Source organism: Oryctolagus cuniculus, chromosome 6 (assembly GCF_964237555.1).
Source record: "Oryctolagus cuniculus chromosome 6, mOryCun1.1, whole genome shotgun sequence".
NCBI lineage: Eukaryota > Metazoa > Chordata > Mammalia > Lagomorpha > Leporidae > Oryctolagus > Oryctolagus cuniculus.
In genome coordinates, this window is record NC_091437.1 from 3,485,373 (window position 1) to 4,456,804 (window position 971,432).

Here is a 971,432-nt window from a genome sequence, read left to right on the forward strand (position 1 = left end):
CTCCACCTTGTGGCGCCGGCACACCAGGTTCTAGTCCCGGTCGGGGCACTGGATTCTGTCCCGGTTGCCCCTCTTCCAGGCCAGCTCTCTGCTGTGGCCCGGGAGTGCAGTGGAGGATGGCCCAAGTGCTTGGACCCTGCACCCCATGGGAGACCAGGAGAAGCACCTGGCTCCTGCCATCAGATCAGCGCGGTGCGCCGGCCGCGGTGGCCATTGGAGGGTGAACCAACGGCAAAGGAAGACCTTTCTCTCTGTCTCTCTCTCACTGTCCACTCTGCCTGTCAAAAAAAAATTTTTTTTAAATTAAAAAAAAAGAAACATGCAAATGAGTATCACCATAAGACACCACTACAGACCCAACAGAATGGCGACCATACCGCTATACTGTGAGTAAGGAAGTGGGACAGTTTGAATTCACATATGCTGCTGGTGTGTATGTGACATGGTACAAATGTTAGGGGCTTTTATACCTTCATCTTTATTCCAGGTTGTTGCTCCCACAGAGGTAAATCAAAGTAGGGACATAAATACAATGTGCAAGTGAGAACAGGATTTATTGAAAGAGAGAGACTATACATTCACAGGCCAGCACGGGCCACTCCACAAGGAGAGTTACCTAAGAGGAGGCTGTGGAGGAGGGCAGAAATGGATGCACAGCCTGGTCCAGAAGCCAAAAGAGAAAAATGGGTGCCTCCCAGAGGTATCAGTCTCTTTGATACACTGGGGGTGGTGCCCTAATTAAATATACAAATGAGGTGCAGATTAGTGAGTTTAATGCCTTCTGGGAGTTTCACGGCACTTCCAGGTGAAGCTTAGCTTCCATCTGGCCATCATGATGTCTCCTGCTTCCTACTTGATCTTCCTGCCTACTTATTTCATATCACAACCACTTTGGATAACAACTTGATAGTTTCCTAAAAAGTTGAACACATACAAGGGCACCTCAGTACATTTGCACGGAAATGGACTTACAAGATAAGTCTACTTTGGTGCAATAAATGTGGAAACCCATGCACAGCTTTTTCATAATAGGAATTTTCTGTGAGCTTTTTGAAGACCCTTCATATGCACGAATTTCAAAAATTTGGTGCCAGAATAAGCATATCTTTTAATTCCATTTTTCCACCCACATTTTGAAATATGCTAGTCCCCTCCATAAGGTTTTGGAGGAAGGTTTTCTTTGCTCTCCAGAGAAATAAATTAACAAGATGCTGTTCAAACATGTTTTTTCCAGGAAAATCATGTAATTTTTCAACATGTGCACAGCATAATACCCTCCACTTAAAGCTTTAGTGTCAAAGCCTTTGATCTCTTTTCAGATTTTTTTGTCAAGATGATATTTTGTCATAATAATAGGCTTATGTAAATTAGTCAACTGGCAAACAAATTCAGAATGGACGCAGTTCTGTGGAAATATGTGGACCATCTGCATCGGCTTCCAGACCCTCAGCCTGGAGGAAGAGGAAGCGATTTCGATGTACAAAGAACAGCCCCACCCTCCTTACAGAGAGACGCTTCAAAACGCCAGACACAGAATTCTTTTTAAAGCACCTTGCTCTCCTGAGGAAGATACATTGAAATAATCCGTGTCTTCTGCCATCTTTTTATAATTTTACATCTCCCAAGCTTCAGAAAAGTTAAATGTAATGCAGGAATCAAGCAAGCCCCAGCAGTAGACCAGTAAATCATTAATTTCTTAAATGCCAGAAGGCCAGATCACCTGGGGGATCAGACAGAACAGATCCCCAGCCCCACCCACAAGGTTCTGAGTCCTGGGGTCTGGGCGGGCTCCCAGGGCGGCTGGTGCTGCTGGTGACACTCATGCTTTGCCAACAGCTGCTCTAGAAATTGTCTTGCCAGGAGCTACATTGTGGCAGAGCGGATTAAGCTGAGTGTGGGTTTGAGTCTTTGCTGCTCCACTTCCCATCCAGCCTCCTGCTAATGGCCTGGGAAAGCATGGAAGATGGCCCAAGTTCTTGGGCCCCTCCACCCACATGGGAGACCTGGATGAAGTTCTAAGCTGCTAGCTTTGGCCCAGTCCAGCCCTAGCCATTTGGGAAGTGAAACAGTAGATGGAAGACCTCTCTCTATATATAAGTGTGCCTTTTAAATAAATAAATCTCATTAACTTAGAGGCAGAATTACCAGCAGAGAGAGGGAGAGACAAAGAGAGAAGTCTTCCATCTACTGGTTCACTCCCCAAGTGGCTACAATTGGAGCTGGGCCAATCTGAAGCCAGGAGCCAGGAGCTTCTTCTGGGTCTCCCACTTGGGACATTGTCCATGCTTTCCCAGGCCATTAGCAGGGAACTGGATCAGAAGTGATACAGTTGGACTCAAACCAGTGCCCATATGGGATGCTGCCACCACAGACAGAGGCTTAACCTACTATGCCACAGCGCCAGCCCTGTTAAGTAAATCTTTAAAAAAAAAAAAAAAGAAGAAGAAGAAGAAGAAGAAGAAGAAGAAGAAAAATTGCCTGAAAAAAAAGCAGGGTGCTTTAAAAAGTTGTCCTGAATTTCCCATGGATGGTTTTTCCAGAGAAAATTTCCTTCTTCACCGTGGGTCCCCTGTTATTCTTCATCCATCAAGTTAACATCAAGCAAATGAGATCTGAATCCCCTGCGGAGATTCAAAATCACTGCTAAGTGACCTGGTTCCGTGCCATCCCACTGCTGCCTGTCGCATTTGGGCACCTCACTCTTTACTCCACGCCTGGGCACATCCAGTTTGTAAGGCCATCCAGCCCTCTGACTCCCTCCACAGGCAGGCTGTGGGCCTTCTATCCTCTCTTCTAAGTACGCGGCCCTGGACCCCTGTTGACTGGAGTGCCTGCGGCCACGCACCACACTAATACGAAGCCAGGAGCCAGGTGCTTCTCCTGGTCTCCCATGGGGTGCAGGGCCCAAGCACTGCACTCCTGGGCCACAGCAGAGAGCTGGCCTGGAAGAGGAGCAACCGTGACAGAATCCGGCACTCTGACCGGGACTAGAACCCGGGGTACCGGCGCCGCAGGCGGAGGATTAGCCTGGTGAGCCACAGCGCCGGCTGGTTATGTGTTTTAAACAACAGATGAACATCGTTGAGAGACTCCAGCGACTGGCAAGAGTGGGATGAAGTGGATATCTTGTTGGCAGAACTGCAGATTGCTTCCTGGGGCGCAATTTGTCACTGATACAATCTGATGTGGACACTCTGATCCAGAAATTCAGTAGCTAGAAAGTAATCTTTATCAAACAATAGCACAGATACACTTAAAATAGACAGGCCTGACTTCCTATCATACCACTTGGAATATTGTATCCTCCTACTCTATGCATGTGTGACCTAGTCATTACGTAAACACACATTTTTAAATCTTTTTAAAAGTATTATTTATGGTCTTCTAAATGGGCAGGGCTGAGCCTGTATGTGATAGCTTCAGGAAATTTATGGAAATCCATACCATGAAAAAACTATGCACCAATTTCAAATATTTTTGCATCAAAATACTTTTACCTTTTAATTCCATTTTTCCATGAATTTTGAAGTCACCTTGTGTATACAATATCAACAGCAATTCTCTGTGTGACAGACTGTGAGTCTGGGTTTGTGTCTATGATTTATATTTATTTTTATACATTTCCTACCTTGACTACCACTCCTGAGGCCAGATCATTTTTAAGCATTAATCTTATAACATACAGAAGACAGAATATAAGGGGTGAAATGAGCACATCAAACAAGGGAGGAAGTTGCCAGGAAAACTCTGGCTACCAGGTCACCCGACACAGAAGAGGTGCCAGCGATGGCCCGTTAATCACTGATGCGCGCCGTTCCCCCGTGAGCTGCTTCCTCAGCCTGCACACCTCCTCCTCTGACAGCTCCACCTGCTGCCTGTGCTCAGTGGGGAAGGAGGTCCTGCTCACTGCTCAGCACCCACTTGCTTCTCCCTCCTACTCGCAGGTGTAGGTTGGGTCCCAGGTGTAATCAACAGCAACACTGCCACCCCTTACTGAACCCAAGTCCACAACATCAGGGCCAAGTCTGACTTTTGCTGCAGCTCAAGAATCTGGAACAGCGCTGGATGGGCACAGGCCCTGGACAAACGTGCGTCGAGTGGGCCCTTGAGATGGCCTGTATACGCTCCACCTGACTGCCTCCACCTGGGCTGTGGCTCGATCCCCTTCTAGCCAGCTCTTACCATGCCAGTCTCTGTCTTGTGACGCAGACGTAGCTCTTGCGGATGCGGTAACCAAGAGTTGGAGTCAGCATAAAGCGGCTGTTGTTTTCGGGAACATGCACTTGACCCTGAGGCTGCTGGGGCCCTGTGCATGCCTGACTGTGACTGGTACTTGGAACCCAGAAGCTTGTATTCTCTCGTATTCTGTAAAATTCCCCCCGATGAGCAGCAAGGCAGCAGCAAACACGGCAGACCTTCCTTGTGCAAACGTGGAGGCCTGAGTTCACGCTCAAGGTGTGCTGAACAAATGCTGAAAGCTGGTAGAGTGTGTGCTGGAGCTGGCGCCGAGACAACACCAAGGGACGAGTGGTAACCGTGCACTCTGTTAGCAGCCGTGCTGACGCACGCACGGACGCACGTGCTGACCAGGAGGCCTTCCATAATGTAATCAATTCACATTTAGAGCAGATTTTATTGACATTATAATTATAGTTGTTGGTGGCAGTGATTAGGAAACTGGTAACTCGGTTACATCGGACCCATAGCCTGTGGAATCTGGAAGAACCTAATCCTGACCCTTAATTACACTGCAGAGACAGTTACTGGGACACAAAAAATAAAGTATCCAATTCTTGACAGTGTTGGCTTTGACCAGCGGACCCCCACCCCTAATGCCCTCAAGTGTTTGTCCATTTTTCTAGTTGTTTTTTTTGGTTTTGTTTTGTTTTGTTTTTGTTTTGAGACAGGCAGAGTAGACAGTGAGAGAGAGAAACAGAGAGAAAGGTCTTCCTTTTCCGTTGGTTCACCCCCCAGTGGCCGCTGCTGATCCGAAGCCAGGAGCCAGGTGCTTCTCCTGGTCTCCCATGCAGGTGCAGGGTCCAAGCACTTGTGCCATCCTCCACTGCCTTCCCGGGCCACAGCAGAGAGCTGGACAGGAAGAGGAGCGACCGGGACAGAATCCAGCACCCCGACCAGGACTAGAACCCGGTGTGCCAGTGCCGCAGGTGGAGGATTAGCCTATTGAGCCACGGTGCTGGCCCATTCTTCTCATTTTTAATTCACTGATTTTTGTAAGCCAATCCTACAGGAACTCCAGGGAAGTGTGGAATTAATTTAAAACTTCATTGTATACACATAAGAAAATTCTTAAAAAAGTTTGTGGAAAATGCTTTCTATGAAAAAACTATGCACAGATTTCAAAGCTTTTGGCACTAAAATCAACTTATCTTTTAATTTTTCCATGAATTTTTAAAGTACCCTTATACAACATATTTTGGTAGTGTACACCTGAATATATGTAGTTCAGGTTGTAGGTAAGGTAATGCACTACTTAAAAGAGGGATTGTATCCAATCGTAATCAAATACTGCATGCCATTGACTCCAAGACGCCATGGATTACATAAGTAACTGTCATTTTATCTGCCACTAGGAAATACACTTCTAATTGAAGATACCATCATTATAGCACACACCCCAGTTTCAGAAATGTTAACATGTGAAAAAGGTCATCTTGCAGATGGAAGAAATAGGCTGTTAAAAAGCATCATGTTGGGGCCAGCACTGTGGCACAGCAGGTTAAAGCCTCGGCCTGCAGTGCCAGCATCCCATATAGGCTCCAGTTCGAGTCTTGGCTGCTCCTCTTCTGATCCAGCTCTCTGCTATAGCCTGGGAAAGCAGCAGCAGATGACCCACGTCCTTGGGCCCCTGAACCCACATGGGAGACCCAGAAGAAGCTCCTGGCTCCTGGTTTCATATCAGTTCAGCTCTGGCTGTTGCAGCCAGTTGGGGAGTGAACCAGTGTATGGAAGACCCCTCTCTCTCTCTCTGGCTCGACCTCTCTCTGTAACTCTTTCAAATAAATAAAATAAATCTAAAAAAAAAGTATCATGTTACTCTTTTCTGCTGAAATAACATACTTAATGTTACTAATACCCCCATGTTCATACCACATTCACAGGTAAATGTGAGAGATGTAGGTACATATATTCATGGAGCAGATATATATGAGAAATCATATCATTTATGTATTCAGTAAGTAAGTGATGCCAGGATACTTTTGGAAGCCCAATCAATCCAATCTTTAAAATATCGGGGTTTACTGCCTCCCTGTCTATGAAGTTCACAGCATCGTCTACACTGATTCCAGTTTTCTGTGTTCTTTTACCTCTGCTGCCTCCACGTGTGGCCACACTGGCCCTGACCTCAGCCTCGCCCCCTACAATTTCTCTCTCTCTGTAACTCTGCCTTTCAAATAAATAAACCTTTTTATAAAACAATGCTTCCACAACAACAGGCAAAACTGGCCCCCAAACAAGAGCCACTGAGAAGGAATCAGCAGGCAACTGGAGCACAGAAAGCAGGCAGGCAGCTGGCAGCTGTAACGTCCGCGGTGCAAGCGGCAGCCTAGGCACAGGGCCTTGTTTGACAGCCTGCTGCAGGCTGACGGTCGCCCGAGCCTCGCGTCCTCACCGTCTATTCACAGCCCACCTTCCGTGGGATGGACGCCGCTCAGCTCCCTTTCGCTCGCCCGCTTCGTCGCACTTCACTGCTGGACCAGCCTCCCTTCCGATTCACTGTGCTCCCCGGGGCAGTGAGCAAACCCTCGTGGAGGCTGCAGGCTCACAACACAGTGGCCCTCGGCTCGTATCCATCTAAGTTTGGCTATTTCAGGAAATAAAAGTGCAAACAGGACTGTAAAACACCAATATGTGAACTTTCTTCTTGGCTGAGTTGTTTTCTCACTGTGACACTGCAACTAACAAATGTATTATCTCTCTTCCCTATTAGATTCTGGGTTGCCTGAGGGTGGAGACAGCTCCTGAGACACTACATGGCACTAAATTCTAGGGGACCTGGAAGAGTTCATGGGAAATGTGTATTGTATAAAAAACTATGCATGGATTTCAATTTTTTGGCACCAAAATAGCTTATCTTTTAATTCCATTTTTCAGGAATTCTTGAAGTTCCCTCATAGATATCCACAGCTTTTAATTAGTTAATTAACTTATTCCAAACTCCAAAAAAGCAGTGTGCATGGCCGAGTGGGTCAGCCCGAGAGAGGAAGAGGCTGTGCCCGGATGATCCCCAAAGCTCAGCCTCTGCACTGTGTGGGAGCCTCAGTCTTCTCCAGCCATGCCCGGCCTGCTTCTTCCTGAACTCCCCCCAGAGTGTGTCAGTTAAATGGTCATTGCTCCCAGTTGGCTTTTGCCATTGATGTTTCGATTTGATGCCTTAATAAACACTCGGCATCTTGGCACTTGTCCCAGGCTAACACCACTATTCTGAGGCATTTTGTGTCTTCCCAAAGACCGTCAGAGCCACACTCTCTCAAGGATATGTGTGGCCCTAAGCGGTGTGGCCCTGGCTCTGCCGTTCCCTCCCCTTGGAAATCTGCTACTGTGCGGCAACCTGGACAGGGTGCAGCCCCAGACAAGCATACGTGTCTCTGCATTCACACATGCTGGACCATGTCTGGGCAGCGCTCAGGGGAGCGTGCCTACGCCTGAGAAACCAAGCACAGCCGAGGAGAGCTCACGCTCTTCCAGCTGACTTAAAGGGACCATCGGAAGCTAGGCGTCACTTTCCACCCTATTGTGATCCACATGGCCCTTCCCAGCCCTGGCTCAGGACCCAGGGAGGCCCCTGCCCGCTGGAGGCAGATGCTAGGAGCAGAGCTGCCTGCTCACCCCAGCCGACGCCCAGCAAGCACATGGTGTCAGGGCCAATGTTTACTTTCACTAGGCACACAGCACTTCATCTGTTTATTTAGTTATTCGGCAGGCAATTAGACTTCAGTCCCTTTGTCCTCTGCATGGATGACTGTCACACAAGCACATCCAGCCCCAAGAGCTGTGCGTGCCCACAGTTGCTTCTCCTCTGGAGGAAAACAGAATACACACGTGTGTGAATACTGAGAACCTGCCGTTATTACCGCATATAAGAGGAACACATCATGTGTGTATGTGAGGTACACTAGTAACATATATACTCTCTGGAAACGACTATAAAGCATTCTTTCTAATTTAGGCGCACAATCCATCGTGCCAATGTGACTTTTTTTCAATATCTCTGGTTGGTGTTTGTGAACAGAAAGCTTATTCAGGAGCTTTTATTTTTTAAAAAGTGGTATATTAGATTATAAATGAAAACTCTAGGTGTTTTCCTTTTTCAATCTTCACTTATTTATTTTTGTTTATTTGGGAGGCAGAAAAACAAAGAGATATGGAAGCAAACAGAGAGAGAGTGCTTCCATCCACTACTTCACTCCCCAAATATCCTCAACAGTCAAGGCTGGGTCAGGCCAAAGCCAGGAACCAGGAGCTCCATCTGGGTTTCCCACGTGGGTGGCAGGGACCCAAGTACTTGAGCCACCATCTGCTGCTTCAAGGCAGGGCAGCCCTGGGCTCAAACCAGCACTCCAGTATGAGATAAAAGTGTCGCTAGCAGCAGCTTTAACCTGCAGCACCACAACACCTGCCCCGCCCATCATGCTGACAACAGCCACTCACCTTCAGCCACGACAACCACTGGCTGTCAGTCACGATGACAACTGCCCCCTCCACGGCGTCTGTGAGCCCCATCTGGAGGCTTCCCCTGCAGTTCCCCATCCCCTTCTCCCAGAGCTCTGAATGAAACCATCATTACCCTCATTAAGGCGCAAAGACGTTCAGCATCTTTTCCAGGAAACTGGGTTATGTTGGCTCCTGGTTCTGGAGGTTCATGGTACAGGATCAGATGCACCCCAGTGGTCCAGCCTCTGGTGAGGGCCTTCTTGCTGGCTGAGTCCAAGGCAACACAGGACATCACATGGCAAGAGCCAGGGAGTGTGTGTGTCTGTGTCTACACAGCCTCTCTCTCCCCTGGTAGTCACCAGCATTCAATCATGGAGCCCCCCCCCCCCCCCTGCAACGACCTATCAATCAATTCCCAAAGGCCCTGCCTCTTTAGACTCAACCACAGTTGGGTTTCCTCTCTCAACACCATTAATAAGACTTTGGGGACTGGGGGACAAAGACCCAAACCATTGCTAGGACTTCAACCCAAATGCTTAATCATTTCCCAAAAACTGTTTTCTCCCATCCCCACCTATAACTCTCCTGCTGGTTTTCAGCACTGCAGTCAGAGTTCTTCCCCTAGAAGATGGCCGCACCCTCGGCCCAGCCAACCCAGTGACTCCGCCCAGCTTCTCGTGGCACTTCCTACCTTCCCGTATCACAGCATGCAGCGCCTGTGCGACAAAACCTCACTGGCCATCTTCACCTTCCCCCCACTGAGCAAAGTGCCTGCCAGGCTGCTACATCCATCAGTGGGGAGGAAGGATGCACAGAGCAACCGCCAGTGAGTCAAGACCGGATTCTGAAATGCTCCCCTACACTCCAGCCCAGAGACCTCGAGCAAGCCTGTTAACCTCTCACCTCATCTAGGTCCCCAGGAGCCTGATTTATGCCACTGGGCAAGGTGGCTGCCTGTGCCGTGTGATTGGACAGACCTGGAAGTCGGCTTTCCAAAAGCTCTCCACACCGCCCCACCCCAGAGGTTGCCCTGTCACTAATGCATTCCCGGGTTCACAGCTGGCACCAGCAACGTCCCATGTTGTATATTGTAGTGTGGGCTAGTTTATTATCTTCTTTAATGGCTGGATGAAGCGCAGGGTAAATGAATGCTCCCTGACACACCCAGGCCAGAGAGGCTGGAACAGGATCTAAGACAGGACAATCCCAGCCCTGCCCACAACTTCCTGCTGGAGGGAGGCCGGGGTGCCAAGGCCCTGCGGTCTGGGGTTCTGGGAATCCAGGGGAGCAGGAAGGCCTGAGATGTTTGACCAAAGGGAAGAAGAGCTGAATATGAGCCTCAGCTACCTCACAGCCTAATGCAGGGGACTGCACTCACCTCGACCCACTAAGCCCTGGCATGCGACTGTCCTGAGCATTCGCTGTTGACCTGACCTCCGGAGGGGCGGGGAAGTTCCCTTGGCCTGGGCTGGCTGCCCCTCCTCAGGCCCTCATCCTCTTGTGTGCACTCTACTACTCATGGCCAGCGATCCCCGCCCCGCCTCCAGCACCCTTGTGTCCCCAGTCAGCGTCTTCTGAAACCTCACTTCCGGTCTTCCTCACCTTCGCCTCTGATGCCTCTCTGCCAGAGGAAACCCCGCCTGATTCCCCAAACACAGTCCTCACCCTGTAAACCCCGCGTGCATGTGAGTCAGTCTAAATGTACCCAAGACAGGGCATGTGTGCACTGTTAATAACAACCAGTCTCTGGCACTTTTCCCTCCTCACCAGCTCCTGCTAATTTTCCTAACTCAGGGATGGTGTTGTGGCACATGGGTCAAGCTCCTGCCTGCAATGCCAGCATCCCATATGAGCACCGGTTTGAGTCCCAGCTGCTCCACTTCCCATCCAGGTCCCTGCTAATCTGCCTGGGAAAGCAGCGGAAGATGGCCCAAGTGCTTGGGCCCCTGCCATCCACATGGGAGATCCAGATGGCGTTCCAGGATCCTGGCTTCGGCCTGACTCAGCCCTGGCCATTGCAGTCTTTTGGGGAGTGAGGCAGCAAATGGAAGATTTCCCTGTCTCTGTCTCTTCTTCTCTCTCTCTCGGTAACTCTGCCTAATTTTTTTTTAAATATTTTGCTACCTTGTGTGCAACATTCTCTCTTATTTCAGTGAGCCTCTCCCTTGGTCTTTAGTAAAACTGAGATGTCTTTTGTTTGTTTAAAGATTTACTTATTTGAAAGGCAGAGTTACAGAGAGAGAGAGAGAGAATATCTTTCATCTGCTGACTCACTCCCCAAATGGCTGCAACAGCCAGTGCTGTGCCAGGCCGAAGCCAGGAACTTCATCATGGTCTCCTACATGGGTCCAGGGTCCCAAACATTTGGGCCACCCTCTCCTGCTTCCCCAGGCCATTAGCAGGGAGCTGGATTAGAAGTGGAGCAAATGGGACTCAAACCAGTGCCCATAAGGGATGATGCCACAACACTGGCCCTGAACATATTTTTATGTTAAAAGTTGGAATCTCTCCTCTATAAACTGTTCATAATCCTTGCTAAATTTCCATTATTCTTCTTTTGTTTTCTTTTCTTGTTGATTTGCCGGTGCTCATTGTTTGATTTACAGGAAAACTGAACAGCTAACAAGTACTGGGAGCTGTATTCTCCAGTCACTTGTAGGACTTGTGATGGTGACATTTTAATAAACATAAATTAATACATGCGCTATGGATAATGGATAAATGACTGGATGCCTTATGGATAATGGATAAATGAATGAGGGATAAATGGATGAGTAAAATGTATAAATTTTATCTCCCTCAAGGCCTAGATTCTGGATGGAGTCACGTCATCACCTGATTCACCTGTGGTCCCCTCCCCAGCTTCCTCCAAGCACATCCCGGCCTCTCCACAGCCAGGACACAGACACACCAGACAGTACAGTTACAGGGCAGGAGAGCTCTCCCTTAAAGGTTGGGCTTTAGCAAAAAGCTCAGAAAATGTGCACTTGAGGTGAGAGCAAGAAGCGCTTCTTGCGTTGCACTGAGGGAGCTGTTAGGAGCTCTTCGAGGCCATGTGTGTGGCACTTGGGACACTGAGGCAGCCAGAATGCTGCCAACACTCCTTTAGCCACCACTTCCTTTTGGGGGGCCTCCGACATCCCTTCTGCCTTATCCAAGAAGCTGCCTGTAGAACTCTGGGAGATTTCTTCTTGTTCCAACTACCACAAACAGGAGCAGAATCGCAGTTGGGAAAAAGCAAAATGGCAGAATAATAAAACCAGAATCAGAGAGGCCTCTGCCCAAAAGCATGGGTTTGATGGGGGCAGGCAGGTAGCTAGGGAAAGGGGTTGGGCTGGACAGCCCGAGAGAGCCACACAGTGGCAGGACCCCCAGTGCGACAGCCCAGCCAGGCCCTGGGACAGCTCCATCTGCGTCATCCAAACTCCCTTTCCTTCCTGAGCACCCCTGGAGTCTCTTTCTCCACCCCTCTTCCATGCAGTGAGACCCACAAGTTCTGTGACATTGCAGACACAGAACCAGTACCAGCATGGCTGCAGGATGTGTTATCATAGGTCATTAAAATGTCATTATAACAAAATTACCAAGGGGGGCACTCCCACTCCCCTCATGCACCTGACTCCATAACACTTCAATATTTCCAAGAGAGAAATGGGTGGTACTCAGCCCCGCCACAAAATATCTGCCCCCTTTGAGTATTCAATTAAGCCCCACCCCAGAACCACTTCCTAGACTTCCCGAACCTTGTTGAGGAAGGCTTCTCTTTGGCCTACTTGTTCTCTCCCTCTCTCAAGCTTGCCCACACTTAGTTCTTGAGTGTGTACTTTTTCCCTCAGTAAGTCCCACTTCCCTGCACACCTCCATGCTTCCTTGATTTCTTTCAGGTGTGGAGAGAAGTGCCTGAGTCAGTGCAGCTGGGAGCCTGGTGCTTACTTTTTCGTGTGTGTTTGGAATCCATGCTACCACTTGCCAGCGTAGGTCACAATTCCCTCAAGTCCCCTTTGCTCCTGCCCAGGTCACACAACCACCTCAGCTGCTCCCTCCTTTCTTGCTTTTCTTTCCGGTTCTCCTGTAACAGCTCTTTTCCTAAATGCCTAGTAAATAAAGTCAGTGTATTTGGCATACTTTGTGTGTTGTGTCCAGATAAAACACTTAAGTGTTTCATTTGGAATTAAACACAGTTTCCTGAGGAAATAACTGAAATCACAGACTTGTTGGAAAAGCAGGAAGCAAAATCAGGCCAACAGGAAAAGTCATCTTGTCTTGAACAAAGCGTGTAAAGCAGCTTTTCAAAGAGACACAGACAGAAGGGCCCAGGAAGCGCCTCGCATGGATGGGCCCTGCATACGGGACTGCAGGCAGTGGGAAAACAACTTTTGATAAGAATGCAGCGGACATGGCACAGTAGGTTAATCTTCTGCCTGCGGTGCCAGCATCCCATATGGGCCCCGGTTCTAGTCCTGGCTGCTCCTCTTCCCATCCAGCTCTCTGCTATGGCCTGGGAAAGAAGTAGAAGATGGCCCAAGTGCTTAGACCCCTGCAACCGTGTGGCAGACCTAGAAGAAGCTCCTGTCCCCTGGCTTCGGATAAGCACAGCTCCGGCCATTGCTGCCAATTGGGGAGTGAACCAGTGGAAGGAAGACCTCTCTCTCTGTCTCTCCTCTCATTGTCTGTAACTCTACCTCTCAAATAAATAAATAAAATCTTAAAAAAAATAAGAATGCAGAGCCAAGGGACTGGCATGGTGGCACAGCGGGTTAAGCAACCACCTGCAATGATGACACCCATACGCATGCCATTTTAAGTCCCAGCTGCAGAAAGCAGCAGCAGACGGTCCGAGTCCTTGGGCCACTGCACTCGTGTGGGAAACCTGGATGAAACTCCAGGCTCCAGGCTTCAGCCTGTCCCAGCCCCAATTTGGGGAATGAACCAGTAGGTGGAAGGTCTCTCTCTCTCTCTCTCTCTTTTAAATAATTGGAGGAGGAGGGCTGTGTTCAGCAGTCATCAGGAACAATTGCAGAAGCCACTTCCCTGGAGGAGGATTCTGGACATCTGGCTCAGATGGTTCACCTGTCTCCCAGCCTAAAGCCAAGACCCAGGCCAGTGATCACATCCCAGGTCCACAGCTTATTCTAGAGCCTCAGGCAGGATCCACCCATCCACCCACCCATCTGTTGACTGGCTAGTTCATCCTTTCTTCAGTGAATGCTTATAAAGCACACATTTGCCAACGATGCACTGTCCATGTTGGGGAAATGATGTCCCCATTCCAAATGCAGCAGTCAGATGCCTAAGGAAGCCAGGTAGGAAGAGTCATGGGGCAGGCCAGGTGGAGCTGGGAACTGGGGTAGCCAGAAGAGCAGCGTCTTGGGGGCAGGATTTTAATGCCTGTGTCCCACATTTGAGCTCAACACCCGGCTCCAGCTCCTACTCTGTGGACCCTGGGAGGCAGTGGTGATGACTCACTAAGTGCGTTCCTGCCACCCACGTGGGAGAGCTGGGTTGAGTTTCCAGCTCCCAACCAAGCATGTGGGGAGTGAACCAGTACATGGGAGTGCTTTCTCTTTCTCTCTCTCTCTCTCTCTCCCTCTCTCTCCTCTCTTTGTCTCTCTGCCTTTCAAATTTAAAAAGGAGGCTGCCTCTACTCAGATCTCATTGATTTCCAAAAAGGCACTTGAGATCAACATTGCCATTTTCCAGCTTTTTTTTTTTTTTTTTTTTTGACAGGCAGAGTGGACAGTGAGAGAGAGAGACAGAGAGAAAGGTCTTCCTTTGCCGTTGGTTCACCCTCCAATGGCCACCGCGGCCGGCGCGCTGCTGCCGGCGCACCGCGCTGATCCGAAGGCAGGAGCCAGGTGTTTCTCCTGGTTTCCCATGGGGTGCAGGGCCCAACCACTTGGGCCATCCTCCACTGCACTCCCGGGCCACAGCAGAGGGCTGGCCTGGAAGAGGGGCAACCGGGACAGAATCCGGCGCCCCGACCGGGACTAGAACCCGGTGTGCCGGCGCCACTAGGCGGAGGATTAGCCTAGTGAGCCGCGGCGCCGGCCATTTTCCAGCTTTCAAATAGGAAGCTTCTAACCCCAGTTTTATTGTGAAATGTCATCCTTCTGACAATCTGACAATTGATTACAAAGTGTGCGCTAAGCAAAGCACGACTTCCCAGCCCCACTGGACCTGAGTAGCCAGCGCGCGATCTCCACAGGGAACACCACACACTGTCTATTCCACGGCACTGCCATTTCCTCTGAGTGACGCCACCCCCGCCCCCAGGGCTTTCGCAAGATACAGAGGCTGCCCCCTTTTGGGCTGTGCAACTTGGGCCCTCTCAGTACTGCAAGTCCTCACTTACCTTTACCTTTTCCCAGAGATGCCACATTCTCTCTCTCCATTCCCAGGAAAGCGCCCACCCTCGGTCGTTAGCACCAGCCATGCCAACCCCTCCTATAGACCAATGCCAGCCACACTGCACCTGTGTGCACATTGGGGAAAGGAACGGTAACATCTGCTGGTGGAGCATCAGACTCCTTCAACAACTACAGGCTCCCAACAGCTGTGCTGCACAGGACTCCACAGAGCCAGGGATGGTCCTGCGCCCACCCCTCTGGGGCAATTTCCCTCCTGTGTGTCCTCACATTCCTTCTCTTGTGGCCCCTTGGTTTTGTCTTTCTGGTCTCACAATCAATTCATCAGGCAATAATGAGGAACCCAAAGGCACAGGCCTGGAGCTTCGGGCAGAGCTACCTCTGAACAGCCTGGCCTGGGGCAGGCCAAGTGTACGGTGTGAGGCAGTGCAACAGCCGTCCTGGAGTTCTTTCCTTAGAAAACAGCTGAGAGCCGGAGCCGCACGGCCCGTCAGTGACATCAGTGTGAGTACCCGAGGGGCGCAGTGCACTGCTGCTTTGTTGTGCTTCACTGTGCACACTGTTTCCTGAAGTCTGCATTCCACTGCCTCAGGAACTTCGCCCACTCCTGTCAATTGTCCCTGTATGCTGTGTTCATTTAGGATACAATCTGCTATTAAGACAAAGATCCCAAGTAATTGTGACTTAAATAAAGCAGGGGTGGCCGAGGGGCATGTGAGTGTGACAGAGCTGGGATGACGAGTCCCTGGAGTGAGGGATCCTGGCCCCTTCTCCACGGTTAGGCTACAGACAGCTCCTCACCACCAAACACAGATGGCAGCTGACAGATTTGGGGGGGGGGTTCATTCCCCAGAAGGAATACACCCAGCCTGGCCTCCCCAGCTGCCAGGAGCTGGCTGGCACCACAGGCCCTGAGCAGACTCTGCTCCCATTCCGGAGGCCACCAGCAGCCTCTGCCCACGTCCACCACACACACGGCTCCCCTCGGCTCCCCACAGTTCCTTCCCAACACTGTTTAGTGTCTGTTTTGTTGTATTCGTGGTCTTCTTTATCCCTGCACCACTGCCATTTCTGCATTCAGAAACAGTAAAACTGAGGAACACCATCAGTGCTGACAGACGAATGCTAATTCAGCTTCTCAGAGAACGAACGTGACCAACAAGCTGCTGCTCACTGTACACCGCAGGTTCAATCTAATAACACTGCGCAGGATGAAGGAGAGCAGTGCCACCTTGGCTGTCCCACCAGTGACCTAGCGAGCTTCCACTGTGCAGCCTGGTTGGCTGGCCAGCGGGAACCAAGTGGTGCCCAGACTCCTGGCTTGGCTCAGAAAGTCACTGCATTCTGCAAAATCCGGGTTTTAAAATGTGCAAATTAAGGTCAAGGCAGCCAGTATCTGAGATTGAACAGCTAATCTGTTCTGACAGCTGCTTGCTGGCCATTAAATTACAAGGTGACTGAGTTCATTAAGATTTTTCACACACAACTAGCTCCTCAAATTGTATTCCCCACTTTTCCAAAGCTTTCAAACACAGCCAGTCAGATGAGCTGTGCAGAAAGAGCCGGTCTGTCGCCATTTGTTCCCCAGGAGACAAAGGGGCATTATTTTCAGCTTGACTGAAACGGGTCACTCAAGCCGAATTCCAGAATGAGGTCACGAAGAGCATCGCTGCTGGTTTTACTGCCAAAGGCAACTGGGGAAGGAGCCCAGATCTCTGTGCTGAAAGACATGTGGCCACACACTCGAACACAACAAAATTAAAACTGCCGCCTTTCTGCACTGTACCCTACACACAGTGAACAGAACAAGACAGGTTCCTAAACACAGGCCGGTGCAGGGACACTGTTTAATACTCATGCGTCGCTGGAGAGGAACCAGGGGTCCTTTAACAGTTTTCCTCTTCTTGGACATTGAAACTATATTTGTTTTTACAGAACTACAGTTCCACAGAACCATCTCGCCGATGAATTAGCACTACTGTGCTTTCTTAACTCTGCCCTGACTCTCCTGATAAAATCTCACAACTGAACCCTGTCGTGAACCAGCTATTCTGCCAAGTAAGAATTCTGAATCAGAAATTACCTTCCAAACCAAGTTACTCTCCATGTAGCATGTACAATCCAGAAGGGGAAAATGAACTACCATTAAACAAATTGCGTAATGAAAAGTAATAAAATAATAATTCATGAAGCCTCATGGGATACATTGTTCATGTACGAGCTCTTGATGACAAATAAAGAAGTGATCAGCTTTGGACTAAAATTGCCTTTTTAATCAAGAAAGCCCTGAGCTTCACAGAGCAAAACATTACTTAAGTTCCAATTAGTAAAAATCAATTACACTGGCCAGTGCCTGGCTCACTTGGCTAATCCTCCGCCTGCGGAGCCAGCATCCCATATGGGCGCTGGGTTCTAGCCCCGGTCGGGGCGCCGGATTCTGTCCCAGTTGCCCCTCTTCCAGGCCAGCTCTCTGCTGTGGCCCGGGAGTGCAGTGGAGGATGGCCCAAGTGCTTGGGCCCTGCACCCCATGGGAGACCAGGAGAAGCACCTGGCTCCTGGCTTCGGATCGGCATAGCTCAGGCTGCAGCAGCCATTTGGGAGGTGAACCAACGGAAGGAAGATCTTTCTGTCTCTCTCTCACTGTCTACAACTCTCTCTCCGTCTCTCTCTCTCACTGTCTAACTCTGCCTGGCCAAAAAAAAAAAAAAAAAAAATCCATTACGCTGAGTTATCACAAACTCAGAATGAAACTATCGTGAGACTTTAAAAAGTTCGACTGGTTCTCTGGTTCTTAGAATATAAGTGAAAGGAATAAGCTCTGAAATCCGGGCACTTCATTATTGCTAAGTGAGGTGTTGGGACTCTAGATATTTTTATTGGATATGCTTATAAATTCATTACATACAACGTTCCAAAAATATGAAATTACCTGGAAAATGCTGCAGAAGGCCGAGCTAAAACCACTCCGTGCTCTTCAGAGCGGTGGCTCCCTGAGGTAGAATCGATCTGGTTGCGCTCTGTGGAAACCACGAGGCGGCCCGCCGGGCTGGGGCCTGCCGACAGCGACCCCGACCCGAGAGAGAACGGCCGTGTGGGCGGGAGAGGGAGGCCGCGGGGCGCTCTCGCCGTCCGGCCTCAGGCCGCCTTCGATGGCAGCGGAAGCAAGTCCCAGGGATGCCCCGAACGCTGAGCGGTCCAGGGTGACAAAGCCGCACGCCTGGGGCTCTCCGGGCGCCGCCGCGCCGGCCGCGGACCAGCGTGGGCAGGGCGGGCTGGGCCTGCTGCGGTCCTCGGGGGGCCCGCTCTGCTCCCGCGCGTTCCCGCGCTCACGCCCTGCGCCCCGCGGAGGCCTCAGGGCCGAGGAGGCAGGGCGAGGGCATTGGGCTGCGGGCTGCGTGGCCCCCGCCTCTCCGGGGTCTCCGGGGGACGCTGTGTGTGTCCGACGCCGGCCGCCCCCCGGGGGCTGCTCACGCCTGCCGCCCTCGCAGGCGCCTGAGGGACGCAGAGCGGCCCTGGCCTCCGGCCCTCGGAGGTGCCCGGACGGGAGTCAGGCCGCCAGACGGCACCTGCCCGGGAGTCACGCGTCCAGCACTGCCTGCCCCGCCGCGGCTCCCGCAGGTTTCCGGAGCCCCTTCCTGGGCTGTGGGGGCCGGGGTCGCACCCTCCCGCTTGTCCACCGGCAGGCCAGGGCCACAGCACGGAGCTCGGCGCCCTCCGACTCAGGAGTTCCTCAGTTGAAGCTCACACTGACCCCGGAGCTGGTCACTCTGGGAGGGTGGGGGGTGGTCACCTCTTGGCCTGTCCTAGGAACGTGGTCTGAGTCTCTTTTTAAAACACGAATCACCTGCTATCTGTCCTCAACTTTGGGCCTCAAGTGAAATTAAGAAAAATCTCATTTTTTCTGGGACTTATTTACCCCTGCTCATTAATAAGGGAGGACATATTTGTAGTAAATGGAATTAGAAAGGTAAGTTTATTTTGATGTAGAATTTCTGAAATCCGTGTGTGGGGCCTCCATAACACTCATTTGCTATGAACATCTAACGTCATACCCTCAACGTCAGGGCCCAGTCAGCTTCCTGTCCTTTTGGTTTTCTGCTCCGTCCCGCCACCACCTTGGGGGCACAGACCGCAGTGACTCACGGCTGGGGTGCGGGCAGGACCCGGCTTGTCGGCTGAGCTGGAGGGCGGGCCTGTCTCAGGCAAGGTTGCTTTGCTTCTTGGCTGAAAAAGAAGGGAGGCCGGGTGCCCACCTCCCCAGGAAAAGGGGATGTTGTAAAGAAACAGGGCAGTTTGGGGGTGCCCCTTTAGGCCACCCCACAGACCAGCTGGGTTTGAGTCTCAGCATAGAGCAGCTGCAGGCAGACACCGAAGAAGCTGTTTCCAACAAGGACTCCGTGACACCCAGACACAGGGATGCCACTAGCAGTGCTTCTGCATCAGGCTTGGGGATGGGGCCTCTCCCTGTGGGGAGAGGGCAAGGCTTGGCCTCAGAACTCTGTAAACTCTGAAGGGGTCGATGCAGCCGGCGACGAAGCTGGGGGTGGGGGCGGTCAGGCGGCAGCACCTGTGGCCAGGACATCAGTAGATTCTCCCAAGACTCTTCAGGACAACAGCTGGTTCATGCCAACCCCCAAGGGAAGCTAATTCCAATGCTTCAACCATGTGCTTCAACCAGCTCTACCTCTGGGGGTTCCCTGGGTGACACCCATCCCTTCTCCAAATATAACTCTTCATGTTTAACCCCATCAAACATACCAGCAGGAGAGGAGAGAACAGCTCCCTCACAGCTCCCATTTGGGAAAGAGAAGAGCAGGACAGTCCCAGGACCACAGCGTGTACCCACTGCTGCAGGACAGCGACGGCAAGGCCCCCATGCCTCGGCAGTCCTCCGTCTGCCGGCCACTGCGCCAGCTTCTGCTCCTTGGGGTTCAGGCTTTGCCCGTGATTTCCATGACCTCTGTTTCTGCTTTCTTCCCTTGCGACCTCCCAGAAGCTCAGTGGGGACTGGGGCTGTCTTCTGGGAGCTGCGCCGTTTTTCTCGGAGCACTTTATGTTGGTGTGGATTCTGGAGAGTTAAGGAGGTTGAGCAATCAAGTTGGATGACACACACTTAGGGTTCCATGACCATGTGACTCCTTAGTAAACTTGGGAAGTTCAATTCCAAGGGCTATGAATGAAAGCCGTGGAACCAAGAGTCATAGATCTGGGCATGGAATCTGCCCCTCATCCAACTGAGAGGCCTGGGTGCCTCTGCCAGTACCATGCCACCCTCGACCTCTGCCGCAGGGCAATGGAAGACAACAGGCTGAGAGAGGGCAGCAACCGTTGAGTTGCATCTTCTCTGAAGCCACATCCACGGACCGTCAGGGAAAGGGACTTTCCCTGTTGCACAGCCAGCCCTCCCCAGGCCCCATGGTGGCTTCAACCAGGGCTCTTGCCTCTGCCCTTCTCCTTGTGCCAGCGTTAGATTGGGGAGCAAAACTGTTTTTGCATCAGATGTTGCAGGGCCTGGATCTTTGGCTAAATTATATACTACAGCCAGGACAGACTCTCTTAACAAAGCTGTGTTCTCTTCTTTCTCTCTATTAAAGGGCCCTCTATTGGAGGGCATTATTGCTAATTAGATACACAATTAGTATTTATGATAGCAGGTTAATCCTGGCAGTTCATGTGTTGTGTGTAAATGCACATCGTGTTCACAGCTAACTACATCATTTGCAGCACAATATAAAATGACAATGCAGACTTCTGGTTTAAAAAAAAAAACAGAAAAGACTGATATTGAAGGCACTAAAATATAAAGCTTTTTTCTTCTGTGGTCCCTTTTTCAACTTATTCTGTGTTTTAAAATTTCCATTTAATATCATTCTGAGTAAAAACTGAAACTTTAAATTACCATGAATTTTACCATTCATTTTTACATTCTGTGATGCCAGTTTAACATTTAACTTACGTATAGGGTCACTGAAATTTCACAATCAGTATTTTTGTACCCAGTATAGGCAGATGTATTTTTTTCTTACCACAACAGTGGATAAACAGTGCACAAGACTCCCCGGTGTTGTTTTGCTTCTGGGTACATGTGTATCCTACCAATACTCTCTATCTTCACCTTACTGTGAGGAGGGAGGACCAAAAGGGAAATGAATTACGGGCATCCTTCCTTCCCCATCTTGCCACGTCATAACTGTCCATGTAAGTGATTACCTAATACAGGGAACAACTTTGCTGTCTTTCTGTATTTGAAGCAAGTTTTTGTTCAAACAGAACACCAGGCTCCCTGGGTCTGTCGATACCTCCATTCACTCAGTTGTAGATACAACATGCTTGCTTTGTTCTTGCTCAACTTTCACGCATCGTGGTCGACCACTCTTCTGTGCCCGCGGGGCATCATGGACGCGATCTGCAAGCAAGGCCGCGAGGAGCGGAAGACACAGACGTTGCAGGCAGCTCCCTGCGCAGGTGCACGCTCTGTTGCTCCATTAGAGTTTATTTATGGTCCACAGAGTCAATGATAAAATTATTTAAGACAGTAGCAGCAGAACATTAAACCAGCAGAGCGTTAAGCCAAGTGCAGGACCCTTGTATGCCCTGGGACCTAGGGGACCCAAGAAGATGGCTTTGCCTGTGTTATTATGTGATAGGCACTGTCCTACATACTTCACATATTTTAATGAGTTTAACCTTTCCAACATTGTGCACAATTCATATCTGACCCATAGTCTCTGATTTATAATTCTCTTAAGCGTTTATCCATTTCTTTGCCTGAAACTGTAAAATCAAATGTCACTTCTTAGGGTATGTCTACTTTGTGTGTTTTGGTATGAAAAAGTTATGAATACAACAAAAAGAATTATTGTTCAAGACACAATATAACTTTCAAAGAGCTGTTATGCCATTCAGCTGGATATTACATGGAGAGTAAGTCTGTATCAGTTATGATTACAATGACTGAAAATCTTGTGAAGTTATAATCAAGAAGCCATCTATCTTGCTGCATAATCTTTAGTATGCAGAGTTCATCATCATCAGGAGATGACTGCTCCGACTTTAGGCATTGTATTTACATTATAGAGAAAAATAAGGGCCAGCGCCGTGGCTCAATAGGCTAATCCTCCGCCTGCGGCACCGGCATACCGGGTTCTAGTCCCGGTCGGGGCGCCGGATTCTGTCCTGGTTGTCCCTCTTCCAGGCCAGCTCTCTGCTGTGGCCCGGGAGTGCAGTGGAGGATGGCCCAAGTGCTTGGGCCCTGCACCCCATGGGAGACCAGGAGAAGCACCTGGCTCCTGCCATCGGATCAGCACGGTGCGCCGGCCGCGGCGGCCATTGGAGGGTGAACCAACGGCAAAGGAGGACCTTACTCTCTGTCTCTCTCTCTCTCACTGTCCACTCTGCCTGTCCAAAAAAAAAAAAAAAAAAGAAAGAAAGAAATATAAGGAAAGGGAGCTATCCCTAAAGACCTCGTTCTGTATTGCAGTGTCCATGGCTGTGCTATCTAGAGCTGCAAGGAAGTCTGGGAAGGTGTGTGTTCCAGATTTTCCATCTCTTTAGTAGAGAAAGGCAAGGCAAAGAGGTTTGTGAGAGGCTCTTGGTAGGCCGTCCATCGTGGCTACCTCAGTCCACCCCTTGGACTCTACAAGTTCACATGTTTCCTTACTTTCATATATTCATCTCATATGGAATTCACTTATTCCTTCCCCCCAAGGAATAAACCCTACACCCTCATCTAAGTAGCACATCCAGATCAAACTCAGCATTTCCACATGTGATCTTGTAAACTTATGCTTGCAGATTAAGACATCCATGCTACATACGCGCACTGAACAACGGTCAGAGAAGAAACAGGGTAACTGCAATAAATCTCCCATCTGGAAAGATGGGAGTTACAAACAAACAACCCGGTTGTTGTTTTTTTTCCTTTTTTTATCCTGTCGACAGTAGGAATGAAGCTCATCTGCCCAGCAGTTTCTCTGCCCTCCAGGGAAATCCTCCTCATGAAGTGTGCCTTGCTCCTGGATGCACGTCTTGAAGGAGACGCCCTGTGACCGGGTCTGGCAGTGAGCACTGGGAGGGAGCGCTTCCTGGACGCTTCTCAGCTTGTGCGGCTGTTTTCCTGTGGATTTGAATTCAGTCTCAGAAGTCAGTTACAGACGAGTTGTCAGCAGCTCTTGAATTTGTTTTCATTCCATTGTCATTACAATAGGATTTCTGTACTGGTTTTCTTTCATGGGCCTTGCTCTGAGCCCTGGAAAGCTGACCTGTATGCCTGGCCTCAAAGATTCCCTTGGTCTCTGTCTGTTGGGTTTGGTCAATGTGGGGACCCCAAAGGCAATCACAGGGAGAGAGGAAATTGAGGTCAGGGTGTCCTTTTCCCTAGTTCTCTTGCCATGTTGCCATAACCCTACAAGGGTAACAGGGCCCTAGTGCAGCCCTCTCTGCATTCCGGCGCTGCTCCCTCCTCTTGCCCAATGGCTGCCCACTGCTGCTCACCCTGGGAGCTGCTGCTCAGCCTCCTGTGGCTTCCCTATACCCTCCCAGGAGTGTTTCAATGGTTCCTTTTTTTTTTTTTTTTTTTTTTTTTATTTTTGACAGGCAGAGTGGACAGTGAGAGAGAGAGACAGAGAGAAAGGTCTTCCTTTGCCGTTGGTTCACCCTCCAATGGCCGCCGCGGCTGGCGCGCTGCGGCCGGCGCACCGCGCTGATCCGATGGCAGGAGCCAGGAGCCAGGTGCTTTTCCTGGTCTCCCATGGGGTGCAGGGCCCAAGCACCTGGGCCATCCTCCACTGCACTCCCTGGCCACAGCAGAGGGCTGGCCTGGAAGAGGGACAACCGGGACAGAATCCGGCGCCCCGACCGGGACTAGAACCCGGTGTGCCGGCGCCGCTAGGCGGAGGATTAGCCTAGTGAGCCGCGGCGCCGGCCCTCAATGGTTCCTTTTAAAAGCTTCCTGGAGGCCAGCGCTGCAGCTCACTAGGCTAATCCTCTGCCTGCGGCGCTGGCACACCGGGTTCTAGTGCCGGTTGCCCTTCTTCCAGGCCAGCTCTCTGCTGTAGCCAGGGAGTGCAGTGGAGGATGGCCCAAGTGCTTGGGCCCTGCACCCCATGGGAGACCAGGAAAAGCACCTGGCTCCTGCCTTTGGATCAGCGCGGTGCGCTGGCCGCAGCGGCCATTGTGGGGTGAACCAACAGCAAAGGAAGACCTTTCTCTCTGTCTCCTTCTCTCACTGTCCACTCTGCCTGTCAAAAAAAGAAAAAAGGAAAAATAAAAAAAGCTTCTTGGAGTCACCTGAATTCATTGTGGATTCCAAATGCTACAAAACTCAGTTCTTTTGTTCTTTATCAAACATGCATGTAGCCTTGTGCTCCAGACATTTGCCTGGGGCCTTGAAAAGTTGCATGAACTACTTGAGAAACTTGAAACTCAACCTATAGATGGAGAATCAAATTGTGAATTATAATTATCATACTATAAATTTCATACAAAAGTCAAAAGTCGTACCAATGTTTGAAAGAAATAGAGCATGGATACAATGCAATAAATGCTACACCATTTAGATTCATGGTTGGTTTTAAAAATTAGTGTGTGATGGGTATATTACTGTTTCTTCCATCTTAACAACCAGGGAAAGTGACGTCCGGAGACTTTAGATAACCTGACTATGGTTGAGCAGTTAATAAGTAGCAGAGCTGGGATTTGAACGCAAGATCTGGATAAAAAGACTGGGCTCTTCACGCCACCCGATTCTCTGGGCAGTACCCGGAAATGGCTGGACTTCGGACAGGTTGGTCATGCTAGCAGAAATACTGCAAATCTCACATCCCAAATTTTGAAGCTACATGGTTTCCTATAGTTTCTCATGCGTAAATAAACAACTTTGGAACTGAGAAATAAGCTCAGATCTTTTGAAAAGCAAAGGATTCTAGGACTGTCTGAAACTAGCCAGTACATGGCTAGTGATTCTCCGCCTTTCCTGTGTTCCCACAGCACGTGGACACGCCCACTAAGGCTCCTGCTGCAGCGACGCGTTTGTTTTTATGTGCCTGCAGCTCTGTGAGGTCACCATCGTGCTTTATGTCCTGTTATATGGGTCACTTAATGAAGCACAAATTAATATCTGAGTTATAAATTTCCATCTAATTATATGCCAAGTTAGCCACCCATAGAACTGGTCACCACATCTTTGAACTTTGTAATGGGTTTATTGCCATTGCTCATTACTTATTTTAGGGCCCAATTAGTATTTTTACTTTTATTAGTATTGAGATACTAAGATTTAATGCAGACATATACAAAAACTAAAAGCTAAGCAACAGGAGGTAAAAATAACAAAGAACAGCAAAACACAAACCTGGTTTCCCTAAACTGAGCTTTAGAAACATGAATCAAAGGAAACTGTATTGAGTCCTAAGGACATTCTGGTTCATATCAGCTCAGGAGCCCCGGGGGGGGGGGGGGGGTGCTGATCCCAGACCAGGCACACGGGGTCTGTCATTCTCGCATTTGGAAGCTGCAGAGACAGCTCAGTGAGAGCTGGCACCACAGCTGCTATTCTCTGTTCTAAATTTTGTAAATGGAGCTTCATAAACTCTCTTACTTTGTTAGGTTACGTGAGAAGCCCCTCCACTGCTTCTCCAAGCAGGACAGACAGTATGGAGACATACCCTACCTCATTTCTTCTTCTTGCAACATTCCAGTGGGTGGGGTTTGTCTGGCTGCAGTGGCTGCTGGGTTGCTGTGTCCTTCCCTTGGTAGCAGCGCTATGGCATGGATATTAGGCAGATTCCCTCCATCAGTGAGATCAAGCCTTGCGCTTATTTGTATCTGTCTATCCCAGGAACAAGACAGCATTCATTCAACAGTACAGCCTCAGCAGACGCTGTCTGATGCCAAACAGCACCCAGGAAGCAAGCTCAGAGGGAGGCCCCTGCTCTCGGGTGGTTTCAAGCCTACTAAAGGGACAAGCTGATCTCAATTAGAACAAAAAGTAAATAATATAGAAGACCGTATGACATAATAACTTCTTTTAAAAATTAAACTTTGTTTTAAAATAACTAATTCATAAGCAGTTGCAATAGGTACCTTTTAACCTTTCAGTCTCTCCTGATGGTGACATCTTACCAGATGGTAGTATACAGTGGCACTCCTGGGATACTGACACTGAGACAGTCCAACCACGGAGCATTCCCATCATTCCCGTGAGGGCTGGGATCCCTTAGGTAGCCCTTTTATAAACACACCCATTCCCCTCCCAATGCCACTCTCCTTAGCCCCCGGCAACCACTAACCTATTGTTCTGTCCTGTAAACACATCAGGTCAATGCAATCACAAGGAGACAACATCCTGGGATTGGCTGTTAGCACCCAGCACAATTCTCTGGAGATGTTTCCAGGTTGTTATGTGTCCTGGCACTGCCGCCTTCCACTGCAGAGTGCATTGTATGGCACAGATGTGGCACGGTTTAGCTGGTCACTCACTGAAGGATATCAGCTGATTCCAGTTTGGGGCTGTTGTGCGTGAAACTGGTATGAACGTTCATGTGTCTTGTGATTTGGCTTCTGTGTTGTGAATGCACTCGGCATCTCTCTGTGAGGAGCCTGACTACTTGGTGGTAGCTGTGGGTTTCGTTTTCTAAGAAGCTGATGAACTATTTTCAGAGTACCTGCCCCTTTTCCACTCCCACCAGCTCCATGTGAGTGTCAGTTCTTGCACATCTTCACCACCATTTGTATTGTCATCATTTTTTATGTTGGCCATTCTAAGTGGGGCTTTGTGTTTTTAACAGACTCCATTCCTTTCTTTTTAAGCACTTTTAGGTGCACAGCAAAACTGAACAGGAAGTACAGATTCCCCATATACCCACTGCCCCCCATATACATAACCTCTGCTATCAATGTCCCCCACCAGAGTGACACATGTGTGACAACTGGTGACCCCCTGCTGACACAGCTGAATCACCAGAGCCCATAGTTCACTTTAGGGTTCCCTCTCTGGGCTGGGACAGATTTACAGGTGTCCACCATCACGGTTTCATGCAGCGTAGCCTCACTGTCCTGGAATTTCCGTGTGGGGAATGCTGACGACGGGCAGCTATGCCATGTGTGGGCAGGAGGCGTGTGGAGTATCTACTTCCTCTCAATTTTGCTGTGAAACTAAAATTCCTGTAAAAGCCTCAATAGCAAAGGAAGAGAGATTCTCCAATGAAAATGATTTCACTCAGGGCGGGCACTGCACTGGGAACACACATGCCCGGTACACTCACTCAGGGCGGGCACTGCACTGGGAACACACATGCCCGGTACACTCACTCAGGGTGGGCTCAGCACTGGGAACCCATATGCCCGGTACACTAGTTACATATTCAAGGAGGCAAGGGGAAGTTCTTAAAGGCAAAGTGAGGAGGGTTGCAAAGGCTGTTTTTGAAATGGTCATCTTTGGCTGCAAGGATCAGTAGCAAGGGCAGAGAAGGTCCGAGGCTGGATGGGCAGTTGCTGGGCAGACATCCTGGCAGAAGTGTTGTAGAGCGGCAGGACTCTGTAGCTCCAATCACTTGGCTCTGTGTCTTGTCCCCAAGAAGTGTGACAGATCCGTCCTTTTGCTGGATTCTTTAGGGATGGCACAGCTCCTGTGTTACAGCTTTTTGACCTCTGCTATTTTGACCTGCATTGCAGCTCTGTGTGTTGCAGCCTCTCCTCTCCTGTGGGGTCACAGCTGCTCCTCTGCAGGGTTCCTCAGAGTGTTGCAGCCTTCTGTGTTGCAGCTTCTCCTCTCTGCCTGGCTGTCTCGTGACCACAGAGAATGAGGCACACAGATGAGCAACGTGGACGTTTGTTGGAAGTAGCAGAAAGCCTTGTGGCAGCCAGAAGGGCCTGCCCAGAGAGCTGCCTGCCTGGAGCTGCTGCTCAAGACTGCGGGCTCCCACATTTATGCTTCCAAAGCAGGACGTTCTCCCTGATTGGTTGACGGGGATGCCACTGAGGTAGTCTACGGAATAATCAGGGAACTGGCAGTGTAGGAGCCTGCCTTGCACAGAGGTTTGCAGAGTGCTCAATCTGGTCCCGTGGCAGTTACTACAACATCTGAAAATTACATGTTTCTCCGTTCTCCTCCTCCCTCAGGGCTCCTGCAGGATTACGTCATGTGCGTTACCTCCTTTCCTTTCCAGGGTCCCTGGAGTCCCTCTGAAGAGGTAACCCTAACTGTCCTTAGTAAAAGGGCAGCCATGGCTCCTATTGTTTCATGCCGAAAGGGGTGGTGTTGAGGGGTGGCAGTCGGGACCCTCCCAGAGGCCTATCCAGGGGTCCCTGGTAGAAGGAGTTTCCACGCGAGGTTCCATCTGAATGCATGACCATCTGAAGCCTGACTGACTGAACAAGAGCACATGTGTTGAGTTGGAAGAGTTAAGAGACAAGGAATGAGATTCAGGGCTTCCAAGAGCAAGAGAAGAGGGAACACTGAGGGCCATGACCATCAGAGGGGTGGCCTTTCATTGTATCCCTCGGTACATTATGCTGGACTCCAAGGGGGACTGTACAGACCCCTGCGCCTGCAGTACTAGCCACAAGAAGTTCTGCCTCCAGTAGATGGCTCCTACTGCCTTGTCCTTCCTGGCCCCCTGTATGTGTTGTTGCGTGCTGTTACCAGGTGCTGCAGAGGAAGCACAAAGTGGCCACGTGACTCAGTGTCTCTCCCTCCCATGATCCTCTGTGTGTAGCCACAAAGGAACTTGATTTCACAAACGCTCATCTTGTCCCTTGATCTTCCCCTCCAAGGAATAAGGTGAGCACGAGGCTGCCTCACTTCCCTGGGACCCTGTGGCACATTCCAGCCCCAGGGCCCTGCCTGGTGGGCTTGCCACTCCCGGCACCACCCACACTGTGGCAGACACACACACACACACACACACACACACACACATACACACACACACTATTCTAAGAAAGGAACAAAGGAACCTTGGTCACAGACACTGGTGTGTTACCAACAATCTGCAACCAAGCCATCCATCCTATGCCCACCTCTTCCAGTTCCCAGGTGTCTGCTGCTGGAATGGCTTTGCAGCTGTTTCTTCCGGGAGCACTGAAGACAATCTTTCTCTCAGTGCAGCTGGTCTCTCAAGCAGTAGGTTCCTGCAGACACAAGTCAGAACCATGAACTCCAACCACAGGTGTTCTAGGATTATGTATAGGAGGCGAGCCAGTCAACAACCCTGCACCACAAAACAATATCACTTCAACTTTTCTAAAGCTAAATTTTTTTTTCTTGACAGGCAGAGTGAACAGTGAGAGAGAGAGACAGAGAGAAAGGTCCTCCTTTGCCGTTGGTTCACCCTCCAATGGCCGCTGCGGCTGGCACACTGCGCTGATCCAATGGCAGGTACTTATCCTGGTCTCCCATGGGGTGCAGGGCCCAAGGACTTGGGCCATCCTCCATTGCACTCCCTGGCCACAGCAGAGAGCTGGCCTGGAAGAGGGGCAACCAGGACAGAATCTGGCACCCCGACCGGGACTAGAAACCGGTATGCCAGCGCCGCAAGGCAGAGGATTAGCCTAGTGAGCCGCAGCGCCGGCCATCTAAAGCTAAATTTTCTGTGGAAGCTGCAGTTTCTCTCTTTAGTCCATCATCATTTTCTGTCCACCCAGAAATCTGTCGAAATTTCTCAGTGATGTAAAACATTTACCCATAAGATGACTGAGAATTGAGCCTTGACTTCAGATTAACTTGTGGGAATCAGGAAAATTCCTTAAACCGCACTTACCCTGAAGGTTGAAGAGCGTGTTCCTCGCAGAGTGTCCACTGCATCAGGGGACTATTGGGGCCCTACCCCTCGCAAGGAGTCCTCCCAGATTAAAGGTGTTTCTCTTGCTCCAGGGAGGGGAGCTCCCTGTGCCATGGATTTGGTTGCAAGTTCTGGCCATTGATCTCTCTGCACCATGGATTTGGTTGCAAGGTCTGGCCATTGATCTCTCTGCACCATGGATTTGGTTGCAAGGTCTGGCCATTGATCTCTCTGCACCATGGATTTGGTTGCAAGGTCTGGCCATTGATCTCTCTGCACCATGGATTTGGTTGCAAGGTCTGGCCATTGATCTCTCTGCACCATGGATTTGGTTGCAAGGTCTGGCCATTGATCTCTCTGCACCATGGATTTGGTTGCAAGGTCTGGCCATTGATCTCTCTGCACCATGGATTTGGTTGCAAGGTCTGGCCATTGATCTCTCTGCACCATGGATTTGGTTGCAAGGTCTGGCTATCGGTCTCCCTCAGCTCTCTCATCGGTCCTTTTTCCACATCCTTTCCGCACATAAAGGCCACTCCTGGGAAAGAAACACTGAGATTAGCAATCACATCTCTTGAAGAGCTCTGAGATATCACCTGTTTGCCGTGAGAAAGTGCCTCTCCCTCCAGATGCCGGCCATGCAGGCACGGAGGCCTGGGAAGCACACTTGGGGTCTGTGTAGCGTTGACCCTCTTGCTTCTGCTCAGCTCGAGGGCCCTCGTCAGCTTCGCCGGTTGGGCACTTGGACCCGGGAAAGAGGAGGACTCCCAGAGGTCCTTTCTAGGGCAGCCATTGCACATCCCGCTCTGCAGGTCCCTCGTTCCAGGACTTGCCTCTCCTCCTCACCTCGTCTATCCTCCTTTTACAGAACATTCAGCTTCCACAAACCTCCTACAACATGCTTGCTCTCTCATTTCACCTTTCGATCCAAAGTTCTTTGCATCAAAATCCTCTTTCTGAACCTTCTATCACCAAGAATAAACTCTCATGCTTATAGCTTTCTCCACTTTCTTTCCTACTTACTGGTTCCTGCAAATAAACTCAGACCTAGTTTACAGAGGGCTGGCAGAGCTGAGTCTGGGACGTTGGGACTTTGTAGCCCTTCTCCTTCAGGAAGTTATGAAATCGCCTTGGTGGAGCACAACGGAGAACACTGTTCACAGCCAAGTTTTTATGTCTCCTGTCCAAAATGCCAGTCAATCCATTGATCTTAAAGTTACCAGAAAACCTGTATGCAAGGCATTGTTAGAGGCTGTTTTTTTTTTGTTAACTTTTATTTAGTAAATATAAATTTCAAAAGTACAGTTTATGGATTACAATAGCTTCCCCCCCATAACTTCACTCCCACCCACAACCCTCCCATCTCCCATTCCATTCACATCAAGATTCATTTTCTTTTTCTTTTTCTTTTCTTTCTTTCTTTCTTTTTTTTTTTTTTTTTTTTTTTTTTTTTGACAGGCAGAGTGGACAGTGAGAGAGAGAGACAGAGAGAAAGGTCCTCCTTTGCCGATGGTTCACCCTCCAATGGCCGCTGCGGCCGGCGTGCTGCGGCTGGTGCACTGCGCTGATCTGATGGCAGGAGCCAGGTACTTCTCCTGGTCTCCCATGGGGTGCAGGGCCCAAGCACTTGGGCCATCCTCCACTGCACTCCCTGGCCACAGCAGAGAGCTGGCCTGGAAGAGGGGCAACCGGGACAGAATCCGGCACCCCGACTGGGACTAGAACCCAGTGTGCTGGCGCCGCAAGGCGGAGGATTAGCCTAGTGAGCTGTGGTGCCAGCCAAGACTCATTTTCAATTATCTTTATATACAGATCAATTCAGTATATATTAAGTAAAGATTTCAACAGTTTGCACCCACACAGAAAATAAAGTGTAAAATACTGTTTCAGTACTAGTTATAGCATTAATTCACATTGTACAACATATTAAGGACAGAGATCCTACATGAGGAGTAAGTGCACAGTGACCCTGTTGCTGACTTAATAAATTGACACTCTTGTTTATGGTGTCAGTAATCACCCTAGGCTCTTGTCATGAGTTGCCAAGGCTATGGAAGGAAGCCTTTTGAGTTCACCAACTTTGATCATATTTACACAAGGTCATAGTCAAAGTGGAAGTTCTCTCCTCCCTTCAGAGAAAGGTACCTCCTTCTTTGACGGCCCGTTCTTTCTACTGGGATCTCACTCGCAGAGATCTTTCATTTAGGTGTTGTTTTGTTTTGTTTTTGCCAGAGTGTCTTGGCTTTTCATGCCTAAAATACTCTCATGGGCTCTTCAGCCAGATCCAAATACCTTAAGGGCTGATTCTGAGGCCAGAGTGCTGTTTAGGACATCTGCTATTCTATGAGTCAGCTGTGTATCCCGCTTCCCATGTTGGATTGTTCTTTTCCTTTTTTATTCTATCAGTTAGTATTAGCAGACACTAGTCTTGTTTATGTGATCCTTTTGACTCTTATACCTATCAGTATGATCAATTGTGAACAGAAATTGATCACTTGGACTAGTGAGATGGCATTGGTACGTGCAACCTTGATGGGATTGTATTGGAATCCCCTGTCACATTTCTAACTCCACCATTTGGGGCAGTCAGCTTGAGCATGTCCCAAATTGTACATCTCCTCCCTCTCTTATTTAACAGAGATCACTTTTCAGTTAAATTTAAATACCTAAGAATAATTGTGTTAATTACAGAGTCAACCAATAGTATTAAGTAGAACCAAAAAAAAAAATACTAAAAGGGATAAAGTATTAAATAGAACCTCAATAGTTGGGACAAGGGCTGATCAAGTCACTGTTTCTCATAGTGTCCATTTCACTTCAACAGGTTTCCTTTTTTGTGCTTGGTTAGTTGTCACCGATCAGGGAGAACATATGATATTTGTCCCTTTGGGACTGTCTTAATTCACTCAGCATGATGTTTTCCAGATTTGGAGGCTGTTTTTAAATCTGATTGTCCCTTCAGGGAAGAGTACAACACCATGGATGGTGAGAGATTTTAAACAGCCATAGTCACATTAATGAGCAACAGGATCATCGAACATTATATGGCTTTTATATAATCTTTGGGACAATTATATCAGTAACATTTTTATATTAGCATAACTTAAAGTTTAGCCTCATTTTACATCTTGATACTATCTTTAACATAATCCAGACAGCCTAATTAGTCATTATCTCTATAAGATAAGAGACATAACCTTGGACATTTCCAGGGTGTCAACTGAAAACATCAAAATCTGAAGAATTTAGAATCTTGATTTTCAGAAAGCTCATCAAAGATGCCAAGAGGACATAAAATATCTGGTCAAAATAGGTATCCATCCATTCAGTCAACCAGTTGTAGCCCAGATTTTTTTTTTTTTTTTTTTTTTGACAGGCAGAGTGGACAGTGAGAGAGAGAGACAGAGAGAAAGGTCTTCCTTTGCCGTTGGTTCACCCTCCAATGGCCACCGCGGCCGGCGCGCTGCGGCTGGCGCACCGCGCTGATCCGATGGCAGGAGCCAGGAGCCAGGTGCTTTTCCTGGTCTCCCATGGGGGTGCAGGGCCCAAGCACCTGGGCCATCCTCCACTGCACTCCCTGGCCACAGCAGAGGGCTGGCCTGGAAGAGGGGCAACCGGGACAGAATCCGGTGCCCCGACCGGGACTAGAACCCGGTGTGCCGGCGCCGCTAGGCGGAAGATTAGCCTATTGAGCCGCGGCGCCGGCCTGTAGCCCAGATTTAATTGTAGTTACAGGACCTTTAAAACCTAATCGCTCGGCCAGCGCCACGGCTCAATAGGCTAATCCTCCGCCTGCGGCACCAGCACACAGGGTTCTAGTCCCGGTCGGGGCGCCAGATTCTGTCCCGGTTGCCCCTCTTCCAGGCCAGCTCTCTGCTGTGGCCAGGGAGTGCAGTGGAGGATGGCCCAAGTCCTTGGGCCCTGCACCCGCATGGGAGACCAGGAGAAGCACCTGGCTCCTGGGTTCAGATCAGCGCGGTACACTGGCCGCAGCAGCCATTGAGGGGTGAACCAATGGAAAAGGAAGACCTTTCTGTCTCTCTCTCTCACTGTCCACTCTGCCTGTCAAAAAAAAAAAAAAAGAAAAAGAAAAAAGAAAGAAAAGAAAAAAACAACTAACCTCTCCCACACAGAATTTAAGAGCATATGGAATCATCCAAGTTATGGGATGATTACAAAGTCAGAACCATGAAAGAGGAAGGGGCTGAGTAGAAGTGACAGAGTTACCGACTGAATGGGAAATGTGACAAGTAGAGGCAGTAGCTGCAGTTTTTCCTATTTTTGGCCTCTTGAATCTGCAACAATCTTTTAAAATCTCCACAACAAGAAGAAAAATCTGATATAGCAAAACACTTGCCCCATGCACCATTACCCCGACTCCAGGCACTCAGGTTAAAGGTGCATGAAACCAATGTCCAATCACACAGCAACCTCAAACACTCATGACCGATTTAAACAGGGCAATCAGAGAGAGAGAGAGAGAGAGAGAGAGAGAGAGAGAGAGAGAGAAAGGCTCTTAACCCTAGCAGCAAAGAGAAGGACCTGAGTCTGAGAGAGAAAAACCCAAGAGGCAAGTTTCTCAACCACCCCAAGCAAGAAACCATGTTGCTGGTTTTAGAGGCAGCACAGAAGGGCAGTCCGGAGGACAACGTTCACATTTCCCTTGTGGCACCCAGGGCCAGATGTCCTGTAAGCCACAGTCAGACGGCTTTGTTCCCGAAGCCTTTCAGCAACAGGTGCTCTGGACCGTGAGGCTGCGGAACAAGCAAGTGCATGAGGAGGGCTGCAGCTTTCCCTTCTACTCAATGCTGACACCTGTGTTTGGGACTTAGCCATATCCTAACACCTGTGTTTGGGACTTAGCCGAATCCTAACACCTGTGTTTGGGACTTAGCCGTATCCTAACAAGCAGAGTACATTTGACAAGGAGAGTGGAGGCCGGAGTCTCCGGAAGACCTTTGCCCCAGAGCCTGCAGAAAACTCAGCTCAGAGGCTCTTTTCCTTTTAGAAAGAAATACACATTTTTTGGAACTATGGGAGCTTAAGGTCCTTTCATTTAGAATCCAGTCTAGACAGAACTCAATTTGCTGCCACATCTTTAGAGATGGGAGAGGTTTTAGACCCTAACAGAAGCACAGTATGAGTTGCCTTTCCCAACTGAGAGTCTCCTCCTTGGAGGGCTCCAGGGATCCAAGCGGAAATCCCAAAGTCAAAGACTCAGTTCAGTCGTGTCAGAGGCTTCCATCAGCCAACCAGCACAGCATCGACTCATCTAACACGCGTCCTTTTGATTTACTCAGAGTTTGGAAAGGTATTTGAACATTTTGGAGGGCAACTGCCTTAAGGCCCACGTTTCCTGGTCCCTCCCTCTCTCTGAATTGAACTAGAGATAGAATTCCTTCATCTCTACAGGAAAAGAGGGCCCAGGAAGAGGGAGAGGGAGCCCATGGAAACAGGCTGTCCTCATCAGGCTGGCACTCCGAAGCAGGTCTCCAGTCTGGGAGAGGGGAACTGACCCGGAGACCGTGGACTCTGAACGCAGCCAGCTCTCCAGTGGTTCCCCCTGCAGGAGTGGCCTCCATTGATGGTGGAACTGTGGACACACCTTTCTGAAACTTACCATTTGATCACAATTAAGGCACCCTGGAGGCCTCGGCATCTGTCAGGGGGTGGGGCCGCAGCCTTTCTTCTCCGCTCTCCTCCCTGTTGGGCCCCCTCTGATCTCAGTGTAAGACTGAGGTGGGGGGGGGGGGGGGACAGTGTTTAGAAGACTCTAACGTGCTCTCGGACCTTGTTGGGGCGTGTTCTTGGAGCGTTTGCCTAGCATCTCAGGCTGACCAGGTGAAGAACTCGTCCTGCAGAAGCACCTGTGCCCCCAGAGCCGGGGCAGTGAGGTGCGTCTGGCCAGGGCCCTTTTCAGTCTCTCGAGGAGAGCAGGGGGCTTCTCCTCTGGTCCTTGGTCTCTCACAGGCCGTGTACAGCAAGGGCAGTCAGCGGCTGTGGGGCACGGCGGACAAGAGGAGGCAGCGTGGAGGAGGCCGAGTGGCTTGGGCCGGGCGCGGGTTCCAGACTCCAGACTGCAGCCTGACCCCTGATGGGCGGCTGGAGTCCAGGTCCAGGCGGGGAGGCTTCGGATCCCGGGGAGGAGCTGCCCGGCCTGCCATCTCCAGCCCCTGCAGACAGGTCGCCGTGTCAGCCCAGCGCTCTGAGGGGCTGTTGGCGTCTGGGGTCCTGTCCCGGAGTCTTCAGTAACCCCAGAGTGCTGCCCTGGCCCGAGACCTCCAGCTCTTCCAAGACTTCCCGCCTGTCTGAGCGACAGGCCGAGCCCGCGAAAGGAAGCTGAGTCAGCACAGAGCGGGCTGATCCAGCCTTTCTCGGCGAGCCTGACTGAGTCTTAGACGGGCGCGTTTAACCGGCGGGCGGGCAGGGACCTGGCGTTGTGAGCGGTGGGCACTACAACGGAGAACAAGGTGTCTGGGGAACAGGCAAGAGCACAGGCAGGAGCAGGGGCAGGCAGAGCCTCAATCACTCCGGTCCGCAGTGAGATCTTCCGTCTCGGGTCTGCATCCCGTCCCCGAGAGACGCAGCAGGTTCTCGGTGCTGGATCCTTCAGCTCTGTGTCAGCCCCTCCCCTCTGCTGGGCCACAGCGTCTCCTCTGTGTGTGCCAACTCCCAGGGTCACAGAATCTCCCTGCGGTTCGTGGCGCGCTGCAGCCTCTGGATCCCAACCTCCCTTCTCTGCAGGATCCACTGAGCAGCGCTCCTCCAGGTGGCTGCTGCTCTTCTCTGCCGGGTTCTCTGTCTTGTGACCCTGAAGCGTGAGGCACGCAGACGGGGAAGGATTGAGCACAGGGAAGGACGTTTAATGTACAAAGCGGAGAAAGCTCTGCAGCAGGGGGCTGGGAGGGTGGCGAGGGGCTAGGTGGGTGCCTGTCCTGAAGGGGCTTCCTGCCCTGGACTGCTGTCTGCCCCAGAGGGATGCCTGTCCATGCTGCCTGACTTGGACATTTATGTTTCTCAAGCGTATGTTTATTTTTTTAAAGATTTTATTTATTTATTTGACAGGTAGAGTTACAGTCAGTGAGAGAGAGACAGAGAGAAAGGTCTTCCCTCCGTTGCTTCACTCCCCAAACAAATGCAACGGCCGGAGCTATGGTGATCTGAAGCCAGGAGCCAGGTGCTTCTTCCTGGTCTCCCATGCAGGTGCAGGGGCCTAAGCATTAGGCCATCCTCCACTGCCTTCCCGGGCCACAGCAGAGAGCGGGACTGGAAGAGGAACAACCGGGACTAGAACTGGCACACATATAGGATGGCGGCGCCGCAGGTGGAGGATTAACCTAGTGCGCCACGGCGCTGGCACCAAGCATATGTTTTATGTTTCTCAAGAAGTTCTCCCCAATTGGTCGAGATGTATGCTAATTATGTATTCTACGTGAGCCAATCCGGGAACTGACATTGGAGCAACCCCATTTGCAAGAAGTTCAGAGTGCTCAGTCAGGTCCACTGGCCAGATGCAACAACATCCGAAAATGACATCGTGTATGTAGCCCTTCTCCCCTTCCCTCAGGGCTCCTGGAGGGTTACCTCACGTTTGCTTCTTCCTTCCCTTTCCAGGGGCCTTGGAGGTCACCGTTTCTACAAATTCCAGCAAAAATAAGAAGCTGCCATATTTCTTGGGGGAGCAGACACAGACCTGAGCGGTTGGAGCTGCGGACTCCGGCCAGTACTGCAACAGCAGCAGCAGACGACGGTGGCAGGGCCCATAATTGGGAGGTGCAGCGAGAGACACAGACCCCCAAGTCTGCCAGAAGAGATGCCCCCAGCAGGGGACACCCTGACACCCCTATGAGGTCTCCAGAGCCTGTTTGTTAAGTGGCCAAGAGAGGGCATAAGTGGTCCTTGGAAATACTGGCCATCTCTCAGGGTCTGTTTATGATCTCTGAGGATTCCGACTGGCCTGTCCCTGTCCTATTATTTACTCCTCATCAACCAGTATGAGAGGGTGCTATGCCCAGGACATACCTGCCATGGCTGAGGGGACTCCACATAGGGTACCTGGGGGAGGGGCAAGAAGGAGGTCATAGACTGTAGACTATTAAGCTGAGTCTGTGTCAGTCAAAGTGTCCTTGAATTTCATTCCATTTGTCTGGAGCTTTTGAAAAGCAAATGAGAAATAAAGCAAGGAGTGGGCTTGCAGGCAGGGTGCCAGGCACTCTTCACTCATCACCCTGGCCCCAACAGCCTGGGGCTCTGAGGCTCAGGGAGAGGAAGGCAGGTGCTGGGGGGCAGGGGATGGGTGCTAAGACAGCTCCTGAGCCGGCGCCGCGGCTCAATAGGCTAATCCTCCGCCTACGGCACCGGCACACCGGGTTCTAGTCCCGGTCAGGGAGCTGGATTCTGTCCCGGTTGCCCCTCTTCCAGGCCAGCTCTCTGCTGTGGCCAGGGAGTGCAGTGGAGGATGGCCCAAGTCCTTGGGCCCTGCACCCCATGGGAGACCAGGAGAAGTACCTGGCTCCTGCCATCGGATCAGCGCAGTGCGCTGGCTGCAGCGTGCCGGCCGTGGCGGCCATTGGAGGGTGAACCAACGGCAAAGGAAGACCTTTCTCTCTGTCTCTCTCTCTCACTGTCCACTCTGCCTGTTAAAAAAAAAAAAAAAAAACAGCTCCTGGAGGGGTTGGTCAGGGAAGAAAATCCTCTGAAGGCAGTAAAGAACTGCCTCAAGGCCGGCGCCGCGGCTCACTAGGCTAATCCTCCGCCTAGCGGCGCCGGCACACCGGGTTCTAGTCCCGGTCGGGGCGCCGGATTCTGTCCCGGTTGCCCCTCTTCCAGGCCAGCCCTCTGCTGTGGCCAGGGAGTGCAGTGGAGGATGGCCCAAGTGCTTGGGCCCTGCACCCCATGGGAGACCAGGAAAAGCACCTGGCTCCTGGCTCCTGCCATCGGATCAGCGCGGTGCGCCGGCCGCAGCGCGCTGGCCGCGGTGGCCATTGGAGGGTGAACCAACGGCAAAGGAAGACCTTTCTCTCTGTCTCTCTCTCTCACTGTCCACTCTGTCTGTCAAAAAAAAAAAAAAAAAAAAAAAAAGAACTGCCTCAAAAGCACCCAACATGAGTGGGATTTATGCCAACTAAATGTGCCAGCACTCTCCTCTCTCTCGCTCTGCTTTTTTTGTTTTTGTTTCCTGAGTTTGTTTATTTTTGCAGAGCAAGGTGTGCAAATTAGAAGAAGCTGGAGGCAACAATAAAGAACACTTGTTCAGAAGAATCCTGCGCCAGCTCACTGCCTTCGCCCGAGCTTTTCTGTCTTGATGCTAGCGCCAGTTTGAATCCCGCTCTCCACTTTGAGTTGGAAGACACCGTTTGCGTACCTCCAAACAACTGCTGTACTTACTGAGATGTAGGTATACCAGGAAAAATAAAAACCGTGGTTATTTTTGTTGAACGTTCCCAATAAGTATTTTAACGATCAAATGCAAAAGGTGGAAAGAAATTTGTCTGGTTTAACAAAAATGTTCTCCCTCTTTAAGTAAAAAGCACAATGAGTCATGGTTCAACTTGTCAAGCACCTGAAGGGACCTGGCAACGCTTGAATGCATTTTACTGCCCCAGAGGGCAACTGTCCCATTTGTCAGAGCCAGGATCCCTCACACAACAGGGGCTGACATACAGTCTCAGTTAGCAACAGTGCACGACATCAGGGAATAATAGGGCTGTTCGAGGGGAATTAAAATTGACCAATGAATTTGCATTACCAGGCTTAACTTCCAATAGAGACCTAGAAGGAGACTACTAACATTTGTCAGTTAAGTAGAAGCCTAAAGCATGTTTCATTTTAATATGTAAGTTGTATTTAGGGTGGTTTATAGTCCAGTGCCTTTGTTGGCATCTCCTAACCCATGCAGTCACAGCATTTGTCAGACCTTTTGCAGAAAGTACTGATTCATTTGTTGAGAAGAACGTAAACGCACAATAGCCTAGAGCTGAAGAGGGTAACCAGTTTTACAAATCAAAATAATACCTCGTAAAGCTAAATAGTATGCACCTCCGCATTCGGACTGAATCAGATCCTGGCGCACCAGACAGAGCGTCGCCAGTCTGCCGGCCCGTCCTCTGAGCTGCCAGCGAATCATGCAACCGGCACCTGGGTTCCTGGTGATGAAGAGGGGTCGAGCATACACAGCAAGGAATGCGTGTCTCAGGAAACTGCCTGTGGCGCTGCATCCACTAAATTATCCTGTACTCTCTCTCTGCTCTTTTAAGTAAATGCTCTGGGGACACATCAGCGTGATTTGTGGGTTCTCAGGGTAATTCAGAGAATGCCAGGAAGTGCCCTGAATGCTAACAGATATTTCGCTGCCTCTAAAGTGAAGAAGTTACACTCATCAAACTAAAGCTTGTCTGATGAGTTGAAACAAATAATAAGATAGCTACGGTCATGGCCTTTCTATCCAAGTCCTCTTTCTGGACAGCTTCTATAAGGTTCCACCATTTCTTTTATGTCAATCACTCTTGGCCTGGATCTTCATTCTTTTTCCCTCCAAATGATTTTAGAAATGTTCCCAATCTTTGAAGATCTATATTTAAAAAAAAAAAATACCTTGTTGGGACTGTCCTGGCTCTCTGCATGGATCAAGCTCATGGTGTGGACACCACAGACACTTCTAATAGCCTCATGCTGCTCTCTTTCAGCAAGACACTTGCCAGAGCATTCGAGGTACATTCTCCCATCTGACCCTCACAGCTCCCGGCCTTAGAGAAGCTGTTGTCATTCCCAGTTTTCAAGCAAGAAAAATAAAAGTCGGAAAAGACAAACCATGTGGTGGCAGTGTGCTGGGGCTGTAAGGGCTGCTGGAGCACCTGCGGCCCATCCAGCACCCCGCTGCGGAGTGGGCAGCTGCAGAGTGTGAGCCCGAGAGGAGGTACTTGCTCCTGGGAAGAGAAGCTGGTGAAACTATGGCCTTGGGCCAGCGTTGCGGCACAGCAGGTGCAGCTGCTCCACTTCCAGTCCAGCTCCCTGCTAATGGCCTGGGAAAACAGCAGAGGATGGCCCCTGCCACCGACATGGGAAACCCAGAAGAAACCCCCAGACCCTGGATCCTGGCTTTAGCCTGGCCCAGCGCTGGCTGCTGTGGCCACTTGGGGAGTGAACCAGCAGATGGAAGAGCTCCCTCATTGTCTGTCCCTCTCTGTAATTCTGAGTTTCAAATAAATAAATAAATCTAAAAACAAAAACAACAGCCTTTAGTTAGGTCCCATGGTCCCCTCCCGTGGGCAGGCCTGGGGGGCACAGATCAAGACGCACACAGCTCCATTACATCTGGGCTTGCTCAGAGTGGCAAACCGAACAGGAGGCAAATGTACTTGTCCTGTGTGACTGTTCCGACAGCCATGTCACAATGAAGGCCATCATTCTGCAGAGCCACCCCCACGGAGGAAGTGGCAAGGCTTCTCTCCAGTGGCGATCAGGACTCGACAGGGGCCAGTTCATCAAGAAGATACCAGCTGAAATATACTTGCTTCTGCTGAGATCCAAAACACGCGGCAAAGACGGACATCACTGAAAGGGAGACGAGAAGCCAGAACACGGTGGGAGATGCTCAAACTCCTCCTGGGGTAACTGACAGAACCAGCAGGAACCCAGTAAGGATGTGGAAGCTCTCAACAGAGCCATCAACACACCGGACCTGACGTCTGTGAAGCATGTCATCCGACTGTGGGTCAGAGTCCTTGTGTCATGACCAGAACCAGGCCAGTTACCTCACTTACTAGTCTACAAGAGATAAAATCATTTCCCATAATCATGATGACATGCAGATCGCAATGTTAATCCAGTGCTCCCCAACAAACCCCTCCCAGGTGTTAGAAGATGGTACCATCTTCCCAAGCCCAGCCTGGCCCACTAGAAGTCAGGTGACCAAACGGTCCAATCACAAGCATCGGCTCCCCCCACCCTAACAGGATTTGCTGCTTCCACTTTCTTACCTGCTCTCCCAGCACAGGTTGTGTTCTCTCATGCACGGGGAGGCGGCCTGTCGGGTCCCCCCACCGACAATAAACCTTTTCCCTTACTCCAGTGTTTGGTGTGTTTTGGTGGCCTTTCCTTTCACCACGAATGCAGGACGTGCTGCCTCTGAGCAAGTGTGAATCACCATTTCAAGACCGTTGTCAGAGTTACACTGGATGGTTCCGTGTATTATTTTAAAATCCTTGTTATTTCTGTGAATAAGTATGTTGAGATTAGTGGCTTGTTAAAATCTCTCCGTACTTGTCTTTTTGATGAAATTAGTAGGAACTTCTCATTTAGGGTCAAACTGAACTATCTGAATTATCTTTCAAGTTCAGCATCCATATGCAAAGAAATCCATGTATAAAGAGTCACTAATTAGGGCCAGCGCTGCGGCTCACTAGGCTAATCCTCCGCCTTGCGGCGCCGGCACACCGGGTTCTAGTCCCGGTCGGGGTGCCGGATTCTGTCCCGGTTGCCCCTCTTCCAGGCCAGCTCTCTGCTGTGGCCAGGGAGTGCAGTGGAGGATGGCCCAAGTCCTTGGGCCCTGCACCCCATGGGAGACCAGGAGAAGCACCTGGCTCCTGCCATCGGATCAGTGCGGTGCGCCAGCCGCAGCAGCCATTGGAGGGTGAACCAACGGCAAAAGGAAGACCTTTCTCTCTGTCTCTCTCTCTCTCACTGTCCACTCTGCCTGTCAAAAAAAAAAAAAAAGATTCACTAATTAAGTGGTATCTATTCCTTCTACATGTAAATAAATACAGGAAAACACAAATTCACACACACTTGTTCCCTCACAATCTTTCAGGCTTTCGTCTACTCAAAAAGTGTTTCAGATGACTGATCAGCCTGAAACACAAGCAGTCTATCATACTGGGGCGCTGCGCCTACTCAGCTTTCCCTCGCTCCTCCTCCCTCCCATTTCCCCTCCCTCCCTTGCAACTTTAATGGTTTCAGAGAGGATGGGCCCCTCTTGAAACCAGCCAATCGCCAGAATCTCACTGTCCTTTGCCAACTGGATCGGGGTGTACGGGATGATGAGCAGGATGTGAGGTGCTTCGGGATCAGTGCCTCCCGGAAGAAAAGAGCAGGAGGAACAGCTGTCTGCCTCCTGCTCTGAGAGCAGGGCTGCTGCCTTCCCTGGGGTTGGGATTTTTCAGGTATCTTTTTCTTACTGATTTCTAACTTAATTCTCTTGCAGTCAGAGGACGTACCTTGTACACTGCTAATCCTTTTACACTGACTGGGATTCATTTCATGGTCCAGCATGGCAGCTTCAGCAGAGCAAAACTCACCTCGTGCACATCTGGATGCAAGGATGTCCTCTCTCTCTCTCTCTCTCTCTCTCTCCACTTCCTTCTTTCTCGGATTTATTCTTGAATGCACACTTCCTCATCCCTGATAGAAACAACCGCAGAAGTCATGATCACAGGGAAAACAGGGAGTTTCTCTCCCATTAATTCTGGACTCGGGTGGGCTAGACCTAGATCAGAGCTGCCTCTTGGCCAGTGTGGGTCCTACACAGAAAGCAACTCTGTTGTGAGAAGAAGAGAGAGGCTCCAAATGATTTTGACTGCATGTTCAATTAATTTAAAAATTACATAAGCTCTCATATGTGTTCAAAATAAATATATCTAATAATATTACCCACATAGTTAATATGACTAAAGTTTAATTTTCTTTCTTATTCAAAGGAAAAATAAATCATCATATACATTCCTGGGTGTGCAAACCCCACTGGGCAAACCACTGCTCTGTGCTGGTTTCCTTTCAGTTTGGCCGGCAACTCCCTGACCCAGCCCTCCTCAAATGTTCCAGGCACCTGCGATTCTTCTGCCCTATCCCACCACAGAGACACAGAGACCAGCCCCCAGGTGGAAGGGGCTGTTTTCACTGACAGCCTTCCCTGCCTCTCCACTGCTGTGTGCTGTGGCCCTGAATCCACCTGCCCTTGCCCAAGTTTTGGGCCTACACCACTCCAGCTCTGACGTCACTTACCTGCATGCTTTTCCTCTCTAGGTCACTGCTCTGCAAATACTGGCAGGGCCTGGGCTTGCTTGTGTAGGCCAGTGGGTAGGTGGAATCTGAGCATCCTAGGTTGTCTGAAGCCATCAGACCAGTGTTGTGAGCATGACTGGTTTCCGGAATGTCAGGGCTCCGACCTCTGACCCCGGCTCAAAGCAGGCTTCATTCCTAGAATGAAAGTGTTGAGAGAACCAGGCTGAATGAGCAAGTCCGAGACCTCTGGAACCTCAGAAGCACCAGGGTGCCTGTTGTCCACACCACACAGCTCCCTGTGGGTGTCTTTTTGATACCGTTGAAATTTTTTAGCCATTTTATTGATGCATAATATCCAGTAAATTGTACACACTTAAAACTATGGGATGAAGAATTCACATATATTTACCTGTGAAACCATCACCACAATCGGTATCATCACCTCAAGCACCCTTTGCCCCACACCCTCCCCTAAGCAAGCACCCGCTGACCTGCCTTCTGTCACTATCAATGAGTTTGCAGTTAATGGAATTCTACATTAAAAGGATCATACACTCCTTTTCCCCAGCTAATTATTGTGAGACTCATACACATTGTGGTGTGCACCAGTATTTCAATTATTTGTGTATCTGAATAGTATAGCCCATTTGTTTGTATAATCACCTGTTGATAAACATTTATTTCCAGTTTGACTATGTGCTGCCAATATTCATGTACAGGTCTTTTGAGGTTATTTGTTTTCATGCATTTGGAGTAAAAAACTAGGACTGGGATGGCTGGATCATATAATAGCTGTGTGTCGAGCTTTTTTAAAAAACTGCCACTATTTTCCAAACTGTTTATTCCATGTTGCACACCTACCAGCAGGATGTGAGTGTTCCAGCTCCTCCTCACCCCGGCTCCCACTAGGCATGGGCAGTGTATCAGGTCCCAGGGCTTCTCTCAAATACGGCCGCGTGGTGCCCAAGAGAACAGGAACACATCCTCTCACACTCTGTCGCCTCAAGCCTGGCACTATTCGCCCAGAATTAAGGTATTGGTGGCCACATGTCCTCTGAGAGACCATCTTCGCCTCTTTCAGCCTTCCAAGGCCGTGGCTGCAGCACCCCGGCCCTGCTCCTGGGGTCACACTGCCACCTCTTCCAGTCGGTGACATCAGCCTATGCCTCTCTTTCAAAAGCACTTGTGATCGCAGCTAAGGTCTCCCTGGGCAATCTCCCCACCTTGATTCTTCGCATCATCAAAGACCCAGTGCGCCTCTTATTTTCTCTTCACATAAGGTAACAGTGGCAGGATCCATGGTTCAGGACATGGATGTTTTGGGGAAGAGGCATTTGTCAGCCCTTGGACTGAGGGCCATTCCAACATCTGTCCTGACATCACACTGTGGTTTCCATTTGCATTTCCTCAATGACATCAGTCAAGTTGATCGTCTTTTCATCTGTGTATCTTCTGTGGTGAAGCATGTGTTTATCTTTTGTCATTTTTAAATTGTTTTTTTTCTGATTTTTTAATTTTGAGAGCTCTTCATATAGTAAGCATACAAGGGTCGTACAAGATATGTGATTTATTTCTTCTAGGTTGTGACTTGTCTTTTCATTTCATTACCCGTGTTTTCTTGGACAGCACGACCTGATTTGTGTTGTGACTCATACTTGTTAGACTTTCTACACCGACCCTTTAAGGCATCCCTCAATGTCCTCAGCACCCAGCACAATGCTTCGTACCTAAATGATATGCACTGAATACTCTTCTCCTTTACTACTCTTCCTCTTCACAGGGTCATATTTAAAACCAGAATTTCCCATATTCACATTAAAATAGTTTTAGTATGGTCCAAACAGGCTGTGGCTTATTTTATTTTTTATTGAACTATAATTCACAAATCCTAGAATTCAACCTTTTAAAACATACAATTTGGAGGGTGTTGTGTTCATAAAGTTATGCAACCATCACCACCATCTGACCCCAGAACATTTTAATCACCCCAGAAAGAAATCGTATGTCCATGAGAACCCCAACCCCTGGCCACACTACTAACTAATTCCTGTTTCTGTAGATCTGTCCACCCTGGACATTTCCTGCAGACATAACGACACGATGTATAGCCTTCTGTGTCTAGTTTCATTCAGTTAGTGTAATGTTTTCACGGTTCATCCACAATGTGTCACGCATCAATATTTCATTCCTTTTTACAGCCCAGTAACACTGCATTGTATGGACGGGCCACATTTCGTTTATCCGCTCATCAGCCGATGCACAGCTGGGGTGTTCTACCTTGTGGCTACTGAGTACAACGCTGCCATGAACATTCAGTAAGAAGTTCTAGATTAACACACAGGTTCAGTCCTCCTGAGTATACACCAAGCAGTGGCATTGTTGGAATTGGTTTTTGAAGTACCAATATCTTTATTATAGCATAAAGCAATAAACCTTAGTTTTATTTTTCAGTAAAACCATTTTATGGACAACTGTGGAGAAATCACTGCACAGAGAGCTCCAACTTAAAAATGGGTCATAATTTAAAAGCCCATTGAACTGTTCGATACATAAATTGAAAAATATTTTTGCTGTAGAAAACATTAAAATAACACTGTCCAGTCCAGCGCCACAACCCATTTTAATCAAACAATAGCTGAATTATACATTTAAAACATGCTTTGAGTTCTGGAATCCAGGGAAACATGTTTAGCTAAATTTATCAAAATAGTCATTCTTCTTAAATCAAGTTTCATGAAGAAAATTCCTATTATTCTTCCCTCTTCCTCCTGATGTATGCCCAATTCCTTTTCTTTTGGCTCTCCCATAACCCACGCCAGGTTTTAGCTGTTTATTCCTAAAGGACAGATACTATATCCTTCCGATCTGTTTGATGTAGTACCCCAATCATGAAATATTACAGGGTAACCTTGGGAAGCGTTGAGGAACTTCCAACTATCCTCTGAATCAGCTGCACCATTTTCTTTCCCACCAACGTGTGAGGTTCCACTTTCTCCAGGTCCTCACCAACACGTGTTATTAGCTGTCTGTCTACCGTGTCATCTGAGTAGGTCTGATGTGTAATTCACCGTGATTCTGGTTTGCGTTTTCTTGCCACTGATTACGCTGAGCATCTTTATATGTGTTTATCAGCTGAGATCTGATAAAAAGTATTTCTCTAATAATTTCAACATGGGACCTTCTTCAGGCACAGTTCTTATTAGCTGTTTTTTATTTATTTATTTTTACTTATTCATTCATTCTGAAAAAGGTGGAGGGTGGGACAGAAAGAGAGAAACCTTCCCTCTGCCTGCTCACTCCTCAAAATGCCCACAACAATCAGGGTTGGATCAGGCCAAAACCAGGAGCCCAGAACTCAGGTCTCCTACACGGATGGCAGGGACAAAAGGACTTGAGACATCGCCTACTGCCCCCAGGAAATACACAAGTAGGAAGCTGGAACTAGAAATCAGGTGCTCCAGTGTGGGATATGGGCATCCTAAGAGGCATCCTAAAGGCCGTTCCTAATTGCTCTCCTCATTTAGGGGCATATTTTGTTTCTTAGCATGTCATAATCTTTTTTGTTCAAATCTGCATGTCTAAATAATATATTCTGCAAACTCTGGAAGTCAGATTCTCTTCCCTTGCCAGGTTTGTTGCTCTATTGTTGTTTCTTTAGTGACTTTTCTAAAATACTCTGATAAAGTTTATAGCCTGTGCCATTTGTGGCCACTGAAGTCTGATCAGTGAGCTGAGTAGTCAGATAATAACTGGCTACAGATTTATTTAAGTGCTGGGAGCAATAATTCTCTCAGCCTTTGCCAAGGAATTGGTGTCCACGATGACACCCGCCTTCCACACTCAGCCAGGTAATTAACAACTCTGCCTTAGCCTTCACTTCCTTCCTGCATAGGTCATCCGGAAGTGAGAGCCAGATATTTCCCAGGTCTTTCCTGAGGATGGAGTCCTGGTCATGCACAGCCCTAAGCATGTACGTGACCTCCTAAATCTCTAGTACTAAGAATTTTTCAAAATCTCTAAAGTATCTTATTCCTAATCTTTTCCTTTTAAGTTTTTGATTAGCCTATTGTTTACCCCAACTGTTATTTATCCCCTCTGGGAGCCCTCAGGTTAAAGAATTGTCTCTGTTTTGTGTTTTGTGTTTTTTTTTTTTTTTTTTTTTTTTTTGACAGGCAGAGTGGACAGTGAGAGAGAGAGACAGAGAGAAAGGTCTTCCTTTGCCATTGGTTCACCCTCCAATGGCCGCCAAGGCCAGCGTGCTGCAACCAGCGCACCACGCCGATCCGATGGCAGGAGCCAGGTACTTATCCTGGTCTCCCATGGGGTGCAGGGCCCAAGGACTTGAGCCATCCTCCACTGCACTCCCTGGCCACAGCAGAGAGCTGGCCTGGAAGAGGGGCAACCGGGACAGAATCCAGCTCCCCGACCGGGACTAGAACCCAGTGTGCCGGAATGCTCACAAATGCCTTTCCCACTAGGTGAACTCCATGCTGAGTCATGTCAGACCAAGAAAGTCTTGTTAGTGAGGCCTTCTTGGGAACAACCAGACAGGTCCAGTAACATCAGTTCTTTGGGCATGAGTCTTTGAAGGAGGCCTAACTATGTTATGGCTCTCCTGGGGGCTACCAGGCTGCCAGTTTCACCGTAATAGCAGGCAAGTGCTTTTTTCTTTTTCTTTTCTTTTCTTTTCTTTTCTTTTCTTTTTTTTTTTTTTTAAGACAGGTGCTTTTCAAGGCTGCTGTGCAACTGGAGAGGAAAGCTAGAAATGGAGCAAGTCTGAATGCCACAGACCTCAATGGTTTTACCTAGATTTTGCTGTTTTTCTTGAAGAAACACACTCTAGGATGCTGAAACACTTTTGGTTACTTTCTGAAGTCTGCAAAAGTTGACTCTGAACACTTTTGCTAGTTTGGGAGACGACTCTGCCATTTTCTCTGATCTTGCTCTTCTGTAGCTAGCTGCGGGTCACATATTCTCCCACTCAAATGGCTTTGTCCAGTTACTGTATTTCAGCATGGCCAATTCCCATTTATAACTGACACTAGCTCAGGGGCCCTTTCCTCAGCCATGGAGTACTTCCTACAAGTCAAGTCCAACACAGAAGCTTATTAAGTCAATCACATATTATCCCAGCTGTATTTGCTCAGTGAGGGAATGAGGAGAACTGGATCCATTCTAGGTCATCCAATGCCTCTCCCAGTCCTCTTTACCCCCTCCCCTTGAAGGTGCCCTTGACTCCAGAGTTCTAGACTTTCTCTTAAAACAGACGTTGTTGTCAAGGTTCCCTTGAAGCACCACCTTTGAGCACCTGAGGCTCTTCAGACGCCAGCATGAAACTGGGCAGGGAGGATGCTTCGTGAGGACTTCACAAAGCAGATTGAAGCAGTCAGCAGTCAACCAGGCTGGGTAGCACATAGCCCCATTCTAACCAGAAAGTATGATTTCTCTCATAAAGAGGGCATTCATTCTAACGACTCACCAACAGGGCTGTAATGCTTCCTGGAGAATTACAGAACTCAAATAAATCACCAGTTCAGACCTCCACCCCAAAGGACCGTCGCTGCCTGTTAGAAACGTGAACACAAGGAAACTGCTCTCTGTCTGTGAAGAAGATGTTTGTGGAGGGATGCTGCTGCAAGGCACTGTGAAGACACAGGTGCGCTGACGCCACGGCTGTTTCAGACCACACTCTAGTGTTTCAAATACAGGAAACTGGAGAAAAACAAACCCCAAATTCCCCTACTTTGGGGAGGATAGCACTAAATTTTTTTTAAAAAGTAGTCTGTAATGTTAGCCCTAAGTGGGATTTATAGCATTTTTAATGTACAAAATTAAGAAAGTTGGGCATGAACTGATTATAGGTTGTTATTACACTCACAACATTTATAGATTGGTATGTTATGTGTTATGAAGAAAAAAAAAAGCATGGGCAAAGTAACACAAATAAATAGTTGATTATGGGGGCTGGTACTGTGGCATAGGGAGTAAAACTGCCGCCTGTAGTGCTGGCATCCCAAATGGGCACCGGTTCAAGTTCCAGCTGCTCCACTTCCGATCCAGCTCTCTGCTATGGCCTGGGAAAACAGTAGAAGATGGCCCAAGTCCTTGGGACACTGCACCTGCATGGGAGATCCAGAAGAAGCTCCTGGCTCTTGGCTTCAGATTGGATCAGCACAGCTCCGGCAGTTGTGGCCATCTGGGGAGTGAACCAGCAGATGAAAGGCCTCTCTCTCTCTCTCTCTGTGCGTCTCCTTCTCTCTCTGTGTAACTCTGACTTTCAAATTAATAAATAAATCTTTTTTTAAGAAAGTTGATTATGGTACTACTACAAGCATTTCAAAAAACTTTCTTCAAATATTATTAAGAAAAAAACACCAAAAGTAGATTTATGGGGTTATTATGAAAGATGCTCATGTACACCTTTATTCTAAAGCAAAGAGAAATTAAGACTGATCCACTAACCTGTGATGTTTATCATGGAAGAAATCTGCCCCAGTGTACTCCAGAGAGTCTAGAACACTTTCTCTTAAAACAGACGTTGTTGTCTGAGTAATTCAGAGAACTGCATCAGCAGTGCAATTAGCATTACCCACAGAATCATTTAAGATTTTAAGCTGGAGCACGGGGTGGCATCCACGAGCTCAATGGTGTGGGACACGTGGCAGTCCCAGAGAGTGCAGGGCCATTTTGGCCCTTGTTAGAGAAGTGTGGCCTGCCCAGAGAGTACAGGGCCATTTTGGCCCTTGTTAGAGAAGTGTGGCCTGTACTGAGAGTGCAGGGCCATTTTGCCCTTGTTAGAGAAGTGTGGCCTGTACTGAGAGTACAGGGCCATTTTTGCCCTTGTTAGAGAAGTGTGGCCTGCCCAGAGAGTACAGGGCCATTTTGGCCCTTGTTAGAGAAGTGTGGCCTGTACTGAGAGTGCAGGGCCATTTTGGCCCTTGTTAGAGAAGTGTGGCCTGTACCGAGAGTTTTCCTCCTGAACCATCTGAAGGCCAGTTGCCGACATCCCACCCCACGGTTGCAGCAGGGTCTTCCTCACACTGTGCAAGCTCTGAGACCAGCACTGGGCACCTCTTGCTGTGGTGCAGCTCCTCTGGGCTGCGACCATGACCCGGCTCAGGCCTGGCTTCCTGTGGCAGCCTACAGCCCTCCACAGACACCGTCCTCAGCCTGTTCGGGGTCTGACCTCCCAGATGCACCTCTGAGGTGAGGCCCCCCTCACCCAACGCTGGGCACCTCCTCCCCAGAATGGTCTCAGGCCTGAACAGCTAGAGAAGGGAGGGGCACGGCGCAGGGAAAGATGTGCGGGGCCACCTGGGTACCCCTGCCAGTCAAGCAGCAATGCTCCCGGCTGTGGGGAGCAACTCGGACTAGACTGTTACTGGAATTAAGACTTATTCTATGCATCTGCTCTCCCACAATATGGCGCTGGGAGAGGAGGAAACAGCTTCTACACAGCTGCCTCCAGTTCAACCAATAAACAGCAGGACCTGCTCCTGATTGGAGGAGAGCAGCGTACTCGGCGTGTGGGTAGCAGAGTTGGGATTGGTGGAAGAGGACTATAAAGGAGGAGAGAGACAACATGCACCAGGAACATCTATCTGAAGGAACACCTGTGCAGCCCCCGAGAGAGCCGGCCGGCGGTGTGCCGCTCCCCCGCGGAAGTGGGGAAAGTGGCAGGGGGAACCGCCCTTCCACAGAGGTGGAAGGGACGGTAGCCAACCCGGGAAGAACCAGCAGCAAACCCGGGGAGGGCCGAGCAGACAAAAGAACAGCGCAGGGTCCTGTGTCGTTCCTCCACGAAGACGGGGAGCGACATAATGGTGCCGTGACTCGGATATGAAGCCTAGGCAGGGTTTAGTGTCGTTCCTCCACGAAGACGGGGAGCGACATAATGGTGCCGTGACTCGGATATGAAGCCTAGGCAGGGTTTAGTGTCATTCCTCCACAAAGAGGGGGAGCGACATAATGGTGCCATGACTCGGATAGGAAACCTAGGAGGGAAGAAGTGGGAAGAAGTGGGAAAATGCCGAGAGAGAGACTAGCAAAGAGCCTAGGGAAAAGCCGGACGGAAAAGGTGCCAGAAGAAGCTATCGAAAGCCTAGGCATAGACTCGGATACAGACTACGGGAGGAAGCTAGGAGATTGAAAGCGAAAGTGAAAGCTAGAACAAACAGACTCGGATACAGACTGTGGGGAGAAGCCAGGAGAAAGGAGAGGGGAATATTGTTGGAAGAAAAGTTAGGAAACATACCGGGTAGAGAAAAATGTTAGGATGAAGCCGCGGGGGCAGGCTGAGGGAAGATGTAAGCTAGCTTGGGATTCAAGTCAGCCCGGAGAGCAAAAGGCAAAGAGCTAAAACCAGAGGCGGAGACGAGTAAGCCAGGTTGGAATCTGTCAGATTAGCCCAGGGAGCAAAAGACGGGAAGCCAAACCGAAAGGCGCAGACGTGAGCTAGGTTGCGTTCGCCAGGTTAGCCCGGGGAACTTAGACTGAATACCGGTGGCGGAAACGTGAGCTAGGCTGTGTGATTCGCAGAAGCTGCCGCGCAGAGAGAGCGCGCGGGGCACGAATGGGGAGAGCGCACGGGGCGCTAATAGAGAGAACGTGGGGCTAGCATGAAGGCCGTGGTGCGGGCGCGAAGGGGCACGGAGACCGCGGAGTGCGCGCAAACCCGGGAAGCCGCCTCGAGGTGAGGCGCCGAGAAGCTGCCTCGGGGCGAGCACCGGGAAGCCGCTGGGATAAGAGAAACAGAAGTTTAGAAGTAAAATGAGAGAAATAGGAATGCTGGCAGATAGAAGTAAAATAGGAGAAGTAGGAATGCCCGGAGATAGAGAAATAGAGAAAAATAAGGCCTCCCCACAACACGGCAATGAGAGAACTTGGATTCGGTCTGCCTGATTAGTAAGACGATAAGCACCTGTGGGCAGCTGCAGGTCACCGAAGACAGGTACGTTATCAACACCAATAAGTCTCCCCACAAGACGGCAATGAGGGGGCTTGGATTCGGTTTGCCTGATTGGTAGGGCTTGTAAGCATCTGCAGGCAGTTCTAGCAGAGCAGAGCATGTGCTGCAGGGCACCGAACACAGGCACGCATCAGCGCCTAAAAACCTCCTCACAACATGGCGAAGAGAGGACCCGGATTCGGTTTGCCTGATTGATAGGGCTTGTAAGCACCTGTGGGCAACTCTAGCAAGCAGAGCAGAGTGTGTGCCGCGGGGCACCGAAGACAGGCGCGTATCAACGCCAAAAATAAAAAGAAAGGGGGATCTGTGGGGAGTAACTGGGACTAGACTGTTACTCGAATTAAGACTTATTCTATGCATCTGCTCTCCCACGATATGGCGCTGGGAGAGGAGAAAACAGCTTCTACACAGCTGCCTCCAGTTCAACCAATAAACAGCAGGACCTGCTCCTGATTGGAGGAGAGCAGTGTACTCGGCGTGTGGGTAGCAGAGTTGGGATTGGTGGAAGAGGACTATAAAGGAGGAGAGAGACAACATGCACCAGGAACATCTATCTGAAGGAACACCTGTGCAGCCCCCGAGAGAGCCGGCCGGCGGTGTGCCGCTCCCCCGCGGAAGTGGGGAAAGTGGCAGGGGGAACCGCCCTTCCACGGAGGTGGAAGGGACGGTAGCCAACCCGGGAAGAACCAGCAGCAAACCCGGGGAGGGCCAAGCAGACAAAAGAACAGTGCAGGGTCCTGTGTCGTTCCTCCACAAAGAGGGGGAGCAACACCCAGCTGTTTCCATTCTGCTCTGCCCACCAACTCTGGATCTGAAGGGGTCAGAAATCACAGTTGTAGGGCTGGGGGAGGAAGAACATTGGAGGAAAAAGGAACCAACTGCACCCCTGCTCTGGGCAGGGCTTCCGCCCTGTAGGGGAGCTCTGCATTCCAATCAGGCTTGGAGTTTGCCGGTGTGTGGGATGGGATGCCATCATTCCTGCACTGAGACTGTCTTCAGTGACTGACAGTGACCGTCGGCTGTACTGCTGTTTAAATAGGAGGAAGAAAACCTCAGGGGTGTGCAAGTGCCTATCCAGAAGCAAGGGACGACTCCCTGCTGAGCACACAGGAAAGGAAGGGAAATGCAGACCGTGCGGTGTGTGCTAGCGTGTGGTCCTGCTTGCCCACACTCCATTACAGACACAGATCCACAACAAACGGGTATTTTCAAAAGGGCTCAACTATCTGAAACACTGCGGAGGAAAGAAAAGCCCTTTGGAAATGCTCTATGGGTGTGCCTCTCATCCTCTATTTCCTTAAAGATTGGCAGTTTTTAGCATTCTCTGAGGAGCGTTCAACAGCAACGCCAAATCGCTGTTTCACAGGCAGCTGAGATAGAAGTTTGCAAAGGCAAAATTCTATTTCTCTTTAAATTTTTCATGAACACATGTCTACCTTAGTAGTTCTTTTGTCTCTATTTTATCTTAGCAAAATTGTCATCAAAATCAGGCAAGCATTTGGGCTAATGGTAGTTAAGATGCTGGTTACGACATCCACATCCTGTATCCCGACCCTGTTCCTGACTCCAGGTTCCTGCTAATGCGGCCTCTGGGAGGAGTGATGATGGCTCGAGTGAACGGTTCCTGTCACCCACACTGGCAACCTGGATTGGGTTCCCAGCTCCCAGCTTTGGCATTTAGGGAGTAAATGAGTGGATGGGAGCATGCGCGCGCTCTCTCTCTCTCTCTCTCTCTCTCTCTGCCTCTAAAAAAGGTAAAGCAAAACAAAACAAAACTAAGTGGGAGAGAAGGACCACAGCCAAGTGCCCATGGTGGTTTCCACCTGCCTAAGCACAGCCCGGATGCTGGGGTTCACATCCCATGACTCTGCTCACAGGGAGAGTCTACTTCCTTCCACAAAAACTTAGCACCTTCTTCCCTAGGTTAATGTTGTTCTTGTTTTCAGTTTGTCGCTGTATTTCCCACTTTGCCTAGCACGGGACCTTGAACGAAATAGGAATTCGATAAATAGCTACTGAACGAATGGATTCCTTCCTTAGGAAAGGATGTGAGAAGATGACTAATGAAAACAATCAGCCAGGTAGTTAAAAACATCTTTCTCTAATATCTTCAGACATTTCAGAAAAAGTTTTTGTTAATTTTCCAGATAATTACTTTAATACATCACGTCAGTGTGCACATGCGTGGGACTTAGTTTCTGTAAACACAGACAGCCTTACCAAAAGTAGTAATGTGCTTGGAAAAGGAGTCATATCCACAGATAAAGAGTACAAGAGATACTCTTAACAGTGTTATCTCTGGGGAGAGAGGAAAGGAAATTGTTAGATTAATGACATCATCAGATTTTACTACACACATTCTGTACTATTTTAATTTTCTAGGAGCATCTATTAATTTTCAAGAGTATGAAGCTAAGCCAAGGTACTGTGGTCCTGAAACCTGAGCTCATATCCTCCATGGACTCATATCAGCCCAATACCCTCCAGGTGGCCGCCAGTGGCACAAGGAGACCAACCAGACTGCACACAGACTGTACCAAGCAGAGCTATGTGTGTGCCATGCAATGTGGCATGTGCAGCCCAAGTCTAGCCTGTGGTGGTGATGCAAGGATATGCATTTCATGCTGTCAAATGCCCTGGTTTTCAAAAATACAAAGAAATCTGGAATTTTTTAAGTAAAATATCCTGGTTGTGAAATGGCATCAATTGATTTACAAGTTCTTCTGGTTAAGATGCGGTCCAAAGAGAATGTGTCAGTAGCCCAAATTCAACCTGAAGACAACCAGTTTAAAAACTCTGGCTAAGGTAGTAATCTAGAATGGTTTGCCTTTTTTTTTAATAAAGATATTTCAAGAAAGGCACTTGCTCTTACCTGTTTTCTCCTGCCTAAAACACCAGTGAACACTCCAGGATCCACAGACTGAGCAGCAGGGCCCAGAATGCAGCAGTTGTCCATGAACTTGTCAACACCCCCATCACACAGCAATCAGAGCCAGCTGTAAGGGATGAGGCGCAAGGGGCAGCAGGTCTCCAGAGCAAGCAAGCAGGTCAAGAACTGAGACAAGGTCAACAGAGAAGGATCAAAGTGATGGCAGGGCTGATCTTCAAAGCCTAGAGCTATGTTCACTTGATGGCTAATTCAAGTAACCATGAAGATCCCAGTTTAAAATACACTGAATGTGACTTTTGGTTATGAGCAGGGACCAAGACACAAGGACACTTATTCCTACATTGGGAGGTCAGATATATAGAAAAGGAGGTGGCAGCCCTCCCAAGTTCAGGTTCAAGCTTGAGTTTGAGGGAAGAGTAACCCAGAATAGCCCAATCCAGTCGTATTTTCCACTTGTGCCATTTGTAAACCATCAGCAAAGACTGAGTGCACCAGGCAAACGAATCCTGCAACACCTCTTGCTCATCTGTGCCAAGGCCTTCCCTTCATATAATATCACCATACCACTCTCCGGTGCACACTACTGAAAATAAAGGTACAAAGGAACCTGAACTAACAAAAGCCCTCAACGTGTCCGAGGAGACCTAAGAGAAGATCAGCATAAAATCAAGATTTATTTGCATGCAAAGCAGAAGTACCTGCTCAAAAGAGAGACGCACTCCATGAAAGTCAAGGCCCTTCCTTTATATGAACTGGAGACATAGGGGGAATCGTCTGGAGCCACATTTAATTGAATATTCAAAGCGGGTAGAGTTTGGGTGCGGCTTGAGAGCCACCCATTTCCTTGTCCATTTTTGTAAAACAGAAATGTCATGGTGTCAGGTGCATGATGGCAGTTGGTGTATGAGCTATGGTAATTATATAACAATGACCTTAAAGTCGGGGAAGTAGCTGACAGCCATACTGGTTGTTTTTAGCAGGCATCAGTGTTAAGCAGGGAAACCCAGAAGCTACGGTTTTTCTCTGCATGGAAGTTGGGTAGGGTTTGGCAGTGGCAGCACAGGTGTGGCTGTGATGCGGGGCTGGGGACCTCAGTTCTTCCTGCTCACCACCTCCTCGCCACCCCACACTCACCTCCCAGGGCCAGGCCATAGGACCACAAGGCTGATCACAGCACATGTTGACAACACTTGCCATGTACAACATTAGGAAAGGGGCTCTCTAGTAAAGAGAGGTAAAATAACTGGAGGCAGCAAACAAGCCCACCCCTGCATGTGGAAGGCATTCAGTGACTCCCTTAGTAAACTGAGTGCTGGAAACAACACACAGCTGAAGTTATCAGCCAACTGCTGGCAGGGAGTCAGTGTGAAAAGCTGACAAGGACTTACAATACTGCGGTCTGAAGACACAGCAGTGGGAAGAAGCTCTTGAGAGCATCCCTCTGGCCTGCATGACACAAGCTCCACCATGATCAATAGGGTCAGCTTTAGAACCAGGATGCTGCGGTCAGATGGCTGTGTACTGACTGGGTGATCTTGGGCAAGTGGCTTAACCTTGCTTAGTTTTGGTTTCCTTACCTGAAAAGTCTGCCTTCCGTAAAGGGCTCTGAGAATGCATTGAGTTAATACATATAAAAATCTTAGAATGGCACCAGATACATTGAAAACACTCAATAAAGCTTACTTATGGACAAGGACACTGTGTCGTCATGAAGAGAATTGGACCTTGTTTAGGACAATCTAGTAAATAAGACAGGGAAGTGGATAACAAAGCATGGAAGATCTTTTTCCAGAATTAAACAGAGTTCCAGTTTTGGAGAGAGCTAATTTTCACTCATTGGAGAAGCCACGTGAAGCTTCCTACTGATGAGCAAATCCATGGGCCCAGTGGTGGGCTCTAGAACGCCGGCACCCGATGCAGGGACTGGAGTCCCAGCCCTGCCCATTCCTAGCCATGCAGCCACACACACTCTCTCAAGGCTGCTTCAGTTTTCTCATCCTCAGAACTAAGAGCACCGCGCTCATCACCAGGACAGTGTCATGACTGACATCATCACGGAGTTGTCACCAGGACAGCACCGTGCCTGAGACCACCACAGTCATCACCGGGATGGAACCCTGATTGAGACCACCACCAGGACAACACCAGGACAGCATCCTGATTGACGTCACCACAGACTCATCACCGGGGCAGCACTGGGACTGAGACCACCACAGAGTCAGCACTGGGGCAGTACCTGGACTGAAGTCACCACAGAGTTGACACCAGGATGGCACCGTGACTGACATCACCAGGACGGAGCCATTGCCTTCCTAGGCACTTCCTTCATAAAATGATACTACAGATTGTATTTCATGACCCCTTGGGTGCAAAGTTAAACATATCATGGCTAGATTCCCCACTGTTACATTTGACAGTTTCTTCTGATTTTGAAAAATCAGAAGAAGGAGATACCTTTCTCTGAAGGGAGGAGAGAACTTCCACTTTGACTATGACCTTGTCTAAATAAAATCGGAGTTGGTGAACTCAAAATACTTCCATAGCCTTGGCAACTCATGACTAGAGCCTAGGGAGATTACTGACACCATAAACAAGAGTGTCAATTTGTTAAGTCAACAACAGGAGTCACTGTGCACTTACTCCTCATGTAGGATCTCTGTCCTTAATGTGCTGTACAATGTGAAGTAATGCTATAACTAGTACTCAAACAGTATTTTACACTTTGTGTTTTGGTGTGGGTGCAAACTGTTGAAATCTTTACTTAATATATACTAAATTGATCTTCTGTATATAAAGATAATTGAAAATGAATCTTGATATGAATGGAATGGGAGAGGGAGTGGGAGATGGGAGGGGTGCAGGTGTGAGGGAAGTTATGCAGGGGAAAAAGCCATTGTAATCCATAAGCTGCACTTTAGAAATTTACATTTATCAAATAAAAGTTTAAAAAACAATTGCAAATGCAAAAAAACAATTGTTGTTGACTAAAGAAAGTATAAAAAAAGAAAATAAAGTATTGTATATATGTACCATAGAATATTATTCAGCAGGATAAAAAATGAAATTTTATCTTTTGCAACAAAATGGATGCAATTGGAAAGCATAATCCTTAGTGAAATAGGCCAGTCCCAAAAAGACAGAGACCATATAATTTCCCAGATCTGAACTAATAGGGTACCTCGAATGTAAAATGTAATGTACCATTGGATTAAGATGGTGAAGTAGGGAGGAGCTTACTGCTCTAGTCTAGAAAATAGTTTAAAAAAAGTGGAGAGAGTGTAGTCTCAGGAAGGAGTTAGGGAGAAAATGGCAGAGGAAACTCCATGCAAATTAGAGGGACACAGCAGACCTACATGGAGGGTGTGGACACCCGCAACTCAGGACCCCAGCAGCAGAGCGCCTCCACACCAGCTCTGGAGAGAGGAGAGACCGAACTGCAGCAGCCCAAGCCACTGGAGATGAAGCTGCAGGAAAAGCCTGGAGAGAACCTGGCTTGGAGACATACGGGGGACAGTGTACCTGGGGGGTGGGGATGTTTCTCTCTCCCTGATCACCCTGCAATGGCATCCTGTAACAAGCCAGTAGAGGGCAGGTGTCATGTTGGACATAAGTAACAGCTGTGCCAGCTTGTGTCCATGCCCAGCAACCAGTTGGGCAGAGACTCCTGAGTCTGGTGAGGAGAACTGATTGGGGGCTGGGTGCTCGTGACTGTGAGAGGCTTGCGTAGCAGGACTGTGACAACATTGAGGCTGCGTGGGAAGGCTCAGGGTGCAGGCGAAGGCTCAGGGTGCAGGCGGGACTTGGGGCAGTCACTGTGGGAGGCTCCACATGCTTCCTGGTTCCCTGGTGAAGAACATTGCTGGGAAACTTGCTTATACGAAGGACTGCACAGATCCTTTGTGTGGTCCTTGTGGAAGTGTGGATGAATATTATACTCACTGAGGCTAGCACCCAGGCACTGGTCTCCTTTGAGGAGAGGGGTTCTGCTGAGTCTACATCAACATTACAGAAAAATCTCCCTTCTGATTTAAGAAAAAAAAAAAAAAAAAGGAAATGTACCACACCCATCTTGGGCATCACCTTAACACTCCCTTCACCCTGGAACACTGAACAGAGCTCCCTGGCCACACCCACCACACAGAGCTCCTTGGCCACACCCACCACACGTCTCTAGGTATTCCCTGAAAGCAGACACTCCACCAAACTCCACTAATCCACACAGCATAGTCCAAAGATAAAAGCCACCACAGCAAAAAAAGAACAAACCAGCAAGTATCACCACAAATGCTGAATAATAAATGCACCAATTCAAGAAACAAGAATAAGGAACACAACATGATGCTCCCAAAAGAATACCACACTTCAATACTAGATTGTAAAGATGAAGAGTTTGAAGAAATGCTAGAAATTGAATTTTAAAAATTGATCGTAAGATTATATAGAAGTAATCAGAAGCAAATGCATGAACTAATAAAATCCGGACATGACATGAAAGAAAATTTCTTTCTCAAAACTGAGATTTTAAAGACAAAGAAAATGAAATATTGGAAATGAAGAATTCAATAGAACAAATAAAAAAGGCAATGCAAAGCCTTAACAATAGAATCAGTGAATCAGAAGAAAGACTATCCAACTTAGAAGACAAATCATAGGAAATTATACAGTTACACAAAAAAACAAGACAAGGAAATTAGAAAACTAAAAAACATTGTTGGGAATCTATAGAATACTATCAAATAACCCAACATACGGTTATAGGAGTTCCTGAAGGTGTGGAAAGAGATAATGGATTAGACAGTCTTTTTAGTGAAATAATAAAAGAAAACTTTCCTAATTTGGAGAAGGAAAGGGACATCCAAGTACAGGAAGCACATGGAACTCCTAATAGACACGACCAGAATAGATCTTCACCACAACAAATTGTAATCAAATGCTCCACAGTAAAACATAAAGAAAAGATTCTAGGGGCGGGTGCTGTGCCGCAGCAGGTAAAGCTGCCACCTTCAGTGCCAGCATCCCACATGGGCGCCTATTCGTGTCCCAGCTGCTCCAGTTCCAAACCAGTTCTCTGCTATGGCTTGGCAAAACAGTAGAAGATGGCTCAAGTCCTTGGGCCACAGCACCCACATGGGAAGACCCAGAGGAAGCTCCTGGCTACTAGCTTCGAATCAGCACACTTCAGTGGTTGCAGCCAATTGGGGAGTGAACCAGTGGATGGAAGACCTCTTTCTCTCTCTGCCTTTCCTTCTCTCTCTGAGTAACTCTGACTTCTAAGTAAATAAATAAATCTAAAAAAAAAAAAAAAAAGATTCTGGGCTGGTGCCGTGGCTCACTAGGCTAATCCTCCACCTTGCGGCGCCGGCACACTGGGTTCTAGTCCCAGTCAGGGCGCCGGATTCTGGCCCCTCTTCCAGGCCAGCTCTCTGCTGTGGCCAGGGAGTGCAGTGGAGGATGGCCCAAGTGCTTGGGCCCTGCACCCCATGGGAGACCAGGAGAAGCACCTGGCTCCTGCCATCGGATCAGCGCGGTGCGCCAACCGCAGTGCGCCGGCCGCGGTGGCCATTGGAGGGTGAACCAATGGCAAAAGGAAGACCTTTCTCTCTGTCTCTCTCTCTCTCTGTCCACTCTGCCTGTCAAAAAATAAAAAAAAATAAAAATAATAAAAATAAATAAATAAAAATAAAAAAAGATTCTTAAGTGTGTGCAAGAGAAATGCCAGATTACTTTCAGAGGATCTCCAATTAGACTCATATAGGATTTCTCACCAGAAACCCTACAGGCTAGGGAAGAATGGTGAGATACATTCCAAGTCTTAACAGAAAAAACTGTCAACCCAGAATACTGTACCCTTAAAGCTCTCATTTATGAATTAAAGTGAAAAAAAGACCTTCCACAAAAAACAGAAATTGAAAGAATTTGTCATCACCCATCCAGCCCTACAAAAGATGCTTAAGGATGTGCTGCACAAACACAGAAACATGGTCATCACTATGAAAGAAAGTAAAGGAAGAAAATCTCCCAGTAAAAGTACAAAGGAAATCCAAAGTGAAAAACAGGAATATTTATGGAAAAAATGGCAGGGCAAAATCATTACTTATCAATAGTCACTTTGAATGTAAATGGCCTCAAATCTCCAGTTAAAAACACAGACTGGCTGAATGGATTAAAAAAACAAAACCCATCTACTTGCTGCCTTCAAGAAACACATCTCACCAACAAAGATGCATGCAGACTGAAAGTGAAAGGATGGAAAAAGATATTCCATGCCAACAGAAACCAAAAAGGAGCTGATGCAGCCATCCTAATATCAGACACAATAGACTTTAACACAAAAAAAACTACTAAAAGAGACAAAGAAGGGAATTATGTAATGATTAAGGGATCAATTCAACAGGAAGATGTAACTATTATAAACATACATGCACCTAATAACAGGGCACCTGTCTATTTAAAAGAAATGTTCAGGGATCTAAAGGGAGAGAGACTCCAATATAACAGTAACTGGGGACTTCAATATCCCACTTTCAGCAGTGGACAGATCAACCAGACAGAAAATCAACAAGGAAACAGCAAATTTAATTGATACTATAGACCAAATGGATCTAACAGATATCTACAGAACTTTCCATCCTACAGCCATAGAACACACATTCCTCTCATCAGTGCATGGAACTTTCTCTAGGATTGGACCACATGCTAGGCCATAAAACAAGTCTGAGCAAATTCAAAAAAATCTAAATCATACTACACATCTTCTCAGACCACAATGGATTTCAGCTGGAAATCAGCAACTCAGGAATCTCTAGGACATATGCAAACACATGGAGACTGAACAGGCTCCTGAATGAACAGTGGGTCATTGAGGAAATCAAAAGAGAAATCAAAAAATTTCTGGAAACAAATGAAGATGACATTACAACATATCAAAACTTATGAGATACACCAAAAGCAGTGTTAAGAGGAAAGTTTATAGCAATTGGTGCCTACATCAAGAAATTGGAAAGGCGCCAAATAAATGAAGTAAGACTCCTACTTTACACCCCACACAAAAATACACTCAAAATGGATCAAAGACCTAAATGTATGACCTAACACCATCAAATTATTAGAGAACACTGGGGAAACCCTGCAAGACATTGGCACACAGGAAAAGAGTTCTTGGAAAAGACCCCAGAGGCACAGGCAATCAAAGCCAAAATCAACAAATGGGATTACATCAAATTGAGACGCTTCTGTACTACCAAAGAAATGCTCAGGGAAGTGAAGAGGCAACTGAAGGAATGGAAGAAATTATTTTCAAACTATTCAACTGATAAAGGATTAATAACCAGAATATATAAGAGATCAAGAAACTCAACAACAATACAGTGAAGAAATGCAAAGGACTTAAACAGACATTTCTCAAAAGAAGAAATCCATATTGCCAACAGACACATGAAAACATGCTCAGGATCACTAGCCATCAGGGAAATGCAAATCAAAACCACAGTGAGGTTTCCCCTCACCCCAGTGGCTTTCATACAGAATCAACAAGCAACAAATGTTTGCCAGGATATGGGGAAAAGGTACCCTAATCCACTGTTGGTGGGACTGTAAACTGGTAAAGCCACTATAGAAGACAGTACGGAGATACCTCAGAAATATGAGTATAGACCTACCATACGACCCAGCCATCCCACTCCTCGGAATTTACCAAGGGAAATGAAATCAGCATCTGAAAGAATTATCTGCATCCTCGTGTTTATTGCAGCTCAACTCACAATCACTTAGACATGGAATCAACCAAAATGCCCATCAAATGAAGAGTAGATAAAGAAATTATGGGATATGTACACTATGGAATACAACACAGCAGTTAAAAAAATGAAATCCAGTCATTTACAACAAAATGGATGAATCTGGAAAACATACTTAGTGAAATAATCCAGTCCCAAAGGGATAAATACCGCATGTTCTCCCTGACCTGTGATAACTAATAAAGCACCTAAAAGGCAACCTGTAGAAGTGAAACTGACACTTTGAGAAGCAAGAACTTGAACAGCCCTTGTCTTGACTACTGAGGAACAGTTTATTTTTTTATCCTATTTGTTGAACTCTTTACTTTAATTTAGAGTTTAAATATATGTGTATAAATTCAATTGAAAATAGATCTCGGGGCCAGCGCTGTGGCATAGCAGATAAAGCCACCACCTGCAGTGCTGCCATGCCATATGGGTGCCGATTCGTGTCCCAGCTGCTCCACTTCCAATCCAGCTCTCTGCTGTGGCCTGGGGAGGCAGTAGAAGATGGCCCAAGTCCTTGGGCCCCCGCATTCACATGGGAGACATGGAAAAATCTCCTGGCTCATGGCTTCCGATTGGCACAGTTCCAGCAGTTGTGGCCACCTGGGGAGTGAACCAGTGGATGGACGACCTCTCCCTCCCTCCCTCTCTCTCTCTTTCTCTCTCTCTCTCTCTCTGCCTCTCCTTCTCTGTGTAACTCTTTCAAGTAAATAAATAAATCAAAAAAAAAAAAGAAAGAAAATAGATCTCAATGAAAGTAAGAGGTGGCAATAAGAGAGGGAGGAGGAAGAGGGGTTGGGAGTATGGGTGGGAGGGTGAGCATGATGGAAAGAATCACTATGTTCCTAATTATGTAATTATGAAGTAGATGAAGTTTATAATGTAAAGTTTAAAACTGTATACTTTTATAAACTATAAAACTGAAGTTTATAATGTATACTTCTGCATACATTCCTATGGACTTACTTCTAAGGGTACAGTTTAAAAGCTTGCCACGGGACCCCAAATACCCTTAATTTGGGTGGTAAAAATACCATCTTAAGTGTTAAAGTGATCATATGGATAGTATTAAGGGTCTGGTAATAATAATAGATAGAATTAAAAAGGAGTGAATGCTCCAACATGGGAAACAGTCCACACAGCAGACTCATAGAACGACAATCACTTTAAATGGCACTCTGACCTCAGAATCAGCCCTTAAGGCATTCTGTTCTGGCTTAAAAGCCCACGAGAGCATTTCAGGCATGGAAAGTCAAGACCCTGTGGAAAAAATGCCCTACATGAAGGACCTCAGCAGGTAAGACCCCAGTGGAAAAAAATAATCATCAAAGGAGGTACTTTTCTCTGAAGGGAAGAGAGAACTCCTACTTTGCTTATGGCCTTGTCTAAATACTGACAGAGTTCATGGATTCAAAAGGCTTCCATAGCATAGGCAGCTCATGTCAAGAGTCACCAGTGGCCAGCGCCGTGGCTCACTAGGCTAATCCTCCACCTAGCGGCGCCAGCACACTGGGTTCGAGTCCAGGTTGGGGCGCTGGATTCTGTCCCGGTTGCCCCTCTTCCAGGCCAGCTCTCTGCTATGGCCAGGGAGTGCAGTGGAGGATGGCCCAAGGCCTTGGGCCCTGCACCCCATGGGAGACCAGGATAAGTACCTGGCTTCTGCCCTTGGATCAGCGTGGTGTGCCAGCCGCAGCGCACTGGCCGCAGCAGCCATTGGAGGGTGAACCAACGGTAAAGGAAGACCTTTCTCTCTGTCTCTGATATCATAAGAGCGTTAATTGTTAAATTAATAACAGGAGACACTGTGTACTAATTCCCATGCAGGACCTCTGTCCTTGAAGAGTTGTATTATAATTATGCCTAAGTGCTCCCAAAAGATGTATCATTCTTCAGTGCTTCTTTAAATTAAGTTTCTAAAAAACGAAAGAAGTGAAATTAACTTCAAGATGCAATGACTTTTAAAAGCCCTTGTCTCAACTGCTGAGAAACAGGTTTTTTTGTTTTGTTTGTTTTTTTTTTCCATGCAAATCACTGAACTCTTTACTTAGTATAGATTTGATCTTCTGTGTATAACATTAATCTCAAATGGATCTTAGTGGAAAATGGGACTGAGAATGGGAGAGGGAGGAGGAGGAGAGGTGGGAAAGTGGGTGGGAGGGCTGGTATGGTGGGAAGAATCACTATATTCCTAAAGTTGCACTTATGACATGCATGAAGTCTGTACTCCTTAAATAAAAGATTTCTTTGTGGGAGGGGAATAAATTTTTAAAATTAAAAAAAAATAAAACATACTGGAATGAAATTGACATTTTGAGAACTGTTTACAGCCCTTGTCTCTACTGTTGAGGAACAGTGTTGTTTTTTTTTTTTTTTTTCCATACTATTTGTTGAACTCTTTACTTAGTGTAGGGTTAATCTATGAGTATAAAGTAAACTGAAACTATATCTTTGTAAAAATTAAGAATGGGACTGGGAGAGGGAGGAGGAGGAAGGGTGGGAGTGTGGGCGAGAGGAAGGATAGGGTAGGAAGTATCACTATGTTTCTAAATCTGTATATATCAAATATATACCTTAAATAAAATTTTAAAAGAAAAGAAAAAATCAGTGAGTGTTTGGGAAGCACTCGGAGACACGCCTGTCCCCACAGCGAGCTCCACAGGAGCACCTGGTGAACAGTTACACATGCAGAGCCTCCTGGTGAGCTCTCTCGGCTTTCCTGGCCCCTGAACAGGTGAAGTCTGCTTCACGGTGTGGTAGGAAACCTCCCTACCACCCACCTGCCACTAGCAGCAGCAATTCTGTAGCTCTACATCTTCAGAGGACTAAATTAAGAAAACGAATTATTGTTCCTTAAATTCCATTTTGTTAAAAACAAGCAGAGGCACAAGCACTATCCATACCTCATTCCTGCCTCATCACTGGCATCTCCTCCAGTGGACAATTCATGTTTAGAATCAGTGATCAACACATGGTGCTTGCTCCTGCACAGCCAGGATGCAAGGGTCCAGCAATCAGGGGTCCATGTGAAGATGGCCCCGTCCACTGACACATTGGAGAAGCTTCCTGAAGAACCTCTGCCCCCTGTCCCTGCAGCCCCTCTGGCTATGAGCGCTTACTCTAACAAGAAAAATGCTTCCTTTCAGGGACACAACAATGGTTCCACTGACTGGAAAAAGAGGCTGCCCTGTGGTCATTTTGGGATCTTCATGCTCCTGAACCCACAGGAAAGGTCCTTGTGTTCTGACCGTATCTTTTGGTGCCATCCTAGCTGTGGATCCACAGGCAGCAGAGGCTGATCCTGTAGTGCAGCTGATTGCACTTTGCTTTTTTTTCTCCATCACTCACAGTCCCAGCACCACTCCCCTCCCTCCCTAGAGGTCAGAATCCCACCCCAGCCACCCCATGTCCACTTCAAGCTCCTGAGGCCACTTTACACTTGGGCTGTGCCCCTCTCAGGGGTGAGCCCCTGCTTGATAGGGGCTACTCCAAACTTCATGGCTGCTGCTCTCTTATTAGTGTTTTTGCCTTTTCAACCTGTGGCTAGCAGTTCTCTAAGAATTATCTTTGATTGAATAACTGGTGAGATTTTTGTTCCAACTACACAGTCACCCCCATACCAACCCTATCAGATTATGCCCATTTTCCAGATGAGAAGACAGCAACACAGAACACTTAATAACTGGACCAGAATCAATCAAGTTGCACAACACAGGACTAGGGCATAACTTGAAGTCGTTCTGGCTGCAAAACCCTGGCTCTTATAAACACCACATCGCTCTGCTGGCTGCTCTTGCCCTCTGCTCTCTTCTGGGGAGACGAATATGAAATTAGAAGCCAGGTAGGTCATGGAAATACAAGAGTGAATACACCTGGCAGCTTTAAGAGACTCAATGCCAAGAACCCAAAACATGGGAGGAGCCTGCAGATGTGACCTGAGACACGGCAGTGTTCTCCAGGAAAGGAATCCCGGAGACAGCAACTGCTTCTCTTTAGAAAAGAGAGATGCAGATACTTGATCTCGACATGAATTCCCAGGAAAGTCTACCATGTTCCCCATGCACCTCTAGCACGAGCCACCTGGCTCCCCGCTAGTGCATCGGACACATTCTGCAGAGGCTCTGCTGCCTCCTCCAGCCCCAGGAAGTTAGGTCCTCTCTCGTACAGCTGGAGACAGACTGGAAACCACGGCTGCTACGAGCCTGTCTGTCTTGCTAGCTCTGCCCTTTGGCTCCCATAGTCGCTTGTGATTTGGGCCCTGCAGCCTCATTCTCAGTTCTTCCTTCGGTTTTCTGAGCTCCCCAGTTTCCCTCCAGGACACTCACTTCTTGAAAAATTGAGACAGGCTTTTTGGTTCCTTAGCTCACTTGCTTGCTTGCAGCTCAGGAATGCTCACAAGCCCACATGCTGTGTGGGAAAGGGAGAAGTCCACCGGCTCTCTGAAAACTTCAGAGGCCTCGCATCCAGGAAAAAACAGCCTTGTTCTCTGTTGCCTTCAAAGGCAAATATGATGGGAAAGCTGCAAGGAACAGGCTGCCACCTCTGTACATCCAGGGACTGAATTTTTTTTGTTGAACATTAGTTCCGAAGTACCCAGCACAGTGCCTGGTGTTAAACTGGTGCTGAATGAACAACAGGTGTGTGAGTGAGTGAACCGGAGAAAGAACTTCCCAACAACTTAGTGGAACTGCTGCATCATGAAGTAGTGAGCTCCTTGTCAATGAATAGACTTACAAAGACCCTATCTCTCAGGATGATAAAAATAACGATTCCTGCCTTTAGCAAGTGGTTCCCAAGCCTTCTAACCCTGGCTTTGTAATTCCAATATTTCCTCTTTGCTCTGAAGGTGAAATTGGAATATGATATGCATGAAAATTGTGTGTAGAACAGAGACTAGGAGATCTCGAAAAAAGATGTGGACATTTTTCAAACACAGGTCAGCATTTCTTCGTGTGCCCATAAAAAAAAAGCCAGGAAAAGCTATGGCCTGATATAAAGACCACTGGTTTTATTTGCAATGACCTGACACGGGGCGCTGGCACCACAGGCGGATTAACCGACTGCGCCATGGCGCCAGCCCAGCAGCACACCTGGACACGGGAGAGCGGGCGGCATTAAGAGAACTGCAGAGAACGCGCTACTCGGTGCCTGAGCTAGGCAGCTCTCTTGGTGGCTCCAGGTACCTTCAGCAGCTCACACGGCTGTAACTCGACTTTCGGCAGAAGCCCGTGAGCATGAGAAGGACACAGCGGAGCCTCTCGCGGATTCTGTTGACAGGGGTCCTGCACCCCGCGTACTCGGCTCTCTGTGGATTTATGGGTCTTCTAGGTATCGCTGATGTCACATGTCCACACGTCTAAACACTAGGTGGCAACCTTGCCTTTCCTGTCACCAATCAAAGCCATTTCACAAAACCCTAGTATTTAAGAAAATAAATTGAGCCTTCAAAACTCAGCCTTCTCTTCCTGGGTTTTGCTTTCATATTAGCATCCAGATTTAACAGAAAAAAAAAAAAAAAAGATCATTCTTAAAGGCAGACGCAAGGGCCAGTGCTGTGGCGTAGCAGGTAAACGCCGCCACCTGCAGTGCTGGCATCCCATTTGGGCACCAGTTCCAGTCCTGGCCGCTCCACTTCTGATCCTGCTTTCTGCTATGGCCTGGGAAAGCAGTAGAAGATGGCCCAAGTCCTTGAGCCCCTGCACTCGCGTGGGAGACGTGGGAGAAGCTCCTGGCTCCTGGCTTCAGACCAGCGCAGCTCCGGCCATTGCAGCCACCTGGGGAGTGAACCAGCAAACAGAAGACCTCTCTTCTCTCTCATTCTCTCTCCCTCTCCCTCCCTCCCTTTGTCTCTCTGTAACTCAGCCTTTCAAATAAGGTATTTTTTTAAATGGCAGATGCAAGTGAACATTAAATGTGTACAGACATGATTAGGCCGGCGCCGCGGCTCACTAGGCTAATCCTCCGCCTAGCAGCGCCGGCACACCGGGTTCTAGTCCCGGTCGGGGTACCGGATTCTGTCCCGGTTGCCCCTCTTCCAGGCCAGCTCTCTGCTGTGGCCAGGGAGTGCAGTGGAGGATGGCCCAAGTACTTGTGCCCTGCACCCCATGGGAGACCAGGAGAAGCACCTGGCTTGTCACTCCCCCTCTTCATGGAGGAACGACACAGGACCCTGCGCTGTTCTTTTGTCTGCTCGGCCCTCCCCGGGTTTGCTGCTGGTTCTTCCTGGGGTTGGCTACCGTCCCTTCCACCTCCGTGGAAGGGCGGTTCCCCCTGCCACTTTCCCCACTTCCGCGGGGGAGCAGCACACCGCCGGCCGGCTCTCTCGGGGGCTGCACAGGCGTTCCCACAGATGTTCCCGGTGCATGTTGTCTCTCTCCTCCTTTATAGTCCTCTTCCACCAATCCCAACTCTGCTACCCACACGCCGAGTATGCTGCTCTCCTCCAATCAGGAGCAGGTCCTACAGTTTATTGGTTGAACTGGAGGCAGCTGCGTAGAAGCTGCTTCTCCCTTCTCAGCACCATATTGTGGGAGAGCAGATGCATAGAATAAGTCTTAATTCCAGTAACTTAGTCTAGTCCGAGTTGCTCCCCACACTGGCTCCTGCCATCGGATCAGCGCGGTGCGCCGGCCGCACTGTGCCAGCCGTGGCGGCCATTGGAGGGTGAACCAACGGCAAAGGAAGACCTTTCTCTCTGTCTCTCTCTCTCACTGTCCACTCTGCCTGTCAAAAAATAAAAAAAAAAAAAATTAAAAAAAATGTGTATAGACATGATTTTTTCATGGCATTCCCCAACGGCAATAGCCTCGTGACTGTTAGGATTCCCTCACCCCGGAGCTGGTGTTTACATCGGCAGTTAATGCCTGCGTGCCTCATCGGTGTATCTGGGATTGATTCCAGCTCCAGCTTCTGACTCCAGCTTCCTTCTAACACACACACTGGGAGGCAGCAGGTGATAACTCAAGTACTTGGATCCCTCCCACTCACATGGTAGACCTGGGCTGCATTCCTGGCTGCTGGGCTTGGCCCAGCCCAACCTAACTGTCGTGTGCACTTGAAGAGTGAACCAGTGGGTAGGAGATCTCTCTCCCTGCCCCTTTTCTAAGAAATAAAAAAGAAGTCTGTTGCTTCCTGGGAGTGGACCCTCATGGATGAAACACCTGTTCCAGGGTTGGGGGTGGTGGTCATGGTAAACAAGAGACACGCTCCTTGCTTTTGCGGGGCTTGCATTGAAGGACCCAGTAAATGAAAATAACATCAGATAATAAATCAGGAAATGACACCATAATAGAAGCTGGGCCTGAGGGGGAAGGGAGGGTGGTCGGGAATGGCCTCTGGGCAGAGCAGGCCTGCGCACTGAGGCCCAAGGGAGAAGAAGCCTGCCTGAGTCCGGAAGCAGGCCAGGGCACGCGCCACAGGTTGAAGAACCAGAAGCCAGGGTGACTGGAGCCTGAGGGGAGTGAGAGGACAAAGTGAAGGCAGCAGATGAGCAGGGCTCAGACCAGGACTGGAGGCCAAGGAAGCGCCGCAGGGAAAGGGGGAGGGGCCTGGTCGCCACGCTTCTCACAGTGACGTGGCTGCCGCCCTGGGATCTGCCACCGCAGGACTGAGCACAGAGCCCAGGCCAGCCAATGAGACGCCCTTCAGAGTGTGGATCCCTGCAAGAAAAAGGCCCCAGCAGAGGAAACGTCCACCTCTGGAGACGCTGAACCCTGATGGAAGCGCCCACGTCCCGAGAAACACCTTGCCCCGCAGCCTGTCCAGGAGCAAAGGCGCTGGAATGCTCCCCCGTGACAGGCGCTGAGCCACTGTAGACTTCTCGGCCGTGGAGCCCGCATGGCGCTCTCTGCCTGGGTGCCACAAGGGCACTGAAACACGCGACGAGGGCAGCAGTGCGACAGGGGCGTGCACTCGCTGAGGTTCCAGTCAGGGCGACATTCCTGAGAGCAGGAAGCCCGGCTCGGCCACAAGGCATCCCTCTCGGCGCGGCCACGGCCAGGGCTGGGGTCAGCCTTTGTCACCACAACGAAGACACCGAAGACACCGAGGGCAAGCTTCCTATGGAGGAGGGGGCTGCCTTCGGCTCGCAGCCCGAGGTCAGGCATCCGCCGAGCCTGCAAGATGGCAGCGGCAGGGTCAGAGCCGGAAGCAGAGGCTGGGCCCAAATGACCGCTCCTAACCGACCGTCTCCGAGAGCCCCCTGCGAAGGGCCGCCCGCAGCGACCTCAGGACCTCCCGCCACCTCCAGACACCACACCTGCAGCAGGCTTCCACGCTCCTGCAGCCATTAACCTAGCGACCTGGGGGCTGGCCATCTGCGCGTGTTCAGGAGCCAGGTCCCATTCGACCCTAGCCCCGAGCTGCCTCTGAGCGGCTCCGCCTGCCCAGCCCCACGGAGGCGCCTTGAGCAGGGTGTCAGGCCAGCACAGAGAGGAAGCTTTGTTCGCGACCGCGTGAAACCAAAGCACAGCTGGACGACTATGGACGCCCAGGCGGCTGCACATGCGCACAGAGACGCTCACGCACACGGCTGCACATGCGCACAGAGACGCTCACCCATACTGCTGCACATGCGCACAGAGACGCTCACCCATAATGGTGCACATGCGCACAGAGGAGCTTGCGCCACCTGGTTGCACATGCACGTATGGACACTCAGGGTTAAGCGGCCGTTTTACGCCTGATTCCCGCTTGAGGCTGTTCCGGCTGAATGTCCTGGACTGAGGAGCCCGCCCCTTCACGTGACCTCAGCGAGGCCCGCCATCTTGTGGGGTCTGGTGCCGCCGCGTCATGCGAGAGCGTGGGACGTGCGGCCATCACGCTGCTGATGAGGGGGTCAGTAGCAAATGCCCCAGAATGGCCAAGCGAGTCGTGTCTGTGGGCTCCCGCCCGTGGGCTCCCCGCTTGAGTGGATTTTCCCACATTCATGAAAACGTCGACTGCGCCGGAAAGTTGGAGCAGGCAGTGCTGTGGGTTGCTTACTTTAATCAGATTTTAGCCGAGGGGCAGGACAGAGGGAGGGAAGCGCGTCCCGCAGGGGTGGCCGACTGCGCCCTCCCGGCCTCGCCCGCAGCCGTTTGCATCCGCCCGGTTTGCCATTTGGCTGAGATTTACAACTGGGCCCAGGAAGCAGGGAGGTCAGAGACCCCAGGGCATCGGGCTGTGGGTGCCGAGGCTGTGTGGGCCAGGCAGAGCCCAGCCTCTCCTCCCAGCTCCCTGGACGGGGAGCGTGCCAGGCGCAGACCTCTGTCTCATCGGGAGCCGCTGCTCGAGGCTTGAGCAGAGCCTCGGGGCACGCGCGACGCTCACTAAGCGATTGCTTCCATTAGGGCGCAGGAGCCTTGCTCGCGCACCTGTCACAGGTGGCCCGCGCTGGCCCCCAGGGACTGTGTTTCGAGGCCAGCAGGGACGCTCACGCTGACCTGATCTCGTCCTTCGTGGCCACCAAGGAGCTCCAGAGGGGGGCAGGGGACAGCCCGGCTCCTGCAGCCGGTGTGGAGCAATCATCATGGCAGCCAAGGGCCGTGCTTCGTGCTCCCCGCAAATGGAAAGAACAGCACCCCCTCTTTAGCTCCAAGTGCCCAGGTTTTACATGGCAAGGAGCGGGAACAGATGCCCTTGGCTGACCGCTGGACCAAGTGGTAGGCTCAGGAAGGTGTGAAAGTGGAAGAAGCCTCCCAGAGTGGCCGAGAGCAAACACAGTACCCGCAAGGTCAGCAGGTGAGGCAGCGGAGGTGGCCAGCAGACCTGCGTCCAGTCCAGGGGAGCTCCGAGTGAAAGCCCAGGTGAGTGTCCCCGTTTTGACTAAAGCCAGTTTAAATCAGGTCAAAAAAAAAAAAAAAAAAAAAAAAGCACACACGGGACCTCCCGACTACAGCAGTTGGTTCAATGTCTGCATCTACTCTTTCTCAAGCCCGGAGGGTGTTTGTGCGGGCTACACAGTCCCTGAGTCAGGCCTGGGGTCCAGATTCTTCCCTTGTAGAAAGTGGCGGTGACCGGTGGCCTTGTCCCCACTCCAAGTGCTACATTTTAGCCTTCCGAAGGTTAAACACACTCAAAAGCTGTACAAATGGTTCTCGTTCACTTACTTCATTCATGATCCCAGGAACTGCGTGGTAGCCAGACCACAGCCTGGCTCCTCGGGGAGCCCAGCCCACCTCCTCATGCCTCTCATCTGTGAGCACAGAGGCGGCTCCAGGAGGTCTAGCTGGAACCTGTGCTGTCCTCTGCGTCCATCTTCCCAAGGTCACTGCGGCAGGTGGCTGCCAAGGCTTCCTCTGCCCGCCCCCACGCCCAGTGGTGTGCAGGACTGGGTGGTGGGCCAGAGCATGAGAAGACTCGGGGGCGGGGGGGGGGCAGGTGCGGCCACCGTGTCATGCACAGCTGCCAGTGCCCTCGCGCGATGTCCCCTCCAGCAAGTTCTGGGATCTGTGGGGTGCCCGGTCCATTATCAGATGACCCAGGGGCTAGGCTGTGCCTGCGACCCTCGGCCCCTTTCCGAGGTGCCCGGCAGGATGTGCGTTCAGCTTTTTATTTATTTATTTATTTTTTATTTTTTGACAGGCAGAGTGGACAGTGAGAGAGAGAGACAGAGAGAAAGGTCTTCCTTTGCCGTTGGTTCACCTTCCAATGGCCGGCGCGCTGCGGCTGGCACACCACGCTGATCCGATGGCAGGAGCTAGGTGCTTATCCTGGTCTCCCATGGGGTGCAGGGCCCAAGCACCTGGGCCATCCTCCACTGCACTCCCTGGCCACAGCAGAGAGCTGGCCTGGAAGAGGAGCAACCGGGACAGAATCTGGTGCCCCGACCGGGACTAGAACCCGGTGTGCCAGCACCACAAGGTGGAGGATTAGCCTAGTGAGCCGCGTCGCCGGCCGTGTTCAGCTTTGACACTGGTGCTTCTTCTGCTGTCCTGCCACGTGCTCCAGGTTCACGAGGAGGATGCGCTGTGCTACCTTGTCCATTCTAACGTTGCTTATTTGGTTTTTAACACCACCTTACTTAAGTGATGTCATTGAAAAGCCATGGGCACAGTTTTCTAGAAGTCCACAGTCTAAAAAGGACATGTGGTAGAGAAGGAAATCGGCCTCTGACCCCCCACCCCGCACCCCAGGTCCCTTCCTCCCAGGAAACAGCAGTTTCTACCACGCCTCCCAGACGCACTCAGCCGTGTCCTCCTGGCATCGCCGTGGGGGTGGTTTCCCACCGCAGCTGCAACCTGCGCGCGCCACTCTGCACCTTGCTTTCTGACTTAATATAGACACTCCCCAAGTCATGACAACTCAGCTTGGGATTTTTCAGTTTTACGGTAGTGTGAAAATGCGTGCAGTCAGCAGAAACCACGCTTGGAACTTGGCTCTTTTCCCAGGCTGGTGATGTGCAGTACAATCCTCTCACGCCAAGCTGGGCGGAGGCGGCAGCTCTGTCAGCCCCACCACGGTCACCGAGAACACAGCTGTGGCTGCGCGGTGCCCGGAGCTGCGGAGCTGGGGGGTCAGTGGGGCAGGTGGGGTCAGTGCGTCTCGACTGAGTTCATCAGGACAGAGGCTGTTGGTACACACAGCTCCACTTCCTGTCTGAACCTAAGACATGCCGTCATTCCAGCGTGTGGGTAACAGGCACGTGCAGACAATCCTGTGTGGATTGACAACTGGGTTGTTTCTAGCAGTTTGCAATCTTGGTAATAGAATGAGTTTTATATTTGCATGTAAAGAAGGTCTAATTAATTTCTAAAAGCAAAATTGCTGGATCAAAGGGTTTGGACAATTCTAATTTTGAAAAATGTTGCCAAAACACATCCCACTGAAATTATTCTGATTTATCCTCCTACCTCACCAACACCGCATGCTTTCAAAATCTTTGCTTTTTGATACACGATAGGTAGAAACTGACAATTTTAACTTGTATTTCACTCACAGTGGCTGAAATTGAGTTTATCATGTTTAAAGGGCACTTACACTCCTTTTATGTAAACTGTCTGCTCATACTTTTTGTCCATTTTTCCATCAAGTTGTAGCAATTACTTACACATCCTCTGTTCAGCCTTAGGGAATGCCGTTCTCGACATTGCGTGTGCTTGGGCTGGCATGAGAAAACACGAGAGCCAGGTTTTCCTTTAGAAACACAGGCGGACTGTGTGTGTCTGCTCTGAGTTCCCACTCGTTCCTGTGAGAAGGTAGCAGGGAAGGGTCCAGAAAGTTCACTGCACAGCAGCCCTTCGCAGCTCCCAGACACAGGAAGAGGGCGTCACGGTTTCAATGCAGCTTTCCGCGCTGACGCCCTCACGCGCAGGCGGCCTCTGTGTGACTTTGGGAAGGAAGCAAGCAGCGTATTCCTCTCGTATTTTCTTCTGCTGTATGCTGTCTCACCTCCAACCTTTGACCCATCTGGAATCTGGGCTGGGGTGGGAAGGAACTGAGAATCCAAGCCGTTCTCTGCGCGCTGCGTCACAGCCACCCCAGCGTCCCCCACCCCTGAGTGGCCTCGGCCCTGCGCTGGGTCCCCATCTCCACCCAGCCCGTTCTGGCTCTGTGCTCGGCCCTCCGTCGAGGCAGTGGTGATACCACTGAAGCGTCGTCTTGAACTTATTGGTCATTGCAGAGTCTGCTGAGGCTTTGTTTTCAGATTTTCTTCACCCTTACTTGATTTTTTTCACACAAACCTAAGAGTCAGCCTGTCGCAGCCTCGCCACGCCTTTCCCCAACAAAAGTAAACTGCTGTTGGTTTTATCGGGACAGCATTAAACTCATTGGATTATTAAGGGAATGTGCGCGTCATGAAACTGAGGCTTAGGGCACAATATTTGCTTTTATGTAAGTCTTTACACTCACCAGTGACTTTCATCTGCTCACACTGCTCCTGTGTATTCCTTGTTAGATCATTTCCTGATTGTTGTGATTGTAAATGGTTGTAACTGGAAGCTTTTTTTATATATATAGAAAGCTATTAATTTTCCCATTACATTAATACTACTTTACTAAAATTTTCTCATTTTTCTCTAATGACATCAATTGTTATGGAATTTCTAATGGTAGAAAATCTACAAATTCTACAAATCTTCTGCAGCTAATCATGACTGTGTTCTGTTGGTTTCTATTTTTCCTTGTCTTTGCATAGATTAATACTTATATAGGATGGATGGCATTAAGTACCAGTAGGGAGTCTTATCCTCAGCTTCTTCCCAAATTTAATTCTTCTTGTGTCTTACTGGCTTTTCACGTGTGTGTGTGTGTGTGTGTCGAACATATTAAGAAATTTCCATGCCTAGTTTCTTAAGGACAGCTTTAAAATATTAATACATGTGACATTTTATAACGCTCTGTCTCAGCTCAGCAGAGGTGATGTGGCTTTACCCACGGGAAGCACAGGGGATTCTGTCCCTGCAGTTCCTGGTGTTGGCTGCCGTTAGCTTCCTGCCCCGAAGCCTGATCTTCTAATCTTCACAAACCTTTCGTGATCCGTGCTCTGAGGTTCCCTTGCAGTGTCTTTGCCACGTGTAGTCAGCAGTGCTCTGCTTTGCCCATCTCCCCCACACTCTCAAATGGTTTAGACAGCTTGGATGTCCACGCTCTGGGAAGATTCAATGGACTTAGACTAATTTCCATGGCCCCATCTAGTCCAATTCTTTATTTCCTTTGAATAAAATAGGCACCATCTGCAAAAAGTGACTTGAAAGTTCCACAAAAATAGATAAAAGGAAATCTCCCCATTTATGTGGCGATGCCTGACCTGACAACCACCTGGTTGTGCCTATAGTTGGGGCCGCGTCTCTTCTTCAGCTCACGTTCCCGCCAGCCCAGCCCTGTTGACCAGTGCTCCTGGCCGCTCCCCCATGGGGACTGGGAGGTGACTTGGTGCTCGCAGCAGCCAGCAGTGCAGAAGGCCCACACTGTGCCAGGAGCCTGGCCGGCCTGCTGCAGGGGAGAAGCAGTACTATCTTGCCCCCCCCCCCCCATTGCTAGGTTCAAGGCTGAGCCCCCGCCACTCCATCCCCACAGATGAAAGAGCCAGAGAATCACAAACACACATGACACGACATGGCAGCTTCAGAGAGGAAGACCAAAGGCCCAGAGAGAGGTTTTTTGGACTGCTGGGCAGCAGTGTGACGGTGGAGCTGATGTAACCAACGGCTTGGCCTAAGCACGGCCTGTTTGTGCGGATTCTGGGCCTGCGAGTTTAGGGCAGGTCCCTCTGGGACGATATAGGTCACGGCAGGAAAGGTGGGAAAAGACCAACGACAGTGACTTTCCTGCATTTGCACTTTGCTCATTGCCTTATACTCAGAGTGCCACAGAGCCAGATTTGGGGGGATCATGCTCTGAGCGCTGGCACTGCACTGACCACACACGCATGGTCTTGTCTGACCCTCGCTGTAGCATGAGAGCGGACTCTGACCTTCCCATTCTGCAGACTGGAATATTAAGGCCGTCTCCAAACACAAAGACTAAGTGACGCTCCTGAGTTCACACAGCTGAAGGCAAGGAGGGGGGCAGGCAGAACCCGTGCTGGTAAGAATTCCGTCCTTCCAGAAACCCTGGGGGGAGGGGCGAGCTCCGTAATTCGTTGCCTGTGGAGTTGGAACCTGTTTCAGCAGGCAGCACAGCACCCGTCACATGGCTGATGCTCAGTAAACTTACTCCCTGAGCTCCTGCTTTCCTGGCATCCCAAGCCACCTTAGGAACTGCCTCTGCTGCCCACACCCTGTTCCCAACAACCTGCCTTAGAGCTGGGAGGGGCTCCGGTGAGCACACCTCCAGCCCATCTCCAGGGAAGCCCAGTCCTGCTTGCCCAGGACGTGGTGGAGTGGGATCCGGGCTCCATCCTGGCATCCAGCTGCTTAGCAAACCCGCTTAGAAAGATGGCCCAGCCCAGCAGTGCTGGCAGACTCCCCACGTGGAGAATCGTCGGCTCTGACTGGGTCGCACACTTGATCCTGTGGCTGAGCCAGGAAGTACCACACTGTGCCCAGCCTGAGTCAGCTGGGAGCAGGGTCGTCTCCCTGGGAGCCACTGAAGGCGGGCCCCGTTCAGGGTTCCATCAGGAATGGGTTTCAAAGTGGGCCGTCTGAAGCGAGTTTAACAAACAGCACCGGCACGATCCAGAAACGGCAGGCACAGCTCGCCACGGCAGGCCAGCTGAGGAGCTAAGAGAGCAGGGGAGAGGGGTGGCGGTGGGAGGGAGGGTGAGTGCCGGGAAGGAGCCGTCTGGCCAGAGCCTGGGTCTTCAGCAGGTGGCACAGCCGAGTCCAGATTCCCTGGAGAGATAGAAGCTGAAGTGGCGGCTTCTCCTTCTCCCCTCTCACTTTTCTCCCAGATCCTCGCAGCGCGTTTCATGGGTCAGATCCAACCATGCGCCCAGGTTAACTCCAGGTTTTGGAGAAAGGACACAGGTTTGCCTGCAGGGGCCCAGGGGAGGCATCCAGCCTTGGGTCAGCAGCGGCCGTTCCCCAGGTAGCAGGAGCTAGAACAGTTGAACAGGAGTCAGCAGGACCCTGCACAGGCCAGCGCCCAGGGTCCCTCCTCGTAGACTAGCCCATGACTCAGCCGCACCTGGCCCTCGCTGTGGCTGCACTCCGTGCACCCCCACAGGGGGCAGGTTCTCCAGTGAGCAGTGTCTGCCCATCTCCTGACATGCCCAGTTCTCTTTCCAATTTTCAGACCGCCTCCTGCTCCAAGTCAGTGTTCAGCTCAAGCTCAACTCGTAGCACATCTTGACCTGGGTTTCCAGCCCATTTCTCAGATCCCGTGGCAAGAGCAGCCCCACTGGACATGGCCTGGGCTTCCTCTTAGGACGACCGCGTCTAGCCACACAGGTAGCCACAGAATGCATCCCTGCTTTGTCCTTTCCCCACACTAGCCCCTGCAGAGCAGCAGCTTCCTAGCCAGGCGGGCTCCAGCCTCAGGTTAATGCACAAAGACGCCAGCAGAGGGAGCTTCTTTCACTTCTGGGTCCTTCCCGGCAGCCATGTGGAGGTGCGGGAAGAGGTCCCTCCTGAACTGAACCAGGGGGTGGGAGAAGCAAGTGTCTTATATGCCGTCGTGGTGATCTGTGCCTTTGATTCTGATGGACTTCATTTATTCTCGCTTTAGTTTTAATAATGTCCCTTCCTCCTGTAGAACCTTTACTTCTCTCAGATCAATAATGAACTCTCAGCATTTGCGCTTTCCAATTTGAAATTTGTTTATTAAGGACATTTTACCAAATTCCCATGGCACTGGCCAAGTGTGGTCCCCACTCTTATTTAGTGATCAGTTCTATCTTCTGGTAGAAGAAGCCCTGTCCATCACGCCCCTCACCCCAGAGGTGCTCGCTGCCCTGTCCATCACGCCCCTCACCCCAGAGGTGCTCTCCACCTCCTTCTCCAGGGACAGCCCTTATCTCCCTCAGTGGCCCCAAACCCCACACTGCCCTCGGAGCGCCTCATCATCTCCAAAGACCCTCCCATGATAGCTCAGGCTGGCCGAGCTGCAAACCTAGGCTTAGGTCCATTCAGGCCACATCTTTCTCCCTGCTCAGAGGGGGGACCCTGGCTGGAGCCGGGCTGCATTCACTCCCTGTTCTTAGGCCCTTAGTAGAGCCCCCTGTGTTAAGTGTGGCTCCGTCAGGCCAGCCCGGGCTGCCTCTTCTTCCTCTTTACTTCATCCAGTCTTTGTTCTGTTCGCTTTGTCCCCCCTCCCTCCCTTCTCTCTCTCTCTCTCTCTCTCTCTCTCTCTCTCTCTCTCTCACACACACACACACACACACACACACTTCTCTTTTTGCTAAACACAATGGCAGCACAGTGCATAAATCATATCGCCATCATAGGAAAGACGGCTGGTCTATTTCTGTTCAGCTCATCTCCTGGATTCCCAGCTTGACTTCACACCAACATTTTTATTGCAGTAAAACCAAAACTCCTCCACAAGGTCTGCTCATCCCCCAAATGGAGCATACCGGCAGTGAACCTAAGTCATGTCCGGGCTGTGCCATCCCTCAGGTGGACAAAACTGCTATTGGCATCACCTCCGGTGGGCTCAAGAAGGCTTCTGCCCCAAATAGCCCCTGCCTCCTCATCAAGATGCACTCAGAGTAATTGGCCAGCCTGAGAGGTTTGTTCACTCAGTGGATACTTGTCAGGATATGAGTCAGAGAAGGGAAGTCCAAGGGTCGTCCATGTCCATGTGCATGTCCATGTCAGGTGGGCACATCGGGGCTGTCACTGTGGCATAGCAGGTAGAGCTGCCTCCTGCAGTGCTGGCCTCCCATCTGGGCACCAGTTTGAATCATGGCTGCTCCACTTCGCATCCAGCTCCCTGCCAATGGCCTGGGAAAGCAGTGGAAGATGGCTCAAGTGCTTGGGCCCCTGCACCATGTGGGAGACAAATGGGGCTCCTGGCTCCTGGCTCCTGGTGTGGCCTGGCCTAGCCCTGGCTATTGCCGCCATTTCAGGAGTGAACCAGTGATGGAAGGTCTCTCTCGGTCTCTCCCTCTGTCTCTGTCTCTGTGACTCTGCCTTTTAAATAAATAAAATCTTTTTTAAAAATGGGCAAATTAAAAATCCTGTACCCCAGAGATGAGATCCGGAGTTGTCTTTACCTGGAGATTTTATGGAGGAAGAAAATGCTTGGCCCTGTGAGGGCTGATCCCTTCCAGGTTGGGCAAAACTGTGCCACACACAAGTCCTGGGATCTCGGTGCCCAGGAGTGTGCTCTTTCTGAAGCCAGTATGTGGGGCAATATTGCAAGCAAAGAAAGAACTCTGACAATAGGAGCATGGTTCCCCTCTAATAAACAAGAACAGGTGGTTGAGCAGCAGGTTCTTAAATACTGTGCCTCTATGGGAGAAGGGAGAGAGAAGACGTTTGCACTTACAAAAATACCCTGCTTTAATAACCACCTTACACTATAAATGCAAATGATATGTTAAACTCGCCAGGGGATGGCTTGATGCTGCCAGAGCTGTTTGGAGAGCAGTAGAGCCAGGTTGGAGGAGCCCTGCTGGGCACTTGTGTGGCAGCACGTTTCCAAAGGCTCAGACAAGCAGCCTTTCACTGTGGGGATTTTCACAGGCTCTTCTGGCCCAACAGTGCTTTCCAAGTAAAGCTTTGTCTCCTGCAGCAGGGACCTTGGTTTGCTCCCGCAGCTGACAGCGGTGGATGAAGGTGCTGAAGGAAGTCCCTTGGAGGCTCCTTGGCCATTTGCAGATCAGCCAGTCTTGTCTTGAGACTCTCAACTCTGGTCATAGACAATCAGTATTCATTTCTCCTTCTTGTTCCGCGTTTCCATGTGTTTCCTTTCAGCACACTTCATCCATGAAGACTCAGAGAACACTAAGTCAGATTCTATATTTGCACATTTGTATGTGCACACGCCCTAACCACTCAATAACAACAAAAGTTCCATGGGTCGAACCCAGTTTTATCCATGCCCCCTCCCCACTGGGTGTACTGCTCGCCCTCCACCCAAATAGGCCACAGCAACCTGCCTCCCCCATGACTCGCCACGTGTTTCTGCTGGCTCCAGGCATCTGTGACTTTTTTAAAGATTTATTTATTTGAAAGAGTTACAGAAAGAAAAAGACACACACAAAGAGAGAGAGAGAGAGAGAGAGGGAAAGAGAGAGAGAGAGAGAAATCGTCCATCTGCTTGTTCACTACCCAGAGGGCTGAAATGGCCAGGCCAAAGCCACAAGCCAGGAGCTTCCTCCTGGTCTCCCACATGGCAAGCACTTGGGTCATCCTCTACTGCTTTTCCCAGGCCATTAGCAGGGAGCTGAATCAGAAGTGAGGCTGCCGGGACTCGAGCCAGCGCCCGTGTGGGATGCCACAATGCCAGCCCCACATCTGCTGTTGACAACAATACTTCAAACAGCTTCAGATTATTTTTCATAGTTTATTGTGTCCTACTTTCTCTGGGCCAAACAATTGCAATCATATTTATTGTCTACTTCTACGAAAACTGCTCTAATTAAAAATAAACACTATAGACAAGTTAGAAGAAATAGACTCCCAAATTTTCTTTATGCTAAAAAAAAAAAAAACACATAAAAACCAGTGAGCTTCCCTTCAGCATTGCGGAGACTGAGCTACGTGCAAGGCTCTTGCTAAGTGTAAAGAGACTGAGGAGTGAGACGTGGCTCCATAGCCTGTCTGGGTGAGGGGAAATGTATATGTGGAATACAGTAGTGTTTAAAATAGAGGTATACTATGTATATAGTATAAGGTTCAAGGACAAATTTAAGCTTATTTTGATGAGAAAAAGAATAAAGTTGATAGTCTTTTCTATAAGATGCATTTTCCATGAACTTTTTAACTACTCTCCATATGCATGGATTCCAGAAATTTTGGCACACAAATAAACTTAAACTTACCTTTATTAAAAAATTATTTATTTTATTATTTGAAAGGCAGAGCCACAGAGAGAGTGGGAGAGACAGAGTTCTTCCACCCACTGGTTAACTCCTCAGATGGCTGCAACAGCCAGATTGGTCCAGGCCGAACCCAGGAACCTGGAACTCCATTGGGTCTCCCACGTGGGAGGCAGAGGCCCAAGTGCTTAGGCTGTTTTGTGCTGCTTCCCCAGGTGCACTAGCAGGGAGCTGGATAGAAAGTGGAACAGCCAGGACTTGAACCAGCACCCAAATGGGATGCCGGCACTACAGGCCAGGGTTTTAACCTGCTGTGCCACAGTGCCAGCCCTGACTTATATTTTAATTTTAAGTACCCATGAACTTCTTGAAATATACTGTGTATTTTATGGAGACACAAAGGAGGAAATTCAGATGCTTGGGATCATGGGGTTGTCGGAGCAAGCCAGAGAGCTGAGCCAGCATTTTAACTCAGTAGGAAGGTGAAGGAAGCAGACACCACAGGGACAAGGCGAGGTCGTGGTGTGCGGGAGGGGCCACGAAAGCGAAGGTGGAGGCGTAAGAAGGTGTCAGGCGCCGACTTCGTCCCCAGCACTCCTGGAGCCAAGGGTGCAGGCACCGTGTGAAGCACTTGCTGTGTGCGCGATGCAGGCGTGGAGGAAGGGGTCCGGGAAGACGCCATGTCCTCAAGGCTGGCCGCGTCCTGGGGAGCTGAGCCGGCTGAGGTGTGCAGGGCTGGACCAGCGAGCATCTGCAGGCAGGCAGCAGGTCCTGGAGCTCACCTGCTTTCCTCGCTGGGATGAATCTCTCGACCACGAGAACACGTTCAGCAGGAAAAGTGTCCACAGCTGGAAGAGACGTTAGGAAGGCTGTGGTTGTGTCCTAGACAGTTCACAGGCTCAAGCCACTCCAGGCTCCAGTGCTGTGTGCGCCCACAGGCAGCACCCAGCAGTCTGTCCGAGCCACGCCCCTGTCCCCTGGGAAGGAAGGAGGGCGAGGCAGGGTGGGGAGCCATCTTGATTTTCCCCAGGCTCCTGGTCCCAGTGAGGGAGCCGCTGTTGGCAGCCTGGTGGGCCTGCAGGCCTGCTGGGGGGCGGCGGGGGAGGCTGCTGTGGGCCTTTCTTCCCGCTGCCTCCCCACAACGGTTGTTGGTGTTTCCCACTCAGCCATTCCGGCGCTGGCAGAAGCCCCTGGAGACTAAGGAACTTGGCTCCAGAGCCCTGGGCATTCCATCTCGAAGGCGCCTCCGAGTTCTGAAGGACGCAGCTGGCATGCCGGGCCTCTGTTCCCAGCCTTGGTCTGGACACGAGTAGGATCCGCCTCCTTCGGCCTGGGGCCCTCCCCGCCCCCGGTGTGCTGCATTAGGTGTTCCTTGTGCACCCCTAATGTCAGCACCCTGAGCATCACCTGCAGGCGACCCAGGATGGAGCCCAGGAGCCGGTATCTCCAGCAAGCCGCACGTGCCGCGTCTGCTGTGCGCCAGGACGCACACTTGAGAACTGCTCAACCTGGATTCAGGTTTGCGGCTCTTTTTTCCCCCCCGCAAGCAAGTTTTTCTCTGCCCAACTATACCTCGAGATTGCCAGGCATTCCCGAGTCAGGAATGAAGCTTTGTACTTTTTAACTGCAGACAGTTATAAAACAGGTGTCCTCCCGCACCTCAGAATTGCCTGCTGCCTTCTCCTTGGGAGCAGAACCATCTTACAGATTAATTAGTGCTCCACCCACTTGTCACTAAGATGAGTCTGCCCCTGGCATCAGGAGACAGTCCCACTACAAGTCCTTTCACCTCCCGCCACTGTAATCTAGGCCAGAGCCTTGTGTAGGCCCAGATGCCCACTTCAGAGAAACAGGGAAACGACACAGCCGGGGAGCCCCGGCCGTCTTCTTCCCTGAGAAAAAGGGGCTCCTGCCAAAAGCTCCCCACCCCCGCAAGTTTTGGACACCAAGTGCAGTCACCAGGCACCCACGGCGGGAGAACACACTTTGCACTGGCGCTGTGGAGGCTCTGCCGGGGAGGATAGCCTCTGCCCCGAGAAGGCTAGGAATTGGCCCGTTAGTGATCACGGAGGGGAGGGCAGTTGCCGGAGTGAGTCTCGTGGGGTCTCCTCCTCAGCTCAGTATAGGACTAAAAGGCCAGGAAACAATTTGCAAAGGGGCAGAGACTTTTATCTGATTGGCACGTGACAGAGAAAGTGTCTGGTGAGAGGAGAGCGGGCGGAGTGCCCGAGCGGGACACTGGCTTTGAGGAAGCGTCCCGGGTTTTTACGGCATTACTATCTGTTCACTGGTCATCCTACTGGGGGGTTCCCAGTGGACAGGGGTTACATATGTATGTTGGTTGGCTTGGGGCTCAAGGAGATAGCGGGGGTCTCCTGGAGACCTACTGTCTCCTTAGGGGCTCAGCCCCCTCCTCTGCTAGCTCTGCGGGGAAGATTGCAGCTAACTTGAAGGCATGATTTAAAACCGCAAGGTCCCACAAGATAGCCAAGGTCTCCTGGAGCCAGACGGACTCTCCCCAGGGGCCCAGCCCCTTCCCCTGCCAGCTGTGGGTGAGGGTGCACCCACTTGGAGGTGTGATTTAAAGCCACAAGGTCCCACAAGACAGCCAGGGTCTCCTGGAGCCAGTCCAACTCTCCCCAGGGGCCCAGCCCCTTCCTCTGCCCGCTCTGGGTGAGGGTGCACCCCCTGGAAGTGTGATTTAAAAACGCAAGTTCCCACAAAACAGCCAGGGTCTCCTGGAGCCAGTCCAACTCTCCCCAGGGGCCCAGCCCCTTCCCCTGCCAGCTCTGGGTGAGGGTGCACCCACCTGGAGGTGTGATTTAAAGCCACAAGGTCCCATAAGACAGCCAGGGTCTCCTGGAGCCGGTGCGGCTCTCCCCAGGAGCCAGCCCCTTCCCCTGCCCGCTCTGGGTGAGGGTGCACCCCCTGGAGGTGTGATTTCAGTCTGCAAGGTCACACATGCAGCTCAGGAAGCTATCAGTGGGGAGATGCCAGTGGGTCTGGAGACGGGATTTCCAGCCATGGCTGGCAGCCTGCCTGTGAAGGACATTGCACCTGGGTCTGAGGGCCCGCAGACCCCGGCCCCGCTGGCCGGCCTCATGGCCCAAAGTTGATTAAGGAAGGCAGGTAAGGGAGGCATCTCTTCTGCCCAGTGGTCTCTTCCACACCTGCAGCGAGTTTGCCTCCTACAGAGCTATAGGGCAGGGCCGCCGTGCCTGGGAGGGTGGGGAACCCCCAGCCTCCCACTTCCAGTGCCTCCTGACCCCCTGGAATGTGGCTGCCTCCCTCAGTCTCTGCCTGTCTTCACATGGCCTCTTCCCTCCATATCTCCTGTTCCTTTTAAGGACACTCTTTCTGAATTTAGGCCCCATCCCAATCCCTGTTGTATCAGCAAAGACCCTGGTTCTGAATAAGGGTGCGTTCTGAGGTTCCCAGTGACCTTGAATCTGGGAGTGGGGTGGGGAGGGACTCTCCAGGTGGGGAAACACGGAGACATGGGATATCCTGGTCAGGCCACAGCCTGATCACCACGATGAGGGACTCGGTGTGGGCTGAAGTGTTTGCCCAAACCTCAGGCAGTCCCAGCACCCCCTGATAGGCCTTGCTGGCTGACCACCGTGCCATCTGTCACCAGGTCGCCGGGCTTGTACCAAAGTGACCAAAATAAAGTCGTTAGGAGAAGAAGTGAGAAGTACAACCCACTCTCCAGCCTTGGGGTCTCTAGCTGGTTAGAGGACTCCCTCTTTGACATGTGCCTCCTCGTCTGGGCATAGCGACTCGCACGGACTCCCTGGGCTGCTTTCTTAGAAACGCTGTCTTTGACCTGAGTGGTAGCCCCTGAGAGCAGCAAATCGGTTCACAGTGGGTGTCCTTCAGCCAAATGCACGGGAGCGGAAGTGTTTGGGATCGGGAGTTTTTTGGAATTTCGGTATGTTTGCATGTGTACGTGATGAGATACATTGGGGCTGGGCCCCAAGTGTAAACATGAAATTCATTTGGGCTTCCTACACACCTTGTGTGCATAGTAATTACATGCCTGCATTTTTTTTTTTTTTTTTTGAGTGTGACCTGCCGCATGAGGCCAGGTGTGGAGATTTTCACTTTTGGAGTCAGGTCTGTGCTCAGGAAGTTTCAAATTTGGGGGACATTCTGGATTTTAGGTCTTTACATTAGGGATGTTGAATGAGTAAGTGGAGGGGGCCGTGGAGGCGGAAGAAACGCCCCGGGGAAGGTGGGCGTTAACCTAGTGGTGAGACGCCAGTTAAGACACCTGCGTCCTGTTTCAGTGCCAGCTCCTGTACCTGGCTCTCTCCTGACTCCAGCTTCTCGTTGACACAGACCACGAGAAGCAGTGGTGATGGCTCACGTCGTCGGGTCTTTGCAATTCACATGGGAAACAGGATTGAGTTTCCAGCTCCCGCTGAATATTTGTGGCATTTGTGGAGTCAGTAGATAAGTAGGAGCCTTGTCTATCTGGCTCTCTCCCTCTCTCTGTATCTCTGCCTTTCATATAAATATATATTTTAAAATTTATAAAGAAAAGTTCCTGGACACATGGAACTAAAAGACAGATTTCATGGTCGGCATTTAGTGCAGCAGCTAAGACGCTAGTTGAGACGCCCGCATGCCGTGTGAGTGCCTGGGCCCAAGTCCCAGCTCTGCTGACTCCAGCTTGGTGCTAATGCACACTCTGGGAATCAGCAGGGAACGCCTTCAGTGGTGGGGTCCCTGCCGCCCACACAGGAGACCTGCATTGAGAGCCAGGCTCCTGGTTCAGCCTCCACTGTTGTAGGCATTTGGGGGGAGAACCAGGGAATGGCATCTCTCTGTGTCTCTCAAATAAATAAACTTTTAAAAATAATTTATTTCAGAATCCACACGGTGTTTTCATGACATGCATTTTCCATGAACTTTCTGGAGTGCCTTCAGAGCTAAAACCCCGAGTGTGGTGCAGGATAGGAGTTCAGTATTTATTAGGATTCATAACTATTGACTTGTTTATTCTGCATCTTCAACCCTTCTGCTGCTCTTCTAACCACACTCAAGGGTACTCTGTGGAAATTAAGCCTGTGTTAACTTACATTGTTTACAGTTAGATGTTATGAAACTCAGAAATGCGGCACGTGGCTGTGGATGTCTCTTTTCTGTGTTAAAAGCTGCCCGGGGACAAGTAAGTCATTGCCGCTTGGTACACACGCTCTGACAGCGCATGTCACGTGTGTGTCGCTTGTGCACTGGACTCCCAGGCAGCCTCTGGGCTTTGTGCTGTCCACCCTCCTCACTCCACTGCCAGGATTCTGCTGGGTTGGTTTGTTCACAGTTCTTTAAGCTGCAGGAGGAGAGTGTCACAGGGACACAAAGAAGGATTCAGTGACAAATTAACGCTAGTGCAGTGGCCTGCTGGGGACTGCAAGGGATGGTCAGTCAGCATTTCCACAGACAATCCAGTTACCTCTGGTTTCCCTACCTGTGTGAACGGATGCACGAAATAGAGAACAATTCCCAAATGTATGCATTTGCTCCTATTTAAACGTTAAATACCTCAAAGCTGTTGAGTTGTCTGGTTTTCCTAAGTTCTAAGGAAAGCACTTCACGCAGTATGTTGGATCCTCGCAGCACAGTCACGATTCATCAAGTATTTTATGTGGTAGCATTTATGATCAAGGCAAAATGCCTGATTAAACAAGTAATTAGCCTTGAGGAGAGAAGTGAACGCGGCCACCCAATTAGTGAGCCTTGACTGTTCCTCCCAGCGGTGGAGCTGGTCACCCTCCTCACACAGCTGGGTGTTGCAGTGACCTTGTCATGGGCTTTTACACAGTGCCCTCTGCTCTGCACAGGGGCAGAAGGTAAACAAGCACAGTGGTGAGCTTCAACACACAGGCGTGGGACAAAGGTGAGCCTGGCACTCAAGAAATCCAGGTTTTGGGTGGCGCTGTCACTCAAGCCGTGAGACAGAGGATTAATACCTTGCTGACCTCGGCTCCCTCGGTTAACCAACTATGGGCGCTGGACTGGCTGCTCTCTCAAGTCCCTCCTGGTGCTAGTGGTGTGCGAGCTGAGGGACTGCTTCCTCCCAGGGCTGTTGGGAAGCCCCTGGCCAGCGGGCTCTGTGGGCGTCAGGGCGTTGCTTTGCCCGATCTGCTGGGTCTGTGGGCATCAGGGCGTTGCTTTGCCCGATCTGCTGGGTCTGTGGGCATCAGGGCGTTGCTTTGCCTGATCTTGGGTCTGTGGGCATCAGGGCGTTGCTTTGCCTGATCTTGGGTCTGTGGGCATCAGGGCGTTGCTTTGCCTGATCTGCTGGGTCTGTGGGCATCAGGGTGTTGCTTTGCCTGATCTGCTGGGTCTGTGGGCATCAGGGCGTTGCTTTGCCTGATCTTGGGTCTGTGGGCATCAGGGCGTTGCTTTGCCTGATCTGCTGGGTCTGTGGGCATCAGGGTGTTGCTTTGCCTGATCTGCTGGGTCTGTGGGCGTCAGGGCGTTGCTTTGCCTGATCTTGGGTCTGTGGGCATCAGGGCGTTGCTTTGCCTGATCTTGGGTCTGTGGGCATCAGGGCGTTGCTTTGCCTGATCTGCTGGGTCTGTGGGCATCAGGGCGTTGCTTTGCCTGATCTGCTGGGTCTGTGGGCATCAGGGCGTTGCTTTGCCTGATCTGCTGGGTCTGTGGGCGTCAGGGCGTTGCTTTGCCTGATCTTGGGTCTGTGGGCATCAGGGCATTGCTTTGCCTGATCTGCTGGGTCTGTGGGCATCAGGGCGTTGCTTTGCCCGATCTGCTGTGGTTCCCACTGGCAGCATTCCAGCACATCCGCTCTGCTGTCAGCAGGAAGCAGCCAGGCAGCAACACGGCTCTGGCACAAACCAACCCAGCTGCAGGGTGCCTGCACAGCGCCCCTTTGTGCTTTCCGATGTGGCCTGCTGTTAAAGTGTCACAGCACAATGTAGAGCCACAGTGTGCTGTCTTCTGCCGGTTCCTCGTCCCTGGCTGAGGGGTGGCCGGACAGTGGAAGGGCCGGGAGATGGTCAGAGCAGGAAGCCATCCTGGAGGGCGGGTCATGGACGCCTTTGACTCCCACCAGGCATTCGTTCCTGGTGTTTGCTGCTGCAGGGCTGCAGCCCAGCCTCCTGCCTCACGTGGCGCTGCGGGGGAGGTTGTGTAGCGTCAGTGCCATCCTCCTCTGCACACAGGACAGGTGACCTGGGGGAGGGGAGGCCAGCTGGAGCGCTGCAGGTCCAAGGTGGCATGAGGCAGGGGCACAGGCAGGAGGAGGAAGAGCAGAGTGCATTCAGACAATGGCAACCAGTTCTGGGCAGCTTTCCATTTATTGAAAGAAAAAGCAAGAGGCGGGAGAAGGGCAAGTGGGGTAGGACCGTGTCCTGCTGCCCGGTGCCTTGTAGGATCTCCACGCACAGGCCCAGCTGCAGGGGGCAACCTACACTCCATAACTGGTCCGTGTTGGAGGAGTGGGGCTGCAAGGCCCCCGAGAATGCTCATGAACACACTCTGCATGTGCGAATCTGCTGCTTAGTGTCCAGGAGCCTGACCCCACCCCGTGATGGAGGAGTGGACGTGACCTGACCAGGCGCTGAGCAGCTGGAAGTCTGCCCAGGAGTGAACCCTCAGCAGACCTGCGGTTTTCAATGCTCATTTCGAGGCAGTGTGTGGAAGGGGCATTGCGGTGGGCAAACACGGGGGACTCCTGTGTCGAGAGTGGCCTTGGTGCCAGGGAGCCTCCCAGGGACACAGCAGGAGAGCTGTCCTGAGTCAGAGCTGGGTCACAGGAGAGAGAACACGCAGAGCCAAGTAAAATACTGCAACCCCACAGTTCAGTGCAGCGAGCAGAGAGAAATGGGGCTCACCTCCTGGGCTGGGGTGCAAGCAGCTGAAGGGGCCGTGCTCCTTGCATCCTGTTCCTGTGGTACCTCCTCCCACCCCACCGTCATTTGCCACTGAGGGAACCGTTACGAGGACCAGAGCCGAGGTCTAAGCAAGGGGCTCACTGACAGGCACCAGAGGCCAAAGGTGTACGCCTGCTATGGAGGGGGGGTGTGGGGAAGGAACATGCAGCCGCAGCTGCAGCTCTCCAAATAGCCGTGAACAGCCGGAATTCAGAGCATGTGTGGGGCCGGAAGTGACTCCTGAGCACACTGGGTGTCAGCACCAGGTGGCTGATTTTGGGGTGATTTATCTGTCAGCCTCGTGAGAGTAATCACCCCTTTCTGTGAGTGGCTCTTGCTGGCTCATCCTATTGTCTGTCTATTCTGTGTCCTCAGTGTGCCCTACAGGTTGATGACTTGTCTGTGTTGAGCACATCTCATGATTTCTGCTGCGTCTCACCTGCTACTTATGTAATCATCGTCTGGCCAGCATTTCACAAGCTCTGCACTTACTCACCAGCACTGGGTCCCAGTCTTAGGAGCTGATCCTGCTTGCTTGTTTTGTCTTTCATACCAGAATTAAATATCCTGATTACTTCATCAAATAGAGCAAAAATAGAGACCTCTTTGGGGTTTTTTGTAAAAGTGGACACTATAGATAGTGTGATTTTGTGTTTTTTTTTTTTTAAGATTTATTGACTTTTTTACTTAAAAGGCAGAGTATTAGAGAGAGAGAGAGACTGCCAGAGATTTTCAGCCTGGTAATTCACTCCCCAGATGGCCAAAGCAGCCAGACCTGGGTCAGGCCAGAGCCAGGAGCCGGGAACCCCATCCTGGTCTCTCACATGGGTGGCAGGCTCATTAGCAGGAATCTGGATTGGAAGCAGAGCAGCTGGGACTCAAATGGGCACTCTGCTGTGGTGTGCCGGCATGGCAAGCTTAACCCACTGTGCCATAATGCCAGCCCCAGGTGATGTGGTTTCAGTTAGGGATGTGGCTGTGGAGAGTGCAAAGCTACCCCAGGAGTTGAAATGAGCATGAGTGATGATTGGCAGGACGTGGTCAGCAGATAGGAACGTTGTTGGCTGGCTGACCCAAAGCCCTGCCTACCCCTTCTCCCTGGCTCTGTCCAGTGCAGGGGCCACAAAACCCAAATATCCATGTGCAGCCTCTCCTGGGGCCTGGCGCAGCGTGGCTCACGGTCTTCTGTGAAACTTTTGTTTTTCCTAATAACAAAAGAGACGAACACAGCTGGGACCATCCCTCTTCTTCCTGCCTTGTACAAGAAAGTGATGCTTGGAGCTGTGACAACCATTGTTTACATAGCAGGATGTGAGCAGCTGTTGAGAATGGCGGATTAGCGAGAGAGAGGAAGAGGCTGGGGCTTGATGTCATCTCTGGGCTGCCGCTGCAGCCTGGACTGCCAGCCTCCAGCCTATTGTTTTAGAAGAAGAATGAGTCCCTATTGTTACACTGCTGGGAGCTGAATTCTCTGCCATTTTGAGCCAAATGCACCTTAAATTCTCAGTGAAAAAATTCTCATCTCAATCCAGCTGGCCCTACCTTGCTGCAAACTACAAATTGTAAGGTCTCTTGCCAACCTTCAGACAAGGGGACAACTGTTAGCCTACTCCAGAGCAGATCCACGCCGAGGCTACACCACGACATGGAGCTGGGTTTCCTGTCTCCTCCAGGTCTCGGCATCCCACAGATGCAAACCAGTTCAGCGAGAAGCTAGGAGCCCGAGGCTGAGCGTTTGCGAGAGCCTCGGGTGAGTCTGAGGAGGAGCCGGGCCGAGGGCCGCTGCTTTTACATGAGTGTGGTCACCCTCCTGCTTCTGCATCTTGTAGCCTGCCGAGTTCAGGGCAGGGGGCCAGAGCAGAGCCTGCTGAGGGCACAGGTGCCTATGTCTTCCCCTAGATTCACTGCCACCTGTGACTGGGTGTGGGTGACAGCCATGCCTCGAGGTCATTGAAACTTCATCTGCGTAGCACCGAGGACCAGCTGCCTGGAGCTCCTGCTGTTTACAGATTTTTTCCTACAGAGTCCTCTTTATGTTGAGTGCTTTGTCCAGAGTAGAGCGTTTCTCTTTACGTCTTGGTCAAAGACCTTCTCTCAAGTCTCAGTTCCACCTTTGCTTTGTAATGGCTGTGGTATTTCTAGCTGCAAAACTCAGGTAGGCAAACATGTGAACTCTGTTTCCCATGAGTGATTCATTTACGTCTTACGCCCTCTCTGCTTGGCAGCAGAAGGCAACCTCTGTCCCTGCCAGGCCTCCCCCCACCCCACCCATGCCCTGGGGAGGCAGGCAGGAGAGGCTGCAGGACATCCAGACACCTGAGACGAATCCGTCCCTGCTGGCACCTGCCCCCCCTGGCATCCTCAGCTGTGTCCTTGCTCCAGGGGACACCAGTGGCCAACATCTGTCCCTGCTGGCGTCCACAGAGGCTCCTGCAGGCCCGCACTGGCCTTTGACATAGGACGGTGCCAGCACCTGCTCTTGGGCCACTTCTCACTAGGAAGCATTTCCTCATCAGCCAGACCTCTTCAGGAGACTGCTGCTCCCGTGTGTCCACTCTGAGCTGTGGGAGGCTCAGAGAACTGCCTTAGCCAGCCGTGCTAAGACCTCACACTGGGGCGAAGGACGGGCATCTCAGACTGGCCTCTTCTGCGACCGGGGAGCGACAGACAGACTCTGTCCTTGAGTTTTCTCTTCTCCCTGCCCAGCCCCATCTGCTCATAAAGGAGCTGCCCAGGGTTTTAACTTTCAGCTATAAATCTGGCGTGATGTCATGGCTTCCCACCACTACATGCATTCAAAGAAATAAGGCCGGAGTTAAGAAAGGAAGGAACTGAACCCCCTATGACTTGTATCAAGCCCCCTGGAGACCCATAGCTGCACCATCCCTCATTCTGGACGCAGGATATTTTTAAAAATTTTTATTTGAAAGATCTCCCACCTGCTGATTGACTCCCCAAATGCTTCCAAGAGCTGGGGCCAAGCCACGCCTAAGCCAGGAGCTCAGAGCTCCATCCAGGTCTCCCGCATGAGGGCACAGATCCAGGTGCTTGAGCCAGCACCTGCGCTTGCCTCCTAGCGCGCTCATTACAGGAAGTGGGAATTGGGAGTGGAACCAGGGCTCTGGGCTCTCTAGCAGCTTAATGGCTAAGCCAAATGCCCACCCACCCATAGCATCTGTACCTAGAAAGGAAAGGAGAAAGACACTGGCTGCATGGGTAGGGACAGAGTAGAGAACAAAAAGTGATCCTTTCACATACATTACTAAATGTAAATTAAATTTATTAATACATGAAATCTATTAGAATACATTGAGACTTACAAAATACACCTGTTGACGTGGGAGTCTGCCTCCAAAGTCACACGCTATCGTCCAGACTAGAAAAACTGATGAAAGGCCGGCGCGGCAGCTCACTAGGCTAATCCTCCGCCTTGCGGCACCGGCACAACAGGTTCTAGTCCCGGTCGGGACGCCAGATTCTGTCCCGGTTGCTCCTCTTCCAGTCCAGCTCTCTGCTGTGGCCCGGGAGTACAGTGGAGGATGGCCCAAGTGCTTGGGCCCTGTGCCTGCATGGGAGACCTGGCTCCTGGCTTCGGATCAGCGCGGTGTGCCGGCCGCAGCGCACTGGCCGCAGTGTGCCAGCCGCAGCGGCCATTTGGGGGTGAACCAATGGAAAAAGGAAGACCTTTCTCTCTCTGTCTCTCTCTCACTGTCCACTCTGCCTGTCAAAAAAAAGAAAAAAGAAAGAAAGAAAGAAAGAAAGAAAGAAAGAAAGAAAGAAAGAAAGAAAGAAAGACAGACTGAACAACCAGGAACAACAGACGGATCCTCCCCAGCGGCAGGAGATCCACACTTAGTTTTCCCCTTACGTCACTTTTCCCACATTTCTCAAATTCTACTGTGAACTTTTTGCCTTATGTTTTATAATAAAAACAACTGCAAAATGCCCACTGAATCTCTTAAAAAGAAGGCATAAAAGAAAGAACACTGAATCTGACCATGTGACACAGGCTGAACATCCCTAGTAATCTGAAATACTCCAGGGTCCAAGACTGGTTGAGCACCAACCACACACACACATGTCTGGTGCAGTGGTTAAGACACTGCTTGGCGGGATACACAGCAGACTCATAGAATGGCAAAAGCCCTAAACAGCACTCTGGCCTCAGAATCAGCCCTTAAGGCATCCAGATCTGGCTAAAAAGCCCATGAGAGTTTCTGAGGCATGAAAAGCCAAGACACCATGGCGAAAAATGACCTAAATGTGAGATCCCAGAGTAAAGAATGGGCCATCAAAGAAGGAGGTACCTTTCTCTGAAGGGAGGAAAGAACTTCCACTTTGATTATGGCCTTGTCTAAATAAGGTCAGAGTTTGTGAACTCAAGAGGCTTCCATAGCCTTGGCAAGAGCCTCGGGTGATTACTGACGTCATAAATAAGGGTGTCAATTGTTAAGTCAACAACAGGAGTCACTGTGCACTTACTCCTCATGTAGGATCCTTGTGCTTAATGTGTTGTGCTATGAAAATTAACAGTAAAAATAGTCTTCAGGCCAGCGCCGCAGCTCACTAGGCTAATCCTCCGCCTTGGGGCGCCGGCACCCCCGGTTCTAGTCCCAGTCGGGGCGCCGGATTCTGTCCCGGTTGCTCCTCTTCCAGTCCTCTGCTGTGGCCCGGGAGTGCAGTGGAGGATGGCCCAAGTGCTTGGGCCCTGCACCCCATGGGAGACCAGGAGAAGCACCTGGCTCCTGGCTTCAGATCAGCGCGGTGCACCTGCCACAGCGCACCGGCTGCGGCGCACCGGCCGCGGCAGCCATTGGAGGGTGAACCAATGGCAAGGGAAGACCTTTCTCTGTCTCTCTCTCTCTCACTGTCCACTCTGCCTGTCAAAAAAAAAAAAATAGTCTTCAAACAGTACTTTATACTTTGTGTGTCTGTGTGGGTGCAATCTGTTGAAATCTTTACTTGGTATATACTAAGTTGATCTTCTGTGTGTAAAGATAGTTACAAATGAATCTTAATGAAAAAAAGACACAGCTTGGGATGCCACATCCCTTGTCAGATTGGCTGGTACTGAGTCCCAGCTCCACTCCTGATTCCAGCAACCTGCTAATGTGCACCCTGGGACCAGCGGGTGATGATTCAAGGAATTGGGTCCCTGCCACCCACAAGAAAGACCTAGATTGAGTTCCTGGCTCGTGGTTTTGGCGTGGCCCAGCCCCAGCTGTCACAAACATTTGGGGAGTGAACCAGAAGATGAAAGATCTCTGCTTCTCTCTCTGTGTCTTTCAAATAACATATATACACGTGTGTGTGTGTATATATATATATAGGTATAGTTAAAACTTTGGATTTTTTATTTTTAGGTCAGAGATTTCAAATGATAAGATTTAAGTAAATATTCCAAAATCAAAAAACTCCAAAATCTGAAACATTTTATTCTCAAACATTTTGGATAAAGACACAACCTGTATAAATTTAAATGTCAAAAATATAATAAACAAAATAGAAAAGTGACAGAAAAAATGTTCACAGATGTGAGTATAACAGAAAAAAATGCTCATGGGAAAAAATAGAAATGCAGGCAAACACCTATTAACAAAACAATAGAAGCAAACAGCCAAAACCATAAAAAGAATCTCACCCAAAATTAGATGTGCATATCAAGGCAAAGCTGAGATACCACTTTTAATTGTATTTGCGAAGTGAAAAATGTATTAACCTTACTATTGGTGAGGACACAGAGGTACTATTGTGATGAGCATATGAGTTTAGTAACTTTCCGGAGGAATTTGATAAATTGGTCAAAATTAAAAATGCAGTGGTCAGCATTGTGCCACAGCAGTTTAAGCCACCGCTTGGGAGGCCGCTATCCCATATTGGAGTGCTGGTTCAGTCCCTGTTGCTGTACTTCTGATCCAGCTTCCTGCTCACGTGCCCAGAAAGACAGCAGATAATGGCCCGAGTACTTGGGTCCCAGTCATCCTTGTAGAAAACCAGGATGGAGTCCCTGCATCCTGGCTTTGGCCTGCTCCAGCCCCAGCTGTTGTGGCCATTTGGGGAGTAAGCCAGCAAGTGGAAGATCGACCTCTTTCGCTCTTCTTTTCAACTAAATAATTTTTTTTATTTCTTTGACAGGCAGAGTCAGACAGTGAGAGAGAGAGAGAAAGGTCTTCCTTCCATTGGTTCACCCCCCAAATGGCTGCCATAGCTGGCACTGCGCCAATCCAAAGCCAGGACCCAGGTGCTTACTACTGGTCTCCCATGGGGTGCAGGGCCCAAGGACTTGGGCCATCCTCCACTGCACTCCCTGGCCACAGCAGAGAGCTGGACAGGAAGAGGAGCAACCGGGACAGAATCCGGCGCCCCGACTGGGACTAGAACCCGGGGTGCTGGCGCCGCAGGCGGAGGATTAAACTAGTGAGCCACGGCACCGGCCAGTGATATTTTTTTTTTAAAGCAAAGATACAATTCTGGAACCCCTTGCAAAAGTAAAGCAATGGAGAAAGACATGAACAAGTGCAGTCACTGCAGTGACACCTGTGACACGAGAAGTGGAAACAGCTCCGCTGTCTGCAGGGAAACTGGAGGACCCACCCCAAAACCCAGGAGCCCCTCCCGGAGAGGAGCGGGGGAGCAAGTCTGCAGGCAGCACGTTCTCAGGAGTTCTCGGGGATCCCATCCCCGCATTCTCCATCTGCCACTTCTCAGTTACCTCAACTTCAAAGAAGTGTCCGTGTTTAATGAACACATTCTTGCTTTTGGTCGCTCAGCTAAAAGCATTGCTTCTGATGAACAAGTGGCACATTAAACGGAAACAGTTATAGCTGAGACGGAAAGTGTTTGGAAGGAGAAGGAAAACGGCCTTGAGGAGGTGGACGTGATGACCACTGATTGTTCCGGAAAAGAAAGGACTGACCTTTCCCGCAGGGCGAGGCTGTCAGCCATGGCACCCGTGTCCCACCACCTTGTGCCTGCGCTCCGCGGCTACACGGAGCAAAGCCTCCAATGACCTGAGCTGTGCCAGGGCCCTGGCTCAGCTAACCAGGTGATCCCTGGGTGATCTGCTGAGAAGTCTGTGGGTGAAATGCCTGGCACCACACCTGCCTGTGACAAGTGGGCAATCGCAATTATTATTAATTAGTTACTCATCTTTGAAAATGCTGTTGTTCCTTAAATGTGTGAGCACAACACTGGCTTCACCACCTTTCCCAAGCTGCTATAGCAGAAGAATCGTCCAGGGGTTAAGCACAGCAATTACATGAAGAATGAGTCCCTGTTGGCAACGCTACTGGAGTTGAAGACTTTGTTATTCAAGTGAAGGCTCCTGTCTGGGAAGATGACACTCAGAGCCCCATCAGCTGCACCTGAGACGTGCCGGGTGACAGGAGTGTGTGTGTTTCAGGTGGGCTTGAGTGCATCTTATGGGTTTCAGACCCCTCAGTGTGTGTGACCTGGCCGCTTTGCTCAGTGTCAGGTCATTGTCTCGTTGGGAATGATTTGTCACACAGTGTGTGTGACCTGGCCACTTTGCTCTCCGTGTCAGGTCATTGTCTCGTTGGGAATGATTTGTCACACTCCCTTGGGGGAGAGGGGGCGTCTCAGCACAAGTTCCTTGAACTTGACATAGGAACTGTTGTGTGGGCAATTTATTCAGAGAAGGAGAGCGTGCACTCAGGAAGCGCCTAGAAGGGAATGGAGGAAGCAGAATAGGGGAGGAAGCAGGCAAATATGTGGTTTCAGAAGTCTGGCCTCGGCCTGAGCTCGTGCAACCCTGGAGTGAGTTGAGCTACAGCTTGGGGTCAACCCGCCGGAGTCCAAGGCTCTGAGAACTCCGAGTCTGTGTCCGAAAGCCCAAACCCAAATATATCTGTGTGTGCGAGCCAGCAGGAAATGGATGTCTGGGCTCAAGTAGAGGAAGTGAATTTGCCCTTCCTGCCCCTTCCAGTCCTGTGCAGGGCCACACTGGACGGGATACCTGCTCATGCTAGGCCTCCAGCTGCCTCGCTCAGCTCATCAATGCAAACACAGGTCTCTTCGAGACGCACCTCACCCACATCCAGCAGTAATGTCCCACCAGCTGGCTGGGCATCCATAGGCCAGTCACACTGACACGCAAAACTAACCATCACAGACCCCAGTGACATCTGCCTCGGAGCACAGATGAGGAGTCCAGTTCTGGACCATCGCTCAGGACACGGGGAAGCATCCTTGAACCCTGCCATGCGGTCATGGCTGGCAGCTCTCAGCTGCTCCAGGGCTTCTCCGTGATGAGAACAATGCTGTCAGAACTGCCCAGTTAGCTGTGGGGACACTGGACTTACAAGGAAGCTCTGCCCACGTGCTTACTGTTTTTGTTCCCCTATTTAATAATTACTAATATTTTAAGGCACCCTCAGTAGAAAATAACATATCAAAGGCACAGTTCTTGTCCTGTAAATGCTTGCATTTTGCAACGTGATGCCATCAGGAATCGTCCAATAAGATCACGAGGATGACATCATTAACCATATGAGCCCCACGGGGGGTTTTAGGTGTGAAGCCCACAGGGTGAAGCCTTGATTTCGATGAGTCATGTAGGAAAGGTCACAGGGCAGTTCGCTAGGTGCATGATGTTCCATCGCTACAAGAGAAGTAAGTAAATCCTGGCTGTGTGCTTCAGGAACCCGTTCTCCCAGATTGGCAGGTGACAGAAGAGCAGATGACACAGATCAGCGCTGGCTCCTGCAGCCTGCCGGTCCCAGCGTATCACTTCCACAGCTTCCGGTCCCCCATTCTGCATGCCGCTGGAGGATTTCATGACGTGAATGGGTGACCATGTGCAAAGTGAGGTCTGCTGTCCACTGTGTTCACGTCCAGTAGTACTTACGCTGCGTGGAGCTGCAGAGCCTGGGGTGGGGGTGCTCCTGTCAGGATGTGGGTCACTTGGCACAAAGGCTGGGAGGACCCGAGGCCTGCGGTGACTTCAGGGTAGGGAGGAGGAGTGATTGTGTCCTGTCTTCCACTTGAGAGGGCCCTCCACAGCCAGCAGGGCTCAGGAGGCCCCAGCGGTCAGAAGAGGGCTGAAGTCGTCCCAGGCAGGCGTTGTCTTTGCATCTGTCATTGGGTCCTTCATCTGCACGCGGAGGGACCATGGCTCACAGACTGGAAGGACCTGATCCTTGATCTTGTAGTTCATTTTCCCAGTGTCCTGAATGCCCAGTGTTGATGTCCTGCAGGCTGATTAATTTTAACGTATTCACATCTAGGTCCGCAGTGTGAAAGGCTGGCTTCTTAAGCAGTGTGTGTTTCTAAGCCACCTCAAGAAGTCCCTACCGATTCTCAATTCCCACTCTTTCAAGTCAGCGATTTAGTGAGAAAATCTTGAGTCCTGGCTTCTCTACAGCCCAGATCTCTCAAACCAGCGTTCCGGAGCAGCTCCAAGGGTGCTGCCTGCTGCTCTCTCCTTGCCACTGAAAATGGTGTGGTGACAAATTTCGCCTGAAGCCCAGCGGTGAGCACGAGACTCTCTTGGGGAACCTGATAAAGCACAGGTGTCTAAATACACCCCGGAAATGATGAGTTATTAGGTCCAGGGTGGGGCTCAGAAACTCCCAGCTAACAAGCACCCTGGCAGGTTCTGATACAGGCACAGAGCAGTCGGCTAGTGCCACAAGAACACTGAGTCACTGTCCCCATGCACATCTAAGTGGCAGACAGCAGCGAGCCCCTCCCTGTCGCTCACCCATCTGTGGATACACTGGGATTCGGCTTGTCTGGGCTGCACCTGGATGCCAGCTGCTGGTTGGTCCAGGTCTCCTCCACTTGCTGGTCATCCTTGACCAGCCTCAACCTCAGGCAGGTTCGTCTCACTGAGCAGAGCAGGTGTGTGAGGGGGTGAACCCTACCACCCAAGCATGCACCAAGCCTTCACTCGCATCTTGCCCAGTAACATGCACTGGCCTAAGGCACCGCAGTGGCCAAGGTTAAAGTCAAGGGAGAAGTCCACTTCCTTTCTTGAATTCCAGCAGAAAGAGTCAATATTTGCTGAATAATACTGCAGTGCATTACAAAGTAGCCAAAAACTGTGAGCATTAGAAAGCACTGGGGCGGTGTTCTGACTGCGTTCAGTGCTTGCTATGTCAGCATCCCATAGGGCACCACTTCAAGTCCTGGCTGCTCTGTTTCTGGTCCAGCTCCCTGCTAAAGTGCCTGGGAAAGCAGTGGAGGATAGACAAGAGTTTGAGCCCCTGCCTTCACACAGGAGATGCAGATGGAGTTTCTGGCTCCTAGCTTCAGCCTGGCCATTGCAGCCATCTAGGGGAGTGGACCACAGAGTGGAAGATCTCTTTCTCTGCCTCTCCCCTCTCTGTCACTTTGTCTTTCAAATAAATAAAATAAATCTTTAAAAAATACAGAGTTTCTTGAACTATCCAGAGAAGGGGAATGAAGGTCAATTTTTGACTTGGTTGTTTATGTGAGAAACATGAGTGACTACCAAATGCCAGACAGACAGATAATTAGCTATTGTCTGTCTGTAAGGAGTCCAGTGCAGAGACTGATAAGTAAATAGATAATTACAAGGCCATGTGCAAGGTATCAAATAACAAAAGTGACAGGAGAGTTATTGTTAAAAATGTAAAACAGACCAGGAAAGCCGAAAGTAATGCTCTCTGCGAGCCAGAAATTATGAAGAATTCTTAAAACAGAGGGGACAGACAGGGTGAGACGATGAGATAAAAGCAAGTCCCAGGATCCCAGCGGAGATCGCGGCAAGTGAGCGCAGTGGCTCCTGGGATGTGTCAGATGCAGCATGTGGATATGAGGGCAGTGGGAGGCCGGGGCTACCTTCAGCTGAGCAACCAGCGAGAGCCCCTGCAATGGTGCTTATCAGCCCAGAGTGGGCCCTCATCTGACCCTGGCCCATTTGGATCATCATCCCACTTGTGCAGGGAGGAGTGGGGTGGGAGCCACAGGGACTGCATGGGAGGGGTGCAAGGCACTGGCCAACGACCAGAGGACCCTATGCTGGAGTCCTAGACAGTTGTGCAAACAGACTCACTTAGTGGGCATGGGAAGACCTTCAGGATACATGCTGGATAAAATAAGGACATGCAAAACGGTTTACACAGGACGTTCATGCGAATGAATGATGCATTTCTATATGTACAATTTTACAGATGAAATGCCTGGAATCATTACCGCAGGCCACACCTCAAGCCCCTCACAGGGACCGGCGCCTGCCTTGGAGTGGGGACGAGGACTTGGGGAGCAGGCATTACTGAGAGTGACTTCAGGTTTGTCTCTGTCATTCAAGCCTGACTTTCTCTACTCTCCAGAAATCCCAGCAGAGCAGAGTCTTGAGGTAGGGGAGAGGCAGAGCCTGTGGACCCCTGGGATGTTGGGGGGCAGGCATGTGGCAGGGGGTGGGGGGAGGCAGTGATGTGTATGATGGTGCCCTTCACCAAGAGAGGAGACATGGAAAGAGGAGCTGGTGGACAAAGGTTATGGGATCATCTCGCACCTGCTGGTCGTGAGCACACAGGGAGAGGGGCCCAGCAGCAAGCCCAGGGCCCAGGCCGAGCTCTCCCTGTTCTCTGCCCAGGGAAAGCTTTTGGCCCGTGCGCGGCACATTTAGAAGAAGGAGCAATCCTAGCGCCTGGTGAGCTCCGGAGGAGGGTGGTTTTGTTCTGGGCTTTCTGTAATACATGACATGTAAAATGACACGAGCTGTGCATTTTGCTACAAAGAGACTAGAAACTTACTGCCAGACAGCTAAAACCAGAAAATGCACAGACGGACCCTGGGGATGCAGGCTCACCAGGGCCAGGACTGTGGGCAGGGGCAGAGGAACCCCCTCTTGGCAGCCTATCCCGGCCTGCCTGCACCTCAGCTCTGAGGCCCACACGGCAGTCCCCACCTTCGCCCCCAGGCTCAGGGTTGGCAGAGGGGGTAAGCACTGGAATCAGGGCCCACAGTCCAACACCGGAGTCAGCAGCAGGAACCACACTCGGCACCTGGCCCCGGGGTGCGAAGGAGCAGAAAGAGCCCTTCACCCGGGTGTTCTCACCTGCAAAGGGGAAGCTGAGACAAGGGCCGCTCCCCTGCCGCAGAGAAGCCGAGCAAGGAAACCACCCTGTGCCTCCCCACAGCTTTCTGGGCATCCTTCCCGCCTTTGTCTCTCTGTTTCCTGCCCATTGGAACGGGGCTGTTCAAAGAAGCACCTGGCCTTGTTTGTCAGAGCAGAAACAGAAAGCGTGGACCCTGAGCTCCTGTCGCGTCTCCTGCTGCTAACCGAGCAGAGCTGCGAGACCCATCCTCTTGAAAGAGGCTCGAGCCAGGCTGGGGATAGAATAGCACCCAGTGGGTGTGACGGGCTCCTGGCAGGAACCCCCCCAGCACCTCCCTCTGGAAAGAGCGGGCAGCGAGGCCATCAGCAAGGAGTGAGCGAAAGTGAAGCAGTGTGGAGGCTGCGGGGGACAAAGGCCCCTCCCAGCCAACACTGAGTGACCAGCAAGGCTTCTCTCGTGGTCTCCAGGATTTGGTTATGAGGCTCACCTGATGGACAGGTAGGGTTGGAAGGGGTGGAGGCAGCATTGGGCCTACAGCTGGGGGTACCCTATCCACTATGGGAATGTCTGGGTTCTGGCTCCCCATTCCAGCTTCCTGCTAAAGTGCACCCTGGGAGGCAGCAGTGATGGCTGTGGTACTTGGGCCCCTGCCACATGCATGGAGGCCCCAGTTGAGTCCCTGGCTCCTGGCTTCAGCCTGGCCTAGCTCCAGCTGTTAGCATTTGAGGGAGTGAACCAACAGATGGGAACCCATTCTCTGACTATAAGTCTGTCTCTTTCTCTGCCTCTCAAACAAATAAGTAAAAATTTAAAAACACAGAAAAGGGGCAGAGACTGTGGGATGGACATGTTTTGCAAATTCTAAAGGTAAACAGTTTCTGTTTTCAATATGCAGAAGAGGAGCAAGTTTGGAGATGTGAAGTTCCTGGTTCAAAACACGGAGCTGAAGAACAGCCGTGTCCCTGCAGGTGAGTGACAGGAAACAGCTGGCATATTCAGCCAGAAAGGCCACGTATTGGAAGGGCACTGAATCCAGAGAGGGTGGGTACCTAGAAGCCAAAATGGGAAAACGGGCAGGAGGCAGGAGGGACCCAAGGGAGGCTGGGGTGATTGTGCCGTCCCGCCCAGGGGTCACCCCTTTCCAGTCATACCCAACCCTGCTCATTCCATGGTGGACAAGACTCTGTCTCCAGTGCTTAGTGCCCCCTCAAGTCTGCCTTCAGTGGGCCAGGGTTGGCTGCCATGGGAAAATGAGGTGCTGTGAGAAGTGGCAAAAACAGTCAAACGTCCACACCGAGAGCCAGGGCCAGGCTCACAGACCGCTGACGCCGATGATTGGCTATTTCACTGCAACACGTGGTACAAGCCCCGTTCCCCCGGGGACGCGCAGCAATGTCTGAAGACAGTGTTGGCTGTTACAGCTGGGGGCAGGGATACCGACATCCGGTGGATCTGATCTTACCATGCACAGGGCAGCCCCCACAAGAAAGAATGGTGCAGCCAAACATGCCAGGAGTGACAAGGTACAGGCAGGGCCAGGGGACCAAGACACCACATTGTGGGTTCCAGAAGGTTCTATCACTTAATTTGGTGGAAGTATGGATCACACACCGAAAACCGAAAGAGGGAGAAAGCTTGAGATCAGGTGCTGTGGGGGCTTGGGTGCCTGGCCAAGCAGTCTGGCTTGCATTTACCAGTTTGGGGCACACCTTAGCCCAAAACTGGAGCCTCATGGCCTGGGTCTGGCAGGTCCTGGGTGCTAGAAGCCTGGTGGAGCATGAACGGCGTGACCGATCCCATGGTCAGCAGCGCTGTCTCCCTGTTCTGCTGATGTCACTGCTATAGAAGTTGGAAAAGCTGCGGCTTCCTAGAGTAGAACCTGCTACAGGGACCAGCTCTGTCTTCAACGTTCTCTAGCCCCTGATCATCTTCATTCTTTGCCAAATTTAAAAATTAGTACTTTTCACTGATTCACATTGTTTCACGTCTCTAAAATCAGGATGTTCTTACAATCAATAGTCCACCCTAGTGTAACTGAAAGCACTGTATTCTTTCTTTGGGATACACCAAAGAATGGCCCTTAGATAAGCAGCCCTTCAATGAAATGTGATCCATTTGCTGTTTCCCTCGTTGCCATTGGTTACATTTTATTCTCACTCGTTAACGCGCCGGCTGCTGGCCTGCCTGGTGGGTTTTAGTGCTGAGCTCTGGCAGGAGGCTGAGAACCACCCGGAACATCACGGTGGCACTGGCCTCCGTCGTCTCTGTTTTGTGATTAGGATTGCAGCGCTCACGGTGCACAGAAGAGGTTCTGTAACCGAGCGACCGTCTCCCCACTGTGAAAGTCCAGCGCCTGCCCCCAGCGAAATGCTTCGTTCCCTTTCCAAGGCTTTCAGAGAGTTTGTGAAAGGAACATTCATTCCGCTCGGCCTGCTGTGTACACGCTTTGGGGCTGGCCTTACTTTATACAGACTTCCCTGGTCCAGCACTAGATAATTTTATTTGTATAAAGGAAGTGGAGTAAAATTGCCTTCTCCATCCTGTTTCTCATTGTCAGCCTCTCCCAGGGTTTCCTCCTTTGCTTTTTTACTAATATGCAGTGAGACCCATTGTCCTCCACCCATGGCCCAAGAAGCAGAGGCTAAGGGACACCAAAGGAGGCGATGAATAGCTGGAAGCTTCAGCGAGTGTGAACTTGCAGGAAATATTTATGAGCTGATTTACATACTAATGAGCTGGAAGCACCTCAGCTGGGCCGTAGTGGGGGCAGCCGTGTTTCAGGCTGCTGCACAGATGTTTCCAAGTGCTGTGCCGTGAGAGGGTGACGCGTTCCCACCAATTTTCAGTTTGTATTTTGACCGCAGTGCTCACCAGTCAATTGGAATCCCGAGTTGGAAAATGTGTCCAGAGCCGGAGCATAAAAACCACTGCCCCACGCCTTTTGATGAACGGCTACAGGATTGGGACCGACCCTTCCGGTTTCCTTTCCTGTCCCCTCAGGAGTCCTCCCACAGCCTCCTGGCAGGCTGGTCCTCTGCAGCACAGGCTGTCCAGAGCAGAACGAGAAGTCGTTTATCTGCCAGTGTCCCTTGTGCCAGCATGACTGCAGGAAAATACTGCGGTTGCCTGTGGGCTAGAAAAGATAAAAACACTTGCTATTAGAGTAAAGCAAATTTCATTTCCAAAGTGCTTTTTACACACACTGCCTCAGGCGTGACAATCTGCTGACTTCATCCAACACAAACAACTGGCTCTTGTATTTCAAAATCATTCTCCCAGGTTGCTGAGGGCTTTTAGTCTGGGACTGGGGGGTGGGGGCAGGCATTTTTGCTGCCATTAAGATACTAAGTTCAGCAGGGAGTGAAAAACTAGGAAGACAAGGCAGAGAGTCTCTGGAAACCTGGGCAACTTCAGACTAGGTTAGGGAGCTTGCTTTACCTCCTGGAGGTTAAGTGGCAGAGCCTTGGACCACCTCTGAACCCATGCACTTGCCACATGGCATGCCCATGGATGTGGCCAAGGCACCAGGCTGCCACCCAAAAGGGAGGTGGGGCGATGAGGCAAAGTGTAAGTCAGCACCCCCCCAAAAAAAAAAAAAAAAACAGTAATCTCAATGAGTGCTTATTTCTAAAAATCAAAATGAGCGTAAAACTCCGGTCGTGTGATGCCTCCAGCTTTGTTCTTTCTGCTCAAGGTTGCTTAGGATATTCCGGGCTGGTGGTGGTTTCATTTAAATTTTAGGAGGTTTTTTCTATTTCTGTGAGAAATGTCATTGGAATTTTGATAGAGATTACCTTGAATCTATGCATCACTTTGGGCAGTATGGACATTTTGATTTTGGGAGTTATTTATTTACTTGAAAGAGTTACAGAGAGGGAGGGAAAGACAGAGATCTTCCATCCACTGGTTCACTCCCGAGATGATCACAGGGCCAGTGCTGGGCCAGGCTGAAGCCAGAAGCTTGTTCCAGGTCTCCCAGGAGCGTATCGAGGGCTCAAGCTCTTGGGCCATCCTCCACTGCTGTCCCAGGTCATTAGCAGGGAGCTGGATCGGAAGTGGAGCTGCTGGGACATGAACTGGCACCCATCTGGGATGCTGGCGTCAGGTGACAGCCTTACTCACTACACCATGATGCCAGCCCCAGTGTGGGTATTTTAGCCACTAACTCTTCCACTTCGTACCTATGAGATATTTATTTGTGTCTTTCATCCATGTTTTATGGTTTTCAGTGTAAAGTTCCGTTCCCTCCTTGGTTAAGTTTGTTCCTAAGCATTTTATTATCTTTTTATAGCTATTGTGTGTGCTATTGTTTTCCTGATTTTTTCTTTGATAGTTTATTAGTTTGTAGAAATGCAACTGATTTTTTATGTTGATTTTATATCCTGAAGCCTTTCTGAATTCATTTGTGAGTTCTGACAGGTTTTTTGGTGAAATCTTTGGGGTTTTCTAAATATAAGGTCATGTCATTCGCAAAGAAGGGTAATTTGACTTCTTCCTTTCCAGTTGGGATGCCTTTCACTTGTTTCTCACACCTGAGTGCTCTGTCTAGGACTTCCATACTATGTTGAGTAAAAATAATGACAGTGAGCATCCTTGTTTTGTCCCTGGTCTCAGACAAAAAAAAAAAAAAAAACTTTCAGCTTTTCACTACTGAATATGGTATTCACTGAGTTTTTAATAAATGACCTTTATTGTGTGGGGGTGCTTACCTCTTTCTACACTTGTCTTCAAAACATACTATGTAGCTACAGTAATTACTGGCATAAAAACGTACTCTGTAGCTATAGTAATGACTGGCATAAACACAAACACACCAGTGGAACAGAATAGAGAACCCTGAATTAAACACACATACTTATGGTGAATTGATTTTTTTTAAGATTTATTTATTTATTTGAAGACAGTTACAGAGAGGCAGAGGTAGAAAGAGAGAGAGGTCTTCCATCTGCTGGTTTACTCCCCAAATGGCTGCAGCTGCTAGAGCTGGGCCAATCTGAAGCCAGGAGCCAGGAGCTTCTTCCAGGTCTCCCATGCAGGTGCAGGGGCCCAAAGACTTAAGCCATCTTCCACTGCTTTCCCAGGCCATAGCAGAGAGCTGAGCTGAAAGTAGAGCAGCTGGGTCTTGAACCAGTGCCCAGATGGGATGACGGCACTGCAGGCAGCAGCTTTACCGCTCATTCCACAGCACCCACCCAGTGAACTGACTTTCAACAAATGTGAAGAACACCCTGTGGAGAAAGGACAGTCTATTGAACAATGCAATAATACACTTATCTCATGCTACATACAAAACTCAATTAAAAATGGATTAAAGGTTTAAATGGAAGACAAGAAATTGTGAAATTACTTGAGAAAGTCATAGGGAAGATCTCTGTGACATTGATCTGGGCAGCGGGGGGCGGAGGGAGGGATGGGAACCCAAAATACAAGCAGCAGAGCAAAAATAGAGAATTGGGATTACATCAAACTGAACAGCTTCTGCACAGCCAAAGAAACAGCCAACAGAGTGCAAAAACAACTCACAGAGTAGGAGAACTCTCTGTGAACCATGCATCTGATAAGGACCTAATATCCACAATACATGAGTATAAAGAACTCAAACACTCAATAGTAAGAAAACAAATAACCCAGTTTAAAAATGAGCATAGGATCTAAACAGATGCATCTCAAAAGAAGACATCCAAATGGCCAACAAGTACATGAGGAAAATGATCAACATCATTAGTCATCAGGGAAATGCAAATTAAAATCACAAGGAGATATCACTTCACACTTGTTAGAAAGGCAGTTATCTAAAAAAGCAAGAGACAACCGTTATAGAGAGGTAGAGGAAAGGGAACCCTCACACACTGTTGGTGGGAATGGAAATTAGTACAGGCATGTGGGAAACAGCATGAGTTTTACAAAAAAAATTATAGTGGAACTGCCTCAGGACCCAGCAGCCCCACTACTGGGCACATATCCAGAGGGAGTGAAGTCCGTATGTCAGCAGGACACCTGCACGCCTGTGTTCGTGGCTGCGTTATTTACAGTGGCCAAGACACAGATCGGAGTGTCTGTCAGTGGATGGATGAGCACAGAAACTGTGCTGTGCACACACAACGGAATACCACTCAGCCTCAGAAGAAAAGAAGGAAATCCTGTCACTTGCAGTAACAAATGGATGATCTGGAGAACATCACATGAAATGCAGTAAGGCAAGTCTGGGAGAAAACACTGCATTATCACACATGCATGTGGAATGTAAAACAGTGGAGCTCCTACAGGCAGAGCTAGAACAGGGGTTAGCAGAGGCGGGGGAGACACAGATCAAAGGATACAGAATTGGGGCCAGCGCTGCAGTGTAGCAGGTCAAAGCCCTGGCCTGCAGTGCTGGCATCCCATATGGGCGCCAGTTCTAGTCCCTGCTGCTCTGCTTTTGATCCAGCTTCCTACTGATGGCCCAGGAAAGCAGTGGAACAAGTTCTTGGGCCCCTGCATCCACATGAGAGACCTGGAAGAAGCTCTTGGCTCCTGGCTTCAGATCAGCTCAGCTGCAGCCATTGTGGCTATTTGAGGAGTGAGCCAGTGGAATGAAGACACCTCTCTTGTCTGTCTGTCTCTCTCGCTCTAACTCTGTCTTTCAAATCAATAAAATAAATCTTTAAAAAAATAGAACACAAAGTTTCAGTTGGATAGAAGGAAAAATTCAAGAACTCTGTAAGCATATCTGTCTCTTCAAACGCTCAACTTTTTTTATGATGAAAACATTCAAAATCGTGTTTAGTTTTCTTTAGAGAAGTATACAGAACATCATCTCTCTCTGTAGTCACCTTGCGGTGCAGAGGAAATAATTCTCCTCAGTGACTTATTGCGAGCGTGGGTGGTCTTCTGGGTGCTCCCTTCAAGTCTGTCTGTTGGGTATCGCTCTCACCCAACACAACCCCATGTAAGCTACTGTAGCTGCACAGTAAGCTTCCCATCGCCGAGTCTGGTCCCCCCCTCCTGTGTCTTCCTCCCCTCCCCCAAAACATTCTCAGCTGTTCCATCAATCTCACCTTCCAGATTAGTTCGTGGCCTAACTTGAGGGAAACGATATGTTTCTAACACCCAGTCTTTCCAACTATAGGTCCAGCACTCCAGAGCCTATGGCCAGGTCCTGGAAGGCACTTGCCGCTGGATTGGTTGTTTGCGTCTGCTGACCGGACATAAGTGCACTTCCCCAGTTTCCTGTGCAGAGACACGGGCATTAATTACCTGATACCAGGAGAACTCAGCCCACAGTCAAAGAGCAGTTGCCTCACGCCCTTCAGGAATTTTCTGAATATAAAAATGGATCATTGGCCGGCGCTGTGGCTCACTAGGCTAATCCTCCACCTAGCGGCACCGGCACACCGGGTTCTAGTCCCAGTCGGGGTGCCGGATTCTGTCCCGGTTGCCCCTCTTCCAGTCCAGCTCTCTGCTGTGGCCCGGGAGTGCAGTGGAGGATGGCCCAAGTCTTTGGGCCCTGCACCCCATGGGAGACCAGGAGAAGCACCTGGCTCCTGCCATCGGTGCACCGCGCTGGCCGCGGCGGCCATTGGAGGGTGAACCACCAGCAAAGGAAGACCTTTCTCTCTGTCTCTCTCTCACTGTCCACTCTGCCTGTCAAAAAAAAAAAAAAAAAAAAAAAAAAGGACCATTTACCTCCTGCCCACAGTCTACGTGGGGCTGCAGCTCCCAGCCATGACCTGTAGAGAACCAACACAGGGATAAATTCCACTTAACTCCACCCAGCTCTTCCTGGCGCCTCCAGGGTGGGTCTGCAATGGATGTGTCATTTGATTTGCAAGGAAAAAAAAAATGTGCCCCTCAATTCCTTGGCACAGAGCCAGATTTTCTAGAACATTCCAAGCAGCCTACTGTTGGGGAGAAGCCACAGACCAGATCTAGCCCACAGTGCTCTGCAAGGCCCTGCCACTTGGTGCTGTATTGGAAGTTGACCTTCTGTTTGTGAGACAGAATGCTTTGTATTCAAGACGAGATTGTTATGCCTGTGGAGTGGAGCAGACGTCTTTACATATTTAAGTAAGTGGAACAGTGGAAATGATTAAATAGAAATTTCTCTCTACTTGGTATTTAAGGTGATGGTGATATATGTAAATTAGTGTAATCGAAGAGAATATAATGTTCTTTTTTAAAATTTTATTTAAGGAATATAAACTTCATGCATTTAATATATATCAAATTTGGGAATATGGTAATTCTTCCCCCTCAACCTCCCTCCTGCCCATACTCCCACCTGTCTTCCTCCTCCCTCTCTCTTTCCCATTCTTATTCTTTACAAGGGTCAGTTTTCAGTTAAGTTTATACTCATAAGGCTAACCCTGTACTAAGTAGAGAGTTCACCAAATAGTATGAACAAAAAAGAAAAAAGAACAGAAACATACAAACAAACAAGAAAAGCATTGTTCCTCAACAATCAAGACAAGGGCTGTTCAAAATCATAGCATCTCAAGGTGTCAGTTTCGTTCCTGTAGATTACCTTTTACCACAGATCAGGGAGAACATATGGTATTTGTCCTTTTGGGACTGGCTTATTTCTCTAAGTATAATGGTTTCCCATTGCATCCATTTTGTTGCAGATGACAGGACTTCATTTTTTCTGCTGTGTAGTATTCCATGGTATACATATCCCACAACTTCTTTATCTGGCCTTCAGTTGATGGACATCTGAGTTGACTTGTTCAGATGCTGATTTCATTTCCTTTGTATGAATTTCCAGGGGTGGGATGGCGGGGTCACATGGTAGGTCTATATTCAGGCTATCCTCCACAGTGGCTGCACCTGCTCACATTCCCACCAACCCTTCTCCCCACATCCACACCAGAATTTGTTGTTTGTTGATTTCTATATGAAAGCCATTCTAACGGGAGTGAGGTGAAACCTCATTGTGGTTTTGATGTGCATTTCCTTGATAGCTGGGGATCCTGAGCATTTTTTCATCTGTGTGTTGACCATTTAAATTTCCTCTCGTAAAAATGTCTGTTCGGGTCCTTTGCCCATTTCTTACCTAGGTTGTTTGTTTTGTAGTTGTTGAGTTTCTTGAACTCTTTTTATATTCTGGAAATTAATTAGTTATCAGTTGAATAGTTTGAAATTATTTTCTCCCATTCTATTGGTTGCTGCTTCACTTTCTGTGTATCTCTTTGGCAGACAGAAGTCCTCTTCCTCCTTTCTTTGGTTAGTTGGCCAGTGGTGTGTCAATTTTGTTTATTTTTTCAAAGCACTAGCTCTTCATTTTGCTGATCTTTTGTATTGTTTCTTTGGTTTCAGTTTGTTTATTTCTTCTCAAATGTTAATTATTTCTTTTCTCCTACTAGTTTTGGTTTTGATTTGCTCTTGTTTTTCTAGGTCACTGAGATGCATTGATAGCTCATTTATTTGGTGCCTTTCTAATTTCTTGATGTAGGCACCAATTGCTATAAACTTTCCTCTTAACACTGCTTTTGCTGTATCCCATAAGTTTTGATATGCTGTATTGTCATCTTCATTTGTTTCCAGAAATTTTTTGTTTCTCTATTGATTTCTTCAATGACCTACTGTTTATTCAGGAGCATGTTGTTCAGTCTCCATGTGTTTGCATATGTTCTAGAGATTCCTGAGTTGCTGATTTCCAGCTTAAATCCATGTGGTCCAAGAAAATGCATGGCATGATTTTGATTTTTTTGAATTTGCTGAGACTTGCTTTATGGCCTAGCATGTGGTCAATCCTACAGAAAGTTCCATGCACTGATGAGAAGAATGTGTGTTCTGTGGCTGTGGGAAGGAAAGTTCTGTAGACATCTATTAGATCCATTTGGTCTATAGTGTTGATTAACTCTGTTGTTTCCTTATTGATTTGCTGTCTGGTTGATCTGTCTATTGCTGAAAGTGGGGTATTGAAGTCCACCATTACTAAATTTTTAAAGATTTTATTTATTTATTTGAGAGATAGAGTTATATATAGAGAGAGATAGACAAAGAGAGAGAGACAGAGATAAAGGTCTTCAGTCTGTTGGTTCACTCCCCAGATGGCCGTAATGGCTGGAGCTGAGCCGGTCTGAAGCCAGGAGCTTCTTCCACATCTCCCATATGGGTTCAGGGGCCCAAGAACTTGGGCCATCTTCAACTGCTTGCCCAAGCCATAGTAGAGAGCTGGCTTCGAAGAGAAGCATCTGGTACTTGAACTAGCACGCATATGGGATTCCGGCACCACAGGCGGAGGTTTAGCCCCCTATGCCACAGCACCGGCTCCCCCACTGTTACTGCTGTATTTGAGTCTATGTCTCCCTTTAGATCCCTTAACATTTCTTTTAAATAGACAGGTGCCCTGTAATTAGGTGCATATACATTTATAATAGCCACATCTTCCTGTTGAATTGGCCCCTTAATCATTATTTTGGATTTCCTTTGTGCTTTTACTGGGGGATTTTCTGCCTTCGCCTTCATTTGTAGTGATGACCATGTTTCTGTGTTTCTGTGTGCAGCACATCCTTAAGCATCTTTTGTTTTGTTTTTTTTTTTTTTTTTTTTTTTTTTTTTTTTTTTTTGACAGGCAGAGTGGACAGTGAGAGAGAGAGACAGAGAGAAAGGTCTTCCTTTGCCGTTGGTTCACCCTCCAATGGCCGCCGTGGCCAGTGCGCTGCGGCCGGCGCACCGCGCGGATCCGATGGCAGGAGCCAGGTGCTTCTCCTGGTCTCCCATGGGGTGCAGGGCCCAAGCACTTGGGCCATCCTCCACTGCACTCCCTGGCCACAGCAGAGGGCTGGCCTGGAAGAGGGGCAACCAGGACAGAATCCGGCGCCCCGACCGGGACTAGAACCCGGTGTGCCGGCGCCGCAAGGCGGAGGATTAGCCTAGTGAGCCGCGGCGCCGGCCCTTAAGCATCTTTTGTAAGGCTGGATGGGTGTTGACAAATTCTTTCAATTTCTGTTTGTTATGGAAGGTCTTTATTTCACCTTCATTCATAGATGAAAGCTTTACGGGATACAGTATTCTCGGCTGACAGTTTTTTGTCTTTGGACTTGGACTATATCTTACCATTGTCTTCTAGTCTATAGGGTTTATGATTTCTCTTTGAAATATCAATTTCATGGAAAAAATTTTCATTCATATCATATTTGGTTTTCTTTAGTTCATAGATTTGCTTCTGATTGCTCTTGAGTCATCATGTGATTAATTTTTTAATTCCATTTTTGGCAGTTCTTCAGTCTCTTCATCTTCACATTCTAGTATTGAAATGTTATTGTCTTCTTTTAGGGGGAGAGGTTCATGGTGTCTTCCTTATTCTTGTTTCTTGATTTTCTGCATTTATCTTTAAGCGTTTGTAGAATTAGTTGGTTTATTTTTCCTCTGATGGCTTTTATCTTTGAGCTGTGCCTCTGTGGCTTAGTGGAATGCCTGCACTATCTGTGATTACCCAGCGGTGTGTTGTGGGTGTGGCGAGGGAGCTCTGGTCAGTGCTCCAGGGTGGGATAAGTATGCAGGGTAGCACCCAAGTTGGGCATGGTAGCTTTCCTCTGGTTAACAGGATGGAGAGGAATGGTCACTTCTGTAGGTGTGACCGCCCCCTCACCTCCTGTCTCTCAAGCTGAAGAATGGCCAGGTGTTAGTGCCCAGTGTGTCCAACCCTCATCCGCACTGCCACATGAACCACACATGTGGTCTGCACAGGCATCCCTGTGAGCACGGTCCCCGCTGCTATGAGCTGCTCCACGCAACCAGGGAGCTCTGGGGGTGTGCATCAGCACTCCGTGATCGCCCGGAAACCCAGCTGCGCCCTGCCCCTCTCACGTGGTCACAGTTTTCTCAGTCTCAGCACCAGTGGCTCTCCTGGTCAAGGAGTACGAGAGGGACACCTCACCCCGGTAGCCAGTCCCATCCCGGGGAGCAGGGAGACAGGTGTTCCCAGAACCGCTGCCCGCCTGTGTTATGCTCTGCTGGATGGACCCTGGTCCTCCCAGCCAGAATCAAAGTCAGTGGGGAAATGGATTTTTCTCTGGTAGAATCTCTGGATCACAGGTACTTTCGGTACCCACCGGCAGCAGCCCTGCTGGCTGCACAGCTGTGTTGGGTGCGTAGGAGGGTCCCTTCCGTAGGGATGGCTGCCCCTCCCCACCGATTGCCAGTGGGTGCCGTTGGCGAGCTGGACAGTCCCCGCCCGTTGCTCTTCATCTGCTGTGGTTGCTCCTGCTGACTGGGCGGAGGGTGCCCAATAGTTGCTGGGTGCACACACAGGAGCTGGAGCAGCTGCTACCTGCTTATGTCCAAAAAAGATGGTGGCAGCCCTCCCACAGCTGTTGTGGGGGGGAGGGAGGTAGAAGTGCGCTGCTTCCCCCCACCACCACCACTGCCCCACTGCCCTGAGGGATCTGGGCCAGACTCAAAAACGGTGCAGCTGTACCAACAGTGGCGTGGGCCCGTGCCCTTTGGCCTCACCGGGTTTGCCAGCGCGGGTGCTTTTTGCAGTTCCAAGCTGCCGGGCTCGTTGCTGTTCTCTTGCTCCTTGCTGCGTGTCTGCACCTTCCACGCAGGGCTGGGCCGCTTCTCCTGCTTTCGTGGTCTTCCCCCTGCAGTTCCCTGCAGCTTCCCGAGAGTGCAGCTTCCCCACTGCTTTTCCATAAATCTCACTTAGCCTAGATCAGGCTGCCCGGAGCTACTCTGCCTCCTTGGAACCCCCAAGAATGCAATGTTCTTAACCCGAAAAAATGGACCTCCTCTTGTTTGCTGTAGGCTCTCAAACTGCAGAGTGTTGTACACGAGTGCATCCCGGTGGTGAGAGGAGCGGTCATTGCCCGCTTCATATGACGTGACCCCGGTGTTGCAGAAGAATCAGCCTCCTTCCCTTGGAAGCCAGATCAGTGCAAGGGACCTTGGGGGGGCGGGGGGTGGGTGGTGGTCTGCTGCTGTTGTTTTGCTGCCTCCCAAGTCTGAGGTTGAGGAAGTGTGCGCACCTCCAAGATTACACCCAGGCAGCGGCTGCTGTGGCCAAAGCCACGTAACACAGTGGGACTGAGGGTCGCTGGCATTGATACGTGGCTACTGGGCAGGGGCAGCGCCAAACCAAAGTCGCCTGCATTCTTGTGTCTGTTTGGGCAGAAACTGTGTGGTAGATAGAAAGAAGAAGAAACAATCATTAAGAAGTCACTGGATACAAGGGCGTATTTCACCACCCTGAACCCTCAGCATGATCTGCTCTCAGAACTATCTCACTATTTAAACTCACGAGCATTTTAACTCACTCATCAGACTCTTCGCGTTCCCGTGTGGGAATCCCTGGCTGGCCAGCTCACGTTCTAGGAAGGGAAGCGTTTACTGAGCGCGCTCCATATCTCAGACTTCTATAAGGCTGCTGGGGACCACATGCAGCCTGCGGTGTTACCCTATCCGTGTTTCAGCACCTCATCAATTTTTTTTTTTTATTTGACAGATAGAGTTAGACAGTGAGAGAGAGAGAGAGAAAGAAAGGTCTTCCTTCCGTTAGTTCACCCCCAAAATGGCCACCATGGCTGGCGCTGCACTGATCCAAAGCCAGGAGCCAGGTACTTCTTCCTGGTCTCCGACGCGGGTGCAGGACCCAAGCACTTGGGCCATCCTCCACTGCCTTCCTGGGCCACAGCAGAGAGCTGGCCTGGAAGAAGAGCAACTGGGACAGAACCCGGCACCCATATGGGCTGCCAGTGCCACAGGCGGAGGATTAACCAAGTGAGCCACGGCACCGGCTGAAACCTTTGTATTTCAACACTGTGGAAGACTGATACTGTCCCCCAGCATACAAAGGTGTCACATCTCGAGAGTCTCTGATGTGTTTTCTTGCATGGCAGAAGGGGCTTTGCAGGTCAAGGACACTGAGATAGGGGAGCACCATGACTTGTCCAGGGGGGTTCAGGATCCTGGTGGGAGGGAGGCAGGAAGGCCCAAGGAAGAGGAGACGTGACAGCTGGATCAGAGCTCAGACACTGGTTTCAGAGACAGAGGAGGGGGCCACGAGCCAAGGGATGCCAGAAGCCTCCAAAGTCCAGGAGAACAGAGAAGCGGGTTACCCCCCGGGGTCTCCAAGAGCACAGCCCTGGTGACACAGGCATCATGGTCAGTGCTGGGGGCTCTGGAGACCCTCGTCCTTCTGAGGTTCGCGGTGCTCGTTCTCAAGTGCAGTTCTAGAGGCTTCTCCCACATGCATGTGCTTGTGAAAGCGCCCGGCCTCGACTTCCGCTGCCAGAAGCTGCCCTGGGCCCGGGCTGAGCTCTCGCAGACTGTGACCGGGAGCCCCTGAGAGTGCCCTTCTGGCGATTACAAAGGGAGCCCTCAGCGACGCTGCTTCCTACCATCCCACGCCTGGTTCTCCTGGCAGGGTGGAAAGCAGACACCCTTTTCCTGCCCGCATGTGTCATGCCATGGCCTTTAAAATCAGCTGACTCAGGGCTGACATTGTGGTGCAACGGGTTAAGCCACCGCTCGGGACACCTGCGTCTCATGTCTGAGTGCCTGGGATCGAGTCCCTCCTCTGCTTCTGGTTCAGCTTCCTGCTCCTGGCTTCAGCCTGACACTTACCCAGCTGTTCCGGACATTTGCATGGAAGATCTCTCTTTCCCCATCCCTCCCTCTGTCTCTGTCACTCTGCCTTTCAAATAAATAAATCTTTAAAAATAAAATAAAAAGCTGCACATGACATGCATGACAAATTGTCAAGGTAAAACTCATCGGAATTTTTAAAAATAATAATAACTGAATCCCCCTGTAGCTAGTAATCAGGGGTTGTATTGCTTTACATTTTTCTTGTTGTGCACTAATGCTGCTTGATTATTTCTCTTTAGAATATCATAGGTGGTCTCACTGCTTTTGCAAGTAACATAGTGAAACATTCTCAGGGAGCCTCCAGTAGGAGCTGATCTTCACATTCAGTCACAGGTTGTTTGGCTGAAATCGCACCTTACCGGGTTGTGGTTTGGGAAATTCCTTCTCCGTGGTGGCTCAGAGTCTGAGGTGATCAAAGGGGCCTAAACCTGTTACAGCAGGTGATCTGGAGAAGAAACACTGAATAACCCGCTAGGATGGCTTTGTTCTTGTCCCCTTGTGGGTCACACAGTCAGGGCCTCCTCCACTGCCTCTGCACCTTCCTCCCCTCCACCCGCATCGATCAAACCAGGATGGCGAAGGACCGAGCAAGACGGCGTGGCTTTCCACGGCGCCCAGCCTGCCAGGCAGCTCCTCCCCTCAAAACCGTGATGTGCTGTCCGGGTGAAGCCCAGAGCTGTAACTTCACTGGGCTTTGTTTTTTTTTGTTTGTTTGTTTGTTTGTTTTTAATTTACTTACTTAGTTGAGGTGTACAACCATTGGGGGAGGTAGAGGATTTTCATCCCAAATGGCCACACAACCAGGTCTGGGCCAGGCAGAAGCCAGGAATCAGAAACTCCATCCGGGTCTCCCACATGGGTGCAGGGGCCCAAGCACTTAGGCCATCTTCCACTGCCTTCCCAGGTGCATTAGGAGGGAGCTGAATTGGAAGGGGAGCAGCTGGGACTCAGTCCAGCACTCTGATATGGGTTGCTAGAGTGGCAAGTAGCCACTTAACCTGCTGTACCACAACACTGGCCCCTCACGGGTTTAGGCCCCTTTGATCACCTCAGACTCTGGCCGGAACCTGCATGAATGATCTGCACACAGCTGGCTCCAGTGAAGTTCGGTGCCATCGTCAGCGTGACAGCAGATGTGGTGGTGGAACAGCTGGACCATGAGGGAACGAGGTGTGGGTCCAAGCCTCAGATTCCCAGGGCTCTGAGTTGGGCCCAGGACAATGAATACAGGTTGCAGTGTGAGACTTGGAGACTGGACTTTCCTCCCGGCTAATCCTGGGCCAGGGGCCTGGCCCTGTGGGTGGGGAATGCAGAGTAGAGCTGGCTGCCGGCAGGGCATGGGTTAGACCCACAGCTGGGCGAGGGTGGGGCAGGGGGTGATAAGCAGGGCACGGCCCGGTACCATGTGCCTAACACCAAGGAGGTCAAGGTCCAGCTCCAGCTGCAGCCCTCCACGGAGGGCTCCTGGTCTCAGCTCCACCGCAAACCCTGGCGCCGGCAGGTCCCAGGGACCCACTGGAGGTTATGTTGGTATGGAGCAGAGCCAGAAACTGAGGGGAGGGGTTCTTGTCGTGCCTCCTGGCAGCCACGCGGGCACATCGGGGCTGAGGTAGTGATGTCGTGGAGAGGCCGGAGAGTAGGGGCTTGGTCAGCATCCTGTACGGATTTTCAGTGCAGGCTGTGGGAGGTTGTGGCTACGTTGGTTATCCCTTGAACTCCAGCCCGTCCAGGACAGAGTAGCCACGTGGTTACAGCTCAGTGACTTTTTCTCTCAAAGAAAACATTTTGCTTTGTAATGATGCATTCACTTGCCTTTTATGCACTTGGTAAATCATGACTTCTGCATCCCGACCGAGTGCTGGGGACGTGGCGGCCAGTGAGGCTGCCTTCAGAAAGCCTGCATGCCCCAGGACGCTGCCAGACAGCGAAGGTGTGAGCAGCAGGAACGCCACTCTGCTTCCCCGCCTTTGGATTGGGAATGGTGGGAAGAATGGCTCCTGGACACTGGGTCAGAGCCTGCAGTGAAAATGCTGGGTTCAGAGTCTTGACTCTTTTTTTTTTTTTTTTTTTTTTTTTTTTTGACAGGCAGAGTTAGACAGTGAGAGAGAGAGACAAAGGTCTTCCTTCCGTTGGTTCACCCCCCACCCTAAATGGCCGCCATGGTCAGCGCGCAATGCCGATCCGAAGACAGGAGCCAGGTGCTTCCTCCTGGTCTCCCATGTGGGTGCAGGGCCCAAGCACTTGGGCCATCCTCCACTGCACTCCCGGGCCACAGCAGAGAGCTGGACTGGAAGAGGAGCAACCTGGACAGAATCCGGTGCCCCGACCGGGACTAGAACCCGGGGTGCCAACGCCGCAGGCGGAGGATTAGCCTAGTGAGCCATGACGGTGGCAAGAATCTTGACTCTTAGGGGCACCTCCTGGTCAAAGACCTTACTGAGAAGTTAGAATGTTGCAGAGGAGAACTCTAAGAGCCAGCCCAGGCTCTGGTCCTGGCTGGTCCTGGCTGGTCCTGGGGACCCACCAGAGCCACCTGTCATGGGCTGAGCCAAGGCTATGCTGGCCAGCCAGTCTGTGTTCCACTGTCGACCGAAAGGTCGCAAGCAAGAGACGGCCAAGAGCAGGGGACAGAAGGGGCAATGTGCTTGCCTACCCCAGTCCTCTGGCCCCTCCCTCTCGTGCAGCACTGCCCACAGCTGCAGCCACGTATTTGTGAGGTCCCTTGGCTCCTGCAGGACTGGCGCACAGTGCCACTCCCGGGCGCTGCCTGTGCAGCAGAAGACAGAATGCACAGTGGTTGCTCTGATGTCTCCCCTGTGGGAAATATGTCCTGCTCCCTGAGCGAGAGCCTCTGCTTGACTCTTCTCAGTGTTTCTCCCTGGTGCCAGCTGACTCTCGGGAGGCGACGGCCTGACACGTCAGACCCCACACCATGTCCACATGGAGAACATTCCTGGAAAATGCAGTTGTAGCATAGAAGAGCAAAATAACAATCAATTTCTCGGTGTTCAACTACAGGTAATTCCTAATGGCCATGGCACTGTAAGGTAATCAGCTTAGAAACCAATTTGAAAATTAGCATTACCTTCCACGTAGAAAATCAGCGTGACCTATGACTCTGCCAGGTTAATCAGTGACTGTTACATCATCTTGGGAAACTGAGTGTCCTAATCTTTGCTGTTATGGAGTGAAGGGAGAATAACAGAAAAAGAACCCACTGTAACTTGTCAGCATATTAGAACGACGCCCAAGCAGTCCATGCTGTCGTAGAGAGCAAGTCTGGCAAGCAACAAAGGGGGTGGCCATCTTGCGGTTCAGGTCAGTGTCTAGAGAAAGACAGAAGCTGGAAGGGAACTGAGACTGGCACCCGGGTGTTTCTGCTCAGCTGGAGGAGCCACAGCAGACCTGGGATAAGTGAGCCCTGGTGGACGATGGCCCTGGAAGGACCCATGCCCTAGAGGAAGTGCCAGAGACTCAGGCAGCGCCGTGGGGGAAGGGACTTTGGGCCAGGAGGAAGCAGACGATGGCCTCGTCTGCAGGTGGACTCCCTGGCTGGGGTCAGGGCCAGCCCTGTTTCCTCTGAGCGAGGGCAGCCAACCCATGCCCTCCACGTCTTCTCAGGAGGCGGGCGGGGCCGGCGCCCCCCAGCGCTGGTTCAGCCCTGCAGATATGCTTCCATTGCACTAAGTAGGAGAGATAACTTGGGACCCTCGTAGGTGCGACGCTGTTCAACGAGGATCACTCCCCTCCCACCCCCACACACACACTAAGCTGCAAGTTCCCCGTGAAGTTTTCCTCAGCCACGGGTCCCCGCGTCTGGCACAAGGCCCGCTACCCAGCTTTTTCTGTTTTTCCTCCGTTTTATTTCATTTCACCTCCAGATGGACACTGAAATCCATCGCTGAGAGCAGCTCTTGTCCGCAAGGGCCCTTCTGGCCTCCGGCCCCAGCACAGAGCCTGCGGTGGGCTCCTTCCCTCCGACGAGCCACAGCCTAGCCTGTGAAACAGACGTTAGCAACCCGAGACACGTGGAGAAACATGCTCGCCAGCAGTGCCTGGAAAGTAGCGCAGGCTGAGTGTCCCTTCCCACGGTGCTGGGGGCCAGCAGTGTTTCATGGTCCAGACACTTTCCGGTTTGGGGATATTTGCATGTACATAATGAGCTATCTTAGAGAGAGAACCCACATCAGAACATGAAATTCATTTTTGTCTCCTGTATGCCTTGTACACATAGCCTGAAGGGGCTTTATACGATATTTTAAATAATTTTATGCATGGTATGGAATTTGCTGCTGCCTTCACCACTCTGGGCAGTGGTCCCTGCTGTCCTGGCTGTGGAATCATCGGCCAGGATAGGCTGAGCCGATGGGGCGAGACTCGATGAGGATCAGAGCTCAGTGGGCAGCTGTCATTCCAGGACTGGGATTTCCCTATGCCCACGCTGGCCTTCCGGGCAGCTACCACCCAAGGCAGCCCTGGTGACCCAGGACACCTGTGTCACTGCAGAAACGGATGCTTTCTGACTGTACTTCACATGTCCAGGTCCTCCTGTCCGAGTGGGGAGCAGCAGGAATGGTGGGGCTGGGGCCAAGGAGAGGAGGGGCTGCCCAGAGCAGCCCAGAACCCAGGGTCACTGCACCCACTTGGACAGGGCTTCCAGAGAAATGGATGGGATGGGGGTATGGCCAGCAGTTCTGCATTTTGCTGTCCAGACAACCAAGGAAATGAGAATGACAGGCGGGCCCCTGGGGAGAAGCTGGGGCGGTGGGGAGAAGCTCTTCCCAGCCCAGCGTAGAGGGCTCAGAGGGGGTTGCAGGGAAGGGTGCCATCTTCAGCACACGTGGCTGTTTGTGTAGGAAGTGGGAAGACGGAGCAAAGGCAGAACGCCAGCTCATGTTCAGACATGACGCCTGGAACTGGAACCTGGCTGGACAGACAGGAGCAGCAGTGGAAACAGAGCAGTGCCAGAACCTGCCCGAGGAACGGGGAACGGCCTTGACCAGAACCCCAGGGGTGATTAGAAACCAGACATGCTGGGAGAGGACGAGCTGCCCCGTGGACAGGGGCCGGGGGAGCAGAAGCACGTTTGAGCGTTAGGGGCAGGCAGGACAGTTCCCAGGCAGCATTGGCTCAGCCGGAGGCTCCTCCTCTGTGTCCCTCGTGGAGTCAAAAGTCTGCAAAGTTCAAAAAAACCCTTTTTCTACAGGACTGAGCCATTGGGCAAGGATTCTGTTTCCCTGAAGTCGATACAACCTTTCCCAGTTTGTAGGCAACAAGTGATGGGGCCGTTACTGAGTTGGGCTCGCCATCCCACACACGTGAGCAGATACTACAGCACTGACTCCTGGGGAAAGAAAGGCTTTGGTGCAAGGTCGCAGGCCAGGACGGCACAGGCAACAAGGCTCAAATCTGCCTGTCAGACCCAGGTGGGGGGGGGGCTCTCTACGGCTGCAGCACCAGCTCTCCCTGGACAGCAGACCCTGGTTCCGAAAGGTCCTGGCCTGCAGGTCCTAGGGCTGCTGCAACCTCCCGGGCTCCAGGGGAGGGAACAGGTTCTGAGCGCTGTGCCGTTTGAGGGTGAGGGCCTGCCCCCCACCTGCCCATGCCCGGGGCACACCGCCTGCAGGGACAGACTGCAAGACAGCGCCACATCCTGCAACGGTTGGGTCAGAGCCAGCAGGGCTGATTCTGCAGTGACAGGGTTCAGGTCAGGGGCTTGAGGAGACAGCAGAAGCAGGAAGGGCATCTGGCTTCCTTGGACACCCCTGTGCGAGGCGGCCACCCTCCACCTGGGGGGAGGCGCGTCCTGGTCTTTGAAGAATCCAGACCAACAGGCTTGGCTAATCCCTAGGTCCTTACCGTCAGGCCACATTCTGCACTGCCTGGTGTTTCCCTGTGGCTGTCGCCTAAACATGCTCAGAGGCAACCGTTTCTTTGGGCCCTTGGCTCCTGTGTCACACAAACCCCGTGTTAAGTAGGTGCTGTTTCTAATCCCCGGTCTCAGCCGTGGGCCCGTGATACTCGGGGGCAAGGTGTGTTTCTTCCCCTGGGTGAGGAAGGGACAAGGTTCCTCTCCAGGGGCCTGGATCCAGAACACTTGCACAATCCCCACCTTCCCTGATTGTAATGTTCTCAAAGTTTCCGCCTGGATAAATCTTCCCCGCGGATGGAGTGGCCAAGGAAGGCTATGGCAGATTTAATTTGGGAACATTTTTGTTTTTTAAGATTTATTTTATTTTAAGATTTATTTATTTTAAGATTTATTTTGAAAGAGTTACAGAGAGAGGTCAAGACAGAGAGAAGTCTTCCATCTGTTGGTTCACTCCCCAGATGGCCACAATGGCCAGAACTGAGCTGAAGCCAGGAGCCAGGAGCTTCTTCCAGGTCTCCCAGATGGGTGCAGGGGCCCAAGGACTTGGACCATTTTCCACTGCTTTCCCAGGCCATTAGCAGAGAGCTGGATGAGAAGTGGAGCAGCCAGGACTCAAACATGTCCATATGGGATGCTGGCACTGCAGGCTAGGGCTCTAACCCAGTGCACCACAGTGCTGGTCCTGGGAAATTCTCTTAACAGCTACACCACATAGGGAAGGAAGAATTACTGAAAACACTGGAAATTTTAAGATTGGATTCATTTTAACGATGACGTGAAATAATTCATGCGCTAACTCAAATCATCCTGGGGAGTGACCCTTTGCCTTTTATGAAAAAATAAATCAGTAATAAATAAATAAAGAAGTTTTGCCTTTCACTGGACCCCGGGATTCTACTAGTACTCTTTTATTGCTACTGTTAATGTTACAATACTTCCTACCACCCGCACCCAACGTCAGTGTTAATACTGATGTTAAAGTTGCTACTGGATGCTTTCCAAGTTCTCTAAATCCACGCCTACTCACATGCATTTAGGGTTTGTACATCCTGAGGCAAGCTCTCAGTCCAGTGCATAGCAGGTGTCAGGTTTTTGGAGTGCTTTTAGATCCATTATCTCGCATTTACTCCTCAAATGTCTTCTAGGACTGACAAAGCAAACATTATCACTTCTGTCTCCTGAAAAATACCACCCCTGCCCAGAGGGTAACAAATGCACGTGAGGGCGCACACTGGAAGCCAAGACCCCAGCTTTCCCTCCCGCCCTCACCCGGCCGGTGAAAGCCGCGGTGTCTGTGGGGAAGTCGTCAGGCACACACTCCACAGATCCACCTGAACGTGCACCCTGGAAACGGACTCCCGGAGCAGGCTTTCTGTGCAGCGGCTAAGACGCTGCTCGGGATACCTGTGGCCCATCTCAGAGTGCCTGGCACCCCTGCCAGTTCCAGTTCCAGCTAATGCACACCCGGGGAGGCAGCGGGCGACGGCTCAAGTAGTGGAGTCCCTGCCACACACGTGGGAGACAGGATTGATTTGCTGGCTGGTGGCTTTGGTCTACCCCTGGCTATTTTGGGCATTTGGGGAGTGAACAAGCAAATGGAAGATTCTCTCTCTCTCTCTTTAAGCACAAGCTTTCTAAAAAAAAAAAAAAAAAAAAAAAAAGCCCAAGTGCTTGGGCTACCTTCTGCTGCTTTCCTGGAGAGAATTGGCAGGGAGCTGCATGATAAGCAGAGCATCCAAGGCTCAAACTGGCACTCGTGTGGGATGCCGGTGTCGCAGGCTGTGGCTTAGCCCCCTGGGCCACAATGCTGGCCCTGAAAACCAAACCTGTACACTGGGGAATAGGTTCTTTGCTGGTTTGTGCGTTGCTTTTTTCAACTATCTGGGCGTCTGAGACTTGCTCCACAGGCCCCGCCTTCCCTCATTCTCATTCACATACCCTGGTGGGTACTTGAGCTTCTCCCAGGCCCTGGTCAAGACTGCAGCATCGCGCCACTGTGGGCCATCCTCCCTGGGTCTCCAGGTCACACATCCAGACAGTTCACTCAGACTCTCCCTCGTGACCAACACTTGCTCTCGCTCGCTCTCTCGCTCACTCGCTCGCTCGCTCTCACTCTCACTCTCACTCTCTCAGTCCCATTCTCACTCCCTTTGTTGAGTCCATGTGAGCACCTGGGCACAGTCACGCAGGTTCAGAGTTGCCACACTGTCGGGCGGCCTCTGTGCCAGTAACTCATCAGTGCTGCCCAGGCTGGTGCCAGGGACATTCTAGGGGTACACAGCATGCGGGTCTTTGCTGGCATTGGGAGGGTGTCCCCTGCAAGCCTGCTCGTGCCTGATGCCGCAGGAGGACAGCTTTACAGATGGGGTCCGTCTCCCAGCAACTCTGCCATCCAGATTAGCCAATGACGGCTGATACGCCAAGGTTACATCTGAGTGGTGGGGAAAAACTGATTTATTTCCTGTCTATCCCCTGAGACGATAGGATCAGATCATTAGAGAAGTTGAAAGGGCTTGCATCTTGCAGCCAGATTTTCAGGATGAGCAGACACGCTCCATGTCCTAACAAACCCAGAGCCTGCAGCTGGGCTGAGCTGCCTTGCCTGGCATCATCTGAAGGGAGGCCGGTGCTCTGCCCTCAAGCTTCCAGTGCTCGCTCCTCTGGCAGGTGGCCAGTGTGCGACAAGCTCCTCGCGAGGCAGCCCTCTGTCCTCCTGCCCTGTAGCCTGACCCGGCATCCCGCCCCATGCAACAACCATCTCCCACCACACTGCAGCCTTCACGGTGTTCTCATTTAGAATCCACTGAGCCTTGCACTTGGTCTTGAGTTTGAATCCCACTCTCGGTAATGTGAACTCTCCTTCCAAGTGACAAAGTCCTTTCTGCTCTGCTGCCTGCTGACTGGCCCGGGCCAAGCCCTACTGCCCCTCACCAGATGTATTTTGATAGCTTGTAGCTGGTCTACTGGGGCCTCTCAAAGACTGTCAGGCTGAAGTGTGCCCTGTTCTGCCCCCCACCCTCATGCCGCAGCCCCATTGAACTTTCTGGCTTCATCTGCCACCCTCACTTCTCCTCTACCACCCCATACAGCCTTGAGCCCAGCCACACGGAGCCCCTTGCTCCCTCAGCCTGTCACACTAGTTCCCACCTCTCTGGTGCCATCACCAGAACACGCATCCATGCCTTGCTCACCTAACCAATCCCTGTCCACTTTCTAGACTTAGCTGGAGTGATGCTTCCTCCAGCAAGTCTTCCCGGTTTCGATGGCCCCAGCGTGCCTGACCCTACCACCCCGGTGCACCCAGGCCTCTTTGGAAAGCACAGGTTTGCTCTGTCTCTTCCGTCGTGGAATCCCTGGCTGGTGCATAGTCACAGTGAATTGTGGCTTGTTCAGTGAGTGAATTAGTGAGACCTGGTCTCCTTGGTGCCATGGGAACCCTCCTGTGAGGATAGGTGTCTCACGTCTCTCCCATGCCACAGCCTCCTCGGTTAGGAACTCTTGCTCTTGACAACCAGACCTCCGGTGTGTGCCCGCCCTAGCTCTGCTTGCTCTCTGTAAGTGTCCCCTGTGCTTTCCAAACTGCATAGGGACTCAGGCCAGAGCTCTCTACCCAGGTGACCCGCCTTAGGCCCCCTCTCCAGGCTCTGCTGTCAGCTCCCAGCCATTCTCTAAGCCTAAGCTCAGATCCTCCGTAAAACTATGCCCAGGTTTCCCCTCCGCCTCAGTCATAATTAGTCTCTCCCCTCCTCTACTTTGATAACATTTTGGCATCTAATTATGGAATCCGTTGCTGCTTGCATGATATTAGGGGGAGTATGTGTGTGTGTGTGTGTGTGTTCCCCACTACACCCTGAGTTCTGTGACAGTTGTGGCACACTCAGCACAGTCCACGCTCAGCTCACGTACGACACTGAGCTTTTGCGCCCAGAAGCTCTGGGTCCCTGCTCCAGGCGTGGGCGTGGGTCACCTTGGGCAGGCCCGGGAACTTGCGTCAGCCTCCCTCGCCTCGTCTCTGGAGCAGCGTTCATCACAGCAGGGATGCTGGAAGATCAGTGATTTATCATTTTGAAAGTACCTTGAGGTCTTTCAAGATTGGCATTTCTATTTTTGTGGCATCTTTCTTGCTAGAGCTTGCAGTTTTTGAAAAGGCGCTTGCAAAGGAAACACAAGGTCTATTCAAAGAACAGCTTTCCCGGAGCCCGAGAAGATTGCATCCTGGATCTCAGACAAGGTCATCTTTTACGCCACAGAAGATGGCGGCGTCTTGAAGCAACCTGCTTTTCTGACCAGGACTTAAGTGATTACAGTAGTTACATCGGATTACAAACGATGAGTAAGAATCTCCCATGCGTTTCCCTGAGGGCAGAAATAACGGAAGACAGGGGCTGAAGCACACAGAGATGTGAATGACCTTTAACCTGACCGTGGTCCGCCTACGCACCCTGCTCAGGGTGGGTGTGCAGGCACTCAGTGATCCGGTCGGTGGCGCATCGGGCAGCATGAGCCAGGTCATGGGTGACAGTAGCTCGTGCCACACACCCGGGAACTGACCCAGTCTTCACCTGGGGCAAGTGTGCCCACCCTGTTTTCTGGTTGTGGCCATCGCCATCCAGGGTGGCCACGCAGCCTACCCAAGGCCACTGCAACTCAACTGTGTCCTCTGACTCAAATCCAGGGCTCGTCCCCCTCAGCCCTCTCTCTCTGGGCCCTGGTGCCCTGAGCAAGCCTGTAAAGGGGCCACCATGGCGGTCAGCCAGTCTACGGCTCTGAGAACCTCCCTCAAGGCCCTGAGCCCCACTGCACAGCCTGATGCTCAGGCTGTAGGTGCCAGGCTAGTTTTCCTTATCTGTCTCCCCCTCCACACACACAGCCCAGCCAGGGTGAGAGCTACTGTGTGGCAGGAATGTGATGGCCAGAACCACACGGGGCACACTGCAGGGGGTGGCGTCTGAGGGGCCCCGGTGCATTGGCAGCAGCTCCCCTCAGCACCCAGAGCTGCAGGCAGAGGGCAGGGCCACACCTACCCTGTGGTGTCTTGCAGCTCTCCCCGCCTTGGGCCTTGCCTGGAGCAATCAGTGGATGTGGGGGACCCATCTTGACTCTCTCCTGGATCGTAAGCTTTTCAGAGGGCAGGGCAAGGTTTCCCCTGGGACGACAGGGAAGGGTAGCAGTATTACCGACAGTACTGGAAGGTACAGTGCGGGTGCAAACGGGGAGGCGGGTGTCGCTGTGTTCAGCCCGGTCTTAAGCTGGGAAATGGAGACCGGGGAAATCGTTCGTTCAAGATGCCACATCTAACGGCCATCAAAGTTAGGACTAAAGATGAGGTTGGTGACAACAGAGACAATGGTGGTGACGATGGTGGTGACGGGGGCAGTGATGATAGCAGCTACGGTGTCTGTGGCCGACTCCCGCGCCAAGTGTTCTTGTGCTCGATCTCTCCCTCTTCTCCCTCCCCCCTCTCCTCTTCTGGAAGCGTCTTTATTTTTCCTTCAGTTTACTCACTAAAAACCTGGAATACTTATTTTTGCAGTGTCTCCTCCACTCTAGATTTTATAGATCATGTAATCCTAATATTCGTCATGTGAGCCATCTTGCGACGTAGGTGCTATTATTATCCCCATCTTGCAGGTCAGAAACACACAGCTCAGAATGGTGGAAAAGTTGGATAAGGTGACGCAGGAAGTGGTAAGTGAGGACCCAAACTCAGCTCACACCAGCTCCAAGGCCCGTACCCCCTAACTACCAGGGCAGATAGCCTGGTATTGCCATTCACAGTGGGCACCTGCCAAACAGCCATGGGTCACTCTGCTCTAATTCATTTGACCACCCACCATGGGGACACAAAGTTAAAGTAGAACGACACTTGAGTGTGTCATGTTCATCTGTAAGTTTTATGAGAACCACAGCTAATATTCATTGTTTGGCTAAAGAAGCATAACACACACAGTCCTCTAACATGACAAACTTTGACATATCCCCCTTTTTAAAGATTTATTTTATTTGAAAGGCAAAGTTACAAAGAAGGAAAGAGAGACCTCTTCCATCCACTGGTTCACTCCCCAAAGGGCTGTGAAGACTGGGCCAGGCCAAAGCCAGGAGCCATGAACTCTATCCAGGTCTCTCATGTCAGTGGCAGGGACCAAGTACTTGGGCCAGGTTCTGCTGCTTTCCCAAGCACATGATTGGGGAGCTGGATTGGAAATGGAGCAACTGGGACTTGAACTGGCTCTCATATGGGATGATAGCATCCCAGGAGGCAGCTTGACCCACTGTGCCATAACTCCAGCCTTGACATTTGCCTTTAATAAATCAAAGACATCACCACTTTTATCAAGGGTCATCAAATTACAATGTTCTTGAACTCATAAGCTAACGAGGCCAAGCATACAACTTTAAAAAGCATTTAGATAAAATATACATTCTCAGTGGTTTGTGATTGAAAAGAAGCTAGCGGTGTGTATGATAGATATTTTCTAACTGTAAATAAAAGTAATAAGTATGTATTATTGGAACATGTAGGAAAAATCAAGGCTATGAAGAAAACAAAAGCCGCCTGTGAAAGCCTTCCCCCCAGTCCCTGCTCTCCCGAGGCAGATGTGTGAATGGTGTTCTCCTCCCAATGGACAGCTACTGGGAACAAAGCTCAGACCAGGGCTCAGACGCCCAGAGAGCTTGGCTCAGAGTCCCGCAGGGTCTGGAGTAGGGGGACAGGGGAGATGAGCGGGAATGGGGCGAGGTGGTGACACCTGGGATTTACGGACAGGCAGTCAAACGCAGATACTGATGCCTGTAGGGGAGAAAACGAAGCCGAGGGAGGGGTGAAAGGGTGTGGGTTCTGTTCTCTGCACATTCCACAAGTGTTGACACTGAGCTCACTCGAGGAAATCCCGTGCATTTCCAGACCTGTATTTTGACCCGAGTAGAGTGAGGTCGGGTCCCAGGAGGACATGGACACGACACAGATGGTTTCTAAAAGGAGGAAGGCCCCACGCCAGGGTCAGCAAGGCCACAGTGGGGCCGGACACCCTTCCTGAGCTGGCCGCTGCAGGTGCATCCTGGCCACCCCCCGTGCGGATGTCTCTCTTGGCTCCTAGCCATTGCGGTGTCCCCAGGCTCCTGGACTCAGTCCATGGCCTTCTGCAGGGTCACCTCCACCCAACCACCAGGGTCAAGGCTGTTGAGCTCCACTCACCTCTCCGCTGTCCACAGTAGTACGAGCTTTGGCTGCCAGCGCTGAGATGGGACGTTGCTGGTCAGTGTCCAGCAGGCCTCAGGGCGGGGCAAAGCAGTGTGACCTGGCCCTGCCCCAGCCCTTCCCACACGCGCCTCCTCCCAGAGCCAGCGTGTGTTTAAAACTACCACGAGCACATCGGCCACAGGCCTGCGCTGCTTGTTTGGTTATTTAGCAAATGGGGTGCAGCAGGTCATAAATAGTTTATGGCGAGGCCTCCTAAGCAGGCGGCGTAATTCCCAGCTGAGAGACGCTGTCCCCTCTTGGGTCATCCTCCACTGGGAGGCCCCTAACAGGAGGCTGAGGCAGCCCCCCTCTGCTCAGGAGCTGAGGAGTCTGCGCTCGGCTGTGTCGCCCTGGTTTAAAGCTGGACCCGCAATTGTTACAAGGTGTGTGCTCACCCTTTTTATTGGAACAAAATCTTCAGCCATCATTGATTTGCAGAGAGTAAAGCAGGCTACCGTGAAATGAGTCCGAGCAGGACAGCAAGAGGCACCCGGAACCTTTAACACACCAGGTCTTCTCTCAGAAGCCTCATTTCAACCAAAAGGAAAGACGGCTCCCTCTCCCACTCACTGCTCCCTGGTCCCCCCGCCAGCTTGCTTCTGGCGTCCTGCTTCGTGGCGTGTGTTCACAGAACCCTCCACCCCGCGCCCCGGGCGTACTCAATTGAATGATTTTCTTCCAGAAAGGTTTTGATTTTGCTGGATGTGATGTGAGCACCCTACTTCCCTTGTGTGGTTCTCCTCCCTGGTTCCCACAGACGCTCCCTGCTGCCTCAGCCTCCTGTTAGGGGTCTCCCAGTAGAGGATGACCCAAGAGGGGACAGTGTCCCTGCTGACCGGGGGATGCCCAGGACTCTGCTCCACCTTCTGCACCGTGTCCCCTCCCCCCAAGAGCTTCCTTCAAGTCACCCACCCATGTCTACAGGTGCTGTTCTACAGGGCTCCTGTCTCAAAATGAAGATTTTTATTTTTTTAAAGATTTATTTATTTATTTGAAAGTCAGAGTTACACAGAGAGAGGAGAGGCATAGAGAGAGCGAGAGAGAGAGAAAGAGAGGTCTTCCATCTGATGGTTCACTCCCCAATTGGCCGCAACAGCCAGAGCTGTGCTGATCCGAAGCCAGGAGCCAGGAGCTTCCTCCAGGTCTCCCACGCAGGTGCAGGGGCCCAAGGACTTGGGCCATCTTCTACTGCTTTCCCAGGCCATAGCAGAGAGCTGGATCAGAAGAGGAGCAGCTGGGACTCGAACCGGTGCCCATATGGGATGCCAGCTGATGGCAGCTAAGGCCAGGGCTTTAACCCGCTGCGCCACAGCACCAGCCCAAAGATTTTTATTTTAAAGTGACTCGAGTTTCTACGGACACGGGGCAGAGTGAGCTCCCGAGAGGGGAGGACCCACTCACTCTGCTTCCTCCAGTTTCTGAGCTGGAGGCTGGGCTTCTCCTTTGTGAGACCACTGGCCCTCCCATCAGCAGGTGTGCCCTCTGCTCCCCACCCTTCCTAGAGCTGAAATGCCCAGGTGATGTCCGTGGGAGACATTGTTTCCTAAGAGACATCACACAGATAACAGAGATGGAGACGGTGGGCCCGGCCAGTGTGAGCTGCAGGCAGAGGGCAAGAACAGTGGCGATCTCTTTGCTTTTTTTTCTTTCAAAAAACGCAAGTGGGGGGGGAATGTAGAGATGCTGATCCAAGGACACAGAGTTGAAGTCATAATGTACAGGGGGTCACTCCTTCAAAGTGACCAAGAATAGATCCTCTGTTAGGAGGTGGGTATGCCAGTTAGCTCTGCTGCAGTGAGGGTTTCGTGCTGTCTACATAAATCAACAGGTTGTGTACCTTGAAGACACAATTTTTACTTGTCAAAGGTGTTTCAGTAAAGTGGCAAGAACTGCAGACTAGCAACGGTTACATACACCGAGAGGCAGGCATGCACACCCATTCTAGATGGCGTGCATGCAGACGAGTATGGCTTTCTTTCACAACTTTTTGTGTTTTTAATAAACTATTTTCTCTTCCTCATTCCTGAGACGTCAACATCAATAATACGTGGTGCTGTTGAAAGACAGAAAAATAGGCAGTTTTAGCTGTTACAAGGGGAGGCGGAGGGCACCTGAGATCAGTAACTTGGCAAAACCTTTCAGGAAGGCAGATTAACAACATAAGTCAGAGATGAGATCAGAGTCCTATGGTGGAATAAGGCCATGCCAAGATGGCTGCTGGCAAGCTAGCATCAATTACTCAGGAATGGCTTCAGAAACCACCTGGCAGCAGAGCCTGCCTGGCAACAGATTGTGATTGGTTAGGGCATAAACTGCCCCTTGACCGGATTGGCTGCCTCAGCTATATAAGCTGCTGTACCAACTGAAATAAACGAGTCTGCAGGCTGCTCGCCTCTGGCCTGCTTTCATCTGACTCCCAGGGTCTGTGTGGTGACTCGGCACCTCTTGCCTCCACCACACTCCTCCTCTCAGAACAAATCCACTGCAACAGAGTCCAGTGCTTTTGACCTAGCAATTCTGCTTCTCTGTGTTGAGCCTACAGCACTGTTTCCCAGAACTTGGTTTTAGTGCCAGAAGGACCTCCTTCCCCCATAGATATCAGAATCGATATCTGTGGAGCTAAGATCTGGGCGCTGTGTGTCAACCAGTTCTCCTGGTAATTCTTCAATTCACTGAGGCTTAAGCCCAACTGACCTAGTGAAGGAGAGCTGCCTTCATCAATGTTCCTCCTCTACTCAGACCCAGCTCTGTTCCCAGTACTGGGGACACAGCTGCAAATAACACAGAAAATGTGTTTGTGCTGATAGAGCTCATGTTTTTAACTCAAGAATGTTCTGTGAACATACCAGTTACAATATTATTTATGATAAAAGTAGGAAGTCATGGAAACACTCAACAATCTTTCAAAGAATAGAGCAGAAGATGTCCACTCTGAGAGGCAGGTGTTTGGCCTAGCGGTTAAGCCACCTCTGGGGACACTGCCTCCCACATGAGAGGGCCTGAATTCTGTTCCCACCTCTGACTCCTGACTCCAGCTTTCCTGGGAGACAGTCATACTGTTTAGAGACCATGTCAGTCTCTTTCTTTTTATTCTTTTTTAAACATTTTATTTATTTGAGAAGTACAGTTACAGACAGTGAGAGGGAGACAAAGAGAAAGGTCTTCCATCTGCTGGTTCACTCCCCAAATGGCTGCAGCTTCCAAAGCTGGGCTGATCTGAAGCCAAGAGCTAGGAGCTTTGTTGGGTCTCCCATGTAGGCACAGGGGCCCAAGTGCTTGGACCATCTTCTACTGCTTTCCCAGGCCACAGTAGAGAGCTGGATCAGAAGAGGAGCAGCTGGGACTAGAACTGGCACTCATATGGGATGTTGGCCCGCAGGTAGAGGATTAACATTCTGTGCCACAGTGCCAGCCCCCATGTCAGTCTTTACCTTCTCAAGGTTTCCCATCCCGATTCTTCCTCTTGTCTTTCTGTTGCTTTAAGATCCAGAAGGATGAGCAATCAACATCCCTGAGCGTGGCCGTCTATGTAACTCAGTCTTTGGGGTCCAAGAAGGACTGAGAGAAAGAACTAAGTGAGCCAATCAGCTGGCCTGAGTGTGGGTGTCCTCAAACACCAGCCCGCTTCGCCTCACTCCCAGGGCTGGCTGCGGATGGAACAGGAGAACAGCAGCCGAGTCAGAAGCAGGTGGTGGCCGGCGCCGTGGCTCACTAGGCTAATCCTCCGCCTTGTGGCACCGGCACCCCGGGTTCTAGTGCCGGTCGGGGCGCCGGATTCTGTCCCGGTTGCCCCTCTTCCAGGCCAGCTCTCTGCTGTGGCCAGGGAGTGCAGTGGAGGATGGCCCAAGTGCTTGGGCCCTGCACCCCATGGGAGACCAGGAGAGGCGCCTGGCTCCTGCCTTCGGATCAGCGCGGTGCGCCGGATGCAGCGGCCATTGGAGGGTGAACCAACGGCAAAGGAAGACCTTTCTCTCTGTCTCTCTCTCACTCTGCCTGTCAAAAAAAAAAAAAAAAAAAAAAAAAGCAGGTGGTGCTGGATGCACCGCTGTGGGCAGTACTGATCTGCTTTCCCACCTCTGCCATAATCCTCTCTGTCCCCAATTTCCTGTTTCTGCTTCCTTCTATCAAACAACAAAAAAATATAAGAGGGTTCTGACCCTTTCACGCCTGTCCTGTCCCCAGAGAGCTCAACTGCCAGTGGGTGGTGCAAAGGCAGGCATGCGGAGCTGACCCGTCCAGTAGCAGAGGCCACACCTGGAGGCCCAGCATCCCCCAGGCCTGGGCGGCAGGGGTGACAACACCTCAGAGCTTTGGTAGAATTACTGGCCTTCTAAGCACATCTGAAACATGGCTTCATGTTGAGCAGGCAGTGGGTGGGGTGGTCAATGTTTAGAAACTGTTTCCGCTTGATCTAAAAATCAAGCTAAGGACTGGAATTATCACAGCTCTAGGGGGAGAGAAGCAAAGACTTTTGAGGTCAGCACAAAACTGTCAATCCCCAAGTTGGAGAAGTTGGAAAGCAAGGCTGTTTTTACTTAGCGTCGTCTTGTTCTCCGTAATTGCTTCCTTTCAACCATAAAGCTGTTGGGTGCAGGAGAGCTATTCCAAAGCTTGTCTTTATATTCACGGCTGCAGATCCCATTTTAGCATAATTACAGTCTCGAGTGCAGAGACGGGCTCACTCTCTCTAGCTACACAGCTGGCTGTCTCTGGCAACAACAGGATGCACTCCCGCTTAGTGATGTCCATCCCTTCGTCCGCGGCTTCGAGCTGAGGGGAGGCCTCTGCTGGAATTTTGCCCTTGCTTTCTCTGCATTTCCCCCATGAATTTAGAATTATCAAAGCACAACATTTTTATTCTCTTAGGGCTTTTAAAGGGATGTGTTGGGCTCCAAATTCAGATTTCAAGTCAGATTTCAAATCCCAAATCAGAGATGATTCATCTTTACATCTCAGGTGGATATTACTAAGCAAAAACAACCAAAAAAGGGAAAACAGATTGTACAGTTTGCAATGCTTTTCTCTTGTATTCTCCCCTCCCCCGTTTTTGTTTTTGTTTTTGTTTTGTTTGTTAAGAAGACAGAAGAAAGCCTACATTTCCCTCATTCCTTTACTGACAGCTTGACCACTTGCTATGGAAATTCCTTTTATGATCTGAAATAACAGGAAGCTGTTCGCACTCAGTCCTCATTTCTCCGTAGACTCATACTCATGTCCGCACCGCCTCTGCCTCTGCCTCTGCGGAGCACCCCAGCCCCTCCCTCGTGCGCAGCCCCTGACCTAGTTCTGCCCGTGCTTCCTCCAACCCCGTGCGCGTGTCTGGCCCTCACTTCAGAGCCTTATGTCTTTTCTGAATTAACACGAAAGCTCCTTGCCCCACTCCCCCACCCAGGGCACATCTCAGACGTTTGGAGACCTGTCTGCTTGTCACACTGGGTGTGACCAGGAGTGCTGCCAAGCCCCCTGCAAGGTGCGGAGTGGCCTCACACAACCCAAAGCCGCTGGCACAAGGTGTCAGTGGTGTCAAGGCTGAGAAACCAGACGTGCGCCCAGACAGTTAGCCCGTTCCCTCCTGCCTCCATATAGTCAAGTCCGACCCACACTCCGAGGCTTGCATCAGCCTCACCTCTCCCAGTACGCAATTTCCCGGGGCCACTGCCAGCAGGCGTAGCAAGCACCATGCTCCTTTGGAGCCGCTGCTCTGTGTCCCAAGTGTCTTCTCTGGTCAGGGGGTGGCAGCATGTCCCTGGGCCCTCCCCATGGCATTGTCCACAGCGCTGAACACGCTGCACCACCATGAAGTACTTGTCATTCAAAAGATGACTCCATCAGTACAGAAACTGACCATTAGAGTGGTCACAGGACAATTATTCGACTGCAGTCTGATTCAGAGGTATGGAGAATGAAGGGAGGAGCACCCCAGGACAGACAGCCCAGGAAGAAAGTCAGCATGTGCGTTTGGTGCGGCTCTTCTGCGTGTGTAATGAAGCATGTGTAACACAGAGTTTACATTGCCGCCATCTGTAAGTGCAAGGGTGTGTGGCATTCAGCACACTGACATGGTAAAGCCATCACTCCCGCCCGTCACCAGGACATCTTAATCTTCCCCACAGGAACCCTGTATGCAGGAAACACTGACTCCCCATTTCTCCCTCCCCAGCCTCTGGCCGTCTCCACCCTGCTCCCTGTCTATGAACCTGATCCCTGTAGGAGCCTCACATAGAGGAACCGCACAGTTTGTGTCCTTATGTGACTGATCTTCCTTAGCATACTGTCTTCCAGGTTCATCCGCATCATGGCACATGTCAGAAAGCCCTTCCTTTGGAAGGCTGAGTAATCCACTGTGTGTATGCTCCACGTTTTGCTTATCCGTTCATCTGTTCACGGGCATTTGGGTTGCTTCTAAGTTTTGGCTATTGTGGAAAATGCCACTGTGAATGTGAGTGTATAAATATCTGCTCAAGCCTCTACTTTCACGTTTTTCAAGTATGCATCTAGAAGTAGAATTGCTGAATCATATGGTAATGCTATTTTTTGAGCACTTGCCATACCAGTTTCTGTAGTAGCTGCACCATTTACAAGCCCAGAAAAACACAAGGGTCCCAGTTTTTCCACGTACACACCAGTAGTTGTTATTTTCTTTGCTTTTTTTTTTAAGTGGTGCTTTCTTATGGTTTCAATTTACATTTAGCAATTCATGAAGTTGAGCATCTTCTCATGTGCTTGCGGCAGATCATACTTCTTTGCAGAAATACCTGTTCAAGGCCTTTGCCCAACTTTACTCAGTTGTTTGTTTTATTGTTATTGAGTTACAGACATTCTTGTATCTCCTAAATAACAATCTGTTATCAAATACGTGATTTGCAAATATTTTCTCCCATTCTGTGGGTTGCTTTTTCACCCTGCTGATGGTGTCTTTTGATGTGCAAAACTTCTAATTTTGATGAAGTTTAATGTATCTTTTCTCTCTTTTGTTGCTTGTCCTTGTAATGCCATATTCAAGAAACCATTGCCAAATCCAACATCATGAAGCGTTTCCTTTGTTTCCTTCTAAAGATTTTTTGGTTTTAGCTCTTAGAGTTACCTCTTTGACCCATTTTGGTTTAACTTTTGAATGTGATATAAGGTAAGAGACTAACTTTATCCTTTTGCATGTGGATATACAGTTTTCCCAACACCACTGGTTTGAAAGATTGTTCTTTCCTGTTGAATGAAGTGACACTCTTGTCAAAAATCACTTGCCTGTATATGAGAGGATTTATTCCTGAGTTGTCAATTCTATTCTGTTGGTCTGTCAGTCTTGATGTCAGTCACCCACTTATTTGATTACTGTGGTTTCATAGTAAGTTTTGAAATTAGGAAGTATGAGACCTCCATCTCTGTTTTTCTTTTTATTCGTTTTAAACATTTTTAAAGATTTACTTATTTATTTGAAAGGCAGAGTGACAGAGAGAAGGGGAGAAATAGAGAGAGATCTTCCATCTACTGGTTCACTCCCCAAATGCCTGGAATAACCAGGGCTGAGCCAAGCCAAAGCCAGGAGCCAGGAGCTCCGTGTGGGTCTCCTATGTGGTAGGAACCCAAGTACTCAGGCAATTACATGCTGCCTCTAAGGCACGTGAGCAGAGAGCTGGACGCGAAGCAGAGGCCGGACCGAATCCCAGGCACTCCAGTGTGGAATGCTGGCATCCCAAGCGACAACTCAACTTGCCATACCACACACCTGCTCCTGTTTTTCTGTTTTCAATATTGGCTTAGCTATTCAGGCTCCTTTGATATTTCATATGCATTTTAGGATGGATTTTTTTTCTGATGCTGCAAAAACTGTTGTTGGAGTTTCAATGGCTATTGCATTGCATTTTAGAGCCTTTGGTGGGATTAGCGTCTGAACTCTGTCCACTTACTCTTCCAGCCCCTGATCACGGGAGCTCTTTCCATTTGTTGCATCTTATTTAAGTTCTTTCAGTGGCATTTTGTAGTTTTCAGGGCACAAGTCAATCATATTTTTAAAAAATATATTGCTTTTGGCAAATAGCATTATAACAATAGTATTGAAAATTTTAAAATAAAGAGTAGTATTCATCTCAAATCTTCAAGTCTTAGCTGCATATTTTGCATATGGCTATAAAATATAATTTTCACATGATTGTAACCATCTCATGATCCCATGTGGGACCTGGCTTTCTCTTTGCTCTTCTGTCCCACTGGCCTGGCTGTGCTGTCACTCACAGATGCCGAAGGTGTTGTGCAGTCGTGGGCTCTCGGGGAGTGGGAGGTTGCCTATGGTCTAAGGTTTGAGGTGAAGTAGAGAAGGAAATCCTCATTTGTTTTGCTCCAAGTAGTAAAAATAAACTGTTCCCAAGTGCAGAAACAAGGTACATCAAGATTGCCTTAGGGTACTTGTTTTGGTCTTGGGTGGAAACAGTCACAGCTGGAGAAAACAGCAGCCAACTTCTCCCAGGCCTCCCCTGAGTCTTTTGGGACCCTGACCTGGTCTCCATCCTAAAAGACAAGAGCCCCAGGGCACCTGGACATCTGTCTGCCACACTCTCCCCAGCGGATGACTGACATAAGCATATCCCTCTGTAGCTTTCAGTTACTCAGAGTTTTCAATTGCTGCTCAGAAATTCTATAAAACTAGATTTCCACATGAAGAGCTGGCTTACTGCTGTCTGATTTCATTGCCTGTCTTGGATGGAACTAAGGTGACAGCGTTGGGTGAACTGGGAGGCAGAAATTGGTGAAAGTGGGTTTGGGAGCTTTGCCACTCCGAGGTTGACCAGGAGGGTTCTGAACACACCCCTGCAGCAGAAGCAAACTGCCTCCTGGCGTTTCCTCCCCTCCCTCTGCATTCTCACAGCACCAACAAAACCCCCAGCTTCCTCTGTCCTGTGTGAGGTTCATGCTGTCTCCCAGATGAACCTGCAAACAGATGAGTTGTGAGTGAGGGTCTTGGCGACCCTGCTTCTCTGTTTTCTTATTTCAGAGACCATGTAATACTTATATTCAGATTCACTTAAAATATCATAGACAAAGTATTCCAACAACTCTCTTTCATCATAATCATCATAGGATTTTCTTCCAATTTTAAAGTTTTTATATAAGTCCCATTTTTCTTGAGTGTGACTTATCACTCAATAAGTCATGTATTTTTGTCATCACTTTCTCAAGATTCAGAAATTGAGACATGAGTAAAGCACTTTTAACAAACTGTGCTTCCCCGCTCAGTTTTTTTTTTTTTAAGTATGTATTTATTTGAAAGTAGAGTTACAAAGAGAAAAGGGAAGACAGAGTGAGAGAGATCTTCCATCTGCTGGTTCACTCCCCAAATGGCTACAACTGCTGGGAGCTTCCTGTGGGTCTCCCTGTGAGTGCAGGGGCCCAAGGACTTGGGCCATCCTCTGCTGCTTTCCCGGGTGCAGTAGCAGGGAGCTGGCCTGGAAGTGAAGCAGCTGGGACTCAAAGCGGTGCCTACATGGGATACTGGCACGCAGACAGTGGCCTAACCTGCTGTGCCACAGCCCTGGCTCTTCCCACTCAGTGTTAAAAGGAATATTTTCTAAATTAGAATATATCTGGGCAGGCTTTGATTAAAACTTTTTGCCCTCCCAGAGTCTAGCTGGAGACCCAACTCCACTCTCATAGATCAAAATGACAAACAGCCCACGGAGCAGCCACTGGAGAAGGCAGAGGTTTAACCGTGTGGGCGAGACACACAAGGTGGACTGTCTCCACCTCACCATGGAGTGCAGGGTGCACGCATCTTAGCCAGCCACCCTCTCTCCCTGGCCTTGGGCAAGAAGACAGCCCCATTAGGCAATGCCAGAGAAGACACATGTGCCCAAATCACTCTCCAAAAATGCCCACTGAGCGTCGGAGAGACACACTGTGCCTTCCAAGTGATGAAGCAGTGTTGAGGGAGACTGAGACCTTCCTCTTCCATTGCAGATGATTGACAGAAGCCAGGGACAGCTGTCCTCCTTGATGCCCAGTGGTGATGCCCACGGGAGCTTTCTCTCCTCAGGGTTCAGCCCGCTCAAAGGTGAGAAAGGATGTGTGTCGTTTGGCAGCCCTGCCAGCCGGGATTGGCCTGAAGGTTCCAAGCATAAAAACCCAAGGGCTCCTGGAAGGGGTTCTCGGGCTGCCCTTGTCTCGGGCCCACCCCCTTGTCTGGGTTTCTCTGTAAATGCACCCCACGGTCTACATCACATATGTTGCAAGTGTGCCCTGGGAGGCCTGTGTGCCTCTTGTTGGGCAGGAGGGCGTGAGTCTATGTCCTCCTGTGTTTACAATGTGGCATTTTGCTTGATGGTTGCAGATGGCACGATGAGAAAGTCAGCCATCTCTAAGGGACTGTTTTTGAAGGTGAGCTCTTAGGACAATCTGCCAGGATTATCTGACTTTCAGAATCTGCAGATTTCAGAGTTTCCCTGTGTGCAGGGTCCAGGAGGCTGCTTTTTAGCAAGCACCCCGGGAGATGAATGTCTGTAAGGTACCCCTGGGGCTGGTGTTGGCACAGAAGTCAGGCCAAACCAGTCAAGCCCCAGCTGGGACACCTGCATCCCATACTGGGGAGCTTGGTTCCTGGCTGCTTCTGATCGAGTTTCCTGCTAATGCACATCGTGCCCACAGATGAGGGGTCACTGCCACCCACGTGGGAGCCCTGGGCTGAGTTCTGAGCTCCTGGCTTCAGCACTCGCCAGCTCTGGCTGTCCCAGCATTTGGGGGATGACCCAGTGGACGGAACATCTCTCTGTCTCTCGACCTTTCAAATAATACAAAGATAAATAAGTAATTAAACAAAAGCACCCCCTGGAAGTCTCCTGGGAGAGACTGGTGGGTTCTTTTCTCCCTGTTGGTAGAAAGAAGGAATTGAGCATTTGCACTGATGAGGTATCTTCCCCAGAACTAATCATAAAAATCAATAAGCGCATTTCTTGATTTTTCAGCCTAGCCACCTTCTTGTCTCTTCTGGTTTTTCTTGTGTTTTTCCCTGTGATGCCTGAGCTGGCTCCCCAGCTGTGGTCCTCCCTCGCTCTCTTCTGCATCTGTGTACCTCACTGAAGAACAAGCACTTCCACCGCCCCACGTGCTGCAGGAGTGGTTCCGTTCTCACGTAACTCTTCCCTTCCTAGGAACGGATCCTGAGTTGCTAGAATTCCAGCTGGATGTTTCTTTCTGACCACAAGGCTTCTTGGGATGCTAGGACAAAATTCCACAGCCTGGGTAGTTTAAGCCACAGAAATCCACGTCCTCACAGGCCAGAGGGAAGAGCAAGGTTGAGGCCCCTGCCCATTCAGTTGCTGGTGAGGGTGGACAGCTGCCTTCTCGGGATGCCCAGGTGAACTTCTCCTAGTGCATGTGCCTGGAGAGAAAGTTCCGGAGTCTCTTACTCTTACAAGGGCACCACTCACATCTGGGTCCCACCCTGAGACCCCACTTAACCTCTATTACTGCCTAAAGGCCCTGTGCAAATATGCTCACATTGGGGGTTAGGGTTTCAATGCATTAGTTTTAGGGGGACACAGTTCAATCCACAGCAGACCCTTAGTTGGGGAATGAATGAACAGACTCGACATCCTTTCAGTGAGGCACTACTCAGGAGTGAAAAAGACAAACCACTGAAACACAACAGGGATAAATCTCAAATGTATTATGCGAGGTGAGAAACAAAAAGATTAAAAGGGCTCCCAAGTATATGAGCCCATTTACTGCCTGGGAACGACAAGGTTCATGCCTGCTGGGGATTGGGAGAATGTATGAAAAATTTTGAGAGTATCTGATACAATCCTTGGTGTAATGGAACTGTCCGTATCTTCTTACGATGGGGTCTGTGTGACTACCCCTGGGTCTACACTTGCAAAGCTGCATTCGCTACACCCAAATGCCAGTTTTATAAAAGAAGGAACCTGTTCTGTGTCCCATGCCCTACCCGCTACTCACCGATATAGGCAAAAGGAAACCACCTCTGCTCATGATATAATTGTTCTTTCCTACCCAGCTCTTTAAATATTGTCTTTTATATGTTTTTAAATACTTATTTTTTTATTTGAAAGGCAGAGTTACAGAGAGGCAGACACAGAGAGAGAGAGAGAGAGAGAGAGAGAGGTCTTCCATCTGATGGTTCACTCGCCAGATGGCCGCGACAGCTGGAGCTGTGCCAATCCAAAGCCAGGAGCTTTTTCTGGGTCTCCCATGCAGGTGCAGGGGCCCAAGCACCTGGGCCATCCTCCACTGCCTTCCTGGGCCACAGCAGAGAGCTGGCCTGCAAGAGGAGCAACTGGGACTAGAACTCTGCGCCCATATGGGATGCCGGTGCTGCAGGCAAAGGATTAACCCACTGCGCCACAGGCCCTTCCTTTTAGATTTACCAAGCCCTTCTGGAAATGATGCTGACTTAATAAGGCAGTGAACCTCAATGAAAGTGTAGGGAGAGACCTTTTACTCTGGGTTGGCACACCCTGTGTGTGATCCCACAAACCCAAAGTCACAACTAAGCCACCCAGCCCAGGAGGGGTAATATTGCTGGCAAGGGCAAAATGGGGGCTCTTTAGAAATTGTCTGGGGCTTTCTGCCTGAGTCAGCTTTCCTACAGAATGGACCACGGTGTCGAAGGACATAGAAAACACCAAGCCACACTGCGCAGCCCAGGCAGCACCTGCTCTGGGAGGAGGGCAGGGCTGCGCTCCCAGCTGCTGTCCCCTACGCTGCACTCCCCTCCCCACTCTGCTGCCTTCTGCCGGGGTCCACCCAGCAACCAAGCACCGTTTCTACCACACTCACCCATTGAGCAAAATACAACACGCTGGCAAGCAAAGCCCTTTGAGAGCAGCATGAGAAAGTGTTTAAACCCCAGGACGCAGGAAATAAGAGGTGACGACCACACTCTCCCTGGCGCCTCTCCTGGAGGAAGAAGCAGCCTGGCCATGGCAGGCAGTCAGAGAGGGTGTGGCAGTTTCCAACACACTGTTACCCAGGGCGTTTCTCCCTCTATCTGATAGGCGATGAACTGTGCTTAAATTACTTGTATGGAATTATCAAACTGGAAAGTTCTGTAGAGTTCAGCTTGTCCAGGATGAAAACAAAACACTGTCTCTCCTCCCCTCTTACACAGCTCAGACACACAGGGCAAACAGTGTTGCACACTGCTCCCCACACTCAGCACTACACATTGCTCCTCCATTCTTTTTTTTTTTTTTTAAGATTTATTTATTTATTTATTTGAAAGGCAGAGTTACAGAGAGGCAGAGGCGCAGAGAGAGAGACAGAAAGACAAAAGTCTTTCATCCACTGGTTCCGCAAATAGCCACAACCACCAGAGCTGGGCCAATCCAAAGTCAGGAGCCAGGAGCTTCTTCTGGGTCTCCCATGTGAGTGCAGGGGCCCAAGGACTTGGACCATCTTCCACTGCTTTCCTAGACATAGCAGGGAGCTGGATCTGAAGTGGAGCAACCGGGAATCGAACTGGTGCCCATATGGGATGCTGGCACTGCAGGCAGTGCCTTTACCCACTCTACCACAGTGTGGGCTCCTGCTCCCCCATTCTTTTTTTTCTTTTTTTCTTTTTTTTTTTTTCTTTTTTTTTTTTTTGACAGGAAGAGTGGACAGTGAAAGAGAGAGACAGAGAGAAAGGTCTTCCTTTGCCATTGGTTCACCCTCCAATGGCCGCCGCGGCTGGCGCGTTGCACCGCGCTGATCCGATGGCAGGAGCCAGGTACTTCTCCTGGTCTCCCATGGGGTGCAGGGCCCAAGGACTTGGGTCATCCTCCACTGCACTCCCTGGCCACAGCAGAGAGCTGGCCTGGAAGAGGGGCAACCGGGACAGAATCCGGTGCCCCGACTGGGACTAGAACCCGGTGTGCCAGCGCCGCAAGGCAGAGGATTAGCCTAGTGAGCCGCGACGCCGGCCTCCCCCATTCTTTTCAAAGCTGGGTTATCCATCTGAAAAGTGATGGCAGGGAGGTGACTCTGTGCAAACTGGCACAGCAGCTGGAGGAACGTAGGCCTCTACTCTGCCCCTCAAGAGCTGAGTCTCCACCTTTACTGTGAGTTGGGGGCTATGTATATTGGGGCTGGCAGCCCTGGAAGAAAACTAGGCCATGGTCAAGGACAGCTCTGCGAGACGCCTGGGATTCTAACTCAAGCCCAAGCTCATGGCAGATCTCTGCAGCTGCAGCAAGTAGCTCTGCACTCACTGCCTTGTCTGGTTTTTTGAGGATACCCTGTGAACCCCAAAACCACTCTCCCCACCTCATTAACCAGTCACTCCTTCCCTGCTTTCAGGACTCCTTAGCACCTGAGTAGTATGCTACCCCACAAATAGTATTGTGGGTTCCTGACTCCATTTCTACACTTTCAGCACCCCCCTCAATCCCTCAATGTGTGCTGTGTCACCATCCGCAAGCTCTCAGGGGAGGGGCGGCGCACTACAGCGAACTCCTGGATGCAGTGCCCTGCGCCCTGTTCCCACCTCTCCAGCCTCACTGGAGATGGGCGGAGCTGAGCAAGCTTCTCTTGGCAATGAGCTCTCGTGCAATTAGAAACAAGAAGAGCATGACAGTTTAAAAAATCATTGATCTGCTGTTGGAGCAGCTACAGGACCAGGGAGCTGCCTCTGCTCCGCCCGGCCCCAGCACAGGAGGTGAGGGGAGAACTGATATTTTTGAGGCCCCAGACCTGGGGAGTTCTGCCATTTTCCTGTTACTGTTGTAAGATATTGTAACATAGGGGGGCGGGGTGGAGGGCGCCACGTTTTTCCACTCTGGCTCGTTTTTAACCATTCGTTCTTGGCAGGCCTGCTTCTCACCCGTCATTCCTCTTGCTAACAGCTTGTCCCTATTCTTAGGTTGGTGGGAACGTTTGACTATGTGATAGATTTTGGAAAAACCAACTAGTCATTGAGTGTACAAATGATCAAGCTCACTCCATAGATACACCAGTCAATTTAACAGAATGCTACTCTTACAAAAAACTCTTCTGGTTTCCACAAAAATATCCAAATGTGTCATGTTGATTACAAACATCTTTTTCCATCAAAAAGAGACAGTGTTTTTCTTTTACAGCAAGAAGCTGCTGGCAGCCACTTCTGCCGTGAGCTGCGAGCAGTCGTCACGCATGGGGGCGGGGGCAGCGGCGTGGGGCTGAGGCTCCTGCTGCCCCGTGGCCAGGCCCTGGGTGGGGCAGCCCCCTGGTTAGTGGGTACCCGGCAGCAGCCGCTGGGACCCATCAGGGCCTAAGGCTGGATCTCGAAGGCCCTGTAGGCATCGGATTTCCTCCTAACAAATTCCTTTCCTGCGGAGGCCCTCACGCCTCTCCCTCCCCACCCCAGCGCATTCCTTGGGGCAGGCCCTTCCTCTTCTTGGCAGCTGGGTAAAGCCCTGGCCATCCAGCAGAGCTCAGACTGCTGTGACAAGAGGGGAGCGCAGAGTTTGCATTGGTGTGGGCCGTGATTCCAGACTCTTCCGATGTAGATTAGACCGTATCTTGTCCCAGAGTTAACTTCAGCGAAATAAACAAGACAGAAGGTGAAAGAACCGTATCATGGCATTCTAGGAAGGTTAGATTCACTAACTATCTCAAAGAGCCGTTTTTTTTTTTTTTTTTTTAAGATTTATTTATCGATTTGAAAGAGTTTCAAGAGAGACAGAGAGAGAGATCTCTCCACTGGTTCACTCCCCAAATGGCCGCAACAGACAGGGCTGGGCTGGGCCAGGCCAAAGCCAGGAGCCTGGAGCCTTTTCTGAGCCTCCCACCTGGGTAGCAGGGGCCCAAGTACATGGGCCATCTTCCCACGCACTTTAGCAGGGAACTGGATAGGAAGAGGAGCAGCCAGGACTGGAACCAGAACCCGTGTGAGTGCTGACGCTGCAGTGGAGGCTTCACCCACTAGGCCACAATGCCAGCCACTCAAGAGCTGCTTTTTATCCAGAATAATGCAGGCTTCCTAACAGCCTAGGGGTGCAGGTCACGTCACAGGTGTTACCCCTGAGCTACGGCAGGTGCAGATGCGTACTTCATGCTACACACTTCTGCCACCAATCCATCTTGTACATGTGTCCTGCACTCGGAGTAAATGCTGTGGATAAATGTGTGCCGGTCGCGCCATCTGCTTTAATATACTTTTCCCCAAGCAACTATATTCTGACTCTCGAATATCTATACCTACCAAATGATGTGATTTCTATTATTACTAAGGTGCCCATCAGCCACCTGTGTGTTGTATCAGCCATCTATGTGTTGGAAAAAATTAGTTTTTTGATAGAATCGTTTAAGCCGGCTGGCGCCGCTGTGGCTCACTTGGCTAATCCTCCACCTGCGGCGCTGGCACCCCGGGTTCTAGTCCCAGTTGGGGCACCGGGTACTAGTCCCGGTTGCTCCTCTTCCAGTCCAGCTCTCTGCTGTGGCCCGGGAAGACAGCGGAGGATGGCCCAAGTGCTTAGGTCCCCGCACCCGCATGGGAGACCGGGAGGAAGCACCCGGCTTCTGGCTTCACATCGGCGCAGCGCTGGCCATGACGGCCATTAGGGGAGTGAACCAAAGGAAGGAAAACCTTTCTCTCTCTCTCTCTCTCTCTCTCTCTCTCTTTCACTGTCTATAACTCTGTCAAAAAAAATAGTTTAAGCCATTTGCCTCCATTTTCAGAACCCTGCTGACCCTGATACTTCTAACCAAACGCCTCTCTGGATGACCAGCTCTGTAGGTCCCCATCCCAGTCCTTCTCTGGGGACCCGCAGGACCCAGAGGTCTTTCAGCTGAGGAGCTAGAACATTGAGACTGACCCACTCCAACGCCCTGTCCCTGCTGCTGTCGCCACCCCGCAACAGGTGGTTCGGTCCGGCTGTCTTTGTTTCTGAAAGCCCAGGGAAGGAGAGACACTGTGCTCCTCGGCTGGTGGTCCTGTGACCCCAGCATCGGAATCTGAGGTGTCCACGTGGTGGAGCCTCATAGCCACTTCCTTTGCCCTGGTCCTTCCGGCCTCCTGCCTGCAGGAGCAAACGTGGGCACCAGCACAATGACAGACAGATTAAATTCTGGTGTCCCAGGAGGCCCCTTTGTTCTCCCACTAGAGGCAAACCCAGCTGCTGCTTCGTTTCACGCCTGAGAAAGAGGTCTGTAATCGGGGCGCTGGATCTGGCAGCCACATCCCGGGGGTTCCTGCCGTGAGATTTTGCCAAAGGTTCTACTGCATCCTTCCGTGGAGTCTCTGAGCTAATGTGTGAAATCAGGTTTTGTCTATAAGCACATTTCTTAGAAGTAAATAGGAAACGAGGTAAATATTGCACAAGTCCCTCTAAGATCCCACTCTGTGGTTCTTTCACTATTTCCTTTAATAACTGTTTTTAAAATGCCAGGTTTTAAAGAGAGCTTTGTTTCTCTCAGCTCTTTTTCCCATCTGTTACATTTTCTAACAAAGCCATAGCTGGTGTCGACAATATTAGTTACGGTGACAATTAGCTTAATGTGGTACTATCAATGCTTTAGGGAAACAGCATGGGTCAGTAAAAGAATTTGAAACCTGAATATTAAACTATAGGAAGCATTTTTAAAAAGTAAAACATCTAATAAACAGAGCCAATTTTAGAATTGATACATATTCAACTTTGTATTCACACAACACTTAGCCGCAAAGTGCAAACTAAGGGATTAGGCCCAAGCAAATTCTGTCTGAAAACACCCAGTACTTGGAAACTGAGTTATACACAAGCAAGTAGATCAAATGATTGTATTTTAAAGTCACCTCCATTGCACATCTCAGCAGAAAGTGACTGTGTGAGGATCACTGACCTCTGACTCCACAGAATAGGAGGCAGGTGACACAGGGTTGGGGGAGTGCACCTGTGTGCATATACATGTGTCTACATGTGCATGCATGTGTGTGTGGGTGCGTATGGGTGCATGTGCCCCGTCACAGAAGACTCTTCACATTGAATGATAATTTTCTCCCAGCATTGACCCCTGCTGCTATAGTGGACAGGACGGCTCTGTCCTCATCCTCACCACCTGCCTCTCCATGGTTGTCCACCCTGGGCTGACACCGGCTGTCACACCAGCAGAACCCTGGGCGCCATCACACTCCGTGGTACCCTCACCCCACTGGACTTCCCCACGGGCCAAGAGAGCAGGGACATGGGCCAGTGAGGAGGCTTCTCATGGGCGGTCAAGGGCACTTTAGCTGACGGCAGAGGGGCAAGTCCTAGATCACAGCTGATGTCACTGATGTGGGCCAAGGAGAGGGACAGCCCCCGCTGGGTGACAGCTGTGGCCTCCACTGCTGGGCAAGGCTCCCATTAGGAGGCGCTGTCGGGCCCATACTCCTGCGGCCTCAGTGAGCAACTGCTTTGCACCGTGTTTACTGGCTGGAGCACAGCACATCATCAGCGATCAATAAATGGTACTGTTGTGGTCCCAGAATTAATGAATGCCTCATGCATCCCAGCCTCGAAGAAGCTGTGTCACCACGGGGCTAGCGTGGGGAAGTTGACCATGTCCTCAGCCTTGGAGCCAGGTTCCGAGTGTGGCCTCAGACAGGCGGCACCAGCAGTGCAGAGCTCACACCCCTCCGTGTCACCTGTGTGTTACGACATCCACACAGGTGACTGATTTAGGACTTCAGTGGGAGAGGATCACAGTGTCACGTGTGTAAACTCACCGTCAACGTGAAGAGATGCGTTTCCGTTTACTTCAATGGAATTCGTTCCAACTCTGAACACTTAAGTCTCAGTGACAGGGACACTCAGTCCTGTGTCATGGTGGGTCTTTGCAGTCAACCTTCAGGGGAATTAGACATTTAGACTCAGTCCATTGGGAGCCACTCGCAGGTGGACAGGTTCTCCTGTCCCTGAGGGGTCTGCGTCTCAGGGGCAGGGGAGGAGTGGAAGTGGCAGGTGGGACTGTGCCTGTGCCCGCATCACCACTGAGTGACTCTCAGTGTGTCAGAGTAAAAGACCCAGCACCTCCTCCACCATGCAGCCCTCCTGGCTCCAGTGAACCTTGGGCACCCAACCTCGTCGTAATCTTTGGGCTGCCGACCCTTGGCTGCAACCCCAAGGCGAGGAGTCTGTGGAAAAGCTACATACACTTCGTCCTGGACAGGGGCACTGGAGGAAGAGGAGACTTCTCCTGCAGTGTCCGGTGCACACAGGCTCCTAGTGGGCGTGGCTTCCCAAGCACTGGGCACCTCCCTGGGGGTGATGATCCTCACTGCCTTCTCAGGACGCCTTGCAGGGGAGAACATCAGCCAGCGCCCCCCAGGGCACCCGCAGGACCCCACAAGCGTTCTGCACTGAGGGACAGGCCCTCCTCATGGGTAGCTCCCCCTGTAGCCCAGAGGGTGGCTTTCCAGGAAGTACTGCCAGCACAGGACCCTGGCAGCCTGCTCCTCCATCGGGGGATCCATGCTGCACCTTCTCCAGCGACACGGGGCTGGATCTCTGCCCAGGGGGGAGGGCACCTCCCTGGCAGCTGCGTCCCAGCCCTCAGCCCTCGGCTGTCCCCTATCTGCAATTGCTCCACTCTTCAGGGTCAGCTCCAGCTTGCACTTATCCAGTCACCTGCCACCTTAATAACCCCTTGCTAGCCCTCATGATTCTTGATTTCAACTTTTGCTGTGCAAGGCACCCTGGTATCTGTCTCCTGATTACAGTCTGACGAATCAGGCACTGAAATGCAGACTGACACGCCTGTTCCTTGCCACCTCCTCAAAGCCCATCCCTGCACATTTTGTACAAGACACAGAGAAGAGGGAACAGAGCAGAGAGGCTCGGGGGGCCCATCTCAGGTCAGAGTCACTGCAACAAGAGAAAGTGGAAAGGACCTCCCAAATAGAGAGAGCGACCACGCACAGGCAAGATACAGCGGTCCTGGCCCTCCTTCTTCAGGAGCGCCAGGCGAGGTGCTGGTGCCCGCCGTGACACTCGCTCGCACTCGCAGCTCTGAACTCCGTGAGGATAGCAGGAGGTCTCCAAGTCCATCAGCTCCTGCCGGGCCCGGCCGCTGGCAGGAAGAAGGCCCGGGACCCTAGGGTGTGAGCGGGGGGCCCCAGACTGTCGTCACCCCGCAGCCAGCCAGGCTTCGCCTGGAGCCCACTCTGTCGTCCCGCGGGGGCCTTCCTGGAAGTTGCCTGCACACCATTCGCTGCTGCCTGTCTCTGTGTCTGCCCTTGGCACCTCCCTGCCTTTGGAGTCTTCCGCTTTTAGTGCTTGACCTTCCTCTCCTCCTTTCCCCTTCCCCCCTGATGGGGCTGCTGGACAAAGCACAACACAGTTCCTACATGTGCATAATTGTGAGGCAGAACTCATAAAGGCATACGTTCAGAATGAATAAACACAGCCGCCACTCCTGCAGGTAGGTGCTGTGGCTTGTGATACGATTGCTGAGGACAGAGACTCAGAGAGCGCCGTGTTTCCAGTGATACAAAGCAAAGCTAATGTGCTATGGAAAAGCCAGGTCAGAGGACACAGCAGGGGTTAGAGTGTCAGCCAGGATCCACGCAGGGGCCTGAAGTGAACTAGACCATGGGATGTGAGGGGAAACCCAGCCACATTTCCAACTCTGTGCGCCATTTTCTGTAGTGTGGGACTTTTAATAAATGGTGGCTACTTGTAGCCAAGTTTTTAAAGAAACACTTGGGGGGCCAGCACTGTGGCATAGTGGGTAAAGCCACCACCTGCCGTACCGGCATCCCATATGGGTGCCAGTTTCAGTCCTGACTGATCCACTTCCGATCCAACTCTCTGCCATGGGCTGGGAAAGCAGTGGAAGGTGGCCCAAGTCCTTGGACCCCCTTTGTGGGGGTCTCCCCGTGGGAGACCCAGAGGAAGTTCCTGGCTCCTGGCTTTGGATTGGCACAGCTCTGGCCGGTACAGCCATCTGTGGAGTAAACCAGCAGATAGAAGACTCTCTCTCTGCCTCTCTGTAAATCTTGCTCTCAAATAAATAAATAAATCTTTTAAGAGAGAGAGAGAGAGAGAGAGACTTGGCTGTTTTGCCTATATCCTTAGAAGCGTATATGATATTCCAGTTGGCCTAAAACACTTCTTAAAGTGTCTTTTGGGAGGAAAGGGAAGGTTCTGCGTCCATCAGGAGGGCCTCGTGTTCAGGTGCAGAAGTGTGCAATGGGCAGGGTAGAAGGAGGCTGTTGTCTCCCCCAGCTCAGGCTGCAGCATGTCTGGCCTTGAGCCTCCCACCAGCTTCCTGCCCAGGACTTGCTCATCCCTGGGAACACTGACCCCTGAGATTCGCTTTCCTCTCCCAAAAAGCATAGCTCCTAACCTCCCCCCGACACACACACACACAGAAGCTGTCGTTTAAAAACCGTGCCACAACCATATCTAAACAAAGAGTATTTTAAGAGTACATGGAAAACTGGATTTGAAAATGGTTTGTGCCAAAATAAGCTTATCTTTCCATCCCATTTTTCCATGGAATTAAAAAAAAAAGATTCATTTTATTTGTCTCAAAGGCAGTTGACAGAGAGAGAGAGAGCGTCAGAGGGAGGAAGAGATCTTCCATCCTCTGGTTCACACCCTAAATGTCCACAACAGTAGAGAAAAAGGAGCCAGGAACTCCATTTTGCTATCCCACCTGGTGGCAGGGGCCCAAGTACTTGGGCAGGTGCATTACCAGGGAGCTGGTTAGGAAGTGGAGCAGCTGGGACTCAAACCCACCGTACCACAACACCAGCCGTCTGTGGACTTTTGGAAGTACCCTCATATATCTGGTCAGTTGACAAATGATTTTCAACAGAAGTGAAAAGAGAAGTCAAAAAAGAATGACTAGTCTTGGGGTGCCGGCGCCATGGCTCACTTGGTTAATCATCTGCCTGCGGCGCCGGCATCCCATATGGGCACTGGATTCTGGTCCCGGTTGCTCCTCTTCCAGTCCGGCTCTCTGCTGTGGCCCGGGAGTGCAGTGGAGGATGGCCCAAGTCCTTGGGCCCTGCACCCGCATGGGAGACCAGGAGAAGCACCTGGTTCCTGGCTTCAGATCAGCGCAGCGCTGGCCATGGTGGCCATTTGGAGAGTGAACCGACAGAAGGAAGACCTTTCTCTCTGTCTCTCTCTCACTGTCTAACTCTGTCAAATAAATTAAATTAAAAAAAAAAAAAGAATGACTAGTCTTTTCAGTAAATGACAGTGAAACAATTGGATATCCATGTGCAGAATAAACAACTAAATAAGAACCTTGACTTGTACCATATCCAAAAACTTAGATCAGAGGCCTAATTTTTTACCCAAGAAATAGATCATAGGTCTAATCTGCCAAGGCCATTTGGATGTTTATATCACTCACAGGCCATACAAAATTACCAGCCTAAAAATTAGCCTGCTATAGATTTATTGATTTTTCAAGTTCCACCTCTTGTTGCCTTGCCAGGGCCAAAGCAAATAATTTCTCAGGCCTTATTCAGCCCATGGGCTCGATGCTCTCCACCTCTGACTTAAGTAGACAACCTGTAACCATCAACTTCTAGGAAAAAAAATCACAGGAGAAAATTTTGTCTTCTTGGAGTAGGCAAAGATTTCTTAGATGCAATGCCAAAAACATCCATGAAAGAATCTGATAGCTTGACTTCATAAAAATTTAAAACTTCTGCTCTTCAAAAAACATTACTAAAATAAAAATACAAGCTACAGACTGGAAGAAAATATTTTTGAAATGCATATCTGCTAAAAGACATATCCAGAATACATAAAGAGCACTCAAAACTCAGGAATTAAAAAAATTCTATTTAAGAATGGGAAAACAATTTGAACAGACACTTCAACAAAGAAGACCTGCAGATGGAAAGGAAGCACATCCCAAACACTCAGCATCATTTAATTTGCACCATCGGTGGTCTCTTCTGAAGTTAAATCCTACATGACCCAAAAATTGCATTCCTAGGTACTGCTCAAAGGATATTAAAGTGTGTATCTGTACAAAAGCCCACAGACAGACACTGAGAGCAGACGACTTCGTAGTTGCCTGCAGGGTGCTAACTCAAATGTGTTTCGTCCAGGGGACAGGTAACAAGCGCAGCGCACTCAGGTAACGCAGGAAAAAGCCAAGAGCCCCTGCCTCACGCAGCCATCCGGGGTCTCCATGACATCTAGACCAAGGCTTTCCACGGCGTCCTGGTAAAACTGAAGGAGAGGGCCAGAAACGTCAGTGCTGGCAGCACCGGCAGTGGCAGGAGAGACCCCAGGGCCGTGGGAATGCTCTCCTCCTTGACTGTGGTGCCAGTTCCAGGAGAAACGCGTTTGTCAGCGCTCACAGGGCTGTACTCCGAACCGGTGACTTTCACCATGTGTAACTACTATCTCACATTTTCAAATGTTAAACACAAAGCCCTAAAATCTCTGACCCAGAGGCGGCACGGTCACTGCCCTCCTGTGTTTGTGCCTCCAGGAGTCCTCAGCACTGGGCAGCGGGTACCGCATTCTCCATAGACAGTGCTGGCAGTGGTGAAGGACAGGAGGAGGCAGACACCACCCAGGCCTGGCCAGGACACCTCTCTGTTCCTCCCTTCTGTTCTGCCCTCTTCAGCCTTCCCCCACCCTGGCCCTGTGTCTCCCTCATAACGCCTGGCTGAGAGAGATCACTGGGGCTGGGGCTGGGCCGAGGGCAAGGGCAAGGCCAAGGGCAAGTAAGGCAGAAGGAAGCATTGGCTCCTGACCAGTGCTGTCTTAAGCACCCAGTGCTCTGAAACTCTCTCACACACACATACATACACATAGACATGCATACACACACATACATACATATACACATACATACGCACACATATATACACACACATATCCACATACAGACATACACATACATACACATACACACATATATACACACATACATTAACACATATAGACAAACATATATACACATACATATACACATGCATACACACACATATACATACACACATACATACACAGACATATATACGCATACATATATACATACATACATACACATACACAGACACACATATATATACATACATATCCACATACAGACATACACATACATACACATAGACACACACATAGATCACACACATACATTAGCACATATATATACATACATATACACATGCATACACACCTATACATACATACATACACAGACACACATATACGCATACATATATACATACAGACATACATATACATACACAGACACACATATATACATACATATACATACACAGACACACATATATATACAGACATACATATACACATACAGAATACACACATATATACACATACACATATACATACATGCATGCACAGACACACATATATACATGCATCCATATACACATACAGACATACATACACATATATACACACATATACACATACATACACATATACATACATGCACAGACACACATGTATACATACATACAGACATACATACACACATATACGCACATAGATACAAATACACACACGAGCACACATACACATCACATAGACACACACACAGGGGTTTCCTTTCAATTTTGCTGCATATCTGGCTGAGGTGTTTGGCACAGCGGTTAAGAGGACTGCATCCCATGTTGCAGTGCCTGGTTGGAGTCCTAGCTATGCTCCCATTCCAATTTCCTGCTAATGCACCTGGGAGGTAGCCGGTGATAGCTGGAGTGCTTGAGTGCTTGCCACCCAGAAGGAGACCTGGATAGAATTCCTGGTTCCTGGCCCTTGGCTGGCCCAGCCCTGGCTGTTGTAGGCATCTAAGGAATGAACTGGCAGATGGAAGATCTTTCTGTCACTCTTCTGTCAAATAACTTTTAAAAGCTTAAAATAAGAGTACATAGCACATGGTGTAGAATTACTAGTCAAATGAGCAGTGTTCTTTCATGCGAGTTTCACCGCCGATGGAGTCTCGGGTTTCGGTGACTCTGCTGAACTTCTGTACCTGCGGCCAACCCGTCACTGTGAACAGCAAACACTTTTGACAGAATATTGGCTAATGTTCTTCATGGACGTCCATGAGCAAGATGAACACGAAACGACAAGAGGTGCGTTGGAGCTTCACTCGTCGGCCAGTGATTCGAGTGACCTGAGCGAATACGATGATGATGTGTGTGTCCTCAGTCTCTGTGCTACTCCCCGTGTTAGCAACTGTCGACATGGCACTCAGCTCACTCGACAGTGAACATTTTCTTCATCTCTAGAAAATCAACAACAAAACAATAAACCAAGCCCAGATTTGGAGCATTTGTTGATAAGTGCTCTCATCCTGGCCAATTTCAAACTATCAATGTGACATCACTGAACACAGAGTTATAAAAAGACACGTGTAGCACAACATTATGCAGGATTTCCACCACATGGGTGCAACAGATGGAGTAGCATCAGCACCATAGGGCATAGCAAAATGCAGTAAAATGATTTAAAAATGACAAATTTGGGGAACTTACTACATTTGTTTCAAGTATAATTTATTGAATTGTCATTTTATGTCATACAATTTTAATAATGGTTGTATTTAAGAGCCAGCTCATAAAAATCTCTGAAATTTCACAACCGACTCTCCCTTCTCTGAGCTGGCTCCAGCCCACTGAAGATCCTGGTGCCATTCCACGGACCCCTCCTCCACCCCAAGTCCTGGAGTAGCAGGAAGGGAATGTGGGTGCCAGCATATGGTGTTTCCCTCAAACCTTACTCCTTTTCGCATGCTTCTGGGGCTGCTTTGGTCTGGTAGGTGTTCCTTGAGCTTTTCAGACTGGCAGCTGGGGCTGAGTTACCAGTGTCTCCAGCCAAACTGTAAACTCTAAGAGGAAGTGGAAGTGGATTTCAGTGAAACAGACAGTTGGGTTTTCCTCATTCAATTTAATTCATTAAATACTGGTCTTTGTTTTTAAAAAGATGTTTGTTTATTTATTTATTTATTTATTTATTTATTTGAAAGGGAGAGTTACATGCAGGGAGAAGGAAAAAGAGGGAGAGAAAGATCTTCCAACTGCTGATTCACTTCCAAATATCCACAAGTAAAGCCATGGGTCCAAGCACTTGGAACACCTGCTGCTGCTTTCTCAGGCGCATTATCAAGGAGCAGAAGCAGGAGTGAAGCATCCAGGACTTAAACTGGCACTCATATGGGATGCTGGCATCACAGGCAGTGACTTAACCCACTGTGCCACAATGCCAACCCCAAAATATGGCTTTTTAAAATGAAGATTTGTTGTTGAGGGAAAAAGATGTAATTCTGAAACATCGTTTATTTTTAAAGTAAACCTGTAAAGGAATTCATCAAATGTTAATAATTATCTTAGGTGGTGAGTTCTTCTTTCTTTCTTCTTGTGATTTTTCTGGAGTTTACACATTTTCTACAATAAATATATTACACTTTGGTATTATGAAAAATATGAGACAAATCTTTACTAACTTGATATTCCAACTGCACTGGGATTGTCCCTTCAAAGACTGGAAGTATAAATAGCATTTTTGGTAAAGAATGCCAAGGGAAACAGTCGTTCTATGCTCAGTGTCATTTGAGAGCCAGATATCCAGGAATTGGATGTAGATAACTGTCAATTTCTACACAGATGGAGTGTCTTTCTTTTTTTCCAGTCATCAGATGGAAAAGCACAACCTCTCTGGTTGCTTGCTTTATTACACTCAGTTGCTTTAGTTGAAAAGCTTAAAGAAAAGATGGAGCTTAGCAGGGCTTATTGTATTATAAATGGAAAGCTGATGCAGGTGCAAGAGGAGGAAGAAAAAATAAAAGTGTAATTGGTTCTGTAATGAACGGTGCTCAAGCTGTTCTACGATCATTCCAGGAACGTTGGAAATGGAATTCACACCTTCTCATGTCTGTTCTTACATCCAGCTATTACTGTTTAACAAATTATGCCAAGACTTAGCAGTTTACAACAAATTGGGCATTGTAGAGTGCTGACATAAAATCCGTAAGCAGGACAGAATAGTAAGAAAACAGTATAATGCAGGCATTATCTTATGGCCGGGCACGATCTGTACCTTTGTCTTACTTTGGGGGTGGGGATCTGAATGATTTTTCATTGGCTCTTCATGTGACAGTGATGCTGTTTTGTTGTATTTTCATGTGGGCCCCTAGCCAGATACTCAGATTCCTATAGATCTCAGTGACACGAAGTGCTTGCCAGGTGTGATGGTTTACTTTATGGGTCAACTTGGGGGAATAGGGGTGCCCGGATTGCTGCTAAACATTATTTCTGGGTGCGTCTGGGAGCGTGTCTCAAAAAGGACTAGCATTTGAACCAGCAGACTGAGTGAGACAGGCTGCCCTCGCCAGTGTAGGTGGCATCTTCTCCTGCCCCAGAATGTTGACAGTCCTTTCAGACCCAGCCCCCCGATTCTCATGACTTTGGATTCGGCCTGAGTCCACCACTGGCTTTCCTGGCTCTCCAGTGGACAGAGGGCAGATCTGAGGTCATCTAGCCCCTGCAACTGCAGGAGCCAATCCTAGACTGTATCTCCTCTTATCTGTGCTATATCACATTGCATCTGTTTCTCAGGGCAGTCCTGACAACATGCCAGATGCTCACATGCACTATGTCCAGTAATCTTTCCAGAGGCCTGAGTTAGATACTGTTTCCCACGTCTGAAGATGAGAAGAGAGATTCAGAGAGGCACATCACCCAAGACGTAACAGGAAGCAGACATTGCTAAAGGCCAGGACTTCTAATCCCAGCTTAGTGTTCTGAACATCCTTATTTGCACCTGCATGGTATTTTCCTAATATATTTTAAAATATTTATTTATTTATTTGATAGAGTTACACAGAGGGAGAAGGAGAGGCAGAGAGAGAGAGAGAGAGAGAGGTCTTCTATCCACTGGTTCACTGCCCAACTGGCCACAATGGCCAGAATTGTGCCAATCCAAAGCCAGGAGCCAGGAGCTTCTTCTGGGTCTCCCATGCAGGTGCAGGGGCCCAAGGAACCTGGGCCATCTTCTATTGCTTTCCCAGGCCATAGCAGAGAGCTGTATTGGAAATGAAGCAGCCAGGACTCAAACCAGCATCCATATGGGATGCTGGCACTGCAGGTGGTGGCTTTACCTGCTACACTACAGCGCCGGCCCTGCCTCCTAATATTTTTAAAGCACAACTTGCAGTCCTCCAGTGGCTCCAGTTTCTTCACAATAAAATGTATGGTGGAATGAGAAGGCCATGCCAAGATGGCCACTGGCAATGGAGCCTCCCTGGCAACAGGCTGTGATTGGTTAGGGCACAGACCGCCCCTTGACTGGATTGGCTGCCTTGGCTATAAGCAGCTGTACCAACTGAAATAAACGAGTCTGCAGGCTGCTCGCCTCTGGCTGCTTTCACTCAACTCCTGGGGTCTGTGTGGTGACTCCGCGCCTCTTGCCACCACTGTGCTCCTCCTCTCAGAATGAATCCACAGCAACAAAAATGAATGTTCAAAGCCCTTCGTCCATTTCCCATTGTCTGTCACCCTGCCTTGGTTTTCCTTCAACTTCACCTTCCACTTGCAAGACATCTGACCTTCTTGTGTTTCAGAAATCACCTTTCTCACTGCCAGCACTGAAAGCCTGGCTCCTGTGCTCATTCTTCACCTCCCTGTGCTTTACAGCTATGCCGTCAAGCGAGGCAGCCATGGCCACACAGCATGTACAAGCACTTGCAGCGTGGCTGGAGTGCCACAGGCTGAAGTGATGATGTTTTGCATATATTGGGTTAAATGAAGCATGTTATTAGAATTAATTTCCCCCTTTTTAAACCTTAGTGGGGCTACTAGAAAATTTTAAATTATGCAAATACTTGATTTCTGTTGGGCAGCGTGTGACTAGCATGTCAACGTGACTTGGTTGTGTCCATCATTCGCCTCATTCCACACTTGAGGCTGGAAGGTAGTGTTGTGAAGATGAAGTGACTTCTGTGTTCCGATGAGAGGAGTGGCAGTGGTGATAACTCCATCTAGTTTTCAAGGGCAGCTGTGGCTTCTGCCTGTGTCTGGGTCAAGTGGTGGCGGCTGCTCCAGTCTTGGCATCATTGTCCAGCAGTGGCTATGTGTCAGTGCCTTGGGACCAGTTCTGGGCAGCGTCGAGTGCTGCTCCTGAAGACCCCGTGGGTACTCAGTTTCCTCCTGATAGACCCCTCTTCCGTGAAGGCCCTGCATGGGGCCCCCTCTCCACCCCAGTGCACAGGATCCTCTCGGTGTCAGCTGTAAGACGCGATCCACACACCTGGCCTCTGGTCTGTGCTAGTTACCTTACCCCGGAGCCAGACTCTAAGATTCCCTGTGGCGGGAACCTGCCTTCTACCCATCGCACCTTCCTGGTCACAGCAGTCCTCGGCAGTTATCACTGCAGATCTCTGAGGGAGGCAGGCGGCTGTCATTATCCCTGTCTGTGTGGATGAGGGAACTCTTGCTCAGAGTCCGGCCTGCAGTTTGGCAGCTGCGTTGCTACCAGGTTGGAGCAGTGGCCTGGGCCTCCTCCCTCCCTGCCCCATCTCTTTCCTCTACCAGAGTTGGTGTATCAAGTCCCCAGGACCACAGGAACAGGGTCCCTCAGGGCAGAAGGCTGAAAACAAGACGTTTATGAGCTCGGTTCTGATGGCCTGACATCGGGGCGTTGGCAGGGCCACGGTCCCTCTGAAACCTGCAGGAAAATCCGCTCTCTCCTCAGCCATCTAGTTGAGGAGACATGTGCATAGGCAGTGCCTTATTTTAGGTTAAGTGGGGACCAGCTCTGTGGCACAGTAGGGAAGTCTCCGCCTGTAGCAGCGGTGGTTTCTCTCTCAATTGCTCTTCCGATCCAGCTCCCTGCCTAATGGCCTGGAAAACAGTGGAGGATGGCCCAAGTGCTTGGACTCCTGCACCCACACGGGAGACCTGGAAAAGCTCCAGGCTCCTGGCCTCAGATCAGTCCAGCTCCGGCCATCTGGGGAATGAACCAGCAGATGGAAGACTTCTCTGTCTCTCCCTCTCACTGTAACTCTGCCTCTCAAATAAATAAATCTTAAAAAATATAAATAAACAAACAGGAAGTGAAAACCAACACGGCACCACTCAGGGAAGCTGACAGACTAGACAAACATTTCCTGGGTGACCTCCTGTGCCAGGCGTGTGGCAGGCGTGGGAATCCGCTGGTGACAACCACGGACTTCAGGTGTCTACTTCTGAGACTCTGCTGAGTGCCAGGGAAAGAAAGGATTTGGTGCAGAGACAGAGCGTGGCGGGACGGGGGCAGGGTAGGAGCAAGGTCGGCAATGAGGAGCGCCCACTCCCCACTGTGGCCTCCGGGCTCTGAGCAGGGAGCTGGATCATAAGTGGAGCAGCCGGGATTCGAACTGGCGTCCAAGTGGGGCGCTGGCTTCGCGGGCGGCGTCCTCAGCCCCTAGCGAGCCCACGACGCCGGCCCCTAGGCCGCCATTCTACGTTCCCGGTTGCTGAGTCGGGGGCCTGCACCAGAACCTGGCACAGAACAGAACCCCGCTGCGGCCGGGCCGCTGACCGGCCGTGAACAGGACGAGGGACGCGAGGTGAAGACCCGACACCCAGGGCGGCTCCCGGAAGCGCGAGGTTGTGCATTACAACTGGGGGGAGGGTCCAGGGGGCCCAATGACAAAGCGACTCTGTCATCAACGACTCCGCCACCGGACCGCGGCCTTCTCTGGGGCTGCAGCCGGGTTTCGGTCGTCCTCAGATTGCCCGCCCCGCCACCGGCCTGAAGAACAGACCCCGCACCAGCACCCGCGCCAGCACCCGCGCCCCCGGCTGCAGCACTGCCCAGCAGGGACCCGCACGTCCGCGGGCTTCTCGGCGGCGGCGCGGCGGGCGCGCCTGCGCACTGCGGCCGCCGCCCTCGCGCGTGCGCACGGCCCTCTTCCCGCCTCCGGCAAGATGGCGGAGACCGAGTAGCGAGGGGGGCGGAGTGTGGCCGCCGGAAGCCCGGCCGCCGTCTTGGGGGAGCCGCGGGCGAAGGCCCGGGAGCAGCGGGCCGCGGCCGACGCGATGCTGTTCCCGGGGAGCGCTGGCGGCTCCCGCTGAGGAAGGTGCAGCACGGCGCTGCCTCCTCAGGCCCCCGGCACCGCCTATGTGCGCGTCCCTGGGCCCGGGTCCCGTCGCCGCGTTGCCCGCAGTGGCGCCGCCCTCGCCTCGCGGGTGCTGGCGCTCCGGCGGCCGCCGGGACTGTGTGCCGCGGGAGGGGAAGCGCCCGGGCGGCGCTCGTGCCTCCGGCGGCGGCGCGGGCGTCTGGCAGGTGAGTGGGCTGCGCCCCGCGCCCCGCGCCCCTCGGGCCCCGCCGGCTCTGCCCGCCTCGCGTCGCAGGGCAGCCGCTTCCCCGGCTAGCTGTTTCCTCCGTCCGGGAGGCTCGCCCACGGCCCGGCCAGTGGGGTCTCAGAGAGGCTCGTGGTCCGCGGGGCCGGCCAGCTCTTCCCACCTGGACGGCTGCGGGAGCAGCGCGCGGGGTCTCGGGTCTCGGGTCTCGGGTCTCGGGTCTCGGGGCGGGGGCGGGGGCGTGCGTTCTGCAGATGGAGAAGCGGAGCTGGGAAGTGCTGCTAGCTAGGCTCGTGTGAGGGGACACGGCACGGCACGAGAGAGGATGAGCGCTGCTTTTATTCAGGGTGAAGTTGCCCACGGAAGCTTCCCGATCCGCTCCGCACAAGCCTTTGTTTTATTGAAAAAGGACCAAGATAGAGGACAAGCTGTTTCAGCTCAGGGTTTCTCCGGCGCTTTGTCGATGGTTGGCTGTTGCTTAACGATCCTTGTAATGCGTGCTGTCTTCTGCGAGATCCAGGCTGGTGCCAGTCTCAGTTCTCGCTCCTTTATTAGAGGGGTAAGGGTCGTGAAGAACGTAGTGTCTTGCTTGCGGGGTTTGTTAGAGCGAGCTGCGGGAAGTTGCCAGGGCCGCTCTCCCGCCCACCTCTGCAGTGGGGCGATGTGTCAGGAGCCCCTGACTGTAGGTGGGTGCGGCGCTCAAAGTTGAAATGAGAGATTAAAGTGACACTGAGTTGAGCAACGTTTTGAAGTAGTACTGAGCTCTCCAGTGATTCGGCAGAAGCAAGTCCTGTCCTTTTGGAATTGTGGGGTAGAAAGTCTGTAACACACGGGTTCTAGTTGGCCTCCCTGATTTGTTTACTGTTCATTCTGCCTCCTGACACGTTATCTGTTTTTCCCTTTGTTGTAGACTTTTGACCTCCTAATGAACTTTAAAATCTTGAGGGGTAGAATGAATTGTTCAGTATAAAAGATGGATGAACGTGCTTCAGTTGGATTCTTGCATGGGCTAGTTCATCTGTCACCAACCTTCATTCTTCTACAGCCCTGAGGGCGGCCTGTTTAGAGAGCCTGTTGGCTTTCAGTTGTGTGCTTTGGATTTGAAAGGTCAGTAGGAAGGTTGGGGGTGCCGAGCCCTACTCTGGCTCAGTGATTCCGGGGAAGTGGTTTGAAGCTCTGTGTCAGAAAACATCTACCAGGAGCTCTGAGCTTCGTACTTTTCCACAGAGCCTGTTCCCCTCTCTCTCTTGGTGAGCTTCTCTATTCATGCAGTCCATTTGTCCCCCTTTAGAGCCACTTTCCCGTGGTCATTGGTGTTTACTAAACTCTTACTGATGGCCTTAGGATGCTTCACTTTCTGTGATCAGTTCCCAGGCCTGAATAAGCCTCATCACTCACTAGCTTTGTTGGTTTGACCCCTGAAACCCTGAGGGATGCCAGAGACAGTTATGCAAGGATATTGGTTCTTTTTGTACCGTTTTTGCCTTCTGTTGGGTCTTCAGTGGTATGTTCCCTTCTTGTCTCATTTCCTAAAGGTTTTTGTAGCAAATAATTTGATCTCTTCCTTACTGAAATCTGAGTCACCTGAGGCATGATCTTCTGTGTCCCCTTTTCATCTCATGTCATTTCCTCATTTACTCATATCTCAGAGAAAGAAATATCCTTTCTTCACTTTTTAAAGATTTACTTGTGTATTTTGAAAGAATTACAGTGAGGGAGAGAGAGATCTTTCATCCACTGGCCACCCCCCAGATGGCTGCAATAGCCAGCGCTGGGTCAGGCCGAAGCCAGGAGCCAGGAGCTTCATCCGGATCTCCCATGTGGGCGGCAGGGGCCCAGACACTTGGGCCATCTCCTGCTGCTTTTCCCAAGCCATTAGGGAACTAGATCAGAAGTGAAGCAGCTGGGGCATGAACTGGTGCCATATGGGATGCCTGTGTCACAGGCAGCAACTTCACCAGCTGCATCACAATGCCAGCCCCTTCCTTCAAATACGTCTGTGATCCTGTCTTTCCATCTCTTTATCTGCGAGTGTCTTCCTCCTTCATCCCCTCCTGCCCCCATGTACATGCATGCCCTCCTCCTTCACCCCCTCCCTCCACAGCCTGCATTCATGTCCTCCCTATCCTTTCCCTCCCCCATGTACATGCATGCTTGTATCTTCCCCAGGGCGGCCACATAGGAATTCTGTACATTGCCCAGTGCCAGGAGGCCATTCTGAATCTTAGGACGGCAGTGCCACATTTTATTCTATTCCATAAAGGCTAATTTTCCCAGCCTGTGAGCCTGAGATAGTGGTGAGAGCATTGACATCTGTGCCAAATAGACCTTTTTTTTTTTTTTTTTAAAGATTTTATTTATTTGAGAGGTTGAGTTACAGACAGAGAGAAAGGTCTTCCATCTGTTGGTTCACTCCCCAGTGGCTGCAAAGGCTGGAGCTACACCGATCTAAAGCCAGGAGCCAGGAGCTTCTTCTGGGTCTCCCATGTGGGTGCAGGGACCCAAGGACTTGGGCCATCTTCCACTGCTTTCCCAGGTCATAACAGAGAGCTGGATCGGAAATGGAGCAGCCGGGTCTCGAACCGGCGCCCATATGGGATGCCGGCGCCACAGGCAGAGGATTAACCAACTGAGCCACAGCACCAGCCCCCAGATAGACCTTTTAATCTTGGGTTTGAATCTCATTCAAACCGCTTGGTAGCTATTGAGCCATGGGCATGTGACGAATGAGACGCTTTTCTGTGTCTGAAGTAGGATGCTGTACTTCACAGGGTGGTGTTTGAAGGAGTTAGCACACATTGAATGTCCATCCAAGAGACCTGGACCTTGTGGACTTCTTAATAAATTCCTTCTTTCCTTTGCACTCTGACTTCCTTTAGCATTCTACACTGAAATTGCTGCTTTAAAAGTCAGTTGTAAACTAATCACCAAACCAGTGGCCTTTGTTCCATCATCCTTGGTTTCCTTCTAATTTCTTGGCTTTTCCCCATTTCTTGGTTCCTTTGGATTCCCTACTGCTCTGACAGTTTCTTCACATTTCCTTACCTGTCTAGACTTTGTTTTCTTCCTAGGCATAGTTGTTTCCCTTATCTCATTAAGCCACAAGTGGTATTTAAGAACAAAAGGAATGTATTGGTGCATGTCATTGGCAAGTGTGTAGGTAGAATTGACTTGAAAAGTGCTTTGTTCTGAGGTCCCATTTCCCTGCTGTTTGTTCACTCAACATTGTCCCCCTTTTTGGGCTTTGTGCTCAGACTGTTTTCCTCCTACTAAGAAGATGGCTGCCAACAACGGTCATGGAACAGCATTCTTCATAGACTTTTTGTTTTTTAAAGATTTATTTATTTGAAAGTCAGAGTTACACAGAGAGAGAAGAGAGGCAGAGAGAGAGGTCTTCCATGCACTGGGTCACTCCCTAATTGGCTGCAATGGACGGAGCTGCACCAATCCGAAGCCAGGACCCAGGAGCTTCTTCCAGGTCTTTCACTTGGATGCAGGGGCCCAAGGAACCTGGGCTATCTTCTACTGCTTTCCCAGGCCATAACAGAGAGCTGGATCCAAGTGGAGCAGCCAGGTCTCAAACCGGCGCCCCTATGGGATGCCAGGACTACAAGCAGTGGTTTAACCTGCTGTGCCTCAGCGCTAGCCAGCTTCATTGACTTTCGAAGAGAGAGAGCAGGTTTCTCTTCTTCTAAACTTTTCCCAAAAGTTTTAGGCCCTTTTTTTTCTTAAAGATTTATTTATTTGATAAGAAGGAAACAGAGATGAAGGAAAGAGAGAGACAGAGAGAGCGATCTTCCATCTGCTGGTTCACTCCCCAAAAGGCTACAGTGATCATGGCTGATTCAGTCTGAAGCCAGGAGCCTGGAATTCCATCCGTTTCTCCCATGTAGGTACCAGGGGCCTAAGTTCTTCGGCCATCTTCCACTGCCTTCCCAGGCCAATCAGCCAGAAGTTGAATTGGAAACAGAGCAGCCAGCACCCAAACTGGCCCTCCAATATGGGATGTGAGTATTGCAAGGGGCAACTTAACCTGCTGTGCCACAGTACTGGCTCCTGGGCTCTGTCTTGACTGATGTCAAGCTGGCAACAATATCTCTCTCCAGAGGAAAAGAATTATTCTAAGGGATTTTGGCAGTGGAGTGAATCTATATAAAAATAAGGACAATAGCATAATGTGGATCCTGGGAGGAACCTCAGGGTTCTGTATGCTTTTCACTGTCTTTTCTTGGTGATTGTATCCTTTTTATGATAGAAACATCCACAGGGAAATGACTTATCAGTTCTCTACTTCCTTCTTCCGGCACTTGCTGAGGGTCTTGGAGGTACTGTCAGAAACTTCACTGACATGTACTGGAATCAGTTTGATCTCCATCCACTTTCTGTCACCTAGCATGTGTGTGATGTGTGTATCTGTGTTCCTCTACTTCCGGATTACTTTTCTGACCATCTTTCTCTCAACCATCCCATCTTGAAACCTTGTTGTCATCTTGGTTCTTCTCCCATTGTCAATCAGTTGTCAGATCTCAAGTACATCTTGTATAAGTTTGGCCCAAAGTTACAGAATACCCAGCTGCCAGGGACTTAAACACTATTTCACATCTTTTTTGAAAGATTTATTTATTTATTGAAAGAGTTACACAGAGGAGAGGCAGAGAAAGAGAGAGAGGTCTTCCATCCGCCAGTTCACTCCCCAGATGGCCGCAATGGCATGAGCTGCACTGATCTGAAGCTGGGAGCCAGGAGCTTCTTCTGGGTCTCCCACACGGGTACAGGGGCCCAAGGACTTGGGCCATCTTGTACTGCTTTCCTAGACCATAGCAGAGAGCTGGATCAGAAGTGGAGCAGCCAGGACTCGAACCAGCAACCATATGTGATGCTGGCACTGCAAGTGGTGGCTTTACCCACTATGCCACAGCACTGGCCCCTTTAAAAAGTTCAGAACTGAATGATTGCATGGTTGGCCACCTTAGCTGGGCAGTGATGTCATCAAGCATTCAAGTGCTTTAGATTTTTGTTGGCCCTCCTTAGTGTGCTGAGTGCAACTTAGAAGTGTCCCAACATGGCTGCAGATGGCTCTTTCTGCTTAGGCATCACATTCTCATGCAGCCACCAGAGAGGTGGAAACTCACTCTTGAGAAGGCAAGGAAACCTTTCACAGAAACCTTTGTCAGATGTCCATCCTAGCAAGCTCATGCCCTGGTTGCCAGGAGGCTGGGAAAACCAATAGGCAGCATTTCCATCTAGAAAGCAGTAGGGAGATGGCAGGAGAGAAGGTAGCTGGCAGTGTCAGTGACTCGTCTGGAAAAGTAAGTTTAAATAAGAATTTCCAAATAGTAGTTGCTGAACATTTAAATAGCCATCATGAACAGTGGGCTAACGCTGATTATTACATGAATTAAGAGTGTAGTCGCCAGCGCCGCAGCTCACTAGGCTAATCCTCCACCTAGTGGCGCCGGCACACCGGGTTCTAGTCCCGGTCAGGGCGCCGGATTCTGTCCCGGTTGCCCCTCTTCCAGGCCAGCTCTCTGCTGTGGCCAGGGAGTGCAGTGGAGGATGGCCCAAGTGCTTGGGCCCTGCACCCCATGGGAGACCAGGAGAAGCACCTGGCTCCTGCCTTCGGATCAGCGTGGTGCGCCGGCCGCAGCGCACCAGCCATGGCGGCCATTGGAGGGTGAACCAACGGCAAAAAGGAAGACCTTTCTCTCTGTCTCTCTCTCTCACTATCCACTCTGCCTGTCCAAAAAAAAAAAAAAACCAGTGGTCGGCTGGCACCGCGGCTCACTAGGCTAATCCTCCAGCTGTGGCGCCGGCACCCTGGATTCTAGTCCCAGTTGGGGTGCAGGATTCTGTCCCGGTTGCTCCTCTTCCAGTCCAGCTCTCTGCTGTGGCCCGGGAGTGTAGTGGAGGATGGCCCAAGTCCTTGGGCCCTGCACCCGCATGGGAGACCAGGAGAAGCACCTGGCTCCTGGCTTTGGATCGGCGCAGCTGTAGCGGCCGTTGGGGGGTGAACCAATGGTAAAGGAAGACCTTTCTCTCTGTCTCTCTCTCTCACTGTCCACTCTGCCTGTCAAAAAATAAATAAAAATTAAAAAATTAAAGAGTGAGTGGTATTCAGTACAAGTGAGCACATGTAGTGGAGCCACTGTGAGGAATAGGGTTTATTAAATAGTGCTTATGAGATGGACCCGTGATTCCCCTCGGGAGGGAGACATTTGGGTATATAGGGCACATTTGTGGTTGTCATAGTGACTGTGGAGTCCTACCCGCAGTTGTTGGGTAAAGGCCAAATACACTAAGCATGTTGTGATTTTGGAATGGTTCCATAAAACAAAGAATTGTCCTTCAAAAATGCCTATGCACCTGCACATTGAAAGAAGTCACTGAGATTCTTCTATGTTCTTATATTCCAAGTAACAGAAAACTAACTTCAAACAAAAAAAGGCATGATTAGATCCTACAGTTAAACCTCAGCTAAGACTTTATCCAGCGGCTCACATGCAATCATCAAGGACTTGGTTCAGTTTTCTGTGGTTCATTCTCAGTCATTCCCCTTGTTTTGGTCTCACTCAGACCAGCTTATCTCATGGTAGCAAATTACTGTAGTGCTTTCAGATGAAACACCCTTATTTCACATATAAAATAAAATGAAGTGTATCTTTTGTGTTAGATTTTGCAGGTATTGAGTATCACTACCAGACCCTTCCCTAAACACCTAAATAAGTATGTTAGCTCTTCTGTGGTGTGTCTTTCTGCCTTTCTGCCAGCCTCTATTCTATGTGACTGTCATAGCTTGTGGGTGTTATTTTTCTGTGTCTAATGCATTACCTTGTCTCAATTATCTTTGCATTCTTAACGTCTAAATGTTTTAATTCTCTGGGCTTAGAGGTGTATGGTAACCATTTAAGGAAAGAATTAATGAGTTACTTTATGCCTGCCACAGGAAAGGAAGGCTGTGGGAAGAGGAGGGGGAAGAAAGTCCGTTTCCTTCAACAGTTGTTGAACCTGGATTATATACATTGTACTTCATTACCAAAGCATATGTGATGCTTTTATTGAGTATGATTTCATTGGAAAGCCTTACTGAATTTGAGTATTATTTTGTCATTATTCTTTAGCCAACAAAGCTAAATTATTATCTATTCAGCAAATATTGTTGAGCACCTGCTGGGTGCAGGTAGTGTGGCAACAGTAGTGAACAAAACTGCTTGTGTAGCATACAGTAAGCATAACACATATGCACACAGCTAATATCAGCTAGTAAATAGGTTTTGAAGCAAAGTATTATCAGGGGATAAGGAATAGATGTTATGTCAGATTGAAAAGGGAAGGGCTTTTTGAGAGCTGAGAAACCTACATAAATGAAGTGGTGGAGTAAACTATGAAACTATTCAGGACTGAGATGGCCAATACTGTGCTTACTGGGATGTGACATTGACATTACGGTAGTCTCATGAAATGAGCTGACTCTCATTTTCGGTTCTGGAAGAGTTTATATATAATTGGAATGTTTTCTCCCTTAAATATTTGTTACAACCCAGCAGATAAACCATCTGGGCCTGCAGTTTTCTTTGTGGAAAGGTTCTTAATATTTAGTTTTCAATTTCTTATTTTTAAGCCTATTCAGTAGCTTTCCTGGCTTGTGATTATTTTGATAACTTTTCTCCAGAGAAATTATCTTTTCCATCTAAAATGTTTTAGTTTGCTGGCATACCGTTTTTATAAATATACCATTGTCCTTTTAATGGCTACAATAATGACTTCCCTTTACACGTCTGATATAGGTTGCTCGTACTTTCTCTTCTTTCAGAGATCTTATCAGAGAGAACTAAATCTTGAATTTCATTGCTCTTTTATTGAATATTTATTTTCTTTATTAAAAAGACTTATTTATTTATTTGACAGAGTTACACAGAGAGAGGAGAGGCAGTGAGAGAGAGAGAGATCTTCCATCTGCTGGTTCACTCCCCAGATGACCAAAACAGCTGGAGCTGTGCCAGTACAAATCCAGGAGCCAGGAGCTTCTTCCAGATCTCCCATGGGGGTGCAGGGGCTCAAGGTCTTGGGCCATCTTCTACTGCTTTCCCAGGCCATAGTAGAGAGCTGGATCGGAAGTGGAGCAGCCGGGACTCAACACCCACGCCCATATGGGATGCTGGCACTGTAGGCTGCAGCTTTCTTGCTACGTTGCAGCGCCGGCCCCAAATATTTATTTTCTATTATGTTAATTTCTGCTCTCTATCTGTTTTTTATTATTCTTTGGCTAACTTATAGTTATTTCCTTTCAGCATTTCATTTTTTTTTTTTTTTATGACAGGCAGAGTGGATAGTGAGAGAGAGAGACAAAGAGAAAGGTCTTCCTTTGCCGTTGGTTCACCCTCCAATGGCCGCCGCAGCTGGCGCGCTGCGGCCAGCGCACCGCGCTGATCCGATGGCAGGAGCCAGGAGCCAGGTGCTTTTCCTGGTCTCCCATGGGGTGCAGGGCCCAAGCACCTGGGCCATCCTCCACTGCACTCCCTGGCCACAGCAGAGAGCTGGCCTGGAAGAGGGGCAACCGGGACAGAATCCGGCGCCCTGACCGGGACTAGAACTCGGTGTGCCGGCGCCGCTAGGCGGAGGATTAGCCTAGTGAGCCGCGGCGCCGGCCTTCAGCATTTCGTTCTTTGACATATATTCTTTTTTATAGAAAGCTTTTATTTAATAAATATAAATTTCATAAGTACAGCTTTTGGATTATAGTAGTTATTCCCCTCATACCTGCCCTCCCACCCCCAAACCTCCCACCTCCTTCTCTCTCTCCCATCCCATTCTACATTCATTTTCGATTATCTTCATGTACAGGAGATCAACTCTACTAAGTAAAGATTTTAACAGTTTGCACTGACACAGACACACAGAGTATAAAGTACTGTTTGAAGACTAGTCTTACCATTAATTTTCAGGGGCCTGGCACTGTGGCACAGTGGGTTAAAGCCCTGGCCTGAAGTGCCGGCATCTCGTGTGGGTGCTGGTTCTAGTCTCAGCTGCTCCTCTTCTGATCCAGCTCTCTGCTATGGCCTGGGAAGGTAGTGGAGGATGGCCTGGGTCCTTGTGCTCCTGAACCCGCGGGGCACCCAGAGTTGGCTCCTGGCTCCTGGCTTCAGACTGGCACAGCTCTGGCCGTTGCAGCCATCTGGGGAGTAAACCAGTAGATGGAAGACCTCTCTCTCTGTCTCTACCTCTCTGTAACTCTGTCTTTCAAATAAATAAAAGAAATCTTTAAAAAAATTTTTTTTCATAGTACAACACATTAAGGACAGAGGTCCTACACAGGGAACAAGTGCACAATGACTCCTGTTGTTGATTTAACAATTGACACTCTTATATATGATGTCAGTGATCACCTAAGGCTCTTGTCATGAGCTGCCAAGGCAATGGAAGCCTCTTGAGTCCACAGATTTCAACATTATTTAGACAAGGCCATAATCAAAGTGGAAGTTCTCTCCTCCCTTCGGAGAAAGGTACCTCCTTCTTTGATGGCCCCTTCTTTCCACCGGAATCTCACTCTTTCATTTAGGTCATTTTTTTGCCACAGTGTCTTGGCTTTCCATGCCTGAAATGTTCTTATGGGCTTTTTAGCCAGATCTGGATGCCTTAAGGGCTGATTCTGAGGCCAGAGTGCTGTTTAGGGCATTTGTGATTCTATGAGTCTGCTGTGTATCCCGCTTCCCGTGTTGGATCGTTCTCTCCTTTTTATTTAATTTTTAAAAAATTCTATCTATTATTATTATTAACAGACACTTGGTCTTATTTATGTGATCCCTTTGACACTTAATCCTATCTTTATGATCAGTTATGAACTTAAACTGACCTCTTTAACAATAAGATGGCATTGGTATCTGCCAACTTAATGGGATTTGGAGTCCATGGCAAGGTTTTGTTTTTGTTTTGTTTTGTTTTGTTTATATTTTATTTATTTATTTGAGAGGTAGAGTTACAGACAGTGAGAGGAAGAAACAGAAAAAGGTCTTCCTTCCATTGGTTCACTCCCCAAATGGCCACACGGCTGGAGCTGCACCAAGCCGAAGCCAGGAGCCAGGTGTTTCTTCCTGGTCTCCCACGCAGGTGCAGGGGCGCAAGCACTTGGGCCATCCTCTACTGCTTTCCCAGGCCATAGCAGAGAGTTGGATTGAAAGAAGAGCAGCCGGGACTAGAACCGTGCCCATATGGGATGCCAGCACCACAGGCAGAGGATTAACCTACTGTACCAGGGTGCTGGCCCCCTCATGGCAAGTTTTTAGCTTTACCTTTAGGAGTAAGTCTGAGGGAACATATGCTGAACTGTACATCTCCCTCTCTTACTCCCATTCTTGTTTTTAACAGGGATCAATTTTCAGTTGGATTTAAACACCTAAGATTAATTCTTTGTTAATTAAAGAGTTCAACCAATGGTATTAAGTAGAAAAAGAAAATACTAAAAAGAATAAAATAGTAAACTGTTCCTCGACAGGACAAGTGCTCATCAAATCATTGCTTCTCATGGTGTCAATTTCACTTCTAAAGGTTTCCTTTTAGGTGCTCAGATAATAGTCACAGATCAGGGAGAACATATGATATTTGTCCCTTTGGGACTGGCTTAGTTCACTCAGCATGGTGTTTTCCAGATTCCTCCATTTTGTTGCAAATAACCGGATTTTTTTTTTTTAACCACTGTGTAGTATTTCATTGAATATGTATCCCATAGTTTCTTTATCCAGTCTTCTGTTGATAGGCATTTAGGTTGATTCCATGTCTTAGTTATTGTGAATTGAGCTGCGATAAACATTAACGTGCAGACAGCTCTTTTATTTGCCAATTTAATTTCCCTTGGGTAAATTCTGAGGAGAGGGATGGCTGAGTCATATGGTAATGACATATAGTCAATTAAGGCTCAACATTTCCCTCTAAGCCCTGTAGCTTGCTGTATTACTATTTTAATAAACAGCATTATTTGGTATGGAATATTGTTATAATTCAGTTAAAATGTTTTCTAATTTTCAGTATGGTTTATATTGAGACTTTTGGATTATTTAGAAGTATTCTCAACTTCTCAGCATATAAAGATTGTAAAGGTTTTTTTAATTTGTTATTTGTTTTACTTTGAGAGAGAGAGAGAGAGTGCTTTCTCCTGCTGTGTTAACTCCCGAAGTGCCCACAACAGCTGGAGCTGGACTGGAGCCAAAGCCAGGAACAAGGAGCTCAAACCAGGTTTCCTATGTAGGTGGCAGGAATCCAACCATTTGATTCAGTGCCATTGCCTCTTAGGGTCTGCATTAGCAGGAAGCTGGTGTCAGGAGCAGGAGCCAGTAATTGAATCCAGGTACTTGGAAGTAGGAATAGAAGTCTTTGTGGCTAGGCTAAACACCTATCCCCTGATTATTTTTAACTTCGAGCATCATTACTGTGTAATCCAAGACCACAAGTGATATTTCAGAATCTGTTATTGCAGAAGATGGCCCAAGTCCTTGGGCCCCTGCACCCACATCGGAGACATGAAAAAAGTTCCTGGCTCCTGGCTTCAGATCAGTACAGCTCCAGCCGGTGCAGCCAACTGGAGAGTGAACCAGTGGATGGAAGACCTCTCTCCCGTGTAACTCTTTCAAATAAATAAATCTTTAACAAATTTTGTTATTTTGGGCTTTTAAATTTTAAGATCTCACATTATGGCCCAGTATAATCATCTTTTTTCCTCAGCAGTTATTGAGTGCAGTGTTCTATATATTTTCTTTTTTTTTGTTGTTTTGTTTTTTGACAGGCATAGTTAGACAGTAAGAGAGAGAGAGAAAGGTCTCCTTCCATTGGTTCACCTCCCAAAATGGCCTTTACCGCCCGCGCGCTGCGCCAATCCAAGCCAAGAGCCAGGTGTTTCCTCCTAGTCTCCCATGCGGGTGCAGGGCCCAAGCACTTGGGCCATCCTCCACTGCCTTCCCGGGCCACAGCAGAGAGCTGGACTGGAAGAGGAGCAACCGGGACAGAACCAGCGCCCCAACTGGGACACAAACTCGGGGTGCTGGCACCACAGGCGGAGGATTAGCCTAGTGAGCCGCAGCGCCGGCCATCTATGTATTTTCGTAAGTTCATGTTTGTTAATACTATATTTCACATCATAGGTATCATTAGTGATGTCATGTTTGCTTATATCAACTACTGGAAGGGATATGTTAAGATATTCATAGTAGGCCGGCGCCGCGGCTCACTAGGCTAATCCTCCGCCTAGCGGCGCTGGCACACCGGGTTCTAGTCCCGGTCGGGGCGCCGGATTCCGTCCCGGTTGCCCCTCTTCCAGGCCAGCTCTCTGCTGTGGCCAGGGAGTGCAGTGGAGGATGGCCCAGGTGCTTGGGCCCTGCACCCCATGGGAGACCAGGAAAAGCACCTGGCTCCTGGCTCCTGCCATCGGATCAGCGCGGTGCGCCGGCCGCAGCGGCCATTGGAGGGTGAACCAACAGCAAAAGGAAGACCTTTCTCTCTGTCTCTCTCTCTCACTGTCCACTCTGCCTGTCAAAAAAAAAAAAAAAAAAAAAAGATATTCATAGTAACACAAAAAGAGGGACATACAGAGAGTGAGAGATCTTCCATCCACTGGTTCACTCCCCAGATGGCCACAATGGCCAGGCTAGAGCCGGCACCCAGGAAGCTTCTTTTGTGTTTCCCACATGGTTGGCAGGGGCCCAAATACCTGGGCCTGTTGCTACTGCTTTTCCCAGGCCATTAGCAGGGAGCTGGAAGTGGAGTAGTTGAGACAGGAACCCATGCTGCTTGGGATGTTGGGGTCAGAGGTGAAGGTTTTATATGCTAAGCCACAACACTGGCACCTGATTCATTCTTAGTTTTCTGTCTTCCTCATCATTGTTTTATATTGCCAATATTCATTTTGTGTTAATGCATGTTTGTACCATCTTTTTTTTTTTTTTTTTTTTTTTTTTTTTTTTTTTTTTTTTTTATTTCCTATGATCTTTTTCCACTTAGGATCATTCTGGAAGGATCTGAAACACTCCCTTTAGAATTTCAGTTTCCCTAGGTCTGCCTGAAAATATTTTATTTCACCTCATTCTTAAAGGGTATTTTTGCTAGGTATTGAATTCCAGGTTAGCAATTACTCTATTCCATCATATTCTAGGTTGGTGAATATTTTAGCACATTCTCTTACTGTTGAGACATCAGAATTTTGTGTCTCTTTCTCCTTCTAAGGTCATGTGTCATTTTTCCTTTGCTGTGAAGATTTTTATCCTTGGCTTTCTCTTGTTTTGCTATGCTGTAATTAGGCATTGGATTCTTTGGACTTCATGATTTATAGCAACAGTCCTAGTTATTTCTTAGCTCTTGTTTCTTCGAGTAGTGCCATTGCCTCTCATCCTCTCTGTTGTCCTTTTGTGACTCTTAGTATGTTAGACTTTCATTATCTGTTTCCCTCTTTTCTATTTATTTTCCTTTTTTATTTTCATTCTGTCTAATCTGTTGTTGAATAAGTAAGCAAGTAATTTAAGATTTTTTGTTTGTTTTGTTTTTTTTTTTTGTTTTGTTTTTTGACAGGCAGAGTGGACAGTGAGAGAGAAAGAGAAAGGTCTTCCTTTTTTCCGTTGGTTCACCCCCCAGTGGCTGCCACGGCTGGCGCGCTGCGACCGGTGCACCACGCTGATCCAAAGCCAGGAGCCAGGTGCTTCTCCTGGTCTCCCATGCGAGTGCAGGGCCCAAGGACTTGGGCCATCCTCCACTGACTTCCCGGGCCACAGCAGAGAGCTGGACTGGAAGAGGAGCAACCGGGACAGAATCTGGCACCCCAACCAGGACTAGAACCCAGGGTGCTGGCGCCGCAGGCGGAGGATTAGTCTAGTGAGCTGCGGCGCCGTGATGGCCACTTTTTATAGTGCTCAATTGCACATACACACATTTAAGCATGACTTGATCCCCTTGAATGTAGTAAGCAGTTATTTTCATTCTGTGTCTGTTAGTTCCAGTGTTGCGAAGTCTCTGGATCTGATTCACTTGTCTGTTGTAGAGATAATTTTATGTAAAGAATGTGGAATTAGTGTTTCTCTGAAGAAAATTATCATTTGCCAAGTACCTGGGGGTAATAGACCATTTTAATCATATTCCAAATCTTTAACTTTCCTCAGCCACCTGAGTGACTTGAAACTGGCCTCCATCTGTGATTTCCTTCTTGTTCTTTCTAACTTCTAGGCTATAACCTCATTCAGCCCAGAGCCTGGGGTGTTCTCACTGAAGTACTCAACCCTTGGTGGGTCCACAACTGACTTTGGTTCCCCAAAAGTCAGTACTGAGCTGACTATTCCTTCTTTACTTTGCTGGTAGTCATTTAATGCATTTTAAAGATTGTTTTAAGATCTAGCTTTTAATTTGTCTTCAGAAAGATAGTTGATTATATAGTGAATTACCTGCCATGCTTTTTTTAAAAAAAAAAAGATTTATTTATTTTATTTGAAAATCAGAATTACAGAGAGAAGGCGAGAGACAGAAAGAGAGATCTGGGTCACTTCTCAAATGACAGCAATGATCAGTGCTGAGCCAGGCTGAAACCAGGAGCCAGGAGCTCCTTCCAGCTCTCCCAGGTAGGTGCAGGAGCCCAAGAACTTGGGTTGTCTTCTGCTTTCCCAGGTGCATTAGAAGGGAGCTGGATCAGAAGTAGAGCAGCCAGGGCTCGAACCAGCACCCATATGGAAGGCTGGCACTGTGGGTGGAGGCTTAACCCATTGTGCCACAGTGCCAGCCCTACTATTCTATTTTTAGAAATTGAAGTCCATTATTTCTTTGACTGACTTGTTGAAGATTTTTTTTACATTTCTGCATTAGTCATTCTTTGTGTTTCAGTCCTTTGTATGGTATAAATAAGATACCTGGGAAAGAATAGATACTTGCGTTTGCCTTTTAATGGTTTATATTGTATTTGTCAGATTAGTTCCCATTACTTTGCGGAGACCCAAGTGAAGGAGGCCATGGACAGGTATTCTTTTTTTAACTGAAGAAGTCAGAAATACTTGTAGTACATGGAGAGTGCATTGGAGTAGGAGCTGTCCTTCTGTGAGCAAATAGATCAGACTGAGAACATTGGGGAAGTGGGATTGTGAATGGACCGATGAAGAATGCTGAGCAGTGTCTATATTTGTTTACTTGATCCTTTCTTTCAAGTTGAAAATGGGGCCAGTGCCGTGGTTCACTTGGTTAATCCTCCACCTGCGGCACTGACATCCCATATGGCTGCCAGGTTCTAGTCCCGGTTGCTCTTCTTCCAGTCCAGCTCTCTGCTGTGGCCTGGGAGGGCAATGGAGGATGGCCCGAGTGCTTGGGCTCCTGTACCCGCATGGGAGACCAGGAGAAGCACCTGACTCCTGGCTTCAGATCAGCGCGGTGCCGGTGGTAGCGGCCATTTGGGGAGTGAACCAACAGAAGGAAGACCTTTCTCTCTGTCTCTCTCTTTCGCTGTCTATAACTCTACCTGTCAAATAAAAAAAAAATTAAAAAAAACTTTAAAGTTGAAAATGTATATTAGATTACCTTAATTTCTCTGTTATGTTTGATATAAATTGATCTCTTTTTTAAATTAGAGACTTTTTTCTTTTTTCTTAAGTTTCATTTGTTTATTTGAAAGGTAGACTGACAGAGCTTCCATTTGCTGCTTAACTCCCCGAATGCCTGCAATAGCTGAGGCAGGAGCCAGAAACTCCTTCCAGGTCCCCCACTTGGGTGGCAGGAAGTACACAGCCCATCATCTGCTGCCTGTTAGGTACATTAGCAGACAGCTGGCCTGGAAGTGGAGGCGGGACTTGATCTCGGTTCTGTGATTTAGGAGATGGGCATCCCAGGCAGTGGTATCACCCCCTGTGCCACAGTGCCCACTCCTAGATCCTGCTTTGATTTGCTCACATGCCTTTGAAAAAACTGAAGGATGAAATGAGATGGACAGAGAACTTTAGAACTAGGAGAGACCTGGGTGTCTCATGTGTCCCTCCACCCTACCCATCTTGCTTTAAGCGTATGAAAACAGAGGCGGGGGAAGACTTGCCTGAAGTTATACTGGACAAAAATGCAGATCTTTCCCTCTTCGTAGTTTCTTGAGGTTCTTTTCAGCTATATGATACTATTAGCCATACCAGGCATAGATAAGATGATTTTTTTTTTTTTGACAGGCAGAGTGGACAGTGAGAGAGAGAGACAGAAAGGTCTTCCCTTTTCCATTGGTTCTCCCCCCAATGGCCGCTGCGGCAGGCGCGCTGTGGCCAGCGCACCACGCTGATCCGAAGCCAGGAGCCAGGTGCTTCCTCCTGGTCTCCCATGGGGTGCAGGGCCCAAGCACTTGGGCCAACCTCCACTGCACTCCTGGGCCACAGCAGAGAGCTGGACTAGAAGAGGAGCAACCGGGACAGAATCCGGCACCCTGACCGGGACTAGAGCCTGGTGTGCTGGTGCTGCAGGCAGAGGATTAGCCTAGTGAGCCGTGGTGCTGGCCACTGATGATGATTTATTTTTAAAGATTTATTTATTTGAAAGGCAGAATGACAGAGAAAGAGAGAGATCTTCCATCTGCTGGTTCACTCCCTGAATACCTGCAATAACTAGAGCTAGGCTAGGCTGTAGCCAGGAATCAGGAACTCCATCTAGTCATCCCCATGGGTGGCAGGAACCCAAGTCCTTGGACCATCGCCGGCTGCCTCCCAGGTGAATGCAGTGTGGATGTCCCAAGCAGCAGCTTAATTTGCTGCATCACAGTCCTCCCTCCAAAGTGATGATTTGTCAGTATTTCTGGCATGTTCTACACAGAGGAAGCTGACTGAGGGGAAGGGGTCCAGTCACATGCCACAAGTGCCACAGCCACAGCCCCACTGCTGCAGGCACAGCCCCCCTCGCCCCGGCACCCAGCGAGGCTGCTCAGAGTGGCCCGGAGGGCTGTGCTGTGGCTCAGCGGCTTCCCAGGCACATCCTCAGGGGGCACCCTCAAGGCATTCTGTGAAGCACCACCTTGGTGCCACCACTCTGTCACCACCAGCTGGTTCTGTGACAGGAGCGAGAAACTCCCCTCCTCTTTCCAGTCCTGGCTTTAGGAGCTGAGCACTTGCCTTATGTGCGACCTTGTTGCCACGCAGAGCAGATGGAGAGTGGCTGCCACGGCCTCCCTGGAGGAGAGTGTGGGCTGCAGTGGGCCTGCCCCTCCCTGGGCCTTCTGGGCTTGAGGTTTCTCTGTAACCTTGTCCTCCTCGGGGGGTGTGACCTTCTTGGCTGGCGTTTTCTTCTTAGCATCCAGCTTGGGAGCTTTTATGCCTGCTGTCTTGTCAGATGGGAAGGAGTTTTGGTGAACTTGTTAAAGGCCCTCTGTAATTCTGGCAGTGGAGGCTTCTGAGTGTTAGTTACATCACCCATTGTCTTGTTCACTTTAGTTAGGTATTGTATGTGATTTCCTTCAGACCTGGTATAGAAATGCTCATATGTCTGTCTAGGCCAGGCTGTCTTTAAAGCTATTGAATTCAGGTGTTACCCAGAAATCTGAGTAGTTTAGAGTATCTTTCATTCACAAAATTATGAATTCCAGCTATGATCTGTAGAAATTTAAGATGCTGGGATATTTATGCTAGAATAGTTGGAAGAATACTATTATGTATACTACGATTACATGCCACAATGTAAAATGAGACTGAGAAAAACAAATTAACCATTTGCTAAGATTGAGTTAATCTTTAGAGGAGTAAGAATTTGAAAGACTTAATTCTGATGAGCCAGACACAGAAAGACAAAAACTGCATGTTCCCCCTTATATGTGGGAGCTAAAATTTAAAAAGGAAAAAAAAATTTTAATCTGAAAAGAAATGCTTGTGTGTATCAGTATTGCTGCAAGTATAGTTGTGTGAATCTTGGTTTTATACCTTTGTGAAACTAGTATGTTAAGAATGTTTTGATGGTGTAGTAGATTGAGCCACTGCCTGTGACGCTGGCATCCCTTATGAGTGCAGGTTCATGTTCCAGCTCCCTCCTAATGTGCCTGGAAGAACAGTAGAGGATGGCCCAGCTGCTTGGGCCCCTGCACCCGTGTGGGAGACCTGGAAGAAGTTCCTGGCTTCTGGCTTCCATCTGGCCCAGCACCGGCCATTGTGGCCTTTTGGGGAGTGAACCAGCAGATAGAAGATCTCATGCTTGATCTCTCTCTCTCCCTGTCTCTCTTTGCCTGTCTCTCTCCCTCTTTCTGCAACTCTGCCTTTCAAATAAATAAATAAGTCTTAAACATAATTTCATTAAAAAATGTTAGACTAAAATTTACTATAAATGGGTGAAATGGTCATCTTTCCATTTATTATTGTTTATAGCCCTTGTGTATATTCCTGCTAAACTAAGGTGGTTTTGCTTTTTACTTGTTAAACTTTTTATTTGGTTAAACCCTTGATGTAACATAAATTAAAAATGTTATCTCCAAAACTAAAAAAAGAGAAAAAGAGAGGGTGGGAAGGAACGGGGGAGGGAAGAAGGGAATATCATTTTATTAGAATTTTATCTATGAACTATTTTGAATCTGTTAAAAACTAAAAATTAAATAAATTTTTAAAAAGAAAGAAAAAGATTTAATTCTGTGGAATGTGCAAGGTTGTATAGGGTAGGAAGATCTGTGAATCAAGTGGTTTACATATCTCAGTAGACATCCATGTGACATGTAAGAGAGATAGTTGGGTATTCAGAGATTAAAATGGATATGGAAGTTGGAGATTGAGCATCACATAGATGCTTCTCACAACCATGAGACTAGGTCAGAATACAGTTAGGAGAGAAGGCAGTGCTGAAATGGAGCTCTGAGACTTCTTGTTTTAGAAAACTAGTTGAAGAGGCAGAGCGATTAAATGAATTTAGGGCACAGAGGAGAGCCTGGAGAATGTGTGTAGAAGCCAAGAAATCTATTAAGGAAAAAGAGCGTTATCAGCTTTGTATAATAGTGCTAAGTTTTTGTGCTAAGAGGAGGCCAGTGGAGCTTGGCCATGTGATGCTCAATGGCTGCCTTGACAGTTAAGCTTCAGGAAATTGTTTAGGATTAGGTAGGTTAAAGGGTGAAATAGAGGTGAGAAAGTTGAACCAGGAGATGGAAGCTGCTAGATGAAGAAATGTTACAGAGAAGTTGGGTGATATCTGATGAACAGTGTAAGGTCGAGAGAGGACTTTGTAAAGGTGAGTGGCACTAGAGCACATTTGTGTGCGCATGGGATGATCCTGTAGGGAAGGAGAAAATGGTCAGAAGAGTAAGGAGATAGTGAGGAGTGACTCCTTGAAAAACAAGAGTAGTTGGAATCCATTGCATCAGTAGAGGTATTGGCCTTTCATAGGAGGAGGGGTATTTGGAGAAAAGCAGCTGTTTAGGTTTGGTAGAGAAAAAAGAGGGGATTTCTGTCAAATAGCTTTTATGTTCTCATTGATGTAGGTCTTCAGCTGAGAACGGCATAGATACATACATGTCTGTTAACAGATTTGAGGAGACAGTACAGGTATGAGAACTTGGCGTGTGGGAGAAAAGCTTTCTCGGCAGCATAGGCACTGTTGTGTCTCTTCAGTTATAGTCTGTGGGTGAAGGTGGCAGTGGGGCAGAGCACCAGGGGCGGTACAGGCTGTGCAGCTGACGGGCATATCAGAAGGTCTTGGGTGTTTAAGGAAGAAGGAGAAATGGTTTATAAGTGGCAATTGGAGCAAAGGGCACATTGTTTTCCTCCCTTTGACCTCTTCAGTATCCCACCAATCTTGTCTCCTGAGCAAAAGGACGTGGGATACGACAGGAAAACAGGGAAGACTGTGTGACCAGGTTTCAGATAGGTGAAGAGGATATTCCCTGAAGAGCTTGAAGTTATAGGTAAAGTATACTGTTTAATTTTGTAGGTCACATGAATTTCAATGCTGTTAGAGTAAAAACCATGTCAGACTTGTGAAATTCAAATATTCTTTTGTGGGAGGGACAGAAATGAAAAGCATGCTAGTGGTTCCAAAGTCCAGATGTCTGGTTTGATGTGGATCTGGTATGGCAGGAGAAGTGTTGACCGTAACGATGGCTCAGCCCTGCTCACAGAAGACCAGCATAGACTGCCATAGTGCCCAGGTGTACAATAAGTGATGCTGTTTCTGGAGGGACATTTCATCTCTGCTTGTTGTCCTGGAGTAACATGTTCCTGCCTTAACTTCTGTTGGTTACCACCACTGCCTCGTCTTTGCCAGGCAATTAAAATTGGACTTGCCTGCTTCTAAGCTATTTGGGGGCTCTGGTTTTATGGGGGGCCAAGAACTTAATGGATCAAAATGAGAATAGAATTTAGATGAAAATGACTGCAGAGTTTCAGGAAGTCAGGGGATAAGAAGCCTTTTAGGGAATACTTTGATTTAAAATTTTTTATTTACTTTATTTGAAAAGCAGAGAAACAGAAAACTCCCACCTGCTGGTTGACTCCTCAAGTGCCCACAACAGCCAGGACTTAGCCAGGCCAAACCCTAGGTCTCCCATGTGGGTGGTGGTGACCCAAGTACTCCCAGGGTGCACATTAGCAGGAAGCCGAAATCGAGACTGGAGCTGGAACTTGAACCCAGGTACTCTGATAGGGGACATAGTGCCTCCCTGTCCAAGTGGCATCATTAAGTGCTGTGCCAGAAAGCTGCCTCAGTTTGATCTTTTAATGGCTCCCTATCCCTAATCCTGAAGCAAGCACAAAGTGTTTTTAGTGCATTATGGTCTCTTATTAGTAAAGACTGTGTCTTGGTGCATTTTATCCTACTGTAGCAAGTGGTTTATTTAGCTCACAGTTGGGGGGCAGGGAAGCTCAAGATTGGACATTTGCATTTGGCAAGTGCCTCTTGCTGCTGTATTGCAGTATGGTACTTGGCATCTAATGACAGGAGCACGTTGAGAGGCAAGTGGGCACATCTGGAGTAGAGGAGACAGAAGGGCAACCTGCCCTCCAGAACAGGTTCAGTCTTACAAACCCAGTCTTAGGAGAAAGACATTAATTCCCCTCTTCAGTGCCTCTCCTCCCAACTCCACTACACTGGCAGCAGATTTCAGCTGAGTGGAAACTGTAGCCACACCACAACAGAGGAGGAATAAGCAGCTACCCTATGCTTGTTCTTGATTCACTTGTGTTTTTAAGGTTTACTCGTAATGTACTCATCAAATAATTAATGTCCACTTTATAATTTCTCCTGGGACAGTGCTTATATAGTTGGGAAGATGAAACCAGAGTTAATCTTCAGAAACTCAGTCTGTTGTGGGGATAGATATTAGTTGATAATTTAGGCACTGTGGGAGCTTATAGGGCAAAGCACCTGACTGTTTAGGGTATTTTGAGGCAGCTTCACAGAATTGGGCCTTAAAGTATGAGAGTAGTAGTTCTTTCATATCCCTGCCTTGGTCATTTGAGCACATACCTTGGTCCAGGCAGAGCCCTAGAATACTGCTGAGAGTACGGTGATGGTTATAGGAGTCTTGTCCTTGAGTACCTGAGTGAGAAAGACCAATGCACAGGTAACGCCAAGTGTGCTGTCAGTGAGATAGCTGATAAGCACAGGCATTTCTGGAAACGGGCGGGGACAAAGGAAGAGCTAACTCTGGCAAGGAGAATTAGGGAAGACTTTTGGGAGATGTTATCTAAACGGGGTCATAAAAAAATGAATCCGCATTAGCAAGATGAGCAGAATAGCCCTCTCGCAACTGAAATAGTAAACTGCTGGTGGTGCACGGGAGCCCTGTGATGGACGTGTAGCTGGGTAAGGATGATGGAGAGGTGTGAAAGGCCAGATCATAAGGACCTTCATGAGTTTGCCCTGATTTTGTTACCATTTGAGTGCTGTCACAAGTAGAAAATACTAATTTTGGCAGGCCTTTTTAGCACCAGGCAGTTGCGGACTCTTTTTTAATAGGTATAGCATAGAGCTTTTTTGTTATTGTAAAAGTGGTACAGGCAGCTATTAAAATAAAAAAGCGTGAAGCAGTAAAAGAAAAATGCTACTCAATTCTACTAACCCAGAGGAAACCCCTGTTAAGTTTCTCCATTATTTTAAAAACATCTCTCGCAGGCTGGCGCTGCGGCTCACTAAGCTAATCCTCCGCCTGCGGCGCCGGCACCCTGGGTTCTAGTCCTGGTTGGGGCGCCGGATTCTGTCCCGGTTACTCCTCTTCCAGTCCAGCTCTCTGCTGTGGCCTGGGAGTGTAGTGGAGGATGGCCCAAGTCCTTGGGCCCTGCACCCTCATGGGAGACCAGGAGGAAGCACCTGGGTCCTGGCTTTGGATCAGTGCAGCGCCGGCCGTGGCAGCCATTTGGGGGGTGAATCAATGGAAGGAAGACCTTTCTCTCTTTCTCTCTCACTGTCTGACTCTGCCTGTCAAAGAAATAAGAAAAAATTATTTAGTTGAAAAGAAGAGCGAGAGAGGTCGATCTTCCACTTGCTGGCTTACTCCCCAAATGGCCACAATAGCTGGGGCTGGAGCAGGCCAAAGCCAGGATGCAGGGACTCCATCCTGGTTTTCTACAAGGCATACCGGGTTCTAGTTCCGGTCGGGGCGCCGGATTCTGTCCTGGTTGCCCCTCTTCCAGGCCAGCTCTCTGCTGTGGCCTGGGAGTGCAGTGGAGGATGGCCCAAGTGCTTGGGCCCTGCCCCCCATGGGAGACCAGGGGTGCAGGGCCTGGGTCCTGCCATCAGATCAGCGCAGTGCACCGGCCGCAGTGTGCCAGTTGCAGCGGCCGTCACTGTCCACTCTGCCTGTCAAAAAATAAAATAAAAATAAATTAAAATAAAAATTAAAATTATTAAAAAAAAAAAACTCACACAGGATATTGTCCTCAATACCAGAGCAGTGTTAGAAGAAAATTGTTTCATAAGGAGGAGGAAAAGCCAACTTTCTTTAAAAAAAAAAAAAAAAAAAAAGATTTATTTATTTATTTGAAAGGCAGTTACAGAGAGGCAGAGAAAGAGAGAAAGAAATCTTCCATCCACTGGTTCACTCCCCAAATGACCACAACGGCCAGAGCTGGGCCAATCTGAAGCCAAGAGCCAGGAGCTTCTTCCAGGTCTCCCACGCGAGTACAGGGGCCCAAGCACTTGGGCCATCTTTCACTGCTTTCTCAGGCCATAGCAGGGAGCTCGATCGGAAGAGGAGCAGCCGGGTCTCTAGCTGGCACCCATATGGGATGCTGGCACTGCAGACTGTGGCTTTACCTACTACACCACAGCGCCGGCCTCGAAAAGCCAACTTTCTAACTTCTAGACAAACAAGATTTTATGTAGAGTGTTTCTATGAAAAAGTGATTGATGGACCCTGCCAAATTGTGTGATCACTGCAGAGGAGACTTTTTTTTAAACGAACTTTGTGTTCTTTGTTACGAAATAACACATATCAAGTCCCAAGTCTTTTATTGAGCAAATCTTAACTGCTTACTGCTTGTCTTGGTTAAATAACTGACCTCCTTTGGAGAGAGTTTAGGAAAAAGCCTATATCATATTATGTGAGGTACAGACTGGCTTGGGATCAAGGTGCTTACTGATAGCTGACGTATATTGAAAAAAGTATTTGAATATAAAATATGTGAAATTAAGTTTAGTACAATTTTTAAATCTAACCCTCAGTGAAAGTTATGTGACACATCAAAAAATTCTGTCCGAACCTAGAGTACTTGGCAAAGAGCATTTAACTTATTTTATTTTTTAAAACTTTATATTGAAATAAAAAATTACCTTTATTAAAAATTGTCTTGATTTTCCTATTCTCCCTCTAAAACATTATATTAAATATTCATTAAAAACTTTTATTATTAGGTGACTCATTTTCCTAATCCTTAAAATAAATCTGTATGTTAGGTATTATTAGGAAGCAATCCAAGTGACCCAGAGTTTTCTGATTTGATTAACACAGTCCAGTAATTCTAGGTAGATTTGAAGTTTGAACTAATACTAGCATACATTGATCTTGAGACATCCAGAAGTGAAATAGGAGTGCAGTCTCTGCTCTGCCTTAATGTTTACAATTCAGGGGCAGGCGGTCATGTGGTCTGAATGCTAATTAAGTCACCTGCAACCCAATTGGAGTGCCTGCCTTCAGTTCCCAGCTCCAGTTCCTGACTCCAGCCTCCAGCTCATGTGGACCCTTCAAGGCAGCAGTGGTAGTAGCTCATGTAACTGGTTTCCTAATACCCACATAGGAGTCCTGGGTGGAGTTCCTGGCTACTGGCTTTGGCCTCACCCGTTGTTTAGGTCAGTAAACCAGCAGGTTGGTGTGTTCTCTGTTTCTCAAATAAATGAATTGAAATTAAAAAAATAAAGTTTAGCATAAAGCAAGAGGAAGGGAAAACAGCCAGAAAGAAAATACTATAGTATTAGGCAATGCCTTCTGCAGTTAGTAATAAAGAATGTTGAAAAAGTTGTTTTAGTTTTCCCACTCCTTTAAGTAAGAGTTTGGAGATAGTGCTATTAGAATAGAAGACCCAGTGTTTAGGTTTCAAGCTCTAGTAAATAAACACCATTATTAGGAACTATAGTTATCATTTCATGTGCACTAAATTTTGTTTTAATATCAGTTAAAATTGTTTTCCTGTATCAGTTCTGATATATTCCACAGTCCAATTCATGTGTTATAAACTGGTAATTGATATATTAAGTAATCTAGGCACTTCATGACATTTCATGTTAATGCAGTGTTAATTTTTAATTCTGTTTCCTAGGACAAAGTCTTTAAAAAAAAAAAAACTCATTCTGTGTGCTCTTCTTTCTTGAAATCACTCTGACACCCTAAACATTTGATGCTGTTGTTGTGAGCTTAAGTCCATGAGTTCTTTATTGTTAAAATGATACCTTTATAAATATGTTTTATAAAGTTATATTGTAAAATTATACCTTTGGGAACAATCATGTAACTTTTATATGTTAGGTGAAGATCAAAATTTAAAGGGGCCAGTGCTGTGGTATAGTGTGTTGGGCCTCTGCCTGTGGCACTAGTATCCTATATGGACACAGGTTCAAATCCCAGCTGCTCCGCTTTCTATCCAGCTCCCTGCTAATGGCCTGGGAAAGCAGTGGAGGATGGCCCAAGTGCTTGGGCTCCTGTACCTATGTGGGAGACCCATAGGAAGCTCCTGACTGCTGGCTTCAGATCAGCCCAACTCTGGCTGGTACAGCCATTTGGTGAGTGAACCAGCGGACGGAAGACCCCTTTCTCTCTCTTTAACTCTGCCTCCCAAATAAATAAATAAATCTTTTTAAAAAAAATATTAAAAAGACATACTTTAAAAAATACATAGGCAAGCATAAAATCTTGTTTTAAATATTTACTTTTTTAATGAAATTAGAACTTAAAAAATTGCTTGAGACACAGAGTAGGCTCCCATCTGCTGGTTCACTCCCCAAGTATCCACAGGAGGCCAGGCCAGGACTAGAGCCAGGACCCAGGAACACAGTCCAAGTCTTCCATGTAGGAGGCAGAAACCCAGTTGCTTGAGCCATCACCACTGCTTTCCAGCTTCTACATTCATGGGAAACTGGAGCAGGAATCATAGCTGGAAATCCAGTCCAGGCATGCCAGTATGGGATGTGAGTATCTTAACTGTTAGGCTAAATGAAGTGCCAGAATTTTTCTCTTTCCTAAAGAAAAGATAATTGAAAACATTGTGGGCTGTGAAACTAGAGTTTTGCCAAGTTAGGACATTTTAAGAATTTATTTATTAAAATTTCTTATTTCTATACAAATATTTTAATCTTATTAATTGAATAAAATGGTTGCCAAAGACCATTTTGTTTTTCATCTTATTGATGGCATAAAATTAATAAATAACCGGGGGTAGTCCTTTTGTGCAGAGATCAAGGTGTTTTGCCTGTTAAATCTGTGTACCTGGTTCTAGTCCCAGCTCTACTTCTGATTCTAGCTTCCTGCTAACACACATCCTAGGAGGCTGCAATGATGGCTCAAGTAGTTGGTTTCCCCTGCCAGGCTCAAGTAGTTGGGTTCCTGCCACCCAGGTGGGAGACTAAGTTCCTGGCTCCTTGCTTTGGCCTGGTCCAGCCCTGGCTATTGGAAACATTTGGGAAGTCAACCAAAGGATGGGAAGGCTCTGTCCCTTGCTTTTCAAGTAAACAGCTTAAAATTTTTAAAAGAAAGTAACTGTTATCAAAATTTCCAAAATGACATTAAATAAATAGAATAGATGATTTTTGGAGGCATGTTTTCCAGTTGAAAAGGTTTTTCGGTATTACATTTGGCATGAATGAATAATGGTTTGCATACTATTTCTGATTATTTCTCTTCTGGTCCAGTTAGTGTTTGTGAACTAGTCATATGTGGAACATATACATATTTTCATTGTCTATAGGAGCTGTGTGTTTTTTAACCTAACCTAATGGACAAGGCTGAAATCTCTACCCTGAAAAATTGCTAAATATTCTCCAGGTCTACTTTGTCTCTGAAGCTTTTCTTGATTAGCTAGTCAGAAACTATCTAATTTTTTCCATTCTTCAAGAATGTGTTGCTTTGTCATAAAACTCTTGGGATACCTGTGTTAGTCACCTCCCAAATTATAAATTGATGTCTTATGCATTACATCATCTACATTCATTTATGACCAGAAAGCACTAAACCCTTTATTTGTTTAATCATTTATTAGAGAGACAGAGATAAGAAGACAGAGCTGTGATGACTGGCTCACTCCCCAAATACCCACAGTGGCTGGGGTCAGGCCAGACAGAAGCCAGGAGCCAGGAACCCAATCCATGTTTTCCATGTGGATGGCCGTACCTAACCACCCAAGCCCTCATCTGCTGCCCCCCAAAGTGTACATCAACAGAGAGCTGGAGTCAGGAGCAGAACTGGGACTTGAACCCAGGCACTCTGATATGGGATGTGGGTGTCCCAACCAGCAGCTTAACCACTAGACCAAACGCCCATCCCCAAGCACTGTTGAAGGTGCGAGGGAATGGGGTCAGTGCTGTGGCGCAGCTGGTTAGCACCAGCCTGAAGCACTGACATCATATATGGATTCTAGTTCAAGTTCCACTACTTCACTTCCTGACCAGCTCTCTGCTAATGCACCCGGGGACACAGTGGAGTGTGGCCCACGGGTTTGGGCTCCTACACCCATGTGGGAGACTCAGATGAAGCTCCTGGCTCCTAGCCAGAAAATTTTTGCTTCTACCACTGGCCCAGCCCTGCCTCGCTGTTGTGGCAATTTGGGGAGTGAACCAGTGGATGGGAGATCTCTTTCTCTCTCTCTCTCTCTCTCTCTCTTTCAAATAAATAAATTTTTAAATTTTTTAAAAATATGAGGGAAATAGCATTTGAGGAGAGTCTAGGTTCCTGCGCAATTAATGTTTCAGTTTGGGAAACTATGATGAGAGAAACAAAATTAAATAAATATATAGATAGAACTTTTTAGATCTCCAATGCCAAAATTACAAAACATCACGAGATGGTAGATGGTTTGAGGACCTCACGAGTGTTGGTAAGGTGGTCTTGCAAAGTATCTTGGAACACAGGGCATTCATGTTGAAACCTTTGGGGATGTGGGAGCAGAGTTTTGCCAAGGCATGAGAGAGGAATGGGGACAGGTAGAAGTGTTGAGGGCAGGAGCTGGACTGTGCAGTGTAAGGCAAGGTAACAAATTTTAAAATTTATTCTCATTTCATTGGGAAGCCAGTGAATGACTTGAAGTTTTAAGTTCTCTTGTGATTACATTGGGTCTATCTGAGATAATCTTCCCATTTTGAAGATCAGCTAATTAATTACCTTAATTATATTTGTGAAGTTCCTTTACCACGTAATTATGGTATATTCACTAAAGCAGTACCCGGAACAGGCAAGTTACGGGCTCCTACAGGGTCTAGAGTTTTAACAAAATACTTCATTTAAGCCCTTGCTCTACTATTAGCCTGTCAGAACATCTTCATTGGAAGTCTTTTGTACTTAATTTAAAGTCATTCCTTAAACTCATGTTAATGCCAAAAATACTGGATGTACACCATTAAATATTAGATGAAATCAAATGTGGGCTCCACCCTTGAGATTTTTGTAGTCAGGATCAGTAAAGGAGTAACACATGCCATAACAGAGATAACAGTAGATAACAGAATGCAAATTCTGAAATTGTTAGACTCACCATTGTGGTGTGGTAGGCAGATTAATGGCTTAAAGATGTGCCTTATTCCCCAAAACCTGTGAATATGTTAGATTATGTGACTGAGCGGAATTAAGGTACCAGACATTGGAATGATTATTAAGAGTCTAACATAAGGGTCTTTAAAGTGGCTCCTTAAGAGTGAAAGAAGGTATAAGAAAATAAGGGAGAAGGAGGTACCACAGTAGCAACAAAGTCAGAGTCCTGCAGGGTGAGGGTCCAGCCCACCATTGCCAGCTGAGAAGGTGGAGGGAGGGGGCTGTGAGCACAGAGACAAGGACATAGACTGTCCTGCAGAGCCTCCAGGATGCTCTGTTTGGACTATTGGACTACAGAATGATCAGATTCTAAATCTGTGCCACTTAAAGCCACTAAATTTGTGGTAATTTATTGTGGCAACCACAGCCAAGTTAATACACTTAGGAAGTATTTTAGTGGAGGAACACTGATTAACATGCCCTTTAGGGCACTCTGTGATTAACCTCCAAACCTTCTGGATTCCACTGTCAGCAGTGGGAGGCCATGGAATGTTCTTGAACCGGAGTGTAGGAAACTATTTTGATGTCTGCTGATTAGAGAGGAAAGAGATTGAAGGATAAAAACTAAAATTCTGGGGCCGGCACTCTGGTATGCAGGTGAAGTCACTGCTTGTAGTGCCAGCATCCCATATGGGTGCCAGTTCAAGTTCTAGCTGCTCCACTTCCAATTCAACTCTCTGTTATGGCCTGGGAAAGCAGTGGAAGATGGGAGACCAGGGGTGCAGGGCCCAAGCACTTGGGCCATCCTCCACTGCACTCCCGGGCCACAGCAGAGAGCTGGCCTGGAAGAGGGGCAACCGGGACAGAATCCAGCGCCCCGACCCGGACTAGAACCTGGAGTGCTGGCGCCGCAAGGCGGAGGATTAGCCTAGTGAGCCGCGGTGCCGGCCTAAACTAAAGTCTTAAGTTAGACAAAATAGGTCTTGTGAAAAATGGAATGCTAGATTTTAGACAATAAGGATTCTATTAATCCTATTTTGTCAGTCTTTTTATATTTTTAAAAGCCGAAAGAGATTCAGAAGGCTTTTTAAAAGTGAATTATGTATTCATATTTATGAAATTTTCTTTTAGAGTTGATCATAATGAACACTGATATTTGAAATAGAGGATGTTTGTTAGTACAACCTTAAAACAACCTTAATATAAAATTTACTTCATTGTGATCAGAAAATATCTTTAGTACATAGACATGTATCGTGTAAGTGGCTAGATGTTTGCTTAATTACGGATAACGTGTGCAAACCTGTGAACACAAATTCAGTTAAGACTTCATTGTATTCAAATATGGCCCAGTATATTTTGATTGTATATTTTTTATTTATTTATTTTTTGGACAGGCAGAGTTAGACAGAGAGAGAGACAGAGAGAAAGGTCTTCCTTTTTTCCGTTGGTTCACCCCCCAAATGGCCACTACGGCTGGCGCGCTTCGACCAGCGTGCTGCGCCCATCCAAAGCCAGGAGCCAGGTGCTTCCTCCTGGTCTCCCATGCGGGTGCAGGGCCCAAGCACTTGGGCCATCCTCCACTGTCTTCCCGAGCCACAGCAGAGAGCTGGACTGGAAGAGGAACAACCGGGACAGGATCCGGCGCCCCAACCGGGACTAGAACTTGGGGTGCTGGGGCCTCGGGCAGAGGATTAGCCAAGTGAGCCATGGCGCTGGCGATTGTAACTTTTAACTTTTTTTAACTATAGTTTTTAAAATAGCTGATTTTTTTAAAAAAGATTTATTTATTTATTTATTTGAAAGAGTTACACAGAGAGAGAAGAGGCGGAGAGAGGCAGGTCTTCTATCCCCTGGTTCACTCTCCAGTTGGCTGCAACAGCCAGAGCTGTGCCGATCTGAAGCCAGGAGCTTCTTCCCATGCAGGGGCAGGGGCCCGAGGAACCTGGGCCATCTTCTGCTGTCCCAGGCCATAGCAGAGAGCTGGATCAGAAGTGGAGCAGCCTGAACTTAAACCGGTGTCCATATGGGATGCCGGCATTGCAGACGGCAGCTTGACCCACTGTGCCACAGCGCCGGCCCCTGAATTTATTTTTAAACATAGGATTCAAAGCACACTTCTGTGGAAGTACTAAGAAAACTGGTTTGAACAATCTTAGTAATTCAGTTGACATCATTATAAAATGTCGAGTTTTTAGATTGTCCTGGTTTTGTATTTGAGGCATGATGGTTAATGAACATGTAATGGTCATATAACTCTCTGTAAAACTTTGTTGTTTAAATTACTAACTGATTTCTACAACATAGCTAGTTAAAAATTAGACAAATAGTTTGGCTACAAACTGGCTTACCACATAATAGCTTGAGCCATTGTTTGGGTCAAGAGTGATAGACTTAGTTGTATCTTACAATCTAAGAAGTAATATATTTTGGGGAGTTTTTGAAATATATTCTTTGTTTTGAGAGGAACTTCCTCTTTCTGGAAGTTCTGGCTCTGAGAAATGATCTAGTCTGAGTTTGTCACAAGTAATCAGTGACTGTATAAATAATTAAGTCCTGTGCTGTGAGTCATGCACTTTAAGAAAGGATTCTGAAAGCCTTTGTAAAATGAATTCATTCTCATCAGAGATTGAGGATACAGTCAGGTTGATTTACATATTTGCTTATTTCAAATATGAAGGGAAATTGCTTCTAAATGTATTTAGACTTTAGAATATTGTTTCTTGTTTTTAAAAAAATATTTATTATTTGATTTGAAAGAGCTACCAGAGAGAGAGAAGAATAGGCAGAGGGGGAGAGTGGTCTTCATCCACTGATTCACTCCCCAACTGGCTTCAACAGCCGGAGCCGTGCCCGATCCGCAGCCAGGAGCCAGGAGCCTCCTCTGGGTCTCCCACCCAGGTGCAGGGGCCCAAGCTCTTGGTCCATCTTCTACTGCTTTCCCAGGCCAAAGCAGAGAGCTGGATCGGAAGTGGAGCAGCCTGGACTCAAACCAGCGTCCATATGGGATGCCGGCACTGCAAGGCGGCGGCTTTACCAGCTGTGCCACAGCGTCAGCTCCTAGAATATAGTGTTTCTAGTTACAGTATTATTTGGTCAGTGTTGAAGTCATTCATTTGCTTATTCAACACGTCTTTAAGACATTTGCTACACACGCATGCCAGGCATTATAAGAGACTAATTTAAAAAAATCCAGAAACCCAAAGGAGAAGCAGAAATCACCCTATAATCTTACCTTCCAAGGATTGCCTCTATGAACTGCCTCACATACGCTAATAGCTTCTTTTCATATATGAGAGAAATTTAGAATAGAGAGTAGTAAACGTACCTCATTTAAAACCCTGAAGCCTGGTATCTTTAAATTTAAATAGATACTGTAATCCCCCCCCCCCACACACACACACAACAGGGCTTAACCTCTTGGGGATGTGGATTTCCCTCCTGATTTGTAAATTAGTCCTGTGAGCGCACGTGGTTACATCGGATGGGCTATAGAATTTGCACTGAGGTGTTCCAGGTCAGCCTTAGGTTGGTGACTGACAGATGGACTGTGTGAGGATCTGAAAGCGCTCGCGTGTGAGCGCGCTGTTCCCTTCTGGAAGGGCGCAGACTGTCGCCGAGGTGGAGGGACCCAGGCCGGGTGGCTCCGGGTCCTGACCACGGCCTTTCTGGGAACTGTATTTGTAATTCACGCATCATTCGCGTGACTAACCAGTCAGTGACTTCCAATAGAAAATTACTCATTGTAATTATTTAACAGAATCGTAGGCTGCGGACATGGGCGTCCTGGCACAGGAGATGTCCTTTATCACTGCCACCCCACCCCCATCACGGGGGCGCCCGGGAGGCCTGCGCGGCAGGGCGGGTCCGAGCCGGCCGGGCAGAGCGAGCGAGCGGCCGGGCCGTGGAGTCCGTGGACGCGTCTCCGGGCGCTCCGCTCCGCGGCCGGCTGCCGATTGGCTGCGCGCGGGCACACGTGACCGACATGTGGCTGTATTGGCGCAGCCCGCCCGGGTGCCGCTGGAGACGGAATGGAGGTGCTGCCGAGCTTGGAAATGGGGTAGGTGCTGGAGCCAAGGTGGCCAGGCAGGCTGCGGGGGAGGGGAGCCGCGTCCCCTCGCCTGCCTGAGCGCGAGCGCTGGCCTGGCCGCGGCCACGGCTGCGCCTAGCGGGGAGGGGGGGCAGGGGCGTCGCCCCCACCCCTGCTGCAGGGGGATGGCTTTCCTGCGCCTGCATCCAGGGTTTTGACAGAAGAGGAAGGAGGGGGAGGGGGAGAAGTTCAGGGGAGTCTGCTGGCTTTGCAGCTGGAAGGGGTTTTGTTTTAGGCTGCCTGTTGACCGAGTAGTGTGGAATAGCAGTATCTAAGGAGACGGTGGAGGACGACAAAGAATGGAGCACATTCATGGCGAGGAGCGCAGGCTCCAGCCCTCTGAAAGGCTTCCTTCCTCCCTGGCCCAAGGACGCGTGCAGTGGTAGCCAAGAGGGGACACAAAGCTGCTGCTGATGGCTGACTTCAGTGCAGCCAGTATAGGGGCTGCCGGGCTGGGGAAGGGGAGGACGCAGGCTTGGCGCCTGGAGGTGTTTGGGGTCGGCTGGTGAGGTCTTGTCGCCAGGAGCGTGCTGCCTTTTACGGAACATCCAAGTGGACTGCTCGTGTTGGGAAAGGTGCGGTGCCTTTGTTAGTCAGGGAGTGCAGCGTCGTGGCTGCTTGCGGATGACTGCAGCGTTGCTTTCCCCGTCAGGCTGCGGAGGAAGAGGCAGCCTTGCAGCAGATGCTGGGGTAGAAGGCCGCTGACCAGAGCCGTCCTGTATCACTGCGGCCTGAAGAGGAAAACATCGTGCCTGCTTTTTACAGTAGGCAGGAGGCCAGGTTACGAGTAGGTGACAGGGGAATGTATAGGACGCTTTGATTCTGTGTCACAAAAGAGATGCTCAGATGTTTGACTTAACATAAATCCTGTAGGAAACCTTAATAAATTATGTATGAAATAGTGAATCTTATTTGTTGGTAGTAGCTTTTATGCCATTAATTAGGTCATTCAAGAGCAAATCATTTTATAATGCAAATTTCTTTGTGAAAAATAATGACAAATTTTCATAAGCCTAGTATCTAAAATCTGTATTAAGTAATTTTATATTTCTCTTGGCTACTTTAAATATCACTGAATGACGTACAGGCAAATATTTTAAATAAAATACCATAGCTTTTTTTTAAGGATGTGCTTCTATTTAGTGAATACTTTTGATGTGAAGTGTTTTTCATTGTACTTATTTACCCCTTTATTTAAATGTCTAAAAAAATGTGTGTTTTCAGATTGAGTGTAGTTTTAAATGCCAGTCTTTATGCATATTCATGGTAACCAGCCTGCCATGCCACCCTGCTCCCTGAAGGAGGATGGCAAGGGCTTTGCAAAGCCCTCCACATCAGTGACGGTGCCTCTTACATAGCATTTGTGGAGTAGAAGGTCTGAAGAGAACTTACAGTTTTGTCTCAGTAACTTTTTCAAGATAATAAGGAATTGGACTTGAATAAATAGAACTATAAATTGTTAATTGATAAAATAATTTTACTCTTTTAAAAAAATTTCTGTTTTACTGATTACCTCATGATAGATCTTGGGAATAATAGTACTTAGGGTCTGTTTTAAATCTGAGAGAAACTTGACTGGAATTAAAAGATGGCACCTTGAAACTCCAAATGAAATTTGATAACTAATACTATTCAAGTCCTTGAATCTCAATTAGTATAATTCCTGAGAATCTGCAAAATTCTTATTTTTACATAAATTAATTCATTTTACCATTTAAGCAGCTCAGTGTTGGATTATTTTCATTCTAAATGTTAAAATACTCCTAATCAGATATCTTGTGACTTTATCCAGGGTCATGTATTGTATAAGAATGTGAAGAACTTAGCTTTTCTATTTTATTTTAATCCTATAAAACTATTTTATAATGCTGCTTACTACCTAGAAAAATAATATATAACAGAAATGATTTGAAAAGCAATGGGAAAAATTTAAAAAGAATTTTAAAAAAGCAATGGAAATCAGTGACAAATCACTCATCAAAAAAAAAACGTACTTGGTAGTAGATTTTTAACTACAGAATGTTTTATAAAATACTGGTTAACTAAGCAAATAGGCAGCAGTTTTCATAATATTCCTAAATTTACTTTTAAAAAGTCATCTTATTAATCACATGAGTACTTTTGAATAGAATAACAGTAGACTGAGATATTTTTCCAAATAAGAATTAGGGCAGATAGTGTGGCACAGAGGGTTAACCTACCATGTGGCATCTGGCATCCCATTTGGGCCCGGATCAAGACCCACTTCTGCTTCTGACCAGCTCCCTGCTTATGCATGTGTGAGGCAGCAGAAGATGGCCCAAGTTCTTGGGTTCTAGCCACCACGTGGGAGACCTGAATGGAGTTCCTGGCTCCAGGCTTCAACCTTTTCTAGCCCTGGCTGTTGTGGACATTTGGGGAGTCAACAGTGGATGGATGGTGTGTCTCTGTCTCTTCCTCTCTGTCACTCTGCCCTTGAAATAAATAAATCTTTAAAGAAATTAAGAAGTAAATAACTAAAGACATGTTGATTTTATTCTTTACATATATAAAATAATCTATGCTTGAGCTGTTGGCTTTAGGAGTCTTTGAAATTATCTGTTGTTAATCAACTTTAGCCAGAATTATGTGATTAAGGAATTCAAGTTAAATATTCATAAGTATACTTTATGAATGGAGTCAGAATTATTGATGTTTTTCAGTTGCATTAATTGTTCAGTAGATTTCTTTATTAAAGAAAGAGACAGAAGCTGATAGAGGGAGCTCCCATCCCCTGATTCACTCCCTGAATGCCTACAGGAGTTAGAACTAGCCAGGCTGGAGCCGAAAGCCAGGAATTCAGTCAGTCTCCCATGTCAGTGGCAGGAGCCCCATCACTTGAGCCATTGCTCTGCCTCCCCAGGTCTGCATTAGCAAGAAACCGGAGTCAGGAGCCAGAGCTGGGTGCTCCAGCTACTCCAGGCACTCCATTAAGGGACACGGGCTTCTCAACTAGTAGGCCAAATGTCCACCCCACTCAGTGGGGTTTTGTTTTTACCATTTTCCCCATTTTGTACTGTAACTACTTTCACACAATTTAATCATTTTTATATAAATTTAAATAAATGTCTTCTTCAATTTTGATTTCCATCTTTTTTTGTGTGTTAGAGTGTGAGTAAAACCTGTCTACACAAGCACATAAGATGGGATGCTGCATTATGGTTTAGAAAAGATGAATAACACTTGAAGAAATACATTCACTATATTTTTGAGTACTTATTAAATGGCATGATGCTGAAGAGTCAAAGAAAATGTGGAAACTAACCTCTAAGAAACTTGTGATAGAACTAGTTGAAGTTGTATTGCAAAGCAACGCTGATTGCTTTGATTACTCTTAGGATCTTTAAGTTTATACAACATAAAATATCTTCCAATTCAGAGAAATATGATGGATTGCTTTTTGAAGCACTGTGCCTTTGCATAAAATTTGCCTGGAATCACATATATTTTGAAAAGTTAATTACTTTTGAAGTATGTGCGCTGAGAAGGTTAATTGAAGTGATTTCTACACCCTTTTGCTCTAACAGTCAGTGATACAAGTCTGGGTCTTTGCAGGTTGACTGTTACAAAGGAAAGGTATGCCAGCCCTCGTTTGGTGTAGGGGGCATCTCGTGTTCTCAGAAATCGTTTTGTAAAGCAAGTCATGGCATCGTGAGTCTGCACATGGCAGCCTTCTCCCCTTTGTTCCCTGACCACTTCTGCTTCCCTTATGCGCACACTCAGATGTGTTCTTAAATACGCATGAATTCTTGTGAAGTGCTTAGCATCATTTGTATGTCTGTTTTTGTACAGTTTGTGAAGTTTTCAAAAGGTTTTTAATGATAAAATATAAGAGTCAACATTCCTAACCATTTTTAAAAGTACAATTCTGTGGCATTAAAAATCTTCACAGGGCTGCTTTGTGGCACCGCGGTTAAGCTGCTGCCTGGGATAACCACATCTCGTATCAGAGTGCCAGTTCTTGTCTCAGCTACTCCATTTCCAGTCCAGCTTCCTAATGCATCTGGAGGTAGTAGATGATAGCTCAAATGCTTGGGCCCCTGCCATCCATTTGGGAGACCTGAATGGAGTTCCTAGCTCCATGCTTTGGCCTTGGCCAGCACTGACTGTCGCTCACATTTGTCAAGTATACCAGCAGATGGAAGACCCTCTGTGTGTGTCTCTGTCTCTCTGTTGCTGTGCCTTTCAAGTAGATGAAAATAAATAAACTTTTAAAAAATACATTCACCTTCATCTGAAGCCATCACTACCATCCCATTTCCAGAACGGTTTAATCTTCCCTAGCTGAAATTCTGTATGCATTGGACAGTAACTCCCCATTTCTCCGTCCCCTAATCCCTGGCAGTCACCACAACTCTTTCTCTCCTCTGCATTTTCTTTTAATTTAGTTTTGTTTGAAAGCCAGAGCCAGGTATTGAACCCAGGTATTTCAGTTTGGGATGTGGTCTCTTCACTGGTGTCTGTAGTCTAGGTGCTTACCCCTACATCTTTGTGAATGTGACTACTCTAGCAACCTCATCGTATAAGAAGAATCATACAATATTTATCCATTTGTGACTGGCTTTTTTCATTTAGCATAGTGTCTTAAAGTGCATCCATGTTACAGCATGTGTCAGAATTTCCTTTTGAAGGCTAATGTTCCATTTCATATTTATATCACATTTTGTTTATCCCTTGATCTGTCAAGGACTCTTCTGTTGCTTCCATCTTTTCTGTGGCTTCTGTCTTTTTTCGATTGTGAATAACGCTCCTGTGTATTTGCTATAGGAATACAATCTTGAAGGCCCTGCTTTTGCTGTTCTAAGTGCCCAAGACTGTTTTGTTTTGTTCTGACATGTTTTCTGACATGTTTTCGTCTGTTTGAGAGACAGAGAGAGAGGGAAAGGCAGAGTACTCCTATCTTGGGATTCACTCCCCAAATGCCTGCAGTGGTGTGGCTGAGCCTGGGCCAAAGCCAGGAGGCACAATCCAGGTCCTACCATGTGGGTTGCAAGAGCCCAGTCACTTGAGCCAAAACCTGCTGCCTCACAGAGTGTGCATTGTCAGGAAGGCAGAGTCAGGAGTGTGGAGCCAGATTGAACCTGGGTACTCTGATAAGGGATGGGGGCCTTTCAGTCACTAGGCCAGCTGCCCACTCCTTCTGTGTTTGTGATGCTTAGAATTTCTATGATTTTTGAATGTTTTAAACTTGATACTGTTTTAAAGTTCTGTCTGTGTTATGTCCATCTAGTGTATGATGCTAACTCTGCTGTGTAGTATTCTCTGTTATCTGTCTCTATTCCTTCAGTGAAGATCCTAGTTTTTACCACAAACACTGATGTGGTATGTACATACTCATATGAGACGCCTTATGGATAATGCATTTTACCACAACTTAGTGGCTTAAACAACAGACATTACTGTTTCAGAGTTTCTGTGGGGCAAAAAATTCAGGAGTTGGGTGGCCTGGCTTTGGACCTCTCTTGTAGTTGCAGTCCCAGTGCCAGCCAGGGCTGCCGACATTGGAAGGGCCTGGCTAGACTGTGGGATCCAGTTCTAACACAGCTCACCCACATGATGTCAGTTTCTCACTGGCCACTGGCAGGGGGCCCTGAGTCCCTGACACATGGGCCTCTGCGTGGGGCTGCCTGAGTATCTTCATGGTGGCTGTCTTCTCCCAGCCACCACAGCAAGAAGGGAAGCACCATCCTGTCCACTATATCTGTCCTATTAGAAATGAGTCATCATGTCCTGCCCACACAAGACAGTCAGATTCCACCTGTGGACTGAGTGGAGTCAGAGAATTTGTGGACATATTTTAAGATCTTACGTGTACCAGTGAGATTGCACTGGAATTTATCCCTAAGAAGGATAAATTGTTTCCTGCTGCTGTGTGGTGAGTTCCACAAACACATTGTTTAAAGCAACCCAAATTTATTTTCTTACAGACCTGCTTCAGAAATCTGAAGTGGATTTTCACTGGGTCGAAGTCAGGCCGTCAACAGCTCTGTTTTCCTCCACAACCACTAGGGAAGAACCCATTTCCTTGTTTTGTTGCGGCTTCTCAAAGCCACCTGCATTGCTTGGCTTGTGGTACCTTTCTCCATCATTGGTGCTCCCAGCATGCTGACTGCCTGATCTGACCCTCTGCTTCTGGTGTCGTGTAGCCTGCTTTGGCCTCCTTGTTAACCCTGGTGATTACCTTAGGTTTACCCAGGGATCCAGGAGAGCCTGCCTCATGTTCCTTAATCACATCTGCAAAGTCATTAGCCACACTCCTAAGTTGTGGGATTGGGATGTGGACATCTTTGTAGGGCCATTATTATGTTTACTATAGGCAGACACATAGAGTTCTTTATCTTTTCAAGCTGAAGCTTTTTTTTTTTTTAAGGTATTTATGCTTTTGTGAATGAATGTTACTTTCTTGTGGTAAATTTTTTAAAAGATTTATTTATTTATTTGAAAGTCAGAGTTAGAGAGAGGGGAGAAACAGAGATCTTTCATTGCTGATTCACTCTCCAAATGGCCGCAACAGCCAGGGCTGGGCCCATTAGGAGCCAGGAGCTTCTTCCAGGTCTCACACATGGGTGAGGGGCTCAAGGACTTAGTCCATCTTCCGCTGCTTTCCCAGGCACATTAGCAGGGAGCTGGAACAGAAGTGGAGCAGTCAGGATTTGAACTGGCACCCATATGGGATGCTGGCATTGTAGACGCAGCTTAACCTAATGCCACAGTGCTGACCCTTGCGGTAAATTTAAATTTTCATCATCATATTTGTTTAAAGTAATTTAATGTATCAATTGCTTTTTTTTTTTTTTGGACAGGCAGAATTAGACAGTGAGAGAGAGAGACAGAAAGAAAGGTCTTCCTTTCCTTTGGTTTGCCCCCCAAATAGCCGCTACGGCCGGCGCACTGCACCAATCCGAAGCCTGGAGCCAGGTACTTCCTCCTGGTCTCCCATGCGGGTGCAGGGCCCAAGCACTTGGGCCATCCTCCACTGCCTTCCTGGGCCACAGCAGAGAGCTGGCCTGGAAGAGGAGCAACCGGGACAGAATCCGGCGCCCCAACTGGGACTAGAACCCGGGGTGCCGGCGCCACAAGGCGAAGGATTAGCCAAGTGAGCCATGGTGCCGGCCTCAATTGCTTTTGAAATATATTTTCCGCTTGCTATTTTAGAGTCTTGGTTTTATTATCACTTAATGTATGTTATTGTATTCACTAATACTGACATAGTCTGTAGTAGAAATTGAGAAGCATTATTTAAATTTGCCTGCTTGCCACGCAGGCTGTTGTAACCTTGTTTCTGTGGTGCTCTGCCTTACACTGTGAAGTCACCTGGCCAGTGTTGTTCCAGCCCATGTTTTCTCTCTTATACCATCTTTTTAGTCCATCTTCCACTGATGTCGCCACATTGAATTTCAGCTAAATTAGCTAGATGTTTCTGCAAATATGTATCATTTTCCCAACCTCTGACCTTTGATCATGCTGTGTCTTTTGGATTACTCTTCTCTCACATTTGTGTTTGTTACAATCATGTCAACTCTCAAATACCTTTCTAAAAAGTTTATTAAACGTTTACATTCTGAACGCTTTTCCTCCATTTTCTGAACAAGATGTGGCTCCCATAGGAACTCTATCAGTGCTTTTTTATTAAAAAAAAAAAAAAAAGTCTTTTCATCTACTTGAAAGACAGAGTAATGCACACACTTGAAAGACAGAGTAACGCACACATAGTTGCACACACGTTTTTGTCTGCTGGTTCACTCCCCAAATGTTCACCATGGGTGGGGTGAGGCTGGGAGCCTGGAACTCCTCCAGGTCTTCTCTGTAGGTAGAAGCAACCCAAGCACCTGAACTGTGATCTGCTTCTTCCTAGGATGCACTAGCAGAAAGCTGGACCAGAGCAGAAGTGGGAGGACTTATCAGCACTGCAGCATGGGGGGTGCGTTTATTTCCCAGCAGCACCACAGTGCCTACCCAGTGTCCATGCTTGTGAACCCACATTTGCCCTTGAGTTGTAGCCAATTTGTATTTTAGCTTAGGTCTCCTGTGGATGAGAGTCTTGAGATGCCCTATGTGGGGTACTTTACTTTAGAAAGAGATCAAGGTCATACAAGTCCAGGCCTGGAGAGAGTGTGATGGCAGGAGGGACAGCTAGTGTAAGCTCACATGTCAGCACCCTGCACAGTAGTGACTTGACCTTCCAGGACTTGCTGAGAAATCATGTGCCTCGGAACTGTCCACCCAGGGGAAAGAACTGTGTACCTGGTTCCCAGTCTCATTGGGTCACGAATTGCCCCATCAGGTGTTCAGTCCTATAGGGGTAGTACTTGCATGAGTGTCGGAACACTCACTAAGGTGTGTCCAAGATGCCCTAGGACAGAAAGCAAGAGGTGCCTGGGGCAGTGGATGTGTCAGCAGTTCACCTTTGGAGCAGGCTGGCCGATGTAGCAGGTGTTGCTGTGGGTTCGTTTCTGAGATGAAGAGTGTGGTAGGGGCAAGAGGCGCAGAGTCACCACACAGACCCTGGGAGTAGGGTGAAAGCAGACCTGAGGCAAGCAGCCTGCAGACTCATTTATTTCAGTTGCTACAGTAGCTTATATAGCCAAGGCAGCCAATCTGGTCAAGGGGCAGTCTATGCCCTAACCAATCACACTCTGTTGCCAGGCAGTTTCTGTTGCCAGCGGCCATCTTGGCATGGCCTTCTCATTCCACCACAAGCAGGGAGTGGAGAGCAGGAGTGAGGCGGCACCCAGAAGTTGGCACGCATGTACAGTGTTCCCGTGCACCCTCTCTGTTGGCAGAGTTCCCTTTCCTAAATAATCAGCCTCTGGAGAAGAAGGGATATGTCAGTGTATCTCCCCCACCCCACCTGTGTATTGTTTTCCCAGAGCTGCTGCAATGGAGTACCGCAGACTGGTGGCTTTTAAAACAAGCCAGATACACCCCTTACAGTTCTGGAGGGGACACGTCCAGAATCAGGGTATTGACAAGGTTACTTCTTTCTGGGGGCTCTGGGCCAGGGGGAGAGTTCCACTCAGTGCCTCTTTCTCAGCTTTAGCTTAGACCGGCAATCCATGGCATTGCTTGGCTTGTAGCCACCTCACTGCAGTCTCTGCCTCTCTCGGGGTGTGGGCATTCCCTGGGGTGTCCCTGTTTCTTCACTGGACTTCTTATAAGGGTACTAAGCCTTAAGTTTGGAGCCTACGCTAATCCAGTATCTTCTCATTTTGATTACATCTTCCAAGACCCTATCTCCAAATAAAGTCACATTCACAGATGACTCAACTTACTTTTCTTTCTTTCATTTTTTTTTTTTTTTTTTGAACACAGCTCACCCCAAAGCACCCCCTAACAATACTTGCATGGCCTCCTATGGATATGAAGTTCTCAAATGTGTGTTGATTTGAATTGTGTAGTTATAGAGAGGAATCCATTGCTTCATTCTTAATGGAAAAGTTACCTTGGACGTTCTCTGAATTTGTACTTCTGTGGCCAGCGATAGACTGCTCCCGGTCACTCTTGCACGTTCATGCTTGTGTTTGGCTTTTGTGTGGCTGTCACAGAGTAAGGTTTTTTTGGGATTTAGAAAAGCTACATGTGAGATACAGACCTTGCCTTAAAGAAGTTTATGTTCCAGCTGGGGAGACAAGATGCCCCACATAAAATGAAATAGTTAGACAACTATTAGGGCAAGTTCTACAGTATGTAATGCTCAGTCAGTGGCAAGAAACCTCGGGGACGCTCTATGTAAGGCAGCTGAGCTGGGCCTTAAAGGCTGAGGACGCGTCACAACCAAGCAGAGAGAAAGGATTTGGGCTTTAAGAAAAGGAAGAAGTGTGAGCAGAAATGCCAGCGTTTACTAAAGAGGTTGTAGGGCTGGTGCTGTGGTGCAGTGGGTTAAGCCACCACTTGCATATCAGGGTGCTGATTTGAATCCTGGCTGCTCTGCTTCCTCTCCAGCTCCCTGCAACCCATATCAGAGTGCAGGTTCAAGTCCTGGTTGCTCCACTTCTAATCCAGCTTCCTGCTGATGTGCCTGGGGAGGTGTTGGAAGATGGCCCAAGTGCTTGAGCCCTTGCCAGCCACATTCAAGACCAAAATGAAGTTCCTGGTTTGAGCCTGGCCCAGACCTGGCTATTGAGGCCATTTGGGTAGTGAACCAGCAGATGGGAAATCTTTCTGTCTCTCCTGTCACTGTGCATTTCAAAAAATAGTTACTATGGTTTCTGGCAGCTTATCTCCAATTTCCAATTTACTGAGTTTTTATCATGAACAGATACTAACCTTTATCAAATTTTCTTTGTCTACTGAAATGATACCTGGTTTTCTTTAATATTTAGTGTAATGAATGAGACATATAAAGGATTAAGCTATATATTCGTGGAATAACCTCAGCCTGGTTCTGCTGTAGTTACTTTACTTTGTACCATTATATCTGTTCCTGATGTTTGGTTTAGAAGTTTTAAATCTGTATTTGTGAATGATATTAGCCAATAATTAATTTTTTGCAAATATTCACTGACTTTTATGATTTGATTCAGCTCTTCAAATGCATTGTAGAAATTTCCTGTTTTTCTATTAAGGAGTTTAAGATTGGTATGATTTCATCGTTAAAAGTTTGGTTGAAGGTGTCTGGAAAACCATACTAGAACAGGTTGAACTATAGTAGCACATAGTGATTGGTGTCTCCTTTTTTTTTTTTTGTTTCTACATTTTAAAAAATTTAACACTGGCCTCCTTATTTTAATGCCAATATAGTATTCTACAACATGGATGTAACCTATTTAGAAGTAGTTGTACTTTTATACTAAATCAAAGCTTCCCCATTTGTAACTTGAGAACCTAGTCTATTTGCTGCTAGTCTTGTAAGAGATGCCATCACTTCAGAAAACTTGAGTTAGTTTTCTCTGTGCCTTATAATCATTAACAGGTAGAGTAAAATAAACATGGGTGGCAAGTGTTTGTCACAGGCATTGTCACCTTTGGCACGCCAGCATCCTGTATCCAAGTACCTGGTTGAAGGTACTGGCTCTGCTGTATCCAATCCAGTTTCCTGCTAATGCAGACCCTGGGAGGCAGCAGGTGTTCGCTCATGTCAGGTACTTGGGTTCATGCAGCCTACATGGTAAAGCCAGATATATTTCCAGGCTACTGGCCCCAGCTTGGCCCAACCCTGACTATTGCAGGCATCTGAGGAGTGAACCATCAAATGGGAGATCTCTTTCCATCTCTGGCTCTCCTTTTCTGCTTTTCAAATAAAGCAAAAGTAAAAAAATTAAAATGTCCTATGCCACCACCATAATACCCTTCTTTGAAGAGGCTATATGGTTCCAGGCCAGCTCTCTGCTATAGCCCGGGAGTGCAGTGGAGAATGGCCCAAGTCCTTGGGCCCTGCACCTGCATGGGAGACCAGGAAAAGCACCTGGCTCCTAGCTTCGGATCAGCGCGATGCGCCGGCCGCGGCAGCCATTGGAGGGTGAACCAACGTCAAAAGGAAGACCTTTCTCTCTCTCTCTCTCTCTCTCTCTCTCTCTCACTGTCCACTCTGCCTGTCAAAAAAAAAAAAAAAAAAAAAAGCGGCTATAAGGCATTTAAATGTCATTAGTTAAAAGACAAAACTGTTCATAATTACAGTGCAGTGAAGTGAGTTTAAGTGAGTTTTAAACATTGAAATTTCTGTTCTCTTTTTTTTTTTTTTCAGTTTATTCTAGTGTGTAGAATGAGGAATAAATGCAAATTCTTTTTCCTCATGGCTGTTCCTCTTCCCAACACTGCTTATTTAAAGTCAGTCTTTGCTCAAGTATTTGAGATGCTCCCTTTTTCATACTTTAAATTTATATGTTTACTTACAGACTTTAAAAGATTTTTGGAAATCATATGTAGAGTCTTTCCTCCCATTTCATCTCTAAAGTTTCTCTTTGGACATATAAATAAAAGATTTCTGTATATTCTGTATTCTACTATATTACTACATTATCTTATACTAATATTTAGTTAATTCTTTTGGGTTGCTGAGATATATAATTTTATGCCAATAATATTCCTTCTAATTTTATTTATTAATTTAGTTGTATTGACTAGTGTTACTTTTTAATTTGATTTGCTAACCAGTGTTATGAACAATAGAATGTTAAATTATGGGCCCTCCCTGACTTTACGACTGTATCTGCTGTTTCCAACTTAAGTAGATTGCTGGCTTGGGAGCCGTGTTAAAGAAGTGTTCTTTTTTATTTAGTATTTTCAACAAGAATGGGTCTTGGATTTGCAAATGTCTTTTCATCACTTTTGGCATGGTCATGCAACTTGTTTTCTGTGTAAATCTATTAATACGTTGAATGATGGAATTGATTTTTCTAATGTCATCGTAAATCCTGCTATGATTTTCCATCTCTGTTGGTGTCAGATTTGGGGAGCGGAGTGAAATTTCTTTTATTTATTTATTTTTTTTATTATTTTTTTTTTTTTTTTGAGACAGAGCTTACTTCCGCTGACTTACTTCCCAAATATTGCAAAAGCTGAGAAGCAGGAATTCCATCCAGGTCCCTTACATGAGCAACAGGGAAACAACTGCATGAGCCATCACTGTTGCCTTCCAGGTTCTGCATTAGCAGGAAACTAGTATCAGGAGCAGGACTTGAACACAGATACTGTCTTGCGGTATGTAGTATGTTAAACAGTGTCTTAAACTTGAAAACCTGTATGAGATAGCTAATGTATTAGAAAATACAATCTGGGGCTGACACTGTGGTATAGCAGGTAAAGCCACCGCCTGCAGCGCCAGCATCCCCTTTGAGCACCCGTTCCAGTCCCGCTGCTCCACTTCTGATCCAGCTGCCCTGCTAATGCGCCTGGGAAAGTAGCAGAAGCTGGCCCAATGCTTGGGCCCTTACAGCCACCTGGGAGACCCAAAAGAAGCTCCTGGATTGCCTAATCTAGCTCCTGTCATTGTGGCCATTTGGGAAGTAAACCAGCAGATGGAAGATCTCTCTATTCCCATTCTCATTCTCATTCTCATTCTCATTCTCATTCTCATTCTCCCTCTCATTCTCTCCCTCTCCCTCTCCCTCTCCCTCTCCCTCTCCCTCTCCCTCTCCCTCTCCCTCTCCCTCTCCCCCCAAACCCTCATTCTCTCTGTAACTCTGCCTTTCAAATAAATTAATATTTTAAAAAATATATAGTCTATCGAAACTGCAAGCTTATGATTATTTTTATTTTCTGTCTTCCTGTTGGTATTTGCATTTTGTTTTGTTACCATCTAAAAGTACTGCAAATTGTTTTTGTTTTTACATGAACAAAATCGTTCTATTAATTAAAGACAAAGAATCCCAAACTTCTTCAGTTCGTAATAATGAATCATCTACTTTTTGTTGATTATTTGAGAAGCAGAGAGAGAAATAGATAGAGATACAGAGATCTCCCATCCACTAGCTCACTCTCCAAATGCCCTCAACAGCTGGTGGTGGGCCAGGATGTAAGCAGGAGCCAAAATCTCAGTCCAGGTCTCCTGTATGAGTGGCAGGCATCACCAGCTGCTTCCCAGTGTCCATGTTAGCAGGAAGCTGAAATCAAGAGCATAACCAGGACTTGAACCCAGGCGTGGGATGCAGGCGACCCAAGTGGCATCTCACTCAGCCACTGTGCAGTACATGTGCCCTCCACAGTTAATTCTAGTTATCTTTTGCCTGCCATAAATTTCTTAGTGATGCTTGGGCTTTCTTTTTCTTCCCAGTAAGCATCTGGATAGCAGTCCTTTTGCTTTTTTCTAACCCAACACTTGTGGGGCCAGAGATGTATTAACTACAGAAAAACAAATGGAGATGTTTGTATGGTCTCAGTAAAAGGAGAGATCAGAGGTTTTCCCCTTTCACAAGACATGGCAGCTGCACTGTGATCACACCAGTTTCAGATTTGTAAACCATGTTGTTGAATGACTTGCAATTAAGATATATATTTGGTATGAAATTCTGGTGATTGTACACAAGGCATTCCAAAGTAAATTTATGCTTTCGTGAATGTTGTATAAAACAGTTTGGAGTTAGGGAAGGATTATCACAACATGCTAGAAGGTTAAAAGATAGAATACTCTTCCATGAAATGTCTTTTATTTTTTTTCCACAAAATTAGATAAGGCATGCTGCCTTCCAGAGCAGACAGGATTTAATGGTTGGGATTCTGAGAGAGGTAGGCAGCGATCGTCACAGGTCTCTTTGTGCCTCTGAAGGACTGACATTCTCCCTCTTCCACAGAGCCCTCGAGTTCTCTGTGCTCCCCTGACCATCTAATGACTCTGCCTCAATTTACCTACCTTTGACTGGGTTCTTCCTCTGTGAGAGTGCCTTTCCTTTTGTTTTTATTATTTTAGTGTAAAATTGCTGGTTAACTTTATTTTAAATAAAGATTATAAACCTATAAAAAGGTTTCAGTCAGGTCCTCACTTCTGCCATATCTTTTTTAGTATGATGTGCATTTCCAGACACAGGCTTATTAATGGTATGAATAGGAAAATGATCACTCCTCTGAATTTCTGCATTTTTGAGACCTCTGCTCTGTCCTTTCCTGGAGGCTAAATTACTCCTGTACTTTGCCCACTGGTGTGAGGAGGGAGGTTTTAACTGTAGATCCACATTGTCTTGCTAAGGAAGTCATTTTCAGCCTACCTTTTGTTACTTACTACTAACCAATTGCATTGAAGCAGAAAGCAAATGTTCTTTGACAAAGTACCCTTTCCTTTTGATTAATTTCATAAGGGTTGTATCAAGACCCAGTCTCCACGTACAAGTCCAGTGCTCTTCCTCTGCAACCATGAGGACTTTTGTAGGTGACCTCTGCTCCCAGGGGCTCACCTGCCTGCCCTGTGTCCCTGGATTGTACCAGGTTTATCAGTGACTCTGGTCATTGAGAAGTGACTGGTTCAGAGTCCTCCCCTGCAGAACTGCAGTACTCTTGTGAGTAGCCAGTGTTGGGATTTGTCTGCCTTATTCTCTTTACCTGATTTCATGTAATTTATAGGCGGACTGAAAAACAGAAGTGCTGCGTGATGTAAGTTATAGTAAGGAAATGCCCATGTTCAGAAGCTTTTTTTATGTCCTGTCGTTTAAGTCCTGGTTAAGTACAAATGGTGTAATATCTCTTAGCTATTAAATAATTAAGGCAGGCAGAATTTTATGTATTCTGAAATGAGTTTGGCATTACAGTAAAAAGAGAAAGCCAGTCTCCTCATTCTTATTTGGTCTGTCTTAATGGAAACCCCTAGTGTCCTATCATTCAGCATGCTGGGGCCTCTCACTGCTTGGCTGTCTTCTGGGCATCCCTTTCTCTCTTGCTTCACAGTTGTACAAACGCACAGCGGATGTGGCATCGCTTTTCTGTGAGGCTCTGCTCCTGAGGACTTCTGTTTCCTTTGCATCTTTTGGCCTCAGTTCTAGCACAGTGTCTCCCAAGACTGCACCTGCTAGAATGGCCTACTGATATTCATCCTTTTGAATAAAAGTAAAAGAAAACTCTTTATATTAGTAATTCTTAGTTGTCTTCCTAACAACGATTTAGAGTCTCTCTCCAATTCTCTCCTTTGTGTCCATTTTGTTAAATGAGTACCTTTTGAAGGAAGCACGCTTGACACTTCAAAACTACTTCACCGGGGATATGTAAGTCCAGCCTTTGTGCAAGTGATAAGTGATAGAATACATAATCTCTTCTATCTATTCTGGTCCTAAAATTCTGTGACTCAAAGTCCAGACATAAACTAACATTATTAGAATGAATTTCTCATCAATGATTACCTTCCCTAGGTGTTGCTTTTAAGATTGGGTGAAATATCTTTAAAGCCTTAAAAAATTCTTACTTGATAGAAATCTTACCCCTCTGTGAAAAGGCAGATGTATCTAAATACTTGTAACATTCTCCTTTATTTTAGTCATTTTTGTTCTCAGCAAAGACCCCAGTGTTCTCATCTTCTTAGAAAGATGCTTCGACTTGAACAATGCTGTCTGGAGATGAAAACAGTATATTAACACGTTCTTCTTATAAATGTCTCAAAGGGTTTTGTTTCCTTTACCCCTCTCTTTATAAACAAGGAGCCACTCTTCCTTTTTTTTAAGTAGTGAATTTCAAAATCCTTTCTAACCTTGTAGGTCCAGGGTAGCCAAGGATGGCTGCGGCTTCCTATGATCAGTTGTTAAAGCAAGTAGAGGCCCTGAAGATGGAGAATTCAAACCTTCGACAGGAGCTGGAGGATAATTCCAATCATCTTACAAAACTGGAAACTGAGGCATCTAATATGAAGGTATCAAGACTGTGACTGTTAATTGTAGTTTATCCATTTTTATTCCGTATTCCCTGTAGCAAACTTGGGATAAGACTTAAAAGTGTATTAATTTAAGTAACAATATGTCAGCTTTCTTGTAAAAGTTAATCTATTTTTAGTAAGATATATTGACTTCATCCAGTGACTCATGCAAAGAAAATACATGTAAAACCCCAGTGACTAGTTCATCAGTATCCTGAGGCCAGATCTTCTGTGCCATTCATAAAAACCAGCTTCACAATTTTAGAGTAGGTCCCAAATTTTAAATAAGCTGTCTTCCCCACCTCCCTTAGATCTTGTCACCATTTAAAAGCCACGTGGTCAAGAGGGATGCTCTCAGGGTCGGTACCTTTTTCTCTTCTGGCTTTGCTACGGGACTGAAGTTGTCTTATTTAGAAAATGCAGGCATCATCATACTAGCCTAGATGATTTCCATGGCACCTTCGGGGCCTAAAATTGATAGGCCAATTAGCACTGAAAGGCTATGATAGCCTTCAGGAAAAGTTATCAAATATTCAATCTGTAGTGGGGAAAACATGTTCTAGTTTTAAAGTAATCAAGGTAAAAACTGAGCAGATTCTCTTTTCACTGAAATTAACAATTTTATAGAATTGGAGGTCGTCAACAAAGTGATCACTTCTTCCCTTTTTAAAAAATTCCTCCTGCTTTGTGTTTCGCACGTTGGCTGTCTTCAGCATCTGGATCTCTGCCCTGTCCTGCCTGTCTGCTCACAGCTCTCAGTACTCCTTCCTGGTTTCCTCATCTGTGCTGCTCATGCATCTCAAAGTCTCTTATTGTCCAGGCTTTTGTGCATCACTGAAGTAACTATTTGATCCTTTTTCCGATTAAATTCAGTAGCATAACAGTTTATAACCCTTTGTTCGTATGTGCTATTCTTTCTGTCAGTCTTTTCTACTCCCAACTGCTGATTTCTCTGGTAAAATTGTCCCTGGCAGTGACAGATCTCCAGGATACTTCAAATCCTTTTGGAAATAGGTTGACGATGTACAGACATGTGTTTCTTGCCACAGTGACCTTAAAAAATACCTTAATCAGCTGGATAATAAGTTAGAGTCTTAAGGGTTTTTAACACTGATAAACACAATACATCTCAAATTATATGGCATTTGGTTTTTAAACATTTAACGATAGAGCTAGAATATTTTTCATCTACTTTGGTGTGCTGTGTTTTGCAGGGAACAGGCCTATCTGTCTGTTCTGTAGTACAGAACCAGAACTGTTTGTTTTCAGTTTATGTTTACCTACTTGAGACAGTTCTACACTCATTTTGGGGGAGATATTTGAACTTACCCTCACGTACATCTCCATGCTGCATGGAATGGCGTAGAGAGACTGTACAAGTCACACCCTTGATTTCCACAGTGGATTGTCAGATTGGCCATTTTATCCAGGTGGCATAAAAACGAGGGAACTTCAAAACGTTTGCGGAAAATGGAATTCAAAGGTAGTGTATTTTGGAACAAAAATTTTGAAATTCTTGCATGTGAGTATACATTAGGAACATGTGTACAAATACGCACTCGTTTTTGTCTGGCTCCAGCCACACGTTGGTTGTTTCCCAGCACATGCTTCTGCATAGATCCTTGCAGATCCATCCGTTTCTCTGGGATTCGGCTTATGGCATCAGAGCCGTTACAGCCTCACATAGAAACTGTGTATGTGTCCCTTCCGTAAACAGGCTTTTTGTGATTAAAGAGCAGGGACATGTTTATTTTGTTTTAGAATATTGATTTGTGAAAAACCAACACTTTCTGTTTGGATTAAAGTTAATAAAACACAATGGTTAATTTCAAAATCACTTACTATACTTTGAAATACGTTATATAATTTTGAGTCTTGTTTCCTGGTTATAGACCTGTTTATTCAAAGAAAGGCAAAATCTCTCCTCTGACCAGATTATTTAACTAAGTTTATGGTTCATACCGTGGTACCACCTGGTGGCAGAAGAGGCTACTGCTTTGCTATTCATTACGTGGCTTTGACACTAACTAAAAGTAATTTGTGTGTGTGTGTGCCAGCCAGGTATGTGAGGCTTAGAGTCATGAACACTGTGTATTTGAGAATGGTAAGGGAATATTTACATTTTAGATATAATGATGGCATTGTGGTTGTGTTTAGAAAGAACCTTGCTAAAATATACATGTTGAAACACAGAAACTACATGGCCTGGATCAGATCATACAAAATTGTAGCTAAACTTAAAAAGAGAGTATGCACCACATTTTTTATTGGAGGACTGAAACTCAATTGACTAGAGAATGCTGAGCATAGCAACAGATCCTGTGAACACATAGAGACGTAAAGCATTTAACTGAGAGAGAGCATGATATAGGAAGAACTATTTTGATTATCTGTAGATAGATTGTTAATGAAGCTTTGACATCTTGTATTTTAACAAGATAAAGTATTTCTAAGTTGCCCTGTAAACTTACAACCATTTTCATGTAGTTATCTTTCATCCCTTCATTCCCTATAAGGGAAATGAGACAAAATCAAAATTCAGATCAATACATTTCATAATTTATATGGGAGATTTAATTAATTATTTTTTCTGGAATGAAAAGAATCTGTGACACACTGTGAAAAATAGACATGGATCAAGTAGCAGGTACCTGGAAATGCACAATTCCTTAATTAGCAAATGACATTATTTATCTGACCACAGCATGTCTCTAATGAGTAATTCTCTAATCTTACTAAAATCCTAAAACGTTTTAAAATATTATGTGCTTGTATAATGTAATTAACTTTTAGACCAAACTTACTGAATTTATAAATACAAATTAATATTCTCTCCTTCAAAATTTCTCATGTATTTTTTAAACTACTATTTCTCAAAGCACTTTCTGAAGCATTTCACTTGGAACTGCTTGGCAGTTGCATTGCATCTTTAAGAACCTGAGGACTTCTAGGTTGTATGCAGTGTGTAACCCCACCTAATCAGTCCCATTCAACTACTAGAAAACACTGGATAAAGTATAAAAATCATACTTTTTTTTTAAGATTTATGTATTTATTTGAAAGGCAGAGTTGCAGAGGCAGAGAGTTCTTCCATCTGCTGGTTCACTCCCCAAATGGCCACGACGTGGCGATCCGGATGAAGCTTCTGGCTCCTGGCTTCAGCCTGGCCCAGCCCTGGCTTTTGTGGCCAACTGAGGGGGTGAACCAGTGGATGGAACACTTCTCCTCTGTCTCTTCCACTCTAAATCTGCCTTTCAAACAAAATAAATCCTTAAAAGAAGAAGAAGAAATGTAGGGAAATAGGAAAATAACTAATAATCAAGAGAACAAATATTCATAGATAATAGAAGCAAATCCCGAGATGACTGATCCCTGTGTTGGAGTGTTCAAGGATTGTAACATATTATAAATGGATAAAAAGATGGAAAACTTCAGCAGAGAGGAGGAATCTGTAATAATCGAATAGATATGTTTGATACTAACTTGTTGTGTGGACCCTAACAAGACTGAACACAGAATTAGTGAACTAATGCAAAGACAACTACTGAACTTGAAAAACAATCAGTAGAAAATATCCAAACTGAAGCACAGAGAGGAAAAAAATAAAACTAATACCTGTGTATGAGAATTGTGAGAGATGGAGTCAATGTGATTAAAGTCTCAGGTAAAGAATTGGGACAGGGCCCACACTGTAATATCATAGGCTAAGCCTCCTCCTGCAGCTCCGGCATCCCATAGGGGCATCGGTTTATGTCTAGGATGCTCCTCTTTTAGTCCAGCTCTCCACTATGGCCTGGGAAAGCAGTAGAAGATGGCCCAAGTCTTTGGGCCCCTGCACCTACGTGGGAGACCCGGAAGAAGTTCCTGGCTCCTGGTTTCCAATGCGCCCAGCTGCTGCCATTGAGGCCATTTGGGAAGTGAACCAGTGGATGCAGGACCTTTGTCTTTGTCTCTCACCACCTCTCTCTCTCATTCTACCTCTCAAATTAAAAAAAAAAAAGCGGGGGGGGGGGACAGTAGGCTAGTAGAACATACTTAAACATGGCCTGTGAGAAAGTGAATATTTATTAAATTGTTAAATGCCAGATTAGAATGTACTGCTTTGTTATTTTTTAGTCATGATGGTTTCAGAGATACGGATTTCAGACATATAACTAGCTGTTGTGGCTTGGTCAAGTCTCTGGGTCTCAGTTGGTTTATCTGAAAAATGAGAGTAATTCACCTTGTTATATTGCTTAAAAGTTAGAGATAATGAATGTTAAGTGTGCCGTTTACTATCCTGTACAGAAACTCCATATAATTGCCATTATCACGTGATAACACTGGGGTCTGATAAATTACACTAATGGGTAACCTACTAAAGTGCTTTACAACTTAGGACATATTTAGAGAGTGACCTGGAGAGACCTTTTCTCTCCAGCATACCTAAATGCCAAGAAATATGCAAGCATGTCTTCAAGGAGCTTCAATATATTGTTTTTTGATTTTTTTTTTAACAGGAAGTCCTTAAACAACTTCAAGGAAGTATTGAAGATGAAGCTATGGCTTCTTCTGGACAGATTGATTTATTAGAGCGTCTTAAAGGTAGATTCAAAAAGATGTTTCAAAATGATTCCCTAAGGTCAACTTGTCTTTCACATTGACTTACTCATTAAGCTATAATTGTTAAATTACAAATGTTTATTGAAAGTCTATTTGCTTTTCAGTTCTTCAGTTTAACATTTAACTGTCCCGTGGTCTCATTGGAGGAAGGTAATGTCTTCCTCTACTCCATCCGGATTTTGCAAATGCCTTAGCCTCTCACATAAGTAAGCTCGTGTAAGCTGTCTTTAGCAGAATGTTGAAAGAATGTCTTTCTTACTTTGTTACTGGAAAATTCCAGTGTGAAAACAGGCAAGGTGTTTTATAATAATTGAAGCTAAGCAGAGAGATTCCCTTTAGGTCCCAAAATAGTGTTATCTAGAGCAGAAGGAGTGGGAACTGTCTGTCTTGCGAGCTGTTTGAAGCTTGCAGTCAGTCATTTGGTCTGGCCCTGACAAGGCAACCACAGGTGGGACTCGGAATTCAGTAAATCTAGAGCAGGCTGATTTTCAAGTTGATAATTTGGGTATGGTCTGTGAGTGCTGTTATAAACATCCAAATGGCCCTCGGCAGAAAAAAGGTCCCCCACCCTGATCTCCAGAGAGTCTAAGGAAGGGGATTTTATCTCATTTTCTTTTATCATAGTCTTTATTTTCTTCTGACCCAAGCTGACTTTACAGGGAAAGTTTAGCCATTTTGATTCTAAATAATTGTTTATTCAGTCTTGTATGTTTGTAGCTAAAATGTGAACCTAAGACTTAGCTTTTAAAGCAATACAGTAGCATCAGAAATTTTTGGGGGAGCTGGTGTTAAGTGGCACAATGGGTTGTGCTGCCACTTGGGACTTGCAGCCCACACCAGAGTTCTTGGCAAGTCTCAATTGCTCTGCTTTTGGTCTAGCTTCCTGCTATCAGGCCTGGGAAAACGGTATAAGATGGCCTAAGTACTAGGACCCCTGCCACTCATGTAGGAGACCTGGATGGAGTTCTAGGCAACCTGGCCTCAACCTGGCCCAGTCCCCACCCTTGAGACCATTTGAGGAATAAACCAGTGGATGGAAGATTCTCTCTTTGTCTCCTTCTCTCTGTCACTCAACCTTTCACATGAATAAATTCTTTTTTTTAAAGTATTTTAGAGTTCTTAAAGCAATTGTTATATTAAAAACCAACTGTTACATTAAAAATTGTCTTTTATTTAGAACTTAACTTAGATTGCAGTAATTTCCCTGGAGTAAAACTACGATCAAAAATGTCCCTGCGATCTTACGGAAGCCGAGAAGGATCTGCATCCAGTCGCTCAGGAGAGTGCAGTCCTGTTCCTGCGGGGTCCTTTCCAAGAAGAGGGTTTGTAAATGGAAGCAGAGAAAGTACTGGATACTTAGAAGAACTTGAAAAAGAGAGGTACCTTTTGTTCATTCTATAATAAACATTGACTTGTACACTGCAGTTGATTGTCAAAATTTTGTGATACTGCAAGATACAAATTTATGGTGAATGATAGCTAGCACGTGTAGAGATGTTTGCATTTTTCAATGGAAAGGTAGCAGGTTGCTGTCAGTTTCAGTGAGATTAAGCTGCTGCTTGTGGTACCAGCACCCCACATCAGAGTGCCAGTTCAAATCCCAGTTGCTCTGCTTCCAATCCAGCACCCTGAGAATGTGCCTGGGAAAGCAGCACATGGTGGTGGCTCGAGTACTTGGACCCCTGCTACCCTCATGGAAGACCTGGATGGAGTTCCTGGATTCTAGCTTTAGCCTGGCCCAGTCCCAGCCATTACAGCCATTTGGGGGATGAACCAGCAGATAAAAGATATCTCTCTCTCTCTCTCTCTCTCTCTCTCTCTTTATCTATCACTATCTCTGTCACTCTGCCTTTCAAATAAAATAAAAAACACACACAAAAGAAATTACTTGACACAAAATGAATTCTGGTTCCTCACACAAAGCATATTAATTCTTTTGCTGATGTTAAAATTACCTCACTGCCAACATCAGACCATAAATCATTAGCAAGAAATTTGTCATATCTGATATGCCCCTATAAGATTTCACAATGCACAAATGATACCTTGTCATCTTTATATTCCTCAAAGTTCATTGTGTGGGCATCATAGAATATACTGTGACCTAGATGCTATAACCTACTTCAGATCTAGGCTGTATGCCTGTTGCTCCTAGGCATGCTACTCTCTGAACACTGTATGCTTGGACCACGGTATTAAGTATTTGTGTATGACACAAATCTAAATGTAGAAAATATATATGAGGTAAAAAAGGGAACTTGATAAGTACACTTCTGTAGGGCACTTACAATGAATGGAGCTTGCAGGAATGGAAGTTGCATTCAGTCAGTGAGCGATGAGTAAATGTGAAGGCCTCGAAGTGGTTGTGCATCACTGTCGACTCCATACACACTGTGTGTGTTGTGTCCGCTGTACATGCTGTACGTGGTGTGCACACTATACACACTGTACATGGTGTGCACACTGTATATTCCATATAAACTATACATGGTGTGCACACTGTAGACTCCATACACACTGTACATGGTAGGCACACTGTACACTCCCTACATGCTGTACGTGGTATGCACACGGTACACTCCATACACGCTGTGTGTGGTGTGCACACTGTACGCTCCATATACACTGTATGTGATATGCACACTGTACGTTCCATACACACTGTATGTGGTGTGCGCAGTGTAGACTCTATACACTGTACATGGTGTGTACACTGTACACTCTCTACATGTTGTACATGGTGTGCACACTGTACATAGTATGCACACTGTACACTCCATACACGCTGTACGTGGTATGCACACTGTATACTCCATATACACTGTGGTGTGCACACTGTTATTCCATACACACTGTACGTGGTGTGCACACTTTATACTCCATAAACGCTGTATGTGGTATGCACACTGTACAGTCCATACACGCTGTATGTGGTGTGCACACTGTGCACCTCCTACATGCTGTATGTGGTGTGCACACCATAGGCTCTATACATGCTGTATATGGTGTGCACACTGTAGATACTCTAAACACTGTACACTTAGGCTACGTTAGCCTAAAATACAAGTTTTTTTCTACCTTCAGTAATAAATCAACTTATTTTAATGTTTTTATTTTATAAACTTTTTAACATTTTGATTTGATTATAAACACAATTTATAATACAAACATTGTACAATTGTGTTTTCTTTCTTTGTATTCTGTGTGCCTTTTCCCAGTTAAAATAATTTCAGTTTTCACTTTTTAAATTTTTTGTTGAGAAGATACAAGCATGCATATTAGCTTAAGCCCGCATGGGATCGGGATCATCAGTGTCACTGTCTTCCACCTCCACATATTGTTCTACTGGAAGGTCTTCAGGGCAGTGATACACGTGGAGCTATCGTCTCCTTTGAGGACATCTGCTCCTTGACACCTTCTACGTGATATGCCTAAGGCTGCTCTACAGTTAACAGTAGCTAGAGTACCCTCTAATGATAAAAAGTTGAGTATAGCCAACACATGAGCTGTTGGTATAGTCATGTATTGTCAGTGTCAAGTATTACATACTGTACAGAAGTATATGTGCCATATTTTTATACGGATGGTGGCATGGTGGGTTGTTGAAACCAGTGTCACCACACAGCTGGTAGAAAAGCATTGTGCTGTGCGTTGGAGCCACTGTGACATCAGTAGGTGACAGGGATTTTTGAAGGTGTGTGTCCCATTGTTGACAGCATCATTGTCCTGTGATCTTTGTTGTGCTCTCTGCGTGCATGTCCCATCATTGAACTTCTTGTCACCGTTTTGGCTCAAGACATTGTAACCCTCCCATCTCCACAGCGTTTTATCCCAGTTAGTCTTAGACCTGATGGAGACAGCCTGTTCTCTGACTCTGCCACTGCCTCTGACATTGACCTACCAGTTTAAGCAGTTTTAACACTCAACTCTTATTTCCCAAGCCCATTTATTGGAGAGTAATCAGAGTGCAGAGTGGTATTACCAACTGTCCTGCTCTTTTCCCACCTTGAGTCCTGCAGGTCTCACTAAGGAAAGCCAAAAAACAAAATCAGGTCTCATCTTGAAGTTCACTGTGGGACACAGCTGTGAATGGGGCCAGGCTTTCTAGAGTATCTTTTCCTGTTGTGATGACAGAAATGAGGAGGTGGGGCAGCCTCTCCTGGGACTGCACTACCCCAAGGTTGCTGCAACATAAGCAGGGCCTTCTTTCTTCCCATGTATTCTCTTACTGTTGAGGTTGCCTATTTTTAAAATTGCTGCTCCGTGAAAGAAATGAATTTTTAGTAAGAATAGTACCTTCCACAACCCATACTTAAATTCAGATTACTACTAAGATTTGCTCCTCTTACTCTCCAAGAAAATACAACCAAATAGAACTTTTAATATCAAAGTGGCGAATATCTCTCTCTGTATGACTGAAGCTAAAATCAAAATTTCTGGGCTTGGTGTTTCCATAGTGTTTAAGAAGCTGCTTGGGATGCCTGTGTTCCCTATCAGAACACCAAAGTTCAAGCCACAGCTCTGTTCTCAAATCCAACTTCCTGATAGTGCCCACCCTGGGAGACAGGTGATGGCTCAAGAACTTGGCACCCTGCCACCCATGCAGAAGGCCTGGAGTGAGCTCCCAGCTTGGGCCTGGCCTAGCCTTGGCTGTTGGGGACATTTGGAAAATGAACCAACAAATAGATTTCTCTCTCTTTCTCCCTCTCAAAAAAGTAAATGTTTCTTCATGTTTCTCTCTCCTTCTCCCTCTCAAATAAGTAAATGATTTTTCAATCAAGATTTTCTATGTGACAAAAACATAAAATACATAAACTGAGAAAGTATCTAAGCAACCTCATGACACAATACTGTCATTCTTTTTTCTTTCTTTTTTTTTTTTTTTTTGGTCATTCTTTTTTTAAAAAATAAAAATATTTTTATTTATCTGAGAGATAGAGTTACAGACAGTGAAAGGGAGAGACAGAAAGGTCTTCCATCCGCTGGTTCACTCCCCATATGGCGGCTGCAACAGCCAGAGCTGAGCCAATCCAAAGCCAGGAGCCAGGAGCTTCTTCTGGATCTCCCACATAGGTACAGGGGCCCAAGCGGTTGAGCCATTTTCTACTGCTTTCCCAGGCCATAGGATCGGAAAAGGAGCAGCTAGGACTTGAACCAGCTCCCATAGGGGATGCTGGTGCCACAGGCAGAGGCTTAACCTACTGCGCCACAGTACCAGCCCTAATACTGTCATTCTTTTTTTTTTTTTTTAATTTTTTTTTTTATTTAATGAGCATAAATTTCCAAAGTACAGCTTATGGACCACAATACTGTCATTCTTAATACAAAGAGGTCTTATGAGTGAGTAAGAAAAAGTCACAGAAAAAGAAATGCAGATAGCTTTTAAACTTGAAAGACAATACTTATCCTTACTCTTAAATTTTAAGGGAATTCATATTAAACTCACATGATATACTTTGTTTTAAAGACTAAGTATACAGGCCGGCGCCGCGGCTCACTAGGCTAATCCTCCGCCCAGCGGCGCCGGCACACCGGGTTCTAGTCCCGGTTGGGGCGCCGGATTCTGTCCCGGTTGCCCCTCTTCCAGGCCAGCTCTCTGCTGTGGCCAGGGAGTGCAGTGGAGGATGGCCCAGGTGCTTGGGCCCTGCACCCCATGGGAGACCAGGAAAAGCACCTGGCTCCTGGCTCCTGCCATCGGATCAGCGCGGTGCGCCGGCCGCAGTGCGCCAGCCGCGGCGGCCATTGGAGGGTGAACCAACAGCAAAGGAAGACCTTTCTCTGTCTCTCTCTCACTGTCCACTCTGCCTGTCAAAAAAAAAAAAAAAAAAAAAAAAAAAGACTAAGTATACAAAAATTACAGTTAAAATTAGATTAAAGTTTTACATCAGTGCAAGTGGTGGGAACATAAATAAGTTAAAAATACATATGCCCTAGAAATTTATCTTGTATGCATGCTAACACATGTGTGAAATGAGGTACAGATAAGAATATTCAATATAACATTGCTTATAATAGCAAAAGTTGAGAAAGGCTTAAGTGCCTACTTATAAAGAACTGGCTAGAGTGGATCCCATCATGGATTCCTGACGACTGGAAAACATCTAATATTATGTAGCCGGCAAAAAAAAAAAAAAATACTGCCTCTTTATGTTCTGGAAATGATCTCCAACAGAGGTTTTTTAAATTAAAAAAATGTTAAAGGACAAGATTTATGTAATGATGTGTTATTCTTTATGTTTGAAGTATACATGCCAGTGGCACATACATTCTTGACTCTTTATAGACTATCTCTGGAGATACACATAAGAAAATTTTAATAGTAGTTCCTCTAAAAAGAAGTAGACCATGTGTTTTTTGTAGCTACTAACTTTTATCCCAGTAACACTGTTCTTTCATTGTACATTTATGTATATAGTGAGCAGGTAGAGTTCATATCTTGATATGGATTGCTGTTAAAGACACCATCAGTTGAGTTGTTCAGGAACTACATGACAAATTCATCTTCAAATCCCAAACCAAAAAGTTTGTCTTCCTCAGAATCACTGCTTCTAATTATGAAGTGATGATATATTTCTATATTTCTGTTTTGGCTACAAAAGGCTGGAAACTGTATTGGTGTCCAAAGTAGTAGCTTCCTGTATTCTAGAATTGTTTTCTGGCGTTCTTCTTTTCTTGATATGTGTACTATACCTTTTATTCTTGAGGTAATTTTGAGTTTTGTTATATCTACCTTTTTCCTATCATCATGTTCTAAACTTGAGGAATGCCTTTGGTTAAAATGTAAGTATTCTTGTAAGAATAATGATCAACCTTTTAAGGAAAAAATATAAGTCTTTCAGTATTCAAATATTAATGATTATAATATTCTGTCTTACCTTCAAAATCCAAATTCATAAGTTTTAAAATTCATTTTTAATACTTTAAATAGAGAACTTTACAGTTATAGCTGGTATGGGTTACTTTTATACTGTATATTGGCATTGTGTAAACTTACCTTTTTTAAAAACATAGATCATTACTTCTTGCTGATCTTGACAAAGAAGAAAAGGAAAAAGACTGGTATTATGCTCAACTTCAGAATCTCACTAAAAGAATAGATAGTCTTCCTTTAACTGAAAATGTAAGTAACTTGGTAGGTAATACAACTGATTTTAGGTTTTAATAACTTGATCTTTAAAGTACCTAGGTTATCAACTAAAAATTCAAGATTAGGCCGGCGCCGCGGCTCACTAGGCTAATCCTCCGCCTAGCAGCGCCGGCACACCGGGTTCTAGTCCCGGTCGGGGCGCCGGATTCTGTCCCGGTTGCCCCTCTTCCAGGCCAGCCCTCTGCTGTGGCCAGGGAGTGCAGTGGAGGATGGCCCAGGTGCTTGGGCCCTGCACCCCATGGGAGACCAGGAAAAGCACCTGGCTCCTGGCTCCTGCCATCGGATCAGCGTGGTACGCCGGCCGCAGCGCGCTGGCCGCGGCGGCCATTGGAGGGTGAACCAACGGCAAAGGAAGACCTTTCTCTCTGTCTCTCTCTCTCACTGTCCACTCTGCCTGTCAAAAAAAAAAAAAAAAAAAAATTCAAGATTAATGAATTTATAGTTATTTGTAAACTGTCATGCATGTTATCCAGCTTTTACTCTGAATGTAATGGTGAATTTTTGTTTATAAAGATGACTATGCTCACATATTTCAGTTCCTAGTTGAGAACATTTTCTTAATTTTGAATCCTGCACTCAGAGTTCAACCAGGCAAGCAGTTTATACTATGGAATTGCCAGACACAGTCTGGAGAAATACTTATCTGCCTTTTTTGGGATCATGTGACATGTGTCAGGCCAGATAGATTTTGCAGTAAAAGTATCTTTGAGGATAATTTGAATACTATGTAGGCATACATGACAATAGTTGCAAGCATGGTTCTTGGTCTTTTTTGCAAATACTAAAGTTTGTTTGCAGTTTTCCAAATACGACTGTGTCAAGAGATTTTAGTCCTGTTAGCCTCTCCCTCTCTACCCAACCTTTCCATATTTTATTTTGTCCATGGGATGACACATAGAAGAATATTTCTGAAATACAGTAATAATTTCCAGTAAGACTGTATATTTCAAGAGTTGTCCATAAACATTTTTTGTAATGTTTAAAAAAGAAAATAGGCTAAGATACAGCTTTCTCTCTCAGCTTAGATTTTTCATTTCCTAGTAGCGCTTGGAAAAGTATGAACAATACACAAAATAGTGATGATAGAGGGAAGGATGACCCTTTGCAGACACGTAGTCAGCTGGGTCTCCTGAGTGGGCCCTGGCTGGCAGGAGGAGAGAGGCAGTGGAGGGGCGTGCTCTCCTACTGCAGACATCCAGGGTTTTGAAAGATGGCTTACATCTCTTTCTGATTGTGTCTTATGCTCTTCCTGGGAAGAAAGGAGGTACAAATAGTGAAAGAACAGCTCTTGGAGTGTTGTTAGTGGTGAGGATTAGGAATTCGAGGGATTTCACAGAATTTTCATTTTTGTAATCAGAAACACCAAAGCATAGCTTTGCCCACATTCACTCTTGGTAATTAGGGAATATATGAAATTCAGAGTCCAGCTGTCTGCATGTAGTCAGATTCAAGAAAGGGGTCAGGTGTGTGTGACAACTCAAGCAGTCTGTCACTATCTGAAACGGAGATCAGTTGTCAGATATTTATTCCCAATCACTAAATGATCACTTTTATTCAATAGAATAAAGACATTATAAACTGTTGGTAACATATTAGCAAATTGAAACTGTTTTATAACATTTTTTATTTTTGCGAATTTTACTTTAATTCTGGGAAGCCACATTAATGAACACTTTCATATGGAATACTTACCTGCTTATCAAGGTAGTAGATGTTACTTAAACAGATTTATACCACATTATTGTAACTGTGTCATGTTCGACATTTTTATTTGTGGGGGTGAGTTTGGGACGTGGAAGGCACACGAGTGGAATTAGAATTGTCTCCATGGGAGTCACAGATAAGACACAGAGTTCTTCCATCTGTTGCAGCCATAATCTGGACTTCCCACAGGAGTCCGTACTGCAAATGAATTTCCTCTGTGTGTGCGAAGGAAAGGGTGAGACCTGTGCAGCTTGAACTGACGGCACAGGCTGCAGTTCCTGGACCGCGATGCTGTTCTGAGTCACATGTGGCTCCCCTGCAGTTTTCAGTGGGCTTGTCCCATAGGAAGAATCTACACTTCCTTGTTCCTCCCATGGCCCTTGTAACTCTGTTACTGTCACGCTACCTCGGCATGCTGTTGGCCTTTGTTACGGCTTGGGGCGTTTGTTTATCAGTTTGATGACCTTTCTTTTTCCTCCTTTTGTACAGTGCCTGGGATTTTATAGACTGATCCTAGTATGTGTAATCAAGTTTTAGGATTCCGTGGAGTAAAAAAATAGTCTTCTCATTTGTCATGGTTTACACATTTGCCTGTTCATTTTCTCTGTTGGAACTTTTTTTGCTTTTACTGATAAACACACAAATGTAATGGGATGTTAAAATATTTTTATATTATTTGTGGTTTTAGTTTTCCTTACAAACAGATATGACTAGAAGGCAATTGGAATATGAAGCAAGACAAATCAGAGTTGCAATGGAAGAACAACTAGGTACTTGCCAAGACATGGAAAAACGAGCACAGGTAACTTCCTTAACTGTGAATCAGCACCAGCTAGGGAAGAGCTGCTAGGAGTGTAATGAACCATAGCTCTATTAATATTAGTTGGGTTTTCTTATTAAAGATATTTGTAAGTCTGTATATTGGTACTATTTCTTTTTTTTTAAGATTTAATTTATTTATTTGAGAGACAGAGATAGAGAGAAAGGTCTTCCTTCCATTGGTTCACTCCCCAGATGGCTGCAACAGCTGGAGCTTCACTGATCTGAAGCCAGAAGCCAGGTGCTTCCTCCCGGTCTCCCATGCTGGTGCAGGGCCCCAAGCACTTGGGCCATCTTCTACTGCTTTTCCAGGCCATAGCAGAGAGCTAGATTGAAAGAGGGACTAGAATCGGCGCCCATTTTTGGATGCCGGCGTCGCAGGTGGAGGATTAACCTACTGCACCACGGAGCTGGCCCCTATATTTGTACTATTTGAAAATAAGAATAATTTACCAGGGCTGCTGGGTAGCACAACCAGTATTCACAGAATTCTCTCTCCTCCACATTAACTTCTGCTGCTGTCCTGTTTTGCTTTGAAAATATGAGGGTGAGAAAGAGTTAGATGTTGATCTTTTGGTAGCTGATATCTAGCTTTAGTTCTCCTTTGAGACTTTTCCTCCTTGTAACCTAAGTATGTGCAGTGACACTCAGAATATGTCACTTGATGTTCAGATTGTGTCCTGGGCTGGCATTGTGGCATAGCAGGTTAAGCCTCTGCATACAGTGCTAGCATCCCATTTGGGCATTGGTTCGAGACCCGACTGCTGTACTTCTGATCCAGCTCCCTGCTAATGTGCCTGGGAAAGCTCTGGAGGATGGTCCAAGTACTTGAGACCTTGCATACCAATGAGGGAGACCTGGAAGAAGCTCAGGGCTCCTGGCTTCTGCATGGCCTAGCCACAGCTGTTGGTGGCCATTTGTAGAGTGAACCAACAGATGGAAGATCTCTGTCTCTCTCCTCCCTCCCCTAATTATGCCTTTCAAATAAATTTTTTAAAAATATTAAGAAAAAAAATATGCATTAAAAAAAGGAAGCCCTTATTCAGGAATAGTAGGAAGGAAGCATAAAGAGAACATGAGTATAGATGAAATAAGTTGGCTGGAGAACGTTACCATTCTTTACCCTCGACAGTTGTCAGAAAAGAAGGTTAACTGGAGTGGGTATTTCATGTAACTGTTGAGATGCGCTTGGCGTTCTTGTGTCCCATATCAAAATGCTTGTGTTCTAGTCCTAGCTCCGCTTCCAGTTTCGTCTTCTGGCTAGTGCACACTGTGGCAGACAGAAGGTATTGGCTCAGGTACTTAGCTCCTTGTCACCCACATGGGAGACCCAATGGATGAGCTTTCTGTCTTTGTCTTTTTTTCCGTTGCTCATGATATGGTTATTTGCCAAGAAAAACCCTAGAGAATGAACTAGAGTATGTAAACTGATTTTTAAAAGTTTACTAAGATGACTAGAGTTAAGTTACATTTAAAAATCAGTAGCTGGGCTGGCGCTACGGCTCACTTGGCTAATCCTCCGCCCAAGGCACCAGCACCCCGGGTTCTAGACCCGGTTGGGGCGCCGGATTCTGTCCCGGTTGCTCCTCTTCCAGTCCAGCTCTCTGCTGTGGCCCGGGAAGGCAGTGGAGGATGGCCCAAGTGCTTGGGCCCTGTATCAGCATGGGAGACCAGGAGGAAGCACCTGGCTCCTGGTTTTGGATTGGTGCAGTACGCTGGCCGTAGCAGCCATTTGGGGAGTAAACCAACGGAAGGAAGACCTTTCTCTCTGTCTCTCTCTCTCACTGTCTAACTCTGCCTGTCAAAAAAAAAAAAAAAAAAAAATCAGTAGCTGGGGCCAACAAAGCAAGTAAAGCTGCCACCTGCTGTGCCGGCATCAAATATGGGCGCTGGTTCGAGTCCCAGCTGCTCCGTTTCCTATCCAGCTCTCTGCTATGGCCTGGGAAGGCAGTAAAAGATGGTCCAAGTGCTTGGGCCGCTGTACTTGTATGCGAGATCTGGAAGAAGCTTCTGGCTCCTGGCTTTGGATCAGCCCAGTTCCAGCCATTGTGGCCATTTGGGGAGTGAACCAGTGGATGGAAGACCTTTCTTTCTCTGCCTCTCTTTAACTCTGCCTTTCAAATAAATAAATCTTTTAAAAAGAATAAAATAAAAATTAGTATCTTTTCGCTAGTAGTGGTAGCTACCAGTTAAAAATGGAAATGAGGGTAGGAGGCTCCTGTTTGCAAGAATAGGAAATGTTAAAATACTTAGAGGGCCGAGTGTTTGACACAGGGGTTAAGGCACTGCTTGGGATGCCCACATCCCATTTTGGAGTGACTGGGTTCAAGTCTGGCTCTACTTCCAATTGCAGCATTCCTGCTAATGTACACCCTGAGAGGTAGTAGGTAGTGGTAGCTCAATTACTTGATTCCCTGCTACTCAGATCAGAGATTTGGATTGAGTTTCTGGCTCCTGGTTTGATCTGGCCCAGCTCTAGCTATTGCAGGCACTTGGGGAGTGAACCATTAGATGGATGGTCTCTGTCTGTCTCTGTCTTGCAATATCTTCACTTTTTAAATAAAAAGAATATATATATATATATAAAGGGTGAGCATTGTCACATAGCAGGTTAAGACACTGCAAGGGATGTCCACATCGCATATGGGAGTGCCAGTTCAAGTCCCAGCTACTCTGCTTTGGATCAGCTCTCTGCTATTGCTTCCTGAGAGGCAGCAGATGAGTCAGGTGTCTGGGACCCCTGCCACTCATGCGGTAGACCCACATGGAGTGCCAGGTTTCTCACCAGGCCTTTTGCAGGCATCTGGGGAATGAAACAGCAGAGGAAAGATCTATTTCTCTGCGTTGCTTTGCCTTTCAAATAGATGTAAATAAATATTTTTTAAATATAGATAAATTTTTAAATACCTAGGAAAACCTACATAAAAATATAAAATTGCTAAAGGACCCAAAGTAATCTTAAAAATGGAGAACTCTAGATGAAAAGGCTTTAATGTCATAAAAATGTGTGTCCTTTAAATTAATGCACAAATACACAGTTTCGTGATAATCAGTGTTTTGGAACCAGGAAAAATGATTTGAAGTGTATAATACAAGAACTTCCAAAAACATTTAGGAAAGAAAGCATCATAAGTGAAGATTTACCTTTACATTTGTTAAAATTCACTGTAAAGATGTTGGAATAATCATAATAGTAACTCAGAAGTAGAAGTAGGCAAATAGTATGACGTAGACACTAGGAAAAGTTGCGTGAATGTTCAGAACTTTATATGATAAAAGTCACAATATAAACTTTAGGAAAAATAGTAAATAAATAATGTAAGTACAAATAGCCACCTATTGGAATATAAGAAGTTAAATTAGTCCCCTACTTCACATCCTAAACAAGAAAAATTACAGCTGGATTAAACATCCACAGGTGAAAAATAAACCTAAAATTAATAGAAGAAAATATAAAAAATAATGGATACATTCTATGGCACAACAAGTTAGGCTGCCACTTGGGATGCCTGCATCCCATATCGGAGTGCCTGGTTTCAGTCCGAGTCCAGCTTCCTACTAATGAGCACGAAAGGCAGTGAATGATGACCCAAGTGCATGGGTCCTTGTCACTCGTTTGGGAGACCCAGAGGGAGCTCCTCACTTTGGCCTGCCCTGCCCTTGGTGCTGTGGGCATTTAGAGAGTAAACTAGCAAATGGAAGATCTCTTTCTCCCTCTGTGTCTCCCCTCTCTGTTACTCTACCTTTCAAATAAATATTTTAAAAAGGATTGGCAACTAAAGGAAGAAAGGGAAGGAGGTACCTGGGGGTTTATTTCATAAAACTGGAAAGCATTCATCTCACAAGAGAGAAACCAAGGGAAAATACTTATAGTACATAAAGAAAGATCCCTAAACTGTAAGCATTCTGGGAGTGAATAAATAAGGAGTGAAGAGGGTTCCCAAGCCCCTGCCTCGGTCAGTGCCTCTCCACATTTAGCAGAGTTTAGTACACTGGGTACTAGGAAAGAAGACACAGAAGACTTCAGAAAAGTTTAATAGAAAGTGGAATTAATGTGGCCTGAGTGCTTGGGTTCCTGCCACCCACGTGGGAAACCTGGATGGAGTTCCCATACTGGCTTCAGCCTGACCCATACCTGGCTGTTGTAGCCATTTAAGGTGTGAACCAGTGGGTGGGAGATCTCTTTCTCTGTCTCTCCCTCTCTGTCTTTGTCACTCTGCCTTTCAAATAACTAAATCTTAAAAAAAAAAAAAAAAAAAAAAAGATACCAATTTGTTATTAGTACGTGAATCTGTTAAAATATCTTAACTTCTTCCATAAAAATGGTTTGACACAACCTGAACCTTTCATTGGTAGGTACAGTGTGATTATTTATACTAATGCTTTTAACAAAAAGATGCCTAATTTGGTCTCTTATTTTATTTTTAGCGAAGAATAGCCAGAATTCAGCAAATAGAGAAAGACATACTTCGTATACGACAGCTTTTACAGTCTCAAGCAACAGAAGCAGAGGTTAGTAAATTGCTTTTTTTTTTTGTTTGCAAGTATAAATATAGGTAGTTTTTCTAAGAAAAGAAAATATATAATTCATGTGGCATCATTTAAATGTTGAGTGTTCTTCTAGAGAATTGAGATATTCTGTAACTTTCTCATGAAATTAAGCCAAAAATCTTGACTATTTTGTTTCCTTGTAACTTTTAGGCAGTTACAATTTATGGAGCCATAAATATAGATAAATTACATCAGCTACCTGGTTACATATTAACGATAACTAACTTAATTTGACTGTTATCAATCAGTAAGAATGATTCATATGGTAAGAATTGATCACACCTGTTTACCAATGTGTACCTCACAAATTCCATGAAATGATAGTAAAAGTATAAAATGAAAAAGGGCACAAAGACCAGGGGGAGTGAGAGTGATAAAGTTTGGGGAGCCATAAGGGAAGCAGCCAAGTGGTGACTGTTCTGATGTATCAGAGTTCACTCTACACCAGCAGTAGGAAAAGCCTGAGGCAACCCACTGTACCCAGAAGGTTCCAGAACTGCCTACACTATTTACCCTGGATAGAAGAGTAAAAAAGGGCTAAAAGCAGAACTGTGTTTGACACAGATGGGGTGTCCAGAACTTCTCCACAACTCTGCACACTAGGGTGACTGCTCCTTTCCACTCTTAAGAGAGACTTTCTTTCTCTGAAAGGATGAGGGTCTTTGAATAGGGGTAAGCCTGAGAGAACTTAAGGTGAGGCATCATACAGGGAACTGAACTAGGTAAAAACTTACTTAATACTGAGTCCTCTGGCATCAGGCTTATCATCTCCAGACAAGTTTCTGGAAGGCACTTTGCTAATACACATGGCTAACTGAAGAAAAGACATGGAAAGACATTTATATTGGAAGATTTGCAGAAAACAGCCCAGGTAGACCATCTTGTCTAGAGTAGACAAAATACATCCCTTGGGCATAGAGCTGCATCTTCTTCATAGATAGCCCACTCTGAAATATGGATAAACACTAATAAATCACCACCAGACATTCTAAGAAAGTTTCTAATAAGAAGATCACAGAAGTAGATTATTTCTTCTAACAGGGAAAAAATTCTAAAATAAAACTAACATTACTGTTCTCAATTTAAAAATAAAAAAGATAATGTAGCATAAAGCAGGAAAGGATGATATACAGAAGGAACATTTCAGCAATCACCCAAGAGTTCATGGGAATAAAATTGTAATAACAGAAATGAAAAACCCAATAGAAAGATTATAAAATTATCAAAATAAAACCAGATAATCAGAGATAATCAGATGGAAAAGAGAAAAATTGAGTCGGATGTGTGTTTGGCACTGCAGGTAAGATACCATTTGGGATATCCACATCCCATATTATGTGCTTGATTTTGAGTCCTGGCTCCACGCCCAATTCCCAGTTCTGGCTAAGCACATCTTTGGGAGGTAACAGGTGATGCCTCGAGTACTTGGGTTCCTGCCACCCACGTGTGCTTCTGGTTTTGAGCCCCAGCTGTTGCAGGCATCTGGGGAGTGAATCAGCAAGTGGAAGATCTCTTTCTCTCCCTTTTCATGTCTCTGTGTCTCTGTCTCACTTTCAATAATAAAATAAAAGTAAGTAAATTTTTAGGGGGTGGGCATTGTAGTGCAGTGGATTAAACCACCCCTTGGGATGCCCAAATCCCATATCAGAGTGCCTGGTATTGAGTCCCTCCCTGGCTTCTGATCCAGCTTCCTGATAATTTGCCTGGGAGGCAGCAGATGATAGCTCAAGTAATCGAGTCCCTGCCACCCTTGTGAGAGCTACTGACTTTGGCTTTGTCCAGTTCTCACTGTTATGGGCTTTTGGGGATTGAATCAGCAAATGAAAGATCTCTGTCTTTCTCTCTGTCTTCATATAAATAAATGAATGAAACTTTAAGAAGATGAAGGCCGTTGGAAACTAGGTCTTAGTTTAACACTTTATTTTATTTGAAAAATAGAAAATCAAAATCATCCCAGTTGTTCCAGAAAGAGAATGGAGAAATTAGAGAGGTAATGTCATCATAAGAGACAAATCAAAAATTCCCAGAATATGATGACATAGTTTCCCAAATGAAGTGGTCTCTCCATTGTAACCACACAAGTTAAAATAATCCCAGACTAAGGCACATCATGATGAAAGTTCAGGTTACTGAGGAAAAAGAGAAAACCCTCGAACCCTCTAGAGAAGGAAGGGAAGAGAAATTTCACTCAAATGAATAGAAATACAGTGCCTTTAGATATATAAATAGCAACCCTGAAAACTAGTGTTGCAGCTTCTTAAAGATTATAACGTTTTTAGGTATGTTTCATACCAATTCTTTGACATCTCTGGACACCCTACAGTTCACGAATTCCGAGTGTCCCCAAGCCACCCACATTTCTACACAGTGTATTACAAACATCCCACAGCATCCCACAGAGCATCCCACAGCCTCCTTGGATTGTTGTTCACTAGATCATCTCAGAGACTCCCTGGACTCAATTTAAAATTACAATTTCATTATAAAGGTGCAGACCAGGAGTGGCCAAGTGTAAAGATCCATGGGGAAGAGTCCAGGGAGGGCTGGAGTGCAGGGTGCTCCTCCTGGGAGCCTGGGCACGTCACCCTTCTGGTGTATTGGTCTTTCCACAGCCAGGAAGCGCTCCTGAGCTTCTGCATCCAGAATCTGTATCGGGATTTCATTCTGTAGGCCTAAGTTTGCAGTCCTGTCTGTTCCCCAGAGGTCAGTCTGGCCCAAAGCTCTGACCCTGTGATCCCATGGTGAAAAGCACCCAGCCTGAAGCTATCTGGGGCCCACCTTAGGTTTTTGACGTTCTGTACCAGAGACAAAGATCAGATGGATTTTTTACTATACATACCAGCTTGTAGATTTATCCCTAATCAAACTGTCTGCTGAATCTGAGAGTGAAGGGAGTGAGCATTTAGCCTAGTGGTTAAGACATCCACATCCCACACCAGAGTGCTGGGGTTTGGCTCCGGGCTCCTGCCCCTGAGCCCAGCCTCCTGTTCCCGCAGACTGTGGAGGCAGCGCTGGAGATCCAGAGTGCTGAGTTCCTGGGTTACTTTCCCAGCCCCCAACCCAGCCTAACCCCAGCTGGTGCGGACATTCGGAGAATGAACCAGTGGATGAGGGAGCTCTCTCTTTTCTTCTCCCCTCTCTCCCTTCCCACTTCGCACCCCGCCTCTCAAATTTGAGAGCAGAATTAAGACACTTTGAGCAGGTAACATCTCAAAAATACACTATTTTTGCATATCCTTTTCTGGAAACAGTTAAAGGATATACTTAATAGTCAATCTTTTAAAAAAAAAAAAAAGATTTGTTTATTTATTTGAAAGGCAGAGTTAGAGAAATCTTCCATCCGCTGGTTCATTCCTCAAATGACTACAATGGCCAGAGCTGGGCCGATCCAGAGCCAGCAGTCAGCAGCTTCAGGCCATCTTCCACTGCTTTCCCAGGTGCATTATCACAGAGCTAGATCAGAAGTGGTGCAGCTGGGACTCAAACTGATACTCGTATGGGACGCCAGCATGGCAGGAGGCAGCTTTACCTGCTGTGCCACCATGCCAGCCCCCAGATAGTCAATTTTAAAAGCAGTTTAACATTACTGTCTGAAGCCAAAGTAAATGAAACATTTGTAATAAAAGGAATAACTCCATTTTTGCAGTGTTGACCCTTAAGAACCAAAAGCAGGGCAGTGTGTTTTTACCCCTTTTCAGCTTGGTTGGCACTGTGGTATACAACAGTCCATTTGTGACTCTTTTAGCATTATGTTACCATCTACCTGTGTCTTTTTTTCCCCTTAACCAAAGTTTCTATAATCTACTTTTACTTTTTTCTGTTTAATTGAAAAGCAGAAGGAGAAAGAATGCACAATTCCATCTGCTGGTTCAAGCTGCAGATATCCACACTGGCTAGGGCTGCACTGTGTTTTATGAAGCCAGGAGTCTCCCACATAAGTAGCAGGAACCCCCCAAAGACTTGCGCCCTCCCTGCTGCCTGTCAGGGTCCACATGAGCAAGAAGCTAGAGGCAGAAGCTGGACAGGGCAGCTGTTGAACCCAGGCAGCACCATGTAAAAGGCTGGTATCCCAGTTGGCATCTTAACCCAGGCCAGATGCTGCTTCCTTTGTAGTCTGTTTTTAAAGCTATTTTCTGGGGTGAGCATTTCGTGCAGTCTTCAAGTCACCAGTTTCAATGCCCACATTCCATCTTGGAATCCCTACTTCAAGTCCTAACTTTTCCACTTCCAGCCCAGCTTCCTGCTAAGTACACCTTGAGAGGCAGCAGGTAGTTGCTTAAGTTCTTGTGTCTCTGCCACTCACATGGGAGATCCTAGTGGCATTCCCGGCTCCTGACTTTGACCTGGCCCAGCCCTGGTTGTTGCAGGCATTTGGGAAGTGAACCAGTGGATAGAAGATCTGTCTGTCTGTTTCTCTGCCTTTCAAATGAAATGAAAACAAGTAAATCTTAAAATTTTTAAATTAAATTGTTTTCAGATTACCATTTTGTTTTTAATTGAGCTCACTGCTTTGAGCTTTGTTGTTTTTCTAGCTTCTTTAGTTATGATTAATTCTTTTTCTTATATTATTTGATTAAAATAGCCCTCTAAGGACAGGTGTTTATCCCAGCAGTTAAGCCCTGTCTCGAGAGCTTCAGTTCCAGCTTCCTGCTAGTGCACATTGTGGGAAGTCACAGGAAATTGCTCAAGTGCTTGGGTTCCTGCTTCCCACCAGGGAGATTGTGTTTCTGGCTCCTGACTGCCTCCCTGCCTCCCTGCCTCCCTCCTTCTCTCCTTCTCTCCCTCCCTCCCTCCCTCCCTCCCTCCCTGCCTCCCTGCCTCCCTCCTTCTCTCCCTGCCTCCCTGCCTCCCTCCCTCCCTCCCTGCCTGCCTCCCTGCCTCCCTCCTTCTCTCCCTGCCTCCCTGCCTCCCTCCCTCCCTCCCCCCCTCCCCCCTTCCCTCCTTCCCTCCCTCCCTCCCTCCCTCCCTCCTTCCCTCCCTCTCTCTCTCTTTCTCTCTACCTTTCAAATAAAATGATAATAAATAAACATGTATAAAAATAGATAAATAAAATATCCTTCCATTTACTGCCTGGCACCTTGAATTTCACCTTGTTCCTGTTGATAGTCACAAAGTTTTCTTTTTGTTGCTGTTTGCCCAGTATTTGCTTTTCTCTGCCTTTGTTTTCAAATTTTACCAACTTTCTGGCCTCTAGAAATTCCTAAAAGTTTGTCACATGTTAACAGTATTCCTCGTTTTCCAGTTTATTTCAAGTTGAGGACTTGTTTCTGTTCTTTTATTTGTTTAGAGCTCTGATAGTTTAGTAAACATAAACTAAAGGAAAGTGCATGATGTCACATTTCAGAAAGAACCCAAACACTTCTTTTACTGTTTAGTTTCTTTATTTCATTGATGTCATAGTCCTAATGTAGACACGAGGGAAAGGGAGACAGAGCAAACCGGGGACTGAGCGCTCACGGATTAGTTCATGAGACGGGGGCCAGAAGAGGCTGCTGACAGATAGTTTTTCTCCAGGAAGCTCATGGCTGGTGGGTTTGTCTTTGTCCTTCTTGCTGATAACTGGTGGATTCAAGCACTGCAGGTAGTCAAAACTCAGAAGTTAAAGCTCTGGCGCAACCGGTGCTACCACCGTTCTGTGTGTCCTTTCAGAGTTTGTTGATTGACAAGCAGGTACATTGTGAGGAGAAGGGAATGAAAGGTGTGGGAGCTGTGAGGACTGGGAGCCATGGGGTAGCTGGGTCCAGATTCTCGTCTCCAGCGTAAGAAAGAATGTGAAGGTAAAGGGAAAATACGCCCTCAAGAAAGTGCAGGCATGCGGGCTTGCATGAGGTTGAAGTCCATCCGTTTGTATGAACTGGAGGCATAGGGGTGGTATCTGGGGTGGGTCCTAATTGAATATTCAAATGTAGGGAAGTTTGGGGCAGGGCTTGTGTACCACCCCTTTCCTTGTCCTTTTTTTGGAAAGCTCAGGAGTGTCCTGGTGTGTGGTGCATGATGGGAGTGGGCGTGCTAGCCATGAGTTAGCTAAAGGTCTTCGTGGGGTCGCCAACAGTCATGTTGTATATTTTTAGCTATTGCCAGTTGGAAACAGAGAACCTGTGGTTTTTTGCTGCACAGAAGTTGGGGAGGGTTTGGGTAGTTCAGTAGGGGCTGCAACACTGGTGAGGTTACAGGGAGGGGCTAGTGACCGACCTGAGCTCCTTGCTTTACTCCCTTCCTGCATCAGGTACAGAATGGCTTTAAAACCTTTAGAAATGGGGCTGGCGTTGTGGTGTAGCAGGTAAAGCCCCTGTCTGCAACACTGGCATCCCATGTGGGCATCAGTCCACGTCCCTGCTGCCCCACCTCTGGTCCAGCTCCCTGCTAATGTCCTGAGAAAAAGCAGTGGAGGACAGCCAGGTGTTTGGGCTCCTGCCACTCACTTGGCAGACTCCCCTGGCTCTGCTTTCAGCCTTTGCAGCCATCTGGGCCGTGAACTGCATATTTCTGACTTTCAAATAAAATGAATAAATCTTTAAAAATACACAGTGAGAAATTTTTTTTTTTTTTGACAGGCAGAGTTAGCAGTGAGAGAGAGAGAGACAGAGAGAAAGGTCTTCCTTTTTCCGTTGGTTCACCCCCCACGTGGCCGCTATGGGCCAGTACGCTGTGCTGATCCAAAGCCAGGAGCCAAGTGCTTCCTCCTGATCTCCCATGGGGTGCAGGGCCCAAGCACTTGGGCCATCCTCCACTGCCTTCCTGGGCCACAGCAGAGAGCTGGACTGGAAGAGGAGCAACCGGGACAGAATCCGGCGCCCCAACCGGGGCTAGAACCCAGGGTGCCGGCACACAGGCGGAGGATTAGCCTAGTGAGCCGCGGCGCCAGCTGAAATGCATTTTTTTTTTAAGATTTATTTATTTATTTTAAAGTAAAATTTACAGAGAAAGAGATCTTACATGTGCTGGTTCACTCCCTAGATGGCTGCAACAACCAGCAATGGGCTAGGCCAAAGCCAGGAGCCAGGAACTTCTTCTTTTTTTTTTTTTTTTTTTTTCTTCAAACATTGCTTATGTATTTTTTCTTTTTTTATTTATTTGACAGGTAGAGTTATAGACAGTGAGAGAGAGAGAGAAAGGTCTTCATTTTTCCGTTGGTTCACTCCCCAAATGGCCGCCAAGGCCGGCGCTGCACCAATCCGAAGCCAGGAGCCAGGTGCTTCCTCCTGGTCTCCCATGGGAGTGCAGGGGCCCAAGCACCTGGGCCATCTTCTGCCCTTCCAGGCCACAGCAGAGAGCTAAAGTGGAAGAGGAGCAGCCAAGACTAGAACCTAGCACCCATATGAGATGCCTGTGCCGCAGGCGGAGGATTGACCAAGTGAGCCACGGCGCTGGCCCCACCAGGAACTTCTTAATCCAAGTCTCCCCCTTGGGTGGCAGGGACCCAAACACGTAAGCCTTCTTCTGCTGCTTTTCCCAGGCCATTAGCAGAGAGCTGGACCAGAAGTAGAACAGCTGAGATATGACCCAACACTCTAATGGGATGCCAGCATTGCAGGTGATGGCTAAGGCTGTGCACAGTACTCTCTCAACTCATTAATAAGCTGACAACCCAATTAAAAAAATTTCTGTAAGGACAAGAGATGGGGCAGGCACTGTGGCATAGCAGGGAAAGCCACTGCCTGCAGTGCCAGCATCCCATATCTGTACCAGTTCCAGTCCCAGCTGCTCCACTTCCGATCCAGCTCTCTGCTCTGGCCTAGGAAAGCAGTGGAAGGTGGTCCAGGTGCTTGGGCCCTGTATCCACATGGGAGACCCGGAGGAAACTCCTGGCTCCTGGCTTCGGATCAACACGACTGTGGCCATTGAAGCCAGCTGGGGAGTGAACCAGCGGATGAAAGACCTCCCTTTTTCTGCCTCTGCTGCTCTGTACCTCTGCCTTTCAAATAAAGGACAAAAGACAAGTATTCAGCCTAGTGGTTAAGATGCCCACATCCCAAACGAGCACCTGGTTCAGTGGCAGTTCCAGCTCCTTACTCCAGCTCCATATTCCTGCACACCCTGGAGGCAGCTGTGAGGGTGCAAGTAATTGCAAGTGAATTCTCATGTGGGAGTTTCTGACTTTGACTCCCTCCAACTCCCTTCCCTTTTAGGTGCTGGGGAGTGAACTGGCAGATAGGAGTTTGTGTGCACACACTGTCTTGCTCACTGTCTGTCTCTCTGCCTCAAATAATTTCTTTATAAAAAAATAGACAAAAGATTTGAATAGGTACTTTACCAGAAAAGATAGGGAAATGACTGATAAACATGAAAATTATTACATTAAGGGAATGCAAATCCAAACCACAATGAGTGACTACTTCTGACTCTTTACAGTGGCTGTCATCATAAAGATGATAGTAAGTATTGGTGAGGATATGAAAGAGCAGGAACCCTCGGACATGGCAGGGGGTTGTAAAATGGTTCAACTCTCCCTTGTCTCTCCTCTGTGTCTGAAACTCTGCCTCTCAAATAAATAATGGTTCAGCTACTTAAAAAACAATTTAACAATTCCTTGAAATATTGAACATAGAGTTACTATGTGACTCAGCAGTCCCACTCCTGGTGCTGAGAAATAAAAACGTATCAATACAAAAACCTTAAATTGATGTTTGTAGCAGCATTGTTCATAATAGCCCAAAGTATGAACAGTACAAATGTGTATCAGCTAGTGAACAAAGAAACAAAATGAGGTATACTCTTACAATAGGATTTTATTGGCTATTGCCAATAAAAAGTAGCAAATTATTGATACTTAACTATAATACAGATGATCCTCATAAACTGCTAAGTAAAATAAACCTGACGCATGAAGTCCACTTGTGTGAAATATCTGGAAAAGGCACACTGATGAAGACAGTGCAGATGAGTGATTGCCTGGGCTCTCAATGGACTGTGCGGTAAATCTGGGTGGCAGGAAGCTCTTACTGCAGTGATGAAAACATTGTAACACCAGATTATGGCAGGGCTTGGACAGTTTACTGAAACCTACTTAATTGTACACTTTAAAAAGAGCATTTTTATAGTGTGTGAATACCTCAACAAAGTTGTCTTTAAAATTTTTCAGTTTCATCAGTAGGGTTGAGAACCTTGGGGAAACTTTCCAACCTTGGACATGAGGAGCTGGATAGGATGATTCTTTCTTAGGCAGCAGAAGTAGCCACTCTGTCCTCTCTTGGCATGACGTTGGATTGACCCTGGAGTGAGAGCAGACCCCTGCGCTGGGTCAGTGAGAGCAAAGGGGAGGGATGATGAGGAAGCGAGCGTGTGATAGCCCGTGTTGAATAATAGTGTGGGCTCCGCAATCAGAGTGCAAGGGCAGTGAAGTGTGTGACTGAAAGCCAGTCTGTGCCCCAATTTATCTGTGAAATGGGGGTGATAATGCTTCATCGGTGCCACATGTTTAGTGCCCCTGAACATTGGATTTATTTTTTTAACTTCCCCATCTTCATCTGCATCACTTGCTGGTTTCTGTACACCTCTCTGGCCTTTACAGGCTCATCTTCCCTTCTGTAGACATTAGTGGCAGGCATCCCTTAAGGCCACCTTCTCTTCTCTGTCCTCTCCCCCTAAGACAGTCTCACTTGCATAAGGCTTCAGTTTCTCTCCCTCTCACTCACTTTCTCTCTCTCTCCTCATCTCTCAAGTAAATAAATAAAATAATTTTTTAAAGATTTACTTACATGCAACCTTCCCATTAGTGTATTAGCATGGGAGAATATTAGTGAGGTGGTCTTGCTGTAAGTCAGAAATATTAGAGTGCCTCTGAGAATCACACTGAAGTTAAGCAAAATCATTAATTTTATTTTTACTATCTTCTTGTTTTATTTTCTCCCTTATATATGGTGCTTTAGCCACACCATGATTCTTTGACATTCTAGAATAAACTAAATGCTAGTTTGTTGATGGAAATGTTGCATGTAAATTAAGTTACATTTTAAAATGGTCTAGGAAAGCTTGATGTTTAAGGAATTCCAGTGGAAGCCATTTTGTTACGCACTGTGTGTCACATTTTTAAAGTGTGATTTTTAGAGTATTTTCATAGAGGAAGAACAGAGATGTTTATAAAAAACGGAGAAAATTATTTTATTTGTTTGATTCTGCAGTCGTATCTTCACAGAGTGACTGCTTTGTACTGGATATAATCTGTTTTGAAATGACTGCTTTTCCTGGATATAATCTGTCATTTTTATTTCACATAACAGATGGGTGGCTGCATTAGAAAAGATTTTGGTTCTATCCATGTGAGAGTCTGAGCTTAGCCTCTGGTTTTATACAACTTTTGTTAGCAGAGGATGTGTGTATTCTGTGTACAAATCTTTACTGCTGTATTTACAGCTCCATTAAGTGCCAGTTGTGCAGCCTTGCAGGAAAGAAAGTGTTGTGCTCTGGTGGGGCTGTATTCCTGGTGGAGATGGGAGCACAGCTGGTGTGGGAGGCTGTTCTGTGAATCTCAGAACCCTTTGTCTTGTGCGGCTCTAATACTCACGGGATGTGCCTCACTCTCCTCTCGCTGTGCTAGGGGTTGTTGATGGAGGTAGCGTGCTCCTCTGCGCCTTTGTCAATGTCTGATTGACGCATTTCAAGGCTTTAAAACAAGGAATAAGAAAGCTGTGGGCTGAGAAGGCGTGCTCCGTTTTGTATGTAATGATATTTAACTCCATGTTAACAGAGGTCATCTCAGAGCAAGCATGAAGCCGGCTCACATGAAGCTGAGCGGCAGAGTGAAGGCCCAGGATTGGCAGAAATTAGCGTGGCACCTTCTGGTAGTGGTCAGGTAAACAAACCGTTTTATTGTGTTGTTTAAGGTAACTATTTAAATATTCACAAAGGAGCTTGGGGTGGCCTGGCTTTCAGAGCAGCCTGTAAATCTTACTATCTCCTTAGCCTTTGAGGGCTGTCTCTAGAAGCATTCAGTACCAAACTGCTGTCACTTTTCTCTCACAGCTGGCAGTAATGCTGTCTGAATTTCTACGTGTATATATAGCTTTGGCTTATAGGTTTCTGTATTAGCATAAAGCAGTGGATGTGAGAAGAACATTGTTTTGGAAAGCACTGTGCTGATACCCATGATTTGACCCAGTTATTATTTCCTGCATTGTGTGGGCTTGCCTTTCCCTAAGGAAGTCTGTGCAAAGACATTTTTATTTTTCTAAATTATCTTCAGGATTTAGTAAGTTTTTTAATTTAAGATTATATAAATATAGAAATTAAATCTTATTAAAAAAGTGTATTCTAAAGCTCATAAAAAGTAAAGAGATAATACGTTAACTGTAACTACATCATTTTTGGCAAAATTATGGAAATCAACATTATTTCAATGCAGGATCATTATATTTTTATGCTTCCATCCATTTTCTAAGTTTCAATGAAATATAACCCAACTGAATTTTTCTTTAGGATATTCTGTATTCTCAAATTTTCTTCAGTGAACATGTGTTTATATTGTAAGCAATTCATTTATTTAAAAAAAAAATTGCTCTAAATTGGTCTTAAGAGAATTTTCCTAATGTCAACACAAAAATCCTTTAATCTAAAGGTTACTTTTTTTTTTTTTTTTTTTTGACAGGCAGAGTGGACAGTGAGAGAGAGAGACAGAGAGAAAGGTCTTCCTTTGCTGTTGGTTCACCCTCCAATGGCCGCCACGGCCAGCGCGCTGCGGCCGGCGCACCGCGCTGATCCGATGGCAGGAGCCAGGAGCCAGGTGCTTTTCCTGGTCTCCCATGGGGTGCAGGGCCCAAGCACCTGGGCCATCCTCCACTGCACTCCCTGGCCACAGCAGAGGGCTGGCCTGGAAGAGGGGCAACCGGGACAGAATCCGGTGCCCCGACCGGGACTAGAACCCGGTGTGCCGGCGCCGCTAGGTGGAGGATTAGCCTAGTGAGCCACGGCGCCGGCCCTAAAGGTTACTTTTGATAGTACTCTTTATTTATTTTTAAAAAGCTTCTATTATTAGTTTTCATTAAAATTAGAGCTTGGAGCACATTTGGAACAGATTAAGGAAGCCATTTGACCATCTCCATTAAGCTGGAGGAAAAATGATTCTTCTAGGCCATATTCAAAAGAGAAATTATTATAGTAACATTTTTTATAAAATAGATTGTTGTGGACTTCTTTCTGTTTCTTAAAAGTGGATTAACAATTTATATTTCATTCTCTAAACAAAAGGTTTCCTGTCCTTTCTCAAATTTTTTAGTCTTATTTAAATCATTGATGGCCTCAATTTTCATCCCTTGTGAAAATTGAAATATATAGATTAAAAAAATAAATGAAGCCTCTTGAGACGTCTGCAGTCATATCAGAGTACCTGGGTTTGAGTTCCTGCTCTGCTTCCACTTCCAGCTTCCTGCTGTTAACTCCCTGAGATTCAGCCGATCGTGCCTCAGCTGGTTGGGTACTTGCCATCCCTGTGAGAGACCCAGATTTAGTTCTCAGCTCCTGGCTTTAGCTTGTCCCAACCCAAGCTGTTGTGGGCATTTGGGGAATAAACCAGTGGGTAGAAGATCTCTGTTTCTCTCCCTGCCTCCTTCCCTCCCTCCCTCCTTCCTTCCTTCCCTCCCTCTCTTCCTCTCTCTCTCTTTTTCTCTCTTTCTCTATCTCCCCGTTTGCCTTTGAAGTAAATATAAATAAATAAAACATGAAGCTTAAAATGTCTGGTAGTTAAGTATTTAAAACAAGGAGATCCTTCATTCCACATCACTGAGTTAGCATTATACTGGAGATGCTTAAGTGGTGAGTTCAGAAAAAAGCAGTTAATTTAAGTATTTGAGTATTTTCCTGTTTGTTGTTTACAGAATTATTTGTAAAGTTTATGCATTCCTACACAAGTACAAAGAAGAAAACTTAAGTATTATCTGACCAAATAAATTAGTTGCTTAGGATTAGACCTACCCTTTGTGCTTCAGATCACATTCCAATTATTATGTTCTTTGAAAAACTTACCTCTCCAGTAAGCTGAATTATTGTATCAATATCATTGCTGCATCAAAATAGATTTTTAAGTAGATACAATTTGACGTAAAAAATGAAAGCTAGTCCTGACAAGGAACAGCTTACTATTTTATTCTTTTTAGTATTTTTTTCTATTTAATACCATTTGTTGAACTCTTAACACAGAATTATTCTTAGGTATTTAAATCCAATTGAAAATTGATCCCTGTTAAAAATAAGAGTGGGAATAAGAGAGGGAGGAGATGTACAGTTCGGCACATGCCCCCTCAGACTTTACCTAAAGGTAAAGCTAAAAACTTGCCATGGGACTCCAAATCCCATTAAGTTAGTAGGTACCAATGCCATCTTACTAGTTAAAGAGGTCAGTTTAAGTTTATAACTGATCATAAAGATAGGATTAAGTGTCAAAGGGATCACATAAATAATTCCAAGTGTTTGCTAATAATGATAGATGGAATTAAAAAGGAGAGAATGACCCAACATGGGAAGTGGGATACACAGCAGATTCATAGAATGACAAATGCCCCAAAACAGCACTCTGGCCTCAGAATGAGCCCTTAAGGCATCCAGATCTGGCTAAAAAACCCATGAGAGCATTTCAGGCATGGAAAGCCAAGACACTGGCAAAAAATGACCTAAATGAAAGATGTCTGTGAGTGAGATCCCAGTGGAAAGAACGGGCCATCAAAGAAGGAGATACCTTTCTCTGAAGGGAGGAGAGAATTTCCACTTTGATTATGACCTTGTCTAAATAATGTCAGAGTCTGTGAACTCAAGAGGCTTCCATAGCCTTGGCAGCTCATGACAAGAGCCTTAGGTGATCACTGACATCATAATAAGAGTGTCAATTGTTAAATAAACAACAGGAGTCACTGTTGAATGCTCCTCATTCAGGATCTCTGTTCTTAATGTCTTCAAACAAGACTTTATACTCTGTGTGTCTGTGTGGGTGCAAACTGTTGAAATCTTTACTTAGTATAAAGATAATTAAAAATGAATCTTAATGAAGAATGGGATGGGAGAGGGAGTAGGAAGTGGGATGGTTTGGGGGTGGGAGGGTGGGTATAGGGGAAAGAACTGCTATCATCCAAAAGTTGTACTTATAAAATTTATATTTATTAAATAAAAGCTTTCTATAAAAAATGAAAGCTATTAAAAATCTAATAAGATTATGAAAAAAATGTATAAAGAATTTTTATAATCATGAGGTGGGCAGGAAAACCATAATGAAAGGAAGTGTAGGGTCCTGTGTTGTGTAACCTGGTAAGCCTCTGCCTGGGATACCAGCGTGCTGTATGGGTACCTGTTCAAGTCCCAGCTGCTCTGCTTCCCATCCAGCTCCCTACTAATGTGCCTAGGAAAGCAGCAGAAGATGACCCAAGTCCTTGGGCCCCTGCCACCCACGTGGGAGACGCACTGGGAGTTGCTGGCTTCTGCCCAACCCTGCCCTAGCCATTGCTGCCACTTGGGGAGTGAACCATTAGATGGAAGGTGATCTCTTTCTCTCTCTCTCTCTCACTCTCACTGTCACTCTGCCTTTCAAATAAACAAAAATACAATCTCTTAAAAAAAAAAAAAAGATTCACAAATCAGTGGGTGACAAGATATAAATCAAAATCACATTATTGGGGCCTGCGCTGTGGCACAGCGGGTTAAAGCCCTGGCCTGAAACGCCGGTATCCCATATGGGCGCTGGTTCTAGTCCTGGCTGATCGACTTCCAATCCAGCTCTCTGCTATGACCTGGGAAAGCAGTGGAGGATGGCCCAAGTCCTTGGGCCCCTGTACCCACGTGGGAGACCTGGAGGAAGCTCCTGGCTCCTGGCTTCAGGTCAGCGCAGCTCCAGCCGTTGCGGCCAACTGGGAGTGAACCAGCAGATGGAAGACCTCTCTCTGTCTGTACCTCTCTCTGTAATTCTGTCTTTCAAATAAATAAAATAAATCTTTAAAAAAATCACATTATTAACATACATTGATGACAAACAAAAAGTTAAAATTTGTAACACATAAAGAATATTTTCAGATCAAGTATTTTTAAATGGGACAAAGGACATAAACAGGAAATAAGAAATTAAAATTACCTGTAAACGTGTAAAAGTGACCAGTTTTACTAATAATGATATAAAATATAAATCATAGACAAAAATGAGATCGGGGAGTAAGGTCTTTGGGTTGGCAAAAATAAATGACACTGAGTACATAATGGTAAGGAAAGTGTATTTAAAGCTGTAATGTGCATGCTATAGGAGTTACCATTTTAACAACAAAGATTTAGGCTGATATGGTAATCAATCAAGAGTAGTCAGTTTGAAGAAATTCATCATAACACTTAAAATAGCAAATAGTTAGAAATAACCTAAATTGTTTATTAATCTGTGAGGAATTGGTTAACAAGCATCCGGTTGGCTGTGAGTGACTGGGTAGGCGGCTTTGGAGTCAGCCGGCCTGGGAAATCCCACTGGTCTGCCAGCTGGATCTTGTGCTGGCTTTGAGATTTTCTGTTTCTCTGAGTAAAATAAGAATAACTTTAAAGATAAATGAATATGCACTTAGCACAGTCCCTGGCATATGCTAAGTGTTCAGCAGCTGTTGAACGAACTGTGTAAATTAACAAGTGTTTATTATGTGCCAGACACTGTGTTGGGCTCTGGAGAGGACAGACAGTCCCTGGCCTCACAGAATTGCGTGGTACATCCATGCATACGTCAACAATGATAACTCAGCACCTGTAGCGTGTGTGCATCTAACGTATGTCAGCTTTGGCCTGGCCTTTCCTAATACGTCCTGCGCGATACAGTCAGAGCAGCCCTGTGTCGATGGCTGCTTACTGCCCATAGAACGAGGTACAGATTCTCGTATTGCAGCCTCATAGTTTGTCCCGGTTCTTGAGTGTGTCCAGACCTCCCACGTGACGTTTCCTTTCCTGGTGACACCTGCATCTGCTTCAGTTCACTTCATCCTTCCCCTCAGTTGCAGTGTCAGTTCTCCTGGGTGTTTTCCTTGCCCAGCCTTCTCACATCAGATAAAGTGCTCTCAGACACCCCATACCTCTGCTCCCACAGCACTTAGTGCTATTTATTGTTGGCTCAATGGACTTCCTGCCTTTTTTTCCCTAAGATTTATTTATTTATTTATTTATTTGAGAGGTAGAATTGCAGACACTGAGAGGGAGAGATAAAGAGAAAGGTCTTCCATCCGCTGATTCACTCCCCAAATGGCCACAACGCTGGAGCTGTGATGATCCATAGCCAGGAGTCAGGAGCTTCCTCCTGGTCTCCCACACGGGTGCAGGGGCCCAAGGACTTGGGCCATCCTCTACTGCTTTTCCAGGCCGTACCAGAGAGCTGGATCAGAAGAGGAACAGCCGAGACTAGAACCGGTGCCCATAGAGGATGCTGGCGCAGCAGGTGAAGGATTAGTCTACTGTGCCACAGCGCCAACCCCAACTTCTTGTCTCTTAAAAGTCCTTTTAACCGCATCATATTGCTCTTGCTCACATTATACCCCAGACAACATAGTACAGAGAGTAAGCATTTAATAAATGTTTGTTTGTATATTATCAGTAACAGAGAATAATAACCTATTTAGTTTAAAGGCAAGTGTTATGACTTCTCATTTTTTTGTATCTGTGCAAGTAGAGAGCTATCTAGGAGAATGTTCAAAATGTTACAAATACTTATCTCTAAGTGTTGAGATTTTTATGGTTGTTTTTTTTTTTTTTTTTTGTTACTTTCTTCCACTGCTTTCCCAGCCATAGCAGAAAAGTGGATCAGAAGTGGGTCAGCCGGGACTTGAACCGGCACCCATATGGGATTCCGACACTGCAGGTGGCAGCTTGACACGCTGTGCCACAGTGTTGGCCCATATGTGTTATTTTTATAATTCATAACACCTATGAAACCATTTTCATTTTAGGAAAACAAAGAAAGTACTGGCTTAATTTCCATTGCTTAATAGCTTAGAATGTCTCACTCCAGAGTCATTTCATGATACATAATGTTAGTTATTTCATTTAAGGATGACAGAAGAAAAGATCTGTAGAAAACAATAAGCTGGGGCCAGCACTGCGGCTCACTTGGCTAATCCTCCGCCTGTGGTGCCGGCACCCCAGGTTCTAGTCCCAGTCGGGGCGCCGGATTCTGTCCCGGTTGCTCCTCTTCCAGTCCAGCTCTCCATGGCCCAGGAAGGCAGTGGGGGATGGCCAAGTGCTTGGGCCCTGCACCCCATGGGAGACCAGGAGGAAGCACCTGGCTCCTGCCTTCGGATCAGCACGTCACGCTGCCCACAATGCGCCGGCCATAGCGGCCATTTGGGGGTTGAACCAATGGAAAAAGGAAGACCTTTCTCTGTCTCTCTCACTGTCTAACTCTGCCTGTCAAACACACACACACACACACACACACACACACACACAATAAGCTGGGGCCTAGTATTCATCCGGTCTTCACATAAGGAATTTCAAGAGAGTAATGGATTCCGTGAAGCCTAATGGGGCATTGTTAGTGTCATTCGTGGGTGCACCTGCCCGGGCAGTGTTGGAATGGCACTGATGCTGGTCATACTGTCCGGTTCCTTTCAGCCACTTGTTTTACAACAACTGTAGCTACTTCTAGATCCTAATGTAGAGGAGTGATCTCTCTCGGTGTCATTTGTTTTATGTCAGGTTTTCTTTATCCTGCTCAGTAGGGTCTTATACACGTGATCGCCTCTTAAAGTTCATTACTTTGTTTTGCTTATTATTTGCTCTAGAAACACAAACCATTGACACTAATTGAAAAAGAAACTCAATGACTTTGACTTTCTCTGGATCACAGTAGCATGTTCCACCACGTGGAGGTTTATCCCACCCAGTCCCTCGCCTGATTTCCTGCCCACATCCTGTTTGTGGAGTGATCTTTAGGAAGTGTCAGTCATCCTCTTCGTAAAACCCTATATTAGCTTCCTGTGGTTCTTAGAATAAAGATAACCCCTTTATTATTACCTGTGTGGTCTGCTCCTGCTCTCTTGTCAGCTTTATGTCACCTCTTGCTTTCACCACAGAGCCAGCACATCCCGCTTTGTGGTATGTGTCTGAGCTTACGCATCAGTTTCTCTGAAAGACTTGAAGAGGTGGAACTTCGCTGTTACAGGCTGTTGAAGCATGGGCTTTCTGCTTTGGAGATTACCACGCTGCAGTTTTACATCTATTTGTGTGATTATTTACTTAATATCTGTGTTTACCCCTGCTAGACTATAAACTCTGGAAGAGCGAGGAGTCTGTCTGGTTTTGTTGGTGCATGGTAGATAGCAGTAAATAGCTGATTGGTTGGGGGGAAGAACTGACATGCCTGCTAGAAACGGGATTTCTGTGATGAATCTCCCTTGGAAGTTCAATAGAAGGAAAAGCTAGAAGTCAATTATACAGGCCAGCTTCTTGCTTGTCTAGTATATAACTATGTGTGTGACTCATTTGTTTATTGGTTCTCAGCTCTTCTATTTGAAACTTAGAACGAGATCTCTGGTAATAGTAAGTAGTGATGAAGTTCCACCAGAAGTGGAAAAGGTAGAATGATAGGACAACTCATTCTTCGGCTACCTTTAAAAACCTTTATTAAGGGGCCAGCGCTGTGGTGCATCAGGTTGAAGTCCCTGCCTGCAGCTCCAGCATCCCATATGGGCACTGGTTCAAGTTCTGACTGTTCTACTTCCGATCCAGCTCCTTGTTAGTGAGCCTGGGAAAGCAGCAGAAGATGGTCCAAGTCCTTGGGCCCCTGCACCCACGTGGGAGACTTAGAGGAAGCTCCTGAGTCCAGGCTTCAGCCTGGCCCAGCTCCTATTGTTGCGGCCATTTGGGGAGTCAACTAGCTGATGAGAGATCTCTGTTTCTCTACCTCTCTCTGTAACTCTACCTTTCAAATAAATTAAATAAATATTTTTTAAAAAACTTTTATTAGGGAAAATTTCAAACATATTCAGGGGTACACAGAATATACAGTGATCCACGTGTCCCCATCCACTCTGACCTTCTACTTTATTTTATTGTTAAAGAAGATAGCCAGATATCATCATGTCTTCCAGGCATATTTCACTGTGTGTTTCTACAAGATAAGAAATACGTTTTGGTAGGGTTTTGATTTTTTGGGGGTGTTTTTGTTTTGTTTTTAGTTTTTAGTTATTTACTCAAAAGGCAGGGAGATAGAAATCAGCCATCTGTGGTTTACTCGTCAAATGGTGGCAATGGCCAGGGCTGGGTTAGGCTGAAGCTAAAAACCAGGAACTCAGTCCAGGTGTCCCTCAGGGGTAACAGGGACCCAACTACTTGAGTGATCACCTGCTGCCCTCCAGGGTGTACACTAGCAGGAAGCTGGAATGGAGGAGAGGCAGATTCAAACCCAGGTACTCTGACATGGGATACAAGAATCCCAAGCAGCATGTTTACCACTATGTGAAACGGCCACCCCAGATCACTTTTTCAAAAATACCTGTGGCGTAGCAGGTAAAGCCGCCACCTGCAGTGCTGGCTTTCCATATGGGCGCCAGTTCAAGTCCCAGCTACTCCACTTCCAATCCAGCTCTCTGCTATGGTCTGTGAAAGCAGTAGAAGATGGCCAAAGTCTCCCCTGCAGCCACGTGGGAGACTGGGAGGCAGCTCCTGGCTCCTGGCTTCAGATCGGCACAGCTCCCACTATTGCAGCCATCTGGGGAGTGAACCATCCAATGGAAGAGCTGTCTCTCTGTCTCCCCCTCCCCCTCCCCCCTCTCTGCCTCTGCCTCTGCCTCTCCCTCTGCCTCTCTGTAACTCTGACTTTCAAATAAATAAAATAAATCTTTAAAAAAAAGACATAACTGTAGTGCTGTTAACACTCCCAAAGAAACTAACAGTAATTCCTTAACAGTACCATAAACCTAAAGAATATTCAAATTTGTAATTATTTTGTGTCTTTTTCAAGACTTGTAAAGAATACAGAAAAGATCCTGGAGGTAGCACTGGTCAATGAATCTCTGTACTCTGTTTTAATCAGTAGGCTCCTTCTTTATGTCTTTTTGTTTTCTGGCTGTTCATTTATTTAATGAAGAACCAAAGTTGTTTTTCTTATAGTTTTTCATACTGTAGAGTTTGCTGATAACATCCCCATAATATAATTTATCATGTTCCTTTAGCATCTGTACTTCCTGAAAATTGATAGTTCTAAAAATGTGATCTGATTTGGATTCAATTCTTTTTTTATTCCTTTTTTTTTTTTTTTTTTTTTGGCAAGACTTTTCCATTAACAGCATGATAATCTTCCATCAGGAAATACATGATGGCTGATTGTCCCTCTTTTTGTGATAATAACAGCCATTAATAATGCCTGTCTCTATTAATTTACTAGAGATAGAGAATTAGCTTTAATACTTCCATGAAGAGAAACTTCCTATCTACCATTTAATTGCTCCTTGGTACAGTCTGCACAGATAAATAAGGGAAATGTTTGTATCTTTCCCTCTCCTCTGTCAGATTTCACAAGGAGCTGGCGACTGCTTCTTTATGGTGGTTCCTTTCTGATGGAACCCTTTGAAATTGATTTCTAAAGTGAGCAAAACAGAGAAAAAGTAGTGTTATAACCTAGCAGGTGCAGTTGAAATTGACTGCAAACCACTCTGCTCAGAATGACCATCAGGCATTGTCATTCCAGTCCCTCAGAAATGTTTGAGTCATATCAAGCTGTGGGTATTTAATGGTGAATAAGGGGAAAGCAGGAAATAGACAGCTGATTGATTTTCATATCTACGCAGAGGGCTCCTTTCTACTCCCCAGCCCATTTTTCACTTTGTTAATCTTTTCTGCCACCTCTTTTGGTTAAATTTTTTATTTTAATTTTTAATTAGTTTTTAACAGATTCAGTGTGATTTGTAGATAAAATTTAAGAGCATAATGATGTTCCCTTCCTCCTCCACCACCTGTTTTCACCTGGAAGATAATGTAAAAAACTCTTCCGTCAGTGTTCAGAATTTGTTTACAAAGCATCTTGCATTGTGCCCAGGGTGTGCCTTCCCATAGGATATGGTGAGCCTGGTATGTGCTGCCTTATCTTCAAGAAGCTTACAATCTACAAGACAGATAGGCAGTTCCCAAAAGTACTCTGACAGGCAGGGACATTGTGCCACAGAAACACATTAAAAACTTGAAATCTAGTTTTAGAATGAGGTTGGTCATGGAGAAAACTATAGATTAATTCAATCTGACACCTAAAATATGGTTGGGTGAAGAATTCAGTGTTCTCAGTGGAAGATGAGGATATCCTGTTTCCTAACCTCAGCTCTGAGAACCTGCAGGCCAGCACTACAGCATAGCAGGTGAAACCACCTCCTGCATCCCACATGATCGCCAGTTTGAGTCCCAGCTGCTCCGTTTCTGATCCAGCTCCCTGCTAATGTGCCTAGGAAAGCAGCAGAGGATGGCCCAAGTGCTTGGGTGCTGCACTCATGTGGGAGACCTGGAAGAAGCTCCAGGCTCCTAACTTCATACCAGCCATGTGGCCATTTAGGAAGTGAACCAGCGAATGGAAAATCTCTCCCTCTCTAACTCTACCTTTCAAATATATAAATAAATCTAAAAAGAGGGAAAAAAATGAAAACAAAAAATGCACTTTAAAATATTTAAATGCATATGCCTTTTTAAAAAAAGTCTGAGAGTCTAGCTCAGAAATAACTGACTGTCTGAGAAATACAGTCTGTCAGGTTTCGGTGCTGGATGTGAGTTCTGAGGAGGGGAGAAGTCTGGAGTGGTTCCCGGGTTTCTGTTGTCATCAGCCGGAGGACCAGTGATGTAGCTGAGCAGTAGTTCTAGGTAACGGTGGACGCTCCTGCTGGAATGTAGAAAGGCTAGCTCTGAGAATGTTAAGTTTAAGATTACATGTAAAAATTGTACATCTGAGACACAAGCAGAAATGTCAGGTGGGCTGTTACAAACTCAAGGAGAAGATAAAGAATGTGATAATTAAATATATGACAGATTTTTACCCCGCAAGTGAGTACACAGTGAAGACAAAGGCCTAGGCCAAAATCTCAGAGCAGTAGAATAATATTGTCCCCAAAAGAGGGAACACTTTATGTGCTATTGACACAGGGACTAGAAAATTTCAACTGGGTTTCATCAAAAAAAAAAAAAGTTCTCTGCTGATCTTGGCAAGAAGAGCTTCCTTGGGTTGTTTCACTAACACATTGAAGTGAGTTGAGGTTTAAATGTAGAAGAGAGCAGTTCCCACTAACTTTAAAATAGTTGTGTGTGAACTGCCCAAGGGAAAAAAGGCCATTAACCGATGCACACGAAAGGTTTGGAGATAATTTGTTTTTTAAGATAGGTAAAGGTTGGAGATGGATGCCAACAGAAAGCAGTGGGGAGGGAAAGGATCCAGAGCACACGAGAAGGGATCCTCTGATGCAGGTCGTTGCCTTGGTGTTAACCAGAAGTTGGGGGGCTTCTGTCTGCTGGTCTCTGTTTCTCTACAAACTAAAAGGTAAAACTGTACAGCATGGGAAGGGGAAGAGCCCCAGTTTTGCACAGCTAATTTAAAATAGCTGTTGGAAGGAACCAATGAGAGCTGGCTGGGAAGACACAGGATGGCAGACGCAGCACTGAGGGCCAAGGTGATGTAAACCAGCATGTCTGTGCGGCATCCTGGAGCACTCAGTGCTGGTTTCACTTCCTCCCATTTCTCGGGGGCTGCCCAGCAGGTCATGCAATGGTGTGGAGAAAACAGGTAGGTTCTTCAACAGGTGCAGCATTTCCAGACAGGTGGACAGAGTAACTGTGGGCGAGCTACTGAAAATCAGTGGGAGAGTTAGGCAAGTGATAAGCAACTAAAGAAATCCAAGCTGAACTGGATAGAAAGATCTGTGTACTGGGCATTGCAGTATTGCAAAACAATCAGTGTTTTAGGGACAGGTGAAGGCCAGGAAGTAAAAGGGACATGAAGTTAAAAGTGGAAGCTTCAGGCAGGCCGGTGCCGCGGCTCACTAGGCTAATCCTCTGCCTGTGGCGCCGGCACTCCGGCTTCTAGTCCCGGTTGGGGCACCGGATTCTGTCCCAGTTGCTCCTCTTCCAGGCCAGCTCTCTGCTGTGGCCCAGGAAGGCAGTGGAGGATGGCCCGGGTCCTTGGGTCGTGCACCGCATGGGAGACCAGGGGGAAGCACCTGGCTCCTGGCTTCGGATCAGTGCAGTGTACCAGCTGCAGCGGCCATTGGGGGGTGGACCAATGGCAAAGGAAGACCTTTCTCTCTGTCTCTCTCTCTCTTTCACTGTCCACTCTGCCTGTCCAAAAAAAGAAAAAAAAGTGGAAGCTGCATAAGTATTCATGAAGTATGGAATATGATTCCATGAGGAAGGTGGGATCAGAACAGCGGTGGGAAATGGGTCCACATACGCTGGGGCTGAGAGTTGGGAATGATAGAGCTGGTGCTGAGTGTCTTGGACACTGAGCAACACTGATTGAAAAGTGCAGCATGACCGATTTAGCTGGTCTTGAGCTTGTGAGCTAATCACCCTCAAGTTTCTATGGAATTCAGTTATGAGTTGGGTGGGAAACAGTTCATAGGAAGTCAGATTTCTGGTGCAGTGAAGAGACCAGTCCCTCTGAAAGAAGTTGGCTCAGGTCTGCATTAATAAAATGCACAAAAAGATTCTTAAGGTTCAAGTTCATAGAGACTATAGATATAGGAAGTGTTCCAAAATCAAGGAACTATCTAGGAAGATACTAAGACTGTAGCTTAAAGGAGATCTGGTATCTAAACGATGTGAGAGTCAGGAACAGGTTTCATTGTGGAATTAGATTTTCCCTTGTTCTGTAATTTATCCCTTGGCTTTATCTTGTCTCAACGCACCATTGATCCCAGTAGACATTCCTATTTCTGTGGATACGCAGTGCCAGCACAGCTGAGCCGAGAGACTGTGGGTCAGGGCCTCTCACAGCCACACACATCTCAGCGCTTCCCTGGGAACAGTCGGCTTCTGAGCTCGCTGGCTGGTTCGGGCAGGCCCCACGTCCTCAGTACCTGTGGGCCTGAAACATCAGTTCTGTGCCACGTGGGCCTCCCACAAGAGGGAAGTCGCAGTCTCTAACCTCTCCAACACTGTTGACTAGAAGCCAAGCCTTACATCTAGCACAGACTCCACAGGACGTTTTGAGTACCACGAGCAGGGGCCCTGGGAGCTCTCTTCAGAGGCTGCCTGCAAACAGAAGCAGTTTAGTATTCCTAAAGAGAGTGTGTCTGCTTCCTGCAGTCATTCCCTTCTACCACAGTCCGAGAGACTTGCCAGGTATACCCCAAAAACACCCCTAACTATTCTGCCCTGAGCTTAGTCTCTCAAAGCTGATCCTGTAGATGCCTCCTGAGCTCCTTATCTCCAGATCTCTTTGTGGTTACACAGACACAACGCCATGTGCCTCTGCCTCAGGTGTCCTCTCACTGATCCCCCTCATCCTTTTTATTGGCTAAATTCTCCTCTTGGTTCAAATCCAGAGTCAGATGCTGCTTTTTCCAGAACACAGCCATTGAGCTCCAGATCCGGACTGTGTGGTGAGGGTAGGAACTTGTTGTTGCACGATCCCTAGTGACCAGTGCACCATGTAGAACGTGGCATGAGCTCAGGTGTGCTGTGGTTGCATATGGAAGACCATTCGAGAAGCATTCAGGAGCTGGTAGCAGTGGGGAGAGAAGGAAGATGAGTTTTTCCTCACTGTCCCTTCTCCCTGCCTATTCCCAGTTGAGAAATATCCCTAAAGGATTAATGAGCATGAAGACCCTACCCCCACAGAGGGAGAGAAGATGAGAATGACATTCTTCATCCAACCTAGATTTCCCTGTGTGGGTGTGAAGGCATGCAAAGTCATGCTTTTAAAAGAGGGAACCGTTAAAACATAGCTGTCAAGTTAGGATTTTTTTTTAATCAACTTTGAGGAAAGGTTAAGTATATAGTTGAATGTGGTTTGACAATTGCAGTCTTCTCTTAAAAATGCTGTTACGAATGAATATCCAAAAAAAGCTTTCGTGGACCCATTAAGAAACCCTAATCTTGGCCTATAATGTGATTTCATGGAGGTTCTAAGCAGCTTTCTTGAAAATGAACGTTGAAGGACAATGTTGTGTCACAGTAGGTTAAGCCCACATTCCATATCAGAATGCCCACTCCCGCTCCCGATTCCAGCTTCCTGCTGATGTACACCCTGGGAGGCAGTGTGATGGCTCAAGTGGTTGGGTCCCCGCCACTCACATTTGAGATCTAGATTGCACTTCTGGCTCCCAGGTCCAGTGTGGCCAAGCCCTGGCTGTTACAGGCATTTAGAGAGAGAACCAGCAGTAGCAACTATGTGTGCTTGCTGAGCCACAGGGCTTTGGGCAGGAAAATGGCACAAGGAGAATTGTGTCTTTTAAAGAATGTGGAAGACAGGGAGGAGAGGGCACAGGCAGGAAGTTGAGGAGAAGATACCTCTGATACCCTCGCTGCCTTGTAAATGAATAAACAATAATGTGTGTAAAATGACACAGTCGTTTATTGCCCACCAAACACTTTGTCCTCCATCCAAATTAAGCTGGCACATGTGCTTCCCGCATGTAGACCCTTGTACTAGTCTCAGGGGCCTGCAACCAAAATGCTAGGTCTGCCTTAAGTGTCATTTATGTTATGTGACCCTTAATAACCCCAAGTGTAGGTAGTTAATTCTTTTCTCTCAATGTTTTACTTATTTTTATCTATCTGAAAGGCAGACAGGGATCTCTCCTCTACTGGTTTACTCCCTAAATGCTCACAAAAGCTAGGGCTGGGCCACACCAAAGCCCCCAAAATTCCAAACAGGTCTCCATGTGGGTAGCAGGGACCCAAGTACTTGACCCATAACCTGCTGCCTCCCAGGATCTGAATTAGCAGAAAGCTGGATCAAAAGTGGAGTGGAGACTTGAACTCAGGCACTTCAGTATGCAATGCAGGCATTCCAGGCAGTGTCTTCCACGCTGCAGCAACACCTGCCTCTCCTTAGTATTTTCCACATTCTTTACTGTGGCGCTTACATTGCACTGCGTTTGTTTATTTGTCATGTCTTTCTCCAACAGATGCTTCAAGCAGTCCTCTCTAAATGAAATCTCTAAGTAAGATCTTGGAGAACTTTTCCTGTACCAAATTCACACTTGACTTTTGGGCAGTTGCTTCGTTGCTTTCCATCAGTCAGCTTCTGGGTTCATTTATTTTAACCTGTGGAAAAACATGATTAGAATATCGTCCACGTTTACTCACTCCCACATTGTAGTTTAATTCTCTTATGTGTTTATAGTTAAAAGTATTTATTTTTGACTAGTTGTAACAGTCATACTTACAATGATACATTTAGTTTTTTGCCCTAAAGACAGTTCGTCTGGAGTACCTTCACATACAGTTTTCTCTGTTTATATCATACTAGCTATGATTTGCTTAATTTCTAGGGTTCAGCCACACGGATGGACCACGAAACAGCCAGTGTTTTGAGCTCAAGTAGCACACACTCTGCTCCTCGAAGGCTGACAAGCCACCTGGGCACCAAGGTAACCAAACATTAAAAACCCTAGCAACTCAGACTGCGAACACTGCTAAGACATTCTTTATGATACTAAAATATATTTTTTTTAATTATTTATTTAAAAGTCAGAGCTATAAAGAGAGAGGTGAGACAGAGAGAAATCTTCCATCCACTGGTTCACCCTCACAAATGGCCACAACAGCCAGGGCTAGGCCAGGCTGAAGCTGGGAGCCAGGAGCTTCCTCTAGGTCTCCCCCTTGCGTGCAAGTGCCCAAGGACTTGGGCCATCTTCTGCTGCTTCCCCAGGCACGTTTTCTTATGTACTTCTTACGTGTTTTCTGAGCTGGATCAGAAGCGGAACAGTATTTATTTACTTACTTGAAAGAGAAGGAAAGACAGAGATCTTCCATTTGCTGGTTCACTCCCTAGATGACAGCAAGTCCAGGCAGAAATCAGGAGCCTCATCCAGGTCTCCCATGTGGGTAACAGGGACCCAGACACCTGGGCCACACAGTTCTGTTCCACCCAGACCACCTGGGAGCTGGATCAAGAGGAACAGCCGGCACACAAACCAGGGTCCACATGGGACACTGGCGTTGGTGTCACAGATGGCCTTACCTGCTATGCCACTACTCCAACCCCTCAAAAATCTCTTAAAGAAATAGCATCTAGGGCCGGCGCCGTGGCTCACTAGGCTAATCCTCCACCTGTGGCACCGGCACCCCGGGTTCTAGTCCCGGTTGGGGCGCTGGATTCTGTCCCGGTTGCTTCTCTTCCAGTCCAGCTCTCTGCTGTGGCCCGGGAGTACAGTGGAGGATGGCCCAGATCCTTGGGCCCTGCACCCTCATGGGAGACCAGGAGAAGCACCTGGCTCCTGGCTTTGGATCAGCGCAGTGCTCCGGATGCAATGCGCCGGCCGTAGCAGCCACTTGGGGGTGAACCAATGGAAAAAGGAAGACCTTTCTCTCTGTCTCTCTCTCACTGTCTAACTCTGCCTGTCAAAAAAATAAATAAATAAAATTTAAAAAAAATAAATAGCATCTAATACAAAGAAGCATAACATGAAAAATAAGGACTATAAACTCCAAATTGGTTTGTTTTTAATTCATTTTAAGCCTATCCACTTCCCCGCAAGTGCCCTAAACTCCAGCCAAACTGGCTCAATTGCTGCCTGGTGAGTGCTGCTGTGACTGTAGCCTCTGGGCCTGTTGACAGACGCGCCTGCCCCTTTTTCCCCACCACAAGGGACTGCCAGAATCCCAGCTGGACCTCAGAACTCTTCCTGGGTTCTTCACAAAATATTTTCTGCCATCCCTCTGTAGCCCCCTAAGCCTCCCTTAAATCACTACCAGTCAGCATGAAACACTCCTCTGGAAAAACAGGGACTGTTCTTTGTCTCTCTTGCAGCATCAGGTACAGAGCCCACAGGGTTTCTGTTATGAATTGAAACGGATGGAAAAACGGTTGCAGTTGCAGTTGCAGTTGCAGTTGAATGTTACCGAACACTGCTGGCTGAGCTTTCTTAGGGTCCCTCGGGTGTTAACAGATATTTTAGGATTTGAAAATACTGTTTGAAAAGAAAATATTTTATTAGTATTTTAAAGTCAGAAGCTTTAATATCATGTTAACTGAGATGAAATTCTATGTTACTAAACAATATATTTTCCATTAAATCTAAATATTTTCACAGCATACTGTGTATCACTTCTTTTCTTTTTTTTAGATGTGTTTATTTAGTTGAAAGGTGGAGATACAGAAAGAGTAAGGCAGAGAGAGAGAGAGAGAGAGATCTTCCATCTGCCGGTCACTCCCCAGTGGCACAACAGCTGGGCCATGCTGAAGCCAGGAGCTTCACCCCAGTCTCTCACATGGGTGTAGGAGCCCAAGCACCTGCTGCTGCTTTCCCAGGTGCATCAGCAGGCAGCTGGATTGGAAGTAGAGCAGCTGAGATGTAAGCTGCACTCATGGGGTGCAGGCACTACAAGCGGAGGCTTAACCTTCTATGCCACAGCACCAGCCACTGTTTATATTCTTTCTTTACCCTAAATAATATAATAGCTCTTAGGAAATGCATTACTGAAATAATTAGTTGATTTTAGGAAATGAATTTTAGAGTAATTAATGATGTTGTTAATATGACATTTAATCTTTTTTATAATCCACAGTAATTGCTTGCTATCCTTTGTGTGCCAGGAACTTTGCCTGGAGTTGTATTACATGATCTCTGATCATTTCAAAACCTCTGTGCATATCCCTCTAAAGAGAAAGTGAAACATACACATACAAAAAAAGGTTCAGGCAGCACTTATGTAATTAAACTGAAATTTAACTCCAGATCTATCCAACATCAACACCTAGTTTTTACTAAAAGAAAATCTCCAGGATAGGCATTTGATTCAGGAGTTGGGTCACCACTTGGGATGGCCACATCCCATTTTGGAGTGCCTGGGTCAAGTCCCGACTGCTCTGCTTAGGATCCAGCTTCCTGCTGATGCATATCTTGGGAGGCAGCAGTTGACAGCTTGAATACTGGAGTCTCTGCCACTCACACAGGAGACCCAGATTGAATTCTAGGATTCCAGCTGGGGATTGACCCCCCCTGGCTGTTGTGGGCACATCTGGAGAGTGAATCAGTGAATGGAGCATATTTCTCTTTCTCGCATCTGTCTGTCACTTTGCCTCTTAAATAAAAAGCAAATAAATAAAAATTTGAAAATAAATCTTTGGCAGCAGGCATTTGGCACACCAGTGAAGGTGCCCTTGGGACACCTTTATCCCATATTGGAGTGCTTGGATTCAAGTCCCAGCTGTGTTTCTGATTCCAGCTTCCTGCTACTACAGCCCTGGGAGGTGCAGATAGTTGGGTCCCTGCCACCCACATGAGAGACCAGGGTTGAATTCCCAGCTCCTGCTTCAGCAATCCCAGATGTTGTGGACATTTAGGGAGTGAATCAGCAGAAAGAACAGATGGGAGATATCTCTTTGTCTCTGTCTCTCTCCCTCTCTCTGTCTCTACCTTTCAAATAACTATTTTTAAACATGTAAAAAAACTCTAATATTTAACAGTACTGTTGCATGAAAACTGACAATACCTTTTCCTTTTGAAGTGATTTATGCAGTACACTAAGACTTCACTAAGTATTTTGAATGTCAGTTACTGTCCTATATGGGTATTAATCTTCACGGAGAAAACCATATTACCTAGGTAAATCCCCGCATTTTTCAACTTAGAAAACCGCAGATCAGAGAAATTACGTCAGTTAGCTAGCATCACACAGTTTGTAAAGGAACCGAAATTTGAACCTGGTTTGATGAAAGCCTGCTGATCCACAGCCCAGTGCTGCTTCCAAAAACTGTTTCTTTTTTTTTTTTTTTTTTTTTTGACAGGCAGAGTGGACAGTGAGAGAGAGAGACAGAGAGAAAGGTCTTCCTTTGCCGTTGGTTCACCCTCCAATGGCCGCCACGGCCAGCGCACTGCGGCCGGCGCACCGCGCTGATCCGATGGCAGGAGCCAGGAGCCAGGTGCTTTTCCTGGTCTCCCATGGGGTGCAGGGCCCAAGCACCTGGGCCATCCTCCACTGCACTCCCTGGCCACAGCAGAGGGCTGGCCTGGAAGAGGGGCAACCGGGACAGAATCCGGCGCCCCAACCGGGACTAGAACCCGGTGTGCCGGCGCCGCTAGGCGGAGGATTAGCCTAGTGAGCCGCGGCGCCGGCCTCCAAAAACTGTTTCTAAAAGCATGCATGTGTTCGCCATTGAAAGCAGCACTTCTCAGCTCTGGGCTTGGGGTAATCCTTCCCTGCATCATCGTGGGATACTCTGCAGCCTGCTGGATCTCCACCCACCAAAAGCCCTAGCACTGCACCTGCAGTTGTAACAGTCAGAAACATGCCCAAGATACTGCTGAAGGTGTTAGAGGGGGATTGAGAACCACTGGTTTGTAGAGGTGATGGTTCTTTATGTCATAGCCTCTAGCTTTGAACTGAACCCATCTAGGATAATTGTGTAATTTCTTAGAATTTATTGTCAGAGTAATTGATGCTCACCAGTTGCCTTAAAAAATGACTACATATCTTAGCTTTGTCACTCTCTCTGTGATCATGGCTTTTTCTTTTTTATGACAAAAATTACTATGTATTTCAACATACTTTAATTAATGAAAATCAATGACTGCTGAGAATCAGTGTTTAGTGAAATACAATGTTACAGAAATGTTTTCTATATTGATTTTAATAATAGATTAGAAGAAGTAACATAAAATTTAAATTGTGTCAAGAATTTAACAAACCTCATTCTTCTTTGTGTGTGTGAAATCAGTTGAGACCCACTCATAGTTGCCACCACGTGATCCAGAGAACAGCAGTTCATGTCTTCTCTTCCAATAGTGTGTACCACTGCTGCTGTTCGCTCACAGCACAGATGGGTAATGATTTACACTTGAAATAGCACTTAATACTTCATGTTACTTCATCCTGGAAAGGTTTTGTTTTTTTGTTTTTGCTTATAATGAGTTACAATAGATGTTCCATTCATCACTTCAGTGCTGTTGGCTTTTGGATATTAAGGTCATAATTTTGTTTCTGCGCTCATTTGGCCCACAGGTGGAAATGGTGTATTCATTGTTGTCAATGCTTGGTACTCATGATAAGGATGATATGTCGCGAACTTTGCTGGCTATGTCTAGCTCCCAAGACAGCTGCATATCCATGCGACAGTCTGGATGTCTTCCTCTTCTCATCCAGCTTTTACATGGCAATGACAAAGACTCTGTATTATTGGGAAATTCCCGGGGCAGTAAGGAGGCTCGGGCCAGGGCCAGTGCAGCACTCCACAACATCATTCACTCACAGCCTGATGACAAGAGAGGCAGGCGTGAAATCCGAGTCCTTCATCTTTTGGAACAGATACGAGCTTACTGTGAAACCTGTTGGGAGTGGCAGGAAGCCCATGAACAAGGCATGGACCAGGACAAAAATCCAAGTACGTTCCTCGTGTGGTGTGCATCGTAGTGCATGTCTTAAAGCAAACGTAAAAGTTTTCTGACAGTTCTTTTTTAGTTAATGTGTGATCTTTATGAATAGGATGGGGAAATCCATATTAGCCACCCATGCTGCTAACGTATTTTTAAAAGCACGTTTTAGATCTGTATTTTCCTAGAAAAATTTAACATGCTCAACCAAAAAAGGACCAGAGCAGCAAATCATGTGGAGTACATAGCTAGGAGGGCTAGAGAATTTGAGCAGTCGTTGCCTGTCTCCTTCCTCATAGAGGAGGCTCAGTTTTTTGTTTTTTGTTTTTTTAAGTTCTTTTGGCTATTAACGACCAATCCAGAATCCTTTAACATCTGCATTTCAGCCCATTTAGGGGACACAGAGCTGTGATGTATCTGTGGTGCTCTTTGATCCTGACAACCTGTAAGAAGGGAGAGCATCGCTATCTCCATTTTACAGCTGAGGAAACTGAGGCTCAGGAAGGCTATCAGAGACCAGGCCTGCTGGCCCTGACTCCATGTTCTTCCTACAGCACCTTGCTCTGAGTGCTGAGGGTGATGAAACATCCCCCTCTGCTCAGGGAGAGACCCTTGGCCACCTGCCCCTCTCCCTCAAGAGTAGGGAACATGGAAGTTGGGGACCCTTGGGATGTAATTCCCTTCATCCCTGTAGCCAAGAAACAAAAGCAATAGGTATATCAGTTAAGGCCTTCCTTGACCTGGTAAGAGTTAACTAGCACTCTGTGTGTGTGTGTGTGTGTGTGTGTCTCACACACACACACAGACACGCAGATTACAGAGCAAGAGAAGGAGTGATAATGAGAACAGGACTAACTTGTGAAGCTACAGCAGATTTTTTTTAAGCTTGGATATAAAGATTAATTTATTTTAAAAAATCTAAAATATTTTAAGAAGAAAAGGAAAAAAAACAGATGATCCTTTCTCTGTCCAGGGCTGAGATGTTGTGCTGGGAGAGCATTGCCTGTCTGGCTCCTTGCGGTTATGAAAATCACCTGTATTTTGAACTCTTGAGAATAGCTTAATATTACTTCTGAAAATTTATTTTAAAATTTATGTCAAATAATGAGTTTTTAACTTTTGTGTGTATTATATGTGGAAGTACATTTTCTTGGACACCTTTTTCTGTAAACTTCTGTTTACTTTCTAATTTATATATATAGTAAGCTTTCTCTGCTAGGGATCATATTTGTACACATTTCTTGTAACCTACATATGTGACAATAGCTTAAATAGAAATTATAAGCAATTTTATACCAGAATATTTTTTCTTTCAGATAGTCAACATAATTTTAAGTTATTAATTACTTGAGTTATAGTATGAACCTGTAAGGCACTTAATCTAACAGACTTGATCAAGGGCAGATGAGCAGTAAACATTTGAATGAAACCAAGAGAAGCTCTTCACTCATATTTTGTATTGTAGTATTGATTCATCCATTCTGCAAACATTTGTTGATCCACCAAATTTCTGTGTATTTGGGATATACTGGTGATCTCTGTATATTTTTGAAGCATAATAAACATTATTGCTTTTGAGAAAAACAAAATGTTACTGTTTATGTCGACTTTATTTTTCAGTGCCAGCCCCTGTCGAGCATCAGATCTGTCCTGCCGTGTGTGTTCTGATGAAACTTTCATTTGATGAGGAGCACAGACATGCAATGAATGAACTTGGTAAGACAGAGTGTCTCAACGCCACATGCAGAAGTGGATTTTAAGTCATGGTAGAAATTCAGTGTAGTAAATGAAGGTTTCCAGTTGTTGATGAATGGAGAGATAGGGCCTCTCACTTCTATTACCAGCTTCTCCTTCCCTGTAATTAAAAAATTGGACCCTGGTCTCCATGAGACAGAGTCCTGAACCACAGAAACTGCTGCCCTGTTTAGAAGTGGCTGGCTTCTCAAAGTCTTAGCCAAAGACTGAGAAGTCACTCCTTTCCCTGTTGCCAAGGGTAGATGTGTTGGGAGGGGGTGTGAGGTGCTGCTTCATTGGCTCTTGAACCCTGACTTTTGATGAGCACTAGAAAGAATTAGGTTAACATTCTCGTCTCTTGAGGGCTATCAGTACCTTACTGGGCTTCCAGCATAAGCTGCATGCTGTCTTTGAAACTGATTAATATAGAAAAACATGATGCTGTAATTTAAGCTAGAAACATTTCATTGACTTTGTCAGTTCCTTCTTTTGTTGTGTATTATCACACACCATAAACTTTATTTAACCTGCATTTGTGCACCCCATTTTTCATGTAATGGTTTTTCTTTGATTTCTAGGTTCATTTTTGCACATGTGGTATTTATAAATTGCATCGTGCTGAGCCTTCTCATGTGAACTGGATCTCTCCAGTCGTGCCACAAGCAAGAACCATACACTGAGTGCCCGCCTCAGTGTAACTGCACCCTTGCTTTTGTCTGTTTTTGTTAACATTCCATTCCAGCTCCCACTTCATATTCCTTCCACCCTCAGCATTGTCATTGATCACGTACCTTAAAAGCGTTAAGTCATGAGACTTGAACACAGAGAACCTGAGTATCTGGAAAGAGTGTTGTCTCCTTCAGAGTCATCCCCGTGGGAGGCACTGCACTGAGAGGTTTTAGGTCTGCCCACCAGACACTCCTGGGCGCCTGGTTATCCCACATGGCTCTCTCTCCTTCCCCGACCTCCTGTGAAACTCAGCTAACCGTAGGCATTCTCCCCTTCTCAGTGCAGTCTCAGCAGTTGTGAAAATTTTAAGGTTTTTTTGTTGCTGTTGTGATGCTAACGGTAATGGGAAGAGAATAAAAGCAATAAACAAGAAAATGAATCCAATTTTTAAAAACTGCAAAGGCTTTTTTTTTAAATAAATGTTCCTGTGTTCCAATGGACTGTAGACTAGGACTGACACATTGATCATCTGAATTTCAAAATACAACCTAGACTCAGTATTTGTTCCTCTTCCTTCTTCAGGTAGGAAGGCTCCCCGGGGCATTTCATCACAGGAGCTAGGGCAGGGGCTTTCAGGTGAGGAGCAGGATGGGGCCTCGGGGGTGTGGCTGCTGGGGTAGCCACAGGGGATCACCTTCTTCTCACTCCTAGCCTCCAGGTTTGCACCGGGCAGAAGGAGGATTAAGGTGTGTGGGTCGCAGGGAGGTAGAATAAGGCAGTTCAGATCAGCATTAAGGGTCCAGGAGGAAAGAAGTCCCAGGTAGCAAAGGGAAGCTCTTCAGCCCAGTCAGCTGGAAGTGTCATTTGTACATATATGAAGATTTTTCAACCAGCAGTCATTTAATAATAGGTGCCTATTATTGGCAGGTTGTGACTATTATTGATAGTTTTAGACTATAATACCAGTGATGTGTTCTTACTGGTCTCCAGATCTGTCTCCTAAACTGTCCTTGCACTAGATTCTTGGAATGACGAGGACATGGTCCTGGCCTTTAAGGAGCTCCTGGTTCTGTTTGCATTAGTGTGTCATAAAACATCTAGATCCTCACCACCAGCAGAGGCCCTTGTCAGACCACAGAGGCTCTGGTCCTGGAGCAGTGTCGAGGCAGGGGCCTAAGGTTCATGTTCAGTAAGTGGTGGCCAGCGGCTCTCGTGATCGGGAAACTTGTGAAACATTCGTCTGCAGAAAGTTGAGGTTGGGCCCCTAATACTCATTCAGGCATTTCATGCTGATGAAATGCATTTCTAAACAAAAATAATACATATTTTTAAATAGATATCATCTGTCTATTATCATTTATAGGTACAAATCTAAATGAAATTTCTGTTGAATATCACCTGAGGCAATTGGTTCCCCATTGTCTCTGAGGCCACAAGATAACTATATTGGGTAATAATTCTTTTCCTGATGTAGGCACAAGAAAAGTGTGGAAGGACATGGTCATCACCCTTGTGTTGTTTTGAAACATCCTTGTTCTCTTAGGGCGGCCAGTTTTTTATTCTATCATGAATTTGCATCATATTTTAGTGAATCCATTTGTAGTTTTGAATTACATTCTTTGACTCAGAATTCACTAAATTGTTTTTCCTGAACTCTTAAAGCATTCTGTCTTTTACCTAATGTTCAGATGTTACTGAATGCTCTTTTTTCATTAACCATGCTCTTCATGGTTTTGTTGGCATCACAATATCCTTCTTTAATCTTTGGTTTCCAAATCAAGTTCTAAAATTTTTGTTTTTTTCTTACAAGAATACTCAATTGTTTGATCATAACATGCTTTCATGGGGCCTTCGTTTAGATGCATTTTGTCTTTCTTAAGGATGGGATCCCAGATTTTGCTACACGAGGCTGATATTTATGCAGACACAAAGCTTGGTTTGTTTGGTTTGGGTATTGATGCTGGCTCTGCAGTACCTGACTGGCTGTAGGTTTCCCCACGATGCTGGGCCACAGCCTTCAGGACTTGATGGACTCTGTCAATTTCCCGGGTCAGAATTCTCACTGCTTCTACTAACTCCTTGTCCTTTACCCATGTATAAAGTATTGGAACTTCTTGAAGCTCTGCCGTAGGCCCGCTCCTTGTCTCCCTCCCTCCCGTTGAGTCCTCCACTCCCACAGCTTCAGTTACTGTGCTGTTAGTGTTCAGTTCATGCTTTCAGAGTTATGTCTCAGTCCAAGTTCTCTGCTGAGTTTAGACGTATTATTGAACAGCTTTTTTGACACTTTCCCTGACATTATATCTCAGACACTCCTAACCCAACTGTCAACAAACTGGGTGTGTTACCTCCTCCTTCCCCAAATCTGTGTCTCTTCCAGGATTAACTTTTTTCAGAAACTGGTATCCTAACCAATCCAGTTTCTCAGGCCTAAATCTTAGACATATCTGTGACTCATTCCTTACCCTCTACATGTAGTATAGCTGAGGGTTTGAGTGCTTCATAATGGGTCTCAGATCACTGCTGTTGTCCAAGTCTCTGTCATCTCTCCTGTTCTGCAGTGCTTTGTCTTCCTTTTCTCCCCCCTTTGAATCATAGTTCATTCTGCACACTGTAACCTTAGTGGTCTATTTAGAATGCACCCCTAATTATTCCTTCCCCTGCCAGGTATCTTTACTGTGACACGTAGAATCGTTGGTGATCTAATGTCTGCCATAAATTCATCTTGTGGCCTCTCTTCTTTTACATTCCAAGCCCAGGGCCCTTGCACGTACTGTTTCCTCTGTGCAGAGTGCTTTTTTGTTCTTGCCTCTGCCTTTGGCAGACACTCATTTATCCTTTAACTATCAAAAATCAGTTCCTTGGACTTTTTCTTAGGACCCCCACTCTCCAGATTAGGGTAGGTCCACCTTTATCATCCTGTGCTTCTGCATAACCCATCACATTTTAACGAGTTGCTTGTCTAACTGGCTCCAGTCTGTAATTTCTATAAAGACAGTGACTTTGTTTTCTTCACTGCTTCTATATTTTTGTACCCTCACGGGTAGGTCAAAGAAGAAATTCTAAATAGGTTTGATTATTCTTTAGTAGTGTTGATTTTCACTTAACTGTATTCGAACTCACTCTCAATTCTGCTAGTCATAAAGATTTTGATGAATCTTCCTATAGTTAAATCCCTTGGCCTGGAATTCTTGATCCAAGATACAGCTGTATTTTGCAGCCTTATCAGTTCTTCTATATATGGATCCTTCCAGATTATCTATCAAATCAAAGCGTACTGGTTGTCTTCCAGGTGAATGACTTGTGCATACTGATAGTGCTCCAGGGTTGCCCATTTCTGTTCATCTTTTCTTTCTTTCTTTTTTTCTCTACTCTAAGCCCTTCTCTGTAACAAAATAACTTTCCAAGTCCCATGACGGTGGTTGTTTGATGATGACTAATGCTCTGAACAACTTCCATATCCATTATCTCTCTTGTTCGCTCCCCCACCATTTTACTTCACATTTTTTTTTAAATCCATTCCTTTTGTTTTTCCCTTTGCTTTCCTCCTTGCCTTCCTGGTATGGGCCCCATGAGCATTGTTGAGCACACCCAGAGCTGAGTGTCAGTGAAAAAAAAAAAGTAGCTCCTACTGTAGCTAGTATTTGCTACTTTCAAAGAAAAGTAAGAAACTTAGAAAACAGAAACAAGTAGTTTATGGTACTTAGTATTCAACACTAATTTTTTTTCACCCAGAAAATGAGATTTGTTACATGTACAGTTTCATTTCCAAATTTCAGTGTTCCTAAGGATAATTAGCAGATTAAAAAAGATATATTGATTCGGCCACAATATGTGATAATGAAGAACATTCATACAGTTCTAATTTTTAAAAAGACAAGTTGCCTTTCCCTCTTTAAATTCAGGAACCCCTAGTGTTAGGAAATAGGCTTCTCTGTTATTGGCAAGGTTCAGTGTGAATGCAGGAGTCATTTCAGCGAGCAAAGGGCTGGAGGGGGGAGCCACTGGCAGAAAAATAGAAGAGTGGACCCAAGTCCTTTCAACAGCTTTTGTGGCTTATAATTCAAGAGGCAAATATAAACAAATTCTCATTCTTTATAAGTTTGCTTATTTTTCCTAATCTGTAAGTAAGCAATTTGTTACTAACTTGTTTTATTTTAGAGTATTATCTTTTTCCTCTTACCCTTTTAAATTAGGGGGACTACAGGCCATTGCAGAATTATTGCAGGTGGACTGTGAAATGTATGGGCTTACTAATGACCACTACAGTATTACGTTACGACGATATGCTGGAATGGCCTTGACAAACTTGACTTTCGGAGATGTAGCCAACAAGGTACGCTCTTGTAAGATCCATTTCTTATCAGCTCGGGTATGAGTTAATTTACTTTCATAAAAATAGTTTTCACTGGTTTTCTTTTTCTCACTCTCCTTATTAAATAATAATTGATAACCCATACTTCAAACCTACTGCACATCCTTATGCATTTGTTGTCTTATGCCTAAGAAAGGGTGAGCACACAGTTGCAGATGAGCACAGTGTTGATTTTATTTGAGTGCATCAAAAACACCGTTCCTGGCCGACGCCGCGGCTCACTAGGCTAATCCTCCACCTGCGGCACTGGCATCCCGGTTCTAGTCCCAGTCGGGGAGCCGGATTCTGTCCTGGTCGCTCCTCTTCCTGTCCAGCTCTCTGCTGTGGCCCGGGAGTGCAGTGGAGGAGGGCCCAAGTGCTGGGGCTCTGCACCCTCATGGGAGACCAGGAGAAGCACCTGGCTCCTGCCTTTGGATCAGCGCAGTGGCCATTGAGGGGTGAACCAACGGGAAAAGGAAGACCTTTCTGTCTCTCTGTCTCTCTCTCTCTCACTGTCCACTCTGCCTGTCAAAAATAAAACACCATTCCTAGTTAAAAAGAACCCAAGTCTGGCCACGGCGACCGTCAGATGCACTGATGCTGTGCAAACCACGAGACCTTACTTTATGATTCTTTGCTCGTCATGTCTCATTTATGCACTTGGCTTGTCCAGTGCAGCAAGGGAAAAACAGCAAATTAAGAGGAGGGCATTTGTCTTTTACTTAGATAATCTTACATGTTTTATGGGTAAAATATCAGTTATGATTAAAATGCGACACTGGAAACTAGGTTTGAAGGTTAATAGCCAAGGAGAAAGCACAGCTGCAGGTTGCCTGGTTGCTGACCTTGGTCTGTGTCTGGTGTTACAGGCTACCCTGTGCTCTATGAAGGGCTGCATGAGGGCGCTTGTGGCCCAGCTGAAATCCGAAAGCGAAGACTTGCAGCAGGTACTACTGAGCATTTCAGATGATTTATTTTGGTATTTAATGTCCTGATTTAGATTAAGCTCTGACTCTGTATTTGGTATCTTGTATGTAAAATGTACTTCCATTAATACTAGAAAAAAGTAAAAATAATTATTTTGTAGGAATCGCTTCTGGCACTCTAGTAAGTAGCATTTAAAGAATTTATTTGTAGAGTTCTACTTTTATCTGTATCATTAAAAAAGGAGCAACTAGTATGAGTCATTTTGTACACAGACTATTTTAAAATGGATTCATTTGCAGGTTATTGCAAGTGTTCTGAGGAATTTGTCTTGGCGAGCAGATGTAAACAGTAAGAAGACGTTGCGGGAAGTTGGAAGTGTGAAAGCATTGATGGAATGTGCTCTGGAGGTTAAAAAGGTACCTTTGAAGACACGGAGTACTGTAATAAAGACTTCTACTTTGGCTACTTTGGGTTGCTAATTTCTAAGCTGTCTGTCTCAGCACTGCATGGAGTCAGAATAGTGCCGGCTCCCGGAGTACTAAGGCAGGATAAATCACCAAGGTGGTTTAGAGTGAGCTGTAGTTTCTCAGCCTCAGCGCTGTAGACATTTGGGACCAGGTAGCTCTCTGTGTGGCCCGGGAGTGGGGGAGTCACTGATCGCCCTGTTTTAAGATATTTGCTGGCATCCTTTGCCAATACACCCTCCCTCCAGTTACGAACATCACAAGTGTCTCCAGGTATTACCAGCTGTCAGCCCAGTTGAAGACAACTAGTCTGTCACACCTGTGCTCTCCAAATCTTAGTCTTCCATAGTCCTCAAATTGTACTGGTGATCAGATCCAGGGTGTGAAGTCTCGAAGTAGTAATTTGCCTGCAAAAGGAAGTATCTCCAGGACGAGCGTCTGTTCCAGAAACGAAACTACATTTAAGGAAACAAAAGAAACATGAACTTGAAATCTGAGAGAGACCAAGCAAGTGTTCTTAGGTAGTCTAGGCTTCCTTTCACCCACCAGTCCTTCTGGGCCACAGCCAGGGCTGGGCCAGGCCAAAGCCAGGATCTCCCATGTGGGCGGCAGGGACCCAAGCACTTGAGACACCACCTACTGCCTCCGAGGCACAGTAGCAGGAAGCTGGATCCGAAGTAGAGGAGCTGGGACTGAGCTAGCACTGCAGTAGGGGATACAGATGTCACAAGCAGTGGCTTAACCACAACACCCACCCTGCCTACAATTTCTTCAAGACTTTTGTTTTCAGAGAAGGCAGAGTTTTGTTTTTTGTTACTGTTTTAAATGTATTTTTGGTAAAGCATATTATTTTATACCTGGAAAACCTTTGACATTTTATTAGATAGAAACACAGTGGGTGACTGTAGTTCCCAGTAAGTATTGCATACTAAATGAAGAACTGGAAGAGAGGCAGTGAGGGAATGTCAGCACGGAGGAAGGCTGGGGAGGTGGGGCGCTGACTGCCTTGTGTGGCCCACAGGCACCACACACATGTGTTGAATTAGCACACCAGACCCCGTAATGGTGTGCAAGTACAGCACGTTAACCAGTTCGGGTATACTTACTGACTGAGCAGAAGACTTGGACTTATCCTTCAGCTAAGATCTGAGTGACTAGTAAGCACTGGGAAAGGCCTCAGCCTCGTTAGTCATCAGACATGCAAATTAGAACTACAGTGAGGTATATTACACATATCATATTGGTTAAAATGAAAGATGCACCAAGTGTTAACAAGGATGCAGGGCAACTAGAATTCTTACGGGAAAGGGAAATGGTATAACCACTTGGACAGTGTTTTTGAGTTAAACACATACCTGCCCTATAACCTGCCATTTCACTCCTGAGTATTTACAAGAGAAAGACTTAGGTTCACACACAGAGTTATATACAAATGGTTTATTGTGTTTTTATTTGTGATAGCCAAAAACTAATGGCAAACAAATTGTAGAATATCTGTATAATGGTAGAGATTCATCTAGCAATGTTTACTCTAAGACCAGTATTGAAAGAGCTAGCCAATCAGAAATTTGTAGCATCCAATTCTGATTTGGTCCTGCACTGGTTAACCATATCAGAACTTATTTGCTCTCTTTTTCTACATCAGTGCAGCAGTCATTATGGAGATTCTCATTCTCATTGTAATTTATCATCTCTTCCCTCTAAATGTCATTTGCTGTTGGCCAGGAGCGTTGGAGCTGCCTTCCACCTGCCTGGCGAGGTCCATGTCAGTGACAGCCTGGGCTGACAGCTGCTTCCTCCACTGCAGCTGTGCCCAGGCCTTGCAGTTCACTCACGGCTGTTAGGGCCCTGCCCTTCTTCCACATCTTCTCTCTTGGAGCCCTTCTTTCTGTTTCAATTCTAAGAAGCCTAATATTTTGAAAATGAAAATAAAAATTAGCCTGTGGCTGTTTCTTATACAGCAGTGTTCTCTTTTCCTCTAATAACCAAAGCCCTGAACAAAGTTGCTTGCTTCATTTTTCTTTTTTTCCCTCTTTTTATTATATTTATATTTTTTAGTTTTAAAATTTAACAATATTTTTAACATTTTGCCACATTCATTTCAAATGTAGACATTATATATATATATACATATAAATCCTATTTTTTGTTGAAAACAGGTATTAATACCACAAAGTTGAGGGATCATAATGTAGGGAAAGTAGGGTAGATTGTCATGTACATGGTATGATTCAATAAAGTGCTCTTTATAACTGTATACCAAATGATATGACATCCAAATGATTTTTATACTCTCTCTATATATATTAACTTCCACAAATAAGAGATATCTTTCTAGGTCTTATTTCACCTTAGCATAATCTCCAGTTCTATCCATTTTGTTGCAAATGTCAAGATTTCATTCTTTCTGTGGCTGAGTAATATTCCATTTTGTGTATATACCACATTTTCTTTATCCAGTCATCAGTTGATGGACATCTAGGTTGATTCCTTTTCTACGCTGTTGTGAGTTGAGCTGCTCTAAATGTGGAAGTGCAGGTAACTCTTCTGTAATGCTGATTCATTTCAGATTTCTGGGGAATCTCCACACTGTCTTGCATAATGGTTGTACCAGTATGCACTTCCACCAGCAGTGTATCATGGTACCATTTTCTCCACATCCTTGTCAGCATTTGTTAGTTTTTGATTTTTGGGTGATAGCCATTCTGACAGGAGTAAGATGATACCTCATTGTGGTTTTGATTTGCATTCCCTAATGGCCAGTGATCCTGAGCATCTTTTCATGTGTCTGTTGGCCATTTGTATTTCATCCTTTTTTTTTTTTTTTCTAAGATGTATTTATTTATTTGAAAGGCAGAGTTACAGAGAGAGAGGGACAGAAATAGAGCTCTTCTATCCACTGGGTCACCCCCAGATGATTGTAATGGCTGGGCTGGGCCAGGCTGAAGCCAGGAGCCAGGAGCATCATGCAGGTCTCCCACATGGGTGCAGGGGCCCAATCACTTGGCCCATCTTCTGCTGCATTCCCAGGTGCATCAGCACAGATAAAGATCAGAAGTGGAGCAGCCAGGACTCCAACCCGTGCCCATATGGGACACCAGGGCATTGTAGGCAGCTGCTTGACCTATTGCACCACAACACCAGCCCCTATGTTTATTCCTTTGTTCATATCTTTTGCTCATTTCTTAACTGTATTGTTTATTTTGTTGTTGAGCTTCTTACGTATAACCTGGACAGTAATCCTTTATCAGGTGCATAGTTTGCAGATGTTTTCTCCCATTCTGTCAGTTGCCTCTATGTTCATTTTCTCTTGCTGTCCAGAAGCTTATTAGCTTGATGTAATCCTGCTTATCTTTTTGCTTTATTACCTGTGCTTCTGGGGTCTCATCCAGAAAGTCTGCATTGCTTCATTTCCTAACTGGCTGTGCATCTCAGTCTCCCCAGTTCTGCCTCTAGCACAACCCTTTCCTAGCTCGTAGGACCCACATAGGCAGATTGACTTGGGTTTTCTTTTCTGATTCCACCTGTATTTTATACTTTCCTGTTACCTACCTTACTGAAACTCCTCTCCTTGCTTTTATTGTATGTACTCAGATTTCCAACCTTTAATCATTACTTCCTGCCTCTAGTTAAACTATAAAATTTGTTTTTTGTTAATTTTGAAAATCTTTTCCCAAAAAACCTTTTATTTAAGGCATACAAATTTTATGCTTTTCATAAATACAGCTTTAGGAATATAGTGATTCTTCCCACCCTCCCACCCCCACTCCAACCCCTCTTCCTCCTCCCTCTCCTATTCCCATTTTTATTTGATAAAACTTCTTTAAAACAAACCCCTTAGTCCTAGACATACAGTCTCCTAGAGAACAACTTGTATAGTTCTCTGTCAGCTCTCACCTCTAGGCCAGTTGCAGTTTATAATTCTTCTAAGTTCTGCCATTGTTCATTATTCTGTGGATACCTGGAATGCCGGACCTTGACCTCAGTCCCAGAGTCATTAAATGAAACTCTTACCCTAATCGCATCCGTGTGGTGGAGAGTGCTTCCCCCTTGCCTCCTGCCTTTCTCTGATGAAGTGCCTGTCTATGCCTGCACTAGATTGAGTCAGTCCTTGAATTTCTTGATGAAGAGAATGAAGCAGCCAGTTATTCCTGGGTTAGTCCCAAAACGTTCAGCGTGGCACTCGTCTGGATTTGCCCTCTTGCCTCTTCCCAGCAGGGATTTGGACCCCTTTTGTGCCTTTGTGTTGAGCAGACCCTCGTTGCTGAACCCCACTGCCCTCCCAAGAACAGCGTTTTCTCTCTGAATATACAGGTCTTGACCTGCAGAGCTAGTCTCCTTGAAATATTCTATTTATTTTATTAAATTCAATCTGCAGTAATCTTTCCTTTAGAGCACATTGTTTGATGTATGTTTTGTAATTTTTTAAAATATTATTTATTTATTTGAAAGAGTTACAGAGAGAGAAAAACAGAGAGATCTTCCATCTACCAGTTCACTCTCCAGATGGCTGCAATAGCCAGAGCTGGGCCAGGCCAGAGCCAGGAGCTAGGAGCTTCTTCCAGGTGTCTCATGTTGGTGGCAGGAGTTCAAGGACTTGGACCATCTTCTGCTGTTTTTTCCAGGCAATAAGCAGAGAACTGGATTAGAAGTGAAGTGGCCAGGACTCAAACCAGCACCCATATGGAATGCCCACTACACTACAACACAAAGCCAGTCCCTTGTATCTTTTTTTTTTTTTCCCCATCAAAAGTAAATCGTTGGGGGCTGGCACTGTGGCACAGTGGGTAAAGCCACTGCTTGCAGTGCCAGCATCCCATGTAGGCACCAGTTCGAGTCCTAGCTGCTGCAGTTCCAATCTAGCTCTTTGCTATGGCCTGGGAAAGCAGTGGGCCTCTGCACCCATGTGGGAGACCCAGAGAAAGTTCCTGTCCCTGGCTTCGGATTGCGGCCATCTAGGGAGTGAACAATGGAAGACACTCTCTCTCTCTGCCTCTGCCTCTCTGTAACTTTTCCTTTAAAATAAATAAATAAATATTTTTTTTAAAGAAATTGTTGGGACTCACTTTGTGGCTTAGCAGGTAAAGCTGCCATGTGCACCACTGGCTTCCCATATGGGTGCCGGTTCAAGTCTGGGCTGCTCCACTTCAGATCTACCTCCTTGCTAATGTGTCTGGGAAAGCAGAATAAGATGACCTGAGTCCTTGGGCCCCCACACCCACATGGAAGGCTCAGAGGAAGCTCCTGACTCCTGGCTGCAGACTGACCTAGCTCCAGCTGTTGCCACCATTTGGAGAGTGAACCAGCAGATAGAACATCTCTCCATCTCCTCTCTGTAACTCTGCCTTTCAAATAAATAAATTTTTTTAAATGTAAATTGTTGGCATTTCAAAGCAGGTGTCAGTTTGCTGTGTTTATTTCTCCTGGAGTGCTTTTAACTGATAGAAAAGTAGATTTTTTAAAATGTTTGTTCTTAGTTTAATAATAGGTAGTAGGAAAGAGTAACATCAGGATCATGGCAAGTTTTTTGTATTATTTTTAAGATTTTATTTATTTGAGAGACAGAGAGAAAGGTCCTGCATCTGCTGGTTCATTCCCCAAGTGGCCATAACAGCTGGAGCTGGGCCAATCCGAAGCCAGGATCCAGGAGCTTCTTTCAGGTCTCCCACATGGGTGTAGGGGCCCAAGCACTTAGGCCATCCTCCATTACTTTCCTAGTCTATTAGCAGGGAGCTAGTTCAGAAGAGGAGCATTTGGGCCACAAACCAGCACTCATATGGGATGCTGGCACTGCAGGCATAGGATTAGCCTGCTATGCCACAGCGCTGGCCCCCAAGGCAAGTTTTGACCCAATACCTTTAATTGAGAATTTGAATGTTCCTATGGCACTTTGACAGTTTACTATGATAATATAAAGGAGTTCTAGTTTTTTGTTAATTACTTTGTCTCATTATCAGTTTTAAGAAATTAGTTTTTTCAGTATCCTTTCTTCTTTTAACGAGGTACATTTTTACTTTTGAATTAATCACATATAGGTGCGTGTGTGTGTTCTAATCAGAATATTGTATATACTGCTTTTCAACTTGCTCTTGTCATTTAATAATAATTCTTATATATCTTCCCTTTATGATATATAGAGGAGTTTTTCAAAGTCCAGTTTTTATTATCCTAAAGGTATTTTTTTCAAAATGCATCATCAATTGGGTCTCATATTCTAATATAAGTTCTTTTAAGATATCTTCTTTTAACTAAACAGTTAAAATGAAGGCCATTAATTTAATGTTGTGTTTGCTTATTTTATAGGGATATCACTGACTTCAATTCCATTTGGTATTTTATGGACGTTTTTCTAAGTAGAATGTACCTAATAATTTTGCAGTGAAGGGTGAAGTAGGGAAAATTAAAAATTTTTTTTTGTTCAGTGGTTTCGAAAGACAAATTCCAACTCTAATTAGATGAATCATATTCTATTTCTTAATAGGAATCAACCCTCAAAAGTGTATTGAGTGCCTTATGGAATTTGTCAGCACACTGCACTGAGAACAAAGCTGATATATGCGCTGTAGATGGTGCACTGGCATTTTTGGTTGGCACACTCACTTACCGGAGCCAGACGAATACGTTAGCCATTATTGAAAGTGGAGGTGGGATATTACGCAATGTGTCCAGCTTGATAGCTACAAATGAGGACCACAGGTACATGCAGAGTTTCATGTTACTTTTAAATCAATTACTCTAGAATTTATACCCTCAAAAAGATTGTCATTACAAAAGTTCCAAACCAAAAAAATCTGTTTATTATGAAAAGATAGCTATTAACTCCTGTTTATCTCATTAGTGTACTTTAGTGAAAGCTCATAATATCATAAAGTAGTCTCAAACATACCGCCATATATAAGGGAAAAAATAAAAGTGACAAATATTAGAATAAAATCCCTTACTATTTATTAGTATGGCATAAAGAAATATGAGAATTATTTTAAAACAAAAATTATGAGCAGGATCCAGAAAGTTCTCATTTTTCTAATGATGTGTTAACATCAGTAATCATAGCATTATTTGGCCACTAGCCATTCCTCCAGTTGACTCAAGCTGTGAGACCTGAGCAAGCCTGCAGACACAGGGCACACGTTTTCAGAACTTGTGCTTTGTGTTATATCAACAGAAACATTGGTGTCTTTCACAGCTTATTTGTTTTTAAAATTTACCCAATATTGTTCCTCAAAAAGAGCACGAGGTTCTTTCTTTTCTGTAAGTTTTGAACCACCAAGCCTGCAGTCCTTCCAGCTATGCAGAGGAGACTCCTCACACTCAGTGGGAGCTCACTTGACAGCCGGACTGCGAGGAGAAGCCCGCCGCGTGAAGGCTACCGTGCAGTCAGTCACACAGCGCACTGAAGCAGAGTGTGCTGTGGTTAAACTTGTGCTCACTGTGCATTAAAGAAGCTGTAGCTCCTTTCAGGTCCCAGAGTTCATTGGGCTGATTCTCAACTCTTGTTTTTACATTACTTATGTTTTAAAAGCTTCACTCACTTTATTTTTTAAAATGACTACACATAGAATGTGACAGAACATACTTGTGAGGAGCATGGCAGTCCCACAGAGTCAAGCCAGAGACATGGAAATTATTCTAAAAAGTGGGACTGTTGATCTAGGAGCTTCCGGTGTGTTCCTTGGCCCCGTAAAGATCTGTCAGTTCCATTTCCTTCTTCTAAGATGACTCAGTAGTCAGCACTGAGGCCCCCGTGCATATGTGAGATTATCATGGGACTCCTGTCCAGCACAAGATTCAGTGATCTGTTGGTAATATATAAATCAGGAACCTGTTACTGTGTGGGAAGAGTAAATGTGCTGCCCCCCGCAAAACTGTTAAAGCTGTTGGATCAGAACAGGAAACGCAGGGTGTATTCTAAATGTAACACTTCTGCTGCTTTTAGTCCGGGAGGTATATGCTTTAAAGCAGTGAACATTAAACGGACTAATAAAAGAGATGTGGAATGCTTAGAATTTGTAGGATAATTAGTACAATCATATTATGCCTATCAAGTGTTAGTAGTTTATTTTTTATTTTTTGTTACTACGCTCAGATTTTTTACCTTAATTTTATATTCTTTTGTTTTCACTTCAGGCAAATCCTAAGAGAGAACAACTGCCTACAAACCTTATTACAACACTTGAAATCTCATAGTTTGACAATTGTCAGTAATGCATGTGGAACTTTGTGGAATCTCTCGGCAAGAAATCCCAAAGACCAGGAAGCATTATGGGACATGGGAGCAGTTAGCATGCTCAAGAACCTCATTCATTCAAAGCACAAAATGATTGCTATGGGAAGTGCTGCAGCTTTGAGGAATCTCATGGCAAATAGACCTGCAAAATATAAGGATGCCAATATTATGTCTCCTGGTTCAAGCTTGCCATCTCTTCATGTTAGGAAACAGAAAGCCCTAGAAGCAGAATTAGATGCTCAGCATTTATCAGAAACTTTTGACAATATTGACAACTTGAGTCCCAAGGCATCTCATCGCAGTAAGCAGAGACACAAGCAGAGTCTTTACGGTGACTATGTATTTGATGCTAGTCGACATGATGATAATAGGTCAGACAATTTTAATACTGGAAACATGACTGTCCTTCCACCATATCTGAATACAACAGTGTTGCCCAGCTCCTCTTCATCAAGGGGAAGTTTAGATAGTTCTCGTTCTGAAAAAGATAGAAGTTTGGAGAGAGAAAGAGGAATTGGCCTAAGCAGCTACCATCCAGCAACAGAAAATCCAGGAACCTCTTCAAAGCGAGGTTTGCAAATCTCTACCACTGCAGCCCAGATTGCCACAGTCATGGAGGAAGTCTCGGCCATTCATACCTCCCAGGAAGACAGAAGTTCTGGGTCTACCACTGACTTGCATTGTGTGCCTGATGAGAGGAACGGGCTGAGAAGAAGTTCTGCCCACACTCATTCCAATGCTTACAATTTCACTAAGTCAGAAAATTCAAACAGGACATGTTCTATGCCTTACACCAAACTAGAATATAAGAGATCTTCAAATGACAGTTTAAATAGTGTCAGTAGCAGTGATGGTTATGGTAAAAGAGGTCAAATGAAACCCTCAATTGAATCATATTCTGAAGATGACGAGAGTAAATTTTGCAGTTATGGTCAATATCCAGCTGACCTAGCCCATAAAATACACAGTGCAAATCACATGGATGATAACGATGGAGAGCTTGATACACCAATAAATTACAGTCTTAAATATTCAGACGAGCAGTTGAATTCTGGAAGGCAGAGTCCTTCACAGAATGAAAGATGGGCAAGACCCAAACACATAATAGAAGATGAAATAAAGCAGAATGAGCCACGACAGTCAAGGAGTCAAAGTACAGCTTACCCTGTGTATGCCGAGAACACTGATGAGAAGCACCTCAAGTTCCAGCCACATTTTGGACAGCAGGAATGCGTTTCTCCGTACAGGTCCAGGGGAACCAGTGGGTCAGAAGGAAATCGAGTGGGTTCTAATCATGCAGTTAATCAAAATGTAAACTCGTCCTTGTGTCAGGAAGATGACTATGAAGATGATAAACCAACCAACTATAGTGAACGTTACTCTGAGGAAGAACAGCATGGAGAAGAAGAAAGACCAACAAATTATAGCATGAAGTATAATGAAGAAAAACACCATGTGGATCAGCCTATTGATTATAGTTTAAAATATACCACTGACATTCCTTCCTCACAGAAGCCACCATTTTCATTTTCCAAGAGTTCCTCTGCACAAAGCACTAAAAGTGAACACATCCCTGCAAGCAGTGAGAATACAGCTACCCCTTCGTCTACCACCAAGAGGCAGAATCAGCTCCACCCGACTTCAGCACAGAGTAGAAATGCTCAGACCCAAAAAGCTACCACCTGCAAAGTTCCCTCTATCAACCAGGAAACAATACAGACATACTGTGTGGAAGACACCCCGATATGTTTCTCACGGTGCAGTTCATTATCATCTTTGTCGTCAGCTGAAGATGAAATAGGGTGTGATCAGACAACACAGGAAGCAGTTTCCACTAGTACTCTGCAGATAGCAGAAATAAAGGAAAACAGTGGAGCTAGATCCACAGAAGATCCTGTGAGTGAAGCTCCAGCAGTGTCCCAGCATGTAAGAACCAAATCCAGCAGACTCCAGGCTTCTGGTTTGTCCTCAGAATCAGCCAGACATAAAGCTGTTGAATTACCTTCAGGGGCCAAGTCTCCCTCCAAAAGTGGTGCTCAGACCCCCAAGAGCCCACCAGAGCACTATGTTCAGGAGACTCCACTCATGTTCAGCAGATGCACATCTGTCAGTTCACTGGATAGCTTTGAGAGTCGTTCTATTGCCAGCTCCGTGCAGAGTGAGCCATGCAGTGGAATGGTGAGTGGCATTATTAGCCCCAGTGACCTTCCTGATAGCCCTGGACAAACCATGCCACCAAGCAGAAGTAAGACCCCTCCACCACCTCCTCAGGCAGTTCAAACCAAGCGAGAGGTACCCAAAAATAAAGTTCCAACTGCAGAAAAGAGAGAGAGTGGACCTAAGCAGGCAGCTGTGAATGCTGCGGTTCAGAGGGTCCAGGTTCTCCCAGATGCGGATACATTATTACATTTTGCCACAGAAAGTACTCCAGATGGATTTTCTTGTTCATCTAGCCTGAGTGCTCTGAGCCTTGATGAGCCATTCATACAGAAAGATGTGGAGTTAAGAATCATGCCTCCAGTTCAGGAAAATGACAATGGAAACGAAACAGAACCAGAGCAGCCTGAAGAATCAAATGAAAGCAAGGAGAAGGAGGCAGAAAAGCCTACCGATTCCGAAAAAGATCTGTTGGATGACTCAGATGATGATGATATCGAAATACTTGAGGAATGTATTATTTCTGCCATGCCAACAAAGTCATCACGCAAAGCTAAAAAGCTAGCCCAGACTGCTTCAAAACTGCCACCACCCGTGGCAAGGAAACCAAGCCAGCTGCCTGTGTACAAACTTCTGCCATCACAAAACAGGTTACAAGCACAGAAGCACGTTAGTTTTACCCCAGGGGACGATATGCCACGGGTGTACTGTGTAGAAGGGACACCCATAAACTTCTCCACAGCCACATCTCTCAGTGACCTCACAATAGAATCTCCTCCAAACGAGCTAGCTGCGGGAGAAGGGAGTGGAGCAGGGGCGCGGTCGGGCGAATTTGAAAAGCGAGACACCATTCCCACGGAAGGCAGGAGCACCGATGAGGCACAGAGAGGGACTGCCTCGGCGGTGGCGATGCCCGAGTTGGATGACAATAAAACGGAGGAAGGTGACATTCTTGCTGAATGCATCAACTCTGCTATGCCCAAAGGAAAAAGTCACAAGCCTTTCCGTGTGAGGAAGATAATGGACCAGGTCCAGCAAGCATCTGTGTCTTCATCCGGCGCTAACAAAAATCAGTTAGACGGTAAGAAAAAGAAACCCACTTCCCCAGTAAAACCTGTGCCACAGAGCACTGAATACAGAGCACCTGTGAGAAAAAACACAGACTCGAAAAATAATTTAAATGCTGAAAGAACTTTCTCAGACAATAAAGATTCAAAGAAACAGAACTTGAAAAACAATTCCAAGGACTTCACCGATAAGCTGCCAAATAATGAAGATCGAGTCAGAGCAAGTTTTCCTTTTGATTCGCCTCATCATTACACACCTATTGAAGGAACTCCTTACTGTTTTTCACGAAATGATTCTTTGAGTTCTCTAGACTTTGATGATGACGATGTTGACCTTTCCAGGGAAAAGGCTGAATTAAGAAAGGGGAAAGAAAATCAGGACTCAGAAGCTAAAGCTGCTGGCCACACAGAGATGACTTCAAACCAGCAATCAGCTAACAAGACACCAGCTACCACTAAACACCCAGTAGGTCGAAGTCAGCAGAAGCAATCTACTTTTCCCCAGCCATCCAAAGACATACCAGACAGAGGGGCAGCAACGGACGAGAAATTACAGAATTTTGCTATTGAAAATACTCCAGTTTGTTTTTCTCGTAATTCCTCTCTGAGTTCTCTCAGTGACATTGACCAAGAAAACAACAACAAAGAAAATGAACCTATCAAAGAAAACGAGCCCCCTGACTCACAGGGAGAACCGAGTAAACCTCAGGCATCAGGTTATGCCCCTAAGTCCTTTCATGTGGAAGATACACCTGTCTGTTTCTCAAGAAACAGCTCTCTGAGTTCCCTTAGTATTGATTCTGAAGATGATCTGCTGCAGGAATGCATAAGTTCTGCAATGCCCAAAAAGAAAAAGCCCTCAAGACTGAAGGGTGAGAATGAAAAGCAGAGTCCCAGAAACATAGGAGGTGTCTTAGCTGAGGATTTGACACTGGATTTGAAAGATATACAGAGACCAGATTCAGAACATGGGTTATCCCCGGATTCAGAAAATTTTGACTGGAAAGCTATTCAGGAAGGTGCGAATTCCATAGTGAGTAGTTTACATCAGGCTGCTGCTGCTGCATGCCTGTCCAGGCAGGCTTCGTCAGACTCAGATTCCATCCTTTCACTGAAATCGGGAATCTCACTGGGATCACCATTTCACCTTACACCTGACCAAGAGGAAAAACCCTTCACAAGTAACAAAGGCCCACGGATTCTAAAACCTGGTGAGAAAAGTACCTTGGAAACTAAAAAAATCGAATCTGAAAATAAAGGAATCAAAGGAGGAAAAAAGGTTTACAAAAGTTTGATTACTGGGAAAGTTCGATCTAATTCAGAAGTTTCAGGCCAAATGAAGCAGCCCCTTCCACCAAACATGCCTTCAATCTCTCGCGGTAGGACAATGATTCATATTCCAGGAGTTCGAAATAGCTCCTCAAGTACAAGTCCTGTTTCTAAAAAAGGCCCGCCCCTTAAGCCTCCAGCCTCTAAGAGCCCTAGTGAAGGTCAGACGGCTACCACTTCTCCTAGAGGGGCCAAGCCATCAGCAAAGACAGAATTAAGTCCTGTTCCCCGCCAGACATCCCAAACAGGCGGGTCAAACAAAGGATCTTCCAGGTCAGGCTCTCGAGATTCCACTCCTTCAAGACCTTCCCAGCAACCACTGAGTAGACCTATGCAGTCTCCAGGGCGCAACTCAATTTCCCCTGGCAGAAACGGAATAAGTCCTCCTAACAAACTATCTCAACTGCCGAGGACGTCCTCCCCCAGTACTGCTTCAACCAAGTCCTCAGGTTCTGGGAAAATGTCCTACGCATCCCCAGGCAGGCAGATGAGCCAGCAGAACCTTACAAAACAAACAGGTTTGTCCAAGAATGGCAGTTGTATCCCAAGAAGTGAGTCTGCCTCCAAAGGACTGAATCAGATGAACAATGGCAACGGAGCCAATAAGAAGGTGGAACTTTCTAGAATGTCTTCAACTAAATCAAGTGGAAGTGAATCTGATAGATCAGAGAGACCTGTGTTAGTACGCCAGTCAACTTTCATCAAAGAAGCCCCAAGCCCAACCCTAAGAAGGAAACTGGAAGAATCTGCTTCATTTGAGTCTCTTTCTCCATCTTCCAGACCAGATTCTCCCACAAGGTCCCAGGCTCAAACTCCAGTGTTAAGTCCTTCCCTTCCTGATATGTCTCTGTCCACACACTCATCTGTTCAGGCTGGTGGGTGGCGGAAACTCCCACCTAATCTCAGTCCCACTATAGAGTATAATGATGGCAGACCCGCAAAGCGTCATGACATAGCACGCTCCCATTCAGAAAGTCCTTCCAGACTTCCCGTCAACAGGTCGGGAACCTGGAAACGGGAGCACAGCAAACACTCATCATCCCTCCCTCGAGTAAGCACATGGAGAAGAACTGGAAGTTCCTCTTCAATTCTTTCTGCATCGTCAGAATCCAGTGAAAAAGCAAAAAGTGAGGATGAAAAACATGTAAACTGTATTTCAGGAACCAAGCAAAATAAAGAAAACCAAGTGTCCACAAAAGGCACATGGAGGAAAATAAAAGAAAATGAAATTTCCCCCCCAAACAGTACTTCTCCGACCACGTCCTCAGGTGCTGCAAATGGTGCTGAATCAAAGACTCTGATTTATCAAATGGCACCTGCTGTTTCTAAAACAGAGGACGTTTGGGTGAGGATTGAGGACTGTCCCATCAACAACCCCAGAACCGGAAGATCTCCCACAGGTAATACTCCCCCTGTGATCGACAGTATTTCAGAAAAGGGAAATCCAAACGGTAAAGATTCAAAAGATAATCAGGGAAAACAAAATGTGGGTAACGCCAGTGCACCCACGAATACCATGGGTTTGGAAAACCGTCTGAACTCCTTTATTCAGGTTGATGCCCCAGACCAAAAAGGAGCTGAGATGAAACCGGGACAGAGTAATCCTGTCCCTACATCCGAGACTACCGAGAGCTCCTTAGCGGAGCGCACCCCATTCAGTTCCAGCAGCTCCAGCAAACACAGTTCACCTAGTGGGACTGTGGCTGCCAGAGTGACTCCTTTTAATTACAACCCCAGCCCTAGGAAAAGCAGCGCAGATAGCACTTCAGCCCGGCCGTCTCAGATCCCAACGCCAGTGAATAACAACACAAAGAAACGAGATTCAAAAACCGACAGCACAGAGTCCAGTGGAACCCAAAGTCCCAAGCGCCATTCCGGATCTTATCTTGTGACGTCTGTGTGAGAGAGTTGGGACGATGAAGCTAGGAGTTCACGCGCTCATTTACATGCTAGATAGAAATCCTGTTTCAAATGAAACTAAAAGACTGAAAAATTTTGTAAATAGGTTTGATTCTTGTTGGAGGGTTTTTGTTCTGGAAGCCATATTTGATAGTATACTTTGTCTTCACTGGTTGTTATTTTGGGAGGCACTCTTGATAGTTAAGAAAAAAAATGGTAAAGCCAAGTATATTTGTACAGTATGTTTTACAAGTATTTAAGTAGAATATCATCCCATCATCCTTTAATTATTGCTTGTCTTAAAATAACACTACATAGAAAATATGATATATTGCTGTTATCAATCATTTCTAATTATAAACTGACTAAACTTACATCAGGGAGAAATTGGTATTTATGCAAAAAAAAAAGTTTTAGTCCTTGTGAATCCATCTAATGTCATAACTAATCATGTGGCTGTGAAATTCACAGAAATATGGTTCCCGGTGAACAAGTTTACCCAGCCTGCTTTGCTTTATTGCATGAATGAAACTGATGGTTCAATTTCAGAAGTAATGATTAACAGTTCTGTGGTCACATGATGTGCATAGATAGCTACAGTGTAACAATTTACACTATTTTGTGCTCAAAACAACAACAGAAATCTGTGTAACTGTAAAACATTGAATGAAACTATTTTACCTGAACTAGATTTTATCTGAAAGTAGGTAGAATTTTTGCTATGCTGTATCTTGTTGTATATTCTGGTATTTGAGGTGAGATGGCTGCTCTTTTATTAATGAGACATGAATTGTGTCTCAACAGAAACTTAAAAGGACATTTCAGAATAAATTATTGCTGTATGTAAACTATGACTGAAATTGGTATTTGTTTGAAGGGTCCTATTTCACATTTGTATTAATAATTGTCAAAAGACCTCTTTAAAAAGCTTATATAAAATTTTTTCCTCTGATTCTATGCATTAAGAGTAAAATTCCTCTTACTGTAATAAAAACAATTGAAGAAGACTGTTAGCACTTAACCACTCCTGAAATTTACTTCTCTTGATTGATTAGCACTTCCAGGTATGGAATACTTTTTCCCTTTCTGTTACATTATCTGACTCCACTGGATCTCAGTGACAATGAATTCATGCCATAGTGGTGTGATCTGCCCCACATGGGATCAGGCATTGAACATCAAAGGCCACGCAGAACTTCCTTTTTCGTAATAGAATTCTGTGCCTGAAAAATTACTCTTGGGCACAAGTGGTCCCTTTACAGTGTGACCGTCTTGCCCCTTCCTAATCCCCATATTGTCACTGGGTCTGAAGTGAACACCTCTTACCACTCTGTGTGTTATGGCAAAGCACCCACCGCCAGGTAAAGCCAGCGTGTTACCATGCTCAGAGAATACAGCCCCATGCGACATAAGGGTAGATTTGCTACCTAGCTAATATACTCAGCAGAAGAATCTAAATTCTCTGTTAAGGAGAGCTCTCTGTTTCAGTGGGTACAGTTGCAGGGTGTGTTTCAAGTGCCTCTCTGGCTGGAAGAGGCCTCCTTTAAGAACAGAGTGGTGCAGTTGTTAACAAAGATAATTTACATATTATATATTCCCTGGATTTGCTGTCCAAGGTTGGAGGGTCACCATGATGATAAATGCTCACATTTGTTGAATAATTGGGAGAATTTATTTTTAAAGATAAAGATCTGCAGTCTGTACTCAGGAAGGGAACAAACTCTTAGGAGTGGTGGAGCACCGGGAAGAGGAGGGGGAAAGGACGACTCACACCTCGCTGGTGCCCTGGAGGCCTATCCTGTAATACCTGTGCTCACAAGTTACAGATGAAGTGCCAGTCAGGAATAAGTGCTGAGATTGTAACTCGATTGTGGAGAGAGAGGGGACATTAGAATTAAGTTGCCTTTTAATCCAGTGAAAGCGGTGGGGCGTTGTCAATTCTGGAGATGAAAGAACAGTTCTCTCCCTGTGCCAGAAAAGTGAATTCCTGCAGGCAGCACCAGCGGGAGACCCCTGGGCTCCACCGCTGCGGAGGAAGCGACCACTGGAGGAGGTGACAGCCCTGGCCTAGTGAAGGGACAAATCTTAGGCCTGCTTCTGGAAGCCCACAGGACGCTTCCATGGCTGGGGGCAGGCCCTGTGGTCCCAGCTGAGGCCTGCTGTGTGTGACTAGAGGGTGGGTTAGTTCGGGGCTATAGAGGTGAGATGGAGGGCAGTGTCCTGGCTCACTCTGGGCTGCAGGACACAAATCCCGAGGCAGTGGTTTCCAAACCAGAGTGCATTTGAGTCCCCAGAATGCTTATTAAGACCTTACGGACCACATCCCCGTAGGGACTGACTCCAGGTTTGTGGAGGAGCCCACGGATGTGCGTTTCCAGCTGCCTGTTGGGAACTGAACTTGGAACCACGGGCCTGGGCTGTCCCAGGGAGCTCCCGTGCTCGCCCTCAGCTCCAGCAGTTCAGCAGCTGACGCTGCAGTCTGACAGTACACCAACAAAAAACTTCCCGCTCTAAGCAAGAGACTTGTTGAGCTTTCCAGCCCAGATAGAGCCCGTCCCGACTCCCAAGAGCAGGCAAACTTGGCAGACATGGGTAAACAGGGTCTGAAGGCTCAGCTGACGGTCCCTTTGAAGCAGTGTGTTGGAGAAAGCTGTTCAACAGCCTTCTGTGAACACCTGGGTGCACATAAGACAGAAGAAACTGACAGCTTTGGGATAGAAAAGAATGACTTCAGGTGAAGGGAAAACGTGTCCAGTTGATGAACATGCAGTGATAACCAGTTAATTGGGAATCAGATTGATGTTTGAGGATAAACTACCGATTACCAGGCACTAAAAGGAAAGGTACTGCAAGGGACAGAATGAGACGATATGAAAGTTAAGTCCCAAAAGGGTACAGTCAGGATTTCTGGGTTGTGTGCTACCCCAGATCAATCAGATGGAGGGGTGGAGTCCATTGCTGAGTTCAAGGAGCTCCCGATGCACTCTCAGAATTCCTGTGGTGGTTTCTCCCTGGGGAAGGAAAAGGGTGCCTCACCCAGAGCTGCAGAAGTAGTGAGATCATTAGACACCAAATAAAAATAATTCCTCAATTATTATTATCATGACTGAAATAGTGTATAATATTTTTCATTTCTAATAAGCCTCTCTCCTTCCTGTTGTGCTGACTAAAATAATCCTTTGTAATGCTGAAACCCATGGACTATGGCTACCCAGGTCATCTTCCTGCCATTCTCATAACTCTGTGGTCTATGAAATATATTCTGCTTTTTGTTAGACTGTTGATGCTTCTTTCAACCTGTATGTTTTATATGTACAATATTGTTCTTGGTGCTAAATACACTTTACTTTTCTCTGATATTCAGGATAATTCTTTCTCTGCATTTGTGACTATTCACTTGTTTTCTTGATGTTATATGACTGTTACTTTCATAACTAAAAATATTCAACATAATATATACTAAGCAAGGTGACCACTGACTATAATGCAACTTTAGTGGAATGTAACTACTGAAAACAATGACAGACATCACCTGCCCTATCTGCACTGCCTTTGGGAATCCAAACATTAGGCCAAACTGGCTGGTCACTGAAGCATGTGCCCACTCAGCCTTTCTCCTGGCCATTGCTGTTTGTACTAGCACTGAGTGTCTGACCTAAGAGAGACTCATCATAGGCTGGACTGTGGCTGAAGACTTGGATGGCCTGGCTTTAAAAAAAAAAAATCACCAAGCCAATCAAAGGGATTTCTGGCTGGTGGCTGAGGCCTGGACCTGAAAGATCACGCAGGGTTAGGGCTGAGATGACTATGATTGGCTTTGTGAAACAAATTAAAACAAAGCCTGCCATGGAAGAGGGAACAGGCATGGGAGACAGCAGAGACAGCAAGTGTGAGAGGGAAAAGACACTCTAGGAGTCACCTCAGGCCCTGCCTTTTCTGAGGCCTAATTCTCTATTTGAGCATTTGTGAACTAACCCTATTTTTGTCCCTGAAGTAACCTGAAACCAACAGAAAACCACAGATGCATCTTGCTGACTTCGCATTTTATTTGTGAGAGCTTTGCATCCACTAGTTTACTCCCCAGGTGCCGGTACCATTCCAGGCTGGACCAGGCTGAAGCCGGCCGCTAGGAACTCAATCCAGGTCTTCGACGTGGATAGCAGGAACAGGACTATTCTGAGCCATCACCACTGCTTCCTTGGGTCTGCATGAGCAGGAAGCTGGAGTCAGGAGCAGAGCCAGGGATCAAACCCAGGTAACCTAAGGTGGGTCGCGGGTGTCTTAAATGACAGCTTACTCAACTCAGCCAAAAGCCACCTTTGGTGAGTTTTTTAATTTCAAGGAGAAAACTTTCTAAAAGTATCAGTGCTAAGATAAGAGCAGGTTGCCTACAAAAATAAATTAGGTGGGCATCAGATTTCTCTGCAATACTGAATGCTAAGAAGAAAGAACCATGGGAAAACCCTTGCAGCATTTGGGAGGGAACAGTATTACCTGAGAATCCTCAAACAGCCAAGCTAACATACAACTTATGTGCAATACTTGAATCACTTGGGATTCTTACACCTGTTGAAAAACAAGTCCAGGGGCTGGCATTGTACAGTGGGTTAAGGTGCTGCTCAAGTCCTCAGCTGCTCCACTTCTGATCCAGCTTCCTGACAATGTGCCAGGGAAGGCAATGAAAGACTTAATCCCCTGCCAACCATATGGGAGACTGGTTTCAGCCTGGCCCAGACCTGGCTGTTGTGTGTTGTGACCATCTGGGCAATCAACCAGCAGGTGGGAGATACCTGTCTTTCTGTCACTGTGCCTTTCAAATAAATCTTAAAAAAAAGATGACCTTCTGTAAGTGACATTGAGCAGTAGTGATGTGGGTGGGTAATTGGCACAGCAGTTAAGACACCAGTTGGGACACTCACATCCCTTATCAGAGTGCCTGGGTTCAAGACCCAGCTCCATTCCTGATTCCAGCTTCCTGCTGATGCACACCGAGAGGCAGCAGTGATGGCTCAAGCCGTTGGGTCCCTGCCCCCGAGGTGGGAGACCTGGACTGAGTTGCTGGCTCCCAGTTTCAGCCTGGCCCAGAGTCTGTGTAAGAGCCGGAAAGGTTTGTAAACCACACAGTGGAAGCACCTCATCCAGCATGCAGCTACATCAGTGGAGGCTCCCAGGTGGCCCCTGAGGTCCGGGCCCTCTGCACGGGTGGACGTGGTGAGGACAGGGCAGGCTGCGTGCCTGTGGAGCTGGGGAAAGTTCTCTTTTGAATTGTGGTTTCTCCCTTGAGGAGGCTGGATTCATAAAATGTGGACTGCTCACTCCTCCGAGGTGTGTTTGCAAGTACTGGGCAAATCCTGACACCATCCTCCACTTGGGTGTTGACATTTTCCCACAGAAGGACCAAAGTAGCACTGGCTGCGTTCACATGCCGTAAAGGATTTTCAAGGAGACGGTTTAACTAGAACAGATTTCACTTAAATTCTGTTCTCCCGCCCCAAGACATAGGTAGGAATCCAGCAGGAGCTGGGTATGGACGCAGACAGATCACGGTGAACAAACGCCATGTCGTCCCTGACAGCGACAGCTTTGTTAGGTCAAGCTGATCTACTTAGCTCTGAGTATCCTAAGGTAAATCCAGAGTGTTCCACAGAAGTGGACTCTGACAGGTGGCAGATAATATTTTCAAAACTGCACCATCTCTGTCTTCCCACACGCTCCTCTGCTATGTCAGGCGGTGGCCTCGCCCTGGAATCCGAGCCAGTCCTGTGACTGCTGCACTCCACAGGATGTGCTGGAAGTGACATTCTGGGATTCCCAGGACCAGGCATTTCAAAGGCCTCGCAGCTGAGGCAGCCACTTCCTGCAGGTTAGGCTGCAGTTGGGATGCCCCCACCCCATTATCAGAGCCTATCAGAGTGCACCAGGGTCCCTTGCCATTCACTTGGGGAATGCCCGGAATTTAGTTTTTTATTTATTTTTATTTCATTTAAAAGAGATCCCCCATCCACTGTTAACATAAGACCTTAGGGCTAAACACCTGCATGAGTCAGAGCCAAAACCTGTCCGACCATAACGCCATCCCCAAGACAACTGCAGTGAGACCTGCCATCAGATCTTTTTCAGGGACAGTTTCTGTTGTTTTTTCTCTTTGGAATATGCCACATTTTTTCCTGTTGCTCTGTGTGCCTTGTGGTCTTTGTTGTTGGACACTGGACGTGGCAGTTGCAGAAATCAGATTCTGTCTTCCCCAGGGTTTGCTGTTATTTTTTTGCTTGTTTAATTGGTGTAGGTATCTCTATGCCAAGCATCCTGAGGTGTAAACAGGGTCTTCTAGGGTCTTTTCTTAGCCTGCAATGTCCCTTGGGCACACAGTCCTTTTCTATTCTAATTTTCCTTTTGAATGCCTTGGTCTTTAATGTCTGGCTCCCAAAAAGAGAAGGGAGAAAAATGAAGGAGGAAGGAGTGACCCAGAGGACACGTGTGTGTGTGTGTGTGTGTGTGCGCACCTCTGCCTCTCAACTAATTCTAAAAATGATAGTGTGCATTTCCCATGTTCCCTTTCAAAGCCCTCATGTTGTAGGATGTCCCCTGGAAGAACCATTAGCTGCAGGCAGAGGGACTGGAACTAACTGGGAGGGGAGAGGCAGTACGACAGCCTTGGCCACCTGCCTGTTTGCATGTATGTGATCAGAAGCAGAAATGTCGCCCAGTATCAGTGTCTCTTACCCACCCTGCCTCCCACATGCTGCTCCTGTAACGCACGCACAGCTGCCTGCCACAGCATAGTTGCTGCTTGGCTAAGGGCTTCATTGACTGAAAACAACTATGACTTGCAGTCCAAGCCATTCTCTGGAAGTTGTAAGCCTTCGAGAGACTCCAGAGTTTTGAAACAGCTATATGAGAGATTCTGCAAATTCATTTGTTGTCTTGATGGGGAGAGACTCCTGATCCTTCCTACAGCACCTACTTCCCGCAAGATGAGGGGTTTCAAAAGGCTCATGGGATATGCACATCACTGTTTTTAAAGTCATTATTTGAGAGGGAGAGAAAGCCAGGAGCTGGGAGCTCACTCCTGGTCTCCCATGTGGGTGGCAGGGGCCCAAGTACTCTAGTCCCATCTGCCGCCTCCTAGGATCTGCATCAGTAGAAAGCTGAAACTGAGAGCCACAGCTTGGACTTGAACCCAGGAATTCTGATGTGGGACACAGGCCTCTTAACCCCTGGGTCAAATGCCCACCCTCATATTGTCTTTTATTTTTTAAAATTCCATGAACTTGTTGAAGCATCTCTCACCCACCTTGATTTTCCTCCTCCTGCCTTGGTGAACCCCACTGCCAGCAGTAGTCTCAATGAAGGTTGCTACGTTGAATTTAGTGGCACATCTGTATGAAGCAAAGGACAGGTGTGTAAAAGTGAGATCTGGAAACAAGTGCCACCAAGCTGCAGAGCTCTTCCATCGTCCTCACAATTTTCCACACCCGGCTGCATCCTCCGTGAACCCAACCTGCTTCCAATGGAACTGTCTGGGTACTGCTCCCTTCATCATAGTGTGGTGACAACGTTACATATATCCCCTCTCCCCTCTGCCATCGCCCCCTGTTCTATTCCAGGGGTAGAGTTAGACGGGACCACGGTTCTGCATACAATGACCCCCAAACATGTGGCTCCTCAATTATTTCCTTTGTTCGTTTCCCACTTTTCCATATATGTCCCCTAAAGCTAGTACCCTATATGCCTTAAAATTTGGATCCATTTCATTCCCTAACATACTCCTCTCTTTTCTATCATTGCATAAAGCTGTTCTTCCAAGAATCAAGCACACTTATGACAGCACTTACGAAAGTGTTTATTGGTATCAATACCAAGCTTAGTCTGGTAACAAGAAACCACCAAGAAGACGGAGAGCAGGCAGCAAGGGGACAGAGAGAAGCCTGGGCCTCCAGGGAGGCAGGCTGAGCACCTCTGCTGGCGACATCATAGCGTGAATGCGCAAATTATGCCAGCTCACAAAGATTTAAGCTGTGGGGAGAGATTTTTGTTTGATTGGTTTAGGTTTTTAGTGTTTTCCATTTGTAAATGTTAGGGGCCAGTGCTGTGACATAGTGGGCTAAGCTTCCACCTGCTGTGCCAGCATCTCATATGGGCGCCAGTTCGAGTCCCAGCTGCTCCACTTCTGATCCGCTCTCTGCTATGGCCTGGGAAAGCAGTAGAAGATGGGCTGCCCACATGGGAACCCCAGAAGAAGCTCCTGGCTCCTGGCTTCAGATCGGCATAGCTCTGGCCACTGCGGCCAATTGGGGAGTGAACCAGCGGATGGAAGACCTCTCTCTCTCCTCTCTCTGTGTAACTCTTTCAAATAAATAAATCTTTTTTTAAAAAAAAAAAAAGTTAATGTCTATTCTACTTTGCCTGATTTTCTGAAAAGTGCCTCTCTATATGTAGTAGAATAAACAGCCACCACTAAAATAGTACTGAAGGAATTTGGTTGGAAGAGAAATTATGAAATAGTGCTTTGCAAAAAAAAATTTTAGATTTTAAGATTTATTTATTTACTTACTTGAAAGTCAGAATTAGAGAGAATGGGAGAGAGATCTTCCATTCACTGGTTCACTCCCCAAATGGCTGCGATGGCCTGAGCTGGGACCATCTGAAGCCAGGAACTAGGAGCTTCCTCCAGGTTTCCCACGTGGGTGCTTTCTTCCACGTGTTCACTCTGTGTGCACAGCAGCAGTTAGCCACCTCTGCCAATTTCTTTTTTCTTCTTGAATAATTTATTCTGGACCTGAGTCTCCTCTCTGTTCAGCCCCCTTTTCCTTCCACAGTCCAGTTTCTGACATTTACACAAATTCAAAGAGCGCCAGTTTCTCTAGTTCCATCATTTTTGTAGGGTGGACATTTGGTTTCGCAGTTAAGCTACCTGGCGCGCCCACATCCCATACTGGAACGCCAGCTTCGAGTCCCAGCTCCCTGCTCATGCGCACCCTTGGGTGCAGCAGTGATGGCTCATTAGTACGTGGGAGACTCAGATGGAGTCCTGGACCGCTGCTTCTTGGGAAAAGCAGCATTGGATGGAAGATCTCTGCCTCTCAAATAAGGTAAATAAAAATTCTTAAAAATACATTTCTGCCAAGTTAAACACAAGCGGTGGGACCCAGGGAGGGATTAAAAACAAAATCTGGGGGACCGCACTGTGGGGCGGTGGGTTAAAGCCCCAGCCTGCAGTGCCGGCATCCCATATGGGCGCCGGTTCGAGACCCGGCTGCTCCTCTTCCGATGCAGCTCTCTGCTGTGGCCTGGGAAAGAGTAGAAGATGGCCCAAGTCCTTGGGCCCCTGCACCCACTAGGGAGACCGGGAAGAAGCTCCTGGCTTCGGATCCGCGTAGCCCTGCCCTTTGCGGTCATTTGGGGAGTGAACCATCGGATGGAAGATCTCTCTCTCTCTCTCTCTGGCTCTACCTCTCTGTAACTCTTTCAAATAAATAAAATGATTTAAAAAAAAGTCTGAAGGGCACGTCCTTGCCTGATCTCAACATGAATCTCGTGCCAGACCTGACTCCTCTCTGCCAACCACCGTCGCCGGCGGGAGACAGCAGCTCCTGCAACCTCAGCAGGTGGAAGGCGCGCCGGAAACCAACCCCTGTTAAGGCACAGCGCATGCGTGCCCCGCTGCGTCGGACACGTCCGCGACGCGCCACGTCAGAGAAAGGCCTGCGCCGCAACAAATGGGCGGGGCGAGCGACCTGGGGCGGGACTTCCGCCGGAAGGGCGAGCGGGCGCGGCGCTCTCCCGGGCTGGATCCGGTTGGGGACCGTGACGGAGTCGCGGTGCGAGTCTCTGCGGCCATGGCCTGCGCCGCCGCACGGTCCCCGGCCGAGCAGGACAGGTGGGTGCAGGAGGGGGCTCGCCGCGGGCTGCCGGCCGGCCCGCGGTCCTGACGGAGCTCCGTGCTCCGCGTTGGGGGAGCCCAGGGAGTCGCAACTGGGGCGTCCTCGGGCCGGCGGCGGGGTCGGCGCTTGCGAGCGCTCGGCGTGACGCGGCCTGTGCTTTCCCGGCGGCAGGTTCATCTGCATCTACCCCGCGTACCTGAACAACAAGAAGACCATCGCGGAGGGGAGGCGGATCCCCGTCAGCAAGGTGGGCGCGGCGGCTCCGGGGCCGTGTTTGCGGAGGGGAGGCGGGCGGGTCCCCGCTTCCAGGGGAGGGGTGACATCGGGGGTGGCGGAGGCGGGAGCCGGCGTCCCCTGGTGCCCCTGCGTGAGGGACCCCTGCGTGAGGCGACCCCTGCGTGAGGCGACCCCTGCGTGAGGGACCCCTGCGCGAGGGACCCCTGCGCGAGGCGACCCCTGCGTGAGGGACCCCTGCGTGAGGGACCCCTGCGTGAGGCGACCCCTGCGTGAGGTGACCCCTGCGCGAGGGACCCCTGCGCGAGGGACCCCTGCGTGAGGCGACCCCTGCGTGAGGCGACCCCTGCGCGAGGGACCCCTGCGTGAGGGACCCCTGCGTGAGGCGACCCCTGCGTGAGGTGACCCCTGCGTGAGGTGACCCCTGCGTGAGGGACCCCTGCGTGAGCGACCCCTGCGTGAGGTGACCCCTGCGTGAGGGACCTCTGCGTGAGGGGACCCCTGCGTGAGGCGACCCCTGCGTGAGGGACCCCTGCGTGAGACGACCCCTGCGTGAGGGACCCCTGCGTGAGGCGACCCCTGCGTGAGGGACCCCTGCGTGAGGTGACCCCTGCGTGAGGGACCTCTGCGTGAGGGGACCCCTGCGTGAGGCGACCCCTGCGTGAGGTGACCCCTGCGTGAGGCGACCCCTGCGTGAGGGACCTCTGCGTGAGGCGACCCCTGCGTGAGGGACCCCTGCGCGAGGTGACCCCTGCGTGAGACGACCCCTGCGTGAGGGACCTCTGCGTGAGGGGACCCCTGCGTGAGGCGACCCCTGCGTGAGGGACCCCTGCGTGAGGTGACCCCTGCGTGAGGGACCCCTGCGTGAGGGACCCCTGCGCGAGGTGACCCCTGCGTGAGGGACCCCTGCGTGAGGGACCTCTGCGTGAGGGGACCCCTGCGTGAGGCGACCCCTGCGTGAGGGACCTCTGCGTGAGGGGACCCCTGCGTGAGACGACCCCTGCGTGAGGTGACCCCTGCGTGAGGCGACCCCTGCGTGAGGGACCCCTGCGCGAGGTGACCCCTGCGTGAGGGACCTCTGCGTGAGGGGACCCCTGCGTGAGGCGACCCCTGCGTGAGCGACCCCTGCGTGAGGGACCCCTGCGTGAGGCGACCCCTGCGTGAGGGACCCCTGCGTGAGGTGACCCCTGCGTGAGGGACCTCTGCGTGAGGGGACCCCTGCGTGAGGCGACCCCTGCATGAGGGACCCCTGCGTGAGGCGACCCCTGCGTGAGGCGACCCCTGCGTGAGGGACCTCTGCGTGAGGGGACCCCTGCGTGAGGCGACCCCTGCGTGAGGTGACCCCTGCGTGAGGGACCCCTGCGTGAGGTGCTGTGTGGACGGGTAGGCCCTGCACGGAAGGGTTCAGCTGTAGCGCTGGCGTCGCCGCCTGCAGGGCGATTTTTTTTTTTTTTTTTAATTTTTTTTTTTTTTTTTTGACAGGCAGAGTGGACAGTGAGAGAGAGAGACAGAGAGAAAGGTCTTCCTTTTTGCCGTTGGTTCACCCTCCAATGGCCGCCGCGGCCGGCGCGCTGCGGCCAGCGCACCGCTCTGATCTGAAGGCAGGAGCCAGGTGCTTCTCCTGGTCTCCCATGGGGTGCAGGGCCCAAGCACCTGGGCCATCCTCCACTGCACTCCCTGGCCACAGCAGAGAGCTGGCCTGGAAGAGGGGCAACCGGGACAGAATCCGGCGCCCCGACCGGGACTAGAACCCGGTGTGCCGGCGCCGCCAGGCGGAGGATTAGCCTAGTGAGCCGCGCGCCGGCCCTGCAGAGCGATTTGCCCGTGTAGGGTGGTCGCCGTGTCAGCTGTTTCGTTCCCCAGCGGCGGCCGGTCTGCGCCTCGGTGTGTGCGGTGCGTCCCGGGAAGAAGGGAGCGGGCCCTCCGCCAAGGCTGTGACACAGGCCCCATCGGATATTACTATTATGTTGGTATACTCTCGGGTACTTTGCCGAGGAAACCTTTAAAGATTTCCTGATAGTTACAGTCATCTTAAATGTGTGGAACAGCCAGTGTTCCCGGGGAGTCTACACCCGGGCAACCAGCACTCGAGGTAGAAAACCTGCCGAGCACGCAGGGATTCCTTTCTATTCTGTGCCCCTCACTGCCCCCTCCACGAACGCGCTCCCATAAAAAGATGGTCACCGTCCTGCCTCGCACCACCACAGACGACTTTGGTTTTCAGTTTTGTATAAATAAAATTGTACATGATGCTTTTGTGGGTTTTTCCGCTGAACTCTAAACTTAGAAGATTTTACCCACGGCTTTTAGTGTAGTTTAATTCTCTCTGCTGCATACATTCCAGCCAGGTAATTCTTTATTCTGAGGGCTGACCTGTGCGTTTTAGGATGTTAACCGCATCCTCAGCCTCTACCCGCTGAATGACATCCACCCCCCACCCCTCACCCGCTGTTGCAGTCACAAATATCTCCAAGCCTTGCCACATGGTGGGAGGGGGCAGGTGGCAGGTGGTGGTGGTAAAATTCCCTGCTGAAAACCACTGCCCTGTGTTACTGCTGTGTGCAGCTGGCCCACAGTCCTCTGCTGGTGGTGGATAATTAGATTGTTTGTGTCTGAGGCTGTTAGAAACATTGCTGGCATGAAAATTTTTGAGCTTGTCTTTTGGTGAACATAGTTTAACATTTCTGTTGAGTTCCCGCAGGAGTGGAATTGCAGAGCCATAGGGAATGGGTGTTTTCGGCTTTAGTAGATAAAGTGTTGTATGTGTAATTGTTTAACCAGTCAGTATTTACGGAACACACACTTTGTCCAAAATACCATTCTGAGTGTTGGGAACTATACTGCTGGGTGAAACAAGGTCCTTGCCCTCACGCAGCTTACATTCTGTGAGAAGGGAGACAGATACACAACTGTGCATCCATCAGTGTTAATCCCAGGAATTTTTAAAATTATAATGAATCAATTGTACCTAGTGAAAAAGAAGCCTAAGGTTTTGGTTCTTTTTTTATTGTGTTTAAAATGGTTTACACAACTAGTAGTATCCATCTAAAGCTATTTAGTGTTTCTGTTTTTAACTGTTCAGGCTGTTGAAAATCCTACAGCTACAGAAATTCAAGATGTGTGCTCAGCAGTTGGACTTAATGTGCTTCTGGAGGTACGATGTCAGTTTTCACTATTTTTCATACTTATTTCCTTACTGTAATAACTTTCTTAAAGCCTGTTTTTGTTTCATTTGTGTTAGAAAAATAAAATGTACTCTAGAGAATGGAATCGTGATGTTCAGTACAAAGGCAGAGTCCGGGTCCAGCTCAAACAGGAAGATGGCAGCCTTTGTCTCTTGCAGTTCCCATCACGTAAGCCTTTTCTCTTGGCCACATACCGTTAAGGAACACGTTATTCTTCAGCGTGAAAGGTGTCCTAAACTGACTTTCCAAAAGTTAAAAATCAGAATTTGCTTCCTACAGATTAATTTAGAGAAAGGGTTGCTGCTGATAGGGAGGAGTGAGCAGTGGTTTTAACTTCTTTTAGCTTACGGACCTCTTCAGAATGTGATGAACCCTCGTTTTGTGAACATTTTATAAACCTATACAAGTCCATCCTGCTCCCAGGTTGAGAGCAAAAGATTATTAAATGAGTACATGTTAGTTGCTATTTCAGATCGTAGAGACCTTTGAACCCTATTAATAATTTCTATCAATCTAAAAGCAATGTTGAGTGGGGGAAAAAAGCAACTTAGGTAAATACCTCTTAAGACACGAGTTAGCTACCATGAGAGGCTGGAGACAGGGCTGCTGGTTAGAGGAGGCTGGCATCAGCTCTTTAGTTTTATTTATTTTACATTTTTAAAAAAATCTTCTATTTGAAAGGTAGAGATCTTCTGTCTTTCACTTCAATACCCAAATGGCTAGGGCTGATGTAGGCCAAAGCCCAGATCCTGGCACTCCATCCGAGTCTTCCACACAGGTGGCAGGGGCCAAGTATTTGGGCCATTTTCTTTCTGCCTCTCCAGGCAGATTAGCAGGGAACTGAATTGGAAGCAGACCAGCTGGGCCTTCAACTGGCACTCTGATAAACGATGCTGGCATTGCAGGCGGCAGTTTAGCTCACTGTGTTACAATGCCTGCCCCAAATGTTTTATTTCTTGAAAACAAAAAAAAACCTGAAAATCAGTATAACAAAATGTTAGTTCTGGGTTTTAGGAAGGAAAATTTTGTTTACTTTAGAAACTTTCTGAAGTTTCTAAAAAATTTAAGAGTCGGAGCTATTTATTTAATTTTTCTCCTACAGTTTAATGAGTCCAGTGTAATTAAACCCTTCTGTTTTATTTGAATAAAAACAAATTGTGAGAAAAGACTGACAATTAATTGTTTTTAGTTAATTTAAAATTTTTTAAGATTTATTTTATGGGGCTGGTGGCTGTGGCATAGTAGGCTAAGCCTCCACCTGCAATGCCGGCATCCCTCATGGGCACTGCTTCCTTTCCTGGCTGCTCCTCTTCCAATCCAGCTCTCTGCTGTGGCCTGGGAAAGCAGGAGAAGATGGCCCACATGCTTGGGCCCTGCACCCATGACCCAGAAGAAGCTCCTGGCTCTTGGCTTTGAATCAGGATCAGCACAGCTCTAGGTATTGCAGCCATTTGGGAAGTGAACCAGCAGGTGGAAGATCTCTCTGTCTCTCCTTCCCTCTGTAACTCTGCCTCTCAAATAAATAAATTTTTTTTTAAAGTAACTCATTATTATTAATTTGAAAGAGTGGTGGAGAGAGAGACAGATCCACTGATTCACTCCCTGAATGACTGCAGTGGCTGGGGGTGGGCTAGGCAGAAGCTAGGGACCAGGAGCTCCCTCGGGGTCTCTCTGGGGTTCCGAGGCACAACTACTTGACTTTTTACTACACTGTCTTTCAAATGACCACAGACCAGCAAGCTTCTTTTGATTCTACCAGTAAATGAAATGGAGGTAAAAATTGTGGTTGAAAAGATGTGGCTTCCTATTCTCAGCAAGAAACTAGTGAGACAGTAAAAAGAACCTTAAGGACTTGCACTGGGTTGGGTGAGGAAGGGAGCTGGCTGTGCGTGGACAGGGCGGGGCGCCTGTGTGTGGGTCACTGAGCAGTTGAGACTTCCTGTAGCTTGGTGACATTTTGTTTTTGTTAGAAGACTGAGAAACCCTATGCTTTGGTAGCTTTAGGTATGCTGTTCTGACTCTGACCACCTTGTTACGTTTAGATAATCTCATTTGATCTTCAAATCCATTACTAGAATTAAGACCAGAATTTTTGTTTCTGAGTTAGTATTTTATGTTTTTGTATTTAATCTGAATATTTTTAAGTCGGGCATTTGGCACAGAGGTTAAGATGCCATTTGAGACTCCCACGTCCCATATTAGAGTGGCTAGGTTTGAGTCCCAGGTCCACTTCTGATTCCAGCTTCCTGGTATTGTGCACCCTGGGAAGGAGTGCTGATGGCTCAGTTCAGTGTCTGCCATCATATGTGAGAACTGGATTGCGTTCCAGGCTCCCGGCTGCAGCCTGGCTATTGCAGTCACTTGGAGAATAAGCCATCAGATCAAGGATCTGTCTCTCTGTCTGCCTTTTAAAATAAAAAGTGAAAATATATAAATAAAAATGTAATTATTAATATTCTTAGTATTGTTCTCACTTTCACTACATTTTCTCCATTAGAGGATTCCACTTCAGAAACTCTCTGTTCATTTGGTGTATTTTTAGAAGAAAGTATTCCCTTTGTGACAATCTGTTGAGCTTATGAAGTTCAAGTGAATGACTTTCTATGTCTTATTTCTGACTGTACACTAAGCCTGACTTCTGGTTCCTAGGTAAGTCAGTAATGCTGTATGTGGCAGAAATGATACCCAAACTGAAAACAAGGACACAAAAAGCAGGAGGCGGTGATCCAAGCCTTCAACAAGGAGAGGGAAGTAAAAAAGGAAAAGGAAAGAAGAAGAAGTGACCTGGTGTGAGCTTCCAGCACATGACGCCACTGAAAGGGCCACGAGTTGGAAGCTTCTAATTTGAACCTGAGGGGAATAAGCTTTTTGCCTGCATCATTTAATGGAACTGTGAACATCAGTGCCTCCATCTTCATCATCAAACTTGACATTGAAATAAGCGTACGTTGGAAGTTTTTATCTAGTTTTTATGCAGTGTACAAGAAAGAATTTTTTGTCCTTCAATGAAAATCTTTTGTGGAAAGAAGAATATTTTTAAATGGACAGTGGACTGTACCATGAGTTACTTGAAATCCTATATTCCTTTGTCCTCTGTGTAAACGTGTTTCAGGAGGTTTAGTAAGATCTGAAATACATTTTGTTCATCTTTTTAAGTTAATGAATAAAATGTCAAACTGACTCTTCTAGCGCTTGCTTGTGAAGTAACCAGTGGCAATAGAGGAGGTAACCAAAGAGAGTGAAATAGTGGACGCTTGGCAGTGGGAGCCCCAGACAGAAGTGGATCCTCACGGTCAGGGTGTTTATGAACAGCTGGTTTGTAAATCACAGTTCTGGACTTGTTCATGTAATGACGTTGTTCAGTTGCTAAATTTTGACATGTAGAAAGTCCTGAATTTTTTTTTTTTTTTTTTTTTTTTTTTTAAGATTTCTTTGTTGGTTTATTCAAAACACAGAGTGACGGAGATCTTCCATCCACTTATTTACTAGCCAGATGCCCACAACAATCAGGGCTGGGCCAGGAGCCAGGACCTTCATCCAGGTCTCCTACATGGGTGGCAGGAACCCAAGTACTTGGGCCATCATCTGCTTCCTTCCCAAGCAAATTAGCAGGAAGCTGGATGGAAGCAGAGTATCCAGGATTCAAACCCAGCACCCCGATATGGCATACTGGGTTTTTTTTTTTTTTTTTTTTTTTAACAGGCAGAGTGGACGGTGAGAGAGAGACAGAGAGAAAGGTCTTCCTTTGCCGTTGGTTCACCCTCCAATGGCCGCCGCGGCCGGCGCACCGCGCTGATCCGATGGCAGGAGCCAGGTACTTATCCTGGTCTCCCATGAGGTGCAGGGCCCAAGCACTTGGGCCATCCTCCACTGCACTCCCGGGCCACAGCAGAGAGCTGGCCTGGAAGAGGGGCAACCGGGACAGAATCCGGCGCCCCGACCGGGACTAGAACCCGGTGTGCCGGCGCCGCGGCATACTGGTTTTTTAATGGCATCTTGACGCACTGTACCACAGTGCTGTCCCTGAAGTCATGGATTTTTAAACTTTATTAATTTGCTTATATTTTTTTTTAAAATTAAATTATTTATTAGGGAGAGACAGAGATCTTCATCCATTGGTTCACTCCTCAGATGGCCACAACCAGGCCTGAACCAGACGGGAGCCAGGAGCTGCTTCTAGGTCTCCCACATGGGCAGAAGAGGCCCAAAAATGTGGTCATCTGCTGCTGCTTTGCCTAGGCCATTAGGGCACTGGGTTGGAAGTGGAGCAGGGTGCACTTCAGTAGGGAGCCGGCATCAGGGCAGAGCTGGGACTTGAACACGGATGCTCCAGTAGGGGATGTAGGCCTCTGAATGGCTGAGCAAAGGGACTGCCTCTATGGTGTGTTTCTAACATTCTGATTGTTGTCTCAAGCTGACTCGGCACCCAGCATTTAGATGAATCCAAGCTACTTCTGTCCCCTCCTGCCTTTTTTTCTTTTTACAAAATGCCCTCAGCAGATTTAAGTCTGTTTAAATTCTTTAAATGTCTTTAAAAGACCTGCCATCAACTGGTTCACTCCCCAATTGCCTATAACAGCCTAGGTTGGGCCAAGCTGAAGCCAGGAGCCTGGAACTCGATCTAGGCCTCCTGTATGGGTGGCAGGAACCCCAGTACACATCCCCTGCCACCTCACGATGTGCTTTAGCCAGAGCTGGAATCAGGAGCAGAGCTGGCACTTGTTTCATTGTGGAAAGCTGTGGTACTTGCCCATCTCTAGCTGCAAGGGAGGCTGGGAAGCTGGATATGTGGCTTTTGCAGCCATGATTGTCTAAGGAAGAAAGTAACTGAAAATGCATAGTGGGGCCAGCGCTGCGGCTCACTAGGCTAATCCTCTGCCTGAGGCGCTGGTACCCTGGGTTCTAGTCCTGGTTGGGGCGCCGGATTCTGTCCCAGTTACTCCTCTTCCAGTCCAGCTCTCTGCTGTGGCCCGGGAGTGCAGTGGAGGATGGCCCAAGTGCTTGGGCCCTGCACCCCATGGGAGACCAGGAGGAAGCTCCTGGCTTCGGATCGGCGCAGCACGCCGGCCGTAGCAGCCATTTGGGGAGTGAACCAACAGAAGGAAGACCTTTCTCTCTGTCTCTCTCTCACTGTCTAACTCTGCCTGTCAAAAAAAAAAAAAAGAAAATGCACAGTGGGGCACCCCAGTATGATTTGTCACAGAAAGATGTCTGGAAAGAAATTGTTTAGTTAGGGGGAGTGTGGATGGTCAGTGAAGGTCTCAGAAGTGTAGCTGTAACCATGTGCTGCTGTTGGTAATGTTGCAGTCTGCATAATTGAACTTTTTCACCAGTTGATAAATGAAAAGTCGAATCTTCCAATGAGCGAAGTTGAGCATTTCCTCAGTTGAAATGCTATTTGTTCACTGGAATACTGTGTTCACATCCTTTGCCCACTTATAAGTATGCTGGCAAAATTCCTCTTGCACATAATATATAGAGAGCCGGCTGGTATTACTCCTTTCCACTTTACACATGGACTTCCATCTGTGGAAGAGGATTTAGTTTTCCTTCCTTTTCACCCACTGTACACACGCATGCTTCGCAGCCCACTGGTACATTTTGTGGTTTTAATCACTGTGGAGTTGACATCACACTATGTTGCGTTCATAGCTGAACCATCTACTAGTACTTTGGCTGCTTAGAAGGTAGTCAGGAATCCAGCAGCACCGTCGTCCCTGGGAGCCTGTGAAAAATGCAGTGTGTCTGGCTCCAGGACAGGATTCAGATACGTTAAATGATTTCCCTGGTATTCTTGGGCACATTGAAGTTGTCAGACAATTGAAGGACAATGGTTATTTTTTTTTTCCTTTGGAACTAATTATTGGGTTCTTTCATTTGCTTAGTTTTCTAAATATCACTAATTCAACCATAAATTTTAAGTTCTCAAAATTTCCTTTCAGAAAATTTGTTCAGGGGCCAGCATTGTGGCACAGCAGGTAGGCCAAGTTGGCATCCCATGTCGGAGCCTAGTTCAAGGCCCGGCTGCTCCATTTCTGGTCCAGCTTACTGCTGATGTGCCTGCGAAAGTAGCAGATGATGACCCAAGTGCTTGGGCCCCTGCCACCCATGTGGGAGACCCAGATGGAGTTCCTGGCTCCTTGCTCAGCCTGGCCCAGACCTGGCTGTTGTGGCCAGTTGGAGAGTGAACCAGTGGATGATCTCTCTCGGTCTCTCCCTCTGTCACTCTGCCCTTCTTTTTCAAGCCTCTTGTAGAGTCTCCGCCGTCGAAGTCCCTTACCCTTTAGACCGAGCGTACGGGCACCATGGGTTCGCCTTCCCCTGCTTCTCGAGTGACTCACGCCACTGCTTTGCTGTTGGGGAGCTCCTGTATTCGCGTGCCCCTGTGTTCGTCTTGTGGTACTCCTTGGTGGAGCTCCTTTCAAGATCTTCCTGAGAAAAACGCAGTGCACGTAAATGTTCTGTAGACTGCGTTCTGAAAGTGTCCTTCGGCCCCGAAACTGCTGGGTATGGAGTTAGAACTGCACGTCAAGGAAGTCGCTCCATGGCGGTGCCCTGCCGCTGGAGGAAGGGGAGCGGTGCCCGTGGCTCACTGGGACTCCTGCTGCTTGGCCTTCTACACCGCTGCCAGTGCTCTGCAGAGGTCCCTTTTGTCCTTTCAGTGTGGAAAGGCGCCTTCCTCAGTTCTGGGAAAATCCCACACAGTTTTTCTCCCCTTTCTAGACCTGCTGGACTGGTTCTGAAATTCTCCCTTTCAGCTTTGCTAAGTTCTTTTGTCACCTGCATGTTTTCTGTTTCTAGCATTATCTAACTTTAAAGGACGCAGTTTCTTCTTTCTCAGAAGTTTTGATTTTTAGTCTTTTTGTTATCAGTTATTAGGTTATGGGTAGGAAACGTAGACCACCAATTTGTGAGGATAAATTCCATTTGTCAGAGCAAAAACAGATCACGGGAGCCCTGGAGCTGAGGACTGGCTCTGGGTTTTGGTAAGTTTGCAGTCCTCGTGTGCTGCTCTGTCATCTCGTATTTCTCTCTGTCTGTCGAAGATCCCAGCTCCTGGTGTCTGAGCTGCTGCAGCCGCTGCTTGAAATAAGCGTCCATGAGATGTTCGGGGACTTTCTTTCTTTCTTTCTTTTTTTTTTTTCTTAGATTTATTTACTTATTTGGAAGGCAGAGTTACAGAGAGGCAGAGGTAGAGAGAGAGATCTTTCATGTGCTGGTTCACTCCCCAAGTGGTCTCAACGGCCAGATCTGGGCCAATCCAAAGTCAGGAGCCAGAGTTTCTTCCAGATCTCCCACGCAGTTGCAGGGATCCAAGGACTTGGGGAATCTGCTGCTGCTTTCCCAGGCTGTGGCAGAGAGCTGGATCGGAAGTGGAGCAGCCGGGTCTTGAACTGGCGCCCATATGGGATGCTGGCACTGAAGGCGGTGGCTTTACCTGCTGTGCCACAGGGCCAGTCCCAATGTTTGGGGATTTTCACACTGCTGTAGTAATTTTTGTCGAGGTGGCCATGACAGATTTCTGGCATGTTCTACGCAGAGGAAGCTGACTGAGGGGAAGGGGTCCAGTCACATGCCACAAGTGCCACAGCCACAGCTCCACTGCTGCAGGCACAGCCCCCCTCGCCCCGGCACCCAGCGAGGCTGCTCAGAGTGGCCCAGAGGGCTGTGGCTCAGCGGCTTCCCAGGCACATCCTCAGTGGGCACTCTCAAGGCATTCTGTGAAGCACCACCTTGGTGCCACCACTCTGTCACCACCAGCTGGATTGTGACAGGAGCGAGAAACTCCCCTCCTCTTTCCAGTCCTGGCTTTAGGAGCTGAGCACTTGCCTTATGTGCGACCTTGTTGCCACGCAGAGCAGATGGAGAGTGGCTGCCACGGCCTCCCTGGAGGAGAGTGTGGGCTGCAGTGGGCCTGCCCCTCCCTGGGCCTTCTGGGCTTGAGGTTTCTCTGTAACCTTGTCCTCCTCGGGGGGTGTGACCTTCTTGGCTGGCGCTTTCTTCTTAGCATCCAGCTTGGGAGCTTTTTTACCCTCCTGTCAGATGGAAAAACGCTAATTTATGGTCTTAACCGTTTCTCCCCGTTTTACTTCGTTGGTTTTTTGTTTGTTTGTTTGTTTTGACAGGCAGAGTGGACAGTGAGAGAGAGAGACAGAGAGAAAGGTCTTCCTTTGCCGTTGGTTCACCCTCCAATGGCCGCCGCGGGTGGCGCACTGTGGCCGGCGCACCGCGCTGATCCGATGGCAGGAGCCAGGTACTTATCCTGGTCTCCCATGGGGTGCAGGGCCCAAGGACTTGGGCCATCCTCCACTGTACTCCCTGGCCACAGCAGAGAGCTGGCCTGGAAGAGGGGCAACCGGGACAGAATCCAGCGCCCCGACCGGGACTAGAACCCGGTGTGCCGGCGCCGCAAGGCGGAGGAATAGCCTAGTGAGCTGCGGCGCCGGCCGACTCCCCGTTTTACTTGCGATTCCTTTCCGGCTAAGTAGCTTTCCTTAGATGACTGGTCTCTTCAGCGTGAAAGCCCTAAATGCTGAGTGGAAGCTCTGAGCACATGAGCCGGTCTGCAGCTGTGAGCCTCACCAGAGCCGTGTCTGGCGAGGACACCCCTGGGAGGAGTCCCACCATCGCAGGTGGTCTGCTTCCCCACAGAGGACCCCAGCCTCCTTCCCTGCTTGGCGGGGAGAAGGCTGAGTGGACAAAGTGGTCCAGCTTTGGCCGCTCAGTCTGCCTGTGTCTTCCACCCGTGATCCTCCATCGGCAGAGGTGAGCCAGCGACTGGGTCCTCTGTCACCAGTTATTTTTGCCCCGCCCAATACCGAGATTGCTGTTTGCTCTCGATTCGGCACGAAGACTGCCCAGGTGTGGTAGGCACAATGACACCCGCCATGTCCATGCCCTCATCCCTCGAACCTGTGAAATGTTACCTAAAACAGCAAACGGGCTCTGCAGACACGGTGCAGAACCCTGGCTTGCAGCAACTGTTCTAAATTGCCCAGGTGGGCCCAATGTGAGCCACAAAGCCCTTCTAAGACGAAGGCAGGGAGGCGGGGTTGGTCGTGGCAGCGGGGTCAAAGGGCCACACACCGAAGGAGTTCCGGCAGCATCTGGAGCTGGGAAGCAAAGGGAGTGCAGGCTGCTGTCATGTCCAGGAGGAGTGCCGCCCGGCCAGCCTGCCCTGGACATCTGCCCTCCGGGCCTGGGAGGGTGAGTGAGCCCTTGTTTTCAGCCCCGCTAAGTTTGTGTATTTGTTAGAGCAGCCGGAGCAAACCGACGGGCCAGGTGAGCTTAGCTGCCCACGGCCTGTGGGTCCCTGGGCTCCTCAGCGGCTGCCTGTGCTTCTCCACCCTCCGGAGGGTTGTGTTCCTTTTTTTTTTTTTTTTGCTTTTTTTTGAAAGAGAGAGAGAGGGAGAGAGACGGCAGACAGAGAGAGACCTCCCTCCCATCTGTTAGCTCACTCCCCAAATGCTCGTAACAGCGAGGGCTTGGCCAGGCTGAAGCCATCGCCATTAACCTCACCAGGGATGCTAGAAAGGCAGAACCTCCAGCGCAGCCCCAGAGCACTGATCAGCAACAGGGCGGGAGGGGTGGGTGGGAGGCGGGGCCCAGCATCCCAGCAGTACCCCACTCCACCACCACCAGAACGCTGAAGCACGGTAGTTGGTTTTGTTCTGAAGATTTATCTGTAGGCCAACATTGTTGTACAGCAGGTAAAGCCACTGCCTATGGTCCCAGCATCCCTTACGGGCACTGGTTCGAGTCCCAGATGCCCCACTTCAATCCAGCTCCCTGCTAATCCACCTGGAAAGGCAGCAGCAGATGGCCCAAGTCCTTGTGGGAGACCTGAAAGAAGCTCCTGGCTTCGGCCGGCTCCACGACTCACTTGGCTAGTTCTCCGCCTGCGGCACCAGCACCCCGGGTTCTAGTCCCAGTTGGGGCGCCAGTTCTGTCCCGGTTGCCCCTCTTCCAGTCCAGCTCTCTGCTGTGGCCCGGGAAGGCAGTGGAGGATGGCCCAGGTGCTTGGGCCCTGCACCCGCATGGAAGACCAGGAGAAGCACCTGGCTCCTGGCTACGGATCAGTGCGGTGCACCGGCTGCAGCGGCCATTGGGGGGTGAACCAACGGAAAAAGGAAGACCTTTCTTTCTGTCTCACTGTCCACTCTGTCAAAAAATTAAATATATATATATACATATACATATATTATATATATTTGCTTGCTTATTTGAAAGAGTTGCAGGGGAGAGAGAGGGATCTTGCATCTGCTGGTCCACTCCCCAGATGGCTGCAATGGCCAGCACTGGGCCAAGCTAAAGCCTGCTTCTAGGTCTCCCACACGTGGCAGGGGCCCAAGCATGTGGGTTAGCTGCTGCTGCTTTACCCAGGCCAGAGCTGGATTGAAGTGGGGCAGCCAGGACACAAACCAGCACCCATATGGGACGCTGGCATTGCAGGCAGCAGCTTTATCCACTACAACACAACGCCAGCTCCAGCACGACAGTTTTTTTGTTTAAAGATTTATTTATTTGAATGGCAGAGTTACAGAAAGGGAGAGAGAGAGAGAACTTCCATCCACTAGTTCACTCCCCAAACGGCTGCAATGGCTGGAGCTAGACCGAGCCGAAGCCTGGAACTTCTTCCAGGTTTCACTTACGGGTACAGGGGCCGAGGACTTGGGCCGTCTTCTGCTTTCCCAGGCCATGGCAAAGAGCTGGATGGGAAGTGGAGCAGCCAGGATTTGAACCAGTGCCTATGTGTGATGCCAGGGCTGCAGGCAGCAGCTTAACGTGCTACGCCACAGCGTCAGCCCAGCTCAACAGCTGTGTAAGGATTTACCTTAAAGGCAGAGTAACCGAGATCTCTGATCTGCCAGCTCACTCCACAAACGCAGCCACCATAAACACCGGCAGCAATCAGGGCTTATGCTAAGCTGAGCCGGGAGCTAGGAACTCCATCTGGGTCTGAGTGGGTGGTAGGAACCCAAGCACTCGGGTCATCTGCTGCCTCCCAGGATGCATTGGCAGGAAGTTGGGTTGGAAGCAGCATAGCTAGGACTCAAGCTGGGCACTAAGATCAGGGATGTGAGCCCCAGGCGACAGATGAACCCGCTGTGCCAGTGTCTGACCCTGCTCGCTGCAGCTAAGAAACAGTTATGGGACCAGAGAGGTTCTGCACTGCTCTTAGTTCTCCAAGGTCCTGAACTTAGTGAGGACCTGGGAAATGTTAAAGCTTCCCTCTGTACTTCATAGACATGAAAAAGGAAGTGAATTGTACGTGTCATGCTAAACACGATTCTAGACGCAGATATGGGGACCAGTGTTGTGGTGCAGCGGGTTAAGCCACCACTTGCAATGCCGGCATTCCCGTATCAGAACGCCCATTCAGTCCCAGCTGCTCTGCTTCCCGTCCAGCTCCCTGCTAGTGGCCTGGGAAAGCAGCAGCAGATGGCCCAAGTGCTTGGCCCACTGCCACCCATGTGAGAGACACAAATGACTTCAGGCTTCTGGCTTGGGCCTGGCCCAGCCCTGGTGGTCCTTTGGGGGAGTGAGCCATTGGGTGGAAGATAATTTCCATTTCTGTGTCTCTCAACTCTTTTTAAAAGATTTATTTGTTCGACAGGCAGAGTTACAGAGACAGAGATCTTCTACTTGCTGGTTTACTCTCCAGATGGCCATAATGGCAGGGGCCAGGCCGGAGCCAGGAGCTTTTTCTAGGTCTCCCACGTGGGTGCAGGTGCCGAAGGACTTGGACCATCTGCTGCTGCTTTCCCAGGTGCACTAGCAGGGAGCTGGATCGGAAACAGAGCAGCCGGGTCTTGAACCGGCACCACTGTGGGATGCTGACACTGTAGACGGCGGCTTTACCCACTGTGCCACAGTGCTGGCCTTAAACACATGCAGATCTATGCTGACCAAAGCCAACTACCCACGAGGTTTAGAATACAATTCTTACTTCCTGCTTTTCTTGGTCTGTTCTGAAAGTACAGAATGACTTGCAGACACATACAGGACGTGTTTACTGTGACACAAGGATGCTAAGTCCCAAAAGAGCATGCAGGCAGAAAGCAGCGAGGGGCCTCTGCATCTCGCGCCAACGACCGACAGAAAGCTTCACTGGGTGGAATGTTTGGCTTGGGAAAAGTCTTCCTCTGACAGGTCCACTAGCAGGAAGCTACCAGCAAGGCGAGGAATGGCGCTGATGGTCATTACTTCTGCATTCCCTGACAGCCAAGGGCAGTAGTCCCTGTTGTCTGAGTGTCTCTGCAGCTTGACACCCAGGCGGCCGTGACCGAGGGCTGTGCAGTTCGACAGGGTGTGGAGAGAGATGTGCCCGTAACTCGTACTGCGGTGCTGTGGTCATGCTTCCTGTGAGCATCAGGACGTGTGTACAGTGAACACTGTCTCGGGGTCCAGTGCTCTCCATGGTTCCAGTGTCCACTGCACCCCACCTCCCTGCCTGGGAGCCGGCACTCGGGAAGGGGATGGCGCTAGGACTCCCCCTAGTGTAGCAGTAACTGTTGGTTTGAGCCACTGACGCTCTACAGGAGGTAGATTCCTGCGGCAGGAATCCTCTCCTTTGTTTTGGAGAAATAGAATGGTAGGAATTGCGTAACGCGACACTCCCTGAAATACCACCGAGGTACAAACAAACGCCTTGTTTTCTGGACCGGCTCCGGCAGGCAGTCTCAGATTCTCTAGTCACGGCAGTGTTTGATGGAAGTGCAGGCTGACGCAACTGCTCCGCTCCTGGCTTTTCTGCCACTGCAGAGTGCACTGCGGGCCAGAGCCAGGGGCCGCGGGGGAATGCCGGGGTCCGAGTCTGACTGTTGCTCGGCGGTGGTGCCGGCCGGTGGCTATGCAGCAGGAACCCCTGTGCGCCCGTCTAGTCTGATAATGATGTGCGTGTCAACAGTCCAACCGCTACACACCTAGAAGGTGCTAACTTGCATTCTTCTGCCACCGAGGAAAGTACAGTCTCACCCACGGGAAAGATTTAAATACTTGTAAGGATGTTTTTTCTTTTCTAACTTAACACTTGACTCTCCTCCCCCAGTAACTTTTTTTCTTTAAAAAGAGAACAACCATCTCTGTTATTCCTAGAAATAACACCTGCTCCTGATGCATGTTATTTGGGTGACACTGCGTTTTAATATCTTCCATATATTTATTTTTATTTTTTTGACAGGCAGAGTGGACAGTGAGAGAGAGAGAGAGAGAGAAAGGTCTTCCTTTGCCGTTGGTTCACCCTCCAATGGCCGCCGTGGCTAGTGCGCTGCGGCTGGCGCACCGCGCTGATCCAATGGCAGGAGCCAGGTACTTATCCTGGTCTCCCATGGGGTGCAGGGCCCAAGCACCTGGGCCATCCTCCACTGCACTCCCTGGCCACAGCAGAGAGCTGGCCTGGAAGAGGGGCAACTGGGACAGAATCCGGCGCCCCGACCGGGACTAGAACCCGGTGTGCCGGCGCCGCAAGGCAGAGGATTAGCCTAGTGAGCCACAGCGCCGGCCATCTTCCATATATTTTACATTGTCGGACAGCAGCATGATCTTCCCTGATGGTTAACGGGGAACTGATCATCTTTAATTGCCTCAACACATTTTACTGGCTTGTCACTTTATCTTGTTTTTATTACACACTTGTTTTGGTGTAGTTCAGTCCAATTTAAAAACATTTTAACAATATTGTGTGAAACTCAGATCTTTTTACTCAGAATGATCAAGACTACGAACTGCAGGACCAATCAGGCTAGAGGCATTCACTTCAACACTTGTTCTGCTCGTACACTTGAAGACGGAGGCGTTTAAGTGGACTGCACCTGACCCTGACTGGCAAACTCGGCAGGGCTCCCGTGTCCCACTGCAAAGGTGGACCCGCCCCCACCCGCCAGCTTTCCTGTCCCCAAAGTGCTCCCACTGGCCTGTCACTGCTAGTGGATGCAGTCAGAGGTGGCCCTGTGTTTGCGCAAGACTTAACCAGTGCGTGGATGTGAAGGTAAAACCGGGAATGGTTTCCATTGCAGGTGCTGGCAAACAGGCAGGCGTGCCTAGGCCTGCCGTCGGCCACTGCTGTGTGTCACTGTCCCCGTTTATCACTAGCGTGACTCCTGACAGAGCCGGGCCGGCATTCAGGAAGATGACCCAGCCCACCCCACCACGCCTCCTGCCGTGCTCCTGTGGGCGTCGGAGATCACAGCAGTGGGCTGATGGCACTGGCCCCTCCCGAGAGCCCTCTGCAGGACCTGGTCGAAGGGAGCGTTCTGTACAGAGAGGCACACGCACTTCAGTATATAAAATCACATACCCGAGATAGAGCCCTGAAGGTTATGCTAAATGTCGATAGAGAAACAGGCATGCGGCGAGCTCAGTCCGTACAGAGGCTGTGGGACACGTCATTTTATTTTTGTGTTTCCTGCAGGATGGTAACGTGTCTGGATACCCAGACGCAAATACGTGCTGCACATTGTACATGGACAGTGACAGGGAGCAGAACCTGGGCGCACCCCAGGGGTTCACGTCGCGACGCCTTCCCGAGCAGCCTTAGGGTGGAAGCGCAGCCGCGCGCTCGGCGCCGGGAGGCCTAGGTGCTCTTCTTCTCGTCTCCCAGCAAGTTCACGGTCGCTTTCTTGGCTGTCAGGAGGGAGAGAACACTGTATCACAGCTCCTGCAGCGCGCGCCCGTGCCTGAAGCGGCCACGAGGCAGCACGACCCGCGTGAGGTTCGAGGCCAGGGCCCAGAGGCCTTGAGGAAGTGGACACGGTGCATCTGCCGAGCACAAACCCCAGTGTTTGACCAAAAGTCTGGAAGGGCCTCGGGCCTGGCCCCGTGCTGTGAGCGTGCCGCCTACACTGTGCCCCCACCCCGTCCTCCAAGCACCCGAGGCAGAGAGCCCATGGGAGACCTCCCCTGCAGCAGCGAATGCCCCTGATGCCGGGCGGGCGCCCAGTCGAGACCTCATTCCAGGCCCCTCTGAGGGCAGCCCGACCTGCATGTCCAGAGAAAGTCCTCGTCCCAGCGCCAGCCACTGTCCCCCGAGAAGGGGTAGGGGGAATGCAGGTCTCCCGGCTGGGGGCAGGGTCCAGGCTCATCTGCAGTGTCCTCAGCTGGGGGACCCGGATGCCCAGGGCGGGCTGAGACGCAGCATCAGCGCGGAGGCCAGGGAGTCCTGCCGCCCCTCGGCCCTGGCGGCCTCTCCAGTCTGTCAGTGCCCCTCGGGAACGTGGGCGCTGCGTGTGCACAGAACCACGGAGGTGAGAAGCATGGGCGACCCAGGCAGACCCCATCACCCGGGGTCGCTAGTCAGGCTGAGGTCATGGAGAGGGGGCGGGGCAGCTGGTGATCCCCACAGGGGAGGACCCCCGAGGTGGGGTGGGCTGCAGGAGCCAGGTCCCAGAGTCAGAAATGGGGGACGCGTTGCCCATGGCGTCAGGGCTACCAGGGCCTCGCTTCCCTCCCACGTGCTGACGACCCCAGCGCTCTCACACTTGTCCTGGTTCTCTGTCCCCTGCCCACTCCTCTCTCACCCTCATGGCCAGCCTCGCCCGTCCTGGGCTGCTGCCAGCGCTCTCTTCTCCCCTGCCCTCGGCCCCTTGCTCAGGTCAGAACCTGACCGCGTCAGCTCCTGCCACCGCGAGCCTGCTTCTCCGGGTCTTCTCTGACTCAGACTCCAGCTGCCAAGGTCATGTCACTCTGCTGTTGTCCCGGTGACTTTAGGGGTCACTGTGCACCTTCTACTGCCCTGCCCCTTGCTCCTCACCTCCAGTAACCTGTCCCTTCCTGCAGGCCTCGCCAATGCCCCTGTGATCTTGGGTCAGCTCTACCACCTCTGACCACTCCCCTCACCCCGCTGGGACCCCATCGTTGCACAGGGACCCCTCACGGCTGCCACCGCCTCCTTTAAAATCTCAACCAACGGCCGGCGCCGCGGCTCATACCGGGTTCTAGTCCCGGTCGGGGCGCTGGATTCTGTCCCGGTTGCCCCTCTTCCATCCAGGTCAGCTCTCTGCTGTGGCCAGGGAGTGCAGTGGAGGATGGCCCAAGTGCTTGGGCCCTGCACCCCATGGGAGACCAGGATAAGTACCTGGCTCCTGCCATCGGATCAGCTCGGTGCGCCGACCAAGCTCTGCGGCAGGGGCACAACGACACCAGCTGGTCTCCTGCATGCTGGTCCCAGGAGCCGCTCCCGTCCACCCTTCCCCCGCTGTCCAAGGGCAGCCGGTGCTTTCTGGCGGCAGCGGTGGGTGGGTGACACAGCGGCCCCACGCCACATCCGCCACTTCCTTCCGAGCCCGGTCCCCGAGGGCCGTTTCATCCTTCTCCATTGTCGTCTGCTCTGTCCCTTTCTCCTCGGCTGAGAAACCGGAGGCAATCGGAAAACCACGTCTCTGCAGCCTGACGGTCACGGGCACCAGACGCCAGGCGCTCAGCCCTCAGCCATGGCCACGTGTCCCAGCTCCACGGGCCAGCCCTGGCCCTGAGGCCGGCCCCTGCACCCGCGGCCCGCCCACCGCGTGCTCTCTGCTGGAGCCTCCCGGCAGAGGTAGGGACGCACTTCCTCCCACCTTAACAAACAGCCCCGGCCCCACCCGAGCCTCACCTTCTTTGGCGAGGGCGTCGGCGGTCTCTTTGGCTTTGTCCTTCAAGTCCTTCACCACGTCATCCACCTGGGCCTCGTGCTTGAGGAAGAAGGGGCGGAGGATGCGCCGGTAGAGCAGCTCGGCGCCGTTGGAGGGACTGGGCGCCATGCACCAGAGCAGGAAGCCGCACTGCGGGGGCAGAGACGCGGTCAGCGCACCCTCGCCCGCCGGCACCGGGCACTGGGCCTGCCTCTCAGGACTCCGGGCAATGCTGATGGATCTGCTTTACCCCAACACACGCGCCCACCCCGACCCTCCTGAAAGAGAGCAAGACACACACAGGGCCCTTCCATCCACAGACAGGGCTGGGCGAGCTGCAGCAGCCGCCTGGGGTTAATCGGGGTCTTGCGGGGTGGCAGGAAGCTGGGATGGGGGCTGAGCTGCGACCCAAAGCCAGGGACCCGGATATGGACCGTGGGCATCCCAGGTGTTAGCGGTGCTGTCTGCAGGCCTTGCTCTGAAGGGGAAACACCACGGCGGGCGCTGGCCAGGGAACGCGGAGGCTAGAGAGGCCGGCGGGGCACTCCCGGCCCAGCTTCGACGCCTGGGCTGCTTTCTGTTCAGAACCCCAAGGGGCTTCCACTGTTACCACCCGGGACAAGCCTGCTGCAGGCAGCGGACGGCTACCACGCCGCCCCAGGTGCAGGACTAAGCCCGCCTCAGTGATGCTCCCTAGTACAGCGGACAGCTACCACGCTGCCCCAGGCGCGGGGCTAAGCCCGCCTCAGTGATGCTCCCTGGTACAGCGAACGCCCCTTCCTGCTGCGCCCGGCCTCCAGGGCCCCTCGGCCAGCTGTCTGTCACCGCGCACCTCGGCTTCACGGCTCTGCTTCGTCACTGAGATTTTAATAACAAGAATTCTGCCCTAATAACAAGAATTTTTATACTGTTTTCTCTCAGAAAATTGGTTCGTTCCAACAATAAATGCCGACAGCACGTCAGTCATCCCAGCAAGCTTCTCAAGGGCACGGGGAGAGGGGACACACGGACACACGGAGTGACGCGCCCGAGACGCGGGGTGGTCCTCACGGAGGCCCTGAGCACAGAGCACGTGCAGCAGTTCCAAATGGATTTTTCATAAGAGCTCCTTAAAGACCCCAACTTTTAAAAAAACTTATTTTCTGGGGCTGGCGCCATGGCGCAGTAGATTAATCCTCCACCTGCGGCACCGACATCCCCTATGGGCGCTGGTTCTAGTCCTGGCTGCTCTTCTTCCGATCCAGCTCTCTGCTATGGCCTGGGAAAGCAGCAGAAGATGGTCCAAGTGCTTGGGCTCCTGTACCCGCATGGGAGACCTGGAAGAAGTTCCTGGCTTCGGATTGGCACAGCTCCGGCCATTGCAGCCAACTGGGGAGTGAACCAGTGGAAAGAAGACCTTTCTCTCTGTTTCTACCTCTCACTGTAACTCTACCCCTCAAATTAAAAAAAAAAAAAAACAACTTGATTTAATTTCATTTGAAAGGCAGACAGAGACCTTCCATTGACTAGGTTCAGTCCGAAATGCCCACAACGGCCAGGGCTGGGCCACGCTGAAGCCAGGAGACCAGAACTCAGCCTGGGTCTCCCACAGGGAGGGAAGGGCCGGGGAACCTGAGCCCTCACTGCTGCCTCCCAGGGTCTGCGTTAGCAGGAAGCTGGGTGGGCAGCAGAGGAGCCGGGCCTCAACCAGGCACTCGGACGGGCACGCGGGCGTCCTAAGCAGCGACCTCCGGGCCGTGCCAACGCCTGCCCCACCTCTCAGCTTCCTGTGCGTTAAGTAACTCCACAGCCTTAGTTCTCGCTCCTCCAAGCCAAGGAATGAGTTCAGACAACTCGGGGGCTGCAAGGCCTTCCTGAGACAGCGACTGCCATGTTGGTGAGCACCAGGGACTGGACGGAGCCTGCAGCGCTCCCGCTCCCTCCCGCACAGCGGGCACAGCACTCGGCACCGTCTCGGCGTCAGGACTCCAGGAAAGGAACACTCGCGAACGAGATGTCAGATGCTCCAGAGCTTGCAAAAAGACAGTCAGACTGGATTTTTAAAAACAAAATTGTAGGGTTTGGCTGCGGTGCCAGCATCCAGTATGGGCGCCGGTTCAAGTCCCGACTGCTCCCAGCTGCTCCACTTCCGATCCAGGTCCTTGCTAATGTGCCTGGGAAAGCAGTGGAAGATGGCCCGTCTTTGGGCCCCTGCACCCATGTGGAAGAAGCTCTGGCTTTGCCCTGGCACCTCTGCTGTCATTGCGGCCATTTAGGGAATGAATCAGTGGATGGAAGACCGCTCTCTGTCTCTACCTCTCTCTGTAGCTCTGCCTTTCAAATAAATAAATCTTTTTTAAAAACTGTAACCACATGGCCTGCCCTGGCCTGAAGCGCTGGCATCCCATATGGGCGCCGGTTCTAGTCCCGGCTGCTCCTCTTCCAATCCAGCTCTCTGCTGTGGCCCAGGAGGGCAGTAGAAGATGGCTCAAGTCCTTGGGCCCCTGTACCCACATGGGAAACCTCCAAGAAGCTCCTGGCTCCTGATCGGCGCAGCTCCGGCTGTTGCGGCTACCTGGGGAGTGAACCATTGGATGGAAGACCTCTCTGTCTCTACCTCTCTCTGGACCTCCATCTTTCAAATAAATAAAATAAATCCTTAAAAAAATTATAACTATACCCTCCTCCTAAGAAACAGCCCCTGCACACCACATGCTCCCCCCTTGTTCACTTCCCTGGAGAAGGCTTTTACATTTTTAAATTTTTTAAAAATTTATCTCAGAGAGGCCGGCGCCGCGGCTCACTAGGCTAATCCTCCGCCTAGCGGCGCCGGCACACCGGGTTCTAGTCCCGGTCGGGGCGCCGGATTCTGTCCCGGTTGCCCCTCTTCCAGGCCAGCCCTCTGCTGTGGCCCGGGAGTGCAGTGGAGGATGGCCCAAGTGCTTGGGCCCTGCACCCCATGGGAGACCAGGAAAAGCACCTGGCTCCTGGCTCCTGCCATCGGATCGGTGCGGTGCGCTGGCCGCAGCGCGCCGGCCGCGGCGGCCATTGGAGGGTGAACCAACGGCAAAGGAAGACCTTTCTCTCTGTCTCTCTCTCACTGTCCACTCTGCCTGTCAGAAAAATAAAAAAAGAAAAAAAAATTTATCTCAGAGAGGGAGAGAGAGAGAAACAAAGAGAGAGCTCCCATGCACTGGCTCACTCGGCAAATGCCTGCAATGGTGCGACCAGGAGCTCAGTCTGGGTCGGCCACGTGCCAACTGCGCACGCCCTCACCTGCCACCTCCCAGGCTCTCTAGCAGCCAGACACAGGAACTGAACTCAGAAACGCTGATGGTTAACCACTAAGCTAAATGTCCACTCCCGGCCTTCTGGTTTTATTTACTGGAAAAGTTCTGAATACCCAAACTTCATGCAGTGTCTTCCTGTGGCTGCCACACCCCGAACTCAGTGCAGCGTGCTGCACACGTCGAGTGAGATTTCTCACAGAACCTCCTGTGAGGTTTTCAAGGTGCCGGTGGTCTCGGTGCGTCCTCAAGTTCTGAACAAGGCAGAGAGGCCGGGTCCCACCCTGGGAGGGCGGGAGGGGCCAGGGCGAGCGTCCACCTCTCTGTGCCTCTCCCGTGGGTCACTTTGTGGGTCACGCTCAAACTTCATTTAGTATTCCCAGCACCCAGGGGCCGTTGTCTTGAGGATGGGAAAATGATCACTGTTCTCCACCCACATCCTTAGGGAGATCTTGTTCTCCTGTGACAAAGAAAGCAAATTACTGCTGAACCCTCGGGATGCGCTCAGCTGTCGGCTTTCTCAGCCCCTTTGGAGCCTGCGGAACCGTGCACAGCCCAGGAGGAGCACCCACAGCCCTGACTGCCCTCTGGGCGGCCACACGCCTGCTCTCGGCTACGGGAGTCCGCAAGTTCCGGGAGTCTGAAGCCACCCCACAGCCGTCCCCCCGCAGCAGGCACTGCCGCTCGTGTGAGCCTGGCCACAGCTCAGAGCTGGTCCCAGCACGCTGCCGTGACTGCCTCAGCAACCAGGGCCTGGGGCCAGCGCCGCGGAAGGGCAGGTGAACCACTGCCTGCGACACCGGTTCCGGCTGCTCCACTTCCGATCCAGCTCCCTGCTAATGCTCCTGGGAAAGCAGCGGAAGACGGCCCTGCACCCACATCAGAGACCAGGATGGAGCTGCAGGCTCCTGGCTTTGACCTGGCCCAGCCCTGGCTGCTGCAGCCATTTGGGGAGTGAACCAGTGGATGGAACATCTCTCAGTCTGCCTTATCAATCACCCAACTGATCAATCGGTCAGGAAGCCTCTGCAGGCCGCAGGGGCTCATGGGAGCCAGCACGCGCAGCGGGAGCCAGCACCGGGCACGCCTCCCTGACTTTTCTGGCCCCACGAAGACTAAGAGAAATGTGCTGTGGGTGGGGGGCTCACCGACCACACCCAGCACCCTCTCTCATCTGCAGCGTCACCTACAGTAACCAGACGGGCGTCGCACAGGTCTCTCACCTGGGGGGCAGGGAGGCTGCTACCCAAGCAGATCAGCTCTGTCCAAGAACCCGGGCAACTTGAGGCCACACATGCGCACTGTGTCAGCTGGGAGAGGTCAGAGACAGAACCAGACCTGGACGCGCCTCAGCCAGATACAGGGGTCTTCAAAACGCTCGCGGAAATGTGCGTTCTCTCCTGATTCCACGTTCCAACGTCCTCACACACGGTGAAGACAGCGACAGAGTAACATGAGGTGGTCGGCAGGCACAGACCCACATATCCGCACAGTTAAACACACTTAAAGCGGGGGCAGCAAACATAAACCCAACAGGAGGACCACAGCAAGGTGCTGCTTCTTGGCGGCAGGACCACACATGTCACCTTGGTCTAACTGGAGCACGTCCAGCACACGGCACAACCGCACGTCTCACTCTCAAGGAACCTCCCGGCCCGGAACGGCCTCTGGCAGGTGGAGGGCGAGCACACGCGGATCTACGCAGACACTGAAACCTGTCAGGGACCGCTTCCCAGCGAAGCCCGGCCCTCCCGTGGTGCAATGCGACACGACCTGTGACCCCTCACGAAGCTGAACCACTGGCTCCTTTCTCTACTCCCATCTCACGGAGCACTTCAGAGAAGTGGGGGAAGCCCAGCAGTGCTGACTCTGCAAGGACAAAGCCCGGGGAGGCAGCCCGCGGCGCAGGGTGAAGCCGCCACCCGTGATGCGGGCATCCACCCGGAAGAGCCAGCTCAGGCCTCCAGGGCACACGGCGGGGGAAGCTGGGCTGGGGGCTTCGATGCAGCTCCCTGCTAAGTCCCCGGGGAGGCAGCAGAGCACGGCCCAAGCGCCTGGGCCCCAGCACCCTTGTGAGAGAGCAGGGTGGAGTTCCAGGCTCCTAGCTTTAGCCAGGCCCAGCCCTGGCCTTTGCAGCCATTTGGGGTGTGAACCAAGTGATGGAAGATCTGTCACCGTGCCTTTCAAATAAATAAAAAATAAATAAATAACACATTTCTGTGTCTGATTTCTTATATCAAAAGTTCCATATCTAGTTTCTTATATCTTTTAAAAGAATTTTAAAAATAAAGAATATTTTTATCTTTTAAAAGAATTTTAAAAATAAAGAACACAGGAGTGTAGACCATGTAGGACAAACTGCAACAACAGACACCACCAGCAGGGGCCGGCACTGCGAGGTAGTGGGTGAAGGCCCAGCCTGCAGTGCCGGCGTCCCATGTGGCTGCTCCACTTCTGATCCAGCTCTCTGCTGTGGCCCGGGAAGGCAGTGCAGGATGGCCCACGTGCTTGGGCCCTGCACCCGCGTGGGAGACCCAGAGGAAACACCTGGCTTTGCAACAGCTCAGCTCCAGCTGTTGCAACAGGTGAAGACTTCTCTCTCTCTGCCTCTCTATAACTCTTTCAAATAAAATAATAAAATAAATCTTAAAAGAAAAAAGGTCTGAACATTGTAAGCGACGAAGCAGAAGCATTATTTCCCAATGAAATGAGACAGCGCCAGGACACCTCACACGCACAGCACAGGACACTCGGGGGCCTGACATTGTAATCTGCGGACGCTCCGCTCGTGGGGGACAGGGCCACGGGGAGGCTGCAGGCAAGCGCCAGGGCCAGGAGGAGACAGCCCAGACCCTGGGTGCCTGCAGGGCCCAGGGACAAAGCGCCCACCGAGGCAGCCAAGGCGGCCCGCAGGGTACGTGCCCTCCAGATGCAGGAGTCCGCGGGGACAGCGGCCCGAGGGAGGCGGGTCTCCGCTGACACCCCACAGCCATCAGAAGCGGTCAGCTCTGACACAACTTTCACTTACACCAACGGAAACCTGGAAGGGCAGGAAGAGGGCCCAGAGCCCCCCAGGGCTGGCCCCATGACGGACGTCCCACCGCCTGCTGGCTGAGGGCGAGAGCCACGCTGGCCGGAGTGGAGAACCTGTCCCTCTTGTCCAGCCCGTGGGCGTCAGGAATCGGTCCCGCTCCCCACGCGGCTCCCTGGCCAGCATCACTAAGGCGACTTGCGAGGAGGAGCCACGGCACATCTTCTTTCTCCAAAACTCGCTCAGAAACTGGTGCTTTTCCCCCAGAAATGCTGCCCGTGCCCCCAGAGACACGGCACTGGCCTCGCTGGAGGCTGACGCCGCACGGGGACAGGGTCTCAGCACAGCCACGGCCGCACCAGCCCAGCCCGCGGCCGTCCCTCGGCAGCCACAGTGCTTCGGCCGCTCGCAGGACAGCAGCCCAGGGAAGCCGGACGCCGAGTCCTGGCGCTCCGAGCCCCAGACGGAACCCGCAGGCCTGGTGTCTGGGCCCGTGTTTCCGTCCCTGTGTGCGGGGCCCCACAGGGAGCACAGCACACGCGGGTGGGAGGGAGGCCCGCGGGGGCGGGCGCCCGCCTACCTTGAGCATGTAGTAGAAGGGGAACCAGGACAGGAAGAGGTCGGAGAAGAACTCGGCGATGCTGAACACACCGTACACCACCCAGTAGGTCAGCCACTGGGTGTCATCCTCTTTGTTGGGGCTCTCGATGGCTTTCATTCTGAAACGAAGACAAAGCAGCACTGAGGGAGACGCCAGGGACCACGCCCCGACCTCTCCACTGGGAAACTCGGGCAGGAGGACCGGGAGGACATCAGGACCAGCTGGCATAACCACGTGTCCCCAGCCTTAGGACGGCCCCGGAACCCAGGCCCTGGGGGACGGGGAAGCAGAGTAGCCCACTCCTGGCACCGGGGACCTCCCACACGGGACGCCAGCCTCTAACCCACGCCCTGAGATGCGGGCGGCTCCTCTGCACCTCAGCCGTGCGCTGCCACAGCTCAGCAGGGGACACGGGACAGACCGTGCGCCGTGACTCAGCAGTCCCTCTTCTGCGGCACAGGCTTCCCCCACTCCAACCCTGGGGCCCACAGCCTCGCCTCCTTCCCTCGGGGACCACACTGAGCTGCACTCAGAGAGGAACCCAGAAGACATCGAATCCTGCTGGGTCTGTGAGACAGGCTCACTACTGAGAGATGCCGCTGGGCCGCTGGGCCATGCGGAGCCATGCCAAGCCACCACCGGAAAGCCCTCGCCTTGTTCATGGGAGGAAGCTCTGTGTGCGTGTACCCGTGCACGTGTGTGCCCACGCACAGACATGCATGGATATCCACGTATTTTAAGAAAACAAAGGGGGAAGTTACAGTTTGAGACGATTGCTAATGACACAGGGAAGACATGATGAAGTAACTGCTCCTTGAACTTGAAGACTGGGCCGTGTATTTCCACTTCAAGTACAAGAACCGTGTGAAGGGAATTCAAGAAGCTGGGTGATGGTGCTAACACATGGACCACGCCTGCACCTCGGCTTTGCACACACGGAGGCTAACGTGAGGGATCCATGTGTCACGGAGTCTGCAGTTATGAATCCAAAATGCACCAGCAGAGCAGGGCACACTCGTGTCTCTCCTCGGGTCTCACGTGGGCAGACCAGCTGCTCCCAACTGGGCACCTGCCGCACCGTGCACAGGACCCTGCGTGCGGCCTTAGCCTTCGGTGCGACTGCTGCAACCCCTGACCCAGGGGCTCCCATGCCCTCTGACCCAGCCTGCCGGAATGTACCCCGAGTACATCACGCCCAATAAGCACACGGATCTGTGTGCACATAAGCAGGTGCTTTGGGAAACTGCTGGCTATCAACTATTTCATTCCTGTTAAGATGTCAGTCATGATCCACATCTAAAGGCAGAAAACACTAACAGTTCCTCTCAGCTGTCTGAAGGAGAAAAAAGGCTACTTCCTACCCGTCACCAAGAGGAGTGAAACAGAGGAGTGCTGAGAACCACAGCCCAGACCACACCTGACTGCACTCCACAGGGGACCCACTCAGCCAGAACCACACCTGCTGACTCCACAGGGGATCCACTCAGCCCAGAACCACACCTGACTGCACTCCCACAGGGGATCCACTCAGCCAGAAACACACCTGACTGCACTCCCACAGGGAACCCACTCAGCCCAGAACCACACCTGCTGACTCCACAGGGGACCCACTCAGCCAGAACCACACCTGACTGCACTCCCACAGGGGATCCACTCAGCCAGAAACACACCTGACTGCACTCCCACAGGGGATCCACTCAGCCAGAACCACACCTGGCTGACTCCACAGGGAATCCACTCAGCCAGAACCACACCTGACTGCACTCCCACAGGGGATCCACTCAGCCAGAACCACACCTGACTGCACTCCCACAGGGGATCCACTCAGCCAGAACCACACCTGGCTGACTCCACAGGGAATCCACTCAGCCAGAACCACACCTGACTGCACTCCCACAGGGGATCCACTCATCCAGAACCACACCTGCTGACTCCACAGGGGATCCACTGAGCCAGAACCACACCTGACTGCACTCCCACAGGGGATCCACTCAGCCCAGAACCACACCTGACTGCACTCCCACAGGGGATCCACTCAGCCCAGAACCACACCTGACTGCACTCCCACAGGGGATCCACTCAGCCAGAACCACACCTGGCTGACTCCACAGGGAATCCACTCAGCCAGAACCACACCTGACTGCACTCCCACAGGGGATCCACTCATCCAGAACCACACCTGCTGACTCCACAGGGGATCCACTCAGCCAGAACCACACCTGACTGCACTCCCACAGGGGATCCACTCAGCCCAGAACCACACCTGACTGCACTCCCACAGGGGATCCACTCAGCCAGAACCACACCTGACTGCACTCCCACAGGGAATCCACTCAGCCAGAACCACACCTGACTGCACTCCCACAGGGGATCCACTCAGCCAGAACCACACCTGACTGCACTCCACAGGGGATCCACTCAGCCAGAACCACACCTGACTGTACTCCACAGGGGATCCACTCAGCCCAGAACCACACCTGACTGCACTCCCACAGGGGATCCACTCAGCCAGAACCACACCTGGCTGACTCCACAGGGAATCCACTCAGCCTAGAACCACACCTGACTGCACTCCACAGTGGATCCACTCAACCCAGAACCACACCTGGCTGACTCCACAGGGGATCCACTCAGCCAGAACCACACCTGACTGCACTCCCACAGGGGATCCACTCAGCCAGAAACACACCTGACTGCACTCCACAGGGGATCCCCTCAGCCCAGAACCACACCTGACTGCACTCCCACAGGGGATCCACTCAGCCAGAACCACACCTGACTGCACTCCCACAGGGAACCCACTCAGCCCAGACCACACCTGACTGTACTCCCACAGGGGATCCACTCAGCCAGAACCACACCTGACTGCACTCCCACAGGGGATCTACTCAGTCAGAACCCACACTGCACTGCTGTCAGGTGATGCTAACACAGTTCCCTGGCAGGTAGAGCTCACACAGGTGTGCAGTCTACAACCCTGATGTCCAGGTGACACTAACACAGGTGTGCAGTCTACAACCCTGCTGCCCAGGTGACACTAACACAGTTCCCTGGCAGGTGATGCTCACACAGGTGTGCAGTCTACAACCCTGATGTCCAGGTGATGCTAACACAGGTGTGCAGTCTATAACCCTGCTGTCCAGGTGACACTAACACAGGTGTGCAGTCTACAACCCTGCTGCCCAGGTGATGCTAACACAGTTCCCTGGCAGGTAGAGCTCACACAGGTGTGCAGTCTACAACCCTGCTGTCCAGGTGACACCAACACAGTTCCCTGGCAGGTAGAGCTCACACAGGTGTGCAGTCTACAACACTTGCAGGTAAGCCTCATGTAGAGCCAACCTTAGGGCAATCAGCTCAAAGTTCTGGTCTAGGAAGAGAAAGCCCAAATGCTGATCCGGGCCTGGCAGGCGACAGCCAGAGGTCAGGCAGCCTTTCGGACAACAGGTCAGCGTCCAGGAAAGAATAGCTTGACCTAACAGGCACACTGACGAACGTCCACCAAATCCAGATAAGCCGATTTGTAAAAAATTTTATCTATTTATTTGCGAGGCAGAGACAGAGAGCTCCCATCGGCCCAGGGGGCCAGGAACTCAACTCAAGCCTCCCATGTGGGCGGCAGGGACCCAACATGTTGAGCCCTCACTGCTGCCCGCCCCATCCCAGGGCTGGAACTCAAAGCCAGGCCCTCCACTTGGGGCACGGGTATCCCAACCATCCCCTGAACCCCAGGCCAACCTCAGCGGAACAGCAGAGGATGCACTCAGAAACCACTCCCTTCAGAGACAGTGACTGCGGGGGCTCCCGCAGCCTTCCACCCAGCGAGGCAAGGGATTCAATCAGGAGGGCGAGGAGAGGCGGCCGGCCCGGCGGGGCGGGGCAGAGCTGGCAGATTCGCAGCAGCTAATGAGGCTAAGATCAGATTAGGGAATTACCTGTGGATTTTAATTATATCCCAAAGCTCAAAGGCTGCAGAGAGCAAGAGGTGGCTGACTCCCAGTGCTGCCTGCAGGTCAGGTGAGACAGGCCCCAGGCCCGTGGAGGCCGGCACACTGGCCCAGCACAGGGCCGGCCGACTCTGCCCCTCGGAGCCCCTCTACCCACTCACACCCTGGCTGCTGCTTTCTGACAGCAGAGAACACGGCACGGCCGCGGGAGAGCATGGAGCCTGGGCAGAAGGAAGCACAGGCTGAGCAGACGGCCCCAACCCTGCCCTCCCGAACCTCCCGAGCGAGGGGTCCTCCTGCAGAGACCCCAGGACCGAGCTGCAGTGACAATGATGCAATGAAGGAACTGCGCGCCGCTCTGGCGGGGGACGCTGACATGGGCATATCAGGGCCTTCTGCCCAATTTTGCTGTGAACCTGAATTAAAGTCTGCCTCTCCCACCAAGCGGCAAGTGTGCAGTCCCAGGCAGTCTCGTATCACATGACACCGTCTGGGTTGTCGGGATCTGGATCCAGCATCCGCCCCACGAATCCAGACGCCGTGTGCGTGCTGACGCCGCCCAGGCTGCTGTCTGCAGGCCACATTTCTGCTCTGCACGCTGCCTGGCCTGCGGCAGCCCGGGCAGTGCGCACTGCAGAGCCATCACCACCACCCTGGGATTCCACAGCGTGGCCGCTGCTGCCCGAAAACCAGGGAAAACGGCCGGTGTGCGCCGCGAACACAGTCCACTGCCCGCCTTCAGCAGGGTCTTCCTCCTCCGGCTCGTGCAGATGCCGAGGGCAGGAATCCCGGCTGGACGCATCCCACAGCCTTGGCGTCACCAGTGGCCACGTGACCAAGTTCTGCCCGAGGAGCCAGGCTCGAGGGTCTCGCAAGCCGAAGATCATTTTGCTCCAGGCCTTCCCACTCCGTGCTCCTGGAAGCCCTGGAGCCACACGGCTGTGGGCAGCAGCCTGGGAGGTGGCAAGGACAGGGCCTGCACCCCAGAGCACCCGCCCTGGAGCATCATCCTCCGGACTTGTCTCCCAGGAGGTACCCTAAGTTCGTCTGTAGGGAATTAAACCTCCGGACGAGCACTGTGGCACCGCAGGTTAAGCCACAGCCTGCAGTGCCAGCATCCCATAGGGGCACCAGTTTGAGTCCCAGTTCCCTGCTAATGCGCCTGGGAAAGCAGCAGAAGATGGCCCAAGTCCTTGGGCCCCTGCACCCATGTAGGAGGCCCGGAAGAAGCTCCTGGCTCCTGGCTCCAGATGAGCCCAGCCCCAGCCAGTGCAGCCACTTGGGGAGTCAACCAGCGGATGGGAGATCAGTCAATCGATCTCTCTCTCTCTCTCTCTCTCTCCCTTCCTTCTCTCTCTGTATCTCTGCCTTTCAAACATAAAGTAAGTAAATATTTTTTAAAAATATAGAAGTTAAACCTAGCAAATAGGAAAGGCATTTATGGGAGGAAAAGCTGTTTTGAGATATTTCTGTAATGTTTCAATTATTGGGACTTTCTCCCGTCAATGACAACCCGAGCTGTTGTAGGTGGGCAGGCGTTACACCTTGTCAGCTACACACAGCTCTGCACGGCTCTTCTGACTGTCCCAGACCCAGGTGAGCCCTCCAACGCACGTTTCTGTCCTCCCTGTCTTTAAACGTCAATTTCTTACATCAGAATGGAGGTGGTCCTCAAAATCTCATGGAAAATGCAAATTTTTTTTGACAGGCAGAGTTAAACATCGAGAGAGAGAGAGAGAGAGAGAGAGACAGAGAGAAAGGTCTTCCTATTTCCGTTGGTTCACCCCCACGTGGCCACTACGGCCGGTGTGTTGCGGCTGGCACACTGTGCCAATCCGAAGCCAGGAGCCAGGTGCTTCCTCCTGGACTCCCATGGGGTGCAGGGCCCAAGCACCTGGGCCATCCTCCACTGCACTCCCGGGCCACAGCAGAGAGCTGGACTGGAAGAGGGGCAACCGGGACAGAATTCGGTGCTGACCAGGACTGGAACCTGGGGTGTCGGTGCCACAGGCGGAGGATTAGCCTAGTGAGCCGCGGCGCCAGCGGAAAATGAGAATTTTGAAAAAAGTATCCTTTTAAGAAGCTATGCATGAATCTCAAATTTTTTTTGCACCATAATAAACTTGTATTTTAATTCCACTTTCCACGGGCTTTCTGAAGTATCCTCACACAGACACATGTACGTACATGCACCACGTACGGTGAGAAAGCACAACACAGATGACAAACCCGCAACCTCCATCAGAGGCTTTGCGACTATGAATCCCTGCACCCCGCAGGAGAATCCCAAATGAAACCCTGCAAGGGTGCTTCCCAGAGGAAGAAAGGCAAAAGGGAAATGAAAAAGGTGAGCCTGCACTGGAAGCAACAAAGCTGAGTGACTCCACCTTTCCGCTCGGAATTCTCAGTGGTGCGAGCAGACTCCCTGGCAAGCTCACCAAGAATCCCGGTGACCACACAGGCCGAGCCTGCAACACACCTGACACCACGCAGGGAGCCCCGGGCCCCGGGGTCGACCGTGGCAAAGAAGGCTTGTGCAAGGGCTGTGGAGAACAGGAAGTCTCTGGAAACCAAACTGGGTAACACATGGACTTAGAATTCAGAAATTATTAGGAAGCCACCAGGCAGCCCACCCTCCCATGCCCAGCAGGCCCGGCCCTCGCTGAGCCACACTGTTCTTCACACAACTTCTCAGCTGCTGACCTAAGTGTAAGAAAACATACCAGGAGCACCAACAAGACGACAAGTGGAGGCTACGTGCAGGAGAGTCCTGGGTCCTTACACCACGGAGAAGCTCAGAGGCAAAGCTGGGGGACCACGGTGTCACCCGGTCAGCTCCCCGTCTGCATGTTCGTAAAAGGAACCACCCCAATCACTGACATCATACCTGAGAGTGTCAACTGTTAAATCAACAACAGGAGCCACTGTGCACTTGCTCCCCATGCAGGACCTCTGTCCTTGTTGAGCTGTATCATGAGAATTAACGGTAAAACATGTCTTCAAACAGTACTTTACACTTGGTGTGTCTGTGTGGGTGCAAACTGTTGAAATCTTTACTTAGTATAGAGTTGGTCTGCTGTATGTAAAGATAATTAAAAATGAATCTTAATGAAAAATGGGGTGGGAGAGGGAGTAGGAGGTGGGACAGGTGGGGGGGTGGGAGGGTGGGTACAGGCGGAAGAACCACTTTATTCCTAAAGCTGTACCTATGAAATTTGTATTCATTAAATAAAGCTTTCTAAAAAAATAAAAAGTAACCCCTCTGCAGCAGCACCTGCAGGAGCCTGAGGTACACCTGCACCCCACCACGGAAGAGGAAGCCGACTGCCCGATGGCTGATACGCTGGTGATTAACAGGGCACACACAATGCTCCAGACGCCGACACCCAGGGCCACACGCGGTGCCCAGCTCACGAGGGGCGTGGCTACCCCCACCGGCCTGAGCTAAGGAGAGGTGTGTCTGCAAAGCACAGACTCCCATCAAAGCGAGTCGTGCCATCAGCACGGACTGCAATTTTCACTTGTCCATTATGTGAGCAGAGACGCTGTGTGCCCAAAACTGCAGTTCCTTTAAAAAAAAAAAAAAAAACACAAGAACAGAAAGCAGGGGTCAAAAGCTCTGAGAGGAAGGACCAGGAAGGAATCATTTCCGGCCCACCCACTGCGCGCCTCACGCCTAACGCACACTGCACCCCAGAGGCAAGGCGGATCCCCGAGGCTGGCACAGGAGGATGCAGACCCTGGCAGCGAAGGCCCCGCCCACCAGGGGAGACCCCGCCCTGACGGCCACCTCGGCATGGCGAGCCAGGAACATTTCTAAGTTATGGATCACAGAGCAAGACACAGGAACTCCTGATAACACAGTTTTCTGTCACCAGTGCCTCACGTAAGAAGGGGGCAGGGGCGGGGGCAGTCACACACTTTGAGACATAAACACTGGCTGTTTGCACACCAGATAAGGCAGGGGCCGGCGGCCTCAGAAGTCAGAGCTCAGGGCTCCCCAGGGCAGGGCGTGTGCCGCCAGCGTGTGTGGGCCAGCAGGGCGGCAGTGACCAAGGGAGGACGCAGGAGAGCTGGCCGTCAACGCAAGGCGACCTGAAAAGCTCACAGAAAACGCAACGAAAGGCTGAATTTATTTTGGTGCCAAAAAGATTCAGAAATCCATGTTTACCTTCCGCAAAATAAGACTGTTCACGAGCTTTGTGAAGACCCCTCCAAGAGGTCTCTTCACTCCGTCTGCCACAGCCTCTCCCAGGCACCCGCACGCGCTGCTAAAACTCGCAGGAACCTGCTTCTCAGACGACCACACCAGACCGCGAGGAGATACCCCGCGCCCTGCACTCCCACCTTAGCGTTGTCCGCAGTACGAAAGGGCAGCTTAGCGACGCAGGCCGCACAGCAAGTCAAACTCGGAGCAGACAGACATTCAAAGGGAGCTTGTAAAACAAGAGAAGCTGAAGGGCACACGTATTGAAAAAAAAAAAAGCGTCATTCAGTGTGAACCCTTCTGGTGGTCAGTAACAGCGATGCCACCACTACCATCTTAGTTTGTAATGCAAACGGAAGAGCCGGCCTTCATCACACAGGACACTGGACACTAACAGCAGCGTGGAACTGACGCAACACAGGCTGGGCTGGGGGAGGCAGGAGTCCCTGCACCTGCTTTGTCCAGACCTGTGACGGGCAACTTCACTTTGCAACGCTGGTGTCCAGTCCTGTCAAAGGTGGCTACAGTTCCAGCAGCTTGATCTCCCTTCTAGCTAGCCTGTAAAACCCAGAGCCGAACACGTAAGAAACCTGCTAACACACCCACGGCCCACTTCCGAGCCTCTGCTCCCCAGGCTGGCTTCCTGCTACGCAGACCCTCGGGGGGCTGCAGTGGAGGCTCAAGTCGCTGGGCCCCTGCCACCCACGGGGCAGACCGGGATCAGGTTCCTGGCCTTGGCCCTGGCACTGCACACGTGGGGAGAGCACTGGCCAACGGGAGCTCCCTGCTTCTCAAATTAAAAAACAAAGTAAAACAAAACAAAAACTAAAAACTACTACTTGAGAGATGTAAAATAACAAAGATGAATGCCCAGCAACAGAAAAGCAAACTCCCACCAGGACAGCCCTGTGTCACACAACTGACGGCTCCGTAAATAATGGCCGTGACAGGCGCGACATCACAAGTCCAGCTGGGGCTGCAGCGCCCTCATGGGCGGGCCGGGCACGCACGGCCCCCAGGTCAGGAGTCACCCGCGACACCAAGAGGCGCTGAGCGATCTTTAAATTGTTTGCAAACTTCTATTAATTCCTTATAATTTTAAATGAACTGCCCATGCTATGGGTGGCCATGTAATACCTTAAGATGCTGCATTTGTATTTACACTTGTTTTAAGAAAGAATGGAGAGCCGGCGCCGCGGCTCACTAGGCTAATCCTCCGCCTTGCGGCGCCAGCACACCGGGTTCTAGTCCTGGTTGGGGCGCCGGATTCTGTCCCGGTTGCCCCTCTTCCAGGCCAGCTCTCTGCTGTGGCCAGGGAGTGCAGTGGAGGATGGCCCAGGTGCTTGGGCCCTGCACCCCATGGGAGACCAGGAAAAGCACCTGGCTCCTGCCATCGGATCAGCGCGGTGCGCCGGCCACAGCGCGCCGGCCGCGGCGGCCATTGGAGGGTGAACCAACGGCAAAGGAAGACCTTTCTCTCTGTCTCTCTCTCTCACTGTCCACTCTGCCTGTCAAAAAAAAAAAAAAAAAAAAAAAGAAAGAAAGAATGGAGAGAGCAAGTCAAAAGCCACAGCCTCGTCCAAAGTCGGTCCAGAAAGCAAGAACTCTGCAGAGCAGCGAGCCAGTGGGGGCGGCTGTGCCACAAAGACCAGGTCTCCAGGCCACGGAGGGAAGAGGGTTCACACGTCTGCAAGAACATAGTGCTAGGGCTGGAACAGAGCCCTGAAACTCAGATCAGGAATACATCATTTAAGTCATTCATTTTATTTCCTGGAAACTCTGTTTTCCTTATGGCGCAGGCAAAGCAAGAAAAAGACCAAACCAGGGGGCCAGTGCTGTGGTGCAGCAGGTAAAGCCACCACCTACAATCCTGGCATCCCATATGGGCGCCAGTTCAAGTCCCAGCTGCTCCACTTCTGATCCAACTCCCTGCTAATGCACCTGGGAAAGCAGCAGAGGACACCCTGCACCCACATGGGAGACCTGGAAGAAGCTCCTGGCTCCTGGCTTTGGCCTGCCCCAGCTCTGGCTGTTGCAGCCATTTGGGGAGTGAACCAGCAGATGGAAGATCTCTATCTCTCCCCCACCCCATAACTCTGCCTTTCAAATAAATAAAAATTTTTCAAAAATGATAAAAGAACCACTGAACCAAGTGGCAGGCTGCAATTAAGCTACAGAGAGCCACAACGCTGTCCAGGGACTCTGCGTTACGTTTCAGCTCTCTGCAACACTTTCATTTAAAACAGTTCAGCAATATTCGCAGTCACAGCCACCGAAAAGCTGACCAGAGTACAAGGTTTGCGTGCTGAAGGCACTACTCGCAGGGAAACCTCTGATCCGCACGGCCCGAGTGCTCTGCCTGAGCTTCAGGCCACACGGAGAAGGCCAGCTCTAACAGCAGCCTCACAAAGCCGGTGTGCCAGGAACACGAGCAGCTGCTAGAAAAACGCTCTGCCCCCAGGGCCTCAGGACTGAAAACTGCATGAAACCACGAGAAAGAAACCACGCCCTTCCCAGGAGTGCAGGAAGCCAGCCACACACACACACCCCACACACCCCACACACCCGAGCTCTGCCTCACAGGGGCCAGCTGGGAAACAGGCCGCGCACAGCTGTCAGTCGCCCACGTGACTTCCTCGGGGCCCCCAGAGCCCAGGAGTCTGCTGCTGTCCAGCTCCCCGAGACGCAGCCACTCTCTAACTGCTGTTCCCTAAGATGCACCTCACTTGACCTGCCGTGCCTATTAGCTAAGAAGCTGTTACAGCTTTGAATGAACTGCACTACTTATTATATTTATTTTTATTTATTTGAAAGGCTGAGCTAGAGCAAAGAGCGAGAGGTTATCTGCTGGCTCACTCCTCAAATGCCCACAACCAACAGGGCTGGGCCAGGCCTAAGCCAGGAGCCAGGAACTCCATCTGTGTCTCTCACGTGTGCGGCAGGGACCCAAGTGCTGCAGCCACTGCCTGCTGCCTCCCAGGGCGCACGTGAGCAGGAAGCCGGGTCAGAACAGCTGGGGCCTAGTCCCAGGCCCTCCAGGATGGGGGACCAGCCCCACACAGAGACGTGGCTCCCATGCCACACACCTGCTCCTCCACCCCTTTTATCTGAAAGGTGGAACAACAGAGTATAAAAAAATTTTCTAAAATGTATTTATTTGAAAGAGAAAAAGCTCTCCCACTTGTAGGTTCACCCCTCAAACACCTCCCAACAGCAAGGAGTAAGCCAGGCAGAGCCAGGGGCCAGGTCTCCCACATGGGTGGCAGGGACCCACGACTTGAGCTATTGCCTGCTGCCTCCCAGGGCGTTAGCAGGAAGCTGGAGAGGAAACAGAGTAGCTGGGATTCAAACACAGGCATCCTGCCCCAAACTCCAGTCCCTTGGTGTTTTTGCTTTTGTTTCAATGTATTGCCTCACCACCCGTTCAGATCTGACGTCACAGGGTCAGATCTGAAGGCAGGTGCCTCCCTGGGAAATCCACTCCAGGAAGGTGCAGAGGGCCTGGTCTGAGGGGGCAGAACAGAGCGAGTCTGCGAATACAGCACACAGAGAACCACGAACCTCACAGGAACCGGAATTAGAGGACAAGCTTAGGGTGGGTGCTAGCTGAGCAGCTAACACTCCAGAAGCCGTGTGCCCAGCAGACTGCATGGTCTAAACACCCAGCTCCAGACCCTGACTCCAGCTTCCTGCTGAGGCAGACCCTGGAAGGCAGCGGTGATGGCTCACGCCATGGGATCCCTGCTGCACGCAGGAGGTCCTGAATTGAGCTCCTGACCCCTGGCTTCAGCCCAGCCCAGCTCCACCCACTGCAGGCTGGAGGGTGAACCAGCAGAGGGGACTCTCCCCCTCCCCTTCCCCTCTGAACAGTAAAATAAAAATAAGTAAGTTTATCTGGTACAAAAAATTTTGAAATTCATGCATAATTTATTCATAAAGTGCATTTAATTTTTTAAAAGATTTACGTTATTTGAGAGATAGAGCTACAGAGAGAGGGAGAGAGAGGGAGAGAGCTTCCATTCACAAAGGCTGAGGCCAGGCCAGGCCAAAGCCAGGATCCTGAATCTTTATCTGGGTCTCCAAGCACTTGAGCCATCTTCGATTGCTCTCCCAGACACAACACCAGGGAGCTGGATCATCAGAAGTGGAGCCCTGGGGACTGGAACCGGGCCACACGGGATGATGGAGCAGCAGGCGGTGCTTAGCGCTCGGCACCACGGCACCAAGCCCATATGTGCACTCTTCATGGACTTTCTGGAGGCTCCTCACACGCATGCTTTGTAGGCTGGCGGTACAGTGCGGAAGGTTGGGCCTGCCACACCAGCACCCCACCAGTTCAAGTTCCAGCTGCTCCACTTCCGATCCAGCTCCTTGCTAACGTACCTGGGAAAGCAATGGAGGACAGTCCAAGTGCTTGGGCTCCTGCCACCAACCTGGGAGACACACGTGTGGACTTCCAGGCTCCTGGCATCAGCTCGGCCCAGGTGCAGCTGTCTGGGGAGTGACTCAGCAGATGGAAGATCTCTCTCTCCTCTCTAACTCTGCCTTTCAAATAAAAACAAGTAAGTCTTTTTTATATGTATAAAGACTTATTTGTTTATTTGAAAGGCAGAGTTAGAGAGAGAGAGAGAGAGTCAGTCTTCCCTCTGCTGGTTCACTTCCCAAATGGCCGCAACAGCTGGAGTTGGGCCAATCTGAAGGCAGGAGCCAGGGCCAGGTCTCCCATGTTCCACTGCTTTCCCAGGCCACAGCAGAGTCAGACTGGAAGTGGAGCAGCTGGGACTCAAATCAGCACCCATAAGGGATGCTGGCAGAGCAGGTGGTGGCTTCACCTGCTACGCCACAGCAACGGCCCCAACAAATAAGTCTTTAAAAAATGCTTTGCACCAAAATAAACTTATCTTTCAGTTCAACTGCCCACGACCTTTCTGACATTACCATGTATCATATATATATGTGTGTGTGTGTGTGTCTCATAATGAAAATGCTGCCCGGGTGCCCAGCAGCCATGCCAAGAGCTAAAAGCAATGAACTTTACTGTAGCAGTGCCAAGTTTAAAACGGGCTAATGAACGCCCAGAAAACAAAACATCACCGAAGGGCTGCTGTTATCTTCCAGTAGGTCGGCCTGTCAACAGTTCTTGATAACAAGAAGGCTGATCGCCCTTACGGGGTGAGGCTGGGGCTCAAAGGCCCTGTTCCCAAAGAGCTCAAAGCTAACTCACACCTGGAAAGTACGGACACAGCACCACCCAGCACCCAGCGGCCCTGGCACTGACGTAGGAGTGAGGCTGGGTCTGGGGCCAGGTGCACCTGAGCCTCACCCACGAGTTTCCCAAGGGCGTGAGCCATCAGGGAGCCAGCAGGCAGCTGAGCAACGCCGAGGTTCACGTCTGCACCCTGCAGTGTCCAAGGCGCCCTCCCAGTGACAAAGCCCCCGAGAGACACACGAAGAGGCTGAGAGGCAGAAAGGAAGAAGTGAGCTTCTGGCCAGAGGCCACAGCAGCAAGAACGCCCTGAAAATGTCAATCCTACCGGGTCACCCTCTACTTAGAGTCCTCTAAGGCCATCGGAAACAAGGAACGCCCGTCACCATCTGGAGTGAAGCGCACTCTTCCTATGGGGGTCTGCCTCTCTACTCTTAGATCAGTTCTGAAATAACTGAAAAAGGAAAGGGTGGGGTTTGGTACGGCAGGTGGGATGCCGCCTGAAATGCCCGCATGCCTTCCCCCTGAGTGCCGAGTGCCGGGCCGTCAGGCTCCACTGCTGGTTCCAGCTTCCTGCTGACGTCTCCCTGGGAGGCAGCAGGAGCAAGCGCAGAAGCCTGGGCCCTGCACCATCTGGGAGAGCTGGACGGAGTTCCCAGCTCCTGGCTTCAGGGTGGCCCAGCCCTGGCTACTGCAGGCATCTGGAGTGAACCAGCAGATGGAAGACTTCTCTCTCCTCCCTCCCTCCCTCCCTCCCTCCCTCCCTCCCTCTCCCCATCTCTCTGCCTTGCAAATACAATAAATAAATAAATTAATTAATTAATTAAATAAACCTCACAAGGTAATCTAATCACATCGATGAGAAGTTTTCCTTCTCACCTGATCAAGTGGCACTGAGGTAGAAAACAGTTTTCATGTCACTCAGGACTTTAAAAACCCCTATTTATTGTCAGCTCAGTATCAAGCAGCTAGGCAATTACCAAAAACCACCCCAAATTTATTCCAAATGTAAGCAACTAAAATCTAAAGCCTACACCCAAAAAACAGAACACAGAGCAAGAAACAGGAGCGAGCTCCCAGATGACTGATGCTGCGTCACGGGGAGCGAACAGGGGCCTGCGACCCACCTGCACTTCAGGACCTGATCTGCCCCCGGCTCAAGCCTGAGCCCGTCCTCCCTGGGCGCTCCCGGCACACACAGGCCTTCTCAGCCCTGGGGAGAGGAGTCCAGCTTCCTGGAAAACAGCGGCCAGCTCAGCTGGACTTGCTGCAGCCTGCGTGAGCACCCGAACGAACTTCTCCCAAACACACACACACACACACACACACACACACACACACACACGTCCCTCCCAGGCCAGCCTGACCAGCCACAGACACCCACCGTGGTGCCCCCCGCCTGAGGTCTTGCTTTTTATTTTCTGTGATGGGAGAAGCTGCCGAAGCAGCTGGAACCGAGGTAAACACGGGCTTCCTTGCCAAGACCTGCAGACTACAACAGAGCCCACGTAGAGAGAGGGGCAGCTCCTGCCCCGGCGCGTGGAAAAATGAAACCGCAGAGTAAGACAAACTTAAACCACCAGCTCACCTGGTAATCACTCGGATCCACTGTTAGGAGCCTCAGGTTAAACTTATTTTCGTTACATAGATGAGTCATTTACATAACCAAGGAACTGTTATGTTAGGGATGCGTTTTATAAGGTCTATTTCTGTTCCTGGTCTTTGCACAAGAAGGTAGACTTGAGAAGGGGGGGGGGAGGAAGAGAGAGGGAGGGGGAGAGAGAGGGGGAGAGAGAGAGAGAGAGAGAGAGAGAGAGAGAGAGAGAGAGAGAGAGAGAGAGATGCCCGCTGCCCAGCGGGGGTCGGCACGCCCCAGATGCCCCGGTGCAGCCCGAGCGCCAGGGCCGTCCCTGCGTCTGGACCCCACGGCTCTGAGTGGCAGCCACCCAAATGACTGTCGGGGTCCGCGCAGTGAGGGCGACCCCCACACCCCACCACGACCGCGACCTCCGCCCCGTGCGGGTCCGCGAGGCCGCGCGGGAGGCTCGGACGGAAGCGCGGGGCGGGCGCGGGCCACTTACGAGACGTAGGCCGGGTAGCCGAATCCGATCAGGTTGCAGAGCAGGGAGGCGCCATAACCGAACACCAGGTACAAGGCCAGCAGCCCGAGGACACCTGCGGACGCGACCGGGCGAGTGGGTCAGGGCCGGAGCGCCGAGGCGCCGGCGAGCCGGGCCTGGGCCGCCGCGGGCTCCACGCCGCCCCGCGCCCCGCGCCCAGCCCCGCGCCCCGGCCCCGCGCCCAGCCCCGCGCCCCGCGCCCCGCGCCCCGGCCCCGCGCCACGTCAGCGCCCCGGCCCCGCGCGCCCCGCCCGCGGCCGCGCACCCACCGAGCGCGATGAGGCTGCGGTTCACACCGCTCTTGGCCTCCAGCTTGGCCAGCAGGTCGGTCAAGCAGTTCTTCTCGTGCAGGAAGCGGTCGAGCCGCTCCCTCATGGCGGCGGACATGGCGAGGCCGGCGCGCGGAGCCCGGGGCGGCGGCGGCGGCTGGACGCGGAGCCGGGCGCACCGGGGCGGGACTGCGGCGTCCGCTCGGCCGCCGCCCCCGGGCCGCGCCCGTCCCGCCCCGCCCCGCCCCGCCCCGCGGCTCCGCCCCGCCCCGCGCCGCCCCCGCGCGCGCCGGGGTCCGCGCCTCCCCGCGGCCGGGCTGCGGAACCGCCTCGGGCCCGCGGGGGCCGGCGCCGGGGTGAGTGAAGGGGACTGCGGCCCCAGCGGGTCGCCCCTGCGCCTCAGCCGCGCGGAGCCCGGGCAGTGGCTTCCCCGCCCCGCTCTCCTCCCGCAAGGGGTCCTCGGCGCCGCACCCAGGGCTTCTCCTCTGCGGGCCGGGCGCGGTGTCCTTCCCGCCCCTCCCCCAGTTCTCCCTTTATCCACTACCGCTGCCCGGGCGGAGTGGTGGGCGCGCTGCCGGCACCCAGTGGGCAGGGCCGGGGTCGTGGCTGAACGCCCTGCAGCGCCCAGCACGACCCTCCCCGCCCGGGCCGTCCCAGCCCCGACGCTGCTCGGTGGCCCCTAGTCGCGGGCGCAGCCCCTGCTGTCTCCCCACAGCGTCTGCCACCGTCTGCAGGTTCAGCCGCCAGCCCCTGGAGTTTGTGTTCTTGCATTTTGTTTGCTTGTGTTTCAGACACCCACACACACACCCAGTGCTGGCAACTTAGCAGGCGCTCCATGACATTTGTCGAATGAATGAATATGTGACTGGATCCAGTATTTAAGATTTATTTATTTATTTGAAAGAGTTTACGGAGAGGGAGAGGGAGAGAGATCTTCCATCTGCTGGTTCACTCCCCAAATGGCTGCAATGGCAGGAGCTAGGCCAGTTGCAAGCCAGGAGCCAGGAGCTAATTCCGGGTCTCCCACGTGGGTGGCAGGGGCCCAAGTGCTTGGGCTATCTTCTGCTGCTTTCCCAGGCAGGTTAGCAGGGAGCTGGATCGGAAGTGGAGCAGCCAGGGCTTGAACTGGCGCCCATATGGGATGCCGGTGCACAGGCTGTGGCCTTATCGGCTGTGGCCTTATCCGCTGTGCCCCAGCGCCAGCCTCTTTTTAGATTTTTTTATTTGAAAGGTAGAGCAACAGAGAGAGAGAGAGAAGGAGAGACAGAAAGAAAGAGATCTTCCATCTGCTGGCTCCCTCCTGGAATGGCCATAACAGCCAGCTCTAGACGAGAACTCCAACCGGTCTCTTACATGGGTAGAGGGGCCCCAAGCACTTGGACCATCCACTGCTGCCTTCCCAGGCGCGTTAGCAGGGAGCTGGGTCAGAAGTGGAGCAGCCGGGACTCTGAGCTAGCACTCCAATGTGGTATGCCAGCGTTGCAAGCAGCTTAATCCACTGCACCACAATGCAGGCGGCAGAGCTAGGATTCTAAGTGTTACCTGGGCCAGTTCCTGTGCTCCTCACCACAGCATGAGGACAATATAAATGAGGTGTAGCGAGGGCTCATACGAACTGCCAAGTGCAGGGCTAGGAGTCAGCCCAGGTCTCACTCCTGTGATGGCTGAATGACCGACCCTGGCCCGCCACCCTGCAGAGAAGGTACGTGGAGTCCTGGCATGGCTCCCAGAGTGTGATTTTGTTTGGAGGTGGGTGCTCCTCAGAGGAACAAGATAAAATGAGTTCATTAGGGCGGACCTCTGCTATGACCCGTGTCCTCAGATCAAGGGGAAATTTGAACGAGGGTTCCTGCCCTCACAGATCAGAGAGAAACAAGCCCGCGGCACCTCCGTACCGCGCTCCCAGCCTGCGGAGCTGTGGAGGCTGGGTTTCTGCCTCCGAGGCCACCTGCCAGTGGGCTTTTCCAGCAGCCCTGGCAGACAGCAGCCTTGCAGAGCAGCTGCATGTCGGACTCCACAGCTGCGAGTCTGTGCAGCCTCCCTCTGGGTGGGCACTCTGCTTATTCAGTCTGGAAGACAGGGCTATCTTTGAGAACTGATTCACCATCTGATGGTTCTGTTTATTAGCTGAGGAGCAAAACCCTCTTCAGTTGGGAATTCAAGCCAGCCCGGATTGTCATCCCCATATCTGGTGCATCCCACGCAACCATGTGAGGGGTATCTGGCAGCATCCCACTCCCTGGGCTGTTTTTTGTATAAATATCGGTTCCTTCCCAATATCCTCCAGACTGTGATTCCAAGTGTCTTCCTTTCTCTGTCATCCAGCCACACACGGTGAGCTGAGATGGTCTCTGGATCCCGTCTGCGGGGGCACGGCCCCACTTCCTCCACTTAGCTTTCTATGCCTTGGTTCCTTCGCCTGCTAAGCAGGAAAACCATGGTGCCGGTTTCACAGGGTTTTCATGAACATTAAGTGAGTTAGTATTTGTAAAGTTTTTAGAAAAGTACCTGACAAAAATGAGTATTCACTAAATGAGAAAGAAGGGCCCACTCTGTGGTGTAGTAGGTTGGGCCTCCGTCTGTGGCGCCAGCATCCCATATGGGCACCGGTTTGAGTCCAGCTACTCTACTTCTGATCCAGCTCTCTGCTGTGGCCTGGGAAAGCAGTGGAAGATGGCCCAAGTCCTTGGGTCCCTGCACCCAGGAGAAGCTATTGGCTCCTGCCTTCAGATCGGCCCAACTCCAGCCGTTGCAGCCATTTGAGGAGTGAACCTGTGGATGGATGAAAGATCTCTCTCTCTCTCTCTCCCCCTCCCTCTCCCTCTCTCCGTCTCTCCGTCTCTTCCTCTCCCTCTCTCTGTAACTGCCTCTCAAATAAGTAAGTGAATCTTTGGGGAAAAAAAAAGAAGAAAAAACTGCCAGGAGCAGGTGCAATGGTTGAGATGCCACTGAGAGGCCCCGTCCTGTGAGATGGTGCCTGTGGTCCAGTCCCAGCTCTGCTTCTCATTCTGGGAGGCGGCAGGTGATAGCCCAAGTACTTGGGTTCCTGGCAGTAATGTGAGAGACCCAGACTGAGTGCCAGTCTCCTGGCTTGAGTGGCCCAGCCCCAGCTGTCATGGACATTTGGGGAGTAAACCAGTGGATGGAACGCATTCTCTCTCTCTCTCTCTCTCTCTCTCTGCTTTTCAAAGAAAATGAAATTAAAAATAAAAACACATCTTTACATTGAAGCAGAGAACTACTAGGTAATTCTTTAGGCGACTGCAGCCAGCCGGGGAGGGGGGGGTCTCAGCTCATCAGTCCTTACTGCAGTCGCCCGAGTCTCATAGGTGAGGAAAGAGATGCAGAAGAACCCTGACCTCGGACTCTTGCTGTCCCTACAGACAGACACGTCAGACCCGGGAGCAGGGACCAGGTCTCTGCTGGGAGGCGTGGAGAGGGCTGGCCTGGGGCAGAACCTAAGAAGGAAGTGTCGTTGGCCGGTGCAAACACAGCCACTCTGCCGTCCGGGAGTGCAGGAGGAAAGCTCTGTCAGAGTGGAGAGCAGGTCCCTGTGCTGTGCACGCGCCGTGGCTTCAGGGAAGGTCACTTGTCCACGCACTGCCATCCTCAGAAGCTCCGTGCCGGGAAGAAGAGGCAGAGCCCAAGTTGTCAGAGGACTCCTCTCTCCTCGCGCCTTCCCTGGCCTTGATTGGAGTAGGTACCATCGAGGCAAACCGGAGACCCCCAGCCCTGGCAAGCAGCCCTGTCTACACCCCCACCTCCGCTGAGGGAGGAGGAGGAGGCAGCTGAGGGTGGGAAAGACAGAGTAGGGGCTGGTGTAGTGCAGCAGGTAAAGCCGCCACACCACCTGCAATACGGCCGCTCCATCTCCGATCCAGCTTCCTGCTGATGGCCTGGGAAAAGCAGCAGAAGGTGGCCCAAGTGTTTGGGCTCCTGCACCCACCCAGGAGGCCTGGGTGAAGTTCCTGACTCCTAGATTCAGCCTGGCCCAGCACTGGCCATTGCGGCCATCTGGGGAGTGAACAAGTACATAGAAGCTGTCTCACCCTCTGTGTCTATCCATCTCTCTCCATAACTCTGACTTTCAAATAAATAAATAAATCCTTATATATAAAAAAAAGACACAGTAGACAAAAGCTGAGCCTCAGACGTGTCAGACACTGGGAGGGCAATGCAGAAGCTGAGTGTGATTTCAGAAGGGGCAGTGGCGGAAGCAGCTGTGAAATTAACAGAATAGGTTTGGATTACGTTTTGTTGGCCTTGTTCTGAAATGCTTTCTGCTGCCTCTTGCTGTACCTCTCCATTTATCAAACAGGAAGTTGAATTTTAGGAAGTCACTTCTTATGACTGAGACGAAACCAACTTGAAAATTTCCCTCTGAAAGGAAACGCCCTGTGCCACTGTGGTTGCTCGCGAACCTGGAGCTTTGCCGCAGCCGTAACGGCGCCCTCTGCTTCGCTCTTGAGCATCTTTGGCGACACCTGCACAGGGACAAGTAGAAAGTCAGTCACTGATTTCTCTCTGTCCAAGGCTGGTTATTGTGGGTCCCAAGAAGCCCTGGGTTTATTCCACACTGGGGTGTTCCGTGCTCACTGGCCCCAGGGCACGGAGCCAACACACAGGACGGTCCCGATTCCCTGCGTTGCCTGTGAGCTGTCCTGCAGTTGTACTTCTCTCTAAGAGGAAAACCAGACATCAGATGTTTGCACCTCCCTTGTGACTGAGGGGAGTTCAGGGCATGTGAACAGAGTGAGCGGTGTGGTGCTCCGGGGCTGCTGTAACCGACACTGGGGATTTAGTATCTCACCGCCCTCTAGGTCAGGAGTGGTTGGAAGAGCCTTGCTGCTCTCTGGAGGCTGGAAGGGTAGCAGAGTCCTTTGCCCACTCGCGTGGCGGCAGGACTCCGTCCCCTGTGCTTGTGAGAATGAAGTTCTCGTTTCCTTCCTCATCTTCGAAGCCAGTGGAGCTCATGGAATCGCTCTTGTAATTCATGTCACCCTTCCCACTCCTTCTTCTTCTGACCTATCTGCCTCTGCTTCCACTCTGAAGGACACGTGTGGCTCGGCTGGGTCCACCCAGATACCCCAGAATAATCCCCCCATCCTTACATCTGCGACTTCGTCACATCTGCAAAGTCCCTTAGGCCTTGCAAGGTCGCATAGTCACAGGGTCTGGATATCAGGGCACGGACATCTGGGAAGTTCAGGGGTCACAACTTTGCTGCCGTGGCGGCTTTACGTGGGGACCTGTACCCAGCCTCAAGGTCCCTGGGAAGAATGAACATGTTGACAGGCAGCTGGTGCAGTTGTTTTGTGCACACCAAAGACTAACCCAGGTCATAGTATGGGCTAAGGCGCAGGTCCCGGAGCAGATGCCCGGGAACCAGTACTTACCAGATGTGTGGTCTCGGGGGTCGTTTCCAAGCTGCAGAAGTCCACCTGGCTCAGGGCTGATGTTGGTGTGTCTCTCATGGCGCTGGGGGAACAGAGCAGATGCTCCATGTAAAGCCCTTGTGGGACACCAGCCTCATGGTGTGCAGATGGAGAAACAGGAGTACATTTCCATCTGTAATATGGCTACAGGCAGCCAAAAAGGGCTCTGGGCACCTGTGTTGTGTCAGTCAGTTTGCAGGTGTGAAGCATCTGTTGGTTTGGACCCACACTCACGCAGGTGCCTGGCCCCAGGTCCTAAGTTAAGGCACTCAGCAGGTGCAGACTGAATCGATAGTGGTGTTTGGTAAGTGGGCCTGGTGGGAGTCTTAGCCACTGGGTGTCCCCTCTGGTGTTCAGCCTTCCCTGGGCTGATTCTGGCCCACACTCCTCCAGTGCTCAGACACCGGGCACCTGTGTGTGACCACCCTCGCTGACTCCAGGGAGGGCATGCCTCTCCCTTTGAGCACATGGAGAACTTCGGCTTCGCTGTGAGCTGAGCCACAGTCAGGAGAGAAGGGCTGGGCTGCAAAGACTTTGTTTTCCATCCAGATGGCCTCGCAAATAGATGCAGATAGATTTATAACATTCATAATGAGGTTTTGGGGGGACAAATCCGTGTCTCCAGACAACACTAACCGTTGTGTGTACCATCTTTTTTTGAGATTTATTTATTTACTTGAAAGGTACAGAGGCTGAGAGAGAGAGAGAGAGATCTCCCACCCCCTGGTTCACTCCCCAGATGGCCCCAACGCCCAGAGCTAGGCTGAATCTGAAGCCAGGAGCTTCTTCCGGGTCTCCCACATGGGTGCAGGAGTCCAAGGACTTGAGACAACTTCTACTGCTTTCCCAGGCCACAGCAGAGAGCTGGATCGGAAGTGGAGCAGCCAGGACTTGAACAAGATCACATATGGGATGCCGGCACTGCAGGCGGCAGCTTTGCCACTTTGCCACGGCGCTGACTCCCGTGTGTATCGTCTTAACCAGCGTAATAACACCTACAGAAAGTCATGAGTGAGCCTCTGAGTAGGTGTTTTTGAAGATCATTTTTATGCACATGGTTGGGACTTGGAAACACCAGTAGCTACAACTGTGACTTCTAATTTTGTATGGCAGCAACTGACTAATGTTTAACACAATACGCCAGCCTATGTCACATGGACATTTGGAAGGTTTCTGACCCAACACACCCCAGCATGCAAAACAGATTAAAGGAGGAATCTGTCTCTGGATTCCGTGGGAATGTGATGACTTAAAATGTGTGTCTTTAACACATAGGAAGACTTTTTTACTTAGACTACTTGGAAATGTTGCAGGAGTGCTGGCGAGAGGAGTCTGCAGCTCCAGTCTTTGGTATCTGTGTCTGGTCCCCAAGAGATGCGCAGAGTCTTCTTTGTTGCCAGATTGGAAATGCACAGTTCCCACGCTGCAGCTCTGTGAGCTGCATCTCCATGTGGTGCAGTTCTGTGTGTCACAGCTCTGTGTGTTGTGGTTTTGTGTTACACTGTGTTTCGGATCTGTGTGTTACAGCTTCCCTCTGCTGGGTTCATCAAGGAGAGCAGCAGCTATGTTGCAGCTCCTCTTCTCCAGGTTTCTTGTCTGGTGACCACAAAGAATGAGGCCCAACAAGCTCCTGGCATCTGGGAAGGGTCCTGAAAGTGTTGCAAGTCAGGACTGCCTGGCTCAAGAGTTTTATGCACTTTTAAAGGAGGAAGTTCACTGGATTGGTAAGGTATATGCTAATGAGGTATTCCACGTGGACTGATCACGGGACTGCCACTGGATTAGGCAGTGCTCAGTGAGGGGCAAGATGCCCAAGCAGCATCCGAAGGTGCCGCTGCATGTTCCTCTCCTTCTCTCCCCTCAGGGCTCCTGCAGGGTTACCTCCTGTACGTTTCTTCCTTTCCTTTCTGGGGCCCCTGGAGCCCCTATTAATATCAAGTTCCCAACATTTATGTAATGGAAAACAATGCCGGGATTTGGACTCAAGGCAAACATCCCAAACAAGCCATGAAAGAAACAAAACACTCGAGTGCAAAATTAAGTGGAGGGGGCCAGGGCCACATGCACGAGTCCCTCCAAGTTCATGGGCTGGTGCCAGCCTGGTGGGTGCCACGCCCAAGGAATCTCAGCGAGGGCTCAAAAGCACTAGGATAATTTACAGGATGGAGCAGAAAGCACTGTCCAAATCGTCACTAGGCTTATGATCGCAAGTGGAAGTCTCCAAGACAGTAAAGCACAGTGTGTCTGGCACAAACGGTATCCTCATACGACTTTTCCCAAAAAACTACATAGAAATGAGGTGACTTTGAAGACGTCTCTGAGAAGGGCTCCATGTACATTTTTCAGCGCTGTCGGGTGTCGCCCTACAAGAAATGGTGAATCAGCAAAGAATGACTTCCTGGCCAAGCTGCTCAGTTTCTAACAAGGGCAGTTTGTGGCCGTGGGGAAATGTGTCCTTGATTATGGCTGACTCATTCTGCCCCGAAGACACTCAGCTCAGATATTTTGAGAAACAGCTTGGACTGTCAGAACCGCATTACCAGGGTTTCTTCATTGCTGCAGGCTGAATTTTTGGGCCTCATGAGAAGTAGAGGCCGCGAGTAGAGGAGTGGAGATGCCTGGGGCAGTGCCTAGGAGGCAGCAGGTGCTTGATCAGCATGGACCCTTACCCTGGGCTTGGTGGGGGACCGCTGAAAGCTGAGGCCACTTTGGAGGTTCTCAAGTCAGTGTCTGCTGCAAAATTAACATTTGAGGCTGCTGCATTTTGGTGCAGAGTCAAAAGTACTAATGATGAGTCAAAATGTATGAGCAAGCCACTTCCCACCAAAAGAAGTGGGAAAACAGGTGCTGTTTAAAAGTTGGAAATGAACCTGCCATACAGAGTCAGCAGTGGGAGACGGGCAACCTCTGGCATTAGCCGTGACACCGTCTAACAGCACCGCTAAAGCAGCTTTTCCTGCTAAAGAGAACCAAGTGAAGTGTCGGCCATTCTCTTGACGGATTAAAACGGAAAACAATGACGGCCCCATTTTAGGGTGATATCGTTTAAATGGGTTACCTCAAAGCACTTGTCCAGTTTGCATTAATTTGGAGGAAAATTTCTAAGAAGTCTGTGCGGACTGCAGACCACCATGGGTTCATGGCGCGTGGTTTGCTCTCCTGTGCCTGAGTGCATCTGTACTGATGGACGGAAGCAGAGGAGTTCAGCAGCCGTCTGACTTTGCAAGGAAAATGGGGCCAGTAGGTGCCTGCTGCGGGCAGCCCTGGCCGTAACCTTCACCCGAGGACGATGGCCTGAGCAGGTTTCTCGGGGTGACGTAGTTTCCGAACAAGGGACCAGCTGTGCTTTTCGTCAAGTTCAGATTCCAGAAAGCACTAGGCCACCCTCCCAGTCTCTCTCCACTAATGCTGGACCTGATTATTATTATTTTTTAAAGATTTATTTATTTGAGAGGCAGAGTTACAGGCAGAGAGAGGGAGAGAGAGAGGTCTTCTATCTGTGGTTCACTCCCCCAAATAATGACTGCAATGGCCAGAGCTGGGCTGATCCAAAACCAAGAGCCAGGAGCCTCTTCCAGGTGTCCCGCATGGGAGTAGAGGCCCAAGCACTGTGCCATCTTCTGCTGATTTCCCAGGCCATCAGCAGGGAGTTGTATCAGAAGTGGAGCAGCCAGGACTTGAACCAGTGCCCATATGGGATGCTGGCACTGCAGGAGGAGGCTTAGCCCACTACGCCACAGCACTGTTCCTCCCCGGACCTGATTTTTTAAATTGTTAAAGGCTGCACACTTGTTTCCAGAAGGCTAACAATTCGCTTGTGTTTAATACACATTCATTCATTCTGAATCTGTTTACTGGGTACCAGTTGTGTGCTAAGCCCTGAAGACAGGGCGGAAACCAGGACGGGGAGGCCTGAGCTTTATGGATGTTGCAATAATCATAGCAGGGCGTCGACTGTGGCTGCCTTGGCAGGGCCCTGTACAGCCCACATGGGCCCGGCCGCCCCACCCCTTGCTAGGCTGTTGCCTTGGAGGCAGTCAGACTGGGAGGAGTGGGAGTGGGAGCTCATCAGAGACCCCACAGAGCAGTGATGGTTTTGGGGGCTTCTCTTCTGTAGGGAGATGCTTGACCACATGTAGGTGGACGTGGTGTTGTTTTTCATTAGTGCAGGATGTGTTAGCCGTTATTTATGCCAGGGATGGCGCATCTGTTAACTATGAGTTTCTGGCAAGCAGTCCCATCCCGAAGTCCACGGAAAGGCCCCAGAACAGCCTGGGACAGCAGCTGTGGGTGGAGCAGCCTGGGCAGAGCTGTGGATCCATTAACTCATATTTTCCACGTGGTGGCCAGCCTGGGCCAAGCATTCTACTTGAAGAACGAGATGCATTTCCTGCTCAAAGAAATCTAAATTTTAGCTTCCTTCTTTCAACTTCTTCAGCCCTGCATACCCCCTGTGTTGAGTATACCAGAGCACCTTATTCTTTGCTCTCTGGGTTCCTCTTATCTCTTCTTCATTAGCTACAACTTGGAGGAAACTGGTGGTTAATTTGTACTAGGGTGTAAAGGACTACAACGACTTAACACATGGTATTATTCTACTACCTTTATCAGAACTATTTATATTTTGAGAAACAATGAAACTAACAGCAGAAATCCAGGTATTAGTGAAGCAATAGTAGAGACCTTTTCCCTCTGGCTGGATAGGATTTCCCAAGATCCACCATACAAGAGCAAGGCCAATACTGACTTTGAGTCTTGAATGCTCAGTCCACTTTTGAGAGGCAGAGAGAGAGAGATGGAGGGGTGAGGGAGTAGGCTCTTGTCCACTTGTTTACCCCCCAAGTCTGTGATGGTTGTGCTGGGCCAGGAGCCAGGAGCCAGGAACTCAGTCTGGGTCTCTCACTTGAGTGGCAGGAACTCATTAGTTGGGCTGCCTCCCAGGGTCTGAGTTAGCAGGAAGCCGCAGTCCCGAACTCTCTGGAGTGGGTTGTAGGAGTCCTAAGCAACCACCCCAGGCCAGGTGCTCCCTCCCTCACCTCACTAATACAAGCCCTCACAAACACGCTGGCTACTTTTTTTCAAAAAAGATTTTATTTATTTGTTTGAGAGGAAGAGGTACAGAGAGAGGGAGAGACAGAGAAAAAGGTCACTGGTTCACTCCCCAAATGGCTGCAATGGCCGGAACTGGGGCTATCTGAAGCCAGGATCCAGGAACTTTTTTTGGGTCTCCCACGCGGGTGCTGTTTTCCCAGGCCATAGGAGAAAGCTGGATCAGAAGTGGTGAAGCCAGGACTAGAACTGGTGCCCATATGGGATGTCGGCACCATAGGCCAGGGCATTAACCTGCTGTGCCACAGCGCCAGCCCCTACTTTTTCTTTCTTTCTTCCTTTATTTTTATTTTTTTTTTAAAGATTTTATTTATTTATTTGAGAGGCAGAGTTAGAGGGAGAGTGAGAGACAGAGAAAGGTCATCCATCTGCTGGTTCACTCACCAAATGCCCGTAATGGCCCGAGCTCCACTGATCTGAAGACAGGAGCCAGGAGCTTCTTCCGGGTCTCCCACATGGGTACACGGGCACAAAGACTTGGGCCATCTTCCATTACTTTCCCAGGGCATATCAGAGAGCTGGATTGGAAGTGGAGCAGCCAGGCCGGCACCGCGGCTCACTAGGCTAATCCTCTGCCTGCAGCGCCGGTACTCCGGGTTCTAGTCCCGGTTGGGGTGCCGAATTCTGTCCCGATTGCTCCTCTTCCAGTCCAGCTCTCTGCTGTGGCCCGGGAAGGCAGTGGAGGATGGCCCAAGTGCTTGGGCCCTGCACCCACATGGGAGACCAGGAAGAAGCACCTGGCTCCTGGCTTTGGATTGGCGCAGCACTGGCCACGGTGGCCATTTGGGGGATGAACCAACGGAAGGTAGACCTTTCTCTCTGTCTGCCTGTCTGCCTCTCTCTCTCTCACTGTCTTACTCTGCCTGTCAAAAAAAAAAAAAAAAAAAAAAAAAGGAAGTGGAGCAGCCAGGGCTTGAACCAGTGTCCATATGGGATGCTGGTGTCACAGGCCAAAGCTTAGCCCCTTCTTCCTTCTTTTCTTCCTCTCTTTTCTCCCTTTCCCTTTCCTTCTGTCTTATAATCAGACTGAAACCCTTTTGAGCATTAGGGCACATTTCCTTTGTAATCTATAATTTAAAATATTCACAGTTTTGAAGTCTACTTACTCAGCCTCCACACTCTTGTGGAGTGTCCCTAGGATGCCAGTGACACTGTCCAGCAAGAATAAATGTCTCTATTGGCATTACTAACGTAAGATATAAAACAGATAGTTTGAAATATGACCAGATACTGGATGGACATATTTGAAGCAAGTTCTGTAACTAGACAGACAGCCCTGACAGACCAGATGCGTTTCCAATATTATAAATGGGTTAATTCTCCCCAGATGTGTTCACAAGTTTGGCAAAATCTGAACATTCGCGATCTAAGAAAATGATTCTAAATTTTACCAGCAAGAATAAACCTGCAAAAGTAACCAGCAACATTTTGAAATGAAAAGCTGAAGCGAGCGCTCCGTACCCCATAAACGGGGCAGTAATGAACACAGCCGGTGGTGGTGCCTGGACTGAGGGAGGGAGGAGTCTCAGGCAGGAAATGACACAGACGGGCAAACAGAGCTCGAAGCACGCAAGTGCTGGGGGTCCCACGTGCCTGCTGCAAGACTAAGGCGTTGTCCATGTGTGGTACTGAGAGGCCGAGCGGGCTCCTCCCTCACCAGTGGGGTCAGGTGACCTTACAGGGCCTTCTGCAAAGGGAGCTTGGTCCCATTTTTGCTCTTCGGCCTCTGAGGCTGGTCAAGGGTCTTTTGACTGCTTTGCATTGGAAATTGAGTGGAGGCTGGGGGCAGCCTGGAGGAGGTGTACCCAGGGCCAAGTCCAAGCAGAGGGAGGCTGCCTGTGGGAGGGGTTCTGATGGCTCGGGGAGGGGGCTGGTGTTTTCATGGTGGGAGGAAGTGTGGCTGTGCTCCCCACATGGGCACAGGACAGGTTCAGTGCTGACCCTGGGGTCCCTCTGCGTGTGCACACAGGCAGAAGGGGGTCTTTCGTGGTTAGTGGGTGGATGCCCCTATCCTGACTGGGTTGGAACTGGGTGGAGTCACCTGCCGCTGGAGCTGGACACGTGTCAGGTTGAGAAGGGCTTGGTTGGGGTACTCTCTCTTTTTTTTTTTTTTTTTTTTTTTTTTTTTTTTTTTGACAGGCAGAGTGGACAGTGGGAGAGAGAGACAGAGAGAAAGGTCTTCCTTTGCCGTTGGTTCACCCTCCAATGGCTGCCGCGGCTGGCGCACTGCGGCCTGCGCACCACGCTGATCCGATGGCAGGAGCCAGGAGCCAGGTGCTTCTCCTGGTCTCCCACGCAGGTGCAGGGCCCAAGCACTTGGGCCATCCTCCACTGCACTCCCTGGCCACAGCAGAGAGCTGGCCTGGAAGAGGGGCAACCGGGACAGAATCCGGCGCCCCGACCGGGACTAGAGCCCGGTGTGCCGGCGCCGCAAGGCGGAGGATTAGCCTAGTGAGCCGCGGCGCGGACCGGGGGGGGGTACTCTGTTTCTGTCTCGCCTTCTGCAGCGTGGGTCCGTGGACACAGCACTGCAGGCAGCGTCGTGGAAGCAGAGCAGGCCCCTCAGCAGACAAGGAACTGCTGGGGCCCTGGTTCCAGCCTCTGTAACCATAAGAAATAAATTCCTGTCTTTTACAATTTTCCAAGTCTTGGGCAAACGATCAAAGAGATCATGTGGGGGGAAACGGAGGAGAATGGCAGACAAGACCCCTGAGCCATGCACACAGGCCGGCCTGGGCAATGCTTCCTGTGCAGATCCTAGATGGGGTTATACGGACAAGCTGTCATCGCGGAAGAATACGGAAATGCTGGAGACAGAGGACAAAGTGCATGAATACGAAAGAAATAGACAAGAAGCAAGGGAAATGCCTTCGCGCTGACTTGCAATCAAAAGCTGCTGACTGGGGCACCGGGTTCTAGTCCCGGTTGGGGCGCCGGGTTCTGTCCCGGTTGCCCCTCTTCCAGGCCAGCTCTCTGCTGTGGCCCGGGAAGGCAGTGGAGGATGGCCCAAGTGCTTGGGCCCTGCACCCCATGGGAGACCAGGAGAAGCACCTGGCTCCTGGCTTCGGATTGGCGCAGCTCTGGCCATTGCGGCCACTTGGGGAGTGAACCAGCGGAAGGAAGACCTTTCTCTCTCTCTCTCTCTCTCTCTCTCTCTCTCTCACTGTTTACCTTTGCCTGTCAAAAATAAATAAATAAATAAAATAAGCTGCTGACTGGAACCGCGAGGTGCCATTTTTCTCTGCTGGGTGAACAGCATCCGGGCCATCTTCCGCTGTTTTTCCCAGGCCATTAGCAAGGGAGCTGGATCAGAAACGCAGCAGCTGGGACATGAATCGGCACCCATACAGGACATCGGTGTCAAAGGAAGTGGCTTTTTCTACTGTGCCAAGGTGCCGGCCCCAACAAACCACATTTCTGGAGGCAGGGAAGGACGTGGAAGGCAGGGGAAGGCAGTCAGGGCGAGGAGAGGAAATGCAGATTGTTGCGTTATACTGAGCATAGCTGCAGTACCCACTCGAAAGCTGCTTTTACTGCTCCAGAAATTAGTAAAAGTGTGCACAACGGGCAGCTCGTCACGCACTGTTCTGCCCCCCACTGCCTGGCGACACTGCAGCGTCTCACTGGCTGTTCCCTTGTGGGCGTGTAGGCGCTCCAGTGCCCAGGCGTCGGCTGCCACCCGGGTCTGTGCCTTCTGCGTGCTCGTCGGCCCTGGCACCACCATCCGGGTGGCCATCCGGGAAGTAAACCAGCAGATGGAAGATCTCTCTCCCTCTCCCCCTCTCTCCCTATAACTCTGACTTTCAAATAAATAAATCTTTTTTAAAATTTTATTTATTTATTTATTTTTGACAGGCAGAGTAAGACAGTGAGAGAGAGAGACAAAGAGAAAGGTCTTCCTTCCATTGGTTCACCCCTCAAATGGCCACCACGGCCGGCACTGTACCGGTCCGAAGCCAGGAGCCAGGTGCTTCCTCCCGGTCTCCCATGCAGGTGCCGGGCCCCAAGCACTTGGGCCATCCTTCACTGCCTTCCCGGGCCACAGCAGAGAGCTGGACTGGAAGAGGAGCAAGTGGGACAGAACCAGCACCCCAATTGGGACCAGAACCCGGGGTGCCGGCACCGCAGGCAGAGGACTAGTCTAGTGAACCACGGCGCCGGCCAGATAAATAAATCTTAAAAACGAATGTGGTTTGTTTCTTGCCAGATCACTTTCTGCACAAATAAAATCAGACATGCAAATACCTAGATGCATATTTGAATGCACATATAACCATACAGGGTTTAGAAAAAAAAAACATGGTGGGGCCAGCGCTGTGGCTCAGCGTCCTAAAGCCCCAGCCCGCAGTGCAGGCATCCCATATGGGCACTGGTTCAAATCCCAGCTGCATCTTTTCTTATCCAGCTCTCTGCTATGGCCTGGGAAAGCAGTACAAGATGGCCCAAGTCCTTGGGCCCCTGCACTGTGTGGGAGACCCAGAGGAAGCTCCTAGCTCCTGGCTTTGGATCAGCTCAGCTCTGACCGTTACGGTCATTTGGGGAGTAAACCAGCAGAATGGAAGACCTCTTTCTCTGTAACTCTGTCTTTCAAATAAATAATAAAATAATTAAAAAAGAAAAAAGAAATAAAGCACGGCTCACGGTGTGTACACATGAGTATACCACCGTGTAGCCTCTGTTTTCATCCCACAACACATTGAGAATATCTACGCTGCATGAGGCAAAAAAAAAAAAAAAAAAAAAGCAGTACAGAGTGACCCCGCTTTGGTGCAGTGTGTGTGGGTGGGAGGAGATGCCTGAAAGCTGCAGGCACGGACGACCGCTCCCACATACGTGTTTGCACGGCAAACTTCCATTATGAATACGTGTAACCTTTTTCAGATCAAGATAACCTTTTTCACAACAAGATATTCTGGTTGCAGTGGGAGATATTCCTGGGACACACAGACAGCAGCGTTTGGCCAAGGTCTTTCTGAGCCAGGGCGGGCTATAGCGCCTGCCCCACTGCCTCCTCCTGCAGGTTCGTAGCCCCCACCCCTGTAACTCAGGACACGACCCCATAAGCTCTCTGTTTCCAAAGTGACTCATGCCTGCAGCTGGGCTCTCTAGATGCGATGGAGCACTCATTTCTGCGGTTTATTGACCTGAACCATCACTTCTGGTAAATCCTGCATCAGCGGGACGGACTGAACCGCCACAACGGGAAGAGGTGGAACGCTATTGCAGTCGGTGCTGAGATTGATTGCCTTTTTTGCATCCAGAGACGTGAGCTATAAATCGGCCCTCCAGCATACTCCGAGAGAGAACGTCTTTGCACAGGGCCTGCGTCTGCCCTGGCACTCGGTGTTTCTCTGGGTGCACCTGCTGTGCAGGTGAGGCCGTGCTGACCTGGGCAGTCTGCTCAGATACCACTCAGCCCCTCCATCCTCTTCTCCAGGGACAGGTCCTCCGCTGCTCTCAGCCTCGTTTACTTCATCAAGCCTGCTTCAGGAAGCGGTCTGAAATGCACTAGGGAAGTGTCATCGTGAGCAGGCTGTTTGCACCTGAACGGGCAAGGCCGGGCTGCAATGCCCAGGTCTGGGACAGTTTCCAGAGCTTAAATGTCTGAAGGCCCAAGAGAATGAGTCTATTTAGACTTGCGGGTCTGTGGCAGCCACGGAAGGTTTTCTCCATAAAACTCTTATGTATTTATTTGAAAGGCAGAGAGAGAGAACGAGACAGAGACGGGAGGTCTTCTGTCTGCTAGTTCTCTCCCCTAATGGCCATAAGAGCTGAGGCTGGGCCAGGCTGAAGCCAAAGGCCCGGAACTCCACCCAGGTCTTCACATAGGTAGCAGTGGTTCAAGCACTCTGCCAGCGTCCATGGCCTTCCCAGGTGCATCAGCTACTGGGGAGCTGGCTGGGGAGTGGAGCACCTGGGACTGGAAGCAGCACTCCGATGTGGGGTGCCAGTGTGGCAGGCTGAGGCTTAGCCTGCTGTCCCAGGATGCCAGCCCCTTCCCCACAGTTCTGGCCCTGTGGGTGGGGTGCTCCTTCTGCCCCAGGGGTCTCACCTCTCTGGCTTTTTCTTTTTTGGTGCCGCTGTCCTCATTTCTCTTTATGTGCCATGATATATTGGAAAATTTGCTACTTACTGACTTTATCAGATGATGCATATTATGGTAAGAGTGTGTCTTGCTGTCACTTATCTCGAGGTTTGGGGCCACTGACTGCTGTGACTGCTGTGGGTTGGGGAAGTCCCCTGAATCATGTGTTGGAAACCGGGGGAGGTTTCGGATGAACCCATTCGCCTTTATCGAGGCAGTGGCTCTGGGATGAAGGTGGCTCTCTGCCCCTCCCTGGTGCTCTGATGCAGCATGAAGACCCCCGCCTGACCCCGAGCAGAGGTCTGGGGCCTTCCTCCCAGGCTGCCAGCCTCCAGGGCTAGGAGCTGAAGACATCTCCATTCTTTACAAATCACCCAGTCTGAGCTCAGCCAGGGCGACAGCAGCCGCAGGCAGGGACACTGCCGCTGGGTTGCTCAGACTCCCTGAGGGCTGGGCCTGCGGCTCATTCTCCACTGTTGCCCAGTGGCCGCTGCCCTCCGGCCAGCCCAGAGCTGCCTCCTTGACGATGTCCCAATCCCAGTCTTCGCCCTTTCCCCTAAAAGTAACCACATCTTGACTTCTGTGGTCTTTTCTTTCTTTATAGTTCTGTCACTTGTGATGCATTGTTAAGCCCTGTAGCTTAATTTGCCTTTTAAAAAACATACATTTTTAGCAGGATTACTATTTTTTTTTAAATTTACTTATTTTTAAATTTCACTTTATTTGAAGCCCAGAGAGACACAGAGACAGCCCTTCCATCTCCTAATTCACTCCCCAGACACTCACAACAGCCGAGGTGGGGCCAGGAGCCAGAAGCTCCGTTTGGTTCTTACAGGTGGGTGGCAGGGACCCAAGTACTTGAGCCACCGCTGCTGCCTCGCAGGGTGCCCCAGCAGGACACTGGGACTGGAAGCAGAGCCTGGTGCTGAACCCGGCACTCTGATCTGGGGCAGATGCCACACGGCTGACCAGGGCACCACCTAGCACACTAGGTGGGTTACCGCTTGGTGACAGCTGTGGTGGGCGTTGCCGCACATACCTCTGCATTCCCCCACCCCCACCCCAGCTCGTCTCTTTCTGGGAGGCACTGGGCTGTTGCTCTTACCCACAGTGTCTCCGCGTGCACTCAGCCGATTGCATTCCCAGGTAATTTACCCTGTGGTTTGGTGTGCTGTGTGAGATCACAGGCTGGAGCAGATTCCGATACGGCCTTCGGGCAGCCCTCCTCCGGATGCGGTCCTAGGGCAGCCCTCCTCTCATGCGGTCCTAGGGCAGCCCTCCTCCGGATGCGGTCCTAGGGCAGCCCTCCTCTCATGCGGTCCTAGGGCAGCCCTCCTCTCATGCGGTCCTAGGGCAGCCCTCCTCTCATGCGGTCCTAGGGCAGCCCTCCTCTCAAGCAGTCCTAGGACAGCCCTCCTCCGGATGCAGCCCTAGGGCAGCCCTCCTCTGGATGCGGTCCTAGGGCAGCCCTCCTCCGGATGCAGTCCTAGGGCAGCCCTCCTCTCATGCGGTCCTAGGGCAGCCCTCCTCTGGATGCAGTCCTAGGGCAGCCCTTCTCCGGATGCGGTCCTAGGGCAGCCCTCCTCTCATGCGGTCTTAGGGCAGCCCTCCTCTCATGCGGTCTTAGGGCAGCCCTTCTCCGGATGCGGTCCTAGGGCAGCCCTCCTCTGGATGTGGTCCTAGGGCAGCCCTCCTCTCATGCGGTCCTAGGGCAGCCCTCCTCTCATGCGGTCCTAGGGCAGCCCTCCTCCGGATGCGGTCCTAGGGCAGCCCTCCTCTCATGCGGTCTTAGGGCAGCCCTCCTCTCATGCGGTCCTAGGGCAGCCCTCCTCTGGATGTGGTCCTAGGACAGCCCTCCTCTCATGCGGTCCTAGGGCAGCCCTCCTCTCATGCGGTCCTAGGGCAGCCCTCCTCCGGATGCGGTCCTAGGGCAGCCCTCCTCTCATGCGGTCTTAGGGCAGCCCTCCTCTCATGCGGTCCTAGGGCAGCCCTCCTCTGGATGTGGTCCTAGGACAGCCCTCCTCTCATGCGGTCCTAGGGCAGCCCTCCTCCGGATGCGGTCCTAGGGCAGCCCTCCTCTGGATGCGGCCTTAGGACAGCCCTCCTCTCATGCGGTCCTAGGGCAGCCCTCCTCTCATGCGGTCCTAGGGCAGCCCTCCTCCGGATGCGGTCCTAGGGCAGCCCTCCTCCGGATGCGGTCCTAGGGCAGCCCTCCTCTGGATGCGGCCTTAGGACAGCCCTCCTCTCATGCGGTCCTAGGGCAGCCCTCCTCTCATGCGGTCCTAGGACAGCCCTCCTCTGGATGTGGGATGCAGGAGATGCTTGTTAGCTGCTTGTCTCTCCGCCGGACACCGGCAGCCAAGGATCCGTGAGTTCCACTGAGCTGGAAACTGGTGCTGTTTAAGTCCATCTCAGCTGTGGCTCATGGGCTGCGCTGCTTCCACTCCAGGACCCTTCATCCCAGATGTGTTTCTGTATTCGCTGCATCAGAAGACAGCACGGGGGACCTCAGCAGGCTCTTAGAAAAGCCAGATCTCAGCGGCCCAAGCCCGTCACTTCGGCACGCCGGAGCCCCTCCAGGCCCGTCGGAGGGGCAGGCGTCGTGTGTGGCAGCGTCCGCCACAGCTGTCACCCAGCAGGTAACCCACCTAGTGAGGGACACGGGTGGCTTATGTGCGTAGTTTCTGCACCACGTGTGGGTATCTACAGCATCACTTCTCAGGTATAGGCCTGCAAGAGCACAGTGAATGTGTGGCTAAGAGATGAAGGTGTCTGGGCTCTGTGCAGAGACAAGAGACAGAAAAACAAAGTGGGAGAAAGAGATGGGAGAGGTAGAGAAAGGGGATTTAAAGCCCAGCTTTCCAATTTACGGGCGCCTTGAGTCCTGCTGGCCGATGTCTCCTAGACCTCGGTCCCTGCCCAGCAAGGTCTTGTTTTCACAGCTGACCCATCCTCACTCGTTTCCACCTGGTAAAGAGGCGGGCGGGATGAGCTGGGTGTTGAGTTTCCAGTCCCAAGTTTGCCTGAGGTGAGTGAGCCACTTCTCACCTCTCTGACCTTGGACAAGAACACAGCCCAGGAAATGTCCGACTTTTACATCCCACCCGGGCCCCGGCCGCAAGACTTCTCACTGGGAAAAGCCCACTCCGGGAAGTGGGCTTTTAGATAGAAGATTCCACTCCAGGAAGCTTTGCCTGGAGCCCCTCCACCTCCAACTTTTCTAAATTCTCTTATTTTATTTGACAGGCAGTGAGAGAGAGAGACAGAGAGAAAGGTCTTCCATCTGTTGGTTCACTCCCCAAATGGCTGCTACAGCCGGCACTGTGCCAATCAGGAGCCAGGTGCCCCCTCCTGGTGTCCCATGCGGGTGCAGGGCCCAAGCACTTGGGCCATCCTCCACTGCCTTCCCAGGCCACAGCAGAGAGCTGGACTGGAAGAGGAGCAACCAGGACTAGAACCAGTGCCCATATGGGCAGAGGATTAACCAAGTGAGCCATGGCGCCAGCCCAGCACATGACTTTCAAGTCAGCACACACCTGCTTTTCTTGGTCTTACCTCCAGAATAGATTTTAAGTTCCTTGAGAGCAAGCAAAAGATATTAATTTTAACTTTCTACGGAGGCTGGGTGTTGACATTTAGCAAAGGCGCAAACCTGGCCGGAGTGCGTTTATAAACGACAAAGTGAAAGACCCCTCTGCTAAAACCGACACATGGCTCCCATTGGCCGGATTTCCCCAGGGGCGTGGAGTCCCGCCGTGCCCAAACCCCGAGGCAGCACCCACGCACACCCTGCAGTCAGACTTGTAAACGTGGCCTTAGCAGGCTCGCTGGTAAGTGTATTTACAGAATAGGGACCTCATTCTGTAGGTATGTTTATTTTAAAACATTGGAAGCCTCTCCGTTTCTGGCCAGTCATTCCCACACATTTTCATATTTCTACCACACTAGTATACATCTGTAACTCACAAACACTGCTGTGTGTCTTTTAGGTTTTAACTGCTTTCAGTAGTCTACCGGTTCTGCTGTCTCCCTGTTGTCTCATTGCAATATGTATTTGTAATCTATCTCATGTTTGTAAGGTACTCTAGGTCACTTATTCTACAACTGTAGCACATCCATTTCCCTGTTGATGAGCATTTAAATCACTCCAGGTTCCAAAAACATACTGCAAGGAAAGTTCCTGCTCATATCAACTTAGACACGCACACGCACACACGCACACGCACACACACGAGTGTCTGTGGCATGTGCCCGTAAGTGGAATTGCTGGAGATGGGAATCGTAAGCTGCAAGAGTGCAGATAGCTCTCTGAAGTGGCTGTGATCATGGAACTAATGTGAGAATCCCCCTTCCCGGGACCCTGGCTGGGCTAAAGCGGGTGGGGACTGTCCCCAGTGTGCTTACGGGGACAGCGTCGCAGGGCCCAGCCGGCTGGAAGCTCTGCTCTGCCTGCTTTGCATCGGCTCGGGCTAGCTACTAACTTTATTTCTTCGGGCAGCTTGATCTATTAGTTAAAGAATTAATTTTTATTAATTTAATTTTATTAAAGAAACTACGAATTTCCTTCTCAGGCTGGCATTGTGGCGTAGCGAGTTAAACTGCCACCTGCGACACCCACATCCCGTGTGAGCACTGGTGTGAATCTCAGCTGCTCCGCTTCTAATCCAGCTCCCTGCCACTGTGCCTGGGAAGGCAGTGAAGGATGGGCTGAGTGCTGGCCCCTGCTACCCACTTGGGAGACCCAGATGAGTTCCTGGCTTCTGGCTTCTGCCTGAGCCAGCTGTGGCTGTTGTGGCCATTTGGGGAGTGAGCCAACAGGTGGAAAACATCTCTCTCTCTCTCTCTGCCTCTCTAATAAATAAATGAATCTTAAAAAAAAAAAAAAAAAAAAAGGAGGCCGGCGCCGCGGCTCACTAGGCTAATCCTCCGCCTAGTGGCGCCGGCACACCGGGTTCTAGTCCTGGTCGGGGCGCCGGATTCTGTCCCGGTTGCCCCTCTTCCAGGCCAGCTCTCTGCTGTGGCCCGGGAAGGCAGTGGAGGATGGCCCAAGTCCTTGGGCCCTGCACCCCATGGGAGACCAGGAGAAGTACCTGGCTCCTGCCATCGGATCAGCGCGGTGCGCCGGCCACAGTGCACCAGCCGCGGCAGCCATTGGAGGGTGAACCAAAGGCAAAGGAAGACCTTTCTCTCTCTCTCTCTCTCTCACTGTCCACTCTGCCTGTCAAAAAAATAAATTAAAAAAAAAAAAGAAAAGAAAGCTACCTATAGAAAGACAGAAGAAGTGTTCAGCTTGAAGGAGACTATGGAGTGTGACACCGAGATGCAATGTAGACCTTGGATTGGGTCCTTGAAGATGGAAGGCCTGAGTTTTAGTCAGCTTAACTAAAAAAAGAAAAAAACCCAAGCATATACTTACACACATAGGCATACTGTTAAATTCCAGAACTTCAAGAATATAAAGGAATAATCTGGAAATCTGTTAGCTATAAAGAAAAAATTATTAAGAAAAATATTCGCCTGTCATTGCATTTCTCATTTAAAAGCCGAAGCTGCTGAGAAGGAGACAAAACCCACAGTCTTGCAGGAGAGAAAGCAAACAGTCCTGCTGCTGCGGTTTGAACGTTTGTGCCCTGAACTCAGAGGCTTGGTCCCCAAAGTCTGGTGTTAATGGTGCTTAGAGTGGAAACTTAATCCAGTGACCGGGTTCAGGAGGTGGGGCCTAGTGGGGGCTCCCTGAAGTAGGCAGGCATACAGGCTAAAATTGATTAGATTGGCCACGCCCCTGTGTGACCCAGGCGCTGGGGGCTGCACCCAGCAAGGTCAACTGTAGCAGATGAGTTGCTGCTATGAAGGCTTGAGACCAGGCCCAGGTTCTCTCTGCTTCCTGGCTGGCCAAGTGGCCCTTCCACCACGGCCACTGCCACCCTCAGTAGACACCAAGCCGCTGGGGCTGCCCGGCCGAGCCTCGAGCTTCCAAAACTGTGAGCCAAAGAAGTCTGTCCTAGCGTAACGCTGGTTTCCTGGGCGCTCTGCGGCAGTGACAGGAAGCTGGAGGCTTGTCCTCCCTGTGCTCCTCTTAGGGTGCGAGAAAGGCCAGAAGGCAGCGACCCCTGCGTCAGAACTGGGGTGGGGAAGGCCTGTCAAGCTAGGGGCCTCTGACTCAGACCCGCAAGTCCCCAGGTGCTCACTCAAGATAAACGCGGTGGGGATCAGCAGGGGTGGGTGTCTGGTTTAGTGGTCAGGAAGTCACGGGGGACGCTGGCATCCCACCTCCGAGTCCCTGAGTTTGAGTCCCAGGTCTCTTCTGATTCTAGCTTCCTGCTAGTGTGCACCTGGAAAGCAGCGGGTGATGGCTCAAGGAGCTGGCTCCCTGGCTTCCACGTGGAAGACCTGGATTGAATTCCTAGCTCCCGGCCTCAGTCTGGCCCGGGTGTTGCTAACTTTTGGAGAATGAAACGGCAGATGGAAGATCTCTCTCTCTCTTTTCCTCTCTCTCTCTCTCTCTCTCTCTCTCTCTCTCTGTAACTCTGCCTTTCAAATAAGAAAAATCAAAAAGAAAGAAAAGAAAATGCAGTGATTTAGGGACTTTCCTTTGTAAAACAGGAGGAAATCATCTCAGGTATGCATTTGCTTAGTTAAAAGCCAGGGAGAGGGGCCGGCGCCGAGGCTCACTTGGTTAATCCTTCACCTGCGGCGCTGGCATCCCATATGGGTGCCAGGTTCTAGTCCCGGTTGCTCCTCTTCCAGTCCAGCTCTCTGCTGTGGCCCAGGAGTGCAGTGGAGGATGGCCCAAGTGCTTGGGCCCTGCACCCGAATGGGAGACCAGGAGGAAGCACCTGGCTCCTGGTTTTGGATCAGCACAGCGCCGGCTGTGGCGGCCATTTGGGGGGTGAACCAGCAGATGGAAGACCTTTCTCTGTCTCTCTCTCACTGTCTATAACTCTACCTGTCAAAAAAAAAAAAAAAAGTCAGGGAGAGGGTTAACCTTCCTAGGGCGGGGGTGGGTCTGGAAGGCTTGGGAGGAGAGGGGAGGCCACCAGGCATTGCAGGGCAGGGACGGGGTGGGGGCACAAACCCAGTTGCTCATCTCAAGTGCAGCCCCCAGAGAGTGGGCGCGTGCTTCTCAAACTCCAAACCTGTGAAAACTAGCATATGTTTGTGTAGTTTTCATAGCTGTTTCCGAATTATGGAGCTCTTGCTGAACAGGTGTTTGAGGCAGGTTAGAGAGGCATGCTGTGGTGTTATCCAAGCTTAGCAATGCAGATTCTCTTCAGTGGAAAATTTAAAAGCAGAGAAAACCTAATGTAGGCACTGAAACAAGGCCAAACCAGCAATTCTTCTAAAGCCTGGCAGGCTGCCTGTGGGTGGAAATTAGCCACTCCTTCCCAGCGATACCTCTGCAGAAATGGTGTTCCATGCCGGAAGTAGATGATCTTTACGATTTACAAAATTTTGGAAACAGTACCTTGATGGTTCCTATAAGCCCACTGTCATGAAAACAGTGGTACATGTGGGTAAATAGATGGAAATTAACCACCTATCTTTTTTTTTTTTTTAATTTGACAGGTAGAGTTATAGACAGTGAGAGAGAGACAGATAGAAAGGTCTTCCTTCTGCTGGTTATGCCCCAAATGGTCACTACGGCTGGCGCTGCGCCGATCCAGAGCCAGGAGCCAGGTGCTTCTCCTGGTCTCCCATGCGGGTGCAGGAGCCCAAGCACTTGGGCCATCCTCCACTGCACTCCCGGGCTACAGCAGAGAGGTGGACTGGAAGAGGGGCAACCGGGACAGAATCCTAGACTAGAACCCGGTGTGCCGGCACTGCAGGCGGAGGATTAGCCTAGTGAGCCACGGCGCCGGCCCCACCTATCTTTTTGTACTAATAATATCATGGCTTGGAATTTTTAAATGTATCTATACATTTATTTAAATTTGAGAGGTAGAGAGAAACTCCCCGTCTGCTGGCTGACTCCTCAAATGCCCGCAACAGCTTGGGCTGAAGCCAGGGGCCAAGTGCACGTCCAGGTGTCCCACGTGTGTGGCAGGGACTTGGTTACTTGAGGCATCCCTGCTGCCCCTCAGGGTCTGCCTGAGCAGGAAGCCAGGAGCTCTGACGCAGGAGGGGGCACCTAACCATGAGGCCAAATGCCTGCTCTGGAAACCTTTTATGGAGTAAAACAGAGGGCACGCATTTGACTTTATTTTTTTTTTATTTTATTTTTGACAGGCAGAGTGGACAGTGAGAGAGAGAGAGAGAGAGAGAAAGGTCTTCCTTTGCCGTTGGTTCACCCTCCAATGGCCGCCGCTGCAGCCGGCGCACCGCGCTGATCCGATGGCAGGAGCCAGGATCCAGGTGCTTTTCCTGGTCTCCCATGGGGTGCAGGGCCCAAGCACCTGGGCCATCCTCCACTGCACTCCCTGGCCACAGCAGAGAGCTGGCCTGGAAGAGGGGCAACCGGGACAGAATCCGGCGCCCCAACCGGGACTAGAACCCGGTGTGCCGGCGCCGCAAGGTGGAGGATTAGCCTATTGAGCCACGGCGCCGGCCGGCACGCATTTGACTTTAGAAGGAAGTTTCTAGATAAGGATATCCACGTGAGTGATGAAGTCTAATGTATTAGCCTCCTTCATGGACATTGTATTTTTAAATCTTTAGGTCACAGGGATAATGTTCTAACATGCTATTTCTGACATTAATGAAAATAATGCTTTTGCTCCCTCTGACTGGGAAGCCTTCCACCATGCAAACAACCAGAGCCGAGGGCAGTGGGCCCTATCCCCGTCCCCCTGGCTCCCTGCCTGTCCACCAGCCCGTCCCTCGGAGCCCACCGACCACCAAAGGCAGAGGCTGACCCTCCCATCTCTTGAGCACAGTGACCAATGTCCAGCCTTCGGGAAGTCTGTCCTCCTCACCCCGCCCTCCCCTGCAGTTGCACACCGCTCCCCCCAGTGCTGAGTCTCCATAGAGCCGTGCATGATGGTTCCCTGTGGCCATCAGGTGCGTCGACTGTCCACTCCCTCAGGTGGTTTCACCTGGACTCTGCCCCCTCTTTTTTTTTTTATTTTTATTTTTTTGACAGGCAGAGTGGACAGTGAGAGAGAGAGACAGAGAGAAAGGTCTTCCTTTGCCGTTGGTTCACCCTCCAATGGCCGCCGCGGCCGGCGCGCTGCGGCCTGCGCACCGCGCTGATCCGATGGCAGGAGCCAGGAGCCAGGTGCTTTTCCTGGTCTCCCATGGGGTGCAGGGCCCAAGCACCTGGGCCATCCTCCACTGCACTCCCTGGCCACAGCAGAGGGCTGGCCTGGAAGAGGGGCAACCGGGACAGAATCCGGCGCCCCGACCGGGACTAGAACCCGGTGTGCCGGCACCGCTAGGCGGAGGATTAGCCTAGTGAGCCGCGGCACCGGCCTCTGCCCCCTCTTCATAGTGCCGACACGAAGCTACACAGGGTGCAAAACGGCAGCCTCACGATAGCTTGAGGAGTATTGGAACGCGACAGAGCCCAGGTGAGTGATTTTTATTTTATTTTTAAAGATTTATTTTTTACTTATTTAAAAGGCAGAGTTACAAAGAGGGAGAGAGGGAGAGAGAAGAAAAGAAATTTTCTATCCTTTGGTTCACTTCCCAAATGGTTGCCACGGCCAGGGCTGTGCCAGGCTAAAGCCAGGAGCCAGGAGCTGCTTCTCATCTGGATGCCAGGGGCCCAAGCACTCGGGCCATCCTCCACTGCTTTCCCAGATGGTTTAGCAGGGAGCTGAGGGGAAGTGGAGCGGCTGGGTCTGGAATCAGTGCCCACATGGGATGCCAGTGTCGCAGAGTGAGTGATTTTTAAGGTTGAGAGTCCTGTTAGGGCCATTTCATGGACGTCTGGTCAAGAGGATGGCCAGGCTGGCTGGGGAGGGGCAGTGCCAAATCCTGCAGCTGGGACCCCTTCCAGACGCCCCCTCTGCACTCCAGTGATGCGCTGCTTATTGGAGAAGTAACGTTAGCCAGCTGTCTAACTCAGCAGCTCCTGCTCTGGCCTAGGAGATGGTGTTCCGCAGACATCCTATTTCATTTGAGAAGCATTGATTGGATTATCGAAGTTGGAGTGTTCCCAAGTCCTCGCGTTTTGGAGGCCATTGCTGTTTAGGGCCGAGCTGGAGAGGTTTAAGTGTCCAACTCTGTTGCCAGGGTCGTGCCCTGGCCTTGGACAGCTGCTGCACTCCTGCCCGTCGTCCCTTGTCACTTCCTCCCTGTCACTCTGCTGTCCTCACAGCCACACGCCCCCGCGTAGGTGCCAGTCTCCCCCTGATTTCCCCAGACACTGAGACTGTACTTGTGAGGTTTTCAAGAGATGGAAATTCGCTGGCGCCGCGGCTCACTAGGCTAATCCTCTGCCTTGCGGCGCCGGCACACGGGGTTCTAGTCCCGGTCAGGGTGCCGGATTCTGTCCCGGTTGCCCCTCTTCCAGGCCAGCTCTCTGCTGTGGCCCGGGAGTGCAGTGGAGGATGGCCCAGGTGCTTGGGCCCTGCACCCCATGGGAGACCAGGAGAAGCACCTGGCTCCTGCCATCGGATCAGCGCGGTGCGCAGGCCGCAGCGCGCCGGCCGCGGCGGCCATTGGAGGGTGAACCAACGGCAAAGGAAGACCTTTCTCTCTGTCTCTCTCTCTCACTGTCCACTCTGCCTGTCAAAAAAAAAAAAAAAAAAAAAAAAAGATGGAAATTCAGGGCACATGGGCTGGAACGCAACAAGGGCAATAGCTAACGGGCATTGTGGGCTCACGTAGTGAAAACCCAAGGACACGAGTGGAAGGCTGGCGGTGCTCAGATGTGCTGGGTGTGAGTGTCACCCTGCGTGTCACTCGGCCCCCGTCCTCAGCAGGCCCAGACCCCGCAGGCCAGGGCTCCCGTGTTTGTTTCTCAGGAAGGCCAGGAAACAGCCCAGGTTCCTCCTCTGTCTGGCTCCAGAGCCCAGCATGTGCCTTCCATACCCACATGACAAAGGCTTGTGGCAGTTGTGGGGCTGTAGTGGGGACTCGGGAACACGCCCCAGGGAGGCACTGCTCCTGAAGGGACGCGGCTGCATGGCAGTGCCCCAAGCACGTGCCCTGTGTCCCCTCCCGCTCACTCTCCTGAGCGCTACCTCACCGTACCTTTGTTTCTCCTACAAACAAGACATGCGCCCTCCCCCTGCACAGCTGTTCACCGGGCGTTGCGCCAGCTCTCCTGGCTGTAGCCCTTTGGAGCTTTAGCTTTGCGTGATGGAATGGCCGAAAGACAAAGCTGCTCACATCAGGGTGGTCTTGCGCCTGCAGGAGCCATGGCTCCAGCGAGAGGAAGCGTCTCTTGTCTCCCTGTCTCCTGTCTCCCAGTCTCCTGTCTCCCGACTCCCTGTCTCCTGTCTCCCTGTCTCCTGTCTCCCTCTCCCTGTCTCCCTGTCTCCTGTCTCCCTGTCTCCTGTCTCCCTCTCCCTGTCTCCCTGTCTCCTGTCTCCCTGTCTCCCAGTCTCCTGTCTCCCAGTCTCCTGTCTCCCTGTCTCCTGACTCCCTGTCTCCCTGTCTCCTGTCTCCCTCTCCCTGTCTCCCTGTCTCCTGTCTCCCTGTCTCCTGTCTCCTGTCTCCCTGTCTCCCTGTCTCCTGTCTCCTGTCTCCCTGTCTCTCTGTCAAGGTGCCTAGAGGCAGGCACTCAGGCCTGGTGTGATGGCTCCGAGAGTGTCAGGGCTGGCGAGTCCCCTGTTTGTTTCCCTTCTGCTTGCTGGCCGCAGGAAGGAGCAGAGAAGAGATGACGAAGCGGGTGGGTGTTCTGTGCTCTGGTTAGGATGCTGCTTGGGGACATCTGCATCGTGTATCCTGGCTCCACTCCCAGCCCCAGCCGCCTGCTAGTGCACACTCTGGGATGCAGCCGCGATCCCCGGCCCACCCCCATGGTAGAGCTGGATGGGAGATCGGCTCATTTCTGCTCCTGTCTCTGTTTCTCTCCATCTCTCTCTCTCTCGAATAAATAAAATAGGTGATTTTTTTTTTCTAAAAGAAGAGGTAGAGAAGGGGCTGTTGCCTTTCCGAGACAAACTTTATTATTAAAGAGTATTTTTTAAAATTTGTTTCACAGGTAGAGTTACAGATAGTGAGAGAGAGAGAGAGACGGAGTGAAAGGTCTTCCTTCCATTGGTTCACTCCCCAAATTGCCGCCATGGCCGGCGCTGTGCTGATCCAAAACCAGGAGCCAGGTGCTTCCTCCTGGTCTCCCATGCAGGTGCAGGAGCCCAAGCACCTGGGCCATTCTCCACTGCCTTCCTGGGCCACAGCAGAGAGCTGGACTGGAAGAGGAGCAACCGGGACTAGAACCTGGTGCCCATATGGGATGCTGGCACCATAGGCAGAGGATTAACCAAGTGAGCCATGGCACCGGCCCCCAGAGACAAACTTAAGCCTACATCCCCTTGGCCATATGGAGTTGTCACCACCTAGTCACCTCAGTGGTGACAGAGACCAGGACACGGGGGCTTTGCAAAGAGCCCTTTAGCTGAGTGAGAGTAAGGGAGAACGGAGCGGGGAGGCAGCTCCCAGAGGGGCGCTCTGTCCACTGTCAGGGCACAGTAACAATGACTGCCCTGATGCTGCCACTGGTCTGGGTGGCGGCGGGTCCTGGGGCCTCAGCGAGCCTGTTTGTGTCAGTGTTTCTGACCCCTCTGAAGAGTAGCTGCTGCTAACTACAAGCAGCAGACAGGCTAGCGCTCCTGAATAGGGCCAGAGAGAAGACATGGAAAGGTTATGAACAAAGTCTTTGTTTGGCATTTACCATAAATATTTGGCACCCAGCCAGAGAATGTTGGGTGTCGAAGGACAACACGAAGGACCTTTAAAAAAAAACTTATTTGAATGTGCAGTTAGAGATTTTTTTTTTTTAAGATTTATTCTTATTTGTTTTGAAAGAGAGTTACAGAGAGAGGTAGAGACAGAGAGAGAGGTCTTCCATCTGCTGGTTCACTCCCCAGATGGCCACAATGGCCAGAGCTGTGCCGATCCAAAGCCAGGAGCCAGGAGCTTCTTCCAGGTCTCCCACGTGGGTTCAGGGGCCCAAGGACTTGAGCCATCTTGTACTGCTTTCCCAGGCCATAGCAGAGAGCTGGATCGGAAGTGGAGCAGCTGGGACTAGAATTGGTGCCCACATGGGATGCCAGCGCTTCAGGCCAGGGTTTTAACTCACTGACCAGAGTGCCAGCCCTGAGAAAGAGATTTTTTTCCATCTGCTGGTTTACTTCTCAAATGGCCACAATAGTCAGGGCTGGGCAGGACTGAAGCCTGGAACCTGAAACTCCTTCCAGGTTTCTCACATGGGTGTAGGGACCCAAGCACTTGGCCATCTTTGGGGGCTTTCCCAAGCACAATAGCAGTGAGCTGGACTGGAAGTAGAGCAGCCGGGACTCGAACTGGTGCCCATATGGGATGCTGGCGTTGCTAGGGTGGCCCCAGTGAAGGACAGAGTGGTGACAGAGTGTTCTGTGTCTGGCTGTGATGCTGCGCCTGAGGTGCCACTGTGGGAAACTTACCCATAAATAAGGACTATCTTAAAAATATGTGATATTTTTGTTTTCATTTTATTCGAAAGGCAGAGAGACAGAGAGAGATCCTGCATCAGCCAGTTTACTCCCCAAATGCTGGCAATAGCCAGGGTTGGGCCAGGCCACAGCCAGGAGCCCAGAATCTGTGTCTGCCTCGTGGGTGGCAGGGACCCAGATATGGTAGCCATCACCTGCTGCTTCTAACAGTGAATGTTAGCAGGAAGCTGGATTGGAAGTGGAAGACCAAGGACACAAACCAGGCATCTCATCACGGCATGTGGGACTCCTGGTGTCACCTTAGCCACTGTGCCAAATGCCTGCCCCAAATAAGGACTATTTTAAAACGGAGTGATCCCATCCAGGATGAACCAAGGAGCTAAAACTCCACAACATGAATTTAATCAAACTGAGAATTTTCAAACATGGTCAAAATGTGCACATCCCTGAGGCCTGGGTGTGGGGAATGGAGAACAGGGGCAGACGTGGAGCAGGGCCCCAAGGTAGGATACCGACACACACACAGAGGCAGAGTCACACCCTCCAGTGGTGCCGTGTCCTGATCCCCAGGCTCTCAGACCCGCCAGGTTAATGGGAAGCAGGGATTAAGGTCGGGAGGTTAGGGGCTGGCGTGTGGGGCAGCTGCATCCGCGTCAGAGTGCCTGGCTGATGTGCCAGTTCCTCTGCTTCCCATCCAGCTTCTTGTTCATGTGCACCTTGGGAGGCATCAGGTGGTGGCTCAAGTACTTGGGTCCCCACCACCCACGTGGGAGACCTGGATGGAGCTTCAGCCTCCTGGCTCTTGCCTGGCCCAGCCCTGGCTGTTGTAGGCGATTGGGAAAAAAAAAAAAAAAGAAAATCAGCAGATGGAAGATCTGTCTGTCTCTCTCTGGCTCTCAAATAAAAATGAAAACAAATAAAAAATTTTAAAGGAGATTAGTTTAATGTAATTACAAGGGTTTTCCAGCATGGATGAGGCAGCAGAATTTGGACCTTGTGAGAAGGAATCGCCCGCTCAGGGGGTGGAGGAGGGAGAGCAGAGCCTGTGGGGCTGGAAAAGGCAAGGACCCTCCCCGGGGAACCCCTTCATCTCAGCTCAGCAAGATTTGTGCTGGCTTCTAAGCCCTGAGGGTGCAATACTGTGTCGTAACAGCAGGGACAGGCCAAGGGGACCAGGAACAGATGGGAAAGGCCCACTCTCAGGGGGAGGGCTTTCTTCAGAAGGCTGGGTCACTCAGCCATACGACAACGCCATCTCCATAGCGCCTTGGAAGCGAGTGCCACAAACCTGAGTCAGCAGGATGAGGTCAAGTTTAACAACGAAACCAAGGGACGCAGCCTATGCTGGTGGCAGGCGAGACAGGCTCCCGTGCCCTGGATGGTGCTTTTCTGGGAGTGGTGAGACCCGTGTCGGTGGGGCCTCCGTGTGGAGTTTGGGGATCCAGTGGACAGCGTGGAACGGACCCTGCCTTCCTGTTCGTTGGAGCATGATGGGGTAGAGGAAGCAGGCCACAGAGGAAACAAAGGAATGTGGCTGATAAGCAGGTAGAGACTGGTAGGCACTGGGGCACAGCAGGTTAAGCTGCCGCCTGGAACGCCGGCGTCTCACACGGAGCAACAGTCCCAGCTGTTCCACTTCTGATTCAGATCTCTGCTTAGGTGCCTGAGAAGTACCGAAAAATGGCCCAAGTACTTGGGCTCCTGCCACCCACATGGGAGACCAGGATGGAGTTCCAGGCTCCTGGCTTCGTCCTGGCCCTGTCCTGGCTGTTGTGGCCATCTGGGGAGTGAACCAGCAGATGTAAGATCTTCCCCTACACCCTACCCTTGTCACTCTGCCTTTCAAATAAATGCATCTTTATTTTTTTTTATTTGACAGATGGAATTAGACAGTGAGAGAGAGAGAGAGAAAGGTCTTCCTTCTGCTGGTTCACCCCCCAAATGGCTGCCACGGCCGGAGCTACGCCGATCTGAAGCCAGGAGCTAGGTGCTTCTCCTGGTCTCCCATGTGGGTGCAGGGCCCAAGCACTTGGGCCATCCTCCACTGCCCTCCCAGGCCACAGCAGAGAGCTGGACTGGAAGAGGAGCAACCGGGACTAGAACCCAGCACCGGTATGGGATGCCGGCGCCACAGGTGGGAGGATTAACCAAGTGAACCATGGCACCAGCCCAGAAATGCATCTTTAAGTAAAGACTAGTATGGATTACACAGAGTGATCGGGGAGGTTCATCTTGAAGGGGAGACCTGTAAGCCTCATAAAGTTGGAAAAGAAGGGAAGCACAAAGAGGGGCGGGCAGCGTTCCAGGGAGTGCTCTGTAGAAAGAGCCTGGGGGGCTGGCGCTGTGGCGTAGCGGGTAAAGCCGCTGTTTGCAGTGCTGGCATCCCAAATGGGTGCCGATTCGAGACCCGGCTGCTCCACTTCCGTTCCAGCTCTCTGCTATGGCCTGAAAAAGCAGTGGAAAATGGCCCAAGTGTTTGGGCCCCTGCACCCACGTGGAAGACCTGGAAGAAGCTCCTGGCTCCTGGCTTCTCATTGGCCCAGCTCTGACCGTTGTGGAGCTCCAAGCCCACCAGCGGATGGAAGACCTCTCTCTCTCTCTCTCTCTCTCTTTCCACCTCTGACTCTGACTCTGTTTGACTCTGCCTTTCAAATAAATAAATAAGGGGCCAGTGCTGTGGCACAGTGGATTAAAGCCCTGGTCTAAAGCACCGGCATCCAATATGGGCACCGGTTTAAGTCCTGCTGCTCCTCTTCCAATCCAGCTCTCTGCTATGACCTGGGAAAGCAGTAGAAGATGGCCCAGGGCCTTGGGCCCCTGCACCCGCATGGGAGACCTGGAAGAAGCTCCTGGCTCCTGGCTTTGGATCGGCGCAACTCTGGCTGTTTCGGCCAAGTGGGGAGTGAACCAGTGGATGGAAGACCTCTCTCTCTGTCTCTACCTCTCTCTGGAACTCTGTCTTACAAATAAAAATAAATCTTTAAAAATAAATAGATCAATCAAAAAGAAGAAAGAGCTTGGAGCACGGGGTGAGTGGCAGGAGACAGGTGGCAGCTTGCAGTGAGAGCAGCAGGACAGGCCGAGGAGGAGGCGGTGTGGCGGGCAGGGCTTCGCCCAGGCAGTGGTGTGAGAGGCTTGTGAGAGTGTTTAAGAGCAGGGTGGTGTGATCCAGTTTGTGTTCTGGGATGATCACCGGTGCTGCATTCTCAGAGTGTTTGAGAGCGGGAAGCAGCCGAGAGCCAAGGGAGGGCTGGGCGGCTTGAACTGGGGGGCTGTGTTCTAAAGGGAGACGGGCAGGACCTGCCGACGTGCTGGACGCGGCAATGTGTGGGACAGAGACTGGGAAGTGAGCCAGCAGGTGGAGGGTCTCCCTGTTTCACCTTCTCTTTCTGTAACTGCACATTTCAAATAAATAAATCAATAAATCTTAAAAGAAAGAGTGGGGGGAGGGGAATAATGGTTGGGTTCATGAACAGTCAGAGGCAGGACCGGCCTTGAGCCCACCATGGGGTTTGTGTCCCTGAGGACTCTGGCCCTGGGCTGAGAACCTCTGCGTGGTTCTTCAGGCCTGAGCACAGGCGGTTACAAAGGCCTCGCTGCCTCCGCCAAGTCCACTCAGCACTCGGCCAGAGCCTTGCTGCTGCCGAGGGCGCAGGGTCAAGGACTTAGGCCGCTGGGGCCCTCCTGTTCGTCAGACAGCTGGCAGGGCCCTCGTCCCTGGGCCGCTCTGCTGGGGCCCTGGCAGGGATCTTCATGGTGCTCATTTGCGAGGCAGAGAGCTCTGGCGCTCAGGTGCAGTGTGTGGGTATCTCAGTCTGCTCCTTCACCAGCAGGCCCCACGCAGGCCCCAGGCTGCGCCACTGCAGCTGCTGCACAGGCTGACCCTGCCCCTGCCTCCACACCCAGCCCTTTTCTGTGCCTAGCCCTGCCCCTACCCCCACCTCAGAGTCTACAGAGCTGCTAGAATCTCCCGCTGGGGACCCCTCAATAGTGAGCTGACCGCACATTCGTGGGGATCCGCCTGATTCTGCCCAGTGTGCCCTTCTGTGGGGAATGGATAGGGGAAGGTGGCCTTCCTCGGGTTTTGGACTCTGTGAAGTCCACAGCAGCGGGAGAGGAAGGGCTTCACCCTTCTGTTCTTGGTTTGTTCTCACAGCCACGCTGACAGATGACTGCTGGGCTCTCTCCCAGCCCTGCTGAGCTCTGGCTCTGTTGCTTTACAGCTCTTTCAGCTTTGCCCTACTCCACACGTTAGCTTTGTCCTCAAGACGACAGTGAGATGGCCAGAGAGGTTCCAGACTTTGTAGCTTGACCTGATGACATCCCCCCAAAAAAGGACACTTGCTCTTCTTAATGTTATAAGCAAGAGCCTTAGGGCCCTGCCGGCTGGACTGTGGGCCAGCAGCCAGCCCTGGAATAGGCACATATCTAGGGAACGTGACCGAGGGGTGCATGTGGTATTGATTTAAGCCATCTAGGTCCCACCGCTGGCACCAGCAGTGTCACATGTCCTGTGTGGTAAGGAGCCGGGCTACCCGCCTATGAATCAGTTGTTAGGAAAGAGGAAGGAGGCCGGCGCTGCAGCTCACTAGGCTAATCCTCCACCTGCGGTGCCGGTACTCCGGGTTCTAGTCTTGGTTGGGGCACCGGTTCTGTCCAGGTTGCTCCTCTTCCAGTCCAGCTCTCTGCTGTGGCCCGGGAAGGCAGTGGAGGATGGCCCAAGTGCTTGGGCTCTGCACCCACATGGGAGACTAGGAGGAAGCACCTGGCTCCTGGTTTGTTTTGTTTTGTTTTGGACAGGCAGAGTGGACAGTGAGAGAGAGAGACAGAGCTGTTGGTTTACCCTCTAATGGCTGCCACGCTGGTGTGCTGCGGCCGGCGCACTGCGCTGATCCAGCAGGAGAGTGAGACAGAGAGACAAAGGACCATCTACCGGTTAACTCTTCAAACGTTCAAAACTGCTGGGACTGGGCCTGGCCAAAGCCAGGGGTCTGGGGCGCAATACAGGCCAGGTGGGTGGGTGGCAGGGAACCCTGTACTTGAGCCATCACTGGCTGCCTCCCAGGGATCCAAGCACTTGAGCCATCACCTGCTGCTTCCCCAGGATGCACGTTATCAGGAAGCTGGAGTTGGAAAAGGAGCCAGGACTTAAGCTCAGGCACTCTGATGTGGGTTGTGGGCATCCCAGGTGGCATCTTAACATAACAAACCTCACGCCCATACTGTCATTTAATCACTTCATCTTTGTAAATCAGTTAATCTCTCTAAGCCTCATTAATTTTTATTTGCCTGTTCCAGGTAGGTATGATGATTAAATGAGACAGCATATTTTAAAACTACAACTGCATTTTTTTTTTCATTTTTAAAGTCAAAGATTGCTGAGGTCTGTGGGCAGTGGGATGGGATCGAAGTCTTGGGTTTTTCAGAACTCATGGCTCAAAAGAGTTGTTCTACCACACACACATCAAAGTCCTGGAAATCTGTGTGTGAGGAGGTGGGGGCGGGAGTGCACAGGAAGTAGCTTGGAAAATGCCTCATGACAGACATTGATGGAGCCCCAGTGGGGCACACTGGTTTAGCACTGAGAAAGTGAGGACTGTCCACCAAGTGCCAAAAAAGGGTGCTATAGCTGCCTCTGATCTGGGAAACTATGAAGGTAGCACCTTCCCCAGGTGCTTTGATCTGGAGGCACTTGGGAACACACATTTCTTCTTGATTTTTAAAAAAGATTTATGTTTTATTTATTTGAAAGGCAGAGTTATGGGAGGGGTGGAGAGAGACACAGAGAGATCTTCCATCCACTGGTTCACTCCCCAAATGGCTGCAATGGTCAGGGCTGTGGCATGCCAAAGCCAAGAGCCCTGAGCATCTTCTGGGTCTTCCACGTGGGTGTAGGGGCCCAAGCACTTGGGTCATCTTCCGCAGGGAGCTGGGTTGGAAGTGGAGCAGTCAGGCCTTGAACCAGTGTCCATCTGGGATGCTGGCATCACAGGGAGTGGCTTAACCTGCCACGCCACAGTGCTGACCTGAACCTGTGTTATTTCTACACCATTCACCCATGGGGGTAAACACCACTTTGACGTGTGCGGTGATTTAGAGTAGTGTAAAAACCATACTTGAACGCCAAGTGGGACACCTAAGAAAAATAAAAGGTGCCCTCCAGTCAGAGGCAAGACAACCAGATCTGACAGAACATACATCCAGCAAAAGAGAACTACTGAATGGGCTCACACTTGCCGTGCCAATCCACAAACTATACCAGCTGCTCCTCCAGCTTCTAGCACCTGCATTTCTGTGTCGCAGGGCTTTTTCTAGCCTCAACGCCCATAGGGCAGGTGGGGACGCGGGCCCCAGGAGCAGGCTCGATGGCTGCTGATGGAGGTTAGTGTGCAACTCCACATCTGTCGCCCGCTGACTGGGATAGCTCTGAGCTACGTTTTACATGGGCCTCCTGAGGGATCAAGACCGGTTACCCACAGCGCTGATTTCCTTGACTGTAAACTCTTTACGGGCTTGTTCCCGTCCTTAATTCCCTGCTGTGCTACCCGTGTTCCTCAGATCACTTCCCTGCTCTCAGGACCTGCCTCCTTAGAGACCTAAACTGGGGTACTGGGCCCCAGGGGAGGGAACAGGCAAGCGGAATACCTGACCACCCGCGGTACTTCCATCTGAGCCTGGAAGCCTCTTCTCTTGAGGGAATCTGACCAGCCAGGGAAACCGACCTAGGGGTCGCGGGTTTCCAGCCAGCAGCCCGGCCGGTCCGGCTGCTCCGGGAGACACGTCCCACCCAGGCTGCGCACTCCTGCCCATCAGCGTTCCCTGCATCCTGGGCTTTGAAGGCCTTTTTAGGAGTGAGCACATAGAGACCACCGAGCCTTCCGCTACGACAGATGGAGACCAAGAGCAGCTGCGAGGAATGCCGCGGTCAGGGAGAGGAAACCTTAAACCTGCTGGGATCCTCAGAGTGCTAAGAGAAAAAGCTGTATTTACAGAGAAAGGCGACTCCGCGAGCCAGCGACATCTGACGAGCTCCGGGAACAACTGCACAGGCGGCTGAGAGAAATCTGAGGCATTCTCCAGAAGGCGCAGGGAGACAAAGACGGCAAACCCGGGAGTCAACCGCGCCGAGGCAGCGGCTGCTAGCACAGGCTGACGCGGGTGTGAGGAAAACTCAACCAAGATTCGGTCTCTCGCCGGAGCGAGGGAGACTGCAGGCCGGAAGTGGACTGTGGCAGTGGCCAGCCATTAAAGAAGGCGGAGACCGCAGGGCGGAGTGGGCCGTTCTGGTGGAGAAGCAGCCGGGGGTCCGGCCGAGGAGGCAGACCGGCGGGCGCGGTGTCTCCAGGCCCCCAACAGCCGCAGTGGGCGGTCCTGCGAGGGCTTTACGGGGCTCAGGGCCCAGTGCCCGGCACACCCTCGTCGGGCGCTTGGAGTGCGGAAAGGCACAGCCCTCGGCCTCTGGTGCCCGGAACCCTGAGGGCACGCTGGTGCCCAACGGGCGGGCAGGGGCTGCCCCGCCCGGCCACCACCAGCAGGCCGCGCGGACCACGCCAAAGGCCCGGATGTTGGCCCCGCGGTCTACGGAGGAGACCAGAGCCCCAGAGCTTCCCGGCAGAGCACGGGCAGCATGGCGCGCATGCGCCTGCCCACCCTCGGGGCTCGGTCACAGGGGCGGGAAGTCGGTTTGCGGGAGTAGCTTGAAGACGGATTGGAGACGACGGAGCAATAAACAAACGTCTCATTGGCTGAGCGTACGCAGGCGCCTCACTCTCCAGCTGCCCATTGGGCCTTTCAAGCAGAGCGGGGGGCGGGACCCCGGGAGCTCCGCCCCAAGCCCTGGCCCAGCCTTGGGCCGGGCTGAGGGAACGGGACGGAAGTCAGCGGGGCCCGCCCCTTCCTCCCGCGCCTGTGGAGCCGCAGCCCCCGTGTCGTAGGCTCGGTGCCCGGCGCGCGGAGCCGGGATGCACTGCTCCTGCTGTGGGGCCTCATCATGGAGACCAAACGGGTGGAGATTCCCGGCAGCGTCCTGGACGATCTCTGCAGGTACGGCGGCCCCGCGCCTCGCCGCCCGGGCCTCCCCTGCCCCCGGCGCGTCCGCCCCCGGCCCCGTGCTCCCGGCAGGTGAAGCCGCTCGGCTCGCGAAGCCGCGCCGCGACCCCTGCTCCGGGCAGGCCGCCTTCCCCCGCGCCTCGCGGGCGGGGACCCGGGGCTGCCCCAGGGGGCTGCTGGCGGGGGGCTCCTGGGGGAGGGTCCGCCGCGCTGAGGGGAGCCGGGGCTGCCCCAGGGGACGGCTGGCGGGGGGCTCCTGGGGGAGGGTCCGCCGCGCTGAGGGGAGCCGGGGCTGCCCCAGGGGACGGCTGGCGCGGGGCTCCTGGGGGAGGGTCCCCCGCCCGGGGACCGGCCACGCTTTGAGGGGAGCCGGGGCTGCCCCAGGGGACGGCTGGCGGGGTCCGCCGCGCGGGGGGCTCCTGGGGGAGGGTCCGCCGCGCGAGGCGCCCCTGGGGGAGGGTCCCCCGCCCGGGGTCCGCCGCGCTGAGGGGAGCCGGCGTGGCAGGTGCGGCCGCGCGGGGTTCTCGTGGCGGGAGGTGGGGAGCCTGAGTGACTGACAAGGTCGCGGCCGCTGTGATCCGGGACGGCGCGCTGGGAAAGCCGCGGCAGGTGGGTGTGATAGCGGGTCTGGCTCCGCAGAGGAAGTTCCTGTTGCAGCTCATAAAAACTAACGTCCCGTGCGTGGGGTGGGGGGATGCAGGTGACCCGCTTCAAGGTGAAAGGCACTATTTCTCTGGTCCCGAATTCGGTAAGAAAAAAAAAAAAGGGATTTTTACAGGTGCCGGTGTTGTGGCGGAGCGGGTGACTGGGCCTGTGACACCGGCGTGGTTCGTGTCCCCGCCGCTCCTCTTCCCGCTCCCTGCTGATGGCCTGGCAAAGCTACAGAAGGTGGCCCCGAGTGCTTGGGCCCTGCACCCGCGTGAGGGACCCCCGCTAAGCTCCTGGGTGCGGCCTGGCCCAGCCCTGGCCCTTGAGTCCATTTGGGGTATGAACCAGCAGATGGATCTCTGTCTCTTAACTCTTTCAAATAAATAAATCTTTAAAAAAAATTGTTACGTGTGTGCTTGTCTGGATGAAGGACAAGAATGAAATGGTAGGAGCGCAGTCGTTTTGTCTTCATGCTTCTAAGAATCTTTTACAGCAATATGCATTTGTGGTAAAAAAAAAAAAAAGGATTAAAGAAGAGTATTAGGAAAGGTGAGCAATAGAATAGAGTATGTGTTGATTTAGGAAAAAATCGCGTGATGATACACGTTCTGCCAGCATCTAAGCCAGTCTTTATACTGGTGTTGTGGTTCAGTCTGTGTCACTTGGGCTTACATTGTTTAGAGAAATGAAATGACTGTATGTGTGCAACCTTTATCTTTTTTTTTTTTTTTTTTTTTTTAATTTTTGACAGGCAGAGTGGACAGTGAGAGAGAGAGAGAGAGAGAGAGAAAGGTCTTCCTTTGCCGTTGGTTCACCCTCCAATGGCCGCCGCTGCAGCCGGCGCACCGCGCTGATCCGATGGCAGGAGCCAGGATCCAGGTGCTTTTCCTGGTCTCCCATGGGGTGCAGGGCCCAAGCACCTGGGCCATCCTCCACTGCACTCCCTGGCCATAGCAGAGAGCTGGCCTGGAAGAGGGGCAACCGGGACAGAATCCGGCGCCCTGACCGGGACTAGAACCCGGTGTGCCGGCGCCGCAAGGTGGAGGATTAGCCTATTGAGCCACGGCGCCGGCTTTTTTTTTAATTTTTTGACAGATAGAGTTAGTGAGAGAGACAGAGAGAAAGCTCTTCCTTCTGTTGTTTCACTCCCCAAATGGCGCTACGGCTAGAGCTACGCCAGTCCGGAGCCAGGAGCCAGGAGCCTCCTTCTAGTCTCCCATGTGAGTGCAAGCCCAAGCACTTGGGCCATCCTCCACTGCCTTCCCGGGCCACAGCAGAGAGCTGGACTGGAAGAGGAGCAACCGGGACAGAATCCGGCGCCCCAGCCGGGACTAGAACCAGGGTTCCAGTGCTGCAGGCAGAGGATTAGCCTAGCGAGCCGCGGTGCCGGCCAGGTATATTTATTTGAAAGGCAGACTTAAAGAGAGGGAGACACAGAGAGGGAATCTGCTGTTTACTCCCCAAATGTCTACCAGGAGCCTGGAACTCCATCCAGGTCTCCCGCATGGGTGGCAGGGGCCCATAGGCCATCTCCCACTTCTTTCCCAGGCACATTAACAGGGAGCTGGATCAGAAGTGGACTAGAACCAGCACTCTAGTGTGGGATGCCAGCCTTGAAATTGCAGCCCAACCTGCTGCACCAAAATGCTGGCCGATTGTGAGTTTGTAAAAAGTTTTGTGTGTTGAATTTAATCTGAGGTCTCCCACTGGTTAGCGGAACTCAGTTCAAATTCTTGAGTTTCCCAAGGTCTGCATTAGCAGGAAGTTGAAGCCAGGAGCTCGAGCAGGGTGTTGCCCAGGAATACCAGCAGAGCTCGGTGTGCTAACTGCCAGGCCACATGCTCACCCTATCAAATAGATTTTTGAGTGAATGTGTATATTTTTATATTCACAAAGAAAAATCTGAAGCAGTATATACCGAAATGTAGTGATGGTTACCTTCCAAGTAGTGTGAAATTAAAGATGAAGAAGGGAAGACACCTGTCTTAAAATATCTGGTAAACAAGAATTGCTTAATGATAAAAATGCCTGTATGAAAAAAATAAAGTGCAGCATTTTATCATGCTGCTGGCATTTGATGCAGCATCGTTTTTGACATGAAAACCCTTTTTAGCAGTATTTAGATTAGCTTATTGAAAAGTCAAAAACTATTTTTAAAGTAATAACTGAAAAATTTCAGTTTGGAAAGTTGTTTTTCTTTTGAAGAAATGCTTGGAATTTTTTTTTTAAAACCTCTTAAGTAGTTTATGCTTAGGCCACTCTACTGTTAAAAGGAGAAAGGTATTTTCTGGCCGCTGATGTTGCTGCTGTTTTGCTGGAAGCAAAGGTTAATTAAATAGCTCGTGCTCATCTTCAGCTAGCCATTTAGTGTTGATGTTTATTGAAACATGTCTGTGCTAATGTTTTATCCATAGGAATATTGAAAAGGTAACATTTTGTGACATGGAGAATTTTTCTCAAAAGTAGAAGGTATTTTATTTCAACTATTAACTATTATAACTGTATGTATACAGTCACTTTTTAAAAGATTTTTATTTTTTTAAGATTTATTTATTTATTTGAAAGAGTTACACAGAGAGAGGAGAGGCAGAGAGAGAGAGAGAGAGAGAGAGAGGTCTTCCATCCAATGGTTCACTCCCCAATTGGCTGCAGTGGCCGGAGCTGTGCTGATCTGAAGCCAGGAGATTCTTCCAGGTCTCCCATGCGGTGCAGTGGCCCAAGGACTTGGGCCATCTTCTGCTCTCCCAGGCTACAGCAGATAGCTGGATTGGAAGAGGAGCAGCTGGGACTAGAACCGGTGCTCATATGGGATGGTGGTGCTTCAGGCCAGGGCATTAACCCACTGCGCCACAGCGGTAGCCCCTTATTTTGAAAGGCAGAAAAACATATCCATATTTATATATCTATACATAGATGCGCATATCTCTATATCTATATTTTCCAAATGCCCGAAACAGCCAGAGCTTTCCAGGGTGAGACCAGGAGCCACGAACTCAATCTGGGTTCTCCAAGTGTAAGGACCCAAGTACTTGAGCCATCATCTGCCTCCAAGATGTGTGCGTTATCCGGAAGCTGGATGGAAAGTGGAGCTTCGTCTGGTAATCCGATACGGAATGTGGGCATTCCACATGGTGTCTTAACCATCCCAATTTTTTCTAAAATATTAATTGATTAAACCTACATGGAGGAAAAGAATGGGTTAAGAGATGAGTAATAAAACTTGGAAATTAAGCTGGCGCCACGGCTCACTAGGCTAATCCTCCGCCTTGCGGCGCCGGAACACCGGGTTCTAGTCCTGGTAGGGGCGCTGGATTCTGTCCCAGTTGCCCCTCTTCCAGGCCAGCTCTCTGCTGTGGCCCGGGAGGGCAGTGGAGGATGGCTGAAGTGCTTGGGCCCTGCACCCCATGGGAGACCAGGAGAAGTACCTGGCTCCTGCCTTCAGATCAGTGCGGTGCGCAGCGCGCCAGCCGCGGCAGCCATTGGAGGGTGAACCAACGGCAAAAGGAAGACCTTTCTCTCTGTCTCTCTCACTGTCCACTCTGCCTGTCAAAAAAACAAAAACAAAAACAAAAAAACACCAAAAACCTTGGAATTAAAAACAGAAGTGATAGGTGAGTGTGAGGATACAGGAAAGAAGCAAGCTGTTTCTTTGCTCTAACAACACAGGCCATACCAAGCAAGCCAGTAATTGGGCCAGTGCTAGCTGGGTGTCCCCTTGTTCAATCCTGACCACATATGGGTAGAGTCAGATTCAACAGATTGGGGATGCATTCCCGCAGGATTGCCCCTCCTCCACTTTGGACACCAGTTGCAAATCCAGGTCTCTAGAACTTGACATATTGGTTACAAGTTGGGGCTCCCAGGACCCCTCTTTGGGTTCCGAGTTTCCTAGAGCTGGCCACAGGACTCAGGAAACACACCTGCTGGCTTATGATAAAGGATATTGCAGAGGGTACAGAGATGTGTGTGTGTGTAGTCTGCAGAATGTTTATGGAACATATGTATTAAGGAAAAGTGCATGGGTTTCAAACTTTTTGCACCAAAGTAAATTCCATTTTCTCCATGGACTGATTTCCATGACTGATTTTATCAGTGGACTCATTAGCATACAAAGACTCCAAGGGTTTTGAGAGTTGTATGTCAGGAAATTGATTTATCACAGAGACTTGGCTGATGTGAAAGAGAAACTGTTGTAGTAGTGTTTGTCTATTCCAGCTTAAGAACACTGAAAAATGGGAGAAGGGAATTTATACATCCTGTGTTCTGTTTCCCTGCTCAGCTTCCGGAACATGAATGCCTGGCATTTGTCCTCTAGTTTGGAGATTGGAAGAGTCTTCTCAAGACTGAGTAGTCTGTGGAGAGATGTGAAGATACTGACCTTGAAGTTTACGCGATTAAATACCTCAGCTTGGTCACCTTAAATGGATAACCCTTCTGTTTTTTTTGAAGATTTTTTTATTTATTCGAAAGAGTTACACAGAGAGAGGAGAGGCAGAGAGAGAGGTCTTCCATCCGCTGGTTCACTCCCAATTGGGCCCAATGTGCTGATCCGAAGCCAGGAGCCAGGAGCTTCCAGGTCTCCCACATGGGTGCAGGGGCCCAAGGACTTGGGCCATCTTGTACTGCTTTCCCAGGCCATAGTAGAGAGCTGGATTGGAAGTAGAGCAGCTGGGAGTCCACATGGGATGCTGGCGCTTCAGGCCAGGGCGTTAACCCGCTGCACCACAGAGCCAGGCCCCTGGACAACCCTTCTAAAAAGCTTTGTGGTCTGTCACGTAAATATGAACAGGCCTATTAACATGAAAGGGAAAACTTAACAGAAAAAAAGGTATTGGAAAGAATGAGATTATGCTGTAGAAGAAAACTTAAAAAACAGAGCATTGATCTTAGTGAAGTAGCTTTTTAGGACCATGAAATAAGAACAGGATAATCTATAAAAACCATACTTTAAAGAACTCAAGGAGCTTTTGGAAGTTAAAAAATACGAGAACAAAAACAAAAACTTCAGTAAATGTCTTGCAAGATAAATTTCCCAGGAAGAAGAGTGGGGGAGAATCACAGGTGGAAATACTAGAGAGAAGTCAAGGATTGTGAGAGGACTTGTCCATGCAGTCCTTTAGCACTGAAGGATGTGAGTCTCCAAACAGATAAGGCTCTTGAGTGGCAGTGCAATGGATGGGGAAAATACACTGAGAATTTCAGAACACAGGCAGCAGAAGGAGATCTTAGCAACATCCACGCTGAAAAAAATTGTATACAAAAGAATAGAATCTGAATGGCTTCAGTTTTTATTTTTAAATCTTAGATTCATTTCTCTCTTTTTTTTTTTTTTTAAGATTTGTTTATTTGAAAGGCAGAGTGTCAGAGATTTTGTATACACAGAGGAAAAGATACCTTCTATCTGCTGCCTCACTTCCCAAGTGGCTACAACAGCCTCACTGTGCAGGCTAAAGCCTGGAGTCAGGAACTGCAGCCTAGTCTTTGATGTGGGTGAAGCACCTGGGCCACCATCCACTACCTTCCCAGGTGCATTAGCAGGAAGCTGGAACAGAAGAGGAGCTGCTGGGGCTTGCCGGCACTTCAGTATGGGATGCTGGGGTCATAGGCAGCTATTTAATGCACTGTGCCACAAGGTTGACCCCTGGAATGAGGAAGTGCCGTCGTCAGAATTCCAAAAGAGAGTGATTTCCTGCTTAAACCTGTTTACCCAGATTGTCAAGTGTGAGGCTAAAGATATTTTCAGATGTCTGGTGTCCATATTTACTGTCCCTGCATCCTCCTTCCAGAATGTGGGAGAATGTATGAACTGGGAAGTAGGGTGAGGAGGAGGAAGATGCGGATACAAGAAACATGAGCTCCTGTAGAGGATAAAGGCGTAGGGAACCCTATGATGACAGAAGTGTGCCAGTAAAAAGGACAGCTGATCCAGACTGGAACAGACTAAGACACAAGGACAGACTTAAAAATGCATCTAAATTCCCATCTTGGAAAAAAAATGGGAAGCTAGTGAGAAGTTGAATGATGACAAGTATAGAGAAAAGGAAGCAGAAGCAGTGATGACAGTTATTAATTGTGGAGAGAACGAAGGATTGTAAGGAAGCGAAAAACAGTTTGGCTTAGTGGTGAGTTACATTTTGAGAGTTTCAGTAATATAAAGACAGAATGCTCATGTGTCAGTAGATGAAGTGACAGCATGTTTGAAGATCTTAATTGGCCTCATTTGGCAGTGTTGAGTAGAGTACCACTTCATCTGTAAAACAGTGAGTGTTTGGTGAACTGAGCTGAAGAGGTTGGTTTTTCATAGAGAAGTTTTCAGAAATTGATCATAAAATACAGAGTTCCTCTCAAATAGAGTTCACACAAACTCCCTTCCCTCACCATAGTTTCCCCTGTTGTATGCCTCTCACATTAGTGTAAGCTGTGTTGTATTATCCTGGGTGAGCCAACATTGACATGGTATATTGCATTTGTGTTTTCATGTTTTGCAGTCTGTGGGTTTGGACAGATGTGTGAAATGTGTCCAGTGCTGTAATATACACAGTAGTTTCACTGCCCTACAATCCTCTGTGTTGCGCCACCCCCAGTTTTGACTGTCTTCCAGAATGATGTGCTATAGGTGGAATGACACAGGATAGCTTTTTCAAAGCATTTTGATTTTTCACTCTGGTTTCTTGTGGCCTAGTATGGGAACTTAATACAAAACTGTGGGGTTTAATTTTAATCAGTGGGATTAAATCATTTTCATTTAACACAGCTAAGCCAGTAGTTACTAACTGGGAATAATTTTACTCCCCTCAGGGAGTATCTGGCAGTATCTAGAGATAATTTTGTTGTCACTGCTGGGCATGTGGTGTGACCTGTGATGGATGGGGGCTGAGATGCTGCTGCACACCCAAAGTGCACTGGGCAGCCCATCTCTTTTTATTTTTTATTTTTTTTTTAAGATTTATTTGTTTATTTGAAAGAGTTAGAGAGGAGACACAGGAGAGATCTTCCGTCTGCTGATTCACTCCCCAAAAGGCTGCAACAGCCACGGCTGGGCCAGACCAAAGCCAGGAGCTTCTTCCAGGTCTCCCATGTGGGTGCAAGGGCCCAAGCACTTGGACCATCTTCCGCTGCTTTCCCAAGTGCATTAGTAAGGAGCTGGATCAGAACTGGAGTAGCTGGGACTCAAAGCAGCGCCCATATGGGATGCTGGCACTGCAAGCAGCAGCTTAACCACTGCGCCACAGTGCCGGCCCCTGGGCAGCCCATCTTAATGCAGAACTATATGCATCAGAATGTCAGTAGTACCAGAGTTGAGAAATGAATCAAAACTATAATACAGTTTTGTTGGGAGAAGGGGAACAGAAGGGACTGAAATGGGACTGGGCATAGAGTTAATCCTTCATCTTCCATATTGGAGTTGAATAGAAAATGCTCCAAACTGAGAGAGTAAGTAGCAGACAGCTGTGCCCTTTTTAAACCCAGGGAGGTAAGTCAGGGTGAAAGAGGGCCCTTGGTTGCAGTGCTATTGGGTCCTTTATGCACTGTCTAGTGGCCGGTGCGGGAATTGGGCTGGGGTCTGTTTTGTAGTTGAATTCTTAGACTGTAATGTGCTGGTTTTAGTCTAATGTGAGTGTGTGCAGCTCAGAGCTGGGCCCCATGAGTTCATAAAAAATTTATGATACCGTTTACCTGAGTGGCTCGCCCTCTGCTACCTCTCTGATAGGTCTCTTGTTTCCTGAGGCTCCCATTTTTCATCCTGTGACCAGAAAACCACTCTGTCACATACTTGTGTGATTGCCCATATCTGAGACCAAGTGGTTGGAGGACAGAAAAAAATAGGCAGTGGAGTTGGCCTCTTTCAGAACTGCATGGCTCTTTTGGTTGGAGAGGAAGATTCCTGTCCTTCAGTTTTAGCCTCTGTGAGTCCCCATTGCTACCACCTTTGTAACCATGATGGGATTGGTTGGAGGCTTATTTGACTGCCCCATTAGGCTCCTGGCTTGAGACAGAACCAGAGGGCTTCTGGAGCTTTCGGTGTCCTTGCTGGTGCCCACTTGCAAATCCAGGCCAGAGTATACAAGAAGGTGGAAAAAAGGCAAATTGATTTAAAATATTGGTCTTCCCAATTCTTCTTTTTTGCTGTTTATTTTTCAAGGTCCTCAAATAGCTGTTCCCATTCTGTCCAGTTCTAGAGCTGGAAGAGACGGAGTGTGCATATAAAAATATGCAGAGATACAGCATATTATTCCATGATCTAATTTGGGAGGGTTTCTGCATGATAATGATCACAACCAGATAATTGTAAGAGTGGAATTCTGAGAGTTCGTAGTCGTGAGCTGTGAGGATATTTTGAGTAGTGAGAGTTCGTATCAGTGACGGCGATCTCCTAGGATGAAAGTGCCTTTTTAGTTTGTGTCAGTGCACTCTGGTATTCACAGTGATGAAATGGCCCTGTGAGGAGTTTCTCAGAAAATGTCCCCCTCAGTCAATGATGTGTGTCTGTGTGTAAGTCTATTCAGGGGAGTCTGGCGCGCCTGTGTAGAAGAGGAGGTGTTTGGAAGTCTCAAAGAGTGAAGCCTTACAGACAAGACGAGAGGACAGAGCAGCAGAGGGTGGATGGAACATATGGATGACATTTATTTATTTGACAGGCAGAGTTAGAGAGAAAGGTCTTCCTTCCATTAGTTCACCCTCCAAATGGCTGCTGTGGCCGGCGGGCTGCACAGATCCAAAGCCAGGAGCCTGGTGCTTCCTCCTGGTCTCCCATGCAGGTGCAGGGACCCAAGCACTTGGGCCTTCCTCCACTGCCTTCCTGGGCCACAGCAGAGAGCTGGACTGGAAGAGGAGCAACTGGGACAGAACCCGGTGCCCCGACCGGGACTAGAACCCAGGGTACTGGCACCACAGGCAGAGGATTAGCCTGGTGAGCCACGGCGCTGGCCCAATGGATGACATTTATGACAGTGTTAGACATCGCTGGATATGAAGAACCTCAGAATGACAAAAAGGAAAACAAAAAACCAGATAAAAAAACCCAAGATTGTGTATGTGGGCAGAGACCAGATCCCAAATTTATGCTATATAGAAGAGCTGAGGTTTTATATCTTTAAAAAAGTTTTTGTTTTTCAGTATTTTTTATTTATTTGAGAGGTAGACAGGTAAGGAGAGAGAGCGCCTGTCCATTGATTGATTTAATGAATTCTTGCAGTGGCTGGGGCTAGGCTGGGAATCGTCTGGGGAGCTGGGAACTCAGTCTGGTCTCCCATGCTGGTGCAGGGCCCAAGGACTTGGGCAGCCTTCACTGCCTTCCCACGTGCATTAGCAAGGAGCTGGATTGGAAGTGGAACAGCCAGGTCTCAAACTGGTGCCCATGTTGGCTGTCGGCACTGCAGGCAGCTGCTTAACCACCTTCTGGGCCACAGCGCAGGGCCCTAGGATTTTTCGGAGTGGTTTTATTGGGAAGTTAGCTTGAGCTGAGACTATGTAGGTGAGGGTTTTTAGGGAGCTGTAATGTATTAATGAGCAGCAGAGTACTGATTACTTTTACAGTATATCTTTCTAATATTTTCTATGTGAAGACTAACCAGATATCAAGCATAGTTTTTATTTAATTATGTGAATATATTTGCATAAATTCTTGGAAGTGTTACCAGACCTGGGAGGAACTCCTAGTGAAGGTATTTTCTTGCTCATTTTTTATTCGTTGGTATTGAACTCTCAGATTCACCTCTGCCCTTGTGATCAGAGGGATCACAGACTCGTAAGGAAAATTCTGTTGTGTGCGAGATAAATGTGTTGTTCTCTCTTTTAAGACTCATCTTGCCTGTAATAACTACCCCAAAATATTGGTTGTTTCCTTGATCAGGACTCATTTGAGTCTCTTCTAAGTTGCTGGGTCAAGGATGAAACCATTTAATAGGTTGAAATAAAAAATCATTATGGTTTATAAGTGTAATTTTTGTGTTTTGTTTTTGACAGCCGATTTATTTTGCATATTCCCAGCGAGGAAAGAGACAATGCGATCCGAGTGTGTTTTCAGATTGAGCTTGCCCATTGGTTTTACTTGGATTTCTACATGCAGAACACACCAGGACTACCTCAGTGTGGGATAAGAGACTTTGCTAAAGCCGATATCCTTTTTAATGCTGTAACTGTCTTTCAGTCTTGTTAATCAAATATTTCTGACAAATCTCCTTTAACTTATCTTTGAGGTTTTTAACCTATTGGATAAAACATTTCTAAAAATTGTCAAGTGTGAATAGTAGGCACAATTGAATAGTGTTTTTATTTTTATACAGAAGACTTGAAATATGTACTGATGATTAAAATTTAAACTTGATCTTCCAGAAATAACCTATTTCTAGAACTGATCTGTTTTTCACTTTATTCCATTTAACCAGATGACTTTTAATCAGATCATTATCCTGATTTACGTAGAACTTTCTTGATAGTTCTGATATTAAATGATTCTACAGTTTGGAAAAAGAATGGAAAGATTCTGGGCAAAGTGGTATTTTTCTAAGAAGGCAATTGGAGGCTGTATTTCAGATAAAACAAAAGGACAGAGCAAAATTGGAGAGTAGGGAAGTTTTAGGGGATATCTCAGGAAATTTGAGCAGAAGATTCCTATGGGCCACGATAGGAGTTAGAGATGGAAAGGTTTATGAGCGGGGTGTTGTAGGTGCTTAAATCTTGAGCCAAGATGCTTTGGTTTTTATTCTGAAAGGTCATTGTTGTGAACCATGAAGCATGTGTTCTAATGGATTTGTACCCACAAGGCCAATGTGTTTAAAACTAGAGTCAGTAGGTGTAGGGGGTCTGAAATACCCTCATACTCACCTCCCTATCACTTTGCTTGAGGCTATGACGTAATGGAATCCCTTGGTTTCTGTAGAAATAGATGGGAAACTATTCTAGATAGCTACAGAAGTTTTGGGGGTACAGAATATTATCCATACCATTTGAAAATGGCATTCAAGAAGATTTGACAAGGATGGATTGAACCATTGACTGGGCTGTTTATTATATCACTTGAGATACATGGCAGTGAGGTCCTTTGCCATGGTAGTGGTACAGCGAAGAACACACGTATGGGAGACACATTTCAGGAGACGTGATTAGACCATTTGGTTGCTTGTATCGAAGTATATGAGGAACCAAAGGGATCAGAAGTATATTGTGCACTCTCTGTTACAGCTTTGATGATAGCAACTGTGGAAAAATCATAGGTGACTGATTTTAAGGCATTATAATCTTTATGGAAACATAATCAAAGCAACCAGATCTTCTGTTTTGTTTTGATCGTTTTGTATAGATTTGTAGTTCCTTGCAGTTCTGGATAACATTTTGGGTGTGTGTGCACATGCAGATGTTTATACTTTGCTTCCAGTTAAAAACTAGTGTGGACGCTGAAAGGAAGAAGGCTAGCCTGGAGCCTGGAAACCTTATGGAGATGTTGTTTCTTTAGTTATGAGAGATGCTTAAAGCTGTGATGGTAGAAATGAATAGGTCACATTTGAAAGAAACTTAGGAAGTAAAATGGGTGATAACTTGAAAGTTTGAGGAGAGATGGATGCAACGATGGTACCAATTCTCCTTCCATTTATAGGGAAATAAAGGAGAGATTTTGTGGGAGCATAATGAGCTGAGTTACAGAGAAGTTGAGTTTGTGGTATCTGCTCCACTTCCATCCAGCTCCCTGGTAAGATGTGTGAGAAAACAGCAAAGGATGATCCAAGTCCTTGGGCCCCTGCATGCACGTGGTAGGCTAGGAAGAAACTCCTGGCTTTGGCTTGGCCCAACCCCAGTTGTTGGGGCTATCTGGGAAGTGAGCAGCAGATGGAATATCTGTCTCCTTCTCTCTCTGTAACTCTGCCTTTCAAATAAATCTTTAAAGAAGTGGAGCAGCTGGGACTTGAACTGGCCCCCATATGAGATGGTGGTCAGGTGGAAGCTGCTGCTCATGCCTGTCTTTTAATCATGGTACTGTCGTGGGTGACTGACTTCTTTGGACTCTTTTAAGGGCCTTTTTAGTTTTTCCTGTAACTAAAACTAAAATAAATTTTAAAATAAAATTGTGGAATGCATAAAGTTCATATTAATTAATTCTTTAAAAAGATTTATTTATTTATTTGAAAGTCAGAGTTACACAGAGAGAGGAGAGGCAGAGAGAGAGGTCTTCCATCCAATGGTTCACTCCCCAATTGGCCGCAATGGCCAGAGCTGCGCTGATCAGGAGCCAGGAGCATCCTCCGGGTCTCCCATGCGGATGTTAGGGCCCAAGGACTTGGGCCATCTTGTACTGCTTTCCCAGGCCATAGCAAAGAGCTGTATCGGAAGTGGAGCAGCTGGGACTAGAACCGGCACCCATATGGGATGCTGGTGCTTCACGCCAGGGTGTTAACCCGCTGCGCCATAGCGCCAGTCCCCCAAATTAATGAATTTAATGTCATGTTTGTCTCAGCCAAACATCTCATTGCAGTGTGAATACAATGCTGGCTTCTTTGAAGTTGCTTTGAGTTTGATGTATCTGTACTAACAGTTCTGCCACCACCTTCTCTCCTCCATCTGTTAGGAGGCCTTCCTTTCTATATTATGTTGATATCATTAGTCCAATGCATCATTTGCATTTTAGGTTTCTTCTGTTCTTTTTAATCTTATTTATTTGAAAGGCAGAGAGACAGCTCCTGTTCACTGGTTCACCATCCAGATGCCTGCAACAACTAAGGCTGGGTGAAGCCAGGAGTGGGAACCCAGTCCAGGTCTGCTATGTGGGTTGCAGGGACCCGACTAATTGAGCTGTCACCTGCTGCCTCTCAGAATGTGTGTGAGCAGTAAGCTGGAATCAGGAGTGGAGCCAGGACTTAGAGCCAGGCATTCCAGTATGGGATGTGGGCATCCAGGCAGCATCTTAAGAACTGCACCAGGCCGGCACCGCGGCTCACTAGGCTAATCCTCTGCCTGTGGCGCTGGCACACCGGGTTCTAGTCCCGGTCGGGGCTCCGGATTCTGTCCTGGTTGCCCCTCTTCCAGGCTAGCTCTGCTGTGGCCTGGGAAGGCAGTGGAGGATGGCTCAAGTGTGTGGGCCTGGCACCCCATGGGAGACTAGGAGAAGCACCAGGCTCCTGGCTTTGGATGAGCGCGATGCCTGTCAAAAAAAAAAAACAAAAAAAAAACAAAACAAAAAAACAAAACACCAAACTTCCACCCAAGGTTTCTTCTGTTTTAATAGCATAGAGTAATTAAAGTATTTCTAGTACTAAAATTTGGTCTGTGAAGTCAAGTGGTAATATTTCATATATGTGATCATCCATGTAATTGTAGTGTGTACATATTACTTGTCTTCAGAGTAGTACCAAAATGAAAACAGAGTATACAAGTACTTATAGAGGACTTGAGAACCCTTAAAAATACTTACGTCCTCAGTTTGAGAAACACTAATATAATTGTAAATTACAGTTTTCCCCATACTTTCCTTCACTAACAGTGTTATAATGATGACATTTGGTCATGTACATGGAGTATTGGAATCCTGAGTATACAGTTTCAGGGTTTGGGTTTTATTTCCTTTTCCCCCACTGTTTTATATTGTCCTATTTTAGGGATTTGGCAGCCTGCCCACTTTTTTTTTTATTTTTTATTTTTTAATTTTTTTTTTATTTTTTGACAGGCAGAGTGGACAGTGAGAGAGAGAGACAGAGAGGAAGGTCTTCCTTTGCCATTGGTTCACCCTCCAATGGCCGCCTCGGCCGGCGTGTCGCGGCCGGCGCACCGCGCTGATCCGATGGCAGGAGCCAGGTGCTTCTCCTGGTCTCCCATGGGGTGCAGGGCCCAATTACTTGGGCCATCCTCCACTGCACTCCCGGGCCACAGCAGAGAGCTGGCCTGGAAGAGGGGCAACCGGGACAGAATCCGGCGCCCCGACCGGGACTAGAACCCGGTGTGCCGGCGCCGCAAGGCGGAGGATTAGCCTAGTGAGCCGCGGCGCCGGCCAGCCTGCCCACTTTTAAAACTGACTGTTTTCCTTACTATCCAAAGTTACCTTTCTTTGTAATCCTTAATATTTGTTAAAAGATGTTACACAGTGCATGTATGGAATGGCACTCTTTATCCCAACTTCTCCTCCCCACACTTAACCCCTCAGCCTTCTTCTTCTTCTTCTTTTTTTTTTTTTTTTTTTTTAAATTTTTTGACAGAGTGGACAGTGAGAGACAGGAAGGTCTTCCTTTTTCCGTTGGTTCACCCCCCAATGGCCGCTGCAGCTGGCGCACTGCGCTGATCCGAAGCCCGGAGCCAGGTGCTTCTCCTGGTCTCTCATGCGGGTGCAGAGCCCAAGGACCTGGGCCATCCTCCACTGCACTCCCGGGACAGAATCCAGCGCCCCAGTGGGGACTAGAACCTGGTGTGCCGGCGCCGCAGGCGGAGGATTAGTCTATTGAGCCGCGGCGCCGGCCCCCCTCAGCCTTCTTGGTTCTGATGCTTTCTTCCTCGTTGAAGCATTTATGCACCACTGCTTGTTTTGCCAGCTTGAGTGCTGACTTCCTAACATGATGAATTTGACTGATGTCGTGATAAGTGTGTTCCCCGGATTCATTTCTGCTCACTCAGAGGTCCAGGACTGTAAGCCCTAACACATGATTTACCTAGGCTAATTGGAGCAGTTAGCAGTGACTTGGTGTAGAGAAAACAGAAACCAAAAATGTAAAACTTAGTTCAGGCGAAGACTAGAGTAATTTCATACTAAACACACAGTTGATTTAAACAAGGCTGTTCCTCGGTCAGTTTCTCAGACTATGAAAGGAGAAAGCTTCCTTGACACCATTTGTACTCTTCAGTCATTGTCCATTCTTGCTGCCTCAAGGTGAAGATGTGGAAAAAGTCCTGGATGAATGGAAGGAATATAAAATGGGGGTACCAACATATGGTGCAATTATTCTTGATGAGACACTTGAAAATGTGAGTGTAATAAAAAATTTTAGTAAAATAATGATCAACTGTTAATTTTTCATGTGTTACAAAACTTGTGTAGTTTTCTGACTTGATGTTTTAAAACATACTTGCCTTTTAAAGGCTGAATTTTGTGTATTTTTGCTACTTTCTGGGTCTTGAGGTTTTGAACATCTTCCAGTTTGGTGCAGGGAAGCGTCACTTCATTATTGAAGAAGTGCTTTAAATGACTGGAACACCTTTTTTAGGAGAACACCTTTGTTTGGGAAAGGAGGCCAGTTTGATGTTTCTACCTCTGCTTACTCTGTAGGTACTGCTGGTTCAGGGGTACCTAGCGAAGTCAGGCTGGGGATTTCCGAAAGGAAAAGTCAATAAAGAAGAAGCCCCTCACGACTGTGCTGCTCGAGAGGTGAGTTGTGCAGTGGGGGCCGGGAGAGGCCGTGCGGCTCTGAGGATGCTTAGTGGCAGGCTGGCGGGGACAGTCCCGAGTGCCCTAAGTGACGTGTTTTAGCCGTGTGTCCTGTGTCCTCATCTCTTTCCTGTTTCCATTTTCTCTTTTGTTCCCCTCTTTTTGATGGTATCTTTTTGACCTATGCCTTTAGAATTGGACTTGTAAATGGTAAAGTATTCTCACTATTAATAGTCCTTGTTTTATGATTATAGTCTTGATGGACAACTGTATAATTATTTATTTTTTCCATGAAATTGACATTTGTTGCTCAAAACCCATTCTAGCTCCCATTGCCTATAGGATGAAGTGTCTTTAAATATTTAAACTGTCCTTTCCCCCTCAACACCAAGTTTAGCCGTTTCTGAATTTATCTTGCTCTCAGCCAAAAGGATTTATTCTGATTTGTCTGAACCTCTACACTTTTGCTGATGTCATTTCCCTGCCTGGAGGGTCCTCCTCTTCCTGCCTAAGCTGACTGCTTTTACACCTGGCTCAGGTCATTCTTGCCCTGAAGGAGTGCCACCAACTACTTCTGTACACAGGGCCTGAGTTTATTTACGTAAAATGAAGTTTAGAGTAGATCATTTCTCTAAAAGTCAAATCTTAGCAGTTAGCTGTAGTCAGTAGTAGTCTCTGAACTTAAATAGCAATTACTGTCTTGAAATTAATTATGTAATGCCTTGTGATGGGTTACGTACTGTATTCTTATTTTCATCTACTCAGAAGGTAGAGAGACAGAGAATCTTCTGTTCACTGGTTCACTCTCCAAATGCTTGCAGCGGTTGAGGCTGGGCCAGGCCAAAACCAGGAGCCCAGAACTCCATCTAGTTCTCCGATAGGACAGGGACCCAAGTACTTAACGCTGTCAACTAAAGCCTCCCAGGATGCGTTAGCAGGGAGCTGGATGAGAGGCAAAGCTGTTGCAACTCCAGCTGCACTCTGATATGGCATGTGTGTGTGTTTTAAGTGGTGGCTTCACCTGCTGTGCTACAACACATGCCCCATACCACTTTCTTATTCTTTATCACATTCTATTTTATTCTCAAGGTTTGAGAAGATGAGTTACAGGAATATGATAGATACACAAAAGTGGCCCAGGAGTTGAAAGATTCTGTTCTAGTGTAGGTTCTGTGGCTCTAGCTAGACTTTGGGCACTGAATCTCTGTAAGGTAGAAGTTTATCGAGGCCACTCATTCAGGACTAGAGGTCATCTTTTCAAGGAAAAAGATCGGAGGTGGTAGTGGTTCGAATTTGAGAAAGTAATGCAGATTTTGTGGCATGTTGTATTCAAATCCACTGTCTGACGTGGGTTTTGACTCAGTGATTTGCTACAACAGTGTTTATTACCTAGTTTAGTCAGACATGCTATTTAAGATTATTATAAACCGTCAGTGGTTATTTACCACAGAAAAGCCTTGAGTGGTTATTTACTGTGGAGCAGGATTGAAAAAGCATGAGGGGCCGGTGCTGTGGCATAGTAGATTAAGCCTGTGCTTGTGGCGCCAGAATCCCATAAGGGTGCTGATTCGATTACCAGCTGCTACACTTCTGATCCAGCTCTCTGCTAATGACCTAGGAGAGCAGTGGAGGATGGCTCAAGTGCTTGGGACCCTGCACCCATGTGGGAGACCCGGAAGAAGCTCCTGGCTTTGGATCGGCGTAGCTCTGGTCATGGCAGCCATTTGGGCAGTGAGCCAGTGAATGGAAGACCTCTCAGTTTCTTCTTCTATCTGTACCTCTGCCTTTAGAATAAAATAAATGAATCTTTTTTTTTTTTTAAAGATTTATTTATTTATTTACATAGAGAGAAGGAGATGCAGAGAGAGAGGTCTTCCATCTGATTCACTCCCCAATTGGCCTGCAACTGCCGTAGCTACGCCGATCTGAAGCCAGGAGCTTCTTCCGGGTCTCCCATGTGGGTGCAGGGGCCCAAGGACTTGGGCCATCCTCTACTGCTTGCCCAGGCCATAGCAGAGAGCTGGATTGGAAGTGGAGCAGCTGGGATTCGAACTTGTACCCATGTGGATGCTGGCACTGCAGGCGGCAGCTTTACCTGCTACAACACAGCGCCAGCCCCAAAAATAAATGAATCTTAAAAAAAATATTTGAAAATACTGAGTTTCAAGTTCAATGTGGAACAGCTCGTCCAGGTAGTGTCTGCAGCAGCTATAGACACAGCTAGTGGCTACGAGAACGTGAAGGTTCTGTTCACTCCTTAAAACTGAAAGCAGTTGGAGGAGAAGATGAAGCACCTCCAGTTTGCTTTTCCATGCCCAGCAGAAGATTCTACTGAGCAGGGGTGGAAAGTCGTCTTCCGTTTTTTGGTCTACACTTTTTTTTTTTTTTAAATAGAAAACTTTTATTTAATAAATAGAAATTTCGAAAGTTTAACTTCTGGATTATAGCGGTTCTTCTCTCCATAACCACCCACAAACCATCCCATCTACTACTCCGTCTCCCATCCCGTTCTTCATTAAGATTCATTTTTAATTATCTTTATATACAGAAGATCAACTTAGTATATACTAAGTAAAGATTTCAACAGTTTTCACCCACACAGACACAAAGTATAAGTACTGTTTGAAGACTAGTTTTACCATTAATTCTTAGAGTACAACACATTAAGGACAGAGGTCCTACATGGGGAGCAAGTGCACAGTGGCTCCTGTAGTTGACTTAACAGTTGAAACTCTTACCTAAGATGTTAGTGATCACACGAGGCTCTTGTCATGAGCTGCCAAGGCTGTGGAAGCCTCTTGTCTTCACAAACTCCAACCTTATTTAGACAAGGCCATAATCAAAGTGGAAGTTCTCTCCTCCCTTCAGAGAAAGGTACCTCCTTTGATGGCCGGTTCTTTCCACTGGGATCTCACTCACAGAGATCTTTCATTTAGGTTATTTTTTGCCACAATGTCTTGGCTTTCCATGCCTGAAATACTCTCATGGGCTTTTTAGCCAGATCCAAATGCCTTAAGGGCTGATTCTGTGCTGTTTAGGGCATTTGTCATTCTGTGGGTCTGTTGTGTACCCTGTTTCCCATGTTGAATTATTCTCTCCTTTTTAATTATATCAATTATTATTAATAGACACTGGTTCACTCTCCAGTTGGCTGCAATGGCCGTAGCTGTGCCAGTCTGAAGCCAGGAGCCAAGAGCTTCCGGGTCTCCCACACAGGTGCAGGGGCCCAAGGAGTTGGGCCATCTTCTGCTTGTCCAGGCCATAGCAGAGCGCTGAATCGGAAGTGGAGCAGCAGGTCTCGAACTGGTGCACATATGGGATGCTGGCACCTCAGGTGGCAGCTTAACCCGCTGTGCCACAATACCGGACCCCATTGCATTGCTTTTGTTTCCTGATATGTGGCAGTCATAGGTTTTTTGTTTGAAATTGACACATCCCCAAAACAGAGAGGGGCTTGTGGCCTGAGCCTAGAGGAAGGGTACCAAGCAGGCTGTCTGGGGAGAAGCTGCAAGTGAGTCCCAGTAGAGAGCAGAGGCAGTCATACTTAGGAATTCCCGGTCTTGTATTTGACCTTCTGTTTTACCTTGGGTAATCGGGTTATTTCTCAAAAGTTTTACTCAATGAAGTAGACTTAGGACAAATGAGTGGACAGTGGTCTCTTGGTGTTGTGTAAGATACATTTAGGATAACCTCAGTGTATTTTTGAAGATTTGGTTACATATTTGAAAGGCAGAGTGACAGAGGAAGAGAGAAAGAGATCTTGCAACTGCTGGTTCACTCCCTCAAATGGCCGCAACAGCTGTGGCTGGACTATGGCACAGCAGAAGCATGGATGGGAAACAGGCAGGGACACCGCGTAGCCAGTGTCTGAAACCACTCTTGTGTGGGGTGGGTGTCCTAAGTGTACCTTCCTGTGCCATGTGTGGTTTCAGAATGTCATACTGTTGCCTGTTACTTGACTGTTTTTAGTGAGACTGACTGGAGGTGCCTGTGATTTAATTTACACACCTGGCACAGAGCCACTGTTGATTGATTTATTCTGCCTCTTGCTTATATGCTTATAGACAAAATCGTTGTCTTTCTGCACTATGCCTCTTGGGGTAACACTTTTTTTTAAATGTTACATTTTTTTTTTCTCAGATAACTTTTTTTTTTTTTTGACAGGCAGAGTGGACAGTGAGAGAGACAGACAGAGAGAAAGGTCTTCCTTTTGCCGTTGGTTCACCCTCCAATGGCCGCCGCGGCTGGCGCACTATGCTGATCCGATGGCAGGAGCCAGGTGCTTCTCCTGGTCTCCCATGGGGTGCAGGGCCCAAGGATCTGGGTCATCCTCCACTGCACTCCCTGGCCACAGCAGAGAGCTGGCCTGGAAGAGGGGCAACCGGGACAGAATCCGGCGCCCCGACCGGGACTAGAACCCGGTGTTCCAGCGCCGCAAGGCGGAGGATTAGCCTACTGAGCCGTGGCGCCAGCCCTGTCAGATAACATTTGAGAAGTTAATGTGTTTTGTGTGTCAGGGATGTTAACTGTGTCATGTAGTATGGATAGGGTGGGTTCCCAGAAAGTGTGTTGTTAAGATTTTGTCTTTGGTGTCTGTGTATGTATTTCAGTTAATGAGATTTTTTCCCACTTTGAGAATTGAGAGATTGAGTTGGCTGCTTTTGCATGGATGAGGGGGAGATCCCCCATGGCCCCCTGAAGGTCTCTGGGTTCAGCTGACAGCACACAGGTTAAGAGAAAAAGGGATCTGTACCTGCAGCAGAGTGATGAGCCAGCAACCCTGTGTGGCTCAGGTGCTTCGTTCCCATTACTTGTGGGGCAGAGGATGGGTGTAGACAGTGATTTTTAGGGGGACATGAGTGGGCCTTGAGGACAGGCGATGGTTGATGAGTGATTTTCTCTGGAAGAGCCGATGGACCAGCTTAAGACAGAGGCTCACCCGCTGTGGTTCTGTGCCTCGATCTTCCTGTGGTGTTAGTGATAGGGAGTGGATGGAGCCAGCTGCTTTCCCTTTGCAGGGTCTGGGCTTCAGGCAGATGAGGGATCTCAGAGGAGAGCCTCTTCCGGGGCTGCTGGTCTGGAGGTTCCTTTACTTTAAAAATAATCAGCACACTGGGCACCAGAATTCGAGGGCTCCTTCACTCTGTTCTGCGTTTGGTTCTGGGTTCTAGGTTTGAAGCTGCCCGTGTTCGTGAAGGGGGCCCTTTTCCTTCGGCTTCTTTGGTGCTTGTGTAGTTCTAAAGCTGCAGCCATTCCAAGCTGAGTTGCATGCCTTTGCTCGCTGTCTGGCAGACCTCTCCATCGTGGGAGTTGTAGCTCCAGTGTATCCAGAGATAGGCAGCTTTCCAATGGGACCACCCCTGTGGTCACACCTCCCCCTAGGGCCATCTTTCCTTTTTTTTTTTTTTTTTTTTTTTTTACAGATTTATTTGAAAGGTGGAGTGGAAGAGGCAGAGAGAGAGGTCTTCCATCTGCTGATTCACTTCCCAAGTGGCTGCAACGGCTGGAGCTGGGCCGATCCAAAGCCAGGAGCTTTTTCCAGGTGTCTCATGCAGATGCAGGGGCCCAAGCACTTGGGCCATCTTCTGCTTACCCAGGCCTCAGCAGAGAGCTGGATCGGAAGTGGAGCTCCTAGGACTCAAACCAGTGGCTATATGGGATGCCTGCACTGCAGACAGCGGCTTTCCCTACTACACCACAGCGCTGGTGCCCCTAGGGCCATTTAGATACCCGCCTCCTACCTCTGGGCATCTGGGTTGTATTACAGTTAATGTTTTCTTTTTGATTTAAATCCTTTAAGGACAATGCTTGTTGTATTCATTTTTGAATCCTGTGGCTAGGACTCTACCTGCCACTTACTGGTACATAATGCATATTTGAATGCACTAAAAAGGACTCCATAAAAATTGTATTAATAATCATTTCAAATGTAGAGGAAAAATGGTAAGACTGATAAAAAATAGATCTACCAGCTAATGTTTTGCCGTATTTGGATGGATATGTGTATATGTTTTATACTATTACAGAATTATTTAATAGTAACTTGTAGGGGCCGGCGCTGTGGCGCAGCGGGTTAAAGCCCTGGCCTGAAGCACCGGCATCCTGTATGGGTGCTGGTTCGAGTACCGCTGCTCCTCTTCCAATCCAGCTCTTTGCTATTGCCTGGGAAAGCAGTACAAGATGGCCCAAGTCCTTGGGCCCCTGCACCCACGTGGGAGACCTGGAAGAAGCTCCTGGCTCCTGGCTTTGGATAGGCTTATTAGCTCTGGCTGTTGTGGCAGTCTGGGGAGTGAACCAGTGAATGGAAGACCTCTCTGCCTCTACCTCTCTCTGTAATTCTGTCTTTCAAATAAAATAAAATAAATCTTTTTTTTTAAAAAGAGTAACGTTTAGACTTAATGATACATTACCTCCGACTACTGCTTGTGTCCTTTAAGAATAAGTAGTTTGGGGCTGGCACTGTGGTGTAGTAGGCTAGGCTTCTGCCTGCAGCACCAGCATCCCATATGGGTGCAGGTTCAAGTCCTGGCAGTTCTACTTTTTTTTTTTTTTTTTTTTAAGATTTATTTATTTATTTGAAAGAGTTACACAGAGAGAGAAGGGAAGGCAGAGAGAGAGAGAGGTCTTCCACCTGTTGGTTCACTTCCCAGATGGCCGCAACGGCCAGAGTTGGGCCAATCCAAAGCCAGAAGCCAGGAGCTTCCTCTGGATCTTCCCATGTGGGTGCAGGGGTCCAAGGACTTGGGCCATCTTGTACTGCTTTCCCAGGCCATAGCAGAGAGCTGGATCGGAAGTGGAGCAGCTGGGACTTGAACCAGCGCCCATGTGGGATGCCGGCGCTGAAGGCAACGGCTTTACCTTCTACACCACAGTGCCGGCCCCTGTTCTACTTCTTGATCAACTCTCCTGCTGATGTGCCTGGGAAAGCAGTGGAAGATGGCCCTGCACCCATGTGGAAGACCGGGATGAAGCTCCTGGCTTTGGATCGGCCCAGCTTCTGCCATTGCAGCCATTTAGGGAGTGAACCAGCAGATGGAAGATCTCTTTTTCTCCCTCTCTGTCACTCTGTGTCTGCCTTTTAAAATAAATATATAAATACATAATGTTAAAAAGAAAAGTTCATAAAAATGTGTTACAAAAGAAGTATGTATAGATTTTAATTTTTTTGCACAAAGATAAGCTCATAGTTTTCAGAGTTTTTTGAAGTATCCTTTTATACATTTAATTTTAAACATTTTTTTGGGACGCTAAAGTACGTGAATACTGAGCACTGACTCATGTACGTGTAGGTCCCTACTTGTGCAGTCGCACTCAGGTGAGAGAGAGGTCATGGCCAGCACTATTCTGCTTGTTGTTGCATGTCACATGAGTGGGTGTTTGTTGTGCTCCCTTTGGATCTGGCTTTTGTGGCTCCATAACTTTCCCGTGAGGTCTCCAGTGCTGCCTGTGTGTCAGCAGTTGGTTCTTTCTACTGTATGTATACCAGTGTGGAGCTACTGCCCATAGTTTCCAGTGGTCTGTGAGAGTTCTGCTTGAGCCACCTTCTGGCCTATAATACCAAGTTATCAATTAAAAAAAATTTATTTTTTAGCTTTTCTGATTGGAATGTATATTATGGTAGATTTTTAAGTTGTGGTTTCTTGAAGTTAAATGATAATTGAGCACTTTGTCATGTTCTTATTGGTTATTTGAATATCCCCTTTTGGTAAGTACCCATTTTCTTACTGTACATTAAAAGAACACTTTGTTTTTAATTTGAAAGTCAGAGAGATAATCTTCTATTTGCTGGTTTACTCCTCAAATGCCAGCAACAACCAGGCTGAAGCCAGGAGCCTGGAACTCCAGCCTAGTCTCCCAGAGACCCAAGTACTTAAGCCATCACCTGCTGCCACCCAGGGTGTGCATTAGCAGGAAGCTGTATTGGAAGTGGTGTTGGGACTGAAATCTAGGCACTCATATGTGTGGTGTGGGCATTGCAAGCAGTAGCTTAACTACTGCACCAGATGCCTGCCCCATTTTAAAGTTGATTTACTTGTTTTCTTGCTACTTAAGCATTTTTATTTTTATTTATTTATTTATTTTTTATTTATTTATTTTTTTGACAGGCAGAGTGGACAGTGAGAGAGAGAGACAGAGAGAAAGGTCTTCCTTTTGCCGTTGGTTCACCCTCCAATGGCTGCCGCTGCCGGCGCGCTGCGGCCGGCGCACCGCGCTGATCCGATGGCAGGAGCCAGGAGCTAGGTGCTTTTCCTGGTCTCCACTGGGGTGCAGGGCCCAAGCACCTGGGCCATCCTCCACTGCACTCCCTGGCCACAGCAGAGAGCTGGCCTGGAAGAGGGGCAACCGGGACAGAATCCGGCACCCCGACCGGGACTGGAACCCGGGGTGCCGGCGCCGCAAGGCGGAGGATTAGCCTAGTGAGCCGCGGCGCCGGCTGCTACTTAAGCATTTTTAACATGTTCTAGAGGTGGATATATGGTGAGTTTATGTCTTCTTTTTTGACTCTGCTTTGATCAAGAAAAACAAGAGCCCGTATCAGTGGTGTGTGAACTTTTATGTAAACCAGTCTCCATAGTGTTGGTATATTGATCAGGAGTTTTGAAAGCTCTGACCCAAGTAGTGACTTAGACCTTGTTTCAAGAAAAAGGAGAACTGAGAAGTCTGGATGTTGCTCCCAAGAGATGCGCAGATAGCACACCTGAGTCGTGGGACTCATCCACGGGGTTGGCAGTTGAAGTACGTTGTCGTGTGGGCATCAGTATCAAGCTTGAGGGAAGTGGGAAACCAGGAATGTTCTGTCATTGAGCCTTCACAGTTTTATTCTGGGAAAGATGTGGAGTTGGCTGTGTTGGAATATCAGTGGTTTCTCTGCAGTGCGAGCTGTAGGTGAAAAGAAACTGGAGATAAAATAATTTCTCAGAATACCACACAGGTACTTCTGCACCCAACCTGTCATTTCCAAAAGGCGTAAATCTGCTTTCCTTTTGTAAGCCTTTGTCTTTGCAGCAATTTTAATGACCTGGAGGTCCAGCAGCTAAGGTTAAAATTTCATGCAATTTGTGAATTCCATGTATTACAAAACAGTTTTCAAGTGAGCATATTTATACTCACATATTTTTTAAAATTAAGAACAAAAGGCCCAGCATACCTAGAATAGAGAAGTGGTGACAGCGTGCAGGAGCTTCAGTCTGGGCCATGAGATGCGGGGAGGGGCTGAGGCCGCCTTCGCTGAGGAAGGTGGACAGGTACACGGTGATGGGTCCATGTGGTGTCCTCGTTCCTCTGCCTCCTGCCCCACTGACCTGGCAGGGGGAACTGCACCATCACAGACCCATAGTGGTTTTCAGCCACTGAGCATGTAAAGCCATTTAGACTCTGGAAGTGAGGTGGGGAAAGGCTGACAATAATACAAGTGTTTAAAGAAGGAGAATGTGGGGGCCAGCGTTGTGGTGTAGAGGGTAAACTGCTGCCTGGGATGCCAGCAATCCTATATGGGCCCTGGTTCTTGTCTGAGCTGCCTCACTTCTGGTCCAGCTCCCTGCTAATGTGCCTGGAAAGGCATTGGAAGATGTCCTAAGTGCTTGGGCGCTTGCATTCAGGTGGGAGACCCAGAAGAAACTCCTGGCTCCTGGGATTGGCCTGGCCCAGCCCTGGCTATTGGAGTCATTTGAGGAGTGAACCAGCAGATGAAAGATCTCTCCCTCTTACTCTGTAACTGTCTTTCAAATAAATAAATCTTTACAAAAATAATTTTAAAGCTAAAATAATAGATGGGTAGTTTCTTATTTTGTAACTGAAGCCCAGTGGGTTAATCAGGTTAGGTCTGGCTTCTCTGACCGGGATGTGTAATTAATGCCTGACATTCCTCCTGGCCCTTGAGGTGCTTACTGTCAAGGAAAGGCAGTTTGGAAATTGTTAGTCCAGTTTGCTCATTGTCACTTATATTGAATTTTGATCACACAGCCCCTCCCCTTCTGTACCACACAACTACACTAACATGGTTGTAGCTGTGCGTTTAAATGGGTGTTAATTGCAAATCAGTTTTCACATATTTGAAAAGTAGTTGTGTATGTGGAAGGCAGTTTTTAGTTTGTAGCTTGGAATATGTATAAAATTGTGGATTTTGTGACTAGAATCACTGTAGTCCCAAGTGATCTACGTTGCTTGCCACCTGCAAATGGGGAAATTCAGGTTCTGATTTGGAAAGGATTTTCCAGTCCAGGAGAGACAGAGCTTGGGCTGCCCCCTGGGGGCCTCTGACCCCCCTGCTTAGTTGTGTTTTTTTTTTTTTTTAATAACTTTTTTTCTTTTAAGATTTATTTATTTGAGAGACAGAGTTACAGAGAGGCAGAGGCAGAAAGAAAGAGATCTTCAGTCTGCTGGTTTACTCTCCAGATGGCCGTAACAGCTGGAACTGCACAGATCCGAAGCCAGGAGCTTCTTCTGGGTCTTCCATGTGGGTGCAGGGGCCCAAGGACTTGGTCCCTCTTTTGCTTTCCCAGGCCATGGTAGAGAGCTGGATTGGAAGTGGAGCAGCTGGGACTCGGCTTCATCTGCTAGGCCACAGTGCTGCCTCCCCCCAACCCCGCACTCGCGCTTAGTGTTTTTTCATGCTTTTCATTTCCTGGGTATTTCTGAATTGTTGTCTTTGAAGTAAGTTTTATCAAATTGGAGGTCTAACAGCTAAAACTGATAATTTGATTCAAATTGTTATTAACAGGTCTTTGAAGAAACTGGCTTTGATATCAAAGACTATATTTGTAAGGATGATTACATTGAACTTCGAATCAACGACCAGCTTGCTCGTTTGTACATCATTCCAGGAATTCCTAAAGACACAAAGTTTAACCCAAAAACCAGAAGAGAAATTCGGGTATGTAACAGTTGAGAGTATTTTCAGATTGCTAGACACTGTCAGATTTGAATGAATTAGAGAGTTTCTTCTAGAAACTTCTTGTTAAGTAACAATGGATTATTTGCTTCTGTCTTTCAGAACATTGAGTGGTTCTCCATTGAGAAGTTGCCCTGTCACAGAAATGATATGACCCCAAAGTCCAAACTTGGTTTGGCTCCTAACAAGTTTTTTATGGCTATTCCCTTTATCAGGTGTGTTTATCTCCTGAAATAGAGGAGTATCCTTCATGACTTGGGTAGTTGTTACCTAGAGCCAATGTTTTAAAACTGAATTGTTAATGTTTCCATAGGCCATTAAGGGACTGGCTTTCTCGACGATTTGGTGATTCTTCAGACAGTGACAATGGATTCTCCTCAGCCGGCAGCACACCAGCTAAACCCACAGTGGAAAAATTGAGGTAAAGAAGTAAATTCATGGGATGGCTTAGTGGTGTAGGGAGGGGTTAAAGCTTCCACGTGTGACACTGGCATACCATGTGGGTGCTGGTTCTTGTCCTGGTTGCTCCACTTCTGAACCAGCTCCCTGCTAATATGCCTGGGAAAAGCAATGGAGAATGGCCCCGGCCACCCATGTGGGAGAACTGGATGAAGGTCTTGGCTTTGGTCTAGCCCAGCCCCAGACGTTGGCAGCCACCTGGGAAGAGAACCAACGGGTGGAAGATCTCACTGTCTCCCTTTGTCTCTCGCATTCTGACTCTGACTTTCAAATACATAAATACATTTTTAAAAAAAGTAAATTCATGAAATTTTGACCTTCTGGTATATTTAAAAAAAATACAGTTAGCAGTTTTGCTTTTAAAGTTAGCAGAGATGTGAGATTCGTTTTTTCTCCTGAGAGAGAGTGGAGGGAGCTCCCATCTGCTTGTTCATTCTCCAGATGCCTGCAATGGGTGGTGCAGACATAGGCCAAAGCTAGGAGCTGGGATTTCAGTCTAGATCTCCCACATGGATTGCAGGGACCCAATACTTGAGCCATCACTGCTGTCTTCCAGGGTATGTGTCAGCAAGAAGTTGGAATCTGAAGCAGACACGGGCTCTGGGTGTCTCATGTGGTGTCTCAAGCACTGGGCCAGAGGCCCACCCCTAAAGTTCCTGTATTTGCTGTGGTGTTTTGCTGCTGTTTTGCTGCCGGCTGCAGCAACTGGAGCTGGGCCGACCTGAGGCCAGTAGCCAGGATCTTCCTTTGGATACCCCACGTGGATAAAGGCTTCCAAGCACTTGGGTCATCTTCTTTCCCAGGCGCATTGACAGACAGCTGGATCAGAAGTGGAGCATCTGGGACTCAGATTGGCGCCCATATGGATACCCACCCTGCAGGAGGAGACTTAACGTTTTTTAAGATATTTAAGGCTAATCATTTAGCAGGGAAGAGGAACCTGTTTCTGCCAAGGGCCTGTTGGGTACTTGTAACATTTATGTGGCACACAGAATGAGCCTGCTGTGTATTGAATTTTGAGTCTCACCTGTGTATGCCTTGACAGGGCCAGACCAAGTGATTCCGTGGGCCTCGTGTGTCCTGTGGAATGATGCTCCTCACCCCTGGCTTACGGTGAGGGGGTGTTACAGATAATTTAGAATCCAGGATGAAAAATTACGGGTTGTTAATTCATTCAAGAAGTGGTTAGTGCTAGTCACTCCAGAGAGCTGGGGATAGGACAGGGGACAAAGTAGACAGGACTCTGCCTTATGGGGCTTGCTCTCCAGCAGGGGAGCTAGTTAGATGATAAGTAAGAATGTGAAATATATCGTCTGGAAGATCAGCTGTCATGGTGTGGAAAGAGCTGTGAGTGGGAGCAGGTATTTGGCACAGCAGTTAGGATGCTTCTTGGGACATGCATGCTCCATATCAGAGCGTGGTCCCGGTCCCAGCTCCACTCCCAGTCCCACTTTGCTGCTAGCGCACACCCTGGGAGGCAGCGAGTGATGCTCAAGTACTTGGGTCCTTGCCACCCACAAGTGAGACCTAGATGGTGTTCTGGGCTTCCTGCCCCATCCCCAGCCTTTTAGGGCATCTAAGAGTGAAACCAGTGATGGGAGATTTCTGTCTCTGTCTCTTCCCTTTCTCTCTTTCTCTCTCTCACTCTGCCTTTCAAATAAACTGAAAATAAATAAAAAGAGAAAAAGGGCCCGTGCCTCGGTTTACTAGGCTAATCCTCCGCCTTGTGGCGCCGGCACACCGGGTTCTAGTCCCGGTCGGGGCGCCGGATTCTGTCCCGGTTGCCCCTCTTCCAGGCCAGCTCTCTGCTGTGGCCAGGGAGTGCAGTGGAGGATGGCCCAGGTGCTTGGGCCCTGCACCCCATGGGAGACCAGGAGAAGTACCTGGCTCCTGCCATCAGATCAGCACGGTGCGCCAGCCGCGGCCATTGGGGGGTGAACCAACGGCAAAAGGAAGACCTTTCTCTCTGTCTCTCTGTCTCTCTCTCTCTCTCTCTCACTGTCCACTCTGCCTGTCAAAAAAAAAAGAAACTGTAAGTGGAAACGTTTTTTCCTGACTTTTGTTTTTAAAATCTTCATGTAGTCGAACCAGGTTCCGCCCCAGTCAGCAGCTGTTTCCCGAGGGCTCTCCTGGGGACCAGTGGGTCAGGCCCCGGCAGCCCCTGCCCCAGAGGCCACACAGCGGTCAGCCCGAGCTCTCAGACCTCTTGAAAGCCAAGGTGAGTGCAGCACGTTTAGAATGTTTGGGAAATGTAGATACTTTGGCTCTGTATTCACTCGCAACTGAGGAGTTGCCTGTTAATTGTCACCCGGCTCTGAGTGTTGATCCAGGGTTCTGGGTGCTGACTGACCCTTAACCTTGCAGCTTTGGTACAATGAATATAGTGTAGTGAGAGGACTTAGGGGCTAACTTGGTGTATACATGCTGCCAGTGAAAGGTTCATTTAAAAACAAAGCTCAAAAAGAAAATGATCTTCCAAATTAAGATAAATAGGGCCTTTTTGTGTTTCTGTTCACATAAAGGAAAGTCACCATTTATTGTAAAATAGCATTTTCAGTATTGTGTCCTAGTGTGTGATGGTGCCACAGTTAGCCTGCCGCACTCGTGGCACTTGGGATTATTGCCAGTTGTTGCCTGTTCCTCCGTGCATCCATGCACAGTGTTTTAAGTGATTCATGTCCTGTGCAAAATGTAGAGCTCTGGGTGTTCCCCCTTTGTTGGCAATACTTGGCGTGCATGTCCTTTTGTCTTAGCCATCCATCCATTTGGCTGCCAGTATTTGTTCAATTTTTCTTTTAAAAAATAATACGGACTGGTGTTCTGGCCCAGTGGGTTAAGGTGTCAGCTGCGACGCCAGCATCCCATATGGGTGTGGATTCATCTCCTGACTACTCCACTTCCAGTCCAGTTCTCTACTAATGGTCTGAGAAAAGCAGCGAAAGATTGAGCCCCTGCACCCATGTGGGAGACCGGAATGAAGCACCTGGCTTCTGCTTGGCCCAGCCCTGGCCCTTGGAGCCACTTGGGGAGTGAACCAGCAGATGCAAGATGGATTGATCTCTCTCTCTCTCTCTCTGACACATACTCTCTCTCTCTTTCACTTTCACTCTCTCTTTCAAATAAGTAAAAAATAGACCAGGTTTGTCAAAATTAGAAACTGTTGTGCTTAGAGAAGCACAGTCCGAATGAGTGAAAAGACAGTCCATAAAATGGGAGAAAACAGGAGGTAACTGGAGTGGCAAGTTCATGACAGCTGAAGTAAAGCTGGCCGGGGCTTGTCCATCTGGGAAGTGAACGGTTGGCATTGGCGTGGCGTGTGACTGCTCACTGCTGCTGAGTTATCCATGCCGTGTTGACGTGGGAAATTTTACACACAGTGTGCTGCAGTAAAAGTAACTCCCGGGAAGAGCAGAATGAAACGGATTGTAAAAGGGTCTGTGACAAGTTTGTGACAGCCTTGGTCTATTTAATTAGGGTGTTGATTACAATTAGGCAGTTGACACAACAGCTGTATAGGTAGAAGGAATGCAGATAAACACATTTTATTGTATATATATTTTTAAAAGTTCTTATTTTATTTATACTGTTTTATCAGTTCTTTTAAGTAACTGCCTTTTCAAGACTCTAAGGATATAGTAAAGTTTAGAACATTGTGTGATCTGGGGCTGGCCTTGACTCCACATCCTGCTTGGTGGTGCCTGGGTTTGAGTCCTCGCTCCCCTTTATATTCCCATCCCAGCTTCCTACTCATATGCCCTCTGGGAGGCAGCCCATGTGGCTTAAGTGGTTGGGTCCCTGCTAATTGAGTTCCTGGCTCCCAGCTCTGTTCTAGCCTAGCCCTGGCTGTTAGCATTTGGGGAGTGAAGCAGTAGATCAGAGATCTTTCTCTGCCTTTCAAAGAAATTAAATAAAAACTAAATATTTGAAATAGAGATTGATGTTTAAAGGTAAACTTAAAATTTTTTTAAAGATTTATTTATTTATTTATTTGAAAGAGTTGGAGTGACAGAGAGAGCAAGCTTCCATCTGCTGGTGCACTTCCTATATGGCTGCAGTGGTCAGCACTGGGCCAGGCCAAAGGCGGGGCCAGGAGCGTCATCCAGATCTCTCATCTTCCTAACAGGGGCCAAACACTTGGACCTTCTGCTGTAGCTTTGCCCAATCCATTAGCAGGGAGCTGGATCAGAAGTGGAATAGCCAGGACACAAACTGATGCTGGTGCCCATATGGGATGCCAGTGTCAAGCCACAATGCTGGCCTCCACTTTTTTTTTTTTTTTTTAATGTTTATTTGAAAGAGAGCAACAGGGAACTTTACTTTTCAGATGCTCACAGTTGCTGGGGCTGGGCCAGGGTCAGGTCATAGTGAGGAGCTAGGAACTCCATCTGGGTCCCCACATGGGTAGCAGGAACACAAGTAGCTTGAGCTATTACCTGCTGCCTCTCAGCTTGTGCCTTGGCAGGAAGGTAGATTGAAAGCAGACAGCGGACTTAAACCCAAGCTCTCCAGCTCTCCAATATGGGATGCATGTATCCCAAGTGTGACTCAACTTGCTGTGCCACAACACCTGCCCCTAAACATAGATTTTAAAAAATCCTTAATTTTATTTCAACGAGAAATGGACAGATATCTTCATCTGCTGGTTCACCACCTAAATGCCTACAATAGCAGGAGCTGGGCCAGGCCGAAGCCAGGATCCTGGAACCCAGTCCGCATCTCCCAGGTGATTTGCAGGGACCTGACTCCTCAAGACATCACCGTTGTCTCCCAGCTAACCCATTAACAGGAAGTGAGCGTCAGGAGTCAGAGCCAGGACTCCGACTCAGGCATTCTGATAGTGCAGTCTAAACTGCTGGGCCAGATGCCTTCCCCAGCGTCAGGTATTTTTTTCTGTGGAAAATTAGTTTATGTTAATAAAATAGCAAGATTTAAACTATGGCAAGTGAGGGTTTCATGTCTGAATTTAAGGATAATGGCCCAGATTTCAAAAGGAGCAGTAATGACTGTTTTATAAGATGAGATTAATCCCTTGGCAAGGCTTACTGCTGATGAGCAGCTTGCTGTCTGTGCCTGTCCCTTGCTCCAGGAGCAGTGTGCCCCAGAGTCCCTCACGGAGGGGTTCCCTGATGGTCATGGTGGTTTTCCAAACTTTCTCCCTTCACAAATGCTGTTTTAGTTTCTTAGAAAACAAAAACAAGACAGAACACGCAAAAGGTGAAACTGATATATTTGTCTCCCATTTTTGGCTTACAAACAAGATCTCTAAGTAGATTGGAAGTAAGATTGGGAGCGTCGCTGTTTCGTACCCTTACAGGAGTCCTGCTTTATTGCTACCTCCTGTGGATGTGATGTGTGAGGGTTTAGTGGACACTTGCTGAGTTGTTTTACCCCTCCCCTTTTCTGAACTGTGTCTTTGTCCCAGGTAGCAGGTTGGAGGTGAGGTTACTGGGTGGTAGGCATGGACCACAGGGGTCTGGACGGAGCCCCTGGGGCAAGATGGAGCGGTGTTTGCCTGCTGCAGTGTCTGCATGGTGCTGGGGGTGGGTGCACATCCTGCCTGGGGTGGAGGCCATGTGCGGGCGCGGGCGTGGGGGCGGAGGGACAGCCGCACTGGTGCAGGACAGAGCCACACACGCCAGGACGGTAGCCCTGGAATCTCTTTGCTGATCCTTGTGCAGCCAGCCCAGCCTATTGCAGGGCTTTGCTTTGTGCTGTCGCACTGTTAACATTTTGCTTCTTCTTACTGAAAAAACAGAATCCAAGTTCGAGGGGAAATGGCAGAAAACAGTATCAGGACTCACCTAATCCAAAGAGAAGGACCAACGGGGCCCACAGCCAGCCCGCCAAGCAGCAGAGCCCCTTGACGGTGAGTGTGCCTCTCCCTGGCAGCGTGGGCTGTGTCAGGCTTCTCAGTGGAGAAGGGGCACCGTCAGGGCACGTGGACGTAACTTGCTTTGTTCTTGTTTTTGTGGGTCTTTTGATAGGATTTTTGTGGAACTAAATTATGCATAGTTCACACACTAAAAATCTTCGGCCACTTTAAATTACAGGCTTGTGACACTGATTGATTTGCATAGCTAATGTTTGTTTTTTATGTGGCTATTAACTCCGTGAAAACAATAGACACTCAAACGTGTTCTCTACAGTAATTCACTGGATATTGTTCTGTGTATGTTTTTCTAAATAATTTCATTTTAATTAAGCTGACAGTTTGGGGTAACTTTACAATGTGTCTTGTTTCCTCCTAGAGTTTAGAAAATTTAAAATAAAACACGAGCTGTGCGTCAAGTAACAGAACTTTGAAGGGATTTCTGTCCTTCTTTTATTTAGTCTGTGTTCCAGAGTTGTTCCTAACTAGATTGCTGTCACACATGTTAGATTTCTCAGTGTAGCGTCACCCATTTTCCATTTTTTTAAGAGCAAGTGATACTAGCAGTTTCAGATTTGTCCCAGCATATTTTACCTGAGTTCCCTGGGTTCTGTTGCAGCGACTGTGTGAGTAACAGCCACGTCCTGTCGGACCACTTGGCCTTTTCTAGCACTCTCATCTGGTGAAAGGGACGAGAACAGAGGAGGCCCTCTCAGCAGATGACGAGCAGGCTTGTGATGAAATCCACTTCCTTAAGTAACAGTATTGTGCGATGGAAGAGGCTTGTGATGAAATCCACTTCTTTAAATGATAGTATTGTGCGATGGAAGAGGCTTGTGATAAAATCCAATTCCTTAAATAATAGTATTGTGCAATAGATGAATTTGATTTAGTACCAGTCAGAATCATAGTGGATTTTGAGAGGGGTCTTTACAAAATCTAGATGGTAAAATTTGTGTAGAAAAACTTGAACACATTAAAAAGTTTTTATAAAAGAAAATGGATGGAGAGCAAGTATATGAACATTTATAAGATTACAAAAGTGAAAGTGACTGTGATAAATGTGACGGTTGTTAAACCATGTGTGTAGTCCAAGAATATAAATTAGAACAGGTACCACTTTTCCCCCAGGGACATGCAAAGATGAAAAGGTTGATAGTACTTGGGCCTCCTCCTGGGTGGGCTGGCAACACGTGACGATGAGCAATGGGTGTCACTGCTGCGGGGTGGTTCGGCTTTATGAAAAGCTTGAGAAAGTACTTGGCTCATTTCCTAGAAAAGGAATTTAAATAGTATTCATCCTCTTTTTTATAATAATGAAAATATGGGAACAATCTAAATGTCCTAGATCGTATTAAGTGCAGTATCATAGATCTGACACAGAGACTCCCATGAAGTCAGTAAACATGATGATATAGATGTGTATTTATTTTAAAAGGAATTTGATCACATTCTATTACATTTAAAAAGGGTTACAAGAAAAGTACCATGTAACATATAATTCCATTTAAAAGTAGCCCAAGTATTTGAAAATGCATTTATGTACATCTTCATAGGAAAAAAAAACAAAAACTCTATCAAATAATGGTAATTAAGTTTGAGGTGAGAAGTAGAATAAATAAGTTAGTTCTTCTGATGTTTCTATGATCCACATGTAGTGAAGAACTAAACACGGTTTAGGCTTAATAAAAAGTGAATACAAGCAAAGAAAAGCAACAGTGAGAGAATGGGGATGGTGATTATATTCCTGGCCTGATTTTCTACCTGAGAAATTAGATACATATCTCCTGATTTTTCGTAAGTGAAGTCACCGGAGACCGTGTTGCATGAGTGTATGTGTTTGTGTTTTTTAAATAGAAATGTGAAAAGAAGCTGCATCCACGGAAACTTCAGGATAACTTTGAAACAGGCAAGTCATTGTTTTGTTTAAAATCTGTCTTGTGGCCGGCACTGCGGCTCACTGGGCTAATTCTCCGCCTTGCGGCGCCGGCACACCGGGTTCTAGTCCCGGTCGGGGCGCCGGTTCTGTCCCGGTTGCCCCTCTTCCAGGCCAGCTCTCTGCTGTGGCCAGGGAGTGCAGTGGAGGATGGCCCAAGTGCTTGGGCCCTGCACCCCATGGGAGACCAGGAGAAGCTCCTGGCTTCTGCCATTGGATCAGCGCGGTGCGCCGGCCACAGCGTGCTGGCCGCGGCAGCCATTGGGGGGTGAACCAACGGCAAAAGGAAGACCTTTCTCTCTGTCTCTCTCTCTCTCTCTCTCTCACTGTCCACTCTGCCTGTCAGAAAAAAAAAAATCTGTCTTGTGAGATGTGGATTGTCTTTGCCTTTATTTGATTTCAGTGCAGTGAGTGATGAACTGTGACAGAGTTTCCTGTGCTATCTCTTTTGTAAATATCAAGCTTTGGCCTTGGCGTGCGTGTTGTGGATGGATGGACCTTTGCTTAGGGGTTAGAGAGAGTGGAGAGGGCCAAGTGTCATAGGGTGAGAAAGCGTCCTTCTCTGCTCCACGTACGAGGGGCGCTCAGACCTCCCCGCAGCTTCCTCACGTGGGCGCTCCTCGCGGTCAGATCTCCGCGGGGCCATCGAGGACACTTTGTGAAAAGCACGCTTGCAGTTTCTCATCCTCCGTTCTGGAAGGAAGCTGTGTTGCCTGATTGGAAACTAACCCTAACGAATGTAGAAAGCGGTTAGGTAATACGGTTTAGTGGATGTCATTTGGAAGTACGGGTGCTATTTTAGTTTGTATGAGATTCCCGTGTGGTACATAAGCATTTGTTCACCATCACGGCCTTCCTAGAGTGAAGTCTAAGAATGGAAGACTATCGTATTTCATATTCTTTATAAACAGTGTCGTTTTAAGCAAGGTGAACGCTTTTCTAAGAGACATGCGTTCACCCTGCTGTGGACAGCTCAGGTTCACCGTGAAGCTGTGGGAGCAGCCATCAGAGTGCGGTCTGATGTTTGGCACTGTGACAGGCACGCAGGCACGGACACGCGAGTGCACACACACACACACAGTAGTGGCAATGGTCATGAGAGTGCGGTCTGATGTTTGGCACAGTGACAGAGGCAGGCAGACACGCACAGACACACAGTGACAGGCAGACGCAGACACACACACACATACCCCTTCCGTCAGTTGGTTCTTTCCCCGAATGGCCATGATGGTCTGGGCTGGATCAGGCCAAAGCCAGGAGTCAGGAATTCCATCTGGATCTCCCACATGGGTGCAGAGTTCCAAGTACTTTTGCTGTTCCCAGGCCCGTTAACATGGAGCTGGACTGGAAGTGGGACAGCCCGGACTCAAACCCTGTGCTCCGAAACAGGACCCGGCATTGATGGCAGCCTAAGCTGCGTCACCTCAGTGTCGGCCTGGGAAGTCCTTTGGATGGACTTTCTCTGGCCACCTTGGGTGGTAGGGCTGCGTGGCTTGAAAAGCAGTTACCTAAGAGTCAGTTTAACTCGGAGCCTACAGCCAGCTGGCCATGAGGAGGAGTCACACAGACAGCTGGGGGACTTCAGAGTCATTAGGGAAACTAGTGTTTGCAGTCTCTTCAGTTGATCTGCCAGGAAGCCTCCATTAATGTTGGCAGAAAATATGAAAATGGGCACTAATGTTTATGTCCATTTTGCAAGCAAGGGAATGTCAAAGATCTTAAAAGTTAAGATTTTTTAAAATTTATTTTTTATTTATTTGAAAGGCAGAGCTACATGGATAGAGACAGAGATATGTTCCATTCATTGGTTTATTCCCCAAATGCCCACTACAGCTGATCCTGGGCCAGGCCGAAGCCAGGAGCCTGGAATTCCACCCGGGTCTCCCAGGTGGGTGGCAGGAACTCAGGTGCTTGGTCTGTCACCTGCCTCCTCCAGGGATGTGGAGTAGCTGGGGCTTGAACCAGGCACTCAGATGCGAACAACCCAAGCAGTAGCTGACTCTGTTTTGCCATAGTGCCTACCCCTAAAAGTGACGATGTTGATTGTCCGGATAGGAATGAGCAATAATAGATTAGAAATTCAGTTGAGCACCAGTTCATCTTAGTGATTCTGCTTAGGTTAGATTGTGGGAAGTTAAATGTACCTTCTACTTGAATTCCTTTTTTTTTTTCTTTTTTAATATATATATTTATTTGAAAGACTGAGTAATGCAGAGAGAGAGAGAGATCTTTCATCTGCTGGTTCACTCCCCAAATGGCCTCAATGGCAGTAGCTAGGCCCATTGGAAGCCAGGAGCCAGGAACTTCTTCTGGGTCTCCCACGTGGGTGCAGGGGCCCAAGAACTTGTGCCATGTTTTTTTTTTTAATTTTTTAAAATTATTTTTGACAGGCAGAGTGGACAGTGAGAGAGAGACAGAGAGAAAGGTCTTCCTTTTTGCCGTTGGTTCACCCTCCAATGGCCGTCATGGCCGGCGCTCTGCGGCCGGCGCACCGCGCTGATCCGAAGGCAGGAGCCAGGTGCTTCTCCTGGTCTCCCATGTGGGTGCAGGGCCCAAGCACTTGGGCCATCCTCCACTGCACTCCCGGGCCACAGCAGAGAGCTGGCCTGGAAGAGGGGCAACCAGGACAGAATCCGGCGCCCCGACCGGGACTAGAACCCGGTGTGCCGGCGCCACAGGCGGAGGATTAGCCTAGTGAGCCGTGGTGGCAGCCGACTTGTGGCATCTTCTGCTTTCCCAGGCCATAGCAGAGAGCTGGATCAGAAGTGGAGCAGCTGGGGCCGGCGCTGTGGTGTAGCGGGTAAAACCACCACCGGCAGCCCCGGCATCCCATACGGGCGCTGGTTCGAGCCCAGCTGCTCCACTTCCAGTCCAGCTCTCTGCTATGGCCTGGGAAAGCAGTAGAAGATGGCACAAGTCCTTGGGCCCTGCATCCACTTGGGAGACTGGAATGCTGCTCCTTGCTCCGGATTGGCACAGCTCCAGCTGTTGTGGTCATCTGCAGAGTGAACCAGTGGATGGAAGACCTCTCTCTCTCCCTCTCTCTCCCTCTCCCTCCCTCTCCCTCTCTCTCCCCCCTCTCCCCCCTCCCCCTCCCTCTCCCCCTCTCCCTTCCCCTCTGCCTCTGCCTCTCTGTAACTCTGCCTTTCAAAAAATAATAAATACATAAATCTTGAAAAAAAAAAAAAAAAAAAAAGAAGTGGAGCAGCCAGGACCCGAACCGGCGCCCATATGGGATGTCGGCATTGCATTGCAAGTGGTGGTTTTACCTGCTACGCCCCAGCGCCAGCCTCTTGAATTCCTTTTTACGGTGGGGAAGGGCAGGGTTAGCTGCTCCCTAGGCTCCTGCACTCACCGCTGTGTCTGTCACACAGATGCTGTGTGTGACGCGTCCTGCTCCAGTGAGGACCCGCTGCTGGAACACACCGGCGCGCAGGCCTGTAACGGACACTGCAAGCTCCCCTTTTCCTCCAGAGCCTTCTTGAGTTTCAAGTTCGACCATGATGCCATCATGCGAATCCTGGACCTCTGACGGCAGCAGCGCCGATTGCTTTGCGGGAGAGTGGGTGTCTCTCAGGCCTTACCTTTCTCAGGTGTCCTATAGAAGCGCAGGGAGGCCTTGTTTCCGCAGGAGCCGGAGTGGAAGGAAACACGAGTTTGCACGGCAGTGCAGCTACAGCGTTTTATGCAGATCGACCTTTGCAGTGTTTGGACAAGTTGTTGTGTGTGTGTTCGGATGGCATTGTTTCTGTGTGTTTGGATTTTATGCTGTATTCGGGTCAAGAAAATAAGGCTTGAGTCATCCCCAAGCAGCTGGGTTAATGGGACTGCACCATCTACCCATTATAGTGACTGCAGCAATAGTTTACTTTTATTGAAAAGAGTTTTTATATTGAGATTTTTAGAGGAAAGACTACGCAATTCCTGAACGATAGAGCCGGCATGGCACAGGTGCCAAGGCCGCAGGTCACTCGTTGGTGGCAGTCGGCTCTTCCTGCTGCCTCCCACCGAGCGTCTGCAGTGCGCCTGGCTCGGGGTTCTGTGGAGAGGGTTATGTATCTGCTGCCTGATGTCGCTGTGCGGAGCGAGCTCTGAGCACATCCGAGGACGGAGTCTGGCCTGAGCGTGCCTGAGCAGAGCACGGGGCCTGCACCCACGCGTGTCTGGGTCGTGTCTTTTCCCTCTGCCTCCCATTCTGTAGTGTCATGCAGTGATTTATGCTGTGACGACGTGTCCGTACCCCAGCGGTGCAAGTGCGCGTGGACAGTGGACGTCGTCCGTTTCACACTGCGTCTCCGTGCTGACCTCTGGAGGCTGGCGTGGCGGTGCGCCCTGTGCCGGAGCCCAGGGACGCGTCTGGAGGGAGGTGTGCAGAGCATTCCCCGCGGGGGCTCAGAGCACCAGGGTCAGCCTTGAGGCCCCCGGAGTGCACTTCGCCCAGGCAGGATTCTTGCCTGTTGTGAGGAGAGTTTGGGCCGTCACTGAGGACAATCACCGGGCTCTCAGGGGCTTTCGTGTTCCGGGTGCATCTGCCCTCATTGAACATACTTCCTGGGGGGGGGTGTGTGTGCACGCGTGTCTGTGATGTGATGTGGGCTTATAAATTTTTTGCAAGTGGTGTCTACAAAATCTCTGCTGTAAACCCGCAGCAGTCTCTGGTCTGCAGGCAGCCTGGTCTCAGGGCTCTGTGACCCTGTGACACGTGAGGAGGGCTCTCGTGGGGAACTCGCTTGGCTTTCGTTGCTCAGTGGCAGGTGCCACCCTCGCGGCGCTCACTGTGATGCGGTTACAGCCGGTTCACCCAGAGTGCTGCGTCTCGTGATGTGACGCTGTGAGTCCTGTGACCTCTGCTCCCAGAGCACGGTATGGCTGGAGGCTTCTACTGCTCTCCTCAGAAACGTGGCTGCTTTGCGCGGATCTCCCTGAGCCATACGTGGAGTCGGACCCAGCAGTCCAGGTTCCTGGAAACTTGTTAAGGGAGTGCACACTCGGTTTACCTGGCGGATGAGTTATTCTCACTCGTTCACTGTCACCTGGAAGCCATTTGCTCGTTAGTGTTTGTGTTGAAGTGAATGTTTCGGTGAGTCTTTCTGGTTCTGCTCTCAGTACGAGAATGAGAGATGCGAGTTCCCCCTGGTGTGGCCTCTGGCAGCGTGGCGTTCATTGTAGCAGATGAGTGGCGGGCACTGAACAGGGGTCCTGGTGGGGTGCAGTTAGGACAGCAGCGGGCTTCCAGCTCTCGCGACATTGGATGTGAGCAGTGTGAAGAATGGTGAGCTGTGTGGTGGGACGGCACCGGGCAGGGCACGTGCAGGTCGCATGGCTGGGGCGCCCCTACCACGCCTGCTGCCCCGCGGGGCCCAGCTTCCCTTGGGAAGGGCCGCCCTGCACAGAACTGGATTTCTTGGAGAGCGTGTGGCGTGGTTTGAGGAAAGCAAGTGAGGATGAAGGAGCGGGCGGCGTGTGCGCTTGGGTGAGCGAGCTCGCGAGGGCAGGAGTCGTGTGGGCTCCGTCCTGGCTTTGGGTTCACTCTGTGTGTGTTCTTACGTTCCAAATTGCAGTGCACTGTGAATCTTCTGTTTTTTGAAATTTTGTAGGTGCTTTTAAGTGTAACTTTAATGATTTACAAAATGTTAATGAATTGTTTTTATACTTAACCATTGTAATCTAAAAGATAAGGGTACAGTTTACATGCTTTTCACCAGTTTTTGTTAAGAAATAGCAAATGAGGGATTTTAGAATTTCTGATAGTGACGCCCTCCTGAGACGGCATTTGGAGAGCGCTGGAAACCCAACAGAGCTCCATCAGCAGGGGTGGAAGCTGATTAAAGATGTTGGAAAATTAAGTCGGACTTTTGTATTAATATATACAGGATGAAATTGCCCAGTGTTGTCAGAGAAATTGTGGTTGTTTGCTATTTTGAGCTTTAAATGTCCTTATTTTTCTATTAAATATCAATTAATAAATATAATGAAGACATAGCAAAATTAATTTTATGCTGTAAGATTGAGTTGATGTTTTCTTGCGAAGCTTCAGTAGTTTGTATGTAATATCAAATAAAGAGAACTCAAACAGTGAGTGAGTGACATCCTTCACTGTTAGAACGGAATGTTCTATACAGCTCAGTATACATGTCCGGTGAAGAGCGACGGCCTGGGTGCATGTGTGCATTAAAGAATCCCGTTACCTGTTCTCACCTTGTTGCTTTCCCTTTCTTTGTTGGTCTCCAATCATCACTTCTAAGTAGGAGGGACAGCAAAGCCAGTTATAAAAAAATAGACTTTTTGCCAAGTTCATTTTCTTACTATGGTGCCCTCTCTTGGCTGTTTGCTTTCGCCCTGGTGGATCCGCCTGCTCTGGGTGTTTTCCTCCATGGTTATCTCTGAGGCCACCACAGCCACAGTTAGGGTGGAGACCGAGGAGCGGCAGGGCCCCCTGTGCTGTATTCAGATCACTGGTAACCAGGAAACCCGTTGTCCTGAGTTCCTCAGTGTCCTGAGAGCTGTGCGGTCGGCCCCTGTGGTGTGGCTCTGCCCCCCCCCCGTGGTGTGGCTCTGCCCCCCCCCGTGGTGTGGCTCTGCCCCCCCCCCGTGGTGTGGCTGTGTCCCCCCCCCCCGTGGTCTGGCTCTGTCCCCCCCCCCGTGGTGTGGCTGTGTCCCCCCCCCCGTGGTGTGGCTTTGTCCCCCCCTGTGGTGTGGCTCTGTCCTCCTCCCTGTGGTGTGGCTCTGTCCCCCCCTGTGGTGTGGCTCTGTCCCCCCCCCGTGGTGTGGCTCTGTCCCCCCCCCCCGTGGTGTGGCTCTGTCCCCCCCCATGGTGTGGCTCTGTCCCCCCCCCCGTGGTGTGGCTCTGTCCCCCCCCCCGTAGTGTGGCTCTGTCCCCCCCCCCCCGTGGTGTGGCTTTGTCCCCCCCCGTGGTGTGGCTCTGTCCTCCTCCCTGTGGTGTGGCTCTGTCCCCCCCTGTGGTGTGGCTCTGTCCCCCCCCCCGTGGTGTGGCTCTGTCCCCCCCCCCGTGGTGTGGCTCTGTCCCCCCCCGTGGTGTGGCTCTGTCCCCCCCCCGTGGTGTGGCTCTGTCCCCCCCCGTGGTGTGGCTCTGTCCCCCCCCCCGTGGTGTGGCTCTGTCCCCCCCCCCCGTGGTGTGGCTCTGTCCCCCCCCCCGTAGTGTGGCTCTGTCCCCCCCCCCCCGTGGTGTGGCTTTGTCCCCCCCCGTGGTGTGGCTCTGTCCTCCTCCCTGTGGTGTGGCTCTGTCCCCCCCTGTGGTGTGGCTCTGTCCCCCCCCCCGTGGTGTGGCTCTGTCCCCCCCCCCGTGGTGTGGCTCTGTCCCCCCCCCCCCCCCGTGGTGTGGCTCTGTCCCTCCCCCCCCCGTGGTGTGACTCTGTCCCTGGGCTTCAGGGTTGCTCTGGACTGTGACAGATTGTGCCTGAGGGAGAGGGCCAGTGCTGCTGGGCCAGGCCAGGCTGCACACGGGGCGGTGCCTCACTGCGTAGCCCCGGGGCTGTGGGCCAGGGACTGGGTGTTCTCTAACCGATTCCAGTGTGGTTGCCCAGCGGTCTGGTGAAGGTAAAGGAATTTTTCTCACTTTACAAAGCAGCAGTGGGTGGAGAGTCCGGTTTTCGTGTGCAGCGCCCGCAGGGCACGGCTTTCTCCCGGGAAGCTCGCCCAGAGCCACGCGGCCAGGCAGCCGTGAGCGTCACTTCATGGTGGCGGCGGCGTGATGTGCACGCAGCACTGCCTGGGGTGACGTCTGCTCGGGGCAGTGGAGCTAACTGGTGCCTGGCAGTGGACCTGAAAGCCGGCTTCCACCAGCTGGTGTGTCCAGACAGGCATCCATTACAGAGAAGTGTGAAGAATGTTCTGTGATAGACAGCGGAGGTCTTGAGAAAGGTTTAGGATGGACTCTTCCGTGGGGCGGTGTCAGTCCAGGAGGCATCCATCCGGGTCCTCTGGTTGGGGGGGAACGGCCGTGCTCACAGCGGAAAGCTGTGTTGTAGGAGCTGGAGCGCGGGGCAGTGTAACCCAGCACGGCAGGCCAGAGCCGGCGAACCTGGTGCTGCCTCTGGGGACGGGCCCTGCCGATGCTTGGGGTTGGGTTTGGGGTTTGGGTTTTGGCCACTCCGTTGAGTGCTGCCTGAAGACCTGTTTCCGGGGGTGGCTGGCCACTGGAAGCCACTGTGTCCTTTTCCCCTATTCCCTTGTCTCTATGTAGAGCAGAGCTGTCTGCACTTGGGCGGCCGTGAGAACCGGCACGCGGGGAGTGGGTTCTGCCCGCCGGAGGACCTGACGTCATCTGACCCTGGGGCACTGTGCGCGTGGCTGTCACAGCGACTTGGGAACTAAGGGGAAACCTGGGCGAGGGTGTAGGGGACATGGGCAGTGTTCTGGCCCTTCAGTGTGTGAGAGGGCTCGGTGTCGGGATAGCAGGCTGGCTGAACCCAGTGCCCATGGAGTCAGCAAGTGCCCTGGTCGCAGCAAGCCCTGCTGGTGCACTGGGCATCCCTCTCACACACGGTCGTGTGACCCTGAGGAGGCACCGCGGGTGGCAGCAGTGGTCGCGGGCACGCGTGTGCTCCCTGTGTCCCCCCCCCCCCCCCAGCTTTGCTCTGGACGTTCACAGCTCACACTGCAGATCACTGCTTTTTTTTTTTACTTTTAAGCTATGATCTCGTGCTTTGGGGAGCAGTTTTTTTTTTTTTTTTAAAGATTTATTTTATTTATTTGAAAGACTTACAGAGAGAGGTAGACAGAGAGAGAGAGAGGTCTTCCGTCCGCTGGTTCACTCCCCAGATGGCTGCAGTGGCCGGAGCTGCACCGATCCGAAGCCAGGAGCCAGGAGCTTCTTCCGGATCTCCCACGCAGGTGCACTGGGCCAAATTCCACTGCTTTCTCAGGCCACAGCAGAGAGCTGGATCAGAAGAGGAGCAGCCGGGACTAGAACCAGTGCCCATATAGGATGCCGGCACTGCAGGCCAGGGCGTTAACCCGCTGCGCTGCATTTCAGTTCTAAGTGTCCAAAGAAGTCAGTCCTAAGTTAGGCCAGGAGAGAGCTAACTGGCCTCTTCCATTTTATAAATATTGCAAACTTTAAGTAACAAATATGGCAGGATAATGAAACCCGAATTATTTAGCTTTATATATTTCATCTTTATAATTGTTGTGAAGTTTGCGTTTTAGCTTAATACCTTCAAGTACTTTTAAAAAGCCACTTTTAATAAGTATTGACTCAGAAATTCAGACTTTGTTTAGTGATAATTTTAAAAGTTGTTTCAAAGTAAAACACGCAGATGGAATTGTAGTTCATGCATTTAGCTACCTGGAGTTCTCCTAAGACTGTCTCTCATCTATCAAGATACAGCATGCAGTTAACTGGGTGGAAAAGGGAATAGATTGGATTCTTCACGTTTGGCCTGTTTTCAAAACAAGATTTTACTTTTGTTTCTGGGCTTGATTCCATGTGCTTTTCCTCAGCAGTGCAGGGAGTAGGGCGTAGTTCTCAGCCTGGCACAGGCTGTGACCGCTGTGGGGGAAGGGTCTCCGGGGAGCGGAGCGTGGGACTTGGGAGGCGTCCTGGGGACGTGGACAAGGTGGTGTCTGAACGCTCACTGTGTTTGGCTTTTGGAAAGCTTTTTGATATAAATAATTCCAGCTTAGATATTAAATATTTCCATCTAAAGAGAACAGTAGGAATGAAGGACTTCTGCTCAGTTGTTGGCTTTCTGTGAGCCATTCCTGTGTTATAGCACACTGCTGGTGACGTCACGTCAGGAGACAGCTGCCCAGGCCGCTCAGCCACTGCCTGAACCCAGTCCTGCTGTGCGTTCCTTTGCTGTAAGGCACTTAGAGTTACAGATGGAGGGAGAGACAAAGGTCTTCCATCTGCTGGTTCACATCCCAAATGGCCACAACAGCCGGAACTGGGCCAATCCAAAGCCAGGAGCCGAGAGCTTCCTCTGGTTCTTCCATTGAGTGCAGGCCCCAAGCACTTGGGCCAGCTTCCACTGTTTTCCCAGGCCACAGCAGAGAGCTGAATGGGAGGAGGAGCACCTGGGAGATGAACCAACCGGTGCCCACATGGGATGCCGGCGCTGCAGGTGGCGGCTTAGCCCACTGTGCCACAGTGTCAGCCCCAGGGGACTCATTTTGATTGCTGTGTTTTGAATCCATAAGAAAGGATGAGTATGAGAAAAAGGCACATTTATACAATAGGTGTTGCTGAAAACATGAAAATAAAGATGTGTGTACTTGTTTTCTTAGTTAAGCTTGGCTGTTGTCTTAGAGCAAGATTACAAGAGCCAGAGCTGTGTGTATCAGGTAAAGCCGCTGCCTGCAGTGCCAGCATCCCACATGGTCGGTTTGAGAACCAGTTGCTCCACTTCCAATCCAGCACTCTGCTATGGCCTGGGAAAGCAGTGGAAGATGGCCCAAGTCCTTGGGCTCCTGCACCTGCATGGGAGACCCGGAAGAGGCTCCTGGCTTCGGATTGGCCTACTGCTATCCATTGCAGCCATTTGGGGAGTGAACTAGTACATGGGAGATTGGTCACTCTCTGTCTCTGCCTCTTTGTAACTGTCTTCCAAATAAATCTTTAAAAAAAAAATTCTGGTAGAGGACTTGAGATGAATTACGTATCTATACAGCAAAGTTTGTGTATTTCAGCAAAGTTTGTGTAATTTCAATTGGGTGCATACATTGGGGAATCCTTGTACTGGTTTCCCACAATTGGCATTTTCATGAACTCATTGTAGTCCCCTTTGTATGGATGTATTGTGAATTTTTTTTAACTAAATTAAGATTTTTTTCTTTGGATAGGCAGAGTTAGAGAGACGGAGAGAATGGTCTTCCTTTTCCGTTGGTTCACTCCCCAATGGCCACTATGGCTGATGCTGCGCTGATCTGAAGTCAGGAGCCAGGTGCTTCCTCTGGTCTCCCATGGGGTGCAGGGCCCAAGCACTTGGGCCATCCTCCACTGCACTCCCGGGTCACAGCAGAGAGCTGGCCTGGAAGAGGAGAAGCCAGGACAGAATCGGCGCCCTGACTGGGACTAGAACCTGGTGTGCCGGTGCTGCAGGCAGAGGATTAGCCAAGTGAGCCGCGGCACCAGCCAAGCATTTTTTTTAAGATTTACTTATTGGAGAGAGAGAGAGGTTTTCCATCTGCCAGTTCACTCCCCAAATGGCCACTGTGGGCCGATTTGAAGCCCGGAGCTCCTTCCGGGTCGGTGTCCTACGCAGGGGCAGGGGCCCAAGGACTTGGGCCATCTTCTGCTTTCCTACGCCACAGCAGAGAGCTGGATGGGAAGTGGAGCAAGCAGGAGATGAACCGGTACTCATAGGAGATGCTGGCACCGCAGGCAGAGGCTTAGCCTACTATGCCACAGCGCCAGCCCCCAAATTAAGCACTTTTAAAAGTGCCAGAACCAAATTTTGCAAGAGAACGGTTGACTATCCCTGGACCTCAGGGGAGGAATTTTGTTAAGAGATTGCAGCTATGGGATTAGAAGTTTTTATTTAAAATTTGAAAAGGAGAGTGACTAGAGGGCTCCAAAGGGAGGCCAAGATAGCACCACATGTTTTTCCTCTAACAGCCACCAGAGAGCGCTCTCTATTCTTGGAGCCTCCTTGTAGTTCCAAATAATTCTATCCTGTTACAGTGATCTTTAAAAGGGAAAAAAATGTTTACACAGGTAACCACCCATTTATGCCAAATTTGAGAAGTAGCCAATGATAACTGGTAGTAAATGAGGTTTCTTTGGCCGTTGGCCAGTTTGCTGCTTACCTGTGTGACAGCTGCAGACGACCAACATCCTTGCCCAGTAATTAACCCAGGTAAGAAACAGGTGGAATTAGAAATATTTATTCAGAATATAAGAATGTTTGTAAAATATTATAAATGTCTCTGTATAAATAAATGAAGTTTTTTTTTTTTTAAAGAAAACGATTCTATATCAAATAACACAAAGCTATTTTACAGCATCTAAAACTAAAGGCATCTGGAAACATTTGGAGCATACAAGTTGAATCTAAAAATTACAAGGTATAATACAGCATTAAGTAGCAACTCTCAGAGCCTCTGCCCCTGAAATGCAGGCCTAGCCCCGTGTGCTCTGACAGGACGTTCACGCGGGACTTCCTAATTCAAGTGGTGTGAAAGTGGCACGTTTTAAAGAAAGAAACTTAAGTGTCATGCAGAGTAAGTAACGTTGGCGATGTCTAAGGATTAGAAACAGAACGAATGTGGTTCACTGCTTCGCGCTGGCTTCAAAGCAAAGCAGAGGCTGAGCGCCCACTGGCTGCCCGGACGCGGTGCTGTGTGTTCTGCTGGCAGGGCCTTCCGTAGTCTGACCTGGAGAAAGTGCCAGGGTGAACAGAGGCGCAAGGGTTACTCCTCAGCCGGCTGTGCGGGTGCGAGGAGGTTTGCGTCTGTCGCTCTGCTGGGGGGGGGGGGGGGGGCAGTGGCTGCTGGGACCGCAGGGGCTTTCGGTCCTGCGCAGGCCACGTCTCGGCTGCGGTGGGGCCGGAGTGTTTATCCTCAGCACTCCCAGCCTGCACTGCACACGAGACCTCTTCCCTGCCCAGGTGTGTGCCCTGTTGGCCGCATCGTGACAGCTGCGGCTGCTCGCTCGCTGGTGCTGGGCTCACAGCAGCACCGCTCCTAGTTCAGTTCTTGGGTTTGTTTTGGCAGCCGAGGTGTGCAGCGGGGAGGCCGCGGTGCCGGGCTGACTCCAGCCCGAGCTCCGTCAGCGGATTGGGAGAAACTTCGAGCGCCTGTGGAGCGCAGGTCTACTTTGCTGTGCCGAGTCCTGCCGAGTAGGCCGGCCTCAGCGGTGGGGCCTGGATACTGTTCTGTTTGATAAACAGAAAAATCCACTCCCTCGTTTCTTAGTGTTTGTAGGACAAACTACTGCAGGGGGGGAAAAAAAAAAGGCGAACTAGGCCCTCCCCCGTGCTGCACACCAAGTCCAGTGCGCGCGCGTCAGCCGTTGGGCCCTTCCCGGTAAATGGTTCAGGAAGGGACACGCTCAGAGACCACGAACCCAAGAGTGGGTGTGTGCCCCTAGTCTCAGTGTCGATGCCCCGAACCTGAGAGACCTCTGAATTAAGAATAGTTCAGGGCCACAGGAGAGCCTTTCGGAGAGAACAGGCAGTCCAGTCCCAGCGTGGCGACTGTGGGCCCCCCCCAACCTGTGCACAGCGTGTGGAGCTGCCCCCACCCCAGCAGTTCAGACACAGCCGGCAGGCGCTTCCAGGCGGGCCTGCCTCTGGAGGGAAGGTGCCCAGCTCCCCGAGGCCCTGGGAGGGGCTGGGGGAACCAGCAGAAGCACTGGCGCCTGTCGGCGACCTAACCGCACCGTGTGGCTGACGCAGCCAGCGCGTGCTGGGGCAGGGCCGTGGCCTCACACTTCAGTCTCGGGCCTCCTCCTGCCTGGATCCCGAGGCGGGGCTGGGGCTGACCCTGCCTCCGTCCGCAGTGGGAAGCGCGTCCCTGGGGGACGTGGAGTGCGTCCCTTCTGCCCTGCCCTCTGACCAGGGTGGCTGCCTCCAAAGAGGGAAGCGCTGCAGAAACAGAAGGGCGTGAGGAGAAGTCTGAAATCCTGAGGGTTCGCGACCTCGTGAGTGAAGAGACCGAGGGAGCTGCTTGTCCTGGGCGGGGATGGTAAGGGAGCCCGGCCTTAGCGGAGAAGGCAGGTGCAGAGCCAGGCTAGGCCATAAGGAGACCGCCTTCGCACCTCGGTCACGGGCTGCTCCTGCACGGCACGCCAGGTGCCTGCTGGCTCTGGACACCACAAGGGGCGCCTGCCTGGCCTGTGCACGGCGACGCCGCGGCCAGGGCCGGGAGAACAAGCGGGGAAGGAGCGGGCTCTGAGTCTGCCTGGAGATGCGGTGCGGGTGGCACGAAGCCTGTTCAGCCACAGCGGGAGGGGCCTGCAGGGCCACCCCCCGACGTGATACAGCTGGACATACGTGTAGTATGCGTGTATGTGAATTCCTCCAGTCTGTCCTCAGGAAGAAACGTGAGAGAACACCCAAGGAGACACCTGGAGCAGGGACGCGCAGACGTGCCCGCAGTGGCCAGGGCACAGCAAACGCCTTCGTTAGCTGCAAACCGTGCAGTGGAGCGCACTGGCCACAGCACCCCTGGCCACAGCAGCCGGCGGCCTTGGACCAGACACAAGGTCGTCCCTGAACGGGTCCTTCCCCGCCCTGGCTGCGCTCGGGGGAAGGCAGCGCGCCCTTGGGAGGGACTGGGAGGGGGCGTCCCGGAGCAGCCCACCGGCTCCCGCCGAGGCGCGCGGGCAGCGAGCGGGCAGGACGCCCGGGCGCCCCTACAGGGACGTCTCGTTGGTGTGCGGCCGCGAGTGCTCCTCCTCCAGCAGGGCGATGCGCTGCTTGAGCATGCGCACTTGCGTCTCGTGCCGCTCCACCATGGCCATCATCTGCGACTCCAGCTTCTTGAGCTTGCTCTGATGCTTCTTCTTCGCCTTCTCGTAGGCCGCCACCAGGTTGCTGCGGGAATGAGCGAGGTCAGCAGGGAGCCCCGCCCGCGGCCTGCCCGAGACCTGAGAGCAGAGGGGGAGGAACCCCGGCCGAGCCCCAGGCAGGCCCGAGCGCGGCTGCGGGAGACCCGAGAGCAGAGGGGGAGGAACCCCGGCCGAGCCCCAGGCAGGCCCGAGCGCGGCTGCGGGAGCCCCGCAGGTCCCGCGTGGACACGGCGCTGCCTTGCGCGGCTGCTCTCAGAGCCTGGTCTGAGGCCGAGCCCCGGGCCTCCCGAACCCGGTCAAGGGGCCCTCGGTCAGGCCCCGGCACGGATGGGGAAGGCACGCCGGGGGCGGAGCGGCCCCTCCTGGGCAGTTTTTAACAAAAAGGTTTACGCTGAACTAAGGAGTGAGCCGCGGGGGCCGCGCTGCCAGGAGCAGGGGCTCCGCCGGCCCCGGCCCTCCTGGTAGCCGGTGCAGCGCAGTGCTCGCCGGCCCGCCGCTGCGCTGCCTCCTGCCCGGCCCCGGGAGACCCGCGGGGGACCCCACCTGTTGGCGCGCTTCAGGTCGTTGACGAACTCCGCGGACTGCTGGTGCCGGATCTCGCTGCTCTGGGTGAGTCTCTCCAAGGCGCTCACCAGCTCCTGCACCCTGGCCTTCAGCTTCTTCTCCCTGCCAAGGCGACCACAGGCCGTGAGCGTGCGACAGGGACGTGGCCCAGCTCTCCGCCCGGCTGAGCGGCACCCTCGGGCCCTGCGTGCACCCTGACCAGGAAGCCACCTTGGCTCCTGAGCCCGTGCAGGCTCACACGGACCCCCGACCAGAACCTCCTGTGTGGCCGGGGCCGCCGACCTTGAGCTGGTTCCTGCTCCCTGAAGCCACGTGGCCCCTGCCTGCAGACAGTCCAAGGCCCCTGGCCCACTGCGGTACTTGGTCCAGTCCCCTCCACAGGCAGGCAGGCAGGCGAGGGATCTAGCGTCCAGCCAGCCCCTGCCCCCCGCTGGATGCTACTTGGGTTTCACGTCGTCCTGGCCACTGTGCCTTCCACACGCAGTGTTGTGCAGGGCACTGAGGCTCTGGTGTGGCCAGACCCCTCCTCAGTCCCCCAGGATGGCCCCGGGCACCTTCCTGAGGGGCAGCCTCTAGTGCCTACACCTGTCCAGACAGCTGCCCACAGCTCACTGAAGGTGTCAGTTTCCCTGAAGCACAGCTGAGAAACCAGGAGTCAGTGGAGGAATCTCCAAGGCTCACTGTGGAGTCGGGGCCGTTAGGCTGGTGGCTGGGACGGTTTACTCCAAGCCCAGCTCCTGACGGTGCGCACCCTGGGAGGCAGCAGAGACGACCACCCGCCACCCGCGGGAGACCTGGGCTGTCTCCGGGCTCAGGACCCGGGCACTGTGGGGGAGTGAACCAGCAGCGGAGCGCGCTCCTGCCTCTCCAAGCTCTGTGCTGTCAGGGGTCTTTGTGGACGTGAGGGATGCGGCTTGGTAGTATCCAGCACTGTTACACAGAACGCATCCCTCGGCTGAGCGACGTGGCTTCTGGAGACGGAGCTCACGTGTGCTGTGGGCACGGGTCCTCCAGACGGCCCAGTTACAGCTGCAGCTCCGTGCTGGCTTCAGGGTGAAGACCAGGAAACCGCAGGGGCTGGGGAGCGCAGGCTGTGCGCAGCGCCCTGCTTCCCAGCAGACTGCGTGCTCGGCCTGGAGGTGCCTGAGGCACGCCCTGGGACGGGCAGGTTCCACAGGGTGTCGTTTGTAGAAAACTAGGAACCCCAGTGTGCACGGGTGGAGCCGACTGGAAGGGCAGACCCAGGGGAGGGGGCACTGAGCAGCCCACTCTACGAAACTCACTCTTAGGGCTTCCAAGTTTTGCTTCTGTCGTCTGTGAGGTGGAGTCTCCAGGGTCCCGACAGTGGGTAGGAGGGGACCTGAGGTTGGAGCCCCCTTCCAGGCCCTGATTCTCCCTGGCTTGCAAAGACAGAATCCCACACGCCTGACTCGGCGCCGTGATGAGCGGGCCCAGGACCGCAGGCCTGCCCGCACTTCCTGCTGCAGCCGCACAGTGGCAGTGTCTCCTACCACAAGGGAGAAAGCTGAGCCAGGGTGGGGTGAGCCCCATGGCCCTGTGGCCGGGAAAGCTGGGTGCCCTACACTTTGGGGATTTCCAATTCCTTGATCGTTCATTTTAAAGCTGAGTAATAGCACAAAGAGAAAGAGGCCGCAGAGAGCTAAGAACGCAAGACACTGACGAAACTGCACTGCCCCCCCCCCAGCATGGAGTCCAGCCTTACCCCCCCCCCCCCCGCCGACTAGAAGGCTCCCTTTCACTGCAGCCCAGGCCCTGGGACCCCAGAGCAGGTTCCTCACCCGTGCGCTCCGGGACCACCTCAACTCTAGGCACAGAACGTCTGCCAACATCACAGCTCTCAGCTTCCCAGATCTTAGCACGAGCCCACAGTCTGGGAGCGGGGTGGGAGGTGCTGTGGACCCTGGGGGACGTCCGCGTCTCACTGGTCATTCGGAGCAGCACAGGCACGTGCTCCAGTGCCCCCGGCAAGGCCGCCCCTCCTCACCGCAGCCCGGGCCGCGCCTCCCCGTCGCCTCCCCGCCTTGAAGCCCTGGCTCCAGCGCCTCCCTGAGTAACATCTCGAGGTCGGCTACCTGCAGCCCGGATCTGGAGCGGTGTGCACGGTGGAGGCCCCCGACCAGGACAAGTGCGGGGCTCGCGCTTGGTCTCTGGGCTGAGGAACTTGGCTCCTGTGTGCCTGCCCCGCCTCCCAGCGCTGTGGTCACGCCAGCGCACTGCCCCAGGGAACTCTGGATGCACCTACAGGATCCTTCTTCCCCCGACGCAGCGACCCCAGCTCAGCCTCAGGAGCAGAAGCGCTGGCACAGTGAATGCAGGAGCGGGGTGGTGAGGGGGCCACAGGGAGCAGGTGGCGCTCAACCCACCCTCAGTGTGGGGACTCGCCAGGACAGACGGCCGGGCAGACCGAGAGCACGCCTCAGCCTTCCCTCCCCCTCAGGCCCCCAGAAATGATGGCTTTTCCAAACTCCCTGAGCACCGAGAAAGGGAGCACTGTATATACCAGACACGCGCGCGGTCAAAGAGTGAAAGGCAGACGCGTTATTTCCTGAAAAGAAAGGAAGAACCCTGTTGGAAAACCAAAGCGGGGACCAGAGGTGCCGCTGTCGGCCAGGCACCCTGGATGGCTGCTGTCGCAGGAGGCGCAGAGAGCCGGGAGACGGGAGGCCAGCTTCCACCACCTCCCGGACAGGGCGGAGCATGGGCAGCGGGCTGCGGTAAGTGCACGCAGCACTGGCTATCCGGGAGTTTTCAACACAAGGACGAATGCACAGTCAGAACCACCAGACCCTCAAGGAAAGCCGATACGGAGACGGAATCACCAACTGACCCATGGGCAGAACTCACGCGAGAGGAGACAGAGCTGACACCGCACACCAAACTAGACTCGAGCCACTGTGGGGCGGCAGGCAGCGCAGGCCCTGCGTGCGGGCATCCTACACAGGTGCGCGCTCCTGTTCTGGCTGTAACTCTTCCAGCCCAGCTCTCAATGGTCTGGGAAAGCAGGGAAGGTGGTCCAAGTGCGTGGGCCCGGCACCCACGTGCGAGCCCTGGGTGAAGCTCCTGGCTTCAGCTGGCCCAGCCCTGGCCGTTGTGGCCACTTGGGGAGTGAACCAGCGGATGTAAGTTCTTTTTCTCCCTCTCTTGGTAACTCTGCCTTTCAACTAAATGAATCTTAAAAAAAGAAAAGAACTATAATAAATATCTTTAAAGCGACCCAAGAGAGTCGTATCATTAAAAAGAAGGGCGACATATTTCATCACCAAATAAAAAACAAAGGCCAAACATTATCATGGATATAACTAAAAAATAAATTAGTGAGCTGGAAAACTGGGCTGGAATCTGCCTCTCCAGAGGTGAAATGTAAGCTGCCAGCCTTGAGCCCTTGAAATATCAGTGGGACCCAGGACGTGCTGCAAATGTAAAAATGCCGAAATGCTGTTTTAGATATGCTGGGTTCAATACAATGTTACTAAAATGAATTTCACCTGTTTTTCTCTATTTTTAAAAACGTGGCTATTGGGGCTGGTGCCGTGGCCACAGTCCACGGTGTGCAGTGTGACATGGCATTGGGCTCCAGCTGGAGTCCAGCTGCTCAAATTCCAACCCAGCTCCCTGCTAATGTGCCTGGGAAAGCAGCAGAGGATGGTCCAAGTGGATAGGCCTCTGTACCCACATGGGAGACCCCAGTGAAGCCCCGGCTCCTGGCTTCAGCCTGACCCAGCCCTGGCTGCTGTGTCCAGTTGGGGAGTGAACCAGAGGACAAGGAGAAAGATCCAGACGAGCCGGGATCCACTTTCCTCACGAAGGAGACCGTGTGCAAGGGGAAAACAGGAACAACCGAGGGAGACGCCCGGAGCCGAGTACACCCTGTGGCTCCTCAGGGAAGGGGGCACCAGCAGACCCGGGGAGTGGGGACGAGGGCGCAGCTGTTCCCACCCTCACCCTGACTTCACCCCGCGGTTCCAGCCCGCGCAGATGGACGCTCTCCACGCCGAGGTCCGGCACGAGCGGGGTTTTTCCAGACCCGGCACAAGCACAGAGCGAACTGCGCCTTCTCCTTGCCAGGCCAGGGCGCTCTGAGCGCAGCTCCGTGGGGGGGCGCGGGGCGGGGCGGGGCTTACCGCCGGAGGGCGCTGGTGAACTCGGCAGCCAGCTCGCTCTCGCCGCACGTCGCCAGGGCAGGGGAGGCAGCATCGGCACACTCCTGAGGACAGCAAACACATCTGCGTTAGGCCTGAGGCCGAGCCCGCGGGCCCTGGGCGCACACTGGCTCTGCCACGGAGCGCGTCCCACAGATGTGCAGGAACGGCAGTGGGTGGGGCACCCTCAGACTGCTGAAGGCCACGGCCGGGTTGCAAGCCAAAGCGAGCCCCCTTGGCCCCCGACCCGAGGTTCCCGTCACAGGCCTCCGAGCGGGCTCTGAGCACTCAGTGGGGCGAGACCCCGGTCCAAGTGTGCCCACACAGTCCGTCATTCAGTGGCCCTGGGGGCTGGCACTGTCATTATTCCCATCTTACCAAGGGGAAATGAACGCAGAGAGGTTTCACCGCCCAGCGGCTCACTGGGAACAACGCCAGGACTCAAACCCAGGCCACCTGGCTCCCATCAGTGCGCACAAGTGGGAAACAAAGGCGACTACCCTTACAGCCCGTCCCAGGTCTCCCTGGGAGAAAACCCGTCCTCTGGGGATTCAGGAGCCTCTCTGAGCTCAGCAGTCATTGACAAGACTCGGAAAAGGGGAGGGAGACAGCTGCGCACCCACCCCGTGGGCTAGGGCCGGTGGACACCGTGCCCTCGCATCAGCACCTGCCTTCCTCCCCCGTGCGGACGAGGGAGTTAAGGGCCAGCCGGCAGGGCCATGCCGAGGGCCGTGTCTGCTGCAGCGGATGGCCCTGGGACTGGCCCGCACACTGACCCTCCAGGCTGCAGGCCGCACAGTGGAAAGCTGGGGATCTGCTGCAGCAGGGGAAACGCACACGGAAAATCCTATCGTGATGGGCAGAGCGCCTCAGAGGCGCGGACCCAGGGCCAGAGCACAGCCCGCGGGAAGCGGGCTGCCCCCTCGGCCACTCGGACAAAGGAACGCTCCTGGATCCAGGGTCCTGGGCCGCAGCACGGACAACAGCTGAGAACCTCCTCTGGACCACTCCCTCGTCTGCAGTCCCGCCAGCACCATGGAATCCCAGCCTCACTTCTGGTGTGCTGCCTCCCATTTGATGTGAATGTCTCCTAAGATGGCGTAGAGACACGGAGGGCCTCGTGGCTCTCGGTGCCTCTCAGAAACAGACAAGGGCCGCAGAGCCCTAACACGGCCCAGGTAAGATGCGGCGGGAGGCAAGGTCTCTAAACAAGCACCATGGAGCCGCCTGCCTGCCTGCGAGCGGCCAGCACCATCCTCCAAGGAGACAGGTGACCACAGCTGCCAGGGTCTTGGGGAAGCGGGCCTAGAGGGACGGCCCGCTGGGGGCCTCCGTGCTCTGAGCACAAGTGGATGATCTAGACGCAGGGTCTGTCAGCAGTCTCTCTGTAGGTAAGACTGGTTTCCTGTTTTCGAAATCACACACAGAACAGTCAAGGGAAGAATATTCAGTGGCAGGTAAAAATGACACGCAGTGCGCACTTCAGTGTCCAAGGGCAGAGTGGGAGGGATGCAGCCAGGCCCGCAGCTCCCCGGCAGCCCCACGTCGGCCAGGCGAAGCGGCCACAGCACAGCGGCAGCACCCGCACACCGCAGGGCCTGTGCCGTCTGGCTCCGCACAGTGAGTTCTGCTAACCCTGCCTCTTGCACCAAGCAATGAGACCAACCGAACAGCCCGGACGGCGGCTGTACCGCAACAGCAGAGGGAGCTAGTCTCTGGAAGATAAGATAATCAGCATTGGCAGTGTCATTCCCTGACCAGCACAGCTGCTTCTGTCTTCAGGAAGTCACCCAGCCTCTCCCCTGAAGGCAGTCCACAGAACACACTGCTCTTGCCAGTCCACACTCACACCAGGACCAGGGAAGCGGGCCTCTGGCGAGAAGCAGGGGTGTGCTCCCAGCCGCCAGGAACACAGACACCGCCGGCCCGGCTCTCAGGTGCCGTGCTGAAGCGACTGCCAGCAGCCGCAAAGGCCCTACCGAGATTCTCACTCGGAACGAAACTCAGTCTTCTGAGGCCTGAGGCAGCGCCACTGCCCCAGCGTCAGGCACTGCCCACAGCCGGCTCCCTGTTGCAGGCCCGAGACTCCTCCCCGCCTCAGGAGGACGGGGGCTGAGAGTGCCAGCCGCTACGATGCCTCTCCCCCGGACTGCCTGGTGTATCCCATCTGCACCCCTGCCCCCCGGGACTGTGCCTGGTGTATCCCGTCTACCCCCAGCCCCCCGGGATGTGCCTGGTGTATCCCAGTCTGCTCTGCCCCACCCCGGGACTGTGCCTGGTATATCCCGCCTGCACCCCCAGCCCCCCAGGACTGTGCCTGGTGTATCCCGTCTGCCCCCCCAGCCCCCTGGGACTGTGCCTGGTATATCCCGTCTGCCCCCCCAGCCCCCTGGGATGTGCCTGGTGTATCCCAGTCTGCTCTGCCCCACCCCGGGACTGTGCCTGGTGTATCCCGTCTACCCCCAGCCCCCCGGGACTGTGCCTGGTGTATCCCGTCTGCCCCCTCAGCACCCGGGATGTGCCTGGTATATCCCAGTCTGTCCTCCAGCCCCCCGGGATGTGCCTGGTGTATCCCGTCTGCCCCCCAGCCCCCCGGGACTGTGCCTGGTGTATCCCAGTCTGTCCCCCAGCCCCCCGGGATGTGCCTGGTGTATCCCGTCTGCCCCCCCCCAGCCCCCCGGGACTGTGCCTGGTGTATCCCGTCTGCCCCCCCCAGCCCCCCAGGACTGTGCCTGGTGTATCCCAGTCTGTCCCCCAGCCCCCCGGGATGTGCCTGGTGTATCCCGTCTGCCTCGCCCCAGCCTCTTCCTTCTACAGGCCACTCCCTCTCCCCACTGAAGCCCATTTCAGAAGCTCTTCAGAAAACCTGCCCGAATCCCTGAGTCTGGATTCCACGTCTGGCCACAGCCTCCCGCGGCATTAGGAACTGTTGCAGACCTCATCTGTCCTCCACGGAGCTGCTCGCCTGGGAACGTCCAATCCCATCCTCCAACGCAGTGAGTGATGGGGAGGCTGGCCGGAGGCGCGGCCCACTGGGGCCTGCTGTGCTCTGTGCGAATCTCAGCCAGCACGGGTGCAGCCCGTGCAAGCTCCCAGCTACTGACTGACGACTCCCTGCACTGTCCCCTCTCAGGAGCACAGCCCTCCAGGGACACCCTGCTGCCGTGTCTGAGGAGCCACTCAGACCAGCGAGACAGCATCTGCCCACAGTTCTGGGTCTGAAACAGGCCTCCCACTGGGAACAGAAAGCGTGGCCCCTACGGACGGCACCCTGGAGCCAGGGCTCTCCCGCGTCCAGCACTCTTACTTCCTCCCGGGTCACATCTGCTGTAAAGCTGAGATACACGACCACGTACGGGCTTGGATTCTAGGGGACGGGAAGACCCGAGGGCTGACGGCACGTGAGTGTGAAACCTGTCCAGCACATGGCCACTCTCCAGCGACACACACGTCACAATCCCGCGCCGGCCTCCCTGCCTCTGCCCCCAGGCCGCTTCCTGCTCATGCACTGACGGCAGGAAAGGGAGCCGTGAGCCCCACGTGACCGCCTCGCCGCCTGCGCCTCCATATACTGGGGTGGCTACTCCCTGCTCAGACAACAAACGCAGCACTTGCCAGGGGAGTCCCAGCAACGCGCCCAGGAGAGGACTGGAGGAAGCTCAGAGACCAAGAGGCCGCTGGACAGCTGCACAGACCACCGCTCAGGTTTGACTAGGTGTGACACAGAGCGAGGCCTGCTGACAAAGCGTGGGCTCCCATCTTATGTCTGGAGTGACCCACAGTTCCCACGCAGACAAGGAGGCTGTGGCAGCAGGTAGGGAGGTGCGGTCAGTGGAGCCCGGGCAGGGAGTGCAGTCGGGGCGCCCTACCTTGGGGGGCTTCTCCTTGCTGCCGCCACTGCTGCCGCCGGAGCTGAGGGACCGCGTGTGCTGTTCTTTCTGCTCCTCCACCTCGGACTTGAGGTGCTCGATGTGCACCAGGTAGGCCTGCTCCTGGGCCTCCCGCGTGCTCAGCTTCAGCTCCAGGGCCTTCTTCTCCTTCTCCAGCAGGTAGAGCTGGGCCTTGAGTTCCGCCATCTCCTCCTACAGGGCGAGGAGCACAGGCAGTGGTTGAGGGCAGGGCCGGCTGCCGCCGGCGGGCAAGGGGATTCCTGGGAACATTCTACGGCCCCAAGGTGGTCATCACACTGAGGCTGGCAGCGAGGGCCCAGGGATGGGACACGATAGCTGTCTCCACACGTGAGGACCGACGCGTAGACCCAGCCGTGTGCTCTGCTCCTCCACGAACTAGATGGAGAGAAACGCGTGGAGGCTGGCATACTTGGGTTCAACAGGAGGAAAACCCAACAACCAGAAGCGTCCGCCACGGGCACCCCTGCGGGGCTGGAGGTCAGTTCTGTGCACACAGGGCTGAGCCACACCCCCCAAGGCTGTACAGGCACCCACGCACGAAGGCTGGGTTGGACGAGGCCCCAGCCAATTCCCATGTCAGATTCCACACAGCACGCCACACATTCAACCCCAGAAGAGCACCGCTGTGGCCTTGCAGCTGAGCTGGGCAGGCGCGGGACCCACGCAGCAGCGCCACCGCCTTGCTCTACTTTTGAGAGCCCAGACCCAATACACAGAGGCAGAATCCTTCACGGGACTTCTGGGAGTGTCTTAAATAAACCATGTGGTTGTTTTCTGTGGAGACTAAAATGGGACGATGCTACCTGGGAGCCAGCAGCTGCACAGCAAGGCTAACCGGCAGCCTTCCCTGAGCACAAAACGCCGCCTTCCGAAAGGAACGCATCCGACTCCCCCACCCGAGCTAGCAGTTACGGCACCTCCATTCACGCATGTGGGAGCCCCCTGGCTGCCCACGGTGACCCGCCCCTGAGAAACCAACCAGAGGCCTGGGGCGCCAGGCAGGTCAGACCTGGGGTGGGCATCTTCTCCCTCCGCTGTGCAGAAACAGCCGGGGGCCCCCACCAAGGCACAGGCACTCGGGGCTGGGGGCTAAGTCAGTGTGTTCCTGACCACTTGGAAGAACACGCTGAACCCTTTCTTCCCTAGAAACCAGGATGGAAGGTGTTTCTGGGACCCAGAAGACGCTCAGCCTTTGCCATCAGGAGCAGGACACTGCACACCCACCTATCGTGGGTGGTCACTCCCAGGACAAACGCCTAGAGCACGCCTGAGAGAAGGGCAGGGGCACGCACAGGGGCCAGAGAGGAGGCGGACCCTGCAACCCTGTGATCTGGTCTTCCTGCTATGCAAGGGAGGGCCTCAGCTCTGAGGCAAGGCTCAGAGCTGGACTCGCCATACTTCCCACAACAAGAGACCTTACACCGCCATTTTGGACACATGCAAGGAACCCTGTCATTTCTCAGGCTCTGAGCTGGAAAACTAAAATCTCTTTTGAGGAACCACACTCACCTTGTGCCAGCATCTGAAGCAAAGAATGTAACAGAACCTAGTCCTGAAGCTCTGCAGCCCACAGGGTACACCTGGCATAAACACAACAGCCCCTGCAGGGACACCCGTAACACAGGACCCCACAGGACACTAAGGTGGGTCAGAGAGTCCAACACACAGCAGGTGCAACACAAGTGACAGGCATCAGGTCCAAGGAGCACAAACAGCAGAAGGTGAAAAACTAGAAAATAAGTATCTAAAATTATGTCAAAGAGATACACAGGAGTCAAAATAAAAAAGATAGGATAGGACAGGCTGGTGCTGTGGCACAGTGGGTTAAAGCCCCAGCCTGCAGGGCCAGCATGCTATATAAGAGCCGGTTTGAGTCCCAACTGCTCCACTTCCAATTCAGCTCCCTGCTAATGCGCCTGGGAAAGCAGTGGAAGATGGCCCAGGTCCTTGGGCCCCTGCACACATCTGGGAGACCTGGAAGAAGCTTCTAGCTCCGCCCGTTGTGGTCATTTGCGGGGAGTGAACCAGCCGATGGAAGATCTCTCTCTTTCTCTCTGTTTCTACTTCTCTCTGTAACTCTTTCAAATAAATAATTTTTTTTAAAAAAGGATAGGACATTTAGAAAAGAAGAGTGGACTTAAAGAAGAACCTCGTAGAACCTCTAGAAAGAGCCCATACAAGGAGCCAGCACTTACACCCTAGAACAAAAGGGCTATGTCAGCACAACTGGTCTCAGGTCCGGTGTGGGTGAACTCACATCCTCACACCCTGGGGACAAGGTGGCCCTGACGGGACCCTGACCCTGCAAGGAGCTCACAGGCTGCGCACAGCCAGAATGCCTGCAACAGCCGCGCCTGGGCCAGGAGACACTCAGACTGCCTCCCTCCCAGCTTTTCATGATTTCTGCTCGCTCTTCTAAGATGACGGCATCATTTATTTTCAAGTGGTAAATGGAATATTATTGCCCTTATTCAATAAAAAAATGCCTTTCTTGGCCAGAATATCACTGGATTTGATTAACACCGAGTAATAGTACACATTGGCCAGGATTCAGAAGAAAATCATTCGTCTCTGGCCAAAGGAAACATATCGCCTGGAATACGTAATGGCAGGGCAGCTCCCTGGTTCAAGCTACAGAGTGCAAGGGTCCACAGAGCGGGCTCACAACTGGGGAAAAGTCACAGCCGGCTCGTGGGCAGGGAGAGGACACAGCCAGGCACGCCAAGGACCCTTCCGAGAAAGCCGGCGTGGGTGCGCGGAGGCGGGGTGGGGCACTCCCACATCTGTCCCTGCTGCCTGGGCTTCCCGCTGCAGCAGCCACCGAGGGCAGGGACACTAGCTCCAGAAGTGGCGTCACCACAGAGGGCGGAGCTGATCTCCGCAGGTCAGAATCGGGTTATGAGTTACGAACTCAGCACTGCTGAGACCCACTCGGGCCTGCTACACCTGCCCAGACCCTGAGACCCACTCGGGCCTGCTACACCTGCCCAGAAATGAGACCCACTCGGGCCTGCTACACCTGCCCAGACCCTGAGACCCACTCGGGCCTGCTACACCTGCCCAGAAATGAGACCCACTCGGGCCTGCTACACCTGTCCAGACCCTGAGACCCACTCGGGCCTGCCACACCTGCCCAGACCCTCAGACCCACTAGGGCCTGCCACACCTGCCCAGAAATGAGACCCACTTGGGCCTGCCACACCTGTCCAGAAATGAGACCCACTCGGGCCTGCCACACCCGCCCAGACCCTGAGCCAGCCGTGGCTTCTGTCCCAGAGCCACTCTTGCAGCTGGTGCCTGGGGCAGGGACATGGCAGCATCCAAGGCTGCGTAAGCCAGGCTTGGCTCGTGGCACAGTGGAGTCCAGAGAGCAGGCTTGGAGGCACAGCTGCCAGCTGCCAGCCCCTCTCCCCCCATCCCCAGGGCCTGCAGCTGAGCCCTGTGCAGCCCGAGCAGGCCCCCACTGTGGAGTGGCACAGTAGCAGGCTGCTGGCCGGCTGTTACCCTGTTCCCAGTCCACATGGAGACGCTGCAGGACGATTCCAACACCAAGGGCCTGTCGCAGTGCGGGCCCCACAGGCTGAGGGCGAAATCCTCACTTCATGAGTTGCCAGGGACACCCGCACTTCTGACCGACTGCCTACAAAACTGGGGATTCCCTCGAACTGCCCAGGACCCACCGTCAGCCAGAACAACGTGCAGAACCAAGGAGTCAGCGCACTTAGGGTTACAGTTTTAGTCCACACAGCAAAGTCTGAGGGTTCCGGTGCAGACCCCAAGAAGCCAGGGTGTGTCACCGACTGGAAGTTTACCTGAGCTTTGGGGACCTGGATTTCTCTTGGGGTTCCATTACACAAGCATGATGGACTAAATCACTGACCACAAGATAGAACTCAACCTCCAGCGTGCTGGCCCTCTCCCGGCTGTGTGATCCTGCAGGATCAACCTCATGCAGGTGTTCCAAGGGGGTCCACCTGACTCACCTCATCAGCTGGGCAGGGGGCACGCTCATGTGGGTTTTGACGCTGTGTCAGGAACCAGGGACAAGTATCAACCAGCCTTCACTGCGTGGGAGCAGGCAGCAGGTGAAGGCTGGAACCTGGCAACCCTGGCCAGAAACACGCAGTGTAGGCCCTGCTGAGTCGGCCCAGCCCCCTCCCAGTGTAGGCCCTGCTGAGTCAGCCCAGCCCCCTCCCAGTGTGGGTCCTGCTGAGTCAGCCCAGCCCCCTCCCAGTGTGGGTCCTGCTGAGTCAGCCCAGCCCCCTCCCAGTGTAGGCCCTGCTGAGTCAGCCCAGCCCCCTCCCAGTGTAGTCCTCTGAGACGGCCCAGCCCCCTCCCAGTGTAGGTCCCGCTGAGTCGGCCCAGCCCCCTCCCAGTGTAGTCCTGCTGAGTCAGCCCAGCCCCCTCCCAGTGTAGGCCCTGCTGAGTCAGCCCAGCCTCCCAGTGTAGGCCCTGCTGAGTTAGCCCAGCCCTCTCCCAGTGTAATCCTCTGAGACGGCCCAGCCCCCTGCCAGTGTAGTCCTCTGAGATGGCCCAGCCCCCTCCCTCCCAGTGTAGTCCTCTGAGAAGGCCCAGCCTCCCAGTGTAGGTCCTGCTGAGTCGGCCCAGCCCTCTCCCAGTATAGGCCCTGCTGAGTCAGCCCAGCCCCCTCCCAGTGTAGGCCCTGCTGAGTCAGCCCAGCCCCCTCCCTCCCAGTGTCCGTCCCGCTCAGACGGCCCAGCCTCCTAGCGAGGGCACCAGCTTTCAGGACATTGCTCCCACTCTAGAGACGCTGGCACACAGCCCAGCCAGGGCACGCACAGCACAGATCCTGTCGGGAAACGGCCGGAACAGCACTGCCGGCCTTCCCAGGAGGGCGCTGTGGTCTGGGCAGACCCAGCACTGCGACTGGCCGTGCCTGTGTCCCCGCCTCCAGACACCACCAGCATCAGCAGCCCCAGGAGGCCTTCAGGCACTCCTGGGATCGAGGGCACGTAGACAACTGTGGAGTGCACCCTGCGGATGTCTGATCAGGTTCTCTTGGCGACTGAGGTGTTTCAGGGTGGGGCTGGGCCCCAGGGGCACCCCTAGAATTCAGTTCACCTCTCCAGGATCATCTGCCTCAGGGGCCCCAGACAGAGCGAAGCAGTACCCGCCCGAGAGGGAGGCAGTGGCTCTGCCGCAGGTATCTGCCGGACATGCCTTCCGAGGTCGCAGACCTGTGGGGTGAGAGCCGGGGGGCGGGGGGCGGGGGGCAGGGACCCCCCCTGACGGCACAGCTTCACTCAGACCTGTGGGGTGAGAGCCGGGGGGCAGAGACCCCCCCACGGCACAGCTTCATGTTCAGAGGTCGCAGACCTGTGGGGTGAGAGCCGGGGGCGGGGGGCAGGGACCCCCCACGGCACAGCTCCCCTCAGACCTGTGGGGTGAGAGCCGGGGGGCGGGGACCCCCACATGGCACAGCTTCACTCAGACCTGTGGGGTGAGAGCCGGGGGCGGGGGCAGGGACCCCACGGCACAGCTTCACTCAGACCTGTGGGGTGAGAGCCGGGGGGCAGGGACCCCCCCACGGCACAGCTTCACTCAGACCTGTGGGGTGAGAGCCGGGGGCGGGGGGCGGGGACCCCACGGCACAGCTTCATGTTCAGAGGTCGCAGACCTGTGGGGTGAGAGCCGGGGGCGGGGGGCAGGGACCCCCCACGGCACAGCTCCCCTCAGACCTGTGGGGTGAGAGCCGGGGGGCGGGGACCCCCACATGGCACAGCTTCACTCAGACCTGTGGGGTGAGAGCCGGGGGCGGGGGCAGGGACCCCACGGCACAGCTTCACTCAGACCTGTGGGGTGAGAGCCGGGGGGCAGGGACCCCCCCACGGCACAGCTTCACTCAGACCTGTGGGGTGAGAGCCGGGGGCGGGGGGCGGGGACCCCACGGCACAGCTTCATGTTCAGAGGTCGCAGACCTGTGGGGTGAGAGCCGGGGGCGGGGGGCAGGGACCCCCCACGGCACAGCTCCACTCAGACCTGTGGGGTGAGAGCCGGGGGGCGGGGGCAGGGACCCCCCACGGCACAGCTTCATGTTCAGAGGTCGCAGGCCTGTGGGGTGAGAGCCGCGGGGGACCCCCACTGCATACCTTCATGGCCATGAGCTCCTGCATGAGCACCGCGTTCTCCAGGTCCAGCCTCTGGCTGTCCCCGCGCGGCTTCACGTCGCAGCTGAGCGGGTCGATGTGGATGCTCTCCAGCTCCAGCATGGTCAGCTTGACGGCGGCCCGGTCGTTCCTGAGCTGCTGGATGTAATCCTTCAGCCTCTGCTCGTCCTCCTTGGTGAACTCTGTGTCGCAGCTGCTGGCCGTGGAGCTGGTTGTGCTGAGGGGAGAAACGCCACGCGTGTCCGAGTCGCCCCGACAGAACCCCACTCCCGGCTCTCCCCCACAGCCCTTCCCCAGCACGGCTAACGCTGGGCCCAAAGAGCCTCCTTCAAGGCCTGGGGGGCTGACGCCAGCTTTTAAAGAGTAAGAGAAACATTCACACTGTTGCACACAATGGTGTAGAAGCCAAAGACGAACGTCTAAGCAAGTGCCAGGTGCACGGCGAGGTTGAGGACGAGTCTAAAACACAACGCAGCAAACAACCACGCGTATCAAAGGAGGCAAAGCTTTTCACCACGACGGCTGTGACAGTGGTGGGTGTATTTACACGAGGAAACAGGATGCAAATACAGTGTGTATAAGTAAAAACAGGTGACTACATGGACAGGACTTTGCAAAAGGACATGATAAGGGAACTAAGAAGTTGAAGAAATGCCTACACTATGGTCCGTGGCCATGCACATGGACACACGTGCACACACCCATGTGTGCCAGTGTCCCCAACGGTGGCAGGAGTGGGCGTGAGGTGACGTGTGCTGCTTGCATCTCGTACCAGGGAAGACACAGGTGGGTGTAACACAATAGCAACAGCCTTGAGAGTGGGTCCTGGGCCTCACGACCAGCAGGGACTCAGGCTGGCCACGGTGGCCTGTGGGGGCCTTTGCCTTGCGGCTGGGTGGAGGCTGTCAGACCCGAGACGCATGCTGGTGAGCCCCAGGCCCTGCGAGCTCCTGGGGAGGCAACCCACCACGAAAGGCAGAACACCCCGGGCACCCCAGAAGGTCCTGGTCAGTGCCAGCGGCAGACGGGCTGCCCTGCCATCCAGACGAGGCCCCTCCCTCCAGCTCAGTCTGGGAGGAACCTCAGTTTCAGGAGCTGTGTTTACCCCACGCGGCCTGTCTGTGCTTGGCTCACACCCCATGGAACTGGTTTTGCAAAGACAGCAGCACAAGCAGGGGCCTGAATTCTCCTCAGAACAGGCCAGGTCGGTTTCATTATCTCTGTTGTTACAGATGTGGAAACTGAGGCTCATAGCCCCTAAGCAGCTCGTCACGAAGGTGGTGCAACGAGACTCAGGTTGTGGCCTTCACATCCCACGGTCCTGTTTCTTTCCTAAAACCCAGGGAGCCAGGAGCAAGGAGCGGTCTGCCCTCCTCACCTGATCCAGGAAGAGAGGTGACAGGCCCAGGACCCTGGCCCAGCAGAGGGCGTCCCATATCCTAGACACCAAGGGCAACTGTACTCTTGGCAAGAACAGGTTTAGGGAGAGAAGTGACAGGGGCGGAGCCCCTCTGCTTAGCTGGCGTTCACGGGAGAAGACAGCACCGCAGGACTGGGGTGGTCTTTATGCCAGAGAACAACTTCTAGAACAGGAAATGCCGGACCCTCTCTGGGGCTGCCCTCACTCCCGCCACCCCATCAGGACAGACCGGAAGTTAACCCGAAGCTCAACACCCTCCTGGGACTGTGATGTGGAATTAAGTCAGCTGCGCAAGGCCATGGTGCCCCTCCCTTGGTGTTTGGTCAGACACTGCCCTGAGGGTTTTTACATGTGCTTAACATTTAATCAGGAGACTGTGAGTCAAGATCAGTGTCCATGGCGTGGGCAGGCCTCATCCCATCAGCTGGATGCCTTAAGAGCAGAGTGAGGTCCCCCATGGAGGAGAGCTCTGCCTGCACACAGCCCTGCAGCTCAAGACTGCAAATCAACTCTTTCTTGGGCTCCAGCCTGACCTGCAGGCTCGAGGAGTCCCCAGCTCCATAATCAAACGAGCCAGTTCCTTAGACAGCTCTGAGTGCGAGTGTGTGTGCAGACACAGGTGTCCATGCAGAAGCAGGTATCTCCATGGAGACAGATACATAGAACAATACACACAGACACCCCGAAGCAGACACGGGAACAGAAAGACACATCCTCAGGTAGATCCTGCATCTCCCACTGGTCCCGTCTCCCTGCAGAGCCCCCAAGCCCAAGTGCTGCCGTCACCTCTGCCAAGTACCTTACACTCTTTGTAGATTTCCTTAACTGTAAAATGTAGTTGATACAGATGTTTCCTAACACTGCGTTAAGGAGTGAGTGAGGAAAAATGGGCAGTGTTTACAGCAGTGACCAGCACACGGAAAGCGGTCAATAAACACAGCTGTTTTTCATTAATTCAACAAATATTGCACAGCCTCCGTGGTGACTCTCGTAGGTCCTGTAAAAACCCTAGCCCTCACGGACTCATACTCTAGCAGGGGAGACAGCAAGCGACAGACAGGTGTCTCAGGAGGGGACAAGTCCCAGCAGAGGCCTGGGGAGGGGCTTATTATTGAAATAAATCTGCAGGGAAGGGCTGCCCGGTGCTCACATCTGGGTAGACCTGCAAGAGGTCAGACAGGGAGCCACGTGGATATCTAGAGGAAGAGAGATCCAGCCAGCGGGCCCAGCACCTGCAAAGGCCCTGAGGCAGCGAGCAGGCCAGCAAGAATGAGACTGGCTGGAGAGGGGGCAGAGAGCTAGGTCACGGAGGGAATGGAAGCCACAGGAGTTTGCAGAGGGGAACAAAGTGTTCCACCTTCCGTGTAACAGGACCCCTCTGGCCATTATGCTGAGACGCCAGAAAGCCAGGACGACAGTGGGGAAAGCCCTTGGGAGGGCTGTGACCGCCCCAGGAGGAGCTGGGGGAAGCCTGGGGTGGGACAGAAACAGTGTCACCCATGTTGCTTTCTGGGGCTGAGAAGGGAGAAGCAGGTGCACTATTCAGACCCGACACCTCAGGACCCTCCACAGCGAAACGAGAGCATGACGGAGCAGGACAGGGAGAACAGCGCGCACAGCCGAGGACCCGGGGCCCTGGCGCTACAGCTGGGTCTGCCAGCAGCTGCCAGACGACAGGGATTCACCCAAGGGAGAAGCAGAGGCTCCTTCTCCGGATCTCAGGAAGCCCAGCCTGCAAACAGCTCATGCAGGCCAGTAGACACCCCTTGGGTAGGACTCGGCAGCTCACCTACAGTCAACACCGGCACTGTAGGACAGATGTCCCCAGAGGAACGAGCAACAAACCCAGAGAAAACTCGAGCAGTGGCACTGTTTGCAGAGTGCTCCATGGGGCCCTGTGGTGTGCGCTGAGACGGCCAGGCACTGGGGCAGTGTAGGGGGAGGCTCTGGGAACACCTCCTTCCTAGGCAGCTGGGACTTGGGTCCAAGGCTAACTTACAAACTGTCTTTCCTCATCAGAAATCATCTTGAAGTTTCACAACACACGGTAATACAGAGAATAGCCACCATGCAAGTGCTTGCCTCCTGTAACACTCTGTTTTCTTCAGACTACTGTTTCAGAAAGGCAACGCTACACATTAAACACCCTTTCCTGACTTTAAAATGGGGACGTGAACCCAGCCGGAGTTGCCGGTGCTTCTGCAGGAACTGCAGTGATCCCGGGTGGCAGACTCCCACCGCAGTTCTCACAGAGGGGTGCTGAGCTGGCCACGACAGCATCACCCAGGAGCCTGTTAGGATGCACACCCCAGGCCCTGACCCAGATCAGGAACTCCAGAGGGGAGAGGCAGTCTGTGTGTTAACACTTCTTCCGGGGGATCCTGTCACGGTGCAGGTGAGAGGGGCTCCGGTCTACCTGCCAGCACAAGTGGGTGCTCCAGGACCCTGCGAGGCAGCAGCACGCTTGCCCATTTTCCAGTGATTCTGAGCAGGCCCCGATGTCCCCCCAGACCCGAGCAGAGGCCCTGCCTCTGTTAACCGCCGGGAGTGAATTACCCACCCTGTCCTGCTACGGTCAACAATACAAGCTGGAAAGGACGCCGGGACTTGAGGCAGGCAGCACCAGCTGCTCCTGCTGCCCCGCCCGCTCTGGACCTGCTCTGGGGGAGGAGCGGACACGGCCTTCTCAGGACATCCCTGAAGGGCATCAGCCAGCCACAGGCTATCCTGAGAGCTGCCAGAAAGAAGTGTCCAGGAGACTGCAAGCACGAGCGGCCAGGGACTGCCAGGCTCTGTCACCCTCCGGGGCCTGGAGGCCACCCTGGCATGCAGGGAAGGCTTTTTCTCACCACTCCCTTTGCTATGAGCACAGTTTTCATAAAGGAAAACCAGGAAGAACAAAGGAGTCAGTGCACAGATCCTGCCCTGTTGGAACCTCGAGGCTCTGAAGTGCTTTTAGCAGAGGAAAGTTTAATGTCAAGGCCAATACCACAGCCTGGCCACCAGAGCGCCCCTCCACCCCCAGGACACAGCAGGGAGTGCATCAGGCGAGGTTAATTACCACTCTGCCGGATGCCGGCACATCTCACCACAGCGTACCACTGACAGCAGCAGGAGGGGCAGCGGTGGCCTTCCCCCTGCCTCCCTCGCGCGGAGGTGCGGGTGGCCTCTGAGGGCTGGTGCTGGTTGCCAGGTCAGGGTAACGTCATCCATTAACTCTCCCAGCTCCGAGTGGGACGAGCCCAGCCGACACGGGCACAGCTGTGTGCGGGCTGCCGTTCCCGTCTCTACCACGGGAGGCTGTTCCGTGAGCCGATGTGGGGGGAGGCGGCAGAGCGACAAGGCCCAGCCCATCCCGGCCCAGTCCCACGTGCTGCAGTTGGGCTCTCGTTCCTGAGGCTGGGATGGACCAGCAGTGTCCTTTAGTAAGACTCTGATAGCCCACCCGCACTGTGCTGGCCTAACTACTTTCTCTCTGCCCATCCTCCTGCATGACACGGCACACGCAGCGGGCCTTCAGCCCAGGGCCAGGGCCCTCTGCCTGCCCTGCCCACCGTGGGACGTGCTGTTCAAAGCAGCCACGGTGCCAGACCTCTCTTCTGTCCCTCCCCTCAGGTCCCATCTCCGTCTTCAAGCAATACCCAACCCTGCCCCTGCTAGGAAAAACTATTTTTTTCTTCAGATTCCTCAGCTTGCCTCAGCAGGAAGCTACAAGGACATTTCATTTCTTGGGCCTCAAAAATGAGATGGAGTTTTCTCAATGCTTTTATCAACATCTCTCCTGGCCTGAGTTGAGATCGGATTTCCTTCACTTGGGAAGGAAGGTGCCGTGGGCTGGGCGGCTGTTGTGTGTTGCATCTGAAGTTCACGTGCAGGAGGGAGTTGGGCCAAGTGGCATGTGGCACTGACACTGCTCCTCCAAGCACAAGGCTGGGCCCTGCCTGCCCACTGCCTCTGTCTGAGTCTTGTGCTGTGAGTATCCCCCGTGGGATACCCATATTAAAATACTAAACTCCAAACCTCTTAGGTTTGTATGCTTTTGAATGTTATCTGACTTCTCCAGGAAAAAAACAGATTAAACGAGATGAGGATAAATTATTTTAACAAATGGTCTGTAACCATCTAACCAAATATGGAAAAACTGACTGCCAGATAAGTCCTCAAAATCTGCATGTTCCAGAATGCTCCTAAGAATCAAAATCAGAACCACAGATATTTAGAAGATAAATTCTAGTCATGCAGCCACGTTTAAAGGTGCCATGATGATGGTGTTGGAAACCAGGCATCTCTGATGTGGTTACTGATAGCAAACCATGAAGTAACAAACCAGCTAGGCCTGCCAGCCAGGACGGCCGGAGCGAACGACGGCGGAAGCCAGGAACAGCAGAGGCCTCCTGCACGCTGGCTGCAGGAGAGTAAACCTGTGAAGCATGGAGGCCTATTTCACACTGGAAACGCTAGTCACTCCTGAGTCAGCCAACTCTACTTCGTAGGCTTGGCCCACAGACCCTGCACAAGAGGAGCAGGCCTAAGGACAGGAGGTGGCTGCAGCAACAATTTGAGAGGAAAACCAGACATAACTGTCCAAGAACAGGAAATTGTTTAAATACACAATGCTATTGCCATCCAATGGAAGACCACGTGACTACTGAAGATAATGGCACATATGGGAAGATATGTAGAGGGGGTTGGTGCTATGGCTAGCGGGCCAAGCCTCCACCTGTGGCACTGGCATCCAATATGGGCACCAGTTTGAGTCCTAGCTACCCCTCTTCTGATCCAGCTCTCTGCTACGGCCTGGGAAAGCAGTAGAAGATGGCCCAGGTGCTTGGGCCTGCACCTATATGGGAGACCTGGAAGAAGCTCCTGGCTTCGGATCGGCCCAAACCCCGCTATTGTGGCCATTTGGGGAGTGAACCAGCAGATAAAAACCCTTTCTCTTTGTCTCTGCCTCAGTCTACCTCTAAAATAAACAGAAGAATAGAATGCTAAGGAGAAAATACATTTACAGAGTCCATATAATTGGATACGTACTACGTTAAAAACTACGTGTAGTCAGGGCTGGTGCTGTGGCACAGTGGGTTAAAGCCCCGGCCTGTAGTGTCAGCACCCATATGGGAAGTGGTTCGAGTCCTGGCTGCCCCACTTCCCATCCAGCTCCCTGATAATGTACCTGGGAAAGCAGCAGAGAATGGTCCCAGTCCTCGGGCCCTTGTATCTGCGTGGGAGATGTGGAAGAAGCTCCTGGAAGCTCCACTCTGGCCGTTGCGGCCATGTGGGGAATGAACCAGAGGATGGAAGAGCCCTCTCTCTGTCTCCACCCCTCTCTGTAACTCTCAATAAATAAAATAATGTCAAAAGAAAAATTTACATGTAGTCACATTTTTATCAATATTATGTTTTTTTTTTTTTTTTAAAGATTTATTGATTTACTTGAGAGGCAGAGTTACAGAGAGTAGTAAAGAGAGAGACAGAGAGATCTCCCATCAGCAGATTCACTCTCCAAATGGCTGCAATGGCCAGAGCTGAGCCGATCCAGAGCCAGGAGCTTCTTCCAGGTCTCCCCTGGGGGTGCAGGGGCCCAATCACTTGGACTATCCAATACTGCTTTCCCAGGCCATAAGCAGAGAGCTGGACCAGAAGTGGAGTAGTTGGGACACGAACTGGTGCCCATATGGGATGCTGGTGGCACAGGCAGAGGCTTAACCTACTATGCCACAGCACCAGCCCCCAATATTGTTGGTCAGCCAGGTACCTGCCTCCCAAGCTCTTCTGCTAGGACCTATCCCTTTCGTCTTCACCCACGTGGCCCCTGTGGGGACTGCCACGGCCACTGGGGTAGGTACCTGGGCCCAGGTGGACGAGTGGTCCTGCCCTAGGATTCTGAAAGCTTGACCTTAGCCAACAGGCTGAGAAGAGATTGTCCTGGCTTTTCTAACTTGTGAAACCAGCCGGCCTCGCGACCACACGCAGGTGTTGTGTGCTGGTTGTGGGGAAGGCTGCCTGTGGAGCCTGGGATGGCCGTGATGTTGACGTGTTCTGCTGGTGCCGGTTTGTCCCAGGCCTCTGTGCTCTGCTGTCAGCCCGGGATGTGGTGGTTCTGTGTCAACCTGGTATCCCTCCAGTGAGGAGCCTGCCAGTACGCTTTTGTCCTCAGCAGCCAAGTTTTTTTTTTTTGTTTGTTTGTTTGGGTTTGTTTTTAACTCATTTATTTTAGGTATCTAAAGTAAAGTAGAAAAGTAGAGAAATAGACAAAGACAGATCTCTCATATATTGGTTTAGTCCCCAAATGCCCAAACAGCTGGGGGCAGGCCTGAGCTGAAGCCAGAGCCATGAACTGAATTAGGGTCTCCCGTGTGGGTGGTGCATGTACCTATTGCCTCCCCAAGGAAGCAAACAGGAAGCTGGAATTTTACAGCAGACCTGAACCCAGTCACTTTGACATGAGACGTGGACCGCTTAAGTGCTGTGCAAAATTGCCCATCCCCAGGGGTCTGTATTTTTAAGGTTTATTTATTTATTTGGTAGGCAGAACAACAGAGAGATGGGACAAGGAGAGAGTACTGGGCCATCATCTGCTGCCTTCCCAGGCACATTACCAGGAAGCTGGATTGGAAGCAGAGTGGCTGGGACTCAGACCAGCACTCTGATGTGAGATGCTGGCAGCGCGAGCGGTGGCTTAACCTGCTGCGCTACAACACCGGTCCCATCCCCAAGGGTCTTCACTAATAAAAACAGAGTAACCCAGACAACTCCCAGTGTCTGTCCAGTGAGTCTTCACGTGGAAACCTTCCACTTTGAGAACTAGACATTTTGTCAGTACAGGTTTTAACCACTCAGTTTTACAATGAACATACAATTCTTCTGGAATCTTAAAGAAACAAAAGCATAGAAAGTATTTATTGGAGCCGGTGCTGTGGTGCAGTGGGTTAAAGCCCTGGCCTAAAGCACCAGCATCCCATATGGGTGCTGGTTCTAGTCCCGGCTGCTCCTCTTCTGATCCAACTCTCTGCTATGGCCTGGGAAAGCAGTAGAGGATGGCCCAGGTCCTTGGCCCCTGCACCCATGTGGAAGACCCGGAAGAATCTCCTGGCTCCTGGCTTCGGATCCGCACAGCTCTGGCCCTTGCAGCCATCCGGGAAATGAACCAGCATATGGAAGACCACTTTCTGTGTCTCTACCTCTCTCTGTAACTCTTTCATAAATAAATAAATATTAAAAAAATTATTTCTTGTCTCCATGTATTCTTGGAGCACCTGGAAGGCAAGTGACAAGGACATGTGGCAGGAGGCCTGGTTGCCTTGCTGCCCTACTGAGGAACAGCTGGGCTGGGTGTTAGTAGTGATAAATTCTAAAACCAATAAGCTCCTGACATGTGGATGGGGAAGAACACAGTTTTCAGTAAGACGATGCCTGCTGATGGTGCTGGTACAGACCTGTCCTAACTTGGTTGCTGCTCTAACCCACTGACCCCTTCAATGGACATGATTCTACTGTTCAAGCCTTCTTACTGCACTGTGGAAAATACCCTATTCTAGACTGGCCCACAGGGCGTGGGCTGGGCCTCTCTGGAGCGCTCCCACCCTTCACCCTCCATTCCAATTTGAGGATTACGCCCCAGTGTGAATGGCCAGCCGGGAGGCATCTGGGATACCCAGAAGTTCACAGCAGGGCAGCAAGCTCTGTTCTCACCTGACTCTCCACCTGATAGGAGATAAAAGGGACTCATTCCACCTTCATGACAGCACACTTGCCACGGCTTAGTTTGTCTGGGATGCACGGCCTCCTGTGGATTTAGATCAATGACGAGTTTCTACCAAAGGAGCTGGATCACAATGTCTGACCCAAAGGTGGGTTTGGATTTCTGATTTGGGACAGGTATTGTGGCACAGCAGGTAAAGCTACCACTTGAAACACCTGTATCCTACACAGGCATGGCATTTCCAGTCTGGGCCACTTGGCACGTACAATCCAGCTTCCTGCTAGTGTTCCTGGGAGGCAGTGTCTCACGGCCTGAGTACCTGGGTTCCTGCCACCCACGTAGGAGACCTAGATGGAGTTCAAGGCTCCTGGCTTTGGCTTACCTAGCCCTAGATGTTGTAGTTAGGGAGGGAACCAACAGATGGAAGAATTCTCTGTCTCCTCTCTCCCATAAAGACACTCTGCCTTTGAAATAAATAATCTTTCAAAAAACACCCAAAAATAATTCCTATTTCCACTGGCTCACAACGGAGTCCCTTCACATCTTTGTCCTGCCATGCTGATCACAACCCAGGCAATCAACACAATGCTTTCCAAGGAAGCCAAGGCCATGGTTTTTAAAAATGAAGCAGCAATGTGTGTGGGCTCCTGCTAACAGCAACAGTGTCAGTGGAAGGCTGGGTCGTTGACAGCCCCTTGACGGTTAAATACCCTCTGCTGCTCCTCTCTCACCATCAGGAGCCGCCCGAGACCTTGGGGAACAGCTGACTGACGTCCTCCTGAGAGTCCCCTGTGTCCTCTGGGGGGGGGGACGGGGCAGGAAACAGCACTTCCTGGGCCACCGAAAGCTCCTGCTCAGAAAGTGGCTTTTCCTGTCTTTTCTTTTTTCGTGGAGTTGACAAAGGGAACCAGAAATGGCAAGATTTTTAAAGCAAGTTAAGTGATTTTACGGGGGTCAGGGCCTTGCTGTAACTGTAAAAGGCCCGTGGATGTGGAGGGCCACGGGCCACAGGCCTGACCTGTGTGGGTTCCCTGGACCTGCTCTTATCAGGAGGGTGAGGTGAGGGAACTGGGTGAAAACAGTGAAGAGCCTCTGCACTTCGATGGAAGGCCCACTTGAGACCGAATAGCTCCAAGGTGTTCCTTCGCAAGGTCATCCTTGAAAACAGTCCTTGTGTTCTGAGTTATCACAACCCGTGGGAGACAGCACCAGTGGGGTATCCTGAACCCCAAACACTCCAAAAACCAAAACCCTTGGAACACCAACATGATGCCACCAGTGAAAATCTACACCTGACCTCTGGCAGTTCAATGTATACAAACTTTGCTTCATGCACAAAGTTGTTAAAAAGATTACATAACACTACTTTCAGGCTGTGTACAAGGTGTACATGAAACAATTTCTTCTTTATACTGGAGTTGCATCCACAAGACCTTTCATTTTGCAAGTGCAAATACTCCAAAATAAAAAAAAAATCCAAATATGAAACATTTTTGGTCCTACGCATATCAGATAAGAGATACTTAACTCTCACTGAAAACTAAATTTCTCTAAGAATATGGAACCAAATTAAGGCTTCCCTATACACTAATTTTTCTCAAAACCAGGATTTCTACCGCAGATGTGAGAAAACGGTCCCTGCTCCTGATTCCACATTCATCTGATTCATATACAAAAACAGGATTATCTGGGGAGTGAGGAGATGCGTGCAGTGATGTGTAGCATGAGCCTGTGTCTCCTGTGTTCAGTAACTCAGCAGGACACTGTCATCGACACCACGCCATCTACATGTCCACACCAGACCAAGACAGACATGACAGAGTACATACATCTGGAAAAGTCATTTCCAAGAGTGTCTGCTTTCTGTATTGAAACAGAAGCATCTGGTTGTAAGAAAAAAAGCAAGTTATAATGCACGTTTCACTGTGTAAGACAACCACTGCTTCTGTGCAGTGGGCACCTGTGGGCGCCTGGACCCTGACAGTACTGGCAGCGTCCCCTCTCCTGGGGTCCATGTGAATGGATGATGCAGGGGGGCCGGTGGCTGGGTCTTGCCAGTGGGGAAGAGAAAGGGAACACAAAACTGCTGTTGGGCAACAAGAAGACATCAGCATTTCGCTTTTGGTGCTCGAGATTCTATCTGCCTTCCTGTGGTTCTGGTCCCCTGACCTACAAGCAATCCCTGCTCCATAATGTTAAGGGGCCCCAAATGGTAGCCTGCTGTTGAAGTACTGGGTTCGAGTCCGGGTTTGTCTTTAAGAGGCACAGGGCCTTGAGCAAGCCACCTATATATCTGTGAGCCAAGATTTTCTCATCTGTGAAAAATGGTCTGAGTTGTCCCTCCCTGCCTCTCATGATCTTGTTATCACATAAGAAACTTGTAACAAGCTACATTCCAGACTGGTGGCACGGACCATCCAGCCCGTGGAGACAACAAGGCCCGAGAAATCTTCACTCTGGCCCTGCCCAGGCAACTGCAGGCGGGACTCAAAATTCAGTAAGCTGATCGGCCCAGCTCCGGCCGTTGCAGCCATCTGGGGAGTGAACCAGTGGATGGAGGACCTCTCTCCCTCTCTCTCTGCCTCTCCTCTCTCTGTAACTCTGACTTTCAAATAAATAAAATCTTTAAAAAACATTTCAGTAAGTCTACAGCGGGCTGATTTTTTTTTTTTTTTGACAGGCAGAATGGACAATGAGAGAGAGAGACAGAGAGAAAGGTCTTCCTTTTGCTGTTGGTTCACCCTCCAATGGCCACCGCGGCTGGCGCACCACACTGATCTGAAGGCAGGAGCCAGGTGCTTCTCCTGGTCTCCCATGGGGTGCAGGGCCCAAGCACTTGGGCCATCCTCCACTGCACTCCCTGGCCACAGCAGAGAGCTGGAGCAGGCTGATTTTTAAGTTGGTAAATTTGTATGGCTTGCGAATGATGCTATAAACATACAAATGGCCCTTGGCAGCAAAAAGTTTACTCATCCCTGTTTAATGAGAAGTGCTACATGAAGGGAAGGCATGCATGGTTTTAGGACTTTAGTGGCAAGAACTGAGAAGATAACTAAGACTCCATTCTGACTGCCGCCTCCATCCGAAAGAATCCAAGGCTCCAGCAAACTGCTTGGCAAGGTGTTCACTGCCTCCTCCCCACCTTTTTCAAGTAGCCACAACAGTTCTCTAGATCCACTGATGGGGACCCAGCCTCTGGCTCATAAGCAGGCGCCTGCCAAGCTGGTGCGTGTGTGTGGCTTTACTCTCCACGGCGCAAGAGATCAGAGAAGTGGTTCTTGACTGGGAAGAGCTCACAAAGGACAGCTGCCGAAGGAGGCGAGTCTAGAGCTAGGACGGGCTGTGTCTCTGGTGCTTAGAGACCTTCTGGGGTAAATGGGCCTGACTCACCCCAGTTGTCCCCAAAAATCAAGAATTATAAAGAAACAGGAGAACCACATGGGAGAATGGGCGTAATACGGACAGGCAGGCTTCCTAGGGCCCTCAGCCTGCCTCTCTGGATTGTGCTCCCTCAGCAAACAGGCAGCTGCTTTCCCACTCAAGCCTCTGGCTCCTTTCGGAAGGGAGCAGGCCGCAGACCTGGAGCACATGCCGCTCTTCTCGGAGCCACTGGGTGACGCGCGTGTCGCACGGAGAGGCCAGTGTTACCTGGTGTGGCTGTTGGAGGACAGGCTCTCCCAGGGCTGCACGCTGCAGCCAGCCACAGTGAAGGCTCCCCCACAGCTGCCATCCAGCTTCATGAGCAGGGCCTTGGCGGCGTTCTCGGCTGTCTTCCGGCAGTCGTGGGCTCGCTTCAGCATCTGAGTAATGTTTTCATCCCCTGACTGGTCTCCTGCATTGCAGAGAAGCCAATGCATTAATCAGGGCAGGCTGGACAGGGCATCCCTGGGGAGTTTGCATGATCAATTGCTGGCTGCTCATGACAGGCGGCCAGCCAGTGAGGAGACCTGTGTCCTGGGCCTGGCCTTTAGAAGCTGGGTTTAGGAAGACATCTTTCTGCCCTGGCTCCATTGTTCTCACGGACAAATGAAGGGCTGGCCAATGTGGACTCCAAGGTCTTAGCCTTGTTAGGCTGGCACTTTCTCATCACCCCCAGCTCCTGACATCTCCTCCCACTCAGTCCCAAGTCCACTGTTTGGTCGTTCTGCTGTGCATTTCCTTATAAATGAGGGCACAGAGAAATTGCTAAATCTCTACATGTTTACAGCTTTGGTTAAAACTGTGTGTAGGTGAGACAAAACTAACAGTTCAGATGAAAATTATTTCATATGTATGCATACATACACAAATACACATGCACATATATATAATATGTAAAATATATATGCTCCCTATTTTACGTATCAACATTGTCCCTGACCCTCCTCTGAGCTTGGTAGTGGTGCAAACTCAGCTCTCCTGGGAGCCTGTAACTGGGCTGGAGCTCGGATGTCAGGGCACGGTGGGCACGAGCACGCAGCGGCATGGGCACTCCTGTTCACTTTCTTGTGTTTTCGAAGGTGCTGGAAAATGCCAAACTGTGCAGACATCCAGGAGACGGGTGGCGTCAGGGGCTGGGGGTGGTGAGGGACAGGAGAAGCACAGAGGGCCCTCAGGGCAGTCACACCCTTCTGGAGGAAGCTACAATGGTGGATGCCCATGAACACGCCCTTGTCCAAACCAAGAGTGTATGAACTGCAGACTCAGTACGCTGGGTGAACCCCATGTCAGTGTAGGCTCACGAATTTTAACAAATATGCACTGCTCTGTTGGGGGGGGTGTGTGCATGTGTCAGGGAGGGGGGAGATAAAAAATGTCTGCACCTTCTCAATTTTGCTATGAACTGAAAACTGCTCTAAAAAAATAAGTTTTGGTTGGGGCATTTGGCACAGAAGTTAGGATACCCACATCCCATACCAAAGTGCCTGGATTTGAGTCCTGTCTCTACTTCTCATTCTAGATTCCAGCTAATGTGCACCATGGGATGCAGCATTAGTATTTGGGTCCCAGGCACCCACAGCCCAGCCCAGCCCTGGGCAATGCATCCATGTGGGGAACAGAAGATCTCTCTCTCTTTCCCTATCTGCCTTTCACCTAAAATAATTACAGTCTTACTGAAACAAAACAAAAATTGCACTGGTCAAACAAGTCACTGGTTTGCCACCTCTGCAGTGCTGATCCACACTCTCTGGAATATTTTCAAATGAATTACTTGGGGACACACTCAACTTCTCCATCCTTCAACCCCACTGCCAGGGTCCAAAGAAATTCCTCTGGCTTCCCGGGGCATGGTTTGAAAACCACCAGCCTCAGTCATCTCCAGTGAACATAATGAATGCCTACCAAGTGGACAAGAAACAGAGAAAGCCACAGTAACTGATACTGTGGGCCAGTGTCGCCAGTGAGGTCTTGCTTGGCTGTGCAACTGTACAGCACACTAGAGTAGAATAACAGGCCAGGGTGCTGCTGGCAGAATGGGAGCCTGGCGCTTAGTGGGGGCTGCATTAGACCAGCCACGGCCTGGTGAGAGGGGGAGAAAGCGGGTGGGCAGGTCTTGAAGGCTGGAACTCACCGAACTCCTCTGGCTGTTTCTGACAGGTCTGGCTTCCTTCAACAAGAGGGACAGCTTCCATACCTCTCACCAACTGAGCACCTGAATTGTGTCCTGAGGTAGGCACATCACCACTGACTGGCTCCCCTTACAAATATATATGCAGACGCTACCCATTACTAGGCAAGTGCAAAGCACTGCATTACTGATTTCAAATACCTTCAATGCAGACTTTTATGCTCCTTTAGCTCCTACCAAGGAACTGCACTGAGTAGCTACAAGCCTCATAAAAGCCTTTTCAGGATGGAACAGGTTAAGACATCCCTCTGACACAAACTGGAAAAAAGATGATTGATTGTTCCCTTTAATTGATCATTTCTCTTAATGTACATATTTTTAAAAAACCTGACAGCAGCCAAGATCATTTTAGGATCCGTTTCATAGGAGGAGTGAAGTTTTATGGTTCAGTTAAAAGGCTCTGAAAAATGAGGTTTCTAATGGAAATGCTGGCAGAATTTCCACTTTGAGGCTGGGAATGTAATACTACTAAAAAAGAAAGAGAAAACCCAGGAGTAGGAGGAGAAGATGGCCACCCATACAAATAAAGGCCTGCTCCCTTGGTGGGTGCCCTGGACGGAAAGCAGGAAATTAACACCCACAGCCCAGCACTTCCTTCTTCAGAGTCCTGCGCGTGTCAAAACCAGAGAAGGAAGAGCACGTGAGGGTCAGTGCAAAGCCAGGGTCCAGGGAGGCGAGGGAGCTGGTGAGGACAGACATGTACTCAGAAGGTGCCTGGAAGGGGTGAGGTCGGGCCCAGCAAAACGCAGGCTCCCTGAAGAGCTGCGGGCCCTGAGACCAAGCTCAAGTCACTGCGGCAGAGGGTCTGGTCACTACCACCTTTGGCTCTGGGGTTACTGGCCACTTTGGCTTCCTGTATACCTGTCCTTGCTCTTCCAAGCTGCTACTGTTAGGAAGTGGAGGTAGGGCCGTGTCACCGAGAGGGGCAAGCTTCTTCCCTTCATCTCTCTTTCCTCTCAAGCACTGTATGTGCTGCTATCTTCCTAAAGTGTGCAGGGCCCAGCCACATCACCGGCCAAACTACAGCAGCTGCTGCTGCCTAGGCCGCTGCATTTATGTTGTTTGTAGGTAAGACACCCCTCCACTCACTCAAACTGAGGGACAGAAGTGGGGTTAGGGGAACAGGGAGGGCCTTGATCCGGCTGTGTGTGTGTGTGTGTGTGGGGACAAGGTAGGTCATCAGACAGCCCTGTTCCACTGTGGAGTGGGTGTGTGTGTGTGTGTGTGTGTGGGGACAAAGTGGGTCATCAGACAGCCCTGTTCCACTGAGGAGTGGGTGTGTGTGTGTGTGTGTGTGTCGGGGGGGACAAGGTAGGTCATCAGACAGACCTGTTCCACGTGGAGTGGGTGTATATGTGTGTGTGGGGGGGGGACAAGGCAGGTCATCAGACAGCCCCGTTCCACTGTGGAGTGGGTGTGTGTGTGGGGACAAAGTGGGTCATCAGCCTCGTTCCACTGAGGAGTGGGTGTGTATGTGTGTGTGGGGGGGGGGGCAAGGTAGGTCATCAGACAGACCTGTTCCACGTGGAGTGGGTGTATATGTGTGTGTGTGTGTGTGTGTGTGTGTGTGGGGACAAGGCAGGTCATCAGACAGCCCCGTTGCACTGTGGAGTGGGTGTGGGGGGGGACAAGGCAGGTCATCAGACAGCCCCGTGCCACTGTGGAGTGGGTGTAGGTGGGGGGACAAGGCAGGTCATCAGACAGCCCCGTGCCACTGTGGAGTGGGGCTCACAGTTAGCGCTGCTTAGTCACGGGACACTGGGATGAAGGAGAGTCCTGGCCAAGAAAGCAGTGAGAGGAGACAAAGGCCCCTGGGCAGCACAAGGCCCCCAGCCAGCAGCATCCCAGAGCCGGCCCACTCATCACTGGCGGCCCTCCTGCTCCAAGTGGGCCCGCTGTCAGCTGAGGAGACCAGGACTCTAAGGCCTGTGTGCTTCACCTTTTCTGTAACTGTTTCTGCTCCAGGTGGCATCACCATCAACAAGCTGCCCGCTCAGTCATGAGGGCACTGAAGAGCACATTGACGGGCACGTTTCACGCTGCCGTGAGATGACTCAGTGTCAGCAGCGGTGACGAGTGGAGAGCACAGAGGCAAGGAAACGAGACCAGGAGGTTCGGCCAGGGGCCAGGCGGAGCACTCACCCGGGGAGGAGCCCACACCGGCCGCGCGGAACTGTCCCAGGATCAGGCTCTGCTCACTCTCGGCCAGCGCCAGGAGCAGCTCGTAAGCTTCGATGCACTGCTCACTGAAACACAAGCATAAGATCAAGGTGGTGGTCTCAGACTGCAGGGGGTACCTCCAAAGCCTGTGCTGTCCTCGGGGGGAGGCAACCAGCGGCTGCCCAGCCTCACCATCAACGTGAGCAGGAAAGCACCCAGGAAAGCCGCTGGACAAGGGGGTGGCTCATTCTGTTAGGTCTGTCTTTGTTCTTGTTGTGACTTCCAACTAAGTTCTAGAAACACTCGAGAACAGCACTAAAGGAGGCACAGGACATCGCTGCCCCTTGGACGGCAGGCTAGACAAGAAGGGCGGTCCCCTGGTGAGTGGGCCTCCGTGTGGCCCACTGAGCCCGGCACTCCGGTACTCACACCGTGGAGCTATGGGACCAGGGGCTGGTGCCAGGGCTGGTGTGTGTCACTAAAGAATGTGGCGAGGTGGCGGCATGTCACATCCAGAATCAGGTTATTAGAAACAATGTGACTGCCTCTCCGTCACCTCCTCCCACTCCGCTTTCTCTCCCAGTGTCGTGCTCTGTAGAAGGCCAGCTGCCCTGGCCTGCAGACTCCCAGCTGGCCCTGGGGGGTGGAGTCCTCCAGCCAACAACCTCAGGAGCGAGGCCTCACAGCAGCTGGTCCTGCAGGTGACGCAGCCTTGGCTGACAGCTTGACCAGAACCACTTAGCTCAAACTGGTACTGGCAGGAGACCCCGGAGGAGACAGTTGTGACCCAGACCGTGCAACTCAATGCAGCAGCCACTGGCCACATGTGGCTACTTAAATGTTTAACATTTTTTTTTTTTTTTGACAGGCAGAGTGGACAGTGAGAGAGAGAGACAGAGAGAAAGGTGTTCCTTTGCCGTTGGTTCACCCTCCAATGGCCGCCGCGGCCGGTGCGCTGCGGCCGGCACACCGCGCTAATCCGATGGCAGGAGCCAGGAGCCAGGTGCTTTTCCTGGTCTCCCATGGGGTGCAGGGCCCAAGCACCTGGGCCATCCTCCACTGCATTCCCTGGCCACAGCAGAGGGCTGGCCTGGAAGAGGGGCAACCGGGACAGAATCCGGCGCCCCAACCGGGACTAGAACCTGGTGTGCCGGCGCTGCTAGGAGGAGGATTAGCCTAGTGAGCCGCGGCACCAGCCCTAAATGTTTAACATTTTAAGTTACAATAAAACGAAAGACTTGGTTCCTCCATTGCAGTAGCTGTACTTAATAGTTCAACAGCCACACGTGGCTAGTGGTTGCTACAGCAGACAGCACAGAAGGTGCTTGTAAAGTCCCCTCAGAACACGCCTCAGCCTCCACAGCTCTCATGAGAGGAGGAATTCAGACGGTTCAGAGGATGAACTACTTTGTGTCCATCATCCACCGTGTGAGCGGCCCCTTTCCCGCACCTGGGCCGTGCAGGCCCCTCCAGACGGGGTAGAACACGTGTGTGACACCTGCGGGAGCCCTGACAGGAGGCTGCCGGTAGCAAGACTTCTTCCCCAAGCCAAGGCCTGATTAGCTGCCCCGGCAGAGCAGGGAGAGCACTCCTTTGATGAGGAGACCACCTGCCTGTGCCTGCCTTTACTTCCACTGCCCTTGGTGAGTTAAGGACAAGAGCTCAATCACGGCACGTGCTGGCAGATCTTCCCTCCACAGTCGCGCAGGCCTCAGCCTGGAGCTGCCAGGACACTCGGTGTCCGCGAGGAAGAGCTCAGCTGCAGGCGCAGGCAGCCGGCGGCCCGTTCTGGGGGTCTGCAAACCAGAACCGCTGCTCTCCAGCTCTGGTCTCATACGCCTTGGCTTAACTTTTTTTTTTTGAAGATAATATGTTCCATAAAGCAGTACTGAACTTTTTACCAGGTTGTTTGCAATTAGTCAGCCACTCTGACACCTTGGCAAATATACTGGAGCCGGTATCACTAATAAATTAAACCTATGAAGACAGTACTGTAACACAGTTGTGTAGCTTTAAACAAGCAGTAATTTAAAAGCAGACGTACTCCAAAGCTCACGGGGCAGAAAAAAAAAGGGAGAGAGACATTTTTATTTCACTTGCTCACCAATAACTGAGTTATGGTTATTTAAAATGACTTTTTTTTTTCTAAATGATTTATTTACTTGAAAACAGTTACAGAGAAAAAGAGGGGGGAGAGAGAGAGATCTTCCATCTGTTGGTTCACTCCCCAGATGGCCAGTGCTGGGCTGGGCGGAAGCCAGAGCTTCGTGTGGCTCTCCCACCTGGGTGCAGGGGCCCATGTACTTGGCCCATCTTTTGCAGCTTTTCCAGGCTCATTAGCAGGGAGCTGGATCAGAAGTAGAGCAGCCAGGACTTACCCTGGCACCCATATGGGATGCAGGCACTGTGGACAGTGGCTTAACCTGCTACACCACAACGCTGTCTCCAAAATGGCTTGTTTTAATGGGGAAAAAGTGACAGCCTATCTGAAGAACCATAAAAACAGTCACGTCTTTTGACCTATACCTCCTGTTTCAGATATTTTTATCTCAAAGAAAAGATTCAAACAAATGAAGATGTCACCTATATTACTTACTCAAGTATTATTTCCAATATCAAAAATCTGCAAAAGTCTAAAATTTGTTTAGAGAAATGATTAAATAAAATAAAAAAATACATAAACTCAATGCAGAGGATACAGCTATTCAAAAGACACTACTGAGCAACATGAAAAACTATGACACACTGAACGCGCAGAATACATTATACATAAAATAAATTATAGATAAAAATTATTAAACACCAGAAAAGCAAATATAGAACACAAAAATCAACATTTTGAGTCACTGCTTAAATGAAATAAAGCCTTACTTGAGTATGTCATCGGAAAGATACCCCACTAATGGCAAATTCATGACCTTTATTCTCTTGACTGCGACAGGGTCCTGGCCGAGTTTCAGTACGCATCACACCAGTGTCGACTGCTCCTACCCCCGACTACGTCTTCTAACAGCCTGGTTGCTGCTCTGACACAGGTTTATCACGGCTGCAGTCCTGAGAATCTGAAGTGGCTACCCAGGTGGAGCGTGCGTCTTGCCCACCTGTACTGCAGGGCCAGCCTTAGCGCTGTGGCGTTGGACTCGTACTTTCCCACCAGCATGCTCATCCTCTCGGCGTTGCTTTTACATTCTTCCAGCGTTATTGTCAGGAGGTCATTTTGGGATTTGAGGTGTTCAATGCGGCTACAAAAGAAGAAAAACCACTTTTACACGAGGGCTGTTAATTAATTCACTACTATTTTAGTTGTCTCATTTGTATTCAGGCCAGAAATATGTCAGGATGTGGACTTGTCAGATGTTCTAACAAATCTGTCAAAAATAATCGAGGAAACAACTCCAAATAAAAGAATCAGTAAATTTCATGTGACTCAAATAAAAATAAGCCCCCTGATTACTTTTTTTAAAGATTTAATCAGATGCCTTTTTTTTTTTTTTAAAGATTTATTTATTTATTTGAAAGCCAGAGCTACACAGAGAGGAGAGGCAGAGAGAGAGAGAGAGGTCTGCCATCCGCTGGTTCACTCCCCAGTTCAACGGATGGAGCTGTGCCGATCTGAAGCCAAGAACCAGGAGCTTCTTCCAGGTCTTCCACGTGGGTGCAGGGGCCCAATGACTTGGGCCATCTTCAACTGCTATCCCAAGCCATAGCAGAGAGCTGGATCTGAAGAGGAACAGCCAGGACTAGAACCGGCGCCCATATGGGATGCCAGCGCTTCAGGCCAGGGCGTTAACCCGCTACACCACAGCGCTGCCCCCCCCACCCCGCCCAGTTACTTCTCCACCCATTCTACAGGTGCTATGTGCCAGGTTCTGTGCGAGGCGCAAGGAAAGGGGACAGCCATGTGACCCCAAGGGCATCTTGAGAGTCATGTCAAGTGCACATCATCCCTAAGTCCCACTCCACAGGCACAGGGGAGACAGGGTACGGCAGTAACAGCTACATCTGCTTTTCTTTTTTATTAAAGATATATTTATTTATTCATAAGGCAGAAGGACATAGAAACAGAGAACAGAGATCTCCTATCTGCTGGTTCACTCCCCAAAATATCCCACAACAGCTGGGGCTGAGCCATGCCAAAACCAGGAGCCAGGAGCTCCAACTGGGTCTCCCAAGTGGGTGGCAGGAATTCAAGAAACTAGGTCATCATCTGCTCCCTCCCAGGCAAGTTAGCAGAAAGCTGGACAGGAGACGGAGGAACTGGGACTTTGAACCAACACTCTGAGACAGTAGGTGGGCGTCCCAAGCAACAGCTTAACAGGCTACACCTGCTCCAATACCTGCTCCAATACCTGTGCGTGTCTAGTCTTTCCTAAACCATATTCCCATTACCCTTTGTTTTATTTATTTATTTTTTTGACAGGCAGAGTGGACAGTGAGAGAGAGAGAGAGACAGGGAGAAAGGTCTTCCTTTTCTGTTGGTTCACTCCCCAATGGCTGCTGTGGCCGGCACGCTGCGCCAATCCAAAGCCAGGAGCCAGGTGCTTCTCCTGGTCTCCCATGGGGTGCAGGGCCCAAGCACTTGGGCCATCCTCCACTGCACTCCCTGGCCACAGCAGAGGGCTGGCCTGGAAGAGGGGCAACCGGGACAGAATCCGGTGCCCCGACCGGGGCTAGAACCTGGTGTGCTGGCGCTGCAGGCGGAGGATTAGCCTAGTGAGCTGTGGCGCCGGCCCCCACTACCCTTTGAAGTATTATACTCATTTCTCAGTTGAAGAAACTGAGGCACAGAAGGATAAGTACTTTGCCCAGGGATCTGAATGAGGCAGTCTGGCCAGACTACGTGCTATCAAACATTCACTTCGGAACAGAAGTACAAGACGAACTGGCAAGTACACCTGAGAATACACCCCTGAGAGCTTCCAGAGGGAAGTGGACCAGGAGCTGGGGACCGCATCCAGTGCTCCTTCCAGGCTACAGAGCGGCAGCTTTAAGTCCTGGTGGCCCAAGTCCTGGGAACTCTCCAGTTTTATTGGAGTTAGAAGTGCATACTCAGCACAAATGAGTTTGCGGCAAGTTAGAAAACAAAACCTGAAACTTCATCTTCCCCACTTTGTGTCCTGGGACATGCACGCCCTAGACGAGGGGATTCACTTTCCATGGGGCATGCTCTTTCGTAGGGCTCTGACCACAAAGTCTTAAAGACACAGACAGTGCAAACGACTCCCGAACATTCAGGGCTTGGAGGCGACCTGCCTTGAGACAAACCTTAGTCACATCTCAGAGCAGAACACGGGGCTGCCTGCCACAGTGCGGGACACTGGGCGAGCCCAGAACTGCCCGTCAGGCTCTGCGACCCCAGGGTCAAGTCGAGGCAAGGTGTCACAAGCTTCCCCTGCCCCTGCTCAGGTCGAGACGTCCTGACATGGTCCCCACTGCCTCGCTGACTTGCCAGCTCGCTCCGGTGAATGTTCGGTCCCCGGAATGGGCTCCCAGACCTCCGCAGGGCCCTGCTCGGCCCCACGCTTGGCCCCACGCTCAGGTCCGGAAGGCTCTGCTGCTCTCTGTCCTGCCTTAGAGACCACTTCTTCCCCGTCTCCTCACTCTCTGTCACGTCTGCGAGGCTGGCGTTGGCTCAGGTCTTGGTCCTGGGCCCTGTCAGTAATTCCCCTCTGTGGGTAACGTCACTCAGCGCCACTTCAACGGGCATCTGGGTTTCCGTGGCTCCAAACTCCTCCGGCTCAGGCCTCTTCCGCATGCCACGGATGATTCCATGGGGGGCCCGCGGCCATCTTGCGTTACGCTCCAAAAAGGGATTCTTGGTTTCTCCCAGACCTCGTCCTCCCCTATCTTCCCATCTCAGTGAACGCCACCCCTCAAACCCAGCCCCAGCGTCTTCTTCAAGACCACCCCTGTCTCTCGCATCCCAGTCCAACCCCGCTGTGGTTTCTGCTGACTGTGCCACTGCACACATCCTGACCTGGTCCTGAGGCCGTCTCAATGGGCTGCCCTGGCCCTTGTTCCCACTCTCTCGCTCCCAGCCTTTCCATTCTTCACCCGAGTGATCGTTCCAATAGTAAATCAGACCCTGTTCTTCCCTCAATTAAAACCATTTTATTTATTCAAGGTTGCTGTCCAGCTCTCCCTAACCTCTTCGTTTGTCAGAAGGCTGCTCCTCTGTTCCATGACGCCTCAATGGAACCCTCCCACCTTCAGGGCCACCTTCCCTACACCCCTCCCCACTCCTGTCAGTGTCCTGACGTCCTTCCTGGAGCTGGCTCGTAACTCCCCTTGTCCTTGTCTATCTCCTCTAACCTCTTCTGTTTTACTTTGCTTTGTATGTCAAACAGCCTAACATAGAGCAGGTGCTTTATTTTATTGTTTCCCAAAAAAACCTTTATTTAAGGAATACAAACTTCATGCATTTCCTAAGTACAACTTTAAGAATACAGTGATTCTCCCACCATACCTGCCATCCCACTCCTCCTCCTCTTCTGTCTCCCATTCCCAGTCCCATTCTCCACTAAGACCCATTTTCAATTAATTTTATACACAGAAGACCAACTCTATACTAAGTAAAGAGTTCAACAATTTGCACACACACACACATATACACATACACAAAACACAACTGTTCAACGGTCAAGACAAGGGCTGTTCAAAATCATTGCCTCTTGAAGTTAATTTCACTTCTTTTTTAGAAACTTAACTATTATTTATTTATTTATTTTATTTATTTGACAGGTAGAGTTATAGGCAGTGAGAAAGAGAGAGAGAGAGAAAGGTCTTCCTTTTCCGGTGGTTCACTCCCCAAATGGCCTCCATGGCCAGAACTGCACTGATTCGAAGCCAGGAGCCAGGTGCTTCTCCTGGTCTCCCATGGGGTGCAGGGCCCAAGCACTTGGGCCATCCTCCACTGCCTTCCCGGGCCACAGCAGAGAGCTGGACTGGAAGAGATGCAGCCGGGACTAGAACTGGTACCCATATGGGATGCTGGCACTGCAGGCGAAGGATTAACCAAGTGAGCCACGGCGTTGGTCCTGAAACTTAACTAACTTTAAAGAAGCACCAAAGAATGATACATCTTTTGCAAGCACTTAGACATAATTATAACACAACTCCTTGAGGACAGAGGTCCTGCATGGGAAGTTAGTGCACAGTGACTCCTGTTGCTGATTTAACAATTAACACTCTTATGTATGACGTCAGTGACCACCCCAGGCTCTTGACATGAGCTGCCTAGGCTGTGGAAGCCTTCTGAATCCACAGTCTCTGTCAGCATTTAGACAAGGCCACAGCAAAGTGGAAGGTCTCTCCTCCCTTCAGAGAAAAGCAGCTCCTTCTCTGATGGCCCCTTCTCTCCACTGGGGTCTCAGCCACCGAGGTCCTTCATGCAGGACAGCTTTGGGCACAGGGTCCTGGCACTCCAGGCCTGCAGAGCAGGTGCTTTAAGGGAGGAAATGTTCCTTCTGTTTGGTACAGCCCCTCAGGGCAATCACAGGGTTTCTTGAAGGTAAATAAGCCTCCAGCTTTGAGAGTTCCACACCACACGTGAGCACGCAGAACCACAGGTTCCAGCTGTAGTGATGACCACAAAGGGGACGATGGAAACAAGAACAAAGAGCAGGGGCTGACTTGTTCCCTGGCCGTTCAGTCACTTTGGACTCAGGGCACAGCAATCAGTATCTGACTTCAAGGCCTTGGTCTTCGCGTTTCTTTCTTTCTTTTTTTTTTTTTTTTTTTTTTGGACAGGCAGAGTTAGACAGTGAGAGAGAGAGAGACAGAGAGAAAGGTCTTCCTTTTTCCGTTGGTTCACCCCCTAAATAGCTGCTACGGCCGGCGCGCTACGCCAATCCAAAGCCAGGAGCCAGGTGCTTCCTCCTGGTCTCCTGGTCTCCCATGCGGGTGCCCAAGCACCTGGGCCATCCTCCACTGCCTTCCCAGGCCACAGCAGAGAGCTGGATCAGATGAAGAGCAGCCGGGACTAGAACCGGTGCCCATATGGGATACCTGTGCCGCAGGTGGAGGATTAACCCACTGCGTCACGGCGCGGGCCCCAGTCTCCGCATTTCTAAGAGAGTAAGTACCCTCTAAGGGGGTAAGTCCCGTGGAGGACCATGTGGCTGTCTGTGTGAGCCTCCTGTGGCCTGTCAGACAGCGGAACAAGGCGAGCTCCCAGCACCAAGGATTCCCCTTCTTCCGTCTCTCCTGGCACACAATTGAGGAGCGAGGACCCCAACATCCAGCCGTGAAACAGCTTAACCCCCAGAACTGCAGAAAGGAGGTCCTCCCTGAACTGAGGCCCCCTGGAAGGTGCCCGACTTCAGGAAACTGCAAAGGGCACACGTGGCTCCCAGGCCAGCAAAACCCAGAAAGCTGCTGCCACTTCCCTGGTGTGGGGGCCTGCATCAGGGCCGTCCCTCTTCACTGTCTTGGATTTAATAAGGAGACCATTAATTTTGAGATTCAAAGTGACCCGGATTGCCACATTTCCTTAGTTCTCAAGAACTACCTCACAGAGCTTCAAATCAGGGAGGATTGACAGGATAATTTAATTCTGTTTCACCATACACAAGAGGAATGGAATTAAGCAACAGTGGTGGGGAACAGTCTCCACATGTCTTCTGAACTCTCACTACATTCCCCAGTAAGGACGGGAGGGTCACGCAGCCACGCCACTCGTGCGTGCGGCCTCAGAGGCCAGCCTGCCCCCATGGATCCTGCTGAGTCAGACTGGTGCCGTGGCTTGGCCAGGGTCCTCCTGTGCTGTCTGAGAAACTGCCTCCCCAGGGGGATGACACACCAGCCTTCACCAGAAGCCGAGACAGCAAACTCCTGCTCCCTCTGCTGTGAGAGTTGGAGGAAAATCCCTAAAACTGGCTGTCTGGTAAACAGATCTGTGGGACAGCACAGAACGTGGGGACTCAGGGTTGGGCGCATTTGCAAAGACAGACATAAAATTAGGAAATCGCCATGAAGAGCAGGAAGAGTCAGACCAGCAGGCCTGGCCACCACCAGGCCCATCTCGACCACACGCCTCTGCTGGTTCCTGGGAGTTCCCGGCGTCCCGGGACACTCACAGAACATTCCAGGCCTTTGGTCTGTGGTTCTCTGCAGCCCTCTGTGACCTACTTGCCAATCTGTGGACTGCCCTCAGGACCTGCTATGTAATTCTGTGCAAAATCAAACAGTGAAGTGTCTTGCTTCTGAATTATTCACAATTCAGAACAGCAACAGCCTAAGAGCAGAGCAGCAAAGCACCCAAGGACTAGGCCCTGGGTGACTGCAGGGGCTGCACGCCCTGAAGTCAGCCCTGGCTACGGCTCCCAGTCCTCCCAGCCCAGACGCTGGAAACCGCCTCCCCAGCGACAGCTGGACCCACTCACAGTGCACAAACACACAGGACTCTGCTTACCTATTCAGCCGCTCTGTTTCCACCTCAAACTCTCGAATCTTGCTTTCAGAGATGGCAGAGCCGTGTGAGTAGAGTGTCTGGAAAATCTCTTGGATGTTGGAGCAGTCCTGAAGCGAGTGGGCCAGGTGCTCAGCCACACTGCTGGAGACCTGCACATGCGAGCAGAGGCTTCCCTAAGGACAGTGTCACTTGGCGGATGCAAACCAATTTAGAGCTGATACTCCCCAGGGAATCTAAGACTACGGCACGCTGACTCTAAGGGTTCTCAGTCTGTCTAATTCTGGTATGAAGAGAACAAAAATAAAGTTGCATGCACCCAACACATACTGGTGGGCAGCAATGCTGGGCTCACCAGACCTTTTTTATCTACCTTCTGGGTGCTAAACAAAGTCTGGACTGCTGGCTCATGCTGAACAGCCCGCCACTGCACGCTGGGGTCCCTGTGTACTGTAGTCAGGGTGTAGGCTTATCCCTTTATTCTCACCATTGGACTCTGGCCTGGATTTGAATACATGCAATTTTTATTCAGGGCGAAATTCAAAATCAGGAGCCTTAAAAATATTCTTCAGGCTCTCCTCAGCCCCGACAATCAAAGAGCTGGCTCTTCCAGAGAGTATCCCTGAAGCAAGGCAAACAGCTCCATCTGCACCACCCATCGGTTCTTCCAGGCCCTGAGGCCCACGGACTCCAGGATGAAAACCCCAGACCTGAACTGGATGGTGCTGGTCTTGCCTGGGGCTGAGTTACACTTCAAAGGCAGCAGTGGCCTGAGGGGAGAGCACCTTCCCTTTCAGACACACAGTTCTCTGACAGCACCAGGACTCTGGTCTCTGCCGGGCAGGTGACAGAAGGCAGACAGCTCAACATTTTCATTTGCATCACTAGGAACTAAGCCTTTTTTTTTTTTTTTTTTTTTTTGGACAGGCAGAGTTAGGCACTGAGAGACAGAGACAGAGACAGAGACAGAGAGAAAGGTCTTCCTTCCGTTGGTTCACCCCCAAAGTGGCCGCCACGGCCAGCGTGCTGCGCCGATCTGAAGCCAGGGGCCAGGCACTTCTTCCTGGTCTCCCATGCGGGTGCAGGGCCCAAGCACTTGGGCCATCCTCCACTGCCTTCCCAGGCCACAGCAGAGAGCTGGACCACAAGAGGAGCAACCAGGACAGAATCCGGTGCCCCAAACGGGACTAGAACCCAGGGTACCGGCGCCGCAGGCAGGGGATTAGCCTAGCGAGCTACGGTGCTGGTCTTGGTCGTTTCTTTACTTGAATGGTTTCAATAGAGGGGGAAGAAAACCTCCTTTAAACCTGACCAAGTAATTCACCAAGTGGAAAGCGGTGCACATTTTAATTTGATCCTCTGGGAGGAGGCGGAGTACGATCTATCACGATAAGTAGCTGGTGACTGGTGGTGAAGTCTGGGGGTGCTGCGTCAGAAGCCACGGTCTGGGCAGCTCTCGTGGGTACGTTCTTGCCTGGCCTCCAGGACCACTCACCCCTATGCTGCTGATTTCTGAGCCCAGGACCGGCCGGTCAGATGAGGAGGACTCGGACCTTGTCTTTGATAGCTTTACCCTCTCAGCAATCTTAAAAAACAAAACAAAAAATTATCAGAAGAAGTACACATCACTCCTTAGGCAAACTGTCCGGGGCTATGTACTCACAAGGCTTACTTTCAACCACATCAACTCAATAGTCTCATTAAACCCTGAAAGGCAACTCGCTTGTCCAATCTTTCTATGGTCAGCCGAGGCCAGGGCTCCGGTGCTCTGCACGGCTGACACTTCACACGGCTAACTCTTTGCTGTGGGGGTTGTTCTGTTTAGTAGCATCCCTGGTATCCAGCCACGAGATGCCAGCAGCACTCCAGTTGTGACCATCAAAAGTCTTCCTCGACACTGCCAAAGGCACCCTGGAGACAAAATCACTTCCTGCTGAGAAATACTGCTTTAACCTAACCTACTACACTGACTGCTGAGAACCAAACTCACTGTGGAGATGAGCAGGCGGGGGCAACATCATTTTGGCAGTCCCCGAGGGCTGTGGTAGACAGGGTGTGGTGCTTCTTAGGATGGCCATGGCATGCTGGCTGGCAGAACCGTCACACTGTGAGCGGGAGAGCCCTGGTTCATCACTCAGGCACCCCCACTGGCTGGACTGCAGTCCTTGAGAGCAACTCTGCATCCACCAGCAAGTGCTATCACACCTGACGAACGTCTCCCTCCGAACAGGGACTTGTCAGCTGTGACATTCTCCAGCCGACTGATTAATGAGATCTGGGGTCCAGGTTGCAGCTGAGAGAGATGCAAAACTCTTAGTGGGTCATCTCTCCCTGCAGCTCCAGTGCAGGAAGCCCCGGGGGAGCTGCGGGCTCGCCTGCACAATGGCAAGCTCCCACATAGCAGAAGGTGCCCCCCACACCGTCCTGTCCTTGGCACTCACCTTGGCAATGGGAATGTCATTGCTGCTGCTGCTGGTACTTAGCTCTCCGGTGCTGGGGTTCACAGGGCGGTTGGGGGCAGTGAGGCGGCCGGGGCTGGAGGGACCAGTGGCCTGCACGCTCTGCAGTCGGGTTTGAAGCTCTCGAACCTGAAAGCACAACGGACTTCAGACACAGCTGGCAGTTCCCCAGGCAAAGGGCAGAAGACCAGATGGGCCGATGGCAGACACTTTGTCTATAGGCAAGAATCAGCCATACTGGAAGGCTAAACTGATCAAGTCCTTACATATAAAAGTCACTGTTGGCCGGCGCCGCGGCTCACTAGGCTAATCCTCCGCCTTGCGGCACCGGCACACCAGGTTCTAGTCCCAGTCGGGGCGCCGGATTCTGTCCCGGTTGCCCCTCTTCCAGGCCAGCTCTCTGCTGTGGCCAGGGAGTGCAGTGGAGGATGGCCCAGGTGCTTGGGCCCTGCACCCCATGGGAGACCAGGAGAAGCACCTGGCTCCTGGCTCCTGCCATCGGATCAGCGCGGTGCGCCGGCCGCAGCGCGCCGACTGCGGCGGCCATTGGAGGGTGAACCAACGGCAAAGGAAGACCTTTCTCTCTGTCTCTCTCTCTCACTGTCCACTCTGCCTGTCAAAAAAAAAAAAAAAAAAAAAAGTCACTGTATTCCTAAGTGGACCTGCCACTGACCACCACTGGCTCTTCACATTAACGAGGGAACTACGTTACCCGGAAGGCCCTGGAAGCTATGTTAGGAATGTTTGTTTGGCCCCACGTGCCTGGCTCTGTGCTGGGCACCGCAGACGCAGGAGCCAGGAACAAATCTCTTCTGCCGACCACAGTTCAGAGGAGGAGAGGGACACATAATTTCAACACAAGCGCCCTGGACCCTGCAGGAAGACTGCACTCCCTATGAAGTCATTCTGAGAGCTTGATGGGGGCAGGCTGCTTCAGGGAGAGGCTGGCTTCGGTGTGGCAGAACTGGGGTGGGGAGACAAGAGCTGTCACAGGGCTCAGGTGTCAGAGCACAGCTGCGTTTGAACAACTGCACATCACTGACCGTGCACGGTTTAGAGAAGACCTCTGCACTGGGAGGGAGGCGAGGCTGAGACAAAGATAAGGCGACGGCACCAGCAGCTTTCCCACAAGGACTCAGGGTAGGAACATCCTGGGATAGTGGAAACGAACGCTCAAACAGCCCTCGTGTACAAAAGAGAAACTCAGGGCCTTTTGAATTGCATTTAAAACACACATTTACCTGCACAGAATTGAAATGCCCAGAATATGCAAAGTATTTTAAACAAGGGAAGATAATTTCCAGAAACTGGCCATTTTGTTATCCTTGACCGTCAAGTACAGCATTCTTCTGAAAGGGCACCACAGGCCTTATGGGAGGGCACCGAAGTCTGCCGGCAAGAATCAGCAACGGGACACTTAAGGCAGGGCTTTCTAAACCTTAGGTGTACCAGAATCTCCTGAGAGCTGTTGTAAAAGTCCAGATTCCAGGACCCCACCCCTAGGGGTTCTGATGTAGTTGGCCTGAAGTTCAGAAACCTACTTTATCTAATTGTTCTCATAAGATGTTGCCATGTGGCTGGTCAGGGACCACATCCAGGGCAGCACCAGCTTCAGGGCCTCCAAGGCCATGAAGCATATTAGGCCCAGAGATGGACTGAGCCAAGCCAGGAGTCCAGCCCAGTGCCAGCCCAGCTAAGCAGCCCCGGCAGGCAGGGGCGGGGATAAGGCACAGGTGCCTCTAAAAGCTAGTGGAAAGCTTTCCATATTAAATGTTGCAAAGTCTCCATCCTGCTAACTTGGGAATCAAAAGTAATTGAAATTTCAATAATTCATCAGCACATCAGGAGCCAAAATAGGAAAATTCCCTCGGAGCAAACTGTGCTCAGCAGTGAGACAGCAGCCAGGGCCCTGCTCTGCGAAGGCTTCCAGGAACCGCAGGTGGGCAGACACAGGTCATCCCCATCACAGGCCAGACACAGGGTCAAACTCAAAGTACCTCCGAGACAAGAAAAGCACCTGCTAGTGACAGATTACAGGGCCCACTGTGGAATGGCCCTGACAACAAGCAATGGGTGCTGGTTCAGACGCCCTGTTAGGCCATATGGCAGACGGGAGGGTCTGTTTTCCCATGAGCAACCAGGAAACCTGCCTGGTAGAGATTTGAATTTCAGTTTCCACTGCAGGACAATATGAAGTGCTGTATAATTAACAATGTTAACATCACTCCCAAACCCGAAGTGCCCACGCTGCAGACAGAACTGTCAGTGGCCAGTTCCTAGAATCCCCTCGGACCTACTCGCCTTGTCCTTTTTTCTTTCTTTTTTTTTTTTTTTTTAGGTTTATTTATTTATTTGAAAGGCAGAGTTACAGAAAGAGAGAGATCTTCCATCCGCTGGTTCACTCTCCAGATGGCCTCAACAACTGGGGCTGGGCCAATCCGAAGCCAGGAGCCAAGAGTTTCCTCTGGGTTTCCCACATGGGTACAGGGGCCCAAGTACTTGGGGCCATCTTCCGCTGCTTTCCCAGGCAGGCCAGCAGGGAGCTGGATCAGAAGTGGAATAGCCAGGACTCAAATCGGCGCCCATGTGAGATGCTGGTATTGCAAGCAGCGGCTTTACCTGCTACGACATAGTGCCAGCCCCTCTTGCTTTTTTAAAAATACAAATGGTCCTAGATTATTTACGAAAACTCCACTGAAACTGCTCAAGTTTTAAAAATGTTTTCCTTCTAATTATAAAAGTAAAACATTCCTCATGAGAAATTTAGATGAAAATGAAAAACAAAAACAGAGAAGTACTTACATTCTTTCTAACCATATAAAGACAATTACTTCTAGTCATTCTTGATGGTAGGTATGCATGCCACACATCTGCTTAAAATGATATCTAGGTCTAAAAAATCCAGTTTAGTTTAAAAACTCTGGAGAACATCTTTGCAAACTGAAGAATATAAATATGTTTATTTTGGGCTATGCTTTATTATTTAATAACTGTTAGTCAGCAGAAAAATCCAATGGAAGGGGGTGTGGTGAGCCTGTCACGGAAAGAAAGACAGGTGGCTGAGAGAAAAGACCGTCTCTCCTGATTGGGGCAGCAGGGATCTTAATTAATTTAAAAGAGTAATTACACAGAAGAAATGAAGGCCAAGACCAATTTGCTGACTCAGCATAGGTTAGCCTAGGAGAGGGGGAGACTCACTCTTTCCCACATCAGTGGGTAAGACTCGCACCCCCCCACAAAGCTACATCCAAATGTTAACCCTCAATACCTGTGAGCGCTACCTCAGTACAAAAACTTGCATTATTTTCATAGACATAATTCGATCAAGTATCTAAAGATGGGCTCATGATGGATTTGGGGGGGGCTCTACATCCAATGACTGATGTCCTTGCAAGGGAGAGGAGGGGGAGATCTGAGACACAGACCCAGAGGCACAGGGAAGGTCGCGTGAAGATGCAGGCAGAGACTGTTCACAAACTGAAGAACAGCAGGGTTGGGAGGAGGCAGGAGGGACGCTCTGGGGCCACGGGAGGAGTACGGCCCTGCCGGCTCCTTGATTCTGGACGTCGTACTCCAGAAGCATGAGGCAATCAATTTCTGTTGTCTGAGGCTCCAGCTTGTGCTAATTAACTAGCATATTATATGCCGATTTTTTAATGACACTTTTATTAAAGGAAATGTTTCTCCTTAAACACACACATTTTGGGGTTAAGAGATACCCACAAATCAAGGCTGGCCTGAGGGGGGTTTGGTACTCGTGAGATGGTCAATCCTGGAGCTCTTCCTGTCCCCACCGCCTTGCTTCATCAGGTCCTCAATGACAGAACACGATCTGAAGGCCACCCCTCCCTTCCCCCACCTCATAGGCAGTACCCACTCGACGCATGCAGAGAGGCTCAACTGCTCACACTGGAACCTGGGGGAGGGGGAGGGTCGGAGTGTGTCTACCACAGTGGAAAGGCACCAACACGGAGCGTTCACAGAGGAGCTGCCTTTGCCTCTGCCCTCACAGGGCAGCTGGCAGTGGAATTCACCTTGAAGTCTGAGTAGCCATTCCACAGGCAAATTAAACGGAAGAGACAATGGGGAGACTAAGGAAATGACATCAACTCTGCTTCTCTATAAAAATCAACCTACTGGGGAAGACAAGGTTGATGAGTCAAGAGGGTTCCCAATGGCTCAGATCCAGCTGGTGAACCAGAAATAAAGATAGCAAACGATGAGGTGCCTGCAGAAAAGCCATGGAAAATGTGGGTTACAAAAAACCTATGCATGGTTTTTAATTTTTTTTGCATGAAAATAAACTTGTATTTCAATTTCGTTTTTTAAAGTACACTCTGATGCAGCCAGTGGCTCTTGTACCAGTCTCTGGAATATTCAAGGAAGGGAACGCCTGAATTCTGGTTCATGGCACCCCTCAGCACAACAGCGAAAACAAAACAAAGAGCTAATTTTTTTGTTTTCAGAGAAATGAAAATTTCGGCCGTGGAGACGCTGAACTTGGAGACACCTTCAGGTGTGCGAGCGAGAACACCTCAGTCAACCATGAGAAACAGGAGTGTGGGGCATGGGCGAGGTCCAGGGCAGAGGCAGGCAGTGGGCAGGGAACCGAAGCACACCTGCCGGGAGCAGAGGTCACTCGGGACAGCAGGGAGCACCTCTTGCTCTGGGAGGGCAGGAAAAGAGGTGAGGGCAGCAATGAGAAGGTGGGTTTGTGGACGGACAGGGAGGGCGAGCAACCGACGGACAGCTCCTACTGTGTCTGCTAGGCGTACAGGGAGGAATTAGCGGACGTCAGCCGTGAGCAAGGGGGCTCAACTAGGACTAAACAAGACACCAAAAAGCTTACCCAGCACCCCTGAGCGCTCCGCCAAGCGCTCATTCAAGATGGCAGCTGGAGCAAAGGCACCACTTTCTTCAAAGGCCAGAGAGCTCATGGGCACAAAGAGTGAAGAATAAAAAAGGCTTAGACACCTAACAGTGGAAAGGAAGTGCTGGGGCACCAGCAGAAGTAAGATTTGGGCACATTTCTGAAAGCGCCACGCGAAAGGAAGAATGCAAAGGAAAGAAACAGAATAAAAACCCCTGATGTATGCAGGGGGAGGTGGCCAATGTACCAGAGGATGGCGGGGTCTAGATTCAGCTACAACACACAGCACAAAGGACGAGGATAAGAAGGCAGGCTGAAAATGGGGTTACAGAACAATCGCAAATGTCTAGCACCTGACAGCCACCACTGAAGACAACAGGCACTCCTACTAAAAATGCATAGAAATGCTGCATACTAAAAGAAACAACGGGAAAGAAATTCACTGCCAAGGTGAACACACAGACAGTAAAGTCTCCAGGTGCAGAAACAAGACTGCAGACAGGGAGGTCAGGAAGGAGGGAGCGGTGTGGTGTGGCCAGAGCAGGGCAGGGACACTATTAACATACACGGGGCGGGGGCCCTGCAGGTCAGCTGGAGCAACTTCCCCTCCCCCAACCAATGCAGCGGAGTCCAGGAAGCTCCTGCCCCACCCGTCTGTGGAAGGAGAAGCAGCAGGCTGCCCACGAGGCTGGGCTGTCTGAAATCAAAACCCATACCCCTGGCTTGTCTGGACGTGAACTCCACATTTATCCTATCCATATACTGTGGGACCTCAAACTTGTACCACACTAAATCTGCTCTGCACACGGCCAGATACGCGTATTTGCAAACCATCCATCACTAGGGAACAGGACGCAGCAGTTTCCAGTGACGGGCGGGACCACGGCAGGAGAGGAGGCTCAGACAGGAGAACCAGCAATCCAAGCTGGGAATTCACCAGCGACAAAGTGCAAATAAAGCAAACATAGACACAAACACAAACAGCAGGTACGTCTGGGGTCCTTGGAGGGAGAAAAGGAGCAACTTCTATAGAGTACAACAACTGAGGAAGCAAAGACGGCAGATGTCAGATCCCTGAGGGGCACCTGGGACTCAGGGTGGGTGTGCTGGTCTGCTTTGCCCACTCCAGCCTTGCCGACACTTTCAGTGGTGTCTGGCAGGCTCTCAAGAAAACCTGTTGAGCGTGGGCCTACAGTCTGATACCTGGCAAGGCTATTGTGGCAGGAGGATAATGGCTTCCCAGGGGTCCACATCCTAACCCCTGAGAGGTGGTGAACATGTCACCTCACATGGTACAGCAGACTTCGAGGTGGGTGGACGCGGAAGTCACAGCAACTCTGGTAGAGGAAGGGGCAGGTCAGGACAGGCCCTGAGATGCTGGCCGTGAGGACGGGGGAGGGGCAGAGTGAGAGAACACTGGGAAAGGCGAGGGGGCACACTTGCAGTCCTGTAGACATGGGTTCTAGGACGCCTGCATCCCACAGCAGAGTGCTAGGTCCAAGTCCCTGCTCCACTTCCAATCCAGCTTCCTGCTAATGCTCCAATGCTAACGGGTGGCAGCAGGAGTTAGCGCAAGTACTCAGCTCCTGCCTCCCACAGGGCAGACCAGCTCGAGTTCCAGTCTCCTGCTCTCAGCCTGGCTCAGGCCTGCTGTTAAACACCTGAGGAGAAAACCCGTTGATGGAAGATCTTAAATAAATAAAACTTTAAAAATTCTTTCTAAGGATTCATGGTTAGAAAATGAAAGCGTCTATGTGAGGGACTGCGGAGCCATTCTGGAAGGCCACCCTGTAGGACTTGGTCAAGGTGAACACGCACACCTGAGGGCTGTGGGATCTCACTTGTGGACCCAGGATGCACAGCGACTCCCGCAGGACCAAAAGGGACATGCAGGAGGGAACAGGCCCCTGGGTGTGGTTTGTGGCTGGGAAGCTGGAAGCCACAGTCAATGAGACAGGCAGTCACCACAGAACACGAGACACACTCGGGAACACCAGGCCACGTGTCGGCCATGGCCAACCCCACAGGTGTCCAGTCACTGGGGAATACCAGAGGCCATCAGGTCAGAGGTGAGCCACAGCCGAGGTGAGAGGCAGTCACCTCAGAACACTAGAAGCCCCAGACACACAGACACCTTTTGCCGAGGGGAGAAAAAAGGAACAGAAGCAAACAATACAAAGACAGTCATGTAAGTGAGATACAAAAAAACACCGGTAGCTCACCAGGACCTGTACAAAATGGCGGAAAGGGAAATAAAAGGAATTAATAAGTTAAAAAATTAATAAAAATACTTAGTAAGAACAATGGGTGTGCCCTTAACTGGAGAACACAATTAGCACCTCTCCTTGCCTCCCGGGCCACACAAACAAGAGAAACTAAACGCAAAGCAAAGGTGAGGCCAGGCGCCCCAGACTCCAGGCAGCATGGTGAGAGCTGGGCGTCGGGAGCCGGTGCTGCGCTGTCAGAGACCAGGCTGGGCAGTGGAGATGCGCCCGCCACGCAGGGCCTCCTGTCCCAGGACAACGGCGGGAACAAGGACAAACGACTCAGATGGTTCTCCGTGACAGCAGGAATGAAAGGGAGCACCGAGTAGGGTCACAAGCACTGCTATGAGCCACGAGGACAGCCTGCTCTGCCGTGACAGGCTGCGACCCTCAGCAGCAGGCAGGCCGCAGTTACTAACTTCACGGTGCAACGGAGCTATGAGACAAGGTGGCGTCCACCCCCAGAGGGTGAGACTCGGCCCAGAGCAGCTCTCTCGGTGAGCGGCGGCACTCGGTCCTCCTGCAGGCCTCGGGGAGCCGCCTCTCCAACCCAGGCATCTCGTGCAGAACCACTTCTTTACTGGGGACTCTAGGATGCTTCCTTAGAGTACACAATTAAATGAGAAATCAGACTCTACTGATTCTATATCTAGACGATATATATGAGAATACTTCACAAAGTTTGTAGGAAATAGAATTAAGAGGTAAGTTTATGCTGGTGTCCAGAATTTTTGAAATCTACAGGTTTTTTTTATAATATGCATTTTGCAAGAAACTCATATATACATGGATTTCAAAAATTTTTTTGCACCAAAATAAACTTATCCTCCAATTCTATTTTCCACAAACTCTGTGAAATGTTCCCATACTTATTCCTATAAATTTAGTTTACATGGTGTTTCAGGAAAGTGTATTATATATATATATATATATAAGATTTATTTATTTATTGGAAAATCAGAGTTACACAGAGAGAGAAGAAGAGGCAGAGAGAGAGAGAGAGAGAGAGAGAGAGAGAGAGAAAGGGAGGTCTTCCATCCAGTGGTTCACTCCCCAGATGGTCGCAACGGCTGGAGCTGTGCCAATCCGAAGCCAGGAGCCAGGAGCCTCCTCCAGGTCTCCCACACGGATGCAGGGGCCCAAGGACTTGTGCCATCTTCTACTGCATTCCCAGGCCATAGCAGAGAGCTGGATCGGAAGTGGAGCAACCAGGTCTTGAACCAGCGCCTCTATGGGATGCCAGCACTGCAGGCAGTGGCTTTACCAGCTATGCCACAGCAGCGGCCCCAGGAAAGTCTATTTTATTAAGAGCAGTTCCCTGTGGGCTGAAACAGAAGAGACAAACCACAAACCAGAAGGAGGAAAACAAACCCCAGAGTGCTTCCATCCCTCTGCAGGTGTGCCAGCTGTGTTGCCGTCTCTTGCATGCTTGGCCCACTAATGTAGCTGGAGCTGATGATCAAAATGGCTGCACCAGGGGAGAGGCCAGCACTCTGCTAGCTTCCTTACTTCTCACCTGCTGGCAAATGAAGGGTCAGCCCAGGAGCATTCTGACTGGCTCCCCCGGCACAAGGAGGCTGGGGGTGGAGGTGAACACGTCGGTGTCCACAGCACGTGTGTGCACGGCCGCTCACGGGGACTGGGAACTGCTCCAAACCAGGGAGGACGAAGCATGCTTCTAGGATTCTCTGCCGTGCTCCCATCAACACCTCAGCCACTGAGAGCAGGCGACTGGCAAGATGACTCTGCCTGGTGACTGCCATGGCACTCGGACAGGCTCACCTGGCCCTCTCTCAGCACGGTCCTAGAATGCCAGGAAACTGGATTTGAGGAAGCCTGAGGAGTCCAGTACCCGCCACTCTAACGGAGGATATGCAACTGCTGCTGTAGGTGGGAGCAGGGGAAGGAGGAGGGAAACCTGAGAGAATACAGTAAGCACTCTTCCGAACAATGGGCCCTACACCCCATAGTAGGGACCTAGATTTTGATACAAAGAGTTACTATCAGCAGAGACTCTGGCAACTGTGGAAGTTTCTATGGGCCTCAATTTTCCCTTCACTAAAATGGGCATAATAGTTTCAACAAGGTAGGATCCTGGTTCCAATTGATTAAAATGCCCATAAATCGCTGCCCACCACAAGCAAGTGCTGGGGTAGGTTCAGGGTTATTAGTGTGATTTAGGCTCCCGTTTGGCCCTTGACATGTCTATGTTTAGTCTGAGGGGGACCTGTACAGTCTGGAAACGTCTGAGGAATGCCAATACTATCAGTATTTGCAGAGCCTTGAATATAAGCCCTACTGAGCTTACACTGGTAAGCGGCCCTGTGCAAGTGCTGTCCTTCTTGACCGGGTGAGCCGTGGGATTCTGTGCAGGTCCAGGCAATGCCCCAGCCTTTGCAGCCCCAGGGCCCCATGTGCCTGTGTCTTGCTGGAGCCTGCACTCCCTCTCTCCTACCTCAGGTGGCCCTAGCGAGTGACAGGGGAGGGTAGGCTCTACACAGCAGGTGCAGTCCCTTTCAACATGAGGCTCTTCACCGCCAGACTGTGCCCCGGGACAGGACAGGCACCGTGCAGGGCAGCAGACGGACTGTGGTTCCGCTTCCTCCCACGGTGGAGGGGCAGGTAGAGGAGGCCCAGAGAGGCTCTTGGCCATGTCACTGGTAACTGCAGGATGCTGCCGCCCCGCCCTGTCTCTGAGAGCTCGCCAAGGCCACGACGAAGGCCGCTGTGGCCTCACAGCCCACTTGCTGACACAGAGGCTTGTGGGATAGCGTCCTAGCAATGCTCACGCATTTGTTGTCACCACGAGAGGGAGAAGGGAAAGTGCCCGCTTCCTGGCATCTGATGCGCCACACCGAGCTCTCCAGTGTCACGATCAAGCCAGTCAGTCAGCTCTGTCAGAGGCACCTGCTTGACAACGGCCACGTGCTCCCTTTCTCAGCCCTGAAGGGCAGGTGGAGCCACCTGGCAGCTACGGCCAAGGGCAGGAAGTGGTGAGTACCAGGCTGAGGCCGTCTGCAGGCTCTTTCAGGAGGGAGGCAACCTGAAGCCCAAGCTGGGACACACCGATCCTCTCCACGACGCACTCTGCAGTCTGCGTTTGCTTAATCTGAACACTAAAGAAGAGAAAAAGCAATCACAACTTTCACTCCAGATTTAACCTCTGTTAATATTCTGGCATATTAGTGCCCTCTATTTAGGTACATCTACGTATTAAAAATCACAGCCCTATGGGCCGGCGCCGCGGCTCACTACGCTAATCCTCCGCCTAGCGGCGCCGGCACACCGGGTTCTAGTCCCGGTTGGGGCGCCGGATTCTGTCCCGGTTGCCCTTCTTCCAGGCCAGCCCTCTGCTGTGGCCAGGGAGTGCAGTGGAGGATGGCCCAGGTGCTTGGGCCCTGCACCCCATGGGAGACCAGGAAAAGCACCTGGCTCCTGGCTCCTGCCATCGGATCAGCGCGGTGCGCCGGCCGCGGCGGCCATTGGAGGGTGAACCAATGGCAAAGGAAGACCTTTCTCTCTGTCTCTCTCTCTCACTGTCCACTCTGCCTGTCAAAAAAAAAAAAAAAAAAGAAAAGAAAAGAAAAGAAAAAAAGAAAAATCACAGCCCTATGAATATATTAAGTCAGAATATTATTAAAAAGTTCAAGTACCCTTTGACCTATGGCCCTGGGCACCTCACCCCTCCCCCCCTTACACATAACTATTATGATGACACTGCGTTATGTTGCTGTAATAGTCCTAGTGAGGGTGACTCCATCTCCTGTAAGCCAGTTAACTAGAAGGAAGAAGCGCAAGAAAAAGCCCACGCTGACACAGCTGATCACTCTACCTAAGCAGGCCCTTTGCCTTCACTCGGACTCTCATTTATCAACAACTAGCCAGCAAGTGCCCTAGGAGACAGTGGGGAACCACTGATGACAGATCAGACCTGGTGCTGAGATGAGGTCAAGCACTTGGGCGACACCGGGGGATTCAGAACCCTGGGGCAGGACTTGGGCCAGGTAAGAGCCTGCTCTGAACAGTCTCAGCCGGCAAGTTCTGGACCAAGTGCAGGCCCGCGTGTCGCACACCCAGCTGGGCAGACTGCACTGGGCACTCGCCTTCGCTGAATCTCTTCCCTGCCCAGCTGAGCAGACGGCACAGAATGACCGCTACTGGGTCTCTGTGGCACGAGGGTGATCATGGGCAGATGCAGGCAGCCACAGCCACAAGGGGGTGTGACAAGGCTGGGGCTGTGAACAGCTCCTGGCGTAGAGTCCAGGGGTGACGTGTGCGAGGGACACACCTCCTTCCTTTCACGCCTCGCCCTTCCTGGCTTCACGTCCCAGGAAAAGGCTACAGAACCAGGAATCCGGTGCTACCTTCTGCTGAGGAGGAGGAGGGAGAGGAAAGCACAAGGGCTCTGAGGTGCGGTGGCATGCGAATTTTGCTCGTCCCTTTCCAGGCTGTGGGCCAAAATGAAATCCACTTAAGAAGCTGGAATTTAGGGTCCTTCTTCAGGCTTTAAACGATTTTAGCTCAATCAGGTGATTTCATTTTTATTATGAGGGTGCACTGGACACAGAGCAGTGGAATCTTTCATAAACAGAACACTGCATTTAGGCATCAAGAGGAACTGTCTGGAAAAGACAGCCGTGTGGATCTCTGTCCCTGGTGGGGACAGGAGCCTCCCAGCTCCTCAACAAAATCTTCACAGAGCCAAATTAATGTAAATAGCATGAAAAAAGCATTACACAGACTTTGAGGGAAAGTGGGAAAACCAGAAAGAAACTTCAGAGTAGGGTGGTTTTTACTTGTTTCATAGAGTACGAAGTCTAGAAGTCGTCCTGAATTTACAGAGAAGTCAGACCTCGTGGAGACAGGGACCAGTCCGCAGACCTGCTCACAATACCCAGGGAGCGTAGAGGACACAGGAAGAAGCTGTTACCACCACCTGGAGGCCATGAACACGAAGCGCTTCCAGAAGAACTTCTACAGGAGGCTCAGAGGGGACTTCTGTGGCGTATTTACGTTCAAGTTTATGATCTAGTGGGACACAGATTCATGTGCTTGTGGCCACATCAAGTTTGCTTTGCCATAAAACTGGGGAAAACACTTTTGAGACGGCAGGTAACTTAAACAGTTTAGGTAACAAATACAAACAACGTGGAGAAGCTGGGCTCTGCCGTCACCCTACAGACCTGTGACGTTCAGGGTGCGCACCTGTCCCTTCACCAGACACACTCCATGGCCACGATCTGCTTGCCTGACTCCTCAGCACTGTTCATCACAGTAACCACTCTGCCCAGCACTGAAATGCCCAATAAATAAAGAACACAGTACTTGCTTTCTACAGTAATTAATTGTGCCTTGCCTAAATTAAGCCTGCTTCTTTAAGTGTGAGGAAATAAGTGGCTATATAACAGAGCACACAGAAATAAATGATTATCTCATTTAATAATGAACCGGGACCAATAATAAAATTTGTCTGCCTGTTGTTCCTTAGTTGCTGCTCAGTCAAGTAGCCCAATTTGTTAACGGACTACATTAAAGATCTAATTGAATTAAATAGTGACCAAGGCTCAGAGACCTATGGAGAGCACTTTGTTTAATTATAGGCAGGGACAAGCACAGATTCTATTGATCTGGTCAGTTAAAATTCTATAGTGAACGTGGGCAAAGAAAAAATAAATGCGGCCTCCACTGCGTTTAAGCAACTTGGATGAACTACGCATTCAGAGCCGCTGTCGAGACAGCAAGCCAGCCGTGCCGCACGGCACCACAGGGATGAACTCGGCACTGCACTGCGCTGCTCTGCAGAACTAAACATGGGCGACAGCGAACAATGACAACCACAGAGGTTCCTTCTCGGGGAGATGAGACACACTGGGGGTGGGGCAGGTATCTGGTGCCGCACTGAAGACGCCACTTGGAACCCTGGCACCCCACATGGCATCTCATACTGCATCCCATTTCAGAGGGCCTGCATCTGACTCCTGGCTCTCCTCTCGACTCCTACTAATGTGCACTCTGGAAGGCAGCAGGTGATGGGCCCCATCACCTACATGGGAGACCTGGATGGAGTTCCAGGATCCCAGCTTTAGCCTGGCCCAGACCCAGCAGTTGTGGGCCTTTGGGGAGTGAACCAGCAAACAGAAGATGAACCAATCTGTGTGACTGTCTCTCTGCCTTTCAAGCAAAACAAAGGAGGGAAATACACTGAAGAGATGGTGGTGGGCATGTCTTTTAGCACTGCAAGTCTAATAAACTGGCATTGTTATCTCAAAAATTCTTTTGAAACCCACAACTGTCTAAAAATAAAAAGAAATAATTTATTAATGGGCATGCATACAAATTTCAAGGACATTTCCAGTTGAGAAATAAATACAAGTTCCTCAATATTCTATTATTTGGAAGTAATTGAAACACAAATATAAACCATTCAAGAGGTAACTCTGGATTTTATCCTAAGCAACTGCTACCTATTTCTGGAGCATTTACTATGTGCCAGGCATCGTCTAACTACGCTATGCATATTACTCCTGCCCTGGGGACTGCATTATCTCTACTTTATGGCCGAGTACAGTGAGGCACAGAGGAGTCACGGTGACCTGGCAGGTCAGGCCCAAGCCCAGGCACACACTGTAGCTCCACCACACCATGCCACTGTTAGCAGGGATGCCCAGAGCTGGAGAAAACATGGAAGTAAGGCAGCGGGAGGGCAGTTTTTTTATTTTGTGCTAGTCACAATCAAAGGGCTGACTTGTGCTTTAGTAACTCAAGTCAGAGGAGGAAATTTATTCTAAGTCACATATGTAATTATACCGAAAGCAACACTTCCTTCACGACACATGCACCATCAGAGAGCACACACCTAATTAGCGCATTACTCATAACAATCAAGGAGGGCAGCCAGGAAATTACAGGTGGCGTGGGCCTTGGTGCTACGTCAGTTTCATCAGGTTGCCCAGATAAAGCCCTTGCTGACTGGCAGGATCTGCACCTGCTGAGGCGAATGTGGGACACGGCAACCGATACAGCTGGGTTCTGAAAATGTGCTTCTGTGTGAGAGGTCAAAACCACACAACGTTTAGATCTGAGAGGTGGGAGTGCTGGCCTCTTAATTACGGTATTAGCCATAAATAAAGGAGAGAGTTGATGGCGTTCAAAAATAGTCATTTCTTCCATGTTTAAGCATAATGGTGCAGTAACTTGCACAGGGATTAAAAACAATCGTCTACGCAGGCTGACGTTACTGATGAAGTTATTTCCAAGGTATCTTTAGAGGCAGGGAAGAAAGAGCAATGCTGAAGGATTCGGAGACCTACTAAATAGCTTTTTCTCGAATTCGACTTGATCTGTGTGCAAAATTATCCATCGGAGCATGAGGAAGCAAGCTTCTGTATGGCGAAGATGGAGAAACAGAGCGCACAGGCCTAGCGCATCAAAGCGAAGTCCCTGACTGCAGAACTCACTGCCTCACCCTTTCAGTCACACACATCGAATTCACAGCCAAACAGAGGGGCTCCTGGAGAAAAGAGCTCCACCTGGGAAAACTGAGTGCTGCAACAATTCTGCCAAGTGTTTCACCTCCCCCAGGAACGGATGCTACGCCCTCCAGAGAGTACTCCTCACCCAGTGCTGACTCGAGGGTGAACACCTGGGCACAGGTGCACACACAGGAGGGCCCTTCAGAAAGCTCATGCAATAACGGGATTAAGAGAACTCTGGGAGAGGGCATTCAGCCTAGCAGTTAGGATGTCTGCTCTCACAGTGGAATGCCTGGGTTTGACCCCTGGCTGTGGCTCCTGAAGCCAGTTTCCTGCCAGTGCAGACTGTGGAGGGCGGCAGTGACGGCTCACGTAATTGGGTTCCTGCTACCCACGTGAGAGATCTGCATTGCATTTCCAACCTCAGCCGTGGTTAGGGGTTGTTGCAGGCATTTGGGGAGTGATCCAGTGGATCCCTAACCCTTTGCTTCTCAAAAAAAATTCTAACAAAAAAAGAACTTTAAAAATCTATAAAAAGTTTTTTCATAATATGCACTTTACAACTTTCTGAAGATCCATCATGGATTTCAAAAATTTTTCACTAAAATTCACTTATCCTTTGACTCCATTTCCTGCATACATTTTGAAGTCTATACACATATACAAGCATGCTTGCATTACATGTACTCATAGGTACACACAGAGGCACACACGCACACGATTATTTTAACTTCAGTAATTTTGCACTGGGAAAATTGATATCTCACCTCAGATTTGGTGTAGATAAGTGAGAGCATTTACCTCTAATATTAATACATACTTCACAGAAAAAACTGAGAGGGGGAAATCTATATATGCATTTCCAAGTTACAAGAATGTTATTAATCAATTTTAAAGGAATCCTTCAGCTGAGTGTGGGGAAGACGCACACAGCCTGGGTGCAAGCCAAAGAATCACTGCCTTCACGGAATTTCACCAACCACTTAAAGATTTCAGAGAAAAAAAAGTTTTTAAGTCTTACCTCTATAAATTAGTGTTTCAAGAGTGACTTCATAACAAGAAAGGGGAGGTGCCTGCCAGCACTACAAATGCCACTCCATCCTGGGGCTGCCCTGGCTCTGTGTGCCAGTCGGGAGAGGCCTGGCACAGGGACGTGGTGCTCACCCTCCTCCGGAGCCGGTCCCGCTCCTCCCGGACGGCATTCATGGTGGCCTTGGTCCGGTTCAGCTCCTCTTCCTTGCTGCACAGCATGGCAGTGAGGCTCTCATTCTCTTCCCTCAACCCAGCCAGCTCCTTCTCCCATCGACACCGCTCCTCGGCCAGGTTGGGATACAGCTCCCGGCCTAGCACCCCCTCAATCTCCTCGACAGTCTGCAAAACATGGAAACAAAGAGGAGCCGAGTGGGTTACCTTGGAGATGGGGGCCCTCCAGAAAAGGAGCAGCGCGGAGCAGGTGCCCACAGGAGAGTGGGTTCCTGCCAACAGCCATGAAAAGTGACACCCCCAAATCACCCTCTCTCCAACTTCCATCATGCGCCGGGCCACGGTCTGTTAGCCAGCGGTCCTCAGAGTTAGAAAAGCACAGGGGTCCCCTCCTGGGGTGTGAGCCTGTGTGATGCTGACCACCATGTTCCTACAAGTAAGGGTCCCCTCCCTCCGTCATCTGGACTCCAGGGTAGTGAAGACAGCCAGCGGCAGGCCAATCACTGCTCCCGAGGACACAAGACCACACAAGGCTGCACAGTGCAGGCGAATCTACGAGGTTTCCTCAATGACAGGCCTCCCATTTGCCAACTCAGCAGTACTGCAGGTCACGGAACCACCTCCAGCTTTCACTGTCACATCAGAATTCAGAGGGTGTGAATGAGGTTCAGTCCAAAGATGTGAACGACAGAAATAAACCTCCGTGACACAGAAAAGAGCAAGTTCATTGTGCAGGTTTCCAAGACAGCAGGGACTCAGTAAGACAGCTACACACTAAAAAGGGAATCTGCACTGGAGAGTTCTTAAAATGTCCTTTAAAATACACTAGTAACGGAGAAGAACATGCACAAAGTTAAAAAAAAAAATACCTCATTCTGCTTGTTCTCAGACTCTTCATTCACATAACGTCCTTGGAAGAGTCACTGATTTTGAAACAGGAGGAAAATTACTATGCATGATAGGTAGAGAGGAGGGGTGACGAGAAACAGAAGGTCCCGGACGCTACCAACACAAGGGCACAGCACTCTCTGACGGTCATATTAGGCTTCTGATGAAGACAATCACCCAGGGGCCAGCACTGTGGTACAGTGAGGTGAGCCTCCGCCTGCAACACCGACATCCCAGTAGGCACCAGTTCAAATCCCAGCTGCTCACTTTCGCTCCAGCTCCACTGTGCCTGGAGGGGCAGTGGAAGATGGCCCAAGTGCTTGTGCCTCTGCACCTACGTGGGAGATGTACATGCAGCTCCTGGCTCCTGGTTTCAGCCCGGCTCAGACCTGGCTGTTGCGGCCATTTGGGGAGTAAACCAGGAGATTGAAGATCTCTCTCTCTGTCTCTCCCTCTCTTTGTAACTCTGCCTTTCAAATAAAATAAACAAATCTTTTAAAAAAGAGATAGTCACCTAAACCTTGCTGCCACTCTGCCCACACTGAGCTCTGTCCCTCCTTTCAGATCCCTTCCTGGGCCCTGCTTCATCCTTTGTGGCTGCCAGAGGTCCTTGGCCTCCTCTCTCCCTCTCAGGGCTGAGGCTGGGGCCATACCCAAGCTGACACCATAATCTAATATGGGACCTGGGAGACTCCAGACAAGGAAACACAGGAGTCTGCGTCTCGGCACCCTAAACCACATCAACTACATATCTGGAGACAAGACAGATCTTCTGTGAAATCCAGGATTCCTGTGGACAGACACTCAGTCTAGATATTCCTGCTGCACAGTGACTATGGGGAAAGATACCAGAGGCCCTGCGCTAACAGAACACGGCTTCCCATTGTAGTGATGAGCTTGGGCAGATGCAGAAAATCCTTCAGCTGGTCCTTCTTACGCAGTTAGATAAATGCTCAGACAAGGTACGGCCTAGGCCCAGCCCCAGAACGGGGGACAATGACTCAGTCGGGCCCAAACCTGCCCCCTTGTTAGCACTGGGAATCGGTGACTCCTTAAGGCTTCACAATAAAGCTTCCAACCGCAGCTTGCAACCTCGGAGTGCTGTGCGATGAACCACACTGAAACGATGTGGCACACTTGCAGTCCAACAGCCTAAGCAAACTGTCGTCCTGCTGCGAAGCCTCGGATCTTGACTACTGATACAAGGATTGTGTCTAACACAATTCAGCCCAACAAGAATTTAGAGGGCTCCTGCTCCCACCTGGTGGCCCACGGCTTTCACAGAAACAGCCCGAATCAGAGGAGGAGGGATCTGGTCGTCGTCCTTTATGATCGCAAAGGCCAGAGTGAGGGTGAGCAGGGTGAGCAGGGGTCTACCTTAATAGCCAGGTCGCAGTGCTCGCTGGCCGTGGTCAGCTGCTCGATGTGCCTGTCCACCTCGGCCACCGACAGGCTGCAGCTGCTCTTCTTCCTGCCGCACACCACGTTCTCCAGCCCCGTCAGCACCCTCTGCAGCTCCGAGTTCAGGTCACTGCAATTGTCTGCGAGCGAAGGACACAACGTGAGAGGCGGGCACGAGGGAAACGCACGCCGCGGGTCTGCCTGCCAGGAGGGACCCTGCAGCCACCGGAACTCCAGGGCGCTTCACTCAGACTTCAGCACCACCCGCCCAGACTTCACAGGCCGCTGACCCGGTCCCCGAGGCTTGTGGCGGATGTGAAGTGCGTTAGGAAGGGGCTTCAGACCACAGTCATTTCCCAGACAGGGGCTTCAGACCACAGTCATTTCCCAGACAGCGGCACCACCCGAATGCTCTGCTTTCTCAGCCCAAAGCAGCCACAATGGGGCTAGTACTGTGGCACAGCAGGTAAAGCCACCGCCTGCAGTGCCAGCATTTCATAAGGGCGCCGGCTGCTCTGCTTCCCATCCCGCTCTCTGCTGTGGCCTGGGAAAGCAGTAGAAGATGGCCCAAGTGCTTGGGCCCCTGCACCTGTGTGGGAGACTGGGCAGAAGCTCCTGCCTCCTGGCTTCGGATCAGCTCAGCTCCTGCTGTTGTGGCCATGTGGGGAGTGAACCAGCGGATGGAAGACCTCTCTCTCTCTTCCCCCTCTCTCCTCTATCTGCTGCTGCCTCTCTGTAACTCTGCCCTTCAAATAAATAAATAAATCTTAAAAAAAAAAAAAAGCAGCCACATCTTGAGTTTTCTTCAGTAAAAACAAACAAGTGTCCCAGAAGGGCTGACGGCATATCAGAAGCCTTCTGGTCAACTTTCCTCCTCCGCCATCCAGACAAGCAGTGACTCACAGAGAGTTCAGCCGAGTCCTTAACTAGAAACCTAACAAACAGCCCCAGAAGGAGCAGATATTTATAATATGATAGGCATTTTAACGAGCAGAAGTAGTGTGAGAAACAGTTGTTGCCCTCAGAAAAGCTTTAAAAATCTGGACTTCCCCCAACCCCCAATTAGCAATTTGTGTTCTCCTAGCATGAAACAGTAACAAGCGGTTCAATACATTCTGCATTGTTCTTCAAGTAAATGCCTTGGAATCAATTTTAATAATTTGATCTTGAATTAAAAATTTGATTTATCTTTAACTACTAGATATCCAAGGTCTCGTCAAGGAAGGAAAATTAATTAGAATTGTAACATGAGCTAGAGATAGTCCTTGGAAGACAACTCTCTTGGGGAAAAAGTTCTTTTAAAGTCAAATGCAAGTTTCTTAACCTGCCAATTTGAATTCTGTGTTTCCCGCGCCATTTACCTACTGTCTCACGACAGGTGCTGACGGCATGCTGTCTCTCAGAGTATCTGTTCCCTACCTCCAGTCTGGTTCCTGTACAAATGCTTGTCTTCCTTCTCATCACACGCACTGAAATGGCCAATTCCTTTTCCACGCCCACTGTTGGAAGACTTCTGGAAAACTCCTGCGCTACAGGAATAGGATTCCTCAGAATATTTTAGCCCCATTTTACCTAAATCTAGAGAGAAGACTGTCATTCCAGGCAATGCACACAACTATAAGTCCACCTACTGCCTGCTCCTCTAGGATCTCTTCCGTCTCTCGGGATGGCAGCCTGCCTCCCATTTACTCAGATGAACTTGAGGGTACCCTGATGTTCTTCTGCCCCACATTGTAAATCCCATCCATCTCGTGACCACAACCACCAAAACTGACCTCTTCTTACCATCTCCACAGATACCACCATGGTCCCAGCCATCATCCTTCCTCAGCTGGTTTACTCCCCAGGCCACAGCCACAGTGAGCCTCTACAAGACTGGAATCTGACCACGTGACTTTCCTAGTCCAAAACATCTAGTGGCTTCCCATCATCATTCAACCAAGGCCGAACTCCTTGCCAGAGTCTGTAACACTGCACCACGGAATTCCCTGGGGAGCTTTCTATAGAAACCAAGATACAGACCACACCCTGGGCCAATTCAACCACAGTCTTTCGGGGGTGGGGCTTGCACACGGAAAATTTCCTTTAGTTTCTCAGGTAACTCTAACATGCAGGCGTGAGAAGCTCTGATCTGGCCCTGCCTCATCTGTCTGTCTTCCTGAGCTCACTAGGCTCGTTTCATACCTCTGGGCTCCCCTCTATGCCTGGAACATGCTAAAAATACCCGCCTTTTCCCTGCTGTTTCCTGTGTCTATGATAGATTTCCACCCGAATTTCCACTCTCATTCAGCTTTCTCAGCTCAAATGCCACCTCTTCCCCAGGCTCTTCCCTCTTCAAAGCATGGGGTTCCGCCTCCTCCTCTGCCCAGCTCTGAGCCCATTATCCAATTTTCTTATGGCAATTACCCCTATCTGATCTGACTTCTGTGTTTCTCTCTCTCCTGCTAACACATGAGCTCCAGGAAAGAAGGGATCCTGGTCTTCCTCACCCCTGTATCTCTAACACAGAACAGTGCATTTACGTAATCAAAAGTTGTGAAATGAGCAAACAAACTTACATCACAAACATATAAGAAACAGTGAGACCAGAACGCAGAGGTGGTCAACAGCAGCGTGGTTCACACAATCAATGCTTTTGGCCAGTGCCGCGGCTCACTTGGCTAGTCCTCTGCCTGCGGCGCCGGCACCCTGGGTTCTAGTCCCGATTGGGGCGCTGGATTCTGTCCCGGTTGCTCCTCTTCCAGGCCAGCTCTCTGCTGTGGCTCTGGAGTGCAGTGGAGGATGGCCCAAGTGCTTGGGCCCTGCACCCCATGGGAGACCAGGGGGAAGCACCTGGCTCCTGGCTTCGGATCGGCGCAGTGCGCCAGCCGTAGCGGCCATTTGGGAGTGAACCAATGGAAGGAAGACCTTTCTCTCTGTCTCTCTGTCTAACTCTGCCTGTCAAAAAATAAAAAAATAACAATCAACGCTTTCTTCCTCATGATGTCACGGTGGATCCCACCCCAAGCAGGACGGGCGGCAGGGACGACTCGCGGCTGCAGAGGCCTCCAGAGGGGGGCAGGTGCAGCCATCCCTGAAGGCCACAGGGCCCTGGTGAGAAGCCAGGACAGGGGACCAGCGTTCCAGGTGGTACTTCACTGACGAGGCACTCATCGTGCCTCAGGAGCCTGAAATACCAGCGAGCTTCCTTTGGTGTCATCAGCACCCTTGATGGTGTTTGGAAGGGGCTCTGTGCTCCCCATCACATTCCAACCCACTAGTTAGGCAGGCCAGCCTCACTCCACAGAGGAGACACCTTTGGTTAACTCACCCACTGCCGCGTGGTGCGTGGGCAGCAGAGCTGCAGCCGCAGTGCTGGCCCTTCCACAGCCAGGGCCACCTGTGCTACACAACTCCACCCCGGTATAAGGACCTTCGGGCGTTAAGCACAAGTCAGATCACTCAAGTGCAAATGAAACTCACTGACAGCCATTACTTCCCAAAGGAGTCAAACAGGAATAGAAATCACAGTTAAGTGAGGAACAATGGCTCTAAAAAGACAAGCATGTAAATTTTAATTTCTAGAACAACCAGTAAAAGAATTACGCTAAGAAGTTAAAAGTCAACAGATAAATTAAAATGGAATTTTAAAAAATTTAGCTGATCTAAAAGAAGGAAAAATGAAGGAATAGAAGAAAAAGATCTAAGGAGGGACAAAAGGAAAACACATAGTAAACTGTTCCTATAGTCTCACTTTTTAAAAACAACTGTGGGTAGAAGAGCAAGAAAAGGAAAGAATCCGAGGAACTAGAGGACCTAAGTGACTCTTTGGAAACCCTGTGGGCTCCTTGTTGCGGAGCTGCAGCGAAGCGCAATGCGGAGGCAGGCCCGGCTGTCTCACCCCGGGCGAGGCTGCCTGTGCCTCTGAGGTCCTCTCTTCCAGAACAGCCCACGTCCCCTCCATAGAGACGCGGGCGGCTTTCCACAAGCACACGGAAGGGGCACACAGAGACTGGGGCCAGGGAAGGGCTGCAGAAGCAATGGAGGCTAACAGCTGCTGGGGCAGACTCTTGCAGTTAGGCCCACGCTTCCCGGCAGCCAGAGCAAACACCCATCCTCTCCTGTCATTTCACAGGCAGTAGCGTCGGGAGAGTGTTTTTGGTAACGGAAGCTAAATGAATTTATGGACGTGGGACATTCCATGTGACACGAAGCACCGTGACAGCGACTGTCCTCAGCCAGTTTCACACACATGCAGACCTCATGCAGTTCTCTTCTACTAACCCTCAGCTACAATTACAACTGTACGTCACTAAGCACAGGGTGGAGGGGCTTCTGGGGAAGGCTATTCCGTGTTCTTGGCATTTGGTGTTTGCTGTAAAGACGAAACGGGACACAGAAAAATAAGTGGAGTGAGCCTCTCTTTGATCAGAGGATGCAAACCAGCCACCTGCAGCCAAACGTGCGTTTGTATGTCTGTCAGTTGTGGTGTCTCACATGGTCTTCTTAATCGTTAATTTTAAAAAATATTTTATTTGAGAGAGTGAGAAAGAAAAGAAAAAAGAGAGAGAAAAAGAGAGAAAGAGAAAAGAAGGAAAAGAAAGAAAAAGAGAAAAGAGAAAAGAGGAGAGGAGAGAAAAGAGAAGGGTCTTCCATCGGTTCACTCCCCAAATGGCTCCAATAGCCAGGGCTGGGCCAGACCCGAGGGAGGAGCCTGGAACTCCATCTGGGTCTCCCACGTGGGTGGCAGGGGCCCAAGCACTTGGTCTATCGACTGCTTTCCCAGGCATATTAGACGAGAACTGGAGCAGCTGGGACATGAACTGGCACCCACATGGGATGTCAGCGTCTAGGCAGTAGCTGAACCTGCTGAGCCATGACACTAAATTTATTTTTTTAACACAGTTTTTGAATTGTCAACATTTTCAAATTACTGGAAGGCCTGGTAACAGGGACCCTGCACCACAGCAGTCTGTGAGTGGTCAGCGGCTGCCTCTGGATTTTTTGTGTCCACGGCCCTCCTTGGCTCAGCTTATTCCCCACAGGGGTGCTAGCTGCCACCTTTGGGTTGTGTGGCTCCCTGCCTTTTGCAATCTTTTCTAAAGGTAGCTTTTAGTAGGAGCCGGAGAACAGTCAGCTCAGTTTTGGTTTTTTTGTTGTTGTTTGCTTTTTTGTTTTCTAATGGGAACAAACAGCCTTATGTTTTGGGGGCTTTTTTAAAAAATATTTTTAATTAATTAATTTTATTATTTTTATTTATTATTTTTCTTTTATTTATTATTTCTTTGAGAGGTAGAGTTACAGACACAGAGAGAGAAGTCTTCCATTCGCTGGTTCACTCCTCAAATGGCTGCAATGGCCAGAGCTTGGCTCATCTGAAGCCAGGAGCCAGGAGTTTGTTCTGGGTCTCCCACATGGGTACAGGGGCCCAAGCATTTGGGTCACTTTCTGTTGCTTTCCCAGGCCATAGCAGAGAGCTGGATCAGAACTGGTGCCCATATGGGATGCCAGCACTGTAGGCAGAGGCTTAGCCACAGTGCCAGACCTCAGGCCATAAGTTCTTTTTTTTTTTTTTTTTTTTTTTGACAGGCAGAGTGGACAGTGAGAGAGAGAGACAGAGAGAGAAATGTCTTCCTTTGCCGTTGGTTCACCCTCCAATGGCCGCCTCGGCCGGCGCGCTGCGGCCAGCCCACTGCGCTGATCCGATGGCAGGAGCCAGGTGCTTCTCCTGGTCTCCCATGGGGTGCAGAGCCCAAGCACTTGGGCCATCCTCCACTGCACTCCCTGGCCACAGCAGAGAGCTGGCCCGGAAGAGGGGCAACCAGAACAGAATCCGGCGCCCCGACCGGGACTAGAACCCGGTGTGCTGGCGCCGCAAGGCGGAGGATTAGCCTAGTGAGCCGCGGCGCCGGCCCAGGCCGTAAGTTCTTACACTGTTTGAGGGAAGACCCGTGTACTCGGGGAACTGCTGTGGAGGCAGGAGGACACTCGTGGCTGTGAAACTGAAGATGTCTCCCCAGCACTCCTGCTCAGTCAACCACGTCGGTGTGCAAGGCTGGTTTTCTTCTTTCTCCCTTGGGATGAAACTACACCCTTGCCGAGGTGACACTGTAAGGATACCAAAATTGGCTCGTTCTGAACCAGGTGTTAAAGCTTACCTTTATTTTTATTTTTATTTTTTTTAATTTCCTGGAAGAAACCTACTCCGAATAAACACCTGGCTCAAAGGACTAGATGTCAAAAGCACACCTCTAGGCCGGCGCCGCGGCTCACTAGGCTAATCCTCCGCCTAGCAGCGCCAGCACACCAGGTTCTAGTCCCGGTTGGGGCGCCGGATTCTGTCCCGGTTGCCCCTCTTCCAGGCCAGCTCTCTGCTGTGGCCAGGGAGTGCAATGGAGGATGGCCCAAGTGCTTGGGCCCTGCACCCCATGGGAGACCAGGAGAAGCACCTGGCTCCTGCCTTCGGATCAGCGTGGTGCGCCGGCCGCAGCGGCCATTGGAGGGTGAACCAACGGCAAAGGAAGACCTTTCTCTCTGTCTGTCTCTCACTGTCCACTCTGCCTGTCAAAAAAAAAAAAAAAAAAAAAGCACACCTCTGGGCCTGCCTCACTCTGCGCAGCTAGCCTTTTCCGGAATGCATCTGTCCCACACAAGCTCCAGCCTCAAGAAGCAAGTGCTCTTGGCGTCTGGTGCTCACATCACGCCAGCGGTCGGCTGTCCGAGTACCGCGGAAGCCCTCACTCTCTTCTTCCTGCAGGCATTTTTATATGCTGCGTGGAAATCCCACTTCCCAGAAAACCTCTCCTGACTACAGGTCTCTTATTGAGTTCCTTTTTCGAGGCATCACTCTCTCAACAAACACCGACTAGCTGACACAAATCTTCCCGAGTCTTGCCATGAGAGGAACTGCTTCATTTCAGTGACCATTCCCAAACTCGCAACCCTGGACCGGGAGTGGGCTCTCGATAAACAGTGGATGAGTTCAAAGTGTACACAAGACTAAATTTCTCTACAAAGTATCAAGTTTTTATTAGCACACCTGTTAATCAGGAATCATCAAGTTTAAGACAGAGCCAACTGACTCAACCCACTCTGCTAAAGAAGACAGAACGCATGGCTCCTCAGCCTTTTGAGATCAAGTGAAGACCCTCAAGCAGGCAAGCTCCGGCTGAAGCTACGTATCACCCACGGCGAGGTCCAGCCAGGCTGAGAAAGGCGGCGACCTCGGGCTTCCTGCAGTGTGGGCTGCAGCAGGAGAGGCCATCAGCCACAGCCCTGCCACCTTCCGAGGGCTGGATCGGCCCACACAGTACCTGGGAGAGCAACTCACAGGGGAGGGCGGGGCTACGCCAGCAGCATGGCCATGGACTCCTGAGACGGGCAGAAGCTGTGTTCTAGGGATGGAGGCGTGCAGACCCTGCTGGAGCTCTGGGGCGGAGGCCAGGAGGGCGGGTCCTGCTCTCTGCAGTCCTCGGCAAGCTGCATGCAGCAAGGCCCCAACTCCACTGAAGAAGTAATAAACGCAGCAAAACACAGAAAACAGAACAGGCCACTGCCAGTGCGCGTGCCAAGGAGAGCAAAGGGTCTCAGAGGAAAGGAGAGGGACATCAGTCCACCCTCCCCCCAGCCCAAGTCCCACACCACTGAGTCTACTGCAGAAGAGAGGATTTGCGAGAATGAGTCTGGCGTCAGTGTCAGGAACCTCCTGCTGACAATGGAAGGAGGACACATCCTCTTGCAAGAAAAAAATGCTAAGCTCAAAGGAAACAATTAGACCATTCAGACCCAGGGGTTTCTGTGTCACAGCTACTACCCCCGCTTCTGCAAAACTCCCAGTCCTGAAAGACAAAGTGAGGAGGGGCGCTTGTCGAAATCACAGGAGAGTGAACAGACTCGGCCACTGAGCACGATGCGTGGGCCTTGACTGCATCCTGGATTAAAGAAAACTGACAAAAGACATCAATGAGACAGCTGAGCAAATCTGGAAACGCACTGTGTACCAGCCAGTGACCCACCAGCGTTAAGTTCTTGTGTGTGGTAAGAACTGCGGTTACACAGGGGAAGGGCCCTGTTCCTAAGAGGTTTGGGGTAAAGCACCACAATGTCTGAAACTTTCCAGTGGCTCAGGAAAAAAAATTATACACAAACACAAACGGGAGAGAGAGAACAGAGGGGATGAAAAAGGGGACGGAAACGTTGACAATTTGTTCATCCAGCAGACCAGTGGTTTATATGGAGGAGTATTTCATCCTTTCTCTAAGTCTGAAGTTTTTCAAAATGAAAAACTGAGGGGAAAACAAACACCCCCACCCCCCCCATTACAGGCAAGAGGCCTAATGGCACGGCGCAGCTCTGACGTGCGGATCACTGTCCTGCTCTGAGAGCGAGCCTGAAGACAGAGAGACGTGTGTAGACATCGAGAGAGACGTGTGTAGACAGATGCGAAGCTCCAGCCCCTTGACAGACTCTTGGCCCTCCACCAGCAGCACTGGCCGCACTGAGTCGCTGGTCTCACCTCTGACTACTCTCCCAGCCCACCACCTCCGTTCCGAGGGCCCTTGCTCAGCCCTGTGTCAACCGGGACAGGTCAAGAGCCCCTGTTCACCACTGCCTCCACATGGAGGGCAAACAATGCCCGGGTGGGTGCACAGCGGGCCCGCCCTCAGCCTTCGGCTCTGTAACAGGACTGGGAGCATTTCTAAGCCCCAGAAGGAGAAGCAAGACAGGCTGCTGGCATCCAGATGTGAGCGCCACCGTGTTCTATCAAAGTGGCAATGTTCACAGCCATGGCCGGGGCATGGCAACACCAGCAAGGTCCAGGGCTGTGTTTCTATTACAGAGCAAACGGGCTTTGGGGACTGGCCCAGAACTACCGCTCCTTTATAACGCTAGTGTTAAGGAGTTTCAAGCCACCACCACACAAATGAACCTTAGGAGACAGGGTCTGTTTGGGAAATAAAGCCTGCTTGTGTCGGAAGAGGCGCTTGTGACAGTAACAGCTGTCAGACACCCCTGCAAGGAAATGTAGGTCGGTGTCTTTCTGCTTCCATCTCACACACAAAGCCTCTCTTGGGGCTGAAAAACTTATTGGATAGAATTTGAGGGAAATATTCCAAAGTAACACAAATGGAAGTAAAGCAATACCCTTTCCGGGTTCCTCTAAGGAAAGTGCCAGAAAACCAGAGGGCAGCCACCTTGGTCGCTCTGCCATGCTGATGTTCTCAGGTGGTCTCTGAGGAGCACGGTCCCTTGAGGGAGCCCTCCTGGTCAACCAGGAAGGCCCGTGCCGCACACCTCGTGGGAAAACGCTAAGTTTTCCAGGTAAACTGAGGGGAGAAAAAGAAAGGCAGCAAAGGCTCGGCCAGCTGTACCGCCAGTCAGGGTGCGATTTCCGGTCTGGCCTGACTTCCCCAACCTGGGCACTTTCTCCTGTTTCCAGATTAGGCGACAATCACCTGGCCTCTTTTCCAAGGCTGTGCGGGACACCCGAGCACGCAGCCATCTCTCTCACGGGCAGAAAGTGGGTGTTCTCCACACAGGGGCCTCGCCTCCGTGGATACTTCTCTCCACGAATGCCAGGGGCTTCTTGGAAGAGGCAAGCCTCTTTCCCACCCCTGAACCCCACGCCCCACTTTGAGGGCTTTGTCACTCCTGAACACTTTTCCTGAAGCCATTAAGCCTCATCAGCCACTAAGCCAGGAAAATCTGGCTTTAATGTTAAACATATTTGAGTCACAGATGTGCCAATAAACCAGATTTCATGTGTAAATTCTTCCCTGGTTGTCCTCCAAAAGCACTCAGACTGAGGAAAAAAATCTATAGCAGGTATCCCATGCTTCCTTTCAACTCTGACAATCTGACAGCTTAATACTGCTATATTCCAGAAAAAGAAACAGTGTTCACCCACATCAGGAAGCATGGCAAACATCAGAGCAGAAGCCCTCACTGGACATGCCAGAGGCCATCTGCCCAGGCTGTTGTTAGTTTTACAAACAAGTGTCCCAGGAAAGCTCATGAACAGAGCTGGGGCACAGCTCGCTGCAGAAGACAGCAGATGCACCCTGACACGTGTGATGCGTGAGTGGACACACACACCAGTGCTCTGTGCCACTACGACGCCAGCGTCACTTGGTCTGAGAGGGCTGTGCAGGCACGGAGCTCTGCACAACCTCATAGAATCACAAATGCCGGACCGTGGAGCCAGGTGCCCGTGAGCACCACACTGCTCGGAGGGCTCGGAGGGCTGTGGCGAGCCCGCGACACCAGCACAGACATGTCCGAGTGCTGCATCAGGGAGCACAGAGCAAGCTGCAGAACCACGGCGGCAACAACAAAACCCGCCACTGCACCGGCGAGCGCCTCGCTCTCTCTGAACTTCGCTGACTGGACTCTACTGAGGAGGCAACTTCGGGGCCCCCTTCAGGGTGGGACACAGGGGAACATCTGACCCGTCGCAGTGAACAGAGCTGCCACAGCTGTCAGACAGAGGAAATAAACCTTCTAAGCTCTAATTCCTAACTTAGCTTTGAACATTTAATTACCTTTGTTTTTCAAACAGGTGCATGACCAGGTTTGAAAACAGCGATAGGATTTATTTTAAAATGCAATGTGCCAGAGGCTGGGGACCTTCCCTCTCTCACCTTCCTGCTTAGGAAGCCTAGGTGCTTTCTAAACTGCTCCTTTCCTCCTGCAGGCATGGTGGACAGAGCCAGGAGCCCTAAGGGAGGGGCAGCCATGGGAGCAGGGTGTGAAAACAAGAGGTTAGAGCTGTTGGAAACAGCCTGGACCTATTCCTGTCATCTTGGGAGACTGGCAAATACACTGCAGAAAACTATACACATAAAATCCCGCTCAAGAAAGCCTCTGGGTTCTTAACCCAGATCTACAAACACAGCACCACAATGAAATGGATGCCTTTTAATGATTTCCTATAACGGTATTTTCCCCCACTGAAGCAATTTAATTGGAAAGATGGCAAAGGAGTAAGAGGCAGAAGGCCAGCCCCGATGAGAACACACTGACTGTCCTCTGTGTTGTAGGGGCAACCAACTCCTTGTTGTCCCCCAGTGCCTGCCCCACTCCACTCCACCTGCACCAGTCACTTGGCCCTCAGACCTCTACTTGCTGCAGCTGTGTGACGCACTGTCCCACGCGCCTGTCGGAGGGGCCGTGAGGGGACCCTGCAGGCCCTGCCGTGTGTCCCTGACCTTGCTGTGTGTCTTTCCTGCTGACCTGTGCGCATTTCCCAAAGATCTGGGAGCCCTGAACAGTGTCCACTCCTGCTCAGATACGTGAGGGCCTCCTGTGTGCAGACGTCGTCAGGCTGGGGAACACGGGGCCCACGTCCCGCCCATGTGCAGCCTGCGTCTGGGGTGAGAGACAAGGCAAGGAAACAAGTACACTGACCATGTCCTCAAGAGCCCTAAGTATTCTGAAGGGAGATGCAGCTTGGACAGAGCAGAGGGTGACACACTGCCGCGAGTGAGTGACACTGCACCAGGGTGGCTCTGGGAACAGATGGTCACTGCCTCAGGAGACCGAGCTGTGCAGAGGGGAGGAAGGAGCCCTCCAGGCAGAACTGACAGTGTAGGCCTTACAGCAGAAGCTGGCCAGGTTGGAGGGGCAGCGAGCTAGGGAGGCTCGTGCGGCCAGAGCTGAGAGAAAAACAGCGAGAGTGGGGGAGCCCAGGTGTAGTGGGGTCCCACAGACTGTGCGAAGGAATCTGTACCACTCTAGGTTTCAGGGGTTTGAGGTGAGAACACAGATTCTGAGTCTGTGGTTGCAGTGCGTAGCTCGGCGCTAACTGTGTGCAAAAGCTCTGTGTGGGTGGGGAACAGGTGGAGGGGTGGCTTCCTTCCAGAGCTGTCTTGTCAAGCACGATACCACCTGTGGTCGCACTTAACACCTGTTTTATAAACGAGGGACAAGGTGGAAAGAAATGATGTGAGATGAATGGTCCAAGTAAATGAAGACGTCTCATCATACAGACAAGAGATGCGGCCTCCTGTGCGGGGAACCAGGGCTCCAGGCATCCTCTCTGCTGGGAGCCCTGAGAAGTCCCACAGGAGAGATGCCCGTGTAAGTGGGTTTGTCCCCACATTTCCCAAACTTGCTGAATATGAAACTTGTTCGAAGTGTCAAAGAGATCATTCATTAATTGCACAAAATACCATCTGAGGGGACCCAATGGAAGGCTCACGTTTGGGCTGACCCTTTGCCCGGACTGGGAACTTTTTGGCTGCTTGCACGTGTCCGGCTTGTGTGTCTAGAAGCCTGGGGCTGCTAGGGTTAGTGACTGATGGTGCTGGTACACACTCAGCATGTGGGCCCTGGCCCGACGCTGGGCTGTCACAGGGCTTGTGTGTGTTCTAACAGAGCCCGGGATGTGGGTTCAGTTAATTTTGAGGGAGGCAGTTTTAGCAGATGCCAAACTAACCTGAGCTTTAAGTTACAACTAACAGGGCTTGGCCAGGTGATGTCTCCCCAGCACATTCCTGTCTGGCCTAAGCTGGTATCAGTCTATGGCTCTAAGGGTCTCGGACACAGGTAAATCCACCGTTGGCTCAGCAGCAGTCCAGGTGGCTGACCACTTCTTCCCGTTTGGAGCCTCCGCGGCCCCACTCCTGAGGACACGCTCTCTTCATGCTCCTCCCACATCTCTGGCTGGCTGGCTAGTGGGCTGGCTAACTGCTGCATTCTTACAAGGACTTTCTGAACACAGGCGACGGGCTGGCGTCCGACAGCTTCATGCAGGCTCCCTCCACTCCTCCCCTTCTCTGCGTTCTCTCCCACTACTTCTGTTGCCACCTCCAGCTACTGCACGCCTCCCAGATGCTTCCTTCAGCCCACACCACTCCACTTGTTTCTTACCTGAACCCCTACTGCCTCCTGAAGCACCTCCACCTGGGTATCTCAACATTCTGGAGTCCGTGCCCAAACACGACACACCCGCTCTGCCTGTTCCTCCACCCAACCCCGACAAAAGTCAAGGCAAAACCCCCTGGCCCTTTCCCCTGTGCTCCACGCTGGAGAGCAGCCCTCAGCCACCACTCTGCAAACCAGACCCGTTCAGGGCAGCCACACAAACACTCCACCTTCACCCTGCTTCCGACCGTTCAGCCAGTCTTGCCAACTTCATCCTTGTCTACTCCTCTACCGCCACCACCCCAGTCCCCGTGAGTCTGTGGTGGTCTCCCGGCCTCCCCAGCTCACACCTGACCTACCCATTCTTCTACACCACAAAGTGATGCACTCCACATGCACATCTGAGCAGCTCATCTCCCTCCCTGACCGCTAAACTCTTTCAGGAGCTCCTTGTGGGTCTCTGGACAAAGGCCAGACTCCCTCAGACGGTCTACAAAACCCTGTGTGGTCTGGCCTTCACTGGCTCCCCAGTCTCTTCTCACACTTCTGCCCTCCATCCACGAAGCTCTTCTTCCATGTCCTTGAATGCATTTCCCTCCTCACTCAAAGTCAGCTCCTCTGCCTGCACGGTCCCCAGGCCCCCTGGCTCTCTGCTCACAAGTCACTTCCTAGGGGCAGCCTTCCTGCAACCCTAGCTGAAATCAGATTCCCTTCATATTCTCAGGTACTACGCTACAAGATGACAGCACCTATGGAGGTTTATAATTAAACCGAAATGTGTAATACTTGAGTTGAGGGGCTGGTGTTGAGGCACAGCAGGTTAAAGCCCTGGTCCACAGTGCCAGCATACCATATGGGCGCCGGTTAGAGTCCCAACTGCTCCAGTTCTCATCCAGCTCTCTGCTATGGCCTGGGAAAGCAGTGGAAGATGGCCCAAGTCCTTGGGCCCCTGCACCCACGTGGGAGACCAGGAAGAAGCTCCTGGCTCTGGCTTTGGATCAGCCCAGCTCTGGCCACTGTGGCCATTTGGGGAGTGAACCAGCAGATGGAGGAGTTCTGTCTCTACCTCTCTCTGTAAACTCTGCCTTTCAAATAAATAAAAAATAAACCTTAAAAAAATTTTGATTTGAATCTGTCCCCACCTAAGTTTAAGTTCCGTGGAACTTACTTCTCTCTCTTCTCCCCTCTACATGTGATCACCATTCCCTAAGAAATGGGGCTGCTTCCTCTCCACATCCTTTCATGAACAGGGGCCACCCTAACCCAAGTCACTTCGAAGTCTCCACTCTCAACCTCAATTGCTCTCCAAACATCCACGGTAGGCACAACCAGGTAGCCCAGTGACTCCGCAACATTTTGACTGCAACCCAAAGAAGATTTCATTTGGAAACTTACTGCATCATACACTAAACAAACAAGTTTCATGACACAATACTGCCACTCTGTTGTTTTCCTACTTGCCTTTACTTTTCAGATCATTTCAAGCCTCAAGAGTGGGTCATGACATGCACTTTAGAATATACTACATTGGGACTGGCATAGAGGGAAGGCTGCCGTCGGCAATGCTGGCATCCCACATGGATACAGCTTCCTATCCTTGCTGCTCCACTTCTGATCCAGCTCCCTGCTAATAGCCTGGTAAAAGCTGTGGAAGATGGTCCAAGTGCTTAGGCCCCTGCTACCCACATGGGAGACCTGGAAGAAACTCCTGGCTCCTGGCTTCAGCCTGGCCCAGCACTGGCTATCTCAACTATCTGGGGAGTGAACCAGTGGATGGAAGACCTCTCTCTCTACTCTGGCTTCCAAATAAAATAAATACATCTTTTAAAAAAATACACTCTATCAGATGTGTCCATAAGGACATTCTTTACCATCTCAACAAAAAATTTTTAAAGGGACAATTCCCTTAGTCATTTAGGAGCAACACGGGAGCCATTTTGGACTCCTCCTGTTTACCTAACAGCCGCTAAAAACTACTGGGGTCCTCACACTTCTTTGTGTCACCACCATCCCCTCCCTGCCACCCTCCCCCCACTACCGTCCTGACTGCACCTTGCAGCGCTGCCACCGCTTTCCAACCGGGTCTCTGCTTCCACAATTCTCAAACAGGGGTGAATGCGCGAATCAAACTCCCATCAGGACAGAAAGCTAATTCGGGTCTTCAGTTCCATTTTGACCAACAGAGTAGCATGCAAGGCAGTGAAATCAACGTGCCATCACCCACTCAACCAACTCTTTGAATAATTAAATTTTAATTTGGGCTCCTCATGTTCCTAAAATTCCTAGTATGCTCCAGAAGCCACACTCCAGCTCAGTGGTGACAGTGGGCAGACTCACCCACGTCAGCGGTGACCACGGTGGACTGGTTTTCGGGGATGGAGACGGAGGTCTGGTCTTGGTCCATGCTCCGAGCGTCCTCGTTGACCTCGTGTTGACTCTGGCTGAGTTCTGATCGCAGTTCCGAGCACTCATCCTCCTCCCTGAGACAAGAGGAGAGTCAGCGCCACCGACAGGTCACAGTCTCCCCAGAACACATCTAGGCACTCAGAGAAAACAAACATCTCCCCCAGGCCAGCTGGACCAGGGTCCCTTGAGTCTAAGCAGACAGTCACATCTGTGCTCCATCAACCTGGGAAACTGAACGGCCACTTCTGTGTCCAAATGTGCACAACACTGCCACACACAACACAGCTCATGTGTCGGCCTACCGGAAGCTTTCTGCTCCAAAAGTTTCCCCAAGAATCAGGTTTCCTCGTTCCCGCAAATTCTAAAGTAAAAAAGAACTAAGGGGCCGGCGCCGCGGCTCACTAGGCTAATCCTCCGCCTAGCAGCGTCGGCACACCAAGTTCTAGTCCCGGTTGGGGCACCGGATTCTGTCCCGGTTGCCCCTCTTCCAGGCCAGCTCTCTGCTGTGGCCAGGGAGTGCAGTGGAGGATGGCCCAGGTGCTTGGGCCCTGTACCCCATGGGAGACCAGGAAAAGCACCTGGCTCCTGGCTCCTGCCTTCGGATCAGCGCGGTGCGCCGGTCACAGCGCGCCGGTCACAGCGCGCCGGCCGTGGCGGCCATTGGAGGGTGAACCAACGGCAAAGAAAGACCTTTCTCTCTGTCTCTCTCTCTCACTGTCCACTCTGCCTGTCAAAAAAAAAAAAAAAAAAAAAAAAAAAAAAAAAAAAAAAAAAAAACAGAACTAAGACTGCTGTCAGCATTGTGGCTGGGGGGAGCAGAACAACTCAGGGGTCTGATGAACAGCAGCAGCCCACCCTCGCCTGTAGTCCTGGAGTGTGGGGTTCTCCTTCTGGGAGAGGGTGCAAGGAGGAGGTGCTGGGGTCAAGATACTGGCAGAACTGTACCTCATGCACACAGATCAAACCAGGCCCTTCGAGAAGCATGCTTCCTCTCCCCAGCAAAGGAGGTGGACCAGGGAGGGAGAAGGTGGACAAGGACGAAGACCAAAACTCTGAGTGAGAGAATGTGGCTCCTGAGGTTGGCATGTGGCACAGCAGTTAGGACGCTGCTTAGGGGGCTGGTGCCGACGGGGGGCACTTCCCAAGAGAAGTGCTCGAGGTGAGCCTTTAGGCAAGCAGCCGCTAGGATCTCATAAAGGGAGATGAGCCAGGCCATGACTGAGAGGAGCGGAGAGGGTGTTCAGCTCAGAGGGGAGCAAGGGATTCAGAGCAGCTGGAAACTGAAGGGGACGCAGGGAAACGTGAGGCTGGAGAGGCACTTGGACTACCTGTCAACTGGGCTGTTCTGACCAAAAGGAGAATAAATTTTTCTAGGGGGACAAATAATCAGAAATGAAAACACAATGTGGGATGCCTAGGAATTCAGAGGAAGGAGTGAATATCACAAGAATCTCTCTTCCCCTCTTTTTAAAGGATGTATTTATTTATTTTCAAGGCAGAGTTACAGAGAGAGAGAGAGAGAGAGAGAGAGAGAGAGGTCTTCTACCCACTGGCTCAACCCCCAGATGGCTGCAACAGCTGGAGCTGGGCCAGTCTGAAGCCAGAAGCTTCTTCCAGGTCTCCCATGTGGATGCAGGGGCCTAAGCACTTGGGCCATCTTCTACTGCTTCCCCAGGCACATTAGCAGGGAGTTGGATTGGAAGTGGAGCAGCTGGACTCAAACCAATGGCCATATGGGATGCCAATGCCACAGGCAGAGGCTTAACCTGCATGCCACAGCACTGGCCCCCTACCAGGATCTCTTGTGTACACAGATAAAATGAGAAAGAGGTAGGGCAGGTGGCGGGGTGTAGCAGGTTAAGCCACTGCCTACAATACCAAAGCAGTGAAAAATGGCACAAATGCCTGAGCTCCTGCCACACATGTGGGAGACCCAATGGAGTTCCAGGGTCTTAGCTTTGGCCAGGACCAGCTCTGGCCACTATAGTCAAATGGCAAGTCAACCAGTGGAAGATCTCTGTCTCTCCCTCTAACTCTACCTTTCAAATACATAAATAAATCTTGAGAGAGAGACAGAGACAGAGACAAGGAGTGACGTGCAGAGCACCTGTATCACTGATCTTAGGGGAGGACCTGCGCTGAGCACATCCGATCCCTGGTTTACGCTCCTTATGTCGTACCGTCAGTATTTCAAGAACAAAGCCGACACACAAAGGTAAACAGCAATTAGAGGTCGAAAGCTGCCTTGTGAGGGGATCAGGAGAGCTTATGCACACAGAAAGGTTACACTGAACTGGAATACGAGAAAGTTCAGTCTGCCCTGCTGTTTCTCCCACTGACTTAGAAACCGTCCTCAAGCTGCAAATCCTGCTCATCTTGCCTCTCATGCCTGCATGGAGGTTGTGACAGGAGTTCTCTCGGGGGCTTTGCAGCTGACGGTCAATTTGTGACTCAGGGTACACAGCAGACCGATGCAGGGCTTTCTGCATCGTTTGGGAGCACTGGCCCGTCACAAGCGACACAGTGAGTAACAGCGCCACGGCTGGTCCGAGGCAGTTGTGCAGACACGAGGTGTGGAGGAGAGCTCTGACGGCTGCCGTGCAGAGCCTGGAGGCACCGCGGGGCCGGCCCGGCCACTGACCCGGCATCAGCCGCTCAACACGACTCTGCATTCACTTTCCTGCCCTGTGTACTCAATGACTCTTAGCAAGTGACAGCTCATTTCTCAGGGGGAAAACGTCTCCCAAAGAACATCAGCTGCTAATTCTAGTGTGAGAAACAGGAAAATGTGAAAAGGTTCTACAAAATGAGCATTTTAAACAAGAAAAACAAAAACTGCGATAAACGGATAAACGCTGCTAATGAGCCTCTGTCCTGGTAGTCTCGAGTCCTCAGACGTTTCTCTTGGGAACAAACAGGGGCACCTCACAGGCACCCGAGGGGGGGGTCACTTCACTCACTGAGAAGCATCCGTTAAGTGCTTCCAAGTTGCTTTTTCTAGAGTTCGAATAATAAAACAAGAGGGAACCAGAGCATCAGTGTGCAGAAAATCCACAGCAGAGTGAGATCCCAGCAGGAAGAAGAGGCATCAAAGGAGGAGGTACCTTTCTCTGAAGGGAGGAGAGGACTTCCACTTGGATACTACACTTGATCTTAGCCAAAAGGCTGAGAAGTAACAGAACTTCCACTTTGACTATGACCTTGTCTAAATAAGATCGGAGCTGGCGAACTCAAAAGGCTTCCAAAGCCTTGGCAACTCATGACTAGAGCCTAGGGTGATTACTGAAGTCATAAGTTGTGGGGAGCAACTCGGACTAGACTAAGTTACTGGAATTAAGACTTATTCTATGCATCTGCTCTCCCACAATATGGCACTGGGAGAGGAGTAAAATCAACTTTTACACAGCTGCCTCCAGTTCAACCAGTAACCTGCAGGAGCTGATCCTGCTCCTGATTGGAGGAGAGCAGCGTACTTGGCGTGTGGGTAGCAGAGTTGGGATTGGTGGAAGAGGATTATAAAGGAGGAGAGAGACAACATGCACCAGGAACATCTATCTGAAGGAACACCTGAGCAGCCCCCGAGAGAGCCGGCCGGCGGTGTGCCGCTCCCCCGCGGAAGTGGGTAGAGTGGCAGGGGGAACCGCCCTTCCACGGAGGTGGAAGGGTTGGTAGCCAACCCGGGAAGAACCAGCAGCAAACCCGGGAAGGGCCGAGCAGACAAAAGAACAGCGCAGGGTCCTGTGTCGTTCCTCCACGAAGAGAGGGAGCGACATAATGGTGCCGTGACTTGGATAGGAAGCCTAGGAGCGACATAATGGTGCCGTGACTCGGATAGGAAACCTAGGAGGGAAGAAACGGGAAAAAGTGGGAAAATACTGGAGAGAGATTAGAAAGAGCCTAGGGAAAAGCCGGACAGAAAAAGTGCCAGAAGAAGTTAGGATTGAAAGCGAAAGTGAAAGCTGGAGGAAACATAGACTCGGATGCGAACTATGGCGGGGAAGCTAGGAGATTAAAAGCGAAAGTGAAAGCTAGAACAAACAGACTTGGATACGGACTGTGGGGAGAAGCCAGGAGAAATGAGAGGGGAATATTGTTGGAAGAAAAGTTAGGAAACATACCGGGTAGAGAAAAATGTTAGGGAAAATGAAGCCGCAGGGGCAGGCTGAGGCGGAGACGTAAGCTAGGTTGGAATTCGTCAAGTCAGCCCGGGGAACAAAAGGCGAAAAGCTAAAACCAGAGGCGGAGACGTAAGCCAGGTTGGAATCCGTCAGATTAGCCGGGGGAGCAAAAGACGGGAAGCCAAACCGAAAGGCGGAGACGTAAGCTAGGTTGCATTTCGTCAGGTTAGCCCGGGGAACTTAAACTGAAAACCGACAAGCGGAAACGTGAGCTAGGCTGTGTGATTCGCGGGAGCCACCGCGTGGAGAGAGCGCGCGGGGCACGAGCGGGGAGAGCGCACGGGGCGTGAGTAGATAGGAAGTGCGGGGCTGGCCGGGGGCCGTGGTACGGGCGCGAAGGGCGCAGAGACCGGGGAGTGCGCGCGAAGCCGGGAAGCCGCGCAGATGCGAGAAGCGCGGGCTGAAGCGGCGCAGAGCCGGGAAGCCGCCGCGGGGCGAGGTGCTGAGAAGCAGCCTTGGGGCGGGCGCCAGGAAGCCGCGGGGATAAGAGAAACAGAAGTTTAGAAGTAAAATGAGAGAAATAGGAATGCTGGCAGATAGAAGTAAAATAAGAGAAATAGGAATGCCCAGAGATAGAGAAATAGAGAAAAATAAGGCCTCCCCACAACACGGCAATGAGAGGGCTTGGATTCAGTCTACCTGATTAGGCGATAAGCACCAGCAGGCAGCTCGACCAGAGTATGAGCTGCAGGTCACCGAAGATAGGCACGAATCAACATCAATAAGTCTCCCCACAATACAGCAATGAGAAGGCTTGGATTTGGTTTGCCTGATTGGTAGGGCTTGTAAGCACCTGCAGGCAGTTCTAGCAGAGCAGAGCATGCGCTGCAGGGCACCGAACACAGGCATGCATCAGCGCCTAAAAACCTCCTCATAACATGGCGAAGAGAGGACCCGGATTCGGTTTGCCTGATTGGTAGGGCTTGTAAGCACCTGTGGGCAACTCTAGCGAGCAGAGTGTGTGCCGCAGGGCACCGAAGACAGGCGCGTATCAACGCCAAAAATAAAAAGAAAGGGGGAACTGTGGGGAGCAACTCGGACTAGACTGTTACTGGAATTAAGACTTATTCTATGCATCTGCTCTCCCACAATATGGCGCTGGGAGAGGAGTAAACAGCTTCTACCCAGCTGCCTCTCACCAACTTGACAAGCTGCAGGAGCTGCTCCTGATTGGAGAGAGCAGCGTACTCGGTGTGTGGGTAGCAGAGTTGGGATTGGTGGAAGAGGATTATAAAGGAGGAGAGAGACAACATGCACCAGGAACATCTAAAGGGAACACCTGAGCAGCCCCCGAGAGAGCCGGCCGGCGGTGTGCCGCTCCCCCGCGGAAGTGGGGAGAGTGGCAGGAGGTACCGCCCTTCCACGGAGGTGGAAGGGTCGGTAGCCAACCCGGGAAGAACTAGCAGCAAACCTGGGGAGGGCCGAGCACACAAAAGAACAACGCAGGGTCCTGTGTCGTTCCTCCACGAAGACGGGGAGTGACAATAAGTAAGAGTGTCAATTGTTAAATCAACAACAGGAGTCACTGTGCACTTACTCCCCATGTAGGATCTCTGTCCTTAATGAGTTCTATGTGAATTAATGCTATAACTAGTACTCAAACAGTACTTTACACTTTGTGTTTCTGTGTGGGTGTAAACTGTTGAAATCTTTATTTAATATATACTAAATTGATCTTCTGTATATAAAGATAATTGAAAATGAATCTTGATGTGAATGGAATGGGAGAGGGAGCAGGAGATGGGAGGGTTGCAGGTGGGAGGGAAATTATGGCGGGGGGAAGCCACTGTAATCTAAAAGCTGTACTTTGGAGATTTATATTTATTAAATAAAAGTTAAAAAAATTAAAATTGAAAAAAAAAGAGTCTAGTGCAGGAAATAAGTGATGAGCACACTTCTTATTTTTGCTTCAAGTCTACCTCCTCTTTGCTACGCCACACTCATCTAGGAATCTTCTGGAGACAAAGTTACAAACGGGATTTTGAGATGCTCTTCTCTGGATATAATCCTTGTCCACATGAGAGCTGAAGTAAGACTCCCATTCAAAAACTTCCTGAGACAGGGAGAGAGAAACATTTTCACTCCAGTACATCCATAAACTAATCAGAACACCATGTGCTGGGAGATAAAACGGTTTTGGCTAGACTACGTTTCAGACGCAGCACACAGGTGAGGGTGTGGGCCTGAAGATCAAGGGGGAGATCCAAGTCACGATGCAGACCTGAGATCCTGGAGGCCAGAGACGTTCTGTGAGACGGAGACTCTGGGCATCAGCTCTGTCCTCAACGGGCACTGTTTTGCAGAGGAGAAGGTGGGAGGGCCGAATGCCCATGGTGAGATCTCAGAGGCAGGAGCCCTGGAGATTGGGGGCTGCTGTCATTCAAGGTGAGAGGTACAAGGACCAGAGCCTTAGACAGGATGGATCTCAGTGAAAGAGGAAAAGATCTTGGGCCTACAGGGTCCAGAGGTTTAAGTATATGTCAGGAAGGAGAGGGGACTCAGAGTCAAATGCTGTAGAAGAGGACCAACAAGGAACGAGAAAAAGTCATGGGACATTTCAGTCAAGAAGACACTCTGGCAAAAAAAAAAAAAAAAAAAAACCTAAATGAAAGATCTCCGCGAGTGAGATCCCAGTGGAAAGAACAGGTCAAAGAAGGAGGTACCTTTCTCTGAAGGGAGGAGAGAACTTCCACTTTGACTACAACCTTGTCTAAATATGATTAGTCAGTGAACTCAAAAGGCTTCCATAGCCTTGGCAACTCATGACTAGAGCCTAGGGTGATTACTGACGCCATAAACAAGAGTGTCAATTTGTTAAGTCAACAACAGGAGTCACTGTGCACTTACTCCTCATGTAGGATCTCTGTCCTTAATGTGCTATACATTGTGATTGAATGTTATAACTAGTACTCAAACAGTATTTTTCACTTTGTGTTTCTGTGTGGGAGCAAACTGTTGAAATCTTTACTTAATGTATGCTAAACCGATCTTCTGTATATAAAGAGAATTGAAAATGAATCAAAGTGAATGGAAGGGGAGAGGGAGCAGTAAAGGGGAGGGTTGCGGGTGGGAGGGAAGTTGTGGGGGGGAAGCCATTGTAATCCATAAGCTGTACTTTGGAAATTTATATTCATTAAATAAAAGTAAAAAAAAAAAAAAGAAGTCACTGGTGATTTTCCAGAAAGGTGCTTTAGTCGGCTCCGGCTGCCAAATCACGATGCCAGACTGCACAGCTGAAATCACAGACGGGTGCTCCTCCCAGCTGGGGAAACTGCGTGTCCAAGGTTAAGGTGCCAGCAGGGGCTCTCACCAGAAACCAGCCCTGCTTGCGAGTGCTGTCTCTCCCTGCCCCATCCCAATTCTCACCGTTTCTTCTTTGACTATCAGTGTTTACTTTCTCACCTCAGAGATCTGATGGGGCTTGAATTCAGCTCCACTGAACTGAGCAACTGCAGTATCTGACTCTGGACTACACTGGCCCCGTGGCTAGAATAGATGGGGAGTCTTCTAGGGCACTCACAGGAGGTCCCTGGTTCTCCAATTGTGACCAGAGATTAAAAGGTAAAATTAGGGGCTGGGGCTGTGCTTAGTGGGTAACGCCACCCCCAGCAGTGTTGGCATCACATATGAGCACCGGTTCCAGTCCCAGCTGCTCCACTTCTGATCCAGCTCTCTGCTATGGCCTGGGAAAGCAGTAGAAGATGGGTCAAGTCCTTGGGCCCCTGCACCCATGTGGTAAACCTGGAAGAAGCTCCTGGCTCTTGGATTTGGATTGGTCCAGCTGGCCGTCACGGCCATTTGGGTAGCGAACCATTGGATGAAAGACCTCTCCCTCTCTCTGCCTCTGTAACTTTGCCTTTCAAATAAATAATAAATAAATCTTAAAAAAAAGGGAAAACTATCATATTATCATTTTTTTTCCTTAAGCAATTCAGTATTTCTTAGGTTTGGCTATACCATGGTTTTTCCAGCTTCTGTGATGAATTTCTAACTTAGATTGAAGTGACAAGAAAGACCTTACAACATGAGCAGTGCACCTGGGGAGTGTCACAACCAATTCTCCCATCCAGGATACTTGGTTTCTACTACTGTGGGTCTATCACAGCACATCGGAGCTGAGGCCTCAACATCCTCCTGGGGTGAAGGGGGTGGGAAATGCTTTAGCCTCAGAGCTCAGAGGATAAGAAGAGCCTTGCATCACTGGTCCACATGTCTGTCCATCTTTCAGCTCATTTACATAAAGACAACTGGCAGAATCTAATGTGACATCTGTGCAGATGCAATCTTCCTTTAAATAAAAGACAATCAATGTTTATGGTCAAGACACTCAGTGGATTTTAACTTGAGGGAACATGTCACTGCATTCGAATTACGCATTCTGGAACTGTTTTCCAGGTGATGTCAATGCATTTTTTTCACGACTCACTGAGCCATTTGTTTTCACCTTCTTGAGTGCTTAAAAGTGGAGCATGTGTCAATGACAATCACAGATTCGCCAGCATCCCTTGGCAGGCTCCTTTAAATCTGTATAATCACTTCTTCAGGCTGAAAAATCTTCTATGTTCATGCATTTCTAACCTACAATCACCATGAAGACCAGGATACAATTTCAAACCCTTGAGGTTCTAAATTAGAATATGAAATTCATTGTGTGGCTCCAGCTCAGAGCAAACTTTTCCACAATTTTGCCCAGAAAACTGATGCCCGTCAGTACCCTGCTCCAGAAACCTCGCTGTCACTGTGGCTCTCAGCCGGAACAAACGCACGCAAACTTTCCTCGGACCCAGGACTGCCACAGGGAAAGTTCAGAGCAGCTGCCCCTAAAACCGGCCTTCACTGCAGCTCCTACAGTGCTCATCAAAGTACCTTTATCTCAGAGAAAGGAGGTGCCAACGTTTTGTTTTTTTTTTAAGATTTTATTTATTTGAAAGCCAGAGTTAGAGACAGAGAGAGATCTTCCATCAGCTGGTTCACTCCCCAAATGGCCACAATTGCCAGGGCTGGGCCAGACCAAAGCTAGGAGCCAGGAGTCTCATCTGGGTCTCCCATGTGGATGGCAGGGGCCTAAACTCTTGGGCCATCTTCCACTGCTTCTCCTAGTCCATTAGCAGGGAGCTGGATCACAAGTGGAGCAGCTGGGCTGGCGCTGTGGTGTAGCGGGTAAAGCTGCCACCTTCAGTGCCGGAATCATATATGGGTGCCGGTTCAAGTCTGGCTGCTCCACTTCTGATCCGGCTCTCTGATATGGCCTGGGAAAGCAGTGGAAGATGGCCCAAGGACTGGGAAGACCCAGAGGAAGCTCCTGGCTCCTGGCTTCGGATCGGCGCAGCTCCGGACGTTACAGCCAATTGGGGAGTGAACCAGGGGATGGAAGATCTCTCTCTCTATTTCTCTGCCTATTCTTCTCTGTATCTTTCAAATAAATAAATAAATAAATATTAAAAAAAAAAGTGGAGCAGCCAGGACATGCATGGGCACCCATACAAGATGCTGGTGATACAGGCGGCAGCTTTACCTGCTACACCACAACCCTGGTCCCCTAGTTTGCTTTCCTCAGAGCCTGCGTATCACTAAGACAGTGCAAAAGTTGTCATCCTTGGCTTAGTAAATAAAAAAAATGCCTCCTCTGAGCAGCAGGGCAGATGCTATAAAGCACACACTGTGTCTGGGAGACTCAGGAGCCGACTGAGAAGCAAGAAGGCAAGATCCCTGATGGCCACTTTTTATGGAAAGAAAATTAAGTAAAGGCAGAGAAATCCTGGGTTCTGATTCTACCTCTGCCCTCTGCTGAGCAAACCATAAGCCAGTTGCTCACTATTTTTAAGCTCCAGTTTTCTTTTTTTTTTAAGGCAGTAAAATGATGAATCAAATCTTGCCGCATGCCTGAAGAGTCTTACAAGAGAATAAGTCAATGTTGGCAAAGCAGCTGGAAGTGAGCTCAAAATATTACTTGATTCCCTAGAAGTCTACATAATATTTAGTTATGAGCCACGCTCATGACATTCTCACAATCTGCAAGGGAGGCCTGCGATTTACAGTGTGAGAGCCGAGCTGGTGAACGGGCGCAGCGGGAAGCTGGTCTCTGAGGCAGACGGGCTTCACTTAGACGTCACCACTCAGCTTCTGGTTTCATTTCCTTATCAGTCAACTGAGGCTCACAACTTCCACTGTGTCTGCTTCCAGGGTTCCCGTGGGGGCCGACGTCGGAAGAGAATAACGCAGGTGAACACAAATGAACAAAGCAAGGAGAAGGTGCTGCACAAGCTGTCTGCAACTCCCAGGGGCTCAGGTTGCAGCGCGGAGGGGAAGAGGGCAGACAGAGGCAGCTGGTACCTGATGGTGGCGCCCTGCAGGCGGTCGATCTTCTTGTTGAGCTCGGCAATGACGCCGTGCAGCTCCGTGATGCGCTCCTCGTACCGCAGTGTCGTGCGCTCCTGGACGACCTCATGCTCCCTCATGAGGTGGGACTGCTCGCACTGCATCAAGAGAACAGCGCAGGCAAGCCAGTGAGTCCACGCACCGTCAGCTGAGCGACCCCAACGTGGGCCACTTAACCCAACCACAACCTCAACACCGTGTCCCAACAAAACAAGTGTCCGCTCCGTTCCACATAGCCCTGGCGGCCCCACTGCCTCTCCAGCGCACACCCTCCCTTTGGGCAACAGGCCCCCTAAGCCACAGTGTGGACAGTGGCCAGGCTGGGTCCATCAGACAGTGTCTTCTGGGACTCTGTACTGGAGGGCATGGCCCTAAGCTGCAGGTGCAGCCCTCAGAAGATGGGCCCCTGGTTCCCACCGCCTACGTCCTCAGACACTGCTGCGCAAGCTCCATTATGCTCCTTCCATTTCTCAGTCACCTGTTTACTACTGATCCAGATCTGCATGGGTGTGTCTCACTCACTATTCCAACAATCCTACACAGCATGCCATGTCCTCTCTGCCCAGGAACCTGCCAGGCGCTTGCTGATTTATGTCCCTTCCTGACTGTAAGCTCCTGCAGGGCAGGGACAGGATGTTGTCACTCCTCAGCCAGCCCGCAGTGAGTCCCCAAGCACCACACTGTCCTGAGGCTGCCTTGCAAAATGACAAAAGGGGTTGAGGTGCTTCCCTCACTCTGCTCGACGGACAGGGTAGCAGATACTATAAAAACATTTTTTTCAGCCAGAGTTTAAATCCTCTTACTACTCTCTACGGAGAACTCCCGCCAGTCACTGCATCTCTGCATTCACACAACAGAACACTCCTGGTGACAGAGCAAGTGGTCCAGCCTGTGTCCCTGACTGCAGCCCTCAGACCTGATGGGTTTCCTGTCCAGCAGAGGAGTTTTATTTTCAGCAATGCCAGGAGCCACACGGATGAGCACTTTCAGGCCTGTGGCAGGCAGGGAGGGAAAACAAGACTTCTTACCCACTAACTCCAATGTCCTCCCTCCCTGGGTCTTCTGGGCTTCCAGGCCAGGACAAAAGCTTTCAAACACAAGCAGAACACAACCCTGAAACAGCAGAAGGCAAAGATGGCCAACAGACAGCGCTGTGGTCACGGCAGGACTCTGCGCAGGAGCAGCTACGGTAGCTTGACCAGTATCAGCGTAAATCCTGGGAGGTCGCCGAGGGCACCCTGGCAAGGCACGGGCAGGAAGGTTGCTGGACCGAGGTCAGGCATACACCCTGTGGACAGCTACTTTCCAGAGATGCACAACCACCTGAACATCAGCTCACTCGACTTACGGCCAAGGACACAGGACGTAACTGACCAGAGACAAGGGTCAGGCCAGCTGGGAGTCTTTCCTGCACACAGCAGTGCTCTAAGAGGCCACACATCGCTTTCCCACGAATGTGGGTCTTTCTGTCCACTTCCAGATCAGGAAAAGTCCACGAAATGACAGATCTCAGACAGTCTGTTAACGAATGAGAGACGTGTCACGCTTCCCTGGAATATACTGACTTCCTCTCAGGACCACAGAGTACCTCTCATCTCTGCTACTGGTTCCCACACCCGCTCCAGATGGTGTGTGTGCTGTGCAGATACGCGCACCGCGGCGACACGCTCACGGTCACCAGCTCCAGCTCTTTTTTTCTCTTCTTAGGATTTGTTTATTTACTTGAAAGGCAGAGAGCGAGGAAGAGCGGGGACTTCCATCCGCTGGTTCGCTCCCCAGATGGATTCAACAGCTGGGACTGGGCCAGTGCTCTAATATGGAACACCAGCACTGCAAATGCCAGCTCAACCCACTGTGCCACAACTCCGGCACCACCACTTCCAGCTCTTTTTTTTTTTTTTTGAATTTTTGCAAAAGCTTAATTTCAGTGCACTCTATAATCACAGGATTAATGCACCACTAAACAAAACATTCAGTAAGTAAAAAGCACAAAGATCACAGCTCCACAGAAGCAAAAACAAGGGCTAAAAACAACAATCAAATCACAAGATGTCTGTTTTGTTCCCACACACTTTTTTGTATTCCATATTAACTACTACATACAGAGAACACATGACATTTGCTCTCTGGGACTGGTTATTTCACTAAGCATAATGGCTTCCAGTTCCAGGTCTTAAAACGATTGCAGGAACTGCCCAGTCTCCGACCTGGATCGCATCTGTGCAGCGACCCTTCCCACATGGCCACACTGCAGGCTACTCCTCTTTAGTTTTCCAGTCAGTTCTCTAGAGCTACAAACTACTGTGAAAAGTGATCTCGAGGAGCTGAGCTCTCCTCTCCTCTCCTCTCCTCTCCTCTCCTCTCCTCTCCTCTCCTCTCCTCTCTTCTTTTCTTTTCTTTTCTTTTCTTTTTGACAGGCAGAGTGGACAGTGGGAGAGAGAGACAGAGAGAAAGGTTTTCCTTTTCCGTTGGTTCACCCTCCATTGGCCACCGCAGCCAGTATGCTGCGGCTGGCACACCGCGCTGATCTGAAGGCAGGAGCCAGGTACTTATCCTGGTCTCCCATGGGGTGCAGGGCCCAAGCACCTGGGCCATCCTCCACTGCACTCCCTGGCCACAGCAGAGAGCTGGCCTGGAAGAGGGGCAACCGGGACAGAATCCAGTGCCTTGACTGGGACTAGAACCCGGTGTGCCGGTGCCACAGGCGGAGGATTAGCCTAGTGAGCCGCGGCACCGGCCCTCTCCTTTCTATTTCTAAAGATTTATTTATCTATTTGAAAGGCAGAGTCACAGAGAGAGAGAGAGAGAGAGAGAGAGAGAGCGAGCTTCTACCCACTGGTTCACTTCTCAAATGGCAATGACTTTCAGGGCTGGGCCAGGCTGAAGCCAGGAGCCTGGAGTTTCATTCAGGTTACCACGTGGGTGCAGGAGTGCAAGCATTTGGGGCATCTTCTGTTGCTTTCTCTGGCACATTAGCAGGGAGCTGGATCTGAAGTGGAGCAGTCAGGACTTGAACTGGCACCCATATGGGATGCCAGCACCACAGACAGCCCATTTATTCATTTTATTTTTAAGATTTTATTTATTTATTTGAGAGGTAGAGTTACAGAAAGACAGAAGGAGAGACAGAAAAAGTTCTTCATCCACTGGTTCACTCCCCAAATGGCCACAATGGTCGGAGCTGCACCGATCCTAAGCCAGGAGCTTCTTCCAGGTCTCCCACACCAGTGCAGGGGTCCTAGCACTTGGGCCATCTTCTACTGCTTTCCCAGACCATGGAGGGAGCTGGATGGGAAGAGCAGCAGCTGGGACATGAGCCAGTGTCCACATGGGATGCTGGCACTGCAGGCAGAGGCTTAGCCCACTACGCCACAGTGCTGGCCCCTCTATTTTATTTTTAAAGATTTATTTGAAAGGCAGAGTTAGAGAGAGAGAGTTAGATAGAAAGAGAAAGAGATGCAGAGAGACACTCACTCATCATTCCTTCTTTGTAGTCTTCAGATCAACATGCAGCTACCACTACCCAGGCTGACAAGAACCTGCCCAAAATGTACACGTGTTTACATAAGAAAAACGTACACCATCAACTGATAACCACTGAAAAGGCAATCCTGGGTGTCGACCGTTAAGAGCCGCCTCACGGGTAGGATTCTGCCCAGGCTGCAGAGGCTGCAACTGGAGAACAAGCGTGAGAGCAGCCCAGCAGCATGGCTGGCCCTGCGTCTCACTGGCAGTGGCCCGGGGGGTGCATTTGTCAACAGGAGACAACAGCAAGCCTGAGGGCTCTGTCAGATGGCCAGTGCTGACAGCCAAAAGAAGGAAAAACCAACAACGTGTATTTGGAACTCAAGGCTTCCTCGGGGAGCAGGATGACACCCTGCAGGGAACAGTATTCTCTTAGTTGAGGGCAGAGGCAGTTGGTTTACGCGCCTATACTTCCCTATATTTTAAATATGGTAGAAAGTCCATCACCTCATTCTTCCACTAGAAATACGTGCTGGGTGTTTTCTTGTTTCCCAGGTGGGAGACAAGTCACCCTCCCTGGTCTGAGGGCGGGTGCTGGGTGGCACGGGGAGGTGATCATGACACATCCCTTGAAGGAGCTGCAGGCTGGCTTCCAGGCGGCTGGGGGAATCTGGACAACAAGAGGTAGCAACAGTTCCCTGGAGATCCTTCCCCAGTGACACTGGGAAAGCAGTGCCAAGGCAAGCTCCTAGCCTCTATTGGGGTGGCAACCTTTTTTTGTGCCAAAGTTCACTGGATATTTATTTATTTATTTTTTTAATTTATTTTTTGACAGGCAGAGTGGACAGTGAGAGAGAGAGACAGAGAGAGAATGGTCTTCCTTTTGCCGTTGGTTCACCCTCCAATGGCCGCCGCGGCCCGCGCGCTGCGGCCGGCGCACCGCGCTGATCTGATGGCAGGAGCCAGGTGCCTCTCCTGGTCTCCCATGGGGTGCAGGGCCCAAGCACTTGGGCCATCCTCCACTGCACTCCCTGGCCACAGCAGAGAGCTGGCCTGGAAGAGGGGCAACCGGGACAGAACCCGGCGCCCCGACCGGGACTAGAACCCGGTGTGCCGGCGCCGCAAGGCGGAGGATTAGCCTAGTGAGCTGCGGTGCCGGCCTGGATATTTATAACATCATTTGTGGGCCATACAAAAATATCAACTCAAAACTTGGACTGCTGGAGTCTGACTGAATTTCGAGTCCCACCTGTGGATGCCTTAGCAGAGCCAGACAAATGGCTTCTCGGGCCTTCCAGGACGTTCCCCACCCCTGCTGGAGGACGAATGACCGGGAAGACATTGCTCAAGGTTCGCAGGCACAAATCAGCACCCCTGTTTAACCCGCCTCACTGGCATGTCACACTCCTGTACCAAGGAGATGTGGAGGCACTGATCTCGGTGAGAAAGCCCTGAGCCTTCCCCAGCTGTGATACAGAAAGCAGGGCAGGTCCAGCAAGGGCCTGGGTGTAGGCGGAAACAGGCCACCGCCTGCAGGAGCCAAAAAACCCCAACAAAACCCTTGTTCAACAGTTCCCATCAAACTGCACAAGGACCAACCCTGGGAATGTGGCACTTCAGTGCAGGAGGGTAGAGGACGAGGAGGTAGCTCCCAGGAAAGACGCATTCTGTGCACAACTGCCGTCCCTGCCCTGGTCACCTGCCATCTACGGGAACAGCTGTCAGAGACCAGCCCAGTTCCCACACTCGAGTTTCAGCACTGACCCACGGGTGTCTCTGTGACCCAGGAGGGTGTGTGAGTTCAGGTGTTGTTTCACAAGGATACAAGCTAGGCCAAGCCCAACACCACACCCCATTGAGAGTTGCCAAAGAGCAAGTGCTAACAAAACAACAACATCTAAACAAGGAAAAGGGTACATGACTTCTATTATTGCTACTTAACATCCGTGTGAAGTTTTCAGTTTTTTTGCTTTTTAATTTGAGAGGCAGAGAGAGACAGAGCAAGAGCGAGAAGGAGAAAGCACACTCTTATCCACTGGCTCAATTCCCCAGACAGCTGCAATGGTTGGGGCAGGATTTGGCCAAAGCCAAGAACCAGGAACTCCACCCAGGTCTCCCAAGTGGGTGGTAGGGACCACTGGCTCCCAGTGTCTGCACTAGCAGAAAGGGATAATCAAGAGCCAGAAGTGGGCACTGAATATAGGCACCCTGCAATGAGACACAGACAGCCTGATTAGAATCTTAACTAGGGGCCGGCACTGTGGCACAGTGGGTTAAAGCGTTGGCCCACAGTGTCGGCATCTCTTATGGGCACCGGTTCGAGTCCAGGCAGCTCCACTTCTAATCCAGCTCTCTGCTATGGCTGGGAAAACAGAAGAAGAAGGCCCAAGTGCTTGGGTCCCTGCACTGGTGTGGGAGATCCAGAAGCTCCTGGCTTTGGATCAGATCAGCTCAGCTCTGGCTGTTGTGGTCATCTGCGGAGTGCACCAGCTAATGCAAGACCTTTCTCTCTCTCTCTGGCTCTACTCTCTCTCAGTAACTCTTTGAATTAATCCATGAACACAACTGTCTTTCAAGCAGAGTCTTTTCTCTCTAGCATCTCTAGCACGGGGCTCCTCAAGACCGCAGTGTTGCATGCAGTCCCGGAAACACCGGAACCCTGGCAGCCAGCAGGGCGGGGCTGTTGCCAACGCTGGAGTTCTCCTCCTGTGCACAGGTGGGATGACTCTTCCTCTCCCCCACGGAGTTCAACACAGCCATGTGACTGGCACTGGCCAAGGAGGCAGGAGTGAGTGGACACCACTTCTGCCGGAAACCCTTTAAGAGGTCTTTCAGACAGTGCCTGTGCCCTTCCCAGCCATGGTGGCAGAGGCCTGTCAGCTTGGGAGCGGGCACACAGCCCCCTGCCAGCCCTCCTTCCATTCACCTGAAAATCTCAAGCGGCCCCTTGCTCCCTGACCAGCCTGCCTCCTGCTGAAGTGCAGGGAACATGAATGTTACGGCGTGTGATAGATGAGAGCCAGGAACACCCACAAAGCTCTCCTCAACCCCTGGAGAGGGCGCAGTTAAAAGGAGGCAACGGGGGTGTGAGCCACAGGAATCCCGTTTCCCCGTCCCCAGCCAGCTTTAGTTGCTGGAGCCAATTCTTCAGCCACAGTGGCAGCGTCTCCCTGCAAAGCTTGAGTCAGGGGTTATTTTCTTCTCTACACAGTAAGAAACACCCCGTACAAATCCAGCAGAACAAAGTAAGAAGTGGTCTCACACACCACGTTACCGCTCGTTTTCTCTCGTAACAGGTAATTGCATCCATGATCCTCCCTCCTCGCAGCCTAGATTCCATTTTTTTGATGGATCTCAGAGGGCAGCAAAGTCAAAAAGCCTGTGGTTGCAGCATCCTGCCTGTCACAAGTTTCTGGAAGTCAACATCACTTAGAGTCTAGCTTTCTCTTTCAACTACAGACTTTCAGTCTGAAAGGAACTGAAAGAGAGATGAAGATTGAAAACGACAAAATTTTGTTTTTCTTCAGTTCCATCTGGCACTTACTACACACCCTGATTTGTTCCTAAAGTCTTAGTTCTATCATGATGATGAAGCAAATTAAAACCCCATATAAATACTGGTGTGCACTCCCTAAACTGGTGAAGTTGCCTATATGTAAAAATGCTTAATGAAAACAAGCAGAACGAAACCCTGCAGGCTCATCTCCAGGGATAAAGCCGTGGGTTAGCCTCATGTTGAGCCCCTTCTGGAAAAGCCCTGTGCAATGTGGGGATGCTAAGAGCTTTATGGTTTTGTTAATGTTCTTCCCTGGTTTTATCTTACTCCAACAGAGGTCACTGATCGTTAATCATTAAATTAGTCCCAGCTGTCAAACCTAAGAACATTGTGAACTGGATCCTTGAAAAACGCAACATCACCATTTATCTGTTAACCCCTCAGACACCCTGCAGAAGAGTTAGCATCACTCCCTTTTAAAACATGCTAAGAGTGACGTTCCCTCCTCAGATCACATCAGGCTGGTCACAGCCAGTCCCGTGCACAGCACTGGTATCCCTACTCTGACGTCCTTGCCCAGGCTCCTTGAGGGTGACGTGGGGAACAAGTCAGCTGAACAGAGTCACTGACACAAATGGAAATGTCAGTAAGGAGCAAACCCACCAGCTGCACAGGTTACCAAACATAAACAAATAGGAAAGGAGGGCGTGTGGGGGGTGAGGAACTGACCGAAGAAAGGACAAACATGGACCTCAGAAAAAAACCCAGCAAGACAAAGGAAACACACTCTCTCCACTGCATGTAGTGCAAACTATGCATGTTTTCTTCCTAAACTCCAAGAAGTAGAAAATTCTGGGGCCACTGTTCTGGCACAGCAGGTTAAACTGATACCTTTGACGCTAATATCCAGTATAGGCACTGGTTTGAGTCTTAGCTGCTCCACTTCCCACCCAGCTCCCTGCTAATGAGCCTGGGAAAGCAGCGTAAGACGGTCCAATTCCTTGGGAATCTGCCACCCACATGGACAACTAGGATGGTGTCCTAGTGTCCCTCCTGGCTTTGTCCTGGCCCAGTGCCCACCACTGCAGCCATTTGAGGAGTAAACCAGTGAACAGAAGATCTGTCTGTTTCTCCCTGTCTAACTCTGCCTTTCAAATAAATTAACAAAATCTCAAGAAAATAAAAGGATAGAGAGATTACAAACAGTGTTCCCTATTACTGCTAGCCAGTTTCAAAGGGGCCTTTAAACTCGTTTGATATATTTAAGTACTATAATACTTAAAAATGCAGAAAGCTAATTAAAATCATTTAGCCACAGGCTGGTCCCCACTGGCTGCTGCGTGCTGCTGCAGATGCAGGCACGTGTCTGTGTATCTGTTCAACCTCCGAGGGTGGGAATGTGTCTTCAGCCAGGAAGCTGTGGTGATTCATGACGGGGCAACAGCAAACACGAAGTACTTCATCCTCCCCATCACACTGGTCTGGAGCTGGGTGATCTGCTCTTCCCTTCCTATCACGACTCTTAAACCCTACCCTCAGTCTACCTCATGACCTCCTTTCACTCAATCAGCCCAGGATCACTGCTAAGAACTTATTCAGGGCAAGTGTGTGGCCTAGCAGTTAAGACACTAGAGGGACACGTGCACCCCGTGTCAGACTGCGTGGGTTTCAGTCCCAGCTCTGTTCGATTCCAGCTTCCTGCTAACACATATCCCTGGGAGGCAGCCAGTGATGGCTCAAGCACCTGGGTCACTGCAGATCATCCTGGAGACCCATCTCCCAGCCTCAGCTTTGCCCAACCCCAGCCTTTGCAGGCACTGGGGAAATAATGGATGGAGTTCTTTCTCTCTCAAAGAAACAAAGAAAACTGTATTTAAATAATTTATTCAACAGATGTTAAAGTTTTTTTGATGATATCTGATGAGCATAAATACCATTTACATTTTACATTTTGGTCAACTCATAGCACTGTAATATTTGGAGAGCTGGCAAACTCATCACAGCCACAGAGCACCAATTTGCACATGAATTTGTTCTTCCAAATTCTGTTCTGGTGATGCGTCAAATATGAATCACTACCAAGGCATACAGCATACACTTCGTTGTATTTATTTTCTCATGCATAAATCTCATATGTATAAGATGTACGCGATGGCAAGTCTGGGATGACCTCTCTAGCACGAGCAGCAAGGAATAGTTTTTAAGTCTATTTGGTGTAAGGATGCAAACGAGAGAGAGAGAGAGAGAGAGAGAGAGAAGGAGGGAGGGAAGGAGGGAGGGAGGGAGACAGCGTTAATGGTGCTGTGGCGTGACCACTGTTGACAGGGATAACATTAGCCACCAAAGGCTATTACATGAAAATGGCTCAGCTATAAATAAATCTACATGTAACTGAACCCAGCCTTTATGCAGGAGAGAAAAAGTGTTCCATTATCCTCTCACTGTGCTCTGCACAAGCTGCTCTGGGAAGGGGGTGTTCTAACGGGTGTCTTACCTGACTGGCCAAATGTGGACCCTGCTTGTCACCTTTTAACCTACGGAACCTGGCAGTTTCCAGGTGAATCATTCACAGTTTTTTTCCTTTCAAAAAAAAGCTGCCGACAGTTTTTTTGGCTGGTTTCCGGATGAGTCTAAATTAGGAAACACAGTCACGTAACGCCATTTGATTGTTTTTAACACATACACAAGAAGTTTCTCTTTAAAAAGAAATCAGGGGCTGGCCCTGTGGCGTAGCAGATAAAGCTGCTGCCCGCAGTGCCGGCATCCCATGTGAGCACTGGTTCAAGACCTGGCTGCTCCACTTCCAATCCAGCTCTCTGCTAAGGCCTGGGAAAGCAGCAGAAGATGGCCCAAGTCCTTGGGCCCCTTTACCCGCATGGGAAGAGGCTCCTGGCTCCTGCCTTTGGATCGGCGCAGCTCCAGCTGTTGCGGCAAACTGGGGAGTGAACCAACGGATAGAAGACCACTCTCTCTGCCTCTCCTTCTCTCTCTGTGTAACCCTGACTTTCAAATAAATAAATAAATAAATCTTAAAAAAATTAAAAATCATTAAAAGTTTGAATTCATCAGGGAGTAGCACTGAAACATCATAATGCTGTTTTCAAGTTTTTTTTTAAATCACATTTTATTCATTTTATGATCAGACATAGAGTAAGTAAAATTTTAATCTAAGAATAAATTGAGAACTTGTCATTGGTGGCCTTACTAAGCTGTTCAGTTGACCCCGGACAACCAAGTTAACCTCTTTGGGTCCCCGGCCAAATGTAGAAGTGGGTGATTTATGTACAAGGGTCTCTGCCTGTTCAAAGAGCCTGTGATTATGTGACAGGAGAGTGTTCAAAAATCCCCATAGGTCATTTTGTTAAGATGGCTACAGCAAGCGGGGTTTTTTTTTCCCCCTAAAGACTCATTTATTTTTCAGGGGGTAGAGAGAGAGGTAGAAAGCGAGAGCGAGAGCGAGATCTATCTCTTCTGGTTCACTCCCCAAATGGATGTAACATCTGGGATGCTAGGTCAGGCTGAAGCCAGGAGCCAAAAGCTCCATCCAGGCCACCCATGTGGGTGGCAGGGGCTCAAGCACTTGGCCATCTTCTGTTGCTTTCCCAGGCACATTAGTAAGTAGCTGGATCAGAAGCAAAGTAGCAGGGACTCAAACCAGCACTCAGATATGGAATGCCAGCATTGCAGACAGCAGCTTGATGTGCTCAGCCACAAAGCCAGCCCTGCAGCCTGGATTTCTGATCTCTAAACTGAAAAAACACAGAGTATCTATACAGAAAAAACCCAGAAACCTGGAGACAAGGCATCCCCTTGTACAACCTACACCACCCATCAGACATGAGTAGGCGTGTGGGGACAGGATCACCAGGAAACGGCAAGGTCGAAGGCTCTGGGAACTGGAGATCACAGCAAAGTGAGAAGGCCGGCTTGGGGAACACCAGCTAGCACCGGGGGGGGGGGGGGCAGCCTAATGCAAAGGGCAGTGTGAGATGGGAGCCCACCAGGCCTGTGGGCAGACCCTGTCTAGTTCCTACTGCCCCCCTCCCCCCAGGACTCCATTCCAGCACAAACTGTTGGGAGTGAGATCAAAATGTGGCGGGAAAAGGATAATAGAAACAGAGCAAAGAAGAGATCCAGATACAAGCAGGTGGAAGGACAGAGCCAAGAGTCAGAAAGCAGGCTGCCATACTACTGACTGCAAGAAAATAGCAGAAGGCGAAGCTCCACCAGCTCACAAAAGCTTTCTTAAAAAAGGAAGTAAAAGAGAAACAAACTGGAGAAAAGAAGTCCGATCACCCCTGTTTGCAGAAGACATGGTCCTTTATATGGCAAGGGTGGGGAACCTTGTCTCTGCCAACGGCCATTTGGATATTTATAACATTTGTGGGCCACACAAAATTATCAACTTAAAGATCAGCCTGCTAGAGATTAATTGAATCCCAAGCTCTGCTTGCAGTGGCCTTGGCAAGGCAAAACCAAATGATGTCTTGTGTTATATACAGCCTGTGGGCCAGACGTTCCCCGCTCCTGATGGGGAACCAAGACTCCACCAAGAGACATCAGAATGGATAATTCAGCAGCCTTGTTGGATAAAAAATCAACGCACAAAAATCAATAGCAATCTTATGCAGCAGGGGTGGGCAATGTCCAGCCCAAAATGAGTCAAAAATACATTTCAGAAATGCAGACTAAACTGGAAGGCACAAAGGAAGGGACAAAAACAGTGTATAATACCAAGAGGAAGAGAACATGGAGAACAGGGGAAAATTTAAGTTAGATAAAGGAGATGGGAGTGGGCATCTGGGACCTCCCGGCTTCAACCCCCAACCTATCCCGGGATCCCTGCAGGCATGTGGAGAGTGAACTAGCAGATGGAAACATTCTCTCAAATAAATAATTCTAAAAAATTTAAAGGAAAGATAAAAGGAGTTTGAAATCATGACAGATAGTAAAGTCAGGCACAGACAATCTAACATACAAATAATAGCAGTCCTTGGAAATCAAAGCTCGACTGATGTGATAGAGCAGGTGAATCAGCCACCTGAGATACTGACATTCCATATCTGAGCACTGTGTCCCAGCTGCTTTGCTTCTGACCCAGCTCCCTGCTAAGGCACCTGGAAAAGCAGCGGAAGATGGCCTGAGTAGCTGGGCTCCTGCCACCCACGTGGGAGACGGGCATGGAGTTCCCGGCTCCTGGTTTCAACCTGGCCCAGACTTAACTGCTGCAGCTATTGTGGGGAGTGAACCAGCGCATGGAAGATCTTTGTCTTTTTTTTTTTTTAAGATTTTATTTTATTTATTTGAAAGACAGAGTTACAGAGAGACATAGAGACAGAGAGAGAGGTCTTCTATCTGCTGGTTCACTCCTTACATGGCTGCAACGGCCGGAGCTGTGCTGATCCAAAGCCAGGAGTTTCCTCTGCGTCTCCCACGTGGGTGAAGGGGCCCAAGGACTTGGGCCATCTTCTATTGCTTTCCCAGGCCATAGCAGAGAGCTGGATCAGAAGAGGAGCAGCTGGGACTAGAACCGGCACCCATACGGGATGCCAGTGCTTCAGGTCAGGGCTTTACCCTGCTGTGCCACAGCGCTGGCCCCAGATCTCTCTGTTTTAACCTCTCTGTCACTCTGCCTTTAAATAAACAAATAAAAAAAAAAAAAGAAAATATTGGCCGGCACCGTGGCTCACTTGGTTAATCCTCCACTTGCGGCGCCGGCATCCCGTATGGGCACTGGGTTCTAGTCCCGGTTGCTCCTCTTCCAGTCCAGCTCTCTGCTGTGGCCCAGGAGGGCAGTGGAGGATGGCCCAAGTGTTTGGGCTCCTGCACCTGCATGGGAGACCAGGAAGAAGCACCTGGCTCCTGGCTTTGGATCAGCTCAGCGCTGGCTGGCTGTAGCAGCCATTTGGGGAGTGAACCAACAGAAAGAAGACCTTTCTCGGCTGGCACCGCGGCTCACTAGGCTAATCCTCCGCCTAGCGGCGCCGGCACACCGGGTTCTAGTCCCGGTCAGGGTGCTGGATTCTGTCCTGGTGGCTCCTCTTCCAGGCCAGCTCTCTGCTGTGGCCAGGGAGTGCAGTGGAGGATGGCCCAAGTGCTTGGGCCCTGCACCCAATGGGAGACCAGGAAAAGCACCTGGCTCCTGCCATCGGATCAGCGCGGTGCGCAGGCCGCAGCGCACCGGCCATGGCAGCCATTGGAGGGGGAACCAACAGCAAAAGGAAGACCTTTCTCTCTGTCTCTCTCTCTCACTGTCCACTCTGCCTGTCAAAAAAAAAAAAAAAAAAAAAAAAAAAAGAATACATTTTTTAAAAAGTCCTGAAATTAAAAAAAAAAAAGACAATACCAAGTGATAATCAAAGAATACACAGCAAACCTGAGAATGATTAGAATGATTAAGAGTCATTCTAGGGGCTGTGTTGTGGTGCCACAGGTTAAGCTGCCTGCTGTAACACTGGCATCCCATATGAGTACCGGTTGGAGTCCCAGTTGCCTCACTTCCAATCCAGCTCCCTGCTAATGCATCTGGGAAAACAGCAGAAGATGGCACAAGGGTTTGGAACCCTGCCACTCACGTGGGAAATCTGGATAGATTTCTGCGCTTCTGGCTTTGGCCTAGCCTACCCCCAACTGTTGCAGTCATTTGAGGAGTGAACTAGAGGATGGAAGATCTCTTTTCCTCTCTCTCCATAACTGACATACAAAACAAAATGAAATACATGTTTAAAAACCTGAAGACTTATGCCAGCAAAATTACTAGAAAGAATGAATGAGAGAACAAGTACAAAATACAGAATGGAACATTTACCCTGAGTCAAAATATATATTTTTTTTGACAGGCAGAGTGGACAGTGAGAGAGAGAGATAAAGGTCTTCCTTTTCCATTGGTTCACCCCCCAATGTCAGCTCCGGCTGGCACGCTGTGGCCGGTGTACCGCACCGATCCAAAGCCAGGAGCCAGGTGCTTCTCCTGGTCTCCCAGGTGGGTGCGGGGCTTAAGAATTTGGGCCATCCTCCACTGCACTCCTGGGCCACAGCAGAGAGCTGGACTGGAAGAGGAGCAACCAGGACAGAACCCGGCACCCCAACTGGGACTAAAACTTGGTGTGGCGGTGCCGCAGGCAGAGGATTAGCCTAGTGAGCCGCAGCGCCGGCCAAAATATTTATTTATTTGAAAGAGCAGCAGAGAGGCAGAGAGGGAGAGAGAGAAAGATATCTTCCATCCACTAGTTCATTCTCCCAAACAGCTGCAACATTAGGTCTGGTCCAGGCAGAAACCAGGAGCCAGGAAATCCATCCTGGTTTCCCACCTGGGTGGCAAGGGCCCAAGCATTGGGGCCATCCTCCACTACCTTCCCTCCCTGGCGCATTAACAGGGAATTGGATCAGAAGCAGAGCAGCTGGTATCCAAATCAGCACTTTGATATGGGATGCTAGCTTAGTGAACAGCAGCTTAATCCACAGTGCCACAACACCAGCCCCTGGAAAGGGTCTTATATTACATTAAGGGGATTTTTAGTGTGAAACAAAGGAGATACAAATGAAATACAGAAGCAAAAACACTTTAAAGTCTGAATCTGAACTGGGAGTGAAAATAAGAATTTCTAAGGTATAAAGTCTTAAATTTTATGTGAGAACTTCTGAAAAGTAGAAAAATTGAAATAAAAGATAATTTTTTGATGTAAAAAGAAACCTTGTAATTCAATAATAGTTTTTTCACAGCATACATTTTCCATGAACTTTTTTGAAGACCTCATATATGGTTATTAATTTTATTTTTACACATTTTTTAAAATTTTTATTTATTTGACAGGTAAGAGAGAAAGAGAGAGAGTCAGTGTGTTTCAATCTACTGGTTCATTCCCAAATGGTTACAACAGCCAGGCCTGGGCCAGGCCAAAGCCTGGAGTCCAGAACTCCACCCAGGTCTTCTACATGGGTGTCAGGGACTCAGGTACTTGGATGCATAGAGGTACTTAGGAGAAAGCTATACCGGAAGTGCAGAGTAGCTGGGACTGGAGCAGACACTCTGATATGAGATGTAGGCATCATAAGCATGGTTTAACCCACTGCACCGTAACACCTGCTCCTACCCAGTTAGGTTTTGCACCACAAAGCTTATTTTTTACCTCCACTTTTCCACAAACTATGAAGTGCCCTCATACATAGTTGAAGTACACCTCCGTATCTAAGTAATTAAATAATTCCCTGACTCCACCTACAGAGGAGGCCTAGAAACAATACAAATCCTCAAAGCAGAAAGAACTCAGCATACACACCATGGTCCTGAAATATCATTTCCTGATGATAAAAACCATGTCTACTGGGAAAATTGCTAAGTCCAGTTTGGGAGCAAGAAACGGCGCAGGAGCCCTGAGTAACCACGAGACTCACATCGTCAGAGCAGCACCCACCCTGAGGCGGCTCTCACCAGCCACAGACATCACAACCTGAGATTTCAGAAGGACCAACTCATTATTTTGAAAAATGTTAAATAAATGGAAGGATTTGTGTGTTTATTCTGCTTTTCTCTATGAACTACACCAGGTTTCAACACAGATGATGGAAAATGTCTCTATGAAAGTATTCTAATTAATAACTGACACATAGCAGAACTAAGCTATCAAGACTTTGTAAGTCCTAATAAAGCTATGAGCCTAGACATAAACCACCAACAGCTGCTACACAGAAAGATAAACAGGCAGGCAGTATGTATCTGAGTTAAAATACATACATACATACATGCACACAAATCCCTAGCGGGGCTCAGCTGTCCATTTGCAGAGTACAGATGAGCTCATGTGAAAACCGTGTTCACTCAGACTGTGGGAAACTTCACAGTTAGGGAGAAATTAAAGCAAACAAAGGCTGGAGGAAAAACCCATACGTTAGGAAATTTGAAGAAAATGCCTTTTTTTAATGGACAAACTCTACTATCTACATATGCAAACTGTAAAGAAACACGAGAAATCACGCTGTAAAAGACACCTCAGGTTTATCTTTGTGTGGAAATGGGGACGGGCCTGGGCAGGAGGCTTCCAGGCTGGCAGCTAAGTCGCATTTCCCGGCTTGGGCAGCGGTTGTGAGAGTGTGCTAGGGACTGAGGTCTGTGTCTCCCCAGACCCATGTTCAAGACTAGACCCTCTATGTGATGGTCCTGGGAGGTGCCCGGGTCGTGAAGGTGGAGGCCCCTGAGCCGGATTACTGCCTGCATCAGAAGGGCCGGGGGAGACGCTCTCACACACGAGGACACATCTGTTAACTAGGCAGAGAGCCCCCACCAGCAGGAAAGCCGGCAGGCTCCTCGGTCCTGGGTTCCAGCGTCAGAACCACAAGCACTGCACACCGGGAAGCCCCCAGTCCTTGGAGACTGTGAGCGCAGCCCAGCCGAAGTGCTTTCTCACGAAGCCGTCATCTGTGGAGTGGGGACTTCAGTGTTTTACGTTACACTCACACACACTCACTCACACACCCGTCCCAGGCCCTTACCTGTGCCTTGGCCAATTTCTTTTCCAGAAGGTCCCGCTCCCGCTCCGTCTGCTGCAGACGTTTATTGAGCTCCACGATATCTCCCTTCAGGGACGCCAGGGCTGCCAGGTGGAGCTGCGGTGAGAGAGGAGGGCAGCGTGGGTCAGACGGCGCCCGCGAGCACGCAGCCTTTCCTTCACCCCTAACCGGCACAACCACACTGAAAATACGCCACCCAAGGGCACGTTTTTGAGAAAGAAAGCTTTGTAAAGAGGTACGCGTGTGTGTATGTATGTATTTGAAAGGCAGAGTAAGAGAGCAACAGGGAAAAACAAGGGAGAGATGAAGGGAGGGTGAGGAAGGGGTGGTGGGCAGATTTCCCACCCGCTGATTTCTTCCCCAGGTGCCCACAACAGTCAGCGCCGGGCCAGGAGTCTGATACTCCACCCAGGTCTCCCACATGGGTGGGACTGGCACAAGTACTTGCGCCAACATCTACTGCCTTCCCAGGCACATTAACAGGAAGCTGGAGACGAAGAAGAGGAGCCGGGACTCAAACCAGCACTCAAATATGAGAGGCAGACATCCCAAGCAGTGCTTAACCTGCGGCAGAAAGTGCTATTAATCTCAGGGAACAGCGGACATAAATGTGCTACAGGCAAGCTGGGTTGTAGTCACCCTAACCCTAACAGGGAGAAAACGTCTGCAGGCTGTGGGACCTAATCTTGGATGGTGAAATCAGGCCAGAGAGCAAACTCTTTATTCCAAGGGCTTTTCCCCAGTTACTCAGCGAGGATGAAGAGCTGGGATGGCGCTGCCTGATCCTCGAGCTAGGATAAAGGACAAAGGCAGAGCCAAGTTCAAGACAGAAGAGCAGTCACCAAGCAGAGCGGTTCAGTTTTTTCCACTTCCGTTACCCATGCTGTGGTATGTACGTACAAGACAGAAACACAGACAGAGGGGTGACCATCAAAAAAACAACGGAAAAGCTGTTTTCTAATGTTCTTCTCATTAGGTTGGTCCACCTGCCTTCTTGCAAGTGCCCCTTCCTCCTTGCCCCAGATGCCAGGACTGACTACAGAGACAGGCTTGGTGCCAGCAATGCTCCCTCGGGAGCAGAACCAGACACTGAAAGCACAAAGCTAGGATCCATCGGCTCCCTGGAGAGAATGACCTTCCATGTATTAACATGGGGGGTGTGGTGCCACGCATGCCCACTGTGGCAGCCTGCTCAGCAATCAGGATCTGACAGCACACGCCACCACGCTTGTGCCCAGAGGTGGGACGGGGCCCAAGACCACTCAGCCCGCGGCTCTCAGAGCACCGCCTGGAAAGCCAGTTCCTGCCTCACACTGGCCCTCACTGCCCACTGAGGACGTGTTCAGACCATTCCCTGGCTGAATTCCACAGGGGGTTCAGCTAAGAGGTGGGCATTAGGACAAATCTCTGCTCTGTACACGTTTTTTATTGCTTCTGCCAGGAAGAATTTGAAACAAAGAGTGAGCAAATACAATTGATCTCTGAGGCTGCATACAATACTCTTCAGCTCTGGAGATGTTCACTTTGGCTTTAGAAAAATGCTCTTCCCACAGCCTGCCCCACCCTGTACACTGGCCACAGCTTGAGGTGGAAGCAGGGCGGACAGCGAGCAGGGAGCGGGAGAGACAAGACAGCAGTAGGCTTCATGTGGTGGTTCCCGTGTGACCTGACTTGATCACACTGGGGCTGCAAACTGACCTACCAACAGCCAGTCTGAAATCAGGAACACTTGAGACAAAAACAGGACACACCGGGCAGTCCGACAGTGTCTGCCTTCTCACGAGCAACCAAAGCTGCTCCGCGGAGGCCGCCCTGGATTTCAGACAAGCTTCTGTGTGCTGACGTCTCGGCACAGACGCTGTGGTGCTCACGCTGCACACTCCGCTGGAGACTGCTTTACCCTAAGTGCGGTAGACAGAGGGACCAAGTCTACTGCCTTCTACGGTGGGGCGCCTCCAACTGTCAACCTGAGGAACCCCTTCAGCATCAGCCACTGTGACGTGTTCCACTGTCCTACCAGGTCTCGAGAGGAGGTTCACCATCGCCCCGCCAGTGAGAAGGACAAAACACACTGCGAACTGAAATCCTGAACACGGGAGTGGGAACAAGGATCTATCTGCTTAAGCCCAGGCTTGCTTCCCACCTCCTAACAGCGCCCCTCTGCTACTGGGGCGGAAAGGCTGCCTGTAAGGGCTGGCACGGGGTCAGCACAAAAGCTGTGTGGCCCCACTGATGCCTAGAACTGGGTCACAGGGGTCTTATGCACAGTCTCATCCCTGGACCCGGAAAGCCACCTAAGACACAGTGTGGTGGTGCACGCTGTCAAAATTCTGTCTTCAGAACCGCTGAGCAGGCTGAAGACAGCGGACACACATGGTGCCCTGTGTCAATACCAGGACGGTCATTCCCATCAGAGGAAATGGTGATGCCTCTGGCGAACTAACTTAGGCAAAGAATTTGGGCCATGATATGCTGCTTTCCAGGCACATTTGCAGGGAGCTGGATTGGAAGTGGCGCAGCCAGGACTTTGAACCAGCACTCTGAAGTGGGATGCCAGCACTGCAAGCAGTGGCCTAACCCACTGGGCCACAATGCTGGCCCCAATTTATCTTCTGATTTCACTTTCCTGTGAACAAAACTGTAAAGCACCTGCATACATCCCTCACTGTTACGGACAGTTACTCAGCAGTGCCTTCCATTGCAGAGGGGCAGGGGTACTAGGGGGTGAAGCTGCCAGCAACCTGAAGCGGCGCTGTACACAATCTGCTTAGAATCCGGCTGACAGATGACGCACGCACCTCCCCTGCACTCCGCAGCTAAGTGCAGTTCCTCCAAGACTCAGTGTCAGACACTAATGCCCAAGAACTTGATTCAGCAGCTCTCCTGGTCTGACCTCATCCCTAACTCAGTCATCGAAAGCTGACCTGACCTCTCTTCTTCTGGGGTTTCACCCACCTCACTGGGGTGGGGCTGGTGGAACCCTGCAAATTCACAAGCTACAGGGCTCACAAGTGATGCTGCACACAGTGTGAAGAGACCCGTATAACTGTGTGTCAAGGGAGGCTGAAAACTTAATTACAGAGTTCCTTCTGGGTAATTTTTAGAAGGACTGGTAATGGATTTGAAATCTAGAAAGGTAAAATTACCAAAGTAATCAAAATTAGTAAGTATCTATAAACAACACTTCACATTTATAACCAGTTGGGGAATCCAACAGTCACATCTGGCACCTTTGTAAAAATTCTTATGTGGGTTAAGGAAAGCACACTCAAATACCCACAATTGCCAGCACTGGGCCAACCCAAAGCCAAGAGACAGCAATCTGATTTAGGTCCCCAACTCAACTCCTTGAGCCATCACCGATGCCTCTCGGGGTCTGAAAAGGTACAAAGCTGGAGTCAGAAGTCAGAACCAGGAACTGAACCCAGGCACTCCAATATACGACACGACACGAACATCTTAACCAGAGTCTTAACTGCGAGGCCCAATGCCTCTCCCTTACATCCTTGTTTCTTTTTTCTTTTTAACAGGCAGAGTGGATAGTGGGAGAGAGAGACAGAGAGAAAGGTCTTCCTTTGCCATTGGTTCACCCTCCAATGGCCGCCGCGGCCGGTGTGCTGAGGCCGGCACACCGCGCTGATCCGAAGCCAGGAGCCAGGTGCTTCTCCTGGTCTCCCATGGGGTGCAGGGTCCAAGCACTTGGGCCATCCTCCACTGCACTCCCTGGCCACAGCAGAGAGCTGGCCTGGAAGAGGGGCAACTGGGACAGAATCCAGCACCCCGACCGGGACTAGAACCCGGTGTGCCGGCGCCGCAAGGTGGAGGATTAGCCTAGTGAGCTGCGGCGCCGGCCACATCCTGGTTTCTGAAACGGTTAATCTGAGGTGGAGCTTCAGACCTATTAAGCATGAAGCATGATTACAGGAAGACATTTCAGGGACAGTGCTGTGGTTGTAGCAGGTTCAGCCACCACTTGCAAAACTCACATCCCTTATCAGATTGCCAGTTTGAGTCCTGGCTACTCTACTTCCAATCCAGCTTCCTGCTAGTTCATCTGAGAAGCAGATGATGGCTCAAGTATTTGAGTTCCTGCCACCAGCCTGGCCTTGTCCCCATCTGTGGTCATTCTGAGGGGTGAAGCAGCAGATGGAAGATCTCTCCCTGTCTCTATCATCCTTTAAATAAATAAATAAATATTAAAAACAAAAAGACATTTCAGGAGCCAAAATGCAGGAAAATACACGATGTCTGCTGTCTGTGCTGGTGTCTTCTTCAACACTGGTCTCCTTATCCTCAGGAACAAAATCCTGACTTTCAGCTGGTCACACTGCTGCCCGGCTGATGCAGCTCGGCTAAGTGTGGCCATGTGACAACGTTCTGGCCAATGACAGGTAGGAGAAACATCGCGTGGGCAGTGTGGCACAATGGTTGTGACAGAGTCCATGTTCTTGTTCTCTTCTTCCATCTTTGTGGCTTGGAACTGTATGTGATGGTTGGAGCTGGCAGGTATCTTGTACCAAAAAGATGGCAGCTCACAGGTACACCCCATCAGCTGTGAACTGCCTTGCTCCACCGTGAGATAAATCGCTTCCCTCCCCACAAGATGCCACAGAACCCGGGGCCCAACCACTCTGAAGAGAGCCCTGCGGCGCATCCTTGGGTATTCATGGTTAAATGCTGCTGCCAATGACAACAGCAGCATCACTTCTCTGTCCTAACTGAGCCACCTGCCTGTTTATGTTTCAGCAACGACAATGAGCAGTGCCACGTTCTCTCATCCAGTGACCTCTACATGAAAGGGGAAGAAATCATTTCACTTAGCACAACTCTTGGCTGGCTCTGCACTGCGTGCTTCACTCTCTGCCAAATCCCGTCAGCTGTGAGTCCTGCGGAGGAAGGGCAGGACGGAGCCTCAACACCAACCTCTGGGAGTACTGCGAGAATTCCAGGCAACTATCCGGTAGCAGCACTGTCCTGTTAAGCTACCACCTGCGGAACGCTCACCGGTGCTGGGCTCTCTGGCCAAGCACCCCCTGCTGTGCCCCATTCAGGCCTCACCACAACACTGCAGAGGCCTATTTACCTCCTCTGACAGATGAAGACATCAAGGCACAGAGGAGCAGAGGCATCAGCACACAGGCCCTCAGGCGACCCACGTCCAGCTTAGTGTGCCCCCACTCTCCCTGAATCTTGGTGCACGTGCACGTGGGATGGCAGTAAAGCATCTACACTGGCATGGGGGCACATGGGTGGAAGCAGGGTCCAGATCTCCATGGACAGGAAGCCCAGGCCCTATGTGATCTCAGGTGGAAGTGGGAAGGGGGCAGAGCTGGCCTCTAGTGGTGACGATGGAGCCTGGGACTCAGCTTCACGTGAATTTGGTCCTCCTGCGTCTTTCGAACCCTCTGTAGACAACTCTGGTTTTAAACCTGGAAGTGTATGCGATCAGAGCACTCACTCACTTGCCAGCCTGAGTTCTGCACTAGAGTTTTTGCATTCTTTATTTCTCCACTGGTCCCGGGAGGGGCCGGCTCTATCTCAACTATTCAAGGCAGCTTCATATACAGGACTGATCCGCACAGATCTTTTCCCTAGAAATGCCAAGAATATTCAGAATCATGCATAACCTTAGCAGTGGGGAGGGAAGTCAAAATACCTGGTCTAATTCCTTCACTGTGCAGCAAGGAAGCTGAGACCCAGAGAAACGTGGCTCATCAAATGCACCTCTCCCAGTCCCTGTCCCAGGAGAGGCCTTCTCCTCCCCAGGTGTCAAAGGTAAGCTCGTGGGCAGTGATGGAACAGTCTTTGTCTCAGCTGTCTTTGGAGACACCAGCAGAGGAGAATGCTCAGTTTCCCCTCCAAGACCCTCCACACTATGAGGCTCTCACTCAGACGTGTAAGCAGCAAAGTCCCCAACAAACAGGTAGCATCACTTGGCAGACGGACACAAGCCGGCCTGTCTGCTGGGTTCCAGGACCAGAACGTTCCTGGTTACTGCAGGATTTCAGCCAAGGGCCCCTGCTGTGCAGTGCTTCAAGAAATGCCACTCACAGTTCGCAACTTCCCACTCAGCCACCAGCTGCACGAGTGACCACTGCATGCACCTCACTCTGCTGTCCTGGATCAACCGAGAAAGCAGCAGCCTGTCTCTCACTGTTCCTGATGACTGCACGGAGAGGTCAGTGGCCCCTGAGTCACTTTTCAAGCCTCAGCTGAAATTGACTTGCTGAGAACAGCATTGTTCGGCCCTTCCCTGAGGCCATACTAGGATATCGTCCACACAGGAAAAACTACCCCCATCCAAGACGCTGGGCACCAGGCCAGGCACTGACCCTGAAAGCCACTCTGCTCCAACAGTTAGGAGACGGCTCCCAAGGAGGGGAGCTGGCTAAGGCCAACCGTCAGCGCACAGAGACCCACAGTCTAGCCCACCTGCAAACTCATCCTCTCCTGACTGGCAGTAAGTGCTGAGCATGCGCCAGCTGCGGCACTAGGCCCGTGCTCGGTTATTCCTCACACAGTGCTACCAGGCAGGTTCACTGTTATCCCCAGCTAGACAGGAACGGAGGCTTGGAGGCCAAGTAACTGTCAAACCAGTAAGTGGCAGAGCCGAAAGCAAAGCCCAGGTCTGCCTAACTCCAGGGCTGGGTTCATGACCACCATGCCCATGACCTGTAGTAGGACGTCACGTACTTCTGAGGTCCTTCCAAATCCCCTGGAGACTGTTAAGAGATAAGGTCTCAGACCAGGCTTATTATCATACAAAGGGAAAGCAGAAGTGCAAAGTTAGCACAGACAAAGAGGTATCAACACCTTACAACGTTCAACCTTTGGAGATTTTTGACTTACTCAGCTGGTCTAGACCTGTCAAGGAACTAGTGAAAAACCTGTTTCCAGTAATTTCCGTACTCTTGGAAGAAAAGGTACAGAGGAAAACACATAGTGGGGGTTTAAAATAAAGCCCTTGAAAATAGCTACATTTCCTCCATGGGAGGAAAGGTTACTTAAGTTGTTAGAGTTTCAAAAATTAAAAATCTTAAATAGTTTACATGCATCTTTAAAGTTTACTACAAATATTGTAACACTAAAAAAATTAAACATTTGTTGTGCTGCCATTTTATTTTTATGGGAAACCAAACCTATGTGGTTATACGATTTTTGGAGAGGAACACAGACAAAAATAAGGCACTGCAATAAACAGGCTGCACCCCCGTAAGTTTCAAGGTGGGTTTTATTCTAACAACACATCATGAAGGAGATGAAGAGGTAACAATTCAAGCCAGCTAATCAGAGGACATGAATATTTCAGCACACACTAAATACTAACGTGGTCCCTGAGGCAGAAACTCTGGGAGGGTTACATGGAACACGAGTAAAAGAGCTCCCTGACAAGGCCTGCATTGTTCATAAATTTTAATATCGATCCAGTTCAGCAGGTATTGAATTCCCCACTCTGAGGAGACCAAGTAACTTTAATGGTGAAACAGTCAATCAACTCTGCACACGAGGAAGGGCCAAAGTATCCACAGCAACACTCAGTGCTTCCAAAGGGCCCTGCTTTCTTCCGGACGAGGACGCTGTTTTTCTCTGGGAAAGTAAGTGAAGATTTTGGATCTGAACGTGTGTCGTGTGTGCACACACAGACATAATTAAACCACGTGTATACACATGGACTTGATATAAAACTCAAGGAATGGGGCCAGCACTGTGGCGCAGTGGGTTAAGCCGCCGCCTGCAGTGCCAGCATACCATATGGGTGCCAGTTCAAGACCTGGCTGCTCCACTTCCTATCCAGCTATCTGCAATGGCCTGGGAAAGCCCAAGTCTTTGGGCTCCTGAACCTGCGTGGGAGACCTGGAAGAAGCTCCTGGCTCCTGGCTTCAGATTGGCGCAGCTCCGGTCACTGCAGCCAATAGGGGAGTAGACCAGTGGATGGAAGACCTCTCTCTTACTGCCTCTCCTTCTCTATGTAACTGTGACTTTCAATTAAATAAATCTTCAAAAAAAAAAAAAAAAAGGGGGGGGACTCAAGGAATGAGGTGGGCATTTGGTATAGTAGTTAAAAGATACTGCTTGGTGGGCTGCTACTGGGGCCTAGGAGGTAGAGCCACCACCTGCAATGCCAGCATCCCATATGGGTGCCAGTTCGTGTCCTGGCTGCTCCACTTCCTATCCTACTCCCTGCTAATGTGCCTGGGAAGGCAGTAGAAGAGGGCCAAGGTGTTTGGGCCCCTGCCAGCCATGTGGGAGACCCAGATAAAGCTTCTTGCTCCTGGCTTTGGCCTGGTCCAGCGCTCGCTGTTGTGGCCATTTGGGGAGTGAATCAGTGAATTTAAGATCCCTCTGTCTCTCTCTCTTACTCTCCCGAACTCTGACTTTCAAAACAAATGATCGTGGGAAAAAAAAAAAAAAAAGATACCGCTTGGAACATCCACATCCCACACTCGAGTCCCAGCTCCACTTCCGGGACAGCTTCCAGCTGTGAGCACCCTGGAAGGCTGCAGGTAATGGTTCGAGGACTCGGGTCCCTGCCCGTCACATGGGAGACCCAGATGGAGTTCCAGGCTCCAGTCTTCAGCCTGGCCCAGCCCAGGCTGTTGAGGGCATTTGTTGAATGAACCAGTGGATGCAAGGCTTCTCTACCTTTCAAATAAATGAATACAGTTAAAACAAGAAATCCTCCAGGCACAGGCTTTCAGATTCTTACCTATATGGTATAGGCGATAGCCAAGACACTGACTATTCAGATACTTGTTAAAATCATCTTAGAATGTACTCCCAACTTAAAAAAAAAAAAGTACTTTAATGTGCATTAATTCATTCAAAGAAAATTGCTCTAAAATGCCAGGACATGCCCCCATTTCAGAGAAGGCGCAGCAGGCCCTGGCCAGTCTTGCCTTCCACAAGGCTGCTGATTGATGGCTCTCCAGAGTTCTCTCTCGTTGAGCACAGGGAAGGTGGGAGACGCGCAGACCTGCTCACAGCCTCTCCGCTGGAGCCCTGCTGACCGATTCAGAGGACAGTGTGTGCAGACAGAACAAGGGTTTACGGTCCAAATCTTTTCTTTTCCAACGCATCCTGACCTGTCAATACTAGTCCCTACCTGGATCACCTTGCTCCCAGAAAGGGAAGAGAATGGGAGAGCAAAGGGAGAAAACACAATGGAGGAAAATCACTTGTGGCTAGGCACACAGGATTTGTCAAAAAAGCAGAAACAAAAAATCTGGACTTGAGGACTGCTTAGCAGTGGGTAAGCTAACTTCTCCAAGTCTCAACCTACTCACCTGTGTAATGGGAACAACACCCATCTAACTCAGAGTTGAGAGGACTGAATGAAACACTGTAGGTGAGTCACTTAACCACAGTGCCAGCTGGCAGGCCTTCTTATTGTCATGGTAAGCAGGCTACTGGTTTCTGAGGATAAAACTGGGCTCTGAGAGCTTTGGTGAGTTACCATCCTACTTCCTGCTCACATAGGCCTTGATGAAGCAGTCAGATTCATCAAACTAGGACCCAGATCACACTAATCAGAGTAATCTACACTTTGCTTTTCAACATGTATAAGTGAGTCAGTTGCTCCCTGAACCAGTCGGAGCAGGCAACACACTACAGAACCCTCAACAGTCTGGAAACTGGAGTAGCCACATGCCCAGTACGCACTCCATATCTCCTGGCTCCTTGTAACATTTCAGATGACCAAGAACCAAGTGAGACGCAGTGACCCCAAAATGAGTTTCTGCACAAAAAGACAATAGAACTGACTGGATGCAAGGACACATTTATGACATAGAATATTAAGCTGTCAACAAAATACAGAAGTGAAAAATCAAAAACTAACTTGGTATTCATTAGTTCCCTCTTGTGTGGCTCACTCCCTAACTTCTTCCGGGTTGATTTCCACCTGCCCCAACACCTTCTCCCTCTCTATCCTCCTCTTCCCTAGTATTCCTTAACAGTCACTGCCACCTGACACTGCACCTTGAAGGGTTTCTGCTGATCCACTGCACCCGGAGACTGAGTCCCAGGGAGACAGGGATGTCCACATGCTGTGAAGCCGCCAGCAAAGGGGCGCTGTGGGCGCCACACGGCAGAACTCCAAACAGTTTCTGTCGACTGGGTAAATTTAGAAAATGGGGAACACAGACAAGGAAACTTACCCCATCACCACCAGCTCACACCACCTGTAAGCACCTGCCAGACATTTTTCTGTGTGTTTTATACTTAAAACAACTTACATCATACAAGTTTAATACAGAACTATTTGGGGTCAAAATATTTATCTCGAAAGAAGTCTGGAAAGACAGGTATCAAAAGCTCACAGCACCCTCCAGTTATCTCTGTGCAATGTAACTACAGCTGGCCTTTTCACATTTATTGTTTTTTTCTGCAGAAATTTTTTGTTTCTCTGGCCCCATTTACAAAATGTTATGGGGAATGCACGTAAGTATAATAGGTGTAATAGACCGAATAATGAAGTGGCCCTTGCCTTCATCAAGCTCCCTGTGTACTCGGGGAAAGGCAACAATGTTCAGAACATGAGGGCTGGAACAACCAAGAGCTGCCCTCTTAGCCAACAGTACAGCCAGTGCCAGAGCCATGAGGCAAAAAGCTCAACCACTCCTCACACAGCCAAGCCCGGTTACTGTCAGGACAGCCACCACTGTCTGCAAGTTTTACCTTGCCCAGAGACTCGGAAATCACCTCCATGTAACCTCTCCCCATTGGTCCAGCTCCACAAGCAGGACAAAACTAGCTCTCTTCCTTCCATGAAATCCTCCCAAGAACTCGCTGTACCAGTAACACCCTCTCAAAGTCAACAAATCTCCTCAACAGGACTGCATCCCCAGGATGTCACTGTGTCTTTTGGAATGGGATACCCAGGGCCAGGCACAGCACTCCACATTAATTCTGCCTAGCAAAGCCCTGTGCGCTGCCCATCACTGTACAAAGGTTTTTCACATAATAGAGATTCTCAGGACCTCACTTTGCAGATAGGGAAACTGAGGCACAGTTTCTCTAGTACTTGAAGCCCCAAACTTACAAGTCAACCTATCCCATTTCCCACTTTTCTGTCTCATTTACCATGGGTTCCAGGGTCACTCATCTGAGATGGAGTATCTGGCATGGGCCAAGGGAGAGTCTGAGTCCAGGGTGGGAATCTGGCTGGTGCCCGGCACCAGATGGCTTACAGCAGAGCAGAACAAACTGCAAAGACTACTGGTACCAGGAGGGAGCTCCAGTGAGAGCCCTGAGCTGGCTCTGACAGTGCCCAGTGCTGGAGGAAGACCTATTATGCAGGTGGAAGGCATCCTGAACTCTCTGGCCAAACAAGGGCTTTGCCATCCAAAAATACTCCATTCCTGCAAGTGAGTCATGCACCCACCAAAGCGGGTGATCTCGTCCCTCACAGCCAGCCTAGCCTGCTGGTGGGGGCCTGTGAGCCATTCACAACTCCCGGCCAAATCACAGACCTGTAGACAGAAGAAGCAACTCTGTGTGTGAGTGAGCCACAGCCCAGGACGAAACCCTGCGGTTGCAGTCCAGCCTGACAGCATTCCAGCTCACCCCGTAAGGAGCTGCTTAGCCTGCAAAGCAGCCGATCCTCCTGTCTCTGAAAACCACAACAGAACACAGGACAGTAATTCAAACAGGTACGTACCAGCTCAGCATTGTTTCAATAAAAAAAAAAGGCCCCCCCTTCCCCTTCTCCCTGCAAAGAACACAAACATTTTATGACATATTGCCTGGCCAGCTTTCTCTCCTACAATCTGATTTATTCCCTTTTTCCTGCCCCCTTCATCTCACAGACTAACGCAGAAATTTATAACACACAGCAGGAGTTCTGACTGCAAAAGGGACAGCTAAGAGCAATGTGACGTCTCTGAGAGCAAGGCTCATCTCCACTCCACTGCTGTTACAGAGACTCCGGGACACCTTAGGAGAGAAACAGCAGGAAGACAAACAGGAGGGCAACCTGTGTAGGCTGGGGAAAGAAACGTTCCTCTCACCCTCTCAAAGGTAGGAGCCCCAGTGGGGAGGCACCATCTTCCAGCCTCTAAGAGTGGCGTCTAACAGCCCCTGCAGGGTTCCAGGCCTAACTCAGTGGTGGTTATGGGAGCCCATTTGGCTGCTCAGGGAGGTACGCTTTTTAGTAATCACGAACAGCACACGGCCCAGTGAAATAATGAAAGTAAGGTATTCTTCCATCCCAGTTTCGGGAGTGGCACTGCTTTCTCCTCATCACATAAGGTTCATCTGCAAACTAAATTTCTCCCGTGTTTGTGTGCCTGGAGGGGAGAGGGGGGGACTGCTGCACATTCTCCCAAGCTCGTGAAGCACGGCCTAATCATTAGTTCACACATGCACAGCAAAAGAAGTGACATCTAGTCCTTGGTTGCCTCGCCGTATCTACCACCTCCCTGCCTTCCCTCTTGCCGTCTTGTAGAAACTGCACCAGAATGCAAACAGGAAAATTCCTGCAAGCTGCCCTTGTTTTGTTTCTGGAAAGCGGAAAGGCAGGGGGCAGAGAAATAAAAATTTCCAACCTAGATAAGCACGTCAAAGTAAAGCCTAAATCCAGCAGCCACTGGAAATACTGCGGTTTCAACCACACAAAAGGCAAAATGTACCCAAATTATTCAAGTTAAGGCTCACCGCTGAGCTGCTTACACTGTCATCATCAGACCCAGGCTGGAAACTGCTGAGCAAACTTTTGCCTGACGCCCGATCCAAGTGCAGAAGTGCAGCTACGAGGCAGTGCTGGTGACAGTCCAAGCACAAGCACCGTCTGAGAAGGATAAGGAGGATTACAAATCTGAAGGCTGGGAGACAGTCTTCCCTCCATCTTAATCCAGGGTACTGTTCACGGAGGGATCAAGCTCAGTTCTGGCTCCGAGAGGAATACCACCATCTGAGACGGGGTTACTCAGCTGAGAGGCAAGGAGGACAGAGGCCAATCAGCGCTGCCTGGCCAGCACAGGATGCACTCCCGGAGAGGGGATTCCCGCGTGTGCTGCGCGAGACTGCGCAGGCCGGCCTTTCAGCACGGGGGACTCGGCTCACTGGGATCTTCTCTCCTGAGACAAAGCGTGTGATGACTCAGAAGGGCAACAGCCATGGAGTGACTCCTCCAATAACCCTCAGACAGGGGCGAGCGCATCTCCCTGGGACAGTGTGTGTGCAGCCCTCCCTGCCCGGGAGTTGTCTGCAGCCTTTCAAAATTCATTCCAGTCTGATGATTCTCTCATTTCACACCAGTAGATGCACTGGAGCAACAGAGGGGAGTCAACACAGACCGATGACGGAGGGCAGCAAAGAACACTGGTTACTCCAAGGGGGCGGGACCCCTCAGGGCTAGCCTTTTTCCTCTGCCACACCCTGGCAATGAGACTCCTGACAGAGCACCATGCACAGGAGCACAGAACTGTTCATTCCCTGCTGTGCTGCACTTATTTACACACCAGCAGGGCCAAGGGACATCCAGAAACAACTGTGGTAGGACTGTGTATTTATTTACAGTGACTGACACAGGAAAAAAGTAACCCCTCTACCCCCCAAACTAGCAATCTAGAATTTGGAAAAAGATAAAGAGTGCCACCACCAAAAATTTGAAATTGAGCAGACCTAAACTCCCTAGACTTTTTTTTTTTTAAAGATTTAGTTTATTTATTTGAAAGACAGAGGTAGAGGCAGAGGCAGAGGCAGAGGCAGAGGCAGAGAGAAAGAATCTTCCATTCGATGCTTCACTCCCCAAATGGCTGCAACAGTCAGAGCCAGGCCAATCCGAGGCCAGAAGCTCCTTCCAGGTCTCCCACATGGGTGCAGGGGTCAAAACACTTGGGCCATTTTCCGCTGCTTTCCCAGGTGCATTAGCAGAGAGCTGGATTGGAAGTGGAGCAGCCAGGACTCAAACCAGCACCTGTAAGGTCGCTGCCCCACAGAGCTGGCCCCACTCTCTAGGCTTTTAAAATAAATTTTCCAGGGCAGAGAAACCTGACCTGTAACTTTCACCTTCACTTTTCAAAAGCATCTTAAAAGAATCCAAAACTTTTCAAAAACAGCCTATGGCCGCACGATTTTAACAAATGATCCTACTTCATCCTCAATACTACAATCTTTGGGGGGCAATAGTTTTACGTTTACATAGAAAAGGTGCAAACATACAAAATCATTTTCTGGGAGACACCTAACCTTTGACAGACCTCATAAAGCAACAAGGGTATACAGAATTTTCCTTAGTCACCTCACATACTGGGTTCAGTATTAAGCCAAAGGCATGATGCAACACGCCTATTTGGAGCTTACACACTGTATCTGCTTCAGTCAACACAGTAACAAGAGAGGTAAGGAATTCATAACCTACACAAGGAGGATTACAATTGCTATGTTCCAGGTGCTTCTAGTACCTTCATATTTAGTTGTTACTTTAAAAATTCATTTACTTCCAGTTTTCACTTGAAATGCAGAAAGACAAAGAGTCTTGGCAAGTGTGCGGCAGAGCAGGTATCTCTTATCTACTGGTTTACTCCCCAAATGCCTGCAATAGCCGGTACTGGGCCTGGCCAAACCCAGAAGCTTGGGACCCAAACCGGGTCTCTCACGAGAGTGGCTGGAACCCAAGCACTTGAGCCATCACCTGCCACCTCCCAGGATGCACACTAGCAGGAAGCTGGAATCAGAAGCAGAGGTGCGCCTTGACCCTGGCACTCCACGGTATGGCACACAAGCACCCCAGCAGCGTCTTAACTGCTGAGTCAAATGCGCACTTCTTCATATCCATTTAGACCAGTGCTTTCCAGAATCCGGTCTCTGAAACCTCCTGAAAAAGGTACACTTAAATTTCTTTTCCCCACTACATCTTATGGATAGAGATGCAGATATTCACGTTTCTTTCCAACTTGGTAAAAAAAGAAATACCTGTGTCCTGTAAATTAAATGATTTCTATAGAAATATGCTATTAGAATATTCAGGATAATAAGTCTTTTTTTTCTGAAATATAATAATGCAAAGCACATCTCATTCATGGTGAATTCAATCTCCAGAATACACCATACGCACAAAGCACTCACAATGAACAGAGTTACTAATGTCCAGGCCTGGTGCAGGCCATGTAGTGCGAGCTTTTCCCACACTGCCTGGTTTTTTAAATCAAGCACTCCTGGTGCTGGGGGGCAAACAGATTGGGGGAGACGGGGGAGCAGATGTGTCCACATGCTAATTCCATGCACTGTACCTTATCCCTTCACGTCTGTAAAGCAAAGACACCCGAATTCAGGCTAGTCCAGTGCCAGGCACAGCTTAGGTGGGCTTCAGCTCCAACATCCACCAACTCTGCACCGTCCAGTGGCTGCAGACCGCAACATGAAGACAGTGTCAGCTTAGCCAGCAGGGCTTTAAGAGAAGCCCCATGACTCCCTCCGCAGCTGCAGGTCTGGCCTCCTGAACAAGATTCTGGAAGCGCTGCTGTCCAAGAGTCACAACCCAGAGTGAGGAGGGGGAGGGGGAAGGGGAGGGAGGGAGGGGGGGGAGGGGACTGGATTTGTACCCTCTTGCGTTTTATGGGTGAGATGGGAGGAGAGAAAGGAGAGGGGCAAAAAACTGAACCCAAAGGTGGAGGGAATAGAATGTATATGCTGTTAACTGTAAAAGAAGCCAAAGACCACAGAAGTCAAGAAAATAACGAGGAGATAATTAAATCAATTAGCTTGATGGGTTACAGAGCAACAGCCAAAAACCATCCCTTGGAAAGACTGCATGTTACAGGCCCATTCCTGCCCCGAAAGCTTCAACCTGCACACTGAGGAGCAGCTGTTCCCAGGTACCTGGGTGGAGTCGTGTACTGGGAAACTGCTAGGCTGCTCTCCTTTGAACCTGGTCCTACTGCTCAACTGCAGAGACCAGGAGATCAGTGTACAAGCTCAGGAACTCCTCGTGGGCCAGGGTGTGGCCATGGCTGACGGCAGGGTGGGTTTCCTAAGTGCATGGACTTGCTGTCTCCCCCTTTTGAGCTCCTGTGGGATGGCCCGAGAAGCAGCGAAAGCTGTGCAGCAGGCAGTCCTCTGACTGCGAGCAGGGAACCACCGGAGGCTGTGTCTGGGGCAAAGTGCCTCGCGCCGCACAGCAGCTGTTCAGGCCGCAGGAGGCGATTCGGAGGCCGGCCTGCTAGGCTGCTGCTGGCCGAAGTGATGCCGCTGCTGCTCTCTGAATTCTGGGGACAGACTTAGATAGGTATATTGCACAATGCAAAACTCTTGGGATTTTCAGTAAGGTGCATAAATTTGCCTTGTTTTTAAGGACAAGATCATTTGTAGGTCCAATCTTCACGGACAGGAGTAACTATGCAGTGTTTTAATTTAAACCACACTTTTCCTCTCTTTACACTACCTACTTCTTTACATCAAGAACAAATGGAGCAATAGAATGCAACTGGTTCCTTTATTCCCTGGATTTTTCATTTTTCCTCCCTTTATTTCAAAATGGACTTTTATTTCTACCCCATGGCAGAATCATGCTTCACTCGTAGAAATTGGCAAACACTATTTCCCTACTTCTCAGGCAGGAAGTTAACATTTCTTGCCTTTGCCTTGCCCTTGCCTTGCCTTGCCTTTCTTTCTTTCTTTTTACACGCAGAGTTAGACAGAGAGACAGAGAGAAAGGTCTTCCTTTTCCATTGGTTCACCCCCCAAATGGTTGCTGAGTGGTGCAGTGTGCCAGCCGCAGAAGCCAGGAGCCAGGTGCTTCCCCCTGGTCTCCCATGCGGGTTCAGGGCCCAAGCACTTGGGCCATCCTCCACTGCCTTCCCGGGCCACAGCAGAGAGCTGGACTGGAAGAGGAGCAACCGGGAGAGAACCGGCGTCCCGACAGGGACTAGAACCCGGGGTACTGGTGCCACAAGCGGAGGATTAGCCAAGCGAGCCGCAGAGCCAGCCAGGAAGTTAACATTTCTGAAAATGTCTGAAGAGTCACATTCTGTGAATGGTGGGAAGCCTGGCTGCTTCTGGGTTTTGTACCTGTCACTGAGGCACTCAGGGTCTGTCTGTGCAGTCCCTAGTTCTTTATCTGTTCCATGGAAGTGAATCTCAGCCAATGTTAATGTAAGTGTTTTATGTTACTGTGTTACAAGCACCACAAAAATGTTAGCTCTCAGGTACAGTTTACAGTGCTGTTTCCTGACCTTTAGATGTAACACCTCTTACTTGTGTCCCTAAAACTCATTCTGTCACGTTTTATCCTGTTTGTCGCTACTTATTGAATGTGAGAATCAGTCACGGCAAGGACTCCAGTCTCTCTGTGAGCAGACAGGATGCGCACACAGAGGACAAGTGAGCAACTCTGATAGGCATTTGCTCCCCAAAGGTGCCTGAAGGGGTACTGATTCATGAGGGCAAGATTTGGAATCTGAGGGTCAGATTCAGGTACTGCCAGATCAACAGAGGTATCTGTAACAGATACCCAAAGCTGTCCCCAAAGCTGTGTTTCAAATATGAGGGTGCTTCTCTGCACCACTGCTGTTTCGCAAGGGCCATATCCTGGAACTTCACTCGGATATCTGCCCTCAGCATAGAACAGCAGCACTGACTGCCGACTTCCACAACACCGTTCCTGAGAGGCTGTGCAGGGCAAAATCCCACTGTGCTACCACGCACATACTCCTCAGACAAGCGGCCATCCTCTTGGACCTACAAATGAAGGAGGAAGCACAGGAACCGGAGTTGCGTCATCGCTCTCGTACGGATTAGCTTTCATCTCTGTGCCAAGATGTATTAAGCTTCGTTCTCACCAATTGCTGATGGGCAAAAATAAACAGGCAAGCAGAAGGCAGGCCCTCTGTAATTCCCAAAGCTTCACGGGGCAGCTCTGGGCCCCATGTTATTTCACAGGCAGTTACTGGGAAGTACCCACACAGAACCAACCAGAGATGGAATTCTCCAGAAACTGTGGTCTTTTTCTTTTCTTTTTTTTTTTTTTCAAGAATTATTTATTTGAAATGCAGAGTTATGGGGGTGGGGGAGAAGGAGAGAGAGAGGGAGACAGGGAGAGAGGGAATCTACCGGCTGGAAGGTAGCGGGAGCTGTGCCAATCTGAAGCCAGGAGGCTCCTCCTCCGGATTCCCCACACGGCTGCTGAGGCCCAAGGACTTGAGCCACTCTCAGGTGCACTAGCATGGAGCCGGATCAGAAGTGGAGCAGCCGGGACTTGAATGGCTACAGACGGTGGCTGTACCCGCTACACTACAACGTCAGCCCTAGTGTGAAGTTTCTACACAGAGTTTCAGAGATACCTAGTTGTCTTTGATCAGTAATCCACTCTGTTCCAGGAAGCCCCCGACAAGGAGGGCTCTCACTCCCAGCACCCACAATGGATCTCCCATGGTTCTAACCAACCATCAGCCCAACCAGACCTAGAAGAAGCAAGTAGGAGGCTTTCCAAACTCTGGCTGACTGACTTCAGGCGCTGTGGGACCCCTGGGAAGGCCAAGAGTCACACACAGGGCAATTCTTGGGACTATGTCCCCCAAGTCGGGAGCAGAGAGCAGACACACACCACAGAGGGGTCACACCACATGCACCTGAGTCCGCTCCAGCCACCTGGTACTGATCAGAGCTGACCGGCAATGCTTCTGTCCCACACTCCCACAAGAAGGCAGGTGAGCATCTCAGAGGTCACACTGCCTCCCAAAGCTGCCCCCGCTGCGGCGAGGCTTTGGAGGGGATCTCGGCCATGGGGCTTCCTCAGCAGCTCACTGCATGCACAGCACGCCTCCTCTTCCCTTCACATGGTAGCTGGCCAGCCTCACGGCGCTGTTCCTACAGCTCTGTAGTGAGGAGCCATTACTCCGTCACACACTCTCTTCTCCCCACCTCGTTTAACCTTGGCTGGAACACGGGACAACCCAGCCTGCAGACAGACAGCACCCACGGCCATCTGTCCATCTCAACACAATTACCTAGGCGCTAAAGTACTGTCACTTGGTCCACAACCAAATACTAGAGGTGTAACCAATTTTTCTTATTCTATAATGCTGCAAGGAAGAATCTCAGGGCAAATTCCTGGGAATGGAATTATCTGGCTAAAGCTTCTGCTGTGAAATTGCCCCCCCCCCCCAACTACTGCAATACTTACTTCTGCCAGCTGTTATCTATTGCACCTTACTCCCAGAGACTCTAGCTAAGTCATTTAAATAAACTTCTTTTGGCATTATGATTCCAAAATGACAGTCATCATTTCCTCGATAATTTGAGGTTACAGTTTTTCCATAAATCTCTTGGAAACATGCATTTTTTAATATTTAAAAATATATTTTTATTTATTTATTTGAAAGGGAGGGAGAGAAAGAAGTTTTTCATCTGCTAGTTCACACCCCAAATAGAACAGCCGAAGAGGGGACAGGCTGAAGCCAGGGGCCTGGAACTCTCTGTAGTCTCCCATGTAGGTTATGGATTTATCTGGTAATTGCCTGTTACATTACTTGACCATTTTAACAGGATATTGATTTCCCAGAGCTTGGTGAATACAGAACATATAAGCCTTTCACCATACATACTGCGAATGTTTATTCCCAGTTGCTGTTTACCTTTTAATTTACATAGCATTTTTGATATCTACATATTTTATATTTTCTCTGTAAAACTTTTCCCTTATAATTTTTTCTCTTTTTGTTTAGTAAGTTCTCCTTTCTATTGAATCAGAACAGATACCTACATTTTATTCAGAGTGATATTTTAATGTGATCTTTCAAAAACTTTTAATTCATCTGAAATTTCATCATATACATAAATTATAAATCTTTGTTATTTACCATTCATCCTAGTACTACTCAATAACTACAACTAGATCCTTTTTTATATTACTTTATTTATATTTATTTGAAAGGCAGACAGACAGACTGACACTGAGATTTTTTTTATCTGCTGATTCACTCATGAAATGCCAGCAACAGCTGGGGCTGAGCCAAGCCAAAGCCGGGAAACTGGAATTCACTCCAGGCCTCTCACATGGGTGGCAGTAAACAAGGTATCTCAGCCATCAGCTGATACCTCCCAAGGTATGCATCAGCAGGAAGCTGGAATTAGAAACACAGCCAGGATGACCCGGGCACTCTGAACGGGAAGCAGGTGATCCTAGTGGCATCTTCACTGCCGCGCCCAGTGCTTGACCCTTTCTGTTGTTTTAAGACACAGTTACTGGGGCTGGCGCTGTGGCATAGTGGGTAAAGCCACCGCCTGCAGTGCCAGCATCCCCTGTGGGTGCCAGTTCAAGTCTCAGCTGTTTCACTTCTGATCCAGCTCTGCTAATGCATCTGGGAAAGCAGCGGAGGATGGCCCAAGGGCTTGAGCCCCTATACCACATGGGAGACCTGATGAAGCTCCTGGCTCCTGGCTTTGGTCTGGCCCAGCTCTGGCCACTGGGCCATTTGGGAACTGAATCAGTGGATGGAAGATCTGTCTCTCACTCTCTGCTTTTCAAAAGCAGTGGAAGATGGTCCAAGTCCTTGGGACCCTGTACCTGTGTGGGAGACCAGGAAGAAGCTCCTGCCTCCTGGCTTCGGATCAGCCCAGCTCTGGCCGTTGCGGTCACTTGGGGAGTGAACCAGTGGATGGAAGACCTCTCTCTCTCTCTCTCTCTTGCTCTCGTTCTGCTTCTGCCCTCCCCCTCTGTAACTCTGCCTTTCAAATAAACAAATAATTAAAAAAAAAAAAAAATCACAGAGCCTGCGCCGTGGCTCAATAGGCTAATCCTTCGCCTAGCGGCGCTGGCACACCAGGTTCTAGTCCCAGTCGGGGCGCCGTATTCTGTCCCGGTTGCCCCTCTTCCAGGCCAGCTCTCTGCTGTGGCCAGGGAGTGCAGTGGAGGATGGCCCAAGTGCTTGGGCCCTGCACCCCATGGGAGACCAGGAGAAGCACCTGGCTCCTGCCTTCGGATCAGCACGGTGCACCGGCCGCAGCATGCCGCCCGCAGCACGCCGCCCGCAGCAGCCATTGGAGGGTGAACCAACGGCAAAGGAAGACCTTTCTCTCTCTCTCTCTCACTGTCCACTCTGCCTGTTAAAAAAAAAAAAAAATCACAGTTACTAAAATGCTTAATGTTATACAGTATAAAACCTTCCCTTTGCTTTGAAAAAATATTTTGTTTATTCTTCCAAATGAATATAAGGTCATTATGTAGAAATTTTTTTTTAATTCCATAAGGCTTTGGATCAGAATAGAGCTACACTTCCAGGCTCTCTGCACTCAGTCACACGGAAGACAGATCACATCTGTTAACACAGACATCCCATTCATCCATCGTAATTTCCCTGTAGAGGCTCTTAACCTAGATGCAAATTCCTGAGGACAAGCAGAACATCCATGTTTGCTCTTCGTAACAGTCTATTTCTAAAAGTTACATAGTACACTAGGTACTGAATGAATTACTGCATGAATGAAATCAAAGTGAATTGGAACATTTGTCCTGAACACTGAATTCGGTGTCTCTAAACCCAAAGAGCTAAAATGGCACTGTAATCCTGAATGCATCTGGTGTGTGTGCACTGAACAAGGTTAAGTACAATCGGGGATTTACAGCTTAGTGCACCCAACTCCAACTAACGGCATAACCAGCTCCTACCTCAAAGATTACTGCAACAGTACCAGAAAGGCAGAGCAGAGGGCAACACTGAGTTGATGAACTGAAATCACCAGAGTATGAATTCATGGTTGAGAACTGCAGAAACCTGAGGTGCACTATTGCCATGGAGAAGCACAGGGGTCAGCAAATTGCTTTAAGAAGTTCCAGGGGCTGGCATTGTGGCGTAGAGGGTAAAGCTGCCACCTGCAATGCAGACATCCCATATGGGTGCCAGTTCATGTCCTGGCTGCTTCATTTATTAACAGCTCCCTGCTAATGGCCTAGGAAAAGCAGCAGAAGATGGCACTAGTGTTTGGAACTCTGCCACCCACTTGGGAGACCCAGAAGGAGCTCCCGGCTCCCGGCCCAGCTCTGACCACTTTGGCCACCTGGGAGTGAACCAGTGGATGGAAGATCTCACTCTGTCTCTCACTCTTTCTGTCACTCTGCCTTTCAAATAAATAAAATAAATCTTAACAGTAACAACAACAAAAAGCAAGAGCCTAGGGCAGGGGTGAGGCAAGAGAAACATCTTAAGTCAAGGCTGCAGCCCTCAATCAGTATTCATCTCCCTTTATTCATGGTCCTTGTGGAGGGGACTCAATCAGTAAAACCAAGGTGCTGGTAGAGCCTGGGAGAACCGGTGGTGAGCGGTGCCCACCCTGTGGTACAGACACCTGCACTGCCAGACAACCGAGCCCCTCTTCTGATCCATCAGTTTACTTGGTTTTGGACATACAAAGATGTTCGCCATAGTGCTTCACCAACAAAAACTACGAAATTAAATACACTAATGCCCATCTAGAAGGAAGTAAATGAACTGATATGCTAATATTTTACAGCTGTGAACAAAAATGAGCTGTCTTAGAAAATTATGGGATACTGTGAGGTTAAAAATAGAGGGAACAAGTGGGTGTTTGGCTGAGGGGTTAAGTCAACAACAGGAGTCACTGTGCACTTACTCCTCATGTAGGATCTCTGTCCTTAATGTGCTGTGTATTGAGATTTAATGCTATAACGAGTACTCAAACAATATATTTCACTTTGTGTTTCTATGGGGGTGCAAACTGTTGAAATCTTTACTTAATGTATACTAAACTGATCCTCTGTAAAAAAAAAAAAAAAAGAAATTATCAACTCCCAACTTGACTCTCACTGGGATTAAACATGACAATAGGTCTGATCTGATTTCATCATTTAAAAAAAATCATCTATTATTTTTCACTTTATGTTTCTGTGTGGGAGCAAACTGTTGAAATCCTTACTTAATGTATACTAAGCTGATCTTCTGTATATTAAGATAATTGAAAATGAATCTTGATGTGAATGGAAGGGGAGAGGGAGTAGGAAAGGGGAGGGTTGTGGGTGGGAGGGACGGTATTGGGGGGGAAGCCATTGTAATCCATAAGTCGTACTTTGGAAATTTATATTCATTAAATAAAAGTTAAAAAAAAAAAAAACAAACCCTGATTAGGATGCCCAGGTCCTACACTGGAGTGCCTATATCTGCCTCCTGATTCCAGCTTCCTGATAATGTGGGCCCTGGAGCCGTGCTGATAACTCAGGTTGCTGGGTTCCTGTCTCCCACCTGGGAGGCCTGGACTGAGCTGCCAGCTCCAGGCTTCAACCAGGCCTACCACCAGTTGCTGTGAACCAGAAACTAAGAGCTCTCGAGGTCCATTTCTCAGTCTCTCAAAAAATAAAACAAAAACAGAACAAATCAAGTTTTTTAAAGGTAAAATCAGCATGTACATAGTCTGATCTCAATTTTTTCATCATATATGTTTTAAATGAGCACTGACTGGTTTTAAAGAATAAACACAAAGCCACAAACATTGTTTAAGGAGAGAGATGGAGGCCAGCGTTGTATCTTAGTGGGCAAAGTTGCCGCCTGCAGCTCCGGCATCCCATATGGGTGCTAGCTTGAGCCCAGCTGCTCCACTTACAATCCGGCTCCCTGCTGATGCACCTGGGAAAGCAGTGGAGGATGGCCTGAATCCTTGGGCCCTGATCCACATGGGAGACATGGAAGAAGTTCCTGGCTTCTGGCTCTGGACTGGCCCAGCTCTGGCCCTTGCAGCCATTTGGGAAGTGAACCAGCAGATGGAATATCTCTAACTTTGCTTTTCAAGTAAATAAATAAATCTTAAAAAGAGAGAGAGAGATGGGAATTCACAGGGGAAGGACTGATTTGCCTTTTTCAGGGTACACCTCTCTGTTGTCTGACTTGTTATGATGGGTGTACATAAGCTTTCTTGAAAAGGAAACACTAATAAATAATTACTCTTTTATTTTTATTTATTTGAAAGGTAGAGTTACGACAGAGAGGGGGAGAGAAAGAAAGGTCTTCCATCTGCCGGTTCACTCCTCAAATGGCCACAATGGCCAGAGCTGAGCTAATTCCAAGCCAGGAGCTTCTTCTAAGTCTCCCACGTGGGTACAGGGGCCCAAGCACTTGGGCCACCTTCTACTGTTTTCTCAGGCCATCAGGAGGGAGCTGGATTTGAAGTGGAGCAGCCGGGACTTTAACCGACGTCCATGAGATGTCTCCACTGCAGGAAGAGGCTTAGCCTACTATATCACAGAATTGGCCCCAAGTCATTTTTCTTGAAAATATAGACATATCAATAAATATTTTAAATGAATATTAACAATGCAAATGTAAAATCATATTTATCAAATGTAGAACAAAATAATGAACCCCATTAGAACATACTTGAGATAGTCCCATGCTGATGACTCAAAGCTGGAAAGAGGTACTACAATTAATCTTCCTTTGTTGTGAGAGTTATTTATTCTGCTCATCTCAAGATAGAGCTCACAGATCAAATGGTTTTGAACGGTTCTAAATGGTTCTCAATGTCTGGGTATATTCCAGGAAGACTACGTTGTTCAGCTATTCAGAGTGGCCCATTTGACAAGCAAAATGCGAATCCGATCGCTGGAGTTGGTGTTTGATTAATCGCTTACACTGGAGGGAAGTAGTGACAGATTCCAGGGACAGGGCTGGCCGTCTGCCTGCCTTTGTTCTGCTTACTCAGGAAAACGGAGGAGATTCCAGACCTGCTGCAGAGTGCCCCAAGGAATTCACTCCGTCACATGATGCTTATCACATGATACCACTCTCACATACAAAACTGTCCCCACCATCCCTAGAATGCTTTTTGTGAACGTTTTCCAGACTGGTCCCAACCCATGAATGAATCCTGAAATACATTTAGAATGTTACAGTCAGCACAGGTCTATATTTTTTTTTATCTTTTATTTAATGAATATAAATTTCCAAAGTACGACTTATGGATTACAATGGCTTCCCCCCCATACCGTCCCTCCCACCCACAACCCTCCCCTTTCCCACTCCCTCTCCCCTTCCATTCACATCAAGATTCATTTTCGATTATCTTAATATACAGAAGATCAGCTTAGTATACATTAAGTAAGGATTTCAACAGTTTGCTCAGCACAGGTCTATATTAACAACAACCAAGGAAAGGCAGGACGAGAACTCCCTGAATGCCCCATCCCGGGGTGAGCCTCTGAAGTCCCTCACCCCATACTGCCCCTTCCCATCCAGCTTCCTGCGAGTGCACAGCCTGGGAAGCAGCAGGTGATGGCTTCACTAGCTGCGTTCCTGCCACTCATGTGGGAGAGCATATTGGGTTCTGGGCTCCTGGCTTCCACCCGGCCCAGCCCTGAACCAGCTGATCTAGACCTCTCCCTGTCTGTCTATCTCTCTCTCTGCCTTTCAAGTAAAGTGAAAATTAATTTTAGAAAAGTTCTTTCCTGCCTTCTATCCCCTACCTTCTACTCACCTCTGGATAGCCACAAACTGTGCTGATTTTCAAAGAGCCTATTTTGTCATTTAAAAAAAAAAAAGGCAAGCTTAAGTGTCCATTAGAAAATTTAAGAAATAGTTCTATCTTCTCTACCTCTCAGCAAGGCGTTTATTATTAATGGGCTCTAAGTGGTTCTGCCTTTGGAATTCTCCTTGAGAAATGGCTCCTGAACGCCCTTCCTTGAATTTCAAGGCGAGCATCCTGAGGACTGCATTCATGGCCCCGCACTGGAGCCGATGGACAGAGGGAGCTGTTCTAGGAACAGCAGGCAGCAGCCCCTCACACGTAAGTTTCCTCTTGCAGCTGAGCTGCCAGCCCTTGGAAAACCAAGACTGCCGCTGCCAGCATAATTCTCAGGAGAAACTACATTCACTGTGTAAGCTCTAGCATGTTACTCAACACACAGGAGCACAACACTGAGCCCGAAGTCCAGCAGCCACAGGGCCCAGCTCCTCATGCTGCAGGCCCATGTCACCAGCTGCCTGCAGGTCTCTGCACCCAGAGGCATGGGGATCAACACACCCCAATCCGTTTTCCATCTTCCCTTGCAAGCCATCCCACTCAGGGCCCAGGCTCCCAGTTCAACCAGAGGGGTCAATTAGCCCAGAGGTACCGGACAGAGAGCCCAGTGTCCCTTCTGAGTTCTTCCTCCACACTCCTTCCTCTCCTCATCCACTTCTCCCGTGCCTACCATGCAGCTCAGGGTCCAGCTCAGCAGCGTGTTTTCAGTGGCTTTCCTGCCTCCAGCTACCTCTCTCAGCCCTTCTCCAAAGTCAGCGTGAAGCCAAAGTCCAGTTCTGGTTAATCCCCTCTCTTGCTGAAAAGGAGATTTGAATACGCACCCACCAGCCTTCCATGGCTGCCCTTCAGCCTCAGACGCAGCCTGCATTCCTCTGGGAAGACATCCTGAACCGAGTGGGCTCCACTCCTCGTGCCCCTCTCATGCCCACTGCAACCTCTACTGCACTACCCTCCCAGCCTCCGCACGCGAGCAAGCTCCTCCTTAGGGACTGGGACTGTGTCTCACAACATCCAGCCCTGTGCCTGGCACAAAGCAGGCAGTGGGTAAGTAACAATAACCAATTCCTCCTCAATGGTAACCCATAAAACCTAGGCATTGGAGGTCACGTGTGATCTGCACAAATATACAATGTGGACAAAATCTGGCAATGGGTCTGAAACCATCCCACCCATCTCTGAGATGGACAGGATGAAGAACCTGGGGCTACTTGGCCAAGCAATGAGCTCTGTCCCATGATATAAAACTGAAGCCACTGATGAAAGATTCTGCTTACGGTTATAAACAATGTTAACATCATATATATTTTACCACTAAGTTGACTTCATAGAAAGGAATTACAACAACAACCAAAAACAACACAAGTACAACAGCAGCTAATAGATTTCTCCATATTCCTCTCCACCTTTTAAAACCCACAATTGTGTTTTTATTTAAAAAGCTGTCATTTCAGCATACATATCTTGCTAATTTAGTGTTATTTTATATAGGTTTTCCCAAATTTGTGTAGTCTTCATATTTATACGATTTTAAGATTCGCTTGTTTGAGAGGCAGGGAAACAGAAAGAGCTTGGATCTGGTTTACCCTCTAAATGCCTTTAATGGCTACAGCTCGGCTGAGGTTGAGGCCAGGAGCTGGGGACTCAACCCAGATGTCCCATGTGCGTGGCAGAGACTCAGTCACTACAGCCATCAACGTGCCTCCCAGAGTCTGCATTAACAGGAAGCCAGAGTCAAGAGCAACGCAGGTATGGAACGTAGATACCCAGATACGAGAAGTGATGTCCTAACTGGACACTTCATCCTCTAGGCCAAATGCCCACCGTTATTTGTACTTTCAATGACTGAGTAAATGCCATTACGTTAAAACATTATACTTAAATCATATTTAGGCAGTTTCTAATTTTATTAATTTTAAATCAAATAAAATTATTTTATTTCTCTCAAATTTAGACAGAATTTTTTCTCCTTATATTATTTCACTCTGTGAAACAACACATATTTGAGACACAGAGCCACTGTCCACATGAACAATACTCAAAACAGTGGCTAACCTAAGAAAGAATAACAATAGGGTTTTCAAATAAAAATACATGCCTGGTAGACAAAGAGGAATGAGCAAGAGAGGAGGCTGTAAGTGGTAATGGGAAGATGTGAACTGAAATGGAATTTGGACAAGCGAGGTGCAAGTGAAATGTGTTCTTGAGGGTCTGGCACTGTGGCATAGTAGGCCAAGCTTCTGCCTTGGTGCTGGCATCAAAATGGGCGTCAGTTCAAGTCCCTGCTGCTCATCTTCCAACCCAGCTCTCCACTATGGCCTGGGAAGGCAGTAGAAGATGGTTAAAGTGTTTGGGCCCCTGGACTCGCGTGGGAGATCTGGAGGAAGCTCCTGGCTCCTGACTGCATATCGAGCCCAGCACTGGCCCTTGAAGGCCACTTGAGGAGTGAACCCGAGGATGGAAGACCTTTCTCTCCCACTCTCCCTCTATCTGTAACGCTATCTCTCAAATAAATAAGTCTTAAAAAACCTGTTCCTGAAAGTCATTGTGAAGTGACTCCTGCTTCTCAGGCACCGTTGCTGTTCTTGTTCAGACACAGGACAAGACAGTGCCGAGTGTAGCATCTCAGTATCTGTGAGAGAGAGCAGCTTTTCCAGCAAGATCGATTCAAGCTTAAAAACGGTGAGGGACAGCAGAGGATTCTGATCCTTTCCCAGTAGTTACGGCACTAGAAAGCAAGAAGAGGAAGAACAAACAGGAGAAGGGGCTACCAGGGCAGAAAATTTATTTGAAGAGACATTTTGGGGAGCAAATTTGAAGGAATAAAAGAATTCTGACCCATCCTGTAATACTCACTTCTTGCTCCAAGTCTGGCCCTTGTACTAACAGCTACTGTATCATTTATGTAACAATTACGTTTTATTAGCTTTTTGTTACTACCACGCAATACTGCACAGGAGCCATTACGAAGGAACGAGGTGGATATCAGCTCACAGGTGCGAAACTTCACGGTCTAAGGTCAGATGACCCCACCGGTCCTCTGGTGACAGTGTTCCTGCTGGCAGTCTGGAGATACTGCAGTGCATCCCACGGCAGAGGGGGCATGTCTCTGTCCTCATAAAGCCACCATGATTCCTAGCATCCTAATCCAATCTAATCACTCCCCAAAGGCCCCCACCTCTGAACATCTTAATTGGATTAAGTTTCCACCCTATTAACACCATTAACATAAGACTTTGGGGACCAAATGCTTAACAGTTGGGCCTTTGGAGGCATTCAAGTTATTGTCCAAACCGTAGCAGCTACCCTTCTGCCAACAGCTGGATTCCTTCTTCAGTAGCTTCCTATAATTAAAACTTGATTCAGCACTCATGAAAATATCTTCCATCACTGTGGTGCTAACCTCAACATTGTCCCCATTCCACTCTGTCCAAGAAACATAGCCCCTCCGAGATGGCTCACTCTTAATTAATACGTTCTGCTTCCTTTTCCTCCCACCTGAGGAGCAGGGATCCAGCTCTAATGAAGGCAGAAGGGAGCTGAAGTCTTCTGCAGACAGAACTGTGGTCTCAGTGACTCCATTTCTATCTGCGCACTTCATTCCATAAAAGTCTAACCATAATCACACATCCTCTAAGCAGCCAGGTTACTGGTAAGCCTGAAATTCAACAGAGCTTAAACGTAAGATGAGGACAAAATGGTCACCAAGTCATGCTTCACTGTTAAAAAGGCTACATATCCCAGCACCACCCCACAGCCACACTTCTCACAAGCCTCATCCAATCTACAGAGACCCGGTGAGAACACAGTCCGCTTTCAGCAGCAACTGACATCCTGTAAGTCCATGTAATATTCAGAAAACAAATCCCGTGCTCTCTGCTGCCCATGGAGCAACATTAATCTCATGAGTAGAGCCACAGAACACCCTCCCCCTCCCCTTACTGCCCCCTTCCCTCCATCTGCTTTAAGTAGGGCAAGTGTTTTACTCATGTTAATTGTTCTGACAGATGAGGATCAACCCTGCTTTAATCCATTTGCAGCCTAGCAGAGGGAACATCTGTCTTCTCAAATGCTGTTAGAGGCAAGTTCGCTGGTTGTGAGTAACATGGGAGCTACTTTGGGGCAGTGCTCAGTTCTCTGAAGTGACTGGCTTTTCTTTCCTGAGACAGGGAATCCAAAGGAAATTTTCCCTGAGGCTGTTCCAGGTTTTTTGGTTGCCATTGTGGTTGTACTGTGATTCTTTGAAAACATTAGCTAGCAGGATTTTATTAAAACATGTGGAATCGATTTCTATTGATCTCTTTCAAAATGTTAGTGTATCTTCTCACTGACCAATTAATCATACACAAGTTCTCTAAAAGACAAATGGATACAGTAGTCAAATTCAGAAGGATTTTGCTAAAAAATTCAGTAACTAGAAAAGGAACTATGTGCATTTTTCAGGATATACCTACCACTTCTATCTAACTCTTACTGGGGAGCCCTAGGGCCAGGCCAGCCAGTGCTGACAACAGCCTGGGCTTTAGACATGGGCACGCTTGGGTTCAAATCCCAGCTCTGCAATCTTTCACCTGCAGGACCAACTAACTAGGTATTTCGAGTATCCAACATTACTCGACCTAGCCCAAAAGTTCATCTCCAGCCAAGGGCTCTGGGGTGTTCACTTGAACTAGGGTCATACCATCCCTAAGTCTTGCTTCTAAATCACCCAAAGATGCACTAACTGCTCCCTAGAGACTGCATTCTTACCCAGAGAATGATGACCAGGGCCTGGCAGCCTCACTGCCCAGTTTTAGAGGAGGGGGGTGGTGTTGTGTGCCCCACTCTCCCCTTAGGGGTATTTTCTCACTAGCACTGGACCCTGCTGGCCCATCGTGACAACTATCCCCAACAAGGTTTGGAATCTGCCAATAATTCCACCCTGTGTCTCCCACACTTTCAACATAAAAAACTTCTTTATTTCAGGTTGTCAGCACAGTGATTTCAGCTCAGAAGTCAAATGTAGAATACAAATATGGTACGCCTCAGACTGGAATACACTGCACAGAGAAGCCACCTGGGAGGCTGGCGCACTGGCCCTTCCTCCACCCTGCTGACACTGCTACCCAGGCGAGGTAAGGCTGAATGGGCAGAATATTCTCACTCTCAGGGTCTGTCTTCCTCAATCTCCAGGTAAGACAATGACCCACAGGCTGCTTAACAAAAATCCCTCTTATATGAGAGGTGGTTGGCCCCTCTTGCCCCCAAATACATATTTGCATATATGCTGGAGAAATTTCAACTATGTAAACAAGATCATTTTTTTCTCTCAATAACAGAAAGCATTAAAGCATCAATGGAAAACATATCTGGATATAGGATTTCAGGTAATTTTTCTTTCTAAATTTAACATCATAGGTATGAATTAGATTTTAATCAGAGAAACAAAGTAAATTGTAATTATGTAAAGTCATTTATGTCCTTCTTATCTGTGTTCAGCACTGTGCTTTGCGAGTCATTTACCCGGTCACAGTTTAATCTACAATCATCCAGAAAGGCCACCTTTTAATTCTGAAAAGTCACAGCTTCAACTCGTCAAATTGATTAAATTAGACCAATGCAGCAGTGCCCTAAAAACCTACATTCTCATATTGAGATAGAAAAAATCTTTGTGCTAACTGATGACACCATTTAAGACAACTTCGTCTAGAAGCCAGCACTGTGGCACAGCGGGTTAAGTTACTACCCCATATCAGAGTCCTGGCTACTGCACCTGGGAAAGCAGTGGATGATGGCCCAAGTGCTTGGATCCCTGTACCTCTGAGGGAAATCAGAACGGACTCCTTGGCTCCTAGTTTGAGCCTGGCCACACTTGGCTGTTGCCACCACTTGGGGAGGGAGCCAGCAGTCTGAAGATGTAAGATTTCCCTCCCCTCACCCCCACTTCTCCTTTCTGTCCCTCTGCCTTTCAAACAAATCTTAATTAAAAAAATTTACTCTAAACTGCCAGAAAAATTCAGACTTGTTTATTTATTCATTTTATTTATTTTAAAGGCAGAGGAACAGAATGCAAAAGAGAGAACTAGATTTTTGATCAACTTGTTCACTCCCTAAAGAGCCAAATGGCCTCACCAACAGGGCAAGGCCAGGAGCCTGGAACTCCATCCAGATCTCCTACATGGGTGGCAGGGGCCCAAGGACTTGTACCATCTTCTGCTGCTTTTGCAGGTACATCAAGCAGGGAGCTGGATTGGAACCAGAGCAGACAGGACTCAAACTGACATTCTGATAACGGGAAGCCAGAGTTGCAAGTGGTGACTTAACCCATTGCACCACAATGCTGGCCCCAGTTTAGACAATTCTTAAAGATGGGTTTTGATGGGAAGGTTTGATTCTCAGGCAGCAGTTTTCTTAGTTCTGCTGTAAACAGAAAATGCTGAGGAGCACAGCATTCTAGACCAGAACTATTTGTCATAACACCATGATCAGCCTTGAAAGTCTCAACTATAATTTAGAAATAGCTTCGCTTTCACTACAGCTTGGCTGAGCTGCTCTGTTGTTTATGATCACTGAGGTTAATATTTAGGAAATTAGAATATAACATGTATGAATTCCAAAGGCTTACACGAAGTGACAGCACTGAATGAAAACGCCTTGCATTTCTGACTATAAAATGGAGTAGGAACGAAATATCATGCACCACAGACTTGCTGTGTTCTGATGTGCACCTGCCATCAACGAATGAGGTCTCTGTGCCTCAGTTTCCAGCTCCAGGATGATATAATTATGCCCTCCTGCCCCCAGAGGGGACAAAATGCGAGACTGTACATGAAGGAAGGGACACAGTATCACAGGTGACAAACCAGCAAACCGCAACCCAGATGAAGGTATCTACCTGGAGAGTTCCAGTCCTCACGTGTCAAAGTGGAAAGGAAAGAGTAGAAGCAGGTGAGGGATGCCTACGTCTTGTTACTGTGACGGCAGCCCCGCTGTGAACACTTGCCCAGGTGCTGGACAGTTATCCTGCAGGTGCGGGGCTTCCTGCCAGCTGTCATCTGCCATCATCAGAGCCCTGTCACACACAGTGACACCTGGTGCTCACATCACCCACAGGGCTCAACCAGACCTGTCCTCAGGACTGTGTAAGGGAAAGCCACCACTCTCCTCTTCCCAAGGATTATTCCTTAGCTGTCACATCAGGGGAATCCCCTGTCATACGTGAAATGCTTCCAAGGAGGTTTTGTTTTTGTTTTTTTTTTTTTTTTTTTTTTTTTTTTGACAGGCAGAGTGGACAGTGAGAGAGAGAGACAGAGAGAAAGGTCTTCCTTTTTGCCGTTGATTCACCCTCCAATGGCCGCCACGGCTGGCGCGCTGCGGCCAGCACACCGCGCTGATCCGAAGGCAGGAGCCAGGTGCTTCTCCTGGTCTCCCATGGGATGCAGGGCCCAAGCACTTGGGCCATCCTCCACTGCACTCCCGGGCCACAGCAGAGAGCTGGCCTGGAAGAAGGGCAACCGGGACAGAATCCGGCGCCCTGACCGGGACTAGAACCCGGTGTGCCGGCGCCGCAAGGCAGAGGATTAGCCTAGTGAGCCACGGCGCCGGCCCCCAAGGAGGTTTCTATGAGAGGAGATTTAACTGCATTATACACACTCCACAGAACATCTTCATTAAGTCAGTATTTACCTGCACACCTCTGCACCTGTTCCTCACTACAGCACTCCATCCAGGCCCAGTGTCACTGTGGCGAATGGGCACAAATCCTTCATTCTAACTAGAGGGTGACACGTTCAAAGCACAATGGGTACGGTATTCTGTCAGGCATGGGAGTAAATGAGTAAGACTCTCTCTTGCCTTCAAAAGGCAAGATCTCAAAGCCACATCAGGACACTCACGTGGAAATCAGCGTGCTTGCTCCCTCCTTTCACTGCACAGCACGTACCATGGCCAGTTTTGTACCTCCACGCCGCACTCCGTACCTGACGGTGAGCTCCCACACTTCCCTCTCTAGCTCCCAGTGTGAGGCTTGGCACAATCAGCACTAGCTGCACATCTATCTAACAAGGAATGACCACCTGGAGAGCAGAAAGCAGTACATCCAGGCCGGTGCCGTGGCTCACTAGGCTAATCCTCCACCTAGCGGCGCCGGCACACCAAGTTCTAGTCCCGGTCGGGTCGCCGGATTCTGTCCCGGTTGCCCCTCTTACAGGCCAGCCCTCTGCTGTGGCCAGGGAGTGCAGTGGAGGATGGCCCAGGTGCTTGGGCCCTGAACCCCACGGGAGTCCAGGAAAAGCACCTGGCTCCTGGCTCCTGGCTCCTGCCATCGGATCAGCGCGGTGCGCCGGCCGCAGCGCGCTGGCCGCGGCGGCCATTGGAGGGTGAACCAACGGCAAAGGAAGACCTTTCTCTCTGTCTCTCTCTCTCACTGTCCACTCTGCCTGTCAAAAAAAAAAAAAAAAAAAAAAAAAGCAGTACATCCAATAACTGCTGTCGCAGGAGGTTGTGACCTGGGCCCTGCCAGGGGCTCAATAACATGCCCTGGACAACTCAGGAGGGCTAGACGCAGCTCCCTCTTGAGGTGGGCAAGGAAGATTTTCGTAGTCAGTGAGCATTTGAGCTAAGCGTGGAAGGATTTCAACAGGCAGCAAGAATGAGACGGGGAGGGTGTCCAGGTGGGCAGAGCAGCTCACACAGAAGCACATGATGGTCCACCTGGGCCCGTGGAGACCAGATGCTAGGCCAACACAGCTGGGCGCCGGCTGTCTCAGCGGCCCCATCTGCTCCCTACTGATATTGATTTAAAAGGTTGAAGTGCGATCTAGTGGCCAAAGCACAGGTCTCTCACTCCTGACAGAAGAGCTCTGACTGAAACCTGCTGGGGAGGGGCAAGAAGGGGGCAGGTACAATCCAGCACATGTGCATACTCACAGTACAGAGAAGGAGAGACACTGCACTTTTAACAAGAATCCCTAAATTTCAACTGTTTCAACTGCAGGACTCTTCAAAAAATTTATGGAAAATGCACATAATTTTTAAATTCCACTATTCCATGAAGTTACTGAAGTACCCTCATATATGGCTTGTTTCAAATCTTATCTTCCTTCAGCTAACAGGCTGGAGAAAATATCAGATTACTCTTCAAGACATTTGTCCATATCTCAGAAGAAGGACATAGGGGACAGCGCTGTGGCATAGCAGATTAAGCCAACACCTGTGATGCTGGCACCCTATATGGGTGCCGGTTCAAGTCCCTGCTGCTCCTCTTCTGATCCAGCTCCCTGCTAATAGTCTGGGAAAGCAGCAGAGGATGGCCCCAGTGTTTTGGCCCCTGTACCTATGCGGGAGATCTGCAAGAAGCTCCTGATGCCTCGCTTTGGCTTGGCCCTGCCGCAGCCTTCGTGGCCATTAGGGGAGTGAACCGGCAGACTGATTTTTCCCTTTCCCTCCCCCTCCCTATGATTCCAACTTCCAAATAAATAAGTAAATAAATCTTTTTTAAAAAAAGAGTGTAGAATTGGCGTCAGTGTCCACGGAATGTTTTAACCCCAGTCCCTCACCCCAGACAGCACTCTAGACTTAGGAGCACCCCTGCCCCTTCACCAAAGGGTTTCAGTTCCAAACAGGCCTCTGAAGCATGTCTGTCACGCTGCCTCAAGCAGCTGCAGTAACAGGAATCCAGCACCCAGCAGAGAGAGAGAGGGGCTGTTGTCTGAACACACCCAGAGCAAGTCAGACACCAGGAGACAGTACTGATCCGAAACCCATCTCCAGAGCACCACCGGGAAGCGGGGCCAGCACAGCCTAGCAGGGTGCGGACTGTCTGAAGGCCATGGCCATTGGGGGGCAATGCTCAGAATCTGACTTCCTTATGGAACCAGACTTGAGGGAACAGAGAGGTGAGGGGGGTGCAGGGCTGACATGTATTCGGCCTGTCCACATTCCTGCCACTTAACCTCCGCTCTGGCCCTCTGGCTGCCCCATCATCACAATTCCAGTTCTATCTCTCAGCTGTGCAAACAGAAACCCGGAGGCCGGAGTAACTATCCCAAATTGCAGAGCTGCAAAGGAGAACGAATGTCCAACACCAAAATTCCCTTCCACTCACCTACAAAGCTTATTAGAGGAGACAGCTGGCATTTAGTACTTAGAGTAATCTTTGAAAGAATTGTATTCTCTTAATGTTAGAACTCTGCTCTCAAAGGACTGCCTTCCCAGTGACCACCAGGTGTTTTTCAAGATGGCTTTGGACAACGTCAGTATTCCTGCAGAATGTGATGGGATAATTCATGTCTTCAACCCAAAGCTTGATGTTTATTCAAGACAGTCTAAAAGGCTGCATCAGCTTTAATTCCTTGCCACAGAGCTTCCTTCCAACTCAACCGGTTTTCCTTAACTGCTAAACAGAACTTAAATTTTTGTGTCTGTGGACTGGTTAAAAGGGTGCTGGTGGAAAAATTAGACCAACTTGTAAGACTTCATTCTGCTAATTTGTGCACTAGTATGTAGTCTTGCTCTACAGCTTAATTCCTATAAGCTATAGGAACAGAGGTCAGTAAGGTTTATTCATAGTAATATCAAAGGAAACAGACACCTCTTAGTCAAGCGAGTAAGTCTGAAACTGCAAAATACACAACTACTCGGTAGAATCTTCAGATTTCACTGACAGAGTAAGGTGGACGTGATGGCCAACAGTTTCACCTCCACTTCTCCAGTTTTAGAATTATACCCTAAGACACAGTCTTACCTTTAAATGAAGGGCTCAATGACACTCACTCTAGTGAGTGGAAGGAAAAAGTTCTCCGACAACCTCTCTCTCCAAACCCAAACCTCACTTCTTTCACCTTCTAAGACTGCAAAGGCACCCAAGGGAGCCACGGGAAGGAGCTCAAGACAGTGCATGTCACTCCCACCTACTGCACTAATGCGGGCAAAAAGCAGGCATGCATGTTAGGTCACAGATGGCTACTGACCATCCCCACGTATAAATGGCTTCTCCACAGTGGCCAAAGCACGGCCTCTGTAAGGAGAGGGTTGGGCACACGGGTTGAGCTCATCCATGTTTGCACCGCACTGTCCAAGCTGCCTTCAAGACAAGGTGTCAACTGTCCAGGTAATCAGAGGTTTGAGGGGTGGTCATATGAAGAGGAACAGACCACTCAGGGCAGAAGAAGAAGCCCCAGAGGGAACACATTTGTGGGCCTCAAAACTGAAGAGAAACAAAAGACTCTGCTGTGGTCAGCAAGGAGGCCTCGCTGTCCTCCCTGCAGTCACACATCTGCCGCCCAAAGAGGCTCTACGCGCACACCCCATCCCTCGTTTGACCTTGTAAGAATCCCAGTTCCATGATCCTAACAGAACACACAGATTCCCCAGCCCACAGCAGACTGGAAGAAGCAGCTGATTAAAAGGCTAGAGACAGCTACACAGTGATCAACAAGAACTGACAGATGACAGACAGGTAAAGGAGGAAAATAATTATTTTCAAAAGCAAACACATTTTAAAACCCAGCATCAGTGTGGAGCATGGAGAGGAACGCACAGCTTCCCAGACTCAAGCGCACTTGAGCCACTGCCACCCCAAGCATGCTGAAGTAATTTACTGAAGTAAAGGAGAGGAATACAGCTCAGCAGCAGAACACATACACGAGATTTAGGGATTCCAGTTCATGCTAAGTTCATCGTGAATTACGCATGCCACGCTGCCAAGGCAACACAGACAGTACAGTAACGGAGCCTGCAGGAGGGGAGGGAAGGAGGGGTCAGCCTAGATCATTTCTGGGCTTCATTTTTGAGAAGGACAAGCAAACAAGTGTGCACTCAGATGAGAGACACCAGGTCATGGACAAGATGTGAAATCGGAGAATATGAGTTTTTTTTTTTTTTTTTTTTTTTTTTTTTTTTAACTGAAGTTGCGGGACAGCTGAGGGTAACGACACATGCTCCCAAATGACTATGACTGATTTGAAGCTATTGTTGCTGAGATGGGTGGGAAGGGGAGCAGGGGACACACAGACCCCTGGGGTCCTCAGGGTATCCCCCATACCTGTGCAACAGCAGCTCCTGGCAACTGTTACCTGTTCACATCTACAAGGCATTCCCATTCAGGGTTGCTGTGCCTTTGCCTCCTGTTTCTTAAACTAGGAAAATCCACAGTGCAGGTGGCAAGTGTGTGCCAGAAGCCACTAGAAGCTACAATACATAAGGCTCAGGGGACTACAGGTACATTGTGTTTGGTTTGCACAGTCTCCCTCACACTCCGTCATTTGAACTTGCTTTAAATATAAATGAATTTAACATAAAAATATGAGGGAGCTTCAAAAATTTCATGGAAAATATAATAAAAAGACAGGTTTACTGGGGCCGGCATTGTAGTGTAAAAGGTAAAGCTGCCACCTGCAATGCTGGCATCCCACATGGACAGGGGTTCGAGTGCTGGCTGCTCCACTTCTGCCGGACCCCGACAACCTTCCATGTGGTGCCGCTCCTTCTACCTGGCCTGATAGACATTCTTCCTGTAAGGTGGGCACCCTAGAGAGAAGCCCCTGGCTGTCCCTGGCCAGGCTTCCTCTGACAACTTCAGCTGAAAAACAAGTCCTTTGTTCTGGAGGAGGAGAGGGAGAGAAAAGGCGGGAAGGCAAGACCCATCCCTTAAACACCCCAGCCTAAATGTAAACCAGGCACTCACTCAGGTTCTGTCTGGGGAGACGCCCATCTGTTCCTGTGGATGTCCCTGCCCTAACAAACTCTGCTACTCTGCTTTTCCACTGCGGTCTCACGCCTGAATTCTTTCTTGTGCGAAGACCCTTAGCTTTTTCTCCAGTGACAACCCCACTCCCTGCTAATGCTCCTGGGAAAGCAGTGGAAGATAGTCCACGTCTTTAGGGCCCTGCAACCCATGTGGGAGACCTGGAAGAAATTCCTGGTTCCTGGCTTTGGACCAGACCAGCTCTGGCCATTGTGGCCATTTGGGGAGTGAACAGGAGGAAGGAAGAGATCTCTCTCTCTCTCTCTCTGTAAACTCTGCCTTTCAGATAAAACAAATAAATCTTTTTTTTTTTTTAAGATGTTTGGTGCAAAAACTTTTGAAATCCATGCATGTGAGAGATCTTTAAAATTTTCATGAAAAAAATACATATTATGAAAATACTATGCATGAACATAAAAACTCAAGTACTTCGGTATGTCTCCAGATTTCTTTAAACAACCTGAACCCTGGCAGCCCAAGAACTGCACCAGGTACGGTGACGACAGACTACAAATGAGGACAGCTTCCCCTCTGGTCATTGCCTTCTGTAACTAACATTACATCCTTTTCAAAAACAACAAAAAACCTCCTAGTCTGCTTCATCTATTTCAGCTGTCCTGCCTGACATCTGAGTGTGTGAAGTTCACCCTACAGCAACACTTTGATATAAATGCTAAACTATTTTTACATTTAAGATCAACACACATATATTAAAGAACAAATCAAAACATGTAGCTTTCACAGAAAACATCTATTAGTTCTGGGATGCTGAAGAAGTTTCAAGTTTACACACCCTTTCATGAGTTACCTTGGGCTTTGCTCTACTTCCAGAGGGGTGGGCGCCTCTCATCTTCCTTCATTTTAGGGCAGTGGTTCTCAGACAAGGGCAATTTTGTTCCCAGAGCACATCTGGCAATGTTTGGAGACACTTTTGGTTTTTACAGTGCTGGGGAGGGTGCCGCTGGTATCTAGTGGGTGGAGTCCAGGAATGTTGGTAAACATCCTACAATGCACAAAGCAGCCCCAGCAAGGAATGACAGTGCAGAAAACCTGCTTCAGGGATTTTTGAGAACAAGGCTCCTCAACGCCTAGCCACAGCCATTTCAAACTCCCCAAAATCTTCATCTCCTGTAGCTTCTCCTCCATTTCTCACCTGCCTCATCACTACCACAAACTCTGGCCACATACATCTATTAAAGCCATACCCTTTTAAAACCACTATTTATCTTTCCTTTTTAAAGATTTATTTATTTATTCACAAGTCAGAGTTACAAAGAGAGAGGAGAAGGGGGAGGGAGGGGGAGACAGGGAGGGAGAGGGAGGGGAGGGGTGAAAGGGTGAGAGGGTGAGAGAGAGTGACAGAGAGAGAGAAAGAGAGAGAGAGAGAGAGAGGTCTTCCATCTGCTCCTTCACTCTCCAATTGGCTGTAATGGCTGGAGCTGTGCCAATACGAAGCCAGGAGCTTCTTCCGAGTCTCCCACGAGGGTGCAGGGGCCCAAAGGGTTGGGCCATTCTCTACTGCCCTCCCAGGCCACAGCAGAGAGCTGGATTGGAAGTGGAGCAGCTGGGACTTGGAACTGGTACCCATATGGGATGCTGGCACTGTAGGCGGCGGCTTTACCCACTATGTCACAGCGCTGGCCCCACTATTTATCTTTCAAGGTCACCTTTACTATCACCTCCTCCTAAAAGCTAACTCCAAACTCTTCTTGCCAAAATCAAGACTGTTTCTGTTTTCTCATATTAACACTTAAAAAAAAAAAAAGGCAAAACACCTGTTAACACCAAAATACAACAACCTTTGCTCTGTGTTCAGCCTGTCCTTATTTATACCACTCATATAATTCCCACCATGTGACTGTGTGACAGGAAACATGAACACATCAGCGAGGTGGTTCAAAGCATGGGTTCTGGTCCCAGGCACACCAGGACTCGCATTTCTGTCTCCCCACTTATTAACTGTGGCCCTGGTAAAGTGTCCTCCATTTCCTTTTTTTTTTTTTTTTTTTTTTTAAAGATTTATTTATTTGAAAGTCAAAGTTACACAGAGAGAGGAGAGGCAGAGAGAGAGATCTTCCATCCTCTGGTTCACTCCCCAGTTGGCCGCAACGGTCGGAGCTGCGCCAGTCTGAAGCCAGGAGCCAGGAGCCAGGAGCTTCCTCCAGGTCTCCCACGCAGGTGCAGGGACCCAAGGACTTGGGCAATCTTCTACTGCCTTCCCAGGCCATAGCAGAGAGCTGGATGGGAAGTGGGGCGGCCGGGTCTCAAACTGGCGCCCATATGGGATGTCGGCACTTCAGGCCAGGACATTAACCCACTGCACCACAGCGCCGGCCCCCTGCATCCACGTGCACCCATGCCAAAACAGGAAGTCAATGAACTCTTTCTCAAAGAAGTAAATGCCCACAAAGGAGAGCCAGCCTCCACCCCGACACCCAGCACCAGGTCACATTCCATCTCCTTAAGGTCCCCTGCACACTCAGAACATGGACAGAATTATGGGGGCACCAGCAAGTCCCGGTCAGGGCGCCGGATTCTGTCCCGGTTGCCCCTCTTCCAGGCCAGCTCTCTGCTATGGCCTGGGAGTGCAGTGGAGGATGGCCCAAGTCCTTGGGCCCTGCACCCCATGGGAGACCAGGAGAAGCACCTGGCTCCTGGCTTCAGATCAGCGCGATGCGCCAGCCGCAGTGGCCATTGGAGGGTAAACCAACGGCAAAGGAAGACCTTTCTCTCTCTCTCTCTCACTGTCCACTCTGCCTGTCAAAAAAAATAAATAAATAAAATAATAAAGACTTTAGTCCACCTGCAAAGACCTGTGGTTGTCTTGTCTCACTGCAGCCAAATGTTTCCAAGCTTCATGAAAAGAACCAACTGACCAAATAAATTCTCAGCATTTACCAAAAGAACATGCAAAAGATTCTTTGATTCCAGCACAATCATGAAATAGGGAATCAAGAAGAAATACAGCATCAAGTGTTCCCCCTCTGAATTCCATGCGGTTCAAATTTATTCTGTATCAAAAGGCAGTCAGTGGCTGCAGTCTTACTTAAAAAGTAAATCTGACCAAGAAGCTGAAGGCTTCGTGTCTTCATATTCATCAAGTTAACAACACGGCAGCAGAGAGACGGGGAACCACTTCTTAGAGGGGTGTGGTACGAAGAGGCCGTCAGCATGTCACCCGACCATCACGTGAGAGGGTGTACACGTGTCATGTCAATTAATCATCTGTTCAAAGCAGGCGCCATCGATCAAGCTCATCTTACAAGTGTGAGCTCACTGGCTCTTGGGGGCTGAAAAATGTGCCCAGGGTCGCACAGCTGGTCAGGGGCAGAGACAACAATCAAAATGCCTGCCTGACTCCCAAGCCCAACTAAAACAGAGAAAGACTATCAGAAGCCAGTATTAGACAATGTAATGAGAAACAGACACAAAACAAGGAACAGTAAAGTGAGAAGGGAAACCCTTATTCCTTCGGGGGAATAAAGCCAAACAGTTTTTTCACTGAACGTAAAGCTAGGAGATGGCCTCCCGAGGAGTCAGCTGTCTGGGAGAACAAATCACGAGGGAAAGGAGTACGGGAGCACTGAGCAGGTCACAAACATCTGGGGCTGGGTTAGGATGTAGCTGAGTGGTTAAGACACCCGTGTTCCACGAGGGAGAACCTGAGTTCCACATCTGGCTCTAGTTCCTGATTCTAGCTTCTTGATAATGCATACCCTGGGAGGCAGAGGTGACGGTTTAGGTAGGTGGGTTTCTACAACGACGACAGACCTGGATGGAGTTCCTGGCTCCTGGTTTTGGCCTAGACCAGACCTGGATGTTGTGGGCATTTCGAGAGTGAACCAGCATATAGGAACTTTCTCTGTCTGCCTCTCAATTTTTAAAAAATTAAAGCAACGAAAAAAGGGAAACAGTAATTTAATAGAAGTGGGTAAGTGTGTGGACACAGTCTCTGCTACAGTTTTGAGTGTGGTGTCCCCCGAGGGCCATGTGAGCCAGTCTTTGTCCCCAGCATGGTGGTGGTTGGCATGGCAGCTTGATGTGGCATGACCTCGAGGAGCTAGGCCTAGCAGGAAGTGCTCAGGTCATGGAAGCCCCACTCATGAGTGGACTGAGCCCGTCTCCTGGGAGTGGATCAGGTCTCAAGTTCCTGTAGGAATGAGTTCTTACACAAGGAGGCCACCCACGTGCGTGCCCTTCTGCACACGGCGGGTCCCTTTCCACTGCCGGCTATGTTGTGACGCAGTCAGACGGTGGTGCCAGGCTTGCTGCACTGCCCTGCCACCAGGACTGTAAGCACACTTCCTTTACACAGCACCCAGCCTCAGCTGTTTTGTTAGAGCAACGCAAAACAAACTAAGCCTCTGGATGGATTCATCTGAGGGGTTCTGACCCTTCTGGGAGGCAAAAACATGTCACTCAAGTCTCAGGAAAGTCTCTTGAACACAGCCCCTCACCACCTGCACAGGTGTCTGCAGGGCCAAGCTAAACCCTGATGTCTCTGCAGCAGCCAAGGGAGAAGGCAGGGAGGGCCACCCAGGTGCGAGCACATGACAGCACACATCACCTGGAGATCAATGGAAGAAGGCCCTGGGAGCACATCCTCTCCAGAGTCTATGAATAGCTTGAAATGAGCAGAAATCCTCAAATGCAAAAATGATGATCATCTCATTTGGACATTATCCACTACACTGCATTTATATTATTTACATTCCCAACAGTCACCGAGCAGAAGGCAGAGCCCACCTACCTGCCTTTGCTGCCGATTTCTGCCCATCATTTTTACAAAGGTCACAAGGGGAAAGGCTGGTCTGCCCCTCTCAGGCTCCATGCCAGGGCCACATTTTCTGGTCCTTATTCTTCAGGTACCTTGAGTTTTACCAACCCAGGCTTGCTTGCTTGCTTGCTTGCTTGCCCTCCTCCCCCAAAATGTATTAGAAAGGCAGAGTTACAGAAAGAGAGGAAGAGACAGAAATGTTCCATTTGCTGGTTCATTCTACAGATGGTACAGTGGCTGAGGCTGCAATGACCAGGCCAAAGCCGGGAGCCTGGAACTCCACCTGGGTCTCCCCCACAGGTGGCAGTGGCCCAAGTACTTGGGTCACCTTCCCCGGCTTCCCCAGGCACACTGCATCTCTCCTCCCCTCCCCTTTGGAGGAGCGACGGGCAGTTCTCTCACCAACATCTACTCTGGCCACAGCCTGTGTAGGACCACTGCCGGCTGCTGCGGGGAACAGGACAAGAGACCCATCCCAGGCATGAGAGCACCATGCAAAGTGTTTTCATAGTATTCATGTTCCATAACTTTTTAACAAATATATTTTATTCATTTCAAAATGTCTCCATTATTTTTTTAAGTTTTATCTATTTTATTCATTTAAGAGAAAGGTAGCAAGACAGATTTCCTACCCTCAGATGTCTACAACAGCCAGAGGAGGACCAGGCTGAAGCCAGGAGCCAGGAACTCAATTCAGGTCTCTCACGTGGATGGCAAGGACCCAACTATCGTGTCATCATCTGCTGTCTTATAAGGGAGCTAGAATTGATAATGGAGCCTGAACTCAAACCCGGGCACTTCCGTATGAGATGTGCGTGTCCCAAATGCTGCATTTATTTACTGGAGACACACACATGGAGGGAGGAAAGGGTGGGGGGGTTAATGGCAGGTAGAGAGAGAGGACATACACTCCATTCACCAGTTCACTCCTTTCCAAGATGCCTCCACCAGCAATGAACTCGATCCATGTCTCCCCGTGGGTGAGAGACACCCAACTACTTGAGCTATCACCTGTTGCTTCCCAAAGTGTGCATTAGCTTCCCAAATATTTTGAAGAACCCTTATATGCAGGGATTTAAAAAAAAGTTGTATCAATATAAACGTCTTTTTTAACTCTACTTTCCACAAACATTCTGAAGTACCTTTATAGTCTCTGTATAAAAAATTAATTATGGGGGCCAGTGCTGTGGTATAGTAGGTTAAGCCTCTGCCTGTGGTGCAGGCATCCCACCTGGGAACCCAGTTCATGTCCCAGCTGCTCCTCTTCAGATCCAGGTCTCTGCTATGGCCGGGAAGGCAGTAGAAGACGGCCCATGTGCTTGGGCCCATGCACACATGCGGGAGAACTGGAAGAAGCTCCTAGCTCCGGGTTTCAGATGGGACCAGATATCTGGCCACTGCACCCATTTGGGAAATGACCCAGTGGATGGAAGACCTCTCTGTTTCTCCCTCTGTAACTCTACCTTTCAAAGAAATAAATATCTTTTTAAAAATTAGGAAAAAAAAACCAAAAATATCCCTGTAGCCCCAATTACTATGTCCAATGTAGCTTATGTCTTGTATGTACTCACATGTGTGGACTGTACACATACATGTATGGGCTTTGGGACAAAGAGGGCCAGACAGAATCCTACATTTGAAACTAACAATGCAGTATGCAATTTTACAGTTTTAACAATTTAAGCCTTACATCTTTATTATCTGTAATCATGGGAGACGTTGCCTTCCTCACATCCAGTAGACTAAGATGACAGGTTCAAAGCACAGGTGGGATAGGAAAGAAATGGCTCAGTGACAACAAACATTTGCACAGACGCTTCTTAAGTTCTGAGTTAAGGTCCTATTGCTGATGTAACAAATAACCACAAATTTAGTGGCTGAAAGCAATATCTGTTTATCTTAATTCTGGATAGTGGAAGCCTGAAAGGGTTTCATTAGATCGAAATTAAGGTGTTGGCAGGGACAAGTGCTCCAGGAAGGTTTAAGAGAAAAGATTGGCCGGCACCGCGGCTCAATAGGCTAATCCTCCGCCTTGCGGCGCTGGCACACTGGGTTCTAGTCCCGGTCGGGGCGCCAGATTCTGTCCCGGTTGCCCCTCTTCCAGGCCAGCTCTCTGCTGTGGCCAGGGAGTGCAGTGGAGGATGGCCCAAGTGCTTGGGCCCTGCACCCCATGGGAGACCAGGAGAAGCACCTGGCTCCTGCCTTCGGATCAGCGCGGTGCACCGGCCGCAGCGTGCCAGCCACGGCGGCCATTGGAGGGTGAACCAACGGCAAAAGGAAGACCTTTCTCTCTGTCTCTCTCTCTCACTGTCCACTCTGCCTGTCAAAAAATAAAAAATTAAAAAAAAATTAAAAAAGAGAGAAAAGGTCGATGCCTCACTCCCCCGGCTTCTGCTGGCGTTCCCTGGCTTGGGGACCGCTCTCATCTTCAGGGCCAGAAACCCAGCATCTCCATCTCTCTCTCACGCTCTGTCCTCTGCTGCTACCATCACACCTTCCTTCTCACTCTCATCCTCCTGCCCCCGCTCATGAAGGCCCTGGTAACTGTACTGTCCACCTGAACGATCCAGGACACTCTCTCCTGTGAGCAGGCTCCGGGGATTAGGATATGAGTACCTTTGATTAGCTGGCCCTCTAGATGTTCTTACTCTATTAACCTGGAGGATGATGGCAACATGAACTTCTTAAACCATTTCCTCGGCTGTCTACATTCTTTCCAGTTGTTGTCAAATCCTACTGATCTAAGATTTTTTGGTATTTCTTCCACTAATTTTAAGCCTTCCATGTCAGAAGCACTAACTGTCCATTCCTTTTGGGTTGGTATTTGTGTGTGCATGTGCATTTTATTCATTGTTATAGTTCAATTATGGAAACACAGAAGGCAAGAACAGCATTTGCTTCCCAACTCCAGTTCGGCTTCTCCAAGGAGACTGCTTTATATATAGCTTAAGACCTGTTCCTCCAGGGCTCATGCTTCTCACTCACATGCGTCCCACCCACTTATGGAGTCAGTTTATGCACACGAATCGATGGTTCAACCGGGATTTACTTTAGGGAATGCCATACACCTAGGGATTCTTCTAATTTGCTTTTTTTTTTTTTTTGAGAATTATTTTATTTATTTGAAAGACAGAGTTACAGAGAGAGGTAGAGTCAGAGAGAGATGACTTCCATTCCACTGGTTCACTCCCCAAATGACCACAATGGCCAGGGCTGAGTTGATTCGAAGCCAGGAGCCAGGAGCTCCTCCAGGTCTCCCACATAGATGCAGGGGCCCAAGGACATGGGCCATCTTCTACTGCTTTTCCAGGACATTAGCAGAGAGCCGGATTGGAAGAGGAGCAGCTGGGACTAGAACTGGCGCCCATATGGGATGCCGGCGCTGCAGGCTGGGGCTTTAACCCACTGCACCACAGCGCCGGCCCCTAATTTGTTTTTTTCTGAAGAATGATTAACCGAAGCCTATTTAGGGGATAGTTGTTAGTTTTCTGTGTGAGTGTGTCTTACAGGCTATCTCATTTTTAACCCTCCTGGAGACCATTACTTGCAGTTTCTACCTGATGTTTACAGGTGTCACTGCTCACCCACCAGCTGTTGTGCAAACTGCAAAATTACCAGGCTCTCAGGACTCATTCTGAAAGCTCAAGCCTACAAAGTGACACAAACGTCATTCTTCTGGTTTCCTGAGGGAGACACAACAAAAAACGGTTTTATCTGACAGAGGACTTAATCGGTCTTCAATTTTCACAAAGAAATCCAGTAATCCAGAAGGTGCCTGGCGCTAGCCTTCCCAGGCTTACAGCTCAATTCCTGAGAAGCTTGCACGGACTGCGCGGGGAACAGTGCAGCACTGCCCTTAGAGAGAAGAGCCAACCCCACTTATGTGAAAGGCCTCTAGATGCTGTATGGTGAGGAACACATGTTCATGAGATTCCCTCAACAGCCATTTCTCAAGAATCCTTCAATGAATCTAGATGCAGGGTAAACAGCAAACAAAACACATGTCTGAAGTCAGCCCAAAACCAAGGGAATGGGTGACCCACCCCACCTGCAGGCAGGCTCCCCTCCCTGGGTCAGTGGCAATCACGGGCTGATCAGTGGGTCCGTCGCTAGCGGCACTGGAGCTTCACTGGGAGCGAAGCCGGGTCACCCAGCCAGGACGAATCCATACAGTGACTGCACAGAAGCCTTCCCAGGGTGCCGGGAACCAAATGCAGCAAAGCACAGGCTGCAGCTCCCAGACTGCATGGGCAGAAGCAGGCCTGGGCGGGCCTTGTTCACAAGCTGAGGCTGGCGCATTCTCAGCAAGAGGCACTATGGACAGTGGCAATGTTTCCAGCTCCAGCACGGAGCTCCAAGAAGGGCAACCCCCATGAGCACCCACCAGCGGGCAGCAAATGCCACTAGAACCCAGTGAGTCTCCTCTGCTGAACTGGACTTGCAAACTTAGACACAAAACTGCTCGCTTAGGTCTGGTCTAACTCAGAGCTGCCTGAAACATATTTTTCTGTCTCTCTATGTGGCAGATGAAACTGCTAAGTCATGTTCCTCCAGGGCACGTGAAATGTGTCACTCAGCTACGGCTCTGAGTCCAAGGTCCCTGGGATTCTGCTAACCTTCCCAACATGACTGGGGCAACCCTGGCATGAACGGGCTTAGGAAAAAGCAGGATGGAGGGTGCTGGAGATGCCCCAGCAGGGGTGTCAACATCCCCACGGGGGTGTCTGCCGTGGCAACGTGTGTGGACAGCCGAGGCTGTTTTCTTACTGAAACTCCTGTGACCACAGCATCTCCTTCTCAACCACCTGTGGGCGTTCCTGTGCCCCCTCCAGAGACCACTGTCTGGCCCCTACTCTCTCCCCCTCCTCCTTCACTGGGGGTGGGGGTGGGGGTCACACTGGTCACGTGACAGCTGCCTTTTCTTGAGTATGCCACTCGCCCAGCTATTGAAATCCTATCAGTCTTCAATAACCAGGCCACAGGACCTCCTCCATGAGGCCGCTCCTCCCCGGCCTCCCCACCGCCAAGCAGTTCCGGCAGCAGCAGATGTGTGTGGTTTCAATTCTTTACCACACCACTCATTGGGCACACTTGGTTGTCACTGAAGACACAGCATACACAACTCACCTGACTGAGGACATAACAGGAACACCCTCATCCTCACCTCCCACGCACCTCCCAGTATCAGGTCTAGGAGCAGCACAGAAACCCTGAACAGATCTCACTAACACGCCCCAGCAAATAGTTACTCGTATCTGCTAGTCTTTATTGGTACTTTCACAGGATGGACAGAAGCTTTCCCAGCTCAAACAGAAGAGGCACCAGAGCTATCCCAGGCCCTGCTAAAAGACATAATTCCACACTCTGGCCTTCCAAGGTCACTCCAGAGTGACAAGGGACCCTCGTTTCTGTCTAAAATAGTCAACTCTTATCACCTACATGCCTCTCGGAGAACTCAGTCATGATCAAGTCAAGAAGCCAATTACAGTCTTACGAAAATGCCACTGCCTCTTGGCCTCAAGATGAGACTGGCACTGAGGGTGTGCTAAAGCTTAGTCTATTAGAGATGCTGTGTGCAAGGCCCCGACACCCTTTTTGATTCAGACACTCAAGATCAGATAAAGCGTATTATTAATCTAGGCCAGGTACAAAAGGCTCTCATGGAGTACGGTAATAACATTCTCCCAGTGCCAGAGCCCAGATGTCATGAACAACCTGTCTCCAGAGGAGGCCCGTTTCATTCAAGACTTGGAAGGAAAGATCCTGCTCAGACCAACTGTAGCCTAAAATGGAAGGGACCCTGGCAGGTACTACTGAGCACTCCCACCAGTCAAATTCCAGGGCATCCAAGCTGTGCACATTTGTCAGGGATTACACTTCTACCTCCTGAGTCCTCACAGGTACACACTGAGGACAAGCCTGTCCACTGCTGTGAACTAAGATCTCAAATACCTCTTCAAAAAGCAAAAGGCTAAGTAGTCTTGGCTTCTGTCACAGTAAGCTTTGTAGCTTGTGACTTGTTCCACCTACCTCTTCTGATTCTCTGAGGAAGCTGCTACTGGGAGGACAGCTCCCTAGTGACTTCTTCTATCATAATGCTAAAAGACCCTGCTATGCCTCATAAAGCTATTTTAAAAATCTATTGCCTGGGTCAACCTAGCCTACCTTGGAGGACAGCTTTTTTTTTTTTTTTTTTTTTTTTAAGATTTATTTATTTGAAAGGCAGAGTTACAGAGAGGCTGAGGCAGAGAAACAGAGAAGGGGGAGGGGGTTCCATCTGTTGGTTCATTCCCCAAATGGCTGCAACAGCCGGAGCTGGGCTGATCCAAAGCCAGGAGCCAAGAGCCTTTCGGGTCTCCCACACGGGTGCAGGGGCCCAAAGACTTGGGCATCTTCCACTGCTTTCCCAGGCTATAGCAGGGAGCTGGATTGGAAGTGGAGCAGCCAGGACTCGAACCGGCACCCACAGGGGATGCTGGCACTGAAGGTTGCGGCTCCACCCGCTACACCATAGCACTGGCCCCATGGAGGCCAGCTTTTATGGGTACTCAATGCTGTGGCTGCTCTGCCTCAGGTAGTCATGCACAATGACCAGCCTCAGAATATAAACTGAGAGGACAAGAGCACGTGCCATGATGGACGGAACTGTCACACTGACTCTAACAGTAGCATGTTCGCTGCAAAGGATGCTGTAAATTTTTATGCCAGGTTACATGGTTTTGTAATCCGCACAGAGACAATCTACCAGCACCCACTATTCGGGCCCTTCCTTTCTTAAATGGGATTCTACCCACAATTTATCTTTTTATAATTATGCTCATCTTGATTGATATCCTTGTCTGGTTCAGAATTCAACAGCTTCTCAAAATAATGACCACCATGTGGGGGCAGTGACTAATGACAATTCTTCAGCTAGTGAGACAGATCCATTAGATTAGACAGGAAGAGGTTTCTGGACCCAAAATAGGCAGGGACTGTGCTCTTCAGGCATAGCAGTAGATGCAGAAGACGGACCACCATCCTTCAGCACCGCCTTAAGATTAAGAGTCAGAAACCTAGCGGGGAGGAGTAATGATATGGGACCAGGCAGGTAGCAAGGTTAGAACCACAGAGCATAAAGTCACAGCTAAAAGCCTGTATCCATGTAATTCTATCATTCTACCTACCCATCAAAATACCCCTTTCCAGGATAGATCTCCTTGCTTGGGACCTGGTGGCAGGGGGTGTTTTGTGAACAGTCACTTCCCTTCCGTCCTCATAAGAGGCAAAAGCTGTGAAAGGCTCCTCTTCTCGCTCTGTGCTGATCACCGTTAGAGGAGGTGCGAGGCAGTCTTGCTCCACTTCCCCTCCCCCACCCTTTTCTCCTTCTCGCCCACTTACCACCTGTGCTCGCGTGTACGTGTGTGTGTGCACGCTCTCTCACATTTTAAGTGAACTTCAGCACTTTGTACATCATCTCTCTGCTGTGTTTAGAATGTTTCTCCAGGTAGAAGGTAAAGACCTGGAGTAAGAATTAAACCCCCCTCCTCGCACTTATTGGCTGTCCGTCCTGGAGAACAGGTCACCACTGCACAAGCTGCGGGCCAGGCAGGAGAGAGCAGGGAAGGGCCGAGGTGGACAGCAGGGAAGGGCCGAGGCGGACAGCAGGAAGGCGGGGCCCATGGCTGAGTGCCCTGTTCTGACTCGGCATCTGCTCAGCTCCAGCAGCATCTGGGGCCGGGTGGGGATGTGGGCTTCACGTTGCCAGACGGTGAAGTTCTGCTCGAGATCTAGAAGCCTGGATTTTATGCTAAATGTTTTGATGTGTAAGGGTTTCTTAGCAATGCCAATATTAAAAATACTACATAAGCTACTAGAAGCCTGCCTGGAGGTTGTAGTTTTGAGTCTGGTTTCTGTAATTTGGAATCTGCACTGACTCCTTTTGGAGCTACAGAAAGTTCCCAGCTTCTGAGGCTTGTCTGGTAATTTTCATGACTTCACAATGGTAGAGAAATGATACACATTCAGTAGAAAACTAACTTTAGGGCAGGCGCTGTGGCTCACTTGATTAATCCTCCGCCTGCCGCACCCGCATCCCATATGGGCGCCAGGTTCTAGTCCCGGTGCTCCTCTTCCAGTCCAGCTCTCTGCTGTGGCCTGGGAGGGCAGTGGAGGATGGCCCAAGTGCTTAGGCCCCTGCACCCGCATGGGAGACCAGGAGGAAGCACCTAGATCCTGGCTTTGGATCGGCACAGTGCAGGCCGTAGCGGCCATTTAGGGGGTGGACCAACGGAAGGAAGACCTTTCTGTCTTTGTCTGTAACTACCTGTCAAATAAAACAAAAACAAAAACAAAAAAACTTTATCACACATTAACCATATGTTAATGATGAGTACCCATACATGCATTCTATTTTTCATTTCCAGTGCAATATCAATAAATTACATGAAATACACAATACTTTATTATAAAATAGACTTTGTGTTAGGTGATTTTGCCCAACTGTAGGCAAAGGTAAGCATGTTTAAGTTAGGCTAGCCTAAGCTAGGATATTCAGTAGGTTAGGTGCATTAAATTCATTCTCAAATTACACTTTTTTCACGTTAGGATGGGTTTATTCAGACACAGCCCCGCTGTAAGTTGAGGTGCATCTGTATGTATTAAGGGTGCCATCCTGCATGGAATGCTAAAAATCAGCTTCTGCCTTCATGGAGATGGAAACCTAGTTCTGCACACATCACATATGTGTGGAAATACGAGCAAGAAATGACAGCAGGTGTTGATCCTGTGGGAACAGGACTTTGGGACTTTTAGATTAAGCGGTGCTGGGACAAGGAGATCACGGCAAGAGGCTTCTTTCTTAAAATAAATCTCACTGTGCCCCTTCTCTAGCACACGGAGTCTGATGGCCACAGCTACAATTTTCTCTCTACACACATAGGTTCTGCATCTGAGGGTTCCACGTACTGATTAACCTAACAACAGATCACAAATATTTGGGGGAAAAGGCATCTGTATTGAATACATGTTCCCTAACAACTATGTACACAGCACTCACATTGTGTCAGGTGTTATAATGCATCTGGAGATGACCTAAAGTATGTGGAGGGATGTGTGCAGGTTACGTGCAAACACTGTGCCATTGCACAAAGAGGACCTGAGTATCTGAGGGCTCCACCATCTGGGGGTGAGAGCTGAGGGGTTGTCCTGGAATGGATCTCCCACAGACAGTGACCACAACTGATGTCTTGGGCTATGCCAGGCCAGAACAACAACTAATGATGGCTTTAAATATTGAGAACTTACCACGTAGGAAGCACTAAGTATTAAGCACTTTATTTCCTTCCCACCTCACAGCAACCCCTCAAGAGAGTACTATCAATTTAAACTTGAGAAAAGCAGTAGGAAAGCATTACGTAATCTGCTCAAAATCACAGAGTATCTGTGAAGCCAACATCTGAACCCCAGGGCTGGCACACTTCGCATACCATGAACCCAAGTTGGCTCAGAGGTGGAAGAAGGCAGAGGGACCACCTGTGTCACAGGGTGGACGAGTGACGGTACATCTGAGCAGCTCTCAGTGTTCCAGTGTGGCTGGGCTGGAGGACGGTGCAGGTTCACAAGCACTGACTGCCGACACTGATTCAGATGCAAGAGGAGTGGGTACAGAAAAGTCTTTCTTGCTCAGATGCGTGCAACTCTGGCACCGACAAGTGTCATACCGTGTAGAAAAACAAGGTCACCCAGGTGAGGGTTCTGCTTGCTGTGCCTCTCCTGCTGAGTCTGTCTGAGTCTGAAGGGCTTCTGTATCTTTTCCCAGAGCCACTGGACAGCAGGGCCTGTCCTTTTATTTCCATCCTCCTCTGCCTCTGCAGCATCTAACATCTAGGTGGTGGTCAAATATTTGAAAATAAATGAACCCTGGAGAACTCACATATTTCTAGAGAGTAGTCAGGAACTAAACCACATCCTGCCTGACCTTTTAGAATATGACTATAAAGGCACAGCATGCAGGTAGCAAACATGAACTTGGCATTACACAGAGAAGACGACCTTACAGAAATCTAGTGCTGGTGGGAGCTGCACCACAGCAGGAAGGAGTCTTGTTCAGCGGACACCATCCAGGTAGAAGAGTGGCTGCGTTGAGTCCAGACTCACAGGGAAGCCCCCCACTGCCTCCCTACTTCCGCAGACCCCTCCTTGTTACGAGGCAGAGTACACACAGAGCAGGGGCACGGCAGGTTCCTTGTAACACCAAGACTACGTGTCCTCCCTTGTCTAACGCGCAATCCCACTACTGAGGCTAGACCTTCGTCTGCAGAGGACAGCGCTGACACAGGAAGCTCCTTCCCACTGACATGCAGAGGCTGAACACACATCAGCCCATCAAGACGCAAGGCAAAAACCCAACCAGCCAGCTGTACAAGTAAAGGGTCAAGCCCCAGAAGCAAAGAGGAATTTCAAAGACAGAACAAGAAGGGAGTTTGAGGCAGGAAGGTGTCTCCATGGTTACCTAGGTGAGGCCAGGAGAGACCAGAGTTGTCTTCCTTATAGCAGGAATGGGGAACCTCATCAGCTTACAGCCTGTGCACTTGCATTTCTTATATACTAACTTGACCACGTAGTGAATGAAGGGCTATCACTCTGACACGGTCAGTTAGTCTACAGGCTATCTGGAGTATAGCAGTTTATTGGACACATATTCAGTTACATTCTCATGCTGACTGCTCTACATATGGGGAAAATGATTCCAACAAATCTCTCCATATGCTTGGCAAGAGGATTCAGAAAGTACTAGCCCACTATAATCTGGTATCCCTCACTCCTCCATAACTCCAGGGAACCAAGTCAGATGAAGCCCCTAGCCTTCCTACTGGTGACCTAAAAGGAAAAAAACAAACAAACCAACAAAACACAATCTAGGGCTGGCACTGTGGCACAGCAGATTAAGCCATATCCCATATGAGCACCAGTTCATGTCTCGGCTGCTCCAATTCCAATCCAGGCCCCTGGAAATGTGCCTGAGAAAGCAGCTAAGGATGGCCCAAGTGCTTCGACCCCTGCACCCACATGGGAGACCTGGATGAAGCTCCTGGACCTTGGCTTTGGCCTAGTCTAGCCCCAGTCATTGCAACAATTTTTTTTAAAAAAAGATTTATTTATTTGAAAGATAGAGTTACAGAAAGAGGAAGAGACAGAGAGAGAGGTCTTCCATCTGTTGGTTCACTTTCTAGATGGCCGCAATGGCTGGAGTTGCGCCAATCTGAAGCCAGGAGCTTCTTCTGGTCTCCCACGTGGGTGCAGCGGCTCAAAGACTTGGACCATCTTGTACTGCTTTCCCAGGCTATAGCAGAAAGCTGAACCAGAAGTAGAGCAGCCTGGACTCGAACCGGTGCCCATATGGGATGCCGGCACTTCAGGCGAGGGCTTTAGCCTGCTGCACCACAGTGCCAGCCCCATTGCAGCAGTTTGGACAGTGAGCCAGCAAATGGTTCACAGTCTCTGTGAACTGGTCCCCTCTCTCTGCGTCTCTCCCTCTCACTTTAACTCCAACTTTCAAATAAGTAAATAAATCTTTTAAAAAATCCATGAATCAAATAGCTTTCTTTTCCGCAAAGATGAATTTTGCTAAATAAAATTCTTGTGTTTTTAGAGTCAATAATTTCAACATTCTCTTTTTTTGACATTTTATGAAAGCTTGAAAGAAATATTAAAAACATATTCTAGAGATAATTTCAGCCTTAATGTTTAAGTGCTCCCATACTTCAAAGTAAGTAATTTAATTATGCAAGACGGTTGGCTTAGTAAAGGTTCATTAATGCCCAAGACATACATTCCTTCCTTTCTCTTTAAAATGGAAAAGCCTTGCTCTGCTACAGGGACAGATTAAACCAAGCAAGTTTTTACACTGAGGCTAATTGAGACCAGGGGAGCCAGGAATGAAGTGGTTTCCTGACTGGCTGTCCAAGTACCACGCTGTCAGCCAGGCGGCACTCACTGCAGCCGGGAAAGGGCGACACTGACAGAGAAGGACCCCACACCCACTTCTCTCCTCCCCTCTCTCTCCCAGTCCCTCTGGCTACAACACAACCAGTAAACATCACACGCTCCTTACACCAGAGCAGGCTTTCCTTCCCTGATCCTGCTCCACCTAGATCTCCCACTACAAATTTCCGTCTTTAACTGAAGCCACTCAACATCTGCTGTCTGCCTCCTTTGCCTTGGACACCTCTGAACAAATAGTGATTAATTTAATTCAATGTTCATTTTGCAAAAGGAAGGCTAGGAGAGGAAGCAGTCAAGAACAATAGAAGCCCTGGTCTGTGGCACAGTGGGTTAAGGTTGCAACACCAGGGACCAGTGTTGTGGTGCAGAGGGTAAAACCGTCGCCTACAATGCCAGCATCCCATATGGGCGCCAGTTCGAGTCCAGCTGCTCTACTTCGGATCCAGCTACCGTATGCTACAGCAGAGGATGGCCCAAGTTCTTGGGCCCCTGCACTCATGTGGGAGACAGAGATGAAGCTCCTCACTCCTGGCTTCTGCCTGGCCCAGCCTTGACCATTGCAGCCATTTGGGGAGTGAACCAACAGATGGTAGGTCTCTCTCTCTTTTCTTTTCTTTATTTTATTTGAAAGGCAGAGTTAAAGAAAGGCAGAGGCAGACAGAGAGGGAGGGAGGGAGGGGAGGAGGGAGAGAGAGAGAAATCTTCCATCTGTTGGTTCACTCCCCAGATGGCCACAATGGCCAGAGCTGTGCCGATCTGAAGCCAGGAGCCAGGATCTTATTCTGGGTCTCCCACACGGGTACAGGGGCCCAAGGACTTGTGCGATCTTCTACTGCTTTCCTAGGCCATAGCAGAGAGCTGGATCAGAAGTAGAGCAGCCAGGACTCGAACCAGCGCCCATATGAGATGCCGGCACTGCAGGCTGGGGCTTTACTCGCTATGCCATAATGCGGCTCCTTGTTCTACCTTTCAAATGAATAAATACATATATCTTTAAAAAATAAAATGTATGCAAATATTATTTTTTGAAAAGTGGAGAGGCCTCATGTTCTGCTAGAATACACATGAAATGTCTACAGGAAATTACCTTTCACTTGTTCTTTCAAAAAAAAATAAATGCCTCCTTTAAGCAGCCATCACTTCATCTAGATTTGCCAAAACCAATTCTCCAGGGCTGACGACCCATGTCGGGGTAGCTCCACACAGAGCTTTCTCTGCAAGGCTGCCCCAGCTACCACCCATTGTCCATCTTTTTCAACAACACGGATACACCATTAGTCTACAGCCTCACCTTTGTAGGCCCTTTCAGGACATGTTCACGTATTAACGGTCAGATACACTGTAAACATACAAGAAATCTTCAAAAAAGCTAATGGAAATATGCAATATGGAAGCATCTGTATGAATTTCAAGTTGTTATATACCAAAATAAACTTGTGTTTCAATTGCATTTTCCATGAACTTTTTGAAGTGCCTTCTGTGACGAGGATACAAGCCCACATGCTGTCTCCACATGGCATTAGCACACACGCAAATACACAAGGGACACTGCATGTCAAAGGCTGGGGACAGAACTGAAGGCAAGCAACACATAATTAGCCTTTTCCCTTCCAGAGGATAAGCACAGTTTATTAGACTTTATGACTTCTCTCCTGATTCATTCCCCACCCCACCCCCAACAGCTTGGCTTTGCCACTTTTTAAACTTTTCCTGAGTTCTGAACGAGCTAATACCTAGGAATGACACCCACTCGACATACCCACAGCCCTGCTCTTAAGCGTCCACTTCCACAGTGACTGCTCACTGCACGCTGTGCCGCACCGGGGGCAGGTATCTGGTGCAGCAGTTCACCTGCCATTGAGATGCTCCCATGCCCTATCAGGAGTGCCCGGTTAGAGTCCTAGCTAGAGTCCTAGCTAGAGTTAGGTTAGAGTCCTAGCTAGAGTCCTAGCTAGAGTTAGGTTAGAGTCCTAGCTAGAGTTAGGTTAGAGTCCTAGCTAGAGTCCTAGCTAGAGTTAGGTTAGAGTCCTAGCTAGAGTTAGGTTAGAGTCCTAGCTAGAGTTAGGTTAGAGTCCTAGTTAGAGTCCTAGCTAGAGTTAGGTTAGAGTCCTAGCTAGAGTTAGGTTAGAGTCCTAGCTAGAGTTAGGTTAGAGTCCTAGCTAGAGTTAGGTTAGAGTCCTAGCTAGAGTCCTAGCTAGAGTTAGGTTAGAGTCCTAGCTAGAGTTAGGTTAGAGTCCTAGCTAGAGTCCTAGCTAGAGTTAGGTTAGAGTCCTAGCTAGAGTTAGGTTAGAGTCCTAGCTAGAGTTAGGTTAGAGTCCTAGCTAGCGTTAGGTTAGAGTCCTAGCTAGAGTTAAGTTAGAGTCCTAGCTCTGATCGCTGCACCCACTTCTGATCCAGCTTCCTGCTCACGGGCACCATGGGAGGCAGCAGGTGCTGGCTGAAGCACCTGGCGCCCTGCCACCCACGCGGGAGACCCAGATACAAGTTCCAGGCTTCTGGCTTTGCCTGGCTCAGCCCTGACTGTTTGGGCTTTTGGGGAGTGAACAATCAGATGACAGTATTTGTAAAATGCACATAATTTCCTATTTTGAAACTTGTGAGAGATCTTTTGGTAACCATCCTCTTCTCATTTCTACAGAGAAGCCTAACTCAAGACTTGAGGCTCGACTCGGGGAACTCAGGTTTAAACTCAGGTTTTCCCATTTTAATTAGGGCCTCGGTCTTGGGGGACCTACCCAGGGGTTCTGACCTGGAGGAAGTAGGTGGGGGCGGTGAGCTAAACCAGCTCCCTGGCTTAGGTGGAAGGCTGGCATCCCTACCTTGTCACGCACACTGGTCCTTCTTATCTGGCGTGGAGTCAGTGTTGACCAGCTGAGGAGTGGGCGTGGAAGTGGTGGCAGCACAGTGCAGGGCTGCTCTCACCCGTGTTCCCATTCAGTAGCCTTTTAATGAACTCAGTGACTCAGCACCGGCCCCTCCCCCACTGGCCTCTCCATCACACTGATGCCCACGTGACAGCACTGCATCCCCACCGAGACTAATCCCATGTCAATAAGAGCTTTCAGCACTACCCCACCAGACTGCTCTGTCTCACCACCGCTTTGCTGACGTGCCTGGGGCGCCACAGATACTCCCCAAGTGCATACTAGTTATAGAGGAGACGACAGACGCCTGACCACTTGGTGTGAGGATTTTGCTTCCAAAGCCTGTGGTTTTTTAACAAAGCAACTTGGCCAACTGACACTCAATCACTCAACCAGGCGTTGCACAAGCTACAGGAATTAGAAAACAAAGCTGGAGTTTACCGAGCCGTGGTGATCAATAAAGTCACCAGGACAGTGATTACGGTACCATCACCCCACTGTCCAAAGATCACACATAGAGCTGTGTGTTAAAGGACAGCTTAAGATGAGCTCTTGAACACACATGTGTGGGTACTGTATCCGATTTCTCTGCTATAGACCCAGGGCAAAGCAAAGCATGCTGGTCTCAGCTTAAGATGCAACGAACACCATCTATTTCATAAGGGTAAAAAATTACTAAGACTGGTTAACTTTGTTCATCCAGTGTTTCTTTTATTACTAAAAATTTATTTTCATTTACTTGAAAGGCAGAGACAGAGAGAGAGAGAGCAAGAGACCTTCCAACTGCTACTTTACTCCCCAAATGCCCACGATGCCAGAGCTGGTCCAGGCTTTAGATAGAAAGAAAGAAGCCTGAAACTCAGTATCAACCTGGGCCTCCCAGGTGGGTGGCAGGGACCCAAGTACTTGAACCATTACCTGCTGCCTCCCAGGGTCTGAGTTAGCAGAAAGCAGTATCAGAAGCAAAGCAGGGACTCAAATCCAGGCATTCTAACATGGGAGAAAGGCATCCCAAATGCTGTCTTAACCACTGTGCCAAATGCTTACTCCTATTTTTTTTTAATTTGTTTATTTATTTGAAAGGCAGAGTTACACAGAGGCTGAGAGGCAGAGAGACAGAAGAGAGGTCTTCCATCTGATAGTTCACTCCCCAGTTGGCCGCAATGGCCGGAGCTGCGCCAATCCGAAGCCAGGAGCCAGGAGCTTCTTCCGGGTCTCCCTTGCAGGTGCAGGGGCCCAAGGACTTGGGCCATTTCTACTGCTTTCCCAGGCCACAGCAGAGAGCTGGATTGGAAGAGGAGCAGCCGGGACTAGAACCGGCGCCCATATGGGATGCCAGCACTTCAGGCCAGGGCGTTAACCCACTGCACCACAACACGGGCCCTGGGCCATCTTCTACTGCTTTCCCAGGCCATAGCAGAGAGCTGGATCGGATGTGGAGCAGCCGGGACTCGAACCAGCACCCATATGAGATGCTGGCACTGAAGGCAGCGGCTTTACCCACTACGCCACAGTGCCGACCCCTCTTATCCTGTAAACAAGACTTCTTTTACACGCAGCCCCCTTTATCTTGTCTTTTGCCATAATTTCACCCAGTTCCTAAAGTGCAACTGTTGCTGTAAATGCTAGGAGCAAGCAGAAAGCCTCTGTACACTGCCAGGCAGACGACTGGCTGCATATGTGCCTGGGGAGAGTCTTCCAAGGTTCTGTGAGAAAAATTCCATCAGGGTTATGGGTAAGAACAACAAGCCTAGGCCATATGTAAAATCTTCACCAAGGATTTCTCCAGGGCTAAATGTGAAGTTATGAAGCCCTCTGCACACAAAGTTCTCTCCCTCCAGAAAGCTGTATCTATCAATTGTGAAAATAAAGGTTTTCGGTTCTAACACTGTGACTAAAGCTATTCGAACCTCATCCTCTTTTCTTGGAAACATGTTAATTTGGGGGCTGGTGTGTGGCACTGCGGGGAAAGCTGCTGACTGTGATTCTGGCATCCCATATGGGCGCTGGTTTGAGTCCTGGCTGTGCCACTTCTGATCCAGTTCTCTGCTTACAGCCTGGAAAAAGCAGTGAAAGATGGCTCAGTGCTTGGGCCTCTGCCACCCACGTGAGAGACCCGGCAGAAGCTCTGGGTCCTAGGCACTGGCCTGGCCCAACCCCAGCCACTGTGGCCATGTAAGGGGTGAACCAATGGATGGATGATCTGTCTCTCTATCTCTCCCTCTCTGAAACTTTTTTTTTTTTTTTTTTTACAGGCAGAGTAGACAGTGAGAGAGAGAGACAGAGAGAAAGGTCTTCCTTTGCTGTTGGTTCACCCTCCAATGGCCGCCACGGCCGGCGCACCGCGCTGATCCGATGGCAGGAGCCAGGAGCCAGGTGCTTTTCCTGGTCTCCCATGGGGTGCAGGGCCCAAGCACTTGGGCCATCCTCCACTGCACTCCCTGGCCACAGCAGAGAGCTGGCCTGGAAGAGGGGCAACCAGGACAGAATCTGGCGCCCCGACCGGGACTAGAACCTGGTGTGCCAGCGCTGCAAGGCAGAGGATTAGCCTAGTGGGCCGCAGCGCCGGCCTGAAACTTTTTCAAATAAATAAATCTTTAGAAAAAGTTAATTTAAAAAAATATGCACTCAATAAAAATGTATTAAAATAGGAGATGCTCATTCTACGTCTGCTCCCATCCACTGGGCACTGCAGAGACTATCACAGAGGAGAAATGCAAATCCCTTGTTTTACAGATAGGGAAACTGAGGCCTGACAGTAAGGTAAAGGCATTTCCCCAACAACAGCAACCTCCAAGCTCGGCTGAGCGTCCTGGTCCTCTACTTCCCCAACTCACACACACTGTACTGGTCAGGGTATGCTTTCTCCCCAGCGAGAATCCCACCACCCACCCACTTGCAAGTATGTGTGTATGTAAGACCTGAAAATCCTCCTCAAGCAGTTTCTCCTGCTGGCTTCACGAAATTCTATCCTTAGCAAATTATTTTCCAAATACTTAATATTTCACATGCTTTGAGGAACCCAGTCTTGAACATTTTTAATTTACAAATTAGGTAATTTGCTATGCAGAGTTCCTAGCTCTCTATGGTTTTCATAAGTTGTCACCCACTTGATCTGCAAAATAGCTTGTGATGTGAGCGAGGCAGGGATTATCCCTGAAGTCTGTGGTGCTCCAGCGAAGATAAATGATTTAGAGCAGAACACAGGTCTTCTAACCACAACTGCCACCCCTCCCTCTTCCTCCCTTCATCCCAGTTAGGAGCCTACTGTGTGGCCGGCGCCGTGGCTCAACAGGCTAATCCTCCGCCTGCGGCACCGGCACACCGGGTTCTAATCCCGGTCAGGGCGCCGGATTCTGTCCCGGTTGCCCCTCTTCCAGGCCAGCTCTCTGCTGTGGCCCGGGAGTGCCGTGGAGGATGGCCCAAGTGCTTGGGCCCTGCACCCCATGGGAGACCAGGAAAAGTACCTGGCTCCTGGCTTCAAATCAGCACAGTGCGCCGGCTGCGGCGGCCATTGCAGGGTGAACCAACGGCAAAAAGGAAGACCTTTCTCTCTGTCTCTCTCTCTCACTGTCCACTCTGCCTGTCAATGAAAAAAAAAAAAAAGGAGCCTACTGTGCTCATTTATCCTACTGTGCATCAACTGCTCCTCTGGCAAAGACTTAGAACACAGAGGCCAGGTCTCCAGGGAGCCAGCACCTGGTACAACTGAAACCTGAACACACACAGTAGGGACATGAGGCCAGCACCTGGTACAACTGAAACCTGAACACACACAGTAGGGACATGAAGCAGCACCTGGTACAACTGAAACCTGAACACACACAGTGGGGACATGAGGCCAGCACCTGGTACAACTCAAACCTGAACACACACAGTGGGGACATGAGGCCAGCACCTGGTACAACTGAAACCTGAACACACACAGTGGGGACATGAGGCCAGCACCTGGTACAACTCAAACCTGAACACACACAGTAGGGACATGAAGCAGCACCTGGTACAACTCAAACCTGAACACACACAGTGGGGACATGAGGCCAGCACCTGGTACAACTGAAACCTGAACACACACAGTGGGGACATGAGGCCAGCACCTGGTACAACTCAAACCTGAACACACACAGTAGGGACATGAAGCAGCACCTGGTACAACTCAAACCTGAACACACACAGTGGGGACATGAGGCCAGCACCTGGTACAACTCAAACCTGAACACACACAGTAGGGACATGAGGCCAGCACCTGGTACAACTCAAACCTGAACACACACAGTGGGGACATGAAGCAGCACCTGGTACAACTCAAACCTGAACACACACAGTGGGGACATGAGGCCTGCACCTGGTACAACTCAAACCTGAACACACACAGTGGGGACATGAGGCCTGCACCTGGTACAACTCAAACCTGAACACACACAGTGGGGACATGAGGCCAGCACCTGGTACAACTCAAACCTGAACACACACAGTAGGGACATGAAGCCAGCACCTGGTACAACTCAAACCTGAACACACACAGTGGGGTGGGGACATGAAGCCAGGGTCAGGAACTCTGACATCACACAGACTCCCCAGATTCCACCACTGACCAGTCATGTGACAGTGGGCAAATCACCTCTCCTCTTTAAACCACCGTGTCCTTACCTCCCAGGGCTGCCATGAGAATTAAAGGGGACAGCAAAAGACAAATGTTGAACACAGAGCCCAGTTCCTGTTACGCACCCAGCAAGCACTAGCTGATTTTACTGACATAAATGCAGTGCACTCAGACACACGAACGTGTTAGGAGGCCTGGGGGCTCCTCTCCGAGGTCTGAGGGAACTGATCGCAGAGAAGGCGCTAATGAAAGGGGTATTCTTTCCACAATTCTTCTCTTAGTTCTTCTTTTCCTCTGCCCCTCCATGTGCTTACCCAGAGCCCACCACGGGCACAGCACGTGAGAGAATGATTCTCAGCAGGGCTCCCTTGAATAAAACGGTTTCCAGAAGCACTTAAAATGTAAGCTTTTGGGGGGAGGGGGGAAGTTAGGCACACACAACTTCTCAGAGTTACACAGACCTGCTAGTTCACTCTGATCCTCCCTGGAGGGAACAGCTTCAGAGACAACATCTAGAAAAACCACCTGGGGGCCGGCATTGTAGCATAGTGTGTTAAGCTGCGGCCTGTAGTGCCGGCATCCCATATGGGCACTAGTTCGCGTTTCAGCTGCTCCACTTTTGATCCAGCTCTCTACTATGGCCCGGGAAAGCAGTGGAGGATGGCCCAGGTCCTTGGGCCCCTCCACCGGGGTGGGGAGACCCAGAGGACACTCCTGGCTCCTGGCTTCAGATCGGCCCAGCTCTGGCTGTTGCAGCCATTTGGAGAGTGAACCAACAGATGGAACACACTCTCTCTCTCTTTCTGCCTCTAACTCTGTCTTTCAAATAAGCAAACTTTAAAAAAAGAAAAAAAGAAAAAGAAAAAGAAAAAGAACAAGAACCTCAGCACAGGACCGCTCCTAAGAAAACAAAAGGTCTTCCCCAGAGGCTCCGGGCCTGGCTGCTGACTGAGGCTCTGCCCTCAACAGCAGGGGCCTGAGGCGCCACGGGTTTCAGTGACGTCTGACTTCACCTTTCACCTGAAGGAGAGAATCTCCCTGGCTAAATGTGCACTCATAGGCGATATGAGCTTGTCAAGGTAGCACAGCTACTAATCCCAAACTTCCCACTGTGCGAGGAGTTCAGCCTCCTCCGCTCCATGCATACTCTCCACTGATCTGTTCCTAGCAGCCACATGAAGCAGGCTGTGAGCAATCTTTTCAAAACAGAAAAGAAAAACATGCGCTGCTAAAGACCGGAGTCTTTAATACGTTTCCCAGTGATGTGTCAGTCACCAGACAGGGCAAGCTGTACGCTGGGCAATTCTTTCATCTGGAGCCTCTGCACGGAAAACTCGGTGAGAAGGAGACTTGCCGTCTGTCTGCCCATTCCCTGGATGAACCAGGCTGACCCTTTCCCACAGAGCTCCTTAATCTCACTCGGAAGGAAAGCTGCTCCCCTCCGGGACACACAGCGGCTGCTGCTCTTCGTTCCTTGCTCTGTCTGTTGCCCTGGGGAAAGATGCAGGGCTGAATCCTGGGTGACCACGATCGACTAGATGGGAGAAGGCTTCCAATCTCCTCTGGAACGTGAGGCAAAGATAACGAAAAAAGCAAGCCTTTCACCATGGGGACAGTGCAAACATCCTTTCTTTAAAAAGTAAGAGGCTGGCCGGCGCCGCGGCTCACTAGGCTAATCCTCCGCCTGCGGCGCCGGCACACTGGGTTCTAGTCCCGGTCGGGACACCAGATTCTGTCCTGGTTGCCCCTCTTCCAGGCCAGCTCTCTGCTGTGGCCAGGGAGGGCAGTGGAGGATGGCCCAAGTGCTTGGGCCCTGCACCCCATGGGAGACCAGGAGAGGCACCTGGCTCCTGGCTTCGGATCAGTGCGGTGCGCCGGCCGCAGCAGCCATTGGAGGGTGAACCAATGGCAAAAGGAAGACCTTTCTCTCTGTCTCTCTCTCTCACTGTCCACTCTGCCTGTCAAAAAAAAGACTAAAAAAAAAAAAAAAAAAGAGAGAGAGAGAGAGAGATTTACTTTATTTGTTTGAAAGGCAGAATTAGGGGAAGGCATATACAGAAAGGTCTCCTACCTGCTGGTTTGCTCCACCGATGGCAATAACGGCAGGGCCCAGGCCAGGTCAAAGCCACGAGCCAGGACATTTTTCCAGGTCTCTCACGTGGGCGCAGGGCCCAAGGGTTTGGGCCATCTTCTGCTGCTTTCCCAGGTGCACTAGCAGGGACCTGGATCTCAAGTGGAGCAGCCAAGACCCAAACTCCAGCCCGTATGGGATGCCGGCGTTGCAGGCAGTGGCTTTACCCGTCGCACCAGCCTTGATGCCTGGATCTTGACCTAAGAACCCAACACTAAGTTTCCAAATATGCTAAGCAAAGAGAATGCAGCTACCAAAGGTATCAAAGATAACAGACACCTCTGCCTCTCCTAAGATTCAGGTCCTTAAGGAGACAGTTCTTAGCTGAGGAGTAACACAAGTCCCCACTGTGTTACCCAAAGGAAACGTCCGAATGGCAGGGCCACAAAAATGCAGATGTGGGTTTCTGAGTGCTCCTCTCTATATCACAACTCCCTGTAAGATTCAGAGGCTTCACACTACCACTCGGTGAGGGGTTAGCGGATACGGCATTCGCTGACACGCAGTGGTCTAACTTCGTCCAAGGACTGACCCTAAAACACGTCAAGAAGTAAATCAGGAGAGATGGCCTCTCCAAGTGCCTTCCTGTCCACCAGCTCTCCTGCTGGGTTTCTGCAGACGGCCTCTGTCCCGCAGGGCAGGGCTGCGTCTGCATACTACAGCAGGGCTCTGGGTTCTCCTGCCAGGCTCCTACATTCAAGACCGACACTTGAGATGATTCAATAATGCACGGTTCCAGAACTCATTCTGGTTTTAGGGAATACTTGACACGTTTACCTACAGACTTATTAAAATGTGTTGGAAGTATAGGAAGGCAATTTTCAACCATTTTCATTCCCAAAATATTAGTGGTCCCAACTGTCATTATCAGTTGCTCCCCCGTCATGCTCTGCCTAAGCAACACAACAAAGCAGACTGCTGGCGGCAATCCCACGGGGTCGCTCCAAACTCAGGCACAGGGCCTACAAAGGACAGAGAAGCATGACAGAATACATGGCCTTCATTTGAAACCTATCCTGGCTATCTTGATGGCTGATCATGTTGTTATAAATACCCAATACAGAGATTTCTTCTGCAAAAGTACTTTGAGTTCTCAAACAAAAAGCAAGGTATGCTTTCTCCTCGTTCAAGTTCAACACTGGAAGGCACCACAGAAAGCAGCTGTCTTCAAGCATTAGACTGCGGCTTCTGGTGTCCCTGGACCTGCTGACACTCCTCCCACAGCCACTCCCGTGGCATCATCTACTATGTGGCAGATCACGTTGTGGTAAGGCTCCCAACACTGACTCTTCAAAACCAGGAATGCTATGTCTGGCAAGAAGAGGGGAAAAGCGTGTGTGATGGGGGTGCAGGTAACTGGTTACATTTATATGCGGATGTGTCTGGGGTGCCATTCCACTTTGGTTCACTGAAACAGCGCCTGCCCTTACAGCCACCTGCGTTTGTAAGACACAGCCTGCGACCGACTTAAAGGATGTGGGCTGAGTGCTTTTTCTCCTTTTACTGTAGCCATCACCATTACATTCAGTAGGCTCTTGCAGTACATAGTTTGGCATTAACAGAAGGATAAATTAGGGCAGAGAATGTGGTGACAAAGCAGTGGCTGGAAGGAGCGAACCTTTAAGTTCACCACAGCATGGTAGACATTTCTCTTCCAGACAAATGACTGAGCAGGAATGAGACGTCATCTAAATAAACCTTCTCCAGTTTTCCCTCTGGCATTTATTCAGTGTTTAACCTGAGTTTGGTGCTGCGCTACACTGGAGAGCAGGTAGGAAAACGCACATGAGGCTCCTACCTTAAATCTTGTATTTTAGTATGAAATACAAGGAAGATTAAGGTAAACACAAGGAATACAACCCCTTCCCGCAATGCAGACACAAAACCAACATGCAGTACGAGTTAGCCAGTGTGCCTGATAAATGCATATCCTCACACCCCACGCAGCTGGGATCAGAAAGGCGCTGGGAACGATCATGACCAAGTGTGGGGAGGAATCGGAAGGCACAGTTTGAGGCGCGAGGAGAGAGGATGTCTGGGGAAACTGTGAACCCAGGCACGTAGGCAAACGGAAGCACTCCGACAAGAATGACTGTAGGAAGGAGGAGAAACTCTGGTTGACAGGACCAGGGAAGCTCCCTAAAGGAAGGAGTGGACAGCCCATACAGGACGAGTTCTGCACAGGAGTGTAGAGGCTGTCAGTTTTAAGCTCTCCTAGGAACCAAGGCCTGCCCCAGCCAGGCACCCTGCTGACAGCATGGGTGTGTTCCCCTACGGCGGAAAAGATGTGTTCCAATGTCGCACTTCAGAGGCAGCGACCTCAAACCCTTCTCTCTCGATACAGAACACTTCATAAATGAGCTCAGTGGAGGTTAGAAAAGATTTCTCGTTGGTAAAAATTAGTGGTATTTGGATATATGGCTTAGCTAGAAATATGGGGTTAGGGGCCGGCGCCGCGGCTCAGTAGGCTAATCCTCCGCCTAGCGGCGCCGGCACACCGGGTTCTAGTCCCGGTCGGGGCGCCGGATTCTGTCCCGGTTGCCCCTCTTCCAGGCCAGCCCTCTGCTGTGGCCAGGGAGTGCAGTGGAGGATGGCCCAGGTGCTTGGGCCCTGCACCCCATGGGAGACCAGGAAAAAGCACCTGGCTCCTGGCTCCTGCCATCGGATCAGCGCGGTGCGCCGGCCGCAGCGCGCCGGCCGCGGCGGCCATTGGAGGGTGAACCAACGGCAAAGGAAGACCTTTCTCTCTGTCTCTCTCTCTCACTGTCCACTCTGCCTGTCAAAAAAAAAAAAAATAAAAAAAAAAAATATATGGGGTTAGGGAGTGAATGTTTACATCCCTCCCAAGATGTGTACGTTGGAATCCTAACCCCGGATGGGACAGTTTGAGGAGGTGGGCTCTGGGGGGCGATTAGGTCACGACTGTGGAGCTGTCTCAAATGGGACTAACATAGGAGAGGAGAGCTGGGGAGAGTTGCTTCCCTTCACACACTGCACCAAGTGAGGACACAGGGTGCAGACGACAGAAGTCAGGTCCTCACCAGACACCGCCTCTGCCAGCAGCTGGATCCTGGACTTCTCATCCTGCGGGAAGTAACGTTCTGGTGTTCACACGCCTCCCAGTTGATAATTTTTTGGCACAGCCCAGCTGGACAAAGCCATGTGGCACTGCACTCCATGTGTGGGCAGAGGGGACGTGAGAGCCACCCTGTGCAGTGGTGCTGGATTCTGAATGGCCCTGTGTGCAGCTTGGCTTGGAGAGCTCCTGGCACGTGATCCTGACAGAGGTAAAGCCGTCTTGGCCCCAGAAGCGCCACATTTGCTTCATGTTCACTTTGTAAGTAGAGTATCACCCACACATCTAGAGTTCAGGAGAAGGCTCAGTCCTCATTCTCTGACGACCTGTGTGATTTAATGCTTGTACACGCAGCTGGGTTTGGTAGGAGGAAGCTTTCAGACATGGGAACCTAGCTGACGGAAGAGACCTTTAACCTTCACTTATCACAACTACTGGGGTCACCGGAGAACTCCACTTAACAAAAAAGGACCCAAATGGCTTAGTGGTCTGTTGGCAGCACACATAAATGCAGACACTACATTAGAAATATATAAAAACTCCACCATTTTTAGGAGCATGAAAAATAGTAGTAGTGTTGTGGTACACATACCTGAGAAACAGAAACTAAATTACCATGGATTTTTATTATATCGGAACCTAAACACACAACACATTAAATACCTACATTTTTTTCTTTTTAAGGTTTTATTTATTTAAAGGGTAGAGGAAGAGGGGGAGGGAGAGGCCCTCTCTCCACTGGTTCACTCTCCAGTTGGCCGTAACAGCCAGGGCTGGGCCAGACTGTTGAGTCTACCATGTGGGTGCAGGAGCCCAAGCACTTGGGCCTTCTTCTTCTGCTTTCCCAGGCACATTTGCAGAAAGCTAGATAGGAAGTGGAGTAGGCAGGACTTGAACCAGCAACCATATGGGATTCCAGTGTTTTAGGTGCTAGCTTAACCCACTATGCCACAACACTGGCCTCAAGTACCTACAATTTTTAAACTCATATAGTATTTGGTTTTTTAATGTCTAAGATGCTATAAAGCCCCAAATGGTTAAAGAAATATTGCGTAAGAAGGAATTTTTTTTAAAGTTTGTGAGAAAATGGAATGTAGGTTTATTCTGGTGCAAAAAAAACTTGAAATCCACAGATAGTTTCTTCATAACTTGCGTTTCCAAGAACCTTCAGGAGATCCCTTGTATTTTGCAGTACTGGTACTGCTGTTTGGCCTAGCGGTTAAGACGTAGATTAGAACAGCAGTGTACCACACTGGAATGCCTGAGTTTGATTCTGGGCTCTGACTCCAGATCCCAGCTTTCTGCTAATGCAGACCCTGGGAGGCAGCAGTAATGGTTCAAACGATTGGGTCCCTACACCCATGTGGAAGATTTGGACTTTGTTAGGCTTCAGTCTTGGTCTGGCATTGGCCGTTACAGGAATACAGGAAGTAAACCAGTGGATGGTAGTTCTCCTTATCTGTCTGAGTACCTCTCAAATAAACAAATTTTAAAAATTCTGTTGGTACATAAATTCATACATAAACATACCTATCTCGCTGCTAACAAAGAAGAAACAATTCCCAATTCTCTGTCAAGCATCACAGTACACATTTTTTTCTTGCTACTCTTCAAGTAGATATTTTGAACAGGGACACTTGTTGCTGATGCCACCATCAGACAAAGCTCTGTGACCTGGCTTTTTTCCAGGAAAGGCCACAGAGAGGGCTTCCTACCACTCTTGGAAAGTATTCAGTTGTCACATGCAGCCTGACCTCTTAAAACAATCCCACATTGCAGACAGCTTGACTGGAGTGCTAACATTTTTGGTTATTACACATGCACACTAAAAATGTAGGCCTCTGGATACAGCCATCTTTATATTACAATGCCAGTATTATTTCCCCTTTCTGGCAATACTTATCACCACATGCAATTTCATTTTCTCAACTCCCAATTCTTTACTCCAAAAAAATGAGAACCTGCTCTTCCCAGCATGCACTCATCTTGGCGTATACCAAGAGGCTACACTAGGCTAGACAAGAGCTAGTGCCTGCCTGCAAGGAGCTCAGAGGGAGGCATTCTTCAATTTTCTAAACTGCACAATTTCTACTATGCCAGTCCTCCTCCAACCACTGTTAAAAAGAACAGAGAGGAAAAAATAAACCCCATTTGGTTCCAAATCTTTCATCTACCCTCCTTCCTACAAATACCTCTTTCCTGTCCAATTCTGAATTTTCTCTTTTACTTAATTTTTAATTTTTTCCAAATGCATCTTCTCTCTGTAGTGCTCCTTCCTCCTTTTGATTCCCACTTGTTTTTTCTTATGCTTTAAAGTTACCCTGCAAGGCTTGCTTTCCCATGAAGATGGCCCATGAGCTGTATTTTAGAAGAATTTAACCAAGCTTGCTTTCTACAGCACTGTGACTAGTAAAATTGTGCTATCACGTGCTATGCCACTGCTGCTTCAATCTGCTGCTGCAACTCACTGCTAATCCATACCATCCTAACCTTCCACCACAAGAGTACACTCACAGAACTTAGAATAAGTGTGAAGTCAGAAACATCAAGAAGCTAAGTTCACCGGGCTAGTAAGATGTATCAGGAGGTGCTTAAACTGTAAGTTAGATGTGGACATGCCCATAAGAGCTCTAGGGCCACAAAAGCTTAGAAGGGTCCCCACAGTGTGATGGTCTCACAGTCTTCAGGGCTCCCAATAAAGGCTAAAAACTTCCACGACCTTCAGGCACTTCATAGCAGAGTGTACTAATAAAAATACTAAGTCATACACAGGGAACAGGGAAGTGGGCTTTGGCGTAATGGTTAGGTTATCTCCATTCCATGAGGCAGTGCCTGGGTTTGAGTCCCAACTTCACTACGGATTCCCGCTTCCTGCTGATGTGATGCTGGGAGGGCTGGGAGGAAGCTGGATCCCTGTCACCCACCAGGACTGGGTTCCCAGCTCCTAGATTCAGCCCAGCCCAGCCCTGGCTGCTGCAAGCAAGAGAGGAGTAAACCAGCAGTAAGAGATGAATCAATTGATCATTCTCTCTCTCTCCCCTCTCTTGGCGTATGCAAATTTTTAAAGGGGAGGGAGAACAGTAACTTGACTAGAATACTTGGGCCTTTAGCGACAGAGCATTAGACCAGCTACACTGGCACATGGCTTCTGATAGCCCTGTGTCAAAGCACAGCCATGGGGCCGGGTGTTACAGCACAGTGGGGTGAGCTGCCACGTGTGAGCCAGCACCCCACACTGGAGCGTTGGTTCCAATACCAGCTACTGCATCTCCGATACAGCTCCCACTAATTTGTAGGGGAAGACAGCATAACATGGCCCAAAGGCTTGGGCCCCTACCACCAGGTAGGAGACCCAGATGGAGTTTCTGGCTCCTGGCTGGACCTAGCTATTGGGGCCATTTTGGGAATGAAGCAGTGAATGGAAGATTCCGCTCCTCCCCGACCCCAGGGTGTGTGTGTGTGTGTGTGTGTGTGTATCTCCCTGTCACTTGGCCTTTCAAATAAATCTTAAAAGAAAAAGTCACAGCCACAAGAGACAGGATACAAGTTGAAAGGTTCTTCTCAGGACAGACAGAGGAGGAACAACTGTGCTCCATGTTCGGAAGCTGCCTGCTCTAAGTGAGGTCAGTTTGTAATTCCTGACACGTGCTCCCTTTCTTACATACTCCGAAGACTGTCAACTTCTCTTTGTTACCCGTGTCACTCACAGTTCTGTAACTCACTTACCAAAAGCCGCTCTGTCCGGAAAAAGACACATCAGCTAATCCTTCAGTCCTTTAAGTGCTGAAGAACTTCCCTGCAGGGCGCAGCATTTGTTTTTTTCTCCCCTTCCAAAGTCTTACCCATTACCGAGGCATAAAACACAACACAAGGGACCCAATCAGCCCTGTCGGAATCTGCAAGACTAGTGATTTTGCCATGATTTTCTCTCTCCAGTCTCCCTCCACTCACTGGCTCCCATGTTCCAGACTAAAATGCAAAGCCATGCACAATGAGGTGAGTGCACAAGAACGGAAGCCACACCCCAAGCTGCTCCAGCTTCTGCCCTGAAAAGGCCCTGGGCCACGGCCAAGGCTCCAAGTGCCCTCTGCTCATCTCCTTCAAAGCCCACAGAGGAGGACAGCACTGGGGAGCAGCGGTGCTCAGCCACTGGGCCACATCCCAGGGCACAGTACCACACACGGGTCCTCTGCTCGGCCACTGGGCCACATCCCAGGGCACAGTACCACACGCTGGTCCTCTGCTTGGCCACTGGGCCACATCCCAGGGCACAGTACCACACGCTGGTCCTCTGCTCAGCCACCAGGCCACATCCCAGGGCTTAGTACTACACGCTGAGTCCTCTGCTCAGCCACCAGGCCACATCCCAGGGCACAGTACCACATGCTGGCTCCTCTGCTCAGACACTGGGCCACATCCCAGGGCACAGTACCACACGCAGGTCCTCTGCTCAGCCACTGGGCCACATCCCAGGGCACAGTACCACACGCAGGTCCTCTGCTCAGCCACTGGGCCACATCCCAGGGCACAGTACCACACGCTGGCTCCTCTGCTCAGCCACTGGGCCGCATCCCAGGGCACAGTACCACACGCTAGGTCCTCTGCTCAGCCACTGGGCCACATCCCAGGGCACAGTACCACACGCGGGTCCTCTGCTCAGCCACTGGGCCACATCCCAGGGCACAGTACCACACGCTGAGTCCTCTGCTCGGCCACTGGGCCACATCCCAGGGCACAGTACCACACGCTGAGTCCTCTGCTCAGAGGTCCATTCTTGCCCACTTATCCATAGACCTCTGTCAAGTGGGGGGTGGGCAGGCCAGCTCAAAGTTAAACTCCATGCCAGTGGCCAGGCCCCCATGTAACAAATTCCATGAATGGATTTACTTTGCAAGTTCACTTGCCAGGCTCCTATTCTGGATGCTGTGGATACAAGAACCCCTGAGTAATTCACAAACTTCAGAAGCCAAGAAGCAAACACTTAAAACCCTAGGTGACACTTGCTTAAACTAAGCTGGGCACACAGAGACTGCTCCCTGACTCCCAGCTTCTTCACCCAACCACAGGGTCACCGGTTCCAATGCACCAGTCACTCAGTGTGGACATTTCTCCAGACCGACATCCCACAGAGTTCAAGGCATTGCACCTCCCTCAGGATCGCTTGGGGCTGCTAACTGCACTCATTCTTCCCATCTCCTTCCAAGCCACTCTCTCAAGTGCAGCTGAGTGCACCCTCAAAGCTAAAATTCAATGTAGGGGACTATGGATCCTCATCACCACCAGGATGAAGTTCGCATGGCAATGCCATCTGTAACCCCTTCTGCCTTCCCATGCCTCACAATGCCTGGGTCAGCTCTAATCAAGAAACTGTAATATCCCTAATTCACTCACCATGCTCCTCCCTACCCCCGGACTTTGCACACAAACCATTCTCCCACCCCCCAGAACTCAATTCCCATCTCTCACACTTTGCATTTCATCTCACACACTTTCCTTCACCTTTTACTAATCCGACTTTTTGGAGTATGGACTGAGACACCACTTCTACAAGTTTTTGTTGACTTCCCAGGACTGGGCTGGATGTCTCTTTTTTATGTTTCTGCCGCAAAACTTACTGTACTACATTGTAATTACTTGATGGCATATCTATTTCCTCTATTATACTTCAAGCAACTCAGGTGACTAAAATTTAACTTTAAGAGACCAAGAAGGGAGCCGGCGCCGTGGCTCAATAGGCTAATCCTCCACCTAGCGGCGCCGGCACACCGGGTTCTAGTCCCGGTTGGGGCGCCGGATTCTGTCCCGGTTGCCCCTCTTCCAGGCCAGCTCTCTGCTATGGCCAGGGAGTGCAGTGGAGGATGGCCCAGGTGCTTGGGCCCTGCACCCCATGGGAGACCAGGAAAAGCACCTGGCTCCTGGCTCCTGCCAGGATCAGCGCGGTGCGCCGGCTGCAGCGGCGGCCATTGGAGGGTGAACCAACGGCAAAGGAAGACCTTTCTCTCTCTGTCTCTCTCTCTCACTGTCCACTCTGCCTGTCAAAAAAAAAAAAAAAAAAAAAAAAAAAAGAGACCAAGAAGAGTCTCAATATCTGCTGGAAAAAAAAAAAAAAAAAAGGAAGGGGAGGATCCAAACTGTGACGTTTGCCTTAGCGAATGCCTGACAGAAGCAGGTGGCTGCTGGCTGAACAGGAGGTCTTATTCTGGAGGTTTTAATGGGCGACTTCACAAAGAAAGTGATCGCCTAAGTTTGAGAATAAAGAAAATGTTTCACCTGAGATTTGAGAGGACCCAGCTGTAACTATGGCATTTGTAGCAGATACATGCCTACTCACCCACTCTACCATGGCTGTCAAAGACAGATCCGTCCAGTCTGCCTGTCTTCCCCAATGTGTGACCAAGCACTTCATTTTGGGACAACAGACATCACTGAGCTGAGTAAGACCTTTTCATTTGTACAACTGACTGAACTGTGGACAACCTTTATCACTGTGACGCAGACATGCGTAGAGCTCTTCTGTCGTGCTGTCAAAACACTCCAGAAGAAGGAACAGTGTACGGGAAAGCAAAGACACTCACATGCTGGTGGATCACCTGTGAGCAGCAACTAATAAATGGGTTTCTTCCTTGAGATTTTAAACCCTATCAAAACTCTGGTAACATTCAAACAATATTTTTAAAATTGTTATTTACTAATGTAAAAGGTGGAGAGAGAGAGAGAGAGAGAGAGAGAGAGAGAGAGAATTTTCTATCCATTAGTTGACTCCTGCCAATGCCCACAACAGCCAAGGTTGGAAAGGCCAACGCAGGAGCCAGAAACTCCATCTGAGTCATCCACGGGAGTGGCAAGGACCCAGCTACCTGAGCCATTGCCTGCTGTCTTCCAGGGTGCGCATTAGCAGGAAGCTGGATCAGGAGTGGAGCCAGGACTTGAAATCAGGAACTATTATGTGATGTGGGCTTCCCAAATTGTGTGAGCAGCTGCAGCATCGACCTGCCCCTCGGGCATATTCTGTCTATGCCTGGTGGGTATAGACTTCTAATGAAAGATCAAAATTTTCTTCACCTTCAACTGCTTTAATACCTTTGGACACTAAGTCCCATTCCAACCAACCCCCTATAGAAAAAAACCCCAAATCGGAAACAGAGTGCCTGGTGGGCTCAAAACAGGCATTTGGACTCCATTTAAGAGTCAAACGTCTCAAAGACTTCAAAGAAAACAACTGTTTAGTTTCTCTTAAGACAGCATCACATAATTTATACACAATTAATTTAAAATAAAGTTGAACTTCCAGTCTCCAACCACATCACCTCTGCTAAGTCACATCACTAAGTCACATCACTGCCAGCTAAGTCTCAGTGACAACCTCCAGGCCAACTAGAAGCCATCAGTCAGTCATTCTACAAACTTTTACTAAATGCCTACAATATGTTGAAAGTGGCTGGATCACACTCTGATCTCTCAAAGCTACTGCCAATTGTGCTGTTATTCAATCAAAACTGTAGGTAACAAACTTCTCTCTTCTATTCTGCGGTGAGGAAACCATACCCCGGGAGCCAAATCTGGCAGCTGCCTGTTCTGAAAATAAAGTTTTATTGGATCACATGGCCCATTCATGGACCTAGTGTTTACGGTTGCTTTTACGGCTGTAATGGCAGAATTAACAAGTTGTGACAAAGATTGTATGGCCTGTAAAGCCTGTAATATTTCCTATCAGCCAATACTTGCCCTATCTCAGGTAACTTATTCTATGCTGTCTCTCTGGCCTACAGTCTCATGCTATTCTGCTGTCCAGTGAAGGCATAATGGTACCCTCCAAGCTTCTGTCAGTCATCTTCCTAACACGACACATTCTTTCTCTTTCTGAGATGGCGTCCACCACCCCTAAACACCCTGTATCTGAAACCTACAGTATCATTACCTGTGGTATAAATAAATTATTTCCCTTTTGTGTTGACTTGTAAGACTCATGTCTCTATTCTATCACCCACATAATAACCTTTACCCTGAAAGGAATGTGAGGTTTACTACACTGGCTTAGCAAAAGTGTCATTGCAGTAATGAGGCCTTAGAAATAGACTTACTTTTTGATTACCAAAATATCTACTCTTAAAAATGTGTAACTTGAATCTAATTGTGTATAGCCCCACTAGATAGGGCTCCTTAAGGACAGGGTCAAGCTTTATAACCCTAATTCAGCACAGGTGCTGGGCATCCAGTAGTCATTCAAAAAACATCAATGAGACATATGAGTGTTTACAAGTGTATTTTTAAAATAAGCATACCTAGGCCGGCGCCGCGGCTCACTAGGCTAATCCTCAGGCTGTGGCGCCAGCACCCCGGGTTCTAGTCTCGGTTGGGGCGCTGGTCCTATTCCGGTTGCCCCTCTTCCAGTCCAGCTCTCTGCTGTGGCCCGGGAGTGCAGTGGAAGATGGCCCAAGTGCTTGGGCCCTGCACCCGCACGGGAGACCAGGAGGAAGCACCTGGCTCCTAACTTCGGATCAGCGCGGCGCGCCAGCCATAGTGTCCATTTTGAGGGGTGAAACAACGGAAGAAGACCTTTCTCTGTCTAACTCTGCCTGTCCAAAAAAAAAGAGGGGGGGCAGCTGAGTCTTACAGTAACAATTATCCTTCAAAATAGATTATCAAAGGCTACCCAAAGCTTTTTTCTATCCCCAAGAAGGCTTCATTAGTTAGCAACCATTAGTGCTAACACCGAAATATCAATAAAATGTTCTCTAAATAGTCTTTCCCTGGTAGAATTTATTATGGTTTGTTTTCTAATACACAACACATTGCTTTAGATTCAAGTTACACATTTTTAAGAGTAGATACAATGTAGTAAACTGCACATTCCTTTCAGGGTAAAGGTTATTATATGGGTGATAGAATAGAGACATGAGTCTTACAAGTCAACACAAAAGGGAAGTAATTTATTTATACCAATTTACTTTTAGCAATAAAGTCATCAAAAAGAAAACACAGACTCCCACCTACTAAAACACTTGAAGGGCTGGCAATCAAGGCGGGAAGCGGAGTTTTACGCTAATTACAGGGGAAATTCTGCCTCCCACCTCTTTCACTAACATAATGCTCTACTTGCATCGCGTGGCTCTGACGGATGGCAGGGCTCTGTCATTTGTCTTTTGGAATGAAAACAGAGAATTCAGGCAGAGCCCGGTGAGCAATACTCACGGAAGTGGTAGTCTTCCCGCCCCCAGGAGAAAACAGCAGCATGGACAGGTTACAAAACACATGTGCACTTGTGAGCATGTGAAGGTGTACATCATGCCTGCACACTCCTCTCTTCCAACTGAACACATTTTATAGAGTTACAGAAGCAGGCAGTGCAAGTGCAAAACAGAATTTTCCAGTATTTTCTGCAACTTGACCAGATACTGCAAATAGGTTAGCTTGGAAACAAACCACAAATACTGAGCTCCCAAGAAGCAGCAGAAAGGAGGGTGGTGGGTTTAGTGGAGGTGGGGACCAGAGTCTCCTCTCTTCCTGGCTACTCTTATCCCTGGGCTTCAAAGATCCCGGGTAAGTAATGCCTCATCCGTGACAAATACCTCTGAATGCCTGTTGGGTTGGTGAGTCACCACCTCGGCTTTAATTACGATTATCCCATTCCATTTCCAACATTTGCATCTTCTTCCCAAGATGAGCTGATATTTTTGTCCCTGGGCTCAGAGGTTGGGGGTTGGGCCATGAGTCTGCAGCAGAGCTGAATGCCAGACAAGGTCAAAGGGCACCTGTGATCTGATGAGTGCCTCTGCTGTCTCCTTCTCATTCCTGACAGAACCATCCACTCAGCCACTCAGCAGGAGGGCAGACTACGGGTCAGAATAATCAGACAAGTGCATTAGGGTTCACCTCCCTTCTGTCCTACAAGTCCCACGTGTGTACCTACTGAGACAGTGCCCAGAGACAGACACCAAAGTGTGAGTGTATTTCAATTTACACAGGTCACAAAGTAAAAACAACAAAACCCAAACAAATAAAGGCACTATTTTTGCACATTACAAATGAGCTCACCATAGATTTCTTTGAGAATGTAAATGTCTATGGGCCAGAGTTGTGGTGTGGCAGGTAAAGCTCACCTGTGACACCAGCATCCTATATGGGTGCTGGTTCCTATCCTGGCCGCTCCACTTGGGATCCAGCTCCCTGTTAACAGCCTCGGAAAAGCAGAAGATGGTCCAAAGGTTAGGTTCCTGCCACCCAGCCCAGCATGGGCTGTTGCGAACATCTGGGGAGTCAAACAGCGTACGGAAGATCTGTCTCTCCCTCTCTAACTGACTTTAAAGTAAATAAGTCTTTTTAGAAAAGAAAAAGAACATACATGTCGTTTCACAACTTTATAATAGCTTTTTCCCAGGCTGATTTGCACAACATATTTGGCAATACCTTGTGTAAGCAAAGATACACTGAGACATGGAAAAAACCTCAGTTGCAGATGTTTACTTCAGTAACAATTTTAAATTAATAACTATTCTTCAAAACAGAAGGGAAAACACTGTAAGTCTGACTTTTGAAATCATCTAGAACTGAGATTATCCAGACATTCTCAACATACTGAGTAATACGTAACTCATGCTTTGTTTTTGGGATGGAAGGTTAGGGTAGAGTTGTGAAAAGAAGTTTAAAAAATCCCTAGGTAGGAGAGAAATTACAGTAAAACAGCAGTTTTTAAACTGTCCTCTGACTCCTGAAAATGCTTCCAGGTTTCTGTAAATAATAAAGTAACTGCTGTTAAGACCAGAAAAAAATGCCTAAGGACATACCAGTCCATTGCTTTTATCTTTTTCATTATCTTAAACGCCGGGATGCTGAAGCTTTCGTTGGAACAGAGTTCTGCTGCCAAAGTCTGGAAGGGTCTGCTGGGGGGGTGCTGGAGGCTCCACACACAGCAAGGTTAGCAGAGGCAGCCCTTGCCAAGACACTTGGTGCCCTTTCCTGGGGACCCTAACTCCTTCTCTGACTTCCAGCTGCAAGACAACAGCTCTGAGATTCAGCAGTTAAAAGTCGATGATCCATTGCTATGCTTAGCCATAAATTTATCTATAAATTGTTTACACATGATTTTTTTAAAAAAGCTTTTTTTGAAGAAATATATGGTTAACATAGTACCTCACAGAATAGATCATTTGCATGTTAGTAACAGCATATTATGGATAGTCACATAATCATTGCTTTAAAATCTTAATAAGATGCCCCGGACAAGGGAAAGTATAGTGAATCCCCTCGTATTCATGTTCTACCTGCATATTCCATTAATAAGTGAATTTTTCCATTAAGAAAGCGGGGCTTTGGGCCAGTGCTGTGGTGCAGCATCCCATAATGGGGCTGGTTCAAGTCCCAGCTGCTCTACTTCCAATCCAGCTCCCTGCTAATGTATCTGGGAAAACAGCAGAAGATGGCCCATGTTCTTGGGCCCCTGCACCCTCACTGGAGACCAAGAAGCAGCTCTTGGCTCCTAACTTCAGATGGACTCGGCTCTGGCCATTTAGGGAGTGAACCAGTGGGAGGAAGTTCCCTCTCTTTTTGTGTCTACCTCTTATAACTCTTTCAAATAAATAAAATAAATCCTAAAAAAAGAAAAAAATGGAGCTTGTCTTTTTCAAACGTCCCAGAAACTGTGTTAAATGCTGCACTTCATGTCCCTCAGTACAGTCCAAAAGGTTTAGGGCTTCGATGAGGAAGGTCCTGCGCCCTCTGCAGCCAATCCAACGTGGCCTTTACAGCTGTGTCTTTCCTGCTCCACTTCCTACTTTACATCACAGTGCTGTACTGCATCCAACCAGCCAGGGACAAATGAAGGTGTCTCATCATGTCCTCCTGCCTGACTCTTAACAAAACTCCTTCTCCTCCCTTCACTTCAGGTGGAGGCTCCCAAACTATGAACAGAAGAATGCCGAGACAAACTGACAAGTGTGACGTCCAGCAGACACGTAGAAGTGCGTGATGAAGAAGATTCAGTCTCAGTGTAACTAAGTTTTATTCTGTATTTATTCAGGGTTTCTCAAAATAAGGCCCATTTCCCTTCTCTAAATTTGGCAGGAACACAAACTAGAATGGCATTGTGAGCTGGGGAATGTATTTACCAAATAATTCAGTAACAGGAAAGCTAAGAGAAGCTAACAGAAGAACAGTGCAAAGCTGTCTGGAGTCTAGAACGTGTAGGCCCCTGTTTACTACCCGAGAAAAGCAAAGTTGGCCTCCTCAACACCTAAGGCCGTTACTGTCCACAAATTGTTGCAGCCTGAAGCTCTGACCATCAATCTAAAGACCTGCTCTGTTTCAGTCTTTTCTCCCAGAAACTGGTCCACTAAAGACAAGAAAGTAAACACTGGAGTAGTTTAAAGTGGATCCAACTTGTCTATAAATGAGTAAATACAGCTTCGACCACAGAATCTGGAGTGGTTCCTCACACATTTTCCCAGCCCATTTTCCCTGCTTTAAACAAAACTCACTACAGGAAATAATCACAAAGCACCATTACGAGCAAGTATTTACCCTAAACAACAGACAAGATCAAGCACATACAAACCCTTTTCTACCCTTTGGCTTGAAAGGGCACTAGTCAGAGCTGGCACTGTTAGGTAACGGGTAAAGCCGCCGCCTGCAGTGCCAGCATCCCACAGGAGATGGTTCATGTCCCCGCTGCTCCACTTCTGATCCAGCTCCTGGCAAAGGGCCTAGGAAAAGCCGTGAGAGATGGCCGACATGTGTGGGCCCCTGCCACCCACACGGGTTACAGGGTGAAGCTCCTGGCCTCAGCCTGGCTCTGCCCTGGCCACTGTGGCCACTTAGGGAGTAAGCCAGCAGATGGAAGACCTCTCCCCCCGCCACTCCCCTGTCTCTGTCTCTTCTAACTCTACTTTAATAGGTTTTTTTAAATTAAAAAATAAAGTACAGTAATCAAAAATAAATTGCACACCTATTAAAAGTACAAAATATGTATCCACCAACTCATCACCACAATCCCATATCCATCACCCCCAAAAGCTTCCCGTACCCCCTCCTAATCCTTTCTTCTGCCCATCCCTGCTTCCTCAAGTCCTGGGCGACCACTCATTTGCTTTCTGTAACTACAGATCAGTCTACATTTCCCACAGTGTGTGTAAATGGAACCATCTGCTCTGTACTCTTTTTTGGTCTGGCTTGTTTCACTCAACATCATCATTCTGAGATTTACCCATGTGTTAGCATGAGTCAACAGTTCACCTTTTTTATCACTGAGTAGCACTTTGCAGTTCTGCTTAGTCATCCATTCCGTTGCTGATGGGCACAAGGGTTCTTTCTAGCTTCTGGGTGTTGCACATAAAGTTGCTATGAAGGTTCATGTACAGGCATTTGGAATGGCTGGGTGACACAGCAGGTGTATGCTCAGTTTCCTGAAGTGGTCACACCAGCAGTCTACCACAAGTCCCAGCCGCTCCACATTTACGCCCATCTTTGTCACATTAGCCTTTTTCATTTCACCCAGTCCGGTGGGAATTAGTCCTATCCCTGGTTTTACTTAGATTTAGTGATTGCATAATGAAGTTGAGCATCCTTTTACCTGTCGTCTGTCTTTAATGGTAAAATGTTAAAATCTTTTACATATTGTTAAATTTTAGTCAATTTTCATTTATTTGAAAATTTGAAGACAGCTCTTTCACCCACTGTTTCAGTCCTCAAGTGTCCACAATGGCCAGGACAGAGCCAGGCCAAAGCCAGGAGCAAGGAAACCAATCCAGGACTCTCATATGGATAGCAGCCAGAAACCCAAGTACTTGGGCCATGATCTGCTGCCTCTCAGGGTGTGTGTTAGTAGAAAGCTGGCTCAGAGAGCAGAGCTGGGAACTGAACTGCGGCTCTCCGATAGGAGAGGCAGGCATCTTGAGCGGCCTCAACAGCTGCACCAAATGCTTGCCTCGATCGTATTTTTTCAAAAGCAAAAGTTTTGAACGAAGTTCAATTTATCAGCTTCATGCTTTTTATTAAATTTTTAGGAAAACTTTGATAATTTCAAAAAAGGTAAAACTTTGTTTTTGTCTGCAAGTTTTAGTTTTAGCTCTTACATTTACATATATAACTCATTTCAAGTTCATGTGGGTATACATGTGAAGTGTAGATGAGGTGTTTTTTTTCCAGTTCTTCCAGCACCACTGCTGTAAAGATTATTGTCATTTATTTTAGCAATATTTGCATTTTTCAGTGTACTGGTCTTCATATCTATTGTCAAATTAACTCCAAGTACTTCATCTTTCTGATACTGTGTTCAAATTCCAATTTTCTGAAAGCACATTGCTAAAATATAGAATACAACTGATTGTTCTTTTTTTAAAAAAGATTTATTTATTTGAAAGGCAAAGTTACAAAGAGGGAGAGAGGGAGGGTGGGAAGTCTTCCATCTGCTGGTCCACTCCCCAAATGGCCGCAATGGCTGAAGCTGGGCCAATCTGAAGCCAGGAGCTTTTTCCTGGTCTCCCACACAGGTGCAGGAGCCCAAGGACTTGGGCCATCTTCTACTGCTTTCCCAGGCCATAGCAGAGAGCTGGATCAGAAGTAGAGCAGCCGGGACTTGAACGGGTGCCCATGTGGGATGCTGGCACTGCAGGCGGCGGCTTTACCTGCTATGCCACAGCGTCGGCCCCACTGACTGTTCTTTGTTCCTTTTGTATTCTGTATCCTTCTTAAGTTCATTTGTTAGTTCTAATAATTTTTTTCTCTTTTGTGAACTGCAAATTCTGCAGGATTTTCTAGTTACACAATAATATCTGGAAGTGCAGACAATTTTCTTTTGTACTTGGTTGCCTTTTCATTCTTTTCCTTGCATTACTTCACTGGCTAGAACATCTAGCACAATGCTGAAGAGAAGCAGGGAACACAGATGTGCTTTGCTTCTCCTCAGTCTTGAAGGGGCTGGGAGAGGCAGTGAATCTGTTACGATGTTAAACATGACGTCAGCTGTAGATGTCTTAAAGCTTCCTATTATCAGGATGAGAAAAGCCCCTTCTACTCTGAGTTTCCTGAGAGCTTTCATTGTTAAAGCATCAGTACACGTTAGATCCTGTCAAATCCTTTTTCTGTACCAATTAAGATTCTCATATAGTTGTCCCCCTGTAGTCTGTTAATGGGATGAATCATATTGATTGATATTTGAATGTTGAACCTGCTTTGCATACACCATAAACCCACTTAACCATGATGTATTATCATTTTTATATATTGTTGGGCTTGATTTACTCAAAAAATTTTTTTGACAGGCAGAGTGGACAATGAAAGAGAGAGACAGAGAGAAAGGTCTTCCTTTACCGTTGGTTCACCCCACAATGGCCGCTGGGGCAGGCACGCTGCGGCCGGCTGATCCGAAGCCAGCAGCCAGGTGCTTCTCCTGGTCTCCCATGTGGGTGCAGGGCCCAAGCACTTGGGCCATCCTCCACTGCCCTCCCGGGCCACAGCAGAGAGCTGGACTGGAAGAAGAGCAACCAGGACAGAATCTGGCACCCCGACCAGGACTAGAACCTGGTGTGCTGGCGCCGCAGGTGCAGGATTAGCCTATTCAGCCGTGGCGCCGACCCAAATTTTCTTTTAAATTGTCACATTCCACGTTCATATGGTCATTGGTCTGTAATTTTCTTTTAATGCAGTATTTTTTCTGATTTAGGTATTAGGGTAATCCTGACCTCACCGAACAGTTTGGGAGTATTCCCTCCACTTCAATTTTATGAAAGAATTTGTGTCATGACAGCATTCTTTAAAAAAAAAAAAAAGACATTTACTTATTTACTTATTTGAAAGTCAGAGTGACAGAGAGGAAGAGATCAATCCTTCATCCGCTAGTCCATATCCCAAAGTCTTCATCAACCGCGGCTGAGCCAGGAACCCCATCCAGTTCTCCCATGTGGGTGGCAGGGACACAAGTATTTGAGCCATGATCTGCTGCTGTCTTAGACACATCACTAGGAAGCTGGATCAGAACCCAAGTAGCCAAGAGTTCAACGAGGCACTCAGACATGGGCACAGGCGTTCCAAGCAGCAGATTAACCCGCTGCTCCACCAAGCTCTCCCCCCCCCCCTTTTTTTTTTTTTTTGACAGGCAGAGTGGACAGTGAGAGAGAGAAACAGAGAGAAAGGTCTTCCTTTTGCCGTTGGTTCACCCTCCAATGGCCGCCGCGGCCGGCGCACCGCGCTGATCCGATGGCAGGAGCCAGGAGCCAGGTGCTTTTCCTGGTCTCCCATGGGGTGCAGGGCCCAAGCACCTGGGCCATCCTCCACTGCACTCCCTGGCCACAGCAGAGGGCTGGCCTGGAAGAGGGGCAACCGGGACAGAATCCGGCGCCCCGACCGGGACTAGAACCTGGTGTGCCGGCACCGCTAGGCGGAGGATTAGCCTAGTGAGCCGCGGCGCGGCCAAGCTCTCCCCTTTTCTAAGATGAATTCACCAGTAAAGCTAGGTCCTATCTTTAGTACCATCTAAAGTCACAGAACCAATTACAGCATATTTGTCAGTGTTAAATGTATAACAGGATAAAAATACACTGGCACAGGAATGTGAAAAGAAGATTGATCCTTACCAGAGGAGAAAAAGAGAATACTCAAATCACATTTCAAAATGACACATCGTCTTGTTTGATTTACACGGCACAGATACAGTGTCAGGTACTACTGCCAGGTGCTGACAAGGCAGAGACAATCCAGACTCAGACCCTGCCTTCAAGGGGACCTCTGCACCAGGCACAGGTCAGGACAAAGAGAACCCCCGACCCTGCGCAGGAGGCAGAAGGGGTCTTCACTCGAGATCCCTTGGCTCCCGGGCACAGGGGTGAGGCCTGGGTCAAAGACACTGAAGGCAAGCATCACCTCACCTTTCAATGCAACTCAGCACCTGCCTAGGGTTCAGCTGACTTTGCTAGGCTTGGAGTACACATGTCAAAATATGCATCCAGGCAGCCAGGACATCACAGGTGGAGGCAGTGACACAGGTTCTACAACAGGATACACAAGAACTGCCAGCTGAGGGGGCAGCCACAAATATGATATGAGGATGCAAGACAGGGCTGGAAGCAGGCAAAAGGCTCATCCTGGAGGGGCTCAGGGCCTAGACTCAGGCACTCAAAGCAGAAAATAAAAACTAGTGGCTAGTCACAAACCCACAGATGTATTTTGCTTATAAAACATTTGATTTAATCACTAAAGTTTAAGCCTCTAGAGCTTCACTTACAAATTTGGACTTTTGGTTTCTCTTAAGATCAGGCCACACAGAACCCATGATCCCTTGGGTTGGAACTCATCTGTCTTCCTTGGTGCCCTTCTAGTTAACCACGGTCCCGATCCACTCTGCACCCTGGGGAAACACTGAGGTGTTCTTACACGAAACCGCTCCAGCGATAATGTGACAGGGCAGAGACAGGACAGATTAAATCAGGCCCCTCCTGACCTGTATATCCAACTCCAACACATTCAAAAGCAAGGAGCACTCAGACTCTAACTGCAAAGCCTCCCGGCAGTCCAGTCTGGGACTGCGCCAAGCTGTGTGCTCAGAATAGCCCAGTACCATTGATAGGACCTTACAGGGAGTCAGCAGTGTGCAGCACCACCACTTGGAGTGGGTCATATACAGAAAAAGCAACTGCACCCATACGGAACACCAAGCTGGGCGTGAGCTGAAGTGCCAGGTGCTAAGTGGCATGAGCCAGAGGTTGAGAGGATTCTGCCACACTTTCTCACCCTGATTAAACAAAGAAAACCTTGTCCAACCCCCACTGGCAGCCAGTCAGCAGAACCTCTTCCTGCCAGGCTGTCTACTTGTGTTCAGTGTACACCCCCAATAAATCCTGCTTTGGGTGCACCTTGGCCCCTGTCAATGTCCACTGGAAGGGAATCAAAAAACATGGGGTTGGTATTAATCAAATTTGTAACTCCAAGATTGGTTGCAGGACAGGGTAGGAGATATGATAAGCCATCTAGAGAGGCTGAGAGTAGTGGCAACTGAAGAGAAGGGGTCACCGTACATCTCTTCGTTCAAGAAGTGATTAAGGAGTGATTGAAGAAAAGATGCAGAATGAGGAGTCAAGGATCCTAGCCTAGCACACAAAGTGGAAGGGCCACCACAAAGGGCGAAACTGGGACACTGGTTGGGGTGGAAGGGGCCACAGGGCAGAGAAAGGGATGCATTAGTTCCTTCATAGCTGTGCTCCCACAACCTGGCTCCCAAGCTGACAAGTCACCACCAAGTCAGCATGTCACTGTCAGTATACCTAGCTGAAAACTGGCTCTCCCCAAGCCCTGTGGCACACATTCCTTCTATGTGCCCCCAGGCTCCATGGCCTCTCCCTGTGACTAGAGGTCCCGCACTCCCCGCTGCATCAGCAGCACCTCCAGAGAACTTACTGTGTGCCAGGCACTGCTTTGGGTCCTTCAGAAATAACAAGTCACGGAATACAGGAATTCCTGGAGCAGATGCTGTTGTACAGCCTCCCCAGCTGTTTTTCCTTACTCTGAATCTAGCCTGGAGGAGCCTATGAAGAAAACACCTTTTTCCTCAAAAGAACTGTCCAGACCATTAAGTATTTACTCCTGACAACACAGTCATTCAGCTTTTATAAAATGTTCATTTAGGGGCCAGCGCTGTGGCACAGTGGGTTAAAGCCTTGGCCTGCAGCACCAGCATCCCATATGAGCGCTAGTTGGAATCCCAGGGGCTCCACTTCTGATCCAGCTCCCTGTTAATGCACCTGGGAGAGCAGTGGAAGATGCTTCAAATCCTTGGGCCCCTGCACCCACATGGGAGACCTGGAAGAAGCTCCAGGCCACTGGCTTCAGGTTGGCCCAGTTTCAGCTGTCGCAGCCATTAGGGAAATGAACCAGCAGATAGAAGACTCTCTCTCTGCCTCTACCTCTCTCTGTAATTCTTTCAAATAAATAAATCTTTTTAAAAAAGTTAATTTATTTTCATCTATTTGAAAGGCAGAGCAACAGAGAGAGAGAAAGAGCTGTTCCACATGTTGGTACACCCCCCAAATGTTGGTACCAGTCAGTGCTGGGCCAGATAAAAGCCAAGAGTCCAGAACGCCAGCTGGGTCTCTCTCCCAGATGGCAGGAGCCACGTACTTGAGCCATCATCTGCTGCGTTCCCAGGATGCAGTAACAGGAAGCTGGGTCAGAAGTGGAACAGCCACAACTTGAACCAGCACTCAGGAGAGGTGATGGGGCCTCCCAAGTAGTGAGCTGGTGGCACCGCAGCACCTGCCCTCATTGAATTTTTTAACATCACTGTGGGAAGATCAGGAGCATTTTAAGACTCTCATACTCAGTAAACATTATGGTTTTTTTTCTTTTCTGTGTAAATTTCAAAAGTATCACCATTAATCCAAACAACAGCTCTTCAAATGGGAGTAAATGGAGGAAAAATCGCAACTGAAAGGTCAGCAAGAGGATTCTCTTCAAGTACAAACAAGGGCACATGTGGTTGCTACTAACTTCCAGTCTTTCAGAGCCGCAGTGGGATCAGCCCAGGTTTACACTTCCCTCACAAGTCAACCAGGGAATATAGAAGCAACTTCTTAGGAAAAGTTTGTGTCATATAATCAACTGCAGCAGACAGACATGCTAAAAATCAAACAAGACCATGCTCTGAGGGCCTCAGATGGGACAGGGGAGGTAGGGGCGTGCTGCGCCGCTACTCGGTTTAAGTTTAGTTTGTGGAAATTGCAGGAAAAGGCCGAGGAACGAGGTCCTGTCCGGAAGGGCCAGACATCACCTGACGAGTCTGTGTGACGCTGTCTGCATGCCCTGCCTCTTTGGGCGGCAGCCTCCAAGGGACACTTCCAAATTCACATGCAGAGCCAAAGACGTCAGCAACAAAACAGATCCTCTCCTGACTCCTGACCTCAGTGTAGGTCTCACGATCAACCCCGTTTTCCCTGCAGTCCAGTGAACTCATGACATCAATGAACTTCCTTCCAAGACTCTGCCATCAGGATGCTCTGACTGCCACCACCAGAAAGATCTCAGTCCCGATGTAGCCAGGCAGCCGCCACTCACTCAGAACTGTTCCGCCTCCACAGCTCAGTGCCCGGATTCCTCCTCAGCTCACAGCGCCTGCGGCTCTTCGGCCTCTCTCGCCTTGCTCCTCACCAGGCGCCTCCATCACTCACTGAACATCGGTGCCGTCTGGCAAACTCTCTACGGACTCCTCCTGAACATGTGCACCCTCATCCACCCACCCTGAACTCCAAAGGGCTTTCCCCTCTAACAATCACAGAGGATGAGAATCACAACCAGGAGAGCCTGTGCCGGGTACCTCTGCACCCGGTCCACTGACGCATAACGGATGGTCAGAGACACAAGCTCACTGGCATCTAGCAAGCAGGGAGAAATCATGGAATGTCAAAGCAATGAAGGGTATCAGATGATCCCACTGAACGTCTAACATCAGAGATGGGAAAAAAGATTAAAGGGAAAGGGCTGGCAGACAGCCGGAACTAAAAAAAAAAAAAGAGGTGGGGCACTTATTGAAATACTTAATGAGGTGGAATAGAAGGGCAGGATAAGACAAATAGCAAAGCTCCTGATTTTCTAAGAAGGGACTAAAGTAACTGGAGAGGCAAGACCCATGACAGAGAAAAATGAGACGTGCTCACATTGTAGCGTGTAGACAACAGTAAGTCAACTAACATGACCTGCAGAGGGGTAAGAGGTGAGGGACTGCTCTGCTACCCAAGAGTAGAACAAAACCAGGCAATCTAATGACAGTTTTCACTTTGAAATCAAATTGTGCATGTGGGGGCTGGTGTTGTGGTACACTGGGCTAAGCTGCCACTTGCAATGCGGTATCCCATATTGGGTTACTGGTTCAAATCCCAGCTACACAGCTTCTGATACAGCTTCCTGTATCATCAGAGGATGGCCCTAGTACTGGGTCCCTGCCACCCATGTGGGAGACAAGGATGGAGTTCCCGGTTCCTGGCTTCCACCTGGCCCAGACCTGGCTGTTGTGCCCATCTGGGGAGTGAACGGGAGAAAGATCCCTCCCCTTTCTGTCTCGCCCTGTCATTCTGCTTTTCAAACAAATAAATCTTAAAAAACATTTTTTAAATTATGTGTCTAAATGCCACAACACATGCAAGTAACTAACAATTTAGTGTGAGGATATACAATAATTATTAGACTCACGGTGTAAAAGAAAAGATAGGGGCCAGAGCTGTTGCAGAGAGGGTTAATGCCCTGGCCTGCAGCGCTGGCTGCTCCACTTCTGATCCAACTCTCTGCTATGGCCTGAGAAAGCAGTAGCAGATGGCTCAACTTCTTGGGCCCCTGCACCCTCATGGGAGACCTGAAGAAGCTCTTGGCTCCTGGCTTCGGATTGGCGCAGCTCCGGCTATTGTGGCCAATTGGAGAGTGAATCATCAGATGGAAGACTCTCTCTCTCTCTGCCTCTCCTCTCTCTGTGTAACTCTGACTTTCAAATAAATAAATAAATCTCTTTAAAAAAAGATCCTATCCAAATAATTTCTATATGCTTTTCACAATCATTTAATCAAGCTAACTGAACACTTTCTTAAACCATTTACAAACAATCTCCCCTAAATATTTTTTTAAAGATTTATTTTATTTATTTGAAAGGCAAAATTACAGAGACAGGTAGAGTCAGAGAGGGAGAGGTCTTCCATTCACTGGTTCACTCCCTAAATGGCCACAATGACCGGGCTGAGTCAGGCCGAAGCCAGGAGCTTCTTCCAGGTCTCCCATGTGAGTGCAAGGGCCCAAGGACTTTGGCCATCCTCCACTGCCTTCCCAGGCGCACTAGTAGGGAGCTGAATAGGAAATGGAGCAACCAGGACTCAAACTGGCACCCATATGGAAGATGGCTTTAACCCGCTGAGCCATAGCACCAGCCCCAATATCCCCTAAATATTAAAAAGTGTTTGATTCTAGGATGTGAAATTATGGGTAACTTAAATCTTTTAAACTCTAACTTCATAATATTTTTCTTTGTAATATATCCACTTGAATTCAAAGTTTTTCCCTCTACTGAGTGACTTCAACTTGATTTCTGTAATTATCTTAAATTTTTTTTTACATCTGAAAATGGGGATAAATATATCTGCCTGTGTACTGTTAAGAAAATTAAGAATTCACATTTCTGTTATTTGTTAAGGATAAACAATGCAGTTACCTAGAAGATATTTTTAGTATGTGTTTATTTTCATCTACTTAAAAGGCAGAGTGACAGTCAGAGAGAGAGAAATAGACAGAGATAGATATCCACCCTCTACTCACTGATTCACTCCCCAAATGCTTGAAACAGTCAGGGTCAAGCGAGACTGATGTCAGTAGCACAGAACCCCATCTGCATCTCCCACATGGGTGGATACCCAGGATGTATGTGCTGGGACCTGGATCAAAAGTGAGGCAGCCAGGACTTGAACCAGCACTCTGAGATGGATGTAGGTGTCACAGCGGCTGCTTAACTGGCTGTGCCACGACACCTGCCCCATGTCAGAGGTATTTACCAGTAGCAGCAACTACAAGTTTCTTTTTTCCTTTTCAACCAAAGGCATATGAAACACCTATTTCTAAAAGTATACTGGCTTTAACATCAGAGCATAACAAAATACTAAATAATTAAGGAAAAACTTTTTCTTTAATATTTATTTGAGAGGCAGAAGCAGAGTTACAGAGAGGCAGAGGCAGAGAGTGAGACAGAGCGAGAGCGAGAGTGATCTTATGTTCTCTGGTTCACTTCCCAAATAGCCACAATGGCCAGGGCTGACCCGGACCAAAGCTAGGAGCCAGGAGCTTCTTCCAGGTCTCCCACATGGGTGGAGGGGGCCCAAGAACTTGGACCATCTTCTGCTGCTTTCCAAGGCACATCAGCAGAGAACTGGATCAAAGTGGGGTAACCAGGACTTGAACCGGCGCCCATATGGCATGCCAGCACTGCAGGCAGTGGCTTTATCCACTATGCCACAGTGCTGGCCCCCAAAGAACTATTTCTCTAGCTACATTTTAGCTTCTTGAGGTTGCCTCTGCCTACTTTCTGATCTCTAGAGTAAACTATTATTAACAGCAGCCCAATGTCATCTTCAGTGAATAAACTTCATACTATATCCAATGCCCAGAGAACTTCAGAATGCTCAATGATGACAGTATTAGGTACAATAAGAGACATCAACACACTTGCGAAAACACAATATGAAACTGCACCAAATGATACATATTGGGCATGATGTGTGCCTATACTCTGAACAGCCCAGCATCCATTTTTCCTATGTTTCATCTTTGAAGTGAACCAGAGTTTACAGCAAATCAAGTTACCTGTAGAGTCCCTTTCAGCTGGAGAATACACTCCCCAAATCTGACTCCTTTTCTATAGGTGTAACTAATCTTTGTTGTTTTAAGCAAATGTGGTTCATAGAATAGCTTTCCTCCATTTTTTTTCTTTAAGCAAAGGTTAAGTTACATGCTTCTGTAGATGGCAGAACTTAAGCAAGTCTGACAGAAACAAGACTGTGACAGCGCACACATTCTTCACACGCAGGACCCAAATGCTATACTGCCTCTGGGTAACTCTAACGGCTGAAAAGCAGGAGGCGGACATCAAACACATTCGCTTCCTGCCGGAAATCAGGAGCCAGGCAATCTTTTGTCCCTATCAGATCATTGTTTTCCACTCCTCCTCATCTTTTTTTTTTAATGTCACCTGTCAAAAAACAGGGAACCGTTCAATTACTAGTTTGATCTTTCATTCTTGGACAACACATTCTTCTAGTTTAAGGCTGGTCTAGTTTAACCAAAAGCAGAAATGAGTACAACAAACCTGATACAAGGCCACACACAATGAAACCACAGGTTACACCTCTAGGCCCAGCAAGCCTGCACTCAATTAAACACAACTGACCAGAAAAACTGTCCACTCAGGTACTTGCTGAATGGACAAACTTGTTTCCAAACTGTAGAGTAAATGATAACAAAGGAGAAACTTTCAAGTGTTATGACTAGAGAATGAAATTTAAAAAACATCATCTGATTAGGAGCCGGCGCTGTGGCACAGGGGGTTAATGCCCTAGCCTAAAGCGCCGGCACCCCATATGAGTGCCGGTTCCAGTCCCGGCTCCTCCACTTCCCATTCAGCTCTCTGCTATGGCCTGGGAAAGCAGTAGAGGATGGCCCAAGCCCTTAGGCCCCTGCACCCTTGTGGGAGACCTGGAAGAAGCTCCTGGCTTTGGATCGGAGCAGCTCCAGCCATTCCAGCCAACTGGGGAGTGAACCATCGGATGGAAGACCTCTCTCTCTCTCTCTGCCTCTCCTTCTCTGTGTAACTCTGACTTTCAAATAAATAAATAAATCTTTAAAAAGACCAAAATAAAATACGGTAAAACAAAACAAAACTCTCCTGGTGATCAACTGATTTGCGATTCACTGCTGAAGTGACAAACACAAGCCTTCCTAGACTATGTCAAATTTTACTATTCAGGATAGGAATGAACTGAGGACAGATGGGCCCAGTATCAGCTCTGCCTCAGCACAGCTAAGCCAGATGGACAAGGCTGTAACCCTGGGACACCTGAGGCCTCTCTATTTCTGTAACACGAACCCTTGCCCTCAGTGTTACACAGTTATTAGGAGACTTCTTTACCTCCTCAAATGCCTGATACCTCCTTTGTCCACCAAAACTGGCAAACAGAATTCATCTTAGCCAAACGTAGCACAATTTAAGGATCAAAATGATGACAACCTCTCTCTTTCTCTCTGCCTCTCTGTAACTCTGCCTTTCAAAAAAAAAAAAAAAAGAATAGGGGAATTTGGTAGGTTTGATGTTAACCAATTGATCCAAACTAGCATCACCAATCCTGAGACAAAGTGTACCTACTGACATGACAGACAAGAGGCACACCACATCACCATGCTGTACTCTAGTCAAAAACATTCTTATAGTTAGACTCAGGTCACAAAATCAGACGAAACCAAGCCAAAGGACACCCTGCTGTGAATATTCGAGAAGATGGCAAAGAGGTAAGTAACCTTGGGACTGGAATTAGAAGAGGTCAGGCTGGCAATAAAGACTGGCTTCCCAGGCACCATGTGGGATGAGACGAGGTGGGAGACAGAGGTCCAGGACACTCTCTGGCTTGAGGGAGGACAAGAACCACGTGAGGAGGCCAAGAAGGGGCAGCCCGCCAGGTGGCAGAAGCACCCAAAGATGGCAGTGTCCTGGCCACTGTACTCCATCTGAACGACGTGCCTACTTCAAACGTTCAGAACCTGAAAAGTACTGTTTACTCTCACAGGGAGTGTCAGGTTAAATACCTTGGAATAAACAGGTAATGATGACTAACAGCCAACGGAGACACTGACAGTGACGACAGATTCTCAGGTCAGCACAAATGGTCCTTGTGAGGCCTGTGGCCAACTACATCTTTTCCAACGCCCTGGGCCCAGGATTGGACCTGACCCTGCAGGACGATGCAAGCAGGAACCTGAGGAACGACTTTTCAGTTCTCTAATGTCGTTTCTGCTCCACTGGAACTCTGCTCCCCAGCTAAAGTGCAGTCATGGTGAGAACAGGCTGTCTTCACACCCCCTCAGTAAGTCTCTGTCCTTCATCAAGAAGCTGTTAGAGTGGATTCTAAAAAGTGGCCACTGTACACAGTTGAACTGTATAATCCTTTTTCTTACTAAATTAGGGCAGCAATAGGACTTTTTAAAACTGTTATGGGATTTCAAAATTTAAACATTTTCACAATTTAAAGTACCTTCATTAAAAATTCAACTTTAAGACTTTTTTTAAAAAAATATTTCTCCATTTATTTGAAAGGCAGAGGCAGAAGCAAGGAGAGAGAGGTCTTTCATCCACTGGTTCACTTCCCAAATGGCCACAATGGCTGGTCTTGGGCTGATCTGAAGCCAGGAGCCTCTAGCAGGTCTCCCACACGGGTGCAGGGGCCCAAGCACTTGGGCCATCTTCTACTGCTTCCCAAGGCCATAGCAGAGAGCTGGACTGGAAGAGGAGCAGTTGGGACACGAACCAACACCTATATGGGATACTGGCACTGCAGGTGGCTGCTTTACCCACTATGCCACAGCACCAGCCCAAGAGAGCTCGCACATCAGTGTCCTCAGAGCACAACTCTCCGGCAGTGTAACTTCAGGTAGCGGTTTGGGAGAACTAACATCTTGCACACAGACAGCACAGAACATCACTATATTTTCAGAAACTAATTAATGTGGTACCACAAATGTTAGGAAGTGGGCCCTCAAGTCTCATCTGCAACACTGCCCCCTTACTATTTCTTCCAGCATAGTGAGCTGACGCTACACTACTTTGACAGAGTATTTCATGCTGACTTTTCAATAAAGTTATGCTTATATTTTTAAAGTATTTATTTTATTTATTTCAAAGTCAGAGGTACAGAGAGAGGTAGAGACAGAGAGAGGTCTTCCATCCACTGGTTCACACCCCAGATGGCCACAGCGGCTGGAGCTGCGTCGATCCAAAGCCAGGATCCAGAAGCTTCTTCTGGGTCTCCCATGCAGGTGCATAGGCTCAAGGACTTGGGCCATCTTCTACTGCTTTCCCAGGCCACAGCAGAGAGCTGGATAGGAAGAAGAGCATCCGGGACTCAAACCGGCACCCATATGGGATGCCGGCGCTTCAGGCCGTGGCTTTAACCCGCTGCACCACAGCGCTGGCCCCTAAAATTTTGCTTATGATTCAACAAGAATTAAAGATCTAGTCCATCCAAAGACAGGGTATGATAATACAAGCTAATTCAGAAAGATTGACTCTTCTCTCCGTTGGGGGCTGCAAGTCTGTGTACTAGTTTGCAGACACAAACAGGAATTCCTGATGCAACCAGAAGGAACACCTGTGTTTCCACCCCAGCTACAGGAATGTGGGTTTGTGACTGCATCGCCACGTGCTGACTTCTCTACAACAGAAAGACAAACCACAGTCCCACTGACTTTGTTTGAGCTATACTATTATCACAGAAAATCACAGAACTGATAATTTCAATTCTTACTAACATGCTCTTTTGTACTCCCCATACCCAAAGGAATTTTCTTACTCTAAGGAAATGAGTGTAACACTTTCTCAGCTGAGGAATCTCCAGGATTGCAGGATTTATACACTGTAGTCAAATTCACTCTGAAGAATAAATCATATTCTCCAAAACTCTTATCTAAGTCCAGAAATATTTCCTCAGAGAGAAATAAAAAATCAAGAACAAGATCTTCAATCACTGTTGAGAACTGCAGAGAGAAAACCTTTAAAAAAATTTTTTTAAGTGAGTACAAAGCATTCCAACATTTCCTTTACTTCAATGCTTCTCAATTCCTTTGTGTTTCTCCTTTTCCCCATGAGAATTTAAAAATTCCCTGATGTCACACTTTCAATTTTTAATTCAATTTAAGAGCTCAGTTTGCATTGCATTCTCACACACAGTCACTAAACACGCTTCTATCTAAATTGTCTCAGCCCGAAAATCCTTCAAAAAGAAGGATCCTATTGTATCAGTCTTGTAAATTAGGTATTAACAAATTTAGTCAAGAGGAAGGGAACCTGTTCACCATTCACAAATGAGAATATTCCTGGGACCACAGGACAGGGATGAGGCTGCTCCCATTAGCTGTGACTGTCTCACATGTTCCCTTTGCTCCTACAGCCAAACATACTAAGGAGCTTTCTCATTAATCCTCCCCCCCTTCCCATCTGTAAACTGCATCTTCTTCCCAGAAAAAAAAAAAAAAAGATGGCTATCTTCTTGACAGCTATGAAAGCTACGAGTAATATTTCTAAGATAATCACTACTATTAATTTGCCAATATGTATGAAATCTGGAAAAGCTGTACTGAACGTGAAACAATAAAGAATATCAGTGCTGCTGACAATTACAAAGTTTCAGATTTATTTCATAGCTACTTCACATGGTCAATGTTCACTATAAACTCTGTTAGGATACCTTAATTTTATTTATCCACACTAATATATAATTTTCATTATTTTATTAACTGCCACTAAGTTAATTTCTAAAGATGTATAATTTTGAATTTAAACCCTCTGGTTTTATACTTACTGTAGAGTGGATTCATAAATCATGAAATACAATTACCTAGATAACTTATTTCTACTTTAATCACAAAGGTTTTACAGTATTAGGTAGTTTCCAGCTTAAAGGGAACTAACATACAAGCACAATGAAAACTTACTATTTTCAACACTGGATTTTCCAAACTCAAGAAAAAGAACCAACAAGCGTGAAACGCACATCCATGCACACTGAAGAAGGGAAACAAAATGCCCAGAATTTTTTTTCATATTTGCATTAACAGTGCCTGCTTAATCCATTTAACAGTGCATGACTGCACCTCATCTCTGGGTGCTAGAATGCACGGCCTCAACGGGTGGCGCAGGTGCTCAGTGAGCTGACTTTTGGGATCACTGTTCCAGAATGAGACGAACAGATACCAGCACTGACCAGCAGTTGGAATGTCTACATGCCTGCCGCACCCACCGGCACCCAGGTGTCTCCCACATTCCCCTTTGCCTCTCCATTCTGGATTCACATGCCCGAGAGGCTCCCAATGGGTGAGATCAGAGACTGTCAGCTTACCAGGTAGGTTTAACATTAGCATTGCAATTCAGATTAATGCTTAATTATATATACATATATTCAGTGTACCAGCACTTCAAAAAACCTTAACCATAATGAAAGGTACTGTGAAAATTTATTAAAGCAAGAAAGGCCCTATCTGAACACTAAGAAAAACACAGAATTGCAAATTAAGTATAAGTAACAGAACATTTGTATGAGGCAGACCCTTCACGCAGATCTCCAGAAAAACCCACTGGTCATCACATGCCCCAAGCTTGAAGGGGGCTTGGAGCCAGCAGGCCAGGCTAAAAGCCAGCCTCTACCACCTACTACGTGACCTGGGGGCAGTTCCTTAACGTCTGTCTTGTCAACTATTACAATGCAGATCACTGACTGTTTCTACCGGGACCAGCACCAGGATTTGAGGAGCCTGAAGCTTACAAAACAAGTAGCCATCTGTAGACGTAAACCTGGGGAACCCAAAGCTGGGCTCTTCTAGAACTCTGGAAGAAACTCTGCAAGTGAGGAGTTTTGAAGCTCGGCTTCCTTAGCAACATGATCCATCTATGCGCTCCCCAGAGGCTTCTTGCGGGGTCAAAGGTGATACACGCAGCACACCCAACAGAGCACCCAGCCCACAGCAGGTACTCGCTCAGACTAGCGCTGATACTGGTGAAATACAATTATGCAGTACAGCCAACGGGTGGCATAGGCCCATTCACTTTACCTGAGGCTATCAGAACAGAGCAAACGCTGCTTCGAAACAGTTCTGGAAGCAGAGGGGGTATTTATTTACATGTCAAGTTATGTTGATAAATGTGTGTAGCACCATGAGCTGCAGAAGTTAAAAACACTCATACTCAGTGGGAGAAAGTTCCTGAGAGGATTTGCTGTTTTCCTAAAAATATCCTAGATAACTGTATTTATAACCCAAATGCCTCTAAATGTCTCAGGGTAGGATGCAGTCCTGCAGGTTGTGATTTTAACAGTGACTAAAGCAATCACGCTATGTGTTCCGCACACAGTGTGAATGCAATGAAGTCTCCCTAGCTTACCAGATGGTCTGAAACTCTGAGAATGTTAACTCCTGCATCACTCCAGGCAACAACTCAGAGACTGAGAACAGGAATAAAACAGCCATTTGTCTGTGACATACAGGTTGTGGGCGATGCTAACCAACAATTACACACCTTCTTCTTCTCCACCTCCTCTCCCTCTCCCCACCCCCATTCCAGCTAGATGTCAACTGTGGGTCTGCGACCTTGGGAAAGAAAGGCTGATGCATTTATCATTAAATCAATGCTTTCCTAACAATTCCATTCCAAGTCACCTAAGATATATTACAAATAACAGTCAATCCTAACTGCAGAATTTCATCAGTCTAACAGAGGGCCTAGAAGAACCGACTGCTAACCCAGTGCAGCTCCTCTGCCTGTCCTCTACTCTCAAGAAGACAAGAACTCAAGGGATGGGCAGACACTGGGGCAAAAAGAACAGAGCAGCGCAGGGCACACACCCCAGAGGACAAGTCTGCCACTCTCTGCCAGCGGTGTGGAGGGAACTGTTCTGAACCACCGGTCATGCACAGAGTTCACACTTCAACATCCATTCTGAATAGCACTTCAAAGAATTATCAGACTCAGTGTGTACTGACTGAATTCAGTGGTGCGTACTTACTTTCAGGAATACTCTGGTGGCTCACAAAAAAGCAGCTGTCTAATCGCTGTATCTTGATGACAGAAGACATCTACATGAATCAAAAACTCTACTACACAACATACTGCCACAACGCCAAAAATTACCTGTAGATGGAACTGCTACTGTGACCCAGTCACCGGCAACATTCAGCACACCAGGTGAATTCTCCACGTTGGCTTGCAGCGCTCTGAGTCTGCACTCTCACACATCAGGTAACTACAGCTTTAGTGACGTGCAGGAAGGGCCTGGGAGCCTTCAACACTAAAATGCAGTTCAGCTTACCAGCCCCCTCCTTCGTGAAATGGGACTCAGAGCACAGAGACACACCTAGCAAGGATCACGCCTCAGGAGGCCAGGCCATGCTCCCCGGAACCCCTCAACAAAGTGCATCTACCTCTATCCATCATCTCCAATTTTCCTTCAAAAGACAGAAAAACAGAAAGCCAGGCTGAGGGCAGTCGTTATATATAGAACACAACCAGAGCTAAAATGGGACTGCTCTTCCTGCCTGTTTCCTCAAGGAAACTCAGTGCCCCACCCAGCCTCCTGCAGCACGCTCCACCTCAGGATCCTGCATGTGCGGACTGCAAGTACAACGAGTGCAAGTACAACGACGCTGCTACAAGCAGCTGCAGGTTACTCACAGGAGGCCGCTCTCTTGGGCTCTAACAATTCTGCCCTAACACACCCGAAAGAGACACCAGCGCCTCAGGAAGGAGGTACGACCACAGCTCGATCCAGGGAGTCGGATTCTCGAGCCTGCTGCTCGTCACAGAGCTGAACTTCAGTGGAGTGACTTCAAGTGCAGGCCACTGCCAGAGCGCTCCTAAGTTCCACTTCTCCTGCAGCGCCCAGATCATCTCTGGAATGGTTTAGGAACCTGCCCACGGTGAACAGTACCATATACGCTGTTCCACGCCAGTGGGCTGGTTTTTTGTTTGTTTTAATCAATTCAGGGGCTGGTGCTGTGGCACAGTAGGCTAAGCCTCTGCCTGCAGCTCCGGCATCCCATATGGGCGCCAGTTCATGTCCCGGCTGCTCTTCTTCCAAATCCAGCTCTCTGCTGTGGCCTGGGAAAGCAGTGGAAGACGGCCCAAGTGCTTGCCCTTGCACCCGTGTGGGAGACCTGGAAGAGGCTCCTGGATCCTGGCTTCAGATTGGCCCAGCTCTGGCCATGGTGGCCATTCGGGGAGTAAACCAGTGGATGGAAAACCTTTCCCTCTGTCTCTCCCCCGCTATGTCTGTAACTCTACCTCTCAAATAAATATTTTAAAAGTCAATTCAGGAGGAGACCAGGAAAAGCACCTGGCTCCTGGCTCCTGCCATCGGATCAGCGCGGTGCGCCGGCCGCAGCGCGCCGGCCGCGGCGGCCATTGGAGGGTGAACCAACGGCAAAGGAAGACCTTTCTCTCTGTCTCTCTCTCTCACTGTCCACTCTGCCTGTCAAAAAAAAAAAAAAAAAAAAAAAAAAAAAAAAAAAGTCAATTCAGGAAACAACACAGAAATTCTTTCCTCATCCTTCTTTTCACTTCACATTCTGTGCTCTTTAACAGGTATGACTGCAGTGCACATGAGAAATAAAGAGGAATTTTTCTCTGAATAAAAACACCAAATACCAGCCTCCTTGTTAGCCAACACATCGAGCAGTATTCGTGATATTCCTGCTACCATTTTCTTGGTCTCCTATCCTATGGAGGCTGGATTTTCTCATGTTCAGCACAGACTCTGGGATGTCCCCAAGGTGTGGATTCTGGCTGCAACATCCCCTTTCCTGGCCTCACAGACCCACTCCTGCTCCCCGGAGGGAATGAGACCGCAACTCAGAGGTGAGTTCAGGTGGTCATGGGTTTGAAACAACATTGCTGAATTGGGTACATAAACCCAGGAGAACACTGATAAGCTAAATGCAAATTTCAATAGCCTCTAGAAATGCTGGGGGCTTTCCAGGCCCATGGGGAGGCAGGCAGCACAAGGGATGGGAGCTCAGGCTCTGACGGAACACCCGGATCTGAAGCTCACTTTAAGCTGACTAGCTGTCTGACTTGGGGTACGTGAATTGCCTCCTCATCTGCACCATGGAGAGAATTACGTCTAGGGTTGCTGAGACAGACCAGGATTAAGTACCAGGCACAGACTTGAGTACTATGCAGTGTTGTCTGCACTGCTGGTGTCACCAACTATAAACATCACTATGCCCAAGTGAGGTCCACTGAGGCCCAGCAATAAAGAATCAAACTGGGGGCCCAGCGCTGTGGCACAGCAGGCTAAGTCCTGGCCTGAAGCGCTGGCATCCCACATGGGTGCCGGTTCGACACCCGGCTGCTTTACTTTCGATCCAGCTCTCTGCTATGCCTGGGAAAGCAGTACTTGAAGATGGCCCAAGTCCTTGGGCCCCTGCACCCACGTGGGAGACCTGGGAGAAGCTCCCGGCTCCTGGTTTCAGATCAGCGCAGCTCCAGCCGTTGTGGCCAATTGGATAGTGAACCAGCAGATGAAGACCCCTCTCTCCCTCCCTCCTCACTCTCTCTCTCTCTCTGCTTCTCCTCTGTGTAACGCTTTCAAATAAATAAATAAATCTTAAAAAAATATGAAACTGAACATCAAGCTGAGGGCAGAGTTTAAGCCAGATGAGTATTCAAAGAGGAGAACCAAGGCCCCTCCTCAAGACTCCCCATTTCAACGCAGGGGCAGTGTGGGTGGCCCTGTTGGGAGCCTGGGTCCCAATCCTTTATTCTGAACTGAATTTACAATGAAGTTCAAAAACTAACAAGTCATAATGTGCACAGTGAGATAAAAAAAAGAAATTAGACTCTTGAATGTCAGTTATATTTACACTGACAAATTAAAAAAAAAATAGTATTAGAAAAAGCGGTTAAGGCAGCCCCATATACACTGAAAGCCCTTGCGGTATTCATTAAGTACCCACTAACTGCCTGAACTTGCCCCTTCAAAGAAAACTTGGAAACATATATCCCTCTAGGGACTTTATCTTGAGAGTATACAATTCATGAAGTATCTTGCTTCTTACCAGTAACTGCAAGATTTACATTTAAGTCAAACATTTAACTCAGAAAAGTATATTACCTGAGACTGAGATCAGGGAGGCAAACGGGAGTGTTCTATTTGTTCATGGTAGTGACACTATTTCAGCTATTACACTCAAAGCTAATATCACAGAAATTTCTTTTTATTTTAAAGATTCACTTACTTATTTGAAAGGCAGAGTGACAGACAGACAAATCTTCCATTGCTGGTTCACTCCCCAGGTAGCTGCAAGAGCTGGGGTTGGGCCAGGCTGAAGCCAGGAGCCTGGAACTCCATCCAGGTTTCCCATGTGGGCGGCAGGAACTCAAGGACCTGGGCCACCATCTGCTGCCTTCCAGGCCCATGATCGGTTAGCTGGATCGGAAGCAGAGTACCCAGAACTTGACCTGCACTACACACTTTGACACAGGATGGGAATCCCAAGCTGAGGCTCGACGGGCTGCACCACAATGCCTGTCCCATTGTAGAAACTGAGTTTTGGGGCCAGCACAGTGATGTAGCGGGTAAAGCTTCTGCTTGCAGTGCCAGAATCCCATATAGGCATCACTTCTAGTCCCGGCTGTTCTACTTCCAATCCAGCCCTCTGCTGTGGCCTGGGAAAGCAGCAGAAGATGGCCCAAATCTTTCAGCCCCTGCACCCGCGTGGAAGACCCAGAAGAAGCTCCTAGTTCCTGTCTTTGAATCAGCCCAGCTCTGGCCATTGTGGCCATTTAGAGAGTAAACCAGCAGATGGAAGACCTCTCTCTCTGCCTCTCTGTAACTCTACCTTTCAAATAAATAAATTTTTTTTTAAAAAAAAAGGGAAAGAAATTGAATCTCACAGGTCAAAGACATTATAATATGGGGTAGGCATTTGGCACAGCAGTTAAAGTAACCATAACCCATATTAGAGTGCCTGGGTTTGAGTTCTGGCTCTGTTTCCAATCCAGTTGCCTGCTAATGTGCACCACAGAAGGCAGCAGGCCCCTGTCACCCATGAAGAACACACAGATGGAGATCTGCACTTCTGGAGTGAACCTGGCCTGGCCCAGTCATGGCCTAGCCCTAGCAGTTGGGGCATTTGGGGAGTGAATCAGCAGATGAAAAATTTTTCTCTGTCTTTTTTTTCTGCCTGTCAAAACAAAAATAGAAAAAAATTAAATAGAAGTTGTCCTATACATTTACTAGAATGAACTAGAATTACATTGGCCAACAGTTCTTAAAATCTTTTTTCTATGAAAAACTTAAAAATGAAAATGGCAAACTAGCCAAACTGGTGCCTCTGGGATTAGGAGATCATAAAATTACCTAATCTTATTTCTGCCAAGAAGGGTCACTTATGTTAACCATAGCAGTCGGCCAAGGAGCCAAGGGGAAATACAGGCTGAAGGTCTAACACAGAGAAGACAAAAGGATGCGTTGTATTCCAGCGAAAGCACAGGCACACCCAAGAGCTGCCAGAGATTGTGTCTGAAGACCGAAGCGAGGTTTCCTTTCATTTCTGACAGAACCAGAAACAGTCAAGGCTTTCACAAATCCAAGACAGACCACAGTTCTGACATATGTTGGCTCGATGCAAAATATTGTTGGAGATTTAATTTCTTCTGAGGCAGGAGCACTGAAAAACAATCAGGGTCATCTCAAATCAGAACTGAATTGGTTTTCAGCAGCAACAGGGAAATAATTTCCATGAATGAGTGTGGTCTGGGGGACCGAGAAAGAGAAGACTGAAGTAGGGACACGGAGGCAAAGTCAGGAAAAGCGCTTTGTGGTTCTCCCTGCTTCAACAACTGCGGGGAAGAAAAAACCCAACAATGAGCTCAGATATTTCTGTTTGTCTTTTATCAGTCAGACATCAAGAATGCAGCTATGTTTTGCTTCCCGCGTGGAAGGACCAGCAGTCACAGCAATGCACACTGCAACTCAGAGAGCTGACGATGCAGGAGTTACAAAGCTTCATGGGGGAGGGATGCCCGTGCAGTCTGGAACACCAACCTATGTTCCAACGCCCTTGCTGCCTACTGACGTAAACATTCTTGTAACTGAAGAGCTTCCGGCACTTTTTATTTATTTATTTGTAATTATTTGAGAGAGTTACAGAGAGAGAAAGACAGAGAGAGAGGTCTTCCATCTGCTGGTTAACTCCTCAAATGGCCGCAAAGGCAGTAGGTAGGCCAATCCGAAGCCAGGAGTTAGGAGCTTCTTCCAGGTCTCCTACATGGGTGCAGGGGCCCAAGCACTTGGGACGTCTTACAATGATTCCCAGGCCATTGGGGGGGAGCTGGATTTGAAGTGGAGCAGCCAGGAATTGAACCGGTGCCCATATGGGATGCAGGCACCACAGGCAGAGTTTAGCCTACTACCCCACAATGTGGGTCCCTTATTTTTTGTTCTGTAAACAAAGCAATTATGTCACTGAAGACTGGGAAACAAAGAAACAAAAGCCACCAACAAAATCACTATCCAGGGCACCAGTGTTGTGGCCCAGCATTCCACACCAGAGTCCAGGCTCCCACCAAGTTCTACTTCCTCTCCAGCTCCCTAATGAGCCTGTGCAAGCAGCAGAAGACGGCCCAAGTCTGGGCCTGCTCCCATGTGGAGACCTGGGTGGAATTCCGGGCTCCTGACTCTGGACTGGGCAGCCCAAGAAGTTGGGACCTCTTAGGCGAGTGAACAGGCAGGCAGAACATACCTCTCTTTTTCTTCCCACTTTCTCTATCACTCTGCCTTTCAAATAAATAAATCTTAAAAAAAAAATTCACTCTCACGGAGCCAGCACTGTGGCATAGCAGGTAAAGTGCCACCTGCAACGCCAGAATTCCATATGGGTACCAGTTCAACACCCAGCTGCTCCACTTCTAATCCAATTCCCTGCTAATGCACCTGGGAAAGCAGTGGAAGATGGCTCAAATCTTTAGGCCCGGCCAGCGCCGTGGCTCACTAGGCTAATCCTCCGCCTTGCGGCGCCAGCACACCGGGTTCTAGTCCCAGTCGGGGTGCCGGATTCTGTCCCGGTTGCCCCTCTTCCAGGCCAGCTCTCTGCTGTGGCCAGGGAGTGCAGTGGAGGATGGCCCAAGTGCTTGGGCCCTGCACCCCATGGGAGACCAGGAGAAGTACCTGGCTCCTGCCATCGGATCAGCGCGGTGCGCCAGCCGCAGCGCGCCAACCGTGGCGGCCATTGGAGGGTGAACCAACGGCAAAAAGGAAGACCTTTCTCTCTCTCTCTCTCTCACTGTCCACTCTGCCTGTCAAAAAAAAAAAAAAAAATCGTTAGGCCCTTGAACCCACATGGGAGACCCAAAAGAAGCTCCTGGCTCCTGGCTTTGGCTGGCCAGGTCCCAGGCATTGCAGTCATTTGGAGAGTGAACCAGCGGATGGAAGGTCTCTCTCTTTTCTCTGTCTTTCCTCCTCTCTGTAGCTCTGCCTTTTCAAATAAATAAATAAATAAATCTTTAATAAAAAAATCACCATCACACAACTATTAGCATTTTGTGTACTTCATGCCAGTCTTTTTTCTTCTTTCCTAGTGAGCAGTCAGAGATAATACATGATAAACTTAGTGCTGCATTTTACTCTATATTCTTAATTTAAGTTGTTATACAAACAATATCTAATATTTTCAGATATACCAAACTTTGCTTAAAGATGTCCCCCAACTTCATGGTTTTCTTCCTTTTTGTTTTAATTTTAAAAACAAAGGCTGTGGCTTCAGGGTTCACAAGACAGAGAGGTGAGCGACCAACCAACGGGAAGACTGTGATCCCATACTCAGCACGGTTCACCTAAGCATATCGGGGGACACAACACAGCCGGGGAAAGATGATGGTCTAAATGTATTAACAGGTTGTATTTCCAATTGCGCTGTCTGGAACCTATGAAACAGAATGGGGGAGGGGCACAAATCCACTGCACTTTATACAGTCTATCTAATCCATGCAGCCTAAACCAAAGTTTTCAAACATGAAGTTGTGATCATTAATCATGGTGTAAAAAGACTATCCAGGCCGGCGCCGTGGCTCACTAGGCTAATCCTACACCTTGCGGCGCCGGCACTCCGGGTTCTAGTCCTGGTCGGGGCACCAGATTCTGTCCCGGTTGCCCCTCTTCCAGGCCAGCTCTCTGCTGTGGCCAGGGAGTGCAGTGGAGGATGGCCCAAGTGCTTGGGCCCTGCACCCCATGGGAGACCAGGAGAAGTACCTGGCTCCTGCCATCGGATCAGCGCGGTGCGCCGGCTACAGCGCGCCGGCCGCAGCGGCCATTGGAGGGTGAACCAACAGCAAAGGAAGACCTTTCTCTCTGTCTCTGTCTCTCTCACTGTCCACTCTGCCTGTCAAAAAAAAAAAAAAAAAAAAGACTATCCATCTATCTGTTCAATTTCCATCTTGTTAATGCCTTGCTTATTTCTGTTTTATAGGATATACAATAAGTAGAAGTATATGTCAATACACATAAATCAGACATAAGCTGTAAAAGCACGCATTTTTTATTTTTTAAACAGGGAATTTTTTTTTTTTTAAGATTTATTTATTTAGGGCTGGCGCCGTAGCTCACTTGGTTAATCCTCCACCTGCGGTGCTGGCATTCCCATATGGGCGCTGGGTTCTAGTCCCAGTTGCTCCTCTTCCAGTCCAGCTCTCTGCTGTGGCCCGGGAGTGCAGTGGAGGATGGCCCAAGGGCTTGGGCCCTGCACCCGCATGGGAGACCAGGAAGAAGCATCTGGCTCCTGGCTTCAGATCAGCGCAGCACCAGCCGTAGCGGCCATTTGGGGAGTGAACCAACAGAAGGAAGACCTTTTTCTCTGTCTCTCTCTCTCACTGTCTGTAACTCTACCTGTCAAATAATAATAAAAAAGATTTATTTGAAAGTCAGAGTTACAGAGGAGAGGCAGAGAGAGAGGTCTTTCATCTACTGGTTCACTCCCCAGTTGGCTGCAATGGCCGGAGCTGTGCCAATCCGAAGCCAGGAGCCTCTTCTGGGTCTCCCATGCAGGTGCAGGGGCCCAAGGACTTGGGCCATCCTCTACTGCTTTCCCAAGCAACAGCAGAGAGCTGGATCAGAGGTGGAGCAGCTGAGACTCGAACTGGCGCCCATATGGGATGCCGGCACTGTAGGTGGTGGCTTTACCCGCTATACCACAGCACCAGCCCCTAAACAGGGAAATTTAAAAACCATTGGTCTAAATAACAACACTGCATTATTCTCATTTGCTATGATACTGATAACAAGATATCTTTGTAAGAACAGGTTCCGCGTTTCAAGTGTGACTGTCCCAGGAATAAATCTGTTGTGAGAAGAGCCCACCACATGGCAGAGCCATTTCAGGCATAAATGGGGAACAGGAGATGGGAATTCCAGAAGAGGAGCTCCAAGAGGAAGCTCCAGGGGTGACCTTCATGCAGCACAGTTCTCAACCCCCTTGCATGCAGGCCCCTCCTGAATCTGGTAGTGGAGCAAGCCTTCCCCCCCATGCACCCGGAACAGGCTTGATCCCGGAACCTATTCAAAGCCATGATTCCTGGGGTGATAACCCCAGAATGCAGAAGTGGGCTCAGCCATAACCAGCAAAGACCTTGGCACAAAGGCTGCCTGGGAATGAGGACCCAAGGTCCGTACTGCGAAACACAGCACACTTGCAGCAAGCGCTACGGTGGAAAATGGTTTGTATGATGGAGACTGGTGCTTATTTTAATCAGCTGTAGCATAAACACTCATCTGTCTGGTTTCCCACAACGAACTGGCAACTCCTCCTTGGGTGGAATCCAAACACGACAGAAGATAGATTCCTGGTTCTGTGCCACGTTCCGTCATTCTACTAGTTTCTGATCATTACCTGGCTCCCTACTTTCAGATCCATTTCAGTGGCTGATTTCCCACAGAGCTAAGGTTAAGCTTCAAGATATAAATTTGATGTTGTCATTTATGACATCCTTTATATCTACCACTGGCTCCTTTTTGCCTTCTTTAATTTTTTCATTTTTGTTTATTTGAGAGGCAGAAAGAGAAAGAGAAACAGAAAGAGGGGCAGCTCCCTCCTGCTTCACTCACTCAATGGTTGGGGATGGGCCACGTCAAAACTGGGAGCCAGGGACTCAAATTCAAGTCTCCCCCATGTGGGTGGCGGTGGCAGGACCAGTCACTTGAGCCATCACCTGCTGCCTCCTAGGGTATGCAATACCAGGAAGCTGGAGTCAGGAGCCAGAGGAGGAATTTGAACCCAGGCCCTCCAACGTGCTGGCCAAATGTCCACCACTCTGCCTACTTCTAAAAGTCTAAATTCCTGCTCCTTTCTGGAAATTAAATTTTCACAAAGACTGTGCTTCTCATGTATGAAACAGAGTGTGAAAAGCCGTTGTTAGTGCTTCCCCTCTTCCTTTTGGAAACAGCTCCTCTCCCTGCTGGGCAGCTACTAGAGGGCTACTCTTTGGAGAGGATAGTCTACGCCCTTTACCCCAGCACAGTGACTGATTTAGGGTTGAGAACGTAACCCAGTTAACAGGTTGGGGAGAGAATATAATACCCAGCCTCAGGATCTGGCCACAGGTAAAGTCACTCCTGGACTTCCATGAGCTAATCGCGACCACCGACTGCAAGCACTACAGGCTTGGACTGAAAGCCAAGGGCGAGAAGAGGGTCTATTAAATGAAGGTATGCACTCTGAACCATGAGATTCTGCTGTAGTTACGGTGCGGTTTACATGTGTCCCTCATAGTCTGAGTTTTAGAGACGTGGGCTTCAGTGGAGTGATGTTGGGAGGTGGGACCTTTAAGAAATGGGACCCCATGGGAGGACTGCAGGTCAACTGGAGGTGTACCCTGGGAATGCACTGCGGATCTCAGTCTCTCTGGCTTCCTGTTTGGTGACAGGATCTCTTCCTCCCACATGCTGTTATGCCATCCATCATGCAGTCCTCAACAGAGCTGAGTCCGTGAACTTCCACCACTGTGAGCTCAGTAAACCTTTTTTCTTGTGAAGTTAGCCTGTCTCAGGTATTTCATTAGAGTAACCAAAAAAGACGAAAACTCTTTTGCCCCTTTCCTCCTCCAAAATTTTGCTGCCCATCACATGCTGGAAGTCAATCAGGCACCTCTAAATCAGGAGGTTGGAGAAGTCCTCTCCGGAAAAACTGAGAAACGACCTCCAAACTGTCCAGATTGGCCAGAGAGTGGCTTCAAAGCCCATCTACCGGCCAGTCCACCTGCTCCCCTGCGCTTCAACCTGGACTTCTCACACTCTTTCAGTCAGGAGCAGCAGATGGCTATGAACACACAAAAAGCTACGCAAACAGAAAGGAGAGAGACCAAACCAAGTAACATGATATAAAATGAAAACTCTACCTCCCACAAACCACACTTCAACGTTTTCTCACTGCCTGTAACTCCTTACTGATATTAACCAAACCCTCCAAAACAGCCATTTTTGGCAGTATAGGATGTGGGCATCCATCTGCAATGTATGCTGGGATTAATTCACAATATTCTAGACTTCAGTGAGATAGTAACAAATTCTTCTACAACAGCATTTGATTTCCTGTCAGGACAGTGACAGCTAAGCTGAAAGATTAAACTTCAAGAAGATGTTTTCAGTATGATGTTGCAATGCATCCATTCTATTTTATTCAAGACTTAGTTATTTTTAAATTTATTTTCATTTTTTTTATTCGAAAGGCAGAGAAACAGAAAGAGATGGAGAGAGAGCTTCACCAGCCAAATGGTTGCAACAGTTGGTGCTCGACTAGATCAACGACAGGAGCCTGGAACCCAGTCCAGGTCTCCCTCATCAGCGGAAGGGACCAATGTACTTGAATCACCACCTGCTGCCGCCCAGATGTGAATCAGAAGGAAGCTGGATCAGGAGTAGCCAGGACCTGAACCAGGCAATTCAATATGGGGTGCAGGCATCCCAAATGACAACCCAACCACTACAGCAGATGCCTGTCCTGTTCAAGCTACGGATAAGCATGTCAATGGCACGGTTCTCACAGTCAAGATGACACCGCCCTAGCAGAGACAGCCAATACATAAGCCACCACCAGCACCAAGATTCCGTCCAACGTGAATCTGAAATATCAACAGACTGCAGGACAAATTAAACAAATTTATGCAACAGAAATTAAATCTTAAAAACATTTCTTTAAAACCTAAAGACGTGAATTATTAAGAAATCTTCAAGCCCTCCCATATCTGAGTTTCCTACCTAGTGAGTGATCGTCAATGAAGCCGATGCCCAGAGAAATAGCGCCATTCTGGACAGCACCAGAGGATGCAGATGCGGCCAGGACACTGGGGAGCCTGCGTTTATCAGGGGGCTTGGCAGAGGGTGCTCACAGGCACTGTGCTTAAGAGCACAGCAAACGTGGTAGAACAGGATCACAGACGTGGACCCAGACGACGGGACTCAGAACTGCATCGTGGGGAATCACGTTACTCTCTTTGATCTCACCAAAAGGCACAGAAAACTGTTGTGGAAAACAGAAAATAGTCCCATTTTTGCCAAAAGTAACAGGGGCCAGGCAAACCAGGGTAACTGAACAAGTTACAGGCACGAGTGGCGGCTAGAGTGCCCACTCTCCCTGGAAATTAAGGTCAGCAGATAAACCCGGTTCCCTGCAAGATGCCATGAAGGGCTGTCTTCTGTTTCTATTGAAGGACTTCTTTTAAAAAGTTTAAACCAGGTGCTGGCACTGCGGTGTAGCAGGTAAAGCCACCACCTGCAGTGCCGGTATCCCATATGGGCAACAGTTCTAGTCCTGGCTGCTCCACTTCCAATCCAGTTTCCTGCTAATGTGCCTGGGAAAGTAGCAGAAGATGGTCCAAGTGCTTGGGTCCCTGCACCTACGTGCGAGGCCTGGAAGAAGCTCCTAGCTCCTGGCTTCCGTCTGCCCCAGCCCTGGCCATTGTGACCAATTGGGGAGTGAACCAGCCAATGAAAGATCTCTGTCTCTCCATCTCTGTCTCTCTCTGTAACTCTGCCTTTCAAATAAATAAATAAATCTTGAAAAAAAAAAAGTTTAAACCAAAACATCCAGTGTAGTCATCTAATGAATTCTGAAATTAACAATCATGACTACTACATGCATCTTTTGCTATCAACATATCCCAGAAGCCTCAGTCTAAAAACTTTCTTTTCTATCGTTTCCTTTGTAATGGGATAGTACCAGGCACTGGCATGATCTAGAATTTATGGCAGCTACACCAGTTTCTGGTAAGCGATCATAGCCACATACAATCGGAAGGTAGAGAAAAAACTACTTTATTAAAAGAAATAATCATTAGCTCGCATGGTAACAAAACGTCAGCAGCTATAGCAGCTCATGAGAGCCAAACTTTCGTTTCTGGAAAGCAGCTCAAAAGTGTTGGCCAGGCCTACCGTTTTAACCCTTCTTCCTGTTTAAAAAATAAGTCAGGGACTCCTTTTGCCTCCTGAACCAAGTTCAAATTAAATGGTACTCGACACAAGCTCTGGAATTGGAGTGAGGATATGTTTAACACATGCTCTGAAATGTAGCCTATACATTATGAAGGTTTAGAAGTCTCAGCTTTAAGGGGAAAAAAAGCTTTAAATAACATTTCTAAATACAACATTTGGCAACAAGGAGTATCTCTTGTGATTGAGAGCTTAATTCATCTGGAAGATGAAATGTCAGACTCCAAAAGGAAGGAAATAAAATTGCTGCAAACCCGTATCTACTCTCCCACTACAGAAAGGATTTCACGGAGTCTGTCATTGACTGATGCCCCAAATTGCTCAAAAGGCTTTACTGTGACTCGTTTCTATCTCAAATCCTAAAAGTACCCGATGTGCACCAAAGCTTTCTTTCAGGTTTGCTAGTCACATTCCAGAGAGATGCAGTCAGCAGCCACCCCGCATCACCGGTCCAAACCCACGACAAGAGCAATGCTGGTGCAGAAGGGCCGATACAGGATCTCTGCTCCGACAACACACACACTGTGCTGAAACACGTTCTGCACTGTGCCTGTGTGGGACTTGTCCCATCGCTTCATCTGACGAAGAGCTTTCCTTCTTACAGACTCATTTCCCCTAAAATAAGACAACCATTTCCCCTGTCCCTGGAGGCATGCCTTCAGAAATTATTCCCTGTGGTCTCCTTTCTGACTGCAAATACATTACTTCGTGTGCCAACACCTTCTAGTGAGTTGTGTTTTTTTTTTTTTTAATCTGTCAGGCAGCAGGCCCACAATTTTGGGTGGGTATCAAGTTCACTGATTTCTACTCTTGGAGGCTGGTCGTAGAGAGGCAAATAGTAGAACAAGATGCCTCCCTAAAGTAATTAGGAAAACAATGCTTCGCTTTCCTACTGTACCCCAGACACCAGATCTATTTATTCTTAAGATTCTCATAAGTGCAATACCCCCAAAACACATATGAAATGGAAATCCATTACAACAGATTTATCAAATCAAGTCTGAGTTGCTCAATTTACTGTTCAAGCAGCAGCTACCTATAAGCACGAAAATATCAATACTGATTAGGTCAATGTGGGCTAACATTTTTGCAGACCGATCACACTGCTTCATCGGGGCAGCTCTTGCTTCTGCGAGGCACATGAAAGTAACACCTGGGGTGGGCATTAGTGGCACAGATCAAACCCCCACGTGGGATGCAGTATTCTACACAGGAGTGCTGGCTAGAGTCCTGGCTCCTCCACTTTGGATCCAGTTTCCTGCTAACGAGCCTTGGAAACACAGCAGATGATTGCCAAAGTACTCGGGTCCTTGCCCTCCACGTGGAGACCCCATTGGAGTTACGGACTTTGGGCTTCTGCCTGGCCCAGCGCTGACTGTTGGAGGCATTAGGTAAGTGAACCAGCAGAGGACGATCGATCTCTGTCTCTGCCTCTCTGTCACTTCATCTTTCAAATAAATAAAACTTTTTTTAAAAATTTTTTGGCAGGTAGAGTGGACAGTGAGAGAGAGAGAGACAGAGAGAAAGGTCTTCCTTTGCCGTTGGTTCACCCTCCAGTGGCCGCCACGGCCGGCGCACCGCGCTGATCCGATGGCAGGAGCCAGATACTTCTCCTGGTCTCCCATGGGGTGCAGGGCCCAAGCACTTGGGCCATCCTCCACTGCACTCCCTGGCCACAGCAGAGAGCTGGCCTGGAAGAGGGGCAACCGGGACAGAATCCGGCACCCCGACTGGGACTAGAACCCGGTGTGCCGGCGCCACAAGGCGGAGGATTAGCCTAGTGAGCCACGGCGCCAGCCTCAAATAAATAAAACTTTTTTAAAAAGTAATACTTGTTTTTCCCATGGAGGTTCAATCCAACCTTAAGAAGCAAACCAAGTAAATCTATTAGGTCCTCCCGGTGGTGTTTTCCAAGTCATTTGTCTTTTAAAGATAACTGAACATTTTAAATTAATCTCCACAAACCATCAGGAGTCCGACCAGCCAGAGAGAAGGGTGAGGAGAGCAGAAGTTGGCCACTGCCCCAACCAAGGACATGAGGCCAACAAGAAGTGCAACACCAGGGTAACAGGTGGCTTGCCGCCATTGTAAGAAACGAAACTGCTGGTGATTTATTTTGAAGCTGGTGTCTGCAGCTTCCTAGGGGAGGTTCAGCTTCTCAGCTGCAGAAACAAATGTCTGAGAAGGTCTCGTACTTTTATTTCCTCCTCTGTGCATTTCCTCCCCACATATGGTAGAAAATGCAAAGAAATCCAAGCCATAAGGAACGCGTACTGAGACCATTTAAAACCCATTCAATCAGAGAACAGTCACTGTGAAAGGAACAAAGTCACCGGGAGCGAGAGGCAGCAAGTAATCACATCTAATGAGCTCAGAACTGGGAAATCTGGCCTTCCAATGACACTAAGGCCAAGGGGAACAGAGCTACTTCAGAAGTTTTAGAAGATCTCATCAGAACAGCTTAGAGATAGTGTCCTAGCCAGAAACAGTTCCCAAGGGGAAGGCGAGTAGCTAAAGAGAAGGAAGCCTTGATAAAAAAGACAAACATACAGAGTCACTTAAAAAAAAAAAAAAAAAAAAAAGATGGTTTATTATCAGAGAATCTTATCAAACAGAATTTCAAACCTCTCCAAAACAACTCAGATTCTAGATGTTTTAGGTTTCCAGAGAGTTTTAAGAAAGTTTCCACATGCCTGCTTCTCAGAGATTTTGTCCGATGAAATCCCTGCCCACTGAGACACTTTAAAAATTCATTCTTCCAGCAGCAATTTCTTGCGAGAAGCCAAGTCTCATCTTGATTTAGAAGAGCAAGAGAAAGGGGGAACCTCATCCAGCAAATGGAGGGGCAGTGATGTCACACTGTGATGTCTTCCAGATTTGTGGGTGGGGGCAAGGACAAGGAAGGGGTGGATTTAATCTGTAGGAGAACAGGAAGGCAGAGGGACTGCTTTGGTAAATGCCTGCTATTTGCCAGTTCAAGCAGGAATTTGGAAGAAGGCAAAGAGGCAACTAATCCTATTTTGGATACAGACAGAGGCTGAAAGCCAAGTGAATGAATCTAAAGGGAGACACTTTTTTTTTGTCAGGTTGTTTTTTTAAAAGCTGGCTCATCACTTTCTGAGACTGCGGTTAAGGAAAACTTAGTCTCCTTCATAATGATCCCAACAGGACAGAGGAAGGCAGCCATTCACACAGCATTTCCAATCCCATTACCAGAGCCATTCATGTAACACTAGGTCTAAAACCTGCCAATGGTTTCAGAGGTCAGGGCCAGACGCCTTCTCATTTAAATACATAGAAGTTGCAGCCCAGGGAGATCAGGCAACTTGGCAAGATTCCCTGTGACATTCCGAGGCTTTCTCCTCCGGGTTCAGTCTATTATAGAACCCATTCTTTCCTTCTTTGTCAGTCTGTGGTGAGACCGGAGGTAGAAAGTCTTAAGGCCAATGCCTGCCGTGCAGTGGACTCCAGCTCCTGGGAAGTTGAGGCTCATCCAGGATCATTTGATTAGGAAAAAATCCTACAGGAAACCTGGAAGGAACCTTCACCAACAGCAGGAAGAACCGAGAAAGGTTTGTAAAGGCTTTGTGGAGAAAGGCCACTCTAGCTGGAGAGGGAGATGGGAGTATGGCCCCACTCCTCATCACACAAAGATGGGAGTTAGAAACGGCTTATGATACATCCGCATTACTAACAGAGAGCAAGGGAACGGGGATGAGGAGGAAGCAGGAAAGCAGAAGGCTTTCACAGCTAAGAAATTCGGACTTTCTTTTCTAGACAGCCATGACGATTCTCTGCTGGTAGAAACTCAGAAGTGTTAGTGAAAAATCAAAGTAATAAAAACAAGGCACTGTCTTAAGGAGGGCGGCTCTGGAAACGCAGTACAAGGTGGATTGAAACTGCATACCGCAATCCAAGTCCAAACCTTCATGGAGAGATGTATGGGCGAACAGTGTCATATAACCAGAATGAGAGATGTCAGGAACACCCAGACAGGTGGCAGCAGGGACAGGGTGTGGCCACCTAGGAAGACACATCCCAAAGATACCAGGAAGTCACAGAGCCAAAAGCCAAACCATGAGGGTGAATGAGACAGCTAAAGACTTTCTGGGGCACACCCCACACTCAAGAGGACTGAAACCTCAAGAGAAGACTAAGGATAAAGACAGAGGGTAAGAGAGAGGTAGGGGGGCTGTGCCCAAGGACTCAGAGTACAGGACCAAGAAAAACACACTGGTGCTGACATCACATAGCCGACATCACAGCGAGTGTGATACTCATTTTGACAGACACTATCACTTCCTCATACCTAGGTAAGTATGACAATATAAAACTAAGTTTTATACTGAAGTAAAGTAGATACACTGAGAGGATAAGAAGCCATCCGCTGCTTCCTGGATCTCCCTACAACTGGAACCCCGGCTGATCTTCTAAACACTAAAAGGGACACAGGCCAAATCCAATGTTTACCAAGAAGATTGCTGGAAACAAAGCCATTTCCACTGCTGTACCCCACAGTGACAGTGGGTTCTGACATGAATATTCTTTACTCCAAGAACAGAAGAATGCTCTGTACTTCTTAGTGCACATTCTGCAAGCCACCTCTTTCGCTAGCTCTATTATTTAAATGCCTGTTGGACACCAGGCCCTGCAGTTCACAAGAGTGCAGGGAGTTGATGTGGAACAGAGCTGAGGCCTTGTTTACTACAATCATTTTCCTCCAAAGATGCCCATCACGATAATACAAAGACACACTGAGAACCAAATACAAAAGAAAGCTCAGGAGATCAGCAGAGAGGCCAGTACAACTTTCCCAGTCTACTGACGTTGTCATAAAGAAAACAATTCCGATGGTCCCATCTTCCCACCGTCCAAGCTATGTACTACTCTTCCTCTTCCTCCAATGCCTTCTGTGGAGACAGGATTTCCTTTCATGCTTGCCACACACACACACACACACATACCCACCCACCCTTACCTAGTTCCAATCCCATTCTTCCAGTCCCCACCCGGCGGTGGTTCCATCAATTATTTCTTCTTTGCATCTCCTCTCCCTTCCTCCTGGCTCATCCCACAAGTATGCTCGAGTACATCTAGCTATCTCTGTACATCTGTGTGTTCAGGGCATGCACAATCCCCCTGCCACTGCTGAGCCTCAAGGGCAGACAGAAGGTTGTGCAGACCAACATGCTCTGTCTCACATCCAGCCTGCCTGACCAGGACAGGGCTGGGCAAACCGACCAGATGGACACACCCTTCAGGCCCTCAGATGGACACACCCTTCAGGCCATTCAGGCCCTCTTACTCTGAGTCAGGTGGCACCCACACCATTAAACCTTTGGCATTAGCACCTAAGCTAATCCTCCATGATTCTAAGATTTTATATGTTACTAGCCTCTTCAGACTCAATGCACAGTCGTCAAAAAACACCCCCGAGGTCCAGGGCTGTGGCATAGTGGGTAAAGCTGCCGCCTGCAGTGCCAGCATCCCATATGGAAGCCAGTTTGAGTCCCAGCTGCTCCACTTCTGATCCAGCTCTCTGCTGTGGCCTGGGAAAGCACTAGAAGATGGCCCAGGTTCTTGGGCCCCTGCACCCACGTGGGATACCTGGAAGAAGCTCCTGACTCCTGATTTTGGATCAGCGCAGCTCCAGCCATTGCGGCTAATTGAGGAGTGAACCAGCAGATGGAAGACTGCTCTCCGTCTGCCCATGGCTCTCTAACTCTGCCTTTCAAATAAATAACCTATTAAAACAAAAAAAAAGCACTCCCAACTCCCTGCAACAAGATGAAATATATAATGCACAATTTCAGGAACTACCACCAGATACAAAGAAGCATCTAGAAAGCAGAAAACCCCTTTGGCATATGCAAATCCGTACAGAAAAGACTGCCTCCCTATAAGGTCAGGCCTGCTTCCCCTGGGTCTCAGAGACTGGAGCTAAAGACGCTCAGAAGACTCACCACCGTCCTCGATGCACAGGGCATTCTGCCTGCATCTCAGGGAAGACGGCGACAATCACTGTTCCTGAGTAGGATCGTGGATGGAAAAGCATCTTTCCCAGGGTTTTTAGTAGTTCTTAAAAGATGGTAACAGTAAGCAGCACCAGCGATGTCAGGTGCCTAATCCAGCTTCCTCTTGTTAAAAGGAAAGTACAGGCAGGAAACATCAGTGCAGTGGGTTAGGCCCCTGCTCTGGACGCCCACACCTCCTGCTGCAGTGCCGCTCAGCCCCCACTGCTCTGCTTCTGACCCAGCTTCTTGCGGGATCAGCAGCAGGTGAATACAGCTCAAGTGCTTGGGCCCCTCCCACTCAAGCAGGAGCCCAGGATGGTGTTCTGGGCTCCCGGCTTTGGCCTGGTCCAGGTCTGGCTGTTGCAGGCATCTGGGCAGTGAACCAGCAGATGGAAGATCTCTCTCTCTCTCTTTCTGTCACTTCACCTTTCAAGTAGATGGGGTGGGGGGGCAGTGGGTGGGGAATGTAGCTCAAAGGACACACAGCAGACAGAGACACAGCTGAGACTAGAATTCTTGGTTCCTAGGGAAGGCTTCTGACACAGGGATTAGAGGCCTACTGGATGTCCACATAACATTTTAAAGTCTGGAACTGAGTCCAGCTCTGCTTCCATTCCAGCTTCCTGCTAATACATACACCAGGCAGAAACATTCAAGTTGAGTGCCAGGCTCCAGGCGTTGGCCTGGCCCAGCCCCAGAGGTTGTGGGCATTTGGGGAATGAACCAGAGGATGGAAGGTATCTTCCCTTCGCCCTACAAATAAAAATACAAAAATAAAGAACCTATATACAGGCCAGCGCCGCGGCTCACTAGGCTAATCCTCCACCCTGCGGCGCCGGCACCCCGGGTTCCAGTCCCGGTCGGGGTGCCGGATTCTGTCCCGGTTGCCCCTCTTCCAGGTCAGCTCTCTGCTGTGGCCAGGGAGTGCAGTGGAGGACGGTCCAAGTGCTTGGGCCCTGCACCCCATGGGAGACCAGGAGAAGCACCTGGCTCCTGCCATCGGATCAGCGTGGTGCGCCGGCCGCAGCAGCCATTGGAGGGTGAACCAAGGGCAAAAAGGAAGACCTTTCTCTCTGTCTCTCTCACTGTCCACTCTGTCAAAAAAAAAAAAAAAAAAAAAAAAAAAAAAGAACCTATATATATAAAAAAACTGGTTCTTGACTAGTCACCCTAATGCATCCTACTACCTCAGCACGCTGCACCCTACGTCTGTTCTTTCACAGTGAGACATGTGCCTGTGTAATATATATAAGATTCTTGGGTTACCAGACCTTTCTGTGATCCTGTGTTCTTGCTGTTGAAACTGTAACATCAATCACAAAGTTATGTCACATGCTTCCTGAGAAGTGCATGGAACTGTTTATGGAAGCAGTGTGGGGAATTCAGATCAAATATTCAGTGACTCAAATCCGAAGACAAAGACGGCCAACGCCAGAAAACACATGTGGCTTTTCTAATGGGCTGGGCTCCAAGCATGTGTAATATGATTCCCTCTACTTCCTACGTTCTGATGATTGGAAATCTTCGGGTCAGTCCAGGGCCGACCTACACCCACAGTGGGAACTACGTAGAATGGTCTTAGAAAAACAGAGCCCCCTGAACAAGTCAATTTATGGCACATCATTTTAACAAACTGTCTCAAGTGACAAGGTTCTCAGCGCTGCTTATGCTGCACAAAGAATTCATCTGTTTTCCTTCCTGCCTTAAGAAGCAGAGACTTCCTCCAGAGGGGCTTCTAACAGGAATGCTTCAAAAACACAGCAAAGCTGCTTTATTTGGCTGCACTTTCCTGCATGTTAGCACGACACTACTCTCTGGAGGACCATAAGGTCGTCCAATCTCAGCTTATGGACCTGGGAAAGAGACTCCCAGCTCACCTCCACCTGTGTGAGCGGCAGATGTGCCAACTGTGCCACCAGGGATGCTTACGTTTGCCTGGCCAAGCCAAAAGCTGTCTTCTTCCAACCTTTAATCAGCCCTGCCTGCATTTGTATTTTTAAACAAAAAATTGGTACTGCCTGCATTAGATTTCAGCTGGTAGAATTAGACTTTATTAATTTTATCCCTCCGGTCTGTGCTTGGAAAAGGAACACACCATAAAGCATACCAGAAGGAATGTTAAGACAGCATCCCTGAGAGTCTGGAATCGTTTATAGGGTGATCGCTGCAGCCCAGGAGAAATCCCCACAGGTTACCCGACAGATAACTAGCTGGGTCCAGAGGGCAGGACTACGCTGCCCAGGAGATCCAGCCTGAGCAGCAGGGATGTGGCCATGTGACAAAGAATGACTTTCTACGGGATAGCAGTTCCTTGGGAAGAGACACTACCACCAGGACGACGCCTGCCCTGTTTGATGCTCGACTTCCCAAGAGAAGCCAGAAATCCAAGGTACAGGAGAAGTCTCAATTTTTTTAAATATTAGCTCAAGTTGGAAACACTGTGTCCAGTCTGTCTCTCCTCCATGGGAAACAGGCAGAAGGCACACTCAATGGCTGCTGCAGAAATCACAGCACGGTGGGACTAAGACCCTGAGGGGACGAGTACAGGATAAGGAACAGGAGCAAGGCCAGCAAACTACTCAGGTTCACGGACCCAAGGGACATTCAAAGCACTAAACCTTTGTAAAGTTACCAAGGTAACACAAATCAAACTCCACCTTTTGCACACTACACAAATCAACAGAGAGGTCTGCTCTGTTCTCACCAGATCTCTTCCTCTGGTTACCCCTGAAATCCTGCCACCATCACCTAACCAGGGGCTAGATCCTGTTTCCTTCTGTCTGGACTTAACCCAGGTAAGTGTCCCAGTCCTTCGTTCCATGATCTCCGTGCAGACCTCACCCACGGTCTCCCTGGCTGCAGTCTTGGTGACATCCAACCCCATCTCTCCCTCCTCCTACCTCTCTCCAAACCTCATGTACACTATACGCAGCCACCAAAACGACTTTCCTTAAAATGTGCACGTCATAAACCCTCTGGAACTGTGTTCGAGACTCAGTTGCTCCACTTCCGATCCAGCTCCCTGCTAATGCTTGGGCCCCTGCCACTCGTGTGGGAAACCCGGATAAAGCTCATGGCTTCAGTGAACCAGTGGATGGAAGATCTCTGTCTCTCCCTCCCTCCCTTTCAGATGCATAAATAAATCTTACAGAAAAAAAGCTGAAACAAGAGTTTTAGAGGGAAAAAAAAATCTGAGTATTTTCAAAGACATCAGGAAACCATAATACATAACATGAAACAGAAACACTATTATGAAAGAGTGCTGAAATTAAAATCCGAGTTTTGAAGTTAAAAATTCAATAGAAAGGTTGAAATAAAAGGGTGATAAAAACTGAGTGGCATGGCCGGCGCCGCGGCTCACTAGGCTAATCCTCCGCCTTGCGGCGCCGGCACACCAGGTTCTAGTCCCGGTCGGGGCGCTGGATTCTGTCCGGTTGCCCCTCTTCCAGGCCAGCTCTCTGCTGTGGCCAGGGAGTGCAGTGGAGGATGGCCCCACCCTATGGGAGACCAGGATAAGTACCTGGCTCCTGCCATCAGATCAGCGCGGTGTGCCGGCCGCAGCGCACTGGCCACGGTGGCCATTGGAGGGTGAACCAACGGCAAAGGAAGACCTTTCTCTCTGTAAAAAAAAAAAAAAAAAAAAAAAACTGAGTGGCAAAAGAAGAAAGTTTGATAAAAACAATTTAAGAGTTAATCTAGGAGTCTTAACCCCAAACTACTGGATTGAAAAACAAAAACAAAAACATCAGGGGCCGGCGCTGTGGCATAGTAGGTTAAACCTCTGCCTGAGGTGCTGGGATGCCATATGGTCACTGGTTCACGTCCTGGCTGCTCCTCTTCCAGTCCAGCTCTCTGCTATCACCTGGGAAGACAGCTGAAGACAGCCCAAGTGCTTGGGCCCTTGCACCTATGTGGGAGGCCTGGAAGAACCTCCTGGCTCCTGATCAGCCCAGCTCCAGCTGTGGCGGTCATTTGGGGAATGAACCAAAGGGTAGAAGACCTCTCTTCTCTGTCTCTCCCTCTCACTAATTGCCTCTCAAATAAATAAATAAATCTTAAAAAAAAAGAAGAAGAGGGCTGGCGCCGCGGCTCACTAGGCTAATCCTCCACCTAGCGGCGCCGGCACACCGGGTTCTAGTCCCGGTCAGGGCGCTGGATTCTGTCCCGGTTGCCCCTCTTCCAGGCCAGCTCTCTGCTGTGGCCAGGGAGTGCAGTGGAGGATGGCCCAAGTGCTTGGGCCCTGCACCCCATGGGAGACCAGGAGAAGCACCTGGCTCCTGGCTCCTGCCATCGGATCAGCGCGGTGCGCCGGCCGCAGCGCGCCGGCCGCGGCGGCCATTGGAGGGTGAACCAACGGCAAAAGGAAGACCTTTCCCTCTGTCTCTCTCTCACTGTCCACTCTGCCTGTCCAAAAAAAAAAAAAAAAAGAAGAAGAAGAAGAAGAAGAAAGAAACAAACCAGGGCCAGTGCTGCACAATGGGTTAAGCCACCACTGCCTGTGACATTGGCATCCCATATGACCAAGGGCTCCTGTCCTGGCTGTTCCACTTCCAATCCAGCTCCCTGCAAAAGTGCATGAGAAAGCAGCAGAAGATGGCCCAAGTGTTTGGGCTGCTGCCACACATGTCGGCCCTAAAAGAAGCTCCTGGCTTCCACCAGGCCTAGCCCTAGTCATGGCCATTTCGGGAGTGAACCAGTAGACAGACTGTGTTTCACTGTCTCTCCCTGTCTCTGTAACTCTGCTTTTCAGGTAAAGAAATAAAACTTAAAAAACAAAAAACCAAGCTTCTTAAAAATCAGGACTGATTTAAAAAGAAAAGTGAGACATGACAATGCTGTGCAAAGAAGTAATGAAAGAACTGAGAACATTTCCCAGAGTGGAAGAACACAGTGTTTAGACTCGGAGAGCCCACTGGAGCTGAGCAGAAAAAGGAGTAAGGAGGATTCTCATGAAATGTCACGAGATCAGAGAAAGAAGCACTCAGTTTCAAAGAGAGACCCAATACTCCATAACATTAACTGCTAGAAAGCAATCCCTCAAATGCTAAGAAAGATGATTTTGAACTCAGAATTGCATAACTAGCCAAATTACCAATTAAGTATGAAAGCAGATAAGCATGGGCTCCTCCCACGTCACAGTGCCTGGGTTCCATGCCAGGTTTAGACTCTTGACACTACCCTCCTGCTACTAAACACCCTGCGACTCAGAGCTAATGGCCACTCACATGGAAGACAGGGACTGAGTTCCTGGCTGCCAGCTTCAGCCCTGGCCCAGTCCCTGCTGTTGCAGGCATTTGGAGAAGGAATCAGTAAATATGAACTCTCTCTGATTCTCAAATGATTAATATTTAAGATTATATACATATACATTCCAGAAAAATTAAAAATATGTGTAAGGAAAAGGGAGATACAGAGTTCAAGAAAAAGCGGAGTAAATCAGGAATAAGAAATTTCAGAATGACAACCACGCTGCAGGTCCCAATAACAGTTCACAATAAAGTATTCCAAAAGCTGTATAATAAGAGTAGTACTGACAGAGAGACAACCAGAGGGAGTGGGCACTGTTAACACCATTAGGCCACAGTGTGGGAAACCCACAGCCCATATAGGAGTGCAAGTTCAAGTCCTGGCTCCTCTGCTTCTGATCCAGCTTCCTGCTAATGTACGGGGGAGACAGCTGATGGCTCAACTGGCTGAGTCCCTGACACCTATGTGGGAGGCCTGGATTGGAATTCTTGGCTCCTGGCTTTGGCCTAACCCAGCCCCAGCTGTTGCAGCATTTGAGGAGTGAACTAGTAGGTAAAAGATATCTCTCTCTCTCTCTCACTCTCTCTCTCTCTCTCTCTCCCCCTTCTGTTCATTCTGCCTTTCAAATAAATAAATATTTTTTTTGAAAAAGGACAACAAGCATCACTTCTATTACTGAGAAAACACAATTGGAAAGTTGAGGAACAGTAAGATTGCATAATAACGTCATGGTCCCAACCAAGGCCAGCAAAAGAATCCTCAGCAACTGACCCCACAGGAGAGACTCTGATAGACCCCAGAACACCTCCCTTCAAGTGGTCTATGTTCCAGCAGGAGACTCTGACCTAGACCCCAGAACACCTCCCTTCAAGTGGTCTATGTTCCGGCAGGAGAGACTCTGACCTAGACCCCAGAACACCTCCCTTCAAGTGGTCTATGTTCCGGCAGGAGAGACTCTGATAGACCCCAGAACACCTCCCTTCAAGTGGTCTATGTTCCAGCAGGAGACTCTGATAGACCCCAGAACACTCCCTTCAAGTGGTCTATGTTCCAGCAGGAGAGACTCTGATAAACCCCAGAACACCTCCCTTCAAGTGGTCTATGTTCCGGGAGGAGAGACTCTGACCTAGATCCCAGAACACCTCCCTTCAAGTGGTCTATGTTCCAGCAGGAGACTCTGATAGACCCCAGAACACCTCCCTTCAAGTGGTCTATGTTCCGGCAGGAGAGACTCTGATAGACCCCAGAACACCTCCCTTCAAGTGGTCTATGTTCCGGCAGGAGAGACTCTGATAGACCCCAGAACACCTCCCTTCAAGTGGTCTATGTTCCAGGAGGAGAGACTCTGATAGACCCCCAGAACACTCCCTTCAAGTGGTCTATGTTCCAGGAGGAGACTCTGACCTTGATCCTAGAACACCTCCCTTCAAGTGGTCTATGTTCTAGCAGGAGAGACTCTGATAGACCCCAGAACACCTCCCTTCAAGTGGTCTATGTTCCAGCAGGAGACTCTGATAGACCCCAGAACACCTCCCTTCAAGTGGTCTATGTTCCGGCAGGAGAGACTCTGATAGACCCCAGAACACCTCCCTTCAAGTGGTCTATGTTCCAGCAGGAGACTCTGATAGACCCCAGAACACCTCCCTTCAAGTGGTCTATGTTCCGGGAGGAGAGACTCTGATAGACCCCAGAACACCTCCCTTCAAGTGGTCTATGTTCCAGCAGGAGAGACTCTGATAGACCCCCAGAACACCTCCCTTCAAGTGGTCTATGTTCCAGCAGGAGACTCTGACCTAGACCCCCAGAACACCTCCCTTCAAGTGGTCTATGTTCCGGCAGGAGAGACTCTGATAGACCCCAGAACACCTCCCTTCAAGTGGTCTATGTTCCAGGAGGAGAGACTCTGACCTTGATCCTAGAACACCTCCCTTCAAGTGGTCTATGTTCCAGGAGGAGAGACTCTGACCTAGTCCCCAGAACACCTCCCTTCAAGTGGTCTATGTTCCAGGAGGAGACTCTGACCTAGACCCCAGAACACCTCCCTTCAAGTGGTCTATGTTCTAGCAGGAGACTCTGATAGACCCCAGAACACCTCCCTTCAAGTGGTCTATGTTCCAGCAGGAGACTCTGACCTAGACCCCAGAACACCTCCCTTCAAGTGGTCTATGTTCAGTCAGGCAGCTGAGGGAACAGCTTTGGGTCCCACCACGATTGGTGACACTGCTGTGAGAGGCACCTGAGCTTCTGCCAACCAAGAACAAAAGCAGACCAGGAAAGACACCGAGGTTCCTGAGTGAACTCCACCGCCGACCCCTTTCTCACCGACCTACACTGAAAGGCTTCCTTCAAGATCAGACCTTAACCCTTCCTTCCTCTACCAGCTGAGACTCTGTTGCATACCTGCTGTTGCTGAGCACATTCCTAACTGAAATAGGACATCAGTTCCCCATTTTGAGCGAAACTCTGTTTTGAGTTGGGGTTTGTCATCTGCAAGCGAGAAAAAACAGGAGCAAGACACTGTGTTGGTCCCAAGGGGATTCCATTCCAGTATGTTCTTGGTGCCAACGTCAGGCTAATCATCCAGACACCAGGCTACAAGACACTGCATCTGCCTTCCTGGACCCAGGTAAAACGGGGGTGCAGCGGCTGTCCAAGGGGGAGACTGTGAAGGCAGCAATTTACAGCTGGCAATATTTCAAAACTCAGCAAATTCTAAAGTTCCAAAGTACTTCCATGATCTGATTCTGCAACATCAACATTTTATATCCACCAGTACACTCTAAAATATTCATTGAACAATGGCACAGATGAGCCAAAATCACATTTGTCTTGAATGAATTTATATTTTAAATTGGGTTTATTCACTGTTCTGGGAATTCACCACACCCCAAACAAACTGAACCAAACAGAAGGTTCTAATTCACAAGAAACCAGCGTGTGGTGAAGCTGAGCAACTCTGCCACTTTCAGCAGAGTGACTTCTGGTGCTCCCCAGCTTTCATGCTAAAGGACAGGTAGGTGGCACCAACCCCACCTGACCTGGAGGCGCTCCTCATCCCAGCACTGCTGGTTCCATTTAGCAGTATTAAATGAGTACATATTATGTCAGATGCTATGCCATATGTTGTGAATATGTTAGAACATAAGACAACACCTGCCCTTGAAGGGCCATATCAACTGAGATCAGCACGTGGAGTTCAAGTTTACACAGGAAAGTCATCCAATTACTACAATATATTGTACTGAGTCCCAGTAGGGTGAAATGACTTTGGAAATCAAAGATTTTGCATGTGCAAAAATCTAGGGCAATGCCCAGCATGGCACAGTCCAGCAAGTTTGTTCTACCCACATATGAGAAAGTCAGTTGTATCATTTACTGAACTACAGGTTTGAAGAGGAATATGATCAGTTAGTATCTAGATATGTTGACTGTGAGGTGACTGCGAGGTGTCCAGTAACAGGCATATAGGTTAAGAGCTGTATGGTCACTGCAGACACTTGGTGCAGCCTCACATCTCAGAAAAGATTAACTGTGACCTTCAAACCTGAGTTAGTGCCGGTTTTCGCTTTACTTCTATATCACACCAGGCTTTTTTTTTTTTTTTTTAATTAACTTGCAGAAAATGCTAGTAAGCAAAATACAGAAAGCATCCAAAAGCCAGGTCACAACCTTCCTTGAGTTCTCAAAGGTGATTAATTTCAATTCCTATCTTTCTACGAGGAGGCAACCTGGCAGGAGGCCTGGTCTGCTACCAATCAGTTATCACATTCCATCACCCCTCCTCCTCTATCTGGCTGCACTACGTGGCTGTCACACAGTCATCTCATGTTGCCTCTTCCCCTCTATCTTGTCAGCAGACATTAGTAGAAGCTTGTGATACTGAGACACACAACAGCTGGTATTTGTGGGACTGAGCGTGTTCAATGTTAAGGTTCTGGTCATCCTGGCCTAGTATGATGTGTAGGATCCCCTTTATGCTGGTGACAGATTTCAGCGTGAGCTCTGGGGATGGGAAACTGAGCAAATCTCCAGAAAGTACAATGTAAGGGGGGGGGGGGGTCAAAGCTGGAACCCTGAGGAACTCAGGAGGCAGACAGAGGAGGAAGAAACAGAGGGTGACAGAAGGACCTCAGGCAGTGGAAGCCAAGGTCAGGAAGAGGGAGCCTCCATTCAACTGAACCTGAAGAGGGTCAGAGTCCACGTGAGAGAGTTGAGAAGTTGATTTAATAAGGATCTTGATGACGGTGTTGAGAGGGATGCTAAGAAGTGAAAGAAAAATGGAGGCCCAGACAGGCGGTAAAGACTCTTCATAAAGTCTGGCAAGAGGAGCCAGGGAGAAAGCAGTATTTGGAGAGATGAGCGTACAAGAGGAAAGAATTTTAAATACATCTGAAGGCTTCTGAGGAGAAGTCACTAACGAGGGAAAGTTTGACGATGACAACCCCCCAAGGGAGCAGGAAGGATCCTACCTAGATCACAGGTGTGGTAAGGAGGACAGATGGATGCACTGCACAGAGCAGAGAACTGCACTGTTGGCCAGCTGAGAAAGTCACAATTCAGTGTCTCCACAAAGCAGGAGACCAAGGCATCGGCTGAAACTGAAGCAATGATCAGGTATGAATGAAGCTGAAAGAGAAGACACAAAATAACACTGCAAGGAGTCCTAAAATCAATACTTAAATAAAAAAAGATTTATATATTTGCTTATGGAAAAGGTAAATATTACATGTAATAAAAATTGGTACAACATATGTTTATGTGTATACTGATTCATAATGTAAAATGTTCTTTCTGTGGGTGGCAAGCAATCTGAAAGCTGGACAGGCGGTTGGCCTAGTAGTTTGAGACACTGATGGCACACCCTTGTCCCACACCTGGCTTGGACAGGCATTTGGCCCAGCAGTTAAGACACTGACTGGGACACCCTTGTCCCACACCTGGCTCGGACAGGCATTTGGCCCAGCAGTTAAGACACTGACTGGGACACCCTTGTCCCACACCTGGCTCTGGCTCCCGATTCCAGCTTCCTGCTAACACAGACCCTAGAGGCCAACAGCGATGGTCAGCTAATTGGGTTACTGTCATTCCTGTGGAAAACCTGTACTGAGTCCCCAGCCATCTAGCTCCAGCATTCACTTGCAGAAATTTGGGGAGTGTTGGCTGGCGCCGCGGCTCAATAGGCTAATCCTCCGCCTGCGGCGCCAGCACATTGGGTTCTAGTCCCAGTCGGGGCGCCGGTTCAGTCCTGGTTGCTCCTCTTCCAGTCCAGCTCTCTGCTGTGGCCCGGGAATGCAGTGGAGAATGGCCCAAGTGCTTGGGCCCTGCACCCACATGGGAGACCAGGAGGAAGCACCTGGCTCCTGGCTTTGGATCAGCGCAGTGCACCAGCTGCAGCGCACGGGCCACAGCGACCACCATTATTAGGAAGTAAAGCAATGGAAAAGGAAGACCTTTCTCTCTGTCTCTCTCTCTCACTGTCCACTCTGCCTGTCCAAAAAAAAAAAAAAAAAAATTGGGGGAGTGAACCAGTAGATGGAATCAATCAATCAATCTCTCTCTCTCCCCCTTTGCAATAAAAAATTATTTACACAAGTATTTGAGGGTCCAGAGCCGTGGCGTGCAATAAGCCGCCATCTGCAGTGCCAGCATACCATATGGGCACAGGTTCAAGTCCCAGCTGCTCCACTTCTGATCCAGCTCCCTGCTAATGTGCTTGTGAAAGCAGTGGAAGATGGCCCAAGTACTTGGGCCCTTGAACCTACGTGGGAGACCTGGAAGGAGCTCCTGGCTTCTGGCTTCGGGGTGGCCCGGCCCTGGCTGTTGTAGCCATCTGGGGAGTGAACCAGTGGATGGAAGTTCTCCCCTCTCTCTCTAACTCTGTCGTTCAAATAAACAATTTTTAAAAATTAAAAAGTATTTGAAAGCAAACATACTAGGACAAATAAAAGGAACTGCTTACAAGCTCTGAGTGGAAAAAACTCAATTTGTGTTGGCACTAATTGGGCGTCTTCACACTGGACCCAGGTTAGAGGAGGTAATTAAATTCAAAGGTTCCTATTAAATGCTGTGACTCAAGGAGAGAACACATCTAAAATACACAAAGTAATACATCTTTATCACTTACTCTACTTAATTATGCTAAGTAAAACTTTTAAAGTAATTTGGCAGTAAATTAAGAGGCTGTACAAGAAGAACGAGACCTGTACTACTCTGTTTAACCACATAATTATGCTTTCTGCTTTCCATTAAGATTCTTATACCAAAAGACCTTAAAGTGATCTACTTAACTTGTACATAGATCATGTGTAAAGAGGTTGAAACATGTTTTATTTTAAAACCACCCACATTTTTATGATTTACAATAGCAAGAAGACAAAAAAAAAAAAAACACATGACCCCATTGTTAAATACCCTGTAATAACTGACAGCAAATCGATTATCTCTTAGAAGATACTCCTCCACCTCCAAATCAATCCAAAACATCTCCAGTACAGATAACGACATTTACTTTTTATTCTGCCATTTCTAAGACGCCCCCATTGCTCCAGGTGAACTCCAATTACAACACTTAAATAAAAAAAAAGAATCACAAACACTTTCTCATTTAGCCAAACTCTAAATATTATTCTGAGATCCCTGACTTCTAATCCCATAGAAGGTGGCCTTTGAAAACACAGGAAGTCAGTGACAGACTCCACCTCCACTCCTACCACATTTAAAGACCCATTATCATTTAACAAAGAAAACAAAATTAATTGGAAAGCATTTTGCTCTTCATAAGTGTCAAAAGTCACTGGCAAAGACAGCTGTGAAATCACTGTTTCTTTATCTCCATAATCATCTTACAATGGTGGAGGCAGGGAGACGGGGTAAACTCAGGGCTATCATTTCTCCCTTTAGGGTGATTCCAACCCCCAGAACAGGCTGGCTTCCATCATAATGAAAGTGAAGCTACTTTGTATGTCTAACACTGTACTAGGCACTACTGCAAGCACCATTTTACTCAGGTAAATATTTCTAGAAAAGCCAAGTCTCAACCAAAACGCATAAATAAGCTCTAACTACAAAATGACTCTGCAAAGATGAAAAAAGATGAATAATTCCACTGATTAACCAAGTACTCTTTCCTTAAGAGATGAATTCATTACAAATTGTAGAGTAGAAATAGGAATAAATGATAAAAAATTAAAAAAAAACCTTTCAACACGGAAGTTCTAACCTAGCAGTTTTCAAACTTTTTGGTTTCAAGGCCCTTTGCAATCTTAAACTATTGAACATCCTTAGAGAGCTTTTTCTATGTGTACTATATCCACTGTCATTTACCATCACCAAAATCACTATTTTAAAAAGTCATTTATTCATTTAAACTAATTTTTAAGATTGTTTATTAAACACTATGAAAAGTCAATTTTCAGAAGATAAAAATTCAGGGGCTGGCACTGAGGCACAGCAGGTCAGTCTGCCACTGCAATGCCAGTATTCCTCACGGCAGGGATATCACTGGCGCCAGGTGCGCGTGTTCTACCGAACGTCTTCCCCAACCTCACGGTCAACGTGGAAAAGCCGCCGTGTTTCCTGCCCAAGTATTCACCTGACGGACGCTATTTCATCGCCTTCTCCTCAGACCAGAGAGCTCTGGAGATCCACGAGAACCAGGGCTGCCAGGCAGCACAGCACCTGCTGCAGGGGTGCGGGGGGTTGGGGGAGGATCCTGTCCGATGGCAGCGACCAAGAGGAGGCTGGTGTCTGGGGCCAGCTCTTTGAATGCTTTTTGTCTTGCTACACATCACCAGTGTCACCACCAACTGCAGCCTGTTCACCAACAACTGCTGCTGTGTCATCGTGAGCCTGGCTGCCTACCTGCCTGACGAGCCCCCCCCCCCCCACAAGGTATACTGCAACAGCAAGGCAGTGGCCCCCAACCCACAGTCCCCGCCGGAGGACCTGCACATCGGCCGTCTGTGTGACACGCGCATGCTCCAGTGTGACAAGGTGGTCCTGTCCCACAACCGGGGCTGCACCTGTATAAGAACATCTTGGCCATCCTGTCGGTGCTGCAGATCATCCACGTCTTCCCAGTGACCCCCGAGGGCACCTTCATGGATGTGCGCACCATCGGCCGCTTCTGCTATGAGGACGACCTGCTCACCGTGTCGGCCGTCTTGCCCGAGGTGCAGCATGACAGCCAGACCGGCATGGCCTATCCCTTCAGGGACCCTGTCATCAACTCCCTGAAACACCGCCTGCTGGTGTACCTGTGGCACCGGGCAGAGCAGGACGGCAGAGCCATGGCCAAGAGGCACTTCTCCCAGTATTCTGACCAGTTGCAGCAGCTGCGCGTGTGGACGACGCAGCAGCTCCTGGATGCAGACCACCTCTTCTTCAAGCCCACGAGCGAGGACGTGGAGACGCTGCGGGTCACAGACCCTCCCAGGCATCCTTCTTCATTGTGGACAACATGGTGACAACGGAGGTCGTCGCTGGGATTGAGAACACGTTGCATGAGCTTCTGGAGCTCTTTGCTAACTTGTGCAACCTCTCCTGCAACACCACCCTGAACAGCGAGGTCCAGTTTCTGTGTTCAGCTTCCAGCAACAACTTCAAGGCAGACCCAGCAACAGTTCAGACACCATCATCAATGCCAAGTATGGGGGGCACACGGCGCCTGTGCGCCAGTGGACGGGCCGGCTCCCCATCAGTGCTCAGTCCTACAGTGGCAGCCCCTATCTGGACCTGTCTCTGTTCAGCTAAGACAAGTGGGTGTCACTGAGATCAGGTTCTATGCCCGTGACTCTGGCATGCTCAAGTCTGAGATCTGGGCGGGCCTGCTCGGCGGCCCCGTCAGCCACATCGTTGCCTTCACCGCTCACCCCTTTGAGCCTTTTGCCATTTCTGCGTAGAGGACTAATGCCGAGTGCGTCACCAACTTCCACATGTGACGCTGCTGCATGTGGCTGTGTGCCGAGGCCTCACCCCTTCCAGGGGGCTCCAGAGAAGGCGCCAGGCCGCAGGCGTCCTGGGTTCCAGCCCGGCAGAGCTGTGCCCACTTGCCTTTCTCCTATGGGGATGCCCAGCGTTAATTAAGCTCACTTGATTCTCATCTTGCTGTGAAGAAGGGGTTACACCTTCCAATGAGCAGGGCTATCTTTACACCAAGAACAATAAAGTCTTGGTATTTTCTTACTTAAATTAAAAAAAAAGGAACACTATTTAACTTTTTTTAAAAAAGGAAAATCTATCCTTTGTGACAGCATGGATTGATTGGAGAACATTATGCTAAGAAAAATAATTCAGGCCGGCGCCGCGGCTCACTAGGCTAATCCTCTGCCTTGCGGCGCCAGCACACCGCGTTCTAGTCCTGGTTGAGGCGCTGGTTCTGTCCCGGTTGCCCCTCTTCCAGGCCAGCTCTCTGCTGTGGCCAGGGAGTGCAGTGGAGGATGGCCCGAGTGCTTGGGCCCTGCACCCCATGGGAGTCCAGGAGAAGCACCTGGCTCCTGGCTTCGGATCATCGCGGTGCGCCGGCCGCGGTGGCCATTGGAGGGTGAACCAACGGCAAAGGAAGACCTTTCTCTCTGTCTCTCTCTCTCACTGTCCACTCTGCCTGTCAAAAAATAAAAAAAATGCTTTAAACATACTCCAGGTATCACTTACACTAAAAGTCTGCATATCTCTTCCTAAGGTTTTTCCGTTTTAGACAAAATGTGAGGCGGTCTTCAAAAAGTTCATGGAAATTGTGTATTATGAAAAAACATGGTCACGAACATTTTGGCACCAAAATAAACTTTTTTTAATTTCGTATTTCCAGGAACTTTTTGAGGTGCGCTCCTTGCCATAAAACCAAACCAACACTTACACTTAGGGCAGGTTCTATACCTTTAAGAGAACTTTAAAAAGAGACTCATTAACACCAAATATTAACACTGATGGGAAAAGCGGACAAATATGCTCATCCTTAAGAGTTAAAGAGGAACAATAAAGCCTGCTTTCAATTTAACTTAAACTTTAAAAAAATGAGTTAAATACACCAGCCTGGAAGAAGGGAATCCCTGTCTTGGGTAGGTAAAAAGCAGCATGTTTGTATGTGTTCTTCCCCAAAGCACTGCCCTTTGAGATTCTGACAAATGGGTTGTGTCCAAAATTTGAGGAATTTCCACTAGCCACTTCCTTTTACTACAAAGTGCACACAAGATGCTAGGTAACTCCTAAAATCCATTTCCACTAATGTTAGCAAGCACACACAAAGCTAATTGTTAAAAGAAAGTTCAAAGACCCACGTGTCCATCTCCCTTCTGGCAATGAAGACCTGGAAAAACTGATTAAGCAATCCGTCACCCACTTGGCAGCACTAACAACTTCACATATGTCTTAGAGCTCTGACAAAGCACAAGGTCCATGCAAAACAAAAGGACTATTCTCCCAAGGCTTCCTGAAGAAACGCACTTCCGTGGATACACTGTGCTTCCAGGACCTCACAGCTCTTTGGCATATGACTACAGGCACAAACTGCAAAGACTGCCAGCAACAGTAGTGCTAACCCCACGGCCCTGGGCATGTTACCCCTCTGCCTTCTCCAACTATCACGTTCACTCTCAGGCAGAAAGGAGAGGGAACGGCCAAGAGAAACCATTCACGGCTTCGGTTTTATGGGAAAAACTACCACTTTTCTGGTCTCATAATTATTTACGTGCACAAGGTAGTTCAAAAAGTTTTGAAAAATGGAATTTAAAAATGTTTGTATAAATTTTTGAAATCCATGTAAACATAGGTCTTCAAAAAGTTTGTGGAAAATGCCCGTTATGAAGACTATGTATGGGTTTAAAAATTCGTACTAAAATGAATGCCCTTTAAAAGATGGTAGGAAACAGCAGTCATTATTGTTTACCAAGTATTTATGTGCAAATATTTATATACATTTCCTAATTCCCCATCATGAACTTGCGAGGCAGAAACAGTTCTCTTTTTAATAAAGAAACTGGGGTTGGTGCTGTGGTGCAGCAGTTAAAGCCCTGGCCTGCAGTGCCACCATCCCATATGGGCGCCAGTTGTAGTCCCAGCTGCTCCACTTCCAATCCAGCTCTCTGCTATGGCCTGGAAAAGCAGTGGAAGATGGCCCAAGTCCTTGGCCCCTGCACCTGCATGGGAGACCTGGAAGAAGCTCCTGGCTCTTGGCTTCGGATCGGCTCAGCTCCGGCCATTGCAGCCATTTGTAACTCTACTTCTCAAATAAATAAATAAAATCTTAAAAAAAAAAGAAATAAAAATAAAGAAAAAAAGCTAAAGGTAAAGTAACTAGATCCCAGTTACCTTTGTCAAAAATTATTTTTATTTATCTGAAAGGCAGACACAGAGACAGACAGAAGTCTTCTACCCATTGGTTCTTCCCCTCAAAATGCCCACAATAGCCAGGGCTGGTCCAGGCTGAAGCCAGGAGCCCAGATCTCCCCCGTGAGTGCAGGGACCCAAACAACTGGGCCATCACCAGGAGCCTCTCATCGTATGCATTAGCAGGAAGCTGGACTCAAAAAGTAGAGCCAGGACTGAAACTCGGTGTGGCTGCAGGTGTCCTAAGCTAAGGCACCTCGCCACTAGGTGCAACACTGCCTCTCCCAGTTAGCTTTCAAGTGACACCACTGGGATCCAAACACAAGAGAAATAAAGCACATGTCCATGAAAGTGCCATAAACAAATGTGAACAGAGCTTTCCGTGAAATAACCAGAAACTGGAAACAATTCAAAGATATGTCAAGAGAGGAAAAAGCAAACTGTGGTATAGCCATACGACTAAATAAAGGGATGGCTTGCTGTTATATACAAACACACAGGTAAATTTTAAAATTATGCTCAAAGAAGTCAGACACAAGAAGTCCATATTTAAAGGTTCCATGCTTCTATGTAATTCAATAAAATGAGAACTACAGAGGAGGAAGCACATCAGTGACTGCTTAAACAGCAAAGAACAGGAATGCAGAGGGGCGAGAGGGTATCCTGGGGCTGCTAAGTACCACTGGTTATCCTGACTGCAGTAACGGCTTCATGTACACACCCCACTAACAAAACTTCTCAAATTGTACACCTTAAATACGTGTGGCTCACTGTGTGTCAACCATACTTCAAAAAAGCAGTTAAAAAAAAAAAAACAGCACACTTAAATCTTTCCACTATTACGGAGGAGAGAATGTGAAAATATCAGTGGCTAAACTACAGATGAGAAAATTAAACTCTGTAATTCTAATCAGGGCTTCACGCCACTACCAAGGGACTTGGTTTCTCTATTGAAATGTGGACAGCAGCATGATGGTGCCTCCCTCAAAGCTACAGTGAGCAGAGCGCTTCTGTCAGGGTTCACACATACCTCAAGACTGACCTGCAAATTATTAGCTCCCAGCAGAAAACCCAGCTCCATTAACTTAAAATCTTTCCTTTAACCTCAAGGGCTAGACACTAGCCCACTGTCTTAAGGGGTGCTGTGAGGCTGATAAAAAGATTGAGCTAGCCAGGACTCTCACTCAATGAAGGCTTGTCTCACCCACCTCAGGTATTTCTTTTTTTAAAGATGTATTTATTTGTTTGAAAGGCAGAGGTAGAAGGAGAGAGAGAGAGGTCATCCATCTGCTGTTTCACTCCCCAAATAGCATCAACCGCCAGAGCTGGGCCAATCTGAAGCCAAGAGCTTCTTCCGGGTCTCCCACATGGGTGTAGGGGGGCCATCTTCCACTGCTTTCCCAGGCCACAGCAGAGAGCTGGATCGGAGGTGGAGCAGCCAGGACTTAAACTGATGCCCACATGGGATGCCGGCACTGCAAGTGGTGGTTTTACTCGCTACGCCACAGTACCAGCCCCCACCTTAGCTATTTCAAAAATAGACAGCCCCTTAGCTTCACAGGATGCTCCAGGGGTCTGTGAACTACAGCCCATGGCCAAGTCCACCCACCATATACAGCCTAGAAGCCAAGACTTTAACATTTTTAAGTGATTTTTTTAAAAAATCAAAAGAGTATCTCAGGACACGCAAACCTTGAGTAAAGTTGGAATCTCGGGGCCAGCACTATGGCACAGCAAGTAAAGCCGCCGTTTGCAGTGCTGGCATCTCAGATGAGCGCCAGTTCAAGACCCGGCTGCTCTGCTTCCGATCCGGCTCTTTGCTGTGGCCTGGGAAAGCAGTAGAGGATGGCCCAGGTTCTTGGGCCCCTGCACCCACATGGGAGACCCAGAGATAGCACCTGGTTCCTGGCTTCGGATGGGTGCAGCTCCAGCTGTTGCGGCCAACTGGGGAGTAAAGCAGTGGATGGAAGACCTCTCTCTCTGTACCTGCCTCTCCTTCTCTGTGTAACTCTTTCAAATTAAAAAAAAAAATTGAAATCTCAGCAGTTTTGCATCATGGTGTGGTGGAACACTGCTATGCTCATTTGTCTGCATGCTGTCTCTAGTTGCTTCATGGAACAGTGGCTGAGACTGAAACATCTGACCAGAAAAACTAGAAACATTCGCTATGCAGCCCATGACAAAGAGAGAGAGAAAGAGACAGACAGACAGACAGACTTGGGCCCGAGTCTTAGATGCCTCTGTGTGTTCCAGACCCTCAGAACATCAACTCAGGGACAAGCAGCTGCACTGGACAGGCACCCTGTGGTGGCTTACCCCACCCCAACCTGGTGTCCTTAGCAAAGGCTTTTCCCTCTGGGTGGGAGCAAGGCTGTCACTCACAGGATGTACCCAACCTCACTGTCTGCACACAGAAAGGACACAACAGCCCTCTCTACAGGTCCACATTTTCAGGAACTCACCCCCCAACCTACATGCTACAATTCTGCCTTCTAACAGGTCTTCATACAAACTCTTAAAACCTCAGGACTTCTTTGTACTACTACATTAGGGTGCCTTGCGTTGTACGCCCCCAAACCACTTGACGTAGTGGAAGCAAAAAACCAAGCACACTTCTCCCTTTTCCTTTTCTGCAGATACACAGGGACCCCCGGGCACCCGAGGGTAGCGGAAGAGCCTGGGCACACCTCCTTTCTTCTCCCCTCACTGCAGATGGAGCCCCTCAGCCACACACCGCCAGAGAATCCATCTCCCCTTGTCCAGAGGCCCGATCATAGGTCCAGCTGACAGGCCTGAGTGTGTAAAAGTAAAAACAATGCAGGGCAATTCCCAGAAAACAGAGGAGGAAGAGACCTGGGCAGACAACATGCAAGTATCCAGCTGCCTGCTGTAACAGAGGTAGGGAAAACAAACAATATCAACATAGGAGGGGGTAACGAGGCTCTGTGCAAAGACAGCTCTCAGAAGACCCTCATGCTATGGGGCAGACTCAGGCACCTGATTTCAACTTTCATTAAATCCCAGGGCCCGAGCCAAATTTCAGCTTAAAAAACAAAAACAAACAAACAAACAAAAAATTTATGTTCTTTTTTAAATGGTTCTTCTTGAACTTTTATCCTCGCTTAGATCAACCTCTACCTTGGCTCTATAGTTACTTTTGCTTGATACTCCTGTCCATTCTCAGCACACACAGCTCAACCACTACACCACTTCTGGGGAAAAGAAAACACACACACAGGAAAGAAATTCAGACTAGATAGCCTCTTTCCAAAGCGCTTACCCAGCAACAATCAATTATACGATACATATGTATTACACAACATAGCTAGGCTTGCCACAGAGTCAGTCCTTGGGAAATCCCTGGTATTTTCCATCTGACTTGTCTTGTATTTATTTGGAAGAGGGATCGGAAGCTGATGGCACAGTACCACTCCCCAGCATTTAAAGGCACCTTAGCCCTTACAGAGCCTTTGTGCAAATCTTGCTGCCTGTGAAGTGATTCTCATAGGGGACTGCCTTCCGAAGACAAAAAACCTAGAGCACAAAGAGATTAGGTCACAGAATCGGGCTGAAATCCAGGTCACACTGCAAGCCCAGGGTACTTCTCTTTGTTTCATTTTGTTTTTAATATAAAGGCCCAAGTTAGTGACCGGTTAGCATGTGGCCTTGGGCCAACAATAAACTGGGTCAGAGAATCCTGCACAGACATGACTTGGCCAACATTTAGCTCATTAGGAGAACTCAGCAATGATCACATTATTAAACCATTTTGGCAGAACAGGTCTGCCGCTCCCCTGTATCCTAGGGCGCGCTCACTCTGGTTCTGCAGCTCTCTGCTCCCTCTCTAAGCACTGCCCTGGAGAATCTCATGGAACCAATCCTGGACACACCTACAGGATGACTTCCCAAGAGTATCTTCAGTTGGCAGTTCACACACGTGCCACCATCAACCCGAAAGTAATCATGCTTACATGTTATCTCCGCACACCAGTAACTCATCTTTTCTTAAGCAAAATAGGCTATAAAATCTCCAAGTTTATATAAAACCAATGTTCATAAAGATTAACTTATCTTTACAGTAATTCTTCTTTAAAAAAGACAAGATTTATTCAAAAGATAGAGTTACAGAGACAGAGACAGAGATCTTACATCCACTGGTTCACTCCCCAAGTGGCCACCATGACCTCCACCGCTGTGAGCAAAGTGAAACTCTATGAAGTTGCCCAGTCTCAGGTACTTCATTACAGTAATGAAAAACAGACTCCTACAGAGAACACTGAGGAAAAGAAACTGCATCTGCACTGCACATGTTCAGGCCTCATTAGTACTCTCTGAATGATACAGTACAACAGCTACCAACATAGTACTGCGTAATGTAAGTAATCCAGAGATCACTTAAAGTATACAGGAGAAGGTGCATAGGTGATATGCAAATACCGCCCCATTTAACAAGACTTGAGCATCTGCAGGTTTTTGTGCCCATGGGATGCAACCAGTGCTGGAACCAATGCCCCATGAATACCAAGCTATCAACATGCTAGTGGCCTTTTGTGGTGTCTTCTTTCCCTCAGCATGTTCTCAAGGCGTGTCCGTGATGTAGCAGGTCTCAGTACGTGGCAAGGTTTTGTTTGATGTGACTACCAGATGGCTGGGAAATGGTGCCCCTGACAGAAACAGACTCAGACACTAGTGGTGTGCATCATTTAGTACGTGAGAAAGGTAGTGCCACCTTCTTTGCTTGCACGAGTTACTGTAGCAGCCAGCATTGTGGCACAGCAGGTGAAACCACTGCCTGCAGCAGCGGAATCCCGTATGTGCGTCGGTTCAAGTCCTGGCGCTCCACTTCTGATCCAGCTCCCTGCGAATGTGCCTGGGAAAACAGCGGAGGATGGCCCAAGCCCTTGGGCCCCTGCCACCCATGTGGGAGACCCGGAAGAGGCTCCTTGCTCCTGCCTTTGGCCTGGCTCAGCCCTGGCTGTTGCAGTCATTTGAGGAGTGAAACGGTGGATGGAGGATCTCTCTCTCTCTCTCTTCTTCTCTCTCTGTATCTCTGCCTTTCAATAAACTTTTTCAAAAAATTTCAAGTCAAATCCTCGAAGGACACATTGAAACCGCAGCATCTTCCATCTGAAGTAGGCTGAATCCGTGGATATGATCCCACAGATAGAAGGCTGACTGTGTACGATTCCCACAGCAGGCCAATCTGCAGGCACATGGATCCCTAGAAAGATGGGAGGCCAGGAGGGACTTGCTATCGGAGCTTCTCTTGTGGGTTGATGACAATGTTCTAAAACCAGACTGTGGTGAGTGTTGCACAGCCCTGACAATATACGACAAACCACTGAATTGTATACTTTGCATGGATAAATTATATAGCATATGAACTAAATCTTAATAAAATTATTAAATAGAATTCCTATATTTATATGTAACATAAAAAGGTTATGTCTTCTGAAAGAGAACTGATCTTCAGGTAGAATAGAATTAAGTGGAATGGATAATGAAGAAAAAAAACAAAGTTAGTCATATCTTTGTCTCCTTTAAGGCCCTTCCTTCAGCAACTAGGGTGACCCACTGAATTCTGTCACTGGGCAAACAATACTTCTTCCACCATCACCAAGGCCTCCTCTTTGCAGACCTGGGTTACTGAAACCTCACTGCCTTCAGCCCCTTTCCTCCCTGCCATACCTCCATCTTCCCTACACAAGCAATCTGAAGCAAAGACGTCCAAAACTCAGCTCCTCAAAGCACCACTCTGCCAGACCACCTCCCTGCTAAAAATGCTCTAACGGTTTTTCCTAGAGTAGCTGACAATATTGGGTCAACCCTCAAATGCAAGCACACACTCACAGTCTCTCTCTTAAAACCTCTCACACACAAAGCCTCTCTGTCATACACAGCCTCTCTCTCTCTCACACACAGTCTCTCACAGCTCTCTCTCTCTCTCTCTCTCTCTCTCACACACACACACACACACACGGCACAGCCACCAAAAATCTTCCTTCCTGCTTACAGCAAGTCCTTCATCAGGTTTCCATGACCATTCCAAACCATCATGTTTCTCTGACCACCTCCCGTAATACAATGGCCTGACTCAATACTTAAGTAACAGAAGATAGTGCTGCATCCTGTCTCCCAGTATGCTCAAATCCAACTAAAATAGCTACAGAAGGTGTGTCCTCATCTATCCACTATGCCTGGAATACTGTTAGAAGTGTCATTCAACTTATTGGCCATGAAAGACAATTCACTATCTAATTTAACACTCCAGAAGCTATTGGTAAAATAAATTTTTTTTAGTTTGAGAAATGGAACTTGAATTTTTAGAATCTATATATTTGAGACACAGAAAGAGATACAAACAGAGCTCACTCCAGTGGTTCACCACCCAAATACCTGGGAGCCATGAACTCAATTCAGGTGTCCCCAGCAGGCAGCCGGGAGCCAGCTACCTGAGCTATCTATCACCACTGCCTTCCAGGGTGTGAGTCGGCAGGAAGCTGGAACCCGGAATGCAGTGTGGACTCAAACCCAGGCACTGGACTTGAGATGTGGGCATCCCAGCAGGTGGCTTGACTGCTGTACCAAATGCCTGCCCTGGGTTTTTTTTAAAAAATCAACCATTGGTAAACTTTGGTTATCTGGACACCAGCTTTAACGAGCCTCTAGACCATCCGAACAGTGAGCTTAAGGGGGAAGAAAATCCTGCCAAAACACATCACCTTCAAGAGGTCAACAGGATCCTGACCGGTCAGCATAAGACACAGGCAGCAATCCAAGTGACCGACAAATCCACACAAGTGAAAATGCAGGGATGAAGCAAGATGTACCACAGGAAGTACCAGAGGGTTACAAAAATGAAAGAGGGTGGAGGTTGCAGTGGAAATACCAGGGTAAGTGAACATTTAACAGAGAAGACAGGGGGAAAAACATTGACGGAGAAGACAGGGGGAAAACACTGACAGAGAAGACAGGGGGAAAAACATTGACGGAGAAGACAGGGGGAAAAACACTGACAGAGAAGACGGGGGAAAAACAAAGTCAGAGCAGCTTTGCCACCTGGAGGGAGGCGGGCTCAATAATCACCCTGACTACAGAGCCAGCAGCCACAGGAGCACCCTGGGACCTCTCTCAAGGGAAGACTGGGTCTTTTACTGTGCGGAACAGGGGCCACTGGACCCCAGTGCAGAAGAATGCCCATGTGATGAAACTCCTATCTCCTGCGTTTAGCTACTACAGCAATAACACTTTCAAAAGGCAGTTTGTTTGTAACTCTAGAACAATGTGGTTTTTTCCTCAGTGACATCAAAACAAATGATTATATTGTAGTAGCTTTCTAAACCTGATTAATGTTATTCAGGGACTCCCACAAACTGCTTGCCATTTATTGCACTTGCTAATGAGGAGTAAGGTCTTTATCTTCCCCAACCTACAGTCACAAGCCCTGGATGGAGCTTTGCTAAAAGCAGGACTCCCGCTAAAACTGTTAATGAGTTTAGCACTGCTAAAATGTCAATGGCTTTTCATTTGGTGATAAAGGACCTAATTTATCTAGTTCAGCTGCCTTCAGTCATCGTCATGGGAATGTCAGAGCAGCAATCAGGAGAAGGGCAGAGAAACCAGCACTACAAGGTGGCAAAGAACACCCTGGCCGCCTGCTTTCATTGCTTTTGCCACTGCAAGACGCCTTTCAGAGGTGAGGCAAAACAGGAAGGCATCGTTCGAATTCTAAAACATATACAAAACACAAATAATTCACATCTCCAAAAAGAAGGAAGAGAGCATAAGAAAATGTTTTGGGAGAAGAGAAAGGAACAGTTGGGCTTCTGAACATTGTTTAAAACAGATTTTAGGATGCAAAATAGAAGAGTATCTGAAGTAGGGCGCTAGATCTAGAATGCGCTGTTACTTCCGCATTAGAATAATTGTTTTTGCCATTTATGCAAGACAAATGAACTTTCCCTCTTTTGCAGTTTCAATGCATCTTTTCTTCAGCAAGCCTAGTTATTAGAAATGTAATAGTACTAGGAGTCAGTCATTGGGAAGGTGGCTACTCACTTTCATGTCCCTGGCGCAGGGTATCCGAGCATGGGCGGTTCACAGCAGAACCCGGGGCAAAGCTGATCTCTGTCACTGCCTCAGCCTTTCACAGACAGAATCCCATATTCACTAGAAGTACACATCAAATCCACTGAGGTGTTTATGAAAAAGGAATCATACAAAATAGAGGATGAGAAAATAAAGTACTCAGTCCAGTCCCCTGGGCAGTGCTGGGGGAAGGATGGGGAACATAAAATACATAAAAAGTCCAGGCTTGGGGCCGGCGCTGTGGTGTAGCGGGTGAAGCCACCACCTGCAGTGCCAGCATCCCATATAGGCACTGGTTCAAGACCCGGCTGCTCCACTTCCAACCCAGCTCTCTGTTATGGCCTGGGAAAGCAATGGAAGATGGCCAATGGAGTCCTTGGGCCCCTGTACCCACCCAGAAGAAGCTCCTGGCTCCTGGCTCCTGGCTCCGGATCAGTGCAGCTCCAGCTGTTGCGGCCAACTGGGGAGTGAACCAGTGGATGGAAGACCTCTCTCTCTCTCTGCCTCTCCTTCTCTCTCTAACTCTTTCATGTAAATAAATAAACCTTTAAAAAAAAAAAAAAGCCATTTGGGGAGTGAGCCAGGAGATGGAAGACCTTTCTGTCTCTCCCTCTCTCTTTTCTGTAACTGTACCACTCAAATAAATAATCATAAAGAAAAAAAAAAGCAATCTCTCTTTCTCTCTGCCTTTATTTCCTTAAGAAATATAACTTAAAAACCGTTCCACACTCCCAAAACACCAATCATCATCCTTCTGGCACCCACCCATATCTGACTGGACACCCTTTACCCCACATAATGTGATACAAAAACGCTTCATGTGTCCTGATGCAGGTCCCAGCCGCACTTTTAACCCACCCAGGTGAAGCAGAAGCTTCTGCTGAGAGTGGACCAACAGAAATTTCACGTGACCTGAGCTACACCCCCATTCCCAGGCCTGCGACCTCCCGAGGAACTCGTAATGGTTTTTCTCTTTAAATCAAACGGCCCGCACACCACCAGCCTCGGGGTAAGAAAAGCCTTCGACATTTAGATAACTATTTCACTTTACCTCTTAAATCTCCTTGCAAAAACCAAACCAATGTGCAAATAAAATGTTCGCACATATGGGCTTAATCTCTCCTTGGGGAAAATGAACCGTTTGCCAGGACAAGGATAAAAATGTTTGCTTCATTTAATTTTCCATCAGTTCATCTAGCTTAACTAAGCAATTGAAGCAAGCCATTGATTACAGCAGTACACCTCAGAATTAGACCCTTCAACGATCAAGTGTGTTTACATTTCTAAGCACAGAATCCTAGCAGGTAATGCTGACTTGGTTGCTTTGGATTCCTGTGGCCACAGGAAATAACTCTTCCTTTGCTTGACTCAGTTTCCTTATCAACAAGAGCTCGGTTTTCATCCTTCCCACCATCACCCAGAACTGATTCACAAATCACTGGGCACGTAAACAACACTGTACAAAGTGAGGTCTCCAGGCTCAAGCCCGGAAGGAGCAGACAACAACCAGAGATGAGGGACTCGGTTTATAAAAAAGATGACCGTTCATCTTCACTTTAGTGAAGGATATCCCAGCGTGAAGAGAGAAACCAAACTGGGTGTCGACACGAGACATACACTGACCAACCACCCTGGTTGGCTCAGGACTACTGCAGCTCTTACACTGAAATCCCTAGGCAAACATGGCTGGTTACCCTAACAGGGACCCAAACAAGAACATCTGCTCAAAAGATGGAATAACTCAACAGGTATAGTCACTTTAGGGTCAGTTCTCTCTATTAAAAATTTAAGCCTGCCTAGCTTTAGCTTGCCTATAGTTTATCTTTTCTTGCCCTTTGCCCTTCTTTTGGTGTGTGTGGGGGTGACTGATATTTGTTATTCTGAGGCTCTTTCATTTCCTATGTTACTGTGGAAAGCTATGTAATCTGTTTCAAGTTCCTCATCACACCAGGCACACAGTAAGCACTCAAATGTGAACCTGTGCTATAATCTCTAACGCCACAGGTGTAGTGACACAGTCTTTGTTCTGTTGGTGATTTTTTTAAAAATTGCTTAATTGTATTTATTTGAGGCAAGACAGAATACAGCTCCCATTTGCAGGTTCACTGCCCAGATGCCTGCTGAGCTGAGACCAAAACCAGGAGCCAGGAACGCAATTCAGGTCTCCCATTCGGGTTGAGGGGCCCCAGTTACTTGAGTCATCACTGCCATCTCCCAGGGTTTGTGCTGTTAGGAACCTGAGTCTGAAGCCCTAACTGGGAGGCACTCGTACTCTGAAGCAGGAGGCAGGGGTCCTAACTGTCAGGCCAAACACCTACCTCCTGCTGGTGACTTCCAAATGCTAACCATCCTCTACATAAGCATGTATGGTCTTTTTTTAATCTCAGGTGACCCTACAAATACAAGCTGGTTGATATCTCTCCCTAATTTCCCTTATCCTGACAGATAAAATAGAAGCAATTTAATTGCTTTCATCAATTTAAAATTTGGCTCTACTATGTTCATTTTAGTAAAACCAAGTAATAGAAAACCCTTTTAATAACAAAATATCACTATTTCTTTCTCTGTAATTTCTAATTACCAAGACATACTTGTCCATGTTCAGAAGTATTTCCTTTTTCAGTAGTTAACTTAGAAATAGGAATAAGCTCATCAGAATTCAAGCAACACCAGTCACAAAACATAATTAGCTTTTGGGGATTTATGAGCCTATTCCTTCAACAAAATACTGTAATTATTCTTTTAAAAAGTGGATATGATAATGCTCAGATTGCAGGTGAACACTTGTGTGAATGAATTATGGTACACTACTCTATCATATCTAGAAAGGTTTTTCTTTTGCTCTCCTTCATTCATTTCCATTTTTAACCTCAAACTAACAAAACCACTAACTTCCAAGTGGATACACAGTGCAGAATCACAGCAATGCAACAGCATCAGCCAGGCAGACACTGACCCTTGAGGCTGCCAGCAAAGGAGACTTGAGAAATGGAGCACAGCGGTAAGCTGCCCCTGTGACGCCCACATCCATATGGGCACCAAGTTCAAGTCCCAGCTGCTCTACTTCCAGCCCAGCTCCCTGCTGGTGCACCTGGAAAAGCAGCAGAAGACAGCTCAAGTGCTTGGGCCCCTGCACCCATGTGGGCGATCCACAGGAAACTCCTGCCTCCTGGCTTCGGCCTGGCCCAGTCCCAGCCGTTGTGGTCATTTAGGGAGTGAACTAGTAGACTGAAGATATTTTTCTTTCTGTTTCTGTTTCTGTCTTTCTCCCTCTCCCTGTGTATGTGTCTTCTCTCTGTAACTCTAACCTTCTAATAGATAAATCTTTAAAAGAAAGAAACAGAGCAAGCAATAGTTGAAATAAGTCACTATTATTCGTTACTATTTCATCAATGTAAAAGCTTTAATGAGCATGACTGTTTCGCCAACATGAAAACATTACTGAACTAAGGATAAAACTACCAGTTACTTTCTGTAACAGAAGAGAACAGCCTCTGAATCCAATGAATTTATCAGACAGTAGGAGAGGTTGAAGGAGAGAGAGCACAGATTTTTGTAGTGCGAAGAGAGAAGCAGCATTTTCTCCAAAGCGGGACACCAACTCCTGACCCGTTACTGAATGAGTGCTCATCCCTAGTAACGGGCAGGGACGCCATGAATGTGTCCTTCCCCCCAGGAGCAGTTCCATCAGCAACTGCAGTGTACCACCTAAGGGAACCCGGAGTCCTCCCGATTCAGGGCTCTCAGTCAAGTTTATTTAAAACTGGGAGTCAGGGGTTCCGAGCTTTACCCTGAGCCATGCCTTCCACATCACAGGGCCTTCTTCAACTGGATCACCTTCGATTTTCTGATTTTACACTTGGTGTCAGAGAAGGGCAGCAGAAATACACACAAAGTGCTAGACACCCCAGTCACTGAAGATGCTACAAAAGGCACACATGAGAAACGGGATGAGGCCGCGCAGTGAAGCACGTGGGTGTGGGGGTGGAGAAGCACAAGATGACTTTTGGGGAAGAGGAAAACTGCACATGGCGGTGCCAACCAGTCAGCTGCACCCAAGATGAGCATTCTGTGATTAAATTACAGGAAGCAACAAACTGCCAATCACACGACAGAGATGGTCACAGTAACAAAAATCAGGAATCTCCTCCTCCACAATGAACTGGATGACGGAAGAAACGGTGAGCAGTGCTGGACAGGTGAGGAAGCCCTTCTGAATAGACAGGTACCTGCTCAGTGAGGCAAAGCCAAGGACTGCCAGCAGCACCCCCAAACACGGGCACCTCAAACCCAGCCCCTTCCCAGTGCACTGGCTGGAAACACGTAACAAGAGTGCAGGCTCAGCACACCCACTCCCCATCACGCACCTGAGCCTCACTCCCCGTCAAGCGTGAGACTCCCAGACACCTCCCTAGAGATGACCATGCATGTGTTCCAGTCCTCTGTGGAGACGCCATGACGCTTCCAAAATTTCCAAAAATGGGCAAAGAAGGGAGGAATACAAGCCCCACCCACACTACAGCTCCTTTGAATATTCCAGTTAGGGGACCACCCCCTAATCTACAGGACGTCCTTCCTTTCTCACCAAGAGAAGTTTCTTGCACTCCGGTGGGTTGTTTTTTTTTTTTTTTGAAGATTTTATTTATTTAAAATGTGAGAGGTATACTTATAGACAGTGAGAGGGAGACGCAGAGAGAAAGGTCTTCTAACCGTTGCTTCACTCCCCAAATGGTCTCAATGGCCGGAACTGCGCAGATCTGAAGCCAGAAGCCAGGATCCAGGAGCTTCTTCCGGGTCTCCCACATGATGCAGGGGCCCAAGGACTTGGGTCTTCTACTGCTTTCCCAGGCCACCGCAGAGAGCTGGATCTGAAGAGGAGCAGCCAGGACTCGAACCAGCGCCCATATGGGATGCTGGCGCCACAGGTGGAGGATTAACCTACTGTGCCCCAGTGCCAGCCCCCTGAGTGCATTCTATCCCTTTCAATGGATCCTGCTTCCTTGTACACCTTGACATCTCCTTGAACTCATTCCTGACACGGAGTCAAGGACTTGAAAGCAACTCGGCTCAGGGAGGATAGCCGCACAACACCATGAAACAGGCTCTGTTCTGTCTCCTTTCCCACCCTCCCAGGCCTGCGCTATGCATGGATGACTGGTGTCCAGAGGAAGAGACGGTTTCAGCAAGGCAGAGCTGCCCAGCACAGAAGCCAGGGAGGCCTCCAGGTCACGGGGGACTCCCTTCACATGTGCTGTCAGGTGGCACCTACTGCCCAGGGCAGCTTCGATGCTGGGCACAATGTGCAGTGGCAGTTGGAGTGGAGCACAAACCAAATTCCACACACTGGAAACGGCTCCAGTCCCCCTTCCCCTAACACGCTATCGACAGTCTAACTCTAACAGGCAAGCAGCTATGGTAAGCTGGAATAATTTCATATAACTAAAAAGCTCTGATTGGTTAACAAAACTGAGGCAAGACCAGCACCCTGGAAGCTATTTCCCTTCATTCAGTCAAGTTTATACGAATCCTCTGATGGGCCTAACACTGGGTTATTGGACTCATTAAGTATAAATACTTTCATCATCCCGGTTTCCGTAATCGACTCTATTTTCATAAATACTCATTTCTGAATGAATGTTATGCCTTATTCTTGAGAAAATATGTTTGCACTGAACTGCATTTCAGAGTGGGGAGCCAGGCTCTGGCACCTCCCACACCACAGCAAGATTCCCAGCTTGGCTTTCCCAACACTGGACGGACAAGCCAGGAGGAGGGACACACGGACAGCTTGCAGGTGGCTTCCCCCACACAGCTGGAGACCCTCCTTCACTTCCTGAAAGCTGCAAGGGACTAACACCATCCCAGCAGCCCAAGCCTCCAGCCAGTGGGTCGTCCAGGGTGGGCCACTGGATTAAGGAGCTTCTTAAAAGAAAAAAACAAAACCAGCCTGAAGCTACAGCCCAGCCTTCCTCCATTCTGCTACAAAAACAGTTACTGTGATCCCAAGAGCTAAACTGATTACACGGCACAGTTTGCCAACCAGTAGGTTAAATGTTCCTTTAGATTAGCATTTTGGTCACATCCACTTTAAATAAAATTAAATAAAGCCTTTAACTGTGGGCTCGTACTTAGCAACACAGTTCAATTTAGGAATTTAAGTAATAATCTTGTTGTTATTTATAGGAAGTCACCATAGGAAAAAGACAAACACTAGCAATTTGTAATGGTAACATTCCTTGGCCAGAAAATAAAATTCAGCAGTCCCTATTATTAGTCTGCTGGAATAAACTTTCTGCATTAGACTGGCTCACGGAAACTCGAAGTAGATACTGCTAGATCCGTGGAGACAGGTATACATAAGAGAGTCAAACACTGCTAGAGGTTCAAGTGAATCATCTCCTACCAAAACGCATTAAAGTTGGTTTCACTTGGCCAGTTACAGGGTGAGGGGAAGACCAGCCCCACAGATGAGAATGTCAACGCCACAGTGGCCACAGTCAGGCTGCCCCAGAGGAACCAGTGCGGAAACTGCACAGCAGCCCAGGTGAGTTCCCACCCTCTGCCCAGCTCCCCTCTCCTCCAACCTCCATCCCGGGCAGCCTCCTGGCGCCCTCCGTGACTGCGTTCCTGCACCCTGTTCAGGCACCTGGGCTCAGAAAAAGCAACAGGCAGAAGACTATATAAGCAGATCGGGGTAGAAAAGCAGATGGTTCCAATTTAATTCATACAGTGTGTGTGTTTAGTCTTTAGGCCGATCTGTGGATTGTTTTACAAGGACCACTCCACCCAGGGTCCCCCAGTACCCTTGTTTTACCTTTAACATCAGACACCCACTCTCCACAATCAACTGCTTAGTCTCTTCATTTATTTTCTTTAGCTCCCTCACATTCCACTCCCTCCGCTCTCTTCGCCTCCCCGCTGAGCTACCCTAAAGATACAGGAGTGTCCACTTATCTGGGGTTTGCTTTTCTCAGTTTCAGGTACCCATGGGCACAGACCAAAAATGTTAGCTGGAAATACACAGTAAGTTTTAACTAACTTTTATCCACACATGCTAATAATCCTTCTACTTTATTATTATTGCTGTCAATCTCTTACTGTACCTAACATATATTGAACTTATAGTTATGTATGTATAGTAAAAAACATAGTACCAATGGGGTTCAGTACCATCTGTGGTTTCAGCCACCTACTGGGGGTTTTGGAACATCTTCCATGGAAAAGGGAAGATAACTGTGTAATAAAGTAAAGTTATATAGCTGCATTATTCATATGAGCAAAGACTGAATATCTACATGTTTATTAATAGATAATTATATAATAAGGTATATGACTACTTATTAAAAATCAAGTTTTTTAAAAGTATAAAGAAAATGAGAAAATTCAGTTTAATATAAAACTCAAGTATGATCCCTTGAATTATTAATAACTAAAAGAACATGAAAATTTTACTTGATAGTACATTATAGAATTACTCGCTTACTCATTTATTTCCAAATTTTGCACACACATACATTCCTTTTATGGTCATGCCTTTCTCTTTCTTAAAACTTTTTAAAAAAGATTTATTTTATTTATTTGAAAGGCAAAGCAACAGAGAGAGAAAGAGAAAGAGACCTGCTGTCCACTGGTTCACTCCCCAAATGCCTTCAATGGTAGGGGCTAGGCCAGGCCAAAGGCAGAAACTAAAACGCCTTCCAGGTCTCCCACGTGGGTTCAGGGGCCCAAGCACTTGGGCCATCTTCCACTGCTTTCTCAGGTGCATCAGAAGGGATCCCAACTAGAAACAGAGCAGCCGGGATGCGAAACAGTTTCATGATATGGGATGCCAGCATTGTAGGAGGCAGCTTAACCTACTGTGCACAACACAGGCCCCTTGCCCTTTTTTTAAGATGCAAAGGTAGAAATGTGATGTGTGTGATGCGATGAAATCATCAGATCTTGCTTTAAAAAACTAAAGGACCATGACTCAAAAGCAAAGAATTCTTCAGTTAATGGCAGATTTTGAACCATATGTGTGTATTAGTGTACATAAATGCTAAAAGGCAAAGACAACGGACCTGTCCTACATCTGAATCCGTATGGTACCACATGGTCACTTCACATTACTCGTCCTTCATACGGTATGTGAGATGCAGGCACCAAGAGCAGATGGACTGAGGAGAGTTCAGGACATCAGCCACCAGCCCAACTGGGCTGTGTGGAACAGCCGTGATGATCCAAGGTCCCCAGATCTGGACCTCCTCCGAGCCTCACCACCCGACGGAATGCTACTGTGCATTTCCATGTGGAAGACAACAGGCATCTCACACTCAGCATGCCCAAACCTGGGCCCATGATCCCCGCAAAGGAGATCTCAACCTCATCCATCAGCCTGCTCATCACCTCCCACAACTCCCCTCCTCCAAGTCTTTGCCAACCCCATGTCTTATAGATGCCAGCTCCACAGGCCAGACACATTTGAGATGAGAAAGCAGGAAGCACTACGCCCAACAGGGACCTCTGGAACTGACCCCCGTTTAAACCTGGCCCTGCCACTTACAAGATGTGTGAGCTAGGGCCAGATCCCGTATGAGTTTCCAATCCGTCTCTGCCAAATGCCCCTTAATGACAGGACCCGTCTCACTTAACTATGACAAGACTTAAATCAACGTCACTCACCCAGAAGTGAACACTGCAGTGCCATGCACATGCCAGGACTCACGTTAACAGTCACTGTGGTAGGACAGAGCAAGGACATAGGCCTGTACAGGACAGTAATTGCTACGATGTAGCAATGTCAATGCTGGGGGAGCACAGGAGAGGGATGGAGCCCAGACCAAGGCAGGAACATCAGGAAAGGTTTTTCAACCACATCCTGTATGATGGGCAAAGCTGAGCATATGGATCGTGTACCAGCAGAAGAATAGCAGATGAGAACTTGTAAAGGCCACAGGCAGGTACCTTAAAAGTATTAAAATTAGCCGAGTTAGGGACAAGCATCATAGCACAGAAGGTTAAGCCGTCACCTGGGACCCCACATTCCACACTGCAGCACCAGCTGGAGTCCCAGCTACTCTGTACTTCCCATCCAGCTTCCTGCTAATATGTCTAGGAGGTGGTGGATGATGGCCCAACAGGTGTCTGTCACCTATTGGGAGGCCCAGATGGAGTGCCTGGCGACTGGCCTTGGCAGATCTGACCCAGCCCTGGCTGTTACAGGCATTTCAGGAGTGAATCAACAGAAGAAAATTCTCTGTCTCTCCCATTCTGTCACTCTGCTGTTCAAATAAACGATTAAAAAAAAAAAAAAAGACTAATAGTTAAATTGTTAAAAAAAAAAAAAAAACTAGATGAGTTGGTTGGAGGCCAGAATATGAAGGTGAGAAGCAGTCAGAGGTGCAGCGGAGAGGTCAGCAGGGTAGGAGTTCAGGTACCCTGAAATCAAAGGCTTTAGGCAGAGAAGTGACTCAAAAAGGCATGCAAAATGCTTAGCACCTTTCAATGCTATTCTTGAATATTTTAACTGCCATAACTTTTACCACTAGGTAGTTTACTTCAAGCTGTCTAAAAACAAAAATCTGGGGCCAGCATTGTGCCACAGCAGGTTAAGCTGCCACCTGCAATACTGGCATCCCATCTGAGTTCCAGTTCAAGTCCCAGCTGCTCCATTTCCAATCCAGCTCCCTTCCAATGCACCTGGGAAAGCAGCAGCAGAAGGCCCAAGTGCTTGGGCCCTGCCTCTACCTGGGAGATCTGATGTAGTTTCAGGCTCCTGGCGTTGGCCTGGCCCAGTGCTAGCTTTGTCACCATTTGGAGAGTAAACCAGAGGATGGAAGATCTTTCTCTCTCTCTCCCTCTTTCTCTGTGTGTCTCCCCCCTCTCTCTGTAACTGTGCCTTTCAAATAAATCTTTGTTAAAAAAAATCAAAAGAAAAAAGCCCTTTTTCTTGGGGCAGGTGTGGTCTACGTTGAGTTCCTGGCTCCTGGCTCTGGCCTGGCCCAGCCCCAACTGTCATAGTCACTTAGGGAGTAAACCAGAGGATGGAAGAGCTTTTCCTCTGGCTCTCTCTCTCTCTCTGTAAATAAAATAAATCTTAAAAAAAAAAAAAAAAGCAACGTGGGGGTTGGTGTTGTGGCACAGTGGCTGACACTCAGGACAGCCACATCCCAATTTGGAGTGCCAGGGTTCCAGTCCTGCTCCCATTCCGGCCCAGTGTCCTGTTAATGAGCACCCTGGGAGGCAGCAGGCTCAAAGCACCTGGCTCCCAGCCACTCACATGGGAGCCATCCACCAGCGGATGGAAGCTTTCTTTCTGTCGTTCTGCCTTTCAAATAAATGAAAATAAAATGACAAAAAGCAACTTACAATTTACTTTGTAAGTTAAAGGCAAGAACATCAAAGGAAAAGCCCACTAGTCTTTAGCTGGACCCTTTCATAGAAGAGCAATGTAAAGCTGAATTTCTTTTTTTTTTTTTTTTTGACAGGCAGAGTGGACAGTGAGAGAGAGAGACAGAGAGAAAGGTCTTCCTTTGCCGTTGGTTCACCCTCCAATGGCCGCCGCGGCCGGCGCGCTGCGGCCGGCGCACCGCGCTGATCCGATGGCAGGAGCCAGGAGCCAGGTGCTTTTCCTGGTCTCCCATGGGGTGCAGGGCCCAAGCACCTGGGCCATCCTCCACTGCACTCCCTGGCCACAGCAGAGGGCTGGCCTGGAAGAGGGGCAACCGGGACAGAATCCGGTGCCCCAACCGGGACTAGAACCCGGTGTGCCGGCGCCGCTAGGCGGAGGATTAGCCTAGTGAGCCGCAGCGCCGGCCCTGAATTTCTTAACAGTCATAAACCGCAGGACTCTCCACCAAACTGATCACACTTCCCATTGACCTGCTGTGCTAAGTAGCATTTGTAAGACACCACGGCAGCCGCATTTTGTGGCATCCCATGTGCCGATCGTCCCGTCCAGCACAGAGAAGCTCCAGCAGTCCGGGGTGTTCAGAATCACTGAAGCATCAGGGGCTGACCGCTTTGATGAAAACTTAATTCCACCACTGAGGAATATTACAGTGTCATATTTTGAATGAAAGCCACCCAGTAACCTAGATTTCATTGCAATACTTCATTAGCTCCTTACAGTAGTCTATGAACACTCACATTTTTCAAAAATCAAATTAGTGAAATGAATGTAAATCTCTATCATTCCTAGGGGATTAAGAATCATTCACCCAAGGAAAGCAATTAACATATTTCTGTCACTTGCAAATGAACACTGAAGTTTAACTGCTTGGACTCCCCTACCTTTGCAAGAAAGGATGTCTTCTTGCATCTAGGGCACAATTAAATATAACTTACTATGAAGAATGAGTCCCATGAGACTTAGCAGGAAGCAAAGCCCCATCCTTAAAAACCACACACTCGCTTTTAATTTAGAAAGAAATCTGGATAAGATAAGGTTATAATTCTTATGAGTTCTAATAATTTTACTTTCAATTAACCAGAGTATCAATGGACAATACACATTTAACAATACTAATTTACAATGGGATGCTTTTAAGCATCAGAACTATTATTGTGCATCACTAAACAACCAGATTTTACTGTATGGAGAGCAACACGTTTTAAAAAGCATAAATTTCGGAGCCAGCACTGCGGCATAGTGGATAAAGCCACTGCCTGCAGTGCCACCATCCCATATGTGCATCAGTTCAAGTCTCAGTTGCTCCACTTCCGATCCAGTTCTCTGCTATGGCCTGGGAAAGCAGTGGAGGATGGCTCAAGTCCTTGAGCCTCTGCAGCTGCGTGGGAGATCCCTAGGAGATGGCTCCTAGCTCCGGATTGGCACAGTTCTGGCCATTGTGGCCATCTGGGGAGGGAATCACCAGATGGAAGACCCCTCCCCTTCTCTCTCTCTCTCACTCTGTCTGTCTTCTATCCCCTGGTTCACTCCCCAGTGGCCACAATGGCTGGGGCTGACCCAGGCTGAAGTCAGGAGCTTCTTCCAGGTCTCTCATGGGGGTACAGGGGTTCAAGTATTTGGGTCATCTTTTGCTGCTTTCCCAGGTGCATTAGCAGGGAGTTGGAGCAGCCAGGACTCAACTGGCACCCACATGAGATGCTGGCACTGGAGGCACAGGCTTAATCTTCTATGCCACAGCACCAGCCCCAAGATTATTTATTTATTTATGAATGGCAGAGAGATAGACGGGTAGATATATATAGAGAGAGCGTGCACGTAAGCTCTCATCCGCTGCTTCACTTCCCAAAGGCCTGAAACAGAGCAGGGAGTCAGGGCACTCAATCCAGGTTTCCTGCAGGGGTGGCAAGGATCCAACCACCTGAGCCATACCACTGCCTCCCAGAATCTACACTGGCAGGATGCTGGAGTCAGGAGCTATACCAGGTACTGAACCTAGGCATTCTGATGCAGGACGTGTGTGCTAGGCCAAATGCCGCCCCCCCCCCCCCCCCCCCCGGCATTTGTTAAGTCTAATACAATCTGCAACAATTCCAGTTCCTGGCACTACTCTCACTAACCCAGGAATAGGACTTGCATCTCTTTTTTTATTTTTATTTTTTTATTTTTTATTTTTTTGACAGGCAGAGTTAGAGAGAGAGAGAGAGAGAGAGAGAGAGAGAGAGAGAAAGGTCTTCCTTCGGTTGGATCACCCCCCCAAATGGCTGCTATGGCCAGCGTGCTATGCCAATCTGAAGCCAGGAGCCAGGTGCTTCCTCCTGGTCTCCCATGTGGGTGCAGGGCCCAAGCACTTGGGCCATCCTCCACTGCCTTCCCGGGCCACAGCAGAGAGCTGGACTGGAAGAGGAGCAGCTGGGACAGAATCCGGTGCCGCAGGCGGAGGATTAGCCTTGTGAGCGTGGCACCGACCAAGGACCTACATCTTACCAGTCCCCATTCTTTATCTTCCTGAGAGGATGCCCTGAGTCAGGCTCAGACATTCCCACGCCATTCAGCTGCAACCCCACTCCTACTGGATGGGCTCCTGGGGTTCACTGTTTGCCTTCAGAAGCAAAGGGACCTGTAGCCAGATCTTACTTCAGGGCAATGAACAGTGAGGGTAGTAAGGGTGTAGGGTAGGGCTCACAACACTGGCTGACATGAAAGTATGTGTTCCTTTTCTATCTCATACTCTTTTCACTCATTACTTATCTCACATCTGGTCAACCACAAGCTAAGAATGCGCCTTGAGTCAGACACAGACAGAGCCTGAGTGATAATCCTAAGGAAGAGGAGTGTTGCCAGACCCAGCGGTGCTTGGCACCAACTGGAGCTGGGAAAGGTCTTCCCAAAAAGGGTCATGTTGTTGGTGCAGGTGACAGAAGACTGCTCGAGAGGAGGGACCAGTGTGCCTGCTGCTTTGAGAGGGCAGGAGGGGGGAGGAGGATTCCTGACTACAGGAACACCCTGTGTCCCACAAGACTCGCACTCTGCTTTACCTGCTGGACACTCAAAGCACGCTGGGTTGGAGGTAAGTCGTGAGACACGGTCTTAGTGATGGCAGCTGAAGCCATGGGAGCCCACGGAGATGAGCAAAGATGGAAGTTCAAGAGACTGGGGCCTGTTAGGCTCCTTCCCATTGCGCTCCAGGTACACGCTCATCAACAAATGACCCAACTATTTAACACCAGCAGGAATATTCCACTACTCTCTCATTTCTGTTCTGGCCATGAGAAAAAAACCTCAATACCATACTAAGGTTTTTTTGTTTAAAAAATTTTTTTTCCAAATGAGGTCAGGAGTAAACAAGCATGGTATCCACGGCTGTGAGGCAAAGCCCAATTCTCTCAGACACAACTACCCTACTCAGCGGCTCTCACCTCCAGCACACGTGCCCCTTCAGTGCTCCGTGTGACTCCAAGCCAAGCTGACAAAGGAACTAACTCACAGAGTGCTTCACTGACAGGACCGCACGTTGATGGCAGAGGCGGCTACAGACACAGGGATACTGCGTGCTTCTCCTCAGCCCGCCTCCCTCCCGGCACGAGTGGTGATCTGCAACACCATCCCCCTCCCCGGGCACAACAGGGATTAGAAACACTACAGCTGGGACAAAATACAACAAAGGGAGTAAGAATGTGAATGCAATTAACATTGCCACCTGTTAGCTCATTAGCATTATGATGTAATAAATCGGGTTTTTGCAAAGAAACCCAGGTGAGTTGACCTAACAAAGAGGCAGCAGCGGGGAGATACACCGGTGCCCATATGGGATGCTGGCACTGCAGGCTGAGGCTTCACCAACAAGGCCACAGTGCTGGCCTGGGCAAGAATTCTTACAGGACTGGAAAATGATGCTGTCTCTAAGTGTCGACTTTTATGCCCATCCTCCCAGGATGCACCTGTTTTATCAGGGACCAGGATGCATGCCAAGACCCCATTCTATTTGCATATCCAATTGGGTACCAGCTCTTCCTTATAAAAAGAGGAGGAAGGGGAAGAGAGCTGTCTCCACCTGGACCTTCTTAGGTACACCCTTGTCATCGGCTCTCTTTCTGCCAGGGAACTCGCTAACAGCCACTGCTCCCAGGCCCCTCTTTCCACCGCAGAACACACTCCGCAGTCGGATGCAGCGCTCTCGGGGGCCTCCTCTGCCACAGAGCTCGGAGGACCCTCCCAATTGCAGGTACCACTTTCAGTTGATCTTTTTCTCATTTCCAGGCACTTCTTTGACCCAGTCATATTGGGTATTTCTCAGTGTGGGGCAGCCCACACTCAGGTGTGAATGTAAGTTTATTCCCTCACTGCCAAGATCTTCCTGTTACCACATGATCACAGTCTCCGCTTGGTACTACTACCTCTGCAGGAAGCAAGAACCTGGATTAAAAATTAGTATATTTGGGTTCAGCGCTACAGCACAGCAGGTTAAATCCACTGCCTGCAGCGCCAGTATCCCGTACGGGCCTCAGTTCTAGTCCCGGCTGCTCCATTTCTGATCCAGCTCCCTGCTAATGCGCCTAAGAAAGCAGTAGAAGATGGCCCAAATGCTTGGGCCCCTGCACACAAATGGGAGACCGGGTAGAAGTTCCTGGCTTCTGATTGGCTCAGCTCCAGCCGTTGCAGCCATCTGAGGAGTGAACAAGCAGATGGAAGACCTCTCTCTCTCTCTCTCTTTCAAATAAATAAAATAATTCTTTTTAAAAATTGGTATATTCATGACCCACATCAGAAGCACCTGAAGAGATATTTTTCCAAAGAAGATACACAAATGGCCCATAAGCACATAAAAAGATTTTCTGGGGCTGACACGGTGGCGCAATGGGTAAAGCAGCTGCCTGCTAGTGCCAGCATCCCATATGGGCACTGGTTCAAGACTCGGCTGCTTCACTTCTGATCCAGCTCCCTGCTATGGCCTGGGAAAGCAGTGGAAGATGGCCCAAGTTCTTGGGCCCCTGCACCTGCATGGGAGACCTAAAAGAAGCTCCTGGTTCCTGATTGGCCCAGCTCCAGCTATCTGGGAAGTAAACCAGTGGATGGAAGATTCTCTGCCTTTGGCTCTCCATAACTCTGCCTTTCAAATAAACAAATCTTTAAGAAGAGATTTTCAGCATCACTAGTCATGAGATAATACCTCCCATCTATTTTTTTAAATGATTTATTTATTTATTTAAAAGTCAGAGAGGAGAGGCAGAGAGAGAGAAAGGTCTTCCATCAGCTGGTTCACTCCCCAATTGGCCGCAACAGCTGGAGCTGCGCCAATCCGAAGCCAGGAGCCAGGAGCCAGGAGCTTCTTCCAGGTCTTCCCATGCGGGTGCAGGGGCCCAAGGACCTGAGCCATCTTCTACTGCTTTCCCAGGCCACAGCAGAGAGCTGGGTCAGAAGTAGAGCATCTGGGACCTCAACTGGCATCCATATGGGATGCTGGCACTGCAGGCAGAGGCTTGACCCGCTTAAGCCACAGCGCTGGCCCCAATACCTCACATCTATTAGGATAGCTACTGTATCCCTTTCTCTCCCCCCAAAAAAAGAAAAACAGAAAAGAACGTACTTGGCAGGGAGTAGATAAATGGGAACCTGCATTGATGGTGGAAATGTAGAATAATGCAGCTGCTATGGAAGACAGTATGGCGATTCCTCAAAAACTGAACATAACGCTGTGATCCATTAACTCCATTTCCGGTTATACATTCAGATGTGAAGGAGGGACATGAACAGGGTTTTTTATTTTCCATATTCAGAGCAGCATTATATACACTAGCTCAAAGGTAGAAACAATCCAAGTACCCATTATGGATAAACAAACAAAATGTGGTATAGGCACCAGTGAAACATTACTCAGTCCTAAAAAGGAGAATTCTGACACATACTACAACATGGATAAACTGTGTCACGTGAAGTTAGCCAGACAAAAAAAAGGGACAAATACGGTTTGATTCTACTTCTATGGGGTACTCAGAAATCGGCAAATTCACAGATAGAAAACAAGGCTGGTCACCAGGTCCTGGGAGGAGGGAGCAGTGAGAAGTAGCAGAAGGTGAAAAAGTTTGAGATGGATGCTGGTGATGGTTTGCACCACAGTATAAACAGACAATGCCACTGAAAATTATTAAAATAGTGAATTTTGCCACAATTCGAAAGAATAAGAGGGCTGACCAAGTCCTGCACCATGGACACAGAGCAGCTGGTGAACTAACCAGACAGTAAGCCCACCTCACTTTCCCCAAAACAGAATGCAACCACTCTTAGGAGTTACCTGTGAGGCCCCAGTAATCACTGCCAGTAAAAACCCACTGAGGCCAGAAAACTACAGTACCAAAAACAAAACCACAGAGCCAAAAACGTCTTCCAATTATTTTAACAAGTGTGTCATACTTAGACAAGATTTAGTGAGAAATCAGACTTCCCCATCTTAAAATAATTACAGAACATTACAAACGCATACTTTAAGGTAAATGTTAACAGGAAATTGAGGCCACAAGGAAAGGATGAGTCCCTGGGAGTTCCAACTTCCTGGCTCCACGGTTCCCCTCTCCACTGGCTAAGCCTTCTTCAGGCCTCAGTCGCCTCACCGGTCAGGCAGAAGGTCTGACGAGGGAAAGCTCCAGTCAAAGGAGAGCTTAATGGCACCAGCTCCTTTGTCTCACTCCGTGCTTACCCGGCAATCTTCCGGTCATAACCTCACTGCCAACAGCTTTCCAACAGAAAAGAGTGTCAGCAGTCTCCTTGGAGCTATATTTGTTATAAATCAATACATGTATTAAGGTTCATAAAAGTAAAATCAGTAATTCTACACCATTGAAGGGAATTAGTCCGAGCAACAGCGGAACGCCAAGCCCAGTTTTCCTAACTCAGGACCTACCTATATTTGGCAGTATCAGCACCATCAGGATATGACCATCAATCAAGAAAGGCAATTTCCAAATCCTAGTTGGCCAGGGTCCACACCACTCAGTTCTTTAAACTATTCCTTTTAAGGGGACAGGGAATTCAAATACTCTGAAAATGTTCAAAAATATTTTAGGGGGACAGCATTGTGCTGTATTTGGTTGCGCTGCCACCTATGACACTGCAGGCATCCCATGAGAGCCTTCAAATCCCAGCAGCTTACTACCGATCCAGATCCAGTCTCCTGCTACTGCGCCCAGGAAAGCAGGTGACCTGGGCCCCAGCTCCAATGTGGGAGACCCAATGCGGTTATGGGATCCTAGCTTCAGCCTGGCCCAGTTCCAGCCATTGAGGCCATCTGAGGAGAGAACCAGCAGATACATCTCTTGTTTTCACTCTCACTCTAACTCTGCCTTTCAAATAAGCTGTTTCAGCTTATTTTTATGACTGTTAACAATTATTTCTGGTTACAGAAATGATAATTTAAAAGTTTAGAAATATACATTGAGACGGGGGCATGTGACAACCAATAACTCTACAGCTCTTCTCAAAACACCTCCTTTAGTATTCCTGCGTTTTCTTTATGAAGTTCTTCTCTTCTACACATCTCCCTTGCCCTCACTCAGAACAAAAATAAATAAAGGAAAACACAGAAAATAGGGGCCAGCATTGTGGTGCAGCAGGTTAACTCACCCCTTGTGATACTGGCATCCCATATGGGTGCCAGCTCCAGTCCCAGGTGCTCCATTTCCAGTCCAGCTCCCTGCTACAGGGCCTGGGAGAGCAGCGGAGGATGACCCAAGTACTTAAGCCCCTGCAACCCAGACAGCAAACTATGATGGAGTTCCTGGTTCCTGGCTTCGTGGCCATTGGGGGAGTGAATCCAAGGAGAAAAGATCTCTTTCTCTTTCTTTCTAACTCTTTCAAATAAGGAAAATAAATCTTTTTCAAAAAAAAAAAAAGAGAGAGAGAGAAAATAAATTCAATCTGATGTTCAAAACTCTGGATAGCTCTTTCTTCCGCGGCTTAGGACACCCCGTGTGATCTGGCACGGTTCTCTCTGACCTGTCTCCCTCCACCCTCCCTGCTCACTGCACTCCCAGCCACGGGACCTACGTGCTGCTCCCTAAACACACTGAACTCGCAGTATCCTCCACATTGGCCTCACCCTTCCTTCTGCTTGAACCGGTCGTCCCCTCCTTCACAGGGCTTGTATCCCTCATTTCTTCTGGGTCTTGGGTCACAGACTCACACAGCAAGATCTTTGCTGATCACTGTAATAGCATTGCTCCCTGCTCCACTCCCTGCACTGGTTTTCTTTATGGCACCTATCACCACTGGACATACATCTGTCTATATGTATTGTCTGACATGTAGAGAGCACACATTAGTTGAATTAATACATGAATGGTAAAGAGATAGTAAATTAGTCATAATGACCAAACTAAATTCCATCAAATACATACTTCAACCGAAAAAGAAAAATAGCCATTCTTACACATTTGTCACGCTAAAATGGCAACTGGGATTTGGTCCAGAAAAGCAACTTTGAAGTCTGTTGTTGCTTCATTCTGTCACATATTAAGTAAGAGCCAGAAGTACAGTGATCAGTTTCACTCTGCTTCAACCTTCACAGATCTCATGGTCTCCCTGAAGGAAGCAGATTTACAGGTGGGTAATCACAGTGAGTGTTCTGAACACAGATGAGGGGAGCAACAGCTATCCTGGAGAGGCTAGGAAGGGCTGGGGCGGAGAGAAAGGAGTCATCTAAGTGTGCCATGGATTCCACAGACAAAGTCATACAACCCATAAGAAAACAGTGTCAGACAATTACTCCCACTCTTACTATGCAACCAGAGAACTCCACCGCTTCTCTAATGCTAGGCAATCCTGTCCACAGCAGCATTCTTCTCTTGACAACTACTTCAGTATTTCTCACAGATCCAGCTGGAGCTAGCTAACATGCACACACATCCAAGTTTCATGAAACTTTCTGGTCTCAAGTTATCAAACACTACAGCCTCTGGTATAAGATCCATTTCCACCTCTGGCCCTGTAGGATCCCATCACACATTCCAGGTGCTGATCAAATCTCATGACAAGGAATCTGCCTCAACATACCCCACCAACCAAAGCCCTGAGAAACTTTCACCACACAAATTTCCCAGCCCAAGAGTTTTTTGTTGCTTACTTATACAAAATTGATGCATTCAACCTACAGCTTTTTGTAAAGTAGAACCAAATAGCTGCCAACTGGATTTTTTTCCTAAAGGATTTTCTCAAAGTTTAACACCTTCACTGAACTTAAGGAGTATCTTGGAAAATGAGCATAAATCAAAAGTTTTACAACCTTAGTCATTACTAATGATATGACAAACCTTCCAAAAGGTGTCCTTTTTACCAGATGTACTCATGTTGGCTGTTTGTAGTCAGCAAGAGAAAATGGACATTCACTAGAAAGGCAAGTAGCTTTGTGGTCCCGGTCAACATTTACTCTGTAAATTGAATCTGTTTCTCTGTATAATTGTGGTGACCCTTTCTTCCTCCCAAGAGTGAAGAAGACCACTGCCAGGACTCTGGGTAGGTGGGAGGTGGAGATGAGTTCAAGAAAACAGCTGCACAGTATGTCTCCCTCCTGCGACATCCTGTCACTGATGTCAACAACCCATATCCTAATGAATATCTAGAGACTTTTTTGAATCTTTCTTGGCTTGTCTGATTTTAGAATTTTATCAACAAAATTAATAAAATCTAGGGGTTACATAAGACAACATGTTGGTTTTCTAAAATTTGATTCACTGGATCAAAATCTAAATTTGAAATCTTTGTTTATCAACAACTTAATTTTGTTATAAACATAGATGTGATCTTTCAGTTGCAGTCTCACTTGGGAGGAAGCCTTCTTCCTGCCTGTCACTGGGAAAACCAGCTCAGCTAGCTATTAAGACAGCATCACTAGAACATTCCCTATTCTGCACATATGTCCACTCACTCAAGCTTCTGGCATCTCAAATCCGGCAGCAACAGTCCCATAAGGCACTTCCTTAAGGTGAAGCCTGAGGGGCAGGTGGTGTGGCTCAGCAGGTTAAAGCCGTGGCCTGTGGCACCAGCCAGCTGGAGTCCCACTGCTCCACTGCTGATCCAGCTCCCTGCTAATGCTCCTAGGAAAGCAGTGGAGGATGGGCCAAGTCCTTCAGCCACTGCACCCATGTGGGAGACCCAGAAGAAGCTCTTGGCTGAGGGCTTTGGCCTGGCCCAGCCCCGAATGTTGCAGCCATTTGGGGAGTGAATGGTGGATGGAAGATCTCTCTCTCTCTCTCTCTCTCTCTAACTCTGCCTCTCAAATAGATAAATCTTTTTAGAGAAGAAAAAATAGGAAGTCTTGGGACCTAAAAGCTTCCCAATTAGACAAAGCACTCTCAGAGTCTCTCTGCCTTCAGGCCTATGGCCATCTCAGTTCCTGATCATCTCTCTGCTCTTTAACCTCTTCAAACTTGTTCCTTCGACTACCACCTGGATGCAGCCCCATGAACTGTCTCTGTGGCTGGATCTCCTTCTCACTGCCTGCTGGGTTTGACTCACAGCCTCAATGCCACACTCAGCATGTGCCTCCTCAGGGCCTGGCTACCAAAGCAGGCAAGCTGCTGCCTTCACTGGACTCCCAGGCACTCTGCATCCCCCAAGGGATGTCACGAACTGTAGCAGGAACCTAGAGTCCTGTTGCAGGGGTGGCAGAGCGAGCTTGCATCCCTGAGACGGAGAACCCTCATTCTTCTTGATCTGACATCTCAGATACTTCAACACCAATCCCCAAGATCCCTCTTAGGGTACAGGCAGGGGGCAGAGTTATGGTGCCCCCCAATCTCCTTGGTAGTAAAATAAAACAGAAAGCACTCCACTGGATGAAGATCCTGCTATTCCTTTAACAACCAATCTGCTTTCAAGGGCTTTGCAAAGTCAGTGCTTAGAATACTTCAGCTATGTGGAGGCAATGGAAGTGACTAAATTCTTACACTCTAATACTCTGCATTTCATTTTTATCAAATACAGTTATCTAGGTCTTGCATAGAGGTTACAAAACTAACCAAGTTAGACAAAAAACAAGCTTATTACACAGAATATTCCCTCCTGGGAAGATGTGATTGAAAGCTGAGAGCAGTAACAGAAGTGAATGAGATGTCAAGTCATAAAATGACGGAGCTCTAGACAAAGACTACCTGGGCCCAAATGACTCTGCCTTTTTTAGACCTTGTGGTCTTGCTAAATTTTTTCACCTCTTTCTACATCATCTTCTAGACCTGTAACATGAACATAACAGAATATGTCTCATACAGTTTTTAGCAAGTAAGCATGGCAGTATCTGGAAAGTACTTAGAAAATGCTAGCTACTTAAAAACCAGGAATGAGCAGCTAACATACAAAACCAAAACTACTGCCAGGAATTGGGAATTAAGAGATCAAGGTTTTAGCCAAAGCTCTGTCATTCTGAAGACCCTGAAGTGGACTGAAAATGGCTGTGATATTAAAAATCTTTTTCTGCACCCCTGTTGGAGACAGAGGATCTATTTCTTCACCCTTGTACATAGGCTGGGTATGGAGCTGTTTTGCCTAATTGACTAGCCCTGCGTCAGTTTCTGTCCTACATTTTAAGAGAACTCATACCTCCTCCATCGTGGTACACAGCTGCCATGCTAAGACAAAGCCCAAGGGCCTAGGGGGGAGCCCATGTACAGAAGAACTGAGCCCACTTCCTAGTAGCCACCTGTGAAGTGGCTCTTCTTGCTCCAGCTACACCTCCACCCCAAAATGCCCAAACTCTACAATCATGAGAAAACAAGGTTGATAGTTTCGGCCTCTATATTTTAGAGCAGCTCGTTACACAGCCATAAACAACCAAAAGAGTTTAAAAACCTCAAACCAAGCACATAACACCAGTCCCTCAAATTCTGTATTTACGTGGGCATTCAGCCTATTGGTGAAGACACCCGCGTCCCACACGTGAGTGCCTGGGTTGTTCCTGACTCTGGCTCCCGACTCCAGCTCGCTGCTAATGCAGACCCTGGGAGGCTCATGTGGTGGGGCTCCTGCCACCCACAAGGGAACTGTGACTGAGTTCCCAGCTGCCAGCTTCAGGCCAGCCCAGTCCCAACCAATGCAGGCATTTGGGTGACGAACCTCTCTCTCTCTGATGAGAGCTCTCTGCCTCTGAAATAAACAAACTTTGTATTTATAAAAAGGGAAGAGAGAAGCAGTAAACTGTTCAAATTCAAACATTTATAGTACACCAAAAATATACAAGACTCTTAACACTGCTCTCCTCAATGCTTATGGTCTGTGGTTAACACAGCTACTAATCAACTCATTACAATGAAGTGCGGCTCTTTAAAGACAGTCAAGTATAAAGAAGTATACTGGGGTATAGGAATACTAGATGACCTCCCACACCCTTTCAACTAATTATAATTTTATAATTAACTTGATGATGAAGAATAAGTATATCTGTGGTGTCCACTTAGGGCCACACAAAATCAAACAGAGAACAACTGTCTTCTGTAGAATTCTTACAGCATCAGTGAAGAGCTAAGTTTTCAGGCATGACCCACTGAAATGGGGAGAACACGGAGAACTGCCTCTGATAGCCTAATTTAGTAAGGCAATGATCTGATGAGGAAGGCTTTGAAAAACAAGGAAAGGAGAGAGTAAGGGAAGCATAATTTCCAGGGATAACCAATGTTTCAAAGTAAATAGTGATGGAGAATTTTTGTCTGCTTCACTATTTAAATAATGTTTAAAAGGCAAAGAATTTAAGCTGATTGCTTCAGACAAATTATTTAAGTAACAAAGTTGTTTTTTCATTCCCAGAGATTATAATGGTTGGCAGGAAAGTATAAACTCTCAAAGATAAGTTTTTATTTATCTACATAAACAGGTAGCTGTCTACAAGACAAACAGATCAAACAGCTATCCTGCAAGGACCAGTCGATTTAAGTTTTACCCCAATGCTGCTGCACCTTAAGATATCTTCTTTCCAGGATCTTACTAGGTCTAGGAGTTAACAAGAAATCTGACTGTGTTGGTGAAAAGACATAATGGCCCCACAAGTATTACTGCGACAAACAGAACTGACTGCTGACCTAAAACTTAGAACAGTGAGGAAGAAGATACCAGAGCTACCCATCCCCTCACCCAAGCTTTGGGAGAATTTAATTGTTTTTTTTTTTTTTTTAAGATTTTATTTATTTACTCTAGAGCAGAGTTACAGACAGAGAGAGGGACAGAGAGAGAGGTTTTCCATCCACTGGTTCACGCCCCAAATGGCCATAACAGCTGGAGCTGGGCCAATCAGAAGCCTCTTCAAGGTCTCCCATGCAGGTGCAGGGGCCCAAGCACTTCAGTCATCCTCCTCTGCTTTCCCAGGCCATAAGTAGAGAGCTAAATCAGAAGAGGAGCAGCTGGGACACGAACAGGCGCCTATATGGAAAGCCAGCTTAGCCTACACCACCACAGCACCGGCCCCAAGGGAATTTACTTTAAAGTGGCTGAAAGTGTAACCATTTTCAGCTTCTTGATGGGCGTGTGGAGGGATGAATGCAGATATATGAATGCCTGCAAGCCCCCCACCCAGGGCTGAAGCTGGGAGCCAAAAACTCAACCCAGGTCTCCCACAGCGAAGACAGAAACCCAACTACTTAGGCCATCATCACTGCCTGCCAGGGTCTGCACCAGCAGAAAGCTGGGTTCAGGAGCAAAGGGGGTTATCAAACCCACAGGTACCTCAACCACTAGGCCAAATGCTCGCCCTTAAGTACCTTTAATTTGGCTTATGTTGAAATCCTTCTGATGTGAACAGGGAGCTAGCAAAGAGGAGCTCAAGACTGACAGCAGCACCTGTGACCATCTGTACCCCACCAAAGCCAACACCCTTCCCTGTGCTGGCTGGAAATACACCCAGGACTGCAGGCTCGGCACACCCATTCCTCATCATGACTACACACAGTGACATCTACCTAGAGAGCAACACGTGCGTGCTGCAGCCCTGCCAAGAGTCTGTGATGCCCTGACACTTCTAGATCCCCACTCTTCCTCCTTTGAATACTCAATTAGGGCACCACTCCTTACCCTATAAAAGGCTCATTCCGACTTTGGTGGGGACAGCACCTCCCTGCCACACTCACACCTGTGTCTACCCCTTCTAATAAATCTTGCTTCTTGCTCTCCTTACATACGTCTCCTCCTAGATTTGAATTCTTTTCCCATGTGGAAAGGATAAATAAACCCAGCTGGATGTAAATTCTCCACAACACTTCCTTAACCTCACACTAAAAAATATTTTGGGGGGACTGGAGCTGTGGTGCACCAGGCGAAGCCGTGGCCTGCAGTGCTGGCATCCCTTATCTGGACTGGTTCAATCCCAGCTGCTCCACCTCCGATCCAGCGCCCTGCTAATGCTCCTGGGAGCAGTGCTGGCATCCCTTATCTGGACTGGTTCAATCCCAGCTGCTCCACCTCCGATCCAGCGCCCTGCTAATGCTCCTGGGAGAGCAGCTGAGATGGCACATGTCCTTGGCCGCCTGCATCCACGTGGGAGACCCAGAAGCAGCTCCTGGCTCCTGGCTTTCGGTCTGGCTCAGCCCTGGTACTTACAGCCACGCAGCCATTTGGGGAGTGAACCAGCAGATGGAAGATCAATTGATCGCTCGCTCTCTAACTCTGCCTTTGAAATAAATAAATCTTAAATGTATATATCTGAGTATTTGTAATGGACAGCAAATAGCCAAGAAAAAAGACCAACTAGCCAATTCATTCTTATCAACTCTTCCTTGCATTTCTGTTATTACTGCTAAGGATTAGTTTTCTTTGTAAAAGAGTTCATTTGTGGTCATGAATAAACATATGTCTGCATGTTCGTAGATGGAGATAATTTCACTCTTGTAACCAACTCACATGATCTCACATGGCTAAGGTCAGAGTACACACCAAAGGACACAGTCACACACTTTCTGTTTTTCCATCTTTAAAGTTCTCACACTTGGAAAACCCAGCACCAGATCTCCTAATCACACACCTCTCACACCCAAATCCCTCCTGCCTGCCTGAGATCCTCAGAGCCCAAGCCGGCTGTGCTCCTTCCCCAGATCAATTACAATCAGAACCTGATTCAAGTCCCTGCCTCCCGTGAGTCCCATCAGCAGTGTCTACAGGACCCTCCCAGAGGGCAGCCCATCCCGCTGAGCAGCGTCCTGTGTGCGCGCCCAGGATGACTCCCTGCACAGTTCCTCCTGCCCCTGGAATGCCTGAGGAACATCAGGCAGCATCTGACCCCATGGTGACCTCAGACAGCACTGAGGCTCCTGGGTAGTGAGAGATAAGGCACTAAAGAGGCCCCCAGAGGGGTTTATTAGCTCTGCTTCCAGGTGAGGAGGAGGAGTCAACCATCAAAAGAGGATGGCAACTCCACCTTACAGCACTTTCAACGGTGTTTAAGAGAAAGGCTACAGCAAAGAGGAGCAACTCTACCTGAAAGACCTAATGTAAGAAATGCAAGTGGCCTGTTTTCGGATCTATAGATACTGACCTAGGGATACTACAGAAACAGAACACGCTAAAGCTCTCGCCCATGACATACTGAACAGAGACCGAGGGTTCATAAGGTATGGACCAAGCACACCCTCTTGCCTTACCATTTTCTTTACACACATCCGAATTTAAAACACAGACGCAAAGTACAAGCTCCTAACCTTACAGCCCACTCAATCTACAAGGAAGCCAGGACTGAAGGGACACAGGGGTAACTAAGGGGGCTCAGGGGTGGCTCAACAGAAGTCAAAAATGGATGAGCGGACAATAAGGGCAAGAAAAGCTAGTTTGTTAGAGGATATGGTTGGCTCAGGGGTAAGACTATCTGACAATGCTCAAGTATTGTCTTCCAAACAATGCGGGGGCCATCGAGCACCCCCAGCTGCGCTCTGGCTACAAGCTGTACAGGGATCGCTAATGGCATGGCTATGAGAGGCAAGACTGCAGCATCTGACCAGCACCTGAGTGCCACGGGCTGTCTGCTCCCCTCCGGCAACCCAGTCTGGGCCAACACTAGGCCAGCCAACCCACACCTCCACGTGATCCGCTCCACTCCCCCTAAATCTGTGACTTGCTTTTCAACAAAGGTTAATGAATAGCACTGTAGGTGAGGGAATTAAAAGTCCCGCAGAGAGAAATCCTATGAGGGGCCTGGCCAGCGACTCAACTTTACTCGATGGCTTTCCAGTGACCTCAGCAGATCCGTGCAAGGCTTCTCCTTGAACAGCGTCAGTCATGGAGGAGAGCCGCGGATCTAGCTCAGATTCGAGATTTTTCCCTCCAGACGAAACTGGCCACACCAGCGTGAGTCCCCACCGCCCTCACTTTCCACGCTTCAAGTTCTTGCTGAAAGCATTTCCGCAGCCTTCCCCACCACACAGGGAAACACGGACGCCCTGCCTCTCTGGGCCAGCCCTCGCACCCGTTCCAACCCCGGGCAGGGCCAGCACCGGCGGCCAACACCTCCGGTCCAGACCCACCAGGCTTCCCTCCCCGGCCTCCCCCAGCCAGGGCCGGGTCCTTCCATTTTCCCTTCGCGGTGGGTAACGTGACATCAGCGCCGTCTGCCCGCCGGCTGCTTTCACATTCGTCTCCCTCCCCCTCAGGGCTGCACCCCGCAAGCAGACGGCTGAGGTTTCGCCCCCGCAAGCGGCGCAGAGACGGTGCCAGCAGGGAAACCCGCCGCCACCACGCCTCCTGCGGCGGGCACCGGCACCCACGCGCCCGCTTCCCCGCGAGCACCCAGTTCTGCGCGCTTCGGGGAGTCAGGGCGCTGGGCGCGGGCACCGAGGCCTCCCTGGTCTTCACGCTCGAGAGCATCTGTGACCAGGGTGGGGGGCCACGCGCCGGGAACTCCAGCTCCAGGCGGCTTGGCCGCGCGCCCTCGCACACCCGCCGGCGCCGCCCCTGCCTCTGCCGGGGAGCCCACCTGGCCTGGATCAGGGAGCACCGCAGGTCGATGCCCCCGGCCTCCAGACGAGCTCCTCCAGGGTTCTCCGAGCTTCTCCCGAGACCGAACGGCGGCCGCGTGCGGGTCACTGCCCGAGCCGCACCTCAAGTTGAGACAAGACCCGCAGAGCCCGTGCGCCCCCCGGCCGACCGCGGCGACCGCCCCCTCAGCGCCTCGCGCGGACCCCGGCCGACCGCGGCGACCGCCCCCTCAGCGCCGCCTCGGGGCCCGGCGTCCCCGCCGCGGACCCCGGCCGAGCCCCCGGCGCCGGGGGCGCACCGCGCTCAGAACGCGCGCCCCAGCCCGGCGGAGCCCACCTCACTCAGCTCGGCCGAGGCGTCGCTCCCGTACTTGGCGGCAACTCCAGAATTCATGACTGCGCTCCGGGGCCGGGCTGCCGAAGAGCGGGGCTCCCGGGGCTCGCGGGGCCCCCGTCCGCCGCCTGCGCGCCGCCTCCGGGGAGGCTACACGGCCATTTCCGCCCAGCACCGCGGCGCAGCCCGCGAAGGACGCGCGCGCTCGGGCCGGGGCCGCCGCCGCAGGGTCCGGGGCGCGGGGCCCTGGGCGATGCCACTCGCGGCGCCGCCCCGCGCCTACCGAGCCGCGCCGCTCCCCATGCCGGGCTGCAGGCGCCCCCTCGCCCCGCCGAGCTCCCGCAGAAGCCGAGAGAAGAAGCTGGAGGGCAGCCGGCCGCGCGGCGCTCCTCGCCGAAGTTTCCCTCTGAATGGTCGGGAGTTTGGAGCGGCCGCGGCGGAGCGCAGCTGTCTGGCGGGGGCGGGGCCGGGGAGGGCGGGGCCTTGGGCGGGGCCCGCGTCGGGACAGGGCGGGGCCGGGGAGGGCGGGGCCTTGGGCGGGGCCCGCGTCGGGATGGGGCGGGGCCGGGGCGGGGCCGGGGCGGGGCTCGAGTTGGGCCGGGGCGGGGCTCGATTCGGATGGGCCTCGGCGGGGCGGCGAGGGGGTGCGGGCCTCTGCCGCGGATCCTGCGACAGTAATTAAAGGGACTCAAGTCCGGGGGCAGGGAAGAAGCCGGAAAAAGCAATCGTGCATGAATGTTTTTTTTTTTAAAAGGACAACTTCCCCCCGGGAGCCACCCTCCGTGATTTCCTCAGGCCGGACGCCGCCCCTGCGGCCGCGCTCTGCACTTCCCACGGTGCGCTGGGATCTTCTGAGGTGAGCGGCGGTCACTCCCTCAGGAGGTCAAGTGGACACTGCCGGGGCCACGGCGCCGCCCGAGCCCCTCCTCCTGCCGCCGGGACGCGAAGACCCCGTGGAGACACGAGGCGGGCTCCCGGATCCCACCCTCCACCAGCGCCAGGCCGCCGGCCGCGGGCATCGGAGGCTGGAGCGGGGTGGGTCCGCCGGACCCTGGGGTCCGAGCACGGGGCCCGGGGCGGGCGGAGAGACGCCTCGCAAAACATCCTGGAGGTCTGCAGAAGTGCTTAGGGGACACAATAGGAACAGCGCGTCTCCAGCCCCGGGACAAACCTCGCTTCCTGAAGCCTACAGTGGAAACGCCATCCTATTGTTAACGTCCAACATCTTTTTTTTCTCCTATTCCACTAGGATGTTTATTTTGCTCTTTAAGAAGGTGCAAAGGGCGCCCGTATTTGCATCCGTCTTCCTCCCACCCTTCCCGCTGGGTTCCTTCACCGCTGGGGGAGGCCCTGCTGGGATGAGGACCTCTGCCGCTTTCTGGGGCAGGGCCTCCAATTCGGGGGGCCCTGCCAGGCAAGGAGCTTTCTGCATGGGGAGGCGTTCAGAAGCCGCGTGGTCTAACTTACTTTTCATTCTAATCTTTTTGACAGCTAACTGGGTTCTCGAAGCTGGAGATGCTGTAAAAACGGGCTGAATATCCTTATATGAACTGCTTGGGTGAGCAGTCTTAATCCAGAAACCCTACGTGTCCTGCCGGCATTCAGAAAGTTTCAGATTTCAAGGCATTTGGGGTTTTTGGATTTGGAATGCTCAACCTGTAAAAACAGAGACTCAAGGTGTTTAGAGCCTCAAAACACACAAAGATGGCAATTTTAGATTTTAAAAAATGGTACTTTTGCCACAAAAGCTGTACAAATAAAGATCTACTGCAGGGGCCGCCACCATGGCTCACTAGGTTAATCCTCCGCCTGTGGCACCGGCATCCCCTATGGGTGCCGGTTCTAGTCCCGGTTGCCCCTCTTCCAGGCCAGCTCTCTGCTGTGGCCAGGGAGGGCAGTGGAGGATGGCCCAAGTGTTTGGGCCCTGCACCCACTTGGGAGACCAGGAGGAGGCACCGGGCTCCTGGCTTCGGATCGGCGTAGGGGAAAATAGGGTCTGGCAGCCAAGGGGTGGGGGGTGACTCCTACAGACCCTGGGGAGGGGCAGTATGGGGGCTGATGTCTGAAGAATGGCTGGCTGCAGAGGAGGAGCTGCCTAGGCTGTGGTGCCCGGATGGAGAACGGAACGCACCAGGCGTGCAAGGAAATCGCAAGGTTCTGTTCTGTGATGGGAGCCAGATCATGGAGAAATGGTGCTTCTCCCAGCCACCAGAGAGCCACTGAAGGTCTCTGAGTGCAGCAATCACGGGGACTGGAGCTGTGTTTTGAGATATACCTGTAGGTTTTTATCACGCGCATGAGGAACAAAACATGAATTCAAACAGACTGGTGTTGAATGTGATTTTGTGTTAAAAAATATTTTTTTCCTGCTATAAGGCCCCTAAAACCAAGCCGACAACTTCACCTGGTGTTCAATCAAAAGGAAAGTTTCCTGTTCCAAAACTGGAGGGCGGGGGTCGGCGTTGTGGCGTAGTGAGTTAAGCCTCCCCTGTGACATCCCATGTGGGCACTGGTTTGAGACCTGGCTCCTCCACTTCTAATCCAGCTCCTGCTGATGCACCTGGCAAAGCAGGAGAAAATGGCCCAACGGCTTGGGTCCCTGCACCCTCATGGGAAACCCAGAAGAAGCTCCTGGCTCCCAGCTTCTGCCTGGCCCAGCCCCAGCCATTGTGGCCATGTGGGGAGGAAACCAGCAGATGAAAGCTCTCTCTCTGTCTCTCCTCTTTCTGTAATTTTGCCTTTCAAATAAATTAAAAAAAAAAAAAAAAAAACCAGAAACAACAACTGAAGGGCGTCCCGGTTGCCCCTCTTCCAGGCCAGCTCTCTGCTGTGGCCCGGGAGTGCAGTGGAGGATGGCCCAAGTGCTTGGGCCCTGCACCCCATGGGAGACCAGGAGAAGCACCTGGCTCCTGCCATTGGAGCAGCGCGGCGCGCTGGCCGCAAAGGCCATTGGAGCGTGAACCAACGGTAAAAGGAAGACCTTTCTCTCTGTCTCTCTCTCTCACTGTCCACTCTGCCTGTCAAAAAAATTAAAAAAACAAAACAAAACAAAACAAAACAAAACTGAAGGGCACTGACTGCTGGGATTTTCCTCAGAAACAATGACCTGGGTGTCACTGTCACAGAAGATGCAGCGATGCCACACGCCAGCAGCAGTAGATAGGGGAGCCCAAAGTGGGATGAGCAGGGCCAGCCTTGCGCAGCAGGTTAGTCCAGCTTCCTGATAGTGCGCCTGGGAAGACGGTCCAATCCGGGGGCCCTGCAATCCACGTGAAAGACCCAGGTGGAGTTCCTGGCTGCCGGCTGTTGTGGCCATTGGGAGTGAACCAGCAGATGGACGATCTCTCCGTCTCTGTCACTTTGCCTTTGTGTTTCAAATGAATAAATATTTTTAAGTGGGGCTACCGTAACAGCCCAGCAAGAGGCTAAAGGGCCTGAATTAAGTAAGGGTGATGGAAGTGGACAGGAGGGGACAGATGGAAGAGATCCTGTAAAAGCACGTAGACAGCAAGTGTGGTGCAAAGAGGAAAGCTGACAACAGCATGCAGAAGCAGAACTTGGCTGACTGCAGTGAGAGTGATGTCCTAACAGTCACAGGCCTCCAGAGACGGAACAGGTTTAGGAGGAGACTGAGTGACAGCCTGAGCTGGAGGTGCTACCTGAATGTCCAGGTGATGTTCAGCAGGAAGCCTGGTATGGAGTCAGGGTGGTGGTGGAGATGGCGGTGCCAGGACAATAGGTACGGCTGTCCAGGAGGAGACACGATCTTCAAGAAGGGGTGTGTGTGAGTGTGTATGCGTGTGTGTGTTTGGTTTTTTATTTTGTTTTTATTTATTTGAGAGGTAGAGTTACAGACAGAGAGTGGGAGGACAGAGAGAAAGATCTTCCATCCGCTGGTTCACTCCCCAAATGGCCGCAACCCCAGGAGCTGGGCTGATTGAAAGCCAGGAGCCAGGAGCTTCTTCTGGGTCTCCTACAGGTGCAGGAGCCCAAGGATTTGGGCCATCTTCTACTGCTTTCCCAGGCCATAGCAGAGAGCTGGATAGGAAGAGGAGCAGCCAGAATACGAACCGGCACCCATAAGGGATGCTGGCACCACAGGCACCAGCCTCAGATTTGTGTGTGTGTGTGTGTGTTTAAAGATTTATTTATTTATTTATTTGAAAGTCAGAGTTACACAGAAAGAAGAGAGAGAGAGAGGTCTTCCATCTGATGGTTCACTCTCCAGATGGCTGCAACGATCGGAGCTGCGCTGATCCGAAGCCAAGAGCCAGGATCCAGGAGCTTCTTCCGGGTCTCCCACGTGGGTGCAGTGGCCCAAGGTCTTGGGCCATCTTCTACTGCTTTCCCAGGCTACAGCAGAGAGCTGGATCGGAAGAGGAGCAGCCGAGACTAGAACCAGCACCCATATGGGATGTCGGCGCTTCAGGCCAGGGCATTAACCCGCTGCACTACAGCGCCGGCCCCAAGGTGTGTGTTTTAACAGGGGCAAAATAAGAAAGAGGTAATGGCTGAGCAGGCCAGTTAGAGAAGCAGGAAGGTAGCAGGAGAACACTGTGGCTGGGAGTCTACGAAAGCTATCACTATGCCAGAGGGGCGGGCATGGAGACTGATGACCGAGCGCTTCAAGGATAAGCAGAGGAGACAGAGGCAGAGTGCCACGGGCAGGCGGGAGGACCTGGGGCAGCAGTGATCAACCATTATTCTTTATGGAAATGTGATGGTGGCAGGAAAACAGGAGACAGGACAGCGTGACTGTGAAATAGGTACCTGGTCTCTGCCTGTTCCCAGGCATACCACCCCTAGGACCCCTAGAATCTTCCAAGTGGTAAGTGTCATTCTGTTTACTATGAGATGATTAGTGGATGGAAGCCCCTAGATAGCTTCGGGATGGGGGAAGTCACTAGAAAGATCAAAGCAGAGACAGATGTTTGGACTTTCAGATCCGTCTCTCTCCCCCAAAACCTCTGGGACAGGGAGAGGGGCTGAAGGTTGAGTAGATCACCAACGGCCAGTGATTTTCTCAGTGGTACCTTTGTGACGAAGCCTCCATAATCACCCAGGTTGGGTTAGGAGAGCTTTTGGGGCGCTGAACACATGCAGGATCCTCATGGATGGGAGTTCCACGTCTCTCCCTACGCATCCCTTCACCTGTATCCTCTGTAACATCCTTTATAACAAGCTGGTGAATGTGTCCACCTGACTCCTGTGAGGCACTCCGGCTGATGAACGAAAGCAGAGGGAGGATCTGCAGGAGCCCCAGTCAGTGCGGTGAACACCACGGGACCCGAGTTTGGCAATGGAACTGGGAGCAGGACTGAGCCCTCGACCTGGGGGATCTGACACTGTCCAGAGTTTGGAATGGACTTAGAGGACACCCAGCCCAGTGTCCACCACAGGGTTGACGGTCTGCTTGATGTGCAGAGGACACTGCCACACCTCCAGCCTCAGAAGTAACCATGGCAGCACTCACTGTCCATTGAGTCCAAGTTTGCTGGCTCACACTTGGAGCCACTTGGAGCAGGTCAGCAACAAGGAGTAGAGTACAACGGCCTATTTGCAGGCTGGGGCTAAGGCAAACCTTGAAGACACAGAGAAGAGGGAGACGATGCACAGTTCCTGGAAAAGAAGGACAAGAAGGGCCAAGGACAAAAACTGGAGATGAGTTTTGGGGTAGGCTGGAGGAAGAGGTCATTCTGACCCCCTTCATGGGAGACCAGGAAGAGCTGGGAGAGCTGGGAGGTTTATAGATGAGGAAGAAGATCACGGAGAAACTAACAACGTTTACTTGAAGAATCAACCAACTTCCTCTTTGTGACAGTGGATGGGAAACAAAGACTAATGACATTTATAATCAGATTCTGACTCAAGGAAAGGAGGACCACAGAGATGTCCGTCAACACAAAGGGACAAAGCCGCCGTGGGGATCAGTGGAACTGCGGGCACTGGTGCAGGGGCAGGGAAGGGCTGGCCCGTGGGCCGTGTAAGGCCCTCGGGATCCTTTAGTCTGCTCCTACCGAGGCAACTGCAGGTGGAACTTGAAATTCAGTCTACTGTGGCAGGCCAGCTTTTAAGTGGACAGCTTTGTCAAGCCCACGAGTGATGTTATGAATATCCGAATGGTCCTGAGCAGAAAAGGGTTCTCCAGGCCTGGAAGGATGGTTGGACACCCCATCGCCAGTGGGCAGAGTAGCCCTTCCTGCATCAATGAGGAGTCTAAATTGGTTTTCTCACAATCTAACATTCCATGAAAAGATTTTTTTTTTGGCTGTAATTTAAATGCCTTGTGATTTTTTTTCACCTCTTAGTCTTGATTTCTGCTATCAAGAATGCAAAGATGTTGCTTTAGAAAGAATGCAACTGGGTGAGCACCCCAAGAACAGCAGGTGAAGTCGGCACCTGCAACGCCAGCATCCCACGTAGGCACCAGTTCGTGTCCTGGCTGCTCCACTTCCAATCCAGCTCCCTGCTAACGGCCTGGGAAAGGCAGCAGGGGGTGGCCCAAGTGCTTGGGCCCCCACCAGCCATGTGGAGACCTGCATGGAGCTCCTGCTGGCCTTGGTGAGTCTCTACACAGTGAGCTTCTATTCTGGGTCAGGCCTGTATCCTGCACTGGTAATGAATGCCAGAGAACCGAAGCAATCCTGGATAAAAGTCTTAAGCCTCCAGCATTAGAGAAATGGACTGAAACTTGGGGCTGGCTGGCCCGTCCCTGTGTCTGGTCCCCGGGGCATAAGCACTCCAGCCTGCCCAGCAGCACGTGCTGGGATGGCCTGAACTCCTCCAGCCACACATGAGGACCCAACTCCAAAACTGCTCCCTTCCCCTTCGACCCCCTAAGCTAAACTAAGTGTCAATGCCTTCAATTTTGGGAAGAAAGCTGTTTGGTTAAGCTAATTCACTGAGAGGCAAAAAACACTCTTAAGCGTCTTAATCATGCTGAAAGTACTTATATTGTACAAAGAGAATGCTTTGAAGTAATTCTCAAGTTGGTGGGATTTCCTGCAGAGGAAAGTGGATTTTGAGAGGGAAGGGGGCTTTCGAAATCCTGTGCAGGCTCAGGAAACCCCCGTCTTCTCCATCCTGAGGGTCATCAAAGTGAAAGCGTACACTCAAAGGAACTTCCTGCCCTAATCAGTAGGCCCACCCCAGGCTCCCACCCTGTAACTCCAGAAGTGTTCTCTCCGTCCCGACTCATCTGGTCTTCTGTTCCAGCACCAGGCCGTAGGGCAGGCCTGAGTGCCCAGGCGGGAGCCTCCAGCCAGCTCCAATGGCCTGTCCTAACACAGACATCATTCGCTCCAGCTGCTGCAACATGAAGAAGTCGGGAGGTATCGCCCTGCATGGTCTAATCCTCCCTTCCATGTCCTCCAAGAACAATGTGGAAAACACGGGAGGAGCCCTCCCACCACCAAGCTCATCCTCCACCCCATTCATGGAGGTGAGGACACGTTGCCTTGGCAGGTCTGTGGTGTTCATTCAAAAACAGAAACGCAGCCGCTGTGCGGTAGACGTTGTGCTGTACGTGCCCTGGGCAACAGAGGTGTGCGGGATCGGGAAGATCCGGCTTTCACGGAGCTAGCATGCCTGGGGGAGATGATGAATAGAGGATACTGGCAGCTTGTCACACGTGCTGTAGCGGAATTAAACAGAAGCTCGGAAGGGAGAGGCGCTGCCTTTGCCAAGGAGTCAGGGAAGGCCTCCAGGAGGAGACATCTCAGCATGGAAGTGCAGGAGGAGCCAATGGGGCGAGGGGTGGCCAGGCAGAGGGTCCAGCAAGTGCAAAACCTCCAGCCCAGCAAAGGGCTCGGCCCACGTGAGACACATCAACAACTCCAGGTTTGATTACTTTCAGTTCCACTAGCAAGGTAGACAGTGCAAGACAGCATGCTGATGAAGCGGAGGGGGGAGCAGATGCGGCAGGTGCGTGTGGAGAGCAGCTGCGGTTCTGTGGGCCATCGGCAGGCAGGGGCACAGCCTGACTGACACTGCTGGACGTCACTCATTTCATCACTCGGAAGACTGAAAGACAAACCAAGCAACGCTCCGCTTCACAGGAGTTTTGCTGCTGATAACTGAAGCAGGACTGACCCAATATCACCAGTTCACAGTCCTGATGAATTAGTAGACTTAGTGTTGAGCACAACAGCTACTAAGTTATAAAAAGACATATAATAAGAAACACAGTTTCTGATGCAAGAATACAACACTGTGGTTTTAGTAGTTGTTAACATGAAGGAACAGAGTATTAATCACAGGGATGCAATCAGCAAAACCCAACCTGTAACTCTACAGGACAAAAATCTGGTTTCTTCAAATAAGCTTCCAGGGGATAAAAAGCAGATAAGATTTGGAAATTTATATTCATTAAATAAAAAAATAAAAAAAAAGCAGATAAGAAAATGAGAGATTAATGGACGAGGAACCCCGGAGATTAAAGACATACCAATTGCAATATGAGGCAACAATTTATTGGGGTCCTGGTTCAAATAAACTAAAACACTATGAAAATTGGGGCCAGTGTGTCACAGTGGCAAAGTGTGTCACCTTCTGATCCAGCTCTCTGCTATGGCCTGGGAAGGCAGTGGAGGATGGCCCAAGTCCTTGGGTCCCCACACCCACGTAGGACACGCAGAAGAAGCTCTTGGCTCCTGGCTTCAGATTGGCTCAGCTCCGGCTGCTGTGACCATTTGGGGAGTAAACTAGCAGATGGAAGACCTCTCTCTCTCCGTCTCTACTTCTCTCTGTAACTCTGTATCTCAAATAAATAAAAAAAATCTATTTTAAAAACTATGAAAATTATGACATATTTATTAACATGTTATTTGGAAATTTGATGATGTTAAGAAATTATGTTTTTAGATGTGTCAGTGGTCCGTGATTACATTTAAAGAAAAAGAGTCCCTGGAGCCAGCGTTGTGGTGCCGGCCTCCCTTATTAGAGTGCCCATCTGAATCCCAGCTGCTCTGCTTACAATCCAGCTCCCTGCTGATGTGTCTAGAAAAGCAGCTGACGATGGCCCAAGTATTTGGGTCCCTGCCATCCACATGGGAGTCTTGGAAGCAGTTCCTGGCACTGGCCTTATTAGCACTGCCCAGGCCTCCTAGCTGTTGTCAGCATTTGGGGAGTGAACCAGTGGAATGGAAGACCTCATTCTCTCCCTGATCCCTCAACTAATCAACAAGTAAATCTTTAAAAGAACAGTAATTGTCAACTTAAAAAAATGATTCCAACCTTCTCCAGCTGAAAATGTCAGCCAAGCAAAGGTGGCCCCTGTGGGGCTGGTGTCCTTAACGACATTCACGGACTGCCTCCCACTGAGAGGTGTTCTAACAACCCAGGTTCCTCGGGCATCAACAGTCCTGACGGAGCAGTGGAGAATTCCGGCTTAACAAGCACCACCTTGTTCAGGCATCGCAAGATGCCTCTAAATCCCCCTCACCATCTGATGAGATATTTTGGCACCCAAAACTTAGGATTCGAGTCATCATCAACACTCAGGCTAGCTTTCAAAAATATTTACTCATTTGTTCTCCAAATTTCCTTACACTCATCCTGGATAACAAGGAAAAATAATCAGTGGAGATTAGAGATTTAGAGATCCAAGAATCCAAGTTTTAAATATTGTTTTTAAATTCTCCCTAGAATAAATGCAAATGGTTAATTTCCTGGAGAAGAAAACAAAAAAAAAATCATTATATAGATGCATAAAAACAGAGCCAGTAAAATGTGGAGATCATGTTTAAATTAAATGAATTTAATCTCCATGCCTGCCACTGTTATTTCTGGAGCTCTCTGAGCTAAAACAGCACCATTCCATGACTCTCCTTTAGCTAGAATAAGTTACAGCAGCTGCCCAAAAGGGGCAGAGGAGGAATTAGCACAACAGAGTGCCTCTCTCACCTAATGACCAGCCCGGCGGCCAGCCTGGCATCATCCCCAACTGAGGAACACGCTGGGGACGCCACCTTCCCAGTTCAGAGTCCACAGGGTGTCCAGAGAGCAAATGCTATGGCAGTGTCCTATGGGGACATTGAGGCACGAAGGGGGGCTCTTGCTTATGTTGGTAAGCCAGCGTCCCTCACCCAGGCACCTCAGCTGTTTGGCGCAACTGTCACATGAGCACACGTGTTCCCTTCTAAGCCAATTCTTTTGAAGTTGCATTTCCAGCCACGACTCTGACTCGTGCTCCATCAGTTTTCTTCGGTGACTACCGGACACTTTAGTAACCGTGTCTAAAACTGAATCTCACTTTCCACCAAAAACTGACTATAACTGCAACTCCCACACTTCTGCAGATGGAACCCTGGCGTCCAGGCGATGACTCTGGGGTCATTCTCAGTCCCCCCCTCACTTCCTCTTCCGGCCATTCAGCCCCTTCCTCTCCATGTTTACTGCCGGCAGCATCCTCCAGGCGTGGGCCCCTCACATGCTGGCAACTACTCACTAAGCTCAGTGAGACGACAGCTCCAAACCATCCTGCACGACACAGTCCGGCCGGTTCCTTCAACGTCCAGCTTTCTCTTGTGTCATTTTACAAGTTGTGTTTTCCTAAGTTTTACTGAAATATAATTCACATCACAAGATGCACCTTTTAATGTACACAACTCAGTGGCTTCTAGTATATTCACAGAGCTGTGCAGTCATCATCACTATTTTCCTTTGTTTATTATTTTCAATTTGAAAGCCGAGTTACACAGAGATGGACAGGGAGAGAGAAAGAGAGGGACAGAGATCGATCTTCTATTCACTGGTTCATACCCCAGATGGCCTCAATGGCTTGGGACTGGGCCAGGTTGAAGCCAGGAGACTAGAATACCGCACAGGCTGCCCCCACCCCACACAGCACTGGCAGGTGTCCAAGTACTTGGGTCATCTTGCCTCCTTTCTCAGGGGCATTAGCAGGGAGCTGGATTGGAAGTAGAATAGCCAGGACTTGACCTGTCATCCATACGGGATGCTGGCATCACAGGTAGCAGCTCCACCCACTGGACCACAAAACCAGCCTCCCACGATGTTCTTTAGAACAAGGTCATCACCTCCACAAGAACCCACATTCATCAGAGGTCATTCCCTCCCCCAGCTCCGACTACAGTTAACTGACTACATCGGTATGGGTTTTCCTATTCTGGATATTTTTATAAATAGAATAAAATGATGGCTCCTGACATCTGGTTTATTCTACTTAGCATGTTTTCAAGTTTCATCCATGTTGTAGTATGTATCATGCTGTAGTACCTATTGCCAAATAATATTCAATGGTTTTGCATACCACATTTTGTTCATTATCAGTTCATAGACATTTGGATTGTGTGCATATTTTGACTACCATGAATAATATTGCTATGAGCATTTATGAGCAGTTTTCATAAAGGCATTTGTTACTGGTAGGTAGCTTTTCTTGTTTTAAGATTTATTTATTTGTTAATTTTTATTTGAAAGAGTAACAGAGAGAGAGAGAGAGAGAGAGAGAGGAGAAGGAGACAGAGGGAGAAAGAGAGAAACGAGAGAGAGAGAGGTCCTCCATCCACTGGTTCAGTCTGACATTGATCGTTCTCACTCTGAAGTCCTTCCTGGCTTGACAACTCCATTAAACAGTGAGTTCCAAGAGGCTCAGCTCAATTAGCTGAAGAGAACATCAGGGCTGATAGCGCTGTGTCAATAACAACCCGGGAGCAATTCTAACCCAGCAGGGACAGAACGGCCGCCTCAAACCACAGAGTGAGCGCTCCCTTTCCATTCGCTGCCCAGGCAGCTCCAGCACAACCCCTGGAACCTCCAAATATAGCCCCTGTGAGCAACCATAGGATTAATGTTTTTCCATAACCGAGGTTTTTAGAATCTTTCTTCATGGCATTATGTAGCGCCCATTCAAAAAACAAAAACGTTTCATTTATTTGGAAGGCAGAGTAACAGAGAGAGACAGAAAGGGAGAGGGAGAAGGAAAGAAATTGGGGTGGGGGGAGAATCTTTTATATGCTGGTTCACTCTCCAAATGGTCACAACAGCCAGCAGCCAGGAATGTATACAGTCTCCCATGTGGGTGACAGGAACCCAAGCGCTTAAGCCATTTTCTGCTGCTGTCCCAGGCATGTTAGCAGGGAGCTGGATCGAAACTGGATGGGGCCGGTGCTGTGATGTGGCGGGTGAAGCCACAGCCTGCAGTACCAGCATCCCATATGGGTGCCAATTCAAGGCCCAGCTGCTCCACTTCTGATTCAGCTCTCTGCCGTGGCCTGGAAAAGCAGTAGAAGATGGCCCAAGACCTTCGACCCCCGTACTGACGTGGGAGACAGAAAAAGATCCTGGCTCCTGGCTTCGGATCATCTCAGCTCTGGCCACTGGGGCCATTTGGGGAGTGAACCAGTGGATGGAAGACCTCTCTTTCTCTGCCTCTCCTTCTCTGTGACTCTGCCTTTCAAGTAAATAAATGAATGAAAGAAGGAGAGAGACAGAGAGAGAGAGGGAGGGAGGGAGGGAGGGAGGGAGGGAGGGAGGGAGAAAGAGGGGCAGCTGAGACTTGAACTGGCACTCATATGGGATGCCAGCATTGCAGGTAGTGGTCTGGCCTGCTACACTACTGGTCCCATCCACATTTTAATATCATCCTTGAAGAAGAGAGGCTGCATTTCTTAGATGGAAATAGAATCGAACAATACACTCCTTTACTCAGATACCCAGTCCTACTCCGCAATGAAACTATCTTTATCCTCCTACATGGAGGGTTTCTGAACCAGCGTCGCCCAGCTCTTGTACCACTCTGGATGTGAAATCTGGTCCTGGGTCCCTTTTTTTTTTTTTTTTTTTTTTTTTTTGACAGGCAGAGTGGACAGTGAGAGAGAGAGACAGAGAGAAAGGTCTTCCTTTTGCTGTTGGTTCCCCCTCCAATGGCCGCCGCGGCTGGCGCGCTGCACTGCGCTGATCCGATGGCAGGAGCCAGGAGCCAGGTGCTTCTCCTGGTCTCCCATGGGGTGCAGGGCCCAAGCACCTGGGCCATCCTCCACTGCACTCCCTGGCCACAGCAGAGAGCTGGCCTGGAAGAGGGGCAACCGGGACAGAATCCGGCGCCCCGACTGGGACTAGAACCCAGTGTGCCGGCGCCGCAAGGCGGAGGATTAGCCTAGTGAGCCGCGGCGCCGGCCCCTGGGTCCCACTTTTAAGACAAGGTCTCTCACATCCTGCCTGCCTTGTCCCATACCCTTATCTATCTTAGGATTTCACGTTCCAGAACTAACCAGACTCCAGAATATTTGGCTAATTTTCCTAGCTATTAGAAGCACAGCTGTTTGATGGGGCTGGTGCTGTGGCGTAGTGGGTTATGCCACCACCTGCAGCGCTGGCATCCCACATGGGTGCTGGTTCAAGTCCCAGCTTCTCCACATCCAATCCCATCCCTGCTAGTTTGCCTGGGAAAGCAGTGGAGGACGGCCTAAGAGCTTGGGCCCCTGCAGCCACGTGGAAGACCAGGAAGAAGCTCCTGGCTCCTGGGTTTGGCCTGGCCCAGCCTTTTGGGGAGTAAACCAGAGGATGGAGGACCTCTCTCTCTCCCCCTCTAACTCTACCTCTCAAATAAAAAAAAAGAAACAAGCACACACACACACAGTTGTCTGAAAGCACCCTCAGTCTCCTCTTCATCCTTCAGAGTTTGTTACGTGGACACCTGCTGTGGGCTGTGATGATGGTTTGTGCTCCAGAATCCATGTGGGAACTTAACCCAATACAACAGCATTAAGAGGCGTGGCCTTGGGAGGGCTCCACCCTCACAAATGAGAATAAACACCCTGTAAACAGACGTGAGGCCGAGAGAGAGCTCTTCCCCACGAAGGGACACAGCCCTCCCCTGAGAAGACACAGCACCAAGGCAGTGCCTTGGAGGCAGAAGGGCATCTGTCCCCAGATGCCAGTCCTACTGTGCACTGACCCTGTACCTCCCCCCTCCCAAACTGTGAGAAATAAATTTCTGTCCTTTATAAATTCTCAGTCTGCGCATAAATGGAGTGAGATAAAACCTCCTTTGTATGAACCAGTGAAAATGACCCCATTTTCCCCTCCTGTCTAAAATATTAAGTTTTTACTCCCTTTCTTCACATGGCTCATGTTCAACTTTTGTTCCAAATTATTACATTTTCAATTTATTTTCATTTATTTGAAAGGCTGAGACACAGAAGCAGAGAGAAATCTTCCATCCACTGTTTCCCTCTGGTGAGTCCAGAACTCAATTTGGGTCTCCCATGTGATAGGAGGGACCCAAGTACTTGAGCCACTGCCTCCTGCGTCTCATGTGTGCGTTAGCAGGAAGCTGTAAGCAGAAGCAGAGCTGAGACTCAAATCCAGGCACTTTGATATGAGATACAGACATCTCAACTGGGATCTCACCACCGTGCCAAAAACACACCCTGTCATTTCAAATTATTTTGCAAATATCTTCCAATACTTGCTCGAGTGAAAGAGAAGAAAATGGTATCACTTGAGAAATAAAAACCAAGTCTTAACTGCAAACAGGTGTTATTTGGGAGAATTTGAGGGGAAAAAAGATAACAATTTTATACTAATATCTTTTAATTTTCTTAAGATAGGAACTTGCTTCAAAAGTGAACATTTTCTTTTTTAAAAATACATTTATGGGGCTGGTGCTGTGGCATAGCAGGTAAAGCTGCCACCTGCAGTGCTGGCATCCCTTATGAACGCCAGTTTGAGACCCGGCTGCTCCACTTCTGATCCAGCACTCTGCTGTGGTCTGGGAAAGCAGTGGAAGATAGCCCAAGTGCTTGGGCCCCTGCACCCACGTGGGAGACCTGGAAGAAGCTCCTGGCTCCTGGCTTTGGATCAGAGCAGCTCCAGCCATTGCGGCCAATTGGGGAGTGAACCATGGAAGGAAGACCTTTGTCTTTCTCTCTGCCTCTCCTTCTCTCTCTGTGTAACTCTGCCTCTCAAGTAAAAATAAATAAATCTTTAAAAAATACATTTATTTATTTATTTATTTGAGAGGCAGAGTTACAGAGAGAGAGAGAGAAAGAGAGAGAGAGAGAGAAGTCAATGAGGTGCAGGATGGGGAAAGCGCTGTCCAGATCACAGTACAGCAGGTGCAAGGGCCCCGCAGCCCAGGAGCACAGACGCTGAGTTACTTTGAGGCCAGTATGATGACAGCATGGACATGACGGAGAGAATGCCAAGAAACGAGGCTGAAATGTTGGGCGATGACTGGGAAGACTTGGAGGCCACGTGAACCTGGTCCAAAGAACCGTGAGAGCCACTGAGTTTGGTTGTTTTCCTTTTCTCTAAGATTTATTTATTTACTTCAAAGTCAAAGCGACCCATGAGAGACTCGGATAAAGCTACTGGCTCCAGCTTTGGCCTGGTCCATCCCTGGCCTTGTGGCCATCTGGGAAGTGAACCAGCAGACAGAAGATCTCTCCCTCTCTCTCTCTTTTCTGTTACTTTCAAATAAATAAATAAATCTTAAGAAAAAAAAAAAAAGATGATGAAAGGCAGAGTAACAGAAAGAAAGAGAGTGACTGAGAGAGAGATCTTCCACCTCCTGGTTCATTCCTGGCTATAACAACTAGTGTTGGTCCAGGCTGAAGCCAGGAGCCAGCAACTCCATCCAGGTCTCACACATGGCTGGCAGGGGCCTAAGCGCTAAGGCCATCTTCCAGTGCCTTCCCAGGTGCATTAGCAGTAAGCTGGATTGAAACTGGAGTAGCTGGGAATTGAACTCACACTCCAGTGTGTGAAGATGGCATCACAAGGAGGGACTTAACCCCCTGTACCACAACATTGGCCTGTACTGAGTGGTTTTAAGATGATAAGAATATGTGTGAGGTGCATGGGGAGTTTCTCATATACACACCTGGAAAGTTGTCCGGGGCCTGCGTGTGGCATAGCAGGTAAAGCCCTGCCTGCAGTGCCAGCATCCCATCTGGGCGCCAGATTGAGACCCAGCAGCTCCTCTTCTGACCCAGCTCTCTGCTGTGGCCTGGGAAAGCAGTAGAAGATGGCCCACGTCCTTGGGCCCCTGCACCCCCATGGGAAGACCCGGAGGAAGCTCCTGGCTTCAGATTGGCACAGCTCTAGCCGTTGCAGCCAATTGGGGAGTGAACCAGTGGATGGAAGACCTCTCTCTCTCACTCTGCCTTTCCTTCTCTCTCTGTGTAACTCTGACTTTTAAATAAATGAATAAATCTTAAAAAAGGAAAGAAAGTTGTCCATGAATTTCACAAGCTCTAAAACAAGAGTACAAGCGTATTCACTCATTCATCCAGTTAGTCAATGATCACGTATCAAAGGGCTCCAAACTGGAATAAATGAATGACTCAGCGATTAAATAAATAAATGAGCATAGGCCAAGCAATCTGATAGGCCCTGGAGAGCAACGAAGACCAGACCCTTGTCACAGATATGCTCACAGTAAACCAAGAGGCTGACCTCTAGTGTTTTAGAAGGAAAAAGAGGTGGTGGGTATTTAAGCAATTAAGATGCCAGTTAGAAGGCCTGCATCCTGTATCAGAGGGCCTGGATTTGTCCTCAGCTCCAGTTCCTAACTCCAACCTCCTGCTACTGTGACCCTGGAACGCAGCAGCGATAGCTCAAGTAATTGGGTTCTTGCTACTCCCATGGGAGACCTGTATTGAGTTCCCTTCTCCCAGCTTCAGTCCCAGCCGGGGACCCCTGAAGGAGTCTGAGAAGTGAACCAGGGGGTAGCAGCTCTCTCTGCCTGCCTGCCTTCCTCTGACTCTCAAATAAACTGTTTTAAAAAACGGGTCTCGTTGTTAACACAGAGAGATAGGAATAATGTGCTTTAAAAATGAAAAAAAGAAACTTCTAGCCGGCGCCGTGGCTCAATAGGCTAATCCTCCACCTGGCGGCGCCGGCACACCGGGTTCTAGTCCCGGTCGGGGCGCCGGATTCTGTCCCGGTTGCCCCTCTTCCAGGCCAGCTCTCTGCTATGGCCAGGGAGTGCAGTGGAGGATGGCCCAGGTGCTTGGGCCCTGCACCCCATGGGAGACCAGGAAAAGCACCTGGATCCTGGCTCCTGCCATCGGATCAGCGCGGTGCGCCGGCTGCAGCGGCGGCCATTGGAGGGTGAACCAACGGCAAAGGAAGACCTTTCTCTCTCTGTCTCTCTCTCACTGTCCACTCTGCCTGTCAAAAATAAAAAAAAAAAAATAAAATAAAAAAAAATAAAATAAAAAAGAAACTTCTAATTCCGTGAGGGCCACACACCGGCAGCCAGAGGGGCAGGAGGAAACTCTGGCTCCCTGTTCTGGCCTGGGAATTCCCGTCACGCCTGACCCAGAGGAAAAGGGAGACGAGTGGGGGGAAGGACCCAGCGCACTTGCCAAGTGGATGCCCACCTTCCGCGCCAGGCATCGCACACCACTTTTTGAGTTCCTGTTTCCTTAGATGTTCTTTGCCCATCATTTAGCTGAAGCTACAGAATCCAAAAAGATTTCTATAATTCTAAATAGACATTCCAGATTTTCTCGGAGCTGCCAGGAAAGCCTGTGTAAGAATCTGCCATTTTCTAGGCAAAATAGCGGAAGAAAATCAGCTCATCCTGGGGCTGTATTTTGCCTTTAATTGGCCTTTTACACCGCTAGAATCGGCTAGTCAGTCTGTTTTCCCAATTACAACAGAGATGGACCTGGAAGGAAGGTGAGTGGCTGTAACCTTCAGTCTTAGGGATTTTCCCAAGGACTCCATTTCCAGGCAGGTCCTGAGCTGTTAAAACACAGAGAGGGGGCAAGGAAGTGTTAGCAGTACAAGGGATCTCTCAGGACAGCTGTGTTGTTCAACTCTACCCAGCATGCAATCTAATTCCTGTTGAGTCCACAGGGTGACACGAACCAAGAAACAGCGTCCGCAGGCCCCTGAACCTGCGCTGCACTTTTGGCCCTGCTGGGTCGCCATGTTTGCTTTGGGGAGTCAGTCTGAAGGGCCAGCAGACCGGTCCTAGTGCCCTTCCCAGAGTTCTGCTCATTATCCTGGATTCGGGCCTGGGATTCTCACATTCCCTTGTTCTTTTTTTTTTTTTTTTTTTTTTTTTTTGACAGGCAGAGTGGACAGTGAGAGAGAGAGACAGAGAGAAAGGTCTTCCTTTTGCTGTTGGTTCCCCCTCTAATGGCCACTGCAGCTGGTGCGCTGCGGCAGGCACACCACAGTGATCCGAAGGCAGGAGCCAGGTGCTTCTCCTGGTCTCCCATGGGGTGCAGGGCCCAAGTACTTGGGCCATCCTCCACTGCACTCCCAGGCCACAGCAGAGAGCTGGCTGGAAGAGGGGCAACCGGGACAGAATCCGGCGCCCCGACCAGGACCAGAACCCGGTGTGCCGGAGCCGCAAGGCGGAGGATTAGCCTAATTAAGCACGGCGCCGCCCCCCCCCCCCCTTTTATTTATTTATTTATTTATTTTTTTTGACAGGCAGAGTGGACAGTGAGAGAGAGAGAGAGAAAGGTCTTCCTTTGCCGTTATATTCCCTTGTTTGTAGAGTTAACCTGCCAAGCAGCTTTGTTGTCTACCAATAAATAAGGAACTGTTTCACAACAAAATACATTACAAATTCTATTTAGTATTCAAATTCTTTGCAAATAGAGTTTGTGGTCCTTCTTACTGGTTGAAGTGCTTTTAAGGCAAAGATTCAGAAGAAGTTAAATATAAATTCCAATGTTTTTCTGGTACTAAACTTGCTTCATTTCATGCTCCCCGCTAGGAAATCCCGAAATTCATATATGCCAGTGAGCTTTTTTCCTCATAGCAGTTCCCAAAGGTGTTATCTTTTTATTCTTAGAGCCTGAACATGCTTCATGTACTGAATGCAGTTATATATCTCGTGGGTTTTCAGCAAAGGATGGGTAGTAGGTTAAACCATATGAAGTTGCTGCTTTTAATAGATCAAAATAGGAAACACTGTCAGCTTTAACTAGTCAACTTAACACTGGGTTCTGAAGAATACAGCCAATTTAGAAAGTCAGGTTTCACTTATGTTATGTAAGTAATCTCAGTAACATCCAGAAAGGTCAGATGCTCCTCATTCGTTCTTTCATAAAATACAGCAGGAGACTGGGATACCGGATCATTTCTACCTGTAAAGCATGCAGGATATCATCTTACAAAAAGGAAAAAAGTGAACCCTCAAGAGATGTTTGCTGTACTAAGTAGGAGACTCTACTTATCATTAGTCACATTTATAATTCAAAGACCATAAACATAACTTAATACTATTGCTTAAAATCCCTTTGTATTGATATCTGAATTAAAATTTTAATAACAAATAATGGAAAAAATGAGTTTGCAAGCCTCACCTGCTGGCAAAGTCAACTACCTATGTCTTAAAGGAAATGAATTCTCATGAGGGCTGAATACTCTTCTAGAACTCATTTATATTTCTGTTACAAAACACTAGGTCCCAAGAGTGAGAAAAACTACATTTCACATGCCCACATGAACCCTGGCACATTTCATCTGCAATCTCCATTTCTAATTTCTATCTGAAACATGAATGAATGAGCAGCGATGGTGATATAAAAGCCAGGGTTACATAAACACAATACATAATTCTATTATTCCTGATGTCCAGCTCTGAACAAATAAACTCTATTACATGGGCTGGCTTTGTATCAAACAGGGCAAACTAAACGGCTTTCCCCAGGAGCCATGCAAAATCTGTGCAAATGATACAGCATTTGGTCAACTGACTTCATCCTTCTGTCTCTGTCTCTGTCTCTGTCTCTCTCTTTCTCTCTCTCTCTCTCTCTCTCTCACACACACACACACACACACACACACACGGAACTTAAGATCATGGAGGGCAGGTGTTTGGAAAGCCGCAGGTTGGGGACGCGGGAATACCATATTTTAGTGCTGGGTTCCACTCCTGGCTCTGCTGCCTGTCCTGACTTCCTACTAAGCCACACCCTGGGAGAAGCGGGTGATACCTCAAGTACGTGGTTCCCTGTCACCCAGGTGGGAGACCCAGATTCAGTTCCTGGCTCCCAGCATCAGCCCATCCCAGCCCTGGCTGTTACAGGCCATCTGAGGGAGTCAATCAGTAAAAGGCAGCTCTCTCTCTCTCTCTGTCTCTCTGTGTGTGTGTGTGTGTGTCTTTCTTAGCCTATGAGGTAATAAAACTCTCCTAAAAAGTTTAAGTTCATGGAACTGCACCCTATCTTTTAACTCCATTTTCACATGAACTTTTTGAAGCACCAACTTCAAAAGTTTGTGGAAATGGGGCTGGCATTGTGGCGCAGCGGTTCAAATGCCGCCTGCAATGCCAGCAGAAGTTGGCATCGTTCCCTGTTCCAGCTGCTCCACTTCCCATTCAGCTCCCAGCTAATGTGCCTGAGAAAGCAGCGGAAGATGTCCCTACTGCTGGGTGCTGGACACCCACATGGGAGACCTGGACAGAGCTCCCAGCTCCTGGCCTCAGTCTGGCACAGTCCAGGCTGTTGGTGCCACCTGGGGAGTGAATTGGGGGATGGAAGATCTCTCTGTCTCTGTAACTCTGCCTTTTAAATAAATAAATAAATCCTTTAAAAAAATTGTGGGAAAAAAATGGAGCTAAAAGGTAACTGTATTTGATGTTTAAAAAAAATCTGAAATTTAAGGCCGGCGCCGCGGCTCAATAGGCTAATCCTCCGCCTAGTGGCGCCGGCACACCAGGTTCTAGTCCTGGTCGGGGCGCCGTATTCTGTCCCAGTTGCCCCTCTTCCAGGCCAGCTCTCTGCTGTGGCCAGGGAGTGCAGTGGAGGATGGCCCAAGTCCTTGGGCCCTGCACCCCATGGGAGACTAGGAGAAGCACCTGGCTCCCGCCTTCAGATCAGCGCTGTGCGCTGGCCACAGCGCACCAGCCGCGACAGCCATTGGAGGGTGAACCAATGGCAATGGAAGACCTTCTCTCTGTCTCTCTCTCTCACTGTCCACTCTGCCTGTCAAAAAAATTAAATTAAAAAAAATTTAAAAAAATAAATCTGAAATTTAGGCATTTTATTTCTTTAAAATTTTTTTATGATTTATTTATTTGGGGTCCGGCACTGTGGTGTAGTGGGTTAAACAGCAGCCTGCAGCGCCAGCATCCCATATGGGCACCGGTTCAAGTCCCGGCTGCTCCATTTCCTATCCAGCTCTCTGCTATGGCCTGGGAAAGCAGCAGAAGATGGCCCAGGGCCTTGGGCCCCTGCACCCAAGTGGGAGACCAAGAAGAAGCTCCTGGCTCCTGGCTTCAGATCTGCCCAGCTCCGGCCACTGAAGTCATTTGGGGAGTGAAACAATGGATGGAAGACCTCTCTCTCTCTCTCTCTGCTTCTCCTTTTCTCTCTGTGTAACTCTTTCAAATAAATAAATAAATCTTAAACAAAAAGAGATTTATTTATTTGTTTGAAAGGCAGAGTTACAGAGAGGCAGAGGTAGAGAGAGAGGTCCTCAGTCTGCTGGTTCACTCCCCAGATGGTCGCAATGGCCAGAGCTGCACCAATCCAAAGCCAGGAGCCAGGAGCTTCTTCCAGGTCTCCCACGAGGGTGCAGGGGCCCAAGGACTTGGGCCATCCTCTACTGCTTTCCTACACCATAGCAGAGAGCTGGACTGGAAGTGGAGCAGCTGGGATTTGAACCGGCATCCATATGAGATGCCAGCACCACAGGCAGCGGCTTTACCCACTCTGCCATAGCGCCAGCACCAGCATTTTCTTTCATAACACACAGGTTCCATGAACTTGTTGAACAACCCATCATAGCCAAGGATCTCCAAAATTTTTGTTCCAAAATAAACTTATCTTTTATTTCTATTTTTCATGATGCATACATTCCTACAACCACGTTTTCATTTTAATACCATTCCTTTTTAATTTAGGGCCAAGCAGAATGCAAATAACACTGGAACAGATGCAAAAGTCTGGTGAAAAAAGTCTCCTTGGACAAAGCTATTTTAATGAAAGCAACCTCTCTGCAGGCTCCGGTTCCTGCCGAGAATTTAACCGCCCACATTAGGTTCACTTCACTGGCTGTCTCCAGCAGACTTCACAAAACTGGGACTATCCAAATAAAAGGTGAGGGTTTTCCTTAGAGTAGGATGCTAGATTTTACACATTCAGGTTAAGTGAAGGAACTTGATTAAACCCACAATTCAAGATAATGACGAGCTGAATGCTGGCACTCAGCTGCCTGACACACTTTAGCATATGAATTAAATTTTCTGTTAGCTAACCCACTTTTAAAAAACAACAATATTCAAACATCTCCCTTCAGGGAATTGGCCATATGTGGAATGAGCAGCCTCGCAGGTCCACATGGGGCTTGGCGTGCGATTCCTGATCTGCTGGAAAAGTGACTTTATTGCATTATGCTAAAACAGACGTTGGGAGATTTGCTCAAGCACATGACACTCTAATGGGCATGTCCATTTCATCACATGTGCCATCACGCAAGTATGCACAGGTGTAGCAGCGCTTGTTCTCGAAGGCGACAATACCAAGGAGGCAGGTTTATGGGCAGATCCTGGGAAGGAGGCTCGGACAAGGGGCGAGGGCACGTGCTGATGACGGGAGAGGGACGTCGTGATGAACAGCACACATCTTCCCAGGCACGTCCACAACCCTGCAGCAAATGTTTTCCATAAAACCTTCATCCCACAAATAGAATTGAAAAGTGGGGTTGCAGCATATGGCCACGAAAACTGTAACTGCAATCTGCCCGTCTTCCACGACGCGGTGACGGGCTAATGAAAACGCACACAGGGAAAGGTACGCAGTTAGGTTTGGAACACCCAGATGGCCAGAATTCCAGAGCCGCTTTGTGAACCTCGGAGGGAGAAATACGATCAGGATATAATTACAGCCTTCATGCGCACAGACTTAGGATTTCACATAGCTTAAATCTCACAAGATGCACAGGGAGACCTAAGTGCTTTATGAATCATATAGCAAAGAGAAAGGGAAGCAAGTCAATTATAGAGGGGTAGGGCCGAATGATTTCCAATTGTTGATATTACACTATAGAGAGGAGCTGAATTCCGTGCAGGAAATCAAACACACCTGAGGAAGCCTTTAAGCTTTCAGGTAGGTCTTAGAGGATATCTCCCCACACCTTTTTATAAGCTTTATTTATTTATTTGAAAAACAGAGAGAGAGAGAGAGAGAATCTTCCACCTGCTGGTTTACATCCCAAATGACTGTAAGAGCCAGGGCTGGGCCAGGCTGAAGCGAGGAGCCTGAAACTCCGTCTGGATCTCCCACATGGGTGGCAGGGGCCCAAGCACTTGGGCCACCTGCAGCTGCTTTCCCAGGCACACTGTTAGGGGCCTGCATAGGAAGAGGAGCAGCTGAACTTGAACTTGAACCGGCGCCCACAGGGGACGCTGACAGCTCAGATGCTGGCCCCAGGACACTGCCTTTCTCAAGTGCAGTAAGTACTACGGCCTTCGCGTACGTGGTCACTGTTCCTGCTGTTCTGAGACGAAGACGACTAGATCACAGATTGTTGGGACAATCTTCCCAAGGTCGTGCCCGACAGGGACGCCAGCGCCAGGGGCCCCGAAGCCCGTGCTTTCGTCTGCAGAGCCCACCGGGGAAGCTCCAGGAACACCGCCACGCCTTCCGCCAGACTGTACATCCGCGTTGACAACTCCTCAGCAATGCCTCCTAACTGGCAGATTTATACTTCAAACAACTATTTAAAGTGAAAACTGTGGATATTGTTATTAATGGGAACTAACTGTCAGCTGCCATAAGCGCAAGACAACCGTAAACATCAATTAAATCCTAGCTGAATCTGGCTGCCTCCCTGGAGCTCTGATCCTGGGGCTTGAGGGGGCTCTGGGGGCGGGTGTTAGAGCCCTTCTTGCATCTAAAGAAGCCATTCTCTGGATGTAAACAGAAGGAATACAAGAGAACTACTGTGCGTGATGCAGCCGCGTTTGGGGCCACACGTGTGGCGCCTGGAATCACAACCGACCACCTGTGGCTGGCTGAGCGAGCATTTTCTGTGAGTTGGAGGAAGGGAACGGATCAGATCTGACCTTTTTCCAATCAAAATTAACTTTGAAGGGAACTAGACGTCTGTGCCATCTGTGGCTCTACTGAACTTCACCTGTGAGGAATCTGAGCCACACTGGACGTTCACCACAGAGCTTCACGCTTACAGGACACCACGTTCCACACCTGAACGCACGCTGGGTCCAGTACCACCGAGTACCGCCCGCCCGCTCCCTGCTTGGATGGCCACAGGACGTCACCGCACAGGCCTCAGCAGGCCGCTGGTGCACGTGGCCTCGCTCAGAGAACTCCTGGCTGTTCCCAGTGTGCTGGCCGGGCACGCCTGACTCAGAGTGGCCACTGAAGTCCAAAGGTCATTTCTCAGTTGTCTGGTTTCTCCTTACTTCTGCAGAAAGTACACGTGACAGCATGGCCATCACAGAACCAAGATCATCACCGTGGATAGATTAAAAAAAAAAAAAAAAAAAACTACATACATCAAAAAGAAAAGACCGAAAGATATTTCTACATCCTTATTTCAAAGGAAATTTGTTTCCTTAATCATCTATAGCTTGATTCACTAGCACAAAGATAAATTTCCTGCAAAAATTCGGTGTCTGGGCTTTCTGTGTTTGATGTGTGCAGTGTATCTTCCCAGAAAAACCCACATCCTCACATGCACACACACACACACACACATACACACACGCCAGCTGTCTTAAACAAATTTCAGTAGCAGAGAAGGCAACAGATCATAAAGAAATACACAAAAATCAGAAGGCAAATTCAGAATTAGGTCAAGAAACAGATTTTCAAACAAATGACACCAGGCTCAATGCAGAGAAATAAAGCAGTTTAAATACTGCATTGGAGGCATGGAGCCGACAACCCGCAGGCCCTCTACCTGAGGCAAATGACTCCATTGCTGGAGAAACACCGTTTATCTCAGAATTAGGAAAGCGCACTGCTTACAGCCTGAAACCTTCAGGCCCTGCTCTCGGTTTAATTGTTAGCAGAGCTCCCTGGACGAGCTGCTGCTTCAGAAACCGGTGGCCCCCTCACAGGTCGCCTCCTCATCTCTGTAAACCAAGAACTGACCCAGTGAGCCCTGGCAGCCGACGGGGTCAACAAGTCCGACGGGCAGAGGCTGGAAATGTGAGGAGAGGTGACAGGCGCCCACCGCGCCCGGCTCCCTAGCAGTGTGAGCGGTACACCGAGGGGGCTTTCTCAGAAACCTTCAAGGGGACGCCCCCCACCTTCCCAGCGGCACAGGCACGGACGGAACCTGACCACGCTCGCGGAGCAGACCCTTGGGACTGACGCTGCCAGAAAGCAGAGACAGGGCTCGCAGGCAATTTCCATTTCTGCTGAGGCCTGAAAACACGGAATTTCTGTTTTTAATTCAACATCTAGAAACAAAACTAAAACACATCTTTTCCATAGCTGAGTTTTAGAACCTGTGTAAAATAAAGCACGCATTTTTAAAATGGGAAAAAGTGTTATCCTCCAAGTCACGCCACTTTTACAAGTCTGATCCCACTTTCCACATCCTGGGTTCTGGACCCTCGAGTGACCTGTTCTTCGCTCCTTCCTCCCCTGGGGGGAAGCCGCCAGAGGGCTAAGAGAAGCCTAAACCAGAGCTCAGCCGTCTGCATTTGGGGGGGACTGCACCAGGCAGCGGCCTCAGGAAACCCGGGGACGCTGAGGCTGCGCAGCACCAAGACCTTCTCGGAGGTCAGAAACCCCAAGCCGAACTCCGGGGAGCAGGTGCGCCCTCTCCCGAGGTGCACGAGGCCGCCTTCACGCAGAAGCCCCAGGTGAAGCCCTCAGGAGCACCACTCTTGAACTACGCCTCAGTGCGCTCTCCAGAGAGCTGGTGAAATGCCAGCTCAGACCGGCACGTTGGTGGGCATCTCTAACAAGCTCCCCGGTGATGACGAGGATGCTACTGACAGCTGGGCCACACGCAGGCTGGGGGGAAGAAGCTGGCCCCATGGCTTCCCAGAGTTTCCCATCCAGTGGAGAAACCCAGGAGAGAATGTGCAGCGCTCTGCCATGACCTCAGATCTCCCCCGACTCCTTATCTCAAACAGTGGAAATGAGCTTTTATCTGATTGCTTCTGTGTTACAACTTCTTCTCATGAACACAATGAAACCCTGATTGAATAAAATCAGCCTACATAATAAGACAAAAAGAGACAAATTTGTTATGAGTAGTTTCATTTGACAAACAGCTAAGGGTGGGCTAGCATCATGGCACAGTGGGCTAAGCAGCTGCCTGCAACACCGGCATCCCAGTGGGCGCCAGTTCCAGGCCCTGCTGTTCCACTCCAACCCAGCTCTCTGCCAACGTGCCTGGGGAAGCAGCGGAAGATGGTCCAAGTGCTTGAGCCCCTGCCCCCCACATGGGAGACTTTTAGCCTGGTCCAGCCCTGGCTTTCAGTCATTTGGGGAGTGAACCAGCAGATGAAAGATTCTTTCTCTCTCTCACTTTTTATTCCTCTCTCGGTAATTCTACCTTTCAAAAAATAAAATAAATCTTTGAAAAGAACCAAGGAAATTAATTATGAGAAAATAAAAACTGTACAATCTCCTGACCAAAATAAATAGAAGTTTCAGCAGAAAGAGAGGAAATCCCTTTATCCCCATCCAATTATCCATTACAGTTTCTTGGATGAAGTCAACATTAACTGGCCACGTTCACTCTACACCTATTTCCACCTCCTGTTTTACCCAATCAGCTGACTGTGGAGATGGTTTTCCATGCACATTCATGGGGCATGAGCAATGCGTCAGGCTCAGGCTGGGTGCAGCTCTCCTACAGCCTAGAGACCCTGCGGAAGGACCACAACACCCGGCTACCCCTGGGTTTCCGGTCCACAGGCACTGGGTAATAGGATGAATGTTTGTTGTTCTAAGCCACTAAGGTTTGGTTACTTTGTTGCACACTAATAGATAAAGAGAAAAGTTGGGTGAGAAGCTGAGAACACAGCTGCTACAGAGGGCGGTCAGGAAAGGGTCATGAGGAGGAGACATTTTAGCCGAGACTGTGTTACTGGAGCCAGCTCTGGTGGAGCAGGTGGAGAGGCGGGAGGGAGAGGACCAGCACCCCAAACACGGGGCCCAGGCTGCAGCATGGGGGCCTTCTGGTGTGGCAGAGGACGTGGGAGGGAAAAGAGGGAGAGGACCAGCACCCCAAACACGGGGCCCAGGCTGCAGCGTTGGGACCGCTGGTGTGGCAGAGGGGGAGGTGGGAGGGAGAGGACCAGCACCCCAAACTCGGGGCCCAGGCTGCAGCGTGGGGCCTGCAGGTGTGGCAGAGGTGGAGGTGGGATTAGACCAGCACCACACAGGGCCCAGGCTGCAGCGTGGGGCCTGCAGGTGGTGCAGAGGTGGAGGTGGGATTAGACCAGCACCACACAGGGCCCAGGCTGCAGCGTGGGGGCCTGCAGGTGGTGCAGAGGTGGAGGTGGGAGAGGACCAGCACCACACAGGGCCCAGGCTGCAGCGTGGGGACCTGCAGGTGTGGCAGAGCACACTCCTTCAGGGAACGGAAAAGCGGAGGTCACCGAGCGATCCGGTAAGGCCTCCCGTAAATACTTCATATTCTCAGAGCACTGGGGATCGTCTACAAAGTCTTCCGCAGAAGGCTAATGTTTTAAAAACCTCGCCAGGTGTGCAGTGGGGAGGGCAGCACGTGTCCTCTTCAGTGGCTCAGAGCACAAAGACCAGAGGGCTGCAGAGCTTTAGGACGCAACACAGACAGACGACCACTGCGGCCACCACGGCAGACTAGGCCTGGAGGGGCCCTGCAGCGTTGCTGGGGGTGAAAGAAGGGAGACGAGAGAGGGGCCTCTGCTCAGTCTTCAGGATCCCAGAGCCGTCGCTGAACCTCCCCGAACCCAATTCCCAGACGTAGGAGGGACTTCTCTGCTTGCTAAGCCCAACATGCTGATGTGGAACAAGCACAGATTTATAGTACAAATATTTACTTTTTAGTGTGGGTGTGATTTCTTAAACTAGAAACTCCATTTTTTTTATTAGGCAAATCATGTTCGTGGTAGAAAAATGCTCACTTATTATGCACATAATGTGCCTTACAGAAAAATTAAGACATGCAAATACGCAAAAATTACCAGTCACTACAATTTCTCCAAGATAAACACGTGGGGGAATCTCTTTCCAGAACCCTTTAGCCTATATGTAAGGTACAAGGAGTTTCGAAAAAGGTAGTGGAAAATGAGTATCATTAAAAAGCTATGCATCGGCCAGCGCCGCGGCTCACTAGGCTAATCCTCCGCCTTGCGGCGCCAGCACACCGGGTTCTAGTCCCGGTCGGGGTGCTGGATTCTGTCCTGGTTGCCCCTCTTCCAGGCCAGCTCTCTGCTGTGGCCAGGGAGTACAGTGGAGGATGGCCCAAGTGTTTGGGCCCTGCACCCGCATGGGAGACCAGGAGAAGTACCTGGCTCCTGCCATCGGATCAGCGTGGTGCACTGGCCGCAGCGCGCTGGCCGTGGCGGCCATTGGAGGGTGAACCAACGGCAAAGGAAGACCTTTCTCTCTGTCTCTCTCACTGTTCATTCCACCTGGCCAAAAAACAAACAAAAAGCTATGCATAGGCTTCAAAGTTTTTTGCACTAAAATAAACATTTCTTTTTTCAAATGTAATTTATTATATTCTTTCCTCCTCCTCTTTTTCTTTTCAAGATTTTATTTATTTGAAAGGCAGAGTTACAGAGAAGCAGAGGCAGAGAGAGAGAGATTGATCTTCCATCCACTGGTTCACTCTCCAAATGGCCTCAATGGTGCAGAGGTCCTAAGGACTTGGGGACCATCTTCTGCTGCTTTCCAAGCTGCACTAATAGGGAGCTGGATTGGAAGTGGAGTAGCCAGGGCTCGAACCAGTACCCATATAGGATTTTGGCACTGCAGGTGGAGGCTTCATGCCATAGTGCCTGACCCATCTCTCTCTCTCTGTTTCTCTTTCCCTATCTCTCTTCCCATTTAGAGGCGGGGTAGGGGAGTGAGTGAGTGAGAGCTTCCATCTAGTGATCTACTCCCCAAATACCAGTGATTGCCCAGGGTCAGCCCAGGGCTAGGCTGATTCACTCTCCAAATGGCTAAAACAGCAGGTCTGGATCAGGCCAAAGCTAGGAACTCCACCCTGGCCTCCCACACAAGTGGCAGGGGCTCCAAGCACTTGGGCCATCCTCTACTGCTTTCCCAGGCACATCAGCAGGGAGCTGGATCAGAAGTGGAACAGTCAGGACTCAAACTGGAGCTCCAATGTGGAATGCCAGTGTCATAAATGGTGGCTTGAGCCACTGCACCACAACGCCAGTCCCAAATTCTGGTTCTTTTAATTACTGGAGCTTCCTCCCACGTGTTTCTACTGACCTAAATCTAACTGCAATATGAATTCTCCTCCTCTCCGACCTCAGCCACCCCTATTTTCACACAGCTCCCTATACTTTCTCGGGACGCCTGCTGCTCTCAGCAACCACCCGGATCCCAGGTGCCACGGGCTCCGAGACTCTTGGTAAGGATCCCGTATTGAACAATGAGAGTCAGCTACTGAATGGAACGCAAGACAGCGCACAGCGCCACCCCAAGCAAGGTTTAATCCACTGGAAGGCAGATTTTCAGAAACATAAACCTGAATTTGGCTCATAAAAAGAGTCACTCCGCAGCTGCACTTCCCAGGAATTTTAACCACTGATCCACAGCCACTACCAATAGTTTTATCCCTGTTACCACAGTCACCGTTCTGGATTCACTGAAAGCATGTTTAGCCAGCAGGGTCCAACCAGAGCCATGATCTTAACGGATCTGAGCTCTGGACAAGGGGCAGCCGGGCAATGTGACCACTTTGCAGTGAAGACAACCTGAGCTACCCGTGGGTGTGGGGCCGGGGCCAGGGCCAGGAAGCGAGGAGCAAACACACGAGCTATGGCGTCATGGACACCTGTGGCTGTGAATGACATGTCTCGTCTGATTAAAAACCATCAGCAGGAAAAACACTTGCATGCGATATGGTTTGAATGTCATACATCTAAGCAGAAACCAAGACAGGAATAACAGGGGTCACAGAGAAGAACCAGAGCAGTGTGTTTTGTTTCTAAGGTGATTGATTGATTTATTTGCAAATTATCTGAAAGGCACAGGAGAGAAAGAGAGGGACAGAGGTGGAGAGAGACCTTCCATCCACTAATTCACATCCCAGATGGTTGCAACAGAATCCAGGCTAAAGCCAGGATCCAGGGACTTAAGCCAGGTGTCCGACACGGGTAGCAAGGACCCAACTTCTGGGACCATCTGCCACTGTCTTCCCAGGCACATCGGCAGGAAGATGGATCAGAGGCAGAGTAACTGGGACTCAGGCCAGCACCCAACATGGGATGCTGGTGCTGCAAGCAGCAGGCTAACCCACTGTGCCACCACGCTGGTCCCAGAGCTGGATGGTAAGGGCTACTTCTGGCTTCATGGAAAAGGGAGTGAAGACACAACAGAAACCTCTCTATTTTATTACGGATCATTTGGGTGTGCTCTTGGTCCATGTGTGCTGCTGTAACCAAATACCTGAGACGGGGCAATTTCTGAAGAACAGAAATTCACTTCTCACAGAACCAGAGGCCGGGAGTCTGGGGTGAAAGTGCCCAGAGCCTCCGGGACAGGGCCCTGCTGCCACCCTCAAGTGGCAGAAGGGGTGGAAGACCCAAAGGGCACAACCTGTGCCCTCCAGCCTACTGCAAGACTCCCCCAAGGGCCTCACCTCTCAGAAACTACCACACCGGGGAGGAAGGGGCAATGTGAACTTTGAGAGGGATGCGTCCAGCCACAGCAGGCCTACGTGAGGTCCACCCTGCACTTTCATTCAGTCACTCTCAGCACCCGTCCTTTCTCACGTGAACGAGCCCCTCAAGTATCTGGTGAAACACAAGGTGTCTGAGTCAGGATGGATTTTATCAGGAGTATTTTGAGTTGAGATTCTGTAAATGGTGCCTCATTTAAGAGCTCTGTCAATAATGCCTGTTTCTACAAGACAAGAAAATCATATCCCCCAGGGACAGTGCTGCATTTCTCTGAAAGGAACACTTTGATAAATGTGCAAAGTGGAAGCATAAGACGCTATGGATAAATTTAGCAACAAAGGCCTGGGACTGCAGGGCAGCAGGTTAAGCTGCCAGCCGTGACTCAGGCATCTCACGTGACAGCCAGTGAGAGTCCAGGCTGCTCCACTTCCGATCCAGCTCCCTGCTAAAGTGCCTGGGAAAGCAGTGGAAGATGGCCCCAAGTGATTGGGCCCTTAGTACCAGACCTAGATGGAGTGCTAGCTTGGTCCAGCCCTGGCCATTGTGGCCATTTGGGGAGCGAACCAGAGGATGGAAGATTGATCTCTCCATTTCCATACCCTGTCCTCGGCTCTGTAGCTCCGCCTTTTAAATGATTTTTTTTCAGAAAGATCAGTAACAAATAATGGTTCCTAAATTACAACACAGAATGTGAGGTATTTGCATCCCTCCTGAGACGAGAAGAAGTGAGCAAACGGCAGTGCTCGGAGGAAGGGGGCAGAGGCAGAGGAAACGTGAAGAGGGCGAGGGAGGACAGCACTTCTGGAGGAAGTACTGGGGGCAGGGGGACTGCGTCCCCGTCCCTGACTCAAATCCGTATTCTTCACCGATTCTCCAGTGACCGTGGACTTCTCAGTTCCAAATCTGGGCTGCGGTGGGGCCACAGCAGGGACAGAATGACTGACAACTGACACTGACGGACATAGGGAGCTGACATTTGGAATAGAAAGGGCAATTATTATTCCTCAGTGTGAAAATATTGTTACTGACATCTATAAACATGGAATAAAACCTCATGGCTAACAAACAGCCATTTCCCTCAACGCAGGTGTAGCTGGCAATGTCCACTTCTTGGGCCTACCTGAAGCCCAGCTCATGAAGAAGCCCTTGAGAAGCGAATGGGACCCTCAGTGACAGCTGGTGTGTGTATGTGTGTGGGGGGAGGGTTAGGCTTGACGAGGGGCTGGGTGATACCTGCTAAAGCCACTTAACAAATGTGGCCAGTTATTAATCACAGTAGCAGAGACCCGTCCTGCCTGCTTCTTTCCCTAAGGAAAGGCCTTGCCCTGATCCATGGGCTCAAGCCAATGACCTCCAAGACACAGGAGAGATGGGGCTGGGGAGTGGTGACCCTGTGCCCCTGAGGACCAGCTGAGAAGTGAAGGCAGCCCTGCCCTCTCACACCAACCCCTCTCCCCTCCACTCTCAAGTCCAGTAAGGAAAGCAGCCAGCGATCCTGGCACTCAGACTGAGGCCTCTGAGACCCACATGCATCTTTGATAGATGCCTCAGATGGTGTCAACGTGGCAGGTGCATTTTTCTCCGCATTTAACGCTAACCATCCCTGTCGTCGTTAAAGGACAAATAACTACACAACCATGTCAAGAGGGCCAACATAAATCCACCGTGCGCTTCGCTTCTCTCCAGTGACTCAGAGCACGGAATCAGAGCAGAGAAAACGCAGCACACGCATACGTGCATGTGTGTTGTGTGTGCCAGCAACACCAAGAGCAGAACAGAGGGCGCCTCCGTCCCCATGCTGCAGAGCGGGGGCTGTACACCGGGTCAGACAACCTTCCTCCCACCCCGGTCTCTGGCTGGCTGAATCCAAAGCCTTCACTGGATAAGATACCCCTGTATTTTATCTCCCTCCTGCGCCTAAGAGTAAGCATGGTGAACTAACACAGTAAATGTCTATGTCTCTCTCTCTCTCTCTCTCTCTCTCTCTCTCTCTCTCAAGCAAATCCTTTTCCTAGGCTCCTTATATCCCATCAAAGGCATGCTCATAAATAATCCACTGGGATACGTAATGTCCCTGAGCTTTCCTCTTGCAATCCATTATCCTGGGCCATTCAGCTGCGCCACCCCCTACCCCGTCCACTCCCAGCCATGCAGTTAGCACCCAGCACAGCCCTGACTTCGTGGGGGCAGGAGGGGCAGGCAGCTCTGAAGAAGCGGCAGCAAGATTCCCTAGTGATCCTGGGGCGCAGGCAGCCCTGCAGACTCCAGCTTGCGGTTTTCTGCCTCTGTTAAACTAAACTTGGCCGGAGAATGCCTTCGTATTTTGAGTCCTAACATATGGAACTGCAATCTTAGGAAGGAAGCTAACTGAAAGCCTAATTTAGGAATATACTTCTGTAGCAAATAGCTGAGTCCCATACAATCACAGCAGCTAAGCTTCAGCCAATCACAGGCAGCCAGCTGATCAGACCATGTGCAAAGACAGAAACTCTGAGCTGCAACCAATCAAGCTGTGTCCATCCCCCACTCCAGTTTTGTCCGCAGAGGCTGCCGACCCGCGGTGCCGCCTGAATCTCTGAACCTTTTCTGGTTTTGAGGGCTGCCCAAAGTGAATCAATCTTCGCTCACTTAAACTCTGCTAAATGTAAGCCATGTAAAGTTCTTCCTTTTCTAAATAAAAAAATCAGTTATTTTCATTTATTTGAAATGCAGAGACAGAGATCTTCTATCTGCTGTTTCACTCCCCAAATGCCCACAAGAGCTGGGACTGGATCTGGAAGAAGTCAGAAGCCCAGATCTTAATCCAAGTCTTCCACGTGGGTGGCAGGGACCCAACTACTTGAGCTTTTCAGGGTGCACACTAGCAGGAAGCTGGATCAGAAGTGGAGCTGAGACTCGAACCCTGGCACTCTGTTATTGGATATGAGCATCTCAATTACTGCACAAATACATGCCCCTAAGGTTTGTCTTTTAACACCTCTACACATATAAGGTACATGCCACTGTATTTGTACATGTTCTTCTCCCTCATTGTTTTTTTTTTTTAATTTATTTGACAGAGTTATAGACAGTGAGACAGAGAGACAGAGAGAAAGGTCTTCCTTCTATTGGTTCACTCCCCAAATAGCTGCTACAACCGGCGCCACGCTGATCCAAAGTCAGGAGCCAGGTGCTTCTTCCTGGTCTCCCATGCGGGTGCAGGGCCCAAGGACCTGGGCCATTCTCCACTGCCCTCCCGGGCCACAGCAGAGAGGGACTGGAAGAGGGGCAACCAGGACTAGAACCCGGCGTCCATATGGGATGCCGGCGCCACAGGTAGAGGATTAACCAAGTGAGCCACTGCGCCGGCCCCCTCCCTCATTCTTAATTCATGATTTTATTCTCAAAGACAAGGTACAAAGACAGAACATCTTACTATGCCAAATTAGGAATGTGTGTTTCCTATTTCTCCTTTGCCTTTTCTTAACAAAAGCAACAAACCATTCGGAAGCTGGTAACAGCTCCACTGTCAAAGCCCCAGTGACAGGAGTTACTGGAAGCAGGAAGACAAAACGGTAAGAAACGGGAGGCAGGGTGCCGCAAGGCTCTGTGTGGACAAAACACAGCAGAATAAGCGGCACTCACAGCACGTGGGGGACTCCTCTTCCCTTCCACTATGTCAAAGGCACGGCAGAAAAAAGCACAGGAAGTGGTGACGATCAGACGTCTAAATATGGGACCACTGCCCCCTAGTGTGCTTAAAATGTCTTAAAATCCATTCATCAGGGATCTTTGCCCAAAGACAGTAGGAAAGAGAACAAAACGAGAACCAATGTAGAAACAACACCTCACTGACGCAGTGACACCTGCTGGTGTCCCACCGACTGTCAGTCAGTGCCAACACTCTCATCAGGCCCCAGAACCATGTTCCTGCACTCAGTCCAACAGCCTGCCGAAAGGGCAGAAGACACAGCTGGTGTTGCAAAGCGCCAGCCAACCAGGGCAGATGCCGAAGGATGCCGGCTGGCAGCACCCCTGCCCCCTGCTGTGCCGGGTCAGCACTGGCCTCCCAGACACTGAATGCTGGGGGGCCTGGGTTCCTGGGAGGTCCAGGCAGCCAAGAGAGCCCGGGGCCTGCACAGATGTCACCACTTCAACAAGCTGGCCCTGGGCACTGGGGCGCTCTCGCTGGACATTAGCACCGCAGGGGGGGGCTGGGGACACAAGAAGAACCCAGCACCACCCAGCAGAGCAGAAGGGTGACCCACAGCCCAGAGGGGAGGTCTCAGGGAGAGGACAAGGGGGGCCCACTCTGCCTCCCAGCAGCTCTGTCTTCTCCTGACCACGGCCAGAGCAGGGGCCACACGGGGGGGCAGTCTTTCAAAGACTCATCTTTTTTCATGAACTGATATTTCTAAACAAATTCTACACACATTATTCTGTATAATTTAAAAACATGTTTACTCATTTTTATTTTTACGAAAGGCAGAGTGACAGAGACAGAGAGAGCTTTCATCTGCTGGTTTACTCCCCAAATGGCCACAACAGCAGGACTGGGCCAGGCCAAAGCCAGGAGTCAGGAAGTCCATCCAGACAGGTAGAGTTATAGACAGAGAGAGAGGCAGAGAAAAAAGTCTTCCTTCCATTGATTCACCCTCCAAATGGTCGCTACGGCCGGAGCTACACCGATCCGAAGCCAGGAGCCAGGTACTTCCTCCTGGTCTCCCATGCGAGTGCAGGGCCCATCCTCCACTGCCCTTCCTGGCGTCCATATGGGATGCCGGTGCCGCAGGCGAAGGATTAACCAAGTGAGCCATGGCGCCGGCCCAGCAGGCAAGTTTCTAACCTTAGAAAGGTTCCTGGGCCGAGGGACCCCTGTCGGGGGAGTCGGAGGGACATTAGTCGTGCAGTCTTCCACTCCCTGCCAGGACTCACAGCTGGTGGAGGGTGGAGCGAGGAAGAAAAGAGGCAAAACCCCTCCTCACTGCCCAGCCAGAGTGGAGAGGAGGGGACACAAGCCCCAAACTGCGGCGTAAAGACTGCCCGCGAGGTTGATCCAACAGGAAGACCCTGCCTACCTCTCCTCTGTCACCTCTGACTTCTTCATACACACTTTTTTAGTAAACATTTATTTTATTTATTTGAAAGGGAGAGGGAGAGACAGAGGAGAGAGGTCTTCCATTCACTGGTTCACTCCCCAAATGGCCACAATGGCTGGGCTAGGCCAGGTCAAAGCCAGGAGCCAGGAGCTTCATCTGGGTCTCCCACGTGGGTGCAGGGGCCCAAATGTTTGGGCCATCTTCTACTGCTTTCCCAGGGAGCAGGATCGCAAGTGGAGCAGACAGGACTTGAACTGGTGTCCATATGGAATGCTGGCCCAACAGGTGGTAGCTTAACCTGCTATGTCACAGCACTGGCCCCTTCACACACATTTTCAAGATGTCCTGTACTGGCTGAAACACACGACCGTGCAGCGTCTTCCTAGGTGACCTATGACGTTGTAGCAGGTAAAGTTCAGATCATGACATCTGCCCATAACTGCGATCGGACAGCAGCTCGGCACGCCACGGTTTGGACGCAAGTGACAATTCCCAGAGGTCACTGGGGAAAACCTGCTTGGAGTTGCCGAGAGACACACGAAGCTCTGTCAGCTTTTACATTCACACGAGTCCATTTGCACAGCTCAGGATTATCTTTTCCCCCTGTGAAAATGGAAATGACTTTTGCAGAGAAACATTAAGCACAGGATTTACAAGATGAAATCTTACAACAGGCTGAGCTAAAGCCAAAGCACACAAAGGTAGGCAGGCCGCCTCGAGAGCAGGGTGCAGGGCGCAGCACCTGGGTTCAGCCTGGGGGGCCACCTGTGCTCACGGCAGCATCGACTGAGACCCTGGGGGAGGGCCCTGGACACGGTGCACAGAGCCACGCGTGGGGCCTCCACAGAGCCAGGTTCCATTTGTCTTTCTCCATCACTCAGTCATCTGGAAGTGACAATTCTAGGTCTGGAAATGCTTCTTCTTTTTTTTTATTTTTTGACAGGCAGAGTGGACAGTGAGAGAGAGAGAGAGAGACAGAGAGAAAGGTCTTCCTTTGCCGTTGGTTCACCCTCCAATGGCTGCTGCGGCCAGCGCACCGCTCTGATCCGATGGCAGGAGCCAGGTGCTTCTCCTGGTCTCCCATGGGGTGCAGGGCCCAAGCACTTGGGCCATCCTCCACTGCACTCCCTGGCCACAGCAGAGAGCTGGCCTGGAAGAGGGGCAACCGGGACAGAATCTGGCGCCCCAACCGGGACAGAATCTGGCGCCCCGACCGGGACTAGAACCCGGTGTGCTGGCGCCGCAAGGCGGAGGATTAGCCTGTTGAGCCACGGCACCGGCCACCTCTGTGTAATCTTATGATTACAGCCTACTGAGCCGCGGCGCCGGCTGGAAATGCTTATCAACTCCATATTCCAGACCTTATTTCCTTAGCCCTTTACTTAGAAACTCCAATATTTTATTTGTAATGTCCCAATTCCATGACATAATTTTTAAAAGAAAGGTTTATTATTATTATTATTATTAATTTGTTGGGGGCCAGCATTGTGGTGCTGCAGGTTAAGCCACCATCTTGGATGCCAGCATCCCATATGAGTGCCCATTTGAGTCCTGGTTGCTCTACTTCTGATCCCACTCTATTAATGGGCCTGGGAGAGCGCTTGGGTATGGGAGATCTGGACAGAGTTTCAGGCTCCTGTCTTAGACCTGGCCCAGCTTCCTTCCTTCACCCCTCCCTCCCACCCCGCACCATCTGAGGCCATCTGGAGAGTGAGGCAGCAGATGGAAGATCTCTGTGTCTCCCTCTCTCTCTCTAACTCTGTTTTTCGAATAAATAAATAAACCTTTAAGAAAAGGAGAAAGGTAAATGGTGCTGCAGGCCCTGTAGCGCAGTGGTTAAGTGGCCCCTTCGGATACCCACCAATCCTATCAGAGAGCCTAATTTACGTCCTGGCGGTGCCGCTTCTGATCCAGCTCCCGGCTAATGCACCAGGACGCAGTAGATGATGGCCAAGTGCTTGGGTCCCTGCCACCAGAGATCATACCGGGGACCTAAATGGAGTTCCTGGCTCCATTCCTGGCTCCAGTGAATCGGCACATGCGAGACTTTTTCTGCCTCTCTCTCATCCTGGACTTTCAAGTAAGCAAGTAAGTAAATAAATATTTTTTAAAAAAGTCAAAGGCTTGTAAGGAAGCTACCAGAAGCCCCTCATTACCAAAACTACCTGTCCTTGTTATCAGTCTGTTGCCCACGCCCAAGTCTGCCTTTCTTGTTCTGTTTGGTGCGAGTGGAGCTGGACCCTGCCAACATTTCTCCTGCCAGCAGACGGCGCTGGAGGGACACCAAGGAGGAAGAGGATTCCCCTTGCTCTGTGGCACTCTTCCCTCCTGCTTTGCAAGGGCAAGGCCAAGGTGCCAAGCTTCAATGGTGCCATTTTGGGGACTTCTCAATGGGTTTTGCCCTATACACCCACATGCCACGCCCCAGTGGGCAGCTTCCCACACTGCCCTCCGCCATGAGCTCCGAGGCCAAGCAAACAATACACAGAGACCACGTGACAACACAACCACAGCTCGCCATGAGCTCCGAGGCCAAGCAAACAACACACAGAGACACACGACAACACAACCACAGCTCGCCATGAGCTCCGAGGACAACCAAACAACACACAGAGACCACAGGACAACACAACCACAGCTCGCCATGAGCTCCGAGGCCAAGCAAACAACACACAGAGACCACAGGACAACACAACCACAGCTCGCCATGAGCTCCAAGAACAACCAAACAACACACAGAGACCACGTGACAACACAACCACAGCTCGCCATGAGCTCCGAGGACAACCAAACAACACACAGAGACACATGACAACACAACCACAGCTCGCCATGAGCTCCAAGAACAACCAAACAACACACAGAGACCACGTGACAACACAACCACAGCTCGCCATGAGCTCCAAGGACAACCAAACAACACACAGAGACACACGACAACACAACCACAGCTCATCATGAGCTCCGAGGACAACCAAACAACACACAGAGACCACACAACAACACAACCACAGCTCATCATGAGCTCCAAGGACAACCAAACAACACACGGAGACCACACGACAACACAACCACAGCTCGCCATGAGCTCCGAGGCCAAGCAAACACCACACAGAGACACACAACAACACAACCACAGCTCGCCATGAGCTCCAAGGACAACCAAACAACACACAGAGACCACACGACAACACAACCACAGCTCGCTATGAGCTCCGAGGCCAAGCAAACAACACACGGAGACCACACGACAACACAACCACAGCTCGCTATGAGCTCCGAGGACAACCAAACAACACACGGAGACCACACGACAACACAACTACAGCTCATCATGAGCTCCGAGGCCAAGCAAACAACACACAGAGACCACATGACAATACAATGGCTCAGAGACGAGAGTTGCCACTGGATGCAGCAAATGCACAAGTCTCAAATTTCTTCTTTTGGTCACAGAAAACACTTCAGAATTACACATGCTCAAGAAGTACTAATTGCAATACATTCACGCCACAGTAGTTCACGTGATTGTCTCCAAGGAACGTGGGCACTGCGCATTGAGAGCTTTTTCTCCTGTTTCTTTAAGCAGTAACACAAATGCCTACTTCCTCAAGCTCCCCCATGAGCAGAAATAAGGCCAAGTGTTGACCTCCATTTGTGGTAAGACAAGAGATGGGGGTCTGGTGCAGCAGGTTAAGTGGCCAGCAAAGCCAGCAGCCCATATGAGCACCAGTTCCAGCCCTGGCTGCTCTGATTCTGATCCAGTTCCCTGCAAACGTGCCTGGGAAAGCAGCAGAAGATGGCCTAAGTGCTTGGACTCCTGCCATGTGGGAGACTTGGATGGAGTTCCTGGCTCCTGGCGTCAGCCTACCCAGACCTGGCTATCACACTCATTTGGAGAACGAGCCAACAGATGGAAACCCCCCCACCCTCGTGTCTCTGTGTATGTGTGTGGGGGGGTGTTTCCCTCTTTCTCTGTCACTCTGCCTTTGAAATAAATAAACAAATTAAATACAGAAAGAAAGGAAGGAAGACATAAATAAATAAATCAGCGCAGGAGCTCACTGGAGATGTTAAAGAACAAAGCCACGAGAGGCAGGAAGCAGCGCCCCTGCAGACTTTGCGGAAGACACCAGCAGGCTTTGAACCTGAACCCTCCACAGCAGGTGACCCTCACCAGTGGGTAACAGCGGTTTCGGTTTTCACTGTCCGTTCTGACAGAGAATCAGCTGATGAAGTAGAGCGCCGAAGTCCAGGTGCCCGAGAGAGGACGTGTGCGGATACTGCCCCGGCTCCCAAGCACAGGAGAGGAGGGCGGCGACAGCTCTCTGCTCGGCGCAGCAGGAACGGCCCCGGGGGCCAGGCGGGGACAGTGCACTGACCAAGGATGCCTTCACAGGCTCTGCGAGATACCATCGCCTCCTAGCAGGGAGGTCTATGTGGTTTCTTGTTTTTAAATTATTTGCTTCTTTTCATTTTATTTGAAAAGCAGACACACACACACACACAGGAGAGAGAGAGAGAGAGAGGGAGAGAGAGAGAGAGAATCTTGCAAACACAGGTTCACTCCCCAGAGGGCCACAACAGTCAGGGGCGGGGCAGGCTCAAGCCAGGAGCCAGGAGCTCTGAGTCCCCCATGCAGGGCAGGGATCCCTGCACATTAGCCATAACCTGCCGCCTGCCAGGATGTGAGCAGCAGGGAGCTGGGTGGAAAGTGGAACACATGGGCCTTGAACCAGGCACTCCGCTATGGATATTACAAGTGGTGTCTGAACCGCTGCACCAGGTGCCTGCCCCATATGTGTTTTTGGTAATTTTCTGTTTTATAATAGCTTTAGATTTACAGAAAAGTTTCAAAGGTAGAACAGAGTTCTCAGATACCCCAGTTTTCCCTGTTTTTTAGGATCTTATGTTATCATGGTTTACTCGTCAATTAATGAAGCAGTGCTGACACATGGTTACAACTGAAGCCCTCACTTTATCTGGGTTTTCTTAGTCTGTTGCCTAATGACCCTTTTTTAAAAAAACTTTTTGACAGGCAGAGTTAGACAGTGAGAGAGAGAGAGAGAGAGAGAGAGAGAGAAAGGCCTTCCTTTTTCCGTTAGTTCAATCCCTAAGTGGCCACTACGGCCAGTGCATTGCAACCGGTGCGTTGCGACCGGTGCGCTGCACCGATCTGAAGCCAGAAGCCAGGTGCTTCCTCCTGATCTCCCATGCGGGTGCAGGGCCCAAGCACGTGGGCCATCCTCCACTGCCTTCCCGGGCCACAGCAGAGAGCTGGACTGGAAGAGGAGGGACTGAGACTAGAACCCAGGGTGCCAGCGCCGCAGGTGGAGGATTAGCCTAGTGAGCTGCGGTGCCGGCTGATTATTGTATTTTAATTATTGCTAGCATATTTGGGAATATGAGTTTCTTCAAATACCTCAACAAATGTCAGAACTGAAAATGTGTGTCCAGTATAAAGTCTGCCAAGCTCCGGTCTCTGCGACAGCAGGCAGTAACTCCCAGAAGCCAAGGCTGCCCAGAGGCTCATTCGGCTGCGCATACTGCAATTCCAAAGACCCAGACAGGTGTCCAGGCCGTTCCTACAGCGGTCAACTTATACACTGTCCACACTCCCCCAAAATAGCCAGGCCACCAGCCCCAAACACCACCCGTCTGGAGTAGTGACCCCTCTCAAGACAAAAGGCAAGGTTCAATCAAATCCTAAGTCGTCCCAACAGAAAATACTTCCCAAGTGTCAACAGGAACAATAACGAAACTTTTCCTTTTTGTTTCTCAAGTGAGTAAAGGAGTAAAGTCCACATTGGGGCACAGAAAGAAGTAGCTCCTACCAGCTTGCAATGTCTGGGGCCGCGGGCATTCCCCTGTGATGGGAAGCTGCCGAGGGTAACTCTAGTAAGTAAGTGTGAACGAGCTACAGACTTTGCCTACAACACCTTGTGGATGTCCACTCTGCCTTAGTGATGGGAAGGAGGCCCTAGTGCTGGCAACTTTGGGGCACTTAACGTTACTGGCGGTGCTGGCAGGGGACAATGTGTAGCTCAATAAAAAACGCAGTACCCGACTGACCCCCTGGAGCTCAGGGGTGAACACTCGCAGCGTAATACACATGAGCCTACAGACGCGTTCCGTGAACCAACCAGTACTCACCGTGTTGGCCAGCTCTGCGCAGCTTCCGCGCGAGGGCGGGGCCTGCGCCCGCAGCCTGAGGAAGGCCGCCTGCTGGGGCACAGGGTGTCCGCCCCACTCCAGAGGCTTCTGCAGGGCAGACTGACTCTGCAAGTCCAGGCTCTGCAGCTCCCTGGCTCCGCAGTCGTATTCCCAGCTCTCCCCGGCCACGGAGAAGGCACCTGCATCCAGGAGAAACAGAGAAAACAAAGACATCTCAGCCACTGGCCTAGAGTGGCCGACCGGCCGCGCTCAGAGCCTCCGACCCTTCAGAACCCACATGGAGCCCAGGCCCCCACTCACACAGACACTGGAGTCTGGCCCAGGACTGCACTCACACAGACACGGGGAGCCTGGCCCAGGACGGCACTCACACAGACACGGGGAGCCTGGCCCAGGCCCCCACTCACACAGACACGGGGAGCCTGGCCCAGGACTGCACTCACACAGACATGGGGAGCCTGGCCCAGGACGGCACTCACACAGACATGGGGAGCCTGGCCCAGGCCCCCACTCACACAGACACGGGGAGCCTGGCCCAGGACTGCACTCACACAGACATGGGGAGCCTGGCCCAGGACGGCACTCACACAGATACGGGGAGCCTGGCCCAGGACTGCACTCACACAGACACAGGAGCCTGGCCCGGGCCCCCACTCACACAGACACTGGAGACCTGGCCCAGGACGGCACTCACACAGACACGGGGAGCCTGGCCCAGGACTGCACTCACACAGACACAGGAGCCTGGCCCAGGACGGCACTCACACAGACACGGGGAGCCTGGCCCAGGACGGCACTCACACAGACACGGGGAGCCTGGCCCAGGACGGCACACAGACACTGGAGACCTGGCCCGGGCCCACTCTCACACAGACACGGGGAGCCTGGCCCAGGACGGCACACAGACACTGGAGACCTGGCCCGGGGCCCACTCTCACACAGACACGGGGAGCCTGGCCCAGGCCCCCACTCTCACAGACACTGGAGACCTGGCCCAGGACTGCACTCACACAGACATGGGGAGCCTGGCCTAGGCCCCCACTCACACAGACACTAGGAGTCTGGCCCAGGCCCCCGCTCACACAGACACGGGGAGCCTGGACACAGACGCGGTGTCAGGCCGAGCATGGGAAATAACCACTCAATGAATCTGTGCCCCCAAACAGAAATGCTTGGCAAAGCAGCCTTGGAGAGACAGGCACGGGGTTACTATAGCAACCTCCGCATTTCTGTCGGGGGGGGCAGCTTAGGCTAGTTATCTCCACATGCTTTTCCCAGCCGAGGAAGAAGAGGGGAAGTCGAGGCACGGCACCTGGCGTCCCTTGCCAGTGTCCACACACTCCTCCCTGGAGGAGGCTACCAACAGCCACACTGCGCTTCACAGCTGAGCGTCAGCCAATGAACACACGCGGCAGTGCTAAGCGTCACTCCAGGCCGTGCTCCTACGCCCTCAGGACCTGATTCTCCATGCTGCCAGTATCTGGCAGCCTTGCAGGCCACGTGTACAAAGGGTGGAACCACAAGAGAGCTTCTGTTCACGCTAAGCGCTGCTGTGTGCTGACTTTGTGTGATTAGGGTAGAAACTTGCACCACGTTTGACCCACTGTATATTTTGGGTTTCTTTGTTATGACCCCTATCTTACCTATCAGAGCACACCTAGCAAGAAGCTAAAAATTGCAACACAATGAAGGGCCAGCGTTGTGGTGTGGTGGGTTAAGCCGCCACTTGCAACGCTGGCATCCCTTATAAGCAAGTTAGGTCCAAGCTGCTCCACTTCCAGTTCAGCTCCGTGCTAATGCACCTGGGAAAGCAACAGCAGGTGGACCAATACCTGGGCCCCCGCCACCTACACCCACGGGGAAGACCCAGATGGAGCTCCTGGCTCCTGGCTTCGGCCTGGCCCAGCCTCAGCTGTGTAGTCATCTGGACGGTGAAGCAGTGGATGGAAGCTCACTTGCTCTTACTTTCTCACTCTCCCTCTCTCTTGCCCTCTCTCTGTAACAGTTTCCCAAATAAATATTTTTAATAAAAATTATAACACAGTGGGGAAGTACAATGAGAAAAGTGGCCCTAGAGGAGGGCGGCTGAACACAGCCGAGCTGAGAACAGCAGCAGGTGCTCAGGGCAGGCTTCCTGGAGCAGAAAGCCCCGCACTTCAGCTGTCACGCTTGCTAGAAAAACCGAATTGGAGAAAAGCTTGTGCTCTTGTTCTGTTCATTTCCACGTGGCTATCTCCTCTGAGTGCACCTGGGTGCTGGAGCCGGGTCACATGCCTTTCTTAGCTGCAAGAGAGCCCAGAGAAATGTGTTTCCTGGCTCCTAAGGTGAGCCATTTCCTGAACAGTGGAAGGGCACTGTACTGGGTGGAACAGACAACACCACCGAGGTCCACAGCCTGACTCTCTGCTGGGTCCGGGGGATTCGGCAGCGAGCATGATTAACTGCAGTCCCCTGCCGTGGTCGTTCACTCTGAGGGTCTGGGACCCACGGCTTCTGATGACAACAAAGGGACTCAAGACGAGTCCCTGCTCCCTGAGAAATGAGAGCGCTCACCAACCACGCCTTACCTCCTGAGTACAGTCTCGCGCACTGCACTGGAGCAGCACAGCGGGCTCTGAGTGGATGTGCTGGCCCCTTCTCAAGCACCGGTGAACCCACTGTGATGACGAGAACCCTCTGCAGGTGCTCCCCGCTGCTCACGCTCCGCAGCGCCCCCTGTCGGTCCTGCCCATGGGCCGTGTGGCAGGAGCAGCAGCTGCCACGGCAGCGGTTGTTTGCTTCTCCCAGTGCTATCCATCATCTGGCTGGTGCAGCCGGCTCTGCGGTCCTTCAGGTAGGCCTCCTTTCCCTGGCTCCCATCGTCTGCTGAACTGCTGCCTGTTCGTCCCGACCCCAGGGGGCTGGCAAGCTCAGGGCTGCCTGAGGTCAGAGTCGAGAAGTGCACCTCCACACTGGACCGTGACCCCCATCTTATGGGTAAGACAGACACCGGCCGGGCCTCATCCGTGGTATCCCCAGCACCATGCACGTGGCCTGTGAGGTATCAGTCATTTAATACACACGGATCGGAGGAACTGTGGAATCATCCATGGCTGTACTACACCAGGGTTTTACTTTCTAACCTGGAAGAACAACATGGGAATCGCTTTTTTTTTTTTTTTTTTTTTTTTTTGACAGGCAGAGTTAGACAGTGAGAGAGAGACAGAGAGAAAGGTCTTCCTTCCATTGGTTCACCCCCCAAATGGCCGCTATGGCCAGTGTGCTGTGCCAATCCGAAGCCAGGAGCCAGGTGCTTCCTCCTGGTCTCCCATGTGGGTGCAGGGCCCAAGCTCTTGGGCCATCCTCCACTGCACTCCTGGGCCACAGCAGAGAGCTGGACTAGAAGAGGAGCAACCAGGACAGAACCGGCGGCCCAACCGGGACTAGAACCCGGTGTCGCTCCCCCTCTTCGTGGAGGAACGACACTGAACCCTGCGCTGTTCTTTCGTCTGCTCGGCCCTCCCCGGGTTTGCTGCTGGTTCTTCCCGGGTTGGCTACTATCCCTTCCACCTCCGTGGAAGGGCAGTTCCCCCTGGCCACATTCCCCACTTCCGCAGGGGAGCGGCACACCGCCGGCCGGCTTTCTCGGGGGCTGCACGGGTTCCCTTAGATGTTCCCCATAGATGTTCCTGGTGCATGCCGTCTCTCTCCTCCTTTACAGTCCTCCTCCGCCAATCCCAACTCGGCTGCCCACACGCCGAGTACGCTGCTCTCCTCCAATCAGGAGCAAGTCCTACAGTTTATTAGTTGAACTGGAGGCAGCTGTGCAGAAGCTGTTTACTTCTCTCCCAGCGCCATATTGTGGGAGAGCAGATGCATAGAATAAGTCTTAATTCGAGTAACTTAGTCTAGTCCGGATTGCTCCCCACAACCCGGAGTGCCAGCGCCGCAGGTGGAGGATTAGCCAAGTGAGCCGCGGCGCCGGCCTAGGAATCACTGTCTAAAACCTAAATAGATTCCACATTAAATTTCTTCTCTATGCAAACAGGACGCCGCATTTTCTAATAGTGAAACACAGTGACTCTGGGATAAGGCAGTCATGGTGTAATCCACTATGCCACATTAACAGACCCAAACCTGGCCGCTGCAGAATCACACAAGCAGCTTAGCCAGGCTCTGTCCTCAGCAGCAGGCATGAGGCCCCAGTGACCGCCCAGGACGAGACTGGACCCTCTGCTGAGGAGCCACGGCCATCGAAACAGCACCCTGAGGAGGGCAGGTGCAAGCCGCAACCTGCTCCCGCTCCCCCTCATCTGTCTTTGGTTCAGGTCTTTCTGGATGAAAGTCATCATCCTGAGACAACCTGAGACAAAGACTGGCCATCAGGTTGCGACACTGCTGCTGAAAACCCTGGAAAACTGGGCCTGGTGGTCACCCACCTTCCTCTGCCCCCAGAGGCCTGCTGGGTCCTAAAGTTCCAAGGCTCATCCTCGGCCTCGGGCCAGCCCCCGTCCACTCCCGCTGACCTGAACTGGTCCCCGTGATGCAGGCAGGGACAGGCTGCAGGCTCCCCCTCTCTTTTCCCATCCTCCCTGCTGGCCTGCTTTCCGACAGATTTCAAGAGCTGAGGAATAACAGATACTGTGAGAGACGGCGAACGCTGACTCAGTGTTAAGACTAATCCCGTGTCCTAATCCCGGCTGTCCAAGAACAGGCAGGACTGCATTCTGGCTGTCTGGGGCTCTCCACGTTTCCTACTTCTTTTCTTGGCTACGGTGCTGGGGCGGCAGAGAGGGTGGGGGCCTATGACTTACTCTTTCAGATTTCACTTTCTTCTTTCTTTCATTTTTTTAAGAAGATGTATTTATTTATTTGAAAGACAGAGATACAGAGAGAGATCTTCCATCTGTTCATTCACTCCCAAGGTGACTGAAACGGCCAGGGCTGGGGCAGACTGAAGCCAAGAGCCAGGAACTTCTTCCAGGCCTCCCATGTGGGTGCAGGGGCCCAAGGACTTGGGCCATCTTCTTCTGCTTTCCCAGGTGCATTAGCAGGGAGCTGGATCGGAAGAGGAGCAGCTGGGTCTCGAACTGGAGCCCATATGGGATGCTGGCACTGCAGGCAGAGGCTTAACCTTCTAAGCCACAGTGCTGGCCCCTAGATTTCACTTTCATGAAGTCTGCAGTGAGAGCCGAGGAAGGGGTTCCTCTCTCATCTCTAGAATCTGTATTTGTGAACTAACACAAAACTCCGTGCCTAACACTCAAGTTGTTTATTCCTCATCAGAAGAAGCTTTGCACACACACTACCAGATTTTTAATTCCCCAGTTCTGCATAACGTTGCTCTTGTGAGTGGGGGTGGGTGTCGTCACGCAGTCGGGGAAGGTGCCGCTTGCGACGCCCCCACCCCACATCAGAGTCATGGGACTGAGTCCCACCTCCACTGCTGATCCGGCTTCCCTGGGGAACAGCAGATGATGGCCCAAGTATGTGGGAGACCAGGCTGGAGTTTACGGCCCCTGCCTTCAGACAGGCCCAACCCTGGCTGTTGGAGGCATCTGGGGAGTGAATCAGGGGATGGAAAATCTCTCTGTGTGTGTTGCTCTGCCTTTCAAATAAATAACCACTTTAAAAAGGAGAGAGAATTGAAGGGCAAGAAGCAGCAGGGAGGCAATTTCAATATGATTGGTGTTTTGCTACCTGCACAGCGCGGGGACGTCCCCATGGACTCGGGGTTACACCCCCGCACAGGCCCATGCCCCTCAAGGAGGAGGCTGTGCACTCCTTTCCCTAGCAGAGACCATGACTGTCCTCTCGCTCACGAGGCTCCAGCCAGCAGGCCTTCCTCGGCCTTGGACGTACTGGTCTCGCTGTGGCCTGGGAGGGCAGTGGAGGGTGGCCCAAGTGCTTGGGTCCCTGCGCCCGGGTCCTGGCTTTAGATTGGCACAGCGCTGGCCGTGGCGGCCATTAGGGAGGTGAACCAACGGAAGGAAGACCTTTCTCTCTGTCTCTCTCACTATCTATAACTCTCTCTCTGTATCTCTCTCTCTCACTGTCTAACTCTGCCTGTCAAAAAATTAAAAAAAGGTCACATTTCCTATCTGAAAATAATATTCATATTGAGAAATTCATATGTAGTACACACATAAAATATACATATATGCATGGATTTCAATTTTTTGCACCAAAAACCAGCTTATCGTTTCATTCTGTTTTCCACGAACTTTTTGATGTGCTTATGATAGGGACTCTGGGAGGCCCTGGGAAGGGGGGGAAGAAACATACAGGGTGTAGCCCCCCAGGAGCCCTAGGGCCTGGAGAAACAGATACAATGTGACCTTCAGATATTGTCAGTCCTGTACTGGGAACCTCTATGCAAAACAGGCTGCTCTGCTATCAGTCCCCCGACTGGTTCATGTCATCAGTGTAGGCCTTAACCAGTCAGAGGAAATCCTTCCTTTAAACACTCATAAAATATCCCGCGCCAGGCAGTCCTGGCCAGTCCTGTGCGGCAACCTCGGGGCAGCCCCTTTGAACCTCGTCCGCTTTGCTCACTCATCCCTGTCTGTGGGCCTCATTCTTTGTGGTCATGAGACAATCCGGAAAAGAGAAGCCGTGACAGTCTCTGGAACCAGGCAGAGGAGAGAAGCTGTGACATGAGGGGAGAAGCTGACACTCCCTGGAACCCGGCAGAGGGGAGAAGCTGTGACACGAGGGGAGAAGCTGACACTCCCTGGAACCCGGCAGAGGGGAGAAGTTGGCAGGACGCTGACTGCACAGCACCCTGCAGTGTGGAAGTCCAGTGCGCCTGGGCCCAGATTAGACATTGCTGGGAAACCCTGCTCTCAGAGTGTGCTAACAGACAGCCTGGCAAACACAGGGCCACCAGCCCTGCTGTGGACTTGGCAGCTAAGCCTGGTGCTTCAAGCTCATCTTCCAAGTGCCACCCTGTGGCTGGGCTCCAAGGTCTGAATGACCAGGCTTATCCACCCAAGGCACAAATAGTGCAGGCGTCCAGTGAGCGCAAGGCCAGCAAAGTCTCTGGTGTACCCAGGCCCACCTGCAAGACAGCAGTGACAATCACAGTGTGGGAGACCTGGAAGAAGCTCCTGGCTCCTGGCTTCAGATCGGCCCTGCTCCAGCCGTTGCAGCTGTTTGGGGATTGAACCAGCTGATGGAACATTTCTCTCTCTCTTTCTCTCTGCCTCTGCCCCTCTGTAACTCTGCCTTTCAAATAAATTTTTAAAAATAAGATAAAATAAAACAAAAGATGGGGATAACATATGCTTTACAGGTTGGTTGTGAGGGTTAAATCAAATTGAAACAAAGAGAACACTTAAGATTATCCTTGGCAAAGGGTGAGCGAACCATCCAACACTGGCAATTTTCTGATCATATCTCACATTTTAAAAAATCGCTTAAATTAATTTATTTGAGAAGCAGAAAGAGAAGAAAAAAAAAAAAACTGTCACGCACTGGTTCATTCCCCAAATACCTGACACAGCGATGTCTGGGCTGGGTCATAACCAGAAGCAGGGGCCTCAACCCAGGTCTCCCCTTTGGCTGCTGGGAATCCAATCAGGTGAGCCATCACCACTGCCTCTCAGGTTCACAACACAGGAAGCTGGAGTCAGGCGCCAGAGCTGGGTGTTAACCAGGCACGGTGACACCAGGCAGGCACTGTAACTGCTGCGCTAAACCTGCAGGTGTCTAACAATCCATGCTAGACAACTGAACGGGACACAGATATATGGGTAAGACACGCTCTCTTCCAGCTACCAAGATGTACCTCTTACAACGACCAAGTCAAAAATCAAAGCACGTGGCACCGAATTGCTGCCTAAGATTTCACACAATAGTTTTGTACTTAATATTAGCATTACTGTAAAAAAGTGAAAACAGCCAATTTCCCTGGGCCAAATCCACATTTCTCTCAGTATGGAATAGTGTTTTATTAACATTTATTTTTGCATCTACTTGAAAGGCAAAGCAACAGAGAGACAGAGAGAGACATATCTTCTGTTAGTCCTCAAATGCTCACAACTGGCTGAACTTGGGAGCCAAGAACTCCACCATGGGCCTCCCACATGGGTGATGGGCCCAAACACTTGAGCCATCACCTGCTGTCCTCGCAGGGTGAGTTAGCAGGAAGCTGGATCAGTAGTAGAGCAGCCAGGACTCAAACCAGACACTCCAAAATGGGGCGTGGCCATCCCCGGCCACAGCGTCCCTGCTGTGCCACAAGGCTCACCTCACGACATTCGCTTACCAAGTCAGTCTCTGCTTACGGGGTCCGATGGACTTTGCTTCCCTACTCTACTTGCCTTCCAAAACCCGCAGCCAGGCCACGAGGCAGGGTGCCCAGCCCTGCAGCAGCAGGAGTCTCCCTTCAGACCCGTGCTCCGGCCACCACGCAGGAGGCTTGCATCCCCGCACAGGCAGGTGATGGCGCAGAGTCCAGGGGTCCCAAGACTGTGTTAGTGAGTAGCCTTGGATGGCACAACGCTCAGAGGCCATTCACCCTTCAATTATGTGGACAGTTCAGAGGCTGTTGCTGGTGAGCGAACACATACTACTTTTCAAAACACCAGAAGCAGCTCCCTGTCAGAATCTAGCTTTCCCTCACCCTCGGAAAGCAGCCCGGGAGGATCCAAACACAGCAGCAGCTGGGGCCCGCCTGCCGCCACAGCACACTGCTGTTCTCGATGAGGGGCCGCCAGCAGGGGCCACAGCAAGCTGCTGAGACCACAGCAGGACGAACACGCCAGTCCCCGGTCGATGCATGGTCCGAGCCTCAGAAGGCGCGTCCTCGGGAACACGTGATGCGGCAAACGCAGGCCAGCTGTCCTAAAACCTGGGCAGGAAAGGATGATAAATAAAGCCTCACCATCCTTCTTGGGGAAAAAAATCCACAATTCTGAGCACATCCTCTACAAAGGTAGATAATATTGCCTCCCAGGCATCAGAAGCCCGAGTTACCGTCTATTAACGTCCTGTGTGGGCATGCATGTCACCCGTGCCCTCCTCCCACGGACAACCTACGGAATTTCAGTGGGGCACCAGACACAATGCAAGCCCTCTTCTCCTCCCTCCAACTCTAAGGCAATAAAATAGGCGGCAAAACAGAGGGAAACGCACTTCCACCAGTGAAGTGTGTCCATCAACACCATTACAATCAGCGCACAAGCAATGACGCACTGACGTGTTCAAGCTCAGGCCTGAGAACTCCACACGGGACCTGCCTGGAAGACGACTACAGGGGCATCGGGAATCAACACACTTACAATTCTCTGCTCTTTCCCAAATCTAATATAAAAGGCAAAGCGTCTGCCCTTTGGCAGTTAATAATCTAGTTACGAGAGCACAGCTCAGGCGAGCGTCTTTAACCTTTAAAAAAAAAAAAAACAATTAAAGGAAGCCTTGGAAGCTTTTATCTTGCACCAGATACATGAATGAGAAAGCGCGAGAGCTGATTCAGGGCTAAGGGAGTCAGAGGCGAGCCGGGGAGAGCGGAGAAGAGGCTTCACAGCGAAGGCGTGTCGGCCGGGCTTCACTGGAACGGACGGAAGCTTGCTCAGGAAGGCCCTGCGCTGGCCTGGGGGACAGGGTAGCAGGTGTTGTCCCTCGTAGAAGGCAGGGACTGGACCCAGGATCAGTTTATCTTTCCCTCTCCAGGCGTGCTGATGGACCATACATTCAGGAAGACCTGGAGAGTCACCAGCTTGTAGGTACCACAAACAGCAGACCACGGCTAGGGGTGTTGCTGCCCACAGGGCTCCTACACGTCTGGGACGAAAACCAGAAAATCAGCCTCATCCAAATGGAAAATGAACGGGGCGGTGTGGGGGGGCACACAAACAGGAATACAAAAAAATGACTGATTACAGTTTCTTAGCAAGAAACAGAATTTTACTATCCTTTATTCCTGGAAAGTTGACTTTTCTAACCAAGTTTTTTTTTCCTATTAAACCAAGCTTGTCTTCCAGAGAAAAACCCAATATATCCAAAATAGATGATGATAGCGTGTTTATACATCACTGATTTGAGTTTGCTAGTATTTTGTTTAGCACTTTTGCTGCTGCTCAACAAGAAAATTCACTTGTTACTTCATTTTCTCACGCTGTGCTTGTCACATCTTGGTTAAGGTTATGTGTGGATCTATGTGAGACCAGAACTGTTTGTAATTTTCTAAAACTTTATTTATTTAAAAGGCAGAACATCAGAAAGAGAGCAAGAGACGCAAAGACAGAGACAAAGAGACACGGAGAGAGAAATCTCCCATTCAGTAGTTCACTCCCCAAATGGCTGTAAGCCAGGAGCCAGGAACTCCATCTGGGTCTCCCACGTGAGTGGCAGGAGCCCAGGCACCTGGGCCATCTTCCGCTGCTTTCTCAGGTGCATCAGCAGAGAGCTGGATTAGAAGTGGAGCAGCCAAGACTCAACCAGAGATCCAATATGGGATGCCATCATACTTAACCCAGTAAGGCGAACACTGGCCTCTTACCATTCACTTTCTATTCTTGGAATGAGTGACAAACTCAGCCCCTTGTTTCTGTTTTCTAATCTATGCATTGTTGGGACTTGCTGAGTTGCTGGGACAGAAATAGTTAACTTCACACCTGGCAAATCAAGTCCCAATTAGGAACAATTCTGAAGATGTCACAGTGCAATTTTATGGCCTAAGATGCTGCTGGCGCTGGCGCTGGCTCTTACGGCCGCCCACCTGTCCCAACTGTCCGGAACATCCCGGGCTGATAGGGGCCTACATCATAAATTGCTGACTTCAACAAACACCTGTCGAGGGGCCATCCTGCCTGGCCGGGCCCAAATTGCCATTGTGGACGTGGGTCTTTGCATATACACATGGCCCTTTCTCAGGCCAGGGGTATAAAAGGACAACTGCCCATCACCTCAGGGCCTGACCTTGTCCAAGTGTACTTTGTACCTGTCTTTGGTTTTCTCTGCTATCCTGTTGTTTTCAACACAACTTTCCTGTCTCAACCATTTGCCTCTTTGCCTTATTGGGGCCTAAAACACTGAGAATCTAACATATGTAAAAGCTGTCAAATTTCCTCCAACCGCTACTGGAGTTGCATTTTCAAATCATACTGGGCTAATCTTTCAAATTTGTGTAATTTGGGGCTGGCGCAGTGGCGCAGCGGGTTAACGCCCTGGCCTAAAGTGCCGGCATCCCATATGGGCGCCAGTTCAAGACCCGGCTGCTCCACTTCCAAACCAGCTCTCTGCTGTGGCCTGTGAAAGCAGCGGCAGATGGCCCAAGGGCCCCTGAACCCGCATGGGAGACCTGGAGGAAGCTCTTAGCTTTGGACTGGCGCAGCCCTGGCCATTGTAGCCAATTGGGAGTCAACCAGTGGATAGTTAAGCCGCCACCTGCTGTGCTAGCAACCCATAGGTAAGCTGGTTCAAGTCCCAGCTGCTCCACTTCCAGTCCAGCTCCTTGTAAATGTGCCCGGGAAAAGCAGTGGAAGATGCCCCAAGTTCTTGGGTCTCTACCACCTACGTGAAGCTCCGGGCTCCTGGCTCTGACCTGGCTCAGCCCTGGCAGTTGCAGCCATTTGGAGTGAACCAGTGGATAGAAATCTCTCTCTCGGTCTCCTCTCTCTCTCTCTCTCTCTCTCTGTAATTCTGCCTTTCAAATAAATAAAAAGGAAACAAAATTTCTGTAATTTAATCTTTGATTCATGGGCTATTTTAGAGTACGGCATTGTGCTTAATTTACATGTCAACATGACTGGGTTGAGGGACACCCAGATACGAGTAAAGCATTACTTCAGGGTGCTTCTGGAAGAGATGAACGTTTGAGTCTCTGGACTGCGTAAGGAAGACCTGCCCTCAGCCAAGACGGGCAGGCACTGCCCAGTCAGCTGGAAGGACCAGTCGGGGTAAAAGCCAGGGGAAAGGCACATCTGCTGTCTCCTCTGGAGCTGAGACACCATCTTTTCCTCCCTTTGCACATCAGAACTGCAGGGTCCCTGGCTCTGAGCCCCAGGACCTGCCGCAGGAGATCCCTGGCTCTCCCAGGCTGGGCCACATCACTGCCTGTCCTGGGCCTCAGTGTGCAGCCGGCACCCCCGGGGCTGGCCAGCCTCCACAGTCGCGAGCCCATTCCCATAAGAAAACCCCTCGTGTTGCTGCAGCAGTCCTGGCGTCAACTTTGCAGGAGCAGCGCCAGGAAGAGCCTGCAGCTAGCGTCGCTCAGGTCTGTGCAGCGTCCCCCAGAGTCTGGCGGAGTCTTCTCTTTCACAGGAACAGCGAAGCGCCTGCGTTACACTCCCTGTGCTGCAGCTCTCCTCTCTGTTGAGTTGTTTTTTTAAAGATTTATTTATTTGAAAGGCAGAGTTACAGAGAGGCAGAGGCAGAGGGAGGGAGAGGTCTTCCATCCGCTGGTTCACTCCTCAGATGACCACAACGGCTGGAGTTGAGTGATCTGAAGCCAGGAGCCGGAGCTTCTTCCAGGTCCCCCACACGGGTTCTGCTGGGTTTTGAGTGCTGCAGTCTACTGGGTCACAGTTTCTCTTTTCTGCTTGGTCTCGTGACCATGAAGAACGAGGCAGACAGACAAGCAAGGAGTGAGCAAAGCGGGAGAAAGCTCTCCAGCAGCCGGGCGGCCTGGCCTGCCCTGCCCGGGGTGCCTGTCCAGACGGCTGTCTGCCCCAGGCTGCTGCCCGAGAGGCCGGGCTGGCCTTCTGTGTATTTCTAAAGAATGAAGTTCTCCCTGGCTCGTCAGGGTGCACACTGGCAAGGTATTCTAGGGACCGGATGAGGGAACTGACACTGGAGCGGTCTGCTCTGCACATTCACGCAGTGTTCAAATAGGCCCTTTCGCAGTGTAATAACAAATGAACGCTTCATCCTGTATTTTCCTCTCCTCTGCCCCAGCCTCAGGACAGTTACATCGTGTGTGTTTTTCCTTTCCCTCCCAGCACCCCTGCAGTCCTCATCGGTCTGTCTCTCTCCATCACCACGTACAACAAAGGACCCCCTGGCTTCACAGCAAGTATCCCAGGCTCCCTAACACATCAACAGCCCATAATAGTCACCTGCCTCCCTGTTAGTAACTTGCAATTCCATGATGGCTATCCTTCCAGGGTCCTTCAAAACACTGCACAGGAGTGGCTGTGGCTAATTTCGTTAACTGTGGTCTACACAGGTCACAGAGCCCCTCAGCCTGACTGCAGAGTTCCATTCAGCTCCGCATGCTGTAGGGACCAAAGACCCCTGACGGCCTCTCTGCAGCCATCTTTGAACATGCGACGTGCGTCAAGCCAGGATTTCCCACGGCGCATGCTCAGCACAAGGCTGCCGGCGTCTCCGCAGCCATCTTTGAACGTGTGACATGCGTGAAGCCAGGATTGCCACGGCGCATGCTCAGAGCGCACCTCTGCCGGTGTCTCTGCAGCCATCTTTGAACGTGTGACACGCGTGAAGCCAGGATTTCCCACGGCGCATGCTCAGAGCACACCGCTGCCGGCGTCTCCGCAGCCATCTTTGAACGTGTGACATGCGTGAAGCCAGGATTTGCCATGGCGCATGCTCAGAAGACTCCCCCAAGACCTCTGCTCTTTGCTCACTACGTCTGCCGCCTGTTCCACCCATTTCGGCCGCAACTGCCCTAACTCAGAAACTCCCAAGCCCATTTTCTACGAGGGGAGCTTGGCCTGGACCCGGGCATGGCTTGCCTGGTTCTCCTGCAGGCCTATGGTTAATAATGAATGCTCTCGTTCTCAGAAAGGAAATCCAGTGTCTTCAAACAGTACACGGTGGGTGGGTGGGGCAGCTGTCCCACACCCTCTGTAGCTCGCTCTCCCTACCCCTCCATTGTTTCTCTGGAGACCGCTGAAAAATAACAACCTTCCTCACTTCCCATCATATGGCATTTTGGTAGTATTACTGAGTCATTGCACTGTATTCAGAAAGCATGGTCTGTGTTATTTTAATCCTCTCAAATGTGCTGAGATTTGTTTTATGGCCTATACATGATAAATTTTATAAACGTTGCATGTGTATTTGAAAAGATGTCCATTTATGTCAAACTAATTAACTGGGTGTTTAAACCTTACAGATCCTTACTCTTTGTTTTTTTGGTGAGTTTTTGGCCTACTTGTTCAAGGTGTCAATTTCTGCTTTATATATTTTTATTTTTGAAAGGCAGAGAACAAGCGAGCCAGAGCAAGGAAATAGCCTGGGATGGAGCCAGGGTTGAATCCAGGAGCCAGGAACTCAGTCCAGGTCTCACAAGTGGATGGTGTGAGTTCAAACACTGGAGCCATCACCACTCTTTATATATAATATTATATCAATAATAATTTTGAATTCAAGTTATTTCTATGTAAATTATGATAAAAGCACATATCACATATGGGCCATACTTATTTTTATTTAATTGAACAATCTTATTTTTCCTTGGAATAATTTTTTGTTTTTGTATTTTCACTTGTTTAGTTTTTTGGTTTTTTTAAGATTTATTTTTTATTTATTTGAAAGACAGAGTTACAGAGAGAGGTAGAGACAGAGAGAGGTCTTCCATCTGCTGGTTCACTCCCCAGATGGCCGCAATGGCCGGAGCTGCACTGATCCGAAGCCAGGAGCCAGGAGCTTCTTCCAGGTCTTCCATGCGGGCGCAGGGGCCCAAGCACTTGGGCCACCTTCTACTGCTTTCCCAGGCCATAGCAGAGAGCTGGATCAGAAGAGGAACAGCCAGGACTAGAATTGGCAACCCATATGGTGCTTCAGGCCAGGGCATTAACCCACTGCACCACAGTGCCAGCCCCCACTTGTTTAGTTTCCTATGCACTATGAGTTCAGTCTCAAATCCTCAGCCAGCCATGTAAATCCTCTCCCAGTAATTCAGGGTGCACAGATGGCCCATGAAGTGAAATCCAATGATGATCATTGGAACTGGTGCAGATAGGAGCAGGCCAGAAGCTCCAGGAGAAATCAGCAGAGAGATCTGTCCTTCCTTCCCTCTTGCTAAGTCTGCCTTTCAAATAAATAATAATAAAAAAATTTTTTTAAAGAAACACACCCTTCAGTTTGGAGGAAAATGTCACAGACTAATTTGGCTGATGACTTCTTTCCCTCTGCTTGCTTCGTTTGCTCCTTCTAGAATTCTAGAATTCTATTCTGTACTCCGAGTGGTAGAAATCCTGCATCAGCCTCTAATTTTTCTCCTCTTTTCCTTCCTTGATTCTATTTGTCTTTTTTACTATTCTTTCTGGAGAATATTCTTCTCTTTGTTTTTCGTTGTTTTTATTGAGCTTATCATTTACACCATATTTTCCCCAGAGTTACAAAAAATGATCATGCCATCCCGCTCTGCTTTCGTGGATGCGGTATTTTCTTCTGTGATTCAGAACACATTAGCGGGAGATGCCCTGAGGGGCCTCCCGTGCCAGGTTCCCTTTCGTCACCTTTTCTACTTGTTTTAGTGTCTGCCTCCATTCCCAGCGTGTGCGGTGTTCTCTGGTTGTTTGCCCCTTTCAGCCACAGCCTCTATTCCAGCTCTAAGAATGGTTCTCTATTACATTTATATATTTATATTTATATTTATGTATCCATTCACTTACTGATTTGAAAGGCAGAGTGTCAGACAGACAGGAAGATACACACACACGCGCGCGCACACACACACACACACACATACACACACAATCTTCCATCTACTGGTTCAATCTCCAAACAGCTACGACAGCTAGGACTGGGCCAGGTTGAAGCCAGGAACAAGGAACTAATCCAGGTCTCTGAAGTGGGCGGCGGGGGCCCAAGCACCTGGGCCATCACCTGCTGCCTTCCGAGGTACGTGAGAAGAAGCTGTATCAGAAATGGAGCAGCCGGGACTTGAACTGGTATTTCAATATGGGATGCTGCTGCTGCACACAGCAGCTTATCCTGCTGCACCACAACACTGGCCCTGGTTCCCCGTTCTTAAAACTATGGTAGCCAGTCGGGCCCAAACACTGGTCACGCTCACGCAAGACTGGTGGGGAAGTTATCAGACAGGAACTAGGCAAAGTTATCAGACCAAATACGTTTTTCACAAGCCTGCCTCCTCCCTTCCTCAGGTTTCTTCCACAATCCCAATTCTCTCTCATTCTAACTCATCAGAGCCAATTCAAGTAAAAATCTGATCATTTTATTAGTACTCTGTATGAATGACAAATAAGGCTACACAAGTACACCGTGAGGCCGGCCAGCAGGGCCGGGGTCTGCGGGCCCTCAGACCCAGGTGGAATGTCCTTCACAGGCAGGCTGCCAGCCGTGGCTGGAAATCCCGTCTCCAGACCCACTGGCGTCTCCCCACTGATAGCTTCCTGTGCTGCCTGTGTGACCTTGCAGACTGCAATCACACCCAGGGGGTGCACTCTCACCCAGAGCGGGCAGGGGAAGGGGCTGGGCCCTGGGGAGAGCCGCACCGGCTCCAGGAGACCCTGGCTGTCTTGTGGGACCTTGTGGCTTTAAATCACACCCAGGGGGTGCACCCTCACCCAGAGCGGGCAGGGGAAGGGCTGGGCCCCTGGGGAGAGCCGCACCGGCTCCAGGAGACCCTGGCTGTCTTGTGGGACCTTGTGGCTTTAAATCACACCTCCAGGTGGGTGCACCCTCACCCAGAGCTGGCAGGGGAAGGGGCTGAGCCCCTAGGGAGAGTCCATCCGGCTCCAGGAGACCCTGGTTGTCTTGTGGGACCTTGCAGTTTTAAATCATGCCTTCAAGTTAGCTGCAATCATCCCCCCAGAGCTAGCAGAGGAGGGGGCTGAGCCCCTAAGGAGACAGTAGGTCTCCAGGAGACCCCCGCTATCTCTCTTGAGCCCCAAGCCAATCAACATACATATGTAAACCCGTGTCCACTGGGAACCCCCCAGTAGGATGACCAAAGCCAGTGTCCCACTCGGGCACTCCGCCCCCTCTCCTCTCACCACTTTCTCTGCCATGTACCCATCAGATAAAAGTCTCTGCCTCTTTGCAAATTGTTTCCTGGCCTTTTATTCCTAATCTGAGCTGAGACTCGCTCCGGCAACTGCCCCCCTCAATGACCGGAAACACACTTCCTGGGAGAAATCACAGGAGGAAAGTCTGAGAGTGTAACCTAATCAGCATCAAAGCAAGTCAGAGAAAGGCGTGAGGAATTAGACGTCCCCCTGAACGGAGGCAGACCTCTCACTCCACTCTTGTGACGACAGGGCAGCAGCACCTCCGGGTCTCAGACCAGGTCACACTGCTGTCCTTGATGGCTCACTGTCCCCTGGGGATTTTCCTCTACTCATCCCTGCAACTGCTCCCAGGCCATCACGAAGCAGAGCTGCCTTCCCTTCGACACTGTGGTCCAAGAACAGATGCCTGGTCCTCTTTAACCCCAGACACAGCAAAGTGGCAGCATCACAAAAGACTTGGCCGGCGCCGCGGCTCACTAGGCTAATCCTCCGCCTTGCGGCGCCGGCACACCGGGTTCTAGTCCCGGTCGGGGTGCCGGATTCTGTCCCGATTGCCCCTCTTCCAGGCCAGCTCTCTGCTGTGGCCAGGGAGTGCAGCGGAGGATGGCCCAAGTGCTTGGGCCCTGCACCCCATGGGAGACCAGGAGAAGCACCTGGCTCCTGCCTTCGGATCAGCGCGGTGCGCCGGCCGCGGCGGCCATTGGAGGGTGACCCAATGGCAAAGGAAGACCTTTCTGTCTCTCTCTCTCACTGTCCACTCTGCCTGTCCAAAAAAAAAAAAAAAAAAAGACTTTTAACATCTAAGGGGAAAATAACAGAGAACTGGCATGGAACCAGGTCATCGAGAGGATCAGAAGTGACCACCCCCATCCCCAGGTCCCAGCACTCAGGGACGAGACGGGTCAGTGGGATCCTCCCTCTAACAGCAAGAGACGCCCTGCTCTGCTGGCTTCAGGTCTTCCTGACAGAAGCTGCGGTTGGGTGCACTGCGGACTCGCTCTGACCCACAACTTCTGTTAGTTCTGCTCTCCTTGAAGACCATTCATCAGCACTGAAATTGAAGAGATATTTTTAAAGTTCATTTTAAAATCCATTTCATGAGACTGTGTGCGATCGTGCAAACAAAGACGATCAACAAACACGGGGCTCCTGGTACCACCTGGCAACACTTGGCTCAGGCTGGGCGTGGCTGTGCCTCTGCGCTAGGCGCACGCCCTCCAGGTTTCTGCAGTTTCCATGTGGGCAGCTGTGGCCTCCCTGCACTCAGGAAGCACTGGCCACCACTGCTTACGAGCTGCACTTCCGAGCCTCGGGTCAGTCCCACTCTCCCCCAGGTGACGGACTAGGAAAAATGCTCCAGCAATCAACACGCTCCCCTTCAGGAGAGACCCCGTCCACCCCAGGGCTGTGGCCTTGGGGACCTAAGCACGTGTCACATTCCTGCAGGACGTGCACATTCACAGGGCGGTGGCTATGTTAGGAGGCCGGGCTACAGCCAGTGCCGGCCAGCAGCATGTTTGACAACGGAGGACATCTTACCTCACTGGCTTACCGGCTGCTGGGAGAAGATGTTAGCATTCCCCTCCCTGAGGTTCTGGGTTTAGTTACAGTTGTCAAACGACAGAGATACATGAAAGGAAAAATCCTCTGATGTGTGCTATGGCTTGAAAGCTTTGTCTCTCCCTCCCTAAATTCCTGTTGAAATCCCAGCACGCCAAGACAATGGTATTGGGGGTAGGGATATTTGGGAAGTGATTAGAGTCTAAGCACGAGGCCCTCATGAACGGGATTAGTGCATGGAAGGCCAGCTGCTCCCTCCACCCAGCAGGAAGGCTCCATCCAAGGGCCCTCACAGACACTGCCTCGCCAGCACCCTGGCCTTGGGACCCCAGCCTCTGGAGTGATGAGAAACAGATTCCTGTTGTTTGTAAGCCACTCGGCCTGTAGTGTTATATCACAGCAGCCTAAACAGACTAAGACACAACACGATATTAACTAAGTAAAGAGCACAGAACAAAAGGTAAAGTGTTAAAAAAAAATTCTGGCCAGCGCTGCGGCTCAATAGGCTAATCCTCTGCTTGCGGCGCCGGCACACTGGGTTCTAGTCCTGGTTGGGGCTCCAGATTCTGTCCCGGTTGCTCCTCTTGCAGTCCAGCTCTCTGCTGTGGCCAGGGAGGTCAGTGGAGGATGGCCCAAGTGCTTGGGCCCTGCACCCCATGGGAGACCGGGAGAGTCACCTGGCTCCTGGCTTCGAATTGGCACAGCACACCAGCTGCAGCAGCCATTAGGGAAGTGAAGCAATGGAAAAGGAAGACCTTTCTCTCTGTCTCTTTCTCTCTAACTCTGCCTGTCAAAAAAAAAAAAAAATTCTAAATACCTCAGGTTTTGGGATTAAATCATCTCGACAAGGGAGACAGGTAACAGAATTTACTCTGCAGAAGTCCAGGGTGCATTTTCACATCTAAATGTCTGAATTGAAATCTGTTACAGGAAAAATAAACTCTCTGAGAAACTCAGGTGGAGTCCCAGGCTCCTGCTTCTGCCTGTCCCAGCGCAGCCACTGCGGCTATTTGCCCACTGAACCGGCAGATGGAAAATCTCTGTCGTCTCTGTCTCTGCAGCTCTGCCTTTCAAATAAATAAATAAAACTTTCTTAAAAAACCAGAGTCCAAGGCTTGTCAGGAGAGAAAAAGGAGGAGAGAAGCCAGCAGTGTGAATTAGGAGAAAGACAACTCAAGAGACAAAGCGTTCCAGCCACACCAGGCCACACCAGCTTCATGACCTACACATGCTGCGTCACACCAGCTCCATGACCCGAGCCACACCACATCACGCTAGGTCTGTGACCCGAGCCACACCACGCCATGCCAGCTCTGTGACCTGAGCCACACCATGACACGCCAGCTCTGTCACCCGAGCCACACCACACCATGCCAGCTCTGTGACCTGAGCCATGCCACACCATGCCAGCTCTGTGACCTAAGCCATGCCACACCACGCCAGCTCTGTGACCTGAGCCATGCCACACCATGCCATGCCAGCTCTGTGACCTGAGCCACGCCACACCACGCCAGCTCTGTGACCTGAGCCATGCCACACCATGCCATGCCAGCTCTGTGACCTGAGCCACGCCACACCACGCCAGCTCTGTGACCTGAGCCACGCCACACCACGCCAGCTCTGTGACCTGAGCCACGCCACACCACGCCAGCTCTGTGACCTGAGCCACGCCACACCACGCCAGCTCTGTGACCTGAGCCACGCCACACCACGCCAGCTCTGTGACCTGAGCCACGCCACACCACGCCAGCTCTGTGACCTGAGCCATGCCACACCACGCCAGCTCTGTGACCTGAGCCATGCCACACCACGCCAGCTCTGTGACCTGAGCCATGCCACACCACGCCAGCTCTGTGACCTGAGCCATGCCACACCACGCCAGCTCTGTGACCTGAGCCATGCCACACCACGCCAGCTCTGTGACCTGAGCCACGCCACACCACGCCAGCTCTGTGACCTGAGCCATGTGACTGAGTCCTCTGGGTCTCCATTTCCTCATTACATGACCAGAGAATGAAGCTCAGTGACATCTTAGACCGTCTGGGTATAATCGTGTAACTCAAGGGCAACATTTTATCCAAATAGACCAGATCTTCAGCTGGAAGAGCAAATAAATGCTATAAATACTGAGAGGAATGTGACAGTAATTTTTTTTGTGTGTTAAAATTTATTTCTAACCGACATTTATGCATCTATACAATGACTGTTAAGTAAATACACAAGATTACATTCTCCTTCAGCTAAAAGCAAAAACGTTAGCTTTTTGTAGCTGGTAGACTTAATAAAGCAAATAGCAAACATAACAGAATTCTTCCCAAACAGCCACATAAATTGAACTGGTTCAGTCAATAACGGATGCCCTTCACTCCACTTCTCCAGTGGATCTGCAGTGGTCTTGCAAGAGGTAAAAAGGAAGCAGAACGCGTCTCAGCCCTTGTGGCTGCAACAGCAGCTCTGGAAGCAACAGTGGGCAAGCCGCAGTCTGGCCAAACCAAGCGCCCTGTGTGAGCGCGCGGAGCCTTCGTCCCAGCAAGGAATCGCGGCTCCACGGACAACTGTCTGAACCTGTGCCACGCTGTACCAGTGCCTCTGAAGCCGGAGCGGCTTCGGCATCTCACATACACGCGCCCCGAACGACTGCTTCAGTCAAATCACGCCCTGGAGAGAAGACGGCGGTAACCGCTGAGTCACGTGTTCTCCAGAGCCGCCGTGAGCACGGGAATCCTGACACCCTTCCTGCCGGGAGCACCACCTGGGCTCTCGTGAATGATGACAAAAACGAAGTGATTAGTACAGCTAAATCATCAACTCAAAAGGACACCAAGTCGTGCAAGACACACGGATGAACGACAAAATTAGCAAGCAAGATGGAAACAGCTTGTACATTGGAGCCATCATTTTACAAGAACGTATACCACCACAGAACACCACGTTGAGTTACATGAGGTGATGTCTTCAAAGAAAACCTGCAGAAATACCTGAGAATCTCAGAAGTTTTTAAAAAGGAATATACGAACTTCTGCTCTTCTATTGCCCTTTCGACGTCCCTGTCTGCAGTGGGGCAGACTGAAGAGACCCAGTGTGCCACAAACAGAAAGCCACCTCCTAAGGACAGAACTCAGAGTCCATGCCAGCGGCCGAAGTGCAAACACACTCAGCACAGACGTTTTCATTCTCACAAGCAAGCACCACACATGGCACCTCCCCATCCACATGAGGTCATCTTAACACCAGGCTCAACGCCCTGAGAGCCCACAGCGCCTCGAGTCACCCACGAGCACAGGGACCGGTGCACTCCTGTCCTCCTGTCTCATTCTCTCTTTGGGAAGACCACCTGGTCCTTCCTCGTGGCACACACAGCCTCACAGGCCAAATCGAAGCAGATCTTCTATTTTACTGCGTCACATTTCCCTGGGTTGGGAAAAGGACAGTGTTTTGTTTTCGCCGATGCTGCCGTGCTGCGGGCTATCAGTCTCAGGGTTCTATTAAGGATGCTGTCATCTCGGATCCTGAATCACATCTGAGGTCTGTGGGCAAGACGTGCCACATGGAAGCAATCGCTGGGTGCTGAGGACTGCCCCCTGCTGGCGTGGTGGCACTGCGGCACTGCCTCCTGTGCAGGCTCGGCTGAGGCCTCTCTCTCTCTCTCTCCTCTCTCTCTCTCTCTCTCTCTCTCTCTCTCAGCCATTCCAACGGCCGGTCCAGAAAATATGTCCCCTGCCATCCTGAGGATCCGGGCAGGCTTACATCCATACGTTCCGTGACCCCCACAGGCTCTGTGAGTCACGACAGCAGAGCAGTCAACAACCCAGGAATACGCACCAGAACAGAAACGTTTATGCTTGCAAAGGGACCCTTGGACAGGGCGCTTCTGAATCGTCTCCACCAAAGCCCTAAGGCACACGGGAGTGAGCGGAGCCCTGAGAAGGCGGGAGTCAGCGCCGAGGCAGAGCCCTCTGGTGTCTCCTGACCCGCCTAGAAAATCTCTTCCAGTGCCAGCTGCACTCCATGTATGTCAGACATACCTCAATACGACCTTCACAAATAACCTGCCAAGTTCTACCACGTTCCTTCCAAATAATGAATTAAACTGTTGTTCAAGGAGGTGAGCCATGTTCACCGCCATGCTATGCACTCCCAATGTCCACATAACTCTTTACGAAGCCCAAGGATGTTTAATGTAGCTATGGGTGAAATAATTTTCTGACAAACTCTTCAGCTCAGCGCCGTCTGGGTGTGTTTCCTCACTGCTATGCCACGTCCTGCCAGCTCTTCCCAGTTCCCGGAATCACTGGGCTCTATTTCATCCAAGACTGGTTTCGGACAAGCACCTCCCGTTCCCATCTCCTTCAGCACAATGGTTTGCTTCGTACAGTTTCTGTCCAATCACAGCCGTATAACCCTGTGCTTGCACTGCTACATGTTTTGTCTTGATCCATGTACTTCCACAAACTTCATGAGCGTAATTCCCTACGTGTGTATCACATCTACTACTACAAGATGAGCCACTGCAAAACCTCAGGGACCGCAACAGCAACACTTCACCATTTCTCCCGATTCTGGGCCAACCACTGAGGCTGTGCTCGGGTGGGCAGGCTCTGGCTCGGCCTCTCGGGGGTCCCTAAGGGGACTGGAGTCACGGGCCAGCCTAGCTGGGCTGGAGGGACGAAGGTGTCCACGCATCCTCCTGTGGGACGAAGGTGTCCACACACCCTCCTGTGGCTGGGCCTCCTGCTTTCTCTCCACTCGCCTGTCAGGTCCAGATTTTACTCCCAGAGTGAAGAGCCTGCAGAGGCCTTGGAAGCCCAGGCTCTAGACCTTGCACCGCTTCACTCTTGCAGCCTGCGTTGGTGCAGGAAACCACAGACTCCCCTGGAGTCAAGGTGGGAGGAAGACTCTCCACAGTGAAAACTGCAAACCACAGGGCCACGCCCTCCCCTCTCCCACGCAAGTCACGCTGAAGGCACCCCGCAGACATCAGCTAAAATGAACTCGATGTTTGGGAGCCTTGCATTCATCCAGCTTGAAACTATAACCTCAGGCGAAGAATAGATTTGAAGGAAAAACTAATCTTGACAAAATCGATCTGCGACTCATAACTTGGACTCATTTTCTGTTTTAAAATTGCCCAGATCCAAACACACATTTTTCATTTCAAAGAAACATCTGTGCCTCAAAGAAAGGGGTCCTTACTTTGAAGGCTGACAGTAAATCAACAAATAGTTGCTATACCTGAGACTAGGTGCTGTGGATAAAGAAAGCTCTGTTCCCTGAGAGAGAGATATTCATGACTGATCACCCACCCACCGCCGGCTCCGTGTCGGGCCCTGTGCCATCCTCCCCAGACCATCCAACAGAGGAGACAACATACAAGCGGGAACTATGACACAGCATGACTCATGATCACCGTGGCGGGGATGCGTGTATGTTAAAATGCTCATGGAAAATGGAGCTAACAGACAAGCTTATGTGGTGCAAAAAACAAACAAAAAACCCACAAAAAGCCTTGAAATTCATGATACAGGGGACCTTCCAAAAATTCATGCAAAATGCATATTATGTAAAACCTACACAGGAATTTCAGGTTTTTCTGGCAGCAAAGCAAACTGCTCTTCTAATTCATTTTCCACAAGCTTTAAAAGTTCCCTTGTTTATGCATAGGATGTCATGAAAATACATAAATACATAAAATACATGCCAATTTATTTTTTCAAAAGATTTTTTTTATTTGAAAGGCAGAGTTACAGAAAGACACACACACACACACACACACACACACACACGGGGTGGGGAGGAGGGAGGGAAAGAGGGAGGGAGAGAGAGAGAGAGAGAGAGAATGAACTTCCTTTCTCTGGTTCACTCCCCAAATGGCTGAAATGATCCAGGACTGGGCCAGGACACAGCTAGGAGCCAGGAGCTTCTTCCAGGATTCCCACGTGGGTGCAAGGGCCCAAAATTTGGGCCATCTTCCACTTATTTCCCAGGTGCATTAGCAAGGAGGTAAATCAGAAGTAGAGCAGCTGGGCCGGCGCCGCGGCTCTCTAGGCTAATCCTCTGCCTAGCGGCGCCAGCACACCGGGTTCTAGTCCTGGTTGGGGTGCCGGATTCTGTCCCGGTTGCCCCTCTTCCAGTCCAGCTCTCTGCTGTGGCCAGGGAGTGCAGTGGAGGATGGCCCAGGTGCTTGGGCCCTGCACCCCATGGGAGACCAGGAAAAGCACCTGGCTCCTGGCTCCTGCCATCAGATCAGCGTGGTGCGCTGGCTGCAGCGCGCTGGCCGCGGCGGCCATTGGAGGGTGAACCAACGGCAAAGGAAGACCTTTCTCTCTGTCTGTCTCTCTCACTGTCCACTCTGCCTGTCAAAAAAAAAAAAAAAAAAAAAAGTAGAGCAGCTGGGACTCAAACCAGCACCCAAATGGGATGCCAGTGTCACAGGAGGCAGCTTTACTCCCTATGTCACAATGCCGGCCCCACTGATTTATTTGTTTAAAAGATTTATTTATTTACTTATTTCAGAAGTAGAGCTACAGACAGAGAGAGGAAGAGACAGATAGAAAGGTCTTCCATCCGCTGTTTCACTCCCAAAACAGCCGCATCAGCTAGATTCAAAGCCAGGAGCCAGGAGCTTCCTCCAGGTCTCCTGCACTTGGGCCATTTCTACTGATCTCCCAGGCCATAGCAGAGAGCTAGATTAGAAGAGGAGCAGCCAGGATTTGAACCAGCACACATATGAGGTGCTGGCGCCGCAGGCAGTGGCTCTACTCACTATGCCACGAGCTGGTCCACTGATTTACTTTTTTTTATTTTTAGATTTTTATTTATTCATTATTTGAAATGCATAGTTACAGAGAGGCAGAGGCAGCGAAAGAGGGAGAGAGAAAGAGGGAGAGAAGGAGAGAGAGGGAGAGAGGGAGAGAGGTAGGGGGAGAGAGTCTTCCATCCGCTGGTTCACTCCCCAAATGGCCACAACGGCCAGAGCTGGGCTGATCCGAAGCCAGGAGCTAGGAGATTCTTCTGGCGCTGGTGCAGGGGCCCAAGGACTTGGGCCATCTTCTACTGCTTTCCCAGGCCACAGCAGAGAGCTGGAGTGGAAGTGGAACAGCCGGTCTTGAACCAGCGCAGATTTACCCGCTATGCCACAGAGCCGGCCCCATCCAATCTACTTTTAAAAGCCTACAATTTGGTTGTGTAACAGACATGCATGAGTGTCCTCGTCACTCAGCACATGCACACCCATGTCAGGACTGCACAGCACACAGACACTGCACAGGACACACAGACACTGCACAGGACACACACAGACACTGCACAGCACACACAGACACTGCACAGCACACACAGACACTGCACAGGACACACACAGACACTGCACAGGACAGGAGACACTGCACAGGACACACAGACACTGCACAGGACACACACAGACACTGCACAGGACACACAGACACTGCACAGCACACACAGACACACTGCACAGCACACAGACACTGCACAGGACACAGACACTGCACAGCACACACAGACACTGCACAGGACACAGACACTGCACACACACAGACACTGCACAGGACACACAGACACTGCACAGGACACACAGACAGTGCACAGGACAGGAGACACACTGCATAAATGGAAGAGAAAGAAATGGACAAAGTTAACCAGAGAACTGACCAAGTCTACCCAAACTGAACCTAAAGAACAGATTATCTATGAAGAGTAGCTTCGTGGTAACTCAGTGTGCAACCACAGAGTGTGCAATGGCACTCACTGACTTAGACTTTAGGGGTAGGAGCTTGGTGTGGAGGGTTACAACGTTGCTTGGGATGCCTGCATCCCACATAGGAGTGCTGGTTCAGTCCTGGCTGCGATGATTCTGATCCAGCTTCCTGTCAATGTGCCTGGGTAGGCTCTGGGTGATGACCGTTGTGAGCATTTCAGGAGTAAGTCAGCAGATGGAAGTTCTGTGTGTGCGTGCGTGCGTGCGTGTGTCTCCCTCTCTGTCACCCTGCCTTTAAATGATAAATGAATCATTTCAAAAAAGGCTTTCAGAAGCCTATGCTAACTCCCCATTAAGACACAGAATAAATTAAACAAACACACTCTTTACTCTACAACATACAGCATCCAGTATGTAAAACAACCACAAAACAAAACAAATAAAAACCATGCAAACTTCCTGAGAGCTTCAACTGGTGCTGAAAACCACTGTGACTTCAGTGTGGTCTGATGCTGGGGGGCGGCACCTGTACCCTCGAATCTCTCTCTCGGCTGATTTTATTTAGAAGGCTCTGTGTTGAGTATCAGTTCTTCACCGAGAGCCCACGCTGGACTTGAACCACAGCTGATTTTTAGTTTTCCAGCCAGCACCCTACACACAAGGCCAGCTCAGTTGACTCAATTTAACCTGTTTCAAGGGCTTAGAAAAATATATACAGGGCCGGCGCTGTGGCATCGCCAGTAAAGGTGCCGCCTGCAGTGCCGGCATCTCATATGGGTGCCGGTTCAAGTCTCGGCTGTCCTACTTCCAATCCAGCTCTCTGCTGTGGCCTGGGAAAGCAGTGGAGGCTGGCCTAAGCACTTGGGCCCCTGTATTTGCGTGGGAAGACCCAGAGGAAGCTCCTGGTTCCTGGCTTTGGATCGGCCGAGCTCCAGCCACTGCAGCCAGGTGGGGAGTGAACCAGCAGATTCTGTCTATCCTCCTCTCTCTGTGTAACTCTGACTTTCAAATAAATAAATCTTTTTAAAATATATATGCACAGAAAAAAAAAACTAACAATAGGTAAGATTAACATTCATCATGGAAAACTAGGGTACATCGGGACCAGATGAGATTTGTGTAGGTTAAGTGATTGTGCTTTTAATTTTTTAAACCAAGTTCCTGAGCCAAACTTCGGGAGGCTGCTGCTTTGTTCCTTTAAAGCCGCCCAGGAATCAGAATTCCCCCTCACCCTTCCTCTCTAAGGCCTGTGGGGTTTGGCATCCGTCCTGCCTAAAACATATGTTCTTTGATCTCAATTTCTACTCTGAGTTGCTATCAAGGCAAACTTTTCCTGCTGTCAGTGTTTCCAAGAAACGTCAGCACTTTATTGGTTCCTTGAGGACCACAGGGGCACGATCGGAGCTGTCGTGCAGGCTGACGCAACAGGTGGGATCCACTTCAAGGAGTCTTTGAAGATACGGGGACTGGAAACTATGCCCAGCATTCTAATCTCGGCATAAATTAACTCTCGCTGTCCTAATGAGCGGGTTTTAATGTCTGCTGCATTAAACAACAAGGTTTTCAAACCACAGGGATTTGGTCCAAGTATGTTCCTGGGCCCACTGAGACCTGACCAAATGGAAAGAACAAAGCGAAGACAGCAGTGCCCCGAAGCTCTGCAGAGCACTGAGCTGCGAAGCCCAGGAGGTGGCTGCCTTCAGGGAGCTGTGCCCACTCAGCGGTCACCAGCCCACCGCACCTCCGTGTCACAGCATTCGCACACCTGTCTGCTAGACAGCAAGTCTTGTGGAAGGCCGACAGTGGGGTTGAAAGCAAAAACCTTTTTCTTAAAGCAGCGTGTTTCGACACAGGCTCTGCCACAGCTGCGAACACACGCAAATCCCCACTGCCATGACTGCTTCTTTCCAATCCCGAGTCTTTATCAACCACAAAGAAAAGCCTGAGTTTCCAAGTGAAATTTACAAATAATTATCACGAATGCACATTTGTTTTCCCCAGGAGTTGGACAGCATACAGAAAACCTGCTGTAGGGGCCCGGAACTGTGGCACAGTGAGTAAAGCCGCTGCCTGCAGTGCCGGTATCCCATATGGGCGCCAGTCCGAATCCCAACCGCTCCACTTCCAATCCAGCTCTCTGCTAGGGCCTGGGAAAGCGGTAGAAGGTGGCCCAAGTCCTTGGGTCCCTGCACCCGCGTGGGAGACCTGGAAGAAGCCCCTGGCTTTGGATCAGTGCAGCTTTGGTCATTTGGCCATCTAGGGAGTGAACCAGCAGATGGAAGACATCGCTTTCTCTCTCTCTCTGTCACTCTGCCTTTCAAATAAATAAATCTTTAAAAAATAACGTACAGGTGTGCGGCATGGCGCTGCCAAGGGGACGGGCTTCGGCTAACAGGACTGGCTGTCAGCGCCTGCTCCGGGCTTGGCCCATGTATCTCATCCCCGGGGGAGGCCTCTGGATGGCAGTGTGCTTTTCAGGTTACATCTCAGTCAGCAAAACGGAGCGCTCCAAGCGTAAACTGCAGGGACTCAGATACACCTCCTGCAAGAGGGACGTCTGAGTGAGATCCGCGCGGGGCTGGCTCTGGGCCTTAGAGCCCCAGCCTCCGCCTCTGTGCAAGGAGGCGGCCGGCAAGGACTAGAGATGATACAGACCCACAGTAACCAACAGCTGAACACCCACTGCGCACAGGCACCGCGTGGGGACTTCACAGGTGATGGTGCTGTGTGAGATCCTTCCCACGGCCGAAGGGTGCTTGTGACTACTCCGCCTTTGGAGTAAGAAAACCAGAGCTCAGAGTAATCAGGACCCTCGCCCAAGTCCTTGGCAACTCCAGGACCCTCACCCAAGTCCATGGCAACTCCAGGACCCTCGCCCAAGTCCATGGCAACTCCAGGACCCTCACCCAAGTCCGTGGCAACTCCAGGACCCTCGCCCAAGTCCGTGGCAACTCCAGGACCCTCGCCCAAGTCCGTGGCAACTCCAGGACCCTCGCCCAAGTCCATGGCAACTCCAGGACCCTCGCCCAAGTCCGTGGCAACTCCGTGGTGAGCCTGGACTTTTCTCTGCAACACTCCAGGTGCCCAGCAAATTGTCTTGTGCCCAGCAGATATTACTAACCTCTCGCTGTTTCTATTACTGCTACTGCTGTAACTATTTATACAGCTGATGTCTGAATGACACGAGAATGTGACACTATCATTTTGAAGATGACTTACTATAACGGCTATAAAAATCTGTCACGACCCAGCCGTTCAGGTATTTCTGAGTACAGAATGCAGGGCCAAGGAGCAGCTCTGAGAGCAGAGCTTGAGAATGAGTGGTAGGGAACTCTACCCATTCCGTCCTTCCCCCGAGATTCGGGAGTGGCACTAGCACACTAAGGCTCAGAGAAGCAGTGCAATGCACAAAGCTATTAACCTGGTTTAACCCAGAGCCTTCAAAAGTTTTGACAAAGGAATTCTTTCTTCACGTGGTATCTATGACCACCCCTTAGAATCTCTATGGAGAACTCTTGGGGAAAATGGAGTCACTGACACCCGCCTGCCAGGCGGAGCTCGTCCTGCCTGGACAAAAGCTTCGGCCCCGGCCAGCTCTGCTCCTGGGCCTGGACGTGCTGTGAGCGTCGGGGCCAGCACTGAAGTTCTTCCGACCAGGCCCACACAAGCTCAGTTTCCACAGGGCTTTTCTCCACCCTGGACCCTCGGCCTCATCTCAGCTCTCCCCAGAGACCAGCATCCTCTGCACTTTCCTTGCCTTCTCAAGTTCTCTAGCTGTCTTTTAACCCTTGCTGTTAGTCTGTCGTGTGCTTGCGTATCTGCAATTAAACTGCACGTGCCTCAGGTCTGGAACTGTACGCTGGGCTTCTGTGCATCCCTCAAAGGCATCCACACAGGGCACTGCTCATCCGTGCATTCGATCAGCATCCAACAAACACCTGAGTATCGCCTCCTGCCAAGCACCGATCTAAGCGACGGGAAAGAGCCGTGGACAATCGCAGTCACCAGCGCTCAAGCAGAGCTTCCGTGTGCAGAGGGGGAGAGGGAAGAGAGGTGCCAGCAGGTACCCGATGCAGCGCCAGGTAAGGCAGGGGCAGGGAGCAGCGAGGGAGTGGATGAGGGCCGGCTGGTGCAGCCAGGGAGGGCCTCTCCGAGGAGGGGACACTGAGGTGGAACCAAGTCACAGGAAAGAGCCGGCCAACCAGGGAGAAGGTTGGAAAGAAGACGGTTCTAGGCCAAGGGACAGAGCCAGGGCTGCAGCTGGTGGACGCTGCCATGTGGGGGGAGTAGCAGGAAGGCTGGAGTGGCTGGAACGTGCCCGTAAGGCAGGGCAGTCACTCTGAGATCCTCTTGGAGGGCTGGGGCTGGGCCAGGCTGTGGCCAGGAAGCTCGACTTCATTTTCAGGGGATCCGGAAGCTGCGGTGTCTTGGCATGAGAACAGCCTCAGCGAGTCCATGATCTCAGGAGACCCTCTGACTGCAGGGCAGGGGAGGCAGTGCTGAGGCCCAGAGGGACGCAGGAGGCCGCCTACAGCCATGGGCGTGGGCGAGCTGACACTGATGTGGACGGGGCCGACCCTGGGTACATCATGGCAAAACAGACAACAAGACACAGCGGCGAGGGCCAACAGGCAGATGGGATACTTCAGGGACAGCGACTTTTCCTAGACGGGGATGTCTGGAAAAATTCTTTTTGATGGTGTTAAGGGTGAGAGGTCTCTAAAACATGCAGGACTGTGTGCAACCTTCCCTGATCTGAGCTCACGGGAAAGCAAGGGGGTCCGCGTAGGTACGTGTGCACGGGGAAGTCCCCTGTATAAGAGCAGCATCTGAAACCACAGGACCACAGGCAGTCGTCTGCAACACAACCTCTCAGCATCCCGGACTTTGCACGTGATATGGAGAAGAGCAGAAAAGAAAAGGCTGAGCAAGGGAAGCGGAACCCCGGGAGCACGAGGTGCGGCCACAGCGAGCGTCTGCTGGGTCCAATGCCAGAGATCCGGACGTGGACAGAAAAGGAGCTGTGGGAGCGGCCAGCAGGGAGGTGATGGGGCAGGGCCAGCAGGGAGGTGAGGACGAGGCGGCAGGGGCGTGTTCAAGACAACAGGAGGGGTGAGGGCTGAGACGCACGCAGTGTGGACACTGCTGCGGGGCAGTTGTGGGAGCCACACCGGCCGAGAGGGCTTCCCTGACCCCAGGACGGGAGGTCCTAGATTTCTCTGAACAGACACAGGAGGACAGAGAGGAGAGAGCAGCAACCCACCACTTGTAGCTGTGTCTGACTCTCCTGAGACTCGGGCAAGTGGGGGAACGGGGGAGAGGTCCCACAGGCCACCTGGGACCACCCACCCTCCTCAGTCACTTCCCAGGCGTTTAACATTTTACATGGACACACAGATTCCAAACACATTCACAGCTTACTGTAGTGACGGTAGGCCCACTTAACCCTCAGACGTGTGTGTGTGTGCACACTTAAGGATTTACGTAAGAAATCATGTTCTTGCTAGGAAAATTAGAAAATGTGACTTAGCAAATGGAATTCCATGCCATCTTTCATTTCATAGACGTCTTCTGAGCGTCCCGGCTGAGTCACGCGACCACATGTGCACAGGGCAGGGTGTGGGACGGGAGACAGCGAGACAAGCAGCAAGCACACCAAATGCAAACAGGAATTATTTCTGCACAGAGAGGTTAGGACAGATTTTTATGGTGTTCAGCCTGTCTTTCCCCCTTGTTTTTGCTTAAAGAATAGATTATTTTCTGAAAAATGTAATTTCAAGTGTTTCTACATATCATGCTGTGAGCACAGGCATTCCCAGACATCTGACTCACCGCTGACGTGGGATCCATGACAGCAAAAAGACCTAAAGGACAGGTGGACGCATTCATTGCTTAGTTTCTCAATAATAATGCACCAGAGGATTCTACAGCCAGGAGTCATGCTCAGGGTGTGTGTGAGTGCACGCGTGTGTGTGTGCATGTGTGTGTGTGTGCACGCGTGTGTGCTGTGCGGCACTGCCTCATTACCCAGACCAATCAGTATGTATGTAAAACAAACAACGGAAAATGACTCCTTCCTGCCCCAGTCCACCCAGCAGAGAAGGGAAGCAGAAGCGATGCGTGAAACACTCCCGAGGGCAGCAGCTGTCCCTGCAGCACACGTAGGAAGTCCAGAAGCTTCCCCTGTTGGTGTGTTCACGCTACCCCACAAGATGCCTCTTTACTTCTATATTCAGAATTTCAAAACATGTTCACTGAGGACTCCAACGCGTACAAACAGCCCACGTGCCCCAGCCGGCCTCAACAACGGTCGACATAAGGACTCCCTTTCCACGTGCTGACCTCGCACCAGCAGGCTGTAACACAAATGGAAAACTCTCTTCCCAGAAACACTGTTTGACGTTGAATAAAACAGCAATGGCTTCTAAGCACCTGGCGGCTCACAGGAAGAGGTCCCATCGGCTCCCGCCGGCCCCACCCACCTGCCCTTCCCAGCTAACGGCTACCGAGGCTCTGTGCCGTAGAAACACAAGAACCAACAGCAAGCCAGCGCGAAGCTGTGGGACAGAGCGGAGAGAAGTGGCGGGCGCACACAGTGGACAACGTGCCAGGAAGGCAGCCCCGGGCTGAGCCAGTGCAGGGTCGGTGTGGTGCAGTCCCATAGCCACCCGGTCGGACCTACCCAAGCTGTGGTCGCTGCCTGTGGGCCAGGAAGCGATGCGGTCCCTCAGCTGCTGCTTGCCACAGGAGCTGTCTGATTTCACAGAAAGGTCGACTTCCTCTCTCCTGATTTCTCGAGCGAGTTGCATGCGGCACCGTGCAAAATCCTGAAAGGAGATCTTCCCGCCCTCCTGGGCGCCCAGCTGGGTCATGATTTCAGCCACAGACTCCTCCATCTGCAGCTGGCGGCAGGCCATCAGCAGGTCATTTCTACAAGGGGCGGAACCAAGACAGCAGGTTAGGAGACGTGGCTGGGCTACAGACGTGGCGAACGGTAAAAGGGGGCATCTGCTGGGGCCTCACCCATCTGCCCATCCCGATTCATTCCCATTAACGCGGCTCCTCCTAACAGCAATAGTAAGTCAGCCCAAATCGGTCTACACTCATGGCCACCCTCAGCAGCCGCAGGCCGGCCCCGCCTCAGCCTCACTCCAGAACCACACCGGTGGCAGACCTGCTCTGGGCGTTCTCATCGCCTCTCGGGGCAGGTGCACAAAAAACCCATTCACATGCCTCATTCCAGACAGAAACCTGTGCTATCCGGAAGGCCGGGCAAACCTGGGCTCTCTTTTCCTTGCTGTCTGCAGGCCGTCGCTCCCTTCCTTTCTCGTGAAACCCAAGAGCGTAAAGTTCTTTCCCTACACCTGTTGGGGGCAGCACTGCAATCTCCCGGTGAGATGAGCTTTCAGAACACAGAAAGAACACTGCCTCTACGCTTGGCAGGACTCAAAATCGAGTCAATCCGTGAAAAGCAGCCAAGATTTCAGCCAACTTGATGCTCAACTTTCTGGACCAATCAGTTAACTTCAGTACTTCCTGACAATGTCTGCTTTCATGATTCAGGGCTCACCTACTTCTGCTTTTTCCTGAGTTCCACGGAGTATTTTCCACTTTCCCATCAGTTAGTAAGCCCTAACGCTCAGAGCAGGGACCAAGTCCTCCAGAATCACTGGAGTGTAGATGTGCCAAGTGGGAGGGCTGACTTTATTTATTTATTTATTTATTTATTTATTTTTTGACAGGCAGAGTGGACAGTGAGAGAAAGAGACAGAGAGAAAGGTCTTCCTTTGCCGTTGGTTCACCCTCCAATGGCTGCCGCGGCCAGCACACCGCGCTGATCCGATGGCAGGAGCCAGGTGCTTCTCCTGGTCTCCCATGGGGTGCAGGGCCCAAGCACCTGGGCCATCCTCCACTGCACTCCCGGGCCACAGCAGAGAGCTGGCCTGGAATAGGGGCAATCGGGACAGAATCCGGTGCCCCGACTAGAACCCGGTGTGCCGGCACCACAAGGTGGAGGATTAGCCTAGTGAGCCGCAGCACCGGCCCAAGGGAGGGCTGACTTCTCAGATACCTACTTCTATTCCTTTCCGCCCAATTCTTGCTGCTGCTAACAGTTTATTCCAACTCTTCAGAGGAGGAGCAAGCGCACCACCCTACGTACTGGATGACGACGCAGCGACAGACACACAGAGCAGCCTGCAGTCCCGTTGCAGACACTGCTGTATGATCCACAGCATGGTGTTCACTGGGCTCAACCACGAGATCCCAGCCGGTACTGACACTCAACAGTCACCCCGATTCATTCCCATTAACGCGGCTCCTCCTAACAGCAGTAGTAAGTCAGCCCAATTCGGTCTATACCCATGGCCACCCTCAGCAGCCGCAGGCCGGCCCCACCTCAGCCTCACTCCAGAACCACACCCGTGGCAGGCTTTGCCCCATGAATTCAGACCTCCCCAGTAACAGAAAACAACAAAACCTCCAAGCACTGGTACCACACCTCAGCGCCACGACCACCTTGTTTACAGCCATCTGTGAGCTCACACAAGATAATTTAAAAACTGCTGCATTTTCTACCTGAAGTTAACTAGGATTAATAGTAGTTACTGTTGGCGTTAATCAGCCACACTCAGTTTTTCTCTACATCTGCAGGCACAGTCTTTGAAGCCATGTTACCTGAATAAAAGGCGTGGAGCATGCTGGGCCCGCTCCTGCTCTCCCACGCCCCAGAAGGCACATGGCCTTTGGCCCCTCCTCACCCTGTTTTCAGCTACCTGCAGCTACTCCCAATCTCACGTTCTTCACGCAGGTCTGGCCTGGGACTCCCCGCACGCGGCTCCTGACCTGCTCTCTGCCTGGTATGGACCTCCCAGTTTGCTTTGCTGAACTCCCTTCTCCCTTTTATAAAGCTCTCACCTTCCTGTGTTCTCTCACTCTCTAAATGTTAAAACCGTAAATAAAATAAAAGAAAGCCATGCTACTCATATGGTCCAGGTCTAAAAGTATTACCTGCGACCTTAACAATGAACAGGTACTTGGAAAATACCCTGTGCTACCTCTGCAGGGGCTCCAGAAACTGTGGTCAGACAGGAGGAGTGTGACCAGTCTGCAGGATCTCATCTTAAATTATTACTTGTTTATTTAATTTTCATTGGAAAAGGAGAGAGAGAGAGAAGAGGAGAGAGGAGAGACAGAGATCTTCCATTCGCTGGTTCCCTCCCCAAATGCACCCAACAGCTGAGGCTAGCCAGGAGCTAGGAACTCCATCTGGGTCTCCCAAGTGGACGGCAGGAACCCAAGTCCTTGTGCCATCCTCTCATGCCTCCAAGGTGCATTAGCAGGGAGCTGGATCAGAAGTGCAGAACAGCCAGGACTTGAACCACGCACTCCAGTATGGAACACAGGCACCCAAGCAGCAGCCTAACCCACTGTGCCATGATACCTGCTCCAGAATCTCTGAATTCATGCCAGGCCTGCAACAGTAGCTTTGTGAACTGATCATTCTGCCACCCCTTATGCGAGTCCAGCACTGCAGGTAGTGGTCTAACCCACTACACCAGCCTCCAAAAGTCCTTAATGTTTGTACTAACTAAATGTACTTGGTAAGCTCAGATTTTTTAAAAGATTTATTTTATTTATTTGAAAGTGAGAGCTACAGGGAGCTGGGGAGGGAGAGAGATCCTCCATTCTCTGGTTCACTCTAGAGCTGGGCCAGGCCAAAGCCAGAAGCAGAACCCCTGCAGGTCTCCCACATAGGTGCAGGGGCCCAAGCACTTGGACAATCCAATGCTGCTTTCCCAGGCCATTAGCAGGGAGCTGGATCAGCAGTGGAGCAGCTGGGACTTGAACTGGGGTCCATGTGGGATGCTCTTCTGATTTTTTTAAAAAGATTTATTTTATTTATGTGAAAGGCAGAGTTACAGACACAGAGAGGGAGAGATAGAGAAATCTGAAATCCTCTAGTTCACTCCCTAAATGGCCACAGTGGCTGGGGCTGGGCCAGATTGGAGCCAGGGGCTTCACCTGGGTCTCTCACATGGGTGCAGGGACCCAAGGACTCAGGCCATCCTCCACTGTGTTTCCAGGCATCAGCAAGGACTGGAAGCAGAGCAGCCAGTACTTGAACTGGCACTCACGAGGGATGGAAGTGCAGCAGGTAATGGTTTAACCTGCTGTGCCACAATGTCTCCCCCACAGGGTTTTTAAAAAATATTTCCACGGCCGGCGCCTCGGCTCACTAGGCTAATCGTCCACCTAGTGGCACCGGCACACGGCACACCGGATTCTGTCCCGGTTGCCCCTCTTCCAGGCCAGCTCTCTGCTGTGGCCAGGGAGTGCAGTGGAGGATGGCCCAGGTGCTTGGGCCCTGCACCCCATGGGAGACCAGGAGAAGTACCTGGCTCCTGGCTCCTGCCATCGGATCAGCGCGGTGCGCCGGCCGCAGCACGCTGGCCGCGGCGGCCATTGGAGGGTGAACCAACGGCAAAGGAAGACCTTTCTCTCTGTCTCTCTCTCTCACTGTCCACTCTGCCTGTCAAAAAAAAAAAAAATATGTCCAGGGCCGGCGCCGCGGCTCACTAGGCTAATCCTCCACCTTATGGCACCGGCACACCGGGTTCTAGTCCCGGTCGGGGCACTGGATTCTGTCCCGGTTGCCCCTCTTCCAGGCCAGCTCCCTGCTGTGACCCAGGAGTGCAGTGGAGGATGGCCCAGGTACTTGGGCCCTGCACCCCATGGGAGACCAGGAGAAGTACCTGGCTCCTGCCATCGGATCAGCGCGGTGCGCTGGCCGCAGCGCGCCGGCTGCGGCGGCCATTGGAGGGTGAACCAATGGCAAAGGAAGACCTTTCTCTCTGTCTCTCTCTCTCACTGTCCACTCTGCCTGTCAAAAAAAAAAAAAATATTTCCAGGGCTGGCACTGTGGCACAGTAGTCAAGCTGCCAGCTGCAGTGCTGGCATCCCAATGGGTGCCAGTCTGAATCTCAGTTGCCCCACTTCCCATCCAGCTCCCTGCTAATGTGCCTGGGAAAGCAGCGAAAGCCCAAGTGGTTGAGCCCCTGCATCCTCGTGGGAGACCTGGAAAAGCTCCTGGCTCCTGGCTTCAGTGTGGGCCAGTCCCAGCTGTTGCAGCCATTTGGGGAGTGAACCAGCAGATCAAACCTTTCTCTGTCTCTCTGTCTCTGTAACTCTGCCATTCAAATAAATAAATCTTAAATAAAAAGTTTCCATACGGGTATCTCTTCTGTTCTTCCCGGTACACACCTGCCTGGTATCCAGTAGGATTTGTCTAAGGTTTAGAAATGATCAGGATTGTTAACGCAAGAAGGAAAACAGAAAGAAAGGGCCTGGATGTTACTCTGGGTTCATGGTGCGTATCATGCTTTTTCACACAGAATGTCGTTTTTGGATTTTTTGATAATATTCTTAATTTAGTTTTGGTGAGAAATAAGAAGTTTTTCTAAATTTGAAAACTTCAGGCATGGTGTTAGCACTGATTTTCTCTAAATGGTAAGAATATGGTGTTTTCATGTTCTCATTCTTTGCCTGTCTGCATTTCCTGGCCTTCTGTAGTGTAGCACACTGCTTTCATAAACTGACGTGTCATCTTCGGTTTTTAAAATGGGCATAGTAACAGTACGGATCCCTTGGGTTGTTCTGAAGATAAACAAGATAATGCATGCATAGCACTTAACGTAGCTCCTGGCACATATAAGAACTCAATCAACAGTAGCCATGATGATGATTATTTTATAATCATTGATCATGGATCCTTCACGACGCCCTGGCTTCTGGAGTCGGGCTTTCATGATGAAGCACTAATGGCTTGAGGGAAAAGAACACGTACTGGGCAGAGTGGACGACCTCACTAAGGGGACACTGTCAGCAGACGCCTCCCTTCTCCTGCCTGGAACCCACTTGCACACGGGCACCCGGGGAGGAACCCAGCCCTGCCCAGGCTGGGGAAGCCTCATTCCACAGAGGCAGCTCCGAGGGCAGAACCGGTGACACTGCATTTTCATGTGCATTTTAAGTATGTACGTGCATTTTATAGAAAAGGGTGAGCTGCCATCACACACTAAACAACTCCACTCGGCTGAGCTCAGACTGCAATCTTTAAACAAAGTGTTAACTTCTAAAAAATTATTTATTTTTATTTGAGAGGAAGAAAGAAAAAAACAGAGAACTTCCCATTCACGGATTTGCTCCCCAGACACCCAAGTGGCCAGGTCTAGGCCAGGCCAAAGCCAGGAGCCAGAACTCCACCCAGATCTCCCACATGGTGGCAGGGAACCAAGCACTTGAGCCATCCCTGCTGCCTCCCAGGGTACGCGTCAGCAGGAAGCCGGAATCAGAAGCAGAGCCAGACTTGAACCCAGGCTCTCCTGTACAGACGTAGGCATCTCAACTGCCACGCCTAATGCTCACCCCTAGTAGTGCTGGCTTTTAAAAATAAAAATCATTCATAATGCAGACACACGACTATCAATAACAGCTAACAGAGAAAGTACCATTATCCCCAGTTTAGATTCAGACAGCAAGGCTGACGGAGCTACCGAGCTACAGAGGTGACATGTGGCACAGCGGAGAAGCCAAACCACGGCAGTGACTCCAAGGCTCTGCCCTTTCGCTGCTGCGGTCCAGCACCCTGGGTGTCAGTGACACCGACATGTCTGCTTGTGGACACCACTAGGGGGCACTAACAAGAGCAGCTCCATTAGCAAAGACCGTGGATTAATAGCACTTTTATATTCAGCCAGAAAGACCGCACTCATCTATAACGGTGTCATTCTTCTATGTGAAACACAGATGAAAATTGAAGCCACACTTTAATATCACCATGAGGAGAAAACAAAGTTATAGGAGAGAAAAAGAAAAAAAAAAACAATGCAAAAGCGCTCCCCTTGATATCAAGAGCTAGGCCCACAGAAACGGGACCACCGAGTCTTCTACAAGCCCTGTGCTAGGTCACGAGAAACGGCCCCCAGCGAATCGCAGGGCCGGGACCTCACCACCTGCAGCACTACTCTGCCATCCCTCCCAGCCAGAGGCGCAGGCTGCTTCCCGGCCCTGGAACCTGGGCCGACCCAACGCTCCCTGTAGACAGCGGTGTGTGAAGGCATTCCCAGGACCCGCCACTTCCTGCTTCCCCACTCACCCTGCTTCCACCCGACACCCCTCCCTTTGGCCAGAACAGCCGGGCGGGCGCTCAGTTCCCGCCTCTCGGTCTCAGCATGCGCCTTAAACATGCACGTGACCGAAGCTCTTCTCCTTGGCTCCTTGGTTCCTCACTTCAGACTCTACAAGTGATCTCACATCTGTGGCCTCACCTTCCATTCAGTGTAATCGACTCACACAGTCACCTTCAGCTAAGTGGCAGCCGGTCTGCTCCTGGGTAGTTATGCTTCTGCGCCGTGCGTTTATCGGGAAACCAAAGTCCCACAGGGACCCCGTCATCTTGTACCCCTCCCCAGATTTCTGGTTTTTTTTTTTTTTTTTTTTTTTTTTTGACAGGTAAAGATATAGACAGTGAGAGAGAGAGACAGAGAAAAGTCTTCCCTCCACTGGTCTACCCACCAAATGGCTGCTGCAGCTGGCGCTGCGCGGATCCAAAGCCAGGAGCCAGGTGCTTCCTCCTGGTCTCCCATGCGGGTGCAGGGCCCAAGCACCTGGGCCATCCTCCACTGCCTTTCCGGGCCACAGCAGAGAGCTGGACTGGAAGAGGAGCAACCGGAACTAGAACCCGGTGCCCATATGGGATGCTGGCGCCGCAGGTGGAGGATTAACCAAGTGAGCCACAGCACAGGGCCCATTTCCTGGTCTTACTATCTCACCTCATGACACCATCCAGTCACCATGCTAGACATCAAAAACTGCCCAGGGATGCCTCCCTCTCAGTCACCGCACTGAGGAGAGGTCCCGGTCTGCTCCTCCCTGTCCTCCCCACGTGTGCTCACTGGTCACTTCCACAGCCCCTTTCCAACTGGCAGCGACTCTGCTACTCCTTCTTACTCAAAATTTTCTATCTGCTGCCCTCAGGACTTCCTGCTTTACACCAAAGTGTTGAACTTCACAGGGAGGCTGTCAGAATACTGGGTCCACCTTGCTGCAAAGTGTCACAGCTCACAGCCCAGGCTGTCAGAATAGTGGGTCTACCTCTCTATAAAGTGTCCCACTCACAGCTGAGGCTCCCAGAATATGGCTTGCTCCACCTCACTACAAAGTGTTGAAGGTCACAGCCCAGGCTGAGAATACTTGTTCACTGCTGAATTCCCAGCACCAGGAACAGCAGCAGGTGAGTAGCAGGTGATGCATAAATAAATGGCGACTGTAGAGTGAAGTCGTCCTTTGCTTCTGCTCGACCAAAAGACTTTGCTTCAAATCCTCCAGCTGATGGAGTTTTACACAGAAGAAGGCAAACCAGCAAACACATCTTCCGCAGGCTTCCTTTAGGGGCACAGACATTGTGTTCTACACTTTAAAATGGTGTTTCTGATATTAAAAAGGGAACGCAAAGAGACCGCTGTGGCATTGCTGTCCCTTTAAAAAATCGGTCTCACTAAGGAAACCACAGATCAGCTGAGAACTGGGCATGAGAACGTGAATGGGCTGGCGGTGAAGGCGAGGGGGCTCACGGGGCAGCACCACCTGGACGCGCAAACAGAACCATGCCCAGGACAGGCTCGCCGGGCGTCTGCCTCAGGGCTCTTCCAGCCCCGCCAGGGCTGCGGAAGGAAGCAGTGGGGGAGTGCTTCATTCGCTCTCGCCGTCTCTCCCTGGTTCTCAAACACTCTACTGGAAAGGATGAAAACGTTGGTCTGACCCTTGCATCTGAAAAAATGCTTTTGGTCGTGGTTATCAACGTTAGAAAAACTTAGAAAGACACAGCAAGAGTCAAGACATTTCCAACCCAACGGAATCCAGCGTATAGGCCTTTGGCAAAACCAGAATTTCTGATTAACAACTCCCTCAGCGTTGTTCATTCTGAATCCATTTCAATGTCCTGAACTCTGTTTTAACCTTTGTAAGCTAATGTCTGCAGTCTTGGATGGTACTGTTCACACAGCAGCCACTAGCCACAGGTGGCTATTCAATTTACATTTCCATTAATTAAAATTATAAATAATCAAAAATTCAGTTTCCCAGCTGCCTGAGCCCAGCAGCCAACTGTGCACTGAGCAGTCACAGAGGACAGTGCAGCGACAGCACATTCAGGGCACAGCAGGGCTCCTCTCGGGCAGCACAGGGAATAAAACAGCGCAATACCCTCAACGGCTTCAGTAAGGACCCGCCAAGCAGGGAGTACAGACGTCAGTGACACGTGAGGCAGTGATGCTTGTAAAACAGAAGCCGCATCGTCACAGACCTGCTCACCTGCTCCTTTTCTTTGCAGCTGATTTTCTAATTTCAGACTCACTCCTGGTCCCAGGACACATCCAAGAACGCCCACCTTCTCATCAGGGTCAAGTTCACTTCCAGATTCACGTCATCACCCACTTCAGAGAACTTTGGGTGAAAGACAGCAAGCAGACTGGAGGTAGGGACTGGGGTGTGTGTGTGCTTTGCTTCCTGTCTCCTCAGACTGGAGTTCCTATAACACTGGCTCAGCCTGAGCTTCCCAAGACTTCAGGGAAACAGTGAACAGCTGGACGCGTCCCCAGTGAGGAAGACAGCATCCCCAGGCGGGTCCGGGAGCGCTTCCACTACAATGCTGCCCATGGGGCCACCGCCCAGTACTCCTGCTCCACCTTCTCTGGGCAGTCTCTTGATTTGCTCTTTGCCACTCAGGCTGCAGTGGAAGAAAACACTTGAATGTGCTTCCTCCTTGGGTTCTATGTTGAGCAAGACCCCACCGCTCTTCTTAGTGATCTGTGAAAACTTCTCAGACGCAGTCCCTGCTGCTCCGGGGGAGAACCCTCATTCGGAGCACTCATGTTGCAGGGGCTGTGCGGGGCTGCAGATACAAGCGGTCTTCAAACAGCTTGTGGAGAACGGATATTACAGAAAAAACCAAGCAGGAATGTCAATCGTGTTTTTGCACCAAAATAAATGTATCTGGTAATCCTGCTTCCTGATGAACTTTTTGAAGCACCTTTGTATATTTTACGTAATCCTCACAATCACATAGATAACTATCTCCATTTTACAGGGTGTAAAGTTGTAAGACAGAAAATAAAGAGGAGGGCGCCAACACAGTGGTGTAGCGGGTGAGGCCGCTGCCTGCAGTGCCCGCATCCCATATGGATGCCAGTGTCAGTCCTGGCTGCTCCACTTCCGTTCCAGCTCCCTGCTAATGAGCCTGAGAAAGCAGTGGAGGATGGCCCAAGTCCTTGGACCCCTGCACCCAGCTGAGGGACCTGGAAGAAACTCCAGGCTCTAGCTTCGGATTGGCCCAACTCGGGCCATTGCAGCCATTTGGGGAGTGAACCAGCAGATGGAAGACACCTCTCTCTCTCTCTCTCTCTCTCTCTCTCTGCCTCTGCCTCTCTGTTACTCTGCATTTCAAATAAATAAATAAATAAATCTTAAAAAAAAAAAAAGAGGAGACTAAACAAGGTAAAGAAGAGGCAGCAGCCCACAAGCTCAGAGCCAGCACAAGTGACTAAAAACCCGAGAGGGACTCACTCCAGGAGTAGGTAGGGAGCACCCTCCCTCGCAGACGGAGGTGGGTGGGCGGTAAGGCAGCAGTCTGGAAGGTTCAGGGGCTGTGGGAGGGGGCTGTACTGCTTGTGAGGGGAGGGGGAAGTCAGACAAGGAGCCTTTGCGAAAGAATGCTCTCAGCTCAGCCACACAGGCAAGGGACAAACATAGATCTGGGGTTTCTGTCCTTGCTCCATCACAGGGTCTCCCAGTGCCTTGTAAGAGGGAACCTGTCCTGAGTTCTTGGTACACAGCAGGTGCATAAACAGATTGGTGGATGAATGAACAAACGAAGGGCACTAGTTTGGTAATCTCAGCGACAGATGTGGAACCCACAGGAAGCGCTCAGTGTGCCTTTACTAATTGAAATTACTAGCAGCAGTGGTCGTAGGACAAATGAGGAATAGCACTTAATATATAAATGTCCTGCAAAAGTCCCACTAAGGCTAAGACCCCAGACCCAAAAATTATGTAAGAGAAGTCATATCTGAAAGATACTGAAAGAGAAGATACTTGGAAAATGTCAAACAGATACCAGTTTGAGGACCATAAAAAGCTTGGGAAGTATACTACTTTTTATAAACTTATTTCTAAGAATATTATGATAACATTTCCAGAATAGTAATGCCTTCAGATAATTTAAGACCTACTTTTACACATACAAAACACTGGTATTTTTAAAGATTGATTAAGGCTGGTGCCGTGGCTCACTAGGCTAATCCTCCGCCTGCAGCACTGGTACTCCGGGTTCTAGTCCCGGATGGGGTCCTGGTTCTGTCCCAGTTGCTCCTCTTCCAGTCCAGCTCTCTGCTGTGGCCCGGAAAGGCAGTGGAGGATGGCCCAAGTGCCATTTGGGAGGTGAACCAATGGAAGAAGACCTTTCTCGCTCTGTCTCTCTCTCTCTCACTGTCTAGCTCTGCCTGTCCCCCCCCCCCCAAAAAAAAAAATGATTTGAAAGGCAGAATTACAGAGACAGAGAGAGACATACAGAGAGACTGATCTTCCATCCAATGGTTCAGTCCCCAAATGGCTACAATACCTGGGGCTGGGCCAGGTAGGAGCCAACAGCCTGAACTCCATCCAGTCTCCCACGTGGGTGGTAGAGGCCCAAGGACTTGGGCCATCTTCCTCTGCTTTCCCAGGTGCATTAGCAGGAAGCGGGATTGGAAGCTCAGCTGGCGGGACTCAAATTGGGGCTCATATGGGACACTGGGGCTGCAGGCAGTGGCTTAACCTGCTGTGCCACGAAGCCAGCCCCCCAAACACCACTGTTTAAGAAAAACGGCAAGTCACGTGAGCCGCCAAAATGGCGGCGGAGGGGTGAGGCTGGTGCAGATGTGAAAGATGCCCGTGTGGTAGCATCAGGAGCTGGGGAAGCGCCCGAGGACATCAGAATGGCAACACACACACGTGGTCAGCCTAGTCCTTCTCTAAGAGGTGCAAAACTCGGAAGACCAATGGTAATCGAAATCATAGAAAAAATTTGAAAATCTTCAAAAAGAAAAGACCTTAAATATATATGGAACACTGACCCTTGGCACAACAGCTGGTTTTTCTGGAATACTGGCAAACTTCATTTTCAGACGTTGCTTCAGGGTTAAACATGATGCTTTGAAAACATATGCATCAATGGGGTCGGCGCTGTGGCTCACTTGGCTAATCCTCCGCCTGCAGCACCAGCATCCCGTATGGGCGCCGGGTTCTAGTTCCGGTTGCTCCTCTCCCAGGCCAGCTCTCTGCTGTAGCCAGGGAGGGCAGTGGAGGATGGCCCAGGTGCTTGGGCCCTGCACCCCATGGGAGACCAGGAGGAAGCACCTGGCTCCTGGCTTCGGATCGGTGCAGCGCGCCAGCTGTGGCAGCCATTTGGGGGGTGAACCAACAGAAGGAAGACCTTTTCTCTCTGTCTCTCTCTCTCTCTCACTGTCTAACTCTGCCTGTCAAATAAAAAAAAAGAAAGAAAGAAAACATATGCAGCGCTGACTACACTTCCATTTTTATCTGCCATAGTTGCTTACAAGCTCCTTGTAACCGATGCTTTGTATTCAGGTAACATGAGCAAGGAAAACTGTGTCCTTAGAAGTTCACTGATGGGCACAGTATGTGGTATTTTATATCCCTCCAGCTTGGCGTTTTCTAAAAATGGAGGCCTGGCAGTGAGATATCATGCGATTCCATTGCCATGGAAAGGAAGGGTTTTACTCCATTGGCTGCTGCTTTGTCAAAAAGAGATGAAAGCAATGGTGACTGCGCTAGTCTGTCAGACAATGTTTGGAATACTTATTTGTTTGCAGCATTATTCAGTGTTTGAAAAAATACTTGCAAAAACTGTACATGAAGATTAATCAAATGGGTACTGACTCAGCAAAATGGGTTTTTTATGATGAGTACTGGATATTGTGGAAAAAATTGAAAGTCACTCTGGACAGATGACTTGTCTCTGTTTCGCCTGCTATATTGCAGATACTTAATAAATATTCAGTAATTCACTAAATATAAATAATAATGTGGAAAAAAGGAAAAACATGTGCACCCAGATCTTTTCATCAATGAAAGAAGATTTACATTATTACATGTATTTAACAAAAAAGATTCACAACCTGCAGTGACTGGCAAATTTGTAATTATGTATATGTTCCATTGTAGAAGAGGAGTAGCTGAGATGGTAACAGACAATAAAGCAAACTTTTCATTAATAGCTATTTAATTAACCAATGCCAAGAAATATTTTGGGGCTGGTGCTGTGGCACAGTAGGCTAAGCCTCCATCTGCAGTGTCGGCATCCCATATGGGCGCCGGTTCGTGTCCCAACTGTTCCTCTTCTGATCCAGCTCTCTGCTTATGGCCTGGGAAAGCAGCAGAAGATGGCCCAAGTCCTTGGGCCCCTGCACCTACGTGGGAGACCCAGAAGAAGTTCCCAGCTCCTAACTTCCAACTGGCCCAGTTCTAGCCATTGCAGCCATTTGGGGAGTGAACCAGGGTATGGAAGACCTTTCTCTCTATCTTTCCCTCTTAGTCTGTAGATCTGCCTCTCAGATAAATAAATAAATTCTTTCAAAAAAGAAATTTTTTTCTTTTTCTTTTTATTTTTTGACAGGCAGAGTGGACAGTGAGAGAGAGAGACAGAGAGAAAGGTCTTCCTTTGCCGTTGGTTCACCCTCCAATGGCCGCTGCGGCTGGTCGGCGCACCGCGCTGATCCGATGGCAGGAGCCAGGTGCTTCTCCTGGTCTCCCATGGGGTGCAGGGCCCAAGGACTTGGGCCATCCTCCACTGCACTCCCTGGCCACAGCAGAGAGCTGGCCTGGAAGAGGAGCGACCAGGACAGAATCCGGCGCCCCGACCGGGACTAGAACCCGGTGTGCCGGCGCTGCAGGTGGAGGATTAGCCTAGTGAGCCGCGGCGCCGGCCAAAAAGAAGACATGTTTGATGCTAGGCTCCAAATATACACCCCACCCCCAGCTCTCCAAAAGAAGAACCTGCCCTCATGAGCCTTGGCTCTCTGCCCTACCCCTGTCTTGTCTTTTCTGAAGTTTACTTACTATTTTTATGTATTGAAAGGCAAACAGACAGAGACAGAGAGATTTTCCACTTGCTTGCTGACTCCCCAAATGACCACATGGCTGTGGCTGGGTCAGGCCAAAGTCAGGAGCCAGGGACTCCATCCAGGTTTCCCACGTGCGAGGCAGGGCTCCAAGCACTTGAGTCATCACCTGTTGCTTCCTAGGATGGCATTAGCAGAAAGCTGGATGGGAAGGGGAGCAGCCGGGACTGGGACTTGAACCAGACACTCTGGTATGGGATATGGGATACGGACACCACCTGCTGCATCACAATGCCCCTCCCCACTGCTTCTCTTTGTCATCACCCACTCAGGTCTTGCCCCCGACTCTGCTCACACAGTTAGGGTCTGCATCCAGACTCAGACAGGTGTTCCCAACGTCTGTCTTGGCTCCTTGAGTCACTCCACGGCCTGGACAGAAACCAGCCTGCTCCCTAAGGGTGACACAGTGACACTTGCCAATGTCCCCAGGTTTTATTATGTATATACTCTCCACTAGCATTTAAAAACTTAAAAAAAAAATACTTAGCACTCAGTGGATTTTGTTACTGCGTTAAAATTTCCTTAAATCTCCAAAGTACTTCAGTTTCAGAAAATGTCATGAAAGCAAAAATAATAGAGGGAAAATGCTATTTACGCTTTTCTTAGAAGATAAATACAGTGCTCTTTTCATGCCTAATTTTCTAACTCCACTTGGGGTCTCAGAATCCAATTCAAGTAGCATAGCATGAAAAGCAGTGAGGCCTTGTCCCCTGATTATGGAGGGAGGAGGGGGAGGTCTAATCCTACTGTGTGCAGCAGCTGTAGGCGAGACCTTGTGTCCTGTGTCTCCAGCCTGGCGTGCGCAGGGGCAGGCACACTCACCCCGCTGGGAACATGAGCCACGCACGGCCTCAGGAGCAGCTGATACACGCTGGGGCCTCCGAAACGTGGTAGCTTTCCTACAGTGTTTTGTAAAACCTAATCTGTGACGGATCAATGCTTTGCAGAGTAAAATATAATGAGTTATTAGGAAAAACACAGAAAACACAATTCAGTTTTTGGTATTCGGGCCAAGGCTGGCCGCTGGCCACAGCAGTTTCTCACCAGTGCCCTCCAGCTCCCACGCTGCCCTTTGCTGTGGACGCCGCTTTGAGCGGCACCATCCTAGATAGCTCGGCATTTATTCTGGCCGGAATGATTCCTTACTCCACGGAGGGGAGCCCAATGTGGGGAGGAACCGTGCCAAACAGTGACATGGCCAGGGCCGGGGCAGCAGGCCACGGCTGCTTACCCCGGCACGGCATCCCGAGGAAAGTCGGCTGTACCCGGCATCACACTGCTCTGTTCCGTACTAGCTGTCGCTGCACTGGGGAAATGAGTCACAGAAACCCAGTCGGAGTTTTACGTTTAGGAATGTATTTGACATTTGAATTCAGTCAGTGCTAAATCCTTGGAGGAAAACTCCCTCAACTAGCTACAACCTTGCACTTATTAAGTTAATTAATTTATTTAAAAGGTAGAGAGACAGACGGAGATCTCCCATCCACTGACTGACTCCCAAATACAAGCAAGAGCTGGGACTGAGCCAGGCTGAGCCAGGAGCCTGGAACTCCACCCAGATCTGTGACACGGGTGACAGGCTGTCACCTGCTGCCTCCCAGGAAGCTGGAATCAAGAACAGAGCCAGAACCTGAGACAGGGATGCAGATGCCTGAGGTGGGGCCTTCAACACTATACCAAATGCCTGCCCAACATGATGGAGTTAGGTGAGAACTGGACACAAAGGGGCTCCGCATTTCCAAGTGTGGGACACACGGTGTCTACAGGAGGGGCTGGCGCTGTGGCGTGGTGGGCTAAGCCACCACCTGCAATGCCGGCATCCCACACTGCAGTGCCAGTTACAGTCCAGGCTGCTCCACTTCCTATCCAGCTTCCCACTAACACCTGGGGAAGCAGGGGAGATAGTCCAAGCCTTTGGGCTCCTGCCACTCACATGGGAGACGGGGGCGGAGTCCCAGGCTCCTGGCTTCACTCTGGCCCAGCCTGGCTGCTGTAGGCACTTGGGGAGTGAACAAGCCGATGGAAGATCTCTTTCTCTATGTCTCCCTGTCACTCCTTCTCTCTCCTTGACATTCTGCCTTTCAAGTAAGTAAAACAAACAAACAAACACTCTGCAGCACAGATTACAAAATGGCATGCAAAGGAGGGAGATCTACAGACAGAAATCCAAAGGGGCTGTGCCTGACCCTGTGGTGGCAGGGGAAGAGTGACAAAGTTCCTGAGGAGGCCAGGACAAGGAGCTGCTGGGAACGTAGCCTGCTACACCATCTATACAGGGTGCCAGCATTTGCCAAAATTAAAAAACGCACGTCTTTCTTCTGATCCAGCAATTCCATTCCTAGAAGTGGGCCCTACAAAAATGCCGATACGTGCAAAACGATGGACCTGTAGTTACGCGGGGTAGCACTGTTTGTGTCAATCAAAGACTGGGAAAGATCTGAACCCCAGCAGTGTGGCTACGTGGTAACTGCCAACCGGCCTTGGAGAAGGGGAGGCAGATCTGTGGAATGGCAGCACAGCCTCCAAAACAGGTCAAGTTCAGAAAAGGCAGGTGCAGGTCACAGCCTGCACAGGTGGGTCTCTGTATCCGTGGGACCTATGTGACAGGCTGTCTCTGTCTCTGTCTCTGCGAGGGGACCGAGCCAAGGAACCGACACCAGGGACGACCTCTAGAGGAGACCTCATGTCTGCAGGAGTGAAATGTGCTTTGCTGTCTACCGTGCGTGCACGTTTTGGATTTGGATTCATGTGCACGTATAAGGAGCTTTAAAAAAGCTGCACACCAGGGCTGGTGCTGTGGCGTGGTAGGCTAAGCTCGCCTGCATCACTGGTATCCCATATGGGCACTGGTTTATGTCGCAGCTGCTCCTCTTCCAATCCAGCTCTCTGCTGTGGCCTGGGAAAGCAGTGGAGGATGGCCCACGTGCTTGGGCCCCTGCACAGGTATGGCAGACCCAGCTCTGGCCACTGCAGTCATTTAAGTAGTCAACCAGCAGACGGAAGACCTCTGTCTCTCCCTCTCTGTCTGTAACTCTTCCCCTCAATAAATAAATCAAAATATTAAAAAGAAAAAATACTGAAAAAGCTGCACACCAGCTCAGCAATGCAATGTCCTGGTGTACAGACAGCCCTGTTAGAGAAACACAAGCTGAGAGTTTGGCTGTGGCATCCGGCGCCTGGACAGGAGGAAACCAGACGCTGCCTCTCACGGGACCAGCTGACAGGTTATTCCAGTTCGGGTCCCATCAAGACTTTTAGCAGGAGTGAGAGCTGTGGGACAGTGGGACAAGCCACCTGGGCCACCTGCATCCCATGTGGCAGTACTGGTTTGGGTCTTGGCTGCCTCGCTTCCTCCTGATACTTCCTGGGAGGCAGCGGAAGATGGCCCGAGCATCTGGGCTCCTGCTACCCACATGGGAGACCTGGATGGCGTTCCCAGTTCCCGTGTTCAGCCTGGCCCGGCCCTGGCTGTTGTGGGCCTTGGGGAATGGGTCAGCAGATGGAAGATATCTCTCTCTTTCTCTCTCTGCCTTTCAAGTCGATGAAAATAAACTTTTTAAAAAAGACTTGTTAGCAGCTTGCAATTCATGCTTGACCTTGAAGACAGTTCATCACTTCAATTGCCCAAAACCTGTCAGTTAATCTGGATTCAATTATGTGGCAGTTGAAGAGGGTTTGAATTCTTTTCACTCTTCAAATGCTATAAAGCTGAAGCTATATTCAAGAGCTGCCAGGCTAGGTGACTGGGAGGAAAAGAAAAGGAGCCGATGCCCAACGTGCTGTGATTTTTACGTAAGCAAAACCAGGAGGGTTTGTCACGCAGCTTGTGGAAGAATTAAAAGACAAGCTTATTTCGGTGCAAAAAAGTTTGAAACCATACACAGTTTTTTCATCATACACTTTTTCCGTGAACTTTTACAAGATTCCTTATATGCAGATGTCGCATTTTTGCACCACAAGGAACTGACCCTCTAATTCCGCAAGTCTTCTGAAGAGCACTCGTACTTCCCGCAGCTGTTCCAAGTGCCCCACACGTGCCGAGCCCCCGCGACTGCTCGCTTCTCGGAGCACTGCTTTTCTGCTGCCGGTTCAGAAAAGCAAGATGTCCTCCTCCGTGCTCCAGCCTTCTGGTGAGTAATTATGTCTCAAAAGCCCTACAATTCAAGGGCTAATGACTCCAAACCAACACACACAGTTCACGGGTTCCTCTTAGAAATTACAACAATGGGGGCCGGTGCTTGTGGCGCAGTGGGTTAAAGCCCCGGCTTGCAGTGCTGCCATCCCGTATGGGTGCCGGTTCGAGTTCCAGCTGCTCTACTTCTGACCCGACTCTCTGCTGTGGCCTGGGAAAGCAGCAGCAGCAGGCCATCTGGGGAGTGAACCAGCAGATGGAAGACCTCTCTCTCTGGCTCTACCTCTCTTTGTAACTGTCTTTTAAATAAATAAAATAAATGTTTAAAAAAAGAAATTACAACTGGGAAAGAGATTTATACTTGAAAGCGTTGCTTCGTCCTGAACCATCTAATGTGCACTATGTTCGTTCCTGAACAATTATGGTGAAGTTAAACACAGACAGACCCTCCTCCCTGCAATTCTCCTCCTCCTAGGGTCCAGCTCGGCATGCTCCTTTCTTCCTATCCTTAGGACAGGCGCTGCCAGCTGACGATCATCTTGCATGTGGCTATCTGATTTTAATTAAGAAATCAAGGCAGGCATAAGTCCGCTTGTTTCCAGGGAATAATAATTCTACTGCCTCTGGAGGGTGTTCTCCATTTCTCCATGAGCCAAGTCAGACGCATTCTGGGGGACGGAGTCAACCGCTGCCTGTGCCAACGTGGCGCAGACGCTCCTGCAGCCGGGTCCCTGGGGCTGCCGGGTCCCTGGGGCTGCCGGGTCCCTGGAGCTGCCGGGTCCCTGGACTGCCCAGTCCCTGGGGCTGCCGGGTCCCTGGGGCTGCCGGGTCCCTGGACTGCCCGGTCCCTGGGGCTGCCCGGTCCCTGGGGCTGCCGGGTCCCTGGAGCTGCCCGGTCCCTGGGGCTGCCCGGCACCCCCTCCTCTGACCTGGCGAGGCTTCTCTGTGCTCCCGTGTGTGTCCATACTGTACTCACTCACAGAGGCACAACGCAAGCACAGGTGTTTTTTGTTTTTTTGTTTTTTTTTTAATCAATCTAAATATAGCAGAATCATGTTGGAAAAGTCACTTCCATTCAGAAAAGCAAAGCAGATGCAAACGAAGTGTGAGAATTCTGCTTGGGTCCGAGGCTTCAGGCATCGCACAGGGAGAACCGCGTGTCGCCGCTCACCTCCGGCAGGTCCAGGAAGGAGGCCCACGGCCTCGGCGTTAGTGGGGAGTGAGGTCGTCATCCTCGGGGAGAGCAGCTTACAGAGGCGGGGGCAAGGCTGCCACAGGCTGCTCAGAGGTCCTCACAGAAGCCCCGCCCCTCTGGTGAGGGGAGGGGCGCTGGCTGTCCTGAAGCACAGGTGCCCGGCACAGTGTCGGCAGCTGCAGGCTCCTGCTGGACTTCACCCTCAGAACAGCTCTACCGAGTATCACCAGCTCCAGAGAAGTCAACCAACCAAGCCAAACCAAATTCCACTGGACTAGGGTTTTAACTGAGATGTCTGGGTCCTAAAATCTGTGTTCTGGCAATGCAATAAGAAGTGGGAGCTAAATTATACAAGCACTGTAAACAGATGCTGCCCTGAATACAAACACAGAGATCCCAGAGAACATAAGAAATGTTTATAATAAACGGGTAAGAGAAGAAGGTAGAGTAGAAAATGCTCCTAACTCCTGAATAATGTAATTATTATCTCCTGAGCAGGCCTTGTGTGTGTGTGTGTGTGTGTGTGTTTTGTTTTGTTTTACAGAGTTAGACAGTGAGGGAGAGAGACAGACAGACAGAAAGGTCTTCCTTCCGTTGGTTCACCCCCCAAATGGCCACTACAGCTGGTGCTGCACCGATCCAAAGCCAGGAGCCAGGTGCTTCCTCCTAGTCTCCCATGTGGTGCAGGGGCCCAAGCACCTGGGCCATCCTCCACTGCCCTCCAGGGCCACAGCAGAGAGCTGGACTGGAAGAGGAGCAACTGGGACTAGAACCTGGCGCCCATCTGGGATGCCAGCGCTACAGGCGGAGGATTAACCAAGTGAGCCACGGCGCCGGCCTCCGAGCAGGCCCTTTGTAAGCACGCACAGAGGCTATCATCACCGCTTTCCCAGGAGAGGGGCCTGGGACCGGGCATAGTGTGCACCTGGCCAGGGACACAGCAGCTGAGCTGAGATTTATTGCAAAATCAAGCTGCTCTCGAAGGACCCACAGGAAACCTTAAACAATGGAAACATCTGAGGAGCAGCCGGGTACAGCAGGATTACCGTGGTGTTGGAGTGGGGGGCACTCTTCACCCTCAACACAGGCTGAAATCCCACCCTTGCTGTTTTCTAGGTGTGTGACTTCCTACTGGAAGCTGTCTCTGTGACCTTCTCTGTGAAACCTGGGTTCTCCCTCTCCCAGGGACAACGTCTGGGGCAGGGCGAGCCTGGGCCCCTCTGCAGCAGGTGCACCCGTTCTCCTCATTGCTCCTAATACCTCCAACCCCACCACCTCCAAGCACCACCAAGCAGAGAATCGTGGAGGTGCCAGTGAGGAACACCACTCGCTTTCCAGATTAGGAATCTGAGCCAAGTGAGTGGCAGCAAGTGGCAGAAAACGATGGAGCTCAGAGCTCGCTCCCTCCAGGCTGGGGCCCTCGCTTGCTCCTCCAGGGACCTGGACAGAAGAGGGCAGCAGAGGGAAACCAAAGGGAGCCACTGCCCTAGCCTGTGATAAGACCCCCACCAGCCACAATGGCTGGGGCTGGGCCAGGGGAGTCAGGAGCCTGGAACTCTATCCTGTCTCCCACATGGGTGCAGGGGCACAAGCACTTGGGCCATCTGCCGCCTTCCCAGGTGCATCAGCAGGGAGCTGGATCAGAAGTAGAGCAGCAGGGGCTCGAGCCATCACTCATACGGGATGCCAGAGTAGCAATGCCGGACCCAGGAGCAATCTGCTTCATCTCTCCTCAACTCAGCATTTTCCCATCTCTGTCTGACAGTTGGGTTCTCCCTGGTGTCCCACTGAGCGTGAATGAAACGTTGCACAGAACACAGGCAGGGGCCGGTGCCACAGCTCACTAGGCTAATCCTCCGCCTGCAACGCCAGCACTCCAGTTGGGGCGCCGGATTCTGTCCCGGTTGCTCCTCTTCCAGTCCAGCTCTCTGTTGTGGCCTGGAAAGGCAGTGGAGGATGGCCCAAGTCCTTGGGCCCTGCACCCCATGGGAGACCAGGAGGAAGCACCTGGCTCCTGGCTTTGGATCGGCGTGGTGCACCGGCCACAGCGCACCAGCTATAGCAGCCATTTGGGGAGTGAACCAACGGAAGGAAGACCTTGCTCTCTGTCTCTCACACTAACTCTGCCTGTCAGAAAAAAAAAAAAAAAAAAAAGCCAGGGCTGCAGTTCTCAGATTGTGTTCCCAGGCCAGCAGCAGCAGGGAAATGAGAGTTCCCAGGCCCCAGCCCAGCCCAGGTGAACTGGAAGCCCTCGGGGCAGGAGGAGCCCCAACGCCTCCAGAGCTGCGAGGCGCACAGAAGGGTTATGACCACCCACATGGCAGCCCTGAAGGTGCCTTTATCTAAACACTGCTGTCACAGTGTGGCCGGGGACTGCGGGGAGCAGAGGTGACCGTGCGCGTCCCCCACCAGCCCACCCTGCCTCCATGCTTACATCGGGCTGCAGGCTCAGACGACTTGAATGCAAGATCTCACAAGTCAGAAAATCACTGTTTAGAGGCTGTAAGGCATTCTGCACATGACCAGTTTTTGTGCCTGCTAACAAGCAACAGAAGTAATCCCATCAGCCAGAGGGGGCTTTGTGGCCTCAGGCTGGGCCAGAAGCACAGGGAGGCCCCAGAGCAGCACAGAAAATGCGGTTCCCACTGCGGAGCCCTGCGTGGACCCTTCTGCTGTACACCTGAGAGGTGAAAACGCGTCTGCACCTGTCTGGAGCGCAGCTCACTGCGAGAGTGCTAGACCGGCTCTCTGGTCTTCATTTCCAAACCTTCGCTCTCTCTCTCTTTTTTAAAGATGTATTTATTTACTTGAAGCCAGAGTTAGAGAGAGAGGGAAAGTGAGAGAGAGGGAGAGAGAGACCTCTGAGAGAGAGACAGAGAGAAATCTTCCATCAGTGGTTCACTCCCCAGATGGCCACAACAGCCAGGGCTGGGCCAGGCCAAAGCCAGGAGTCCGGAGCTGCTTCAGACAGGTCACCACGTGGGTGCAGGTGCCCAAGCACTTGGGCCATCTTCTGCTGCTTTCCCAGGAGCATTAGCAGGGGGCTGGACTGGAAGTGGCGCAGCCAAGACTAGAACTGTGACCCATATGGGATGCTGGCATAGCAGGCAATGGCTTACTCTGTGATACTACAACACTGGCCCTTCAAACCTTCTTCGGGCAGAATCTCAACTTTAAAACATGGACAAACCGGACCATATAGAACTTAAGGTTAAATGTGTTTAACCTTCCAGGAGCAGACGGCCCCAGGGCGGCAGCACCGTCTCCCTCCCAATCTGCAGATGTGTGAAATCTCTCACCAATGTAAGCCTTGGTCCGGGCAAATGGAAAGGGAACTGAACATACACACCTCCGAGGCAGGCGCATGGTCCCTAGATGAGATGCTGCATGGGATGCTGTGTGCATTACTGCAGAGAGCCTGTGTCCAAGTCCTGGACATGCTGCACACTCCCGAGGCCAGCTGCCCATCACTGCAGACTGCAAGAGGCGCAGGTGATGTCCTGGTAGGTGGGTCACTGCCACCCACGTGGGATGCCCACACTGAGTTCCTGGCTCCCGAGTTCAGCTGGACCCTGCCCTAGCATTCACAGAGTGAATCAGCAGGTGGCAGCTCTGTGTGTGTGTGTCTGGGTGTTTCTGTCTCTCAAATGAAGCAGATTTTTTAAAAAGCTTCCTGGTAAGTCGTAGACAAACAATACTAAACCAAAAGCAGAGGCTCTGCACGTTTTGTGAGGCAGCGTCCACGTCTCCTCACTCTCACGACACATCACAGCTCGCACAACCAACCACACAGGGACGTGGCGCTGAGAGAGAGCTACATGAGGACACGGGGCGGGGGCATGACGAGGACGAACAGAAATGCATTCACTGGAAAACAGGCTGGCAGGTCCCCAGAGACACACAATCACCGCCAGATCTAGCCACTCCACCCGTACAGGCACCGCCAAGAGAGCTGAAAACACACTCGCCGGCAGGTATGGGGTTTCCCTTGGAATGCTGGGAAAGTTCTGAAATCAGGCAGCGGCACTGCTTGCCCGACACGGTAAAGGCATGCAAACCACAGAACTTCAGGCTTTAAACGCTGAAGTGTATGTTACGTGAACTATATCTCAAGGGGGTTAAAACAGGGATGTGGTGCAGTACGTTAATCCTCCGCCTGTGCCACCAGCATCCCATATGGGCGCCAGTTCAAGACCCGGCTGCTCCTCTTCCGATCCAGCTCTCCGCTGTGGCCTGGGAAAGCAGTGGAAGATGGCCCAAGTGCTTGGGCCCCTGCACCCACGTGGGAGACCCGGAGGAGGCTCCTGGCTTCTGGCTTCAGACTGGTGCAGCTCCAGTCATTGCAGCCATTTGCAGAGTGAACCAACATATGAAAGACCTTTCTCTCTGTCTCTCCCTCTCACTGTCTGCAACTCTACCTCTCAAATAAATAAATAAAATCTTAAAAAAAAAAAGATGAATGCATTGTGCCCGAAGAGTGATTTTTATAACGTCCACAGAGGAAGAAAAAGCAAAACCAACACCAGCACCAGAGCCAAGCGAGACGCAAACCAAGCAACAGTTAAGCAGAAGGAAGAAGGAAGCCGACGGCAGCACCTGCAGACCCTTCTGTGCATGACGATGTCCCCAGCAACTCGGGGAGCCACTGCTGCCCCCTCCTCGGAGCACGAGGGCTCCACGGAGTCTCTCGGCCTTCTTCCAGGGGGGCACTTCAGACAGGGTTTGCCTCCGAGAGGCCGACTGCTGTCTACACCTGACAGCAATTCTTTTCTCAAAGACGTCACACCGCAGGCTCCCCACACCAGAGTCGGGAAGACAAGCAGGCCTGGGGGCGTGCTGCACACCGCACAGCGGGGGGCTGGGCAGCGGCTGGAGGAACCTCTCTGCTGTAACGACACAGGCTGCACATCCGCCCCTTCTCCTGGGGTCTCCTGACCCAGGCTGTGAAGCCAGCCTTCTCCCAAGAGTGACAGCCAGAGAGCACACTACTGCTGCCGACTCCTACCTCCTTCAAGGACTTTCCCCCCACTTAGCTGCCCTTCCAGGGACCCACACGTCTCAGCCAATTAACGAACTCTCCTGGATCTTTGGAATCAACTGATTCTAGACGCTGCAGTTACATGGAACCGACCCGGGGCTGGCGCTCTGGTGCAGCGAGTGAAGCCAGCACCTGAACGCCCGAATCCATGACTGTGGTTCCTGGCTGCCCCGCTTCCACTCCAGCTCTCTACTAAGGCACCGAGGAAAGAAGCAGAAGACGGCCCGAGTGTCTGGGCCCGGCCACCATGTGGGAGACCCGGGTGGAGTTCCTGGCTCCGGCTTTGGCCTGGCCCAGCCGTGGCCACAGAGGCCATTTGGGGAGGGAACCAGTGCATGGAAGGTGTGTGTGTGTGTATGTGTGTATGTGTGTATGTGTGTATGTGTGTGTGTGTGTCCTTTTCTCTTTGTAAATCTACCTTTCAAATAAACAAAACTTTCTGAAAACAGCATGCTTGCTCTGACTTTATGGGCCACAGTTACCAATAATCAGGTGTACGATGACAGAACAGAAGAGGAGATCAGAGTGACTAAAACTTCAGAAGTTGGAGGGCGGGTGGGTGGGTGGACTCAGAGCACCAGAGAAAGCAGCATGAAGCAGAAACGATCTCTTACTGGCCTGCAAAATCTAACATCCCGAGGATTTTTTTCTTCTCAGAGGGAACCATGAATGTGCCAGTATCAATAGGATTTGCGGGCCGGCGCCGCGGCTCACTAGGCTAATCCTCCGCCTAGCGGCGCCGGCACACCGGGTTCTAGTCCCGGTCGGGGCGCCGGATTCTGTCCCGGTTGCCCCTCTTCCAGGCCAGCTCTCTGCTGTGGCCAAGGAGTGCAGTGGAGGATGGCCCAAGTGCTTGGGCCCTGCACCCCATGGGAGACCAGGAAAAGCACCTGGCTCCTGGCTCCTGCCATCGGATCAGCGCGGTGCGCCGGCCGCAGCGCGCCGGCCGCGGCGGCCATTGGAGGGTGAACCAACGGCAAAAAGGAAGACCTTTCTCTCTGTCTCTCTCTCTCACAGTCCACTCTGCCTGTCAAAAAAAAAAAAAAAAAAAAAAAAAAAAGGATTTGCGGATTTCATGGTGAATGTACAAGAAGATACAGCATTGAACTATGGAACACTTGCCAGACTGTTCTGTTTACCGATAGCAGCCATCGTGGCAGAGAAAACCTGCTGCTGCCATGGAGGTTTATCACCAGATCTTCAGTCCGTGGAGCAGATTTGGAAAATTATGCTACCCACAGATGTACCAGATCCGGGTCTTCCCAGTGAGCTTCTGTGGTGTGACCTCGATGAAGATGCCTTAGGCGGGGGTGAAATGACAGGGGAGTGTCCTCCACGTTTGGTGCAGAGCGGCTGCAAAACTTCCCCCAAGCGTGATCTGGACCTTGTGTGTGGAGCCCACCAGGTGGCTGAAGATGGATGTGAGTCTTCTGCAAAGGGCAGCTGGTCACTCTGTTTTCTGCACCCAACTACTGCGGAGCGTTTGGCAATGCAGGTGCCACGAGCGTGGCTGAAACACTCACGTGCTCCTTCCAGATATTAAAGCCTGCAGGGAACAAGAGACCTGTAACACCTCCACGCTTCCGGCAGGCCTGAACCCGCCCTCTCAGAAAGCTCCGAATTATAGAACAATACTGCTCTGTATGAGTGACCGGGCATGTTTTCTCTGGCCCACATTCTTCATTCTGTGGTGAAACTGAGGCTTCTCCGTCAAAGCAAAGAAGTAACTTACTGTCCACCAGTTTATATAGGACTCCCAGTATCTACGACTTTTTTAAACTAAGATCTGTTAAAAAGAAGTGTGTTTCAGCTGATGACCATGTGGTAAAAATGAATTAAGACTTATTAAATGATGAACTTGTTTAAAAAAAGTCATGATTTCCAGAGAACACGAACCTTAAACACAAGCATCCAGAGAATAATAATTATGTAAGAAGCTCCTGGAAGTTAAAAGTCTGGCCAAACTAAAATTTTAAGTTGAAAAGTAAAGCAGAGAAAATCTTTTAAAGTAAGAGTAAAAATTAAAGAACTGGAAAATACGAAATAACAACTCAAAGCATGAGATGATCATTTTCAAGTATTTAATATCCAAATTACAGGAGTTCCAGAAAGAGTGACAAAGAAGATGGCCGGGAGGAAATTATCAGACCCTTCCTAGACCAAAGGATCTCATTTCCTAAGAGGGAGTCTCCGAGGGACCCAGCAAATGGACCAGCAGGCCCTGCCCCACGCTACAGAAGCACATCAGGCTGATACTTCATTCCCCTGGGGGACAGAGGGCTCCGGAAGTCCTCAAAGGAGGAAAGGGGACACAAAACAGGTCTCACACAAAGGGCTGGGGGTCACAATAGTGCCCCTTGCAATTATTTGAAAGGAAGACAAGGAGGGGGGAGGGGGAGAGAGAAAGAGATCCCCGACTGGGTCACTCCTCAAATGCCTAGAACAGCTATGACTGGACCAGCCCGAAGCTGGTAGTCCAGAACTCAGTCTGGGTCCCATGTGGCTGGCAATGACCTCAGTGCTTCCCAGGGTTTGCAACAGCAGGAAGCTAGAATCAAGAAGGAAGCTGAGAATCAAATGCAAGCACTCCGATCTAGGATACAGGCATCCCAAATGGCATCTTTTTTTTTTTTTCCAGATATATTTGACAGACAGAATTACAGAAAGAGAGAGAGAGGAGAGACAGAGACAGCGATCTTCCAACTGCTGGTTCACTTCCCAAATGGCTATAACAGCCAAGGATGGGCCAGGATGAAGCCAGGAGCCAGGAGCCTCTTCCAGGTCTCCCAGGTGGGTACAGGGGCCCAAGGACTTGGGCTGTCCTGGACTGCTTTCCCAGGTGCATTAGCAGGGAGTTGGATTGGAAGTGGAGCGGCCCATATGGGATCCTGGCATCACAAGTGAAAGCCTGACCCACGGCTGCTCCCCCATGGCATCTTAACCCCTACCCAGATGCCACCCTAATGGTACCTCCTTTTTATAGCAATACTGGAACAAGCACTTCAAAATTTCACAACAATTTCTAATCTCAAGTTTTATGTCCCTTAAAACCATCAATCAGATGAAAGGGCAGAATTAATACACAGCTCAAAACAGCCACTGTCTCACACACCCTCTAAGGAAGCTTCCAGGGAGGGGCTCCCAGGGAGCAGAAACATGGTATACTGGGTTTGGCTGTGTGAAGGCACTGACCAAGTACAAGTGGCACAGACAAGGAAGAAGTCCGTTTTTCTCTTCTGTAACAAGAAATCTCATGTTGACTCAACGAAAAAGTTATGATTAGGAGAATGGGTAACAGGGTAGCAGGTACTCCTTGATGGGGGCCAGGCACAAAATCCCTGTATCCCTTGGTAGAAAAATCAATGCACAGTACCTACAACTCAAGAAATGTTGAAGAAACAGCAAGTGAGCGAGTTATCAATTCTAGAGGAAGCTGCTCTAAATGACGGCGGCAACAGGGGAAGGAACAACTGAGAGAAAAGAACCAGAAGTAGGAGGGTAGACAGTGGCTGGTTTTGTTTGTTTGTTTGTTTGTTTGTTTTGACAGGCAGAGTGGACAGTGAGAGAAAGAAAGAGACAGAGAGAAAGGTCTTCCTTTGATGTTGGTTCACCCTCCAATGGCCACCGCAGCGGGCGCACCGCGCTGATCCAATGGCAGGAGCCAGGTACTTATCCTGGTCTCCCATGGGGTGCAGGGCCCAAGCACTTGGGTCATCCTCCACTGCACTCCCTGGCCACAGCAGAGAGCTGGCCTGGAAGAGGGGCAACCGGGACAGAATCCGGCGCCTGGACCGGGACTAGAACCCGGTGTGCCGGCGCCACAAGGCGGAGGATTAGCCTAGTGAGCCGCGACGCTGGCCTGTTTTTCTTTTTAAAATTTATTTTATTTATCTGAAAGGTAGAGTTAACAGAGGAAAAGAAGGAGAGAAAGAGAGAGAGGGAAAGAGAGAGAGAGAGAAAGAGAAAGTCCATCCGCTGGTTCAGAGCCAGGAGCTTTATCTGGGTAAATGGAACAGCCAGGAATCAGACCGGCACCCATGTGGGATGCCAGTGCGACTTTACCTGCTACGCCACAATGCTGGCTGTGTTCTTTTCACTACGAATCCTGAGTGTCAATCTGGTATTTTAAATTGTGAGTGGGATGGATGGAAGAGAAGATGAGCAGGTGGAGGCCAGGGGTCTGGTGTCACGGGGGCTGGCAATGCTCTGAAGCCCAGGAGGCAGGCCTCACTGAGTGAGCCCCTCAGTAGCAGGGACCCAGCCCACCAGGGAGGACTCCCGTTCCTGGAGATGGGGAACAAGACCTGGGCAGGCCAGGGCCCCAAGGGACTGGGGGGGTGACAGGTTTCCAAGGCAGGCAGTCAGGCCCAGGAAACAAGAAGAGACGAGGACCAGGGTATCTGGACTGAGACACAGAGAAGAACCAGTCTGGCCATCAACATGGCAGGTGCTGGGAATCCAGGGTGCTTGGGCTCGCTCCTTGCCTCCCTGTTGTGTGAGCAGAGGATCATGACCTGGCTAGCCTAGCTGACAAGGGCCACAGGGAAGCAAAACTGGAACCCAAGAGGTTTGACAGACTCTAGGTCAGCACCAGCTCTGAGCTCTGAGAGATTCAGGCAGCCTCTTCCTTCAACACGCCTGCTCTCCAGTGCCGGCGCTGTGGCACAGTGGGAAAACTGCCGCCTACAGTGCCGGCATCCCATAAGGGCACCGGTTCAAGTGCGGGCTCCTCTTCTACTGATCCAGCTCTCTGCTGTGGCCTGGGAAAGCAGTAGAGGATGGCCCAAGTGCTGGGCCCCTGCACCCTCGTGGGAGATCAGGAAGAAGCACCTGGCTCCCGGCTCCTGGTTTCTGATCAGCACAGCTCTAGCTGTTGTGACCATCTGGGGAATGAACCAGCAGATGGAAAACCTCTCTCTCTCTCTCTGCCTCTGCCTCTCTAACTCTGCCTTTCAAATAAATAAATAAATCTTAAAAACAAAACAAAACAAAAAACAAAAACAAACAAAAAAAACCTGCTCTGGAGAGAAAATGTGCACGGAGGCTGTCCAGAGCTGTTCCTTGCAACAAACACCACGCTGCCAATGAAACAGCCAGAGAGGAGAGCCCCTGCGTTCTGACCCGGGAGCCAGCACTTCTCACCTCCTCCTCCTGTCTGCCTCATGCCCAGAACACGGCCCCTGCGTGGGCAAAGCCATCGGGGCCCCAGGCAGCGAGCACGCAGACAGCCCTGCGTTCTGAGGATGGCAGAGCACCGAGGTGGAGAAGAACCAGGCTGACTGGAGGTGCCCCGAGTCACCGAGTCACCGTCCCCAGAACTCTGATCTCCAAATACAGCAACCCAACACACTCCGCCCTGGCGAGCCTCCCCACTGGGACCGGAATGTACAACTTCCGGTCCTTGTAATACTGCAGAACTCAAAACTCACAGCTCTTCAGTCCAACAGGAGCACAAAATGAGTTCAATACGCTCCCCTGAGACTCCCGCTGGAAGCCATCACTTCCCCACAAACAAGATCAACAAAACTCATCCTCAAATAAAATCACCTTTGAGGGCTCCGGGGACTTGACGTGTGTGCACCCGACTGCACGCTGCCTGACCACATCCTGACTGTCCCCACTGTGCAGATGGAACACTGAGGTTCAGGACTTCCCCAGGTCCAAACAGTGCATTAGGATAATCCATTACAAAACACATCTGTCATCCTCAAAATTACTAAAAATAACTTTGAATCTATGACACAAAGAACACTTACAGTCAGCTTAAAAATCTTTGGTCAACTTAAAAAAATCGCTTACTTTGAAAAATCTGAAACAAGAAGTTGGTGTCATTTGACTAACATGCAATTAAGGCAATTAAAAAACACTTCCCAAACGCTTGCGTGGACCACTGCGGGTAGGCGCTGCTGCCGTTCAGGAATCGACTGCAAACCTCCCACGGATTTCTCTACGTGGGAAAACTCACTGTCAACATCTTGTAAGAAAATCAAGTTATTCAACTTAACGGATCGGTCCTGGAAGCAAAACTGGGTCTGCTAAGCAGAACATTTTGCCACGTGCGTGTTTCCTCGGATCTGAACCTGCCAGCTGTGAGAATTGTTTTTAAAGCAACACACACCAGTGGCGGTGGCACCATCCACCTTCTCCACCACCACGGAGTGCGGATCACCCTGGAGTCCCTCTAAGGAAGCTCAGGCTAACTTAATCCACGCTCGTAACCTCCCAGGATGCTACTCTCTGAGAGTCCCGCCACCATCACTAACATAACACACATATGTTTTGCACCACTGGATTTAACATCATATCCAATAAAAGTCTCAGCAGGAATACTGCTATTAAATGACTTCATTAAAACATAACCACACTAATTAATAGTCAAGTACGGAGGCGCACTTGAGAGCAGTAGAGTTATTAATCCTCAGATGCCCTCTGCTAATTCCAGCAAAAGAAACAACAGTCTTGGAAAAAAGTCTAGGAAGGTTCTAGAAGCCACAGCCCCACCAACAATGCCCAGGCTTGTCTGACACTCGCTCCCCATCACGTCATCTCTCAGCCATTTTCCAACGGAGTGTCAACTGATGCCAGCTCCTCCCTCCTTATGCCTGTAACAACACGACTGGAAGCTTCCACACTTAATACTAACCGCCACCCAGCTCCGTCAGAGGGCCCCTACTTACACAATCTTCTGCCTTCAGTCCAGGGTGATTTTTTTTTTTTTTTGACAGGCAGAGTGGACAGTGAGAAAGAGAGAGAGAGAGACAGAGAGAAAGGTCTTCCTTTGCTGTTGGTTCACCCTCCAATGGCTGCTGCCGCAGCCGGCACACCACGCTGATCCAATGGCAGGAGCCAGGTACTTATCCTGGTCTCCCATGGGGTGCAGGGCCCAAGTACTTGGGCCATCCTCCACTGCACTCCCTGGCCACAGCAGAGAGCTGGCCTGGAAGAGGGGCAACCGGGACAGAATCCGGCGCCCCGACCGGGACTAGAACCCGGTGTGCCGGCGCCACAAGGCGGAGGATTAGCCTAGTGAGCCGCAGCACCGGCCCCAGGGATGATCTTTTAACCACAAGGAAAAAAACGAATGCCAGATGGAAGACCGTCGGCAGACTTTAATATAGAGCTACTGTCGCCTGGGCCCGCCATGGATCCCCGCAGTGGGTGCATGACGCAGCACTCGCCCCACTTCCTGGACGGCAGGCCCTCGCTGAGTTCCTTTCGGGGAGTCTCTGAGCAGGGAGTCACCTGCCAAGTTTACGCCCTCCCCACGCCGAACGAGCGGCTGATTCGAGGGTACAAGGCCTCCTGCCCGGACTCTGGTTGTGCAGAAGGCCGTGCTACCTGGCTTCCCCTAAGACCAGCCGAGGACTTTGTTCAGACCGATGGGAACGCCGTAAGACCAGCCAAGCTGTGTCCCAGTCACCTTCCCCAAGCCTAACCAGGCTTCCCTGCTCGCCCACAGTGGCCTCTGTCCCCAAATCCCCACGACTGTGTCTCCTGGGGACCCAGACTCAGGACAGAACCCCGCCCCCAAGGACCCAGCCTCAAGCAAAGGCACAAAGAGAGCCCGTTCTACATGGTTTGGCCTTCTGTAAAGAACCGAGTTAACATTCTCGATAAAGATCCAGTTCTTCTCTGTGTCAAAGATAGTGAATACAATGTAGGCTTCCCACTGGGAGAACTGTCTTTGAAGCCCCGAGGGTCACCCACTTTAGTAACAAGACAGCCTCACCGAGAGGCTTCCAAGTCTAGCTCACAGCCTGTGCATACTGAGGTCATTAAGCCAGGTCAGAATTTAGGGTCTCACACCACACTACGTTCAAGCGTCCCATTACCCACCAGTTCTCCTCACAGAAGGAACGGGAAATGAATTTCTGCACACGTTCTCTGGAGGGAGGCTGCTATGGACTGACTGGTGTGTCCTCCCACCCCAATCACAACACCAAAGCGACAGAACGGGATCTTCGCAGGCCACTAGGGTTGAGTGAGGTCAGCAGGGTGGGACCCTTGTAAGAAGAGGGGTCTCTTTCTCTCTGTGACCCACGGAGATGCGGGGAGAAGGAGGCCATGCAAGCCAGGAAGAGAGCCTACTGCTGCAACTGCACCCGGCAGCACCTCGATCTGGGGACGGCCCGGCCTCCTGAAGTGTGAAAACACAAATTCCTATCACTTGGACCACCCAGTCTGCGCTGCTTTGTTTTGGCAGCCTGCACAGATCAAGTCAGGGGGTCAGGGTCAATGTGACACACAATGCCAGGAGCCTGCATTGTGGCTTAGTGGGCTATGCTGCGGCCATAGGCTCCAGTTCAAGTCCCGGCTGCTCCACTTCCGATCCAGCTCCCTGCTAATGCACCTGCGAAAGCAGTAGAAGATGGACCAAGTCCCGCTCTCTCACAGTGGCCTCAACTGTCCTTGAGCTCCTGCACCTACACGCGAGACCCGGAAGAAGTTCCTGGCTCCTGGCTTCAGCCTGGCCCAGCCCCAGCCATTGTTGCCATTTGGGGAGTGAACTAGCAGATGGAGATTTTTTTTTAAAGATTTTATTTATTTATTTGAAAGTCAGAGTTACATAGAGAGAGAAGGAAAGGCAGAGAGAGTAGTCTTCCATCCGCTGGTTCACTTCCCAGATGGCTGCATTGGCCAGAGCTGTGCTGATCCAAAGCCAGAAGCCAGGAGCTTCCTCTGTGTCTTCCCATGCAGGTGCAGGGGCCCAAGGACTTGGGCCATCTTCTACTGCTTTCCCAGGCCATAGCAGAGAGCTGGATTGGAAGTGGAGCAGCCGGGACTTGAACCAGCGCCCATATAGGATGCCAGCACCGCAGGCAGCAGCTTTACCAGCTACGCCACGGTGCCAGCCTCAGATAGAAATTTTTTTTTTTTGACAGGCAGAGTGGACAGTGAGAGAGAGAGACAGAGAGAGAGAGACAGGAGAGAAAGGTCTTCCTTTGCTGTTGGTTCACCCTCCAATGGCCACCGCGGCCGGCACACTGCAGCCGGCGCACCGCGCTGATCCGAAGGCAGGAGCCAGGTGCTTCTCCTGGTCTCCCATGGGGTGCAGGGCCCAAGCACTTGGGCCATCCTCCACTGCACTCCCTGGCCACAGCAGAGAGCTGGCATGGAAGAGGGACAACCGGGACAGCATCTGGCGCCTGGACTGGGACTAGAACCTGGTGTGCCGGCGCTGCTAGGTGGAGGATTAGCCTATTGAGCCGCGGCGCCGGCCCAGATGGAGATCTTGATACCTCCCTCCCTCCCTCTCTCTCTCTCTCTCCCTCCTCCCCCTCCCCAGCTCATTCTCTCTCTAACTCTGCCTTTCAAAAATAAATAACTAAATCCTTTGACAACTGTGTGTACTGTCAGTCGACTGAAGCCCATTGAACAGCAGCAGACCTAAGCGCTGCACGACGCCGCCACACACCCAGGCCGCAGCGTCTCTCCTTCAGCTCTCGGCCCTCCCTCGTTCCAGCATCTTTCCTTCCGCCCGCAGAGTCAGTGCCCTCGACCTGAGTGCCAGGCACTGCTGTCCGGCTGGGTGCTGGCCTGGGGTCTACTCAGGGAAGACCTGGGGGAGCTCCACTGAGTGAGGAGCCCCAGAATGGCCGATAAAGTGACTGACAGCCCAGTCAGCAACCCTGTACGGAAATGAGTAAAGAAACCAACAGGGAACAAGACAGCAACCTACCCTCAGAGTGGACGCATCCCCTGAGAGAATCCTGAGGGTAGGAGGGCACTAAAGCCCAACCACGGTCACTTGCTGGCCTACACGGGCCTGAATGTACCCACGGCAGACTCGGGAGCCACTGGAGGCCCCCTCCTGGGCACCGTCACATTGATCGGGGCCCACCCTACTGCACTGTGACTCAGCTCTACTGGTGACAGCCGCCATGACAATTTTTAAATGAGGTCCCATCTGGAGGTACTGGAGGCTGGAGGGGCCAGGGAGAGCAATTTACCCACAACTGTAGGCAAAGGCCTGGGGCGCTGGGCAGCTGGGAGCAGGGAGGCTATGCAGCGACACCGTCCTGGGCCACAGCCACGACCTCGCCCAACGTACTATGGGACTAGGAGGCCACAGCCTGGAGGGTCCACTGGCGCCACGGCTCAGCAGTCAGCAGCCAGGCACAGAAGCTGGCATGCCTGTGCCTATGTTCAGCTGCCACCACGTGACCAGAGACACGTCACCTAAACGGACTTTTCCTTCATCGCCTAACTCTCAAACAGGAACAGCAGTGAGACCTATCCCACAGGGTTCTGAGAACTAAACACATTAGCAAACTGATGTGCTGGGGTGGGGTGGGGATGTCCTCACTCTACGGATGGAGACAAGACTCACGTAGGCTGCCCCGATCATCGAGGAACAGAGCCCGAGCCACTCCACAGAAACCTGAAGTTGTACCTGGCTGGCACCAGGTGACTGACGTGATGCAGCATTTACATAAAGGGAATATGAGGGGAAAGGAAAATGTCTATCAAGTTTTCTGAGGAGTGCTGGGGACGACCAGCTCTCAATTTCAAGAAGGATTAAGGGGCTGGCACTGTGGCATAGCAGGTAAAGCTACCACCTGAGACACCAGCATCCCACATGAGTGCCAGTTTGAGCCCCGGCTGCTCCACTTCTAATCCAGCTCCCTGCTGACGCAGCGGAGGACGGGCCAAGTACTTGGGCCCCTGCCTCCCACATGAGAGACCTGGATAGAGTTCCAGGCTCCTGGCTTCCCTGGCCCAGGCCCAGCCATTGTGGCCATTTGCAGGGTCAACCAGTGGAGAGAAGATCTCTCTGTCACTGTACCTTTTAAATAAATATATTTTTAAAAGGATTAAGAATACAGAAGAGTTAAAAACAGGAAAAAAACAGCCAAGAGGCCTTTTTCAAGGTTTCCTGCCAATACAGAGCATGAACAGGAGCGAGCACACGGAGCTAAGGGAAGCAAAGCCGAGCAGAGACGGCTGCGCCAGCTTCCGCACTTGTCTCCGCCGGCTGCAAAGCTTCTCCCGAGGACCCGAGATACCGCTGAGGAGGCACACACCGCGCAAGGGACTTCCAGCACTTCTGTCGCTTCAACAACATTTTCCGAGGCTTCTTTGGGGGTTTATCTATATTGCTGTCTACAGTAAAAATATCCAATGTTATGTTTCACCCTGAGGAACAAAATTTCACTTTGGTGGCACTGCTGTTTGCTTTACTGAGTTATCTCACAGAGGAAATGGGGAAAGACAAGCAGAGGCAAACAGGGTCAGGAAGACGGCTGGAGACCTGGGCTTCCTCTCCAGGGCGGCTCAGTGCCGAGCCCCACATGGTGTCCCCGGGCTGCCCTCGGCACGCAGCCCGCTCCCAGGCTCACGCTGACCAGCACGTGCTGAAGTCATCAACTGTGGCACTGAAGGAGCAGAGAGAAAGCAAAATTTCCCTTCATTTTCCCTTCCCCTTCTGTGCTGCACACAGTCCAAGGATAAAGACAATGAGGTATTATGTATCTGCTCAGGATCATAAAGAATTACCTCGGGGCCAGCCCTGTGGCACAATGGGTTGGGCTGCCATCTGCAGTGCCAGCATCCCAAGTGGGCACCAGTTCAAGTCTCAGTGGCTTCACTTCCAATCCAGCCCCCTGCCATGGCCTGGGAAAGCAGCTTGGGCCCCTGCACCCATGTGGGAGACCAGGATAAAACTCCTGGCTTTGGGGGCTGGCACTGTGGCACAGCAGGTTAAAGCCCCGGCCTGTAGCACCAATATCCCATATGGGCACCGGTTCAAGAACCACTGCTCCACTTCCAATCCAGCTCTCTGCTGTGGCCTGGGAAAGCAGTAGAAGATGCCCCACGTCTTTGGGCCCCTGCACCTGCGTGGGAAACCCAGAAGAAGCTCCTGGCTCCTGGCTTTGGATCAGTGCAGCTCTGGCCATTGCAGCCAATTGGGGAGTGAACCATCAGATGGAAGACCCCTCTCCCTCCCTCCCTCCCCCCCCCCCCTCTCTCTGCCTCACCTCTCTCTGTGTAACTCTGACTTTCAAATAAATAAATAAATCTTAAAAAAAAAAAAAAAAACTCCTGGTCTGGCTTGGCCCAGCCAAATAATTCAGTGGATGGGAATAATACAGTGGATGGACGATCTCTCTCCTCTCAATCTGTCTCTCCCTTTCTCGTTGTAGCTCTTTCAAATAAATAACTCTTTTTAAAAAGAAAGAATATTCTTGGGAATATGCAGGAACACTACACCTAGAATTCCAAATTGACAGTCACTGAATCCGGGCCTTTCACAGAAATCTGGGCAACAGATGACGCACACAAAGCTCGCACAGACACACGCACGAGTCCACTTCAAAACATCCATGGGAAAGTGAATTAAAACATGCATTCACGTTGGTGAAAAAAGTGCAGACTTTTTCATGATTTGAATTTTCCATGAACTTTCTGCAGATCCCCTGGATGCATGAATTTCGAAAATTTTTGCACCAAAATAAGTTTGTCTTTGAATTCCATTTTCTATGAACTTTTAAACTCACACATACACACTTATCCATACAAAACACCCAGAGCAGAGGCAGCAGTGTCGCACTCAGGCGCTGTCTGTCCGTGCTCAAGGTCACTGAGCAGTGCTTCTCACACACCTACCTCTCCAGCTCCCCCACACACACCCCTGTGCCCTTACACACCTCTGCTTTAAAGTCACAGAACTCCTCATCTAGGTCCCCAGGGATAGCACCATTCCAGAGCCCCAGCCCAAGCACATTGTCACTGGTTCTGTTGTGGGCTAGGTTAGACCCACACCCCTATCCCCGCTCTTGCCTCTAACTTCGAGACTTCTAGGTGCAGGCACAGCACAGCGTGCAGCACAATAAGGCTTATTTACGGAGCGAGGAGAATGCACAGGCACGTGAGTGGGCCGGTTAGGGAAGGAGGGACTTCCACATTCTGCTTTCCCCAGGTCCACGGAGGGAGAGAAAGGAGAGTGCCTCCACCCCTCCACCAAGCTTCCTATGAGCTTTGAAAACGGGAGTGGTTACCTAGTACTGTCCCCAGGTCCCAGTAAGGTGAGGTGCATCCTGGGAGGGGTCACCTGATGGACAGGTGCGCTGAGAGGGTTACACGGGGTTGGGGAGGTGCAGCCTCCAGCTCATGAAGTATCTATCTCCCTGATTTCTCCCACAACAGTCCTGCTGTGCTGGGGCAGATTCTGTGCAGGGCATTTTGGTGGGAGCGGGAGCGGGCGAGGAGCAGGAAGCCCCCACTCTGGCCGGCTCACATCTGCCCCTTCAGTGCAGCGTGGACCCTCCTTGGATGCCGTCCCACACGCTGCCGAGGGTGCCCCAAAGCTGGCCCCAGAGGTGTCAGGGTCACAGGTGTGCAGTGGCCCTTATCCTAAGGCCCTGACAACTCAATTTGTGCCTGAAGCGAGCAACTTGTGCCCCCCACCCCCCCACCTTAGCTTCTGTATGGCAAGGGGAGAACAAGGCTTTGCCTGGAAGTTCCTGAGGTTCTCTCCACGTCAGCTTCTGGTTCCCCAGGACTCACCTGCCGTGGGGTGACGCAGGCTAAGAACACCAGGTAAATCCAGCTTCATATAGTTGTTTGGTGGTCCCCTCTTATTCATAGTGTGACTTCTGGAAAATAATTTCTCTGAAAATTGTAAAACAGGGACACACTCACACCGGACGGTCACCACGAGGCTGGGGCGTGGTGGCCCCTGGCTACCACCTGTTGTTGTTGTGGGGTTGCCTGTCACCCCCATGGTCTGAAGCAGAGCCGTTCTACCACAGCGCACCTAAGTGATATGCACGAGGAACGTCTCTGCTCCTCGTCAGAACAATCCAGAAGGGATCCTGTACACACAGTTTTAAAGTGTCTATGGAACACTATGCAAAAAAAAAAAAAAAAAAAAAAAAAGATATGGCCCCGTCTTTTAAAAACTTTTTATATTTAGTTGAGGGAAACAGTAGACTACACATGAATGTTTTATTGCACTATTAGAATACTAAGCTCAAGCAGCTAAAGAAGTCCTAATTGTATTGGCTGGGGCTGCTCAGAAGGTACCCGAGCTTCTCACGCAGGCTCCCCTGGCTGGGGGCGACCGCGGGCTGGTCCTGGGGCAGTGTCCTCAAAGAACACAGCTTCTGGCACCAAACAAGAACCCCAGGATCACAGCCAAAGGGCTGCTCTGGGCGGAGGTTCTGAATGCAGGGCCAAGGTCTGAGCCAAGACAGCAAGAACACCCAGAGTGAAAACCGCAAGAGACAAGATGGGAAAGCCTCCAAGACTTGGTGTGAGGGAGGCACGAGGTGCCCAGGCAGGTGGCCACAGGGGCAGGGAGCAGGCATGGAGGGACGCTTTGGTGCGTGGGGGACTGGCTGGGAAGGGGCTGGTGACTAGGTAAGGGCTACGAAGGTGGATGCAGACAGGCCAGGTGGGAAAGGGGCAGAGTGTGTGAACACCGGGCAGAGAACACACCTGTACCTGGTGCAGAATGCCGGGGCAGACAGGAACACAGCGTGGTGGCTGCGGAGTATCTCCACACCCGGCCTAGGGACCAGGAAGCAAAATCCAGCAGTCACTCACATACTCCCACTAAGGACCCACGCCACTGACAGCAGTGGAAACCCGGAGGCAGCAGCCACGGCTGGTACCCACACCGGAAGAGCAGGCAGGATGAGAGCGGCTATGTCCCGGGAGCTTTGCTGTGAGCCACCGAGATGAGGTGGGTACGGCCACACAGCAGCACGCTCCCACCCCTGTGTGTCCCTGATGCCCACGGTCACTTCCTCACACTGGCCACTGCCCCGGGGACACGCTCCACCTTCTCCCACCCCGCCGCTCCCACAGCCTCCTCTGGGCCCACTCAGGAAGGAGGCCTGCACTGCTCGCCCTGCAGCCTCAGTGCCCTTGGTTAAAGACGGGTCTGGGGACTTCACTCCCCTACTGCACAATCCTAGCTAGATGCCCAGGGCCCGAGGGACCAAGGCACTCCTCACCGAGGCTGCAGGCCCCGGGCTCCGGACTCTATCAGGCTTGCACAGGTACCAAATCTGACCATAGGCGGCTCTGGGCCTCCACACGTGCTGCTGACCTCACCTGGGGGTCTCACGGGCAGCTGACCTCAACTACATGGTCTCACGTGCTGCTGACCCCACCTATGTGGTCTCATGTGATGCTGACCCCGCCTACATGAGCTCACATGACACTGACCCCGCCTACACGGCCTTACCCCCTCTTTTCCGCCCGGCCCTGACCTTCATCGCACCCCTCCCTGACATTCTTCTGACCCAACAACTTGATCTCACTTCTGTGAGATCTTCTGGAACACTTATCACTCTTGTGCTGTCACTGGTAGAATTCCGTCTCCCCGACCGTGTCCACAGCAAACAGCACATCTCATGTGTCCCTGATTCTCCGTGCACAACACTGGTGGGCACTGACTAGTGTTTTGTTTAAGGAAAAACTATGAAAATAAAACAGAAGAAAGGGAGAAGGGGGGTGTCTTAGCCTGTAAGAGGTTGGGGAAGCAACTCCCTTTCAATCAAACTGTTGGCAAATGAAGAAAGAGAGGAGGAAGAGGAAACAGAAAGGAGAGGAGATGGAGGGGGGATTGCACCGGAAGTTTAACAGTGCACATAATTACTATGGTCGTGAATGAAAGACGTTACCTGAGTTTTTATATTATTGCTGGAATCACAGCATGGCAGACAACTGCCCAAGTCTAGACACGAGCATCCCGTATGGGCGCTGGTTCCTGTCCCAGCTGCTCCACTTCCGACCCAGCTCCTTGCTATGGCCTGGGAAAGCAGTAGAAGAAGGCCAAGACCTCGGGCCCCTGCACCCATGTGCAAGACCAGCAGGAAGCTCCTGGCTCCTGGCTTCAGCCTGGCTCAACCCTGGCTGTTGCAGTGATTTGAGACGCAAACACAGATCTGTGTGTGTGTGTGTGTGTGTGTGTGTGTAACTCTTAAAGAAGTAAATAAACTTTAAAAAGAATTACACCCAGGTCTAAGTGTTCACAGCCTTTTCTCCTCCTCTCTACCTCTCTCCCCAGCGTGAGGGTAGGAGGGCACATGAACAGCCAAGAAGGACTAATCAGACTTTGAAAGAACAAAATGAAACAAAGTGCTACCTGCAGGAGAAAAGAGAACAGTGTGGAGCAGGAGCTGGCCAACATTTCAGCTAAAGAAAGGGAAGTATGGGGCTGGCACTGCGGCACAGCAGGTACACCCACTGCCTGCAGCGCCAGCCCCATATGGGCGCCAGTGTGAGTCTCGGGGGCCCCCACTTCTAGTCCATCTCCCTGCTAACGGCCTGGGAAAGCCAAGGAAGGTGACCCAAGTGCTTGGGCCCCTTCATCCACGTGGGGACCAAGAAGAAGCTCCTGGCTCAGGCCTGCCCCAACCCCAGCTGTGGTGGCCATCTGGGGAGCCAATCAGCAGATGGAGGGTCTCTCTACATTGGTCTTTCCCTCTAACTCTGCCTTTCAAGTAAATAAATTTTTTTTTCACAAAAAAGTGGGGAACAGACATTTTAGACTTTGAGGGCCACACATCGTCTCTATCAAACCTCTTTATTTTCTGTACAACACTTAAAAAATGTGAAATGCATGCTTTGCCAAGGACTACACCTAACAGGTGACAGGTCAGACCTGGCTGGCAAGCCATCACCTGCCCATCCCTGGAAGAGCAGGAAGAGAGCACCAAAGAGCTCGGAAGCTGCAAGGAGTTTCAGCTGAGATGCAAGTGAGGGCAGGGAAGACAGGGAGCGCGGGGAGCTGCACAGGGAATTCCCAGAACAACTGTCACTGGGCCTGGACGGGGCCTGGACGGGGCCTGGAGGGGGCCTGGAGGGGGCCTGGAGGGGGTATGGACGGGGCCTGGACGGGGCCTGGACGGGGACTGGACGGGGACTGGATGAGGCCTGGACGGGACCTGGAGGGGGCCTGGAGGGGGCCTGGATGGGGACTGGACGGGGACTGGATGGGGTCTGGACGGGGACTGGACGGGGACTGGATGGGGCCTGGACGGGGCCTGGGGGGCCTGGATGGGGTCTGGACGGCGCCTGGACGGGGACTGGACGGGGACTGGACGGGGACTGGATGGGGCCTGGACGGGGCCTGGATGGGGCCTGGAGGGGACCTGGATGGGGACTGGACGGGGACTGGATGGGGACTGGACGGGACCTGGATGGGGCCTGGATGGGACCTGGACGGGGCCTGGATGGGGCCTGGAGGGGGCCTGGACGGGGACTGGATGGGGACTGGACGGGGCCTGGACGGGGACTGGATGGGACGGGGCCTGGATGGGGCCTGGACGGGGACTGGACGGGGCCTGGATGGGGCCTGGAGGGGACCTGGAGGGGGCCTGGACGGGGCCTGGACGGGACCTGGACGGGGCCTGGACGGGGCCTGGACAGGACCTGGACGGGGCCTGGACGGGGCCTGGACGGGGCCTGGAGGGGGCCTGGAGGGGGCCTGGACGGGGCCTGGACGGGACCTGGACGGGGCCTGGATGGCACCTGGACGGGGCCTGGAGGGGGCCTGGACGGGGCCTGGATGGGGCCTGGACGGGGCCTGGAGGGGACCTGGACGGGGCCTGGACGGGGCCTGGACGGGGCCTGGAGGGGGCCTGGACGAGGCCTGGACGGGGCCTGGACGGCGCCTGGAGGGGGCCTGGAGGGGGCCTGGACGGGGCCTGGACGGGGCCTGGACGGGGCCTGGATGGGACCTGGACGGGGCCTGGAGGGGGCCTGGACGGGGCCTGGAGGGGGCCTGGAGGGGGACTGGACGGGGACCTGGAGGGGGCCTGGACGGGGCCTGGACGGGGCCTGGACGGGGCCTGGACAGGGCCTGGACGGCGCCTGGAGGGGGCCTGGAGGGGGCCTGGACGGGGCCTGGATGGGGCCTGGACGGGGCCTGGAAGGGGCCTGGAGGGGGCCTGGACGGGGCCTGGATGGGGACTGGATGGGGCCTGGATGGGGCCTGGACGGGGCCTGGAAGGGGCCTGGAGGGGGCCTGGACGGGACCTGGACGGGGCCTGGAGGGGGCCTGGACGGGGACTGGATGGGGCCTGGACGGGGCCTGGGGGGCCTGGATGGGGTCTGGACGGCGCCTGGACGGGGACTGGACGGGGACTGGACGGGGCCTGGACGGGGCCTGGATGGGGCCTGGAGGGGACCTGGATGGGGACTGGACGGGGACTGGATGGGGACTGGACGGGACCTGGACGGGGCCTGGATGGGACCTGGACGGGGCCTGGACGGGGCCTGGAGGGGGCCTGGACGGGGACTGGATGGGGACTGGACGGGGCCTGGATGGGGACTGGATGGGACGGGGCCTGGATGGGGCCTGGACGGGGACTGGACGGGGCCTGGACGGGGCCTGGATGGGGCCTGGAGGGGACCTGGAGGGGGCCTGGACGGGGCCTGGACGGGACCTGGAGGGGGCCTGGACGGGGCCTGGACGGGACCTGGACGGGGCCTGGACGGGGCCTGGACGGGGCCTGGACGGGGCCTGGAGGGGGCCTGGACGGGGCCTGGACGGGGCCTGGACGGGGCCTGGACGGGACCTGGACGGGGCCTGGAGGGGGCCTGGACGGGGCCTGGATGGGGCCTGGACGGGGCCTGGATGGGACCTGGACGGGGCCTGGACGGGGCCTGGAAGGGGCCTGGAGGGGGCCTGGACGGGGCCTGGATGGGGACTGGATGGGGCCTGGATGGGGCCTGGACGGGGCCTGGAAGGGGCCTGGAGGGGGCCTGGACGGGACCTGGACGGGGCCTGGACGGGGCCTGGACGGGACCTGGACGGGGCCTGGACGGGACCTGGACGGGGCCTGGAGGGGGCCTGGACGGGGCCTGGATGGGGCCTGGACGGGGCCTGGATGGGACCTGGACGGGGCCTGGACGGGGCCTGGAAGGGGCCTGGAGGGGGCCTGGACGGGGCCTGGATGGGGACTGGATGGGGCCTGGATGGGGCCTGGACGGGGCCTGGAAGGGGCCTGGAGGGGGCCTGGACGGGACCTGGACGGGGCCTGGAGGGGGCCTGGACGGGGACTGGATGGGGCCTGGACGGGGCCTGGGGGGCCTGGATGGGGTCTGGACGGCGCCTGGACGGGGACTGGACGGGGACTGGACGGGGCCTGGACGGGGCCTGGATGGGGCCTGGAGGGGACCTGGATGGGGACTGGACGGGGACTGGATGGGGACTGGACGGGACCTGGATGGGGCCTGGATGGGACCTGGACAGGGCCTGGATGGGGCCTGGAGGGGGCCTGGACGGGGACTGGATGGGGCCTGGACGGGGCCTGGATGGGGACTGGATGGGACGGGGCCTGGATGGGGCCTGGACGGGGACTGGACGGGGCCTGGACGGGGCCTGGATGGGGCCTGGAGGGGACCTGGAGGGGGCCTGGACGGGGCCTGGACGGGGCCTGGACGGGGCCTGGACGGGGCCTGGAGGGGGCCTGGACGGGGCCTGGACGGGACCTGGACGGGGCCTGGACGGGACCTGGACGGGGCCTGGAGGGGGCCTGGACGGGGCCTGGAGGGGGCCTGGACGGGGCCTGGAGGGGACCCGGACGGGGCCTGGACGGGGCCTGGACGGGGCCTGGACGGGGCCTGGAGGGGGCCTGGACGAGGCCTGGACAGGGCCTGGACGGCGCCTGGAGGGGGCCTGGAGGGGGCCTGGACGGGGCCTGGATGGGACCTGGACGGGGCCTGGAGGGGGCCTGGACGGGGCCTGGATGGGGCCTGGACGGGGCCTGGAGGGGACCTGGAGGGGGCCTGGACGGGGCCTGGACGGGGCCTGGACGGGGCCTGGAGGGGGCCTGGACGGGGCCTGGACGGCGCCTGGAGGGGGCCTGGAGGGGGCCTGGACGGGGCCTGGATGGGGCCTGGACGGGACCTGGACGGCGCCTGGACGGGGCCTGGAGGGGGCCTGGAGGGGGCCTGGACGGGGCCTGGATGGGACCTGGACGGGGCCTGGATGGGACCTGGACGGGGCCTGGAGGGGGCCTGGACGGGGACTGGATGGGGCCTGGACGGGGCCTGGGGGGCCTGGATGGGGTCTGGACGGCGCCTGGACGGGGACTGGACGGGGACTGGACGGGGACTGGATGGGGCCTGGACGGGGCCTAGATGGGGCCTGGAGGGGACCTGGATGGGGACTGGACGGGGACTGGATGGGGACTGGACGGGACCTGGATGGGGCCTGGATGGGACCTGGACGGGGCCTGGAGGGGGTCTGGAGGGGGCCTGGACGGGGACTGGATGGGGACTGGACGGGGCCTGGACGGGGACTGGATGGGACGGGGCCTGGATGGGGCCTGGACGGGGACTGGACGGGGCCTGGGGGGCCTGGATGGGGCCTGGAGGGGACCTGGAGGGGGCCTGGACGGGGCCTGGACGGGGCCTGGACGGGACCTGGACGGGGCCTGGACGGGGCCTGGAGGGGGCCTGGAGGGGGCCTGGACGGGGCCTGGACGGGACCTGGACGGGGCCTGGATGGGACCTGGACGGGGCCTGGAGGGGGCCTGGACGGGGCCTGGAGGGGGCCTGGAGGGGGCCTGGAGGGGACCTGGAGGGGGCCTGGACGGGGCCTGGACGGGGCCTGGACGGGGCCTGGACGGCGCCTGGAGGGGGCCTGGAGGGGGCCTGGACGGGGCCTGGATGGGGCCTGGACGGGGCCTGGAAGGGGCCTGGAGGGGGCCTGGACGGGGCCTGGATGGGGACTGGATGGGGCCTGGATGGGGCCTGGACGGGGCCTGGAAGGGGCCTGGAGGGGGCCTGGACGGGACCTGGACGGGGCCTGGAGGGGGCCTGGACGGGGACTGGATGGGGCCTGGACGGGGCCTGGGGGGCCTGGATGGGGTCTGGACGGCGCCTGGACGGGGACTGGACGGGGACTGGACGGGGCCTGGACGGGGCCTGGATGGGGCCTGGAGGGGACCTGGATGGGGACTGGACGGGGACTGGATGGGGACTGGACGGGACCTGGACGGGGCCTGGATGGGACCTGGACGGGGCCTGGACGGGGCCTGGAGGGGGCCTGGACGGGGACTGGATGGGGACTGGACGGGGCCTGGATGGGGACTGGATGGGACGGGGCCTGGATGGGGCCTGGACGGGGACTGGACGGGGCCTGGACGGGGCCTGGATGGGGCCTGGAGGGGACCTGGAGGGGGCCTGGACGGGGCCTGGACGGGACCTGGAGGGGGCCTGGACGGGGCCTGGACGGGGCCTGGACGGGGCCTGGACGGGACCTGGACGGGGCCTGGAGGGGGCCTGGACGGGGCCTGGATGGGGCCTGGACGGGGCCTGGATGGGACCTGGACGGGGCCTGGACGGGGCCTGGAAGGGGCCTGGAGGGGGCCTGGACGGGGCCTGGATGGGGACTGGATGGGGCCTGGATGGGGCCTGGACGGGGCCTGGAAGGGGCCTGGAGGGGGCCTGGACGGGACCTGGACGGGGCCTGGAGGGGGCCTGGACGGGGACTGGATGGGGCCTGGACGGGGCCTGGGGGGCCTGGACGGGGTCTGGACGGCGCCTGGACGGGGACTGGACGGGGACTGGACGGGGACTGGACGGGGCCTGGACGGGGCCTGGATGGGGCCTGGAGGGGACCTGGATGGGGACTGGACGGGGACTGGATGGGGACTGGACGGGACCTGGACGGGGCCTGGATGGGACCTGGACAGGGCCTGGATGGGGCCTGGAGGGGGCCTGGACGGGGACTGGATGGGGACTGGACGGGGCCTGGATGGGGACTGGATGGGACGGGGCCTGGATGGGTCCTGGACGGGGACTGGACGGGGCCTGGACGGGGCCTGGATGGGGCCTGGAGGGGACCTGGAGGGGGCCTGGACGGGGCCTGGACGGGACCTGGACGGGGCCTGGACGGGGCCTGGACGGGGCCTGGACGGGGCCTGGAGGGGGCCTGGACGGGGCCTGGACGGGACCTGGACGGGGCCTGGACGGGACCTGGACGGGGCCTGGAGGGGGCCTGGACGGGGCCTGGATGGGGCCTGGACGGGGCCTGGAGGGGACCTGGACGGGGCCTGGACGGGGCCTGGACGGGGCCTGGACGGGGCCTGGAGGGGGCCTGGACGGCGCCTGGACGGGGCCTGGACGGCGCCTGGACGGGGCCTGGAGGGGGCCTGGACGGGGCCTGGATGGGACCTGGACGGGGCCTGGAGGGGGCCTGGACGGGGCCTGGATGGGGCCTGGACGGGGCCTGGAGGGGACCTGGAGGGGGCCTGGACGGGGCCTGGACGGGGCCTGGACGGGGCCTGGAGGGGGCCTGGACGGGGCCTGGACGGCGCCTGGACGGGGCCTGGATGGGGCCTGGACGGGACCTGGACGGCGCCTGGACGGGACCTGGACGGCGCCTGGACGGGGCCTGGAGGGGGCCTGGAGGGGGCCTGGACGGGGCCTGGATGGGACCTGGACGGGGCCTGGAGGGGGCCTGGACGGGGACTGGATGGGGCCTGGACGGGGCCTGGGGGGCCTGGATGGGGTCTGGACGGCGCCTGGACGGGGACTGGACGGCGCCTGGACGGGGACTGGATGGGGCCTGGACGGGGCCTAGATGGGGCCTGGAGGGGACCTGGATGGGGCCTGGACGGGGACTGGATGGGGACTGGACGGGACCTGGATGGGGCCTGGATGGGACCTGGACGGGGCCTGGATGGGGCCTGGAGGGGGCCTGGACGGGGACTGGATGGGGACTGGACGGGGCCTGGACGGGGACTGGATGGGACGGGGCCTGGATGGGGCCTGGACGGGGACTGGACGGGGCCTGGACGGGGCCTGGACGGGGCCTGGAGGGGACCTGGAGGGGGCCTGGACGGGGCCTGGACGGGGCCTGGACGGGGCCTGGAGGGGTCCTGGAGGGGGCCTGGACGGGGCCTGGACGGGACCTGGACGGGGCCTGGATGGGACCTGGACGGGGCCTGGAGGGGGCCTGGACGGGGCCTGGAGGGGACCTGGACGGGGCCTGGACGGGGCCTGGACGGGGCCTGGACGGGGCCTGGAGGGGGCCTGGACGAGGCCTGGACGGGGCCTGGACGGCGCCTGGAGGGGGCCTGGAGGGGGCCTGGACGGGGCCTGGATGGGGCCTGGACGGGGTCTGGACGGGGACTGGACGGGGACTGGATGGGGACTGGATGGGGCCTGGATGGGACCTGGACGGGGCCTGGATGGGGCCTGGATGGGGCCTGGACGGCGCCTGGATGGGGCTTGGATGGTGCCTGGACGGTGCCTGGACGGCGCCTGGAGGGGGCCTGGAGGGGGCCTGGAGGGGGCCTGGACGGGGCCTGGAGGGGGCCTGGAGGGGGCCTGCACGGGGCCTGGATGGCGCCTGGATGGGGACTGGACAGAGCCTGGATGTGACCTGGACGGGGCCTGGATGGGGCCTCCTCTCTTGTCCTTCAAGAGCCACTGGACTGAGTTTCTTGGAAGCACGACTGGGTCGGTGCACGCCGGCCCAGTTTGGGCGGCAACTGTCTGGTCACACCCAGAGCACGACCCTCGAGGATGGTCAAAGGAGGGCAGTGGCCACCTGCGTGCATCTGGCCTCCAACCATCCCTGGCTCCACGACGAGGACTCGAAGGCCACCCGCCTCCTCCTCTTCCTGTTGTCAGTCACGCCTGCCTCTGCCATTCCAGCTGACAGAGGCAGAGGGCTTGTGCTGCTCACCCACTGCCACAGCTCCCTGGGTAAACAGTACGTTTAGTGCCACTCTGTACTGCACCCTTTGAGTCAGTATCCGGGCCCAGGACCTCATGACAACCTGGAGCATGCACAGTGGCGCTCTGGTTAACCTGAACCTGGAAGGCCGCACCCTGTCAGAGTGCCTGCTGAGTCCTGGCTCCTCTGTTCTGATCCAGCTTCCTGCTGACACGCACTGGAGAGGCAGCAGCTGATGGCTCAAGTGCTTGGGTTGCTGCCACCCCCATGGGGAATTCGACTGAGTTCTGCGCTCCTGGCTTTAGGCTGTCCAGCCCCAGCTGTTGGGGGCATTTGAAAGGAGTGAACCAGCAGATAGAAGATCTGAGTCTGCCCATCTGTCTCTTTTTCAGATAAAATGAAAATAAGTTTTTTAAAAATGTTAACCCCCACTAGAGTCCTGGAATAACATAAAATCATGCTTGGGGGAAAATGAATAATTAAAAAAGGCCTTCACCCTGTTTCCTGTCATTTCTCACCACAATAATCCTGCGTAGCAAGTGCTCCTGTGCACGAGGGAACAGTGCTCAGTGCGTTGGAGCGACTCTTCCAAGGGCAGAGCCGGCAAGGGGCTGCGGGGCTGCGGGGCTGACATTGCCCCCACACTCTGAGAGTCTCCCCACGACGGCAGCCCCACGGCTCAGACACGGGGCTCAGCGCGGGGCTCTCGGCTCTCTCCAGCTCGCCCCAGTTCACAGGCAGGCTGCACAGCCTTCCTCATCCGCGGCCCAAGCTGGGTCCAGGAGCCAGGTCTCAGGGGCCATCAGAACACCTAGGGCCAGTCCTCCCTGCCCTCTGATTGACCCTGAGGTCCTGCAGGTATTTCGCACCACCTGACCCCTCAACCAGGTCAGGCTGTCCCTGCAGGACCCCTTCAGACGGGGGCAAGAGAAGTGAAACTACAGTAGGAAGCCAAGCTCCGAAATCACGTGAAAGGGCTGAAAAAAGGCAAACGGCTGGACACCACACCTACACATCTGAGGACCTCAAGGGCGCTCTTGCAAAACTGAAGGAAGGAACAGAGAGCTCAGAGGCAGACGCGGCAAGGCAGGCCCCCTGAGGAGCTGGAGCGGCTCGGTGAGCTGTTTGCTGTCATTGAGCCTCAAGTGCAGATCACAGTACAACCGCTCAACTAGTTCGACAGCTCCTCCTCCAGCCTGAAGGACTGCTGCACTCTTTTTTTTTTTTTTTTTTTGACAGGCAGTTAGACAGTGAGAGAGAGAGACAGAGAGAAAGGTCTTCCTTCCATTGGTTCAGTCCCCAAATGGCCGCTCTGGCCGGTGCTGCACCGATCCGAAGCCAGGAGCCAGGTGCTTCCTCCTGGTCTCCCATGTGGGTGCAGGGACGAAGCATTTGGGCCATCCTCCACTGTCCTCCCAGGCCACAGCAGAGAGCTGGACTGGAAGAGGAGCAAGTGGGATAGAATCCAGCGCTCCATCCGGGACTAGAAGCCAGGGTGCCGGTGCTGCAGGCGGAGGATTAGCCTAGTGAGCCGCAGCGCCAGCGCTGCACTCTTTGATCTAGAATATTCTGCCCGTCAGGAGGATGATGTGCAGGCCCTACTTTCCTCTGCAGGGCTTCAGGCAGTGACCAATGGACTGCACAGCACAGAGTCCCTGGGGAAGGACTCTGCTGCATTTGTGTGGGGGTTGCCTTTTCCAGCAACCCAAAGGTCCAGGCAGAGGCCATTGAAGGGGGAGCCCTGCAGAAGCTGCTGGTCATCCTGGCCGCGGAGCAGCCTCTCTGCGGATAAGGCCCTGTTTGTGCTGTGCCTCCTGCTCTGGCACCTCGCCTGTGCCCAGCTGAAGCTCCTGAAGCTGGTGCAGAACAGAGAGGTGCTGGCCGTGCGCACGGTCACCCTGCTCTAGGACGTGGTCACTCAGGAGATGCTGAGCAGGAGGCTGAGCTGACCCACGACACATCCCAGAGAAGCTGCAGCAGTATCGCCGGGGCAGCCAGGCCTGCGGGAACAGGGCTGGTGTGAGATCACAGCCCATGAGATGGTGTCTGAGCACGACGCCCACGAGAAGGTGCTGCAGACCCTGGGCGCCCTCCTGGTCACCTGCTGGGACCACCACTGTCAGGATCCCCAGCTCAGCAGGACGCTGGCCGTCCTGGAGCTACAGGAGGGTGAGGACGAGGGCTACTCCTAGGAGCCACTGGGCTCCACTGATGGCCTGCTGAAGCAGCTGAGATGAGGCTGCCCCTGACACCACAGCTGGACTGGGGCACCGCTTGTGAGGCATGGAGGCACTGTCTGGGGGCTCTTCAGGGGACATCGGCAGGAAGGAAGACATCCCTACTGGGGCATGAGCACCATTTGGGCTGTGCTGGTGTGGCCATTCAGTAAGACGTAAAAAAAAAAAAAAAAAAAATCCACAGCCAGATTTAGAGTGGGAAGAGGGTTCAGAAATCTTCGAGGCCAGTCACCTCCTCTGACACGTGAGAAAGATCACGCACTCCTAGTGAACACGTCTCGACATTCTCTTACGGCAGGTTCATTCCCCAGAGAGCTTCTAAAAAGACATCTTTCTAAAAGCGGAGATACCATGAAATTGGCGAGAGTCCTGCTCCACACATCTCCCCTCATTTCTGCTCTCCACGTGGGCACTGCCCCTCTGAGGTGGGGGTGCCACCTCAGGAACTGTCAGCTGTCACATGGCACTGCCCCTCTGAGGTGGGGGTGCCACCTCGGGAACTGTCAGCTGTCACCTGGCACTGCCCCTCTGAGGTGGGGTGCCGCCTTGGGAACTGTCAGCTGTCACATGGGCACTGCCCCTCTGAGGTGAGGGTGCCACCTCAAAACTGTCAGCTGTCACGTGGGCACTGCCCCTCTGAGGGGGGGTGCCACCTCAAAACTGTCAGCTGTCACGTGGGCACTGCCCCTCTGAGGTGGGGGTGCCACCTCGGGAACCATCAGCTGTCACATGGGCACTGCCCCTCTGAGGTGGGGGTGCCACCTGGGAACTGTCAGCTGTCACATGGCACTGCCCCTCTGAGGTGGGGGTGCCACCTGGGAACTGTCAGCTGTCACATGGCACTGCCCCTCTGAGGTGGGGGTGCCACCTGGGAACTGTCAGCTGTCACGTGGGCACTGCCCCTCTGAGGTGGGGGTGCCACCTGGGAACTGTCAACTGTCACGTGGGCACTGCCCCTCTGAGGTAGGGGTACCACCTGGGAACTGTCAGCTGCCACGTGGGCACTGCCCCTCTGAGATGAGGGTGCCACCTCAGGAACCATCAGCTGTCACATGGGCACTGCCCCTTGAGGTGGGGGTGCCACCTGGGAACTGTCAGCTGTCACGTGGGCACTGCCCCTCTGAGGTGGGGGTGCCACCTCAGGAACCGTCAGCTGCCACGTGGGCACTGCCCCTCTGAGGTGGGGTGCCACCTGGGAACTGTCAGCTGCCACGTGGGCACTGCCCCTCTGAGGTGGGGTGCCACCTGGGAACTGTCAGCTGTCACGTGGGCCTCCCACTCCTGCCTGACGTCCATGCAGGATGGCCCGGGGCTGGCGAGGGCAAGGTTCACATCAGAGGTCAGCGGCCCCGCTCCCCGGCAGGTTCAGGGAAGTGGTATGAGAGGTGGCCCTGCAGGGTCCTGCAGGCATGCACCTGGCCCTTATCTGGGGGTGGGGGATGCTGAGGGATGAGCAAAGGGGACTAGGAGGAGGAAGGAAAATGGCAGCCACCCAAGAAACCAAGGTCCAGCAATACGGAGTGAGTGCGCTGTAAGCAGGACACGGAACACAGGCTGCATCTCACAACAGGGCTCTTTGGTCACATGTCGGCCCCCAGATCCCGCCCGTCTGTAATTACGACAAAACTGAGAGCCCCCTTTCAGGAGACGCAGGCCCACGGGGTGGCGGGCAACCCCGGGCAACCCCACGGCTGCTGGGGTCCGTGGGTCTCTGCCTCTGCTTTCTTCTCCTTCTGGTGCGTAACCTTTGAAAGAAGAACACGTGTGGCAGGCCGACGAGTCTGGCGAGCACGCATAAATCGTGAACATATCTAGGTTCCAGACACAACTGGCTTCACATCAGAAAATCCTTTCCAGGGTAAACATTCTGTTTAAATATTAGACTTAAGTAAAGCCAGACACAGGAATACAGCCTAAACAGCATAGAAACGCCGCAGGGTCCTCAGTCGAAGGGGATTAGCACACGCTCCCCCGCCACGGGCGTTCCCGACACGCCAGCGGCCGCAGTCGCAACGGCCCCCAAGGTCTTCCACCTCTCCCATTTGTCGTTCTTCAGCTGTGATGCATCCGCGCTTGTTTTGTTCAACCTCAGCCTTGGCGTTGACACTAGGAATAAGTGCCCTGTTTTTGCAAGCAGAGATGCTCTTGCTGGCATTATAAACTGTCACTCTAAAAAAACCAGCACTGGGGGGGGGGGGGGTCTTTGGCACAGCCGTGGAGCCACTGCTTGGGACACTTGCATGCTGCGCTGAAGTGCCTGGCGCCACTCTCCACTCCAGCTTCCCGCTCATGTGCACCCTGGGAGGGGCAGGCGATGGCTCGGGTCCTTGAGTCCCCTGAATCCCAGCTCCTGGCTTTCACGTGGCCCAGCCCCAACTGTTGTGGGCATCTGGGGAGTGAATCAGTGCATAGAAAGTCTGGCTCTGTCTCCCTGCCATTCAAGTAAAAATAAGTGGCCGGCGCCGCGGCTCACTAGGCTAATCCTCCACCTTGCGGCGCCGGCACACCGGGTTCTAGTCCTGGTCAGGGCGCCGGATTCTGTCCCGGTTGCCCCTCTTCCAGGCCAGCTCTCTGCTGTGGCCAGGGAGTGCAGTGGAGGATGGCCCAGGTGCTTGGGCCCTGCACCCCATGGGAGACCAGGAGAAGCACCTGGCTCCTGCCTTCAGATCAGTGCGGTGCGCACCGGCCGCGGTGGCCATTGGAGGGTGAACCAACGGCAAAGAGGAAGACCTTTCTCTCTGTCTCTCTCTCTCTCACTGTCCACTCTGCCTGTCAAAAAATAAAAATAAAATAAAATAAAAATAAGTAATTCTGAAAAATCAGTAAAGTCCTCAGATTCCCATACTGCCAGGAGAGGAGCAGGTCCAGGGGAACAAGGAGGGACGACCTTCCAGGGGTCCCCAGGCAGCTCCACAAGCAACTGCACACCAGCGTCTGCCGCTGACACTGGGAGCCTTGCATCCGGCTCACTCCCCTGGGGAAGAAGGCTGGCGCTACAGACTCACTGCTTCACCCATTTCCTGTAACTTTTCATGAGCTTCTTGGAGCCCCCCCACGGGCATGGATTTCCAATTTCTTTTACACCCAAACAACCTTTTCTTTTAATTCCATATTCTCAGGCTTGTTGGACTCCCTTTGTGTGCTGCACATAACGGGGAAAAGCTTACGTCACGTGTCAGGTGCTGCGACTTCCTGCTAGCCTGAAGTCGCCAGTGCCCACCCACCCTTGAACGGTCACCCAGGAAATCCTGCGGAGGACCAGCCAGCTGTCACCCTCGGTCAGGGCCGACCCCACTGGAAGGCAGCGTGATGCTCTTCAGCCCTGGGGACTGCAGAGAGAAACGGCTCATTCAGGAGCTGGCAGATGGGAGCAATGAGCGAGCAAACACACGCAGGCTGCTTGGCCTGGGAGAACATGGCCGAACGGACTTCCAGACACAGGCCCTTGCTGCACTTGCAAAAAGCAAAAAGGCTGAGTGAGGCCACAAAGGAAGAAAATGAGCCCTGTGCAGGGGGCAGGGCACTCAACATCACCAGGAGCTGAGGAAGGGCCCCCCCCTCCCTCAGCCAATCATTCCTCCCGCAGGACGCCCCCGCTGTGCTCTCTGGGCCAGGCGCCCCCTTCCTGTGCCAATTCCTGGCAGGTCCCGGCTAAGGACACAGGGATAAACGAGGTCAGCTTATTTGGGATTCCCTCTTTTTTTAAAGATTTATTTATTTATTTATTTATTTGAAAGGCAAAATTACAGAGAGGCATAGGCAGAGATAGAGAGAAATCTTCCATCCACTAGTTCAGTCCCCAGCTGGCCACAATGGCTGGAGCTGGGCCAATGCGAAGCCAGGAGCCTGAAGCTTCTTCCAGGTCTCCCATGTGCATGCCATAGCGGAGAGCTGGATCGAAGTGGAGCAGCTGGGACTTAAACGGGCACTCATCTGGGATGCTGGCACTGCAGGCTGTGGCTTTACCCGCTACGGCACAGTGCTGGCCGCTCTTTCCTTCTTTTCTGAGGGGAGTGGAGCAGGCTGGAGAGAACGGGAAGAGAGCAGAACTCAGATTCAGAGCAGTGGTGGAGAAGGCCCCGAGGCCCATGCATCCCAGCTGTCAAGGCCAAGGACCGGCGGGACAAGCAGGCTTGTGAGGTGGAGGAAGACCAAGCCCAGGCATGAACGTGACTCTGCTTGTCTTTGTGCAAGGAGACCCTGGCAGCATCTTCGAATCACAGCCAGTGCGTGGCGACTGCAGAAGCGTGTGTACTGCCGGGGCAGAGGCGTTCCATCCAGGTTTACAGACCTACAGGGGACAAAGAAGTCCGCGCCCTTCCTTGGGAGGGGAGGACAGGCTGGCGCCACGCATTGGCAGAACGAGTACACGGCTGCAGGGGGAACGCAGCCTTCTCCATTCTAAAAAGCGTGCCCTTTCCTTTATTAAAAAAAAAAAAAAAGGCTCTTTACGGAGAAGTTGAAAAATACACTGCCAATATGATGTTCTTGGGAACTTTTTGAAGATATGATTTGAGGGGTGTGGGAAGGGTTCTCCCTGGAGCTACCCCCCTCCAAGTCCCAGGAGAAAACTGCCTCCTGACTCCCGGACTCAAAGTAGAAGCTCACGGCTGAAACCCCACAAGCCGGCTGGGGCCGCCAGGCCCTGAGGTTCCCTTCCTAGCAGGCTGCCTCGCATCAGTTCCTACACTGAGCCTGGAGAACTCCCTCGAGGAGCCGCAGCTGCTTCAGGCCCCCAGAGTGGAGGACAAGGGCGACCCCACCAGCTGCATAGGCTCAGCACGGGACCTGGCCTGGGGCGGGGGCGGCAACTTGAGATGTTCTGGCAAACACAGCCTCTCTGGCTGATCCAGTGCCAAACCCTGGCAGCGTCACGAGCAGGGATGTGTGTGGGCCCCGGGGGAAGGCGTCTCGGCTGGGACCACTGCCGATCCCCAGCGGGCACGGAGGCTGTGTAACAGAGGTCCTCACGGTGCAGGCTGCGCTCAGAACTCCCACTTCCCCTGCCACGGCCGATCCAGCGCTTTTCTTCCTGCGGATTTGGAAACACTCTCCTTAGATGGCCTCTTGGGTCGTGCCCATGGATGGACACGCCTGGGCCAGTGCCAGGATCCAGGGGAGGGCCTCTGCCAGGCGCCGGCTGCATCTCTGGCAGGCTCTACGGACAGCAGGTTCCCGAAAGGCTCACACAGACACCTGCTGGGTCCCGGAAGGCACTCTCAGTCTTCATCTCAGGGACAGTGTCACGAAAAAGTTTGCGGGAAATGCGTATTTCTACATGTTTTACACCAAATAAACTCACCTTTCAAATTCATTCTCCATGGGCTTTTGGAAATATTAAAATGTCCCAACAGATGGGCCTTGCGAGCTGTAATCCACCCTCTCCCATACCCTCCGACTCTCACGCGTCATCCCTGCTCCACAGTCCTGCATCTGTCTTTCCTGGGCCAGCACACACGGACTGGACACTCGATGCAGAATGCAGGACGCAGTGGCAAACCCCTCAGCACGTGGTGGGGGAGTATCCCCCTCCCTTCCCCAGACTCAGCCCAGCACACGGGAGGCGGGAAGCACAGGTGGCACTGAGTGTCACAGACAGGGAGGAAAAGACACGCATCTTTCTCTCAACAGCAACAGGCGATGCTTGTGAGGCACCGGCTGTGTTCCCAACACATTCCCAGCTCTATCATTACACTGCTTTCCTTTTTTTTTTTTTTTTTTTTTGACAGGCAGAGTGGACAGTGAGAGAGAGAGACAGAGAGAGAAAGGTCTTCCTTTGCCATTGGTTCACCCTCCAATGGCCGCCGCTGCAGCCGGCGCACCGTGCTGATCCGATGGCAGGAGCCAGGATCCAGGTGCTTTTCCTGGTCTCCCATGGGGTGCAGGGCCCAAGCACCTGGGCCATCCTCCACTGCACTCCCTGGCCACAGCAGAGAGCTGGCCTGGAAGAGGGGCAACCGGGACAGAATCCGGCGCCCCGACCGGGACTAGAACCCGGTGTGCCGGCGCCGCAAGGTGGAGGATTAGCCTATTGAGCCACGGCGCCGGCTTACACTGCTTTCCTGCCCATACCTAAAAGCACACAGGGACTGTGCTCCCTGTCCAAACCTCCTGTTGCTTTTATGACCTGTACAAACAGAGGAGAACTCTCTTCTCAACCAAGCTTTCAAGTGTTTCTATATTTGCCAACACCAACACACTGACACAGACCCAATCATCCGAAGAACAAAGGCTAAAAGCAGAGAAAAAAAAAAATAACACCCAGAAAAAGACTGCAGATACCCTGGCCAGGGTTGCATTTCCTGACCCCCTTCCCTGGGCCCGGCCTCACACCCTGAAGTAAAGCTAGGCATTCTTCAGCAGGAACTAAAGAATGAGTAAGAGGGGCCGGCGCCGCGGCGCAGCAGGTAAAGCTGCCAGCTGCAGGCCAGCTTCCCAAATGGGAGCCAGTTCCAGTCCCAGCTGCTCCACTTCTGATCCAGCTCCCTGCTGTGGCCTGGGAAAGCAGCAGAGGATGGCCCAAGTCCTTGGGCCCCTGCACCCACGTAGGAGACCTGGAAGAAGCTCCAGGCTCCTGGCTTCAGATCAGCCCAGATCCAGCCATTGTGGCCATTTGGGGAGTGAACCAGTGGATGGAAGATCTCTCTTCTCTCTCTCTCTTTCTCTCTCTCTCTCTCTCCCCCCCTCTCCTTCTCTGTAACTCTCCCTTTCAAATACATCAATAATTTTTTTTTGACAGGCAGAGTGGACAGTGAGAGAGAAAGACAGAGAGAAAGGTCTTCCTTTGCCGTTGGTTCACCCTCCAATGGCCGCCACAGCTGGCGCACCGCGCTGATCCGATGGCAGGAGCCAGGTGCTTCTCCTGGTCTCCCATGGGGTGCAGGGCCCAAGTACTTGGGCCATCCTCCACTGCACTCCCTGGCCACAGCAGAGAGCAGGCCTGGAAGAGGGGCCACCGAGACAGAATCCGGCGCCCCGACCGGGACTAGAACCCAGGATGCCGGCGCCGCAAGGCGGAGGATTAGCCTAGTGAGCTGTGGCACCGGCACATCAATAATTTTTTTTAAAAAAGAATGAATAACAATGCAGCAACCAGCATTTTAAATTAAATTTATTTTATTAGCTTACTGGTCACCATGACAACCATGAAAGGCAGGTGCCATTTGTATCACACTCATTTCACAGATTCAGAAGGCTGAGTTTGGGGTGGGTGTTTAGCTTGGTGGTTAAGACACCTGCATCCCACTTACGCACTAATGCAGACCCTGGGAGGCAGCGATGACAGCTGAAGAAGTTATATTCCTGCCACCCATGTTGGAAAACTGGATAGAGTTCCTGGCCTGGCCCAGTCCTGGCCACTGTGGACATCTGGGAGTGAACCAGTGGACAGGAGATCTGTTTCTCTTTCTCTGTCTCTCTGTGCTTCTCTGCCTCTCAAAAAACAAAACAGAACCTCAAGTACGCAGATATCTTTCTAAATTTTAATGAAAAAAAAAAAAAAAAGATAGCTGAGACTTGGAACGTTCACATCATTTGCCCGAGACACGGACTATGGGTTTCAGTTATCTACCGCTGTGAAACAAACCACCCCAAAATCTAGTGGCCTAAAACATCAACTGTAATGACTCAAGGTTCTGTGGATTGACAGGCTGCCTGGACATGTCCTCTGCTCCCTGCAGGGTCGACTGGGACCGTGCCTGACGCTGGAATAACCTCACGGCCTCACGTTCACGCTGGGCGGTAGGTGCTGGCTGCTGGCAGGGGCGCAGGTCCTCTGGTCCCCCAGGGCCCTCTCCTCACGGTCTCTCCAGCAGCAGAGTCCAGAGCTCTCTACCTCCCAGGGGATTCCGAGACGGCATACACAGAAACCCCAGGCTGGGCCAGGAAGCCCCCGGCATCACCTCCACTGCCCTGTTGACCAAAGCAGGCCATGAGCAAGCTGGGCTGCTGGGGGAGGGGTCTCTTGATGAAAAGCCACACACACGTGCGGCAACGGCAAGACTAGGGGCAGCTGTGGGCATGGTCTGAATGTCTGTGTCTCCCCCAAAACTCATGCTTAGATCCTGACCCCAAATGCCAGGTTCAGGAGGTGGGGCCTCTGGTGGGTGATGAGGTCATTAGGGAAGAGCCCTTGTGAGTGAGATTAGGCACCATTTTTTAAAAATTACTTATTTATTTGAAAGTCAGAGTTTTTGAGCCGTTTTATGCAGCTTTTCCCAGGCTACTAGCAGGGAGCAGATCAAGGGCTGATGCTGCGGCATAGCGGGTAAAACTGACGCCTGCAGAGTCGGCATCCCATATGGACGCCGGTTCAAATCCAAGTCTCAGCTGCTCCTCTTGCAATCCAGTTCTCTTCTGTGGCCTGGGAAAGCAGTGGGAGATGGCTCAACTCCTTGGGCCCCTGTACCCACGTGGGAGACCTGGAAGAAGCTCCGTGTTCTGGATCAGCATAGTTCCAGCCGTTGTAGCCATCTGCGGAATGAACCAGTGGATGGAAGACCTCTCTCTCTCTCTCTCTCTCTCTCTCTCTCTTTCAATCTCTGCCTCTCTGTAACTCTGCCTATCAAATAAATGAATAAATCTTGGGCTGGTGCCATGGCTCACTTGGTTAATCCTCTGCCTGCGGCACCAGCATCCCATATGGGCGCCAGGTTCTAGTCCCAGTTGCTCCTCTTCCAGTCCAGCTCTCTGCTGTGGCCCGGGAGGGCAGTGGATGATGACGCAAGTGCTTGGGCCCTGCACCTGCATGGGAGACCAGGAAGAAGCACCTGGCTCCTGGCTTCAGACTGGTGCAGCACTGGCTGTAATGGCCATTCGGGGAGTAAGCCAACGGAAGGAAGACCTTTCTCTCTGTCTCTCTCTCTCACAGTCAAATAATAAAAATATATAAATATATAAATAAATAAATAAATCTTAACAAAATTAAAAAAAAAGAAGTGGAGCACCAGGGACATAAACTGACACCCATATGGGATGCCAGCATCACAGCCCATGGCACTACTGGCTATACCACGACACCAGCCCCAGATTTGGCACCCTTTTTTAAATTTTTTTATTTGACAGATAGTGAGAGAGAGAGACAGAGAGAAAGGCTTTCTTTTCGTTGGTTCACCCCCAAAATGGCCGCTACGGCCAGAGCTGCACCAATCCGAAGCCAGGAGCCAGGTGCTTGTTCCTGGTCCCCAATGCGGGTACAGGGGCCCAAGCACCTGGGCCATCCTCCATTGCCCTCCCAGGCCACAGCAGAGAGCTGGAATGGAAGAGGAGCAGCCAGGACTAGAACCCGGAGCCCACATGGGATGCCGGCACCGCAGGCGGAGGATTAACCAAGTAAGCCACAGTGCCGGCCCCTCCCTTTTTTTTTTTTTTTTAAGATTACTTTATTTTATTTGAAAGACACAGTTACAGAGAGCCAGAGGCAAAGAGAGTGAGAGAGAGAAAGAGGTCTTCCATCCGCTGGTTCACTCCCCAAATGACTGCAACAGCCAGAGCTGAGCTGATTGGAAGCCAGGATCCAGGAGCCAGGGTTCAGGGGCCAAAGGACTTGGGCCATCTTCCACTGCTTTCCCAGGCCATAGCAGAGAGCTGGATCGGAAGTGGAGCATCCAGGTCTCGAACCGGTGCCCACATGGGATGCCGGCACTGCACATGCAGCTGCTCTATGCACTACGCCAGAGCGCCGACCCCAGAACAGCTATTTTAAATACGTGAAAATCCAGCGTGAGGCTTACTGTTCAGATTTTCACTGACCCCTTGCAGTGACCCCCACGGAGCGTCACCGGAGCCGCACGAGCAGTGGTGGGGCAGCCGGGGCTGACTGTGCAGGGTTCTCAGCAGGACCCCGCTGTTGGTTCTCAGCCTCCGTGAAGGCTGCCAGGCTTATTCCGGGACTGACAGCTGCCTTCCAGGTCTTTGTGATCTCACAGGTCCCACGGACAGGAGGACAGGAAGGAGGCCACGGAAGAGAAGATCCAGGGGCAAGGGTGCAGGGACCAGGCTCTGGGGCTGAGGTGGGCACCAGGGATCCTGTCTGGTAGGTAGTAATCGAGGCTTAGCTTAGTGTAGCTATTTTAAACAAATATTAGAAACTCAAAGCTGGCGCCCCGACTCACTAGGCTAATCCTCCGCCTTGCGGCGCCGGCACACCGGGTTCTAGTCCCGGTCGGGGCGCCGGATTCTGTCCCAGTTGCCCCTCTTCTAGGCCAGCCCTCTGCTGTGGCCAGGGAGTGCAGTGGAGGATGGCCCAAGTGCTTGGGCCCTGCACCCCATGGGAGACCAGGAGAAGCACCTGGCTCCTGCCATCGGATCAGCGCGGTGCGCCGGCCGCAGTGCGCTGGCCACAGCGGCCATTGGAGGGTGAACCAACGGCAAAGGAAGACCTTTCTCTCTGTCTCTCTCTCTCTCTCTCTCTCACTGTCCACTCTGCCTGTCAAAAAAAAAAAAAAAAAAGAAAGAAAGAAAAGAAAGAAAAGAAAAGAAACGAAACTCAAAAACTACCTAAGTAATAACTGTATACTGCGTTAAATAATACTTGAAAGACAACTCTCTAAAAAGTCACTCCTACTCTTCCTCACCACAAAGGAGGTCTCTGCTTTGTTGTTTTGGTTTTGTCATCTTATAATTCAGGGCAGGAGGGCGGGCGGCTCCTCCAGGTTGCTGGGATGGTGGATTTTCAGGGCTGTTTTCACAGTCCCAGGACAGCCCCCAGCCGCAACACTGGGAAACAGCACCCCAGACACACTCATTTCCTGCAGCCAGCAGACGTGAATTTCAGCCCACATTTGGAAATGTCATTCACAGTACCGGAGACAGCCGGGCCTCGAATCTGCACAATTCATTCAGTCTGGAGTCCAGGAGGCAAGGGCAGAAAAACTCCAACAATAATTTCTGCTCTAGACACTCCAGGAAAACCTGGAGACCTCCCAGAAAGGGGATACTTGGGGCAGGCATTCGGCCTAGCAGCTGAGTGAGACACCAGTTAAGAGACCCACGTTCCTCGGCCGGCGCCGCGGCTCAACAGGCTAATCCTCCACCTAGCGGCCCCGGCACACTGGGTTCTAGTCCCAGTCGGGGCGCCGGATTCTGTCCTGGTTGCCCCTCTTCCAGACCAGCTCTCTGCTGTGGCCAGGGAGTGCAGTGGAGGATGGCCCAAGTGCTTGGGCCCTGCACCCCATGGGAGACCAGGAGAAGCACCTGGTTCCTGCCTTTGGATCAGCACGGTGCGCCGGCTGTTGGAGGGTGAACCAACGGCAAAGGAAGACCTTTCTCTCTCTCTCTCTTTCTCTCACTGTCCACTCTGTCAAAAAAAAAAAAGAGAGAGAGAGAGAGAGAGACCCACGTTCCGTATCCCAGTGCCTGGGCTCCAGGCTGAGAGTCCCGCTAACGCTCACCCCGGGAGGCAGCGGATGACAGCTCCAGTGCTTGGGTCCTGCCACCCACAAGGGAGACGGGCTGAATTCCTGACCCAGCTTCACCCTGACCCAGGCTTTGCCGTTACAGGCATGTGGGGGTGATGGAAGATCTCCCAGGTTGTTTCCATCTTTCAAACTAATTGTTAAAAACAACAACAACAACAACAAATGAAGGGGGAAAGTGCATACTTGATGTACACGGAAATTAAGTGCTTACACCAAAGAAATGTGCAAGTAAACAAGTTATGCAAAATGAAACATTATTTTAAAATAAATTTTTTAAAGATCTATCATTTATTTGAAAGGCAGAGCAACAGACAGTGAAATCTTCTACCCACTGGTTCACTCCCTGAATGGCCACATCAGCCAGGGCTGGGCCACTCCATCCAGGTCTCCCATGAGGGTGCAGGGATCCAAGTACCTGGGCCGTCCTCTGCTGTTTTCCCAGGCACATTAGCAGGGAGCTGGATAGGAAATGGAGTAGCTGGGCCCAGAACCCATGCTCTGAGATGGGCTCCAGTGTCGCAAGCCATGGCTTAACCCAGTGTACCACAACATCAGGCCTTGCGGTTAACTTGCTGGGCTGAGGATTCCAGGTGAACACAACAGTCTCCGATCTCAGGTGGGGTAGGTGTGGGCTGGAAAGACTTTAACAAGAATTCCCACCAATGAACCTATCATTACACAGCGAGACAGGCGCTCCCAAGGCAAGAAAGGCGGGAGGCTGGGAAGACTGGGCAAGTGACACTTGGGCAGAGTTCACAAGTCTGGGGACAGCTGCGTGTACCCGGGAGCATGAGGGGACCCAGAGGAGAAGGCACCAGAGAGGACTGGAAGGGATGTGGTGCAGAGACCCAGAGAGAGACCCAGGGGTGGGCCCGGGTGGGGCCCCAGGGGAGCAGCCTGGCACCTGGATCCGGGGTCTCTGACCACAGTGTGGAGAGCTGGAGGGAGGGGGAGACAAGGTACAGGCAGGCTGGTCAGCAGGACCTGCAGCTCTCAGAGAATGAGGGTGGCGGCAATGCAGTCAGCAGATTTCTGAGTGCGACGTGGAAGGTGAAATAACAGGGTTGGGGTGAGATCAACATGGGAGCTGATGGAAAGGGAGATACCCAGAGAGACGCAAAGACCTTCCTGGCTTCCATGAGTGGGGGTGCGGTGGTCCCATTCACCGAGACAGCAAGGCTGGAAGGTTAGAGCTTGTGGGGAGAGACCCTGGGTCCAAGGCACGACTTGCAGAGCTGGAGAGCCGGTGTGACATGGTGTCCAGGCAATTGAGTTCATTGTCACGCAGGGCTGGGACACGGGAAAGAGGCCTGAACTGGACACTGACTACGGGGTCACTGGACCTACAAAGATAACTGAAGCTGACACCCAAATAAGGGAGACAGAGTTGCGGGGACAAACAAGGCCTGTGCACAAATGGAAGCCCTGGAAAGCCCAGCACCCGCTCACCCTGTAGAGGAGGACACACCTGCAAATCAGGAGGGAGAGGAGCCAGAGAGACCTGGGGTTCAGGCTAGGAAAAGGGGTGCTTCAGGTGGCACACATGACTGAGACGCCCACCCCGTCACTGACAAGAGGGTCTCTGGGACCTCAGCTGGACTCGGTGGAGTGGTCACAGCAGGGTGGACAGAGACGGAGGCCAGAACCCAGTGAGTGGAGGAGTTCCTGGAGGTAGAAAGTGAAAAGTACAGACAGCCCAACAATCCAGCAGAAACTTGCCTGCTCCAGCTGAAGCCAGCGTCCTTCCAACAATCGTGTGCCCCCTCCCCACGGCACGCCATGCTCCCGGCAGCCACGCGGGCTGGCCTCCGTACCGCTCGACTGCATCAGCTTCCATCCTGGCTTCTGCCTCCGCTGCTGCTCTCATCAGAAAGTTCCCACACCACATAAACTAATGGCTGCTACTGAACCTGCGGGTCCTTGCTCAAAAGTTGTGTTGGCGGGGCCAGCGCTGTGGCGTAGCGGGGAAAGCCGCTGCCTGCAGCACCAGCATCCCATCTGGGCACCTGTTCGAGTCCCGGCTGCTCCACCTCCAATCCAGCTCTCTGCTATGGCCTGGGGAAGCAGTGGAAGATGGCCCAAGTCCTTGGGCCCCTGCACCCACATGGGAGACTCAGAAGAAGCTCCTGGCTCCTGGCTTCGGATTGGCACAGCTCCGGACATTGTGGCCATCTGCGGAGTGAACCAGCGGATGGAAGACCTCTCTCTGTCTCTCTCGGCTTCTGCCTCTCTGTAACTCTGCCTTTCAAACAAATAAATCTTTTTTAAAAAATTATGTTGGCATCAAGGTCTCCCCAAAACACTCCATGAGCCATTAAGACAGAGCCCTGGGACCTGTGCTCACTGTCACTTTCCTTGCTCTGTCTAGGACCTCCGACCCCAGCAGCCCAGCTCTGCCTCTGTGGTCACTCCTTGCCACAACCCCACACCAATCAAAGACTTCTTTTTGTTGTTTGCTTTAAAGATTTATTTATTTACTTATTTGAAAGTAAGAATTACAGAAAGAGAGAGAGAGAATCTTCCATCTGCTGGTTCACTCCCCAAATGGGCAATGGCCAGGGCTGAGCCAGGTGAAAGCCAGGAGCCAGGGGCTTCTTCTGGGTCTCCCAAGAGCGTGCAGGGGCTCAAAGACTTGGGTCATCCTCTGCTGCTTTCCCAGGCACATCAGAAGCGAGCTGAATCGGAAGTGCAGCAGCCAGGACTCACACTGGCGCCCACGTGGGACGTCAGCAGCACTACATACCACAGCTTAACCCACTGCACCACAGCGCCAGCCCCACAAAGGTTTCTTGAGGGCAGAGGACTTTGTCTCAGTGCTAACCAGGGTGTCAGGTACACAGTCGGCACTCAATAAATGTGCTGAACAAATTAAAATGAGGTAATCAACTATCACCTAGAGAAACAGAACTACACAACAGCAACAAAAATGGGAGGGTAGGAGAAACGAAATAGAAAACTGAGTACAGGAGACCGTATAAGGAAAACCACCGAGTGGCAGGTAAAAGACTTACAGAACCAGGGAAACACCTTGCAGAGAAATCAGTTCTCCCTAAAGTTCTTTTAAGTGGAAAAAAATGACTGAAAATAAGCAAGTTTTTATTTATTTGAGATGCAGTATGACAGAGGGAAAGAAAGAAGAGAAAGAAGAGAGAGAAATCTTCCATCCTCTGCTTCACTCCTTAAATGCCTGCAACAGTTAGGGCTGGGCCACCTGAGACCAGGAGCCCAGGAACTCCATCTGGATTCCCGTGAGTGCCAGGGGCCCACGCACTTAGGGCTTCATCCGCTGCCTTTCCAGGTGCATTAGCAAGAAGCGAGACAGCAAGCAGAGCAGCTGGAACTGGAACCAGGGCTCCTGTGCGGTGCCAGCAGGGACTGGAACCAGGGCTCCCATGCAGTGCCTGTGCTCCCATTGGTGCCAGCAGGGACTGGAACCAGTGTTCCTGTGCAGTGCCAGCTGGAACCGGAACCAGGGCTCCTGTGCAGTGCCAGCAGGGACTGGAACCAGGGCTCCTGTGTGGTGCCAGCAGGGACTGGAACCAGGGCTCCTGTGCAGTGCCAGCAGGGACTGGAACCAGGGCTCCCGTATGGTGCCAGCAGGGACTGGAACCAGGGCTCCCATATGGTGCCAGGAGGAACTGGAACCAGTCTTCCCATATGGTGCCAGCTGGAACTAGAACCAGGGCTCCCGTATGGTGCCAGCAGGGACTGGAACCAGTGCTCCTGTGTGGTGCCAGCAGGGACTGGAACTAGGGCTCTCATTGGTACCAGCAGGGACTTGAACCAGTGCTCCCATATGGTGCCAGCAGGGACTTGAACCCGTGCTCCCATATGGTACCAGCAGGGACTTGAACCCATGCTCCCATATGGTGCCAGCAGGGACTTGAACCAGTTCTCCCATATGGTGCCAGTGGGAACTGGAACCAGGGCTCCCGTATGGTGCCAGCAGGGACTGGAACCAGTGCTCCTGTATGGTACCAGCGGGAACTGGAACCAGTGCTCCCATATGGTGCCAGCAGGGACTTGAACCCGTGCTTCCATATGGTGCCAGCGGGAACTGGAACCATGCTCCCGTGCGGTGCCAGCACTGCAGCTGACAGTAGAGCTGCCCACAGTGCTAGCCCTGCAAGATAGGTTTCCGAGAAGCATGAGCAGGCAGCGAGGAGGGCAATTCCCATGGAACCCTAGCCCATGTCACACAGCAGCAGGACTGGCACGGAGCAGCCAGACCCCATCAGAAGACAGGACACTCATACTCAGAGGCACATACTTATTTCTTAAGGCTAATACACAATAAAGCATCCACTCCAATTCAGGCCAGAGACTTCACATAGAATTAAGGCAACTGGCTAACACCATCTAGAGACAAATGATATATCATATACTGATAAATCCTAGACACAAACATTTCTGAGAGATAGATTTTTTATTTACAACATGAACCGTAAGGTAGCTGCAAGTGAACAGTGTTGGTGTTTGCCTACTGAGCTTGAGAGAGCCTGAACACGTGCCAAGTAAAAGTAAAGAAAGTAATGAAAAAGGCTGACAGTAAAACAGGTGACCCCATAAAAACGTAATGCTTACATTTTACAAAAGACAGCATCAGTTTTAAAAGAAACGCAAAACTTCGGGAACACATTTGAAACATGACCAAGGATTAATGTCCCTAATAAATGAGGCCTCCTAAAAGTCAGAAAGAAGAAAAATTCACAATTTAGAAACATCTGTGCTCAATAACACATGAAGACCACATCCAAACTCACTGGGGTTCAAATAATGCAAAACTAAGTAATGGGATACTTTCATGCCAACATCAGGCTGATGGAGGTTAAAAAGACTACAACAGGGGCCAGTGCTGTGAAGTAGTGTGCTAAGCCACCACCTGCAGTGCCAACGTACCATAAGGGCACCAGTTTGAGACCCAGATGCTCCACTTCCAATCCAGCTCTCTGCTATGACCTGGGAAAGCAGTGGAAGATGGCTTAAGTCCTTGGGCCCCTGCACCTGTATGGGAGACCTGGAAGAAGCTCCTGGCCCCTGGCTTCGGATCGGTGCAGCTGCAGCCGTTGCAGCCAACTGGGGAGTGAACCAGCGGGTGGAAGACTTTTTTCTCTCTCTGCCTCTGCCTTTCTATAACTCTGCCTTTCAAATAAATAAATGCCTTTAAAAAAAAAAGGACTACAATAACATTACTGAATGTAATGAAACAGTCACTCTGACAGGCTGCTGAGGGCAAAGTAAATTCCTGAAGGTATCAGTAATACCTGACCCAGACATCAACACTGGAAGACTTACACCGAGGCAGTGACCAAGAAGTCAACGCTGGGAGGCGGCACTGAGACACTGACCCGGAGGTCAACGCTGGGAGGTCACAGTGAGACACTGAACCAGAGGTCAACACTGGGAGGTCACAGTGAGACACTGACCCGGAAAACAACACTGGAAGGCGGCACTGAGACAGTTACCCGGAGGTCAATGCGGGGAGGTCACAGTGAGACAGTGACCTGGAGGTCAACACTGGGAGGCGGCACTGAGACAGTGACCCGGAGGTCAACGCTGGGAGGTCACAGTGAGACACTGAACTAGAGGTCAACACTGGGAGGCGGCACTGAGACAGTGACCCGGAGGTCAACAGTGGGAGGTCACAGTGAGACACTGACCTGGAGGTCAACACTGGGAGGTCACAGTGAGACACTGACCTGGAGGTCAACACTGGGAGGTCACAGTGAGACACTGACCTGGAGGTCAACGCTGGGAGGTCACAGTGAGACACTGACCTGGAGGTCAACGCTGGGAGGTCACAGTGAGACACTGACCCGGAGGTCAACACTGGGAGGTCACAGTGAGACACTGACCGGGAGGTCAACACTGGGAGGTGGCACTGAGACAGTGACCCGGAGATCAACGCTGGGAGGTCACAGTGAGACACTGAACTAGAGGTCAACACTGGGAGGTCACAGTGAGACACTGACCTGGAGGTCAACACTGGGAGGTGGCACTGAGACAGTGACCCGGAGGTCAACGCTGGGAGGTCACAGTGAGACAGTGACCCGGAGGTCAACACTGGGAGGCCACAGTGAGACAGTGACCCGGAGGTCAACACTGGGAGGTCACAGTGAGACAGTGACCCGGAGGTCAATGCTGGGAGGTCACAGTGAGACACTGACCCGGAGGTCAACACTGGGAGGTGGCACTGAGACAGTGATGCGGAGGTCAACACTGGGAGGTCACAGTGAGACACTGACCCGGAGGTCAACACTGGGAGGTGGCACTGAGACAGTGACCCGGAGGTCAACGCTGGGAGGTCACAGTGAGACAGTGACCCGGAGGTCAACACTGGGAGGTCACAGTGAGACACTGACCTGGAGGTCAACACTGGGAGGTGGCACTGAGACAGTGACCCGGAGGTCAACGCTGGGAGGTCACAGTGAGACAGTGACCCAGAGGTCAACACTGGGAGGCGGCACTGAGACAGTGACCCGGAGGTCAACGCTGGGAGGTCACAGTGGGACACTGACCTGGAGGTCAACACTGGGAGGCCAGCCCTGAGACAGTGAAACCGGTTTAACAGATGGGCCTACCAGTCTCCTAGTGCTCCCTAACAAAACACTGCCACCCGGCAGCTTCTGCAAGAGAAATTTACGTTCAGGGCCAGCATTGTGCCGCAGCAGGTAAAGCCCTTTCCTGCAATGCCAGCATCCAATATGGTCACTGGTTCACATCCCAGCTGTTCCACCTATGATCCAACTCACTGCTAATGGCCTAGGAAGCCTGTGGAAGATGGCACAGTGACTGGGCTCCTGCCACCCATATGGGAGACCCAGAAGAAGGTCCTAGCTCCTGGCTTCAGCCTGTTCCATCTGGATTCAGCCATTGCAGCCATCTGGGGAGTAACCAGCAGATGGAAGATCTCTCTCTGTCTCTCCCTCTCTCTTCCTAATTCTGACTTGCAAATAAATAAATCTTTTCCAAAACAATTTACTTTCTATCATTTCTGGGGCCTGGAAGTCCAATACCAAGATGTGTGCAGGGCTGGTTTCATTCTGAGGCTCTCTCCTTGGCGGGACATGCTTCTGCTCCCTGGGTCTTCGCAGGGTCTTCCCTCAGGGATCTGTGTCCCCTGTCTCCTACAAGGTCATGGGCCACAGTGAAACAGAACCCACCTCACAACCCTGCTTACTGAAGACCATCTCTCCAAACAGTCACATCCTGAGGCACCCGGGGTGAGGACTTAGCAAATGCCTCTGGGTACACGGAAGGGGTTTCCAGAGATGCCTATGTGGGAGCATTTACTACGCACTGTCCATAAAACTAACAGCGTGCAGAGGGTGACTGACCCAGTCGAAGACGCTGCTTAGGATGCCTGCGTCCCCTATCAGAGGTCTCAGTTCAAGCCCCAGCTCTGCTCCCAACTCCAGCTTTCTTCCAGTGTGCACCTGGGAGGTGGTGGTGATGGCTCAAGTGGCTGAGTCTCTGACACTCACCTGGGAGACCAGACTGACTTCCTGGCTCCTGGCTTCAGCCTGGACCAGTCCCAGGTGCTCCCGGCATTTGGGGAGTGAACTAGTGGATGGAAGATCTCTCTCTCTTTTAAATAAATAAATACAATTTTAAAAATGAAGAATGTGTGCCAAGCAGTGTTAGAAAACAGCTCCCTCTGGAGCAAGCATTGTGGCATAGCAGGTAAAGATGCCATGTGGGCTGGCGCTGTGGCTCACTAGGCTAATCCTCCGCCTTGCGGCGCCGGCACACCAGATTCTGTCCCGGTTGCCCCTCTTCCAGGCCAGCTCTCTGCTGTGGCCAGGGACTGCAGTGGAGGACGGCCCAAGTACTTGGGCCCTGCACCCCATGGGAGACCAGGATAAATACCTGGCTCCTGCCATCGGATCAGCGTGGTGCGCAGGCCACAGCGGGCCGGCCATGGCGGCCATTGGAGGGTGAACCAATGGCAAAGGAAGACCTTTCTCTCTGTCTCTCTCTCACTGTCCACTCTGCCTGTCAAAAAAAAAAAAAAAAGGATGCCATGTGCAACACTGGCAACCCATCTGGGCAATGGTTTGAGTTCCAGCTGCTCCACTTCTGATCCAGCCCTCTGCTAACAGCCTGGGAAAGCAGCAGAAGATGGCCCAAGTGCTTAGGTCCCTGCACCCATGTGGGAGAACCAGAAGAAGCTCCTGGCTCCTGCCTGAAGCCCTGCCCAGCCCGTCACTGCGGCCATTTGGGGAGTGAACTAGAGGATGCAAGGTAACTCTCTATACTTCCCCCTCTCTATGTAACTCTGCCTTTCGAAAAGTAAATCTTAAAAAGAAAAGAAACGGCTCTCGCTGATGCCTGCCTCCCGGCTGTCACACGCTGGTGTCCCACATTCCCCTCAGCATAGGCTGGGACTAATGACTGGCGTCTAAAAACCCTGAGAGAGCCAAAGTGACAGATGTCACTTCTGAGATCAGCTTAAAAAGACGGTGACTTCCTTCCTGCTGGCAGTCTCTGCTGCCATGAAGGGAAGCACTTGGTAGGAACTGAAGGTGGCCTCTGGCCAACAGTGAGTGACGAACTGCAGCCCTCTTTCCAGCAGCCCACAAGGAACTGACTCCTGCCAGCAACCACTGAATGCGCTCAGAAACGATCCCGCCTTGAACCTGGAGGTGACTGTGGCTCCGATCAGAGTCTGACACAGCCTGCGAGACAACCAGAGCACCCAGCCAGCCCTGTGTAGACACCAGACCCACAGAACTATGAGATGAGAAACAGGCGTTGCTTCAAGCCACAGACTCTTGGCATAAGCAGCAAACAGACATGACAGAAAGTAAAACAAAATTCCCACAGAGAGATAACTAGTACGTCTAATTATGCACACTTACTTACACATGCATACACACATACACACGCACCACGGAGTACTGCATTTAAAATGGCAATGTGAGATCTCTGTTTACGTGGGAAATTCATGTGACAACACCATGTGAAAAAAGCAGGTTACAACTATGCGCAGTACAGTTTCACTTAGGACGATCAGGGGAGGGGCAGAGAACACGTCACTCCAGCGTCTGTAAGCGACCGAGGGAGCCCAGGGCAGGTGGGCTTCAGGGCTGCACTAGCAGCAAGGCTCCAGCTTCTCCCACGCTTTTCTTCTTCCTTCACAGGGTGGTCCCAGGGGCCAGTGCTGTGATGTAGTGGATAAAGCCACCATCTGTGACACCAGCATCCCACAGGGGCCAGTGCTGTGATGTAGTGGATAAAGCCACCATCTGTGACGCCAGCATCCCACAGGGGCCAGTGCTGCGATGTAGTGGATAAAGCCACCATCTGTGACACCAGCATCCCACAGGGGCCAGTGCTGTGATGTAGTGGATAAAGCCACCATCTGTGACGACAGCATCCCACAGGGGCCAGTGCTGTGATGTAGTGGATAAAGCCACCACCTGTGATGCCAGCATCCCACAGGGGCCAGTGCTGTGATGTAGTGGATAAAGCCACCACCTGTGATGCCAGCATCCCACAGGGGCCAGTGCTGTGATGTAGTGGATAAAGCCACCATCTGTGACGCCAACATCCCATACAGCCACTGGTTCGAGTCTCAGCTGCTCCACTTCCAATCTAGCTCCCTGCTAATGGCCTGGGAAAGCAGCAGAAGATGGCCCAGGTGCTTGGGCCCCGCTCTCTACATGGGAGACCTAGAAGAAGCTCCTGGCTCCTGGCGTCAGACTGGCCCAACTCTGGCCATTGAGGCCATTTGGGGGGTGAACCAGAGGATGGATGACCTCTCTCTCTCTCTCTTTTTTTTTTTTTTATTTTTTGACAGGCAGAGTGGACAGTGAGAGAGAGAGACAGAGAGAAAGGTCTTCCTTTTGCCATTGGTTCACCCTCCAATGGCCGCTGTGGCCGGCGCGCTGCTCCAATGGCAGGAGCCAGGTACTTATCCTGGTCTCCCATGGGGTGCAGGGCCCAATCACTTGGCCATCCTCCACTGCACTCCCTGGCCACAGCAGAGAGCTGGCCTGGAAGAGGGGCAACCGGGACAGAATCCGGTGCCCCGACTGGGACTAGAACCCGGTATGCCGGCGCCGCAAGACGGAGGATTAACTTAGTGAGCCGCGGCGCCGGCCTCTCTCTCTCTTTAATTCTGATTTTAAAACAAATAAATAAAAATTTTTAAAAGGTGAATGACAAAACAGTAACTTGACAAGTCAAAATCAGGAGTAGTTTTAAGGTCACGCCATCTCACTCTTTACTTAGGAACTGACAAACATTCCTAACCGATAGTACAGCACTGGAAAATCTTCTTTCCTGGATGAAATGGAAGGTTACTGGATAATAATAACTACTAACACAGCGAAACTTGACTCATCAGGGTAGTTCATAAACAAACACCAGACAACAGTCGCCCAACAGAGACTAACTTACACAGCGTTTCTTTCTGTAAAGTATGCTATGACTGAAATCCTCAACTGGCACCTACCAGCCATAAAAGTATTTCAGTTCTGAAAAGATAACAGAGAAAGTTCTAGAAGAAGGAGACAGTGATAAGAAAGTTCCGGGTGGCTTGGCTGAGGTCACATGTCTAGTGAGTGGCAGGAACACTAACTCCTTGTCACACTGAAATGTTACATTAGGCAAAATACATATAATAAGTGTTTTCAACTACAAATTCTTCAGTTGTTTCTAAATTAGACACAAACCTGAACAATCTTTTCTCTAAAAATTCTCAAGCATTTGAAATGACAACTACACAGTGGATGTCTGTCTGATACTGAGCAGACGTCTACTAACCACTGGCGCTGAGGTCACACAGACAAAAACAAGAAGAGCGTGATCTCTGCCTGGAGGCTGGGAAGAGCAGACAAGACCAACGAGGAAACCAGGCGTGAGCAGAGCGGTGGAGGCGTGCGTGTCGGAAAGCCGTCTGCAGAGCAAGAGCGGCATGGAAACTGAGTCTGGAAAAAGTGAGACAGGGCTCGCCAGACAGGCGGGGAAGGAAGGACTCTCATGGTGGAGCTGCTGGGGAGAGCTGACACCAGGGCAGCCCGAGGCCGGAGCCAAGAGGGATGCTGGGAGGAGAGGGTACAGCAGCCACAGTGCCTCATCGCGAGGGCCTTCAGTTAAACGCCCCCAGGAGTCTAAACTCACTGGAAAGAAACAGGCGGAAGGAGCTCAAGAGAGCTGTCTGTTCAGTTCTGTGTTACAGAAAAATAACCTTAGGTGTCACCAAGATGGTGATACAGGGGACTCCTGATTAGGGTTTGCAGGGGACCAGGCACCCAGCTGTGCAGTCCAGAACATTTACAGTTTGACCACCCTACAGTCCTGTAGCTGCAAGCCTGTCAGCAGGCCCCGCCCACCACGGGCCCCTGTAGCTGCAAGCCTGTCAGCAGGCCCCGCCCACCACGGGCCCCTGTAGCTGCAAGCCTGTCAGCAGGCCCCGCCCACCACGGGCCTGTTTGAGCACACTGCCAATGTCCTGGTACAACACGGGCTCCACTCACATCAAGCCGAACTTGGAACTGGGCGGAGCCTTGGGAACCTGGAAAAGAACGCAGGGTGGGGTAGGAAGGCAATGGGGTGTGAGACCCGCGTGAGGTTCAGGGCAAGGAGTACATTCCAGTGTTTATCTTTCGGGCAATGAGCAAGAAAGGCTGAGGCTTCTGTCCTTGTTCCATCACTCTGAGTATAGATAAGGAGAAGGGCGCTGATTTCTCTCTGGGTGCTTCCTGCCGATACGGGCATAGATACAGAGCCAGGACTTGAGTGGGGGTCTATACTGGAGATCGGATTCACTGACAAAGAACAGCAGTCTTGTGTTGCTCCTGCAAGATGGCTTGAGATATAGCAGTTATTCGTTCCTGCAAGAACCTTTTTTGTTGTTGTTAATTCCCCCGAGGGGGAGCACCATCCCGGAGGTACTGCAATACCAGGTCGATGTGCGGAGTGGATAGAGCAAGCTCCTATTCTAACTCCCTGCTCCAAAAACCCATTTAATACATATCAGGTTGGAGTAAGTTGATTACACATGGCAGAAATAGGAGTACTATGATTATGAGGACAAAAGGAGACACTAGAGACATCGCCCACGGTGGAAACAGCCAGAATGAGGCAGAGTTACCTGTAGATGCCTCTCCTTAAGGCGTTAGCCTGGGAGGGGTGGGTCCTGTGGGAGTAGACTTATAGAGGGAGATGTTACCAGTTTTAATGAAGTAAAATGTACCCAAGGAGGGTGCCCTTTGAGTTTGGCAGTGGTGGGGATAGTCAGTATCACTGGTACGGCCCGCTCCACTTTGGTTTTAGAGCAGCCTCATTTTGTTTTCGATAAACCCAGTCACCAGGTTGAACAGCAGGAGTATAGTCGGGAGGCAGAGTGTGGTTTGGGTAGGTGTGTGTCTGCACAGGTCCGTAAGTGAGAGCGCATTTCAGTGAGCAGAGGGAAAGCGGGAGGAGGAGGAACAGCTCAGAGTTCTGTAGGGGAGGGAAGTTGGGGAGAGGAGAGGCCTTCCATAGAGACTCTCCAACGGTTAGCTAAGCATCCATCAGGGGCTTCCAGGGAAGAGAGCAGATTCATAATAGGGGTAGAGGAAGGAGTTTTACCCAGTCTAAGTGGACCTCGGCCAGAGTTTAGTTGGGCCCTGCACCCGTGTGGGAGACCCAGAGAAAGCTCCTAGCTCCCAATTGGCACAACTCCGGCCGTTGCGGCCATTTGGGGAGTGAACCAGTGGATAGAGGATCTCTCTCTCTGCCTCTCTGTAACTCTACTTTTCAAATAAAATAAATAAATCCTTTTTTTAAAAAATTATAAAACTGCCAGTACATTTTTAGAAGACACTTGCCTGACAATATTCTCACACTGACTTTTTTGTTTAATAAAGATTTTATTATTTATTTGAAAGTCAGAGTTACACAGAGAGAGGAGAGGCAGAGAGAGAGAGAGAGAGAGGTCTTCCATCCACTGGTTCACTCCCCATTTGGCTGCAACGGCCGGAGCTGCGCCGATCCGAAGCCAGGAGCCAGGAGCTTCTTCCAGGTCTCCCACGCAGGTACAGGGGCCCAAGGACTTAGGCCATCTTTTACTGCTTTCCCAGGCCACAGCAGAGAGCTGGATTGGAAGTGGAGGCAGCCAGGTCTTAAACTGGAGCCCATATGGGATGCCAGTGCTTCAGGTCAGGGAGTTAACCTGCTACGCCACTGCGCCACAGCGCCGGGCCCCCACACTGACTTTCACCCTGTTTATTCCTGTGAAATAAATTCAGATTGTGACTCCACGGTACGTGTGACCCTAAATGTAAAACCCTCAATGTGGACGATTCTGCTAAGCTCACCATTTCTCACAAGTGCCAGGTTTTTGTAAATAAACATAAAAGTGACATTTAAAGGAAATGCAGCCATATATTTACAAAAATACTGCCGTTCACGGCATCTATTCTTTCACTTCCTTCACTTCACCACAAATTTGGCCATGTTGGCTTTTTAAACAACATACAACAGGTATCCTAGACAATGGCTCCCACTGATAGCGGCTGCAAGGGAGAGGAAGAAACGTGAAGAAACGCTGAGTGGGGGAGAACGTTCCATCTGCTGAAAGGGCTTCACTAGGAACTTCTGCACACAACAGACTACCCCAATGTCAGTACCCCATTGGCTCACCCAGAATTCCTCATTAGCATACACCTCAACCAATCAGGTGAAACTTCCGCCTTCAGAACCGCATAAAAAGCTGAACCCAGCCATCTTGAGTAGTTTGCCACGGCCAGCCCCTCCACAGCAGGCCCTCACAGCTACCAGAGAGCTTTCTCTGCTTCTTCCAATATATGTCCTTCCCAGGCCAGCACTATAGCATAGCAGGTAAGGGCACAGCTGGAGATGCCGGCATCCCATATGGGCATGAGTTCTTGTCCTGGCTGCTCCACTTCTGATCCAGGTCCCTGCCAACTGCCTGGGACAAGCAGCAAAAGTCCAAGTGTTTGGGCCCTGCCACCCACGTGGGAGACCCAGATGGGGTTTTGGCTCCTCGTTTCATCCCGGCCACCATGGCCATCTAAGGAGTGAAGCAGCACACGGAAACTCTCTCGCTCTCTCTCTCTCTCTCCCTCTCTCTCTCTCTCTACCTCCCTCCCTCCCTCTTGCTCTGGCTCTCTCTGTAACTCTGGCTTTCAAAATCAATCAATAAATACTTAACATAAAAAATAAACCAATGGCTCCCCTTTGCTGGATCTTCCCTCTTGTTTATCTGCCTCCTTCTTTCTGGTCACAAGACAAAGAACCCGCGGAGAGGCGAAGCTGTAACACCGAAGACTGCAATGCTCCTCGATGAATCGGCAGAGAGGCAGAAGTGCGGATGAATGCAGCAGAGAGAAGCTACAACAGAGCGGCAGCACAAACAGCAGCAACACAGGAGCTGTTCGGTTCCTAAAGAATCAGCAGAAAGACGAATCTGCCGCATTTCTCGGAGATGAGACACAGACTGGAGCAGCTGGTACCGTATGCTCCTGCCAGGACCCTTAACAACACTCCTGCAACACCGTGATAATGTTGAATACATGCCCCATTGTCAGCAACATCACGTCTGAAATATTCTTTCAAATACTGTCTACACTGGAATGTTTAAAAAAAATAAACAGAGCTCATCTACCTAGAATTTTCTAAGCAACAGTTTCATAACTCAAGACTTCACACTCAAAATCAACCAACAACTGTCATATCAGACACTGGAATTCTTTCTGGTTAATGGATAAGTTTGTTCCATGCATATTTTCACTTTGGTAGACAACAGGGATCCAAGTATTTAATAAATGAGTACAGAGAGTCCTTCTGCCTACCCATCTTTCCTTCTCATCAGTCAGTCATCAATAATCAATGGCATGAATTTCAATGACTCATTTACATATTTAAACTGACATTTTGAAATGACAATAAGAAGCTGACAATTAACTGCTCCCTAAGGAAATGCCCTTTCTCTCCATATGGTTTCCTCTCAGGGGCTGACACTCGGTGCCTCTGAATGTACACAACAAGAGGGACCCCCAGCCGAGACCCCTGCAACTTCACTGAGAATGCAAATGTCTGCAGCGGGACTGGAGACTGTAAATGTCACTCCGACTCCTGCTAAGCCATCCTCACCACGGAGCCTGGGAAAGCAAAAGGTAAAGAATTTTAAGGCGTCAGGGGAAAACTGTCTTCTTGTGTTTGCCGGCCAGCCTGGATGGTGGGAAAGGCCCTTAGGAAACTGCTATCTTGGTTCCTAACCTTAAAGTATGGATATTAAATCCTGTTGGCAGGATTATATGAAATAATGTATGGAGTGGCTGTAGATTATAAAGGTATCTATAAATAAGCCATTATTTCTCTAGACTTCCACTAATACGCTAACTCAAAATAAAGCCTCCGTATAGGAGGCAAAAAACAAAAATACCCTGAAAACATGGTTACTGAAAACACATGTCAGCAGACTGATCCACAGGTACAACATGACCCGCATAAACCCTCAGCCGGCCTTCTTCAGATCATGGTGGTTCCAAGATGGCGGAGTAGGGAGGGAGCTACTGTTCTAGCCCAGGAGAAGATATTTAAAAAAAAAAAGTGGAGAGAGTGTAGTCTCAGGGAAGAGTTAGGGAGGAAACTACCAAAATTAGAGGGACAGAGAGGACCTACATGGAGGGTGTGGGCGACCACGGCTCGGGACTCCAACAGCCGAGAGCCTAAGCACCCAGCTGGAAAGTGAGGTGGGAACAGACCACAGCAGCCCAAGCCACAAAAAAGTGCAGGAAGAACCTAGAGGGAACCAGGCTCCAAGCCCCATGGGGGAAAGTATACCAACCAAATAATAGGAAAAAAAAAAAAAAAAAGGACAGGACAGACATGTTTCTCTGCCCTGATCACTTAACAAAGGTGTACTATGACAAGCCGATAGAGCAGGCGCCACTTTGGACAAACGCACCAGCTGTGCCAGCTCGTGTCTGTGCCCGGTAACCAGCTGAGTGGAGACTCCTGACTCTGGTGGGGAGAACTAACAGGGGCCTAGGAGCTTATGACTGTGGGAGGCTTCTGTACTGGGAATGTGAAAAACTGAGGGTGTGTGGGAGGACTCACGGTGTGGCTGGGACTGTGAGCAGTCTTGGTGGGAGACTCCACACACTCAGGGGTTCCTGGTTCCCTCGTGAGAGACACTGCTGAACTTACACTGAGGATGCACAGATCCTGTGTGTGGTCCTTGGGACAAAGACAAATATACCCACTGGAGCTAGTGCTCAGGCACTGGTCTCCATTGAGGAGGGGCACTCAGCTGAGCAGAATAAACCTCCCTTCTGATTATAAAGAGAGAGAGAGAGATTTACCACGCCAAACCTGGTTGTGTCACCTTAGGCATGCCATTTTAACCCTGGAGAGCTGAACAGAGCTCTCTGGCCACGCCCACTACAAGCCTCCAGAGATTCACTGAAAGCAGACATTCCACTTATCTACAGAGTCATAGTACTACGATAAAAGCTGCCACAGCAAAAACAAAAACAAAAACAAAACAAAACAAAAAAAGAAACCAACAAGTGTCTCCACAAATGCTGAACAACACACACACCAATCAGGAAACAATAAGGAAGACAACATGACGCCCCCAAAAGAACACAACACTTCAACACTAGATTGTGAAGATGATGAGATAGAAGAAATGCAAGAAATGGAATTCAAAAAACTGATCATAAGATTACACAGAGGCGGCCGGCGCCGTGGTTCAACAGGCCTTGTGGCACCGGCACACCAGGTTCTAGTGCCAGTTGGGGCGCCGAATTCCATCCTGGTTGCCCCTCTTCCAGGCCAGCTCTCTGCTGTGGCCCGGGAGTGCAGTGGAGGATGGCCCAAGTACTTGGGCCCTGCACCCGCATGGGAGACCAGGAAGAGGCACCTGGCTCCTGGCTTCGGATCAGCGCGATGCACCGGCTGCAGTGCGCCGGCCACGGTGGCCATTGGAGGGTGAACCAACGGCAAAGGAAGACCTTTCTCTCTGTCTCTCTCTCACTGTCCACTCTGCCTGTCAAAAAAAAAAAAAAAAAAAAAGATTACAGAGAGGCAATCAGGGGCCAGTGCCATGGTGCACTAGGTTAATCCTCTACCTGCAGTGCTGGCATCCCATATGGGCACCGGGTTCTAGACTCAGTCCCTCCTCTTCCAGTCCAGCTCTCTGCTGTGGCCCGGGAGTGCAGTGGAGGATGGCCCAAGTGCTTGGGCCCTGCACCCGCATGGGAGACCAGGAAGAGGCACCTGGCTCCTGGCTTCGGATCAGTGCGATGCACCGGCTGCAGTGCGCCGGCCACAGCGGCCATTGGAGGGTGAACCAACGGCAAAGGAAGACCTTTCTCTCTGTCTCTCTCTCACTGTCCACTCTGCCTGTCAAAAAAAAAAAAAAAAAAAAAAAGATTACAGAGAGGCAATCAGGGGCCAGTGCCATGGTGCACTAGGTTAATCCTCTACCTGCAGTGCTGGCATCCCATATGGGCACCGGGTTCTAGACTCAGTCCCTCCTCTTCCAGTCCAGCTCTCTGCTGTGGCCAGGGAGTGCAGTGGAGGATGGCCCAGGTGCTTGGGCCCTGCACCCCATGGGAGACCAGGATAAGTACCTGGCTCCTGGCTTCGGATTGGCGTAGCATCAGCCATGGCGGCCATTTGGGGAGTGAACCATCACATGGAAGACCTTTCTCTCTCTCTCTCTTTTTCTCTCTCACTGTCTGTAACTCTACCTGTCAAATAAATAAATGTATTTTTTAAAAAAACAATTACATAGAAGCAATCAAAAGCAAACGCACAAACTACTGAAATCCATGCAGGACATGAAAGAAAATTTCTTTCATGAAATTGAGATCTTAAAGAGGAATCAAAATGAAATGAAGAATTCAATAGAACAAATAAAAACTGCAGTGGAGAGCCTTCAAAACAGAATGCTGAAGCAGAAGAGAGAATATCAGACTTAGAAGACAAAGGAAAGTATACAGTCAAACCAAAGGTAAGAAAAGGAAATTAGAAAACTAGAAAACATTGTTGGAAATCTACAAGATACTATAAAAGAAACCAACATACGGGTTCTGGGAGTTCCTGGAGGCATGGAGAGAGAGAAAGGATCAGCAGGCCTTTTTAGTGAAACAACAGCAGAAAACTTCCCAGGTTTGGAGAAAGAAAGAGACATCCAATACAGGAAGCACACAGAACTCCCAGAAGACATGACAAAAAAAGATCCTCACCACAACACATTGTAATCAAACTCACCACAGTGAAACTAAAAAGAAGATTCTAAAATGTACATGAGAGAAATGCCAGATGACTTCAGAGGATCTCCATTTAGATTCACAGTGGACTTCTCATCAGAAACCCTACAGGCTAGGAGAGAATGGCGGGATATAGTTGAAGTCTTAAGAGAAAAAAACTGTCATCCCAGAGTACTATATCCTGCAAAGCTCTCATTTGTGAATGAAGGCGAAATAAAGATCTTCCATAACAAAAAGAAATAGAAAGAATTTGTCACCACCTGTCCAACCCTGCAAAAGATACTTAAGGATGTGCTGCACACAGAAACATGGTCATCACTACGAAAGAAAGTAAAGGAAGAAAATCTCCCAGTGAAAGATCACAGGAAGTTCAAAGCATATATTAGAAATATCTTTGGAAAAATAACAGGGCAAAGTCATTACTTATCCACAGTCACATTGAATGTAAATGGCCTCAACTCTCCAGTTAAAAGGCAAAGGCTGGCTAAATGGATTAAAAAAACAAAACCCATCTGTTTGCTGTTTACAAGAAACACATCTTTCCAGACTGCAAGTGAAAGGACGGAAAAAGATATTCCATGCCAACTGAAACCAAAGAGCTGGTGGAGCCATCTTAATACCAGACAAAATAGACTTTAACACAAAAGCTGTTTAAAGCGACAAAGAAGGGCACTATATAATGATTAAGGGATCAATTCAACAGGAAGATGTAACTATTATAAACACATATGCACCTAATTACATGGCAGTTGGCTATTTGAAACAAATGTTAAGGGATTTAAAGGGAGACTTAGACTCCAATATAATACTACTGGTACTGGGGGACTTCAATACTCCACTTTCAGCCATGGACAGATCAACCAGACAGAAAATCAATAAGGAAACAACAGACTTAATTGACACTATAGACCAAATGGACCTAACAGATATCTACAGAAGTTTTCATCCTAAAGTTACAGAACACACATTGTGCTCAGCAGTGCATGGAACTTTCTCTAGGATTGACCACATACTAGGCCATAAAGCAAGTCTCAGCAAATTCAAAAGAATTGAATCATACCATGCAGCTTCTCAGACCACAGTGGAATGAAGCTGGAAATCAGCAACTCAGGAATCTCTAGAGCACATGCAAACACATGGAACTGAACAACATGCTCCTGAATGAACAATGGGTCACAGAAGAAATCAAAAGAGAAATCAAAAACTTTCTGGAAGTAAATGAGAATAACAGCACAACATATCAAAACTTATGGGATATAGCAAAAGCAGTGTTAAGAGGAAAGTTTACAGCAATTGGTGCCTACATCAAGAAATTGGAAAGGCACCAAATAAATGAGCTTTCAATGCACCTCAAGGATCTAGAAAAACAACAGCAAACTAAACTCAAAACTAACAGGAGAAAAAGAAATAATTAAAATTAGAAATAATTAAAATTAGAGAAGAAATCAACAAAATTGAATCCAAAATATAGAGGCATCACAATACCAGATTTCAAGATATATTATGAGGCAATTATAATCCAAACAGCCTGGTACTGGTACAGAAACAGATGGACAGACCAATGGAACAGAATAAAAACACTAGAAATTAATCCAAACATCTACAACCAACTTATATTTCATCAAGGAGCTAAAACCAATTCCTGGAGCAAGGACAGTCTATTCAACAAATGGTGCTGGGAAAACTGGATTTCCATGTATAGAAGCATGAAGCAAGACCCCTTCCTTATACCTTACACAAAAATCCACTCAACATGGATTAAAGATCTAAATCTATGACCCAACAACATCAAATTATTAGAGTAAACATCAGAGAAACCCTGCAAAATATTGGCACAGGCAAAGAGTTCTTGGAAAAGACCCCAGAGGCACAGGCGGTCAACGCCAAAATTAACAACTAGGATTACATCAAATTAAGAAGTTTCTGTACAGTAAAAGAAACAGTCAGGAAAATGAAGGGGCAACCAACAGAATGGGAGAAATTATTTTCAAACTATGCAACTGATAAAGGATAAATAACCAGAATCTACAGAGAGATTAAGAAACTCCACAACAACAAAACAAACAACCCAGTTAAGATATGGGCCAGGGACTTAAGCAGATATTTTTTAAAAGAGGAAATCCAAACAGCCAACTGACACATGAAAAAATGTTGAGGCTCACTAGCCATCAGGGAAATACAAATCAAAACAAAACCACAATGAAGTTTCACCTCACCCTGCCTAGAATGGATTTCATACAGAAATCAACAAACAACAAACTCTGGCGAGGATGTAGGGGAAAAGGTACCCTAATTACTGTTGGTGGGAATGCAAACTGGTAAAGCCACTATGGAAGACAGTTTGGAGATACCTCAGAAATCTGAATATAGTCCTACCATATGACCCAGCCATCCCACTCCTTGGAATTTACCCCAGGGAAATTAAATCGGCAAATAAAAGAGCTATCTACGCTTACATGTTTACTGCAGCTCCATTCACAATAGCTATGACATAGAATCAACCTAAATGCCCATCAACAGAACACTGGATAAAGAAATTATGGGACATGTACTCTATGGAAAACTACACAGCGGTAAAAAAAAAAAAAAATGAAATCCAGTCATTTGCAACAAAATGGAGGAATCTGGAAAACATACTTAGTGAAATAAGCCAGTCCCAAAGAGACAAATATCATATGTTCTCCCTGATCTGTGACAACTAACTGAGCACCTAAAAGGAAACTTGTAGAAGTGAAACTGACATTATGAGAAGCAATGACTTAATCAGCCCTTGTCCTGACTATCGAGGAACAGCTTACTATTTTATTATTTTTAATATTTTCTTTTTCTACTTAATACCATTGGTTGAACTCTTTAATTAACACAGAATTATTCTTAGGTGTTTAAAGTTAACTGAAAATTGATCCCTGTTAAAAATAAGAGTAGGAATAAGAGAGGGAGGAGATATACAGTTCGGCCCATGCTCCCTCAGACTTATCCCTAAGGGTAAAGCTAAAAACTTGCCGTGGGAATCCAAATCCCATTAAGTTGGCAGGTACCAATGCCATCTTACTAGTTAAAGTGATCAGTTTAAGTTCATAACTGATCATAAAGATAGGATTAAGTGTCAAAGGGATCACATAAATAAGACCAGTGTCTGCTAGTAATAATTGATAGAATTAAAAAGAAAAGAACGATCCAACATGGGAAGTGGGATACACAGCAGACTCATAGAATGGCAGATGTCCTAAACAGCACTCTGGCCTCAGAATCAGCCCTTAAGGCATTCGGATTCAGCTAAAAAGTCCATGAGAGTTTCTCGGGCGTGCAAAGCCAAGACACTGTAGCAAAAAATGACCTAAATGAAAAATTTCTGTGAGTTGAGATCTTGGTGGAAAGAAAGGGACATCAAAGAAGGAAGTACCTTTCTCTGAAGGGAAGAGAGAACTTCAGCCAGCACCGCGGCTCAATAGGCTAATCCTCCACCTTGTGGCACCGGCACACCAGGTTCTAGTCCCAGTCAGGGCGCTGGATTCTGTCCTGGTTTCCCCTCTTCCAGGCCAGCTCTCTGCTGTGGCCCGAGAGTGCAGTAGAGGATGGCCCAAGTGCTTGGGACCTGCACCCCATGGGAGACCAGGAGAAGCACCTGGCTCCTGCCTTTGGATCAGTACGGTGTGCCGGCCGCAGTACGCCTGCCGGGGCGGCCATTGGAGGGTGAACCAACGGCAAAGGAAGACCTTTCTCTCTGTCTCTCTCTCTCTCACTGTCCACTCTGCCTGTCAAAAAAAATAAAAATAAAAAAAGGAAAAGAGAACTTCTACTTTGCTTATGGCCCTGTCTAAATAATGATGGAGTTTGTGGACCCAAAAGGCTTCCATAGCCTTGGCAGCTCATGAGAAGAGCTTCGGGTGACCACTGAGGTCATAAATAAGAGTGTCAATTGTTAAATCAACAATTTAACAGGCGTCACTGTGCACTTGCTCCCCATGTAGGAATTCTGTTCCTTAATGTGTTGTACTATGAGAATTAACAGTAAAACTTGTCTTCAAACAGTACTTTATACTTTGTGTGTCTGTGTGGGTGCAAACTGTTGAAATCTTTACTTAGTACAGAGTTGATCTTCTGTGTATAAAGATAATTAAAAATGAATCTTAATGAAGAATAGGATGGGAAAGGGACTAAGGAGGTCGGTCAGCAGGGTGGGTATGGAGGGAAGAACAGCTATATTCCAAAAGCTATACCTACAAAATTTATATTTATTAAATAAAAGCTTTCTTTAAAAAAAAAAAAACCTCAGTTGCCTCTTTTAAAAAGGATTTTTTTTTAATTTTTATTTGACAGAGACAGAAGAAGAGATAGAGAATTAAAGATAAATCTTCCATCTGCTGGCTCACTCCCCAAATGGCCACAACAGCAAGGCTGGAGCCAGGCCAGGCCAAAGCCAGGAGCCAGGAATACCATACTGGTCTATTACATGGGTGGCCAGGCCCAAGTACCTGGGCCATCTTCTGCTGCTTTCCCAGGAGCACTAGCAAGAAGCTGGATCAGAAGCAGAGCAGTCAGGCTGCAAACTGTCACTCCAATGTGGGATGGCAGAGTTGCAAGGGGTTGCTGAACCCACTGTACCACAGCACCGGCCCCCCAGCTTCCTTTTTGGAAGGGACTGAAATGCGAGTGCTAAAATTCCACGGCTATTCAAGAGACCAAGAGTAACCTAGAAATCTTAGAAGAACTGAGCTGGACAATTCACTTTTCAATTTCAAAATTTACAGCAAAGCAACAGTAACAAAGACACTGAAAACAGTTATGTAAGTACAGTACGTAAGTCCATTTCCCGTTGCTCTAGCAAAATACATGAGGCTGGGTGCTTTTTGTTTAGCTCCCAATTTCGGAGACTGAAAGACCCACATGGAGCACTCCCAAATGTTCAGCCTCTGGTGAGGGTTCCCTTGGCTACATGACAACACGCAGGCAGCATGGGGTAGAATATGTTAGAGGAAGAAGAGCACATTCCAGACAGGGAGCCAAAAAGATCCAGGGCTCAGCTGAGTCTTTGATGACAACCTGTTCTAGTCTCTTCCAAGGGGGAACGCCCCTGTGACTTAACCACCTGTAGAAGGTCTCACCTCTCAAAGGTTTCACCACCTCTAAATACCACCACATGGGAAACCAAGCCACCAGCACATGAACCCTAGGAGGACAAACCACAGCAAACAGGAATAGAAATCAATGGAAAATAACTGGGAGTTCAGAAATAAGCCCTTATAGGCATATAAAGATTGATTTTTGACAACGGTGTAAAGAAAATGAGAAAGGATTGGTTTTTTCAGCAAGTGGTTGCCGTCAACTGTGTATTCACAAAGAAAGAAGACAGATCCCTTCTTCACATTGTGCATAGAAATTAAAAACTGGGGCACAGCAGGTTAAGTCGGCACCCATGACACTGGCATTCCCATGTGGGCACCAGGTTGAGTTCCAGCTGCTCCACTTCTGATCCAGCTGCTTGCTAATGTGCCTGAGAAAGCAGCAGAAGGTGGCCCGAGTGCTTGGGCCCTGCACCCACGTGGGAGACCTGGATGAAGCTCCTGGCTTCAGTCTGCCCCAGCCCAGGCCACTGCAGCCATTTGGAGAGTGAAACAGCAGATGGAAGCTCTCTCTGTATCTCCTTCTCTCTAACTCTTCCAGATAAATCTTTAAAAAGAAAAACAAATAAATTCAAAATAGCTCCCAGACTTAAGTGTTAAGAACTAAAACTATGAAACTTTAGAGTAAGTCCTAAGTCCTTGTGTTCTTTGGTAGGCAAGGTCTTCTTGCATACAATAATAAAACATAATTTAAAAAAAGAGCCACAGACCATACGATTCCACTGATGTGAAATTCCCATAAGAGCCTCTAGAGAGACAGAGGGTTAGTGGTGCACTCGGGCTGGGGATACGGCAGGAAACGGGAGATAACTGCTACTGCGCTCTTTCTGAGGTGAGGAAACTACTAGAAAAGTGACTGTGACGACTGCATAACTGAATAGCCTCAAAGCCACTGCTCTAAATGGGTGGGGTGTATGGCTTGCAGATTACGTCTCAGCACAGCCATGGAAACAGAACCTAGCTGCATATGAAAGCAGCACCCAGACGCAGCCAAGATCCTCATTTGAGAACAAGAGACCTAAGTTTAAGCTTAAGTCTTACTAACTGCGGAATCCTGAGCAACTCACAGTATCTCCGAGCCTGTTTGCTCATCTTTAAACTGTAACAGAAATTCTCTCAAAGAAGCTTGTGAGTAACAAATGGGATTCAGTTTATAAAGCACGTGCTTCACACAGACACACACAGCAAGCACTCAGCTATAATGGGTATTAAACACATGTTTATCTCTACTGTAGGTACTAGCTAAAAGACAGTAAGCTGGCAGAGGTGCTGTTGCAGGTGTTACTTTTAAAAAGCAGTCACAAGCTTAATAAAGAAGCTGCTTCCAAACAGGCAGGGTGGCCTTGGAACACTCAGCAGAGACAAAGCAGGACTTCAGGGCAGGAGTCAGGACAGACCCACCGAGGCTGAAATTACCCTCCCACCCAAAACAACCAGAAAAGCAGACACAATGTGTGAAACACTGTTTTTCAGACATTAGGTAACAGGTGGCACAAGACTGACCCATGAAGAAAGGGAAGCTAGCCCGGGAGCCTACAGTTATACCAACTCCCTGCCGGGAGGCCACCCACAGGCCACACAACAGGACAGCACCAGGAGTCCAAACCACACCTGCTGGTTTCACTGAACTGAGCAGATAAACAACACAGAGCCAGGAAGGGGAAGCAGGTAGAATTTGTCATGCAGGGCCAGTGACTGACATCCCATACACAAGTACCAATTCCAGTACTGGCTGCTCTGTTTCCAACTCAACTTCCTGCTAACGGGAAGGTGGTGGTTAATGGCCTAACTACCTGGGTCCCTGCCATCCACATGGGAGACCTGGATGGAGCTCCAGGCCTCTGGCTTCAGTCTGTCCCAGCCCTGGCTGTTGTCTCTCTCTATATCTTCCTGTTTCTCCTTCTGTCTCTGTCTTCTAAAGAAGTTAATTTTTAAAAAGGAATTTATGGTATATAGGGAAGAAGAAAGAATGCCTGAGAGACAGAGAAAGAGAGCAAGACAAAGAGCAAGAGAAGGTGAGTGAGCTCAAGAGATCTGCAGAAGTTAAATCAGTCTTAGACTAAGAGCTGCCCTGGTCCTGCCAAGCAAAGCTTAAAGGCAAGACCCCCAGAAGAGCTGAACTGGGGCTGGTGTTGTGGTGCAGTGGATTAAGCTGCTGCCTGCAACATCGGCATCCCACACGAGTGCTGATTCGAGTCCTGGCTGCTCCACTTCTGATCCAGCTCCCTGCTAATGCACCATGGAAGGCAGTGGAAGATGGCCCAGGTTGTTGGGCCCCTGCACCCACATGAGAGATCAGATGAAGCTCCTGGCTTTGGCCCAGCCCAGTCCTAGCTGTTGCAGCTATTTGGGGACTGAACCAGCAGATCAAAGATCTCTTTGTCTTCTCCTGCCCCATAACTTCTGCCTTTCCAAAAACAATTTTCTTAAAATTTACATATTTTATTTCAAAGGCAGAGTTACAGAGAGAAGAAGTTACAGTAAGCAAGAGATTGTCCTCCCACTGGTTCATTCCACAAATGGCTTCAACAGCCAGGGCTGTGCCAGGATGAAGCCGGGAGTCAGGAGCTCCTTCTGGGTCTTCCGCATGTGTGCAGGGGCCCAGGACTTAGGCCGTCTTCCACTGTTTTCCCAGGCACATTATCAGGTAGCTGGGAATCTTACCAGTGCCCATATGGGATGCTGGCATTGCAGTCGATGACTGAATCCACTATACCACCACACCAACTCCAACAGATTTTTTTTTTTATTTTAAAAAAGATCTAAACTCAATAGTAAGTCAGAACACAGTAAAGGAAGACAACACAATAACCAGTACGTAACAAGTAAAATACCAAGCATACAAAGAAGTACACTTAGGTACCACCAGCAGGAGAACAATCAATCCACAGAAATGGACCCAGAATTGACAGAGATGATGGACTCAGCAGACAAGGATTTTACAACAGTTATTATTGAATGTGCTTCATATGTTCAAATGGAAGTTCAGAGGTGAGAAATATAGTAACACTCCATTTTTTGTTGAGAAAACTAAGACACAGTGTGCAGAGCAAGCCACCCGGTTAATTAGCTGCAGAGTCTGGCATGAAGCTAACTTTCCTGACTAATCCAGTGCCCATTCCATTACACTGTGGAGGAACAACCTGGTCTGACAGGCACTGCAACAGCTCCCCCAGCTGCTGTACGCATGGGCCTGGGTGTACGGAAAGCAGCAAGGACAACGGCAGAATCAAGCCTATTACAGTAACATGTTGAGAAAGAGTCAGAAACTGACGGACTCTTAAAGAATTGATAGGACGGCTGCTGGATTGGATGTTTGAAAAGAGAAGAATATAGGATGATTTCACATTTTTACGTAACCCCCTAGCAGGGGAGCAGCCATTTCCTGTAGTGGGAAAAACAGAGGGAGGACCATGATGCGGGGCGGGGGGGATTCATGAATTTAGGTCTGTTCCAGTAAGTCTGAGAAGCCAAGTACGCTGTCCCTGCAAACAGCTGTCTACCTTCACCGGAGAGATCGGGATCAGAGATAAGGACAGCATAAAGACTGCAGACAAATGACTGAGGTTTGGACACTTAAGGCTTCAAGCATCTTTATATAAGAAGAATCTGAGGCTTCGTAAAGTGGTGCCATGTTCCTCCAAGTGAGCGATGTCCCACCAGACTCACAGAGCCGCCTTTCTGCCATACTTTCGCTCCCGCTGTTTGCTTTGCCGGGATTGTCCACTTCTTTCCCCTTTGTTCCAAGGCTACTCTGAGTATCACCAAGGCCACATGAATACCTAGTGAGCACTCAGTATGCTAGCTCTGTCTTAGCTCAGAAAATCCTGCATCCCAAAAGGCAGGCAGCTGTTGTACTTGCACACAAGTGTTCACAGCACTTTTACTCCTAACCACTTCAAGCCAGATACAATCCAAATGCTGACCAAGACAGAAATGGATAAACAAACTGTGGTACCATCACACAGCTGCTTAGTCAGTAATACAAAGAAAGGAAGTGCTGAGAGATGTAACAGAACACACGAACCTCACAAGTACGAGGCTGCCCAAAAAAAAGCTAGCCGCAAAGAAAGACATGAGGCATGACTGGTTTTATGTGAAATACTAAAAGACGAACTTCATCTAGGGAGACAGAAAACAGACCAGTGATTTCAGAGCACTGGGATCCAGGTGGAGACTGACCAGGAAGAGCCACAGGAAATGTTTTTGGGTTATGAAAATAAATCTTGATCAGGGGCAAAGCTTGCTGAAATACACACGCAATGGGCTGGTTTTGAGACTGGTGGTCAGGATGAAGTTAGTTCTTCTGGGCCCCACCATGCACAGGGGCCCCTTCTAAACTCCTCCCCACAGCACCACCAACCCTCAGCAGGGCTGTGCTGTCTCTCTTGAGCTACCTCAAGGGGAGCCATGCAGGATCTTCTAAAAAATCTCATTCAAAACCAAAATAGGATCCTCTTTCCCGTGACTTTGTTGGCTAACTGCTTCATGGCCTCCTTAGGACTTTATTGGCTTTTCCCTTCCCGGCACAGGTTCAGACGACACTTTGCTGAGTGACACTGCAGTGTCATGGTTGTTCTGAGGCTCTCAGGACCGGTCCATTTCTTTGAAGTTGGGTTTCGGTTATGTTACCCTTTGAATCTGTCCAAAGGCTCTCTCTAAGAAGTTGTGTTCCAGAGTTACTGCTTCCAAACAGAGGCACGTTGCAGGCTTTGTCCTCATGTTACGGGGAAGCCAGAGGTCAGTCTCTACATTCCATCCACCTCTGTTCAAGTGGCTCCTCCAGCCCTGTAGAAAATGATGGTCTTTCTCTTTTGCCTCCCGAAGTCAGATTCCTGCTAACACCGAGCAGTGGAAGAATAGCAGAATACACTGAAAACATAAACTTGTAGTCCTTCAGTTAACACCTACCATATTCTCCACTAAACCTGAAAACCTGCTCTTGAGTTGTTTAAAGACTAAGCAAAATGTTGGTAAGCAGTTTACTTTTTTAAAATGTGTATTTATTTTCATCTACTTGAAAGGCAGAGTGACAGGGCAAGAGCAATAGAGTGAGTACTGGCTCATTCCCCAAGTGCCTGCAACCACCAGGGCAGGGCCAGGCCCAAGATAGTAGTTCAGAACACCACCTGGGTCTCCCCTGTGGGTGGTGGCGGCCATCATCTGCTGCCTCCCAGGATGCATGAACAGGAAGCTGGTTCAGAAGCAGAGCAGCCGGAACTTGAACCAGTACTACTGTGATATCGGGGTATTAATGGATGCAGGTACCCAAGCAACCACCCAAACCACTACACACAATATCTACCCTAGGAAACACAGTTAGCTCACCCTTTACTGATGGCTTATTTACTTACTTGAAAGGCAAAGCAATAGGAAAGAAATGGGGCGGGCGGGGGGGGGGTGTTGAAGGAGAAGGGGAGAGAGAGAGTATCTATCTACTTCCATTCACTCCAAAACAGTCCTGGATCAGGAGGCAGGAACTCCATTCTAGTCTCCCGCATGGGTAGCAGGGGCCCAAGTATTTGGGACATCTTCTGCTGTCCCTATGTGCATCAGCAGAGAACAGGACTGGAAGCAGAGAAACAAGATTTGAACCAGCACTCAGATATGGAATGCTGGCTTCACCAAGTGGCAGCAGTCTGCTGTGCCATAACATTGGCCCCATTTTTTTAAAGATTAATTTATATATTTGAAAGGCAGTTGCAGAAGGAGGGAAGGAGAAGATGGGGTTTATTTATGTATTTATCTTGAAAAGCAGAGTAACAGAGAGAGAGAGAGAGAGAGAGCGCGCGAGCGAGCTTCCATCTTCTGGTTCTGTCTCCAAATGCCTATAACAGCCAGGGCTAGGCCAGGCTAAAGCCAGGAAACAGAACTCCATCTGGTCTCCCTTGTGGGCAGCAGGAATCCAAGTACATGGGCCACTGCCTGCTGCCTCAGGGTGCCTTAGCAGGAAGCTGTAGCAGGAGACAGGAACTAACTGGCACGCTGGTATCAGATGCAGGCATCCCACGTGACGGCTTATCCCGCTGTGTCACAATGCCAGTCCCAGTGCATTCCTACATATGTGATGTCAAAGCCAAGCTCCTAAAGCAGCAGCGTAAGCTGCCCTTTTGGGTGCTGGCACCATTATTGCTATTGCCAGTTTGAGTTCCAGCAACTCCATTTCCAATTCAGCTTGCTGCTTATATGCCTGGGAAGGCAGCAGATGATGATCCAAGTATTTGGGTCCCTGCCACCAATGTGGGAGACTCAGATGTAACTCCAGGATCATAGCTTCAGTGTGGTCCAGCTTCAGCCATTGCAGACATTTGGGAAGTAACTCAGCATATGGAAGATCAATCTCCCTTCTCTTTCTCTCTGTCACTCTGCCTTTCAAATAAATAAATTTAAGAAATGCAACATTTTTAAATTTAAATTTTAAATTTCATGTCCAGGCCGGCACTGTGGCTCACTAGGCTAATCCTCCACCTTGCGGCGCTGGCACACCGGGTTCTAGTCCCGGTCAGGGCGCTGGATTCTGTCCCGGTTGCCCCTCTTCCAGGCCAGCTCTCTGCTGTGGCCAGGGAGTGCAGTGGAGGATGGCCCAAGTGCTTGGGCCCTGCACCCCATGGGAGACCAGGAGAAGCACCTGGCTCCTGCCTTCGGATCAGCACGGTGCGCCAGCTGCGGCAGCCATTGGAGGGTGAACCAACGGCAAAGGAAGACATTTCTCTCTGTCTCTCTCTCTCACTGTCCACTCTGTCTGTCAAAAAAAAAAAAATATATATATATATAAAAAATCTTGAATTTGGACATGAATTTTTTTTTTTTGACAGGCAGAGTGGACAGTGAGAGAGAGAGAGAGACAGAGAGAAAGGTCTTCCTTTTTCCGTTGGTTCAGCCCCCAGTGGCCACTGCAGCTGGGCAATGAACCAGCAGATGGAAGCTGTCTCTCTCTCACTCTCTCTCTCTCCTCCTCTCCTCTCTCTGTGTAACTCTGACTTTCAAATAAATCTTAAAAAAAACTTCTTACATGGGGCTGGCATTGTGGCGTAGCAGGTTAAGCTGCAGCCTGCAGTACCAGCATCCCACATGGGCACCAGTTTAAGTTCAGGCTGCTCTACTTCCAGTCCAGCTCCCTGCAAACGTGCCTGGGAAAACCAGTGGAGGATGGCCCAAGTCCTTGGGCCCCTGCAATCATGTGGGAGACCCTGATGAAGCTTCTGGTTTCAGCTAGGCTCAGCCCCAGCTGTTGCTCTCATTTGAGGAGTGAACCAGTGGATGATAGATCTCTCTCTCACTCTCTTTCTCTCTCTGTAACTCTGCCTTTCAAATAAATACATCTTCACATTTATTTTCATTTATTGTAAGGCAGATGCACACAAACACAAAGATTTTTCCATCTACTAGTTCACTCCTCAAATGCCTTCAGCAGCCATGCCTGAGCCAGGCTGAAGTCAGGGGCCAGGAACTCATTCTGGGTCTCCTAGAGGGGCGGCAGTGACCCAAGTACTTCAGTGATCATCTGCTGCCTCCTAGGGTGCACAGTAGCAGGGAGCTGGATTGGACGCCGAGGTGGGATTCAAACAAGGCGCTCTGACATGGGATGTGGGTGCCGCACTGTGCCACAGCAGCTGCCCTCGTCTGCCACTCACGGTCCATTTGCAGCTCTGTACACTTCCTACTCTCTCGTCATCATTTTAAAAGTAAATGTATAGGCCGGTGCCACAGCTCACTAGGCTAATCCTTCACCTGCAGCGCCGGTACCTGGGGTCTTAGTCCCGGGTGGGGTGCCGGCCCTAATTCAAGATTTTAAAGATTTAGCCCTTCTACAAATTTAACAATTTTAAATTTTAGTCCCTACATTTAAGTTTTTGACCCATTTCAAGTTAACTTTTCCATATGGTGTGAGGAAAGTATTCTATTTCACTCTTCTACATGTGACTAGCCAAGTGTTCCAGAACTGCTTGTTGAGCATACTATTTTTTCCCATTTCCTCCTTAATCTTGGCATCTTTTTGTTGTTGTTGTTCCCTTATCAAAAATCAATTAACAGCCAGCGCCGCGGCTCACTAGGCCAATCCTCCGCCTAGCAGCGCCGGCACACCGGGTTCTAGTCCCGGTCGGGGCGCTGGATTCTGTCCCGGTTGCCCCTCTTCCAGGCCAGCTCTCTGCTGTGGCCAGGGAGTGCAGTGGAGGATGGCCCAAGTCCTTGGGCCCTGCATCCCATGGGAGACCAGGAGAAGCACCTGGCTCCTGCCATCAGATCAGCGCGGTGTGCCGGCCGCAGCGCGCTGGCCACGGCGGCCATTGGAGGGTGAACCAACAGCAAAGGAAGACCTTTCTCTCTGTCTCTCTCTCTCACTGTCCACTCTGCCTGTCAAAAAAAAAAAAAAAAAATCAAGTAACGAGGGCCAGCATTGTGGCGTAGTGGGTTAAGCTGCTGCCTGCAATGCCAGTATCCCATATGGGCATGGGTTCAAGTCCTGGCTGCTCTACTTCTGATCCAGGTCCCTGCTGATGGCCTGGAAAAGCAGCGGAGGATGACCCAAGTTCTTGGGCCCTGCACCCTCATGGGAGACCTGGAAGAAGCTCTTGGCTCCCGGCTAAAGCCTGGCCCAGCCCTGAGCAGTATGGCCATTTGGGGAGTGAACCAGCAGGTGTAAGATCTCTACCACCGTCCCCCCGTAACTCTTTCAAATAAATAAAATACATCTTTAAAAAACATGATACAGGCCGGCGCCACGGCTCACTAGGCTAATCCTCCACCTGCGGCGCCAGCACCCCAGGTTCTAGTCCCGGTCAGGGTGCCGGATTCTGTCCCGGTTGCTCCTCTTCCAGTCCAGCTCTCTGCTGTGGCCCGGGAAGGCAGTGGAGGATGGCCCAAGTGCTTGGGCCCTGCACCCGCATGAGAGACCAGGAAGAAGCTCCTGGTTTCGGACCAGCGCAGCGCGCCAACCATAGCAGCCATCTGGGGGATGAACCAACAGAATGAAGACCTTTCTCTCTCTCTCTCTCTCTCTCTCTCTCTCTCCCCCTCCCTAACTCTGCCTGTCCAAAAAAAAAAAAAAAAAAAAAAAAAAGATAACATTCTGTAGTAGTCATATAGAGAGGTCTTTCAACAAAAAATCAGCTGGTGTCCATATGGGTTTATTTCTGGACTCCCACTTCCAGTCCCCTGATCTGTATGTCTGTCCTCAACCAGCATTTCTGTCTCGACTGCTGTTGTCCGAGCATGTTTGAAATTGGAAATGAGGATCCTCCAACTCTGTTCTTTTTGACTGTTCTGGGTCCCGTGAGCTTCCATATAAATTTGCGGGTCAGCTGATCAACTTCTTCAAAACACAGCAGCTAGGACTCTGTGAGCAGGACTGCACTGAACTACAGTTCAATGTGGGGGGAACTGACTTCTAAACAACGTCAGGCTTTCCTTCCGTGAACACTGAATGTTCTTCCATTTGTAATGCATGAGGGGATGATAACGATGCAGCTAAGTCACTAGGAAAACAGAAATGATACCACTTGGTTACGGGATTATGGATGATTTTGATTTTTTTTTTTTTTTTGACAGGCAGAGTGGACAGTGAGAGAGAGAGACAGAGAGAAAGGTCTTCCTTTGCCGTTGGTTCACCCTCCAATGGCCGCCATGGCCGGCGCGCTGCAGCTGGCGCACCACGCTGATCCGATGGCAGGAGCCAGGAGCCAGGTGCTTTTCCTGGTCTCCCATGGGGTGCAGGGCCCAAGTACTTGGGCCATCCTCCACTGCACTCCCGGGCCACAGCAGAGAGCTGGCCTGGAAGAAGGGCAACCGGGACAGAATCCGGCGCCCCGACCGGGACTAGAACCCGGTGTGCCGGAGCCACAAGGCGGAGGATTAGCCTAGTGAGCCACGGCGCTGGCCTTGATTTTATTTTTATACATTTCTATACTTTCCAAAACTTTGACTTCATATTCTTTATATATGCCAAAATAAATCATTTTTAAAGGAAAATATTATATAATAAAATATATGTACACCTAAAAAGTATTTCATAAATGTGGCACACATTGTTTTGAAGATTGACTTATTTATCTGAAAGGCAGAGTTACAGAGAGGCAGAGGCACAGAGAGACAGAGAGAGAAGGCTTCCATCCGCTGGTTCATTCCCCAAGCAGCCACAATGGCTGGAGCTGGGCACATCCAAAGCCAGGAGCCAGGAACTTCTTGTGGGACTCCCATGTGGGTGCAGGGCCCAAGGACTTGGGCCACTTTCTACTGTTTTCCCAGGCCATAGCAGAGAGGTAGATCTGAAGTGGAGCAGCTGGGATTACAACTGGTGCCAATACGGGATGCTGGCACAGCAGTGGGCAGCTTTATCTACTACACTGCAGCACCAGCCCCAATGTGGCACACATCTGGAAACAGAAATACTTGGGGGCCGGTGCTGTGACACAGTGGGTTAAGCCACCGCCTGCAGTGTCGGAATCCCATATGGGTGCCCGTTTGAGTCCTGGCTGCTCCACTTCCAAACCAGCTCTCTGTTATGGCCTGGGAAAGCAGTGGAAGATGGCCCAAATCCTTGAGCCCCTGCACCTGTGTGGGAAACCCAGAAGAAGCTCCTGGCTCCTGGCTTCGGATCCAATGTGGCCATCTGGGGAGTGAACCAGCAGATGGTAGACCTCTCTCTCTGCCTCTGCCTCTGCCTCTCTGTAACTCTGCCTCTCAAATGAATAAATAAATCTTCAAAAAAAAAAAAAAAGAAACAGAAATGCTTGGAAGATTTTTCAATATACGTGAATATACCACTCTTCATTTTTGGACATTTATTCATCAAAGTGTACTGACTGTGACCTATATAGCAGACACTATGATGGTAATGTGTGAACTAGTTTAACACAATAGACATGATTGCACCCTCATAAAGCCTCCATCTGATGTGAGAGAGACAACACACAGGCAGAGGAGCACACAGAAATGCAACTGACAGTCGTGCCAAGTGTCCTTGAAAGCGAGCAACAGGTGTTGCCATGGAGGAGGACGGTGGCACAGGAAGAACCCCTTGGTGTAGTGGTCAGGAAGTGCCCTTGAAACATCAATCATGTTTGAGCTGAGACCTGGGGACCAGGTAGGAACCTCAGTGGTGGTTTTAGATGTCTGTCAAACACCTACTCAAGATAAGCAGTTTCCTACACAGAAGGTTAAAAATCGAAAGCTTTAGAAGTTCAAAGGGCAAATAATTTCAACAAACAGCAATCTCCGTCACCTTCTAAAACATGATATGCAGGGTCTAAAAAAAATTCAAGACCATAAAATATGGGGTGAAGTCATTGTAGGGTTGGTGAGATGCCCCAGGACAGCCTGTTGCTGTCCCCGGCACTGCGCGCCATCCCTGGGGCATTTTCTGCCGCACCTCAGCTACTGGTGGGGATGATCCTGGCTCCCTTCACAGCCTGGGATTCTCTGGCAGAAGCAGCGACGCCAAGAATCTCCAGTTAGTCCACGCCTTTTTTGTCTGGCAGGGAAGCCTAGGCCAAGAGAGTACTGAAGACACAGAGCCTGCCCCTCCCCACGTTTCCCTCCGGTCTGCCTTCCAAACATGAGATTGTGAGCCCTTTCCTGTTTAGAATGGAGGCTAGGCTGAGGACAAGACGCCACCCAGGTAAATGTGGGTTTTATTGAGGTACTGATTGCTACTTGCTCACCAGTATCTGTGTCCTGCTGTCAGTTCCAGAACTCAGTCTTTGCTAAGGAGCCAACATGCCTCGTCTGAATTACACACTTGCTGCAACTCCACTGCAGGTAGGGGTGGACACACGATGTAGCTGACCACTACAACGTCAATCGAGGGATCCGAAGGCTCTGCTCTCACGAGCAGGTTCAACTCATTTCCGCTTCCCTCTACGTCTGCTCCCCTAGAACTGGAAGATGAGGCTGGAGCTGAGCAGTCTTTGGACTGTGAGACAACCACGGAACCTGCACGTGCTGTTATGTGAGCAGTGATGGGGGAGAGAAGGGAGGAAGCTGGACACTGACACCACCGTGGAGCTGTGCCCAGCCTGCTCAGCCCACGCCAGGCTCCTGCCAGCCGACAAAGCCAATCTTACTCGCCTGTGGTTAGCTTCTGTGATGCACAGCAAACCGGAGCCCTAACGGACACAGCTGCTACAGTGAGCTTAAACTTAACATCTTTCAAAGGATTTAGAGGAAATGTTAAGGTTAAATGCAGGAAGTCCATGTTTCAGGTTTCAGACAAAAGTCACCTTCCACCGCAAGCCTACTGGCCACTCCAGAATGGTAAGGAAAGATGAACCAGAAGAGGCAGCACCTGTTACCTTCATTAACCCCAGCCCCCAAGCTCTGCCAAGAAAATCTGGACTCCAGGCAAAACTGTCCTTGCCACACAAACACCCCTCCAGGCAGGCTCCCGCTCAGTGAGGCTGTCCCCCCACTCTCCTACGCGGGAGTTCCGCCATTCAGACTGCCAGGGCTACCACCACCCAAGCTCAGCTTCGGGTCCATGACTGCGCACGGCTCCCCAGAAGCCCTTCTTCACACACACGCACCTTCTTACCACGTCTCACCTCCAGACACTGGAACCACACAGGACACGGGCAGCCATCACGGAGAATGCTGTATCCACACAGAAAGTGTGGCTGCAATGACACAGCCCCCACAGAGGAGCAAGCGGACAGGCAGCCGGGAGTGTTCCTTACCCACTCCTGCCCCTGAGAAACTAAACCTGGCTGTGGACTAAATGAGATCACAGCCTTTACCTAGGCAAACAACAACGAAGTAAACCACACAAGGGATTTTTTTTTTAAATCCCAGAATCAAAATAGGAAAAGACGTCCAGATAAAAATCCGCGTAGGACCAATCAGAATTACACACTATTTTCATTTCAGAGCAGAATTATTCCATAATTTTTTAATGTCTCCCTCGTGTTTCTCAAGGAAATTTCTTTTTTTTTTTTTTTTTTGACAGGCAGAGTGGACAGTGAGAGAGAGAGACAGAGAGAAAGGTCTTCCTTTGCCGTTGGTTCACCCTCCAATGGCCGCCGCGGCTGGCGCGCTGCGGCCGGCGCACCGCGCTGATCCGATGGCAGGAGCCAGGAGCTTTTTCCTGGTCTCCCATGGGGTGCAGGGCCCAAGCACAAGCACCTGGGCCATCCTCCACTGCACTCCCTGGCCACAGCAGAGGGCTGGCCTGGAAGAGGGGCAACCGGGACAGAATCCGGCGCCCCGACCGGGACTAGAACCCGGTGTGCCGGCGCCGCTAGGCGGAGGATTAGCCTAGTGAGCCGCGGCGCCGGCCCTCAAGGAAATTTCAAAAGATAACCAACTGCAGCTAAGAAGGGTCCCCAGGAAACTTTTTTTCCAGTCTTCAGAAGTGTTCGGGCGATCACCTGGAGACCAGGAGGCAGCCCCGGACTGGGGGCAGAGATCACGGGCGCCTCAGGGGCACCTGCTGCACCGGGCTCGGGCGGCCTCGTCCACCCCAGCAGACCAATGCGGCCGGGGTCTCCTAGGAGTCCGTGCGCCGGACAGGGACGCGCACTCGGGCAGGAGGAAGTGGCGGGGGGCGAGCGGAGCCGGGGGTCTCGGCGTCGCCCTCCACCCGGAGCGGCCGCCTGGGGCTCCCGGCACCCGCACGCCCGCCCCAGCGAAGTTCCCACCGACGCCGTCGCCCGCCGCGCAGGCGGGCGCGCCCCGGGACGTCCCCCGAAACAAAGCCAGCGCGGAGGAAACCTGCAGCCGCGAGCGCACCGAGCAGCCCCCGGCCGCACGCGGTGCCGCCCCGCGCTCTGGGGCAACTTGCGCGAAGTTGGGGCGCACGGGCGGGGGGCGGCCCCTGCCCCTACCTGCTGATGTAGCCGTCGCCATCGCCGTCGCACGTCTGGAAGAGGAGCCGCACGCGCTCCTCCTCGCCGGTGCTGGACGTGTCGCTGCCGCCGCCGCTGCCGCCGCTGCCCGCGCTCCCCGCCGCCGCCGCCATCATGCGCGGCCCCGCGCGGCGGCCGCCAACCTGCGGGCCGAGCATGCCCAGTGGCCGCGCCGCCGCCGGGGGCTCCGCCTCTCCGGGGGTCCGGCCCCGGCGGCTCTGTCCGCGGCGTGCGGGGTCGGTGCGGCGCCGCGCCTGGCACGGGCGCCCACTCCGGGCCCGCGCGCGTCTCCCTGGACGCGGGGCGGCCGGCCCCTCTCCGCGAATGCCCGCACCCGCGACCCTCTCGGCCACGGTCTGGCTTCCTCGGAGTCCCGGGCAGGATGCTCCTGGCCCCCGCCCCGGGTCCGCGACCGCAGTGCCGTCCCGCAGGTGCTAGGGGCGCGCGCCCAGCGGGGTTGGGCAGATTGCCGGCGCCCACCCGGTGCCCGGCAGCGGTCAGCGCCTGTTGCCCCCAACCTGCAGGAGAGAAAACTGAGGCGAACGCGCGCGCTGCAGCGTCCCGGGCAGAGCAGGCTGGCGCGGGGCCGCCGACTCATCCCTGCGGCCGGCTGACCGCCAGGCTCTGGAAGGCGTGCGCTCTGGCGGAGCGAGCGAGAAGCCAGCCCCCGGCCCCTGGTGTTTGAGCCCGGCCGGCCCTCAGCCACCAAGCCGCTGCAAGGATGGTGGTTCTGGGCTGGTTTCGTTTGTTTTGTTCATTTAGATTTATTTATTTATCTTGAAAGAGTTAGAGACCTTCATCTGCTGGTCCACTCCCCCAGATGGCCTCAGGGGCCCCTCGCCCCCTGACCTGAGCCGGGAGCTCCGGGTCTCCCGCGTGGGTGGCAGGGGCGCAAACGCCAGGACCATCGGCTGATACCCCACCCCCCACCCCCACCCCCACCCCGGGAGCATCAGCAGGGAGCTGGAGCAGACGCGGAGCAGCCGGGATCCGAACCAGCAACCACAGAGGATGGCGGCTGTCATAGGTGGGGCTTTACCACCAGGCCAGAGCGCCTCGGGCCCCATGAGGTTTTTTAATGCAGCAGCAGGAAGCCAGGTCAGAGGGAAGGGGCCACCGCCCTCCTCCTCAGCACCCGCACCCCTGCATGTGTGCCTACTCTAGTTCTTGTGGGATGGGCACCCCCCGTATTTCAGGGCCCTTACAGTGGGACAGCACACATGATCAACTCAGAAAAGCTTTGTCAGTCTCCCGGACACCAGTAGCTCAGAGCTGCTACGGGTGCTACACATACTCCTGTTCACAGGAGGGCGAGAACTGAAAATCTGAATTTAAAGATAATGTGGGGTCGGCTGACTGCTCCACTTCTGATGCAGCTCTCTGCTATGGCCTGGGAAAGCAGTAGAAGATGGCACAAGTCCTTGGGCCCTGCATCCACATGGGAGACCCCGAAGAAGCTCCTGGCTCCTGGCTTCGGAACAGCAAAGCTCCGGCCTGGGCCATCTGGAGGCTCCTGGCTCCTGGCTTCGGAACAGCAAAGCTCCAGCCTGGGCCATCTGGGAATGAACCCTCTGCCTCTCTCTCTCCCTCTCTCTGCCTCTGCTTTTCAAATAAATAAATAAATCTCTTTTAAAAAGGAAAAAAAAAGATAAGGTGGGTAAAGCTACCTCTGTCTGTGGTGCCTGCATCCCATAAAGGCGCCGGTTCAAGTCCCTGCTGCTCCACGTCTGATCCAGCTCTCTGCTGATGTCCTGGGAAAGCAGTGGAAGATGGCCCAAGTTCTTGTGCCCCTGCACCTACATGGGAGACCCAGAAGAAGCTCCTGGCTTCTTCCCTTATACACACTCACATTTTTACATTTTTATTTATTTAATTTTCATAAAATAAATCTTTCATTGTTGTCTGACAAGACAATGCATCCAGACAGAACTTTGTTCCCTGAAGTCATCCTAGACAATAGTTTGGGATTAAAAAGAGAAAGAAAAAAGCATTTTTCTAGGTATGTATGGAGAGAGTCTGGAAACCCAGAAAATTTCCAGGATTTGAGGGAGTCTCGCTGTAACCGCACTCCATATATACAGAAAGTTCAGGGTAAACCTCAACTGTTTACATGTCAAAGCAAAAAATGTTTTTCTCCTTAGAGAATGTGCACAAAGGTTCTGGAGGCTTGAATTCAAACCACTTTAAGTTAAATCTGAAGACACGAAAAGTGGATCTTGACAAATTTCCTAAACGATACATTCTCATGCTCGGATAACTCAGAGATGGCTGAACAGACAGATCTGAATCCCAGAAAAGAATCCACTTCTGAGCTGATAGGAAACCTGTGACATTGCAGCTGAAAGCTTATCGGAGACTGTCGGAGACTCCGCTTGAATGTAAAGATGATAAATCCAAAGGAGAAGCCTGGGATGAGGGCAGGACCCACAGCCGAGCATCCAGATTCTAAACACTGTGGGGCCAGCACTGCGAAGGCTTCATGCACTTGTCTGAGATAGAACTTGCTTCAAGCTCTTGGATCTTACCCAGCTTTTCCTTCTCACGTCGCGTATCTCCCTATTTATGGGGGAGGGCGGGGGAGGTGGCCATGGAGGGTGGCTGAATTCAATAAAGTAGGTAACCCTAGGAGCTGGAATTGAATTCACATCCTCCTAAGAAACCCATGTTCTGCACATTTACTTTCTGTTGTCTTAATATCGGGCCAGTGCTGTTTGTATTCATTCTCCTGTAGGCATTACACGTTCAAGGTGACACTGGAAAGGGACCAACAGTTAGCGACTTCACAACTTTACAATTACAGGAAGTCATCCTAAGTGTGAGCAGTCTGGGGAGCGTGCCGGTGTGAAGGGAAGCAGGAGACGGAGGGAAGCCCCGCTGTGACGCAGGCTGGGAGTCGCCCTGTCCGACCCCACCGGGCGCTCCAGGCAGGCCTGTGCTGCTCTCCCAGCGCTGCTGTAATAACCACCACAGCACACGTGGCTGTACAGCTCTGGGGGTCAGAAAGCGGAAATGAGCCTCAGGGAGCTGGCACCAAGGCACAGCAGCACTGTTCTGCCCCGACAGCTTAGCCAGGAGTCATTTCCTTGCCTTTTCCAGCTGCCGGAGGCTGTCTGCCGTCCTTGGCTCTCTGCTCCTTCCTCCATCTTCAAAGCATTTCCAATCTCTCTGGCTTGATATCCTCTTCTGCCTCCATCTTATACTTTGAAGGACTCTCGCGATGATACGGGGCTCCCCAGTAATCCAGGATGGTGGCTTCATCTGAAACCTAGCTGATTAACAGACTGAATTCTATCTGTAGCCTAAGCCTCTCCTTGCCAGGTAACATGTTCATGGGCTCCTGGGATTAGGATGTGGCCCTCTAGAGGAGCATCGTTCTGCCCAACGTATCAGATTGTGTCTGGGCCTTTATGGCTCCCACTGGCTGCGGATCCCCATCCCACTGGACTCACACCCAGGAGAGTAGTGACCCTGGGCTGGGTGACTGCAACCGAGTCAGTTCCTGGTAGACAGGCGGTGGAAGGTGATCCTCACAGCACTCCCAGCCGCCGGGGCAGCAAGTCCTTTTTTGAAGGGAGGGCTGGCTGGTGCAGCTCGAAGTTCGTCACAGTTCACCCCTTGAGTCATTTGTGTTCACTTCTTCATTCTGTGCTTGGGGAGCAGCTCCCCTTGGGTTCTCGTGGGCCTCTCTTTCATCTTAGAAGAGGAGATTAGTGGGAGGAAAGTCAGTCCTCACCACCTGCTGCAGGTCTCAGGTCCCAGTTAGCACTGTCTCCCACCTCCACTAACAACTCTAGGCTCACCTCACCCTCCGAGAGCTGGCCAAGGTCACTTTCCTGGTGACACAATGCTTTATCCTGAAAAGCTTGGGATTGCTGCGTTTGTCCATTTACCGCTGTACCTGGGTAAGGGCGTACCAAAAGGTGTCCAAATGAATCACTCGCGTGTTAAACATCTTCCTCTTTGCCCGTACCGTGTAGCAATGGTCCTGCCACCCCTTGATGAGCACGGTCAGTTACCCAGCCAAGATGGTGCCTTTTCTTCTGACCTGCTGACACCCAGTCATAGGGGTCTGAAGCGCCCAGGCCACATCTGCAATGGAGCTCTTGCTCTAGCACTTGGTGGAAGGCTCCTTAATTTGGAGTCTAGGACATCTAACCTTGGAGAGCCCAGAGTTTTGGCTACAGGAGGCACAGATTAAGTCATGGAGTGCCAAGGTGAGTGTGGTCACTTCTGCTTTCACCCTTGATTCCTAGCCCTGGATCCCAGGTCCATTGTTGCCGGATATCAGGCGTCATCAGACGCTATCCTTAAAATGTTTTCTATCAGGGCTGGCACTGTGGCATAATGGGTAAAGCCGCTCCCTGCAGTGTTGGCATCCCATATGGGCACCAGTTCGAGTCCCGACTGTTCCATTTCCAATCCAGCTCTCTGCTATGGCCTGGGAAAGCAGTAGAAGATGGCCCAAGTCCTTGGGCCCCTGAACCCATGTGGGAGACCCAGAAGAAGCTCCTGGCTCTTGGCTTTGGATTGGCGCAGCTCCTGCCATTGCAGCCTTCTGGGGAGTGAACCAGCGGATGGAAGACCTCTCTCTCTCTCTCTCTCTCTGCCTCTGTAATTCTACCTTTCAAACAAATCAATATATTTTTTAAATGTTTTGTATTTTTCTTTCTGTGTTCAGATATAGGATTTAGCCACACAGTATTTAGATTCAGGTCTCTGGAGAGAGTCCCTGCCGTTTCCTGGTGCACACGGCACCTCTGTAGGTAAGCTGCTCACATTTCTCCTTTGCAGCAAAAGGGTGTGGCAAGCACAAGAGGGAGCACGTGGGGCAGGCCCAGCACACGCACAGCTGTGGCCTCAGCACCTAAGTGAACTCACTTCCCGCCCACCTCCACCCAGCTCTGGCGAGTAGTGCTGGCCGTGAAGAAAAGCCCTGCACCTGGCACTTACTCAGTTACAGAGAGGCAAAAAGAGACAGAGAGGTCTTGCACCCGCTGATTCACTTCCCAGATGGCCACAATGGCTAGAGCTGCACCAATCTGAAGCCAGGAGCCAGGAGCTTCTTCCAGGTCTCCCATGTGGATGCAGGGGCTCAAGGAGTTGGTCCATCTTCTACTGCTTTCCCAGGCCATTGCAGAGAGCTGGGCTGGAAGAGGAGCAACCAGGACAAAATCCGGCACCCCACCCAGGACTAAGACCCCAGGTACCGGCGCTGCAGGTGAAGGATTAGCATAGTGAGCTGTGGCACCGGCCTATACATTTACTTTTAAAATGATGACGAGAGAGTAGGAAGTGTACAGAGCTGCAAATGGACCGTGAGTGGCAGATGAGGGCAGCTGCTGTGGCACAGTGCGGCACCCACATCCCATGTCAGAGTGCCTTGTTTGAATCCCACCTCGGCTTCCAATCCAGCTCCCTGCTACTGTGCACCCTAGGAGGCGGCAGATGATCACTGAAGTACTTGGGTCACTGCCGCCCCTCTAGGAGACCCAGAATGAGTTCCTGGCCCCTGGCTTCAGCCTGGCTCAGGCATGGCTGCTGAAGGCATTTGAGGAGTGACCTAGTAGATGGAAAAATCTTTGTGTTTCTGTGTATCTGCCTTACAATAAATGAAAATAAATGTAAAACTTTTTTTAAAGATGTATTTATTTGAAAGGCAGAGTTACAGAGAGAGAGAGAGAGAGAGAGTGAGAGAGAGATCTATCATCCACTGGTTCACTCCTCAAATGAGAGCAACAGCTGGGGCTGAGCCTAGCTGAAACCAGAAGCTTCATCAGGGTCTCCCACATGATTGCAGGGGCCCAAGGACTTGGGCCATCCTCCACTGGTTTTCCCAGGCACGTTTGCAGGGAGCTGGACTGGAAGTAGAGCAGCCTGAACTTAAACTGCTGCCCATATGGGATGCTGGTACTGCAGGCTGCAGCTTAACCTGCTACGCCACAATGCCGGCCCCATGTAAGAAGTTTTTTTTTTAAGATTTATTTATTTGAAAGTCAGAGTTACACAGAGAGAGGAAAGGAGGAGAGCAAGAGAGAGAGAGAGTTTCCATCTGCTGGTTCATTCCCCAGATGGCCTCAACGGCTGGAGCTGTGCCAAAACTGAAGACAGGAGCCAGGAGCTTCTTCTGGGTCTCCTACGTGGGTGCAGGAGCCCAAGGACTTGGGCCATCTTCTACTGATTTCCCAGGCCACTTCAGAGAGCTGGATTGGAAGTGGAGCAGCCAGGTCTTGAACCGGTGCCCATATGGGATGCCGGTGCTTCAGGCTAGGGCGTTAACCCGCTGTGCCACAGCGCCGGCCCCATGTAAGAAGTTTTTAAACAGTAACAGACAGTTGTGGCTGGGTTATGCATACATAGGGATTCATCCTACTCTTTTGGAAACTTGGGGTTTGGAATTTTCCACAATACAAACTTTAAAAAATGTCTCAGAATGACTTTACCATTCTCCTTGTTACTGATCCAACCACAGGCTGATATTACCCTTTGTTCTGTACCCTCAGACCAGCATGGATCCAGAGAACAGGCTGCGCTGTTTCCACACACTGGCTGCTCCCAACAGCCAAGTCCTGAAGTGTCCCTCACCATGGTCTCCAGAAAAGGCACATGTCCCCTGGTCACACTGGGCAGGACAAGTATGCCGAGAGACGGAGACGCTGGCGCTGTGTCTGAGCTGCTCGTGAGTGCAGCATTTTTGCACGGGCCCTGCCAGTCTCATCGAGGGACCGTCTCAAGAGCCTGTGGAGATAGCAGACTGCTTACTCAGCTGTGCACTGACAAGGAGACAGCAAGACAGCGCACGAGCGGCTGCTGCAGTTGTGAATGATGAGTGGAGGAGGGCTGGAGGCAGCTGGCAATTCAACATGCGGCTGCATGAACAGGAAGCCACAATCTGATCTTTGAGGCCCAAGCCCCGCTTGCTCAGGGCTGATAGATTAAAGCCTTCCTGGCGAGGAACTGTCCCGTCTGACCACTCCTGGCTAAGGGGCCTGTCCGAGGGTCAGATGCCACGGGCTGGCCTTGACATCTAATGATACGAGGCAGAACTGGAGCAATGGTGTGAAGTGCTGTGGGAGGAAGGTCTAGTCTTAGGTCTTCGTGTCACTGCACAGTGTCAGGCAATCCACCCAGCCATGCCACCCTTTCATTTACTCAGGTTTAGTGAAATGGTCTGACGGAACCCCAAAGGTCCCTTCTACTTCTAAAATTCCATAATGTCTTTGCCAGTGAAAGCTTCACTCACCCATTACTCTGGAGAACGACCAGTAAGGTAGAGCTTGCTCTCTGCTCACATGTTCCCTAACTCTTGACAAGGGTCAGTCTCTCAAGTAAGAGTAGTGACTGGGGTGCTCTGGGGCATAGCAGTACTTGGGGCATAGTAAAACGGAGTCCCTTTTGCAAACTCCTCATTAGCCATAGCATTGCCCGAAATCACACTAGAGACTGATTTCTTCACGTTGTGAAGGTTCCTCTTTAAGACTCCCTATTGACATGGGGCCCTGGAGGCTGCTCATCCCTTAGCACTGGCAGAGAACCATCTGGAAATAGATTGTTAGAGAGGTCCTGTGGTCTGGAGGAGGAGAAAAGGCTGAAGAAGGGCATGAAGGCACCGATGGGAACCCGCATGCCTCTCAGGCCCCGTTCCGAGAGTGGTGGAGCAGTAGTCACAGGAGAGGGAAGTGGGGAGTAGCACTGGGGATTGTTTGGGGGAGAGGTATGGCAGTTGCCATCCACATGGATTTTAGCACATAGCTCTGAAGCCCCTTTCATTTCTGTATGGAATGAATGGTCCTTCCTGGACTCATATGTTGCAGTCCTAATCTCTCGTTCAGTCTATCACACGTATGTAAGTAGGTTTACTAACTTAACTACTCACGACTTTTTAAAATGTGTCAGTGTTTCCAAACACGCCCAGACTAGAAAGAATAGGACCAGGAACACTCGCCGGTCGTCACAAGTTCAGTGATGACCGGGATTACACTCGTGAAGGTGAAAAGCAAAATGCATTTACAAAGAACTGAGTGTGCTATGGGGAAAACAAAATCATTATTTTGTGGGATGCAAATATACTGTCAAGGCAAATGAAGATGTATCCAATCCTTCAACCATCCACAATGGTACATTTTGCCTGTGTTTTAAAAACTGGGCTCTTTAGTAAAATGGAAACATTAACTATTGAGCAGTAACCCTTGCTGTTTGCAGGTTTTTTAAGAAAAGGATTTATTTATTTAATTTGAAAGGCAGAATAACAGAGAGAGAGAGAGAGAGGAGAGAGAGAGAGAATTATCCTGTCTGCTTGTTCACTCACAACACTGGCCCCTTGTGATTGATTTTGCACAAGGCTATCCTATTACATGTTAGCAAATAAGAAAAAGGAAGAACACAAACTAGTAGAGAGTCTGTTAAGAGTTTTTAGTAGTGTGTTGCTGCCATCTAACTTTATTTGTACTGTAATTGCTGAGGTTATTACAATAATTCATGTAACTTGCATGTTAAGTGATTTTCAAGACTTAGGCTCACAAACAAAATGTAGCTTTTGAGCCGGCGCCGTGGCTCACTAGGCTAATCCTCCACCTTGCGGCGCCGGCACACCGGATTCTAGTCCCGGTTGGGGCATCGGATTCTGTCCCGGTTGCCCCTCTTCCAGGTCAGCTCTCTGCTATGGCCAGGGAGTGCAGTGGAGGATGGCCCAGGTGCTTGGGCCCTGCACCCCATGGGAGACCAGGAAAAGCACCTGGCTCCTGGCTCCTGCCATCGGATCAGCGCGGTGCGCCGGCTGCAGTGGCGGCCATTGGAGGGTGAACCAACGGCAAAGGAAGACCTTTCTCTCTGTCTCTCTCTCTCACTGTCCACTCTGCCTGTCAAAAAAAAAAAAAAAAAAAAAAAAAAAAACACCAAAATGTAGCTTTCTAGTACCACCTTGTGGCCAACTTGTTAATGTGCATTTGCAACTGAAGGTAGGTAAATACATATATATGGAGTCTAACAAACCACCCTATCCATTTTTTTCCTTAAGAATTTATTTATTTATTTGAAATGCAGAGTTACAGAGAGGCATGAGAGAGAGAGAGAGAGAGAGAGAGAGAGAGAGAGGTCTTCCATCCCCTAGTTCACTCCCCAGATGGCTGCGATGGCCAGAGCTTAGGCCAATCCAAAGCCAGGAGCCAGGAGTTTCTTCCAGGTCTCCCATGCGGGTGCAGGGGCCCAAGGATTTGTGCCATCTTCCACTGCTTTCCCAGGCCACAGCAGAGAGCTGGATCAGAAGAGGAGCAGCTGGGACTAGAACTGGCACCCATATGGGAGGCCAGCACCCCAGGCGGTCTTAGCCTACTACACCACAGCGCCAACCCCTAGCTAGTTCATTTAAGGTGATATTTCTCAGCATGTGAAGAACGAGGCTTCAGAGGGTTCTTGGTGTTCCCCTAAAATTTGAGAGCCGGTGCCCATATGGGATGCTGGCGTTGCAGGTGGCGGCCTTACCTGCTATGCCACAGCACCAGCCCCGTCCTATCCATTTTTGTTGTATGTATCATGTACTTCAGAAAGTTTGTGGAATAGAATCAAAAGATTAATTTCTTTTAATTCAAATATTTTTGAAATCCACGCATACCTTTTACATGATTCATAGTTCTCAAGAGCCTAAAAAGGTTTGTGTGTGTGTGTGTATGTGTGTGTTTGTGTGTGTGTGTCTCTGAGAGAGAGAGAGAGAGAGAGAGAACGAAAGAACTGTCTCCCATCTGCTGGTTCACTCCCCAAATGCTAGAAAGAGCCGGGCTGTGCCTGGCCAGGGCCAGGAGTCAGGCATTCAGTCCAGATCTCCCATGTGAGTGACAGGGACCCAAGTACTTGAACCACCACCTGCTGCCTCCCAGGAAGTACATTGGCAGGAAGTTTGAGTCAGGAACTAGAGCCAGGGATCAAATCCGATTCTCCTCTGATGTGGGACTTCAGTGTTTTAGCTGCTGGACTAAACGCCTGCCCCTCCGTGAGGTTTTTAATGACTCCTCCTCCTATGTGCCAAATGATAGCTCAGGAAGTAATTTTGTAATTGCTTAAACCCCAGGTAGTGGGCAAACTTCACTCCATAGATTCGAGTACGGCAGGACTGAATTTCTCTGTAACTTGCTTTCTCTCAGTTAATTCTGGGCCCCCTAGCTGCTGTGCAGTCTTGCTTCTGAGTTCACAAGGGCCTATGGGGTATCAGGAGGTGAGAGAAAGGGTTTCTGATCCTTGGTGGTGACACAACATGGGTCACTGCTGTCATTCATTGCTTATTCCTGACTGTGAGACTCCTTGGGTCTCGTGTAGCTCTCTGCCACTTCCGGCACCCTCTTGGGCACCAGGAATCCTCTGCTAGGCCAAGACCCATCTGCCTAGAGGCACTACACCTTCATTCCTTCCTGGGATGTCTCTCTGGGGCTCCATGTGGGAAAGCAGCATAGGCCATTCTGTTCCAGGACCTCTCAAACCTTGCTGGACTTTTGTTATGTTCTCCCCTACAAGGACAGGGTTAGGTGTCATTTGTAGTGACTCACTGGAATATTAGCGTGTGACTTCTGCCTCTCCCAGATTCTAGGGAACTGAGACCATTTTAAGACAATATTCCATCCCGGAATCAGTCGACTCTAAATGTCCTAGCCTAGAAGAGGTGAGGGGTGGCCAAGTGGGTGGGGAGGGGACAAAGAGCTGGAGGAAATGTCCATGACAGCAATAACAAGTGCATAATTGGTCTAAGCCAATTTTATAGGTGAGGAGGGCGCCTCCTGGAACAGTTCCCAGACCCCTGTGCTGTGGCATGCGGGTAAGCTCCCAGGCTGCTCACAGAGCTGGGTGGCTGGGGAGGGACTGGGACTCTGAAGCCTTTCTCTAGGCCTGGTCACTTCCGGTGAAGATCAGCTTTATCTCTGCCTCACTGCACCAGTCAGAAAAAGCTGCCAGTTATCAGTTGCCATGTTCCAAACCCAACCTAAAACTCAGTGGCTTAAAGTGGCACCCATTTTATTTGTTCATAGATTCCGTGAGCCAATGATTTGGGCTGTGTTCAGCAGGGAGGTTCTTCTCTGGTCTTGCCTTGGGCCACTTGGGTGACTGCATTCATCAGGCAAGTGTCTGAGGCTGGATGCCTGGCTGGTGGGGCTGATGGCAGGTGCTTGGGTCCTCAGAAGGTCAGCCTGTGCATCTGTAGTTGGTGGAAGGGGAGTTGCCAGCAGGCAGAGAAGGAAAGCCCTAAGGTACACACACCTTCCCAACCTCTGCTTCTGTCACCACCTCAGGTGATGTCAGAGTCAGTAAGGGAGGGAGCAAGGGTGCGAACACAGGAAAGACTCCTCAGGGGCCATTCAAGTAGCACTCTGTGAAACTGCTATAGCAAAGTCCTCCCCATCCTCAGTGGCTTCCCACAACCAAGGGTGGTTTCTCAGCCACGCTGTAGTCTAGTGCCGCATGGTGAGGCTGTTCTTTATCTCAGTCACTCCGGAAGCCAGGCAGCCTCCGTGGGTGGCTCTACCATTTCCTAGGAACATGCAGCAGACCAGGAAAGGTGGAAGATGGAGAATTTCCTGCAGGTTTTAGGGACCAAGCCTGAAAGTGGTGTCCAACAGTTCTGGTCCCATTCTAACGACCAGAATTCAGGCCTGGGGCCCCCTGGTAAATGTAAGAGGACTGGGGAGTATGATGTCCAGGGAGCAGAGGCGAGACATGTTTCTTGGTGAACATCAGAATTCTTTATCACAGTTCATCTCTGCGGTCACCAAATATAATTTTGTCCCCTTCTTTTCTCACACTTAAGACATACGCACCTGCCCTGAGACACCTGAAATTCGTCTCATCACGGCCTCCAGGGTCTGCAGTTGATGGGCAGGCCTCCTTCTCAGCGCAGGTGTGTTTTCCTGGTCAGACAGCCGATGTGCTTCATCAGCAGGTGCTATGTGTCTCCTACATAAGAGAGGAGAGCAGGACTGGCACACTCACCTTCCAGAAAAGGGAGGAGTACAAGCCACACAGCGTCACTCGCTGGTCTACAGAAATGATGGAAAGCCCTAAATAGACTCTGTGAAGCCCTCATCTGATTCTGCTCGCTGCGGGGGAGGGCATCCTTGTGTCCCGAGCTCCACCCTCTTCATTCATCATCTTCCTAGACCACTGCTAGACCATATTCCCTGGGGGTTGTACAATTTGCGATAGTTACCATTCACTGGAGAAAGCCTGGAGAGGTGGTAGCAAAGGTTGTTTCACCGCTTAACCATGAAAAGGCTTTTTAACGGATCTGTGTGGTGGCACAGTGGGCGCAGCAGCCACCTACAACACTGCCATCCAGTGCTGGAGTGCAGGTTTAACTGCTGGCTGCTATGCTTCTTCTTTTTAAAAAAAGATTTTTCATATTAGTTTATTATGTTATATTTTATTTTTACTTATTTGAAAGGCAGAGTTACAGAGAGAGACTCAAAAAGAGAGAGATGTTCCATCTGCTGGTTCACTCCCCAAATGGCTACAACGGCCAGGGCTAAAGCCAGAAGCCTGGAGCTTCTCCTGGGTCTCCCACATGAGTGCAGGGGCCCAAGGACTTGGGCCATCTTCTGCTGCTTTCCCAGGCACATTAGCTGAATTAGGGAGCTGGATCAGAAGTGGAGCAGCTGCATCTCAAATTGGAGCCCATATGGGATGCTGGTGTCATAGATAGTGGCTTAACCTGCTGTGTTACAATGCTGGCCCTCTGCTCTGCTTCTGGTCCAGCTTCCTGATAATGCTCCTGGGAGGTCAGTATTCGGATCCCTTCCACCCACATAGGAGACCCTGCCGGAGTTCCTGGCTCCTGGTTTCAGCCTGGCCCAGACATGGCTGTTGCAGCCATTTGGGGAGTAAACAAATGGATGGAAGATCTTTCTCTCTCTTTCTCTCTTTCACTGTCTCTCCTTCTCTTATTGATACTCTGCTTTTCAAGTATATAAATGAGTAAACCTATAAAAATAGTTTTTAAAAAGCTTTTGAAGTCTGATTTTAGGTTTATTGGGAAATACAGTTTCCTTTAAAACTTTATAGGCTTCTGATCTACTTACTTTTCATCAGTTTTATGCATCAAAATCACACTCAGAGTTCACTCCTAGCATAATTCTCATGTTTGTTTATTTATTTTTGTTTCTTTACCCCCATGACTTTCCTCTACCTAAAGGCAGCTAACTTTTGGCTATCCGAAACATGTGAGATGACCACAGCCTTCATCTGATCTTTTCTGTATGCCTGAGCCACTTGTTTATTGAGAAGGCTTACTGGATGCTTGCTCCTGGAAGCTTCTAAAATCCCACTTCTTACAATTTAAAATCCAGCAGCAGGCCAGCGCCGCGGCTCACTAGGCTAATCCTCCGCCTAGCGGCGCCGGCACACTGGGTTCTAGTCCCGGTCGGGGCGCTGGATTCTGTCCCGGTTGCCCCTCTTCCAGGCCAGCCCTCTGCTGTGGCCAGGGAGTGCAGTGGAGGATGGCCCAGGTGCTTGGGCCCTGCACCCCATGGGAGACCAGGAAAAGCACCTGGCTCCTGGCTCCTGCCATCAGATCAGCGCGGTGTGCCGGCCGCAGCGCGCTGGCCGCGGCGGCCATTGGAGGGTGAACCAACGGCAAAGGAAGACCTTTCTCTCTGTCTCTCTCTCTCTCACTGTCCACTCTGCCTGTCAAAAAAAAAATAAAAAAATAAAAAATCCAGCAGCAAATGACGTTTGGGGTACCAGTTAAGACGCCACCTGGGATGCCCAGAGCCTACGTCAGAAAGCCTGAGTTCGAATCCCACTGTTGCAGTAGTGCTGGCAATTGCTGTATCGTCCCCCAGAGATGTGGTGGATTCTTCTTTTAACCAGATTCTTCAGAAACAGCACGGCTCCTGTGACACAGTGCCTGGGTTACAGCTCCCTGTGCTGCAGCTTTGTGTGTTACAACCTCTCCTGTCTTCCGGGTTTGTCAAGGAGTGCTGCAGTTATCTGTGTTGCACCCCCTCTTCCGTATCATGACCATGAAGAATGAGTCATACAGACAAGAAAGGGTAAGCCAAGCAAAGGAAGTTTATTAAAAGAAGTAGAGAGAGCCCCCAGCAGCTGAGAGAGGTCTCAAAAGGATGGTTGACCAGGAGTACCTTTCTCAAGCTTTTTATGCGTTTCTAAGGAAGGAAGTTCACCTGACTGGTCAAGGCATATGCTAATGAGGTATTCTCCCTGAACCAATCAGGAAACTGACACCAGAGAGGTGTATTTTGCAAAGTTCACAGAGTACTCAGATTGGAGATGGGCAAGACTTTCTGCAGATACAACATCTGACGTTTACCTGGTGTATGTTTTTCCCTTCTCTGCCTCTCTCAGGACTCCTGCAGGGTTACGTCATGTATGTTTCTTCCTTTGCTTTCCAGGGCCCTGAAGTGCCTATCACCAACTTGGCTCCTAAGCTCAGCTTCCTCCTTCTTTCTCCTTCCTTTTCCTCCTCCTTCTCCTCCTTCTCTTTTAAAAAAGATTTATTTATTTACCTGAGAGGTAGAGTTACAGAGAGAGGGAGAGACAGAGAAAGGTCTTCCATCTGCTGGTCCACTCCCTGAGTGGCCACAACAGCGTAAGCTGGGCCAATCTGAAGCCAGAAGCCAGGAGCTTCCTCTGAGTCTCCCATGTGGGTGCAGGGGTCCAAGAACTTTGGCCATCTTCCACTGCTTTCAGGCCATAGCAGAGAGCTGGATTGGAAGAGGAGCAGCAGGGAGATGAACTGGTGTCCATACGGGATGCCGGTGCTGCAGGTGGAGGCTCAGCCTACAACGCCCCTGCTCCGGTCCTCAGCTTCCTTCTAGTGCTGCAGGTGGAGGCTCAGCCTACAACGCCCCTGCTCCGGTCCTCAGCTTCCTTCTAGTGCTCATCTTGGGATGCAGCAGGAAATGGCTCAGGTAGTTGAATCCCTGCCACCCCCGAGGGGATCCACATTGCGTTCTTGGCTCCTGGATCCGGCCCACCTCAGCTCTGGCTGTTGTGGATGGGAGATGTTTATCTGTTTCTCTGCTTTTCTAAATATATAAATCAATCAATCAATCTAGTAGCAGTTGGTTTTCAAGCAGGCAAATTTCTGAGCTTGTAGGCCCCCTAATGCTTTTCTGCTCATAAGCCACAACATCCTTTTCTGAGGTCATCTCTTTCGTGTGCTCATTTACCAAATGCAGACAAGAACAACCAAAAATTCTTCTTTCTTTGAAATTATTTTAAAAATATACATAATTATTTGAAATGCAGAGTTGAGAGAGAGAGAGAAAGAGACAGAGGGATGGATATCTCTTCTACTGCTGGTTCACCCCTAAAATGCCTGCAAAGATCCAGGCTGTGCCATGATGAAGCCAAGAGCCTGGAACTCCATCCTGGTCTCCCACATGGGTGCAGGAGCCCAAAGACTTGAGCCGTCTCCCACTCCTTTCCTAAGCACATTAGCAGGGAGCTGGAAGTGGAGCAGCTGGGGCTTCAGTCCGTGCTCATATGGGATGCTGGCAGTGTTGAAAGTGGCAGCTTAACCTGCTGTACCACATCGTCAACCCAGAAATAATTTTAGGCTTACGGAGAAGTAGCAAAATTATAGCAGTGTAGAGTTTCCACATATCACTCATAGTCTCCCTATTTCAAACATCTCACGTAACCATATTACTATTACTGAAATCAGAAAATTAGTAGACTTTGAATTTTGTCAGTTTCCCCACTGATGTATTTCTTTTGGTTCACATTCAGATGAGGAATCACTGCTATATTTAGTTTTTTTTTTTTTTTAAATCTACTTAATCTACTCTAATCTGTGAAAATTATCTGTTTTTCATGACTTTGACAGTTTGGAACATTGCTAGACAGTTATTTTACAGAATGTTTTTCAATTTGAGTTTGATGTTTTCTCATGATTAGATTGTTTTTTAAATTTTGTGCAAGAATTTCGCAGACTTGATGTTGTGTATACTATCAGGATATAATGATACAGACCCACAGTACCACTGTGAGGGAACTTGGGCGCAGTGGTTTCTGTCAAATTCTCCCCTGTAAACTTAACATATTCCTTTGCAATTAATGAGCATTTTGTAGAGAAATAGCCTTAGACTCTGCAAGTATTCTGTTTCTCATCATACCTTTGCCCACTCATTTCAAAACCCATTGATGATTCTTGTCTATGATGATTATGACTGTTTGATTCCTAGTGGTGATTTTCTGTTTTTATCATCCCTTTATCCAATATCTGGCTGAAGACCAGAAAAGGGGGAGAATCACGATGTGGTTCTGTTGGCCAGAACTCACCTTTTGGCGTCACAATTTCACCACAAAATAGGGGCAGAAACGCAAGGGAATGTGGGAGAACAGTGGCCCAGTGTGCTCAGGATGACAAAGAGAAACATGCAAAGTCATGAGCGTTAGCATTCTTTGCCATGCCTGGGGTGCTATGCAAGTATCATTTTCCATTTCTGTGTGCCGTGAAGTGGAAAGTTTAGGGAAAAATAGATTCAGAGAGACTAAAGAACTTGTACAAATTAATTAACAAATTAATTTTCCCAATTAAATCATACTGCCTAATTAGTGCAGGAAACAATCTTATTATTATGTCTATTTGGAAAATTTTTGATATGTAATAAATAATCTTAAAAAAAGAAAATCAGTGGGAACATACCAAAACTTAAATATAGCTAGAAAGATTTAAATGTATACCATGTTTCTCTCCCTTGATCTCTATTTTTTTTGTAAAGAAAAAAATATTTATTTCCTTTTTATTTGAAAAGCAGAGACAGAATGGGGGGCAAGAACCAGAGAGAGATGGAGAGATAAAATGAGTGAGATCTTCCACCTGCTGGTTCTCTTCCTAAATGTCCATAACAGCCATCACTTGGCCAGGCTGGAAATCAATCCAGGTCTCCTATGTAGATGGCAGTGACCAAACTGTTTCAGTCATCACCTGCTGCCTCCCAAGGTGCAGGAAGCTGGATTGGAAGCAAGCCAAGACTCGAAGCCAGGCATGCCAAATATGGGATGCAGGCATCCTAAACGGCAATTTAACTGCTGTGCCAAATGCCCATCCCTCCCCTCAGTCTCTAAAGCAAACAAAAATCTGAGAATGACAATCACTCTCTGATGCTGAGGGCCAACTCAAGTTCTCTACAGATGCTAAGGGTTACATGCTCTGTTTTACATCTGTGTCAGATTACTGCTTTCTGTGGCTTCTTTCTTAGTAAATCTTCTACCCTCCTTGCTAAGATCCATTTTTTGCTTGTCTATAAATTTTAGCAGTCAAGATTTTAGGAACTTAAGGATTATGATGGAAAGTTTCTAGGGAGAGACATGGGTAATCCTAATTCCAGATTCTAAGATATGTATGTATTTGTTTTCTGCATACTCAGTTCCAGGTGCTGATCAGAGACAAAGGATGAGTAAACAATTTCCTGTTAAGAGCTCATATCCTAGTGTGAGGATCAATTAACACATACAGAAAAAAAAAAAACTTTAAACACAGGTAAATTTTAACAGGCTGATGTGAGAGAGACAGAGTAGATGGGAGATGGAGTCCTGCTGCTTTATAGGAGGAGGTTGCACTATGCGATGTTCTGAAAAGAAAATTAGGTTGTGTAGGGGGAACCTATCCAAATGGAAAGTTCTCCAGATGGCAAAAAGCCTGGTCCAATGTGTTCAGTGACAGGAAGAAATTTGTGCATCTGAGCTCTTTAAGTGAGGGTGAGTTGTCAGGGACAACACGATGGAGGGAGACAGGGGCCAGAGGGCGCCAGGTCTTGAGGATCATGGTTAGGAATTCAGGGACTGTTCTAGAAGCAGCTGGGGGCCTACAGAGAACTTTATGTAGAGGTGTTATTCTATCAGGCTTATTTTTTTTAAAAGATCACTCTGATTCCTCTCTGGAGAACGGGTCCACGGGAATATTAGAGAGGCAGCAGTTCAGATGAACAGGATTAGGTTTACGTTAGTAGAATTGCATAAAAGACAGTGAAAGTTCTCAACACCTTCCAAAATAAAGGTCCCACCTTATTATTCTGATATCATATAGCACTCTTAACCATCATTTGATCATTTGTTTATGCTCTTTGGGTTGTCAGATAAAATACTGCGTGGGCCCCTGTCACCCACATGGCGTACTTGGAGTTCCTGGCTCCTGGCTTCAGCCTGGCCCAGCCTTGGCTATTGCAGCCATTTGGGGGTGGACCAACAGATGGAAGATCTCTTTCTCTCTCTGTGTGTGTCTAATTCTCTGCCTCAGATAAATAAATTAAAAAAAAAACAACACAAAAGACATGGCTTGGCAGGTTTAGCGTTGTGGCTCAGCTGGTTAAGCTGCCAGTTGGAACATTTGTATCCCATGTCGGAGCCCCGGTTAGAGTCCTGGCTGCTGTGACCACAAGTACTTGGGCCTCTATCATCTACAAGCGAGATGGGCATGGCGCTCCAGACTCCCGACTAGAGCTGGCCCAGCCCTGGCTGTTGCAGCCTTTCGGGTGAGTGAACCAGCAGATGGAAGATCTCTGTTTCTTCCTGTCATTCTTTCAAATAAATAAATCTTAAAAAAAAAAAAAATACATGGCTTGGGACACCAGCATCCCATACCAGAGTGTCTGGGTTACAGTACCAACTCCTTTCCCATGCAGCTTCGAGGGAGGCAGCAGGTGACGGCTGTAGCAGTTGGGCCCCTGCCACCGACGTGGGAGACCTCGATGCCTGCCTTTGGCCTGGCCGCGCTCTGCCCGTTGTGGGCATTTAGGAGGTGACTCAGCAGATGGACCAATGAAACATTCCTTGTTTATCTTAACTTCATTGGTCTCCCTATAACCCTGCTCCTACACGAGTATCAGCCCTACGAGGGAGGAAGCGTGTGTGCCTCCTCCGAGTACGGGGGAGCACGCAGCAGGCGCCCACAGCCGCCTACTGAAGGAACAAACGAGGCGCTGAGACCCACAGGGAGTGACCACCGCCCAGCCGCACCGCGGGCCCCGGGCGGGGAGGGGCGCCGCCTGCTGAGGAGGGTCCCGGGCGGAGCGGGATGCCCGGGCGCTGAGGAGGGTCCCGGGAAGAGGGGCGCCCGCCCGGCAGAGGAGGGTCCCGAGAGGAGAGGGGCGCCCGGGCGCTGAGGAGGGTCCCAGGAAGAGGGGCGCCGCCCGCTGAGGAGGGTCCCGGGAAGAGAGGGGCGCCCATCCGGCTGAGGAGGGTCCCAGGAGGAGAGGGGCGCCCGCCCGCTGAGGAGGGTCCCGGGAAGAGGGGCGCCCGCCCGCTGAGGAGGGTCCCGGGAAGAGGGGCGCCCGCCCGGCAGAGGAGGGTCCCGGGAAGAGGGGCGCCCGCCCGGCAGAGGAGGGTCCCGGGAAGAGGGGCGCCGCCCGCTGAGGAGGGTCCCGGGAAGAGAGGGGCGCCCATCCGGCTGAGGAGGGTCCCAGGAGGAGAGGGGCGCCCGCCCGCTGAGGAGGGTCCCGGGAAGAGGGGCGCCCATCCGGCTGAGGAGGGTCCCAGGAGGAGAGGGGCGCCCGCCCGCTGAGGAGGGTCCCGGGAAGAGGGGCGCCCATCCGGCTGAGGAGGGTCCCGGGAAGAGGGGCGCCCATCCGGCTGAGGAGGGTCCCAGGAAGAGAGGGGCGCCCGCCCGCTGAGGAGGGTCCCGGGAAGAGAGGGGCGCCCGCCCGCTGAGGAGGGCTGAGGAGGGTCCGGGGCGGCGAGGGGGCGCCGGAGGGTCCCGGGAAGAGAGGGGCGCCCTCCGCGGGGGCGGGCTGAGGAGGGTCCCGGGAGGCGAGGGGCGCCCTCCGCGGGGGCGGGCTGAGGAGGGTCCCGGGAGGCGAGGGGCGCCCTCCGCGGGGGCGGGCTGAGGAGGGTTCGGGCGGCGAGGGGCGCCCTCCGCGGGGGCGGGTCCCAGGAGGAGGGGGCGCCCTCCGCGGGGGCGGGTCGCAGGAGGAGAGGGGCGCCCTCCGCGGGGGCGGGTCCCGGGAGGAGGGGGCGCCCTCCGCGGGGGCGGGTCCCGGGAGGAGGGGGCGCCCTCCGCGGGGGCGGGCCCCGGGCGCCGCGGCTGCTGACGTCATCACGCCCGCGCGCCGCCTCGCCGGGCAGTGGCGGCTGTGGCGGCTGTGGCGCCGGCGCCTCCGCGGCTGTGGTGGCGACCGGGGGCTTTCCGGCGACCCGGGCCCCGCGCAGCCGCTCTCGGAGCCGCCCGGCGCCGGCGGAGGCCCCGCTGCCTGCGGTCGCTGTCCCTGGCCGCCCGCCAGCAGGCCTGGCCGCTGCGGCGCGGGGAGAAGCGGCCCTCAGGGCCATGTCCAGGCCGAGCAGCGTCTCCCCGCGGCCGCCCGCGCCCGGCGGCGGCGGCGGGAGCGGCGGCGGCCCCGCGCCCTGTGGCCCTGCGGGCGGCGGCAGGGCCAAGGGGCTGAAGGACATCCGCATCGACGAGGAGGTGAAGATCGCGGTCAACATCGCCCTGGAGCGCTTTCGCTACGGGGACCAGCGAGGTGAGGCCCGCCCCCGCCGCGGCCGCGGCCGCCGGGCCCGCACCCCGAGCGAGGGGCGGCCGCCGGGCTCCGGGCCGAGTTCCCGCAGCCCGCGGCGGCGGCGCCGCCTGCTCCCGCCGTCGGCAGCCCCTGCCCTGTGCACAGAAAAAGTTGAAGGGAGTGAGCGGAGGACTCGATACATTCGTGGAAATGCACGCTGCGAAACGGCTACGCCTGGATTTCTTTCTTTTCTTTCCTTTTTGCAGCAAAAGAAACGTCTCTTTAGTTCCACTTTCTGTGCGCTCGCAGACAAGCAGGAGGACGCCGGTGGCTAGGTGCGCCGGGCGCAGCTGCTCCGGACGTGGGAGGCCCTTCCGCGCTTGGCATTGGTCGCCGAGGGCAGGGCCGGCGGCCACCGTGGGCACCTGCCCGGGGCGCGGTCGGTGGGCCGGCTTCACCCGGGACCCCGCACTGGGCCGCCGGCTGACCCGGCAGGTGCCCCGAGCCTACCTTCCACAGAGGGGAAGCCGAGCAGTGGACACAGCCCAGTCTGTTCTGCAATGGCGAGATAAGAATTGGTGCAGCTTTGGGAGCCGAGGCAGTGCAGTTTCACGTGGAGGATCGCTAATGCTGGGCGTCCTCGGAACACAGTCCGCCGTTCCCTCCGCAGGGGAGGACTAATAGTAAAACAGGTCCATCTGTCATTTACTGACCCCAGATTCCAGCACAAATAAGAGGAGCAGTCTGGTGAACATCAGAGGCCTTTGTCACAATTGGGTTTAATTCTGGTAGACATTCTGTAGTGATTGAATTAAACTTTTCACATAAGATATAAATTTGTATGTAAGTTTTTTTTTAATCTGTGTATTGCTTGAAAGAAAATTGCCTGTCCACACTGCACTGCTTTTTTTTTTTCCCGTGTAGAAATGGAGTTTCCCTCTTCTTTGACCAGTACTGAAAGAGCCTTTATTCATCGACTGAGTCAGTCTCTTGGTTTGGTGTCTAAAAGTAAAGGGTAAGCGGATAGCTTTCTTATTTAAAAAAGAATTATTTACCAAAAAAGGGGAAGTTGAGAAATGTTTTTGACAATGTTAAATAATTATTACTGTTTATCACTGCATTCTTAGTTATATGTCTGTAGATAAACTGGCTAGGTCCCTGTCAAATTCAGCTCTTTCCTCTTAGGTCCTCCCTGAAAAAAAATGTGAGCATGGAGAAAACTTTTCCTCTGTTATGTTAGGTTCATTGTCTGGGACCCTGCAAATTAGGCTGATAAAAGAGATGAAGAAAAAAATAAGTTTATTAACATGTGCATTGCTCACTCACACAGGGGAGAGCTGATGATGCATAACTCAAACCTGGGGCTTACGTAGCAACAATAAAGACCAATAAATTTGTAAAAAAAAGTGACAAGACAAAGGAAAAGGACTTTGAGCTTCTGGGTGTGGTAAATTATGGTTAGGTAAATATATGGGGAAGCTAACAGAATGGAGGAGAGGTTTTACCAAGGTTTTTTGTATGTGCTCTCCTGGTGCCCTCTCTGGGTTGACGAGTCTGGAGTAGTCTCAGGAGTAAGAACTTCCCTCCCTTCCTATTAAAGAGAGTGAGAACCCAGTTTTCTCTTGAGTCTTTTTCTTAGTTAGCCTCAGCTCCTTATCACTAGAGTGGCATATCTTAGGGTGGTATACTTTGAACCCCTTCAAAGGTAGATTTTAAAATGTAAGAAAAAAAATTTTTAAAGTTGAAGGTAGTTGCTGTTAGCTGGTTCACTCCCTAAATGCCTCTGGTAAGCTGGGTTAGGCCAGGCTGGGTTTCCCACATGGGTAGCTGGGACTCAAGTACTTGAACCATCACCTAGTGTCTTCCAGGATGTGCAGTAGCAGGAAGCTGGATTGTAAGCAGAGGTACCAAGACTCCTTTTTTTTTTTTTTTTTTTTTTGACAGGCAGAGTTAGACAGTGAGAAAGAGAGACAGAGAGAAAGGTCTTCCTTCTGTTGGTTCACCCCCCAAATGGCTGCTACGGTCGGCGCAGTGTGCCGATCCGAAGCCAGGAGCCAGGTGCTTCCTCCTTCCTCCTGGTCTCTGTGGATCCTTTTCATTTGGGAATAGGGATGGTGGGATCTGTGTAGAGAAGTTTCTCAGTGTTGGTGCTGTTGATACTGTGGGCAGTTCTTTATTGTGTTGTGTTCTATAGGTTGTTTAGCAGCATACCTGCCTGGTCTTTACCCATTAGATGCCACCAATGTGCTCAGTCCCAGTTGTGACAGCCAAATAAAACCTGTAGACATTGCCAAATATTCCGCATGGAGCAAAGTTGCACCAGATTGAGAACCAGAGGTATACAGAAAAAAAATGCAGCTTACATGTTTAGGTTACCAAGAATAAAAACAAAACTTTATAAATATGTTAATTAATAGCAGGAAGGTCTTAAGGTGAAAGTAGCTGATGTAGTAATGTCTTGTGTGTGCAGGCCACCACCCTGATAGATCGCTAAGATGGGTTTGGCTTAGGTGAATATACACTGTTAATATACACTGTTAAAGGCTGGAGCTGGAGTGGTTAATTCTTGAACATGCTCATATTGTAGTCCACTAGGTAGATAAAATGCTGCTCTTGACAAAAAAGTAGAAGTATAATATAGAGCTGCAGTCTTTTATCCAAAATCCCCTAGGCCAAAATTTTGAGGTTCAGATTTTTCAGTTTAGAAGGGTTGTTAAGATGTATTTGCAGTGTATGATGTAATAGCCCCAATAATGGATAAGCCATCTTTAATCACATTAATATTTTGCTGGAAAGCATGTGACTATTCACAAGAAGAAGAATGTTAATAACTTCATATCTGTTTAATCATGCTTTCTTACCGAGTGAGATTGCTGCAGACTTCTAAGAAAATTTTGGTTTTCAAAGCTGTTTGGGTTTAAGGGTTGCAGAGATGTTTTGGGCCTGTGCTGGAAACACCTGTTAAAAATGTGCTGTTCTGCAGCCGTCTCATTCTTTGGTTAAATGGGGCTTGAATTTTGAACAGCAGACTTAGAAAGTGATCATGAGAAATTATTCTTAGAAGAGCAGTCCATTACAGTTGATGAGTTTACTTCTGTTGAGTAGCATGCTCATTTAAGAGGTGACCCAGAAAGGAGAAATGTCTAGGGAGAGCAGAACAAGAAGGAAGTTAATGGCACAAGAAAAGGGGGCGGAGGAAACGTTGAACCAGGAAGAGAGAGAGAGAGGGGAAAAGATGCCAAGAGAAGCAAGGCAGTCTCATGTACTTACACAGTCCCTGATGCTTGTGACTGTGACGCCCCCAAGTCTTGTCTTAGGAAATATCTCAGCTCCCTTCCTCTCTTCTTCATCTTTGAACAAACTTTTTCCTGTTTTTATCTAGTAGTCCTTGCAACTTTCAAATGCTTTTCCTAGAGTTTACATGAAGAACTAAATTACTTTGTACTTCTCAAATCTGTTCTTTTCATTATATGAAACTGTACCTGGCTTATATTTTATGGGCTCTTTTGTTCAGCCTTCAGCAAAGACTTATTTTTTAAATCTAGCATTAACTTAGCTAATTGGAGTGTGTGTGTGTGTGTGTGTGTGTGTGTACACATGATAGGCTTCTGTAGTACATATTTGATAGGCAACCTGGTATGGAGCAAAGGGCAGGAAACCTTTTTTTTTTTTTTTTTTAATGATTTATTCATTTATTTGAAAGGCAGAGTTACAGAAAGAGGGGTGGGGAGAGAGTGAGGGAGATTGAGTGATCTCCCCACCGATTCACTCCCCAAATGGCCCCATGACCAGGGCTGGGCCAGGCCAAAGCCAGAAGCCAGGAGCATTATCCAGGTCTCCCATGTGGTTGCAGGTGCTCAACTACTTGGGCCATGTTCTGCTGCCTTCCCAGGTGCATTAGCAGAGAGCTGGATCAGAAGTGGAGCAGCCAGTACACAAACAAGCCCAAAGGGGATGTCAGCATCGCAGGCTGCATCTTAACTCATGATACCACAACTCAGGCGCCAGATACCTGCATTCTATTCCCAGTCTCTCTTTGCTTCATTCTGCAACTTTGGCCAAGTTTCTTCACTTTGAAGGCCCATTTGAAAAAATGTACTGTGCAAGGGCCAGTGCTGTGGTGTATCGGGTAAAGCTGCCGCCTAAAGTGCCTGCATCCTGTGTGGGCTCCAATTTGAGTCCTGGCTGCTCCACTTCCATTCCAGCTCTCTGCTAAGGCCCGGGAAAGCCATAGAAGATGGCCCAAGTCCTTGGGCTCTTGTACCTGAGTGGGAGACCTGGAGGAAGGTCCTTGCTGCTGGCTTCAGATTGGCCCAGTTTTGGCTGTTACAGCCATTTGGGGAGTGAACAAAGAGCTCTCTCCCTCTCTCTGACTCTGCCTCTCTAACTTTACCTTTCAAATAAATAAATACATCTTTAAAAATAAAAATATATATATATATATAGTACAGAGAAATTACGCCTGTGACTGTCAGTGTCACTGCTTATTAGGTACTGATACATGCTACTCATCCTGACCAGGGGGCTTTACCTTACCAGGAAACCCTCCATTTTCCCATTTAGTTATTACCTCGTGCCTGGGAAGATTGCATTGTGCCTTCCCCCAGATAAAATAGGAAACATGGATTTAAAATTATGAACTCTTAGTGAATTTTTGCACATCCATAAAAAAAGAAACCTTGCTGTGTCCATTAATAATAGCAGGAAGTAACATTTATTAAGTGATCTTTTGCAACAGGCATTATTCTAGGTACATTACATGGATTTGTCATTTAATCCTTGCAACAGATTTTTTGAAACATATCTTTCTTAAAAAAATATTTATTTATCTGAGAGTCGGGATTACAAGGAGAGAGAAGGAGAGATCGAGAGAGAGAGAGATATCTTCCATCAGCTGGTTCACTCCCCAGATGGCCACAGTGACCAGGGTTTGGCCATGCTGAGGAGCCAGGAGATTGTTCTAGGCCACTCATGTGGGTGGCAGGGACCCAAAGATTTGGGCGATGGTCTGCTGCTTTCCCAGGTGCATTAGCAGAGAGCTGAATTGGAAGTGGAGCACCCGGAACTGGTATGGGATGCCAGTGCTGCAGGCTGTTGCTAAACTCACCGCACCATAGTGTCAGCCTCTTAGAGAAACAGGGAGAGGGAGCTCTCATCCATCAGTTCATTTCCAAAATGTCTAATGGCTGGAGCTGGGTGGGGTAAATTGGAAGCTGGGACTCTCAATCTAAATGTATGTGGGGAGCAGGAGCCCAATTACTTGAGATACAACCCTGCCTCCCAGGGTCTGCATTGGCAGGAAACTGGAGTCAAGAGCCAGAACTAGGTATCTAACTCAGGCACTGTGAGGTAGGATGTAGGCATCTTAACCGTGAGGCTAGATGTCTGCTCCCACCCTCCAACAGCTTTGTAAGTTGTGTTATATATTATTATTATTATTATTTTTTGACAGGCAGAGTTAGACAGAGAGAGAGAGAGACAGAGAGAAAGGTCTTCCTTTGGTTCACCTCCCAAATGGCCACTACGGCTGGTGCGCTGCGGCTGGTGCACTGCGCCGATCCGAAGCCAGGAGCCAGGTGCTTCCTCCTAGTCTCCCATGTGGGTGCAGGGCCCAAGCACTTGGGCCATTCTCCACTGCCTTCCCGGGCCACAGCAGAGAGCTGGACTAGAAGAGGAGCAACCGGGACAGATCTGGCGGCCCAACCGGAACAGAACCGGTGCCCCAACCGGTGTGCCGGCGCCGCAGCGGAGCATTAGTCTAGTGAGCTGCAGCGCTGGCTGTTTTATATATTATTAATGTCTTGTACCTGTATACCTGATGTGGCAATTAAACTTAGAACTATTAAGTGATTTTCTTGAGGTTGGACAACTAGCATATGGCAGAGCCAGGATTTGAATATAGTTGATGTGTAACTAATTAATTTTTGACATTCACAATAGGTTAATAGCAGTGTACTTGGTACTGTGGAAGAGTTAGAACAGAAATTAGATAGATTTTTACCTCCAGCTTGCTTATAGTCCATTAAGACCATACAAGGAACAAATTTTACTGTAAGCATAGTTAACATGACATGAAAGCAACTGTTCAATTTAGTGACAAAATAAAGTTAATGGGCTGGCACTGTGGTGTAGCTGGTTAAGCCTCTTCCTGCAGTGCTGGCATCCCATATGGTTTGAGTCCCGGCTGCTCCACTTCCAATACAGCTCCCTGCTCATGGCCTGGGAAAACATAGGAAGACGGGATAAGTCCTTGGGCCCCTGCCCCCATGTGGGAGACTGGGAAGAAGCTCCTGCCTCCTGGCTTCAGGTGGGCCCAGCTCTGGCCATTGTGGCCATTTGGGGAGTGAACCAGCAGATGGAAGACCTCTCTCTCTTTCTAACTCTCAAATAAATAAAAATAAATCTTTTAAAAAAAGTTAACAGATTTGATGTATAATATTGTCTAGAGAATCATAAAAAAAGCCAAATTAGTGTGATAGACTTTTAAGAAGTTGTAATTCTGTGTAACAGTATTAGGGAGAAAAGGATCTGGAACTAGATCTTTGCATCTGTGTGCCTAATGGAAGTACAAATTAAGAGAGTGTGAAATTAAGTATTTAGCAGACATCAAACAAATGCCTGTCACATTTTTAGCTCCATGGTGACCGTGACCATTTAAACTAATCATTTCAGAGTTCATTTCTTTAAGTAATTTTTAAAATTGTTCTCAGTTTTGGGAAGCAGGGCATAATGAAGCATACAGTTCTATTTGAGTTAAATATTTACTAATGTTTAGTAAATTGATATATCAACTTTGATTAGTTATATCATCTTTTTTTTTAAGGTTTTATTTATTTGAAAGGGTTTCAGAGAGAGGTAGAGACAGAGAGAGGGGTCTTCCATCTGGTGGTTCATGCCCCAAATGGCTACAGTGGCTAGAGCTAAGACAAAGTGAAGCCAGGAGCTTCTTCTGAGTCTCCCACGAGGGTGCAGGGGCCCAAGGACTTGGGCCATCTTCTCCTGCTTTCTCATGCTCATTAGCAGGGAGTTGGATTGTAAGTGGAACAGCTGGGACTCAAACTGGCACCCATATGGGCTGCCAGCTCTGCAGACTGGGGCTTTAACCTGCTGCACCAAAGTGCTGGCCCCTATATAATTTTTATTTAAAAAGAAAAAGCCATTGAAATGCTAAAGGTTTATTATGGCATGCATTGGTTAGGAAGTTATAAGAGTTATGTAAGTTAAGTTATGATCTTATCTGTGATCTTAATTTTTGTTTATATTTTCTATTTTATTTATATTTAAATTGACAAATATTAGCATATATTTATATGGTACATGTGCTTTATCATGGAAATTGGGTAGTTAGCATATCCATTACCTCAAATACCTATTTTGTTGGTGAAAACATTTTAAATTCTCTTATTTTGAAATATACCCATTGTTAACTATAGTCATCCTATTATGCAATACAATACTGGAACTTGGTCTTGTTGACTGTGACTTTAAACCCATAGTGTCTTCCTTCCCTCCCATATTTATTTTTATGCTTTACATTTTATGATTTAAAATAAATTGTGAAGTTGTCTAACATCTATTCCATATGTAGTTGCTAGTTAATTTTGCTTTGTAAAGCGTACTACTCTTTGGTTTTTCATAAAGACATAGTGTTATTTACCTTGGGATGAATGCATGATGGGATTTCAGTGTATCAGATTATACAGCAGAATGACTCTCTACTGTGTTGTGGACCCAGCATTGTGGTGCAGCAGGTTAAGCTGCCTCTTGCAACACCGACATCCCATCTGAGCACCAGTTCGAGTCCCACTCTGACCCAGTTCCCTGATAATGTGCCTGGGAAAGTGGTGGAAGATGATCCAAATCCTTGGGCTCCTGCCACCTACATGAGGGACACAAATGGAAGTCCTGTCTTTTGCCATCTGGGGAGTGAACCAGTTGATGGAAGTTTCTCTCTCCCTCCCTCTACCTACCTTCCTACCTACCTTCCTCTCTCTCTCTCTCTCTCTCTTCCTTTCTTTGTAACTCTGCCTTTAAAATTAATATATACATCTTTAAAGAAATATCTACTGTTTTGATTGTTTCCATCCTCATAGTGATGAAGCAAATATTTTACCCACAGCTTTATTAATCTTTTTATGCTATATCATAAGATGTGTATCACTGACATCATAGTGCTGAATGTGGTAGGAATGAGCAGTAATAGCCACAGGCAGAATTTTGTATTAAAACATTGAAACTGTCAAGTTAATGCTATCTTTTTGTCCTACCATCTGTATTGAAACTGAATTCAGACATTTTTAAGTGGTAATGACTAAGTACTTGCCCCTGATTAATTTGAGTTATTTTTATACATAAATGTTACAGTATTCTTAGACAGCCTATGTAAGGAAGGTTTCAATGTGATCCATTATTTGAGTTGTCAACTTGTTGAAAAAAGTCTATATTTTACTCAATTTTGTAATCCTAGCTTCTACTATAGTTCCAGGCATATAGTAAATGCTTAATATATGGTGAATGACTGAAAAGATAATCAGGTTAAAGGTAAAATATAGCAAAAGCTTCCTGAGATGATTTTTAAGAAAAAGCATTTTAGAACAAATAGAAATTAGAGATTTTTTAAAAGATTTATTTATTTGAAAGTCAGAGTTACACAGAGAGAGGAGAGGGAGAGAGAGAGAGAGGTCTTCCATCCACTGGTTCACTCCCCAGTTGGCCGCAACGGCCAGAGCTGTGCTGATCTGAAGCCAGGAGCCAGGAGCTTCTTCCGGGTCTCCCACGCGGGTTCAGAGGCCCAAGGACTTGAGCCATCTTTCACTGCTTTCCAGGCCATAGTAGAGAGCTGGATCAGAAGTGGAGCAGCCGGAACTAGAACCGGTACCCATATGGGATGCTGGCACTGCAGGCGGCTGCTTTACTTGCTACGCCACAGTGTTGACCCCAGGTTATGTTTTAACTATTTTATTTTTATAGCCTCATTTTAAGTATTGCTAAGTACCTGTTGAGGAGTAATTGACAGTATATAAAGCTTACTGTTCATTACAGCATTCAAGTAGTTTCTAGAGTTAAAAATCTTGGTAAATTGGAAGTTTCACTTAGAAGACATATATATCTAAAGCTGTATAGGTTAATGCTTAGTTTAGTATCAATCTAATAATGAAGATGTTGACAAAATTTTAATGAAAACTATAAAATTATACATGTGATTTTCACTGTATTTGTGGCTGTGTTGCTCATTTCGATAATATGATAGTGACTAACAAATGGTAAAACACTTCATGGAATATTCTGGATAACTTTACAATTTAAAAAACTGTTTTCTCCTAATTGTGATAATTTTCATTTATTTAGAACCTACTATGTGACAGATACTGTACTTCATATGCATGATCTTATTTAACCATATGAATGATCTTTTGAAACAAACTATTATCTTAGGTGCAGAATCATTAAATAATTTGCTTAGGGTCCCCATAGCTAGCAAGTGGTAGAACTGGATTACAAATCTAGGTCTGTGTGCCTTTAGAGGCCGAGCTCCTAACCAGTATCACACTGCTGGATTATAGGTGTGAACCACTTAGGAAAACAAATATAGTTATAGCAAATCATCACTATTTTACAATTCAAGGGTAGAACCAGAAGCTTTGAAAAAATTCTTTCACTTGAAAAAATGTATATTAAAAAGAGTTACTAGTGATTCAGATTTATGCATTTGTGGTCCAGCTGCTATGCTTGGCTCTCTTAACAGGTGTTCATGGGAGTGTAACATTACCAGCAGACTGTAGAAACATTTAGTGCAACACACTAGTCAGAATAGTGAGCCATCACTTTTTCGTGATCATTTTTAGGTTCCGTAGTTCAGATTGTTTTTTCCCTCTGTATGCTTCCCAGCATGTATTAACTGGTGGTGTTTCATCTACCATGAAGTCTGCTAAAGAACTGTAACATTTATGGGTAAATGATTTTAAAACTGGATCTATAGCATTTTGAAATTTTAATTGAAAATAGTTTTGTGGCTGCTTGAGCCCCAAACCTCTATGTCCTGAATATTTTGGAACTTTTAGCTTAGCTCAAAGCATTTTAATTTGTTTTTCAGTGTTTAGCTTGAGATGTATTTTTTAAGTGGGCATATATCATCTATGAAAAAGTTGACTTACTCTCTCTATATGTGTAGTAAATAAATGATTTCTGTTAATATTCAGAAAGGGAGCAAATAGATACCTAACTGTGAAGAAGAAAGATGGATCAGAAACAGCTCATGCAATGATGACCTGTAATTTGACCCATAATACAAAACATGCTGTTAGGAGCCTAATTCAAAGATTTCCTGTCACCAATAAAGAGCGCACTGAACTTCTGCCTAAAACAGAAAGAGGAAATGTGTTTGCAGTTGAAGCCGGTATGTATTTTCTGGGGAGATTCTTGTTTGCCCTATTATTTGATGATCGTTTTCCATTTTAGATTTATTTTTAAAAACTAAGATGAAGTAAGTTTTCTCAAATTGAATAGTTTTTTAGAAATGAGTAAGAGTTGTGAAAGATTTAAAACAAAATGCAACATTAAGGCATGTCAGAGTTGAACAAGTTTGTTTTTTAAGGAGTTATAATAATAACTACCATTTATTAAGCACTTGCCGTGTGCTAGGGAGAATACTGTGTCAGAGGTCTCATAGCAACAGCCATTGCAAGGTACACATTTCCTCTGTTTCAGAGGGGCAGAAACTGGGGTTCAGACGACTTCAATAATTTACTCATGGCCTCTCAACCAACCAGGAAACCGTAGACCTGGGATTTGACCCTAAGTTCTGCACTTTGCTGCTTTGTACTGTCACGATGTGCTCAGGAGTGAGATTGTGAATGGGGCTTTAGCTTCTGGTAAGGGATGGGACAGACTCATTATTACATTAAATTGCTCAAAGGTAGATGAATAAATGTATTGTAAAATGAAGTTGTAGTTTTACTATTTGGAAATATAACTTCCCTAGTGAGAAAATTGTTTCATTGCCTATGGTGACAGAATTTGCTTAATTATTACCATCTGTTAGAGCAGATCTATAGAATGTGGGAAATATGTTATCCTGGATATTATGCAAAGAATATTTCCAGCTATATGAAGAACATAAAATGCTTCATGCCTCTTTTTTATTCCTGCCTACTTTGTTAATCGTGGATGTTGGCTGAAATGTTTGATCAGGACATTTCTTAAGCCTTAGGGCCCTATATTGATGCATGCTGTTCAGTTTGTCCACTTAGTCTTTTGAGTATAACTTTAAGGATATGTATAGAGTATTTTCCTTTTTTTGTAATGTATTTTCATATTGTTTATAACATTTTATAGTGCACATTAGTTACTGTAAAATTTTACTATTCTATGACATTAACAGAAACTTAGAACAGGTTTGAAAATAATTTAGATTATCAAAATTGTGTTTAAAAATTTTTAATAGTTATCGAATGATTAATTTTTATTCATTTTGCAACATTATGCATCAGAAATACTTTTGAAGGCTTACTTTTTGGAATAACAAGTGTTGTGCAGTAGTTGAGGCATTGCTTGCTAACATTGTCTAAACTAAGAAGAAATGCTTGAAAGGACATTAGAAATGACTTATCTTTACTTTTAACATTTTTTTCAATGTTGGTCATAAATTTTTGTTCTTCTATTCACGTTCAAAGAAAACCGAGAAATGAGCAAGACAAGTGGGCGACTCAACAATGGCATACCTCAAATTCCAGTGAAAAGAGGGGAGTCTGAATTTGATTCTTTCCGGCAATCTTTGCCAGTGTTTGAGAAACAAGAAGAAATTGTTAAAATAATTAAGGAAAATAAAGTAGTTTTGATTGTTGGAGAAACTGGGTCTGGAAAGACCACGCAGGTTTGTTTCTTTTTTGGTGTTTATAGAAGAAATTTAAAATATCCATGTTGTAATTTTGTACAAATGTATATGTGTTATAAAATACAGAAAAAGAAACATCTGGTTATCCTAATGGTTATTTCAGAGATAGATTACTGCTGGGGATACATTTTGAGCATTTGTAAAAAGCAAATGGTTTAAATTATTTATTTAAAAATTACTATTTGGCTTTTATTTAAACAGAGATGATGATGTGACTTGGTGTTATTGTAAGAATATAGGCTTGGGCTTGGGCTCAAATTCTAGTTTCCTCACTTACTGGATATGAAGTTTCAGGCTAGTTTTATACTCTCTGAGCTAGAATCTGGGACTAAAAATTACTGCTTTTCAAGGTGAGAATTAGAGAAAATCTCTGTAGTGTCTGTGTTAGTGTTTCACATGTAGGAGCTAAAGGTGGGACCAGGAATGTGGTATAGTGAGTAAAGCCGCTACCTGCAGTGTCAGCATCCTGTAAGGGCACTGGTTAGAGTCCTGGCTACTCCAGTTCCCATTCAGCTCTCTGCTATGGCCTGGGAGAGCAGTGGTAGATGAACCAAGTACTTGGATCTCTGCACCCACATTGGAAACCCGGAAGAAGCTCCTGGCTCCGATCGGCCCAGCTTTGGCCCTGCAGCTATTTGGAGATTGAATCTGTGGATGGAAGATCTCTGTCTGTCTGTCTGTCTCTCTGTTAACTCTAAAAACAAAAGTAGCTAAGGCTAAAGTAAAAGCAGTCACAACACAAGTATTAATATAATATAAAGTTGATTGAAGAATGGATTAAATCGGATAGGTTTTACTTGGGTATTCAGAATCAAAGTACCTCATCAGCATGGTTCCTATCTGTTCATGGTAACAGATAGGAAGTAAGTGTGGCATGATATGGTGTTTTCTTATATATGTTCTTTTAGCATTTCACTGTCAGCACTAAAATTACTTTGTTGTTAATAGAGTTCAGATAAGATAATATGTTTGCACTTTTTCTTTTTTATGGTATGGACAAAATTTGCTTTTTACAATTACTTAAGATTTCCCATGGTTATATTGATGAGTTTAATAAACTTAGCCTATAGGTAAGGCAAAGTGGTGGAAAAGTGAATTAGTCCATTTTCCGTTGCTGTAACTAAATCCAGTAGATTGGGTTGTTTATAACAAATAGAGGTTTACTTAGCTCACAGTACTGAAGCTAGGAAAAAGCATGGCACTGCCATCTAGTGAGTACCTTGCAATGGGGGAAGGCATCAGTGGTGAGACAGAATAAGTGTACTAGTGTGGGTGTGTGTTCCTTTCTTATACAGGTGCTCATGCCATTATGGGGACCCTATCCTCATAACCTCATCTAATCCTGATTGCCTCCCAAAGACCCTGATTCCAAATACCACTAACTGTGATTTTGGGTGTTAAATTTCTAACATGTGAATTTTGGGGCAACACATTCAAACTGTAGCAGAGAGGTTGACTATCAACTTTCACAGTTACGTACTTATTGGACTTCACTGTTTTCAGAGTAGTACGACTCTTTATCTTTAAAACTTGAGCCTGCAAACCTAAATAATGAAAAAATAATAACATTTTATCTGACAATATATAAAAGTTTTGTTTAGTGTGAGTCCTTTTAGAATTCAGTCAGGCTTTCATGGAGTCATTCTAAAGAATCTGTTCAGATGTCTTTGGTTGTTTTATTTTTATTTTATTATTTTTTAGTGGATATTTGGCATGGTGCTTAAGATACCATTTGGGATGCCTGCATCCAGATTAGAGTGCCTGGATTCAAGTCGTGGCTCTGCTCCCAATTCCAGCTTTCTGCTAGTGCACACCCTGGGAGGCAGGAGGTTATGACTTAAATAATTGGGTTCCAGCTCTCATGTGCAAGACCTCGATTGAGTTCATGGCTACTGGCTTCAGCGAAGCTTAGCCTTGGCTGTTGGGGGCATTTGTAAATGGATCAGTGGGTGAAAGATGTCTCCCTCTGTCTGCCTCTCAAATTAAATAAGTAAACATTTTTTTTTTAATGGAGTAAGTTTACCATTAGGTGTTAATTGTAGCAGTTTTAATTAAACCGAGTGGAGATTACGGAAGTTTTGATAAATTATTAATGCTCTTATTTAAGTTATCTGAATGTCCCTTCTAATGATATTTGTATATCAGACTGATGAAGGGCTGTTTTTCATAATTATATATATATATATATAATTTTAATACTTAATAATTAAACTTATAAGTAAATATTATACTCTTGATTTTCAAGAAGGAAGTAGTAATTTAATAGATTTAAACTTAAGAAATCTATTTTGTTAAGGAGATAAAGTAAAATCGCTAGTGTTTCTTCCCGTGAAACACAAAACAGAAGATAAAATAGTGCTATTGGTCAGTTTTATCTTAACTTTGGTGGTATTAAGAAGTTAAATGCTTTTATGTTTTTCCCTTTTTCATGTTTACTATGTAAAACTTAAACATTGGGGCCAGCACTGTGGCATAGAAGGTTAAGCCTCCGCCTGTAGTGCCAGCATCCCATATGGGAACTGAGTTCGAGACCCAGCTGCTCTTCTCCTGATTCAGCTTCCTGCTAATGAGCCTGAGAAAGCAGTGGAAGGTGACTCAAGTGCTTGGGACCCCATACCCATGTGGGAGACCCGGAAGGAGCTCCTGGCTGGCTTTGGCCTGGACCAGCTCTGACTGTTGTAGCCATTTGGGAAACAAACCAGTGGATGGAGGATTTCTCTCCTTTTCTCTGTATTTCTGACTTTCAGATAAACAAATACATCTTGATTAAAAAGTGTAAACATTGTGGAAAATGTTACATAGGAAGTAAAAGAGAATTGTAATTTCATGCCACCTTTTCTCCTGTATTATTTTCAGAAACTTGAAATACATGTTTTTGGTTTCTTTCTTGGGGATTGATTTGTGTGTTTTTGTTTTCTTTGTAAGACTGATATAAATTACTTTTTTTAAAAAAAGATTTATTTATTTGAAAGTCAGTGACAGAGAAAGATTTTCAATCTGTTGGTTCACTCCCCAGATGGTTGCATTGGGCAGGGCTGAGCCAGGCTGAAGCCAGGAGCTTCTTCTGGGTTTCCCACGTGGGTTCAGGGGCCCAAGCGCTTGGGCTATTATCTGCTGCTTTTCCCGGGCCATTAGCAGGAGCTGGATTGGAAGTGGAGCAGCCAGGACATGAACTGGCACCCATATGAGCTGCTGGCATCACAGGCAGTGGGTTTTACCTGCTGCACTACAACACTGGCTCCTGTTTACTTGAGAGTTACAGAGATAGAGGGAGAGACAGTGTCTGCTGGTTCACTCCCTAAACAGCCACAACGGCCAGAGAAGGCTGGTCCGAAGCCGGGAGCTGCTTCTTGGTTTTCCACATGGATTCAGGGACCCAAGCATTTGAGCCATCTTTCACTGCTTTCCCAGGCACATTAGCAGGGAGCTGGATTGGAAGTGGAGCAGCCAGGACTCAACCTGGTGCCCTTATGGGATGCTGGCATCACAGGTAGTGGCTTTTAACCTGCTATGCCACAATTCTGGCCCCAAACTGATTTTTAAAAAACAAACATGGGATAGTCATATACATAAACTTTACAAGTTGCTTTTTTCTACTTACCAGAAATTGGATGTTTCCCCATACCAGTATGTAGAGATGTATGTTGTTTTTGAAAGAACTGTGTAGCATTCTTGTGCATTTTGGTAATGATAAAAAAAGACACAAAGCTGATAGTTTACTATGTTCTGAGTTTTTACAAGGGTTGTCTCATTTCAGCCTCTCAGCCCTAAGACATGTTACATTATCTCTTTTTTAAAAAAAGGAGTAAAAACTAAAATTCGTGGATGTTAGGAATCTTACTATTAAATTGTACATTCTTATGTTGTATATTGATACTGCTTTCCTTCTTTGTGCAAGTTTTTCAGTAGGGTAAATTCCAAGAATAGGAAAAACCAGATTAAGGGTATGGCAGTTAAAATTTTAATACCTATATGAAGTAGTTATTGTGTAATAACTCTGAAGAGTTTAAATATATGATATTGAGGGGCTGGTGCCATGGCTCACTTGGTTAATCCTCCGCCTGCGATGCCAGCATCCCATATGGGCGCTGGTTCTAGTCCCAGTTGCTCCTCTTCCAGTCCAGCTCTCTGCATGGCCCAGGATGGCAGTGGAGGTTGGCCCAAGTACTTGGGCCCCTGCACCCGCATGGGAGACCAGGAACAAGCACCTGGCTCCTGGCTTCGGATCGGCACAGTGGCGGCCGTAGCGGCCATTTAGGGGGTGAACCAATGGAAGGAAGACCTTTCTCTCTGCCTTTCTCTCATTGTCTACGGCTCTACCTGTCAAATAAATAAATACACGATATTGAAAGTTTGCATTTTCCTAAAGCTTAAGCAAAAATGAATATTAATTTTTTACCCTTATTAAGCTGGTAAGAATACAGTGTTTGATTTACATTTCTTTGATTCTTAGAGAGTTAAGTATATTTTCATTTGCTTGTTATGTGTTTGTTTATCTTCAGTTGAGATTCTTACTTATGTCCTATTTTTCTTTTGGCTTAATTATTTTGAAATTTTTTTAGACCATGTATTATAGATGCATGGGTGTTGTTTTTTAAATATCTTAAAAATAATTTCTTCTTATTTTTGTTTGTTTTTTAACTTTTTTTATGGTACCTTTTATGGTACTTTTATTTTTTTATTTAGTCAAATTTGTCATTTTTTGGTTAGGTTTTGGACTGTGCTAAAGAAGGCACTTCCTATTCTCAAATTTAAAAAAAGAAAAATGACTTTCTTTTTTCTCCTTTCTTTTGTTGTTGTGATCATATTTTTTCTTTTAATTGTTTCAACCAATTTTTATTTACAGAATATAAATCTCTTCAAAAAGATGTATTCCTTCATTTAGCCAGTGGTAAAAAGCCTTATTAAACAGAAACAAAGCCTAAACATCATCACTTATATTTAAACAGAGATACAGATCCTTAAGAATATATGAACATAGAACACAAAATGTGGTTTTTACTTAGGCAGTTACATGGATGAGGCTGTTTTTGTTTCTTCACTGACAACCCCATTTTAACCATTGAACAAATTGTGTTTAATAGTAGTAAAAATATAAAAATTCAAATTTAAGCATGAAAATATGAAAGAATAACAACAAAAGAACAGGAAATATCTTCATTACCAAATAGATGAACAAATTCACAGATACTCAAATATTTTCTGAGACATAGCAAAACACCTACATCAAAGGTCGCATTCATTTGAGAGGTATCAATACGTGTCCAGTCTTGAGACTATTTGTAGCACTTACAGTATATACAAAGCAGCATTAGACTACTTGAGACACAGATTTAAGCTTTATGCTACAACTTGCCAATTTAACATTATAGCTAATGCAGTGACAATTACTCATTTCATATTTTTTCTTCTGAAACTCAGTAAACACATTATCATTTAAGTATGTAGAATAATGCCATGTTTTCTTCCTTATAACAGTAAATTTTAAAATCCAAATACTTTGTATCCTGGAAACATTACCTAGCTGTACAAAGCTCCCAAATATAATACAGTTATAAAGTTTCTTCTTTGTAGATTTCATTAATTCACAGTTATTTTAGTACAGATAAATGTACGACACTACTCCAGATTGTTGGGCAACAAAAATGTTGTTGTGTCACTATCTGTTTTTAAGTACGAGCAGACCACACCACAACCATGGCAAGTAAATGCCCTCCCGTATCCTCCACTGCTTCTGGGGTTCCTTTCCACGTCCCAGGAGCTGGTTTAGTGGACATTGTCACGTCTCACCTATCTGAAAGTCCCTTTCTTACAAATTTTGAAGTTTAATGGAACATCTGCAGTCTCCGTAAGCTGGCATTTTTTTCTTACTCTTCACTAATTCAAATACAACATGTAATGTTTTAAATTTTATAGACGCCTTATTAAAATGATTTAAAGTATCTACAATACCATCAATGGGTAAAATATTAACAAAAATGACACTAAGAGTATTTTTGAGACTTTTTCCTAACTATAAAAGCTTTGGGATTCATAATGAACACAGATATACTGACACTTTAACCCTGCTGCTTTAAAGCATCAGTAATAAGATTAAATGCATGAAGCACAGAAAAGAAGAGCAGGATTTCAGGGGAAAAATCTAGTAAACACTTGATTCAATTTGGAAGCCTCAAACACGAAAGGGTACACAGTGCTTATAAGCACTATCAGTATTTTCATTCTGTAAGTAGTTCAAATCTATATTTCATTTCTATTTTTTTCCAGAAAAATACTTATATAATTCAAATATTTAAAAATAAAAAATGATTAAAAAATATTATACCCCAGTGGGTATAATGTTTGCACTGCCACAAGAGCCACACGCAAAGGCTCTGTGCAATCCTTGGTTTGAGCACCGATCCTGCAGCAATGACTTTCACCAGGGAATCAGGGCGCCCTGAGCATGTGGAGCCTCCCACAGTGACTGCCAGAGTCCCAGCTGCACCCTGTGCCCTCACACGCAGCCACAGTGCTTTCACAGTCCCAGCACCCAGCCCTTTGTCCTGGCCAGACTCAGGCGTCTGCATTTGTCTGCTTGCTGGGTTGCAGACGTGAGCTGGCCCAGCTGTTAGTATGTCCAAAATGGCAATGGTGCTGGGTGGTCGGGAGAGGAAAGAAGTGGCCCCTTTTTCTCCTCCTGGTGTGGCAGGTGCACTGCCTTCCACAGGGCTTCCAGCCACATCCACGCCAGGCTCTTCCTGCAGCTTTGTCGCCAGTGGCTTGGGCTGTTGCATTCTGGTCTTACCTCACTCTCCACTCTCCACTCTCCAAAGCTGGTGTTGAGGCGCTTGGCTGCTGGAGTGCTGAGTTGTATGCATCTACACCCTCTGTGTAGGTTCATAGTGTCCCTCTAATTTGTGTGGTGTTTCCTCTGCTGATTTTTCCTTAACTCTTCCCTGGGATTGCACTCTCTCTATTTTCTTTTAATTACCTTCCCCTAGACTAGAGCAGTAAGCTCCCTCTGTGTTCTGCTGTCTTGGTGTCTCATAAAACCGTTTCTCTTTTTGTTTTTAATTCTTTTTTTATGTTTTTAACAGGCAGAGTTAGACAGTGAGAGAGAGAGAGAGAGAAAGGTCTTCCTTCTGTTGGTTCACCCCTCAATGGCTGCTACGGCTGGCGCGCTGCACCAATCCGAAGCCAGGAGCCAGGTGCTTGTTCCTGGTCTCCCATGCGGGTGCAGGGCCCAAGCTCTTGGGCCATCCTCCACTGCCTTCCCGGGCCACAGCAGAGAGCTGGAGTGGAAGAGGAGCAACCGGGACAGAACCGGCGCCCCAACCAGGACTAGAACCTGGGGTGCTGGCACCGCAGGTGGAGGATTAGCCTAGTGAGCTGTGGCACTGGCCTTGTTTTTAATTCTTGGTTATTTATTTATTTGAAAAGCAGATTAACAGAGAAAGAGAGAAAAAGAGCTATCTTCCAACCACTGGTTCACTCCTTAAATAGCCACAACTGGGGCTAGGCCATGCTGAAACCAGGAGCCAGGAATTGCATCCACGTCTCCTATATGGGTGGCAGCAACTCAAGTACTTGAGCCGTTATCTGCTGTCTCCCAAGTGGTATCAGGAGGGAGCTGATTGGAAGGAGAGTAGCCAGAACTCGAGCCAAGCACTCTGATATGAGATGCAGGCATCCAAGCAATGTCTCAACCTGTTGCGCCATAATGCCCACCCCTGATGCCATTTTTCAATCAAATCTGTTTCTGTAATGCCTGGGTTTATTTCTAGAATTTTTATTATTTGTGTTTGATCTCACTATTCTTGTACAAGGATCCCACTTTTTATAGTTTTCAGGTGTTAGGTAGCATAATATTCCTTTCCATCATCATCTACTTCTTTTAGTGGTTGCCGTACAATTTTTTTCATTTAATTGAAAAACAGAGACAGAGAGGTAAACAGAGATATCTTTCATCTGGTGATTCACTCCCCAAATGTTTACAACAGCCTGTGCTGGGCCAGGCTAAAGCCAGGGTCCAGGAAATCATTCCTGATCTCTCACTTGGGTGGTAGGGATTCAAAGACTGGAGCAGAACCTTCATTGGATGCATCTCAGGGTGTGCATTAGCAGGAGGCTTGATTGGAAGCAGAGTAGGTAGGGCTCAATCCAGGCACTCCAATATGAGATATGGGCATCCTATGTGATGACTTAGCCACTGTGCCAAACACCCACTCTCCGCCCTAGAATTTTCAGTATATGTTTGTAACTCATCTAAGAGCTTTCCAATGACTCTGTATCACTTCACAGGTAGTGTACCTTAAATAACAAAATCATCCTAATAATGTCTTCCTTTTCCTTATAGTATTGCCATCATTCATTTCACTTACATATAAAAAACATACAAATACACACATAGATATAAAGATACATAATCAAATATGTTGTTATTTTGAACAAACTTAACTGTTGATTAAGAATAATAAAAGTTTTTGTTTCACTTATTATTTCTTCAGTGCTCTCTTTATGAAAATCCAAATTTCTAGCCTGTATATATATATTTGAAATATATATATATACACACACATATATATAAATATATACGTGTGTGTGTATGTGTGTGTATATGCAGAGCGAGAGAGAGGGAGAGACAGAGATTTTCCATCTGCTAGGTTACTCCTCAAATGGCTGCAACAGCCAAGTCTGGACCAGGCCAAAGCCAGGAGCCACAAACTTCGTCTGGTTCTCCTGCATGGGTGGCAGGGGCCCACCCACTTTGAACATGATCCACTGCCTTCCCAGGTGTGTTAGCAGGAAGCTGATGTGAGGCAGAGCAGCCAGGATGGGATGCTGGTATTGAAGTGGCTGCTAAACCTGTGCCACAGTGCTTGCCCCCTTCTGGTGCATCTCCTCTAAAGAACTTTTAAAAAAATTTCTTGAAACACAGTTTATTGGCAATAAATTCCCTCAGGTTTTGTTCATTTGAGAAAGTATTCACTTTTGAAGGGGAATTTTGCAAGGAACATACTTTAGCATGGTGGGTTTTTCTTTCAAGACTTTCAGTTTTCTTGCATGTCTTTGAGAAGCCAGATGTAATTCTTATCTTTGTGCTTCTCTAAGTAAGATTTTTTTTCCCTCTTTCTTCTATCAGGGATTTTTTAAAAAACATTTATTTATTCATTTGAAAGACAGAATGAAAGAGAAAGAGAGAAATCTTATATCTGCTAATTCATTCCCCAAATGGCCACAGTAGAGCCAGGAGCTTCATCTGGTTCTCCCCTGTGGGTGTCAGGAACCCAAGCATTTGGGGCATCTGCTGCTGCTTTCCCAGACACATTAGCAGGGAGCTGGATTGGCAGTGGAGCAGCTGGATTATGAACCAGTGCCCGTATGGGATGCTGGCATCACAGGTGGCATTTTAACTTACTACACCACAATGCCAACCTGGGGATTTTTTTTTTTTTTTTTGGACAGGCAGAGTTAGACAGTGAGAGAGAGAGAAAGGTCTTCCTTTTCCGTTGGTTCACCCCCAAAGTGGCCACCAGGGCTGGCACGTTGCAGCCTGCGCGCTGCGCTGATCTGAAGCCAGGAGCCAGGAGCCAGGAGCCAGGTGCCAGGTGCTTCTCCTGGTCTTCCTTGCGGGTGCAGGGCCCAAGCACTTGGGCCATCCTCCACTGCCTTCCCGGGCCACAGCAGAGAGCTGGACTGGAAGAGGAGCAACTAGGACAGAATCCGGTGCCCCGACCGGGACTAGAACCCGGGGTGGCAGCACTGCAGGCGGAGGATTAGCCTAGTGAGCCGCAGCGCCAGCCCAACCTGGGGAATTTAAAAAAAAATCTTTTCTGTAGTTTGAAAGTTATATGCATAGCTTTTCTTTTTATATAGTAATTGGTAGTGCTTATACATTTCTGCTTCAAGGATGAACTGATGTTAAAAAAATTATAGGGGCTAAGATATGTGATGGAACAATGACGCTCCAGCCCCTGGGGGTTGAGGCCTTCTGTCACATGTTCCATCAGTGTGCATGCGGGCAGTTGGTCACCCACCTCTATGGATTTATTTTCTCTGAATAAATTTGGTCTGTCTGTAAATTTGTATACTGCCTCCTCTCTATTCTGCGCCTCTTTTTTTAACATGTTGGTGCCCCATGTGAGGAGGCACCAATTTGCAACTTCTTTCCTAACAATATGTATGAAAAGATGATCTATTTCACTCACAATTAAAGAATGAAAATCAAAACTCTGTTTTAAGCTATGAGATTGGCAGAAATTAGAAAAATTTATGATACCCTGTATATATGTGGGTATTGGAAGATAGCACTTCGGCTTTGTTGGTAGAAGTGTGAATTGTTTTGAAGGACAATTTGATAATTTTTCTATCTACATTAGGGATTTAGGCAGCTGGCATTGTGGCATAGAGGGTAAAGCTCCTGCTTGTGATGCTGGCATCCCACATGGGTGCAGGTTCATGTCCTGGCTGCTTTGCTTCTGATCCAGCTGTCTGCTACTGGCCCGGGAAAAGCAGTGGGAAATGGCCCAAGTGCTTGTATACAACCCTGCCATCCATATGGAAGATCTGGATAAATCTCTTGGCTCCTGGCTTTGGCCTGGCTTAGCCCTGGCCATTGTGACCACTTGGGGAGTGAACTGGCAGATGGGGATACCTCTCTCATATTTATCCTTTTAAATTATTTTTTATAGATTTATTTGAAACTCTGAGTTAGAGAAGAGAAGAGAAGAGAGAGATCTTCCATCTTTTGGTTCACTTCTCCAATGGCTGCAATGGCGAGGGCTGGGACACGCTTAAGCTGGGAGCCAGGAGGTTCATCTGAATCACCCCTGTGGGTGGCAAGGACCCAAGCACTTGGGGCATCTTCTGCTGCTTTTCCCAGATCATTAACAGAGAGCTGGATTGGAACCAGAGAAGCCGGGACAGGAACCTGTGCCCCTATGGGCTGCCAGTGTTGCAGGTGCAGCTTTACCCACTATGCCACAATGCATTCCATCTCTAATCTTTCAAATGAATGGATGGATCTTAAAAAAAAAAGAAAAAAATTTATATGCTTTGAGCATTTTCACTGCTAATGATTTATAATACATACATCTTTACAGAAGTATGTGAAACTAGATGTTCATTGCAGCATAACAAGCAACAACATCAGTAACAACCTAAACAATGGAAATTACTTACATGTGTAGTCATATATTTGTTAAATTATAGCATAGCCATGAGATAAATATGCAGATGTTAAAATAAATTAGGTAGATTTGATACGTTACAGTTGTTAATTGCAAACATTAGTTACAGTAACTTGGTATGAATAATATGTTTCTTTTTTTTAAGATTTTGGTTTTTAATTTTTTAATTTTAATTTATTTATTTGAAAGTGAGAGTTACAGAGAGGCAGAGGCAGAGAGAGAGGTCTTACATCCACTGGTTCACTCCCCAATTGGCTACAATGGACGGAGCTGAGTTGATCTAAAGCCAGGAGCCAGGAGTCTCTTCCGGGTCTCCCACATGGGTGCAGGGGTTCAAGGACTTGGGCCATCTTCCACTGCTTTGCCAGGTCATTAGCAGGGAACTGGGTCAGATGTGGAGCAGCTGGTATTCAAACAAGCACCCATATGGGTTGCTGAAACCATAGATGGTGGCTTTACCTGCTATGCCATAGTACCAGCCCCAAAGATTTTATTGTATTTTTTTGAGAGATGGAGTTACAAACAGACAGAGGGAGAGACAGAGGGAAAGGTCTTCCATCCACTGGTTCATTCCTCAAGTTACCACAATGGCCAGAGCTGTGCTGATCTGGAGCCAGGGGCTTCTTCCAGGTCTCCCACACAGGTATAGGGGCCCAAGCACTTGGTCCATCTTGTACTTCTTTCCCAGGCCACTAGCAGAGAGCTGGGTTCAGAAGAGAGGCAGCTGGTACTTGAACCAGCGCCCATATGGGATGCTGGTGCCACAGACGGAGGCTTTTGCATATTATGCCACAGCACTGGCCCCTAAATAACGTGTTTCTATACACAAATATTCTTAATTGTATACACTTTTCTTGAAAGAATTAATAAGAAACTTATAAGTAGTGACTTTTTTTAAAAAAGATTTTATTTATTTGAGAGGTAGAGCCACAGAGAGAAACAGAGATGGAGAGAAAGGTCTTCCATCTCTTCCCCAGATGGCCACAACAGCTGGAGCTGAGCTGATCCAAAGCCAGGAACCAGGAGCTTCCCCAGGTCCTCCCATGTGGGTGCAGGGGCCAGCACTTTCCTAGGCCATAGCAGAGACCTGAATGGGAAGAGGAGCAGCCGAGACTCAAACCTGTGCCCATATGGGATGGCGGTGCCACAGGCAGAGGCTTACCCTATCACACCACAGCACCGTCCCTAAAGTAGTGACTCTTAAGAGAAGATGATGGGTATTGGTGGTGAGGATGATGGATAAGACTTTTACTTTGTAGTTAAAATTTTTTCTGATCTGTTTGAGTTTTATTTATAGAAAAGTATTTGTAATTGAGTAATTGTAGGCTATTTCTGTTTTCTTTATGCTTTTCACTATTTAAAAAAAATTTTTTTGAGATTTATTTATTTGTTTGAAAGGCAGAGTTAGAGAGAGAGAGAGAGAGAGAGAGAGATCTTCCGTCTGGTGGTTCACTCCCCAAATGGCCACAACGCTGGGGCTGGGCCAGGCCGAAGCCAGGAGCCAGGAATTTTTTCTGGGTTTCCCTTGTGGGTGCCAGGGCCCAAACAATTGGGCCATCTCCTCTTGCTTTCCCAGGCATATTGGTGGGGAGCAGGATTGGAAGTAGAGCAACTGGGACTTGAGCATGCCCATACGGGATGCCAGTGTCATAGGTGGTGACTTTACCTGTGTGCCACAATGCTGGCCTATCAATGGAATTTTTATTGCCATTTTATCGACTTTATAGAATAATTTGGGGAGAATTAATTATTACTAATTATTGCTATCCAAAAGTATGACATGTTTCTTTATATATTCAAATGTTCTTTTACATTTTTCAATGGCATTTTGTAATCTTCATATAGAACTTATATATTTCTTGATAAGTTTGATTTGAAATATTTTAGTTTTTATTATGAACAGGATCTTTTAAAACTACATTTTCTGTGTGAATATTGCCAGCTACACAGAAGTTGCTGATTTTTTGATTGTTTACATTTGGACGTGTTACAGAATTTTTTTGGCTGCAATGGTTTTCAGTTGATTCACTTGGATTTTTCTGAGTATTTTAAAACTTTCATTTCAGATTCCTCAGTTTCTTTTAGATGATTGCTTTAAAAATGGTATCCCCTGCCGTATATTTTGTACTCAGCCACGACGGTTAGCAGCAATTGCTGTGGCCGAAAGAGTTGCTGCAGAGAGAAGGGAAAGGATTGGTCAAACGATTGGTTATCAGATCCGACTAGAAAGCAGGTAAAGACAGTCCTCCTCTATCCTGTATTTCGTCCTACTTAGAAAAGGCCATGTTCTCTTTTATTTAAAAATAGATGGTGTGTTATTTGAAATGTGAGGTAATCATTTTGCTGCCAGCAGTCACTGTCAGGATGTCATGTCTAAACTCAGTGCAGGTTTGAGTAAATAATCTGAAGGCGACTTACAGCACAGCGACTTACATTGATCGCATATCGTAGTTTCATACTAAGTGCAAGTTACTTCACTGAGCCTCAGTTCCTCCTCCATAAAATGAGGCTGATAAAAGCATCTGGAGTGCAGGTCTGATGTGATGATGTTGATAGTAATCACTCAGCAAGTGCTAGTGGCTGAATTCAATATCATTAGTGCAGGTTGAGTATCCCTAAGCCACAGTGCTTGGGACCAGAAGAATTTCAGATGTTGGGGATTTTTAGGTTTCAGAATGCTGTCATAAGCACTACCAATTAAACAGGCCTAGTCCAGAACGCTCTGGAAAGTTTCAGCTTTTTGGAGCATTTCAGGTGTTAGATTTTTGGGTTAGGAATACCCAACCTAGAGTAATACTAGTATTATCTTCTTGACATGTATTGGTAGTTCTCTGATCTGAATAATGATTTAAAAACTGGTTCCTTTTGAGATGTGTTTTTTACCCAAGCAAAAACTGTTTTAGTTTTTTTTATTACAAACCCATTTAAGATCTTTAACTAGATATATCAACTAATAAAAAGTTGGTATCAGTAACTTTGTAAAGTTCTAAGACATGAAATACATGAGAGTACTTGAAAAGTTTGTAGAAAATGAAATATAAAGAAGTTTATTTTGACCCAAAAAACTTGAAATCCATCCTCTTTTTTTTGTAATACACATTTTTCATGAACTTTTTGAAGATCCTTTGTATTTCACAAAACTTTAATAAGCCATACTTACTAATATATTTGTCTAATTTATTAGAGTATATACAAGACCAGCATTTAATGTGATTATATTTTAAGTACATAAAAGATGTGTAAAATGTATAATTGTGCACTTTTTTCACTTTTTTTTTTCTTTAAAAGGGTTTCACCAAAGACACTTCTGACATTTTGCACTAATGGGGTATTGCTTCGTACACTGATGGCAGGAGATAGTACATTGTCAACGGTGACACATGTTATTGTGGTAAGGTTATTGAGACTTTATAATATATAACTCAGATTGCTTAAGATTTAAATATATAATTATACTTTTAGAATAGGGTAAAAATAAAAATCAGTTTATTCTTATGAACAGGCTGTTTTGATCAAGTTATTTTTGTTGTGTAAAATTATTGGATATAACTTTTATATTAAAGATAGTCTTTTTTTTTTTTTTTTTTTTTGACAGGCAGAGTGGACAGTGAGAGAGAGAGACAGAGAGAAAGGTCTTCCTTTTGCCGTTGGTTCACCCTCCAATGGCCGCCGGCGCCCTGCGGCCGGCGCACCGCGCTGATCCGATGGCAGGAGCCAGGAGCTTTTCCTGGTCTCCCATGGGGTGCAGGGCCCAAGCACCTGGGCCATCCTCCACTGCACTCCCTGGCCACAGCAGAGAGCTGGCCTGGAAGAGGGGCAACCGGGACAGAATCCGGCGCCCCAACCGGGACTAGAACCTGGTGTGCCGGCGCCGCTAGGCGGAGGATTAGCCTAGTGAGCCGCGGCGCCGGCCCTAAAGATATTCTTACCATCAGGTTTTATTTGAAGGAAATCAAATGCTTAGGTAGTTTTAAAAAATGTGCTTTTCATGTGAGCATGATTCATGTACTTAGAGTTTTCCTGAAATGTAGAAGTTTTACCTCTATGCCTACTCACCTTGTCCTCCCATACCATGTATTTCCCCATTGCACTGCTATACTCTTGTCATTTAAGTTCATGATTAAGCTGCTTAATTAACAGCTGATGAAATAAGTAGCTGAATTGCCCTCTTATTAAAGAATTCAAAGCTTCTGTGCAGTTTTCTATAAGAGAAACATTGTTTTATAAGCTTACAATAAGCAACTGTTAGAAACGTACCCAAACCAAAGGTTGCTTTTAAGTACTAATGCTAACAGAAGCCTATTTTACTTGAGTTTGTTTACTTTGAAAGTACATCAATTTGGACTTCCACTAATCTAGAACTCATTATAGAGGTTTTATATTCTGTAGGGGGGAAAAAGGCAGTATTTTTTCATCCATGGTGGATTGTTATAATGTGTGATTATTTCTGAATTGTCCCTAATTTCATCTACAAGCTTTCCACTAATATTGATAGGCCTTGTCCACATTTAGCTTAAATTAATATAAAACCTAGCAATGGCATTTTAAAGATTTAGTCATCCATAATATTTTAACTGTTCCATGGTTTTATTTCTGTTTACTGCAGGATGAAGTGCATGAAAGGGATCGATTTAGTGATTTTTTACTTACGAAGTTAAGAGATTTGTTGCAAAAGCACCCATCTTTGAAACTAATTCTTTCTAGTGCTGCCTTGGATGTAAATCTCTTTATAAGATATTTTGGGAGTTGTCCAGTGATATATAGTAAGTTATCAAATTATAAAATTTTTATAACTTTTATGAAAGAGTAATTTGGGTTATGATTTTATTTATTTCATTCAAAAATTGGAGAATGTTCTCAGGTACAGGGCATCCATGTCTGCTTATTCTGAGGTAGATTTCATGGTCGATCTCCCTGTTTTCAACTTCTCCTTTTCCATTTATAGCTCTCTGGTATTGTGTTGGAGCCTAATTCTCTAATCTTAGAAGTAAATGTGTTTTTATTTTGATCTGTGTTCCTCTTGTCACTTCTTCCTATTATTGTTAGATTCCTTGGAAAATTGTTCTGTGTTCCCATATTTACTTAATTTTCACTTCTGAATATGCTGAGACTTAAATTTTCTCTCTGTCCTTTAATAAAAACTGATTTTACCATCAATCCTTATATTTGAAATAACTTTCTGAAAATTATTAAGTTGTGTTTACTTCAGTGAAACAAAATTTGTACAAAGATAGACATTTATAGGGAAAAAGTTCATGGTTGTCCCTATCGTCATTTTGTTCTGTGTTCTATTTTCCCAATATTAAGGATTTTTTAAAAAAAGGATCATTTATTTATTTGAAAGTCAGAGTTACAGAGAGAGAGAGAGAGGTCTTTCATCCACTGGTTCACTCCCCAGATGGCCGCAATGGCCAGAGCTGAGCCGATCCGAAGCTAGGAGCCAGGAGCCTCTTCTGGGTCTCTCGTGTAGGTGCAGAGGGCCAAGGACTTGGGTCATCTTTCACGGCTTTCCCAGGCCATCACAGAGAACTGGGTTGAAAGTAGAACAGCCGCAACTCGAACCAGTGCCCATATGGGATGCCAGCACTGCAGGCAGCGGCCTCACCCACTACACTACAGCGCCGGGCCCCTCCCCCCATACTAACGATATTAAAAACATTGTTTATCTCCTTTCTTATCTTGTTCATGCTCATACAAACATATATGTGGTTTGTAAAAACCGACTTTACAAAAATGAGCATATACATAATACATTGCAGTTTGCTTTATTTGTATAACAGTGCATCATAAACAGTTCTCCAGTAACTGGATCTAGTTAATCATTTTAAGCAGTGCTTTTAGTATTTCAGAGAATGTATGTACTATGATTTACTTAACTCTTTCTTTTGGACATTCAAATTGATTCTAGATCCCCCTCCCCCCAACTATAAACAGTATTGTAATGAACACAAATATCCATATATTCTCTTATTTCTAGGGGTGATTACTAGAAGTGAAATTGCCGACTAAAGAAATATTTTTATGTTAATAGATTTTTCCATTTTTTTTGCACACTTGTAAATTTTTTAAATATTTTTTTTATTTGAAAGGTAGAAAGGGAGGTGTGGGGAGCAACTCGGACTAGACTAAGTTACTGGAATTAAGACTTATTCTATGCATCTGCTCTCCCACAATATGGCGCTGGGAGAGAAGAAAACAGCTTCTACACAGCTGCCTCCAGTTCAGCCAATAAACTGTAGGACTTGCTCCTGATTGGAGGAGAGCAGCGTGCTCGGCGTGTGGGCAGCCGAGTTGGGATTGGCGGAGGAGGACTATAAAGGAGGAGAGAGAGAACATGCACCAGGAACATCTAAGGGGAACATCTAAGGGAACACCTGTGCAGCCCCCGAGAGAGCCGGCCGGCGGTGTGCCGCTCCCCTGCGGAAGTGGGGAAAGTGGCCAGGGGGAACCGCCCTTCCACGGAGGTGGAAGGGACAGTAGCCAACCCGGGAAGAACCAGCAGCAAACCCGGGGAGGGCCGAGCAGACGAAAGAACAGCGCAGGGTCCTGTGTCGTTCCTCCACGAAGAGGGGGAGCAACAGGAGGGAGGGGAAAAAGGAGGTAGGGATGTGGGGGGGAGAGAGAGAGAGAGAAAGAGAGAGAGAGAGAAAGAGAAAGAGAGATAGGTCGAGATCTGTGCTGGTTCACTCCCTGAATGATTGCAACAGCCAGGGCTGGTCCTGGCCAGAGTCAGGAGTCAGGAATTCCATCTGGGCTTTCCAGGTGTATAGCAGGAACTCAAGTACCTGAGCCTTCTGCTGCTGCTTGCCAGGTGCATTAGCAGGGAGCTGGGTTGAAAACACAGTAGCTGGGATTCAGATCAGCCCTCCAGTGTGACGTAAAGCTGTCCCGAGTAGCAGCTCAGCTTCTCCACAACAAACGCCTTAACTTGTGAATTCTTTTTTTTTTTTTAAAGCTTTATTTTCCAGTAATTTTTTTTTTTGACAGGCAGAGTGGACAGTGAGAGAGAGAGACAGAGAGAAAGGTCTTCCTTTTTCCGTTGGTTCACCCTCCAATGGCCGCTGCGGCTGGTGCGCTGTGGCCGGCGCGCCGCGCTGATCCGATGGCAGGAGCCAGGAGCCAGGTGCTTTTCCTGGTCTCCCATGGGGTGCAGGGCCCAAGCACCTGGGCCATCCTCCACTGCACTCCCTGGCCACAGCAGAGAGCTGGCCTGGAAGAGGGGCAACCGGGACAGAATCCAGCGCCCCGACCGGGACTAGAACCCGGTGTGCCGGCGCCGCTAGGCGGAGGATTAGCCTAGTGAGCCGCGGCGCCGGCCTTAACTTGTGAATTCTTACTGGCAGTGTTTGACATTGTTTTGGTGGCCAAAACTGATATATTCAAAAAAATCTTGTTGAGTTGTCTGTGGTATTTCTCATGGTTGGCCCTCCTTTTTGTGTGAAATGCTCAGATCCCTTCATTTATTTGGTAGCAATGCCTCCTGAGTCTTACTCTATGTTATAACCTGTACTTGTTCTTCCTTTTTAACCAGCACAGATCTCGACCTATCTCTCTCTCTCTTTCTCTCTCTCTCCCCCCCCACATCCCTCCCTCCTTTTTCCCCTCCCTCCCTTTCTACCTTTCAAATAAAAAAAAATCTTAAAAAATTCACAAGTGCACAAAAAATGGGAAAACTAATTTATTACTACGTTAGATTCTCAGGGTCACAGCAAATGCATGATAATTATACTATAATTCTCATGTTAAAGTGGTATTAATAAAAGAGAATACATTCATTGTAGTTCATAGATAAAATTCTAGGAATATAATGATGCTTCACTTCCCTGCCTGCCTGCCTCTTTTTTCCTTCCTCCTTTCCTTCCTCCCTCCCCTCCCCTCCCCTCCCCGCCCCTTCCTCCTTCCTTCCTCCCTCCTTCCTTCCTCTCTACCTCTCTCTCTTTTCTTCTTCCCTTCTTTCCTTCCTGCTTTAAGTTTTGAGATTACATTTTTAATTTATATTATACTCAAAAGCCTCCTGCTGCACTAAATAAAGAGTTAAAGTGAAAAGACCATACTTCAGCAGCACTATAGGCAAGCGATATAAAAGTAATGAGAAGAAAAAAATGTTCATTTTGCTCATGTAGTAAATTTTAAAATAATTATAGATCATTGAAACTATGGTAGTTAGTATATCTATATGTATTTACTACAGCACATAAGACAAAATGTGATATTTTTCTTTTTGGGCCTATTTTATTTCAGTTAACATTATAATCTCCAGTTGTTGCAATCCATTTTGTTGCAAATGTCATTCACTGTTTTATGGCTGAATAATATTCTATCAGGAATATATTCTGTATTTTTTTTTTGACAGGCAGAGTTAGAGAGAAAGAGACAGAGAGAAAGGTCTTCCTTTTTTTCTAATGGTTCACCCCCCAAATGACCGCTATAGCTGGCACGCTGCTGCCAGCGCACCGCGCTGATCCGAAGCCAGGAGCCAGGTGCTTCCTCCTGGTCTCCCATGCGGGTGCAGGGCCCAAGCACCTGGGCCATCCTCCACTGCCTTTCCGGGCCACAGCAGAGAGCTGGACTGGAAGAGGAGCAACTGGGACAGAATCTGGCACCCCAACCGGGACTAGAACCCAGGGTGCCGGCGCCACAGATGGAGGATTAGCCAAGTGAGCCGCGGCGCCGGCCAATTCTGCATTTTCTTGATGCAGTCAAGATCAGTTGATGGACATCTAGGTTGGTTTCATATCTTAACTATCATGAATTGAGCTGTTATAAACATGGGAGTGCAGGTATCTCTTTCATATGTTGATTTTATTTCTTTTTGATATATTTCTAGGAGTGGGATGGCTGGATCATATGGTAGTTCTATTTTAGTTTTCTGAGGAATCTCTGTACTGTCTTCCATACTGGTTGTACCAGTTTGCATTCACATCAACACTGATTAGGGTACCTTTTTCTCCATATCCTTGCCAGCATTTGTTATTTTTTGATTTTTTGGATGATACCCATTCCACCTGCGGTGAGGTGATACTACATTGTGGTTTTTATTTGCATTTCTCTAGCGGCTACTGACCCTAAGCATTTTTTCCTGTGTGTGCTGAGTAGAGCCAGGGAGCTCTGGCCACTGTTTGTGGGTGAGATATGAGTCCAGAGTGACACCTATGTTGGGCATGGTGGAATGCCTCTGTCCAGTCTGTGGCACCAGGGGGTGTTAGAGCTGGCTAGTGTGTTCAGATCCCAGCCCTTTCCAAGGTGAACCTGCTTAGAGTGGTCACTGCTTAGAGTGGACTTACAGAGCCGGTGCACTCCACCCACCAAGCGCACGTACGTACTGAACACTGATCCACCTCGTTTTGTGTTCCCCGAGCCTTCTGCCGACCTGTCCCCAGCACGCAGGGAACTCTTGAGATTCTGCAGACTGTGCAGGTCTACAGGAACCCAGGTAACACTTGTGTCCCTGTCAGCCCCGTGACCTATTTCTAGAACGTACAGTCACAGCGTGCAGGGGCTCTGCTCTCCACACAGTGCTTAAATATTGATGTGTTCTAGAATTGTTCCCTTGATCCATTTCCTTTTTTATATCCCCTCCCCCCTTTTTAAGGGGGGGTATTATTTTATTTGTTAGGCAGAGTGAGAGTGAAAGAGGGAGAGAGAAAGAGAGAGTTCTTCTGTCTGGTTTACTGCCCAGATGCCTATAACTGCTGGGGCTGAAACTAGGACCCAAGAACTTTATCTTGGTTTCCCAAGTGGGTGTCAGGAACCCAAACACTTGGGCCATCATTCATTGCCTTTTCAGGCACATTAGCAGAAAACGGATCCGAAGCAGAGGAGCTGGGACTTGGAAGGTACTCTGATATGGGATGTGGGTGTCCCCAGTGGCAGCTTAACCCAGTGTCCCACAGTGCACACCCCCATTAGCTTTCTTCATTCCTGTTCTCTGTCTCTCCCTCCTTTCCTTAATTAATTAATTAGTTATTACTCTACTTCCTTGGAGGCTTCCATTCATGGCCTTGGCTTCTACTTCTTCTTTCATGTTTGTAACTTCTGAATCTTCATTTCCAGTTCATACCGTTCTCCGCAGTTTCGGATCTAGATACAAGCAGTTCACTTCTAATAGGGCCCAAATGGAATGATCTTTTCTACAAAATTTGCTTCTTTTGGTGTGTTGCCTGTTTTGCTTAGCCGTACTATGTAATACTAACCTAATCACCGAAGTCACAAACCTGTATGTTCTTTATTTCTCCCAACAGTGTTCTTGAATGATTAGGCACATAAAATCTAATCGACCCCTAGTTGAGTCTGTTTTGGCACCTCACTTTGATGCCTGAAACCAAACTCCAGCTCCTGCCAGCTGGCCTGTTCTTTTCAGCTGTCCTTGTTACCTCAGAGAATGACATCATCGTCCTTCAGTGTTTGCAAGCCTTACGACGAGAACTGTAAAACTTACCCTTCTTGGCCGGCACCGCGGCTCACTAGGCTAATGCTCCGCCTAGCGGTGCCGGCACCCCAGGGTTCTAGACCCGGTCGGGGCGCTGGATTCTGTCCCGGTTGCCCCTCTTCCAGGCCAGCTCTCTGCTGTGGCCAGGGAGTGCAGTGGAGGATGGCCCAGGTGCTTGGGCCCTGCACCCCATGGGAGACCAGGATGAGTACCTGGCTCCTGCCATCAGATCAGCGCGGTGCGCCGGCCGCGGCGGCCATTGGAGGGTGAACCAATGGCAAAGGAAGACTTTTCTCTCAGTCTCTCTCTCACTGTCCACTCTGCTTGTCAAAAAAAAAAAAAAAAAAAAAAAAGAAAACTTACCCTTCTTTTTTTTCCTTTCTTATTTAATACGATGGTAAATTCTGTGGATTTTACCTCCTGTCTTTGTGTATCTGCCTGTTTTCTGCTTTTACTGTAACTAATCTCATACAAGTTGTTGTCCTTTTTCACCTGAACTGTTGCACTGCTTCCTCCCTGGTCTGATGCACCCCTTCTCCTGTCTGTAGTATCCGTTACATTGTAGCGGCGGCCTTTTCCAAAGTGGAATTCTGGTGGTGCTGAGATTCTCCAGAGTTTAATTCTTCGGCCTTTATTTCAGGAGAGACCTAAACCCTTAGTAAGACAACTGGCAATCTGATTTGGGATGCTGGCATTTCGAGCAGAGACTTAACCTGCTGTGCCTCAACACTAGCTCCTATCCCCTTTTCTCTCTCTCTCTTTTTAAAAATATTTATTTATTTACTTGAAAGAGTTACACAGAGAGAGAAGGAGAGGCAGAGAGAGAGAGAAGTCTTCCATCGCTGGTTCACTTCTCAGTTGGCCGCAATGGCCGGAGCTGAGCCAATCCGAAGCCAGGAGCCAGGAGCTTCTTCCGGGTCTCCCACGCGGGTGAAGGGGCCCAAGGACTTGGGCCATCTTCTGCTTTCTCACGCCATAGCAGAGAGCTGGATCGGAAGTGGAGCAGTCGGAATACGAAGCGGTGCCCATATGGGATGCTGGCACTGTAAACAATGGCTTTACCTGCTATGCCACAGCTCCGGCCCCCATCCCCTTCTCTTGATGTGGTAAAGTCCCACTATTATATACTACCTAATATTTTTCTCTATAGAACTCTCTCATAGAACATTTTGAAATTCTAATTTTTCATTTATATTCTTGATTGTTGAATTAATGTTTGTCTTTTTTGTTCATTTACTGTAAAGCAGGCAGGAGGTAGCTCTGTTTCTACTTAACATTTGTATTCTTGGTGCCCAACGTGATGCCATAAGTAGATAATACACGCTGTATAAGAAGATAATACATACTGGAAAATAACCAAGAAAAATTAATCATTGTTTTAAATAACAGACAGTTATCTGTTAACAGTTGTCTGTTATAATTATTTGTAAATCAAAGTTACATATATATACATATTTAAAAATTATTTTATTTGAAAGGCAGAGTTACTGAGGAGGGAGAGACACACAGAGAGGGAAATCTGCCATCCGGTGGCTCAGTCCCCATTTGATTGCAACGAAGCCAGGAGCCTGGAACTCCATCCAGGTCTCCCTCCGGAGTGACAGGGCCACAAGCACTTGCGCCATCTTCTGCTGCTTTCCTAAGCGCTTTAGCAGGGAGTGAATCTGAAGTGAACCAGGACTTGAACCAGTGCTCACGGGATACTGGTGTTGCAGGCAGTGGCTTAACCATTGCCACAGTTGTGGCCCCCAAAGTAGTTACATGCATATATATGTATATACACACACAAACACATACATACACACACACAAACATATATACATACATATATATATATATTTTAAAGATTTATTCTTTCCTTTGAAAGGCAGAGTTACAGAGAGGTAGAGGCAGAGAGAGAGACCTTCCATCCACTGGCTCCCTCACCAAATGGCTGCAACGGCCAGAGCTGGACTGATATGAATCCAGGAACCAGGAACTTCCTCCAGGTCTCACATGTAGGTGTAGGGGCCCAAGGTCTTGGGCCATCTTCTGCTGCTTTTCCAGGCATATTAGCAGGGAGCTTGATTGAAAGTGGAGTAGCCGGGACTCAAACTGGTACTCACATGGGATACTGGCACTGCAGGCAGTGGCTTTACCCACTAAGACACAGCCCTGGCCCCAAAAGTTATATTTTTAACGTATGGTATGAAAATCTTAAATTTTAGAACTTTTTTTGGTATACTTAGGTTCATGAGCTTGGGTTCTTGTCTTTATGTAAATTATCTTGATACAAGTAAACTATTTCTATTATTTAGTACAGGGAAGACCATTTGAAGTGAAAGAAATGTTTCTGGAAGATATCTTAAGAACTACTGGATATACAAACAAGGAAATGTTAAAGTACAAAAAGGAAAAGCAGCGAGGTAAGAATTTTACTCAAATACAAAAGAAATTTCTATTGATAGTGACTTTTTGTAGTATTTGGAATATTAAATTATGGAGGTAGAAGTATATTTTTTCTTGTGCATAATTATTATAATGTCCCAGATGTACCCTGGCATTCTGGTTTATGTCCAGAAGTTACAATGTATGGAGAAGAACTGCAAGAGGTTGCCAGAATTGAAGATTTGAGTGTCTGCACCCAGAGGTGGAACCAGCATTTTAAGGGAAGTAGATTGGAGGAAGTAAAAGAGCATGTGAGCAGTGACAGCCTTATCTTTCGTAGAAATGTCAAGGTTTCTAAATCCTGCTTTTGTTAGAGGATTACATGTGTACTTTATTTTTTAATTCACTTGCCAGATGCCTGCAGTGGTGGGAGTGGGGTGGGGTATGAGGGGTGGCCCAAACTGGAAACTGAGAGTTGGGAATGCTAAACAGGCTTCCTGTGGGAGTGGTGGGAATCCAGCTACAAGAGACATCACCTGCTGCCTCCCAAAGACCACTGGCCGGAAGCTGGAATCAGCAGCTGGACTGGCCATTGAATTTGGGCACTCCAATATCGGACATAGGTGTTTTAACTGGTGTCTTAACTCCCTGCATCTGTACTTTGAGAGTGTCATTATTTAAAATGTCTTTTATTGGCTTATCCTGTGTCTCAGCTTTTATTTATTTATTCATATTTAAAGATTTTATTTATTTATTTGAGAGGTAGAGTTACAGACAGAGAGAAAGGTCTTCCATCTGCTGGTTCACTCCCTAGATGGCTGCAACAGCCAGAGATGAGCCAGTCCGAAGCCAGGAGCCAGGAGATTCCTCCAGATCTCTTACATGGGTGCGAGGGCCCAAACATTTGGGCCATCTTTACTGATTTCCCAGACCATAGCAAAGAGCTGCATTGGAAGAGGAACAGTTGGGACATGAGCTGGCGCCCATATGGGATACGGGTGCCACTGGCAGAGGCTTAGCCCACTAGGCCAAAGCACCAGCCCCTGTATCTCAGCTTTTAAATTAGGGCTTACATTTCTTTTACTTACCTTGAGCTTCATTATTTATCACAAAAGATGTTTTGATTCTTTTGTTTCCTCTATATGACCTTCCACAAATAAATAATTATTTGGATCCTTCGCTTGAAAAATATAATTAGCAATGCATATTTCACTGGCTAGTGTGGAGTCTCTGATGTGGAAATTATGAAATCTTAGATCTTGAAACTTTTGAAGATGAAAATTGCATATAATTGTTGTATCTCAGACAACTGGCATTGTGGTAGAAGTTCAATAAATGGTTTTCCACAAAGTGATATATGAACGTTAGTACTTGATTTCAACAATACAGATAAAGATTACTTTTAATTCTGGGCTTCTTAGAAGTCACTCCTTACTTCAGGATGAATTAAGGGACAATTTCATGTGTCCTTATGGTTCAGCATAGTATATTTTATTGAATATTCTCAATGTATTTTTAAAAAAGTAACAGCAGAATAAGGCCAACTTAAAGATTCACTTTAATTTTTGAAAATAAGGGAATACTTTTCAAAAAGGAAAGAACTGATACACTTATTTCTTTCTTTGGCGATTAATTTAGAAGAGAAACAACAGACCACACTTACCGAATGGTATTCGGCTCAAGAGAATACTCTCAAGCCTGAGTCTCAGAGGCAGAGAACTGTTCCAAATGTGACTGAGGAGTATGATTTATTGGATGATGGTGGTGATGCTGCCTTTAGCCAGCTGGTAAGACCTCACTGGCTTCACGCTGATACTTTGAGTGAAAATTGTATAGATTAAAGAACATTTTATGAGATTACAATTCTTTATTTCGTAATTGAAGGGTAATTCTTTTAGATTATCCTAGGCTACAACAGATTTTTCCAGAGCAACTTTTCTATGTTTTGGAAAATAATTTTATGACTCTGTGGAAAGGAACTTAATGCAGAGATGCTTGTAGTCTGTTAACAGTTTTTAACAGTTCTGTTGCAACAAATGAGTTATGTAAGTGCTTTAGAAAATACTTCTAAAGAATGTCTAAAAGGTATATTTAGTATGAGGAAGACCCACTGGGTCAGTGAATAGCGTTCTGTCATATAAATCAGTGGTTCTTAAGCACGGCTGCACATTAGATCACCCGAGGAGCTTTATAAGCCCTGTGCGATCTGGGCCCCCAGCACCAGAGATTCTGAGCTGGGGCCTACCATCCGTTTTTAAAAGGTCTAGATGATGCTTCCTCTGATGTCCAGTTGGAAGAGAGAACCAGTGGTGTGTTTGGTCCATTTAGCAACATCTATCAGAAACACATCTATGTGAAGCACAGTTAGTATTGTGACCAGGTCATAGTCCTTTGTTGACAAGCTCATTCTCACCTAAAGGATGAGTGTAAGGACAGGATGTAGTATTGTGAATGATAATGTTTGTGATGAAACGAGAAACTTCTGTGTCGAAACTTTAAATGCTATAATATTATTTGGTGAGTAGCTCTTGTGGCCATTGAACATTCTTTGAATGCCAGTGTTAAGCTGTGAGGTAATTTATAATCACTGCTTTTTTTTTTTTAAAAGACAGAAAAAGATGTGAATTGCCTTGAGCCATGGTTAATAAAGGAAATGGATGCCTGTCTTTCTGATATATGGCTACATAAAGATATTGATGCTTTTGCTCAGGTTTTTCACCTTATTTTAACAGAAAATGTTAGTGGTGAGTTTATTTAATTTCTTTTATTGCTGTTTTAATTCTTCATGGAAGAAGTATAGTTTAATGCAAGATATATGTACTGTATTTTTTGTACATAACAATAATTTATTCTTTTAGATGATTTATTTCATATGAGCAAACAAATCTTGTAGATACCATAGTAGAGTAGATACTGTATTAAATCAGGGGTTTGTAGCCAAGTATCTCCAGAGTATATACATGTGGTATATAAATACATGACCGTTTTTTGCAAGAATGCTTTTATGTATATGTGTTGTGTATATACATATGTTCTGGTCCCCTTGAGGGAAATTGTCTCTTGGATTCTCAAAATTTATTATTTCAAAAAAAGGAAGAATAAGTGGTTAATAACCTTTGTTCTAGATTATTAATTTAGTAAATGAAAAATTATGGTACATCTTTTGTTATATGGGCCCAAGTTCTCCTTCACTTGTATATATTTTATGCCATGTATTGTGTTTTCACTGATGAGTTGCCCTGATTTTAGTAGTTGATTAAGGTAGATATTGGCAACCAGAGGTAAGTGAGAATCCTGAGGCTTCTGTGCAGGAGGCAGGAAGTCAGTTCTGGAAAGGGATTTAGATGTCAGTTAGTCTGTTTCCTCACGTAGACCCTTCAGCGTTCATATCACTATAGCTTTATCGATCACTCCTTCTACAAACATTCTGTTCAGTCGACTTAATGATATTCCACCCTTGGCTTATTTTCTTTTCATTTCCCTGGCTCTAATTTTTGGTTTCCTTTGCAGGAGGCTTCTGTTTTTTTTTTTTTTTTTTTTTTTTTTTTTTTTTTTTTTTTTTTTGACAGGCAGAGTGGACAGTGAGAGAGAGAGACAGAGAGAAAGGTCTTCCTTTGCCGTTGGTTCACCCTCCAATGGCCGCCGCGGCCAGCGCGCTGCGGCCGGCGCACCGCGCTGATCCGATGGCAGGAGCCAGGAGCCAGGTGCTTTTCCTGGTCTCCCATGGGGTGCAGGGCCCAAGCACCTGGGCCATCCTCCACTGCACTCCCTGGCCACAGCAGAGGGCTGGCCTGGAAGAGGGGCAACCGGGACAGAATCCGGCGCCCCGACCGGGACTAGAACCCGGTGTGCCGGCGCCGCTAGGCGGAGGATTAGCCCAGTGAGCCGCGGCGCCGGCCTTTTTTTCTGACTTTTAAATATGAAATCCTTGGCTTTATTTCTATATATTTACTTACTACCTATATATCTCACCTACTCATTTCTTTAAATATCTATCTTAGTTTTATTATTTATTTGTTTGAAAGGCAGAGAGAGAGAGAGAGAGAGAGGCAGACAGACCGAAACAGAGACAGAGATCTTGTACTTATTCTCTCCCCAGATGCCTGTAGCAGTTAGGGCTGGGCAGGCCAAAGCCAGGAGACAGGCACTCAATGCTAGTATTCTGTGTGGGTTCAAGGATCCAAGTGCGTGAACCATCCTTACCTGCTGCCTTCTGTACATTGGCAGAAAGCTGCAATCTAGAGATGGTGCTAGGAGTTGAATCCAGGAGATGTGGGCATTTCAGGCAGTGTCTTAACTGCTGAGCCAAATACCTGTCCTATATGTATCTATCTTAAATGACCCTAATTCCGCTCTCCAGTCCTGACATCCGCATTGCCTTTAATGCCTGTTAGGGTAATAAAGTTGGATATGTCCCAAACAATTTTTGATCCCCTCCACACTAACCTCCTTCAATTACTTTTCCTTTTGTGTTTCCCTTTTCAGTAAGTTGTTAAAGCACTGGAGCGTACATTTGCTCCTCTTTGACTTGGCTGTCACACTCTGCATAAAATTCATGTGCAAATCCTGATGGCTTCACTCGCTGAAATAAATGCTGAATCTGACTACATTGCACTGTCCTGCAAAGCCCAAATTCTTCTTTTGGTCTACAGTAGCAGTCCTTTAACTGCTTCTGTTTTTATGTTATTGTTGTCTGTTCTCCATAGAACAATCAGATTGATCTTTCAAAAATGTTACTGGGAAAATGGTGATGTGGTGCAGTGGGTTAAGCTGCTGCTTGCTATGTGGAATCCCATGCTGGAGTATTGGTTTGAGTCTTGGCTGCTGCACTTCCAAACCAGCTCCTTGCTAATGTTCCTGGGAAAACAGTGGAAGGTGGCCCAAATACTTGGGTCTCTGCCACCTATGTGGGAAAACCTGGTGTGAGTTCTGGGCTCTTGGCATTGGCCTGTCCTGTCCCTGACTGTTGGAGGCATTTGGGGAGTGAACCAGTGAATGGGAGATCTTTCTCTCTCTCTCTTATTCTGCCTTCCAAATAAGATGAAAATAAGCTTTAAAAAAAGTATGATGACAGATAATGAAAGTATGAGTTTATAAATAACAGCAGGATAAGCAGAAATAATGAAAAAGTTTCAGTTTTAGTCCGGTGATTATAAAAGTCCTCTCTGAGAAGAAGGTAGTCTAATTAAGCATTTTGGAAAATATAGCCTGGAATAGTGGAAGATTAAAAGTAAAAAAAAACAACAAAATTATCTCAAACTTTGCTTTGTAAGTTTTGAAGGATTCATTACTAATTATTCATAAAATTAAATTTTTAATTCTCTATGTATTGTCACTTGGTGATCAAGATGACATTTAAATTTAGAAGGACTCTTAAGGATTCTGTGAGTTAATATCTTTCCTTTTCCATTTAAACAACCTTTTGTTTTTTTCTTCTGCCTTGCAGCTAACAGTTTCTGTTGCATCCTTTTTTTTTTTTTTTTTTTTTAAAGATGTATCTTATTTATTTGATAGGCAGAGTGACAGAGAGAGGTAGAGACAGAGAGAGAGGTCTTCCATCCTCTGGTTCACTCCCCAGATGGCTGCAACGGCCGGAGTTGTGCCGATCCAAAGTCAGAAGCCAGGAGCTTCTTCCAGGTCTCACATATGGGTGCAGGGACCCAAGGACTTGGGCCATCTTCTACTGCTTTCCCAGGCCATAGAAGAGAGCTGGATCAGAAGAGGAGCAGTGGGACTAGAACCGGCGCCCATATGGGATGCAGGCGCTTCAGGCCAGGGTGTTAACCCGCTGAGCCACAGCGCCGGCCCCTGTTGCATCCTTTTTATACTGAGGGTGTATTAATAACAGATTTGCTTGAATGATCTGAGTTAGGGGTTAGTTAAATAATGCTATATTGAAAAGTGAAGGAACAAGTCCTGGGTTAATTCTTTATTCAGTTTTACTGTTTAAATTTTTATAAAAACTGAAATGTTTTAATAATTTAAGAATTTGGACATTCAGCAGTTCTGTTTACCTTTTCCTTCTTTCAGTTGACTACAGACACAGTGAGACCAGCGCCACAGCTCTGATGGTTGCTGCAGGACGAGGCTTCACCAGTCAAGTGGAGCAGTTAATTAGCATGGGAGCCAACGTCCACAGCAAAGCGTCAAATGGCTGGTGATTGGAAACTTACCTTCCATCCTTTCTGTGTAGTTCTTGTAGAGCTGCACAGGCCTTTTTTGATTTCTTACATTCGTCTTTATAATAAAAGCTCTTGTGTAATGAGTGCTTGCACGTCACTAATGGCTGAATAAATGGTGATTAGTTTTATAATTTTGAATTTGACAGGATGGCTTTAGATTGGGCTAAACACTTTGGGCAGACTGAAGTTGTGGACCTTCTGGAATCTTACAGGTAAAAGTTCATACTATTTTTAATTAATCCTACTTGTTTTTAAAAATAATCATGTAAATCATAGAATATACAAATATTTGTAGTCTTTGCTAGAATTTCTCTTTTTGTGATTCTAAGTTTTTTTTTTGTGATTTTTTGTTTTTTTTTGTGATTCTCGTGTGGTTTTTTTGTTTGTTTGTTTGTTTTGTTTTTTTAATTTAACAGAGTTAGACAGTGAGAGAGAGAGAGAGACAGAGAGAAAGGTCTTCCTTCTGTTGGTTCATCCCACAAATGGCCGCTATGGCTGGTGCTACGCCAATCCAAAGCCAGGAACCGGGTGCTTGTTCCTGGTCTCCCATGCGGGTGCAGGGGCCCAAGCACTTGGTCCATCCTCCACTGCCTTCCCGGGCCACAGCAGAGAGCTGGCCTGGAAGAGGAGCAACCGGGACAGAATCCGACACCACAATCAGGATTAGAACCTGGGTTGCCGGCGCCACAGGCAGAGAATTAACCAAGTGAGCCAAGGCGCCGCCCCCCCCCCCCCTTTTTTTTTATATTGTGTTTTATAGTTCTGTTATTTTCAGTTTTGTTTAAAAAAATCAGAAGTTGGGCCGGCGCCGCGGCTCACTAGGCTAATCCTCCGCCTAGTGGCGCCGGGACACCAGGTTCTAGTCCCGGTTGGGGCGCCGGATTCTGTCCCGGTTGCCCCTCTTCCAGGCCAGCTCTCTGCTGTGGCCAGGGAGTGCAGTGGAGGATGGCCCAGGTGCTTGGGCCCTGCACCCCATGGGAGACCAGGAAAAGCACCTGGCTCCTGGCTCCTGCCATCGGATCAGCGCGGTGCGCTGGCCGCAGCACGCCAGCCGCGGCAGCCATTGGAGGGTGAACCAACGGCAAAGGAAGACCTTTCTCTCTGTCTCTCTCTCTCACTGTTCACTCTGCCTGTCAAAAAAATAAAAATAAAAAAACAAAAAAACAAACAGAAGTTAATAGATACAACAAATGCGTTTCTCTCTGAACTTACTCACTAACTCACTAAAATGAAGCAATATTAAAGATATAAACTGACAGAGACAAAGTGAATGGAAGAGGACACGTCAGCTGATGGAAGATGTAGTTAAGTTTTGGATGATAAATAGCTAACAAATCAGTGATAATCAGATCAGCAGGATTAAAAAAACTCACAGTGGTAATGAGAAACGCCTCACTTTTGCTTTAGAATCCTGGAGAGTCATCTGGCTGCCTTTGAAGCAAGCAGTGAAAGAAGGGGCTGGGGGCTGATGTTAGGCACAGTGGGTTAAGCCACTGCGTGGGCTTAGATGCCTGCATTCCATGTGGGAGTGCTGATTCAATCTCTGAAGTTTTACCTCCAGTGCAACTTCCTGGTAATGCACCTGAGAAGGCAGCAGATGGCCCAATTGCTTTGGCTACTGCCATGCGTGTGGGACACCAGGAGGCCCGGCCAAGACCTGGCTGTTGAAGCCATTTGGGAAGTGAACCAGCAGATGAAATATGTCTGTTTCTCTGTCACTGACCTTTCAAAGAAGCAGATACCTCTTAAAGGGGAGAGTGATGCTAAAAAATAGCAGAAAGGGTTGAAATTCTCTCTGATGAGCATTGAGAACTCCAGATCCCCTTCTCCTCGCCATCAGGTGATATCCCTTCCTCACTTTGGTCAGAAATAGGTTTATAAAAAATTAAGCTACAGAGGCTTTGGACTCAGAGTTATTAAATAATTAGCCATGGAGGGTTTGAACGTGGGGTTCCCAGGCACAGTGGAAAAGTAGGGGTAAGGTACCATACAGGGAAAGGATTTTGTGCCCCAGTGTCACATTCCATTCTAGCATCCTATAACTGAATGCCTCATAGATCGACTTCCAGTCCAGCTTCCTGCTAATGCACCTGGGAAGGCAGTAGAAGAGGGCTCAGCTATTTGGGCCCCTTTCACGTGTGTGCTGACTTCTGCCACAGAAATGACTGTTGGGCCATTTGGGGAATGAATCAGCAGATGTCGGATCTCTCTCACGCTCTCTCTCCTTTTCCCTGTGTCACTTTGCCATTCAGTTAAATAAATCTTTAAAAGATTAGGGTTGGCACTGTGACGTAGTAGGCTAAGCCTCTGTCTGTGGTGCCTGCATGCTATATGGGCGCCCATTTGTGTCCTGACTGCTCCTCTTCTGATCCAGTTCTCTGCTTATGGCCCAGGAAAGCCGTGGAAGGTGGCCCAAGTGCTTGGGTCCCTGTGCTCAGGAGACCCAGAGGAGGCCCTAGCCTTGGATTGACCCCGCTGCAGCCATTTCGGCCATTTGAGGAGTGAACCAGAGAATGGAAAACCTTTCTCTCTGTTTCTCCCTCTCTTTATAACTCAGCATCTCAAATAAATGAGAAAATAATAAAGTAAAATAAAATAAAACTTTAAAAATAAGAAAGATTTAAGTGAAAATCTCTAGACTGAAATTTGAAATAGGGTCTGTTCTTTCTACCACCCACTTTACCTTTCCCTGTTAGAATTTCATGTTCTTTTAAAGAAAACTTGAGAATTCTTTCCTGGAAAACTAGACCAGGCCTATTTAGAATTTTAGGTGATTTGTGTTTTCCAAACACAAGATGTGACCATCTTTAAATCAGATGACTCAGTAATATGTACTCACAGAGTTTTTTTTTTTTTTTGATTCTTTACTCTTTAAAAAGGAACAAACTGCTAAGGATTGATCAACAGACGTTTGAGGCGGGAAAACACCCATAATTCAAACGAATCAAACAAAACAAACAGCAGTAGTGACATAAAACCTTGGAAGTAGGATGTAACTAAGGATCAGTGACCAGAAGAAAGCATATCAAAAACCGTAATAGATATTATGTTCCTGAAACAGTCAGTATGCTAGGCGACAGGAGTAGAGCACAGACCTTTGTCCAGATTCCGTCTTCATGGCCCCCAGATCTCCTCTGCTCAGTACCGCAGTCCACCTCTGCACTGTTTATCCTCCTTAGCCTGCTTGACTCTTTTTTGTATTCTTGGAACCTACCACTCTTTGATATATGATGTAATTTGTGTATTTATTGTTTTTGTTGGTTGTCTGTCTCTTCTCCACACTAGAATGTAGTGATCTTGTCTGCTTTGTTCAAGAACAGTGCCTAGATATGAGCACTTGGGCCATCCTCCACTGTACTCCTGGGCCACAGCAGAGAGCTAGACTGGAAGATGAGCAACCGGGACAGAATCCGGTGCTCTGACTGGGACTAGAACCCGGTGTGCTGGCGCCGCAGGCGGAGGATTAGCCTAGTGAGCTGCAGTGCTGGCTGAGTAACCTCATTTTTCATTAGTTAGAGGTTCACAGATAATGACTAATTGATTAAATCAGTAAATAGATACATGTTGCTTAAAAATTTGCCATTAAATACTAAAATGATTAAAGCATTTGAAAAAGTCCTAGTCTGTTATACCTTTTTGAAGAAACATTTATTCTATTTTTTGTTTGAAAGGCAGAGTGAGAGATAGAGGAAGTGACAGAGAGAGAGAAGGATCTTCCGTTCCCTCATTCACTCCCCAAATGGCCACAACAGCTGGTCCTGGGCCAGACCAAAGCCAGGAACCTGGAACTCCATCCAGGTCACCCACGTGGTTGGCAGGGGCCTAAGCAACTGGGCCATCCTCTGCTGTCTTTCCAAGCACATCAGAGGGAGCTAGATCAGAAGCAGAGCAGCAGGGACTCAAACTAGAGCTCCAATATGGGATGCCAGCATTGCAGGCAGTGGCCCAACCCACTATTCCACAACACCAGCCCCTGTTATAACTTTTATGAGACCATTTTTAAATTAACACTATGAATATGTATTTTTCATTATAAAAAATCAGAAAGGCTGTATAGGCACTTTAAAAATCCTGTGACCCCATTCTAATTATCTTTTAAATGATTACAGATTTTGGGATAAATTTATTATGTATTTGAAAGGTAGCTTTACCCTGGCATAACAGGTAAAGCTGCCACCTGCAGTCCTGGCATCTCAAATGGGCGCTGGTTCTGGTCCCGGCAGCTTCACTTCTGATTCAGCTCTCTGCTATAGTCTGAGAAAGCAGTGGAAGATGGTCCAAGTGCTTGGGCCCCTGCACCCACATTGGAGACCCAGAAGAAACTCCAGGCTCTTGGCTTCAGATTGGTGCAGCTCCAGCCATTGCGACCATTTGAAGAGCAAACTGGTGGATGGAAGACCACTCTCTCTCTCTGCCTCTGCCTCTCTGTAACTGTGCGTTTCAAATGAATAAATCTTTAAAAAAAAAAAAAAAGTGATGGAAAGACAGAAAGAGCCAGATATCTTCCATCTACTGGTTAGCTCACCAAATGCCCACAACAATAAATGCATAAAGTATGAAATTGTGTATTTTAATTTTATGAAATGGTAATAATGATAGATCCAGTTACTAATTCTGATAAGGTCGATTTTGTGATCATTTTAATAATCACACTGAGAGCTTGCAATCCTTTTAATGCTAACACTTTGAATGTTTTCTGTATTTTTCTTTTTAAAGATTTATTTTGTTAGAAAGGCAGAGCGACACAGAGAAAGGGCAGAGAGAGAGAGAGAGAGAGAGAGGGAGAGAGATTGATCTTCTGTCTACTGGATTACCATCCAAATGGCTGCAGTGGCCAGGGCTGAGCCAGGTTGAAGCCAAGAGCCTTGGAACTCCATGCTGATCTCCCACATGGGTGTCAGGGGCCCCAGTACCTGGATCATCTGCTGCTGCTTTCCCAGGCACATTAGCAGGGAGCTGGGTCAGAAGAGGAGCAGCCTTGACTTAAGCAAGCAATCTTGATATAGGAAGCCAGGGTTGCGAATGGTGGCTTGATACACTGTGCCACAGTGCCAACCCCTGTTCTTTACCTTCTTTCAGTAGACACTACAGAGTACCAAGTAAAACAATCATCGTGGCTAACTGGACTTTTTTTTTTTTTTGTAAAGATTTATTTATTTGAAAGGCAGAGTGACAGAGAGTAAAGAGAGAGAGAGAAAAAGAGATCAGAGAGAAATAGAGATCTTTCATCTGCTGGATCACTTCCTAAATGGCTACAACAGCTAGAACTGGGCCAGGTTAAAGGCAGGCGCCCCAGCACTTGGGCCATCTTCCACTGCCTTCCCAGGAGCATCAGCAAGAAGCTGCAGTGAAAGTGGGGTAGCTGGGACTGGAACAGTCACTCTGATATGGGATGTTTGCATTGCAAGCTTAACGCATTACATCACAGTGTAGCCCCTGGGTTTTCTTTTTATTCTTTTGGTCGTGATGTTATCAATTGTAATTTCAAATATTTAAAGTTACTCATACACACATATTTAGGTTTATTTAGTTTTTATTTTTAATATTTATTTATTTGAAAGAGTTACACAGAGCGGCCAGCACCATGGCTCACTTGGTTAATCCTCCGCCTGTAGCACCAGCATCCCATATGGGCGCCGGGGTCTAGTCCTGGTTGCTTCTCTTCCAATCCAGCTCTCTGCGGTGGCCTGGGAAGGCAGTGGAGGATGGCCCAAGTGCTTGGGCCCCTGCACCCACATGGGAGACCAGGACGGGGCACCTGGCTCCTGGCTTCGGATTGGCGCAGCGCCGGCCGTAGGGGCTATTTGGGGAGTGAACCAACAGAGGGAAGACCTTTCTCTCTGTCTCTCTTTCTCTCACTGTCTACAACTCTACCTGTCAAATAAATAGTAAAAAAAAAAAAAATAAAAAAAAATAGTTAGAGAGAGAGGAGGAGAGACAGAGAGAGAGAGAGAGAGGTCTTCCATCCGCTGGTTCACTCCCCAATTGGCCGCAGCAGCCGGAGCTGAGCCGATCCGAAGCCAGGAGCCAGGAGCTTCTTCCGGGTCTCCGACGCGTGTGCAGGGGCCCAAGCGCTTGGGCCGTCTTTACTGCTTTCCCAGGCCACAGCAGAGAGCTGGATTGGAAGTGGAGCAGCTGGGACTTGAACTAGCGCCCATATGGGATACCGGCACTGCAGGCGGTGGCTTTACCTGCTAACAGCGGCGGTCCCATAGTTTTAAGTTAAATTTAAAAATTGTTTTAGGAGACTGAGAAATAAGGACAGAGAAAAGGAGACAGAAAGAAATAGAAAAGGCTCGGTTCTCTAAATGCCCGTAACATAGGCTAGTGCTAGGCCAGGCTGAAGCTGGAAGCCAGGAACTGACAAGTCTCATGAGCTGTTATTTGCAGCCTCACAACTTGGGCTTTATTAGGAACAGAGCCAGAACTTGAACCTAGGTGCTAGTGGGTATCCCAGGCCAAACACCTGCCTCAAAAAGCTAAAGTTTGCTACATAATCTGTAATTGATATCTAAAGTTTATATGTTTAAGCAAAGAATATGTCTTCTAATTTCATCTATGAAAGAGTAATAAACAAGAAACTTAGAGTGTTTTACAATAGATTTTGAAATTCAAGTGTAAAGTTGCCTAAGTTTAATATTTTCCCTATTGAAAACAGACATTATTTTTCTGGCAAGCTCTTTAAGAGAGGTTAGGAAAAAAAAAGAAAGAGAGAGGTTAGGCAGAACTGAAGTTAGAAATCTTGTGGAGCTTTTAAATTATGCTATTGATAATTACTGATGGTAACAGTAGTTCATACTTTTACATACAGGATGGAGAAGCAAGGTGTTTATTTTAGCAATGTTTTATTTTCTTTTAGAGACAGAGAGGAGATAAAGAGAGCTTCCAGTTTACTCCCCAAATGCCTGCAATAGCCAAGGCTGAGCCAGGCCAAAACTGGGAGCAGAAAAACTAAATTTAGGTGTCCCACTGGCTGGCAGGGACCTACCTATTTGAGCATCACCTGTTGAGCCCCAGGGTGCACACTAGCAGGAAGTTAGTGAGGACAGAGCTGGGATTCAAACTGGGTACTCCAACCTGTGGCTGAACTGCTAGACCAAAACACCCGGCCTTTTTTAGAAATTTATGCTGATTCTGGCTTTTGGAAAGATAGCATAATCAACCTACATTTCATATAGAATTAGTTAGTAAACAGCCCTATTAAGCTAGTGTCTATAGAGTTTTTAATGTAACTTATCCATCAGAGTCTAGTTCATAATAGTGAATAATTAGGAACAACCTATTAAAATATAAATGAAAACACAAAGTTTTTGTTTTTAAATAATTCTATTGAGATAGAATTCATATACCTTAAACTTTGCCAGTTTCAATGTACAGTCTGATGGTTTTTCATATGTTCAGTCTTGGGCGCTGTCACCACAATCTGCAAGCCTCTATCCGTTAGCAGTCATTCCCCTTTCCCCCACATCTCCCAGCCGTAAGCCAACGACTAACCTACCGCCTGTCTGTCTAGGTTTGTGTTTTCTGGACATGTCGTGTCAGTGGAATTGCATTACATGTGATCTTTGTGGCTGTCTTTCACTTACGACAACATTTTCAAGATCCACCTGTATTGTAGCATTCTTTTTGTGACTGAGTAAAAAATACTCCAGTCTGTGGATATACCACAGATTGTATGTTTGTGAACTGATGAACATTTGGGCAGTTCCCACTTTTTAACTATTAGGGATAATTCTGATATGAACATTTGTATACAAAATTTTTCTAACTGGCAGATATTTGTGGATTCTGGTGGTGTTTTTGTTTTTCATTTAATTTGTTATAAAGGAGAGGATTGCCAGGGCATATGGTAACACTGTGCTTAACCTTTTGAGGAGCTGCTGTATTGTTTCCAAAGTAGGTGCACCATTTTTACACATCCCTCCCCAAGGACTGTATGAGAATTCCTATTTCTCTACATCTTCTGCAACGCTTGTGACTATCTGTCTTTTTAGTTGTAGCCATCCTAGTCCATGTGAAATGGTATTTCATTCTGATTTTGATTTGTGTTCCTTGATGACTACTGATAATGATCATCTACTCATGTTTTGATAGGTCATTTGTCTATTTTCTTTGGATAAATGTGTTCAAGTTGTGTTTTTTTAAAAGCACTCATTGCCAAGTTTTACTTTGAATAGCATACTAGAGGCAAAAACATATTATAGCTATGCCATTGTCACTTACCTTCCTTAAGATATATTGGAAATTTGACAAAGGACAAAATAGGAATTACTGACCTTTAAGAGTTAATCTTTTTAGTGAAAATAGACCTGGCCTTTTATTTATTTATCTATTTTTTAAGTGCTTCATTGGAATTTGGAAATCTGGATGAAAGTTCTCTGGTTCAAACCAATGGAAATGACCTCAGTGCAGAAGACAGAGAACTCCTGAAAGCTTATCATCATAGTTTTGATGATGAAAAGGTAGACTTGGATTTAATCATGCATCTTCTGTACAATATCTGCCATAGTTGTGATGCTGGTAAGTATTTTCTGAAAGGGCTGGAACAAAAGCTATATTCTGATTTTTTTTTTTTTTTTTTGACAGGCAGAGTTAGACAGTGAGAGAGAGAGAGAGACAGAGAGAAAGGTCTTCCTTCTTTGGTTCATTCCCCAAATGGCCACTATGGCCGGCGCTGTGCCAATCTGAAGCCAGGAGCCAGATGCCTCCTCCTGGTCTCCCATGCAGGTGCAGCGCACAAGCACTTGGGCCATCCTCCACTGCCTTCCTGGGCCACAGCAGAGAGCTGGACTGGAAGAGGAGCAACTGGGACAGAATCCTGCGCCCCAACCGGGACTAGAACCCGGGGTGCTGGCGCCTCAGGCAGAAGATTAGCCAAGTGAGCCACAGCGCTGGCCTATATTCTGATTTAAAAACTAATATTTTGATTGTACACATTTTATATAATTTCACTGATAATGTTTATGACAGTTTACCATCACCTAAGACTTAAGATAGAGTTCCTTATAATTAGTTCTCTTGATTGTCTCTGATTTCACAGAGAAATTTAATATTTAAAAAATATTCTTCCCCAAGGTGCAGTATTAATTTTCCTACCTGGATATGATGAAATTGTTGGACTGAGGGATCGTATTCTCTTTGATGACAAACGATTTGCTGACAATACACATAGGTAAAAGTTAAAACTTTATATATGTTGTTGAAGACAGTGGAAAGGTACTATAGTATATATTTTTCTTTGAATTTTTAACAGATATCAAGTCTTTATGCTTCATTCAAATATGCAAACATCTGATCAGAAGAAGGTATTAAAAAACCCACCAGCAGGTGTTCGAAAAATAGTAAGTGTCATAAAATCTTTGCATATTTTTAGTCATTGGTTCTATTTTAATATTAATTATAAAATTATATCTTGTAGATCCTTTCCACCAACATTGCTGAAACCAGCATCACGGTTAATGATGTTGTCTTTGTTATTGATTCTGGCAAGGTAAAAGAGGTATGTATGGATAAGTTATATTTTTACTTAAATGAGGAAGGTTCAGTTCCAGTACAACAACTGCTTGTCTATAAGCAGAATTCACTTTTTTTTAATAAAACATTTATTTTATTTGAAAGGCAGAGTTACACACACACACACACACATACAGAGAAAGAGAGAGAGAGAGAGAGATCCATCCATCCACTGGTTCACTCCCTAAAGGCCAGGGCTAGGCCAGGCTGAAGCCAGGAGCCAGGCGCTTCCTCCTGATCTCCCACGTGAGTGCAAGGACCCTAGCACTTGGGCCACCCTCTGCTGCTTTCCCAGGCACATTAGCGGGAGCTGGATCAGAAATGGAGTAGCTGGGACATGAACTGGTGCACACATGGGATGCTGGTGTTGCAGGCGCCAGCTTTACCCGTTATGCCACAATGCCGGCTGCAGAATTCACTGTTTTAGAGACATTTCTTTTTCTAGATAAATTTAACTTAGCAAATGTTGATTTCATTGTAGGAAATATTCTACCGTAAATAGTTCAGTATATAGGATTTCTTTTGTTATTTTAATAAAGTGTGCAAAAATTTAGCTTTTGCTCACTAAATAATATGAAAAAGTAAGGGATTTGACTAGTTACATTGAAAATTGTGCCACACAGTGTGGGAATTCAATTACATGTATATTTTAAAGTTTTTATTTAGTTATTTGAAAGGCAGAGTGACAGAGAGGGAGACAGACAGACATCTTCTGTTCACTTGTTCAGTCCCCAAATGCCTACAACAGCCAGGGTTGTCATGAATCCAGGAGCCTAGAACCTAATGTGTATCTTTTTTTTTTTTTTTTTTTTTTTCTGACAGGCAGAGTGGACAGTGAGAGAGAGAGAGACAGAGAGAAAGGTCTTCCTTTGCTGTTGGTTCACCCTCCAATTGCCGCTGTGGCCGGCACACCGCGCCAATCCGAAGGCAGAAGCCAGGTGCTTCTCCTGGTCTCCCATGGGGTGCAGGGCCCAAGCACTTGGGCCATCCTCCACTGCACTCCCTGGCCACAGCAGAGAGCTGGCCTGGAAGAGGGGCAACCGGGACAGAATCCGGCGCCCCAACTGGGACTAGAACCCGGTGTGCCGGCACTGCTAGGTGGGGGATTAGTCTATTGAGCCGCAGCGCCGGCCTAATATGTATCTTCCATGTAGGTTACAGGAACCCAAGTACTTGGGCCATCATCTGCTGCCTCTCAGGCATTAACACAAACTGGATTGGAAGCAAAGTAGGCAAGACTTGGACCAGCACTCCAGTATGGGATTTGGGCATCCTAATTAGCAGTTTCAATTGCTGTGTCACAATGTCCACCATAGATTATTTCGTATTTTGTGTGTTTTCTTGCTAGTGTGGATGCAGACTATGTCTATGTTGTTCATATCCCTAGTGCCTCACAAATAGTAAGTATTCATAAAATATTGAGAGAACTATGCTGGGGGCCAGTGTTGTAGCATAGCAGATAAAGCTACCGCCTGTGATGCTGGCATCCCTTATGTATACCAGATTGAGTCCCGGATGCTCCACTTCCAGTTCTCCCTGCTAATGCACCTAGGAAAGCAGCAGTACATGGCCCAAGTGCTTGGGCCCTTGCCTGGCCCAGCTGGGGCTGTTGCAGCACTTGGGAAATCCCGAAGAAGTTCCTGCTCCTGGCTCCTGCCTGGCCCAGCCCCGGCCATTGTAGCCATTTGGGGAGTGAACCAAGAGATGGAAGAGCTCTCTCCCTCTTTTCCCCCTCTCTGTAACTCTGACTTTCAAATAAATAAATCCTAAAACCAAACAAAAAAACCCTAGAACTGTGCTGAAGGAAGCAAATACATAAGCTAGGTGTCAAGAGTTTGTAGCTAAGCAGTAAAATAGGATTCCCCACCTGTACTCTTTGACGTATTATATTGCTGCTTTCATACTACAGTTTGAAAGATTTGAGTAATTGCAATTAAGGCACTCTCTAAGCCCAAAATACTTGCTAATTGCCCCATTACAAAAACAATTTACCAACCCTTGATATAAATAAAAGGCAGTGTTTATTTCTCTTCAGTATTGGAATGTCCAGAAATTCTCAGTGCCCCTTTTTTAAAAAAGATTTATTTATTTATTTGAAAGTCAGAGTTACATAGAGAGAAGAGAGGCAAAGAAAGAGAGAGGTCTTTCATCCTATGGTTCACCCCCCAGATGGCCGCAATGGCCGGAGCTGCACCAATCCGAAGCCAGGAGCTTCTTCCGGGTCTCCCATGTGGGTGCAGGGGCTCAAGCAGTTGGGCCATCTTCTACTGCTTTCCCAGGCCACAGCAGAGAGCTGGATTGGAAGAGGAGCGGTCCGGACTAGAACTGGTGCCCATATGGTATGCTGGTGCTTCAGGCCAGGGTGTTAACCCGCTGGGCCACAGCACCGGCCCCAACCCCTAACTTTTGATCTGTCCATTCACAAAGGAGGAAAAAAATGATAGAAGTAATTGATTTATCCAAGGGGAGAGATACTATTCATGTTGTGGAAAACAGTATATTTCTTGTTTAGTGGATATAAATCATCATTTTAATGTGAAAAATGAATTGCTTTGTAAGGTCAATGTAACTTTTAGGAATATCTTACAGAGGATCTAATTTTTGAATAAAATATGATCATGCTCATTACAGCTGGATACTATAAAAGAGGGATACTTTTTTTGGTAATAAGACAGTAGTGAATATAATCACTAATTCTCTGATTGGTGAGCTAACGAGGATTCAGGTTTTATTTCTCTAAAATGATATAGTGCTGATGAAAGAAATTTTGAATATCTTAGATGTTAATTCCTTTATGTATTAATTATCTAGTAAAGCACAGTTTAAGCATGGTGGTAGTGCCAAAAGTCATTTTCTGTACAAAAATGACAAGTGTGGTGTTTTATATAAAACTAAATAAGCAATATATTTTTTAAGTTCTTTAATTAAACTATTATGAGAATACATTTTATTTGCTCAGTGTAGTTATTTTATAAAGAAAAAAGTTATAGAGGATTGAAGTATATGTTCTGTTAGGAATGTATTCATTTACAATACTTTTCTACAGATTTTCATTTTAGATCCATTAAGGAAGTGTGGGGGTACTAATGGGTCTTTATAGTTTTTCCTTTATGACATTCAGGCTAGGCTAACTTCATTAATAGTCTACCATCAGGTAAAGTAGAAGAGTTTAAAAATTCCTTGCTTTGGGATAAGATTAGTTTAGTGATTGTTGTTATCCTCACTTTTTCAGGTCAGCTCCCTGAAAAGTGTTTCAGAAATGTCCTTCCGTGGTCTCTCCTGTTCCCCACAATGGTGTGAATCTGGTAGAAATGTGACCTCAGAAGAACCGGTCACTTCTCTTCTGGTCTTGACCTCTGATGAGAACTGCCTGCCATTTCCCAGCTGTGGCTGGCACAGCAGATAGCTCAGCAAAGCACAGAATGGGGACGTTTTGTAGCTCTGTTAGTTTTATTTTACTTTTTTTTTACTTACAATTTTTATTACCAAAAAATCTAGATTTTAAAAAATCAGTACTCTTTTGTAATCAAGAGGGGTTTTGAATTAAACTTGACCTGTTAAAATATGTTGATGACAGGGGTCCACATCGTGGTGCAGTGTATTAAGCTACTAGTTGTGAAGCTGGCATCCCATATCTGAGTGCTGGTTCAAGTGCCGACTGTTCTGCTTCCCATCCAGCTCTCTGCTAGTGTTCCTAGGAAGGCAGGAGAGTATGGCCCAAGTACCTGGGTCTCTGCCACCCATTGAGAGACCCAGATGGAGCTCCTGGCCTCTGGCTTCGGCCTGGCCCAGACCTGATATTTGGCGGCCATTTGGGGAATGAACCAGCAGATGGAAGATGCCTCTCTCTCTCTGTCTCTCCTTTTTTCTTTGTTGATCTGCCTGCCTTTCAGATGAATAGATCTTTTAAAAACATGTTGATAGCATTTTTTTGGTATTTCCTCTAAAATACTTTCTATGCTTTAACACAAAAATGATTTAAATATTACAGAAATCCTTTGATGCACTGAATTTTGTTACAATGTTAAAAATGGTATGGATTTCCAAAGCTAGTGCCATACAGCGAAAAGGCAGGTAATGTATCTTTAATTTGTATTCTTTTAATTGCTTATAAAATGGAAACATCTTCATGTATTTCATTGTATATTCTATGTTCTATAAAATATTAGTTTTCATGTTAGCTTTAATTTTTATTATTTTTGCAAAGTGGATTCTTTTAATACTTTTATTTACTTTATTTATTTATTTATTTTTTTGACAGGCAGAGTGGACAGTGAGAGAGAGAGACAGAGAGAAAGGTCTTCCTTTTTGCCGTTGGTTCACCCTCCAATGGCCGCCACAGCTGGCGCGCTGTGGCCGGCGCACCGCGCTGCTCTGATGGCAGGAGCCAGGTGCTTCTCCTGGTCTCCCATGGGGTGCAGGGCCCAAGGACTTGGGCCATCCTCCACTGCACTCCCTGGCCACAGCAGAGAGCTGGCCTGGAAAAGGGGCAACCGGGACAGAATCCGGCGCCCTGACCGGGACTAGAACCCGGTGTGCCGGCGCCGCAAGGCGGAGGATTAGCCTAGTAAGCCGCGGCGCCGGCCTATTTTAATACTTTTTTAAAAAGTTTTAAGCTTTTTATTCAGTGAGAGAAATGTGCAGGAAAATGAGGGCTTTATTTAGGGGAGGAGGGGAAATCTAGAGGCTAAGTTGGATTGGATCCATACCAAGCAGAGAGCAGGCCAGGAGCGAGCCAAGTGGAACAAGCATATGGTTTTGAGCAGCCGCATGTAGCTTAATGCCAATACTTTCTTACAGGTCAAATTTAGATTATAATTAAAAACCCAATAATCTACCCTAAGAAGATTTAAGAAGTTTAAAAAACAAAAGTAAAGGTTCTAAACCTTTGAAATATAGGATAAAGTACTAATATGTTTTTATATTAAGAAAACTGTTTAAAATCAAATAATAATCCAATAAAAACAATAATCCAATTCAGATGGATAAAGGGCATAAATGGGCAGTTAACCAAAATGTGTTAACAAAAATGTGTTTATGTCCTGTTAATACACTAACCTCACGTGTGCTCTCATAAATACCAGAATTAATGCGAGTGAAGCAATTCTTTTGATTGTCAGGTTGGTGTTGATCACAGTGTTTCACAGTACACACAACATAGTGGCAAAAATATGGGCTAGTAGGCTTTCATATTTTGCTGATGGCAGTGTAGATTGATTGACTTCTTTAGAGGGTAATTTTAACTTTTTTAAAGCCCAGAACTACCATTTGATTGTTGATTCCATTTCTCATAATTTGTCCTGGTTATACTTGCACAAATGCACAAAGATGTATGTTTAAGAATGTTCTCTGCAGCATTGTTTTTTGTAATAATTACAGCTGTGGGAATGGTGTGGTGTTCATCAGCAGGGATGTGATTAAATAAGTTGTATTGTGACCTACAGTGGCCTATGAGGCACCTGTTAGAAGGGAAGATGTAGAGCTGCGTGTTTTTATTCGGAATGGATTTTCGGGATGTATTGGTAAAAGTAAGGTACTGAACACACATTTGGGAGTCTCTTGTGAAAAAATAGGGGTATGTGTGTGTGTACGTACTCAGATACAAATACAGTGCGAAGTTTGGGAGACACATTAAAAACTGAGTTTGATTACTCTGAGAAAGGGGATTTGTTGGGCTCTTGGGAGAAGATACTGTATTCATTTTATGTTTTGTTTGTAGTTACTAATTTTACTATGTGATTTGTATTATGGATGATAAAGGTCAGAAATTATGGAAGTTTTGTCATTTTTTCAACAACCATGTGTTGAAAACCTTTATTCTGCAAGTAATTAATAAACTATAGCTGATGGGTGAGGTTTAAGTGGGGGCAAATGTTACACTTCATGTTGGGGTTCAGTAATTAAGCAATTACAGTGCTTTGTGATCTGTGCTACAGCTGGATAATGCTTCTAGAGTGTTAGCATCGATTCTGAGATATGAATCAAGAAGAATTGTAGAAGATTGTAGAAGGGCATTTCTGAGGGGCACAGAAGAATGGCAAATGCCTGCGATAGGAGTGAGCAGGAGAGTTTTTTATTGCAGTTTATTTTAGTGAAGAATAGTGAAAGATGAGCTGAAAGTTCGGGAGCAGACCTATGGATCATTTTTTCTTCCTGTCTCTTTTTCAAATATGAAAAAGAGGGGATAGATGACATGACTATAGCATTCTTTAAGGTTTTTAGAGAATGGATTAGTAGAGACAAATGATGGTGGGAGGACCCAGCAGAAGCGCTCTCGCTCGCTGTCTCTCTCTCTCCCCCCCCCTGCTCTCTTTTTGGTAAGATTTATCTATCTATTTATTTATTAAGATTTACTTATTTATTTGAAAGTCAGAGTTTCACAGAGAGAGGAGAGGCAGAGAGAGAGAGAGAGAGAGAGAGAGAGAGAGAGAGAGAGGTGTCTTCCATCCAATGGTTCACTCCCCAGTTGGCAGCAATGGCCGGAGCTGCGCCGATCTAAAGCCAGGACCCAGGAGCTTCTTCCAGGTCTCCCATGTGGGTGTAGGGGCCCTCTTCTACTGCTTTCCCAGGCCATAGCAGAGAGCTGGATTGGAAGTGGAGCAGCTGGGTCTTGAACTGGCGCCCATATGGGATGCAGGTGCTTCAGGCCAGGGCATTAACCTGCTGTGCCACAGTGACGGCCCCAAGATTTATTTATTTTAAAGGCAGAGTTATGGAGAGGCAGAGAAAGAGAGATCTTCCATCCACTGGTGCACTCCCCAAATAGCGGCATTGGCCAAAGCTGGACGTATCTGAACCCAGGAGCTTCTTCCTGGTCTCCCACATGGGTGCTGGGGCCCAAGGACTTGGACCATCTTCCACTGCTTTCCCATTAGCACATTAGCAGGGGGTTGGATCAGAAGTGGAGCAGCCGGGACTCGAACCAGCACCCATATGGGATGCCTGCCCTGCAGGTGGCGGCTTTACCTGCTATGCCCTGGCCCCAGCAGAAGTTCTTCCATTAAAATTTTCTTTTACATAGCAGAGAGTTGAGAGTAACATACATTGTTAGAACAGTGGTGGAAATAAAGTAGATAATTGATTCAAAAGATATTAGTGTAATACTGGTGATAGATTATATATCCATGGCTTGGGAATCATGGATGTCATCCAGATTTCTGTCTTAGAGAATTGGATGGTGGTACAGTGTCACACAGGGATAATGGGAAGTACTTAAGTTAAGGAGAAGGATTAACTTGATTGTGTTGAGATTGAGTTGATTGTGGAAAATCCAAGTAGAGCTGCCTAAGTTATGTTTCCTCTCTGGCTTCTGAACTCTCTGAGGTTCCGGATAGTCCTATATCCCTGTCACTCGGAATATGCATCCCTGACTTGCTTTACAGTGACATGGCTGATATTTTTCTGCTGCTTCCCATAATATAATGGGATAATTGGTTTTCCCTTAAAGTTGTATAATGCGTGAGTCTGAACACAGTGCTTGATATCAGCTCAGTAAAATTGTTTGAATTTGAATTTCCAAGCATTTATCTGTGATTTTCTTTTTACTTGATTTCATATCTAATGTGTTTTGATTTGTACCATAACACTAGAAGGCATATCAGGTAAGTGTCATTTATTATCTAGTCTATAAATGAATTGAGTTGCAGACAAGTGAATTGCATTCTAAAAGGATTCGGAGAGGAAAAGTAAGGATTCTGACTCAAATGTCTTGATTCTTGTTCATTTCGCTGTCTTCTAAATCACATTGCTTTTGTAGTTTGTTTATTACAGACTTTATTCTTTTTTTGAATCTTAATTATGTATTTTGTTTTTAAGAGCTGGGCGTTGTAGACCTGGAATTTGTTTTCGTCTGTTCAGTAGGCTCCGATTCCAGAATATGTTGGAATTTCAGACCCCAGAACTTTTGAGAATGCCATTACAGGTAGAAATTTATTTAATTGTAAAAGTCATTTTCTTGTGGATGAGGGAGATGAGGGGCCATTTCAGCATGATAGCAATTGGACTTTAAACAAATCAATTTAGGAAATGCATATTTAGTGCAGTAGTTAAGATGCCTGTGCACCAGAATGGAGTACATGGATACCTGGCTCTGGCTCCTGCTTCCAACTTCCTGCTAATGCAGATCTTGGGAGACAATGGTAATGGCTCAAGTAATTGGGTTCCTGCTACCCTTGTGGGAGAACTGGATTGGGTACCTGGCTCCTAGCTTTGACTTGAGCCAGTCCCAGCTGTTGCACGCATTTAGAGAGGAAGCTGGTGGAGGGGAGAATTCTCTCTCTCTCTTTCTCTTTCTACCTCTCAAAAGAATTAAAAACAATTTATAACATTAATTTATGAAGCAAAATTGTAAAATATATATTATGGACGATGGTTATGTCTATAACAAAAAATCTATACAAGACACATTGATTCACAAACTTTGAAAATTTTAAAGACTTATTTGAGGCTGGTGCCGCGGCTCACTAGGCTAATCCTCCGCCTTGCGGCACTGGCACACCAGGTTCTAGTCCCGGTCGGGGCGCCGGATTCTGTCCCGGTTGCCCCTCTTCCAGGCCAGCTCTCTGCTGTGGCCAGGGAGTGCAGTGGAGGATGGCCCAAGTACTTGGGTCCTGTACCCCATGGGAGACCAAGATGAGTACCTGGCTCCTGCCTTAGGATCAGCGCGGTGCACCGGCCGCAGCGGCCGTTGGAGGGTGAACCAGCGGCAAAGGAAGACCTTTCTCTCTGTCTCTCTCTCACTGTCCACTCTGCCTGTCAAAAAAAAAAAAAAAAAGAAAAGAAAAGAAAAGAAAAGACTTATTTGAGTATATTTAAATTGTGCTGCCCTCTTTAATGTGACGTTTTAGGAGACAGCTACGTTGTTTTGCCTTTCATGTCCTCAATAGGATTGGAAAATAAAGTACTAGGTCTGCAGAACAATGTAAACCTCAGTGTAAGATGCTGAAGTTACTTTGATAGTTTTGGAACTGAGTTCATTAAATTTCCTGTCTTTACTGACTGTTTTCCTTTATGTTTTCTGACTTCATGGCCATATACTGCAGTTTCTAGGGAAAGCTACCAGAAATGCATTAATTTGATTGATTCTTCAGTGTTTTGGGCTAGATGCTAACTTCCAAACCTTTAAAGAGATGCAGAATCATGTTTTTGACATCCACATCCTACAAAGATCTCTTACTTCCCCATGCCTATGGCAGTTTTATTTTTTTTTTTTAAGATTTATTTTATTTATTTGAAAGACAGAGTTGCAGAGACAGGTACAGACCAAGAGAGAGATCTTCCATCTGCTGGTTCACTCTCCAGATGGCCACAATGGCCAGAGCTGCACCAATCCAAAGCCAGGAACCAGGAGCTTCTTCTGGGTCTCCCAGCGGGTGCAGGGGCCTAAGGATCTGGGCCATCTTCCACTGCTCTCCCAGGCCATAGCAGAGAGCTGGATCGGAAGTGGAGCAGCCAGGACTAGAACCGGCGCCCATATGGGAGGCAGGCGCTTCAGGCCAGGGTGTTAACTTGCTGCACCACAGCGCCGGCCCCCAGCCTGTGGCAATTTTCTGTCCCTCCTGGGATAAAATCCAGAATTTTTTTTCTGAAGATTTATTTTATTTATTTGGAAGTCAGAGTTACAGAAAAGGAGAGGCAGAGGTAGAGAGGTAGAAAGATAGAGAGAGAGGGAGAGAGAGAGAGAGAGAGAGAGAGAGTGAGTTTCCAACTGGTTCATTCCCCTAATGGCCACAACAGCCAGAGCTGGGTCAGGCTGAGGCCAGGGGCCAGAGGCTTCTTCTGGGTCTCCCGTGTGGTTGCAGGTGCCCAAGCCCTTGGACCATTCCTCTCCTGTTTTCCCAGGCCATTATAAGGGAGCTGGATTGAAAGTGGAGCAGCTGGGACCCGAGCTGGCACCTTATGGGTTGCTGGCACTGCCGGCAGCGAATTTATGCCACAATACTAGCCCCCAAGTCCAGTATTCTTAAGCTTAACAAGAGCCTTAGTTACCTGTTCTTACCTGTGTCTCCAGTTTTATTTCCTGCCTTCTGTTCTTAAACTAGCAATTTCAGTTTCTTGAATATATCTTTTATTTATTTATTTTTTTAACATTAGGGTCTTCACATGTGCAGTTCCTTCTCCGTAGGATCCCTCCCCTTCACCTCCCAATTTCTTTTGTTATTGACTCCTACTCAATCTTTGCATTTAGTGTAAGGGTTATTTCCTATTTCTCAGAGCTCCCTCCTCTTGCTGTTCCTTTTTTTTTTTTTTTTTAAAGAATTATTTTATTTATTAGAAAGACAGAGTTACATGGAGAAGTAGAGTCAGAGAGAGAGAGAGGTCTTCCAACCTCTGGTTCACTCCCCAAATTGCCCCAACGGCTAGAGCTGAGCCAATCAGGAGCCAGGAGCTTCTTCCAGATCTCCCACGTGGGTTCAGGGGCCCAGGGACTTGGAACATCCTCTGCTGCTTTCCCAGGCGCATTAACAGGGAGCTGGATCAGAAGTGGAGCAGCCGGGACTCGAACCAGTACCCATAGAGGATGCCAGCACTGCAGATCAGGACCTTAACCCACTGTGCCACAGTGCTGGCCCTTGCTGTTTCTTGAATTTGCTTCGGTCACTCTTTGCCTCCCTGTAATTTCATAGCACTTACCACAATTCTAATAAAGTTGTTAATTATATAATTAGCTATTTCAGGTCTGTTTTTACACAACAGTGTAAACTCCATGAGTACAGACACTTGTCTGTGTTCCTCTTCTACAACTTGCTGCATAATGCCATGAACCTAGAGAGCACTTAAGTATGGTTGAACAAATAAAAGATTCTAGGATGTAGTAAGTATAAAAAAAGCAGGGAAAAGATTTATTTTTTGAATAGTGCTCTAACAGTTGTATATAAGAATTCTTTTTTTTTTTGTTAAGCTTTATTTATTTATTTGAAAGGCAGAGTTACAGAGAGGCAGAGGCAGAGAGATCTTCTACCTGCTGATTCACTCCCCAAATGGCCTATATGTGGATGTAGGGGCCCAAGTACTTGGGCCATCTTCTACTGCTTTCCCAGGCCATAACAGAGAGCAGGATCAAAAGAGGAGCAGCTGGGTCTTGAACTGGCATCCATATGGGATGCTGTCACTGCAGGTGGTGGCTTTAGCCACTAAGCCACAGCACCAGCCCCTGTATCTAAGAATTCTGTGAGGAGATGTAGCCAGAAGGGACAATGGTACGAGTTGACTGATGGTGCTGATGAGGATTCTGGCCGATCAGGCTAGTTGTGAGCCCATGTTTCATAGGAAGATGTTGTTCCTTCTGCTGTTCAGTTTAATAAGAAGCTTTCTAGTCTGTGTTTGGGAGCTGTAGTTTGTGTAATTCATTTACAGGTAAAAGTCTAAAGTACATTCTTTACTGTTTTGATTTAAAGGAACTTTGTTTACATACCAAGCTGTTAGCCCCAGTTAATTGTGCCGTTGCTGACTTCCTTATGAAAGCTCCTGAACCCCCGCCAGCTTTGATTGTAAGAAATGCTGTACAGATGCTGAAGGTAAGTGTCTTAATAGTTCCTAGCTTTTTTTAAATTTAAGATTTAAACTGAATGAGGATATATAACCTATTTATACTTTGAAAACATTTTAGTGTATCATGCACTCTAAATAATACTGTCACAGTAGTTAATAGTAGGTAATACAGTGTATTGTTCTTTTATGTAAGTATAATATATTTGAAGTGAAATATTTTTATGTGACAAAAGATTTTATATTTTTTTACTTATGGATTTTTAAGTATGTGGTGTGGTTAAACAGTGTTTGGTCATGTCAGCTTCTTTTCTGTATCCTTTTATTTAGACAATAGATGCAATGGATGCCTGGGAAGATCTGACTGAACTTGGATATCACTTGGCTGACTTGCCAGTCGAGCCACATCTTGGCAAAATGGTGCTGTGCGCTGTTGTTCTGAAGTGTCTGGATCCCATTCTTACAATTGCCTGCACTCTGGCCTACCGAGATCCTTTTGTGCTGCCCACCCAGGCCTCTCAAAAGCGTGCAGCGATGCTTTGCAGGAAGCGTTTCACTGCAGGAACTTTCAGTGACCACATGGCGCTTCTCAGAGCCTTCCAGGTACTAGTGCTGGGGCTTGTTTCTGAAAATGCTGTGTTGAACGCATTTCTGGGTAAAGTGTAGCAGTTTAAAGAGATAGAAAATAATTTCATTAGTTTTCTATTTTAATTATTATTATTATAGTCAAAACCTTAATGCTCCGCTAAATAAAGAGTTTAACAAATAAGAAATAAAAAGACCATAGTTCAGCAGGAATGTAGGCAAGGGCTTTAAACAGTAATCAAATCACAAAGATGTGTGTTTCACTCATATACAGTAAACTTTTAAACTGAGGTCACATTTAACTAATAGCCCAGAAAAATACTTCTTGCTGTTAATATGTTAAAAATATCAATCTTTCTTTACATGTTTTCCCCTCATTTTCTCCTTAGATGAATATTATATTTAATACTCATGCTTATTTTTTCATACTGAGCTCCTTATCTTTAAATCATATATTGGACAGAGAATGCTCTAAAATTTTATTTGAACGTTGTCTAAAGTTTACAGAACAAAGGTTGGAAGAAAATTATCTTGAATTTAATATCTATTGATTTTTTACTCTTTATTTTAAAATTTAAGAAGTATATACAGAGAGAGCTCAACTTTGTGTTGAAAGTACTTTTTCAGGCATGTAAGATTTTTCTAAAATACATTATTTTTTTAAGATTTATTTATTTGAAAGAGTTAGAGGGAGATACACATGTATACACACACACACACACACACACACAGAGATCTTCCATCTGTTGGTTCACTCCGCAGATGGCTACAACCTCCAGGGCTGGGCCAGGCAGAAGCCAGGAGCCAGGAACTTCATCCCCTACCCCTATGTGGGTGCCAGGGGCCCAAGTACTTGACTTTCCTAGGCCATTAGCAGGGAACTCGATTGGAAGTGGAATAGCTGGGACAAGAACTTGTGCCCATACGGTATGCCAGTATTGCATATACATATATGCACATACATAATATGCATATATTCACGTACATAATTCTTAAAAATAATCAAAAGTTCTGTTATGAGTGCTATGGAACAGTGGATGGCTGTTTGCTATTAATTGGGTGTTAAATACTATATATTATAGTATGGCAGTTGAATAGTAATTACTGGGATATTTGGAGTAGAATTCCTATCTGTTCTTTGCTTTCCCCCTGCTTCTTCTAAAACAGGATAATTATTGCTTTGGTCTTCGAATTACACCTAAAGCAAGAAAACTGATTTTCAAAAGGGAGCTTTTTATGCTGCATAGAGGGTCATTCCTAGAAATCCAAGTTTCCATTCTCAGATCAGGAGGTTGATACAGAGACTATGATTGGAAGACTACAGTGGCAGAATTCCTAGATACAAGTGGATTAGGATGGCGTAATTGAAACTACTCACACTTGTGTGGAATAAAATTGGCAGGTTTACCTGAGAATGTGAATATATCTCATAGCTGATCATTTAGGTTGTTTGACACTTAGTTCTCCTAGGGGTTTTGTAAACCCAATGACTTTCATAGTGTTTGAGTATGAATTGGTGATAAATTTGAAATTTATTTATTTGATAGGCAGAAAGAAATAGAGGCAGCGAGTGCCAGGAAGAGAGCTCATACAAGTGAGCTTGCCCCCATTCACTGGTTCACTCCTGAAATGCTATGGGCTGGGGGGCTGAAGCCAGGACCTGAGAACCCAAGCTAGGTCTCTCATATGGGTGGTGGGAACCCAGCTGATTGATCGATCATTGCTGCCTTTCTGAGTCCACATTTGCAGAAACTGGAGTCAGGAACTGGAGCTGGGAATGTACCCTGGGTACTCTGATGTTGGATGCAGGCCTCCTAACTGCAGCTTATCCACTGTGCCAGATACCTGCCCCTAATATCAATTTTATCTGATCATAAAGTGTTAGATTTTATAGAATAATTAGAATATGGAGAATTGACTTTGAGTGATTACCAATGGTGGTTTTCAGCTACTTTGTTGCCTCCAAGAAGTGATTGGTGGTAAATGTGTCTTGTTATGTAACTATTCTGTTTTTATAGGCTTGGCAGAAAGCTCGAAGTGATGGGTGGGAGCGAGCCTTTTGTGAAAAGAATTTTCTTTCACAAGCTACCATGGAAATAATTATAGGCATGAGAACACAGTTGCTTGGTCAACTTAGAGCATCAGGTAAAGTTTTTCCATGAAAGAAATTCTTTACAGTGTTTAGAGTCTGCTGACCGTGTCTCATCCTCTTTCTAGTGTTAATTGATGCTCTTGGGATTTTTATGACATCATGTTGTGTGTCTCATGTTCATGAACCGAGTTGTAGACTTCTGCATGACCGCAACTTCTGTTTGTTGATGAAAAACATGATATTGAAGAATTTGTATTTGAGAAGTACATAAACAGAGTTGATACCTTTTTGATACTGTTAGCAGGGAGCAATTTATATTTGTATGTGAAGATCCATTTAGATATTGTTGTTATTATAATTTCTTATATCACTATCAATGAAGTAGTGATATAAAGTGGTTCTGTGAAATAGGAGTTACCTAAATTTAAGCTGCTTGATGTGAGTGCTATGTTTCATATTCTTGGAATATTAAAACAACTGATAATCATTTGAAGAAACTTGATTTTTTTAAGATTTATTTTATTTATTTGAGAGACAGAATAACAGAAAGAGGAGGAACAGTAAGAAAGAGATCATCTATCCACTGATTCACTCCCCCAATGGTCTCAAGAGCCAGAGCCAGGTTAGGCTGAAGCCAGGAGCCTGGAGCTCCCTCCATGTCTCCCACATGGACAGTGAGGACCCAAGTTACTTGGGTCATTTTCCACCCCCTTCCAGGCTTACTATCAGGGAGCTGGAACAGAAGCTACAAAACCAGCCTTCAAACTGGTACTTGATATGGGATGCCAGTGTGGCAGGTGGCAGCTTAATCCACTGTACTATAACACTGGCCCTGACACTTGATTTTTTTAATTGCTTCTTTGAATAATAATTATAATTATAATTATTATTATTATTATTATTATTTGAGTAGCATAGATGTTGAAGTGCATTGGTCAGAAGAAAAGTACCAGAGTCTAATTTCATGGGTTAGCTGAAGTGCCAAAGTAACAGAAGGAAGGAACCAGAGGAGTTGCAGTTTTCTTCAATGTGGAGAAATACAAAATGTTTTAAAATTGAATCAAGAATGCTATAGATTGACTTATCTCCAGAATTAATGTCATAACCAGAATGTTACTAATACCAGTCAGAAGAATGGTTTAGGTTTTCAACTGTGAACTTAATGTGTTTCTGACAGTTATTGAAGTTTATTGCTGTAATATGCTTTTAAAAAACCCCTTAAGCCTCCAGTGGGTATTGTACTTTATCTGAGGCAGATCTAAACTATCATAATTGGTTTTGTATTTCAAACTTCCCAGAGCAGATTCCATTAATTATTGTGGAATTGGAATATCATTAAAGTTACATCAGTTATACAACTTTTGGTAAAAAACGCTGTAATTTAAAAGGATCTTTGTACAATAGAAAATGTTGTTGTGGGTTTTTCCTCTCTCTAGGTTTCGTTAGAGCACGAGGTGGTGGTGACATTCGCGATGTTAACACAAATTCTGAGAACTGGGCTGTTGTTAAAGCTGCATTGGTGGCAGGCATGTATCCTAATTTAGTCCATGTGGACAGAGAGAATGTAGTACTGACAGGGCCAAAAGAGAAAAAAGTGCGCTTTCATCCCACTTCAGTTCTCAGTCAGCCTCAATATAAAAAGGTAAACCATTTTTGATACTCTCAGGCCTTGAGGTGAAATTAATTTTGGTCATTGGAGATCAATAAAAAAATGTTCTAGATAGCTGCCTGGTTTGATATTAATCATATATGTAAAATTAAAACATTGGAACAAAATTTTGTTTGAATTTTAAGAGTTGTAAGAGATAATATTGGAAAAGTAATGAAGATTTTTATATTAAGTTTATTAGCTGTGATTTTCTTTAATTTTTGCCTGGATACTAAACTACATCCTCTATTTAACTGAACAACTTTGCATGTTTTAAAAGTATTCCCAGTCACTTTGGTGATCAATACAATGAGGGGATTTCTCACTTATTTCTGTAATAGATTCCTCCAGCTAATGGCCAAGCTGCGGCAATTCAAGCACTCCCCACAGACTGGCTTCTTTATGATGAGATGACCAGAGCGCATAGAATAGCGAATATCAGGTGTTGCTCGGCAGTGACGCCTGTCACTGTGTTGGTATTCTGTGGACCTGCTAGGTTGGCAAGTAATGCTCTCCAGGAACCCTCCTCCTTTAGAGGTAAATGTACTAAAAATGAAATAAATATCTGTTTGAAGCAAAACTTCTTTACTAAACCCCAAAATTGTAAAGTTATAAGAATTTATGTCGTAGCAACATACTTTTGATATTGTGACACTATTAGGAAATAGCAAGAACTACTGTTCTCCTTTTTTTAAGATTTTTTTTATTTATTGAAAGGTAGAGTTACAGAGAGACACACACACAGAGAGAAAGATCTTCCATCTAGGGGTTCACTCCCCAAATGGCCGCAACAGCCAGGGCTGGGCCAGGCCGAAGCCAGGAGCCAGGAACTTCTCTGGGTATCCCACAAGGTGCAGGGGCCTAAAGACTTGGGCCACCTTCCGCTGCTTTTCCAGACGTATTAGCAAGGAGCTGGAATGGAAGTGGAGCAGCTGGGACACAAACTGAAGCCCATATTGGATGCTGATGTTGCAGGTGCAAGCTTAACCTACTGTGCCAGAATGCCGGCTCCAAGAACCACTCTCCTTTAAATTGATTTCTGCCAGCGCCGCAGCTCACTAGGCTAATCCTCCGCCTGTGGCCGGCGCTGGCATTCCGGGTTCTAGTCCCGGTTGGGGCGCCGGTTCTGTCCCAGTTGCTCCTCTTCCAGTCCAGCTCTCTGCTGTGGCCTGGGAAGGCAGTGGAGGATGGCCCAAGTGCTTGGGCCCTGCACCTGCGTGGGAGACCAGGAGAAGCACCTGGCTCCTGCCTTCGGATAAGCTCAGTGCCCAGTGGCTGCAGCAGCCATTGTGGGGTGAACCAATGTCTCACTGTCCACTCTGCCTGTCAAAAAAAAAAAAAAAAAAAATATATATATATATATATATATAAAAAGAAGAGGATGATGGCAGCTGATATGAAAAGCAGTAGCTTCAGAATTATTTTAGATTAGCTGGTGACTAGGGCATTGAATGTAGTTGGTAAGGGAAAGGGGGGAATCAGGTGTACCTGCAGATTCTGTCTGGAGTAGCTTGCTGATGGTGATGCCAGTTACTTGAGATTGGGAGGAGCAGGATGTACGGGTGGGCATCCAAGAGTTCTGTTTTAGACATTTTCCCCTCACTAAGATTTACTTACTTATTTGAAAGAGAGAGAGGCAGAGACAGATCTGTGTCTACTGGTTCACTCCCAAAATGGACACAGTGTCTGGCTCTGGGCCAGGCTGAAGCTGGGAGCCTGGAACTCCATCCACATCTCCCACATAGGTGTCAGTGACCTAAGTAGTTGGGCCATCATCCACTGCCTTCTAGGCACATATTGGCAGGAAGCTGGATTGAAAGTGGAGTCGCCAGAATGCAAACTGACACTCTGATATGAGATGCTGGTGATCGGGGGAGGGGGCGGGAAGAGGCCTGAGCAGTGCAGATGTGGACCTCATCAGCCTGTGGAAGGTCTTTCAAGACTTCAGTGTGGATTGCCTGAAGAGTAAGTATGTTTGAGCACAGGAAGGAAGAGTGGACCAGTGTTGGAGGAAGGTATGCTTGAAGAAGGGAGTCAACACTATTAATCGTTACTCTGAGATAATGAAAAAGGTGAAAGTTTTGTGTTGTATTTGGCAGTGTGTGCAGTGATCAGTGAGCTTGACAAGAGCAGTCTCAGTGAGGTGGTGGGCCCGCAGCAGGGTGTGTGGAGAGAGTGGAAGTGCCCCTGTGATGGGCCACTCATGAGACTGTGGACAAGACAGGGGCGTTGGCACGTGGATGTCTTCATCAGGGTGTCCTACTCTCATTCATTTCATATTTTCCTGATTTAAAAGTCTTGGAAGTGGAATTACTTGATAAATGTATATGAATATGACTTATGGTTCTTCCTCTATACCAAAACATATTAGGACTAATTATTATTGAATACTTTCTTTTTATATACCCTATTTGTTAGATTGTATGTATTCTGCTTTAGAAAACTTACTTGTTTACAAATTAAATTTGGCCTGTGTAAGCTTTCTGAACACGTTTTACAGTTCTTCCTTTCTATTGTTTTTTCTTCTTCTTTTTTTTTTTTTTTTTTCTTTTTTGACAGGCAGAGTTAGAGAGAGAGAGAGAGAAAGGTCTTCCTTTTTCCGTTGGTTCACCCCACCAAGTGGCTGTTACAGCCTGCACGTTGTGGCTGGCGCACCGCGCTGATCTGAAGCCAGGAGCCAGGTGCTTTCTCCTGGTCTCCCATGAGGTGCAAGGCCCAAGGACTTGGGCCATCCTCCACTGCCTTCCCGGGCCACAGCAGAGAGCTGGACTGGAAGAGGAGCAACCGGGACTAGAACCTGGGGTGCCGGCCTATTGTTCTTTCTTATGTAGCAGGTTTTTTTTTTTTTTTTTTTTTTTTTTGACAGGCAGAGTGGACAGAGAGAAAGGTCTTCCTTTGCCGTTGGTTCACCTTCCAATGGCTGCCGCGGCTGGTGTGCTGCCGCCGGCGCACCGCACTGATCCGATGGCAGGAGCCAGGTACTTATCCTGGTCTCCCATGGGGTGCAGGGCCCAAGCACTTGGGCCATCCTCCACTGCACTCCCTGGCCACAGCAGAGAGCTGGCCTGGAAGAGGAGCAACCGGGACAGAATCCGGTGCCCCGACCAGGACTAGAACCTGGTGTGCCGGCGCCGCAAGGCAGAGGAGTAGCCTAGTGAGCCGCAGCGCCGGTCTTATGTAGCAGTTTTGTTTATTAATAAGTGTTAGTACCTGGTGTTGGAAGGTCTGCCTGTAACTCTGCTGCCTTTCTGTGGTTATAAGTCATTTTACTGCTGATTTCGCTTAATAGGTGCACTCCAATGGATTTTAGCATGTTTTATTTGCCCTGCTACTTCACCAATTTCTTACTAATTTTGGGGAATTTGTATTTATTATGTTGTACTACCTTTAGGTGATAATACTTACATTTTTTACCAAAACTTTTGCTTTTGATTCTTTTTTCAAAAGTTTGGAAAACTATATTAATTACCACTGTTGAATTTTAAAAGTTTAAATTCTAAATGTACTATTGATCATAATGTTAATTTTTGTTTTATTAACAGGGAAGTATTGTTTTTTAGAAAAATGTCTTGAATTTATCAAATAGCTATTGAGGATTTGTCCATGCAGTCAGAATTTGGTTAGCCTGTTGATGTTGTATATAGGTTTTCTTAAGGAGCTATTTTTTTTTCTTAGAATAAACCTTCCTTGGACTAAGTAGTACTTATTATGTGGCTGCATGTTTTTCTAGCATTTTACTTAAGAGTGTTATATATATGTTTATTAGTGAAGCTGTAGGTTTTGTGGAGTATTCTTGTGTGCTTTCAGGTATTTTTAGATTTTAGGTATTATCAGGTTTTAGGGTTACGTTCAAATTTATATCATTAAAGGAACTAGTTATTATCTGATTCCCTCAAAGTTTGAGAGACTTGATATTCTGATTTACTTTGTTGCTGTTCTTTAAGTCATCTTTAGTTTTGTTTTTCTTAAATAGCTTTATGTTTTTGTAGTTCTTTTTTCTTTCTGTTTTAGTAATTTTCTTGGTAGACTATGAATAATTTTTTAAAGATTTCAGATTTACTCTCTAATTAGGTATATTTTATGTTTCAGCTTATATTTTATAATCTTAGATTAATTTTTAAAGATTTATTTATTTATATAAAAGAGTTATACAGAGAGAGGAGAGGCAGAGAGAGAGAAAGATAGAGAGAGAGGTCTTCCATCTGATGGTTTACTCCCCAGTTGGCTACAACGGCTGGAGCTGTGTTGATCCGAAGCCAGGAGCCAGGAGCTTCTTCCGGGTCTCCCATGTAGGTGCAGGGACCCAAGGACTTGGGCCATCTTCTGCTGCTTTCCCAGGCCATAGCAGAGAGCTGGATTGGAAATGGAGCAGCTGGGTCTCGAACCGGTGTCCATATTGGATGCCGGTGCTTTGGGCCAGGGCATTAACCCACTGTGCCACAGCACCAGCCCCAATCTTAGATTAATTTTTATAATCTTATTCTCACTTCTGATTTTGTAGATATATTTGTGCTTCTTCCTTTATTAAAATTACAGAGGTTGTCTGTTAGTCCTTGCAAAGAAATGGATTATAATATTAACTGTTAACATTTTAGCTCCAATTCATTAATTTTTGTTTTCTACTTTTCTTTGGGTTTTATGCAGATTTTCTAAGATGTATTTAACCATACAGTTCTCAACTTTCTAAATTGGTTTAAATGAGTTTATGCGAGTGTTGCTTTGAGCATCTACCAGAGCTCTTGATATATAGTGTTGTCATACCGTTCTTTAATTATGTTCTTAGTTACTTCTTCAGTTACTATTTGAAGATCGTGCTTTAGTTTCAAAATTCCTGTTTTTTGTTCTGTTTTGTGCATTGTGATTAGAGATTGCAATCTTAAAATGTCTTCTTTTTCTCTCTTTAAATATTGGGATATAATTTATGATCTGTTGGGTTTCAAGAACTTTGCACATAAATTGTTGGTATGGCAGGCTTTCTGTACCTGGGGATGATCGTTCTGCTTAGCTTTTTGCTGTACTGTAAGATGGTAACAGAGGTTTATTCTTTGATATGTGTTGGGACAGCGGATGGCATTCCCAATGACAGTAGTGACAGTGAGGTGGAAGACAGGACTACGGCTCATTTAGCAGCTCTGAAACTTGATGAGTGGCTCAACTTCAAGCTGGAGCCCGAGGTAAGTAGCTTGTAAGTAGGTGATAACTTTCTTTCATTCAGTTAGTATGAATTGGTTATAAAAATTTTTATCTTCAATATTGAGCCCTTAGTATTAGAGAATGCTGCTTGTTTTTCAGTTTTTATAGGACCTTTATGCATTTTTATTGTATAGAGGTTTATTACAATAGACTTGAAAAACTGAGGTGTAGCTCAGTATTTTTTTTGAAGATTTATTTATTTATTTATCTGAAAGGCAAAGTGGCAGAGAGTGTGAGACACACACACAGACTGCGAGACAGATACCTTCCATCAACTGGTTCGTTCCCCAGATGGCTGCAGCAGCTAGAGTTGGGCCAGACTGAAGCTAGGGACCAGGAATGGTTCTCCCATGTGGGCTGCAAGAACTCCGCTGTTTAGACCATCAGCTGCTGCTTCCCAGGCACTTCAGTCAGACTGGAAGCAGAGCAGCCAGTACGTGACCCAGCACTCTGATATTTGGGGTGCGGGCGTCCCAAGTGACAGCTTAACCCACTGTGCTGCGATGCCTGCATTGGCTCAGTATTTAAGCGTAATAAAATTCTCTTAGTCCGTTTTGGCTGCTGTAACAGAATATCCCAGTCTGGTAATTTATAAAGAACAGATTTTTTTCCCTTCACGCTTCTACATACTGGGAAGTCCAAGTTCAAAGTGCTCGCATCTGATGAGGGCAGCTGTCTTCTTCCCAGAAGTCACTCTGAATCCGTGTCCTCTGGTGCGGACGAACACTGTCCTCACAGGACAGAAGGCAGAGGGCTGAGAAGGTGAGAAGGGACAGCTCCTGTCAGGCTCTTTGAGAAGGGATTTAATTCCATCCATGGGAGCAGAGCCCTCATGATTCAGTCATTGCCTAGAGACCATGCCTCCCAGTACAGTTGCATTAGCGACCATTTTTGGAGGGACCAAAAGCATTCCAAACTATAACAGTAGTATCTGAATATTTCCAAATATGTATGTACTGAGTATTACCTGAGTATTTCCAAATATGTATGTACTGAGTATTACTGAGTATGTGAAAACTTCATTTTTTTTTGTATAATTCTGAGAGAAAGATATGAGTTCATTCTGTTTTCATATGCCTCTGAATTGGGAGAGAGAAATGTTTTTCGAATTAAAATTTTTTTGACAAAAATCTTCCCAATCTTTTTTTTAAAGATGTATTTGTTTATGTTCAGAGTTCCAGAGAGAGAGGAAGAGAGAGAGAGAGAGAGCTTCCATCTACTGATTCACTCTCCAGATGGCTGCAATGGCCAGTGCTGGACCAGGCTCTAGCCAGGAGCCCAGGAGCTTCACCCAAGTCATTAACAGAGCTGGATGGAAAGTGGAACAGCCAGGACACCAGTGCCCATGTGGGATGCTGGTGCTGGAGGCAGCAGCTTTACCCACCACGTCACAATGCCAGCTCCTCCATCTTTACTTTTATTTAATTTTTTAAAGATTCATTTATTTATCTGAAAGGCAGAGCCACAGAGAGACAAAGACAGAGAGAGAAGTCTTCCATCTGCCGTTTCACTCCCTGAATGACCACAACCGTTGGTGCTGGGCCAATCCGAAGCCAGAAGCCAGGAACTTCTGGGTCTCGCACGTGGGTACAGGGGCCCAAGGAGTTGGCCCGTCTTCCAGTACTTTCCCAAGCCATAGCAGAGAGCTGGATTGGAAGTGGAGCAGCTGGGACTTGAATTGGTGCCCATATGGAATGCTGGCACTGCAGGCAGCAGCTTTACCCACTATGCCACAGCACCGGGCCCCATCTTTCCTTTTAAAGATGATTCTGGGGGCTGGCACCGTGGCACAGTAGGCTAAGCCTCCATCTGTGGTGCTGGCATCCTTTATAGGTGCTGGTTCATGTCTGGGCTTCTCCTCTTCACATCCAGCTCTCTGCTGTGGCCTGGGAAAGCAGTGGAAGATGGCCCAAGTCCTTGGGCCCCTGCACCCACATGGGAGACCAGGAAGAAGTTCCTGGCTCCTGGCTTCAGATCAGCCTAGCTTCAGCCTTTGCAGCTATTTGGGAAGTGAACCCTTGGATGGAAGGCCTTTCTGTCGTAACTCTGCCTCTCTAATAAATAATATATCTAAAAAAAATAAAATGCTTCTGTACCCATCTGGGAGGACAGTGTTTTGGAAGCCTAGCTGTAGTGGACATAGGCCAGGGTTACTTTGTTTTTACCCTCCGCTCCTTTATCATCACTGCTATCTGTAGTCTCATTTCCATTCTCACCATCCCTTTACTTCACTGAACTATAGTTGCCAAGGTCAACTCTATCTTCCCTGTCGTCACACCCACTCTGCTGCCCTTGATGAGCATGACCTCTCTCTAGTAGCTGCCACTGTTGTTCATACACTCCTGTCTGTAATCTTGTCTTCTCACCTCACCCCTGCCCCAGCTTCTCTGTACTAGTTATTGTGAGGTGAATCTTCCCCAGTTCTTCTTCTGTGGTCATTCCTTCTTAGGTTGCATCACTGACTCCTCTGTATGCGTTTATATCTTAAAATCTCAATTCTCTAGTACTCCATGCCTTGTTCTGCTGTTCTCAGTTTCTTTGCACGACCCCTGGGTACTTTGTCCCAATGTATAGATTTAGTAACCATTTATACACTGATGACTCTGAAGTTTCTATCTCTTGGCCTTTCTATGGATCCATTTGCCTTGTGGACATTGTGGTTTGAATAGAGGCAATTAATACACTATGAATGGAAGTAAATGAAATTAAAAAAAATTATTTATTTGAAAGAAAGAGAGAGAGAATGTTCCAACTTCAGATTCATTCCCCAAATGCCCACATTTGGGGCTGGTCCATGCTAAATCCAGGAGTCAGCAATTCCACTTGGATCTCCCACATGGGTGACAGGGATTTTCAAGTACTTGGACTATCATTCATCGCCTTCCCAGGCACAATATCAGGAAGCCAGATCAGAAGCAGAGAAGCCAATGCTTGAGCCAGCACTCCACAGTAGAGGTTTAACACACTGTGCCACAATGCCTTCTGTATTTTTCTTTTTGTTTCCTTTTCTGGTTTAAGATTAATTAATTAATTAATTAATTAATTAATTTAAAAGGCTTAGTTACAGAAGCAGAGAGAGATCTTCCATCTGCTAGTTCACTCCCAATATGGGTGTAATGGCCAGGGCTGGGCCAGACTGAAACCAGGAGCCAGGAGTTTCTTCCAAGTCTCCCATGTGGATGCAGGGGCCCACTTACTTTGGCTGTCTTCTGCTGCTTTCCCAGGTGCATTAGCAGGGAGCTGGATTAGAACTGGAACAGCTGAGACTTGAGCCACTGCCCGTATGGGATTCTGGCATCACAGGTAGTAGTTTAACCTGCTGCACCACAATGCTGGCCCCTTAGGTATTTTTATTTATTTACCCTGTTGCTACATTTCTGGTGCTGTTTACACTCTATGACAGCTGTTGTTTACTGTCTCTTATTAGACTGTTGATTTTGTGTTTCTGGTGCCTATTATATGGCAAATGAGAAATCTTATTTAATTTATGTAGTAGAAGGAATTATAGGAAACATGACTTAAATTCTTTGGAAATAGTTGTAGACCTTCACTAACAAACAGGTGTCATTTGTTTGTGATACAAATTTTGCTTGTGTCTTTTTGAACTGAGGAAAGTGTTTTATTACAGGCAGCCAGTTTATTGCTGCAGCTCAGGCAAAAGTGGCATAGCTTATTTTTACGCCGAATGAGAGCTCCATCTAAACCTTGGTCCCAAGTTGATGAAGCCACGATAAGAGCGATCATAGCTGTTTTGAGCACTGAAGAGCAGTCTGCAGGTTTACAGCAGCCCTCTGGGATTGGCCAAAGGCCCAGACCCATGTCTTCAGAAGAACTCCCCTTGGCATCATCTTGGAGGTCAAATAATAGTAGGAAAAGTACAGCAGATACTGAATTTTCTGATGAATCGACTGCTGCAGAAAGGTAAATTTATAATATTTTATCAAAATAGGAGATATTTTCTCCAGGAAAATTATGTATCATAGAATCATGTGCTTTTATGGTATTTAAAAATTACTTTCTTACAATCTAAGATACATAAAAAGGTTACAACAACACAAGTGTTTTTTACTTGTAAGATGTAATTCTTACATGTATTAAGGTGATATGACATATTTTGAGCTACTGGTATCTGTGAATTATTTTATTTAATACGGTGGTGGTGGTTTGTCAGGAAGAATGCAAAATGCTTTATTTCCAGAATTCACAATTTTAGACTCTTTAAGAAAAATGGCAACATTTTAAAATTGTATATTTTAGTTCATATATCTTAAGTGATTTTTTTTTTTTTTGACAGGCAGAGTGGATAGTGAGAGAGAGAGAGACAGAGAGAAAGGTCTTCCTTTGCCGTTGGTTCACCCTCCAATGGCCGCCACGGCTGGCGTGCTGCGGCCGGCGCATCGCGCTGCTCCGATGGCAGGAGCCAGGTGCTTCTCCTGGTCTCCCATGGGGTGCAGGGCCCAAGCACTTGGGCCATCCTCCACTGCACTCCCTGGCCACAGCAGAGAGCTGGCCTGGAAGAGGGGCAACCGGGACAGAATCCGGCGCCCCGACCAGGACTAGAACCTGGTGTGCCGGCGCCGCTAGGTGGAGGATTAGCCTAGTAATTTACATTTTATTGAAGGGAGTCATGTTGTAACCACGTAAACATATTTACTGCCACATGACCATATTACTATTACAGTGTAACTACATTCTATTGTTTATAGTATTTTACAATTAAAGATAAGGTTTCATCGGCTTCGAGTCTTTTGTGTTAATGATAGATGAGCCGTAGAGTTCAGGTAGGTTGATTCTGATAAGAAATACAGTGAGGACTCTTGGGAGAATTTATTTTTAAAGGAAAAAATTACAATCTTTGTAGGATTACTTCTTGGGAAAAGATATTTAGAGTTTTCACCCTGGGATGGTAACGTGCAGATTTAGATGACAATTTCTTCTAAGAAAAACTTTAGGCTGGCGCCGCGGCTCACTTAGCTAATCCTCTGCCTGCTGCTCAGGCACCCTGGTTCTAGTCCTGGTTGCTCCTCTTCCAGTCTAGCTCTCTGCTGTGGCCCGGGAGTGCAGTGGGAGATGGCCCAAGTCCTTGGGCCCTGCACCCGCATGGGAGACCAGGAGGAAGCACCTGGCTCCTGGCTTCGGATTGGCGCAGCTCTGGCCATTGCGGCCACTTGGGGAGTGAACCAACGGAAGGAAGACTTTTCTCTCTCTCTCTCTCTCTCTCTCTCACTGTCATGTTCTATCCTAAAGTTAAACCAGTTTATTTAAATATTATTTTCTAAATAGTAGTGGGATAGCAGGGGACAAGCTTACCTTTTCTACTTGAAATTAAGGTAAATTTGCCATTTTATCTATATTAGAACTCTTTGTTCTTTTGAAGTGAAAATTTAGGTAGAAGAATTGAGGAAAACCTTATTTCTTTATAAGTGAAATTTTGGTGGATGGCCCTACATGAGAGAGAAAAACTAGACTATATCTCAGAGCAGAAGACAAATTTGAAAACCACAATACTAGACATTTAGTTCTGTTAACAACATCATTTTAATTTTAGTAAAATTTTAACTCCCATTCAGGCTGTCACCTGATTTTCAGGTCAGTTAGGTTTGAGTACGAGAATGATGGGATTTAGCGGTTGTGATCAGGTAACTCACTGAATCTCAGTTCATTGGCAAAACAATTCCTGAAGGGCAGTCGTTTGGCACAGTGGTTTAATTTGCCTGTTGGGGTACCCACATCCCATAGCTGATGCCTGGTCTGAGTCCCAGCTACTGTGCTTCTGATTCAGCTTCCCGCTAATGCACATTCTGGGAGGCAGAAGTAGGTGATGACTCAAGTACTTGAGTCCCTGCTACCCATGTGAGAGACCCAGATGGAGTTTTGAGCTCCTGGTTTTGGCCTGGCAAAGCCCTGGCTGTTGCCAGTATTTGGGGGCTGAAATAGCAGGTGGAAGATCTTTGTCTCTGCCTTTCAAATAAAATCAACATAAATAGAATTTTTAAAAAACCCTGAAAAGTTGTCTTCACACTTCTTGCCAATTTTTTATTAATGATTTAAATGTGCATTCAGTATACATTTTAATATTAATAGCTTTGTTTTAGTTTTTATTTCATTTGTGAAAAAATTTTGAATTATTTTAAGAGAAGCAAATTTTTGGGATAAGCTACTTTCATTGGTCTTGAAGATAGAGTAATTATAATTGCAAGACTATGGAAGCTTATAAATTATGAAGGCATCTTTTTTTGTTTTAAAATTATTATAAATATTGTGAAATGCTAAAAAGTAAATGTATGACAGTGGACACCGTAGACCAGATTCATCATTTACCAGAATTTTCAGCTACTTGATTATCCACTCCAGAGTACTTTTTTCTTTCTTCCTTTTTGTTTTTGTTTATAGAGTTCAAAGTAAATCCCCATATCTGGTCATTTTGCCATTTCATGTTCAAATGTGCATCTCTTAAAAGCAGTTACATTTTTTTCCCTACAAAACCACAGTGCAGTTACTAACCCCTATAAAATAGTCATTTTCCGAGTTGTGCTAAATGTTGTTTGTTTGAATCAGCATGCAGGAAGACTCCTGCAGTGTACTGTGATCTCAAGTAGCTCCTCTCCTGATCTTTGAAGAAGCAGGGTCGGTAGTACTGAGAGGTCTCTGCATTCTGGATTTGTCTGTTTCTGCCTGTCATTTCCGCCTACACTTGATCGTAGCCAAAAGGCCGAGAAGCGGTTGGCATTTACTACTCTGCTCCATGTATTGTATGTAATCTGGTAGTTGGCTGCAAAATTTGATTAGATCTAGTGTTCTTGACAAGAGTATTTTATAGGTGGTGTTTTGAACCTAACACTGCCACATACCAGGAACTAACTTGTCAACCTCTTGTTATATATTACAAACACACATACATTTTTAAGAATTAGAAAGTTTTTGATTGCCATGTTTGTGACATTTGTTCTGAGAATCTAAGAAACAGAAGAATCGTAGTTTTTGGTACAATTGTTTCATGTAATAGATAGGGACATCAAAGCTGAGATAAGGGAAGAGAGTTGTTCAGGATCAGTTGTGAATTTACCGCTGATGTTCTGGAAATCTCGTATTTCTTGATTCTGTTTCAGTATTCTTTCCACTTTACCACACCGAAATTTTGAATATGCTTTGAAAATCTATATTACCTGAAGTTCATAGCCTTTCTGATTTTTGTGAATTATTTTAAAAATTAGTTTTCATTTTATTTTTGAAACACAGAGATTTTCCTTCTGTTGGGTCTCTCCCCAAATGGCTAGACAACAGCTAGAGGTAGGCCAGACCAAAGCTAGGAACCAGGAACTCAATTCAGGTTTCCCACATGGGTTGCAGGGTCCCAGGTACTTGAACCATCATCTGCTGCCTTCCAAGGTACACATTAGCAAGAAGCTGGGACAGAAGCAGAGTAGCTGGGACTTGAGCCATGCATTCCAGTACAGGATGTGGGAATCCCAAGCAGCATTTTCACTGCTGCTCCAAATGCCTGCCGCAGATTTTTGTGGATTTTTTAAAATGTATTTTTGCCTGCTGTTTTTTAAGAGTACCCTTATAGACCAGCTGTTTCTTGCCTTCATAGGTAACAGAATAATGAACTTCCCTATTTAAATATTATTCTATAAATAGTAATGTCTGGGACTTTAGATTGAAATAGCATCTGCTTTGTTTAACAAATACTTGTAATTAATCTTTGCTTCCTCCTTCTTGCTCAAGAGTATTGATGAAGTCTCCGTCTCCAGCATTACACCCACCTCCGAAGTACAAGGATAGAGGAATTTTGCATCCCAAACGAAGCACTGATGACCGATCGGATCAGTCTTCTGTGAAATCCACAGACAGCAGTAGTTACCCTAGTCCTTGCGCTAGTCCTTCTCCTCCGTCCTCAGGAAAGGTAAAGTATATGAAAGCAGACATGGTAATGAACGATTTGCAACACATCTAATCTTACACATTTAAGCAAAAATAATAAGACAGTTCTACTTTTCTAATTGTGGCCTCTGTTGTATATATAGGTTAAAGCTGGTAAACTTGCGAGACTTAGAGTAAATTTTTAAATTTTTCTTGTTTACCAGGTATTTCTAGTTATTACCACTTTCAAGTGCTTTATTTTTATTTTTTGGAGATTTATTTATTTCTTTATTTTTTGGACAGAGTTAGACAGTGAGAGAGAGAGAGAGAGAGAGAAAGGTCTTCCTTTTCCATTGGTTCACCCCCCAATGGCCACCACGGCTGGTGCACTGCACTGATCCGAAGCCAGGAACCAGGTGGCCCCCCAGTCTCCCATGCGGGCCCAAGCACTTGAGCCATCCTCCACTGCCTTCCTGGGCCACAGCAGAGAGCTGGATTGGAAGAGGAGCAACCGGGACAGAATCTGGCGCCCCAACTGGGACTAGAACTCAGCACCCATATGGGATGCTGGTGCCGCGGCGCCGGCCTATTTATTTACTTAAAAAGGCAGAGTGAGAGAGAAAGAGAGACAGAGAGATCTTCTATCTGCTGATTCACTCCCCAAGTTGCCACAGCTGGAGCTGGTCCAGGCCGAAGCCAGAAGCCAGGAACTTAATCTGGTGGTAGGGGCCCACACCTTTGGGTCATCTTTCCCTGCTTTGCCCAGGCCATTAGCAGGGAGCTACATCAGAAGCAGAGCAGCTGGGATTTGAGCAAGTGCTCTGATATGGGATGCCATCATCACAAGTGGTGGCTCATCCTCTGTGCCACAACGCTGGCCCCCACTTTTGGGTGTTTTAAAACTAACGCATCGTTCACTAATGGGGTGTAGCTTGGTGCTTTATTATTTCTTTAGAACTTTCTTGGTTTAAAAAAATTTAAAAATAATTTTGGTTTAAAATTTCAGAATTGGAAACAGTAGTTTCTTTGCACTATTAATTGATTTCTCAATTCAGTAG

The 971,432-nt window shown here is 49.3% G+C and overlaps 6 protein-coding genes, 4 long non-coding RNA genes and 4 pseudogenes across 65 annotated transcripts in view; 8 read left to right on the top strand and 6 right to left on the bottom strand.

Annotated features, from left to right (window-relative positions):
* Positions 1-41,170: 41,170 nt before the first annotated feature.
* LOC138850000 (uncharacterized) lies at positions 41,171-41,882 on the top strand. Its single transcript, XR_011389386.1, has 2 exons — positions 41,171-41,562; positions 41,671-41,882. It is a non-coding gene; the product is annotated as an uncharacterized lncRNA (long non-coding RNA).
* A 60,071-nt stretch (positions 41,883-101,953) lies between these two features.
* On the top strand, positions 101,954-284,240 carry APC (APC regulator of WNT signaling pathway). Of its 49 annotated transcripts, none has more exons than XM_070075973.1 (18): positions 101,954-101,971; positions 103,641-103,713; positions 209,976-210,127; positions 214,630-214,714; positions 215,910-216,111; positions 221,744-221,852; positions 224,272-224,385; positions 228,831-228,914; positions 239,641-239,745; positions 255,353-255,451; positions 260,028-260,406; positions 262,016-262,111; positions 263,381-263,434; positions 266,992-267,131; positions 268,019-268,096; positions 268,376-268,492; positions 275,022-275,236; positions 276,668-284,240. In XM_070075973.1, exons 3-18 carry the CDS (start codon positions 209,993-209,995, stop codon positions 283,221-283,223), a joined length of 8,568 nt encoding a protein of 2,855 aa, XP_069932074.1. In that variant the 5' UTR covers positions 101,954-101,971; positions 103,641-103,713; positions 209,976-209,992; the 3' UTR covers positions 283,224-284,240. The 49 variants fall into 49 exon arrangements, with proteins under 49 accessions (XP_069932074.1, XP_069932088.1, XP_069932073.1 ...); XM_070075972.1 differs by lacking the exon at positions 101,954-101,971 and adding an exon at positions 102,901-103,243; XM_070075976.1 differs by lacking the exons at positions 101,954-101,971; positions 263,381-263,434 and adding an exon at positions 102,901-103,243.
* On the bottom strand, positions 234,393-241,377 carry LOC127487798 (uncharacterized). Its single transcript, XR_007914982.2, has 3 exons — positions 241,276-241,377; positions 236,938-237,000; positions 234,393-234,528 (listed from the first exon to the last, which is right to left on the bottom strand). It is a non-coding gene; the product is annotated as an uncharacterized lncRNA (long non-coding RNA).
* Positions 267,323-292,863, bottom strand: LOC138850113 (uncharacterized). 2 transcript variants are annotated; one of them, XR_011389631.1, is made up of 3 exons: positions 292,737-292,856; positions 290,514-290,598; positions 267,323-268,995 (listed from the first exon to the last, which is right to left on the bottom strand). It is a non-coding gene; the product is annotated as an uncharacterized lncRNA (long non-coding RNA). The 2 variants fall into 2 exon arrangements; XR_011389632.1 differs by lacking the exon at positions 267,323-268,995 and adding an exon at positions 269,963-270,448 and having other exon boundaries at positions 292,737-292,863.
* Positions 292,864-292,925: 62 nt separating this feature from the next.
* Positions 292,926-299,702, top strand: SRP19 (signal recognition particle 19). Its single transcript, XM_002721570.5, has 5 exons — positions 292,926-293,099; positions 293,275-293,350; positions 296,420-296,491; positions 296,579-296,690; positions 299,172-299,702. The coding sequence occupies exons 1-5, from the start codon at positions 292,939-292,941 to the stop codon at positions 299,303-299,305; spliced, it is 555 nt and encodes a 184-aa protein (XP_002721616.5). The 5' UTR covers positions 292,926-292,938; the 3' UTR covers positions 299,306-299,702.
* Positions 299,703-310,898: 11,196 nt separating this feature from the next.
* On the bottom strand, positions 310,899-336,012 carry REEP5 (receptor accessory protein 5). Of its 2 annotated transcripts, XM_051834521.2 has the most exons (5): positions 335,780-336,012; positions 335,472-335,565; positions 320,010-320,148; positions 313,114-313,282; positions 310,899-311,147 (listed from the first exon to the last, which is right to left on the bottom strand). In XM_051834521.2, exons 1-5 carry the CDS (start codon positions 335,895-335,897, stop codon positions 311,098-311,100), a joined length of 570 nt encoding a protein of 189 aa, XP_051690481.1. In that variant the 5' UTR covers positions 335,898-336,012; the 3' UTR covers positions 310,899-311,097. The 2 variants fall into 2 exon arrangements, with proteins under 2 accessions (XP_051690481.1, XP_069932111.1); XM_070076010.1 differs by lacking the exons at positions 335,472-335,565; positions 335,780-336,012 and adding an exon at positions 322,083-323,698 and having other exon boundaries at positions 320,010-321,827.
* Positions 336,013-371,654: 35,642 nt separating this feature from the next.
* LOC138850114 (uncharacterized) lies at positions 371,655-373,622 on the bottom strand. Its single transcript, XR_011389633.1, has 2 exons — positions 372,940-373,622; positions 371,655-372,085 (listed from the first exon to the last, which is right to left on the bottom strand). It is a non-coding gene; the product is annotated as an uncharacterized lncRNA (long non-coding RNA).
* A 144-nt stretch (positions 373,623-373,766) lies between these two features.
* Positions 373,767-415,223, top strand: DCP2 (decapping mRNA 2). 2 transcript variants are annotated; one of them, XM_070076009.1, is made up of 12 exons: positions 373,852-373,992; positions 382,358-382,553; positions 384,613-384,764; positions 389,462-389,589; positions 389,891-389,989; positions 400,710-400,862; positions 400,983-401,095; positions 401,194-401,301; positions 403,422-403,557; positions 407,095-407,205; positions 409,066-409,117; positions 412,519-415,223. In XM_070076009.1, exons 3-12 carry the CDS (start codon positions 384,710-384,712, stop codon positions 412,674-412,676), a joined length of 1,113 nt encoding a protein of 370 aa, XP_069932110.1. In that variant the 5' UTR covers positions 373,852-373,992; positions 382,358-382,553; positions 384,613-384,709; the 3' UTR covers positions 412,677-415,223. The 2 variants fall into 2 exon arrangements, with proteins under 2 accessions (XP_069932109.1, XP_069932110.1); XM_070076008.1 differs by lacking the exon at positions 382,358-382,553 and having other exon boundaries at positions 373,767-373,992.
* An 8,096-nt stretch (positions 415,224-423,319) lies between these two features.
* On the bottom strand, positions 423,320-869,642 carry MCC (MCC regulator of WNT signaling pathway). 5 transcript variants are annotated; one of them, XM_017337630.3, is made up of 19 exons: positions 869,499-869,642; positions 771,099-771,346; positions 738,194-738,393; positions 527,492-527,605; positions 510,997-511,139; positions 500,417-500,559; positions 485,213-485,376; positions 482,909-483,115; positions 467,121-467,267; positions 466,175-466,264; positions 464,683-464,831; positions 458,372-458,512; positions 455,253-455,356; positions 451,151-451,334; positions 438,363-438,597; positions 432,211-432,423; positions 428,324-428,406; positions 424,161-424,283; positions 423,320-423,642 (listed from the first exon to the last, which is right to left on the bottom strand). In XM_017337630.3, exons 1-19 carry the CDS (start codon positions 869,633-869,635, stop codon positions 423,462-423,464), a joined length of 3,006 nt encoding a protein of 1,001 aa, XP_017193119.3. In that variant the 5' UTR covers positions 869,636-869,642; the 3' UTR covers positions 423,320-423,461. The 5 variants fall into 5 exon arrangements, with proteins under 5 accessions (XP_017193119.3, XP_069932112.1, XP_069932113.1 ...); XM_070076011.1 differs by lacking the exons at positions 771,099-771,346; positions 869,499-869,642 and adding an exon at positions 742,720-742,809; XM_070076012.1 differs by lacking the exons at positions 771,099-771,346; positions 869,499-869,642 and adding an exon at positions 742,633-742,696.
* LOC103345120 (DET1 homolog pseudogene) lies at positions 656,522-658,064 on the top strand (annotated as a pseudogene).
* Positions 782,361-796,669, top strand: LOC103345119 (serine/threonine-protein phosphatase PP1-gamma catalytic subunit B-like; annotated as a pseudogene).
* On the top strand, positions 802,160-820,905 carry LOC138850015 (nucleotide exchange factor SIL1 pseudogene; annotated as a pseudogene).
* LOC127487807 (U2 spliceosomal RNA) lies at positions 844,199-844,346 on the bottom strand (annotated as a pseudogene).
* A 19,923-nt stretch (positions 869,643-889,565) lies between the features above and the next one.
* The window catches only part of YTHDC2 (YTH N6-methyladenosine RNA binding protein C2), a 92,132-nt gene continuing 10,265 nt past the window's right edge, over positions 889,566-971,432 (top strand). The window contains exons 1-26 of the mRNA XM_051834534.2: positions 889,566-889,972; positions 890,876-890,966; positions 900,151-900,347; positions 901,624-901,823; positions 915,082-915,248; positions 916,304-916,406; positions 917,622-917,778; positions 925,742-925,849; positions 927,450-927,598; positions 928,420-928,555; positions 931,842-931,968; positions 932,140-932,205; positions 940,335-940,513; positions 941,069-941,165; positions 941,247-941,334; positions 941,412-941,492; positions 945,498-945,580; positions 949,322-949,427; positions 952,903-953,022; positions 953,324-953,596; positions 955,597-955,723; positions 957,107-957,312; positions 957,660-957,855; positions 962,383-962,492; positions 966,140-966,432; positions 970,240-970,417. Of these exons, the coding sequence (XP_051690494.1) occupies positions 889,780-889,972; positions 890,876-890,966; positions 900,151-900,347; positions 901,624-901,823; positions 915,082-915,248; positions 916,304-916,406; positions 917,622-917,778; positions 925,742-925,849; positions 927,450-927,598; positions 928,420-928,555; positions 931,842-931,968; positions 932,140-932,205; positions 940,335-940,513; positions 941,069-941,165; positions 941,247-941,334; positions 941,412-941,492; positions 945,498-945,580; positions 949,322-949,427; positions 952,903-953,022; positions 953,324-953,596; positions 955,597-955,723; positions 957,107-957,312; positions 957,660-957,855; positions 962,383-962,492; positions 966,140-966,432; positions 970,240-970,417 (3,831 nt within the window). The 5' untranslated portion in view covers positions 889,566-889,779. The remainder of the gene's footprint in view (positions 889,973-890,875; positions 890,967-900,150; positions 900,348-901,623; positions 901,824-915,081; positions 915,249-916,303; positions 916,407-917,621; positions 917,779-925,741; positions 925,850-927,449; positions 927,599-928,419; positions 928,556-931,841; positions 931,969-932,139; positions 932,206-940,334; positions 940,514-941,068; positions 941,166-941,246; positions 941,335-941,411; positions 941,493-945,497; positions 945,581-949,321; positions 949,428-952,902; positions 953,023-953,323; positions 953,597-955,596; positions 955,724-957,106; positions 957,313-957,659; positions 957,856-962,382; positions 962,493-966,139; positions 966,433-970,239; positions 970,418-971,432) is intronic.

Coding starts and splice junctions, on each gene's coding strand:
- APC (XM_008248395.4), top strand. CDS start 161,466: ATGTGCGCGTCCCTGGGCCCGGGTCCCGTCGCCGCGTTGCCCGCAGTG. Junction 267,132..268,018: donor TCGGAGATGTAGCCAACAAG/GTACGCTCTTGT, acceptor CTGGTGTTACAG/GCTACCCTGTGCTCTATGAA. Junction 268,493..275,021: donor GTGCTCTGGAGGTTAAAAAG/GTACCTTTGAAG, acceptor ATTTCTTAATAG/GAATCAACCCTCAAAAGTGT.
- SRP19 (XM_002721570.5), top strand. CDS start 292,939: ATGGGCGGGGCGAGCGACCTGGGGCGGGACTTCCGCCGGAAGGGCGAG. Junction 293,100..293,274: donor TCCCCGGCCGAGCAGGACAG/GTGGGTGCAGGA, acceptor TCCCGGCGGCAG/GTTCATCTGCATCTACCCCG. Junction 296,691..299,171: donor TCTCTTGCAGTTCCCATCAC/GTAAGCCTTTTC, acceptor TCTGGTTCCTAG/GTAAGTCAGTAATGCTGTAT.
- REEP5 (XM_051834521.2), bottom strand. CDS start 335,897: ATGTCCGCCGCCATGAGGGAGCGGCTCGACCGCTTCCTGCACGAGAAG. Junction 320,149..335,471: donor GGCTACCCGGCCTACGTCTC/GTAAGTGGCCCG, acceptor TCTTCGTTTCAG/AATGAAAGCCATCGAGAGCC. Junction 311,148..313,113: donor CGACGCCCTCGCCAAAGAAG/GTGAGGCTCGGG, acceptor CCCTCCTGACAG/CCAAGAAAGCGACCGTGAAC.
- DCP2 (XM_070076008.1), top strand. CDS start 373,940: ATGGAGACCAAACGGGTGGAGATTCCCGGCAGCGTCCTGGACGATCTC. Junction 384,765..389,461: donor AAGAGACTTTGCTAAAGCCG/ATATCCTTTTTA, acceptor CACCATTTGTAC/TCTTCAGTCATTGTCCATTC. Junction 401,302..403,421: donor CCCACAGTGGAAAAATTGAG/GTAAAGAAGTAA, acceptor ATCTTCATGTAG/TCGAACCAGGTTCCGCCCCA.
- MCC (XM_017337630.3), bottom strand. CDS start 869,635: ATGATGGCGGCGGCGGCGGGGAGCGCGGGCAGCGGCGGCAGCGGCGGC. Junction 458,513..464,682: donor GAAACAGAGCGGCTGAATAG/GTAAGCAGAGTC, acceptor CTTCTTTTGTAG/CCGCATTGAACACCTCAAAT. Junction 451,335..455,252: donor CGGTGTGGGCTCCTCCCCGG/GTGAGTGCTCCG, acceptor TCTGCAATGCAG/GAGACCAGTCAGGGGATGAA.